At 48.9% G+C, this 888,936-nt stretch overlaps 2 protein-coding genes, 2 long non-coding RNA genes and 1 pseudogene across 20 annotated transcripts; 4 read left to right on the forward strand and 1 right to left on the reverse strand.

Annotated features, from left to right (window-relative positions):
* Positions 1-33,858: 33,858 nt before the first annotated feature.
* LOC149123429 (uncharacterized) lies at positions 33,859-52,888 on the reverse strand. The gene is made up of 5 exons (XR_016216031.1): positions 52,740-52,888; positions 52,145-52,556; positions 49,540-51,841; positions 49,265-49,394; positions 33,859-34,080 (listed from the first exon to the last, which is right to left on the reverse strand). It is a non-coding gene; the product is annotated as an uncharacterized LOC149123429 (long non-coding RNA).
* A 35,618-nt stretch (positions 52,889-88,506) lies between these two features.
* On the forward strand, positions 88,507-615,792 carry SLC24A3 (solute carrier family 24 member 3). The gene is made up of 17 exons (XM_002710947.6): positions 88,507-89,113; positions 160,451-160,579; positions 406,965-407,041; positions 482,070-482,144; positions 489,740-489,824; positions 490,167-490,270; positions 554,910-554,984; positions 569,902-569,927; positions 574,579-574,632; positions 579,036-579,169; positions 580,930-581,090; positions 581,840-582,110; positions 589,047-589,213; positions 591,993-592,107; positions 592,939-593,051; positions 611,174-611,239; positions 613,835-615,792. Exons 1-17 carry the CDS (start codon positions 88,684-88,686, stop codon positions 613,982-613,984), a joined length of 2,232 nt encoding a protein of 743 aa, XP_002710993.3. The 5' UTR covers positions 88,507-88,683; the 3' UTR covers positions 613,985-615,792.
* Positions 152,587-155,054, forward strand: LOC149123430 (uncharacterized). Its single transcript, XR_016217102.1, has 2 exons — positions 152,587-152,780; positions 154,794-155,054. It is a non-coding gene; the product is annotated as an uncharacterized LOC149123430 (long non-coding RNA).
* Positions 233,732-233,886, forward strand: LOC127491271 (U4 spliceosomal RNA; annotated as a pseudogene).
* Positions 615,793-632,367: 16,575 nt separating the features above from the next.
* Positions 632,368-881,217, forward strand: RIN2 (Ras and Rab interactor 2). Of its 17 annotated transcripts, none has more exons than XM_051845346.3 (14): positions 633,052-633,266; positions 670,261-670,384; positions 761,229-761,321; positions 804,084-804,184; positions 804,420-804,578; positions 832,449-832,641; positions 837,335-837,446; positions 844,021-844,093; positions 849,171-849,262; positions 851,260-852,393; positions 864,295-864,600; positions 867,280-867,411; positions 873,251-873,414; positions 879,358-881,217. In XM_051845346.3, the coding sequence occupies exons 5-14, from the start codon at positions 804,481-804,483 to the stop codon at positions 879,679-879,681; spliced, it is 2,628 nt and encodes an 875-aa protein (XP_051701306.1). In that variant the 5' UTR covers positions 633,052-633,266; positions 670,261-670,384; positions 761,229-761,321; positions 804,084-804,184; positions 804,420-804,480; the 3' UTR covers positions 879,682-881,217. The 17 variants fall into 17 exon arrangements, with proteins under 17 accessions (XP_069908229.1, XP_051701299.1, XP_051701306.1 ...); XM_089308226.1 differs by having other exon boundaries at positions 633,124-633,266; positions 804,395-804,578; XM_070052128.2 differs by lacking the exons at positions 633,052-633,266; positions 804,420-804,578 and adding an exon at positions 632,368-632,482.
* The last annotated feature ends 7,719 nt before the right edge of the window (positions 881,218-888,936 follow it).

Consider the following 888,936-nt stretch of genomic DNA (forward strand, 5'->3'; position numbering starts at 1 on the left):
CCTGCACCTGTACCTCTCTCCTGGGATACTGCCCCAGGCAGTCAAGGACATGTGGTGACCCAGAAGTGCTCAAGTTAACTCCTGCAGAGGTTGTTCTCTTTTTTTTTTTTTTTTTTTTTTTTGGACAGGCAGAGTGGACAGTGAGAGAGAGAGACAGAGAGAAAGGTCTTCCTTTGCCGTTGGTTCACCCTCCAATGGCCGCCGTGGCTGGCGCAATGCGCTGATCCGAAGGCAGGAGCCAGGTGCTTCCTCCTGGTCTCCCATGGGGTGCAGGGCCCAAGCACTTGGGCCATCCTCCACTGCACTCCCTGGCCACAGCAGAGAGCTGGCCTGGAAGAGGAGCAACCGGGACAGAATCCAGCACCCTGACCGGGACTAGAACCCGGTGTGCCGGCACCGCAAGGTGGAGGATTAGCCTACTGAGCCGTGGCACCGGCCCAGGGGCTGTTCTTGACCAGTGACTGGTAGGTGTGAGGGTATAGATGCTCTAGCTGTCATATCTCACCCAACAATTCCCGAAAGTTGGACAGCCTGATGCCTCTTCAGGGTCCCCTATGAGACTGAGCCCAAGTCCCTCTCTGGAACTTTGCTGGATGCTATACACTACTTCCTGATCACACCTAGAAAATCACTTTCCCATGGGTCCATGGACCCTGGATGAGGGGTTGAGCGGCATTCCCATGTGCAGGAATGTGAGAAGACTTTACTGCTCTGGCTGCAGTTGATTGGGCCAAGGACGAGATTCTGCATGGCTGGCTGATGCGGTCTGCCTAACATTACTGATTCTAGATGTCAGCTGTTACCCAGTAATTCCCCTCGCACTCAGTTCAGGTAAGAGACACACAATCAGTTGGTGACTCCAGGAAAAGCAGAATCGGCAACAGAGAATAGCTGACTCACCAAAATGGTAAAGCATTCAACTAGTCAGCCATCAGGCAACGGGGCGAGATACCGACCCTACACTCTGAGTTTGTTTTAGCCCAAAGGACCATGTTCCAGCCTGCTGAGGTCTGGCTATGGGGAAGCTGGATTTATCTTTATGTAACCCTCTACCCACTGCCTCACTGGCCAATATGACAGTGCTCCTGGCAACCAGAATATGCTTAACAAGTGCAAAGAATGACCAAAACAAAAACCCCTCCGTGATTCTCGGGTCCAGAAATAATACTATAACCTTTGCTGATACTTAAAAAATATTTATGTGTATATATTTTACAAAATTGGGGTTATGTATTATGAGTATTTCCCCATGCCTGAAAATATTTTTCAAGTAAATGATTGACATGCTCCATCACATTTGATCACAGGGTGAACCATAACTTACTAAACCAGTCCCATACTGGATAATTATGTTGCTTCCAATGTTTTACTTGGATGAGTATTACTACAATAGCCATCCTGATATATAAATATCAGGGTTAATCTCTGAATGATAGAATCACCAGCTCATGGGGATGGGTTTCCTAAAAGGCTTCATACAGCTGAGTCCATGGTGCCCACATCTGGCTGCACGCTGTACACTGGAGTCCACTGGGGGTCTTCAGAAAGAACTCGTGCTGGGCTGTGACTTAAATAGTTAGGTGGTGGCCAGGGCTTGGAATTTTAAGATTTCAAGGAAAATCTCATGGGATACTATGAGAGTACTTCATAAGGCTGTGTAAAATGGAATTAAAAGATGTGACTTCTTTGGTGGACAAACAATTTTGAAATCCAAGCATAGCTTTTTCATCATATGTATTTTTCAAGAACTTTTTGAAGACACCTCATAAGAATAGATTTCAAAACTGTTGCATCAAAACGAACTTATCTTTTATTTTAAAAAAGATTTATTTTTATTTGAAAGACTTACAGAGAGAGAGCCAGAGAGAGAGAGAGGTCTTCCATTCTGTTGGTTCACTCACCAAATGACTGCAACAGCCAGAGCTGAGCTGATCCGAAGCCAGGAGCCAGGAGCTTCTTCCAGGTCTCTCACGTCGGTGCAGGGGCCCAAGGACTCGGACCATCTTCTACTGTTTTCCCAGGCCATAGCAGAGAGCTGGATTGGAATAGAAGCAGCCAGGACTAGAACCAGCACCCATATGGGATGCCGACACTGCAGGCTGGAGCTTTAACCCACTTGCACCACAGCGCCAGCCCCCAAAGTTATCTTTTAATTCCATGTTCCATGAACTTTTTGGTGTATACTAATATTAGATGTGGACTTGCTGTGCCCTTGTTTTGAGGACTTCTTTTAGCTGCAGGGGAGGAGAGACTTTCGCCATTTTCTCAATGGCTGGCAGAAGCCTGATGACTCTGAACACCAAGGGATGTGGTCAGAGCTGTCCTGAAAGGTACGCTTAGGCCTGAGTTTCCTGGGGTGCCTCCCAGATGCCTTTAAACTTTCCCATGAATTCAGCTTTTCGGATCTAAAGTTTTCCCATTCTTTACTGGCCAGCTGAATGAATGAAGGGATTTGTAGAAAAGGAGAGGAACTGGAGCAGGTGTCGTGGTACAGCAGGTTGAGCCACTGCTTGGGATGCTTTGCTCCCCATATCAGAGCTCCTGGTTTGAGTCCCAGTCAGTATGGGCTTCCCATCCAGGTTCCTACCCAATAGCCTGGGACGCAGCAGATAATGGCCCAAGTGTTTGTGTTCCTGCCACCCATACAGGAGACCTGAATGGAGTTCCTGGATCCTGGCTTCAGTCTGGCCTAGCCCCCAGCTATTGTGGGCATTTGGGGGAGTGAACCAGCAGATGGTAAGCCTTTCTGTTTTTATCTCTCCCTCTCTCTGTCACTCTTCCAAATAAAAAGTAAATATTTGAGATATTCACAATAGTCAAGCTTCTAGAATAGACTTTGCTTTGGCTTCCTGAATAGCTCCAAGTAGGTAAGAAAAGAATGATAGCCAGACCCAAAGCGTCAGCCCCAGAAGACCTGCAGACCAAGGTAGCAGTATCATACATGTCTGGAAGAGGGAATCTAGTTGCTCAAATTTTTTACTACTCTGAAAATGACTGATACTCAATTTTGCTTTGAGATTGGATTTCTAAAGTAATATTACCTCAAGATGTTACCATGAGGACAGTGCCCTCCGAGAACGATGACTTTTTGCTGTTCTACCCTTGTTTCATACCTTGTCCCCTCTCTTGAAAGGCAAACTCCGGGGACAGAAGATCTAAAACATTCACAAAACCCAGAGACTAAGCTCAGTTCTCTCTCACTGGAGGCTGATCGTGTTGCCTGCTTTGACAGAGGCAGAGGCAAGAGCTGAGCCCTTGGTTTCCTAAAAGCAAACTGAGGCCTTAGTACCCAGCCAGTGCTTGTTGAACCTCAGTCCCTAATGGATTTTGGGTACTCCTTGGAATAGGAACTGTAGCTTTAATGCTTTCCTCACTTCCCGCTTTGTAGTCCTCAGCTCATTGGCATGGTTGGCTGGAGCCTTGCCCGTGATGCTGAACCTGTCATGAGCTCATGGCTGAGCATACTTCTAACTGCTGCATTGGGCCTGTACTGGTTCTTGAGAACCAACTGGTAAATACTCACAACTTCAGGAGCCTGTCATTCAACACTGTCATTATAAATTATATAAAATTATAATAAATGCATCTTATCAAAAACAAAGAATAATACATATTGTTGCTTCCTTGTCATTTTACTGCATTTCCTGTTGTCTATGATCTTGAGGTTGCTTTAGTCTACTGCATTTGCTCAATGGGAATATTAGATAATGGACAACACACCTCTTCCCAATTGTAGAAATTTGTGTGGCTTGAAATCTACAATGAAGGGAGTATTTACACCATGGAAAAGGGAAACACTACAAATCGAGGGCCCCCCACCCCACCCCACCCCAGGATTTGGTTTACCTGCACGTGTCTGATTCTGGGTAACTCTGAGTTGGGGCCATTTGTTAGCCCAGCTGCTTATGTAGGAGGTTCCTATGACAGGTCAGAATGAAGCCAGGGCTTTATGAGCAGTCAGAGGCATTGGTGTAGAAGCCTGACAGGAAGTACACGGAGGTGTGAGGCCCAAGTGAAAAAGCAGGTCTGAAACAAGTCAGAGGGACAAAAGGTATCAGCAACCTGAGGGCCCTGGAACCAAGGCAACCATGATAGACGCTGTTGTGCCCGCCTGTATCTGCCCAGTCCTCTCTGTGCTGTCGGTGCTGACTGTAGCTCTCACCTGGAAGGCCAGGGAGTTGATGCCTCTGGTACCAGTAATGGACAGGAGTTGGAAGGAAAGCACCCCACTTGCATTCTATGTCTGAGATAAGCTCCACCCTCTTCCAGAGGATCTCCAGTAGGAGGGATCCCTGGCTGTCTGCTACTGTAACTGGCTCGTATTTGAGTGCCTGGATCCAACTGCCAGGTTTATCTCCTGACTCCAGCTTCCTGCTAATACAGACCCAGGGAGAAAGCCGTGATGGCGCCAGTAGTTGGGTCCCTGCCAACCACATGGGAGACCTGGACTGAGTTCCTAGCTCTGGCTTTGACCTGGTTCAACCCCAGCCATTGCAAGCATTTGGGAAATGAACCAGAATGTGGGGACTCTCTCTTTCTGTCTCTCTGCCTCTCAGATAAATCACTTTTTCAAAGTCTGTTTGTTCACTTTATCTCCTGCAGAGGCATCAGGTTTCTGTCAATTAAAGATCTGATAATTACCATGAAAATTCAATAGTTAATCATAGAAAGTAGATAAATGGAGGCTCAGAGAGCTAGCCCTTCATCTTATTATATGTACAAACACCTGTGTGTGGGTGGGGTGTGTGTGTGTGTGAGTGTGGGGGAGAGGGGTGTATGTGTGTGTGTGCATGTGTGTGTATTTTAACGATTTAATTGGAAGGACCAGTGGAAAATAGTACATCTCAGAGGACTGTTGCTTTAAGCAAGGGGATGAGAGGAGAGGAGAAGGAAAAAGGGACCCCTCCATCCCTGCATCATACCCTGCTTTTTCTCCTCCTTTTTTCCTCCATTCTTCCACCAGGGCTTCCACTGGCAAAAGTCTGCCTGAGAAACACCTGTCAGCAGCCCTGGGGCTACCCCAGGAGACAGCAAACCTCAAGGACGGGTCCATGCTACTTGCTATCTTGCAGGGAGATGGGGAGGAAGCCCCTTAGCACAATTTATAGTAGGCTTTGGTAATGTCTTTTTTTTTTTTTTCCAGTTTTGACCTCATGTATAGATTTTCAAGTTACTCTAGTCATGCACCACCTAACAACATTTCAGTCAACAGTGGATCATATATAACATGGTGGTACCGTAAGATTGTACCACCTGGGCCAGCGCCGCGGCTCTATAGGCTAATCTTTCGCCTTGTGGCGCCGGCACACAGGGTTCTAGTCCCGGTTACGGCACCGGATTCTGTCCCGGTTGCCCCTCTTCCAGGCCAGCTCTCTGCTGTGGCCAGGGAGTGCAGTGGAGGATGGCCCAAGTGCTTGGGCCCTGCACCCGCATGGGAGACCAGGAAAAGCACCTGGCTCCTGGCTTTGGATCAGTACCGTGCGCCGGCCGCAGCATGCCGGCAGCAGCGGCCATTGGAGGGTGAACCAATGGCAAAGGAAGACCTCTCTCTCTCTCTCTCTCTCTCTCACTGTCCACTCTGCCTATCAAAAAAAAAAAAAAGATTGTACCACCTGGTGATGTTGTGGCCATCTTAGTTCATGCTAGCAAACTCTTCGCTGTCTGCACAGAGGCAAAATTGCCTAATGAGGTTGTTCTCAGGAATGTCCCCTTTGTTAAGCCATGCATGACTGTATTTTAAATACAGTCTTTGCAGTTAGCACAAAGCTGTTGCTCTTCCACCATCCCCTTTACCTGTTGCTGTGTCCTGGCAGTGAGCAAAGCTATGTAGGCTCTACTTTGAAGAAGAGGAACAGGTGGCTGACAGGGGCCAGACCTGGGCTTCGACTTCTTGCTAAGTGGCCTTCCCAAACCTTTTGAGTTCTGAGAGATGGTGAGCTCAAGAGGTGGTCCACAGGGGTCTCTGATCACACAGGGTTCATTGCCTTTCCACATGATGGCTGTTGGCAGAACCCCTCAGGCTGGCTGAAGCAAGGTTGGAGAGAAGGGTTTCTGCCTGTGCCATCTGGGGGTTGGTCTCTGAGCTCACTGAGGACAGGGACCATGCCTTACCTTTCTGTCCTGGCCTGGGTCATAGCTAGGAGTAGGTGCCCTTTAGACATTGAGCAAGTGCTCAGCAAATGTCACGGACAGTAGCTTCCCTGAAGGCTGAGTTCCCAGAGCAGTGTCTTCTGGTGTTAGAATGATTTAAAATCAAAAGCATAGCAGTTCCATGTTGCCCATGCTGGAGCCTTCAGAACGCTGTCTTCAGCCACCTGTAAGGTATCTCCCAAGAAAAGCCAGGCACAGAAGTTGTCAGTGTGGCCATGCCCAGCGCAGGTGACTCTTGGATGAGTTTGTCCACAGTTTCTTTAGTCACCTATCATTGCTAGGACCAGTGAAGCTGCTGAGGGAGGCACTGGGGGTCCAGGCAGGGATCTGGGAGCACAAACATTGGCAGGAGAGGAACAGAGTCCAATACAAGTTACTTTGCAAGAACACTTCTACTTTCCTGAGGAGGAAGTGCCTTTAGCATGGGCTGGGCAGGTGCTGGATGTTTTACTGATCTCATTTCATGAGCTAGGATGGTGGGTGATATTTTGTGTCTATTTTACATATTGGGAAGCTGAGGCTTAGAGGTTGAGGTTGTAGGACCCCAAAAGCGGTGTCCTTTTGTGACGACCCCAGAAACACAGACTCCAGACCAGACGATGCAAAAGAACAGGAGGTAATTTTATTTCATTTGCGCAAATGGGCCCTCTGCTGCCGCAAGCAGCGAGAAAGCGAGAGGAGCCCCGAGCAGCTATCTCACACAGCTTTTAAGGGGCAAAACCACAAAATTAACATACCATAGGGTGGCGTAAGTTTATTGGGCAACTACAAGGGGAGGAGGTCGTCGAGGAGGAGAAGAAACGGAAGCTTGGATAAGGGGAGGGGGTCATTGAAGAGCAGAAAGGGGTGGCTACGTGCCCTACATGCCTCACGGTTTTTTTTTGTTAAGCTTGAACAAGCACAGGGGAGGGGGCTTATCTACATAGCGGGATGTTCTGTTGCCCGTATCTCTGGTAAGTAGCTAACTGCTTTCTCTGTGAACCGGTTTACTCCCCATTTCCCAAGGCCGTCTCTGGAATGGTTTGTCTCAGGAGCCCCATTTTTTTTTTATTAAGGCTACTTTTATGGTGGCTCACAGCCGCTTCTTTCAAGGTTAAGAACCAGGAAGTGCCAGTTGGCATTTTAACTCAGTTCTCCCTCATCCAAGGGTTCTGGTTCCCAGACTGAAGTCTGCAGGTTTGATTTTTGCTAAACACCTCTCTGGGAATTGTGTCACTGAGGTATCACCTGAAGTCTCTAAAAGTGGTTTTTATTTTGCCTACTTGACAGAAAAGAAACAGGTTCCAATAGGTTGGGTTTTGGAGATGACCTCCAGCCATCGACAATGACTAGGAGCTGAACTCTTGACACAAGAACCAAGACAACAAGAGCAGGTACTGTTTGCTAAGGGTAAGGTGGGGCTCCTCAGCCTCAAACCAGGCTTCCGTGTCCATAACTCAAAGCATCCCTAGCTTTTGGGAGGGATGAAAACATCCAGAGGTTTAACTTTAAGGCAGCTAAGTGGTTAAGGGAGTGGCTTCATGAACGGATCCATGGCTGCTCCACGTGGTGCTCCTCAGCCATTGCCTCCCACCATGTGCTCTGTGAACATTTGTAATATTAAAAAAGATTTATTTATTTTTATTTATTAAAAGGCAGAGTGACCAAGAGAGGAAGAAAGAAATGGGGGTGGTGCAGGGGGAGAGAGAGAGAGAGGGAGGGAGGGAAAGAGAGAGGAAATCTTCCATCTGTTGATTCACTTTCCAAATGTCTGCAACAGCCAGGTCTGGGCCAAGCTAAATCTAGGAGCCAAGAACTCCATCTGGATCTCCCACATGAGTGTCAGGGGCCCAAGTACTTGGACCATCATCCACTGCCTTCCCAGGCACATTATAAGGGAGCTGTATTGTTGGATAGCCGGGAGTTGAATTGGCACTCTGATATTGGGCGCTAGTGTCACACCAGTAGTAACAACTCACTGTTCCACAATGGTAGCCCTGATATTTTTTTTAGAAATGTTTATTTAATTTGGAGAGACAGATAAATAAACAGAGGAAGTATGCTTATATCCTTTGATTCACATGCTAAATGCCTGCATTGGCCAGGATTGGGCTAGACCAAAGCCAGGAGTCAACAGTTCAATCCAGGTTCTCCCACATAGGCAGCAGGAACCCAATAAGTTGAGTCATCTCTGCTGCCTACCAAGGTCTGCTTTGACAGGACGTCAAAGTTGGGAACTGGAGCCAGGACTCACAATCAGGTATTCAGATATGGGATGCTTTGTTAACTGGTATCTTAACTGCTAGGACAAATATCTTCCCCAGAAACTCATAATTTATCAAAGCCTATAAAACCCTTCATGTGTCCTTGGCTCCTTCGTATGGCTGGAAACCAGTGTTTTGCAACTGGCTGTGATTTTATCCCCAAACAGATATTTGGAATTGTTTGGAGACATTTTTCATTGTCACATTGGGAAGATGCTACTGGGATCTTGTGGGTAGAGACCAAGAATACTAACAAACATTCTACAAAGCATACAATGTTCCCATAACAATGCCATGAGTGCCACCTTTAAGAGACCTTGAGCTAAGCAGACCAGAGATGCAAGTTGGCGTGTTTGCTATCATATCAGGTACAGGAAAAGAGGGTCCAGCCATTAGTTTGAAGGGAAGCAGGTGGAGGCGGAACTATTTCTGGGTCATCCCACTGGGCACATCTGAGATGTGTCCTTCACCAGGGGAATCCTTTCAGGAGCACAAAAAATCATTTGTAGTTCAATCGCCACTCCTTGCTCTCTCTACCCTTTCCCAGTAAAAGGCACTTAAACTTTCAGAACCAGAGACAAAATCTGGATAGATCTCAAACATCTCTGTAAAATCCCAGGAGGTATGGTCCTTCCTGTCAGAGAGATAATTGTCGACCTTGAGTGGTGGGCTGGTCAGGACCACACCACTGGACAGCTCCAGGTAGGCATCATTAGCATTGTGCTTTAGTGACACAGGAACCTTGGGGTTGTCACTTGGGCTTGAAGAGCTCAACCTCAGGTTGCATCTGCAAACTTGGCTACTAACCCTGAACTTTGGAGATATGGCCATGCAACTTTATTTAGTTATTTATTTAAATTTTAAAATGTATTTGAGGGAGAAAGAGAGAGATTGATTGATTTCTCCCATCTGCTAACTCACTCCCCAGACAACAGCTGGGATGAGCTAGGGCCAGAGCCAGGAGCCAGGGTATAATATAGCAGAAACATAATTCTGTACATAGCAGAAACACAATTATTGTGTCATTCCTACTGCCTCCCATGATCTGCATTAGCAGGAAGCTAGAGTGAGGAACCAGACCCAGGTACTCCTGGGTAGCATCTTAACTTCTACATTAAACACCTACTCCAGTGCAACTTTAACTCAAATATCAATCATGAATCCATATTTTAAGTGGCTTGGGTGACACATAGCAAGTGTTCAAGAAATACTTGAGTAGGTGATTGAGGGAGTGAGTGAATGAACAAAGTCACTTTCCTAGAACCACACAGTGAAGTAGCCAAGAGAAGCCCTCTCCCTCCCTCTGCTCTCTGGCAGATTTCAGATTGATGTAATTTTGTGGCACTGACCTCTCTCTTCCCAGCATCTGTGCAGGTTCTTCACGTTTCCTGCTAGACTAGACACTCCTTAAGGGCAGACACTGGCTGTAACACCACTTGGAGAGTGTAGCCAAGGGCCTTCACACAGTTGGAAGTGAACAATATGTGAACTAACAATGCATGTTTCTTCTAAAACTCTACGTTCTGGGTCTTTGAGTTGTGTAGGGCTTTCTGTGGCTTCTCTCACTGTGATGCTGTATGGTGTCTTCTCCATTTTTGCTTTCGCTTGTGCCTTCCAAGTTGTGGCTTCATAAAGACAAGAAATCAAGGAGGCAGGAAGATAGTCGCCTGTTTGGTGAAAGAGGCTGCAGAGTTGTATAGCAAAGACAAAAGGCGTGAATACAGATGGGGTGGAGAATCTGAGCCAATCATGGAACCCACTCCATCATTCACTGGTCTTAGCTGCCTTCTAGAAATCCACCGAACAGGAGAGAGGTGTCACTTGCTTAACGATCATTTCCACTGCTGCTTTGGGCTGCCAGTTGAACTTGGCAGTCTTGCCATGGTGCTGTCATCTCTGAGACTTTTTGTCAAATGCAATGCGTGGCAGGAGTCATCTGTCTGTGGAAGGGTCCATAAAGCTGGAGTTGATACCTTTATGATGTGCTTTTATCGTGAGCTCTCTGGAGGCAAGGCTCTGCCATTCCTGACTGCTCTCTGCAGACTGATAACTTACAGAGGCCAACATTACTGGCAATGTACTAGGCATGAGGTTGTCTTGAATACGTGAGCTTAGTTGTCCCCAAAGCATCCTGACAAGCTGTATACGTCAGGCTAATTTTGCTCAATCCTTTGGTAGGAGCATGTTTATGCTTTGGTAATAGGATTGGATGAGCTACATTATTTCCTTTCATGCTTTGTGAGAGATAGATTGATTTTCTTGATGTGAAGTACCATGCATCCCTTCCATTAAACAAATTAAACTGCTTAGGTCAGGAAGGCTACAAGAAGGAGCAATGGGATGCTGATAAATCATTAACATCCAGCTCTCTGAAAGAAAAGCCCCGAATTATAGTACACCAAGCTTCAAAGAATTCATGGAAAATTATTTTGGTGCAAACTGATTTGAAACGCATGCATAATCTTTCCTAATACTCATTTTCCATGGAATTTTTTTAATATTCCCACCTTGGCTGATTCTAAGTGGTGGACAGGGTGGTGCCTCTGAATGCAGATTTGGGAAGAGCTGGGTCTGCTCCACCCACACTGCTGCCTACTGCTGTGCTGTGGGGAAGGGGAAAAATGGTTCATTTTTCCTGGGTGTTCCTGGGGTCTGGGAGATGGCATGCCCGACCTCCTGAGAAGATCTGAAGTCAGCACTGCACCAGCCAATCACTGCTTACGCCCACTCTAGCAGGCAGATTCTACTGGGGAATCTGGGGCCCACTCATTAAACCAATGAAATCTTCCTTTTCAGCTAAGATAAAGGGACCAGACTTACTCTCAACTGGAACAAGAACATATAAACATGGTTTCTGGAGACATTGGCCGCCGGGAAAGATGGGAGACATTTAAGACAAGGTCCATGTGACCCCAGATGCCTGGCTGTGGAAAGCTTCAAGGCAGCGGAATAGAAGGGAATGGGTGCAGGGGTTGGGCCCACAAGGGCCTGCTAAACTTGCTGTGTGAAGACAGAGCTGGACATCTGGAAGAGGTACAGGGGGCGACTGTGTCACAGCAGAGTGCCAGAGAGGAGAGAGCTGCTCGGAGGGGCACTCGGAGGTCCTCCAAGGTGTCCCCTCAGCGCTCAGTAGCATGAAGCTGTGCATCACCTGGTCTTTGCTGTTCTCTGGCTGGCTGAAGCTGGCAGGGTTGTGCATCAATAATTGCCACAGAGCCTCTCTGCGACAGTATGATGGCCTGAAAACAGAGACCCACATGTTTTAGAGTGCTGCCCCACCCCGTGTACACTGCAGTAGATCGGAGATGTGAATCAGGAGACAAGCCTTTAACTAATTCATCTGAAGGAGGAAAGACCTGAGTTGATTCATTCACAGCACATCTGGGCTGCAGCATCGCTAAAGAGAGGGTGGGGGAGAATGATGAGCAGCACTTTGCCATACATCAGCAGCCCCTGGAATGCTTTCTCCTTTACACACACCAGGTACGGTGCCTCTGTACAAATCTGTGTGCCAACCAACCCAGGCCAGGCAGCTGGACTTCAGGCTATGGTGCAGCCTCTGAATTCAGAGTCGTGGACATGCTGTAAAGACTTGTTATTACATAGTGGCATCATTATTTAATAGTACTTGCTGAAGTTGGTGAGGATGCACTTGGGGTGCTGATCACCTTGGCTGGTTGGCAGGGAGAACTGGACAGGAATGGACACAACTTCTCAGGCTGCGAGCACAGATTCCTGGTGCTGTAAGCCCCTGAATCTGGGAGGGAGGAGGCTGGCCTTGGCCATTTCCCTGGAGTGCCACTCTGGCTCCCTGGCTGCCAGAAGTTGTGCTTATCTAATGCCTCTAACTGCCAACCACTAAACTTGGGCATAACGCCACAGAGGCCCACAGAGAATGAGTTCCAATGGGGAGTAAACCCTACTGTGACTAGGACTGACTGTGTGTGTCCTCGGAGCCACCGGCCTTCACATCCATCATCTCACTTCACAGGAGGCAGAGGCAGGGTTACTTCCAAGAACAGTGCAAGCTCAGAGACAAACTGATTTCCCAAGATCTCCTGAGAATCAGTTAAGTTGGTCTCACTCCCAAGATTGTGTTTTTAACTTTAGCTTTACAGAAGTGTTCTTTGTATTTTAGATTTATTTTGTTTATTTGAAAAACAGAGTGACAGAGTGAAAGGGAGAGTGAGAGAGAGATCCTCTATCCACTGGTTCACTCCCCAAATGGCCACAATGGCTGGGCTGTGCCAGGCCAAAGCTGGAACCTGGAGCTCCATCCAGGTCTCCCACATGGGTGTCAGGAGCCCAAGCACTTGGGCCATCTTCTGTTGCTTTCCCAGGTGCATTAGCGGGGAGTTGGATTGGTAGCACTCCAACATGGGATGCCAGCATCGCAGGTGGCAGCCTAACCCACTGCACCACAATGCCTGCCCCTGTTATACTATACTGTAAGCCACTGCTATTCATTTAGTGCTTTACTGTTTCACACATACATCACCTGATAACATTATTTTCATATGCAAAACCACCATGACCCTTTGGCAGGTTGTGTTTCTGGCTAACTTTGGGGGGGGGGCACATGGGATGCAGCTCAACTGGAATCAAAAACCTGGTGTCTCTTACTCCAAATTCTAATCTCTTCCCAGTCTCCCATGAGAAAAGAGAGTGCACTTTTGTAGAACACTGCACTGTGTTTGCTGTGGTTTTCTGAGCACACTGCTGGTCCACAAGGATGTTCTTGGAAGCAGCCAGGGAAGGGATGGTGTGTGTGTGTGTGTGTGTGTGTGTATGGGTGTGTGTGTGTTTGTGATGGGCTGGGAGAAGCTATCACAAACTCCTTGGGAGTTCTGCAGTGACGTGGCACTGGCTGGTGGCCCATGTGCCACTTAAAAAGAACTCAGTTTCTTAGGTCTAGAAGATTTTTTTCTGGCCCTGTGCTTGAGAACAGGGCCTCCAGGTTCAGCTGACCTGGGGTGCAGTTCCAGCATCATTCCTTGTGGGCTGGGTGACTTGAAGCAGTTCACTGAGGAGCCTCGATGAGCCTCAGTTCTCCCGTATGCCCATTGGGAATATGATAGCACCTACCTCACAACTTTACGGTGAGGTTTAAATGAGATGACACAGGAGATGCAGTGTTCCTGTGGTCACCATGGCTGGCACCATCACTTCTGCTGCAGGCCCAGGCTGAGCAGGCCCTGGGGGCCAGAGAGCCCTTAGGCAGAGTCTCCTGCTGTCATAGGTTTGCATGAGAATGGGGAACACTGGGGGATGTATTTTATTTGAAAGACAAAGTTACAGGGAGGGAAGGAGGGAGGGAGAAAGAGAGAGAGAGAGAGAAGAGAGAGAGAGATCTTCTATCCGTTGGTTCACTCTCCAAATGGCTGCAATGGCCAGAGCTGGGGAAGGCCAAAACCAGGAGCCAGGAGTTTCATCTGAGTCTCCCATATTAGTGCAGGTGCCCAAGCACTTGGGCCATCTTCCACTGCTTTCCCAGGCACATTTGAGGGAGATGGATTAGAAGTGGAGCAGCCCTGACTTGAACAAGTGACCACATGGGATGCTGGCATTGCAGGCAGCAACTTAACCTGCTATACCATAACGCTGGCCCTTCTCCACTGTTTCTGAACTGGCAAATGTACTAGAGCATGTGTGTATGTGTGTGCATGTGTGTGTGTTGAGGGGATGTCAACTTTGCATACTCAAGGGCCTCTGTTTTAGGACTACAGGAATGGTGATGCAAAATTAGATTATGAGACTTCTTGGCACTTGAATCTAAGGGAATATTCCTCCCATACTTGGAAATCATGTGAACCATGGCTTGCAGTCATCAGCCATGTTTTTGTGGCCACTGACGAATTGCATGAAAGATGACCAGAATTTGCTTGAGTTAAGAAGTGGTACACCATTTTCTCATGTACTTGGAAAGAAAGCTCTACCAAACCCAACACCAAAGATAATACTGTGTCACTTTTTTCCCTTGAGAGATTAATGCTTTATGAGAACACTGTACACATTAAGAATTACTAAGCCAATTGGGGTGGAGAGAAGAAGGTATTACTACACAGAAGGAAAAGCAGACAATGGTAGAACAAATATCTCTGGAAACAAGGCCAAATTTTAGGCAAATCATTGTGAATTCTGTTCAAGTTCACCCCTCCTATTGTGTTTCTTGCTCAAGTCAATAGGTCTTCCAAATAAACTCCCATGCTCCAAGATTTTATATTGTTAAAATAAACCATCAAATTTCATTTCCACTGTTCTTCCCTACTAGAAGAGAAACATCAGAACAGAGCAGTAGTTGCTTTAGAGAATTTTAATCTGCTACTCTTTGTAGGGACCTGTTGGGAGAATTTATCAGAAATGCATGTTTCTGTAATTTGTACCCAGATTCATACATTGGCCCTTCAGGGAATACAGGATATCCAAGGTTCTTCCCAACACAAAAAACAGGTCCATTTAGCTTTCTCAGTTTACCTTACCCACTGTTCTCCAAGTGTGGAGCTACATTTCCTAAATACCAAAATATTACATTGAAAAAGTCTACAAATGTGAGTGTGCTCTCCAGTGCTATGGTCGCTCTACACATGTGGCTATTTTGTTTACATAAACTCAGAGATTCAGAACCTCAGTAGCATTAGCTACTTTTCAAGTGCTCAACCTTACGTAGGGCTGAAGGCTACTGTGTTGGAGACACATTTGTAGAACATTACAATATTATGTAGCGTTCTACTGGATAGCACAGAATATTTCTGCCTGTGTCACTGGAATATATATTATTCCTAACATTCTAATTTTCTGGCTCTGGGCTCTTACTAAGTCGTTATCCTATCTTCAAGTTGTATTTTTATATACAATGTGTCTTCTTATTATGTTATTGTATCTTTTATTCCTTTGGGGTCCGCCATGCAAAGGTTTCCGAAGCTCTGTGGTGGCTTTGGTGAGAATCATAATTTTAGCATCCCTGGATCCCTCTTTGATAGTATAGAATACTCCTATAATGAGTTTAGATGTTCCTGTGTTTGATTTTACATAAACAGCCGTAGTGCATCCTGCCAATGGGAAGTGGATGTGCAAGGCTGTGCATCTGGTGCCAAGCAGGTGTTGTTGTCTTCAGCTGTGTTTGACAAGAAGCGATGGGGGAAGGGGTGGGTGTGACGACACAGGGAGCTGAGCTCAGACCTGGTCTTCTGGAGTTACTAGACTGCATTTCTTGTGTAGTGGATTATAGGGCAGAGAATTCTGAAAACGATCCTGTGATGAGGTTGAAAAAGGACCACAGTACTCATTGCATTTCCTCCCATCGACAGATGGGAAACTAAGCACTGTCCCCCTGAAGTTGGGTCGGCTCCTGCAGTAGTTTCTATTGCTATGCAGTAAGTTACCACCAACTTTCACACCCACTTGTGAGCTGTAGCTGTGCAGTTCAGAAGGCCTTCTAGGCCAGGCTTATTTCTCTGATCAGGATATCACAGGGCTAAAGCTAAGATGTTGGCCAGAATGAGTTCTGTTCTTGTCTCATTCTGCTTCCCAGCTCCTTCATACTACTGGTAAAATTCAGCTCCTCAGGGTTGTAGGATTGAAGTGAGCTCCCAAATAAAGTTCCTTATCAGGTGCCTTCTTCCATCTCCAGGCCAGCGATAGTGCACTGGATTGCCTTTATTGTTCAAATTCCAATGACTTCCTCTTCTTCCATCAACCTGAGCAGACTCCTTGCTTTTGAGGGCTTGTGTGATTCCATCAGACCCACTTAGATAAGCTCCTGTTCTTTAAGGTGAACTGTTTGATGGGACAGAACACAAGCATGGGGATGCCCAGGTTCCATTGGTTTGGGTGGAACACCTTCAGGGTGTCACTTTAGGAACTACTTCAGCTTGTGACAGCTTGCCTGATGGGGTGAGGCAGACATGAGTCTATGTGGATACTGAGGCTAGAAACACTGTCGCTCAGAGCCATGGGATGCCATATGGGAAACCAGCCACTCTGAGGCCACCATGCTGGTGTGGAAGCCAAGCCACACAGCCATGCTGGGCACCCTGGTTGTCAGTTCTCAATTCTGAATCGACCTGGACCTAGGAGTTAGCTGGCATTAGCTGATTGTAGCCCCGAGCCATGGAGTCTTTCCTAGTCATCAGTCTTCCCTGTTGAGGTCCCAGGCTTTGCAGAGCAGAAGAGAATCATCCCTGCTGTGCCTTCCCAGCTCACATTCCTGACCCACAAACAAGAGAATGTAACACAATTGTTTTTATATCTCTACACTTGGAGGTAGTTTGTTATACAGTGGCAGTAACTGAGATTAATCTAGAAGTAACCATTATGGACAATTCAATGCTCCTGCTGCCCTTTATTGAAGGGTTGGGATGAGGGAGCTATGGGACTGCTAATAATATACCCATTTCCCAGGAGTTCTAGTATGTGATTGAAAAAACTCCAAAGAGTTAAATTCATGTGTAAAATGATTGACATTCACCTGTGCCAGATAGCAGGTCAAGGCTTGGAACACGGGTACTGGACAAGAGGGAGAGTGTCTCTCCCTTCCTGGAGCTGAAGACTAATAAGGAGGGCAGTCCAGCCTTATAACTATGCAAGACAATGTTAGATAGTGATAACTCTTGTAAGAAAAATAGAACCAGAGCCCCACAGCGCTGGAGGAGGGGCCACCTCTGATGGGTTGCAGTAGTGGCTGTCTGAAGAGGCAGCGGCTCAACCTTGAGCTACAGCTCTTCCCTCATGCTTGTTTCAAAAATGGGAGCTCTTTCCCATGTGATTACTCTGTTAGGAAACACGTTTCCCATTTGCTTCTGCAGTATTTCATCAGCAAAAATGCAAGGGGAACACTGCACTGCACCCAGTGAACTAAGCTGCTTAGGGAGCTGCAGGAAGCACATGCATGGGCTCATACTCCTACCGGCTGCCTCAGCCCACCATGCTTGTTGCAAGCCACATTCATGCACACCCAGCGATACGACTTCGGGCTGATGTCCATGACCTTCTTCCAATTATGATGGCTCACAGGCTGCAGCTCTTCCAAGGTCCACTTCCACATGCAGAACTCAGACTATTTTCAGAGTCAAGTAGCACATTTGCTGTCATATAAAAAATGTCACTGGCAGTGTTTTTTTTTTTTTTTTTTTTGACAGGCAGAGTGGACAGTGAGAGAGACAGAGAGAAAGGTCTTCCTTTTCCGTTGGTTCACCCTCCAATGGCCGCTGCGGCTGGCGTGCTGTGGCTGGCACACTGCGCTGATCCAAAGGCAGGAGCTGGGTACTTATCCTGGTCTCCCATGTGGGTGCAGGGCCCAAGCACTTGGGCCATCCTCCACTGCACTCCCTGGCCACAGCAGAGAGCTGGCCTGGAAGAGGGGCAACCGGGACAGAATCTGGCGCCCCGACCGGGACTAGAACCTGGTGTGCCGGTGCCACAAGGCAGAGGATTAGCCTAGTGAGCCGCGGCACCATCCTGGCAGTGCTTTCTAGTACTGTGCCCCTCCACCCATTTTTTTCCCATAAGTCTTGCAGTTTGTTTTTGTTGAACAATTGTCATAGCATGGTACTTTTTAGGGATACATAGGTCATATTCTAGAAGGGCTGATGTGTATGAACCTGCAAAGATCTTGGATTAACAAGTGCACCATCCCAGAGGCAGACATGAATTTCACATGTCTGAATAGCATGAAGCTGAACATTGTAGAGGGATAAACGGATGAGCGAGAGAGACAACCATGCAGACTTGATCCTTTGGGGCATTGCAGTAAGGAGTTTGGATGCACACATGGACCGAGTAAAATGTAGAGCTGGATTGGAGAGAAATGAGAAAGGGGAGTCAGCTGCCTTCTTGCCAATGCTGCCCCCTATGGGTTGGTGAGTGGAAATGTAAGGATGGGTGTAGGTTTCCTTTAAGAATTGAAATTCGCTAGGGTCTAGCATTAGCGCTCAGGAACTGCTTCTGAGAAATTCATGTTAGCCCTGGAAGGCGCCTTCACCATCCCCTTATCCCACCTCTGCCCTGAAAGAGAAATATGTTATGTTGTGTTGCTGTATCATATGGACATATTGTATGGGAATACGTTCATAGTGGAAAGCTGGTTCTGGAAAGCACGTCTAATTTTGAGGATGAAGGCTCATGCTTCCAGTTTCTTGGGGGAGCAGTGCCTTCCATCCATCTTTAGATATGTACTTACATTTTGGCCAGTGCCGTGGCTCACTAGGCTAATCCTCCACCTGCAGTGCTGGTACACTGGGTTCTAGTCCCAGTTGGGGCGCCGGATTCTGTCCCGGTTGCTCCTCTTCCAGTCCAGCTCTCTGTTGTGGCCCGGGAGTGCAGTGGAGGATGGCCCAAGTGCTTGGGCCCTGCACCTGCATGGGAGACAAGGAGGAAGCACCTGGCTCCTGGCTTTGGATCGACGCAGCACGCTGGCTGTAGCGGCCACTTGGGGGGTAAACCAATGGAAAAAGGAAGACCTTTCTCTCTGTCTCTCTCTCTCACTGTCTAACTCTGCCTGTCAAAACAAAACTTACAGTCACACTGAAGGGCTTGGAGAGCATCTCCTTCTTTCCTACTGATGACTGTTCACAAGCATTATGAACTTCTTGGCTTGCACCGGAAATTTTCCATGTGACATTTTTACCACTCAGAAATTTTGGAGCCTTTGGAAAGAGTGACAGTAACAATCCAGTACCTGCTTGGATCTCCCTTTGATTCCTCAGTGGCTCTGGTGAGCCCTTTCTTGGTCTCAGGTTGAGGCTCTAACAGAGCTGATGTATAAGGAGTAGAGGGGCTCCAGGAGATCTGTGGATGGTTGAAAGGAAAGAGCAGTACTTCTGTTGGACAGGTGAGGCTACTGAGGAGAACAGGGTCCACCACCACACGGCAGAGTTCCAGGCATTCCCGCATGGCTCACACATAACAAAACATCCCTGTTATCTTCTTCCACCACCTCACTTCCTTACCCACTGCCTAACCTAAACTTAGGGAACAGCACTCTCCCGGCTTAGCGATCAGTTCCAGAGAGGTGGTGGTGGACAGATGAGCCCTTCCCTGAGCATTTTGTTTCTTCGTAATCTATATTCACAACTACTGTTTAGGAATTATGAAGTCTGTCTTGGTTTTCCTTGAGGCTTTTCCTCCTCCACAGTCACAAGGGAACTCCTCAGGATCTTCCCTCCACCTGCCAAGCTAAGTTCACCATCCCCGCTCCTCTTCCAACACTCCACCATCATCTGAACCCTGCAAATCTTCCAAGGACTGGAGACTCCAATATGCTCTATGTGAATATTCCCCTGACTGTTCCAGCACAGGCTGAATATGTCTCTCACCTCATCCATGGGTTTCTGTAGCATTTACACCCAAGTCAAGAATCTTCCATTTAGAAAGAATAGACAGATACTGGGATGAGTTCAATTTTCAAAATGAAGATGGTGTCTGGGAAACTTGAAAATACAGAAAGGTCTGGATATGGCTGGAGGACAAGGCTTCAGGATGAGGATGAACAAGTTAGGTCTGAAATGGGGTTGGCCCCTGCCCTCGTCCAGCTAGCGTCCTCAGTTTCAGTCAGTCAGTCAATCTGTCTGTCTATCTATCTATTTATCTATCATCTATTTTTATCTATATCTATCTATGATTGATATCTCTATCCTTCTTGGCTTTTTTCTTTAGTTTTGATCCAAGCTTTCCCTCCCAACCAGCATCCACTTTGGTATGAAGAACTTCCTTTGGTATGAAGAATGGCTGCAAACGCCTCCCCCATACCCAGTTCTCTGTGCTGAGTGGCACACACAACTGATCAAAAGCTTCCCTCTATGTCTCTTAGTTCTAATTCCCAGAACAAGAAGGCTTAAATTGACCCACATTATCCTTTTGAACCAGGGCACATAAACCAATGGACGGATTTCCTTTGATGGACTGAATGTCCCCCGTGGCTCAATCAACCGTGATGCAAAAGATGAAGCAGTTTAAGAAGGTGTGAGGCCCGTTCATCTGGGTGTGTGAACAGAGGCTTCATTAAAGGCGTATGTGCAGGATGAGGAACAAATTGGCATCTTAATACAATTTATATTTGGATTCACAGAGCATAACACTTAATCATTCTCGTGATGCTTCGTATAAGTAAATCTCAAATCATTTATGAGATGGGTCCCCATTGGCCCGTCTGTCAAGCAGTTTCTATTTGATCTGCCTCCTCCAACAACTTCTTGGAGGGGATCAAAAGAGCCAGTGTCTGTGAAGGTGCTTTAAGTATGGAATGTCAGCCTGAGTGCCCAGTGATGGGCAGCTGATTAAATGCATTCTGACAGAACTGTTCCAGGGAACACCACTCTACCACTGAAATGCGGTTACAGTAGAATATTTGTGTGAGATGTTGAAGACATTCTTCAGTGAGAAAAGTGAGCCCCAAACCGAGGACACATTGTGGTTCCATCTGTGAGCACGTACACACCCACACATGCACACACGTGCCCATACACACAGTGCACATACACATATGCTTGTGCACATCTGTGCATACACACATGTGTACACACACACACACATACACACATGCGCACACTCATCTCCTCTTGGGAAGATGCTCAACAAAATGCCGGCCGTGGCACAACCTAAGTGTTAACATTACTGTTGATGGAAATTTTCATCCAGTCTTCTGAGCTATCATTTCTAAGTTTTCCACGTTAAATGTCATTATCATAATAAGAAAAAGAAATGTTATGAACAAAATTAAATGTAATATAAGGCTACAATTTCCTTAAGAATAAACTACATTTTTTTTTAGATTCCACTGTACTATGCACACGTAAGAGGTTCAATGAGTAATTCTTGGCTCCCTTAAACCCTATGGGGAAAGGGTTCATGTAGATATCCGGGTGTCTCTTCATGCACGTGTGAGCACGTGTTGCCTATTGCATTATACTGAATGGATTTCTTAGATGGAGCCCACCAGGAGGCAGCCGCTTACTTGAGAAGTGATCACGGGAAGCGCCCATCTGAGAACAGAAAATGGAAGGCAGACAGCTGCAGTGTGTGGCTGGGGAGTGTGCTGCTGGGGACACCTGGGGTTCATCCCCCTGAGACCTCAGAGAGAGTGAAAGAGAAGGAAAGGGAGAGGGAGGGAAGGAAGAGAGAGAGAGAGAGAGAGAGCGAGCGCTCAGAGTACGGCCCACAGGGAATGAGAGAGCTGGGGCATTTTTCTACCAATGCCCTTTGCTGTTGGTTTAAGACTGTTAAGACTGCTCCCAGAGGATGCTAACTCCCTGGTACTTCCAGTTTCCAAATACCCACGTAGGGACCAGAGAAAGCAATTGGCTTGGCAGAGGTACACCCGTACTTGTCATTGAAAGGCCTTGGGTTGACATATCCAAGCATGGTGAAGGTTGAGAGGATTTGGATCAGGTATGAATAGCAACCCCTGCCATCATTGTGCCTTTCTGACATGTGTCAGTCTACCAGGTCTTCCCCATGATTCCACCCTGGGGGCCCTGATTCTGTGGCAGGAAGGGAGCATGAATGGTACTGAGTCACAGGGAACTCCCATGACCTACCAACTGCTCCTGTGTTCGTCCAGAAAGCTGAATGTTCCTGGTGACTCTGGGAACATTCACAACACATGAAAGCCTTATGGCAATATCAGAGACATTATGACTAGGGAAATTGAAGAATGTATCATGAAAACATGGCCCCAGAACTCAGAGACGTGTATTTATGAGTTTGGCAAGGACTTTTTGTGTTTTTATGTTGTGTTTGAGCTCTTCTGCATACAAGGCAGTATTCCATCAACAGATCTATAAAATCCTGAACAGCTCATTTTATGGTGTGTTTGAAATACCTCAGCCTGAGTTATTTGTTGATGATTTGTCCTTTCTGACACTGCAGCTGGGCGTTATCCTACCCAAAATAGAATGGCTAATTTCTTGAAGACCTATGCCCATTGTTTGCTGGCAATGTCAGTCTATCAGGACAAATAAATATCTACAGAGTTCTATACCTTAGAAGATCTAGAGCCACAGACTTTTACCACTGGAATGGATGTGGGCAAGGGTATAATAATCCTACCACAGGTTCATGTCTTATACAAAGATAACATTTCTAAGTGTAGACATGTAAGAGGTGCCCAAGGTGATAACAAAACTTATTCAAAAGGTGAGAAAGTGAACACACATACACACACGAGTGTGGGCTGCCCACACAGAGAAATACTCATTCGGAGTGAGCCAGAGGGTTGCCTGAGGGAGGAGGGGTGGGGCAGGGAAGAGGGAAAGCACCTTCAGCCATGGTCCACAGCAAAAGAGAGGGCTGTTCCCATTTTGCTGTCCTTATTCATGAGGTAGGGGTTGGGCCTCTACAGGTGTGAAGTCACCTGGGAATTTTATGGTATTGCATATGAAATTCAATATCTGTGTTTTCATGGTGTCTTCCCTTAGGTACTGGGTGAAACACGTGGATCCTGGGAGAGGGGGTGTTTTGATTGACAGGTAGAGGGACAGCGTTACATGGTGAGCTGCAGGGACTTCCAGCTCATGCAGACCTATCTATCTACCTAGTTGTACCACATCAGAATCACAAACTTTTCAGATAATGATTGAGGAGACTCAGGCCCAACATCACCCAGCTAGTTCAAGGTGGACATGGGATGGATGGCACTCTGTCTACTCTCATGAAATGGCCAACCCATCAGAGAAGGTGGATTAATATCCCATTCTGAGTGGCTGGGAAACGGCACTGATTTCATAGTCCAGTGACTGGTGCTGATGGTCACATCAGGCCCCCTTGGTGGAATATGATGGAACGTCTCTGTCATTGGCTCCTGAGTACTTGGCCACTGAGTACCACCCATCAGATTCCAGATTGGCCAGGGCTTTCTCCCTCAGAAAAGATTGGTGGCTTAAGAATATCACCAGTGAGCTAGAGCACATGGTTATGACTTTCTAATATAATATTGTGGAGTACTAGGGCCAACAGAAGACAGAGGATGGCTGGGAGCCAGGACACTTAAGTCCTCGGGCCTGATCCTCTTCCCATCCCTGTCAGTGTAATTTTGAGGGTATATTAAAGAATGATTGTGAGGAAATCACACATGAATGGTGTAGTGAGGATTCAGTGTTCAGAGGAGGAGAGAGGGAGGTTGGCCCCACTGAGGGTTCAGGGAGAGTGTCAGCTGAAGCCAAAGTATAGCCCGCTGGGCTGCCTGTTGGCTGGTGGAAAAAGACAGGGACTTAACACCAGGCAGGGACAAGGGGTGCAGATAATTTACAGCTCGTACACAGGCAGTGCATATGCAAATGGAACTGAGAATTATATAGGTTATTAAACCAAGAAAACAACCTTTATCTACCTCCATGTATCTATTTATAAAATTGAAATCATGTACATTGCCTTTTTATATGTCTTGGGTGGATTCATTAGGATAAAATAGAAAGCAAAAAGATATATAACAGTGCCAAGAATGTAGTATGTACCCAGTGGCTCGTATATTTATCTATCTATCTTCATCATCATCATCACCATCATCATTGTTGTCATCATCACAATCAACAGTGGCAACTGAGCCATGACCAACAGCTTCCTGCTCATCTCCTCCCTCTGGCTTTGCAGTTCCAGCCTCACATCTGCTTCTGTGCTCTTCCTTCTGTGGGAATTTTGATCCCAGTAGAGCTTGCCCATCCCTGTTCCCTTCCTCTGCTCCACAGCAGTGTAGACACAAGGCTCCATCCCTTTATCTCAAATCCCAACACCCAGCCACTCACACAAAGTCACTGGATTCAGACTTTCCTGGAGGTTGTGCATGGCTTAGGGGTCCACATTGCAGCAGTGCCGTGGGGGATCTGATCCCAGGCACATGGGACTCTGTGGGGGCCAGCTCTCCTGAAGCCAGGCTCTTGGCCTTAGCAGGGGATAGAAATCAATCGTGAGCCAGGAAGCTGGAAGCGACAGAGTCTTGGTGGAGACGGTGGCAAACAGGAGGAGACTCCATGGATGCGGCAGCCCCCCTGGGTTGTTTCAGTTCCTCTTGTATGTGATTGGATAAATGTATGATACTATTTGGGTAGAATATTCTTCTTATTTCTGGGAAAAGGGTTGTGATTCCTAGGAACCAGGAATCCACCCTTTGTTTATTTTTGTAAGGTTACTTCCTCAGGTTGACATGGCAACTGTACACTGTGATGGCCTGGGGGTGGGGTGTGGGAGTGACTTTTCCTGTGCTAATGTATTACAATGAGTGTATAACGTGGCTGGAGGTTGAACCGCTTCGCATCCAGCTGGTTTGTACCAGTCTCTTGTCTCCCTTCTGCTCTCCTGCAGTCTTTGCAAGATCTTGGTTTTGTTGACTGTTTCTGGAGCTTGCCACCTACCATCCCAGATCCACGTAATTCCTACCCAATAGCCATTCTGCTTTCTTTGTGTATTACAGAACCCTGATTTTGTTTATGGGGGCAGTATGCTCAGCTAAGAATAGTCACTTCCTGAGATTTTCTGGTAGCTAGCAGTGACACAGTTCTAGCTGGCAGGCTGAGACATTGCTTCCCTTACACAGACACATCTTCCTCCTTTGCTGTTCCCTCGTCTTTCTGCCTAAAAGGGGCTTGAAGATACAGTAGCCACTTTATGATCAGAATGAAAAGAGGTACATGATAAAGAAGACAGAAAGGCTGTTCTTGAGGACATTATAGAATAGGCTGAGCATCCTTAAGTTATCACTTCGGATTTATTGTCATGTGAGAGAGAGAAAAGCTGACTGTATTCAAGTGCTGTCCTAACATGAAGACCAACACTAACCGAAATCGAAGACCCAATTTCCCGTCTGGTTCCACAGGTGCCTGACAATTTCTCCCACTGTGGGGCTCAGCTTCCAGCCCCCTTCCTGACTTTTTATTCTCCGTCCTAGCCTGATGACCAACTCCCAAACTTCCTTAGCTTGTTATTCAGAGAAATTCAGAACTTTCTACATCTTTATTTTGCATTTCATTTACAGAAAAGTAGCCACTGAATGTGAAAGAGGGTATTTAACTTAGAAAAGTCAATTAAACCCATTTTATTCTATATGTGATATAGAAGCTGGTAACTTTTTTGCACCTATTTTTTTTTAAGATTCACCCATTTACTCGAAAGAGAGTTACACAGAGAGAGAAGGCGAGGCAGAGAGGTCTTCCATCTGTCGGTTCACTCCTGAGTTGGCCGCAACGGTCGGAGCTGCACTGATCTGAATCCAGGAGCCAGGAGCCTCTTCCAGGTCTCCCTCATGGGTGCAGGGGCCCAAGGATCCCGGCCATCCTCCTCTGCTTTCCCAGGCCATAGCAGAGAGCTGGATCGAAAGTGGAGCAGCTGGCACCTGAACAGCAGCCCATATGGGATGCTGGCACTGCAGGCGGCAACCCTACCCACTACGCCACAGCACTGGCCCCTGCACCTACATTTTTAAATTTTAGAAGAACTTTTTTTCCAGGTCGGGTAATACATACATCTAAAAGGAGAGAAGACTCAGTTCAAAGCAAAGTTACTAGGGATGCTTTTCAGTTCTTGGCTGTAAAATAAATAATGGAATCAGAGTTTTCTTAAAAGGAAAAGAAAAGTCAATATTTTCTTAAGCAGAACTTAATAGTAGTCATGTTTGAAAACAGAGATGCATGTTCAGGGATCTATGCCACATTAACATTTTATTTTTTTGAAGAGGGGGGAGGATGAATCAGTCCCATCTGCTGGTTCACTCCTAAAATGCCCACAATGGCACAATGGCTAGGGCTGGGGAACGCCAAAGCTGAGAGCTAGGAACTCAATCCAGACCTTCCACATGGGTGGTAGGGATCCAGCTCTTGAGCCATCACCTGCTGCCTCCCAAGAGGTGCACTAACAAGAGGCTGAAGTCAGGGGCAGAGCTGGGACTTGAACCCCAGCTTGTGGGCATCCCAATTGGTGTCTTCACTGCCAGGCCAAGTGCCCGCCCCTCTATACTACTGTAGACATGACTAAACTCAGCTTTCATTTTGCATGTAGTTAGAAACTAGCGTTACCGATACGTGAGATTCTTTTAAAACAAGATGTGTCATTTTTGAGTTCGTTGTGGACTAGGTATCTACATCTTTGTTCATTGGGGACGTTGGCCTGTATGCTGTTTGCTTGTAGTGTCATCCTCCGGCCTTGGTACCAGGGCAGTGCTCATCTGGTAAACAGAAATTGCAAGTGTCTCCCCTCTTATTCTTCTTTTTTTTTTTTTTTTTTTTTTTTTTGACAGGCAGAGTTACACAGTGAGAGAGAGAGAGAGACAGAGAGAAAGGTCTTCCTTTGCCGTTGGTTCACCCTCCAATGGCCGCTGCGGCTGGCGCGCTGCGGCCAGCGCACTGCACTGATCCGATGGCAGGAGCCAGGAGCCAGTGTTTTTCCTGGTCTCCCATGGGGTGCAGGGCCCAAGCACTTGGGCCATCCTCCACTGCACTCCCTGGCCACAGCAGAGAGCTGGCCTGGAAGAGGGGCAACCGGGACAGAATCCGGCGCCCCGACCGGGACTAGAACCCGGTGTGCCGGCGCCGCTAGGCGGAGGATTAGCCCAGTGAGCCGCGGCGCCGGCCCCCTCTTATTCTTTAGAAGAGTTTGAGGATTGGCATGGATCCTATTGTAGATGTTCGCTTGCATTCACAGTGAAGCCATCAGGGATGAGATTTCCCTTGTTGGGAGGTTTCTGATGACTGATTCAGTCTCCTGGCCTCGCCAGATTATGTGTTTCTTCAAGATTCCGTCTTGGTAGGTTCTGTGTTTCTAGGAAATTACCCATTCCTTCTAAGTCATACACTAGGTTCATAGAAATAAGAACTCAGAAATTTCTTATTATCCTTTGTATTTTTTTTTTTTTTTGACAGAGTGGACAGTGAGAGAGAGAAACAGAGAGAAAGGTCTTCCTTTGCCATTGGTTCACCCTCCAATGGCTGCCGCGGCTGGCGCGCTGCAGCCGGTGTACTGCGCTGATCCAAAGGCAGGAGCCAGGTACTTATCCTGGTCTCCCATGGGGTGCAGGGCCCAAGTACTTGGGCCATCCTCCACTGCACTCCCGGGCCACAGCAGAGAGCTGGCCTGGAAGAGGAGCAACTGGGACAGAATCCGGCGCCCCGACCGGGACTAGAACCCGGTGTGCCGGCGCCGCAAGGTGGAGGATTAGCCTAGTGAGCCACGGCGTCAGCCCCTTTGTATTTCTAAGGTGTCACTTATCATGTCTACTTTTTCACTTATAATCTTATTTATTTGAGTTCTCTCTCTTTTTTCTTGGTCTAGCTTAAAGTTTATCAATATCATCTTTTGAAAAACCTAACTCTTATTTTCGTGGATATTTTCCATTATTTTTTCTCTTGTATTTCTTGCTGCTCTGATTTTTATTATTTCCTTCCTTCTGCTAACTTTGGACTTTGTTTGATTTTTTTTTATTTATTTTATGTTATTTGAGGTGTAAAGTTAGATAAGGAGGGAGGGTAGAAAGGGGACTAAGAGAGGGAGAGAAAGAAGAGAGAGAGTGAGAGAGGGTAAATTTCTCATCCACTGGTTCACTCTCCAAATGCCTACAACAGCCGGAGCTGAGCCAGACTGAAGCCAGGAGCTGAGAACTCAACCCAGGCCTTCCACACAGGGGGCAGGGACCCAAGCACTTGAGCCACCACTGCTGCCTCTCCGGGTGTGTATTAGCAGGGAGCTGGAGTCGGGAGCGGAGCTGGCATTCAGACCCAGGGACTCCAATAAGGGATGCAGGCCTCCCAGGCAGCATCTTAACTGCTTAATGTGAAACACTTGCACTTCTAGGGTGTTTACTTGAGTTTTCTCACTATGCATTTCCCTAACCCTAACTAAAACTACTTTTGCTGTATCCCCAGGGTTTCAGTATGCTGCATTTTCATTTTGCTTGACTCATTGGTGTTTTCAGCTGTGGGTCCATAGGGGCTGCAGGGGCCAGCCTGGCACTACAGTGGGCCTGGAGGCTGGGTCCTCAGGGGATGGCCCAGCGTCTGGGTCTGTGAGTCAGCTGATGTCTGGGTTCATGGGAGAAGGGCTGGTGCTGGGGCCCATAGTGAAGTCAGCACTGGGAGGGCTCGGGTGCTGCGAAGCATCCCACCCTCCTCAATGTGCGTCTTCCTACCTTGGGCATCCTCCAGGGGTTGCCTCCTTTCGCCCAGATTCCTTAGCTCCCTTGGGGGTGTTTTTACATGTGGGTGATGTGACCGCTTGGTAAGTGGACGAGCCCTGAACATCTAATGCTTCCATCCTGCTCTGGAGAAATTGTAAGCTCACAGAGAAGCTCCCACGTGTCCCCCATGCTCCAGCTTGCCCCGTTGTTAACATCTTCCATTGCCTTTTCATTTTTTTGTTTTTGTTCCCTGAGGATTTTAGGTTTCAACTTTGGGGCTATTAAAAAAAAAGTCCCACTTATTTTTCCCTGATTTCCTTCATTCTTTTCCCCCTGGAACAGTGACCTGCCTTGTCCCTTCATTTGAAGCGGCAGCAGAACTCCAAACACAGAGAACTGGTCTTCTTTCCAAGGAGACAAATTCCCGCTGGCCTGGGGCTGCAGAAGGCAGATGGGGTGCCCCGCCGAGCCAGCCAGCCAGCCTCCTGTCGGCTCTGACAGTGCCGGCACCAGCGGGGCACCAGCGGAGCCTGGCACACAGGCGTCTCTGCAGAGAGGAGGACCCGCGGGGAGTAATCCAGTCTGAATGCCAAGAGCTGTTCTCTAACAATTCTATTTGCTTTTGACTATTCGTATCAGCTTTTCAGCTGAAGACAAAGGCATGTGTTCCTGAGAGCTAAGCTAACTGACCCACTCTCTTTCTATATTGTTTATTTAAGACGGCAAAGCATAAGGGCACAGGGGACCCTTGGTCTTTGGTGGATATAAGGTGTACGTGACCTTGAGGGTCATGCCCAGCCCTTTGTTGACCAAACCCCTGCAGAAGGTAGAACACTGGACCTGAGGACTTGCTGTGGTTGCCCACGCAACTCAAGTGGAGGCAAGGCCAGTGGTGTTACTCTGTCCACGTGTCTTAGGCTCTCCCTCTCCTACTCCCTCATCATGTCTCTGTTAGTTAGCTTCCCCCAGTCACGTCCCCAGGCGTTTTGGCCTGGCAGCCACCCGTCCATCCCCAGGAGTCACAGGGTAGACAAGGAGGGTGGTGGGCACTGCAGAGGGAGTTGCATGGGTTTGGGTGCAGATTGAATTCATCCCACAGGCAGAAAAGTAAGCCACCTCCGCACTCCTTAGCCTGGCATCTGGGCTGCTGACATGCCTGGGATCGTGGCCTGGAGGGAGGGAAGGGGTGTTAGTGGGCCGTGGCCCCAGGCCAGGGCCTGGAAGAAGGAATCCTTCACGGAAAGGGTGGGGTTATGCATACAAGAATATGAGATGCTTGGAACATTGTGTGTTGAAGGCATAAACTCACCTTTATAAAGAAGCAAATCCTGGGCTTATCTGTCCACACAGGACATTCATCAAGGAACAGTTAGAAATTGGAAGGTCATCCAATGTGTTTTCCCTTTCCTAAAATACTCCCAGAGAGGTTAATAAGCCCAAATATTTTATTTTTATGTGTTTGTTTGTTTGTTTGTTTGTTTGAGAGAGTGAGTTCCCACTTTCTGGTTCACTCTCTAAATGCCTATGATAGTTGGGGCTTGGCCAGGGCCAAAGCTGGGAGCCAGGAACACAGTCCAGTCTCCCATGTGGGTGGCAGGAAGTGAGTCACTTGGGCCATCATCGCTGCCCTGAGATGAAATTTGGGTAATGACTGAGGCATATGCTACTGTCAGTGCCCTACCCGTCATCCCTAGACTCAGCATCATTGCAGTGCCCATCCAGAGTGGTTCACAAAAAACAGCCAGGCCCCTATCTCTGTGCAATCACTGCCCTGGACCTCTGCCTGTCCATGGAGACCTGGAAGTCCTTGGGAAGTGTGGTTTATTTTTTAATCAAACTGAAATGGGCAGATTTGTCAGGAAGCTGAGGCAGTGAAAATCCAAGTTTGAAACACCTTTCCTGAACCTGGTGTATATGCTATGGAGGTCTACACCAGCTACAAGTAGTCCCCTCCCATCCACATGCACCCTGCAGCCCCAACCTCAGGGAGACTCTTTCCCCGTTGCAGAACAAGAACATCTCTTTGTCATCTCTGTCTATCTGCATCTCTCTCTATCTCTAGTTCTAATTCTGGTTCTATCAACTCTATCTCATCTCTATCATCTTTATCTCTCATCTCTATCTCTGTCTGTGTCTCCACTATCTCTATCATCCCTACCTCTCTATCATCTCTGGCTCTAGCTCTAGTTCTATCAACTCCATCTCTACTGTCTGTATCTCTCGTATCTCTATTATCTCTATAATCTCTATCTCTACCTGTATTTCTATTCTCTCTCTCTCTCTCTCTCTCTCTCTCTCTCTCTCCTCCATCTCTATCTCTCCCCTCTATCTCTATCTATCTCCACAATGCTGTTGACAGTTAAGAAACCTGAGACCAAGAGAGATGAAATGACTCGCTCAAGGTCACACAGGTGGTAAAGAGCAAAGCCAGAATTTAAACTCAGGTCTGCCTGGTCCCAGAGCCCACCTCCTCTCCACCCCCGCATCTTCCATAATAAACCATAAGCACTTGGAGTTACAGAGGAAGTCAAAACTCCATGCTTAGTGCTTTTTTATGTTTAATTACACTTGAAAGGCAGGAAGCTCAGGGCACAAGTGGTCTGCGTGGGAGAGAGAGAGAAATGATTGAACCTGGCTCCCTGGGGGAGGATGCATCTCCAAGCGAACAAAGTGAGGGAGACTGCAGTGAAGAACAGAGTGACCCCCAGGAAGGTTCCACAGGCACACACAGGGCTAGGCAGAGGAAGGGAGGGCGGATGCTGTATTCAGCTTCAGTTTTGTAAAAAACTTGTTTTAAACCACCATAGCCTGGGAAAATGGAACACGGGTTAAGCAGAGACAGCTGAGAATTCAGACTTACTAAGGGGTGGCCATCCTTTCCTGTGGCGACCAGGAACAGAACGCAAGCACGTGCTGCAATGTCTCAGGTTGACGTCATTGCACACATGGGTGCTGGTCTCTGCTCTCCAGGGCACTGGAAAACAGACTTAAGGGTGGCTATGCATATGAGCAGTGCTGTATATGCCTCTGCAGGCCCTCTTGGTTATGTTGTCTCCCACCTGGGGGGTGATCCATCACCCTGGGAACACCACTGGCCTGACCACCTCTGGGCTTTGTGCTGCCAACAGAGTGGGAGGCTACCAGGGGGCTGAGCAGGTGGAGCCCCAGGCTAGGGATGGCAGGACCACCCCAGTGAGCTGCCCTCAGCTGTCCTGTGGCTCTGCATGGTTGGGGGAGCAGAGACTGTGTTAGGGACAATGTGTGTTTTGGTGTGAGGGTTGCAGAAAGGTTGTATTATCAGAATAAAAATACTGAGGCAGATAAAAACACCCTTTCCATGGTCAAATAAAGAGTCTTTTGTCTAAGATTCATTGTCATCCACTTGCTTCTAGTGGAATAATAATTTGAAGGTTAAAAAACAAAAATGAGATGTTTATTTGTTTAGTTCTATTCCTTGTCTGTGTCACAGTAGCCATTTTACAGGTGAGGGGGAGAGTGAGTGTGCCCCCTGGGGAGAGTCCTGGCTGACAGGAAATGGGAACAAAAGCCCCCAGGGAATTGTGGGAAGAGGGGTGGCAAGAGCAGAAGTTGATGAGATGGATGTGCACTAGGTGAGGGGACACTCAGAGGCAGGGGCATCAGCCATATGTTACACCTGGAGTTCAGGGCCCTCTGATGAGGCAGGAGGAAGGAGTGAATAAGAGAGAAGTTAGCAATTCTACCATCCCTTGGTTCCTACATAGCAGACCTGGAGTCCCCAAAGGTGGAGAAGCAGTGACACAGCCCATGGAAGTTGACAGAGGGGTCATTGTGTTGAGGCAAAGTGACTGTGGCCAAGAGCCACAGGGAAGATCACCCAGGCTGGGGACTGGATCCCATGCCCAAAAGGAGTCCTCCACCACAGAGTGTTGGGTTGGGAGCCAAGTTGAAGGGAGAGGCTTAACCGTTAGGCCAGACACCGCCCCTCATGTCTCCTGTTGACGGGCCTAAGGTATTCATTGAACGGTTCTTTTTTTTTTTTTAATTTATTTTTTTTGACAGGCAGAGTGGACAGTGAGAGAGAGAGAGACAGAGAGAAAGGTCTTCCTTCGCTGTTGGTTCACCCTCCAATGGCCACCGCGGCCAGTGCACTGTGGCCGGCGCACCGCGCTGATCTGATGGCAGGAGCCAGGTACTTATCCTGGTCTCCCATGGGGTGCAGGGCCTAAGCACTTGGGCCATTCTCCACTGCACTCCCTGACCACAGCAGAGAGCTGGCCTGGAAGAGGGGCAACCGGGACAGAATCCGGTACCCCGACCGGGACTAGAACCCGGGGTGCCGGCGCCGCAAGGCGGAGGATTAGCCTAGTGAGCCGCGGCGCCGGCCATTGAACTGTTCTTTAAAACTCTTCCTATGAAGCAGCTGATGCAGAGACTTCTAGAAACAGGACCCTCTTATGTCTAGACTGTCAGCCATCACAGACTGTGATCTGTTTGGAGGCAGGAGGGTGGATCAGATTCTAGTTTCATTAGTCTGTGTTGGGTAACACAAACTGCTTTAAAAAATGACCACCAGTATTAATTGAACTTTTATAAGATGAAAAGTCTGCATGCAAGTAACAAACAAGATGTATCTATTGTCCACAGCTAAACATTAGGGATGTGTGGCGACTGTGGCAAATTCAGACCATGTGACTTGTCCAGTGATATTCAGATTCAGTTAAAAAAATCATAATAAAGGAAGAATATACTCACCAAACAGAAGTTGCTAGGGGCCAGTATTCAGGTTTCCAGTTTGCATCCTCATTTTAACAGCTAAGACATTAGAATTTCAAAAGGATGCCATGTAGAATAATTTTGAAAACTGTTTCTCCTATATCCTCTTCGTATTATTTTTTCTCTTCATATTTGTCTTTTAATGAGCCATTTTGAAGCTCCAATGGGTTGGGGGATCAGAAGAATCTCAGATTGATTATCTTAAGGAAAAAGCAGGTAATAGAAGCTGAGCATCTCTAATCCAGAAATATGAAACTGAAAATGCTCCGAAATCTGAAGTTGTTGTGTATCCGTGTGGTGCCGCAAGTGGAAATTCCCACAACATAAAACTTGTTTCATGCACAAAATTATTTTAAAATATTATGTACAAATTACCTTCAGGCTGTGTGTATATGGTACAGAAATGAATTTTGTGTTTAGACTTGGGAGTCATCCCCAAGCTATCTCATTGTGTATATACAGATATTCCAAATCTTAAAAAAAAATTCAAATCTGAAACACTCCTGGACTCTGGCATTTTGGGTAAGAGATATTTAATCTGTGTTAAAAGTCCCACCAAAAGAGACGTGAGTTCATAGTCTCAATTTCAGACTGCATTTTCATTCATCGGGGACATGGGCATTTTTAAATATTTTATTTATCTATTTGACTGGTAGAGTTACAGATAGTGAGAGGGAGAGACAGAGAGGTCTTCCATCTGCTGGTTCACTCCCCAAATGATGCAATGGCTGGAACTGGGCTGATCCAAAGCTAGGAGCCTCTTCCAGGTCTCCCACACAGGTGCAGGGGCCCAAGCACTTGGGCCATCTTCTACTGCTGCTTTCCCAGGCCATCAGCAGAGAGCTGGATTGGAAGAGGAACAGCCGGGACTTGAACTGGCACCTATATGGGATGCTGGTGCTGTAGGCAGAGGATTAACCTATTGTGCCACAGTGCCTGCCCCAGGACATGGATTTTTTACAGGTATTAAATTCAGTTGGTTGCTGTTGATCCCTGTATTCGATAAAAAGCAGAAAGAGAAGCACCAAGAAAAACTCTGTAAAAGGCTTTCAAGGTCAAGGAGGCCGCAGGGTACACACGACTGTTCTGTGCTTCCATCTGGGCCTTGAGCTCTGGGGGGCTGTTGGGGCCCTGGTTTCAAACAGTGCAAGGATGGACACAAGGACTCTTTTTTTTTTTTTTTTTGACAGGCAGAGTGGACAGTGAGAGAGAGACAGAGAGAAAGGTCTTCCTTTTGCCGTTGGTTCACCCTCCAATGGCCGCCGCAGCCAGCGCACCACGGTGATCCGAAGGCAGGAGCCAGGTGCTTCTCCTGGTTTCCCATGGGGTGCAGGGCCCAAGCACTTGGGCCATCCTGCACTGCACTCCCTGGCCACAGCAGAGAGCTGGCCTGGAAGAGGGGCAACCAGGACAGAATCCGGTGCCCCAACCGGGACTAGAACCCGGTATGCCGGCACTGCAAGGCGGAGGATTAGCCTATTGAGCCGCGGCGCTGGCCCACAAGGACTTCTTGAGACCCAGGGTCTCTCCTCTGAGGGAGAAGCTCAGCTTCCTAGTTTCTGTGAAGTGTGGTTGCATCCCTCTTGGCGAGATGTAGAATTGTGTGGTGATGTCTGTGACGTGCAGAGGAGCATGGCTCTGAGTGCAGAGGAGCTGAAGAGGTGGAGTGGAGCAGACATGACGCTCTCACCCTCCAGCCCCAGCTCATCCTTCCACTTCCTGCCAGGTTGCTGGGCCTGGGCCTCATGTCTGCCTGCTCAGCTGCTCTCTGTTGGTCTCTGTCAGCAGAAATGTAAGAGGGAGACCAGAACGCGGAATGGGAAAGGCCTACACTATCATTTACTTCTTGTTCCTGTAAGCAGTCCCTTTGCCTGGCACACACTGGCAGCAGTTTGTTCCTGGAGTAGCAGCTACATATAGCTCTCAGTTCTCCCATCACTCACAAAAGCAGCCTATCACACCCTATCCTCCTCAGACACCAGCACCTGCTGTTAGTGCCCCATCGTCAGTGGTCTCCATGTAACCCCATGGGGACCCTCCTCTGAGCTCAGAGACATCAACCCTGCTTCCTGATGTCTCCTGCTCAGAGGAATGAGTTTTTCCTGCATGAGACCCCTCCTTAAGCATCTACAAGGTAATAATTCCTGCCTCCTCTCTGTGATCCTCTAGCCATAGGAATGGTCATCATTTTGTGTAGCTGTTACCTCTGATGACACCTTCATGGTCTCATTTTACCTTTCAACTTCATGAATACCTACCTAACAATTTGTGAGACTAGGTTTTGTTTGTGACGAGAACCAGTTGGGTTTCTGTCTCCTGATGGGGCTGTGACCCACAAGATGAGCATTTAAAGGTGAGGGAGGAATGGGCAAGGGAAAATTGATTATAATTGCAGTCCTACATGTGTCCTTGCCCAGAGACATCTGGCCCCAACATATGTCCATTCTGACGAGTGATTGGCTGCCTGGCTCCCACCTTAAGGGATCAGTTCATTTATCCTTAATGGAAATGCACTCAAGCCTGCTCAGCATTCAGCCGCGAACATCCAAATGGCCCAGAAAGGAAAAATGCTCATCTGATCCTCCTAAGTGATGGATTCCGTCCAATGTAGACCTCTTCCCAGTGGGTTGAAGAGTGAGCGCCTTCCTGATAAAGACCTCTGTCTGCTCTCAGGACTGTGACTTTGCTGCCTGCCTGTCCCCAGACAGTCACACTAAATCACACATCCAGACTGGCATCTGGATGCACTGAGTTATCCCGGGAACTAGGGGATGGACAGACCAGAGGGCGCTGAGTCCCCCAGCTCAGTCAGTTTCCATTTGTCCTCAGTAGGGTCTACAAACAGGCTCCCATCCCCATGCCAATGCCTCCTAGCCTGCTCATAGCAAACAACAAGAACTTTCTAAGTATAAACAATAAGATGGGGCGGTTTCAATCCATGTTGGGGACATATATATTCCTCCCAGTTAAGCAAAAACCCTATAGGCACAGCTCTCCTGGGACACATGTCAATTTTAACATTACCCCAAAGCACAGTTAACCCCTTAATCCCAATGTCAGCACCTGGGTTAGCAGTGACTCCTCCTGGGAACACTGGGTGGGCTCTTGATTTCTGGATGCCAAAATTAAATGCCACTATGTTGATTTTTTTCCTAGGAATAAAATGAAAATGCTACTTCTGAGTCAGAGAGTGACCGAGACCTTTAAATCACTTTTTTAAGGCTATAGAAAGAAGAAAAAATATTCTCGAGGTTGACTGCCATTGGAGTCATTCAGCTGAGGACAAGGGCAGAATTCTGTTCAGGAGAGAACCACTTTGTGATCTGATTGAATAATAGTAATGGGTGTTTGTGCTGGGTGGAGCAGTCATCCCCTCTCCCCCCAGCAGAATTCAGGATGTGATCGTGTTTGGAAAGAGATGTAGATGTAATGCTGCCATGAGCTAGTTGATATGAGGTCATGCTGGATTAGGATGGGCTCTTACCCAACAACTATGACAACATGACATGAAGACATCACTCTCACAACAACCACAACAACGTGACATGAAGACATCACTCACACAACTACAACAACGTGACATGAAGACATCACTCACACAACAACCACAACAACGTGACATGAAGACATCACTCATGCAACAGCCACAACATGATATAAAGACATCACCCACACAACTACAACAACATAACATAAAGACATCACTCACCACTACAAAAACAGCATGACATGAAGACATTACTCACACAACTACAACAACATGACATGAAGACATTACACAACAAGTACAACAACATGACATGAAGACATCACTCACACAACAACTACAACAACATGATGATGGAGACAACTCTCAAGATATGGGCATATCTGATTAAGACTCTAGAAAATCAAGGGGATCGAGGAGTAGGGGCAGAGTATTAAACATCTTAAAAGGGAACAAGAATGAGTTTCATCACACTTTATTTCCAAAAGCAAGAAGAGAGTGGAATGAGGGGACGGCGCCATGGCTCACTTGGTTAATCCTCTGCCTAAGGTGCCGGCATCCCATATGGGCACTGGGATCTAGTCCTAGTTGCTCCTCTTCCAGTCCAGCACTCTGCTGTGGTCCCGGGAGTGCAGTGGAGGATGGCCCAAGTTCTTGGGCCCTGCACCCCATGGGAGATCAGGAGGAAGCACCTGGCTCCTGGCTTCAGATTGACACAGCGCTGGCCATGGTGGCCATTTGGGAATGAACCAATGGAAGGAAGACCTTTCTCTCTGTCTCTTTCTCTCACTGTCTATAACTCTACCTGTCAAATAAATTTAAAAAAAAGAGAGAGAAAGTGGAATGAAATATTTAAAGTGTTGAGAGAAAGTCTAGAGTTCTTTACCCACTGAAATTGTCCTTCAAAAAAATAAAATACTTAGGAATAAATTTAACAAAAGAGATGAAGGATCTCTACAATGAAAATGGTAAGCCATCAATGAAATAAATTGAAGAAGATGCAGGGGAATGTAAAGAATTTTGTGTTCATGGATTAGAAGAATCGATATCATTAAAATGTGTGTTCTACCCAAAGCATTTTACAAATTCAGTGCAATCTGTACCAAAATCTCAATGATACTTTCTTCAGAGAACTTAAAAAAAACCTGCTGAAATTTGCGTGGAAACACAGTATGTGTGCTGGTTGCTCCACTTCTGATCCAGCTCCCTGCTAATGGCCTGGGAAAAGCAGCAGCAGATGGCCCAAGTGTTTGGACCCCTGCCACCCCCAGGGGAGACCTGGATGACACTCCTGACTCCTGGCTTTGGCTTGGCTCAGCTCTGGCTGTTACAGCCATCTGGGGAGTGAAACACAGATGGAAGACCTCTCTTTCTTTCTCCTCTTCCCTCTCTCTCTCTGTAACTCTGCCTTTCAAAATAAATAAATAAGTCTGTAAAAACTATATTACAAATTTACAGTAATTAAATTAATATGACATTAATTTGGCATAGAGACAGATCCATAGACTGCAATGGAATACTCTAGAAGCAAATCCAACTGATCTTTGACAGAGGAGTTAAGAGCACCTAAGTGTCCCTCAGTTGATGAGCAGATAAAGAAAATGTGGCAGATATACAGAATAGAATATTAGCCAGCCAGAAAAGGATAACATCTTGTCATTTTGCAGCAGCATGGATGGAACTTGAGTTCATTATGTTAAGTGAACTAAGCCAAGCAGAGAAAGGCGTATGTCATAGGATCTCACTCCTGTGTGGAGCCTCAAACATCAGGTGATCTTAGAGAAGTGAGAAACAATGGTGATTCCCAGAGGCTGTGGAGAGGAATCAGGAGGGAGAGATCCCGAGAGCTTGATTGACAGCTGCTAGGCTCTAGCTAGATAGGAAGCAGCATTCCTAGGGTTCTGTTGCAGGTAGGGTGACTATAGTTAGTGTTCTGTGCATTTATCTATCAAAAAACCTAGAAGATAGGCATTTGGGATGTTTTCACATGAAATACATGTTAAATTCTTGAAAGTATAAGTGTATTCACCCTGATGGACCATTATACAATGTATACATGTAAAAAGCGTATAGTACCCCATAAATACATACAATTTTATGTGTCTTTTTTTTTTTTACAAAAGAATTTTTAACTGAAAGGAATATTTCATCAGATTAGCAAAAACTGAGGGAATCCAGTTCCAGTAGCACTGCCTTTCAGAAATGTTCAAAATTGAGAAAAAAAATTCTTCAGAAAGAATACAAAGGATGTAGTTCAGAAACTTGGATCTGCATAGTCAAAGAGTGGTAGAAGAGAAATAAATAAATAGAACAAGATACCTTGTTTTTCTCATTCTTAATTGGTCAAATAGATAAAAGCTTGTTCAGACTAAAAGTTGCAACAGTATAGTCAATGGCTATAGCTTATGGATAACTAAAATGAACAAGAACAATGTTGTGAAAGCTAGGAGGGAGGATTTGGGAATGAGCTGTTACTTTACGATGCTCTGCATTACACATGAAGTGAGTGGTACAGTGTGATTCTAAAGAAGACTTGGATTAGCTAAAAATATAATGCAAACTCAAGGGGAATCGCTAAACAAAGTACAAAAAAGAAGCACCGTTTGCATCCTGAGGAGAAAAACACATGCAGAAGCCACAGTCAAGACCAGAGAAGGAAGAAAACGAGGGGATGAGAAACACAAGGAAAACAAAGAGCAAATCTATCGGGTAGAAAGCAGAAATAAATATGACAGCTGTTAATCCAGCACGGCCACAATCACCTTAAACATCAGTGGCTTAAAATAAAACACGAATACTTTCAGAGTGGATAAAAAAAAAAGAAGAAGAATCAACTATATAATGTCTACAAGAAGCTCATTTAAATAAAGATTCACACGATTAAAGCTAAAGGGATGGAGAAAGGACTATTATTCTAACACTAAGCAAAGGAAAGCTGGAGTAGATATGTTAATTTCATAGGATGCAGACTTCAAAGAAAGGAGAGTTACCAGGAATAAAGAAGGGCACCAGGCAGTGATGCAGGGTCAGTTCCCCAAGAAGACATAAAAATCCTTGGGGCCAGCACTGTGGTGTAGTGGGTAAAGCTGCCGCCTGCAGTGCTGGCATCCCATATGGACGCTGGTTCAAGTCCCGGCTGCTCCACTTCCAATCCAGCTCTCTGCTGTGGCCTGGGAAAGCAGTAGAAGATGGCCCAAGTCATTGGGCGCCTGCACCCGTATGGGAGACCCAGAAGAAGCTCCTGGATCCTGGCTTCGGATGGGCCCAGCTCCTGCCATTGTGGCCATCTTAGAAGTGAACCAGCGGATGGAAGATTCTCTCTCTCTCTCTCTCTCTCTCCCTGCCTCTGCCTCTCTATAACTCTACCTTTCCAATAAATAAATAAAGAAATCTTAAAAAAGAAAAAAGAAGACATAAAAATCCTTAAGGAATTAGTTAGAAGGCACCTAATAGGAGAGCATCAACATATATGAGATTAAAAAAAAAAAAGTCAGAATTGCAAGGTGAGAGAAAGCAAGCCACCACTGTATCAGGAAACTTTAACACCTGTCCCTCAGTGTTTGACATCCGTTAGGCAAAGATTCAGAGTGGACACAAGCAAACAGAACACCACCATAAATAACCAGTTTCTTTCTTTTTTTTTTTTTTTTTTTTTTTTGACAGGCAGAGTGGACAGTGAGAGAGAGAGAGAAAGGTCTTCCTTTTGCCTTTGCCGTTGGTTCACCCTCCAATGGCTGCCGCGGCTAGTGCACTGCGGCCGGCGCACCGCGCTGATCTGAAGGCGGGAGCCAGGTACTTCTCCTGGTCTCCCATGGGGTGCAGGGCCCAAGCACTTGGGCCATCCTCCACTGCACTCCCTGGCCACAGCAGAGAGCTGGCCTGGAAGAGGGGCAACCGGGACAGAATCCGGTGCCCCGGCCGGGACTAGAACCTGGTGTGCCGGTGCTGCAAGGCGGAGGATTAGCCTATTGAGCCACAGCGCCAGCCACCAATTTCTAACAGACACTGACTGCTTCATCCTGCAACAACAGAACACATGTTCTTCTCAAGCTCTCACAGAATATTCACGAAGTTAGGACACATTCTTGGACAGAAAGCTTACATGAAGTTAAAAAAAAAGTAGAAACCACGCAATGTCTGCTCTAGACCTACAGTGGACTTTAAGTAGAAATCATTAATAGAGAACAGAATAAGTGGAACAATGCACTGCCAAATAACAGATCAAAGAAGAAAACCTCCAGAGAAATTAAAAAATAGCCTGAACTAAATGAAAAACCATATAGCTTATCAAAATTTATGGGTGCAGCAAAATAGTGCTTAGAGGGAAATTTGTATCATAGGATTCTGTAGTTGAAGAAGAAAGATCTGAAATAAATATTCCAAACTTTTGGTTTAGCAATCACAAAAAGGGTAAGTTAAATCTAAAGAAAGTGGGAGAGAAGGAATAATAAAAAATAGAATTGTGGTGTGAGTGTAGTGATACAAATCTCTCTCTCTCTCTCCCTGTTTCTCTGTCTCTCCCTCCCTCTGTAACTCTGTCTTTCAAATAAGTAAGTAAATAAATCTTTAAAAAAAAAAAGCTGAAATCAATGAGGTCAAAAACTGGAATTCAATAGAGAAAATTAATAAAGCTCCAAGTTGGTTCTCTGAAAAACATCAATAAAGTTGATAAATCTCTAGCCAGGTTGATTAAGAAAAACAAAGACAAAACGAATAATATCAGGAATAAAAGAGGAGCCACACTAGTGGTACCAAAGACATTAAGAAGATAATGTAGGAGGTTTCTAAACAACTCTGTACTCACAGATTTGATTAGCCGGGCAAAATGGACCAATTCTTGAGAGGCACAACCGACCCTAACTCACACAAGGGAGAAACATCATCCGAGTAGGTGCATATGTATTAAAGAAAGTTAATCAACAATTAGTAACCTTCCTGAAGAGAAACACTAGTTCCTAAGGAGTTCACTAGTGAATTCTACCCAAAACTTAAGGAAAAAAATTATGCAACTTTTCTACAATCTCTTCTAGGAAAAAGAAGCAGGATACGTCCTATCTTATGCCAGGAAGCCAGCCTTTGCCCTAATACAAAAATCAGACCAAAATAGTTCAAGGAAAGTACAGATCCATATATTTCATGAACCTAGATGCAAACATAAAACACTAGAAAATCAAATCCAATAATATATGAAAAGTGTGTACACCACCCTGGCTTCCCTTCCTTCTGCATATTGTCTTGTGCCCATGCCTACCACGGCCAAACTGGACCAGACCCCAGGAAGCTGAGTGGGTAGGGCAAGGAGGGTGCTTCTCCCTGGCTTTCTCTGCTTTCTGTGTCTCTAACTCTGCATGAGCGTTTGGATACATTTGTGCTAGATTTTCCGGGTTAGAAATTATAAAAAGCAATCTGAAGTGTGTGCAAAAAATTATTTGAAGAGAATTCAGCCCAAATCAGAGGTAAACTTTTGGGCAATCTGTTAAGGTGCGACCCACTCACACCGGACTCTTCTCTTCTCTTGTCCCTGCTCCTAACTGTGGGATTTATTTTTTCAAAGAGTGTTTATTTGAAAGACAGAAGGACAGAGACAAAGGGAGGGACACAGAGAAATCTTTGTCTGCTGATTCACACCCCGCCCCAAATGCTGGCATCAGCCAGGTTTGGGTGAGGCTCATGCCAGGAGCCAGGAACTTTAGCCAGGTTTTCCAGGTGGGTGACAGGCGCCCAAGTACTTGAACCATCAGCCGATGCTTCCCAGGTCCATTAACAGGAAGCTGGATTGGAAGTGTGGAGTAACCAGCACAGGAACCAGCACTCCAGTATGGGATGCAGGGGTCCCAAGTGGAGGGTTAAGCACTGTACCACAACACCTGCCCCTAACGGTATGATTTATTGCCATGCTCTCGTCCTGTGTTTCAACACAGTTGAATGCTGCAGTATCAGGCTCTAGGACAGAAATTAAATTTTGGACCAAGAGAATTTCAGCTTCTCCAGATGCTGTAGATACAATCTACACATTCAGAATCTGTAAGAGGCCTTTGACAAAAACAAATATATCACATAACACAAAGAAAGTATATGAGATGGATATACGTTGTAAAGAATAATGGTTACTTTATAAAAGCCAAATGCCTGCCTTTGAACCGTTGGAGCTTTCTTCCTAGCGTTCCCCAGACGCACTCCCCACCTCCTGTGATAAGGATCAGTCATTTCCATGTTCTTCCTTTTTCATTATACCAGATATGTGTTTTTCTGAACAAGCTTCGACTTGTGTTTTGAACTTTATATAGATGGAATCTCGCCTTAGGCAGCCTTCTAAAGATGGTCTTCTTTTTGCATCCAGCGTTACTTTTTTTTGAAATGTATCTCCATTGATGTGTTTAGTCCTCATTTCGCACTTACTTCCTGCCTCCTCGTGGCATGTAACACATTGATTGATTCAGTTTACTCTCAATAGACAGTAAGATTATTGCTAGATATTTAGCTAATACAGATAATGATGCCATGAAAAATTCTGTACTTTTTTTTATCTGGTGCATGGAATTGTTTTCTAGGAGAAATATGTTTGAATAGAAATGCTGCATCACTGTACATTTGTGTGTGTGTGCATGTGTGGGTGTGTGTATGAGAGAGAGACAGAGACAGAGACAGAGATTCTTTCCAAATTATTTTCCCAAGAATGGGCCATCAAAGAAGGAGGTACCTTTCTCTGAAGGGAGGAGAGAATTTCCACTTTGATTATGGCCTTGTCTAAATAATGTCAGAGTTTGTGCACTCAGAAGGCTTCCATACCCTTGGCAGCTCATGACAAGAGCCTCAGGTGATCACTGACTTCATAAATAAGAGTGTCAATTGTTAAATCAACAACAGGAGTCACTGTGCACTTACTCCCAATGTAGAACCTTTGCCCTTAATGTGTTGTATTATATGAATTAATGGTACTTTATACTTTGTGTGTCTGTGGGTGCAAACTGCTGAAATCTTTACTTAGTATAGAGTTGATCTCCTGTATATAAAGATAATTAAAAATGAATCTTAATGAAGAATGAGAAGGGAGACAGAGTAGGAGGTGGGATGGGAGTGGGGGTGGGAGGGTGGGTATGGGGGCAAGAACCACTATAATCTAAAAGCTGTACCTATGAAATTTATATTTATTGATTAAAAGCTTTCTAAAAAATATTTTCCTAAATACTTGTTACCAAATTGCCCTCCATAATTATTATGAGAATTTTTATTTGTCTAAATCCTCCATGGTATTGTCAGCCCTTTCCCTTTCAAGCTTTTCATTTGCATTTCCCCGATTGCTTGTGAATTCCAGGAGGCTTTTGCCTGTTATCAGCCATTTGCTTTTATTCCTTATCTCACTCAGTTCTGGCTTTTAGAAAAATCCGACATAGACAAGGTGGCTTAAACTCAGCAGGAATTCATTCCCCACTATTCTGGAGACTGGAACTGTGGGGTGGGAGGCCAGCAGGGCCAGGTTTTGGTAAGGCCCCTCCTACGGGGCACACTTCCCCTGTGTGCTCACGGGGAGGAGGGCAGGCCCAGCGCTCTCTGGACGCCTACTCTAAGGGGCTGAGCCCATCCTTGAGTGCTGTATTCTCAAGACCCCACTTGCGAGGGTCATCACATTGGGACTGGAATTTCGGTGTAGGAATTTGGGGGAGCATAAACCCTTTGCTTTGAAGTCTTTGTTCATGGTTACTAATTTTCCTGTTATTCCATTTATTTTTTCTTAGAGATGCATAATGGATGCTTTTATCTTTTTATTCAAATTATTTATGTTTTACACATGAGAGAAGTGTCTTCTTCCACTTTGTGGGTTGCCTCTTTAACTGAACGGAAATTCTTAACTGTGCAGCTGAATCAAGCTGTCTTTCCCTTTGAATCTTCCCTGTTTGTGTTTGTTTAGATCATTGTTGCTCTGTAGAAGGTGCTTTGGGTGCCCCAGGTCACATCTTACCAACCCAGGTCTGCTTTCAGCATTATTTTTCTGGAAAGTTCTATATAATCTTGGACTCACTTCATTGATTTTCCTAATGGATTTTCTAATGTCAGTCTAGTCTTGTGTTGCAGGAATAAATCCACTTCAGCTGTATTTTACACTTATGATGTGTTCTGTTCATGTCTGCATTCAGTGTGGTAATCTTCTGTTTAGGGGTTGTGCAAGTCTGGTCCTGTCTTGAGTTATTTGTAATTTTTCCCTTCTCTGAGCTTGTCCGGCTTTACTTTTGAATATCAAAGTTATACCTGGTTTTGCTCTGAAAGCATTTGTGCAGGAATACAGCTATCAGTTCTGGAACTTGTAGGTAAACTCAGCCGTGAAACTGATTGCCCCTGATATTTTATTTGTGGAAAATTTTAAATTGATGATTATGCTTCATTATTATTATTGCATCATTCAGGTTTTTCCTTTTCTCTCTGGAGTAGGCAGCTTTGGTGAATGTGTTTCTAAGAATTTAGCTCTTTTATCCGAACGCCTCGGAGTAATCACAGCATTGTTTCAGCCCTTTCAGTGTTCGGTGCCCATTTTATTCCTGATGGCAGTCCCTGGTCCCTGCCCTCCTTCCTTCTTCCTCCTGCCCACACCCCTCTTTTTTATTTTTCTTTCTGATCAATCTTGCCAGATGTTTATTAATCTCATTAATCTGTTCAAAAAACCTACATCTGGCATAATTGACTGTCTTGATTATTTATTTGTTTTGTCATTTATGCTCTTACCTTGAGTGTTTTTTTTTTTTTTTTTTTTTTTTTGGACAGGCAGAGTGGACAGTGAGAGAGAGAGAGAGAGACAGAGAGAAAGGTCTTCCTTTTTTTCCATTGGCTCACCCCCCAATGGCCACTGCGGCCAGCGCACCGCGCTGATCCGAAGCCAGGAGCCAGGTGCTTCTCCTGGTCTCCCATGGGGTGTAGGGCCCAAGCACTTGGGCCATCCTGCACTGCACTCCCGGGCCACAGCAGAGAGCTGGCCTGGAAGAGGGGCAACCGGGACAGAATCTGGCGCCCCGACCGGAACTAGAACCTGGTGTGCTGGCGCTGCAAGGCGGAGGATTAGCCTAGTGAGCCGCGGCGCTGGCCTCATTTGTTTCATATACACCTCACACATAGGCTGAAGGTAATTTTACGAAAGAGTTACACTGCCCTTTTCTTTTAACTGGACCCATCATATGAGGTCAGGTGTGGAATTTCCATTTGTGGTGTCCCGTCAGCACTCACGTCTCGGAGCATTTGGGATATCTGAGTTTCCTATCGGAATGCACAACCTGGAATTACTGGGAAAGACCTGGTAAAATCTAATAGTGCAGGAGAGACAGCATCAACATGTTAAATTTTAATAATGTTTTAGCTGGCTCCGCCTAGCGGTGCCGGCACACCGGGTTCTAGTCCCGGTCGGGGCGCCGGATTCTGTCCCGGTTGCCCCTCTTCCAGGCCAGCCCTCTGCTGTGGCCAGGGAGTGCAGTGGAGGATGGCCCAGGTGCTTGGGCCCTGCACCCCATGGGAGACCAGGAAAAGCACCTGGCTCCTGGCTCCTGCCATCGGATCAGCGCGGTGCGCCGGCCGCAACGCGCCGGCCGCGGCGGCCATTGGAGGGTGAACCAATGGCAAAGGAAGACCTTTCTCTCTGTCTCTCTCTCACTGTCCACTCTGCCTGTCCAAAAAAAAAAAAATTTTTTTTAATAATGATTTAGATAATTACAGTTCGCTCTCTCTCTCTGCCTCTGCCTCTCTGTAATTCTGCTTTTCAAATCAATAAATAAATCTTTAAAAACAAAGGGAATATTTTCTCTAAGTTCATTTGTGTTGATTGTGGTCACTGTGATTGACTTTTATTTATTTAGCTGAGTCTTCCTGTTCATGTACCCAGGATGTCTTTCAATTTCCATAGGTTTTTAATTTCTTTCAGCAATGTTTTGAAATTTTCCATATGCAAGTATTTTACCTCTTAGGTTAAATTTATTCCTAGGGATATGATTGTTCTAGATGCTGTTATACATTGAGTTTTTTTTTTTAATTCCTTTTTTTGGATTGTTCCATGAGAACATATAAAAACATTCTGGTCTTTCACCCTGCGACTATGACAAATTCATTTATCAGCTCTAGTAGCTCTGCTGCAGCTTCTCTGGGATTTTCTTTCTTTCTTTTTTTTTTTTTTTAAAGATTTATTTATTTATTTGCAATTCAGAGTTACATAGAGAGAGGAGAGAGAGAGAGAGAGAGAGAGAGAGAGAGAGAGGTCTTCCATCCGACAGTTCACTCTCCAGATGGATGCAACGGCCAGAGCTGTGCAGATCCGAAGCCAGGAGCCAAGAGCTTCTTCTGGGTCTCCCACGTGGGTGCAGGGGCCCAAGCACTTGGACCATCTTCTACTGCTTTCTCAGGCCGTAACTGGGAGCTGGATCGGAAGAGGAGCAGCCAGGACTTGAACCAGCACCCCTATGGGTGCCAGTGCTTCAGGTCAGTGCCAGCCCCTCTCTGGGGTTTTCTATGTGTAAATTCATGTCATCTGCTAAGAGAGATGATTTTTTTCCTTTAAAACCTGGGTGCCTTTCGTTTGTTTTTCTCTCGTGGTTTCTTGGTGAGAACTTCCCGGGCAGTGCTGAGAAGCAGTGGTGACAGCGGGTCTCCTTGTCTCCTTGCTGAGTGTCGCAGGAGAGCGTTCAGCCTTTTGCTGTTGACGCAGCTGAAGGATGATCGTACACGTCCTCTAACGTGTGGAGGAAATTCTGCTTCACTTGGAGTTTCTGAAGGTTCTTTATCTTGAAAGAATCTGGCTTTTGACAAATGTCTCCTCTGCAGCAATGAAGTGGCTAATGTGATTTTTCCCTTCATTCTTTGAATGTGATGCATTACATTTATTGATTTTCCATCAAGGGTGTCCAACTACCCTTATAGTCTTCAGATAAAATCTCAATTGGTTGTGATGTATAATCCTTTTCATTTACTATTGAATTTGGTTTGGTAGTATTTTGTTGAGAATTTTTACATCTATATTCATAAGGAATAGAACTTTTAATTTTCTTTTTTATAATGCCTTTTCTTGGCTTTATTATCAGGATAATTCTAGCTTTCTAGCTGCATAGAATGAATAAGTACTAATTTTTTTTTTTGGAAGAGTTTGAGACGGATTGGTGTTAATTCTTTAAATATTCAGTAGAATTCATTAGTGAAGAGATCTGGCTCTAGACTTTTCTTTGTTGTGAAATTTTTGGTTACTGATCCAATCCCTTTATTTTTATGGGCTTGTTGAGATTTTCTGTTTCTTCATGAGTCAATTTACATAATCTGTGTGTTTCCTGGAATGTTTCCATTTCATCTAGGTTATTTAACTTATTTGGGTACAGTTGTTGTAACTGTTTTCATGTACTTTTGTAAGGCTGATAGTAATGTCCTAATTTTTGTTTCTTCCTTTATTAATTTACAACTTATCTCTTATCTTTGTCAATTTGGCTAAAGGCATGTCAATATTGTTGATCTTTCCAAGAATCCATTTTTAGTTGCATTGATTCTCTTAGTTATCTTTAACCTTTTTCATTTAATTCCTTCTCTTAACTTTTCTAAAAAAATTTTTTTAAAAAGTTTATTTGAGAAGAAGACAGAGGGAGAGACATAAAGAAAGCTCTGAAACATTGGTTCACTCCCTGAATGCCCACAGAGGCCAGAACAGGGTCTGGCTGAAGCTAACAGACAGGGCTCAGTCTAGGTCTCTTATGTGAGTCGCCATCTGCTGCATCCCAGGGTCTACACTGGCAGGACCCTGAAATTGACACCAACGCTGGGAATTGAACCTAGCACCCCAGTGTGGGATGCAAGCTTCTTGTGTGCTGTGCTGCGTGTCTGCCTCCTCTGGGTTTTGACTCTAGTCTCGTTTTTTTTTTTTTTTTTTTTTTTTGCCTAGGTATTCAAGGTATACAGTTAGGTTGTTGATTTGAGATCTTTCTTCCTTTACATTGTAAGCATTTAAAACTACAAATTTCCTTTGAGCAGTTACCATGTTGCTTTCACTGCCTCCTGTTTTTCCATGTTGTGGTTCCACTTCATGCATGCCTATATGTTTTTCAGTTTTCTCGTGCACTTCTTTTCTGCCTTTCAAATAAATACATCTTAAATAATATTGATAGTTTTTCCTTTCTTTCCACTCTTTAGTATAGCCCTTTTAGATTTTTAAATGTTTGTTTATTTTTATTTATTTGACAGAGAGAGAGGAGAGAGAGAAATCTTCCATCTGCTGGTTCACTCCCCAAATGTCCACAACACACAGGCTGAGCCAGGCTGAAGTCAGGAGCCAAGAACTCCATTCAGGCCTCCTACATGGGTGGTAGGCATCAAAGCACTTGGGCCACTGTTGCTTCCCAGGATGTACATTAGTGGGAACCCAGATTAGAAGCAGAGTAGTTGCACTTTGAAACAGGCACTCTGGTGTATGACTCAGACATCTGATGCAGCAGCTCAACCCATTGTGCTACAACACCTGCTCGTTACATGTTTAAATACACAGAGCATATTTGGTCTACATGAAAATATGATAACTTCAATATCACTCACCTTTGTGAGTTTGTGTGCTTTGTTGTTTTTGCTATTGGCAACTTGTTTCCCTTTATGTTTGGTGATGGCGGGGTGTGGGTGGCATTGACTTCTGTTTCCTGGAATTTTATCTGTATGAATTGTTTCAGTCCTATTTTTAAAAGAGGATTCACTTAGAAAAACAATTCTTTCCCACTGCAAGGTATCTAGGTGTACCCCAACTTGGGATGAGTTTTAGCTACTTTTTCTGAGGGCTTCGTGTTTTCCCATCATGCAAGGGTTAGGCCCGTACTCACTGTGAGTGTGGTCTGGAGTTCTTGGGGTAGACTTATTCATCCCCTGTTCCCAGAGCCAGGGCTGGCGTAGGCTCAGCGTATCCACAGGTCCTCCTCTGCTGCAGGATGAGGGCAGGGGGTCTGGGAGGGCTTCAGGGTCTTGGCTCTTCAAGGCTTTCCAGCATCACTTTCCATCCTGCATGGGCGCCGGACGTTCCTTCCTGCCACTGTGAACATGGCCTCCTGATGCCAGGCACAGCCAGGTCCCACACTCCACTGGATGTATGTGTCCTAGTCATTTCTGGTATCTATTTTTCACCACCAAAATGAGCCTGCTGTGCACTCCCTTGGCTAACCTTCTCCTGCATCATAGCCTCTGCTATCGACTGTTAGGTCGCATCGATGTGGGTTCAACAGACAGCAAAGCACAGCCACACTCAAAGGAGTCACTCGGTATGGCATTTCAAAAGATAGTTCAGATACCTCCAGCAGGTTTGGGTACCCCATACCCAGAAGCTTGAATCTCTACACAAAAATTGGAAAACTGGGAGTAGGCAGTTCAGAGAGAGAGACCGGTGGTAAAGGAGAAAAAGCAGGAGAAGGAAGGGAGAGAGAAGGAGGAAGAAAGGAAGAGGAGAGAGCATGAGAAGTGTAAAGCAGTGTGAATAGGCCCGGGGAACCTGCGTGATGAGCAGAGGGTTGATACTGCCTGAGTTCTCTACAGAATGCAGCCCTCCTGTTCCCAAGACTGTTACTGAGAACTTGGAAGTACCCTGTGTCCTTGTCTGTTTGTTTAAGTGTCTCAACACAGTTTGTACTGCAGGTGTTCCCTCTGCATCCAAGGGGAATTGGTTTCAGGATCTACCACCCCACCCACACCCCAAACCCACAGATACCAAAATCTGAGGATGCTCAAGTCCCTTATAGAAAATAGCATTGTAGTGGCATGGAACCCACACACCCTCCCATATTCTTTTACCTCTGCATTACTTACACAACCTAACACAATATAAATACCACACAGGCAGTTGCTATACTGGGTTGTTTCGGGGATAGTGGCATGAAAAACTCTGCATATATTCAATACAGAGGAAACTTTTAAAAACAATTGTTGACCTCCAATTGGTTGATCCCATGCCTGAAGAACCTGCAGACCCCGAGGGCCTAATGTCACTCTGTCATCAAGGAGGGCAGTCTTCCTTCCACGTATCTTCTGCGCTTTGTCTATTTAGATACCTGGGACTGCATTCAACGGGAAGTATATGAAGGCTGCTCTCCAAGCCCTGGCCAGGGCATAGGATCTCAAATATCTCATGAGTTCAGTTTAGAAAGACAATGTTCAGTGAAGATTTCTTAAGGATGTCTACACTTTCAGGTCTTCTAAATTTTTGCTCTTGGACGATAGCCGTAGCTAAAGAAAATTAAGCACCCAGATGACATCATTCTGGCTCCTCCTACTGATGACTTCACTACATATCACTTGGAGTTGCTGCTAAAATTCTTTATACATATTTCTTATAAGAAACAGGGTCTATGTGTTACACAGGTACATTGCTTCTAGTAATGGATTGTATCTGCCTCCCCCCGAAAACGCATTAATATATTGAAATTCTAACCCTAGTACTGCAGCATGTGACTGCATTTGGAGTCTTTAAGGAGTTAACTAAGGGCTGATGCTGGCACAGTTTATTAAGCTGTTGCCTGCAGTGTTGGCATCCTATGTCATAGTGCTGATATATCCCATCTGCTCCACTTCTATCCAGCTCCCTGCTAATGCACCTTGGAAACCAAATACTTGGGTGGGTCTCCTCTCTCTCTTATTATAATAATGATCTTGGCCTTGGCTGTGTGATTTGCTTTGGACAGTGGCTGAATGGGCAGAAATAATATTGTGCTAGATCCAGCTCAGTCCTTCTGAGGCTTTCTGTGTTTGTCCTCATCCCCTTGCATGCCTGTCATTTCTGGGAGAACATGACCAGCGAGTCTCTGATCCAAGGAGGGTGAGAGACCTGGGGAACAGAGCCTCCCTAACTTGAAGTAGGGCCACCCAGTCCACCCCAGCCACGATCAACCACCTCCCACGCAACTTGCAGACATGCAAGTCCAGATGTTATCAGTAGAACCTGGGACACACGGGGTAGACTTAATGTTGTTAAGTGGCACCAGACTTCTGTTGTTACACAGGACTTTGAGCACAGTGTGACCTGAGATTGCTCAACCAAGGTGGAAGCCCAAGATGAAAGAAGAGGTACTCTTTCTTCCTGAGGGAGAACGTAGCCTGGAAGTGTTGGATGGCCATGCTGTGCATAGCCCGTAGATGATCCTAAAGAGATAGACCAGAGAAATGAAAGGGATCCGTGCTTTCATTGATGTTGAGCCATGGGATCAAACCCAACATTAAGTCTTGAGCTAGCCACGAAATCCCCAATTACATGAACAGAGAAATTCTCTTATCACTTAAAGCCATGTGGCTCAGATCTTCTCTTATTTCAAAAACACAGACTGAGGACTTCTGCTGAACAAAGCAAAACTAAACACATCTTCGATCTATCAAGAATTTGAGAACAGATGGCAAGCTGCCAGAGTACAATCCGGAGAGATGGATGAACACAGAAAATCTGCTTACCTGGAGGAAGCTGCTGGAAGCACCAATGGGTAGAAGCACTTAAATGGCAATGAATTTCAGGAGGCTGGGAGTGTCTGGCTTGCAAGTAAGAAACTCCTGGGGTCTTTAGCCCAATGTTTTAATTTCAAGAACCCCCAGGTTCCATACCCTCATGACTTTGACAGGGAAGAGGAAAAAAAATACATTGTGAATCTAGAGAGTTCTCTTTAACAAATGCTTACTCTCAAAAGGGAAGGATTTCACCAGAACCTAGGCAAGTGGTAGAGGGGACTCTAGGAGACATTTTTTTTCAAGGCCACAGCCCAAGGGCACAGTCTTATTAAAAGACTGAGACATGGTTATAGAAAGCCTCTTCTTCCTCACACCTTACCATGACATCAACAGCCTCCACGATAGGGACACTGCATTGCAGCTGAAAGAGATGAAAGACATAGATTCTATTCGAGGAGCTCAAAGGCAACAGGCAATAAAGCAAACAAAAGCAAAGACATTATACAAATGTGAAGCCTCTACACCCGTAGTTACAGCAAACAAACAAACACGACCCAACTCCTTGATGCATTAAATGAGACTTCCCTTCATGAAAGGCACTTACCCCAGTTCTCATTATCCAATACATCATGTCTGGCTTTCAATAAAAAAATTACAAGACATGCTAAAAGTCAAGAAAAAAACATAGCCCAAAGAGAAAATGGAAGCATCAGAATGAGACTCCGATATGACACAGATTATGAAATGACCAGCTGGGAGTTAAAAATAACTATGACTGAGACATTAGGGGCTGTAATGGAAAAAGTTGACAAGATGCAAGGATAGATGGGCCACATAAACAGAGATAGGGGCTCTAAGAATAACCAGAAGGAAAGCCTACAGCCAGGCGCACACCCACAGCAATGAAGAATGCCGCTGACAGGCTCAGCAGTGTCCGAACGGAGATTTAGATGCTCACGGACTGACCTGCCAAAAACCACACATGGCAGGAATTTTAAAAAGCAGAACCAAGTATGTTGGAACTGTAGGAAATTTTCCAAAGCTATAGCATGTCCATAATTGGAATGGCGGAGGGATTAGAAAAACAAAGGAGCAGAGGTAATATTTGAAGCAATAATGGCAACGACTTTTCCAAAAGTAATGACAGGCATAAAACCACAGATCCAGGAAACTCAGAGAACACCAAGATAAAGACCCCAAGAAAGTCTACATGTGGACCTGCCTATCATAGTCACTCTGCAAAAAATAATAATAATAAAATAAAAAATAAAGTCTTAGAAGAAGGCAGAAGGAAAAAAAAACTCATCTAGAGAGGAACAAAGGCAGGAATTACAGAGAACTTCACATCAGAAATTGTATAAGCAGGCAGAGAGTGGAGTGAAATACTTTAAACTAGGAGAAAACATATAGAACTCTAGCCAGTGAATTTATCTTTCAGAAATGAGAGAGAAAGATTTTTTCAGTAGCAGAAACTGAGAGAATTCATTGTCAGCACATTTGCCCAGCAAGAAATGCTAATATAATTTCCCCATGGAGAAGAAGAATTATAGAGGTCAAAAACTTGGATCTACACAAATAAAGGAAGAGACTGGAGAATGAATAAATGAAGGGAACACAAGTTTTTTTTTTTTTTTTAATTTATTTGACAGGTAGAGTTATAGACAGTGAGAGAGAGAGACAGAGAGAAAGGTCTTCCTTCCATTGGTTCACTCCCCAAATGACTGCTATGGTCGGTGCTGCGCCGATCTGAAGCCAGGAGCCAGGTGCTTCTTCCTGGTCGCCCACGCTGGTGCAGGACCCAAGCACTTGGGCTATCCTCCACCGTACTCCCAGGCCACAGCAGAGAGCTGGACTGGAAGAGGAGCTACCGGGACTAGAATATGGTGCCCGTATGGGATGTTGGCGCCACAGGTGGAGGATTAACCAAGTGAGTCATGGTGCCGGCCCTGGGAAAACAAGTTTTAAAAATTTTTTATCATTCCTAATTGATCTGAAAGACTCCTGTTTGTTTAGTAATTGTAACAAGGTTCTGTGTGATTATAGCCTGTGGACAAGTACAGTGAACTACAACAATGTCAGAAAGGAAGAGAGGGAGCAATTGAGAATATTCTGCCATATTATGTGTGAGGTGCCATAGTATTTCTTGAAGGTGGACTTAGATCATTTGTAAATGTAAATGGTAATTCTAGTTTGAGCACTGATTTCTTTTTGAAATGGCATGCAGTTTGTATGCTAATAAGGGAGAGAAAATGGAATCATATAAAACCCTCAATTAGAACCTGAAAAGGCAGAAAAAGAAGGGAAGAAAAAGGAGAAACAGAGAAGAAATGTAATGAATAGATAATAATTACAAATACATTTATTGTAACTAGAAATATGGAGACCCTATAAATAACCAAGAGATCCTATGAATCAAAGGCACTGTAATTAGTTAATGTACATCAATAATTAATATATGTGAATGATTTAAATGCACCAATTAAAAGACAAAATTATAATAATTAAAAAAGACCTAACTATATATTTTCTTTTTTGTAAAGATTTATTTATTTTACTTGAAAGTCAGAGTTATACAGAGAGAGGAGAAGCAGAGAGAAAGAGAGAGGTTTTCCATCTACTGGTTCACTCCTCAATTGGCTGCAACGGCCGAAGCTGTGCTGATTTGAAGCCAGGAGGCAGGAGTTTCTTCTGGGTCTCCCATAAGGGTGCAGGGGCCCAAGCACTTGGGCCATCTTCTACTGCTTTCCCAGGCCATAGCAGAGAGCTGGATTGGAAGTGGAATAGCCGGGACTAGAATCGGTGGCCCATGTGGGATGCCAGCACCGCAGGCAGCTGCTTTACCTGCTACGCCACAGTGCTGGCCCCTGACTATATATTTTCTATCAAAAAGTCTCTTTAAATAGAAAGACTCATATGAGTTAAAAGTAGAAGGATAGAGAAAGATGGACCATGCTAATGCAGATCAAGAAAACTCGAGCTATTACATTAATTTCAGACAAACTGATTTCAAGATAAGAAAAAGTGTGAGTTGAGAAGAATTTCAAAATGATAAAGGGGTGAATTCTCTAAGAAGGCAACAATCCTAAGTACGTATGCACCTAATAACAGAACACCAAAATATATAAGGCAAAGACTAACAGGGTCACAAGGAAAACCGACAAAATCACTAATATAGTGGGCGAACTCAACACTTCTCTTTCAGTGATTGATAGATGAAGCAGAACATCAGAAAGGTTATAGTCTATCTGATAGCACTATCAATTTAACAGTTTTAGAATGCTTTATCCAACAACAACGGAATACACATTCTCCTCAAGCTTATATGCACTTTTACCAAGATTAATCACATTCTGGATCGTAAAATAACACCTTAACAAATGTAGAAGGACAAAATTATATAAACATGTCCTCAGATCACAGTGAAATTCAACCAGAAAACAAAAGCAGAAAGGTATCTGGGGGAAAAAAAAAAAAAAGAAAAGTATCTGGAAGAATTCTAAAATAGTTGGATATTAAGAAGAAATCTCGAGAGCAATTTGCAAATGTTTCCAACAAAACAAAAGTGAAAATACAGCGCATCACTGATAGATGCCCTTGCCTGACACACGCACACGATGTCAGGCAGCTGCAGCGTTGGTTGCGCTATTCTGGGAACGAAGGTTCTTCTTCAATGAAGCTGTTATCAAATCCGAGTGTAATGAGCTGATTCAATCACTCAAACAAACACTGAGCTCTGCTCTTAGGCATCCCGGGCATTCGCAGGGCTTTGTTGCGTCTGAGCAGCAGGGACGCTGTGATTGAAAGACGGAGAGAATGATCTCTTGGAGAGTGACAGAACTTACCCATCAGGATCGTCTTGTGCAGAATGTTCACGTACTGTCCGCTTTCTCTTGTAGACACCCAACAAAACTGCAAGTTTCCAAGTCATAAATTAAAATTACTCAAAAACCATCACTGCATTCCCAAACAAGATTTAAGTATCTGGTTTGCTGGTGCTCACTCAGGCATTTTGAGTGTAACTGGGTTTAACAGGAAGTGCTGGCACCAAGTTTAGGAATGTGACAGCATTTAGCTTTGGCCTCATTATTGCACTTTCAACTGCTATCTGCCATTGCCGGACCTCAGACTTTGCAAACAGCCTAGTTCACCTATTTCGTCACTCTGTTTTGCATCTCTGTATTACATGTGATCAATGATCATAAGACTGCACACATAACACTTAAATCTAATCAGAAACAATGCCAGTGAAAAGAATGAAGAATGTTCTTAAGATTTCTTTCTTTAAGATGTATTTACTTATTTATGAGGCAGAGAAAGATCTTCCATCCGCTGGTTCACTCTCCAAATGGCTGTAACAGCTGGAGCTGGGCTGATGCAAAGCCAGGAGCCAGGAGCTTCTTCCAGGTCTCCCATGTGGGTGCAGGGGCCCAAGCACTTGGACCATCTTCCACTGCTTTCCCAGGCACATTTGCAGGGAGCTGGATTGGAAATGGAGCAGCTGGGACTAGAACTGGCACCCATATGGGATGCTGGCACTGCAGGTGGAGGCTTAACTTACTAGGCCACAGCACCAGCCCCTAAGATTTCTTTTTAAAATCTGATTATTTCTAAATACAGGCAAGTGTTCTAGAGACAATTCAGAGAATAAGTCCTGAGTTGCTGAAAATCTATTCAAGCACAAAAGTATATTTACCATAAATGTAAAGTGTTGTTCTAATTAGTGATCATTGTGAGTCCTTACATTTCTATATAAAAGTAAGTAGTACTTCGAAGTATTTTAATAGGGAAAGAAGTTGATAATTATTAATTTTAAAAGAGAGATATTGGCTCATCAGCTTCAAGAAGACCAACCATCTCATCTTTTCTGAGCAAACACATGTAGGTAAAGACTTGAATAAGTCTTCTCAAGTTACCCTCATTGGATCCTGTGGACTTCATGGCTCACAAAATAGGAATGATCTGCTCACTGTTCTAGAGGTGGGGAGATCAAGGTTCCATTAGGGTTGGTGTTGGGGAGGCCCTGCTCCCTGGCGTGCAGGCAGCCACCTCACACGGCCTCCCTCTGTGCGGAGACTCCTAGCGCCGCCTCCTCTTCTTCCAGGAACACCAGGCCTATTGAAGTAGGGCTCTTCCCTCCTGTCTCCAGATACAGGGACGCCAGAGTGCAGGGCTCGACATTTGAATCTTGGAGTGACACAGTTCAGTCCACAACAATAGCATAAAGCAGCCCTCTAACAATATTATTATTGTTTGGTGTACTAGCATCCACAGAATTGAATAAAATTACACTTGAGAACTGTGCCAATTTTTTTTATTTAATTCCATTTCGTCTGTAAGCCTTATAAGAACATGTACTGTGTACGATCTTTTCATATCTGATGATGACAAATTAAAGTAGAACTTCAACTTTGCCACCTTGAGATCCCCTGGGGAGGAATGAAGTCCAGAAATGCTGTTATGAGACATCTCCAATCCAAACACAATTTCAAAAAGAAAAGAAGAAATGCTTGCAAACTGTGTGAGGACCAACATGTTGTTCTTACTGATAAAAATACAAAATGACAAAATTCCCAGTGTTCTGAGAAGAAAATTCTTTGTCATTTTCAGTTAACAAGAGTGTAAGTTTTAAGTAAAAATAAATCAAAACAACTTCTTTGGGTTGCATCATTCTAGATAGTATTAAATAAAGATGTGGCTCCTATTTGCAAAAATAAAATTCTTTACAAAAATATTTTACTCAGTTATACAATGCTGTACTAAAAAGGGATAATATTATTTACAGGGGGTAAATGTATTATTGAAATATATTATTTGTGGCCGGCGCCGTGGCTCACTAGGGTAATCCTCTGCCTGCGGCGCTGGCACACCGGGTTCTAGTCCTGGTCGGGGTGCCAGGTTCTGTCCCTGTTGCCCCTCTTCCAGGCCAGCTCTCTGCTGTGGCCAGGGAGTGCAGTGGAGGATGGCCCAAGTGCTTGGGCCCTGCACCCCATGGGAGACCAGGAAAAGCACCTGGCTCCTGGCTTCAGATTGGCACGGTGCACCGGCCGCAGAGGCCATTTTGGGGGGTGAACCAATGGAAGGAAAACTTTTCTCTCTGTCTCTCACTGTCTAACTCTGCCTGTCAAAAAAAAAAAAATTAAAAAAAAATTTGCTTCCATAACTTGAATAAGGCATTAGAACATGTATAAAAAGCAGATTTCTTTCTTTTTTTTTTTTTTTTAAGATTTTATTGATTTATTTGAGAGGTAGAGTTACAGACAGTGAGAGCGAGAGACAGAGAGAAAGGTCTTCCTTCCATTGGTTCACTCCCCGTATGGCTGCAACGGCCTGAGCTGCGCCGGTCCGGAGCCAGAAGCCAGGTGCTTCTTCCTGGTCTCCTATGTGGGTGCAGGGGCAAAGGCCTTGGGCCATCCCCTACTGCTTTCCCAGGCCATAGCAGAGAGCTGGATGGGAAGAGGAGCAGCTGGGACTAGAACTGGCATCCATATAGGATGCTGGCGCCACAAGTGGAGGATTAACCTACTGTGCCATGGCTCCAGCCCCAGAAGTTTTTTCTATATTTAATAACATTTGTGGGTTTCTTTTAGCTGACAGTGTATGAATCTGATGAAGATATTTTCCTAGAATGGAAATTCAGTGGAGGAGGCCTCAGAATCAGCCCTTAAGGCATGTGGATCCGGCTGAAAAGCCCATGAGAGTATTTCAGACATGGAAAGCCAAGACACTCTGGCAAAATAAATAAATAAATAAATAAAATGACCTAAATGAAAGATCTCTGTGAGTGAGATCCCAGTGGAAAGAACAGATCATCAAAGAAGGAGGTACCTTTCTCTGAAGGCAGGAGAGAACTTCCACTTTGACTATGACCTTTTCTAAATATGATCAGAGTTGGTGAACTCAAAAGGCTTCCATAGCCTTGGCAACTCATGACAAGAGTGATTACTGATGCCATAAACAAGAGTGTTGATTTGTTAAGTCAACAACAGGAGTCACTGTGCACTTACTCCTCATGTAGGATCTCTGTCCTTAATGTGCTGTGCATTGTGATTTAATACTATAACTAGTACTCAAACAGTACTTTACACTTTGTGTTTCTGTGTGGGTGCAAACTGTTGAAATCTTTACTTAATATATGCTAAACTGATCTTCTGTATATAAAGAGAATTGAAAATGAATCTTGATGTGAATAGAATGGGAGAGGGAGCGGGAGAGGGGAGAGTTGCGAGTGGGAGGGAAGTTATGGGGGGGAAAAGCCATTGTAATCCATAAGCTGTACTTTGGAAATTTATATTCATTAAATAAAAGTTAAAAAAATAAAAAAAGATAAAAGGACAAAAACAAAAAAAAAAAAAGAAAGAAAGAAAGAAATTCAGTGGAGGAAAGACCCGTGCGTTGACAGCAGAATCTACTTGGACATTGTGAAGATGAGGAGTGAATGAAGCATTGGCTTCCAAGGTGCCACAGCTTGTGCACATCTTCCAGTTGTGAGCTCAAGGGAGTAACAGAGGAAAGTGAAGAGAATCGGTGGCCAGAAGTAGAGAAATGGAGACACAGGGTGGAAGTTTGGCCTAGCCATTAAACTGTCACTTGGGATTCTCACATTCCATGTAGGGGAGCCTGGGTTTGAGTCCCAGCCTGCTTCTGACTCCAGGTTCCTGCTAATGCTCACTCTGGGAGGCAGCAGGTGGTGGCCCATGAGGGAGAGTTCCCTGGCTCACCAACGGAGTCCCTGGCTCATGGCTTCTGCCTGACCTAGCCCTGGTTCTTTCTGGCATTTGGGGGAGAAACCATCAGAGGGAAGATGTCTCTCTCAGCCTCTGCCTTTCAAATGAATAAATTGAATAAATAAAAAAATAAATTTCCTATTGATAAGTTTTGGAGCCGTGTTCGTAATTCTTCAGCTAGAGACAGACGAAAAGAGAAGCAAAAGGTTTTGGACTTGTCTTGTCGGATGCTTGCACAAGACATTCACACCAGATACAGAACAGCTGTTGCACGGTTAAAAGGCTACTTGAATAGAAAAGAAAAAAAGAAGCTTTAACACTGTGTTTTGCTGAAACCAAAACTAACATAGAAGGAATCACTAACAACAACGGTTGCTTACAGAGAAAATAATTCATTTTCTGGAAGCTGCGTATCATCATCTATTTTCTGTTGCTATAACAAAATACCTGAATCTGGGTAATTTATAAAGAAACAGAAGTTTATTTGGCTCGTGGATCTGAGATCTGGGAAGTCCAAGAGCCTGGCCCTGCCATCTCCCCAGCACGGGGTAGGGCCCTCTTGCTGCATCTCCACACGGGAGAGGAAGTTCCGTGGAGAGACAGGGCAAGCCGCGAGCTTGGGCCTCTCTTCCTCTGATTCCAAAGCCCCAAGTGCCATCATGGAGGCTCTGCTGTTGATGAATTCATCCGATCCTCATTATTGCCAGAGCCCCTGTCTCCAAACACCATTAATTTATGTTTTGGGGGCTGTGTTTCCAACACAAGAGCTTTCAGGGGACACATTGAAACCATAGCAATGCTCAAGAAGTTACCAGATAGTTCATCATGAAAGTGTAAGCCATTTTCTTAAAGTGATAACATTTTGTAGTGGTCTTCATATTATTTTATAAATTTTTATTTATTTTTAATTTTTATTTGAAAAACAGAGAGAGATGGAAAGAGAGCTTCCATCTGCTGGTTCACTCCCCAAATGTCTACAACAGCCAGGATTGGGCCAAGTTGAAACCAGGACCCAGAAACCCAGTCTGGTCTCTGATGTGGGTGGCAGGAACCCAAGCACTTGGATCTTCTGCTGCCTCCCAGGGTACACGTTAGCAGGGAGCTGGTTGGGAAGTGAAGGAGCCAAGACTTGAACCAGGCACTCTGACATGGTATATGGACGTGCCAGGTGGCAACTGAAATGCTGTGCCAGGAACCCGACCCCACATATCATTTTAATTCAAACAATACATTGGAATGGAGGACTCTGATGAAAAGTTACAGACAGTTTTGTTATCCTAAAAGCCAAATATATCACTGTTATATACCATGTTTCTCCATCCATGCTAAAGGACAAATTTTTCTCAAGTAATTGCGAGATGTAGCAATACGTTAAAAAAGACCGCTATCTATCTATGTGCCTTATCTATGTGGTTAGAGGCACCACTGTCACTTTGTCTCTGAAAATATTCCAAATATATTCTTTAATGCAAATAAAACTTTAGATTTTGATTGTTTCAGTAACTTTTTTAAAATCACCATTGAAGACATTCTCAAGTTCAAACTTGAAAACTTAATAACTTGGTGGCAACATCACATACAGTGTTTGACCCAGCCTTAACTTTTCAATCATCAATCAGCAGTGAACATCAGCTTAACATACCTACCGCAGAGCCCAGGAAGCTCAGCGCACGGCAGCAGGCAAACTTCCAGCACAAGGATGTCACGCTTTCACACGTCTCCACTCAAAAGCTAATGAACGAAGAGACAACAACAGCAAGATTTCCTTTTTGAGTGCTTGCTTCCGCAGCACATACACTAACATTGGAACGATTTCTTTTTTTGCTGACAATCCAGATTTACTGTAGCAGGATGGAAGGTCATACAAAATTCTCAGTGATGGTGATGTCTTGATTTTTACCTTGGTTTTGGCCAAACACCGTTACACTTGGCCAGATGTGTGACTTGGTGTCTTTCCATTTCCTATGCCTCAAGAGGAGAAGGAAAGTGAGGTGGCCTGGTTGTCTGCATGTTCTTTGGCAACATCCTTTGAGACATGATATCGGCCAGCGGAGCAGAAGTCATCAGAACAGAGAACGCCCAGGAATGAACCAGCTGCTTAAAATTTGTTTCCCTTTAAACACTCGTTGACAGTCAGCTTCTGCACTTGCCCATTTGACCGGCTTCTGAATCTTTCTGCATTTTGGCTGACTCATTTCCATACACTCCCACTCCTGCGATGTATATCCAGTGCAATGTGGTAGGAGAAACTTCAACCCTAGCCACAGGTGCAGGGTTTAAGATGTCCATGGAAGTGACGTTGGAGAACACCTGGCGACCTGGCAGAGGGCATTGAATCAAAAGCTGAGGAATGGAATATGGACCAGAAGAGAGAGCAGAAGGCACATGACAGGAAAAGGTGAGTTTAACACCCAGGAACGAAGAGAGCTCTTAGAAAACTGATGAAGCCATAAAATACGTGTATGTGTGAAGCCGCTTCTTACCCAGTGTAAAAATAAACTCTGACAAATATAAATGATAATAAAAGTGAATGTTTATTGAGTACCTAATACGTGGAAGGCTGTGTTTTAAGCACTTTTCATATATTCATCCAATTTATTCTTCCAGCAACTCTATGAAGTAGATGCTGTTATTTTTCTCATTTTATAGATGATTAAATGGAGTTGAAGGAAGATTGAGGAATGCTCCCAAGTTCATACAGCTGGTGGATGGTTTAACTGGCAAGTGACCAACATTATAATAAGATTTAATTGAAATACTTACAACTTAATAATCTGAACAGTTCATTATCTGTTTCTGAAGAATTGGCACATAATTATAACCAAAATGTTTTAAACAGCATAATAAATTCTAATACTTTTATATGATGTTTTACTAGCCAGATTGTTCCAAAGCTTGTACGTGTCTTATTATCATCTCATTTTACAGTTGAGAAAACTGAGGATCTGAGAGGGGAACTATTTGGCCAGATACATGTGGTAGGTAGGTTGTGAACCTGGGATCCTATACATGATAAGCTGACTCCAGAATGCCTACAGCCACTCCACTGCTTTGTTTCTCATAGAACATTACATTTACATATGTACATATATCATTAAAGATATATATACGCATGTACATATATAAATGTGCAAATATAGGTATAGATACATAATACATATGTGTACAGATAGATACAGATGTAGATTAAATGCATAATATATATGCACATATGGACACAGATAGATATAGATTAGGTACCTAATATATATGTGCATATATAGATATAGATTAGCTGCAGATACAGACATAAGTGGAAAAACTTATTTTCATGTTTATATCTTCAAGACAAAGAACCAGTTGGATATTTCTTTTGTCTCTTATTTTTAGAGAATTCATTTATTTGATAGAGAGTGAGAGCTAGAGGTAGAGCTAGAGATGGAGCTGGAGGGAGAATCGTCCATTTGCTGACTCACTCCCCAAATGCCCACAATAGCCAAATTTGCAAAGTCTGGAGTCAGGGACTCCATCCAGGTCTCCCACATGGGTAGCGGAAACCCAAGTACTTGGGCCATCATCTTAGCTAGATGAGAAGCAGAGGAGCTGGGACTTGAACCAGCCTCTGGTGTGGGATGCAGAGTCCCAGGCAGCAATTTAACCCCCTGGGCCACAACACCTGCCCCTCTTTATTCCTCACTAGCAGATGGTTGGTCCCCATGTCAGGACGACTCATCTGTTTCTCAGGGTATAAGGCCCACCTAGACTAGGCTACCCAAAGGCAGGCTGGTCCCAGTAAGCATATGGTAGCCCTATTCCCATGGGGCTCCCCACTGCAAGGAAATTCTCTCTAGGAGGTCCACCTGGAGGCCCCATCCCCTGAGATGAGGTCATTCAATATCAGAAGGACATTGTCAGAAAGTGGTTTCACCTGTGGGTAAGAACTTCCAGCAACGTTAGAATCGCAACAGATTCTGACCTTACTTTTTGTCTCCTGAAATGTCACGGTTTCCGGTGTACTTGCTAAGACATGTCAGAATCAGCGCTATCTGACTCTAGAAACATGACATGCCTCACACTCCATGCCCTCCCCTCTCCCCCAGCCCCTAGCAACTGCACATCTACTTTCTGTGTGTATAAACTGAATCATACAATATGGGGCTTTTCATGCCAGGCTTCTTCCACTTAGCATGATGTTTCCAAGGTTTATCCATATTGTAGCAGTGTAAGTCCTTCATTCCTTTGATTGATAGTTGATTGTATGGATAGACTACTTTGAGTTTATCCATTCATCAGCTCATGCACAACTGGGTTATTGCCAATTTTTTTGGAAATTATGAGAAGTGCTGCTATGAGCACTCACATACAAAGTGTTGCATATACCTAGCAACTGAATCTTATGAAAATTATATCTAACATTTTAAGGAATTATCAAACTGTTTTCCAAATCAGCCACTTATGATCACCAGCAACGTAGCAGGATCTGAATTTCTTCACATCTTCTGCAACACTTGTTTTTGTCTATATTTTGATTATAGTCATCCTAGTGACATTTCCCTAATGGCTTCTGAAGCTAAGCATCTTTTCATATGCTTATTTCTATTAGCATATTTTATCAGGTGAAACACCTATTCAGAAATGTACCCCTTTTAAGTTGAGCTTTCTGTTTAGCGTTCAATTCTAAGAGTTCCTTATACATTGTGGTCATTGGTCTCATTATTTTTCATTCTGTAGATTGTATTTTTAATTTTTTGACAATGTCCTTGCAAATATAACTGTATTTAAAGTTAAGTTCAGCTGATCAAATTTCATTTCATGTGCTTTTGCTGACATATCCAAGAAACCATTGAATAATATAACAGAGACTTATGACTGGCTTTTTTCTAGGAGGTTTAGCATTTTAACTCTCACATTTAGGTTGTTGATTAATTTTGAATTAATACTTGCATATGCTGTGAGATTTGGCTCCAAATTCATTCACAGTTGTCCCAGTACCATTTGTCACACAAAGGCTATTCTTTCTCCATTGAATTTTCTTGGAACCCTTACAAAAATTACTTCTCCTCCACTTGTGGAGGATAGTTTGGCTGGGCATAGTTTTCTTGGCTGTCAGTTGTCCTTTTAATTTTATTTCAGCACTGTTATAGCATCCCTTTCTCTCCTGGTCTGCAGAGTTTCCTGAGAAATCTTCTAATACTCGAATAGAGATTCTTCTCTATGTCACTTGATATTTTTCTCTTGCTGATTTTAAAATTCTTTCTTGTCTGGCTTCAGACATTTGATTATAATGTGCCTTAGTGAGGCTTTCTTTAGGTTGTAACTGGGGATCTGCTTATCCATTTCTTTATCAAGACTAGGGAAGTTTTCGGCAATTATTTCATTAAATAAGCATTCTGTGCCCTACTCCCTGTCTTCTTCCTCTGGAATGCACACAATGAAAAACGAAATTCACTTAATGGTGTCCCATGAGTCCTGTTGATCTTCTTCACTCTCTTTCATTCTTCTCCCAGTTTATTTATTTTAAGATTTATTTATTTATTTGAGAGTTACACACAGAGAGAAAACAGAGAGAGAAAGAGAGGTCTTCCATCCACTGGTTCACTCCCCAGATGGCCACAATGGCCGGAGCTGCACCGATCCAAAGCCAGGAGCCAGGAGCTTCTTCCGGGTCCCCCAGGTGGGTGCAGGGGCCCAAGCACTTGGGCCATCTTCTGCTACTTTCCCAGGCCATAGCAGAGAGCTGCATCAGAAGTGGAGCAGCCAGGACTTGAACAACGTCCATATGGGATGCCGGCACTGCAGGCTGGGGCTTTAACCCACAGTGTCACAGTGCCAGCCCTCTATTTGCTTTTTAAAAAGTTTATTTGCTTATAGTTTCTATATGGTGAAACATCATCATTACACTTATTTTTTCTTAGTTTTTCAGACACAGTTTCTTTAGTTCTTTGGCCATACTCAAAATAGCTGATTTAAAGTCTTTGGAATACTCAATGTCTGGACCTAGAGACAATTTCTATTAACTGATTTTTTTTTCTTGTTATGGGTCATACCTTCTTGTTTCTTTGCATGTCTTATATACATGTTATTAGGTTGAATACTGAGCATCTTAGGTAACGTAGCAAGTTTGAAAGTCACATTCTTCCCCTTGTTTAGGATTTCTTGTTGCTTTTTTTTTTTTCTCCTCCCCCCTTCGGTCAACTTTCTGAATGAATTCTGGGAAGTCTGCATTCTGTGCCACATGGGGCCACTGAAATCTCCTGCAGCGACTGGCCAGCGGCTGTTGGGCTGAGATCTCCTCAAATGCTCAGACCCATTGCTTTAGGCAGGCAGATAGGACTGAATCGATTCCATTTGTGGGCTGCAAGACCACGCCTTCCCCACACCCCCTCTCATGATCTCACGCCCCCACCTGCCAATCAGACTATGTAACCACTCCCCTTTGGGAGTAAATAAAAGGCCTGGAGCACCAGGGACCTTTCTCCTCTGGTGCCTCCGGGCTTGTAGTGGCTGCTCCTAACTCCATGCGGCTCCCAGCCTGCTCTCTGCCTGCTACGGTTCCAACTTAGTTTCTAGACTTCTTTCTCTCCTGAATAAAGCCCTCACTTTCCTGCATATTTCTCTCGCTGAATAGACGCTAAAAAAAACCTGTACCATGCTGCCTGTTTAATTTACAAGCAGCCGATGTTTAGAATTCTTATCTAAAGAACCGTCAACATTTTGGGTAAAGGTCCCCGACTTCACCATCAAGTCTCTCTTACATTCTGCCAATGTGTTGGAGCGCGTTTTCAACACAGCCTCGAAGTTCCCAACTCTCTTAGCTTTTTCTTCCTGCTTGCACAGAGCCGCAAGCCACTAAGAGGTGAGAGATTAGGATCATATCAGGTCTTTCCTCAGCATGTGCACATCCCTAGGCATACACAAATCCCTACATATGTGTCTGACTCGCTATATTTCCGTAAACATTAGGACATGTTATATTTTCCGTTTCACTTTTGAGCTTTTTGGCTAGCCTCCTGTTTGTTCTATCTACTTTTCCTGCCTCAGGCGTGATATCAAACAATTGTTGGTGATTGCTTTCAACAAATTCCCACTGGCAAAAGGCTATTTTCATTGAGTAAGCTATAAGGTCAAACAAAGAGGGATCTTCCTTAGATCCATCAGTTCTGTTTAATAACGACAATCTGCTTCTCCCAGTGGCTGTTAGAGTGATAGCTCTGCACTGTGATTATGGGTGATTGGTTGTCAAGGCTACCATGGAGTTGGGAGATGGGAATGGGGACCGGGCAAGCTAAATGCTACCAGTGTCAGCGTTCTTACTTAGTTTCAATCATTTTCTTCTTGAATAAAGGCTTCCCAGTTTGATGAAAATATTGGGCTAATTTTCAGAGTTCTGAGAAAGCTGATTGTGGCAGTCTCCCCTAGTGTGTACTCATTGCTGTGATGCAGGCAAAGATTTCTGGACAGGCTCACAGGGCCCTCCTCCTGCTCCAGGTAGACTGGGCCCCTGTGAGATTTGCATCACAATAGCACGGCTCAGTAAGCAGATCAGCTGTGGCGGTTGCTGTCACCAAGAAAAGGGAAGGAATTTGTCCTTCCCAGAAAGAGATTCCCTGAAAACCACCCATCACCTTGAATGATGATGTGGGCGTTCTTTATCATAGAAAGAAACTGGTGGTTTTGGGGCCGGCGCTGTGGTATAATGGCTAAAGCTGCTGCCTGCAGTGCCAGCATCCCATATGGGCATCGGTTCAAGTCCCAGCAGCTCCACTTCCAATCCAGCTCTCTGCTATGGCCTGAGAAAGCAGTGGAAGATGGCCCAGGTCCTTGGACCCCTGCACCCACGTGGGAGGCCCAGAAGAAGCTCCTGGCACTGATCGGTGCAGCTCCAGCCATTGTGGCCAACTGGGGACTGAACCAGCGAATGGAAGACCTCTGTCTCTCTCTGCCTCTTTTTCTCTCTCTGTAGCTCTTTCAAATAAATAAATAGATCTAAAAAAAAAAAAAAAAGATAGAAACTGGTGGTTTCACAAAACAGGAAAATGAGAGCACCTAGAAGCCATGCCGTCCTCTTCATCCTGCCTGTCAGTGGAGACGCCAAGATTTGATCTTGGTTCCTCCAGTTCCTGGTTTCCGTAGAACGTTCATGCTTGGTTCTGGAACCGGAGCTATGGCTTAGTAGGGAATAAAACGGTTTTGTCATGTGAGCAAGCAGCCTTTGCTGTAACTTCTGTGCCCCTGAGGTTTCTTTTAGATACAAAGAGAGCTTAATGCATGTTTTAAGAAAAAAGCAAAGCCGGATACTTTGGATTGTTCACATTTTGAAGTGGGTGGCCTCCAATAGCTTAGGTCTGATCAAGGAAGATTCCTTTATGAAAACCACCTTGCTATGGCTTGAATGTGGTTTGTTCCCAGCAAAACTCATTTTGAAGCTGAACTCCTCGCGTGGCAGTGTTGGGAGCGGAGGCCTGGTGGGATGTGTCTGGCCCATGGGGGTGCAGTCCTCAGGAGTGGATTCATCCGTCCTCATGAGAAGGGGCTGGGAGCTTTTCTCTCATCTGCGCATGCCCACTTGCCTGTCCGCCATGGGGTTTTCACAGAAGCCAAGCAGGTGTTAACTGTCCAATCAGACTTTGCAGCGTCCTGAGTTGTGAAGGAACATGAAACCTCTTTTCGTTATAAAATTCTTAGTCTCGGGTATTCTATTATAGAAACAGAATATGCACTAAGATGTGCCAAGTAATCAAAGACAAAAACCATGTCTGCCAAAGGAATTTTTTTAAAGATTATATTCATTTATTTGAAAGGCAGAGTTACAGAGGGAGGGGGAAGAAAGAGAGAGAGAAGGGTGGTGGGGGGGGGAGGGAGAAAGGGAAAGAGGGAGAAAGGGAGAGAGAGAGAGAGGGAAAGAGAGAGAGACGGAGAGAGAGAGAGAATCTTCCATCCACTGGTTCATTCCCCAGATGGCCACAATGGCCAGGGCTGGGCCAGGCTGAAGCCAGAAGTCAAGACCCAGGAGCTTCTTCCAGGTCTCCCATGCAGGTACAAGGGCCCAAGGATTTGGGCCATCCTCTGCTGCTTTCCCAGGTGCATTAGCAGGGAGCCAAAAAGGAAGTGAGCCACCAGGACTCGAACTGGCACCCATGTGGGATGCCAGCACTGGAGCTTGAGGCTTAACCCACTGTGCCACAGCACCGGCTCCCAAAGGAATTTTTTAATACTAATAAAATGTGATATACAAATAAAAAATGCCACCTGCTTGATTATAAATAATGGTCTTAGCTTGATTTATGTGCTTTACTTATATGAAGTGTGTGTACACGGTTCTATGCTTTCCCCTCTTTGATTGGCCACATTCCCCTCTCTTAAAGCCACAGTTCTAAGACTTAGCAACCCTCAAGTCCTTGACGGGTAGACTCCTGTCTGTAGGAAATCCTACTCACCGGAGACAAGAAGATCTTGAAGCTGGGTACTGCACGGTCATAAGCAGCTCCTTTAAATTCCAAGATAAGATGAAAACAGCCTACAGAGGGGGCCTTTCGCATTTCCTGCCCCCTCCTTGCACCTCCTTCCTTCCAGATTCCAGCCCACTCACACACACCAGAGTCTCCAGAAGCCCGCTGGTTGCTGCACGAAGGCAAGGCACTTTGTTGTGGAAGACCACAGTAAACACTGTTGCAGACAAGATCCGCCAGTGCCTACTTCCCTGAATGGCTGAAGCACCAAGAAGAAACATGATTTGCCTAGCTTCAAGTGATCTGTTTCAGGACAACTCGGAGAGATCAAAGCTAACATTGCCTAGGATAATGTGCACAGCGTTTGCCTTCCAGGCCCCTGGCTGTGGGGCACCAAGAACATTGGCATCATTTCCCTTACAGAAAAGCATAACCTCACGCCAGTCACGAGGAAGGCATCAGATGCACCTGAACTCAGGGACGTCCTGTAAAGCAAGCTCCCGGTGGTCTGCGGAAGTGTCAGAATCATGAAAGATAGGGGGAGACTGAAGAACTGTCACAGCTTGGAGGAGACTGAGAAATAATGACTGACCGCAGCGTGGGGTCCCCAGGAGGGCCCTGGGACAGATAAAGGAAGAAGAAACAGTGATGACATTTGAAGGAAGTCCGTAGCTCAGTTAGTGGTGTTGTACCCATGCTAACCTCATAGCTTTGACTATGGTATACTGGATGCCTGGGGTGATGACATTAAAAGATCCATGAGGGGTGTGGCCAGCGTTGTGGCACAGCAAGGTAACCCGCCCACTGTGACACATGCATCCTATCTGAGCGCTGGTTTGAGTCCCGGCTGCTCCACTTCTGATCTAGCTTCCTGCTAATGTGCCTGGGACAGCAGTAGAAGATGGCCCAGGTGCTTGGGCCCCTGCACCCACGTGGGAGACCCCAGATGGAGTTCCTGGCTCCTGGCTTCACCCTGGCCCAGCCCCGGATGTTGTAGACATTTGGGGAGTGAACCAGTGGATGGAAGACCTCTCTCTCCCTCCCTCTCTCTCTCCCTCTCTGTCCTGTTCTGTAGCTCTGCCTTTCAAATAAATAAGTACATATTTTAAAAAAATCCATGAAGGGCCTACAGGAACTCTCTCTGCACTGCTTTTGCAACTTTCTGGAAGTCTAAAAATTAGCTCAGTCAGCAAAAATCATTGCACCCAATTTTTTTTAAGCTCAAAAAGTGTTTAGTTTTTCATCTTTCTATAAAGCATGATATCGTTGAACACCATATTTGAACGATGCAGAAAACAGGTGGGAACTTATGGGGAGCAACCCGGACTAGACTGAGTTACTGGAATTAAGACTTATTCTATGCATCTGCTCCCCCACAGTATGGCGCTGGGAGAGGAGGAAAACAGCTTCTACACAGCTGCCTCCAGTTCAACCAATAAACTGTAGGACCTGCTCCTGATTGCAGGAGAGCAGCGCACTCAGCGTGTGGGTAGCAGAGTTGGGATTGGTGGAAGAGGACTATAAAGGAGGAGAGAGACGGCATGCACCGGGAACATCTAAGGGGAACATCTGAGGGAACACCTGTGCAGCCCCCGAGAGAGCCAGCCGGCGGTGTGCCGCTCCCCCGCGGAAGTGGGGAAAGTGGCCAGGGGGAACCGCCCTTCCACGGAGGTGGAAGGGACGGCAGCCAACCCGGGAAGAACCAGCAGCAAACCCGGGGAGGGCCGAGCAGACGAAAGAACAACGCAGGGTCCTGTGTCGTTCCTCCACGAAGACGGGGAGCGACAGGAACTCTTTGAAAAAAACAAAAGGATTATATCGTCAGGGTTGTATTTACAAATTCTCGCAGAAGTTTGTCAAAGTTTACCTTGTTTTGTATTTAAAACTGCTTTATATACTGGAGCTGATGTTGAACTAGCAGAGTTTAAAATAGATGAGGGATTAATTTAGAGTTGTTCTTTTGAATACTGTTTGGAATAGAGCACCTTGCTACTCACAGCTAAATGCTCGATGCTGTACTTGTAGATTATGTGAGGTGCTTAAACTCTGGGATTGGGTCTTGCTTGTTTTCTATATTTAAGAACTGTTTAATGACAAATGAGCCATGCAAAGTGGAAAAAATATCTTGAGTATGATAAAGTGCAGTGAGCCATAAATGTGAGTTGCTATGAACTCCTGGTCTCATTTATATGAGGAAGTGTGTACCAGGTCCATGCTACTAAATCTTCCAAGTGCATGGGATCCTCTATGGGTTCTGTGCAAATGCAGGTTCTAATGCATCAGGTTAAGCCTGAGCTTCTGCATCCTAACAAGCCCCCAGGTGATGCTACAAGCTGCCAGTCCAAAGATGATGTTTTGAGAATCAAGGGTAAATCTTCAAAGAAAAGGACATAATTTTTTTAAAAAAAGATTAATTTATTTATTTGAAAGGCAGAGTTACAGAGAGGCAGAGGCAGAGTGCGAGAAAGAGAGTGAAAGAGAGATCTTCTATCCACTGGTTCACTCCCCAGATGGCCATAATGGCCAGAACTGCACTGATCTGAAACCAGGAGCCAGGAGCTTCTTCTGGGTCTCCCACAAGGGTGCAGGAGCCCAAGCACTTGGGCCATCTTCCACTGCTATCCCCGCCATAGCAGAGAGTTGGATTGGAAGTGGAGCAGCTGGGACTCGAATCAGCACCCATATGGGATGCTGGCACTGCAGGCTGTGGCTTTACCTGCAATGCCACAGTGCTGGCCCCAAGGACATAATTTTAAACAAGTCAAATGCAAGCACACTTCCAAAAGTACATGGTAAGTGGACTGAAAAGATGTTTGCTTTGGTACAAAAATGTTTCGAAACCCTTCCATAGCTTTTTCTTTTTCTTTTTTAATTTATTTGGCAGGTAGAGTTATAGACACTGAGAGAGAGAGACAGAGAGAAAGGTCTTCCTTCCATTGGTTCACCCCCCAAATGGCCTCCACGGCCCGGCGCTGTGCCGATCTGAAGCCGGAAGCCAGGTGCTTCCTCCTGGTCTCCCATGCAGGTGCAGGGCCCAAGCACTTGGGCCGTCCTCCACTGCCCTCCCAGGCCCCAGCAGAGAGCTGGACTGGAAGAGGAGCAACCGAGACTAGAACCCGGCGCCCATATGGGATGCCGGCTCCGCAGGGCAGAGGATTAACCAAGTGAGCCACGGTGCTGGCCCATGCATAGCTTTTTCATAACACATATTTTATGAATTTTTTGAACATCCTTCAGGTACCTGGATTGCATTTTTTTTTTTGCACCAAAATTATCTTATCCTTTAATTCCGTTTCCCAAGCATTATACGGAAGTGTGCTTGTGTATAGGCACCTAAAGGCAGCAGGGCCTGATAAGATGTGAGGAAATCCTGCCAAGCTCTGGGGACAGGAAGTGCTGTGCATGTCACACCAGTCAGCAACATCTTAATGCCGCCTGCGCAGAAATGTGGAAAGCAGAGACTGTGGAGTCTGATCTGGCCCGGGGTGGGGTCAGACGGAATCCCCACCCCAGGATGCTTACCACGGCCACCAGGGGGCGCACCACCACAGCTTTTCCAGATTGGCAGCAGCTGGACTGTTATCAACCTGCTGGATAAAACAATCCACCCACACAGCACCTGGCCATGATGGGCCCTCCTTTGGACCTCAGGTCTCTCTCTGGTGCTGGGAACTTGATGGGATGTTGTGTGTTTGTAGCCTTGGCTGCCGGGCTGGCTTTGAACTCAAGTGGATGCAACAGTCAGCTTTGGGTCTTCAAGGACGCGTGGCACTTGTGACTGTCCCCAGTCATCCATCAGGATGACTCTGACTTTGGCACCTCTTCTTTTGAAGCATCCGTGTTTTCAAAATGCTTCCGAAGCAGAGCTGAGATCATTTTTCTAACTACTGGTGAGGAAGCTGAGGCATCGGAAAGAAACAGCCCATGCCTTAGATCTGTGGCCAGATGAAGGTCTGAAGTCAAGTTTCCTGCCCTGGCCGACCACAGCCCCTCACCTGGGTGGGCTGCCCATCCCCTGCTGGCTTCGAGCTCTGCACAAGCACGCCTTGGCTGTGGCCCGATGCTGGGAGGAACAGCCGGATCCAGCCCTCTGCTCAGAGCTGCCACTGCCCGATCCTGCCAGTTCCTCTAATTTAAAGCAACTCGCCTTAACTACTCACACATGCACAGACTCTGCTAGCTTTTCTTCATGTTGTAAACTAAAAGAAAAGTACTGATGGGAAAAAAATCTTGAAACTGTAGAAGAGTATAAAATAGGAAGTGAACATCTCTCTCCATTCGTGGTCCTGCTCCAGATCCTACAGTCCCGCCACCTCTAGCAGCAGCCTCTGCTAACCAGGCCGGCAGCGTCCTCCAGAAAGCTCGTGGAAGACAGAATTAAAAGAGGCTTGTTTTGGTGCAAGACATTTTGAAATCCATGCAAACAAGGGTTCTCCAAAAAGCTCATGGAAAATGGGGATTACGAGAAAACTGCCACGGATTTAAAACAATTTTGCACCAAAATAAATTGACCTTTTAATTCCATTTTCCCTTGAACTTTTTGAAGTATTTCATCATATATATGTATACACACACACACACACACTCGTGTGTGTGTGTCTGTATGTGTGTGTATCTGTAAATATATGTAGGGGTGTGTGTGTGGAGAGAGGGAGAGATTATTTTGCTTTAAATTTATAAAAATGAGATGATTTAAGTCAAATTGCTGCTTCTCTTTTTCACTTAAGATATATATTATGGGGGCTGGCACTGTGGCGCAGTGGGTTAAAGCCCTGGCCTGCAGTGCTGGCATCTCATATGGGCGCCGGTTCGAGACCCAGCTGCTCCTCTTCTGATCCAGCTCTCCGCTATGGCCTGGGAATGCAGTGGAAGATGGCCCAAGTCCTTGGGCCCTTGCACCCATGTGGGAGACCCAGAAGAAGCTCCTGGCTCCTGCCTTCGGATGGGTGCAGCTCTGGCCATTGTGGCCATCTGGGGAGTGAACCAGCAGATAGAAGACCTCTCTCTCTCTCTGTCTCTCCCTCTCTCTGTAACTCTTGTCTTTCAAATAAATAAAATAAATCTTTAAAAAAAGATACATTATGGCATATCAAGATGAGGGTTTTGAAATTTAAAGGCTATAAAATGTTTTACAGATCTGTTTTCTTTTCTAAGATTTATTTATTTAAATGAGATATAGAGTGACAGAGAGGGAGGGAGAGGCAGAGAGAGAGAGAGAGAACTTCTACATGTTGATTTATTCACTAAATGACCATGGTAGTCAGGGGTGGGCCAGGCTGAAGTCAGGAGCCAGGAACTCCATCCAGGTCTCGCACGTGGGTGCAGGAACCCCAGTATGTGGGCCATCTTCTGTTGCTTTCCCAGGCACGTTAGCAGAGAGCTGGATCCGAAGCAGAGCAGCTGAGATTGGAACTGCGCTACCATGTGGGATGCATGTGTCTCGTGCAGCAGTTCAAACCGTTGTTCTGCAAGGCTGGCCCGCAGATCAATTTTCTGTATTAAAACATTGACCAAAGTGCTTGGGTCCCTTCCACCAATGTGGGAGCCCCCGATGGAGTTCCAGGATCATGGTTTCCACTGAACCGGCCCTGGCAAACTGTCGTGACCATTTAGGGAGTGAACCAGTGGATGTAAGATCTCTTTATCCCTCTCTGTCACTCTGCCTTTCAAAGAAATAAAAACACATCTTTTAAGAAAACAGAATTTCTAAGTTCAATATTTGGTGCCCCAGGCTCCTCTGCCATGCTCTGCACCCTGCCTGCCCAGGTTCACTTGGGTAAAAGAAAGATAGTGGTGTTTACCTGTTTTCTTCTGATCTTGATAAGATGAGCAAATTCTTCAAACTGTGAATATTTAATTTTTATCCTATGAGGACTTAAAATTTTAATCTCTCTATTATTTCTTTGGTTCTGACCTATTTTTGTAGGAGTCATTTTTTACTCCTCTGAAGCAGGAGAGACACACCCCCCCCCCCCACTATGGGGTGTGTTTGTGTACTGTCTGTCTTTATGTCGCCCAAACACCCAGAATAAGTTAATTACAAATATTGGCAAATACAGCCTGGGTGACATCTTCTTCCTTTTTAGATTTTTCCTCCAGAATCCACTAAAAACACACCAAACATCTCTCTCTCTCTCTCTCCTCTTCCTCTCTCTCTCTCCTCTCCCTCTCCCTCTCTCTCTCTCCTCTCCTCTCTCTCTCTCTGGAACAGCAGGTTTCAAACGCTAACAGGGGCAGCCATTGACCAAGTGGTTATGCCACTCATTAGGATGTCCACATCCCCTATCAGGGTGCCTGTGTTTGATTTTCTTCTTAAAAACACATTTATTTGAAAGGCAGAGTGATACACAGAGAGGGAGAGACAGATACAAAGAAGCTTCCATCTGCTGTTTCATTCCTCAAATGGTCCAAAGCCAGGAGCCCGGAACTCCATCTGGATCTCCCACATGAGTGCAGGGGCCCAAGCACTTGGACCAATCTCTGCAGCTTTTCCAGGTGCATCTGCAGGGAGTTGGATAGTTAGGGCAGCAGCCGGGACTGGAACGAGCTCTCCGATATGGGATCCTAGCAATGCAAGCAGTTGCTGTAACCCTGCCTTATTTTTTTTTTTTTTATCTTTTATTTAATGAATATAAATTTCCAAAGTACGTCTCATGGGTTACAATGGCTTTCCCCCCCATACCATCCCTCCCACCCACCACCCTCCCCTTTCCCACTCCCTCTCCCCTTCCATTCACATCAAGATTCATTTTCGATTATCTTAGTATACAGAAGATCAGCTTAGTATACCTTAAGTAAGGATTTCAACAGTTTGTTCCCACACAGAAACATAAAGTGAAAAATAATAGATGATTTTTTTTTAAATGATGATGAAATCAGATCAGACCTATTGTCATGTTTAATCCCAGTGAGAGTCTAGTTTCTTTTTTTTTTTTTTTAACAGAAGATCAGTTTAGTGTACATTAAGTAAAGATTTCAACAGTTTGCACCCCCATAGAAACACAAAGTGAAATATACTGTTTGAGTACTCGTTATAGCATTAAGCCTCAGTGTACAGCACATTAAGGACAGAGATCCTACATGAGGAGTAAGTGCACAGTGACTCCTGTTGTTGACTTTACAAATTGACACTCCTGTTTATGGCATCAGTAATCTCCCTATGCTCCAGTCATGAGTTTCCAAGGCTATGGAAGCCCCTTGAGTTCTCCGACTCTTATCTTGTTTAGACAAGGTCATAGTCAAAGTGGAGGTTCTCTCCTCCCTTCAGAGAAAGGCACCTCCCTCTTTGAAGACCTGTTCTTTCCACTGGGATCTCACTCACAGAGATCTTTTTGCCAGAGTGTCTTGGCTTTCCATGCCTGAAATACTCTCATGGGCTTTTCAGCCAGATCCGAGTGCCTTTAGGGCTGATTCTGAGGCCAGAGTGCTATTTAGGACATCCGCCATTCTATGAGTCTGCTGAGTATCTCACTTCCCATGTTGGATCACTCTCCCCTTTATTTATTCTATCGGTTAGTGTTAGCAGATACTAGACTTGTTTATGTGCTCCCTTTGACTCTTAGTCCTTTCATTATGATCAATTGTGAACTGAAATTGATCACTTGGAATAGTGAGATGGCATTGGCACATGCCACCTTGATGGGATTGAATTGGAATCCCCTAGTATGTTTCCAACTCTACCAATTGGGGCAAGTCAGCCCGAGCATGCCCCAAATTATACATCTCTTCCCTCTCTTATTCCCACTTTTATGTTTAACAGGGATCACATTTCAGTTAATTTTCAACACTTAAGAATAACTGTGTGATAATTACAGAATTAAACCAGTCATATTAAGTAGAACAGACAAAAAAAAAAATACTATGAGGGATAATGTATTAAGTTGTCCATTAGCAGTCAGGGCTATGCTGATCAAGTCACCATTTCTCATAGTGTCCATTTCACTTCAGGAGGTTTCCTTTTTGGTGTTCAGTCAGTTGTCACCGATCAGGGAGAACATATGGTATTTGTCCCTTTGGGACTGGCTTACTTCACTCAGCATGATGTGTTCCAGATTCCTCCATTTTGTTGCAAATGACTGGATTTCGTTGTTTCTTACTGCGGTATAGTATTCTAAAGAATACATATCCCATAATTTCTTTATCCAGTCTACCGTTGATGGGCATTTAGGTTGGTTCCAGGTCTTGGCTATTGTGAATTGTGCTGCAATAAACATTAGGGTGCAGACCGCTTTTTTCTTTATCAATTTAAACTCCTTTGGGTAAATTCCAAGGAGTGGGATGGCTGGGTCGAACGGTAGGGTTATATTCAGGTTTCTGAGGAATCTCCAGACTGATTTCCATAGTGGCTTGACCAGTTTGCATTCCCACCAACAGTGGGTTAGTGTCCCTTTTTCCCCGCATCCTCGCCAGCATCTGTTGTTGGTAGATTTCTGTATGTGAGCCATTCTAACCGGGGTGAGGTGAAACCTCATTGTGGTTTTGATTTGCATTTCCCTGATTGCTAGTGACCTTGAACATTTTTTCATGTGTCTGTTGGCCATTTGGATTTCCTCTTTTGAAAAATGTCTATTGAAGTCCTTGGCCCATCTCTTAAGTGGGTTGTTGGTTTTGTTTTTGTGGAGTTTCTTGATCTCTTTGTAGATTCTGGTTATTAACCCTTTATCTGTTGCATAGTTTGCAAATATTTTTTCCCATTCTGTTGGTTGTCTCTTCACTCTCCTGACTGTTTCTTTTGCAGTACAGAAACTTCTCAATTTGATGCAATCCCAATAGTTGATTTTGGCTTTGACTGTCTGTGCCTCCCGGGTCTTTTCCAGAAATTCTTTGCCTGTGCCAATATCTTGAAGGGTTTCTCCAATGTTCTCTAATAACTTAATGGTGTCAGGACGTAGATTTAGGTCTTTAATCCACGTTGAGTGGATTTTTGTGTAAGGTGTAAGGTAGGGGTCTTGCTTCATGCTTCTGCACGTGGAAATCCAGTTTTCCCAGCACCATTTATTGAATAGACTGTCCTTGCTCCAGGAATTAGTTTTAGATCCTTGATCAAATATAAGTTGGCTGTAGATGTTTGGATTGATTTCTGGTGTTTCAATTCTGTTCCATTGGTCTATCCATCTGTTTCTGTACCAGTACCATGCTGTTTTGATTACAACTGCCCTGTAGTATGTCCTGAAATCTGGTATTGTGATGCCTCCGGCTTTGTTTTTGTTGTACAAGATTGCTTTAGCTATTCGAGGTCTCTTGTGCCTCCATATGAATTTCAGCATCATTTTTTCTAGATCTGCGAAGAATGTCTTTGGTATCTTGATTGGGATTGCATTGAATCTATAAATTGCTTTTGGGAGAATGGACATTTTGATGATGTTGATTCTTCCAATCCATGAGCATGGAAGATTTTTCCATTTTTTGGTATCCTCTTCTATTTCTTTCTTTAAGGTTTTGTAATTTTCATCGTAGAGATCTTTAACGTCCTTGGTTAAGTTTATTCCAAGGTATTTGATTGTTTTTGTAGCTATTGTGAATGGGATTGATCTTAGCAGTTCTTTCTCAGTCATGGCATTACTTGTGTATACAAAGGCTGTTGATTTTTGTGCATTGATTTTATATCCTGCCACTTTGCCAAACTCCTCTATGAGTTCCAATAGTCTCTTAGTAGAGTTCTTTGGATCCTCTAAGTACAGAATCATATCGTCTGCAAAGAGGGATAGTTTGACTTCTTCCTTCTTGATTTGTATTCCTTTGATTTCTTTTTCTTGTCTGATGGCTCTGGCTAAAACTTCCAGAACTATGTTAAATAGCAGTGGTGAGAGTGGGCATCCCTGCCTGGTGCCAGATTTCAGTGGAAATGCTTCCAACTTTTCCCCATTCAATAGGATGCTGGCTGTGGGTTTTTTATAAATTGCTTTGATTATATTGAGGAATGTTCCTTCTATACCCAATTTGCTTAGAGTTTTCATCATGAAAGGGTGTTGAATTTTATCAAATGCTTTCTCTGCATCAATTGAGATAATCATATGGTTTTTCTTCTGCAGTCTGTTAATGTGGTGAATCACATTGATTGATTTGCGAATGTTGAACCATCCCTGCATACCAGGGATGAATCCCACTTGGTCTGGGTGGATGATTTTCCTGATGTGTTGTTGTATTCTGTTGGCCAGAATTTTATTGAGGATTTTTGCGTCTATGTTCATCAGGGATATTGGTCTGTAATTTTCTTTCAGTGCTGCATCTTTCTCTGGCTTAGGGATTAAGGTGATGCTGGCTTCATAGAAAGAATTTGGGAGGATTCCCTCTTCTTCGATTGTTCTGAATAGTTTGAGAAGAAATGGGATTAGTTCTTCTTTAAATGTCTGGTAGAATTCAGCAGTGAATCCATCTGGTCCTGGGCTTTTCTTTGTTGGGAGGGCCTTTATTACTGTTTCAATTTCTGTTTCAGTTATGGGTCTATTTAGGTTTTCGATGTCTTCATGGTTCAATTTTGGTAGATTGCATGTGTCCAGGAATCTATCCATTTCTGATAGCTTTTCCTGTTTGCTGGCATACAGGTCCTTGTAGTAATTTCTGATGATTCTTTTTATTTCTGTGGTGTCTGTTGTTACGTTTCCTTTTTCATCTCTGATTTTATTGATTTGGGTCTTTTCTCTTCTTTTTTTAGTTAGTTGGGCCAATGGGGTGTCAATTTTGTTTATTTTTTCAAAAAACCAGCTTCTCACTTGGCTGATTTTTTGTAATGTTTTTTTGGATTCAATCCTGTTAATTTCTTCTCTGGTTTTAATTATTTCTCTTCTCCTACTAGATTTGGGTTTGGTTTGCTGCAGTTTTTCTAGGTCCTTGAGGTGCGCTGAAAGCTCATTTATTTGGTACCTTTCCAATTTCTTGATATAGGCACCTATTGCTATAAATTTGCCTCTCAATACTGCTTTTGCTGTATCCCATAAGTTTTGATATGTTGTGTTGTTGTCTTCATTTACTTCCAGAAAGTTTTTGATTTCTCTTTTGATTTCTTGAATGACCCAGTGTTCATTCAGGAGCATGTTGTTCAGTCTCCATGTGTTTGCATACTTTCTGGGGTTTCCTGAGTTGCTAATTTCCAGCTTCATCCCGCTGTGGTCTGAGAAGCTGCATGGTATGATTCTAATTCTTTTAAATTTGCTGAGACTTGCTTTATGGCCTAGTATGTGATCAATCCTAGAGAAGGTTCCATGCGCTGCTGAGAAGAATGTGAAGTCTGTAGATGTAGGGTTGAAAGTTCTGTAGATATCTGTTAGATCCATTTGGGCAATAGTGTCAATTAAATCTGCTGTTTCCTTGTTGATCTTCTGTCCGGATGATCTGTCTATTTCTGAGAGTGGAGTATTGAAGTCCCCCAGTACTATTGTATTGGAATCTAAATCTCCCTTTAAGTCCCTTAACATATCTTTTAAATAGACCGGTGCCCTGTAATTAGGTGCATATACATTTATAATAGTTACATCTTCCTGTTGAATTGAACCCTTAATCATTATATAGTGTCCCTCTTTGTCTCTCTTAACAGTTTTTGTATTAAAGTTTATTTTGTCTGATATTAATATGGCTACACCTGCTTTTTTTTGGTTTCTGTTGGCATGGAATATCTTTTTCCAACCTTTCACTTTCAGTCTGCATGCCTCTTTGTTAGAGAGATGTGTTTCTTGTAGGCAACAAATAGTTGGGTTGTGTTCTGTGAGCCAGTCAGCTAAACGGTGTCTTTTAACTGAAGAATTCAGACCATTAATGTTCAATGTGACAATTGATACGTAGTGACTTTGCCCTGCCATTTTCCCGGAAATATTTTCTAGTATATGCTTTGAGCTTCCCATGCTCTTTTACTGGTAGGTGTTCTTCCTTTCCCTTCTTTCATATTGATGGCCATGTTTCTGTGTTTCTGAGTGTAGCACATCTTTAAGTATCTTTTGCAGGGCCGGACGAGTGGCCACAAAGTCTTTCAATTTCTGTTTGCTATGAAAGGTCTTTATTTCACCTTCATTCACAAATGAGAGCTTGGCAGGATATAATATTCTGGGCTGGCAATTTTTCTCTCTTAGCACCTGTGCTATGTCTCGCCATTCCCTCCTAGCTTGTAGGGTTTCTGATGAGAAGTCAGCTGTGAGTCTGATTGGAGATCCTCTGAGAGTAATCTGACGTTTCTCTCTTGCACATTTTAGGATCTTTTCTTTATGTTTCACTGTGGTAAGTTTAATTACCACGTGTCGTGGTGAGGATCTCTTTTGGTCATGTTTATTGGGGGTTCTATGAGCTTCCTGTACTAGGATATCTCTGTCCTTCTCCAAACCTGGAAAGTTCTCTGCTAGTATCTCACTAAAAAGGCCTTCCAATCCTTTCTCTCTCTCCATGCCTTCAGGAACTCCTAGAACTCGAATGTTGGTTTTTTTAATAGTATCCTGTAGATTCCCAACAATATTTTTCAGGTTTCTAATTTCCTCTTCTTTTCTTTGGTTTGACTGTATGTTTTCCTGTGCTCTATCTTCTAAGTCCGATATTCTCTCTTCTGCTTCACCCATTCTGTTTTTAAGGCTTTCTAATGTGTTTGTCATTTGATCTATTGAGCTCTTCATTTCATTTTGATTTCTCTTGACTATTACACTTTCCTGTTCTACTAGTTTCTGAGTTTCATTTTGACTCTTCCTTAAAATTTCATTTTCACGAGAAAGATTTTCAATCTTGTCCATTAAGGATTTCTGTAGTTCAAGGATTTGCTTTTGAAAACTTCTAAATGTTCTTATCATAAATTTTTTGAAATCCGTATCTTGCATTTCTTCTATCTCATCATCTTCATACTCTTGGCTTGGGGTGTTTTGCTTATTTGGAGGCATCATAGTGTCATCGTTGATCTTGCTCCCTCTATTTCTGTGTTTGTTACTCGGCATAGTTAATTCTTCTTGCGTCACTGTGCGCTTTTTTTTTTTCTTTTTTTTTTTTTTTTATACTGTGTCCGTGTTAAGTGGACTGCCTGCTGTTGGAGGAGCCTTGGAGGCTTGAGATGGGTGGGGCCTGAGAGCTCTGCCTGGTTCTTCCAGGTTAAGGGTGTGCAAAGGTGACACCCTCAGGTTATGCGTGGTAAATCTCTCTCTTTTTATTTATTTATTTATTTTATTTATTCAGGGGGTAAGTAACACTGCAGGGCAGGGCTGTGCAGAATTGATGGTATTTAGCTTCCAGTCTTTGGCTCCTCTGGACTCCCACTGGGTTGCCTAGGCTACTGAATTGTAGTGACTCAGTTCCTTAACTCTCCCCCACTGATATGTAAATCCAAAGAGGAGGCCTGCTCTTTGTCTCTTGGGAATTCTCCAAGTCTTGCAGGCTTGTAACCTTTGCAAGGTTAGGGGGAAGAGAAACCCCAAAGCTTTTTTTTTCCTTCTTTCCGGTAGTGAGTTTGCTGCACTTTCCGGCCCCCCTCTAGATTCTGACCCCCGTTTCCCCACCAATGTCTCGGGTTATTGAGCTCACCTCCCCTTCCAGCGCTGATGTGTGGACTCGGAGCCCTGAGCGTCTCAAGTCTCCCCGCTGTTTTCTGTGTGGCGTGCACTCTCCTTGGAGCACTGTAGCGCAGACCCTGGGGCTTCTGCGGCTGGGTCCCGCGACTTTGCTTCCGTGCGGTGGGCGACCTTGTTCTCCCAGTAGGTCGTCCGATTCACGCCTGCTCCATTCAGAAGGGTTTCCCCTGCAATTTTTGTTTGGTTCTATTTTCTGCGGCTACCGTAACTCCCCTTTTATTAAACTAAATTTTCCCGGACTATCGGTGCGCGCCCTCACTATTCCGCCATCTTGGCTCCCACCCTGCCTTATTAACAGTGTCCCCCTTTGTTGGATTTTCAGCTCCATGCTGACTCCGGCTTCCTGCTGGAGATTTATTTATTTTTAAAGGCAGAATTATGGGGGGTGGGTAGTGGAGATCTTCTATCCACTGGCTCACTCCTCAGATGGCCACAACAGCCACTGCTGGGCCAAGCTGAAGGCAGGAACATCACCCAGGTCTCCCACATAGGTGCAGGGACCCAAACACTTGGGCCACCTTCTGCTGCTTTTCCTAGTCTATTAGCAGGGAGCTGGATGGGAAGTGGAGCAGCCAGGACACGAACCAGTGCCTATATGGGATGCTGGGGTTGCAGGTGGTAGCTTACCCTGCTGCACCACAATGCATGCCTCATCATTTTCTTTTTTTAAAAGATTTATTTATTTATTTGAAAGTCAGAGTTACACGGTGAGAGAAGGAGAGGCAGAGAGAGAGAGAGAGGTTTTCCATCTATTGGTTCACTTCCCAGATGGCCACAATGGCCGGTGCTGTGCTGATCCGAAGCCAGGAGCCTGGAGCTTCTTCTAGGTCTCCCACATGCGCGCAGGGGCCCAAGGACTGGGGCCATTTTCTGCTGCTTTCCCAGGCCAAAGCAGAGAGCTGGATTGGAAGTGGAGCAGCCAGGACTATAACCGGCGTCTATATGGAATGCCGGCACTGCAGGTGGTGGCTTTACCCACTACACCACAGCACTGGCCTCACTATACGTGTCTTTAAAAGTGCGGCACCTGAAATCTGTTAGGTGACATGATGTCCTGCAGGTGCCCATGGGCCTCTCAGGTAGCAGAACCGGTTTGAGAACCAGCTGGTGACTACTCTGATTTCCGCTGAAACACCTTATGAGACTAGCCAGCCTGGGAGGCCACTTGTCTCCAAGCCAGATGCGGTGGCTTGATTATTCTTGGCTGGCACTGAACTTGGAAGGGAACTGAAGAACCAGGTAGAAAGCAAGCTACACCTACACAGCCTGGAAAAGAGCAAATCACAGCTATGCACACCAGTGTGGACGGCGGTGCTCACGGAAACAAGCTGAGCAAAGGCAGCCTCCATTCCCCTGAAGTTCAAGGCCAGGTAATGACCTAGGGATACAGTGTGGAGGTAGGAAGAGGGGGTGAGTGATCATGGTCTGGGGGAGGGTGGGCACGAGGGAGACTTGGAGATGGAACATTCTGGATTGTGATCTGGTGCCATGGAGGATGCACACACACGTATGAAGTCCTGAGCTAAAACATTCATCGTGTGCATTTTGCTGCATCTACAAGAGAGCTTCAAAGGTTTGAGGGAAGTGAAATTAAAAGGCCAGGGGCTGGCGCTGTGGCGCAGCAGGTTGAAGTCCCGGCCTGCAGTGCCAGCATCCCATATGGGCACCGGTTCAAGTCTCAGCTGTTCCACGTCCAATCCAGCTCTCTGCTACAGTCTGGGAAAGCAGCAGAAGATGGCCCAAGTGCTTGGACCCCTGCACCCATCTGGGAAACCTGGAAGAAGCTCCTACCTTTGGATCAGCCCAGCTCCAGCTATTACGGCCATTTGGAGAGTGAACCAGCAGATGGAAGACTGACCCCCCCTGCCCCGTGTCTACTTTTCTCTTTAACTCTTTCAAATAAATAAAATAAATCTTAAAAAAAAGATAAGTTCATTTTGGCACAAATTTTTTTTGAAATCCAAGCGTATGAGAAGCTCATGAAAATATAATACATATATAAAGAAAAAACTATGCATAGATTCCCCTCGCCCCCCAAAAAAACCCTTTCACTTTCAAATAAACTTATCTTTTAATTCCTTTTGTCCATAAACCTTTTGAAGTATCTTTATATATTGTACTTTAACACTTTAAAAGAAGGGGCAGGTTTGGAGGCCAGCATTGTGGCATAGCAGATAAAGCCACCACCTTCAATGCCCACATCCCATGTGGACACTGGCTCAAGTTCCGCCTGCTCCACTCCCCATCCAGCTCCCCGCTAATGGCCTGGGAAAAGCAGTGGATGATGCCTAAGGGCTTGGGTCCTGCTCCCATGTGGGAGTCCCAGATGAAGCTCCCGGCTCCCTGCTTTGCTTGGCCCAGAGCTGGCCATTGCAACCATCTGGGGAGTGAACCAGCAGATGAAAGGTCTCTCTTTATGCAACTGTGACTCTTTCACAAATAAAAGAAATGAATCTTTTTTTTTAAAAGGGCAGCCTTTGAATATGACAAGGATCCACTAAAAAAATAAACCTACCGACACATCCACCTTGTGAGTCAAAAACTCCAGATCTGTGCACACAGCTGGGCCAGAAGAAAATTAGAAACGGGAGATCACTCAGACATCAGTGGTTGCTTTTAACTGCAGCTGTGAAACTGGACGCCTGAAACCAGGGGCGCTCACCTTGTGGACAAGGGGCACTCATGGGCCTGGGGGGTCAGGGCAGAGTGCACAATATGGACTCACTTCATAGGGATGCTGCCGGCTCAGGAAGTCTCTGAGGATGCAGTCCCACAGGCTCGGGGACAAAGGCAGGGGACAGGAACGGGAGGGAAGTATCCGTCAGGCTTTCCTTAGTAGGATGGGCTTGAATGCAAATCTCGTGTTGGTGCACCAGCAGGTGGGGAGCGGCTGCCATCTCTCGCCCGGCCAGTTGTTTCCAGAGGCCACCTTGGAATTATGCAGTGGCTTTCACAGCTCCTGGACACTTAACGGTGCTGTGTCCAGGGAGAGTTCCTGGTTGAGTCTGTGGAAGAGCTTCTCCCTATCACTGTCCCCTCAGGAGCGCTGGATCTTACTGGGTGGAGTGGTGGCATTGGAAACCTGGTGGCCTTTTCCTGGGCCACACCTCCTGGTGTCACAGAGCAGCCGTGGGAAGGGGCTGGCCTGCCACGTCCCAGGCAAACGTCTCTGATTTTTCTCCTCTTCTCCCTTCCTTGCCCTCTATACTTGGGCCTTGTGCCTCTGACACAACTGGCAAAGGCGTGGGGTTGTGGAGACGCAGCCGCAGTTTGTGGTGGCCACTGCTCTGCCAGTTCGGGTACTGCGAGTTGGGAGGTCACAGGAGGTGGGCCTTGTCCAACCGTGGGTAAGGTGGTTATCTGTTACAAATGCAGAGCCACCAGCAGGATGAACGACTCTGAGATGGGAATGTTTATGGCGGGGAGCCCCAGCACCTGGTGTGGGTGTGGAGGTGCTCTGAACCCCTCCACCTGCCATTCCTGCCCCCCACACCCATTTGGGGGTGATGCCTGTCTTTCCAAACAAGGCAGTTTTCGGATCTGAGTCCCAGAGCTTAGAATCTGCTGCTTAAGGGTGCCTGCCCCAAGCGTGAGGTTGAATGCAAATGGATTCAGAAACACCAAGGCAGAAGCTGCTGCAGGAGTGAGGAGCAGCCTGATGGTGATAGAAACGCACCCTCCCTTCCAACCTCTGCTCCTTGCAAAACACAGTTTTCCCGAGGAGCTGCCGAGGACTGAGAGGAGCAGGGTGGGCAGGAGTGGTGGCTTTCCAGGGTCGGGGAGCCACCCCCTACCCTGAAGGGTCCCTGTTCCTGCTGCTCTCCAGTGCTGACTGAGGACGTGAGAGCATTCCCAGCCCAGGCTTGTGTGCTGGAGGGAGAACCAAGGATGTCCTGGATCCCAGGCAAACTTCTACAGCTGCGGGGGGTGGTGAGGAATCCACCAGGGCTAAGGTGCTGCCACTCTGGGAGACCCAAAGCCACCGCGTTTCTCCCTTGGCAGTGTGAGCCACTCAAGGCATCTCCTCTCTGCTTCACTCTCCCTTCGCTCTGCGATCTGTTGAAATAAACTAAAAAAATAATTTCCCCGTGCCACGGAAGTGTTCTCTGTCACTTCCTCTCCCTTTCTTCCTCTGTCTCCCTCTGCCTGGTGCAGAGGTAAATTCAGGCAGGTACCAGCTCCTGGCTTCTTGCACCTGTCCTGGTACCCTTGCTCATGACCAGATTCCACAATTCCCTGTGCCTAGGGCATTCTCCCCACCCCAACTCCATTCACTCCAGCTTCTCCCTCTTCACTTTTTTTTTTTCTAGTTTTCACAGGGAAAAGTGGTGAGATTGTGGGTGGAGCTTTCTGGGTCTTCCCACACACGCTCCTGCCTGGACGGACCTGGGTCCTGCCGAGTCCTTCTCAGAGGTGCCTGCGAGCGTCCCAGGAGAGCTCAGGAGCGCACCCAGGGTGTGCCCAGGCCACACCTTCCAGCCGGGCGGGGGTCAGGACCCTGCTGTGCAGAGCAGACCACCACGACTGCCTACTGTGACCCTGCGTCCCCAGAGGCTGTCCACAGCCTCCTGGATGTGGGGTAGACACATTTGGACTCTGTGGCCCTTCCTAACCTAGGAGAAGGGGAATCTGCACAGGGGCTCCCTGGTTGGAGACGTCCCCTCCTCCCTAGAGCCTGGGGCTGGATTCCCTGATCTGACCAGACTTCAGGGAGACACACAGACACCTGCTGCCCAGGGGATTTTTGTTTGTTTGTTTAAGGAGCTCTTTTGCTTTCAGTCGCAGGACAAAGGTGTCCCTTTCAGAGGGATGCACATCTCATCCCAGCCAGCAGCCCCAGGGAGGCACCTGGGAGGCCAGGGATGCTCAAGAGGGAGAAGAGGCTGGGAGAGGGGTGACACCCCCTGCAAAGGCCCTGCCATCTTCAGGTTAGGCAGCGTCCTCAGTGGTAGGGGCAGGAAGAGAACTGGGAACCCCAGAGGGGACTGGGGCGCTAACCTCAGGGATGGGGGCCGACTGATGGTTCCCGCAGAAGTTCCGGGCGCCTCCCAGGGACCTGATGGTTGCCCCCTTCTCTCAGCCAGCCACTGGGCTGCGTCCAGCACGGTCCAGGAGCGACACGTGAGCCCGGGCCAGCCAGGGGAGCCAGGGGAGTCCTAGCGAACCCAGGGCTTCTGGGGAGGCCTGTTCAGAACCCGAGCCGGGCGCAAACAGGGGATCCCCGCAAGAGGGCAGAAGCAAACCCGAGAGGCCCGCGCGCCGCGGAGAGCCCAGCGGGCGGGCGAGGGCAGCCAGGCACACTCGCGGCGCCCCTCCTTCGGGTCGGGGCTGCAAAGACCCCTCGTTTCTCCAAAGTTCCGGACGAATCCCCCGGAGCGGAGAGCCTGTGTCCGAGAAGGGGCCCGCTACGCCCGCCCCCTGCCCCCGGAGTGGAAAACTGGCGCTCGCGCCCCGGCTCTCTCCACCGTCCAGTCCCCCTCCCGAGCGCCCCCTCCCCGCCGCGCCGGCCACTGCCCCCCGCCCGTGCGCCCCCCTGCAACCGCCCACCCGGGCCCGACCAGCCGCGCCGCCGCGGGCCGAGCAGAGCAGCGTCCGCCCGTGCGCCCGGCTGCCTGGCTGCTCCCCGCGCGTGGACCATGGATTAGGCGGGCGGCCCCGCGACGCGCTCCTGTAGCCGGCGAGGCCGGAGCCTGCCCGGGGTGGCCTCGCCAGCCGGCGGAGTTGGCCAGCGGCGGGCCCTCCTCCCGCCGGTCCTTCCCGCTCCTCCTCCTCCTCGGCCGCCGCCGCCCCCGCCTCCCGGCCGCCCCCGCCGCCCCCGCCGCGCCGCCGCCCCAGGCCGAGCGCGGGCGCGGAGCGTGGGAGCCATGGCGCGCGAGGAGGAGCGGGACCCCGAGCGCCGGGAGGCGGCGGCGGCGGCGCGGGCAGGCGGCGAGGAGGAGGAGGAGGAGGAGGGCGGGGAGGAGGGACTGAGCGATAGCGACGACGAGGGCGACGGCCAGGAGGAGCCGGGCAGCGGCGCGGAGGAGGAAGAGCAGGCGGAGGCGGCGGCCGGCCGGGAGCGCAGCGAGGACCCGCGGCTGCTGCGCGCAGGGCTGCCTCCCGCCGCCGTCGCCGCCGCGGCCGCCCGCTCCAGGAGCGGCCGCCGCCTGAGGATGCCGCCGGCCGGCGACGAGGACCGCGCGCGCCGCCGCCGCCGCCGCCGCCGCCGCGGGGACCTTCTGCTGAGCCAGCTCTGCTTCCTAGCCTCGGTGGCGCTGCTGCTCTGGTCGCTGTCGAGCCTGCGAGAGCAGAAGGGTGAGTGCTCGCCGCCTGCCCCGAGTGGGCGCTGCGGCTTCGGCGGGCGGGTGGTAAGGACGCCCCCTGCCCCTTGCAGGGGGTCCGGGAGGAGGCGGCCGGCGGAGCTCGGAGCTGCCTGCTGCCATGGGGACCTTTCTGCGCCCCTTGCCTCTGCCCTTTTCCCTGCAGGCGGGAAGGGCTGGTGGTGGCGGTGAGTGGGTGGGTGGCTGGGGAACCTTGACCTCCAGCCAGGCCCCCAAGGCCAGCCGTCGAGTTGTGCTAGCCTTGTGAGGTTCCCTACCTGTGCAGGTAACCACCTGTGCGCTCCGGCTTGCTCCGGGACCGAAGGCGCAGGTGGCCGTGGCTCACCCGTGCTCCGCGTGTTCCCCAGGTAGAACAGGCGGCGTGGATCTGCGGGAAGCTCCCCACCCGCCTTTCCAGAACAGGTGCCAGGAATTGGCACAGCGGAAAAAAAAAGTGTTCGCCATCTAGCCAGGGCTTAGCAGTGGACGTGTCCCTGGGAAAACAGGGGCCCCTTGCCCGTGGGTCGCTTTTGCACCCTTGCTGCTGTGGAGAAGGGGTGGACCACGGGGGTGCCCCCCCCCCCCCGCCCCACTCTATCCACTGCGTTCTCCATGCCCTGTGCCTGGTCCATCCTGGAGCCCACAACTTTTTATCTTTGGCCTTGGCCTTTCCGGACGTGAAGTGGCCCTTGCGGGCACATGTGCTGAGACAGTTGCGCTTCGAGATCCGAGGCAAGACGCGGAGAACTAAGTGTAGTGAGCTGGTTCTCCAGCCCGGCCATTCGAGTGGCGCGGATGAGGGGAGACAGCCTGGGGAAGGGATATGAGCGAAAGCAGTTACAAACACGTGCGGTGCCGAGCGGGCAGGGGACAGCTCCAGCGCCAGGTGTCAGCGGGCACAGTCTAAAGGCATTTTGCTGGCGATGCTGTTGTATTTTTAAAAGCACTCTCCATTTTAAAACAGGGATTCCCCCCTATGCACTGGCTGGTCTGGGGCTCCCTTGAGGTCTCAAAGACCTCTGCAGAGACTTCCTCATATATGGTAATAAGGAGAGAGGCAGGCTTGAGCTTGAGAGAAGCCGTTGGTGGCTCCCAAGGCCCACATCATCTGGCCACGGGGTCTGGCACCCCATAGGGGGCTGTGGGGGGTTGGGATTTCAAGTCCCCAGGTCTCCCAGACATCAGTCTCATCAGGGGCTTCCCAGATGTGAGGTGTGCACAGCCAGCTGGTGTACTTACTGCATGCCACCTTTGGCAGGGGCTGTGCCAAGTCTGGTAAAGTGCTGTTCTTCTTTGCTGGCATGTAGGGGCTCTGAGTCACAGGGCTCCCAGAACTTCCCAGGATTTGCAGATACTCTGCACGGGGGATGAGACCCAGACAGTTCAGTCGGCCACTCTGTACCCCCAGTCCTCCCCAGGAGAGTTGGGATTTGGGATGGGCAGAGTGGAGACTCTGCCAGCTTGAAGCCCAGTGACCTCAGGATTGTTTTGGAATGGTCTCGCTGGCAGTGATGTTTGTATACAGTTGTCACTTCAGGTGTAGTACCGTACCACATCCCTGCCCCCTGTCCCTACCTGTCTCTAGGCTCATCAACCATTCCTGTCTCCCCCCTTCTCCACCCCAACCCATCAGCGCTGGGTGGGCCCCCACCCTGGCCAGGCTTGCAAGTCTGTCTCTTCATCACCTTTTCTTCCATCCTGCATTCATGATTTCATTAGATGATGGGCAGCAGTGTTTGGCAAGGCATGGGTTTTTGGAGCTAATTCTGGCCACATTAATTAATGCATGTGAAATCAGCCCGTGATGATTTTCTGCTTGGGGAATTATCATTTGGCTGACGTCAACATCCGAAGAGTGATTGTTGCCTTGGAGCCCTGGAGACCCCTCTGCCTAGAGGGGTCCTATCTGGATGGACAAAGTTGGGAATTTAGCCCTGTTTTCACGACGTCTTGACAGAGAGGGGCCGAGTGATCAGCTTAGGGTCACACAGCGATTGAGGAGCAGGTGAGCCGTCCACTCAGGTGACCTGGCTCTTAGTTCCCACTGCAGGTCCCAGGATCTCATGCCCCGACCTGGGTGCCCTGTTGTGATCTTTCTATAATCCCAGAGCGGGTGCTTTCCTCGTCATCAAAGTAGTTTTCATTATTTAGCTTGAAAGCCATGTGCTGATCCCTGTATGTGACTTCTCAGAGGCTTGGTTTCCAACATAGATTCATTTAGTATTATTATTAAACAAAAACAGCACAGTTCTTCTACCAGACCAGTAGAGACGTGGGGGGCAGCAATGTTATATAATGTGGGGGTTCATTTCTGACCGTATGGAATCTGAGCTCCCTCTCTTTGCATCTAACTTAACCTAGATTCGACTGTAATACGGAAAAGTTTCAGTCATATAGCAGAAGGCGCTCACTGTGTCTGGTTACGTGCAGTACAGAAAAGCACCTGCCGAGACTGCACTTGAGCATTAACATGGGTCATGAAGGGTTAGGCTGGATCCAAGGGAAATATTGGTGCTACTGTCCACTAGAGCAGTGATAGTAAGGAGAATTCTGTGGGTGCCTGGCGGCGTCAGGTGGGCGCTAAGTGCACCTTAAATGCCTGACTCTACCTTATCTGCAAATAGTGCTTCCACATGTGTGCGTCTTCAGCCGTGGGGAAAGCAAGAGGAGCCCCTGGTGCCCTATTTAGCTGCCGCAGATGAAGATCTCATTTTTTTTTTTTTCATCTCTGGTTTCAAAGCTGGTTGAAATCAAGTGTTAGATTTGCAAGGGTTTCTCTTTTAGTTTTGCAATAAGGATGGATTACCTTTGTCTATTTTGAGTGGTTTAAAAGTATTAAATTTTTCTTTGGCGTAAACCGTCTGGTTATCTTTTTTTTTTTTCCTCCAGAAGTGGTGTGGATGAACCCCAGGGGTTGTAACTCATGGGTAATGATAGGTGTTCTTTCTAGAAAGTTCTCAAGGAGGTGAAGTGGGATTAAAGAAAAACGCACACACATACACCTATTTACAGACACGAGAGTACCCACAATGCCTGTGGGGAATGCAGTTTAAAGGCAAGTTGATTTTGGTGCAATTTTTGAATCCATGTAGTCTTTCATAGTGAGCATTTTTCATGAACATTTTGAAGACTCTTCCATGCATGGACTTCAAATTTTTTTTGAAGCAAATTAAACTTATCTTTAAAATCTGTATTCCGGGAATTTTTTTTTTTTGAAGTACACACACAGCACACACACGGCACACACACGACTCGGGCTTTCATTTCTGTCCCAGTCTATATCGCTGCGTAAGACATCACACCAAAACCTAGTGGTGCGAAACAGTCATTTTCTGCCTTTGCTCCTGGGTGCTTTGGGCAGGAATTTGGACGGGGGGCGATGGGGATGGCCTGTCTGCTCTGCTGTGTCTGGGACCCCCTCGGGAAGGGTTGCAAGGCCGGGCACCCGAGACAGGTGGTTGCAGACTCAGCCCATGTGTAGGAGTTGCTGCAGCTGTGGCTGGCCCCTGAGCTGGGCTGTCAGTTGGAACACCTGACACGCGGCTTCACCACGTGGGCACTCCATGAGCTTCATTTGAACTTCCTAAGAAGGGGCAGCTGGCTTCCAAAGAGTGTGCGTCCATGAGAGCCGGGCAGAAGCGCATGGCATTTTTATGTCCTCGTCTCGGACATCACACAGTGGCACCTGCACTTTTTTTTTTTCCGGGGGGGGTGGGGTGTCTAGGCAAGATAGTGACACATGTCAGCCCAGTGTCAAGGAGAGGGGAGTGTGGGCTCACAGTGTAGGGAGCTTGTGGCAGGGGAGATACTGTTGTGATTTTCGGTGGAAAATTTAAGGCTCTGAAGGAAGCATTGCTTAAGAGTGACAGGAGAGGCTCTGCAAGGTACTCCCTGGTGAGTAAAACACACGTGCATGCATGCGTGTGTGTGTGTGTGTGCGCGTGTGTCATCTCCGAAATGCCTTCCACTCCTGAAAGCGGTGCTGCTGCCCTGGCCTGCTGAGGGGTCCCGAGCGCTGTATCACAAGGGGGCTACAGTGGAGGTTTGGGGTGCAAATCCCAACTGCAGATTGGAGACCCTGCCCTGGTCTTTGTGCCTTTATGGCTGTGAGCGCAGCTTTTTGCTCCTTCATGTGGCTGGGAGCAAGGCCCCACTGGCCTCTCTGGCTTTCTTACCCCTCCCCTCTCCTCCCCTGTCCACCTGTCCTTGCTCCTCTTCCGCAAAAGTGGATGCTGCATCTGGCTAAGAGCTCTCCTTTGTGCTAGTTCCACTGTCTGCACCGTCCTATCCATCACAGCTCTTATCTCTGGTCTTCTGGGCACTGCCCCCATGGTGCTGGCCATCACAGCCTTTGTTGGCAATTCTGTATTCATTTGGTTGCCGGTTCACTCCAGGCAGGAGGTCAAGGTCCCCAGGAACTTGCTCACCTCTGTCACCCCAGCCTCCCAGGGCCAAAGGAGGAGCTCAAAAGTTACTCAAGTTTCTTCAGAAAGTTCATGGGAGAAGGAAGATCAAAGAAGTTTCTTCTGAGGCAGACACTTTTGAAATGCATGGGTAGGTTTTGCATCAGACCTGTTTCCCACCAACTTTTCAAAGCGCTCTCGTATCGGTTGAACACAGAGGAACCACAGAGGATATTTGTTAAATGAAGACGCTCCTTAGAGGGTCTGTGATTGAGAAGTAGCTGCAAAGCGCCATCATCTTCCGATTCATAATTCGGCCCCCAATCCGGCAAATTAGGTGCTGCTGCTCATTTGTCATGAGATGGCACTGAGCTGCAGGAAAGCGGTGCTGGGGTAAGCGCGGGGATTTGAACCCAAGCCCACTGTTCATGGGAGCTGCCTGCTACTGCGTTTTCCAGCTTCGACTGAGCAGGGCGTGAATGGAGGGTGGAAACCACCCTGCCTTTTTCAGCCCGCTGGGGAGTGGAGGGGTGGCAGAAGGTTGATTTTATAGAAGCTGCCTTGTTAGAAACACATTGCTTTTCAACCTTTTCTATTTTCTGCATAAACACATATAGATGTGTCTCTTCCTCCTGGCTTTTCTTAGCTGCTCATCAACCCAGATTTTTCTCAAAGATTTCCTCTCCTTGCAAGCCTCAAATCCTTGTGGGAAGATTTTTCTACCCTGGAGGGTTGGCAAAGCCAAAAGCGTTGCAAAACCAGCTATTTGCTGAGAATTCCAAGGCCTGGTGGAGGCTGGCGGAGAGGAAGGGGTTTTGGCAGCTCTGTTTTTCTGTAGGGAGATTTCCTTTCCTTGCGAACAGGAACATCGGAGGAGGAAGAGGAGGAGAGTGCACACCCTCTCATGTTGGGGAAACTGAGGTGTGTGGGGGGGCATTCAAAAAATGTTTGCAAAGCAGCAGGATTGTGCTGCTGGGAAGGGATTTGAGTTTTTCTGGCTCCTTCCTTCCTTCAATTTCTGTAGAGCTCGTTTGGCAATTATTTTACTTATTGTATTCCATGGCTTCGAACATGGTGTTATCTTGTAGGATTTGAGGGGTTGACATGTTGAGGATTCGCGTGGAAGAAGGTTGTCGTGAGCCCAGCGGTGGTGGGCTACAACGTGTCTCCTGGGGTTCACCTGCTGATCTCATGTCATTCCTCTTCCGACCAGTGGGTGGCGATGCTCCTCATTGTCCCTAGGTCTGGGGCCATCACTTTGCCTTTTTGGTTTGCCCCAGTCCTGCACTGCCCTGTCCCTTTATGAAGCTCCTCAGTGGATGTCCTTTGAGGGAGCCCCTGCCTAGATCTTGCCCGTGTAGGATGCAGGGACTCTCGTTCATCTGTTCATGAAAGTCATGACAGTCTGTGTGCCAATTGAAGGGATGACGGGGTGTTTGAGCTGGACACCTAGGGTATGCATCCTCGTGGTATCCAGACTTTAAGAAGAAAGCACTGAACACTGAATTTTCAAGCATCATGGGAGATCCCAGTGAGACACCCCCCCACCCTTCCCCGCGTGGTGTGGTGGAGGTCATGGCAGCTTAGGAGAAGCTGGATTCTGACAACTAAAAGGAACCAGACTGGTCAAGAACAGGTTAAAAAGGTGAACTCAGGAAAAGCAGGCAGAAGATGGAGGCATGCGGTATGTAAAAAGGCAATTGCAGGGGCCAGCACTGTGGCTCAGTAGGTTAACACCCTGGCCTGAAGCACCGGCATCCCATATGGGAGCCAGTTCTAGTCCCGGCTGATCCTCTTCTGATCCAGCTCCTTGCTATGGCCTGGAAAAGTAGTAGAAGATGGCCCAAGTCCTTGGGCCCCTGCACCCGCGTGGGAGACCTGGAAGAAGCTCCTGGCTCCTGGCTTTGGATCAGCGCAGCTCTGGCCATTGCGGCCAACTGGGAAGTGAACCAGCAGATGGAAGACCTCTCTCTCTCTATCTCTGTCTCTACCTCTCTCTGTAACTCTTTCAAATAAATAAAATAAATCCTTTAAAAAAAGGGCAATTGCAAATAGCTGATGGACACGAGCAAAAACTTGTCAACAAAGAAACCCACCTTTCAAAGCACAAAGTGCCATTTTTTAATAACAAGTTAAACTGTGATGTTGTCAGGTGTTGGTAAGGATGCAGGAGAGACATCTTCTCTTGTACATGTCACATGAGGACGTAAGTTAGTGCCCCAGACACCGCAGTGGGCTACAATAAGGTGTTGGCTTGCCCTTTTAATGGCATCCATGTGTAGAAAGGCAGTGGGTGGGGTCCAGTGATGATACAGAGGTATTTGAGACTTGAGTAGAAACTCAGCTTATAGGCACCACCTGTGGGCCATGGAGTACCTGTGGATCCTGACTCTTCTAACTGTAGCTTTTTAGAGCTGAGGCAGGGGTTTAAGGGAACTGGAGAAATACCAAAGTCATTTCCAAGCCAGTCAAAGTTGCTTATTTAAACCACGGACTCTAGGGAGTATTCCATGCTGAGCTCATCTGTGTAATGTCACACGTGCAACATTTCTGCCCTTGCACTTCTATGTTGTTTGATCTTGGCACAATTGATTTTCATTATGTGGGGCCAGTGTGCCACGGGCATCTCCACCCATGCAGGGCAGGAAGCAGTAAGCAGGATTTTTGGGTAGGACTTTGACCCAAGAACAAAGGGGATGGGGTGGCATGTCTCCAGTCCAGTTTCTGTCCCTAATAACAGAAGGCCACATGCTGGGTAAATTACAAAGAAAACAGTCTCTTTTGGCTCATGGCCCAGGTTCAAGGTCAGAGTACTACATGTGGTGATGACCTTCTTGCTGCTAGAGCTCAGGATGGTGAAAGACAGGGCCTGTGCAAGAGACCTAGCCAAATTGACTTTTCCCTTAACATTTATTTTTAAGAGAGAGCGAGAAAGCAAGAAGAGAGGGGGGGTAGGAGGAGAGAGGTCTTCCTTCTGCTGGTTCACTTCTCCCATGCCTGCAACAGCTGCAGCTGGGCCAGGCTGAAGCCGAAAGCCAAGAATTCTGTTTGCGTCTCCCACATGGGTAGCAGGGACCCACACACTTGGGCTATCACTGGTTACCTCTGTGTTGCATTAGCAGGAAGCTGGATCCCAGGAATTTCAGTTTAGGGTGTGGGGCACCCAAGCAGTCATGTAACTGGCTGTGCCATGTGGATTTTGGGAAAAACCATATTCAAGCGATAGCAGCCAGGCAAGGAAAGGGGTACCACCAATGCACACCAGAAGTCACGAAGGCCATCTTGAACCATACCGTTCATCTTTGGGTGTTTTGCCTTTGACAGCGGTGGGGTTTCCAGGTGGAAGTACAGCTGACAGTGGAAAGTCAAGGTCGTGAGCTGCTGTAGCCACAGGTGGTTTCTCAGCGCTGTGCACAAGGAGGAAGATTGTCTCTGAGGTTATCTCCATGGTCCTCAGGCTCTCTACACGTTATAATCATCTGGGGAACTGCTTGAAGTCGGGAGCTGGTCTCAGTCCCACCCTCCACCCCACCCCAGAAATTCTGATGTGACATTTGGAGTGTGGCCTGTTTTTTGTTTTTTTTTTAAGATGATGCAAATGGTTCCATTGGTGCAGCCGTGGCTAAGCCCCATTGAGTTGGATCAATGGTCAGTGTTCACCTTATCATGGCCCCGTAAATGCTGATTGTAGCCGAGCTGAGAAATCCACTGCGCCTAATTTTCCTGTCTTGGACGTAATTAATGTTTATTTTTCTGCTTGATTTTCTAAACCTTTACCACTGCATGAAGCCCTAACTTTGTTCCAGCTGTCTCGGTCTCCTTCTCCTCTGAGCATGTAGGATAATGTTAAGAATTCTATCAGGTTTGCTTACAGAAGCAATCTTCGCCCAATTCTTCTGGCCTGGGCGAGTCCGGGCAGGTTGCTACGTCTGCTGCCTGCTGTCGTCTCGCCAGCCTCCCCCTGCTTCAGCCTGTGTCTTTCTGTCTTCTCTTCCTTAGGGTGGAAGCCGTGCTCCCTAGAACCCGTGTGTGTGTCATTCTCGCCTTGTCCCTGTATGTGCAGGGTTTGTTTTTGGGGAATCCAGGTACCTCCCGGGATAGGGAGTGTGGAAGGGAAGGCTTGAGACTCGTGTGTCTGCAACTGTATTCCTCTACCTCTGCTCTGGCAAGGTGGTTAGACCGGGTCAGGAGGCAGGTTGGAAAGCACTAGAATGGGGCAGGCAGTGCTTGGACATCTTCCACCTTCTGGTTCTGCCCCTGAGAAGCCTGATGCTGTCCTAGCTTTCAATGTATTTTGGAACCTGTTTTATTCCTCTGAGAACATGCATGAGGGTGCTTCAAAGAGTATGTGGGAGAATGGAATTACAGGAGAAGTTTATTTTGGTGAGAGCCATGCATCTTGCTTTCATAATATGAGAGCCACGGGTGAACCTGCTTCTGAAGACCCTCTGTTCCTTGCCGGGCTCTTGTGTGCCGCTGGCGCCTGGGCTCCAGGTGTGTCACAGTCATGTGACTCTGACCGTATGTTTCCCTCCATCGTCCCGGACTTTTCCCTAGATCCCTGCAGGCTGGGAGCTCTGCCCTTCAAGTCTGAGGACCTTCCTCCTCAGACTTCCTCCATCCCCACTGCTTTCCTCTCTCTGTGGCCCAGTATTTGGATTTTTGACTTGCCGGATTGATCTTCTCATTTTCTCTTCTCTCCCATTTCTCTCATCCCTTTGCTGTCGTTTCTTTGTTGTTTTTTTTTTTTAAGATTTATTTTGTTTATTTGAAAGAGTTACACAGAGAGAGAAGGAGAAGCAAAGAGAGAGAGAGAGAGAGAGAGAGAGAAGGAGAGGGAGGGAGGGAGGTCTTCCATCTGATGGTTCACTCCCCAGTTGGCCTCAACAGCTGGAGCTGTGCTGATCCGAAGCCAGGAGCCATGAGCTTCCTCCAGGTCTCCCATGTGGAGGCAGGGGCCCAAGGACTTGGGCCATCTTCTACTGCTTTCCCAGGCCACAGCAGAGAGCTGGACTGGAAGAGGAGCAGCCGGGACTAGAACCAGCACCCATATAGGATGCTGGCGCTGCAATCGGCAGCTTTACCTGCTTGCTACGCCACAGCGCTGGCCCCCTGCTGTCATTTCTGTAGGTTTCTTAATCGCGTCTCCCAGCCCTGTTCTGAGGTTTTAATTCCTATTGTCCATATTTTTAATTTCCAAGAACTTTCCCCCATGAAAGTCATGTTTGATAGCATCCTGTGTGGCCTCCTTGGCACACTGTCATTCCTCATGGCCCTAAGAATCTTCCAGGCAGTCTCTGATGTGTTCTGTTCCCTATAAGGACTCTCCTTCCTTCTCTGTGTGGGAATTACTCAGTGGCTTTGTTCTGCTTTGCGTCTGACTTAACTTTACTCAGATGTCGGCATGGTTGGTGTACATTCTTCTTTAGGTCGGGGGACATTGCAAAGTGCAGAAGAGGGGTCTCGCTGATGGTGAGTGGCTGCCCGGTGATTTTACAGGCCATTTTACTGGGAAGGGCTCCATGCCGCTTGCTTCCCATCTTATCAAGTGTTGATCAGATTTCCCAGAGAAAGGTCGCCCATTCAGCATCCTGTCTTGTTTTTTTTTTTAAGATTTATTTATTTATAAGTCAGAGTTACACAGAGAGAAGAGAGGCAGAGAGAGAGAGAGAGAGGTCTTCCATCCGATGGTTCACTCCCCAATTGGCTGCAATGGCTGGAGCTGCGCCGATCCAAACCCAGGAGCCAGGAGCTTTCTCCAGGTCTCCCACATGGGTGCAGGGGCCCAAGGACTAGGGCCATCTGCTGCTGCTTTCCCAGGCCATAGCAGAGAGCTGGACTGGAAGAGGAGCAGCCGGGACTAGAACTGGTGCCCATATGGGATGCCGACGCTTCAGGCCAGGGCATTAACCCACTGCGCCACAGCGTTGGCCTCCAGTGTCCTGTCTTTAGTGGCAAGAACTGCTACTTCTGGGAATCCAGAGAGGAGGAGGAGGCGTTGGGGTCTGTTGAGCAGCAGTGCGGTCTTGGACTCGGGCAATTTTGGTCTTCGCAGTTGCGAGTATGAGAGTTGAATGCTCTGTTGGCTGCCTCGCAGGGACCACTCTGCTTCAGTCTGTCTCCCTGGCCACATGCTTGCCTCTCTCCTTCCCTGCTCGTCTGTTTTCTTTGTCCTGCTCTACCCGTGAGACTGGAAGAGCTGCTACCTTCCAGGAGGACTGAATGTTCAGGGCAGCAGGAAGCCTGAGTCGTCACCATAGCCTTTTTTTTTTTTTTTCCCCAATTGAACTTTTTATTGAGAGAATGGCTGATTCACAGGCAAATGTGAGAAGTGCATTTGTTTGTTTTTGTGCATTTCCCCTGGTTTCCTCCAGTGGTGGCACTCTGCAAAACTGTAGTGTCCCCAGAGTACTGACTTCAACATAGTCCACCAGTGCTATTCAGATGTCTCCAGTTGTACCTGCACTCGTGTGTGTGTGTGCTCGTGCGTGCATGTGTGTCTACTGGATTCTGTACAATCTGCTCATGTGGGTTTGTACATGCACTGTCACAGTCAAGACACTGGACATACCCAACACACCCCATGTGCCTCTTAGTAAAAAAAAAATAAAAAGCAGTCAAGAGACGGGTGTTGTGGTGCAGTGGGTTAAGCTGCCACCTGTGAAGCCAGCATCCCATATGGGAACCCTGGTTCCAGTCTTGGTGACTCCACTTCCAGTCCAGGTCTCTGCTATTCTCCTGGGAAAGTAGCAGAACATGGCCCAAGTCGTTGGGCCCCTGCACCTATGTGGCAGACCCTGATAGAATCAGCCCTGGCTGTTGGGGCCATTTGGGGAGTGACCCAGCAGATGGAAGACCTCTCTCTCTCTCTCTCTCTCTCTCTCTCTCTCTCTCTCTCTCTCTGTTGGTTTTGCCTTTCTAAAAAATAAGTAAATCTGCTTTTTAAAATAAATCTGCCGAGTTACTTATATCACCTATTCCAACAATAAAATCAACTTGAAAATGAGCACTTTCAGAATTAAGGGACGCTGCACCACTAAGAATCCTGCATTGCACAGGAAAGATTGCCTGTAAGGTGGGGCCGGACACTGAGTGGCAAGTCCGCCTGCACAGGTAGAGTGAGGTCCTAAAGGGCTGTGTCGGGCCATGCCTGCTCTGTCACTCTCTGGTATGGCAGGAGGCTTCAGCTAAGTGCCAGAGAAAGCCGTGCACGCCTTGTTAACAGTTTCTTTAATGAATCTTCTTTCCCCTGCTATTTGCGCAGTATTTCTGAATGAATATTCCATGAAAATAGTTTATTCAGCTCGAGCTTGTTCCTTTGGACAGAGTAGCTGTGCCCCTTGTGATGTGACTTTCCCTGTATGCGGTGGAGGGGCTCTAGGAGACCATGGAGTTTTTTTTTTTTCTTTTTAAGATGTTATTTATTGGGGCTGGCGCTGTGGCACAGAGGGTAAAGCTGCTGCCTGCAGTGCCAGCATCCCTTGTGGGTGCCAGTTCAAGTCCCGGCTGCTCCATTCCTATCCGGCTCTCTGCTATGGCCTGGGAAAGCAGTGGAAGATGGCCTAGGTCCTTGAGCTCCTGGCTCCAGATAGGCACAGCTCTGGTCATGTGGCCACTTGGGGAGTAGGCCAGAGGATGGAAGACCTCTCTCTCTCTTTTTCTCTCTCTGCCTCTCCTTCTCTCCCTATGTAACTCTGCCTTTCAAATAAAATAAATAAATCTTAAAAAAGATGTTAGTTATTTATTTGAAAGGCAGAGTTACAGAGAGAGAAAGGGACGGAGGGAGGGAGGGAGGGAGGGAGGGAGAGAGAAAGAGAGAGAGAGAGAGCATGCTTCAATCCACTGGTTTATTCCCCATATAGCCACAATGGCCAGAGCTGGGCCTATCCGAAGCCAGGAACCAGAAGCTTCTTCCGGGTCTCCCACACAGGCGCAGAGGCCCAAGCACTTGGGCCATCTTCTACTGCTTTCCCAGGCCATAGCAGAGAGCTGGATCAGAAGAGGAGCAGCCGGGACCCAAACTGGCGCCCCAGTAGAAGCCTTAGCCTATGATGCCACAGTGCGGCCCCAGGTCCTTGGATTTTACCATTGGATTTTGTGTTGGAGGAAACTGACATCACTCAGAGTTGGAACTGAGGCCAGAGCCAGGGCTTTGAGGTTCCTGCCTTAGTAAACATGCAAGAAAAAACAGGGAAACATTAAGGCTACAAGATAGACATAAAGCCAGCGAACTCTGGTAAGGTTATTTCCTATTTGGGAACATTTGCAAAGTGCTGGAGCCTTTCTGTGAGTTTTTTGGCTTTCAGTGTGGTCAGTACACGAGGAAGCGAGGGATTCCCAGGGTGAGCTACTTGGCAGGGAAGAGCTTGCATCATCAGACACACTAGCTGTTCAGACCCTGCTTGTTTGCTTCAGGGGAGTTGGCTTCGTCGATTCGTCTTCTGCTAGAATGAGTGGTCATTTTCAGACTTAGTGGCCATGAATTCTTCTTGCTAGGGGTCTTTGAACTTGCAGGTTTTCGCCTTTGTTGATCCCTATTTTTGGAATTCTGGGATATGATTCCTTTCAGAGAAAAGAAAATCTCCCAGATTTTGAAGACCTCGTGGGAAGGTCTCCAGATGGATCTCTCCAGGTTGTTCCCTTGAAATCACAGGTGTATGTAGAGAGGAAACTCCGAATTTCGTGGTAGGTTTCCTCCCTTACCTGTGTCATCCTTGATATGCTTCATATAATGTCTTTTGTCTGGCATTTACATTTTTTTTTAAGATTTATTTATTTGAAAGAGTTACACAGAGAGAGGAGAGGCAGAGAGAGAGAGAGGTCTTCCATCCGTTGGTTCATTCCCAAATTGGCCACATTGGCTGGAGCTGTGCCAATCTGAAGCCAGGAGCCAGGAGCTTCTTCTGGGTCTCCCACATGGGTGCAGGGGGCCCAAGCACTTGGGCCATCTTCTACTGCTTTCCCACACCATAGCAGAGAGCTGGATCGGAAGTGGAGCAGCCAGGTCTTGAACTGGCACCATATGAGATGCGCTTGAGGCCAGGGCGTTAACCCACTGTGCCACAGCACTGGCCCCAGCATTTACATTTTCTAAAAATTAGTCAACTGTATCACCTCCAGGGTATCTCCTGGCTCTGAACATCAGTAGCAGGCTGTCCTGTAATCCAGGAAGTATAAGCTGAATTGAGGAGAGGCTAAGGGGCATCTTCATGGAAATGATGGGGGAGGAGAGGGAAGGGTGGGGGAAGGAGGGAGAGGGAGAGAGAGGGAGAAGGAGAGAGAAGGCCTAGGAAAGCAGTGGAAGATGGCCCAAATCTTTGGGCCCCTGCACCTATGTGGGAGACCCGGAAGACGTTCCTGGCTTTTTAGATCAGTGTAGTTCTGGCCATTGCAACCATCTGGGGAGTGAACCAGCAGGTGGAAGACCTCTCTCTCTCTTTCTCCCTCTCTCTGTCACTATGTAGCTCTACCTTTCAAATAAAGAAATAAAATCTTTTTTTTAAAGGTTAACTTTGGAGAAGCCTGGGTGAAAGGATTAAGGAAATCCATTAAAGTATTTTTGCAAGTTTTTTTTTTGATAAGTCTGAAATTGTGATGAGACAAGTTGAAAAGCTAAACATCCGTATTTTTAATTTAAAATGAAGTGAATGGGATTTACTGTAACTTTCAGATTAAAGATCTTTAAATTTTAGATTGAGAACAACAGTAAAATTGACAATCAGGATACACAACAGCGTGTCATCCCAAGAAACTGCCTCCAGCTGCCCATGTGCAGGTGCCCACGCCCGCCGTGCCCACCCCCTGCTCAGTTTCCTGTCCTGACGGTTTTGCGTTTGTGAAAATGCACAGCCTGCCATCTTTTAGGACTTGTTCCTTTTACTGTTGCCATGCCCCTCAGATTTATCTCTGTTGTTTCTCCTCTTTCTAGCTCATTCCTTGTTTCGGCTGAATCGTGTTCTGGTATACAGGGGTACGACGGACGGTTTGCTCATTCCTTTACCTGGTGAGGAAGACCTGAGCTGCTTTAGTTCTCTGGATTCTGAATAGAGCTACTGTAAACGTTCAGATGCAGGCTTGCAGTCGCTTCCTCCTCCCGTGCTGCACTGGCTAGGACTTCTATAGTGTTGGGTTGAATAGGTGTTCTTGCTGTATTCCTGGCCTTAGGGTGACTGCATTCGGCTTCCATGGTTAAGTGTGCTTGTTATACTTTTTGGTATTCCATTGAACTTGAAAATAATTGTTAATGTCTGTATTATAATAGGAATAGGAATAGTCCCAGTATTTTTGTTATGTGCAGCAGGTGCTGGTTTTTAAGCACCAGCTTCAGCTGGTGGGGATACTTTCCCTGTGTGGACTCCCTCAGTGTCCACAGCAACCCTCTGGAGGAGGGGCCATTATTATTTTTTTTTAAAGATTTTATTTATTTATTTGAGATGTAGAGTTACAGACAGTGAGAAGGAAAGACAGAGAGAAAAGTCGTCCTTCTTTTGGTTCACTCCCCAAGTGGCAGCAATGACTGGAGCGGCACCAATCCAGAGCCAGGAGCTTCTTCCCGGTCTCCTATGTGGGTACAGAGGCCCATCTTCTTCTGCTTTCCCAGGCCACTGCAGAGAGCTGGACTGGAAGAGGAGCAGCTGGGACTAGAACCTGGCGCCCACATGGGATGCTGGTGCCGCAGGTGGAGGATTAACCTACTGTGCCAGCCCTGGCCCCAGAGGGGCCATTATTACCTCCCTTTTATATGCAGAGGAAAACGGGCCGAAAGACTTTCAATCACTCAAGGTGATTTGAGTGCATGGCCAGCAGGGTTTGAAGCACACACTCCATGATCTTAACTGTAACATTGGGTCTTGGAATACGGCACACAACTCGCTGTCCACATGCCCCCTTGGGATCTCAAGTTACTGTCCGGGTCCTCACTGTGATGCCTGTTCTTGTACAGGAGTCTCTGACGGTCTCTGCAAGTTGGGACCCCAGAGTCCCGGGTTGTTCCGTTTCCGCAGGGGGCCCATCGGGAGCAGCAGGTGCTCTGTTACTTCCCAGGAATTGGAATTGCCGGCAGCAGTGACTGAGAGTGTTTGAGTCGATGGATGTCCTCTTGCCAGAATTGGGCATCATGATTCTCTTGTGTAGTTTTATTTCACTTTAAAGGAAGATGGTGTCTCACTGCTGGCGTTGGCTCCGATGTTACCTGTGAGTCTGTTTTTACAAATATCTATTGGCTGTTTATATTTTTTTCCTGGGAGAAAGATTTGTTCATGCCCATTCTCCATTTTTTTTTTTATCCTCCAGTGTAGTGGTTTTCTTACTGATTTCTAAGAGCTTTACATATATTCTATGTGTAAAACTTTTCTCCTTTTCCAGTTTTTCTGTTTGGCGTGCAGAGTTTTGCTTTTATCCACACAGAATTACATAGCAGCCTTCAAAAAGTCCGTGTAAAACATAATTATCCAAAGATTTAAAGATATTTTTGCATCAAAATAAACCTAACTTTACAGGGCCAGCGCTGTGGTGTAGTGGGTAAAGTGGCTGCCCTCAGTGCTGGCATCTCATGTGGACACTGGTTTGAGTCCCAGCTGCTCCACTTCCGATCCAGCTCTCTGCTATAGCCTGGGAAAGTAGAAAAAGATGGCCCAGGTCCTGGGGACCCTGCACCTGCATGGGAGACCCGGAGGAAGCTCCTGGCTCAGCCTCAGCCTTTGCAGCCATCTGGGGAGTGAACCAGCAGATGGAAGACTTTTCTCACTCTCTGCCTCTGCCTCTGTAACTCTGCCTTTCAAATAAATAAATAAATAAATCTTAAAAAACAAAAAAACACCTAACTTTTAATTCCATTTTTCTGTAAACCTGTCCCTTGTCTCTCCTTCCCCTCGCATTTTTCCTTTGCTTTATTCCTGGATCCAGTGTCACAGACACATGTTCATGTCTCCCCCCCCCCCCACTTATTTTTATGGTTTAGTTTTTTGAAAATTTAACTCTTTACCTCACTTGGAATTTATCTTAACACAAAATGAAGATTGAAGCAGTCAAGCAGATTAAACCATGAATTCCAGCACTGTTTATTAAATAATCTGTCCTTTATTCCGATGTTTGTTAGATCCCTTTTTTAAAAATTTATTTTTATTTATTTATTTGAAATGTAGAGTTACAGACGGAGAGAGGGGGAGATAGAGAGGTCTTCCACCTGCTTGTTCACCCCACAGATGGCCGCAACAGCCAGGGCTGGGCCAGACCAAAGCCGGGAGCCAGAAGCTTCCTCTGGGTCTCCCATGCGAGTGCAGTAGCCTAAGCACTCAAGCCATCTTCTACTGCTTGCCCAGGCCTTAGCAGAGAGCAAGATCAGAAGTAGAGCAGCCAGCTCTCGAACCGGCGTGCATATGGGATGCCAGCACTGCAGGCAGAGGCTTAGCCTACTACGCCTCAGCGCAGGTCCTTAGTGTATCGCTTTATTTTCCATGCTATTCCCTTGTGTAGCAGAAACAGTTTTTGTCTATGTTGCCCATTAATTAATTAATCATCATAGTTTATTAGCATGTTAATTATCTGGTGGGACAAAATTCCTTTCCTCGTGTTTTGGAAAAAAAATCATTTGCTCTCTTCACTCTTTTATCTTTAGCGGTGTTCTCTAGAATCTTTTAAATTTTCCTGAAATCCCTGTAGGCTTGACAAATCTATGAGTAGTGTGTGGGAAAATAGTGTGTTGCAGTATTGATTCTTCTTGTTCATGGTGTGCTTCTTCATTCGACCATAGCTTTTAAAAGTATGTCAGGATTTGAGAATATTCCCCTGTATTTTTCCTGCGATTATTTGTGAAGGTATTCTGGTATTTATTGCTTACTGTTGCTAGTCCTTTGGCCCCTGTGTATTCTTTTTATATATTTTATCCATAAAGGTTTTAAGTCACTGGATATTGAAAATACACGCATAAGCCAGTGCCATTACACTTGCTAATAATGTAGGCAAATTTTAGATTCCTGCTGCAGGGGAATGGTTTTTTGTTGAATATTGGTTAAGTGAGTTACTTTCCACTGCTATGGAAGTTTTGTTTCTAAGTTTCTGAGTTTCTTCAAGGAGTCATAGATGTTGACTGTCTCCAGCTGCCTTGTTAATGCTTCCCGAAGTGTTACACAGAACACTTCACACTAGAACATGTCAGTAACCACACAGCCATGGTCAGCCGCTGCTGAGGTCAGCCCTGGGTAGCCGTGGTGTTGCACTTGACCTCCTGCCCCGGTGCTGGGTTTGCGTTGGTGGCGTTTCTGGACAGGCTTGTGTGTGTGGTCATGGTTGACAGGGACACGCAGCTCCACTGTCCTGCTGTAGGGTCACAGGACTCGCACTGTGCACAGGGAATTGATGGTGGCCGTGGCCAGCCCCGTTCAGGAGTATTTCTGGGGAGCCTGGAGATTACGTGACTTGGACGTTCACAACACTGCCTGCCTGCCTGCCTGGCCTCTGATAGTTTTTAGAGGTAATTTTGAACGAATTTCGCTTTATTTCATTCATGCTTTTCCGTGTAGGTAGTTTATGTTTTCTCAGAGAAGTGTCAGTTTCATTCGGATTGTAAAAATGAACAAAAATGTACAATCCCCCCTTTTTCTGTTTCAGCTTGTTGTGCAGTGGTAACTGGGTAGCCTTTTCTCAGGACTGTGTGTTTCTCTTCCTTTTTTTCCTGATGAAACCTGACTGTATTTGGCTTCTCTTATTAATCTGTATGATCCAGCTCTTGTACTTCTATGTCAGTTTTTCCTTTACCTCTTTTTTTTCCTGAGCCATTGATGACAGCTTTAATACTTCTTTAGAATCTTCTCTTCATGCCTCTGTTTCCTGACATTTTGAATGAAGTGCTTATTTATTCTTCCGTGGTTAATGATGCACATAGCTTTGAGGGTAGCTTTAGTCTCACACTGTAAGTGTTTTTTTTTTTTTAAAGATTTATTTATATATATGAAAGTCAGAGTTAAACAGAGAGAAGGAAAGGCAGAGAGAGAGGTCTCTCCCCAGATAGCCACAATGGCCGGAGTTGCGCCGATCCAAAGCCAGGAGCCAGGAGCCTTCTCTGGGTCTCCCACGCGGGTGCAGGGGCCCAAGCACTTGGGCCATCTTCTACTGCTTTCTGAGACCATGGCAGAGAGCTGGATTATAAATGGAGCAGCTGGGACTTGAACTAGTACCCATGTGGGATGCCAGTACTGCAGGCAGAGGATTAACCTAGTGCGCCATGGAGCCGACCCTCATTTCTGAATTTTTAATCATTTCCTCTCGTGTCCCACTCTTGCTTCATGAACTCCCATTATCATCTTCACTTGCTGTGCCATTATTGATTTTTCTTCTATGTAGGCCATCTTTCTTAGCTAGAAAGACATTGGATAGGAGCCTGGCATTGTGGCTGCCACCTGCAGTGCCTGCACCCCATATGGGCACCTGTTTGAGTCCCGGCTGCTCCACTTCTGATCCAGCTCTCTGCTATGGCCTGGGAAAGCAGTGGAAGATGGCCCAAGTGCTTGGGCCCCTGCGCCCGCATGGGAGACCTGGAAGAAGCTCCTGGCTCCTGGCTTTGCCCTGGCACAGCCCTGGTTGTTGCAGCCATCTGGGGAGTGAACCAGTAGGTGGAAGACATCTGTCTGTCTCTGCCTCTCCCTCTCTCTGCCTCTCCCTCTCTGTAACTCTGCCTTTCAAGTAAAATCAATAAATCTTTTTTTAAAAAGCCATTTGATGGGGCCCGTGATAGCCATTCCTGTGAGCAGCAACCATCTCACGTTTCTGGGGCCCAGTGTGGCCTATGTGGGCCACCTGTCACATCCCAGCCTTGTGTTCCAGGAGCTGCTCTATACTCAGTGCCCCTTTGTGTTATTTCCTCATCTCCTTCCCTGAGCGTGCAGGAAAGGGTGACTCACCTGCCTTGGGATGTACTACCCCAGAGTCCCTGCTGAGGTTTTAGCTTTGAGTTTGTTTCATGAAGAAGAAATTGCGGAGGCAGGTGTTTAGCCTCATGGCCAAGACTCCAGGAGACGCCTGAATTCCGCGTCTAAGCTGGGTCCAGGTCCCACCTCTGCCTCCTTGTTCCAGCTTCCTGGCAGTGCAGACCACAGGGAGCATCAGGTGACGATGGCTCTAGGAACTGGGGCTCTGCCATCTACATGGGAGACCTGGCTCCCGGCTTCCACTGTAGCCCTTCCCTGGTCATTGCCAATGTTTGGTGGTGGGAACCAGCAGATGGTCAGGTTCAATCTCTGCCCACCTCTCCCCTTCAAGTAAATAAATACAAATTTTTTAAAAAAGAGAAGATTTTAATTCATAGAGGATTCAGGAACAACTTAATTTACCTTAATAGTCACTAACGTTTGTTTGTATTTTTCTAGGTATAAACCTAGTTGGCTTACCTTATGTAATTCTTCCCACAGAACCTAAGGGTTAGGTTTTATTATTCCCATTCAAGATAAAGTGACCTGCCCAAAGTCCCCCAGGTGGGCCACGGTGGTTATAAAGTCAGACCTTCTGTGCACAAACTCAGAACCCAAACTCAGCCACAAACTGTACAGAAAGGTGCTACTGTTTTTGGCAGGGAGTTGGACAAGACATTCCCCTGGTGTGGACATTCCCCCAAAATAATGCCCCCTCGAGGGTGTCCGTGTCCTGTTCCCTGGGGTCTGTGTCTTGGCTTCCCTGCCTGGCAAGGAGGCTTGGGGTTGTGGGTGGAGTTAGGGTGGCTGGCCCGGGAGTGCCAGGGGGGATCCTGTGTGGTCACTTGGGTCCTGTGAGTGAGAGAGGGAGGGAGAAGAGTCAGGCTCAGAGAGGGCAGTGTGGCAGCAGGTGTTGACGTCAGAGTGATGTGAATTCTGGCTTTGAAGATGGAAGGGACCGCGAGCCGAGGAATGGGGCGGAGAGCCTCTGGAGCTGGCACAGACAAGAAATGGATTCTTTCCGGGAGCTTCCAGAAGGAACACAGTCCTCCTGTGAGATTTGGGGCTGCTTCAAAGCACTGTGGGAGTGGGAGTTTGGCCTGGATATTTTGTTTTAAAGATTTATTTATTTATTTGAAAGAGTTACACAGAGAGAGAAGGAGAGGCAGAGAGAGGCAGAGAGAGAGGCAGAGAGAGAGGGAGAGAGGGAGAGAGGGAGAGAGGGAGAGAGGAAGAGGGAGAGAGAGAGAGAGAGAGAGAGAGAGAGAGAGAAGGGTCTTCTACCTACTGGTTCACTCTCCAAATGGCTGCAACGGCTGTGCTGGTTAGGAGTCCGAAGCTTCTTCTGGGTTTCCCACGTGGGTGCAAGGGCCCAGCGGCTTGGACCATCTTCTACTGCTTTCCCAGGCCATTAGCTGATAGGTGGATCAGAAGTGGAGCAGCCAAGACTCGAACTGGTGTCCATATGGGATGCCAGCACTGCCGGTGGCAGCTTTACCACAATGCCGGCCCCTGGCCTATTACGATGCCTACCTCCCATATCAGAATACCTGGGCTTGATACCAGCTCTGGTTCCGGATTTCATGTTCCTGCTATTGCAGACCCTGGGAGGCATCAGGTCATGAATCATGCAGCTGTGTCCCTGCCATGCCCGTGGGAGACCTGGATTGTGTTCTTGGTTCCTGGCTGTAACCCTGGCCCAACCCAGCCCTGTGGGTTTTTGAGGAGTGACATGAGCTGTGGGTGGGAGCTCTCTCTCTCTCAAATAAACAAAACATTTAAAATAAATTGACATCTGCTAAGAAAAATTTAAATGGGGGGTAGGGGAGGGCGTGCGCTCCTTTCCTCAAGGTGTGGTGAACGTAACGGCTTCCTGCAGTGCCAGCATCCTGTATCGGAGTGCCAGTTTGAGTCCCAGCAGCTCCACCTCCCTGCTGATGGCCTGGGAAAGCAGCCGCAGAAGGCCCAAGTGCTTGGGCGCCTGCACCCACCTGGGAGACCCAGGTGAAGCTCCTGGCTCCTGGTTTCAGCCTGCACCAGCCCTGGCCATTGAGGCCATTTGGGGAGTGGACCAGTGGGTGGATGATCTCCCCTCCCTCCCCCCCTTCCTCCTTCCCTCCTTTCCTCCTTTCTTCCCTTCCTCCTTCCCTATGACCCTGCCTCCCAAGTAAACAAACATATCTTTTTAAAAATTTAAAAAAGAAACTACTGGGGTTGTGATGATGTGCTACAGCAGCAGTAGGAATCTCCTACACCCAATGTATCCAACACTGGCCGTGGTCTCACTCCCTGCACAGTGGGTACCGGGAGTCCTGGAGTGACTGTGCGCACCTCACCCTGGCACTCCCATTATCCATCACCGGGTCATCACTCGGTGGCTGCGTCTTTATTCACTCCTCTCGTCATTGTTCTCTCCCCTACGCAGACTGCCCAATCCCTGGGAGCAGGAACTTGGTCAGGTGCATTTGGGGCTGTGTGCCCAGTGCCTGATATGAAACAGAAATTCCACAGATATTTGTTGGGTTATTACTGTGTGTGCACGTGACATCCTGGCACCTAAATGGAACCTACTTTACATCTTTGATGGGATACTGAAATGTCTATAGTCACCAAAATAGAAGAAATTAAGCCAAAATTATGCCAGCATTCTGCTGTGGTGCGGTGGGTAAAGCCACCACCTGCCAGTGCTGTCATCCCATATGGGCACTGGTTTGAGACCCGGCTATTCCACTTCCGATCCAGCTCTCTACTATGGCCTGGGAAAGCAGTAGAAGATGGCCCAAGTCCTTGGGCCTCTGCACCCGTGTGGGAGACCTAAAAGAAGCTCCTGGCTCCTGGATTTGGATTGGTACAGCTCCAGCTCTTGCAGCCAGTTGGGGAGCGAACCAGCGGATGGAAGACCTCTCTCTCTCTCTCTCTCTGCCTCTCTGCCTCTCCTCCTCTCCTCTCTCTGTATAACTCTGATTTTCAAATAAATAAATAAATCTTTAAAAAGAAATTCTGCCATCTTTCACCATCAAAGCATTAATTTTCAGTGTTCATTTCTAGTGTTTGGGTTTAGGCATAATTATTTTTCATACAGGTAGTGAATATTCCTCAGATGCTGAGTGATCCTCTCATCAATAAGTGAAGCAGTGATCATAAAGTCACCCAGCCTTAGATGTTGCAATTTTAGCTTAGAAGTAGGCGGTCTCATGGGGCATTCTCTCATTCTCTTGACTTAACATATGTTCTTTTTTTTTTTTTTTTTAATACCATCTCATAGGCTGGTTGACATTCCATGGAACATATAGGTCATCATTATTCATGGTTGGTTATTTGTGATGTTTCCTTACTGTTAATTCCACGTCTTTTTGCACGAGGCTGTGATACATCACTCTGAAGCTCCCGCTGTGACTGTGTGTGGAGGAATGCAGCAGGCCTGCACTGACTGGCAGAGCCGCCGCTGACCGTGCCTGCAGCTCATGCAGGCACAGAGCCTTGCGGGTCAGTGTGCAGCTTGTATCCCCTGGGCCACCTGCCTGGGCGTTTTTTGAAGGCAGTTTTAATGCATCTGGAAGGTGTTTTCTACCGCATTGTGTGTCCCCATCTCTCTGTCTCTCCAACCTCAGTTTGCACATTTCCTTAACACTGCACATCAGGAGAACTCTCCAGAACGCCCAGCTCAGAAAGAGCCAGAGGCAGGTGGGAATGGCACAGAGAAGGCCCAGTGCAGCTCCTAACTTGGACAAGGCCTCTAGAGAGCTCCCTGCATCCGGCCAAGGCAGCCAGTGTGGCACATGGTGGCCTTTGCTCTGTCCTTGCAAGTTCAGTTCTCCTTATCTCTCCTTCTTGACGACTGCTGTGGTTTTCCTGCCCAGTGACAGCTCCTTTGATAATGACATGAGAAGGAAAAGCAAAATTTTAACTGTTGGCCCAATTTCACAAGAGCACTGAGGAAGTCCGGGGTTGGTACGGGGATCCCCAGGCTCCCAGGCGTTGTGTGAACCTGCAGTGTTAACTGAATTGCAGACAGCAGCTCTGAGTCCACAGGGAGACAACTGTACACTCCAGGGCTCCTGCATGACCCAGCAGGTGCATCATCTTTGGGTCTCAAGCCAAGGACACTACCTGGATCCGCTGTCCTGTGCTCCTGTGGGTTTCTCAGGTGCCCACGTGTCCCCTGATGGCTGTCCCCTTGACCTTTGATTTCCAGGCCCACCGGGGAGTAAGGTAGGAAGACGAGAAGGAGGCGAGGGAGACGAGAAGTCTGCTTGTCTGGTGCTTTCCTTGCTGATGAACGTCTGCATGTCGGCACAGGATGAGGGTTTATTTTAGGAGACACCAGGCATGAAAGCTTTTAGGTTGATATTGTGCAGGACTGACGTGTGGTGTTCGGCCACGGAGGACAGTAAAACATCAGGACACTCCTATTTATAGCCTCTGTCATGGAAACATTCAGGGACAGGAAACCTGGCTCCCACGGGTTGGGAGCACTGGATGGCGAGTCTGGGGACGAAGGTTCTAGTTCCACGTCTACCGCTAACCTTCTCTGCACGTTCCTCTTCTTTCTCAGTCTTCTCATCTGTACAATGGGAACATCTGTGCTGCGTCATCTTGACGTCACTAGTACTGGCTCTGAATGGACTGTTCGTTTTAAATCACAAGCCTCCACGAGGAGGCTAGAGAGAGGCTTCCTCTGAAGGCTGATTTACAGCCACAGCAATACGGTTTTGCTCCCGAGCGTGGCCCGAATCATCATTCATTTTTATTTCACGAGAATTACTCTTGTACGTGTGATTTCCCTGTCGGTTTCACAGAGCTGTGAGATTGCACAGCTCCACGGGTTTCTTCCGGATGTCATAAATTTTTGCTCTTTGGCTGAGCCAGTGCTTTTCAGAGCGAGGTTCTTGAATCGGCAGCGTTGGCACCCATGGGGATCCCCCGTGAGCTTGTTACACATGCCGATTCCTGGGCCCTGCCCCAGCCCCCTGTGTGGAATCCCTGAGCATGGGCCCCAGGAAACTTGCCTAGTGAGGTCTCTGCTTGCATGCCGGCACCATGGTTCATTTGGTTAATCCTCTGCCTATAGCGCCGGCATCCCATATGGGCACCGGGTTCTGGTCCCGGCTGCTCCTCTTCCAATCTAGCTCTCAGCTGTGGCCTGGGAAAGCAGTAGAAGATGGCCCAAGTGCTTGGGCCCCTGCACCTGCATGGGAGACCAGGAAGAAGCTCCTGGCTTTGGATCGACGTCTGGCCCAGGGCTTTGACTCCAGCCCCGTGTTGGGGTGGGGAAGTGGGAGCCCCGTGTTTCATCTGCCAGAATTGAAGATGCTTTTGAGGCCCAGGAAAGCAATGAGCCCTCAGGAGTCTTCTGGAAGAGCCTAGTCTGAGCTGAGAAGAGGGCCAAGCATTCTTATCATATCTTTTTTTTGTTTGTTTTAAGATTTATTGATTGATTTGAAAGGCAGAGCTTCAGAGAGAGAAGGAGAGACAGAGATAGAAGAAAAGAGATCTTCCATCTGCTGCTTCACTCCCTAAATGGCCACAACAGCCAGGGCTGGGCACACTGAAGCCAGGTCTCCCACGTGGCGGGGGCCCAGGCACTTGGGCCATCTTCTGCTTTCCCTGGTGCATTAGCAGGGAGCTGGATGGGAAGTGGAGCAGCCGGGACATGATACGGGGTGTCGGCATTGTGGGCAGCCTCTTCATCCTCTGTGCTGGCCCTAACTAGTGAGCATTTCTGCAAGAGCTGCCCTAGCAGCATTGTAAATAATTACAGATGCTCATTATCAACACACATGTGCACACGTACACACGCGCCTTCTGATCCTCTCTCCAATGGAGGCTGTCCTGCCTTCCTCCATTTCTCCAGCCCTCACTGGCCCTTGTCTGGAGTTTGGCACAGCGGTGTGGCAGCTATGGGGTCATTTCTTCTTTGCACGTTCTGAGGTCAGCACTGCTGAGCCTTTCCTGTTCCTGCTGTTTGACCACTTGCTACCCAAGGACCACTGGAACCATTTCTGCAGCCTCTGTTATCTTTTTTTTTTTTTTTACATGCAGAGTGGACAGTGAGAGAGACAGAGAGAAAGGTCTTCCTTTGCCGTTGGTTTACCCTCCAATGGCCGCCGCGGCTGGTGCGCCGCGGCTGGCGTGCCGCGGCCGGCGCACCATACTGATCCAAAGGCAGGAGCCAGGTGCTTCTCCTGGTCTCCCATGGGGTGCAGGGCCCAAGCACTTGGGCCATCCTCCACTGTACTCCCGGGCCATAGCAGAGAGCTGGCCTGGAAGAGGGGCAACTGGGACAGAATCTGGCGCCCCGACCGGGACTAGAACCCGGTGTGCCAGTGCCGCAAGGTGGAAGATTAGCCTAGTAAGCCGCGGCGCTGGCGTCTGTTATCCTTTAACTTCCTCCAAAATGCTGCATCAGGGCCGGGTAAAGCAGTAGCTCCACCCATGCCCTGCGATAGATGTCCATTGTAGGCATGAAGGAGGCAGAGGCCCTGGCCTGGGGCTGCGGCTGCTTGGGGGTGGCGGTGGGGCTGCCTTTTGCACAGGTGCATATGGTGCTATCCACTCTGCTTTCCCATGTGTGACTCGCTTGGCCTCCAGTTTGTGCAGAAGACCAGTGTGGCTCTGGGCCCCTGTAAGGGGCAATAGTGGAAGCGTTTATGGCTACTCAGGTGCTTTGCTTTGTCTCCAAGTGTGACTGTGGACTTGCCTCTTAAGACAAGGCACCTTTCTGCCTGGAAGACAGGTCTGATACCTGGGCACCTGGCACGCCCATGTTCGTCTCTATGGCAGGAAGCTGGAGCTTGATACTTTCTCCTCTACAGTATCTTTCCAGGCTGTGCCTCTTCTCTCTCAGGGACTCCCCTCATCTCTCACCAGGTCCATGTTCTTCTGGCCACCTACCCACCTGGTCCCACTGCCCCTTCCTCCTCCCCTCTGGTGGTTTCTGTGCATCACAGTGAACGGTGTCCTGAGTCCTGTGCTGTGCTGGCGCAGGTGTATTCCTGTGTTCCACTGAACATCTGCTTACAGCTCCCTGTTTCCCCGGTACCCACGAGGTGAGGGTGAACCCTGCAGCCTGTCCGTGAAGCCTCCAAAATGTGGCTGTGGCCTGCCTTGGAGATGAGCAACCATTCCTAGACTGTCCAGTCAAGGTGCGCATGGAGTATAAATGAATGTATCAGAGTGAACGTTGGGTGAGCTTCACTCAGCCTCGCAGCCTGTGTGTAGTGAGCGCTGAATGACAGCCTCGAAAACACGTGGCCCTTCTCAGGCCCTAAGTCAACTCTTTTGTCCTTGACCCCTTACTCTGAGCATTGGGTAATCTTTCTGTTTTTTTTTTTTTAATAAAGATTTGTTTATTTCAAAGGCAGAGTTACAGAGAGGCAGATGCAGAGAGAGAGAGAGAGAGAGAGAGAGAGAGAGAGAGAGGTCTTCCATCCTCTGGTTCACTCCCCAATTGGCCGCAAAGGCCAGACCTGTGCCAGTCTGGAGCCAGGAGCCAGGAGCCTCCTCTGGGTCTCCCACATGGGTGCAGGGGCCCAAGGACTTGGGCCATCTTCTTTTGCTTTCCCAGGCCATAGAGAGCTGGATTGGAAGTGGAGCAGCCGGGACTCGAACTGGGGCCCTTATGGGATGGTGGCTTTACCCGCTGCGCCACAGAGCTGGCCCCAACCTTTCTGTTTTTGAATGTAATCATGACTTGATGTAGTTGGGTCAACATTTATTGGGGAGCTGCTCTCTGCTGGTACTGTGGGGAGCTAAATAAGACACAGTTCTTGCCTTGGTGACACTCAGAGTCCAGGAGGGATGCAGGTGTGTAGGAACGAGAGACCGCTGCCATGTGGGAGTTCTCCTAAGACAGTGGTGGGGGTGGAGGGTAGCAGACTGACTGTGCCTGTCAGGGCTGGGCTGCAGCATTATCCAGAGCTGCCTTGGGACTTTGCTTTTAAATCTTGTTACAATATTGAATCAGCAAGTAAAAATTGTATATTTTCAAGATTGAAATGTGATAGGCGTTTTAGTATTTTTAAATAAGATTCATTGTTTTTTATTTATGGGAAAGGCAGAGTGAGAGAGAAAGAGACAGACCAAAAAATCTTCCATCCACGGCTCCAATCCTGAAGTGGCTACAACCACCAGGCCTGGGCCAGGCTGAAGCCAGGAGCTAGGAGCTCCATCCACGTCTCTCACATGGAGGGCAGGGGTCCAAGCACTTGGGCCATCATCTGCAGCTTCCCAGGTGCCTTAGCAGGAAGCTGGATCAGAAGCAGAGCAGGTGGCACTGGAACTGGCACTCTGATATAGATGCTGGCATTGCAAGTGGCGACTTTACCCCTTGCACCACACTGCTGTCCCCATGGTGCTGGCTTGATGGACATTGTGTGCTGATTACCACAGGCTAATTAGTAAGCACATCCATCTCCACCCATAGTTGCCATTTGTGTACACGTGGGGAGTGAGGGCATTTTTAAAAAATCTGCTGTTACCAAATTTCAAGTAAATGCAGTGTCATTAACTGTACCCTGCTGTATGTTGGATCCCCAGGACTTAACTCACCTTACGACTGAAAGCTGGCGACTTTAGTAAACCTCTCTTCAAAGTAATCCATGGACTACTTCCTGCTTGGGAGAACTGAAGTCCTCCCGGAGCACCCTGTCCCTGACCTTGGTGTCCACACCCCATGTGCAGAGGTCACACCACAGCCGGTGGAGCATGTCCGGGTTCATAACTGCACTTGTATTTATTTGTAGTAAACCCGAGGCATTTCATGACAGTCAGATGGTATCAGTCCATGCTTTTCATTCTGTATCTTGCGCATTCTCATTCAGCAGTGCGTGTGAGAGCTCAATCTACCTGCTTTTTTTTTTTTTAATCTATTTGAGAGGTAGAGATGACAGGGCTCTCACCTTCTGGCTCATTCCCCAGACGCCTGCAGTGACCAAGGCTGCTCAATCCAGATCTCTTGCGTGGGAGGCTGGAATCCAGTCCCTTGACCCATCCTGCGGGAGCAGGATGTTGGAGTCGGGCGCTGGAGCCACGTATTGAGCCCAGGTGCTCCAGTGTGGGATGTGGGTGTCCTAACCAGTGTCTCAGCTCTAAGCTCAGCCCTACCGCCTTTTGATGTCAGAATGGTCTCCCAGGATGTCCTGGGCACCCTCAGGTGCATCCTGCACCCTTCCCTTGCCCTACTGTGGTCCCCAGGAGCCAGGGTCCCCAGCTTGCCTTGCCTCGCAGCTTCCAGGTAGACGTGACCAACAGGAAACAGGAGAGGGGAGGGGTTGCTCTCTTCTCCCCGCCCCACGTGCTTCTCCTCTTCTCTGCTTCAGACAGCATCCCTGGCAGTGGCTGTGACCCCTTCCCTTCATGGCCCGGCTCCTGAGCTCTGCCGACGCCCCCTTCTCCCTTTGCGCCTCTCACCTTACAGGTGTTACCGGCTGCCTGCACTTGGCAACCTCCTCATCCGGTGTGGCTGCTCTGTCACCTGTCAGGCCACTCCCCTGTATTAAGCTCCCTCCATCTGAAATACCTCGAGTAGCTTCTGTCCTCACTGGTCTCTGCCTCGTTCATGTAGCAAACACCACAGAGGACTGCTTTTTCGCTTTTCCCATCACGGTGGACATCTGTTGAGTTGCGTTCATTGATTTTCCCATCACAGGTAGTGCTGGGTTTGATCATGGCTGCACACAGCCCCTTCTGCACGTGCGTAGTGATAGTTTGTCTAGGAGACTGGCTGTGGGTTACTCACCTTCTCATGTAGAAATCTCTGCACATGGGTTCTGGGTCTTAGAATTCCACATCTTGGTAGTACACAGCAGGTTTCTCTGCAGGGGGACATTTAGTGAAGTAGCTGTTGAATGAATGAAGCTCATTTGCTCAGTCAACCTCAGATGTCGCATGCCACTGGTCTGACTCTACCCCATGGCCTGCTCACCCTGAGCAGGCGGCGAGTTACCCTGGGGGCCCCATGCCCTGGAGAAGTGGGTATAGGAACTGGAGTCTATTGCTTTATTCAGGATCCAAAGCAGCATAGGGTGAGTGCTGAGGTTGGTGCAAGTGAAGTGTCAATGACCGCAGTCCTTAGCTTCCATGATAGATAGATGGATACCAGGTACATAGTGTGATGCAGGGGTGTGTCGTGACTTCAGGGGTGGACCTTCATGTTGATGGTCCGGGATGTGGGTTAAAACCACACAGTGGCTTGGGAGGAGGCCAGCAACCCCCTCCCAGAATGCCCAGCAACTCGTAGTCCATGGGGTATGGCTGTCCTCCATGCCACATTTTTAGATCAGAAAACACAAGCAGAGCGTACTGCTGGCAGAAGACCCACAGAAGGACAAGGATGTGTGGGCAGAAGGGTGGGAGGGGGATGTCTCTTGGGAGTTGTGGATCATTTGATAGTTGGGTCTGCAGGCTTATAATCCTTCATCTTTTTCTCTTTTTACAGTTGAGCTAGTAGAATTTTCTTCCTTCTTTTCCTGGGCTGTTGTTCTCCAAGAAACTGCCCAGGCTCCAGACACTTCCAAATCCTGCCTTTATCTTTAAAGAGCCCCTGCTTGGCTTGCAGGGGTGGTGAGCCTCCCACGAGCTCAGTCCTCCCAGACAGAGTGGCCAGAAATCCCGGATTCTTTGTATTTTGACTTCAGTGACTTCCGGTTCCAGGAGGAGGCAGGTGGTCATTCCTTTTCCTCTCGCTCCCCAGAGCAACGTCTTTCTGCAGTGGAGACAGACCGCGTGGAGCTAGGGGTCGGGGCACCTGCTGGGTAGGCGCCACGTGGTCGGGGGTGCTGGATCTGGGGTTGGGTTCTCCAGCAGCACCATTGCCGTCCCTACACCTCTGGCCCGCTGCCTTCACCACTTTGCACGTGTGAGTCATCCTGAAAAGGGATTTCAGGAGAAATACCTTAGGAGAAGCATGGTGTGCGGTCTCTTTAAAGGCTTGGGAACCTGTGCTGTCGGGTTCAGCAGCTACTGACATGCCCTGCTGGCCGCATGTGGCCAGGCGGACACTTGGGGCAGAGCAGCTGGGTCCTGGATAGTCTGTGCATTTTCAGCTGCAGATAGAAAATATGCACAAAAAATACCAGCTGTGTACTGAACACACACAGGCTTGTGTCTTGTTGTCGTTTGTGAAAACGGTGCCGCATGGCAACTGTTTACATAGCATTTGCACTGTGTTTAGTGATGGTTTAAAGTATATGGGAAAGTGTGCCTTAGGTTTTGTACAGATACAGTGCCATTCCATAGAAGAGCCTTGAGCATTGCTGGACTTTTGTGTCCTCTGGAGGGTTCTGGAGCCAGTCCCTAGGGATGTAGAGGGGTGATGGGCAACGGTACCTGTTCTCTGTACCCCACCTCTGGATTGAAACATGGGCTTGCGTCTTGGCTTCAGTTGATTCTGCTTTTAGTGTGGATTTTACAAGCACCTAAGCTGCTGTAACTTTTTTCTCCTGTCTCTTCTATTTCCAACCTGAATAGGAAGTGACAAGGATGCCTTTGGTGCAGAGAGAATATGATTCGTGCTGTCAGCCTATTTAGAACTGGTTTTGAAGTCTAATATATGCGTGTGTACGGAAGTGTCCGTCATAAATGCATGACTCGGAGAATTTTTACAAACTAAGCAGTGAGATCCGCATCTGTGAAACACGGTGGCGATTTTTTCTGGTGGCCTCCGCCCTGGAGTAACTACTGTCCCCACTTCTCACAGCAGAGCCCGGTCTTGCCCGTTTCTCTGATACTATGACTTAATCTGGGTACATATTGGTTTGGTGAATGTTGTACATAAATTTGTCTTCATTTTCTTGGCTGTTGCGGATTGCTCAGCGTTATCTTCCGTATTTGGTTGGGAGAACTGTTGGATATTTGGTTAATTCCAGGTGCTCTGAACACTCTTGTTCCATGATCACACATATGCATTTCTGTTTTTTGTATTCCCTGGAGTCTTTGAGGAACCTGTTTGGTTCTTAGTATATCCAAGGTGGACACACCTGTTGATAGAGGAACCTGGATTTTCAAGTGGAGTGGGCAGTTGGGCTTGAAATCCAGGTACGTTTGCTGGATTGAAAGGCTTCCTCGGGCAAACTGCACTCAAGAGAGAGGCCAGCCCTCTGGGAGGGAGGCGTTACCGGCACCGTGACATCCCAGGTGCTCATTCTTGTTGGGTGTTGGATCTGTGCAGTGTGCGGGACTCGCCCCAAGCACATGCCCTGCCCTCTGGGGCAGAAGCAGTTACGGTGGCCGTGGTTACTTATTGTTATTGATCCTCCTCCTCTCATCTCCCTCCATAAGGGAGTTTTATTGCCATCCCTCACACACACAGACACACACACACGTAAATGCACACACACACACACATGCTCACTCACACACTCAGGCACACATACACACAGATGTCCACACACAGTCATACACACTCACATATGCATGCACACACATACAGACACATGTAGACACACATGCAGAATCACACTCAGGCACACATGCACATACTCAGACACACAAACTTATACACATGCGTACTCACACATGCACACTCACAGTCATACATTCTCACACTCAGGCACACATACACACTCATACACACAGAAAAACATGCTGTCACACACACATAGACACACGTACTCACACATAAGTGTGAACATGCACACAGACATGCACACACACATGCAGTCATACGCATACTCTCACACTCAGGCACACATGCACATTTACACAGACACATACATATTCACACATGTAGTCACACATGCAGACTCAGTCACACACACATTCTCACAGTCAGGCACACATAGATGCACTCATGCACACAGATGCACACATTGTCACACAGATGTACAACACACATACACATGCACCCACAGACATGCAAATGCAGTCACACATGCAATCATATACACATACACACAGATATGCCTACTCACATGTAGTCACACATGTACAGACACACAAGGACTTGTACATATACAAGCACACACCACATGCACATACAGTCTCATATGCACACACATGCAGTCACATGTAAACATGCAGTCACACACATGCAGACACAGACATGCACACTCACATGTACAGTCACAAATTCAGGCTTACGTGCATGCAGTCACACACATACACGCACTGTCACATGCCCGCCTTGCCTGCGGGAGGCCCAGCCGAGGAGCTGGTGCTGCAGGTGGGAGTCGCAGCGTGGAGAGAAGGCTAATTATACTACAGGAAGTGTGATCGCACTCGCTGCAGCTCTGCGGAGAGACCTTATACACACAGCAGAGTAAGAACGAGTCTGTCCACAAATTACCACGTCTGGGCCCCTCTCCGTGATGATTGAAAGGTGCTAAACCCGCACTCAGCACACTGGGGAGAAGCAGCCTCAGCACCCTCAGCACCCTCAGATAAAATCACAGGGCGGTGCATGTTCTCGGTAGCACCGTGCATTTCCAGCTTGGCCGGCTGTGCCCCTCGCCTGGGCTGGGAGGTGGGGTGCGGGGCTCGCCCTCACCTGAGGCCCTGCTGCCCAGGGCACTTGCCTTTCCTCGGGCGGTCAGCCCACTGGAGAACGGTGCCCTGTGTCTGCTGGGGGCTGGGAGTGTGCCAGGCTCTTCCACGTCCATGGGTGTGCTCCGCACAGCAGCCGCTCCCTGCTCACCTGTTCTTGCGCTGCCCTGGGAGCTTGAAGGGCCCAGGGGTCTGAGATCCCAGCTCCTTTCATGCTCTCTGCTGTCTGCAGACAGCCTGTTGGGGGCAGTTTTTCACAGTGACTGTTCCCTCTGTGGGATCCTATGCCCGAGGACCCCTGCAGAGCCCCAGCCAGACCCCCAGGCTCCAGGCTGTTAGCCCAAGGGGCTCTGCTGGTTTCTCTGTAGGAGGCTGATGGAGAGAAAGCCGCCTGGACACGTTCTGGGAGCCCTGCAGGCAGCCATGACACTGGTCCTGGACACAAAGCAAAGCCAGAGTGGCAGAGGGGCCCCACTGGGGTTGTATCACCACTGATGGCTCCCCAGTCCCTGACTACTACAAAGCCTAGGGCTGGCAAGCTGCCCCTCAGATCTGCAGCTCACTCCCTGGAGTATGTGGGGCACCATGGTCTTGGGGGGCTGTCCTGCCTCTTCTGGCTGCCGCCATAAGATGTGGAACAAGATGTGGAAATGATGGTTTCCATTGCCTCCTCCTGTTATTTCTTGCAAGAGTCTGTTGGTGAATAAAGGCCATATCGATAAAGCACTGATTTCTTCATTGTCCTCTGGACATGGTCGTGAACTCATACCGCCGTCAGCCACCTGCTGTAACAGGTGCCGCCACCTGAGTCTGTGGAATGACAGCGGCAAGGGGAGATTGGTGGCTTTCCCATTAGCCATCAGGGTCTTAGCTGGAGAGATCGGAGGTTTCTATGCCTTTGAAATGGCATGCAGACCCCAGTGCCACGTTGGCCCCCACTGGACTGCCAGGGGCTTTGAAATGTACATTTGCACCAAGCAAGCAGATGCCTCCTGCTGGTGGTTTCCTGTGTCACTGGGAGCTCCAGGAAGACCATTCAAGTGGGCACAGCTGTGCTGTGGAGCTGTGGCTGCCAGGGCAGGTTGGGGTCTAGGGTCCCACCTGCAGGGGAGGCGTAGCTGCTTGAGACCCGCCAGAGACTGTCTTTGGATGCTGTTTCTTCGCAGCCATCTATACCTGCCTTGTCCATGCGCTCTGGGCCCCCAGGTTTGTGCAGAAGCCACATGGGGCTGGGCTAGCTCTGAACTCTATGGCCGTTCCTGGGGACGGGGACCGTTGTCTCAGCCTGGCCTGGCTGCTTGAGGCTGTTCATTAGGAAGCTGTCCCCTCTTCTCGCTCCACCCCCCGGTAGGCGTGACAGGTGCAGGTTCTGAAGGAGTGGAAAGTACTTGTGAGTGGAGCTCCAGCGTGAGCCCGGGGTGCGTCCCCAAGGCTGTGTTGCTGCATAGGTTAGAAGGATTTGTAAGTAGAGCTCCCTTCATTCCAGGATGGCTGTGTCCACAGTGCCTGTGGACAGGGAATGCAGTTATCAGCTCTGTCCCCTCTTGGCTGAGCTGGAGATGGCTCCTTCTTGGCTGCTGGCTGGGAATGGCGTGCGGTCCACAAGCTCTGGCACATGCAGCACTGAGAGCGGCCGGGAGGAAGGAGACTGAAGCAGCGTTCTCACACGGGGGCTGGTTTTCCTGCAGAATGGCTGCCCTTTGTGTCTCTCATAAAAGGGTGCTGAGAAATGAACGTGAAAGGCTGCAGAAACGCTGAATAATAAGTGAACTTGATCCCTCCCCCCTGCCCCAGGCGGCCAGTCTGAATGGCTCCCTTTGATTTGACCCAGTTATACCTCCAGGGTCCCTGGACCGGTGCCCTGGAAAAAGCGATCGGCTTCGGCACGTCTCGCTGCAGCCTGATGCTATCAGGCCACCGTCCCGCTGACCCCCGTCTCAGTGGCGAGGTTCAGGTTTTGAGAATAATAACTCAAAGAATTTCCTGGAAAAGGCGGAGGGGTGATGGGAGGTGTGGGATTGTGCATGACATACTGGAGACCCAGATCCCAGAGGAAGATCACTTTACATGTCCGTGTAACCTGGAGCCAGGCTGTGTGGGCTCTCCAGGGAAGGAATTGGAAACCCGGTTTTGTGGCTGTTCCAGTGTCATTCATTCATTCATTGAGCCTGCCGACAGGTGTGAGGTGAGGTCAGTTTTGCTTGTGTTGCGTCTGAGATGTCCCATATAGATTGGGATTTGGACAACAGAGTTTAGGGCTATGGAAAGAAGCAATTCTTTGCTCTTTTTCCAAAACTGTACTGAAAGCAGCTGGAACTGCAACTGGCATTCTCTATATGTGATGGAACTTTGTGATGCTGGCCAATCATCAGTTGTTTCTCTAAATTCATTTTGGGCAAGTTCTCTCACTGCTTTTTTTTTTTTTTTTTAAGGGAAAGGGTTTATTGGGGAACACCCTGCAGACCGGAGTGAAGGGGCAGCGAAGGAAAAAGAGAAAGAGAATATAAGAGAGAAACAGAGAGGAGAGGAGCTAGCAAGGGGAGAAGATAGAGCAGAGCAGAGCCAAGAGAGAAGAACCAAGAGCCAAGAGAGCACGTGTTCAGGAACAGGCCCTTTTAAAACTTCGCCTGAGGGCGGGCAGGGAAGCAGGAGCAGCGAATCCCATTAGGATGGGGGTGGAGCCTGGCTCAGGTAGCTGGGCCATGCAGCCACCTGGCTAAAACTGCACCTCACTGCTTGTTAAATAGCAATTTTCAGGGGTTGGTGTTATGTCATTGGGGGTGAAACCGCTGCCTCTGATCCCATATGGGCCCTGGTTTGAGTCCCAGCTCCTCTACTTCCAATGCAGCTCCCTGCTAATGCACCTGGGAAGGCAGCAGAAGATGGCCCAGGTCCTTGGGCCCCTGCCACCCATGTGGGATACTTGGATGGGGTTCCTGACTTTTGGCTTCAGCCTAGCCCAGTCCTAGCTGTTGTGGCCATCCTGGGACTGAACTAGCATATAGAAGATCTCTTTCTGTCTCTCCCTCTCTCTCTGTAACTCTTTCAAATAAATAAATAAATCTTTAAAAAGAATGCTCAGAAGTGGCACACCATGACACCCCTGGAGATACCAAATAAACATGTTAAGGATTTTACTGAATTTCTTGTGAATGAGGAAACTAGTAAGATGTTACAGATATTTCAATGGATAACACAGAGCATAGAGACATTTGTAGATCAGGATTATTGAGATGAGTGTGCAGAGGGGGCATACAGAGGAGAGAAGCCACATGAACCTGCTGCTCAAAATTTGTGTAAATAGGGAATAAATACCCTGCCAAAATAATTAATTTAGAGTTGTGGAACAGCTCGAAAACAATGAAAAATAGATAATCTTAAAGGGTATACTTTAGGCCGGTGCTGCAGCTCATTAGGCTAATCCTCCACCTGTGGAGCAGGGGTTCTAGTCCCAGTTGGGGCGCCGGATTCTGTCCCGGTTGCCCCTCTTCCAGGCCAGCTCTCTGCTGTGGCCAGGGAGTGCAGTGGAGGATGGCCCAAGTGCTTGGGCCCTGCACCCGCTTGGGAGACCAGGGGAAGCACCTGGCTCCTGGCTTTAGATCGGTGCAGTGCACTGGCCGCAGTGCACCAGCCATAGCGGCCATTTGGGGGGTGAACCAACGGAAAAAGGAAGACTTAACTCTGCCTGTCAAAAAAAAAAAAAGTTTATGCTTTAGACAATACATGATTTTCCACTGAAGCATGAATTTTTCCTTGTACTCTATTTAATAAAGTCCAGTTGATTTTTTTAGCATTAAACTTGCTCAGGAAGTGCCCTTCTGTCTCCCTTTTAATATATAAATAGCCATGATGAGATTTTTACTTCCATTTTGGGATTTTTCTCATTTGTCCATATGATATTATCGATGTAGTGCTGTTAACTCTGCAAATAACTTGAAGAGTTATTTTGGAAGCTAATTACTGGACTTACCCTGTGTGGTTTCACAGGACCTATATTGATGAGTAGAAAGAATGCGTTCTGAGATATTTGATTTATGAGATGTTGAGCAGTGACTCAACAGTGGGATCATGAATCTGTGAGCCAGACGACACAGAAGGTTTCCAAGCTCAGTGGGAAATAGGAGGCGGGAAGAGGAATCCTTTGGAATCATCTAGAGTTCCGGCACACAGTTCTCCCCCGGAACAGCTGGGAATGTCTTTGCGTGTGATGTCCTGAACATTTTTGGAGTAATTAGATGGACACTGACATTTTCTTTTTTCACAGTTCAAAAAGACCCATCTCCTTTTTTTAAATATTTATTTATTTATTTGAAAGACAGTTACAGAGAAGCAGAGAGAGAAAGAGAGGTCTTCCATCTGCTGGTTCACGCCCCAAATGGCCCCAACAGCCAGAGCTGTGCTGGTCCGAAGCCAGGAGCCAGGAGCTTCTTCCAGGTCTTCCATGCGGGTGCAGGAGCCCAAGGACTTGGGCCATCTTCCACTGCTTTCCCAGGCCATAGCAGAGAGCTGGATTGGAAGTGGAGCAGCCGGTACATGAACTGGTGCCCATATGGGATGCCGGCTCCACAGGTAGAGGCTTTACCTGCCCTGGCCCCATCTCCTCAATGCCTCTGTCTTGTCTGCCCTTCTGACATTTATTCCCAAGAGACAGTTGTGTGAAAATGGAATTCCTAGCTGGGTGTCACTAGCAGAACCCCTTCTGCTTTGTTGTGAAAATGTTTCTTCTGTTCCCTTTCTCACTGCAGACCCGCTGTGCTGGGGGAAGCCTAGCCCTCACTTTTTCCCACCTGTTTTCCGTCCCTGGGCTGTGTGCCCTGTCTGTCTCTGGCCCTCCTTTCACGTTGTTCCCAGGCAGCTGCCTGGGTCCAGGGCTCCTATCTTTCCACAGCCTCTCCATCCCCAGGCGGCATCCTCATCTCGAGATTTGGCTCCCGCCGTGGTTCAGGTAACGACGCCACCTTCATTCCAGGGCTGAGCCTGATGCCAGCATTTCCAGAATGTACTTCTCCACCTGAATATTCTCACCCTCTATTCCCAATGTGGTGAGAGGTCACGCATCAAATTTCTTCCAGTGATAGGTGGCTCATTGTAACATTGCACTTAAGACATTTATTTGTTTTCATGTTCTTGAGAGAGACACACACAGACATATTCCATCTGCTGTTCACTCCCCAGATGCCTACAACAGTCAGAGCCGGAAGCCAGGAGCCAGAAACTCCATCTTGGGGGTCTCATGTGGGTGACAGGGACCCAAGCACCTGCGCCATCATCTGTTGCCTCCCAGGATGCATTGGCAGGAAATTGGATTGGAAGTGGTTCACTTTCCACATGCCTGCAATGGATTTGGCTGGGCTGGTATTGAATCCAGGAGCTGGGAGCTCAATCCAGGTCTCCCATGAGGGCAGTGGGAACCTGGTTGCCTGAGCTGTCACCTGCTGCCTCTCAGGGTCTGCATTAGCAGGAAGCTTGAGTCAATACTCTGAGAGGGGGTGCAGGTATCTTAGCCTGCATTTTAACTGCTGGGCCAAGTGCCTGCCCCTGTAGCTACTTTGAAACCTTGTCATCCAACTCATTGACCGCATGCTGTCAATCAATTCTTCCTTCTCAATATCTCTCCTGTCTCGTATTTTCTTCTATTCCATCATTACACCATATCCAGGGCTTCGTCCCTTCCTCAGGTGGACACCACACCCTGCCTGCTGCTGTCAGCATTCCCACAGACACTGAGCCAGACGCTGAGCCAGCTGATGGGGTTCCACCACCAAGAGGCTACCAAGAAGCCTGACTTCAGTTAGAGACTCAGAGCGTTGGGTGGGTAATCATACAGCAAGATAAGTGCTGGCAGGAACGTTCTATGAGAGCGTGCAGTAGGAAGCCCTAAATTAGTCTGGACAGCCAGACTTGTCCAAGCAAGTGGGCACCAAGGGGGCTTCCGAGGAATGAGTGGGCAGGAGATAGGTGAGGGCGAGGTGGGTGGGGAGACTTCACCTGATGAGGACTCTAAGTTTGCTAAGTGTGCAGGCTGATTGGTGACTGGACACCCTAGGAGACTGAGCATGGAAGACTCTGGTGCCAGTGGGAAGTGAGTGTAGGGGCCCAAGTGGCAGGGGGTGTGCTGGGTAGGGAGAAGGCAGCCACAGGCAGTGCTGAGTAGCAGCAAGAATTCAAGTGTCTGGCTCAGGGCAAAGGGGGGTCTTGGGAGAGTTTTGAGCAGGAGGGGGATGCACGACCAGATAAGCTTTCAGCCACGTCCAGTAGGCAAGAGCATCTGCAGGTCCTCCTGCCCCACACAGCGGCATGTGCCGGAGAGCCCTGGGGAGCTGAGCTTGGAAGGGAGGCAGAGGAGTCCCCTGGGCCATGAATGAAGGGGCACGGGGGTGGGGACTCCTTCCTCTTCCCTGGTGCCATTGGCCCATCTCAGGAATCCAGAGGCGAGGCGTAGCTCTGCTGGACCATGTAGGGACAGAAGGCAAGGCTTGGGCTGGGGATCTAAGTAGGTTGGGGATCTGGATCTCAGAGCCTGACATGGAAGAGGAAACCCCTTGATTAGTCATCGGGGGACCATGCAGTAACTCTCCTGCCCACAGAGAACATGCTAGGGAGTTTGTCTCTTTGACCCTGGGGCTGAGAGGAATCATCTCCAAAAATACCTCATCAGCGACCTGCTGCAGGTGGTTTGGGGTTGATCTTAATGCAGCTTCCATGGCCCTGGAGACCTTGTGTCAAGAAATTAACAATGTATCCCCCACTGATGAACTAGCAAATGGAAGACCTCTGACCTCTGTCTCTATCATTCTGTCTTTCTGAGAGACAGAGACACAGTTTGGCAACTCATTTGGGAACCTTGATGAAGTCAACATTTTTCTAGAAAGATGTAACTTAACGACATGGCTGGAGGGAGAAGAAATTGCAAGTTTGAAGGCATATATAATATTAGAAATTTAATTGGTAGTTTAGATTATGTTTATTTATTAGTGTAATTTATCTCATGAACAGATAAAAGAGGGAAAAAAGAAAACTGATGATCTCAACAGATGCAGAAACATGTTAAACAATTCACACATATTTTGTCTCTATCTCTTTCTCTCTGCAAAGAGCTAATAGGAAGTAAAGAGTATTTGTGGAAACCTGAAAGTCAGTACTGTTCAGAAATATTAAAAGCCATTTCCTTTAAAATCAGGAATAAGCAAGAGTGATCATTATCATCCCTTCTAACCGCTGATTTGTCTGAGGTTGTATTCAGTGAAATAAGAAAAATTGAAGACAAAAGTGTCTTAACACAGGAATTAAATTTATATGCAAATACAATTTTTAGATAAAAAGACAGATTATTAGAGTTAATAAGAAAGTTCTTCCAGGTGGAAGATCAATATTCAAAAATGAGCTCTGCGTGTGTGCATTGATCGCACATTATAGAAAGCAAACCAGCGAGCCCCTGGGTCACCGTCCTTCTCCGAAGGGCATTCTGTGGCCCACTGACTTCTGCTTCGAGGAACAGAAGCCATTTCGTGCATGGCCTGGGCCCGACCTCTGCCCCGTCTTCGCCAAGATGACTTTCTCGGGTCCTTTGCTTCCTAGTTTTCCAATGAAAGACAGAAAGAAGACCCGGCGTGTTGGCTCCACGCTCTGCAAAATCCTCAGTGCTGTGAGAGGCCCTGTGGCTTTCTCAGACGAGGAAAGGGAGGGAAGGCAGCGTCCTGAGGTCGTAATTGTGTGAAGAAATCAGCTGAGGCTCAGAGCCACTGACGGGCTCACTGCTAAGGGCAGAAGACTGCTCCCAGTTTGGTCCACTGCAGTAGTCACCAGTTACCTGCAGACGTTGGAGCCCCTGAAACGTGGAATTGTAATCACTCTACGTGCAAAATACCCATCAGATTTAGAAGACTTAGGACAAAAGAGTGAGACTATTTCATTAATAATTTCATATGGATTATATGTTGCAGTCATAGCATTTTTGATATATTGGGTTACTTTCAACATTACAATTTCTTCTAGAAAAGTGTTGACAATGCAAACATGAAAACATTGAACTTCACATGTGTGGCTCACCTTTGTGATGTTCCGTTTCTATGGCACATCTCTGTTCTAGGTCTTCTGATGCTGAATTTCGTGGCTGAGGGTCAGTGCTTTATCTTGGTCCATCTCAGAGTTCTCCTTTGTACAAAGGTTGACAAGCAGATGGTTAAGAGCTGTGGGGAAACCCAGCTTTGAAAGGACAACTGGCTAAGTGATAAAGCTTTGTGGGACCTACACCAGATGCCTTCATTTCTTAATATTTGTCCATGCATTTTTGCTCTGGAGCACGGCGTAATCCCAGTGTTTGGAGAAAACTGACCACGTGGTTGGCATTGCGCTTACTGAGGAGAGCCAGAGAGCAGAACCAACGCCGAGGGAAAGTTTCATGACTAATCTTCCCTAGGGGCTTCTACCTACAGAGAGAATTAATTTGGAATGTTCTACCACATGCGGCCATGACCCTGTGAGATGAAACCACACAGAGGGAGCTCAGGAAGCAATGTGAAAAAATTATGCTGGTTTTGTGAACTTTAAATGAAAAACTGTCTTAGAAGATTTGCGACAAAACAGATGAAACTGGAGATCATGGTGCTAAGTGAAATAAGCCAGACACAGAAAGACAAATTTCACATTTTTTCTCATAGGTGGAAATTAATATAGTGCAAAAAAATGTGTGGATGACATATTATTTGGCATATAGGTATTTATAAATGTTGTCTTCACTGAATTATACCCCTTATATAGTAATATACTTTTTCTTCAGTTTGTGATTTTTGTCATGAATCCCAAAATGTGTGATATTAATAGTTCTGCTTTCAAGAACAATGTGTGTGTGTATGGGATATTTATGAAGTGAAGATGGCAAAATGTAATGTTAAACTGTATGTACCCACCAAAGTCTCCTTTCCATATTTCTGCATTATTTGAAATAGTTCATAATAAAAATGCAAAAAACCTCTTAATATCCATTATAAGTATTTAATAAAGTGGAAAATAGTAAAACCAGAGTTTCATTCATTTAAAACAGGTTGACATCAGAGAGTTTTGATTCTTCATAAGGAAAATGCTTGAGTCGTGCCAGCCATGAGGCTCCCTCTGTGCCGTGGCCACCTGTTGAGCTTATTTATTGCATGGTCAGTGTTGTGAAATTTCCCCCTTGAGTCCCTTTGGGACCCCATCTTTTCTCCTCTGTTGATAACTTTGGGTTTGCGGCTGCAGGAGTTAGCAAAGTCAGAGACTCAGAACCGCGTTGCCATTGTCATGGCCAAGGTTCTCTTGTGTAACTACGGGTCTTCCTGTTCCCTTCTGACTTCCGGCATTCCCACTCTTCACTCCAATTCTTCCCCTCATCCTGCTGGTCAGCTCCTTCTCCTGAGTGTCCATCTTGTTGGGTGTCCTGTATGTTTGTCACTGGGAGGCAGGGAGGCAGCACAACTACACGATTTGCGGGATTGGGCGCTGATGCCCAGGGACCTGTCACGACCGACTTTGGAAAGATTGCTGGTGTTGGGCAATGGTCACAGTGCAGGTGTCTTTTTTTTTTTTTTTTTTTTTTTGCAGGGTGATGTGTGGCCGCGAGGTTAGTAGTAAAGTTTGTCCTTTTGGTCGTAACATATCACGATAACTGAAACTTGACTGTGTAGTTGAGGTGCTTGTGACATTTAGCTAAATGGTGGCAACTGAGATCAGTGCTTTTGGAGCCGTGCACAGCGAGGGCTGCCTGGACGTAGTGCGCTCGGAAGGCTGTTCCTCGGGGGAGAGTCATACCTGCCTGCCTCTGGGATCGTCCTCTCTTGTCTGATCTGAAAGGCAGGCTTGCCTGTCTGCAGTGTGCAGGTGCTGTCCTGTGGCCATTCTGAGTGAGCGTGCAGGAGCAACGCGTAGGGTCCAGCAGTTGTCCAGCCGTTGGGCGGCCATGTGCTTGGTATCTGCTGTGCTGGGCTCACCGCTGGGCTCTGGCATGTTTGTTGGCAACCAAAAGTGCCTTAAATTGCTCTCATTTTTGGTTTTTGGCAGCTAACTTTCCTGCATACTTTCCAAACCGCTGCTTATACCCTTCGCCCAGGGTTTTCAAAGCTACTTCTTGCTTGCACAAGCTTACACGTCTCTCTGCCGGGAGACACGTGTACTGGCAGGAGCATCAGGTTCCTCTGATCGGGAGACAGGCCGCGCCTTGGCATGCCGTGGGGGCCAGTCTCTTTTCTAAATAAAACAATCAGCTAATGGACACAGTCTAAACTTGCACAGTTACTGGTTAATTATTCAAAGCCTGTTTCATCAAAGCAGGTCCGTTCTCAGCATCTTCTTCCTTCAGTGCCATCATACTTTGAAGGGGGGGACCGAGGTTGGTTTGGAATGCGACGTGTTTGCCTGGAGGGTTAAATTCCACTGAGAAACCACTTGAGCCAGAAGAGAGGTGTGGCCAGAGGGAGAGGTTCATGATCTTAGAGCTTTTCAAACATTTTTTAATCCTTTTGCAATTCTTTGCGATTAAATACATAAAGTAGTTTTGGCAAATAATGTATTTGCTTAAGAGATCCAAAACACTTTTTTTTTTTTATGAAAGAACTCTCGGCTCCCAAGGGTGAAGGGAACCAAACGTTTATCAAGCTAGGAGCATGCCGGAACTTTCAGATGTCATCATTTACAATCCGCATAACAGCCCTGTGGGATAGGAACCAGTATTTGCATTGACACAGCTGAGGAAAATGAGGTCTATACAGGTTAGTTAAGATGCCCAGGGTTGTACATCTATTATGTATTAGAGTTGAATTTTGCATTTTTAGTCTGTCACGTTCCAAGATCCTTACACTTTTCCTTATAGAGATGATTATACAGGAATAGCATGCTGACCACCACTGTCCCATCCTGGTATTCTTACAGGCATCACTAATTGATAACCTATGCATCCTCCCTACTTTATGCCATGCTGCTGCTCATGACAATGTTGAATGGCGCTCAGAATGGAAAAATTCAACTCAGCCTCTCAATTAAAGGTCGAATGAGCAAGGAGATTTTAGGAGGTGGCATTTAGAGAAGCAGAGCTGCTGGTGGGCAGCTTTCAGTTGAGCCCCTGTTTCTTTATTTTTAAAGACTTCTTTATTTGTGTGAAAGTCAGGATTACACAGAGAGACAGAGAGAGAGAGAGGTCTTCCATCTGCTGGTTCACTTCTCAGTTGGCCACAATGGCCAGAGCTGGGCCAGGCCGAAGCCAGGAGCCAGGAGCTTCATCCAGGTCTCCCATGCGGGTACAGGGGCCCAAGTACTCAGGCCGTCTTCAGTTGCTTTCCCAGGACATTAGCAGGGAGTTGGATCGGAAGTGGAGCAGTCGGGACTTGAACCAGCACCTGTACAGGAAGCCCCCATAGCAGGCAGTGGCTTTATCTGCTGTGCCACAGTGCTGCTGCCTCCCCCCAACCCACCCCATTTCTGAATTAAAGGTGGTGAGAGAGAGCTGAAGCATTCCTTGTGGTGTGAGCCACAGAGAGGAAGAATAAGAACGAATTTCAAGCCCATCTGTTTAGCTGGTGACTTGTTTGGGATTTTCCCAAAAGCAGACCCTCAGCCAGGGACAAGGAGGTGACTCAGGGAGTACTAGAGAGAGGATGAGGCTCAGTGAGACAACGGGGGTCAGGATGGGGGAAACACCTTCTTCAGCAGAGATCTGTGGCAGCCACAGGGGCTCCACCCTGCAGGGAATCTGAGAGCTGGTGTGGAGTAGGCCTCAGAGTCATCTCCCTTGAGGTGGGAGGAAGCTGGTATCGGAAGGCTGTGGGCAGAGATGAGGCCAGGGCTGCCCACCGGGACAGGAGGGGGCTTACCCTATGTGCACCTGCTCCAGCTGCTCCCGTGGGATGGTTTCTCTCTGCAGAAATTCACCCAGCTTCTACGTGTTCCACACACCCAGTGCCACGGGACACACAGACCCCCCCTCCCCACCGAAGGCCATTCTCTAGGGCCAGGCTGCCTTCCCGGCAGCTGCAGCCCTGCCATGTGGCTTGGAGATTTACAGTGGTGGTCATGTCTGCCAGCACTGTGTGTAGCTCCCGATAAAGTCCTTGTTATCTTTTACAACCATCGCCAGCAAGCCTCATCGCTCTTCAGGACACCAAGGGCCTTGCCAGCCAGTATGAATGTGGCCCCAGGCAGCCATGGATCCAACAAAGAGCTGTCTGGGTCCAGATCACCAGTACAGAGCTGCAGCCGAGCCCTTGCTCAGCATTGGAAGAGGCGGGGTGAACTCAGGCGACCTTTACTCTGCAGAGCCCCTCAGCTTCGGTGGTGGGGAGGGTGGGTGTCTCGGGGGTTTGCTGGTAGCCAAATCTTAGCCACCGAAGCTTGGAGCGAACAGCTGGAGCCGTGGTGGTGACAGGGTAACGATATACTTGCGGTAATAGGCGCTAATGAACCCACACAGCTGATTTTCATCACTGCAGTCTGTTGAAATCGCGAGCTGACAGAGTGGTTCCGTTTCATCTTTTCCAATGAGTGGATCCTCTGAGCCGCTCTCTTTCCCTTCCTGCCTCCCTTCCTGTTAGCAGAACGAATGCCACAGACTGCAGTGGGAGGGGTATGCTTTCCAGAAACCCCTTAGGGCGTCCCTCCGGTGCCTTGGCATTTTCGTGTGTGTGTGTGTGTGTGTGTGTGTGTGTGTGGCTCGGGTGCATCGCGTTGTGTGAGCTGGCAGAGGAAAGCCCCTCCAGGCTACATCAGCACTTTCATGGCCCTGCCGTGGTAAACTCAATCCTAGGATCCCTCCAACAGAGGCTCCAGGAAGCTGAAGGGGTGGGCCTGGTGGCCAGCTCTGTGCTGTCTTCTAAAGAGAGACACAGAAGTGGGCTGTGTGTGCATTTAGGTATTTAGGTTTACATGATTACGCAATGGGGACTTTGCATCTTGGAGGGAAGCTGGGTCATGTGGCCGCATGTGAAGCAATTCCTGGATGCCTGGTCTTCCCACAGCATTAGGCAATCGGTCTGTTTTGAGGGTGCCCCTCAGGCGGTGGGCAGCCTGGCATCACTTAGAGAAATTATCCGGCAATGGCCTGCCCTCCCATGGGCTACAGGTGGAACAGGGGGCAGGTCTCCAGGTTCTGTCTTCTAGGGCTGGACATTCCAACCCCTGACCCGACACGCTGAGCGTCAGTGACTCGTGATGCGGGGTTGCAGGAGTTGTCCATTTTCAGGGTGTTTTCACTCCAGGAGAGGCACGGAATTGCTTTGGCCTCCAGGGTCAGATGAGAGCATGCGTGGCACACGCTGGTGACTCCCTTGCCAGGCGCCATCCTGGCACAGCCCCGCGGCTCCCCTAGGGGCCTGAGTTCTTCTGAGCTGTCAAGTTGGCATCCTCTGGACCTCCTGTACCCTCGCCATGGGGTCTGGCGCTCACTTCTTCTCCAACTATTTCATGGTTGTTGGCTTGGAGTCATCCACCTCTTTGCCCATGGGAGCCACCTCTGTACACCCTCACAGCCTCCCAAGGCTCTGGCGCAGGTTTGGAGCTGCGTGGCATTGAGCCTCTGTTACCTGCATTTTCTGAGTCCCCTGCCACATGCCGCTCCTCATGCCACCATGCCTCACCAAGAGCCTGCTGACCGGCCAGGTCTGACAGGAGAGGTGGGCAAGGGCAGTGAGTGTGATGACTGATGTCGGAGAGCTGCTAGAACAGATGGAGAAACGGGCCATTCACACGGGACGAAGATAAGGTCTGGTGTTCTAGAACAAAGAAGGAAAGGGGCTCCGAGGGGGACAGGGAAGGTACCCCAGATAAGGAGGGTCCCAGGGGTTAGCGTTGTGGAGCAGTGGGTTAAGCTGCTGCATGTGGTGCCGGCATCATGGATTAGAGCACTGGTTCAAGTCCTGGCTATTCTGATTCCCATCCAGCTCCCTGATGGTGCACCTGGGAAAGCAGCAGCAGATGACCCAAGTGCTTGGGCCCTTGCTACCTGTTGGAGAGACCCGGATGGAGTCCCAAGTTCCTGGCTTCATTGTGGCCCAATCCCAGCTGTTGCAGCCATTTGGGGACTGAACCAGTAGATGGAAGATCTTTTTCTCTTTTTGTCTATCTGCCTTTTGAATAAGTAAAAATAAATCTTACCCGAAAAAGAATGTCATAGGCAGACCCCAGCTCTAAGTGTGGAATGAAACTGCTATTAGAAAATCCAGGGCTTCACGGGCTTCTTCCCATGGCCAGATCCAGGGTGCGTGTTCTGTGTCTGCACAGGAAGACAGCGGGGAGTGGTGGGGACTATGGTGAGAGCAGAAGAACCCTCTCTGTCCAGCACGCAGTGGGTGTTCCCTCAGTGCCTCCATGGCTTGCCCTCTGACTCATGTTGCCAGGCCCCCTGGTTTTCCAAGAGAAGCTGAAAAGCAGCCTTTTCGTTTGATATGTGGGAACTTTCGCAGTGTGGTGTGGGTAAACGAAACACGTCTGTACCCACATCCAGGCAGTGGGTCCCTACAGAGTGGCACTGCCCAAGGAGGCTGTGTCCACCTGCTCCTCGCCACTTCCCCTTCAGTGAGTGATGGCTGGCGAAAGGAGTTCACCTGTGGGAAACCCGCCTCGGGCTCTCCTGGGCTGCTGTGTCCAAGACAGCATTTTAGGAAGGCAGGATGCAACAGGGCATGTACCAGGGACACAAGTGGTAACTCCAGGGTTGTGGGTCCTGTCATTCCTGGGCAGTGCACTCAGCAGGTCCCCTTCCAATTGAGTAAAGCCAGACCCTGCGGCTTGTACAACAAGCGTGATGACAAGGAGCCGTAATTCATGAGCAAAAGGAAGGAAACCTTTTTTTTTTGGTCTTCCTGACTCATGCCTCTAGTGTGTGAAACCTCGATGGGGGTGGCGGTGGGTGTTCTGTGGTGGGATCCTACGGCTCCTGTGGTCCATCTCAGGAGGTGGAGACCTCCCAGGGAGGAGCTGGGACCCTTGGCTGGCTCCCCGCCGCCCCGACTTCTCAAGGCTGCAGCCTGAGCCCTGGAGACACACTGTGTGGGTTCACACTGTCTGTGCCTCTTCCTAGCCCTGGGACCTTGAGAAAGTTGCATAACCCTTTTGTGCCGTGCATTGTTCCCCTTTAAGTGCAGGTGACAGTGATGATGATGGTAGCTCCCACGCAGGGTTGTGAGAACTAAAAACCACCGAGGGAGACTGTCTGGTGTTATCACGGCTGCTGTCTGTTTGCTCTTACTGTCAGTTATTCCTGGACTGGGTACAGAAGAGAGGATGCACCTGCCCTTGCCCAGAAGTAGCCGCCGTCTTTGCCTCACTGGATGGGGATTCAGGGACAGTGGTGCTTTGTCGCTCCCCCTCTTCGTGGAGGAACGACACAGGGCCCTGCGCTGTTCTTTTGTCTGCTCGGCCCTTCCTGGGTTTGCTGCTGGTTCTTCCCGGGTTGGCTGCCGATCCTTCCACCTCCGTGGAAGGGCGGCTCCCCCTGCCACTTTCCCCACTTCTGCGGGGGAGCGGCACACCGCCGGCCGGCTCTCTCAGGGGCTGCTCAGATGTTATCCGGATGTTCCCCTTAGATGTTCCTGGTGCATGTTGTCTCTCTCCTCCTTTATAGTCCTCTTCCACCAATCCCAACTCTGCTACCCACACGCCGAGTATGCTGCCCTCCTCCAATCAGGAGCAGGATCAGCTCCTGCAGGTTATTGGTCGAACTGGAGGCAGCTGTGTAGAAGCTGTTTACTCCTCTCCCAGCGCCATATTGTGAGAGAGCAGATGCATAGAATAAGTCTTAATTCCAGTAACTTAGTCTAGTCCGAGTTGCTCCCCACAGTGCTTCTCAAAGGTGGGAGCTCAACGACTCTTGATTCTCGATAGGATTTCCTAGCCAGGTGTCTTTTCCTCTCACCTTCAGGACACCCTGCAAAGCAGGGGATGGATGTGCTGTCCCTCTGCCAAGGGGCCCCGGGAGCATCAAGGGACCTACTCATGGGGACCCAGCCGTTTGTCTTTTGTTGTCTCTCAACTTCTCTTGTCAGCAGGTGCTTCCTTTAGGGTGCCTGTGACCCGGTGGCCCCAACCCTCATCCCACTGGGCCTCTTCTCTGCTTCAGAAACCGACTGCTGACCAATCAGACTTAGAATGTGGAGGGAAAAGAGTGGACTTCCGTGCATGCCTGCTTAGCCAGATGCGTTTGTGTTTTTCTCCTCTTGCTCTGGTGCAAAGCACGCATGGCGAGGGAGTGGGTGGAGTCATGGGATGGGTCCAGCAATGCTTGGGTTCAGCTCAGATGTAGCCACTGAGTAACAAATGACACCTGGCCAGGAACGGTCCTTGCAGGGCTTTCCTGGGTCCCTGAAGAAGGACACCAAGGCTGTGCCACCCAGAAGGGGAGCCATGAGCCACACATGGCTGCGGAGCACTGGGCTCTGAGTGTGCAGTGCTTGGACGATGGCTTTGGAAGTCGGTAACCTTCGTTCACTGCTGTTTTGTGTCCACATAATGGAATATTATTCAGCAGCGAAAAGGGATGGTGTACTGACGTGTGCTACAGCATGGAAGAACCTTGAACAGGTCAGGCTGAGTTAACTAAGCCACTCACCAGAAACCATGTGTTGTGTGATTACACTCAGATGGCATGTCCAAAATAGGGACAGATTGTGGATTAAGGGCTGCTTTGGCTATGCAAGGGGGTGATGGAGAATGATGATTGATGGTGCAAAGTGTCTTTCAGGAGCGACAAAAATATCCTCCAATTAGCCTGTGTGGGTGGTTGCACAACTTTCTCAATATCCTGAAAGGCATCATTTAACCATACACTTCATTCACATTGATGCCTTTTATGGCGTACAAGTTGTATCTTGATAAAGCTGACAAAGTAATGTGTATGATCATTACATGTTGAAATGACAGTAGGTGGGACATGCTGGGTGGATGGAATATGTTGTTAAAATCTACGTCACCTGTTTGGTTTTGTCTCTTTTTTTCTTTTTTTTTTTTTCAAGATTTAATTTATTTATTTGAAAGACAGTTACAGAGAGAGAGAAAGACACAGAGAGAGGTCTTCCATCTGCTGGTTCACTCCCCAGATGGCTGCAACGGCCAGAGCTGCGCTGATCCAAAGCCAGGAGCCAGGAGCTTCTTCTGGGTCTCCCATGTGGGTGCAGGGGCCCAAGCACTTGGGCCATCTTACACTGCTTTCCCAGGTCATAGCAGAGAGCTGGATGGGAAGAGGAGCAGCCGGGACTCGAACCTTGCCCATATGGGATGCTGGCGCATCAGATCAGAGCTTTAACCCACTGTGCCACAGCGCCGGCCCCATCACCTGTTTGGTTTTGCCCCTTTAACATGTGTGCTTAGAAGCTCTGGAACTGCCTTCAGGGCTCACTCATTGCTTCTGTTGGAGCCCGGCAAGCATACCCTCTCTGAGAACCTTCCTGCCTCCAAAATTAGATTCTCACCCAAGACCTTCCCCAAGCTAGGACTCCTGATGCCTCACGGTGATCGTGGCTAAAACCTAACTTGAGCAGGCTGTTAAAGAGCAATCCTGGATGGAATAACAAAGTTATGTCAGGTAACCTAAGAGCCAGGGCTGTCAATCTGTCCAATCCCATGAGCCACCTGGAGCCAACTGTAACTGTGCCCTGAGCAGTTTTTAAAAATGCACAGCCCGATCCTGAACAGCACTTTCCTTACTTGATCTCCCTCTGGGGAGGCTGACGAAAGGGCTTCCTTGGAGCCTGGCTGTGCCCACACGGGCCTGGATTCCTCACATCCTACATGGTCCAAGGACTCAATGTCAAAATGCAAATCTTGGCCCCTCATGGCACCTAGAAGGAGCGCTGAAAGTGATGCTGGGCCACATCTTTGGTTGTTAGTTCTCTTGCAGGAATTATTCATCAAATGCCTGTGCTGTTTCCTGCCCTTGCTGGGTGTTCCAGGGAGAGACAGAGGTCCAAGTTACACATCTGACTTCTGCAAGCTCTGGAGAGTGTGAGAGTCCTTGAAAACCAAACCAGGGCCGGTGCCGCGGCTCACTGGGCTAATCCTCCGCCTTGCGGCGCTGGCACACCAGGTTCTAGTCCCGGTCGGGGCACTGGATGCTGTCCCGTTTGCCCCTCTTCCAGGCCAGCTCACTGCTGTGGCCTGGGAGTGCAGTGGAGGATGGCCCAAGTCCTTGGGCCCTGCACCCCATGGGAAACCAGGATAAGTACCTGGCTCCTGCCATTGGATCAGTGTGGTGCACCGGCTGCAGCGTGCTGGCCATGGCGGCCATTGGAGGGTGAACCAACGGTAAAGGAAGACCTTTCTCTCTGTCTCTCTCTCTCATTGTCCACTCTGCCTGTCAAAAAAAAAAAAAAAAAAAAGAAAAGAAAAGAAAACCAAACCAACCCATTAGACTCCTGGTTGTGGCCTGTACGTCCACAGTGTGGACGAGTCTGTCTATTTTGCCCTTTTCACCTGCTTTTCGCAGGCTGGTCAAGAGTCTGAGCCCTGGCCCACCTCTGTTCTCAGCACCTGCACCTGTAGCACCCTGTGGAAGATGTTGACCTTGCAGTATTTTACCTCTCTTCTTACCTATTTTCACGTAAACAGTTGGGGCAAACCTTCAGCTTGGGGTGGAGGGGAGGGGTCTCTCTCACCCCCAGCCACCTGCTCACTAGGTTTTTGACCACTTCATGCTACATGAATGCTTCTCGCCCATTTCAAAGTTTACACAGAGGCACAAGCAAGGCAAGACTTTGAAAGCTGCTTTGAACTAACTTTTCCAGGGAACAAGGCAAAAGCAGACTTGCCTGGGTCCTTGGCGTCTTTTTGAAGGAAAAGTAGCTGCACGGAGGACTGGTAATAGAATCATTAATGACGATGCCGATGGAGGAGTGAGCTTTAACTTTTCAGTAGAGCGTTTCCACTAAGTGCAAGGCTTCCAGAAGTCTCCAGAGGAGAATACGCGGGCACAGGGCTGGCATGGGGCTGAGCAAGCACAAGACGAGGCCGATGCCTTTGGGGATCACATCGAGGCTCTCTCTCATCCTGGCAGCAGCTCAGCAGAGAAATGAGCTGTCTCATTCGGAGATTTTCGTTTTAATACGAGTGCAGGGATAGGCCCTGTCTGACAATTAAATTAGTGAATTTCCCAGTCACGGTGATATCCTGAGGAGGGATGGAAAACAGAGCTGGTAATTTGTTTCTGAGACAAGTGAGTTCGTGATCTCCCCAGAGGGGACCCTGGGCTGGTAAGGTTCTGCTTCTGAGAGAAGCCCGCTGCAGCCCTCCAATCAGAAGAGGTGATGGACTGGGGGTCTGGAAGCAGGTGAGAGGCTGGCCGGTGCTGGGACCTTCTGCCTCCACCACGCAGGTGGGAGCCTGGGTTCTGGGACCTGCTGCTCCTGCCCGCCTGACATCATAAGGTGTTTAATTCTCAGCCATGAGTGTTTATACCGCCCTTATCACTGCCACTGCATGGCACTCTGCTGGTGACCGCGTGGGCTCCATAGGCCCTTAAGGCACAGAGGGTACGGTGTGGGTGATGCATGTATTAATTTCTAGTCCAGGTTCTTATCTCTGGCAGAGACAGAAATACTAAGCAGAGACTGGGATTGTGTGTCAACAGAAACAAAAATTTATTTGGCAGTGTGGGAATAAACATACACTCACCCCCATGTGTGGGCCACCCAATGCAGAGAAATGCACAGCATGAATGGGCCGAGGAGTTGTCCATTAAACCAGGGGAAAGGAGAAACCCCAAAGGCTGTGTGTCTGAGACGAGGAGGGCAGCAGAGTGGAAAAGCTCTGAGCACAGGGAAGATGGGCGTGGTACCTCCAGGCTCTCCTGCGTTCTCATATGCACAGGTCCCAGACACAATGGATGTATCATGGGAAGGTGGGTGCTTTGATTGACAAGTAGGAGGGTGCATGGGGCCTGGAGTGGAGTGAGGAGGGGACTAGGAGAGGACAGTGGCTTCTGACTCCATGCTCCTCAGACCCGATGAGCTGCCTGCCTATCCAGTATCAGGTACAGTCTTGGAAGCAGAGCAGTCTGAGCCCAGTGCCCCACTGTGTTTTGGAATCAGCAGGATGGTGGGACCACACAGTGATCACATGGTCAGGCAGGCCACATCTAGAGGGGTTCACCGTATGTGCCGGACTCCTTGCCATTGCCTTCATCTTTTTTTTTTTTTAAAGATTTATTTATTTATTTGAAAGAGTTGCACAGAGAGAGGAGACACAGAGAGAAAGAGAAAGGGAAGGAGGGAGGGAGGGAAGGAGGGAGAGAGGGAGGGAGAGAGAGAGAGAGAGTGAGAGAAAGAGATCTTCCATCTGCTGGTTCACTCCCCAGATGGCCGCAACAGCTGGAGCTGCTTTGATCTTTGAAGCCAGGAGCTTCCTCCAGGTCTCCCATGCAGGTGCAGGGGCCCAAGGACTTGGGCCATCTTCCACTGCTTTCCCAGGTCACAGCAGAGAGCTGGATCGGAAGTAGAGCAGCCGGGACTAGAACTGGCGCCCATATGGGATGTAGAAATCTCAGGCCAGGACTTTAACCTGCTGCGCCACAGCGCCGGCTCTGCCTTGCTCTTTCTTTAAATTATTCTCTGATAATTCAGGGACTGTTACTAGTATTAAGGGACCACTGAAACTTCTGCACCATTGTTATTTCCCAATATTTTACGTGAAAATGTTCAACCACAAAGGAATGTTGAACAAACCATATGGTTGTTGTTCAGATACCCCTCACTGACATCCCATAGTTAACATTTTGCTGTGTTGACAGCTGTTTTTCTCCTATGGCAAAACCCCTTTTTGATGCCCCCATTGCATTTTCTTTTCTTTATAAGACCAGCTCTAATGCTCCCTTGTCTCAGATAGAAATACTGGGGAGAGATCATGCAGGATAGCATGTTGGCAGAGCTGAGGCAAGGAAGCAGAGGTTATGGGAAGACCCCTGCAGTAAGGGCTAGAAGGCAGGGGTGGGAGCTGGAGGGCCGGGGGCCAGGCCAGGCAGTGCCACCGAAACTCCCATGAGCCTAAGCTGGTCACCTTGATCCTGCCAGGGCAACCAGAAGCTGACCCTATACCCAGCACTGGCTAGAGTCAAGTCCATTATAGATTCTCAGCTCACAGGAGATGACTCCATGACAAGCGCAATTACAAAATAGGTTTATTTTGGTGCAAGAAAATGTTGGTGTCTAGGTCTTCCAAAAGCCTTCCAAAAGTTTGTGAAAATAAGGATTATGGAAAAAAAATCTTGTTTGGATGTCAACATTTTTTTTTCCACCAAAATAAGCTTATCTTTAAATTCCAGCTTTCCATGAACTTTTTGAAGTACTCATAGCTTGTGCCCTAAGGCAAGTGGCTAGACTGGATTCTGGGCTGCAGAGTTCTCATTTTAGAAGTGGGGACGGCAGCACCCAGCTCACAAGGTGAAGTACTAAGGTGCAACGAAGGTACGCAGGCCATGCCAGATGGCAGATGGGATGCCACAAGCACCCCCGAGGGCATACCTTTGCAGAAAGCCCAGCACTGCATCTCACAGAGGTGGGAACTACTAAAGTGCTGTCTATATTGTTTTTTTTTTTTTTTTTAAAAAAAAACAGTAGTATTACTAACAGTTCTATTTCTACATTGAAGCAAACTCAAACAAAGGACAGAGACGCCAGAGATTAAGAACTGATTTTTCAGTTTACAACCTGTGTATCTTCCGCGTGAATGTGTGACAAGAGCTGTCGCATTCGCCTGCCTAGAAGAGAGGTTCCTGGTTTATGAACGTCCCATGAAAGACTGGAGCCGTGGCAGCTCTGTCCTCCTCCTCCATCCTTTGGAGAAGACCTGTGGAGCTTCATGGCCATTGATGACATTGGTGATACAGGACGGGGCTCTTGCGACTGTGTCCTCCCAAATTAGGTACCCCCTCCGGCGTGGACACACAGACGCCTCCTGGTGACTTCCTGTTTGTCATTCAGCAGTGACAACTTGACATTGGAGGGCAGGGGGATCAAGGCACGTCACGCATTCAATGGGAAAGTGAGTCAGGGGGGCCTTGGAAGCCGGGGATGGCAAGGAAGACTTAGTCCAGACCCTCAGAAGCCCCCAGCCCCTCGGGAGGCTCAGCACCTGCTTGGGTGATTGGGATAGCACCAGCAGCACTGTCCGGTGCCATTGAGCTGCACGCAGGCAGCGTCTTGGAGAGATGCAAATTCATACTGGGGCCTGCTCACCCTTTTCCACCTTCCTCTGTTGCAGGTTAGAGGTGGTTGTTAGGCACCCTGTGGTGCCTGCTTGCTCGCTCGCTCGCTCGCTCGCTCTCTCTCCCCACACGAATCCAGTTTGACCTGATGGACCGATGAGAAGGGGATTCAGGGACTTTGTGCTCAGTGTCCACTGTGTGTATTAAAATTCTCCCTGTCCAGGGAAGCTGATATATGGAACGGTTCGCATGTGCGTGGGGCCAGCCTCTGTGAAGATTAAGCTCACACAGGTCAGAAAGCCACAGAGCACAGGGCCAGGGTGTGATGTTTCTCGTGACAGTGCTTATATCCTCCTAGCAGAAGGCCCAGGGTGATGCTTCAGGCTCTCAACAGGTAGGAAACGCAGGGCTGGCGTTCATCTCCCTGGTCAGGACACCCGCATCCCATGTCAGAGGGTCTGGGTTCGAGTCCTGACTCAGCTCCCATTCCAGCTTCCTGCTGATAGACACCTGAGAGGCAGCAGGTGATGGCTTGAGTGATCGGTGGTCTGTCACTCACACTGGGGAACTGCCTCCTGGCTTTGACCCTGCCCTGTCTTGCCCTTTGTGGACATTTGGGGAGTGAACCAGTGGGTGGAAGCTCTTTTTCCTTGTGTTGAAATGAAGCACAGAATCCTGTGCTTCATTGCCCCCATCCCCCTGCTGTGTGTGTATGTGTGTGTATGTATGTGTGTCCTGTGTGGCCCCTCTCCCTTGCTTCTCTTCCATCACTTTGAGAGACAACAAAAAGGCATCTGGCTTCTCTTTTTCCTTCGTGGCTCCCTGTTTAAAGTTCTTACTGACTCTGGCTGGTGGCAGCTGTGCCGGATGAGGTATCGCAACAGCATTTGGAAGGCAATGGCCTCAGGTGGCTTTGGGAGACACACCGTGGGTTGGAGAGAAGGGAGCAGCCTGCACAGAGGGGCCGAGCAGCCCTGAGCTGGGGTATGCCTGAATCCCAAGTGCTGAGCATTGCTTATTGTTTACAAGGGGGACTGGGAGTCTGCACTGGGTGTCTGTCATCACAGTCAGGAAGGTTTCATTCACAGAAGGTGAATGAAGCCAGGGTCCTCAGGCAGATCCTTCATCGACAGAATTACACTTGGCCTTCATATCCATGGGTTCCACAGCCATAGATCCAACCAACTGTAGATCAAAAATACTACCAAAAACTTGCATTGTAGTGAACATGTGTAGACTTTCTTTCTTGGCTTTATTCCCTAAACGGGACAGCGTAGCAACTGTTTACATAGCATTTACATTGTCTCAGGCATTACAAGTATTCTCAAGATATTTAAAGTATACAGGAAGCTGTGCGTGGGTTGCATGCAAATACTGTGTGGTTTTATATAAGGCACTTGAGCACCTGTGGATTTTGTATCTATGGGGATCCTGGAACCAATCCTGCTCCAGATTTTGAGAGACAATGACCACGTACTAGTAGGGGGAGTGCAATGTGGGATGTTGCTCTCAGCCTGGATGGTTAGAAGCAAGTCTCCCACTGTTCAGGCCACACGCGGTGGCCAGAGAGCCCCCTTAGCCACCACCTGTCCGTCTCCAGCTCTATCAGGTCCTCCCTGCCCTCCTCTCCCTCCTCCTTTGTGGGTCTCAGACTTGGGACTGAAACTAAGTGGCCATAGAGCCCCTCTTTTTGTCCATTCGACCTAGTTAGCTCCTGTTGCTGGTTTCCGTTTCCAACTTGGACAGCCACACGCAAGGGGCCACAGACAGAAGTAGTCAGGAGGATGAGGTACGGTGGCCCTGTGCGCCCCTGAAGACTGCACTGCCAGTCTCTCTCCATCCTGCCCTCACTGTTAAGCATCAGGAGGAAATTCTGGTCCTGGGGTCAGGTTCCAGGGTGAGTAGGGATGGTGGCAGCAGAGAACAGAGAAAGATCTCCGTGTCCGTGGCTCTGCGCTGATCACACCTTCCCATTTGCCACAGGAGACGTTTCCAAGAGAGGCCCAGGTTATCTCTGGTAACTGACATCCCTGGGTGTCCCTGGAAGACGCCCTCAGCCCTGCTCGGGTTCCAGCAGCTGCAGCATAGGGGCAGTTCCGTGTGAGTCCACACTCTGCTAGCTGTGCTGGTGCTCGCTCAAGCATGGGCCGTGTGTCCTCCTGGTCCCTGGCCCAGGACCCCCCCCCCCCCATAGGTGGGAGCCAGCTCAACCCATTCATGGTGCAGCCTGGAGTTTGGGGAGCATTCCTGCTTTCAGGGCAACCCTCAGCTGGCAAAGGTGGGCAATTTGGGGAGGCATTCTGGGTGCATCCTTGAGCTTCCAGTGTGGTCAGCAGTGACACCTCCATAATGCATCATAATTCCTTTGCTCCATTTTCTGTCTTGCATTCCACTTACCCTCATTGTTCTTCCTGGGACCCTCCTCCAGTGTAAGCCAGCTGCACATGTTTTTGGGTTTTGTGGAACCCAAGCCAGGACACCTCCCAACACTGCGTCATGATCTAAGGCAGTGATGCAATATCACAGTGGCACCTGAGGCCTTTGTGTGAATTTGGGGCATTCTCATCTTGCCCAGGCTGGCTGGGTGCTTTAGGATCGGGGCACAGACTGTCTCACTGTGTTATCAGTGGTTGATCTTTACTCCCTGCAACCTTTGTGCCCCACAGCTGTCTTAATGTACATTTTCCCAGGGCTCTGGCTGCATTGTTCGATTCACAGAAGCCAGGTGGGAGATTGTTGGCTCATGGTCAGATGACGGACCTTCAAGCACAGAACAGCTCTCTGCTCAGAGTGTGCCGTGGTTAACACCAGATATGGCAGAGAGAGGTTTGGGGGAAAACTTTACTGGGTCTCTGCTTTGGATATCTCCAAACGTGGCATGGGGTAGAAGGATGGGTCAGGTAGGAAGCTCCCAGTTCCTGCTAGCGAGGGAAAAGCCAACCCAGGCTGGCTGGAGCTAAAATGGGAAGACGTACAGAGTGTAAGTGCAAGGCCCGTGATCAGTCTGGCTTCCAGTATTCATGCCTGAATCATCAGAACCTGGGCATGCTCTGCCTCCGAGTCTGGTTGTCTTCATCGACCTGTGCTTGGCTGCGTTCTTGGACCCTGAGCTTCCAGGCTGAAATGATGGGCCACTAGCCCAACAGCTCTGCTTTGATTGGCCAGGCTCGGTGACTGACACATGTCAGAACAAATCATCAAGGCCTGCAGAATGTACAGGCGCTAGCCTGGGTGGGTGGAACTTTCTCCGAGGACAGGTAGATTGGGCCTTGGGGGCAGTGGCCCTGGAAATGAAGAATTTGAGGTTGATTCAGTCACAGAGGAGTGCTTGGGAGGGGGTGTGCGGGTCCCAGTGTGGTGAACATCTCAGACTTCTCAGTGAGGGTTTTCCTGAACTCCTCTGTGCAAATACCAGGGTCCAATAAGAAAAGAAATGACGTCATCAGGAAGCTCACAGTGTCATGGAGAAAGTAAGCCAGTGCTGTGGGTAATTGCATCGCAAAGACAAGTCACTTGGCGCTACTTCCTGCTCTCGCTCTTCTCGCCCTCTCTCCCTCCTGGAGGGTCCTGAAACTTGGTGCCTTTTCAGGGAGAGGTCCAGCCACGGTGGCAGAGCAGAAATCACCCTGCATTGCTTCTCTACCTTTGGCCCGTCTGCGTGGAGGTGATTTTACTGGAGGACTGAATTGAGAAAGCTTAGATCAAGGGACAGTTCTGTGGGGACAGAGGCCCAGCAGCAAATTTTATATACAGACTCAGGAATAAGTTGGACTGGGGGAACACAAGCAATGGAAATGGTAGTGATTTGGAGAAACCCAGTGGTGTAGCCTAGTCAGATTCTACGCATTTGGATGCGAGAAAGGGAGTTTTAGAGAGAATGGAAAGAATAGGCTTGGCAGGTTTGCAGAGGTCAAGGGCACTGGATGTGTGGAAAACAGAGCCATGGAGAATGGGCCAGCAGAGCCCGGGGAGTAGCGTGTTGTGCAGCAGGGACAGCAGGTGCCACTGGAAGCTGGGATCTCCAAACTGCCTATTTATTTAGAAATGATGCATCATTAATACTGTACTGCATGTTATTTAGACACATATATAAGGATTTATTCTGTATTTCTTTTTTTTTAAAAAAGATTTATTTACTTATTTAAAAGTCAGGGTTATGGAGGAAGAGGGAGGGATCCTTCCGTTTGTTGATTCACTCCCCCAAAAGTTTCCAGTAGCTGGGGCTGGGCCAGGCTGAAGCCAGGAGCCTCCAGGTCTCCCACGTGGGTGCAGGGGCCCAAGAGCTTGGGCCATCTTCTACTGATTTCCCAGGCCATAGCAGAGAGCTGGATCGGAAGTGGAGCAGTCAGGACTTGAACTAGTGCCCATATGGGATGCCAGCACTGCAGGTGGTGGCTTTCCCGCTACACTAGAGTCGACCCACATCTGATATTTTTAAATATGCAGAAGCATAAATTTAAGGGAGAGAAAATAAAGGTGAAATAAAATATTTAAAAATAGTTGTTGTGCTTTTTAGCAGAACACAATTTTTTTTAGAATTGCTTTCTTTTATTTTTAAAGATTTATTTATTTATTTGAAAGTCAGAGTTACACGGAGAAAGGAGAGGCAGAGAGAGAGACAGAGAGCGACAGAGAGAGACAGAGAGAGAAAGAGAGAGAGAGAGAGAGAGGTCTTCCATCCACTGGTTCACTCCCCCAGATGGCCGCAATGGCTGGAGCTGTGCCAATCTGAAGCCAGAAGCCAGGAGCTTCTTCCAGGTCTCCCACGCAGGTTCAGGGGCCCAAGGAGTTGTACCATCTTCTGCTTTCCCAGGCCATAGCAGAGAGCTGGATTAGAAGTGGAGCAGCTGGGACTTGAGCTGGCGCCCGTATGGGATGCCGGCACTGCAGACGGTGGCTTTAACTGCTATGCCACAGTGCCAGCCCCCACAATATTTTGATTTTACTGAAATATTGTAATACTAGTGTTATATTTATGAGTGTGATTTGAGAACAAATGATCGAATGTACTCAACCACTCTGTAAGCAGCAGTTTTGTGTGTGTGACTCAGCTATTTGAAGGTCTGCTTGTTTTAATTTAAGGCTCAGCTCATTTTCATACTGAAGTCTAATGAATTTCCTACCTAGAGTAGACAGTTGACCAAGATACATGGATCCAGGTGGTAGAAAAGCACCACAAGCTATACCAACTAAATCAAGATAATAACTTCAATTTCATACACCAATTAGGCAGACACTTCTGTTAACATCTTGCTGTCTTTTCTGTTTTCAGTTGATTAATCCTAAAACTTTTCAGAAAGTGTTATAGTTGCATATATATTTTTTTTGACAGGCAGAGTTAGACAGTGTGAGAGAAAGAGACAGAGAGAAAGGTCTTCCTTCCATTGGTTCACCCCCCAAATGGCCACCACGGCCAGCACGCTGCGGCCAGCGTGCTGTGCTGATCCGAAGCCAGGAGCCAGGTGCTTCTGGTCTCCCATGCGGGCGCAGGGCCCAAGCACTTGGGCCATCCTCCACTGCCTTCCCAGGCCACAGCAGAGAGCTGGAATGGAAGAGGAGCAACCAGACAGAATCCCGCGCCCCAACTGGGACTAGAACCCGGGGTGCCGGCGCCACAGGTGGAAGATTAGCCAAGTGAGCCACGGCGCTGGCCTATAGTTGTATATTTTTAATAAATGAGTTCAAAATTGAAACGCTTTGGAGTATTGTAAATCAGATTACATAATTCCCTTTCCCAATTTTAAGGTGAAACATAAATGCTTTTAGAATCTCTTGAAATTTTATCCTTTTTTAGAGAAGGTAACAAAATTTCTTGATTTTTTTTTTGTAAAATAGAGCAAATTTCTCTATAGAACAAATTCTTTAGAAAAACAGCTACTTTTTCACTGGTTGTTAAAATGTTGTCTTAAAATGTTGTGCACCCATGCACCCCTGTTTGTGTGTGTGTGTGTGTGTGTGTGTGTGTTGGGAGTTCGTAGACGTTGTATGTTCTGAAAATATCCATTAGGTACATACTAAGCAGGTGGGCAGATGTCTTGCCAAAGAAAGGTTAGCATATTTATAGCGTTGTTTTTATTTTAAATGAGAGAAATGCATAATTCATATGTAAGGTCAACAGGTTTTATTTTTTTTTAATTCTTTCCCAAAAGATAGCATCTGTGTGATATAAAGAGTTCCTGAACAGCCCCCCAGTAACCTGGGCCAGTCGCTCACCTGAGCCCGTGTGAAGGACCCTGTGCTGCTGTCCCCCTAAAGCAAGGGAGCTAGGAAGGCACTGTCTCCTCAGCCCCTCAACTGCTCTAGGCCTTAGCTGCAACTCTGGTACGTTGCTCACAGAGGGTGCTGACTGGGAGACTGCGTGTGTGTGCTGTTGCCAGCCTCTGTATTAAATATGTTCTTAAAAGTCATCTTTGCAATGATGGCATATGATGCAGACATGAATGCTCTAATCTTTACTTCTCACTGTCCAGTAAGTCACGTGGTCCCTCCCTCTGCAGTGCACACTTCTGAAGGCTGGGCACCCGGCTTGCCAGTGACAGGACCCCACCTGGAAAAAAGAATAAAAACCTGAGCTAGTCCATGTCTTTCAGCTTTCAGGTACAGTCATTGAGAAACAGGGAGTCAACCTTGTCAACAGTCCCAAGCCAGTGATGGCTCTGGCACTAGAATTTCAGGTCCCCGGGTACTTTAGCTGGTGAATTTCTATTCCCAGAAGCCCTGCTGCCATGTAACCCTCACACGATTCCTTGATCAACCTGCATTGTTTCTGCTTTACATACTAATTGGGCAATGCTTCTATGTCATAGAGCAAGATCTCTACGGCTCTTTTGTCTAAGAGGCTTGGGCTTGTACTAGTCAACTGTTAGTACAGCGAGGTACCTGAGGCAATGAGCTTTTAGAAGTTCATAGTTGTGAAGGGTCAAGTCCAAGGTCGGGAGACCCTGCTGATGTGGCCTCTGGGGAGGGCAGCAGAGGGCGATGGTGGCTTAGGGTTAGGGTTAGGGTATGGGCCTTATCTTGAGTGAGGAACTGGGTGGGAGGGGAGGGGAGTCTGGGCCCAAACTCTGGCTTTTGGAGCAACCCTCTCATGAGAACGGCCTTCTGGGATGATGACCCCAGTGAGGACCTCCTGCCAGGCCCCACATCCTGAACACTGCAGTTGTATTCAGTGTCCACCCTCTTGGGACCTTTAGCTGAGACTTGTGTTTGGAGCCTTGCATGGGTTAGGGACCAGATCGCATTCAGGCCACTGCAAGGCCAGCTCTTAGTGCTGGTGACCATTTCCAGCCTCTCTTGACCAGCAGGTGCACCTGTATTTCTTTTTCCCAGGAAAAGATGGAGGTCAAAAGAAAACAAGTCAATCAAACCCCACCTTCTCCTCTGTCCTGAGAGTGCTTGCTCACCTCTGCCTCTAGGCCTCTGCATTTTTCGTTGCCTCCCCTTGTCCCTTGTCCCTGATGTGTGCCAACCCTTGTCTAGACAGTAGCCACATGGGCTATTTAAATCTAAGCTTACATGAGTGAAAATTAAGCAGCATTAGAAATTCATCTCCCAGTTTTATGGCCACAGGTGGCTGGTGGCTGCTGTAGTGGGCAGTGCAGGTGTACGGCAGTCCCATCATTGCCCAGAGAGGTCTTTTGGACAGCAAGGTCTAGATTGATCGCAATAGTGTTAGGGGTTTTCTGCTTTTGGAAACGTGGGAAATTCTCTTGGGCAGCATTTTAGGATCTCAGAAGGGGATAGCCGTACACCCACCTGCCAGATGTGTCTCCATTTAATTTCCCAAACTTCCTTGGCAGGTTAGATGCTGGGACAGATGGTCGAGGGAAAGCCCAGGGAGGATAACAAAGGGTGTTCGAACTGGGAATTTCTACCTAAAAAGTGACTTCGGTTTCAGAGCCAGGGATCCACGTGATGCTGTTGAATTATGGGTGCACTTGTTGCCATCTGCCCCCCCTCTTCTCCCCGTCTCTCTCTCCTTTCCAGCCTTGTAACCCTTGAAGGGGTTGTTGTGAGGCCCACAGCACAGATCCTAGCGGAGGTTGAGTTGAAAAGTGTGCATTTGGGGTCATGGGAGCAGGTGGGTTACTGGCTGACACAGTGCGCCTGTCGCCTGAACACCAAGCGGGTCATTTCACTTCCCCTCACTAGGGGCAGTGGGCACAGTGTTAGCATTTGCTCCTGAGTCCTGTCCAGTAATCTAGGAGACTCGGCAAGTGCCTGCTTTCGGAGGGGGGGATTAACTGTAGGCCTCCCATGTTACTGCATGAAGACAGAATGTCCCTTACCACCCTCATTCTCTCTCCTGGTGTGCAGAACCACAGCCACTCAGAGTATCACCCTTAATACTCCCTCTCCTCCCTACCTTCCTTCCCCTTCCCTCCCCCCACTTCCTTTCCAAGACACCTGTTGTGATCCACTGGGCTGCTCAGCCCCAGCAATTGGAGGTCTCTGGGAGTGCTTGGAGCCACTGCAGAATGCATTACCTAGAACTTGCCATTCCTTTCTGAAAAGCAGCCCAGTCGGGGTGCACATCTGCATACATTGCCTCGCGCATGCGTGCATCTTAAAGCATACAGTAAAGCCCCATTTCTTAGTGTGCTGCCTGGGCCAGCAGCACTGGTATTCAGCGGGAACTTGTTCAAAGTACTGATTCTCAGAGGCTACTCCAGACCTGCGTGCTTAGCATCTGCATTATTACAAGGTTCCTAGGCTCTGTGCACCCACGTGAGTTAATGTTTGAGAGATGTTTTAGTTTGGCTACTGCAAGAGAAGAGACTTGGGGGATGAAACCACAGCATTTTCTTTCTCACAGACCTGAATGCTGGAGGTTACTCCCTGGTCTGCCCAGGTGGCGCACTAGTGAGACACAATGGCTGTTGCATTTCAGGCCAGCTGGGGAGGTGGGGGTGGACAAGACTGGAGAAACGGTGGCGAGCAGAACAAAGCAGGAGGCCAGGGTCCTCAGCGCTTACAACTGAGGTTGGGGCACGAACAATGGAATAAAGACCCAGGTTTCAGTGAGGGGATCCTACCAGATTTGGGAAGGCTGCCTGGAAGAAGCCCTTCCTTCTGGAAGCAGTGGGGGAGCTACTTTGTGTCAGTCTCACAACCCACCTGCTTTGAGCTACCCAACAACCAGGACAGGATCTGCACCTGGGGCCCTGTTGGGACTCTCAGCTCAGGCCTCTGGGCAGTGCCTTGTCCCCAAAGCCACCATTACCAGGGCTGCAGCCTCTGCCGGCGTGGTTGGAGCCATGTAGGCTGGGGCCCATGGAGGGATCAGTGTCAGGTGGGATGCCGTGGGTGAATTTGCACAGGGACTGGGAGGGCTGGGAGTGGCAGCTTAGGCGTGAAGTGTCTTGGGATCACGTGCAAAACTTGATGCACATTCCAACTCAGGCCCAGCCCCAAGTGGTGCTGGTGCTGCCGCATGCTCTAGCGATCAGAGGACCAGGCATGCGGCAGAGTGGCCCCTGCCATCAAACAGGTAGCCGGGGATGGTCACCCTTTCCCGTCTTTCCCTCTGAGAGGAAGGGAGACCCCTCAGAACAGAGCCCCTTGGTTGAATTGAGCCTCAATATATTTCTGTGCCGATTCCCAAAACTGCAAAGAGACTTCAAGGGGGTATGAAAGCTGCCGCCTGCGAGTGCCTTGGCTGAGTCAGAGGGAGAACTTGACCTGTCCCACCGGCTTCTTAGAATCCCCTTGCTCATAGGACATGTATGTAAACAGCCAGAGGAAGAGGGATCCAGGACTCTCTTCAGCTTGGCCTTCTTCCTCCAGCCAGCATTTCTGTCCTTCTGGAAGCTTTGAGGCAGATGAAGGGAACCTGTGCTCAGTCCAGCTCCTCCTTTCCCAGTGGGTGTGGGGAGCTGGCTTGGGTGGGGGTAGCCTCTGCACCGTGTCATGGCCCCTCTGCAAGGACCGTGAGCGATGCAGAGGGAAGCTCTCGTTTCAGCTGGGAGGCCCCTGTGGCCAAGGCCGGGGTGCCCCTGCTCCGGCACCACCTGCAGAGGGTGAGAATAGCCCCTACGCACCCTCCCTAGACTCCCGGGACAGGGTCAGGAAGGGGTCAGTAGCGGAAGGGTGCTGCCACTGGCTGCTGGCTTATGCACACCCGACCTCCAGCCCCAGGGTGAGACCCCAGGGACTACAGACTGAAGGCAGCTGTGTAAACTGTAGGATTGGGGTATTTATAGCGGCGCTGGGGAGCCTGAGCCAGCGGCTGCCGCCATTGGCCAGTTTCTTATGCCTGTCGCTGCGTTTTCTGGACATCCATTCTTTGGTGTCGCCTGAGTCAGACTCAGGTTGCTTCTCTGCCTAAGGGGGCGAGACTGGAGCCACCGTTCTGTGGGTGATTCAGGATAGCAGCTCTCTCCATCTGTTTCCAAAAAGCAAAGCAGAATTCTCATGTAGAAGGCGGGGCAGGGAGAGTTGGCTCGTGCTCCCAGAGGGAGCCCTGGGCTTGGGGACAAGGTGGGATGACAGCCATAGGTTTTGGAGTCACCAAACTGTTGGGGTCCTGCACCACATCAGCAGCAGAAAAATGGGCTGCAGTTCCCATGATTGGATGGTGTAAGCTGGCCCAGGTGAGGCGCATGGCACAGTAGGGGAATGGCATACAAGGTGCTTCTGCTGGGGCTGGCACTGTGGCGAGGTAGGCTAAGCCTCTGCCTGCAGTGCCAGCATCCCATATGGGCACCGGTTCTAGTCCTGACTGCTCCTCTTCTGATCCAGCTCTCTGCTATGACTTGGGAAAGCAGTGGAGGATGACCCAAGTGCTTGGGCTCCTGCATCCACGTGGGAGACCCAGAAGAAGCTCCTGGCTCTTGGCTTCAGATCGGCACAGCTCCAGCCATTGTGGCCATTTGGGGAGTGAACCAGCAGATGGAAGACTTCTCTGTCTGTCTGTCTGTCTGTCTCTCTCTCTCTCTCTGTAACTCTGCCTCTCAAATAAATAAATAAAATCATAAAAAAATGCTTCTGCTGCTGATTGAGCTGACTTCTTCCTCTCCTGCCCATCTATCCAGGGCTGTGGAGGAGTTAATCCCTTCCACCAGAGGGTAGACAGCCCTACCTCCCTGCAGGATCTGGGACAGGACTTGGCAAGGGCTGGGAGCCCCGCAGGACAGGGCTGTACGTGGGAGACTGTGTTAGCCTCAGGGTGAGGGCTGGGAGCTGTGTCTGTGTGTCATGGCACCCAGGAAGACCCTTTGATGGTACCAGAAAGCCCTGGGCTCCGCAAGCCCCAGTCTGGAGGAGGAGGAGGAAGTAGGGGGTGAGAATGAACAGGGAGGAGGGTGAGAGCTTGGTGGAGCAGGAGAGGCTGAGCTCAGCTCTGTAATGGAAACTTGGCTTGTAGCCCCTGCTCTCTTCCCTTCCTCAGCCCGTGCAGTTTGAGTCTTGGCGTGAGAAGTGGGCTTCTTCCCCTGCTAGCAGCTGCCTGCCCCGTGTGCCCTGTGCCTTCCTGTCCCCTGGTCTCAGAGCCTGCAGTCAGAGGGGCCACCTCTGCCAGTGACATGGGACGCGGGAGCCTTCTGTCTCCCATCTTCACCATCACCCCCACTCCTCGTCTCCCCATGACTGCTTTCCCTGACTAATTAGGCCAACATACAACTTCCAGGGCCTGGCAGACGAGGAGCCAAGAATGCCGTGGACAAGGGCCAAGTGTTTTTGTTGACATTGCTCAAGTGTAGCTTTGCAGAGCGGCCTCTCTGCAGTAGCGGAGCAGCCCGAGGAAGCTGGGGAGGGGAGCGAAGAGACAGCACTGACAGTGGTGGACCCCTGTCCATGTGTTCTTCGGCCCCTTACCCTCTGCACCTGGGCTTTCTCCTCGCCCATCCTCTTTCCTGTTTCCCAAAATGTAACAGTATGAGGATCTTCAAAAACTTCATAGAAAATGCATTTTCTGAAAAAAAAAAAGTAGGCTTGGGTTTCCTGCATTTTTGTACCAGAATGAGGTTATCTTTTAATTCCTTTTTCCATGAACTTTTTTAGGTACTCTGATGTAACCAACCATCTTGGTCACGGGCAATGGGACGAGCTTTGTCTCTAGGGAATTAACACGGAGCACAGAGCTATGCGTAGTGCAGGGTGGGGTTTCAGAACCATCTTACTCTTTAGTTGGTGGTGCTTCCATGGGGTGATACTCATACTTCACTGCTCTTTCTAGTAGTTTCTGGGGGAAACAGCCATCCTTGAAATAGGTCCAAGTGAGACAGTGTTGACCTCTAACCTATTATAAGGTGCAAGGCTGCATTACTGATCTACCCTGTGTGGCTGTGTAATGCCACCGGGATGGATCTCATCCTAAGGATCTACCAAGAACTTGGGGTCACGAGATCTGGGTTCAGATCTCCATCCTGCCACCTGCTTGCTGTGTGATCGTGGGAAAGTGATTTAATTTGTGTGCATTCCAGTTTCCTTATTTGCGACATACAGCTGGTATTTCTATGTTGTGAGGCTCCGACATGGTGAAAATCGCAAAGTTCTTCGCATGCAGTAGACTCTTGGGATAGGGCAGGCAAGATAACTAAATGGGGGGAGGGGGGTGACTTGGCTGTGGAGTGGCTCTGACCTTAGGCTGAGCTGGTCACTTCTGCTCTCGCTTGTTTACTCCAAAGGTAAGTTGACCCTCGCCAGACCCAAATGCTCTCCTGCCTCACCAGGAGTTTTGTGGGGACAAGGGAACCAGAGTAGAATGTTGTCTGCATTGCTTTCCTCATTTTCATTTTGCCAGACTCTGGTCTCTGTGCTGTTTGACCAGAGGGCACTGGTCAAGTATATTTTTGTTGAGATAAAAGTTTGTAGGTTTTGGAATCTGGAGGTGCTGTCTTAATAATCTCTGATTCCTGAAGATATTGAATCATTATGTTTTAAAAAAATCCTCTAATTTTCTGCTAGGATAGTTGGCTTTATTTTTACATCTCTTAATTGGTATCAGCTTTTCTCTTAGAATTACAGAACCGTGGAAACTTGGCATAAGAACGAATGTTGGAAGTCACTGGAGGAGATTCTCTTTCTTCTTTGCAAATCTTTAGGGTCTTCCTGAACCTTAGTACTGCTGTACTGCCAGGGCCGTTCTCCAACCCAGGTCACAAGAAGGGAAGAATGGCTGATCTGCTGGGCTCCTTACGACTCTGTAGATTCCATGCAGCCTGGCACACGCCACTGTGCTCTGCCGATGTCACGTTGATCCAGCCTCTTCAGTACACACTGGAATTGTGCACCTTCTGCTACCTGCATCTCATTGTCTGAGACCTTTCTCTGGGCGCCAGAGTCCACCTTGGACACTCACATGGCGGGTTGGACATGCTGATGAATGAAGGGCCCTGGGAACATCGAGCCTTCAGCTAGTGGCCAACCAAGAGAAACCGCATAAATCCCCATGGCTCCTCATCCCGTGGGTGTCTGAGATGTGTGTCTACACTGGCTCCCTGACACTCATGCCTTGAGTGTCTGAGATGCAGGTCTACACTGGCTCCTTGAGCTCTCCAGAGCGGTCAAGCCCCCAGTGAATCATTCTGGCTGCTGGCCTGAGACGCGTGCTCTGTTTGCTGGCCCCTCTTCCCTGTCTCACCTCACCATTGTTCTGCTGATTCTTCCTGGGATTGCCTTCCCCTGAAGCCACCTGCCCAAGTCCTCCTCTGAGGGGTTGCAACTGGGATATCCAACCTGGGGCAAAGAGGATGCCTTCTGTACCCTTTTGGATCATTTATGATAATAGAGTGTTACACTCACATTTTAGGACTGTTTGTGGGAGTTAAAGGCCGCTGATCTTACTGTTTTATTTCAAGAATTCTTGAAAATTTTTCCTGTTGCTTGTCACCACTTTTAATCATAAGAAGCAACCTCCCAGATTAACCAGAATGCTGCTTTCACTTGGAATTATCTTTGGTAATATTCTGACAGTTTGGCTGTACAGAGACATTGGCTGCCATAGAGGTGTCTGTATTTCAGAGTCTAAAGTTGTTTATTCTGGTTGGGCTCCACATTCTATGGTTCTGGGGGTTTTTTGTAAAAGAGGTTCTTTCTGGCCATTATCCACAAATTGCCATTCTGCATCTTGATAATTTTACATCTAGGAGCAGGGGCTACATTGAGGGATGTCGCTCCCCCTCTTCGTGGAGGAACGACACAGGACCCTGTGCTGTTCTTTTGTCTGCTCGGCCCTCCCCGGGTTTGCTGCTGGTTCTTCCCGGGTTGGCTACCATCCCTTCCACCTCCGTGGAAAGGCGGTTCCCCCTGCCACTTTCCCCCCTTCCGCGGGGGAGCGGCACACCGCCGGCCGGCTCTCTCGGGGGCTGCACAGGTGTTCCTTCAGGTAGATGTTCCCCTTAGATGTTCCTGGTGTATGTTGTCTCTCTCCTCCTTTATAGTCCTCTTCCACCAATCCCAACTCTGCTACCCACACGCCGAGTACGCTGCTCTCCTCCAATCAGGAGCAGGTCCTACAGTTTATTGGTTGAACTGGAGGCAGCTGTGTAGAAGCTGTTTCTCCCTTCTCAGCGTCATATTGTGGGAGAGCAGATGCATAGAATAAGTCTTAATTCCAGTAACTTAGTCTAGTCCGAGTTGCTCCCCACAAGGGAGACCTTGGTGCGTGCTCTGCACACACTAGGCATGTCTCAGTTGCTTGGAGAAGACGTCCACAGGCATCACAATTTCCAGAAACTCCCATGAGTCTCACTCTATGTATCACATGGGAACGATGTTTTCAAAATGCCTCCTGAGCACCCCTTCCAAGGTAGCAGTGGTCGGTGTTGCGGGAAGCAATGGCCACGCTCTTCCTCTCTTTCCTGAGTGGTGTCATGAGGGTGAGATTCGGCAGTGAAGGAGAAATCATTTGAGAAACCACACATCAACCACCGAAATAGAGGAGTGCATGTCGTGACCTTTGGCCCCTCACTGGCCTTTGCAGACAGCATGTGCCTGTGGCTGGGTACACCCTGGAGTACCACTGGCCCCATGAATTTGGCTCTTGTCTTATTCTAAGGCCTATAATCTGATGGGAGCCACCCTGGACACTCAAGAGGTAGTCATCGCCTATGCCAGGCCCCTAAATGGAGTCATCTTGGCTTGCTCTCTCATCTCCCAGGGAGCCCGTGGCCCCAGGCCCTATCAGTTCTCTGCCTTTTGTCTTACCAGATCTGTCCACGGGGGTCAGACTGTGGATTGTTTTTTCTTGAAATTGTCTTCCTGCTTAACCTTCTATGACACCAGATGCCCTTGTTTTTTTTTTTTTTTTTATTTCCTGTGTTGGTCCTTTGCCAATTTCATTTACTCTGCTTGTTCTCTGGAGGGGTCTTGGGTTCTCCAAGCTTTTTTTTTCTTCCATTCTCTTTAGTCTCCACCTCCTCTTCTAGGTGATGCCACCCATACATCCGTCACATGCCCTTCCCTGCTTGTTAGTGTCTGTCCTGACACTCTGTAGGATTGCTGTCTCCCCTGACAGGTCCCCACTCAATACTAACATGGACAGCACAACTCCATTTGGATGCTCTGCAGGCCCTCTGAATTTAACGCATCCTAAACAGTGAACAGCACCCTCTACCCTCCCTGGTGTGTTCTTCAGTCTCTGTTCTTTCTCCTGGCACTTCCAGACCCACTGTCACCCAGAGTCCTGGGCACTGTGAAATGCTCACCCCGCTAACATGCATTGTCCTAGTTCGTGACCTCATCTCTTGTATGTTAAATGCACTGTGTTGACCTCACTGCCTTGTGATTTGTGGCTGGTGAGATCGTGCCTTTGCTTGGGGATCTCCCAGAGCGAGTGTTCAAATGCAAGCAGTTGGTTTGGGAGGTGGTTCAAGGAAACGCTGGTTGGGGTTGATGTTGGTGAGCTGGAGCCAGCTCATCTGGCTTAGTGGAGCTGATTTGCCCATGTCTTTCCAACTGTATTATCAGTGGCATCATGTTGATAGCTTGGTTGGACACCTAGGGAGTATTGACACCAGGGAAATTGCCAGTACCTAGGGAGTTGGTTGTGAAGCATTTCCTACATACACATGTCATTGGGAGCAGGGAACAGAGACAGGGAAGGGACCGGAAGTAACACAGTGTGCTTTGTCAAGAGACTTCTGCTGTAGACAACTGAAGCCTAATGCCCCTGGAGAAAGCTCTGGAATCTAGTGGAGAATACACATCTCAAAGTCATCCCACACAAGTGCTGAGGTGCGTATACACCAGTTTCTGCCTGTCATTGGCTTAGGGCTGCCTCTGTTGGGTGCAGTCGTGTCCAGCCATCAGAAGCAGACTTCAGGCAGTGAGAGGCAGGTGGCCTCACCCTACGCAGGACGGAAGGATGTTCCCTGGTGAAGGCACTGGCACCCAGTGTTAGTAACGGCTGAAACCCAGCTGCTGGTAACCTGTGGTTATCTTCTTTTTCTCCCCAGAACTTGACCTCATGGACCTCATCGGGGAAGACAGAAAGTGGATGGTGGGGAGGAAACTAATGCAGGTGAACGACACTCTTACTTTCGAAGATGCAGGACTCCGGAGCAGCAAGAACTGCACTGAGCCAGGTAACGTGGCAGCTGCACCCTGGGCACCTGCTGCCTTTTTCTTTGGTTATGGCCGTGGAAGAGCCAAATGCTATGGTGTTTTTTTTTTTTTTTTTTGGTTGTGGTTGTTGTTTGTTTGTTTGAGTTCTGATCTCATGAGCCCTTAAGAACATCTAGGGCAGGTGTCTGTGAAAACTGAAGGTGAGATGCCAAAAGATCATCACGGTGTGTTTCTACCTCTGTATTCCTTTCCTAGTTGAGAAGAGGTAAGTCAAAGTCAGTGATTCTTCTGATTTGGGACCCACGTCAAGCATGGAGGCTGGTGCTAGGCTGGCCAGGGAGAAACTGAGGCAGGAGGACGCTGAGTCAGGGTGTGGATGTTTGGTGGCCCTGTGGAGGTCCTCCATGGCCAGTTGCTTGTCTGGAGCCTTGTTTCTGTCAACAGTGGATGCACAGGGTTGGGCAAGTCCTCACAATGATGACTGCTGTTCCAGGAAGAAGGGAATTTCGTCTGTCAGTTGATGTCTTTGTTACTGGGCTTCTCCTCAGAAAGATGGGCCACATTGTACCTCTCAAATTACTGAACTGATAAATAGGACAAACCCAAAGGTCCTCACATCCCAGGGAGATGGCGAGTTCCCCTCCACAGTGATGAGGTCCCCAAGGGTTGGAGCAGGAGTCGGTACCTGTGACCTGGAAAGGGCCAGGCAGTAAATATGTTAGGGTTTGTAGGCCACATTTAAGGGGTCTTCCAAGATTTCATGGAAACTGCATATTATTACAAACAAGTATGCACAGGTTTCTAATTATTTTTGTACCCAACTATTAATTCCATTGTCATGAACTTTTTTGAAGTTCCCTCATGTGGTGTCAGTATCTATAATATATTCCTTTAAAAAACTCTTACAGTGCTTTCAAAATTGTGAATCCATTGTTGGCTCATGAGCTGTACCAACACTGGGTGTGGGATGTGCTAGGTCTGCGGCCACATCTGCTGCCCTGGTGCAGATACCACAGCTCTCTGGAGTTGCCCTTACTTGTCTCGTGGGGATCTGGATCTCGTTTGTGCCCCCTTCAGGCACTCGGGAGCTCAGGGATGTGTTGATCCCACACACACAGACCTGTCCCAGGGTCGTCATAAAGAACGTAAACAGCCCTTGTTGCAAAGAACCACAGACATCTGAGTTCAGGAATGTAGGAAGTTGTATGTCTCCTCTTTTTGGGGGAAGGTGACCAGAAGGGCCCTTCCCCACCATACCTAGGGTCTTTAACAATCAGCTCCCAAGCCAAGTTTTTCTGGAATTAAAATAGACTTCCCTCACCCCTCCAAAACTCACTACAAAATCTCTGTTCCTCAAGCTGGAGGACTTAGAGGCTACTATAGCAGTTAGTTCAGCACTCCCATCCTTGAAGGTGAGGAGAGCACATGGCCAGCTCTAGTAGCCAGAAATGCAAGTGGCCACAAAGGGTTCCATTACCTGAGCTGTGGCAGCAGAGCTATTTGTGTTATCAGAAGAGGCATCACAGGGATGGCTGAAGCTCTGCACCATGAGCCCAGCTGGTTGATCTGGTCTTGTAGTCAACATCTTTCCTTCAACAAATAGGTTGATGGTGACTGGGATGCTACAAGGCAGGAAATACAGTATTAGTAAGCCCAGTTGTCACTTCGGTATGGGAAAGAATGGATCAGAAATGTGTTGGATTTGGTCATGTGTTTGTGGTGATGGAGGGCTTCTGTTCCCTGTTGTTAGGGTTGTGTTTTGGGGGGAAAGGGAGTGGTCTCTGTGAGTGGCTCTTTGCTTGCTGTATTAGGAAATGCTTTTTGCAGAGTGACAGATGTGGAAACATCCAGTGTATTGAAAGTCATTCCAAAAGAGGAAATGAGTCAGCTTCACAAATAGCAAAGATGAACACAAACCAGGTGCCTGCTGGGGTTGGCAGAGACGGACCGAGGAGGGAGGAGAGAGGTTCCACGAGCAAAGAGGGAGAAAGTAAAAGAGCTCGGACAGACTGTGTGGAACAGGCCCAGAAAGGACATGGAACCAGGACATGCCCTTGGTGTCCCCACCTGGAGGCTAAAGGCTTGACTTCCAGGATTCTTGACTCTGAACCAAGTTCTGTAGGGAAGAGGATCCTGCCTGCAACAGAAAGAGTCCCATTCAAGTCCTAACACAGCAGGGGTTGGATCAGAGCCTGTTTCCTTCATGACTTCTCGCTGAGACCACCCCATACTGCTAGGGCCATTCCCTTTTTTGAATGTTGTTGGTTTAAAAGGTCTCTAATTGTGCTGTCCAATATGAGAAATCAATGATGAATCAAAGTAAATTCAAAATAAATTAAATTGTGGGGCCAGCATCATGGCACAGTGGATTAAACCTCCATCTACAATGCCTGCCAGTTTGAGTCCCAGCTGCTCCACTTTTGATTCCAGCTCCCACTAATGCACCCTGGAAAAGCTATGAAAGATATCACAAGTCTTTGGGCCCCTGCCGCCCATGTGGGAGACTTGGATGGAGTTCCAGGCTCTTGGCTTTGGCTTGACCCAGCCCCAGCCAGTGTGGCCATTTGTGAAGTGAACCAGGGTTTGGAAGATCTCTCCTCTATCCCTGTCTCTCTCTGTCTCTCTGTCTCTCTCTATCCCACCCTCTGCATTTCAAATACAGAAATAAATCCATAAAAAATTAAAAATTCAGATACTTAATTGGACTACCCACAGGTCAAATACCTAACAGCTGCCTGTGGCTAGTGGTGACCATGATTGGACAGCACAGACTGTAGATCATTTCCCTCTGTACAGCACGGTCTGTTACACAGGCTGGTCTTGAACTTGCATCTGTCTTTGGAGAAATCACTTTGCAGCTCAGCTGCAAACATCTCAAGGCTGTGGAGGGATGTGTCAATCTCAGCGCTCCTCTCTAACTCAGTCTTGGAGTCATGCTCATCTGATTTGAATCCCAGTTTAGAGAAGTAGTGTCAGCCTCTCTCTAATTCTCTGTCAAATCAAGGTGATTATTCTGACCTTTCAGGACTGCTGTGAGAGTTGATAATGAAGTCAAAATATACAGTGTAGGAGCCTGTGTTTGATAGCTGTGTCGTAGGAGCCTACTGATGAATTTCAGTCTCTCTGCTGGGGACCCCCTCTCCCCATGATGGGTGGTTCACGGTGCAGGTTTCCTACAGCAACAGTCTATAGAAATGGGCAGATATGGCCTTAGGTGGCCCTGCTCCATGGTGAAGCTGAGTCTCAGCCTCTCAGACATAACCTTTGAGGAGCTGGTGCATGGCAGTGAGGAGCATCAGGATTGGCCTCTTCTGAGTCACCTGTTTCTGACAACTGCATACTGGAAACCTTGTCAGAGACCCACAGGGCCCCATTGCCTTGGTGTCCTTCCCAGAATGCTGTCAGGGGTCTACTTCTCAGCCTTTTTGGAACACATTTTATGCAAGAAGCAAAGAGTCAGAGCACTGATAAGATCCTCATGGAGAGTTGCAGTTTTAATAGTATTTATCTTTCCTGCCGTTAACTTATTGTTGGGTGGAAGGATTGAGCAGGCATGAGCCAGGGGCAGGGCCATTGGCCAGACATCTCCCAGTTTCCCTTATGAGCCCGGTTTGCCCTAAATATTGCTTGTTCTGGTTGAGTGGTGGTGTCTGCTCTCAACACTCTTATGTGTGGAAGCTAAGAAGGGAACCCCGTGTTTCTGGGCTCTCTCCTGCCTTTTGGTGAAGCCTTAATTAGCAGTCATCTACTTAATAGGATGCCTGTTAAGGGTATGGTGAGGGTTCACCCTGTGCTTGAAGGGGTGATTACACGGGAACTTGAGTGTTTGGGGTGTCAGTGTGTGTCATGGCCGTGTGAGTAATGGCATCGAGCTCACTGGAGGAGTTTGTTGGGCAGCTATCATGAGGAACACCTGTGGCCACTTCTGTTGTCCTTGGCACCCTGGGCTTTAGAGATCTTTGAGTAAGGCCATGGACCTCGAGGACTGGAAATAGAATTACCTCTAGTGTGGTTGTATTCCCTGTGGGAATTTGGGGCTGGCCTGCTCCCAGATGTTCATTTTCTCACCTAGAAAAAGTCCTGGTTCGTCCCTTCTGTTGCTCGAATCCAGTGGTCCAAGATATTCTAAGAGAGTCACAAACACCTCCACCCCAGGACACACACTTTCCTTAACAACTTGAGTTGGGAAAGTTGATGCCGTATCTCAAGCATGGAAAGCCAAGTCAGTGTGGCAAAAAATGACCTACATGAAAGATCTCTGTGAGTGAGATCCCCGTGGAAAGAAGAGGCCATCAAAAAAGGAGGTACCTTTCTGTGAAGGGAGGAGAGAACTTCCACTTTGATTGTGGCCATGTCTAAATAAGGTCAGAGTCTGTGAACTCAAGAGGCTTCCATAGCCATGGCAGCTCATGACAAGAGCCTCAGGTGATCACTGACATCATAAACAAGAGTGTCAATTGTTATTTCAACAACAGGAGTTGTTGTGCACCTGCTTCCCATGTAGGATCTCTGTCTTTAATGTGTTGTACTATGTGAATTAATGGTAAAACTAGTACTCAAACAGTACTTTATACTTTGAGTATCTGTGTGGGTGCAAACTGTTGAAATCTTTACTTAGTATAGAGTTGATCTTATGTATATAAAGATAATTAAAAATGAATCTTCAGGAATAATGGGATGGGAGAGGGAGTAGGAGATGGGATGGTTTGTAGGTGGGAGGGTAGGTATTAGGGGGAGAACTGCTATAATCCAAAAGTTGTACTTTCAAAATTTATATTTATTAAATAAAAGTTTTCTATTAAAAAAAAAGTTGATTCCATTCTTCAACCCCACTTTTGTTTCCTCTGTCCCTCTCCCCTCCCTCCCCTTTCCCTGTCCGTCTTTCTGAAACCCCGGAGGCCAGAGTCCTCCGTTTGTGCGCCCAGGGACACCCAGGGTACAAGGTCCTGTTGCAAAATGCCAGTACTGTCTGTGACATGTGGCAACCCTGAGATGGCACAATCTTTGTATGTTTTCTCTCACTTTAAGGATCTATTGTTTTATACATTTTAGATGTTTTTAAAAAATTGAATTTTTCTTCTGTCTCTCAGAGACCTGACTTTGGTGGAAGTTTGTGATTTTATTTTTTTTTTGCCTCCAGAACTGCATAAAACAAGACCGACCTCTGGGTTCCGAGTTTTCTGCAATTATTCCCACTCTCTGTGAAGTTTTAAGGTTGTTTTCTTAGCCCAACACTGCCTATTTCATCCGCAGTCTGGAAATGTAGTGTTGTCTGGGCAAATAACACTTGAAATTGTTTACCCAGATGACCTATTAAGGGAAATTTAACTTTGAATAAATTTGATCCATGGAAAATTAAGTTAGCTTGATGTAATATTGAGGGTGGTGGACAAGTGCAGCAGAAATGAATTCTTTGTAATATTTATGTGTACATTTTGCATAAATTTATGAAGACACTTTGCTGGCTGCCTCCAGAAAAATCTATCTTCATTTGGATTTCAGCTCTTTGATGTTAAAAGGAAAGGAGTTTTTCCTCAAAGTGCTTCTTTCTAATAGGCTTTGGATGAAGGGAGGTATTGATGATGATGGCCCATGGTGTGGGCTTTGCGGGGAGTTCCCGGGGAGACCTTTTGGATTCAGGGTTGTCTCCCTGTAACTGCCCAGCTTAGCTGGGGCTAAGGCTGCTGAAGGTGAGGAAGACACTGGTACAAGGGGGAATGTGCCAGGAGTATGGAGCAGGTCAGGTGCTTGGGCAGTGGTCAGAAGCTGCATCACCTGGGAGTTAAATGTGAACTTCAGTCCAGGAGAGAAGCCAGGGGTGCATTTGAAAGAAGCAATAGGTGGGGACATTCTAGGGCTGAGTGTGTCCCATACGTAAGAACCAAAGCCCAGTCACAGACAGCAGTCAGTACAGATCCATTCAGAGTGGTGGCTTTGGACAAAGTAGATAATGGGATTCTGCTGTTCTGGGCTTTAGACCCTAACATTAGGGTTGGCTGGTTTAAAACACAGGACTTGGCACATCCAATCTACAAAGTATGGAAGGTCCAATGTTCTCATATGAAAAAAACTAGTCCTGGAGGAGACAGACCAGCTGTCCAAGGTGCTGTCCAGGGCTGTCAGGAGCATAAAAGGCTTCCCAACCCCAGCCTAATAGTCTCCATTAACAATTGGATAGAAAAGCTGACATTCACACAATCTAAAGCAGCACTAGCAACAATGCTACTTACGATGTATTTTGAGAGAAACAGAGGGAGAGAGAGAGAGAGAGAGAGAGAGACACCGACCGACCCTATCTATTGGTTCATTCCTCAAATGCCTGCAACAGCTGGGGTTGGGCTGAAGCTGAAGCAAGGAGCTGGAAATGCAACCTTCGTCTCCCGTGGGAGTGGCAGGAACTCAACTACTTGAGCCAAGATCATTGCCTTCTGAGGGCCACAACAGCTGGAAGCTGGAGTCAGGAGCCTGAGCCAAGTACCAAACCTAGGTTCTCTGATGTAGGATATGGGTCTTTACCAGTGCCCTAAACACTAGGCTAAATGTCCCTAAAATGTAAGTTTTGCTTTTCTGGTAGCCACAATGTTAGATGTTTTTATAAACAGGTGAAATCGATTTTACTCATATATTGTACTTAGCCAGACGTATCTAAAGTGTTAGGAAGGACAGTTTGCACTCACCTGGGTGTGGTTATAACCAGGTACGGATCCAGGAAAGAACTAAGATTTTAAGTCTTAGAAGCCACTACATTATTTGACTAGCTCACATAGCTTTCAGTAACTGTGCTCCGAAGCTGTAATGTTCGTAACGATTCAAGTAATAACTGCTGATATTCTTAAGTGGAGCAAATTGGAGGCTACTGTTGTGTGCTTTTTAATTTGGATCAAGTTATCGACTGAGTTGGTGAGATGGGGTAACAGGAGCTGCCGTGACAGATCTGGGGATTTTGCATGAGAGACGGTTCTTTGTTTCTCCTGTGGAGCTGTGGTCTGCGGCTGGCGCTGTTGGAGGGAGTGGGCCAGGCACTGCAGATCCCTGTGTCTCGAGGTTCTCTCCTCCTCAAACTTGGCTGCCAGGGCTGCTGTGCCTCTTGCCAGTGAGAGGAAGGAGTGTGGAGGCTTGTGGGTAATAGGGTGTTATGGGCTAAATGCTCGTGTCTGCTCACATTCCATTGGCCAGAGCTTGGTCACATGACATTTCCTAAATCCAAGGGGATGCTGGGACATGCATTAGCAGGATGTAGGAAAAAGAGAAAGCAGGTTTGGTGCATGCTAGCTCGTGTGTGCCATGTTCAATATCCCTAAACTTGTTTATTTTTGGAAAAAGCAAACTCCCCTACTTTCCTTTATGCTTATGCTACTACAAAGGCAAAATATTGCCACTGTTGAAACATCACCGTAAATGTTAAGTCTTCCAAGCCTGGCTTTAGTCCTTGGCTTAATCTTCATGACTCTCACCTGGGCAAGGTGACGCACTCTGGGTCATCACTGAGGTAGCATTTGTTACAGGAATGCACGTTTGCAAATAGCCCCCTTTTTTTGTGGGGGGGGGGGAGACAAAAACTCCCGGGAAAATAATGAGTGCTTCTGTACAAATGAAGTCACTGGCAGTCATGTGGATGGAGCTTGCGATCTGGAATAAATGGAAGTCCCCGTTCCATCACTTTCAATCTCGGCGATGCCAGGTGAGTCCCAGAAGTTCTTTGCACCTCATTTCCACCCTCCGTAAAATGCAGATGAAGATGCCTTCACCACAAGGTCATGGCGATCATCAAGTGCGGGATGCTTGATGGAACAGCTGGGCCTAATAAACTGCAGTGGAGTCATCCTTGTTATCACAAAGGCAGGAGAAGGGACACTGGTGGGGGCGTTCTCAGGGACTCTGGCCTTCTGTGGGCACGTGAGGACATCGTGGGGGTAATAACGTGTGTTTTAGGGGTGAATCAGTAATGCAGTGTTTTGTAGGTTGGGCTGAGTAAGGAAGCATGTCGAGGTCTTAACCCAGAGGATTCTGGTTAATGGGGATTTCTGGTCCAAAAGGCTGCTATGAAGATAACTAGGCTGAAACAGAGGGCAGAGGGTTTTCTATTCACACGAATGAAGAGTTTAAAAGTCTCAGACTCCAGACGCTGCCCCTGTCTTCTAGCTTTGATGTCCCTTTAAGACTTTTATTTTTTTAATTGAGGAATTCTTTTAAACCATGTTCTTTTTTTTAAAAAAGGATTTATTTTATTTATTTGAAAGACAGTTACAGAAAGAAGTAGAGACAGAGAGAGAGGTCTTCCATCTGCTGGTTCACTCCCCAGATGGCTGCAACGGCTGGAGCTGAGCCGATTTGAAGCCAGGAGCCAGGAGCTTCTTCCAGGTCTCCCACATGGATGCAGGGGCCCAAGGACCTGGGCCATCCTCCACTGCCCTCCCAGGCCATAGCAGAGAGCTGGATTAGAAGTGGAGCAACTGGGACTCGAACCAACACCCACATGGGATGCTGGCACTGCAGGTGGCAGCTTTACCTGCAATGCCACAGCTCCAGCCCCAATAAATATATCTTTAAAAAAAAAGTCCCCCCAGTACTACGTGTCCCTTCCCCTGCGTGAGAACACCAGGAGAAGAAGCCATCCACGAATAGGAAGGGGCCCCTCAGCCGACACCGCGTCTGCCAGAGCCCTGACTTTGGACTTCCCAGCCTGTAGGACAGTGAGGAATGCAGTTCTGTTGATTGTAGGCCACCCAGTGTATTGCATTCTGTGATAGCAGCCAGAAGGGACGAAACCACAGAGATGCACAGTGTGCATGGGCTGTCCCTGTCCAGCTGACTAAGGGCGAGAGGGAGCTGGACCTGCATTTGGGTTAGAATCCCCTTACTCCCGACCCTCAGCCAGCAGGTGCAGCGGCCTGGAGCTGCCTTGCCAATGCCCCCTCATCCACAAGGCACATCTCATACGTTCATTCACTCCGCTGCTCCACCATGGGAGGCCATGGCTCCGTTTCTTAGCTGTCTGAGGAACAACCCTCGCTGGACCCCAAGTATCCCCATGTGGTAAAGCCCTTGTTCTGTCTGTGGATCTCGTCTTGCCTGCTGGCCTTCTGTCTCAGTGTTAGCCTCTCCTACTGGATTGACAGCTGGATCCGCTGGAGTGGGACCGAGAACAGGCCTTGGGGCACTCATGGCCTCTGTGTCCTCTCACCTTGATTGCGGCATTCCAGGTCTGGGTGGAAGAGGCCCGGGGAGGCCCTGCCTCTCTCCCCAGAGGCTCCTCATGGCTTCTCCAGCACCTTTCTCAGCAGGCTGCAGGGAGCAGTCAGGCACCCTGATGAAGGGCTTGGAGGAGGGCGGGGCTGTGCCACTGAGCACGGTTGCACAGAGGCATCCAGCACAGGGTACCTGTGGCCACTGGGCCCCTGGCCACCCCCTCCAATGTCTATATCCTGGGGTAGGCCCCACCTAGGACTGTGACAGGGCTCACATTCCACATTGAAAGGGATGCTTCCGTGGCATGTCTAGGGCATAGCAAGTTAAGCTGCTGCTTGAGATACCCACACCCTATCCTGGAGCACCTGGGGTCCCAACTGCTCCATGCTTCCGATTTGGCTTCCTGCTAGTGTGCTTGGAAGGCAGCAGATGATGGCCCAAGTATTTGGACCCCTGCTACCCGTGCGGAAGACTTGGATGGAGTCCCTGGCTCCTGGCTTTGGCTTGGCTTGCCTCCTAGTTTTATTTATTTATTTTTTTGTCTCTGTCTCTCTCTCCCTCTCACTGTCACTCTTCCTTTCAAATAAACATCTTAAAAGATGAATACATAAGGACACATCTCAGTCATCATGCTGGTGTTCCTGAGACTCCTTATAAAGCATTAATCCCATTCGTTTGGCTGAAATTTCTGTAGCAGAACAAGCAAAATGCTGAATTCAACATCACTAGTCTGTTTTAGAAGCCAGCTGAGAACAAAATGGGTTTGGACACAGCCCAGTGTCATCGGTCACTGTCAAGGCCTTGGTGCCAGGACCCTGCAGTGGGGTCTTGGGGCTCACCCAGCACCTGTGCCTCTGGGCTCAGAAGCACTGCAGTGCTACAAAGCACTGGGGGGCCCCCACCTTGGAGGGAGCCAAGGACTGCCCCCCGGGGGGCGGGCTGCACTTAGGTAGGCAACTCTCATCTCGGTGGCTGAAGGAGTGTTCCAAGTGCCCCTCCACCTCCAATGCCTTGGGGTCACAAGGGTAGGTGTCACGAGATGGTGCCCACATTTAGTGATTGCAAACTATGTTCCTGGGCAAAATCAGGGCTGTGGCCGGCATCCCACAGACCCCGGGGTGAAGAATCCCAACTTCAACACCCCCAGGCTGTGGGACCCTGGCATGGCCATTTAGCTTCTTGTAGCCTTGGTTTCCACCCCTGTGAAATGGGCATAATTCCTGGGACGAACAGGGTGGGTGGAATAAAGCGTGTGACGCGCCTGGCACATGACACAGCGACCGTTCAGCCATGAGCGCGGGCTCCTCTCCCCAGCATGCACTCAGCGGATCCTCGGAGGTCTCGGTTCTGAGTCATTCTGCTCCGAGAGCAGGGGATTTTATTTCCTGTCTCTGCTTGGGACGTTTCTACTAGAGGAGGGGAGTGGCATGAATCTGACAGGTATAAATAATATTCTAAAAACTCCAGCAGGAAGTAAATACAAACTTAATGGGCACAGCATAAGAGCTGGCCACACAAACAAAATAGGCGGCCCCATGCACCTTTTCCTGGGGAATAGGAATTCCACCTTGGCTGAAATCTTGTTGGTTTGCCCTGGGAAAATCCACAGGAATAGCCGGGTTGGGCCCCTAGGGATTTTTAGAGACTGCAAGGCTGGGTGTGCAGAACGGGTAACAGTGGATGAAGGAAGAGTGGAGGGGCTGTGGGCAGGTAGGAAAGAAGCAGAGCTTGGTCTACTCTGGACTCTGTCCGCCTTTGCCGTAGTCCACTCCGGTGCTGGCGCACAGTGCAGTAGGCCAGGGGCTCCTGCAGAGCCAGGGGCTCCTGGATGCAAAGTACACATTTAGGTCTGGGGGATGGGAAGTCCCGGGTGAAGGCAGCCACGCATTCGGGGTTCTGCAGTACACTCCTCATGGTGCATAGGTGGTGCTGTCTCACTCTGACCTCGCATGGCGGGCAAGGGCAGTGTGGCTCTCTGAATCTGTCTCTAAAGGGAATTCAATTCCATCCCTAACCTCCTCCCCCAGAGTCCTTTCTTAGAGAGCCAGGATTTCACCCTCAGGCTATTGCACCCTTTCACTCTGTGACTGTGAGGCGTGAACCTGCCCTTTGGACAGGAATCAAATCAACACACCCAGGAAGAGGGGACTCGTGCACTATGGGCACAGAAACCAATGTCCTGTGTCCTGTGTGTGGCACAGTGGGCCGAGCTGCAGCCTGCAACACTGGATCAGTGCCAATTGAAGTCCTTGCTGCTCCACTTCCAATCTAGCTCTCTGCTAATGTGCCCGGGAAAAACAGCCAAAGATGGCCCCAAGTCCTTGGGCCCCTGCCACCCACATGGGAGACCTGTATGGAGTCCCAGGCTCCTGGTGTCAGACTGGCCCAGCTCTGGCAGTTGTGGCCATTTGGAGAGTGAACCAGCGGATGGAAGATCTCTGTATCTTAATCCCTCTTTCTCTCTCTCTTTCTTCATTGCTTCTCTGCCTTTCAAATAAACAAATAAATGGACCTTACAGAAAATTAAGTGTTGATTTCTTTTGTATTCCAGAAACACAAAGTTTCCCCCAAAGCCTGCTTTATTTTTTTAAAGATTTTATTTATATATTTGAGAGGTAGAGTTATAGACAGAGAAAGGAAGAGAGAGAGATCTTCCATCCACTGGTTCACTCTTTAGATGGCTGCAATGGCTGGAGCTGGGCTGATCCAAAGCCAGGAACTCCTTCTGGGTCTCTCATGCAGGTGTAGGGGCCCAAGGACTTAGGTCATCTGCTGCTTTCCCAGGCCATAGCAGAGAGCTGGATCAGAAGAGGAGCAGCCAAGACTCGAACTGGCACCCAAATGGGTTGCTGGCACTGCAGATGGCGGCTTTACCCACTACACCACAGCACTTGGTCCCTGCCTGCTTCATTTTAATCACAAATACTGGGCTGATTTATTACACTGAATTATTTAATACTTCGTTTAAAGGCAGGCAATTTGTAATACAGCCAGGCCATCTCTACTGTTGGCCAGTTTTCATCCATCGATCCTTCAGCCCCTTTGTGGACTGGTTTTGTGTTTGGGGTTCAGAAAAGGACATTTCCTTTAACAATGCCTTGGCCAGGTAACTCCGTGCTTGGTGGCTCTGCTTAGCCATTCCCCGGGGAGCAGTAGCGCTCATTAGTTACCATTATTAATCTAGACTTACTGTCCTGTCCGTGCCACAAGTTCATGAGCTATTTAAAATTTTGCATTCTCTCTCTCCCCATTGAATTTCAAAAATCCTGCCTGGAGGTACTTTATTTCCTCTTCTTCTTGAGCATTTTATTATGAACATGTGCAAACATACATGAAAATAGAAGGAATTTCACAGGGAACGTCCGTAGGCCCCTCACCTACAGTTCTATAGCTCACCCTCTTGCATCCATTCATCTGCCCAGTCCTGCATCCTTCTAGGCTGTCCTAGTGACTCCAAGGTAATTTTCAGAAAGCGGTGTAATCCCTCTGTGCACTTGAGCCTGCGTGTAATTAGCTAAGGCTCATTCCTCGTGTCTCCTCCTCTTTGTGTGCATTTAGACCAGTGGTAAGTGTGCTCTGATGAGTTCTGGCATACGAGTACACCCGTGTACCCAGCCTGTTTCAAGGTCTTGGACAAACCCTCACCCCAGGATGTTCCCTTAGGCCTCTTTTCAGGAAGTTCTCAGCCCAGCCCAGCCTACGCACAACCACTCATTTGATTTCTGCCACAGTAGATTCGTTGACGGCTGTTGTAGAATTTCTGTAGACCCATACAATGTGTGCTTGCTGATGGGTGCCTTCTTTGCACACTTTTTTTTAAAAAGATTTATTTATTTACTTGAAAGAGTTACACAGAAGGAGAGGCAGAGAGAGAGAGAGAGAGAGAGAGATCTATCTATCTATCTATCTTCCATTTGCTGGTTCATTCCCCAATTGGCCACAACATCTGGAGCTGAACCGATCAGAAGCCATGAGCCAGGAGCTTGTTCCAGATCACTCATGCAGGTGCAGGGGCTCAAGGACTTGGGCCATCTTCTACTGCTTTCCCAGGCCATAGCAGAGAGCTGGGTTGGAAGTGGAGCAGCCAGGACTTGAACCAGCGCCCACATGGGATGCTAGCACTACAGGCAGTGGCTTTACCTGCTACACCAAAGCGCTGGCCTCCATTCATGTTCTTGTATGTAGATACATGCTTGACTGCAGAGTTGTACACACATGAAATACACGTATGTGCATGTGGAGGACACACGCACTATCATGGGCTCTCCAGCTAAATGGTAATTTATTGGGTGCATTTCTCTTGAGGAAATGCCTTGTCAGTTTTGGCCACTTTTCTTAGACACTTATTTTAGGTCAACTTCCAAAGAGAGTTTTGGAATGTATAGAAATGTGGTTGGAGATTTGCTTGACCAAGGGAAGGTGACTTAACCAGAACCAGTTATTATCCCTAATCTTCCCCACCACTAACCTCTAAAAGGAGAACACTAAAACTATTCAGAATCTCTGTGGGAGCAGGAAGGCCAGGGAGGAAGAGGTCTCCCTGGTCCTTACGGCTGTGTAGCCAGTCACGCCTCTCCAGGTGTAACAGCGTGTACTTGGGCATGCCTCTCCAGGTGTAACACTGCACACATGGTCATGCCTCTCCAGGTGTAACACCACACACTCAGGCACGCCTCTCCAGGTGTAACACCGCACACTCAGGCATGCCTCTCCAGGTGTAACACTGCACTCGGTCACGCCTCTCCAGGTGTAACACTGCACACTTGGTCACGCCTCTCCAGGTATAACACTGAACACTTGGGCACACCTCTCCAGGTATAATACTGCACACCTAGGCACACCTCTCCAGGTGTAACGCTGCACACTCAGTCACACCTCTTCAGGTGTAACACTTAACACTCAAGTACGCCTTTCTAACCCTGCACACTCAGTCACGCCTCTCCAGGTGTAATGCTGCACACTCAGTCACACCTCTCCAGGTGTAACACTGCACACACATGCACACCTCTCCAGGTGTAACACCACACACTTGGTCACGCCTCTCCAGGTGTAACACTGCACACTCAGTCACACCTCTCTGGGTGTAACACTGCACACTCGGTCATGCCTCTCCAGTTGTAACACTGAACACTTGGGCACACCTCTCCAGGTGTAATACTGCACACCTAGGCACACCTCTCCAGGTGTAACACTGCACACTCAGTCACACCTCTCCAGGTGTAACTACACACTCGGGCACGCCTTTCCAGGTATAACACTACACACTTGGGCATGCCTCTCCAGGTGTAATGCAACACACTCGGGAATACCTCTCCGGGTGTAACACCGCACACTCAGTCACGCCTCTCCAGGTGTAATACTACACACTTGGTCACGCCTCTCCAGGTGTAACACTGAACACTCGGGCATGCTTCTCCAGGTGTAACACTGCACACTCAGTCACACCTCTCCAGTATAACACTGAACATTCAAGTACACCTCTCTAACCCTGCACACTCAGTCATGCCTCTCCAGATGTAACACCACACACTCAGCTGTAATAAGCAGTGGAAGGAGAGGAATTGAGAAGGTTGATGAAGTCGTTTGACCTGTCACAGGAATAGCTATGTTACTCTGTTCTAGAAGCTTCCAGGGCCAGCAGGCCTGCATAGTACTCTTCCCTCCAGAGGCTGGAGACTCCTTATCAGAGACAGTATCAGAGAGAGAAAGCCATTCTTTCTCCCAGAAGCTTTGTTGAGAAATACTGAGATGCCCTGTTTTGTAAGGAAGCCAGGCTCGCTGCACTAAAATGGGAATTGTGTGAATCTGGGTGCTTGGAAAGGGTGAGAGCCTTGCTGTCCCAGAGAAATTGGGTTCCAGGGATGCCCTTGGTTGGCCTGGATCCTCATTTGTTTCTCTGTGTTCCCCTTTTACTTGTCAGTTCCTCACCTGCGCGTTGACCTTGAGGAGGTCATTTGAGATGCATAAACGACATGGACCGTGATGGAGCATCTTCAGCACTCACTCATCTACCACGTCCATTGAGTTCCTGGACTTGGTTTTGAGTTCTTTACAAGGAGATTCCAAGACAAAGATGTGTAGTTTATTTAGGAGTCGATCCCAGGCAAAACCAGGAGTGGGGTGGGGGCGGGAGAATGGAAGGCAGACGAGGGACCCAGTGCTTGGTGCCTCGGCAGCCACTGTGGGCAACTGGGTTTGCTGTTGCTGGACTAACACAAGTTGTGGTGTAGAACTCCCACATCAGAGTCCTCACACCAAGGGGTGAGGGAGCCGGGGTATTTATACACCAGCTCCCACCAGTCATGGGTTAGGAGCTGCTTCCAGGGCTGTCAGTGCCCTGGCATATCCAGCTTGCAGGTGGAATAGTGCCCACAACCAGAGACAGCTCTCAGGTAGAAGAGTGCAGGTGCCTGTGCTTGGAAGTTGGGTCAGTGTGCATTGAAGTGCCGAGAAGGAGGGACGGTGAACCAGGCCATGACAGTGTGGCTCAATTCTGCTTCCCCCTTTCCAGCAAAGATGTTTTGGAATTGTTCAATAGGTTGCGAGGCTCAGCCTAACTCAGAAGACCGTGAAATGGTCCTCACTTTCTTGTGTGTGTGTGTGTATTTGTGTATGTGTGTATATGTGTGTTTGTAAGTGTGTGTGTATGTATATATATGTAGGTGTGTATGTATGTATAGGTGTGTATGTGTGCATATGTGTGTTTGTGTGTCTATGTGTGTATGTGCATGTGTATGTGTATCTGCATATATGTGTATGTGTATATGTGTATGGTGTGTGTGGTGTGTCTATATGTATATATATGTATATATGTTTGTATGTGTATATGTGTGTATGTGTATTTGTGTGTATATGTATGTATGTATGTCCATGTGTATATGTATATGTGTATGTGTGTGTGTGTTTGTGTGTGCATGTGTGTGTGGGTATCTTGCTAGGTATAGGCACTTAGGCTCCCTCCATTGGTTCTCACAGCCTGGTGAGGTGTGTATGTATATGTGTATTTATGTGCATGCATGTGTATATGTGCGTGTATATGTATGGTGTGTATATATGTGTGCATTTGTATATGTGTGTATGTATGTGCATACCCCTCCATTGGTTCTCACTGCCTGGTGATGTGTCTTCGCTGGGCTGCTGCGCCATCAGCAGGGACCTCAGGTCTGTGAGAGCAGTCAGGGCTTCCATAAAAATGAGGCATCCATCCTTCCTTATTCACCTGCTACTGCCTCTGTCCGTGCACTGGCCTTCTGGGCTCCCTGGGAAGCTCTACGTGCGTCCACACTGCCAAGGGCGGCCAGCGAGACAGTCTTTCCTCAGCTCTTTCTGCAAGAAAATGGAGACTGTTCCCAGGGGTGCCCTCGCCAGGGCAGACCTTGTGAGAGTGAAGAAATGATTTCTGGACGTGTGGCTGGGCCCTAGAACCTACGTCGACTCAGAGAGAAGACCCAGATTGAGCCTTTGAGCTGACGGCAGCTGGGAAGGACAGCGTCAACAAAGACACGCGACTGGCCCCGTAGCCTTCACCCTGTGTTTCATCTCAGGGCCAAAGGCGGGCTTCTCTGGCCCCAGAGTCCATATCCCTGGCCCCTCCCATCCCTCCCCGGGTTCTGCCTGTGGGAAAGGGAATCTGTATTTCACACCGAGCCATTTCTCAAAGCGAGCCAGTACAGAGCAGGCGCCTTGTAGTCCAGGTGTTCCACTCCTCCCTGATTTCATGTTTCTGGAGCCCTGTACCCCCCCACCCACACACACACCCATGGGTGCTACATGTGTCTTAGTGATGCTTCTCAGTCCAAGGCCGACCGAGAGGGAGGGAATTCCCGTGCCGGAGGGCGCTGTGACTGGCGCCTGACACAGAGGGTGTAGCAGAAAGTGTGCACTGTCTGTGTCAGTCCATTCTTCCTTAGCGTAATGCGCTCTCTGACGCCAGCCAACTTGATCAGGAAAAGAGGCGTATTCTACTCGGGGTCCCATGGGCAGCCGGTATCCCAGTGCTGGGAGTGCCTCCGGGGAGGAAGAGAGCTCATTGAACAGGAAACCAGAGAGACTGGGATCTCACAGTCCCTTCTGAGGGCAGTGCCCCCTGCTGACCCAAGCAGCTCTTAAGAGGCCTCTTTTCTTAGAGGTCGCTGCCACCTCCCAACATCACCGCACTGGGGGACCCAACTTCCCAACATGTGGACCCTCTGGGGACAAACCACGTGCAAACCATAGCAAGCTTTTGCCTCGATTTCTGTGTTGGGACCCAGGTGCATGCTAGAAGGAAGTGCAGGCCTCATGGCTGGCCACGGGGAGGTCCTCCAGGGACCAGCTCAAGCAGAGGTCCTAGCTGCCAGCCAGCATCAGATGAGCCCAGATGGACCCAGCTCCCGCTCCCATCCGACTGCAGCTGCATGGAAGCCCTCAAGTGAAAACTGAGTGAGAACCAGAAGTGACACAGTAGACGATTGTTGTGGTTTCACACTGCCAGCTTGGGTTGGTTGGTTGTGTAGCCATGGTAACTGATACACATGCTCATTGTCAACACTGCTGAAGAACCAGGGCCTGGGAAAGGATCTCTGCTGTCCATCATCCACGTCCCTCCTCTGCCACAGTGATCCACTCGCTTTCTGCTTCCCTGGAATTCAGGATACGGGAAGAGAGACAAGGAGGGCCGTCTCTCTCAGTCCACGGTCTCCAGCTGGCTGCTGAGCTCTGTGGCCTAAGAAGCAGGCCTGAGGTTTCCAGGTGCTGGGATGGAGCTGGTGGGGTGTGGCCACAGGCAGCAGCTGTTGTCTCTCTCTCGGCAGATGGGATCACAGCTCACCAAGTCGTCCCGTGTTCTGTGTCGCTGGCAGCCACTGCACACCTGACTTAGCGCAGGCATCTGGAAGAAGCCAGCTGCAGGGTGTATGGCAGTGGAGCGCCAGGGTCCTTGCCCTGTGTGCCCAGCCAGGGGTCTCTTCTATGACTTTGTCCCCTGCTTCTCTCTCTGTTCAGCCCAGGGAAGGATCTGCACTTTCTTCACTGGCTCTTGGGGGAGATAATGAATGTGAAATAGCTGAAAACCCGCAGATATGTTGCAAACAGTGGAAGTACTACGAGAGGATTGGTGAGAATTTGCCAGGTTGGACAGGAGCAGCACATCAGTGTGCGTGTAGTGTCTCCTGTTAGTGTAAGTTGATAATAAAGTCCCAACACTCAGGGACACACGTGGCCTAGCAGCCCCCGAGTCCCTGTGGTTCCTTTGTGGCGTTCACCACGAAGTGCTCTTCCATCGTGTCCTTGGATGTCCTCACCCACTGACTCCTTAAAAGGCCTTGTGTCCCCTGAGCACCTGGGATTATCAGAGTTGTCTTCCGTGGGGAGAACCAAAGTCATTTTCCTTCGAGTGAGTTCTGTGAAATGATCTTACTGCTTTCCAAGTGGCGCGCCTGTGAGGTAGCTGATGAAGCTCTTCCTTGCTTTGGTGGTCACCTGCTCCCTGGTGTGACATGTTTTGGGGACCCCTCACCATCTCCATCCTGGTGACCTGCTGGGGCCGGATGTTAATCTCCTTGTTAGCTCTTAACTGTCAGTCTCCCGTTACTGTGTTTGAACAGCATATAAGGAAATCAGATGTGATTCAGTCTGTGCTCAGCCACAAGAAATCAGTATCTCAGATGCAAACCTGGGATTGCGAAAGTAGGATTTAAATCCAAAGGTCCTTCCAGGGACAGGGTAAAGGATACAGGCATTTGTCAGATTCCTCGTGGGAGCCGAGGAGGGGCTGGGCGCTTCACCTGCAGGATCTCCTTAGATTCAGGAACCTGCTCATGAGTCAGGCATCCCAGGAGCACCTTGCTAAGATGGGATCAAGCCGGGGCTCAAACCCAGCCAAGCCCAAGAGTTCCTTCTTGGCTCGTCACTCATCCCTAAGCTGAACATCAGGGGAGACTCTGGAGTTGATGTACCATTTCCACAAGAACTGCCCTTTGCCCTGCGGGTGACAAGCCCTGTGCGGCCAGGGGCCAGGTTGCTTGCTTCACTGTTACAGCCCCAGCACGTAGATGGTCCTTGGAACATGGTAAAGCATCTCAAATATTTGTCAGTGTTAAATCTTTGTTGAATGAATAATTGAATGAAAGAAAGACTCCTTGTACCTTCTTGCTGACAGTGTTTCTCTACATTTTTAAATTGTATTTTCAAGCAACAAAAAAATACAGGAAACCAAGTGGAAGATGTAACTCCACTATATGAGAGTGCTTCCAGGAGTGGGTGGAATATGGAATTCAAGGGGCAGTTTAGGGGCGGTCATTGGGCTCAGTGTGGAGGCACCATGTGAGGTGCCTTCGTCCCATGTTGGAGTGCTTAGTTCAAGTCCCGGCTCCTTTGCTTCTGACTCAGTTTCCCACTGATGCTCACCCCAGGAAGCAGAAAATTATGCCTTAGGTCACTAGGGCCCTGGCCACCCAGGTGGGAGACCTGGATGGAGTTCCTGGCTCCTGGCTTTGGCTTTGCCCAGCCCTGACTATTGAGGGCATTGAGAGTGTGAGTCAGAGGATGGACAGTCTCTATCTTCGTCTGTCTCTCTCTCATTGCCTTTAAAATAGAAGAGAAATAAATACGAATTTTAAGACTACCTTATTTTGATGTGACAGTTTTTGAAATCCAACCATAGTTTTTTCCTAATACTAATTTTCCGTGAACGTGTTGAACAGTCTCCTGTGCGTGGATTTCAAAGCATTTGGGTACCAAAATAAACTTACCTTTTAATTCCATTTTCCTGTGAATTCTTTTATTCTCAGAATTAATCAGTGTTAAGGGTTTTATATCATCTTCTAATCTCTTTCCATTTTTTAGAAATAATGCATTGTAGATGGAGTTGGTTCTCAGATTTTCTGCCCCTAGAAACATCCATCCTCTGCACTGGGGGTGTGTGGTCTCTTTAGTAATTCTACCTCATGTGTATGAATGCATAAATGATAAGTGATTTTATTGTCTTTTCAAATTGATGTATTTATTATCACACTGTGTTAATTTTTTGTGCTTTTCCCCATACTTATATTTTTGAGGTTTAATTGTACCTCATATATAAGTTTTAAAAATGTATTTGTTTTTTAAAGATGTGTTTTATTTATTTGAATAGCAGAGTGACAGAGAGTGAGGGAGAGACAGGGAGAAAAATCTTCCATCTCCTTGTTTGCTCACCAAATCATAGCAATGGCCAGAGCTGGGCACAGCTGAAACCAGGAGCGAGGAACTCCATCTGGGTCTCCCATGTGGATGTAGGGGCCCAGGTGCTTGGGCCATCCTCCACTGCTTTCCCAGGTACATTATCAGGGAGCTGCATAGGAAGCAGATCATTGGGACTTGAACTGATGCTCACTTGGGATGCCAGCCACAACGCTGCCCCCGCTATAGTTAATTTAAGTACTGTCTGGTGTACACTATACCAGTGCATCCACTTATTTATCCATCCCCAGTCATAAAGTGCTTTCTGTCTTTGCTGTGGGTAGTTTGTGTTAGCATTGTGCTGAGTTCTCGAGCGAGGAAACTTAGACCCAGCACCTTCGCGACCTGGGCAAGGTGTCGCCATTGTAGTGGTCGCAGAGATCATACAGCAGCTGCCTCTCGGGCCAGGGCTCTTTCTCCCTGTCCCACAGGCCTCCCCTGCTGTCCTTTCAGGAATGGAGACAAGCTGGAGGAGGTGTGGGACAACTCTGTCTTCCTAAGATTCCAGAGAGGGACCTGCCTGCTGTTAGGGTACAGAGGTTTTGTTTCAAAGGAGAGAAAGGGCTCCTGCGTGCTAGGAGGTTCATCCCCAGTGCCGGGCGTTGCCTCCGTGGTGGGCATATGCAAGCAGCGCTGCTGCCGACTGCTCAACCTGTGGCTTCCTGGACAACGGACAGCATTGATGTCACAGCTCCCTGCAAGCTGCCTGCATCTCACAAAAGCTGCAGGTGGCCAGAGGCGGCGTGATCTCTCCCAGCTCAGAGGACCCTGGGAGCCGGGCCACTCCTGTCTCGGTTTGGTGTTGATCCTTCCTCCCTTCTTGCTTTTATCCTTTTTTTTTTTTTATGACAATTTTTGAAACATTTCATTGTATGTCTTTATTTCATTTCTCTTTAAAATTTAGGGCATCAAATAGTGCCCATAAAGTTTTACAAATATACCAAGATAGAGACAGAGGGTGAGCCTGGATTCTTCCTTTCACTCCTCAAGGGCTGGGCTGCGTGATGGACTGGGAGCCACCTGGCTGTGGTACTGGCTGTTGTGGCCATCTGGGGAGTGAACCAGCAGATGGAAGACCGACCTCCCTCCCTCCCTCCCTCTCTCTCTCTCTCTCTCTCTCTCTCTCTCTCTCTTACTGTAACTCTGCCTTTCAAATAAATAAATAAAGCTTTAAAAAAAAAAGTAATGGACACCCTGTGAACCCGGACCAGGGTATTTCGGCTCCGGCAGAGTTTTGAGATCAGACGGGTAATTTTTTTTCTTTCCTTCTTGAATGCAGAGTGACAGTTGTGTTTCTCAGTGTGACTCTTCTGTTGGCTTCTTGGAATATTTGCTCACAGAGGACCCCTGTAGTGTGTCGTGGGCTCTGCATGGAGAACCAGCCCTGCCACGCCTGGGCAAGGAGCATCCCGCAGGTTCCACGGGGTGAAATGTTCCTGGATGCTAGTGTCCTTTCTGAATGCTGATGCACTTCTGTGACAGTCTCTCCAGTGTCCCCCCTTTGCCTCTGGAGGCCCCAGCTTCATTTTCTTTGCACTTCTGCACTTGTCTGCCAGTTTCTCCCCTCTTTCGAGACCTGACCAGCATTCTCTGGACCCCAGAGGGGAGAGGGAGCCAGATTATTTGTACCAGACGTGCCCACACCACCAGAGGGGAAAGGGTTTGTCCAGAACTGCAGCAGGTGCCAAGCCCTGGCTTGGATGCTGCTCTTGCCGGCACCTCCCTTCTTGGTTCTCCTTGGCTGCTGATGCTGTGGGGACTCAGCTTTGTCACATGATGATGGCCATTTTGTCATAGCCACTGTCTGCCCTGAAGGGGACTTTGGAGGTTAATCCCAGACGGGTGGGGTGACCAGAATCATGACGATGGCCTGCTGCTCCTGTCTGACACCTGGGGTGTCTCTGCAGAGTGCTACCCGTTCTTGGAAAAACCCACCCATGGGCTGATTAGCCCTGGTCACCTTGGCCCGCCAGACTCTTTAGTTCCTGCCTCGCATCGCAATATGGTGGTACTGATGGTCAAGTGACCCTTGTTTTAGTTAATAATGGCCCCAAAATGCCAGAGTGGTGATGCTGGCACTTGGACTTTGCCATAGAGAAGCCGCCAGGTGCTTGCTATATGTGGATTGGTGAAAGTAGAGTTAGATACTTTGAGAGCAAGAGGCCTCATTCACATAGCTTGTATTATGGTACATTGTTATAATTGTTCTGTCTGCTTATTCGTCATTGTTGTTAATTTCTTACAGTGCCTAACTTATACATCAAAATGAGATATGTTCATGCAGAAAACAGTACACTATAGCTCAGTACTATGTGTGGTTTCAGCATCCACTGAGGATCTTGGAAGGTATTCCTCATGCATAAAGGAGGTCGACAATATTCACATTTTTCTCATGTCTGATATTAATGGAAACAAAGATGTTATGAAAAGTGAAATATTATTTTCATTTACCATGCTTTATGTGATAGCTACATGGCACAGAAACCCCTTCCAGAATAACATGAGACCTTCAGAAAAAGATGCAGAGGAGCGAAGAAGCACTACGTTATCCTTTCTTGAAAACATTTTTCTACTTGAAAGGCAAACAGGGAGGGAGGGAGGGAGAGAGAGAGAGAGAAAGAGATCCTCTATCTGCCAGTTCACTCCCCTAGTGTCTGCAACAGGGAGAGCTGGGCCAGGCTGAAGTCAGGAGCCAGGAACTCCCTGAGTGGCAGGGGCCCTGGTACATGGGCCATTATCCACTGCTTCTCACGAGCAGGGAGCTGGACTGGATGCAGAGTAGCCAGGACTTTAACCAACACTGCAGTATTTGGGATGATGAAGTCACAAATGATGGCTTAACCCACCTCACCACAATGCTGGCCCCTGAGATATCCTTTTATCTACCTTCAACACTATCATGTTAATCATAGCTGCATCCAATGCTGTGAGGGTTTCTGATAGACTGATAAAGAAATGCTTGAAAGGAAGGGGGTCTCGGTACAGGTGAATTGGCCAATCATGATGCTACCAACTCCTAGACTTTTTTTTTTTTTTTGACAGGCAGAGTTAGAGAGAGACAAAGAGAAAGGTCTTCCTTCCGTTGGTTCACCCCCCAAATGGTCACTATGGCCGGCGCGCTGCACCAGTCCAAAGCCAGGTGCTTCCTCCTGGTCTCCTATGCGGGTGCAGGGCCCAAGCACTCGGGCTATCCTCCACTACCTTCCTGGGCCACAGCAGAGAGCTGGACTGGAAGAGGAGCAACCGGGACAGAATCCAGTGCCCCTACCGGGACTAGAACCCGGGTTGCCGGCGCTGCAGGTGGAGGATTAGCCTAGTGAGCCGTGGCGCTGGCCCAACTCCTAGACTTCTAATACCCTCGACTCCACAGCTGTTAAGTATTTCTCACACTGCTGTGGCACAGAGCATCTGTCTAGGTTGAGAGTGGCTTCATCTTGAGACTAGACCATTGCATCTCGCTGCAGTTTGTTTTGAGGGTCCAGAAATTAGACTTACAAGTCAACCTTTGCCATCTTGGGTGGGGGTGACATCTGGGGATACCTTCTGAGAGCAGGTGTCAGGGAGTGAGTGTCAAGTGCCCTGTCCATTTGGCACGTCTTTGGCTGAGGGCTCATCAGGATAGATTTCACACTTGATGCGCTCCGTGGGCCTTTATTGAGCTCTTTTTTATTAAAGTGTCTGGGAGCCACTGTGCGTGATAGTAAAGGAGGTGGCAGTAGGGGCTTTATTTCATTGTTAAGGAGCCTGTATTATGACTTAAGTGCCCCCATTTACCTGTTATCGTGCAGAAATCGCCTCCGCCTAAGTGGCTGCTACTGATCCTGCAGATCTTTGCAACTCCCGGGACTCAACAAGCGTTTGTTGCATTTGGCTGAATGAACTAAATGAAACAGCTCTGCAAATGCCAGGCCGTTGCAAAAAGCCATAAGCGCTTGATCGATGGTGTTGCGCTAAAGTATACCCTCTATGTTCTTGCATTGTACTGAATGTGGACTTGGCTTTTCCCGGCTATTGAACGCATCCGCTATCACACCCTCTCACGGTACAACAATCTCTGCTACCACAGTCTCCTGTTCTGTTGCTGCCGAGTCTAGATGGATCTGGGATTTTCCCACCCTCTGGTCCTGCAAAGCCTCGTCCCGACAGCACGTACCTTGGAAAGGCCATGAGCTTTGGTGTCAGGCAGACCAGACTGGACTCCCAGGCTCTTCCATTTCCCAGCTTGGTCAGAGTTCTGGACTTCCTCTTCCATCTGGGAGAGGGTCTGTGCTTGACCTGTTGGTATAACCAGCGTTCAAATTAACTCATGTGGACTGAGAACCTAACCAGGCAGCCAGCACATATCAGCAGACGTCAGCAACTCGCGGGGTGCAGAAGCCAGCCCAGCAGCCCCGAGCTCTCCTGGGAGCATGATAGAAAGGCAGAATCTCACAGCCGACCCAGAGCGCGTAAAGTTTAATCTGCATGTTCGCGAGCCCCCAGTGGGTTCCTGTGCACACTGAGTTTTGGCAAGCACCAGCCTAGACTTTGCTTTTTCTCTCCTCTTTGGCTGCTGACTCCAGGTGGTCAAGACCTTCTACTTCATGGAAGGAACATGGTCCTAAGCTTCCCAAACACTGAGAGTTAAGACTTTTCCCTGGATTCTTTTTTTTTTTTTTTTTTTTTTTTTTTTTTTTTTTTTTTGACAGGCAGAGTGGACAGGGGGAGAGAGAGACAGAGAGAAAGGTCTTCCTTTGCCGTTGGTTCACCCTCCAATGGCCACCGCGGCTGGCGCGCTGCAGCCGGCACACCGTGCTGTTCCGATGGCAGGAGCCAGGTACTTCTCCTGGTCTCCCATGGGGTGCAGGGCCCAAGCACTTGGGCCATCCTCCACTGCACTCCCTGGCCACAGCAGAGAGCTGGCCTGGAAGAGGGGCAACTGGGACAGAATCCGGCGCCCCAACCGGGACTAGAACCCGGTGTGCTGGCGCCTCAAGGCGGAGGATTAGCCTAGTGAGCTGCGGAACTGGCCGTCCCTGGATTCTTGAAGACAACTTTTTAATGCTATTTTAATTTTAAAAGTTTCCTTATTTGAGAGGCAGAGAGACAGATAGCTGTCATTTGCTGGCTCATTCCCCAAGTGCCTGTCACAGTCCAGACTGCACCAGGGCTGAAGCAGGGAGTGGGAACTCTACCCAGGTCTCCTGTGGGGGTGGCAGGAACCCAAACACTTAAGCCATCACCTGTTGCCCCCAGGGTCTCCATTGGCAGGAAGATGAGAGTCAGGATTTGCAGCTAGGAATTGAATGTAGCTGCTCTAATGTGGGACATGGGCATTCTTTTTTTTTTTTTTTTTAAGATTTATTTATTTGTTTGGAAGTCAGAGTTACACAGAAAGAGAAGAAGAAGCAGAGAGAGAGAGAGAGAGAGAGAGGTCTTCCATCCACTGATTCAATCCCCAGTTGGCCGCAACGGCTGAAGCTGCACTGATCTGAAGCCAGGAGCTTCTTCCGGGTCTCCCTTGCAGGTGCAGGGGCCCAAGGACCTGGGCCATCTTCTACTGCTTTCCCAGGCCATAGCAGAGAGCTGGAGCAGAAGTGGAGCAGACAGGATTTGAACCGGCACCCATATGGGATGCCAGCACTGCAAGTGGCAGTGTTACCCACTATGCCACAGCACTGGCCCCAACATGGACATTCTAACCAGTAAGCCAAACACCTGCCCCTAAATGGCCTTTTAGGGTACATCTTAGCCATGCAGGTGCAGCCGCAGAATCTTCATCTGGGGAATATGAAGACATGGCAGTTCCCCTTCCCCCTAGGAGAGCTGGGTTTGCAGCCTGTGTGCCCCCTGTACCACGTGCCCCTGGGAACAGTTCTAAACCATGCAGTAAGGTCAGGGCTACAGAACAGCAACTGTCTCTGCTACCAGCATCCAGTTAAGTTACCTGAGCCCTGACCCTGGACAGTGGGGAGAGACCAGCAGGCCCCAAGGGCCTGGGCAGAGCCAGGCTTAACATGGGAGGAAGCACTGGGAGGTGGCACCTGGCCTGTCTCTTTAGGAGGAGCCAGCACTACCTTCTGGCTACCTTCTCTAGCCGTCTTGACATCTAAACCCCAATTCTCAGCTTCTCAAACAGAGGAAGCCTTGCTTTCACACTGCCCCCTCTAAAATCTCCCCTCCCTACTTTTATTTAAAGATTTATTTATTTATTTGAAAGGCAGAGTTACACAGTATGTGTGGGAGGGGGATAAAGAGAGAGAGGGAGAGGTCTTCCATCTGCTGATTCACTCTGCAAATGGCCACAATGGCTGGAGATGAATCAATCCTAAGCCATAAGCCAAGAGCTTCTTCCAGGTCTCCCACATGGATGCAGGGGCCCAAGCACTTGGGCCACTTTCTGCTGCTTTCCCAGGCGCATTAGCAGGGAGCTGTATCAGAAATGGAGCAGCTGGGATGCGAACTCGTGCCCGTATGGGATGCTGGCAGTGCAGGTAGTGGCTGTACCTGCTATGCTGTAGTTCCAGCCCCCACCCCCACCCCACCGTATTCTAAGCTCTTCTACCCAGCATGTGGCCCAAGGAGCAGAGGCATCAGCATAGCTGAGATCTTGTCCCCTGAAGCCGAATGCCTCAAAGTTCCCAGATGGCTGCATGCACAGTTGCCATTGAGGAGTGCAGGGCTAGTATGTCCTGAGTCAAAGTGAATTATCTCTTCCTTGGTTAACTATGGTATACACGAAGTAAAAACCAGTGAGGCGGGGCCGGTGCTATGGCGCAGTGGGTAAAGCCACCATCTGCAGTGCTGGCATCCCATATTAGGTGCCAGTCCAAGTTCCGGCTATTCCACTTCCGATCCAGCTCTCTGCTATGGCCTGGGACAGCAGTGGAAGATGGCCCAAGTGCTTGGGCCCCTGTACCCACATAGGAAGACCCAGAGGAATCTCCTGGCTTCTGGCTCCAGATTGGCACAGCTCCAGCTGTTGTGCCCAACTGGGGAGTGAACCAATGGAAGGAAGACCCCTCTCTCTCTCTCTCTCTCTCTCTGCCTCTGCCTCTCTCTGTGTGTAACCATGACTTTAAAATAAATCTTAAAAAAAAAAAAAAAAACAGGCTCAGCAGGAGATTGTGAGCAATGAGCAGCAAAATTTCAGGGCAGCAGTTCCATGGGGATTCTCTCTTCCCTGGGTGGTCAGGGATGCCGTACCCAGCACTGACTGTGGCTACCTGGGGAGGAGCTCACTGCTCTGGCCGAGGTTCTTCTTCATGGACGCCTGCGGCCTGCAGAGGGGCTGGCTGGAGACAGCGCTGTCCATGTCGCAATCCTCCGGGCAGTGAGAGCGTAAACAGAGCCCAGGGCTGCGCTCCTTCTGCTCCCAGTTACATAACCCCGCTCCAAGTCATGCTTTCCAGGTGTGCACCAGCACGCTCCCCTCACCTCGCACTACCTGTTTCTGTAGCTGCCTTTGCCTGGGCAAAGGTCAAAGACAACCGCCAGAGATGTACAGGGTGCTTTCAACCTGGGAAAGTACCTTTTTGGAGCTTGTTTTCAGTCATGTTTATTGGCTTCCCTGGAGTCCCTGGAAGCTTTTCTTTTTCTTTCCTGTTCTGTAATCTGTCTTCCTCTCTCCCTCCCTTCTCTTTCTTTCCCCCCTCCCTCCCTTCCTTCCTCTCTTAATGAAGAAGCAGTTGGAAGTCATTGGGTGGCTCATGCGGGTGTAGACTTGGGTTCAGATCTGTGAGGAAGCTGGGCTGGCCCCTGAACCACACGTTCAGACCTGCAGCGGGCAGTGTGCACTCAGCAGGTGGATCATTCCAGGACCAACATGGAGAGGGAGGAGGAGGTGGGAACTCTCTGGTGGGCTTCTCTCCACAGACCCACCCTCCCCAGTGGCAGGAAGGGGAGGAGATGGAAGGGACAGGAGGACCTTCAGGGATCACATGCAGAGAAATCCAGCTGACTTCCGATCAGTGAGCCATGAGCCTTAGACCAGGCTGGGATGCATGGTGACATGTAGGTACAGAGAGGTGGGAAGAGGAGGCAGGGTTTGGCTTAGCAGGTGCCTCCCTCGCAAAGTGACTGGCTTGGATGTCTCCTGGGAGGATGGTGAAGACCCCAGCCTGGGGTACGTGGGCAGTGAGGATGTGCGGCTCTCCTTTTCCCCACACATGGAGGTGAGGGCCGTTCCGGAGCGAATGCTTGTTATCCTGTTTGGATCACTGTTTATGGTAAAAGGGCAGCTCAGGAAGTCCACAGGGACGGGTGTCGGGCGCAGGGGTCAAGACGCTGCTGGAAATGCCCGCTTCCCATGTCCGAGTGCCTGGCTTTCAGGCCTGGCTCCTCTTTGGAGTCCAGCTTCCTGCTAATGTGTACTCCGGGAGGCAGCAGGTGGTGGCTGAAGGGCTTGGGTCCCTGCCACCCATGTGGGAGACCTGCACTGGGCTCCGGGCTCCTGGTTTCTGTTCAGTGCAGCTCTACCTGTTGTGGTCATTTGGGAAGTGAACTAGCAAAGAGGAGGTTTCTCTCTCTCTCTCTCTCTCTCTCTCTCTCTCTCTCTCTGCTTTTCAAATAAAAGAAAGTTCATGGAAAAATGGAATTAATGGATAAGTCTATTTTGGCACAAACTCTTGAAATCTATGTATACAGGGGGTCTTTGCAAAGGTCATGTAAAACATGTATTAGGAAAAAATATATATGTTTGCTTCTCAAAGCATTATCTTTTAATTCTTTGAGCTTCCTAAGTCTCCTTATGTATGTGTGTCAAGTTATTGTACTGGGCCCCATAAATGTCTATAAATATTATGAATCAGTTGGAGAAGGACATGAGCTGTCTTCTTTCATCACTGGTCAGCAAAGCCTGCATTTTCTAGTGCTTGTTGCTTCTTGCATTCATTAAAATCCCATTATTGGGAGGATTATGCAACAGAAATAGCTGCATATGCCCAGTGTCATCCTTGGCCCACCTAAAAACACGGCGGCCTCTGTTCTGTTTGGGCACAAGGGTGCCGTGTGTTCTCTCCCTTTCAGCTGCCTTGAGTGATGCATGGCTGGATACCCATTTCCTGCTCTTATTCTAAATCAGTTTCAAACCCTGGGAGAGGGACTGGAGGTGAGCCCAGGAGAACAGTCGCTTCAGGTGTAGCTAGCTCCTGTTGGGTGGAAAACTGCCTTGGGAATTAGGATGACACTTGATAAATTTATTAAGGGGACAGTGTTGCTTGCGAGTGGCAGCGAGAATGCTTTGGTTAGATTACAGTGTTGCAAAAGTTCTTTAGTCATGTAAGACACATGGCTCCATTTTCCCTTTATTGAAAGGCTTCATTCTTTTTTTTTTTCCCCTTAGGATTTACTTTACTTATTTGAAAGTGAGTGAGAGAGAGAGAGAGAGAGAGAGAGAGAGAGAGAGAGTGAGAGAGAGAGAATCGATTTTCCAACCACTGGTTCATTCCCCAAATGGCCACAACAGCTCGAGCCGTGCCAGGAGCTTGAAACTCCATTGAGTTCTCCTATGTGGGTGGCAGGGGCTCAAGCACTTGGGCCACCTTCTGCTGCCTTCCCAGGTGCATTAGCAGGGAGCTAGATCAGAAATGGAGCAACCAGGACTGAAACCAGTACTCCAGTACGGGATGCTGGCATCACAGGTGGCGGCTTAACCCTCTGCGCCACATTGTCAGCTCCAGGGCTTCATTCTAGCTTATAAGAAAGGTCTTTCTGGGGCCAGCGCTGTGGCGCAGTGGGTTAACACCCTGGCCTGAAGCACTGGCATCCCATATGGGCACTGGTTCTAGTCCCAGCTACTCTTCTTCCAATCCAGCTCTCTGCTATGGCCTGGGACAGTGGTAGAAGATGGCCCAAGTCCTTGGGCCCCTGCACCCATGTGGGAGACCTAGAAGAAGCTCCTGGCTCCTGGCTTCGGATCGGTGCAGCTCTGGCCATTGCGGCCATCTGGGGAGTGAACCAACAGATGGAAGACCTCTCTCTGTCTCTACCTCTCTCTGTAACTCTGTCTTTCAAATAATAAAAAAAAAAAATTAAGAAAGGTTTTTCTTTTTTTCAGGTATGCCAGTCATGGTCAGCAGGTGCAGACACACTCGGGGGAAGACATTCCAGGAAATGTCAAAGCTCCAACACTATGGAAGTTCTCAATGGTTTAATTATTTTACAGCTTTGATAATTATATCCTGGATTTCATAAATCCATGCTTGTCCTAGAAAATCCAAAGAGTCCTGAACTACGCAGAGTAAAAACTTCAGTCCTTCACTCACACTGCCCCCCTGCCTTGCCTTCATCAAGATAAGTCAGCGTAGTGAGCTGGGAGGCTGAGAGGCTTCCGTCTCCTCCCTCGCAGGCTCATTTATAGATCGCCAGAACACCAGCGAGATGCAGTTGGCCCCTGGCTTTGCTGTTACTGCTACCGGCTGCTCCGGCTGGGGTGGTTTGGTTTCGTTTCTGCACACCTTTTGGTCTAGATGTCGTGTTGATGATGCGATGAAGGAGAGCCTTGGGTTGTGAGTTTATTTCAGTCCTCGATGGGAGTTGTCCAGCTGCTGTGGGCTTGCGCAGTTGCCCAGGGGCTCAGGGCTCCACTGGCCCCTGTGTTTTATGCAGAGGGGCCGTGGATGTTGGTGGCAATGCCATATGGGTTCCCTGGTCTGTTAGACCCACACACGTGGGTCACTGAAGGGCAGGGTCCCCTGTTCCCTGTGCTTTGCACACCCAGTAGCGACAGGTGAGGGCTGAAGAAATGATCCACGGCATTTCTGTTTATTGCTTCTCTTCTCTTGGCCTTCTTTAGCACTAACATTTTCCTGGGGCAGCGAAACCGAGGGTTTCCCAGATGCCTCTGCTCCACCCAGGGGCAGAGCTAAACCAGAGCCTGCCTTGGAGGCGCAGTGGTTGGGGCTGGTGCCTCCCTGTTTCCCTGGCAGGCTCTGTAGCTGAGTGGCTCTGAAGGGGGACACGGAGCCTCCCTAGACCTGGATGGTCGCCCCACTCTGGGCCAGTGGCCCATTTCAACAGCAAGGCCCACATCTGCTTCTGCCAGGCCCGTCTTTTCTTAGTTAACTTAGCAAGCCGGATTTTGAGATTTAACGTGAACTCAGCCGTGGTGGCAGGGTCCTGGCTGCCAATCCCGGGGAGGAGGGGGATGTCCAGGGGCTTCTGCTTTCAGAACAGGCCCTGGGGGTGACGATGACGTGGGCTGGAACCTTCCTCCTGCCCTTTTCAAGCTCAAAACAGGGAAACGTCTCACTGACAGGTTCAATCCCTCAGGGCTTTAGGAACTTGTTGTACCACCCCCACCCCACCCCACCCCAGCAGGAAGTGATGCCTTTCTCAGGGCTGGGCAGAGGGACAGGGTGGTGCTGGACATGCAGGCTGAACTGCTGAGGGCAAGTGGCAGGGTGCAGGAAGGAAGACTCAAGCCATGAGCGTTCTCTGGTGTGACACCCAGCCCGATCGCTCTGGTCATTAATTCAGTGCACGTGTACAGAACTGGGGGTGCTGTATGGATAGACGACAGAAGATTTTGCCAAGTTTATCTGTGGTTTTGCTGTAAGGTTCCAGGCCTGCAGGCGGGTGTGTCTTTGCTTAGGGAAATATTTTTGGAGAGTTGAAAGGTTGGATTAAAGGCGATTAAAGGTGCCGGTGTTGCTGTGTCCTATTCAAACCTGTCCCTACTGGTGTTCTGGACACCTGAGACTTCTCTCGTCTGCAGAAGGTTCTCGGCTAGCTGCCATCTCCTCTGTCTTCCAGAAAGGCAGTCAGCAAAGGCTTGTCATAACTCACCTTGGTGTCCGCCAGGCCTTGGCCTGTCATGGCGTCTGAACTCGGGTTAGCGGCTGTGGGCAGGAGGCCTGATGTTTCAGATGTGGGATTTACACACAGTGTCTGCGATACACAGAATTATAGGACCACCCTGTCATCCAAAAACATTACCTGCAGGCTTTGGCATTCGTTCGAAGGCCACAAGTGAGAATGCCTAAGAAGATGTTTGCTTTGGTCTCCCGGGTCATGGGCTGGTCAGGTTGCTGGCAAACAAGGTGCCGGCTTCTGGGACCTGCAGCCATGAGCTGCATCAGCTTGGTGGTCATCTGCTTTGTTGCTTCAAAGGGTCTTCTGTGTTGGGGTGCTCACCCCCACTGAGCCATGCATCTGCACCTGTTTCTACGGTTCACACAGGATGGTTCAGTTTCTCTGAGCCCAATGACTGGCTTTGCTCTCTCTTCCAGCACTGGGCAGAGCCTGGGGTGGGTTTTCCAGAGTGTTCCTGGTTGTCAGAACTGGGTTTCAGAGACTCCTGCTCAGGTGCAGAGGTGGAGGTGTGGGTCTTTGAGGGATTTTCCCGTTCAACCTCAAATAGGAATGAGGCCGCATGTTCTAGAAAGAGAGCAGATTTGCGTTGGAACACAGGATCATGTTTGCAACCTAAGTGGGGTTGTGTGGCTGGGGAATAGATCCCTCAACTCCTCCAGGCTGTGTATTCTTCCTGCAGAGTGCAGAGCCCTAGGGACATAGCTGTGTGGAGTCCCATGCTCGGGGGGTCCCCAGGGACACACAAGCTGGTGTTTCCTGTGATCCAGGAGGACCCAGGGGGCTCTGCTGGCGGGAGGGTCACTGCCCTGCTGACGGATCCTAGAGCTGTTCCCAGAGTTTGCAGTTCACTCATGCACAGAAGGACTTGGCAAGCAGTGGTGTGAGAGGGTGAGCAAAGGCAAGGTCAAGTTCTTGCCTCCCTACACTCACTGCAGAGCTGTAGAGAGAGAGACAGAAAGACAGAGACAGAGACAAAGACAGAGAGGTGGAATACAGGCTCAGAAGCAACCACAGCAGGTTAGTGGCTCCCCCAGGACTTACATAAAAATCAGAGGAAGGGAGTTTGTTGGCAGCCTCCATGGACACTCAGCATTTCTTCCCCCACAAGAGCAGGTGCAGTGGTCCATTTGACAGGTCGGGGCTTCCCTGTTTAATCTGAGCAATGGCTCCTAAATCAGTCACATAAAAAAATTCAATCTTGCAAATGTCGAGCAGTTCAAAGATGCTGGGTTAAAGTGCCTGGGTTAAAGAGCTGTAAATCAGGCAGAAGGCACATCGTCAGTCTGGGCCCCTTGGCTGGAGGAGGGCAGGGGCTGGTGGGGTGTCCCTGACCGAAGGCGGGTCTTGCCGAGGGGAAAATGAGCAGGATCTCAAGGTCTTTTGTGGAGGAGACAGGCTTCTCTCACTGTTCCTGACTCCACAGGCAAAATTGAAAGCAATGGAGTCTCCCAGATTTGCAAGTGAGCTCCCAGGGGCTGGGCAGGTGCACTGCTGCCTGGGCATCAGAAGCACCTTTGCCAAGCAGAGCTTTCATGTGCACTCTGCTCCCCAGATGACTCCCCTGTGACCTGCTGTGCACACAGGGAAAAGAGCATTCACAAAGATCAGTCTCCTCTCCGTTGTGACCCAGAGATTGGATCCTCAGCCGTGCCCAGACTTGCCTTGAGCTCTCTTCAGAAAGCTGAGGAGGATGGGCCCTGCAGAGAGCTGCCCTTGGCCGTGGACGTGCTGTGTGCATGCAGGCATGCCCACGCGCCTGGGGGAGGTCTCCTTTCCTTAGCAGGGAAATCCAAGGGCGCTTGAAAAATCTTGTGGGAAACAGCCTGGGAAGATAAGTTTATTTTGGGGAAGAAAACAAAAAAATTAAAATAAAAAAAAAACATTAAAATACAACCTGCAGCGCAAGCATCCCATATGGGTACCATTTCAAGTCCTTGCTGCTCCACTTCTAATCCAGCTCTCTGCTGTGGCCTGGGAAAGCAGTAGAAGATGGCCCAAGTGCTTGGGTCCCTGCAACCATGTGGGAAACCCAGAAGAAGCTCCTGGCTCTGGATCGGCTTTGGCCATTGTGGATGGAAGACCTCTCTCTCTGTCTCTCCCTCTCACTGTCTATAACTCTCCTTCTCAAATAAATCTTTTAAAAAATTAAAAACAACAAAAAAATGAAATCCATGCCCAGGAAGGATCTTTTAAAAGTTCAAGTATTATGTGCATTTTGAAAAACTGTTCATGGATTTCCAAACAGTTTTACACCAAAATTAACTTATCTCTCCCCATTCCTCCACCCCCCCCCATACGCTTTGAAGTCCCTTTGCATGTATGTTCTCTGCATTTGGAAGCCTTCCTCTCCCTGCTGGCCCCAGCCCTGGGCTCTTGCAGGATTCACAGGTGGAAGGGTAGGCATGGGGAGAGGTAGACCTGAGAAGCCTGGCTTCAGCGGGTTGCATGAGCTGCTCCCCGGGTGAGAGCGGGGCTGGTGGCTGGGGTGGGCAGAGCCCTCCGACTTAGTAGCCCCAGTCCGTTGGGGGAGTCCTTTCTTAGTCTCAGGCAGCCACTCCCCTTTCAGTTTGGTCTTTTCCCTTGGCCAGCATTTTCCAGCAGTAAACTGATCCTGGTCTTGGGAATGTGAGAACTTCCTCTTAGCAGGTGCCAGGCACCCTCTTCTTTCTGCCTCTCTCTCCTCTTCCTGCTTGTGACCTTCTAATTAGCTTTCAAGGTGAGACAGAGCTTCCTCTAGGGAAGCAGAAATAGGAGACCAAAAAGAACCTTGGGCGGTGCTGTCCCACGAGTGTGTCCTGGAAGACAGCACTAAGGAGGCTGAATCCCTAGCTCCATAAATGAGTGTGTGTGCCTATCTCAAGGAAGCATTTTCCAGCAGAACCGTCTTATAATAAACCAGTGCCTCAGGCCTCTTGCTGTTGGTAAGTCCCGTACCTGGAACTCAGGTGTGGCCCAGAGGCAGAGAGGTTTGATCCCTACCTCATCGCCTATGCACAGGCAGCCCTGCTCAGCACAAGTGCCCATCTGGGTCAGTGTATGTGTTCACTCAGCAGGAGTCTCATAAGCATGTGGCTTTTGTTGGCCATGGGGCAGGAAGTGCAGAAATGAATAAAAGACATTCTTTGCCCTGGAAGAGCCACGGTCTGGGAGGTAGAGGGATGCAAGCACTGATAAATGGGAACTGGTCTTGGGATGGAGGGAGGCAGAGGCTTTTGTAGTCCATGGGTCATGGGAGGTCACATGGGGAGTGCGTGAGAAGCACGGCGTGAGTGGGGGAGTTGCCTGGAGGGCAGTTGTTTACCAGCTGGTACTGAGTACATTCACAACGGGGAGGTCCATGCCGTGGGTGCCAGCCTGCTGATCATGGGCAAGGTTGCTCCTACCTAGGGAATCAGTGCCCTGGACTTGCACAGGGTCAATGAGTGGTCCCTGCCCACCCTGGGGGAAGGTTCTATTAGAGCCCCTTCTGTGTACTCCCAGGGCAGTCCTGGCCCAGCATTGCCCCTGGACAGCTCAGCTAGCTGCCAGTTGGAAATACATGGCACTCCCAGCTTGCTCACTTGTTATTATGTTTGCTTATATCTGCTGGCGTGTCACAGTGGAACCTGGAGCCTGGTGTGTTTGAATGAGGCCGGCCTACAGAAGCCCGGATGCCTCGTGTGGCCGGAGCAGCAGCATTCCCCAGGCCTCGCTCTCTCTCTGGTGCAGGCCGGCCAAGCTTTGTCATTTGCAGAAGTGGCATGCATGCTGTTTCTGTTTCAATCAAAGTATGGCAGTTGATTAACATCTTAAAGGTCGAGTTATGAAGTTAAGGAAATGGACTTGCAGGGATGCCCGGCCCGGCTTCAGAGGTGATTTCCGTCTCACTGAGGACATTGTTGCTGGGTCCCCGTTCAGATGGAGTTGAACATCTGCTGGTTGCTTTGGGGCACATGTTGTCCCTTGCCTGGTTCCTGCTGTGGTTCTTCAGCTCCCAGGGCACTGGCCTGAGGGATACCAGGCCCTCCTGGCTCTGCATTAGCACCCCCTGCAGGACTTATCACATCGGTCTGATCTGTATGGATTATGTATGATGCATACATGTGTTGTATCTTATATTGCACATGTTATTACTACATACATGTGTGTGTATCTGCACATGAGACTACTTCAAAAAGTTCATGAAAAATTGAATTAAAAGATGTTTATTTTGCTGAAAAATGTTTTGTATCCTTGCGTAATTTATTTATTTATTTTGATTTATTTGACAGAATTAGACAGTGAGAGAGAGAGAAAGATCTTCCTTCTGCTGGTTCACTCCCTAAATGGCCGTTACAGCCAGAACTATGCCGATCCGAAGCCAGGAGCCAGGTGCTTCTCCTGGTCTCCCATGCGGGTGCAGGGCCCAAGCACTTGGGCCATCCTCCACTGCCTTCCCTGGGCCACAGCAGAGAGCTGGACTGGAAGAGGAGCAGCTGGGACTAGAACCTGGTGCCCATATGGGATGCCGGCACCGCAGGTGGAGGATTAACCAAGTGAGCCACGGCGCCAGCCCCTGTGTAATTTAGTATGCATTTCTCATGAACATTTTAGACCCCTTGCACCCATGGATTTCAAGATTTTCCTATTTAGTTTTTATTTGAAGCACAGACACACAGAGAGATCTTCCATCTGTTTTTTTTGATCCCCAGATGCCCACAACAGCTGGGGCTGGGCCAGGCTGAGGCCAGGAGCCCAGAACTCCATCTGGGGTCTCCTGTGGGGCTGGCAAAGATCAAGCACTTGAGCCATCCTCTCCTGCCTCCCAGGGTTCATGATGGGAGGAAGCTGGGATCAGAAGCAGGGCCAGGACTGAAAGTCAGAGCCCAGGCACGATGATGTGGGATGTGGCATCCAAGGAGATGTCTTAGCTCCTGCACCACATGCCTGCCCTTTGGACCTCAATTTGTTTTATGCATCAAAGTAAACTTTTAATACCGTTTTCCCATGAACCTTTGAAGATACCTGAACCTTTGAAGATACCTTCGTGTGTGTGTGTGTGTGTGTGTGTGTGTGTGTGTGTGTGTGTGGTCTGTGTGGTCTGTGTGTCTATATATGGGACCATGTATGTATCTGTCTGTATGTAGCATTTTGGCCAAATCAGCTGAAACTAAGTTGCAGACAGGCTTCCTGACCCTCTGGCTCTGAACTCTTCAGAGTGAGCCCCTGGGAACTTAGGCTTTCCCTCTGTCCATGTGCACAGTGCCCTTGTCATATTCAAGACGTGGAACAGTAACTCGGACTTTCAACATTGAAATGAAGTCTTTATCAAATTAACTCTGAATGTTATGAGCATGTAAAATCATTACTAAGCTGTTAAGTAAGGCATTGCCAAGTCACTGGCATGCAGAGAGCAAAGTGTGAATTGCCAGGCTGACGCTGTGGCGCTGCAGATAAAGCCACCACCTGCGGCACTGGCATCCCATACAGGTGCCTGTTCGTGTCCCAGCTGCTCCTTTCTGATCCAGCTCCTTGCTAGTGGCCTGGGAAAGAAGCAGAGGATGGCCCAAGTGTTTGGGCCTCTGCACCCACGTGGGAGACCCAGATGAAGCTCCTGGATACTGGCTCAGTGCTGGCCATTGGGAGAGTGAACCAGCAGATGGAATCTGTCAATCTCTCTCTCTCTCTCTCTCTCTCTTTCTCTTCCTCTGACTTTCAAAAGTGAATTGCTGGAGATACTGGCCAGCACCGCGGCTCAATAGGCTAATCCTCCGCCTTATGGCGCCTGCACACCGGGTTCTAGTCCCAGTCAGGGCGCCGGATTCTGTCCTGGTTGCCCCTCTTCCAGGCCAGCTCTCTGCTATGGCCTGGGAGTGCAGTGGAGGATGGCCCAAGTACTTGGGCCCTACACCCGCATGGGAGACCAGGAGAAGCACCTGGCTCCTGGCTTTGGATCAGTGTGATGCGCTGGCCGCAGCGTGCCGGCCGCGGCAGCCATTGGAGGGTGAACCATCGGCAAAAGGAAGGCCTTTCTCTCTGTCTCTGTCTCTCTCTCTCTCTCTCACTGTCCATTCTGCCTGTCAAAAAAAAAGTGAATTGCTGGAGATACTGACCATATGGAAAGAGAAGAAAAAGAAATTCAGCGAGGCTGATTCTGAGTGACTTCAAGCTTGGAAACTCTTGAAAAAGCCACTGTTCTCCTGCAGGTTGTTAGATCCCCAGAAAGGAGTCTAGGTATTTCAAGCTGCTCTTTTCCCTGAGGTTGCCAAGACTTTGTCCCTCTCCTAGCTCATGCTGTATCCAATGTAATTAAAAATGCATCTTGGGCAACAGATAAAAGATGCCATAAAGGATGGTATCCATACTGTCCCATACAAATACAGGGCCAGCAGCCATGTCAGTAATATCTACTGTATGCTCCTGGACCCTCTTTCACCCAGTTGTCCCCAGAAATCCTTTGTTGCTGTATTTTAAAACTTTGCATCTAGCCAGAGTCTCACATTGTGCGTACTTAAACTTCAGGAGCAGTCCCGTGCCTCTGTTTTTCCCTTCCTGCCGCTGGCTGACACTGTGCCGTGTCCCTGCTTGGTAGCTTGCAGAGGGCCTTGTGCTCTGGGTCTGTGTTGCTGTCTCTCCAGCAACAGGTGACTGTGGCTGGTGTATATGACATGGTGTCCTTCCCAGGGCACCGTCTGGGCCACGGCTGTCAGTGTGTCTCACCTCTGTGCGTTGGGATCACTTGGCACTGGTGTGAGGGATGCCCTGCCTCTCCCTGGCTCTCCGGATTCTCAGTGCTCTTTGATTCTGTGGTTTTAGTATCTCTGGAGCCTCCTTATCAAGATCAGTTCATAGATCGGGGTATACAAAACAGTGATTTTCCTGTTTAGTCAGTTCTTGTACATCAGATAGCTTTTCTCTCTAAAAATGTCCCACCCTCCTTTTTATGTTTTAAATTTATTTTTGAAGATGTATTTATTTATTTGGAAGGCAGAGATAGATCTTCTGTCCACTGGTTCACTCCCCAAATGGCCACAATGGCCTGGCCTGGGCCAGGTCGAAGCCAGGAGCTCCATTCAGTTCTGTCTCCCACATGGATGGCAGGGTCCCAAGTACTTGACCCATCATCTGCTCCTTTCCCAAGCACATTAGCAGGGAGCTGGATTGGAAGTGGAGCAGCCAAGACTCCAATCAGTGCTCATATGGGATGCTGGTGGCACAGGTGGTGGCTTAATCCACTGCACCACAATGCCAGCCCCTCCCTCCCTGTTGGCGTGACTATGGACTCCTGGGCTCTTTCTTACTTCTTTACGCAATGCATTAGTCTCATGATTCTTTCTGATGCCCAGATCATCCCAGTTTTGCCTGTGAGAGCACTTTCAGGCTGACATGTTCCTCATGGGTTTTCTAACTCACCTCGCTTCCTTCCCGCCTGCTGGGGTGTTTTTGACCTTAACAGATACCTGGAATTCCCTCTGTGAGCTCCAGTTACAGTAGGATGGTTTTTCCTTGTGGCTGCCGAGTACCGGTGTTCCCTTGTGTCCCCTCGGCGCACACGGGGGCCGCTATCCTCTTGTGGTCCCCGTATCCCTGGGCTCATGGAAAGGAGCAAGTCCAGAGTCTGGGTGGGTGAGCCTCTCTCTGAGCTTGTGGGGATTCACAGCTGTCGTCAGCTGGAGCTGACAGAGGCACGTGAGACACAGAGACGCTGGGGCAGAAACGAACCAGTTGGAGGTGAACACACTTTTCTTTGGAGAGACATTCAGCCTTCTTGATCCCTCAAGCTTTAAAGCATTGAGAAGAGAGCTTTAGGAGCAGAATGGCCTGCAGCAAAGTTTAACTCTACAAATGTGTTCAGCGGGAGTTACTGAGCAACCCATGTGTGGCACGTGTGCCTTGGATGGCCCCGGCCTGAAACCGTTTGAGAATTTTTCTGAGACCTAGCGTTTTTCCCCTTAGAGTTGCTGCTTCAGGCAGAGTTGATTGTGTCGTTTCTATAAAAATATTCTCAAATATAAGTATCTCAAGAACCCGTGGGATCTGTGCTCTCGGTGGAGCCCAGAGCAGCAGTGACACACCGGGGCATCTCCAGCCTGCTGTCAGGGTTACCCTTACCCTCAGCTCTTTGACTGCAAATCCCAACCTCCAGTGGGCTCACCGGGAGGTTAATTTGGAAGGTTAAGGTCAGAGAGGGGTCTTTTACTACCATTTGCACATTTTATGGGACTTCCTGTTAGAGATGCTGGGAACCACACTTCTCTACCAGGGAAACTGAAAGCATCTCGTTTTCCACGACGGCAGAACTGGCTTTTGCTAGAAAACTGCTCCTGTACTCTGCCTGATTTTCAAAAATATTTCTGTAGCTTTGAGAACCACTGAGCTGACGTCACCATCACCACTGGTTGCATTTCACAGTGGAGAGTATTTGCTTTCTGGTCTGTTGAGGATGAGAAGAGCTGCCTGGCAGGGCTGTCCAGAGGTAAATGAGCTTGTACAGATTGCTGCTAGCACAGCGCCTGGTGCAGGGGACACTGGGCGTGACTGTGGGACAGGTCTGGGAGCCACGCTGATCTGGCCTTGCAGCACTGCTGGGTTCATTATGCTCTTCCTGACTTGTTCAGTGGGTCCTCTGTTTCAGGCATTTGAGATCTCCTGGCCGTCTGCCACAGTGCACGGCAAGTTACAAGTGGAGGTTGGAGGGTGAATTGAACTGTTCTTTCCCTCATCAGAGCAGGGGAAATTAGCCAGAAAGCTGCTCTTCTTAGTGCTAGAATCCATTCATGTCCATTTGAAACCATTTTTTTAAAAGATTAATTTATTTCAAAGGACAGTTAGAGGGAGAGAGAGCTCTTCCATCCACTGGGTCACTTCCCAAGAAGCCACAATGGCCAGGGCTGAACTAGATTGAAGCCAGGAGCCAGGAGCTTCATCTGGGTCTCCAGTGTAGGTACAGGGTGCCAAGTATTTAGGCTGTCCTCTGCTGCTGTCCCAGGTGCGTTAGCAGGGAGCTGGATTGGAAATGGAGCAGCCAGGACTCAAACCAGTGCTCCTATGGGGTGCCGGCACTGCAAGCCACAGCTTTACCCACTACGCCACAACACAAACCCCTTGAAATCATTTTTAACTTCAGTATTTTTCTTACCTGCAGTGAGATGGGACCACAAACATATTATTGCGATTAAGTTATAAACTCTTGGACGAATGGGAAGCTCCTGTCTCAGAGGCATATCAAGAGATGTCACACTTCCACAATGTCAGTCTATCCAACCTAGGGGTTTGTGCGCATAGAGCCATGGCTGAGCTGTCCATTGCCCTCTCTGGATGCCACCTCTTCCCCCATCCGCAGACTCAGAGAGAACCGAGTTGTTGATGCAGTAATGAGATTTGCTTAGGCCGTGACTGTAGACGACCAAGTACGCAGCTGGCGGGCTGAGGCGGGGTGTGGGGGAGTGGCAGTCAATTATTCTACCCCACCCCCACCCTAGGAGTTTAACTCAGTCTGATATCTGGATTACTATTGTGACACACGCCTTCCTGGCAACTGTTTCAGTCTCAGGTTCAGCAAGCTGATCCTCATGACATCTCCCCCTCGCCACTGTCACCCTGGCAATTGACATGCCGGAAGCCGGGCTCTTCTGTGACGACAGCTCCTGGGAGGTGAATGGAGGACGCAGCTCTGCTCTTTTGCGAGAGATGACACCGCCCCCTTCTTACTCATGCCTGTCGTTCTCTTGCATTCCTAAAATAGCTGAGCTGGCCAGCGTGAGGTCAGCCAGAGAGAGACCAGGTGCTCAGACTGCAGCCCCGCGGGCAGGGGGCGTGGGAGAGCGGCCCCTCCTGTTCTCAGTGTGGATGCTGGTGGGCTGCACAGCACCCTGTGCCCTCGTGACCACCTCTACGGGGCTGAGGCCAAGGGGACACACTTCCCTCGGAGCATGGCGCTCCCCTTGACCTGTGAAATCTTCCTCCAGCCAGAGGGTCTGGGAAGCAAGGAGGGGGTCTTCAGAAAGTGCATGCATTTTGCATCTCATGAAAGCACCATGCGTGCATTTCCACCAGAGTGAGCTGGTCTTGTAATTCCATCTCCCACAAACTTTTTGAAGTGCTCCTGTAGTTCCGAAGATGTGAGCTGGCTGAGGCATGTAGAGACCGTGAAACACCCAGAGGAGCCCTAGTGAGGGACCATTACCCAGCGTGTGCCTGGAGGACCAGGGAAGATGGACCGCATGCCCAACACTGGGAGCTGGCGATGCCAGGGACTTGGAAGGATCCATGGACTGGCAGAGAACTGGGGGATAAGTCCCCTGGCCGCTGTCTCCTCCAACATTTTCTTTTTTCTTTCTTTTTAAGATTTATTTATTTCAAAGCCAGAGTTACAGACAGAGAGGGAGCGGCAGAAGAAGAGATCTTCCATCCACCGGTTCACTCCCTAAATGGCAGCAACACCTCGGGCTGGCCAGGCCAAAGCCAGTAGCCAGGAGCTTCATCTGGGTCTCCCACATGGGTAGCAGGGGCCCAAGCACTTGGGCCATCATCTACTGCTTTCCCAGAAGCATGGGCAGGGAACTGAATTGGAAGTGGAGCAACCAGGACTCAAATTGGTGCCCATATGGGATGTGGGCACTACATGCAGAGGCTTAGCCTACTGGACCACAATACCAGCCCCACCTCCTGCCTTTGGCCAAATCCACCTGGATGTCAGAAGACAAAAGAGCCAGGTTGGAGGCCTGGAGGCACAGAGTTGGATCTGTGCGAATTGCATCAGGAAGGACCAAGGAGAATTTCCAGAATCTGCAGTTTTCTTTTTAATACAGAGCTAAGCTTGTTTCATTTGTTTTATAGAAATGGATTCTTTGGAAAGCCAGGACAAATAAACCCTGGGAATAATTAGATGCTGTTTAGAGAGTCATTGGAACAGGACTTTGCGCCAGGAAAGACACAGCCCGTCTGCTTGTTGTAGGTTTGTCTTTCCCATGTTTATTTTGGTGAGCTTCTCTTTAGTTCTTTAATTTTATTTTTAATATCTTATTTCGATACCAAGTTTTGGATCATGTTGCTTGCACTCGTTGCACACAATGGGAGGGAAATGTCTGAAGCTTACCATTCTCCTGATTGCTGGAGTGATGGATTAGTGTCAGGACCCTGAGCCTCCCCAGCCACTGGGAAGGACCTGTGTTCCCACCCCATGGCTTGGCAGGAAGGGGGTGGGGTGGCAGGCAGCTGCAGTTTCTTTGCTCCGGATCTCCAATGCACATAGGTCACCGAGGAGATCCCCATGCACGAGTCCCCCCAGGTAGAGAGGCCAGACTCAAGGACTAGGAGCAAGTCAGATCTCTGGCTTAGCCAATTAGGTGGTCAGTGGCACATGGCTTGTCACCTACACGAGAGGACCAGGCGCTCCCAGAGTTCCACTTGGCACTGGACACGTTACAGGTCTTTGGACTTCAGTATGGATTCCTCTACACCTTTCGCCCAGAGGAGCTTGCTTCAAGACATACAAGAGAACCTCAGAACTTTTGTGGGAAAAATGGAATTAAAAGATAACTTTATTTCAGTGCAAAAATACTTGAAATCCACGCATGGTCTACTTATCATAGGAATTCTCTGTGAACTTTCTGGAAGACCCCTCATACTGTTTTACTCCGATGCCTCTTTTATCCCATGGACTTGTTGACCTTGTCATCCCAGCATCACTGGGATGTTGCTGATTTGAGTGTGCGCTGCCCCGTCTCTGGGTCTTCTGGCGTGTTCCTGGCTCTCCACTCTCATGGTTTACACCCATACCCTCCTGGTTCTGTCCACTTGTCCACAGGGTTGTGTAGGGACATGTTCATTCATTCATGTACTACAAGGAGCTCTGGTGTGTGACACCCACTGTATGTTCTGGGACTCAAAGACCGGGAGCAAGTCAAAGCCCTCACCCACCAGGGTAAGGGTGTGAAGGCAGTAGTCAGTGAGCCACGGAAGTAAACACTCAGCCTGCTAGAAGGGGTTAGAAAAGCCGACGAGCGAGGTGACAGGGAAAGGGGGAGAGCTTGGGGTGAGTGGTGGTTTTAGGTCAAGGTGGACTCTAAGCAGGTGACACTTGAGCAATCTCTGAAGGAGGAGAGGAAAGGACATGGCAAGTACCAGAAGGAGAGCATCCAGACCGAAGCACAGAGCCTTAAGGACAACAGTCTCTTGGCCAAAGGTCTTGCTGGGCAGGACAGGACTGGTCTTATAGAGTCTGGGTCTGGGCATGCTCAGATGCCCTGGGGCTGATTTTTCTATGCCCCAGAGGAGGTGGTCGCTGAGTTCTGGCTTAGTCAATTAGGTGGTCATCAACTTCCAGAGCTCCATAGTAGGGGAAATATGCATTCCCTTAGGGGTACCTATTAAGCACCTGGGATCTTATGAACGTATTTTAAAACTGTTGTCTCTCTCTCTCAAGATTTTATTTATCATGAAAGGCAGAGGGACAGAGAGAGGGAGAGACAGACACAGAGAGATCTTCCATCCTAGGGTTTGCTCCCCAAATGGCAGCAGTGGCCAGCCAGGGCTGGACCAGGCCAAGGCCAGGAGCCAGGAACTCCATCTGGATTCTCCCATATGGGTGGCAAGGACCCAAGCACTTGGGGCATCCTCTGCTGCTTTCCCAGGTGCATTAGCAGAGAGCTGGGTGGGAAGTAGAGCAGCTGAGACTCCTACCAGTGCTCTCTTATGGGATGTTGGCATCCCAGCTGATGGCCTAAGCTGCGGTGCTTTATAACAGTAATCCAAAAATATTCCATCTGACACAGAAGCCAGGTTGAGAAAATTGGGACAATTTGAGTGCCAAAATACTTAAGGACAGAGTGAAGCTTAAACTTTGAAAAAAGAAATGAGACTTATGATAAGTAGATAAACAGAGAAGCAAATGGGACAAGGGAGTCTTCCAGCAGAAAGCTGAGTGCTGACTGCTTAACATGGAGAAGGAGCTGGGTTGGAAACCAGTTGTAACCATCACAGTAATGATTAGAGTGGATAAAAGTTATCAATGGGTGCAAATCCAGGCAAGAGTTTGGACGAGGAACAAGGTATTTACATGGGATTAAAATGTCTGTCTGGGGCCGGTGTTGTGGCACAGTGGGTTAAGCCCCTGTTGGTGAAGCTGTTCAAGTCCCAGCTGCCCAGCTGCTCCACTTCTTTTTTTTTTTCCTTAAGATTTATTTATTTATTTGAAAGAGTTATACAGAGAGAGGAGAGGCAGAGAGAGAGAGGTCTTCCATCCACTGATTCACTCCCCATATGACTGCAACGGCTGGAGTTGTGCCAATCCAAAGCCAGGAGCCAGGGGCTTCTTCCGGGTCTCCCACACAGGTGCAGGGGCCCTAGGACTTGGGCCATCTTCTGCTGCTTTCCCAGGCCATCGCAGAGTGCTGGATGGGAAGTGGAGCAGCCAGGATTCAAACCGGTGCCTATACGGGCTGCTGGCATTGCAGGTGTTGGCTTTACCTGCTACACCACAATGCTGGCCCCAGCTACTCCACTTCTGTTCCAGCTCCCTGCTAATGCATATTGGAAGGCAGCAGATGAAGGCCCAAGTGCTTGGGCCCCTTCCATCCACGTGGGAGACCTGAACAGAGTCCCAGGCTCCTGGCTGTGGTCTCGCCCAACCCTGGATGTTGGAGACATTTGGGGAGTGGACCAGCAGATGAAAAGATGTTTCTGTCTGCTTCTGTCCCTCTCTATCTGTCTGTCACTCTGCCTTTCAAGTAAATAAATCTTGAAACAAAATAAAACGGCTTCCCACAGATTGTTTATAAGCTGCAAGAGGAGGAGTTACCCCACAGTGGGGAAATCTGAGTGCTTCAGTGACAGTACCGTGATCAAAGCTGATGTCACTATGGAAATGGAAACCCAGTGGAGGGAAGGAACGGGACCTGTAACCAGCAGGGAGAACATTCCCAGCTGAGGACGGACAGAGCCCCCAGGGCTGGGTGTTGCCACTGGAGGTTAGACCTAGAGGGGGGAGAGAGGGAAGCTCGGACAGGGCTGTACCTGGGAAGATCTTGCTGGCTGTGTCTTCTGGAGCTTGGAGGACAGAGGGCCATTGGAGGCTCGGAAGAGTGGAGGTGACTCTGATGGATTTGTGTTTCCTAAGACCACTGTGGGTGTGGAGGAGCAATGGCAGCAGACACTGAGCTGGAAAAGAAGCCAACAAGGCCACCCTGCCACCTGTATTGGGACACAGTCACCCCCCACCCCAGGCTCCAGGGGACGGCTCCTGGGCCCCTCTCCCCCTCTCCCTCCAGCTGCTGTCTGTGCTGTCCTCAGTGCCCGTTGTACTGGCGCTAACATCTGCAGCAGCACCGGGTGACTCATGCACATGGTTTCTTTTTTTTTTTTTTTTTAATTTCTTTTATAACAAAACATATCTTTAGTGCAGTCACTCAGTGCCTCTCAGCAACTCTAAAAATTGACTAGATTTCCTTTTCCAACATTACTTTGACACATGCCAAGAATGACAAAAATGCATCTCTCTCCAAGTGACTGGGTGTTTTTCTTTTTCTTCTTCTTTTTTTTTTTTTTCCTTTTTGCTGTTGAGCTGCTTTGAGGTCTGACCCTTAGGGAAGAATATATATAAGCCCAGAACAGGACAGAAAATGTCCAGTTTCACAGGGAGAAAACCACCTCAAGGCTCCAGGGGGACAGAAAGTAGTCACCGGAGCCCCTAAAACGGAGAGCGGGTGGACAAGGGGATGTGGGTCCCATGGATACTTTGCTGTTACATGGAATATTTCTCACAGGACAAACAGGCTGTGGTTGTAACCATTGTCAGTGGATTTACATCTCTGCCCTTACCTGTGCCACCTGCCACCCTTTGTAGAATTTGCAAAAGTAGGCGGATGCTTTGTTAAGGCTGCATCCCACTGGGGAGTGTGAGGACCAGAGCTGTGAGTGCCTCTAGGCTGTGTGTGAGGAGAGAGTAGAGGGAAACAGGGTGCGACGGTGGTGTCCTGGATAGACATTCACCTGTGCCATCTGCAGTTCTGCTCGGACACGGGGCAGGTTGGAAAGAGTGATGCCCTGTTCTCTTCCTCTTGTTCTTGATGTTTACCTGTTCTCAGGTGCCCTCAACGACAGCCAGGGTGCTCCAGCTGGGACCCGTGGAGCAGATTCTGATGGGGGCTGACATGGCCCCAACAGATGTGGTGTTGTTGGGGGGGGGTGCAGTGGGTCTAGTTCAGAGAGGCGGGAGTTGCTTCATGAAAGTGGCATCAGCAGTAATCTCAGAACATTCTAGAATACATTTTTTTTCCCTGAAGATTTTTGATGGAACAAAACATTACTGATGAGTCCATCCAGTCTTGCTAAGTTTTCCTGCAGTATAAATAGGTCAACTGATGGTTGAACATGGCAGTTTTTAAAAAGAAAAGGGAAATAAAGCAAGGTTGGTACAACTACTGCTCACTCTTGTCTGTCCTGCGTGGTAGTAAGTTAGATCTTTGGATGTAGTCACAAGGTCCCTTGAGCAGAAATAATGTGAGCTCACACTGCCTGTTGCCATTTATGGTGAAAGAAGACAACAAGGGAGATGGTTGTGCAACCCCCAGAAAACATCAAGTTGCACATTTTCAATGGATGACATGGAGGACACGAGAATTCTCTCTGAATAAAAGTGTTAGAGAAAAAGGCAGAAGGGAGCTAGACAAGCCGACAGGCTGGAATGGGGAGAAAGCTAATGCTGAATGTCGCACGCGAAGCAAAGCATGTGAATGGGAGGGCTCTGTCCCCCTGGATGTGATCCACTTGTTCCGATGACTCCTTATTGGCCCTGAGTTATGGGAGCTGAACTGTGGGAATAGCTTTTGGAGCCAGAGACTTATTCTCTTCAGTATTCTCAATGGGATCAAATGTTGTCATTGGAGAGTGGTTTGCTTTTTGGAAAGAGCTACAATGACTCAAAAGTAGTTTTTTGGTGATTAAGTGAATGATCAAGCTGAGTAAAATAAACACAATAGAAAAGTAATGAGTACTATAAAGAATATAAAAATGTATAAAGTCTTTGCAACACAGCAAAAAATAAATAGATGAAAGAGAGCTGTAATGCAAGATAGCAGGCTTCCTTCCATCCCCACTGGGATACCACCTGCTGACTCTGTACATGATTATCTTTTTCACCAGTGAAGTTAACTAGTTCTCAAGCACCAAGCATCAGTGCACAGATAAATGGGCCTTGCTTCTGACTTGTGAACCACCACTGCTGGTTGGTTAGTTGGGTTCCTCCACAAGCTGACCCAGGTCGTGCCAGTGGAAGGAGTGTTAGCCAGCAGGTGTCAGCTATGGCTCCTGGGAGCTCCCTGGACCTGCGCAACTTGGGCAGTCTCGGTGGGACACACCTCCAAGTGACCCAGCCCTGGGGGCACAGCAGCTGGGGTGCTTCACCACTGATCCCCATCTGTCACTTGTTGACCATTGCTTCCAGGGTATTTGCTGGCACAGCTGGACTGACACATGGGCTGCATGCATTCTTGAATTCAGAAACAAAGCATTCAGGCTGGGATGTAGGTTGTTGATGGCAAACAGCCTGTGCAGTGGCTATGAGATACGCACAGAGCATGGCAGTGCCTGATATGAGTGTAGCTTGAGATGGAACCCATGTCTGAGAAACTGAATTTTAAATGCTACTTACATTTTTATTCTTCTTTAAGTAGCTACATCTGGTTACTGGTTACTGGTTACCATCAAGCACGGTGCAGGTCTAAATGGAATATTAGAAGGCAAATCCCGGCTGGCGCGTTGGCTCACTAGGCTAATCCTCCGCCTTGCGGTGCCGGCACATCGGGTTCTAGTCCCGGTCGGGGCGCCGGATTCTGTCCCGGTTGCCCCTCTTCCAGGCCAGCTCTCTGCTGTGGCCAGGGAGTGCAGTGGAGGATGGCCCAAGTGCTTGGGTCCTGCACCCCATGGGAGACCAGGAGAAGTACCTGGCTCCTGCCATCAGATCAGCGCGATGCGCCGGCTGTAGCGCTCCGGCCACGGCGGCCATTGGAGAGTGAACCAACGGCAAAAGGAAGACCTTTCTCTCTGTCTCTCTCTCTCACTGTCCACTCTGCCTGTCAAAAACAAAACAAAACAAAACAAAAAACCAAAAAAACAAAGAAGAAAAATCCCTCCAAGCCTCACGGTCCCCATGTTAGGTCTTAGGAGGATTAGAATTGAGTGAGTGGTATCTAAATTTTCACCCTCCCTTCATTCAGTCTTTTGCACCTTGTGCTGAATGGGTTCTCAGCCTCTCATGGCTGATAAGTAGAGCTTTGTGTGCTCAGCCGGTGATAACGACCAATGAATGGAATTTCACAGGTTTTTCCATGACCTCCTGCACGGAAGTTCTGTGTCTGTGCATTGCAGCTCTGTACCCTGCACCCAGAGAAGACTGACTGTTGGAGCCTTAATGGATAAGATTCCGTGCCTGTAGGACTGCCCCAGGGCTCGACCAGGTCCAGCTAAAGGCTGCTCATGGGGTTGCCATTGCCGTGGCATTACTGGGAATTTTCACTGGGTTTGATAGCATCTTCATCTTTTTGTCGTTGGTGTTACCATGATGACATACCCAAGGCAGGTGAACTTATAAAGGACTGAAGTTTATTTAGCTCATGGTTTTGGTGGTTCCAGGGCATAGTGCCTATGTCAGCTCCATTCTGGTGAGGGACCTTCTTGGCCATGTCACCTCATGGTGAGTGGCAATGCCGGAAGCAGGTGTAGAAGTGAGAAGCAGAGAGCGAGGGAGGGGCTGGGCTTGCTCCCTCTTGTGAGAACCCCCTTCATCCCTTTCTGGGGCGTGCATGTGCCATTGACCTATGGACTCCTCCTCCTTCCCGCTAGGCCCATCTCCTCTAGGTACCACAACCTCAGTGCCATCACCCTGGGGACCTAGTGTCCAGCACAGGGATCCTTGGGGACCACCGAAGCCACATCTCTACCACCGCAGGTGCCCTCTATAGAAAGTGGTGGTGGGCAGGCCATGTGCTTCATCCTTTTCAGTTTCATCTTATTGGCTGTTTCTAAACTTTGGGAATGATGCGATTGACGATGCCAGCTGGGCCACTCAGTTGGGATGCTCACACTGGTTTCTGAAAATCAGCCGCACTTACCAACAACTCGTTCTGAATTGAGTCGTCATCACTTTATTTCTTTTTTAAAAAATAATTTGTTTATTTATTTTTTAAAGGTAGAGGCAGAGAGGCAGAGAGGCAGAGAGAGAGAGAGAGAGAGAGAGAGAGAGAGAGGTGTCTTCCATCCACTGGTTCACTCCTCAAATGGCCTCAATGGCCGGAGCTGCACCAATCCAAAGCCAGGAGCTTCTTCCAGGTCTCCCACAAGGGTGCAGGGGCCCAAGGACTTGGACCATCTTCTACTGCTTTCCCAGGCCACAGCAGAGAGCTGGATTGGAAGTGGAGCAGCTAGGACTCGAAACAATGCCCGCTTGGGATGCTGGCACTGCAGGTGGTGGCTTTACCTGCTACGCCACATATTTTGATTGAAAACAGCTAGGGATGGCGTAAAACATAGATGAGGAACGTGTGGGGCATTGCCTTCCCTCATGCTGCCTTCCTCTGCTCCCTCGCCCAAGGCAGACCTGGGTCATCCGTTGCAGGGCTGTTTCTCACAGAACAAAGACACAGCCTCTAGGGTGTTCTTAACACAACACTGCTGTTGTACTGGAAGTCAGTGAGAGGAGTGTGTTCAGTAAGAAGTTATTTCTGCCACAGCATATGGAAAAGAATGGGTGATTCAGGAATGACATACAGGTGAGAGATCTTTAATAGACTGTTTACTGTTGTTGTTTCTCAACTCCAGGGAGTGAGGTCACAGTGTAGTTCCCCTCCTCTGGCTCAATCCCTTTGGCCTAGAGTTGGCAAACTATGGCTGTTTTGGGAAATAAAATTGTTTCGGACACAGCCACCCTTTTTTGCTGCGTTTATTTTAATTGAATATTTATTTATTCATTTGAAAGTCAGAGTTGAGAGAGAGAGAAAGAGAAAGAGAGAGAGAGAGAAAGCAATCTATCTTCCATGTGCTTCTTCACTCCCCAAATGGCAGCAATGGCTAGAGCTGGGCCAATCCAAAGCCAGGAGCTTCTTCTGGGTCTTCCATATGGGTGCAGGGGCCCAAGCACTTGGACCATCTTCCACTGCTTTCCCAGGCTATTAGCAGGGAGCTGGTTCAGAAGTGGAATAGCTGGGACATAAACTGGCACCCAGCCGGCGTCAAAGGTGGTGGTTTTACCGGCTGTGCCACAAGGCTGGCCCCCTTGTTTGTTTCTGTGTTGTCTATGGCTGCTTTCCTGAAAGAACAGCACATTTAAGACTGTGTGACTTGCAAAGCCTGAAATATTTACTGTCTTGCAATTTCTAGAAAATGCTTCCTGACTCAAGCCTTAGGCTCTTGACTTTTGTGAAGGGAGAAAAGCTCTCCTTGATATTGGCCCAGGAGCATCCTGAGATGAGCCTGGGCTTGTCCTCGCTCAGTCTGGGTGAAACTGTTGGGGCTTATTACTCAGGAAGCCTTCCATCTGTAAAAATGTATATGAACTTGTGTGTGAACATGGCCGTGGTGCAGACGGTTTAGCCCCAGCACGGCAGGGACTGAATGTCGGCAGCACATATGTATCCTAGCGAAAGGTTGACCTTGGAGTCATGTTTTGGACCTCCTGTTTGTTATATGACCTTGGTCAGGTCAGCTTCTTGGAGTCTGGGTTTCCTCATTTTTAATGTAGGAGGATTAAATCTCACCTCCTGTGTATGGCATTGCGAGTGCTGGACTAAGTGATGGACTAAGAGGAAAAGCACTTGCTCAGAACACACTCATATCTACTGTATGAGTATCTTGGGGAAAGTTTCCGTTCATGCATGGAACCCTGTTGCACGAATCTATGGTAGCTGTGTTACAAACCACTCTTAAATTCAGTTGCTTCAAACACTAAACATTTACTGTAGCCCATGAGTCTGTGAGTCAGCGGGATGGTTATGCTGATAGGGGTAGATCCAGCTGCATCCCAGCTCATCCTGTTCATGTGCATGGGATCATCTGGTGGTCAGTGGAAGCCTGGCAGGACTAGGAGGACCTCACACATCTTGACATTGTCTGGCTGTTGGTGGAGACTTGTCTGTCCAACTGGTCACCCAGCTGCTAGCTGAGACCTGTTCGTGGAGCAGAGACAGGGAGTGGAAGTGTTCAAGGCTGGGATATGGAGCAGCAGCACTTCCACCAGCTCTCCTTGCCACATCAAAGCCCAGGACAACCTGAGTTCACAGGGGAGCACCAGCACGTGAAGGAAGGAGCAGGAAAGTTGGACTACAAATGGCAGGGATACAGGGCACATTCTGCCATCTGCTATAGAGAAATCACAGTGGTAGTCATGCCTTCTGATCACATGAAATCTTAAAGTCAAGTGTCCCAGTAGTTTCAACTGCAGGTTTTTATGAAGTAAGATGCTGATAATATTCTTTCTTTTGTAATTCTTTTTTTTTTTTTGACAGGCAGAGTGGACAGTGAGAGAGAGAGAGAGAGAGAGAGAAAGGTCTTCCTTTGCCATTGGTTCACCCTCCAATGGCCGCCGTGGCCAGCACGCTGCAGCAGGCGCACCGCGCTGATCCGATGGCAGGAGCCAGGTACTTATCCTGGTCTCCCATGGGGTGCAGGGCCCAAGCACTTGGGCCATCCTCCACTGCACTCCCAGGCCACAGCAGAGAGCTGGCCTGGAAGAGGGGCTACTCGGACAGAATCCGGCACCCCAACCGGGACTAGAACCCGGTGTGCCGGCGCCGCTAGGTGGAGGATTAGCCTATTGAGCCGCAGTGCCGGCCTAATATTCTTATCTTTGATAGGAGCTATGAAATAATGCTTCTATTAGGATGTTCCCCATGGCAACCCCAGGATGTCCCCTGCCCTGGTGCCCTTGGAATTGACTGTGGCCAGCAGAGCCATCAACAGGACAGGGTGTTAATTCAGGTCCTGCCTCCCACGATTTGTCTCTCCCATAACACTTAGCAGAGTCAGCAGTCTCAGAATCTGATGCATTTTTCCCTCTCTGGCATTTTCATAAGGATCACAGACTTGGCTTCTTTTAGCAAGGAGCCCTCATGTCCCCCTTCTCTGAAATGTGGGGTCCCTCAAGCTGGGTCTGCACATTGCTGTTCAGCAGAAAAGTGAACGTCGTGGCTGGGCAGTGGGTTGTCCTGGCTTCTGAACTGACCCTCGTGGCTGATGTGCTGGCCTGATCTTGCTGGCTGCTGGTTTCAGCCAGTTGAACCTTGAGAAACATGAGGCATTACAGAGTTTGGAACATGGAAACCTGGCCTCTTCGTGTACAGGTGTGACCTTGAGTGAGATGCTGACCTTGAGGCTATTAGGGCGACAGGAGTAATAAGAGGACTTCTCCCGTGGGGCTGGGAGATTGCACAAGTCCATGGTGATGCATCTTCAGTGTATGGAGACAATGGTGCTTATCATCGTCGTGATTTTCATGGGTCTGACTTCACTGTAGTGAGCCCCTGACAATCTTAAAAGTTTTTAATTAACTTATTTGCAACACATACGCACACAGAGACAGACACACAGTGCTCCCATTCATTCAGTCATTCCCCAAATGCCCACAATGGCCAGAGGTAGACCAGGCTAAAGACAGGAGCCAGAAACCCAATCCAGGTCTCCGACATGGGTAAGAGTGAGCAGTGATCCAACTACTTGAGCCATTTCCACTGCCTCCCAGGGCACCCAATAGCAGGAAGTTGGAGTCAGATGCTGGGACTCAAACTCAGGCACTCTGACAGACAGAGGATGTGGGTGTCCCAGCCAGCATCTTAGCTGCTAAGCCTAGTACCCCCCTGCCACTCCCATTCCCGCAGCAGTTACTAAGTCTGAGATGTTTGTCCGGTTTTGCTTCTCTGATGGGCTCTCCATGGCCTTTCTTTAGACCGGGTCTGGAAGGCCCAGTGTGCGTGGAAACATCGGCTGGTTGCCACGGAGATGTCACTTTCGATCCGCACAGGGACTTCCCGTGGTTTGAAGGGGCAGCTTCTCCTCGGCAAAGGGAAGCTCGCCAAGCTTCCAGAGAGCCATAAACTTGCTGAGTCGTGGAAAGGCATTGTGGGCCGCAGGGCTCGCAACAAACCAGACTCTGTTTGTAATTAATTTGAATGCTTCCAGGACTTCATATCATCCCCTCCTGGTGTATTCCCATGGGGACTTCATCGGGCCATGGCCCTGCTTGGGATGGTTGTTCTCAGCCCTCTTTCTTATTCTGCTGACTGTATTTTCCTGGAGGGCAGTCAGGTTTGTCTCCAGGTACCTGTTTGGTTTATTTGTTTCACTCTGCACATTATCCTTGTGGGTGTTTGTATGCTCAATGAAGAGTCCCTGGGAATATTTATCCATAAGCGATCACAGAGTCTATATCACTACTTTTTTAAAGATTTATTTATTTATTTGAAAGAGTTACACAGAAAGAGGAAAGGCCAAGAGAGAGAGAGAATGAGAGAGAGAGAGAAAGAGAGAGACGTCCTCCATCTGATGGTTCACTCCCCAACTGGCCGCAACGGCAGGAGCTGCTCTGATCCAAAGCCAGGAGCCAGGAGCTTCCTCTGGGTCTCCCACGTGGGTGCAGGGGCCCAAGGATCTGGGCCATTTTCTACTGCTTTCCCACGCCATAGCAGAGAGCTGGATGGGAAGAGGAGCAGCCGGGTCTCGAACTGGCACCCATATGGGATGCCAGCGCCTCAGGCAGGGGGTTAACCCACTACGCCACAGTGCCGGACCCTATATCACTATTTATAAGAGAGCAAAGTGTCATTTCACTTATTCAACTGCTCACAAATGCTGATGTTTCCTGTTCTATAAGGAAAAGTGAAAGGGAAGGGGTTAGAAAAACCAGATGGAGAGTATGACAGTATAAGAAATGGTTTAATTGTTGGAGTCACATTTCACTTTGCCGCCCCCACAGTGTTTTAGTGGGATCCCACCCTCAATCTACCTGCTGGGTTGAGCTGTGTTCTTAACCCAGAGCTGAGAGGTTTTCCAAGAGCCAGAAACCAGGTGGAGAAGCAGGGAACAGGGTTGACCATGAGCTGAGCCATTTGGGAAGCAGCTCTGAGTTTGGCACTGGATTAGGTGCTTGATGATTCATGCCTAACCAGGACTGTATTGTACAGAGAGGGATGAGAGGGTGGGAAGGCAGAGGAATTCCAGAAGGAAATCGATTTCTGTGCGATCTCCAACAGACTTCTTTCCAGGTTGTGTCGCCCGTAACAGAAGCAGGAAGAGATGTTGGATGAAGAGACTTGGCAACCATGGCCTTATACCCTTGCCAATGTCTCACAGCCTCTCTTGGGTCCTTAGGACTTAGGACAAGTGCAGAACTCTGTGTGCGGGAGGCTTGGATCCTTAGGTTTGGGATGGTATTTGGATTGAAGTGTTGGCCTCGTATCCCTCAGTACCCTAATATGTAGTCTTATTTGGAAATGGTATTTCTCAAAGGTCATTCGGTTAAAAGGAGGCTCAGCATGACCAGTCTCGTTATAAAAAGGAATATTTGGGCTGGTGCTGTGATGCAGTGGGCTAAACAACACCAGCATCCAATGTGGGCACTGGTGTGAGTTTCAGTGCTCCATTTCCAATCCAGCTCCCTTCTAATGCATCTGGGAAAGTGGTAGAAGATGGCCCAAGTGCTCGGGACCTCGCCACCCTTTTGGGAGACCCGGATGGAGCTCTTGGCTATTGACTTCTGCCTGGCTGAGCCCTGGCCATTGCAGCTATTGGGGGGGGGGGGTGAACCAACAGATGGAAGATCTTTCTCTCTGTGTCTCTCCTTCTCTCTCTGTTTGTAAGTCTATTTTTCAAATAAATAAATTTATCTTTAAAAAGGCGGTGGGGAGGGGAGGAGGGACATTTGGACACGATGCTCAATTTGCAATATTGTCTGGCGTGCACCCAGGGGAACACTGTGTGAAGGTGAAGGCACATGTTTGGATGATTGGCAGAAAACCAGTAGGAACTAGGACTGGGGACACAAGCAAGCTGTCCCCTACAGCCCCTGCTGGCACCTTGGTCTTGAACTACGGCCTCCAGGCCTGTGAGATAGTGAGTTTCTGTTGTGTCAGCCATCCTGTGTGTAGCACAGAGGGGCACACACAGGGGCATCATGACAGAGGGTGTGGCTGGATTCTTTGTGTGGCCCCATTGTCCTGTCTGCACTGTTCTCATAGCCTGTGCAGCCAACACCCCCACAGAGACCCAGAGTTCAAGTTTAGGACTTTCTAGACTTGTTCTCTCCCCAGTGCCCGGATGGGATCACTTGCAGAGTTCTGAGTGTCCTAATGCCTGGACTATACCAGAGGGGCTGAGTTTATTGGCTTAGAATATGGTCCAGCTAGGGACACATCTCCTAGGTGGAGGTCCACCATGGCAAGAAAACCAGCCCAGTGTTTTGGGTTGATGGTAGCCTTGAGACTTTAGCTTATTCAGAGGTCCTTAATAGAGGTTTGTAACAGTCACCCAAGAAGTTGGTCCTTGCATACAGATTCCTGGGCACTACCCAGGCATGCCAGAGCCCAGGAACCTGTGTTTTGTGCAAGGTCCACAGTCTTCAGAGGCTCATACAACCTTGAAAACTGGGTCTTATTCATCCCCTGCTCTGGGGAGTGTGTTATAGAGGAGTTCAAGGCAGTACAGGGTTTTGTGTCTCCTGTCAGAGCTGGTGCTGTAGCACCCAACCCAGGGAACTGAACCCATACTGAGTATGCCACAGTTTACCTTTCCCATCTTTAAAGGCTGAAAGCTCCCATTGCCAGCTGTTGTCATCTTCTCATTGTCCCTCTGTGTTCCTGACCCTGGCCCCATCCACCTGTGCTCTCTAGCCACATCTCCAAGAGGTGATCTGTGTTCTGGAATGTGCCCTCCTGCAGGACAGGATGTGGCAAAGCAAAGCTGTTCTAGGCGAGGTCCTCTTCTACGACCTGCAGGAGCATAGCTACCATGAGCAAGGACACACCTCATTTCCCATGCACAGTTAGGGCCAAGGGAACTGAACTTCCATGCAGGAGCTTGTATAGAAGTAAGGGCCTGGCTTTCTCTGCAAGGTTGCGTGTGCCTCCTTGAGAAGCTCTTAACTTCTGCATCCTGTAGACTCATGCATGTCATTTTACTTGCCTTACAGATCCTCTGTATGGGGAAGGGGCCTTGGATAGAGAACGTGGCATGGTAGAAATGAGCACAATGTATAGGCTTGGAGACCTGAGACCTGAGTCTCAGCTCTACCCCTTCATCACGTTGGACAAGCTCCCCAGGCTGTCTGGACTTGCTTCCTCAACTCTGTTACCCATTTTTGGAATATTTGCAGAGTAAATGAAATGGTAAACCTTAAAAGCTCTGTTATAAAAGATTTATTCATTTATTTGAGAGACAGAGCTATAGTCGGTGGGGGGGGGGGGAGAAAGAGAGGGAGGGAGGTCTTCCATTTGCTGGTTCAGTCCCAAATGGCCACAATGGCTGGAGGTGGGCCAGGCTGAAGGCAGGAGCCAGGAGCTCCTTCTGGGTCTCCCATGTGGGTGCAGGGGCCCAAGCACTTGGGCCATCTTCTGCTTTCTCAAGCAATCAGCAGAGAACTAGATGGGAAAAGGAGCAGCCAGGACACAAACTGGTGCCCATATGGGATGCTGGTACTGCAAGCAGACTTTTAACTAACTATGCTACAGTACCAGCCCCAACAGTGCTTTAAATCTTTATAGAATATTAATAGTAGTTGTTGTCACTATTATAATGTCAATCTGCCTTAGGTTGATATAGGCAGACACCAATTTTTATTTGTACCTGTAAGAATGAATTATGTTGGTGGGTCTGCTTTTCCTTTAGCAGACTTTAAATAATTTAATAATTGTAATGCCCTGTACAGTGAGCTAATCTTATTAATTCTCTGTTCTCTTGGGCTTAAAATTCAAGTCAAACAGTGTTGGCAGTGACACAGATGACTGGGCTATTGGCCAGGGTGGGTCCATTAATAAATCAGTCTTTACTTCTTACCCAGGCACCGTGAGAAACTGGGACAGAGCCATGGGACTAATACACTGCCAGTGTTCAAAAAAAAAAAATCTGGCCCTAGGTATACATCAGAGTGAATTTCTGCTGAGTTGACTCTTTTAATCTTTGGACAGATCAGATGTGTAAGATCATACTAAATTATATAACAATCGTGCATTGGAAGATTGGGCAATCATTATAAATCTGGCTGTTAAATATTGAATGACATGAGAATATATTGATGATAACTCTTTTAGGTGCAAAAAGGAAATTACATTGTGCAAATATATGTACCAGATGATAAGATTGTGTTTCTAGTAGTGGAAGGAAGTTATTTTCTTTTCTTCTCTCTATTAGATAGAAGTTTTAAAGGGTGGGTTAATCCTGCCTGATGAGTATAGCTTCATAGAACAGGTGTCACTGGAGTTGGCCCTTGATGGATGTATAGAGTATGAAAAGGCAGAAGGACCACCCTAGGAAAGGGGTGGCATTCATGGAAGCATAGAAGAAATGGAAATCCATGATCTGTTCTGAACTGGCCAGCGGTTCAGGCTGGAACACATGCGGATGGCTTACCACTGAAACTTCAAGGCAGTAACACAGTTGAGAGAGGATGTCTGACCCACACAGCCTGAGCTTGAGTTTGGTTCTGACTGGGGGACCTTGGACAAGTCCATTGACATCATCTGTGAAGTCCATATAACCCTAGGATCCAGGCACAGGGCAGATTAAATGAGTTAACACATGTAAAGCAATCAGTCAGACCCATCACCTGGAGTGTAGTGCGTGCCACCTGTGGTGTAATTCAGTGCATCTTAACTCATCGGTACAGGAGACATTGTATAGGACCCAGTAGAAATGTACAGCTTTGTTTCTCTGAAAGTTATAGGAGAAAGAACGATGGCTGAGTAGCAAGTGTTGTATTCTTCTTTCTGTTGCTAACAACACAATACCCCAGATCGGGCAAGTTAGAAAAGAAATGGTTAGGCCCATGGTTCTGGTCCAGGGTTGAGAGTCTGCACTTGGTGATGGAGTGTCCCATGGATAGAGACAGGAAACACACCCATGTGTGCCTTCTTCTTATAAATCCACAAACATGGATGCTCCATACTGATGACCTTACATAACCCTAATCACCCCCAGGGTCCCAACTTTGAACACCACAGTCACACTAAACTCCACCCAAGTTTCTAGAGGGGACAAACCATATTCAAACCAGAGCAGGAAGTAAGATTTCATTGAGGATGGAGGCTTTCGGGGGTCATTTGAAATCCCACAGGCAGAGGTAAGATTGGAGAAAGGCGCTTCTCTGGGATTTGGAGCCCCGAATGAGACCCGTTCTGCTGAGTGAGGGTTTGAAGCAAATTCTGGCCAGGAGTGTTGGTAACAGTGCTGGATACACTCAGGGAAGCCAGGTGATGGCAGGCCGCATGGGCCAGGTGGTAGGTTCTGCATTCAAGAAAGGAATTAGGTTGTGACTTTATAGGTGCTAAATGCTTGGCAAGAATAGTGGCACATAAGAGATGTAGCCCCTGCCATGTTTCCTAAGGCCATTGTGCCATTCCTTGTGTACTGTACTTGGGGTCAGTGCTGAGCTGGAGGTTATGTGGGTCACGTAGCCATGGTAATGAGGCCCCATTTCTGTGCCTGGGAAGAATCATGGTAGACTTGCCTTCTGAGCACTGGGTTCTGGGGTGGGGGAAGCAGACCAGCATCTGTGGACACCTGCTCCTTCCATGAATAAACATGACAGTGGTTGGTGATAGACTAGTGAGCAGTTGAGACTCATCAAAGTGTATTGCTTTCTCTTGCCTTTAAACTTTCTAGTTCAATTTTTGTTATGATGTTATTTTTGAAGCTTAATGATATGGTGGAACCACTGTTGCATCTCTGAACAGCGCTTGTAGACATCCTAAAACCTCAATTTCTATACCTATAGACAGGGTTATAACCTTGCATCTATAATGACTTGGTCTTGGATTGGTTTGTGTTTCCTAAAAAAAGACTTGGGCCAGGATTTCAATGCAACTAGTTCATTTAGGAATTTAACAGTGAAAAGAGTGGTGGTTGTCTGGCATCTCAGGGGACTGGAGGAACGGAGGTACCAATAGGTGGATCCCAGAAGGTTTGCTGGATTGTGCAGCTGTCATGTGTGAATACTGTGTGTGATGGAGGCTACCTGACACTGTGCATCTGTCCAGACCCCCAGAATGTACAACATCAAGGGTGAGCTGTAATATGAACTGGGGGCCTTGGTTAATAACAACGTATGGACATGGAGTGATCCATTGTTACAAAAAGGCCCCACCAATGCAAGATGTTAACAACAGGGGAAATTGAGGCTAGGGTACCTCTGGGGAACTCTGTGTGATCTGTTCAGCTTTTCTGTAAACCTAAAGCAACTCCAGAAAATAAAGCCTATCAAGAAATAAAAAACAAAACAAGGCACTAGTATAGGTTGGCATCTTATAAAATTAATCTTCATGAATCATCAGTTTATAAAATAAGCTGGAATAGAGTCCAGCTTTGCCCGTTAAGAACCGAATGCAGGTTGATGGCTGAACAAGTGACGTTGCAGAAATCAAAAACGCTGTGTGTGAGGAGGTGCCTGGTGTGGTGGAAGAGGTGGCATCGGAGGCCAGTGGCATCTGTGTTTGAGGCCCCTGCCAGCCCCTCTCTTAGAGGCAGTGGACTTTAGGTCAGTTGTGGCTAAGCCTCAGCCTTGGCATATGCCCGTTGAGCATGGTGAGACCGGCTCGGCTCTGCAGAGCTGTTGTGGAGGGACAGGACGATAATGTCTGAGAAGCTGTCAGACTACATACAGCGTGTGCAGCTCATTTCTGGCCCGCCCTGGTCCTGCCCCCAGAAGTCTGTTGCTGCACAGAATGTTACACTTGCCTTCCATCAGGAGCTGCTCCATCCTTGGCTTGTGTTCTGCAGCCAGGCTGCCAGTGAATGGCAGACAGCTCCTCTGCAGGTCACAACAAGGTGCTGATGGACTGTGCCCCCTGCCCTTGCCCCCTGGGGGACATCCGTTTGGGCTCTGCTGGAGACCAAAGACTCCTTGTTGTAGGGATGCGGGATTCAGTTTCACGTTGCCGTACTTTGGGTACTTTGGACATTCTTTAAGGGCTGGCAAAAGGCATTTCACACTGCAGACGGGCCTCCAGGGGATAACACGCTGCTTCCAGGACTGGAGAGTCCCCGGTGATTGGAGGGTTCTGTGCCCTCTCACTGCCATCTCTCACATTAGTGCCTCAGATTCTCTCCCACAAGTGCAAACAGTTTTATCTACAGGATCAGTTGATGGATAACAAAAGGTGAACTCTTGTTGTATTGGACAGTACAGCAAAGGCACACTTCCATAACGGCCAGAAGTTCTGCTGGAGCAGATATAGACTGTTCTTTCTTGCTAGCAATTTTTTTTATCTCCTCCATGCATCTTCTCCTTGCTGTTAGCATGCTGCCACCCCAGCCATGGCTGCCGAATCCTGTCAGTACCCCGTAGGCTGGCAGAGTCGCCTTACTGCCAGTCTGGCAGGATGTTGTACCTCTGCCTTCCCACGTGCCAGAGCTCCCCCTCTGCTTGGCACTGAAACCCTCCCCAAGACCCCAGCTCACCTGTGCGCTATCTCTTCCTCTGCCCCTGACAGCCCCAGGAGTGCGAGGGGGTCTACACTGAATGCTTGCTATGTCGTGAGCTCATCAGTCCCATCCTTGTCTCCCATCGAGGTCTTGTTTCACGTTCCACTCTTAGAATGGTCTCCCTTCCTCTCCATCTGTTCTGCTCAAAATCTCCCCCATATGTGACCTGCTTCTCAGATACCCCCTCCTCAAAGATCAGCGAGCCAGGAGTGATTTCTCCTTGGGAAAGGCCCAGTCCCTTCCCATTTCCCTGTCACATGGCACCAAGCACTTTTTGCTTAGTATGGAATTTGTCTGCTTGCATTATCCATCCCCATGTCTTCCTACAACATGCGTTTCTCAAAGGACAAGTGTTCTGGCACTTCTTGTCTGCCTAGGCATGCCCAGTGCCTTGCTGAGAAATGCACATTTGGTGAATCCAGAGACCCTCTTTCCAAGAAGCAGTTTCCTAAGTTGCTTCTCCCAGAAGTCCTTTCCTAAGCCATAAGAACAAGCCCACCACTGTGTTGACTCCACATAGGGAGACCCTGCAGCATCTCTGTCCCATGCCGTGGTCTCTCTCCTTGCCTGCTTCCCTAGGTCTGTGCCTTAGGTTCACAGTCAGCCCCACTGCTCTTGTGTCTCTTTCCACCAGCCATGGGGATTGGCCCCTGTCTGAGATACTGTTGGTGCCGTGCCCAGCTCATCTCAGGTCTTATTACTTAAGTGAGCATTCATTGCCCAAGCTCATTTTCCAAGGGGGCAGTGCTCGCCCCTGGAAATAGTTTGCAACCAGGAACTGGTGCCAGCCAGTGTGGAAATACCCCACATCCCTAACCGATTGGGTGGGCTGACGGTGAGGTGCGTGTCCTACACGTTTTTCGAGAATTCCCAGCAGTATTCAGCTTTAGTGTCCCACTGCGGTAACTGGCATCTAACTGATTCCCTTTTTGGATCCCTTCTTCCCTATCCTACATCCTCACTACTGGTGTCTCTTCATCTTGCATTTAACTACTTGCCTTGGATCTTTGTCTTAATTGCTGTTTCTGGTGAACCACTATTCAGGTGAATAGTGAACCTAAATTCAGGTTGAACCACTACCAAATACAAATGGTTCCTGACTTAGGATGCATTGACTTAGGGTTTTTCAACTTTATGATGGATGTGAAATCATCACCATACAACCATCCTCCTTCTCACCTTCAGTAAAGTAGTCTGTAAGTTACATGGAATAGTCACAGGTTTAAGGTTTGACCACGTTTAATTAGGCTGTGATGTTCTGTGGGTTGAGTGTATTCTTAATTTTTTTTAATTTTTTTTATTTTTTTTTATTTTTTGACAGGCAGAGTGGACAGTGAGAGAGAGAGACAGAGAGAAAGGTCTTCCTTTGCCGTTGGTTCACCCTCCAATGGCCGCCGCGGCTGGCGCACCACGCTGATCCGATGGCAGGAGCCAGGAGCCAGGTGCTTCTCCTGGTCTCCCATGGGGTGCAGGGCCCAAGCACCTGGGCCATCCTCCACTGCACTCCCTGGCCACAGCAGAGAGCTGGCCTGGAAGAGGGGCAACCGGGACAGAATCTGGCGCCCCAACCGGGACTAGAACCCGGTGTGCCGGCGCCGCTAGGCGGAGGATTAGCCTAGTGAGCCGCGGCGCCGGCCCGGGTTGAGTGTATTCTATACGGGTTTGACTCAATGCCATTTTCAATTTGGATGAGTTTATTGGGATACAACCCCTTTATAAGTTAAGGAGCACCTGAAATCTGCATGTCTGGCATTCTGGACTCTTACTTTTGTCATCCTTTGATTCTCTTTGGTAGCTGTTTTGTCTACACAATTTACCACCTGTGAGGCATATGTCCTGAAGCTCTTAGCTGCAGCCGTTGTCTCATTGATGTCCCTGACTAATCCCTGTAAATGACACGCTCAGCTACAGATCCAGCAGGATAACGAGCAGCCTTGAGAGCGTGAGCCCCGTTGGAGGTCTCTGGGAGTCTTGGAGAAAATGGTGCAGAGAAGTTCTTGGCTGCCGTCGCCCTCCTGTAAGCCAGGGATTACTGCGAGTTACCAGCTCTGCTATTTATAAGGAATTCAATTCACAGCTGGGGAGTTTATAAATGACAAATGGTAAATAGTTTTCTGATGCAAAATTTAATTTTCTGTAGTTGGTAAAAGGGCATTTGATTAAAATAGAATTTGGCAGAACAGATCAAAGTTACTTTGTGAAATTACTTTTACAAATTTATTTCTGTCTGAATTTACTCCTAGTTTTCTTTCCTTAATTTCTTCTCTCCTGTCCTCTCTTTTCATTCTCCTCCTCCCTTTTCTCTCTGCCTTTGCTTTTGTCATAATTATTTATGTATTTAGAAAATGTTAAGGGCATATGTGAATAATTTGATTTAACTATTTAGTATTTTAATTCATTAGAAGTTTGCAAACAAAAAGGACTAAGTACTTGGCATACATGCTGTCACCTCCCCTCCTCTGTGTGTTCCAGACATCAGTAATCAATCATAGCGTCTTTCTCATGCCTGAACTCCAGAGAGTCATTGCTAGTTGATGGGTACAAGCATGGGAGATGATGTAATGTAGATGACTTTATTGGGAGGGCCATTATTTGGATGGATACTGTTTTTCGTGTTTGTCCTTTGTTGGGAGAATGAGATTGACTGATGGTTTCAAAAGAAGAGATTTTTTTGGACAACATTTCCGTGAGTTACTTGGGTTGTGAGTCAGTCTGGGGTGCAGACTTTGTTCACTTTCTCTTCAGAGTTCCAAGAAGGAGTAAAACTGCAGGCTGGACTGCCCCCTACCCTCTGTCCTGGCCCCACTGGCATTTGATGTAAACCTTCAGCAATACGTGCAGACAGACTGCTTGCCTCGAGCTCCTCCCATGGGTTTTACATGCGGCAATGCCCTTCCCTTTCCCCCGACCCAGCCCCCAGCATCCCTTGCTCCTTGGCATTGTCTTCCTTGGGTGCTTCTGGCCTTTGGCATTTGGCTGCCTTGTTTGTGACACTTGTCCATGGCCCAGGTGCAGAGAGTACCCTGGGGGAGTATTGGGAGAGATGCTTTCCCCACGCTCACACCTCAACTTTTTTGTCATCTCCACGTCACAGTTTAAAGGCAGAGTTACACAGAAAGGGGGAAAGAGAGAGGAAGAGAGAAAGAGAGAGACAGGGAGAGGGAGATCTTCCATCTGCTGGTTCACTCCCCAGATGGCTGTAATGGCTGGGGCTTGGCCAGATTGAGGCCAGAAGCCCAGAACTCCATCTGGCTCTCCCATGTGTGTGGCAGGAGCCCAAGCACTTGGATCATCTGCTGCTGCTTTCCCAGGTGCATCAGCAGGGAGCTGGATCAAAGTGGAGGAGCTGAAACTCAGGCCAGCACTCAGACGGGCTGCTCTTTTCGCGAGTAGTGGCTTACCCTGCCGTACCACAGTGCTGGCCCAAACTCTCTTCTTGAGAGAAGGGCCTTAGCTTCTGTTATTCTACCAATGGGCACTCAGTGTCCCTGAGGGGAGGGTGGGGAATGTGGCCTTGCAGGAGGCTCTGTTGAGTAGAGGTGGTTCTACAGAGTCCCAGCTTTAATGCCAGTGTTCACAGCAGCTGGGGGACAGTGTATCAGTTACTAAAAGACACCTGCACAGGCACCAGTAGCGTGACACGGAGCCTAGGAAACCAGCACTTTCTAGAGGCTTCTTTGATGTGTGGAGAGCTGCTACATGTACCTTTTAGTTCTTAAAACAACCCACACAGGGGCCAGCACTGTGGCATAGTGGGTAAAAGCTGGCACCTGCAGTGCCGGTATCCCATATGGGCGCTGGTTCGAGTTCCAGCTGCTCCACTTCCGATTCATCTCTCTGCTATGACTGGGAAAGCAATGGAAGATGGTCCAAGTGCTTGGGTCTCTGAACCTTCGTGGGAGACCTGGAAGAAACTCCTGGCTCCTGGCTTCAGATTGGCCCAGCTCCAGCTGTTGCAACTATGTGCACCATGGGTGGAAGACTTTTGTCTCTGTCTCTCTCTCTGTAATTCTACATCTTAAATAAGAAAACAGTCATTTTATTTGAAAGAGGGAGAGAGCAAGAGAGAAATATTCCATCTGTTGGTTCATGCTTCAGATGCCCTCAACAGTCAGAGTAGGACCAGTCCGAAGCCAGGAACCAGGAACTGTGAACCTTAGTCTCCCACATGAGTGGCAGGGACTCAAGTCTTTGGACCATCAGTTGCTGCCTCTCAGGGTGAACATGAGCAAGGAGCTGGAATCAGAAGTGGAGCCAGACCTGAGCTCATTCTGATACAGGATGCCAGGGTCTTCACTGCCGTGCCAAACACCTACCCCGCTGTCATCTTTCAAAGTTTTTAAAGCCGGCGCCATGGCTCACTAGGCTAATCCTCCGCCTTGCGGCGCCGGCACACCAGGTTCTAGTCCCGGTCGGGGCGCCGGATTCTGTCCCGGTTGCCCCTCTTCCAGGCCAGCTCTCTGCTGTGGCCAGGGCGCGGTGCACCGGCCGCGTCAGCCATTGGAGTGTGAACCAACGGCAAAAGGAAGACCTTTCTCTCTGTCTCTCTCTCACTGTCCACTCTGCCTGTCAAAAAAAAAAAAGTTTTTAAGGCCCTCATGCAAGTCTGTGCTTTCACATACACAGTGAATTTCAAGTAAAAGCAAACGCATCTGTTAGCAGCTCAGCAAGCCTAAAGTAGATTGAAATCCCTCATGTGCAAGGTCGGTCATGTGCAGGCCAGGGGCAAGGTAATGTGAAGGGAGAGAATTTAATCACAGAAATTAAAACCAGTGAGCAGGCTGGAGCTATTCAGTAGAGAAACCTACTGGCTAGCACTTTTTAGTCACTTCCAAGAACATCTAGATACATCTAGAATCAACTGGAATTTACTTTTTTTCCCCCCAAGAGACATTTATTGAGTACCTACTGTGTACCAGATTCTGTGCTAGAGATACAAGCACTATAAAGACATGAACCTGGTCTGTAAAAGGTTTGCATCTTAAATCTGCTCGAAGACAGGGAGGTGGAAGAGGAACCTGGAGACAAGGGCAAAGGCCCCCTGAGAGGATCCCTTAGCACTAATCAAGGTAGATGACCTTGTGAGCTCAGGGAAGGACGTTCAGCATCAGTGGGCAGCAGGAAATGACAGTACTACTCTGCTCTGGAATGGCTACAGTGTAAAAGCCGACAACACCAAGTGTTGGCAAGGATCTGGAGAAACTAGACCTGTAGTGTGTGTTTGATGGAATTCTAAAATGGCACAGTCATTTTGGAAAGTAGCTTGGAGTTTCTTGTAAGATAAACATTCACTTACCATATGAGCCAGCAATTCCACCTTGTGGTATCTATAAAAGAGCAATGGAAATTGAAGGTCACAGAAATATATGCATACGAGTTTTCAATGTGGTGTTGTTCATAACAGCCCCAAATAGGACAAAACCCAGATGCCCACCTGCTGGTAAATGGGGAAACAAATCGGGATACGTACATCCCATGCAGAAGAATGCTGGTTAGTAATAAAGGAACAAATCAATCATGGAAAAACACAAAGCACCTTAAAACACCATGCCAAATGAAAATGTCAAACACAAAAGGGTCCATAGTGTATGATCCCATTTGCATAAAGTCTAGAAAATGTCAACTAAACTGTAGGAGCAGAAAGCACCCTGGTAGTCATGTAGGAGCCGGGTGTGGGGGAGGTGGACTCTGCAGAGGCTGTAGTGGGATCCTGCACTTTAAAAAGCTGAATGAATTAGACCTCAGTCATAGCGATTTTTTCATAACACATCTCGAAGCGTGTTTAGCACCTGGGAAGTGGACTATAAATGTGACTTCGTGGAAATTCACCCACTGCATGCCAGGTTCTTGCCAGCCTCACTCCTCAGATAAGTCACTTCTTCTATGGGCAGCTTCAAGGTGGAGAAACTCTGCAGTCTGTTCCTTATGGAGCAAAAGCGCCAGCTCTAGCTCCCCTTCTTGATGGGCTGTTGGCTGCAGAGAAGGCTGCTTCGTTCTGGAAGCAATTGCATTCCCTTCCATCTGGGCATCTTTATGACTGCTCAGACATCCCAGGGCTTAGGGCCACGCCCCAGGGTCGCCTGGCCTGGAGGGAGGATGGTGCATGTGTTGCAGTCACTGAGTTGCACCTTCATGGCAAATTGCAATGTTGCAAGTTGCAGCCTTCATTCACTGCACTTCCTGCTCTGTTTGGGAGGGCCCTTGGAGAGACTTTTATCCACCAGTTCAGCTCTTAGGTTAAATTTATGCCTGAGTTCAGAACACTTCACCAGGTAGCCCCTGATTGAAATTCAGTAAGCAGACAGGGTAAGAAGGATGGAACTTTTGGAAATATCCCACCCTCGTTCCTGGGTTCTGCACACTATGTCTATTAAATTATAAACCCACACCACTTCTCTTCTCTCCTTAAGTGGAGATTTGATTCTTGTCTCTGGCCCTCCAACCTGGAGCCGAGGGAATTGGGCAGCCACCACCCTGACCCTGCAGGTGTCCCTGGCCCCTCCCCTTCTTCAGGGTCCTTAATCCCTTGGCAGTCTGGTGGAGAATTTTGTTTTGAAACACACAGGATAAGATATATAGCCATGGAATATTCCAATTATGCTGAGATACAGTTGTCAGTGTTGTGGATACATGACTCCCTGGAGGAGTGATCCACGTGCTTCTCTATTAGCACATGTATAACGTTATTGGTGGAGAGCCCAATAATGCCTGTCATTTTGAATTGTTGGTGAGCATAAATGGATGCTGAGATGTCTGCCACATTGTAATGGGCTGGAAGATACCCAGTGTTATTGATGATCAAGCCCTAGAAATTACTAAGACTGTGTGATGTACTGCCTACATCCTATCAGAAAGAAGTGCTCCGTTTCAGTTGGACTCGAGTAAATGGATATGAGTGTATCTGTGTGGCTCACCTCACTCCCCTGATTCCAGAAATTTTATCCATAAACACATGGGGGTGGGGTCTATAGACCCCAGGTTAGCAATGCCTGGGGTTAAGACCAAACTCTCCCACCTGCCAGGCATTCCCGGTGAGGTAAATCATCTGCCAGCCCTCCTGCCTGAAGCATATGTCACCTCCTAATTCTAAAACATTATAGCAAACTATTACACATTTTAAAAATATCTCAAACTATTCCAGATGTAAAAACACATTGGGAATAATGTAACGAATATCCACATACCCATCACCCACCTAAGACAAAGTATTTGCAAACATGTTTTGAGGTCCCTTGCAGACTTTTCGCTTCTTGCACGTGCGTTTTGTTCCCTGCCTCTCCGGAGTAGCCATTGTCTATTGTGCTTCCCATGCAGGTGTGGATGCCTTTCTACGCACGTGTGTATCCACAGATAACTCGAGGGTAGCTGACTGCTTCTAAACACAGCATCCATGACTCTGCACCATGTGCGTGTCCTCACTCCGGGGACACTGCATTTGTGTGATTTGCCTGTGTCGATGCATGGGGCTCTCATTGAATCCTGCTGTGTGACCGTATCACAGTTGGGTTAGCTGCTTTTGTTGAAGGCATTTGGGCTGTTTGCAGGGTTCTACTATGACAGTACTCCCCCCGCCCCCGAACCTTTCTCTGGTCACACAGATTTCTCCAGCAGCTGAATGACTGAGTAATGAGATACAGTCTGGGCAAGCTCAGCTGTTACGGATTCTACCAAGTTGCCCTCTGGCATGACTGTGCTCACAACCCTATCCTCTGAGCAGCAGCAGGTGTGAATTCCCATGGCTCTGTGTTGCCATCCGTACTTGGCCCTGTCCACCTATTTAATATCTGTGGTCTGATGATGTTGGGTGGCAGGGGCCAGACTGAGCCACCGCCTGCTGCCTTCCGTGGTGTGCATTAGTGGGAAGGTGGATTGGGAGCAGAGCCAGGAATCCTACTCTGCTGCTCCAATACAGAATGTGGGCTCTCCAAGTGGAGCCTTACCTGCTCGGTGGTTTTGGATACACAGAACTTTTAAACTCACCAGTGGCCAAATGTGTCATTTCTTTGCTAGTTTGTGCTGGATTTTACTTGGAAAGTCGTTGACTGTGCTGAGACGGGAGACGCATACATACCCTGCTGTCTGTATCCGGGTGGCTCCTTGGGAACATGGCCAGGCCCTGTCTTGGGGTGATAGACTCCAGCCAGCAGTGGCTGCTCATACTTGACCTAATGGGCAAAGCCATGCAGACACTCTGGCCAGCCATCCAGAGACTGGCAGATTGGGAACCAGAGTCCGGCCACCTCTTCTAAACCTGGGTTTTGCCAAGTGGCGTGCCAGTTACCTTGATGTTGAGTTTAAGTAGACCCTGACTCTTTTACTTTGTAGCCATCACTCATCACTTGTGGTTTCCAGTTCCATGACTACCATGGCAGGTCCACATCTGCCCTTCTAGCCCAGCTGTGAGTTACCAGGGCAGCGATGTGTCATCACTTTGATGGAGTTTACATTGTTGGCACTGCCAAAGATTCTAGCTATGACAGTTTTACTTGGTATTTTTATTTTATTTTTTTTGGTGAAAGCTTTATTTATTTATTTGAAAGAGTTACACACAGACAGAAGGAGAGGCAGAGAGAGAGCGAGCGAGCGAGTGAGAGAGTCTTCCATCTGCTGGTTCACTCCGCAGTTGGCTGCAACGGCCAGAGCTGGGCTGATCCCAAGCCAGGAACCAGGAGCTTCCTCCAGTCTCCCATGCGGGTGTAGGGGCCCAAGGACTTGGGCCATCTTTTGCTTTCCCAGGCCATAGCAGAGAGCTGGATTGGAAGTGGAGCAGCTGGGACTTGAACAGGCGCCCATATGGGATGCTGGCTCTTCAGGTGGCGGCTTTACCAGCTATGTCACAGCACTGCCCCCATAGTATTTTTCTGTCAATAATCCAGACTGTAGCCCATGACCTCAGATGCCTGCAGGGTGAAGCAGGTGATGGGCCGGCAGGGAGGTGGGTGTGTGACCTTGGGGTGCCAGCTTTGTAGCAGGTCCTGCTAAACCACATGGGGGCCCCGGGAAGCTCCATGACCTGCTTTTAACCACTGTCACGTCATCTCTGGTGACGTGTCCCAGAGGACGTGTCCCCCGGCCTCCAGCAGGAGAAATGGCTCCTCTTGATGTCCCTTGCCGCCCTGGCCACCTCACTCGGCACTCTGCATCTGTTTTGAGCTTTTGAATGGGACTATAGACTGGCTCATCTCAGAGGCCACTTCTGGCCCCTAAAAGTGCCTAGGCACACTTAAGAATCCCTAAGGTATCCAGTTTCACAGACTTTTAATTTCCTTTTCAAAATTAAATTGTGGCAAAATATATGTAGCACAAAACTGGCCACCTACCCATTCTAGGATGTGGAGTTCGTGGCATGTGGTGGGTTTGTGTTGCTGGGTGCCCCTCATCTCTGTCCAGTCCAGGAGATCTTCATCCTCCCAAAGGTCCCCTCATTCTCAGTGACTTCCCCATCCCCTCCTCCTCCTAGACACCGGCAAACATCCCACTGTGCCCCATCTCTACAGAACTGCCTGTCTGGGAAATTTTGTATGAATGGAATCATACAACAGATGGTCTTTTATGTCTGGCTTATTTCACTTACAATTTTTCTCAAGGTTAATTCAATGCTCCATCACATGTCAATACTTCATTCATTTTCATGACTGAATAATAGTCCACCGTGTGGCTGTGCCACATTTTGCTTATCCATTCATCCAGCGATGGACAGTGGATGTTTCTGTCAGGTGTAGTTGTGCTGTGTGACCATTTGGCCACATGTTTTGTTTGAATATAATAAACCCAGGAGTGGAATTGTGAAAATATATGGAATTCCGTGTTTAAAACTTAAGTGAAGAGCTACCAAAGTGTTTTCCACAGAGGCTGCACCACCTTTATCTTAGTTTTTAAAATTTATTTATTTATTTGAGAGGCAGAGTTACAGAGAGAGAGAGAGGGAAAGACAGAGAGAGAGGTCTTCCATTCACTGGTTCAATCCCCAAGTGGCTGCAATGGCCAGAGCTGCGCTGACCCAAAGCCAGAGCCAGGAGCTTCCTCTGGGTCTCCCACATGGGTGCAGGGGCCCAAGGACTTGGGATATCTTCTACTGCTTTCCCAGGCTGTAGCAGAGAGGTGGATCAGAAATGGAGCAGCCAGGACTTGAACTGGGGCCCATATGAGAACCCCAGTAGGGGACATTGCCACCACATGGGGGATAAATTAGGGCTCAGTTCCAGTGCAGACCTCTCAACATGGGGGCCAGTGCTGCAGCACAGCAGGTTAAGTCAACACCTGCACCCACCGACATCCCACATGACTGCTCTGAGTCTCAGCTGCTCCACTTCCAATCCATGTCCCTGCTGTTGTGCCTGGGAAAGCAACAGAAGATGGCCCAAGTGCTTGAACTCCTGCCACTCACCTAGGAGACCGGTAGGAGTTCCAGGCTTCTGGTTTTCACCTGGCCCAGCCTCAACCATTGCAGCCATTTGGGGAGTGAAATCTGTCTCCCCTTCTCTCTCTGCCTTTCAAATAAATAAACAAATATTAAAAAAAAAAACTCTGAGTGTGCAGCCACTGAGGGGTGAGGAAGCTGGGATATTTATCCCCCAAATCCCATCCTGTGTTGGTTGAAGGTCACACCTGGGGTTTAGCTCCCTGGTATGCCTGGCCTGCCCCTATAGGGGCCCAGCATCCTCTTGGTGGCAGGGAGGCAGACCTTGTAGGAAGCCATAGGCATCTACCACTCTTTGCTACAGAGGAAGGCGTGTGTGCAGAAGTGAAGCGTTTGGCAGATATTCCTGAGAAGGGATCAGTATCCATATTGGGGATCTGGTTGAAATCATCATCTGGCGTGTGAAGGCAGACGTGCCAATGAGAGGTTGTAACATCTCCACATGTGAATGTCTCAGCTCATCCTGTGATGTCTCTATTTATCATGCAAAAAACTCAACATCTGAAGCTGCCAGTGCCTCAACATCTGGACCTGGCAGTATTTCAAAACTTCAGCGAGCAGGTGTCCCAACATCTTAACATGTGGCTGTGACAACATCAACATTGGAACCCGTGAGTGTCTCAACATCTCCACATGCCAGTGCATCAACATGCAAATTTCAAGGCATCATAACGTGTGACTAGCTCAGTGTCTCAGTATGCAAATACCCTTGTATTGTAACACGTGGATGTTACAACATCTGAGCCTTGAGTATCTCAACGTGTAATTGCCAGCCAGCAAATGTCTTGACATCTAAACATGTGACAGTCAACATTTAATATAGAATGTCCCAACATCATGGGATATGGCCATTGCAGCACCACAACTCCAAAAAGTTGAGTGAGCCGTTATCTTCCTGCCCAGTTCAGTTCTTCAACCCACTATTGAAATGCTGGCAAGGAGCTTTGCAGAGTGGCAGTATTCCTAGCCAGTGAGGTTTATCTGAGGTACGATTATTGCTGATTGAAAACATTTCCCAACACCCCACGGTGATAACTTGACACACCAAAGCACACAGAAATTTTAACTCTTGTGGAAATTCTATTGTTTAATAGAGCAGCACTGGATCTTGAAGCTCTTCACAGATGTGGAATTAAGGGGTGCTGGCCATTTTCAGAGCTCTGAATCCTTCTTAGGGGAAAGACCATCCTGAGGCACACACGTTTTTCTGAAGGTAGCTGTGGAATTATGCTCAGGATCCCACCCAGATAATTGTAGATGAGGTCACAGATTATTACCAAAGTTTGTGACACTTGTAAAATGATGGTTGATACAGCCAGCGTTGTGACGTAGCAGGTGAAGCCACCACCTGTGATACCGGCATCTCATAGGAGCTCAGGTTTGAGTCCTGGCTGCTCCACTTCAGATCCTGCTCTGTGCTAATGGCCTCGGAAGACAGCAAAAGATGGCCCAAATGTTTGGACCCCTGCCACCCATGCAGGAGATCCAGATGAAGTTCCTGGCTCCTGGCTTTGGCCTGGCTCAGCCATGGCCGTTGCAGCCATCTGGGGAGTGAAGGTTGTCATTCTCATTCTCTTTCTCTCTCTCACTTTCAAATTAATAAATCTTTAAAATAGCAGTAGTTGACTACAGTGGGTTGGGGTAGGAGGTGAAGAAGGGAGACATGTAAGAAGTAGGCTTCCTAGAGAATGTTAGTACGACTGACTAGGAAGAGGCCTGGGGAACGTTCTAGAGCCTTGTAATGCTTTGCATCTTGGTAGGGCTTTGGGTCCCACAGGCATACTCATTTGTCAGAACGCAGTAAATGCTCACTTCCTGGGTCTCTATGCATTTCATCCTATGTTTTTAAATTGTATCTCAACAGAAAAATACCATAAACAACTATTGATGTGATATGCATGCTGTACTATTCAGGGCAAAGTGTGCTGATGTCTTTTTTGAAAAAAAAAAAAGATGTTTTTTGAAAAACAGGTTGATGGATGGGTAGATGGATAGGTGCATGATTAAACAAGCATTTTACAATCTTACAGTTGAATTTATTTGGTGGATAACTTTTTTTTACAACTTTTCTGTGTATTTGCATTTTTCTCTGGGAAAATACTCAGAAAAACAGTAGGCTGGGAAAACTCACCTGCACACTGAGCAGCTCTTTGGGGCTGCTGTGCCCGTGTCACAGTTTCTGAGAATATCATCCCGTTGTCTCACTTCCATGCCTGATACTCATTAGTATCTTGGATTACTATAGAAATCTCAAATTGTGGCCCAGGTGTATTTAAGACAGCACAGAAGAACATAATTACTTTGGGAAATTTTCCATGAAAATCTCTGCATTAAAATGAGGAAGGGGCAAGCATCGTAACACGACAGGTTAAGCTTGGGATGCCTGCATATCCAGGTGCCCATTCAGGTCCCGCCTACTCAGCTTCAGACTGAGCTGCCTGCTCGAGACAGAAAATGATGACTTGAGTATGTGGGTCCTTGCCACCCATATGGGACACCCAGATGGAGCTCCTGGCTTTAGCCTGGCCCAGTCCTGGTTGTTGCAGGCATTTGGGGGAGTGAAGCAGCTGATGGAAGATCTCTGTCTTTCTTTCTCTCTTTCTCTGTCACTCTGCCTTTCAAATGAATAAAAATGAGCAAGTAAGCGTTTTTCAGACAGTTGATTTGTGATTAGGGCTGAGGTTATGATACCTGGAAAATCCCACTTGAATGAAACCTTGCACACACTGACAATGCAGATGCAGGAGATGTCATTTTCTAAAAAGATTTATTTATTTATTTATATATTTGAAAGGCAGAGTTCGGGTGGGGGAGAGAAAAAGAGAGAGAGGTCTTCCATCTACTGGTTCACTCCACAAATGGATGCAATGGATGGAACCGGGCCAATCCAAAGCCAAGAGCTTCTTTTGCTCCTATAGAGGGCCCAAGTATTTGGCTATCTTCTGCTTTCCCAGGTGAATTAGAAGGAAACTGGAAAGGTAGTGGAGCAGATGGGACTCGAACTGGTGCCCATATGGGATACCAGTACCACAGGCGGCAGCTTTACCCATTGTGCCACAGGGCCGGCCCTGAGATGTCGTTTCAATGAGCATTTCTAGTTTAGGAAGGAGTTGACCTCATTTTCAGGATTTTTCTACGGACTTAAAGAAAGAACTTTGGAATTGGAATCTTTGAATTCTGATCCAACCACTTGCTGGACGTGTCTGTAAAGATACTTCTTGATTTGCTTGAGCTTTAATGGGACAAGGGGAAGTGGTGGTGCCTGAAATAGAGGCTTTGGGGAAGAAATAAACAAAGCAGGCAAAGCTCATTCGGGGCTGGCGTGTCATATATTCTTAATCATGTGTTCTCAGCCTCAACTGCTTTCAGGTGGTGGTGGGGACAGTTCTGTGAAGGAGGAAGGAGAAAAGGGTATTTCATTTCCCAGAGACAACAGCTGACCATTGACCAAATTCAATCACCTGCTGACCAACCCCCCACCCCACCCCCCGCAACCAAAATAGATGTGAATCTCAAACCCGCATCTCCAGTCCACTGCTGTTTCTACTTTGGCCACTCTTCACCCCAAGTCTGGTGGGACAGCCAAGAAAGCAGAATGGTGGAATCGGGTGGGCCTTGCGGCACAGCGAGTCAAGCCACCGCTTAGAATGCCTGCATCCCAGGCCGGCGCCGCGGCTCACTAGGCTAATCCTCCGCCTAGCGGCGCCGGCACACCGGGTTCTAGTCCCGGTCGGGGCGCCGGATTCTGTCCCGGTTGCCCCTCTTCCAGGCCAGCCCTCTGCTGTGGCCAGGGAGTGCAGTGGAGGACGGCCCAGGTGCTTGGGCCCTACACCCCATGGGAGACCAGGAAAAGCTCCTGGCTCCTGCCATCGGATCAGCGCGGTGCGCCGGCCGCAGCGCGCCGGCCGCGGCAGCCATTGGAGGGTGAACCAACGGCAAAGGAAGACCTTTCTCTCTGTCTCTCTCTCTCACTGTCCACTCTGCCTGTCAAAAAAAAAAAAAAAAGAAGAAGAATGCCTGCATCCCAAATCAGACTGTGTTCTCATCTGGCTACTCTAGTGCTCATCCAGCTCCCAGCTAATGCACCTAAGAAGGCAACAGGTTATGGCCCAAGGACTTAGGCCCCTGCCACCCATATGGGAGACCTAGATGGAGTTCCAGGCTCCTGGTTTCAGCCTGGCCTGGTCCTTGCTTGTTGTGGTCATTTGGGGAGTGAGCAAGCAGATGAAAGATTCTCTCTCTCTGTCCTTCAAATAAATAAATAAATCTTAATGAGAGGACTGGAATCTCCTTGGACCACAGGACAAATGATATCTCAGGATCAGCATTGTGGCTCAGTGGGTTAAGCCACCACGTAAAGTGCCTGCCAGTTCCCCATATGAGTGCTGGTTCAAGGTTTGGCTGCCCTGCTTCCTGCTAATGTGCCTTATGGGCCATATGCCTGGGCCTCTGTCACCCATGTGGGAGGTCCAGATAAAGTTCCTGGCTCCTGACTTCAGCTTGGCCCATCCCTGACCATTGTGGCCATTTGGGGAGTGAACCAGGAGATGGAAGATCGGTCTGTCTCTCTCTCTCTCTCTCTCTCTCTCTCTCACACACACACACACACACACACACACACACACATGCACACACAGAGTCTTCTTCCTCCTCCCTGCCACACTCTACTTTTCAAATAAATAAATATTTTTTAAAAGATTTATTTATTTATTTGATAGGCAGAGTTATATATATAGAGAGAGGTCTTCCATCCACTGGTTCACTCCCCTAATGGCTGCAACAGCTAGAGATGAGCTGATCAGGAGCCAGAAGCTTCTTTGGGGTTTCCCACATGAGTGCAGGGACCCAAGGACTTGGGCCATCTTCTACTGCTTTCCCAGGCCATAGCAGAGAGCTGGATGGGAAGTGGAGCGGCTGAGACTTGAACCAGTGCCCATTTGGGATGCTGGTACTGTAAGGCAGTGGCTTTACCTGCTACACCACATCACTGGCCCCTAAATATTTTTTTAAATGATGTTGCTGCTTATAATTAACTGTTACAAAGACCAAAAACTTTTTACTGAAAATTACTGTCATCCATAGTGGGACAGTAAAGATGCAGACTGAAATCACTCCACACATGTTCTGTGACCTTTATAAAACAGGTGAAACTTTCGGGCTTCACATGTCACTGGGGAAGCTTGGATTTGGGTCACACCTGGTGACAGTTTGAAGGCCTGCTGTGGGCACTCACAGATGTCTTCCTGGTCAGGAGCTCTGCAGGTTAGAGGACATCCTCTCTCCGATGTCAGCACATCCTCTGCTCCTCACCCTGTCCCCTACTCCGTGTCCCCGCTTTTTCCCACCTGGGGCCAAGCACTGGGAAGAGAACTTGGGGCACAGACTGGGGACACAGGAGTGAGCCCTAGGTGCTCCTTTCTTTCCTTTCTTTGGTCAACACCATGCAGTTTCCACATGCAGCAAGGGAAAAATAGTTGTGTTATGTTCCAGACCCCTCTATTGGGATGTTGAATCTGCCTCAGACCTGGTCGTGCTGGACAGCTTCATGCCAGATCTCAGTTTTCACTAAGTCTACCCATATGCTCAGGTTCCTGGTAATAAGGACCGCCTTTGGCTGCCAGCCTTGCTTGTAGCATGCAGGAAGAGAGGCAGGGTGCACCAGATGATGACGTCAGCCACACAGAGTCCTCTCTCAGTGCACAGGGCCAGGGACCTGCAGCTGGTGTGTGCCTAGCTGGGGATGCCCATTCAAGGTGCTGCTCTGTGGCATGACAAAGACCATAGAAGGAGCATGGTACCACTAACCCAACCCCAGGAGGAAAGCCAAGACCAAAGGACACACCCCCCATGTGGCTCATTATTTTTAGACCGTGGTACAGTATCACTGCAGACTGGAGCCTTAAGAGTAGTTCATTTTGTATTGGATTTTTTTTAAAGGCAAGGATGTTTTTTACCTTTTTGTGTTACACATATGCCAGGAAAAAATGGTCCCTGGAGAATGACTTCAACTTGAGGTCACTTTGTAGCTTGAGCTTGACTGTTGGGCCCCATTGCAACAATGCCATTTTCTGCAGAGCAGTGAGGCTGAATGTCCAAGGGAGGAAGCAGATTGGATCAAAAAAATAGAACTTGATATTGAATGGTTTCTGGTCTTCACAGAGGGCCTATACTGTCTTCAGTGGGAGTCGCAGGTGTAGTAATGACTTCACCTCTGGCCAGCAGGGACATGGGCTCTTGAGTATCTGGTGTTCCAAACCTAGTGAGGAGCAGAGCTGTGACCTTCCCCAGTCTAACCTGAGTCAGCATCCCTAGGGCTCCATCGGGAAACCCACCCAGACCCCAGGATTTCTCTGGGCAGTGCTGTCATTTGAAAGGCCAAGAACCTGCCAGGTTAGTAGCTAATGGGAGTAGGCGCAGAGGAGCAGCAGGAGAAACAAGGAAGCTAGCAAGAAGAGCCCACCTTACAAGTCCACCCAGGGCTGCATCCCATAGCCTCCCTGCAGACACAAAGTGAGGTCTCTTGGGGCCCTGTGTCCAGTGTCTGCTGAGAATGGTGCCTGCTGCATGGCTTCTCTGTGGAGCCATACAGCTGGGCTGGGTGCAGACAGATGCTCTCCCCTGTGGCCTTGAACTTGGCCAACACCAAGAGAAGGATGTTCCCCTGCTGGCGCCTTTAGCCCCAAGCTGGCTTCTGGGAATGACAGGAGTCATCGAAGCAGTGTTTCTCAGAGTGGTTCTGCGCCAGCAGCCTTGGCTTCTCCCAGGAGCTTGTGAGAAATGCAGTCCTAGGCCCACTCCATACCAGTTGAGTCAGAAACCCCCTGGGGGAAGACTTGAGAGTCTGGGTTTGCAGGAGCCCTCGGGTGAGCCTGATTTGGACTTAGTTCCAGACCCACAGTCGTGCACCAGCCAGGAGAGAGGCTGGGGCTGGGATGCCATCGTGGGACAGCTCCTGAGTCCCGCTCATCACTCTTCCTGTTGGCTGTAGCGGTGTTTCTATATGGGAGGGCATTTAGGAATATTCGAGGCAGCGATCTGGCTGGAATGGGGACGTTGGGGGATTTTTGTTTGTTTAGAGGCTGCTACAGACAGACTCATGCCTGTTGCTTAATTACACGTTACAGATCAGTAAGTAACAAGTGGGCAGATTTTCTAATGATGTTTTCGTTCAGACTACCTAAGGATGGGAAAGTGTGGACGTTTCCTTCCAAAACCTATGATTAGTGACGGTTCTCTGTACAGCCACACTCCTCAAACCCCAGCCTCTCTCTGGGGCTCCATAATTGACACATCCAATAGCAAAGATCCTCTGTTTCCTGTCTCAACACACTGCCCTGTGACAATGACCATACTCCCCGTCTTATTCTTTCTGACTTTCCCCCGACATGTGGGCCCAGGTCTTATTTATTATCTGTTTTGTCTCCCTGCCTCCAGGCAAGGTCTAGATTGAAGCCAATGCAAACTTCGCAAGTCTCAAAAATAACTCTGCCTTTGCTCACCCTTTGCAGGTTTGGCGTAGGCTTCCTCGGGGCAGGAAGTCCATTTCTACCTCCCTGTGTCTCGAGATTCACCTGCCCCGTGGTCTTGTCTTACTTCCGTGAGCTGTTATGATTGACAGCTTGGCAGGACCGTTCGTTTTGTTTTGGTGGGGGTGGTGGGGAAGGCTTGCCTCCTCTTCCGTTGCCCCGGGTCCTGATTTTCAGTGATGAAAGTTGACTTCTGAAGAGGCGACGCGGGCATCCTGGCCCTTCGTGAGTGCTCACCCACACCTTGAGTTGAGTGCATCATTACCGAGCTGTTCCTCAGCATTATCCCGGGCTTCGGGCAGTGGAAGTTACCGGGAAAGTTTTAAAGGTGATCTTTAAATACCGCATGCCTGGTGGCATAGGTGAACCAAGAATTGTCTCCAGAGTGAGTTACTGCCCACTGAAAAGGGGCCTCCAGTGAGGTTTGCTTTCCTGTGGCTGCTGCCTTGAACAGCTTTTGGGCACACATTGGGTCCTATCGCTTCCCATCCATCCCTAATAACTAGAGCTAAACCTTTTTCTGCCCCCCCCCCCAAAAAAAAAACTGTTGCAACAACCAAGCTCTCCCTTCCCAATGCCGCCCCCCCACCCCAGGCATGCTTCTCTCTGGAGAGACCCCATGTAATCACCAGTGGGAATCTTCCCTCACAGAGTGGTCTTGGGTGGGGTCCAGGATCCCTTACAAAGGCAGGCCTCTTCCTTTACCCTCTGAAGGTTCACTGGAATGAACCAGATTAACAACAGAACGGAGACACAACTGTGTTAACCTGCACAGGGAGAAACCACAGGACCCTGATTGCCCACATAACCCCACGAGGTCCCATTACCTTCCTCCTTCCTTCACAGGGGAGAGAGGGAGGGGGAAATGATTTTATTTCATTTTTTTAGACTTATTTATTTGTTTGAAAGAGTTAGAGGGAGAGATAGAAATCTTCCTTCTGCTGACTCACTCCCAAGAGGGCCACAATGGGCGGGGCTGGGCCAGGCCTAAGCCATGAGACAGGAGCTTCATCTGGGTCTCCCAGGTGGGTGGCAGGGGTCCAAGCACTTGGGCCATCTTCTGTGGCTTCTACCAGGCATCAGAAGTGGAGCTGCCTGGACTTGAACCAGTGCCTGTACGGGATGCGGGCATTGCAGGTAGCAGCTTAAGCCACCACGCCACAGGTGAACAAATGGGCCCAGTGCTTAGAGAGTGTAGTAAAGATCTCTCTTTGGTCATTGAATGGGCTTGGGGGTTGGGCAGTGGTTCGGATTCTGTCCACCTGCGGTTATAATCTCTACTCTTCCTTCCTGCAGGTATGTGTTTATTTAATGCAAACCCAGAGAAGGGACCCAAGTTACCTGTTTTCTTCTTGGGTGCATCTGGTCTTCGTGCAGATCAGAGTGTATCAGAATAAAGCTTCTTCCAGCATCTGCCAGGCTCGGTGGCCTTGACTTTAAAATAAACAGCATGTCCGGCTGCCTTGTTTGGGGGTGTAATTCTCAGGACACCTTCGCTTCCAACTTGCTGAGGAATGGAGAGTGGGAAAGATAAGGGTCAAATGGGCTCCTGTTCCCACCTCCCCACCCTCAGAGGAACATCCCCTGCTCCCTCCAGCCCCTCCCCACTGTAGGCCTGAATGGGGAGGCCTCCCATGAAGTCTGAGAGTCTCTGTTCCAGGAACCCTCACCTCCACGGGTTGGGGACCTTTACTCTGCCGAGCGCTGTTTGGCTATTCCTAACAGCAGTCAAGGGCCATGCACAATCAAGTTGATACTGTGTCTCCTATAGATTTGAATTTCAAGTCCCACCTGTGGTCGTCTTGGCACTGCCAGACCGAATGAAGTCTGCAGGCCTTACACAGCTGGGGCCAGATGTTCCCCACCCCTGTTCTGCTCTGGAGTGGGTGCACCTGCTGGCTGGCATCACTGTCCATTTGCACGGCCTTCAGTGGCAGAACTATGCTCTACGCTCTTTAATATGATAGCTACCGGGCACTCTGTCCACAGAGCACTTGACATGTGGCTAGTGTGACTGATGAACTAAATTCTGAACTTTACTTTATTCATGTGTAGTTTGAAATGGCCACATGTAGCTAGCGCCTGTTGTGTTGGACAGTGCAGAGCTAAGGGAAGCAGGTGGCATTGTCTGGACAGTGTCCCTTCTTCCTCAGCCGCTGATTACTCCTCTGACAGTGGTCACCAGAAGGCCAGCATCCCAGAGAGGGATTCCCCTCACTTTAACATCTTTAAGCTGATATTAGTTTGCAAAGAAATAGAGATCATTGAAGCTTGAGATTTTTCACTGAGCTGAAGAAGAGTCTCCAGTGTTAACAAATGGCTTTGGGAGGAGGCGTAGTGGGTTAAGCTGTAGCCTGTGACACCAGCATGCAATATGGGCACCAGTTTGAGTCCAAGCTGCTCCACATCCAATCCAGGTCCCTCCTAACATACCCAGGAAAGCAGCAGAAGATGCCTCGAGCATTTGGGCCTGGGCACCCAAGTTGGAGACCTAGCTGGAGTTCTGGCCCAGGCCAGGCTATGGTGGCCATTTGCAGAGTGAACCAGCAGATGGAAGATCAGTCTCTCTCTTTTTTTTTTAACTTTTATTTAATGAATATAAATTTCCAAAGTACGATTTATGGATTACAATGGCTTCCCCCACATACCGTCCCTCCCACCCACTACCCTCCCCTTTCCCACTCCCTCTCCCCTTCCATTCACATCAAGATTCATTTTCGATTATCTCAATATACAGAAGATCAGCTTAGTATACATTAAGTAAGGATTTCAACAGTTTGCTCTCACACAGAAACATAAAGTGAAAAATAATAGATGATTTTTTTAAGTGATGATGAAATCAGATCAGACCTATTGTCATGTTTAATCCCAGTGAGAGTCAAGTTGGGAGTTGATAATTTCTTTTCTTTTTTTTTTTTTTTTTTTTTTACAGAGGATCAGTTTAGTATACATTAAGTAAAGATTTCAACAGTTTGCACCCCCATGAAAACACAAAGTGAAATATATTGTTTGAGTACTCGTTATAGCATTAAATCTCAATACACAGCACATTAAGGACAGAGATCCTACATGAGGAGTAAGTGCACAGTGACTCCTGTTGTTGACTTTACCAATTGACACTCCTGTCTATGGCATCAGTAGTCTCCCTATGCTCCGGTCATGAGTTTCCAAGGCTATGGAAGCCCTCTGAGTTCTCCGATTCTTATCTTGTTTAGACAAGGTCATAGTCAAAGTGGAGGTTCTCTCCTCCCTTCAGAGAAAGGTACCTCCTTCTTTGAAGACCTGTTCTTTCCACTGGGATCTCACTCGCAGAGATCTTTTGCCAGAGTGTCTTGGCTTTCCATGCCTGAAATACTCTCATGGGCTTTTCAGCCAGATCCGAATGCCTTTAGGGCTGATTCTGAGGCCAGAGTGCTATTTAGGACATCTGCCATTCTACGAGTCTGCTGAGTATCTCACTTCCCATGTTGGATCACTCTCCCCTTTATTTATTCCATCGGTTAGTGTTAGCAGGTACTAGACTTGTTTATGTGCTCCCTTTGACTCTTAGTCCTTTCATTATGATCAATTGTGAACTGAAATTGATCACTTGGAATAGTGAGATGGCATTGGTACATGCCACCTTGATGGGATTGAATTGGAATCCCCTGGTATGTTTTTAACTCTACCATTTGGGGCAAGTCAGCTTGAGCATGTCCCAAATTATACATCTCTTCCCTCTCTTATTCCCACTCTTATGTTTAACAGGGATCACATTTCAGTTAATTTTTAACACTTAAGAATAACTGTGTATTAATTACAGAATTAAACCAGTCATATTAAGTAGAACAGACAAAAAAACTACTAAGAGGGATAATGTATTAAGTTGTTCATTAACAGTCAGGGCTATGCTGATCAAGTCACCGTTTCCCATAGTGTCCGTTTCACTTCAGGAGGTTTCCTTTTTGGTGTTCAGTCAGTTGTCACCCATCAGGGAGAACATATGGTATTTGTCCCTTTGGGACTGGCTTATTTCACTCAGCATGATGTGTTCCAGATTCCTCCATTTTGTTGCAAATGACTGGATTTCGTTGTTTCTTACTGCGGTATAGTATTCTAAAGAGTACATATCCCATAATTTCTTTATCCAGTCTACCGTTGATGGGCATTTAGGTTGGTTCCAGGTCTTAGCTATTGTGAATTGAGCTGCAATAAACATTAGGCTGCAGACCGCTTTTTTGTTTGCCAATTTAAATTCCTTTGGGTAGATTCCAAGGAGTGGGATGGCTGGGTCGAACGGTAGGGTTATTTTCAGGTTTCTGAGGAATCTCCAGACTGACTTCCATAGTGGCTTGACCAGTTTGCATTCCCACCAACAGTGGGTTAGTGTCCCTTTTTCCCCACATCCTCGCCAGCATCTGTTGTTGGTAGATTTCTGCATGTGAGCCATTCTAACCGGGGTGAGGTGAAACCTCATTGTGGTTTTGATTTGCATTTCCCTGATTGCTAATGACCTTGAACATTTTTTCATGTGTCTGTTGGCCATTTGGATTTCCTCTTTTGAAAAATGTCTATTGAGGTCCTTGGCCCATCTCTTAAGTGGGTTGTTGGTTTTGTTTTTGTGGAGTTTCTTGATCTCTTTGTAGATTCTGGTTATTAACCCTTTATCTGTTGCATAGTTGGCAAATATTTTTTCCCATTCTGTCGGTTGTCTCTTCACTCTCCTGACTGTTTCTTTTGCAGTACAGAAACTTCTCAATTTGATGCAATCCCAATAGTTAATTTTGGCTTTGACTGCCTGTGCCTCCCGGGTCTTTTCCAGAAACTCTTTGCCTGTGCCAATATCTTGAAGGGTTTCTCCAATGTTCTCTAGTAACTTGATGGTGTCAGGTCGTAGATTTAGGTCTTTAATCCATGTTGAGTGGATTTTTGTGTAAGGCGTAAGGTAGGGGTCTTGCTTCATGCTTCTGCACGTGGAAATCCAGTTTTCCCAGCACCATTTATTGAATAGACTGTCCTTGCTCCAGGAATTAGTTTTAGATCCTTGATCAAATATAACTTGGCTGTAGATGTTTGGGTTGATTTCTGGTATTTCAATTCTGTTCCATTGGTCTATCCATCTGTTTCTGTACCAGTACCATGCTGTTTTGATTACAACTGCCCTGTAGTATGTCCTGAAATCTGGTATTGTGATGCCTCCGGCTTTGTTTTTGTTGTACAAGATTGCTTTAGCTATTTGAGGTCTCTTGTGCCTCCATATAAATTTCAGCACCAATTTTTCCAGATCTGAGAAGAAGGTCTTCGGTATCTTGATTGGTATTGCATTGAATTTATAAATTGCTTTTGGGAGAATGGACATTTTGATGATATTGATTCTTCCAATCCATGAGCATGGAAGATTTTTCCATTTCTTGGTATCCTCTTCTATTTCTTTCTTTATGGTTTTGTAATTTTCATCGTAGAGATCTTTAACGTCCTTGGTTAAGTTTATTCCAAGGTATTTGATTGTTTTTGTAGCTATTGTGAATGGGATTGATCTTAGAAGTTCTTCCTCAGCCATGGCATTGTCTGTGTATACAAAGGCTGTTGATTTTTGTGCATTGATTTTATACCCTGCTACTTTGCCAAACTCTTCTATGAGTTCCGATAGTCTCTTAGTAGAGTTCTTTGGGTCCCCTAAATAAAGAATCATGTCATCTGCAAAGAGGGATAGTTTGAGTTCTTCCTTCCCAATTTGTATCCCTTTAATTTCTTTTTCTTGCCTAATAGCTCTGGCTAGAACCTCCAGAACTATATTGAATAGCAGTGGTGAGAGTGGACATCCCTGTCTGGTCCCAGATCTCAGTGGAAATGCTTCCAACTTTTCCCCATTCAATAGGATGTTGGCTGTGGGTTTTTCATAGATTGCTTTGATTGTATTGAGGAATGTTCCTTCCAAACCCAGTTTGCTTAGAGTTTTCATCATGAACGGGTGTTGTATTTTATCAAATGCTTTCTCGGCATCTATTGAGATAATCATATGGTTTTTCTTCTGCAGTCTGTTAATGTGGTGTATCACATTGATTGTCTTGTGCACATTAAATCATCCCTGCATACCAGGGATAAATCCCACTTGGTCTGGGTGGATGATCTTTCTGATGTGTTGTTGCATTCTATTGGTGAGAATTTTATTGAGGATTTTTGCATCTATGTTCATCAGGGATATTGGTCTGTAATTCTCTTTCAGTGCTGCATCTTTTTCTGGCTTAGGAATTAAGGTGATGCTGGCTTCATAGAAAGAATTTGGGAGGATTCCCTCTTCTTCGATTGTTCTGAATAGTTTGAGAAGAATTGGAGTTAGTTCTTCTTTAAATGTCTGGTAGAATTCAGCAGTGAATCCATCTGGTCCTGGGCTTTTCTTTGTTGGGAGGGCCTTTATTACTGTTTCAATTTCTGTCTCAGTTATGGGTCTGTTTAGGTTTTCGATGTCTTCCTGGTTCAATTTAGGTAGGTTGCATGTGTCCAGGAATCTATCCATTTCTGATAGGTTTCCCTGTTTGCTGGCATACAAGTCCTTGTAGTAATTTCTGATGATTCTTTTTATTTCTGTGGTGTCTGTTGTTATGTTTCCTTTTTCATCTCTGATTTTATTGATTTGGGTCTTTTCTCTTCTTTTTTTAGTTAGTTGGGCCAATGGGGTGTCAATTTTGATTATTTTTTCAAAAAACCAGCTCCTCGTTTGGCTGATTTTTTGTAATGTTTTTCTTGATTCAATCCTGTTGATTTCTTCTCTGATTTTAATTATTTCTCTTCTCCTACTAGATTTGGGTCTGGTTTGCTGTAGGTTTTCTAGATCCTTGAGGTGAATTGAAAGCTCATCTATTTGGTGCCTTTCCAATTTCTTGATGTAGGCACCTATTGATATAAACTTTCCTCTTAACACTGCTTTTGCTGCGTCCCATAAGTTTTGGTATGTTGTGCTGTTATCCTCATTTACTTCCAGAAAGTTTTTGATTTCTCTTTTGATTTCTTCTATGACCCATTGTTCATTCAGGAGCATGTTGTTCAATCTCCATGTGTTTGCATATGCTCTAGGGATTCCTGAGTTGCTAATTTCCAACTTCATTCCTTTATGGTCTGAGAAGCTGCATGGTATGATTCTAATTCTTTTGAATTTGCTGAGACTTGCTTTATGGCCTAGTATGTGGTCAGTCCTAGAGAAGGTTCCATGTACTGCTGAGAAGAATGTAAAATCTTTAGCTGTAGGATTGAAAGTTCTGTATAAATCTGTTAGATCCATTTGGGCTATAGTGTCGTTTAAATCTACTGTATCCTTGTTGATCTTCTGTCCTATTGATCTGTCTATTTCTGAGAGTGGAGTATTGAAGTCCCCCAGTACTATGGTATTGGGGTCTAAGTCTCCCTTTAAGTCCGTTAACAAATCTGTTAGATAAACCGGTGCCCTGTAGTTAGGTGCATATACATTGATAATTGTTATATCTTCCTGTTGAATTGATCCCTTAATCATTATGTAGTGTCCCTCTTTGTCTCTCTTAACGGTTTTTGTGGTAAAGTTTATGTTGTCTGAAATTAAGATGGCTACGCCCGCTCTTTTTTCATTTCTGTTGGCATGGTATATCTTTTTCCAGCCTTTCACTTTCAGTCTGTATGGATCTTTGTTGGAAAGATGAGTTTCTTGTAAGCAGCAAATAGATGGGTTTTGTTCCTTAACCCAATCAGCCAATCGGTGTCTTTTAACTGGACAGTTCAGGCCATTCACGTTCAATGTGACTAATGATAAGTGGTAACTTTGCCCTGCCATTTGCCAAAGATAAGTTCTAATATATGCTTTGAATTCCCTGTGATCTTCTGCTGTGAGCTTTCCTTCCTTGGTTTCCTTCCTTTATCTTCTTTCATATTGATGACCGTGTTTCTTTGTTTCTGTGTGTAACACATCTTTAAGCATCTTTTGCAGGGCTGGACGAGTGGCAACAAATTCTTTCAATTTCTGCTTGCTATGAAAAGTCTTTATTTCACCTTCATTCACAAATGATAGCTTTTGCAGGATATAATATTCTGGGCTGGCAGTTTTTCTCTCTTAGTACCTGGGCTATATCTCGCCATTCCCTCCTGGCTTGTAGAGTTTCTGATGAGAAGTCAGCTGTGAGTCTGATTGGAGATCCTCTGAGAGTAATCTGACGTTTCTCTCTTGCACATTTTAGGATCTTTTCTTTATGTTTCACTGTGGAGAGTTTAATTACAACATGTCGTGGTGAGGGTCTCTTTTGGTCGTGTTTATTAGGGGTTCTGTGAGCTTCCTGTACTAGGATTTCTCTGTCCTTCTCCAAACCTGGGAAATTTTCTGCTAATATCTCACTAAAAAGGCCTTCTAATCCTTTCTCCCTCTCCATGCCTTCAGGAACTCCTAGAACCCGAATGTTGGTTTTTTTAATAGTATCCTGAAGATTCCCGACAATATGTTTTAGATTCCTAATTTCCTCCTCTTTTCTTTGGTCTGACTGTATCCTTTCCTGTTCTCTGTCTTCTAAGTCCGATATTCTCTCTTCTGCTTCACCCATTCTGTTTGTAAGGCTCTCTATTGTGTTTTTCATTTGATCTATTGAATTCTTCACTTCAGTCACTATCCCAGTTTCCTGTTGTACTAGTTGTTTCGTTTCATTTTGATTCCTCCTTAATATTTCATTTTCACGAGAGAGATTTTCTATCTTGTCCATTAAGGATTTCTGTAGTTCAAGAATTTGTTTTTGAGAACTTCTTAATGTTCTTATCAATTTTTTGAGATCTGCTTTTTGCATTTCTTCTATATCATCATCCTCATAATCTTGAATTGGGGTGTCTTTTTCATTTGAGGGCTTCATGGTGACTTCCTTGTTTTTATTACCTTGGTTTTTGTGTTTGTTATTTGGCATATTGGAGATATTTGGTTTCTTCACTGTGGTGCTTTTTCTTGTTATACTATGACTCTAGATTAAGTGGACTATCTGTTTTTGATGGAGCCTTAGGGCTTGAGATGGGTGTGGCCTGAGAGCTCTGTTTGGTGTGCCAAAGGTGACACTCCCAGGTTAGGCGTGGTAAACCTCTCTCTCTCTCTCTCTCTCTCTCTCTTTTTTTTGATTCAAAAGGGAAGTTATTCTGCACAGCTGAACGAAGTTGGAGGTAGTTAGCAGGCAAATGATATACCCACAGGAGCCAGAGATCGGAAGCTCTTTCCCAAGGACCACACAGGGAATCTGTTCGGCCCTTAGAGTGGGCTCAAATTCTCCTTCAGTCTCCCACTGGGTTGCCAAAGTTACGGAATTGTAGTGTCTCTGGAGAGTGCTCACGTGAATTCCGTGAGTTCTCTCCCCCACCGTCTCTTTTTTCACAGTCTCAGTTCAGTAGCACCACAAATTTACTAGGTCCTAATCTCCTGTTAATTTGCCCCGCCCAGAGTCAGGTTTTTCTGCTAGGCTCAGGGCCGGTGCAGACCTGAGGTCGCTCTGCTTATGACGTATGTCCAAGATGGCGCCTGCTCTTTGTCTTGCTCACCCTTGAGAGGTGAGCGAAGAGAGAGAAACCCGTGTCCGTACCAGTCACCTCTCTCTCTTCCAGTTAGCCTGGTGAAGTTCCCCCCCTCCCCGGGGGTCGTTCCCTCTAGTCTCCTCTCTCCGCTTGCCTGCCGGTGTCTCGGGCTCACCTCGCGTTCCAGCGGCTCGGTCCCGCGGCTCGGCTTGCACAGCTCGGTCCCCCAGTCTCTCTCTTTGTCTCTGTCTCCCTCCTCCTGTAACTCTGCCTTTCAAACAAACAAATAAATCTTAAAAATAGATATATATATGAAAATATATTATTAAACATATAATGTTTATATATTAATATATAATACATTTAATCATATATTTATTATATATAAATATATAAATAAACAAATGGCCTTGGGATGAAAGCAGAGGGCAGAGAGGAAGCCCTGTGGTTCCATGCCCTCTTGTTCTATTATTACTACAACTTAAAATTTTAGTTGAGGGGCAGGCGCTATGGCATAGTGGGTAAAGCTGCCGCCTGCAGTGCTGGCATCCATATGGGTGCCGGTTTGAGTCCTGGTTGCTCCACTTCCAATCCAGCTCTCTGCTATGGTCTGGGAAAGCAGTAGAAGATGGCCCAAGTGCTTGGGGTCTTGCACCCACAGGGGAGACCAGGAAGGAGCTCTTGGCAGATCAGCGCAGCTCCAGCCCTTGTGGCCAATTGGGGAGTGAAGCAGCAAAACAAAGACCTCTCTCTCTCTCTCTGCCTCTCCTTCTCTCTGTATAACTGACTTTCAAATAAATAAATAAATCTTTAAAAAATTATAGTTAAAAGGCAGACAGAGAGTGAGAGACAGAGATCTTCCGTCACTGGTTCACTCCCCAAATGCCCACATCAACTGATCCAAGCCAGGCAGAAGTCAGAAGCAAGAACTCAGGTCGGGTCTCTCATGTGGGTGGCAGGGACCTGAGTACTTGAGCCATCACCTGCTGCCTTCCATCAGCAGGAAGCTGGAGTCAGCAGCAGAGCAGGGAACAAATCCAAAGTTACATAGAAGGTAATTTGTTGGGATTTATGCCCAGAGCATAGTCTTGGGTAGCCATGGGACAGTGAATCTCCATCCTGAGAGGCAAGAGGAAAATGTGTTTTGGGATAAAGGTGGCCTGAAGATAATCAGACTATTTTCAAGAAATATCACATTTGTGAGATGCATTCCAGGTGTAAGGTAAGAGATATCCTGGGCTTCAGATGAGCACAGCAGATATGAGGATTTTGTTTTTATTGTCGAGTTTGGGATGACCTCCAGGGATACCAAAATGGCAGATACGTCCAAGGTGGTTGCAGTCAGGCCAAGCTGAGTCCCTGCAATGTCAAAGGACTTTCCTTGCATAGGAGAAAGAGGAGTGGACAGAACGGCTGTGGTCACCTGCCTTCTGTGTCCCGTCTGCTGAGCTGCACCTTGGTGGGAAGGAAGAAGAAACAGGAATTTATCTCAGCTGACATTTCCCTTGTTGACCAGATCCATGAGAGATGGGGCAGGATGGGGCGGGTGGGGCTTGAGAAAAGTCCCCAGTAAAGGCTGCCGATGACAGGTAGCCCTGTGCCCAGTAGCACACTGGACATGGTTGTATTGGCTGTGTTGGCTGAGAAAATGAGTGCTATTTTGGATTGTTCCTTACTGATGATTGACAAGCAGCCATCCCTGAATACCTGCCAGCGAACAGGCTCTGTGCTTCACACTGTGAGATTCGCAGATGTGTTGTGGATTACCAAAGTACCATGGGGTTGGGAAGGTGGAATACTCACTCTTGAAATAAATGGCAGTAAGGTAATTATTGAGGTATTGATTTTTAACATAAAGACCAGGGGTGCTGGGCTGCTTGTGTGTCTGTGTGTGTACCAGCACCTTGGTGGCAGCCAGTGGGACAACATTTATGTTCGAAGGATATTGGGTTCTTTTTAACCTGAGAGCCATCACGGCTGGTGTTTCTACTGGGGACAGTCTGATGATTGGTGATGACACATGCTGGCACTGTAAAATGAGCGAGGTACAGCCAGCAAGAAAATGGGGCAGACAGCGGTTGAAGTAGCAGCCAATGGGGCCAAGACGACTGCCTGGGAACGTGGCATGCAGTTGCCTGCCTCTGTCAGGTCCATCTTACTGCCCTGGACACTGGTTTTCATCGGGGTCCTCCTTGGCACAGGCCTTTGGCCAGGTATCCCCGTTCACAGCTTGCCTGGCTCTGGTTTGGGAGCCTGGTGTGTGCCTTCTGTTCACGCTGTTGGCTGGCACCTCCAGCGGTGCCCACTGCATTCAGCTGAGCTCCAGACCTTGGTCTTCATTGCCGGGTGCTCAGTGGGCAGTCCTCTGATTTCCTCTGCCCTGCAAGGCCCATCTGCTTCTCCTTTCTCCTGGGACAAGCAGCTGTGACAACTGTGAGCCCCAGCAGTGTTGCTGATTGATGCTTTATTTAAAAAGATGGGTATTGAATGAAAGTTAAATCTATACTGGAACAAAAACAGGGGCCATGGTCTCTCAGTCTCCAGGAGAGTTTTCCAGATCTAACATGTCAGAAGAACACAAGGGCCAGCTTGAAGGAACTCTGGCCAAAGCTGGGACAATGCGTGCCCATGGTTCTTCCCTTCTTTCCTGAACAAAGGGCCAAGGTCACCCAGGTACCTACCACTTACCGTAAGACCCTCTTCCCGACCAGGGTGTGGCAGGCACCCTGGCAGTATCAGCCCACTCTCCACACGGGGGAACACCTTTAATGAGGTCTCACCATGCCTATGGAGTGAGCAGCCCTGAGCAGTTCTGATCCAACATTGTGGGGAGCAACTCGGACTGGACTGAGTTACTGGAATTAAGACTTATTCTATGCATCTGCTCTCCCACAATATGGTGCTGGGAGAGGAGAAAACAGCTTCTACACAGCTGCCTCCAGTTCAACCAATAAACTGTAGGACTTGCTCCTGATTGGAGGAGAGCAGCGTACTCAGCGTGTGGGTAGCAGAGTTGGGATTGGCGGAGGAGGACTATAAAGGAGGAGAGAGACAACATGCACCAGGAACATCTAAGGGGAACACCTGTGCAGCCCCCGAGAGAGCCGGCCGGCGGTGTGCCGCTCCCCCTCGGAAGTGGGGAATGTGGCAGGGGGAACCGCCCTTCCACGGAGGTGGAAGGGTTGGTAGCCAACCCGGGAAGAACCAGCAGCAAACCCGGGGAGGGCCGAGCAGACGAAAGAACAGCGCAGGGTCCTGTGTCGTTCCTCTACGAAGACGGGGAGCGACATAATGGTGCCGTGACTCGGATATGAAGCCTAGGCAGGGTTCTGTGTCGTTCCTCCACGAAGAGGGGGAGCGACAAACATCTCGGAGCCCCTCACCCTATAAAGAGCAGCAAGGCCCTTCAGCTCCCTATGTCTGAAATCACTCGTGTATTTGCTTGGTTTTCTCTAACTCGGGAAGGGGAGGCAGGGCTGGGAATGATAAGGGGGCTTTCAAGGAGGCACTGCACAATGAGTGAAGCTCACAGCACTGGGGAAGGCTGCAGGTTACACCCCTGACATTCCCACCCAGCACCATGACTGAGTCAGCCATGCCCGCCCTCTGAGGATGAGGGATGCTCAGGGCACAAAGAGCAAATTGAAAAGATAACAGAGAAAAAGATGCTTCTGTGAATAAAAGCCATGACCTTGGCTTTCTCAGTGCAGTCCAAGGGCAGATGCCATGTGCCGATCGGTTGTAAAGCAGAAGGAACAAAATAGCAAACGGTCAGATGAACCAAACCTGGAAGAAGCTTCTAGGGAGTTCAGGAGGAACCGGATCCTACTGGAGTGAGAAGACGGGGATTGCTGTGTCTGGGTCACTGCAGTTATGGAGAGCAGCAGAGCAGGAAGAGAGTGTTCCCAGGGAGACACCAAGAAAGGCGAGGGAGTGCAGGCTTTCCCTCTACCTGCTCAGCACTGTCCAGCAAAGGACACAGGGAAAAAGCAGCAAACTCATTCCCCCACCCCCACCCCCGTCTCCTGCTCTCTCCCTGTCTCCCTCCAGTGGCTCCAGAATTGCATATTTCATCAGGTAGCATCAGAAGGCAAATAGTTGGACTTGTGTATGGAAAGTTCTGCCCCATCATTTCCTGTGGTGCCTGGAGCTGGATGGAACCACAGTGGGGGTGCATCACCTAGAGAGGGCACAGGGCTGTTGGGCTGACAGGTACACAGAAGGGAGGGAGGGAGGGAAGGAGGAGGGATCTTTAGCTTCATGATTTTTTTTTTTGCCTCCTTTTTATTAAAGGATACGGGGCATCTACCTGGGAGTTGCATTAAAGGGCCGTCAGCAATCCCTCTGGTCAGGAGCCTGTAGCTTGGCTTCCTTCCCTTGCCTCATTTTGTCTTCCCAGGTCTGGTTTTGGTTTGTTGCTGGTGTTTGCTTCTTGGAGAGGGCTCTCCCTCCACAGATCCCATGGGCGATGAAGACCTCTTTGGGTGCCCCCTCTTTGTGCTGGGCAGTGTCAGCTTCTCTGTCCCTGCTCTGCAAAGACAGGATCCTGAGCTGGGCTGAGCTCTTCCTACCTGGTAGAGAAGCTGGATGGGGGCCCAGTAGTCTGGAAGGAACCACGCACTGTATTAGTGTATGGTGTCAAAGTTCAGACAATCAAAGAGGAATGAAACTCAAAACTCAGAAACTCAAAACAAAACCCCAGTGGGAATGCCCTGGGAGGGCCTTCTGTCATGAGCCTCATCAGCAGGCTCACCATGGCTTCTTTGGAAAAGCACTCCAAGTTTTCGACCTTGTTTCCTCATTGGAAGAACAAGGGCACAGGGCAGTGTGGCGTCCGGATCCTCAAAGGAGTTTCCAAGAGAATGGGGGCAGAAGCCAAGAGATTGCAGCGGGTGCAGGCTGCCTCTGCCGCCAGCTTGGAGCTGCTGACTCAGCTGCTCAGAGCCTCCCAGTGTCTCTGTTGTGTCTCTGGCTTGTGCTGGGGACATCTTGGGGGCACCGTTGGGTGACCGCCATTGGTGCTATGGAAACTTCTCAAACCTTCGCCTCTGGATTGTGTGCTGATCCTTCCCTGGGGCTTGAAGCTGGTTAACTTGGCCTGAATTCCAGGGTGGCAGTTTCTCTGGAAGTTTTGGAAGAGGACGATCATTTCCTATGCTAATAAACCAAATGTGGGTAGTTCTGCTGTGAGTGTAAAATGTGCTTGGATTTTTAAGATACATACTTTAAAAATAATCGTGAATTCCATGCCTGTCTTAGGCACTTACAGCCACTGGGGTACCTGTCTCTAGGTCTCTTGGACAAGGACACCTGGTTGGGGCATTTGAGAAAAGTTGTACCTTTCCTCTGTGTGTGGATGAGTGGAACAGTCCTGCACGCCACCTGTGTACTCAGCAGGTGGATCCTTGCCCTCTCTGTGCTCTGGCTGCCTGTCAATTGGTGTCGAGGGTGAGACCTCTTCATTTTTGTGGGACCCTGAATCTGGGGAGGATGTGGTCACAGAGACTTTAAATTCTGACTTAGGTTTTTCACGGAATCCGAGGGCTGTTAAGCCCACCCTGTAGACAACTAGTTCCTCTCTATTTCTCGGACAAAGAAAAATGATTGGCACTACCTTGTGACTCCCCTGCCAATCACACAGATAAATCTGTTTTTTAAAAATTTTTATGTATTTATTTCTTGAGAGAGAGGGTGGTGGGGGAGAGCCCATTTACTGATTCACTCCCCAAATACCTGCCTAGCCAGGGCTAGGTCAGGCTGAAGCCAGGAGACAGGAACTCCATCCCGATTTCAAGATCTCAAGGGCAAGAAGCCACTCATTTGAGACCCACGCACCGAGTGTCTGCACCAGCAGGAAGCTGGGGTCAGGAGCTGGAACCCAGAATTGAACCCAAGCCCTGACAGAAGACACAGGCATCTGAACTGTTAGATGAGGCACTCCAGCACTGTTTATTATCCACAAAGAGACATGATCTGAGATAGAGATGGAGCAGGCAGAGAGGCCCAGGAGCAAACCCAGTGTCGGCGTCTCTAGCCTGGGAAGACAGATTGGGCCCTGAACTCGGCACGTGGCCTTATGGTAGGTGAGGAAAGAGTGTGGTGTCAAACTCCATGACAGGTGTCATCAATCATGGGGAGTGCTCTGTGGCCCCCTGCACACTGTGGCTTGGAAATGAAGCCATCTGTCAAACCAGGAAGCCAGGCTGCCCCAGCCCTCACTCACCTGGTCTGTGCCTGCAGCTAACAGAGTTTGGGGACGCTACTGACACATCTATGGTGGGAGTTGGGGCAGGGAATATTCTGCAATTCTTTTAAACCCCCTTGAAAATCAGAGATGCTAAGAAAAGCGGTCACAATCCCCTGAGAACTTTTTTTTTTTTCTGCATTTGGCAAAGGTTGAGCTAGAATTTGCTGTGTGAGTGTAGCAGGACTTTAAAAACTGTTTACGTTTACTTAATGTTTGAGAGGCAGAGACAGACACACAAGGAGGGTTCACATTCCCTCGCTCGCTCCCCCAAAAGCCCACAGTGGACAGGAGCTGGGGCTTGGAGCCAGGTCTCGATGTGAGTGACAGGAAGCTGATCACTTGAGCTGCCTCCACGGGTCTGAATTAGCAGGAAGCTGGAGTCAGGAGCCAGAGCTGGGACTCAGTTCCAGGTATTCTGATTTGGGAAGTGGGCAGGATAACTGCTAGGTTAAATGCCTGTCTCCAAAAGGGACTTACTTATTTATTTATTTAGACAGGCAGAGTGGACAGTGAGAGAGAGACAGAGAGAAAGGTCTTCCTTTTGCCATTGGTTCACCCTCCAATGGCTGCTGCGGCCGGCGTGCTGCGGCCGGCACACCGTGCTGATCCAAAGCCAGGAGCCAGGTACTTCTCCTGGTCTCCCACGGGGTGCAGGGCCCAAGGACTTGGGCCATCCTCCACTGCACTCCCGGGCCATAGCAGAGAGCTGGCCTGGAAGAGGGGCAACCGGGACAGAATCCGGCACCCCGACTGGAACTAGAACCTGGTGTGCTGGCGCCGCAAGGCTGAAGATTAGCCTATTGAGCCGCGGCGCCAGCGCCAAAAGGGACTTCTTACGTAAGGCGTGAGCTCCAAATTCTTACACCTGCTTGCCATGTTCTCTTCTGTGTCTGGACATAGATTGAAATAAAGAAAAGATGTACAGAACAGCCTGGCTATCTTATTTAAAGCTAATGATCAAAGTTGGATCATTCCAACCCAGTATAAGAACTGTATGTGTGTGTGTGTGTGTGTGTCTGTGTGCACATGCAGGTGCACATTGGAATTGCATAAGAGACTGAAGGAAAACAGTGATGCCTTGTGTACTCCACTAACACTTTCCATAATTTTGCATGTTATCTTATCTGTAATTTTATTTTTTATTAACAAAACTGCCAATGTAGGATTAATGTTGTAATTGCTGGGTTCCAGGGTCCAAGGCCAAGAGCCCAGATCTCAATCTGAATCTTCCACGTGGATGGCAGGAACCCAACTACCTGAGCTTTCATCTGCCTGCCTTCCCAGGGTGTGTATTAGCAGCAGGAAGCTGGAACTAGAAGCAAAGCTGGGACTAGAACTCAGGCACTCTGATCTGGGATGTGGGTATCTCGTCAGGTCCTAACCACTGCATCAGATACCCACCTCTATCTTTTTAAATTTTTTTATTTATTTGAAAGGCAGAGTGATGGGGTGAGGGGGAGATAGATAGAGTTCTTCCATCCGCTGGCTCACTCCCCAAATGGCCAAGGCTGGGCCAGGCCAAAGCCAGGAGCCAGGAACTCCATCTAGATTCCCATGTGGGTAGCAGGGGCCCAAGCACTTGGACCATCTTCTGCTTTCCCAGGAGCATTAACAGGGAGCTGGATTGGAAGCAGAGCAGCTGGGGCTTGAACCAGTGCCTGGACATGAGGTGCTGGAGTCACAGGCTGCAGCTTAACTCACTGCACCACGACGCTGGCCCCACACCCACCCTCTCATTGCCTTTTACCCTACTCTGCCTGTGTGTCCTCAGCAGGCATATTGTGAGCGGGCTGCCGTTCCAGCTTACCAGGAGGCTGCTTCCAATTCATTATTTCATCTTCGGCCATGGACAAGCCAAGGGAAAAGGATATTCCCAGAGCCAGTGTGTTCCAAGTTTGCTCAGAGGTCATGGCCACTTTATTTGGGTAGCTCCCAGCACAGCACAAATGCCTGGATGTCAACCCTGTCCCTTTAACACTGCCGAGCGAGTGTTGGCTGCATTTGTTGGAGATGCAGCTTCCCTCTTGGTGCAGGAGTGTTCACGGCTGACTTGGCCACGAGACAGAGGACCCTGTGTTCCTCATTATTTCTGGATGAAAAGTCCTGCAGGCGAGTGGAGATTCAGGGCAAGGATGGCCAGGTGGAGCAGTCACCAGTGTGCAGTGGGTTGTAGAAGTGGAGAGATAATTAAATTAGGAGTGCCAGGTGCAGGCATTGAAAAATAACCATGGGTGTTAATTATGCAGTCCGGCCTCACAGTCCAAGTATTAGAGGGAAAATGCCACAGGCCTGGCCGTCACGTGGCATTGGAAAAGCTTGGGGACAGACACATTCATGGCTTCTGGAGAATCTGCCAGAACTGCCTACTTGGGATTCTGGTGGAGCAGGGACTTTGTTAGGTGGAATGTGCACGTTCCCCCTCTCCCACCCCATTTTTGCCACTGTGCCACAGTGCACGTGTCGGGTATGTGAGTGGGATGGGGGCTTAACTTGGGTCCCTGTGGAAATAGAAATGCCTGAGTATCATTTCCAGTTGTGGCACTTCTGGACGTGTTTCTCCTCTTCCTGATTTGAAATGAATTTGATCTTTGGGATCAGGAGCACAGTGTCCTTGTCATGGAGGTGAAGTTTAGATCCAGGCAAAATCTGCACAGTGGCCAGCAGCCCAGTGATGACAAGGAGTGGTCACTGGCAGCATGCTCTAGCAGCCTGGCTGTTGACTACCTACAAAGTGTGTGACAAATCAGACCTCAAAATCCATTCTGCACTGTTCCATTTTGCTGAGGTTCTACAAAAGGTTAGACTAAACTGTGGTGATGGATGTCAGGTCGCTGGTGGCAGGAAGGAACCCTATAGGGTGATATTCTGTTTCTTTCTTAGGCTACGATCATAGGGATGTAAAAGTTTTCCAAAGTATGTTCCAGGTACACTTATATCCATGCGTGTTCTTCCATGTAAATTATCCCTCAGTGAAAGAAATGGGGAAAGACCTCCCAACACTACATCTGTTCATGGGTTTTGGACCCTGGCTTGTCTATTGCAAAAGATGATGAGGGCAGATCTATTTGTGGTCCATCTGTCATCCTGGTCACAGAGCTGTTCAGAAAAACCTCTCCTTAGGAAGAAAGCAAAACCAAACCCAAGGGATGGCAAACTGCAGCCCTTAGACCAAATCTGCTCACTCACAGTGTTGTGGATAAAATGGTGTTGGGACACAGCCTAAGCCTGTTCATCTGTGTGTTGTCGCTAGATGCATTCATGCCCCAGGAGCAGCTGCAGAGACCACGGACGTCCACTGTCTGTCCCTCTGCAGAAAACACTTGTGGACCTTTGGCCTAACAAGCACATCTTTCCGAATCGTGTCACTTCAGCTCTGTGTGGGTGGAGGTTTTGTGGGGAGAATACTCCCTGGGAAGGAGAAGCTTTGGGAGCCTTGTACAGCTGTTGGGCATGGTCACAATTGGGATGAGGCATCGGTCATCTCGTGGAGTTCCCTGGGCACCCATAGTAGCATCGTGGCCCTTCTGTGCTGTGCAGCTTGATCCACATAAAGTTTTGTAAAAAGTTTCCTGTGTCACTGTTGATAGGAGAAATTAGCCAGGCCTAGAAGCTATCAGTGTCTAAAGTGAGACTCCTGTGTAGGTTTCTTTTTTTTTTTTTAAGATTTATTTATGTATTTAAAAGTTAGAGTTACACAGAGAGAGAAAGAGAAGCAGAGAGAGAGAGAGAGAGGTCTTCCATCTGTTGGCTCACTCCCCAAGTGGTTGCAACGGCTGGAGCTGCACTGATCCAAAGCCAGGAGCTTCTTCCAGGTCTGCTGTGTGGATGCAGGGGTCCAAGCACTTTGGCCATCTTCTACTGCTTTCCCAGGCCATTGCAGAGAGCTGGGTCGGAAGTGGAACTGCCTGGACTCGAACCAGTGCCCATATGGAATGCTGGCACTGCAGGCGGCAGCTTTTACCTGCTGTGCTACAGCACTGGTCCCCAAGACTTCTGTTTTAAACCTAGGCTGTTGGCTGCATGTCCCTGCACAGAGACTAACACTGAGCCGATGGCTTGTGATCCAGGTGAGTGAGTTCTTGGTGACACTTGATCGGCATGACTGCTGAATGAATGAATCAAGGAAGGAGCTGATGGAAGATTCAGGTTTGACTCGGGGGCCAGATGAGCCATTTTATCAAAGAGGCTCGGGACTGTTGTGATTTTCTGTAGTCGGTTGGAAGCCTCCTCCCTTCTTTCCTTGACCTTGCACCCAAGATGACGGCTCTAATCCAGGAAGTTTCAGGGGGATTGGCCAACAAGACGCACAGGTCCCAGAGCTCAGTCTTTCTTCATTTTGCAAGTATTGGTTTCCTGCGTCTGTCTGCTGCCTCGCTCTGTGCTTCCCAGAATTAAAGAGGTCTCAAGAAAAAGGGATCAATACCTTTTTTTAAATTTTAAATGAAAAGAACTAAATGGTGATCAGTGTCACCTACAGCTTGACAAGTAGATGGCTGCTCTCCTTAAAAACAGGAAGTGAAATGGAAAGGATGCAGGGGCCTAATTATAGACCTTTCAAGACTTTTTTTTAAAAAAACATAAAATCCAGGCAGTGCCTTGGTGTTACGTTCGTTTGTTTCTTAATGACCCCAGGTTACAACAGCTGCAAGCAAAGAGTGAATAATTCAGAAACAGAAAATTACGGTCTAATGAAGAGGGTTGCAGAAGCAAGCAGAGAGGTGGGAATGTGAACCACACGCATCCCGTGCCTCTCGGGTGACAATTCACTCATTTAGTCAATCACAGATGTTCAGACCTCCTGTGAGCCTGGCCCTGGGCTGGGAGCCAGAGCTGACCCCAGAGCACCTGTTCACGTGCCTGCTTCCTGGAGCTCTGCTCTGGGATGGGGGTGGGTCCACCATGGGGGTTGGGAGACACACATGGGGGAGAATGATGGCAGATGAGGCTGACAGGCAGGGGTGCCCACCGCCTGGGCTTAGAGCTGGCAGAGTTGGATGTTGGATCCTGTGGTCAGTGGGCGATTGTTTTTTGCTTCTTTGGACATGAGGGGCATGGAGAGCCCAGCTGACCCCAGACAGTGCTGAAACTGGGACACAAATTGCCTGCACTGCCAAGTACCCTGGGGAGTCCTTTCTGGGGGCCCTGGGCCGTGTGCACCTCGGCCACTCTTAGTTACCTCTGCTTCTCAGGTGCCACTCGCTGCTTCTACTGCCTGATAGCATCCAAAATCATTAAACTTCTCGAAAGGCCTCCTCTCTTTTCAGGCCACTGCCTCTGACAACAGTAACAGCAGTAACATACACATATGCAAATACACATGCACACATATAACACACATACATACACACGTCATAGTAGACTTGTTTCTCCCTTATAGGTTCACCTGTGGATTTGGGATTATGAGAGAATCTGATTTCTTCCACTCTTACAAAGTGTTTATTTCATAAATATTCTCACAGAGTTGCCAAAAATAACCTGTGACACAGAAATGGGCAGCTTAGTGTTTTCTGTACATTCATTCATCCATGACTCATGAACTCATGTTTATGGAGCACATTGGAGCCAAATGCTCCATACCTGGTGCTGGGGAGTCAACAGAGAAGAAAAACAGCCTATCTCTTGCTTGCAGCGAATTTACAGCTTGCTAGGAGAGGCAGGTAACCATCACGTAGTAATCAAACAAATGCTTACAAGTTTGGAAAAGTATTGTGAATGATTCTCGTACTAGGATGTTACACAGTCATAAGGGGTCTGGGGATCAGGAGAGATTTTAGAAGAAATTGACACTGGGGCTGAAATATACAAGAATATTGACCAGGTGCAGGTGCAGGGAAGCTGTGCAAAGGCACCATGGGCCAGAGAAACAGCTCTTAGGAGGAGTGAGAGAATCAGGAGGGATGGAAGAAAGGCACAAGAGGAGTCTGGCGACATTGGCTGGGTCTTGGTGATGCAAGGCCCTGTGGCTGTTAAGGAGGCCAGATGTGATTCCAGGAGCAGCAGGAAGCTGCTGCTGCTCTTTAAGCAGGTTGAACATGCATTTGGAAAAACACACACTTGACCTTCTGTTTTGGAACCATCTCTGGCTGCTATGCTGAGGTGGACCAGTAGAAGACTCAGCCTCCAAGCAATGGCTTTCTACTGGGTGGCTTTCCTTCCCTCACTTTCCCTCTGGGGTTTGGGGGCTTTGGGCTTGTTTAGTCTCTGAGAGTCTCTGAGCAGGGCTGGTCACGGGATACTTATTAAAGGAAGCCCTCTGGAATATTTTGGAAGGATCTGGAATGAGAGTGAATAGCATATGTTGCAGCACTGGGTGAATCAAGTATTACCTTGCTAAAAGGTAAACTGAAGTCTGAAACGATTGTACCTGCTGACTGCAGGCCATGCATGTTAAGTTTCCTTTTAAATCTGGTTTTTCTTTTGACATCTAGAGTACAGCATCAGAGGTTTGCCTTCACAGCCACTCTTAAATGCTAGAACACTGGGGAATGATTTCCCACTTTCTGTAGTAATTAGCTATAATGAAAGGGAAGGCATCTGGTGACGGGGGCCTGAAGGCAGGGTGGGAGGGTTTGGCCATGGGCGAAGAAGGAAGAAGGTGCTGACTGTATCCTGCATAGGTGTTAGCTATTATCGTAATGATTCTTACTAACATGGATGCTCCTGCTGCCAATATCCTGCATTGCCATCTCACTTAAAAAAAAAATTCACTCATTCATTCAATTCACTCTTGTCAGCAAATGTTTATAGAACACCCATCATGCCAGGCTTGGATACAAGGGTTGGGGATAGAGCAGCTGGTTGGGGGAGAAGAATATATAAGTAAATGCCAAATAAGTGGATGCATTATCTAGGAGGTAAGCAGAGAAGAAAAACAGGGCAGGATGAGAGGAGGGGGAGTGGGAAGGCCTCTCTGAGGGGACACTGTTGAGCCAAGGTCTGAGTAGAAGGAGGAACCCAGGCAGACCACTGGGAAGCTGGTGCAGCAGGTGCAAAGGCCCAGTAGCTGCTTTCAGGATTTGAGAGGTGTAAGCTCTGCCTATGCCCAGAGCCTCTGTTACTATGTAACCACTAACCCCTAGTAACAAGAATGGGCGCCTCCTCCAGGTGGGGGAGGTGAGCAGCTCAGATAGAGTGATTGGCATCTGCTTCCAGTTTCCTTTTGTTTTTAAGGATTTGATTCCCACCTCCCGTAGGTTGGGTCAGCAGCCAGTCACGTAAGAAATGAAGGTTCCCAGGAGAAATGTCTTGAGCGTTTTAGCAAATCCTAGCATTCATGTATCTCGTTTCTGAAAACTTTGAGGATTCACAACAATCTGCCTTTGCCTAGTGACATGGTGATTGGGGGAGCAGGCATCTTGTTAAACATGGAACACAGAAATAAGCAGTGTTGAAGTTGACATGCGGACGTGGAAATGGAAGGAAACGCACCCTTGGAAGAAAGGGAGCCATCCCTGTGGCATTTAAGATGTCAGCTCTGCCTTCCATAGATGGTGCTTTCTGCCACCAGCTTCCCCGCCCACGTAAACAAGGACGGGTGCCAGTGTGGGTTCTCAGCTGGGGCCCAGACAGCCTTCTCCAGGGTGTCAGCATCTTGGGGGGTTCACGACAGGCGAATAAATGCGGTGGGTTTGGATGACTGATGGGTGTCCCAGGGCCTGAAAACAGGGGAAGGAGATGCCACTTTTTATCTCTGTGCATAGAAATGCAGAAATTTCTACCAGGATGGTACTGCACAATGCAGGCTCTGAGTGTGTGTAAAGTTTCAGAGACTCAGCTATGGTTGATGTTGCTGATATCATTAATTCAAGCCAAGTAGGAATGAGTCTTAATTTTCTGCAGTGTGTGTGTGTGTGGGGGGGGGGGGGGATCTACTTTTAAAGGGAAAATAAAGTGAGTTCTGTGTTTTTACTCATGAGAGTCAGAGGGATTGAAATTTAGCAATTCATTTTTTTTAAAGATTGTTTATTTGAAAGAGTTACAGGGAGGGAGAGGGAGAGGAGGGAGGGAGAGAGGGAGGGAGGGAGCGAGGGAGGGGGAGGGAGGGGAGTTAGAGGGAGAGGGAGGGAGGGAGAGAGAGATCTTCCATCTGCTGGTTCACTCCCCAGATGACTGTAACACAGCCAGGGCTGAGCCAGGACAAAGCCAGGAGCTAGGACCTTCTTCCAGGTCTCCCACATGGGTGCAGAGGCCTAAGCACTTTGGCCATCTTCCACTGCTTTCCCAAGCCATTAGCAGGGAGCTGGATCAGAAGTGGAGCAGCCAAGACTCTAACTGGCACCTATCTGGGATGCTGGCATTGCAGCTGGCAGCTTTCCCCATTATGCCACACAGCACCAGCCTGAACAACTCATCTTTGTAAAAGAGAACTTTGAGGGCCATTTGCCATTTTTGTTCTGGGCCTGATGGCTGGCAAGCAGTGTGCCTTCTTGTGGGTTTCCAGGTGTGGGAGCTGCTGCAGCCCCAGGTGAAGGGAGCGTCTGTCTCCCTGTTGCCCACCCTCACCCCCACCTCTGGCCTTGCCAAACAGCACTGAAAGCTCCAAAGTGGATTAAGACTGGATAACTGAACACAGATGCAAAAGGGGAGACTGAGGTTTAATTCCAGCTTCCTCCCCATTGTCTGTCTGTCTTCTCTCTCCCAGAAACTGATCTGTGAACCCACACAGCACACCAGGCCAAGGAGGTTGAGGGGGAGGGAGCCATTGGCTGCTACCAGGCTGGGGAGAAGGAGCTACAGTTTGCTCGGATTGCTCGGCTGCATTCGCTGGGGTCTAGGGGCCCCACGTCTTTAGGGCAAACCCTGCAAAATTGCAAGCATTCAGCCCTATGCAATTACCACTGACTCAGCTGCCAAAACATATTTTCCATCCGTTTCTGACAGAGTCTTCTGTCTGAACAGAGAGGAGAAGGGAAGACGGTCTGTTTTTTTCCGAGCGCTTCCAGCCTGATTCTCGAGGAGCACGTGCTGAAGTCACCAAGTCTAATTGGGATGAATTGATGGAGCCTCTTTGGCAGCTCTGAGCAGCACCCTCCCAAGAGGCGAGGCTATAAATGGGAGGCAATCACGATGATCTACATATTCCCCTGCACGCTGCTTGGCTAATCCAGTCCGTTTTCCATAGATGTGATCACTGTAGACAGCTGCTGTGCCGTCACTGCTCTCGAGTTGTTTATTGAACCCCGTGGCTCAAGGAGGGCAATCTGGTGGGCTTGGGAAGGCAGCTGAGCTGCCAGAAAAGATAGGGGACCCCCACGCTTTTAACATGGTCCTCTGAAAATTCGGGTTTTTTCCTCTGCCCCTCGAGCAGAGATTGAACGACCACTTATCCTGTGAAACAACTCACACACGTGCATCCCCCAGACCACGTGCGAGTGCTGATGTCCGACGTCCATACGCGAGTTCCAGCACTTGTCATTCTGACTCAGCCTGCTTGTTGGGGCCAGGAGCTTCATGAGGGCAAAACCTGTGTTCTTTGCCTGCCTCCTTCATTGCTAGGCGGCCGGGCTCCCCAGCGAGGAACCTCTGTGGAACTGATCGCATTTTGACCTGTTTTTTCCCCTCTTGCTTGCACCTCAATGCTGCATGCTTTCTCCACGTGTGGCTTGTTCATTCCATGGGGACTCAGTGCTTTGATCTTTAGAGGGCTTCCTCTTCACTTCCCTTCCCTAAAGGGTCCATGGGGCTCGGGATGGTACCTTAACCCATAACCAGACTTCTCCCACACCTGACAACTTCCATTCAGTGCCTCAGCTTATCTCCCAAGAGGGGATTGGCTAAATCTGACCACCGTGTCCTGCACTGCAGCCCCCATATCATACACACTCCTTCTAATCCTGCCTCTTCACTGCCTTGTGGATGTGTCACCCCCTGGAATGTCAGATATTTGCTTATTTATGTATTTCCGCTCAGCCTTATTTAGGTATAATCAACAAAGATTGTGTATTTCCAGTGTGCAGTGTGGTACTCTGATGCATGTATAGATTGTGACAATATTATATCAATCTCATTGACACATTGTCATCTCAGCATTTTTTTTAAAATGACAACCACTTAGAAGCTAATCTCTGAGCCATTTTCACAGTGGCATACATTATTATTAATTATAGTCACTGTGCTGTCTGATAGCCTCCTGAACCTCATTGTGGCTTCAATTCATATTCCCCTTAGGAGACAGTACTTCTTCATATACTTCTTGTTGGCCATTTGTATGTTGTCTTTTAAGAAGCATCTATGCCATAGACAGGAGTGTCAATTGGTAAAGTCAACAACAGGAGTCACTGTGCACTTACTCCTCATGTAGGATCTCTGTCCTTAATGTGCTGTGTATTGAGATTTAATGCTATAACGAGTACTCAAACAATATATTTCACTTTGTGTTTCTATGGGGGTGCAAACTGTTGAAATCTTTACTTAATGCATACTAAACTGATCCTCTGTAAAGAAAAAAAAAAAGAAAAGAAATTATCAACTCCCAACTTGACTCTCACTGGGATTAAACATGACAATAGGTCTGATCTGATTTCATCATCATTTAAAAAAAATCATCTATTATTTTTCACTTTATGTTTCTGTGTGGGAGCAAACTGTTGAAATCCTTACTTAATGTATACTAAGCTGATCTTCTGTATATTAAGAGAATCGAAAATGAATCTTGATGTGAATGGAAGGGGAGAGGGAGTGGGAAAGGGGAGGGTTGTGGGTGGGAGGGACGGTATGGGGGGGAAGCCATTGTAATCCATAAATCGTACTTTGGAAATTTATATTCATTAAATAAAAGTTAAAAAAAATGTACTACTTTAAAAAAAAAAAAGCAGCATCTATTCCAGACCCTTGTCCATGTTTTTTTTTTTTTTTTTAACCAGGTTATGTGTTTTCTTGTGTGAGTTTTGGATATTAAACCCTGATGAGATACGTGCTTTGTAAATGTTTTCTCCATTCTGTGTGCTGCCTCTTCAGTCTGTTGATCATTTCCTTTGCAGTGCAGAGGTGTTTAGTTTTATTCATCCCCCAAGTCTATATTTACTTTTTTAAAAAGATTTATTTTATTTATTTGAAAGAGTTACAGAGAGAGGTAGAGACAGAGAGAGATTCTCCATCTGCTGGTTCACTCCCCAGATGGCCACAATGGCCAGAGCTGCGCTGATCTGAAGCCAGGAGCCAGGAACCTCCTCCAGATCTCCCACACAGGTGCAGGGACCCAAGGACCCAGGCCATCCTCCACTGTTATCCTAGGCCATAGAAGAGAGCTGGATCAGAAGAGGAGTGGCTGGGACTAGAACTGGTGCCCACATGGGATGCCGACGCTTCAGGCTAGGGCTTTAACCCACTGCACCACAGCACTGTGCCCTATTTTTACTTTCATTGCCTTGCTTTTGGGGTCGCAGCCAAAAAGTCATCTCCCCGACCAAGGTCAAGAAGGTTTTCCTCTAGTGATTCTATAGTTGCAGGGCTTACCTTTAAGAAGTTATTTCTGAGTTGTCTCTTCTCTTCTGTTGATCTCTATATGAGTTTGTATACCAATACCATGCTCTTTTGATTACTGCAGCTTGTGTAATATATTTTGAAATCAGGTAATGAAATGGCTCCAACTTTTCCTTTTTTTTTTTTTTTTCTTCTGAAGAGTGCTTTGGCTATCCAGGGCATTTCTTGTTTCATATGAATTTTAAGATTGTGTTTTCTGTATATGTGAAAAGTGCTATTGAAATTTTGATAGAGATTTCATGGAATCTATAGATTGCTTTTGGTAGAATGTAAATTCTAACAGTTATTGCAATCCATGAACATTGGATATCTTTTCAGTTATTTGTGTCTTATTTCATTTGTGTTTAATACATTTCTTTGTATGTATATCTTCTAAACGTTAAATTTATTCCTAAGTATTTTCTTGATTAGTATTACAAATTATTTTCTTCATTATTTTCGAATAGTTCACTGTTAGTGTATGGAAACACTACTTGTTTTTGTATGTAGACTCTGAATGCTACAACTTTATTAATTTATTAGGTCTAAATTTTTTTGAGGAAGTATTTAGAGTTTCCTAAACATGGCAATCAGCCTCAGATTAACTTCCTCCTTTTCTATTTGAACAATTTTTATTTATTTTCCTTCCTAATTGCTCTGGCTAGGACTGCCAGTATTCCATGCTGCATGGAAGTGGTGAGAGTGGACACCCTTAACTCATACAGATCTTAGAGGAAAAGCTTTCAGATCGCCCCAGCACCAATTGATTATAACATTAGTGATGGGTTTCTCATAAGTGGCTGTTATTAATTTCAGGACATTTGCCTCTATAACTAATTTGTTGAGAGTTTTTGACATTAAGGAACGTTGAATTTTGTCAAAGGATTTTTCTGCATCTATTGAGATGTTCAGATTGCTTTTAGCATTCATTTTGCTAATGTAGTGTATCACATTAATTTATTTGCATGTGTTAAACCAATCTTGTGTCACAGGGATAACACCCACTTGGCTGTGATGTGTGTTCTTTTTGATGTGTTTTTGAATTATTTTGAATTATTTCAATATTTATATTGAAGATTATGGCATCTATGTTCATCAGAGATATTGGCCAGTAGTTTTCTTTTGAAGTCTTTGCCCAATCTTGGTATCAGGGTGATGAAGACCTCATAAAATGAGTTTGGAAGGAATTTCTGTAGTTGAGTATTTTGGGAGACTTTAAGAAGGATTGATATTCATTCTTCTTTGAATATTTGTTAGAATTAAGCTATGAAGCCATCTGGTCCTGGGCTTTTCTTTGTTGGAGATTTTTTGGTTACTGATTCAGTCTCCTTACTTGTTAATTGTCTGTTGAGACTTTCTATTTCTTAATGATGTGGTCTTGGTAGGTTGTATGTTTCTAGGAAGGTGTCCATTTCCTATAGGAGATCCAATTTGTTAGCATATAACTGCTCATAGTAGTCTCTCATGAACTTTGGTATTTCTGTGATATTGATTATGATGTGTTCTCTTTCATTTATGATTTTGTTTCAGTATTCTCTTTTTTTTCTTAGTCTAGCTATGATTTGTCATTTTTTAAATTTATTTGGCAGGTAGAGTTAGAGAGAGGGAGGGAGGGAGAGAGAGAGAGAGAGAGAAAGGTCTTCCTTCCATTGGTTCACTCCCCAAATGGCCACTACGACCAGTGCTGCGCCAATCCAAAGCCAGGAACCAGGTGCTTCTTCCTGGTCTCCCATGCGGGTGCAGGGCCCAAGCACTTGGGCCATCCTCCACTGCCCTCCTGGGCCACAGCAGAGAGCTGTACTGGAAGAGGAGCAGCTGGGACTAGAACCCGGCACCCATATGGGATGCTGGTGCTGCAGGCGGAGGATTAACCAAGTGAGCCACAGCGCCCACCCCAAGATTTGTCATTTTAATACTTTTTTTGCAAACTCAACTCTTGGTGTCATTTTTTTTTTCTGTCTCTTTCTAGTCTTTACTTCATTTATTTATGCTCTGACCTGTATTATTTTCTTGCTTCTGCTTAGTTTAAACTTGATTTTTTCCTGGTTCCTTGAGGTTTAAATTTAGGTTGTTTATTTGATACCTTTCAGTTTCCTGATGTAGGTATTTATCACTATAATCTTCCCCTCTTAGAACTGCTTTTGCTGTATCCCATGATTTTTGGTTTGTGATGTTTCCATTTTAATTTGTGAATCTCCAGGGCCATCCTCTTCTTTTCGACATTGGCCTTTTACATGCAGCTCTGTCATAATCTTCATCTCAAATGACGAATGTGGGTGTTGCGTGAAGACTGCTCCAATGGAATGGGGTCTGATGTCTAAATTGCTGGAATCAATGGAATGGGCCCTCCCTTCCTTGCCAAGGATAAGAGGACTTCAGGAAAAAGGAGAAAGAACCTGTGTCATGTCTATCTTTGTGACCACACCAAAATAAACATCACTTCCTGTTTATCTCTTACCTTCTCTTATCTTGTATTCATGTCTGTGTATATTTAAGAAAATATGAGTTTTCAATGAAGTAGTTTGATTGATCTGACCAACAGACTCTTGTTCTTGCTTGTTAAATTTTTCATTGATTATAAAAATTACACATAGTCTCTGCAGAAAACTTAGGAATTTTGAAAAGAAAACTCAAAATGCACTGATATCCATGGCTAACATTGTATACCTGCTGGCGAGTGACTGAAAGCTTTTCATTTAAAATCAGGAACAACACAAAGATGCCTACTTTTATGGCTTCTATTCTGTAGAGCACTGCATCCTATCCAGAGAAAGCAGGCGAGAAAAAGCAATAAAATACATCCAGGTTATAAAGAAGCAAGTGAAATGATCTCTGTTGGCAATGTGATCCTATTATGTGTAGAAAACCCTAAAGATTCTACAACTCTTAGTACAACTCTTAGTAAAATGGAAGCTAAGAAAATAATTCTATTTACAATATTAAAAGAAGGAATGGCATACTTAGGAATGAACTTAACTGAGGCAAAAGACTTGTATACTTAATACTATAAAATGTTGCTGAAAGAAATTTTAAAAGGCATAAATAGATAAACAACTCTTAGTACTAATGAACTCAACAATCAGTTTTATATTCTAGAATCTCATGATGAATTAATGTAAAATGGAAGCTAAGAAAATAATTCTATTTACAATATTAAAAGAAGGAATGGCATACTTAGGAATGAACTTAACTGAGGCAAAAGACTTGCATACTTAATACTATAAAATGTTGCTGAAAGAAATTTTAAAAGGCATAAATAGATAAAATGACATCCTGTGTGGAAGACTTAATATTGTTAAGATGTCCATAGCAATCTACAGATAAAAATGCAGATCTGTGATATTAATATCATAATGATATTTTTGAACCAACAGAAAAATCCACCCTAAAATTCATACAGAATCTTATGGAGCCTCAAGCAGCTCAAACAGTTTTGTAAGAACAAAGTTGGAGTTCTCAGATTTACTTATTTCAAAATGTATTACAAAGTTTCAGTGACCAAAACCATGTGACGGTGGTACAAGGACAGCCATGTAGACCAATGGAACAGATTAGAGCACTCACACTTAAACCCTCACTTACATGGCCAAATAATTGTCAGCAAGAGTGTCAAGATCATTCAATGGGGAAAAGACAATCTTTTCAGTAACTCTTAGGGAAAACTTGATCCCCACATACAAAAGAATGAAGTTGGATCCTTATCTTACTCTGTATGTGAACATTAACTCAAAATGAACCAGAGACCTAAACATATGAGACCTAAAGCCATAAAAATTTCAGAAGACATAGATATAAAGCAATTGGATTTGACAGTGATTTCTCAAACATGACACTCAAAGCACATGTTAAAATGTAAAATTGGATACATTGGACTACATCAATGTTAAAGACTTCTACAAATCAAAGAATCCTATGAACAGAGTGAGAAAAAAACTGCCTATAGAATGGGAGAAAATATTTTTAAGTCTGAAAAACAGTTAATATGTATAATATATAAAGAACTACAACTCAAAGATGAAACCAAACCAATATAACCCAATTATTAAATGGCCAAAGCACTTGAGTAGACATTTCTCCAATGAAAATGTCCAAGTGACCAATGAGAGTATAAGATGCTCAACATCACTAGACATTAAGAAATGCAGTTCAAATCATTATAAGATGTCAGGCCACAAACAGCAGGGTGGCTACTATTTCAACAACAAAACAAAGTATCAGGTGTTCCTAAGTCCATGGAGAAATTGCAACTTTTGTATTCTGTTGCTGGGAATGGGAAAATGGTGTATCCACTGTGGGAAAAAAAGTATTTTTTTCTTCAAAAAGTAAAACTAGGTTTACTGTATGATCACCAATTCCACTTCTAGGTATTTACTTAAAGAATAAAAGCATAATTCAAAGAGCTGTGTGCCCATTTCATAGCAGCATTATCCACAGTAACCAAAAGGTGGAAGCAACTCACATGTCCCTCGATGGTTAAGTGGCTAAGATGTGCTGTATACATACAGTGGAATCTTATTCAGATTTACAAAGGAAGAAGGTTCTGTACTTAGGACAACATGGATGAACCTTGAGGAATAAGACTAAGTGAAATAAACCTGGTATAAAAAGACAGCTACTTATGAGGTCACTTCCATGAGGCATCAGTGTGGACAGACTCACGGGAACAGAAAATAGAATGGTGGCTTCAGGAGCTGGGTGAGGGATAATGAGGAATCAGTGACTTTCAGTTTTGTAAGACAAATGTGTTCTGGAGAAGGGTGACAGCAGTGTGCACACACTTACCACTACTGAGCTGTATATTTAGAGATGATTAAGATGAAAAGTTTTACATTAGGTGGACTTGACCACGATTCTTTACAAATCAGTCAAAATCCATGTAATTTCACCACCAGACTCAACCACTGTTGGCATTTGGGCATGTAACGCTAGTATGTTTTTAGAATTTTTCTTTCCTAGGTGTGTGTGTTTGCAGGTGTGCATGTGCACATGCATGCATATGCATACACCCTACACACACACCAACGAAAATGTTCTGACAGTGTTATGGGTACATAGACAGCGACAGATTAGCCTTTGCTCACATGAGCAGAGAGAGATTCGGACACCTGTTTGTGGCCCAGTAATCAAGTGCTGAAAATGTCAGAGCACTATCAGAGCCCGTGGGATGACTTTGTGTAGGAAGAGGCATCTGAGTTGGGTTTTAAATAGGCATTTTCCAAGCAGAGAATGGGTATCAGAGCATATTCCAGGGAGGAGCCCAGCATTGGAAAATGCATGGAGCTGTGACATGTTGAGACATGTTTCGGCAATAGTGAGGAATTCCATAAATGTGTCTGTAGCACTGGGCAGGGTTCGTGGTGGCAGGAGGAAAAGGCTTCGACCGGAATGTGGGGGCTTCAGTCATACTGACTATCAATCAACAGAGGTGTTCCCCTTCCTCAAATCCAAGGGTTTTGTTTGTTTTTAATAATGAGAATGATATTCTGGCTGCAATCTGACACGTAGAGCAAAACAAGGTCATTTTGATCATAAGGAACCAGTTATCTCTGCAGCAGTTATAAAAGAACCATTGAAGAAAATCAGTTACAGCTCTGAAATGGGAAATTACCAACATGCTGCTCCCAGAAGACGAAACTGCCAGTGTGTTTGGGGATTGACTGTGTGCTCTTCCTGTTGCTTTTTATAACTGTACATTGCAAAGTAGACCAACCAGTGAGTCCCAGGGCTTATTAATCTTTACCATGTAGAATGGCACTCTAACACAGCTATAATGAAAGACACATAATGTATTCTTACATTTTTTAATAGCTACTTTAAATAAAGCAAAAGGGCCAAATTAGATCGGCATGGATAATGTATTTTATTTTACCTCTTTTATTGTTGAACATTTGTACCATTTCAACATGAAACCAATGTAAAAATTATTAATGAAATATTTAAATTCGTTTTTTCTAATAAATCTTCGAAAACCCTGTGTATATTTTACACTTCCCTCACATTTCCTTTCAGACTGCCCACAGTTTGAAGGCTTAATAGCCACTCTTCATTAGTGGCTGCCATATTGGACAGGGTGTATCGGAATATGCGATGGTGTAAAGGCGGTAATGATAATAACCATGTACTGTTCAAACCCTTTGGTTGGAATAAAACATGATTGATATCAGCACCCTTTTTAGAGGCTGCTCGCAGTGCAGATCAAACGACTGCCTGCCACTTAGCAAAGCTTCAGCTGATGGAGTATAATTTTCACTGACACTTTTGTTTGCCAGGATCATAGAGTGTCTAAAAAATACACAGCCATGTAAAAATCATGGCACTTAGTGCCAGGGAGGAAGCACTTGTCAGGGGCACGGGGACAGACTGTGTCACCTCCACCTACCAGCCCCTCTCATGGATGGGCTTCTGAATTTGCATTCCCATCACTGGAACAGAATTCTGCTTTAGGATACATTCATGGCTTGTGTTAGTGTAGGTGGGATTCAAGTTAGAAGGATAAATGAGCAGATGATCTCCTGGCTCCTACCTTCAGTCTGACCTAACTATGGCTGTTTTGGTCATCTGGGGAATGAACCAGTGGGTGGAAGATCTCTCTCTGTAACTCCCACTTTCACATAAATAAATAAATCTTTAAATAAAAGTAGCTAACCCTTCTCAAAATATAAGTGGTTATCAAGGGAAAGGTTGTATTTTTTAAAAAGGTAGTTCTTAAATAGGTAAGGGGAGCGAGGTGAATATTGTAAAGTTGGAGGCTGGTGAAAATAAAGAATCTTTGCACCTGTTATGTAAGTTGGAAGCTTCGAGGTAACTTGGAGCTGCAGTGGTGGTGTTGAAAGGGCAGGTAGTTCCTGATGCAGACTTGTGAGGGAGGGGGTGAAGTTTCACATCTCAGGTTCTGCTCTCTGAGGACCTAGGGCAACAGGAAGTGATGTGCCAGCAGGAAGTGAGATGCAACAGGAAATGAACAAGCTGGCTGGTTTTCCTCAATCTGAGCAAGGGAGAGGTTCACCCACAGAGGAAACCAACACCATATTTTTTTGAAAGATTTATTTATTTGAGAGGTAGAGAGTTAGAAGGAGGGAGAAAGAGAGAAAGGTCTTCCATCCTCTGGTTCACTCCCCAATTGGCCGCAATGGCCAGAGCTGAGCCAAGCAGAAGCCAGGAGCCAGGAGTTTCTCCTGGGTTTCACCCACGCAAGTGCAGGGGCCCAAGGACTTGGGCCATCTTCTGCTGCTTTCCAGGCCACAGCAGGGAGCTGAATCGGAAGTGGAGCAGCCAGGACTCAACCGGCGCCCATATGGGATGCTGACACTGCTTTACCTGCTATGCTACAGTGGCAGGTCCCCAATACCATTTTTTAAGCACTATTTTAGAAGAAGGTGATCTCACGAAATTACGGTGCCTTAAGCTTCTTTCTTCTATGTTCGCTTTTTGCTCTTAAATCTAATTTTGCTTATTTCAGGAATTAGAAACCATTTAATAATCACTTTTTGCTCTATGATTTAACTTGTAAGATTTCTAATTAATATGCCTTCCTGACTTAATTGTGTTTTATGCTTTCAGATTTATTTTATTTATTTGAAACAGAGAGAGAATATCTCGCATGTATTGGTTCACTCCCCCAAATGCCTGCAACAGTCCAGGCTGGACCACACCATAGCCAGGAGCTAGGAACTCAGCCTGAGTCTCCCACATGGTAGCAGGGACCCAAGTGCTAACAGCGTTACCTGTTACCTCCCAGAGTGTACATTAAGAGGAAGCAGAGCCAGAACTTGCATTAATCTCTCTGGTATTAGAGGTGGGTGCCCCAAGCAGTGTCTTAACCTTGATCCCAATGCCCACTTCTACTTAATCTAACTGGAAGGCTCTGTAAGATTCCCCTCCTTTAAAAAAAAAAAAAAAAAAAAAAAAAAAAAGCCTGGTGCGGTTTTTATTTATTTTTATTTTTTTAACTTTTATTTAATGAATATAAATTTCCAAAGTATAGCTTATGGATTACAATGGCTTCCCCCACCCCCATAACTTCCCTCCAACCCGCAACCATCCCCCCTCCTGCTCCCTCTCCCTTTCCATTCACATCAAGATTCATTTTCAATTATCTTTATATACAGAAGATCAATATTAAGTAAAGATTTCAACAGTTTGCACCCACACAAAAACACAAAGTGAAAAATACTGTTTGTGTACTAGTTATTGTATCTGAGTCTTCCCACACTTGAATGTGGTGTCTCTCCATTTATTTAGGTTTCACTTTCTCTTAGCAATGTTGCATACTTTTCAGTGTACAGGTCTTGAATATCTTTTGTCAGATCCAGAAAATTTTTAATGCCAAAATGATGTTGCTTTAAAAATCTTTATATTTTACTTTCATTTCTACTATGGATTATTATTATTTTATTTATTTATTTATTTTTTTGGACAGGCAGAGTGGACAGTGAGAGAGAGAGACAGAGAGAAAGGTCTTCCTTTGCCGTTGGTTCACCCTCCAATGGCCTCCGTGGCCGGCACACTGTGGCCGGCGCACCACGCTGATCCGAAGGCAGGAGCCAAGTGCTTCTCCTGGTCTCCCATGGGGTACAGGGCTCAAGCACTTGGGCCATCCTCCACTGCACTCCCTGGCCACAGCAGAGAGCTGGCCTGGAAGAGGGGCAACCGGGACAGAATCCGGCGCCCCGACCGAGACTAGAACCCGGTGTGCCGGTGCCGCAAGGCGGAGGATTAGCCTAGTGAGCCGCAGCGCTGGCCCTGGATTATTCATTTTTAAAATTTAAACATGTAATAGATGGTTGCACAGTAAGTTTGTATTCTGCAACCTAGTTCCAGTATCGTTTTGTTTACATTTAGATTTTTTTGCACCTCTCTTTTCCTGTCTGAATAGTTTAGATTTAGATTTGTTTGCATTTAGATTTTCTTTTTTTTTTAACTTTTATTTAATGAATATAAATTTCCAAAGTACAGAATATGGATTACAAATGGCTTCCCCCCATAATGTCCCTCCCACCCGCAACCCTCCCCTTTCCCACTCCCTCTCCCCTTCCACTCACATCAAGATTCATTTTCGATTCTCTTTATATACAGAAGATCAATTTAGCATACATTAAGTAAAGATTTCAACAGTTTGCTCCCACACAGAAACATAAAGTGAAAAATACTGTTTGAGTACTAGTTATAGCATTAAATCTCAATGTACAGCACACTAAGGACAAAGATCCTACATGAGGAGTAAGTGCACAGTGACTCCTGTTGTTGCATTTAGATTTTCTACAAAGGTGACCAGGTCTGCAAAAATGAGGCAAGCTTTATTTTTTTTCTTTCCTGTATCAATTATTTTTTTTTCTTGTCTTATTGAACTGGCTGGGACTTATTTAAGTTTGAACAGAAGTGGAGGGGAAAGGCACCCTTGTCTTTGTTTCTCCTTATTTAGAGAAACAACATCCAGTTGTTCTCTACTGAATATGAAGTAAACTGTCCACTTTCTGTGTGTGCTTCTTTTCAAGTGAGCAAGTTCTCCTCTTTCCTAGTGTATTGAGAATTTTACTAGGAATGGACATTAGATTTTGTCAAGTGTTTTATTGTGATTCTGTTGAGCTGACCATATGAATTTTTTGTTAATATTGTGAATTACATAATTTATTTTTTAATGTCAAGCCAACTTTGATTCCATGAAAAATCTCCTTTGGTCATGATATGTTCTCTTTTTTGGATATTGTAAATTTTATTTTGCATTTTTGCTTCCATGTTCGTCAGAGATGTTTTGGTACATAGTTCTCTTTCCTTATGATGTCTGTATCTCATTTTGGTAGATAAGAGGACAGTGCTGGTTTTATAAGAGAAGTTGTATGGGGGCTGGAAGAGATTTGTGGGGTTAGTGTTATTTATTTCAAAAATATTTGGTAGAACTTGCAGTGAATCCATCTGGGATTCACTTATCAAGATTTTTAACTGCAATTAAATTAAATTTCTTTAAAATAAAGCCATTCAGATGATCTGTTTCTTCTTAAATGAATATTAATATTTTTCTATGTTAAGAATGTGTGTGTGGGGCCGGCACTGTGGCCTAGCGGGTAAAGCTGCTGCCTGTAGCACTGGCATCCCATATGGGTGTTGGTTTGAGTCCTGGCTGTTCCACTCTGATCCAGCTCTCTGCTATGGCCTGGGGAAGCAGTGGGGGATGACCCAAGTGCTTGAGCCCCTGTACCCACATGGGAAACCAGGCAGAAACTCCAGGCTCCTGGCTGCGGATTGGTGCAGCTCGGGCCATTGCATCCATCTGGGGAGTGAACCAGCTGATAGAAGACCTTTCTCTCTCTGCCTCTGCCTCTCTGAGCTCTGCCTTTCAAATAAATAAATCTTGAAAAAGAAATGTGTTCATTTCATCCAAGTTGTGCACTCTATTAGCATAAAGCTGTACGGGTGGCTTCCTGGTATCCTTTCAGCATGTGAAGACTTTGTGTTGATGTCACCTCTCTTTTCCTCGCTGTCTGAATAGTTTTCAGTTTATGGATCATCTCAAGAGTCTGCCTTTGGTTTCATTGATGCTTCTCTTTCATTGTTTTGTCTGCTTGTTTACCATTTCCTTGCCGCCCACTCTGATCTTCAGTCCCTCCCATGGTCTCCTGACTTGTAGTTGAGGTTGCTGTTCTTTTCCTAGTTTCTTAAGGCAGAAGCTGAGGGCAGAGATTTGAAGCCTGCCTTTTTTTCAATATATATCTGTGTTTCTGTTCATGTCCCCGACTTGATGGCATCCCCGCAAGGTTTAATATGCCACACTTTTATTTTCATTCAGCTCAAAATACTTTCTAATTTCTCCTAGCACTCTTTGCTAACATGTGGATTATTTAGAAATGTTTTATTTCCAAATACTTGTGAGATTTTCTATATATCTTTCCATGATTGATTTCTAATTTAATTCCACTGGATACAAGGAACAAACTTTGTGTGACTTGAATCCTTTTAAATTAAGAGAGACTGCTTTTATGGCCAGATCATGGTTTATTTTGATACTTGCTCTGCATGTACCTGGAAAAACTGTGCTGTCTCTACTGTTGTTGGATGGCATGCTACATAAATGTGAATTTGATCAAAATTGGTTGATGGACTTTTTAAATTTGCTATCTGCTTACTGATTTTCAATTTCCTTCTTACATCAACTATGGAGAGAGGCTGTTGAAATGCTTTTCTGTTGTATCTGGTCTTCCATTGATCTTGACCTTTATATTTGTATTTTTTATATCCCAGTTCCCATCTAAAGAAGCTCAACACAGCCTTGTTTGTATCCTCCATGTCTCTGCCTAACTTTTGGAGATACCAGACGCAGTTGTAACAACCAATCTGGTGCCCTGCAATTCTGACATCTGTGCCAGCACTTGGCCGGTCCAGTTTGGCTTATCTCCTCATTATGAGTCCCGTTTCCCTTCTCTTCTGCATAACTGGGACTTTTTCATTATGTATACAGACATTATGAATTTTACCTTGTTGGGTGCTGGGTATTTTTATGTACCTATAAATATTTCTGAGTTTTGTTCTGGGATTCAGTTAAGTTCTTTGGAAGCAGTGTGGTCCTTCGAGATCCTGCTTTCTTTTCTGTTAGGCTCACAGCAGTGCTCAGAAGGGCTGATTATCCCCCCATTACTGTGGCAAGGCCCTTCTGTGGACAGTGCCCACCAGCCTCATGATTCTTGGGTTTTCCAGTCTGGCTGCTGGCTCAGGTCCTGCCCCCTGCCCCGTGCAAGTGCTGTGGTCTGTGACTTCAGTCCCCGGTCGTTTCCGAACTCTGATCAGTGCTTGGCTCGGTGCTGCAAGGGGACTCTGTGCAGCCCCACAGTGCTGCTCTGAGCTGCTCTGAGCTGCTCTCTCCTCGGCACCGGGCTCTGAGCACCAGCTGTCTTGGACTTCTCGGATCAGCTGCATCTCAGCTCGCAGAGTTCGCCCGCGTCCATCTGTGCTCCCCCTGCTTGTGCAGCGATGACCTAGAAATCTCATGGTGGTGAACGGTGGCATTCCTAGGGCTCACCTCATTACTTCCCTGTCTTTGCGGGATCACCGCCTTTCGATGCCTGAAGTCCATTTTCTTGAAAAACCATTGTGTCAGATATTTTGCTCATTCTTCTAGTGGTTTCAACGTAGGACAGAAAATCTAGGCCATTGTTCCATTTTGGCCTTCTAGAAGCTGCAAGCGCCTAAATTGTGCCTTGGTTTTTCTCCACATTCACAGATGTTTCACAGGGCTGTTGTGGGAGTAGGTGAGCAGAGCAGTAGAAGGCACTTAGAACACACCTGGGGCATAGTCCCCGTGCCTCCCACATCAGGAGGGAGACTGAAGTCCAACAGGGATGGCAGTGGCCTCAGCTGCAGTTCCTGAGGTTGTCAAAATCATCATGAGACAGTGGTGAGGGTGGTGGGACAGTGGCTGGACAGTCATCCCCTGGAGGTGGGGCGGTGCCACCAGGGATGACTTTGGCCTCTGTCCTCTTTCAGGAGACTCTTGGAGAGGAGAACACCCCGGGCATCAAACTGCTCTCCAGTGCACAAGAAACCAGGGAAAGACCTGTTGCATCTGGCTGTTGTGGGGCTTGGGGGCATCCACTCGGGTATCTGTTGGAAAGTAGTTCAGAGCGTCAAGTAAGCTGCAACACTTTGCAGAACCTCGGGGGTCGTCTGCTTCTCACCTTTGTGTTGGGCTGACGGGAATATCAAGTAGTAGAGAAAAAAAAATCCAGTGACTTGTCCTAAAGAATTTCCCAATGAAGATCGATTGGGGACCAGTTTGGGGGCGTGTAGCAGCCTCCATCAGAGTTGAGCCTCTCACCTTTACCGCTTTGTGGCATGGCTGCCTGAGTTCTCATGGCCAGGGCCTGTCTGTCTTGGTCTCAGGGCCCCTTTTTCCAGGAGCCACCCATGACTGTGGCAGGTGCTGTGTAAACACCCCATCTCCTTTGCTTCCAAAGCACATGCCTGGCGCAGGGTTTCAGTTGTCCACGGTGGTACCTGGCTTTAGGACACACCTTTTATTGATTGCCTTCACTCCACTGCCTCATTTCACTACCGCCTACTGGCTTCTCCTGTTCTCACCTCCCCAGAGCTTTCCTTGTCCTTGAAGTCTTCTCTCAGTGTCTACTTCTGGTAGAATCCAAAGTAAGGCAGGGGCTATGTGGGGACACTTAGAAGCCTCAGGAAGAGCAGAGTCAACCAAGGCAGAATCCCTTTTTAATGCAATGTTATGAAAGAGGAAAGACAGAATTGCTGCTCTAAAGCTTTAATCTAAAGATTAGACAGAAGCCTTGGGGAAATGATCACAAAATAATCAAATCCATGGTGATCTCAGTAGGAATAAGCCAGAAGATGAAGAGAGACCAGTTCAGGGAAGCAGATTTTGTTAGATTTTCTCTCCAGCCATTTTCCCCAGCTATTATATGCACATGAATGAGGGATGTGGGTATCGGACCTGTTATTCAATAGCCACAAGTTTCTTTCAGAAACAGACACCCCAAAGTCTCAGAAGGACAGAAATGATGAGAGACCAGCCAGGGACCCACCATGGACTCTGGTAGTGAGGGCGCATTGACAATGAGCTGGATTCTCAAAGAGAAGTGAAATGGGACAGCCTGGCCCAGGGGCTCAATTAAGAGAGCCAACGTCCGGAGGAAGCTGCGTCCAGCATTAAGTATGAGAATAATGATAACAAACAGGACATTTGAAAATTACCGGGGAGAAGGAAAGGATCAGAGGAGTCTGTTGCTTTGACACGTCAACACTTTTAAAATCCATCTTTTCTGAAAAGATCATCAGTGAACGTTTGGCTGCATCAGAAGCCAGTTACCATGTTAAGAAGGAAGGCAGAGTCCAGATAGGGAGCATCAGGGCTCCAGCTGACCGGGAAATACAGAAGACATTGAGTTTAGCAGGTTCCTGAATAGTGCTGCCCAAAAGAGCCTCCTGCCTCGGTGGAAGTGGGCTCCCTCTGTGGCATCCAGGACAAGTAGCCATGAGCCACCTGTGGCTGGTGAGCACCCAGCGTGTGACCAGAGGGACTGAGGAACTGAATTCTTCATTTTATTTAACTTTTTTTAAATTTTTTGACAGGCAGAGTTATTCAGTGAGAGAGAGAGACAGAGAGAAAGGTCTTCCTTTTCCACTGGTTCACCCCCCAATGGCCGCTGCGGCCGGCACACTGTGGCTGGCACACTGCACTGATCCGAAGCCAGGAGCCAGGTGCTTCTTCTGGTCTCCCATGCAGGTGCTGGGCCCAAGGATTTGGGCCATCCTCCACTGCCCTCCTGGGCCACAGCAGAGAGCTGGACTGGAAGAGGAACAACGGGGACAGAATCCGGCGCCCCGACTGGGACTAGAACCCGGGGTGCTGGCACCGCAGGCGGAGGATTAGCCTATTGAGCCACGGCGCCAGCCCATTTTATTTAATTTTAATCACTGCGAATATAATGAACACCCATGCTAGACATCCCAAGTCTGGAACGTGCACCCCTGAATGATCTGAGCTGCCCTTGAGAGCTACTGGGCATATTCAGACATCGCATAGGGCAGAGAATGAGCCAGAGAACTGAGGAAGGGCCAGTGTTGTTTCTCTACTTTCCTTAGAGAAAAGTGACCTTGAAAAGTACAGGTTTGTCCAGCATCTTCTGTGCGTCAGTGCTCCCAGAGAAATCCTATGTTTCTCACCCTCTGTATGCCTGTTGCATAATGTCACTCATTCATTCCTCCAGGAAATGGTTATTGAGTTAGAGGTAGGAGTCTGACTCCGGGGACCAGGTGGTGAGCAAAGCAGATTCTGTCTCTGTGCTTATCCTGGTGGGAGTGCCAATCTAGTGAGTGGAACAGACGTCAGAGCAATAATTACATCAATTTATTTCATTATAATTATAAAAAGTACCATCGATCCAAGGACAGAGTGACATGACAACAAATAATGGGGGACCTGGACTCCTATGCAGGCAACAGGGGTGCCTCTCGGGAGGAAGGAACACTTCAGTGGGAGTTAGCCTGGCACAGAGAGAGCAGGGTGGAGGCAGAAAAAGGCATCCCAGGTAAAGGAACTGGCCCTGGAGAGGGAGAACTCTGGGATGTGCCAGGAACTGTAGGATTCCTGCATCACTGCGGTAAACTTAAGTGATTCTAGAGATCTTCTGACAGTAGAGCTTTTGAGGACCACGGAGGCCCAGTGGTGTTTCCTTTTTATTATTAGCAGTGGGATCCTGTAGGGCCCAGGGGTAGGGAACATTCCACTCATGGGGCCATAGAAGACCCACAAAATTATCTAGACTGGTTCTGCCAAGGCAGCTGCAGGCAGGACCCAAAATTCCATAAATCTCTACAGCAGGCTAATGTTTAAGTTGATCATTTTGCATGGCTGGTGAATGATGTTATAAATATCCAAGTGGCCCTTTGCAGAGGAAAAAGGTTCCTCCCCACTGCAGGTTTAGGGCAAGCAGCATCCTAGGGGTGTCTCTCCCAAAGAGACAGAGGAAGGCAGGTAGGCTCAAGATTCCTGCCCAACAGCACCTCTGCCTGTGCTGTGGGGCTGGACATGGCATAGCTGGGAAACTCTGCCAGGACCAAGTGTTCCCATTTCACAGATGAGGGATCTGAAGGTCAAGATGAGTGCATGTCTTGATCAAGGTCCCGTGGTCCAATGAGACTAAGAGCAAGGCGGCACTGTGTTGCTGCAACCCCTGCCACCTGCTATCCCAGTTTCCCATGGAGGAACAGTTCTGAGGCTGCTCCTAAAGATTCCTTGGCACCTCTTTCAGAAGTCAGTTATGTTCAACACAGATTTTTGAGCACCTACGAAATGCGCCAGGCACACTCTGGGGAGCTGGGAATACATCAGTTAACAGAACAGGCCATGGTCCCTGATGAGGCTCGGTTTTTGTGAGCTTTTATACCCAGTGACATATTGGGCTGGATGAGCAGTGGCCTTTGTAGTTCTGGAAATCCTTGAGGTTTTAGGACAGCACCATGGGCAAATAAAAATTCCCTTATTCACTTTCCACGGTGGAGCAGCTAACATGAAACAGTACATGGTTAGTGAGAGCCACCGAGTACAAGGGCCTTAGTAAGTACAGCTTTGGTAGACTTTATCAGGGAACAAGTCTCCTGCAGCCTAAAGTGTCCTACTTTGATGCCAGTTCTTTCCCTGCCCTTCCATCACCCCCACCACCACCACCGCGCGCTTCTCCTGCATTTGTTAATAACAACCTAGTTGGTGATTTGGGTGTGAGTTTCCATTCAGTCCATGCAAACTCCAGTGAATACCACCACCTGGTACTGATGGGGCTTCAGGGTCAGGCAGGATACCCCAGGCCATCCTCTGCATGCAGGGTCAGCTCTGTGACTGCCCCCCTCCCCGAACCCCCAGCTTGTCTGGAGCCTTTAATGTAAGGTCCAGTGCATGCATTTCTCCATAGTCACTGGTCAGCGTGTCTGCAGAGGGCCCACTCCTCCAGTCTCTTCAGCGTGGTGTTGATGTGACTGAAATGAGGCCTGGGGACTCCAGTGTCAGTGCTTCTAACTACTGACCCTTTAAGGACATCAGGCAGGACTGTTGGTGTCCTGGTTACATGCATGAAAACATGATTGAAACTGAAACAGCCAAGTGCAACTTGGGTGTGGCCCAGGGTGGTGGAAGCATCATTTCAGCTGTGCCTGCCTTCATCATGGGTGTCTCCCCTACATTTGACTGAAAAGCATCCCGACATAAACAGTCTAATTGCCCGTAGTATGTTTGACATCAGCTCTGTTTCCAGTCAGTTTGAATGAAATTGCAAATCCAGAAGAAGTATTTGAAGAATTTCAATGTTATTTCTACTAAGGAAAATTATCAGTAAGTGCAGAGACTTGGGCAAATGGCTCTGTATTCATCAGACAATATATAATTTCTCTTTCCTTTTTGTAAAGGGAACTTTGGATAAAATAATGAAACCATTTTAATACTTGGCTTTGGAAATGTCTTCATGTTTGTTGGGTGAATGATTTCCTGGGATGAAGGATTGTATTAACAAATACTCTGTCAGCAAGTGGATTTTCAAAAACAGCCTTGGAAATCTGATTTTGAATTGCCTCGTGGGACTTGCCAGAAACTTGTGCTTGTCCTGCTTTCTTTATGTGATTGCTTTGGAAAGCCCTTAGATTCAGTCTAAGAGGCTTAACTGCCTTCAGCAGTGTCAGGATGGCACCACCTAAAGTGTTCAGTATGTTAACAGGATGTCTAGTGTGCCTAAATATGTATTTGTGTGTGTGTGAGAGAGAGAGGGAGAGAGAGAACGAGTGAGCATACTTGATTGTTGGTACCTAGTCATGTCCCATCTGGAAGATACCATTTTCTTTGCAATTCCATGTAAATATCCTTGTACTTACATGTGGGGATGATTGTGAAACTACAGAGGATTAGCAAAGTTGATTTAGAATTTGAGAGGCTTGGAGTTCACTTTTCAGCTTTTCTTCCTCTTTGTTTTTTAATGTCCATGCAGAAACCAAAATAATTGACTTTTACACCCTCTCTCAGAGATTCAGTCCAATCCAATACAGAATGTTCATTGAGAACGCATCACTTGCCAGTCTCTTCTGTGTGAACAAGTTGTGCTTCCTGTCTCACAGGGTATGGGACCATGTCGATGCCTTTGTTAAACACACAGTGATGGATGCAGCATGAGGGGTGTGGATGAGGAACAGAGTGTGGCAAAAAGGGAAAAATGTGGCACAGAAGGGGGAATGATTGAACGTGGGGCTGGGGGCTGGAATGCAGCAGGGATCATAGCCTTGCATGTGCCTGCAGTGGCCAAGGCAGCCCCTGACATGGCTTTGCCACCCCACTGCATGGGGGAGGTTATTTGTTTGCTTCCTCCATTGTACGTGAGAGAAATCCCTCACTCTGTAAAGTAAGCTGCATAGATACAAACACAAGCCTTGGTGAAGTGCAAGTACAAGGTTTGGGATGGATCCAGTAAGGGATGGCAGCTGGCAGACACACAAGAGTGCCAACCTCCCCTCCGTGACCCAGCAGAGACAGACATCACTAATCAATCATGGCACTCTTTGCTGTTGAGCTCTGACCATACGGTCTTCGCCAGTTGGTGAGGTTGGCATCAGGAAGATACTCACTGTCTATTAAAAACAAGGCCAGTGTCTAGAGGCTGAGCAGGAAGCTGGGGGCTGATTGGATGCTGGAGGCTGCTGGCACAACAGGCCTGGGTTTCTCCACACTGGACACTCACAGTGCACCAAAGATGGGAGCCAGGGCAGGGGGACACTGTGCTGATGAGCACGACCACCTGGGGGAATGCAGACTCTGTGGTCTCCCTGCAGTTTGCAAGCCAGCTGGCTGATTGTTAAAGGAGAAAGGGTCCTGAATCTCTTGGACAAACAGTGTTGGTGGCCAGGCCAGTGGCAGGAGAAGTGGCATGATGAGCAGTTAGCCTTTGGTAGTTAAAACGTGAAATGAAGGGAAGAGAAGTTTGTTTCAGGGACAGAACCCCTGTGGTGTTCGGCAGGGGAGGCCGCCTGTGCTGGGGTGTGTTTAGCAGGTGCGAGGCAAGGATGAGGGCCGTGGGGTCTTTCATGGTGACCAGTTGAGGGGAGGGAGGTGGGGATGCTGAGAGTTGAAGATGGCAAGTGTTTGTCGTCTGTCGTTTCTCTGTGTCCCACTGTGGTGTCCTCATTTCTGCCGTCCTCCTGGGAGTGGGGAAGGGGGGCAGGGCGCACTGTGATGGTGCACAGGCTGCAGCTGCTTCAGGCATCCAGGGATGCTGCCTGTCAGAGCCGAGGCTGCCTCTCCTGTAGGCAACAGAGAGGGGAAAATAGCAACAAAGTTTCCCTCACTTTAGAAGAGGAATGGATAGGACAGACCAGAGAAGGAGCTTCAAGGAGAATAAATGAATCACAGAAGAGTCGATTTGATGCATGGGAAGAGGAAAAAGGAAAAAAACTGAACCAGTAGTAATGATCGTTGTCATGTGCGTGTGCTGGGTTTACCTTTCAGTGCCTTGTCATATGTCTTCCGTTTCCCCACATATTGATCTTGGAACCTAATGTATGTTAGCAAGGAGAAGCTGGTGACGGAATGTTCCTGTTGCACTGTCTGTGCCCGCTGAACTTGGCAGGAGGTGTAAATGAACCAGGAGTGAGGGCCAATGCATCCTGCTGTGTTAGTGGGGGTGGGGACACTTCAAGGGCAAAGGGTGCTGACAGCTCCAAGGGCACCTGATGGCCTCCTAGGAACAGACCTGTGTAACTGGTTCCTCTTTGAACACGCTTTCTGTAATGCTTTTAAAAAAAAAAAAGGCAAAACCCTGGTGTTTGCAAAAACATGTTTAAAAGTAGAAAAGAAGGCTGCAGAATTTCCATAAAAAGTGGGAGAAATATGTTGAGTGCAAGTTTCTTTAAACCCCAAACAAGATAATTTTTATATGTACATTTGTCTGATTGTAAAAAACATGTATTCTCATTGGAGAAAAATTACGAAACACTGATTCAAAGGAAAATATAATTATTTTATCACTCAAATGACCAATAATGTTAACATTCAATATAATGTTGATATTCAGTACATTCTTTGTCATTAAAAATTATTTGTGGAGGCAGTGCTGTGGTGTAGTGGGTAAAGCCACTGCCTGCAGTGCCAGGATCCTACGTGAGAACCGGTTCAAGTCCCCACTGCTCTACTTCCAATCCAGCTCTCTGCTATGGCCTGGGAAAGCAGTAGAAGATGGCCCAACTCCTTGGGCCCCTGCACCTGTATGGGAGAGCTGGAAGAAGCCCCTGGCTCCTGGCATAGGATTGACACAGCTCTGGCTATTGTGGCCATCTGGGGAGTGAACCAGTGGCTGGAAAACCTCTTTCTCACTCTCTGCAACTCTACCTTTGAAATAAATAACTAATTCTTAAAAATAAATTCTTTGGAAACATGTTTTTCCTGCCTGTGTAATATTTCGCTATTCATGATATTAACATGTGTGATAATTCCTCCCTTTTTATATTAGCATTGTTTACAGATTTTGGTATTATAACTATTGTGCTGACACTCATTCCTGTGCCAAAATTAGTGTCTCAATTTCTGCCATCAGGAGAGATCCTAGAAGCAAATACTGGTCCAAGGGTTATGTATGCTCTCAAACTTCTAGACAGCTCTTGAGTATAGAGTTTATCAGTGTAGCACTGCCAGTAACATACAGAGCATTTCAACAAGGAGATCCAGGAACAGGAACAGCAGGTGCAGAGGGCTAGCAGGGGCCCTTGTGCAAGAGTGAGGAAGATAGCAACAGGCCAGAGAGTCAGTGGGGCCAGGCTCACTAGGGTCAAGGAAGCAAACATGTGCGCGCCCACACACACACACACACACCCTTCAAAAAGTATCCTGGGAGAGAGTGGTCTAAGATGTTAACAGTAGATGTCTTTGGGTGGTAGAATTCTGATTATCTTTAATTCTTATATTTGCACATTCTTGCATCTTCTAAAATGTGAATGATGCATTCATTAACATTTCTAATCTGAAAAATCTACAGATACTGTTTTGAATGTCAGAGTTAACATGAAATGCATCACACAGTCCATTGCAGAATAAGGAACTCAGTAATAGAGCCCGTGTTAGGAAAATCTTGAAAAGAACCATGTAACAAAGCAGGTGTCTCATGAGGAGCTGGGAGGCTTCATCAGCTGCTTTATCAGAAGCCTTATAAGGAGAGGCACTTACAGAGATGCACACGACGGGAAACCCGGTGCAGACAAACTAAACTGCTCTCTGACAAAAAGGCATCAGATGTCCTTGATGCCCTTGAAGAACTAGAGCCACTGTGTAGCTGTGGTCCCTGAGAGCGAAGGCAGAGAAAGGGTGGGGAAAAGGAAGCAGGCACGTGGTGGTCCATCTCAGGATGCATATAGAAGAGAGAGGAAAATGCCGTGCTCTGGCCTGGGCTTCTGGGTGAGACTTGGGCCATTTCATTATAAGGAAAGATGGGACAGATGCACATGGGTGACAATAAGTATCAGGTCGAGAAACCATGACTTGCTGGAATTGAAGTGCACCACTTCGCTCCTGAACAGGTTGAAAATAAGTGTTTTTATCAGGCAGGTTAATGGACATCAAGAGGGGAAAACTACATCCAGTTGTTCTTTTTAAAAAAAGAAAAAGGATTTACTTTATTTATTTGAAAGACAGAGTTACAGAGAGAGGAAGAAACACAGAAAGAGAGAGAGAGAGAGAGAGAGAGATCTTTCATCCACTGGTTCACTCCCCAGATGGCCGCAAGGGCCAAAGCTGAGCCAATCTGAAGCCAGGAGCCAGGAGCTTCCTCCAGGTCTCCCACGCGGGTGCAGGGGCCCAAGGACTTGGGCCATCTTCCGCTGCTTTCCCAGGCCATAGCAGAGAGCTGGATTGGAAGCAGAGCAGCCAGTACTGGAACTGGCACCCATATGGGATGCCAGTGCTGCAGGCCAGGGTTTTAACGTGCAGTGCCACAGCACCGGCCCTCATCCAGCTGTTCTAAGAACATTGCCTGACACACAGCAGGCGTTCAATAAGTGCTGAAAAGGGAGGAATGAAGCCGTTGAGCTACAACCTTAAGGTATCTCAAGAAACCCAGAATCATCTTCATTCACAGATGCACTCGTTCTTTTCACAAACATTTGATGAATCTTTTCCTGTGCAAGGCTTCCAAGCAGAAACCAGTTCACACATCTGACCGATTCAGCAGGCCCACCTTTGATCATGAAAGGGAGATGAGGTGGGAGATGTTTCTGGAAACATCTGGAAACATCCCTGGTCACCTCCAGCAGGCCCCACCGCCTTCCACTGGGGATGCACTTCCATGACAAGAACTTCACGGGGACAAACCATATCCCAGCCATGGTACCTTCTGAGCATGTCTTGCATCAGGATGCTCCTGTTTTCTCAGCCACAGACGATGAATCTGTCTCTGTGTTCCCAGATCAGGACCCCACCACCCTCAGCCTGGAATTGGTCTTTCTTCAAGCTCCAGCTTCAAAGAGAGTGTAGACACTGACTGTCTACACTGCCACCACTTTATTTCTGTAGCACAAGGCTGCCCAGCTCTCCCCTTCCCTGCTGGTTGGTAGGACAACACAGTCAGCATTTAGAAAGTGTCAGGGTTTATTTGGACTTTGCTTGGGACATCCTTAAGCCATTTGATGATTCTTTGTGCCAGTTCTGGGGTCTGGACCTCTTGAGTGTATGCAACAGCAGGCAGTGAGTCAGATTTCTTAGGCACCTGGGAGCTCTGGCAGTCAGGTTTTGTTTGTTTTAGATTTATTCATTTACCTGAGAGGCAGAGTTACAGACACAGAGAGAGAGACAGAAAGAGGTCTTCCATCCACTAGTTCACTCCCCAGTTGGCCACAAAGACTGCAGCTGAGTTGATCCTGAGCTAATCCAAAGCCAGGAGCTTCTTTTGGGTCTCCCACATGGGTAAAGGGGCCCAAGGACTTGGGCCATCTTCCACTGCTTTCCCAGGCCATCAGCAAGGGTGCTGGATCAGAAGTGGAGCAGCCGGGACTCGAACCAGTGCTCATATGGGATGCTAGCACTGCAGACAGATGCTTAACCTACTACGCCACAGTGCCAACCCCTGGCTGTCAGTCTTGTTTGATGCATGAGTGAGTACCACGAGCTTGAGGTAGAAGTGGTTGGAGGAAAACGAGTAAGCGAGGCCACAGAGTATCACTGGGGAGCATCTTCTCAGCGGCCCCTTTGCATCCGTCTGAGTGACTGTCAGGTGCGCTGTTGAGAGCTGAAGCCCCACGTGTTCCCCAAGTGCAGCCTCCAGTGCAGTCCATGACGAGGGCCTTGGTGACCTGAAACGTCCCTTGCCACTTCCAAAATAGTCAAGTTTTTTTCTTGGAAATTTGGTGAGCTTTGTGTTCATCTCTGGACCTGTCAGGGCATAAAGCAATTCAGTGGGAAATTGTGGAGGGCTGCATTATTTCCCCTACCCTACCCCTCGCCCCAACCCTTCACTGTAGTTGCTCTTCACTGTGTTTTTTTTTTCTTTGATTTAGTTGAGAGATAGAGAGAGTCAAACAAACAGGGGAATCTCATCCCCTGATTTGCTCTCGAAGTGCCTGCAACAGCCTGGGCTGGGCCAGGGCCGGAGTCAGGAGCTGAGAATGCAGTTCAGGTCTCCCACAGGGTAGCAGGGACCCAAGTACTTGATCCATCACCTGTTGCCTCCTGGAGTCCCAGTTGGCCGGAAGCTGGCTCTGGGAATCGAACCCAGGTCCTCCGGTGTGGGACACAGGTGTCTTAGCAGCATCTTCAACACTGAGCCAACAAGTCCATTTCCTTTGCTGTACTTTTAACTGTGAGTGTGCACAGGGCTCTGACTTCTCCTTATGCAAAAAACAAAACAAAACAAAACAAAAAAAACAAAACAAAAAAAAAACACCTAGGAAAAAATTGTGACAATTGTAATTGTAAAACTAGGTATAATCAATAACAGGAGACCAGTTTCTAGCCACAGAAACCAGAAATGTGGTGTATTTGAATGACAAGTTTATCTCATGTCAATTTTGTCCAAATTCTTCTAGTGCATCTTTGTTTTAAACCTAATGAAATTAAGCCCTAATAAAATTATTCAGAGGGAGCAACCCAGCCAAAAAAAAAAAAAAAAAAAAAGCAGGCCGGGTTGGGGTGGCAGAATAGAGCCAAAAACACCAGAGGAAACCTTCCTGCAGGACTGGGAAAATAATGCAGAAAATTGTGACTGTTCAGTTTTACTCGTGGATGAAAAGTCAAACTGAGCGTGAAAAGAAGAGGAGACAATACCCAAATGCAATAGCGTGTCCTGATGAAAGTCTCTCAAGATCTCTCCAAGCACAGGGTAGTGTGCTGATTTGGGTGCCACTTTGGCTTCAGATCTTGCAAGCAGGAAGGAAATGGGCTGTTTGCTCACTGCCTGGACACCCTGTAGTTCTCCATATGCCGTGTGGTCTACCAGCCTCGCAGTTTGCACTCTAACCCCTACACAGACACAGGCTACTTGATATTATTTTGTGGGCTTCCTTCTCCTCAACCTATCTCTGTTGAACACATTGCAAAGATTTCAGGGTGAATATAAATGAGAACCAGACTGGAAATGACAGCTTACATGGGGAAGAAGCTGCTCACTTGATGACAAGATATCTCTGCCCTTCAAATAAAATATAAAATGAAAGGATATTTATAAGAAAAAATCATCTGTATTATGCTATCTTAGAACAAAATCAGCAGGTCAGTATCAAGCTGGGAAATATTTGGAACAAATATGACTGGACAAAAAAAGATGAGTGTTCCTAATATATAAAGAATTCAAACAAATCAATAAGAAAAACATTCAGACCCAAAATAGATACCCAGGTAAAGGACAGAGGAGTCTCTGAAGAGGAAATGCAAATGACAAATCAACGTCCAGCCTCCTTGGCTCTGAACAAAAATGCAAGTAGAAATAGCAAAGGGGCATCATTTCCCCTACCAAATCATCAATTCTAAAGCAGTGATCAGAGAGGTTCTGTGAAACTGAATGCTGTATGCTACTTGGGAGAGACACAGCCCTGGAAAACAGCCTGCCCGTGTGCATGGACAGCCTTAACGTGGGCAGACACCCCTTGGCCCAGGGATTCCGTCGCTAGAAAGCCATCCCGAGGAGGTCATCGGAAATGTGAGAACTCCTTTAAACACACAGATGCCCGTGATGGATACTTTTCTCATTGAAATGTTCCCCAGGAAAGAAGCAAAGAGTGCCTGATTGGGAGTGTGGCTCCATACATGTGACTCAGCCGTTTCATGGACTGTGGTGAACACTACAGCAAGTGTGTGTGCATACATGTGCATGAAGAGCTTTTCACACATGGAAAAACTCTTAAAACACTAGTAGAAGAAATGAGAAGATGCTACTATGTGTGATTTCATCTGAAGTTTTCAACAACAGAGGCTGGATGTTCTCAAAATCTTCCCATCTGTCGTCTCAGGGCAGTGAGATTACAGGAACCATTCTTTTCTTTTTAAGCCTTTCCCCCCAGGCTTTCCAGAAAGGCTAAGGGGCCCCTCATAGACATCCTCTGTCAGATGGGTGACTTCGGGGTTATCGCACAGGGAGTACTGGATCTCTGGACAATGAATGCAGATTGCACAGCACATCCTAGCATGCTTGCCTTCCTGAGTTGGCTGCCCAAAGCCAAGACTAAATACAGTGTTCAACTAAAGGAATCGTTTCACATCACTGTGTATTTTGTGTGTATGTATGTATATATATAGATATATATTTAAATGTATTTATTTTATTTGACAGAGAGAGAGAGAGAGAGAGAGAGAGAGAGAAAGGTCTTCATTCCATTGGTTCACTCCACCAAATGGCTGCTATGGCTGCCGCTGCGCCGATCCGAAGCCAGGAGCCAGGTGCCTCTTCCTGGTCTCCCATCTGGATGCAGGGGCCCAAGCACTTGGGCCATCCTCCACTGCCTTCCTGGGTCCCAGCAGAGAGCGGGACTGGAAGAGGAGCAACCGGGACTAGAACCCGGTGCTCTATATATTTATTTTTAAGGCTTTATAATTTTTACCTTTAATTTGCAACTACTTCAAATACTTCTTTTTTTTTTTTTTTTCATTATACTAACTGACCTATGTATGAGGATACTTCAGAAAGTTCGAGGGAAATTCCATTAAGGTGTGACTTCTGGAAGGTTGTCTCCGTCCTTTTGGGGAAAGGCTGGGAACTTCGTGTACCTCCAGGCCTCTCCTCTGAGGTCTTTCAGGGTCAGAAGCAAGATTCTGACAACAGAGGCCAGATCAGATCATAATCCCATTTTAGCTAGGAGAACACTGCAAGACAGAATGGTTAGCTCATTTGCTCATTTGACTCAATAGAGAATTGAAAGAACATTCTGTATGGACGAGGCAGCCCTAGGTAATTATGAAATGTATTACTGGGAGCTCCAGGAAGAACGGTCATTTTGTTCAGGGAAGAGGAATTCCACTGGTTTCATTTGGCATCGAGTATTTACTGAGTGTTTTCCACAGATGGTACCCCCCGCCCACCACTGTAACCGGACAGGGTGAAGGACTCTGTTAAAATGCCAGGCTGTGCCATTGCGCGATTCACCAGGGGAATGGGTTGTTTGCACAAAAACAAATCAGAAGCAAGACAAGTGATTGAATTTGAGAAACAAATGCCCATGCTGAAGGCCTTTGGGGGCCAGGGCGGGGGGTGGCGGGGGAGGGGGGGGACGAGGGAGAGTCTGAGCACAGACTTTGCCCTGGGGATTGAGAACCAGCTGCACGGCCCAGCTCGACCCCCAGTACCCCATCCTTCCGTCCTTGGGCAGGTTCCTTCTGCAGGTTTCATGTTCTCACCTGTCAGTTACTAGGCCACAGTGGGTTCGGTGATTTCTAAGGTCCCTCTGGCACTGTTGTAGCCAAGGCTGGACTGGAGTGCTGCTTTCTTGGTGCTTTTGTCAGCTGAGACCCTGCCTGAGGACCCAGATTATGGTGGGCTGGAGCCTTTCCAAAGATCTCTGATGATTCCATTGCAGGTTCTACTTATCTGTGACCTTGTGTTACATGTACAAACCTCTTTTTGAGTTCCTAAAGCTACTGTATGTTAGATTTGGGAAGGCAACAACTCTAATCCCAAAGTGGATTTATTTTTTTTAATTTTCATTTTATTAGAAAGGCAGAGAGACAGAGATAGATATCTTCCGTCTGCTGGTTCACTCCTTAAATGCCTGCAATAGCCAGGCATGGACCAAGCTGAAGCCAGGAGCCTAGACCTCAGTCCGGTGCTCCCACATGGATGAAAGGGACCCAAGTACCTGAGCTATCACCTGCTGTCTCCCAGGTATGAATTAGGAGTCTGGAGTTGGAAGTGGGGCTAAGACAAAGCATACAGTATGGAATGAGGCATCCCCAGCTGTGTCTTTACTCCTGCACCAAATGGCCATCCCTAGGCTTTCTTATTGCTCACCAGTATGTGAACCCATTTCTGATACATGTGGGTATTTCCCATCATGTGCAGCTAGTGGAAAACTCAGTTGCCAATCTCTTCAGAGCGCGAAAGGCCCCGACTCAGACCTCCCAGGTCTCCAGGTACAAGCACATGACTTTAGCCACTCAGACAGCCTGCAACTTAAAAGGAGAGTTGAGTAGGAATTCTGGGTTTAGAACCAAGAATCTTCATGTATTCCCTTTCTTGGTCACTCTGTTCATGTTTCAGCATCTCCTCCTCTCTGGGCTCTGGGCTGGGTACTTGAGATATCAACACCAGGAGTCTTTTTTTTTTTAATTTATTTATTTGAAAGAGAAAGAGAGAGAGAGAGAGAGAGAGGTCTTCATCTGCTGGTTCATTCCCCATATGACTGCAATGGCAAGAGCTGAGCTGATCCAAAGCCAGGAGCTTCTTCCAGGTCTTCCACACTGGTGCAAGGGCCCAAGGACTTGGGCCATCTTCTACTGCTTTCCCAGGTCATAGCAGAGAGCTGGATTGGAAGAGGAGCAGCCGGGACTGGAACTGGCGCCCATGTGGGATGCCGACACTGCAGGCTGGGGCTTAACCTGCTGCACCACAGTGCTGGCCCCTCTTTTTTTTTTTTTTAAGATTTATTGTTTACTTGCGAGGAAGAGATACATGAGAGATAGGGAAGAGAGAGATCGATCTTCCATCCACCAGTTCACTCTCCAAATGGCCACAATGACAAGGGCTGTGCCAGGCTGAAGCCAGGAGCCCAGAGCTTCTTTTGGGTCTTCCACTCGGATGCAGGAGCCCCAGGACTTGGGCCATCCTCTGCTGCTTTCCCTGGCATGTTAGCAGGGAGCTGGATTGAAAGTGGAGCAGCTGGGTCTCAAACCAGTGTCCATATGGGATGCCGGCATCGCAAGTGGCAGCTTAACCTGCTATGCCCCAGTGATAGTCCCCCAAGGAATCTTTTAAAGGGCTTCCAGTCTGCTGCCCTGGGAGGGGGGAGGGGAACATGCAGATATGACAAAAATGCCCTGAGTGCTGCAGCCCAGACCTCATAGGGCACAGAGGGTGCAGCTAGTCCAGAATCAGCGGGAATCACCCCCTTGGCCTTCTTGGAGCCTAATTGTTCAGGATGAGCCAGAATTAGACTCCTGAAGGGAGATGGGAAAGACAATACAGGATGGAGGGGTGCAGACATAAAGAACTTTAGCCAGAGAAATCCTGGGTGTTTGAGGAACTGCAAGTAATTTGCTGTGTATTAGACGGGAGAGGTAGGTGGGGAGAAAACAGGCCCACAGGGACCTTCAGCACTGACAGACAGGTTTAATCTCTGGAACGATAAGGACTAGCTAAAAGGAAGTGCCCCGATCACATTTACACTTTATGAGGAGTTCCTCTAGCAGCTGTATAGAAAATTGGTTGGAGGCAATTTTTGGTTAAATGCGGTGCATTGGATTTAGCTTTGTTCCCCCACGAAAATTATGAGTGTGACAGCCACTAAGCAGGCATCAAACCACAAGTTCAAAGGGAGTGGAAGAGCAGTCAGCAGCTGACAGTGGCCAGCCCAGTGGTGTAAGATGTCCAGTAGATGGAAGAGTGACCCAAGACAGCTGGATCCCAGCTTCTCCAGTGCGGGAAGAGGGAGAAGCCAACCAAAAACGAGCCAGTTTACACTGGAGAACCTTAAAAGGCTCAGAAATCGAGGTATCTGTTATTCCTGATGGTACCAACTCGGGAACAGGCTGAAAACAGAAGAACCAGTTGATTCTTTACTCAAAATAATTAACATAAGTGTCTGGGTATCCTCTGTTCCCTCACCACACAGCCAGGAAACCAGCCCCCACCCAACCCCAATAGAACTCTGAAGACCCACTTCCTGAGTTGAGCTGACTCAGTTGTCAGCCCAGGTGAGGGTACTTCCTGAGTTGAGCTGACTCAGTTGTCAGCCCAGGTGAGGGTGCTGGATAGGGCACCACCACAGGGCAATGATAGGAGAAAGTGAAATTCTATACACTGAGCGGTGAGACCCCTGCTGAGTGCTCAGAAACCCACCCACCAGCAACAGGCAGGAAATTAGAAGAGGCTAGGAGTCCTCCCTAAAGAAAAGGCCCATGTGATGCTGACATTGGGGGTCCCCTGAGAGACTGTGAGACCCCTGCTTGTCACTACAGTGAAGGTCAAAAGGAGAGTCTCTTCCTGACTTCCCAGGCAGCACCTTGGCCTCTGCCCCAAATGTGAATGCACAGTGTTCATCAGACATTTGAAGGAGAAAAAAATCAAAGCCAAAGAGCAAGGTGGGTCGTCATCAGTAGGGAGCAGAGACAATGTGAAGCACATAGGAAACATCTAGGAAGTGGTAACAGAGAGTCTGGGCATAAAGATGTTATGGCCCCCATGGAACGAGAACAGCATGCTGTAAAAAAGGAGCAGTCCATGAATGCAGCTGAATTCATAGAACTGTAACAGCAGGGGCTGCCACTATGGTGTAGAGGGTAAAGCCACTGCCTGCAGTGCCAGCATCCCATATGGGCGCTGTTCAAGTCCCGGCTGCTCCACTTCCGATCTAGCTCTCTGCTGGGAAAGTAGTAGAAGATGGTCCAGTTCCTTGGGCCCCTGCACCCACGTGGGAGACCTGGAAGAAGCTCCTGGCTCCTGGCTTCAGATTGGCATAGCTCCAGACATTGTGGCCAATTAAGGAGTGAACCAGTGAATGGAAGACCGACCGACCTCCCCCCCACCCCTCTCTCTCTCTCTCTCTCTCTCTCTCATTCCCCCTGCCTCTTCTTCTCTCTGTGTAACTCTGACTTTCAAATACATAAATAAATCTTTTAAAAAAATAAATATCACAGCAAAAAGAAAAAGTTTGATAAAATAGTGGCATCCTAAAGTCGAGGGAATCTCTCAGGAAGTGGAATAAAACTGTTATGGATGGAACAAAATAAAGGTGAAAATGAGAAAATTAGAGGAGTGATCTATGAAATAGAAAACCCAGATAAGTAACACTTCCAGAAATAAAACAAAATCCAAGAAAATGTAAATAGGAAAGAAAATATCAAAGGAGAAAACCTAAGATAATGTCTCACTCATGGATCTGAGTTTCTCTGCTTTGAAAGGGTTTGCAATGAGTTTAAAAGATCCTAACTTTGGATCTTTGTAGAAAAGATGGCCTGTGGGTCTGGGGCAGGAAGTGTACAAGATGGAACATTTTGTCAAACCAAACAGCAAGGCAGGCTTTGAAAGTCTTGTTTGAGTCGTGCCAGTAGGATTCAGGACCAAGTTTGGAGAGATTACTACCGGCCAAAGGTGTGATGTTTTGAGCATCACTTACATAACAACTGAGGTGTACCCAAGGTGTTCCGAACCATATAATGATTCTCCAAAAAAAGAACTCATTGCAAAGATGCAGGAGACTCAGCTCATTATGTTGAAATCTAGCAAACAACGAGAAAGCATCGAGCATTTAATTTGTCTTTCTTAGAAAACTGTAGCTCAAGTTATCGACCAGCTGATGAGAGGTCTCTCTTTATACATCAGCTAAGCACAAAGAAGTGCTGAGAACTTCACCATGTTGCATCTCCCTGGTATGAGAAAAGATCCAGCCAAGCTTATTGGTTGTTGCTAACGTTACACAAAGGGTGACAAGCAAACATTTTGTACCTCTCCGTGGAAGCACGCACCACTACCTGTGAGCTCCTGTTGCCAAGTTCCCCCTCCAGTTGGCACAAACCAGGCAGTAAAAAGCTGGTTTCTCATGTCCCTGATGATTTAAGACAGAAGAGAAATTTTCAGGCCGGCTCCGTGGCTCACTAGGCTAATCCTCCGCCTTGCGGCGCCGGCACACTGGGTTCTAGTCCCAGTTGGGGCGCCGGATTCTGTCCCAGTTGCCCCTCTTCCAGGCCAGCTCTCTGCTGTGGCCAGGGAGTGCAGTAGAGGATGGCCCAAGTGCTTGGGCCCTGCACCCCATGGGAGACCAGGATAAGTACCTGGCTCCTGCCATCGGATCAGCGTGGTGCGCCAGCCGCAGCACGCCAGCGGCGGCGGCCATTGGAGGGTGACCCAACGGCAAAGGAAGACCTTTCTCTCTGTCTCTCTCTCTCTCACTGTCCACTCTGCCTGTCAAAAAAAAAAAAAAAGAAAAGAAAAAGAAATTTTCAAGCTGAGGTTTCATTTCCATGGTGGGGGGGGGCGGGGTGCAGAGATCTGGCATGAAGCCTTTGGCAAGTGATTGATTTAATATTTAATGAGGAACCTGGTGCCTCCATGCAAAAGTTCATAAATCCCTAGCCGGAAGGACTGTTGGAGGTATAGCCCAGCTGACCATCTAGCAAGTTGACCAGCCCTGCACTGTCTCGGACCCCCCACAACCAGGGGGAAGGAGCTGGAAAGGGGGTGCAGCATCCTGGGTAAGATCTGCACAGCAACTGCCCCCTGCTGCCTCATCCCTTGGGGAGGTAGCAGGCCAGGCTCCCATGCAGAATATCACCTTTCACACCTGCCCAGGGTGTTAGAGACCAAGGCCGTGTAGGCTCAGAGATGTTAACCTTAGGTCTCCTGGTGTCTTCATTTGGGTTCCTTCAAGAAGGCCTTGGGTTCAGGAGGTGATCCTAGGAAGCAGGTTGAGGGAATGAGGAAGGGAGACAGGAAAGCCAAGGTGCGAGGTTCTGCTGTGGACAGCTGGGGCTCCATCCCACTGGGGTCATCTGTGAGACTGCAGGAAGCACACCTTGGAGTTGTCCCATCAAGGGACAAGGAAGTGGGAGTCTCCCACATTGATTGAGGGTCCTTCTAGGTACTCACTCCTCCCTGGCACTTAAATGGGTCCCACGGGCATGTGCTCTGACTAGAGACCAAGTGCACACAGGGCAGAGCTGTCTACAGGTGATCTCTAGGTGAGACACCATCCCTCACCTACAGCCAGTAAGTGGCAGATCTCAGAGCAGAGCCAGACCAAGCCGGCCCCAATGCCATGCTTGTTAATGCTGTGCTCAGTTAATCAACCAATCTCTTTCTCTCTCATCTTTAATGAAGCTTGGATCTGGAAATTGGGGAGAGAGGGCAGGCTGTTCCTAACTGGGATTGCCTCGTTGAACAGGTAGTAGCACTGGTGACTGTGACATTGTGCACCCTCAAAAGCAATGGGAATGCTTGTGCTGAGTGACCCAGTAGGGATGTGATTGCTGACCTGGGCTGTCCTGTGGGGAGCAAACCGGACTAGACTGAGTTACTGGAATTAAGACTTATTCTATGCATCTGCTCTCCCACAATATGGCGCTGGGAGAGAAGAAAACAGCTTCCGCACAGCTGCCTCCAGTTCAACCAATAAACTGTAGGACTTGCTACTGATTGGAGGAGAGCAGCGTACTCGGCGTGTGGGCAGCCGAGTTGGGATTGGCAGAGGAGGACTATAAAGGAGGAGAGAGACGGCATGCACCAGGAACATCTAAGGGGAACATCTGAGGGAACACCTGTGCAGCCCCCAGAGAGCCGGCTGGTGGGGTGCCGCTCCCCTGCGGAAGTGGGGAATGTGGCCAGGGGGAACTGCCCTTCCACGGAGGTGGAAGGGTTAGTAGCCAACCCGGGAAGAACCAGCAGCAAACCCGGGAAGGGCCGAGCAGACAGAAGAACAGCGCAGGGTCCTGTGTCGTTCCTCCACGAAAACGGGGAGCAACATAATGGTGCCGTGACTCGGATATGAAGCCTAGGCAGGGCTTAGTGTCGTTCCTCCATGAAGAGGGGGAGCGACATAATGGTGCCGTGACTCGGATATGAAGCCTAGGCAGGGCTTAGTGTCGTTCCTCCATGAAGAGGGGGAGCGACACTGTCCTCCTCCCTAGGCAGCCACCTCACGCTGCGTTCATTCCACTCCTCGCCTGGCAGGTTTGGTAAAGTGCTCAACCCTGGCTGCCTGTGAAGGTCCCTGGAGTTTCTGGGCAACTCCAAAACATGGATTTCTCTGTCCCCTCTCCAGGGTGGGAGTGGGGAGTCATTGGACCTGGTAGGAGGCTCCCCCGGGTGTTTCTAATGAGCAGCCACTGCCTCTATGAAAGTTCTAGAAGCTTAGGCAAGAAGTCCCCACTGCAGACACATATTATTTTAGCTATCAGAAAGGGATTTATTGCTTCTTAATAAAACCACATCCACTGAGTTGGGGGAAGAAGACCTGATAGAGGGTCATGTGGATGAACCCTTTTATCTACAGGCCTCTGGTAGAACACAAGAGTTACATAGAAGTGCAGGTAGTTGATGGATAAGGTTTGGAGGTCCCCCTTCTCTGTCACCTGCTTAGCAACTGTGCCTCTCCAACTCCTCACACCTCAGTTTCTACAAAATGGGTCTATTCATGTTGCCTGAGCAAACACATGAGAACTACACACCTAGCACACACAGGGCAGACACCTGTTCAGCTCTTGCCCCCTGTCTAGCCAGACCAACCACCAGTGGTTCTGTGTTCTGGACCAGAACTGCTTTGGCAGAGCAAGGCAAGTTCAGTTTTCTCTGCTGGGCAGCTCAGCCAGGAACCATGGGAGGGAGAGTGCCCAGCCTCCAGCTTTTCCTGTTTGGCTGCTCAGCCCTAGTCACAGAAATTGAAACCCCACAGCAGGGCAAGTTGCAGGTTGATCAAGGGCCCCCAATCTGAAAGAGGCCATGTGGTCGTCAGGATGGAGAGCATATGGCTGGGCTGTTTACAGACTTTGCAGGATGCTTTTTCTCCTCCAAGGATGAGCTAAGCTTGAGCCCTGCCCCCAAGGTGTATTTAATGGGCATGTGCAGTGGAAGGGTTTGCAGAATCACTTTGTTGGCTCCCATGGGGTTCCATTTCTGTTTGGAGATGGGCACCCAATGGTATTGGTCTTCCAGAACCCATTTGTTGTTATTAATAACACAGCATCTGCTGGAGTTGGAGCAAGGAGAGCAGCAGTCTTGCTCTTTAGCAAGGGCGGTTGTGTTTAGAGGTATCCCTGTCCATTCCTTGCAAACACGAACAGCCCACTGCATAACAGCCCAGCGCGTGGTACAGTGGAGGTGGGTACCCAAGCCTGAGGGAGAGGCAGGATCTACGTAGAAGGTACCTGTCCCATGAGGGGTCTTGTTATACATGGGTTTAAAGAAGGAGCTTCTCTCTCTCTCTCTTTCTCTCTCTTTCTTTCCCTCCCTCCCTCCCTCCCTTTCTCCCTGCCTCCCCTTAAAAAAAAGAAAGCAAAGAAAAATAAAACAATAACATGACACTTGGGATACCAGAAACACCTGCACCCCATAGTGGAGTGCCTGGGTTTGAGTCCAGCTCTGATTCTGGTCACCCTTCCTGCTAATGCACACTCCAGGGGACAGCACGCAAGGACTCCAGTAATTGGGTCCTCATCACAAGTGTTGAAGACCTGTATTGAGTTCTGGGCTCCTGGTTTTGGCCAGCCCTGGCTAGTATGGCCATTTGGAAGAGTTGAACCACTGGATAAAACAGCTCCGTTTGTCTCTCTTTGTCTCTCTGCCTTTCAAAAAAGAATGAAAATAAGTTTTGAACAGAAAGGAGGTTATAATGGGAGAAATATTGGAGGAGTCCTTAATGGTGGAGGCAGTCATGTGGGCCATAGCAGGCGATCAAGAAACAGCTGACAAGAAGGCCCAGCAGGAGCACAGGAGCACGAGGTGTTCGAAGGAGAGGAAGCTGGGAGATGGGTCAGAGTCCAAACACCCAAGCCATTTCCTGAATTGGAGTCTAGACCGCTCCAAGACTTGCTTTAAAGCTCTCAAACTCACAGAAAAGTTGCAAGAATACTGTGATAAATAACCATTTACCCTACACACTGATGCCCAACTTGTTATCAGGCACCGCGCTGGCCTTTGTTCCCTCTCTGTACTTTATTCTGTTCATTGACATTTTTTGCAGAGCCTTTGAAAGCCTTTGAGCTTGGGTCTCTAGCAAGAAGAACCTTATCCTGCAGAACCACGTGTCTTTCTCATAGCTGTGGAAGTGAACGGTTGGTGATATACTGAATGCATCATTGGATGTTGATCCTAATGTTAAAAGTCCTGAATGATCCCCACAATGAGCTTTGCAGCTCTTCTGTCTAGAGTTTGATCAAAGAAAACGTTTGGGATGTGGTCTCTTTGGTTGCTTTTGATGTAGAACATTCTGGAACCTTTGTGCCTGTGCTGTGTTTCTCTTGACATGGGCATTTGTTCAGAAGGCAGGCCAGTCACTTTCTGGAACATCCCTCTGTGTGCATTTGTGTAATTGTTCGCTCACAATTAGGTTGAAGTTACTCGTTTATGGCAAAAACGGCACGTACAAGAGGCCTCTTCTTCCTGTCACATCACGTCAATGTGACTCGGGAAGACAGCTTGTTCAATATAGCAGTGATGAGCCGTTGACTTGGTCGCTTCTCAAAAATCTCTCTTTTATTAAAGAAACATGATCTCCTTTTTGATCAAGGGTGATTTTGCAATTGTGTCTTTTGCTTTCTATGCATTCTTCCTTCTTCACTAAAGAAAGTAGCTACCACATCTCCCATTTAAAAAATACCATCATTGTTTAGAATCACAGGTTCTCGTTCTGCTCCATGTGTTGGGGTCCGTGAATGTCATTCTGTTTATTGGCCCTCACGCAGCCCCATCAGGGCAACAGGAGTCCTTTCAAGTGTGTGCCTTGTTCCTTGTTCTGCTTTGAACGTGTCCAGACTTTCTGCCTTGCTCCATAATTTCCTGTTTCAGACTTGGACCCCAACACTTCTCCCAGAAGCCATCCTTCCTTTTAGTGAGGAAAGATCATAGGGGATCAAGGGCTGGGTGCCCACTGGGCTCCCTGGCTTCAGAAATACCCTTGCTTCCGGATCCTTAAAAGCAGGGAGTGCTAGGAATATGTATTTTTTTTTTTTTTGACAGGCAGAGTGGACAGTGAGAGAGAGAGAGACAGAGAGAAAGGTCTTCCTTTGCTGTTGGGTCACCCTCCAATGGCCACCACAACCTGCGTACCGTGCTGATCTTAAGACAGGAGCCAGGTGCTTTCCCTGGTCTCCCATGGGGTGCAGGGCCCAAGCACTTGGGCCATCCTCCACTGCACTCCCGGGCCATAGCAGAGAGCTGGCCTGGAAGAGAGGCAACCGGGACAGAATCCAGTGCCCCGACCAGGACTAGAACCCAGTGTGCCGGTGCCGCAAGGCGGAGGATTAGCCTGTTGAGCCTCGGCGCCGGCCGGAATATGTATTTTCTAAAACGTACATGTTTATATCAATAGTGTCAACTCATCACAGGGCTCTTCCTCACTCCTCGGTCCCATATCCTCGTGTTGGTTACAGAATATCTGCGTACTTGTGCTGATGTGTCGCATCCTACAATAGGCACTGCGTCACACCAGATTACTGTACAGGGTGACACCATCACCAACAGCAAATGTCAGATTTCTTCGAGTTATGTGCCTCTTCAGATTACAGCCTGCTATAGGTGTACGCTTGGAGTCCTGGGTTAAGATTTACTTGAATTTGTTATTTGTATTTGTGTCTATGTTACAAATGCACATAGTTGGATTCTCTTGCATGTTATACAACTTCAGGGTCTGCTTTTCATCTTTAGTTTTTTTTTTTTTTTTTTTTGAAATGTTAGATGTAAACAGTGCTGTATGAAATTGCTCATCTAACCTGTCTCTTGGTGATTGGCACTTGTCTTTCCAATGTGTTGCTGTTATCAATGATGCTGTGGTGTGAATTACTTCGATTTGTGGATGTGCCTTCTGAGGAAACTCCTGGAAATGGGATTGCCACAGAGAGAGGCAGATGTCTGTGCGATGAGTGAGATGTGCCATGTGTCCATCTGTACAAGTCACACCATTTGAGTGTCCACTGTCGGAGAATGGATTGGAGAGGAAATGAGGTCGGATGTAGGAGGATGGGTTGGGGGAGGGGGCTACAGCAGCCATTCAGGCAGATGCTGGCTGGTGTTGTGAACCAGTGATTCTAGGGGGTTGGAGCTCAGCTCCTGATTGGATGCAGGCAGCCAGGAGATTAAAAAGAACAGAACAAAGGAACGTAAGGGCTCCAAAATGTTTAGGCAAAGCTTTAGGCAGTATGGTGTCCACACTATGAAAATGCAAGGAGAAAGAAGAAATACCTGTGTATGTCTCTGTGCATGCATGTATGAGCTTTGTGGCTCTGTGTGTGCACATGTCTTTGTGAGCATGTGCTGTGTGCATGTGCATGAATGTGTGAGTTGTGTGTGTGTGTGTGTAGCCATGTGTATGTAAGCATGTGTTACTAGGTGTGTGCATCCATGTGCATGGACAGGCTGGAATGAGTTCAGTCTAAACACGGGAGTTTGGGAAGCAGATGCTCAGAAGCCTGGAGCAGCAGGTGGGTGGGGCTGGCAGCAGTGAGCCAAAGCCATGACCACAGGGGAGACTGACACACACCCTGCCTGGTGTCCCCCAACTCTGGGCCACAGGAAAAGCAGTGTGCTCATTTTACTTGACAGGTGGGCTCATGGTTTTCACTGTCAAAGTGTTCACCTGAAGAGCTTCTTGGCAAATAGATGGAGAGGTGTCACCAACTTCTGTCACATGTCCCAGATTTTCAGATACCATGTATGCCTTGATGTTCCACTCTGGGGCAGGTGGCTGCAGCCGTGGCTTCCGTGAGAGTCGTGGTGACCCTCAGGGTGGCACAGGCTGCCCATCAGGGGTCTCGTGAGCCAATCCTGTGTTGCCACTGTTCCACTCCCTGCCCTTCTGCCAGGCCCCCTGTCCTGGGCTGACCCAGTGAGGATAAAGATCTCAGAAAAAAGTATGTGCTGCAGGCTAAGTGGCCTCGGTGCCGTGGGAATCGGTTCCCTAATGGACTCTCTGGGGGGGAACTGCAGAGATTCCCTGCGGAGGGCGCCCTCCATCCCTCATGGAAAAACAGACATTTCATCTCTGCAGGGCAGTTTGTGCTCAGCCAAAGGTGCGGCCTCGTGTCTTCATGCACGACTTTAAACAGCAGTGGGCAAAGCCAGGCTTTTAGAAGCTCATCAGAAATTCTGTCCTGTGCTCACAGATAACAAAGTAGCAGCATGGCCGAGCTCCTTGTATTTGAATAATTTGCATGATTGACATGTTCCTCCAAACACCAGTTGAACAGCAATAAAACACAAGCGGTGTAGTCTTTGAGCAACACTGTATCTTCTTACACTACCTCTAGTTCCCGTGACTCAGCCATTTCTGAGCTCAGCAGCCACAGTCTGAGCCCAGCCTGGGCTGATTGCACTTGCTGTTTGCTCCCTTTGACTGTGGCTGTCAGCTCCTACTTCTGTTATCTTCTGGTTTGCCTCTAAGAGTTCTTTTCACACCTGTCCAGTCCAGTCATTCTCCTTCTGGTTTGCTACTGTGGTACATTCAGTGGGATTGGACACAGCTGGGCTTTCTACATAGTGTTAATGCTGTGTATTATGAGCAGGAGTCACGAGACCCTGAGACTTCTCAGAAGCAAATGTCTGGGGCCGGCGCCATGGCTCACTTGGTTAATCCTCTGCCTGCGTCACTGGCATCCCATATGGGTGCTGGGTTCTAGTCCCGGTTACTCCTCTTCCAGTCCAGCTCTCTGCTGTGGCCCGGGAGGGCAGTGGAAGATGACCCAGGTACTTGGGCCCCTGCACCTGCATGGGAGACCAGGAAGAAGCTCCTGGCTCCAGGCTTCGGACCGGTGCAGCGCCGGCTGTTGCAGCCATTTAGGGGGTGAACCAATGGAATGAAGACCTTTCTGTCTGTCTGTCTCTCTCTCTCTCACTGTCTAACTCTACCTGTCAAAAAAAAAAAAAAAAAAAAGGAAGCAGCAACAGATGTCTGACTGGGGTTCAGACACTATCAGGCAGGGCTGAGGCAACCTCCACTGAGATGGAGCATGTGGGCTGTCGCTCCCCCTCTTCGCGGAGGAACGACACAGGACCCTGCGTTGTTCTTTCGTCTGCTCAGCCCTTCCCGGGTTTGCTGTTGGTCCTTCCCGGGTTGGCTGCTGTCCCTCCACCTCCGTGGAGGGGCGGACCCCCCTGCCACTTTCCCCACTTCCGCGGGGGAGCGGCACACTGCTGGCTGGCTCTCTCGGGGGCTGCTCGGGGGCTGCTCAGATGTTCCTCAGGTGTTCCTTCAGATAGATGTTCCTGGTGCATGTTGTCTCTCTCCTCCTTTATAGTCCTCTTCCACCAATCCCAACTCTGCTATCCACATGCCGAGTACGCTGCTCTCCTCCAATCAGGAGCAGGATCAGCTCCTGCAGGTCATCACTCAAGTTGGCGAGAGGCAGCTGCGTAGAAGTTGTTTACTCCCTTCTCAGCACCATATTGTGGGAGAGCAGATGCATAGAATAAGTCTTAATTCCAGTAACTTAGTCTAGTCCGAGTTGCTCCCCACAGTGGGCAAAGCTCGATCCCAGGGTGATGGGCTGTCTCCATTGGTCTTGCCTGCAGAGGTCCTGTGTCCTCAAAGTGGCATAGCCTCTAACACAATGGACCAGAGAGCTGCAGATTCATCACTCATGCAAATCCCCTCCTTCGAGTGCATGAGGCTGCCGTGGGCTAGCGTTAGTCTTTATCCAGGAGGCCGCCATAGACTAAGGTTCTCAGCTGTTACCCACTGCACACTCCATCATTTCTCGCCCATTCGGTCTCTGGCAAGTTTGGACATCCTTATCTACATCTCCTTCTGTCTAAAAATAAACTATACCCTGTCTTGCCCGGGTGGTGGATGTGAGAAGGCTTTTACAAACAATGCAATCCACAAACATGAAGTATCTTTATCAGTATTGGTATCCTTATTTGCACCTGTTATATTGCATATTGCGCATGTGCAACACACAGGAGATCATCAACGAATCATGATTTTTCTCAGCTTCAAATGATGCTTTCTTTCCAATTTCAGATTCTCTTTCCCACCTATCTCCTTCCACCCCCAAGAATTTTTAAAGGAAATATAATGTTGCTTTTAAAAAAGGAAAACCCTGAGATAATGTCCTCCCCAGTAGGCTACAATGATGAGTGACTGCAGTTGTATTTCTCTGGAGGTCACTCAGTGCAAGAAGAGGTGTGTGGGCAAAAACAAGCAGCTCAGCCATCCCCGGCAGTTCCCACGTTGACCTCTGTTATCAAGAGAAGAACTGGTGTGTACGGTTGAGCCCCAGAAGGCTGCGCATGGTTGCCTGTGTTTGAGACACAAGTGAGCTGGTTTGGTATGCTATACCTGATGACCTCTGAGACTCACACTCTCTGTCCAGGGCTTTCCAAGCAGGAGGACAGCACAGTGCCGCCACCCTCATCGTAATGGTGAAAACTCTGGGGAGTTGCCTATGGAGTGCTGTGTGAGTGCACACAGAGGTGATTCACATTTGGGCCGTCTCTGCAACTGTGTTTTCCTCTGCCGTCTCCTGAGTCTGGTTCAGCCCAGAAAGGAGACTGGATCTTGGGCATAGACGACAGGAATCAGACTTGCCCTTACTGGGCTATTTTCATATGCTGCTCCCATACCTCAACCGTTAGGTTCTTTTGAGGATCACCTCCGACACACTGCTGATCTGCTAAATACATAATGCCCTGGGCTGGCAGACTCCGTCTGTGGTCCAAGAGAGACTCATCTGTCTGTACCGGGCTCCTGAGAAACACCACACCAGTCACTCCGTCTTTATCTGTGACTGAACCGTAAAAGGCATTGTGAAGATGCGTCATCAGGAGCCCATCATGAATTCACGTTGAGTCACCCTAAAGCAGGGGGAAGAGCTTCCCGGTAACCCTCTCGTTTTAAGTCCAGGGCTCCAGTGGGAAAGCCTGGTGCTGTGTGCAGTGGAGAGGAGAGGGGGCAGGGGCAGAGCTGGGATGACATCAGCTAAAGAATCAGAAGGCAGTTGCCCTCCTGGAGAAAGCAGAGAGGAGTCCTCTTTGGTCTCTCCTCCCTGACTTCTAATGGCACTCTGTGTCATTTGACTTTGAGCTGAGATTTGAAAGAGCCTACCTCTGAGGTTTGTGTCTCTGGAGCCGTCAGCTCTGCTGGCCCTGATCTTTCACACATGTGGCCATGGGCCCCATGCTTCTGTCTGGGGGCTCACTGCAGAGCCGATGGAGGTTAAAGCAGAGAAGAGAGAGAAGCAAAAGAGACTTTTCCCTGGGCTCACAGCTCAGACAGGCGCAGTCATCAACCAGACCAGGAGACCTGATGCTCTTAGGTGGAAAGTAGAGGAAGGAGGGAACTGGGCACAGAAGGAGGAAAGAAAGGGAGGGGGAGGAAAAGTGTGGGAAAAGAGGAAGGAAGGGATGTAGGAGTGAAGAGAAGGAGAGGAAAGAAACAGGGAAAGGCCGTTCTCCCAGTGTATCTGGGTGGAAATTAGAAAGCAGAACTCTTGTAGTAGGATTTCTGTGGCCCTCAGGGAGAGTGTTCATGGGGAAAAAATCATGCAGGTGATCCGTGTCAGCAGCCCTTCTCCCTTGGGATGCTCCTGTCCTAGCCCATGGCCACACACACACACATGTGCATGTAGAGGCACACCCAGGTATGCAGATGTGTTCACACGTGCACGCATGCGTGTGTACTTGCACATAGACATTCGTGCACAGATGCTCACATGTATACACACAAGCATAGTCACAGTCACAGCCTGCTCCATCCTTCCTGTCTTCACCTCCACCTGCCCTCTGGCCTCCAGTCCAGTTGGATATCTCCGCTGGGGGTAAAAGGAGCACTCCCATCTTTGGGGTCAGGGCAGCAGGGTGGCTTGTCTGCATCCAACCCAACCAGGGCCTTTACTGGCTGCTCAGCCACTGAGAAGGGGACATTGACACCCTGGTGAAGACTTGGCTGTGCCCTCAGCCCAGCCTCCATCTGACATTACAAGGTCATTCGTCGTGCAGGTGGGATCTTCTGAAAATCAGGTGCCGAGGTGGGGTGGAACATGCAAGGATGTTGTTAGGGAAATGCCTGTGTGGATGGCAAGGGAGTAAGGAGGGTGGGGGCTGCAGTGGACCCCTGCACTGCAAAGGAGGGAAGGGGTGGTAGAGAAGCATCCTCGGGGTCCAGGGGAGGTTCGGCAAGACCATAAGGAATTCCCACTTGCTTGGTGTCCCCACTGACTGAGAGCAGCCTGCCCATGGGCTGTGGATTTCATCATCCTTTGGTCCCCATCCAGGGGAGTACTTGGAGCTTCCTCTCTGTCTACCCTCCTGACTTGATTTCAATTTAGCCAGTGGAGCATTGTAGACCCAGTCAGAAGCAGTTGCCTTAATTGGTGTTGTACTTAATTCAAAGAAACCAACTGTCACTCAAGAAATGGGTTCACTTAAAAAAAAAATAAACGGTCAATTCAGCCAAATAATGATACTGTAGCAAGGTGCTTTCTCTGAATTCAAGGGATTTTTTTCCCTTTGCATCCAACTGAGCCACCCACGGGCACATAGAAGTGTCAGGGGCCTAAACTGATGTTGTGGATGGTGAGTGGAGCTTCAAACCATGATAAGGGTTCTAAAATCATTTTGGTTTAGGGTCCTTAGAGACCAGGGTTGAATCCAGTTTTATGGAAAACTGAATGACAAAATGAGGGGAGCTACCTTGACCTCCCAGCGTTCCAAACCCTCTGAATCCCCAGCAGCATCTGTTTGAGGTCAGCAAAAGACCATAATGGGTTCACAGGAGGAGGTGGAACAGCTATCAGGGGTCTTTGCTTTGAGGAGAAGGGCACGCAGGGGGTGTCTGTGTCCACACAGAGCTCAACCAAAGCCAGCCCCAATGCAGGTGTTTGTGGAGGGCACCAGGGCCCACATCATCTTGCTGGTAGTCCCGTTGTGCTGTTGCTCATGGTCCAAAGTCATTCATCCGGAGATAGCTGACCCACAGGACAGTCCAAGCAGAAGTCTAACCCCACCACTATCTGCTGATCTCAAGCCCTATGACTTTCCTGAATGAAACAGAAATCAGTGACTGAAGGAAGTCTCCATCAGGGGCTCAGGTCAGACCTCAGGCGCCTAAGAAGCAAAGCATGTTCACCACAGAGGCCCAGCTGTGCTGCCGAGGCTGATAAGGAGAAGCCTTTGCCGGCTCTTACTGTCACATCCATTATTTAGCAAAGCATCTTGCAGCACCGGTTGAGTGCTCTAAACTGCGCAAAGCATAAATGCACGTGAATGTTGGAGCTTTCGATGAACTTTCTGTGGATGGTGGTGGTTGTAATTGCCTGTGCTATAAGTAACCTTGGCAGCAGGATGGCTCCTACTTCAGACAGCTCCAGTTAAGATGTAGGTGTTTTGCCCAGTGCAAGTGGCTTTCTCTCTAGGAAATCCTCCCACTCAGGATGTAACAGAACACGCTCTGTCTCTGCTGTGTAGCACCCAGGACATTCCACGTTTTGTGTAGGGCAGCCTCTTCCCATGTTGCGTTAGCCGACTAATGATAGAAGACCCAATCTTGGCACATAAAATATTTATCTTTTATTTTCAGAGTTTGGGGATTGAAACTGGGTCAAATCACAGAGAGCTCTTCCACAAACTAATGAGTTTGCCAATCCAGAGCCTCAGAAATCAGGCTAGCAGTGGTTTTAATGACTGTTCCACAGGGAAAATGCAGCGAGAGTTTTCATTTCAATCAAGCAGTATGGAAACTTAGGTCACTTTAGGTAAATTTTCTCCCATAGGCAGACTGTGAAACCTTGATTTGCATCTCTTTGATGTTTTTTTTTCCCATCAAGATTGTTGGGGTTCATCTTTGAACACTGAGATAAAGAAGAAGTCACCCATTTATTTCTGCTGCCTTGTGGGAGGTGGGCCGTGGAATTTGATGAGAAGAATTCCACAGAGATTCCCCATTGTGATTTAAAATACAGTATATTAATGCAAAATTTGAGGTGTGGTAATGCCAGCAAATTGGGAGACAGCCAACATTGACACTCGCAGCTTCCAAGGGAGGAGGCGTGGGGTGCTGCACTGGACACACAGGGAGGCAGGAGGCTCAGTCAGGAGGCAGAAGAGGTTAGGGGAAATGTGGGCAAGAGACTGTGTTGTGGTTTTGTTTCCTGGGAAGGGACAGAGGAGGCAGGATAAACAGGCTCAGGCTTGGCTAGCTGGAATGATTTCGGTGAACTCTGGTACACAGGTGCTCTCCCTAGATTTTGGGATTTTGGTGCCTGCCCCTGGGGTAAGTAGGACAGAGAGTGCCAGAGACCAGTACAGGAGGTGGTTGGATGTGGGCTGTGAATGGGTTGGTTTTATTTGAAAAGTGCACTCAGGTGGCCATTGGATAGTGTCTCTGTGAACTGGCACCAGGTGTGAAAATATTAGGGTATGAAAATGACAGACATGATTGATATACATCCCCAGGGCTGGGGATCAAGGTGGCTGCTGCATCGTTCTCAGCCAGAAAACAGCTTCAGAACAAGGAGGGAGGAACTGCAGCTGTAGATCATGCAAGGGAAGGCACCAGTAATTCAGTGACTGGAGGGACCGGCATTGGGATGCACCAGATTAAGCCACCGCTTGCTATGCTGACATCCTATATCAGAGTGCTGGCTTGAGGCCTGGCTGCACTGCCTTTTTTTAAATATTTATTTATTTATTTGAAAGGCAGAGTTATAGAGAGGCTGCCAGCAGAGAGAGAGAGAAAGGGAGAGAGAGGCAGGGAGGGAGGAACAGAGGGAAGGAAGGGAGGGAGGGAGGGAAGGGGAGAGAGAGAGAGAGAAAGAGAGAGAGAGAGAGAGAGAGAGAGATATCTACTGGTTTACTCCCCAATCGGCCACAATAGTGAGAGCTGAAGCCAGGAGCCAGGAGCTTCCTCTGGGTCTGTACTTGGGATCAGGGGCCCAAGGACTCAGACCATCTTCTACTGCCTTCGCAGACCATAGCAGAGAGTTGGATAAGAAGTGGAGCAGCTGGGACTTGATTCAGCACCCATATGGGATGCCGGCACCACAGGCGGCAGCTTTACCCCCTATGCCACAGCACTGGCCCCATGCACTGCTTCTGATCCAGCTCCTACTAACGTGCATAGGAAATCAGCAGAAGATGGCCCAAGTGTTTGGGCTCCTGCATCCATAGGGGAGATGCAGATGGAGTTCCTGGCTCCTGCTTCAGCCTGACAATTGTAGGCATTTGGGGAGTGAAACACCAGATGGAAGATCTCTCTCTCTCTCTCTCTCTGCCTTTCAAATAAATAAGTAAATGTTTAAAAAGTAATAATAATAAAGAAGTGACAGGAACTACAAATAGCACAGTGACTTCAAAAACCAGAAGAGAGAGAGGGAAACAAAGCTCACTGCCACTGTTCCCACAGCTCCTGTCTGGGGCTACCGTCCTGCTGGGAAAAAGGTTCTATATATAAAGTATTAGGACTGTTGTATGCAACAAGGGTTCTGATATCAAATATTAGAACTGAGAACTGACACTTCAGGAGCACTTCAGTAAAGAAGTCACGAGAGCTGCCAACGACACAGAAACTCCGAAGACAGTAGAGAAAGGCACACAGCATGCCACCGCCTGACACTCCTGTCCTGGCTCCCTGGCTGGGGACGCCATCTTTCCAGGTAAAGGTTTCTATATATAAAATGTTAGAACTGAGGGGAAAACTTCAGTAGGGAAGTGGCCAGAGCTGCAGACAGCACAGAGACTCTGGAGGCCAGGAAAGAGAGAGGAAGAGAGAGAGAGAGAGAGAGAGAGAGAGAGGAAGAGAGAGAGAGAGAGGAACAAAGCACGCCACCTGCTGCCACTGCCCCCTGCTGCTTCCCCAGCTCAGTTGGGAAGCAGAAAGCACTACTCCCCTCAGCACGGCTGCAGACGGCAGGCAGCCTTACCTGCAAGGAGAACACCACAGTGCTCACTGACATGAAGTCCATACTAGAGGATGACGACATTGCCCCAAAGGAGGAAGCCACACTGCCTCCTCTGCCCGCAAGGCACCAGGCTCATGGTGCTGCTGAGAAACTGCTACACACCACCTGCCCTCAGAGGAAGCAGGCAGCTCCTTTGCTGCCAGAAGCCCCCAGAGACAGCAGGGGCAACTTTCCAGGGCAGAGAGCAGGTTCCTTTGAATCCTGTACAAGCCCTTTAATTACACCTGCTTGTTCTGTGCCATCAAGGGGTGTTCCCTTTGGCTTCTTGGGAGTGAGTTTCCAGCAACAGCCCATACACAGTCCCAGGGGGTCAGACCTGAGAGAGCCTGTCTACAGCTCTGATACCAGGGTGCAGCTACCTTTGTGTGCCCTGTGGGACCCAGGGGCAGTCCCCTCTGTAGGCTGCCGCCCTGGGTTGTCACTGCTCTCTTAGGATGTTGGGTGTTTTCACAATATTTACTCCTAATGTAGAATCCCTTCAAGATTTCTTGCAAGGCTGGTCTGGTCTGATTGATCTTCTCAATCTATTCAAGATCTTGGAAGAAGAAAAAACTCTCAACCAAGAATACTACATCTAGTGAAGCTATCTTTTAGAAGTGAAGAAAAAAATAAAGTATTTTCCAGGCAATAAAAAGCTGAGAGCATATTCAATCAGTAACCAATTGAGAAAAGTGAAAAGAGTTAGTTCATATCTATCAATATAGCCTTGAATGTAAATAGATTGCATTCTCCAGTCAAAAGATATGGGTTTGTGGAATGGGTATAAAAACAGGACACAGCTATATCTGGAAAATGACTTCACAGGTAAAGACACACATATGTGGAAAGTGAAGGGCTGAAAAAGATACACCATGCAAATGAAAATCAAAAACGAGTGGCAGAAGCTATACTCATATTTGATAAAACAGACTTTAAATCAAAAACAATGAAAAACACAAAAAGGGACATTATATATTGTTTTTATTTTTTACTTTTTTTTTTTTTTTTGACAGAGAGAGAGAGAGAAAGGTCTTCCTTTTTCCGTTGGTTCACCCCCCAAATGGCTGCTACGGCTGGTGTGCTGCGCCGATCCGAAGCCAGGAGCCAGGTGCTTCCTCCTGGTCTCCCATGCGGGTGCAGGGCCCAAGGACTTGGGCCATCCTCCACTGCCTTCCCGGGCCACAGCAGAGAGCTGGACTGGAAGAGGAGCAACCGGGACAGAATCTGGCACCCCAACCAGGACTAGAATCCGGTGTGCTGGTGCCACAGGCGGAGGATTAGCCTAGTGAGCTGCCACACCGGCTATATATTGTTTTTTTAATAACATGTGAGAAGTGGTTGTGTTTTTTTAAAGATTTTATTTATTTATTTGAGAGGCAGAGTTACAGACAATGAGAGGGAGAGACAGAGAGAAAGGTCTTCCTTCCGTTGGTTCACTCCCCAGATGGCTGCAATGGCGGGAGCTGCACTGATCCAAAACCAGGAGCCAGGATCTTCTTCCTGTTCTCCCATGTGGGTGCAGGGGCCCAAGCACTTGGGCCATCCTCCACTGCTTTCTCAGGCCATAGCAGAGAGCTGGATTGGAAGAGGAGCAGCCAGGACTAGAACCGGTGCCCATATGGGATGCCAATGCCACAGGTGGAGGATTAATCTACTGTGCCATGGCACTGGCCCCAGGATATTATATATTGTTAAAAGGATCCATTCAACAAGGATATATAATAACCATAAATATATGCACAGTCAAAATAAGACCACCCAGATATATACAGCAAATAGTATTCAATCTAAAGGGAGAGAGAGATTCCAGCACCTTAGTAGTGGGAGACTTGGGGCTGGCACTGTGGCATAGTGGGTTAAGCTGATGCCTGCAGTGCCAGCATCCCATATGGGCACCAGTTTGAGACTCAACTACTCCACTTCTGATCCAGCTCTCTGCTGTGGCCTGGGAAAGCAGTGGAAGATGGCTCAAGTCCTTGGGCTCCTGCACCCACGTGGGAGACCTGGAGGAGGCTCCTGACTTCTGTGCGCATCTCTGGCTGTTGTGGACAGTTGGGGAGTGAACCAGCAGATGGAAGACCTTTCTCTGTCTCTCTGCCTCTCTTTCTCTTTATGTAACACTGACTTTCAAATAAATAAATAAATCTTTTTAAAAAAATAATGGGAGACTTACCTACCTACTGTCAGCAATGGACAGATCATCCAGACAGAAAATCAACAAGATACATCAGACTGAACCACACTGTTGAACAAATGCACCTAACAGACACTTACAAAACATTTCACACAACAGCTACAGAATACACTTCGTTCTCTTCAGCACATGGAACATTTTCTAGGATAGACCATATATTAGGCCACAAATCAGGTCTCAGTAAATTTAAAAAAATTGAAATCATACTATGTATCTTCAAAGACCACAGAGGAATCAAACTAAAAATCACCAACAAGAACAACAGAACATTTACAAATAAATGGAAATTAAATAATGTGCATCTGATTGACCAATGAACCGCTGAAAAAATTAAAAAGTAAAGCAATTTCTTGTAACAACGGAAAATACAAACACCTATCAAAACCTATGGAGTTCAGCAAAAGCAGTGTTAAGAAGGAAGTTTATAGCCATAAGTGTGGACACTAAAAAATAAAAAAAAAGATTTCAGATAAACAATCTAACAGTGCATCTCAAAGACTTAGAAAAACAAGAACATCCCAAACTGGAAAATTAGCAGATGGTGAAAAATAATGAGTACGAGCCAGCACCACGGCTCACTAGGCTAATCCTCTGCCTAGCAGCGCTGGCACACCGGGTTCTAGTCCCGGTCGGGGCGCCGGATTCTGTCCCAGTTGCCCCTCTTCCAGACCAGCTCTCTGCTGTGGCCTGGGAGTGCAGTGGAGGATGGCCCAAGTGCTTGGGCCCTGCACCCCATGGGAGACCAGGATAAGTACCTGGCTCCTGCCATTGGATCAGCGCGGTGCACCGGCCACGGCGGCCATTGGAGGGTGAACCAATGGCAAAGGAAGACCTTTCTCTCTGTCTCTCTCTCTCACTGTCCACTCTGCCTGTCAAAAAAAGAAAAAGAAAAAAAGAAAAATAATGAGTACAAATAAATGAAATTGAAACAAAAATTACAAAAGAGCGACAGAACGAAAAACTGTTTTTTTAGAAGATAAACAAAACATACAAACCTTTATCTGGACTGTTGTGAAGGAGAGGGGCTAGGTTGTGGCTTAGCAGGTAAAGCTGCCACCTGCAGTGCTGGCATCCCACTTGAGCACTGGCTCACTTCCCGGTTTTTCCACTTCTGATCCAGCTTCCTGCTAATGGCCAGAGAAAAGCAGCACAAGATGGTCCAGGTGTTTGGGTCCCTGCTACCCACGTGGGCAACCCTGTTGATACTCTTAGCTCCTGAATTTGGACTGGCCCAACCCCAGGCCATTGCAGCCATCTAGTGAGTATACCAGCAAATGGAAAATCCCTTGCTCTCTCTGTCTCTGTCTCTCCCTCTCTCTCTCTAACTCTGTCAAATAAATAAATCATAAAAAGAGAAAATTTTCTAATAAATAAAATCAGAGATAAGAAGGGAGGCATTACAACTGACACCATAGAAATACAAAGGGTCTTAAGACAGTACTATGAATAACTATGTAGTAACAAAAATAAAACCTCAAAGAAATGGATAAATTCCTGGATGCATAAACCTGTCAAGACTACATCAAGCAGATACAGAAAATTTAAACAGACTCATAACAGGCAATGAGATTGAAGCAATAATTAAGTCTCCTTTCAAAGACAAAAGGTCTTGATGGTTTTACTACTGAATTCTACAAAACATTTAAAGAGGAACTAGCTACAATCTTTTGCAGACTATTCCAAAATATTGGAAAGGATGGAACCCTGCCAAGCTCTTCTTATGAGGCCAACATCATTCCCACACTGAAATCAAAGACACAACACAAAATGAAAAATTCAGACCAATATCCTTGATGAAAATCAAAAATGCTCAACAAAATATTAGCAAACCAAATCCAACACCATCAAAAAGATCATAATTGTGATCAAGTGGGATTTATCCCAGAGATGCAAGGGTGACCCAGCTTTTGCAAATCAACAAGTGTCATAAATCACATCAACATAATGAAGAACAAAATGTATATGATCATCTCAATAGATGTAGAGAGAGCATTTGATCAGATCAACATTCTTTATGATTAAAAAAAAACTCAACAAAATTAAGTATAGTAGGAGCACAGAACCACACCTCAAAATTATAAAGGCAATATATGACAGCCTGACAGCCTGAATGATACTGAATGGGAAAAGCTGAAAGCATTTGCTTTCAGATCTGGAATAAGGTAAGTAAGTCCGCTTTCACTGCTCTTACTAAATTAGAGATAATAGCAAGAGCAATGAAGGAGCAGAAACAAAGAGATGGCATCAGAATGGGAAAGGAGGAAGTCCAAATATCCATGTTATCAGATGATGTGATGTCGCACATGGAAAGCCCTGAACATGCTGCCGGAAAGCTGTTAGAACTGATAACCAATTCAGTAGTTTTGGCTGCAAAATCCACATCCAGAAAAACTAGCATTTTTATACACCAATAATGATCTCACTGAAAGAGGAACCAGAATAGAAATTCCATTCACAGTAGGTTCAAAAGAATCAAACATTGAGGAATACATTTAAATGAAAGATCTCTACAATGAAAATAATGAAACATTTATGAAAGAAATCATGTAAGACACAAAAAATGGGAAGGCATTCTTGCTCACAGATTAGAAGAATTAATATTAAAATGTCTATGTTACCTGCAGTGATCTACAGATTCAGTGTAACTCCTGTCAATATATGAATGACATTCTTTGCAGAACTTTAAAAAATTCCTAGAATTCAAATGGATTTGCAAAAGACCCAGAATAGCCAAAGCAATCCTGAGCCAAAAAAAAAAAAAAAAAAAAAAAAACACACACACACACAAGATGTAGGCATCTTTCAAAGCATTCTGTAAAGCTACAGTAATTAAAACAGAATGGTGCTGGCATAAAATTCAATGAAACAGAATTGAGAGCCCAGAAATTAATCCACATAAATATAGTTGTGAATTTTTTCAAAGTTGCTATTGGAGAAAGGATAGTCTTTTCAATAAATGATGCTAGCAAAACTGGAAGAATTTGGAAGAATGAAATTAAGTGTCTACCTCTCACTATATAGAAAAAAAAATTGAAAGAATGAAATTAAGTATCTAATTCTCACTATATACAAAAAAAATCAACTCAAGATGAACCAAAGACCTAAATGTAAGACCTAAAACTATGAAAGTGCTAGAAGAAAATGTAGAGGAAACAGCTTAAGACATTGGTGTAGATTATGACTTATTGGAAAAGACCCCAAAAGCATGGGCAATAAAAGCAAAATCAGACAAATGAGGTTATATCACACTCAGAAGCCTCTGTACAGAAAAGGAAACAATAGAAAGAGTGAACAGACATCCAACAGAATGTGAGAGAATATTTGCATACTGCTTATCCACCAAAGGATTAATATCCAAGATATATCAGCAACTCAGAAAACTCAACAAAAACAGCCAATCCAGTTATGAAATAGGCAAAGGACTTCAATAGACAGTACTCAGAAGAAAATAAAATGGCCAACAAATATGTGAAAAATGCTCAGTATCACTAGCCATCATGGAAACGCAAATCAGACCCACAATGAGATATCACGTTACCCTTGTCAGAATGTTGCTTATCCAAAAGACACAGAACAACAAATGCTGGTGAGGAATAGAGAAAGGGGGACTCTTAACTGTGGGTGGGAATGTAAAATAGTCCAGTCACTGTGGAAAATAGTGTGGCCATTTCTTAAAACCTAGAAATGGAACTGCCCTGTGACCCTGCAATCCCCCAACTGGGTATATACCCAAAAGATACAAGCTCATTATATCAAAGAGATACCTGTGCCACCATGTTGACAACAGTGTTATTCACAATAGCCAAAATATGTCCACCATCAGATGACTGGATAAAGAAAATATGGTGTATATATATACACGATTGAATACTACTCCGCTGTTTAATGAAAAGTTGAAATCCTGTCGTTTGCAGCGAAATGGATGGAGTTGGAGGACATCGTGCTGAGTGATATAAGCCAGACACAGAAAGACAAATGTAGCATGCTAAACATTTTTTAAATAGAAAAATCTCAAACTGAACACAATGTTAAGCCTGGGAGGGGTAGGAGGGATAAAAGGAGTTTAGATTAAAAAAAAAAGAAATAGGGGAAGCTGTGTGAAGTTCATTAATTGTGACAAGGATATGAGATATTAATAGGGAAAAAGGAGTGAGGGGTTTATGGGAACTCTCTGCTTTACGACTGCACAATTTTTTTTAACGTTGAAAACTATCCTGAAATAAAATGTTAAAACATACACATCTCCAAGCAGAAATCCCAGTGGCTCATCAATCAGAATGAGTCATGATTTTGAGCTACATCTGTGTTTGTACAAAGCCCCATATATGGGAGGTTCTCAGGGGCTGTAAATCCAAGCAGGACAGAAATTCATTCTCCCACAGAAGTCTGCAAACATGGAGTCCACCGGCCCCTTCTGGTCCTGCCCCTCAGTCACAAGGGCCTGGAAGGTTCTGTGGGGGAAGAGCCGGCGGCTGAACAAGGTGTGGATGGAAGGGTTGTAATGTTGAGTTTGAGGAATAGGATGAGGACAGATTAGAGAGCACTCTTCAGGTGGACTTAGCCCAAGAAAGCTTATGCTGCAGAATGTCATTTCAATGGCTGCGTGAGATGGGGACCTGTAGACCCATGGTCTGTACTGTTACTATTGGTGGCAAATAAGACAATTTGACATTTCCTTAGGAGGAGGCAATAACTGATTCGCTGTTAACATGCACGGCATCGCATGGTATATCCCATCTTCCTTTTCCCTCCAGCAGGTTGCTTCTTGGGGGTTATTTGTTACTAGCTAAGATATAGAGTAAATGTAGCTCATTTTTCAGCTTCACCATTAGAACTGTTTGTTTGTTTTTTCCCAGCACAAGCCATGTCTCCACCTCTGATCTCTGATTGCAGCCGGGGAATGGCATCACACCAGAGGAGAGCAGCCCCCCGTTTTGATGGCAGGCTTAGAAGGGGAAGGGGAAGGCCAGCGCCACGGCTCAATAGGCTAATCCTCTGCCTTGTGGCGCCGGCACACCGGGGTCTAGTCCTGGTCGGGGTGCCGGATTCTGTCCCGGTTGCCCCTCTTCCAGGCCAGCTCTCTGCTGTGGCCAGGGAGTGCAGTGGAGGATGGCCCAAGTGCTTGGGCCCTGCACCCCATGGGAGACCAGGAGAAGTACCTGGCTCCTGCCATTGGATCAGCGCGGTGCGCTGGCCGCAGCACGCCAGCCACGGCAGCCATTGGAGGGTGAACCAACGGCAAAGGAAGACCTTTCTCTCTGTCTCTCTCTCTCACTATCCACTCTGCCTGTCCAAAAAAAAAAAAAAAAAAGAAGAAGGGGAAGGGGAAGGGGCAACAGATGAACCCATAAAAATGGAGCAGTCAAGTTCCAAAAGACAGAATGGCTAGATGAGTGGACAGAGAGACACTGTGAGCCATACATATAGAAAAAGTCCTCCAAGAATTCCTTGAAGTGAGACAAACTGGGAGCAGAACGCTGCGCCCAGAGGAGCAGGGAGTTTGGGCAGAGAAGGGATGAAAGGTCATTGTGTGAGAAGGTGATTGGGAGTGCAGAGGAGGGCCTGACTCCTGCGGTCTTCCGATCATCCTTCTGCCTCTCAAACTAGTTGAGGCTTGTCACCTCAGGGCCTCTGCACACATGTCATGTTCCTTTTTCCTGCAAGACAGCTCATTCTTTGGCATCTTTGAGATGCCAGTGTAAACACTGTCTTCTTGATGAGGCCTTATCCAAGCCAGTATACTAACTCAGGGCTTTCTTATCCTTCACCGAACCCTCTTTGATTCAGAACACTCTGCCCAAGTTATAATCATTTGTTGAGTTGTCTGTTCACTTGTTCCTCATCTGTGTTCTCAGTGGACTTATCTGTCTGGCTCAGTGTATATCTCCAATGTTTGTGCAGTGCCTGGCAATCAGTAGGCATTCAATAAATGTTGGAGAGCTAATGGAATGGCTTTGAGTGGATGATGGTGTTGGGGCGAGACCAGTGACAAAGGGGCTGTGCCATGTGGGGACGAGAGGAGATACCCAGAGAGAAGACACAAGAGCCTAAGCACCAGCAGAAGTCAGAAGAGACAGCAAGAAGCAAGTTAGCCAGTGTAGCGTCCTCGAGGATCCTAGGAGGCAGTGGGGAGAATGTTGGGTTTCCCATCTCATGTTATCCGACACCCAGGTTAGAATGACCCCAGTGGGCCTTGGTTAGCATGTGCAGAACTGCTCCAGTGCGTCTGAGGGAAGCCAGCCTGTAACATGTTCATGCCTGAGCATCTGGTCCATCCTTGTGCTGCTCCACCTTCTTGCCTTTGCTATTGCTGTTTCCTAAGCTTGGCCATGTTTGCCTCTCACAGCACAATTCCAGAACACTTCCCACCCTCACTTTGCCACGAGTGGCAAAGGCACATTAATGGGGTCATCTTTAAGGGTTGGCTGTGTTTTTGGAACAAGACTCTGCACAGCCTGACTCTCAAGTGAGCAAGATGGTGGGCGCAGTGGTTTTCCCTGAAAGGCCCACCCTTGGTGCCCCCTGCGCTCCCCTTGCTTCAAGGCTGAGCCTAGTGTCCCTGTGTTCCTGAGGATATGAAATGATAATTGAGGAACAGAAGTTGAATCCCTAGTGTCTGGGCTCGGTGCACTCAGCTGCAGGGGGAAAATGCAGGCCGTGGAGCTTACAAAAGACCTTGGACAGAGTCAGAAGGAAGTGGTTTTCTACCACTTCAGGAGGGCAAAGTGAGCTTGTAACAGGAGACTTTCACTTCAGGGAGAGTCTGTGCAGTCGGTGTTTCTGAGTGGTGTAGAAAAATGGTCTCAGAGATCTTCAGTGGTGGGCTCTGCCTGACCCACTGCCTGTTTGGAGATGGTACAGAATGTCTGCAGTGGGCTGCTTGCCGGCTTCTGCACCTCGCACTGTCCACTGGTGGCCAAGCTATTTCCTGGCCCCTGCACCCTGCATCTCCACCAATTCATAACCTTTATCTTGTGGCTGCCTGAGCACTTTAACTCATACACCGGGAAGAGCACACAGCCAGGGCTAGGATGTCTCTTGGCTGTGGCTTTTTTGGGATGCAAAGATGGCTCCCTGAAATGAAGGCACATTGCCTCCACATTGGTCTTCCTCATTCCCGTACAACAATTCCCCCATCAACTGCTCTGAGCATCTCTACCACAGCACCTGCTGTTTCCCCTCGGGCTGGCACCCCCTGAGCACACTGTGGCTGCTGTCATGTTTGAGGACCCCCATCCCACATAGGGCAGCCATGCGGCATCTGAGGAGCAAGCCTCACTCAGCCCAAGTAGCATTCTTTCACCTTGAAGACCTTATAGGTACATGATGTTGAATTTTTGTCTTTGTTTTTTATTGAGCTTTAAATTTTTTTTCTATAGAAAGCAAACACTCACTTCAACAAAAAATCATCCACTGGGGACAGTAGCCTGCCAAAAATAGGTAGATTTGGCAGAGTCCCCCTCAGCTCAGAGGTATATTTGCGAAACACTTTGCAAGTGATTTGAATCTTATGTAATTCTAGAAAATTTTGTTGGCACCTGTGACTCCTTAGAACCCTACAAAAATGATTATAGGCCGGTGTCACAGCTCTATAGGCTAATCTGCCTGCAGCGCCAGCATTCTGGGTTCTAGTCCCGGTTGGGGCGCCGGTTCTAGCCCCAGTGGCTCCTCTTCCAGTCCAGTTCTCTGCTGTGGCCCGGGGAAGGCAGTGGAGGATGGCCCAAGTCCTTGGGCCCTGCACCCCATGGGAGACCAGGAAAAGCACCTGGCTCCTGGCTTTGGATCAGCACGGTGTGCTGGCCACAGCGCGCTGGCCAGAGCAGCCACTGGGGGGTGAACCAATGGCAAAGGAAGACCTTTCTCTCTGTCTCTCTCTCTCACTGTCTACTCTGCCTGTCAAAAAAAAATGATTAACCACAGCCTGAATTCACACACACACACAAAAAACTTATTTTCTTCCAAGGAATTCTAAATCTCATGCATTCTTCCTTTTCATTTCTCCATAAATTGTGTCTCTACCAAGTCTGGACACTTGGGTATCTTGATCTGTGCAGTGGACAAGTCCAGAGGTCTTAAATAGGCAGAAGTGTCTCACTGATCCAAGTGTTGGCAAAGACACGTGTGGGGAGCAATCTGGACTAGACTGAGTTAACTGGAATTAAGACTTATTCTATGCATCTGCTCTCCCACAATATGGCGCTGGGAGAGAAGTAAACAGCTTCCGCACAGCTGCCTCCAGTTCAACCAATTAACTGTAGGACTTGCTCCTGATTGGAGAGCAGCGTACTCGGCGTGTGGGCAGCCGAGTTGGGATTGGCGGAGGAGGACTATAAAGGAGGAGAGAGACGGCATGCACCAGGAACATCTAAGGGGAACACCTGTGCAGCCCCCAGAGAGCCGGCCGGCGGTGTGCCGCTCCCCTGCGGAAGTGGGGAATGTGGCCAGGGGGAACTGCCCTTCCACGGAGGTGGAAGGGTCGGTAGCCAACCCGGGAAGAACCAGCAGCAAACCCGGGGAGGGCCGAGCAGACGAAAGAACAGCGCAGGGTCCTGTGTCGTTCCTCCACGAAGAGGGGGAGCGACAGACACGGTCTTTCCACATGGACATGGGAATCTGGGAAAAAAGAGGTTGAAGGCAGCCGTGAATGGAAAGCCCCCTAGGCTCTGCAGTTAGCCAGCCTTGGAGGGGGGTAGGGCTGTCATTGGGTGGTTTTTGTTGGATACAGGGATTTTACTTCCAAGTAAGAACTTCTTCCTATGGGTTTATTGGATTTTTTTTTTTTTGACAGGCAGAGTGGACAATGAGAGAGAGAGAGACAGAGAAAGGTGTTCCTTTGCTGTTGGTTCACCCTCCAATGGCTGCCACGGCCGGTGCACCACGCTGATCCGATGGCAGGAGCCAGGTACTTCTCCTGGTCTCCCATGGGGTGCAGGGCCCAAGTACTTGGGCCATCCTCCACTGCACTCTTTGGCCACAGCAGAGAGCTGGCCTGGAAGAGGGGCAACCGGGACAGAATCCGGCGCCCCGACTGGGACTAGAACCCGGTGTGCTGGCGCCGCAGGCGGAGGATTAGCCTAGTGAGCTGCGGCGCCAGCTGGTTTATTGGATTTCACTCTTTCAGGTACGGAGGAAAGATTCAGACCTAACCTTGGCGATTTGTTTTTGCTGAAATATGAGCTCAGTGATGTGAGAATCCTTGGGCAATGACAATGGACATTACTCTAAGAATCTGTGTTTTCTTCCTGTCTGGGTAAATTTAACTCATTTCAAACTTCATAGACACCAGATGTAGATGTTTTAAAAGGATTATTTATTTATTTGAAGGGGAGAGTGACAGAGAAAGAGGGAGGGAGGGAGAGTGAGAAAAAGAAAGAGAATTTCCCATCCACTGGTCCACTCCCCAAGTGGCTGCAGTGACTAGGGCTGGGCCAGGCCAAAACTGGAAGCCAGAGCTCCATCCAGATCTCCCATGTGGGTTGCAGGGGATCAGGTACTTAGGCCATCTTCCCCTGATTTCCCAGGCACATTAGCAGGAAGCTGGATCAGAAGTGGAGCAGCCAGGACTCAAACCTGGTGCTCTGATGAGTGCTGGAGTCTCAGGTGGCAGCTGAGCTCACTGTGCCATGACATCAACCCTCAGATGTCAATTGGAAAGCACCAGGGTTGACTTGTTTCATACTAGTTCCTGTTGACCCTGCATCCTCTCACTATATCTAATTATAGAGCTAGATGCTGTGTGGTTGTTCATTAGGAAGGCTTCTGTCTGTGAGGGCTGAGAGAGAAGGGGACATTGTCCAGAGATCTGATATGTCCCTGGCTGTGATCATTGCCTTCAAAGTCATCTGCTGTAGCGTTATGAGAATGATACAGCCCCACCCTTCAGCTGTCCCCTCAGTGGGTCAAAATGCCCAGGTGCTGCTAACCCATCTGCCAAGCCATCAGGTGGTCACAGGTACCATTTCTATATTTTTCGAGTCAAAGATTATTTATTTACTTGGGAAAACACAGAAATAGTTCCTGGAGGAAGGGCTTTGCTGGTGTACTCTTTAAAGAATGAGTAGAATTCCAGCAAGCAGAGCTAAGGCCATTGTCAGCAGAGGAGGTGGGGGTGGGGACTTGAGGGTGTGTCCAGGGCTCCCCCAAGGTGTCCAAGGGGATGAGCCGGCTGGGGGGGGGGCGCTCTGGGTTTTCACGGGGGCGGCAACAGCTGTGGGACTTGGGAAGAGGAAGCAGACACCTGTCCGTCATTGAGTGTGACCATTGGGAGTGTCAGATGGATGGGAGGATGGCATAGCTGCTCTTAATTTTGCTCCCAGAATGGGAAGCAGGCTGGTTGCTGAGGCTGTCATCACTGGAGTTTCACATTGCATGCCTGCAGCCAGGTTCCTGCAAGCCTGGAATCTGGCCTGGGTCAGGCCACTTTTGAAACCGTGGCTGGACGTTGTGAGCCTTCCTGCTGTCTCACCAAGCCCAGGGCAAGCTGACCTGTTTGTGGGGGACACCCTCTTTCCACAGTAGGAGCCCATTTCTAATTCCAACACTGACATCAACCAACTCTCTGTGACCGGATAAAGTTACCCTGTCTTCCTGGGCCTGACATCCCCTCTGGGGGCTGCACAGATGGAACTGGCACCTCAGAGCCAAACACCAGGGCAGCACAGCCTGCCCTGGACTTATCCATCACTCTCGCTTCCAGGTGCATCCAAAGGCAAAGCAGCAATGGGCAGTTAGGGCTGAAGTGAGCACCAGTTCAACTCCCATTGCTTCTTCTGCCAAACAGGTCATGGCTCTAGGACCCCAGGAAGTAGAAATTATGTATTTGTAATGACAAATAAGTAGATACAGATATAGACATAGATATAGATATATGCACATTTATATTTAATGTTTGAGACATTTAAAATTAATTGACTTTGGGCTGGCACTGTAGCACAGTAGGTTAAGCCACCAACCTACAGTACCAACATCCCACATCAATGCTGGTTCAAGTCTTGGTTGCTCTGCTTCCAATGAAGCTCCCTGCTAACGCACCTGGGAAAGCACTGGAAGATGGACCAAGTGCTTGGGCCCCTGCCACCCATATGCAAGACCCAGATGAAGCTCCTGGCTCCTGGCTTTGCCCTGGCCATTGAAGTCATTTGAGGAGTGAATCAGCAGAAAGAAGATCTCTCTCTCTCTCTCTCTCTCTGTCTCTCTCTGTCTGTTTCTCTCTCTCTCTCTCTCTCTCCCTCCCTCCCTCCCTCCCTCCCTCCCTCCCTCCCTCTCCATCTTTTTGCTTCAGATAAATTAATAAACCTTTAAAAATTATTGATAAAATTATTCTTTTTTTAAGAGAAGTTTTAGGTTTTCAGAGTGAAAGGCAAAGAAAGATCCCATGTAACCCTCTCACCCCCATCTTCCCTATCATTAACTTGCTGTATTAGTGTGGGGTTCATTTGTTGCCACTGATGAACAACAATGATGGACTATTAGGAGCTAGACTCCTGATGTGCAGTTCTGTGGGTCTTGCCCCAGGTCCTCCATCCCTGTGATCTCCAATGGAATGTCACTGTTCTGAGCATCCTCTGTGCTCTGCCTGTTCAACTCTGCCTCCCCCCAGCCTCTGGAAACCACTGCATATTTGTCTGTCTCCATAGTTTTATTTCTTCCAGAATGTCAATATGATGTAGCTTTTCAGATTGGCTTCTTTCACTTAATAATATGGATGCCTCTGGGGTTCTTTCCTGTTTTGTGGCAGGATAACTCATTTCTGTTCATCACTACATAATACTGCATTGTCTGGGGTATTATCCATTCAGTTGCTGAAATGCTTCTTGGTTGCTTCCAACTTTGTTGCTTCCAACTTTGTGCAGCCATTGATGTGGAGGCAAACATGTGGTGCTGCAGGTTAAGCCACCACTCGGGGTGCCCACATCCCATTTTGAAGTGCCTGAGATTGAGTCTTGCCTCCCCTTCCAATCCAGCTTCTTCCTACTGTCCCTAGGAGGCAACAGAAAATGTCTCATGTACCTGCCGCCCATGTGAGAGACTGGGTGGAGTGCCTGACTTCAGCCAGGCCCAAACCCAGCTGTTGTGAACATTTAGGGAGTAATCCGTGTCTCTCTCTCCCCCCCTCCCTCCCCTTTCCCCTCCCTCCCTCCACTCACTCACTCATTCCCTGCAAATAAATAGAAACAAATATACATTTTTTTAGAGATAAGATAGTCCTTTGTGTGTAAGTTTTTGTGCAGATACGGTTTCAGCTCATTGGATAAATTCTAGTGAGTGTAATCACTGGGTCATAGAGTGAAAATACGCTCTGTTTTGTAATAAACTACTAAACTGTCTCCCCAAATGACTGGCATTTCCACAGCCATGAAGAAGAGTTCCTGTTGCTCCATGTCTTCACTGGCTTTTGGTGTTGTCAGTGTTTAGGATTTGGCCATTGTAGCAGGTGTTGTTTAACATTCCACTTCTCTTATGTCATGTGAGGCCCTCTGTGTATCTTCTTCAGTGAGGTCTTCAAATCTTTGGACCACTTTTTAATTATTTCCTATTGTTGAATTTTAAGAGTTCTTTGTATATTTTGCTTGCTTGTCCTTTAGCATATATGTATTCTGCAAATATTTTCTTCCAGTCTATGGCTTGTCTTTTCATTCTCTGAGTGGTGTCTTTTGCAGAAGAGTTTTTCAACTTCAATTAAGTTCAATTTATCAATTTTTAAAATTTCTTGCACCTTGTATCTGAAAACTGATTAACCAACCAGAGTCAATGCAATTTTCTCTTGTGCTTCCTTTTAGAGATTTTAGTTTTGCATTTTGCATTTTTGGTTAGGATCCTGGAGTTAGCTTTTGGGAAAGGTGTAATCTCAGAATCTGTGTTCCTTCTTTTCATGTACATGTGTAGTTTTCCCAGTACCATTTATTTGTTCGTTGACATAACTACCCTTTATCCATTGAGTCAACTTTGGTACTTTGTCGAAGATCTATTGATTCTGTGTGCATGGTTCTGTGTCTGAACTTGTTTGTCCTTTCAGCATTACCATGGTGTACTGGGACTCTAGCTTTGTGGTAAGTGTTGAGTCAAGTGGAGCCTGTCCCCTGGCTTTGTTCTTTTTCTCCACTCTCGGGTTGCTGCCCTGGGCCTTTTCCTAACCATATATGCTCCAGAATCAGTTTCTTCATATCCACAAACTGTTTACTGTGATTCTGATTGGAATTGGATTGAATGCACAGGTCAATATTGAAGCACTTACCTCTTAACAAAATACTGAAGCTTCCTATCAGTGGACATGGAGTCTCCGTGTTTCTTAGGTCTTTCTTTTATCACAGTGTTGTATCTTTTTTCATATAGATCTTACACATATTCATCAGATTTATACCTGAATATGAACGGTTATTTCTTTTTGGATGTATTTAAATGACACAATTTTATTTTCAAATTTTAATTATTTATTGCTGGTATCTAGGAGAGCAGTTGACTTTTGTATAGTAATCTTGTATCCTGCAACATCACTCTAATTGTTCATTAGTTCCAGGAGATTGTTTGATAGTTACTTGGGATTTTCTACATAGATAATCATGTCATCTGCAGAGGGGGAAAGTTTTATTTCTTTATTTCCAATCTGTGTGCCTTTTGTTTATTTTTCTTGTCTTGTTACATTGGCTGGGACTGCCAGTATGACATTAAATAGAAATGATGAAAGTGGAAATCCTTGCCTTGATCCTGAACTTGAAGAAACAGCTAGTTTCTCCCCTTTAGGCCCTCCGTATGACAGAGTTGTGTGCACCACCCATATTTCCTTGTCTGGAGGCTTTCTGTGGCCAAGAGCAGTCTCAACCCATCCTATGGAGAAGGCCAGGAGTTCTGGGGAGTTCATCAAGCATCTGGTTCTCACGATTAAGTTCATAGTTAACCAGCTATAGACTTATTTATAGATGTTCTTTGCTAGGCTCCCCTCTGTTTCTGATTTTCTGAGAGTTTTAATCAAGAATGGGTGTTAAATTTCATCAGAGGTTTTTTTCTCCAGGTATTTATATGAGTTCCTGATTCTTCTTTAGTCTGTGGATGTGATGAGTTATAATACTTGGTTTTAAATGTTGAACCAACCTTGCATACGTGGAACAAATTCCACTAGTCATGGTATATAATTGATATATTTGTTGGATCCAATTTAATGATATTTTGTTGAATAATTTTTTGCATTATATTCACGAGAAATATGAGTCTGTAGTTTTCTCTTGTAATTTCTTCTCTGGCTTGGTATTAAGGCAATGCTGACTTCATAGAATGAGTTGGGAAATATGCCCTTTGCTTCCATTTTTTGGAAGATAACATAGATAATTGATTCAATTTCTTCTTTAAAATTCACTGGTGAACTCATCAGAGCCTAGTTGTCTTTTGAAAGTTTGTTAGGGATGGGCATTTGCCAGAGCAGTTAAGACAGTGCTTAAAACACCCACATCTCATACCACAGTGCCGGGGTTTGGGTCACAACTCTGCTTCTGATACCAGCTTCCCGTGAATGTACATCCTGGGAGGCAGCAGGTGATGGCTCAAATGCTTGTGTTTCTGCCTTCTATGTGGGAGAGTCAGACTGAGTGTCAAACTCCTGTCTTCAAACTGGCCCAGCCCTGTCTGTCCAGGGCATTTGGGGAGTGAACCATAGATGGAAGATCTCTCTGTGTCTCTGCCTTCCAAATAATTTTGAAGACTAATTAATTAATTTAAAAAATTAATTACTAATTCATGTTTAAAGATACAGATCTACTGAGACTATAGATGTCTCCTTATTTTGTGTTTTGGCAGATTCTGTCTTTCAAGGAATTGGTCTGTTTCATCCAGGTTATCAAATTTGAGGACACAGGGTTGTTTTAATATCATTTTAATGTCCAGAGGTCAGTAGTGATGGACCGTCTTTCATTTCTACACTTGATCATAGCCTGAAGGCCAAAAAGCAAACCCTCTTTGATTCCTGATACTAGTAATTTATGCCTTATGTGATTTTTTCTTGTAACCTGGCCAGAGGCTGATCAATTTTATTGACCTTTTAAAAGAACAGCCTGTAGATTTTGCTGATTTTCTCAATGCTGTTTTTCTCTATTTTCAATTTCATTTATTTCTACTCTAATTTTTGTTATTTTTTTCTTCTGCTTACTTTGGATTTAATTTGCTTTTTTCCTTTGGACTTAATTTGCTTTTCTTTTTCCAGTTCCCTAAGATGATTTAGCTCTTTCTTATTTTCTAACATACATATTCAATGCTATTGATTTTCATCTAAGCATTGCTTTTGCTACATCCCACGTATTTTCATACCTTGTATTTTCATTTTTATTTAATTCAAGACATTTTAAACTATTGAAAAGCACAAGGACAGTTGAAGCCTACTCTGTTTAACCACCAGCCAGGACAGCCCTTTGTCAATGAGCTTTGTTACTTTTGCTGTGTTTCCTTTTAATAAAAGCCAAAACAACACCACACACAATGTGCACATCATCACCTTGTCATCCACAGCCCTCGTCATCCCCACCCCTCATGCCCAGATGGAGCCGCTGTCGTGAAGGTGCTGTGTTGCTCTCCAGCCCAATTACTTGTACTGATTGCCTTGCCAACCTCGATTACTTCTAGATCAGCAGTGCAACCCCGCACATAATATAGACATCGTCATCTCACCATCATCAGCCCTCATCATCCCACCTCTCATCCCCAGATGGAGCTGCTCTTGTGAAGGTGCTGTGTTGCTCTCCAGCCCAATTACTTGTACTGATTGCCTTGCCAACCTCGATTACTCCTGCATCAACACTGTGAACCTTAAGATAGCGGAAGGCAGAACAGTCTGCACATTGGAAGAGAGTAGAAGCCCAGTCCATCGATACCCAGTCCAGAATGCACAGATGCATATTTCTGCACAGTTTGGGATAAAGCTGGGGATCTCTTCATAGAAGAACAAGAGTCTAGGATTCCGGGGCACACAGTTTATTTGGCAGTGCAAGTCTGGAAGTGAGAAGGAGAGACAAGAATAGAAATACACTGAGGAGAGTTGTGTTATCAGGGAAGCTGATATGGGGGCCACTGGAGCTTAGTCTTGGAACCCTGGGAGGCGGCAGAAGAAACAAGGAGGTGAGATCTTCAATCATCAGTCACTGGGTACGAGCAGCTCAAAGGGGCATTGAACCTTGGTATTTCTGGTTGCAGACAAGAGCAGCTCTGACAGGCAGAAAGAGCTCCTGGGCAGAGAGGTGCAGGTGTCCTGGTGGAAATCAGGCCGCTGTGCACGGGAATGGCCAGGGTAGGGGATGTCGGCAGCCCAGCAACAGCATCTGCTATGCCCTCTTTTAAAAGCATCTCTTCTGAAGCGTAGTTTATTTGTTGCGGATATAAAAAAGGAAGGAGGTAAGAGCCCCATCCTTAATGACTGCCTGCTGTGCACTGGATCCTGGATCTCAGTCCATCCTAGCAAGTTGAGGAACCTGTTGTGACCTTGACCCATCGTCCAAGTGAGCCCCTGAGGGGCCAGCACTGAACAGTGGCCAAAGCCAGCACTAGATCCCTGACTCACCTGCCCAGGAGCCCACGCATAGGATATTCAGCAAGGAAAGGCTCTGATGACAAAGAAAGCTTATGGTGTGCTAACTTTCAGAGGGCAGCCTGTAATAAGTGCTGGGAGCCTTTTAGTTCAATGCTGAAAAGCACACGAGGTTGGAAGCAAGCTGCTTCAGTGGCAAAGCTAATATTTGCAGATTTTTTTTTTGTGAGAAATAAGTAAAAGTCTGAAAATCCAGGTCTCTCATTAGGTGTAATGTAATTACTGAATTTCTGTTTCCTAGCAATAAGAGAAAAAGATGTTAATTCTCCATCCTTGGATGGCATTTGAGCAGGTCTTGGATTTGGTCACCAGCTGAAGGCTGTTGTCAAGGGAGGCGGCTTTGAGTGTTTTAATGGAAGCAGGGGTTCTGGGAAACTGCTCTGGAAAGGATAGAGTCACTCTTATTCTCTGGATTCGGGTGACTTGGCTGTGCCAGTGCAGATGTCAGAAGGGGACAGTGTTCTTTACGTGACCTTCATTCAGTATACCAAAGTGTCTGCCTACAGGGAGACTCCTGGGCTGCAGACAAAGAGGCTCAGCTTTGCCGCTGATCAGCTGTGGGACTTTGGACAAATCCGCAGAACACAGTGAATTCACGGTGACTTTTAGGGAGGTCCTTTTCAGCTCTGTTAATTGTGCATGATGACAGGTGAACACACAAGCAACAGAACTTTCGCCAGAGCCCTTTACCTGCACCTGCAGTGCTTGTCACCTGCAGCCCACACCTGCCACTAGCTCATGCCACTTTGTGTCACTCAGTAGGCAGTGGCTGCTCACATCGACCCCATGATTTGGATGGGAACACTGAAAGCATATACACTCCCTTTATGGATCTCATAAAGCTGGAACAATGAATAAGAAGTGAAGTTAAATCACTAAAAAGTTAGCCCTGGGTGATGCAATAGATAAGACCCTGAATTTTAGTGGCTCAACACCAGAGAAGTTGATTTCTCACTTTTCAAAGTCTTATGCAGTAGTCAGCTGGCACCCGTCCATATGGTGCCTCAGGAACCCCACATCACACATGCCCTTCTACCTAGCAAATGGGGGGGGGGCAGGAGGTAGGAAGATCACAAGGGAAATTTGAAAGGACCAGGCCAAGAAGAGATACATATCATTTCTGCCTAGGTACAAGGGTACTTCCAACGTTCATGGGGAAAATGGGGTTAAAAGATACATTCAGGGGACAGCATTGTGGCATAGCGGGTAAAGCCACCACCTAGCAGTGCTGGCATCCCATATGGGCGCCGGTTCGAGTCCCGGCTGCTCTGCTTCCTACCCAGGTCCCTGCTGATGCATCTGGGAAAGCAGCGAAAGATGGCCCAAGTGCTTGGGTCCCCGCCACGCACATGGGAGACCCAGATGGAGTCCCAGGCTTCTAGCTTCCAAGGACCCAGCCCAGGCCATTGCAACCACTTGGGGAGTGAACCAGTGGACAGAAGCTGTCTCTCTCTCCCTCTCTCTGTATCTTCTTTTCAAATAAATAAATAGATCTTTTTTTTTAGGTAGTTTATATGGGTACATTTTCTTAAAAACCCATGCATGGTTTTTGCATAATATGCGTTTTCCATGAACTTTTTGAAGACTTCCTCATATTATTAGCCATAACTCTGCCATGTGGCCACACATTGCAAGAGATGTATGTGCCCCAGATGTGGATGGAGGGCATGGGTCTTGGTGAAATTGGACTCAAAGCCAACTCTGCCTTAGTTGCCTGACAGCAGAAATAGAGTTTGCCAAATGTCTAATAGCCTGTGAAGAGGGGACGTATCTCAAATAGGGCAGTTTGGTAGCCATAACTGTAAAGTCAGACCCTTGATTCGGAGAAATCATTTTTGCAGAAGCATATGTTGGAGCAGATCTGGCTTGAGAGTGTCACACAGAAGTGGCTCTGAGCTCCCCTGGGTCTGCACCTCATGAACTGAGGAGTGGGCTGATTTTTGCCAAGTGCTTTCTATGTGCTAGGCATGGGACCAGGCCATTTGCATTCATCCCATTCATTTTCTCATTCAGTCTTTACAAGCGCTCTCTGGAGTAAATATGCTCATCACCCTTTGCACACAGATAAAGAATCTGGCACTCCAGGAGACCAAGTGAATCTGCCGAGGTCCCAGGGCTGGCATGGAGCGCTTGGGTTCAATCCACCTTGGGCTTGATGCCATTCTAGAGAAACAGCTTCCTGCAGTAGGGCACACTTAGTAGTTAATCCTGCTCCCCTCCACCCTAGACAGATACCCATTGGATGGATGTGGCCCGTCCTCAGTGCCACACTCTGGCAGACTGGGCAGAGGATTGGTTTAGTGGTGAGGGGTGGGCACAGTTCCAATCCCTGCCCTAGAGAGAGAGCGGTGTCTGGGGCTGTCTGGAGAATGGGCAAGCCAGCTGGCCACTGCATCCACTCAAAGGGAAGATGGAGTGGGCAGGTTTTCAGAGCTCGCGCTCTTCTAGACACTCTTTATCTTGAAACTTTAGGGAAAGGTACATTAGGTAGGAAACGGGGGAGATGAAATAGCTTTCATTTTCCATGATTTTGCATCCATCTGTTCTGTCAGTGTGGGAATAAAGAGGCATGAGCTGTGTGTCGCTCCGAGAAGAACCAAGCCCGGGGGCCCAATGAGAGCCCCATGGTACAGAGGAGCTGGCTGTCTACAGTCAGCGTGGTCATCGCACACTGCTGCCCTCTGGCTCACGAGAAGTTCAGTGAGGAAACCTCAAGGGGCAGGATGGGGTTGCCATCCACTGAGCAGCAAACTGGACTTGCTGCCCGCGTTCAGACAGCAGCCAGCCGTCAACTTTGTGTATGCTAGGGCTGTGTCCCCAGCATTGGCTACACCCTCCCCCTGCCCCCACTGTTGGTGGGATTCTCTGGCCCCATCTCCCGGATCCTGGTCATGAGATGGTGTGGTGTTGATGGTGGTGGAGGCAGCCAGGGAGGTGAGCGGACAGAGGGGAAGGCCTCCCTCTGTGCAGCACCACGTGTCACCTTCTACTTCCTACAGCTCTCCTCTCTGCTTCTCAGTTCTCCAGGGGAGTGGCCTCTGTTGGAAGACACCACGGTGTACTTTTGTGCAGACTTGGGAAAGGCACCCCCTTATGGTTGCCAGAACCATGCAGGCATTGGCTTAAGGAAGAGTTGGTCCCTTAGTTCAGATTTTTTTAAAATGTACTGGGGTCTGCCAGTGTTCCCTTTCTTGCCTTGGGTGCTGCATACATGAATGTGTTCGGTTTATGAAAATTCATCAGGCCGGTGCCGTGGCTCCATAGGCTAATCCTCCGCCTGCAGCGCCGGCACACCGGGTTCTAGTCCCGGTCAGGGTGCCGGATTCTGTCCCAGTTGCCCCTCTTCCAGTCCAGCCCTCTGCTATGGCCCGGGAGTGCAGTGGAGGATGGCCTAAGTGCTTGGGCCCTGCACCTGCATGGGAGATCAGAAGCACCTGGCTCCTGGCTTCGGATCAGCACAATGCGCTGGCTGCATGAACCAATGGTAAAAGGAAGACCTTTCTCTCTGTCTCTCTCTCTCCCTGTCCACTCTGCTGTCAAAAAAAATAAAAATAAAAATAAATGCAGTTAGATTAAAAAAAAAAGGAAAAAAAGAAAATTCATCAAGCATGGAATTTATGACTTACAAACTTTTTTTGTATGTCTATAATACTTTAATGGAATGTGCACAAGGTTGAAAGGAGCAAAGAAACTAAATGTTTTTTTAAAATGCCCCTTCCTCCAGTAAGGTTTGGCAAGAGGGTTCCAGCACTCAGTTGCATCAGCCAGGGTTCTTGTGCCCTGCACTGTTCTCACCTTGCCCAATGTCAAGAGTTTTGTCACGTGAACTAACTCCCTGCTTTTGCAAGAGCAAGCGAGAGGTTGACCAGCAGCTCCCTATGAATGTAGGCTGCAGGGGCACATGGGTCTGGGAGAGTCTCCAGTTCATGGTGGAGGTTACACTTCCAGCTGCTGATAAATGACTTTTTTTCAAATAAAATATTTATTTGCTTATTTGAAAGGCACAGTTACAGAGAGGCAGAGGCAGAGAGAGAGGGAGATCTTCCATCCGCTGGTTCACTCCCTGGCTGCAGTGGCTGGATCTGGGCCAATCTGAAGCCAGCAGCCAGGAACTTCTTCTGGTCTCCCATGCGGGTACAAATCCCAAGGACTTGGGCCATCTTCTACTGCTTTCCCAAGCCACAGCAGAGACCTGAATCAGAAGTGGAGCAGCTGAGACTTGAACTGGCACCCGTATGGGAAGCCGGCATTGCAGGTGGTGGCTTTATGTGCTGAGCAATAGCACTGGCCCTGATAAATAACTTTGAACTTGTTTCTTGTTGACTCCATCCTTGCTAGGGCTGTTTTTTCTTCCTTTTTCCCTATGTTCCTGTCTCAGGAGTAGACCACATGGCCCTTGTCCTGTAGTTGGCATCTTAGATCCTAGATGGTCAAAGAGAATCAAATTTTCCTTCTTTTTATTTCCCTAGCAGCTCTAGAATGGGCTTTCAACCCCCCCCCCAAAAAAAAAGTGAAAGAAGGAAGTATTTAGAACCAAGAGCTCCTTCCCGTCCTTGCTTTTCCAGACATGCCTCTGTCGATCCACGTGTTGGAAGACAGGATTCTCTCTGTGGCTATTTTCAGATGCACAGACCACAGCTCATTACATTGCAAAAAAAAAAAAACCATAATTCGAAAAGAGCTTGGCTCCACTCCTGGGAGGCATCGTGCGTGGGAGATAAGGCACTCGAGGCTTATCCCACGAGTGCAGGAGCTCCGTTTCAGCCACAGACCAACACTGGAGGAGCCAAGAGGAAGAAGGGGAAGAGACTTTTTAAGGCACAGGGTTAGAATTTTCCGGAAAGAGGAGTGGATTACCATTTATCTGAGGCTCACATCAAAATCTACTATCTAACCATCAGTCTCCCAGCAGTATTTCTGTCCTAGTTGTCATAACTTGTGGCAAAGTTAAGAAAATGGAAAGCAGTGGTTAGCATGGAGGTCTGAGTGAGTGTGTGTGTGTGTGTGTGTGTGTGTCTCTCTCTAGGGGAGGGGAGATGGTGGGGAGAAAGGGTCCTTAGAGAAGCAGGGAGACTGTCAGGAGTGATGGAATGTTCTGAGACCCTCCACGGGGCAGACCCAGGGACTTGGGAGGGTTGGGCGTCGGCCAAGGAAAACAGTTGACCCTTTTGTTGAGAGCCATGCCCTGCATTTTCAGAGTCTCCAGGGCTCTGGGGTGGATCTGTTGCACCACACACCGCGGCCTGGCCCGTGGAGAGAATGTGCTGGTGGACGCAGGAAACACGCTGTTAACCACTGGAGTCCGCTGGGAGCCTGACCAAGCGCTGGAGATCCTTGACTTCTGGCCTCCACTGAAAAGCTGCCAGGCATCCCGAGAGCCCTGAGGAATGCTGGGGGCTGGGGTGTAGCAGGAGGCGAGGCCTGGAGGCAGAGGTGGGGAAGTGCTCAGGGACTTCAAAACGTTTGCAGCAGATGGAATTAAAAGGTTAAGTTTGTTCTGGTGCAAAAAAAATATTGAAATCCATGCATATGAAGAATCTTCTAAGAGTTATGGGAAATGCATATTATGAAAAACTATGCATACATTTCGCAAAATTTTTAGCACAGAGAAGTTCACCTTTTAATTTCATTTTCCCATGAACATTTTGAAGTGTCTCTCTGCGAGATATGCCCTTGATGGCTGCACCGGTGCCTTCCCCATGTGCAGAGTTCTTGGGTGCCCTTCCCCCCATCTGAGCCCAGGTCATTTGCAGGTCCTGCCCATGGATGGAATAATTTAGGCATCAAAACATAAAATAGCCAGGGGAGAGCTCCAGGCGGGGCTGCGGGTATCCCCAGGCTGCCCTGTCTGCCTTAAGAAAGACTAAAAATAAACCCAAAGACTTCATTTATGCAAGCGTTTGGGTAAAAGATCGCTAACACCACTGACAGGCCATTTTTCCACTTCACAGGCTGCTGTCTCCACATTTTAATGAATTATTCCTCGCAGCAGTCTAACCGCCTAGTGATCGAACCGTCTCATAGTTGGAGAGACACACAGAGCCAGCATTAAGAAGCTTGCTCAAAGGCAGTGGTTTGGAGGTCCGATGTAATTGGATATTTACAGCCCCACACTGTGGGGAGGGGGCTGGGCAGCTGGCCTCAATCACTCACCTCCCACCCATCTAAGGGGTGGAACTCTCCAGGGGAAGATTCCTTCCCCAGCCTCTACACCTCTGATCCCTAATGGATTGCTCACTCGCTTCTTGTTTGCAGCAGGGTTTCCAGGTGGGCAGTAGGACAGCGAGGTAGTTAGATGTGGTTTCACTTTCAACATAGAATTTGCAGAATCAGGTTAAACCATGGCCTGCTATGCCAACATCCCACATGAGCACCAGTTCAAGTCCCAGTTTCTCCATTTCCTGTCCTGCTCCCTGCTAATGCACCTAGGAAGCAGTAGATTATGGCCCCGAGTATTTGAGCCCCTCCCGCCCACATGGGAGACCCAGATGGAATTCCCAGTCTCCTGGCTTTAGGAGACTTGCAGCCTGGCTGTTGCAACTATTTGGGGAGTGGTGGAAAGACCTCTGTCTCTCTCTCTCTCTCACTCTCTCTGCTCCTCCCTTCCTCCCTCTCCCTCCTTTTCTCCCTCTCAATCAGTATCTCTGCCTTCCAGATAAATAAAAAATAAAAAGGATTTGCAGAATCTTTCCCAGTGTCATGGTAGATCAGATAGCTGTGCCATGGATGGGCTTCAGCTGGTCTGTAAGTAGCTGGTTGAAAACCACTTCAAAAATGCGATCAATTCCCACGGGGCAGGAGGAATCCTCCATAATAGCAAGTCTGCACTTGACTCCAACAAGTTCAACGTTTTTCCAAATGACAGAGAATTAGAAAAGTCGAGCCATGAAGAACTTCAGGGACGATGTAAAGGGCATAATTATCACATTTGTGAAAGGCCACAAAGTGTCATCCAGAACCATGATTCTGGGTTATCTCCACGGCCTGCAGGCAAGTGAGATGGAATTTCATTGGGATAAGTGCAGTGTCCTGTACATAGTTCCCAAACCCACTACACAAGTGCAGGGTGAGGGAACTCTGGCTAAATAGTATTTTCTCTAGGAAATGCTTGTGTCTTTAGTTCTGTGCATGTTAGCATGGCCAGAGATGGCTCAGACTATGCATTACTAGCAACAGACTGGGACTAGCATTGTGGTGTAGTGGGTAAAGCTGCCGCCTGTGATGCCAACGTCCTATATGGCTGCCGGTTCGTGTCCTGGCTGCTCCACTTCTGATCCAGCTCCCTGCTAATGGTCTGGGAAAAGCAGAGGAAGATGACCCAAGCGCTTGGGCCCCTGCCACTCATGTGCGGGACCTGGAAGAAGTTCTTGGCTCTTAGCTTCAGCCTGGCCCAGCTCTGGCTGATGCAGCCATCTGGGGAGTGAAGCAGCAGATGGAAGATTGCTCTTTTTCTTTCTGTCTCTCTCTCTTTCTCCATAACTCTGCCTTTTAACTAAATAGATAGATAGATTATTTATTTATTTATTTATTTGAAAGGCAGAGTTACAGAGAGAGAGAGTCTGGTTCACTCACTAAATGGCTATAACCGCCCTAACTGGGCCAGGCCAAAGCTAGGAGACAGAAGCTTCCTCCAGGTTTCCCAAGTGGGTGCAGAGGCCCAAGTACTTGGGACATCTTCTACTGCCTTCCCAAGCACATAAGTAGGGAGCTGGATCTGAAGTGAAGCAGCTGGGATTCAAACCAGTGCCCATATGGGATACTGGGACTGCAGGCTTAACCCACTATGCCACAGCACTGGCCCCAATTAATAAATCTTTAAAAAAATTAATTTTAAAAATAGCAACAGACTGGGGTGACATGTCACTCCCAGAACTCTCTCCTTCCTTCCTCTCCCATCTCCTGCTGTGTGTCTCTTTTTATCACCAGGTAGATGTTTATTGCCACCCATTTAAAAGCCTTTGCCTCCGATCTCATGCTGATTCCTAAGCCAAAAATGTTTAGAGTAGAGCTGCCATGATTGGTTAATGAGCACCTGTTTGTGAGGAGGACAGGTGACCTGAGCAACTCAGGAAGCTGAAAGAAAAGACTAGGGGAGGGGAGTGGATATCAGATGGAGAAAGCGACTGCAACCCTAAGATCCTTCAGTTCTGTTTTATTTCCCATAGAGCTTGGTGTAGCTTTGGGCCATCAGCATGTCAACTGATTTTAAGAAGTTCATTTCCCATCATCACAATTAGGTGGCCAGGTAAGTGTCATAGAGTGGCTGCGAGTGCCCTGCCATGTCCCTCAGCCTTGTCCTTTAGAACAGTGCCACGTGACTAAGGGATTCCTACACTGCTCCCCCTCATGGTGCTCTCTGGCCATGGAGGTGAGCCCAGTGTGAGTATGCAGCAGGCTGAAAACACAGCACCCAAGGATGAATGCCCCAGGAATTATCTCCAACCAGTAGAGCAGCAAGCATGGGTTAGCCTCCTTGCCTCTTCATGGAATAATCCATGGGTGATTCAGTGGTGACTCTCAGAGCAACCCCAGTTGAGACTGAGTTTTGCAGCTGCCCATTGAGGTAATGAGCTCACGACTGCATCCTGTCCTGGTTGCCTTCCCTTTCTTGTCTCACTCCCTCACTCCCTGATGCTTCCTGGGATTACTTCCCAAATAAACAGCTCATCTCAGGGTCAGCTTCCTGGGGGACTCAAAAGAAAAAAGAGGCTAAATAATTAGAACTACTTGACTGGGAGATTAAAACTGTAAGCGCCGCCATGACATATACTTGGTTCCTTTCCTAATGTGTATTGGGTGCCCTCGGTGTTTAAAGAACGACACCCTGCACTGGATATTTGCACATCAGTGAGTGAGCCATGAGTCCATGCTCCCTGGTGAAGCAGGGTAAGAAATGCCACCTGGGAAGTTTTCCGTCCTGCCAGGCAGTGAAGTCTGCAGGAGTCTCGCACTCTTCTCTTTCCCGCATCTGTATCCGTAAAACCTTTCTTTAAACTTGAAGGAAAGGCAGTTCAGAAAAAGCTATCTGGGCCCCACCAGAGATAGCTGTGGGAGGAGGAGGAGGAGAGAAAGACCTTGTATCATTCCCCCCTGAGAACAAACATACCTCTCAGCCATCAAACCCCACATCATTTTGAGACGGCCAGCATTTCCGTGACCAGACTGTGTTCGCTGTGCACTGAGCTAGCTCAGAAATCATGGTCAAACCATGAATCCCAATGCCTAATCACTGAGTGAGGCAGGCTGGTGGGGTTCAGAGTTGGAGGGGGTGACTGTGGGTGGTGACTTCAAGCCCTGGGACAGCATTGACATGGAAGTCAATGCGACACACTCGTCACCCCCCGGAGAGCATAACACTCACCAGGGCTGGGTCTGGCAGGCACGTTGTGTCCACAGAGAAGAAGATGATACTGCAACTGTATCCAAAACCTCCTCATTAATGTCCTAGAAGCTTAACTCTTGGAGCCTGAACTCCCTCTTGGGTTTAATATAGGAGGAGGCTTGTGCCAGATATGACTCCTCCATGAGCTATCTGATGCTGTGAAAGAGAAGCTGCAAAGGGTTTCCAGAAAGATGTCTGAATCCAAGAAAAAGTAGATTGTGTGATGTTTATATGTGGCCTGAGGTATCATGGACACCCTGACAGTCCAAATCCACATCCAGCCACGGAGGGGCCTCACATTGGATTACCAAAGTCTAGGCATAGTTGGGGGAAGGATACAGATGAGTGAGGTGCCCGTTTCAGCTCTGAGCCTAATTTGCAGTGGAACCTGGGGCAAATCCCTTTACCTACCTGAGACCTACCTTCAAAATGAAGGAATTAGGGGTGGCTGTCTGGTACAGTGGTTACGATGCTGCTTGGGGACCTTCATCCCATATCCAAGTGCCTTAGTGTCTGGGTTCAAATCCAGCACCACTCCCAGTTCTGGCTTCCTGCTGATGTGCACTGTGGGAGGCAGCAAGTGATGGCTCAATCACTCGAGTCATGGGAGCCCCAGATGGAGTTCTGGGCTCCTGGTTTCAGCCTGGCCAAGTCTAGGCTGATGCAGGTATGTAGGATTGAACAAATGTGTTTTTTTAAATTATATATATATGTATACATATAACATATATGTACTATATATAATGCATAGTTTATATATTGTATATATTTATGTATCTGCCTCTCAAATACATTTAAAATGAAACAAAATGCAGGAGTTAGACTGGGTCATTTTCAAGCAATTTAAAAATTATTTGTGACCTACCTACTTCTTGTTTCTCAAAATGGAAATGCATCGTTGAATTCTATGAAAGAGCCCTCGTACTTGTACAGCATAAATGGTTTATTCTGCCGAACAGAGGAAAGCCCGTGGAGAAGTCGGTGCTGCTTTTTAGCCTTTGCAGTGTTAATAGCTGGACGCATTGGAGACAGAGAATAGCAGGTGGGAACTCTCCAGTGCTCTGTCCTTGCCCTGCATCTCTGGGCTGCCCCGGGGAGCAGGGGAGCCTTGTGCCCCCAGGCCCCATTTGAGGCTACCGCTCCCTGGGCTGTGAGTCTGGCCTGCTGGGTGTCCCATCTGGAAGGAAGGCGAGGGCATCAGCTGCAGGAGCTGAACAGTCCCCAGAGCAGGAGCCAGGCTGGCTTCCACAGGAATTACCTCCAGCCCGTGGTCACTGAGAGTGGCGGCTCCAGCTTTGGGTCTCAGAAGTGGCAAAGCCCCAGGTTAGGTGGCCCCAGGTGAATTGGAGAGCATCTGGGAGGCCAGCGATGCATTTGCTCCCCCAGGTTTTTCCTTTGCAAATTCCAGGTTATACTTCCTCGGTGGTTACATAACAGCCCTGCCATCAGTGACTCCTGCACGCCCAGCTTGCAGGGCTGCCTGGAGCTACTAGGCTTGGTGGGTCTGGACGTCTGTCCAAGAACGTATTCCGCATGCATCCATCCTGCAGGAAGGTGCACACATGTATGTGCACATATGTGCGTGTGTGCATGTGAGCATGCCTCTCAGTGTTCTTAGTTTCACTTGAATAGTCAGAGGCAGTCCTCCTCACCAGGCCCTTAAGGAGGGTGGCTTTAAAAATGATTTTTAATCAGTGCTAGCCTTTTATTCTAGTTCTTTAAAAAATACCAAATGACTTGGTTTTTGAAATGAATGTAAAGTACATGCAAAATTTACCACCTGAGCCATTTGCTAGCGTGCACTTCAGGGACTTGAAGCATATTTGCATGCTGTGCAAACCGTCACCACCATCCATCTCCAGAATGCTTACAAAACCAAGCCCTATCCATGAAACCCTTTCTCCCCAGGCCCTAGAAACCACCCTTCTACTCTCTGTTTCCATGAATCCAACTACTCGTACACTAATCCAACTACTCATGTACTAATCCAACTACCTGTATACTCTCCAACTACTCATATACTCGGAGGCCTGCAGTATTTGTCCTCTTGGCACCAGCTTATTTCACTGAGTGTATAGGATCCTCAAGGTCCATCATTACTGTAGTCTGGGACGGGCGGTCTCCCTTCCTTCAACATCCCATGACCATGTGTGTATAGAATAAAAACGATGGCCATTCTGCATGGGTGATCAAAAAGCCTGGTGAGCTTTCTCAAGGTGCCCTTAAGGATGGTCACCTGTAGATACTTGAGAAGTCAGAATGAGTTCACTTGCTCACCCTGGCCCCTCACGCTGGCGCAGACAAGTGCTGTTGTTCAGAGCCTGGGGCCATTGGAGTGTTCTGAGATTTGGTGGACTTAGGTCCCAGCGCCTGCCCATCGAGCCTGCAGCCTCCACCTGTGTGTGTGAGATACATGAGTCTTGCTGGCTAGAACTGATTGGAAGATTAACCTGATGGAGCCACGTCCAGAAATCAGGGAGCTCCGAGGGTCACCCTGAACACCTTGCACAGTATCTTCTGGTTTCTATGTGATGCTTCTCTGGCCCTTTGCTACGGTCTAAGGCTCGGTCAGGTGAAACCAGCCAGTTTTCCTGGATTCCCTGTGGTCCCTTGCCCCCCCCCCCAGGGAGTCACTGGCTCCTTGCCATTCTTCACACCTTCCACTTAGAGGAGGAGACAGGACTTACTGATTTTTATTGCACAGAATGTATTGATATAATGCAAAATTAAATAGAATCTCAGTGTCGGATACAGCCCCTATGCAAATATAGTGCTTTGCTACATACTTAATAAGTGGTCCACACGCCATTCTTTGTGCATGGTCTCTGTGAGATCCCTCTGGAAACTGAATTTAGATTTGTGGTCTGCACGTGGCTGGGGAGAGACTCAAGGAAGCCCCAGGAGCTTCTTCCTTCCACTGACATCACTCACCTTCTGATGAGCTGTCAGTTGCCAGATGAGCCTGATACTTTTGCCCAACCTTCTGCGTTGCTGCTTCTCAAACTTTAATTGTGGGCTGTAAATTACCCTGGGGATCTTGTTAATATTATGATTCAGTAGATCTGGAATGGAAACAGATTCTGGGCTCCTAACAAGCTCCAGGGCGATGCTGCTGCTGCTGCTGGCCGGGGCAGAGCGAGGCTGTCGGCAACTTCAAGGTCGAGGAGAAGCAGGGCAGGGGCAGGGTGTGGAGGCTCAGCCAGGTGCCCTCAGGGAAGTCGACCATCCCTGGTGGAGCAAGTGTGGAGCCAGCACAGCCCAGTTGCGGGCACCTCCTTAAATTTTGCATCCTGGCTGCGTCCCTTGTCTCACTCTCGTTCTGGTCCTGAAAGGCAGATTTAGGTCCAAGCCATCTGGGGCTTCTTGTGGGATCTGTAGAGGCATGTGAAGCACAGGCTCTTGTTCATCCGGCTGGAGACACCCCATCTTTCCTGCTCCTTAAGACAGACACCCAGAGTCCTCTGCCCTACCCCCCCCCCCCAGCCACCCAGGTAAGGGTGGGATTCTGAATACCTCTGGCTACTATTTTTTTTTTTTTTGACAGGCAGAGTGGACAGTGAGAGAGAGAGAGACACAGAGAGAAAGGTCTTCCTTTTGCCGTTGGTTCACCCTCCAATGGCCACCGTGGCCAGCGCGCTGCTGCCAGCGCACCGCGCTGATCCAATGGCAGGAGCCAGGTGCTTCTCCTGGTCTCCCATGGGGTGCAGGGCCCAAGTACTTGGGCCATCCTCCACTGCACTCCCTGGCCACAGCAGAGAGCTGGCCTGGAAGAGGGGCAACCAGGACAGAATCCAGCGCCCCGACCGGGACTAGAACCCGGCGTGCCGGCACTGCAAGGCAGAGGATTAGCGTATTGAGCCGCGGCACCGGCCTCTGGCTACTATTTTAAGAACAGTAATTCCAGCGTGCTAATGAGTGCTCCCTGGTGTCATATGAAAAGCCGAGTGGTAACAGGCAGAGCAGGTGCAGCGTGTGTTCACCCTGGGCCCAAGACTTAAAGCCAAACCGTGCCCTGGTTCACTGTGCCCTACCCTCTCCACTCACCCCCAGCACATGTGAAGGAGCATGTTCTGTGGACACCACCTCATTTGCTGTTTTTCCCACCCAGATGCTTGGGAGGGGGGAGAGAGAGAGAGAGAGAGAGAGAGAGAGAGAGAGAGATCAGTCTTCTATCCGTTGGTTCACTCCCCAAAAGGCTGCAATTTCCAGCACTGGGCCAGGCCAAAGCCAGGAGCCTGGAACTCCATCTGGGTCTTCCATGTGGGTGCAGGGGCCCAAGGACTGGGGCCATCTTCTGCTGCTTTCCCAGGTGCATTAGCAAAGAGCTCAATCAGAAGTGGTGCAGGCCGGCGCCGCGGCTCAATAGGCTAATCCTCCACCTAGCGGCCTCTCTTCCAGGCCAGCTCTCTGCTATGGCCCGGGAGTGCAGTGGAGGATGGCCCAAATGCTTGGGCCCTGCACCCCAAGGGAGACCAGGAGAAGCACCTGGCTCCTGCCTTTGGATCAGCGCAGTGCGCCGGCTGCGGCAGCCATTAGAGGGTGAACCAATGGCAAAAGGAAGACCTTTCTCTCTGTCTCTCTCTCTCACTATCCACTCTGCCTGACCAAAAAAAAAAAAAAAAAAAAAAGAAGTGGTGCAGCTGTACTTGAGTCAGCATCACAGTGGCTGCTTGGCCCATGAGGCCACAGTGCAGGCCCCAGTGTCTTTCTTTTTTTAAGATTTATTTATTTATTTGAAAGTCAAAGTTACACAGAGAGAGTAGGAGAGGCAGAGGGAGAGGCGGAGAGAGAGAGAGAGAGAGAGAGAGAGAGAGGTCTTCCATCCTCTGGTTCACTCCACAATTGGCTACAACGGCCAGAACTGTGCTAATCTGAAGCCAGGAGCCAGGAGCCTCCTCTGGGTCTCTCTCCGGGTGCAGAGGCCCAAGGACTTGAGCCACCTTCTACTGCTTTTCCAGGCCACAGTGGAGAGCTGGATCGGAAGTGGAGCAGCTAGGACTCAAACTGGCGTCCGTCCGTATGGAATGCTGGCACTGCAGGTGGTAGCTTTACCTGCTGTGCCACCGTGCTGGCCCCAGGCCCCAGTGTCTTGAATCTCAATCACTAAGGCAGTAATTCTCAGACATAGGAGTCCATCAGAATCCAGAAGGGGTTGGTGAACCCAGATGACCAGGCTCCCATTCTGGGTTTCAAATTCAGCAGGTACGGATTGGGTGTTGTGGATGGATTCCCAGGGGCTGCTGCTGCTGGCATGGGGCAAGGGATGGATGAGAGCAGCTGTACGCAGCCTGGGCTCAGGAAGAGGCCAAGTGAGCAACCATAAGACCTAGTGTTGAGTCTTTCCCTCTAGTTGCATCTGCAGCCGTGCCCCAAGGAACATTTCTGTTAACCAAAGACCACGTCCAGCAGTGGTCCCAGAAGACTGAGCAGAGCTGAAGACTCCCCATCTCCTAGTGACACTGCTGCATCACAACCTGGTGCATTACTCACCTGCCTGCTGTACGGCCTGCTGCGGGAAACTAGAGCGCACACTGTGTCCAGTACACAGTGCTTGGCAAGGATAATAGATGACCATTACTGGTTTACAAAACAAAGTTGACTGTAAAATCATGCCATGTGATGGTGTTTTCTGGGTGTCTTGATTGCTCTGTTATATCTCTTTTTTTTAAAGATCTATTTATTTATTCAAAAGGCAGAGCTACAGAGAGGCAGAGGCAGAGAGAGAGAGGGATAGAGAGGTCTTCCATCTGCTGGTTCACTCCCCAGATGGCTGCAACGGCCAGAGCTGGGCCAAACTGAAGCAAGGAGCCAGGAGCTTCTTCTGGGTCTCCCAAGTGCGTGCATGGACTTGGACCATCTTTTACTGCCTTCCCAGGCTATAGCAGAGAGCCGGATTGGAAGTGGAGCATCCAGGACTCGAACTGGCATCTTTATGGGATGCCAGCACTGCAGGCGGCAGCTTTACCCGCTATGCCACAGCGCTGGCCTCACATCATTATGTTTTGTGCTTGATTTACTCTTAGGCTAATATTTTATATAAGTGTGTATGTGTGTGGATATACATACACATGGAAATATCAAAAAGTTTATATAAAACTGAATTAAAGGATACATTTGCTGTAGGCATTGAGCTAGCAGTTAAGTCATGACATCCCATGTCATTGTCTGAGTTTAGTCTCTCTTTTAAAAAAAAAATTATTTATTTATTTATTTTAAAAGAGTTAGAGGGAGAGACAGAGAAGGAGAGATCTTCCATTAGCTGGCTTATTCCACAGTTGACTGCAACAGCCAGCACTGGGCAGGCCGAAGCCAGGAGCTTCATCCGGGTCTCCCACATGGGTGGCAGGAGCCCAGACATTGAGGCCAGCTTCTGCTGCTTTTCCCAGGTGCATTAGCAAGGAGCTGGACCAGAAGTGGAGCAGCCAGGATATGAACCAGTGCCCATATGGGATGCGGCTTTGCCTGCTATGCCACAGCACTGGCCCCGGTCTCTCACGCTTGACTCCTCTTTCCATGTCTGCCTACCCAGGGTCTAACCAGGCTCCCTCCTCCAGCAGGCTCTGGAGTTTTCCCAAAGGCAAGAAGTCAGGTTGTGAGGGCCCTCGTTCCACATCACACAGGCAGCGGAGAGAAAACAGTCTCATCTGTGGTTTGCTGCTTACTGGCTTGGAAAACGGGCAGCTGCTGGGGTACAGAGATGTTCTGTTTCCAGCCCTCCCTGTATTTGTTGGAAGATCTCTTAAAAAGAAGCTCAGGGAGTTTCACTTCTCTGCTCCTCCAGTGGTTCACAGTGAAATGCCCGGGCTCCTGCTGTGGGCTGGAAGGCAGAGGCAGTCACCTTGACCCACGTGGATGAGAAGTTCATCCCCAGTCCCTCTGTCTGGCCTCTGGGCCGTATCGCAGCTCTACGAGGGGAGAGCAATTCCAAGGTGGTGTTGCTCCTCAGGGCACCAGTTCTCCCCTCCTCTAGGCACAAAGCCAAATGATTCCTCACTTCCTTTTTTTTTATTTTATTCATTTTGAAGGCAGAGTTATAGAGAGAGAAAGAGAGACAGAAGGAGAGAGAGAGAGACTTTCCATCTGCTGGTTCACTCCCCAAATGCACTCAAGAGCTGGGACTAGGCCAGGCCAAAGCCCGAACTCCATCTGGGTCTCCCACATTGGTGGCAGGGGCCCATGCACTTGGGTCCTCTTCTACTGCCCTCCCAGGTGGCATTAGCAGGGAGTTGTCTCAGAAGTGGAGCAGCCAGGACTTGAACTGGCACTCACATGGGATGCTGGTGTTGCAGGTGGCGACATGCCGCTCCAGGTGCTGCTTGCTCCTCCAAGCTCCTCACACAGGGACTTTGCCTCCTGTCTAGGGTGTAGGCTTCCTGCCCCAGGGTCTGGATTCTTCCTGCTGGATGCCCAGGCTGTCCCTACAGTGCTTCGGGAGGAAGTTTTCAGCCCAGTCCCCCTGAAACGGTGTCTCCTTTTAATTTTCAAGCTAACACCTTTTGCCACCCCCAGAAAGAGACACAATAGAAAATGCCAGTGAACAGAGTTGTGATTCCGCTTAAAGAATCTGGTTGTTAGTGGATGACCTGCCTCGTGCTGAAACTCTGAATGGGGAGAAGAAAGTGCTTTCTGCCCCCCCAGTGAACAACCCTCCGGGTCTCCGGGGACTGACGTGTAGGCTGCTTTCTTTGGTTAATAACATAGTAGGAATGCCCCCTGCACCCCTGTCAACAGAGAGAGAAATATCTGGGCCCCCATTCTAGCACAGTGGGTTAAGCACTGCTTGGTACCCCAGCATCCCATATCACAGTGCAGATTTGAGTCCTGGCTGTTCCACGTCCGATCCAGCTCCCTGCCACTGTGCCTAAGAAAGGAGTGCTTGGGCCCCTGCATCCACATGATAGACCTGGATGGAATTCCTTGCAGGAGGAATTCCTTCAACCTGGCTCAGCCCTGGCTATCGTAGCTCTTTTGGGAGTGAACCGGCAGTTGGAAGATTCATTCTCATTCTCATTCTCTCTCTTTCAAGAAAACAAATAAATCTTTTAAAAAGAGAAAGGAAGAAATGCCCCACATCTTTTCCTGGTGGTGTGGCAGTCACATGCGTGGATGTTTTACCTCTACCTGGACTTCTCTTGAGAGGCTCATTGCACGCATGGAGAAGTCTCGTCTGCAGTGCACTCGCACATGTCCACGTGGAGAAAGATGCCCAGGTCCCCACACTGAAGCAGTGATTCCTCCCCAGTGCATTTTTTCATTAATAGTCTTCAACGTGCTGGAGAGCTCTCTGCGTCTCTTCCATGCCATACTCTGTTGAAGGCTGGAGGTGGACTGTGCCCCAGGTGAGGGGTAGAGTTAGGGGCATAGTTAGGGACAGTCATGCCAGACACCAGGGTAGGTTCAGCCAGGATCATATGTCAGGGACCCCTTCCTGACGGCACTCACTGCCCTGCTGAACAGCAAATAGGAGACCTCTCCCGTGCCACCCAGGTGCCCTGGGAAATTCAGGAGGAAACACACTGTGGAGGTGGCTGAGGAATGGCAAGAAGTCTGAGAGGGGATGTGCTTGTCCTGGCTGGGGCCGGGGTCTTGTACAATTGGGGCTCCCCTCCGTGACTCTCCCCAGGGTGCTAGGAGGGGATCCAGGAAGATGTGGGAGATGGCCCTGACACGTTTTTTACTCTCCATTAAAGTCTTGTTGAGCGTGGAAGGCCGTTCATACAGCACCCCAGCCAGGAATGCTCACTTCTGTCGTGCGGAACACTGAGAATGAAATCTCACTGTGCTGTCGCCGAGGCCACTGGCAAGTTAATGGTTTTTATTGACCCGTAAAAAGGCCAATAGAACCTTTAAAAAAATAGAGAGAGAGAGAGAGACGCCATGAAGGATTCTTCATCATAGGGAGCTGTCAGGGCTTTCCTGGGCTCCTGGCAGCCCTGGCTGGGAGTGAGGGCCCGGGGAGGGGGGGGCTTTCTTGTGTCTGCTCAGGGCTGCAGGAGCTAGTACCTGGCTTGGCCCTTCCTACCACTCTGGGTTGGTGTATGACTTACTTGCCCTGCCTGCAACCAGCCCTCAGGGCTCCTGAAGCCCCCAGTTCAAATGCATAGATGTGAGTGCAGGCTCATATGCATATATAGTTGCATGCACCTTCATGGTCATACATAGGAACACACGTGTACAGATGTGTGTAAGTGCATATAGGAGCACCCGTGCAGGCACCCATGCACACACACCGTCAGTGGATGCAAGTCAGTACAAGTGCAGGCTGCAAAGAGAGGGCTGAAGTCAACTGGGCAAGGAATGACTGAAACGTTGCCTGGGTGAAGCACCAAATGGAGACCTCTGTGTGTGCTGTTTTCCCTCCTAGACCCGGTTTCCGGGGGCCAGTGGTTAGTACTTAATGTTGTTCCAACTAAGACTCATAGCACATTCGATGCACTCAGTGCATTTGTCTTGGGAGTTTAATGCTCCCTTTTGAACATATTGAGACCAAGAGAAGGAGAGAATTTGCCCATTATACAGATTAGGAAACTAAGTCCCACAAATGCCCAAGGATATCTTTCTTCCCAGGAGGCTGCAGGTTATCCTTAGACTTTTGGTCTTTGTTCCCTTCTCCAGCCTCAGTCCACGTTTCTCCAGGGTTCTGTGTTTGGATACTGCAGGTCTCAAGCATTACCGTCTACTAGAGCCATCTGCTAGAACCTTCTGCATGGAACCTCTCTAGGTCTGTGCTGCCCAACACGGCGCTCGTCACATGTGACTGAGAAGTGCTTGAAATGTGCCTGGGGACACTGAGGGCCCAATTCTTGGGGTTTGCTTACATTTTGCTTATTTGAGCGCAGACAGCCACGTATGACCGGTGGCTTCCATTACTGGGTGGAGGCCAGGTCTGGAGCATGCAAAGGGAAACACATTTAGCAAGCCCTGCTCATCCCTTTTCTTTCTGGATTCCAGCGAGAGAGCAGCCTGGGAGCCGTGAACACCTGGGGAGTGGGAGTCTAATGGTTGAGGAAGCCTACACAAAGCTCAGTTCCCCAAGAAAAGCTCCCGCTTGGGACAGATCCCAAGGGACTCTGGTGATTTCCACAGTGCACGTGTGTTTGCTGCCATCCAGCCAACGAGTGGTGAAATTTATGTAAGATATTTCCCACAAAAGAGCAGGCACTGGTGGAGTAGCCATTCAATTAGAGTACTTCAAAAAATAGATGGAAAATGCACATTATGGGGAAAAAAATGCATGGATTTCAAGCTTTTCTGCACCAAAATAAACAACATTTTAATCCCATTTTATATGAACCTTTCAGAAGTCCTCAGGTAGTACTGATTCTGTGTGGTAAAACCATGTGTGAATCCAAAACCTTCCCGGAAAACAGGAAATCTCTCTGCTGAGTAACAGGCTGTCTCCTCTTCACAGAAAAGGAAGCTGGTGTGGCTCTGTGTTTCTCCGTTTGTCACAGGTGTCAGAAATTGTCCAGACCAAGTGGTTGTGCTCAGTGGTTCATCTCTGGGATGTGATAGAGTCCAGCCCCACTTCCTCAATGGAGACCTTTAAAAATAGCACTCTGGAGTGCAGGCACCCTCCCAGGCCAAGCAGCCCAGAATTTCTGGGTGCAGTCGAGGAAACAGGATCTCCTAAGGCTACCAAGTTGCTTCTGTTTACCCAGGGTGGGCTTTAGCTCTTTGGGTGGTGTTTCTCCACGTGCCCCCAGCTCTCTTATTTATTTATTTATTTATTTATTTATTTATTTATTTGACAGGCAGAGTGGACAGTGAGAAAGACAGAGAGAAAGGTCTTCCTTTGCCATTGGTTCACCCTCCAATGGCCACTGTGGCCAGCGCACCACGCTGATCCGATGGCAGGAGCCAGGTACTTATCCTGGTCTCCCATGGGGTGCAGGGCCCAAGCATTTGGGCCATCCTCCACTGTACTCCCGGGCCACAGCAGAGAGCTGGCCTGGAAGAGGGGCAACCGGGACAGAATCCGGCGCCCCGACCGAGACTAGAACCCGGTGTGCCGGCGCCGCAAGGCGGAGGATTAGCCTAGTGAGCCACGGCGCCGGCCTCTCTTATTTCATATTTGCTTTCCTTGTACAATGACCAAGGCCCTTTAGAAGTAGGCTGGCTATGAGCCTTAAACAGAATTCTCCCTCTTGCTCAATACAGAAAGTACAGATGGGTCATTTTCACTGTATGTGAGGGGAACCTCTAAAAGTTTGTAGGAAAACTAGAATTAAAAGGTACGTTTATTTTGGTGCAAAAAGTTTGAAATCCATGCCTATAAGGTTTTTCAGAAAGTTCATGGAAAATAGATACTATTAAAAAAGGAATGGATATCAAATATTCTGGCCTCCAAATAAACATCACTTTAAACTTGTGCATTATTTGAGAAGAAGAGAGAGACAGAGACAGAAAGAGAGGGCTGACATCCACTGACTCACTCTCCCAGATACCCACAGTGACTAGTGGTGGGCCTGGCCAAAGCCAGAAGCCAGGAATCCATTCCAGTCTCCTGAACAAGGGGGCGGGAACCTGGTCACTTGTATCCTAGGTCTACACCTGCAGGAAGCTGGAATCAGGAACCCAAGCCAGGTATCAGACCGAGGCCCTCTGATACGGGGCATGGAATTTCTTAACCACTAGGCCAGATACATGCCCCTCTAAACTTATCTTTCCTTTCTCTTTCCCCCCAAGCTCTTTGAAGTAACCTTTCAAGTAGAAACTTGGCTTTTTTTTTTAAATACAGGAGCCCAAACAATAACTCTGAAGAGCATTTCTGAAAACTGTCAAATGATGTCATGATTTCAGATGGATTCCTCCCCGACCTGCTTATCTGCAATAGTCCCTTCAGCCCCAAAGTCAGGTCCCCACAGGAAAGGATGCTACAGACCTCTTCTAAATGGCTCAGTAAAATGTACCCCCTGCTCCCCCAGGGAAGAGGACGGTGAGCAGCTCGGGTGCCTGAAACAAAAACAGGAGACGAGTCGGGTCCGAACCACTTCTTGTTCCAGCTGATGTGCAGTGGAGGCGGCTCGTGGCCGTTTGGCACCTGCATTGGAGAGCAAATTATAATCCCTGATCTCAGGGGAGCCTCTTGGGCTTCTGGAATATCTCCCTGATCACGGGCCCCTCAAAAGGTAATAAAATATGTGCATTCGCTGATTAGCAACAAATGTCAAAGCGTCCACTCCGGTGGAAGTCTCCTCTTTCCGCGGCTCTGATCATCACAGCGGGAGCTCATGCATCTTTCATGGCTGGCCTATATTTAGGGACTTTCAGTTTCTGAGGGCGATAAAAGGTTCTGCCGACACAGTTCTCCCAGTGCCCTGGCTCCCGCCAGGACCTGTGCCTATTTAAAGCGCATCTCGTCTTTGCAGGGTCCGAAGATTTCTGCTGACAACGAGAAACTTTCCTGGGCCTGAAATCGGCTGATAAGACCTCCCACCTAAAGCCTGTTGTTTTATTCAGGAACACAATCTCGGTTGTCCACCGTGTGTCAGGCATGGTGGGGGGCGGTGGGGGGAAGGAATAAGACAGGGTCCCTGGCCTCTGAGCTTGCACTCTAGTGGAGAGAGATAGTCAGGAGATAGGGAAACAAATCATCAAGGTAATTACAGGCTGTGATAATTGTGGTGAGAGAAATAAGCAGGCTGGTCTGACATGTTTTAAGCACAGAAGTGACACAGGCTGATTTGCATTTGAAAGGTCCCTCTCCCTGCTGGATGGGATATGGATTGGAGTGAAGAAGGCAGATTTGCCATGTGTAAGAATGCAAGAGAGACCGTTTGCTGCTGATATGGAAAAGACAGCATAAAAAGGAGGCAAGAAAGACTTGGAAATGTGGCTTAGCCACCTGGGGGCTTGTTGTTCATGGTTCCCAAGCCAGGGCAGACTGGGGCATAGGTAGAAGGGATAGGTTAGGGGGCAGTGTGCTGTCATTTCAGTTGTCTGAGTATGGATATCATGTAAGTGTGGGTGTGCCCTGGAGTCCTGGTTGGACATCAATAAACTTGGAAATGAAAGCTGTGAGCTGACCTGGAAGACGGATCTGTTAGAGGATGAGGCCTCTGACTCAGAACGGGAATCCAGGGGCAGAGGCACCATCAAAAGGAACCAAGGCAGAGTGGCCAGTGACGTCTGTCCCAGAAACCAAGAGGGTTTTCAGAAGGAAAGGCTCATCACTAAGGGAGAGGAGGCCAGAGAAGCACACATTCCTGGCTCCGTGGAGCCAACAGTGACCTGGACAAGAATGGTTTTAGAGTGGAAAATGGACTGAGTGTGTCCATGAGAAGTGGAATGGCTAAGTGGAATTGCATTCTTGCAACTTTATCCTTGAAACCCGAGCACAGAAACGAGACAGTAACCAGATAGCAGGTGCCAAACAAGGAAAGGACTTGTTGGTAAGATGATACAACCTTGTGGATGCGTATTTGTTTCCTGATGGAAATAACAGAGTCCAGGGGGGAGATGGTAGGGTGGCAGGGGGAGAAGGCAGAGCTGCAGGGAGAAAGCCGTTGAAGATCCAAGAAACGGGTAGAGCATTTCCATGTTCACGGCAGGCAAAAGCAAGAATCTGGGTATCAATCCTGGGAGCCTGAGAGGTTTGATGGAGGGACACGAGAGCCTGATTTCACCTATTTCTCTGAATAAGAGGTAAAGTGATGAGCTGGTGGAAAGGGCGTGTTTGAGGACAGAGAAGGAGGTATGTAGTGCCCTTCCCCAAAGAGTAGGGAGAAAACATCCCAGGAAATGCAGCTTGATCACCTGGCCATGTGGGAGACCCCCCTTGGGTTTCTAGCTTAGCTGTGTCACTCAGGAATGGCTCAGGGTAGGTGGATGATTGGGTTGCAAACGCAGACTGAGGTTGGCGACTTGAGGACCGCACAAGAGAGGGGCAAGGAGGCGAGGGTGCTTGCAGGGAAGTAATTGGAAGGACAGACAGTGGGATCTGATGGGCAGCCAGGACATTGAAGGAAGAAAGGGGATGATGGGCAGTGACTAAAGGAGGTGTAGTGTACTAGGGACTGGAGAGGACGGGGCCAAAAAGCAAAGATGGGGGATGTTGTCACTTGTGCTAACAAGGATCAGGCCATTGAGGGACAGAGAGCGAGCGTGAGCATTGGCAGCAATGAGGCCAGGGTTCTGGATGGCCATGCCTATGGGTGCCCATGGTTAACAACAGCAGCAAGAGGGAGAAGCAGGAAGCGAGCCTGTGGAGAAAGAATCTGTACCCAGACAAGCGGGAGATGGGGAGGCTTCGTGAAGAACACTGCATCCTCAGACCTGAGGGCTCCCCGCTTCCCCTGGCCAAACTGCAAGGCTGGAGAAATCACAGCGCGCTCACAAGTCATCTCCAGGTGGCTGTGTCTGCCACTCGGAGGACCGAGGGCAGTGCACGGTGCCGTCCTGGACAGCAGGGGATCTGAGGGCCAGCCCAGCTCTGCTGAGTCTGTGACTCCTCCTCAGTTTGTAGACTGGGAGACTGAATGCACCTCTTGATTCCTAAACCCATGGTTGAGTCCAGCCTCCCATGATTTCTCACGTCCATACCTGGCCTGAGGTCTCTCTCCATTAAGCCTTGAGAAAAACTCCAGCAAGACGCAATTTATTTACATTGAGTAAGAATGCCATTAATTATGGATAGGACAAACCAAAGAGCTGTTGCCACAAGCCCATCCAAGCTGGTGTCCTTGGCAACCTTCACTCTAAATTGATTTCCGTGCAAAAGGAACACCTTTCTCCCTGAGAGGGGACATCTGCCCATATAGTACCTCCTCCCTGCAGCCTTAACAGGTACACCCAAGCTAGCCAGGAACTTTGAACACCACCAGCAAGTAAGGCTATTCACACAGCCTGAAGAATGTGCCCAGTGTGTAGAGGGCCCCAGGCCTGGTGTTCTAAGTATACCTCGGTCAATCCAGCTCTGTCTGTCACATCTGCCAGCTGGGAATTCATACTAAGGGCCTAAGCCCTACCCATAAAGTTTCATGCAACTGTTTGTCCTCTCTGCTGTAGAACTGCCTGTTGCATCTGTCCCTACAGAGTAAAGGAGCCTCGCGTGCAGCTGCAAGGTGACAGTGCCCAGATTATGGACGGGAGGCCTCACAGGTCCCTGAGCGGAATGGTTATCTTGGCGCTCCAGGCATAGGATGTTAGGGCCACCTTCCTTCCCTGAGAAACTGGGAGGCCAGGCTGCACTGGCCAAGTATCAAGAGAGAGCTTTTCTCTTTCCCAGACATCATTTGCTCAGCTCCTACAGCATGGACCACAACAGAATCTGGGAGATTCTGATCCGATGCACAGAGCTATGCCCTCCTGCTGAGCTGCACCCCTCCTTTATCAAACACGTATGTCCCTGCACACAAATGACACATGCACACGGGGAGATGTGACCGCTGCTGACCAAGGCTGACATGAGCGATGCAAAATGCCAGAAATAACACACAGAGGAAGACTTGACCCTCTCACTTCGAAGTCACTTGCCGCATTACGTAGTCATGCACATTAGTTCATTTGTTTATTTATTCTCATTTACATGTTGGTGATTTTATGGAGGTTCAGTCTGGTGGAGGTGAAAACACTCACACAACACAGAGTGACTCAGGAGAGAGACCAGCCAAACACCGTGAGAACCAAGAGCAGGAAGAATTTCTGCTCAGTGGGGAGCCCGGTGGGCTTCGGAGGGAGCTGAGACCTGCACTGGCTGTAATGGCTGGGAAGGGGCAAGGGGCCTGCAGAGTGGTGTCGGGGCTCGGAGGTGCAGGGCTCCCTGAACAGGCCCCAGCCATCGGATGTTGTGGTGAATCCGGGTCAAGATGTCTTGAGGGACTTGAAGGGTAAGAGGTGAGTGCCGTTCTGACACTGTGCAGCTGAAAAGCATCTCGAGTGTTTGGAGTAGCTTGTAGTCCTCACCTCTGGGAGACCCCCATAGCCACTGCATTTTCACTCTAAACTGCTGTTCTGATCACTGCACGAACGTGATCCTGACGTGGTCACAGACATTGCCTCCGAACTCAAACTTTGTTACCAGGCCATGAAGATCTGTGTGGCACCACTTTCTTTCAGGTCTTGGCTTTTGGCTAGTGCATTTCCCTTTTGGCTCTGGAAGCTGGGAAGCCTGGTCCTCTCTCTGTGAACATTTCTGGGTGTTGCCTGCATGTATAGAAGCAAGGAATTGGGCTGTGGTATCCTGGCAAAGTGTCTGGGTTGACTAGAAGTGCCTGCTTCTTGTGATGTAAACACCTTCCTGATGACCAATGTCAAGGTAATAGCAATCTATATTTTCATTATTTATTTGAGAGGCAGAGAGACAGAGACCATGTTACCATCCACTAGTTAACTCCCCAGATGCCCACAATGGCCAGGGCCGGGCTTATGCCAAAGCCAGGAGCCAGGAATTCAATATAAGTTACCCATGTGGGTGGCAGGAATCTATTTGAGCCATCACTTCTGCCTCCCAGGGTCTGCAATTAACAGGAACCTGGGGGCCAGTGCTGTGGTGTAGCAGGTAAAGCCGCCGCCTATAGTGCTGGCATCCCATATGGGCGCCGGTTCGAGTTCCAGCTGCTCTACTTCCAATCTAGCTCTCTGCTATGGCCTGGGAAAGCAGTGGAAGATGGCCCAAGTTCTTGGGCTCCTGCACCCGCGTGGGAGACCAGGAAGAGACCCTTGGCTCCTGGCTTTGGATCAGCTCAGCTCCAGCTGTTGCAGCCATCTGGGGAGTGAACCAATGGATAGAAGACCTCTCTCTCTCTCTCTCTCTCTCTCTCTGCCTCTGCCTCTGCCTCTCGCTAACTCTGCCTTTCAAATAAATTAATAAATCTTCTAAAAAAAATCAGGAAGCTGAAAGTCAAGAGCCAGAGCTGAGCATTGAACCCAGGCACTCCAGTGTGTGGGGTGCGGGCATCTTAACTCTTAAGCCAAATATTCACCCTGAGGCAATAACCATTTAACAGCTGACTCATAGAATCCCTGCATGCCTCACCCTTGACTCTCAGGAGCTGCTTCGAGACAGCCTAGCCTGTCACTGGGTCAGGAGAAGGGATAGGGTGAAGAAGTAAGATGGGCAGAAAAGGTGGCTGGTGCCCTGGCTCCCCTCCAGTGCTCTGTATGTATGTGTATATATGAATATAAAAAACTGAGGCCGGCATCGTGGTGCAGCAGGTCAAGCCATCTCTTAGGATGCTGGCAATCTCATGCTGGAACACTGGTTTGAGTCCCAATTGCTCTGCTTCTGATGCAACTCCCAGCTAATGTACCTGAGAAAGCAATGGATGATGGCCCAAGTGTTTGGGGCCCTGATACTCATGTGGGAGACCCAGATGAAGCTCCTGGCTCTTGCCTTCGTCTGTCCCAGCCCAGGCCATTGCAGCCATTTGGGGAGTGAAGCAGTGGATGGAAGACCTCTCCCCCCGCCAACTCTGTCACTCTGTCACTCTACTTTCCAAATAAATGGAACTTTCACATTTTAAAAAGTACTGAATAGATGCAGCCAGTGCATCTCCCAACACCCCCAAATTCAAACTGTTTCCTTTAAAGAAACTGCAACAATTGAAAATCAAAATAAACACGTAATAGTCTGCGAATCTCTGCATGACAGAGAGATTATCGCTGTACAAAGGAATTTGCCATGTAATGCTTTAAATACCAAATTCTCCCGGGGTTTAAAAATTATGCAGTGCTGCAAATATTTAATTTAGTGTTTCTTTGAAAACTGTCACTGGAGAGAGCAACTGTTCTTAATTGGGGATCTGTGGCTCCCTGGGAGGATCCTGGGAAGGTAGGGTCTTGGGAGGTACTCTGAATGAGTATACATGTGATTTTCTGTGGAAATGGGGGGTTCTTAAAATAAATCCAATGCTCAGAGGTAAGGGCTTATGTCAGCTGCCTCGGATCCCTGTGACGTGCACAGAATAAATATGAAGGAGGTCTGCTGTGTGGGTGCAGCCCAGGGGTTAAAGGTGAATGCGCATTTAAAGGTGGTGCAGATTTAGTGGCTATAACGGCCACCTTCACGATCCAGAGGAGCTAGGCTTGGCTCGAAAGCATCTACAGCAGATTGACGATGATGATGGTGATGATGATGATGGTGGTGGTGGTGATGGTGATGGTGGTGGTGGTGATGGTGTTGGTGGTGACGGTGATGATGGTGGTGATGGTGGTGGTGGTGGTGGTGGTGGTGATGGTGATAATGATGGTGGTGGTGATGGTTATGATGATGGTGGTGATGGTGATGATGATGGTGGTGATGGTGATGATGGTGATGATGATGATGATGATGATGATGATGATGATGATTACATCTGCCCTTCAAACGTGAGGAGGGAAACCAAGCCAGAAACTCCAGCGACCACTAGGTCACTGATCCCTGCTCCTATGCAGCATCTCCATGGTCCACTTGCTTTCTTCATTGGGCTGTGGCACCCAGTCCTTCATTGCAGTATTGATTACCATGTTGGGGGTCTCGCCGAACCAGGCTGCTCTTGATTGTCTGGTTAGCTGGGGCACTGAGGCCTCCTACACTGGCTTTCCTGCAAACCGTAGAACATTGTGCTGGGGGGAGCAGACCGTGGCTGAATGGTCCCCTGTGCCTTGGCCTGCAGTACCAGAGGCAGTGGCTATGAGCAGAGGTCATTGCCCCTTTTCTTAGTCAAGTGTGTTCACACCTGTGCTAGCCAGTACTTTGTCCCTAGAACGAAATACCTGAGGCAGGCTGATCTCAGAAAGGAAAAGTATTTATTTCAGTTCATGGTTTTGGAGACTGCTGTTGGACAGCCCCGTTGGTTTGCTATCCAGTCAGGGTGTTCTTGCTGGCATCGTTCCGAGCAGCTCAGAGCGTGACATGGCAAGAGCGAGCAAACACCAATGTCTGAGTATTTTCAAGGTTCCATCATGGCCGCTGCACCCCAAGGACTCAGTCCAACCCAGTGACCTCCCAGGGACACCGCATCCAAACACCGAAATTGGCTTAAATTCCCATCCTCTTAACGGTATTGACTTTGGGGCCACATTTTTGTTTAACACGTGGGCCTTTGGGAAACATTGAACATCTAGTTGATACCCAGACCATAGCAACATCCATGGAGCATGAGAATTCCTGGTCCCCATCAGGGAATACCTGTTACATAGTCTGGGGCTGGTGTCTGTCTATAGCCGTGGTGGGAGCTCCCAGGAAGAACTCTGCAAGGGAAACTGAGGTGGAAACAAGCAGTCATTACTCCATTGAACAGGGTACTTTCTGGCCATGGAGCACTGTGATAAGGGTCGGGGTCGGGGGCCACCTTCTAAGGCTGGGTGGGCCGTGCAGGGGCCACTGCAGCATCTGCCCAGAGTTGATACTTCTAACCTGGGGTGCACCACACTGCCTGCCAAGGAGCCATAACAGTAACAGTAGTTAAATAGCAGTAATAAGGTCAGCGAGGACATCCGAGCTGTCCCGAGCACCCACTGGAATGTCTCTGACCCCAGAACCTTGGCTTCGCCAACTTCAAAACCTAAAGTATTGCTCCTGAGACATGGTGGGTTAGAGTTAGGGTTCCTCTCACTAGTCCCTCCTTATCCAAACCCTCAGTGGAAGCCCGCAGCCACAGAGAGCTGAACCCTCCATGCCCACACTGTACACTGCAACATGAGACTGTGGATCTGGTAACTTAGAGAGTTGAATCACAAATGGGCGGGTGGTATAGACAGTGGGGATACACCGGACCAAGGCCTGATTCGTTCCCCAGGCAGGACACAACCTGATGGCTGGAGATTTCAAAGCACGTCTTGCAATAGACCACACTTTACAGCTTATGATTTATTTCTGGAACTTTCCACGTAATGTTTCTAGCCCGCAGTTGATGGCAGGTGACTGGAACTCTGGAAAATGAAGCCACAGAAAAGGGGAGCCTACTGCGTATTTGCCATAGTTACACCCTCAGCAGACCAGGCCGTCTGCTACTGATGTCACGCTTCGGGATTTTTTTAAAGATTTATTTATTTATTTGAGAAGCAAAGCCACAGACAGAGAAAGAGGGAAAGACAAAGAGAGAGAGGTCTTCCATCTGCTGGTTCACTCCCCAAATGGTCACAATGGCCAGAGCTGGGCTGATCTGAAGCCAGAAGCCAGGAGCTTCTTCCAGGTCTCCCATGCAGGTGCAGGGGCCCAAGGACTTGAGCCATTTCCACTGCTTTCCCAGGCCATTAGCAGAAGTTGGATCAAAAGTGGAGCAGCCAGGACACAAACCATGTTCCTTAGAGCTCTGAAGAAAGAGATAGATGTTTATTTCCAATTTGAAGGTAAAGAAACCGAGGCCCAGGTTTAATTGCATTGGCTGCGGGCAGGGCTCTAGATTCCTAACTCACAATCCACCTCCCCAGTTTGCAAAGGAGAAATAATAATGATAAGGGCTGTCACTGTGGTGTAATAGGCTAAGCCTCTGCCTGTAGTGCTGGCATCCCATATGGGCACCGGTTCAAGCCTCAGCTACTCCTCCTCAGATCCAGCTCCCTGCTGATGTGCTTGGGGAAGCAGTAAAGGTGACCCAAATGCTTGGGCCTTTGCACCCATGTGGGAGACCTAGAAGCTCCTGGCTCCAGGCTTTGGCCTGACCCATCTCTAGCTATTGTGGCTATCTGGGTAGTGAACAAGTGGATGGAAGATCTCTCTCACTTCCTCTCTGTCTCTTCCTGTCTGTGTGTAAGTCTTTGAAATAAGTAAGTAAATATTTTTAAGAAAATAAATAATGAATAGCATTAGTAGTACTACTAGTAGTACTAGCAGTAGTAGTAATGGTAGCAGCAGCAATAGTGATAGTAATAATAATAGCAGTGAGTAGCAATAATAGTAGTAAAAGTGATAGTAATAGTGATAGTAGTAGCAGCAGCAATAGCAATAGTAGTAATAGGAATGGTGGTAGTAGTAGTAATAGCAGTAGTAGTAATGCCAGCAATAGTAATAGTGGCAGTAATAGTAATAATAGCAATAGCAGTAGTAGCAATAGTGGTAGTAGTATTAGCAAAAGCAAGAGTAGTAGTAGTAATGGTGGTGGTAGTAGTAATAGCAGTAGTAGTAACGCTAGCAGCAGTAATACTGGTAGCAATAGTAATAATAGTAATAGCAGTAGTAGTAATGCTAGCAGCAGTAATAGTGGCAGTAATAGTAATAATAGCAATAGCAGTAGTAGCAATAGTGGTAGTAATAGTAATAGTGGTAGTAGTAGTAGCAATAGCAATAGCAGTAGTAGTAGTGGTTGTATAAGGACAGCTGTCCATCTCTGGGTACCCTCCAGAGATGTGTGAGGGCCTTTCTGTGGCTGTCCCCCCCTTTCATAACAGCCTCGGACATGCGTGGGTCCTGCTCTCTCTTCTTCCCATTGCCAAGGTCACTAGCCCACATCATGAGCCGGCGAGTTGGGGAGCAGGGGCTGCACTCGCTACCTCTCAGGACAGTCACTGTGGCTCTTACAGGTCTTCCCAGGGGGAGCCGCTGTCACTTTCCACAGAGCCCCTGGTGGCTTCCTCAGGGATTTTGACGGAGAGCCGGGGGCCTCCCGCTCATTTCACACTGCCCTTTGTAGTCAGTCCAGTCCTTAATGCGATGGTCTGGTCTGCAAAGACTTCTAATTAAAAGATGGATTTTCTAATGAACTTTTATTAATTCAGCAATCTGCATGGATGCTGAATTGTCATTTTTGCTAAATGGTTTTGGTTTATTTTCCAGAGCAATGCAAGTCCCTCAACCTAATTAAACCGTCCGAGGAGATTTTTCAACTTGTCTTCCTCTGTGCACCCTGTGGCGCCCGTCAGCCACAGTGGCAGTGGGGGTGGAGCTCCACCTTTGAAGTTGGGGCAGATTTGGTGTCAGCTGCATCTCAGATTCTGGCGTGAGCTCCTGGGCTGCGGGGGTCCTGGCCTTAAGCAAAGAAAAGCAGGACAATGCGTGCGTTACCTGGTTTCAGGTTAGCAAGCAGGGCCCCCTCCCCAGCCGAGTCCTGGGGGACCCTCCAGACCCGGGGCTGGACATCCAGATGACAAGGGGCTTGCTCCTTTTCTCAGCATGACCCAGATTTTAAACTCTGACAGTAAAAAAAAAAAAAAAAAAAAAAGTCTTAAAAATTCAGAAGTGTCCAATATTAACTACATTTGGCAGCAAGTTAAAAAAATATCATCTGTCATGAGCAGGTAGGGTTTTATTTCTGTGACACCAAGGCTCAGAGTATCTGCCAATGCCACCCACCTAGATACAGGTCTCTGAAGAGAACCACTCCGGGAGAGACAAGTTGTCAGAAACATTTCTACCTTTTCTGTGTTGTACATGTGAGAGTACTTCAAAAGTTCATGGAAAATAGAATTCAAAGAATCAGCTTAAATCCATGCATAGTTGTTTTTTTTTTTTTTGTAATGCGTTTTTCCATGAACTTGCTGAGACCTAGGTGTTTATGGGTGCAGCGTGCTGTTTTGTTCTATGTATATAGGTGGAATGAGTAAATCATGTTCTTGCTGGAGCCATCGTGTCTCATGTAGCTATTTCTTTTTTTTTTTTAACTTTTATTTAATGAATATAGATTTCCAAAGTACAGCTTATGGATTACATTGGCTCCCCCCGCCCAATGACTTCCCTCCCACCCACAACCCTCTTCTTTCCCGCTCTCTCTCCCCTTCCATTAATATCAAGATTCATTTTCAATTTTCTAAATATACAGAAGATCAGTTTAGTATACATTAAGTAAAGATTTCAACATTTTGCACCCACATAGAAACACAAAGTGAAAAATACTGTGTGAGTACTCGTTATAGCATTAAATCTGAACGTACAGCACATTAAGGACAGAGATCCTACATGAGGAATAAGTGCACAGTGACTCCTGTTGTTGACTTGATAAATTGACACTCCTGTTTATGGCATCAGTAATCTCCCTATGCTCCAGTCATGAGTTTCCAAGGCTATGGAAGCCTTTTGAGTTCACCGACTCTTATCTTATTTAGACAAGGTCATAGTCAAAGTGGAAGTTCTCTCCTCCCTTCAGAGAAAGGTACCTCCTTCTTTGAAGTCCTGTTCTTTCCACTGGGATCTCACTCACAGAGATCTTTCAATTAGGTGTTTGTTTGTTTGTTTGTTTTGCCAGAGTGTCTTGGCTTTCCATGCCTGAAATACTCTCATGGGCTTTTCAGCCGGATCTGAATGCCTTTAGGGCTGATTCTGAGGCCAGAGTGCTGTTTAGGACATCCGCCATTCTGTGAGTCTGCTGTGTATCTCGCTTCCCATGTTGGATCACTCTCCCCTTTATTTATTCTATCGGTTAGTATTAGCAGGCACTAGACTTGTTTATGTGATCCCTTTGACTCTTAGTCCTTTCATTATGATCAATTGTGAACTGAAATTGATCACTTGGAATAGTGAGATGGCATTGATACATGCCACCTTGATGGGATTGAATTGGAATCCCCTGGTATGTTTCTAACTCTACCATTTGGGGCAAGTCAGCTTGAGCATGTCCCAAATTGTACATCTCTTCCCACTCTTATTCCCACTCTTATATTTAACAGGGATCACATTTCAGTTAAATTTCAACACTTAAGAATAACTGTGTATTAATTTCATGTAGCTATTTCTTCATGGAGCTGAGAACGTTCACAGTCCAGTCTCTTAGCAGTTCTCAAGTGGACTACCTGTTATTTTTAGCTGTGACCACCATGTTGTACAATAGATCTTCAGAGCTCGCTCCTCTCTCACTGAAACATCGCAAGCTGGGAACCAAAATCTCCCCATCCACCACCCACTGCCAACCCTTGGTAATCACTCTGTGTTTCTATGAATTCAACTCTTTTTTTTGGAAGATTGATTTTTCTGAAAGGCAGAGATATGATACAGAGAGAGAAGGAGAGGCAGAGAGAGGTCTTAGATCCACTGGTTCATTCCCAAATGGCAACAACGGCTAGGGCTGGACCAGGTCAGAGCCAAGAGCCAGGAGCTTCTTCTTGGTCTCCCACGTGGTTGTCAGGCACCCAAGCACTTCGGCCATCTTCTGCTGCTATCCCAGCCCATTAGCAGAGGGCTGGATTAAAAGTGGAACAGCTGGGATTCAAACTGGTGCCCATATGGGATGCCAGCGCTGCAGGTGGAGGCTTAACCTGCTAAGTAACAGCACTGGCCCCAGAGTTCAACTTTTGGGGAAAAGAACAGAAGTTTGGTGTTGAAAGGAAGGGACGACTCTTTCTGAAACCCACAGTCAACGATGAGGTGACCAGGACGCACACCAGCCCCATAAAGATCATAACTAAGATGACAAGAATGGCCACCAGGGCCTTCTCGTTTACTACTGTAAATGTTGGAAAATGACTGTTAATAATAATATAATTATATGCCTTGACAATCTATTGAGACTATTGATAATCTTTTAAAATTAGTAAGTTTTAAATGATTAAATACAAGATAAATATCCAGAAACCAATAGCTCTGCCAAACTGGTAGTGACCAGTCAGAAGGTACACTGGATCCTTTATTCAGATAGTTACAGTAAAGAAAGAGGCAGGGGGCTAGCACTGTGGCATAGTGGGTAAAGCCACCACCTGCAGTGCCGGCATCCCATTTGGGTTCCAGTTCAAGTCCCCACTGCTCCACTTCCAATCCAGTTCTCTGCTATGGCCTGGGAAAGCAATAGAAGATGGCCCAAGTCCTTGGGTCCCTGCACCCACATGGGAGGCCCGAAAGAAGCTCCTGGATCCTGGCTCCTGCTTCAGATTGGCACAGCTCTGGCCATTGCAGCCACCACAGAGTGAACCAGCAGATGGAAGACGTCTCTCTCTCTCTCTCTCTCTCTCTTTTCCTCTCTTTCTCTCTCTGTGTAACTCTGACTTTCAAGTAAAATAAATATTTCTTAAAAGATTTTATTTATTTGAGAGGTGAGTTACAGACAGTGAGAGGGAGAGACAGAGAGAAAGGTCTTCCATTCCCCTGGTTCACTCCCCAAATGGCCACAATGGCCAGAGCTGCACCAATCTGAAGCCAGGAGCCAGGGGCTTCTTCTCAGTCTCTCATGCAGGTGCAGGGGCCCAAGGACTTGGGCCATCTTCTACTGCTTTCCTGGGCCACAGCAGAGAGCTGGATTGGAAGAGAAGCAGCCAGGACTAGAACTGGCGCCCATATGGGATGCCAGCCCTGCAGGCAGAGGATTAACCTACTGTACCATGGCACCAGCCCCGTAAAATAAATCTTTAAAAAAAAGAGAGGCAGCAAAATATTTAGTACTGATTTTAATCATGCATGACCTATGTAAAGAAAACTTCTATGTGAATATAAATATTATCAATTTAACAATTATATTTTAATAAAGAGCTATTTCTAGATGGAAAATTGAAAGTTACTTTTGTTGAATCATTTTTCCAATTTCACTTAAAAATCTAAAAGATTTCTTTTCTAATTTACCTAAAGATCTGAAAGCATGCCTGTGCAGAACAATGAAAGAACGTTTTATTTCTCTTCTCTCACTGAAGAGTGTTTTCCATTTTGTTAAAACTACAGCCTTACATCACACGGATGAGTGGCATCATAGGAAGTCGCCCTCAACCGCCCTGGCCTAATCTGTAGTTGAAGAAACAGCCCTAACAAAGGAAGGAAGGACTGTTCAGCCACATGTGGGGGACATGGGCAAACTGCTTGGGAAAATGAAGCTAGATTTTCTCACCATGCACTCCCACTGCCCTGCCAGATCTGGGGACCCAGTCCAGGCTGTTTCTCACTGGTCTTGCTGCTGGTTCTGTAAATGCACCCAGAGGTTCATTTTGATGAGCAATTGATACTAATCCAAGATGCTGTTGATTAAAAAAGAATAAATCTGAGCTTGCCTCAGATGAAAATCCCTACTTGATTAAAGACAGGGATGAGGGAAGTTCTGATGTTCTTACTACTTAGCAGATGACTTCATTCTTTCCCCATGGTGCAATGTAAAATTTAGCCCTGAATGTAAAATGCAAACTAAAACTCCAAGAAGATGACAAAGGAAAAAAATCTAAGTGACCCTGGGCTTGGCAATAACTTTTTAGATACAACACCAAAAACATGATCCCTGAAGGGAAAAATTGATGATTTGGATTTCATTAAAATTGAAAACTCCTGTTCTGTGAAAGACACTATTGAGAATAGAAAGGCAAGCAGCAGACAGGGAGGAAAACTTTTGCAAAGCACATGTCTGGATGTTGGCATTGTGGTCTAGCAGGTTAAGCCAGAGCATGTGACACAGGTATCCCATATGGGCACCGGTTCGTATCCTGGCTTCTCTACTTCCCATCCAGCAAAAGCAGTGGAAGATGGCCAACGTATTTGGATCCCTGCCACCCATGTGGGAGACCTGGAAGAAGCTCCTGGCTCCTGGCCTCTTGCAGCCGTTTGGGAAGTGAATCAGCAAATGGAAGATCCATCTCCCCTCCCCCGCCCCCCGCCATGTATGTGTGTGTGTGTGTGAACTCTGACTTTCAAAGAAATAAATATTTAAAAATGTGTATATACAGTTACAGATTAGCACCCAAAATATGTAAAAGTATATATCTCAGTCAGCTTTTCACTGTTGCAATTGAACCTGAAACTCCTGAGAGGAGCTCTGTAGGACTAAGGAAGGAGTATTGGTTCAGCCTAGGATTTTGGAAGTCCTCAGTATAGGATCAGGTGCACCCTTATCTGGCATCTTTTGGTGGAAGGTATATGTGCAAGGAGAACCATGTGTTGAGCCAGGAAGGAAAGAGATACAGGGAACTCATGTTCCCTTCACATCCACATGTCTCTCTCCAAAGCAACAGAGAGAGAGGGAGAGGCACAGAGACAGACACATGCAACATCCATCTGCTGGTTTGCTCCCTAAATGGCCACAACAGGGAGGACTGGGCTGGGCTGAAGCCAGGAGCCTGGAACTCCATCCTGGTCTCCTGCGAGGGTTCAGGAACTCAAGTACTTGAGCCATCCTCTGCTGGTCCCAGGCACATTAGCAGGGAGCTGGATCAGAAGTGCAGCAGCCAGAACTCAAACTAGGGCTCTGATATGGGATAGTTAATCCACTGCATGGTAACACCAGCCCCTACATGTCTCTATATGTAGCCATGATGATTCAGCCCTAAAATGAAGCCCAGTCTAATCACTTTCCAAAACCACCCTGCACCTTCATACACCATAGTTCAATTAAGTTGCACCCTTAATCCATTAACAGCAGACTCTGGGGATCAAGACTCAAACACATTGGCCTCTGGGGGATGCCCAGATTATTTTCCAAAGCACATCACTGCACAACACGCTGTGGGAGAGCGCTGGGTGACCGCCTGGAGACAGTTGCTCCAGAGATAGATGGAAAGCAGGTGCTAAGAATGCATGGCCTTTCCTACAAGGGAGTGTGGAGGTCTCCCCCCCGGGAGAAGTGAAATGCTGAGTTGATCCTTATCAATCTCCCCTGACAGCTCCACAGACGCGGGAATCCAGGCAGGATCCTCTCCCTAAGCACTAAGAGTTCCAGAGGTGGTTGCTAAAGTTTGGAAATGGCCTGAGCTTCTCTTCTACAGCATCTGTGTTCCTGCAAGGGTCCCCGTGTTGGAATTTCATCCCCACTATGAGCTACTGAAAGGCTGGGGACTGAATATGTTTACATGGTGTTTACCAGCTGGTGCCTTTGGGAGGTGATCAGGACTGGATGAGGTTAAAGGGTAGAAGCCCCCAGGACTAAATCCTGGTGGCTTTAGGAGAAGAGTGAGACCAGACACACACACACACACACACACACACACACACTCCATGTCTTGTGATGCCCTGTGCTGTTTTGAGATTCTGCCAGCAAGAAGGTAATCTTTAGATGCAGACCCCTGAGCCTCCAGGAATGTGAGCTCAGTAAACCTCTTTTCTTTATAAAGGTGCCCAGCCTCCCATATTTCATTATAGTAACACAAGACGGAGCAACACAGTGGCCTTGGAGGATGGGTGCCAGCAGTGCCCACTTGCTTGTTAGTCATCTTGCCCTGCGTACTCTCCCAGACACCAAATGGGCTTTTCAGGACTGGTGACTTTGCTGGAAATAACAAAAGGAGTTAGGGGCTTTATGTCCCACCCTGTGTATGAGCCCTCCAGTGTCAGCTGTGGCAGGGTTGGATAAAGGTGAGACATGGCTGGGCACCCCACCAAGGAAATGAGTGTGGTCCTTCCCCTGCTGACAGCTGGATTGAGCCAGGATTGTCACCCAGGCAAGCAGGAGAGGTCAGAAAAGGAAGCACTATTTTGTTGCAATGGCTGCAGCAGGTGTACCACCCGAGGAGCAGCCCAGACAGCAGTGAGGTCAAGAAGAGCTGCCACAGAGCAGAAGCTGCAGGAGAGGCCTCAGAATTTGGGAACTGACTGGATGGAAGCTGGTGCCAGCACCAGGAGGCTGAAGGGTTCCGTTCTCTATGCAGCCTGCAGATGCACCTGCCCTTTATAGCCATAATGAATGCAGGGGAAAGAGGCAGGTGTTTGCACCTGGGGATGCTGCAGGGCATTGAGCCCCCAGTTCAGTTGGAGGCGAGCTAGGTCTGCAAAAAAGGGAGAGATTTTAAGAGCTGATAAATTAATTATTCAGAAGTATTTTTAAATGTATTTATTTATTTGAAAGTCAGAGTTACACAGAGAGAAGGAGAGGCAGAGAGAGAGAGAGAGGTATTCCATCCATTAGTTCACTCCCCAAATGGCCACAATGGCCGGAGCTGCGCTGATCTGAAGCCAGGAGCCAGGAGCTTCCTCTGGGTCTTGCACACACATGCAGGGGCCCAAGGGTTTGGGCCATCTTCTACTGCTTTCCCAGGCAATAGCAGAGGGCTGGACCGGAAATGGAGCAGCCGGGTCTTGAACTGGCACCCATATGGGATGCCAGCACTGCAGGTGGTGGTTTCACCCAATATGCCACAATGCCAGCCCCCAGAAGTATTTGTTGAGTTACAAAATTTCTTATCTACATCCTGCATGTCTTAAAGGAAGTCGGTGGAGAGCGAGCAGTTGGGAATCATGGATAACACAGCCCTTGCAAGAGGAGAGAGTTTTCAACCAGGCGGTCACTTATGGGTGCCATGTGCCAAGTATACTTTAAGACTGGGTTTTGGGGACACCCAGTGAAGGCACGTGCCCTCATTATATTCTTCTAGATTGTTCCTCCTGTATTCCGTGTTCAATGTTTTGATGTAGCATGGTGCAAATGCGTACCCATTACAAACATCCTATACAATATTCAATAAATCACTTTCAGTAAGGAATTGAATAAATCACAGAAGATCTTCTGCCCGTCATCATAAAACAGGCTTGGTGTTTGGTGAGTTGCTTGGTGTTTGGTGAGTTTGCCTAACTGTAGTCAAATATTAGTAATTAGGTGTTCTGAACACGTTTCAGAGAGACGAGGCTAAGCTGTGAGGTTGGAAAGCTTAGATGTTTTAAATACATTTTGAACTTAATAGTGTTTTCAGCTGACACTGGGTTTGTTGGGCTGTAACCCCATCCTAAGTCCCAGAGCATCTGTCTAAACTCTGAATGCACTCTTTCACTCCCTGTGGTGTAAGACTTTTTAGACTTGATGAAAAAAGGAATTGACTTCCTGAAATTGGGTTTGCTAGGAATTGCAAGTGAACACAGGAATGAGGTTCTGTTTCCACGAGGGACATCCTATAGAGTAGATCATAAACCCCACAGAGAAATAGGATGCCAGGTCCCTAGACTGTAATCCACCCCCCCACCCCCAACCCACCCCCATAGGCCCTTGGGAATCCAATCCAGGCAGTCAGGAAGAAGCCTTCAGCCCTCCTTGTTTACTGCCATCTGTCATCTTGACTATTTCTAGGGATTTAATTTAGTGATCTAAATCCAGAGGTTGCCCATCAGCGTTGAGAGCTGGGAAATGACCTTGTATCCTTGCTTCTGGTCGCAACCCCCAGCCTCCCTGAAATTGATAGATGGCGTGCCCCTCCCCCTCCCCCTGGGGGGAATGAAGTGCCAGCTCAGATCCTTATCGATTTCCCAGAACAGCTGATGTATCTTTAGGGCTCTGTTGTATTTCAGAAGTGGCCTTCTGACCTGATTCAGATCTGCAAATCAGCTGACAAAAATGTTTTGCTGCTGTTGCGATTGGCAATGACCCTTTCTGCTGTAGGTCTGTTGTATCTGACAATCGAGAGAGTATCCTTAGGGTTTGGTTCCATACATTTCTTTGGGGGAGGACTTTTTTCAACCTTAACCCCAGCCGTATGTTTTGCTTGGAGAATGAAAGAACCACAGCTCTGGGCCCATCGTGGTTTGACTAGTCCAGCTCAGAAAGCTGCAGTTGTGTCTCACAGGTTTACCCCTGTGCCACGGCTGACCAGAGAGGTGAGGATGAGCCTCTCCACCATGGGAGTCTGGGTCTGAGGCCACACTCACTCAGTGAGTTGCCAGAGTTTTTTATGCTCTTAATAAACCATGCTGATGGGAAAGTTCCAGCTCCCCAGCTCATTCAAACCCTGCCCAGTGCCTTCATGTCACAGCCATCTCCCCCCCACCCCCACCCCACAGCAAGGTTCATTTTCCAAGGTTTCAGTTATCTGCTGTCCAAAAATATTACATGGAAAATTCCAGAAATAGACCATTCATAGGTTTTAAATTGCACACTGTTCCGAGTGGTGTGATTCAATCTTGCTGTGGGCCATTCTGTCCCACCCAGGACATGAATCATCCCTTTGTCCAGTGTGTTCGTGACAAACGTGTTACCTGCCCACTGGGCACTGAGGAGCTGCCTCCGTTATCAGATAGACTGATGCAATGCCGTTGTGCTTGAGTAACTCTTAATTTACTTAATGATGGTCCCAAAGCACGACAGTGGTGATGCTGGCAATGCAGATGCATGGAAGAGAAGCTGTAAAAACTGCTTCCTTTAAATGAAAAGGTCAAAGTACAGTGAGAAATTTTGAGAGTGAGAAGCCACATTTACATAACATTGGTTACAGTATATTGTTCTCATTAATAGCTTGAATTTCTAAATTCATACATATATATGTATTTAAAAACAGTGTGTATGGGGTTCAGTCCTATCCAAGGTTTCAGGCATCCACTGGGAGTCTTGGAATAACTCTGGCATAGATAAAGAAGGGAAGACAGACTGCAAATCCACAGGAGATGGAGAACAAGAGTGTTCAGAGTTCATCCACATCCCCAAAACGCAGCCTCTTGTCAGTCCCTCCCAGCATCAATCACCAGCTGGCGACCAAATGAGGGAATGGACAGCCTTGCATGCCGGGGCCAAGGCTCCTGAGACAGCAAAGCATCGTTGATGCACTGGCTGTGGAGTGTTCTGCTTCCTCCTCTGTAAGGCCACTTGGCTGTCCTGTGCAGGTCCCTGAGGCCATGCAGAATTATCCAGCCTTCTACCAGGTCCATCCAGGATCCATGACCGGCAGGTGGAAAGATGAGAGCATCCAGAGAGTCCAGCAGCAGTTGTGTTCGTTGTCTGTTGCTAATGTCTCTGCATCCGCCTTTTCCTTCTGAAGTCCGATTTGTTTCAGCCCCTTCATCAGAAACGTGTGAGAGCAATGGGTCCACAGGTTAATAACTTGTGGCCAAAGTCACTTTACCCATTTTTGCGCACAGCCCTTGATGGCTCTGTGACTGCTTTGCACCTGTGTGGATGGGAGGAGGCAGCTCTTGCAGGTTGCATTTCCTGTGCCTTACCCTGTGTGTGTTGCATACAGATCTGTGTTCCCTGTTCTCACAGACACAGAAAGAGAACTGTTCTGCCCTTTGTGCACACTGTCTTGGAGTTGGCTCCCCCAAGCAGCCGACTCAGAGCAAAGCTTTCAGTGTCAGTGATTTATTTGGGAGGTCCCTGGAAATATTGGGGGGAAGGTAGGGAAGTGAGACTGGGGAGGGGAAGAAACCAAGATGAGATGTGTTAACGGGCAGGCTGCTTGTGTGGGCAATCCCAGCTCTGACCTCCTGGGGAGCTCTGGGAGATGGTGCAGGAGAAGAGGCTGTCGCCTTTGTCCTCAGCGCCATCCATCATTGGCTGGGGCTACCTCCAGGGGCTCTTCTGCTCTGCTTCAATGTCCCCAGGATGAGTGAAACCCTTTGAATGGATGCATCTGCATGACCACGAATGCTCAGCATGTGAGGTTGGGGCACTGACAGCCCCAGCTACACTTAGGGTTTGGGGACCTTGAAAGAAGCTCCAATGGGCTATGGCCCTAAAATCTGTTCATGTTGGTGGCTTGGGTAAGATGCTCAACATTAATGAGAGTCAGTCTTGCTTCTTTAAAAAGGGACCATTGTGGGGCTCGTGTTGCCCTGTAGTGAGTAAAGCTGTAACACTGCAATAATGGCATCCAATAGGGTTCAAGTCCTGGCTGCTCCACTTCCAATCCAGCTCTCTGCTAATGCATCTGGGAAAAGCAGTGAAAGATACCTAAGTGCTTGGGCCCCTGCACCCACGTGGGAGACCCAGGTGAAGCTCCTGGCTTCTGGCTTTAGCCTGGCTTATTCCCGGCCATTGCAGCCATTTGGGGAGTAAAACAGCAGATGGAAGATATCTCTCTCTCTCCCATTTGCATAACTTTTTATTGTTTGTAAGATTTATTTATTCATTTTAAAGTTAGAGGTGGGGAGAGGGGTAGTCTTCCATCCTCTGGTTCATTCCCCAAATGACTGCAATGGCTGGGAATGGGACAGGCTTAACCCAGGAGCCAGGAGCTTCATCCAGTTCTCCCACGTGTGTGCTGGGACCCAAGCACTTGGGCCATCTTCTGCTGCTTTCCCAGGTGCATTAGCAGAGAGCAAGGAGGATTGGAAGTGAAGCAACCAGGTCTCAAACCAGTGCCCATATGGGATGCCAGCGTCATGGGTGGTGGCTTTACCTGCTATGGCGCAGTGCTGGGCCCTAAAATCAATCTTTTAAAAAGGAACGATTGTGGTGCTTACTTCGTTTAATGATTGCAAAAACTAGGGAGTGCACATAAACAAAGTGCTTGGCTAAGAACCTGGGTAAGAAAGCCAGAGACATTGGAGCCCTCAACAGTGTTATGGTCACACTCACCTTTTGTCCCCTCTTCCAGACCAAATGTGTTCTGCACAGTGTGATGAGGTGTCTGACATGTGCTGCAGAAAGATGGAACTCCTGGAAGGTGGGGGCACGAGTGCTGGCTGCAGATCAGGGAGAGAGCAGGAAGATTTTTCAGTTGGGTTCCTAGTGAAATGGTGATCCTAGCAGTCCATCAAAAGGATACAGGACAAGAATGCAATGGGTAGCTCCAGGGTCGGAGGGAACAGAGAGCATGTGATCTGGCCTTAGTGGAGGGAGATGCTGGTGGACAGCTGGGGAGGGTGAAGGAGAAGTAGAGGAAAGCCAGGTCAGAATTTCCTTTGACTGCCCCCAGAGAAGGCCCAGTGAGCATCCCTGGGGGATCTTTCTACAGAATGGCTGCTGGGGCCTCCTCTGTGAGCTGCAGACTCACAACCTTGAGCTCTGCACCTGCTGGACACCTCCGAGCAGTGTGGTCTTCAAACTCCACATGTCCAAACTGAACCCATGCTCTGTCCCTCAGGCCTGGGTCCCCGTTCTCTGTACCCACCACCCGCTTCCCAGCAGACCAAGCACCTCTTCCTCTCACCTGGACCGGTCAGTAGCTCACATCACAGTTTTCCCCCAACACTCTCTCCATTCAAGACTCAAGGTGATCCTTCTATGAATTAAACCTCATGGTTCCCTTTGTTATGTAGATGCAGCAGTGGCTATCCATTGCTATCAATTGCAGGCAAACACTTGCCCTTCCCATGTGGGCTTCCGGCCCGCCTGGCCCACCTGCATGTTAAGTCCGATGCCTCCCTCTCCACCTCACTTCTGCTCCTCCTCCAGTTTTGTCCCCTCCAGCCACACTCTCCTTCCACTGCCTCCAGGCTTTCCTCCTCCTGACAGAGTTTTTTTTTTCCTTTCCTTTTCTCTATTATCCCAACTTCCTGTTCTCTCTACCTGCTCACTGGATCATGAGATCCCTGCCCTGGGAGTCCCAGGGAGCATCTTCCTGCTGTTCATCTCAGTTGAAACTTGCCATCCCTTGGTGAAATTAAGCCATCCATTACTCCTCACTGTGCACTGCATCCCCAGTGCCCAGTGGTTGGCAGGCACATAACAGGTGCTCAGCTAGTGCTGTCTGAAATGAATGGAGGTAGCAAGCCTGGGACAGCCTCACTTCCTCTCGCATTTGAGGGTTGTTCTTGTTCTGTGCAGGCAAAGCCCATGCCGTGCTGAGCTGTTCTGGATGCGGGAGCTCTTCTGTTGTTCAATTGGCTCTGGATGGGAAGCAGTGATTTCGGGAAGAACTTCCCCACATGTTTGTGATGCTCCAACGGTGTGGCTTGGCTACTAGCAGGCTCCACAACCGTGTGTGCTGAGCCCCACTGCAAGGCTTATGATTCATTGTGAAGAGCAGCCCAGCAGATGGGCAGGGGGCTGAGTGACAGAAATGCACTGAGACCTTCCTTGCTGTGGTTTGCTCTCAGCCACATGGCACAGCCACAGCCTCTGGCTGAGCTCCTGTGTCGGTACACCTGTCTCCACTGCAGGGGTCTGGGCTCTACAGCAATAAGTAACCTCCTAATGATAACCTTCTTTGTTTATAATTAGTGACTGGTGAGCCCAGGCAGATCTGGGCCAGTGGTCCATCCCAATACATTGATCAAACTGTCCCGCTGACCGTGGACACCAGAAGGCAATTGTACTTGGTCGCCAATAAGTCTTCTCCTATCCATGCCTTGGAGGTTAACATTTAACCAGCAGTAGTTCCTTGGCAGATTGCTGGCTGAGCTTTGTTCTGCAAAGCAGTGCTGGGAAAAGGACCCCCCCCAAAAAGTATTGTTTTGCAGTGCAAACAAATGGAAATAAATTATGGCAAATGCCAGTTTGGGACATTGGACATTGAATTTGGCCATCACATTCCAGTGGCCTGTGGGAAGGTGAAGTAACTGTGTGTGTAGGTTCAGGATGCTTGGCAAGATGAGGGTAAGTGGTACTTTTGTCAGCCATTGGGCCCTGAGATTCAATGATGTCCCAAACGCCCAAAGGAGCTGCCCCGTTTGCTGTAGACACCAGAGTCGCTGCTGTAGCTGTGATCAGAAAGGCTGGCAGGTCTACAGTGCCCTGAGGACTGAGCCAAGGTGGTCACTGCATGAGGACTGGGTGCGGGCATGACCCCACCTGAGGGCTGGGTGCAGGTCACTGTGGTTTCTGGAGCTTTGAGGGAGGACTCTACTAATTACCCAGCTTCTTCCAGCTGCAGGGTGAGGCTGGGCCCCCAGCAGTATGGCTGCTTTCTGGCTGGATTCTTGGGTCTCACTGGAATATCAGGTCTCCCAATGACAGAGGGAGCTTTGGGACCTCAGGACAAATTCTGTGATGACCTTGAACATCCAAGAGAGGGGCTTTCTGAGAATGGGGTATGGCTGGTGTTTAAGCTGGAAAAAAAATGGCATTAACACATACTGAAAAAATTAAAAATAGAATTACCATATGTCCCAGCAATTCCACTATATCCAAAAAAAATGAAAGCAGGGACTTGAAGAGGTATTTTCATATCTGTTTTTATTGCAGCCTTATTTACCATAGTCAAGAGATAAAAGCAGCCCAGGTATGCACTGGCAAAATGAGTGGACAAACAAAATATGATGTGTCCATACAGAGAATCTTACTTAGCTTGAATAAGGAAGGAACTTGCGAGAAACGCTACAACATTTTGCTGAATAGAATAAGTCAGTCCTCAAAAGGACAAATGCTTTAGGACTCCCCACCCCACCTCGAATGATATTATTCTAAAGTAGCCAGATTCCTAGAGGTGGCACGTAGCCTGGTGGCAGCCAGGGGCAGCTGGAGGAGGAGAGAATTGAAAGTTACTTTTTGATGGGTACAGAGTTTCAGTTTTCCAAGATGAAAGAATTGTGGATAATGGTTGCACAGTGTGAATAAGTAAGCACTACTGAACTGCACATGTAAAAATGATTTTTAAGGAGCAGGCACTTAGTCCAATGGTTAAAACTGTGAGGAAGGTGCCTGTGTCCCACATCAGGTACCTGGATTTGATTCCGGAATCCAGCTCCTAAGTCCAGCTTCCTGCCCATGTGCTTCCTGGGAGACAGAAACTATAGCTCAAGTAATTGGGTTCCTGCCACCAAATGGAGACTTGGATTTAGTTCCTGGATCCTGGCCCAGTTGTAACCCCAGCTGTTGTCTATTTCTCTGTGTCTCTCTTTCTCCCATATAAATACAAAAAAAAAAATTGACTTAAAACATTCTCATTAAAATGGAAAATTTTATGTTATGTATATTTTACCACAATTCTAAAGGAAAATTTGTAAATATAAACCTAAAAAATACTGGAAGATACTTATTAGTCATAAGCAAATTTTATCTTTCCTGAATTATATAGCTACATAATTCAATGTATTGGCCAAAGCATAGGGATCAGACAATGTCAGACAGTGCTGGTGGGTGTGAAAATTGGGATAAGCCCTTTGGATGGTAGAGGTTAAACATCCGTAAAAAAAAATCTGATGCTTTAAAATCCAAAACTTTTTGAGCACCAACACAACACCACAAGTAGAAAATTCTGCACTTTACCTTATGTGCTTGGTTGCAGTTGAAATGCAGGCAATCTAAAAATACAGTATAAAATTTACCTTCAGAGTGTGTGTAGATGGTATATATGAAACATAGATATAATTTGTGTTTAGACTTGGGTCTTATTTCCGCAAGATATCTCATTATGTATATGCAGATGTTCCAAATTCAGAATAAAATCAAAATCTGAAATACTTCTGATCCCAAACATTGCAGATAAGGGAAACTCAACCTATATTTTATTTCCATCACCATCTTTAAAACAGGCATTACCTTTACACATCCATTGCCCTTCTAGAAGTTGGTCCTGTAACTGTTCTTGTCCAGGGACACAGAGATATACATGGAGTGATGCTGCAGCCCAGCTGGCCTAGCAAATGACTGGCAGTGGGCTGCATGTCCATCTCCTGGGCAGGGGTCCAAGGAGTAGAAGTGGCAGCTGGATTCACAGGCTCATGTAGAGAGCTTTCTGAGAGGTGTTGCATGATAGTGTAGCCTGGGGTCCGTAGACGCTGATTAAGGCACCTGTGTCCTTTGCTGCCTGTGGGTTGAGCTGTATTTCTGCTTCCTGCTTGATGTACAGGAGAACACACGTGCCAGGGCCTTCAGGAGCATCCTGGCTGTATCTGGGCCAGGAACTGGGTGACTGGGGACTTCATGTCTTGTTATCCCTTGGAGAATTATGTTGCACAGGCAGAAGCACCTGTTCCAAATCAGTACACACATGTGTCATACATGGAGCCCAACAACTGCACCGTTGAACGCCATGATGAAGGGTCCAGTCACACTGGCCATGTTCAGAGGTCCATGGAGGCCCAGCTCAGGAGAACCAAACCACCAACTTCACGCACATCCGGAAAACACCTGCCATCTTCTCCACACTGTTAGAGTCTCAACAGAGAGGGCGTCCCCTTTGGGAGAGGGAGACTGCCCTCCAGGAATCAGAAACAAGCACTCACTGTCTTTCATTGTGTTGGTCCAGCTGCCTTTCACTTTTGGAGCTAGCGCAGGGGTTTGGTCCTGCCTCAGTCTCAGTTTCACCCACCTGTAAAATGGGAATAATAACAATACTTTCCTAGGAGACCTTGGGAGAGCTGTTAGTGACTGTGGGGCATTAATTATTTCTTACACCATTTCCTCAGCATCTCCCTTAGAGGCAGATGCTCAGCACAGGGGAGATGCTGCGTAGATTCCCCTGGAGGCGGATTAAATACCTTGTTCCCCTGGAGGCGGATTAAATACCTTGTCACGTGGTAACAGAGGCTCAGAGGCTGGGCGCTCCATTGAAGACCATCCTTGCTCCCTTGCAGAGGCTCAGGGAGACCCGTGTGCTTTCTCCCCACTTTCCTTCTCTCCGGTTTCCATCGCTTCATTGATTGCACGCTCTCCCCTCCTTTCTCCTCACCGCTTTCCCCAAATCCAGCTCCTCTTGAATCAGTCAATGCTTCTAAATAACAGTAATGGTGACAGCAGCAGTGGCCCTTTACAATCTCCAGAGCAAAATATCCTTTATCTGGGCTCAGTGGATGAAGAACGGAAGGCTCTAGGGACACCCCAGACTCACCCCAGACTCACCGGGGCTAATGCATAAGTGTGACTCCAAGTCTCCCCAGCTTGGTGCACAGTAACCTTAGAACACAAAGACGTAGGGCTGTATGCAAGCTGTGGCTTCTCACTGCTAGAGACAATTCCTGTGTCCGAGGTATGGCTGCCACGCAGAAAGGCCACGGAGCTGTGTTCCAAGTCTTCTCACAGCGCTGTGCCTTTGTGGTCAGCTGCTGCATCGAATGCCTTGTGCAGTTCCCTGCAGTTTTGTTTTGTTTGTTTCTTGATGAAGCTATTTATGTGGAACGTTTTGCTTTCTCAAATTTGGGTCCAATCAGGAGATGCATTGGTAATCATCTCACATATGTGTGTGTGTGTGTGTCCTCACAACCAGACAGGCCTTCCATCCTCCCCTGTTCACCAAAAACCAGGTGGGGATAGCCAGGCTTGTGCTGTGCAAAGGGAGAATCCACGTGCCTGGGGCAACGTGACTGTTACTGCTTACTCTGGCGCTCGTCCCACAGTCACAGCCGTGACCTTGGGTCCTTGGATGGGGCTCCATTCCCTCTCATGGGCCAGGTGGAGGTCGAAGGGCTGGTACTTTGGAGTATTAACTTGAACTTCTCACCCCAACTCTGCCCCTGTTCCTCTCTGAGGATTTCTCCGCCTCCTTTCTGAGTTAATCACTTCAAGGTCTATTTTATTGCAAAATGAAATACAAACAGGGCAGAGCAGGCATGTGGCACAGCAGGGTGAGCTGCCACTTGGGACACCTGAATCCCATATTGAGGTGCCCGGGATCCAGCCATGCCTCTGTTTCTGACCCAGCTTCCTGCAGAAGCACCTGAGAGGCAGCAGATGATGGCTCAGGGTCTTGGTCCCCTGCCACCCACGTGGGAGACCAAAAAGGAGTTCTTGGCTTCTGGCTTTGGTTTGTTGCAGGCATCTGAGGAGTGAACCAAATGATGGAAGACTCTCTCTCTCTCTCTCTCTCTGTTTCTTGCTCTTGAGGCAGTAGCTCTGCCTTTCAAATAAGTTAAAACAATGAATCAGCAATTTTTATAAGGCCACACATCGTTAGGGAACTTCATGTGTGGGGTTGCATTCTCACTTAGAACTACACAAAGATCTAAGTGCTGCCTTCTTCCATGGAAAAGTGGGAAAGGCAGCCCAGCCCCACCAGCCTGACAATCTCCTGTAGGAACTCTCCACTTTGTCTTACAGGGGCCACTAAGAGATGGCCTTTTCCTAGGATTCTCATTTCCAGAGTTCCTGGGGGTGAGGCTAGTTGGGAAATTGGCCACACCGCATTTCTGCCTACCCACGATAGAAGCCGTTTGCTTTAGCTGCACGTACTGAGACCAGCCTAGGGCAGACACTCAGGTGTTTCCCTTTTCCTTGCCTTCTTTTTCTGCATTTACAAAAGGAGTACCTAAGTTGCCTTTGGAATCTCTGGGGAGGGTGCACTGCCTACTGCAACCCATCTGTACAAGATACCAGCGGCCTGGGAGTTCTTGCAACCATTGGGCATCGGTCTCTTGAAGGAATCAAGAATTGCCAGACTTGGTCTCGTTCACAGGGACTCACACACGCACAGGTCCCTCTCTCAGTATCATTTACCCCTTGGCTCCACCAGGCTTTTGTTGTCTTGTGGATTCAGATTACAGAATCCTGAGAAAAGAGGGTGAGTTTGAATAGCAAGTCTTTCAAGTCTTTTGTTGCATTTTGATATGGTATGAACTAGCTCTGCAGGACAAGGCACAGAACATGAGTCAGCAAAATTAAGTACATACCATAGTAATATGCTGGATGCATATCCTTGGTTGTTGGTTCATAATTTACATTTACTTAGACCTGCAATTTGGTATATACTAAACATTTACATATTTTGGTCTTCTGCTTTCCAATTTAGTTTTTTCTGATGAGGTATGGGATTTGGGGCGTGTTCAGAGGTAGTCAGGCGCTTCTCCCTGGCATTTTACCTGTCGTTGATCTTCAAGGAGGCCCGAGAATCTGGGGAACCTGACTTGTCTTTTGAGCACAGAGGAAAATCCCTGTTATGTTCAGCGAAAGGTTAGTGTGAGGGCAGGCATTTGGCCTGGTGACTGAGACATTAGTTGGGACCTCCATGTACCACATCTGAGTGCCTGGATTCGGTCCTGACTTCAGCTTCCTGCTGACGTGCACCCGGGGATGTGGCAGTGATGGCTCAATTAGTTAGCTCCCTGCCATGCACATGGGGAGACCTGGACTGAGTTCATGGCTCCTGGTTTCAGCCGGGTCCTGTTCCAGCCATTGTAGGCATTTGAGGAGTAAACCTATAAATGGGAACACTCTGTCTTCTCTCTGTGTTTCTGAAATAAATAAGCAATAAATAAATATTACAGAGAGAGGGACAAATAGGGGGAGGGGAGGAGGGGGAAAGAGAGAGAGAGAGAGAGAGATTTTCTATCCATTGGTTTACTCCCCAAATGGCTGCAATGATCAGAACTGGGCCAGGCTGAAGCCAGGAGCTGGGAGCTTCCTCTGGGTCTCCCACATGTGTGCAGGGATGCAAAGACTTGGGCCATCATCTGCTGCTTTCCTAGCTGCAAGAGGATGTGACCTTGGTATAAGCCCCACTCAGGGCAACGTTGCCCTAATCTCAGAGGGAGCTCTCAAGTGTCAGTTCTGCTCCCAACCCCCGGCCAGGAGCTGGGCTCACACACTTCTGCCCCCTTCCATGATGATTTCCATGATGATTTATGAAGCTCAGGTAGAAGAGGTGACGCTAACAGCGGGGCTGTCCCAGGGTGCCCTGGGAGGAGACGTAGGCTGTGGGAAGCTGGAAGAACGCTGAAGGGAGTCGCAGGTGGGAACAGGGCTGCTGTGCAGGGATGGGACAGTGCCTGCTGAGAAAGTAGGTTGCTGTTGCAGACAGAGCCCCTAGGCTTGGACAACATCGGGTATCTTCCTCCTTACCGTCTGGGTCAGATACCTATTGTATGGAAATCAGGGCAGTCTTAGAAACATGGGCTCTGGAGTCAGAGAAACCTGGGATTTTTATGTGGCTATGCCACTGAGGACCCACGTGGTCTCGGGCAAGTCCTCTGCTGACTCTCCCATCTGTGCAGTGGCGACAGTCGCACTCATCTATCTGCCAGGGTGTCTGAAGGGCTGTTTTGAGATGATCCATGTATAACCTGGCACCAGGCCCAGCCCGTGACACCTGCTCAGTCCATGGGACATCTTACAGACACTCATCTTTCCCATGCTGAGAGCCGAGGATTCTGGGAGGCTAATGCTAGAGGACCCCATTTGCTATGACCCTTGACCCTTTCATCCTGAAGCCAAGGGCTCATGCTTTGGTTTCTCGCATCCTATTTCTGTACATTCACCATAACCTCAATCTCCCTGGAAAATCTGTGCAAGCTTTTCTTAAACTCACTTCCAAGAAGTGTATTTGTTTCTAAGGTGATTACACGATCTTTCATCCATGAATGAATGTGGATATTTTTATACTAACACTGAAATATTGGACTTTTTTTAAAAACTTTGTTCTTGTGTGGCCCAGCATCATCTCCCATAGCCCTGGAAGCACATCCCTGCCATGGGTGCTACCCATTCTTTCCTTAAGTTTTTATTTATTTATTTGACAGGCAGAGAAACACACCACACACACACACACACACACACACACACCCCGCATACAGAACTTCCATCAGTTTCTGAGGTTCACTCCTCAGTTTCTCACAACAAGCAAGTTGAGGGCAGGCCAGAGCTGAGAGGAGGGGACCAAATCCAGGTCTACCACACAAGTGACAGGGACCCAGTCACTTTAGCCATTACCACTGCCTCCCAGAGTGTGCATCTCCAAGAACTGGAAGCAGGTGCAGAACCAGACTTGAACCCAGGCTCTCCAATGAGGGAGGCAGACATCCCACCCAACTTCTTAGTCTCTGTGCCGAATGCTAGCTGCCCCATCCTTTGGTACTATCCCACCATAGCAGTGGGATTTCCACAGCTCTCTCACTTGGGAAACAGTTAAAAATACAGTATTTCTAGTCTCCCCAGTAATACTTTAAACCTCTGCCAGCTCATGTCTGACTCTAGGCATAGGATTATTTCTGGAACCCAAGTTGCCTTATGGGGCTGGCAGGTAGCTCTCTGAATTCAGTGCTTTGTTCTAGCCCTGTTGCCATGGTGACAGAAAGCGGCACAGGCTGACCAGGTGACCAGCTGCATGTGGTATGAGCCGTTTTTTTGTCAGCCACCTTGGCGACGCCCATTCCCCATTTCCCTGAGCTGGTCACACTGGCAGTCACCGTCTCAGGTCTCACCACTGCATGCCAGTCATGAGGGCCTGAAGACCCTGGGACCTGGCCAGTGTGTGTCCCTTAGAAGATATACAGAGTCCAGCGAGGTATGCAAAAACGATAAGACAGCAGGCAAGCAGTGCCCAGGCACTCACAGGTGAGCCCAGCACCTGGTACAGAGCAGCTGCTCTGACATCTATGTCAAATGAACGCGTGTGTCAAAACCTAGTCCTAAATCCATGCTGTGTAAACATCACACATCTTCGATCAGCACCTACTGACTATATTCTGCACCCCTAATCCAGGATGAGGATCCTGGAGTAGAAAAAACTCAACATGAGAAGTGCTAGTTGGTGGTGAGGAGTGGGCAGAGGGCAGGTGGGAGGAGGAGAGACTGGTGTGCTGTTAAGGAACAGGAAAGGGCAGAGTGTGGGGCACTGGGGACCATCAGGAATCTGAGTTAGGGGTACAGTTGGCCTGTGAGCAGTCAGGGACACACTCCAGGTGCCAACAGCCAGCTCGCGCACTGCCCCGAGAGTTTGGCTCAGCCTCAGCACCTCTATGACATTGGCAGGACCTGTTATGGATGGACCACTGCGCTGCCTGCCTCTGACTCCTGGGAGGCTTAATTTGGAAGGAAATGCTCCCTCTTCAGCTGCTTGCTGTCCACTGTGTGTCTTGGCCCCGGCTCCTTGGCCTGGCTTGCTGCATTCCAAGTGGAAATAGCTCATACGCCTCCTGGGCATGACCTTACAGCTCCCCAGAGGCTGGGATGCACTGTTGTGTGTGTGTGTGTTGGGGGGGATGTGTGTCTGTATTAGTGATCTTCCGTTATTTCTTATTTTTAGATTCTTAATTGACACATAATCATTGCGCTTTTAAAGAGTTCATGGAAAAATGGAATTTAGAGCTTAGTTTATTTGGGTGCCAAAAAAGTTTGAAATTAATGTATATAAGGGGGCTTCCAATAGTTCATGGAAAATGTGCATCATGAAAAAGCTATGCTTGGCTTTCAAAAAAATTTTTGCACCCAAATAAACTTGTCTTTTAATTTCGTTTTCCAAGAACTCTTTGAAGTCTCCTTGTGCTCCCAGAGTGCAGTGTGAACATTTGATACACGAATTCAATATGGCAAGCTTCCCATTGGTAGGTGGTCTCTCTGTGCTGCTCAGCCTGGACCCAGGTCTGCATGGGACTAGCCTGTTTCACCTGGATACATAAACCCTGGGTTTGACTGGCTGCCATCCCTGCCCACCCAGATCACTCCTGCCCATGGGAAACAAGAGAGCAATATCTCCTCGCAGAAGTCAAGTTGGACATTCTTCAACGGAGCTCGCTCCACAAATTGTACGAAGTTAGCCAAGGAAAGCTTTGCAAACATGAAGCTTCGGGGTGTCTCAGGATGCCTGGTTCCATCCAAACCCATTCCGTCCCAAATGACAGAATCATTGGGAAAAGAAATTTCTTATTAAAATATAAAACCTCCCCACAAATCCCTCTTCAAACTTCAAAGGGAGATTTGAGAGGGGGAAAGCTTACCCAATTTCAACTATCCTGGGGATATTTAGGGAGGGGGAAAAAATGAAATTGTTTCTTGGTGCCAAATCTGAATTTGGTTCTGTGCTGTCAGTCAGTTTGCAGGGCATGCAGCCTGGGCGGAAGCTCTTCTCGGCTCTGGGGGTTAGCTCTGGCTGGTATAATGGGCAGAGAGGAGAGGAAGAGCTTGCTCTGGTCAGCTCAGAATACCTACGCCTCACCTCCACCACCTGCTGTGGGTTTTACATTTCAAAGAGATTTAGAACAAAGGCCTTCAAAGGCCCTGAGACCCGGATTCTGGTACAAGTGACTTATTGATGGAGAATTCTCCGGAGAAGGGGAGGAGGAAGCAGGATCAGGAGGAGGAAGAGCCATCAAAGATGTGAACTTAAAAATAAAAGATTTGGGGCCTACACTGTGGCCTAGCGGGAAAGCCACCACCTGCAGTGCTGGCATCCCATATGGGTTCCAGCTGCTCCACTTCCAATCCAGCTCTCTGCTGTGGCCTGAAAAGCAGTAGAAGATGGCCCAAGTGCTTGGGCCCCTGTATCCACGTGGGAGACCTGGAAGAAGCCCCAAGCTCCTGGCTTCAGACTGGCCCTGTTGTGGCCGTTGCAGCCATTTGGGAAGTGAACCAGTGGATGGAAGATGGATCTACCTACCTCTCTCTCTCTCTCTCTCTCTTTCTCTCTCTTCCTCTCCATGCCTCTATAACTCTGTCTTTCAAATAAATAATCTTTTAAAAAATAAAATAAGATGTATTTACTTCTTTGAAAGCAGAGTTATGGAGAGAGGAAAGACAGAGAGAGAAATCTTCCATCCACTGGTTCACTCTCCAAATAGTTGCAATGGCTGGGACTGGGCCAGGCTGAAGCCAGGAATCAGGAGCTTCATCTGGGTCAAGCCCTTGAGCCTTCCTACACTGCTTTCCTTTCCCAGCTGCATCAGCAGAGAGCTAGATCAGAAGTGGAGCTGCTGGCACTCACACCAGCAACCCAAATGGGATACCAGCATTGCAGGTGGCAGCTTAACCTACTGCACCACAATGCCAGCCCCAGGACGTGATCTTGACTCAGACTAGCCTCAACCTGATCCCTTAGGGACCATGGGGTACGAATGGCAACACGGAGCCATCCCAGGTTGAGGCAGGGGCCGGCCTTTGCATCCTGTATCACTCAGGCATTGGAAACACCCTCCTCTGGGAGTGAGGACTTAAGCCTTCCAGGACATGCATGGGCCATGGGCGGGTGTCCAGGGTAGAATGTACCCTGAGGCGTCAGCAGACACATCCACAGTGCCTGTGGCAGGTATGGGAGCCAGTGAGAGGCATCTGCATGGACACCAACAGTGTCCACTAGAGCCATGCTTGTACCTCACAGGGGACAGGTCGCACGAGTTCCTGTCTCCTTTACAGGGAAGCACAGCTCACCTACGTGTGAAAGCTCACGCTCCTTTCCCAGGCACATACCTGAGCAGATTCTGACATGTTCTCCAGGGGGCGAGGAGGAGAGCAGGTGCATAAGCTCCCGTAGCTGGTCAGACATGAACGCCTTCTCTCATGCTGAGCACCGCCAGCCATGACATAGTCGCTCAGCTATTCAGCCAGGCCTGTTGAAAGCTGAGGACAGAGAAGGAGCTGATTTCATCCACTTTATGGCAGGACGGTTGCCCCCAGGAAAAGACAAGGCTGGCCAAATTCTGTGTGGTCCATACCTTTTGCATGGAAGACGTTGTCAAGTCCATCTTGGAGAAGCCGAGTCTTGCCCTTGACCATTGAACTTGGCTTCTTATGTCGTCTCTCTAGCTCTTGCCTCTCTGTTCTTCAGTAATGGTCACTGAACCTCAAAGGCATTTCTGTTCATAAAACCAAGGTGCCGTTTTGTTTCATCCCATGTGGCTGTGATGTCCGGATTAGCCCTGCACCTCCCTTCAGGCTTGAGACTGGCTGTTCTGTTGTCACCTGACTCTCTAACTCTAGAGGGAACTGCAGATTCTGCTGTCTTGGGCTGTTAGGACCTGAGCTGTCTGATTAAAAACAAGGCTTTTAAAAATGATGTGTGGAGCCAGCGCAGAAATGTCTGTCACGTGTCTGAGACCAGTGACAGCACTGTGGGAAAACCATCTGGGTGCAGACAAGCCTCTGGGACACCCCCTGCTCCCTCCAGCTGGCACGGGGAATGGAAACTTTGGCTGTGTTTCTGCAGCTTTTCCACTCCCTGCCTCACCCTCATCCCTCCCCAGAGCAAGTCCATTCTCGCATCGGCCCATCCTGGTCCCCAGCCAGCCCGTGTCCGTTTAGCAAGGACCCATAGGCACATGGGAGAGAGAATGAGCTTCCAGTGGGCACAGTCAGCAGCCATGGGAGGCTGCACTCTGGGGGGTGTGTGTGTGTGTGTGTGTGTGTGTGTGATTCCCTTGGGACCCTGTCCTTTAAGGAAGAGTATGGAGACCCAGTCCCAGGCCCCAGGCATGTGGAGAACAAGTTGCTGGCCAACGCCCACCCACCCTCCAGCCTGCACTTCTGCTGCGGTTTGGATCCTGGTCTCTGCAGTGATTTAGGGCAGGATTCTTTGGGGATGATCAAGGGGATGCCTGTGGCAGAAGCAGCATTCGTGTGGTTCCTGGGTTGGTCTGCATTTCCAGAAGCTGAGTGTTCATGTGAGAGCGATGCCCCCCAGGGAGAACTGATAGGGGAGGGGCAGTGGGACTGAGAAAGGGGGAGGGGTATCAGGAGGGGCAGAGTATCAGGCAGCTGAGGGGAGCCTGGATGCAGGTGTTGGGTGTGGGAGTGATGTGATGTAGCCCTATTGACTTCTACACCAGGTCCTTGTCTCCATGGAGATGAACATTGTAAGTGGAGACGTCGTCATAGCATACACAGGTAGGAACAGGATTTACTTAACTGTCAGAAAGAAGACACATGTACATGTGAGTGTGGGTCGCCACACACATGCCAGTCATGAGTGGGCCAGAGGGTTGCCCAAGGAGAGAGAAGTAAACCTGAGTAGCACCCCAGCCATGGAGCGCGGTGAAAAGAGCTGCCCCTATTTCCATTCTCTTTAATGAGAAAGGGGTGGTTCTTTAGCATGTGTGCAACCAGGGGGGAAGCTCACAGTACCTCCTTAAACTCCACGTAGAAGCAAGTATCTACCTGTCCACACCATGTCCCCCGACGTGGTGTCCTGGATGAGACAGGGGTATCTTGGGAAAGTGGGCGTGTTTGATTGACAGATGAAGAGAGAATCTGCAGGGCTGTGAGGATTCCAGCTCACTTAGACCTACCTGGCTGCCTCTCTGTGCACACCACATCACTGGCAGCTGGATGCTGGAGGGACAGGATGCTTAGGGGTTGTTGAGGCAGGCAGAGCCCCGAGAGTGACTGCCTCCAGTCCCTGGTAGTATGCAGGAGCAGTAACTGAAGCAGGCCAGCTCTTCCCTAGTATCAAAACCTTGCTCTATTGTAAGTGGAGAAATTTGATCCCAATTTTTCCTGCTTTGCCCTTGTGAGATCCCTATGTATGAAGTAGATGCTGGGCTAGCAGCATCCCAAGGCCATACAATGGGAGCCACAGGACACAGAAAGAGAGACCGCAAAAGGTGCCAGCATCAGGAGACGCAGACTCAGCTCCTCACTCATTCTCTACCTGTGGCAAATGTCAGGTCACAAGAAGATATCTCCAGCACGTAAGTGAGGCAGCGACTCCACATCAGCTGTGCTCTGGGTGCAGGGGCTAGGACCCAGGTGTCTGTGTCTCCCCAGCCCAGGTGCCAGACAGACAGCATGTCTGTGCCAGCCTTCACAGGTGTCCAGACCCAATCATAATGTGAGTGTGGCTGTGTGAGGGATCAAGCAAGGTCAAGGTCAAGGTCAAGTGGGTGGCCCCAGAAGGGCAGGAACATGTGATGTGGTCATGAAATGCTGTTGTTCCTGAAACCACTGTGCTTGGCTACCAAGCAGTGGATATGTAGGTCTACACCAGCTCGGTTGCTTGTGACTGCTCTAAGAAAATACCACACTTGCCTGTTTAGGAATTTGTTCTTCACAGCTCTGAAGGCAGGAAGTCCAAGCCTGGGGTGCCAGTATGGTCAGGTTCTGCTGAGGTCCCTCTTTTGGGTGGCAAACCTCTAACTTCCTTTTTTTTAAGATTTATTTATTTATTTGAAAGTCAGAGTTACACGGCTGGGAGCGGGGAGGTCTTCCATCCGATGGTTCACTCCCCAATTGGCCGCAACAGCCAGAGCTGTGCCGATCCAAAACCAGGAGCCAGGAACCTCCTCCGGGTCTCCCATGCGGGTGCAGGGCCCAAGGACCTGGGCCATCCTCCACGGCCTTCCCAGGCCACAGCAGAGAGCCGGATCAGAAGTAGAGCAGCTGAGTCTCAAACCAGTGCCCATATGGGCTGCTGGCACTTCAGGCCAGGGCGTTAACCCACTGCACCACAGCGCCAGCCCCGAACCTCCAACTTCTTATCTTACCTGGCAGAGAGCTCAGGAAAAGCAAGTTTTCTGTTGACTCTCATCAAGGAACTGATCTATATAATCATCTCCCAAAGGCCCCCTTTCGAGCACCAGCACATTGGAGATCAGGAGTTTTTTGAAAGATTTATTTTGTTTATTTAAAAGGCAGAGTGACAGAGAGATAGGGACAAAGAGATCTTCCATTGCTGGTTCACTTCCCAAATAACTGCAACAGCTGGGGCTGGGCCAGGCTGAAGTCAGGAGCCAGGAACTCCATCCAGGTCTCTCACATGGGTGGCAGGGGCCCAAGCACTTGGGGTCTCTTTCATTGCCTTCCTAGGCACGTTAGCAAGGAGCTGGAGTGAAAGTGCAGCAGATGAGACTTGAACCAGCACTCTGGTATGGGATGCTTGTGTCACAGGAAGCAGCTTAACCCATTTCACCACAACACTAGCCCCTGCCAATTAAGATTTTAATATGTGAATTTAGGAAGGGCACATATTAAGTCCATTACACATGCACACATATGCATGTGTGTGCATGTATATTTATCCTGTGCACATGGGTGTGCATCCATGTGCATGCACACACATGTTTTGAGACAGCATGGCTTCTGCCACCCTCCAATCTGTGTTTGAATGTGGCTTGTGTGCTCGAACGTGGCTTCCCCAACTGGACGGTAAATTCCGTGAGGCCATGGCTGTGCAGTGTACTCATTTGTTGTCTGGATTGAGAATGGCCTGGCAGATGTAGCAACTGTGTCCTGAACCCCTAAGTTGAGGTCGATGGGGAAAATGTGCACATCTGTGTCCCTGAAAATCCGTTTCCAGGAGGCAGCTGTGATCACATAGACATCAGAGTCATTTTGATCTTTGAATCTTTCTCAGAGGAATCCTGTTTCCTTGGAAAGAAACATTTGCCTGAAATCACTAAAATAAGCCTCTCAATTTGCTTCTGTGCAGTAGACATGGAGGAAGACACGCTGCTCTCTGCAGCCCCGCACCTAAGGATGCTTCCCCGGGGATTCGCTGTTTCCATCTTCAGACGGAAAAGCAGCCCCTGGTGCCTCTCTCCTCCCGGTGTTACCTAGGAGATTAGAGATTGTGTTATGCAGATAGGATTGACAGTCTGATCCTATTTATTTGAGCTATGCAAGACTACTTAAACGTTCAGGTCTTTCATAGAATATAATGTGACTTGTGTAAAAAAGGAATCTCAAACATTGAAAGAGTTATTTTTAAAAATGAATTATTTTTAATAGATTTTCTCCATTGATCTATGTAAATGCCCTGAAATTTAATGTTATATGCAAGACAAGATCAAAGGCAAGTCATGATATAAAAGTCTTTTCTATCCTTTAAAAGTCGGCTAAGTCATCTTACCCCAACCACCATACAGATCATACTGCAGGGACACCAGGGATGGATGAGCTGCAGGCCAGGGTGTTCAAGGTCAAGGTTCAAGGTCAAGCAAACCAGTCCTCGGATGGTGGGGCTGGAGATGCAATGTTTTTTTTCATCAACCTTTTACTCAAGTTGGCTGGAGATGTGTTGGCTGGTGCATGACAGTATACATGGAGAGTAGTTCAAAAAGTTCCTGGAAATTGAGATGCTATTGTGGTGCAAAAAAAAAAAAAAAAAAAAAAAGGGACATCTATGCATTTTTCACAAACATTTCAAAGACCTGTTATATGCATGGATTTCACATTTTCTGATGTGAAAGAAGCCTGCCTTTTAATTCCACTTTTCATGAACTCTTTGACACATCCTCTACACTTGCATCTGACTGTGCTGTCATGGTCAAGGTTATTACATCACTGTGTATATTGCTACCACACACTCTGCCTTTAGTGTCAAGTTGATTGCTTGTAGGATTTATTTTTTAAATATTTATTTATTTTTATTTACCTGAAAGAGTTACAGAGATGGAGAGAGAGAGAGAGAGAGAGAGAGAGAGAGAGAGAGAGATCGAGAGATCTTCCATCTGCTGGTTCACTCCAAAATGGCTGTCAGGGCTGTGCCAGGCCTGAGCCAGGAGCCAGGAGCTTCTTCCAGGTCTCCTGTGTGGGTAGCAGGAGCCCAAATATTTGAGCTGTTAGCAGGCAGCTGGATCAGAAGTGGAGCAGTAGGGACACAAACTGGGATACTGGCATTGCAGGCAGTGGCTTAACCCATTACGCCACAGCACTAACCCCTAAGAATTTCTTTTCCTCTCTTGTCCACCCCCAGCCAACCTTGCAATGAAATGTGAGCACATATGAAGACACAGAGAGGCAGTGACACAAACTCCTACGTTCTGAGGGGGACCCAGAAGTCCCTGCCTGGTTTGGGGACTGCGACTGAACCCTGGCAGAACAGCATGAAACCTTTCAACCTTCCTTCCTTTTTGCTCTGAACACAGATTGTGGTGTTTATTATTTTGGTCTCAGCTAACTGAAGAACTAAGCCAAATTTTTCCTTTTATTCCTGTGGAGGAAAACTGCTAATACTTTCATGTGCTTTATGTAATAGCTGGACTCCGTCAAAAGTTCTGTGTGCTGCCTCCCTTTCCTTCCTCTCTGTAAAGCTTCACACATTTCTCTGGGTCTGAAAAGCATTTATTAAACACCTACCTTCTACGGCTGTGAACTTTCATTTTCCAACTTCACGTGGGACATCAAAACCTGACACTTACAGGGAACACGCAGGAGATCTTCCAGATTGCCCAGGGAAGTGGAGCAGAATTTCACTCCCTCGGCTGTCACTATTGCCAGCATTATTTTCCTCTGAACACACACCTTGCTCTGAGCCTTGGGGCCTCCCCTGTCAGTGAGATCCACACTGCTTGTTTGGAAAGGCTTCACCTTGAAATATTTATAGCTGAGGGCTTTGGAATGCTACAGCCTTTCCGCCTATAATCTCCTACTGTACTGAATGCTCTTTCTGTCTAATCCTCGGCTTATCCATATGAATTTGTACAAAATTTGGTTCTTTCCTCCAAGACTTCCCATCTTTCCTCATCATCCCAGCCCAGTGACCTTCACTTTTCCCAGGTCATTACTTACCACTGAGCCACACAGTCAGCTCTAGGCACAGAAGACTTAACACAGCTAACAGCAAGTTCTTAAGACTCTAATGTAAAGTTGGTTTACTCTAACTTTTATGCAGTGGGTTAGAAAGAAGACTCTAATGTAGACTTTGGTATTCTAGTCATGGTAGTTTATAGCAGATTAACACTCCTGCAGGAACAAGTATAAAAACTCTAGATAAAATTTAAATGGTTGTTTCAAAGCTCTGGGAAGTGAGTAGGGCAACCACAGGCTGGAGGGGATATGGGCCTTGTAAGGAGGAAGTCACACAGGAAGAGAACCCCTGGAGACCCACCTGCCACCACCACCACCACCACCATGTGTGCCGTGCAAGGGGTTAGAGCTCCAGAATAAAGCAGCAGTGTTACTGGGCTGAAGCATCAGAAATTAGAGCTTGGAGCTCCAGAGTCATTAAAAATTGAGGAATGCCTCAGAAAGGAACACATGTCATAGGGGAGCCTTGACATCTGCATATAAATTTCCCTGAAGTCCTTGACTGACCCCTGAACTGTGCATGTTTCTGGGAGACTCCAAGTGGCCTAGGGGGCGTGTAACAGCTGAAGACTTGAAAGCAGATATGTGGGCAGCTGCTCAGCCCTGGGGAGACAAGTGAGGACTGCATGTTCCCAGAAGGGAAGAGCTGGGTGCACAGCAGTGACTCTCCATGAAAATCCTGCAAGGACCACTTCTGGGGACCAAGGGCACAATCCAAACAGGCTTTCATCAGAACAGAGCGTACAGCTGCGACCAGAGCCCACTGTCTAGTTATTCAACTTTCTGCTAAAATGAAAGTCAACACTCTTTGATGGAAAACAGCAGAATCCAGAATCTCTTCGGGTCGTCATCCATCAGAAATCACCAGACGCACATCAGGTAGATTCTAAATCCTCCTGTTTTTATCCTACCTACTTCAGGCTGTAACCAATCTCACTCTGCTAACGACAAGACAATATAATGACCTTCCTAAGAGATCTTCCCCATCACTGCTTCCTACTGTTCCTCTACTCGTAAAGCCTCATTGGAGACCAAAGCATATCGTCAGTACAAAAGGCACTCAGTCTGTTCATTCAAAGCTATAATATGCCATTACAGAACCGGTACTGGTCCAAGAAAATGGGGAAAATGTTGAAGAGTAAGCACTGTTTGTATTTTATTAACAGAATTGGTGAATAATTTTTAAAGATTATTTATTTATTTGAAAGAGTTACACAGATAGAGAAGGAGAGGCAGAGAGAGAGAGAGAGAGAGAGAGAGAGAAAAGAGAATCTTCCATCCGCTGGTTTACTCCCCAGATGACCACAATGGCCAGAGCTGGGCCAATCCAAAGCCAGGAAACAGGAGTTTCTTCTGGGTCTCCCACATGGGTGCAGGGGCCCAAGCACTTGGGCCATCTTCTACTGCTTTCCCAGGCCATAGCAGAGAGCTGGATTGGAAGCGGAGCACTCATATGGGATGCCAGCACTGCAGGCGGTGGCTTTACCTGCTATGCCACAGCGCCAGCCCCTGAATATTTTGTCTGTTCATCTGTATGTCTTCCTTTGCTTAGCTCTAAGGCTTCCTATATGCTTATTTCATTATCATAGACTAGATTTCAAGCTAATGTTTTATAGATGATAATAACCTAATCCACTGGCCTGAATGTTTTTGTTATCTTGGGGAGATTATACTGAAACACCTTTAATCTTCTCTCCAGATTTAAAATGGATTATATCCTAAAAGAGGTGTAGATCAAAGAAAATGATAGCAGGAATCACTATGACCAGGACCAAGGAGTGCAAGTATTCTTTCATGTTAGAAATTTGTCAGAAAAACTTCTGTGAGGGAAATAAGCAGCACACACGTTCCCAGTTGTATTTCCATAGCCACGGCAGACATTGTGAAAAGATCAAGATGCTCAACCACACCAATCCCCACACAAGACTCAACCTCACAGTCAGACATTACCAATCAACTGATGAACATCTGCCATGAGGCCCATTTCCTATCCCTGAAATTGACAATCCTGGAAGAACCCTTGGGGAGAAAAAGTTTGGAGAGGGACTCTGTGTGCTTCTCATCAAATCCCTGTTACTGTCTTCCATCAGTAGACCAATAGAATACCAACAGTTACTTCAAGCAAGCACTGGTTTTGAACCCTCCAGTCCTTTAACATCCACACTTCACCTTTGTAAAGTAAGTGCTTAAAGAACAGATACTTCCAGGATAGGTCCCTGCAGAGAGCTATTCCATTCAGAAAGAGCTATTTTAAGTGCAGTTTTCCTAAGGGTGTTTTTCACACCACTTCTTCCTACCCAAGGGGACACGGTGTCCCTTCCAGCCATCGCAGGTCCCTTCAGCAGCTGCTGAGTGGGTCTCTGCATGTGTCAGCCCATTAGGCTGATTTCTGTGGATCCATGAGCAGAAATGAGAAGATGTTGCACTTGGGTTGGATGCCCGATCATCCGGGCAAACATTCTGTCTCTGATGTTGGCATCAAGGGACGTTTTGAGGAACGATGGAATCTGAAAAGGGTACTCAGTTGTGACCACTACAGGGATATATTCCATAAATATTTACTTTTCTTTAATGAGAATTCATTGCGGAAAGCCCAACAACCTCACATGAGCAACAAATGCCAGTCATAGGCTCTTTTGCCTGCAAATAGTCCTCCTATCCGCTGCCATGTTTGCGGGCTGAGAAGCACTTCATTCACGAGCCCACGATATTTTTCTACAAGAGCTCCCAGCTCAGAGACAGGCGCAGCACTGATGCTGTGGTTTCATGTTATTGATAAAGAAATACATTTCCAGTTCATCACATTATACCTCGGGTCTCTGCCAGGCCAACCGTCTACATAACTAATGATCAGACTTCTTCACTTCCCAAGAATGTCTCTTCCCTTCCAGATACAAAGCTTGTAGATGATCCTTTCAAATCTCCTGCCAATTTGCATGTGAAAGAAAGAGCTGTAAGGTGGAAACCAAGGGACCTCTCTCACAGATGTTGGGTCAGCTGCAGCACCACGGAAAAGGAGCAAAGGCAGTTTCTACCCTGTACAGAGAGCTCAGCCGGTTCCACAATGTTCTCTAATGGTCAAGAGGAATCATTTCTCTATCGATGCATGGAAAGAAGTCCCCAGAAAATTGCCCATAAAGCCTGTCACCATTATGGGGAGTGGGGAAGGAGAGTCACCTGGATGTGAAAGAATCTTTTGCTGGAAAAACTAATCTTTGCTGACCACAAAAGTTTCCCAAGTACAACGTTTTTGGCCTCCCCTGTCTCCATATGAACTTTTCAGAAGCAGACCCTGAGGCAGACTGAGATACAAGGGGTTTGTCTGGGAGATGATTCCAGGAAGTGGAGTTTTTCTTTTCCAGGTAGATGAGGAGGGGAAGGCAGCCAATCAAAGGTGTGTTGTAAAGCCAGTTATTGCCATGGGCAACTAAGGCTTCCTTCTCCTGGGAAATCTAACAGTGTACTCATCTCAGAGTGTTCCTCCTGCAAGGTGTGAGGGAGCCGGGGTATTTATAGACCCACCACCCATTAGGCTGTGGTTGAGGGCTTCTCCTAGGAGAAGGAAGGGGCATTAATTCACCACTTATCCAGCCTGCAATATCCGGGCCACGCATCCTTTCTCGGCTCCAGAGAAATCCCTCAGGCACAGAGAGGCAGTTGCCAGCAGGTGCATAGCATGGAAGTGGCAGGGTTCCAGGATTGTGGGCAGGGCACTGATTACTTGGGAAATACTTCTTGTCCGTATCTTCCCCTCCCCATTATTTAATCAACGTCAAGAAGAGCTACCAATTAATAATTACCTACTCATTTGTAACTGCATGTTTCATAAGTGCGTTCGGAATTAATGTTCATAACAGGTGCGTCAACCTGTTATGAGTACTGTGCTCATGCTTCTTAAACTCACAGAGGTGAAGGCATTTTCCCAGGGCCAGCAGGCTCAGGACTGGTGAAAAAGGGCCTCAGATTCAGTCTCTTGTGAGGCCCTGGCTGCCTGGGGTAAGCCAACGCCACCTTGGAGCATATGATTGACTGCCAGTCTCTCTGTGATCAAGCGTGCAGGAGCCGGTGACCAAGGCTCTCGTTAGCATGACCTGCATCTGTGTCCTTTTCCATCGAGCTGTTCTTCATGACCTTACTTCTGTTCACTCTTGAACTTGAACTTTTATTCTGGTTTTGGAAGGCAAGGATTTATACCCTCAGACCTCAAGAAAAGGGACCATTTTGTCCTTGCTAGTACACTAAAAGGTCAGAGCTCGGCTCCTCTGCTGACACCTGTGTGGATCTGGGCTGCTTGCTTGCCTTTTTTAGGCCTCGTTTTGCTCATCTACAAATTGGGGATAATGCTTCCTCTCATGGAAAAGCAATGAAATGGTGAAAAGCATATATTTACAGTTCTTGATAAGGGTCAGTTCTGTCCTTAAATTGCCTGTATTATTATTTGAAAGAAAACTGAGGGTTCCCTTGGCCACATGCAACGGTTAACTGCTCAGCAGTTGGGGCTGTGCCACCTTTGTCTTTCTGTGACTAGGGATAAGTGTGGTCTCCAGCATACAGTAAGGGCTGAATAAGTACACATTTTTGGATATTGTGTTGGCATATTTCCTGGTATAATTAGAGCATTTGTCTTCAAACTAGATGCAAATTCAAGAGATGGTGTCGGAGCAGCCGGGGAATCACTTTTTTTTTTTTTTTTTTAGCCAGATCTTGTCCGTCTGGCACACCTGGCCATCTCACCCCCATGAAGAGTACACTAAAATGTTTCTAGAGCATTCCAGGGACTGAATAGTTACACAGTTACAGTGTGCATGTGTGGGTTGAGCATCCCTGATCTGAAACGCTGCAAGATCCAACAGCGTCTTGATGCCCCAAGTGGAAAAGTCCATACTGTGCAACTTTTTTCCATGCAAAAACAAAATTTATTAAGAATATCGTTTAAAATCACCTTCAGGCTATGTGAATAAGATATTTATGAAACATAAATGAATTTCATGCTTAGACTCGGATCCCATCTCTCATATATTTCATTACATATTTGCAAATATTCCAAACTCTGAAAAATAATACTTTCGGGCCCAGATATTTTGGATTAGCCATAGTTAACCTGTATACACTTTCACACGGCTTCTTTTGTGGGTACTATTGTTCAGGAGCCTTCGTGGATGACAAACGTGGTAATTTCTCCAGTGAAATAAATGACTTGTGTGTCAGGCACTTGACAAGGCCCCAGGGATACAGAGAAGAATGAATGTCCCACAGCCTAGCCCCCTTCCCAGAGTCTAGCAGAGGAGACAGAAAACAACCAAAAATCTCAGCAAGGCAAGATCTTAAGAGCAAAGAGTTCTGAAGAGGTCAAGCACCATAGTAGCTATGACATCACTCAAGATGGCTAGGATATGCCGGGTAACAAACAGCCCCCAACTCCCGGTGGCCACACAGAGTGACAATGTTGTTTCTCACTCATGCTGCGTGTACACAGTGTGGGGCTCAGGGGGTGGGGATTCTGCTGTGTCACCAGTCAGTCAAGCTCTTGTTGGTTCCAGGAACACTGACACAAAAAAGTGGTACAGGGCAAGGCGATGCATCAGACCCTGGCTTTTATAGCCGCCTGCAGCACAGGTCATTCCATTCATATTTCACTAATCACACCAGCTACAGGGCCCCAGCTGACCTTGAGGGGGACACAGAAGAACAAAGAGGAAGAAAGTGGGGAGGAAGCAGAGAATGAAGACAGATGAAAGTGTCTAAGACAGAAGCCTGAAGTGGGGTGGCATCAGGACCTCCATGTGGGGGCCATCCCAAAAGGTCACTCAGGTTGCACCCAGTGTTTCGTCCTGAGAGGGTCACAGGATGGGGCTGAGAGCCTGGGGCTGATGGCAGCAGCAGCAGCAGCAGTCTGGGTTTCCCTTGCTCTGATGTGTGTATGGACTTGGCCTTTTGAGGATGTGTTGATCTTCCCCCTGGGCTTCGCCATTTGATCAGCATGGGTTGAGTGTGTATAAACATGGCATGAATATCCCTGGCTGCATTTTTTTCATATTCAAATAAATCAGGTAACACTCCGCAGCCCTACAAACCTCCATCTGGGCTCATCAACCTCAGGCCTGGTGAGTGCAGCCAGGAGGGAGAAGCAGGGGTGCTGACTGCTGTTGCCTGGGCGAGGGGAATCCACTGTGGGCAGTGCTGCTTGGTTTCCATGGGAACAGCACTGCTTGCTGCTACTGGCCCCAGGGCAGGTGGGATGCCCTGAGAGGGAGACTGGGAGAAGGAAGATTGGAGCAGGAGACATGGAAGTCTTTGAAGTATTTAGGGGAATCCTCAGCTGAGTGAGGCAGCTCCTTTCTCCCTGCAGCTGTAGCTGTTCCCAGCATCATACCTGCTGGTCCATGCGGTCCCAACAACCTAAACATGGAAAGTACTTACCTATAGCTCTCATGGCCTAAGCATCACCCTAAGGAGACAGGTGCCAGTCCAAGGCAGGCAGGAATCAGCCGTGAAGTTTCCACATAGACCACGGGGGAACATGCTCTCTGCCCCATGCCATGGCATTGTTGGCATTAAGAGTCATGATGCTTGCCACAGGAAAAATACCCCAGGTATTCACACACTGAGAGTGACATGAGCTTGCCCAGCTACAGATGCTGGAAATGGGGCTCTGACTGGGTGACTGTGGGGGACCCTGGGCTTGGGCCCGAGGCCCAGTGTGAACCCTTATGTGACACCGAAATCTAACTAGCTGCCTAAGGACAATGCTATGGTCTCAAATTTGGCAAGCATCCTAGCTCCAGCCTTAAGGTATGTCCAGGGTCTTTTGGCCTTGGCACGAGGAAGTACAGCCAAGCTGGATGGCATCAGCCCCCAGCCTGCAGCTCCGCAGGAGCCATTAGATGCCCCATATGATCTAACTGCTTGCTCTATACACGAGGAAATTGAAGTCAAGAGCTCTGGGCAGAGCCTTCCAATCCAGTCACTGCCTTGTCTCCATACATTCTTCTTAGAGAGTGGCAGCTGTCAACTACGTGGAGGTTTGCTTGCTCTCTGGGAAGCAGGCTCAGCTGCTGCTGACAGCTCTTCCTTGAACCACTGGGCCAGCCAGGAGAGCTGACTGACCATGCCCGGGCTCCATGTCCGGGGTCTGCCCTTTTCAGAGTTCATAATCCCATATTGATGGTCATTAAACTGCGTGCACTGCATTATGCTGTGTGCTTGGACCAGAGAGGGCAATGCAGAAGAACCTTAGAGGCCAGGTTTCAGATGCTCCATAGCAGAGAGAGGCCCACAAGATGCAGTGGCACACCACCCAGGGCCACATGGTGGGAGTCCTGGGATCAAGACCCTCCTTTCGGGACATGCATTGTGGCATAGCAGGTGAAGCTGCTGCCGGAGTTGCTGGCATCCCATACAGGCGCTGGTTCATGTCCTGAGCTGCTCCACTTCCTATCCAGCTCCCTGCTAATGGCCTGGGAAAAGTAATGGAGGATGGCCCAAGTGTTTGGGTCCCTGGCACCCACTTGGGAGACCTGTAGGAAGTTCCTAGCTCATGGCTTCAGCCTGAGCCACCACCGGCCATTGCAGCAATCTGGAAAGTGAACAGGCAGATGGAAGCTCTCTGTCTCTCCATCTCTCCCTATAACTCTGCCTTTCCAAATAAAAGACCTTCCTCTCCAGATGGAAGGTCTCTGACACCATTAAACCAAACTGCTTCAGAACCAGGACAAGGTAACCCTTAGTGAAGTAATGACATGTACAGTGCTGGACTGTGCGTATAGTGCACATGCAGGCGGGCTGCTTGTGAGGGGGTAAGATGAGGGGCTGCCCCCAAGTCAAGTCACCCCCACGGTAGGTCTCTGGTGATGCAGCTTCTCTGAGTTCCTATCCTGGGTGCCACCGGAGTCACCCAGCAATGCCCCCTGCCAATGAGCAGAAAGCCTCTAACGTGCTGGAGCAGGATCCTTGGGAAGCTGGTAAACCTGTTACAACCTGGGTAATACGGCGGCAGTGTTAACATCTGGGCCTTACCTGCCAGGGCCAGATTGACCTCTCCTGACTTTAAGCTGCAACACAGTATTGCCCATCTGCTTGCTTCTGCCCCATGCCCTGCCCCCGTGGGCTGAAGCCAGTTCATCTTATAAGGTTCTAGGTTCTCCTTTCCCACAAGTAAAGATACCCTGCAGTTCTTATTAAAAGCAGGCTTGAGAAATACTAAGAACTGAATATTTGTGTTGCTTCCACCTGTTGAAGACCCAGCCTTCGATGCGATGGTGTTTGGAGGTGGGGTATTTGGGAAGGAATCGGTGCCTGATGAGATCTTTTTGTCGTGTAATGATTTATTTATTTATTTGAAAGACAGAGTTACAGAGAGGCAGAGGCAGAGAGAGAAATCTTCCATCCACTGGTTCACTCCCCAGTTGGCCGCAACAGCCGGAGCTGTGCCAATCTGAAGCCAGGAGCCAGGAGCTTCTTCCAGGTCTCCCATATGGGTGCAGGGGCCCAAGGACTTGGGCCATCTTCCACTGCTTTCCCAGGCCATTAGCAGAGAGCGGGATCAGAAGTGGAGCAGCCAGGACTGGAACTGGCACCCATATGGGATTCTGGCACTGCAGGCGGTAGCTTTACCTGCTATGCCACAGCACTGGCCCCCAGATGAGGTCTTGAGAGTGGAGGCCCTGAGATGGGATTAGTACCCTTACAATAAAGGAAAGAGACTAGAACTTCCCCTTCCTTTGCCATCCAAGGATACAGCAGGAAGGCAGCTGACTGCAGGCCAAAAACAGGGCCCTCACCTGAACCTAACCGTGCCAGCACCCTCACCTTGGACTCCCAGACCCCAGGACTATGGGCAATAAAGGTCTGTTTTTAAACCACTTGGTAGATGGTCTTCTTTTGTAGCAGGCAGTGGGTGGCCCACCCGGACCTGCGAATGCACCACAGTGATTTTGAGTAGAGCCTTCTCTGGCGTCAGAAGCACACTCAGACTCCTCAGAACAGTACGGAGTGGAAACTTACACTTTGGTTATCCCTGGAGTTCTGACCATCAGCAGCGGAAACCCTAGGAAGTGAAACATCGGATAAGGAGGGACCTCGGTGCTGTCTGCAGGGCGCGCACGAGTCCTGTGAAGCATTGTCACAATTTCCTTATCAATTTCCCGATATGTGTTTTCTGAGACAAGCCATAATGAAAAAATGGCCAGGGTCAAATTGATGTCAGAGGCAGCTTCCAAGGGGAGTATTTCACTCGGCCGTTCCTTCCACATGGTGGTCAGGCACCAAATAAGAATTTTTATTGTTCTCGAGGCAAAATGATTTGAAAGCATTTGACTGACGACTCTGTCTTCCCCCCACATCTCCCACCCCACCTCCCTCCATGCTCCCTGGTCTGTCAACCGCATCTCAGCCATGGACTGGCCACGTGGGCTCAGCAAGGAAGCCCCAGGGCTAGCTCCTCTGTTCCTAGACTCTGGTGCTGGCAACGCCCCATAGAGGATTTTCACAGCTTTATCGTGACCTCTGACAAAGGGCGACACCTTCAACCATCCCAGGGTGGGTGCCTGGCTTGTTTCCCCATGGGAGACGGCTGCTGTGATTAACCTGGCTTCCTGTCTGGTGTCTCCTGCTCTGGAGGGGAGAGAGGGCAGCAGAAGTGGTGACTTTTAAACCCTGGGGCTGTCCAGGGCTGCTAAACCCTTTGGCCACTACGCTGGGCAAGGCAGAGAAAAAGAAGCCTGCCTGTTTCCCTCTGGTGTGTGGCAGCAGAATTGAGGTGGATCGGCAACTGTTGGAGGAAGTCATGAGAAAAGAGACGACCCAGGAACAGATTACCTGGAGGCAGAATGACAGCTCCTAGAGGCATCAGTGGCATTGCACTGGCTGCAGATGGTCCTCCTCTGCAGCTTCCCAGCCGTAGAGCCTCAAGGGCATCATCTGGTCTAGCACCATGGGTTCCCCATCTATGAAATGGGAACAAGAATTCTTTATGAGAGTAAAAGGAATACTGTGGGCCAAGTGCCTACTGGGAGCAGGTGCCGAGGAAGCTTGCAGCCATGCAACATCATCACTCCAGAGGTTCACTGCCCATTCTCCTGCACCACCATCATAGCCTTTATCTCAGCTCTCTTGGGTTCATGGCAGGGTAGCTCAGTCCAGGCCCACTCCCACGGGGCCCTGAGGATTGATACAAAACAAACAGAGCATCAGAGAGGCTGTCCTGTTTTCAGAACCAAAGACTGGGACAGAAGGTCGGGACCAGTCTGGGAAATGTCAGGGCCAGTCACCAGCCTGCAAAGCCTGGGCTCTGCGTGTCTGCCCGTGAGAGGTGTGGGACAGTCCTCCTTGGGGGGACTTCCCACTCCCCGCCCCCACAGTTCCACAGGCTTTGAAAGTGTGCAGAAAGGAACACTTCCTGTGTTTCTGACCCATTCTGGATGTGCTTGGGAGGGCAGGACTCAAACCCACGTAGCCAGAGTGAGTTTAAAAAGAAAACCAAAGGATGAAGTTTAAGCAGGTGTCTCCTGAGAGCATAACACGTTGCGTGTGTAGGGGTGGAGAGGGCTGGTCCGTCTCCCTGGGTCAGGGTCCAAGGGACTCTGAAGACCCCCATGGCTTCCTCCTGCCCTGCTCAACCCAACAAGGGCACAAGGCCTCTGCAGGGAGGATGCAGGCCCAGGGAGAAACCCCTGGCTTGTCCTGTGGACTTCCATCCCCTCAGTAGGTTCCTAGACTGCAGCTGCCCCGTGGTGCCTAAAGTGAGCTCCTCCAGGCTCCCCCTGATTTTTGTCCCATTCACTGGTCAGGGGAACTTGATGCTGCCTGCCTAGAACCGCTCTCTGCTTAGGAAACACTTGGGATGACTGTGATGTTCCTATGTCTTCTCCCCCCAGCTCCATCATCTAAGCAGGGCTGGGGAACCTTAATTCTGCCAGGGGCCATGTGCATATTTATAGCATCATTCACAGACCATACAAAATGATCAGCTTCAAGATTCGTCTGCCGTAGATTTAGTGAATTTCCAGTCCCACCTGTGGCTGCCTTGGAAGGGCCAGGCCAAGTGGTTTTACCGACTTTATACAACCTACAGGCAGGTTGTTCCCCACCCCTGCGAAAGATCACGCAAAACAAGGCAGTGTGAATCCCTAGACTTGGGTAGTCCCTGCTTGTTCAACAGCTTAATTGCAATATCATTTACATAGAATTTCCTTATGTGTAAGGTGTACAGCTTCATCCTGTGATACGTGTAAACATTGTGAAATGGTCATCCCATTCCAGCCAATTAACATATCTGTCACTCTAACAGTTACCATTTGTGCGTGTGTAATGTCTGTATTGAAGGTTTTTTTTTTTAATTATTTATGTAGTTGTTTGAAAGGCAGAATTAGAAAGAGAGAAGGAGAGACAGAGATAGAGAAATCTTCCATCTTCTAGTTCAATCCTCACGTGGTTGCAAATGACTGGGCTGGGTAGAACTCTATCTGAGTCTCCCACGGGGGTATAGGGGTTTAAGCACTTGGGCCATGTTCTGCTACCTTTCCAGGCTCATTAGCAGGGAGCTGGATCAGAAGCAGAGCAGCCAAGAACTGAACCAGTGCCCACATGGGATTGCCAGGGTGGCAGGTGGCAGCTTAGCCCACTGCACCATGACCCTGTCCCATTGAGAAAATTGAAGATCTGTCCCTTTAGAAAATTTCAAGTATACAGTACAGTTTTTGAACTTATCGCCCCCTTGATGTCCATTCGAAGTGAACCTTGCTTTCTATTCTAGGGGTGCTTTCTGGCTCAAATACCTCCTGCCCCAACTGAAAACATGCACAGCACATGTGAAGGCAGACAGCAGAACCTTTTTTAAAAATATTTATTTATTTGAAAGGCAGTTACAGAGAGGCAGAGACTGAGAGATCAAGGTCTTCCATCCCTTGGTTCAGTCCCCAGATGGCCACAACAGCCAGAGCTGGGCCCATCTGAAGCCAGGAGCCAGGAGCTTCTTCCAAGTCTCCCACATGGGTGCAGGGGCCCAAGGACCTGGGCCATCTTCTGCTGTTTTCCCGGGCCACAGCAGAGAGCTGAATCAGAAGAGGAGCAGCCAGGTCTCAAACCAGCACCCTAGTGGGATGCCGGCATTGCAGGTGGCAGCCTCACCCACTACGCCACAATGCCAGGCCCTAGCAGAGCCTTTTTGATGCATGGCCAGTGGTTTGTGTCTTGGACATGGTGAGCCTCAATGCTGAGGTCTGTTCTGTGAAGTCTCTCGGGGTCTCCAGCAGGATCCAATCCCATGGGCCCTCAACAGTCCTCTACTCCATATCACGACCGGCTTTGACTCCTCTCTCCCTAGCCTCACCGCCTCCCTCATTCACAGTGCATCCTGGGGTCACCTCTCAAATTAACTGTGAGTCCACAAACCCTTGCCTAAGTGTCTACTTTTGGGGGCACCCCAGACAAGACAAGTGGAATGCAGATGTCATCTTGCACATCCTGCCCATCTGCTGATTGTGATCTCCCTGAGTGCTCACTGGAGGAAGGCACCACTGAACTCCCAGGGGAGGTCTGCTTCCATCAGCTAGTGATGCCTGCTGAGTGTGTGGAGGTCTACTTCCATCAGCTAGTGATGCCTGCTGAGTGTGGGGAGGTCTACTTCCATCAGCTAGTGATGTCTGCTGAAGGTGGGGAGGCTACTTCCATCAGCTAGTGATGCCTGCTGAAGATGAGGAGGTCTGCTTCCATCAGCTAGTGATGCTTGCTGAAGATGAGAGGTCTGCTTCCATCAGCTAGTGATGCCTGCTGAAGGTGGGGCAATCTGCTTCCATCAGCTAGTGATGCCTGCTGATGGTGGGGCTGGGGATAAGGTACCATGTGTGTGCTGTTTCCTGCAGTGCCTGGTCTGAGGCATCTTCCAGAGAGGGAAGTGACTGATTTCTGTTGGCCCACCCATGGGGGTTGTCTTAATGGCTACAAGGTCCCTGTCCCTAAGCCTGGACAGGCATGGTAGAAAATGAAAGGAGGAAAATGAATGGCAACTTAGAACAGAGGCCATCGACCTGTCTGTGCTGTGGGGCCCTTTGGCCATCCAGTGAGGCCTGCAGACCCCGTTGGAAAGTGCATGCAGCCAAGTACCTAGATGACAGTGAACGCTGATGCTGTTGAAGTGGTCAGAATCACTGCAAACAGATTTTCTGTGTGACTTTCTCATCACCACGATGTCATTAAGTGGCAATCTGCAAACCACCCAACGTTGAAGTAACGAGTAAGCATTGTATGAGTATAATAATAGTACACTTGGCTGTCTGTACCCACAGCTCTGCATCCGTGAATGCAGCCAACTGCAGATTTCAAGGACGTGGTAAAAAAGAAAATTGTGTCGACACTTAACCTGTGCACTTGCTTTCTTGTCATCACTTCCTGTGTCCATCAAGCTAATAACTATTTACGTGGCATCTACATTGTATTTGGTATTATGAAAAACATAAGAATGATTTAAAGTATACAGGAAAATGTCCATCGGTTAATGCAGGTACCATTTTATATGAAAGACTGGTACATCTGCAGATTTTGGGATCCCTGGAGGATCCTGCCAGGAATTCGTTGCAGATACTGAGGATAACTGTGTAATGTGTTGTCTCTGCTGAGGGCCAAGGTTCTACTAATGCTAGGCGTGGTTTGTCAACATGTGTTCTTACCTGTAGTAAGTGCTAAATTCGTGTTGGCTTCATACCCTTTGAGATGCAGCTTTTCCCCCTCTGAGGTTACAGGCTGTATTTTTAAAAACATCTTATTGAAATATAGTATACATGCCAAGAAATGCCCATAAGTGTATGGATAAATGAGTGTTTGCTCCTCTGCCCACACTCATAACCAGCAACCAAATTAGGAACAGCAGATTACTAGTACTCCAAGAGTCTTCACTATCCACTCCCTGTTTCTTTTTTAATTTTTGACATGGAAAAGATGAGTTTGTTGTCTTTTACATGGTTTGCTTCAGTGAAGTAATAACACACCCCCATGTGAAACCAACACTGAAGTCGGGGCTGGTGGCGCTGTCCCATACCTGCAGCACTGGGAATGCCACCGTGCTGAACTGGTTTTCTTTCTCTGTTCTTTAGCCCTGCATGAATTCCCCAATGACATCTTCACCAATGAGGACAGAAGACAGGGAGCTGTGGTCCTGCACGTGCTCTGTGTAAGTATCATTCTCGGGCCTCTGCCTGGAGGGGCAAAGGGCAGGAGGTGGCTGGGCAAAGGTGGCTGTGGAGGACTATCCCCTCCTTCCTGTCCTCAAGCCTGGGGAGGGGTCTCTGAGCCCCAAATGCAGTGATCCCCAATTGGCCCATCTTTTATAGACTACAGGTTCCTAAGCTGGAAGACATCTGTGTATATTGTTCCTATTGTGTTAGTGCCCAGGTGTGGGCTCTGAAAACAGTCTTGTGTCCACTATTTATAGCTTGACTGTCTCTCTCTCCTCAAACCCTACCCCAGGGAGGAACCTCTTCCTGCGCAGCCTCTGTAGCACGCCATGGTTCTCCCTCTTATCCTGCCCCATTGCGCCGCCTGCTATTGTATACATCATTTGCTTACTTTCTGTTGTGATCACATGGAAGCCCTGTGAGGACAAGGACGTGGCTGCTTTCCCAGCCCCATGGTTGGCACATGGTGGACACAAGCCCTTGCTACACCAGCGGATTAAATGTAATGGAAGCAGGCACAGTGTCTGGCTCAGAGTGGTGACTGAGAAAAGCTTGTTTCCTTCCCTCTGGCCTCTGTTGTCCAGCCTTGTCCTGCCATCTCCCTCTGCAGAGCCAGCAGTTCTAGCTCTCTGAGTCCCCTTGTGGCCCCTGGGAGAATCCGGGGGAAGGTGCGTGGGTGGAGTATGTCCAAAAGGCAGCTGCAGAGCCAGAAAGATCCAGGGCAACTTCTGCACGGAGCACCACCACCTTCCAGTCCATTTCATTCTGGTTATTTATTGCAGCAAAGCAAACTGCCTGAATTTAGTGATATACCCAGCTGCCAGTCACTGTCTGGATTCTCTGGGTCACTCTTTCAGAAAGGACACAGTGGGGATGCTGTTCCTCTAATGAGACAACTCCAATGGTTGGTGGTCAAATGGATGTTGGAGCCTAGAGCCACCAGTACTGGGGGTGGAGGGGTGGGCTCCTAAAAGGGTTTCTGCTCTCCCATGTCTGGTGCCTGGACTCTGGTGGCTTAAAGACTGGCTCAGCTGTGACCCTCAACCACATGGCCTCTCTGTCGTGGTAGCCTTGGGGAATGGAATGTCCACAGGGCAGCCTGGGGCCCAGAGAGAGAGGGTTACAAGGGTCAAGCAAGGCCTTTGGTGGTTTGTCCCTGCGAGTCACACAGTTCAATTTCTCCATACATTAGTGCAGTCACAAGCCCATTCCGGGCCAAGGGAGCTTACACTGGATTCCTGGAGACAAGGCATGGAGTCCGCCCTGGAGTCAGCCCAGACATGGCTTGGAGCCCACAGCGGTCAGCTGGCCTTGCCTTAAATGTGGCTTCTGTCAAGAGAGTCAGCCTCTCTGGACCCTTGAGCTACCCTGAGCTTGTCTCTCCTGCCTGTGAAAACAGCCCACTCCTCAACTCTTCCCCACCCCCACGCCCCAGCTCACATGTGAGCAATGCCTTTGCAGCAAAGACATTCTGCACGCACCAGCCGCTGCCCAATAAGAAGCTGCTGTCCTCCCAGTGCTCCCTGCACTTGGGGTGGGTTGTCACTGAGCAGCTAACACAGTTGTCACCTTCGGCACCAGAGAGGCTCCGCTGTCTCACGGCTGAGGAGTGCCAGGCACTGGGCGGGATCCAGAACCCTCCAGGAGCCAAGAGCAGTCGGATGCCTCCTTGACAGCTGAGATATGAGATTTCCACTCTTGGCCCAAACAGGGCGAGCATTGGTTCTCCCAGAGTGGCGGGGCTGGCTGCCTACAGCTGCCAAGGCCTGGTAAGGCCTCTGCTGTCTGGAGTGGGGCATTTCCAGGTTGGCACAAAGGCCAAGTGGACAGAGCAGATGATACCATTAGAGCCTTCCTTCAGAGAGTGGATGTCAACCTGTAGCTCAGCACTTTGTCCACAGGGGCTATCTAATGTTACCACTGATCCCTCAAGGAGTACACAGTCCTAGGTCCATGGCCATAACTTCAGGATCACAGTCCAGGCACATGGAACCCTAGAATTCTCCACCCACGTGGCCCTGTGCCTGAAGTTCTCTTCTCTGAGTATGTCTCTTTGAGGGAAGACCCTATGTAGGGGAAGCTTGATTCCACATGCAGGTAGAGCCAGGTGGGCAGAGCAGAGGGCACTTCATCGGCACAGCAGAGACGGATGGTAGGGTGGGTCTGCTAGAGCTGTCTCCAAGGTCAAGAACCGAATCTCACATGATCCTACCCACTAGAACATTAAGGTTCCCCACGGGACATAAGCCTCATGAGAAGAGCCCCTGTACTCCCTCTCTGGCACCACTGAACTTCAGAAGTTGCACAGCCTGCAGTCTGTGCAAGAATGAGCTGATATTTCTTGGCCCATCAGCTTGTGTGACCCAGCACACTTAGGATGCTCAGGAATTGCTCGTGGCCATCAGCTGGTGTAAGGGGAATGGCTGCAATGGCAAACATTTGGCATTTTAGTGGCCAGCAGGAAACAGATGGATGCATGGGTCAAAGCTGCAGGAAGCTAAACACAGACACCCTGCCTGCGGACAGCTCGGAAGCATGGGCTGGGCGCTCCCAGGTATGCAATGTGCAGGTCACTCTGAGGGAAGCCACTGTCTTGTAAGGAGACCCCCTCAGGGTCAGTATGCACCGTGCACTAAATGCTGAGCACAGCCCACACTGCCCGCTGTGGGGGCTCCGAGGAGACACAGCCAGGTGTCACAGGGGTGAGGTGATGCTGTTCTGGAAGGGGAGGTGGGAAGTTTCCAAAGGAGAGTGGGGAAAAGTGGGAAACTCCAGGCAGGAATGGGAAACCCCATGGTTAAAGATACAGACGTGAGAGTGAGTGCGGGCTATTTGGAGGCAGTGAAAACAGGGCATGGGTGGGGAGGTATCAGATTCACGTGGACCTCACAAGGGGGCTTGGCGGCCACGTGGGAAGTGGGAGGAGGTGGATCCCCAACTCTGCCGCCCTCGGCCAATCCCTGCAAACCTGGGGTTAGGGCTGAACAAGGTGGAAGCGTGGCCAGAGGTGACCACAGTGGACTGAGTTGAGAAAGGCCTGGGTAGGCCCCAGAAAACGGCTTGAGGCCTTTCGGGCAGGAGCTCCCAGAGTCCTGGGGACCCTGAGGGGCACCCTGGGGCTGGAGAGGATCCATGCAGAAGTGAACCTGGGGACTGAGCATCACCCAGCCACCTCCAGGTCCCTGGCAGGACAGGGACAGTCTTCACCGTAGGATCCCAGCTGTGTCTTGTTACCCCACCCCCACCCCCTGCTGCCCTGGAAGAAGGTCACGGGGTGTGGGGAGCAATCCGGACTGGACTAAGTTACTCGAATTAGGACTTATTCTATGCATCTGCTCTCCCACAATATGGCGCTGGGAGAGAAGTAAACAGCTTCCGCACAGCTGCCTCCAGTTCAACCAATTAACTGTAGGACTTGCTCCTGATTGGAGAGCAGCGTACTCAGCCGAGTTGGGATTGGCGGAGGAGGACTATAAAGGAGGAGAGAGACGGCATGCACCAGGGAACATCTATGGGGAACATCTAGCTGAAGGAACACCCGTGCAGCCCCCCAGAGAGCCGGCCGGCGGTGTGCCGCTCCCCTGCGGAAGTGGGGAATGCGGCCAGGGGGAACTGCCCTTCCACGGAGGTGGAAGGGATAGTGGCCAACCCGGGAAGAACCAGCGGCAAACCCGGGGAGGGCCGAGCAGACGAAAGAACAGCGCAGGGTCTTGTGTTGCTCCTCCACGAAGAGGGGGAGCGACATAATGGTGCCGTGACTCGGATAGGAAACCTAGGACGGATAGCAAACTTAGGAGGGAAGAAACGGGAAGAATTGGGAAAATATCGAAGAGAGAGACTAGCAAACAGCCTAGGGAAAAGCCGGCCGAAAAAGGTGCCGGAAGAAGCTATTGAAAGCCTAGGCATAGACTCAGATACGGACTACGGACTACGGGGGGAAGCTGGGAGAAATCTCTAAGGTCGAAAGCGAAAGTGAAAGCTAGAACAAACAGACTCGGACGCGGACTGTGGGGAGAGGCCAGGAGAAATGAGGGAGGAATATCGTTGGAGGAAAGCTTGGGGAAACATACCGGGTAGAGAAAAATGTTAGGGAAATTGAAGCCGCGGGGGGCAGGCCGAGGCGGAAACGAAAGCCACTTTGGGGTTCTCAAGTTAGCCCGGGAATAGGGGGCGAAAAGTTGAAACCAGAAGCTGAGACGTAAGCCAGATTGGGATCCGTCTGATTAGCCCGGGGAGCAAAGGACGGGAAGCCAAATCGTGGGGCGGAGACGTACGCTGGGTTGAATTCGCCAGGCTAGCCCGGGGAACTTAGATTGAATCCTAGTGGCGGAGACGCAAGCTACGCTGTGTTACTCGCGGAAGCCGCCGCGTGCAGAGAGAGCACGGGGCGTGAATAGATAGGGAACGCTGGCGTAGGCCGTGGTTCAGACGCGAAAGGGTTAAGCGTGGAGACCGCGGACCGCGCAAAGCCGGGAAGCCGCGCAGAGAGGCGCGCGGGCTGAAGCGGCGCAGAGCCGGGAACCCGCCGGCGGGGCGAGGTGCCGGAAAGCCGCAGGGATAAGAGAAACAGAAGTTTGGAAGTGAAGTAAAAGAGAAATGGGAATGCTGGAAGATAGAAGTGAAATGGGAGAGGTAGGAATGCCCGGAGATAGAGAAATAGAGAAAAATAAGGCCTCCCCTCAACATGCCAATTAGGAGGCTTGGATTCGGTCTGCCTGATTTAAGGCGGTAAGCGCCAGCAAAGCTCGACCAGAGTATGAGCTGCAGGTCACCGAAGATAGGCACGAACCAACACTAATAAGTCTCCCCCACAATAAGGCAATGAGAAGGCTTGGATTCGGTTTGCCTGATAGGTTTTGTAAGCCCCTGCGGGCAGAGCAGAGCATGCGCTGCAGGGCACCGAACACAGGCATGCATCAGCGCCTAAAAACCTCCTCACAACATGGCGAAGAGAGGACCCGGATTCGGTTTTCCTGATTGATAGGACTTGTAAGAGCCTGTGGCAACTCTAGCAAGTAGAGCAGAGTGTGTTCCGCGGGACACCGAAGACAGGCGCGTATCAACGCTAAAAAATAAAAAGAAAGGGGGATCTGTGGGGAGCAATCCGGACTGGACTAAGTTACTCGAATTAGGACTTATTCTATGCATCTGCTCTCCCACAATATGGCGCTGGGAGAGAAGTAAACAGCTTCCGCACAGCTGCCTCCAGTTCAACCAATTAACTGTAGGACTTGCTCCTGATTGGAGAGCAGCGTACTCAGCCGAGTTGGGATTGGCGGAGGAGGACTATAAAGGAGGAGAGAGACGGCATGCACCAGGGAACATCTATGGGGAACATCTAGCTGAAGGAACACCCGTGCAGCCCCCCAGAGAGCCGGCCGGCGGTGTGCCGCTCCCCTGCGGAAGTGGGGAATGCGGCCAGGGGGAACTGCCCTTCCACGGAGGTGGAAGGGATAGTGGCCAACCCGGGAAGAACCAGCGGCAAACCCGGGGAGGGCCGAGCAGACGAAAGAACAGCGCAGGGTCTTGTGTTGCTCCTCCACGAAGAGGGGGAGCGACAACGGGGTTGGTCTTTCATGGGGTTAATTGACCATGATCATAAAGGTGGAGCACAGTGCCAAGTCCCTTCCCTGCTCTGAAACCTGAGCAAACTCAGCACTCACGTCTAAACTCTGACTTCCCCACTCTGCGTGAGCCCAGTGTGTTTGCTTGTAGAGCTAGCAGCCTTCGGCCTGAGTCTGGTGCAGGTCTGGGGACACAGTCTTAGATCTCAAATGTCAAAGCTCCCTGCTCCGTTTCTCTTCTTTCATGTAAATGTTCCTCTCTTTTGTGTGTGCTTTGTGGGACTCTGACAACCATTTCTGGCTCAACCTTTCAAACACGATAGCTTTAATTCCTCCCTTGGATCTTTGAGCTTGTGTGCATTGCAGAAACCATAAACCCTGAGATTGCATTTCTGTTTTACATAAGGTTTCTCTTCCTTGTGACTGTTGTTCTTCATGTTCGGGTTCCTCACTAGTGGAGAAAATCCATGATCTTTTTTTTTTAAGATTTTATTTATTTGAGAGGTAGAATTACAGACAAGGAAAGAGACAGGGGAAAAGGTCTTCCATCCACTAGTTCACTCCCCAGAGGGCTGCAGCGATCTGAAACCAGGAGCCAGGAGCTTCTTCTGGATCTCCCACATGGGTGCAGGGGCCCAAGCACTTGGGCCATCTTCCACTGCTTTCCCAGACCTTGGAAGAGAGCTGGATTGGAAGTGGAGCACCTAGGACATGAACCAGCGCCCATATGGGATGCTGACACTACAGGCAAAAACTTAGCCTACTACACCACAGTGCTGGCCCCTGAAATCCATGATCTTGACATGATCTTGACATCACAACGGATGACCTTCAGAAAACACCTGTCTGAGAACCTGTGTTATACTTGGTCTGTTGTATGGCAGGATTTCCTGTCTGTGAGGAAGTCTGCACCCTATAAACTCATCAACTTGGCCCCCAAAGGGGGAGGGAGGAAGAAGAAGCCTGTGAATAATTACAGACATCTTGTACAATTTTGTGTGCAATCCTGTATTGCATGGAGGACTGGGTCTTTGGGATTATCAGCCAAACCACACATTTTCTCTTGTGACAAAAGATTTAGGAGCCAGCTCCATTGCGCAGTATGCTCGTCCTCTGCCTGCGGCACCAGCATCCCATATGGGCAACGGTTCTAGTCCTGGCTGCTCCACTTCCAGTCCAGCTCTCTGCTATGGCCTGGGAAAGTGGTGGAGGATGACCTGGGTCCTTGGGCCCCTGCACCCACATGGGAGACCGGGAGGAAACTCCTGGCTCCTGGCTTCGGATTGGCGCAGCTCCAGCTGTTGCAGCCATTTGGGGAGTGAACCAACGGAAGGAAGATCTTTCTGTCTCTCCCTCTCATTGTCTGTAACTCTACCTCTCAAATAAAATCTTTAAAAACAAAATAAAGATTTAAATAATCAGTAGTTGGAATTCCTTCTCAAAGTGGGTGTGAGCAGCTGTGTGTCCTTAGTAGGTCAAACTCTGCAGCAGGAGTAAGCAGCCTCTCTCCACCTCTCCAGATTCTTCCAAAGGTTCTAAGCCTTCTTTTCCCAGTTGCACATAATCTCTGTCTTCCAGCAGACAGGCAACTGTACATGCCTGTGTGGAAGATGGGAGAAGCAGCTGGAAATGGCTCTCTAGCCCTTACTAAGGCTAATCCTTGTTAAGTGAGTCTCTCTGGGCGAAGAACTGCTAACTAGTCCAGTGACCCACACCTGTCAGAGGCTGTGCCCAGGGAAGAAATAGACAATGAGAGCATTCTTGATGTCCATCTTCATGTTCCAAAACCTATGCATGCTTCAAGGGGCCCCAAGGGGAACTCGGAGGAGTTCATGCAAAAGGGACTTTTTCCTCCGTTGAACTGTGGCTGTGGCTGCCATGTGGGCCCTCTCAGATCTCCCAGAACAGCAAAAGGCATGTGTGGGCCCTGCAGGAGGGCCCCAGCCATCTGCCCTAGGCCTGCTCTGTCCAGTTGTAGGGAGTCTCTTGTCCACCATCTCCAGCTTCACCGCCCCCTAGTGTCCTCACTCAGGGTTCACATGGGGTTCACAGGTAAGAAGCAAGGTGGACTCTTTACATGGTGAGTCATTTGGGAAGTCCAGGAGGGATTCTTTGAATATATGTATATGAATGAAAGAGGCAGAGCTACAGAAGGAGTTAGGAAAAGACAGACAGACAGATGGACAGAGGGAAGGAGGGAGGGAGGGATGGAGAGAGAGGGAGAGAGAGAGGGAAAGAGAGAGAGAAATCTCCCATCTGCTGGTTCATTCCCCAAATGGCTGCAACAGCCACGCCTGGGCCAGGCAGAAGCCAGGAGCCAGGAGCTCCATCTAAGTCTTCCATGTGGGTGATGGGGGACCAAGCACTTGAGTCGTTTTCTAATGCTTTTCCAGGCACATTAACAGGGAATTGGATTATAGGTGGAGCAGCCAGGACTAGAACCAGAGCTCACATGGAATAGAGTGTTGCAGGTGGCTGCTTAACCCGCCTTGTACTGGGCCATCAGGTCAGGGTTGCTGAAAATGGAGGTACTCCAGGTGTAGCACCAAGGACCATTGACATCATTGCTTCCCATGTCCCCGAGTGTTGATGTCTGGAGTTTGATCCAAGGTTGGTGGTCTCCTGAGGCCCCTCCGCTCCTATCCTCCTTTTCCTCGACCCCAGCCCAGAGGGTTTATATCTGTTCTGGGGATTGGGGAGACTCACTCTATAAGCTGACATCCAAGTTCTCTTATTCCCAGAGCAGCCGTTAAACTTAAGAATGTGCTGATTTCTGCCTTGTGGTTGCACCATGAACTCATTGCTCCCCAGGGCTTCAGGGGGAGCTGGCTGGCATGAGGGGAAGGCCCCAGGGACAGCAGCAATGAGATATGAATGGGGGATGGGGGAGGAAAGAGACTGTGTCTTGGTGTCTCTGCTCTGGCATTGGGTTCCTGGGTCCTGCTCTGCGTTTCCTCAATTTCACGATACTCTCAGCCTAACAGAGCACCAAGATGACCTTGGCCTCCTTCTCCTCCCTTCCCTGCCTCCCGCCTTCTTCATACTGTCCTTTATCTCTGAAGGAGCGTGTGCTGCTGTTCCCCTTCTCACCTTGACCCTGCCCGCTGCTCTCTCCTGTGTACCTGCCAGCTTGCTCGCTTCCTTCCTGCAACCAGGTGGTTTCTTCATTTACAGCCTCCAGATATCTCTCATGGACCCAGCTCATGTGAGCCCTGCCTGGCCATGGGTCACCAGCCCCACAGGTTGACCTCACCTTCATCAGCACTTACCTGATCAACATGATGGAGCCGCACAGCTTCCCTGGAGGAAAGGCCTTGGCCCCACGCCCCTGTGGTCCAGCTCACTGTTCCACTTTCACTCTTGGGGTGCAGATCAAGGTCCTCACTGGAAGGGGTCTCCTCAACTGCATGTAATTTCCTGTTATTTCTGCCGTTTAGTTTTCATATGTGGAGGGATAATTACCCCAGAAGTATTCCCGTAGGCTCAGATGGCTTTTGTTCGGAGCCGAAGAATCAACTTAGGGATGTAAAGCCAGTTCTTAGGGGACAGAAGGGCCAGGGTCCCAGCAGGAGGTAGAGACCACTTGCCCAGCTCCCACTTGCTCCATTCAAGGCTGCTCTATCTCGAGGCTCACTTTCCACCTTGGGCCCGGAGGTTATTTGTTTGTTTGTTCCCAGGGCTACTCTTCTTCTTCATTTGGGCCCAAACATCACAGTCCCCAACCTTTACTGTCCCACAGAACTTTCCATCCTAATGGAACCATGCTACATCCACACTGTCAATGGTGGCCACCAGTCACATGTGGCTGATGAACCCTTGCAGTGTGGCTAGTGGTGCTGGGGAACTTATTTGTTGTCTGATTTAATCTGCATCAATGGCCACTTGTGGCTAGGGTTGCCCTAGAAGGCTTCACAGTGGATTCTGGGTCACCCTCTTGCCTCCCTTGGCTTATGGAGCCACTTGAAATCAAGGAGCAGAGATAGCCAGAGAGAAGATCCCTGGGAATGGAGCCATTCCTTTTCTGGCTGCTTGAAGGAGTGTCCTGGACTTGGCCAGACAAACAGGATGCATGAGAAGGCTGTGCCAGGCCCCCAACTTAAGGAAACGCAGGCAGGATATGAAATCCCGGAGTAGAAATCAGAAAACCTGGGTGTCACCAACAAGCTCAGGGCTTTGCAGGACATCCCGTAACTTCTCTGGACTTCAGCTTCCACATCTGTGAAATGGGAATGGATAGTAGGTACTCAGTAAGGTTAGAGGCTTTGGATCTTCCCCTTTTCCCTGCTCCACACCCCACTAGAGGCAGCTCGTCTGCGGTTGTCTAATCTGTCGCTAGCACCAGAACCGCTCAGAGGCAGCCTCCATCTTTGTGAGCATGGTGCTGGGTGTCCCTGGAGGCCCCTCTGTGGACTTCCACCTCCACCAGCCCAGGGCTCAGAGGGAGTGGACTATACAGGGCTTAGAATTTCTTACTTCACAATGACAAATCAGAGCTGAATGTACTTCTGGACTACACTGTGATGTTTTCACATACCTGTTCACTGTGGAATGAACAGATCAGGATAATTGACACATCCATTCCTCTACATACTTGCCATTTCTTGGTGGTGAGAGAATTTAAAATCTACTTGTAGCAATTTTGAGTTCTAGAGTTCATCTTTAAGAACTACAGGGGAGGTATGGAGGTAGCGAAATCGTCTGCTGACAACGTGATCTGGTAAACAGAAAACAACAAAAAATTGTCAGTGCCGATAAAAGAATGTATAGTAAAGTTGCGGGTTCCCGAAATCAACGTACAAATCTCAGCAGCATTTTTCTACAATAGCAGCAAGCTATATGAGAAAGAAACTGAGAAAAAAACATTCCAGCTACAATAGAATAAAAACAATAAAATAATGAGGAGTAAATTTGGTCAACAGGATTTGAACGTTAAGGGCACCTGTATGAGCTGGTCAGCAAGATCCCAGCAACAACTCACAGGCCGGGCAGACGTGTTTAGTTAAGGGATTTCTCCCTGGAAGAGAAAAATGATTAGAACAGCTTGTGGAATTTGCTGTTTACTCTTGCAAAAGTGCTGAGCATGTCCTTAATTTGTCAGTGTCAACACAAAGCTAAAACTGGCATCCAGAGAGGATTTGCACAAAGAGAGTAAATTATTAGGTTTCGCTGGATCTTAAGTCAAGGCCTCTTCTGCTTGCTTGGGAGACTTCACTCAGTTCAAACCGTTAGGCCCCATGGCTCCCACACAGGCTGCTGGGGTGTTAATGCCCCAGGACCTCTGAGTTTGGGCTCAGAGCCTGCACTGTGAGTGAAACCCGTCGGAGTTTCGGTCCCAGCTTCCTCATCTTTTAGGGCACCGCCGCGTGCAAGTTGCTCTACCCCATGTTGAGCAGGGCCTCGGTTTCCTTGTGTATCACTGAGGACACATCCAGCACCCACCCACCTCATGAGCAACACCTGAGCGCAGGTGAGGGAAGCCCTGGGCAGCGTCTGGTACCAAGTACTTGCTCCTTGCACATGCCCGTGTGACTTCCAACCAGTGTGTCCTGCAGCTCTGGGCTTTTTCTGCTCCCCCAGTCCCAGTCTACCAAGTGGGGGCCAGCCCTGGACTGTCAAGACAGCACAAGCCCTCAGAATTAGCCCTGAGTACGAGAGGGGTTTAGTCCTGGACAAGGGCCTTGGGGTCCTTGTGCCTCAGTTGGACTAACTGGAGCACATGTTCCCCTGCTCCCAGAGTCCCGTAGCAGGAACAAACTCTCCTTGGCCCTCCAGCAGCTGGCTTGGTGGGTCTGCCTCTTCTGTCCTGACTCCTCTCCTTCCACTAGCATTTCCTGGTGTCTCTCTTCCAAAACAGTGACGTAACACGGGACTCCTGATACCAAGTTCTGCTTCTGCAGCGCGGGCTCAGTAGATATTGCCATGTAAATTAGACCCCACTCTGAAAGCCAGAATACCACAGGAGATACAGAATTCTGAGACTCCAGGCCCTCCCCAGCGTCCACCCACAGAAGTCTGGAATGAGTTCCACTACACTCACTTTGGCTCAGGTTCTGAACCCAGAACAAGATAGAAACCAATTCGGGGAATGAGCTGTGCAGTCAGCTGTTTCAGATTTCGTTTTATCAAGAGCCCCCGTTGGTGCCGGGAGAGAGATCAGTTTTGTGCTTTATCACATCCTTTAGCAGGGAGAGCATGCACATTGCCTAGATACCAAATGTTTACACTCCAAAACTGTGGCCTGCTGTATGCTCCTCTTCATCTTCTCTAATTTACTGCTTGGCTCACCCATTCCCCACACCATTTATTTTGGTTTTATTTATTTGTTTTTATACAGTCTATGAACTTCGTTCCCCTGACATGACCCTGCCAAACCTCACACCATACTTAAAATTTACCAAAGAGCCATGTTTTAAGATCCCTCCTATGCATGGATCTCTTGCACAAAAATGAACTTCTCTTTTAATTCCATTTGTTCCACGAACGTTTTGAAATACCTTCGAATTTTCTTCCTCTGAAAAATGTAAGTGCAAAACCTAAGGAGACAGCGAGTGCCTATTTAGATCTCTCATATGGCATAGCTTAAAGAGCTAGATTTTAGCAAATATTTAATAGGTTATTCTGGGTAAAAATGGTCTGTGCAGTGCTCCGATGTGTCAGAACCCCCCCGCCATGTATTTTAAATGTTGTTGCTCTGTAGTCTTTGCTGCCCATCAGAAACTCCCTGCCCATTCTGATCCCTGAGCAGCCTCCAGACAAGACCTGCCATCTCTCACGCCTGCGTGCAGCTTCAGAGTCAGTGCTGCCAGCAGAACTCTGTCGTTTCGGTCAGTCTGTCCTTCCTCTTCCCTACCACCTTCCTGATACAGCAAGGAACTCTGGCCTCAGAAAACGCTGCCTATCAAGGTTCCTGGGGTGCAGAAGTTTCTTTGCTCTAAAGCCAGGGTTTTTGTTTTTTGTTGTTGTTGTTGTTGCTAAACTTGAATTCCTTACCTGGTGTCTTTTTTTTAAAGATTTCATTTATTTATTTGAGAGGTAGAGTTATAGACAGTGAGAGATAGAGAGAAAGAGAAAGGTCTTCCTTTCGTTGGTTCACTCCCCAGATGGCTGCAATGGCTAGAGCTGCACCGATCTGAAGCTAGGAGCCAGGTGCTTCTTCCCAGTCTCCCATGGGGGTGCAGGGGCCCAAGGACTTGGGCCATCTTCTACTGCTTTCCCAGGGCATAGCAGAGAACTGGACTGGAAGTGGAGCCGCCAGGACTAGAACTGGCGACCATATAGGATGCAGGCGGAGGATTAACCTACTGCGCCACGGCGCCGGCCCCACCTGGTGTCTTTATGTTGTCCCTTGGTCATGCCCTCTTCTGCGATTTGTACTGCAGAGCTCCAGGAGCCACACCTGGCTCCCCTGGAAGGAGTCCGGGGCAGGTTTTTTATTTGGAAGCTGATGCCAGGAAGCACCCTGGGGAAGGTGAGGAAGAGGAGGAAGGCCACCGATACAGGGATGTGCTAAGCAGTTGGCCCTGGGGCCAGACGGACCTGGAGCTCTGCCTACTGAGGACCTGGTAGAAGTGGAGAACAGGTGCCTTGAGTGATCCTAGCAGGAACCTGAGTTACTGATCCACCAGCCTCTTGGCTGAGAGCTGTGCAGGGGCTCCTTAACTCACAACATTGCTAGTCAGCCCACACTAAAGGGAGCCGGCAGGCTGCAAAGCCCCCACACAAGTGGACAGATACCTGGGATTGGAGTGCTCTGGACCACAAGTTCCAGGGAGCAGGACAGGCAGTGACAGCACCTGCTACAATACATGCCTCGTAGGGCAACCTTGAATTCAGCCTGCACGTCCTGGCCGACAGGCGTGCTCTGGGTCCCCTCCCTGACTGCACGTCTCATGGCCCTGGCACAGGTGGTGAAGATGCAGACGCCACACGAAGGCCCTCTGAGAAGCACCTGTAGCAGGCTGTTTTGGCAGACTCTCCTGTAGCTCCCCACAGTTTGTCTGAGTCAATGTGGAGGTTTAGGGAGTGGGGGAGACCTTTCTCTCTGTTTTTCTCTCTCACTGTCCACTCTGCCTGTCAAAAAAAATAAAAAAAGCCGGCGCTGCAGCTCAGTAGGCTAATCCTCCGCCTTGCGGCGCCAGCACACCAGGTTCTAGTCCCAGTCGGGGGGCCGGATTCTGTCCCGGTTGCCCCTCTTCCAGGCCAGCTCTCTGCTGTGGCCAGGGAGTGCAGTGGAGGATGGCCCAAGTACTTGGGCCCTGCACCCCATGGGAGACCAGGATAAGTACCTGGCTCCTGCCATCAGATCAGCACGGTGCGCCGGCCGCAGCGCACCAGCCACGGCGGCCATTGGAGGGTGAACCAATGGCAAAGGAAGACCTTTCTCTCTGTCTCTCTCTCTCTCTCACTGTCCACTCTGCCTGTCAAAAAAAAAAGGGGGGGGGAGTGGGGGAAAATGTCACTGCTTTCATCAGGCGAGGTGTGGGGAGTCCACAGCTGCCCACTTCCCACATCCCACGTGGAAGAGCTGTCAGCGCTCTTTCTCAGGTGGGTTGTGTCGCTGCCCCTCACTGGCTCCTCCTCTTCCCCCAGACAGTGTATGCAGCCAACACTTTGCTTTGTCTGCTCTATGACTGAAGATATTAAGGATCTTGTCTCATCCCAAAGGATTTGTGCCCTTCAGTGTATTCCCTCCACAGCTGTGCCTGGCCTTGGATTTGATTGCCATTTCTCAGATTCCATCACAAAAGTGCAAGCCTGGGCTGTGCTATGTACTGTCTGCATGCTCTTTCATACTCTGGGCCTCAGTTTACCCACCTGTGTGTGGGGCTGAGGTTCACAGCTACCTCTTAGGGATACATGAGATAAAGCATGGAGCAGGCTTCGTCCATTGCCTAGCACACGGCAGGCATAAGACGATGCTAATTCACACACACTTTCCATTGCGCCTACCCTGGATCAGTATGGTTACCGCTCATCCAGACAGTGGCCATCTGAATGATCTTCCTGGGTTTAGTCACTCCACTTCCAATCAAAGCACAGCTCTCCTAGCCCCAGATCAGCAATGTGCAGATGCAGCCTTGCTCAGAACTCTGCCCCAGCCACCTCAGAGCAGGGTGGTGTCTGATTGCCCAGGTTCAAATCCCAGCCTCACCGCTGCTAGGCCCCTTGCTAACTAAAGCAAAGGTCTGAGTTACCTTCCTTCCCTTGCCTTGCTTTTTCGATGAAAGGGGGATAATAATAGCTTCTACTTCATGTGCTGTCTGTATGCAGATGAAATACATCAGTGCATTCCAAAAGCTTTGGGCAGATCCGAATGTTTAGTAAAAACCTTTGTAATTCTTATTGTTATTTCAGAACATTGCACAGTCCATGAGCCATCCATGTCCAGCCTTCCTTTCCTAGCAAAAAAAAAAAAAAAAAAAACAAAAAAAACAACTATTCTTTACCATCCAACAAGAATCCTAGGGCCTTCCTGCCCACTGTGCCTTCCTAGCTAGGCCTGTGGCACCTGCAGTCTCCTCTCTTTGGAATCCTCCTACGAGGTCAGCTGGACACCATCTCCACTTAAAGCTTTCTCTTCCCACTAGGACAAATGGAACTGTAAGCTGGCAGGATTTCCCCTCCTCTGAATTCCCATGTTCTTTTGTTGCTCTCCCATAACATGTCTTACCCCTTCCCCTCTTCCCAGGGTTGGTGTTAGAGACTCAAGACCATGGCTTAGTCACTGTCATGTCCTTGAATCTCCTTCCCACCACCCAGTGTGGCACTTGCATGGAGGACTCGCTTGTCAATGGGTGGTGTCTGAGCAAATGAATGAATAAAGCATACTTCCTATCTTGGCTGCTGAGCACAGGATCCGCCCAGTAAGCCAGAGTCATTTACCAATGCTTCCATGAAGCTCTGTGGCTCCATCAGTCCTAGGTACTCATGTAACCACATGGACTCTAGGGCCAAGCTCCCACCGACAGACACATAATAAGCATTCAGGCGAGAGAGAGCAAATCAATGCAAAGGCACACAAGCCGCATTTACCACCCGTGTGCCTTACCTCCCTCTCCGAGATGTTGGTACTGCAGGGAGAGCCTGGGCATGGCAAAGATCCAGTGACAGCAGCGATATCCCTGACCAGGAGGTGCCTTTTTCACAATTCAGCAGAGAGAGACTCACCGTCCTTGCTGGAGATGTGCACAAGGCTGTAATAGCTCATCAAGCATCACCGTGCAGGATCACGGTGCTCTCCAGTGTCTATGGGGCCAGTGCTTTCCCTGAAGGAATTGGCCTCTGTCTGCTGAGTTCCTGCTTCAGCAGCCACACAGGTGCCCATATACCATGGGTGCTCAAACTGCCACCAGTTAAGGGGGTGGGGGTGGGGGTGGGGGTGGGGGGTGAGGTTTGAGAAGTGGTTTTGCTCCTGAGCACATGGGGCCCACTAGTTCTGTTTGTTCCAAACTCCAGGACCCTGCCTGGTAAGGGCACAGAGTCCATCTCCTTTAAGGCCCCTCCCACGGTATCCCAAATCCCAGGGTGTCTTTTGTTCTCTTCAGAGGCTCCTAAAGATTTTTCCAAGCAATTCCCATTCCTGGGATCCCCTGTCTTCCCACTTTAAGGAACCTCAAGAGCCCCCAACAAAACTTTGCTTTTGCAATGTGTACAGCTTCTTTCATTGGGGAATTTGGAGCCAACGCCAAGGAACTGGCTCAGAGAACACTGAGAAATAACTGGTAGCCGTCAGCCCTCCCACTGGACATAGCTGGGGGCCCATTGCCCATTTCTTTACGCTCAGGGTGTGTGCTCTTGACTTCCAACAGCACTCTCTTTAAGAGAGTTATGTGCTAAGGGTCTCTTCGCCATTTCTTCCAAGAACCCTAGCAGCTGTATGCAAATAGATTTCTTGATGACACGTCCTGTGTCCAGAAATCTCTGAGCCTGTATGCAAATTAGTTCCAAATGTGGCTCCCCATTGGGCTTCTGGTTGAGATGCACTTTGTGGCCCGTCCTGATGAATCCCCAGTACTGAAAGACTCCTGCCGCTTGTCCCTGAGCAGATTCCAGAGAGAACCATGGACGGACGCTGTCTTGCCAGCTGCTTCATTAGCACTCTGATTGCTGCTGTTTTACACACAGAGGTAGAAGCCTGCGGATTTACTTTGTCCCATCTTGAACTTGTTAGAGCTGTCTTTTCCTCTGCACTGTGGGCCACAGGGATTGGGCAGAGGTGTGTTTTTGGCAGGTAGCGCAGTGCTGCTCAGCATCTGAAGCTGTGATGGGAATAACCATTTAGGCCAACACTGGGGCTGCTCAACCTCTCCTGGACACAGGCCCAGATCCATCTGACTTGCTCACTTTGGCTTTGAGGAGTTGGCTTAGGGTAAGACCTGTTACTTTCATCTGTAGAGGGCAGGTCCTGGGGGATGAATTTAATCCCCATGCCCAGATATGAATGCACATGTGTTTCTCTCTCTCTCTCTCTCTCTCTCTCTCTCTCTCTCTCTCTCTCTCTCTCTCACACACACACACACACACACACACACACACACAGAGTTATGGCACTTAAACCCTCTTGCAGTATGCAGTAGGCAGTCATTTTTACCGTTAGGCACAGCTACCTAAAGAATGACTCTGGGCCGGCGCCGCGGCTCAATAGGCTAATCCTCCACCTAGCAGCGCCAGCACACCGGGTTCTAGTCCCGGTCGGGGCACCAGATTCTGTCCCGGTTGCCCCTCTTCCAGGCCAGCTCTCTGCTGTGGCCAGGGAGTGCAGTGGAGGATGGCCCAAGTGCTTGGGCCCTGCACCCCATGGGAGACCAGGATAAGCACCTGGCTCCTGCCATCGGATCAGCGCGGTGCGCTGGCCGTAGCACGCCAGCCGTGTTGGCCATTGGAGGGTGAACCAACAGCAAAAAGGAAGACCTTTCTCTCTCTCTCTCTCTCTCTCTCTCTCACTGCCCACTCTGCCTGTCAAAAAAAAAAATGAAGAAACCAATGTTCATATGCTTGTGTGAGATATGAGTATATTTCAGAAAGTTCATGGAAAATAAAAGGAAGGTTGTTCTTGGTGCAAACCTACTTTTTCATAACACGTAGGAGAATGTGCATTATGCAAAAAACTGTGCATGAATTTCAAAATTGTGTTTTGCGTCGCAGTAAACTCACACTTTCAATTCCATCTTCCTACCGCTGTTTGGAGATTGCCTCGTGTGTGTGTGTGTGTGTGTTTCCATCAGCAGCACACACAGCACTTCTGGAGTGTATGTGGAGTCAGAATGTGATCTAAAATTAAGCTGTGAGGTTTCATCTCCCTGCAAGCTGGTTGTTCCCTTAGCGTTGCCAGTGTGGTACCTGTCACCACTGTGCATTGAGCTGCTCAGACTGGAGCCCTAGAAATCAGTATTGACCTCTACCTCCTACCCCACCCAGCAGCACGTCTTGTGGGTTTGCTCCATCTCCCGTGCTCTTCTGGCATGGTCCTTGTCTGGGCCACTGTCATCTCTCTCCCAGACCACTACCAACCTTGATAATGGGCCTCTCCATTGTGCCAGTACCCCCATTTAGGAATCCCAGTGATGCTTTAAACATACACGATGTTACTTTATATTTTTAGAAAAGATTTATTTGAATAAAGAATCACAGAGAGGCAGAGAGAGAGAGAGAGAGAGAGAGGTCTTCCATGCGCTGGCTCACTCCCCAGATGGCCGCAGTAGCCCAAGCTGGGCCGATCTGGAGCCAGGAGCTTCTTCCAGGTCTCCCACATGGGAGCAGGGGCCCAAGGGCTTGGGCCATCTTCCTATACTTTCCCAGGCCATTGCAGAGAGCTGAATCGGAAGTGAAGCAGCCGGGACTTGAATGGCACCCATATGGATACCTGCACTGCAAGCAAAGGCTTTACCCACTACGCTATAGCACTGGCCCCACAATATTACTTTAAAGTCCCTAAAAAAGGAAACTAAAAGGTCTATTTTGGTGTAAAACATATTGAAATCCTTGCACACAGGGGTCTTTAAAAAGTTTGTGGAAATGCATATTATGAAAAACCCATGCATTCATTTCAAGACTTTTTGCAGCAAATAAACCTGTTTTTAAATTCCATTTCCCATGAACGTTTTTGCAGTACCATGGTACATGAGGATCAGAACGGCGTGATCTGGTCCTGCCACTTCGCCAAGTTCATGTCCTCACCCCACCCCAATGGCTAAACTTCTGCCAGACCTTCCTCTCTGCTTCGAATTCCAAGTTCACGGCACTGTAGGTACCAGGGTCCACCTCCTGTCTTGGATTCCACTTGGACCCCGCGTCCTGTGTCTCATGAACTTGATAAGCCAAGTATCACTTCCTGCCAGGCACTCACCAGCAGTCTCTGCTCCACTGTTCGCTCTGCTGGCAGAGGAATCAGACTTTTCTATACCAAAAATGGCAAAGAGTGAATCCTCTCGTCTCCCTTCCTATAGTAAACAGACGAGGCAGCCCAGAGAGGAATCTGCTCCAACTAGCAAGAGCTCAGAATGACTATCGGCATGATTTACTGTGGCATTCCTCATAACACTACTAGGGCCTCATTTAAAAAAAAAAGAGTTGGAAAGGAAGTGGAACACTCTTCTGTGGATGTTTTCTTATGGACTCAAGTTCGTGATGATGTTGGCATGGAGACAAGGCATGCACAGGGAAGGGTAGCAGGGGGCTTCCTGCACTGTAAGACATGACAGAGCCTTGCATGGCTTTCTGGTGTGCTCTTTCTAGTAACAACATGCAAGAGGGGTGCGCTGGACAACGGCGGGGCAGTCGTGCTGCTCTGAGCGTCGTCAGTTGCATCCCCAGGGTCCCTATGTGTTCATCTTTGGGGTACAGTGATGGCAGCGCCAGCTTATTTGTCAAAGGGTAGAGGGTGTGGCTTGGGGAGGATGCCCTTATCTTTGCCTTGTTGATGTCCATGACAGCTCCGTGGTGGTCATTCTATCCCAGAGCCACCACTGACCAGCTCTGTGATTTTAAGGAAGTCACACGCCCTTGGGATCTTGGCTTCTTGAGCTTTAAAAGGAGGGAAGGGTTTGTGGTCCATTCCAACTTCATGACCCGTGATGTGTTATGGTAGAAGAGCTGTGTGTTCCTGCGGGACCTGAAGCCTCCCTCTCTGTCCAGCTGTGATGCTGTTGGAGTCCCCTCCTTCTGAGGAGCCCAAGGAAACACATTGGGAGGCCTGGTGTCACACGAGGAAGACTCTCCAGGCAGAAGCTGGGGGCTCGTGGCGTCCGACCATCTCGGAGGGCAGTTCTGTACCTTCTTGTCACAAGTGGACACACACATCTCCAAAGCACTGGGGTTAGTTCAAGTCACATGACCAGTACAGGCAGAACACAGGGCCACAGATGCTGCTTATAAGGAATAGCACTCCTGTCGCAAATGAGAACCACCGCATGGAAAATTGTACTGTTAAAAGAAAGGAGCCAGATGCCACACAGGGCCAGGCCTGGCGGCCCGTGCACAGGAAGTGCGTGCCTGGCAGTGACTGCAGTCTGCCCCATCCACCAGCATCAGGACGGGTGCCGAGAAGAAGGGTCACCCGTGCTCCTTGCTACTCTGTTGTGACCTCAGCCCACCAACCCCCGAGGTCACCTCTCCGAAAGCACACCTGGCAGGGACTCCCAAGTGTATCAGTGGGTGCCCAGGAATTCCAAAAATCAACGAGGTACTGAGGAATCCTCTCCTGCTAAGGTTCTTACAAGTTGGGGTGGAGGTGGAAGAAAGAGAAGCGTGGCCCATAGACACCCATGATGTAGCCCTACAGCTGTCCAGTAGTTTGGATCCAGGGCCATTATAGAAAAGGAAGGCAGGAGTGGCTGGAGCCTGCTGTGTGGTGAGAAGCATGCCAACATCTGCTCGCTCACTCTCTCCCTCTCTCTCTCTGTCTCTCTCTCTCTCTCAAGATTTATTTATTATTTGTAAGAGTTACAGAGAAAGAGAGAGAGCTCTGTCTTCCATCCGCTGGTTCACTCCCCAGAAAGCCACAATGGCTTGAGCTGGGCCGATCCAAAGCCAGGAGCCAGGAGCTTCTTCCAGGTCTCCCACATGGTTGCAGGAGCCCAAAGACTTGGGCCATCTTCTACTGATTTCCCAGTCCACAACAGAGAGCTGGATTGGAAGTGAAGCAGCTGAGACTCAAACCAGTGCCCATATGCGATGCTGGCACTTCAGGTGGTGGCTTTACCCGCTACACCACAGCGCCGGCCCCTGCACACTGTCCTGAGCTGGATGAAAATCCTCCTGAGTGTGTATATAATTCTCCTTATCTTGTAAATGAGTAAACTGAGGCCTGGCAAAGTAACCAATCCCAGAAACAAAGTGCGTATGTTGCGGGTGAGCCAATGCGTGCATAAACACATCATGTTTAATCAAGGGAATTCATATCCATGGAGAACTCTGTCACTGAGTGTAGCAGAATGGAGATAGGACAGGGCAGGGTAGGGGGTAGCATGGACAAGGCAGAGTCCTCCCATCTAAGGAGTCTGGCGTCTCCTCAAATACAAGCCAGGAGATACTAGAGAACGTGGAAGGCATACACAGCGTTGTGAGCACCGGCATGGACGCAAGTCGTCCTGTCCTGTAGCCGCTCTCGTACAATAGATATTTAAGGGTTGGCTAAATTAAGTGACTTGTTCCTATGCGGTAGAAATTGTTCTTTCCAGGGCGGGCGACTGACAGAGCAGTGAAGATGCCACTTGGGATGCCTGCATCCCATAGTGGATTTCCTGAGTTGGAGCCCAGGCCCCACTCTCCATTCCAGCTTCTTCCTGTCATGTGCCCTGGGAAGCAGCAAGTGGTGGCTCAGAGCACTTGGGTCTCTGCCACCCATGTGAGAGCCAAGGACTGGGTTCCAGGCTCTTGATTTCAGCTTGGCTCAGCCCTGCTGCTATGGGCATTTGGAAAGTGAATCAGCAGATGGAAGATTGTCAGTCTGTCTCTCTGTGTCCCTGTGCCTTTCAAGCAAAAAAGAAAATCATTAAATAAAAATCCAAAAAGTAAATCATTCTGTCCTGCATTTGGCTAGTGAGGAAATGGGGCCAGAGAAGCCGGGTAATGTGAGAACAGACAAGTAGATGTCACTGTGTTCATGGAGAGTGCAATTAAAATGGTTTGTTTTCTTTTTTATAAAGATTTGCTTATTTGAAAGGCACAGTGACAGACAGAAAGGTCTTTCACCTGGTGGTTCATTCCCCAAATGGCCACAATAGTTACTGCTAGGCCAGGCTGAAGCCAGGAGACTGGACCTCCATCCAGGTCTCCTGCATGGATGCAGGGGCCCAAGCACTTGGGCCATTTTCTGCTGCTTTCCCAGGTGCATTAGCAGGGAGCTGGCATGGAAGTTGGGCAGCTGGGACTCGAACTGGTGCTCATGTGGGGTGCTGGCATGCAGGCTGCTGCACCACAATGCTGAACCCCAAAGAAGTTTCTTTTCATGCAAAAGTTATGAAATCCATGCAGATTTTTTTCATAATAGACATTTCAGGGACCTTTCTGAACATGGCTCGTGTGCTGTAAAGAGTTACCAACCATTGAGCAATTGCATGGGACCCTGTGCCAGGCACTCTGCCCCCTGTGTCCCATTCAATCCTCACAGCACTAGGGGATAGGAGACCCCACCCACTTCTCAGTCGAGGACCTAAAGGTCAGACGGGCCAGGGCCACACAGCTGAAAGGTAGGATGGAATTGGGAAAAGGGGTCAGCACGAGCTGTTAGGAGAGTTCATTGCCAGAGCCCTGCCTGGGGTGTTACTCAAAATGCTGAATATCTGGAGACTGTGGAGCTGAGCCGCTGAGCCAGCAGGCGGACAGAGGTCAGCCCCAATCAGCCGGCCTGGCCACACCAGCGCTACCCACCTGCAGAGCTTCAGAACTGCCTGGCCCAGACCTGCGGACAGAGAAAGCAGCCCATCCACATCGTTCTTGCTACGTGACGGAGCGTCCCTGTTCTGAGTGGCTGAGGCCACGGCTTGATGGGGCTCAGCCAAGCAAGCTCTTGCATGAGGTCCCTTGTCAGTTGCAGTAGGATGACAGCTAGAGATGGAGGTTTCCCAGGTCTCCCAGGGCTGCACATCCAAGATGGCCTTCTCATTGGCGTCCCTGGTGTCTGCGAAGCTTCTCTGTTCAGCAAAGCCGGCTGGAGGGCTTCCCCCAGCAACTCAGAGCTGTAGCAGGAAGAAGGCAGGATCTGCCCCCTATCACCATCCAGCATTGCTTCTGCCATAGTCTACCAAGCAACAGTTGTAGGATCTGTCGTGATATGTGTGTGGGGCAAAGCTATGCTGCAGAAGAGCACAGTGGGTGGGGAAGACACAATCAGCCACAGCAGCCTTGGAAGAGGCTCTGTCCAAGCAGAGCCAGGGGAAAGGGCTGGGAAGATCATGGCTGGTGGAGCGACCGCACAGCCAGCCTCGTGTATGCAGTCTGCTCATGAGGAGTCAGCCACCCACAAGTAGGAAATATTCAAGGAGAAAGCTCCTCTGCACTGGACAAATACCAGCATTTTTCTTTTCCTTCCTAAACAAGGTAGGATAGCATCTATTTACATAGCATTTACATTGTACTAGGTATGGTAAGTAATCAGGAGATGATTTAATGTATACAAGAGAGTGTGCATAAGTTATATGCAAATATGATGCCATGTTATCTAATGGGCGCACCTGCAGAGCTCCTCTCCAGGGGACCAATCCCCATGGATACGAAGGGACGGTGACTGCATGCAGAGGCAGGGGGCAAGAGAGCATGGAGCATCTCACTGAGCCTGAAGCATTTGGCTCACAAAGGGCGACAGCAACAGCGGAGGCAGGAGAGAGACCAGAGCTCTCAGGGCCTCTGGACACTGAAGGAGGCCAGATGTTATCCTAGTATCACCAAGAGCCTTCTAGGGGATGGAGTCCCACAAGGAACTGACCCAGCCACAGCCACGTCTTGGGAAGATGGTGGAGGTTGAGGGCATTGGGGCAGGGAGATCAGATGTCTTCCTTGTCCGTCCTCTATCCCCAGGGAGAGGAGCCCGCTGGGCTAGACCCTGCCCCTGGCTCAGCCCTGGGCCCTGTCGTGACCCTTGGCTGTCGCCGGAGCGAGCCAGGCGTGGTGTTTGCAGGGCGCAGCCAGCTCGCTCTCTCTGTTATGCTCTGAGATTCCGGAAGCCTCTGAACAGCACTTGTGATAATTACAGAATCCCCACATATATTGATGGAAAACAGCTACATAAATAGCACAGCTTGGTATTTACTGAGTGCCAGTTTTCTGTAAATAGAGAATTCTGGCAGTTACCAGCAAGCAGCTCGTCTACTCCCTGGAGCCAGCACTTGCCTTCACACAGTCCTTTTTCAGGGAGGTTTCATGTCACTGTTACCTGTGGCCAGGGGCAGGGACCCTCAGTCTTGTTTGGGGGGCCATGGAGACTCCTTTGTGGACGTCCAAAAGGGGGTTTTGACTACCCCATCATCTTAGTGTAGAGTCCCGCCTCCCTTCCAGGCATGGGGGAGCTCCTGAGCAGGTGTGTGACCTCCAGGTGGGAAACAAGGCTCATTTGTGAATCTACATCAGCATCAGCGTTTCCCAGGCTCGCTCTTAGGAGCCTAGTGGAGGAAAGAGAGTCCTAGGTGTTGCATGTGAGAAGTGAGGATATTTTTTTAATCAAATGTTTAACAAATGCCAAGTTTTACTTGTTTATTTTCTAAATCCAAGATTTCTCACGATCTTGAGTGTGTTAACTAGGGCCATGGCGTGCTGTTTGGGAAGTATAGTGGCTCACTAGGCTAATCCTCCACCTGCAGCACTGGCACACCGGGTTCTAGTCCAGGTCAGGATGCCAGATTCTGTCCCAGTTGCTCCTCTTCCAGTCCAGCTCTCTGCTGTGGCCCAGGAGTGCAGCGGAGGATGGCCCAGGTCCTTGGGCCCGCATGGGAGACCAGGAGAAGCACCTGGCTCCTGGCTTCGGATCAGCGCGGTGCGCCAGCCGCAGAGTGCTGGCCGCAGCGCTGGCCGCAGCAGCCATTGTGGGGTGAACCAACAGAAAAGGAAGACCTTTCTCTGTCTCTCTCTCACACTGTCCATTCTGCCTGTCAAAAAAAAAAAAACTGACTGTGGGCCTCTTCCACGGAGTATTTTATAGATATAGAACATCCTGTCTTTTTTAAATTTAATTTAATTTTATTTGGAGGGGGAAGAGAAAGAGAGAGATTGATTGACAAAGTTCCTACCCACTCTTTCACTCCCCAAATGCCCATAACAGCTGGGGCTGGGCTGGGCTGGGCTGTGCTGGGCCAAATCCAGCAGCCAGGAACATAGTCCAGGTCTCCCACATACATGGCAGGAAACCAATTACTTGAGCTGTCCCCATTACCTCCCAGCATCTAAAATAGCAGGAAGCTGAAAGCAGGAGCCATAACCAGGAATCAAACCCAGGTACTCTGATATGGGATACAGGCATCTTAACTGGCTAAACACCTTCCCCAAAGCATCTCAAAGAAGTCATATTTTATCCATTAGCTTTTGCTCTGTAACAACCCTACATTTTCTTAGCTTAAAGCAATAGCAGTTGACTGAGTGCTTGGTTCTGTGGTTCAGCAGTTGGGGCTGGTCTCAGCTGAGTGGTTCTTGTGGCTGGCTTTCTCACGCAGTTGGCTGGCTGTCGGGTAGGGCAGTGAGAGCAAGTGGGTGCCATGCTCTGTTAATCTCATCACACCAGCCCAGGTTCATCCACATGGCAGATAGACAGGGCTCCAAGCGATTAATCAGAATATGGAGGGCTTATTGAGACCCAAGCTTACATGTAGCCAGCACATACCATCCCCTCCACATTCTATTGGTCAAAGCAGTTTACAGGCCATGACTTAGGAATTCCATGCCCATGAAAAATGAGCATGAGAAGCAAAGGCTTTGGAATTTCTACAGTGGTCAGTGCTAGGAGAGGCGATTTGCTGAGAGCATCAGGGCTGGGCTTACTGTTGAAGCTGTGTTTGCATAACAAGCAAAAAGAGGTTTGGACCCAGATTGTATGTTTATTTAGTGTGCCTGAGTGGGGAAGAGACTTGTGATGGAGTTAACTGAAGATTAAAACCATCTCTCAATCCAGCCTTCAGTGCCCTCCCTGTAAGTGAGCATAAACTTCCCTCTCCCAATAATAATCTCAGGTATCAGAGCCCACCAACCAGAGGTGGCCAGATCACTCCTATGGTCACACATAGTATGGGACTAAGTTACATGTGTCTGGCATGCTGCAGCAAGGAACTTTGAGGAACCTTGTCTGTGTCTCTCCAAGGAAACTTTGGCCCTTAATTCTGTGGACAGTTAATGGAAGAGGGGAAGGTACAGGATGGATGTTGCAAAAAACATGGAGGTCATTTGGTGATTGGATATCTCCCTAGTGTCTACTCAGGGAGCAGTAAGATTATCTTTTCATTTTATTTATGTGATTTTGTCTATTTGAAGGGCTGAGACATGGAAAGAGAGATAGAGAGAGAGAGAGAGAAATAGAGAAATGGACATACAGAGATATTCTGCCCTCTGGTTCACTCCACAAATATCCACAACCTCCAGAGATGGTCCAGGCCAAAGCCAGGAACCTGGAACTCAATCTGCATCTCCCATAGGAGTGGCAGGGATCCAAGTACTTGAACCATCATTTGCTGCCTCCCAGGGTGCACTAGCAGGAAGCTGGAATCAGAAGTGGAAGCAGGACTCGAACCCAGTCACTCCAATAGGGAATACAGGTGCCCCAAATATTGTCCTAACCACCGCACCAAAGGCCCACCCCTGAAGCAGGAATGTTTGAGCAATGATGTGGTTGTCGTTGGTACAGAGGAAACCACTGTCACTCAACAGGCCAGATGTTGGCAGTCTTAGGCTTGGGGCCAAGCTTTGTCTCTGTCTTTTTTAGATATATTAATCAGGATACCTTGATCTATGTAGAAGCTTCAGGGTCCTCTTGGAAATACTGTGATTTGACCATCAGTGGTGATTTTATCACAGGCCAAGATGGAGGCTGATCAGTAAGACGCGTTTCTAGATTTAGATACAGATACACGAAGGGGCTTCAAAAAGTTCATGACAAACGCAATTAAAAGCTAAGTTTATTTTGGCACTATTTTTTTTGAAATTTATGCATTGTTTTGCATAATATGCATTTTCAGTGAACTTTTAGAAAACCCTTGATATAGATATGCAAAAAAGCTTGCATGTCCAGAATATATTTTTTAAAAAATCATTTTTCAAACTAATAAGAACAAGACAGACAATCCCATATTAGGAAAAGAACAAAAAGACTTGAACTTCATATGAAAAGTTGCTCTGCTCCGTGAGTCATCAGGGAAATGCAGTACCCCTACACATCCCTTGTCATGGCAAAATGAAACACATACAGTCTCAGGTGTTGGCAAGAGTACAGCATGACTGGAACTCTCGTTCACTGCTGGTAGAATATGAATTGATGCAGAGGTTGGCATTTAGCCTGGCAGTTAAGACATTGGTTAAACTCATGCCCCATTTTGGAGTCCCCTTTGATGCCCAGTTTCCTGCTAATGCAGACGCTGGGAGGCAGCAGTGGTGGCTCAAATAACTGGATTCCTGCCACCCGTGTGGGTGACCTGGATTGAGTTCTGGGCTCTGCTTTTGGCCCAGCCCTGGCCTTTAGAATGAACCAGTAAGTTAGGATTCTCTCTGTCTCTCTGTCTCTGTCTCTGTCTCTGTCTCTCTCTCTGTGTGTGTGTGTGTCTTTCTTCCTTTCCAGTACTCTGTGTATCTGTGTCTTCCTCTCAAATAAACAAATATATTTAAATTAATACAGTGACTCAGTAAAACTGTTTAGCAGTAAGTACTAAGCCTGAACATATGCCTGCTGCGTGACTCAGCAAGCTCAGCCCTCCGTATCTGCAGAAATGTGTATATAAGTGTACCAAATGTACTACAATGTGCATGGAAGCACTGGTCATAAGAACCCGACCTTGGAAGCTACCCAAACACCCATCAGTCATGGAAGGCATAAGCAGATGGTGCTGTGTTTACACAACACCACCATGGTAATGAAGACTGTAGTGCATCTTCACAAAGCTGGTCCTACCCCTGCAGGCGGCCTACAGCAAGGAAAGGGACTTGGAAGATGGAACAGCCGATGATACACGGCTGTAGATGACCCAGAGCAACTGCCATTGATTCAGTGGGTATTCTTGGAAGTCCTCTGTCCTGCCAACCCCAGGCTAGTGGTGGAGGTGCAAAGAAGAATGAGACTCCTACACTGAGCCAGAGTGCTGCTGACCCGGCAGGCCTGGGATGGGTCTCTGCATCACAGCACAGGATGGAGTGCCCCCTCGCCAGATGCAATGGGAAGTCTTCACCTAGGAGCTGAGAGGACACACGCTTCTTAGATATTCTAGCCAGACGCCACACTTTGTGGTCAGCCAGCCCCAATAAATGTTGGCTGGATTGATAGGCAACTAGATTTCTTAACAGGAGTGTGTTAGGCAGCTTTTCTTTCTTTTTTTTTAAGATTTACTTATTTATTTGAAAGTCAGAGTTACACAGAGAGGAGAGGCAGAGACAGAGAGAAAGAGAGGTCTTCCATCCGCTGGTTCACTCCCCAATTGGCTGCAATGGCCAGAGCTGCGCCAATCCAAAGCCAGGAGCCAGGAGCTTCTTCCAGGTCTCCCACGTGGGTGCAGGAGCCCAAGGACTTGGGCCATCTTCTGCTGCTTTCCCAGGCCACAGCAGAGAGCTGGATCAGAAGTGGAGCAGCCGGGACTTGAACCAGTGCCCATATGGAAGGCCGGTAGTGCAGGCAGCGGCTTTACCCACTACGCCACAGCGCCGGCCCCAGTTAGGCAGCTTTTCATTACCATAATTAAATGCCTGAGGCAGCCAACTTTATAAAGAAAGGGAATTTATTTTGGATGATAATCCTGAAGGTATAAGGCCTAGGGACCCTCCTCTGGGGAAGACTTATTGCTGGCAAAACCCCAGGCAGTACGGGGCACCAAAGGGCACATATGGCCACTTGTCAGATCTCTATTATTTTTAAAATTTTAAAATATTTCTTCATTTATTTGAAAGGCTGACAGAGAGGGACACAGAGATTCATCCACTGGTTCATTTCACAAATGCCCTCAACAGCTAGGCCTGGGCCAAGCTGAAGCCAGGAGCCAGGAACTCCTCCAGGTCTCCTACACGGGTGACAAGAACGCAGGTACTTGGGCCATCATCTATTGCTTCTCCAATGCATTAACAGGGAGCTGGATCAGAAGCAGAGCCAAGACTCGATCCCAGGCACCCAGATGGGGGTTGCAGGCAGCTCAACCGGCTGCGCCACAATGGCTGTCCCTCTGCCTTTCTTGTTATAAAGCTGTTGAGATTTCTGGGGTTCCACCCTAATGATCTTAATTTAGTCACTCTCCAAAGACTCCATCTCTAACCGCCATAACCAGATTAAGTTTTTGCCCTCTTAATACCATCAGTTCATGAGTTTGGCAGTTGAACACCTGCACATGTTCAGGAGACAAGCCATATTCATGCTCAGCAGGTTGGATGTCTGCTGTCTGTAATGAGGTTGGCAAAACTCTGAACACCAAACCCAGTCCTTTCTCAGAGGCAGTTGATGGATCCCAAGAGTGAGGTTTATCTTATACATTCCAGGATGCACAATTGAAATGGGTTGTGTCTCCTTTGAAACAATATCCTGGGCAGCCACACATTTATTTCTACAATGAAGCCATTGTCTCCAACAGTTCTGGAAGTTGTCTTTGTCGGGTGAAGGTTCCTGGTGTGTATAAGTGAGTCCCACCAGAAAGTCAGACTCGTTCACTTACTGTGGTCACACTGCATTTATGACCCAAAACACCACCACACAGCTTGACCACCCACTTCACCAAATCAAAATCACCCTCTAAGCATCACATGTGGAGTCGTTGACAAGGAGAAGCTCCAGGCTCTCATAGGATAGGAGCAGCATCACAGAAATCCTTCCTCAAGGACCCCTGGGGAGAGCCCAGCCTGCCTGTGGCCCTGCAGAAACCCTGGAGACGTGAGAACTAGACCAGCGCAGAAGACGGACCCCCGTCATTCTCTTAGTTCTGAGACTCCAGCTGTCCAGATGTGACACAGCAAGTCCTCTGGCATACCAACCCCAGGCTGCTTTGGGAGCATTCAAAGAAAAAACAAACACAGAAGAAGCACCTGCCGTTCTAGTGCTGCTGCATGGAGATGGGAGGGAAGTCTGCCCCGGTGACACCAGTCTGGCATCAGACTGAAATTCACAGGGTTAAAGGTTGTGGGAGGGGAGATAGGTAATCACAACACCTGCTTCTCTTGTTTGGGGGCATTTCTTAGCAAAGGATGATTGCACAACTAGAATTTAAGGAGGTGAGTGTGTAGGGCCTAAAGGTTAGTATGCCACTTTTGATGTTCATATCTCATCGTGGAGTGCCTGGATTCAAGTCTGGGTTCCATGCTCAGTTCCAGCTCCCTGCAAATGTATACCTGGGAGACAGAAAGGAATGGATCAGCAAATTTGGTCCCTGCCACCCACATGGAAGACCCAACTCCCAGCTTCTGCCTGGCCAGTCCCAGTTGTTGAGGGCATTTGGAGAATGAACCAGCAGATGATATCTATCTCTCTCACGCACTTTCTCTCTCTCTCTCTCTCTCTGCCTCTCAAATAAATAAATGTATATAAAAGAGAAACATTGGGCATGCATCTGATAAGGATTCTAGTTATGATTAGAGTTATGACAAAAGCTGGACTTCTGCAGCCAAGTCCAGAGTTTAAGTGACGGCACCCTTCTCTCTGCCCACTGGATCCAAGAGAGACCCAATTGGCAGAGTGGACCTGACCATGGCTGTGAGACAGAAAGAAGGGGATCAGGTCATTTGGAAGGAAACAACCCTCAAACACTAGTAAACTTGTGAACTTGAACTTTGACCTCAGACCAACAGGACCTACCAAAGGGAATGAGCAGGAGAGTAAAAACAAGGGGAGGAGACTGTATGTTTCCTTCTGACATCAGAAGCAAGGGTTAAGGGAGAAGAAGGCCAAATTGGTATGTCCATACTTTGAAAAACAGGAGACCTGGCAGAGGAGCAGCCACAAGGAGTTGGCAGGCAGTGCGGCTCTGTTGTTTTGCCTTCAGTTACTATCAGGCTCCAAGTGGTGAGAGGGAGGAGTGGGGAATGGATATGGGAAATACACGAAGTGGTTTTTAACCTGAGATGCTTACAAGGCGCTTGTAAGTGGGAAGACGGCCTGAAATTACGTGAAGTTAGCAAACCACAGGAGCAGGGATGAGCCAGTGAAAAATGAAGAGAGCACCTGTGAACAGGCAGAGAGAAGTCCCAGGGCCCATATGGACACGACCCTGCTCAGCGCCCACCCACTGCACCGCTGCCGCTTTGCAGAGGCCTCCCGCTGGACCCAGCTGGCCTCGCTCCGACACTTGTCCAGAGCTGCTCCCCTCTGAGCACACCGTGTTTAATTAAGGCCAGATAAAACGGCTGCCTTGTTTCTGACTCTCGCTCCCATGTGGAGTTGAAAGGAATCAAACAACTAGGTCAGCCACACTCCCTGGGCCCAGGGCAGGGAGTGCTATTGGCAGGTTCCCCTTGAGACGGGCTAGGGTGGAGAGTCTGGATCCGGTTGCTTTGCCATCACCACCATGACCCCCATCCCCTGCAGTGTTCTCAAGGGCCCCCTCTCCTGCCTGGGGTGTCCTGCAGTGCCAGGGCACAGGCACAGGGCAGTCTGAAGTCATGGGCCTTTGCAGCGTCCTGGAGGTGGGAAGGAAAGGAAATGTTCAAGTTTCATTTTCACTTTGACCGATAGAAACTGATGAATAGGATGCCTTCATGTCCTTGGAACTAAGCCCCATTCCTTATAACCGCTGGAGCAAGTAGCTGGCCTGAGCCCTCCTACCTTCTCCTTTCCCTAGGGCAGGGGGCTGGGAGGAGAGCTTTGAGGATGAGGATGAGACCTACCCACACCCTCCCTGCAGCCCTGAGCTTGTTCGGGACCCTGGAGCCAATGGATAAGGAATGACTTTGCAGTGAAGACCATAAATCAGGCCATGGACCCAAACCCTTCCCTGTGTGCTTGCAACCTTTTTGCGTCAAAGAAATATATTATAAACCAAATCGCATCAGTGTATAAAACAGCTGCCCCACAGAAGACGTCAGAGGACCAAAGACCTGCTCTCCCCCCGTCACTCCTCACCTCACAAGGCAGTTCCATGGAACACTGAGGACCAGCAGCCTTGTTTGAATACCTTGCCTCCGTTTTCCGGGCTGGTTTCCGGGCCGGCAGTTTTTAAGGTCCTTTCTAACCTGGAGGTTCTCTGAGGCTGTCTGGTGCAGGCACACAGCACTCTCAAGCCACCTGCCGTGGGAGAGCCACCCAAGCCTTGTTCTCAAATGTGGCTGCATGGCAGCCTCTTCCTACTCTGGAATGGGAGCTGCCCTTGGCTGAGATGTGGAACTGGGAAGCCTGGGGGCCCTCTGGGCATACCTGCGTCAGCTATGCTGAAGTCACCAGATCTACCGGTCCAGGCTTCTCAAAGCATGGTCCAAGGAGCACCAGTCATGGATGCCGGATGGGATGCAGAATCCCAGTCCCAACTTGTGAATCAGAATCTGCAACTGACAGGACCTCAAGATGCATGCAAGGGACAAGTGGGGAGGGGAGTGATGCCCCCCTCCATCTCCTTCCCCCTCTGCTGTCTGTTACCCTGTGCGTTATTGCGTGGACCGCTACCCTAGCCTTGCCTCCAGTATGGGGCAGCTCTGATGCAGTCACACTCCAGAGTCTTCCATGGGATCAGGCCAAGGCAGCTCCCCTACCAACCTCCATCCTTCCCTGGCCACCCCCACCCACGGTGTCCCCACACCGGGCTCCGGTGCCTCCGACCTTCTCCTGTGTCTTCAGACACCTGTTCTCTTTGCTTGGAGGATTTACTACTGTTGGCCCCACAGATCTCAGCAAGAGGTCAGCTCCTCTCTGTGGTCACCCCTGCCTCCCCCCTACCCCAGGTCAGGGTGCATGCCCTGTCAGTAGGAGCTGTAGCACTGGAACCTTCTTTGTTGCAGCTATTATCACAATGTGTCACCGTACCTCTTTGTGCGATGATTTGATTGGATCTGCAATGGACTTAATCACCATGGGGATAGGCATCCTGTCCAGGTCATTCCTTACTCCTCCCCCAGGACCTCTCTTAGTACCTGACCTGTCACAGGGGCCCCATCAATTTAAGCACAGAGAGTGGAAACTACTGCTTGAGCCCAGTGAGGTAGAGACAGAAAGCAGGCAGTCGCCTGAAGATATGCACCGGCACAGGGAGGACTGGGAGTGTCTAAAGCTGGACTGCAGTGATGGCTATAAGTGTGCTGAAACTCATTACTGCAGGGCAGGTCTTAAGATGCCCACATCCCATACCGGAGTGTCTTGAGTTCAAGGTCCGGCTTCCTGTTCATGTGCACCAGGGGAGGCAGCAGGTGTGACTCCAGTACTTGGATCCCTACAGCCCACATTGGATGCCTGGATTGAGTCCTGGTTCCCAGATCCTGGCTTCAGCCTGGTTCGGCCCCAGCTCTTACAGGCATTTAGAGAGTAAACTGATAGATGGGAGTTCACTCTCTCTCTCTTACTTTCTCACTCTCGCTCTCCCTTTCAGACATATAGATTTGTTTAACCGCAAGTACATAGTGACAGTGGGTGGATTTTACAGTATGTAAACCCCACCTCTATAGAGCTGTGCTAGAGATGAACGCGATGCAATCAGACAGCAGCATCTCTCAGGCAACTGCATCCACACGGCTCTTGCCTCATCCCCCTCCCCCTTCCTCTAGCGCGCAGTTGTGCAAGCCCAGCACAGCTGGGAGGGAGACCAGGCCAAAAACAACTCCATCCCCACACTCCCCTCACCCAGAGTCCCACTCAGATGCTGAAGCCGCACTTCCTCTGCTGGTGGCCAGGGCGGGAGGAAGATTCACGACTTCTAATAAGCCACGGCAGCCCTGCTGGTGGTTCCTCCTCTGTCTAAATAGAGCACTGATCCGGTCCAGGAATCCTCCCCAACCCCCACCCCCACCCCCACCCTGCCCGGCCCAGATCTAAAACCCCTTAGCAAGTGTGGCTGCCTTAGAATTCTCTTGAGCACAGAGGACAGATGAGGTCCCCTTGTCGTCGTGCAGAGGACCTGGGCCCCATGCTTGAATCATGCACAGCTGACCTGCAAGGCTGATGCTCAGCCTCTCTCCGTTCCACCTGATTTGTTGGTGCTCAGGTTTTCTTGACTTTACCTGCACCTGGACCCCCTGCTTACAGGTCACATGACCTCCAGCCTATGTTCTTTGTTTTCACACAAGCTGGTGCCACAAGGAGTGTCCTGTGTCATTACTTTTTGTTTGTTTTTGAGAGGCAGAGTTACTAGGGTGGAAGGGAGATCTTCCATCTGCTGTTTCACTTCCCAAATGGCTACAACAGCCAGGACTGTGCTGACCAAAGCCAGGAGCCCAGAGCTCCATCCAGGTCTCCCATGTGGGTGCAAGAGCCCAACCACTTGGGTCATCTTCCACTGCTTTCCCAAGCACATTAACAGGGAGCTGGAATAGAAGTGGAGCAGTCAGGACTCGAACCAAAGTCCCTGTGGGATATTGACATCACAGACAGCGGCTTAACCCACTATGCCACAATGCTGGCCTTGGCAGTGTTCATTATTGCTGTCTCTTTAATTTAACCATGAGGTGCTACATGGTGTCTGATTAAAATAAACAGGCTATATTACTAGTTAGGGCAGAATAATTGCAGTAACAAATAGAATCCATATTAGTATTCCATTGCTGTGTAGCAAAATGACCACAAACATAGAAACTTAAAATAATGGTCGTTCATTCTCTCCAGTATCAGACTCAATGTACTGAGTCCTCCATTCAGGGCCTCCCAAGTCTAAAACCAAGATGACAGTGCAAAATATTCTCAAAACACAGGCTTTGGGGGTAGGTGGTGTGGCACCATGGGTTGAGCCACTACCACTTGCAATGCCAGCATCCCATATCACAGCACCAGTTCGAGTCCCAGCTGCTCCATTTCCTGTCCAGCTCCCTGCTAATGCACCTAGGAAAGCAGCAGAAGAAGATGGCCCAAGTGTTTGGGCCCTGCTACGGTCTCTGTGGGAGACCCTGATGGAGTTCTAGGCTACTCATTTTAGCCTGGCCCAGCCTCGGACATTTTGTCCATTTATTGAATGAACCAACGGATGAAAGATTCTCTTTCTCTCTCTCCTCCCACACCCCTCTGTCATTCTGCCTTTCAAGTAAGCAAAATAAATTCTTTATTAGAAAGAAAAGAAAAAGGCACAGGCCTCTCACTGTTTGCATCTTTCACCAGACAGAGCCCTGCCTCTCTTGAGGGCTCACCTGTCTGCATTAGACCCACCAATAAGAATATTCCTATTTTATTTTTTATTATCTGTACTTATTTTAAAGGCAGAAAAACAGAGAGACAGAAATGGACACAGAGAGAGATCTCATCCACTATTTCAGTCCCCAAATGCTGCAATGGTCAGGGCTGGGCCAGGCTGAAGCCAGAAGCCAGGACCTCCATCCAGGTCTCCCATGTGAATAGCAGGTACCCAGATGCTTAAGCCATCACCCGCTGTCTCCCAGAGTGCACATTAGCAATAAGCTGGAGTTAGAAACAGAGCCAAGACTCAAACCCCAGCACTGTGAAGTGGGATGCATCCTAGCTGCTGTGCCCAACACCCCATCTCCCTTGTTGAAAGATAACTGATTAGAGAACTTGACTGCACTTCCAGACTCTGCCTCAGCAGCTCCTGGGTTAGTGGTTGAATAGCTTCCAGAAAGTGTGTGTACAACAGGAAGCTGTCTTCAGATTCCGCCTACCACAAGCCCCTGAGTGCACCTTGGCACAGGCATTATCAAGTATTACTTCCTCCTCACACACATACTCCAAGGGGGTTGCAAGTCAGTGGGGTTGGATCCCATCGACTGATGAAGGCTCTGCCATTTCCCACCTGTGGCTTCCAGGCTCTCTCTGAGCCTTGACAGAGAGTCAGCAGAAATACCTAAGCCGTGGAGTTGTGTGAGATGAAGGGCCCCCGTGGGCCAAGCCCAGCACTTACGATACCTGCCCACTTTGATTGGCTGGAACTCAGTCAAGGGATGCTGGGACACATTATTGTTAGCTAAGTAGCTACTTCTCAGTGGAGTCTCTGTAGCATAATTAGGAGAACACCAGATTTTGGCAAATAGCAAAATATACCTCTACCAGGACTGGTTTTTAGGGAAACCATCCAGAATGAATTCGTCTAAGTGAGGTATGTTATCTTCCAAGGTTAGAACTTGACCCAGCACAAGCAATAACTGACTCCTGACCAGAGAACAGGCATGAGTTTTCAAACCATCAATGTATATGTTACTGAATTGCCTGACATGTTTGCCAAACTCAACCTCAGAAGCCTTTGACTGTTTTGAAAGATCACATCCACTCCCAGCTTATGAGGAGTTGGATGGTTGAGATGACACAGTCTTCCAAGTCTGAGTCCTAAGCGTGTTTTTGAAAAAATGAAAATACGTGAGAAACTGTCACCTGCCAATATGACTACTTTTGAATTGTGACTTTCATTTGAAAGTAACGGTGCCAGTTTTTTTTTTTTTTTTTTTTTTTTTTTTTGTAAATATCTCACGGCATTTGAGCCACACTTATCCATTGCCAGTGCTTCCTATCAGGTAATATGAGTTTGGGAGAAATACAAACAAAAGCTTTCAATTGCCAAGACAGCCTTGACTAAACTTGGTCATGAAAGTTTTTGGAAAGTTGCCTTCTGCACACTTGTCTAGATGAACCTAGGAGTGACAGCAGTTTCCTTTTTGTGTCACTCTTAAGGTTTTTGGCTTCACGTGTTCCTTTTGGTCCTTTGGAAGACAATAGATAAAAAAATGTTCAGAAGAAAGGCATTTGTCCTATTAATATGTCATTTGACAGCATCAGTCAATACAGCAGTATCTGTGAGCTCAGTTTTGTTGTGCTGGAGAACTTGACACCTGTCACCAAAGAGGGGAAGGGGAGACCCAGAGAGAGAACACAGCCCACAGTTTTGAAAGACCTTAGTTCTTGCAGTGGGGCCAAAGAGACAACTGGAAATTGAAAGTAAAATTATTCAACCTTCTACACCTGTGTGTAATAACAAACTCACAAATAGAGAAAATGGGTGTAGGAGTGTGTGCACACACATGTATGTAGGTGTGTGTGTGTACAGGGAAAATGGGAAAATGCATTGCCACCTTTTAATTTCATTTAAACTAGCAACATGATGTCATAATGAGATTGGTCTTTGGTCTTTTGGCATGTATCTTTTCCTTTTGCTTTTGTGCAAGGAGCTTAACCCCTGGCCTTCTAACCACAGCCTGCCTGACCCATATATTGTACTGGTACCCAAAAGCATAAGAGAGGAAGTGCCTTGAAATCTGTGGCCAATTAAGGAGCCATATGGGAAACATTAGAAAGAGGCCATAATTAAGAACCAAGAGTGAGAGTGGGAAGTAAGTTAGACCCAAGTGGGCCGTGGGGTCTGAGAGCCAATGAGAGTGTGGAGGGGAGAGGAACTTATAAGGCCTGGAGCCAATACACTATATCCATAGAGCTGTGTTTGGCTGTAGCAAACAAACCCAACACACAGTGACTTAGGTTCCTAAGTGACTGTTGATATCCAGGGAGGGGATTCCAAGGAGCCAGTTCAAGGGCTGGTGCAGTGTCACTGCTGTTTCATCTTTCTGCTTGGCAAAGCTTCATTTTGGTCCTCATGGTTTTAAGATGGGTGGGGGGCTCTATTTAGAGTGAAGGGATTGTTGGAGTAGGGAAGATAATGAACAGTCTGGGAAGACAGGCGGTAGGGATTGGGATGAAAGGTGTGAATTTGAAGCTTAGGAAAGGACAGGTGGTCTTGATAATGATAAGCTCTACTCTGCTGTGGCTAAGGATACGAGTGTCTGGGGTGAGATGGACCAGGAGACCCTTGGAGGGATTTTCCCTTTTAGGCAGGAAACTGAGAAGCAAGGCACTGGAGTGGTCATCCACATGTTTATTGAAATATCTTAAAAATATCAAACAAAAGTGCTTGCTATTTTAACTTTAAATTTTTGAATTTATTTTCACTTTGTTTAAAAGGCAGAGTCTGAGACAGAGAGGCATCTTCCATCCGTAGTTCACTCCCCCAACTGCCTGCAATAGCCTAGACTGGTCCAGGTTGTAGCCAGAGTCCCAGAACACAATTTGGGTCTCCCACATGAGTAGCAGAGACCCAAGTCCTCGGGCCATCATCTGTTGCCTCTCAGGGTGCGCGTTAGCAAGAAGCCGGATCAGAAGCAGAGGAAAAGGCCTCTGACCAGGCACTACAATATGGGATGCAGGCATCTCAAACAGCATATTTTTTTATTTGACAGGCAGAGTTAGTGAAAGAGAGAGACAGAGAGAAAGGTCTTTCTTCCGTTGGTTCACCCCCCAAATGGCTGCTAAGGCTGCGCCAATCTGAAGCCAGGAGTCAGGTGCTTCCTCCTGGTCTCCCACGTGGGTGCAGGGGCCCAAGGACTTGGGCCATCCTCCACTGCCCTCCTGGGCCACATCAGAGAGCTGGACTGGAAGAGGAGCAACCAGGACTAGAACCCGGCACCTATATGGGATGCCAGCGCCACAGGCGGAGGATTAACCAAGTGAGCCACAGCGCCGGCTCCTCAAACAGCATCTTAACCGCTGTAGCAAATGCCCACTCCATAACAGGATATGATTTAAAAATTCATTGTATTTCCTGCCTTCCATTCCACATCCATAGGACTTTCCATTCTTTCATAACTAGTGTAGAAAAATAAACTCCTTGGTGGAATTGCTATAACATGCCATGAGTCTTGTGTTCTGTTTCATGTAAGCCTCCCCCAGAGACCACATATTGCCCTGTGCTGGAGGCACTGCCAACCTTCATCCTGGGAGTGCTGGGTTCCTTGGGCTCCTGGGGACTGACACCCTCCAACCACAGACCCCCTCTCCTGATCACTGCCTTCCCTGCGGGACATACTCAGCCTTCCTCCTAATGAGCCCTAGAATCAATTACAAGAGGCAGCTTCACTACCTTCTTCCCCAGAGGACCAAACAAGCTGATCCCAACTGCCCGATCCATTCTTGGGGTTCAAAATATACCAACACCTCTCGAAAGCCAAAACATCAAAACAAACCCCGCTCCCCAGGTTGGCTTTTGCTGACTGTGTGAGAAGCTCTCCAGCCCTTTGCTGTGTGCCCTTTTATTTGCCTGGAAACAGTTTTCAACGTCGTTACCTCTCACCTAAGAGATTTCCATCTCAAGAACTAACTGTAGGGAAACTTACTTCCCGCTCTTGGAATCTCTCATTGCTGGCACGTTCCTGGAAATATTCCTCAGCTCATAAAAAGCAGCTGAAGCTGCCTGTGCCCAGGCTGCAGGTGAACAGGTTCTTCAGAGCCTCTCCTGCCAGCAAAGGTGCGGACAGGTGTGAAATCTCTCCTTGGACATCCCCAGGTCTCCACACACAGCCCAGCTTCTCTTGGTGTCTGCTATGATTTGAATGTTCAAGGCCTCGCTATGGGCCATGTGTTAAGGCTTGGTCCCAGGAGGGTGCTACCGGCAGGGGCTGGAGCCTTTAGGATGTGGGCCCCATGGGAGGTTCCTTAGATCACTGGGGATGGGCAAGTCCTCAGAAGCTGGACCGGGAGTCAGGGTTGGGATCCAGCTGCTGCCTCTGCTTCCTGGCTCACCATGAGACCCTTCCTCCACACGCGCCCCGCCATTTTGCGTGGGCCTTTTGCCAAAGCCTGCCTCATCCCCCTGGGACACTCGTCTTCCAGAACCGTGAGCTAACCAAGCCGCTCTCTCCGCCGTGGAGTCTTACTCTGAGATTAAACTCCGCTGACGGTCCTTTTGCCTTCTTTCTAGGTATTGAAGTTCCCCTGACTTTTCTTGGTTGCCTTCACTCCTCTCACTGATCCTGGGGCGCCCTCCACAGCCACCTCAAGTGTCAGTCTCCATGAGTGAAAACGGGCAGGCCTAGTGCCAGCCTACACCATGTCCTGCTGTCTCCACCATCACAGACCATGGGCAGCAGGAAAGCGTCCCATGCAGTGTGGCAGGCAAATGCCGAAGGAGCTCAGTTCTCGAGGGTTGCCAAGGCTCCAGGCTGACTTGGCCCTTTCCTCCTTCTCTCCTTCCCTGCCTTCTTTCTCCTCTTCCACCCATTTTTCTTGCCTAGAGAGTTATTTTGTCCAACATATAGGACACAGGGCAGCCTGTATTCATCTCTGCGTGTACCTCTCTGCTTGCACTTCTGTGTGCATGCACTTGTGTGTGTACCTCCATTTGGCATATATGTACATTTCTCTGTGTGCACCTGTATGTGTATGCTTGTGTATTAGTGCATCTGTGTGTATGTGTGTCCACATGTGTGGGTAATTTATAGGTGGTGCTTGGTACTGACCAGTCCCTTAAAGACCATGGGGAGACAATATGTAGATACAGTCACTATAAGATGACTCCCTGCATCATAAGATAGGTGACTTTCATACTGAATGATACACTCAACTCAGAAGCATGAAGTGACATGGATCAAGGTGTAGAACTGTCTCACTATAACACAGCTGTGTAAGCATCAAGAGGCCAAAATCCAGATTGGTATAATCCTTGCTTCTCCCTCAGAAGGTGTGTTTCACGTTGTACTCAATAAATAGTAACGGGATGACTATTGGGGTGTGTAAAAATACTGCTCACAAAAGCTGTTAGTGGCATGGATGCTGCCTACATTTGCTGACTATGGAATGGTGCTGCCCAGCCTTGTAAGTGACATTAGAAATGTAAAGATGACATCTAAGACTGAGGGTGAGATTTATGCAAGTACTTGGGCCCCTGCCACCCATGCGTGAGACCCTGATGGAGCTCCTGGCTTCTGGCTTTGGCCTGGACCAGCCAAAACTGGGGAATGAACCAGTGGATGAAGGATCTGTGTCTCTTTCTCTCCCCTTCTCTCTGTCACTCTGCCTTTCAAATAACTACATCTCTTTTTAAAAACAAATCTCATGATGTGTAGAGTTGCTGTCTACAGGGCCTTGGGCGATTCCATTATCTCAGAAAGCCCCAGTCTCTTCATCTATAACAGAGTGCTTGCTGACGATGTCTGTTTCATGGGGTTGGTGTGAAACCATGCCAATTTGGTAATAAGAGACCTTGCATGAGCAGGAGAGCCTCAACTGGTAGCCCCTGCCTGCCTTCCCTTCTTTGTCCTCACGTGCAGTAACATACCAGGGGCCTCAGAGGGAACAAGGCAGAGGTAGAGTAATGTAAATGAATTCTGGATGTACGCATCAGCTTCCTGAATGTCCCAGATCCCAGCAGATGGGGCTAGGGACAATAGGGGTAGAGAGTCCAGCAGAGAAGCCAGGTGGACATGACCATGAACTGCAGCCAGCCTGCAGTGACACAGCCACCTGCTCCATTCGGGAGCTGTACGCAAAGAGTCATGAGGGGCAGTAGGGCACAGTGCCCAGTTTTGCTTAAATGCTGCTCCCAGGTACACGTGGATTAAGCAGACGCACTTATGTGTAGTATATACATGAATGTGATTCTATAACCATTGCAGTATTTTGAAGTCAACTTTGAATTAGCCATAGCCTCAGCACCTTAGAGCATCAGTATATTACCCAATAGCACACTTGTTCAGCTCAGAAACTCTCGATGGGATAAAACTGTGCAGGCAGACTTCAAAATGTCCATGGAAAAATGAAGTTAACAGATACATTCATTTTGGTGCAAAAAAATGAAATCCATGCGTAACTTTTCATAATACGTATTGTTCATGCATGCTTTGACGACCTCTCATACCTGCCACTCAGAAATAAGCGGCCTGGCAAAGCACTGCCGTAGAACCATGAATGTCACAGCATCCTGGTGAGGCTCAGCACTGGGAGCAAAAGTGGATTATTTCAGAGGTCTCTGTGGTGATCTGACACTTCTTAAACAAAGGAAGCTGAACCAAGAAACACTGATATACGAGAAATTCTGTCATCCAGTTCCAATCTGTTGCACTACACTCATTCTTTAAGAATCGTCAGATTTCTTCTCCCATCAGTCTGTGCCAATGATGGGAAAGAAAAACAGATGCTTGGCTCACCTAGGACAGTAGACATTAGCCAAATTGCTCCCGGCAGTTTTATTTAAAAACAGAAAAAACACACTGGTCTGGAGAGATTTAAGGAGACTTGCTTCTGGGATAATGGTACCAGTGGCTAGAAAAATCCATTCCTTCCTCAATAGGCCTCAATTTCTCTTGTATTATTTTTTTATTTTTTTGACAGAGTGGACAGTGAGAGAGAGAGACAGAGAGAAAGGTCTTCCTTTGCCGTTGGTTCACCCTCCAATGGCCGCCACGGCCGGCACGCTGCGGCTGGCGCACCACGCTGATCCAAAGGCAGGAGCCAGGTACTTCTCCTGGTCTCCCATGGGGTGCAGGGCCCAAGCACTTGGGCCATCCTCCACTGCACTCCCTGGCCACAGCAGAGAGCTGGCCTGGAAGAGGGGCACCGGGACAGAATCCGGCGCCCCGACCGGGACTAGAACCCGGTGTGCCGGCGCCACAAGGCAGAGGATTAGCCTATTCAGCCACGGCGCCAGCCTCTCTTGTATTTTTTTAAAGATTGATTTATTTATTTAAAATTCAGAGTTTTCAGAGTTACACAGAAAGAGTAGGAGAGGCAGAGAGAGAGAGAGAGAGAGGTCTTCCATCCGATGGTTCACTCCCCAATTGGCTGCAACAGCCAGGGCTGCGCCAGAGCCAACAGCTTCCTCCAGGTCTCCAACGTGGGTGCAAGGGCCCAAGGACTTGGGCCATCTTCTACTGCTTTCCCAGGCCATCCCAGAGCTGGATTGAAAGTGCAGCAGCCCGAACTCAAACCAGAGCCCATATGGGATGTCGGCACTGGAGGCAGCGCCTTTACCCGCTACACCACAGTGCCAGCCCCAGTTTCTCTTGTATTAAATGAAGACTATTAGCACAAGGCAGGACATCCTGAAGTCAAATGCCCAGGGAAGATAAGGCCCAAGACTTCACCTTCCAGATGACTGAATGGGATTGCAATCCCTCCCCTCCCTGTGACAAGCACACCACCCCAAGGTTGGAACCTCCCAAGGGCAGTAGATGCCGGAAATCACAAGGATGCACAAAAGGATTTGCTTTGTGTCTTAGTCCATCCAGGCTGCTATAACCCAGCAGCTTACACTGGTGGCTGATAAGCCAGAGCAATATATTTTTCACACGTGTGGAGGCTGGAAACCCCAAGATCGAGGCGCCAGCAGATTTTGTGTCTGATGCGGGCTGTGTGGCTCATGGCTGGCGCCTTCTCCGCGAGGCCTCACGTGGTGGAGGGGTTAGGGAACTCAAAGGTGGTTCTCTTATAGGGCGCCAATCTCACTCGTAAGGGATCTGCCCTCATGACCTAACCACCCACAGAAGTTCTCCTTCCTAATATTTTCGCACTAGTGGTTAGAATTCAACTTGTGAACTTAAAGGAACCCAAGTATTAGACCACAGCTCCACAAGCATCAGAAGTTACCTGTCACTTGTATCTTTTCCCTGTGGGCCTTAAGTGTAGGAAAATCCAAAAATAAAATTCCCTTCTTGCTAGCAAAGTATCCTAGTGGGGAAAGTTGTCATAGTGTTAATAACCGGTTGGTGTTATTAAATTGTCCTCTCTCCCACCCCATCATCCAAATTGGTAGAGAGTTCACAGTCAGTAGAATCATTTCACATTGAGTTAAATCATTTAATAAGTGTGGGCTTCCTTCTGGCAAACCTTGAGTAATTATGTCAGGTTGAGAAGGAGACTTTTTTTTGAGCTGAAGTGTAAAAACGTCGCTGTAGTGGCCAGCGTATTAAGTAAGAGAAGGACTTTCAGATGGGCAAACAACTCAGATTTAACTTACTTCTACAACATGTTTAGCTGACACCTGGTTGGGACACCTTTACCCACTTTTTCTAGTAATTAATTTCATGCAGTTCTTCCTCCAACTAATGTTTTCTCTCTTAATGCACACACCAAGGCCATGCTGTGTCCTTATGACTTTAAAACCCAAAGCTATAGAAAATACCAAGAAATCGTTAGGCCTGCAGATAGTTTGTAAGAGCTGAATATTCCTACAGTTCCCCCAAGTCATTTTATGAAAGTCTTCACATCATTCCAAATTGTAGGGTCTGCTCTCCATGTTCTGGCTGCCCCTTGGGTCTCCACCACATGCTGCCAAAGAGATGCCCAAGACCCTGTGGGCTGGTGAGGAGCCTCTGCCATCCGGGGTCTTTCCTGGATGGTGCAGCTGTCTGCAGTTCACTCTCTTGGGCATTTTCTCCCTAGGTTGTCTTCTCTGCCCTTCTGTGATGGAGACATCCTTTCTTTTTTTTTCTTTTGATTTTTTAAGAGGCATAAACAGAGAGAGAGAGAGAGAGATGAGGGTATGGGGGCGAGAGAGAGAGAGATCCCATCCATCACTGGTTCCCAACTGCTCAGGAGCTGAGAACTCAATCCAGGTCTCCCTCCAGGGTGGCAAGGCCTCAAGGACCTGAGCCGTCCCCTGTTGCCCACCAGGGTGCACGTTAACAGGAAGCTGGAATCGGGTGTGAGGCAGGGACTCAAACCCAGGCCTTCTGAAAGGGGATACGGATATTCCCAGCAGCATCTTAACCACTGCAACAAATACCCATCCCCTGATGGCGACGTCTTGACCCTTCCTTGGCCTTGCTCATCCAGATCAAGAGGAGAGGTCTTTATAACCTCCAGACACTTGTGGGAGCCCCTCTTCCCAGCACCAGCCTGGTGAGAACCCCCGTCCACCGGCCATGGATGCTCCCTGTGTATATCCAGTGGAATGCTGGGAATTGTTCCTACTGCCTCACAAGACCCAATTGAGCACTTCTCTGCCTAGCTTTGTCAGTGTGGTGGCATTTACACCACAGGAATTGGCAAGTGCTGCAATTCAGGGCAGTAGATATTAAATACTGACCAGCTCACCCCTGAGCCGACCTGATGACCTCACCTCTAATTCTCAGTAGTCACCTCCAAAAGCATCTGCCCACTTCCGTTTGCTGAAAGCTAGACTTAAATGGAGTGCTTTGAAATACAGTCCTATTGACAATGTAAAATACTTTGTAAGAATAACATTATGGGGGCTGGTGCTATGGCGTAATGAGTAAAACCACCGCCTGTAGTGCCAGCATCCCATATGGGCACCAGTTCGAGACTCAGCTGTTCCACTTCCGATCCAGCTCTCTGCTATAGCCTGGGAAAGCAGTAGAAGATGGCCCAAGTCCTTGGGCCCCTGTACCCACGTGGGAGACCTGGAAGAAGCTCCTGGCTCCTGGCTTCGGATTGGCCCAGCTGCAGCAGTGGTGGCCATCTGGGGAGTGAACCAGTAGATGGACGATCTCTCTATCTCTGTCTCTACCTTTCTCTGTAAATCTGCCTTTCAAATAAATAAATAAATAAATCTTTTTTTAAAAAGAATAACTTCTACCTCTTTATGAAATCAGAAGCACAATAAATGTCAGGGCCCATATATTTATGTGTGTATGGACCTGGTTACTTCATAAACCTCACCAAAAATGGAATTTAATGATATATTTGGGGGTGGGCTTTGTGGGTCCATGGGTAAAGCCACTGAGACAGGACATCACATATCAGAGCTCCAGTCTGAGTCCCAGATACTCTGCTTCTGATCCAGCTTCCTACTAATGTGCCTGGGAAGAAACAGATGATGGCCCAACAACTTAGGTCCCTGCCACCCATGTCAGTGACCCAGTTGGAGTTCCTGTCACCTGGCTTCAGTCTGGCCCAGCCCCAGCTGTTTTGGCCATTTGAAGAGCGACTCAGCTGATGAAAGATCTTTCTCCCTCTCCCCTGCTTCTTTCAAATAAATAATAATTCTTTAAAAATAAGGTATGTTCTATTTTGGTGCAAAACAATTTTGAAATCCATGCAAATTAGATATCTTCAGAAAGTTGGTGGAAAATATGTATCATGAGAAAATGGCACGATTTGATTGAGGTTGTGTGTTTTCAGCAAGAATGATGTGCTGTGCCTCTTAGCACATCCTCTCAGAAGTGTGTAATGCTGCTAATGTTTTCTTACTGATGATGTTGACCTTCACTGCTTAACCCAGCCTTCTGAGATAACATCCATAGAGTTGTGTGCATGTGTTGTGTGTGACGAAAGAGTGTATTCCTTTTTATTGCTGAGCAGAATTCTATTTTATGGGTGCATGGAAGTTAGCTCGTCCATGCAAAATTTGGCAGACATCTGGGTTGTTTCCAGGTTGAGGGTTATTATGAATTAAGCTGCCATGAACATTCAAGTACAGCAGTCAATGTGTATAAAAGTTGTCCTTTCTCTTGAGTTTCTAGGAACAGTGTGTAGGTATATGCTGATGTTTATAATAAATGGCTCACAATTCTCCAATATGGCTGGACCTTTTTGCATTCCTACCAGTAACAGTGGAGGTTACTCCACATTCTCACCAACACTTGATACTGTCTTTAGCCATTCTGGTGAGTGTGTAGATGTATTTCGTTGTAGCTTTTATTTGCATTTCCCTAGTGACTAGTGATAGTGAACACTTTTCCATGAACTTCCTGCTCATTCATTTGTTGTCTTTGATGATATTTTGCCCATATTTAATTGGGTTGTTGTCTTCTTTTTAAAAACTATATTTTTTTGAAAGGCAGGGTCATGGGGCTGGGGGGTGGGAGAAAGAGGAGACAGAAAGAGACACGATCTGCTGGTTCATGCCCCAAATGGTCCCAGTGGCCTCAGTTGGGCCAGGCCAGAGCCAAGAGCTTCATCTGGGTCTCCCATGCAGGTGCAGGGGCCATCTTTCACTGCTTTCCCCCTCCATTAGCAGGGACCTGGATTGGAAGTGGAGCAGCCAGGACATGAACCGGCACCCATTTGGGATGATGGTATCTCAGCCGGTGGCTTAACCCACTGCGCCATAGCACTGGCCTCTCATTGGTTTTTCATGAAGCATCTACTCAAAAATTTTGCCCATCTTTAATTAGGGAGTTGTCTGTTTTTGAGTTGTAAGTGTTCTTTATATAGACAAGATATAGCTATATACATTGAATATAGCTACTCTGTAAGATACACAGTTTGCAACTATTTCCTCCTGCTCTGTGGTCTTCTTTTCATTTACTTTGCAGCATTTTTTGAAGTACATAGGATTTCTTTATTGTTTTATTTTGTTTGATGGGGCGTGTTTTATCAGTCCTTTTTCTTCCCCGCTTTTTCCTTTGGATAGTCTATCTAATTTTTTTGTAATCCAAGGTCACACAGATTTTCTTCTCTTTGATTCTGGAAGGATTCTCATGAAATAGCTCTTAGTGTCTTCTCCTTTTAGTTTCTCTACTTAATCCCTTAACTCTGTGTCTAGAAGCAAATTCTCCTCTACCAGTTTAGTCCAGTGACAGTCATTAATCCTTTGATGAGTGAAGAAATGCTGTTAATCATCATGGAAAATTTTGATTCTTTGGCTGTCATAAATGTTCATGTATTACCTTCAGTGGGGCATTTGCTACTCACAATCCCAAAACCTTACACAAGGATGTGGGTTAAGATGGGGATGTTGTGGTCAAGACCTAACAGTGGCCTCTCCCAAAAACATCAATAAATAGAAGCCATGATGTGCAGCATTTGCAAATTTCCATGGTGTAAATATGCACAATGCAACCACTTTGAAGCTCCCTGTGTTACATCAGCTGCCTTGCAGAACCGCTGAAGATGTGGTAAGGACTTCTTGTGAGTGGGTGTATACCTGCTGTAGTGCCGCACAGTGGCATGCACAGTAGTTTATCTGAGAAATCAGTAGTAAGTTAATGAACCCTGAGGATGGCTGGGATTCAGGCCCACTAAGGAATGGTGCAGACCACCACTTGGAATTGTTCCAGTGAGAGCTAAGAAGGCTGGGTGACTCTCTGACCCCTACGCCTGCCTATCCTTTCTTGGTCATTGTCCCTGGTCGTTAGAACCTGGTCACTGTCACGCTCTTTCACACAAGGCCTGAGGGACATTCTGTAGCACTGGTACAAGCCTGAGGCCTAGACGCAGGGAGCCCCAGGGGAGGTGGGAAGCTGCTGCTGTGTCTTAAGTTGTCCATTGTCAGAAACCAGCCAAGCAGTACACCTACATGCTCCACGATCCACACAGTTTCTATTTATTTTTATTTGACAGGCATAGAAATAGAAAGGGGAGAGAGGGCAGGTGGAGATTGAGGCAAACAGAGAGATCTTCCATCTGATGCTTCACTCTCTGAATGCCCACAACAGCCAAGAGTGGGCCAGGCCAAAGCCAGGAGTCTGGGAGTCAGTTCAGGTCTCCCATGTGTGTGGCAGGGACCCAATTACTTGAGAAATCACCTGCTGCCTCCCAGAGTCTGCATTAGCAGGAAGTTAAAGTCCTGAGCAGAGCCAGGACTCAAATCCAGGCCCTCATATGTAAGATGTGGGTATCTCAAGCCACATCATAACCACTGTGCCAGACACGCACCCAGCCACACACTTTTATGAACCCTGGATTGCTTTGAATCAACATGTCCCATTAAGTCCACAGTCAAAGGCACAATTCCCTGTCTGGTGAAAAGTTACTAATAAAATACAAGGACCTGAGGCCAGAGCTGTGGCGTAGTGGGTAAAGCTACCTCCTGCAGTGCCAGCATCCCATATGGGTGCCAGTTCAAGTCCCAGCTGCTCCACTTCCGATCCAGCTGTCTGCTATAGCCTGGGAAAGCAGTAGAAGATGGCCCAAGTTCTTGGGCCCCTGCACCCACACGGGAGACCTAGAAGAAGCTCCTGGCTCCTGCCTTCGGATTGGTGCAGCTCTGGCCATTGCAGCCAACTGGGGAGTGAACCAGCAGATGGAAGACCTCTCTCTCTGCCTCTGCCTCTCCTTCTCTCTGTGTGTAACTCTGAATTTCAAATAAATAAATCAATATTAAAAAAAAAAAAACCTTGTCTTTGAAAAAAAAATACAAGAGCCCCTTAAAAGATTGGTGGGAAAATGGGATGGATTCAAAGATGTCTCTTTGGGTGCAAAACAGCGTGAAATGTATACAGGGCCGGCCCCGCGGCTCAATAGGCTAATCCTCCACCTGCGGCGCTAGCACCCCGGGTTCTAGTCCCAGTCGGGGCACCGGATTCTTTCCCGGTTGCCCCTCTTCCAGTCCAGCTCTCTGCTGTGGCCCGAGAGTGCAGTGGAGGATGGCCCAGGTCCTTGGGCCCTGCACCCCATTGGAGACCAGGAGAAGCACCTGGCTCCTGGCTTCAGATCAGTGCGATGCGCCAGCCGCAGCGCACCAGCCACAGTGGCTATTGGAGGGTGAACCAACGGTAAAAGGAAGACCTTTCTCTCTGTCTCTCTCTCTCTCATTGTCCACTCTGCCTGTCAAAAAAAATGAAAAAAAAAAAAGAAATGTATACAGAGTTTTTTCATGATATACATTTCCATTGATTTTATAAAAATCCTAATATGTGTGGAGTTCAATTTTTTGCATTAAAATTAACTTGTCTTTTAATTCCCTTTCCACATTTTGAAGTATCCTTGTATGTTCAAAATGAGACATCCTCAGTGTCCATTGAGTAATGCCTTTTAAAATTCTTTTTATTTAGTTGAGAGAGAGAGAGCGCTAATATCTGTTGGTTCACTCATTAAATGCCTGCAACAGTCAGTCCTGAGCTAGGCCAAAGCGAAGATCTGGGAACCCAATGTAGATCTCCCATGTGGTGGCAGGAGCCATTACCTGCTGCCTCCCAGGCTGCACAGTAACAGGAAGATATAGTCATTAGTGAGTGGAGCCAGGACTCAAACCAAGGCACTCTGGTATGGGATACTCCCAATCAGTGTCTGAACTGCTAAGTCAAATGCCTACCCTGGGTAATGCTTCTTTAATTGGCTAATATCAGTGGATTTAAAGTTTCCACCTGATCATGCCCTAGTGACACTGGCACTCCCTACAGGAACCATGATGCTGCATCCTTCTATTCAATCAGTAGATTTTATTTTCGTCAAAGAAAGGGAAACTTCCATCTTCATCAGAGTTTTTTTTTGTTTTTTGTTTTTTGTTTTTTGTTTTTTTTTTTTTTTTGACAGGCAGAGTGGACAGTGAGAGAGAGACAGAGAGAAAGGTCTTTCTTTTTCCATTGGTTCACCCCCCAGTGGCCGCTGCGGCTGGCGCACCACACTGATCCAAAGCCAGGAGCCAGGTGCTTCTCCTGGTCTCCCATGCAAGTGCAGGGCCCAAGGACCTGGGCCATCCTCCACTGCCTTCCCAGGCCACAGCAGAGAACTGGACTGGAAGAGGGGCAACCAGGAAAGAATCTGGTGCCCCGACCGGGACTAGAACCCGGTGTGCTGGCGCCACAGGCAGAGGATTAGCCTATTGAGCCGCGGTGCCGGCCCATCAGTTCTTTTTTTTAAATATTTATTTATTTATTTATTTGGAAGTCAGAGTTAGAGACAGAAGGAGAGGCAGAGAGAGAGGTAGAGGTCTTCCATCCACTGGTTCACTCCCCAGTTGGCTGCAATGACTAGGCCTGTGCCAATCTGAAGCCAGGAGCCAGGAGCTTCCTCCCGGTCTCCCACATGGGTGTACGGCCCATCTTCTACTGCTTTCCCAGGCCATAGAAGAGAGCTGGATCAGACGTGAAACAGCCAGGACTCGAACTGGTGCCCATGTGTGATGCCAGTACTGCAGGCAGTGGCTTTACCCGCTACACCACAGTGCCAGTCCCCATCAGTTCTTAAAAAGGCAGGTGATGTAACATGAATAATAGAATCCAAGCCAATCATTTCCCCATGTAGGTCACTCTGTAACTGGAATTATCTGTATTGTGGGTGGAGTTTGACTTACAAACCAGTAGATGGGTTGCATCTGAGTACTTATCTCTGGCCTTTCTCACTTGTGGAAGCATCTTGAGCTAAGTAGCAGTCCACATTCCAAAGGCAATGCCACTGACCTTTCCTCACTCAGATGTCTGACCTAATGTTTCTGTGGTTAGGTAGATCAGAGAAAATCTTATCGTGACAAATAACAAGATAGTTTCTTACATGCAAACCTCCAGCCTTTCTTGGAGCAAAAAGGAAATTGGCCATGCCTCTGTCTTCTCCGCTGGGAAAACGTCCCACAGATGTGGAACAGATGGGCCTAGATTTATACACCATCTGCTTTTCAGTTGTAATTAACATTGGATCCAGGCTGGGTTGGATTTTACCATTGTGTTGGCCATTCCTGTTGACCACTGGGGAGTCCTAAATCATGTGTTTTTGGAATGTGAAACTTGGGCTGGATTTCTCTGGAAGGGCAACAATTCAGAGACAAAGGAAGAAAAAGAAACCAAACTCTTTGGCAAACCATTCTTTTGTGGCTGCTCTATGAAAGTGACCCCCATAGATGCAGTCAAAGAGAGGAACAAGTTTGGTAACCATTTTCTTATAATTTTGTAAAGAAGAGAGCGATCAGTTCCCTGAGTCTCTGTTTATATTGTCGCTCCCACTTTTCTAGCAAATTCATTAAAATTGTAATGACCCTCAGCAACAATATTACTAGCATGTATTGAATGCTCACAGCATTTCAGCTGTTGCGCTAAGAATTTGAATGCATAATCTAATTAATGAGGTTAAACTACTCACCTCGGGTCACACAGCTGAGATATCAACCCAGGCTGTGTGATTCCCCTCCACAAGATGCTATGACCACTGCCTTCACCCCTTATTTATTCTGGGGAGAGAAGAAGTATCCCCCCTGGAAAGTTTCTTCCTTTTTGTTTTGTGCAGTGCAGAGAGAGTTGTCAAAAGTCAAAGACCACATTGTCTCCCAATGCCTTTATAGCCTTTGTAACCTCAAGGGAATTTGTTTCTCATGCACTTCAGTGTGTTCTACCCCATCATGCCTTCAGGTGATCTCCTGGATTCTTTTTGCACCTCTGCTTCTTACAGCTGCTAAGTCTTCAGGGTGGAAACTGAAAGCGGGGCTGCCTTGTAGCGCCCTGCCTCTCCCTTGCAGCCGCAGCTCCTAACATCAATGTCAGCATCGCGTGCCTACAGCAGGAGTCCCTCATCCACATGAGCAGTCAGAACATCTTGCCTTGTTCCTCTGACAACAGAGGCTTTGTAGTTGAACAGTCTGAGAGCCTCTTCATCTAGCACTTTAATTGTTACCAACCAGTGCACCAGATGAACAGTTGCAAGCTTACAGATTGCAAGGACATCCTGAGTTCAGGGATCAATCTCACAGAGGTCCAGGTCCCAAAGTTTGCCTAGAATACCCTTAAATCTCAGCCAGAGGGGGAGAAGTCCAGGTGTCCCACCAGACCCAGTGTCCGACAGGGGAGGTTTTGAACCTATGCTAGTTAAAAGTCCTTTGTACTTCTCTGATAATTATTTTCATGGGTTGTCGTTGAAGTGTGAAGTTGGAAGTACTGTGGTAATAGGCTTTCGTCCAACTTCCTTAGTTGTAGTGGATCTTAAGCAATAAAATGAAAGGCAGGTTTTAAGTGATGCCTTTGCTCATGTACACACATTGCCCCAGATGGCAGCCCTGCCCTCATCCCTCCAGCTTGTTAGCTCTTCACAAGAAGGCTCAGACCAGACACCCTGGGATGACCCCGTGTACCCATTATGCTAACGAATCATCAGTTACCTTTCCACTCTAGGGCATGTGCTTTGGGACTAGGTAGGTCTAGCAGCAGGACACAGGATGCAGTGAAGGAAGTGGTCCTGATGTGGCAACGCTGCCCTGGCTTTCAGCTGAGTGCCCAAAGCCGGAATTTGGGGTAGCCATCTGAGCACCTGCTCAGGGTGCCAACCCACCAGAGCACCTCACTGCTAACACTGTAGCAAACTGCAACGGTGGTGCCACTGAACTTGGATTTCCACGTGACCCAAATTCCTCCCCAGCTGAAGCCAGATAAATGGATTCCTTCCTTCGGAAGTAACCAGCCACCTGAAGTAGGAATTAAAATCTTACTTCTTTTTACTGCTGTCAGTCTACTTCTATTATGTGTTTTTTAGGTTTGTCTCATTTATTTACTCCTGCCTACAGCAAGAGCTCATCATCTTGGTGAACAGTCAGAACCTCTCACATTGCTCTTGGAACAGCAGAGAGGAACAAAGTGACACAGAGAGAGGGAGAGGGAGAGAAAGAGAGAGGGATAAATCTTCTGCCCACTGGTTCGCTTCCTAGTGGCTTGGCTGCAACAGCCAAGAGCCAGGACTTCCACTCGGGTCTCTCATGTGTTGGCAGACAGCAAAGCACTTGGGCCGTCCCCTGCTGCTGCCCCAGGCACATTAGGGGACTGGCTTGGAAGTGAAGCCGCCAGGACTTGCACTGGTGCTCAGATATGGGTTGCCAGTGTCACAAGCAGCAGCGTAACCCACTCTGCCACAGTGCTGGTCCCTCTATTGTGAATATTGTTTAGTGTTCACATCATCCCAGCCAGCCAGAATTTTTCATTTGAACAGTTACAGTATTTACTAATGCTAAATAAAACAACCAAATATTAAATACTAAAGTGTGAATTCATCAACATGAAGTTGCCTACTGTATAAAAGTACAAGCAAAACCTGAAATAAGGTGACAACTACAGAAAAAAATGAGGGGATATTTTACAGAATGGTCTTCAACATTGTGTAAGGCCTTTATTCTATATACATCTTTATTAATAGAATGTTTGTGTTGTCTTTCCTCCTCCACTGACTAAGTCTTGAATAAATGTTTACAGGGCTTGAATTCGAAGAGGCACCAGATTAGGAGCCTGCCTGGGGGTGGGGGTGCCTGTCTCGGGCCTGGTTTGTTTACAGGAGTTCTGGTTGCTCACCCTTGATTGGCCTGTAGGTCCTCTGTGTGATGTTAACTGTCAGCTCCCAGACCCGCCAGCTCCCAGGACCGTGTTTGCATCAAGAATACATCAAATGACGGAAAGGCAAGAATGCAGATATCTTGATAGCTTAGCCAGCCTAGTATCTTTCCAAGGAATGATGCTGTGCAGGAAAGCTTAGCTGTATCCATGAGAATGGGAGTTCCTATCCTATCACGGCTTTCCTTGCCAAGGTGAGGCTCAGGTAACTCCTAAAACTGGGTGAGAAGCAGGTCTCTTACCAACCCTGCAGTGAGAGTTCTGCCACCTTGCACACAGGTGGGTGAATTTGCAGAGTTTCAAAGTCCTCTAGGAAGATTGAATTTCCTATAATACATTTCTAGGGTAAAAGCCGCTGTCCTTTCCTTCTCGAATGAGCATGAGGGCGACCTCTTATCAGCAAGTTCTTACAAACTGCCAGCATATGTCACCTGTGTTGAAGGGGTGTGGGAGAGAAAGCAAGGAAAGAAATAATACAAGAAAGCATGAGCGGGGCTGGGAAATCTACGAGCAGGTGCATACCCTCAGCTGCTCCTCTTCTCTTGCTGCTCCAGGCACCCAGGGTTAGAGCCATGAGCTCCAGCTTGCCTTGTAGTCACAGAGCAGCCGGGAATCCAGTGTTTGCCAGGGCCCAGCTCTGTGACCTTGCATCCAGATGGTCTCTACCTCGATTCTCTTGTTTGGAAAGTGAGGATGATAATAGTCCCTATCTCACAGTGTAGTTGAGACTGTTACGCGTGTGTGAGTTCTAGACTCACTGTCTGTATCAATACGCATCAGCTGTCTTCATCATCGCTGTCATTATCTTTGTCATCCTCACCATTAACGTCATCATTGGATCACCATCATCACCACCTTCATCATCACCTCCATCACCTTTCCTGCCCATCGTATCACAGTCACTGTCACCACCATCAGGACAACTTTCATCATCATCCAGTTCTCATCACCATCTCCATCATCAGCATCATCAGTTTCAGGTAGTGGGGTCAACAGCCATTCTTTTTCTATATTCAGAAATCTTGCCTCGGTTTACAAGACCCTTCCCAGCCGCACCTGGCTCTGTCCCTCACCCACGGTCTGCACTCCAGCAACAGTGAGGAATTTGTAGTTTTCAGCACCATGCTTTTATTCCGGATACCTTTATTTCTTTATTTCTTTTTGAGATTTATTTATTTACTTGAAAGTCAGAGTTAGAGAGAGAAGGAGAGGCAGAGAGGGAGAGCAAGAGAGGTCTTCCATCTGCTGGTTCACTCCCCAGTTGGCCGCAACTGCCAGAGCTGTGCCGATCAGGAGCCAGGAGCTTCCTCCAGGTCCCCCACGTGGGCATAGGGGCCCAAGGACTTGGGCCATCTTCCACTGCTTTCTCAGGCCACAGCAGAGAGCCGGAACAGAAGTAGAGCAGCCAGAACTCAAACTGGCACTCATATGGGATGCTGGCACTGCAGGTGGTGGCTTTACCCGCTATACCACAGCGCTGGCCCCTGGACACCTTACTTTCACTCATTCTGTTCCTTTGCCACTTCTTCCAACCTCTTTGCTTGGCCATTGCCTGCTCATCTTCTCAGGTGCAATACAAGCATAGGTGTTTTTTATTGCACTGGCTTTATTGTGCCCCACAGATACTAAAGTTTTTTTTTTTTTTTTACAAATTGTTGATATCATTTTTCAATAGCGTGTGCTCACTTCCTGTCACTGTGTCATGTTTTAATACTTCCTACAGTACATCAACCTTTTAATTATATTTGTATCAGTTTTGGTGATGAGTGATGTTTGATATTACTGTGCTAGTTGCATTGAGACATCATGGACCACACCTGTACAATAAGTGAGCTTAATGCATAAATGGTGTGTGGACTCTGAATGCTGTACCAGCTGGCTGGTTCTCCCATCTCTCCCTATCTCTCTGGCTTCCCTTCTCTCAGAGAAGAGCAAATTGGAATTAAGTCAATTAATAACATTACAACGGGGGGCCAGTGCTGTGGCGTAGCAGGTAAAGCCACCACCTGCAGTGCCAATGTCCCATACGGGCACCGGTTTGAGTCCTGGCTGTTCCACTTCCGATCCAGCTCTCTGCTGTGGCCTGGGAAAGTGGTAGAAGATGGCCCAAGTCCTTGGGCCCCTGCACCTGCGTGAGAGATCCGGAAGAAGCTCCTGGCTCCTGGCTTCAGATCGGTGCAGCTCCTGCTGTTGCGGCCAATTGGCAAGTGAACCAGCAGATGGAAGACCTCTCTCTCTCTCTCTCTGCCTCTCCTTCACTCTATGTAACTCTGACTTTCAAATAAATAAATAAATCTTTAAAAGAGAAATAACGTTAAAACGGCCTCTGAGTGTTCAGGCAAAAGGAAGTGGCGCACATCTCTCACTTTAAATCAAGAACTGGACATGGTTGAGTTTATTGAGGAAGGCATGTCAAAAGCCAAGACAGACTGAAAGCCAGGCCTCTCCAAGTTGCAAGTGCAGAGAATGGCTCTTGAGAAGTCAATTAAATTGCTCCTCCAGCCAGCACAGGAGTGATCAGAAAGCAAAACAGCCTTATTGCTGAAAGGAGAACGTGTTCAGTGTTCTGGATAGAAGACCACACCAGCCATATCATTCCCTTCCACCTATGCCTACCCAGAGCAAGGCCCTAACTCTCCCCAGTTCTACGAAGGCTGTAGAGAGGGGAGCAAGCTGCAGAACAAAGTCTGAAGGTAACAGAGGTTTGTTTAGGAGGCTGAAGGCAAAAGGCATAGCCAGAGTGCCGATAAAGAAACTCCAATAAGCTATGCAGAGGATCTAAGTGAGACAGCTGGTGAAGGCAGTGACCCTGAATGAGGTTCACGTGCAGGTGACACAGCTGCCATTGGAAGAAGATGCCATCTGAGAGTCCCGTGGCTGGAGAGGAGAAGCCAGCACCTGCCTTCAGAGCTTCCAAAGCCAGACTGACTCTATAAGGTCTGATGCAGCTGGTGGCTCCATACTGAAGTCTCAGCTGCTGTACTTCCCATCCAGCTCCCTGCTTGTGTGCCTGGGAAAACAGGAGAAATTGACCCAGGTATGTGGGCCCCTGCCACCCACAAGGGAGACCCAGATGGAGTTCTGGAGTCCTGGCTCCAGCCTGGCCCCGCCCTGGCAGTTGTGGCCATCTGGGGAGTGAACCAGCGGGTGCTAGATCTCTCTCTCTCTTTCTGCCACTGTGACTTTCAAATAAATAATTTTTTTTTAATTGCAAGAGAACTAGAATTAGAAGATGTGACTGCATCTCTGTGGTCATGTGACCAAACATTAGTTGTGGCTTATAGAGAAGTAGAGAAAGTGATTTTTTTAATACGGTATTTCAAATAAGTATCAGAGACCAAATATTTATTTATTAACAAAAGTCATCCTTGAAACAGACTGTTCGTTGTTGAGATGACCACAAAGGGTTTAGACTGTGACATGAGCTTCATTGATAAAGCAGCCATGGGGTTTGAGAAGCTTGACTCTTATTTTGAGAAATGGGCAAAATGCTACCAAAGAGTATTGCATTCTACCATTCCTTGTGAAAGGAATAGTCAGTCTGTGTAGTAAAAGTCGCTGTGGGCCGGCGCCATGGCTCACTAGGCTAATCCTCTGCCTGCGGCTCCGGCACTCAGGGTTCTAGTCCCAGTTGGGGAACCGGTTCTGTCCCGATTGCTCCTCTTCCAGTCCAGCTCTCTGCTGTGGCCCAGGAAGGCAGTGGAGGATGGCCCAAGTGCTTGGGCCCTGCACCCGCATGGGAGACCAGGAGGAAGTGCCTGGCTCCTGGCTTCAGATCGGCACAGTGCGCCAGCCATAGCGGCCATTTCAGGGGTGAACCAACGGAAGGAAGATCTTTATCTCTCTCTCTCACTGTCTGACTCTGCCTGTCAAAAAAAATAAATAAATAAACTCACTGTGACCTTGCTTTAACAAACTGCTGGGGCTGGCGCTGTGACATAGCGGGTAAAGCCGCCTGCAGTGCCAGCATCCCATATGGGTGCCAGTTTGAGTCCCGGCTGTTCTGCTTCCGATCCATCTCTCTCCTGTGGCCTGGGAAAGCAGTTGAAAATGGCTCAAGTCTTTGGGCCCCTGCACCCATGTGGGATGGGTGCAGAAGAAGCTCCTGGCTCCTGGCTTCAGATCAGTCCAGCTCCAGCCATTGTGACCATTTGAGGAATAATCCAGTGGATGGAAGACCTCTCTCTCCCTCTCTCTGCCTCTCCTTCTTTCTCTGTGTAACTCTGACTTCCAAATAAATAAATAAATCTTTAAAAAAAAAAAAAAGATTGAAACTGCTACAGCGACCCCAGCCTTCAGCAGGCACCACTGCCATCGTTGAGCAGCTGTCACCGTCAGTGCCCGACCCTGCACCTGCAGGGATCACAGCTGTTGAAGTCCCAGATGATCATTAGCAGTTTTTAGGAATAAAGCTTTTGCCTTCATTTTCATTTATTTATTTGACGGGCAGACAAAGAGAGTCGCTCCATCTGCTAATTTACTCCCCAGATGGCCATATTGACTGGGGAGCTGGAGCCAGGTACCAGGAACTCAATCCAGGTGTCCCACATGGGTGGGCACCCAATGACTTGGACCATCACCGCTGTGACCCAGGGCCTATGTCAGCAAGAAGCTGTGTTCAGGAGCTGGAGCCAAGTGCCAAACCCCAGCAATCCAGTCTGGATCACGGGCATTTTAACTGCTAGGCTAAATGCCTGCCCTGGGATTAAGTATTTTTAAAACTAAGGTGTGCAGGCTGGCGCCACGGCTCATTTGGCTAATCCTCTGCCTGCGGCACTGGCACCCTGGGTTCTAGTCCCGATTGGGGTGCCAGTTCTGTCCCGGTTGCTCCTCTTCCAGTCTGCTGTGGCCTGGGAGTGCAGTGGAGGGTGGCCCAAGTGCTTGGGCCCTGCACCTACATGGGAGACCAGGAGGAGGCGCCTGGCTCCTGGCTTCAGATCGGCGCATTGCGTCAGCCTTAGCGGCCATTTGGGGGGGGTGAACCAACGGAAAAGGAAGACCTTTCCCTCTGTCTCTCTCTCTCTCACCAACTCTGCCTGTAAAAAAAAAAAAAAAAAAAAAAAAAAAAACTAAGGTGTGCAAATTGTTTTAGTCATCATACAGTTGCACGCTTCATAGAGTGTAAACATAAATTTCATACACAGTAGGAAAGCAAGAAATTTGGGTGACTCACTTTGTTGTGATATTCAGTTTATTGCAGTCATCAAGAACCAAACCCATGCATCTCCTAGGTATGCCCATGCTTGTGCTAGTATCAGCTTCTCCAGATAGGGCCGCCGTTTCCTTCCTCTTGCCCTGGTGAGGTATCCCTTCTCTGTGCTCACAGAGGAGCCGGTGACCAGCTCTGCGCTTGCCTTTGAAGTGCAGTATTCTGCTCACATGTCCAACAGAGAAGTTGCTGCCCCATCAGTACCATGGGGATCCCCATCACTGGTTTGGGTGCCCATCAGCAGCTCCCATGTGTTTTGCTGCCATTGAATCCCCACTGTGACCTGCAAGGCCACCTCAGCAGGATGTACTGGAAGTAACAAGTTCCCAGGAATGCGCATTCACTGAGGTGCTCAACAATGACTGGCTGGTACAGTAGCAAGACAGCCCAGCTCCTCTGCTCCAAGACAAGATGAATGCTGTGATGCAGTCCACACTCTATCGAGGGTTGTTTTTTTTTTTTTTTTTAAGATTTACTTATTTGAGAGGCAGAGTTACAGAGAGAGAGAGAGATCTTCCATCCACTGGATTACTCCTCAAATGGCCACAATGGCTGGAGCTGTGCCAATCCAGAGCCGGGAGCCAGGAGCTTCTTCTGTGTCTCCCACATGGGTGCAGGGGCCCAAGCACTTTGTCCATCTTCCACGGCTTTCCCAGGCCATAACAGAGAGCTGGATCAGAAGTGGAGCAGCCAGGACTCAAACTGGTGCCCAGATGGGATGGCTATGCCATGGGGCAGGCTTGCCCACTATGCTACAGTACCAGCCCCTCTATAGAATTCTGTATAAGAGCACCCTGAGGCTGGGCTCTTGGTTGGCATCACACTGTTCTCAGCTTCTTGCCTTCTTATCTGTCTCCTCTACTGCATTCTTATTTATTTGAAAGGCAGAGTTACAGAGAGGCAGAGAGAGAGAGAGAGAGAAAGAGAGAGAGAGAGAGGTGTTCCATCCGCTAGTTCACTCCCCAAATGGCTATAATGGCTGGAGCTGGACCATTCTGAAGCCAGGTGCTTCTTCTAGGTTCCCCTTGTGGGTGCAGGAGCCCCAGGACTTGGGCCATCCTCCACTGCTTTCTCAGGCCATAGCAGAGAGCTGGATCAGAAAAGAAGCAGCAAGGACTCGAACTGGTGCCCCCATGGGGTGCCACCACTGCAGGCAGCAGCTTTACAGGCTTCGCTGCAGCGCTGGCCCCTCCCATTGCATTTAGATTCTCAGCTGAGGATCTGCATCTGGGAACTGAGACTTCATGTGGACACACCCTCTTCTTCGGACTTGCTCACACCACTACAAGAACCATTGGCCTCTCACACTGACGGTCACTTAGATGGAACATCTTCCAAGCAGGTGGAGCACTCTCTCAGGTGCCTGGAGGCCACTGACTGAGACGGCCGTGTGATTAAGATCAGTGACTTTGACATTGTAAAGCTCTAGAGATACAAGAACACTGGCTGTCCAAATCTCACCTGGCTCATCTGTAAAATGGAGACCCCATAGGACCGACTTCTGGCTGTGGGTTGTGGACGAGGCAAAATGAGCTAATCCCAGGCTGGCCCATCAGAAGGACCTCATTCAAGGAACACAGCAGAAACCACACTGCAGGCAGTGTTCCAGGCCTGGGCATCCAAGTGAACAAAAGTGTCCCAAACCTCTGCCTCCATGAATGTTCCAAGTGGAATTCTCATAGCCATGGGCTCCAGTCCTAACATGCAGAAAGCCTTGGTGTGGGAGCAGGATTGAGGTGGGTGATCCCTCTCCCCTGAAATGAACTGGAAGGGTGCCCGCTGACTCAAGTTTCCTCACAAGACAAGCCCTAGGTGTCGGGAGACACCCAAGCTCTGTAGGGAACTCTTCAGACAGAGCATGAAGCTGTGGGCAGTCCTGGTCCTACAACCTAGGGCAAGAACATTGTAACAGGACTGGTCCTACAGCAGAGTGGCTGCAGGAAACCAGGGGCCCACTTGTCTGACCTGAGATATGGGAGCAGTTGGACCAGACGTGAGGTCACAGTTCCGACTGCTAGCCAGCCTCACTTTGTTTGACTTGGTTGCTTTACCATTGTTGAAATCAGTCATTCAGTCAATACTTGCTGGATTGTTTTATTCGAGACACAGAGACAGACAGAGCTCCTATATTCTGAGTCACTCCCCCAGATGCCTGCAACAGTCAGTGCTTTGCCAAGTCAAATTCAAAAGCCAGGAACTCCATTTAGTTCTTCCAGAAGCGTGGCAGGGATCCAAGTACTTGAGCCATCACCTCCTGCAACACAGGGTATGCCTTAGCAGGAAACTTGGAATTGGAAGTGGAGCCAGGACTCCAGCCTAGGCGTTCAGATCTGGGATGTGGGCATCCTAAGCAGTGTCTTAGCCCCTATAACAAGCATTACCCCCCCACCACCACCAGTGTGTACTTATTGAGCATGTACTATGTGCCAGCACTTCCCTAGGTGCTGAGACACACTGCAGAACAAGAGACAAAGACCTGTGTCCTTGTGGAGTTTACATTCTAAGACAACGGAACAGGTAGTAAAATAAATAGACTACTGTTATACACAAACCAGCTAGTATGTGAGAAGATAACCTATGTAGTGGAAGAGAGAAAATGTGGGTCAGGTTAGGGAGATAGAGGAGGGAGGGGGGAGAAGAGGTGCAGGAGAAGTGGGGCCAGCCCGGGCTCCAAGGGGATGAGATCTGAGCTGAGACAAGTGAGGGAAGGGGTAGTGTGGATGTCCAGCAGGAGTGTGATAGATAGATGGAGCAGCCAGCGCAAGGGCCCTGAGGCACAGCCAGGGAGTCTTACCCAATCAAGAGCCTGGAGTTAGAATGCTTGGAGCAGAGGCAGCAGGGGGGTGAGAAGGAGGTGGAGTCAGAGTTTCCAGTACTGGAATCAGTTTTTCTCTAAATGACCAACTTGCTAGCTTCTCTGGAAAATCAGGGGCACTGGCCTCTCTGAGCTTTGTTCCCATGCAGTAATCAGCTCGGGCGAGCACAGGCTGCCCACCCTGGAAAGGCTGCCATTGTCCAGTGAGCTGTGGACCAGACCTCTTCCATGTTTCTCATCTTCACAGCTTGCTGGCCCTGTGGACAGCTGAGGCTGTGGCCCAGGCATCAGCCTCTGCCAACACCCAGAACACCCCAACTTCCCATCCCTCACTGCTTCCAATTCAGCCTTGCCAACCTCAGAACCCCTGTCCCCCAAGCCTGTTCTCAAGCAAACCAAACAAAGACGTTTGCTGGGTGATACTTTGAACAGGAAGGAAATGCATTCAGACGGAGAGGGGACATCCATGCTTAATTCTGCACGCATGGCTCTTTCCTGGGAAATGGTTAACACTCGAACCAGGAAAGCGTCTTCCCCTGGAAGCATCTAGGGTGTGTGCCCAGTTCTTGGCGGGGAGGAGGGGAAGGGGGTGGTTGCCGTGGAAACTGGAAAACATTGCTGCTTCTCCATCATGCTTGACTGCAGGGTTTCGGGTAGGTGGCCCTTGAAAAGCGATTTTATTTGTCTTTTCAAATCCAAACTTTTTAGAGAAACCAAAACTACATCTCAATCACATTCTCTTTGCAAGACAAAAATAGTTAAGTAGGCCATCTCAAACCCATTAACACGGTTGGGAAGCGGCAGGTAAATTGGACTACGTCAAACTGAAGACCTTCTGTCTATCAAGGATATAGCCAATAGAGTGAAAAGACAACCCACTGACTGGGAGGAAACACTTGTGAATTGTATCTCTCAAAGGAAGTTGACAACCAGAATACATAAAGAACTCCCACAACTCCACAACAACAGAACAAACAGCCACGTGGGCAACCCAGATGGTGCTCCAGACTACTGGCTTCCGTCTAAACCAGCCCTAGTTATTGCAGCCATTTGGGAAGTAAACCAACAAATGGAAGATATCTCTCTCTCTCTCCCTCCCTCCCTCCCTCCCTCCCTCCCTGCCTCCTTCCTTCCCTCTCCCTCTCTTGCTGTATCACTCTACCTTTCGAATAAATAAATACATCTTCTTTAAAGAAAAAGGATCACAGAAGAACAGGTACTGGCAAAGATGTAAAGAAATTTTCATCTTTAGGTACTATTTGTGGGAACATAAAATGGTATGACCGATGGCAAATCCTCAAGAATGAAAAATTGAATTATATCTGACCCAGCAATTTCACTTTTGAGTATATTTCCAAAACAATTGAAATCAGAGATTTGGAGAGTTATTTGTATACCTGTGTTCATAACAGCACTGTTGATAGCCAAGAGGTGGAAGCAACCAAGTTTGCATTGGATAAGCTACCCGTGAGATGTGTGTGTGTGTGTGCGTGTATGTGTGTGTGTGTGTGTGTAATATTACTCAACCTTGAAAAGGAAGGAAATTCTGAGCCTTGCTACAACATGGATGAACTGTGAGGACATTCTGTTGAATGCAGCAGCCACTCACAAAAGGGCACCTGCCATATGACTGTACTTCTGTGGGGTACCGGGAATAATGAAACCAATAGAGGCAGAAAGTGGGAGGCTGATTGTCAAGGGCTAAGGGGGAGCAAGAATGGGGAGTGAGTGCTTAATGGGTGCAGAGTTTCAGTTTGGGAAGCTGAAAAGGCCCTGGAGGTAGATAGTGGTAATGGCTCTACGTCAGTGTGGCTATAATTAATACTTGTGAACTGTGCCCTAAAAACTGGCTAAGAAAGTAAAGTTAGTGTTATATGTATTTTACTACAATAAAAAAAATTCTTAAAAATCCAAAACACTAGATAGATGGAGATCCATGTGTCTCCATCTATGGGAAGAGAGGTGGAAATAGAAGTAGACAGAGAGGGGCTCTCCAATGGCTCAGCCCCTCTCCAAGAACCCAGCTCTGCCTTCCCCCAGCCAGGCTCACTCTCCTCTGTGTTACTGACCATAAAAGGGAAGAAAGGCTAACGTGGGGATGGAAACGATCCACGATCCCAGAGAGCAGTTCATCCTGGGACCCCAATAAAGGAGCAGGTCAGGGAGCTCCCTGGGGGTCAGAGCTGTCCAGCCGTGCTGGGTCTGCCCTCCCTGGCCAGCTTCCCAGCCCTTCTGAGCAACACACGCCCGGCTGTTGCATGAGGCCATGCCTGTGCTCTGCTTCCTGGTCTCAGCGTGGGGTTTTCTTTCTTCCTTGTCTGAATGCTTTCTTCTCTGTGTGTTGCCATCGTTTTGTGTCTCTGTTCTTACTGTCAGTCTTGCTCAGTCCTCAGTGGGTGCCCGGAAGTCATCGAGGATGAGTATCCAGGTGGACACACTGCTGACTTAGACCCAGCAGCTGTCCGTGTCCTTTTCCCTATCCTTCCGCCTCCTCTCACCTCTGTGCCTCCCTTCTTTCTCTCCTCCCTCAGTCTCCTGCGTGGTTCTCTGCTGTACCCCAGCTCATTCTCCACTCTCTCTACCCTGCTCTGTCCTGAGAGACCTGCCTCTGAGATCCGGGTCTCCTGGCCTCCCGTGCCTCTGGCTTCCAGTTCAACCAAAGCCAGGATGGAAGGAGCAAGGGATGGGACATTCCCTGCTCCCTCCTGGCCCTCCAGGGCCTGGAAGTGGCTGCTTCCCTCCACTCTCTATAGTGATGGGCTGCCTGGCAGCCCCTTCCCCATGCTCACCAGGCTGCAGTGGCCTGTGCCCTCCAAGGTGCACCTTCAGGCCAGAGCCAGGTAATAGCTTCCTTTTTTAATTTATTTTTATTTTTTTTATTTTTATTTTTTTGACAGGCAGAGTGGACAGTGAGAGAGAGAGAGAGAGAGAGAGAGGTCTTCCTTTTGCCGTTGGTTTACCCTCCAATGGCCACCGTGGCCAGCGCACTGTGGCCGGCGCACTGTGCTGATCTGAAGCCAGGAGCCAAATGCTTCTCCTGGTCTCCCATGCGGGTGCAGGGCCCAAGCACTTGGGCCATCCTCCACTGCACTCCCTGGCCACAGCAGAGAGCTGGCCTGGAAGAGGGGCAACCAGGACAGAATCCGGCGCCCCGACCAGGACTAGAACCTGGGGTGCCGGTGCCGCAGGTGGAGGATTAGCCTATTGAGCCGCGGCACCAGCCGGTAATAGCTTTAATAGCTTCTTACTATTGTGCAGCCCCTGGACCTTGGCGGTCTTTGTTGGCTGCCCTAAGCCTGGCTGTGCTGCACCAAGGAGCCCTGCCTTAAGTTCTCTTCATTTACAAAAAGAGTTCTCTCTGGTCCAACCCTTTGCTGAGTTGCTTCTGTTTCCTGCTGTTCCAGACTTGACCGCCCTTCAAGGTGTGTGTGTGGGGCGGGGGGTCATACTTGCACCTGGAGACGTATGGGGATGGGTTCTCTCCCACTGTGTGCCCTTGGACCACCTGCATCGGAGGCACCTGGTGCTGGTTAGAAATGCAGGTCCTGGAGTGTCAGCCTAGCCTCTGGAGGTGGTGCTAGGAGCTCTCGTTCTGTGTGCATTTCTGGAGACTGGCTCACAGTGCAGCACACGGTATAGCACATACAATCCTCCGTGGGTGCAGTAGATAGAAGATGTGGCATGAGGTCTCATAGCCATGCGTCTTTAATAGTGATGAATGCGAATGATGGTCCCAGGTCTCTGCCACTCCACTAATGTGGCACAAAAGATCTGAGATGTCCATGAGGGCAGACATGCCCCCAGGTCCTGCCAACACTACTCGGGCTCCTTTCCTGTATTCCTAGTGGAAGGAAGTGCTGAATTCCGAAGACAACTTGGAGCAAAAGCACAGTTTACTCCCAGCCAAGTAAACCACAGTTCTTTCTAAACTGCTCCTTGTTGGGGTGGTTGGAAGGCTTATGGACCCTGGGTTAAGAGCCTTATCTTAAAAGAGGTCCCTGCAGAAGGGGTTGGGGTCCTGGTAGAGGTTAGAGGAGTAAGCATTCCTCAGACAGAGCACCAAGGGTCCTCTTTGCCTCTGCCACTTGCTAGCTGAGTGGCTGGAGCCCCGATCCTGACCTTCCCTTCTCTGTCTCTGTTCCCACCTGTGAGGATGCACGAAGCCCAGCGACCCCTCCTTTAGGGTATGATGAGAAATGGAGAAAGTGCGTGCGTGACCCACGGTGAGCACCCAGTGGGGCCACGTGACCCTAAAAATGTGTCACCAAACATGTGGCTCTCAGGCCACTTGACGCATAGTTGGCCTGGGAAAGTGAGAGACAAAGTGGAGTTACCCCTACGTGAGGGAGCAGGGCAGCTGGGGTGCTGATACACCAACACCACAAGCCACTGGTGACGGGCTCCTGTGGAGTCTTAGTTTCCAAGCGTTTATTGGCTGCATTTGGTTCAATCAAAAGTCTTCCAGTGAACCGAGACAGATTCTGACATTTGCAAGACAGTGGATCTCTGAGTTCCTAAGGCCTGAAGAATACCATGGCACTGATAGCCATCTGCTACACTCCTGTCCCCTGGCAACCCCTGTCCCCAACCCCTCTGGCTCAGAGCCTGTGTCTGTCCTTAGAGACTGGAGCCACAGTGTCCTCAGTGGTGGGGGAACCCAAGAGTGGGCACAGGGTCGGTTCCTCCACAGCCAGCTTGAGCCCCGGATGCTCCACTTCTAATCTGGCTCTGTGCAAACGCTCCCAAAGACAACAGATGGTGGCCCAGGTCTCTGGGACCCTGCCGTCCACATGGGAGACCCAAATGGAGTTCCTGGCTCCTGGCTTCTGCCTGGCTGAGCTCTGGCTGTTACAGCAAAATATAAGATTCTCTCTGTATCTATCTTTTCCTCTCTCTGTCACTCTGCCTTTCAAGTAAATACATCTTAAAAATATGTGGTTTTTATTTTCCAAACCTCATTATGCAATCATTTCAAACTATGAAAACAACAGATGAGAAAAAGAAAGATGATGATGATGGTAATGGTGGTAGTGATGGTGGTGGTGGTGGTGGTGGTGATAATGATGGTGATGGTAGTGGTGGTGGTAATGGTGGTGGTGGTGGTGGTAATGATGGTAATGATGGTGATGGTTACTCAAGCCAGTAGTCCTATAGATCTTCCCTAGGAATTCCTTCCCCAAAACCACCTTCATTGAAATTGAAGACTGAGACAGGGGTGCAGATGATGTAGTAAAAAGAATCTGCCAGTGATCAACAGAACTGCAGCCTGTTGATGCCACATAAAACAGCAGGGTTAACATTGAGCCATTGAAATATGTTTGGCCTCGCAATTCAGAAGCTGTTATGTGTGTTGACTTTTTGGCTATAGCCTGTTCACCTCCATTAAGTCACAGGCCACGGTGATTTCTTGTTATCCAAGGTAGTTTTAGCTTAGCCACTGCAGCCGGAGTTCTCTCTTTTTATTAGTCCCAATCAACCCTTGAGCCTGCCTGATGGCTTGAGAGCCACTTCCCTTGCTGGCCTCCTTCACTGCCCCACACCCAGCACACTATCTTCTAGACCCTGTATCAGTTACCAGGCACATGCTTGCATGTACAGAAACCCCTGATTGACAGCAGCTGCAACCAGTGGGAGTTCCTTTTCTCACACAACAAGAAATGCAGATGGAGGTGGTTTGGGGCATTAGTTCAGATGGTAAGTTGTGTCCTTGGGTGGTTATCCTCCTATTTGTTGTCTCAGAGCCATACTAAGGCTGATGCTCTTCCAGGCATTCCATCAAAGTTCAATGCAGAAAGAAAGGGTGTTCTAGGTGGGTGTATCTCATTGATCAGAATTGTGGTGCATGGCCATGGTGAGTGGCAAGAAGGTTTTAAAAAGTTGAGTGTGTTATTCCCCAGAGGAACATGGGGGTTGTGTTTGCAAGATAAAATGGTGACTCACTAAACCTTTGAACCCACAGTGTCTGCTCCATTGTGAAACTCTCTCCCAGGATCTTCACACCTTGAGTTAAGTGCAGTCATTTATCGTGAATACTCCCAGCCAGCCCTCAAGTCATTCTTTGTCCAAGGACAGTGACTTAAATCTTTAAAAAAAAACCACATTTATTTATTTATTTGAAGGTGGGAGAGAAAGAGAAACTTCCATTAGCTGGTTCACTCCCCCACATGGCCATAACAGCCATGGCTGAGCCAGGCTGAAGCCAGGATCTTCATCTGGGTCTCCCACATGGGTGTCAGGGACCCAAGCACTTGGGCCATCCTCTGTTGCTTTCCCAGGCCATTAGCTGAGAGCTGGATGGGAAGTGGAGCAGCTGGGACTCGAACCATCACCCAAATAGGATGCCAGTTTCGCAGGCAATGGCTTTACTTGCTATGCCACAGCGCCGGCCCTGTGACTTAAATCTTAGGCCCTTTCCACCAAGCAGTATAGCTGGCTTTTGTTCCATCTGTTACTGTGGAATTAATAAATAATTATCTCTACGTTGTGACTACCTCAAAATAGAATCATCATTTCCTTTGGTGGCCTCTGACTAGTGTATACTTTATTTTACTTTATTTTTTAAGATTTTTTTTTATTTATTTGACAGGTAGAGTTACAGACAGTGAGAGAGAGAGAGACGGAGAGAAAGGTCTTCCTTCCGCTGGTTCATCCCCAGATGGCCGCAATGGCCAGAGCTACGCCAATCTGAAGCCAGGAGCCAGGTGCTTCCTCCTGGTCTCCCACGTGGGTGCAGGGGCCCAAGGACTTGGGCCATCCTCCACTGCCCTCCTGGGCCACATCAGAGAGCTGGACTGGAAGAGGAGCAACCAGGACTAGAACTTGGCACCCATATGGGATGCTGGTGCCACAGGCGGAGGATTAACCTAGTGTGTCACCATGCCGGCCCCCTAGTGTATACTTTACATGTATAAATATTATTTCAACCAAGAGGAGAGAACAGGGTCCTGGCTACCCCTGGTGGTACTGCTTTGTCATATTGTCACTTTGGAATATTTTTTAGGTCTGACTTCTTAGAGTTTGTTCATTACTGTTGTTCCAATATGGTTCACTGTCGCTCCCCCTCTTCGTGGAGGAACGACACAGGACCCTGCGCTGTTCTTTCGTTTGCTCGGCCCTCCCCGGGTTTGCTGCTGGTTCTTCCCGGGTTGGCTACTATCCCTTCCACCTCCGTGGAAGGGCAGTTCCCCCTGGCCACATTCCCCACTTCCGCAGGGGAGCGGCACACTGCCGGCCGGCTCTCTCGGGGGCTGCACAGGTGTTCACCTTAGATGTTCCCCTTAGATGTTCCTGGTGCATGCCGTCTCTCTCCTCCTTTATAGTCCTCCTCCGCCAATCCTAACTCGGCTGCCCACACACCGAGTACACTGCTCTCCTCCAATCAGGAGCAGGTCCTGCAGCTTGTCAAGTTGGTGAGAGGCAGCTGGGTAGAAGCTGTTGCCTCCTCTCCCAGCGCCATATTGTGGGAGAGCAGATGCATAGAATAAGTCTTAATTCCAGTAACTTAGTCTAGTCCGAATTGCTCCCCACAGTTCACCTTTTTTATCTTGGCTCTATCTGTTATCCATGCATCAGAGGACACATTAACACATTGCCATGATAATGCTGTGTAGCAGGTGGCCTCACAACCTCAGTGACACACCACAACAGCAGTTAACCTAACTTGTGAGTCTTTGCATGGAGCCGAACTGTTGAACTGGGGTTGGGCTTGAGCAGTCTCACCTGGGCCTGTCCATGTCTTGGGATTGGCGGCTTGTTGGCTGCTGGGCCAGCTGGGGTGGTGACTCAGCTCTGCCCCACCTGTCTCTTTTCCTCCAGGATCTTCAGCAACAACTGTGCAGGCAGTGCTTGCTTGTATCAAAACCCCTTTGTCCATCTGTCTCCATTCACTCCTCCCAACAGCCACATACTCTGCCTGGAGAGCATGCTGGAGATTGCTCTCCTGGTGGAGACTAGGCCAGGTGAGAGCAGGCATTCAAAGTCACACAGCTTGCAAATGTCAAGTCCTGGACTTGATGCAAGATCCTCCACGCATCGTGGGCTTCCTCCGAGGCTCCAGGCTGCCCCACGTTCTGCAGCTGCTGGGGCCCGCTCAATGCTGCTTGCACATTTTCCATGCCATACTGCACAGGAGATACCGGCTACCCTGTGAACCCCACTCTCGTGGGAGTCCATTCACTTGGTCTAAACCCTTCTGTGCAAGCTCACCTGGGCTGGGGTGGATAGAAATGTGTGATGTACACAGCTGCTGCCCCTCAGGAGAAGAGAGGCCAAATCCACAGATGTTGAACACAGCTCAGGGTCCCAGTCACTCAGGATCAGTGCATGAGTACAGTTAGGTTTCCGGGAGAGAGAAGCCCCTGTGGTCATGAGTTTCACATAGACACTCCAAAAACCCCTCTGTTCTCTAGGTACCCCTCACTCATGACTTCCAGAGTGTATCCCAGGTGCACTTGTTCAGGTTGCTGTAGCCTGGCCTCAAGGCTTAGATTCCAGGGTGCTCCTTCGGGCTGCCTCAGGGTATTGGGACAGCTCAAGGATTTCTGAGCATTGAAATCTATCTTGTACTATAGTGCACCTTGTAAAAATAACAATACAGAAGCAGGTACTGTGATGTAGTAAACTAAGCCTCCACGTGGGGCACCAGCATCCCATATGGGCTCCGATCCATATTCCTGCTGTTCCACTTCCAATCTAACTCTCTAGAAGAGAGAAAGCAGTGGAAGATGACCCAAATGCTTGGGCCCCCGCACCTGCATGGGAAACCCAAAGCTCCCAGCTTTGGTTCAGCCCAGCTCCAGCTGTTGCAAGCATTTGAGGAGTGAACCAGTGGATGGAAGACCTCTCTCTGTGTGTGTCTCTCCCTCTCTCTCTCTCTCTGTCTCTGTGTGTGTGTGTGTGTGTGTGTGTGTGTGTGTGTGTCTGTAACTCTGCCTCTCAAATAAATAAGTAAATAATCTTTAAAACAAAAGAATATAAAAAAAGACTACCAGTGGTCCACAAAATGGGTGACTTGGGTTCTAAAGAATGTCCCTCCCTCTGTGTGTTTGGTGGAGACAGTTTCATAATAGGTAGGCTGAAAACCAGCAGAAGTGTCCATGGGGTGGGGAATCAGAAATGACCTCTGTATACAAGAAGACAGCTGAGCCCCCAAGGAAGCCTTGGAGACACCTGTGGGCTGGAAAGCTCTTCCCACGCATCTCTGAGTCCCCTGAGAAATGGACCAGTACCTCCCTGCCTCCCACAGGAGTTGAAAGAATGAAGCGATATAGTCCTGGTCAAGTACCTAGCACATGCCTGGAACTCCTGGCCCCGCACATGGTGACAAATGTTACCATCATTGGTGTTGCTGCCCTTGTCATGATCTTCATTGAAATGAACGTAGCCTGTGGACAAAGGGGAATGGTCAGATTACTCTCAAAATGCCTTATTCTTGTATGAACGTGTTTTCCCAGTGTCTTGATGGTGCTGTCCGTGGCATACTTGCTGTAGGCTCTCTGCATCTCAAAGTTCAGTTCTGTGTGTAATTTGCTGTGTCCTCTGTTCACTTTGCTTGTGCTGCTTTGCCCTTCCAGTAGGAGCCTGTTTTCCTTCAGGCAATGTGGGAGAGCATCACAGGGTACCTTTTTCAACCACAGGGCCAGGCCTACCCTCAGCTGCCAGCCACCCCACCAACCTGCAGCCCTCTCGGGGTACCCAGAGGAGCTTTGTCATGGGGCGTGTGATTGACAGGGAAGGATCCTACCCCATTCTTGTCTTGTGCGTGGAGACTGCTGTAGTTTTCCATGGTCATCACCCTCAAGAAGCATGGGAGCTGCTCACCTCCCACCCCATCCAAACTCGGCAACATGTAGGATGTTGGATGCAGCCCCTTGCCTGTGAGCAGGGCTGATACTTACTACTATTGGGACATTTTCTCGATGAGATGCTGTTTGGACTTGCAGGCACTGTAGGCCGTTTCGATGAGCTCAATATGTCAGCTGTGGACAGCTTATTTAGATCTTGGTTAATCCACAGATGTGCAGTTCTCGCTTCCAATTACTGAATTTGGATGTCCTTTCAAAGATGATGTTCAGACCTGCATATCATTGTACCAGCCAAGTCTTAGGGCACCAGAGGACTTGAGTCCATTGCAATTTGGAAATGTATTTTCTGACATTTCCACAAGGCTGTACAATTCAGCATTCATTATTTTTAGATGGATGTCTTCCCCCCACAAAAAAAAAAAACTGCAAAAAATTTTGTAGTGGATATGCATTGATCAATTAATAAAAAGTTGTTTTTAAGATTTCTTTGTGGGGACATCATTGTGGTATAGCAGGTAAGGCCTGTGATGCTGGCATCCCATATGGGCGCCAGTTCAAGTCCTGGCTGCTCCATTTCCCATCCAGCTCCTTGCTAATGACCTGGGAAAAGCAATTAAAGATGGCCCAAGTGCTTGAATCCCCGCCACCCATGTGGAAGACCTGGAAGAAGCTCCTGGCTTCAGCTTGGCTCAGCTCTGGCGGTTGTGTACATCTGGGGAGTAAACAGAAGATGGACAGTTTATCTCTCTCCCTCTCTCTCCTTCTCTCTCTCCCTCTCTTTCTCCCTCCCTCTCACCCTCTCTCCTTCTTTCTCTCTTTCTCTCTCACTCCCTCTCCCACTCCCGTTCTCCCTCCCTCCATCTCCCTCTCTCTCTCCTCTCTCTCTCCCTCATCCCATTCTCCCTCCCTCCCTCCCTCTCTTCCTCTCCTACTGTCTCCTTCTCTCTCTCTCCCTCTCTTTCTCTCTCCCTCTCACCCTCTCTCCTTCTTTCTCTCTCTCTCTCTCACTCTTCCACTCTCTCTCCCACTCTTTCTCTCTTCCACTCTCTCTCTCTCCTTCTCTTGTTCTCCCTCCCTCCCTCCCTCTCTCACTCTCTCCTCTCTCTCTTTCATTTTCAATTAAATAAATCTTTAAAAAGAAAAAACATTTCTCTGCACGCTGGCCAGAGTCCTTCCTCTAAACTCTCCTACCACCTACAAACACACACACACACACACACACACACACACACACACAAAAGTAGATGCAAGAAGGGAAACTTAGAAAATATTAGAAATTTTGAAATACAATGATAACCACACCCACAGGAAGGAGACACATGGCTATGGCTGGACTTCCAAACTGCTACATGCAAGAAAAGTTAGGGAAGTGTACAAACATACATCTACTTAGATAAGTTGATAAAATGAGATTGCACATACCATTTTCTAACATTTTTCCTTTAGCAATGTGTTGCAAATACCTTTCCTTATCACCAAGTATGAACTTATGGAATCCTTTTCACAGTATTTCATTGAATGGTGAGTCATGGTTTACGTAACTCATCCCTTGTGGTGTGTTTTGATAAGTTTTCATAATATATTAGAATCAGCAATTTTGAGCTGAATGTCGCCGGCACATATGTCTTTGTGCATTTGTCTGGTATTTCCACAGTACCTGACAAATATTCTGAAGGCGCACTTGAGAATCATGCAGTCTGGTAGGAGAGACAGAACAGATCTCTGTGAAAAGAAAACAAGCTCATGCGTAGGGGAGGTAAGGCTCTGAACCAGTGCAGCCACCAGGAGTCAAAGGCCAAAGGGAGCATCATTTCACGCTTGCATTGCTGCGGAAGCTTCTATGACAGACAGTTGCAAGTGACAGACATTCAACTAAAATAGCATGCATGTCAAAGGCATGCTCTCGGCTCATGAATTGGAAGGCTGACTTTGGTTTCAGACTGAACTGTGTGCAGGGTTCACATGGTGTCATTGGCCCCTGTGTGTGTGTGTGTGTGTGTGTGTGTGTGTGTGGGCATGCCTGCATGCACCTGTCCCTTCTCTTAGTCCAGCTTCTCCCTGCGTGAGCAGCGTTCTGAGATAAGCTCTGCCTACAGGACAGCTACCTCTACCATCCCCAGACTCAGGGGAGTGTGCATCTCAGAAAGAGAGAGCTTCTTCCCTTCAGCTTCTCTGCTGATCCCCATTTGGCCCTTACTGGCCTTTGGCCCACCACCACACTGTGTGATAGTGAAGGGGTATCCTGGTAGCCAGCATAGGCCATGTGCCTATCCCCTGTTAGGAGGAGGGGATAAGTGACCGAGGGCCCTATCCTGGGGAACAGTTCACAGAAGAAAATGTTGCGGCAAGGTCAGTAAATCAAAGTCCTGTCATTGCACGTTGGCCCTTGAACCACATGTTAAATATGCTGGGCTCTAAGTAGCAGAGAATCAGCGAATCCAACCTCTTTTGTGAGGCTTAGGGTACATTATAACATCTAGAGGTAGGGTGGGCTCTGGTGTCACTTGACCAGTGCTCCGTGGCATCCTTAGGGGGCTAAGGTGCTTTGTAACTCGGGGTCAACTGTATCTCAAGTACATTTTCCTTCCATGTGGCCGCTAATGGCAAGGAGGGCTCCCAGCTACCTGTCCTCAACCAGCAAGAGCAGGTGAGAGCTGATTCCTTTTGGCAGTGACTCTGAAACCTCTCCTGCCATCTGATTGGGCCCACCTAGGCCATGCACCTGATTCGGACACAGTGGCCATCCTTGGGGAACAGTGCACACCGATTGGCCCATCGTTATCTGTTCTTCAGGAAGCAAGGTGTAGGAGAACAAGGTGTCGCCTCCTGCATGGGGTGTGGTGGATATTTGGACAAAACTGGGGTCCCTCAGGAAAGACTGGGAGTTGGGTGCTAGATGGCCAACCAGCCCTGGGATCTGAATAGTCACCGAGGAAACAGGTGGCTGGTTGAAGCGGAGAGGCAGTTGCTGGCCAAAAGGCAGAATCCGGAACGTGCCCTGGCCCTAGCTGACCCAGACATGGAAGCAAGTTTGCAGAGCCCGTCCTGCAGGGAAGGAAGTTCAGCTGGAGGTGTTCATGCATTCATGCCTTCACTTCACACATCTCCGTTGAGCACCTGCCATATACCCAGACTCTGTGCTGACTGCTAATCCTAGCAGATACAGAAATCCTAGCAGATAAATTTCACATCTGTGTGTGCTTCTAGCAGGGGAGACAGACAATATACAAATTGATGTGACATGATATACCAAAAAATAATCATAAAGTGAGGGAAGTGGGATAAAGAGGAGTGGAAGGGAGAGGAGTTGAGTTGACCTTGAGCTTGGACCTGCAGGGTATAGTAGAGATCGCCAGTGACATATCTGGGAAGAAGAGTGTTCAGGGCACCAGGAACAGCAAGTGCAAAGGCCCTGAGGCAGGCATCTGTTTGGGGAACAAGGAGGTGGCCAAGAGGAGAGTGGCAGGCAATGCAGTTAGGGAGAAAGCCAAAGCCAGGCCATGTGTAGTTCTTCCAGGCGTTGCAAAGACCTTGTTCTAAATCCTAACTCCCATTTGAATGCATGGTGACAAAGGATATTACTGAAGGCAGAAGCAGCCAGACCCGCACCCACTTGGCTCTCCCTGCCTGTGAGTTAACTCTGTCTCCTCACCTCTCTTCCAGGCCATGTACATGTTCTACGCGCTGGCCATCGTGTGTGACGACTTCTTCGTCCCCTCCTTGGAAAAGATCTGTGAGGTACGTGTCTCCTTTTCTTGCGGTGTCCACGCCGGGCTCAGGACAGGGCCTGTGTGCCCTGGCACTGCTCCAGCCCTGCGCCCTGCACAGCAGCTGGGGCAGGGATCCCCGCCATCAGCAAGCTGGGGAGCAGTGGACGATGTTAGCACTAAAGCTCCCTCAGCACGCTCAGAATTCCATGACACTGACAGATACTTGGATTTCAACTGCAGGAACAGCTCTCTCCACTCCATTAGGCCATAGTTGATGTGCTCCAGTCATCCCTTGGGTATCCAGAAAGGATTGGTTCCAGAAACCCCCGCGGGGATACAAACCCATGCTTACTCAGGGCTCTTGTATATTTGCATAGAACTGGTGCTCACGCTCCTGTGTTCTTTATATCACTCCTGGATTCTCTGTGATACTGAAGACTAAATCCCATGCTGTTCTGTGTTGTTTAGGGAGTAGTGGCTGGGGAGGGAGACAGACTGAACTGTTCTCAGATCTTTGCACTTGGCCGTCGGTCAAACCCACAGATGCAGAACCCACGATATGAAGTCTGACTCCGCTCTGTTCCCTTCCTCATTTTCCTTCCATCTTTAAATCCTGTTCTTCCTCTCTCCCTAGCCCTTTCTCCATGTGCCTCTTCGACACCCATCCCTGTCCTTTGGTAGTCACTGGGGGTCCTCGAAGACCGAGAGCCCCCCCAGCCACATGCCTCGCCCAGCTTGCTGTCTCATGTGTGCAGAAAGACCCTGAGCAGAGGCCTGAGAGGCTCTGAGATGAAAGAATTGGGTACAGAGACCAGGAAAGTGTCTCCGTTAGAAATCATCACAGAGTACGCCAGGCTGAACAGCAAGTTAAATCCCTTTCATCAAAAAATACCCAGCAGATCTAGAACTCTCCGGCACCTGCCTCTTTCATCTCTTTGCTCTAAAGCATGGTATCCTTTATCTGGAAACTTCCATTTTATCTATTGATTTTTTTTTCTAATTCAGAGTCCCAGTTTTCAGAAGGGACCTCGCCCAGATACATCTCTCGTCTGAAAGCCCAATCTCCTTCTGCCTCTGCTCCTCAAAGCGTGTGACTCCCCCTTTCCTCCCAACCCCCTAATATCTGAGTCAGCAAGTCTTGGGGAGCAAGGGAGGGAGGGGGCCCAAATTTTCGTTTTTTTTTTTAATTTTATTTTATTTTTTATTTTTTGACAGGCAGAGTGGACAGTGAGAGAGAGAGACAGAGAGAAAGGTCTTCCTTTTGCCGTTGGTTCACCCTCCAATGGCCGCCGCGGCCAGCGTGCTGCGGCCGGCGCACCGCGCTGATCCGATGGCAGGAGCCAGATACTTATCCTGGTCTCCCATGGGGTGCAGGGCCCAAGGAATTGGGCCATCCTCCACTGCACTCCCTGGCCACAGCAGAGAGCTGGCCTGGAAGAGGGGTGACCGGGACAGAATCCGGCGCCCCGACCGGGACTATAACCCGGTGTGCCGGCGCCGCAAAGTGGAGGATTAGCCTAGTGAGCCGCGGCGACGGCCTATTTTTTTTTTTTCAAATTTTCGTTTTTTAATACATTCACAGGTTGCTTGTTGAGAAACAACTTGAGAACCGCTCTCTTAAGCAGTTCCTGCTGTCCCTGAAAACGTGTTAGGTTTCGTGCCTTAGATAGACAGATGGTAGAAAATAGATTAGATAGATAGTAGATAGATGGGAAATGGATAAAAGATCAATTAAAGAGGGAGAGAAATAGGCACATGAGTATATGGTAGATAGATGATAGATACTAGAGAGAGAGAGACAGAGAGATACATAGAAGATAATTAGACACATGGTACATAGATGAGAAATATAGAGAAGATAGATTAAAAAGAGACAGGTAGGTAGATAGTAGATAGATGATAGATGCATACATACATACACAGGTAGGTAGATAGATGGCAGATAGATGATTGGTAGGTGATAGATGATTGACAGATATGATAGGTCGTAGATGATAGATTATTATAGATAGAAGATAGATTTAGGCAGAGGTAGATGATAAAGACAAATGATAGTTAGATAATTGGTTAATGATAGACAGATAGATGATAGGCAGTTAAACAGATGATTAGAGAGAGAGATAATTGGCAGATGATTACAGGTGGGTAGATGAGAGAGAGAGAGAGAGAGAGAGAGAGAGAGAGAGAGAAGGGAGGGACCTCCTAGAGGCTGCAGCAAGTGCACCTGTCTTGCTGTCTTGTAGCACAGTAGCATAAGAGAGGTGAAGTGGTTGCTGAGACGCACAGTGGGCAGGTGAGGAGCCCTTCTCACAGTGACTCAGCCTACGGCAAGCAGGAGGAAGTGTCCGGAACCTGTAGAGATCCTTTGTGATCTCTGAAATGCAATCATCCATCGGTATCCAGGAGGCACTGGTTCCAGGAACCCTTGTGGCTGTCAAAACACACAGATACCCAAATCCCTTATACAACATAGTGTTTACATATAACCTATGCATATCTTCCCATATACTCAGTTTTTAATGGTATTTGTATATTTTCATTTTATTAGAAAGACAGGGAGCAGAGATCTTCCATCCCATGGTTGATTCAACCAAGACTGGGCCAAACCCAAGCCAGGAGCACAGAACACAGTTGAGGTTCCCATGCATATGGCAGGGACTCAAGTACTTGAGCCATCACTTGCTGCCTTCTAGAGTGAGCATTAGCAGGAAGCTGGAGTTGGAAGCAGAGCTGGGACCCAAACCCGGAACATCACAGATGCATCATAACTCCTGCACCAAATGCCCTCCTCTATCCCATGTACCTTACATCACCTGTAGATTTCTCTGTACTGCCTACTACAGTACAAATGTGATGTACATAGTGACAGTGCATTGTGTAGGGCATAATGACAAAAACCAGTGTGCACCTGTTCAGCACAGATGCCGATTTTTTCTGAACATTTTCCATCTGAGGCTGGTCAAATCCTGAGACATGGAGGGCCAACTGTACCACCAGTTGCTGGTTTATTCTTCAAGCAAAGCAAAGCAACTCATCCCTTTCCCACACAGCTTTTACTGTTGCTAATGGCAAAGATGCTGTATGCCAGATGTACAGAAATGATTGTCAGCGAACACTCTACTCAGTGGAAGAAACCTAAGGAATGTGTGGACAGACACGCAGCCTTGGAAGAAGCAATTAAAGAGCCTGAACACTGCAGGAAAAGAGAGCATGGGGAGAGGTTAGTTTTTAATGAAAAAGGTTAGAGGCTCGTGTTGTGGCCTCCACCTGTGGCACTGGCATCCCATATGAGCACTGGTTAGTGTCCCGGCTGTTCCTCTTCCAATCTAGCTCTATGCTGTGGCCTGGGGAAAGCAGTGGAAAATGGCCCAGGTGTTTGGACCCCTGCATCCACGTGGAGACCTGGGAGAAGCTCCTGATTCCTGTCTTCAGATTGCCCAGCTCCAGTTTTTGTGGCCATTTGGGGAGTGAACCAGCAGATGGAAGATTGGGCCATCTTTTCACTGCTTTCCCAGGCTGTAGCAGAAAGCTAGATTAGAAGAGGAGCAGCCAGGACTTGAACCAGCGCCCATATGGGATGCCGGTGCTGCAGGCGGTGGCTTTACCGGCTACACCACAATGCCAGCCCCCCCACGCTTTACAAACAAGAAAAACAGGGGCTCAGAAAAGTTAAGCACCCTGCCGCAGGTCACACAGCTGGCTAGGGATGGAGTCATGATCTGCACCCAAGCCAGCGTGAGCTCTGAGTTCTGGGTCCTCATGCTTGTTGCCACTGTGCCATGCAGAGGAGCTTGGCACAGCCCCTGGTTTTGTCAGTAGTGGCTCCACCTCTGGGGTGGCAGTGGTGGACGAAGAAGAGGAGCCACCTTTTCCCAAGCCCTTTGTGCTTCCATCCCCTGAGTCTAATCTCAGGAGCGAGATCAGTGTAACAAGGCAGAGTGTCACCTGCTTGCATCCTTGACAGCTGCTGTGCCTCTGCCAGGAGCAGAAACACACTGAGCTGTTGAGGAAACATGGTGTCAGCCAGGGTCGGTGGGGCAAGCACCAAGATTACACTCATCTAGAGGTCCCGTGTGTTTAACCTGTAACAGACAAGCAATGGTTGACACCATCTCCCGAGCTTGGGGGATGGAGGTGCCAGCCAACCCTTGGCAGCCTCAAGGGCTGTTCAGCACCTTTGCTTTCCCTAATCCCTGTCTGATGTTGTGTTCTTCATGGGTGCTTAGAGCCTGCAGCTGGGCACAAAAGGGTGCAGTGGGTTAAGCTGTTGCTTGGCACAACAGCAGCCCATATCCAAGCACTTGTTCAAGTCCCCTGGCTGTACTGCTTCCAGTCCAGCTCCCTGCTGTATGCACCTGGGAAGGCAGCAGAGGATGGTCCGACCGCTGGAGCCCCTGCCACCCACAAGGGAGAGACCAAGGTGGAGTTCTGAGCTCTTGGTTTCGGCCTGCGCCAGCCATGGCTGCTGCAGCCATTTGGGGAGTGAGCCACCAGATGGAAGATCTCTCCCTCTGACACTTTGCCTGTCAATAAATAAATAAATAAATAAATCTTTTTAAAAATAGCTAAGGTATGGCAAAAAACACACACACACACACACACACACACACACACAGAGATGTTGTTTTCAGCTTGTGGGAAAGATGATTTGGGAGAGAAATCTACACTGTTGTTCAACAATTTATAGTCAGGTGGAGGGCTGATTCCTGCCCAGTCTCAACTACTTTGAAGTTGAAATCAGATAAAAATGTGGGGCTTGGGGATGGAGACAAAGGAAAGGGGAGAAATAGGAGATGTGACAGGAGCAGCTGGGGCAGGCCCTGGGTTCATCAGGCACCTGCTCCAGGTCAACCTCTTCACCTGCCTGGTCCCAGTTTCCCCTGGGGTGCGACCTTGGTCTCTGGGTCTAGGACAGCCAGGAGGTTGCATCACGGGACACAAAGAAGGTGTCCAGCATGGTGAGAAGCTCTGTGCACCCCCCGGAAGAGGGACTTGGCTCCACTGAGGTGGAGAAGGGGCAAGGGCACATTTCAGTATGAAGAAGAACCAGCATGAGCAAAAGCCCCCAGACTGGGAGGGTGTGGCATTGCTGAGAACTGTGAGGTGGAAGCCCCGGGCTGGGCAGAGGCTGTGAGGAGAGGAGGAAGGCAGGAGGGGAGGTGTCCAGGACAGTCAGAGCAGCGGGTGTTGTGAGGATGGTCATGGGCACCGTCTCCCATTTATGATAGCATTGAGCAGGGCTCTGCCCAGGGGCCAAGTACTGCTCAGGGCTTGCAGGAAACAGAGAGGGAGCACAGCACGGGCCGTGCCTTCTGAGCACCTGCAGACTGCAGAGCCGCTCCTCAGTGATGCAGCCGGCTCTGTGCACCCACAGATTCTGTGTGCGTGGATTCAGGTGACCACGTCACACATTGAAAATACTCGAAATCAAATGGAGACATTTTTGTTGCAGTAAAGATACAGCTATTTTTGTAGCATTTTGATTGCATTAGGGATTGTAAATAATCTAAAGGGGATTTTACCTATACAGAGGGATGTGATGGGTTCCATGCAGATCGTGTTTCATTTTATTTTTTTAAAGATTTATTTTATTTATTTGAAAGAGTTACAGAGAGAGATAGAGAAAGAGAGAGAGAGGGAGGTCTTCCATCCGCTGGTTCACTCCGCAGATTGCCACAACAGCTGGAGCTGCTCAAATCCAAAGCCAGGATCCAGGAGCTTCTTCCTTGTCTCCCACACGGGTGTAGGGGCCCAAGGACTTGGGCCATATTCCACTGCTTTCCCAGGCCATAGAAGAGAGCTGGATTGGAAGTAGAGCAGCCGGAACTAGAACCGACGCCCATATGAGATGCCAGCACTTCAGGTCAGGGCTTTAACCCGCTGCACCACAGCGCCAGCCCCTCGTGTGTCATTTTATAAAAGGGAATCGAATGTCCTTGGATTCTGGTACCCATGGGGTTCCTGGAACCAGTTCCCTTGGATGCTGACGACCACCTATATCCACTGGGGGCTGGGTGAAGTAGCAGGGAATTGGAAGTGGAGAGCGAGTCTGGGAGGGGAGAGGTTGACTCTGCTGGGGTTACAAGGGCAGAGTCTGGAGGCAGGATTGCCCCCCTAGGAGGCAAGGTCTCGGCAGCAAAGCATTTCAAGCCAGAGTATTTGGCTGGAGAGCATGTGAGCTTCAGAACCAAGCAGGGCAGAGCAGGGGCTGGCACCAGCTTGTAGGGAGCCCTGGGTACTGGACTGGGGTGATAAGAATTGTCAGGTGCTCAGGAGGGAGCTGGGAAAGACTTTCAGTGACTGTCATGGCAGACACAAGAAGATCCCCCCACCCCACCCTGGTGAAATGATGCCAGGGCTGGAATGAATGAGGCAGAGGCAAGGAAACAGACTTGCAGGAGGAAGCAAAGTGACCATTGAAGGAGCCGGAACACCTGGCAGCAGCCTAAGGATTGGAGTCTGCAGCTAAGACCCTCAGAGCCGGCGGACAGAACCACAGCGCGGCAGGGCTCATGGTCGCTGCTGGTGAACCAGAGCTGTGAGCAATGCATTTGCTGTCTTGCTCCCAGATTCCCTGCCTGGTGAGGCTGGGGGATGCTCACAGCCACAGGTTCCAAAGTTAAGCTGACAGCACCTCCTCCGTAGGGTCTCCTCTGTACCCATCTGGGGTTTAGCAGTTGAGTCCAGAGCCAAGGCACCCAAGATCCCTCATTCATATCCACGTGTAGGGCTCCCACTGCAGCCTGTTGCTGGTCAGCCAGCAAAGCCAGTGGCCTGCACCAGGCCCATGCTGCCCCTCCATGGCTGAGCTAGGAAGTGCAGCAGTGGCAGGTGCCGCCAGGACAAGGGACGGTGGCATTCCAAACCTGGCATCTCCTTGGCTGGACGGCCAGGAGGGAGCTGGCCGACCATGCTAACCAGTCTCTAATGTGTATTTGTCTTGTCTTCAAATTGCTTTTTGATTTGACGCGTGGGGTAGCCTGGAGACAATGTCTCAGCACGCTCTTGCCCACTCGCACTCTCCCAGCCGTGGGTTTCACAGACTGCAAGGATGGGGAGTGGGTTTCAAGAGGTGACCCTCACATGCACACACATCCTCCCAAAAGCCTCCATAGCATCCTGGAATGGAGGCTGACACACTAATTATGTGAGACCTTCTTCTCTGGGAATCGGCATAATAGGACAAAAAGTAGCGATGCTTTGCGTACAAATCTGGGTTATTGGCATTTATTTAAATGTCAGCCCTTCTGGCAAGACTGGGGGAACAAAGCAGCACTGATGACCTTTGCCTTGGTCCCACTGGCCCCTGTGGCCTCATAGCACCCCTCTGTGGCCCCTGTCACCTTCGCAGCCCTGGGGGGCACTGGGGCTGGGGACCCCCATATCAGGAACTCAGAGCTCTCGAGGACATGCATTCCCCTCCCTTGGCCTGGTCAGAGTGGCCCAGCTCTGCGGGGTGGAGGAGGGGTAGGTTGGGAGGGGCTGAGCCTGGCCGCCAAGACCTGTCAGCCCTCCTCTCACTGAGGCCCCAGCTTCTCAGGGCTTGGGGTCCCGGGAGTCACAGTCACCTGTGTTCCCAGGTGGAATCCTACTCACCTGTGCTCTGTCTTTGCTCCTCTGTAGCGTCTGCACCTCAGTGAAGATGTGGCTGGGGCGACATTCATGGCGGCAGGCAGCTCAGCCCCAGAGCTCTTCACGTCGGTCATAGGTAGGTGATGACTGGGGGACACCCCACTCCTTTGCTGTTAGAAGGAAAGGGCGCAAGGGTCAGACAGTCCCCGGCTGGGGATCATCTGCCACGGATGGGACGTGGGACCCAGTGGCCCCAAGATGGGTTGCTCTGTTGGTACTCCACTGTGCCACTGGGAGCTGTTGTCATGCTACTCTCACTGTGCTTGAACTTGCCCCAGACTCAAGGCCGCTGCTCCTGTGGGACAGCAGAGCCGAATACTCCCTCCAATCCTATAGATCCCCAGTGCAACCTAATGCCTACAAAAGGCCACCAAGCCCCTGGCACCCAGAGCCAAGCTGACGTGCACCTGTATTCCAGGGGTCTTCATCACCAAGGGAGACGTGGGCGTCGGCACCATCGTGGGCTCCGCTGTGTTCAATATCCTGTGCATCATTGGGGTCTGTGGGCTCTTCGCAGGGCAGGTAAGACTGACCGTCCCTCGGTGATGGTGGAATGTGACAAGGTGTCACTTTGAATACTTTTCATTCACTTTCACTTCACTTACTTTTCATTAGTAATCATATGTGTCTATGGGGTAGAATATGAAATTTCAGTATGTGTATACAGAGCGTGACAGGTCAGGGTGATGGGTGTATCCGTCACCACAAACACTTACTCTTTCTTTGTGTTGGGAGTATTCCAAGTTCTCTTTACTAACTCTTTTAAGACAGCCATAGATAGCCTACTGGGCCACAGAACGGAGAAGTGGGTCATCCCTTCTATCCCTTCACACCTTCTCATCAGCATCCTCCACTCCACACTGACTTTCCCAACCCCAGAAAGCCACCTTTCCACTCTTGTGCTGTGAGATAAGCATTATTTAGTTTCCATGTCGGAGCGAGAACGTGCCAGGTCTACTTGTCTGTGCCTTTTCTCACTTAATCATGTCCTCCTGTTCCATCCGTGTTTTCACAAGTGACAGAATTTCACTCTGGTGGCTGAATAGCACTCCATTGCATCTGTATGTCCCCTTTTCCTTATCCACCGCTCTGTCGGTGGGCACCCAGGCCGATTCTATATCTTGGCTGCTGTGAGCAGTGCCACAGCCAACAGGGGAGTGTAGATGTCTCTTTGCCACACTGTCAGCTCCTGGGGCTGCATACCCAGTCCTGAGATTGCTGGAATATATTATTATGATATAATATAATATATATAATAAATAGTTCTTTTTTAATTTAATAAAGCTTTAATGACAATTCTGGTTCATACATTGGGTTCACGTACCTAATGGACTTGGGATAATATACTAATAGACAATAGATATAAAAACGTAAGTCATGGAGGCAGATCTTACTAGAATAAAAGAATGAAGATAAAATAATGACTGTTCTAGCTGTGTAAGTCTAGCCAATAGGTTATTTAAAACCCCTTCTATAAAGGAAATATTTCATTTCGCATCTTCTTTTGTGATTTTTTATTTATATAAGGTGAACAGATTTCATACAATTCAGAACACAGATTTAAGAGCATAATGATACCGCCCACCCTTCCCTCCCTCCTGCCCACACTCCACCCTCCCTCTTCCTTTCTTATTTTTTCTTTTAATTTCTACAATGACATACTTTCCATTTATTTTATAAGCATTCACTGAACCCTCCTCTACATAAAGAGTTCAACAAGTAGTAAGTGGAAAAACCACTGTTCGTCAAGAGTATAGACAAGGGCCAGAAAGCGATGAGCAAGTCTCAAAATACCAGTTTCATTCCTATACATCACATTTTTTGTACTCTAGGTGAGTTAGTAGTTCTGTTTTGGTTTGAGGGTCCTCTATACTGTCTTCCACAATGCTTGCCTTCGTTTACATTCCCAACAGTGTGGAAGAGTTCAGGGCACTGGCTAGAATCCAACTCGTACTGGAGCCCGTGGTCTTGGGCAGAGGTGATCGGGGGTTCCTTCTGGACTGGACACTGATGCACCACCACGACTCAGATGGAGTCTAGACTCCCCAGGGTGTCCACATCACTAACTCTAAGCAGCCTGAGAGACACGGGTGACAAATGAGAAGCTGTCCCATTCATTTTTCATAAGTCACTGATCCGAACCAGAATGACCAGAACTGTTTTAGACATGGTTTGGCCTCGGCAGAAATAGATAAATGAGAAAGAGAGCTGGGGAAAGAGACTCTTCCTGTGAAAAGAAATTTTCAGCCATCACAGTTTGAGAGGAGCCTTTTCTTTTTCTGCAGCCATGGAGCGTTTTACCCCCACATTAGCTTTTGCATGCTGGGGGGATCATGAGGGGACCCTGCCGTCTGCCACCCGTGGAGACTGCTCCATGGACAGAGGGTGTCGTGGGGCCTGTGTGCCTTGTGAACACTGGGCTCTGTTTGCTCACGGGCCTGGGACAAGGCTCTGCGGCCATGCAGGTGTGAGAACGCTGGCTAACGGTGGTGCAGCAGGCTAAGGCGGCAGCTGGGGGCTGGTGGGTTTTCAGATGTTCTACCAGCTCTGGAAGTCCTCATTTCTTTATAAGATTGTGCTAGGGTTTGAGCATGTCCCCCAAAAGCTCATCTCTTTGGAAACCTTAATCTGCAAACTCATCTGTTGATGGCATTTGGGGGCGGGGCCTTTGCGATTAGATGAGGTTGTGAGGTTATGATAAGCAGAGGAAGAGAGGCCTGAGCTAGCGCCTGGCTCTGTCACCCTGGGGCGCCCATCCCCATGTTGCAAGGCCCTTGCCTGATGCCAGTCTCATTCCCCTGGCTTTCCCAGCCTCTAGGCCGTGAGCTAAGCGAACCTTTAGTCTTTATAAATGACTGGGTCTTGGGAAACAGACTAAGATGCAATTTTACTCAGAAGCAATGCAACCCAAATGCCGAAGATGGCACCTTCTAGAAAAAGTGATTTCCAGGAACTACTTTGCCTTTTACGCAGGAGGGGAAACCAGTGACCCGTCTCACCTGACCTGCAGCCTCCATGCAGGCTAAGCGGGGTCCTGCTGGCCCCTGGCTCCTGTGAGAGTAGGGGAAGGCTCCTGGCGACCTTGTCACATACCCTGTGCTAGGCCACCCATCTTTCAGCAGCCAACCAGGGGTACCTGTGCTGCTTGCTTCCCTAACACACACTCGAGGGTGTCCATGCAGAAATATGCAGGTGCACCCTTGCTGTTCTCCGCTGTCCATTTTTCATAACTGCTGGTCTGTCTGCGTGCAGGCACAGGGATACTTTGATATGGCCAGGGATCAGCTTTAGGGCCCTCAGGTGCAGGGCTTCCTTCTACAGCTGTCTCTGTACATGGGGATTGAGCTCTGCCAGCTCACTAGACGGAGTGTTCTCTTCGTTCTCATCCTTATGCTCAATGGTCTCTTGTCTTACATTTTGTATACTCTTAATATGGTGTTTTCCAGGTTTTTTTTAAAAGATTTATATATTTTTTCATTTGAGAAGTAGGGTTATAGACAGAGAGAGGGAGAGACATAGAGAGAGGTCTTCCATCCACTGGTTCACTCCCCAGATGGCTACAACAACCAGAGCTGGGCCAACCCAGAGCCAGGAGCCAGAGCTTCTTCTGGGTCTCCCACATGGGTACAGGGACCCAAGAACTTAGCCCATCTTCCACTGCTTTCCCAGGCCATAGCAGAGAGCTGGATCGGAAGTAGAGCAGCTGGGACACGAACCAGCACCCATAGAGCTTGCCAGTGCCACAGGCAGAGGCTTTACCTACTAATGCATGCCACTGCATGCCCCCCCCCTTTTTTTCAATCTTTAATATGATCTCCCTCTCCTCTTTCAAGTAAATAAAATAAATCTTTTAAAAATAAGTAAATAAGAACAACATCCACCATCTGAGTCTCCGTCGCTGCCTTAGGTGCCTTTGGCAGCCCCTGGCTCTGCTCTGCTTGGGCACCTTCTCCATGAGACATCACATCCAACAGAGGATCCTGTTGCTGTCAGCAGCTGGTAATTAGCGTCGTCACTGCTAGCAGCATGGTCATTAGCCTGGCTGCGATTAGTGTTGTCATTAGTGCATTAGGCATTTCTACCTGCAGCTTGACTCAAAAGCAAGCCCAAAGAGGGGGAGTGAGAATGCAAAGACATGAAGACAAATGACTGGGCAGTGTCGACTCAGGACCACGCAGCTGATTACTTGTGAAATGGTGTGAAGGCACGTGTGGCTCATCACTCATCCGCAATCAGTGCAAGCAGCAGCTTGAGTAGAACACCAGCCCAAAAGGTACGTGGTGTCCCAAACGTCACCCAAACGTCCCAACTGGCACCTGTCACTCGACTCCCTCTGTGAGGTCTTCATTGGCCCATCTCACAGCACCACATGACCTCGGTGAGAAGCAACAACCATGGTTGTGGTTAGAGACAGCCCATGTGATGAATCTCAGAGCCAGCCCGTCCTGCTGGCTTGCTTTGTCCTGTGCCCACTCGGACATGCCCAAGGCCCTGCAGCCTACTTTCTCTGGATTTCACAGAGTCCCTGGATTGCCAAGGAAGCAAAATGATGTTTGGAAAAAACATGGGCTAAGGAATCAGACTGGTCCAGCTTTGAATCCTGACTCTACCTGCAGGAGATACATCCATTCTCTAAGCCTCAGTTGTCTCATCCCTGGCATGAGTATAAGCGTGCCTACTTCCCAGTGTTCCCATGGCGTGTTCAACCTTATGAGTCCCTGGCCTGTGGGATAAGTCATTGAAATTGGACACCATCGCCAACACTCAGAACCCAAGGTTGAGAGTTCTCACTTCCAAATTCTACCCTACACCACTGTGATTATTTGACCAGCTAGTTGGTGGAAATTGACAGTGATGGATGTCCACAGCTTACTTAACAGCTACAGAACACATGGAGGGAATGGAAGGGGAAGGTCAGGGAGAAGGTCTCCTAAATAAAATGAAGCTGAGGAGAGTTGTTGGAAGGAGGATGTCACAGGACCGGTCCCTTGCCTCTGTGCAGTCTGGTCAGTGGGGTCAGTAAGGAATGAAAGCTACCCAGCTTCATGCATTGAGAAGCCCTCACAGACGACAGAGCAGGTGCCATAGAATGTGATGGCCAAGGCTGGAGATTTGGAATTGAAGGGATTGGCAAATGCAACCTGGGCCTCCCTTAGCATTGCTGGATATGCCAACCCCCACCAGGAGCCTCTCTAACCCATTAGGGCAGGCAGGCCAGCACGTGACCAAGTGGGTAACCCATCTGAAATTAAAGTTTAATTAAGCTGTAAGGTTTGAGCTTCTGTCTCTGTTAGGGTTTTGATGAATTCCATGTAATTAAATGTCTGTTGCATCCGCAGTTTGTAAACATGCCCAGTGCTACAGCATCTGCCTAAGGTGCTTTGGGAAGTTTTATGGGACGAGAAGGAAATTGCTTCTTTGAAAGTGGTTTAGAGAGTGGTTCTTGGCATCCCCACAAAACGTTTCCAGGGCAGTGGTCCTTCAAGTTTTCTTTATTTAAAAGCAAAGAATAAGAACAACAAAGAGAAAACACCAGATTCAAGCTGCAGCTAATGTCGCTAATGTATTTCACGTTATTGTGTTGAAAGGACTTCGTGCCAATTTCATAAAACAATGTACTTTGGAATTTAAATCCACTCTTCTGCGCATGGTAAGCTTGCAATACATAACCACAAACAGAGTAAACAGTTTATCTACATCCCAGATTAGGACTCTCATATTCCAGTTATTACAAACCAGCAGATGGTCCCAGTTTTTAATAGAGAGCACCCACATCAGCTGCCCAGCATCCACAAAATGCTCTTTGGCAAGCTGGATTTTGCTTTTCTTCAATGATCAACTGTCCAGGAACAAGCAGCACCCAGCGGTTGCACATCTGGATCCAGACCCTCCTTCCTTTGGGTTTCCCCAGGAGAAGATTTGAAGGCAGGACTCAAGCACAAGTAGTTTATTTAAAAGGTGACCCCAGGAAATACCAGGGAGACAGGATAGGTGTTAGATCAGGGAAGAGAAGGCAGCACAGAAAGTGTGCTGAGAGCAAGGTGACCTTCTGGGCAACAGGGATTTAAATCTTATATGGGAACAGGAAGGCAGCTTAGAGCACAGACAGCTAAGTTAACTCATGGAAGGCACAGGGAAGCAGGGGCATTTGTGTGCCAACTTCTATCATTGGCTGGTTAACAATGTCTCTTAAGGGACATTAATTCCCCAGCACTCCAGCTTGTTGGGCACAGCCATGGTGGGCTTTGGTGTCCAGAGAACACTCCCAGGCAGAGAGCCATTGGGGCTAGCCGAGATAGTAAAAGCAGGGAGATACGAGGGGGTTCCATGAAGCATTTGTTGCAAACTCAAGGCTGAGGCTTTAGGCGAAGCAACCTGTTGGATCTCATCTTCGGCTCCTCTGAGTGAAACAAGAGTGTGAGTACCAGGCACAGCGGTAAGAGTCTGGCACCAGAGCATCTTGAATTTAGAGAATTTCTTCTACAGCTGAAAATAGGAGCTACTGTTTGTTAAGGTTCTTTAATATGAAGACCCCACGCTCCAATCGCTATACATATTTGTAGAAATGTAACCACTGAATTTAAATACAGTATCAACCTTACTGACAGGCAACAATATTGATACAAGGCCAGGAGCTGGTGGGGCTGGGGGTAGGGATTTGCTGGGAGGGAGTTAAGACTGGATTTGAGCCCACATCTGCTGACTGTAAAATCCATTCTCTTGCCATATGGGGAATCTATGGTTTGAAAATCTCCAGATGTTATTAGTACATTTCTGTGATTAGTCTTAGATTTTTGTCTGTGTGTTCAAAGTTTGGGGTCTAGAATCTGGGGCAATGCAAAGAATGGGCAGAGCAATGGAGAGCAGGACCCCCAAGATGGATGCTGAGGTGTTCAGCACCCCCGACACCAGGGTGCAGCTAGAAGCTTTTTTTTTTTTTTTTTTGACAGATAGAGAGACAGAGAGAAAGGTCTTCCTTCTGTTGGTTCACCCCCCAAAATGGCCGCCACAGCTGGTGCTGCGCTGATCCGAAGCCAAGAGCCAGGTGCTGCTTCTTGGTCTCCCATGCGGGTGCAGGGCCCAAGTACTTGGGCCATCCTCCACTGCCTTCCTGGGCCACAGCAGAGAGCTGGACTGGAAGAGGAGCAACTGGGACTAGAACCCAGCACCCATATGGGATGCCAGTGCCGCAGGCGGAGGATTAACCAAGTGAACCATGGTGCTGGCCCCTAGAAACTTCTTTTCCCATAAGATGGCATCTCCCACAGCTAGGCCTTTGCTCCCATCCAACAAATTGAGGATTCTGGCTGATGAACTTGGTGGGAGACCTATAGACATTCCCAGTTTTCCCTGAAACCTTGCTGCCAGTTTGTGGCTCCCCAGACAAAACTCAACATTTGGCCTATCATGTTCCTATTCTGAGGAGCATCCAGACACCCTCAAAAGGCTGGAGATGAGGAAGGCTGAAAACACTGGTGACCAGACCTAGAAATAGAGGCTGGCATACTGACCCACCATAAAGAGAGAGATGAGGGAGCCAGGGAGAGCTGGTGGTATCTGTAGAAACCAAGAGAGAGGTGTGGCAGAATACCCCACTTGGGAAGCAGGCTGCTTTTCTGCTGGATCTGTTGGATCCTGGTGTATCCAGGAAAACAGAGTCTCTTCCAGAGTGCTCTGCAGGCTTCCTGTGTTGGAGGCAGATGGCCTGTTGGGAGTGCAGATCCCAGCCCCACACCCACCGGATTAGAAGAGCAGCTGCACCTGCTGAACCCCCCAGGGCCAGCTCAGCTCTGCTCAGATTCTCAGATCAATCCTGGCCCCTGAGTGAGAGGCTACCCTCTAGCAGGTGGCCCAAGTGGCATATGTGACCCTCCCTGGATGGCCCCATCCTATGACCGGCCGTCTGCTCAAGGCAGACTCCCTCACAGGCAGGTTCTGAAAGGCCCCACAGTGGACCTGCCCCTGAGAAATGCATTGCTCTCAGGCCCAGAGTCCACGTGCTGCTCCCCGCCTAGCTCTGCACTGTTCTGTCCCCAGTGCCTCTGCATCTGTGTTCCAGGCCTCTGAGTTTGCTTCGACTTTGGCTGTAGAGCTTGTTCCTGGGTTGTCTTGTCCCTGAAATGCTCTTCTGCAGTCAGATCCATTCTCAGATCCAGTTCTAGACTCACCAGGAAGCTTAGTTTCAGGAAACAGAATACCACAACTCTAACGGGCTTCTGAAATGAAGGCAACGTATTTGTGCCTCTGGAACATGAAAACGAGAATGCATATCGGGTATGGTTTGACTGAGGCTCTTGTCCCATTGTTGTGATTCTCTTGTCTCTAATCTGCTCTGTCTCCTTTCTCTGAGTAGTTTTCCTTCATAGCAGAAGGTGGCTCCAGAGCAGGTTCCAGCCTCCCATGTTGTCAGGGAAGAGAAAGAGAACAGGTGCTTGCTCACCCCACCTATAACCCTTCGCCTGGCATCATCACACAGAAGCCTAATCAGGGTACAGGTGTTGGGTGCAGGAGTTAACACCCTGCTTGGGACTCCCACATCCCATATCTGAGTGCCTGGGTTTGAGTCCCAACTCCACTTTTTTTTTATTTGTATGTATCTCATAAATAACAACCTTGGGAACATAGTAATTCTTCCCACCATACCCGCCCTCCCACCCATTCCACCTGCCCCCCTCCTCCCTCTCCTGTTTTGTCTGAGAAAGAGAAAGAAAGGAAAAAAGAAAGAATGAGATAAAAAAAAACCCTGAGAAAACTCTTCCTCAACAGGCCAGACAAGGGCTGTTCTATGTTATTGGTTCTCCAAGGTTATTTCACCTTTTTCCCCTCTTCCTCCCCCTTCTTTCCTTTGAGAAACTTAATTGTCTTTAAAGAAGAACCCAAGGATGATACATCTTTTTGAGCTCTTACACATAACTATAGCTATGAGACACAATAATAACCTCCATTTAATACACTAAAAGGAAGTAATTCTTGAAAACAAGTTTTACTATTAAGTCTCATGGTACAACTCTTTGGGGACAGAGGCCCTGCATGGGAAGTTAGTACACAGTGACTCCTGTTGTTTATTTAACAAATAACACTCTATAACACTCTTATGTATGACATCAGTGATCACCCAAGGCTCTTGACATGAACTGCCTTGGCTATGGAAGCCTTTTGGATCCACTAGCTCGACAAAGGCCATAAGCAAAGTGGAAGTTCTTTCCTCCCTTCAGAGAAAAGTACATCCTTCTTTCCACTGGGGTCTCACCCACAGGGGACCTTTATGTAGGACATTTTTTCCAGAGTGTCTTGGCTTTCCATGCCTGAGATGCTCTCTCTGGACTTTCTAACCAGACCAGAGTGTCTTAAGGGCTGATTCTGAGGTTGGAGTGCCACTTAAAGCAATTGTCATTCTATGCCAACTCCACTTTCAATTCCAGCTTACTGCTCATGTGCACCCTGGGAGGCAGCAGATACTGACTCAAGGAGTTTGGTCCCCAACTCCCTTGTGAGAGATCCACATGGATGTCCAGGCTCCTGACTGTGGCCCAGCTCAGCCCTAGATGTTGTAGGCATTTGAGAAGTGAACCAGTGGGTGGAAGATTTCTTTATTCAACTTCTCCTTCCCCTTTTCCCTACCTCCTTCTCCTTCTCCCCCTTCCTCTCCCCTGCTCCTTCTTCCTCCACCCCCCCCACACCTTCTGTGTCTCTCTGCCTTTCAAATGAATACAAATAAATAAAGGAAAATATAAAAGCCTGATTGGGCCAACTCAGGTTCCCCGAACCATACTTTAGCCAATTATTGCGTTAAAGGAACTAGAGTTCCTCCCCACTGGCTGAAGTTAACCAAGAAGCACCCACCCATTTCTTCCCTTTCCCCAGAGCAAGAAATCTGACCACCGGCATCTCACCTGAGCAGCTTTGGGTTTCCTGGTTATCATTCAAAGCAGGAAAAAATGGCTGTAGGACAAAACCTATGCATAATGATGTGCAGCCTCGGGAGCTGCTTTGCCTGGTCAGGTATCACACACACACACACACACACACACACAAAATACACACATGTCAGCCAGAGGTCTTTGTGTGAACATCTGTTCTCATTTCCTTTGAGATAACCTACGAGTGGGATTACTGGGCGATGTGGTAAATATGTTTGTAAGAAGCCATGCAACAGCACCTCAGAGTGGCTGAATCTGCTTGTATTCTTGCCAACATTGTGTGAGATTCTGGTTACTCTGCATTGTCACCAGCCCTTGATATTATCCTTTTGGTTTGGTTTTATTCTGCTGTAATTTTGTCCATCCAACCTGACTGGGGTTTTACTTTTCATTTCCCTCCCAAGCCATGAGGTTGAACCTCTTTTCAGATACTTAGTTTTCATTATCTTTGGTCAGAAGTCTTCAAATCTTTGCCCATTGCTTAACTGGGATTTTTTTTTTCCTGTTCTTATTCCGTTGTCTGCAGTCTCTAAATCATTGCATGTGCCCACTCCTCTGAGACCTTCTGTCCAATGCACTGCTGTTTCCCAGTCAATGGAGGGGAGGCCACCAGAAATGACTTGGAGTGACAGTGGCAATGGTTTAATCCATTGTGTTACTGACTCCCGGGTTTGCAAGTGTGGTCCTTGGTAACAGCACTCTCCCGTTGTGTGGAAGAAAGTGAAGAGCTCACTTCCTCTTCATCCAGGGGGCCTGAACACAGCACTAACTGAAATCCAGTACGCATCCTTCTAGAAATGTGAGCAGCAAAGCAAGAGTCCCTGGCAGCTGGGACGAATGTTCCTTCCGTGTAATTAAGTCTCACGTTGCTCCTTCGAAGTGAGTGTCAGACCACTCCCTACCTCCTAGGCAAGAGCGTCCCTGGTGCTGGTAACACATTTTTTGTGCACAAGGCACCCAGCGCCTTAGAACAGCTGAGCACCACCCCCAGACAAGAGCAATGGTGGGGCACAGATGTCTTTTCTCTCCAGGGTGCACTGCCCCACCCACCCATCTTGCCTCCTAGCACAGCCAAGGAGACTCCTAGTGGAAATCTGTCTTGTGGGCTTGTGCCACATTGAACCAAAGCCCAGCCAGCCCTGAGTAGAAACAGAAGGACAGACCATGGGCAGCCAGACCCTCTACCCTGACAGGTGGCTGAACTTGAGCTGGAGTGAGGACAGATGCAGCCGGTCTGGCTGGCAGATGCTTGCTTCATTTATGTTTCTCTTCAGCAGACACAGCTGTGGTGCTTCCCTTGTGCCGGGTGCTGGTCGTCTTACAGCTTTCTACTTGTTGGATCCTCACAATAACCTCTGGGGTGCACAGCATTTACAAAAGGGGGAGACCAAGGCCCAGAGAGGTTCGGTACCATGGCAGTCACAGCAGCAGTGGGTTGGGAAGTGCTGAGAGCTGCAGAGGTGCAGCTGGCAGCGTGGAAGTGGCAGGTTCTCTCTGGAGCCAGGCTCAATGCCTCCATCTGGACCTGAGCTCCCCTCTGTAATGCAGCCACTCTCACCCCTCCTTCACAGCTTGGTGCCTTCCTATCAACATCCAACCCAGCTCACCCAGGAAACAGAAGAGCCTGGAGGGGAGAGCAGGGATAGATGGGCCATCCAGTGCCTCCTTCCCCTCTCTGGAGTATGTGGGGTGTCTGCTGAACCCCTGTCCTTCTGGAAGGAGAGCTTGGGCCATATAATCTACCCCAGAGCTCTGTGAAAGCTGCCAGGTACACCCAGTACCCCCCCCCCAGCACAGGGCACAGAGACCCCATCCCCTCCACACCTGCACTTTAGGAACAGGCAGAGCCTGCAGACCAAACCAGGGGACATGAAGAACCCCCGGCCTGGCCGCATAACTCATCCCATGCAGAATGTCACTGAGAGGCTTCGCATGGTTGAAGGGAAGTCACAAGCACTCATGTAGAGCAGCATAGCAAACGCTACAGCCAGGAGCACCCCTGCACAGACAGTGACACAACAGACCAACTCCATGTCTCGGGTCCAAGCAGCTGCAGCTGGAGTGTCCACGGTGGGAGCCATAGGCAAACACCTGAGACCCGGAGCTAGCCACACTTAGAGCTGCAGGACTGACTTTGCACAGTGACATCAGTGAAAGGTGACTTTCGTCTTTGTCATCTGTGAATTTAAAGCCAGGGCAATAATGCATTGATTGTGTTCTGGGGGGGAAGTGTCTATTATCCTCCTTCTATGTGCAGTAAGCTCATTCATCGACTTAACAAATATTTACTAAATGCCTCCTCTACATCAGGCACTGCTCTCCCAGGCATTGGAGGGACACAAGTGGCAAATGACATTTAGAAGTGGGCTCTGGGGTGTGAAATACCAACAAAGACCATTGACTGGGAGGTGGGAAATTGGATGGATGGGTGGATGGGTGGAAACAGAGTGAGACATTAATATACTGAAAAATGAGATATGGAGAAGATAACATTATGTCACATGGAAATCAATGCTTTAAAAAAATGAAGCATGATAAGGGCTGCAGAGAGTGCATGAGAGAGGAGGAAGTCTTTCCTAAAGAGCCTCCAAGGAAGGTAGTTCTGGAAGGACTGATAGTTAATGCAATGGGGGAGGGGAAGCCACTACACCCTGCCCTGTGAAGACAAGGCCTCTGACTCAGGTGCTGCTTTGAACATCAGTCACTCTGAGGGGAGGGAACACACCATCCATGCAGCCAGACAGCTCTGGCCCCTGGAAACACTAATGCTGGCCCACTAGCCTCAGGAGCTACAGTAAGAAGGCAGCAATGCCAAGAACCATGGGACAGTGTATGGGAGTGGCCAGCCAGCCCCTGCGTGATAAAATGTGGTGCCTACAGAAGGGTAGGGAATCTCTTTTCTGCCAGCTCCCTGGGAGCCCGGCTGTCTCTGCCTGTCTCCGCTGCACCTGCAGCAGGAAGAGTAGTGTGGACCTTTGGTAAGAGTGCTCACTAAGTCATCTCTAAGGGACTCTGATTGGTTTCACTTGACTGAGGGTGGGAGGAGGAGGGAGTTTGCACCAGACCTGTAGTCTGGTGCATCACACACATGCGCACACACACACACACACACACATATTCAGGAATGATTGGACAGGTGCCTAGGTGGTCAGATGGATGGAGGGGTGGAGGTACATCAAAAGCTGTCGCCAAAGACAAGGTGGATTGCAACAGTGGAAATTCTTCGAGCAGAACGTGAGAAAGATTCATGAAGCAGAATCAGTGGTTTTTTGTGGACTTCTGTTCACTGCTGATTAAGTGCACAACAGAGTATTACAGAGGTGAGCCAGACAGGAAACATTCCTGCCTGCCAGGGTTCATAGGCCAGTGAGGCAAAGAGCGTGCAAGCCAGAAAGTGATCAAGTAAAAGGAAAGAAAGTTCCTGGAGGAAATGCATTGGGCAATGGGATAGCAAGTGATTGGTGGGAAAGGAGGAGGAGCAGCGAGCGAACCGTGATGGCCAAGGAAGTCGTCTCAGGGACTCCATGTGAAGACCCATGTGGATAGAAAAGTGGCTGTAGCGACAGGAGCAAGTGTGGCATACAGAAGGGGCAGCCAGTGGCGAGCTCAGACTGCAGAGTGACCTTGGGCAAGTTGTTGTATTTTGAGAAAATCACTCCCAGGGGCTCAATGGAGAAAGGACCCTGCAGGAGCAACATTGTGGCAGAAGGCTGTGGTGAGGGTGGAGAGGAGCTTTGGGCAACAGAGAAAATAGGGAGAGGTTGGTGGGGATAGAACATTTCGTGGAGGCGACACCAAGAGGATTGGCTGATGAATGGGAAATGCGGGGCGATGGAACGAGATCAGTCGTGGAAAACACTGGGAGTTTTGTCCTGAGTTTGGAATAGGCCAAGGAGCAGTCATCGACTCTCCTAACAGATACACGTTGGCTATGGTTTGTTTTCAGAGAGGAGCTGGCCTCTGAGCCAACGTATTCTGAAGTCACCCGTTGCATGGCAGATCCAGAAACTTGGGAAAGCTTCTGTAAGGGTTTCTTTTTGAACCAGCGACTCTGGTTGGTTGCCTTTGCTCTGCGACTCTTGCCCCCTCACAGCCTCGCCCACCACGCAGCTGAGAGTCCTGTTGGTGGCGCTGGGTGTAAAGGCAGTGACCAGTTCCATCTAGGACCTTGGATCCTGTGACACTGAATCCTCCCCATCTCCAGTCTTTGTGCAATTGCAGCAGGTGCACGGGGGCTCCGTGGACTCCCAGGGGTCCTGATTTAGCCTCTGGTGTGGCAGGACATGAGCAGTGCAGTCTGCACCTTCTGCCATCAGGAGGCTTGGCCACCATATTCTCTGCCTGCCCTTTCTCCCATGCCTTGTGCCTGCCCACGGCAGGTGCAGCTAGCGCTTGGATATTTTTATCAGGTCATGCCAGGCTGTAGGAGCATTAGGGACACCTTTATGCCAAGGTCAGTGTGCTCCCGACATACCCTCGTTCTCCTTGCTAATCCATCCAGACTCAGTTTGCAATTTTAAAATGGGAGACATGGGGGAACAAGTGTGGGAACGTGGATGGGTTTGGATTTCCTTTGGGTTTTGTTTTAATATGACTGCACTTCTCCGGTCCAGTCTCCTCTGATACATGTGAGACAAGACGTGTGACCTCCTGACCCCACTGTTCCTTCCTACAGGGGAAATAAAACTCTGTATTTAAATGGCAGTCTTAAGCTTGGATCAAGGGTCAGTGTTGTAGTGCATTGGGTTAGGCCACCACTTTTGAGGCCCAGCCTTCCATATCAGAGCACCAATTCCAGTCCCAGGACTCTGCTTCTGATCCAGCTCCTTGCTAATGCATCTAGGAAGGTAGCAAAAGATGACCCAAGTGCTTGGGCCCCTGCACCCATGTGGGAGACCCAGAGGAGGCCCCTGGCTCCCGGCCTCGGATCGGCCCTGCTCTGGCCCTTGCAGCCGTTTGAGAAGTGAACTACTGGGTGGAAGACCTCTCTCTGTCTCTCCCTCTCTCTGTAACTTTGCCTCTCAAATTAATTAATTATGTTAAAAAGTTTTAGACTGGCTACACAGGGGGTCGTCTCTGAGTGGGAAGCAAGGTGACATCTCAGTGTAGAACCAAGACTCCTTTCCAACCCACAGATATGTGTACCCCCCTCCCAGACCTGGAGGCATTGCGGTGTGGTGTGGGACTTTGGTGATCTGAGTCCCTGACACCAGTTCCTAAGATACAAGCCTCCCGTGCCCCTGCCCTGGGTTCCCAGGGCTGCCTCTAATGGATTTTGTTCAACTTCTTCTGTCATTGGTCTCCATTCACTCTCTGGGGAGATTCAACCCTGTTTCAGGGACAAGGAGGAGAGATTGAGGGGAACAACCAGGCACTCCCTGAGATGAGCCCAGAGACAGAATTCAGGGTATCCCTATGGAATGCTTGGCTTCTTTTGAGCATGGATGGCAGGGTGAACCTGTTGGTGCCACCTGTCCAGGCCAGGGAGGGGCCAGGAGGAAGGGACCAGGGAGGCTTTCTGGAAATCAGGGTGAGAAGTGTGCCACTTCTTCACAAATGGGGGTCGGTCTTCCCAGCCCCTTAGTCTCTCCATACACCAGCTCCAGACCCTGCCAGTTCAGCAGACACTGAACAGACACCCCACCCTGGGGGCCCACTTAACACCAGAGTCTGGTAAATTGTGTCCTGGCAGATAACTTCAGGAGAACCCCCAGCTAGGAGTAATCTTATATTCACATGAAGGGTGCAAGGAAGGGGACCTCAGAGACCCTTTTTAGATGCCATCAAAAAGAAAAAAAGAAAAGGCGGCTCTACATTTTTCTATTTTAAAAGCAAGTATATCAAGCTAAGATCTATTTCCTTAATTTCTATGGCAATTAAGGGATTGTGCACATCAGTAATCTCACGTACATGAAAATGGATTTTATTGAAACGCTACCTCTCTGCATTTTAACCAAGGCAGGTGTTTAAGATGTTCTGCTCTGATCCCAGCCCTAGGCAGACTGTTCCTGGCTGTTACTCCTCTTGTGTTGAAGTGTTGCAAGCACCAGGCACCAGGCTAGGTCTTCTGTGTTTCTGGAGACTGACCGCCCAAGTTCAAATCCAGGCCTCCCCCATGTCGACTCCAAGTTCAAATCCAGGCTTCCCCCATGTCAACTCCAAGTTCAAATACAGGCCTCCCCCACATCAACTCCAAGTTCAAATCCGGGCCTCCCCCATGTCAACTCCAAGTTCAAATCCAGGCCTCCCCCACGTCAACTCCCTGAACTGGAAGAGACTTAGCCTCCATAGGCCTCAGTTCCCTTGCTCATTAGATGAGGGTGATAAGAGTATCCACCTGCTGGGTTGTTGTGCTGTTGAGATAGGTTGCTCAATCTGACACATGCAGGAGTGTCACCTTGTGGGAAATGTGCATAGCACGAACTCTGGATGCATTCATCTGCTCATCGCCAGAGAGGCTGGGTCCTTGTCCCAACCTGACATATAAGGAGGTGAAGACTCACAGAGACAGGAGGGGGCAGGCACTCGGCACGCCACTTGGGAGGCCCGCACCCCGCAATGGAGTTCCTAGGTTCAAGTTCCAGTTCTGCTTCCTGATAATGTGCACCCTTGGAGGTGGTGGCAGGGTGATGGCTCCATACCCGGGCCCCTGCCACCCAAAAGGAGACCCAGAGGGAGTTCCAGGCTCTCAGCTTTGCCCAAATCCAGATGTTGTATGTGTATCCCTCTCTCTCTCCCCCTCCCCTGCCCCACCCCACCTTCAAATAAATATAAATGTTTAACAAGAAAATTAGAAAAGTGAGTTATCCAAGATCCCATAGCAAATAACAGCAGTGTTGAACCCTACACCCAGGGGTGTCTGACCCCAGACAGTCCTGGGAGTAGCCAAGCTCAGGCCAGCAAGAGACCAAGGAGCTAGAAACCCTGCATATGGGGATCCAGGCCTGGAGATGGGTAGAAAAGGCAGTGCACCCCTGCGTGCCTGGATGTCTACACCTCTCCATCCCTCCTTCCTAAGGAGTAGGCTACAGCCCAGGCTGACCCTGCAGCTGCTGACCCCTGTGCTGTCGGCAAAACCAGGGCAGCCAGCTACACACAGAGCCAAGGTTTGGTGCACTATCTCTGGAAGGGGTGCAGAAGCGCCATCTTGCTGGAGACTTACAATGCCTGTGACCAGGGTACACAGTGGGGCTGTGGATTTGGGTCAGATCACAGCAGGTCTCCCTGCAGCGCTTCTGGGCCAGCAGTGCACTGAAGTATCAGTGCTTTCCTGAAAAAAGGGGTGAGTCGATGTTTTTCTCAGATAAAACCATGCGGTCGATTTCTCCATGTGAGTAGATTCATTGCATTGAATCGTGTCGCTCTATGGGTGTGTGTGTGAGTCTGGATTTTGTTTTCGTTTTATTTGAAAGGCAGAGAGACTGTGAGCAAGAGACAGACAGGCAGAGAAAGATCTTCCATCCACTAGTTCACTCCCCAAATGCCCACAATAGCTGGTGCTGAGCCAGTGCAAAGCCAGGATCCCAGAACTCAGTCTGAGTTGGCCTCATGGGTGGCAAGGTCTCAAGTACTTGAACCATCATCTGGTGCCACCCCCTGCATCCAGCCAGAAGCTGGAATTGGAAGTGGAGCTGAGGCTTAACCCCAGGCATTCTGAGATGAGATGCAGGCTTTCCAAGCAGTGTCTTAACTGTTGCACCAAACAGTTGCATAACTCTCGCATTTTAATTAAAATGGTTTATTTGCAATAAAAGCTTATCAGTATGTGATTAAGAGAAGATAGATATTAGTCTTATTTTTAACTAGTAATAAAAATTGAAATAGTAACAGGAGGAGCAGTGCAAGTATTAATTTTAAAAGTTCTCATTATCCCTAAAATGTACTGAGGGCTCCTGGGCCCTGTGCCATACTCTTTAAATAAAATATGATTTTAATTTATCCTCTCTAGTGTCACTTGAAGAAAGTAGTATTATTGCTCCCATTTCACAGATGAGAAAACAGAGATGTACTCAACAGTGTCAGTGCCAACGGAGGGCTTGGGAGAGCGTCCACACACTCCCTCCACGCACGAGCCTCCACAGTGTCCTTGCTGTAAAGACATGAATCAGGAACAAATCCTTCTGCCTTCTCTTCTGCTAAGACAGCTACCAGAGCCTCTCGTTGGTTACGCTCTGAGGACCCAGCTGGTTTTCTGGGTCACCTAGGTTGGGAGGACCCAATCCGAATGCCAACTGCGGGTCCACTCTGGGATCCAAGCCTCATCACACTTCAGTATTCATCCTAAAGCTGCCCCCATGCTAAGCACTGCTTCACATGGGACCTCCCCTTCACACATGTCACAGGTCTCTCTCTCTCTCCCCCTGCTTCCGGCCATTGGGTGTTTTGAGCCAATATCCAAAGGCATCTGGGGCTCTGGTGGGCACTCACATGGGGGTGATGGTGTAGGTGTTTGTGCACACAGCATTAAGGCTGGTTTAAAGCCACTCTGTGATAGAGGAGCCGTGTCCAGTGTAGAAGGTCAAAGGCACAGTAGGTCCTTGGCTCCCTCCATGTCTTTCTCTTTCTCTCTCTCTCTCTCTCTCTCTCTCTCTCTCTCTCTCTCTCTCTCTCTCGGTGCTAATGGGTCAGCAGATGGGGTGTGTGCTGCGGTGAAGACCAGCTGCCTGCCCCAGCAGCAGGGTCGGGCTCTGTTCCACTGGGATGAAAATCAGTGAGAGAGCTGGGCTTCCCCACACCCACACTGTGGCTTAGCTGAGACAGGTGTGTCAGGGGCAGCCGGGCAAGAACATGGTGAATGTGGATGTAGGTCCTAGAGGAAGAAGCCAAGGCTTCAGTCCCTTTAGAAATGTTACTCTGATTCAAGCCCTGCAGCCACAGAGTGTGGCACTAACCAGGAAGTCAAGGGGCCGGTGCTGTGGTGTAGTGGGTAAAGCCACCACCTGCAGTACTGGCATCCCCTATGGGCACCAGTTTGAGTCCTGGCTGCTCCACTTCCGATACAGCTCTCTGCTGTGGCCTGTAAAGCATCTTCTACTGAAAGCAGTAGAAGATGGCCTAAATGCTTGGGCCCCTGCACCAGCATGGGAGACCTGGAGGAAGCTCCTGGCTTCTGGCTTCGGATTGGCCCAGCTCCAGCAGTTGCAGCCATTTGGGGAGTAAACCAGCAGATGGAAGATTCTCTCTCTGCCTCTGCCTGTGCCTCTCTGTAACTCTACCTTTAAAATAATAAACAAATAATCTTTTTTAAAAAAAAAAGAAAAAGGAAAAAAAAAAAGAGTCAAGGTTTATCTATAGCCCCAAGTGTGATGTAGAAGCCAGAGGATCCTTACACCTAAGGACAAAGCTGGGCTACATTCCCCAAGCCTAGAGTCCTGAGCTCGAGTTCTATGGCTGCTTTGATTTCAACATTCATGGCCATAGCACGGCACCTGGCAACTGAGCTGATGCAGCACAGCGGGGCTGATGTCCCCAACCTCTGATGGCCACAGAAGCCTCATCCTCCTCTGATAGAGAAATGGCTGTGGGAAGCCCACCAGAGGGCAGTGGTAAATGCACTTTGTGCACCCTAACTTGTCTCCCTTTCCTAAGAGAAGAGAGTGGCGTGGAGTGAGAGTTGTTTGTCTGCTGCTAGTGCTCATGTAGCAAAGAGTGACCCTTAAGAAATAGAACCAGTGGCCTCCATAAGTAACTCTATATCTAGGACCAAATCCTCCGTGACTTTGGATACCTTTTCAGGCAGCGGGCTGGCCGTTGTCCAACAACGTGGTTGAATTTGAAACCCGGAAGTTCTTTCTGCATCAGAAGAGGCTCCCTGTGACTTGCAGCGTCTGAGTGCCTGCATTCCCCTATTCCCTAATTCCTTTTACACCTGGTGCATTGGGCACTACATGTGCCATCACCAGCATTGGAGCTATGCATGCAGCAGACCAACCCTGTCCGCCCCTCCCTTGCAAAAAAAGGCTGTGGATTCCTGGGGGGGCTACTGCAGCTGTCCCCATGGCCCTGTTCACCCTGAGCCTGGTGCTTTGGGAACAGCTGAGCTGCCTCCATTATTTATGGGTCTGCACTGAGCCCCATTTGTTCACAGGTCCATGTAGAGCTTTCCAAGGACAGCTTAGGGCCCCGGGCCTGTGTATGTCATGCAGGGAAGCAGAGGAAGCAGTCCCCAGCAGCACCAGTGTGGTCCAATCGCTTCCTCAGTGGGTCAGTATTTCTGAGTAGCAGTTCCAGTGCTTGCAGATCGGAGGGTTGACAACATGGGACAGGCCCCAGCTCTTGCTGGGAGAGGGAAGACAGGTGGCCAAGAAGTGGAAATAAATCAATACGGTAATTTCACATAGAAGTGGTGTGAAAATGGCAAAATAGGATCATGCTGGCACCTACCAAGAGGAGGACTGGAATGAGAACAGCACAGAGGGGTGCCCGCTTTGAGGAGCAGACTCGGAGCTGAGACCCTCACAAAGACAAAGGCTGATGAAGGCTGAGAAAGTTCCAGGCAGACTGAGCTGCCCTGCCAAGGCCTTGAGGCAGGAACAGAGGGATTCGGTTAAAGGAGCAGAGAGAAGGTCATTGCCGCTGGATGGCAAAGGCCTAAGGGCAGAGCTGGGTGCGGGTCTTTGGTCGGCTGCCATCAGCACAGAGTTCTCTGGCGGTGCCCCTGGTGAGACTCCGAGCAGGAAGGGGTCAGAAATCCAGCTGTTAACCAGCTCTCTCAGGCGTTCAGTGGCTTTAAACCAACTTTAATGCTGTGTGCACAAACACCTACACCAGCACCCCTGTGTGAGTGCCCACCAGAGCCTCAGATGCCTTGGGATATTGGCTTGAAACCCCCAATGGCGGGCCCTGAGGAATTCCCACAGTTCCGTCCACCCCCGTCTCTCACCAGCTCTCCCTCCTCGCTGTCTTCCTCATAGGCCATGCAGTCCACTGACCCTAACCACCCCCCAGACCTCAGCCTCCCTTCCCAGCAAGTCCTGCTGACCATTTCTTTTTTTTTTTTTTAAGACTTATTTATTTATTTGAAAGTCAGAAAAGGAGAGGCTGAGAGAGAGAGGTCTTCTATCCTCTGGTTCGCTCTCCAGATGGCAGCAACAGCTGGAACTAGGCCAATCCGAAGCCAAGAGCCAGGAGCTTCTTCTGGGTCTCCCATGTGGTTGCAGGGGCCTAAGGACTTGGGCCATCTTCTACTGCTTTCCCAGGCCATAGCAGAGAGCTGGATCTAACTGGCGCCCATATGGGATGCTGGCGCTGCAGGCGGTGGCTTTACCCACTGCGCCACAGCACCGGCCCCCTTACTGACCATTTCTAACCAGCTATTCCTGGGCTCCAGCAACGCACCACTCCCTCAGTGGGGACTGTGCTCCATTCACCCACTCCTGTGTTGGAGCCCTTGGCCTAACTGCTATTTCGAGGTACAGGAGTTAAATTGGGAAGTCAAGTTTGGGTGCTGCAATACTGGCATTGGGTAGGGCTGTCTGGTGGTTTATTTTTTTGAAAACTGGAGCTATCCCGAAGGGCTCTATTGTTCCTCTGTCCCCCATAATTAAATAATAATAAATAAATAAATAATCACCTAACAGATGTTTTTCTCTTGAGTTGTAATTTGTGATATTTTTGAGAATGAGCTTAAATGAGGTTCCTTTACTTCCCAGATTCTCTCCAAGGTGCCTGAACCAGGCAGGTATACTCCAGTTGTGTAGCTCTCCCCACGGCAGAAATTGACTTAAATCCCAAAGAATAGGGGCAGAGTTCATGGAGTGTTAGGTGCTACACAAAGCAATTACATGCATTTCCTTGTTTATCTGTTGTGTTTTTTAAAGATTTATTTTATGTATTTGAAAGGCAAAATTACACAGAGCTAGAGAGGGAGAGACAGAGAGATCTTCCATCCACTGGTTCACTCCCCCAGTGGCCACAGCAGCCAAGGCTGAACCAGGCTGAAGCTGGGATCCAGGAGCCTCCTCCAGGTCTTCCATATGAGTGCAGAGTCCCAAGGAATTGGGCCATCCTCTGCTGCTTTCCCAGGCACACTAGCAGGACGCTGGATCAGAAGTGGAGAACAGCAGGGACTCAAACTGGTGCCCATATGGATGCTGGTGCTGCAAGTGATGGCTTAACCTACTATACCACAATGCCAGCCCCATCCTTTATTTTATAATGAGAGAGATAGACAGACAGAGAGAACAGAGATCTCTCATCTGCTGGTTCACTCCCTAAAAAGGCTGCAATGGCCTGGGCTGGCTCAGGCTGAAGCCAGAAGCTGGAAACTCAATCCATATCTTCCATATGAGTGGCAGAAACCCAATTACTTAAGCCATCACTGCTACCTTCCTGGGTCTGCATTAGCAGGAAGCTGGATTCATGAGCAAAGCCAGAAATCAGACCCAGGCAGTCTGATGTGGGATTGCTAATGTCTTATCGTCTCCACTAACCATCCACTTCCATTCCTCATAATACCATTGAAATTTGAAAAATGAGGACACTGGGCCAGTGTACTTGCCAGCTTTAGAGATGATGACCCATTGACCCCTGCCTCCAGGTCCCCAGGACTTTCTCTCCTGCCACAGCACACGCACGAGTCATCGGTAGCGGACAGTGGAAAGCGTGGTGTGTGCTGCTGGTGCTGGTCATCAGAGGCATTGCAGCTCCTGCCAGCTCCTCTCTCTGGGATCACTTGCCCTGGGGGAGGCAGCACCTCGTTGTTGCGCAGACACAGGAGCAGCCCTGTGGAGAGAGAACCACCTGGCACGAACCGAGGCTCCTTCCCACCGCACACGTTCACCTGCTACCTGAGTGAACCCACCTGGGAGCTGCTGGTGCCACTTCACCAAGCCATCGGATGGCAATGGCCCCAACCAACACGTTTGTAGCATCCCAGTGACACCTTGAGCCAGAATGTCCCAGATTCCCAACCTTCAGGGATTCTGTGAGATAATAAATGTTTATTCTTCAAGTTGCTACAGTTAGGGGCAGTTTGTTACACAGCAATAGGCAGCTGATACAGTAGAAATTACTCCCATTTGACAAATGAGAAGGCAGACTCCAAGATCCTGGAGACTTGCAGCAGGTGGGAGAGCCAGGAGTCAGACCCACTCCTGGTTCCCCGGAATGTCTGTGCTCTTCCTCTCTGCACTGCTGCCTGTGCCATCCAACCTCTACCCAGCAGGTGGTATCAGGAAAAAAGTCACAGGTCACATGGATCTCATCTCAGTCCTGGAGTGCTCCTGGATTTGGGGTACCCCACATAGTGTGGGATGGTCAAAGACCAAGCAAGGAGATAGTTTTCACCATTTATATGAAATGTTCCAAAGATCAGGTTTAATCAATGCTTCGTACTACGTTCAGCCCAGCCCCCTGATGTGTTTATTTCCAGTTCTTTCTCTTGTGATTTTTAAAAAGTCTCTTTATTCCACTGGCTTAGTCCGTTTCCAAGTAGGATTTCTACTAAGCTTTCTCCACAAAAGAGGTTCCGCTTTTCTTTTTTTCCATGTTTTTAAAAAGAAAATACAGCATTGGTGCCAGAATATACTAGCAAAAGATGAATTTCTGAAAGTGCTGTCCCGTGATTCCTGTGATTTTAACAATTCATGCTGACTGCGTTCACGAGAGGAGGGTCAGCCCCACAAGCCTGCCGGGTGAAATCTCTCCGGATTTGCTCATTCTGAGCCATAACAGGTGCTGCCTTCCTTTGGAAAAGATAATATTTTTTTTGACAGGCAGAGTGGACAGTGAGAGAGAGAGACAGAGAGAAAGGTCTTCCTTTTGCCATTGGTTCACCCTCCAATGGCCGCCGCAGCCGGTGCACTGTGGCCGGCGCATCGTGCTGATCCGAAGCCAGGAGCCAGGTGCTTTTCCTGGTCTCCCATGTGGTGCAGGGCCCAAGTACTTGGGCCATCCTCCACTGCACTCCTGGGCCAGAGCAGAGAGCTGGCCTGGAAGAGGGGCAACTGGGACTAGAACCCGGTGTGCCGGCACCACTAGGCAGAGGATTAGCCTATTGAGCCACGGCGCCAGCAAAGATAATCTTTATAGCAGAAGCTTTGTGACCTCTGCCACAGAGGTTCTGTTTACTGATCTGACGTTTCAACATCTTCCCCCAGCAAATCACAATGACTACATTTTTTAAAAAAAAGATTTATTTATTTGAAAGTCAGAATTACAGAGAGAGGAGAGACAGAGAGAGAGAGATCCTCCATCTGCTGGTTCACTCTCCAAATGGCCACAACAGCCAGAACTCCTGGGCCAGGCCAAAGCCAGGAGCCAAGAGCTTCTTCCAGGTCTCCCACATGGGTGCAGGGGCCCAGGGACCTGGGCCATCTTCCACTGCTTTCCCAGGTGCATTAGCAGGGTGCTGGATCAGAAGAAGAGCAGCTGGCTGGGACTCAAACCAGTGCCCGTATGGGATGCCGGTGCTGCAGTCGGCAACTTAACCCACTGCACCACAGTGCTGGCCCAACAAGCACTAAATTTTTAAGCTTCACTTTTTCCTTGAATCAGTCCATCAAATTTGCAAACCAAAAGAAAAGCAGTAAAATTTAAGAGTTTGGGTGGGGGGGTTGGGAATTGTACCTACCGGATGGCCTTGCCTCTCCTCCAGTTCCTCCACTCCTTGGTGTCCAGGAGTGGCAGCAAGAAAGTGGCTGGCCCTTCTAAGAGCAGTGGCTGCACTTTGTGGGTCGTCCCTGCTCTGATCAACTGTGCCCATTTTCTGAAGCCAATTCGCACACCCAGCCCTGAATTCCTGATCTGGGAATAGTCATTCTGAAAACATCAGAGCATCCTCAGTTGAGAGCTGGTGACTTCCCCCAGCTGCACTTGCTGTTGGCCACCATGCGAGCAGTGGCCAAGCCGCACAAAGTTGATCAAAGTAGCCAGCCTCCCACACCCCTGCCTGAGTGGACGGGCACATGCGGCACACTCTGCACCTGAGACTTCCCCTGGGGTGCAGGTGAAACCAAACCTGGCTGCTCTGGCTCCTCATGCACACAACACTCACAGCTGACTTGCCAAGTGTGGACTTGACATGTGTTGGTTGCTGGTTGCTGCATTCTTGGAGGCTTCCCATACAGGTCAGGGTGACTTCTACCATTTAAATGAGCCACTCTCACATCAAGGAGGATTTCTGGTTGACCTTGGCTCAGACAGTGCCCATGGAAGTGATAGCAGTCAGTGTTGATCCTGTGTTGTTTTTATCAATTTTGTAGCTCGGGGTATGTAGAAGCATTGAGGGAAATGCACAGATTTATGGTGGGGGATTTCAAGCTTCTATAAAGCTCGAAGACTTCTCACTGGACTTCGATCTGCCTCGCAAATGGTTTTCATCTGATTTTGGCAAGTGAATTTTTACAGCCCAAGAGGATGACTTCTTCTCTGGAAATAGAAATAGAAGGCATTTGTGTGTCCCTGGTGTGTGGGAGGGAGGTCAGAGGGACACAGGGCCATGTTGGGCTGAGAATGAAGAGGGAAGGAAGCCAGGGAAGATTGTGAACCTCAGGGACCAGTGCTGTGGCGTAGCGGGTAAAGCTGCCACCTGCAGTGCCTGCATCCCATATGGGCGCCGGTTCGAGTCCTGGCTGCTCCACTTCTGATCCAGCTCTCTGCTATGGCCTGGGAAAGCAGTAGAAGATGGCCCAAGTCCTTAGGCCCCTGCATCTGTGTGGGAGACCCAGAAGAGGCTCCTGGCTCCTGGCTTTGGATCAGCACAGCTCCGACCGTTGCGGCCATCTGGGGAGTGAACAAGCAGGTGGAAGACCTCTCTCTCTCTCTCTCTCTCTCTCTCTCTCTCTCTCTCTCTCTCTCTCTGTGTGTGTGTGTGTGTGTGTGTCTCCTCTTTGTCTGTAACTCTGCCTCTCAAACAAATAAATCTTTTTAAAAATATTTTAAAAATGTTGTTCTTTGAGAACTCTTCACATGTGACTTGCCTCCTTCATCTCCAATTGAAACCAATCTCCCAGGCTCCCCTGAGACTCTTCCTGAACACGAACTCAGCTGTTTCCACTGGGCATCCTTTGCACCGCCTCCACCCTGCGAGACGCTTCCTTCCAGCTCGCGCTCCCATGCTGATGTTCCTTCCATGCACAGCTGCCCTCAGCTCGCCCACTAATCTCGTGTCAGCTCCTCCTTGGGGCTCCCTGCCCTTCATCCCCAATCCTGATTCCTCCCTAGTCCTCCCACAGCCATGAGATCCTTCCAGCCTGACTTCTGAGACAGCCTCCTACTCAGGGGCTAAACCTTGGACCACGTTTCCTGCTCTGCAACCTGCTGGCCCAGCTGAGTTCTTTGGGTGCGTCGGCCGCACCCCTCCTGTATCACTGGTGCTTTTAAGCCTCAGCCTCAAGGCAGACTCCCTTGAAGCGACCCCTCCATCTGTTTGTACAACCATGTGGGGAAGCAAAATAGAACTGAGAGGGGATGACTTAGTCTTTCTGCCATTTTATGGGAGAGTGACAGCAAGGAACAATCAGCTCCTGGTTTCTCCTTTGTTCGTGATGACAGACAGGGTGCAGGGCTCTGAGAACCCAAAACTTTAAGGAAACACCAGGTTTCTTTTTCCAAGTGGTTTCCATCTAGATGTGTTTCCTCTGCCAGCTGTCTTCATTCGTGTCATGTTTAAGGAATGGGAGAAGCAGCTTTCTCTGGGAAAGCACTTTGTGGCCATGAGGGTTTGGTTTGGGGGTATCTGTGTTCCTGTGAGTAAATGGAAGTCTTCGCTAAGAGGAACCCAGACTTTGCAGTGTTTACTGCCACATGGGACAAGCCTTCATTCATCTGGGCCCTACCCACAAACCCTCCGTTCACAGTCACTGAGTCAGTATCCTCGTCTAGAACTGCATACCAGGGAATCCATTAGAAAATTGGTGATTTGGGGCAGGCGCTGTGGCATAATTGGTAAAGCTACTGCCTGCAGCACCAGCATCCCATGTGGGTGCCGGTTTGAGTCCTGGCTGCTCCACTTCCAATCCAGCTCCCTCCTGGCGCACCTGGGAAAGCAGCAGAGGATAACCCAATTGCTTGCGTCCCTGTGCCCATGTGGGAGACCTGGAAGAAGCTCCTGGCTTCTGGCTTCAACCTGGCTCAGCACCAGCAGTTGTGGTCATTTGGGGACTGAACCATTGGATGGAAGATCCCTCTCTCTCTCTGCCTCCTTCTGCCACTCTGTATCTCTGTCTTTCAAACGTATAATAAATAAATCTTAAAAAAAGAAAGAAAAGAAAAAGAAAATTGATGATTTGGTTTCCTATGCACTAGCTGTGGTCCACCACTCAATTCCAATGAAATAAGCCTTTTCCTAAACTCTGGTGCTTTTTTCCTTTTCTTTTCTCCTCCTTTTACTCCTCCTTCTTCCTCCTCCTTCGTTATCCACCTACTTCTCCCATCCTCATCTCCCTCTTATGAAAAAAACTTGTGGATTAGAAAACATTTTGCACCAGAATTAACTATTTAAAATTTCATTTTCCACTTTTTTTATTTTTTTATTTATTTATTTTTGACAGGCAGAGTGGACAGTGAGAGAGAGAGACAGAGAGAAAGGTCTTCCTTTGCCGTTGGTTCACCCTCCAATGGCCGCCGCGGCCAGCGCGCTGCGGCCAGCGCACCGCGCTGATCCAATGGCAGGAGCCAGGTATTTCTCCTGGTCTCCCATCCGGGTGCAGGGCCCAAGCACTTGGGCCATCCTCCACTGCACTCCCTGGCCACAGCAGAGAGCTGGCCTGGACGAGGGGCAACCAGGACAGAATCTGGTGCCCCAACCGGGACTAGAACCCGGTGTGCCGGCGCCGCAAGGCGGAGGATTAGCCTAGTGAGCCGCGGCGCCGGCTTTTTTCCACTTATTTTTGAACTACTCTCTTATCACACATAGGCAGAGAAATGCTGGATATTTTAAGTAAAGATATGGGACATCGATGCTAAAAGGACCTTAGCGATGATCTAGCCCCACCCCAGAGACAGGATCCTGGGCCTGGATTGGGCACCCACACACGCCCAGCTCCAAGCCACACCTCTTAGGCAGCTGCCTGCCCTGCCTCAGGGTAGAAATGGCCATGGACAGGAAGGACAAGAACCTAGGGACACGCAGTCTTAAAGCCTTTCCCTGTATCTAACTTACATTCCCCAGAAGCAGGCCCTCAGGCAAAGGTACAAGAGCCGGTCATGAGCCGGCGCCGTGGCTCAATAGGCTAATCCTCCACCTTGCGGCGCCGGCACACCGGGTTCTAGTCCCGGTCGGGGCGCCGGATCCTGTCCCGGTTGCCCCTCTTCCAGGCCAGCTCTCTGCTATGGCCAGGGAGTGCAGTGGAGGATGGCCCAGGTGCTTGGGCCCTGCACCCCATGGGAGACCAGGAAAAGCACCTGGCTCCTGGCTCCTGCCAGGATCAGCGCGGTGCGCCGGCTGCAGCGGCGGCCATTGGAGGGTGAACCAGCGGCAAAGGAAGACCTTTCTCTCTCTGTCTCTCTCTCTCACTGTCCACTCTGCCTGTCAAAAAAAAAAAAAAAAAAAAAAAAAAAAAAAAAAAAAAAAAAAAAAAAGAGCCGGTCATGTATTAGGGACAGGATCCTAGGAAACACAGGGTGATGAATGAGACAGAGAAACAAAGGCGATCAAGAAGATGACCAAATGTGTGCCGTGCAATAGGTTACCTCTCAAGTCCCAGGGGGGAGCTCTGTACACTGCCCTGGCTGCCTGCACCTGCCACTGCCCGGTCCCAGTCTCCTTGGCTGGTTTTATCCTCCTGGCTAAAGCATTCTGACTTCTCACACATTCCCTGTCTCCCACACTCACTTCCAGGCTTGTGGTTTGAATGCCTGGGTCCCAGCCATCTGCAGGCATCCTGAACATGTGCAGATCTGAACCCTGACTCCCCCAAATCTGCCCCTCCCGCCTTCTGTAAGTAATGGCTGTCTCCATCTGTGAGAACCATCCATGGTTGACCCCATACCCTATGTGCCATGGGAAAATTACCCAGAGATCCTGTCGGGTCTGTCTGCAGAATACACCTGGGATCCAACTATTTCTCACCAGCCTCCCGCTGCCAGGCCCAGCTAGCGGGGTTGCTGTAGGAGAGCCTTGCCGGTCTCCCTGTTTCTCTCCACATCCCCCTGTGCCCACAAAGCAGGCAGAATGGTCTTTGGCCATCTGAGGTCGAGCAGACTGGCTTCACCCCTCCGTGAGGCCCTGCTGCACTCAGAATAAGCTGCCAGAGTTCTACTCTCTTCTTGTCCCTCTGAGCTCACCCCCATCCTGCTCCCCTCCAACCTCTCTGTTCTCCAAACACTCCACATGCTCCTGCCTGTGCACTTCCTTCCTTCCTGAATGTACCTGCCCCTGACACCCACACCCTCACCCCTCACACCCTGCAGGCCTCCTCTAATCACCAGAGTAAGGTCTCCCTTGACCCCCTTCTTAACAAGTTCACAAACCTCTGATCCCCAACCCTTGTTCTCTTCCTTGTCTCTTTCCATCACGCATGTCAACGTAGATGGTGCTGTAGAATTTACCTTTGGTGCAATAGGCTGTTCCCTCCTGCAAGATGAGTGTCACGGGGATAGGCACGTTTGTCAGCTTTATTTCCTGCCAGGTCCCTGATGCCTGAACAGTGCTCACAACCCCTTTGGCGACTGACAAGCACAGTGCACCCTCAGTGGCTTCTCGTCTGGGATACAGAGCTGACCATTTTGCAGGCACCTCTGTTCACTTTTTTAAAGAAGTTCTTTATTTTTTTAAAAGATTTTTTATTTTATTCATTTGACAAAGTTACAGACAGTGAAAGGGAGAGACAGAGAGAAAGGTCTTCCATCCACTGGTTCACTCTCCAAATGGCCACAACTGCCAGAGCTGAGCTAATACAAAGCCAGAAACCAGGAACTTCCTCCAGGTCTCCCACACAGGTGCAGGGGCTCAAGGACTTAGACCATCTTCAACTGCTTTCCCAGGCCATAGCAGAGAGCTGGATCAGAAGTGGAGCAGCTGGGACTCAAACCGGTGCCCATATGGGATACGGGCACTGCAGGTGGTAGCTTTACCTGCTACACCACAGCACCAACCCAACACCCACCCCTCTTACCCCACCCTCATTTGGGCACAGGCTGTTGACATCTTTTTAAGTCTTGATGTCTCTGCCTCCCTGTTGTGTACACCCGCAGATCCGAGAGAAGTGTTAACAACATCATGAGGTTGGCATCAACTTGCATCTAGCGAGTGCCCAGTGAAGACTGATCTCTCGGAATGATAGATAAGACTGCTGGTGAGAGCAGGGCCAGGGCGGGTGGCTCAGCCATGCACCTGCTAATGATGACCTTGGGTTTGTAGCAGTCATGAGACCGTACCTTTCATACTTTCCACTGCAAGACACAAAATTGGTTCACTGCCCTGGTTCCTGGGTTCAGGATCCCATCACGATGTTGGGGTTGGGGCAGTCCTTCCCGCAGGCTCTTGCAAGATAATAGTTTGATGGGACAGGAGGAATCAATGGGCCTGGAAGACCCAGGACTCCTCCCAAGGGGTTGATTTGAGGTCTCCTTGGCAGTCAGGCTTCCTTAAAACTTAGGCAGCCAGGTAAGGTGCTGCCACCCATTCCTGTGACTGCTGACCCCTGTCAGTGTCTGCAGCCAACCAGAAAATTGGATGTAGTATGTTTTACCATTTCTGTGGGATCACAGGGCTTGGCTGGAGAGTTGCTACCAGTCTGGCAGGTTGTAATTAGAGCTGGTTGACGAGGAGTGGGACCAAGAGTGTGGGGTTGGCAGCAGGACTTTTGTCACCGACTGTCTTATTTCTGCCACATGCTGCCTGTGTGACCCTAAGCAAAGCACTGAGATTCTCTGGGCCTCGTTCCCCACCTGCAAGAAGGGCTTCATAACACCATGTGAGGTCATCACACTGGTTAGATGACTTCATGCATGCAAAATCCTTAGCATGGCCTCAGCTCTGTAGAGAGCACTCACTAATACTAGCCCATTAGTGTACACCTGCCCGCGTAGCCTCTGTCTCCTGGAATGGGCTTCCTGCCGGGCCCAGCTCAGTCCCTGAGTGCCGGAGGCCCCTGCACTCTCCTTCCTCCAGATGTTGGTCTTTATTTCCTACAGAGCCTGGTACAGAGCCATTCTGAGACCACCCTGCTTTTCTTACCCAGCAGGAGGAGCTGTGGGCACTGGGCAAGCAAGGGCACCTGCACAGCAGGCTTCTAGTCACCAAATTCACAGGCCAACCTGCAGAATTTGCAAAGTGCAGTCTGTGACACCGAGGGCCCTCTGGATGCCGCGTGGATTCTGATTAGAATGTCACCAACTCCGTAGCTGCCGTGACCCTGCCTCTGTGCCTGGGTTGATCCCCAGCCTGGATCCCCCTGCCACTTGCTAGCACCAAGACTGAAAGTGCTTCTGGATCTGAAGGAACCAGTGATCCAATGGGTTAGCATTTCACAACCCAAGTTCACATTTGCTGGTGGTGGTGGAGGGTATGTGTGTGTGTGTGTGAGTGTGTGTGTGTGTGTGTGTGTGTGGATGAGTAAATCTCTTCTGTTTTCTCATCATCTAAGCCTTAATCTTTCATAAGCCATAATCTTCTAAGCTTTAATTTCGCAGACTGTGTGGTGTTTAGCCTCGTCCCTCATCCTTGGACAGACCTCCCCAGGACAGACAAGCCTTCCTCTCAAGTGGTTTAATTCCTTGTCCAGTCGATTTCGTGGCTGTTTGGTTTTAGTTTTGTTTATGCTTTGGTTTTGTCCTTTTGGGGAAAAAGATCTACAAGTGAAAAGGTCAGCTTGGAGGTCAGAAATCTGAAATGAATTCATTGTACGCTGTCACCAGTGGGGCTTTCTGGAAGCACGGATTGAGGCGGGGTGTTGAATACAAGGTGGCTTTTAGGGCTCAATGCCTGTGAAGGGATGGGGATTAGGTGAAGTCAGGCTGGGATGCAGGCTCCACAGGGTCCCAAGGAACCCGAAAAAGTGTGCTGGGACAAGCGTGACGTGTGTTGGGTCAAAGCCACCAAACCTTTATGATTGCCTCTCTCGGCCTGCAGATGTGGGTCTTCTGGGAAAGGCACGACCTGGCCAGGAAGCTCTCTGCAGCTGGGCAGACCCAGCCCCCAGGAGCTGACAGGCAGAAGCCACCTGACAACCATACCCTGGGCAACAAGTCCTTCCTGGCAGGGGCTCGAGCATTGCCTCCCCATGCCTGGCACTGCTGTAAGGCTCCTGGACAATCACCCGTGGACACTGATCCCTTGCAGGCACCCAGTCTGGGGACAGTGTGTTGAGGCAGGTGGAGTAAGTAGTGGCATCATTTTAGCAGGGGCTGTAACCTGGTTCCTGGGTTCACTGTCCACCTGAGCTGATTAACCTGGTACCGAGGCCACCACACAGTAGGCACTTGGACTGCGGTTGAAAATGTTCTGTGGTCAGAATCACTCCCAAGAAAATGCATTGCAGGAAGTGCCTTGTCGTGCAGAGGGCCATGGAAGGCCCCGGAGCCACTGCAGAGCTGTGATCGATCAGTGATGTGTCACAGGGTTCAAGATGACCGAAACCCTCCTGCGGTCTCATTTCTCCCAGACATCTTCACCCCAGAGGCCCCTAATGCTTCTGTCCAAGGTGCTGCTCAGGCGGCTCAGGATTCCCTTCAGGGTCTGAGAAGTGAGAGGAAAGAAAGGAGCAAACCACCTCCTACAGGTGCCTCAGGTGCACCACTGGACAGAGAGCTGCGGACTGACCACCTGCTCTTCTTGTCACTCGTTCAGTGTTTGCTGATGGCCTGCTGGTAGGGAACCAAGCAGGAAAAAGAGAACAAGTCCCTGGGCTTTACATTAGGAGAAGCGGGTGGTGAGATGGACGCCATCTGTGCTGGGGACTGCACGCCGAGTCAAACTGCAATGGCCCAGCCCTCAGAGCTAAGGCTCAGAATAAACCTGGCTTTGTGGGGCTCCTCCTGAGCAGGGCCTTTGGGTCCACTTCCTGTAGACTCTGGGGTCTGTCCAGGTGGGAAATCTACACAGCACCATGAAATGTACCTGATCCAGTAGGAATAAGGCCAGCAAGCCCCTGGACCACCTCTGAGTGTTGCCTGGAGGCAGCTGGGCAGCTGGGGACATGTGCTCGGGCCCCTCCTCCCTCTGCCCTGCACCACTGAAGCCAGGTTCATTCTGAGGGCTGGGCTGTTCCAGTTTGACTCGGCGTGCAGTCCCCAGCACCGATGGCATCCATCTCACCACCCACTTCCCCTAACGTAAAGCCCAGGAGTTCCTTCTCTTTTCCTGTTTGGTTCCCCACCGGCGAAGCCCAACACCCACTGGTCTGCAAGCAGCAGGGTTCTGAGACATTGGCTGCAGCTGGTCTTCTCTGCTCAAGCTGGCACGTGGGGCATGGTCCATGGTTGTTTGTTCCAGGGCAGATCTGAAAAGGCAAGCAGTGGGGAGACCTCTGCTGCTGAAAACCAAGACTGCTGTGGGGTGGGCTGGAGCGGGGCTGTGCACACAGTCTCCACCCCATGCCACCTGCATGCCCAGCTCCTCCTGGAACCTCCCAGCCCATACGTGTTCCACCTATCATAGCAGTGATTGTAAAAAGAAGAACTGGGCAGAAGGGGCAGCGGTCCAGCAGGGAGCTCCGGTCGGAGGTGTAGTGGACACTGGCACACAGATGAGAAGTAGAATAAGGCTGCACCTGCTGAGACTGACCAGGTTCTGTCTCATGTTTGCTGAGCAGCTGGCCAGATGATTCATTTGTGCCTTATCTCAGATGTGGGACTTGAGCTTCTGTCCCAGGGTGAAAGATAAGAAAGGAGAGTGGGTGAAAAGCTGCGGCCCTCACCTTGATTGTGAGTCCGCCTTGCAAAGACAGAGGGGGAGAGAATGATGGGGCTTCCCAGCTCTCCTCACATCCTGTCAGAGCCAATGTTGGCAGAGGCTGGCATTTTTCAAAGGACCTACCTTGGGTTCTTGCACAATGAAACCATCACTGGCTTTGGAAAGTTTTCTTCCCTAAAATGTGAAACCGCCCAAGATGACAATTTCTCTCTGGAGTGGGCTGGGTATGAAAGGTGACATGAAGGTTTGCTGTGCTCTCTCTGGCACGGCCAACTGAGAGTTCTCTTTTCAGACTCTGCACCCATTGCAGAAGACCAAGGGAGGCACATATCATAATTTCTAGAAAACACAAGACTTCCCGTCCTCAAGGTCCCCCTTGGTTGACATCTTCCCACTGGTGTTTGCTCTTCAGGCAATAGCAGGCAGGAGGCTTGAGGGGCTTTCCAGAGGCTGACATGCCCAAAGCCATAAATAGATGGACTCTGGAGCCCTCGGCCCTGTGCATGAGTGAAGGGCTTGGTTGGTGGGAGATTCGTCTTCTGAAAAAGCTATGCGTGAGTCTCAAAAGCGTTTTGCACCAAAATCAGCTTAATCTTTCAATTCCACTTCCCACAAACTTTTTGAAGTTCACTTCAAGAATGAATAAAGGGTGTGTTTGGTTTTTTAAAATATTTTATTTATTTGTTTGAGAGGTAGAGTTACAGACAGTGAAAGGAAGAGACAGAAAAGTCTTCCATCTGCTGGTTCACTCCCCAAATGGCCGCAACAGCCAGAGCTGTGCTGATCTGAAGCCAGGAGCCAGGAGCTTCTTCTGGGTCTCCCACACAGGTGCAGGGGCCCAAGGACTTGGGCCATCTTCTGCTGCTTTCCCAGGCCATAGCAGAGAGCTGGATTGGAAGTGGAGCAGCTGGGACTAGAACCGGTGCCCATACGGGATGCCGGTGCCACAAGCAGAGGATTAACCTGCTGTGCCACAGTGCCAGCCCCAGGTGTGTTTGTTTTAACTACAGATATATAATGTCACTCACCTAGCTAAAGCCCTGGATTTTGACTCTCTTGTCAGAGTGCATTGGTCCTGGGCCCCTCAGGAATCATACCTAGTTCTTAACATACTCAGTGACTTGTTCCTTTGTAGCGGGATTCACACCCCTTAGGTGTGTGCCAGGTATCTGTTTACTTCCAGCCCAGTGCGTCTCACACTTTATCGTGCACATGGGTCACTGGGGACCTGGCTAAAATGCAGATTCAGGCTGAGAACGTGTGGGATGGAGCCTGAAATCCTGCATCTCTGCCAGCTCTTGGGCACTGCTGCTGCCGTACCTCAGACCACCCTGAAAGCAAGGCTTTGGGCTACAGTGAGCAATCAAGCGTCTAATCATGAACCTGATATTCATTCCAACCATGCTGGATTATTTTCCAGCCCTGGGGTAGAAAGATGAGTCTGTGTTGAGTGATTTTGGGGGTTCTGTTTTGTTTTTGAAACAAGAAAAGCCACCAAGTGCAGTGAGTTAGATCCAGCCTCTAACTGAAAAAGAGCTGAGACGGAGGATCCTTCGGGTCTGGGCTGCTCCTGGCGGGGTCTTTGTAAGTGTCTCAGGCTGGGAAGGTTGCACCTCAGGCGTCCTCCAGCAGGACAGGTCAGGCTAGCCCGCCCAGCAGGACAGTGGACGCTCAATGTCCCTAAAGACCAAGGCTTGGAACTAGCATCCACCACGTGTGCTGCATCCCATGGCTGAACGTGAGCCATCTTGAATTTAAGGAGTGAGGGGCCAGGAGAAGCCACCCCTTGATGAGAAGAGTTTCAGGGCCTTGGGGTATTTTTGCCATCTGCTGGGTGAGTCAGGGTTATTTTCTGCTGTTGAAAAGTAGCATTTTGAAGTTTGGTCCCTGCCCAAAATTGACCATAGAGAAGCAACCTGAGGAGTGGAAAGCACTAGTTTTAGGTAGAGTTTAGAGGAAGAACCTTCATCAGTGACTGTCTGTGCAGAGGAGCATCACTGCATACCTGTCCTACCTGGCGAAACAGTATTATAAGGTACACAGATGTGGATTTTATATATAATGACATAATATGCATGATTAAGTACATAATATATATTTATATAATATATTTTATTCATACTTTATAAGTACTTGTATATGTGGAACTGTAAATATAATAAATATATAAAATACATTATGTTAGTAATTATATAATGATGACATTATTATATAATAATGACATCAATATATATTAGTACAATCATATGATTAATATAATAGATTACATTAATTACATCTTATAATGTGTATGTAATACAATAAAACATATAATTTGTGTTTTAATATAATTATATATTACATGTAATATAGGTTAGTGATACATTATTGGTAACATATTATTAATATAATCTATTGTTTCTAACCTGCCATCGCACCAGCAGTTCACTGAGTAAATTCCCTAGGCTGGAATTTGCTAAGAAAGGACCCATGTCTGTCGATCCTCAATCCCACCACCTGTCGGCCGCCTTCCCAGCCGTGGAGTTGCAGCTGCGAATGACAACTGGCAGTGGCAGCTGCAGCAGTAACCCTAAGCCCGCGTTGCTACAGTCCCATTCTTTACAAGAGCCACAGTGGCTACAAACATGCCTGTCAACACAATAGTGCCATTTGTCCCTCCAGAGGTATGTTTATTCAGAAGCAGTTGGCCACAGAGAGAGCAAGTGGGAACTCCTTGAAATCCACAGCTCCCGTGCGGTCCTAGTTTTCTGTTTCATCCTGCCATGAATTTTAAGGCAGTGCTGTCCTTTATTTCAGCCATTTCTAATCTGTTCATCCGATCCAAATTGCCTTTGAATTGATCTTCAGCTGCACTGAATTCTGTTTTTCTTCTTAATTTTCTATAGGAGCAGTTCGTTTTCCTTCAGTTTAGTCCACCTGACCACAGCTTTTTATGACATCTCTGAATTTATTTTAGTAATTATTATATTTTAATGATATTTCCATTTGGAAAACATTGCTTTCCAACCTGTAGTAGTTACCGAGTCCAGTCAGAAGCCTTTAGAATTGCGATAGAAAGGAAGCCAGGGGTCATACTCCACAGTAAGACTTGGCACGTGTCTTGTTCCTCCAAAAGGAGGTGGATCATAATTTCCATGGTTCGGCCGAGGAAGCAGGGGCTCAGAACAGGGCAGCACCTTGTCAGTTCCACGAGAGTGAAACAAAGGTTCTTCATGTCACTTTTTCTGATGACAAACCTGTAACATCAGTTACATATAAAGGAAGCCAAAATGGCCAATATTTTTCTCAGAAACACTTACCGTTGTCTTTGTTCATAGAAGGTCACCAAAAGTGGGTGTTGAACAGAATTGAATCTGTCTTTAGGGCAACTGAATTCAAGAGTAGGTGACAATTTCTTCTGGATTCGAAGTGTCTTCCCAGGAGAAGTCAAGTCTCACTAATTCATGCTTCCTGATAAATCCGTATTCCTCAAAGCCAGCCCTCTGTGCCATAACCTGAAAATTGAATATAAATTCACTCTGATGGTCTTGCCCCCTCCCACAAGCGTCTAACCACAAACCATCTGGAGTAAGTACTAACAGGATAGATGGGAAGAAAAAAAAATATTCTTGAGGCCTAAGTCTCTCAATTCTAATGAGAAAGAATTGAGTATTTCAATTGGTAGCAATATTTCTAACTGATCATCCCTCAGGGGATGAATGTGAACTGACACATGTGGCCAGCTGAGTATGGTAAAATGATTGTGCAGGGAGACCTCAGGGGTACGAACCTGGATCCCTTTACTTCTAATTCAGAATTTGTCCTGCAAGTTTGTGCAACTGCAGGCAATGCCTGACCTCCTGGAAATCCGAATAGCAACCAGGAGGTACGCCCAGAAGAGCACATGAGACTCCCTCCTTATCTGCAGAGCAAGGGTGGGCCGGGTCAGCTGGACCACCTGAGTACAAGAGGCACTTAGAAACGAGCTAACAAAACACAGGCACACATTGGAGGAGTTGTTCAATTCAAGGACGTGTCTACTGCTAGGATGTCGTTATCTATCTGTGTTCTTTCTGAGAAGTGGTGCAATTACATAGGAGCTATCTTCCCAGTCGCTGTCTCCCCCACTTTAAAATAGATAAAATGTATAAATATTGTTGGCCCATTATATCTGAATTCTTTCTTTTTTTAAAACAACTTTTTTTTGAGATTTATTTATTTGTTTGAAAGAGTTACAGAGGGACAGGGAAAGGGGGGAGGGAGGGAGGGAGGGAGGAAAGGAGAGAGAGAGAGAGACAGAGAGAGAGAGAATGAGAGAGAATATCCCATCACACAATGGCCAGGGCTGAGCCAGGCTGAAGCCAGGAGCTTCATCCAGGTATCCTATGTGTGTGATCTGCTGCTTCCCAGGGCACATTACAGGGAGCTGGATCAGCAGTGGAGCAGCTGGGACATGAACCGGTGCCCTTATAGGACACCTGGGTCACAGGTGGTAGTACACCCTGCTGCTCCACAATACTGGCCCCTAGATTCTGTACTTTCCTGGTTCTCCCCCTATCACTGTGGAATCCCCAACAAGCAAGGTTTGAACTTTTGTGCAAAGCAGAAAAAACTTTCATTTAGTTTCAGCACTCATTAGCTTCATAGGATTCTTGGCCATTTTCTTTTTTAAGAACCCAAGGCTACTCATACCTTCTGTGGACAAAACAGGAGCCCTGACACTTAGGTTTACTTGAAAGATGAATTGAGGGTGGAGAGAAGGGCATGGAATGAAAACTAGTAAGACTTTTAGAAGGCAGGAGAGATTATGATAAAATAGATAAAGGATCAAGCTGTAAGAAACAAGGAAAGAAAAATCATGCCAGACCCACAGTATTCTAATTGTTCCACTGCATTAATTAGCAGAGGAAGGAGCATCGTGGTGCTTTCCCTTAAGGAAAATGTTCAAGTGAATGATTTGTGAAATATTTAACTGTCACTTTCACTAACCAAGCATAAACACTGGGTAATGATAAGTGACAGGGATTTCATGTGGAGACCCGTATTAGCACAGGTAGAAGCAAATTTGAAGTAGCTTTAAAGAAAATTTTAAATAACTACCAAGTAGAACAGACACCTTAATGAAAAAACCTGCAGATGTGGAAGTGCTCATATCCCTTATGGATGGAGTGACATACAAGATGGCAAAACTGGAAGTCCAGGTCCTCCTTCCCCCATGAAGACACCAACTTAACAATACTATATGGATTTGGTGGCCTTTGTGAGAACTCCAGAAGCCAAATCACAGGTTACCGCTCCACAGGTGAGCGCTAGGTACATTGGAGGAGAAAGCAAGCCCATTGCATCTACCCACACTATATCTGGTTTCTGTCTTGCCTGACATAGAGCCCTGATGGCAAACACAGCAGTGCAGTGCTTGGGGGGCCTCTGGGAACAAAGAAGACCCCTTGACTCACAGCAGCACCACAGCGACTGTAGTATTGTACAGTTGTGAGGAGAACTCCTTAGTGGAAACAGGCCAACTTCCTCAGCTGGGAGATACACCCACAAGCCCAGAGAAGGTGCAGGCCCAGAAAGGTTGGAGATGCCCTCAGAGTCTCTAGTGTGTCTGAATGTCAAAGATATTCCCGCATTTGCAGACAATGAGTGAACACTGGGAGAGGTGGATGTTTTTCCAAAGAAATGAATCTCAACAAAATGTACAAAACAAAAAGCAAAAAGGGGAACCTGCCCCCCCACCCCCCGTCAAAGAAACAAAAATCCAGAAATGGACCCTGGAGCAATGGATATCTTTGAATCATCTGATGAAGAATTCAAAATAGCCATCATCAAGATGGGCAGTGAGCCAGCAGAGAACACAGCCAACTAAACAAAACCAGGGAAACAGTGTGTGAGCAGGCTGATAGCATCTGCAGAGAGAAATGAGCCAGACAGTCCATTTTCCATGAACTTTTTGAAGTACTCTCATATTTAAAATAATGACCAAAAGCATCCAAAAGTTGTGGTATTTGGGACATAGGATGTCCTATTTGGATATCCGAATAGGAGAAACTCAAAGAGCGGCAACTGTAATTCATACAAAGAAACCTATATCAAGATGCATTTCAATCAGGTATCAAAAGTCATGGCAAGCCGGCGCCATGGCTCACTAGGCTAATCCTCCACCTTGTGGCACCGGCACACCGGGTTCTAGTCCTGGTTGGGGCGCCAGATTCTGTCCCGGTTGCCCCTCTTCCAGGCCAGCTCTCTGCTGTGGCCAGGGAGTGCAGTGGAGGATGGCCCAAGTGCTTGGGCCCTGCACTTGCATGGGAGACCAGGAGAAGCACCTGGCTCCTGGCCGCAGCGCGCCGGCCACGGTGGCCATTGGAGGGTGAACCAACGGCAAAAGGAAGACCTTTCTCTCTGTCTCTCTCTCTCACTGTCCTCTCTGCCTATCAAAAAAAAAAAAAAAAAAAAAGTCCTGGCAAAGAATCTTGAGGGCAGCAAGGGAAAAGTGACCTATCACATTCAAAGGAGCTTCCACAAGATTGTTAATAAATTCATCTGAAGAAATCTTGCAGCCACAAAGGAGTGTGATGATATCTTCAAAGTACTAAAAGGAAAAAAGTTGCCAACCAAGAAAACTATTCAAGAAAAAAAAAATGAAAGGGGCTGATGTTCTGGTGTGCGGGTTAAGCCACCATCTATAACTCCAGAACCCCACAGGAGCACCGGTTCAAGTCCCAGGTGCTTCACTTCTGACCCAGTTCCTTTCTAATACACTTGGGAAATCAGCAGATGGTGGCCCACGTGCTTGGGCTCTGCTACCCATGTGGGAGACTCAGATGGAGTTCCAGGCTCCTGGCTTTGGCCTGACCCAACCCTGGCCATTGTGGTCATTTGTGGAGTAAAACAACAGGTGAAAAATTCTCTCTCTCTCTCTCTCTCTCTCTCTCTCTCTCTCTCTGTCTTTGAAATAAATATTTTTTTAAAAAATGGAAAATTAAGTCTTTTCTAGGTGAACAAAAGCTGAAGGAGTCTAGCACCATTGGACCTGCCCTAAACAAAATGCCAGAGGGAGTCCTTGAAGTTAAAATGATGCTGTTCAGAACATGTAAGAACACAAAAATTTGAAGCTTTCTGGCCAAAGCAAATGCAAATATAGAGTCTCCTAGTCTTGTAGATACATAATCAATCAGTTATGGTACAGATTTTAAATGACATAAGCATAAAACTATAATCGATGACTACAGAGAAATAATCTCAGAAGCTCAGTGTACACAAGACCTTGTGGAAAGCCACTTTGATTAAACTCACAATAGGTTCTGCTTTGTTTAAAGTTGTCCAGCTGACGGTGGAGAACAGACAGAAATGAAAGCATTAGACAAAGTCAGAAAACAATGTTGAGGGGCCGGTTCCATGACGCAGTAGGTTAATCCTCCGTCTGGGGAACTGGCATCCCATGTGGGCACTGGTTCTAGTCCCAGCTGCTCCTCTTCCAATCCAGCTCTCTGCTATGGCCTGGGAAAGCAGTAGAAGATGGCCCAATTTCTTGGGCCCCTGCAGCCACATGGGAGACCAGGAAGAAGCACCTGGCTTCTGGCTTCATATCGGTGCAGCACCGGCCGTAGCAGCCATTTGGGGAGTGAACCAACAGAAGGAAGACCTTTCTCTCTCTCTCTCTCTCTCTCTCTCTCTCTCTCTCTCACTGTCTATAACTCTACCTGTCAAATAAATAAAAAAAAATATTGTGAGTGATGAGTCAAAATTAGCATGTAGTTTTACTGTCATGTAAGCCTGTCTCCATCTGAGAATATCTAAAATAAAGCCAACCTGCAGCAGTTCTTCTTATTTTTGTTCAAGTTTGTAGAGAACTAGCGCTTCTTGCTTCTGCCTCTGTCACAGCTTGGGTAATCAGGAAGAGCAGAGGGCAAACATCTTCCAATGTGACTTGGAGTTAGCGGGATTGGTGTTGGGGGGGGGGGTTGAAATAATGATCTTAAAGAAGAATGTTTGCAGCTATCTTCCATCTGTTGTAATTGTAAACTTCTGTGTAGGCAGTACCGAAACTGTTCAACCACAGGTGTTCAGAAATCCACGTTCCAGTAGTCTTTAGTTCTGAGAATAAGCTTGGGGTGTGGCTTCCACGATGATGCACATGGTCGTCACCCTGAGCAGTACTGAAGCCTGTCTTAGGGACATCAGGGGATGCTGCAGAAAGTAAAATCATGGACCCTGAGCATGGGTGGCCCTGAAGACATTATGCTGAGTGAAAGAAGCCAGATATACATGGGTGAATCCTGGGTGATCCCACTTAGATGGGTTGAGAGTAGGCAGACAGAGAGTGGTGATTGCCAGGGAATGGAGGGAGGGAGGGAGGAAGACGTGCAGGTTCACAATTTTGGTTGCAGAAGATGAAAAAGTTCCAAAGATGATGGTGGTGACTGTGGCAATATTAATAGTGATAAATTTGTGCCAGGAAGAAGCAGAATGAGTGTAGTTGATATACTTAATGCCAATGAACTATGCACTCTAAGATGATTGTATATATATATATATATACACACACACACACACACACATATATATATATATATAGAGAGAGAGAGAGAGAGAGAGAGTCCCTAATCTGAACATCTAAAAACCCTAAATGCATCAAAATCCAAAATTTACTGAGCACTGCCCTGATGATGCCAGTGGAAAATCCTACACCCTATGTCATGTGACAGGTTCTAACTATTATATAAGGTTACCTACAGACTATGTGTATACACATGTTCAGACTTGAATCCCATTGCCAAGATACATAGATGCAAATATTACAGAATTCAAAAATAATCCAAAACATGATCCCTAGGGTTTTGGGTAAGAGATACTCGAGCTGTGTGTGCGTGGTGCAGGGTATGTGTTTGGGGCAGGGAGTGGGTGTGTTCCTTCATGAAATTTAGAATGTGGGAAACATGAATCTGGCCTCTACAGATCTGGACTCCATTCTATCACTCTGGGGCCTTGGGCGACCTGTTCGCTGTCCTCAGCCCCCATTTCCTTATCTGGAAGATGAGGGCAACTCCCTTGCACCCACACAGGCCTGCCGGAGGGGTGAGAAACCACAGCAACTTCATTCAAGGCACCCACTGCCCATGCCCAGCCGTAGGTGCCGGGGCCCTACTTGGCCTTAGGAAGGCAGGGTCTTTATCTGGGAAGAGCTGGAACCATCCCCTCAGTCCAGAGTGCTTGCTGGCCGTGGACTTGGAGCCGGCCAGCAGCCCTTGACCCCTGGCACGTGGAGCTCCCCAGCAGGCAAGAGATGTTTCCTGTAGCCTCTGTCACAGATTACCACAAGTGTAGTAGCTTAAAATAACCCCAGCATTTATTTTAGTAACCCCTGGCAGTTCTGGAGTTAGAAGTGTATGATCGAGGTGTCACTCAGACTGCGTTTCTTTGGACGCTTCAGTGGAGACTCTGTTATCTGTGCCTTTTTCAGTTTCTAAAGGCTGCCCACTGTCCTTGACCTGTGCCCTTCCTTGCAACACTCCGACCTCTCACTTCATCCTCACCTCTCCCATTAATCCCTCCGATCCTCCTTCTTCCCTCTTGTGTGATGACATCAGGCCCACATGATAATCCAGAATAATCTCCCCATTTTAGATGTACACTGGCATGTCCTCCCCTCCTGGGCATACCAGCTCAGCCAGGTTCCTGATCCTCAGCTGTCTATGTCTGTGAAACGGAGACCATATTAGCCAGCCAGGACAGCCACAACATGGAAGTCAGGCCCTGTGCACTGGTGCTTCCGCATTGTGTGAATGCACTCTGATGCTCCCACTGCGTGGGAATCACCTGCAGACACAGTTCTGAGCTATGTCCTTTTGTGGAGTAATGTGTGACTACTGCAGGCTGGGTGACTGGGTGGCTGAAACAACAGAAGCTTATTTTCTCCCACTTCCGGGAGCCAGGAATCCAAGTTCAATGTGTGGACCTCATTGGTTTCCTTGAGTTCTCTCTCCTTGGATTGTGGATGACCCTCTTCTCTGTGTGGTCACGTGGTCTCATACACATCAATATACCAATTTCTTCTCCCTTTTTTTGGAAGATTTATTTTATTTATCTGAAAGGCAGAATTATAGAGAGGAAGAGGCAGAGAGAGAGAGAGAGGTCTTCTATCTGCTGATTCACTCCTCAGATGGCTACAATGGCCGGAGCTGGGCCAATCTGAAGCCAGGAGCCAGGAGCTTCTTCGGGGTCTCCCACATGGGTGGAGGGGCCCAAGGACTTGGGTCATCTTCCACTGCTTTCCCAGTCCATAGCAGAGAGCTGGATTGGAAGTGGAGCAGCCTGGACTCAAACTGGTGTCCATATGGGATGGCCAGCACTGCAGGCGGTGGCTTTACCCCCTGTGCCACAATGCCAGCCCTGCTGTTATTGTTTTTAAAGGAAGTTATACAGCACTATCTGTCACCTCTTTCTTTATCTGCTATAAAATAGTTCACAGAATTATAAGAACAAATGTTTCCCGTGCCTCCCAGTTTCTTTCACATGCTCTGCTCAGCACTTCTTCTTAGAGGCATGTCCATCCCTAAACGCTGAAATGTCACCAGTCCAAGGGGGAGCATTTTCACTCTTTGGCTCTGGTCGTGGTGTGTATATGCTGTCGAAAGGGAAGCTGCCTATGTCTTGGAAACGCTTATTATCAAGGCATTTCCTGAGTCGACGTTTTCAGTTCCAGCACACCGACTTCAATTTTCACAGACCACTTTTGATATGGTTAGTTCATTCCCTCTAACTCCCATGAGCCAGAGTTTTATTGTCTGTAGAAAAACAGAAAAGAAAAAAAAAGTCTCATTTACAGATTCCAGTTGCCTAGCTGGCACCAGAAATTCTAGCAAGGAGTCTCTAAGCTTTTGAAAGATGAAACAAAGAACCTTGAAATATATAGACCTAAAGTAGCCATATAGTGTCCATCAAATGACAGCTCCAAAATGGTCCACGGTGGGTGTGCAGTCTAACAGTTAAGACACCTGCATCCCCATCAGAGTGCCTGGGTTGGATCCCAGGCTCCAACTCGTGACTCCAGGCTCCTGCAGACCCTGAAAGGCATGATGGTGGCTCAGATGCTTGGGTCCCTGCCACCTGCATGGGAGACCCAGGTTGAGTTCCTGGCTCCTGGCTATGGCTCCAACCCAGTCCTACTTGTTGCAGGATTTTTGAGAGTGAACCAGCAGATGGGAACTCTCTCCCCACCTGGGTCTCTTTCTCTCTCTGCACCTCAAATAAAAATTTGTTAATTAAAAAAAAGTTCACAGCAGCATTCATCATGATCCCCAATAGCATCTGATTATCCAGCAACAGATAACTGGATAAACAAAGGGATATTGCTTAACAATAAAAAGGAACAAATCATTGATACACATGGAACATAGATGAACTCAAAAATATGATGTGTGAAGGAAGCAGACACAAAAGTATGTATACGTAAGATTCCACTTATATGAAGTTCTAGAACAGTGCAAACAAATCTGGGATGGCACACACCAGGTCCGCAGTTGCCGGGGTACCTGCCTGGAAAGCACAGGGGCTCCCTTTTCTTGGTGACAGATGTATCTTGAATGGGTTGATGGCTACATGGGCACACAGCATTGTGCTTAAACTGGACATTTTATTGCTAATAAATTATACGTCAATTATTTAATTAGATTGTAATTTCCACACTTACTTATTTACTTGGTTTTGGTTTTTGTCATTTTGATAGGGTGTAGAGACAGAGAACTTCCATCACTGGTTGACTCCCCAAATGCCTAAAGCAGCCAGGGTGGGGTCAGGCTGAAGCTGGGAGCCAGGCACCCAATCAGATCTCCCAGACAGGTGGCAGGAACCCAATTACTTGAGCTGTCATTCACTGCCATCTCAGTGTCTACATCCACAGGAAGCTGGAGTGAAGAGACAGAGCCAGGAATCAAATTCAGAATCTGATGTGAGACACAGGCATCTCAACCAGCATCTTAACTACTAACCCAAAAGCCTATCTCCACATGTTTTATTTAAAATCCAGTTAATAAATAAAACATCGGGGCCGGTGTGTGCATATCACATGAGCTCTGGTTCGAGTCCCAACTGCTGCACTTCTGATCCAGATCTCTGATATCATGCTTGGGAAAGCAGCAGAAGATGGCCCATGTACTTGGAACCCTGCACCCACGTGGGAGACCCAGATGCAGTTCCAGGTTCCTGGCTTCAGCCTGACCCCAGTCCTGGTCTTTGTAGCCATTTGGGGTGTGAACCAGTGGATGGAAAATTTCTCTCTCTCTCTCTCTCTCTCTCTCTCTCTCTCTCCCTCTCCCTCTCCCTCTCCCTCTCCCTCTCCCTTTCCCTCTCCCTCTCTCTCCCTCCCTCCCTCCAACTCTGCCTTTCAAGTAAATAAATGCACCAAGGCAGAAGATCAATCTAACCAGTTTCGCCACGTGTATGACCTGGACAGTAGGCATTCGACTTCATTTTTCTGCTCTATGTAGACACAGCCTACTTCTGATTCATGGATGACTGTGCAGTGTATCCACCTGTGAGCAGAGGAACACCCTCTCCCTCTGACATGCCCCATGGTTAGTTCTCAGGAGGGACATTTATCTCCTGTATCTGCAAGCTCATGGAAATAACAGTCTTGATATACAAAGGATTTGAAATCATTGCCCAGAGGCCAAGAGGGCATAGCAAGAGTAATCTACATGGGTCAGCACTATGGTCCAGCAGGTTAAAGTCGCAGGCTATGAAGCCAGCATCCCATATGGGCACCAGCTCAAGACCCAGTTGCTCCACTTCCCATCCAGCTCTCTGCCAATGCACCCGGGAAATCAACAGAAGATGGCCCAAGTCCTTGGGTCCCTGAACCCATGTGGGAGGCCCAGAGAAAGCTCCTGGCTCCTGTCTTCAGCCTAGCCCAGCCCTAGCTGTTGTGGCCATTTGGAGAGTGAACCAGCAGATGGAGGATCTCTCTCCTCTCTCTGTCTCTCCCCCTCTCATTGTAACTCTGCCATTTGAGTAAATAAATAAATCTTTCAAAAAGAATCATCTAGAAACTTGAAGGACTTGACAGAGGCCAGAAATAAGACACAGTTGTACTGCAGCTCAGCCTGGAAATTCTCAGTCCAGGACCCACACGGGAAAGTTGATGTGCAGAGGAGGAACGTGGCTCCCAGAGCTACAAAGCACAGATAGAGGATGCAGTCTGAGTGGGCTGATGGAGAAGGAGTAATCATGGTGATCAGTTGTTAAAGGACTCTCTTTCTGCCCCTGATATCTATTGTGGTCTTAACTACAGCCTCAAACTTAGTGCTGTAAAACAACAACTGTTCAGTTCTGTTCCATGGACCTGTGGTCCAGGGATTTGGATGGAGCACAGCGGAGCTGGCTTCTCTCTGTTCCACCAAGCCTAGGGACTGCACTGGAATAGCTGCAAGTGGCTTCAGTGGCTGGGGCTGGCATCATCTGGAATGTTCTTCACTCTCTGGGCTGGCACTTGAGCTGAGGTGACGTTAAGGCTGGGCTCGGCTGGGCTGTGATCCAGAGCCCCAACATGTGCCATGTGGTGTGGGTGTCCTCACATCATGGTGGCCTCAGTGTGTCAGAATACTTTTCCCACAGCTCAGGGCTCTGAGGGGGGATGTTCTGGAAAATCAGGCAGATGCTGGGCGGCTTTTTCTGATCTATCTTTAGAAGCCACATGACACCATATTTATCGTACTTTATGAGCTAGAAGGTCACAGGACCACGTATTTTCAAGAGGAGGGGATTTAGACCTCCGATTCTGTGTGAGAGGAGTACCAAGGACTGTGACTGCACTTGAAAACCAGTGCACCGTGGAGTGCATGGATCAGGCACTGTCCCTGTCACCTGACCTGCTCCTTGCCCTGTGCAGACCTGGAAGAATGAGCCTCCGTGGAGGGAGGCTTGGGACTTCTGCTCTAGCAGTTTGTGACTCACGTATTTTTGGACTTTTGCAATGTCAGACTCAAGTATTTTATTTCTCCTTTACTTTGGCCTTGGGGTGCTGAGTGTGTGACTCTTACCGCATCCCCAGAAATTGGGCATACTGTCTACACCCCACATGCCTTCACAGAGCCAGCAGGCAGCCTTCCCTCTTGGAGGAATTTAATCAAGTAGGCCTAGGCTCACATAAAGGAAGGCGCTGCTAGCTGTCACAGAACTCACCTTGGTGCCTACTGTATGCATCAGCAGATGCCAGGACAACCAGGCGTTTGAGGATCCTTCCCAAAGGAAGGTTCATGGTGGATAAACAGGACAGCTGTCCACCAAGAACCAATGATAGTTCCAGTAATAGAAATGAGCTTCTCAAAAGTTTTAATTAGCATCTTCAGAGAATGTCATGAGGATATGGATGTCATGAAAATTTTGCTGCTTTTTTGAAAAGGAAAGAGTATTCAGTAACAAAGGGAATATTTTTAAAGTTTTCTCAGGTGACTCCCAAGATGTAAACAATCATGAACAGGGCTCACCTAGCAGAAGTGATATTATGTCGTAAGAGACATAAGGAAGAGTAATTGCAGGCAACATTCAGAAGGGAAAAAAAAGTGATGGAAAATGTGATGGAAGAATTAATAGAGATGAAAGGAGCTCCAATATGAACTGTAGCTGGAGTTCCAGGAAAAGAGTGTGCCAGAATTTGAGGAGAGGAAGTCAGCAAATCTAAAAGGGTAGGAAATTTCCTTTAAGCAGAAGGAAAACCTGAGTCTAGATGTCTAGATATCGAAAGAATTGCCACAGCACTAGCTAGGGGGAACACAAATAAAGCCGTATCTAGAAACACCTACATGGGCCAGTACTGTGGTATAGTGGGTAAAGCCGCCGCCTGCACTACCAGCCTCCCATATGGGCACTGGTTCAAGTCCCAGCTGCTCCACTTCCGATCCAGCTCTCTGCTTTGGCCTGGGAAAGAAGCACAAGATGGTCTAAGTCCTTGGGCCCCTGCACCCACATGGGAGACCCGGAAGAAGCTCCTGGCTCCTGGCTTCAGACTGGCATAGCTCCAGCCATTGCGGCCAATTGGGGAGTGAACCAGCAGATGGAAGACTCTCTCTCTCTCTCTCTCTCTCTCTCTCTCTCTCTCTCTCCCTCTCTGCCTCTCCTTGTCTCAATGTGTAACTCTGATTTTCAAATAAATAAATAAATCTGTTAAAAAAAAAAAGAAAAGAAAGAAACATCTACGTGAAACTTCAGAACATCTAGGCCAAACAGGAAGATCTTGACATTTTCAGAGATAAAGGAGATCATGAGAGAGAATGGAGTTAGGAGCCGGCGTTGTGGGACAGCAGGTGAAGCTGCTGCCAGTGACAGAGGCATCCTGTACGAGTGCTGGTTAGAAGCCCCCACTGCTCCATCTCCTATCTAGCTCCCTGTTAATGTGCCTGGGAAAACAGCAGAAGGTGGCCCATGTGCTAAGGGCCCTGCCACCCTTAGGCCCTTTGGGGAGTGAACCAGCAGATGGTAGATCTCTCTGTGTCTCTGTCTCTCCCTCTCTCTGCCTTTCAAATAAATAAATAAACTTTTTTAAAGAGAGAGAGAGAGAACAGAGTTGGGCTAATTTCAGAATTTATTGGTGACACTGAGTGCTAGAAGCCAATGGAATTGGACTTAGGAAGAAAAATGAATTTAGACCAACAGTTCTGTGTTTAAGTACTAAAAATCCAAGGGGAGAGAAAATAAAAGTCGTTTCCAGCAAACAAATTTTCAGAATTTTGCTTCTCACCTAACCTTTCTGAGGAAGCTACATGAGAAGGTGCTCCAGCAGAATGAGGGTAAAAGCTGAAAAGGAAGCTGGCAAGATTAGTGTGGAAATCCAATGAAGAGGAATCTCAGCCATCCAAGAAAACAGATTTAGAAAGAAATTGGTCCAAGTACAAGAAGACAGGGAGTTCTACAGCCTCCAAGAACAGAATTGCAGGCCAAACAAACAAAAAAAGTGTCTTCACACATTGGTAAATGGTAAAGAAGGCATATGTTGCATTTCCCAACAAGAAGAGAAATGTACTACCTTTCAACTCCAAGACAAATAAGTCTGTGCAAGAAAGGTACTAAGAATATATAATGCAAATTAACATGTAGAATAGCTTTTCTTTAATCATGATGCCTCAAATAATAGATTCTGTTTTATCTTAACATAAGAATATGCTTTTGAATAGCAAGTGGCATTGAACCCATAGGAAAAATGTTACCATCATAGCATACTGCATAGCTGTGCAATGAACAGTAGCCACATGCTAATAGTAATAATACCACTGCTGTTTATTGTTTTCACATATTTAGAGTCAACTCTTGAGTAAAACATAGATAGTTGGATGATGGCAATTGACTAGAATATGAATGTTTATAATGTTGACAACACAGAAGGGAATAGTTTAAAACAGAAGGCGAGGTGGGAGGTGGCTAGAAGACAGAGATGTGAACATCCTTGTTCTAACTACTGTGGAATCAAGAGGTTCCAGAAAGCTAGTGGAATGTGAATTAGAGAGGCACAGACCATAACCCAGGAAGACAACAGCCCCAGGCCAGAATCCCAAGTGTCAAAGTCCTGACATGTCAAACTCTCTGAAGTCTAAAGCCCCAGAACTTGGCAGTTTTGAAAGATGAAACTCTTGAATATCGAAATCCTGCTGCCATATCTTCTTGTAATGGGGGTGGGGGTCTTTCTGTTCTTTCTTTGTCCACTATCTTAAATTGTCAGCTTTGTTTCTGACAATTGCTATGCGAATGCATTTCAGCTTCACATCATCTCCAGTCCTGGAGGTGCACATGGCGCTAAGACTTTGAGCGAATTCTGAAGCATTGTGTGCACTTTTTGCAAGTGACTTTTTACAAGTACATTATTGGAACGTTTAAGTGCATATAAAGTCATTGAAATGTCCACCAGTAGGTGAAGAGATACCCGTTGTGTTCGCCTGCATTTGCGAAAGATAAAATCTCTCAAGCTTTCCATTCTTTGTGTAGCCCTCACCCTTTTTGCTGTCTCCTAACAGACTTGGGCTGCCTGTCTCAGAATCTCAGACAAGTTCAGTTATAAAGCTGGGAGTTGGCCGGCGCCGCGGCTCACTAGGCTAATCCTCCACCTGCGGCGCTGGTATTCCGGGTTCTAGTCCCAGTTGGGGCGCCGGTTCTGTCCTGGTTGCTCCTCTTTCAGTCCAGCTCTCTGCTGTGGTCCGGGAAGGCAGTGGAGGATGGCCCAAGTACTTGGGCCCTGCACCCGCATGGGAGACCAGGAGGAGGCACCTGGCTCCTGGCTTCGGATCGGTGCAGCACACCGGCCGTAGCAGCCATTTTTGGGATGAACCAATGGAAGGAAGACCTTTCTCTCTGTCTCTCTGTCACTGTCTAACTCTGCCTGTCAAAAATAAATAAATAAAAATAAATAAATAAAGCTGGGAGCACACGACTGCCAGCCTCAGTGACATGTGTTTTTACATTTCACTTGTTGACCTGTCTCTGTATTCACTCATAACTGTGACACTCCAGTGACTGTCATTAGTCTGGGTGAGTGTTTATGCCTGCAAACAGGTGTGTGTCATAGCTGCCTGTTTCACTGTGGGAAATGGCTTCTCGGCTGCTCTGCCGTGTTTTTATGTCTCTCAAATAAATCCCCTTCTAAAAACGTAAATGAATGTACTTTAAAGATCTTCTGGTTTTTTTTTTCTTCCAGAATTAATATTTTCAGGATTTTGATCTCTTGGGATTCAGGATTGTGTCATAATGTGATTGTGTCTTTTGGGATTATAAAGCAAACCCTTGCCCTAATAATGATAACAGTAACTGTAGAATATTAGGGATGTAAGAGGATATAGGGAGTAGTATAAATCAGCTAAATCATTTTTCATAGTGGGAGGCAGAAGATCATACCTAAAATGGATAAATCTGGAAAGATTTACTCTAATCTTTTTATTTGTATTATATAAATAAGAACTAAAAGACTCCAAAATACAAATACTGCTGGCAGGTAGAAGAAGTGGGGTGGGGGCATTATTTTTCCAGGTAGACCCGCCCTTGAGGACTGTTTCATTTTTTTAACGTGCCAGTGTAGGGGAGGAGGGGGAGGAGAAGCAACGAAAGCTGTCATCCATTCTGTGGGCTCAGCCTCGGGCCAGGCAGTGTGGGAAGCCGACTGTCTGGGTCTGCATTTGGTCCGCAGAAGCACCCGAAGGGCTGTGCTGTGATTGTTCTCATTTTGCAGATGGGTAAAACAGAGATAGGAGGTGGCCACACGACCCCTAACTGTTGGAGCTGGGATTTGAACTCAGGGACTCTGGCTCTGGTGCTTGTGTTTTCCCATTCTGCCCTAGTGCCCTCATCATCTGGGCACAAGTGTGCCATTTCCTCATCTTTCCTAACAAAGATCTCATAGAAAGGGCTAGATACACAAGGGAAATTCCGTGGAAATGGAATCCACTGACAAGTTTATGTTGGCATCAAAAAATTTTTAAATTCATGCTTGTTTTTGCATGATGTGCATTTTCCACAAAGTTTTTGGACACTCTTCATGGAGGTAAAAGCAAATTATTTGAGGTTATTTTGGCAATTCCTCAAATACTGGAAGCAGAAATGTTAAGAGTGGTTATCTCAGGTGAGTGACATGATGAGAGGTGAAAGAAATGCAAGAATGTTTCTACTTTAGTTTTATACCAGTTACACTGCTTGATTTTGTTAAGCCATCATTATCAATACTATTATTATTTTTAATTCTTCTGTATTTGTTTTCCTTTTATTTGTATTTTTAAAGATTTATTTATATATTTGAAAGAGTTAGAGAGAGAGAGAGAGAGAGAAGTCTTCCATCTGCTGGTTCACTCCCCAATTGGCCTCAACAGCCAGAGCTACACCCATCCGAAGCCAGGAGCCAGGAGCTTCTTCCGGGTCTCCCACGTGGGTACAGGGGCCCAAGGACTTGGGCCATCTTCTACTGCTTTCCCAGGCCATAGCAAAGAGCTGGATCAGAAAAGGAGCAGCCAGGACTCGAACCAGTGCCCATATGGGATGCCGGCACTTCAGGCCAGGGCGTTAACTCACTGTGCCACAGCACCGGCCCCTGTTTTCCTTTTATTTGAAAGGCAGAAAGAGAGACAGAGGTCTTTGATCCACTGATTTACTCTCAAATGCCCACAACAGCCAGGGCTGGGCCACACCACAGCCAGGAATTCCATCTGGGTCTCCCATGTGAGTGGCATGGCCCCAAGTCCTTGAGCCATCACCTGCTGCCTCCCAGGGTGCACACTAGCAAGAAGCTGTATTGGAAGTGGAGCCCAGACTCAAACCAGACTCTGATTAGGGTACAGTCATCCTAAGTGGCGTCTTAACCGCCATGCCAATATCTACAACATCAGTATTGATTGTTCAAATAAAAACATTTTAAAGTTGATAGTGTACAAAATATAAAAATTCCAGTGAACTTTTAAATTAAAAAAAAGTAATTTATGAGAATCAATTGGAGGCAGTTAGTGTAAGTGTTCATGACTTTACACAACTGAAGGCTCCCCTTAGGAAGTACAATTTGACTTGAAATGCTTAGTTCATTTCAGTGTTCTTACCAAGCCTTCTATCCAGTCTCAAAGCTCCTGGTGATGGTTAGGCTTACCAGCCTTATGCTAAAGGTGAAAGCGAATCTGTGTCTTGGAGGCCAGGCCATAGCAAGCCACACAGCATCAGCCTATTCCCTTGGGACACTTGCACCTGCAGCCTGGAGCCCCTTTGTAAGCTATCTGCCTGCCCGGAGGTTGAGTGGTAGCTCCATGAAGGAGTGTTGGGTCGGTTCAGCCCCTGGACCCAGCAGAGAACCTAGAGGACAGCCACCAAGTGACAGCCTTGCAGATGATCCCAGCTCCATGGTGAAACCCAGCAACACCCCTTCCCAACTAGCTTTAAAGTGGCAGTGCCCTCAAATTGTTGCTCCCAATTTCAAAAGGATATTACAGCAGGTCTACTTTATAAGCAGAGTGATGGAGTGCCACATTGCTAGTGTGTGGGCACAGACATTCTAGCAAATACACTCAATGACCTCTCCAAATCTCCTGCACAGGGGTGGGGTTCCCTTCTTTGGCACTGTGTGGGCCTGGAGCGCCCCGGGAAGTTCCTCACTTCAAGTATCTGGGCAGTAGTCAGCCTAGCAGGGCATAGTGCAATGGGGCAGTGGTGTCACCCCTGATCTATGTTAGAATCACCTGCCAGAGCTTTCCAAAACCCTGGTGATCAGGGTTCAGCTGCAAACAAATCTCTGGAGGCCAAGTAAGTATCTCAGATGTGCAGATAGTCCCATGTGCAACCAACGGTGAGAGCCAGGCCTCCCTGGGAGTGCACGATCCAGAAGGGCCGGGCTAGGCCTGTGAATCAGTGGTCATCCAGCACACCCAGGTCATTCTTAGAATGCGATCCATTGGTTAATCTATGGCAAGGGGCTAAGCAAGTGGACTCTGCAGTAATTCAGACGTGGTTCAAAATGCAGCTATATCTTTCATACTGTGCAGTTCATGAAGCCTTAGTTTACTTATCTGTCAGATGGGAATGTTAAAAACATTGCAAGCAAATAGAAGGCATGTAAAGTGCTTGACACAATGGTTGACACCTAAGACCCAAGTTTTCTATGATGGCAGCTGTAGGGAAGGCACCGGCCGCAGGCTATGGCTGTCAGAAAACAACCTGAAACAGGGTCCCTGGAGGCCCCAAATTGTCCAGTGAGGCCTTTGCTTTCCTTGAGAGACGACAGAGGTGCTGCAGTGAAAGCCGCTGTTTGCAAATGTTCTTTACTACTGATGTGTCTGGGCCCCACCTTCCTGACGCTGCAGAACAAGGATCTTCTGGTGTGTGTCTATGTGGATCCTTGCACACCGCCAGGGCCGGGTGTGGCAGGTGTGATGGTGCCTGCTGAACACATGTGAAAGAAAGGTTCTCGCATTCAGTTTGCCCTGACTCCAGGATTGATTCACGAGCGTCCCCTGCTGTCCCCATCCAAGTCACAGACTTAAAATAGATCTTTTTAAATTACTTTTCAAAAAGGTCCCTGTGGGCCAGATGAGCCGTATAACACAGCAGCCAGTGACAGCTGCAGTATGAAAAATCTCGAAGACAGGAGCATGACCAACATCCACACCTGATGGGGACAGGTGCTTCCCATGCAACCGAGAGCTTCCATGGAACTCCCCAAGGGCTTGGGTTGCAGGCTGGCCACCCACATTTTCTTTGAACATGTGCTCCATCTTCGGCCAGATTAGCTCCTGCTCTTGCAGATGTCCCATTAGTGGCCAGATGATAGATAGAAAAATCCTAATTTCAGCAGTACACATTCGATGCTCCTCCTTCTTTGTCTGTTGATGAAAGCAGAGAATCTTGGGTCTTTCCAGGTGTGAAACATAGACTTGGAAATCCATAACCAAGGTTGTGAACTGAAAAGGACCAGCCTCTCCCATTTCTCTGGCTCTTTTGCTTTCAGCATTCTGATTTTCAGGGTGGTGAGAGGGAGGGCATCACTGCTGAGTCTCTAGCACCATGGACAACGCCAGCTTCTGCGTTCCATTGAGAATCTAGACCCCGAATGCTGCTGTCACAATGTGCGTCGCTGTAGGCAGGGTCTCACTTCCAGGACCTTCAGCTCTAGTACTGGACATGGTCTCAGCCGTCTGAGGTCAGATCTCACGTGCTAGGTATTGGTTTCCTCTGTGGTCAGCACATGACATGCAGAGAAGGCCCACACCAGTTTGGAGATGGCATGTCCATCAGATTGCTGAAGCGAATCCTTGGGCTTGAGATCGCACTTGTAGGCTTTGGAGGAATGATTTGACCTCTCTATTTATCTGGCTCCTTGGCTTGAATCTCTTTATATTGTGCCTTTGCAGTGGAGGGAGCTGTCGGGGGGCAGGAGTTCTCTGATGTGGTCTAGACATTGTACAAAGGGATGATTTCTGGAATCTTCCGCAAGGCTGGTGCTTGAGGTAGGTGCAGAGAGAAACCCAATACAGGAAGCGCTTCTCATGGGCAGCTCTGAAGGGCCTGTGTTTTCTTGATTGTAATTCCAGGTCCTTGCCCCACAGAGATAAGGATTCAGTACAGAGGCATATAAAGAACAGGATTGATGTATAACAGGGAGGGAATAAACATACATTCACGCATGAACATGGGCCACCCCACACGGAGAAATACGCATCATGAGTGGGCCAGATGGTTGCCCACAAAACACAGAAAAAGAGAATGGACCCTCTAAGCATGGTCTGTGGCAAAAAGAGACCTCTCACTCCATTCTCAGCCTCTTGTGTGAGGTAGGGGGTCGTACTTTAATAGGATAAATAAGTGAGATGGGGTCTTTTGATCGAGTAAAATCCTCTGGGACTTTTATGACAGCTCCATGTGGAATTTAAATTCCCTGTGGCCATCATGGTGACTCCCCCTTCCTGGTCCCGGATGAGACCCTGGTGCATCCTGGGAAGGTACGCGTGCCAAGCCAACAGTTAAAGAGGTAAACATGACATTGCAGGGCTGCAAGAATTCCAGCTCCCCTAAACCTGGCCACCTCATTGTACCACCTACCCTGCTCTCTGGCTCACTGCTGTCTCGGGGCCACATCACCAGGCTCTTCCTCAGCCTTTATAATTTCATCCCACTGTGTGATGATGTGTGATGTGACGGGCATGCAATGCACCCAGGGCATCTTGTTAAGATGCAAACTCTGATACTGCAGGTTCTGAGAGTTATGTTTCTTACATGTCCCCAGGAAAGGGTGATAATGCTCTCGCAGACCATGCCTGGGGAGAGATCAGGAAGCACACTCAGCTGTGGGGGAGCACTGGCTCAGTGCTCTGCAGTGTGGCTCCAGTCTGAGAAAGGACAGGGAATGCTGTGAGCCACTTCCATTCTTCCTGCAAAACTATAAAGGTAGCCAAGTTGCTCTGTGTGATAATGGATGAAGCAAAGTGCACATAATTGAAATCTCCAGATAGCCCCAAGAGCATGTTTGCCTTTCGTTTCCACCTCCTCCACCCGAGTTCTTATCAGCATGCCCTGAATGGACAGAACACCATGTTGCCTCTGTTCCCTGGCCTAGTGGAGAGACAATTCAGTGACCAAGTGCTCAGAAGGACTAGAAACCTTGGAGCTTCTATCTCAAAAAAAAAAAAAAAAACTCAAACATTGAATAGCGGTTGCTGAACCTGTATGAGCAAAAAATGTTCTATTTTTACTAACCACTTACCTTTAGTGTTTCATCTCATGATACCTGAGGCAAAACCCATAGTGATGTCAGCAGTGCCTATGATGTCAGCTGCAATAGAAATATAGGGTGCTTTGTTTTGTTTGTTTTAATACAGAGTTAGAGAGAGAGAGAGAGAGAGAGAGATTTTCAATCCTCTGGCTCACTCTCCAAATGGCCACAACGGCCAGGGCTGTACCAGGCTGAAACCAGGAGCCTAGAAGTCCATCTGGGTCTCCCATGTGGATGGCAGGGGCTGAAGCACCTGGTCCATCTTCTGCTGCTTTTCCCAGGCCATTAGCAGGGAGCTGGATTAGAAGTGGCACAGCTGGGACTCAAATCCGTGCTCATATGGGATGCTGGCAATGTAGGTGGTGGCTTAAACCACTGTGCCACAACGGTAGTCCCAATATAAGATGTTTTCATGCAGTATCACAGCGGATACCTGAGCTCCCTCTCCTCGGTCATCACTAGTTTGGAATCACTAACTCCTCTGTAATAATTGAACTGGACAACAGGTCCAGAATTTTCTTCCCCAGAGCAGAGCTGACTCCCCATGAATTCAGACATGTGTGAGAACACTCTGAATGTCCAAATTTTGAAGCCCTAGTGAGCAGTAGCCCCAACTTGGCATGAAGGTGATGGCAGGTATTATCATGGGTGCCTGGGAAGGCACTTCTGAGTCCCGTGGGGTTTCCAGGTCCTGAGGAATGGCTGTGGCTATGGTTCAGCCCAATCAGTGAGAAGCATTCAAAAGGTCATTCTATGTTTGCCCTGGCCCAAGGTGGCCTCGTTTCTATTTCAACAGGGCTCCAGTAGCAGCTCGTTTACTTGTCGTTTGTTTTCATCCCACAAAAGTAGAACTCAAAATGAGCCTTCTTCGAAAAGATATTACATTAAAAACATGAATTCAATTTATGGTCCCTGTTGTGACGATTCGTAAATAGAAGGTTCGTTATTGTTTTTGCAGAAGTGTGCATTGTTTTAATTTATTCGAGATACAGAGAGAGGAGCTCCTACCCACTGGTTCACTCCCCAGTGGGCCACAGAGCTAAGTGTCCCACGTGGGTGGTGGGAACCCCATCACTTGAGCCATCACTGGTGCCTCCCAGGGTCTGCACTAGCAGGAAGCTGGGGTCAGGAGGGGAACTGGGCAGCAAGCCAAGTGCTCAGGTGAGGGTCATGGTGTCTTAACCCCTAAGCTATCTTTCTTACATGACCCAATTTTCACTCTGCACTTTGGACAGAGAATTTCTGGAAGGCTGAAGTCATTTGTACTTGAGTGATTTTTCCCAGCATGGAGTTTTTATTCTAAAAGTATACTTGAATGACAGAACAGATGGCAGCCCCAAGACCTCCCCGTGGGGAGACCAAGCCCACGTCGCACCCTTGCCCATCTGAGCTTTGGAGCCCCTTGTTGCCCCCAGATTGTTTCAGATGCACCCCAAAGCCCCATCCCAGCTCCAAACCATGTGGCTGTTTTCCCTGAGATGACAAATGGCTGCCAAGCTTGGAACACAACCCACGTTATGATTTTTCAAATCCCTCTTCTGTGAGATTTGTGTGAAATAACGACATTTCTCTCAGACGTTAGCAATTTTGTGTTGTAAAACTATTACAGTGTTTTGTCTGCTTCAGTAGTTTTTATTTTAAAACAAGAAGAAAGTACTCTAAAATTGAGGGTATTTGTGCCATTTAAAACGTTCCTGCCATGGTAAATTCTGCTCTTCATCAAGAGTTGTCATAAATATTATTTTACATAATGCACATACCAACAGTATGTATGTCCATATATCCCATGCATATACTGTCATATAATAAGTCATCCACGTGGATTTAAAATACAGATCAATGTGCAGAAAATCTGTCATTCTTTCCTAAACAATTACTTTTAACCTCCTAAAAAGAGCCAAAGAGCAAAGAATGTGTTTTCCTCTGCTCTGGAAGTGTGATTTGTTTTTCCTAATTTTTTGCATGACACCACTCTGCAACTAAATGGAATTATAAGAAGGGAGCCAATGCTGCACATGCAACAGGGGATGTGTGAAAAGCACGCCAGAAATAGAAATTGAAATATCAAGGTGAAATTCCAGCTGGGAGGGATTCCTAGAGCTACACAGGAAACGTAGAGCCCTGGGCAGGCAGAATTTATGGCGGAGTTTGCTGGCGCATGGCCTTTTGAAACCTGTACCCTCTGTGTTATTGATCGTTGGGGTCAGGGGCAGAATTACTCTCTGTTGCTTTCTTCCCAGGTCCCTATTCTGGTCTCTGGACCAGAGGAGCCTGTCTTTCTTGCTTGCAGTCATTTTGCAAAGAGCTGCAGAAGACAAGCCGTCTTCTCATAGACCAGCTCTGGGCTGGGTGACACTTGCCAGTGGAGGCAGAGATGCTAACGTGTGCCCCTCTGTCAGGAAATACCATCGGAGCTGAGTCAGATGTCTCAGTCTCTGCCTAGAGACAAGCAGTCCTTCGCTGAGAACCAGAGTTCCCATAGGATCAGTGGTGTATTCACGTTCCTGGAGAGTGGAGCATTCAATCCCCCAAACAATGTGCTGTGTGGTGTTTTACTTCTAGAAGCAAACAGCTTAAAGGACAAGTAGCTTCATCCTGCATTCAGCTGACTCCCTCCTAGTGTGTATCTGTACCTAACTATATCCATACCACAGCTTTATCCATATCTATAATCCACCTGGGAACTCCTTCCTTATTTGATTGCTGGAGCTGCAGCTCTTTTAAATCATTTTTTAAAAAAGATATATTTATTTATTTGAAAGTCAGAGTTACACAGAGAGAGGAGAGGCAGAGAGAGAGAAAGAGGTCTTCCATCAGATGGTTCACTTCCCAATTGGCTGCAACGGCCGGAGCTGCACCAGTCCAAAGCCAGGAGCCAGGAGCTTCCTCCAGGTCTCCAACGTGGGTACAGGGGCCCAAGGACTTGGGCCATCTTCTACTGCTTTCCCAGGCCATAGCAGAGAGCTGGATTGGAAGTGGAGCAGCCGGGTCTCGAACCGGTGCCCATATGGGGTATTGGCACTTCAGGCCAGGGCGTTAACCCACTATGCCACAACGCTGGCCCCTGGAGCTGCAGCTCTTTGAGGAAGTTTAGTATGTAACTTTAGCTGTGGCCACTACTCTTTTGTCTTTCACCTTTCAACTATCCCCTTCCTTGGCTATGATCTTTCAGACACCTGCCCCAATGGCTCAAATAATGGAGAAAAGAAACCCCCTTGGGAGGCAGTCACAGACCACTGTCTGTTTTTGGTCCTAGCCTCAGGAAGGCCCTGTAACAGAGTTTGGGGAGGACGAGGTTTTGAGCCAGGCTTCCTGAGTTCAAATCCCAGCTCTTCCCCGAGGCTCACTGTGGGCTCTTAGTTCAGGCTCTCCACTTTGCTGGGCCTGAATTGCTCTCAAAGGAGAACAAAGCTTAACCCTGTTAGGTTGCTGTGAGGACTCAACACGATAACCTTTCTAATGCCCCTTATTTGCAGAGAATGTAGATGAAGATTTGCTATTGTGGCCAGCAGTGGTGTCAGAGTGGCAAGGTAGAAGTGGACATGAGTTCCCAATCACCGTTTCATTATAAATCGCACAAAGTTACCAATGGTTTGGAAGTATGCCTTTCTTTAATTCCTTCTAGAGTATGGAAAGAAAGTATTCTCTGGCCTGACTCATTCTTATATGTGCTCTGGCTTATCACTTTTATTTTTTTAAAAAATTAGTTGTGCTAAGGCTGACATTTTGACAGCCCAGACATTGGAAACTATTCTGTTTGTACAAAAAGAGAAGATATCAGTATCTATCCAAGCTTGGCATCTACGCCAAGTGAAAGGTGTATGTCTTACTGTGGTAAATCTAAGTGAATCATTTGCACTGTACTTCCGTGTTTTACATTTTTATTGAAGTTAGAAATATATCAGAACTTGGGGCCGGCGCTGTGTTGTAATAGGTTAAGCCTCCACATGCAGCACCAGCATCCCATATGGGTGCTGGTTCGAGTCCCGGCTGCTTCACTTCCAACCCAGCTCCCTGCTAATGGCCTGGGAAAGCTGTAGAAGATGGCCCAAGTCCTTGGGCTTCTGGCCCATGTAGGAGACCCAGAGGAAGCTCCTGGCTCCTGGCTTCAGATCAGCTCAGCTCTGACCATTGCAGCCATCTGGGGAGTGAACCATCAGATGGAAGACTTGTGTGTGTCTGTCTGTCTGTCTGTCTCTGTAACTCTGCCTCAAGTAAATAAATAAATCTTTAAAAAAAAGAATTCAAAGATGCAACCAGTTCTAGATGCTTTAATATGAAAAACAGTCACCTTCCAGTCCCACTGGCACCAATTTCTCACTCTTCTGAGGCAACAACTATCCACTAATTTGACCGTTCCTGAGATTTGTTCCCTATATGTAAATAACATGCCTGGGGGTTAAGCCACCACCTTCAATGCCAGCCTCCCATATGGGTGCCTGTTTGAGTCTTGGATGCTATACTTTTGATCCAGCTCCTGCTAGATGTTTCAGTAACAACCATTGTGCATTGACCTCACCGAGTGGGAGAGGAATGTTTAGATTTCTCTTAGCCACTCGAGAGGGGCCCCAGCCTTTTCCCAAAGAGTCACAAGTTGGCTAGACAACACTTAGTTTATTTAGACTATGTGGCACTCGTCATGGCTAAACCATTGACACATACTGACTCATCTTCTTAGGGGCACAATCCTGTTTCCCCTGTGGTCTATACTTGTCTTTTCATGTTGTTGTTTGTTTAGTTTTCTATATGCTGTCCTCATACCTCTCCTCTTTATGTTTACAATTTTCAGGTATTACATCAACTTTCTCCTATTGGAATATTCATCTGGAGAGTTCTGACCTGCTCCAGTCTAGCCAGATTACCCTCTAAGCCTGCTGCAGATGTTTCATTTTGGACTGTCTTTTCACCTTCCTTTTAGAATATCCCTTCACCGTCATTCTGGAAATTTCCTTTAATTATTATAGATTCAGACTGTTAGCTAGTATAGTTTATTGCAACCTAATTGTATGGAACAAATGGTTTACTCCTTTATTTTAATGGAGTACATCCTCCGGTAGCTTTTTCAGAAAGGCTGTGTATGTTGTCTATATTCCCACTAAACTGGGGTCTTTCTGCTTTTTACTTTTTGAACTTCTTATTCAGCAAGTGGAGAGAGGGAAGGAGGAAGGGATTATCACTATGTTCGTAGAATCGTATCTGCAAAGCACATTGAATCTGTGAAAACGTGATTAAAAATTCTTAAAAAGCTATATAATATGTAAAATTTTTGAAACTAAACTTTTATTTTGGGCTGGCACCATGGCTCACTTGGTTAATCCTCCAGCTGCGGCGCCAGCATCCCATATGGGCACCAGGTTCTAGTCTCGGCTGCTCCTCTTCCAGTCCAGCTCTCTGCTGTGGCCCAGGAGGGCAGTGGAGGATGGCCCAAGTGCTTGGGCCCTTGCACCCGCATGGGAGACTGGGAGGAAGCACCTGGCTCCTGTCTTCACATCAGCATAGCTCCAGCTGTAGCGGCCATTTGGGGGGTGAACCAATGGAAGGAAGACCTTTCTCTCTGTCTCTCTCACTAACTCTATCTGTCAAATAAAAAATAATAATATATAAACTTTTATTTTTATTCATTTCTCACTAAATAACTTGTTTGGACATAGAAATCTGGTTTAAGCCATTTTTCTTCTTCTAACTTTGAAAGGTATTACCCCTTCTCTTCTAGCTTCCAGTATCTTTTTGGGAAATAAAGTGTCATTCTGGTTTTGAACCTTTGTATATGAAGCTGTTTAACCACTCAGGTGCTTTTTTTTTTTAAGATTGATTTAGTTATTTGAAAGGCAGAGTTACAGAGAGGCAGAGACAGAGAAAGAGGTCTTCCATCCACTGGTTCACTCCCCAGATGGCCACAACAGCCAGAGCTTTGCCGATCCGAAGCCAGGAGCCAGGAGCTTCTTCCAGGTTTTCCACACAGGTGCAGGGTCCCAAGGACTTGGGCCATCTTCTACTGCTTTCCCAGGCCATAGCAGGGAGCTAGATCAGAAGAAGAGTAGCTGGGACTGGAACCAGTGCCCAAATGGGATGCCGGCACTGCAGGCAGTGGTCTTACCCGCTACACCACAGCACCAGCCCCTCACTCAGGTAGTTTTAGGATCTTCTCATTGTGGAAGTTTGCAGATATGTGTCTTGTGTGCATCTTCTTGTGTCCGTTGCATCAGACACTCAGAGAGCCCTTTGACTCTGCAAAAACTGCTGAAGTCCTGAACCTCTGATTTGATGATTTCCTCCACTCTGCTCTCTCTGTTTCTGGAATGTCTGTTCCTCAATGCTGGGTCTGTTGTTTGTCTTAAGGTGAGGGATGAACATAACTGAGCTACTGGTAATGGCGCAGAAGGATCAGAGATTAAATTCTTAACAGACTTCTAAAACTGGTCCCGCCATCAGGCCATCTTTACCCCACTTCTAGAACTTCCCCCACTGCCAACTGGGTGACCAGTTCTCCTTCTGCTCGCCAACTTGCAAAATGAGGTTGCTGCGGGCAGCTCTTCCGCTGCTTTCTGCTTTGTGGTTTCCTATCATCTTTCTTAATTCCTTTACTATGATCTACTGTGTGTTACAGGAAAGAGGAGAGCTCATGACATCTGTTCCTCTGCCGTGGTTCATTAAGAACCCAAGTGATCTGTTAAAGAAATTCTGAATTGATATGTGCCACCTGTTTTCAGTCCATCTTCCTGATTATCAAAAATTGAACACATAGTCAAGACTGAAGGGAGATGAACAGCTGAGCCCAGTTTAAGGTAGCCCATACATGGTGACTGATAGTCACGGGTTCTCAGAGTCCACAGCACAAGGACACGGTGATATAAGGATGAAGAATACTTTCTGTTTGTCCCCGAGTGATTTTTGCAGTATAATCTGTCTGTGACTTAGACCTGCGAACACCAAACCTTATAAGGCAAAAAAATCAGCAACAGCCTTGCATGGAACCAGGGGAAGCATGTGTTAACGGAAGGAGACTCTGGCCTCATTATTCATTTATAGTTCTATTTAAGTCATGGCTTCAAGGTTATTCGAATCCACAAAGTCTTCTCTGGTTTGACTTTGCCTGATCTGTCTTTGTCGATGGCACAGCAGGTGGGGAACGGATGGGCACAGAAGACAGCCGAGCTCCAGCCCTGGGCACCTGGTGTCTTCGGTGTAATGTGTGCCTGCCGCTGGGTGCTCAGAGTGCAGGCCCTTGCTGTGTCCTTGTTCACGTACTTGGCTGAGGGCATAGGTGCCACGTAGTGTCCTGTGTCCTCAGGGGTGGCTGATGCTCACCTAGGGTGTGACGATCCAGGATCCCCCACACACCCAACTGTGAACCCAGAAAACCCAAATAAGCAGGCCTCAGAAAGAAACTCTAAAGGACTAGGCAGGGAGGAACAACCTCCCTCCAGGACAAGGGTCTCACCCTGGCGGCCACAACTTCCTGCCCATCCCCAGCTCCTCTGCCCAGCCCCAGCCTGGCCTCCTTCTCCTGTGGGCCACGGCTTCCTTGGCCTCAGCCTGGCCTCAGCAGAACCAGCCCCTCCCAACTGATAAAAGGACACATTGGCCAGATCAGTATGTAAACTAGCCTTCAAAAAAATGCTGATTAGACCAGGGCCAGTGAGGACAGTGAAGCCAGATGCATGGCAGACTTAGGGGAGGGGGCCGGAGGAAGCTGTGCAAGGGAGATGTCCACAGCTCTGAAGGGTAGCAGCTGCCCCTTGGGGCTGCTCACTGCCCATGGGGAGTGCAGGCTACAACAGATGTTGGAGTCACCAGGGAAAGCACCGGTGGAGTTTGCATCTCCCATCCTTGCCACCAGGCCCATTCCTGGGAGACAAGAGATGCCTCTGGCGGGACTTGCCACCAAGTGTCCCCAGGCCTGCAGGCAGCCTTCTCTGTCTCCTTAGCCAAGGTCAGACCCCAGTCACAGGCAGTGGCCGGTGCTCCCCGCTCCCTGGCTCCCTCTCTGTTTTCCATCACCAGCCATTTCCCAAAAACCAAATACTTGCAGGTTTCATCCCATCTTGGTGTCTGACATTTGGAGGATGGAGACACACTCCTCAAGATCTTCAATACATTTCTGTTGATTGGCAGGTGGATTGAACCACCTGGACGGGAGCTATAAGCCTGAATCTGTGTTTCTGGGGGTGGTGCTGGCAGGAGCCACGCCATCTCTTTGGCGTTGACTGATTTCCTGTTCCTTGTTGTCTCTGTCTCCTTGCCCTATAGGTTGTGGCTCTTTCCTCCTGGTGCCTGCTGAGAGACTCCATCTACTACACGCTGTCTGTGGTCGCGCTCATCGTGGTGAGTTGCTCTTACCATTTCCGCCCCTTGCTATACTTCTCAGCACCAAGAGGGGGCGCAACGGGTGGCTCCTCTGCATGCAGCTTGCTCCAGGGCAGCGCTGGTGGCCGAGGAGTGAGTGCAAGTCCATGCGTGGATGCAGCCTTCTCGAATCACCCCAGAACCCAGCCTCACTGGTGGTTGGGTGCCCAGAACAAGCGTTTGGGATTGGGTTATGTGGGTACCTGAGCGTCCCCTTTGTTCCTCTGTAATCCTCCTCACTGGTCCTTCTCATGTCCCCCATGCCTCTGCTGTGGCTCCCCTCACCCGTCCCCAGCTTTGGAACTCTTCTTTTTAAAGATGTATTTATTTATTTGAAAGTCAGAGTTACACAGAGAGAGAAGGAGAGGCAGGGAGAGAGAGAGAGAGAGAGAGAGAGAGAGAGAGAGAGAGAGAGAGATATCGAGAGAGATCGAGGGGGCTTCCATCCACTGGTTCACTCCCCAACTGGCCGCAATGGCTGGAGCTGAGCCAATCCAAAGCCAGGAGCTAGGAGCTTCTTCCGGCTCTCCCACGTGGGTGCAGGGGCCCAAGGACTTGGGCCATCTTCTACTGCTTTCTCAGGCCAAGCAGAGAGCTGAATTGGAAGTGGAGCATCCTGGACTCAAACCGGTGCCCATATGGGATGTTGGCACTGCAGGCAATGGCCTTGCCTTCCACAGCTTTTTGACTTCTCTCCTTCTCACCCTGTACGTTCCCAGGATGCTCACTTGGTCCCACAACACCTGTGACTGCCTTTGTGTCTGGGTTCCTAGTAGTGGCATCTCCCTAAGGTCCTCTCCTGGACATTTTTATGGCCCAGACCCAACGTGTCTCCAACTAAACTTGTCACGTGTCTCCTGACACGTCAGGCTCCCATTGACCTCCCAGCCACCAACCTAGACATGATACTAAGTCAGCCCTTCCCCCACCCCTGTTCTGCTCACTCAGCTCAGTGGTCCTGTGGATTTCCATCTTAGAATGGTCTCAGGCCGGCGCCGCGGCTCAATAGGCTAATCCTCCACCTAGCGGCGCCGGCACACCAGGTTCTAGTCCCGGTCAGGGCGCCGGATTCTGTCCCGGTTGCCCCCCTTCCAGGCCAGCTCTCTGCTGTGGCCCGGGAGTGCAGTGGAGGATGGCCCAAGTGCTTGGGCCCTGCACCCCATGGGAGACCAGGAGAAGCACCTGGCTCCTGGCTTCGGATCAGCGCGGTGCGCCGGCCACAGTGCGCTGGCCACGGCGGCCATTGGAGGGTGAACCAACGGCAAAAAAAAAAAGGAAGACCTTTCTCTCTCTCTCACTGTCCACTCTGCCTGTCAAAAAAAAAAAAAAACTGTCTCCCCAGTGTGTCTCTCCCTAGCTCACTTTGCGAGGGTTTCTGCAGTGCTGGCTTAAACAGATGCAGCAGGTGCGGCAAGTGCAGCAGCACCCACTCCCCTCCCCTTCTGCCCAGTCGGTCCTCACAGCCATCAAGTCTCCACTAGGGACGACTGTGAATGCCGTACCCGCGTGGAGCTGTGATCAGCAGCCCTGTTTCACCTGCCAGTGGGGGGAAGCCCAGCCCCTTTAACTCACCAGGATGAGCCATCTGGGAAGAGAGGATGGCAAATGAAGGAACTTGGGAATGGGAGTTGGGCCATCTGACTCCAGATGCTGTTCCTCTGGGAAGGTTAATTTCATGTGCCCACTCACCCAGAAGAAGGGATGCCTGATAGCAGGTGGATTGTCTGGAGAGTGTTACCATAAGATGGCATTTTATTGGTGGATGGGGAAAAGGTGCTGGCTCCCACCACTGTGGGTGGGCATCGTCCAATCCATTGAGGGCCCACATATAAGAAAAAAAAATATCCAGGAAGGTGGATTTGCTCTTCCTGCTTGCACCTGGCCATCCGTCTTCTCCTGACCTCGCACATAAGGGCGTTTGGATCTTGGGACTCTGGACGTGGACTTGGCCTGGGACTTGCACCCTTGGCTTTCTGGTGCTCAAGCCTTTGGCCTGGCCGAGAACTGTACCACTGGCTGTTGCAGATGATACGTCGAAAGATTCTGTCAGCCCCTGTAATGACGTGAACCAGCTCCAGGGGCTTTGGAGAAACGAATCCCTCTGGACCTCAATTTTCTTACCTACAAACTGGGAACAGAGCCACTAAGGGGTCTGCTCACCTGTTCCACAGAGCACTTTCCTGGAGATGATCTGACCATGGCTCTCCATGACCATGAGATAAACTAATGTGAGACATCAGCTTGTACCTCCAGGACCAGCAGTTCCTGATGTTGGAAATTTCGGGTTTACAAATCATCCCAAGGTTCTCTAGGAGGTCAGTGTGGACCCCAAATTTGAGTTGTATGTGCTCTTCACCTTGTCCCCTAGAGCCCCAAAATTAAAACAGGAAGGGGACTGGACCACCACTCCCCTCTCTCTTCAGGAGCCATTAATAGCTTAGAAGCCTGAGACCTGAATTTGAACTTGAGACCTCCTTGAACTTGTAAACTCCTGCTCGGGACACACATGAAATCCAGGTTCTCCTGCCTGGTTATGACCTGAGCAGAGTTCTGATCACCTGAACCCTCCCTGCTCTTTTCTGAACCTCAGCCCAGATTTCTGGAACTCTCTCTCTTGCTGCAATGTGGTGTGTGAACCCCTGCTGTTTGTGAACATTCTGCCCACACGAGATTTTGAAAATGACTGTGTTTGAGAATCAGGGGTAGGGGACAGGCCAAATGACCACCACTGTCTGCTATGCTGACTTCCAGAAAGCGATTCTGTGCTTGGGCAGACAAGGTGATGACACAGGACAGGGCTGGCCGAGCTCTCCCGGGGAACGGGCTCAGCCGTGCCCACTCCCCTCAGCAGCATTGCCAGTGTGGGTTTCTGGATCTATTTCAGTGCAGACACCTCCTGGACCATGTGTGAGATGACTTGTCTTCTGCCCTTCCATTTGTCTGGCCATGTCCGAGATAAAATGACTGCAGTAGTTGCCGCTGAGGTACGAAGAGGGAAAGAGAGGTCTCCCAGGTGGCACACCACCTGAGCCTGGACCTTTGGGGTGTGGTGTGTCTCTGGGTGGACTCAACATGCAAGTGCCCCTGGCAGCTCTGAATTTCCTCCAGACAGCAGCAAACTGCGAAAGCAATGACTTTTTTTTAAGATTTATTTTATTTATTTGAAAGTCAGAGTTACAAAGAGAGGTAAAGACAGAAAGAGAGAGAGGTCTTCCATCCACTGGTTCACTCCCCAAATGACTGCAATGGCCAGAGCTGAGCTGATCCAAAGCCAGGAGACAGGAGCTTCTTCCCATTCTCCCACATGGGTGCAAGAGCCCAAGCACTTGGGCCATTTTCTACTGCTTTCCCGGGTCAGAGCTGAATCAGAAGTGGAGCAGCCAGTATTTGAACCAATGCCCATATGGGATGCCGGCACTGCAGGCCAGGGCTATAACCTGCTGTGCCACAGCGCTGGCCTCATAATGACTCTTAACCATTCCCTAAAGATCCAGACCTTATGTTATGGACCAGTTATCAGGAATAGAGTTTTGTGAATTTGAAGGCAAATGACCTTCCCTCCACTACTAAGAAGAGACGGGAGAGATAAGATCTGAGTCTTTAGGTCAAGTCCGGGTTCCTTTTACTTTCACTGATGTTCCTCCACCTTCAGTGTATACATCGGAAACCCCCAGCGTGCTTACTCCAAAGGCAGAATCCAGAGATTATCTCCCACAGGCTCCAGGGAAGGGTCCAGAGGCTACACGGTCAGCAGCATCTGTCCCCGCCTGCAGCTGACTCTGCTCTCAGAAATGCGGCCATCAGTGTGGCTGGAAGCCGTTTCCCTGGGGTGTCGCTCCGTGGCGTAGCACTGGGAACATCTGGAGTCCATCTCTGAGCATGCAGGAAAGACACAGCTGGTGGCATAAGCAGCCGGGTCCCTCTGGGCTTCTGACCACCGGGAGGCGCAGTGGATCAGTGACTCTGTGAAACCCTGTCCGGATCCTCCGGGTCCCTTTTCGCAACCGACTAAAAGCGACCGTGAGGAGCACAGCACTTGAGCAAGTAGCAGCTTTCTCCGTGTCCCCAGACCTGTTCCGCAGCCCCCAGCGCAGGCTGCAGCCTGCACACACGCAAGATTTTCCCTCCCCTTTTTTCTATCTTTCCCCCTGATCTCTTGGTAACAAAATCATTTCTCTCCTGCCTTTTCTTACGTCATCTAAGCTTGTCTGTAGGATTCCGCGGTGGTGCTTAAAATTCCCTGAATTAAAAGCCCTTCCTCCTGCCCGCAAAATCATTACCAACCTCTCCAAACAATTTATTTGACTATTAGGGTTTTTTTTTAAATGTTCTCCCTGTTACATGGTTCTGAAATGTTCAGAAGGCGTAACTCCCAGCCCCATAGCGTCGTACAATAAAGAGCTAGCTCTTCCCCGCACAGGGCAAGACACATTAAGTGGGACCAGCCCTGGCAAGAGGCCCTTCAGCTTCACACAGAGGAGCCAGGACAAACCCTGGGGCCTGCAGGTCCCCTCAGCAGGAAAGGCTGGGCCAGCACCATGGTGCAGTGGGTTAAGCCACCGCCTGCGATGTCAGCATCTCCTATCTGAGCCCTGGCTGGAGTCCCGGCTGCTCCCCTTCCAATCCAGCTCCCTGCTAATGCACCTGGGGAGGTGGTGGAAGATGGCCCAAGTGCTTGGGCCGCTGCCACCCACATGGAAGACCTAGATGGAGTTCCAGGTTCCTGGCTTCAGCTGGGGCTGGGAAGTGAACCAACAGATGGAACATACCCTCTCCCTCTCCCTCTCTCTCTCCCTCCCTCTTTTTGTCACTCTGATTTCAAATAAATTAATCCTTTGATTAAAAAAAGAGAGCAGGCAAGGTGACTCCTCCAGGGAAGCTGAGCCCAGAGCTCAGGGGCAGCCCCGGAGAGGGCTCACAAGGTCATTACCACCTAGGATCTGGAACTGCAGGAACGTGAGCAGGTGCAGGTGGGACACGAACAGACACACGGAGCGAGAGCCGTGCGTGCACTGAGGCTGGCCTTCAGGGTTTCGCCTGATGTTTGTGCTGCTTCCTACTCTGTGCGTGTAGTGCAGGAAGCAGAGGATGTGAAGAGCACGTCATTGTCTAAGCAGTGATAAAGTTGGAAAGCATTGACGTGTGCCACTTCCCTGTCCCCAGGCAAGCGTTCCCCTCGGACCTGGTGTTCTTCTTGTTCTTTTTTCTTTCCTTTCAAAGATTTTATTTATTTATTTATTTATTTATTTATTTATTTATTTGAAAGGCAGAGTAGAGAGAGAGAGGGGAGAGACAGCCCATGGGACTGGTTCACTCCCCAAATGGCCACAACGGCTGTAGCTGGGCCGATCTGAAGCCAGGAGCTTGTTCTGGGTCTTCCCATGTGGGTGCAGGGGCCCAAACACTTGGGCCATCCTCTGCTGCTTTCCCAGGTGCCTTAGCAGGGAGCTGGATGGGCAGTGGAGCGGCCAGGACTTGAACCAACACCCTGCAGGCAGAGGCTTAACCCACTGTACCACAGCACCTGCTCTAGACCTGGTGACATGCACACTGGACATTCCCCAGGAGGCTCCCCCAGTGACTCCCCTCTCTCTCTCTCTGCAAGAGAAGGTCCCCTTTGAAGTCCTGGCAGTGTTCATGGAGCTTGGCAGTGCCGTCCTGGGGGTATCCACCTGCACACGCCTCTAAGCGTCCTGCGGTGTCCACTAGCACACCCCCTCCAAGCGTCAGGCCTACACGGATTCTCCCGCTGTGAGCACTGGGACTGTGGGCATCTCAAGCCTCCCAGATACTGGCTGGATGTCAAATTCTTGAATTGAAATGTTACTGTAATGTATGTCATCACAGAATGTGCGTAAATGTAAATGACTCATTATATCCGTTACATTGTTTAACAGCTGCCCTAAGAAGAATGCTTTATTTTCATGCATCAGCTCTGCTTGAGAACTGAGAACAGGGACAGTGAGCACCCAGAGGTGGGGGGAGGCCCATGGGACAGGTGTTCCCAACAGGCCGGCTCAGGGGCAGCTTCCCTGTAGATGGACCAGGTCAGCAAGTGGCCCCATCTGGGCTGGGTCCTTGGGGCAGCCCGAGCACAGGCACAGCAGTGGGGTTCCTCTGAACTGATGCTCTTCTTCCCTTGTCTGGAAGGCTCCATGACAACGCCCCCCAGTTGAAGGGATTCCGTGGGAAGGAGGAGGAACAGCTCAGCTCCCAGCTCCCTGCTGGAGATGGTCCATGCTTCCAAGAGAATTCCCGCAAAGAGGGAAGTAGTCCAATAGGGCAGCCACTAACCACTGATTAGTCAGATAATATTTAATGTAATATATCCATATATTAAGCTAAATTAATTAACTTTGATGAAGGTTCGTTTATATAGACATAGATGGCTAGTGGCTACCATAGCACGCGGTTCCGTCAGCACATCCTTCCATAGAAAACGTACCTACATTCTCGTGGTAATCAACCTTCAGACACGTGTAACTTGTCACAAGCATTGACTGGGTACTTAACAGGGCTGAGGACTACATTTGGTTCTACTGATAAAGACTTCCTGGTCTCATATGCATGACTAAGCAAGTTACCAACTGTCTGTGTCCCAGCCAAAGATGGCAAAACTGCGGCTCCCAAGGTCAAGTGATATCTCAAAGTCACTGACCTGTGGTGCCTCAGCAGGTGTCTAAGATCGCACAATTTCTAAGGTCGCACAACTTTGAAGGTTGCACAACTGTGCTGCCACAATACAGAACTCAGTGTTTGCATCCCGTAAAGTCTGCCTCCTGCAGTCTTTAAACTCACCGTCCTACCTGCCCGGGAACCCCTGCTGGGCAAGTGTGTTTGCTTCACTTATTTTGTAGTCTTATTTTTAGACAGAGGGAATTGCTCCATCTTCTCCCTCCTAGAAATCATTGGCTAAGACAAGTACTCCTACCAGAGTGCCTGGGTTTGCCTTCCACCTCTGCATCCAATCTCACCCTCCTGATGATGTGCACCCTGGGAGGCAGCAGTGATGGCTCAAGTCCTGGGTTCCTGCACCCGCGTAGAAGACTTTCATTGAGTTCTAGGTTCCTGGCTTCAGCCTGGCCCAGTGCTGGCTCTTACAGGCATTTGGAGAGTGAACCAGCAATGAGAAAAGTGTGTGTGTGTGTGTGTGTGTGTGTGTCTTCTCTCTCTCTTTGGCTTTCAAATAAATGGAAAAAAAAAAAAAAGGTTTTTAAAGATACAGCTCTGCTATGGCCTGGGAAGGCAGTGGGAAATGGTCTAAGTGTTTGGGCCCCTGCACCTGCTTAGGAAATCTGGAAGAAGCTCCTGGCTTCAGATAGGCACAGCTCCAGCCGTTACAGCTCTCTTGGGAATGAACCAGTGGATGGAAAACACCTCTCTTTTCTCTCTCTGCTCTCTCTCTCTCTCTTCCTCCCCTCCCCCTCTCTCTGTGCCTCTCTTTAACTCTGCCTTTCTTTTTTTTTTTTTTTTTTTGACAGGCAGAGTGGACAGTGAGAGAGAGAGACAGAGAGAAAGGTCTTCCTTTTACCGTTGGTTCACCCTCCAATGGCCTCAGCAGCTGGCGCGCTGTGGCCGGCGCATCACGCTGATCCGAAGCCAGGAGCCAGGTGCTTTTCCTGGTCTCCCATGAGGGTTCAGGGCCCAAGGACTTGGGCCATCCTCCACTGCACTCCCAGGCCACAGCAGAGAGCTGGCCTGGAAGAGGGGCAACCGGGACAGAATCCAGCGCCCCGACCGGGACTAGAACCCGGTGAGCCAGCGCCGCTAGGCGGAGGATTAGCCTATTGAGCCATGGCGCCGGCCTAACTCTGCCTTTCAAATAAATAATTTTTTTAAAAAGATAGAAATAACCATAAATACTCCAGAAATCCCCTTGCCTTGCCCTTTCAGTGGGAAAGGGGCAATGTGAGAAGTCGTGTTGATGGCCGCCCTCCATGTCCTAGCTGGCCTGCATGGCCTTCGGCTGTGGCTCAGCGCTCCTCCCCTCACTGGCAGTGAACTCCATCTCACTGCAGCTTAGAGACCTTGACCTCACTCCATTACATTTCAGCTCTCCTCCTAGCCAAGCAGACATACTATGCTTACTAGAAGATCCTCACCGGAATGACTGTAACATAATCTCAAGGTTCTTTTTTTATATTTATTTATTTATTTATTTGAGAGGCAGAGGTACAGAGAGAGAGAGGGAGAGACAGGTCTTCTATCTGCTGGTTCACTCCCCAAGTGGCCACAACAGCCAGAGCTGGGCTGATCCGAAGCCAGGGCTCCCACGTGGGTAGAGGGACCTAAGCACTTTTAAATACCATCTTTTGCTGCCCTCCCAGGACATGAGCAGGGAGCTAGATGGAAAGTGGAGCAACCAGAACTCTTAAACTGGCATCCATATGAGATGCCAACAGCACAGGCAGAGGTTTTACTTACTACGCCACAGCACCAGCTCCTCAAAGTCCTTAACCACATTGACTGTGGTCGTACGATGCTCACCTGCTCTGAAATCCTCGCCATGACAGCAGGTAGGACCTGCTTGAAGTGATGCTGGGAAGACCCGGGTGCCGGGGTCCCCGTGGAGCTTTCTCCTTGAACAGGGAAGTCAGCTAGGTGAACGGGAGAAGGCAGCTCACACACAGAAGCTTCCTGTCTTTGCCAAGAAACTCAACTTGGAGGTGTATGTGGTTCTGTGTTTTGTTTTTGCACTGTCCAGCAGAGGCTTTGGGTTCAACCAGCCTCATCTCCTGCATCCTCAATTCATTGTCCTATCCCTTCTGCTTCCCCATAGGCTGCCTTGAGCACACGTAGAGAGAGGAAGGGCAGGCGATGTGCAGTGGCTTAAGCCGCAACTTGGGATACCTGCATCCCATATGAGAATGCCTGGTTCAAGTCCAGGCTATTCTGTACTTCAAGTCCAACTCCTTGCTAATGCACCGGGGTGGAGGGGGTGCACTGAATGATGGCCCTAGTACTTGGGTTCCGGCCACCCATGTGGGAGAATTGGATGGAGTTCCTAGCTCTTGGCTTCAGCCTGGTCCAGCCCTGGCTGCTGCAGGCATTTGGGGAGTGAACCAGGAGGTGCAAAGTCAACTCTCTATCTCTCTGTCTCTGTCTCTCTCTCTCTCTGACTCTCTCTCTCTCTCCCTTTTCTCTCTTTAAGAGGTTTTTTTTATTTATTTGAAAGGCAGAGTTACACAGAGAGAGAAGGAGAGACAGAGAGAGAGGTCTTCCATCCACTGGTTCACTCCCCAGATGGCCGCAACAGCTGGAGCTGCGCTGATCTGAAGCCAGGAGCCAGGAGCTTCTTCCGGGTCTCCCACACAGGTGCAGGGGCCCAAGGACTTGGGCCATCCTCCACTGCTTTCCCAGGCCATAGCAGAGAACTGGATCAGAAGTGGAGCAGCTAGGACTCGAACCAGCGCCCATATGGGATGCCGACACCGCAGGTGGCGGCTTTACTTGCTACACCACAGCACTGGCTCCTCTCTCAATCTTTTTTAAAACACGTATCAAGAGGATGTGCCCAGCTCTGGTCAACCCCGGCCTCTCTAGGTCATCTTTATTTTGTGCCCTCCTGCAATGACTGATACCATGCAGTCCACCGCCTAAACATCCTGCGGTAGGAATTCCCATTTACCCTCATGGAAGGACCACGTCCCTTGCACATAACAGCCAGAATTCCACCGAATTCCTATCCACAGATGAAGTGGGCATGGCCTTATCGAAGCCATCTGCACCCCAGCTCCCAGAGCTGAAGAAGCAAGGGCTCCCAATGCAGATGAGGTCCACAGGGGGCTGGAGCCATTCATGGCCAGGGAAAGAAGATTCTCAAAGTTTCAGCCTCTCGAAAGAAAATGACGGTGTCAATTTCCTGCTGCGATCCTCACTGCATCACAGTGTGACAATGACAATGATTAGGAAACAGGCAGTGAAATCTTAGCTGCAGCATGGCCGCCGCCCTGTCTCACGGTTACCAGGCAAACCTGGGACTGACACACATGGCCACCTGCTCACAGCCCATCCCCTCCTGTCCGCCATGCCAGGGCAACCCCTGCGCTGTCCTCCCCATCTGGAGTGTGCCGGTCCCTGGGGAGCTCTTCCACGGCAGGTTCACCTGCCTGATGTAAGCCTGGCTTTCGCCTGGAAGGAGGACTCAGAACAGACGCCAGGACTGACAAGCCTGTTTCCATGGCAACCAGCGGTTCCTCTGAAGCCTGCAGGAAATTAGGGCTTTTTGTGAAATTCCTTCCTGTTTGCTCACGCCTGGCCCAGCTGCACAACACTTAGAAACCAAAGGGCAGAGCCGCAGGTAGCTTTGAGTGACTCACATGTGAGTCAGAAGACAGGCCCTCCCCCCTCCTCTGACCAGCCCTGGAAGCTGGGGCCCTGGGTGTCCCTTAGCACCTCCCGCAGGTGGTCCCAGTGCCTGGTCCCAAACACAACCAGCAGAGTCCAAGGAGAGGCGCTGCCTACCCCAAGACTTGGGCCATCCTCTATTGCGTTCCCAAGCTATACCAGAAAGCTGGATTGGAAGTGGAGCAGCCGGGTCTCGAACTGGCGCCCATAGGGATGCTGACACTGCAGGCCAGGGCATTAACGCTTTTCAAAACCTAGCTGAGGGCCGGCGCCGCGGCTCACTAGGCTAATCCTCCACCTAGCGGCGCCGGCACACCGGGTTCTAGTCCCGGTCGGGGCGCCGGATTCTGTCCCGGTTGCCCCTCTTCCAGGCCAGCCCTCTGCTGTGGCCAGGGAGTGCAGTGGAGGATGGCCCAGGTGCTTGGGCCCTGCACCCCATGGGAGACCAGGAAAAGCACCTGGCTCCTGGCTCCTGCCATCGGATCAGCGCGGTGCGCCGGCCGCAGCGCGCTGGCCGCGGCGGCCATTGGAGGGTGAACCAACGGCAAAGGAAGACCTTTCTCTCTGTCTCTCTCTCTCACTGTCCACTCTGCCTGTCAAAAAAAAAAAAAAAAAAAAAAAAAAAAACCTAGCTGAGGAAAGTTCACTTCAGAAGGCTGTACACGTCCACATCATGGTCACCACAGAACCAATGTCCACACAGATGACTTGTTCCCTCCAACGTGCGACCAGCAGGCACCGTCGTGGGACCCCACCTTGCCCGTGCCATGCGTGGATTGGCTGCAGGTTCCTTCATTAGGAGTCATCTGCCCGGAGGTGCGTCCGCTCCTTCCAGGAGACCTAACGGAGCTGTGAAAATGCACTTGGACTGGCTGGCTGCACTTCCACTCCACCACCTTGCAGAGGTGGCTTGGACGGAGGGCTGGAATGTGCGCACCACCTAGTGGCGACTCTGTGGAACTGGGGCCGTGGGTCCTTGGTTAGGAGAAGGGAGCGTTAAAGAATTTCAGATTTTCTTCTACACTGTGAGAGGTGGGGTACGTCATTTTGACTTTGCTCACAGCTGGAGGATGAACATAACAGGGGGATATGCAACCCCTGTCTTAGCTCTCAAATCCAATGCACTCTATAAAGACTGAGAAGTCGTCACCCCCGCCAGCCATCAACAACCCAAGGGAGAGCCATGCCTGTGCCTGTTCCCAAGAATTTCCCACAGGGTGGCTCTGACGCTCCCTGGAGAGCCCAGCGGGGTACCCTCCAGAAGGGAAGCTCTGCGCCTGTACCAAAGGGGCGCCCACCTGCTCACCCTCCTCCAAGTAACTCCGCCCAGTGCTTGGAGGCAGCACTGTGCGCAGCCGAGCTTGTTCCCACATGGATCTCCGGACGGCCCTGATTGCTGGCCCTTCATCCAGTCTATGGCTCTGTCCTGACCCTCACATTTCTCCAGCACAGTCCTCTTAGAAACTGAACCATGTGTGCTCAGGAGCCATGGGGAAATTAGGGGCTCTGGTGCTACGTGGGCTTCTTCCTGCCCCCTCTGGGCCCCTTCTCTCCTCCTCCGCTGCAGTGTGCCTGATGGAGCGTCCTCATGCCAGGTAGAGAGACCAAAAGCTCCATCCATCACGTGGATGTTCCCAGCTCTCTGCCATCCATCAGGTCTTGCAACAGGATCACCTGCCTGCCCCAAGTGTCCCAGCCTCCCAGGGCATCAGGCTCCGGCTGCTGTGTCTCTGATGGCTCATCTTGTCCAGCCTCATCCAAGGTTGCCCGTTATTTCTCCGGCTGTGTTCCCAGTAACTTCTGCCCTTGGTTCGAGGGTCTTTGGTCAACGGGGCCCCTTCTCCTGTTGTTCTTGGCTGTGATTGTTGAAGTGAATCAAGGGTTGAAGCTGTTTTCATACCAGGGCTCACTTCTAGAATGGAAGATAACTTTCTCCCGAGGTGAGAGAATTCCCAGAGGCTCTGTGCAGGCCCTGTGTGCCCGTCTGAGAGGAGATCACACAGAACTAAAGCTGCTTTCACACGACACCGTATTAGCGGCCTTCGCTGATACAGGAAAATCACATTGGCCTGGCCTAATAAACTCTTCCCCAGGAGCTGGTATCCTCTTAAGTGGCCGTGAATTGATTGTTCCAGCCCACTGCTAAAGCTCCTACTGAATTAACTTCAATTAATAGAAAATGCCTCCCATCTTAAAATCATGTAGTCTGTTCCCTGATTTCTTGAGAGAAAAAAAAAATCTTCTTGAAAAACTAGTGATTATGCAAAACAGCTGTGAATGCCTTCCGGGAAAAGGACTCCATCCCAGCCAGCCCAGAGTAGGGGAGTGCTTCCTTTGGTTCTTTCATTCTCTGCTCGACCTAGTTTTTGGCGTTGTTATCCAAATGACGGCTTGTCAAAGCTGATCACAGGGATGAGTCTAAGGAAAAAGGGGAAGCTAGGATCCATTTCCCGTGATGCACCAGGACAGATAACCATGGCTCCTCACTCTTCCTTGCCTTTGGACTTGCAAGGTAGCTGGAGAGAGGCTCCTGGTGCCATGGGAGCTGTGCCCTGGTGGTGGCTGCATTGGCCATCCCCGTCACGACACCTGAGACGCACACAGTGTCCTGTGTGTCTCCAGAGAGAAAGCCACCCAGCCAGGCTGGGGCACAAAGGAAAAAGCTCCTTCCAGGAATAAAGGGTCACTGTGCTCTCCTGGGTTCAACAGCATGTCACCTGGCGCATCGTTGTGTCCCGGGAAACATAGCCAAGCAGGGGTGGGCGTTGCCCTAGCAGTTAAGACCCCCACGACCCACACTGGAGCACCTGGGTTCAAGTCCTGGCTCTGACTCCTGACCCCAGCTCCTGCTGATACCAACCCTGGAGGGGCAGCAGTGATGGCGCAAGCAACTGGGCTCCTGCTTCCCACATTGGAAACCTAGATTGAGTCCTTGGCTCCTAGCTCCCCAGTCCCAGGCTTTGCATATGTTTGGAGGATGAATCAGGGGGTAGGAGAGCTCTCATTCTCACTCTCTGTCTCTAAATTATTTTTTAACATTTTTTTAAATGAAATTAAGAACTGGGGCTCCATGTGGGATCCAATTCCACAACAAACTAAGCAACCCCCAGAAAGTTCCTTATGTTCTCTGTGAGCCAGTTTCCCCATGTGCATCGAAATATGCATTCCCCATATGCATCAGTCCCTTTCCCATAAGGTGCTCTGCAGATGACGGCTTAAGTAAACCATGTATTCTCCTTGTATTCTCTCGGTCCTAACTGATCAGGAGAGAACGCTCACCAGGGCACGTGCGTGCCTTTTGCTGCTTCCCGGCCTCACTATCCCCTTCCTTGATAAGAAGCCAGGCCTGTGGCCCAGGGTGTGGGCAGCCGACCTGGTCCAGCCAGGATCTGCCTTTACTTTTCCAGGCCAATCTCCTTGTGCAATGACAAGGGCCGCTGAAACTCCACTTCTGGTTGCCATGTGAGTTTTCCTTTGAACAAAATTCTTTTAAGGGAGCATACAAATAAGTCAGCTCTAAGAAGATAATTCACTTCCCAGAAGTCTCTGTTCTTGTATAACAGCTGTGAGGGCAGGGACCGGCGCTGTGGCATTGGGGATAAAGCCATCACCTGCGGTGCCAGCATCTCTTATGGGCACCGGTTCAAGTCCCAGTTGCTCCACTTCCAATCCAGCTCCCTGCTAATGGCCTGGGAAAAACAGTAGAAGATAGTCCAGGTGTTTGGGCCCCCTGCACTCACATGGGAGAGCCAGATGAAGCTCTTGGCTCCTGACTTCAACCTTGCCCATCCCTGGCTGTTGTAGCCATCTGGAGAGTGCACCAGCAGTTGGAAGATCTCTCTCTCTCTCTCTCTCTCTATATATATATATATATATGTATATATGTATATATATACATATATATATGCATTTCTGATTCTTGCATGTATATATATATACATATATATACATGCAAGAATATATATATATACATATATATATACATGCAAGAATCAGAAATGCATATATATAGAGTATATATACTCTCTATATATATGTGTGTATATATATATTTCTGATTTTCAAATGAATGAATGAATCTTTTAAAAAAAAAAACTGTGGGGTGTTTGTTGCACACTGCCTGGAGATGTGCAGAAATCCCACAGGTGGCAACAGGTCTCCTGTGTAGAAGCATCCACTGAGCACCTACATCCCCTTCTAGAACTTTCCAGGAATGAGCTGGCAAAAAGAAGTCTAGAGGCTACCCAGCTTCAGGCTCTGCAGTGACCCTGCCTTTGCAAAGCAGGGTGGTCACTCTCCCTGTCGCTCTGTGATGCTGGTCCCCTGCACACGTGCCCACTCCTACCTGCCAATGACACCTCCCGTGTCTACCCACACTGGCCGAGGGTTCAACAGGTGCAGAGGAAGTCTCCCCACCGGCACCTCCGGCTCCAGGCCAGCCCAGTCTCGTGCCAGCCACAAGAATGAACAGTGTGCAGGCTTAAAGCATGGGGGTGCATGTGTGGGTCTAACGTTTTCTTTTGTTTTTTTTTTTTTTTCTTTTTCACAGTTCATTTACGATGAAAAAGTCTCCTGGTGAGTACCTTGTTTTTCCCTACATTCCCGTTCTCATGTTGAATTGAACCTTCTAGATGGCAGTTGGGAGTGAAGGTCTAGGAAAGGGGGCAGTGTGGTGGGAATATGGAGTGGCTAGCATTTTTTTGGCAACCTCTGTCCACTTCAGCCAAGAAGTTCAGTTAGCTTCTGTGGAGCAGGGCCCCTTTCTCTGGGCTGCAGAGGTGACGGATGGAGGCTGCATTTCTGATTCTTGCATTTTTGGAGGTCTTTATTGTCCAGGTTATCAGTTGGGACTCAGCCATGCCTTTCCCCATTCAGGCCAGTGTTAAGATTTGATGCATCTTTGCAAATTTCATCTAAATTCCAAATATTGTGTATATCTTAGGACTCAGGATCCAAGCACTTGGATGACATTTAACCCATTGAATGTGGGCCTGCCAGTCAAATAAAGTTTACAGCTCTGAAACATCTGTGATTTTTTTTTTTTTTGACCAACAGGATTTTGCTCCAATTAAATATATAGAAATACATTTGCACTTAGGCCAATTGTCCACACCCTCTTTTTTAAGATAGGTGCTACACAAGTCAAATTTTGTTTATTCTTGTTATATTTCTGCAAATATATTTGATATGGAGAAGTACAGTGTAATAGCATCTTAGGAATAGGTGTAGGTCTGTGGGTCCAGAGTTTCCATGGCATTCCTTAAAGCTAGGAATGAGCTAGAAAAGGAAGTAGAAAGTCCACCCACCTCCATTGGCAGCCAGATGTGAATCCTTGGTTCCAGCCCTGGATGGGGGAGGGGCATCCCTATGATTTCTGAACTTTGGGGGTGTTGGGGAACCTGTTTTATCGATGATGAATTTTGCATATGGCTCTAGGATGCTTTTGCCAAGTCTGCCTCTGTGTGTGCAAGAGAGGAGGGAAGGCTGGGAGATGGTCCATCAGGATGGCTATCTCAGGGCAGGCATTTAACCCAGGGTGAAGACATCCGTGAAGATGCTGCACCCTATTAGAGGACCTGGGTTTGATACCCGACTCCAGTTTCCTCCTAATGCAGACCCTGGAAGGCAGCAGGGATGGCTCAAGTAACGGCTCCTGCCACCCACGTGGGAGACCTGGGTTGAGTTCCCAGGTCCTGCCTTTGGCCTTGGCCCAGTCCTGGCTGTTGCAGGCATTTGGGGAATAGGATAGTGAACCAGCAGGTATGGGCTCTCTCTCTCTCTCTCTCTCTCTCTCTCTCTCTCTCTCAGGGCAGCCTGTGAGATTGCTCTAGAGGTGATCCCCAAACAGAGTACAGTTCTTCCACCCCCATGTCCTTGGGGATGAAGCAAACACAAGAAAACTTCCAGAAGCAACTTCCGGCCAACTGATGGCCTCGTTTGCAAGGTTACTGCCCTGGCTTAGCAAATAGTAGGTGCTGAACTATGGCTCAGCGTTGCCTGCTCTTTGCCAATGGTGCTGCCCTGGAGACTAGGGCAGTAGGATCACATGATGGCAGAAGTCACTCTGCTGCGCTTTGCAGGAGAATGTTCCGGAAGGCTCTGCTCTGCTGGGAGTGTTAGGGGAAGTGCTCTCTTCCCATCTCCATGGTGTTGCTGCATGGGAACCCCAGCAGGAGGAGAGAAAGCAAGTGTCACATGAGTTGGTCCCAGGACATGCCCTCCTCCAAAGATCTTTTTGAATATTCCACAAGGGGAAAGTACCTCCTCTGCCCCCCACGGGCTTTTTCCTGTAATGTTGGGTGACCCAACCCCCCGACCTTGGTAGCACCCTGGCCTGCAGCTGAGGGGTCCAGACTCTGTAAGGGAACGGTTATCAGAGCCCTTGGCTTGACAACCAGGGCTCCCACTGGTAAAGTTAGGAGGAAGGGACCAGAGGGGCATCAGTGAGTTGCAAGTCCCGGATGTGTCTCGCTCTAGCCTGGGGGATGTTGGGGTCCTGGTGAGCTGTAGCCCCCAGGGGAGAGTGGACTGGGGGCTTTTGTGCCACCAGAACATTGCTGCCAGATTGTGCTGTGGTGGTACAATTGTTATTACACAGAGAAGCTGATGGAGAGTTGTTCTCAGATGAGGGAGGCTGAGGAATTCAGTGTGTGCCACTGGCCTTTAACTGCTTTGAGACTTCTAGAGATTTCAGCTTCTCATCAGTGAATGCAAAATGTGCTAACTTTTCACACATGTTTGGTCATTCACTTACACTTTTTCACCAAGCCAACCACAGTATTTATTTTGCTGCAAAGGTTTGTCCAGGGGCTGATTGCTCTGCTTAAAGTCAGGTTCCTCAATCTGTGCAGTGGAAGCATTCTAATCATAGCACAGCCAGTGAAGTCCATTCCTTGTTCTAGAATGTTCTAGCATGTTCTACCAACTTCAAGGCAAACAATCAACTCACCCTAACCCTCAAAATGAGACTTGTTTCAATTGTGTTTATTTTGGCAGTCAGATACTCTTTAGAGGAAAGAGTTTTGTCAAATACAAATACACAAGGACAAGATGTCCCTGTCCGGCCCCGTTAGGTTCCTTCACCATTGCTAATACAGTGTTCTAGAATGTCGCCTTCAACCAAGAAGTGGCCATCAGCAGTCAGCCAGCAATGCGTTTAGTAGCAGGTAATAGAAAATCTGGTTACAGTGGATTAAAGCAATAGGGCTTTGTTTGTCTCACATAGCAAATTCTCCAGGTGTGCACAATACAATTGCTGGCTTCACCTCCCCATTTCAGCTTCATGGGAACGCAGAACCTGGGAGGCAATGGTGACAGCTCAAGTAATTGGGTTCCTGCATCTATGTGGCACACCTGGGTTGTATTTCCAGCTCCTGGCTCTGGCCCTGGCTCAACCCTGGCCATCGTGGCCTTTTGAAGGGGTGACCCAGTGAATAAGAGTTCTCTCTCTCTCTCTCTCCTTCTCTCCCCCCCTTCTCTCTGTCTCTCTCCTCCCTCTCACATCCTCCCTTTTCCTTTCCAATAAAAAGAACTTTTACAAAGTCAGATGTATGAGACGGCAGCTGGAGGGAGGTGTGGCCTGCATGTGTAAATTGGGTGTCATGATTATGTGTATGGCATTTATAGCAGTAGATCAGGATGGGGTCACCAGACGAGAAACTCTAGGTACAAACACAAGAGGGTCCAATAATCAGAGGTCGAACTGAGGAAGTGGAGGAGGCAGCAGAGATGGAGAAGGAGAAACCGGGGAGACCAGAAGAAACCCAGGAGCAAGGTCTCTTGGGAGCCGTGGGAGAGCACTTTTGTGGAGGAAGGAGGATGAGCATCTCTCTGATGCTGTAGAGAGATCCAACAGCGAGGCAGACCATGGTCCTTGGGTTTGTGGAGGTGGCAGTCACCTGTGTCCTTGACAGAGGTTTGAGGGGACAGATGAGTGTGGAAGTCAGACTGGTGACACTTATCCTGGGAACGGTGGGTACCCACACACAGTGGACGCTGTGCTTTGAGGAGTGTGGCTATGAAGAAGCCCAGAGGCATGGGAGCAGTGGGAGGGATTTAGACACTTGGGCTGCTTCTCTCAATGCAGCATCCTGTGCACTCGCTGACATAGACACATACATATTTGCACGATCACTCTTCATGAAGGAGCCATGCTGGCCTGTTGAGGGGCATACTTAGAACCTGTGTACCTGGCCCCTCAATTTATAATGATCGGACTTCTCTCATGTCTGTGCTTTATAAACACCCCTGAAACAAAAACCCTTGTGTATGCATTCTGAGCAAATATTTCTCTAGGAGCAACTTCCAGACAAGGAATTTGCCAAGAGCAAAGGGGAGATGGGCAGCGCACGGACCCTGGAATTCCCTCCTGAGCCCATTCTCCACTAACTTACTCTGAGAGCCCAAATCGCTCCCTCAGTTGGCCCATCTCATTCTGCCACTGAAGGGGACCAGAAAGCCATGTTCCTGTTTTCTACTTGGAAAATAAGAAAATAGAAAAAGTATTAGAATTATAAAGAGCTCAAGGTGCATTCCAGCACATCTCATTATTTATTTCCTCTGGGTCTCTTGGCCATTTTCCCACTCATTCATTCCTCCCTTCCCTGCAGGTACCTTCTCTGCCCAGGCATGCTCGCTCTCTCTCCCATCTTTCTCTGTCTCTTTGTCTCTGTGCCTCTCTCTGTCTCTTTGTCTCTGTGCCTCTCTCTGTCTCTTTGTGGCTTCCTCTCTGTCTCATCATCTCTCTGTCTCTTTCAGTGTCTCTCTCTATCTCACTTTGTATTTCTGTCTCTGTCTCTCTTGCTCTCTCTGTCTCTCCCCCCTCCACCCCTTATTCCCTGCTCCCGCATGTGTTACCATCCCTCAGTCACCTATCATTTCTTCTAGTCTCAGTTTGCCTTCCATCTGTGTATCCGAACAAGCTCAGAGAACAGTGAAACTATGGACAGGCTTATAAATACTGACCCATGTCTGGTTTGAAAGTCTTTTTGCTTTGCAACAGCTTTTGTAGGTGAGCAAATAGCAGAGAGGAAGAAGTATTTTCCCTTCTGGTGGGGAGGGAAGAAAGAAGATTGAAAACCACAGGCTTTGCTGAAAGTGTCTACAGACCCAGAAATACCCATAACCACTCTGCCTTGCCATCCTGGCCATTTGTGTCAAATGGGCTTTGTGGGGGTGCCTGGCTGCCTGCGACCACGTCCTCTAACTGCTCTTGGTTTGTGTGCAGGTGGGAGTCTTTAGTGCTTGTGCTGATGTATGTCATCTACATTGTCATCATGAAGTAAGTAAAGTCCTTCCTTCGTTTCCTTTCCAAGACGGTTTCTTACATTCAGTGTTAGGTGCCAATGTGCAAAGAGCAGCTGGGCAGGTGTGGGGTCTTCTGCTTGTTTGACACCTGCCCCCAACACCGCCACCCCCATCCCAGGCTCATTTAGCTCCTGGGCAACCTGCTGAGAGCCACTGCCATCGGGATTAATCACAAGGACCCTTCCAACCCACACATGATGATGGAATCGACACTCAGATGTTTCGTTTGAGAACTTTCTAGAACACTTGCTTCCTCTTCAGGATCCAGGAACCTAGCTTAATTAGTTGTGTCTTCGCTCTGTTTTTGGAAGGGGTGGTAAAACCCAGTAAATTAGACTTCTACATGGAGCAAGGGACAGAGCCAGAAGGAAGATGACTCAAACCAGGTCTATAGACATCCTTTGCTCTGTTGCAGTTGTCATCCATTGCTGTGTAACAGATTAGCCCAAAACTTGGTGGCTTCAGTCCTCACTCCCAGGGGCAATGTCCCCAAAAGAGTCTAGCTCAGGGTCTCTCACGACATTGCAGCTCAGATGTTGGCCATGGTCACCAGCTGTCCTTGGAGCTGGTGGAGCCCCCCTGCTGGCAGTTGGCGGGAGGGCTCAGTTCTTCATCACCTGCTCCCTAGGAGTGCTTGAGTGACTTCCTCATATTCTAGTTCCTGGAGGCAAGTTACTGAGTCAGGCTGTGCTCCAGGGAGTGAATTCACCTGTTGAAAGGAGGAGTGCTACAGAATTCTGATCTTGTTCTAAAACCATCACAACATGCGTTCTTTTCCCCCCTGGCATCTGTTTACTTTTGATAGCAAGAGTTATATTGCTGCTTCCCCATCATCCAAGGTGAAGGGAGGCTCCACGGTTGTGAACATACTGGGTCAGCTTTGTGCCTAATATCACTGAGGTGAGGAGGTCCTAAGTGATAAAGAGAGATCCTGTGTTGTGGCTGTGTGCCCCCTTGAGGGCTGGATCTTTTATTCCCCCACCCCCTGTTTCCCCCAGCATTTGTAGCTGCAACAGTGACCTCCTTCTCCAGGGAACAAGAAAGTCCAGAGCTGTCAGAAATGTCCAGTTTGGACACATCAGGTAACGGTCTGAAATGGCCATATTGGACTTCTGACATTATGGGGAGGCCTAGCAGTTCATTTCGGCCTCCAGTGATGGAGAGACCTGCTGGAGACACCAGGATGAACGTTGGCAGATAGCAAATGGATAGCAGAGGCAGGAATCGGCTTGGCTAATGGCCTGGGTGGATTGTACACAATCTGCTGCCTCCTGCTCAATCTGCTCTCTGGCACTGGCTGGAGGAGCTGTCCAGTGGTCAGTAGCTGGGTCTTAGTACCAACTTTTGCATGCCCTGGTAGGAAAACCAGAGTCGAATCCATGGAACTAGACACCATCCACTTAAGAATATTGGTTAGATGAATTCCCGACAAAAACCAGAGAGGGCCTAAAGGCTTTCCCAAGGAGAAGGCTTTCAGTAAGAAGACAATCATTCTGCTCCTCCCTGTCCCAAGTAGCAAAACTGTGTAAGGAATCAGTGCCCCTGGGGGTAGACCCTACACATACATTCCTGCCATCTTTTCTTAATTTTATTTGAAAGGCAGAGAGAGACAGAAACAGACCGAGATCTTCCATCCACTGAGTCACTCCTCATAAACGCACAAGGCTAGGCTAGGTGGAAGCTGGGAGACAGAACTCAGTTGGGATCTCCCACATGGGTGGCAGAGACCCGGTTACTTGAGCCATCGCCTGCTGCCTCCCAAGAACACATTAGCAGGGAGCTGGAATCAGAGGCAGAGCTTGGGCACTCTGGTGGGATTATTTGACCTTTTATTTTTACTTTTCGTAGCCTCTTAAGTTTGAGTTCCCAAAGCGCAGAGTCTTCTTATTCCCCACTGGGAGGGTGGATGCAGAAGAATCGTCACTCAGTATCTGCTGTGTGCCCGACATTGACCTCGGGATGGCAGTCTAAATTTTGATGACAGTCTGTCTCACCATGAATCTACTAGGGGCTTTGTGGAATGAGGTGCTTTCAAACCCAGACTTGGGCTAACAGGAAGTGGGGTTGAAGAATTCCACTGGCCTGCACTCTATGGCCACTGCAGCCCTTCGTATGCTGTCGTAAAGTCCCTGAGTTGCTAGCAGGGCACACGGACGTTAAGAGAAAGCCGGGAACATGTCCTCGCCTCCATCCCAAACCAAATACGGACGGGCAAGAGGTGTGTTTCTGCTGACGCGGCAGCTTTACCCACATCCCAGCTGTTGCAGCCAGCAGGAGACAAATAAAACGGGGCTCGGCAGCTACTGCGTTTGCAGAATTTTCTGCATAAATTCTGGGCCTAAGTTCTAAATTGCAATCGCTGCTCTTTAGCCACCCCCAACAGTAATCAGAGGCTTTAATCATTGGGTTTTATAAAATCTGATTTATAAAATTGCATGCTACACAATAAAATAGCTTCAGGGTGCAAGCATAAAATTTTAAACATTCAATTAAAAATATAAAACAGAGCAACCACAGCTTTAAAAAAAAAAAAACCAGGGTATTTTAGAATCATCAGCTGCCTCCTGGCCAGATAACTGTAAAATGACTTTAAACTTTCTGTCTGAAGATACAAAGGTGATTTTGGATTGGCCAGGTAGCTAGGAACCCCGCGGGACCGTGCTGGGTACTTGGCCTTGGCAGTAGCTGATTTCTGTACTTCCTGGGTCTCTGCTTCAGGGTTTTGTTCCATTGGAGACAGTATGGGCTGGCGGTTAGAACAAGTGTTTCCCATTCAGCCCAACAGAAGCTTCTAGCTGTCACTCACCAGCCACAGGACCTTGGCCAGGAGTATCCAGCCATTCTGAATCTGTTTCCTCTTATGCAAAATGAAATCAGGAATTGTTCCTAGCTCCTAGGCCTTTTAATGAGGATAAATTGTGGCAACTTGGGTTGTTCACCCAATATCTGATTTTAAAAAAGCCTTCCCTGTGGGGCTGATGCTGTGGCTTGGTGGGTAAAGCCACCGCCCACAGTGCCAGCTTCCCAAATGGGCGCCAGTTCGAGACCCAGCTGTTCCACTTTTGATCCAGCTCTCTGCTATGGCCTGGGAAAGCAGTAGAAGATGGCCCAAGTCCTTGGGCCCCTGCACCCACATGGGAAGACCCTGAGGAGGCTCCTGGCTTCAGATCAGTGCAGCTGTGGTCGTTGTGGCCAATTAGGGAGTGAACCAGTGGATGGAAGACCCCTCTCTCTCTCTCTCTCTTTGCCTCTCCTCTCTCTCTCTCTCTCTCTCTCTCTCTCTCTGTAACTCTTTCAAATAAATAAATAAATCTTTAAAAAAGAAAGAAAGAAAGCCCTCCCTGGAGCAGGCAGTTAAGATACCCAGGTCCCACACTGGAGTACCTGGATTCAATGCCCAGTGTGGCCCCCGACTCCAGCTTCCTCTACTACAGACCCCGGGAGGCAGCAGTGATGGCTCAGGTCATTGTGCTGCTGCCAACCACATGGGAGACCTGGATGGAGTTCCTAGCTTCCAGCCTCAAGGCCTGGCCCCAACCTAACGTTATGAGCATTTGAAGAGTGAGTCAGTGCATGGAAGATCTCTGTCTCCGTGTCTTTCTCCATCTCTTTGCCTCTCAAATAAATAAATTTTTTAATCTTATTTTCAAAATTTCTTTCGCTGTATGGTATTATTATCCTGCTATGCAACCCCCAGTAAATGCATGGTACACGGTTGTGCTTTAACAACTTGGACATAAGCAGTCACATCCTGTGTGTGATGCAGCCCATGCCTTTGGCCTCTGGGCTTTGGCTGTGTCAGTATCAAGCTGACTCAGCCATGCTGTGTCCCAGGTGTGATGAGCCCTGCAATAGGGAGCCCCACAGATGTCTGCCTTTTCCCTTGCTTGTGATGGTGGCACCTGTGGGTCCATGAGGGTTGCACAAAACGGGAGTCCACCCTGCCCACCTGCCTTGTCACAGCCAGCAACCCCATAACTTATGACCGGGTTTCTGTTCTGCCCCATGCAGTGTGGGCTCCCACAGACTGCACATGGAAGGACATCCCAGTAAGACCCAGTGGGACAGTCAAGCTCTCCCTTCGGGGTCCACATATCCAGGGCCTTTGCTGTTTATCCAGTTCAGCAGGCAAAGGAAGAAGTGTATGATGACGCTTTTGTTTTCACTTACTCTGTATCCTTCCATGAGGGTAAATGGGATGACAAAGGTACAGCAATCCTAGCGTGAGGCAGGGCATCCCACACAGTGCGTCTACACTGACAGGGCTCCAGGGTGCGCTGTTGGGGCGGGGGCGGGGGCCGGGGCGGGGGCGGGGGCATTGGGAGGTGGAGGACTGGCCCCCGCTGACGGCCTCTTTGCACTTGCCGCTCCACTCAGGTACAACGCTTGCATACATCAGTGCTTCGAGAGGAGGACCAAAGGTGCTGAGAACATGGCCAACGGCCTGGCCAACAACGCCGAGATTGACGACAGCAGCAACTGTGACGCCACCGTGGTGCTACTTAAGAAAGGTAACCGCGCAGGTGCCTGAGTGCAGGCAGGAGACCCTGGAATGGGAGTAGACCCGCGTAGGGCGTCTCCACTGCTCAAAAGCAGAGCAGAGTTTTCCTGTCCCTAGCCCTTGCTTTGGCTGCGGCATGGGGATGGATGGGCCGACTCACAGAGCCCCATGGAGCTCCTGAGGCCTCACCAAGCAACACACAGGGCAAGGACTCACGGAGAGGGGTTAGTGCTGTCCTATCTGGGCTGTGTGACCGTGGAGCAAGTTGACTTGATCTCTGTGAGCCTGTCTTCTCTTCTCAGACATGGGAATTGTTTTTGCAATAAGGAAAGCCAATAAAACACGTCAAACAGTTGGGTGCAGTGCTCTGTCATTGATGGGTGTTGTGGGCCTAACACTGTTTATCCAGATTTGCTTTGGGTTATGGGGCTCCCGAGCTGCAGTGGGAGACAGAAAATGTCCCTTTATTTCCCAGTAACCCTCCCGTTGTAGTTGACTCTCACAGAGGGCAAAGCTACATGGCTCTCTGACAAATAATAGTCTTTCTTAGAGGGACACAGAAAATCCTCATTTAATTTTGCCCCGACTATTTCATTGTTCATTTAATTTTTTTTAACGTTCCCTTTGACACGTGTGAATTTATTTCTTCCTGGTCCCCCAGGGTTTCTTCATGGGGAAAAAAATGAGAAAGTATATCAGTGAATTTTCAAATGTCTCTTGTCTGTGAAATCTCTGGGTAATTATTAGATTTTTGAAACCTCAATGTTTGATCTTTTTTTCCCCCTCCATAAAGTATAGGTGTGCTTAAGGAGAGACTAAGGAGTTATTCTGTAGCATTCAAGAGCAACCTTGGATTGGTTTTACCAGAAGAGCCCCTTTCAGTGGCTTGGGAAACACACAGGGGCCTGGGTGCTATGACCAGGCCCCCACAAGCTGTGCACCCCCGTGCTCAACCATGCAGAACAGGCTTGGGCCTTGGTAGAGCAGTTTTTTCCAGGCCTTTCAACAAACCACAATCTATCTCAAGACCCCTTCTGAACCTCAGGCCCCAGGAACATGGACAGCTCCCCACCCACCATCTGTCAGCACCGCTCATAGCCTGGGCTGAGGGAAGGCAAACACCAGGTCCCTGGCATGTCCTCCACGTGGCCCTAAAGTCAGCTCTGTGACATTGAGGAGCTCAGTGAGAATGTTGCTGACATTTGAGGGGCATCCAGGGTGCCAAGAAGTCATTGAGGTCTCTGCTGTAGCCCGTGACTAAGGAGTGTGACGAGAGTTCTCTGAGCACTGGGGAGGCATTGTTATGTCATCATTCCTTCCTACCATGGCAATGAGTGATGTTTAGATTGTTTCAAGGCATCTGCAAAGACCTAGTAGCATGACCCATGGGAAAGAGGCTTTGAGTCTTCTCCAGATTTTACTCATTGCAACCTTTCCTGGATGGGTGGATGGGTGGATGGATGGATGGGTGGATGGGTGGATGGATGGATGGATGGATGGGTGGATGGATGGATGGATGAGTGCATGGGTGGATGGGTGGATGAGTGGATGGGTGGGTGGGTGGAGGGGTGGGTGGATGAGTGGAAGAAAAAGTGAAAAGAAAGAAGGAAGGAAGATGGATGGATGGATGGATGGGTAAATGGATAGGATTAATGAGGCAAAGGAGACTATGAAGGAGAAATGAAGAGACGGGAAAAGAAAAATGAACAAATGCCTCTTGTGTGCCCCCTGGCCTCAACATTATTCTCTTAACGTTTTTCATTTCCCTAGCCAATTTCCACCGCAAAGCATCAGTGATCATGGTGGACGAGCTGCTGTCAGCCTACCCACACCAGCTTTCTTTCTCCGAGGCCGGCCTGCGAATCATGATCACAAGCCACTTCCCTCCCAAGACCCGGCTCTCCATGGCCAGCCGCATGCTCATCAATGAGGTAGCTGGGCAGCTCAGACCATGCACACTGGACGGGCATGGGGGCCTCTGGGAAAGACAGAGAGCAGGTCTGGGTTTGAAAGAAGCAGCCCCTGACTCAGAGTCTAACCCGATGCAACCCCTAAGCCGTTGCCCCACATCTTTGCTCCCTGGGCCAGCCATGTGTCCACATCCTATGTCTCCCTTCTGCACGTTGAGAGCCATCGTCTAGCTCCAGCTTGTGCAGAAAAACCCTCCTGAGCCCTTCCACCTGCTTGTTTTTCTAGTCTTGCATTTAAATACGGCCTCCTAAGGTGAATCTGCACAGACGTAGCTGCTCAGGTTCCTGGTTTAAAGTAATCCCAAGTATCCAACCTGACTCTTCCCTTCCCTGGAGTGGTAGCCTAACTGATGCACCAGTCCAAACATGGTCATGTGGCTGTCCCACACACAAACCAAGGAGTCCCTCCAATGTGGAGAAGAGAGATAATCCTGCAGTACACAAGGGCATCAGAGACATGCACATCCCAGCCACAGCAGCCATCCTTTGGTGTATGTAAGATCCAATGGGATGTAGGAAGTTCACCTTTCCTCCTAGTAGGGTGGTGTCTGAGTGCATTGTTTGCAAAATCGCCTAAGACTTGGTTCCAGAGTCTTCCAGAAGCATCTTCTTCGCAGCCGCCTGGGTGTACTTCCGGTAGTTCAAGTGTTGGGCGTGAAGTCTTGTGCAGCCGCTCTGACGGTGGAAATCCTGTACCTTTCTCATTCCAGAGACAAAGACTGATCAACAGCAGGGCCTACGCCAATGGGGAATCCGAGGTGGCCATCAAAATCCCCATCAAGCACACCGTGGAGAATGGGACAGGGCCCAGCAGTGGCCCAGACCGGAGCGTGGATGGGCCTCGGAGGGACGATGTGGTTGCTGAGGCTGGCAGTGAGACAGAAAATGAAAATGAGGACAGTGAGAACAACGGCAATGATGAGGAGGATGAGGAGGACGAAGAGGACGATGAGGGACCATACACGCCCTTCGACCCCCCCTGTAAGACACCCAGGGCCTGGGCTGGGGTTGGCCTGGGGTTGGGCCCTGTTTTGAGGCCACTGAGTGGTGCACTTGACTCAGATGATCTTTTCACTCTTCAGTCCCCACAGTGTCTCTCTGGGAGCAGAGAAATGTTCAGATTCTGCTTCCACAGTGAGCAGCATGCTATCATATTAGGTCCCAAAATGACCAAGGTGGTGGTGTGCGTGAGCGTGGGTTGAAATGTGAGCTCTCTGACCAAATGCATTTTGTGGAGGTCTTCTCGTTGCTGTTGTGTGAGATCTTCGGTTGCCAAGGACAAAGTGTGCATGACCCATGTCAGAAACGCAGCTTGGACCACGGGGAAAGAGGCACTTAGCTCCCTCGCCTCCACGCATCCCATCCCAGCCAGCCAAGGAGGGCTGCCCTGCCTGCCCTGGGGAACACAGGAAGCCGCTCTCATCCTCTTGTACTTCTCACTTCCTGTCCCTTACCTCCCCCACTGCCAATCCCTGCCTCTCCCACCACCTGCTGACTCCAAGGCAGGTCCTATGAGAGCTGCATACCTGGCCAACAGCTGGGCACCTGCTGCACATGGAGGTTCCCATCACCTTGTCCCTGCCCACACCCCACCCATTATGGGACCAGGAAGACAAAGCCCGAAGAATTCTCCCTATTTGCTAGATCTTCTAGAAACTTCTGGCTGTTTCAAGAAGACGTGCCCTGATCCAATATGTGCCCACTGAGGCTTGATTTACACAGTATTTGCATGAGAACCATCAGAGGAAAGCTTACTGGGCCCACCTGAAATCCCACGTAGTGGTGGGAAGTGGGTGCAGAGGGCCCAAGTTCTGTGTCATTTTGTGGGTGCAAGTGTTTTCCTTGCTGTGTTCTGCAGTGCTCGTCTCTTGTATCCAGGGGTTAGCAAGTAACCAGAATGGCTCCTATGCCACTCAGGGCTCCTAGCCTTGCCAAGTACTTACCAAAACTCATTAGGCAATATCCATCCAGATTCCTAGAGATTCCCCAAATTCCCTAACTGCTCAGCCATCACTAATTCATTGCTTGGCAGTAGGCCATCTTGGTAGAAAAGAGCATAAGATGGTTCTCCCTCATCCGTGGTTGCAACTGTCCACTTTATTATGTACAACCAACTGTGGATTAAAAATGTTAAATGGAAAAATAGAGAACTTCCCAGTTTTTATTGGTGTGCTCTTCAGAGCAGCACAGTGAAATCTGGCACCATCCCTCACCTTCCCACCCAAGACGGGAATCAATGCTCTGTCTAGCATATCCGCACTGCGTATGCTACTCTCCCGTTAGCCTTTTCATGGTAGCCATCGGCATTGTCAGATCTCCTGCCAAATGTCACTGCGCTTACATTCAAGTAACCCTTACTTCCCTGAATAATGGCCTCAAAATGCCCAAGCAGTGACACTGGCAACTTCCTACAGTCTATTGTTAGCATTGTTCTATTATTAATTACTGTTAACCTCTCACTGTGCCTAACTGATAAGCTTATCATGGGGTGGGTGTTTGGTGCAGTGGCTAAGATGTTGCTTGGAACACCCATGTTCCATATCACAGTGCCTGGGTCCAAGGCCCCTCTCTGCTTCTGATCCAGCAGCTAGGAGACAGCAGATGATGGATGCTTGCATCCCTGCCATCCACATGGGAGTCCCAGCTTGACCTACGGGCTCCCAGCTTTGGCCTGGCCTAGCCCTAGCTGTTGTGGGCATTTGGGGGAGAGAACCAGTGGATAGAAAATCTCTTTATCTCTCCAACATTCAAATGATGAAAATCTAAATGTACAAATAAACTAAACACTTTATCATAGGTATGTATCTAGGGGAAAATTCAGGCCTCCACTGGGGATCTCGGGGTGGATCCCTGGTGTTCGGGTTCTGTATCCACTTTGCTGCCTTTCCATCCATCTATTCCTTGGCAACTTTCTTCCCTGTCAACCAGGACAAAAGCCTCTTTCCCCTCCCCACTCTTTGCTTTCTGTGGCTAACAAGCCTACAAATGCAGCAGCTTAACAGAGCACCCCCTGGTTAGCTCCACGGTTGTGTCGGCTGGAAGTTCAGTTGGGTTCCTAGGACCTGCCGGGGCCTCGGTCGAGGTGTGAATGGGAATGTGTTCCTTTCTGGGTAGCCTGGGGAGAGTCATTTGCAGGCACAGTCAGGCTGGAGACAGAACGGCCTTGCTCACTGCCACCCAGGGCTTCTGACTGCTCCCAGGGATGCTCCGGGAAGCCCCCAGCCTGCCTCCTTCCTTCTCACCTCTCTGGCTTCCTCCCCTTCGGTGTTGAGGTCTCCTGGGACTAGATCAGGGGTTGACCTCCCCCAGCTGCAGGTGCCGAGCCAGAGGATGCAGGATCAGTAGCTCAGCCTGCTCACAGGTGCGGCATCTTTGGGGGCCCGCACCTAGAATTTGGCTGACCCCACCCTTGTTTTCAGAGCCCAGCACCAGCTGGTTGACCATAACCAAGCTCCAGAATTGCTTACATTGTTGCCAAACTCATTCAGTGGCTCAAGTGCAGGACTGGCCCCCCGAAGTCCAGGGTCCTCACCCGGGTGCACCCCTGATGCCCGGGTGAGGTGAGAAGCACGTCTGGCCTTGTCACTTAGTGAGACACAGGGCCTCCTTCCAATCACAGACTTCTCTGTGGGGAGAAATCCCAGCCCTACGGTGGGGACTCCCTCTCTGTCTCTGAGTTTCATTGTAGTCACCAGAGGCCTCAGCCTTCCATCCACGTCCTCCTGGCTCCGTGGGTGTTAGGAGACCTGGCGGCAGGTGTCAGTCACGCCGCGGGGGCTCAGGAGGCTCCCACCGGGGCATCTATGCCGGCCCTTCTCACCTGGGCGTCCTTGGGGAGATGCCCATGGTGATGCGGCAGGTCTGCCATGCACCCTGCAGTCTGCATTTCCAACGAGCCCTCAGTGACACCCACGCTGCTGGTCCGTGGGCCACACTTGGAGCAGGGAGACTCACAGAGGCCTGGGGCCACCCAGCAGTCTTCGTGTTTCCTCTAAGAGGGAGGGGAGCCGAATTCAGAGCCAGCCGTCCCTCTGAAATGAGGAGTGGGCTGGCTCAGTTCTGGCTTCTCTTCCGCCCCACCAGCTGCTGAGCCTGACCTCAGGGGCTCCGTGTGAAGGCAAGGGTGGATGGTGCCCAGTGCCATCTGCTGCTGCTTTCCCAGACGCATTAGCAGGGAGCTGGATCAGAAGTGGAGCAGCCGGGACACAAACCAGCGCCCATATGGGATGCCAGTGTCACAGGTGGCGGCTTCACCTGCTACGCCCCAGTGTGCATGGATATTAATGCACTTATGCTGACATGTGTGTGTATTATATGTATAGGGTATGTACACCTATGCAGAGTGCATGTGCATACATACATACATGTAAGTATATGTGTACACTCTTAGCACATGAGTGAAAAAAGCCTCACCATTGACAGACAGAATGTGTGTGTGTGGGAGGAAATTCAAGTCCAGAGAGAAACTCCTGGCAGGAAGTAGCCCACAAAATGTTTTCCTAAGAGCAATTGTATTTGATTGATTCTGTGTCTTCCATTTGAAATGCACATCTTTATTGCTTTCATCATCAGAGCAAATGTGTGTGTCAGTGTTATCTCTGTGTGTGTTGTACATTTCTCCAGTTGAATTAGGCTTCCAGAAAGTATTACGCTCTCTGCAAAGCTCACTCAGGACTGTAATTTACAAACAAGTCCCCATGCTTCTTCCAAGGAATTTTGTCACACACTTCCTTTGCTACATCTCCCAGTTGCTGGCTGACTCCCCTGAAACCATACAATCCCCAGCTCCAAAGAAAGGAATTCTGTTTCCCTACTCAACTGCTGTGTCTCCAGCACCTGGAGCGGAGGCCACCGCAAAATGCAATAGGGGACATGCAGTCAATATTTGCAGGGTGAGTGAATCAGCCCGCCCCTCGGGGGCTCTGTGTGCATGGAGGAGAAACAGAACAGAAGGTGGAGTGGTGTACAGAAATGCGGCTGACTCAAAGCGGAAAGGGAGCAGTGTTTGCTCCTTTCTTGGGAAGTGGAAACAGCCGATTCTCAGCCTCGCTGGCATCGCTCGCTTTGCTCAAGGACTTCTGTTTGTTGCACTGCACTTAGAGATTTTCAGGTCCACACTTACCGTGTTTCCAAAGCCATTCACTGAATTTCTACTTCTAAGGTTCTCAGTACAAAAGAGAGAGACGTAAAGAAGGCATCTGTGTCATTTTACCCACAGGGGAAGCTGTCTTCCAGGGAGAACACTTCCCTGAGTTGTGGGAAAAAATACCCAAAGCTGATTGGCGCTCGCAGCTTCAGCTCGTCGGTAGCAGCTTCCCGGGGCGGAAGTCATGCTTCTTCGCTCTTCTGTTTTTCCGCAGAAGGTCCCAGAGTCAGATTGAAGGCATTTCTCTTTCTATTCATGTGTTTTTCCTTTGTAGTCTTTCCTGGGGGTGGGGGGAGATGTGTATTTTAAGAGAGCTCCCATCTCTCTGCTCCAGCCACACGAGAGCCAGCCAGGGGCTCCTAACAGCTCCATGTGGAGGTTGACTTCTCATCCCACAGCAGAACTCAGGAACACAGAATCCCAGGGTGCATTGGCCGGGAGGGAGGGGGTATGCGTCCCAAGGTCTGGCCGCATTCTGATTCTGTAGCATTGAAAACCTCTCAGAAGAAAACGTCCAGTCTTTCTGCTTTGGAGTCCAGCTTGTCTGTTCTCATCCGCTTGCCCATTGCCACAGCTTAGATCTGACAAGATCCCCAGCAGCTAATAGCAAGGAAAAGCTTCCCCTCCCTTAGCAATTTCATTTCCTTGTTTTATTCTATACTGGTGAGTTGGATACCCTTGGATTCCCAAAAACAAGTGATCTTCCTTGGTCTTTTGGTTCGGGATTATCACGAAACATTTATTGGGCATGACATACGCTCTGCCCTGTTTGTGGGTTTAACCCAGAGCAGTGAACAAGGAGATCCTGTTCTCGCAGAGTTTATGTACTGATTTGCAGACGACTAAAAATGGATGCAGATGCAAATAAAACTGATGCTTTCAGACAAGCACCGTTGGCTAGGAAGAAATAAAAGTGGGTGATGGTAAAACAGGAGTGAGGTGGCGAGGGGCTTATTTAGACTGGTGATCCAAGGGAGCAGGTGACACTGAGTGATGGGGAGGCCTGCAGGACGAAGCTTACTCAGCCGTGAGAGGGTCCAGGCAGAGGCACCCACACCTGCAAAGGCCTTGGGGCAGAAATGGGCCCAGAATGTCTAAAGGCAGAAAGCCAAGACGGGATGGGTGTGAGCAGGCAGAGCGGTAGGGGCCACACGGGACAGGGCCTTGGGGCCATGGTAGGGAGGTAAGGTTGCACTCTGAGGGCAGTGGAAAGTTCTAGAGCCGTTTGTCTTCTGAGACTCTCCCTCTGATGTGGGTGCCAAACAGAGCGAGGTGGGAGAAGCCGTGTCACAGGGGGACAGCCCAGCTCAAGGGGAGGCTGCAGGGACGGTGGAAGTGCCAAGGACGGTGGCCAGGGCTGGGCATGGGGAAGAACAGAAGGAAAGGGTCAAGAGTGACTGGAAGGCTGGTGGGCCTCCGTGTCCCGGTCCCTGTCCTAATACCATCTCCTTTCCCTCTGCTGGTCACTAGGTGGCGCTAGTGTTACTGCATCCACATTTCATTCAACTCCTAGGCCATAGAGCTGGACCTGGACCCCCCAGCCCTCTGATGGGGAAGCCCCACTTGCCCCCGAGGGAGGCCAGGGCAGGAGAGGGCAACAGTGGTGTCAGGTAGCTTTTCCTGTGTAGTTTTAAGCAACTACACAGAGACTGGTAAGACAGCATATGAAACAGAATACAGAAATAAATTCTACCAACCCTTGTGTTCGGTGCTGTTCAAAAAGCTGTTTGAGGTTGGAACCAACAGGGAAAGCCAACCTATGCTAGTGCAGTAGTGCAGGTTGGGGTTCACTAGGAAGAGGCACAGGCGGTTGTCCGTGGCAATGCAGATATTTTGTGTCTCCGTGAAAGTGGGGGTGCGGGCTGCCTGCGCTGTGGCACAGAGAGTTAAGCAGCCGCCTGCCTTGCCAGCATCCCCATGTGGGTGCTGGTTTGAGATCCGGCTGCTCTGCTTCTGACCCAGCTCCCTGCTAATGTGCCTGGGAAAAGCAGCAGCAGATGAACCAGCACCTGCACCCATGTGGGAGACCTGGAAGAAGCTCCAGGCTCCTGGCTTTTGCCTGGCCTGTCCCTAGCTGTTGCAGTCATTTGGGGAGTGAACCAGCAGATGGACAATTCTCTCTCTCTCACTCTGCCTTTAAATAAATAAATACATCTTTCAATAAATAAAGTCGGGGAGCAGGGAACGTACGAGAATGCAGATTCATCTACAGGGCAAAGTAGGCAGTTAAGCAGGACAGTGATGAAGGCCAAAAGAAAGTTAACACGTTTGTCAAATCAGCAACTATGGAAAACTCCACAACCAGCTTTTCACAACCTTGGGAGCCAGTCCTTGAGTGGGATACCGGGCTCTGCCGGGAGAAGCTGAGAACTTCCACTAGGTGGCGCTGCGTCTGCTGATGCTTTCCTGTCTGGGGAAATAGGGTTCCCAAACCCTCCACTTCAGCCCACATACACCTGGGCACTCTCCACCCGCTCTGTGTGTGCCTTGTCTCTTCCCACCTGGCCCTCTAAACATTCCATCCCTCCATTCCCTAGCCTGTGTTCCTCTTGAGAGACTCAGTCTGCCCCTCCAGAGACCTCCCTAGCAGGCAGGTGTGGAGTGGAGTGGAAAGTACTGGGATGTTTGAGGACGGAAGGTGGGGGGGGGGGGGGGGGGGGGACTCTTGCAAGGCTCAGTTCTGGGTAGAGCCGCGCGGGGCCGAGCAGAGCACAGGAGCGAAGCTGATGGCCTGCTTGCTTGTGTTCTCCTGCCTCGCTCTTCTTTCCCAGCTGGCAAACTGGAAACAGTGAAATGGGCGTTCACCTGGCCGCTGAGTTTCATCTTGTACTTCACCGTCCCCAACTGCAACAAGCCCCGCTGGGAGAAGTGGTTCATGGTGACGTTCGCGTCCTCCACGCTGTGGATTGCAGCCTTCTCCTACATGATGGTGTGGATGGTGAGTTGGGGGGGGGGGGGCGGGCACGGCGCTGCCACATCTCTTGAGAAAAAAAATGCACCGCCTTGAGTCGGCGATCACTACCATGATCTGGGGAACACACCGCCCTGAGACGCAGTGATTCGAATCCCAAGCATTGATTGTCCAGTCACACGGGCTCAGGGCCACGGTGACCTGGTTCACCTTAGCTGGGACCGACTCTGCAGCTCTGCTTCAAGTCACAGCCTGCGTAGCTTTGATGCAAGTAGCGGCTTAGGTCCGTGTCTGTTCATTGCCAGCGACAGCCTGGGCAGTGATCCTCTCCAGGTGTGCCTCTGGGGGCCCCCTAGGAGCTTGGCTGGGGGCTGGCTTCTTGTCAATTCCAGCCGCATTTGATTGGCCACGCCCAGCATCGGTAGAGCAGGAGAAAGTTGTAGTAGGCAGATCTGTGGAGTCGCAGGTCAGCAGACCCAGAGGGAAGGGGTGATGGTGGATCTGTCCCTTCCCCTATCTCGGTCTTCATTTCTTCAACCAGAAATTGAGGTCCTAGGAGAGGAGCCTGCCCGTGATCTCTTCTGAGACTCAGTGATGATTCACCGATTCATATTGGCTCTGGGGCTGTGGCTCACAGGACCCATGCCCCCAAAGCCATCTTAGGAAACCCAGCCATCCCGAATGTATGGGCCACGCAGGGGCTACGCCTCTTACCTGGGGAAGCAAACCTCCCTCATTCGAACTGGAACGAGGCAGACACTGATTCGAATTAACGTTGCCTGAGTGTTGGGCAGAAATGCAATGTACATTCTGGAGAATTTTAAACTCAAGAGCTAAAAACAAGAACAGGTCTGAAAACGTTTTTGGAAGTGGTAGCAAATTTGCAAACCTAACATCATTAACTCATGATGATCCCTCACTTCACCCTCCCGGATTATATATATATTTCTTTTTACAACCAAAATCTTAGAGCCAAGGATTATTCCCTCATGCTGTGTTCACTGAGGTTTTCTTTTTTAATGGAGCAGCGGCTGAGGGCTGCCTCGGATCCAAGCTTGGAGGAGCAGCAGTTCCAGCCCTGGGCTGCAGGTGCCCGGTGCCCCACTACCAGCAAACGGATCCGTGAATGTGAGGTTCACCCAGCTCTCTGCCTCCCCCAGCTCCGGTGCAGATTCCAAGAGCACTGAGAAATGGCCAGGAAGAAAGAAGCGAGAGCCTGGGTGCTCAGTTCCCCTGTGCTCAAGGCTCAACCACAAGCATCATAACAACACTGAGGTTGCAGCAGGCCAAGCCCTGCCGAGCCAAACCAGAGTCCTGCAGGGACCCAGCGGGGGGTTAGGGAGGAAAAGCAGGGCTGGCTGAAATGCTCCCAGCGGCTGCTCAGAGCCACCAGGGAAATGTCGGAGGTTCCCGCGTCTCCCTTCCCTGCCTGGGGACCAAAAGTGAGAAAGCCTTGAGGCCAGCCCAGGTTTCTGTCAGCCCTGAACGGGACCGAGGCGCATGGTCTGGCTTGGAAGAGGGACTGAACTCACATCCCGCAGGCTTTTGGACCAAGAAGGAGCCCTCGTGGCCTTGGGAGTGAAGTCAGGGGTTGGCGTGGAAGTGTCCCAGTGGCTGGCCCGGGTGGAGCTGGGAGAAGAATGTGCCCCTTCCAACATGTGGTTTGCATTGCGTGCAGCTTTATAGGAAGTGAGGGGATTGAGTGGCATCCCAATATGACCTAAGAGTCCTGGCTCGGGCAGATAATCATCTCCTTAGGCTCCACAGGCAGGGAATCTGTCTCTCTTCCCCTCACAGGTTCGCCACTGGCCCCCTCCTCATCTCTCTCATGTTCATCTAGGTTTTCCCCCTCCAAGTAAGGGACAGGGTGGGCTCATTTGCATAACAGTGTCTCAGGTGTTACTGCTGGTGTGGTGTGAGGTAGGGGACTTGCAGCTGGCTTCCAGGAGGTAGGGAGGAGGGGGCTTTTAGAAGCCACTGGGAACGTTTCCTCTTACCTGTCTCACAAGCCGCCCTGTGCGGCTTCTTTGTTTTGCCAGATGCTTTGCAAGGAGTCTGGGGGAGGTTGAGCTTGGTTCCTACACCAAGGGTCTCATCAAAATGGGGAGAAGTGGGGGGCTAGGGCAATATCTTGTGAGCTTTATTGCATTGCCCATTTCCAGCTATTGGTAATGCCCCTCCTGTGTCGAGAGAGGTGCAAAGGAGCCCATCTTCCTGGGGTAAAGCCCCTCCCCCCACCCCGCAATTCACTAGCAGCTTCTGACTGGGACCCGTGCCTCCTGGGACCTCAGTTTGCTCATCTGAAAAATGGGTGTCACTAGCACAGCCCTTGTCCCCTAGGGAGAGCTAAGTTACCACCTGCAAATGTCACCTAGCCCCGTGCTAAGTACTAAATAGACATAAGTTCTTATGGGGAAGATGATGCAGGAAGTGAGGCAAGGAAAGATTGGTTATGGCTCTTCCATAGCAGGTGCAACACCACCCCCTCCCTCGCACACCCACTCCTAACACGGCAGCTCCACTTCCCAGAGTGGTGCAGGCAGCCAGCAGTTCTGGGTTTCCCAGGACTGTCAGGAGTTCACATGCACTTTCCTGATGTTGCCTGTTCCCAGAAACCCCAGGACCCAGCACTCTGCCCGGCTGGGGAGGGAGTAGTGGGAGGGCTGATCCGTTCACCAGCGCAGGCTGTGTAAGTGCCCCGCACCACTGTGACCTGTAAGACCTCCGGAGAGGTGGCCACCCTGGAAGCCCATGTGGGGCTCACAGCAGCGCCCGCGGGGCTCACCAGCTCTTCCATGTGTTCCAGGTCACGATCATCGGCTACACCCTGGGCATACCGGACGTGATCATGGGAATTACCTTCCTGGCCGCCGGAACCAGTGTGCCCGACTGCATGGCCAGCCTCATCGTGGCCAGACAAGGTGGGACTCCCGTGAGCTGGGTGGGGGGAAGGAAGGCCCCCTGCCTGGAGCATTCATGTGGCGGTGGCTGGAACACATGGAAGGGTCAGTGGGTGACCTTAGTGCCGTATTGGTCAAAAGGCTTCCTGGGATTAGAACAGGGAAGGGAGCCAGATGGTCACAGCCTTAAGGAAGGCTAAGACATTTACGTGGAAAGCACCAACAGCCCCTTCTGCAGCTCACACTTCCAGTCTTCTGTGGGTTAAAAGTAGGGGTGGGTTCCATGGTAACCCACCTTCAGCAGAATCAACCCAGCCCCCTCTCTCGTTTATCTGCCTGATGGATGCCGGGGGGCATGTGCTTCTTCCGAAATGCGTCGTGTCACTGCAGAACACAGCGTAGTGTCCCGTCGGCGTCCTCATGGAAGCATATACTCATGATGTCATTTCCTGATGTCACTTAGTGACTCTGAAGAGGAATGAAGGCAGAAGAGCCCAGCTGGGGGATGAGCTGAGTGGGTTGGGGGGTTCAGGTACCTCTCCGTGGACTGTGGAGCTGAGTCTTTTCTGTGTGGATGTCTCAAAACCTGGAGACCTTTTGGAACCATATTTGCATGACTGACATTGAAGTAGTGATCAGATTTGAGGTCAAGATCAACCGATCGACAGGAGATGAATTTCTGTGATTCATAATCAGTGTCGTTGTCTGATGGTGTTGGGCAGGGAGAAGCGGAAGTAGGCGAGCCAGCAGAACTGCTCTGGCTGTTGGGTCATAAGCTGGGGAGACTCCCACGAGGGCACCTGCTGTCCCCTGGATCACCTCCCTCACCGGAGCATCCTCTCGTCCTCGCAGGCATGGGCGACATGGCCGTGTCCAACTCCATCGGCAGTAACGTGTTTGACATCCTGATCGGCCTGGGGCTCCCCTGGGCTCTGCAGACCCTGGCTGTGGATTACGGATCCTACGTAAGTGCTTTTCTCCAGAACTTCTCTTTAAATCCACTCTTGTCAATGGCCTTGGCCATAAGCCTTCGTTTCGGGGCAAGGAAAAGTTTGGAAATAGCAATGTTGAGGGAGAAACAAATTCTCCTGGTCCGTGTCCTGGCCTCTGCGGCAGAGCTGAGTGTGTATTTCCTGTCAGGGACCAGGCAGTAAATATTTTAGGCTTTATGAGCCAGAGTGAGGGCTACAGATCTCCGAGGAGGCGGCCATGTCTACACCACTCTATTTGTAGAACCGAAATTTCGGTTTTGTGTGACTTCCACACTGGGATAGATTGTGCTTCTTTTTTTTGTTGTTTTGTTTCAGCCATTTAAAAATACAAAAACTCATGAGCTCTACAGAAACAACTGGTGGGCTAGACTTGTCCCGTGGGTCATCATTTTCCAAATCTTGCTATAGTGTTGTTGTCTTTTCCTAGCTGATTACATGGTAGGTGATACGTGGGAGACAGTGAAGAGGGGTCATCCAGCTTGGCCCACTGGAAAAGGGACATCCATTGGCTGGACATAGGATTCCAAACAGGAATCTACAGGCCAATAGTGAGACTATCGGCAGTCATGTTTATATAAGTTGACTCTCATCTAACAAATCCACAGGAGTTTGATGTATAGGTTACAAGGGCGGCAATGGTACTGAAATACATAAGTGCCAGGCAGAAAGCGAACTTATTTTGGGTGATTTGTTCTCTGAATTACTGGAGAAAAATCTTAGGTGGTCTGGGTTCTCAAGTCCTTGTCCAGATAAGCCCCATGGCCCCACCTCCAGGCAGGAAGGATGTTGGTCATCCGTTCAGCCGTGTTCCCAGGAAGGAGAGGAGTAGCAGGTGGCACTGAACGCTAACAGCCGCCATGGGCTGATTGTCCACTTGAAGGTGGAATCCCAGCAACAGGGGTTTGCTGGTGCTGCTCAGCTGCCGTGGTCCAAGCTTCTGCCCATGCTGGAGATTTTGTCCATTGGCCACCTCCACCAGAGGACTGCCCTCCCCCACTCACACCCCATGTCAATCAGTCTGGGCACCTTGGCCAATCCTGGCTGGTTGAGCTGTTGTAACTCTGCCTCTCAAGCAAATAAAGAAATGAATCTTTAAAAAAAAAAAAAAAAGAATTCCTCCCATGCCCTTAGATCCGTTGCATTAATTTTTGTTTGTTTGTTTGTTTTTTGGACAGGCAGAGTGGACAGTGAGAGAGAGAGACAGAGAGAAAGGTCTTCCTTTTGCCGTTGGTTCACCCTCCAATGGCCGCTGCGGCCGGCACACCACGCTGATCTGAAGGCAGGAGCCAGGTGCTTCTCCTGGTCTCCCATGGGGTGCAGGGCCCAAGCACTTGGGACATCCTCCACTGCGCTCCCGGGCCATAGCAGAGAGCTGGCCTGGAAGAGGGGCAACCAGGACAGAATCCGGCACCCCGACCGGGACTAGAACCCGGTGTGCCGGCGCTGAAAGGTGGAGGATTAGCCTAGTGAGCCGCGGCGCCGGCCATTGCATTAATTATTCACTTTACCGGGATTACAAGGTACAATCCTGGAAGGTAAAGCCAGAAGCACTGAAATACAAAGCTAGAACTCTCCCCAGGAGTAAAGCGGTTCCTCTGACCAGCTTGGACATTGGCTTGAAAGTTGAACCCGATTAGGCAGGCTGTCAGTCATAAATCAGCCCCCTGGTAATCTGCTTCTGACATTGTCTCAGTGGCTGTCCTTCTGTGATTCCCACAGCCATGAACACGTCGTCGGGTCAGGTCCCAGTGTCTCCTGTCAGGGTGACATCATGAGACAGAACTTCAGGCTCTAATGAATGTCTGGCCAGCTTTGTGTGTTCCATGTGAAGATGACATAATTGGACCACTCTGGTTATTCTGCTGGAATTATACAAAAACCACATCTGGTCCTGTAATTGGAGACTGAAGATCTTTATCCTTGAAGTAGAGGGAGATACAGACAAAGAAATACCATGCTGGGTTCTGGTCCACGGCCATGACACATGCAGGGAGTCCTCTTCCGGGCTCAGAGAACGTTAGGGAAAGGTGTGTGTGATGTTGCATTTGCATCCAGTGCTGCTGTCTCAATACCAGTGCCAAAGGGATCTGCATTTTATGTCAGACATACAAACAACCAGTACAGACCTGTCTGTTGAAAGCAGAAATCCAGTCCTATAATCGGTCAGCGGTTCATGAACCCAAGGATATCAAGATTTCATGTGTGTAGGGTATGAGGTGGGGATTCAGATTTACTCTTTTGCATATGGATATCTAGTTGTTTCAGCAGCACTGTTGAAAAGAAAATTTCATTTTGAACTTTAAAAATTTAAATGAGTGGGTATTTGGCCTGGCACTTAAAGCAGTAGATGGTGGCCCCAACCAGGTGGGAAACCTAGATTGAGCTCCTGGCTCCTGACTTCAGCCTGTCCCAGCCTCAGCTGTTATAGGCATTTGGGAAGTGAACCAGCAGATGGGATCTATATCTATATCTATATCTATATCTATATCTATATCTAATCTATGGGATATATATATCACTCTCTTAAGAAATAAATAATAGGCCGGCGCCACAGCTCACTAGGCTAATCCTCCGCCTGTGGCGCTGGCACCCCAGGTTCTAGTCCCAGTTGTTCCTCTTCCAGTCCAGCTCTCTGCTGTGGCCCAGGAAGGCAGTGGAGGATGGCCCAAGTGCTTGGGTCCTGCACCCACATGGGAGACCAGGAGGAAGCGTCTGGCTCCTGGCTTCGGATCGGCACGGTGCACCAGCCGCAGCATGCTGGCCGTGGCGGTCATGTGGGGGATAAACCAAAGGAAGGAAGACCTTTCTCTCTGTCTCTCTCTCACTGTCTAACTCTGCCTGTCAAAAAAAATTTAAAAAAAAGAAATAAAAAGTAAGGAAAAATTCTGAATAAGTATTTTCCAGTAATATCCTCAGTGTAGGAACTGTTAGGAAGCCATAGTTGTACGTTGGGTAAATCTGTGTATTCTAGAACCTTGTATTCCATAAGCCTTCCCTGTTTGGAAAACTTTCCATACTGATTCGGGGCTAGACTGTGAGTGGGCAAGCCTGCCAGGTGAGCTGAATCGGGAGCAGCAGCGTCACAGGGTCAGCCTTGGATCTTAGTGGCTGTGCTTTAAAGTGCTGTCTTACCCGGGTTTTACTCGAGAAGTTTACTGTCTATGCTGGAGAAAGCGTTCAGTGAGGGAAGCATCCCCATGACCAGAACACTGCTACTCCTACCCACGTGACAACCCAAATACAGCCTCTCACTGCGCACAATTTTAACCATGAATTTGCTTCCCCACCTTGTTACACAGTTACTTCCCCTGTATCCTCTCTCTGCTACCAGGGTCTGAGTTTCAGGCTTTGTCTGCTTAGTAGCTGCCATCCACACCACTCCAGTTGTCATAAAATACATTTTGTTTCCTCATTCGTAGTGGCAAGCAGCCCTGTTGTTACACCACTAGCTCCTGAGAGCTTTGCTGTAGTTCAGCCAGATTAAATAATTTGTGTTCAGGGGCCGATGCTGTGGTGTAGTGGGTAAAGCCACCACCTGCAGTGCCGGCATCTCATGTGGTCGCTGCTTCAAGTCCCAGCTGCTCCAATTCCCATGCAGCTCCCTGCAATTGTGCCTGGGAAAGCAGCAGAAGATGGACCAAGCGCTTGGGCCCCTGTTCCCATGTGGGAGGCCCAAAAGAAGCTCCTGGCTCTTGGCTTGGGATTGGCCCAGCTCTGGCTGTTGCTTCCATTTGGCATAGAAGATCTTATTATCTCTCTCTCTTTCTCTCTCTCTCTCTCTCTCTCTCTCTCTCTGTAACTTTGCCTTTCAAATAAATAAGTAAATCTTAAAATAATAATAATAATTTATGTTCATGGTGGTGATCCTGAGTCGTTAAGTTTAGAGGCTGGTGTTGACACACAGCGAGCTAAGCCACCTTCTGTGACATCAGCCTCCCATATGGGTGGGTGCTGGTTCCAGTCCCAGCTGCTCCACTTCCTATCCAGCTCCCTGCTAATGTGCCTGGGAAGGCAGTGGAAAGTGCTTGGGCCCCTGCACCCGTGTGGGAGACCTGGATGGGATTCAGGGCTCCTGCTTTCTACCTGACCCAGCCCCACCCAACTAGTGAACCAGCAGATGGAAGACCTCTCTCTCTCTCTCTCTCTCTCTCTCTCTCTCTCTCTCTCTCCCTCCCCCCCTCTTCCTCTCTCCCTCTCTCCCTCTCTCCCTCTCCCCCACCTCTCCCTCTCCTCTAAATAAATAATCTTAAAATAAAATGTTTAAGTTGTATATCCGATCCTCTAGGAAGAGCATCAGATTTGTAAAATACTTGAGAATGAAACATTGTGATCAGAAAGGTTAAGGACTCAGTCTGCAGAGAAGCAAAGTTGAATTTTCTGGAAAACTCTACTTGCCTAGACTCTCTGATTAGTAACGTTTGACCTAAAGAGTGGCGCAGTCATGGTGTAATTTCAGACTGCATTTTAAGATTTTAAGATTTATTTTATTTATCTGAGAGGCAGAGAGACAGGGAGAGAGAAAGAGGTCTTCTATCCACTGGTTCACTGCCCAAATGGCCACAACAGCCAAAGGTGGGCCATGCCAAAAGCTAGGAACCCAGAACTCCGTCTGGTCTCCCATATGGGTGGCAGGGGCAAATGCTAGGGTCATTTTTTGATTATTTTCCCAGGCACAGTAGCACAGAGCTAGATTGGAAGCAGAACAACCAGGACTCAAACCAGAGTTGCTATCTGGGATGCCAGCATTGCAGGTGGCAGCTTAACCCGCTGTGCCCCAACGCCAGCCTCCTATCCCTGATTTTAATCTTTGCTAGGACAGGGTCTACTTACTAGGGCTCAGGTGGGCTCTTCATACTTATTTAAAATGAGAGTGGAACTGGGAAGGGTAGAGCTCCTGATCCCCAGATTCTAAAAGTGGGGCTGCCGTCCTTGCTGGCCTAGCCTGTGGTCAGTGGTATTTCTGCAGCAGGTTTCTGCCTGAAGTTTGAGGAATCCTTGGGACCCCTTGTATGAGGATTGTCCCTTCTGTCAGTCCTGGGTCACTCCCTGGCTTTCATCAGGTGCCCTCACGTGGCCGGTTCCCTGCGAGCCACCAGCCACCCTGGGGGACAGCACTGCGACCCTCAATGCTGAGATGCAGGAGCTGTTTGGTGTATGGCAAAGCATCTGTTGTGCCCTGCCTTTGCAGGACAGCACCTCCTGTTCTGAAAGGACCCTCAGGACCCTGCCTCTGTTTGGCTCAGCAGCAGTCGCATGGTATCCCCCTGGGTCCCTGGCTTGAGAACTGTGCAGCCTGTGTGGGTTGAATGGCCTCGCCCAGCCTCCCAAGAGACCTGCCAACAGCCATGAGGCAGTCTTTCCATCTCGTCCGGATGGGATTTCCAAGCCATCATTCACTGATAATTACCATCCAGACAGCGGCTGCATGCCCGACGTAAGGTTCAAGCTCTTGGCAGTGAGGAGTGAATATGGTTTTACAGATTTTGACATTTCTTAGCACTTTGTAGCTTGCCCAGAAGTCATCCAGCCAGCTACCTCTCTGCCCAAAATAAGAAATATTTCTAGGAGTTGAAGTTTGGAAAATGAACATTTCTTGTCCCATTATGGTGATGAACGTCTGCTCCGTGATCTTTAACAGAGCTGAAAAAGTTACTGGGTGGGCGCAGAGCCAGGGCATGGAAATGTGAAATACATCTGAGAAGCAGGGAGGGAGAGAGGTCTGTGCAAGAGCCCTCCTGAGCCAGAATCCACAGAGCTAAAAAGAATAGGGGACCAAAAATGAGCCTCTGCACAATGGTGGTGGAGGTTGGGGGGAAGAAAAGACAGAGACGGACAGAGGACTCCCATACACTGTTCACTCCCTAAATGCCCACAATGGCCAAGGCTGGGTGGGCCAGGCTGAAGCCGGGAGCTTAGAACTCAGTCCAGGTCTCCCACATAGGTAACAGGGACCCAGCTACTTGACCCATCACCTCCTGCTTTGCAGGGTATGCCTTAGCAGGAAATTGGACTCAGAACCAGAGTCAGGAGTCCAACCCAGGCACCCTGGTATGGCATGTGAGTGTCTTTTTTTCATTTTTTAAAAAAAAAAATTTTTGACAGGCAGAGTGGACAGTGAGAGAGAGAGAGAGAGAGAGAGAGAGGAAGGTCTTCCTTTTCTGTTGGTTCACCCCTCAATGGCCGCTGTGGCCGGCGCACCGCACCGATCTGAAGCCAGGAGCCAATTGCTTCTCTGGTCTCCCATGTGGGTGCAGGTCCCAAGGACCTGGGCCATCCTCCACTGCCCTCCCGGGCCACAGCAGAGAGCTGGACTGGAAGAGGAGCAACTGGGACGGAATCCGGAGGCCCAACCAGACTAGAACCTGGGGTGCCGGTGCCACAGGCGGAAGATAAGCCTATTGAGCCACGGCACTGGCCATCTTTTTTATATTTTTAAGATGTTTTATTTGTTTATTTAATTGAAAGGCAGAGTGATAGGTATGGAGATGAGTGGGACCTTCCATCCACTGGTTCACTCCCCAAATGTCTACAACAGCCAGGCTGAAGGAAGCCAAGAGACAGGAGCTCCATCTGGGTCTCCCACATGAGCAGCAGGGACTTAGGTACTTGACTCATCATTTTCTGCCTCAACTGTGCATTAGCAGGAAGCCAGATCAGAAGCAAAGGAGCCCAGGCTCTCTGATATAAGATTCAAGTGTCCAGAGCAGTGGCTTGACCCACTGCACCCCAGTACAAGTGTCTTAACTAACAACTTCACTGCTAGGCCAAACACCTGCCCCAATTATTTAACAAAGCCTTAATTAAACACTTAATGTGTCCAAAGCCAGATACCACTGGAGATGCTACAGGAATCCAGACACAGTCCTGTGCTCCTGGAATGACAGTCTATGGAAGGAGAAAGTTGTATACAAGGAAAGCAAAGTGCAATGCATGCTCTCCCGCAGGCTTGTCATGCAAGAGCTGTGACTATATGGCAGGGGTTGGGGGAGTCGGAGTGCTACTAAGGAAGGGAGAATGGGAGATTATCAGAGCAGGTAGAGAGGGATGAGGGGGCTTTTTCCAAGCCAAAAGAACAGATTGTGGAATACCAAGGTGCGGAAAGGCTTGATAGATGAGGGGCCCAGGGGCATCTCCTGTGGCTGGGGGTGAGGGGTGGGGAGTGGGGAGGAGTGAAGATAAGTGGCAGAAGTGAAAGAATGAAGGCTGTTCCAGAGAGAGAGGTGCCATCACCTGAGAACTGCCTGAGAAAACATTGGAAGCAGAGGCTGCTGGCGGCAAGACCAGCTAAGAGGTTTTTGCACAAGAGAGAAAATAAGGCGACTTGGGTAGAGGCAGTTGTATCAGTTAGCTATTGCTACCAGGATGCTGTGTAACAAAAAGAAACAAGGGAAAAAAAAAAAAAAACCCAAACTCAGTTGCGTGCGTCCGTTTGCATATTTTTTTCCGTCTATGCACCTGTGGATTAACAAGTGTTTAGCGATCTCAGTTCGGCTGCAAGCTTCAGATGAGTCTGTTCTATGTATCTGTCACCCACTTTGGAAAAGGGGCTTCCTGAGGCGCCTTCATTCCATCCACGCGGAGGCAGATACAGTTCAGGCTTGTGTTTGTTTCAGATCCATTAATCTCCCATTGGCCAATGCGTTATCACTGAGCCAAGTCCGCAGGTAGTCAGAAGGCCAGCTACGAGGCTACGGGAAGTATGTAGGCATATGCTTTCCCCTACATGAAAGAAAGGCAGGGAGACCACCATTCCCTCTGCCTCTGCAGTAGCAGTAAAGCTAGACAGTGAAAGGACAAGCCAGCGACTGCAGAAAAAGAAGGAGCAAGACCCAGCAATTGCTGTAACATAAGCCCCTAAGTGTCTGTTGATAAGGTGAATTGGAAGAGACAAGGACCTAGTCATCCCCAATTCTGCCGGCCATTGTGAGAAGTTTCCATTTTATTCTGAGTGCTGTTGAGGATTTTGTCAAGGTAACTCACTTTAAATTTTAAGGCTACGTTGGATTCAGTTTGGCAGTGAATTAGGAGGCAGCAAGAGTGGAACAGAGGAGACACGTCTTGAAGCTGGTGACAACCGAGAAGGTGGTGGAGTGTGCATTTATGACAGGTTGAGTCTGATTTGCTTAAGGGCCACCCAAGTGAAGATGTCAGGTGGGCAGTGGAGTAAATGGGCCTGACGTTCAGAGGGGAGGTCTTGGCTGCAGGTGTGAGCTCGGGAGGCAGCCCCACTAAAACGGTGGCCAAAGCCCCAGCTTGTGAAGGAAGTTGATTCAGACAGAGCAGAGAACAGTGCCAGAGCCGTATCCTGGTGTTGGGTGATGTGGAGCCAGGGGAGCAGTTCAAGGGCTGAGCAGTGGAGAGCATCAGGCCCTGTCCCAGGTTCTTCCACCACTAGCACAGTCACCCAACTATCACCTTCTCAAACGCCCAGCTCCAGCTGAACTCAGGCCTCTACAACAACGAGAGGCTGTAGTTCTACTGTAGTCTCTACTGTTCACTTCCTCATACCTCGACACTTGAAAGCAAGAAGTCCATCTCACTCAGCCATGCTCCCCACCCCCAACAGAGGGCTTCTGTGGAAGGAACCAGCGATCCAGTCACTGGATACAGCTCCACCTGCTAGAACCAATCCTCTCTCTCTTGAAAACCCCTGCTCCACACCCCCAGGGAGAGTGGACACTGGGTCCCACATGGGCTTGAGGAAAGTGAAAGTGTGTGGCTCCTCCTGACCCCTCCTCAATGCCACCACATTGGCAGTGTGAAATCAGCCATGATGGAAGTGTCTATGCCACGGCCGTTGGTCCAGCACCAATGCCATTGCCAGGGCCAGTCGCCACACTTCCCCCAAGGCCTGGATGGGTACCTTGGAGCTCGTTTGGTGACACCTTAATGAATGAGCATTCCCAAGGTGGTTCTGGGAGCTGCAGTAACACCACCCAGTCCCCTTAAGTCTTGACCTTGGCTTTCAAGGAGAGGTATTGGAGGAAGAACCACTCCTCAGATACTACCATGCAAGGGCTGACAAGGAAAGCTTACTCCATCTTGCTGTTTAGCTTCCCATAGTGTAGCTTCCCCCAGAAGTCAGTTGATTCTGAGACAAGGAATCGGGGTATGGAGTTTGTTGGGAGGAGCAGGAAACTCCAGTATTGAGTGGGTGAGTCAGGAGGGAGGGCAGTCAACCGCAGGTATGGTGGAAACCTCATGCAAGGGGGAGCCCCAGGAGGGTTATGCAGCCCCAGGCTCCAAGTGCCCCATCCCCATCCGAGGAGCAAGAGAGCTGGGCTATTTTTTTTTTAATTTTTTTTTATTTATTTATTTGAGAGGTAGAGTTACAGACAGAGAGGAAGAGAGAGAGAGGGAGAGAGAGAGAGAGGTCTTCCATCCACTGGTTCATTCCCCAAGTAGTCAAAATGGCTGGAGCTGGGCTGATCTGGGTCTCCCATATGACTACAGGGGCCCAAGCACTTGGGCCATCTTCTACTGCTTTCCCAGGCTATCAACAGGGAACTGGATTGGAAGTGGAGCAGCTGGGACTTGAACCAGCACCCCATAGGATGCTGGCACTGCAGGCAGCAGCTTAACCTACTACGCCACAGCACCAGCCATGGAAGCTGGGGTATTTATGCACCCACCTCGGAGAGCCAGTAGTGGAGAGCAATGTCTAGAGTTGGTCACTGCTTGGTGTTTCTGGGGTTCAGGGGAAAACCCTTGGGTCCCGTTACAAGTTCTGGCTGTTGGCAGTGAGCCGACACCAAAATGGTAACTGCATGGTGTGAGAGTGGACATGGAAGGTGCTTTGGTTTGAATGTGGATGGTGTTCATGTGTTGGAAACTTAATACCCAGATTCATATATTTGTGGTATTTGGAGGTGAGGCCTTTGGGAAGTGACTCAGCTTATATGAGATCATGAGGGTGGGACCCATGTGGGCACTAATGGCTTGTTAAGGAGAGGAAGAAAGACCTGAGCTAGTAATTCTGACTGGACCTCACCATGGGGTGCCTCCGCTGTGTTAGGATGCAGCAAGAAGGCCCTCACCCGAGGCCAGCCAGATGCCAGCTCCATGCTCTGGGGCATCCCAATATTTAGGACCAAGAGCCATCTGAGCTTCTGTAGAGTAACAGTAAATGACTAAGAGAGCATAGGGTACCAGTGAAATCTGCTACCATGGTCTCTGTGGTTCTTACACTTCATTCAGGACTCTTCCAAGAATGACAGGCAGAAAGAGCCCGGATGCCACATCTGAGGACTTCTGGCAAATATAAGGGGAGGACCCTGATTTTCTCCTCTGCCTGGCAGAGTGAAAAAAGCATCAGAAATTTAGAGACCAAAGCCTAATTCCAAAGGCAGATGACACTTTCATGGCTTCCTAGCCGTAAGTGCTTTAATCTCTCAGAGCCCCAGTGCCTCACCTTCAAATGTAAGCACAGAACCCACCCGACTTAATCTCGCGGTGTTGTCCCTAGAATTAAATGCACTTGGTGTTTGTGAACGCATTCTGCTCTCCTGTGAGCTTGTTCACTCTCTTAACCTCATTGATTTGTTCCAGAAGATTCCCACTTTGTGGTACTGTACAGTGTAACACCAGGGCTAGGAACATCCATTTGAAACCCACCCCCAAACAACTGTTGACACTGCCCCAGTAAGGAAACGCAAAGTGATGTGCAACAGGTGTTCCAAGTTAGGAGTAAAGTAGTGAAAATCCAGGGGGTTCTTATTTTTCATTAAAATAATTTGTTGGTCGAGTAGAGGTGACCTCAGACCATAGAAAGATTTTATTTTCTTTAAGATTTACTTATTTATTTGAAAGAGAGAGAGAGATCTTCCATCCGCTAGTTTCATTCCCCAGATGGCCACAATGTCCAAGGTTGGCTGAAGCCAAAGCTAGGAGCCAGGAGCTTCATCCTGGTCTTCCAGGTGGGTGGCAGGAGCCAAGAACTTGGGCCATCATCTGCTGCTTTTCCCAGGCCGTTAGCAGGGAGTTGGATCAGAAGTGGACTCAAGACAGCACCCATATGGGATGCTGGCACTGCAGGTGTTGGCTTTACCCACTTGCCACAACACTGGCCCCATATAGAAAGATTTTAAACTGTACTATAAGAGGAATATGAATCTTGTAGGCTAGGGATGATGGATCCACACAAACAGTAGGATGAATTCAGTGAATACTTTTATAAAGAACGTGACTCCATGAATCTTGTATGAATGGGTCACCCTGTGTACATCCGTCCTAAGCAAAGCACATGTGTCGTGGGCTAAATCCCTGTAGACTCTGGAAGCAGCCAGCCTTGTTTCCTGTGCAAGGACTGCCAGGAGGGAATTTGAGAATGAAAATGCAAACTTTTAAAGGCAAGAAGCAAAAACTGCCTTAGCCATCAGGAGATGTGCCTGGGAAAAGTTTCTGCATTTGGTTCTGTGAAGGGCACAGGGGCAGGGAAACAGTTTAGCTCCACATTGTGTAGGGCTGGAGCTCAAAGGTTTTTGCCCAAGAGAATGTAGAGGTGAGAAGAGGCGGGGCTGCTGCCTGGCTCGGAGTCCCCCAAAGCAACAGGTTCTGTTGCCCTGAAGGAAAGTTACTGGGGTGATGGAAGTGGTTTGTATCTTCACTGAGGTATCAGGAGAGTTATGTAAGTTACATAATAACTAGCACTTGTCAAAACTCATCTAATAGTAGCTGCGCTTAGGATCAGTGCATTTTACTGTTTGCAATTATGCTTCAATTATTTTAAATGTGGTGCCTTCTTCTAGAGATGAGCTTAAAGGCAGCTCCCAATATGGTCTATCTTTCCCCCTTGCCACCCAGCACACACCTGCAATGTACACATATGCGCCGAGCATCCCCAGCAGATGCTCACTTAAACACATGGGACCCTAGGAGCTGGGACGAGGAACCTTCAAGAGCCAGGCATCCACCCTCAAAGCATCTGATGAGCTGGGGAAACACAGGCAGGATGAGATCAGCACCGGATGGTTGGTTCTGAACTTGGAAGGGGCACACAGTCTTAGGGCCGGATGGATAGAGATGATAAGAAGGTGAGTTTCCCACTTGGCCAGGCAGAAGGTTCCAGAAGGGGGCCAGGGATGTGCTAAGATGGGAAGGGCAAAATGCCCCAGTATGGAAAGCTAGTGAGAGCCTGACTCCAGAGCGGAGAGCTAGGATGTGATGCCAGGTCCTGAGCAGAGTCCAAAACCACCTGCATTTCTTTGTTTGATAGTTAGCCTGTTTGAGGGGAGGAACCATTGTAGACCGCTTTTCCTTTTGTCTTCGCGCTCTGAAAGCAGTGCACACTAGTAGCCCAAAACCAGGAGCTTTCCAGATGTCCACACAGAAGGAATTGAACACACTGTGGCATTCTGCTAGAGCTATTGACATAATGAAATCTCAAAAGAATTTCCAGAAACTGTGCTGGGTGAAGGAGGCTCACATGAAAGAGTAGGTGCCGTATGTACACACATAGGGCCATTCATCTGAAGTTCTAGGACAGGCTGAACCAGCCCATGGGGGATAAATGGAGAGCAGTGGCTGCCTCTGGGTCTGGCATGGAGGCCACTGGAGCGCTCAGTGGGCGATTGAAGTGGTCTGTGTTGTGGTGGTTTGGGTTACCTGGATGCATGCATTTCTCAGAGCCCACCGAATGGTACAGTTATGATTCGTGAATGTCACCATATGGGAATTGCATCTAAAAATAAAAGAACCATGACCCACAGCTGAACTCTGCTTTAGTGAGATGCAGGCAGAGGTGTTGAGGTGGAAGAGTGCTGGTGGGGTCTGCAGCTTACTTTATAGTTTACTGGAAAGCAAGGTGGTGTGAGCCTTTCCACTTTGATGCTTAAAAACTTTTGTGATAACAGGTGCGTTAAAAAAAAGTTATGCATGTTCATAAAAAAGAAAGTGAGGAAAGGAAACAGGCGGTGTTGGGCAGATCACATTGCTTCTGGAACCAGCAAGGTTTACCTGGAGTGTCTCTGCTTCCAGCCTCTCTCTGACCAGTGCCCACTGCCCTGTAGAAAGTGACTTTCCTATAAACCACAGTCAGAATGACATTGCTGGGCCAGCATGGTGGCTCAGCCTTATGGGCACTGATTAGAATGCCAGCTGCTCTGTGTCCCTCCAGCTCCCTGCTAATGCACCTGGGAAAGCAGCAGAAGATGCCCCAAGTGTTTGGGCCCCTGCCACCCATGTGGGAGACCCGGATAGAGTCCCTGGCACCTGGGTTCAGCCTGTCACAACCCTGACTGTTGGCAGCCATTTGGGGAGTGAATGGGTGGGTGGAAAATCTGTCTCTCTAACTCTCCTTTTCAAATACATCAATCAGTCTTTAAAATGAAAAGGAATGGCGTTGCATGGGCATGCATTATTCATTCACCAGTTACATACCAAGCACATGCTGGGCAGAGGGTGAATTCAGGCTGTAATCTAGAAAGGCATTGCTCAAGGAGCTGCCTGTGATGGGTCCATAGAAGAAGAAATCAGAGACCTGGAGGAGCAGCCCCAGGTGGCTCAGAGTGGGAGAGAAAGTGTGACCCACATTTCATTAGAATTTTTTCCGGCCAGCACCGTGGCTCAATAGGCTAATCCTCTGCCTGCGGCACCGGTACCCTGGGTTCTAGTCCCGGTCGGGGCACTATATTCTGTCCTGGTTGCCCCTCTTCCTGTGGCCTGGGAAGGCAGTGGAGCATGGCCCAAGTCCTTGAGCCCTGCACCCGAACAGGAGACCAGGAGAAGCACCTGGCTCTTGGCTTCAGATCAGTGCGGTGCGCCGGCTGCAGCAGCCATTGTGGGATGAACCAACGGTAAAGAAAGACCTTTCTCTCTGTCTCTCTCTCTCTCACTGTCCACTCTGCCTGTCAAAAAAAAAATAATTTTTTTTCCACCCCAGACTCTGTTCAAGAGTTTAACATGGACCAATTTAGTTAATCCTCACATGGGGACTGTGTTCTCTGGATTTTTACACAGCAGAAAACTGAGGCATGGGGAAAGTTACTTGTTCCTGATGATACTGCAATGGAGGGACCCCCCTGGGATTTGCCAGCCAGGTGGCTGAGTCTGAAGCCAGTGCCCTAAACCAGGTGTTGAGTTCTTAAGAAGTTTAATTATAAAAAGCAGACCATGGATGAGATGTGGCCTTAGGTCATAGCCTGCCAGCCTCTGGCCCGGACCATCCACAGTGACTGGAAGATGTTAGTGCTAAATCAAAAGGCAACTGCAGGGACCCTAATTCCTGACCATCTTGTCCAGGTGGAGGTGTGAGGGTCAAACAGCAGGAGATACACACAGCCGGCCCTCTGAATCCACCTGTTCCATCAACTGAGGACGGACACTATGCAGAGAAAAAGTTACGTCTGTGCTGAATATGTTTGGGCTTCTGTTTCTTGTTTGTATTTCCCTAAACAGTACTTTGACACAGTATTTACATTGTATTTGGTATTCTAAGGACTCTAGAGATGATGGTTTCAAGCATACAACAGCACTTACATGGATTAGAGGAGAGAACTGAGCATCCTACTCCGGGGGTCCTGGAACCAGTTCTCTGAGGGCACCCAGGGATAACCCAGGTCTCTAAGAAACAATGGAAAAACCAAAAGACACTCCCTCCCACCCCCACTCGGTGTATAACAAAAGAAGCCTGCAGACAAAAAAGTGAGAAATTACAAAACATTCCTACAAAAATTGCCTTTTGTCTTCAGAGCCATCTAGGATTGCATAGCAGACCCTGTGTGAATGTGGGAAGATCAAGTTCAGAAGCCTGGTTGGACTTGATTCATTTTGAAAATGGTTGGCCAGAGAAACTTCTCTGGCTTGGACCCTGGCTCACACTGGGCTCTTGGTTTCTTATGGGCAGGAAATCCATTTACTCCATGCCTGTGGCTGACAGGGATCCACCCTGGGGACTCAGAGCACAACAGGGCCAGGAGTGCACGGCCTCCATCCTGCAAGAGACCTGCAGTGTTGAAAATGAAGAGCTCAAGGGGCTGGCACTGTGTTATAGTGGGTAAAGCCGCTACCTGCAGTGCCAGCATCCCAGATGGGCGACGGTTCAAGTCCCAGCTGCTCCATTTACAATCCAGCTCTCTGCTATGGCCTGGGAAAGCAGTAGAAGATGGCCCAAGTCCTTGGGCCCCTGCCCATGTGGGCGACCTGGAAGAAGCTCCTGGCTCCTGGCTTCGGATAGGTGCAGCTCCAGTTGTTATGGCCAATTGGGGAGTGAACCAGCAGATGGAAGACCTCTCTCTCTCTCTCTCTCTCTGCCTCTCCTTCTCTCTCTATGTAACTCTGACTTTCAAATAAATAAATCTTAAAAAAGAAAAAGAAAGGCTGGCGCCGTGGCTCAATAGGCTAATCCTCCACCTTGCGGCGCCGGCACACCGGGTTCTAGTCCCGGTCAAGGCGCCGGATTCTGTCCCAGTTGCCCCTCTTCCAGGCCAGCTCTCTGCTATGGCCAGGGAGTGCAGTGGAGGATGGCCCAAGTGCTTGGGCCCTGCACCCTGTGGGAGACCAGGATAAGTACCTGGCTCCTGCCATCGGATCAGCGCGGTGTGCCGGCTGCAGCGGCGGCCATTGGAGGGTGAACCAACGGCAAAGGAAGACCTTTCTCTCTCTGTCTCTCTCTCACTGCCCACTCTGCCTGTCAAAAAAAAAAAAAAAAGAAAGAAAGAAAAGAAAATGAAGAGCTTAAAAGGATTTCTGTGTCCAGGGCTGACCCAAGGACCACGTGACTGAGGCCATCCACAGCGGGCTCTTCTTCACTCTGCTTAGGGGCCCTGGGGCTCTGAGGGGCCTGTTGGCCACCATGTGGGCAGTGCAGGTCATTTCCATCATTGCTGGACAATGCTGTGCCACAGGAATTCCAAATATTGCTTCTGTCTATCTCTTCAAAGTTTGCCTACTAATCCTGTTGTATTTCTGTAAAAAAAAAATTAAAATAACCATTTACAAATATCAGAAAAGGGATTTCACTCTGTCCTGTTCTTCGCTTGGTCACTACAACTCCTCATCCATTTCTCCCCCATCAAATTAGGGAAAGGATTTTTTTAAAAGATTAATTTATTTGAAAGTCAGAGTTACAGAGAGGTAGAGACAGAGAGAGAGGTCTTCCTGTTGCTCCCCCATTCACGGAGGAACGACACTAAACCCTGCGTTGTTCTTTTGTCTGCTTGGCCCTTCCTGGGTTTGCTGCTGGTTCTTCCCGGGTTGGCTGCCGTCCACCTCCGTGGAAGGGCGGTTCCCCCTGCCACTTTCCCCACTTCCGCGGGGGAGCGGCACACCGCAGGCCGGCTCTCTCGGGGGCTGCTCAGAGGTTATTCGGATGTTCCCCTTAGATGTTCCTGGTGCATGTTGTCTGTCTCCTCCTTTATAGTCCTCTTCCACCAATCCCAACTCTGCTACCCACATGCCGAGTACGCTGCTCTCTTCCAATCAGGAGCAGGATCAGCTCCTGCAGGTTATTGGTCGAACTGGAGGCAGCTGTGTAGAAGTTGTTTACTCCTCTCCCAGTGCCATATTGTGGGAGAGCAGATGCATAGAATAAGTCTTAATTCCAGTAACTTAGTCTAGTCTGAGTTGCTCCCCACATCTTCCATTCTCTCATTCACTCCCCAGATGTCCACAAAAGCGGGAGCTGCACTGATCTGAAGCCAGGAGCCAGGAGCTTCTTCTGTGTCTCCCACACAGGTGCAGGGGCCCAAGGACTTGGGTCATCTTCTACTGCTTCCCCAGGCCATCACAGAGAGCTGAATCAGAAGTGGAGCAGCCAGGACTCGAAGCAGCACCCATATGGGATGCCGGCACTGCAGGCAGCGGCTTTACCAGCTACACTACAGCGCCGGCCCCAAGAATACATTTTAATGCAAAAGGAATACCAAGTGCATTCATATTTTCCAGTCCCCTGTGTCATGGCATTCACCCTAAATTGTGGGATGCATTTGAGTGAAAGCTCCCCGGAGATCAGGTTGACAAGGATGACAAGGATGTGTGTGGGCGATAGGTACCCATTCAAAATGGAATATTATTTCATCGTAAAAACAATGAAGTCCTGTCTTTTCCAGTGGTGTGGATGGAAGTAGAGGGCATTGCATTAAGTGAACTAAGCCAGGCACACAAATGAATGTTCTCATTTGCAGAAGCTAAGGCAAATAGTGTAGAAGGAAGAGTTTATGATCACTACAGGCTAGGAAGGGTAGAGGTGAGGGGCCAGCACTGTGTCGTAGCCAGTAAAGCCACTGCCTGCGGCACTGGCATCCCATATGGGCGCTGGTTCAAGTCCCAGCTGCTCCACTTCTGATCCACCTCCCTGCTATGGCCTGGGAAAGCAATAGAAAATGGTCCAAGTCCTTGGGCCCCTGAACCTGCATGGGAGACCTGGAAGACTCTCCTAGCACCTGGTTTTGGATCGGTGCAGTTCCAGCCAGTACAGCCAATTGGGGAGTGAACCAGCTGATGGAAGATCTCTCTCTCTCTCTGCCTTTCCTCTCTCTGTGTAACTCTGACTTTCAAATAAATTAATTAATTTTTAAAAAAGGTAGAAATTTGGGAACTGGAGATTGGACAGTGGGTACCAAAACGCAGCTACGTGGGAGGAATTGGTTCTAGCATTCTGTAGCACAGAGGGTGACTGTAGTCCACAACTGTTTATGATCTATTCCAAAATAACCAGAAGACAAGAATGCAAATGCTCCCAACACAGAGAAATGCTAATAGGGGTGAGGAGGGGCACATGGTAATGACCTCTTGATTATCACGCATTGTATATATGTATCACATTTTCTTACTGTAGCTCCTAAATATATACACACATATCAGTCTTTTTAAAAGAAAAATCATGTAACACATGATAGAGAATCCCAGTGGCCATGGGGCAGTCCAGCTGGGCCAGTGCTGTTGAAGTTAAGGATGGAATGGGACTGAGAGTGGACAGGACAAGGATACACCCTAGGTTCCTAGGAAAGCACAGATCCCTGGGGAAGCTGCAGGGCATGGCTGCCAGGCTATCCTTTGCCTCTCCATCCTAGAGCAGAGATTTGGAATCTATGCTACACAGAGTTGCTTGAGCGCCTTGCCTGTTCAGAAGCCTAATTCTGTTTAATCCTTTCTTGCAGATTCGACTGAACAGCAGGGGGCTAATCTACTCAGTGGGCCTGCTCCTGGCCTCTGTCTTTGTCACGGTAGGTTTGCAGATCCCCTCCCCCCAATTCTGGAATGTACACATTCTTTTCTCCCCACTGCGTTCTTTGGACACCAAATGGGCTTGGCCTCTCCGTGCCTGGAGACAGTGGCCCTCCAGATGTCTCGTCTCCAGGCTGTTTCTTGTAGAAGAGAATCCTAGCAACCCACTAGGATGCCTTCTGCCTTGGAGCCAGCCTCCTGCCGGGTCCCAGGCACAAACTGTTTTGTCAAGAACAAAGAGGAGATCCCAGTTGTTGTGCAAGATGAGTCCTAAGAGTAGGCTTCATTTACTTGATTGTTCCAAGTGACTCCATCCCCATAAATCCAGGGACTCAACCAATCCCTCAGAGGCTTGAATGCATTTCATGGATGGTGAACTTCTGTGCTGGCCCACTTTGTTGGCCATCACATTGATTTGTGTAATTTAATCTTCCTACCCAACAGACGTGTCTAAACAGACTCATACAGGTGCATGGAGGTCTCCATCAGCATTCAACTCTGCTGTTGAGTTGTCACATTCATACGTATTGAAACCCAACATGGTTCTCCTTGATTTTCAAGGAGACGATCATTGACATTGGCCTGACGTGTTGTTCACATACAGGGGATTCAGTCGGGCAGGCAGGAAGCAGGAGAGATCAGGCAGGGTGAGACTCAAATGTACAGATTTTACCAAAGCAAATACCACCTTACACAGAAGTGAAAATCTGTAGAACTCATTCTTTCACTGTTTGGGTTTGGAGCAGTGACACTCACCCAACAGTGTGCTCCATGCTTGGTACATATTTTTCTTCTTTGCTGTTCGTGCTACCCTCATGAGGCAGCCGCAAATATCAGCCCCGGCCTACCAGTGTACAGCGAAGGCTCAGAGAAGTCATGGGACTCACAATGAACAGAAACATAAGCTAATGACGTCAGTATGCACTCCTTGCATCATTGTTTGATTGACAGGAGACCAGGCTAACTGCTAGCTGAGCCGACCACATAGGGTTGCTGATGGAAGAGCAGTAGGTTTGGGGAGGAAAAGCGATTGCAAGAATCGTGAGTCTGCACTGCCTGTTGGAGTTCCAAGAGGAGAGGCCAAGAAAGGCATTGCCTAAGTACGAGTCCGGATTCCAGAGAAGTGTCCAGGCTAGAGTCGCCAGAATGCAGGTGGCTGTTTAGAGCTCTGCATTGGATGACGTCACCTAGGGAATCCTGTGTGGACAGAAAATAAAGAAGAGGCTCAACTTCTGAGTCTTCCAGCACTTGGGGGTGATGCTGGGGCAGATAACATTCCTGAAGAATCCAGCGAGCACCAGCTACATGGCTAGGGAGAAGCCCAGACGTGCATGGCATCCTGGAAGCCACGTGTCACAGCCGTTTCACCATGGAGGGAGCCATGGTTGCGTCCAGTGAGACGAGTGCTGAGCGCCTGACCGTTCTGCCAGGGTCAAGGGTCCTCAGTGCTCTTCAGCAGAGTGCTGTTTTTGTGAGTGATGGCAGAGGGTTGAGTGGAAAGAACCAACAGACAATAGAAGGGGAGATGGGAGGCCGCTATGTGCAGCTCTGTTCTCCGACTGAAAGCAACAGAAATCCAGAAAAGGTGTTTTCTTTTTTCAAGATAGACAGGAGAGAGAGTAGCATCCTCACATGCCAGTAGAATGATCCAAGGGCAGGCTGATGAGCGGCGTGGTGCAGATAAAAGAGAGTGAGTTGGTGGAAATATCCCCTGACATAGTGTGAGCTTTGGGATCCGGCTCATTCATGGACCTGGCCACGGGGAGTGGTGAGCAATGGTGTCACTGAATTGCAGACGGGTTACAGAGAGAGGGGGAGAGACAAAGGGAGAGAGATCTTCCATCTGCCGGTTCACTCCCCAAATGGCCAATATTGAAAGAAGTGGAGCAGCCAGGACTCGAATCAGCACCCATATGGGATGCCAGCGCTGCAGACAGTAGCTTAACCCACTGCATCACAGGGCCTGTGCCTGTATTCTATGATTTTAGGTCATTGAAATTCAGGTTAGAGCAGCCAGCTGTGGCTTGTGGGTGGGCACAAGGGGGCGTCTCAGGAGTGGGAGTGGGTGACTGGCTGAGGCAGGCAAGAGCACGAGGACTTGAGAGAAGAGGGGCAGTTCAGATCCTTCCTACGGGCCTTGAAGTCACTAATAAAGGTGGCAGGAGTCCAGCAGGTGAGCGATGGGGTGAGCAGGCTTGCATGGTTCACTGCTAACGGGGGACAGAGTGTGACAGCCAGAAACCTTGAGGTTCCCAGTGCATTGCTTTTAGGGGAAGAGAAAGAGACCCTGGTTTGGATGCAGCAGAGGGGTGGCCGGGGTGGGGGGCCATCCCCTCGGCCCCAGGCGCAGCCACAGGAAGAGAGTACAGAGGCTTCGAGGAACAGCAGGGGGCGCATCCTCAGGTGAGAGCCAGGGTCTGTTAGGGGATGCGCAGGAGCCCTGAATGGATTGAGTCCTGCCCTTTCTCCTGCTTCCAGACAACCAGCACCTGCTTGAGACCCACCAGGGGCAGCTGTTGCCCTGGGCCACCCCAGGCCCCGCAGTCGCTGCAGCCGCCTCCCAACGCCCGCTGACCCCTTCTCGTGTGTTGCAGGTGTTCGGCGTCCACCTGAACAGGTGGCAGCTGGACAAGAAGCTGGGCTGCGGGTGCCTCTTCCTGTACGGCGTGTTCCTGTGCTTCTCCATCATGACGGAATTCAATGTCTTCACCTTTGTGAACTTGCCCATGTGTGGCGACCACTGACCGCTGGGCCACCCACAGAGGCTGTTCCTCCTTTTCTGTGCAATACGAGACCCGGCCACACCCCGAGTCACACAGGCCCCACAGGGCCGTGGCGTCCGTCTCCCAAGCTGTCCACAGGCCTCGGCTCTTGTCCGGGTGACCCAGACCCTCTCCGCCCACTCCTGGGCTCCCCTTGTCTCCCTGGGTCCTGCCTCCCACCCTCTTGCCCGCCCACCTCTTCCTGCCTCCTCCCTGCGAAGACATCCAACACCCACGTGAATTTTCCAGCTCCGTTTCTGAACCGTGACTGAGATTCTAGAAAAACAAAAAACAAAAAACCACAAAACTGGCTGCTAACTGGCCCGAGCCAGGCACAACTTCTTAACAATCCCTCCTCCTTTTTTTTTTTAAGTTATTTGCCGGAAGACGAACCTAATTTATGAGCTGAGACTGTTGAGGAAGTGGAGGAGGGGGGCTGTTGGTGCGCTGGTGATGGGGAATGCTTGGGATTGCATTCTGGGTAGATTGTGGGGTTACTGGCTGTGGGGGTTGTGTTGGGAGAGGGGGGAGAGTCCCCCCACCCCGGCTTCCTTTGCTTCCTGCCATCAAGAGCTCCTCTCCAGCTTCTTTCACTGGGCTCTGATGACTCAGTGACCTGAGGTTGCCCTGCAGGGCAGCCTTCTGGGATTGAGCCCCGGGAGTGGAGGAATGGGCTGAGTGAGGGAACAAAGGCGTGACCCTTTCTGCCCACGTCCCCCCATGGGGCCTTTCCCTAGAGAAGAACAATGCAAGGTGCCGGCAGAAGGAAGAAGACGGCTTCCACCTGTCCACTCTCGCCATCTCTCTCTCACTAGGTTCTCTCTAGTTTCTCAAGCAATAGTTCTAGCCTGCCTGAGGCCTCTGACAAGCTCCAGCCGTCCACCCGTGAGGTGCCAGGCAGCCAACGACAGAAGCTTCCCCAACGTGTGTTGTCCCTAGATGTGCTCTTGTTGCTTGGCGTTCGGGGGGGACAGGGAGCAGGCCCCCAGGCCTGCCCTGCCTTCCGGGCCGGAGTTTCAGACACTGGTTTCTTGGAAAATGGAGAGAAGCGAATTTTTGCACAGATGTTGTCAACAAGTCCCAATTTGCCACTTGGTATCGAGTACACTGGACCCTGACCGCTGGCTCTTGGGAAAACGTCCTTTCTGCTCAGGCCCTGCGGCCACGCTGGCCTGGCCCCGCCCTCCCTTCCTGGAGGGATGGCCAGGGAAGGAGCAAACAGAACTGACACCTTTGGAACCACAGAATGTGTTCAGCGCAGACTTCCTGGAGGGCATAAGTTATTGTAAACGTTTATATTTTGTTTTTTGGATTTTTTTTTTTTTTTTTGCCAACCACTGTTCAACAGCCCTGCTAGATTTTGTATGATGCTGAATTATTATGTAGATTAATTCCACCCAGTTGAGACACACCCATGCTTGGTACACTTGTATTTATTGAAAACTGTGGATTCTTGCCCCATGATGCCCCTTGCATTTACGTTAAGCACTGATCACTTATCATTCATGAGGTATGGTTCCCACCCTCCTTCCCGTCCCTTGTACACATTCTGGTATGAATTGTAAAAAATAACCTGCTCCACATGGGTCGGATGTTTGTGTCTGGGATGCGAAACCGAGGCCGGCATTTTAGCCGAGGGGGCACCTGCTCGGCCGAGGAACAGGAGAGAAATCACCGATTTGGGCTCTCAGAGCTAAGACACACTTACTGATTCTGTTGCACATTTTGCACTGGTTTATGGCGATTGTTTTCTCGGACGGATAGTGTAAAATAAACTTCTCTGTTCTGTATCCTTCCTGGAGCAGAGTGGGTTCCTCTCTCCACTGGAAATGTCCACTGGATGTGGGGAGAAGGCAAGGAAGGGTGCATGATGGTAGCCACCCTGTGGCCGGATGTTTGGGCTCTGGTGTTCTCGGTTGTTGGGGTGGGGGTAGAGGGGTGGAACGGCTGGTCTCTAGCTGGCAGATTGCCAGGATGAAGTGGCCAGTCCTGGCTCCCTCGAAATCCTGAAAGACCTTAAACCTGTCATCTGGTTGTTGTAGGGTGGTTGGCTGGTTTGTTTTCCCACTGAATTTGTGAAAATGTTACAGGTCTTTTGGATGGTAACTCTTTTCCTCTGTGGAGTTCTTGGTCTCGGGGACTTGAAGAATGAGGCACAGGAGCAATGGAGGGGGAGCAGGAAGGGAAGTGTATTCAGCCCTGGGCAAAACAGAAGTGCAAGACAAAGCTCCCAGCAGCGCTGAGAGGGGTCCCAGAGGGGTGGCTGGAGGGAAGACGGTGTCTAGAGGGGTTGTATGCTTTCTAACTGGGAACCGTTCCCTGGTTGGTCAGGGGAGAGGCAAATAAGGCATTGAAAAGTGACTGGTTTTTATTGGTTCCTGAGAGATGTAAATAAGGGATTGAGAAGTGGCTGTTTTGATTGCTGATTTGGCTGCAAGTTAAGTCACCAATCACAGAAGTCAGTTGTTTTACTTCTCCAGACAGTGGGGCGAGCGCCCCCGCCCACGTCCCTGTTCGTCTGCCTCGCCAGGAATCTGTGTCATAGAATTCTAGAGGGCTACCGGTCCCAGACATTGTACCAGGAGCTCGTTCTTGGGGTGGACATGAGAGGAAAAGGGTGGCAGTGCAGATGGCGACACTCATGCAGTAACCAGGTCTCCATCTTGTCACATCAGGAAAACCGAGACCGCCTGAAGAGTAGCAACGTGCATGAGATGGGCCAGTCCATGCCCCAGAGTGGGTTTTGCAGATATTTGGTTTCAGAACACAGGGCAGAGTCATAAAACTCCACCAAAGATGTTACATGGTTTACTGTCGTTCCAGGGGCGTTTATATCCTGAATAAAGTGCACTCCACAGTTCCCGCAATTTCAGAAGTTTTTACCGAACACCAGTTTAGCCAGCATTCTCGCCACAGTGTAGAGCTTTAAACACGCTATTCACAGTTGATAGTCGTTTGGTTTTTGGTCTTTGTTTTCTCAGCACAGAGGAAGGACAGGAAGACTTAAACTTGTAATGTTGGCATCTCTGCCATTGAAGGAATTTTCTCCTTGAGTTAATTTACAAACACGCATACACGTTTCTTCTGCACGTAACTTCTGATTTATCCTACTAACCAACAGCTGAACTTGGGTGATGTCACATCATCTGATTTACTGGGACAACTGATTCCGGAAAACTGTACTCAGAACGTGGGAAGAATTGTGCTGAGGCAGATCAGAATCCTTGCCCTAACTTTTGAGGCATGCCCACAGGTGGTTGCTAAAAACAGATTGACGGAGTGTGAAGGTGTTTTCAGCATACACTAGGATTTGTGAATTCCTGCAACCAAAGGAAAGAAATGCAGGTGCCACATCTCTCTTTTTAAGATGAGGCACAGGGGCCAGCACTGTGGCTCATTGGGTTAAAGCCCTGGCCTGAAGCACTGGCATCTCATATGGGTGCCACTTCCGATCCAGCTTCCGATCCAGCTCTCCGCTAGCCTGGGAAAGCAGCAGAACATGGCCCAAGTCCTTGGGACCCTGCACCCACGTGGGAGACCAGCAGAAGCTCCTGGCTCCTGGCTTCAGATTGGCGCAGCTCTGGCCATTGCGGCCATCCAACTGGGGAGTGAACCAGCAGATGGAAGACCTCTCTCTCTCTCTCTCTCTCTCTCTCTCCTCTCTTTATTTTATTGTTGAGTTTTTTTTTAAGATTTTATTTATTTGTTTGAAAGGCAGAGCAACAGAGAAGGAGAGACATATTTTTTCACTTAATTCTGGGCATCACCTGTAAGAAAAAAAAAAAAAACCTGTTTGTAAAGTCTCGTCTCCTCCTCATTCTTACGAAGAACTTAGGGCTCCAAAGACTAAAGAATTAGTCATTTTATAGGACATATGGATTTTTTTTTTTTTTTGAAGTCAGATAATGGAGAGAGAGAGATTCTATCTGCTGGTTCACTCCTCAAATGGCCACAACAGCCTGGCCAAAGCCAGGACTCAAGAATTCTTATGTGGGTCTCCCACATGGATGGCAGGGGCCCAAGGACTTGGGCCATCTTTTGCTGCTTTCCCAGACACATTAGGGAGCTGGATCGGAAGCAGAACAGCAGGTAGGCGTTAGCCTGTGCGTGTAGGAGCGGCCAAAGGACATGAGCATTTTTAAAGAAAATGAATATCTGCGTGATGGGATGAGCCACGGGCCCTGAAAGCAGAGCACCCCTACACCTGCAGCCCCAGCTCTGGCTCAGTAACCCCTGTGGGAAGGGCTCAGTCTTCTCCCTGGGGGCCGTTCACAGGACTCCCCCTGCCCTGCACCAAGGAGGCCGTAAGGTAAGGTCTTGGCAGGATTTTCGGGAACTCCACAGCCAGAAATCTCCCCGCCCTCAACGTCCCAGAAGAGGGAGAAGGGGAGAAGAAACGGGGGACCCAGACTCAAACGGCCATAAATCCTCCAAGCCTGGGTTCTCAGCCCTGCACTGAGCCGCACACCGGGCCTATCAGGTGCATTAAACCTGCCTAGGGCGACAAGCACCTCGGAGCAGCCGCTCTCTGTGAACTAGCTGACCCGCTGCACCTGAACCTCCCTGCCAGCCGCGGCTCAGAGGGCAAGCCAGGGATCCCTAACGGGTTCTGCGAGGCACGGAGCGGCGCACGGCTGCGAGGGCTGTCCAGCGCCCAGGTCCGTGACTTCGCGCCAAGAAGGGATTCAGGAACGAGCCGGAGAAGAGGGAGCAGCAAGCTTCTGCTGGGAGTTCCACTGCACCTCCTGTGGAGTTCACTTCCAGGTGGCCATCATGGAGTCTCCTTCCTGGTCCCCGATAAGGCAGAACTGCATCATGGGAGAGTGTGCCAACCAGATTGACAGGTAAGAGGGGTGGGGAAAGTGGGGGGTGGGGGTGGAATTAGGAATTATAGTGCAGAGCTGCCCAGAAATGATGAAAAAAAAATGTTTTTTCCAGCTTTATTCCTATCTAACGCCTTTCCTCATTTCCCCAGATGGGACTCACATGGGCTATACCATCAGCTAGCTTGGAAACTCCTGAGCAGCACTGATAAAACAGGCCTATCTCCTCTCCCTTTTGACTTTGGGGACATAGTCCATGCTTTTTCTTCTTAAAGCCACAGGACACTTTTCCTTACTTGCCACATAAGAGATTTGTCCTTTGAAAACAACAGCAGGCTTAACCAAGAAAAGTCAATGCATGTAGCAAAAGGGAGCAGAGCATAGAATGGTTTGCGGGGTGGAGGGTTTTTGTCACAGCAATTTTTCATAATAAGCATGGAGACAGGGCCCACGGTGGGATGGGATGGGGTGGGGAGGGTATATTTAAGCTGTTAATGCTGAAATGGTAACTGGGACTCAGCAGGATAGCGACAAGGTTTGAAGCCAGAAGTGAACACAGCCAGGAGGTGGAGGAGCAGAGGGTTCACTCCCTGGGGCACCAGAGGCTGGGATGATTTCTTGACCCCCAGGGGAGAAGCTGTGGTTGACTGTTCTGGTATAGGCATTGCCAAGGTCAATGGGTGAGCGGGAACGGAAGCCCGGCCTCCCGCAGCTTGAGTCGGAATACGTGGCCCAGACAATCTGAATTTTCCTTTCCCATGAACCTCCTGTTTCCTTTGCTCCACTCCCATCCCTGCCTTTCCCATTCTTCCTGCCAATCCAAATCCAAAACACAGCACCTGGGAATGGGTTTTATGTACTTCTTGCACACACACACGATGGGAGTGGACCTGTGTGATTCTGCCAGAGGCTGCGGTTGGCTGCAGGGTGGTGGGATGGGGCTCAGTCAGGAGTTGGGAGCCGTGCCTAGTACTCAGGGTGCATGAGACCAAGACTTCTGCAACCTGTTCCCACTTGGTCTTACCTAGGTAGGCCAAAAGGCCCAAGCAAGAGGGCGGGTGGTAGGGGCCAGGAACACTGTCTCTTTGAAACAGGAAGCTGGAGTCAGGGCGGGAGAGGAGCAGGTGCTTTGAAGATGGATGTGATGGTCGCTGTCTCAGCCTTGGGATGTCTGGAGGGCGAGTAGGACACACAGCATGAGAAACTGAAGTGTAGAGCTGCCTGTTTCCCACTCTGCTGGGTGCCAGGTGTTCCCCCAGCATCTTCAGCAGTCACGTGCCATGTTTTTGGAATCCACCAAGATGAGGGAGAACAGCAGGTGTGATTCCCTGAACATAAGCCTATGGGAGACAGCTCATAGGAGACCAGTTGGAAGCATCTGTCTTAGTCTATTTTCTGTTGCTAGGGACAAAGTACTGGAGATGTGGTCATTTTTGAAGAACATAGTTTTACGTGGCTCCTGGCTGGGAAGGGTACCAGCATGCTTAGCTTCTGGTGGGGGCCTTCCTGCTGCACATGGCAAAGGGCATGCCATGGCGGGACAGAGAGCTGCTAGCTTGTCTCCCTCTCACTCCTGTTAGGAAGCCACTGTACTCTCATGACCTCATCTAGTCCAGTGACCTCCCAAAGACCTCCTCTCCAAATACCAGTGACGTTCGAATCTGGAGATTAGGTTTCCAGCACAGGAACTTGTGGGAGACATATTCAAACCACAGCACTAAGTAGATGTCAATCCCAGTCTCTCCCGTCTCTGCCACAGTCCACAACCACGGGAGGCATCTGGCTCAAGGTTATCATCATTTTTTTTAAGATTTATTTATTTGAGAGGCAGAGTCAGAGCCAGAGAGAGATCTCCCGTCCACTAGTTCACTCCCCAAATGGCTGCTACAGCCAGAGCTGTGCTGATCTGAAGCCAGGAGCTGGGAGCTTCTTCTAGGTCTCCCATGCTTGTACAGGGGCCCAAGGACTTGGACCATCTTCCACTGCTTTCCCAAGCCATAGCAGAGAGCTGGATCTGAAGTGGAGCAGCCGGGACTCGAACCAGCACTGGGGTGCTGGCACGGCAGGTGGCAGCTTTACCAGCAATGCTCTTTTAAGAATTAACCAGGGCCCTAAGAGAACTCCCTGGATCCTAGTGACCTAACAGCTTTGTACCGGGCCCTACCTTGCTGTCCCAACACCACCCAGCATGGCCACCCTGGGGACCAAGCCTCCAGCCACACACCCCAAGGCACATACTACTCAAACCACATTGGAACCACAGTCCTGCTCTTGTTTCCACACCCGCTAGGCACTCTGAGTAAACACGGCCAGTGGGAATAGTCTAGAAGGTAATGGAAGATTCCCCGTCTTTTGTATTGCACTAGACAAGTGGTACCCTAGTTTGCTTAAGAGCATAGCACACAAGAGTCCCTCTGATGTCCCTTCCCAGTCACCAGGGACCGTAGTGAGAGGCAGAGCTTCCCCAGGACGTGGGCTGTGGCCTTCGGTGTCCTGGGTCGTGCTTGCCTTTGATAATCTCCAGGCAGTGTCTGGGGAAACAGAGTGCAAAGCAGCAGCCCAATCACATGCATTTATCTCTCCTGCCTCCACAACCCCCTTAAAGTGAAATTGGCGTAGCTGGTAAAGCTGCCGCCTATGATGCAAGCATCCCCTGTGAGCACTGGTTCAACTCCCGACTGCTCCACTTCCTGTGCAGCTCTTGTTAATGCCCTGGGAAAAGCAGTGGAAGATGGCCCAAGTGCTTGGGTCCCTGCACCCACATGGGAAACTTGGAAGAAGCTCCTGGATCCAGCCTGGCACAGCCCTGCCCATTGTAGACACTTGGGGAGTGAATCAGCAGATGGAAGATCTGTCTCTGTAACTCTTTCAAATAAATAATTCTTGGGTTTTTAAAAAATAATATTTATTTATTTATTTGAAAGGCAGAGATACAGAGAGGTAGAGGCAGAGAGAGAGAGAGATGTCTTCCATCTGCTGTTCACATCCCAGATGGCCACAATGCCTGGAGCTGCACCAATCCAAAGCCAGGAGCCAGGAGCTCTTTCTGGGACTTGCACATGGATACAGGGGCCCAAGCACTTGGGCCATCTTCTGCTGCTTTCCCAGACCATAGCAGAGAGCTGGATCGGAAATGGAGCAGCCGGAACTTGAACCAGCATCCATATGGGATGCCAGTACTGCAGGTGGCGGCTTTACCCGCTACACCACAGTGCCAGCCCCAATAAGTAAATCTTAAAAAAAAAAAAAAGGCTACAAGAGGAAATAAATCCCTAACAATAAAGAGGTGTGTGTGAGGCTCATCGGAATGCTTGAGCCTACACCCGGTCTAGTGAAGGCACAGCAGAGGTGCAGACAGTGATGGACAGAGCCAAGCAGTGAGTGGCAGATCAGCCAGAGTCCTGTGAGAACATTGCTAAGGAGGTTCCCTTCCCAGAGGAAAAGAGAACTGGATCAGTGGCAGGGAGAAGGAGATTCGGATGAACGCCGATTAGATCTCCCAGCAACACCAACTGGTAGAGCACAGAGGAGGGTGCCTTCCAACCAAGAGGGAACAGGTGTGTGTGTGTTTTTTTTTTAAGATTTCTTTTGATTTATTGGAAAGACAGAGTGACAGAGAGAGAGGCAGAGACAGAGGTCTCTGTCACGCTGTCTTTCAAATAAAAGTCTTAACCCAAAAGCATTATAAAGCCCGGTGCACCTGTAACAGTAAATGCATAGCCGCTAGAGGAGAAAGGTAGAAAAGCCGATAGAAGACTCTGCCCCCATATAAAGCTCTCCTGTCCTTCAAATGCTGCTGTCCGTGCTGAGCAAGCCATGCATAGCCCATCTCCACACCTTTGGTCTCACTGGGCCAAAGAGGCTGCTAAGCCCCAGCCTCTTCAAGTGAAGCCCACCCTCTCAGCTGTAGCTCCTATGTCAGCTTTTCTGTGCTGTTTTTTTTTTTTTTTTTTTTTGGCAACCCCAGTCTGCAGTGATCTCACTGCTAAAACCAAAGGGATGTTTGGAGACAGCTAATACACCCAGCCTGGCTTACCAGACAGAAGCTAGGAACAACGGTCTCAGTTCTGTTTACAAAGTCAAGACATTTGCACAATGTGGTATCAAAGGGAAATTCCAGCTGCTTCTTCAGACAGCTTTCCCCAAAGCAGGGATCTGAGCTATGCCTGAATTTGTTTTATTCCAACCTGCAGAGCAGAATCCACACAGGTCCTTGTTTTCTGACCCCGACTTTTGCTGACAACATTTCTGGAGCAGCCAGGACTTGAACCAGCCCCTACATGGGATGCCGGCATTGCAGATGCCGACTTTACCTGCTTATGCCCCAACACCATCTTTTAATCCTATTTTACAAGGAACTTTCTGAGCCCCTCCTTGTATAAAATCTTCAAAAGTGTGTCCAGGACAGATGCACAAATACGCAAAGAACTGCCAAGTAAACCAGATAGAAAACAGCGAGAGCAAAACCCTGCAGCTGGAGCCCACTCAGCCTGGCCCAGCCCGAATGAAGTCGGGAGTGGAGCTGTGAGGGCAGCAGCGCAGGATCCGGGGGCCCTGGCCAGAGCATGAGGCCTCCGTGGGCCAGGAGCAGGAACTAAGGTTTCTTCTTCAATTAACGAGAAGCCCTGCAGTGGAGCCACAGAGCGTCCTTCTGCCCGCTGTGCGCAGAGTGGCCAGTAGAGGGCAGGAGTGGATGCAAGAGCCGCCCCCAGCAGCCGGCCGATGGGTTTGTGTGAGAAGTAATGGGCTTTGGCCCGGGTAGGTGCCAGCGAAAATGGAAAAAAAGAGAGGACATTCGTGAATATCTAAATAACACTGAGATAGGGAGGATCGAAAGATGGATGATTTGGAGAGGGAAAAAAAAAAACCAATGGTCTGTTTGGCAAGATGATGCAGAAGTTGCTGCTGTGTCTTGTGAGTGGGAATGTATGGTGGGGAGCGGGGTAGGGAAGCTCAGGGCTCAGGTGAGAGGTCAGGGTTTGGGTTACAGGTGTGCAATCTTTGGTAAGGAAAATGTCTGAAGCCAGGGAGAGAGAGAGAGAGAACACAGAGGGAGTGGAGTAGGTATTACTATTCACGTGTGGGGAAGCCAACGGGTCATTGCCGTAGAAAGATAGCTGGTTACATTTCCCAAGAAAAGAGAATGCACCTTGCCCTGGGGAGCCGTGGGAGAGCGCTGGGGTTAGGAGTGAGGCTTTATGGTTGTTTCTGCAGGAACAAGCAAAGCAGGGTGACAGGCTTGGGACTGGCCAGTTTGAACACTTTCACAACTGTCCCTAGTTCCCTCCTGCCTGGTGGCTGCGGCTTCTGATTGGTAGGTTTGCATTTGAATGGCACCTTCCTGGACTGAGCTGTTTGGTATCTACAGGAATTGGCTAACCTTGGGAGGGGCAGCCCCTTTGTCTTTGAAGCATTAGAATAAAAGACATGCTTCACAGAGGTGGTGCCCTTTGCAGTGACTCAAGTCTGCTATTGAAGCATGAAAGCAGAGGTGGACAGTATAGACAAATAAGTGGGTGTGGCTGGTTCCAGTGAAACTTTACTTACTAAAGCACTCCCACATACAGGCTGTAGTTGCTGGCCCAGATCTACATGAAGGAGCCAGAACAATTAGAACAGAAGTCACAATCAAAGATACTCTTTATTTTTTTTAAGATTTATTTATTTATTTGAAAGTCAGAGTTACACAGAGAGTGAAGGAGAGGCAGAAAGAAAGGAATCTTATATCTGCTTGTTCACTCCCCAGATGGCCACAACGGCTGGAGCTGTGCTGATCTGAAGCCAGGAGCCAGGAGCTTCTTCTGCATCTCCCATGTGGGTGCAGGGGCCCAAGCACTTGGACCATCTTCTGCTGCTTTCCCAGACCATAACAGAGAGCTGAATGGGAAGTGGAGCACTGGGGACTGGAACTGGCGCCCATATGGGATGCTGGCATTGCAGGTGGTGGCTTTACTTGCTATACCACAGCACCAGCCCCAAATTTAAAGAAAAATTTTAGAGCTGAGAAAGAAATCCTTAGCGAGGGGCTGGTGCTGTGGTGTAGCGAGTAAAACTGCCGCCTGCAGTGCCAGCATCCAATATGGGTGCCGGTTCAAGTCCTGGCTGTTCCTCTTCCAATCCAGCTCTCTGCTATGGCCTGGGAAAGCAGTGGGAGGTGGCCCAAGTCCTTGGGCCCCTGTACCCATGTGGGAGACCTGGAAGAAGCTCCTGGCTCTTGGCTTCGCATTGGCGCAGCTCTGGCCGTTGTAGCCATCTGGGGAGTGAACCAGTACATGCAAGACCTCTCTCTCTCTCTCTCTCTCTCTCTCTCTGCCTCTCTGTAACTCTGCCTTTCAAATAAATCTTAAAAAAAAAAAAAAAAAAAAGAAAGAAATCCTTAGTGAGATCAAACTGTTTGGCTGTGTTGGACACCAAATCAATAAAATGATACATACTCCAACACATTCTGGGAAATTGCTTAAACTAGGACAAAATTCTTGGAGGCTATAAAAGCAGTGCCTGTAATAGTGAAGAAAAGCAAACCAGGTTGAACCTAGATTTGTCACTGAAAAATTAAATGTTAGAGAAAGCAATGATATTTGTCGATTTTCAGTTGCTATAATGAAAAACCTGAGGCTGGATACTATATAAAGAAAAGAGGTTTATGTAGCTCACAGTTCTGAAGGTTCTGCAAACATCTGCTTTGTTCTAGGAGGGCCCCTTGGCTGTGTCATACTGTGGTCGATGGTATCATGGTGGCAGTGGGTGCAAGAGTGACCGACCACGTGGGAGAGGCAAAGGCAGACAATGGTCAGTGGCTAGCCTCTGTCTTTTACAGCAACCCACTCTCTTGGGAACTACCTGTGGCCCCACTACTCAGTCCCTTCCCAGGGCAGAGCCCACCTCCTGATGGTTCCATCAGCTTCCACATTGCCACGCTGGGGACAGGCCTTCTGGAAGTGTGCCCACACTCAGGGCAAATACTAAACCATACTAGTGAAACTGTTCTGCTTATCACTATTTTCAAGATTAATAAGCTGTGTGGGTTCTTGCCATATATTCAGAGAGGAATTCTGAATACTGGCTCAAATAGACCAGGCAGCATGGTAAGTTTTTAAGCTTTTTATTTAGTGAGAGAAATGCATAGGGGAGTGAAGGCTTTAATCTAAGGGAGAAAGAAGTCTGGAAATTAAGTTGGGGTCCATACCACACAGAGCAGGCTGAAAGCCATGTACAGCAAGTGTTTGGATATGATCAGCCACAAGCAGCTTAGCACTAGAGCGTGAGAGGCCCGAAGGCCACACACCCCGAAGGTGTGGGGAAACAAAGGGGTCCAGGGCAGCAAGGGAAAATGAGGGCCGACCCACCATGTTCCAGGCCTTTCATCCATTTCGAAAGGGGAGTGGTCACATAGCTGATTGGCAGGTGGGCATACAGGTAGGGTCAGGTAGGGGGATGAGGTCACACAGGGGTGTGGTGAAGGCGTGGTCTTCCAGCTCACAAATCCAATCCAATTTATCCTATCTGCCTGCCTGCGCCACATACTCCAACACATTCTGGGAAATCAGAAAGAGCTCTGAAATAAAATAGCATCACTTATCCAGAGGTGTATACTAACTACCCTTGAACTTAGTGGCTAAGAACAATGAGATTTTGTAGGTTGGCTGGGCTTGGCTACAGGTTCTTCTGCACCGTCTGGTGTCAGCTGGTATCGCTGGCAAGCAGTGTGCAGCTGGAGCTCAGCCAGGCCGGGCTCACCCAAGCTGTCTGGAGCCTCAGCGGGGGCAGCTGGAGAGCTGGACGTTGTCTGGGGCACCCTCCCTCTCTCCTTCCCTGTCTGCAGGATATCTCATCACTCAGGAGCCTATCTTGGCTCTTTGCCTGATGGATCCCACGAACGTGAGAAAGCGGACTGCTAGGCCTTTCTGCCACGTGGTGTTGGTCAAAGCAAGCCAGAGGGTGAGACAAGACTCAGAGGAGGGGAGATGCACTGATCTCTTGATGGGGAAAGTGATGTGCCCACTGCAGGACAGGAGACACTGTTGGGGGCTCCTTTGTAGATGATCAACAGCAGAAGCCAAGAATTGTGCACACATCTGTGTGCAGAAACAGATTTTCTCGGAAACACATAGTCTCAGAAAGTTTCTATCCCTTATGTCTTTTTTTAAAGAGATTTGTTTATTTTATTTGAAAGTCAGAGTTACAGACACACAGAGAGAGGAAGAGGGAGAGGGAGAGAGAGAGGGAGAAGAAGAAGAGGAAAAGAAGAGAGAGAGGGAGAGAGAGAGGGAGAAGAAGAAGAGGAAAAGAAGAGAGAGAGTGTGAGAGAGAGAGAGTTCTTCCATATGCTCGTTTACTCTCTAGATGGGCAGGGCTGGGCCAGGCTAAAGCCAAGATCATCTTCCAGGTCTCCCACATGGTTCCAGGGACCCAAGCACTTGTGTCATCTTCCATTACATTCCCAGGTGCATTAGCAGGGAGCTGGATGGGAAATGGAGCAGCCGGGATTTGAACCGGCACCTACATGGGATGCTGCTGTTGCAGGCAGCAGCTTAACTGGCTACACTACAACACCGGCCCCTTATGTCTGTCTTGAAAACTGTTTTCTAACAGAAGAAATCATTGTAAGCATGGCAGAAACATGACACAGAAGACTGATGAGTAGATCCTGAAACAAGTTTAAACACAGAATAACATCTAAAGTAACTGGTATGAATAGAATTGGCATGTAAAGACAGATATAAAATTAATTCTTGAAACATGAATCCTGGAGCCTAAAAATAATGCCTCACTAATAAGAATATCTGAATTAAAGTCCAGAAGGTATAAAGACTTGATAGAGGAGTGGGTGCTTGGCCTAGGGATTCACCCATCCATTAGGACTCCCATGTTCCAAATAGTAGTGCTTTTTTTTTTTTTTAATTTATTTATTTATTTGAGAGGCAGAGTTACAGAGAGAGAGAGGGAGAGACAGAGAGAGAGGGGGGTCTTCTATCCACCGGTTCACTCCCCAGATGATTGCAACGGCCAGAGCTGAGCCGATCTGAAGCCAGGAGCCAGGAGTCTCTTCTGAGTCTTCCATGTGGGTGCAGGGGCCCAAGGACCCGGGCCATCCTCCACTGCTTTCCCAGGCCATAGCAGAGAGCCGGATCAGAAGTGGAGCAGCCGAGACTAGAACTGGCACCCATATGGGACGCCGGCACTGCAGGCGGTGGCTTCACCTGCTACGCCACAGCACTGGTCCCATGCCTGGGTTTAATCCCCAGCTCTGGCTCCTAGCTCCAGCTTCCTCCCAATACAGACCCTGGAAGGCAATGGTGATGACTCAGGTGATGGGGTTGCTGCCATCTGCCTGGGAGACCTGGATTGGGTTCCTGGTCCCTGGCTGGCTTCAGTCCCAGTCAGGGGTGGTGCAGACATCTGGGGAATGAAATAATGGATGAGCACTGTCTCTCTTGTTCTTTGTCTCTCAAATAGAGTCAGCCTCTCTCTCTCTCTCTCTCTCTCTCTCTCTCTCTCTCTCTATTATACACAGGGGCTGGTGCTGTGGCATAGTGGGTAAAGCTGCTGCCTGAAGTGCCAGCATCCCATATGGGCGCTGGTTCGAGTCCTGCTGCTTCACTTCCAATCCAGCTCTCTGCTATGGCTTAGGAAAGCAGTAGAAGATGGCCCAGGTCCTTGGGCCCCTGAATCCATGTGGGAGACCCGGAAGAGACTCTCTCTCTCTCTCTCTCTCTCTCTGCCTCTGCCTCTGCCTCTCTGTAACTCTGACTTTCAAATAAACAAATAAAATCTTTAAAATATATATATACACAGGAGGAACAGAGAGGCTGCCATGGGCAGGAAGCAGAGAACTGGGAAGTGTCATTTTAAAGCAAACACGAGCAGAGGCATGTATTTTGCTTTTTAATTTTGGTGCTCAGGGTTTCCAAATAAATCAACGGTAACCGACCAGAACCCTTTATTTCCCATCACCCCCAATCAGCTCCCATCTTAGCAAACGGCCCACAATTCCCCCAGGTACTCAGCTGAGAGCCTAAGTGTGTGTATGTGTGTGTGTTGGGGGTGGATCTCTTGCTCACTCTCCTCTATGAGACTTCTGCAGCGTGCTCTGAAGATGTGTCCTCTGAGATGCGGGCAGGAGGGATTTGGGATGTGAGCACACATGGGCACAGACAATGCACTGGTCTTTCACCATGCCACCCCGCCTCATGATAACCTCTGAGCTTTTAGTCTTGGAGGAGACGGTATTGTTCACTGTTAACAGGAGCAAGCCTTCTCCGTGGAAGGCATCTGCAGGTTTGGGAGGTTAGGAAGTTGATTGATGGCTCTGCCCCAACTCAAGTGTAGTCCAAGCTGCATACATGTGCTACACATCTCTAACCCTCAACTCTGGCGACTGCCTGGTCTCCTTGCATTCATTGCTGGCTGGCTCCTCCCTGCAGTCCCGTCTCCCACAGCCTTCCTGTGGTCAGTCTCAAAGTCCTCTCTGGCTTTCCTGAAGCCCCCGGCTCCAGCCGCACGGCCCGCCTTCCTCTCCCTGACCTTCTCCTCTGGGCCTCCTTCTGCTGAGACTGGAATGGTCTTGCAGGTGAAATGGCTGCTTGGGACACCCGCGTGCCACAGCAGTCACTAGATCAGCTCCTCGCCCTGCTTCCAGCTCAGCTCATGTGCAGTGTGAGAGGCAGCAGGTGCAAGCTCAAGTCCCTGGGTCCCTGCCACAGAGGTAGAAGACCCGGATTGGTTCTGCTCTCCTGGCTTTGGCCGGGCCTAGTTCTAGCTGTGGTGTGAATTTGGGGAATGAACCAGTAAATGGAAGATATCTCTCTCTCTTTCTCTCTTTTTCTCTTTCTCTCTCTCTCTCCTCCTCCTCTCTACTTTTTAAATGAACACAAAGCTAAAAATATTTTTTTAAAAAATATAACATCAGGATCCTCTTTGATGTCACTCAGACTAAGCCATCCAGCCACCCTCCCTCAGATTCCAATTTATCTTTTTAAAAAATATTTATTTATTTGAGAGGCAGAGTTACAGAGAGAAAGAGAGAGAGAGAGAGGTCTTCCATCTACTTGTTCACTCCCCCAAATGGTGTCAACAGCCAGAGCTGGGCTAATCTGAAGCCAGGAGCTTCTTCTGGGTCTCCCAGTTGGGTCCAGGAGCCTAAGCACTTGGGCCATCTGCTGCTGCTTTCCCAGGTGCATTAGCCAAGAGCTGGATCGGAAGTAGAGCAGCAGGGACTTGAACAGGTGCTCATATGAGATGCCAGTGTCACAGGCAGTGACTTAACCTGCTGAGCTACAACACCAGCCCCTTAACACACCCCCTTTTTTTTTGGTAAATACAGTAATGCTTTTCCAAAACTTGGTCATAAAGAAAGCCCCAGTTCATCTCAAAAAGGAGAAACTGTACAAGCAACATGTCTTTACAATGAAACCTGAAAATGATGGAAACGTAACAACAAATGTCAGTACTTGGAAACGTTAAATAAAATTAAAAGTAATAGTCAAAGAAGATTTCAAAATATTGGGTAATTATTCCTCTTTATGTTTACACGTGTGCTTCTATAGATAAAATTCTATTTACAAAATTAATGCTTTTTCTGATTATCAAAGTATTTAAACATCTATACAGCTCACATACAACTTGGAACATTAAAAGCTCAAAAATTCCACATTCCAGAGATGATCGCTGATTCCTACAAAGATAAGAATTTTCAAAAATTGCATTTCCTTGCCAATGGCCCTTGCTGTTGAGGCCACCTCTCTGTTTGGAGAAGGAGATGAGCAGTTTTAACTACTAACACCTGGACCTAGTTAACTCTGCACTTACATCCTCTGCCTCTCTCTCACAGTGGCTATGGGATTGAGCCAGACACTGCTGCCCAGTTCCAGTACAGATCAATAAATAAAGGACTGAGGCTGGTATTGTGGGGCGCTGGTTAAGTTGCCCACTCTGATACCGGCATCCCATTTCAGAGCGCCAGTTCGAGTCCCGGCTGCTCCACTTCCATCCAGCCCCCTGCTCTTGCGCCTGGGAAAGCAGCAGACGATGGCTCCAAGTGCTTGAGTGCCTGTTACCCATAGAACTCCTGGATGGAGTTCCAAGGTCCTGGCTTCAGCCCAGCGCTGGCCATTGTGGCCATCTGGGGAGTGAACCAGCGGGTAGAAAAATCTCTCTCTCTCTCACTCCATCACTCTGCTTTTCAAATAAGTACAAATAAATCTTTAAAAAATGATGATTTTAGAGCTCAGACCCAAGCACAAAACTCTTTCAAGTCATCTTAGGTGCACACAACACTCTTGCTCAACAGAGGAGAGAAACTGTTGAGTTGCCAGCTCTGGGCAGTGCTACTCGATTAGCGTTAAAGGAGAAATAACTTCATTAGAAATGACATGTTCTTGGCTAGCCAGTCCCCAGCTGACAAAAGTGCCCAGAGAACACTGGTGCTCTCTGTAGCTAACCGGAGTGGCCACTCCAAGTCTCTAGGGACCCAGGGGTGGAAGGCCAAACCTGCCAAAGATTTGCCCAATCCCAGGGAGGAAGGAAGTCTTTGTTATTTTAGGAGTGTCTCCCTGGGGTTTTCTCTTGTTTTTAAATCACTGTAAAATTGGGAACTCCCTAGCACATCCCCTCCTTACCCAGGTGAGTTTTTCTGCAGGGCTCACCTGCCATACATTTATTTTCTGTATCCCCTTCAATGACTTTCTGTCTCCCTGTTAAAGCCTGGTTCATCTGCTTGGGTCACTGCTGTAGCCCCAGAGCCTACGGCAGTGTTTAGCACCTAGTATGGCAGGCAATAAATAGTTTTCTAGGGAGAGGGCAAGGCCAAAGGCACCCCAAGTTCCAGCACAAGCAGAGCCCAGCTGTGGAGCCACAGATGAAGGCCCTTGGCAACACAAGCTGAGCCATCAGCACCTACTTGGCCCTTCTGTGGACGCCAGCAAATCCCCTGGGGCTGAGAATAGGAGAGAAGTGGGAGGGAGGGATGTGGGGCCAGGCCTACCTCTTTGTCCACCTGGCTCCCTTTTCCCTCTTTTAGGCACTGCTGTCTGTTCTGCCTTCAAAGTTAGAAAGAATCCACTCTGTGTCCCGACCCTGGCGTTTGTAGCCATTTTCACCTCCACCCTGACTTTGGGCCCCTCCTAACTTGTTCCTACCACCTGTGCTCCTGCTTGGGCTCTGAGCAGCCAGCAGTTATCAGTCAGACCAAGGCACCTGCTCTAATCGGCAGAACCTGACACCCCGGAGCCCCTGCCCCATCTGTTGCACCCACAGACCCTCCCTGCTCCAGCTCCTCCAAGTTTTGGGTCAGATGCCACCTTCCCAAGGAGCTACAGGTCGACCCCACCTACTCAATCACATAGCCAGGTCTCCAGGGTCCTCCACCTGCTACTTTTCCCTGTAACACCCAAGGCGATTCACCCATGGTTGCGCTTGTTTTTACTTTCTGCTCCCCAGAACTGCAACTCCACCAGGGCAGTCAGTGGTGCTTTGTTGCTCAACACATCCCAAGCATGAGAACGATGCCTGCCACATAGCAGGTGCTCAATAATTTACTGCATGGGTGACTTGGAACAGGGCTGCTTCCCCTGAGAGCTGAGCCGAGGACTCAATAGCCCTGGGACCTGATAAGGGCAGGACTGGGAGAACCGGACACCCCTGAATCCCAAGCGCAGTGGTAAGGGCTCTGCGGGCTTTGCGCGTTTGTTTCAGTGTCCTGCTTCTGTCCAAAATGAGGGTCCCTCTGTGCCATTGGCCACTGCTCAGTGGAGCTGGCCCTCGTGGAAAGCCGACCACTAGGGACCCTCCGAGCTCTCCCCGCTGCCTGCAGGCTCGGGGCCCGGCACCCGCGTGCAGGCAGGCGGCCGCCCAGGCTTCCAGAGCGCGTGGGGATCCACGCCTGGGGCCGAGGAGGATCCTCCAGCCGGCGGAGCCCCTTCGGGGCGGTGGGAAGGGGGTGCGGGAGCGTGCGTGGGGAAGAAGGGAGCAGGAAGGGCAGAACACGCTAGGAGCGAACGCGGGGCCCCGCCGCGGAGCGCGCAGACGCGGGCGGTGGCGCCGAGCGGGGCGGGCCGGCAGAGTTTACTCCGGGTTAGATAAACTTTCTGAGGCCGCAGCCCAGCCAGGGTGGACGTCTGCAGGGGCGAGGGTGGGCGGTGCCAGGGGCTGGGGGCGGCCGGATCCGGGGCTGCGCAGGCGCCTTGGTCGCCACCTCCGGCCGGATCGCCCCCGCCCAGGCCTTGGACGAGCTCCGGAGGGCGGTTGGGGGAGGGCGGATGGCGATCGCCGCGGCCCAGGGGAGGGCGGGAGGCAGACACAAAGCCTTGCCTCTCCTCCTCCTCCTCTCCTCCTCCTCCTCTCCTCCTCCTCTTCCTCCCGGGCGGGGAAACCCAGCCCCGCGCTCGCCCGCGGGGCCACTGATCGCCCCCGCCTCCGGGACCTGCGGGGAGGGCCAGCTCGAGGTAAGGGGGCGTTGGCGGCCGATGCGGAGACCCCCGCCCCGTGCCCCTAACTGCGGCCGGGGAGCTGTGGGGTTTCGGGCGCGGGGTGCTGCCGGCTCTGCCCTCGACTCCGCAGGGGACTTGGGGGAGACCCAGCGAGCGTCCCAAGACGGATGAGGGAGGGGGCGCCCGGGGGTGGGGACCGAGGCGGATGACATTCCAGTGCTCTGGGCGGTAGCGGTCCAGGCGGGGTCCCGCGGTGTCCTTGGCTGACCTCTGCGGGGACGGGATGAGGGGTCCTTGGGGAGCCGCGGGCGCGGCAGCTCCAGGTGCAGGTGCGTATGCCGAGGAGATGGGGCTATCCCTTGAGTTCTAACCTGCGCGGTGTCAGGTGTGCCCGGGCTGGGTGCGGGGCTCGGGGCTCCCGCCGGGCGCTTCCTGCCCACCGAGGAGCAGCAGTCCGACGGGAGGGTGGTTGAGTTGGGCTAGGGGCGCTCGGGCTGTCACCGTGATTGGTGGTGGCGAGGGGGCGCAGGAGAGGTCCCGGACTCTTGCCTGGAAGAGACGGGACCACTTTCTCACTTGGAGGCTTCCTCGTCCCCCTCGGAGCTGGGCCTCCACGCCCTTGGCCCGAGCTCCCACGGCACGGCGTCCACCCAGGCCGTGGCGGCGCGCCCCTCGATGGCCGGGGTGCGCCAGGGTTTGCGGAAGTTCAAGCTGTAAATCCTCTCCTTTGTTGTCAAGAAAATGAGGGGCGAGGTCGGCCCGCTAGGGCGGTCGGAGGCGCCTCTGGTCCCAGAGCTCTGAAATCCTGGGGGCTTTCCTAGCTAAGAGGAAGGAGCCGCTGCGCGCACGGTGCGCAGGGTGTCGGGTGCACCGAGGTTTGCTGCGCACGTGCTGTGCAATCCACAGGGAAGCTCCAGCAGCCCCCGGTAAACACCCAAGCAGAATTCTCAGCAGGCAGCACTGGGCTGTTAAGATAAATAGTATTTTACTGCGATATTTAAATCAAACGGAATGCAAAACATCCGCACTGAGCAAAGCCTCAACATTTGGTTGTGCAATGGGATTTGCGCTTTGCTGTCCTACCCCTCCCCATCCCGGCCCCATTTGTCTGCTGCCTCCCGCCTGTGCGGTTTATGAAGCTTGACAATGGCAGGAAACAGATTGGACACCTCGGGCTTTCTGTGTAGCCGTATTGATGAACTGTAGTTAATGCAGTAGTCCACACACGGTTAGGTCTTTGGCCGAGTGCTTGTGCGTGCAAAGGTGCTCCTTGTCCTGTTTGTCTCTGAGACACTCGGGTCCTCCACTGAGGACATCATAGACAATGGACTGGGAGGGGTCTGGGGACACTGCAAGGCCGTGGCTTTTGGGACTTGGGAAGAAAGCCGACAGGAAATTTTGGACGCAGGTCTTGCTCTAAGTATTTGGAGGTTGGGGACACCGGTCAAGACCAGCCGGCCTCCAGAATCCTACTTGGACGATTTCCTGCAGACAGGCAATTGGAAGAGAACTAAAGTAGGTGGAGGTGGGAAGGATTATAGTGTGCTTGTTGGGTGTGATTTCCCAGTAGCCTCTTATCCCTACCCAAGCTGCCCCTGCACCTTTCCCAAATCCAAGGCCCACTGCCCACTCCAAAGCAGAGTTCTGCTCTCCAAAAACAGGCTCCTTAATTGGCCAGCTCCCCTTCCTCTGCCGGCAGGCCCTCTCCAGTCGTCTCTGCTCTGTCAGCAGCTGTGCTGGGAGTTGGCTCTTTCTCCACACACTCCCCGTATTACATTGTTTTGACTTTGTGTCCAGCTGCTTGTGGACATCCAGCCCTCCTCTGGATCCTTCCAAAACCCTGGCGGTTTTCGCATGGGAGATTTCCTAGACTCTGTGCGGCTTTCCTGGGTGCCGGAGAACAAAGCCCACCTGTGAGCTCTGCAGGGTCTCCGGCCAGACCTTGGCCCTTAAAACACCTGCTCAAGGTTGTAGGTGTTGGATGAGTGAATGAACCAAAGCATCCTGCTGTGGGTCCATTTTGAAGGGTGTCTCCCTCCAACTTTAATGCCTCTCAAGGAAGCAAACAGGATTTTTAGGGCATTTTAGCAAAGGCTTTTACTGGGAGTAGCTCCGGTGTTTCTCATGAAAGCGGTAATAAACTGTGCCTTGCAGCTAAGGCAGTAGGGGCAAGAGCTCCAGGGCTGGAGCCCAAGGCCCCAGGTGCCTTCTGCCTCATCACGTTGGCCTTGTGCAAGGTGGGTCTGCTCAGAGGCATGCTCTGTGCGTAGTCCATGGAGAGCAGGTTGCCAAGTTGTAGATAAGGATGTGCTTTTGTTCAAGAATTACTGGAGGGGCCAGCGCTGTGGTGCGGCGGGTAAAGCCACTGCCTGCAGTGCCGGCATCCCATATGGGCACCAATTTGAGTCCCGGCTACTCTACTTCTGATCCAGCTCTCTACTATGGCCTGGGAAAGCAGTAGAAGGTGGCCCAAGTCCTTGGGCCCTTGTACTCACGTGGGGAGACCTGGAAACAGCTCCTGGCTTCGGATCGGCACAGCTCTGGCCATCGTGGCCATCTGGGGAGTGAACCAGCAGATGGAAGACCTCTCTCACTATGTGTCTGCCTTCTGTAATTCTGCCTTTCAAGTAAATAAATAAATCTTTAAAAAAATTACTAGAGTGACTATTGAAAAATGTTCGGGGGGGGGAGCCAGCACTGTTGGCTAGCACCTGCAGTGCCAGCATCCCATGTGGGCACTGGTTCAAGTCCCGGCTGTGCCATTTCTGATGCAGCTCCCTGCCATTGTGTCTGGGAAAAGCGGTAGAAGATGCCCCAGGTGCTTGGGCCCCTTCCACCTGTTACCGGAGAAATTTGCAGGGTTCTTGTCTTCGCGCAAGAAAGAATTCAGGCGTGAGACAGAGAGTAGTGGGAGGTAAAAGTAGCAAAGTTTATTAAGGAAGGGACATCCGTAAGGGCGGATGGGCACCTCTCTAGACAGGACCTGAGAGAGAGTGCCATCGCTCGGACGGATGGGGGGTAGGGGCAAGGTTACATGATTGAGCCGAAAGATTACACCTGGCTAGGCAGGCGGGCAGCTCAGCTGAGAGGCAGAGGGCTGAGTACTGAGTACGCAGTCCGGTTGTTAAGGCTCCTCTTGGAACAAAGGGCTTTTGGGGTGTAAATAGAAAAACTTCTCTCTTGAAGGTCTGAAACGAAGGACTTTATGGATGCAAATGTTATCTCTGACAGGAGGAAGGGAGCAGGGTGTTTGAGATGCAGATACTGGGCTGCACCTGGGAGATTGTGGAAGATTTGTCAGGCAGAAGGGGTGGGGACCCCCTCACCTGGCAGGTTATCAGGTGGAAGGGGGCAGGGCAAGGCAGGATGTGAATACCGGGCTACCCCTGAAACACCATCAGGACAACCTTGAGATGCAGCATATGCTGGACATAGATGTCTTCTCTCTAGGCCTTCATGTCACACACGCATAAGCTCATAACTGATTTCCTACCTAACACACCCACATGGGAGACCTGGATACAGTCCCAGGCTCCTGGCTTTGGCCTGACCGAGCTTTGGCTGTTGTAGCCCTCTTGGGAGTGAACCAGCAGATGGAAGATCGCCCCCTCTCTGTAGCTGACTTTGAAACAGATAAATCTTACGTTCAAGAGGTGCTTGTGTTAAGCTGCTTTTCGGCACCTTCATTGTGACACGTGTGGGGACTCTTTAGGAAGATGCCTTCATATGGGAGGTCTGTCAGCTTCCCTTAGTCCTGACTGCTGCTTGTATTCCTCTAAGGAATGCCGGGGTATCCACCCAGAGCCTCCTGCTGGTGAGGTCAGTTCCAGGAAATGTTTATATTCTCTGTGTGGTGCTCATCCCAGTATAAAAAATGAATGTTTTGTGCTTTTGGGAGGCATAGTAACCCACCTCTGTAGAGGAAATCGTTGATTTGCCAGCTTCTGTGTTTCTGATTAACGTGGGCTGGTCCCCTAGACTTTGGTCAGATCTGAACTTTTTAAGATTATTTATTTGAAAAGCAGAGGAACAGAGAGAGGGAGAGACAGAGGTCTTTCATCTGCTGGTTTACTCCCCAAATGGCCACAACAGCCAGGGCTGGGCCAGTCACAGGCATCGAAAGCTAGGGGCTAGTCATCCGGGTCTCCCACATGGGTGGCAGGGGCCCAAGCACTTGGGCCATCATGAGCTCTTTTCCCAGGTGCATTAGCAGGGAGCTGGATGGAAAGTGGAGCAGCCAGGACCTGAGCCAGTGCTCCTGTGGGATACCAGTATCCAGGTGGAGGCTCAGCCTACTGTTCCACAACGCCAGCCCCCAGCACTATTCATCTTTCTTTATCCCTATGCATTGAATGGGCCGGGGAACACGCCCTGGTGGATTCTCTAGGGGCTCAATGCCTACATTTACAAAAGTAAAAAGTAGCGGCAGTCACTCCCTGGGCACCTGGGGCCTGGTACAAAGATCTGCTGCTCCCTCCCACAGAGCATGCAGCCCCCAATTCAGATGCACTCATTGTTTGAAATCAGGTGTTTGCTTGCAACCTATCATTAGAGCAGATTTCCCAGACAGAGTGGCCTGACTATTCAGGCTTTATGGCAATTACAGGGGAGGCAGGACAGAGGAAGCCAAGTTAATGTCTCTGGCCCTGGAAGGAGGGCCCTGTGGAGGAGCCTAGGGAAAGGTGAGGCCACACGGCTTGAAAGTGCATCTGTTAAGGTTGCTGGGTAGGCGTTAGCCTCTGAGAGGCCGAAGGGAAATGGAAATTTCTGTGTGGTAGAAGGAGGGAAGAAGTGTAACAAACCAGCACCTGCAATCAAAAGTCTTGCTGTTGCTGGGTAGGTCCCAGCCCTCCCTGTGGGGCCAGCTTAGAGGACTCTCATCCGCCCTTCATCAAAGAGGCTGTTAGGAAGTTCTGGGAAGACTGTCAGACCCAGGAAATCCTCTGTCCAAGCAGTGTCCCAGAGGGCATGTAGTTGGAGGAGACATGGAGGACCCACACTTATCTCCATGAGAACTCCAGTCTGACATAGTCTGAGATGCTCACCTGGTCTGTCAAGCGTACTCTCTTCATTAAACTCGGCCAGCGTGCCTTACCACTTCCCTCTCTCTCACATCTCAGTTCTTTTTTAAAGATTCACTTATTTGAGAGGCAGAATTACAGAGAGGTCTTCCATCCACTGGTTGACTCCCCAGATGGCTGCAACAGCCAGAGCTGGGCTAGTCTGAGCCAGGAGCCAGGAGCTTCTTTCAGGTCTCCCATGCAGGTGCAGTGGCCCAAGGACTTGGGCCATCTTCCACTGCCTTCCCAGGCCATTATCAGGGAGCTGGATCAAAGTTGAGCAGTCAGGACTTGAACCAGTGCCTATGTGGAATGGAATTCTTTCCTGCTTGAAGACAAGAACCCCTGAGCAGCCCATCTCCACTGCACATATGCAGCCATTTCTAGATCTCCAATGCTTAGCAAATACAAACTCAAGACTTGTTTCACAGGTTTTTCCAAAGCATGGGCAGTGAGGGGTCTCATTTAGAGACATGGGTTCAGTAGGGTGGTGTCACAGGAGTCCCAGGAAGGAATGTTTTGAGAAAAAAATGGACCTATCAGATGGGGTGGGGTAGGGGTGCCTAGGGGAGATGAGAAACAACTGGAAGGATGGTGACCGTTAGCAAAGCCATGACGTCCAGGAGCCGTGTGTGATTCCATTTGCTGTAACTATAATGAAAAACCTGAACCTGGGTAACTTACAAAGAACAGAGGTTTATTCAACTCACAGTTTTGGAGGTTGAAAACCCAAGCAGCATAGCACTGGTTCAGGGAAGGGCCCTATGCATCACATCGTGGTTGAATGTAGGAGAGAGAGCAAGTGAGCACACGCACACAGGGCAAGACAGGCAGCCTGACCAAAGGCTGGCCTGCTGTTTTATAACAACCCTCTGGCAAGAACAAACCAGGGAGAACAGGTGAACTCGTGCATTCTCTTCCCAGGGCACTGGGGGTCCCAGTGATCTCCCACTAGGCTTCACCTCTTATAGGTCCTGCTACCTGTTAACATTGGCGCACTGAGGACCAATCTCCCAACATGGGAATCCTTGGGAGTGAAGTAGTGGATGGAAGTTTTTCTCTCTCTCAAGTACCTGGATTCCTGCCCCCAATGTGGGGGGTCTGGATTGAGTTTCCAGCACCAGCTTTGGCCTGGCCAGCCTTGGCCATTGTATGAAATTGGGAGCAAACTAATGAATGGAGTTCTCTTTCAATCTCTCAAGTTAAAAAAAAAAAATTCTAAAACCAAGTTCCTGCAACTTAAAAAAATAAAAACTATCATTTAATCATTCATTCATTCATCTTGTGATAAAGCTGTTCAGTCATTTTGCTACTGGCTGTATTAACTGGTGTGGTTCTAGTTACACTCTTGGCTTATGTCCTTGCTTCTCCAGGTTGGTAGTAAAAATACGAGTCCTTAACCACCCAAGGGCCATCTTCTACTGCTTTCCCGGGCCATAGCAGAGAGTTGGATTGGAAGTGGAGCAGCTGGGACTCGAACCAGCCTCATATGGGATGCCGGCGCTTCAGGTCAGGGCATGAACCCACTGCGCCACAGCACCGGCCCCGGGGCATTCCATTTTTAATGGGAGTCCTTGAAAGTAAAGGTTCTTGATCAGAATGAGCTCACATAGGCTGAACAAACAAATAGGATTCCAAGGTTACTTTCTTAGAATTATTTTTTAAAATAGCTGTATGTAAACTTTCACCAAATCATTAGCAAGTTTAAAAACAGTTTTAGGGTGTGGATGTTTAGCCTACTAGTTTAAATATGGGTTAATATGCCAGCATCCCAGGGCCTGTGTTGTGGTATAGTGGGTAAAGCCACTGCTTACTGCACCCATGTGGGAGACCTGGCAGAAGCTCCTGGCTTCACAGCGGCACAGCTCCGGCCGTTGTGGCCATCTGGGGAGTGAACCATCAGATGGAAGACCTCTCTTTCTCTCTGCCTCTCCTCTCTCTTTGTAACTCTGACTTTCAAATAAATAAATAATTTTTAAAAAATGGAATACCCCCAGGGCCGGCACTGTGGCATAGTGGATAAAGCCGCTGCCTGCAGTGCCAGCATCCCATATGGGCAGTGGTTTGAGTCCTGTCTGCTCCACTTCCCATCCAGCTCTCTGCTATGGCCTGGGAAAGCAGTAAAAGGTGGCCCAAGTCCTTGGGCCCCTGCACCCACATGGGAGAACTGGAAGAAGCTCCTGGCTTTGATTTGGCTCAGCTCCTGTTGTTGTGGCTATTTGGAGAGTGAACCAGTGGATGGAAGAACTCTGTCTCTGTCTCTGTGTCTCTCTCTGACTCTCCTTCTCTTTCTCTGTAACTCTGACTTTCAAATAAGTAAATCTTTAAAATAAAAATAAAGGAATACTCCCAGGAGTTGATGGATCATAACTGAGCACCATGATTCATTTGATGTGGGACAGGTTGTACAAGTGTGCTGGTTTGTTTCTTTCAACCATCTGAAGGAGTGGTTTAAGTGATATTGCTGATCAATATCCAAATGAGAAACAAATTCAGGAGGTGTCCTCATTACCAGTGAGAGCTCGAGTCTCATTTTCATTTGTTGATGACATCTGGCCAAGCAGTAGTACACAGACGTATTAACACATCATCTCCCACTTGCCTGCTAGTCTCCAGATTTGAGTCATTGCCTTGGAGACTTAGCGTTTTACAATTTCTAGTGAATGAAGCCTTTATTTTAGCATTGAGTAAGTTAACTCTGTAAACAGGATAAAGCAACATTCTGGGTTCCATGGGTGTGATTTTACTGGCTAGGTCTGGAATTCCAAATACAAAACCCTAAACATTTAGCTTGTTTAAATGGTTAGCTACATGAACTCTAGTTGCTTTATAAGGTCTTTTATTTTTCTTTTATTAAAGAAGTCATCACGGCTATTTTTTTTCCAGATAGCTAGCTCCCCATTGCATTGAAACTGTGGCTTGATTACAAGAGTGCTTTCCAAAGGAGTGGAGGCAGATGTCTCTCCAGTGTGCTGAGTGAGGGCAGAGGCACGGGTCAGGTTGCATAGGAACTTCTGAGTCTGAGAAATCAGCCAGTGTCCCAGACCTGCAGCAGGAGCAGGCCTGGTCCCAGACTTGTCAGACCTCCGTCCACGGGGGCTGGACCTCAACAACTCTTAGCTTCCGCCCTCCAGTCATCCCTAAGTGCTCTTTATGTCTGGCAGCCCCTTTACCTGTCTGCATAGTCCAGTGTCTCCACTTTTCTTTTGGAACAGTTCCATCATTGCTTTTCTGTGTATTTAAACAAGCCCACTTTATTTTTCCCCTTCTAGGTTTATTTAAAGGTATATTTATGTTAAAGACAGTGACACAGAGAGACAGAGATCTTCCACCTGCTGATTGACTGAGAATCCTGTCTCTTTAATCTTGAAGAGCTTGCCTGTAACACATCATGGGGTAGACTTGGTTGGGTTGATTCCGACAGGTGACCTTTGCCCTTCCTGTACCTGGAGAGGTGTTCTCTTTCTCTGGTCTTGGGAAGTTTTCTGTCACTCTTGTCTTTGGATATGCTTCCTGCCCCCGTGGCATTCCCAAGTCCCTATTGAATCCCAGTAACTATTATTTGCTGTTTTCATGCGATCCTGTGTTTCCTGTCAGCCTCTCCTCTCCTCTTGGTTCTGTTTTCCAGCTGTGTGTTTTCAGATCCCCTGGTTTTGAACTCACTGTTTGTTTCTTCTGTCTGATCTATTCTATAGGAGATGTCTTTTACTACATTTTTAGTTTCAGTTAGTGTACTTTCCAGTTGAAAGTTTTCTGCTTGATTTCATTTAATTACTTCCAGCTCTATCAAATCGCTTAGAGTATTGGATCACTTATTGGTGTTCTCCTGAATTGCACGGAGTTTCCTTAAATCAGCCGTTTTGAAATCTTCATGGGAGCATTTCAAAATCCCAGTTGCTTGGATTGGTTTGCGGCACTTTATCTCGCTGTTTAGATGAGATCATGGTTCCCTGGAAGTTCTCTTTTTTTTTTCTCTTAAAATTTATTTATTGGGGCTTGTGCTGTGGTGTAGAGGGTAAAGCTGCTACCTGCAGTGCTGGCATCCCATATGGTTGCCGGTTTGAGTCCCAGCTGCTCCACTTCTGATCCAGCTTTCTGCTGTGGCCTGGGAAAGCAGTAAAAGATGGTCCAAGTCCTTGGGCCTCTGAACCCATATAGGAGACCTGTAAGAAGCTCCTGGGGCCAGTGCCACTGTAGCTCAATAGGCTAATCCTCCGCCTGTGGCGCCAGGTTCTAGTCCTGGTCAAGGCGCCAGATTCTGTCCCGGTTGCTCCTCTTCCAGTCCAGCTCTCTGCTATGGCTGGAGACTGCAGTGGAGGATGGCCCAAGTGCTTGGGCCCTGCACCCGCATGGGAGACCATGAGAAGCACCTGGCTCCTGGCTTCGGATCAGCGCAGTGGCCATTGTGGGGTGAACCAACAGACAAGGAAGACCTTTCTCTCTGTCTCTCTCTCACTGTCCACTCTGCCTGTCCAAAAAAAAAAAAAAAAAAAAAAAAAAAAAAAAATAAAAAAAGAAGCTCCTGGCTTCGGATCGGCACAGCTCTGGCCATTGTGGCCAATTGGGAAGTGAACCAATGGATGGAAGGACCTCCCTCTCTCTCTCACTCTCCCTGCCTCTCTCTCCCCCTTTCTGCCTCTCCTCCTCTCTCTGTAACTCCAACTTTCAAATAAATAAATCTTTAACAAATGTATTTGAAAGGTAGAGAGTTATACAGAAAGACGGAGGGACAGAGAGATCTTCCATCTGCTGATTCACTCCCCAGATGGCCACAGTGGCCGGGACTAGGGCAGAAGCTAGGAGATTTGGCAGGGTCTTCCTACTGTGCCACAACGCTGGCTCCCTGGGAGATCTCGATGCTTGTTGGTGTACAATGTCATCTGTGTATTGAAGATGAGTCGGAGTGATATGGCTTGCTTTGTGGCTGTCCTAGAAATTCTAAGCACTCTGCTTTTTCCCCCTTAAGCTTGTGGCTACTTCTGCTATTTCAACACTAGACAGCATGCTAAGTTGAGATTTGCCCAGGTCTGCTACTGATTTATTTGTATTGGTTGAGTCTTAGCACACTCCCAAACTCAGTTTTGTCCCACATCTGTAGTTGAAGTGTTGTTCAGTATAAACTAGGAAAGTGCCTGAAAAGAGGTGTTCTGTCCCCAGAAGCTTCGGCCTGGGCCTGTGATTGGCTCAGCCTCCTTGTCTTATATCCAAATAGCATCTGCAGCCCTCAGCCTGTCCAGACTGGTGTGGCCTGGGGGCAGGACCAACGCTTACCCTGCCATGGTCCATCTGCTGCTGGGGTGGGCTCACTGCCCAGGGCTGTACCTGTCAGCCCCTGCTGATGTGGGCTGGGGTGTGAGACTGCTCAGCTGGGACCACAGAACTCGGCCAGGTGCGGAAGAAGGTACAGAGGCTCCATCTGCAGGCATTGGCATGGGGACAGGGACTGTTGGGATCTGCTCAATGCTGGGTTTTATCAGCCTGGCACTGAGTCCTAAAATAGTCCTGTGATTCCTTGCTGCCTGCCCCAAGGTTGTACAAAGGGTATTAGAGGCAGCCCTCAGCTACTGGGGCAGACCTGCGTCTCACAGTCCCCAGGCCCTGTGCAGCCTTGGGGGTACACACCAGGCCTGCAAATCAGCTAGTGATACATGGCAAGACGTGTCTCACCAGGACACAGGTCTCTCCCTGACCTGAGGGCGAGTCCAGAGGCTCTTATCCACAGGTACCTGCCTCAGAGTAGAAACCCTTAATATCTGTCTAACACTGGGCTTCACTGAGACATAGTCCCAAGACCCAGTCCTGTGGCCCTTTGCTGCCTGCTCAGGGTTGGAAGAGAATGAAAAAGGCAGCCCGTTTGCCTGCAGACTGGCCGCACTTGGATCCCACAGCCACAGGTCCCTACAAAGACCCAGGAGTGTCCACCAAGCCCATCGGGGCCAGCAGTGACACAGACCAAAATGAGTCTGACTGCCTGGAGCTCAGATGCCAGGCAGGCGTAGGGGCTGCGTCTCTGGGCTCCGGCCGGGGCTGCAGGCCTTTGGGCTGTGTCAGGTGCTGCTCTTGGTGTGGTAGGCCTGGCTCTGAGCTGCCAGGGATGTCCTAAGCTTTTGGCCAGAGTTTTGCTTTCTGCTGGTGGTTTGGAGAGGGGTGGCAGGGGCTGCCTGGGGGCTGGGGCGGGGCTTCCTGCAGGAGCTGGGTGAGGGGCTAGGAGCTGGGCGAGGGGGGATGCAGGTGATGTTTGCCTTCTTGCTTTCTTCTGTATCACTTTTCTGATGAGTATCACAGAACGAGGCTCTGTGCTCTCTCTTCCCCCAGCGTCCATAGCTCTTGGGAAGGTGACTTGGAGTCTCTTACTTCCTCTTGCTTTTCCTTGGCCGCCCTCTTGGCTCTGAAGTGCCTTCTTTGGGTTTCTTTAGGTGTTCATAGATGCCTTTCTGTATCCTCAATGACCAGCCAGCTGCCTAACCTTTCTTGCGCCGTCCGTGTGTTCAGTTTTATGGGTTTCAGTTCCCGTTTATTTGCAGTCACGTGGCAGGTGGCTTAGGAGCAAAGAATGAAGCTCACCTCCTTTCTCCCCCTTGGTATGCTCCCGGGCCTGGTGTCATTTGGGGTGCTGGCCTGCCCCCCCAGCTCTGTGTCTGCAGCCAGGAGTCACAGTCCACCTTTTGCCTCTTTATATCCACCCCCCCCCCAAAAAAAAGACCTTTCTCAGCTAATTCATCCATTAATCCTTCCAGTCTTTTTTTTTTTTTTTAGATTTATTTTATTTATTTGAAAGGCACAATTAGGGAGAGGGAGAGAGAGAGAGAAGGAAAGGGAGAGAGGAAGAGGAACCTTCCATTCACTGGTTCATGCCCCTAATGGCCACAATGACCAAGGCTGGGCCGGGTTGAAGCCAGGAGCTTCTTCCAGCTCTCCCATGTGGGTGGCAGGGGCCGAAGTACTTGAGCCATCTTCCACTGCTTTCCCAGGTGCATTAGCAGGGTCTGGATGGGAAGTGGAGCAGCCGAGACTTGAACCGATGCAGGCGGTGGCTGAACCTGCTACCCTGCAACGCTGGCCTCCAGTCATATCTTACTCCATGGTATTTGTTTGGAATTATATTAAGCCTGGATACTAGTTTGGGAAGACCCACAAGGTGGTTTCACTTCCTCTCCTCTAGGCAACTACAGTGCTAAGTGAAAGCTAGCTAGCGTTGACTGTGTGCAGGCAGAGGCATCGGCCCAAAGGTAGGTTCACAGCACCTGCAGGTGTGGGGTCATGGCTGACTCACAGGGTCACTGTCGCCTGGCCTGTGCAGGGACCCCGTTAGGATCCCCAGCCTTGCAGCCTGGAAGAGGACACTGGAAAGCACCTGCTGGCAGGGATGGAATGGTGTGGTCAGTGCTTGACCAGGGGATGGGCACTTACATTGGGTTTGAACTTGAAAACCCCTAGTTCAAGTTCCTGGTTATTTTTCTTTTCCCCCCTTGGCACTGAGTGGTGCTTAGGAGAACACAGAGGCTCCTGTCTCTGTGGAAAGGGCGTGTCTCCCTCTTCCTTTCTTAAGCAAGAGCCAGGACTGGTGGGGAGAGGAGCTGAGGGTTAGGAGACCCCTCTGGCTCTTGCCTGGTGGTGATGCTGAAAGAAGGGAGCTCCACCCCATGGGCAGGGAAGACCCAAGGAGCCTTCAAAGGGAGGGCATGTGGGAGGGACTGGCAACCCGTGAGAAGGGCAGGCAGACCAGCTGTGGATAGGCATGGAGGAGCTGCTCCTCCTGGTGGCTCCCTCTGCGCTTCCTGCTACTCCTGTCTTGGGTGACACCTCCCCATGGTGGGAGCCCTCTTATGCCATCTGTCCATGGCCTGCCCTGCCCCTTCTCTGGATTCTGGGATTCCTGCCATAACAGATGGTGTGTACTTGGTACTACAAACCACTTTTTTCTCCGGGCACCTTTCTTTCTTTCTTTCTTTTTTTTTTTTTACAGGCAGAGTGGACAGTGAGAGAGAGAGAGACAGAGAGAAAGGTCTTCCTTTGCCGTTGGTTCACCCTCCAATGGCCGCCGCGGCCGGCACACTGTGCTGATCCGATGGCAGGAGCCAGGTACTTCTCCTCGTCTCCCATGGGGTGCAGGGCCCAAGCACTTGGGCCATCCTCCACTGCACTCCCTGGCCACAGCAGAGAGCTGGCCTGGAAGAGGGGCAACCGGGACAGAATCCGGCGCCCCGACCGGGACTAGAACCCAGTGTGCCGGCGCCACAAGGCGGAGGATTAGCCTGGTGAGCTGTGGCGCCGGCCTCTTTTTTCCTTTCTTGAAAAAGATTTATTTATTTGAAAGGCAGAGGCAGAGACAGAGATATATCTTCCATCCGTTGGCTCACTCCCCAAATGGCCGCAACGGCTTGAACTGGGCCAATCTGAAGCCAGGAGCTTCTTCTGGGCCTCTCACATGGGTGTAGAGGCCCAAGCACTTGGGCCATCTTCTGCTGCTTTCCCAGCCCATAGCAGAGAGCTGGATCAGAAGTGGAGCAGCCGGGACTCGAACCGGTGGCCACATGGGATGCCGGCACTGCAGGCTGGTGCTTCAACACGATGCGCCACAGCACTGGCCCTGCTGGTCCACTTTCTGAGGCTCCCTGCTGGGTTCTGCAGAAACCTGGAGAGGGCGCATGGAGGATGCTGTACAGACCCCGAGGGCTTTCAGTGCAGGGCGGGTGGAGAACAGGTGAGCAGCATCAGGTCTTGAGCAGTCAGGCTGCGTGGCGAGATGGGGGAAGGTTGGCAGGGGGAGCAGTCCGGTCCCGTGTGGGCTTGGGCCCTGTTCAGGGATTTGAGTAGACTCAATCCGCTGCGTTTCTGTACCTGGAGAGACGGAAGGTCTCCATCTTAGAGCCAGTCCCTGGAAGCTGAGCCTGATCTGGGATTCCGGTGAAAACTGATGAGGCAGGGTCCCCAGGGAAACAGGGGTGGGGAAGGGGCCGGGAGGGAAGCAGCTAAGCCAGGTTGCATAAGCAGCAAAGCCCCCAGAGGGAAGCCTGGGCTCAATCTCACAGACAGCTAGAAGCGGCAGAGCCCCCCCCCCCCACCCAGCAGCCAGGGCAGAAGCCCGCTGCTTGGAGTAGCAGCACCCCTGTGTCGGCCAGGCTTTTCCAGGGGGCTGCCTCGTGCACCCTCACCTCTCTGTGCACACAGGCAGAGCCAGCCCCGAAGCCTGGGTCCCGGGCCCTCGACCGAGAGACACAGGTCCTGGCAGGAACAGGGTACAGGCATCCGTGGGTGTGCGGTCAGTGCACCGCAGCGTTTGTCATGGCTGGGGCACTGGCAGGCAGAGGGTCTGCTGGGAAGCGCTCACCCTTCTCCACTTCTGCTGACTTCCTGGGCATGTGAAAGAGCAGGAGCTCCTTCCTGACCCCTAGTTGTGGGCAACGGAGGCTTAGTGGTCGCAGCAGCCCACCAGCGAGCATCTTCCCCAGAGTTCTGCTGCAGGCGTCTCTGCCTGTAGGTTCTATTGGAAGCGTTCACTCTGATCATCTGCATATGTAAATATCCTTCTTGGATGGAGCTGGATTTCTGTTTATATTATTGGTGGCTCCAGAGGTGTAGGATAGAGGCTACTGAGCTCCGTGGGTCCAGGAGACCAGAGCACAGGAGGGTCTGAAGGAGGATGGCACAGCAGTGGTGCCCACCCTCACTGTCCTGGGCAGCCCCTTCCTCCATAAACACATCCACACCTGTGTCCGTGTGTACCCCCCTGTGGCCAGCAGGACCCTCCCCTGTCCATAAGGCTGTAGGATATGTAACTAGCTTCAAGCCAGCCAATCACAGGAAGCTTCAGATATGACATATACATTGCTGCCAGGGCAGTTATAATTTAAAGATTTATTTATTTTAAATTTTGAAAAGAGAAGGAGAGAAGGAGTGGTCTTCCATCTGCTGATTCTCTCCTCATATGGCTGCAATGACTGGGGCTGGGCCAGGCCAGGCCAAGGCCAGGAGCCAGGAGATTGATCTGGGTCTTCCATGGGTTTGGCAGGGGCCAAAACACTTGGACCATCTTCCACTGCTTTCTCAGGCCATTAGCAGGGAGCTGGATTGGAAGTGGAACAGCCTAGACACAAACCAGTGCCCGAATGGGATGCTGGCATTGCAGGAGGTAGCTTTACCTGTTATGGCACAATGCCAGCCCTGTGATTTATTTTTTAATTTATTTATTTATTCATTCATGCATTTGAAAGACAGAGTGACCAAGAGAAAGAGTCAGAGAGAAAGAGATCTTCCATCTGCTGGTTCACTCGCCACATGGCCACAACAGCGAGTCCTGGATCAGGCTGAAGCCGGGCCACAGGAACTCCATCCGGGTCACCACGTGGGGAGCAGGGACTCAGGCACTTGAGCCATCACCAGCTGCTTCCTAGGTGTATTAGCAGAAAGCTGGATTGGAAGCAGGCTAGCTGGGACTTGAACCGAAGCTCCCCTATCGGATGCGCGTGTTGAAATTCTCCCTTCCCACCCTATAGCACTGGTGCACCACATCCTGGGGCGGGAAAGTAAATGTAGGGATTGCCTGAGGATCGACTGATAGAGCTGCACGGAGACCCTCCCTCTGGGGCCGGTGTTGTGGCGTAGCGGGTAAAGCTGCTGCCTGCGATGCCAGCATCCTGTATGGGTGCCAGTTTATGTCCTGACTTCTGATCCAGCTCCTTGCTAATGGCCTGGGAAAGCAGCAGCAGATGGCCCAAGTGCCTGGGCCCCTGCCACCCATGTAAGAGACCCAGATAAAGCTCCTGGCTCCTGACTTCAGCCTGACCCAGCCCTGGCTGTTGTGGCCAGAGAGTAAACACGCAGATGGAAGATATCTCTCTCTTTCGTCTCTCCCCACTGCAACTCTGACTTTCAAAGTAAATAAATCTCTCTTTTTTTAAAAAAAAAAATATTTATTTGAAAGGCAGAGCTACAAAGAGGCAGAGAGAGAGAGATCTTCCACCTGCCTGTTCATTCCTCATTTGGGCACAATGGCCAGGGCTGGGCCAGGCCGAAGCCAGGAGCCTCCTCCACGTCTCCCATACGGGTGCAGGGGCCCAAACTTGGGCCATCTTCTACTGTGTTCCCAGGCCATTAACAAGGGGCTGGATTGGAAGTGGAGCAGCCAGGACTTGAACTGGCACCCATATGGGATGCCGGCACTGCAGGTGGCAGGTTCTAAAAAGAAAACCTAACTCAGACCTGATTTATGCTTTCAGAGGCAATCAGACAGGAATGTGGCCTGGGCACGTTGCGGTGTCCTTAGAGCGTTGTGTGATAAAAGCCATAGTTTTGCAACTGGAGAACTGGGGGAAAGATTGAGAGCAGAGATTGCAGAGGTAGCAAGAGGAATATTTACGTCAAGTCAGGAAAAGCCGTGCTTGTCCCGTGCCTCTGCCAGTGTGGCACGTGAAGGAATTGCACACGCCCCATAGACCTCACTTATATTGCAGAAAAAGGAAAGAAGGGAGCGAGACCCCCGCCTTGAGTCATCCGGTCACTGTTGAGAGCCCCCACCACTTTTCACTTCCTGCGTCTTCACAGCCGCTGCCTCTCTTGTGAGGAGGATGATGTCAGAGGATTTTAGGTTAAAAAAAAAAAAAAAAAAGAGTCACTGTGACTGCTGAGCAAACATGGCCTCATGGAGGCCAGATGGAAGAAGACCACGATCATTCAGACCGTGGCGCTGGGCCACGTTTGGAAAGTGACTCAGCAAAGCTATCATGTGTCTGACATGAGGAGGAGAGAGGTGAAGGTCAAGGATGCTGCTTGGTTCCTCGCTGACCACCCGCATTGATGGAGGTGCCAGTCAGGTCTGGGGGGGTGAGAGACGGCATGGCATGCGGGATGCCAGCACTGCAGGTGGTGGCTTTTACCTGCCATGCCACAGCACCGGCCCCTGGCCACAATTCTTTGCCCAAGTCTGCCGTTAAGTTCTTTTTAATCGATTGATGAAATAGGAGAAGGAGTGAGGGGAACAGTTGTCCCCCATGGAGGGAGTGGTTGTTATCCTGGCTTCTCTCCCATCATTAATGGCAGAGTATTTGTTTATTCTTAATTTAAGGGGGAGCGGGAGAAAGAGAAAGCAGCTCCCATGCACCAGTTCTTCCCTTAAATGCTGAAGTCCTTGTTTTTTTCTGGTATAGTTTTCATTCTACGTGAATTTTAAAAATACTGTGCATTGGGACCGGCGCTGTGGCGCACTAGGTTAATCCACCTGCTGTGTCGGCATCCCATATGGGTGCTGGTTCTAGTCCCGGTTGCTCCTCTTCCAGTCTAGCTCTCTGCTGTGGCCTGGGAGTGCAGTGGAGGATGGCCCAAGTGCTTGGGCCCTGTACCCACATGGAAGACCAGGAGGAAACACCTGGCTCCTGGCTTTGGCGCAGCCTCGGCCTTTGCGCCATTTGGGGAGTGAACCAATGGAAGGAAGACTGACTCTCTCTCTCTCTCTCTCTCTCTCTCTCTCTCTCTCTGAGTCTGCCTCTCCTTCTGTGTAACTCTATCTTTCAAGTAAAGTTAATAAGTCTTAAAAAAAAAACTTTTAAAAAAGATCTTCAAAGAGTTCACAGAAAATGCATAATATGAAAAAAATCATGCTTGGGTTTAAAAAAGTATTTGCACCAAAATAAACACCTTTTAATTCCATTTTACATGAACCTTATAAAGTACCTGCATATATCCCAGGGTAAAATAAGAAGCGTGCCTTTGTGTGCAGTCTGCCTGGATGCATTTTCCTTTGTTTTGGGAGAGAGACAGGATGCCTCCTGATAAAGAGGAGATCGCTTTAGGAATCCAGAGGGTGAGTCCCAGAGGGCTGCTGGAAGAAGTAGGATTTGGTGTCGGAACCAGTTGGTGAATTAAAGTTGCCTGAGCCGTGACATCCAGACTTGGAGACACCAAAAGTCTCCTAAAAGCCCTGAATCCTGGAGTAGTCCTGTTGTGGGCCCAGATTTTCCTTCCCACCACACACAGCATTGGGGGCCACTAGCTATGTGCCAGGAGTGGGGACTTCATCTACTTGACTTCATTTAAGGTCCCCACCTAGTTTGAGGACGTATCTTGATGCCCATTTTCCAGATGGGTAGACAAAGACTGTAAGAAGTCAAGTGACAAACCCAGTAAGCTGTGCCACAGCTGGTTGTGGATCCGAGCATGGATTTCTCTGAGACACGTCACACACACGGCCAGTTCTTCACTTGGGACAAATGCTGGGTAGGGGGAGAACTCTGATCCCATCTGGGGTTGGAGACTGAGGAGTGGCCCAGCCCCGGCTGCCAGTGTTTGGGCCACACCGGGCAACACACAGCCAGGCTGGGGATGTTTGGAGGAGGAGAAACTGTCCAAAGAGCTGAGGGACATGTGGTACTGCAGAGGGCCTCTTGGGGTGCAAGGAAGGAAACTGAGGCCCAGTGGAGCCACCTGGGCTTGCGTTCCAGGGTTCTTGACTTTGCTGTGACTTCTTGTAGTCAGGGCCAGCCCTGAAGAATCTGGTTTGGATTGGGAATCCTACAAGGGCGAGAGGTAAGACATGCCCAAAAGGGAAGCGTGAGTACAGTCATGTGCTGGCTGATGATGGGCCTCAGGTCCTACTGCCGTTAGAGCCCACGTGTGTCACCTGTGACATGGTGGCTGTCCTAGATTATGGAGGAGGAACTCTAAGAAGTTCACATAGCAATGCAAGGGGCCTAAGGGTGCATTTCTTCCAACATGTCTCTTGGTTAATGCACACCTGTAACTGAATCGGTGCCTGGCTAGAGCCAGGTGGCTGATCTGGGGAGGGTGTTCATGGATTGTTCTGGAGGATCTCTCTTCTTAGGGCGCCACAAGGGGCACCTGCTGGTATCCTCAGGGGTGTCTGGTTTATGGCTCCATCCTCACCTAAATCCAGCCAGTTTTCCATTGCAAACACCTGTGTCCTGTGTGTCCAAGTGGGACCTGGCATTCAACATGCACATAAAAGTACTATTCCTAGGAATATTAATATTTACTGAGTCCAGCCAAGCAGCAGGTGCGAGCTAAGTGCTCTTCTCTGGGCGGCTCATTCTTTTTTTTTTTTTTTTTTTAACTTTTATTTAATGAATATAAATTTCCAAAGTACGGCTTATGGATTACAATGGCTTCCCCCCCATAACGTCCCTCCCACCTGCAACCCTCCCCTTTCTCATTCCCTTTCCCCTTCTATTCACATGAGGATTCATTTTCAATTCTCTTTATATACAGAAGATCAGTTTAGCATACATTAAGTAAAGATTTCAACAGTTTGCTCCCACACAGAAACATAAAGTGAAAAATAATAGATGATTTTTAAAATGATGATGAAATCATCTGTTGTTGGTAGATTTCTGTATGTGAGCCATTCTAACCGGGGTGAGGTGAAACCTCATTGTGGTTTTGATTTGCATTTCCCTGATTGCTAGTGACCTTGAACATTTTTTCATGTGCCTGTTGGCCATTTGGATTTCCTCTTTTGAAAAATGTCTATTGAGGTCCTTGGCCCATCTCTTTAGTGGGTTGTTTGTTTTGTTTTTGTGGAGTTTCTTGATCTCTTTGTAGATTCTGGTTATTAACCCTTTATCTGTTGCATAGTTTGCAAATATTTTTTCCCATTCTGTTGGTTGTCTCTTCACTCTCCTGACTGTTTCTTTTGCAGTACAGAAACTTCTCAATTTGATGCAATCCCAATAGTTGATTTTGGCTTTGACTGCCTGTGCCTCCCGGGTCTTTTCCAGAAATTCTTTGCCTGTGCCAATATCTTGAAGGGTTTCTCCAATGTTCTCTAATAACTTGATGGTGTCAGGTCGTAGATTTAGGTCTTTAATCTATGTTGAGTGGATTTTTGTGTAAGGTGTAAGGTAGGGGTCTTGCTTCATGCTTCTGCACGTGGAAATCCAGTTTTCCCAGCACCATTTATTGAATAGACTGTCCTTGCTCCAGGAATTGGTTTTAGATCCTTGAATGGCTGTAGATGTTTGGGTTGATTTCTGGTGTTTCAATTCTGTTCCATTGGTCTATCCATCTGTTTCTGTACCAGTACCATGCTGTTTTGATTACAACTGCCCTGTAGTATGTCCTGAAATCTGGTATTGTGATGCCTCCAGCTTTGTTTTTGTTGTACAAGATTGCTTTAGCTATTCGAGGTCTCTTGTGCCTCCATATAAATTTCAGCACCATTTTTTCCAGATCTGAGAAGAAGGTCTTCGGTATCTTGATTGGTATTGCATTGAATCTATAAATTGCTTTTGGGAGAATGGACATTTTGATAATATTGATTCTTCCAATCCATGAGCATGGAAGATTTTTCCATTTCTTGGTATCCTCTTCTATTTCTTTCTTTAAGGTTTTGTAATTTTCATCATAGAGATCTTTAATATCCTTGGTTAAGTTTATTCCAAGGTATTTGATTGTTTTTGTAGCTATTGTGAATGGGATTGATCTTAGAAGTTCTTCCTCAGCCATGGCATTGTCTGTGTATACAAAGGCTGTTGATTTTTGTGCGTTGATTTTATATCCTGCTACTTTGCCAAACTCTTCTATGAGTTCCAGTAGTCTCTTAGTAGAGTTCTTTGGGTCCCCTAAATAAAGAATCATATCATCTGCAAAGAGGGATAGTTTGAGTTCTTCCTTCCCAATTTGTATCCCTTTAATTTCTTTTTCTTGCCTAATAGCTCTGGCTAGAACTTCCAGAACTATATTGAATAGCAGTGGTGAGAGTGGGCATCCCTGTCTGGTACCAGATCTCAGTGGAAATGCTTCCAACTTTTCCCCATTCAATAGGATGTTGGCTGTGGGTTTTTCATAGATTGCTTTGATTGTATTGAGGAATGTTCCTTCCAAACCCAGTTTGCTTAGAGTTTTCATCATGAACGGGTGTTGTATTTTATCAAATGCTTTCTTGGCGTCTATTGAGATAATCATATGGTTTTTCTTCTGCAGTCTGTTAATGTGGTGTATCACATTGATTGTTTTGTGCACATTAAACCATCCCTGCATACCAGGGATAAATCCCACTTGGTCTGGGTGGATGATCTTTCTGATGTGTTGTTGCATTCTACTGGCGAGAATTTTATTGAGGATTTTTGCATCTATGTTCATCAGGGATATTGGTCTGTAATTCTCTTTCAATGCTGCATCTTTTTCCAGCTTAGGAATTAAGGTGATGCTGGCTTCATAGAAAGAATTTGGAAGGATTCCCTCTTCTTCGATTGTTCTGAATAGTTTGAGAAGAATTGGAGTCAGTTCTTCTTTAAATGTCTGGTAGAATTCAGCAGTGAATCCATCTGGTCCTGGGCTTTTCTTTGTTGGGAGGGCCTTTATTACTGTTTCAATTTCTGTCTCAGTTATGGGTCTGTTTAGGTTTTCGATGTCTTCCTGGTTCAATTTTGGTAGGTTGCATGTGTCCAGGAATCTATCCATTTCTGATAGGTTTCCCTGTTTGCTAGCATACAAGTCCTTGTAGTAATTTCTGATGATTCTTTTTATTTCTGTGGTGTCTGTTGTTACGTTTCCTTTTTCATCTCTGATTTTATTGATTTGGGTCTTTTCTCTTTTTTTAGTTAGTTGGGCCAATGGGGTGTCAATTTTGTTTTTTTTTTTTTTTTTTTTTTCAAAAAACCAGCTCCTCGTTTGGCTGATTTTTTTGTAGTTTTTTTTTTTTTTGATTCAATCCTGTTGATTTCTTCTCTGATTTTAATTATTTCTCTTCTCCTACTAGATTTGGGTCTGGTTTGCTGTAGGTTTTCTAGATCCTTGAGGTGAATTGAAAGCTCATCTATTTGGTGCCTTTCCAATTTCTTGATGTAGGCACCTATTGATATAAACTTTCCTCTTAACACTGCTTTTGCTGCGTCCCATAAGTTTTGGTATGTTGTGCTGTTATCTTCATTTACTTCCAGAAAATTTTTGATTTCTCTTTTAATTTCTTCTATGACCCATTGTTCATTCAGGAGCATGTTGTTCAATCTCCATGTGTTTGTGTATGCTCTAGGGATTCCTGAGTTGCTAATTTCCAACTTCGTTCCTTTATGGTCTGAGAAGCTGCATGGTATGATTCTAATTCTTTTGAATTTGCTGAGACTTGCTTTATGGCCTAGTATGTGGTCAATCCTAGAGAAGGTTCCATGTACTGCTGAGAAGAATGTAAAATCTTTAGCTGTAGGATTGAAAGTTCTGTATATATCTGTTAGATCCATTTGGGCTATAGTGTCGTTTAAATCTACTGTATCCTTGTTGATCTTCTGTCCTGTTGATCTGTCTATTTCTGAGAGTGGAGTATTGAAGTCCCCCAGTACTATTGTATTGGGGTCTAAGTCTCCCTTTAAGTCCGTTAACAAATCTTTTAGATAAACCGGTGCCCTGTAGTTAGGTGCATATACATTGATAATTGTTATATCTTCTTGTTGTATTGATCCCTTAATCATTATATAGTGTACCTCTTTGTCACTCTTAACAGTTTTTGTGGTAAAGTTTATGTTGTCCGATATTAAGATGGCTACTGGGCAGCTCATTCTTAGCAGTCTTGTGGCTGGGGCCTTCTAATTACCCCCGGCTCATGGGTCAGTGGAAGTGAACCTCAGAGGGCCATAGCCAGCTTGCTCAGGATGCTGAGATGAGAGAGCTTGGAAGCTGGGATTTGAATGAGGAATTAATGTCCCTGATGGAAATCTGATTGTAGCCAACCGGGAGCCTCAAAACAGTGTCCCAGACCCAAGCATTAGGAATACACGTATTTTTTTCATATTTGAACACTTGGAGATTTTCCAAAGTGAGACCTGGATGGTTAGGACAGTGCAGCCATGCCATAGCTTTTTTTTTTTTTTTTTATGATTTATTTATTTATTTATTTGGAAGTCAGAGTTACACAGAGAGAGGAGAGGCAGAGAGAGAGGTCTTCCATCCACTGGTTCACTCCCCAATTGGCTGCCATGGCCAGAGCTGAGCCGATCTGGAGCCAGGAGCTTCTTCTGGGTCTCCCACGTGGGTGCAGGGGCCCAAGGACTTGGGCCATCTTCTACTGCTTTCCCAAGCCATAGCATAGAACAGGATCGGAAGTGGAGCAGCCAGGACTCAAAGCGGTGGCCATGTAGGATACCAGCACTGCAGGCAGCGGCTTTACCCACTGCACCACAGTGCTGGTCCTGCCGTAGCTTTCAAAAGTGTCACAGGTGTGGGTGTTGTGACACAGAGGGTTAAGCTGCCATTTAGGATGCCTGCCTGAGTCCTGGCTGCCCTGCTTTTCATCCAGCTTCCTGCCAATACACCCTGAGGGGCAGCAGATGATGGTTTAATTGCTTGGGCCCCTGCCACCCACATGGGAGACCTGGATGGAGTTCTTGACTCCTGGCTTCAGGCTGGCCCAGCCTTTACTGTTGTGGGCATTTGGGGAATGAACCAGTGGTTGGATGTGTTTCCCTCCCTCTGTCTGCCTCCCTCCCTCTCTCTCTCTCTCTCTCTCTCTCAAGTAGATGAAAATAAACATTAGATATGCAGCACAGTTATTGCTTACAAAGCTCAAGTTAATGCATTTGATTTAGTTTTCACTGGAACCGGTGTGTTTCCTGCCTGTAGGAAGACATCAAATCTCGGGTTTGCTCAAGCACAGCAAACTGGCCTGTATGTCGGAGCATCCGCCAGAAGGAAGCTGGGTTGTTGCTTCTGTAATAGTGGAGTTTTCCTTCCTGTTAGCACCTCATTAACAGACTGTAGCTTTTATTTCTGATTATGAGGGTAATACCCACTCATTGTATACAGCTTGAACAATTCAGGAAGATGCAAAAGATGAAGATTCCAAACACCGGTGCCTCATTGGTTCAACTCTTGGTCCCGAGTGTAATGTAATTCAGGTATTGGTTTGTTAATACAGAATATACTGCTTGAAAAATTTCTTCCATCATGCTGCAGCTGTATAATTTTAAGACTGCATAATGCCTAGAATTCTGTGAATTGGAGAACATTAAAATAGCAGCATGGCCTGGGGTCTTTTTGCGGAGAGAGCGTCCCATAATGACCATAAGTTTTTATAAAAGGTTTATTTATCTGAAAGGCCAACTGACTGAGATATGAGGAAAGAGAGAGAGGAATTGTCAGCTGGAGCCAGGTCAGGCTGAGGCTTGAATCCTGGAACTCTGTCTGGGTCTTCAACGCACATGGCAGGGACCCAAGTACTTGGGCCGAACAGTTGCATTAGCAGGGAGCTGGATCGGAAGCAGAGCAGCTGGGACTTGAACCGGGCACTCTGAGGTGGGATGCAGGTGTCCCAAGTGGTGGCTTCCTCTGCTGTGCCACAGCACCTGCCCCATGAACTGATAAGCTTCGAAGAAGCAGCGCCTCCTTGAAAATACAGTCGGAAGGGGAGAGAGTGCTGAGATGTTATGTGCCCTGCCAGCCTCTGCGCTCTGGGTGTGGCAAAGCAGAGCAAGCCAGCTGTCAGTCAAGGGTGTCACTCAGCAGCCAGTGCAGCATTGGGGTAGTGTCCAGCGCTCTGCCGAGAGCAAAGGCTGGGTGGTTAGGGAGCCCGGTGTGCAAGTAAGTGCATGTGGGCTAGAGCCAGGTGGCCCAGGTCTCACCCTGGTGACTCCACTGCGCATCTCTGGGCAGACCACGGAACTCTCTGAGCCGAAGTTCTTCCTTTGTGAAAGGGGAATGGAAACAGCCCCTACTACAAAGGAGAAGAGTACAAGAGTGTATCTGCTATTTAACTGTGATTGGCAAGTGGCATGCACTCCACATTTTAAAATGATTCAAGCCCCAGCCTGACCTGGCCATCGTCATGGTGTAGCAGATTAAGCCACCGCTTGCCATGCCAGCATCCCGTGTGAGCACTGGTTCGAGTCCCATTTGCTCTGCTTCCAATCCAGCTCCTTGCTGGTACACCTGGGAAAGCAGCAGAGGATGGCCCAAGTGCTTGTGGCCACTTGGAGAGTGGGTTAGCAGATGGAAGATCTCTCTCTTTCTGTCTCTCTCTCTGTCTCTCTCTCTCTCTCTCCCCTTCTCTCTCCCCCTCTCCCTCTCCCCCTCTCCCCCTCTCCCCCTCCCTCCCTCCCTCCCACTCTCACTCACTCACTCACTCACTCACTCTGCCTTTCAAATAAATATCTTAGAAACTTTTTTTTTTTAAATGCAATAGGGACAGTCACAGAGGTCTTGAACCGGAAGGCAGGGCTTTTGTTCATTGTACTCCAGGCCTCCTAGCAATGGAATGTTAGGCAGTGACTGCAGCCTAGCCAGATGGTGTCATGGGTTAGGAGAACCCAGCAGAGAAGCCCCAGATTCCCAGGGACACAGCGCATCTGTGCAGCCAGTGTAGGGTGGGAAGCTCCTCTCCGGGTGGTGACTCAGGGACCCAGGCTCTTTGCACCTTGACGCATGTCTTCTGGAGCGTGTAACAAATACCCAAGGCAGGCCACGTAGGAAGGAGAGAGCAATTGGTTTAGCTCATGGTTTTGGAAGTTCAGGTCCAGGGTTAGGTGGCCCCCATTGGTTTGGCCTCTGCTTAGGGCAATGGCTGGCAGCACATCACAGAAGAATTGTGCAGGAGTGACAGTTTGCATTTCCAGCTGGAGCACAAAGCCAAAGTCAAGCTTTCATGGTGATCTTTTCACAGGAACTGTCTTAAAGTGACACAGACCCCAGTGACCCTGGGACTTCCCAGTAGGCCCTACCCCTTGAAGATCGCACCACCCTCCCTGTAGCTTCCCACTGTGGACAAAGCCTCTTAATACCTGGGCGTTTTGGGTGGATTCAGAATCCTAACCATAGCATATGGTTTATAAGGCTGTTGCAGAAGGCAGAGGGCTGCAGACACGTGGGATGATTTTATTTATTTATTTTTAAAAGATCATTTATTTGAAAGGCAGGGTTACAGAGAGAGGGGGAGAGAGAGAGAAAGAGACCTTTCATCTGCTGGTTCACTCCCCAGATGGCCGCAACAGCCAGGGCTGTGCCAAGTTGAAGCCAGGAACCTGGTACTCCACCTGGATCTCCCACAGGGGTGGCAGGGGCCCAAGCCCTTGGGCCATCTTCCACTACTTTCCCAGGTGCGTTAGCAGGGAGCCGGATCGGAGGCAGAGCAGCTGGGACAGGAACCGGTGCCCATATGGGATGCTGGCATTGCAGGCAGCGGCTTCATCTGCTGTGCCACACCTCTCCTGTGAGACGCTTTCCATGCTATGGCCAGGGCTGCTGTAAGTCACTTCCACTCCTAACTCAGCTGCCTGAAACCTGGTCACACAGACCCTCCCCAAACACAAGAAGGCCAGAGAAGTAGAAGGCTGCTCACCAGCAGGCCCTGGCCGCCGCCCCAGTGGCTGCTGTGCCGTGAGCATCGGCACAGAAAGTGTTCATGGTTGCCGAGAGCCAGCACCAAGTAGGCATTTGGAAGAAGTGACCGTGCAGAGAATGCATGGTCAGACTGCTGCTGCCCTGGCTTCGGGGAAGCTTGGAAAAGCAGCCTTGGAAATCTGACATCTTCACGCTCGGATGCATGAGGAAATGGACTTCAAAGGAAGATGACGCCCTGGTGTTCTGTTTTTCTCAAGAAAGATATTTCCCCTGGCTCTCCCTCTCTCTGTGTGACTCTTTTAAATAAATAAATATTTTAAAAAGATTGATATGTCCAGGTACTGTGTAGCCGATATGCAGGAACCCTGTTCTTGCAATTAGAATGCTCCCTGTGGCCGGCGCCACAGCTCACTAGGCTAATCCTCTGCCTGTGGCACCAGCACCCCGGGTTCTAGTCCCAGTTGGGGTGCTGGATTCTGTCCTGGTCGCTCCTCTTCCAGTCCAGCTCTCTGCTGTGGCCCAGGAAAGCAGTGGAGGATGGCCCAAGTGCTTGGGCCCTGCACCCGCATGGGAGACCAGGAGGAAGCACCTGGCTCCTGGCTTTGGATCAGTGCAGCGTGCCGGCCGTAGCGGCCATTTGGGGGATGAACCAATGGAAAGGAAGACCTTTCTCTCTCTCTCTCTCTCTCTCACTGTCTAACTCTGCCTGTCAAAAAAATGCTCTCTACAGCTGAGAGGCAAAAATGCCTGAAGCTCTGGATTACAGATGCCCTCCCACGGTCAGACAAGCATTGCAGTCCCGGGATAGGGAGGTGATTCAGGCACAAGGACCGGACTACCTTTCATATAAGCCCCTGTTCTTAAAAATCGGCTCAGTCGGGCCAGTGTTGTGGCACAGAATGCTAAGCCACTGCCTGCGACACCGGCATCCCATATAGGTACCGGTTTGAGTCCCGGCTGCTCCACTTCTGATCCAGTTCCCTGCTAATGCACTGGGACAGCAGCAGAAGATGGCCTAAGTGCTGGGGCCCCTGTACCCACGTGGGTGAAACCCAATTTCAGGCTTGAAATACATATTTAAATTGTTGATGATCGCTGGAGGACAAGTTTATGAAAATAACTGTTGCTTGGATTAACTGATCTTCCCAAGAATCTGCAAAAGCAGTGATTCTGCTGGTGAATGATCTTAATTCTCCCGGCTTCTGAAGGCCTCCCTTGCTCTTGGTTGCCATGAGCCAGAGGCCTGGGCTTTGTATGCCATTCAGGCCTCCTGGGAAACGTGACTTGGGTGGATCCACCCCTGGTCTTCATGGTTAAGGCATGTCTCATTTGGTGCACAGGGGTATTTGTGGCATGGGCAGTCAGAGTGTGTGAGAGGACCCACCGCCTGCCTGGGTGTGGCATGTCAGGCTCAGGCCCACAACAGAAGGAGCCTGGGGTGCCTGCCAGCTTTGTGACAGAGGGAGGGCCTGAGGATGAGCTTCAGCTAGTTCCATCTCCACGTGGTCACTCCCAGGGGCTCCCAGCCAGCAGCTGGGGACAGGCAGTGGCCAGTGGTTGGTTTCTTTTTTTTTTTTTTTCTCATTAAGATGTGTTTATTTGAAAGGCCAGTTAACGAGAGACAGAGATCTTGCATCTGTTGGTTCATTCCCCCAGTGGCTGCAGCAGCTGGAGCTGGGGCTGGGCCAGTCCAAAGCCAGAAGGCAAGAGGTGTAACTCCATCCGGGTCTCCCACATGGGTGGCAGGGTCCCAAGCACTTGGACCATCTGCTGCTGCTTTCCCAGGTCATTAGTAGAGAGCTGACGTGAACCGGCAATCCATACGGGGGATGCCGGTGTCGCACACTGCAGCTTAAATCACCATGTCACTACGCCAGCCCCCGTGGTGGGCTTTCTAGAGCCCCGAGGTGGCAGTGGGAGGGCTGCTGCGGAGTCTGGGTCCTTGCACCCTGGTGGCCTTAGCACCATGTCACATCGGAGCGCAACAACACATTTTTTTTTTTTTTTTGACAGGCAGAGTTAGAGAGAGAGAGACAGAGAGAAAGGCCTCTAGGGCCGGTGTGTTGCGCCGATCCAAACCCAGGAGCCAGGTGCTTCCTCCTGGTCTCCCATGCGGGTGCAGAGCCCAAGGACCTGGGCCCTCCTCCACTGCCCTCCCGGGCCACAGCAGAGAGCTGGACTGGAAGAGGAGCAACCGGGACAGAATCCGGCGCCCCGACCGGACTGCCGGCACCGCAGGTGGAGGATTAGCCTAGTGAGCCACGGTGCCGGCCAACACATCTTTCTACCGCAGCATGGTTGTAACAGGAGGCATCCTCCTGCCTAAATAGGGTTTATATTAATGGGATTTTCTCAAACCAAATTCCTTCTCATTCATTCATTCTGCAAACACTTACAGAGATGTCCCTGGGCAGGCAGGCCCTTTTTGTGGCCACACCAGGGGTCCTCGGCCATCTCCCCTTAGGACCCTCTGGAGAATGTCACTTTCACCCTCTTTGGATGGGGACACAGTGTGGAGTCTGACCTGGGAGATACCTGTCCAGGTAGAGGCTCTGGGAGGTGGGGGTGAGGCCCCCAGCCAAGGAGCTTCTAGTCCGAGTCCCCTGCAAGCAGACCCCCAGAACGTGTACTTTCTGCAGGGAGGAGACAGCCAGAGGGGCTGCATTTTTCACATTGACCCTGTGGACAACCAGGGCTGGTGCTGCTGGGAGCCATCCCGCCAGAGGCATCAGGGCCATTGAAGGTTGAGAGCTGCACAGACTGGGGCGGGTGTGTGTGTGTGTGTGTGTGTGTGAGAGAGAGAGAGAGAGAGAGAGAGAGAGAAAAGATTGATTGATTGATCCCCAGCCCTCCTTTCCTTTTCCCAGGAAAAACTCCCAGAGCTAGAGAAATCCTTAGTGAAGAGGTGCGAACCTGGACAGGGTGGAGTCAGGGTGGGGCGGGTTGGTGTGGGTTGGTGCGGGAGAGGGGGCGTGGCGGAGCCTGCCGCATCCCCGGAAGAAGATGAAGACAGTGAGAAGTGAGAGGCCGGCCCTGTGCATCTGAGCAGGGTGGGCAGGCACGTGGCACGGGAGAGCTGTGCTCCAAAGCAGCCAGCTGCCCTCTGCCCTAGGCACCTGGCCGGAGACCTGTGTTTTATTCCGAACGGCAGGCGTATCACAGGTGCCGGGAGTAGTCAGGGTGGAAGCTTGGCCTGTTTGGGTGATGGCTGATGACAATCAAGAATTGTGGCTTCTGTGAAAGGAATCCCGGCCGTGTGTGTGTGAGACTACGCAGAGTTTCTTGTTTGGAAAGTTACATTTACTTGTGGTAAGAAATGCCTATATTGTGAGTACATGTATTTTGTTAAAAATGGATGTTTTTTTAACGCAGTAAATGCTGTCATTTCAATATGGAGCAGTCTGAGTTGTAGAATGATGATGATTACCTAGATCCAAATCTCTTCCCGTGGATTACAAAGAAAACTTCACCCAAATCAACAAATACAGATGCTGCTTGCATGTACCCTCAGGATTCCTAAGCACAGAATTCCACCAACTTGTAAGGTCTTGTAAAGTGAGATAAGTGGGGTCAGCGCTGTGGCGTAATGGGTAAAGCCACGGTCTGCAGTGCTGGCTTCCCTTATGGGCACCGGTTGGAGACCTGGCTGCTCCACTTCTGATCCAGCTCTTTGCTATGCCCTGGGAAAGCAGTGGAAGATGGTCCCAGGTGCTTGAGCCCCTGCACCCACCTGGGTTACCTGGAAGAAGCTCCTGGCTCCAGATTGGCCCAGCTCAGGCCATTGTGGCCATTTGGGGAGTGAACCACTGAATGGAAGATCTCTCTCTCTCTGCCTTTGCCTGTCTGTAGCTCCACTTTTCAAATAAATACATTTTAAAAAAAGTGAGATTAGCAAGCATGTTGGTCCAGCCAGGCAGGTGCTGGGCCTGCTTCTGTGCAGAATGTCAGGCATGGGGGGCTGGAAATCTGGAGCTCACAGAGCCTGGGGTGACGGCAGCCCAGACGGGGCACCCCACAAAGGCAGAGTCCTGAGTGGAAATGGGATGGCCTGTGGTGCTGAGCACATCTGAGGGAGGACACCTGCCACCTGTTGAGCAAGAAGGTACAAGGAATAAAACTAAGGGTCCTGCAGACACTTTCACAGGGTATGCAAGTGGGAAGACACAGCCCAGCCCCACTTCTCCAAGGCAACTCAGACCACGAGTTGCACTTCCCTGTACCAACAGTAGAGGGTGTGCTTGAATAAGACTACTGCCTAATAACTCTGGTTGTCGCATAAACTCCCCACGGCTGGTTCAGGAATAAAAAACATCGCAGAAAGAGCAGAACGCAGAAGATAAGGTGCAGGCCAAGCTAAGTCCGGAGAGAAAACAGTTTGAGAATCAAAGCATTTCAGCTCGTTGGTTTTCTAACCCCTTACACACACACACACACACACAGCCAAAGTGAAAGAAAACTCTAATACAGTGGTGTTTTCATGTATTAAAAAAAATCAGCCTTGACTCAGACATTCAAAAGCTTAGATCTAGAGTGGACAAAATGCAGGAATACATGACAGGAGAGTTGGCCAAATGCCCGTGCAGCAATGGAGAGACTGGGTTTGTGGGCAGCACACAGAGCAGTCACGTGGCACCTGTTGTCTGCTGTGTTTTCCTAAGCTCCAGCTGGGGGCAAACACAGGAACACAGGAGCCTACTTTTCCAACAGGACATGTTTGCTCATGCTCTCTGTTCGTGGAGGCTGCAGGAAACACAGGGCATACCTCGTTTTGCTGTGCTTGACTTTGTCATGCTTTGCCAATGGTGGAGGTCTTTGCACAAATGTGTGGCTTTCAGTTGGGGGCGGTTTCCATGAAGCAGGTCTATTTGCACTGTTTTTCCAACAACTGATAATGATTGTTGGCATTTTTTTAGCAACAAGATTTTTTTGGTTAAGGTGCGTTTTGTGCTTTTGGATCTCATGCTGTTGCACACATAATAGGCCACAGTACAGTGACAGTGTGCCTTTTATGAGCGCTGGGAATCCAAAAAATGTCCTGTGACTCCCTTTATTGCGATAGTCACTTGATTGCAGCAGCCTGGAAGGGGAGAAGCAGGATGCCCTGAGGGACATGGCTGGAGCAGGCAGGGAAGTGAAGGGGGCCAGCGTGAGCCGACAGAGAGGGGCACTGACCTCTACCTGAGGGGGAGTGGCACTTCCAGCCGGCTTGCCTTAGCCTGGCTTGGCGCAGCCTGTCGGTCCCACCTGGGAGCGATTAAGGCAATTCCCATCTTAGCCACCAAAGTCTGCCGTGGAGAGGAAGCTGCACAAGTAGAACACAGGCTGTACATGAATCCAGGATTGACTGCGGCCTCCACGTGTGACTTCCTGTGGACACTGCAACATCTTGGCTGTCCGAGGGACTCTGGGGGGGAGACACAGCTGTCAAAAGAGTGATGACTCAGAGTGATGAGCAGGCTGTGTCCCCTGAGCAAGACGCCTGAACTAAGACCAAGAAACTGGGGCAGTTGAATGTTCAGACCTTATATATATGTATTTTTAAGATTTAGGTATTTCTTTAAAAGAGTTACAGACAGAAAGCAAGAGAGCTCTTCTATCCTCTGGTTCACTCCCCAAATGTCTGCAACAGCTGGGGCTGGGCCAGGCTGAAGCCAGGAACCTGGGACTCCATCAGGGTCTCTGACGTTGGTGGCATGGGCCGAAGCAGTTCCACCATCTGGCTTCACAGGCCCAGGACGCCAGCCCCAACAGTGAGTGTTCCAAGGAGCAAGGGGCCCACGTGATCAGGAACTCTGAGCAGACCTGGGGAGCAGTGGCAAGAGCCACCACAGGGTGAGAGGGGCACAACAGGGTGACCAACCAGTGCATGGTGTCAGGGCACTCACCTGTCCCAATAGGAAGTGAGCCTGGAATGCCACCCTCAGAGCTGATGCTGTGGTGCAGTGAGTTAAGCCCCAGCCTGCAGTGCCGGTATCCTACATGGGTGCCAGTTTGAGTCCCAGCTGTTCCACTTCCTATCCAGCTCTCTGCTATGGCCTGGGAAAGCAGTAGAAGATGGCCCAGGTTCTTGGGCCCCTGCACCCACGTGGGAGACCTGCAGGATGCTCCTGGCTCCTGACTGGCCCAGCAGTGGCTAGAAGATCTCTCTCTTTATCTTCCCTTTTTTCTCTGTAACTCTGCCTTTCAAATAAATAAATAAACCTAAAAAAAAAGAATGCTATATATCTAAAAAGAATACATTCCTATGATGATAAAGGGAGAAAAGCAGTCAGCACAGAGCCTGGCTGTGTGATCTGAGATATTAAAAAGATTTGCAGGATGGTGACAGGAGGGGGCAGCAGAGGTTAAGGTGTTGTAGGCCCAGTGATCCGTGTGTATGTGTGTGTGTGTGTGTGTGTATGTAGAATATCACTGTGTATATTTGTATGTGTGTTGTCTGTGTTTGTGAATCTGTTTCTGTGGTGTGTGTGTGTGTGTGTGTGTGTGTGTATGTCTGAAAAATATGGCACATTTACCAGGCTGGCCGAGGGGGATTGGTAACCAGTAGGGTTTGGGGATTCTCCTGTAGAGCAACACTGTCTAATAAAAATACGAATGTAACCTGAGCCACGTTGTCATTTTGTTTTTTTTTGTAGTCACATTTTTAAAAAGTTGAAAAATAGAAGTAAAATTAGCTTTAATATTGTATTTTATTGGGGCTGCCATTGTGGTGCAGTGGGTTAGGCTGCAGCCCGTGACGCTGGTATCCCATTTCAGAGCATGGGTTCGAGTCCTGGCTGCTCTGCTTCTGATCCAGCTCTCTGTTAATGTGTCTGGGAAAGCAGTGGAAGATGTCCCAAATACTTGTGTCCCAGCCATCCCCATGGGAGACCTGGATGAAGCTCCTGGCTTCGGCCTGACCCAGGCCTGGATGTTGTGGCCATTTGGAGAGTGAACCAGTGATGGCAGATCTCTCTCTCTCTCTTTCTGCCCCCCTCCTTCCTTCCCTCTCTCTCTGTCACTCTGCCTTTCAAATAAATAAAAAATAAAAATCTTTTTTTTTTTTAATTTATTTGAAAGGCAGAGTGACAGGGAGAGACAGAGGTGTGCCATGCGCTGGCTTACTCCCTAAATGACCACAACTACCGGGGCTGGGCCAGTCCAAAACCAGGAGCCAGGAGCTTTGTCCGGGTCCCCCATGTAGATGCAGAGACCTAAGAACATGGGCTGTCTTCCACTGCTTTCCCTGGCACATCAGCAGGGAGCTGGATCAGAAGAAGAGCAGCTAGGACTTGAACCAGCACTCATACAGGATGCCAGTGCTGTGGGCTGTGGCCTTAACCCACCATACCACAGCACTGGCCCCATAAAAATATTTTTTAAAATGTATTTTATTTAGGAACAGGCATCTGACCACATGGTAAAGCCACTAGTTAGGTTATCCACGTTTGTCCCCTCTCCCCATCCCCCCCATTTAGTGTGGGCATTTGGTGAGTGAACCAGCTGAAGGGAGTATTTCTCTCTCTCTTTCTCTCTGTGTGTTTCAAATACAAAAATAATTTTAAAATATGTGTATTTTATTCAATCTACTATTTCAGAATATTTCTACATGTAGTCAATATGGAAACTTATCATGTTGGTATTTATTCTGCATCTTTTTGTGCCAAGTCTTCAAAACCTGGTATGTCGTTTCTACTCTGAGCACATTTTTATTTGGACCTGTGATCCGTGGCCACATAGGGCTCACAGCTGCTCAACTGGGCAGCACTGCCACAGAGGGGAACTCTGATAGCAGTAGTGTGGTTTCCTTCTAAGGTTCTTCTTTCTCCTCTCTCCTTTAGAGAGATAAATGATGGCACCTTTTCTAATATAATTAATATAAGGAAAAAATGGAAAGGAAAGAGAAAAAAATACTTTGACTCATCTTTTACTGTCTGAGGTTAGGAGAAAGCATAGCTAGGCTAGGGCTAGGCTGGGGCATGGGTTCAAGTCCTGGCTGTTCCATTTCCTGTCCAGCTCACTGCTAATGTGTCTGGGAAAACAGTGGACTGCACCCACATGAGAGACCTGGAAGAAGCACTTGACTCCTGACTTCTGCCTGGCCCCAATCCTGACTGTGGTGACCATTTGGGAAGTAAACCAATGGATGGAAGATCCCCCCCCCCCACTTTGTAACCCTGCCTTTCAAATAAATAATTGAGTCTTTTTAAAACAAGGTCCTAGACTGAAAACCAGCAGGGTAATGATAGAGACAGAACCACTGACAGCAGACTCCTTCTCTGTGAGGCCAGGTATGCTTTTCTTTTCAAATTAATTTATTTCAAAGGCAGAGAGGGTGAGACAGCTCTTCCATCTGCTGGTTCACCCCCCAGATGGCTGCAACGTCTGGAGCTGGGCTGATGTGAAGCCAGGAGCTTCTTCTGGGTCTCCCACATGGGTGCACTTGGGCCATCTGCTGCTTTTCCCAGGCCATTAGCAGGGAGCTGGATCAGAAGTGGAGCAGCTGGACTTGAACCAGTGCTCATATGGAGTGCCAGTGGCACAGGCAGTGGCTTTACCAGTCACGCCACACCCCTGCCCCCAGGTGTGCTTTTTATCAGTCTCCCTCCAGTGCTGCTTTGTGAAATCCAAACTGGATGCATACGCCACCTGCTGCATCAACACCATCAGCAGGTGTTGATGTAGATACCAGCTGCCTGCTCCACGCAGGGTGATGCCCAGCACCTGGATTGCCCACATGGACACACCCTCAGTAAGCTCTAAGAGTGTGTAAGGTGCAGCAACCACAATGTTTCCACTCATTGACGTGTTTTTTAGTGAGACTAAAGGCTGCATGACAATTTGGTAATGGTGGCAGTTGATGTTACTGAGTATATAGTAAGTAACCTGTGGGGGACCAATGCTTTCTGTGACTTATTTCACTTGATTTTTTAAAAAGATTTTATTTATTTGAGAGGTAGAGGTATAGACAATGGGAGGGAGGGATGGAAAGAAAGGTCTTCCATCCACTGAATTCAACACCCGCCCCCCGCAAATGTCTGCAGTGGCCAGAGCTGAGCTGATCAAACACCAGGAGCCAGAAGCTTCATCTGGATCTCCTATGTGGGTGCAGGGGCCCAAGAACCTGGGCCATCTTCTACTGCTTTCCCAGGCCATAGCAGAGAGCTGGCTCAGAAGAGGAGCATCTGGGAGTCAAACCGACGCCCACATGGGATGCTGGCACTGTAATCGGAGGACTTACCCACTGTGCCACAGTGCTGGCCCCTCACTTGATCTTTAGAACAATCCTTGGAGATAGGTATTGTTAATAGTCACTCTGTTTTATACATAAGGAAGTCAAGTTCAATGGTTTGCTTGAGAGATTAGTTGGGATGAAGCCCAGTTTTGTTACATCCAGACCTGAGAGTAACAAGTACTGGAGAAACACAAGGAGGAGACTCCAGGCCAGAAACCCAAGGTGAACGTAGGTGGGAAGGAAGGGACGTGTGTGACACCTGCCTGGGAAGGGGCGGGCTGCTGGTAGGAAAGGCAGAGGCCAGTTACCGAGCCTGGCGAGGAGCTGAGACTAGGAAATACCATGGAAACACTGGGGAACAGAGAATGAGACCGTCTTATCCTGGCATAGGGAGTTTAAGACATCCTGAGAATGAAACAAGCAAGGAGAATGAGCACACGACAAACATTTCTTTGGGAAACAAATATTAGAATGCATAGCAGCAATCTGGAAAGATAGAGTACAAATTATAACAGTGTGTACCCTACTGAGGATATAGGCAATAGCGGTGGTAGTCAGAGGGACCTTGAGCTTTGACCAAATGTTTGCATCATGTTTTCTGTATTTACAAACAAGATATATGCAGGTGAGCTTGAAAAAGCTAAGATACTGATAAAAAGCATTTCAGATGAAATACAGGGTCATATGGGAATTTCATATTCAGATTGGTGTCATATCCAGAATTCAGACTGGGAGGCTGTAGGACCCTTTTTGTAGGAGAGCATGTGATGTAGGAGGTGAGGGGAAAAAAGGAATAGTCACTAACTGACAGGGGAGACAGGATGGTAGATGGTTAGTTTTTCTTTTTTTTTAAGATTTATTTTTTATTTATTTGAAAGGCAGAATTACAGAGAAAGAGACAGAAAGAGAGGTCTTCCATCTGCTGGTTCACTTTCCAAATGACTGAAATGCCCGGGGCTGGGTCAGGCTGAAGCCAGGAGCCAGGAGCTTCTTCTGGGTCTCACATGAGTGTGCAGGGGCCCAAGGACTTGGGCCATCCTCTGGTGCTTTCTCAGGTGCATTAGCAGGGAGCTGGATCGGAAGTGGAACAGCTGGGAATCGACCTTGCATCCTGTGCTGGTGCTGCAGGTGGTGCTGGTGCTGCAGGTGGTGGCTTAACCTGCTATGTCCACAATGCCAGCCCCTCCTTTTTATTTTTTAAGTGAAAGACCCTTTGGAGTTCTTAAAATGTGAGCGTTTGCCTGGGGATGCAGAGAACATTCTTGTCAAGGGGCTTGACTCAGCTTCCTGGGCCAGAGACAGAGTGGGATCATCCAGAGGAGGAAAAGGCACCTCTGTCTCTCCTCTCTCATTGTGTCCTCCTAGAGCCAGGGGGCGGGACACAGGGCCCTTGGGTTGGTGCTTATGGGATTTGCAAAAGGCACACAAACCCCTAAATGGTCCCTTCTGTGTGTGGTAGATGGAGCCGGGCGATCCGGACTTCTGAGTGTCTACCAGGAAAATTGTGTGTGCAAGTCCTGCAGAATGCTGCAGAAGTCGGGCTGACCCGGAGCCAGGCAGCTGGAGAGATGCTGGCGTGACTGGTAAGTGGCACCGAGCCTATAAGTCTTCCCTGCTTCCACACTGTTGCTGTGACCAAGGGGATTGTGGGCCTTGGCTGGAGTTTGTTGCTGAGGGATTGCATTTAGGATGCACCTGCAGCAGGGCCACGCAAGCCTCAGGAGAGGCAAGGAATCCTGAGAGCATGAACAGAAACACTCAGGTGCCTGCAGCACCAACCACGTGCTTTACCCACTGTAAAGGGTTAATTCCTCTAGTTCTCACAGCAGCATGCATTAGGCTCTGCTGTGGCCTGTCTTTGCGACGGGAGCACAAAGAACCCAGGCAGCCGTGGATAGGACGGAGCCTACAGCAACTATTTCATCTATTTCCTTTCTACGGAAATTATCTTCATTGGGATATTGAAATAGGGTCACTGTGGGAGGTGCAGTTTCCAGAAATGGCCAGAGCAATGGGACTGCTTTTGTAGATCTTTACTGCTCCCTCATCAAGTAGAATCTCCCTTGGAATCTGAGCAGGGTTCAGGGGCTACCCCGACATACAGAACGTGGCAGAAATGCTGAATGACCTCAAAGCTTTGATGAATACAAATGGTTTCCCTTCCTCCTGACTCTCTCCTTCTCCTGGGATGTGAGCCTTTGAGACCTGATCGCCATACAGAAGCCACATGCAAGTGTTCTGGCTGGCGGTCGCACTCCCTGCAAATCAGACTTTGGAAGTCTGGTGCCACCTGTCTTCCAGTGGCCCCCCACTGATGCTGAGGAGCTGAGGCAAGCCTGATGAATCATCCCTGCTGAGCCCTGCCCCTTCATCAGAACAATCGAAAGCACAATAAACACTGTCATTCTTCTGAGCTTTCTCATTTAAACCCACAACAGTGCTTAAGGGAGATAACGTTACACGCATTGACAAGTAAGCCAACAGGTGGAGTGACTCACTCAAGGTCTGTGTCACTGGAATTTAAACCAGGATTGTTTGATTTCAAGCTTGTGATACTAGTCACGGCCCCAGCTATGTGTTCCTCCTGGAACTGTTCTCAACTGTTCTCAAAGAAAACAAGGCTTGTTGTAGTAAGAAGATAAGAAAGCAGCATCTTAGATAATTGGCTTTGTACAATATATTGTGCCTCTGTGTCCTGAATTTGGACCTTACTTAGATGTTCCGTGTCCTGGCTTACATGTAAAGTTCTCCAGGAAAGCTGTACTTACATCTGGTGTCTGTTCAAGCCATTCAGTATGCCTTTCCCATCATCTTGTGTGCCTGTGATTGGTGCTTCTGCCCCTTTGACTTGGAGGAGGCCAGGGACTGAGCCCTCTCCTTGCTGTTTCTAGCATAGACCCTTACCTGTAGCAGGCACTGATAAATGCATGTTAAAATCATAACAAGAGCATTAAATGTGGATTTTCTCGATGATAGTGAAAGAAAGGTAAAGAAGCACATATTTCCAGATATAAACTTGGAAGTTTTGTCTTGCCTTGGTGTTGAAATTTTGCCTTTTGAGGCTGTTAAAAAGTGAACAAGGGGGCTGACGTTGTGGCCCAGCAAGTTAAGCCTCTGCCAGCAACACTGGCATCCTGTATTCATGCTGGGTCAAGTCCTGGCTGCTCCACTTCCTCTCCACCTCCCTGCTAATGTACCTGAGAAAGCAGTGGAAGATGGCCTCAGTGCTTGGGTCCCTGCCACCCTTGGGAGACCCAAATGGAGCTCCAGGATTCTGGTTTTGGCTGGGCCTAACCATTTAGGGAGTGAACCAGTGGATGGAAGATTTCTCCCTCCTTTTTTCCTCCCTCTCTCCCTCTCTCCGTCTCTCCCTCTCTTCCTCTTTCCCTTCCTCTCCCTCCCTCCCCCTCCCTCCCCCCCCGTCCCTCTGTAAGTCTCCCTTTCAAATAAATAAAGCTAAAAAAAAAGTAAATGAAACACAATACAATTTTAAAGAGTTTATTTGAGCAAATGATGATTCATGAATTAGGCAGCTCCAAACCAGGAGTGGTTCTGGAGCTTCAAGGACGGAGGCAAGAGGAAAGCTTTCATAGGATGGACAAGGAAATAAAACAAAGAAAATGCTAGGTTGGTTATAATTACCTAGTTTGCATATTGGATTCATTCCATTGCCCAATCCCTATTTTGACAATTATAGGTTTATTGGCTACTTCTGATTGGTTGAGCTTAAGTTATATTTTTCTTTAATATAGGCATCTACAAGAAATAAACATCATATATGTTTGAAATCAAGTAAGGCTTGATGAGCCTAATGGTAGTGTCTGCTCAGGGATTCTTTAGACATGGTCTTAATTTTAATTCATTCCTAAAATTCTGATTTATTTTTATTTCTTTGAAAGGAAGAGAGAGAGAGAGAGAGAGAGAGAGAGAGAGATCTCCCATCTAGTGGTTTACTCCCTCCCCAAATGCCCTCAACAGATGGGGCTGGACCTGGCCCCAGCTGGGAGCCAGAACTCCATCCAAGTCTCCCACATGGGTGGCAGGGACCCAGTTAATGAGCCATTGCCTGCTGCCTCCTGAAACACACCTTAGTAGGAACCTGGAATCGGGAGTGAAACTGGGACTCAAACCCAGGTGTTCCAACGCCGGATGCAGGCATCGCACACAGCATCTTAGTGGCTGAGTCAAGCCCTCGCCCTTCACTTTAATGTACTTCAACAGCGCCAGAGGTTTTGTTGTCATTTCCGCTGTCTTTCCTGTTAGATAAAACGTGTTTGTGTTTGACTTTTGGAAAGAAAGAACTTCAATAAAACACGCCTTTAAACAAAACAGGAACAGGAAGTGCCACAGGGCTCAGATAGGCTGTTTGAGAAGCTTGTTATCCACGTGGAAAATCTTCGCACGGGGAGAAGAGCAGGTACACAACACTGGGGAACTGACCGCGGTCTGTGCTGTGGGGTGAATACAGCTTGTCCCCACCCAAACTCGTGTTGCGGCTCGGTCTCCAGAGTAAGGGTGTTGAGAGGTGTGGGGTCATGGGGATGGAGCCCTCGATAATGGATTAATTGGATTAATTCTTCTCTCACGGGAGAGAGTTCCCCTTCTCAGGGGACTGGCTTGGCTCTTGCTGGAGGGCCTTGCTGTAAGGCGAGTCTTGGCGCCTCCCAGTGCGAGGCCCCCATCAGAAGCTCAGCAGATACAGTGCCGTGCTCTTGGATGTCTAGATCCATGAGCCAAAACTGACCTGTTTCTTTATAAATTCCCCATTCCGAGGTGTTCGGTTATGGCCACAGTGAACAGCTAAGACAATACGAAGGATGAAGTAGGAAGTACGTTAACGTTGGGTCAGCCTTTGCTTATAAGAACTGGGGCACTTGAGTTTCGTGCACCCAGGGGTGTGTGTGTGTGTGTGTGTGTGTGTGTCACTGCAGCTGCTTGAAAGCTGGGGACAACTTGGGTCTTGACGCTATCTAGAACACCCAGCATTGGACCCTCTACCTAGGAGTTGTAGGACTTTAATAATCAGATGAACATGGCAACAAGACCAGAACATGAGGACTTGTGTGTGTGTGTATGCGGCAGGTGGGTAAATGCAGGTAGAGTGTTAGGTCCATTTAATTCTTTAATTATATTTTCATGGCTTTGTCTATCCGTTCGCTTTTTCTGCATAACAAACCACCTTAAACTTAGCATGGATTGAATATCCTGGTTGAAGTGTTTGGGATCAGAAGTGTTACAGGTTTCTGATTCTTCTCTTCTTTTGGGTTTGAAATATTTGCATAGACTTTGCTGGTTGAGCATCCCCAATCCAAAAATCTCAAATTCAGAATACTTCAAAATCCCAAATCTTGTCAGGTTGGCACTCAAAACTTTTTGGACTTTGAAACTTTTTGGATTAGGGATGCTCACTCAACCTATGACTTTTATTTATTTATCTTTATAGATGTATTTGTTTAAAAGGCAGAGTGAGAGCAAGAGAGAGAGAGAGAGAGAGAGAGAGAGAGAGAGGTCTTCCATTGGCTGGCTTACTCCCCAAATGGCCATAACAGCTGGGACAGGGCCAAGTTGAAGTCAGTAGCTAGGAACTCCATCCAGGGCTCCTATGTAGGTGGCAAGAGCCTAAGTACTTGGGCCATCTTCCACTGCCTTCCCAGGTGCCTTAGCAAGAAGCTAGACCAGGCACAGACCAGCCAGCACTTGAACCAGCACTCCAATATGGGATGCTGGCATCACAAGCGGCGGCTTAACCTGGTGCATCACAACACTGGCTCCCCGCCTTGACTTTAAATAATAGCTATAGTTCCTGCTTTTCCAGATTGGCAGTTTGAGCGTGGCACACCTGCTCTGTCTGGGCCAGCTGTGTTGCCCCTGTGTCTGCCAGTTTGGCTGGGAGCTGACGGGGGCAGGATGGCCTCTTCCCAGATGGCTCACCTCTGTCCCATGGATCTCTCATCACCCAACAGACTAATCCGAGCATGTGCGCACAGAAGCATGGCTCCAAAGAGACTGACGCGTGTCATCTCTGCCACATTCTTTTGACCAAAGCAAGTCAGTCAGCCAGTCCAGATTCAAGAGATGGAAAAATAGAGTGCAGCCGTGGACGGGGGGAGCTGCTAAGCCACCTTGCAAATGTAGAGACATAGGGAAGGTGGAGGACTCTGGCCGTCTGCACAATCTGTAACACCACATGGCATGCCAATGCTGACTGAGAGAATTAATGACATTCCAACAGAGCTGCTGAAAAGGAAACCACTTCTGTGGTTCATAACTTAGATCAAAATTGAATAGAACTGAGACAAGTGGGCCACAGGACAAGGCTGCGACGGGCGCAGCATGGAAGAGCCATGCTTGGGTCCCCTGTGACTCTGCCCCGGCTGCATCTAAGAGGGAGGATCGGGGAGAACATGGGTTGACAGTTGGTGATAAAGACACTGCTTTTTCTTTGCTGTTCTTTTCTTTGCCCCCATTGTTGGCTGGGGGCAGCACACGATGGGGACCTGGGAGGCAGGTCGGAGGTAAAGAATGAAGCAGCCACTTTCGTGTCTACACCCGCAGAAAGAGGCTTCCATCCAACTGGGCACACCTGGAAGCGCGTCAGTCGTGACATCCTTCCTGCCATGGAAGTTTCAGTTTCCCCACCATGGACCTGAGGGGCTTTGTTTAGTGGCTGAGGGCGGCAATAACCAAAGAGGAAGGGGGGGGTCCTGGAGTCTGTCTCTCAGATCTCTCTTCCCCCATGGAACTCAAAAGTCTTCAACTTAACAGACAGCGGTCCCTTAACATGACCGCTGTGTCTGCTGTTGCATTTACATCTCATTGTGTCCTTACAGGAGCTTAGTGACCACAGGATCACAGCGAGCCCTGCCTTCAGACTCCAGTCTGAAGATATTTGGGAAAAAAAAATAATTGCATTGGTGCTGACCATGTGTAGATTGTTTTCTCTCCTTGTCATTAGTCCATAAAAGTAAGCTGATGGAGCATGTACATTGCTGTAGGCATTTCAGGCAATCATAGAGATGATGGAATATGTGTGACAGGGGAGGCTAGAGTTACTTGCTAATACTAAGCCATGTTAGTAAAGAGACTTGAGCACTTGGAGATTTTGGTATGGTCAGGGGGTCCTTGGGTCGTGGCCCAGCATCTTTGAAATCCTTCCTCACCCAGGCCACCGCCCTCTGGGGACCTCTCCCACACTTTCACCCTGCACACCAGGGAGCTCAAGCTGTAACATCCCCTTACTGGTTCTCCAGCTTCTCCACTCCATGCTGTAGACTCTGACAACTGCCACCAGGAGGGTAAGGCTCAGGCAAGCGGTGGGCACAGGAACACGGTAGAGGGTACCTAAACGCCTCAGTGATACTCTAATTTGTTCTTAATGGGAGATGAAATGATAGTAAATGCCTTCAGGTTCCAGCAGCTTCTTCATTAGCTGGGCATTGCTCCCCAAATGGCTTGGTTCATGTTTGGTGCAGTGTTTGGGGTTGGTGAGCTTGTCCCTCCCATAGTGACAACCTGTTACCACCCCAGCAGCTGCCTACAACAGTTAGGGTTGGAAGCCACACAGCCCAGTTGCTCAGACTTGTCAGAATGAAATAAGAGCAGCAAGAAGCCTAGAATAAGTTGTCAATGACATTGATGTGTATGTTTTCCTACGTTTTAGGAGAAGGCTTTGAATTCCATAAAAATGTTATTTCTTTGCATCTCTTAATACCTTGGCTCTCTTCTCTGGCATGGCTACAATTTAGCTGGAAAGAGAAGAGGCAAAGCTTTTATGTTGGATGGAATTTGCAGCCATAAATTTGCAGGACTTTTTCCAAGTCCACATGGAAGAGACTTGCCGTTTTATGCTTTTTGTGAGTTCTAAGTCATAAAGCATATGTGAGAGGTGGCGTGACTGCTGTATTCTTGGCCACATGCAGAAGGTCTGCATTAGAAACCTCAACTCCAAGTGATTTCATGTCTTTCCAAACACTTGTAAATTATTTATACCATGTCTATAAATTGGCCAAGTAAACACAGATCCTTTTTTTTTTTTTAAAGATTTATTTATTTGGGGGCCAGCTCTGTGGCATAACAGGTTAAGGCACTGTCTACAGTACTGGCATCCCATATGGACGTCGGTTTGAGTTCATGCTCCTCCACTTCAATCCAGCTCCCTGCTAATGTGGCTGGGAAAGCAGCTGAGGATGGCCTCAGGGCTTGGGCCACTGCACCCACATAGTCTTCTGGGATGAAGCTCCTGGCTCCTGGCTCCTGGCTTCAGCCTGGCCCAGCCCTGGCTGTTGCAGCCATTTGGGGAGTGAACTAGCAGATGGAAGACCTCTCTTTCTTTGTTTCTCTCCCTCTGTCTGTAAGTCTACCTTTCAAATAAATTAATACAATCTTTAAAAAGATTTATTTATTTGAAAGGCAGTGCATGGGTGGGGGGGACACACACAGAGAGAGAATCCTCCATCTACAGTTCACTCCCGAAATAACTACCACAGTCAGGGCTGGGCTAGGCTAAAGCCAGGAGCCTGCAACTCCATCCTGGTTTTGGCAGGGCACCCAGTCTTTGAGTCACTTTCTGCTGCCTTCCCAGGTGCATTAGCAGGAAGCTGGATCTGAAGCTGAATAGTACTCCATTACAGGGACACGTCTCATGTTGTATATCCATTCTACAGGTGATAGGCGTTGGGATTATTTTTAGTTTTATTACTGTGAGTAATGCTGCTATGACTACCCACATACAAGTCTTTAGGTGGACATATAGTTTCATTTGGAGTGGAATTCTGAGGGATGCAATTAGTGTATGTTTGGTTCTCTATGAAACTGCCAAGCTCCAAAGATGCTACGCCATTTTACATTCCACCATGTGTGAGAGTTCCTGTTTTTCCATGTCTCACCAGCAGTTGCTGTTAACACTTTTTTTTTTTTTTTAACTGTAGCCATTTTGATGGATGTATCACGGCGCCTTAGGGCTTTAGCATGTCCCTAGGGACTATTGAGGTGGGGCATTTTTCATGTTCTCATTTGCCAGTTGAGCTTCTTTGGTAAAATGTTCACATCTTTTGCTCGTTTTGTTGGTTTATTTTTCTTTGCATTGAGTGGGGAGCATTCTAGGTGACTAATTTCTGTCAGTTCAAAAATATTTCCAAATAAAAGTATAGAAAACAACTCCAGTTTCTGTTTATCCCTGGACCTCGCTGGCACCCAGCACCTTCTGTTGGAATGGTACCCTCAGGATCTGTTTTACAGAGCCAAGGAAGGGCAGGGTTGGATTTTAAATCTTTTGCTGGGAATGGTCATTGTCTAAGCAATAACACAAAGGACTTCTACGAAATCAAGGCGTACGTCCTTGATGACTTTTTGTCCGAATGGGAATTTGGTAATTGAAAGCGTCCAGATACTGGATGAAGAAAAGACACGAATGTGCTTCTGATTCTCTTCCTTCCTTCGGAAGCCACTCAGCCCTTTCCCTGTGGGTTGGTCAAGAGCCACCTGCTTTGTGTGCACCTGGTGTGTAGGGTCAGACTGTGGGGAAGGAAGGACTGAGCAGAGCTCTTCAGCGCGCACGGTGGCAGCTTAGCCCAGGCACACGTGTGGTCCCCGGCAGACCTTCCCATCCTGTATTGGCCTCTTTTGCAGGGGTCCCTTCCCAGCAAATCCACTGCTTCTTACCACAGTTTCTCCTAGAAGGTGAAAATGAACCAAGAACACGCCTGCCACCAACTTGTTGAGCTCCAGCAGAAATGCATGGGCCAATCCACCCTCTGCAGGTGGAACACGGAGCCATGAGGTGCCTAAGAGATTCCCACCCATTTGCTATCTCCTGACTTCGGGCAAGTTGGCTTCCACTAAGTGGCTTTTCCAAATATCTAGTGAATGCCAACTGTTGATTCTTTCATTCATTCCCTGAGTCTTTTTGTACACCTCAGGTAAGTCAGACGCTGTGTGAGGCTGGATGGGGTTGAGGGGTGGAGAGGATTTAATAAGAATGAAAGTGGCAGAAGTGCTTTCCTTCAAGATGTTTCCAACCTAGTGGGAGGAATGGCTAACAGGCAGATAAATACACGATGCTTGCCAGGTTGTAATAAGCATTCTAAAATGAAATGAAACACAGTAAAGAGATAGAGACAGATGGGCACATAAAAATTCTGGAAAGAACTATGCCAGAGGATTAACAAATACATTTGTAGATTTTTAAATTTACACCTTCTAATTTCTTTTATAACAAAGATGTATTGCTTTTATAATAAACATGTCATTTTTGGTTTACAAACAGCATTAGATTTACAGCATTAGATTTCTCTGGCCATGCGATTTCTTGTATCACCTGTTGCATCATAATTTTATAACAAAAAAGTGAAAAAATTCAACTGGAAAATGATAGTTTTTATTGCATGTGGTATGGTTTCAACATATCTATATTTTGAAAATATAACAAATTACAGACAATGAGACATGTTTATAAAATGCCTTCCGGATGGGTAATTTGAAGTATGAATAATCTGTTTAAGTCTTATTAAATGGAAAAATGTACTAAGTAGGTCAGGCGTTAAATACAAGACCAAAATATTTTGAGCCCCAAATGCTGTTTCTGATGTGGTCTGGTTACATTGTATTTTTACCAGCAAATGGAGTGCAAGTATGTGTTTATGAGGACATTACAAAAAAATCCAAAAGTGGAAGTTTCACCATCGGGTTAGCTTGGGTCCAAGGAGACTCCCAATGTTAGGGAAAAAAAAAAAAAAAAACACAAAAAACAAAAAACAAACCCAAGAAGAACTCCGCTCTCTGGAGCTTTTGGATGGGTGTGTGGTCCATGGGTGGGCGACCCTGCTACACGGTTGCTCCTTCCTCCTCTCCCCCAACCTCAGCGCTTCCACAAGCCTGATAGCATTTTCACTGCCTGACAGTACCTGCCTCAAAAGCTGCCATTTTATTTTCCAGCCTCCCTGCCAGGTACAGCCAGTGACAGTTCACCCCACTGTGGGCATACTACACCGCACCCAAGACCTCCACCCAAAACCTCCCCTTCCCATACTTTTAAAATCAATCATTCCGGGGTTTACACTGATTTTGAAACCGCCTTGGCCATCTCTGGTGCTGGGATAAACCAAATCCTATCCAACTATCAGCTTCATTTTGTGTCTCATAAACTTAGTGGTGTCATGGCTCTCTCTGTTCATACTGGCAGTGAAATTCTAAATTTGTGTCCACAGTGACGGTTCATCCACTCACACTTTAAATCTGAGCCCGGTGGCTTCTTGAGTTGTTTCCAGCAGGTTTGGAAGCAATGGATCTAGGAAATTTTGAGCTTGTTTTTTTGTTTATTTGCTACTTTGACTCCATTAAGCTGTGCTCCTGGATAATTTGTTATTGAGAAGCGCTACATGTTAGTTGAGAGAAGGCTACAAAGAGGCAGGAATTCTGTTCCCAAAGGGGCAGTCATTTAAGCAAAAGTTCCACTTTGAAGCTTTGTTCAGTAACAATTGGAGGAACGTTTGGGTGGAAAATTGACTCCTTTTATCTGATAACAAATAGCAACTTCGCTAAAAATAATTATTTTCTTTTTATAGACCTACACTTTGCATTATACTGGTTCAGTTTTGCCCTCTAGATGTATTAAGCTAGGTTTTGAAAAATTTCTTTTTTTTTTTCTTCTTTGGAGTTTGAAAAAGCAGAACTTAGGCCAGCACGCCCAGCATGGCATTTGGTGCGTGCGTGTGTGTGTGGTTTTAACTTGTAGGGGTTTTTCCCCCTTTGACCTTTCCTCTTGGTTAATGTGAATCACAGTTTTATTTCCCACTGCTGAACGCTGGGATTCATTGTGTCGCTTTCTTATGGCACACGCCCCACCCCACTTCCCTCTGGGAAGTTTCTCTGTCTGTGAGCCAGACACTTTGCCTGTCAAGGTCAAGGTCAGCATCAGCATTTAGGAGGATGACAAAAGTAACCCAGTGAGGGAGGCTCTATCCTGATCCCTTTTTGACTAGTGAAGAAACTGTGACCTCACTTTATTTTTTCTTATTCTTATTCTTATTCTTATTCTTATTCTGTTATTTTTTTCTTATTCTTGAACTTCCTTCCACTGAAATCACAATAAAGGAGTTTTTAAAAGATTAAAAATAGTAGGAGAAGAGATAACAGTAAAACATTTTTTCTTTTTTTTTTTTTAACTTTTATTTAGTAAATATAAATTTCCAAAGTACAGCTTATGGATTACAACAGCTTCCCCCGCCCCCATAACTTCACTCCCACTCGCACCCCTCCCATCTCCTGCTCCCTCTCCCATTCCATTCACATCAAGATTCATTTTAAATTATATATAGAAGATCGATTTAGTATATATTAAGTAAAGATTTCATCAGTTTGCACCCACACAGAAACACAAAGTGTAAAATACTGTTTCAGTACTAGTTATAGCATTACTTCACATTGGACAACACATTAAGGACAGATCCCACATGAGAAGTAAGTACACAGTGACTCCTGTTGTTGACTAAACAATTTGACACTCTTGTTTATGGCGTCAGTAATCTCCCTAGGCTCTAGTCATAAGTTGTCAAGGCTATGGAAGCCTTTTAAGTTTGCCAACTTCAATCTTATTCAGACAGGGTCATAGCCAAAGTGGAAGTTCTCTCTTCCCTTCAGAGAAAGGTACCTCCTTCTTTGATGGCCCCGTTCTTTCCACTGGGATCTCACTCGCAGAGATCTTTCATTTAGTTGTTTGTTTGTTTGTTTGTTTGTTTTCCCCAGAGTGTCTTGGCTTTCCATGCCTAAATACTCTCATGGGCTCTTCAGCCAGATCCAAATGCTTTAAGGGCTGATTCTGAGGCCAGAGTGCTGTTTAGGACATCTGCCATTCTATGAGTCTGCTGTGTATCCCACTTCCCATGTTGGATTGTTCTCTCCTTTTTTATTCTATCAGTTAGTATTAGCAGACACTAGTCTTGTTTGTGTGATCCCTTTGACTCTTAGACCTATCAGTGTGATCAATTGTGAACTGAAGTTGATCACTTGGACTAGTGAGATGGCATTGGTACATGCAACCTTGATGGGATTGTATTGGAATCCTCTGGCACATTTCTAACTCCACCATTTGGGGCAAGTCCGATTGAGCATGTCCCAAATTGTACATCTCCTCCCTCTCTTATTCCCACTCTTACATTTAACAGGGATCACTTTTCAGTTAAATTTAAACACCTAAGAATAATTGTGTGTTAATTACAGAGTTCAACCAATAGTACTAGAACAAAAAAAAAGTTTTAATGTTTATTTGAAAGAATTACAGAGAGAGGTAGAGACAGAGAGAGAGGTCTTCCTCTCTCTCTGGTTCACTCCCCAGATGGCCGCAATAGCCGGAGCTGCGCTGATCCGAAGCCAGGAGCCAGGAGCTTCTTCCGGGTCTCCCATGCAGGTACAGGGGCCCAAGGACTTGGGCCATCTTCTACTGCTTTCCCAGGCAATATCAGAGAGCTGGATGGGAAGAGGAGCAGCTGGGACTCAAACCAGCGCCCATATGGAATGCCAGTGCTTCAGGCCAGGGCTTTAATCTGTTGTGCCACAGCACTGGACCCAGTAAAACATTTTTTAAAAAAACATTTATTTATTTACTTAAAAGAGAGACAGATTGATTGATTTTCAATCTGTTGGTTCATTCCCCAAATGGCCACAAGAACCAGGGTTAGGCCAGGCTGAAGCTAGAAACGAGGAATTCCACTGGGTCTCCCACATGGGTGACAGGGACACTAGGACTTGGACCATTTTCCACTGCCTTCCCATTAGTATAAACAGGAAGCTGGATCAGAAGTAGAGCAGCCAGGACTCTTTAACAGACACCCATATGGGATACTGGCATTGCAGGCTGTGCCTTAACCAGCTGTGTCACAATACTGGCCCAGCAAAAACTTTTTGAATGAGTGGGCTCTGACTGACCCGGAAGCCAGTGCAGTTTATACTGCAGAAGCCATGAAAGCTTGAACATTGGCAGTACATTACCTCTCCAAGTTGGAATACAGTCAGGTTAAAAGCAGTAGTATTGGTGAAAGTATGTTGAAGAAACACTCTGAGCTCCAAAGTCTTTCTCCCTCTCCAAGAGATAGTAAACTAGAATGTCTCTACCTGGCACCAGTCAGGCAAGGGCATCACATTGGAGAAAGCATACTACATGCTTATATGTAATAGCTAAGTGAATGGCAGGCTTTGATCTGTTCAGCTCCTAGGTTTTGGGAAGCCAGACTTAAATACTCTTCCAGTAAGAACCCAAAAGACCTGCTTGAGAAATCAGACCAGCCCCAGAGAAGAAAAGCAAGCATGGTGACACCATGTTCTCCCTGACTCCTCATGTGCCAATGCAAATCTCTTAGTCAGATTCTGGGGAGGGGGAAGAAAGTTCACAGGTGATGAGTCCCACTTGCCTTCTAGAGCTTCCAATCAGTTCTTCCATGCTTCACTCGTTTTTTTTGTTTGTTTGTCTTTTGCCTTTTTTTTTTTTTTTTGACAGAGGGGACAGTGAGAGAGGGACAGAGAGAAAGATCTTCCTTTGCCATTGGTTCACCCTCCAATGGCCGCTGCGGCTGGCGCACTGCGGCCAGCGCACCACGCTGATCCGAAGCCAGGAGCCAGGTGCTTCTCCCATGGGGTGCAGGGCCCAAGGACTTGGACCATCCTCCACTGTTCTCCCAGGCTGCAGCAGAGAGCTGGACTGGAAGAGGAGCAAGCGGGACAGAACCGGCACCCCAACCAGGACTAGAACCCAGGGTGCCGGCGCTGCAGGTAGAGGATTAGCCTATTGAGCTGTGGCACCGGCCATGCTTCACTCTGAAACACAAGGAGGACAACCTGGGACACAAAATCTAGGAGAAGACAAAACCAAAACAAGCAAAACCAGCTTGGGAGAAGCCAAGTCCACCCATGGAGAAGAAAAATCTAAAACATGCCATTAATTAACATTTGTGGCTAGGAAGCGGTATTATATAACCAACACCTTCAAAAAGTCTCTGAAGCAAGGGAAGAACTAGAGAGGACCAAAAAGACCTTGCAAAGTTAAAAATATGACAACTAAGATGCATAGCAAATATAGGGGTTGGAAAATTTAGTCGAGAAAAATCACATAGAATACAGACTTAATACAAAGTTTGTGGGCTGGCACCATGGCTCAATAGGCTAATCCTCCACCTGGGCACTGGCACACTGGGTTCTAGTCCTGGTCGGGGCGCCGGATTCTGTCCCAGTTGCCCCTCTTCCAGGCCAGCTCTCTGCTGTGGCCCAGGAGTGCAGTGGAGGATGGCCCAAGTCCTTGGGTCCTGCACCCGCATGGGAGACCAGGAGAAGCACCTGGCTCCTGGCTTCAGATCAGCGCAGTGTGCTGGCTGCAGTGGCAATTGGGGGGGGCGGTGAACCAACGGCAAAAGGAAGACCTTTCTCTCTGTCTCTCTCTCTCACTGTCCACTCTGCCTGTCCAAATATACATATATATATATATGTGAAAATACGAGAGAGAGCCTAATCTAGGAAGTCTAACATTTGAATGATTAAAATTCCTGGAAGAAAGATTGGCAAAAATGAAGAAAGGGCAGGAATTATAAGACAATGCAAGAAGGCTTTCAAGAACTAAAGGGTATGGTTTCCCAGACTGAAGGCATGATTGTCCAGAGTAGTTGCTCGAGATAGACCCATACTAAAGCATAGCATTGTGAAATCACAAAACCCTGAGACAAAGCGATTGTGTGCCAGGTTTCAGAGAGAAGAGGTTGATCACCGTCCCATGTCAGGAAGCACAGCGGCTTCACACTTCTTGGATAGTGGACGCTAGAAAGCAGTGGAGCAACTGCCTTTAAATTCCAGAGAAAGGGACTGGCGCTGTGGCCAGATTTGGAGAGATGTCAGTCATTTCTGGGTCATCTGATCTGCAGTCCCTGGAGCAGACAAGCAGCTACCTGAGGCTGCCCAGCCTCATCTACATTTCTGTTGGTCCCTGGTAGTGTAGACCCAGAGCATCATGGTGTTGAGCTGGGCTTTTCTAACTTTCCTGTCTACCTGATTCCCTTGGAGGGCTTACAAAAGTTTTCCTGTGCTTTCTGGTTCTATAGGTGTATGACGGCACTGACAGCTGATACCTGTATGCTATGAAATACCCTCACCACACTCCTAAGGTCTTAACTTGCAAAATTCGCAGATGTGTAACCCTGGTCCTTGTGAACCAGTGTGAGTGGGCTCCAGGTGAGTCTGATGCCCCAGTTTAGATTTCATCCTTGGGTTATCTTGCCTACTCCGATAACTGTTCCTCCAACCCTTGGGGCACATCTGAGCTCCAGACTCATAGATCCAGCTGTCTCTTGGCCATCCAAGCTTTGGTGAACCACAAGCTCCTGAAGTGGAAGTTCAGTTACACTGTTCCTGTCTCCCACCGTAACTACTATTTTCCTAGATGCTGTATATGGTGACCTGCAGCACTATCCATATGAGTTTCCTAAAGGAAAAACCTGAGTGTTCTCTTAGGTGCCTTTCTACTTCCCATCATCTGTGGGGAGCAACTCAGACTAGACTAAGTTACTGGAATTAAGACTTATTCTATGCATCTGCTCTCCCACAATATGGCGCTGGGAGAGGAGTAAACAACTTCTACACAGCTGCCTCCAGTTCGACCAATAACCTGCAGGAGCTGATCCTGCTCCTGATTGGAGGAGAGCAGCGTACTCAGCGTGTGGGTAGCAGAGTTGGGATTGGTGGAAGAGGACTATAAAGGAGGAGACAACATGCACCAGGAACATCTAAGGGGAACATCCGAATAACATCTGAGCAGCCCCCGAGAGAGCCGGCCTGCAGTGTGCCGCTCCCCCGCGGAAGTGGGGAAAGTGGCACGGGGAGCCGCCCTTCCACGGAGGTGGAAGGATCGGCAGCCAACCCGGGAAGGACCAGCAGAAAACCCAGGGAGGGCTGAGCAGACGAAAGAACAGCGCAGGGTCCAGTGTCGTTCCTCCATGAAGAGGGGGAGCGACAATCATCTACATGCTCTCAGATCCTGTACTCATGAAATAGATCTTACAGGGATGCCCACCCTTCACATCTGTGTGCTGTCATTCCTCCACCTGTCACTCTTGCTCAGAAGTATTCTACGGTTCCTGGTTGTGACCCATGGCACCTACTCTAAATGTGCTTGGCCTCCAGGATGGCCTGCACTCTCCTGCCCAGCTGCTATCCCCTCCCCTAGGATACCTAAGGCTCCAGCAGCCGTGGGCAGTGTTGGTTTGTGGTTTCTCCAAAGCACTTGCTTACCTCTCACTTCTGTGGCTGTTTCTTCCGCTTGTCTCTCTGCCTGGAATCCCTTTCTTTGCTTACCTGTCCTTCCAGGTTCAACTCAGAGGTTGCTTTCAGGGTACAGGTCCCCCTTGGAAGAACTTCTACCTTCCACCTGGGTTCTGACTGCTCTGGCTGTCAGTGTGGTCTTTAGCAGTGACCTTGTGGTACCTGGGTGCAGAGGGCAACGTATCTGGCACGTCTGTTGCCCTTTGTCAATGGCCTGATGTTCTGCAGATACTTGATTGTGTGGAACAGAAGGATAGTTGAATGACTTGTGGGCCGAGCATCTCCCATGGGAAAGAGAGAACTGAAAAGGTGAAAGCTAGGTGGTTTAACTTAGGACCTATAAGATGGACAGCAACCCTTCAGTGATAAGCAGAGGCACAAGATAAAGAAGGATTTTAGTATTACAAGTTCTAGGGGGTTCAGACCATACCTGGAGACCACTACACTGGGGGTCCAGGAACATAGGCAGCAGGGAGGGAGGGAGACTCCCATGGACCAATGCCTCTGGATGTTATCCAAACAGATTTTTCATGGAGAGGTTTTATTTACTTATCTATTTATTTTTAAAGATTTATTTATTTATTTGAAAGAGTTACACAGAGAGAGGCAGGAAGAGAGAGAGAGGTAAGGAGGGAAAGAGGGAGGGAGTGGGAGGTTGGGAGGTTGGGAGGTCGGGAGGTTGATCAGTCGGTCTTCCATCTGCTGGTTCACTCCCCAGTTGGCCATAACGGCTGGAGCTGTGCCAATCCAAAACCAGGAGCCAGGATCTTCTTCCAGGTCCCCCACATGGGTTCAGGGGCCAAGGACTTGGGCCGTCTTCTACTGTGTTCCTAGGCCATAGCCGAGAGCTGGATTGGAAGTGGAGTAACCAGGTCTCAAACTGGTGACCATGGGGGATGCCGGCACTGCAGGCCAGGGCGTTAACCTGCTGCGCCACAGCGCTGGCCCTGAGGTTTTATTTTTTTTAAAGATTTATTTTATATGTTTGAAAGGCAGAGTGACACAGAGGGAGAGACAGAGAAAGAGATTTTCCTTCTGTGATTTACTCCCCAGATGCCTGCAAAGGTGGCAAGGATCCAGGTGCTTGCGTCATCTACCACTACCTTTGCATATGATTAGCGGGAGCTGGATGGAATGCAGAGCAGTGGGACTTGCACTGGTGCTCAGATATGGAATGCAAGCATCCATTATGGCGTAACAGTGGACCCCATGGAGAATTTTAATTGGGAGGTTTAAGGCAAGCAGGCATGAGTCCCAGGAGGTGTGGCCGTGGCTGCGAGGTGATTACTGTGGCAGATGTGGGCAGCCTGTCCTGGGTGTGTGGGGTCACAGTGTCAATCATGAAGACTGCATTTCGCTATCCCGTAGGGAAGTGGCCAGCAGCAGGTGGCTGTAAGAGGGCGCATCTCAATCGACCACATTGAGGAACTGGGAGGAGGCTGAGGACTGCTTCTGGTGGGACAAGGTTCACCTTCTGTGTGAATGGGTGCCTAGGTCACGCAGGATGGTAAGAACTCACTGCACTGGCGGGAGAGCAGGCTTGTTCCACTCCCGCAGCTGTTTGGAGGATGTTCCCAAGCTTTCCATGATCGTGGTCTCCAGAATCTTCTGTCCCCTGGAGTCCCTTCCAGCCTAGGTTCCAGTCTTTAAGGTGAAGCCAGTGTTGTATTTCACATGGCTCAGAAATCAGCTGAGCTTCCTAGGAGACCTGCAGACGCTAAGACAGGAAATACAGTGAGAACATCCAGACGTTTGACGAGCAGGGGTGGCAGCTCTCTCTTTGTCCATAGGGATTCCTGCAGAGCTTATCAAGAGTGGGACACATTCTCTGGGGCTGGGTCAGTGGAGTAGATGGCAGAGTCCATATCTGCAGGTAGAGGTGCAAAAGTAAGAGCCGAGAATAGACTCTAAACTGATTTTGTTTCTAAACCCTCCTTACCCAGAGCGTCTCTTTCCCTGACTTGCCTCATTCTGTTGGGTACTAGAGTGTTACTAGTGATATTGACTCGGGGCAGGTGTTTGCTGAAGTGATCCCATATTGGAATGCCTGGCTTCAATCTCATCCTTGCTTCCAATTTCATCTTCCCAGTAATGTGCACCCCGAGAGGCAGTAGGTGAAGGCTCAAGTGCTTGGGCCTCTGCCACCCATGTGAGAGATTCAGGTGGAGTTCCTGCCTCTTTGCTTTGGCCTGACTCAGCCCTGGCAGTTGTGGGCATTTGAGGAATGAACCAGCAAATGGAAGATCTCTGTCTCTCTTGTCTCACTGTCTTTGAAATAAAATGGAATATGTTTTAAAAAATTATACTGACTTACAGCACTGGTGACACCTCTGATAATGACACCTGTTCTCCCAGGTGCTCGCAGTGACACCGATGGGACACATGCAGTCACAAATCTGGATGACAAAGCATGAAGTACATCTATTTGGATGCACATAATGAAGCTTTAGCTATTTATGATTTCTCTCTATTGCTCATGCTAGTGCATGCATTAGTATAATGAATATTTTTAACAATAAGCTCACATACTTCCTTGTACACATTTAATGTGTTATTTCTTCACAATGTATTCTGTAAAAGGAAGTGGCTATTTGAGTTTTTTTTTTTTCATTTTTATTTGTAAAGAAGAGAGAGAGAGATTGATCAATCGATTGATCTTCTGTCAACTGGTTCACTCCCCAAGTGCCTCCAGCAACCAAAGCCCAGAGCCAGGGAATCAATGCATGCTGCCCTTCCCAGGTGGCAAGGACCCAAGTATTTGAGCCATCACTCAGGAGGTGTTTGTTGACGTGAACACTTTTTTATCTTGACCTAAAAAGGCCTTCCTAGTAATAAATGGTCATCATCAGAATAGCTAGCATTTATTAAACACTTGCTATATTCTAGGCATTAGGTACTTCTTTATTTTTCCTCAAAGAAAAATATTTTATTTAATGAATAAATTTCATAAATGCAACTTTAAGAATATAGTGATTCTTCCCACTATACCCACCCTCCCACCCCACCTCCTTCTCCCTTTCCCATTTCCAGTCTCATTTTCCATTAAGATTCATTTTTCAATTAACTTTATACATAGAAGACCAACTCTACTAAGTGGATTTCAACAATTTGCACATGCACGCACACACACACACACAAAGTGAGAACTACTTTTACAGTTAACTCTCATAATACAACTCATTGAGGACATAGGTCCTGCATGGGCAGTTAGTACACCATGACTCTTGTTGTCAGTTTAACAATTAACACTCTTTTGTATGATGTCAGTGATCACCTGAGGCTCTTGACATGAGCTGTAAAGGCTATGGAAGCCTTTTGAATCCACAAACTCTGTCAGTATTCAGACAAGGCCATAGGCAAAGTGGAAGTTCTCACCTCCCTTCAGAGAAAAATACATCCTTCTTTGATGGCCTGTTCTTTCTACTGGGTCTCACTCATGGAGATCCTTCATTTAGGACTTTTTTTTTTTTTTTTTTTTTTGCCATGTCTGAAATACTCTCATAGGCTTTTCACCCAAACCAGAATGCCTTAAGGGCTGATTCTGAGGTCAGAGTGCTATTTAAAGCAATTGTCATTCTATGAGTCTGCTGTGTGGACTGCTTCCCATGTTGGAACATTCTCTCCTTTTTAATTCTATCTATGATTATTACTAGACATTGATCTTATTTATATGATCCCTTTAACACTTAATCCTATCTATATGATCACTTTAACACTTAATATGGTCACTTTAACACTTAAGATGACATTTTTACCACTCAGCTTAATGGGATTTGGGGTCCTGTGGGAAGTTTTTAAACTGTACACTTAGAAGTTAGTCCTTAGGAGTGTATGCAGAACTATACAATTTTACAGTTACAAAATGCTTCCTCCCTCTCTTACTCCCATTCTTATTTTTTACTGAGATATATTTTTCCATAGACTTTATACACATATGATTAATTCTATGTTAGGTAAAGAGTTCAACCAATGGTATTAAGAAAGAAAAAAACAAACAAAACAAAAAATAGAACTGTCCTCAACAGTCAAGACAAGGGCTGTTCAAGTAATTGCTTTTCAAAGTGTCAATTTCACTTCTATAGGTTTCCTTTTAGGTGCTCTGTTATCACAGATTAGGGAGAATATATGGTATTTGTCCCTTTGGGTCTGGCTTATTTCACTAAGGGTGATGTTTTCTAGATTCATCTGTTTTATTGCAAATGACAAGATTTAAATTTTTTAAGCACTGTGTAGTACTCCATGGAGTACATATCCTATAATTTCTTAGTCCAGTCTTCAGCTGATGGGTATTTAGGTTGATTCCATGTCTTAGCTATTGTGAATTGAGCTACACTAAACATGGAGTTGCAGATAGCTGTTTTATTTGCTGATTTCATTTCCCTTAGGTAAATTCCCAGGAGTGGGATGGCTGGGTCATATGGTAGGTCTATATTCAGACTTCTGAGGTATCTCCAAACTGTCTTCCATAGTGTTTTTACCAGTTTACATTCCCACCAACAGTGGATTAGGGAACCTTTTTCTCCACATCTTCGCTAGCATTTCCATATGTTTTGATATGTTGTGTTGTCATTTTCATTTGTTTCCAGAAATTTTTTTATTTCTTTTTTGATTTCTTCTCTGAGCCACTGTTCATTCAGAAGCGTGTTGTTCAGTTTCCATGTGTTTGCATATGCTCTAGGGATTCTTGAGTTGCTGATTTCTGGCTTCATTTCATTGTGATTCAAGAAGATGCATGGTATGATTTTGATTTTTTTGAATTTGCTGAGACTTGTTTTATGGCCCAGCATGTGGTCAATCCTAGAGAAATTCCATGTACTGTGAGAAGAATGTGTTTTCTTAAACTGTAGGATGAAATGTTCTGTAGATATCTGTTAGGTCCATTTATTCTATAGTGTCACTTGACTCTGCTGTTTTCTTGCTGATTTTCTGTCTGGTGGATCTGTCCATTGTTGAAAGCGGGGTATTGAAATCCCTCATTAGTATTGTATTTGAGTCTATGTTTCCCTTTAGATCTCTTAATAATATTTCTTTTAAATAGCCAGGTGACCTGTAATTAGGTGCATATATCTTTATAATAATTATGTCTTCCTGTTGAATTGATCCCTTAATCATTACATAGTGCCCTTCTTTGTCTCTTTTAATAGTTTTTGTGTTAAAGGCTATTTTGTCTGATATTAGGTTGGCTACATCAGCTTTTTTTTGGTTTCTGTTAGCATGGAATATCTTTTTCCATACTTTCACTTTCAGTCTGTGTGCATCTTTGTGAGATGTGTTTCTTGCAGGTAGCAAATAGATGGGTTTTGTTTTTTAATCCATTCAACCAGTCTGTGTCTTTTAACTGGAGAGCTGAGGCCATTTACATTCAAGGTGACTATTGCTAAGTAATGACTTTGCCCTGCCATTTTTCCATAAATGTTCCTACTTTTTACTTCGAATTTCCTTTGTACTTTTGCTGGGAGATTTTCTTCCTTTGTTTAGTAATAATGACCAGCACATCCTTAAGCATCTTTTGCAGGCTTGGACAGGTGGTGACAAATTCTTTCAGTTTCCAGTTTGTTATGGAAGGTCTTTATTCTTCATTTATAAATGAGAGATTTATATCTAGGTGATTTAAAATGCACATACCTAGCATATCAAATTGTTATATCATCATTGTTATGATTTAGGATGAGTTAGTTAAATTAGGTTCTAAGTAAGCTCATTTTTAAGGATTTATTTTTTTATTTATTTGAAAGAGAGGAAGAGACAGAGACAAAAATATTTATTTAAGGATTTATTTTTTATTTTATTTATTGAGAAGAAGAGAGAGAGAAGGAGAGAGAATGAGAGAATCTTCCATCTCCTGGTTCACTCTCTAAATGGCTTTAACAGCTGGAACTGGGACAGGTGGAAGCCAAGAGCTAGGAGCTTCTTCCGGGTCTCCCACGTGGGTGCAGGGGCCCAAGCACTTGGGCCATCTTCCATTGCTTTCCCAGGCACATTAGCAGGAAGTTAGATCAGAAGTAGAGCAGCTGGGCTTTGAACCAGTGCCCATATGGCCAGCCAGTGTTGCAGGTAGCAGCTTAACCTGCTACACTACAATGCCAGCCCCCAGGTAAGTCCATTCTGAAAATTAAGTAAACAGTAGTGCAGTATTTTGTGGACATGGCCACAGTGACTGCAGGGAGCAGTGGGTGTGTGATGGGGAATGGCACTCAGGGGTCCTGCCAGCCTCTTGCCTTGCTCAGACCCCTCGCTGGACCCTGTGGCCATTGTGCTGTGGAGATTTTCTATTCTCTTCTTCTGACAGCAGTGTCCAAAGTAGGAAAAGCCTCGCACTCCATGAAACTGGGATGTGTCCCTGCCTAACGTGGCCTTTGTAACCATCTCAGGAACCTCTTAGAGTCTCAAGAAGGGGCATTTTTTTTCGTGAGTCCTGGCTGCCAGGGACGTGACAAGAGCCACGAAGAAAGTGGTCTTTCCCAGTTTTTAAAGAATGAAGTCAAGACTCAGGATACAGGTAATCATTTCCATCCTACCAGTCATTTCCTGGTGGAGAGCAACATGCAGAGGCCATTCTCTTAAGCGGCTGTCTGGAAGCAGATCCACCGAGATTCTCCTCTCTGCTGTGGATGGTGAATTCTGATGGCTCTTGGTGGCCTCCTTCTCTGGGGACCTGCTCTAGGCTGATGGGTGGGCTACTCCTCCTCCGCGAAGACACACCCAGCAGGGCCATTACTGCTGTGGGGGCATGAAAGGCAGCCCCCACTTCCACCCTTGCCTCACGTGGGTTCACCGTGTGGTGTGATCTGTGCTGCATAGCAGCCCATGGACTAGCCCCACGCTGGCTTTCCCTGTGACCAAGCACTGCCTCTCCTCTTTATTCTCTCCCTGCTTTCTTCTCTTCCTTATAAAACACCCCCAGTAAGCCAAGGGCACTGAGTCCCCATCACAAGCTCTGCTTCCAGAACTTAGCCTTTCTCAACAGCCCCACCAGCCCACCAGTAGTTGATCAGCCTATGCTTGGTATTGCCCACAGTCAGAAGACCTTTTGCCTTCCACAAAGTCCATGCACTGTGTAGGCAGCTCAGACCCTTAGGTGGGTCTTTGTGAACTTGAGCCATTAGATTGAACCTAATTTTAATTATTCATTTTATTTGAAAAGTAGGGGGACAGAAAGATAGGACACACACATACACACACACACTCACTTTCCATCTACTGATTCGGACTCCAAATGACAGCAACAGTGGGGCCTGAAGCAAGCCAAAGCCAGGAGCCAGGAACTCAGTCTGGATCTCCTCTGTTGGTTGACAGAGACCCAAGTAGTTGAGCCATCACATGCTGCCTACCAGGGTGCACATTAGCAGGACGCTGGATCAGAAGTGGAGCTGGGACTTGAACTGAGTACTCAAATGTGGAATGTAGGCATCCAAAATGGCATCTTCACCACTGCAGAATATCCACTCCTGAGCCTAGTTTTGACAAGAGCACCACTGTTGCAACTCTGCTCCCTTCCTAGTCTGCTCTCCTTGTTTATTGTTAATTCATTTACTTGAGACGGACAGAGCTCCCACACTACTCCACTTTCCAAATGCTTGCAACAACCCCCTGCCAAGAGCCAAACCTGGAGCTGGGGACTCAACCCGGGTCTCCCACATGGGTGGCAGTGACCCAACTACTTGAGCCATCCCCACTGCCTCCTGGGGTCTCCATCAGCAAGAATCAGGAGTCAGGAGTCTGAGCCAGGGATTAAACCCAGACACTCCAATGTTGGACCCAGGCGTCGTAACCGGTGGCTTGTCTGCAGGCTAGACGGCTGTCTCCCAGACTTGTCTTGAACCTAAGCCTTCCTCTGTGGGCAGGTTTCTGTCCCTCTCTCATTCATGGCTTCTCTCCTCACTGCCATCCTGTGGGGCAGAGTCTCACCATTCTGAGCAGCTGCACTGAGCCCTGTTCTAAGAGCAGAGGATGCACCAGGCAGGACTTCCCTGATCCAAGTGCTGTGCTGGGTGAACCAAATACACCCAGTGACACAGGCACCTCCACCTCCATCACTGAGCTGGGTCACCTGCAGTCCACAGTCTCTTTCCCATGTGATTCTGAGAGGCTGTGCCTTCCCTGTGACGGCTCCTGCACTGCCTTCTGTGCCCCACCCACAGGATTTCGCATTATCTCTGTCAAATTCCATTTTGTGAGCCTGTCGTCTCAGCTGGTTGAGTTGTATTTTGTGTCTCCGTTATCTCATCTGATCCTGTTTTTCAAAGTCTGTTACACATATCACGAGATACAACTTAGAAGATTTTTAGGCTGTACTTGGCGTTTTTACAGTTATCTCATTATTTTAATTCTTATAAACTTTATGGTACAATACAATGAACACATCAAGTCCATTAACTTCTTTTGATGAAAAAAAAATTAAGGTTAAAAAGTGAGTCAATTGGGGCCGGTACTGTGGTGCAGTGGGTTAAGCCTCTGCCTGCAGGGCCAGCATCCCATACAGGTATTGGTTCAAGTCCCAGCTGCTCCACTTCCAATCCAGCTCTCTGCAATGGCCTGGGAAAGCAGTGGAGGATGGTCCAAGTGCTCAGGCCCTGCACCCACATGGGAGACCTGGAAGAAGCTCTTGGCTCCTGGCTTTGGCCTGGCCCATCCCTGGCCATTGTGGCCCTTTGTGGAATGAACCAGCAGATGGAAGATCTTCTCTGTCTCTCTGCATCTCTGCTTAAAAAAACAAAAAAGTGAGTCCCTTTTAAAGACATTCCTTAATCCAGGGTGGTAAGGAGTGGGAGAATTGTGAAGGCAGTGCCCGGATGACCAATGTTTAGGAAACACTGATTCATCCTCATCCGTCCACTTAACCTCCACGCAATCCCTCTCCTAGATACACTTAAACATCCTGAATGGGACAGGCCTGGAGGGAACCTTGAGGCCTGGCCTGTTAGGTCCTAAGCCATCAGCGCAGGCTCCCTGTGCGGGGTGTTTTGTGTTGTATTGTGTTGCTGTATGTGTATCTGTCATATTGTGTTGCTGTCCTTTTATGTTCATCCTGTGAAAACACATCGTTATTCATCGGCTCCTTTTTGCAAATGCCGAAGCATGTAACTGAGTTTTCCTAATTGCCTAGTCCAGGAGCCCTGCCAAGCACATCGTAAGTGTGGCCAAGGTGACGAAGGGTCTCAGGAAACTCAAACTGGCCTGTGGGGGTGGCCACTAGTGACTCAAAATATGTCGTCACGTAATAATCCCAAGTAGACCTGTCCAGAAAACAACCCTGAGGCCTGCAGCCTTGAAGCTGGGGGAGTCCGCTGCCTGCTCTGCTTCTGAACCCTTAGATCAGCCTCTCACTTTGTCCAGCACCTCCGCAAGTCTCTGCAGCATTCAAAAGTGATCACAGGTCTCTCTGTAGGTTTCACTTGTAACCATCGCCCATCCTGTCATCTCTCCAGGTTGGAAATGCCTGTAGAATACCCAGAGCCCCTCTAACACTACCTTCCCCTGTTAAAATTTATCTGAAAGGTAGAGATACAGAGAGAGAAATCTTCATCCACTGGTTCGCTTCCCAGATGACCGCAACAGCCCGGGCTGGGCCAGGCAGAAGCCAGGTTCTTCTGGGTCCCCCACCTGGGTGCAGGGGCCCAGGGACGTGGGCCGTTTTCTGCTTCTTTCCCTGGTGCATTAGCAAGGAGCTGGTTGGGAAGTAGAGCAGCTGGGACTTGAACCGGTGCCCATGTGGGATGCTGGCACTGCAGGCAGAGGCTTAACTTGCTGCGTCACAGCTCCAGTCCTCTCCCCTCCCACCCTTTTCAGTATCTTCTCTCTTTTACTGGTATGGGAAGGGAAACCCAATAATATGAAGTAATACGCCGCAACAGTAATTGCCCCTGTTTCCGAGCACATTACCATGTGTCGGATGCTTCACATACCTTCTTCAAATCTGCAGAACCATCCTGAAAACTCCATTCAAAATCTTTTATTTATAAAAACAAATTTCACATATTTCATTTGTACAGTCTTAAGAGTGTAACACTACTTCCCACCCTACCCTCCCCCCCACTCCCATTCTCCCTCCTTCTTTGCTTATTTTTTCTTTAATTTTTGCAATGAGTTACTTTCAGTTCTCTTTATGATCACAAGCTTAACCCCCACACACACACTGCATAAAGAATCCAACAGGTAGTAAGTAGGAAACCACTGTTCCTCAAGAGTATAGACAATGGCTATAAACAATCATCAAATCTCAAAATATCAATTCCGTTCATATGCATTATATATATATATTTTGCATTCTGTATTTTTAATGCCGGTCTCCTCTTCCCACCCTATAGTCTTTGCATGTTCATCTCTTTTTTGGTTGTTGTTGTTTTTTTTTTTAAGATCTATTTATTTATTTGAAAGAGTTACACAGAGGGAGAAGGAGAGGCAGAGAGAGAGAGAGAGAGAGAGAGAGAGAGAGAGAGAGAGGTCTTCCATCTGCTAGTTCACTCCCCAATTGGTCGCAATGGCTAGAGCTGTGCCGATCCAAAGCCAGGAGCCAGGAGCTTCCTCCAGGTCTTCCCATGCAGGTGCAGGGGCCCAAGGACTTGGGCCATCCTCTACTGCTTTCCCAGGCCATAGCAGAGAGCTGGATGGGAAGCAGAGCAGCTGAGACTCAAACCGGTACCCATAAGGGATGCAGTACTGCAGGCAGCGGCTTTACCTACTGTGCCACAGCACCGGCCCCTATATGTTCATCTTAAGCAAATTCAACACCCCAGTGGACAAGGAGTTTTGCGGATGTGACTGCCTTTTATTCTTCCGCCAGTCCACCTCATCGCATTCCCGAAAGACCTGTAAAGGTGCTTGATGATTTCATTGAGCCCTGTTTGATTTCTGAGACCCCACTTTCCTGGGCTCTGGGGGTCCGGACATTCTTCATGTCACAGACATTGCTCTACTGGGGACTCGCCTGGCCCCTCCCAGTTGGTCCTTTCTCGCTGTGTTGTCTGTGCACACACATCAGCTCTCCGTGAGCCTTCTCCCTCTGAGTGAGGTACTGGTCTCTATTAGTGGTGTGGAAACCCCATTGGCAAGAACTTCCTCCCTGCTCGAGGGGAAGCCTTTTTATAGACTCCAGCTCACCATCAAGCTTGCTGAAATCTGCTCACAATCGACAGGATTCTCAGCCTGGCCGGGTGTCCGGTTCCCAGCTATGGTGAACACAAAGGTGACGCATTTCCCACGGTGCCCATCACTTCCCCTTCTCCAGTAAGTTCCTCTGCGTTTCTTAGAATTAAGCTGAGGGGGCCAGTGCCGTGGCGCAGTAGGTTAACCCTCTGCCTGTGGTGCTGGCATCCCAAACAGGCACTGGCTTGAGCCTTAGCTGCTACAGTTCCAACCAGCTCTCTGCTATGGCCTGGGAAAGCAGTGGAAGATGGCCCAAGTGCTTGGGCCCCTGCACTCATGTGGGAGACTGGGAAGAACCTCCTGGCCCCTGGCTTTGGTCAGCTCAGCTCCAGCTGTTGTGGTCATTTGGGGAGTGAACCAACGGAAGGAAGACCTCTCTCTCTGTCTCTCCCTCTCTCTGTCTGTAACTCTACCTCTCATATAAAATAAATAAAATCTTTAAAAAAAAAAAAAGAACTAGTAGTAGTAACCTGAGGAGAGAACTCCACCCACCACTGTCTCAGCTGTCCTTGGACTGCTTCTGTGAGCAGGTCAGGTTACGAGTGTGTCATTTGCAATTTTTTTTTTTAATCATAGTGGTGCTGTGAGAACATGTGAGGAGAGCTGGATCTCACCATCTGTGGTGTCCTCCGTTTTCCTGCCTGATTCCTCCAGCTGGAGGGGATCGCTCACCTCCTCCATCTGGTCTTTGTGTGCACTTTTGTTTTTGTCCATTCGTCTTCATTATTTTCCACCAGGAAAACTGCGAAGATTGATGCGTGTACCTGACTTACAGAGACGAGCGCTTCCTGCTCTCCAGAATGATAATAACCTAGTGCTTGTAAACGGAACATGAGAAAAAAAATAGGCCTTGTCGTTGTCTTCTTCTCATTGCTCATGGTCTCACTGACGCCTGGGAGGTTCTGCTGAGCTGAACATTCCCCGGCATCTGTGGGATTCTTGCCTTTCCAGGACTCTGCTCTGTGTGGCAACCGGACTGGCCCAACCAGTTGCTTTGTAGCAGGTGCCTTTGCAGACCGGCTTCCTGCTAGGATTGGTAGATGGCAGGGCGATTCACCACCCTTGCAGTATGAGTGATTCAACCGTGTGCCTCAACACAAAGACGGATGACTGAGCCCCTCCCTGGAGCAGAGTTCCATCTGCAGGCAGACCCATGAGTGCCCAGAGACTGTTGAAATTATCACCCTTGAAATGGGGAGAAGTACTAGTGAGAGGTTCGTAGGGATTCTTCTGGCAGAGAGAGCCATGGTGGATACAGTCATGGTGGACGTGGGAGGAAGAAGGAAGGGTAGATGAGGAGAAGAACGGTTAAGGAAACCCAAAGTTGCAGGGTGTGCTTGCAAACAGGATTAATTTGTTAGGGTAGAACAAAAGGTGTGACAGCCAATGAAGCTTCCTCTCCCTTCCACCTCCCAAATAGCTTGAGTCCCATGTAGGAAGGGCCTTCTGCAATAACCTTATATGGACTTTATCTTTTCTCCCGTAGGCTCACTGGAGCCCTAGAGGTTTAGAATGAGGAAGGGCAACAAGACAATGCTACAGCAGATCCACCCCACCTACAATCTGCCTTTTATACTGGGTTTCTGTGGAATGCATGTGGCCACTGATGCACCATAGTTGGACGTGGGAACGTTTGACTTGACAATGGTACAAGAGTGATACATACCCGGTAGAAGCCGTCATTCAGCTTTTGAACTCTGATCTTTCTCTAGGCTCTGATAGGCATTCTGATACTCTCCTGCAGTGCCCAACATCGGGCTGATGGTGAGTGTCTGGACATGTTTAAGGTGGACCAGTCCATGCTATGGTGTTTGGCAGGTTTAGGTGCATTAAGGACGTTTTAAAAAATTTATAGTCCACCCTCACCTGTGGGTGTTGGGAAGTAAGCCACATCAATGGAGAGCATCTGTTGTGTTTGGTGTGAGCGTGCTTGGCCTTGAGAAGTTCAGAATCCCACTGGTGATGGATAGGAGGAAGTGCACGGCTTGGGGTTTGAGAGGTACACAACCAGGTCACCTTTAGCAGGTTCAGGCAGGAAGGGATCCTGAGGGGCAGAGTTCTCGGGATCCTGGGAGAGACCACGAAATGGGCTTTAGGTTGAGCTTCCCTAGGAACTTCTAGAATGGTACAACAGAATCTGCCCTTCGAGGGACCAGCTACTGCAGCCAGAGTCTGGAAGCTGGCCAACCCGGAACTCCGTCCCCAGCCTTTGCTCAGAGCCTGAATCCCATGGCCACATCCCAGCAATAAAAAGGAAGGCTGACGAGCCTTTTGTCTTTTTTTTTTCCAAGTTTCCTTTGGAGAGACAGGAACGGTCTTGCCAGACACTGTCCGAGTGTGACCAGGAGCCAGGGGCATCCAGGTGACAGGGGTCCACTGCAGGAAGGCACAGGTTTCCCAAGGTGGGGCACGGAGAATGAAATGTGCATTTTTAAGTCTCATTTTGTAAAAAAAAAAAAAAAAAAAAAAAAAAGATTTGGTTGTTCAGTCAAGGTCAATCCTGATGACTGTGTGTAAGGTCATAACGCCACTGGCTTCTTTTTGACAGCTTTGTGTTTTATGAGCAAGTTCTCTGAATCCAGCTTAGTGGCCCATGGACTTTATGCCAGGTCTCAAGTGATTTTTTTTTTAATAAAAAGGTTTATTTATTTTTTTAAAAGATTTATTTATGTATTTGAAAGGCAGAGTTACAGAGAGGCAGAGGCAGAGGCAGAGGCAGAGGCAGAGAGAGAGAGAGAGAGAGAGAGAGAGGTCTTCCATTGGCTGGTTCACTCCCCAGATGGCCATAATGGCTGGAGCTGGGCCAATCTGAAACTAGGAGCTTCTTCCAGGCCTCCCATGCGGGTGCAGTGACCCAAGGACTTGAGCCATTTTCCACTGCTTTCCCAAGTTATAACAGAGCTGGCTTGGAAGAGAAGCAGCTGGGACTAGAACCTGTGCCCATATGGGATGCCGGCACTGCAGGTGGAGGCTTTATCTGCTACACCACAGTGCCGGCCCCAAAAGATTTATTTATTTGAATGGCAGAGATACACAGAGAGAAGTAGAGAGAAAGAGAATGAGAGAGAGGGAAAGAATCTTCCATCTGCTGGTTCACTCCCCAAATGCCTGCAATGGCCAGGGCTGGGCCAGACCAAAGCCAGGAGCCAGGAGCTTCTTTCAGGTCTCTCACATGGGTGCAGGGGCCCAAGTACTTGGGCCACCTTCCGCTGCTTTCTCAGGCTCATTAGTGGGGAGCTGGATTGGAAGTAGAGAAGCTGGGACTTGAACTGGTACCCATGTAGGATGCAGGCACTGCAGGTGGAGGCTTAGCCTAATTCGCCACGGCACCGACCCCTCTCAAGTGATCTTTAATTTACATGATGGCATGACCTGGGGATTGTCTCTTGACCCCTTGTTCGTGCATTATCCATGCATGGTTTGATGAAGACCACTGTGACCTAGGATATAGAGAGTGACAGTCAGCCATGAACTTGGCCTTTGCAGTGTTGTTCCCCACGGCACATTGCGTCTAAGTGAATGATTATCACAGTCTGCTGCAGGCCAACAGTTTGTCCCCAGGACCCCGAATGTGGTTGGGCTGGAACTTCCTGTTGCTGTGGAATTAGGTACATGCCACTGTCACTCTGTGTGTCACTGGCATGGGCGGAGAGTGGTTGGCGTGCTGACCCTGTGATGTGCCATCCCTTCTAGCCTGGCTGTTGGGAGCCCCTGCCCAGGCAACTGTCAGCGTGGGCCTTTCAGGGGGTGTATCAGGTGCAGAGCTCACTGGTCCAAGTTCATGGCTTAGCAGTTAACATACCTGCATCCCATATGGGAGTACCTGGATCGAGTCCCAGCTCCAACTCCTGTCTCCAGGTTCCTGCTAATGCAGACTCTGGGAGGCAGCAGTAATGACTTACATAAGTGGGTTCCTGCCACCTACATGGGAGCCCTTGGCTTTGGCCCCCACCCACCCTCGCTTTTGTTGGCATTTGAAGAATGAACCAGTGGATGGAAATTCTCTCTCTTCCCCTCTCTCTCCCTTCCTCTGCCTCCCTCCCTCCCCCCCTCCCCCCAGCTCCTCTTTCTCTTCCTCTCTCCCTCCTTTTCAAATAAATAGTTAAAAATTTTTAAAATGTAAATTCTGACATTAAATTTTTTTAAGTCCTGAACACTATTCAACCCTGATGCACGTATGTGTGGTGAGGTAGTTGAAGGGGGAAGGATAGTGTCTCTGAAATGCACCCTTAAGAAGATGGATTAAGGAATAGGCAGAGGAGCCCAGAGATGGAGACACTGGGATACACGAAATACAGTCAGAACCACGTGTGGTGGCTTCCAGGACCACAGCCCCACAGATACCAGCATCTGTGTGTGTCAACTCACTTACATACAGTGGTGTGCAGTTTGCATGGCATCCATGAACATATTTTCATTTATTTTATCTTTTTTTTAAGTGCAAACAGAGGAGCACCACACATTGATAAAATTTGACAGTGCTTTATTGCTGGTGGTGGCAAACGGGCTCATGCCCTAAGGAACTCTCAACCCGAAGCTCATAGCAAGAGGGTTTATGAAGGCAAAAACCACAAGGAAGGGAAGGGTGATACATGGTTACTAGGGTCAAGCTGACTTAAAGCATAGGCAAAACTACTATCAATTACAATCTTGACAGTGCCAATCACAATCTTCACATTAGTCCAGGTACCGACCCAAGTCATATGTGGGACATAGACAAACTATAGTCTCAACATTAATCCAGGTGCAGCCTTATCTGTTTTAAGCTTGAGCAGTCATGCTAGCGGATTTCTGTGTTTTGCCAAGCAGGATGTAGTGTACTGTTACTGTCTTAGTTTTAGACCATGGTTGTCTGAGACCACAGCCTCACGGTTGGGAGATGCTTTCTCAAGATGAAGTCTCAAGTGCTCTGAAATGGAGTCCCTACTGTCAGGGTGTCACTTCAAAAGATATTTATTTTACTTGAAGGTCAGATTTACAGAGAATCAGAGGCAGAAAGAGAGAGAGGTCTTCCATCCATTGGTTTGCTCCCCAAATAGCCACAACAGCCAAGGCTGAGCTAGACCAAAGCCAGGAGCTTCATCTGGGTCTCCCATGTGGGTGCAGAGGCCCAAGCACTTGGACCATCTTCCATTGTTTTCCCAGGTGCATTAGCAGGGAGCAGTATCGGAAGTAGAGCAGCCAGGACTCAAACCTGTGCCTATATGGGATGCAGATACTGCAGCTGGCAGCTTTACCTGCTACGCCACAGCACCACCCCATACTTTATCTTTCTAAAGGAATGTACATCTTTTTATATATATTTATTTTATTTTATTTTATTTGACAGGCAGAATTACAAAGAGGCCAAGGGATGAGAAGGAGCGTGTGCTTCTGTCTACTGGTTCACTGCCCAAATGGCCAGCATGGGGTCAGGCTGAAGGCAGGAGCCCAGAATTCCATCCAGGTCTCCCACTTGTGTGACAAGGACCCAAGTACTTGGGCCATCTTCTGCTGCTTTCCTAGGCACATTAGCAGGGAACTGGGTCAGAAGCGGAGCAGTTGGGACTCAGACCGGCACTCATATGGGATGCCCATCTGCCCCTTCTCATACACTTTAAACAATCTCTGGGTTATTTATAATACCTACAGAGTAAATGCTGGGTAACGAGTTGTTATATTTGCATTGTGTAGGAAACAAAGACCAAAAAAAAAATAGGTTTACATTTTAGTACACATGTGGTTTGTTTTTTTTCCTCTGAATATTTTCCATTCTTATGTGGTTGAATCTAGGGATGTGAATCCATGGATATGAACTTCTTTCTTTATTTAAAGATTTATTTATTTTACTTGAGAGTCACAGTTACACAGAGAGAGGAGAGGGAGAGGGGGAGAGAGAGAGGTCTTCCATCTGCTGGTTCACTCCCCAGATGGCCACAACGGCTGGAGCTGCGCCGATCCAAAGCCAGGGGCCAGGAGCTTCTTCTGGGTCTCCCACGCAGGTGCAGGGATCCAAGGACTTGGGCCATCTTCTACTGCTTTCCCAGGCCATAGCAGAGCTGAATTGGAAGTGGAGCAGCAGGTTTCGAACTGGTGCCCATGTGGGACGCTGGCACTGCAGGCGGCGGCTTTACCTGCTATGCCACAGCACTGGCCCCTGGTTTTGAACTTATTTCAAAGATAAAGTTAAGCATGTGTGGATCTCAAGATCGTGTCAGTGTTAATTTCCCTGAGATGTTGAAACCATCACTTACTTAGCAAACATTTATTGAGCGCATGCTGTGAACATGTGTGTGCAGTAGGTGTTCCGGGGAGGATAGATACAGAAACAGAAGAGTTTTGTTCTGCATGGTTGTTCTAGTAGATAGAACAAGGGTTTGCAAAAAAGGTATATAGTAATAGTTCTATAATCCCAGGCATCAACTTTTTTTTTTTTTTTTTTTTTTTTGACAGGCAGAGTGGACAGTGAGAGAGAGAGACAGAGAGAAAGGTCTTCTTTTGCTGTTGGTTCACCCTCCAATGGCCGCCGCGGCCGGCGTGCTGTGGCCGGCGCACCGCGCTGATCCGATGGCAGGAGCCAGGAGCCAGGTGTTCCCATGGGGTGCAGGGCCCAAGCACTTGGGCCATCCTCCACTGCACTCCCTGGCCACAGCAGAGAGCTGGCCTGGAAGAGGGGCAACCGGGACAGAATCCGGCGCCCCGACCGGGACTAGAACCCGGTGTGCTGGCGCCACTAGGCGGAGGATTAGCCTAGTGAGCTGCGGTGCCGGCCCAGGCATCAACTTTTAAAATGAGGTTATTGGTGCCTTTGTACAGATGCTGTTTCCAGCATTGATAGCAGCCACTTTCACAGTGGTCACCATGCGCCAGGCAGTGCCCCAAGGGTTACAGTTGCTCCATATACTGGAGTGGCGGTGACACTGCACCCGAACACCTGCATGATGGGAATGTAACTGACACTGTGTGTGCCAGCTGCTGTGCCCGGGGATTTCTCTCTGAATCTCTTAGCCAGTGACAGGACCTGGCAGGGACGCCAAGGCAGGCCTGTTGCCAAGAGACATGAGGCTCCTCTGGCAGCATCGCTGGCTCCAGGGTGCCCGGAAGGCCTTGCCAGCCTTTCTCAGGTACACAGAGCCCTACAAGCCTTTCTCCACTTTTCCTTCCTCCTCTCTCCTTTGCAGGGAAAGACCTGCATCTCAGCCTCACAGCTCCCCAGGCCTCCTACCAGTCACTTCCCATGGGCGTTTCCCCTAAGGGGTTTTTACATTTTTAAAAAAGAATGTGTGAGGCCGGCGCCGTGGCTCACTAGGCTAATCCTCCGCCTGGCGGCGCCAGCACACCGGGTTCTAGTCCCGGTCAGGACGCTGGATTCTGTCCCGGTTGCCCCTCTTCCAGGCCAGCTCTCTGCTGTGGCCCGGGAGTGCAGTGGAGGATGGCCCAAGTGCTTGGGCCCTGTACCCCATGGGAGACCAGGCTAAGCACCTTGCTCCTGGCTCCTACCTTTGGATAGGTGCGGTGCACCGGCCGCGGCGGCCATTGGAGGGTGAACCAACGGCAAAAGGAAGACCTTTCTCTCTTTCTCTCTCACTGTCCACTCCGCCTGTCAAAAAAAAAAAAAAAGTGTGAAAGAGAGATTGGTTGGTTGATTGATTGAATTTTTAAAAATTTATTTATTTATTTGAAAGTCAGAGTTACACAGAGAGAAGAAAGGCAGAGATAGAGAGAGAGGTCTTCCATCCGCTGGTTCACTCCCCAGACGGCCGCAACAGCCAGAGCTGTGCTGATCTGAAACCAGGAGCCAGGAGCTTCCTCTGGGTCTCCCACAAGGGTGCAGGGGCCCAAGGACTTGGGCCATCTTCTACTGCTTTCCCAGGCCATAGCAGAGAGCTGGAGATTGAACAGCTGGGTCTCAAACCGGCAGTCATGGGATGCCGGTGCTTCAGGCCAGGGCGTTAACCACTGCGCCACAGCACTGGCCCCAATTGATTGATTTCTATCTACTGGTTCACTCCTCAAATGACTGCAACAGCCAGAAAGGACTGTGCTAGGCCAAAGCCAGGAGCCTGGAACTCCATCTGTATCTCCCAGGTGAGTAGCAGGGGCCCAAGCACTCGGTCCATCATCTGTTACCTTCCCAGTGCATTAGCAGGGAGCTGGATCGGAAGTGGAACAGCCAGGATTCAAACTGGCGCTCCAGTATGGGATGCCAGCATTGCAGGCAGCAGCTTAACCTACTACACCGCAACTCCAGTCCCAAGATTTTCTACATTTAATCCTGTTTTGATGTCTGTATCTCAGAGGTCCCCGATTCACACACTACTGACCAAAAAACAGTCTTACAGGGTACTTCCAAAAGATTTATGGATAAATAGAATGAAAAGTTAGGTTTATTTTGGTGCACAGTTATTTTCAGATCCATGCATAGTTTTTTTTTTAATTGTGTACATTTCTTTGAATTTTTTGAAAACCCTTGGTACGGGTGGCTTTCTGAATTTTTTTTCCATCAAAATAACCGCATCTTGTGATTCCATTGTTGAAGAACCTGAGTATTAGCATTGTCTCCACTTTACAGATGAGGAAGCCGAGGCCTGGGGAAGTAACTGTAGAAGTTTGCAGAGTTGAACTGGACTTCTGCGTCGCTGGCAGCGTCTTCCTTCTTAAGAAACTGATATTTAGAGCAGGCAGTGGACAGATGGAATCTAGTGACTGTCCCCAGAGAGAGTAACGACGTGGACAGCTTGTACATGGAGGGTGCAGGTGTGGTGCTGAGGGCATCCCATAGCTCGGGCAGTTGGATCTGCACAATCACTTTGTCAGCAGGTGTTAATTTCTACATTTACAAAAATCTAGCAGCGGAGGCGGGGAGAGGTTGTGTAACCCGTCTCCATCATACCAGTGCTCAGGGCCCTGCTTTGGAAGTTTGTTGACCTGCATTGTCTGTCTGCATTTCTATCTACTCAGTTCTTTAAAAGGCGAAGGTTAGGGTCAGTGCTGTGGCGTGGTGGGTAAAGCCGGCACCTGCAGTGCTGGCATCTCACATGGGCGCCAGTTCTAGTCCTGGCTGCTCCACATCCCATCCAGCTCTCTGCTATGGCCTGGGAAAGCAATAGAAGATGGCCCAAGTCCTTGGGCCCCTGCAGCTGTGTGGGAGACCTGGAGGAAGCTCCTGGCTCCTGACTTCGGATTGGTCCAGCTCTGGCCATTGTGGCCAATTGCAGAGTAAACCAGTGGATGGAAGACCTCTCTCTTTGCCTCTCCTGATCTCACTGCATAATTCTGACTTTCAAATAAATAAATAAATCTTTTTTTAAAATAAGACAAAGGTCAGCAAGAAGAGCAATGCTTGAAGTTATGTTCACCTTTAACCTGGTTGCAATAATTTAACAAAATACCCAGACTGGGTAAAAGAAAGGATATTTCCTTTTTTTAAAATAAAGATATTTATTTATTTGAAAGGCAGAGTCAGAGAGAGAGAGAGAGAGAGAGAGAGAGAGAGAGAGATCTCCCATCAACTGGTTGACTCCCCAGATGGCCTCAACAGCTAGTGCTACGTCAGGCTGAAGCCAGGAGCCAGGAGCTTCTTCCAGGTTTCCCACATAGGTGCAGGGGCCCAAGTGCTTGGGCCATCTTTCCCAGACCATTAGCAGAGAGCTGGACCGGAAGTGGAGCAGCCAGGACACGAACCCGGCACCGATACGGGATGCTGGCACTGCAGACCAGAGCTTTAAGCTGCTGCACCACAGTGCCAATCCCTGTCAGTAGTATTCTGATCTACCAAGTAGGAGACCATGATCTATTGCTCTTCTCTATTTAGTGAACTCTTTCTTCATTTCAATTTTAGTAGCTTGTATGTTTATTGAATTAGTAAGTCTCATCTATTTAATTTTATAGCTATTATGACTAGGAAAAAAGAGCTCCTACTTTGTTGCTAGATTCAATAATGCAATCAATTGATTTTTTTTTTTTTTTGACAGGCAGAGTGGACAGTGAGAGAGAGAGACAGAGAGAAAGGTCTTCCTTTGCCGTTGGTTCACCCTCCAATGGCCGCCGCGGCCGGCGCACCGCGCTGATCCGATGGCAGGAACCAGGAGCCAGGTGCTTTTCCTGGTCTCCTATGGGGTGCAGGACCCAAGCACCTGGGCCACCCTCCACTGCACTCCCTGGCCACAGCAGAGAGCTGGCCTGGAAGAGGGGCAACCGGGACAGAATCCGGCGCCCCGACCGGGACTAGAACCCGGTGTGCCGGCGCCGCTAGGCGGAGGATTAGCCTAGTGAGCCGTGGCGCCGGCCATGCAATTGATTTTTTAAAAGATTTGTTGGGACCAGCGCTGTGGTGCAGAGGGTTAAAACCCCAGCCTGCAGTGCCAGCATCCCATATGAGTGCCGGTTTGAGTCCTGGCTGCTCCACCTCCATTCCAGCTCTCTGCTGTGGCCTGGGAAAGCAGTGGAAGATGGCTCAAGCTCAAGCACGTGGGCTCTGTACCCACATGGGAGACCCAGAGGAAGCTCCTGGTTCCTGGCTTCAGCTCAGCCATTGTGGCCAATTTGGGAGTGAACCGGCAGATGGAAGACCTTTCTCTCTCTCTGGCTCTACCTCTCTCTGTAACTCTGTCTTTCAAATTGTAGGACCCCAAAAGCGGTGTCCTCTTGTGACGACCCCAGAAACACAGACTCTAGACCAGACGATGCAATAGAGCAGGAGGTAACTTTATTTCATTTGTACAAATGGGCCCCCTACTGCTGCAAGCAGCAAGCAAGTGAGAGGAGCCCCGAGCAGCTATCTCACACAGCTTTTAAAGGGCAAAACCACAAAATTAACATATTATAGGCTGGCGTAAGTTCATTGGATAATTTTCAGTAGCGGGCCTTGTATGGCAGTCTGAAGTGCTAATGTCGGTGGAAAAGTACTAGGTCAAAGGGATACATTAGGGAAGGGGGTTTCTAGGAGACAGGAGTAGGTTGCTATGTGCCTTGTAGCTTTCTTTGTTAACCTTGAGCAAGCGTAGGGAAGGGGCTTATCTACAAGGCAGGTGTTCTGTGTATCTCTGGTTAGTAGCTGACTGCTTTCTCTGTGAACCGGTTTACTCCCCATTTCCCAAGGCCGTCTCTGGAACGGTTTGTCTCAGGAGCCCCATTTTTTTATGGTGGCTCTTGGCTCCTTTCATTCCCCCATTTTCTCTTTGAACTAATTTTAATCCTAAAATTGTGTGCCGTTAATGAGGGGTTTCAATACGGTCACTGGTGGCCAGGGCTTGATACTGTTGCGTGAGGACTAATGCCAATGATCAGCAAGCCAGGCCTTAGCATGTGGGCCCATGGCCAGCCATGGGTTTTTATATATATATATATTTTTTTTTATTAAATTGAGAATGGCCTCTGTCTTAGGTTGCCCTCAGTCATCTCTGTCCTTACCCGTCATCGGTAACTCTGGCAGCTTGGCCTAGAGCCCTGTCTTAGGTTGGTACAGGATGCTGAGCGTCTTACCCGTCTTTGAGTACCATTCCAGCCCAACATTAGGTGAGAGATGAAACATACAGCCAAATATCAATTATTTTGATTACAAAGGAGGCTTGGTACGAAGTTTTAAATGATGAATCTCAGTCCATTCATACTATAGGGAAGTCAGCATAAAATGCAGAACACACGGAAGACATCCCATACAAAGTAAGAAGAGCAGTAGCAGTCCAGCCAACATTAATAACCAATGAATCCATTGAAACCCTTCAAATGAATAGTGGGTTAGTAATAAACATATGTTGCATTTTACTCTTAAGTTTATCAATAACAGACTCTATATATGGCACATTGTTAGTAATACTAAAATAACATCCCCCAGGTACAGATTTACAACTTACATGATTTTTTTTTTTTTAACAGCAAGTAATTGTTAGCTGCATGGCTTAAAAGCACTCCTGAGTGAACTTGATCCAATTCTTTGGCTATATTGGATAGCACAGTAGCAGTAAGATTGATTGCTTTGGTCACCAAACATGTAAGCCTTCATAGTCCACGATTATTTCCAAAAGCCAGTCCAGGAACACTTACTACTGATGCAGCCATGGCAAGGGCAGTGTCCTCTCCTATTAGGATGACGTTGTTATTGTAGTCTTCAGGTAAAGCACGCCACTGACATACTCTATCCGCTGCTGTAAATACAGATGTTAGCATCAGGGCCACACGGCCCAGGGAGCAATCGCAGAAGTTATCAGAGGCTAATGATGTAAAGGCATGTTGGTTACATAGAAAAACCCATTCCTTAGGAGCCCTTGTCCCATACCAGTACCGGATCAGGTCCATTCCATTGATTGGTGATAGGATTCCTCCATTTCACCACTGCTCTTTTTACAGCTGTTTTTAAGCAGTTAGAATTTAACAGAGACATCAAGAGAACATAATAGATTACTTTAACTCATTGCTTTAACAGAGGATCATATTTTGATTTTATGTCAAAGAAAATAACCAAAGATTTTTTCTTTTTATAACATTTTGTGACTTTTTTACACCTTCTGTAACTTGCTCAAACCTTTCTCTTCTCCCCCCCCCTTTTTTTTATTCCAGTATAAACCAGCCATTAAGATAAACAATTTTTACAAATTATATCCTTTTAAAAGTATCTCTTTTTTTTATTATTTTCTTTATCAAGAATATGCTTTTATGTTTGTGACCTTTTACATTAAAATGATGGTATCTGGGACTGTAGCAGTCAATGGGAGAGTAACTTTGTTTAATTCCCTGTAATCCACAGTCATTTTTCAGGTTTCATCTGATTCCTTAACATGCCAAATTAGATAATTCCTTTTAGTGATTATGGGAATCATCACTCCAGCACTAAGATAATTTTTTTTTACTGTTTTAGATATTTTCTCATATCCACCTGGAATTCTGTATTGTTTACACTGAATAACCTTAGTTGGCCCTGGCAGCAGTACAGGAGCTTGATATAATTTTTTTACCACTACCTAGCAGTTTGACTCCAAAGGGCAGCATTTTTTTTTTTAATTTATATTTATCCTGTACTTATTTTTCCAATTGCTTACACATGCATCAGTATGCAGATAACAAAATCCATTCTCACCTCCCCAAAGCCTATAGTTTATCCCCCTTTTCCACCGGCACTGATAGCAAAACCTCAATAACTTGTGGAGGCTGTGCACTCAGTAACTTGCCATCCCAATTCTCACTCGATTCTGAGCAGAGAGCCCATTCCTTCACCAAAGAGGCAAACTGAAGGTCTTTCCAGCCAGGAACATCACAGGTTACACATGCAACTTCAGTTTTTCTTTTAAAGAAAGGCATTGCTTTGCATACTTGCAGATCCTGCCAACTACGCCAATTTGTGACAGTAAATTACTTTTTAGCTGTCTGCTGTGCACAGACTTAGTTACTTTTAATCTGCAAGAAATACGCTGCAAGCCTTGTAGTGCACACTAAAATTATTTACAGGAAAGATGGTAAAGGAGCATAGATTAAAAGAATGTTGCAATAAACATGGCTCCGTTGCTTTAATGATACTATAGCAAGATGGTCCACTGATCCCTGTAGGGAGGGCCTGAGGCTGGCCCCGCTTCCAGTTTCCTGAACTCTGTTTTTTAATGAATTATCTTTTTTTTTTATCAGTTTTGGAGTGACACTTATTGGCCCAATGCCTTTCCCTTTAGCACTGGAAGCAAATCCCAGGAAGAGCCTTATTTTGATTTTTGACTTCTGGACAATTTTTGTACATGTCCCTTTTGCCCACATTTATAGCACCCTCATTTATCAGGCATAGCCCTCCTTGATGATTTTTGTAATGACATACCAAGCAGAGTGTCAGGTCCTGAATGTCCTGTTATTAATCCATTTTGTTAATTTTTTATTAAAGGGACTGTCACAGAACACCTCAATCACAGTAGCCAATTGATCATGTAATCATTACGGGCACATTTAACATTCAGCTTGACTGCGTGTTCCCCCAGGATGAAACAGCAGCAACAGAGGCTTGCTCCGGCTCCCCCCTAAAGCCTCCAAGGACAAGGGTGGCTCATTGCCAAGATGTTAGGCAAGCAGTGCGTCCCATCTCTTGGCCAGAGAGCCGAGACATGAAGCATGCCCACCTGTTTATCAGAAAACATTTCTTTATCCTCCTCCCCGGGAACTGGCCAGGCTCCCAAGGAGCAGGAGAAGGTCATTCGGCAGCAAAGTTTCTTGGTTACCAGAGCCAAATCTAGGTACAAGCCTCTCCAGCCCAAAAATTTGTCCTTACATTTGGCCCTAGAGTTGCATTGAGAGGTAGACATAATTAACACATTATAAGAATACAATACACATTTTTCATACAAGTATACATCTAGCAATCAAACACAACAATAAAAACAGATGGGGGAAGACAGTAAGAGATAAAGGACAACAAAAACAGTGACACACAGAACACAAATCACAAGCCGCGCGGCAACAGACCGAGACAAAACCGAAACTATCAGAAGGGAGCGGCAGTCTAGCCAGGCTCTCCCCTGGAAGAAAGGAAATTCCCTCTTTCCCTCCTTCTCAGACCACCACTGGAGCATTCTCCAGGGTTGAACCAGGGGTCTCAGGACACGTCTGAAATCACAAGCCGCGCAGCAACAGACCAAGACAAAACCAAAACCAGAATTTCAGAAGGGAGCGGCCGTTTGGCCAGGCTCTCCCTTTGAAGAAGGGAAACACTCTCTTTCCCTCCTTCCCAGACCACCACTGGAGCGTCCTCCAGGGTTGGACCAGGGGCCTCACGACACGTCTGTCTTCCCCTTTGGTCCAGTCAGTACTGAGCCTGTACAGGCGCCCCAGGACGGATTCCACGTCGTCCTGGCAGACAAGGACAAACAGTACAAACCACAGTTACAACAATACACAAATAAGCAAACTTACCTCCGTCTGGCCGATGGAGTGTGGGAGTCTGGGGTCCCCCAAATCCCGGACGAGCCCCCAGATGTAGGACCCCAAAAGCGGTGTCCTCTTGTGACGACCCCAGAAACACAGACTCCAGACCAGACGATGCAATAGAGCAGGAGGTAACTTTATTTCATTTGTACAAATGGGCCCCCTACTGCTGCAAGCAGCAAGCAAGTGAGAGGAGCCCCGAGCAGCTATCTCACACAGCTTTTAAAGGGCAAAACCACAAAATTAACATATTATAGGCTGGCGTAAGTTCATTGGATAATTTTCAGTAGCGGGCCTTGTATGGCAGTCTGAAGTGCTAATGTCGGTGGAAAAGTACTAGGTCAAAGGGATACATTAGGGGAGGGGGTTTCTAGGAGACAGGAGTAGGTTGCTATGTGCCTTGTAGCTTTCTTTGTTAACCTTGAGCAAGCGTAGGGAAGGGGCTTATCTATAAGGCAGGTGTTCTGTGTATCTCTGGTTAGTAGCTGACTGCTTTCTCTGTGAACCGGTTTACTCCCCATTTCCCAAGGCCGTCTCTGGAACGGTTTGTCTCAGGAGCCCCATTTTTTTATGGTGGCTCTTGGCTCCTTTCAAAATAAATAAAATAATCTTTAAAAATCTGTTTTTATTTATTTGAAAGAGTAAAGAAAGAGAGGGAGACACAGAGAAAAATAGATCTTCCATCTACTGTTTCACTCCCCAACCTCTGGCAGAGCCTGGGCCAGGCTGGGCCAGGCTGAAGCCAGGAGCCTGGAACTCCATCTGGGTTTCCCACATGGGTGGTAGGGGTCCAAGCACTTGGGCCATCCTCTGCTGCCTTCACAAGTGTGTTAGCAGTTAGCTGCCTTGGGAAGTGAAGCAGTCAGGATTCGAATGAACCTTCTGATATGGAATCCGCCATCGCAGGTGATGGCTTAGCTTAGCACTGGTCCAGTACAATTGGTTTTTGTGTTTATACTTAACTTCCTATAGTTTTGCTCAACTTTATTTTCTCAAAGGAGAAGTTTGCTGACTTTGTCAAACTGTGACATGCATCGTCTGTAATTGTGGACAGCGAGAGTGGAGTTTTGTTTCTCTGCCAAGTAAGGAGTGTTATTACAGGAATCAGAGCTCCAGGAGCAGCATGGTGGCCAGCGCAGTGTGGTTGTAAGGGCACGTCTCTGCAGCTCTGTTGTGGGATTTCAGTGACTTCCTATGTCAGCATGAGATGGGAACTTGAAGGGTCTCCACTGTACAGAATGGGAGGTGAAATCAAACTGACACATGCACACACACTCACACACTTTCACTGACACACAGGCACACACACAGGCATACACACACTGACACACAGGCACACACACATGTTGACACACTGACACATACACACCAATACACATGGACACACACTGACACACGGGCACACATCAACACACAAACTGGCACAAATGCACACACACTGACACACACAACATTGACACATATATACACACTGATGCTGACATACAGTGATATACACACACACTAATACATGTACACAGGCACACACTGACACAGGCACATACTGACACACACACTGGCACACAAGCATACACATTGACACACACTGGCACACACACATGCACACATACATGCTTACACACTGACATACAACATTGACACACATACACACATTGATGCTGACACACACCAACATACACGCACACTGATACACGTACACAGGCACACACTGACACACACTGGCACACAGGCACACACACATTGATGCACACTGGCGCACACACTGACACATGCACACACATGCTCACACAGTGACATACAACATTGACACACACATTGATGCTGACACACACCAACATATACACACATACACACACACTGACGTACACCAACATGCACACACACTGACACACAAGCACACTCACAAGCGTTGACACACTGACACAGACACAGATGCTGACACAGACTCTGACACACACATTGACACAGGCACACACAGATGCTGACACACGCATACACACACTGACATACTCACACACACACACACACACACTTGCACACACAAGGAGTCAGAGCCTGGGTTTTACCCCCAGTTCAGCCTGAACCTCCAGCCCACATGTAATACCCACAGAGAAGGACAAGCTTGCGCGTTCACTGCCCGCATGCAAGTGACGAGCTGTCCATAAAAAACACCCCTGGCACAGGCAGGCCTCTGAGAGATCAACAGAGGCACATTCTCACCTCCCTCAACTGTGCTCACTTATCATTCCTTGTCAGCTTAGTTTGCATTTTTATTACTCATAAGTTTCAACATTTTCAGATTAACCACAGATCTTTAGTGTCCTGTGTTTTTTTCTTTCTTTTTTTTTTTTAAAGAATTATTTATTTATTTATTTGAAAGAGTTATACAGAGAGAAGGAGAGGCAGAGAGAGAGAGAGAGAGGTCTTCCATCTGCTGGTTCACTCCCCAGATGGCCAAAACGGCTGGAGCTGGGCTGATCTGAAGCCAGGAGCTGGGAGCCTCTTCTGGGCCATCTTCTTCTGCTTTCTCTGGGCATAGCAGAGAGCTGGATGGGAAGTGGAGCAGCTGGGACTTGAACTGGCGCCCATATGGGATGCCAGCACTACAGGCTGTGGCTTAACCTATGCCACAGCACCGGCCCCTGTGGTTTTTTTGTGAGTGTTTTTATTTCCCATCTGTTTATCACCTCTTCTGGTTTCACCGTGGGATAGTGAAGTATGCATTGATTTACTTGAATTAATATGCTGAGTATATTATCTTTCACAAAACTGTTAGTAAATGTGAAATCATCTTCTCACTTTCCTTGTGTTGCTGATGTAGGCTGTTGTGCAGGCACCTTTATTTCATATATCATTAAATTGATCGTATTTTCCTTTTTGATGTTTAATTGCTCTGGGTGGGAGCTGTTGGGGATGAGTAGATGGATGACCCACCTGTGTTTTCGTCTGGCTTTGTTATTTACTTGCTTACTTCTGCAACATAGCTGATACATCTGAAGGGGCTTCAATAAGTTCATGGAATTAAAATAGGAGTTTAGGGGTCGTCAGCCTTGCAGTGCCGTGGGCTAAGCTGCTGCCTGGGATGCTGGTGCCCTATATCCGAGGGTCGGTTCAAATCCCAGCTCCTTGGAATCAGTTCCTGCTGATGCAGCCTGGGAGGCAGCGGGTGATGCCTCCAGAGCTTGGGCTCCTGCCACCAACATGGGAGACCTGGATGCAGCTGTGAGCTCCTGGCTACGGTCTGGTCCAGCCCTGGATGTCGTGGGCTGTTGGGGAGTGAACCGGTGGGTGAAGGATCTCTCTGTTTCTTTCTGTATGTGTCTCTCTCTCTGGCTCATCCTTGCAAGCAGATGAAAATAAGTTAATATTTTTAAAAGCAGAGTTTATTTTGGTGCAAAATTTTTTTTTCAATTTTTTTTTTTTTTGACAGGCAGAGTAGACAGTGAGAGAAAGAGACAAAGGTCTTCCTTTTTGCCGTTGGTTCACCCTCCAATGGCCGCCACAGCTGGCGTGCTGCGGCCGGCGCACCACGCTGATCCAAAGGCAGGAGCCAGGTGCTTCTCCTGGTCTCCCATGGGGTGCAGGGCCCAAGCACTTGGGCCATCCTCCACTGCACTCCCTGGCCACAGCAGAGAGCTGGCCTGGAAGAGGGGCAACCGGGACAGAATCCGGCGCCCCGACCGGGACTAGAACCCAGTGTGCCGGCGCCGCAAGGCGGAGGATTAGCCCAGTGAGCCACGGCGCCGGCCTTTGGTGCAAAATTTTTTAAATCCACAGGTTGTTTTTTTTTTTTTTTTCATAATACACCTTTCTGTGAGCTTTGTGAAGCTTTCTTCTACTTTGAGTGGAGGAGAGAGTCAAGACTTCAATAGTTGAGATTGTTTTCATCAAAGGTTTTCAGAGATTTTAGCTTAAAAATGAAAACACATCTTCCTCTCCGCCACTTGGGTGGCTATTTCTATCTTCTTTTTTTTTTTTTTTTTAAAGATTTATTTATTTATTTTGAATGCAGAGTTAGAGAGAGAAAGAGGCACAGAGAGAAAGAAATTTTCCATCCACTAGTTCATTCTCCAGATGGTTGCAACGGACAGAACTGGGTCGATCAGGAGCCAGGATCCAGGAGATTCTTTTGGGTCTCCCACACAGCAGAGGCCCAAGGACTTGGGCCATCATCCAGTGCTTTCCCAGGCCATAGCAGAGAGCTGTATCGGAAGTGGAGCAGCCGGGACTCAAACTGGCGCACATATGGGATGCTGGCACTGCAGAAGGCAGCCTCATCCCCTATGCCACAGCGCTGGCCCCACTATTTTTTTTTAACAAGATAAACTTTTAAGGACAATTTCCTAAAATAAACATACCAGTTGTTAGCAACGGTTACTTCCAGATGGTAAGATTATAGATATGTTTTTAATATATGTTTTTAATTTTCTTCTTTACATTTTATTACTTTCCCTACAATCAGCATGTATAATTTCTATAATCAAGGGGGGGAAATGCTAAACATCGGCATTTTAGTACCAACAACTGCAGCCTCAAATTTCATAAACATAGAAGTGGAAAGTGGGAGAGGATGTGCCTGGCCCCAGGTCTCACAGTGGCTGGGACCGGGTCCCAGGGCCCCTGTAGCCTTGTTGGTCCCTGATGCCACATGGCTTGGTAAGAGAGAGTTCAAGTTTAGCTCCGCTTGCCTGGGCAGCAGCTTGGGGTGGGTCGTTTGTCTCCTGTGAGAGGCTGAGTTTCTCTACCATGACAGTGACCAGGCAATTTGGGGAGGCATAGACGGTAAGCAGTGCTCTTTAGTCTTGAACTGTTGTTAATGTACACACACACACCCCATCATTGCCTTTCCATAGAAAGCCCTTCCTCACAGGTGCCCAGAATCCTTAATAGTGGTTGACGTCACCCATTCATAGGCTGTTCTCCACGTCCCCTTGTCTAACTAAAAAAAAAAAAAAGAAAGTCCTGAGAAGCAAGGCGGTGTCCTTCTGAGTGTTTGTATCCAGTGCTGCCTTGGGCTGCAGGGAGAGCATCTCCACCCAGGGAGAGTAGAGAATGAGCAGGCCCAGAACCCGTGAGGCTCTGCTCCCCAGAGCCCCATTGGGCTTTTCCCACGCAGGTTTCACAAACTCGGCTCGTGGGCACCTCTCAGGGCGTGGGGTTGCCCACGGCAGCCAGTCAACAGCTGTTTTCTCTCTGGACTCTCTCAGACGCGAGATCTTGAAAACCAGTGAAAGTCGTTTCTCGCCGAGCACTGCAGCCTAAGTCCGAGAGCATTTCACCATCTCCAGCGTGGGCCTTTTGCATCATGTTCCTCTTTCTTCTTTGGCCTCCATCCTCTCCAGGAGTGATCTGTTCTTGAGAAAGCATGTGATCCTATGGGCCATATTCTATCTAATCTCTGCGTATGCTAGGCAGGGACTTTAAAAAAAAAAAAAGATTTATTTGTTTATTTGAAAGGCAGAGTTACACAGAAAGAGAGGCAGAGAGAGAGAGAGAGAGGTCTTCCATCTGCTGGTTCACTCCCCAAATGGCCACAATGGCTGGGGGTGTGCTGGAGCCAGGAGCTTCCTCAGGTCTCCCACGCGGGTGCAGGGAACCAAGCACTTGGGCCATCCTGCACTGCTTTCCCAGGCCATAGCAGAGAGCTGGATCAGAAGTGGAGCACCTGGGACTCGAACTGGTACCCATATGGGATGCCAGCACTGCAGGCGGCAGCTTTACCCGCTACGCCCCAGCGCCGGCCCCTAGGCTGGGACTTTTAAAAGGACCGAATTGTGATATTTTTGGGGGGTATTGCTGGCTGGCACATGAGTTGGCTTTTGCTCTTTCAGTCCTGCTGAAGTGAACTGAGCCTGTAACCTCACGTGGCGCTGAGTGACAAGTGCAGCCCCACGGACCCTGCCGACTTCTGGAATAAAAGGCACTAATTCGAGTTTGATGTGAACCCGTAAAGAATGGAGTTTGGGTTTGTTCTGGAAGATGACCTAGGCACCCCCGGGCAGCAGAGAACAGTTCTTACAGGTCTAGAGGGTCTTCCCTGGGCACCCCCGGGCAGTTTTATTTATTTGTTTGAGAGAGACAGGGTGGGGACAGATAGAGAGCAAGCACTCACCTGCTGGGTCACTCCCCGAATGCCTGTAACAGGCAAGGTTGGGCTAAGGCTGCAGCCAGGAAGCCTACCGCTCAATGTGGGGCCCTCACATGGATGACCTGAGTCAGGGGCTGCACTAGCAGGAAGCTGGCATCAGAAGCCAGAGCCATGAATCACATCCGTGTTCTGGGATGTGAGTCATGGGCACCTTAACCGTTACACTAAACACCTGCTCCCCACCTGTGGCAATTTGGATGTTTGGTTCCGAGACCACAGTCTGGAAAAGGATCTGTATGCCTCACTCGGCCCTAGGAGTTGAGACCAGCAGGGCTGCCTGGGAGTGGAATGAGGGGGTGACCTCACCCCCACCCCCTTAAACCAAGGCAGCTCTGCCCTTATCTGAGGAACTTCCCACTAGAATTTTGTATGGATGGCTGGTGTTGTGGTATAACAGGTTAAGCCTCCTCCTGCTTCGCCAGCATCCTATATGGGTGCCGGTTCGAGCCCTGGCTGCTCCACTTCCGATCCAGCTCCCTGCTTATGGCTTGGGAAAGCAGCGGAAGATGGCCCAAGTTCTTGGGTCTCTGCTACCAATGTGGGAGACCCAGAAGAAGCTCCAGGCTCCTGGCTTCGGTCTCACGCAGCTCCAGCTTTTGTGACCATTTGGGAAGAGAACCAGTGGATGGAAGATTCTCCCCTCCCCTCTCCCCTCTCCCCTCTCTCTTGTCCTCTCACCCCCTCCTCCTCTCCCCTTCTACCTCTTTCTGTAACTCTGCCTTTCAAAGTAATAAAATAAATTTTTTTAAAGAATTTCATTTGAAGAATGAATCTACCATAAGAAAAAACACACTGGGGAAGGAGGCAGGGAACGGGCATTTGGCCTGGTGGTCCAGCTGCTGTTGGAATGCCTGTGTCCCACAGCCGAGTGCCTGGTTAGAGTCTTGGCTGTGCTCCCAACTCCAGCTTCCTGCTGATGCACATTGAGGGAGGCGGCAGGTGATGGTTCAAGTACTTGGGTCCCCACCACCCAATTAGGAGACCAGCGTAGAGTTCCTAGCTCCCAGCTTCAGCCTGGCTCGGCCTTGGCAGGAAGATGAGTGAACCAGGTAATGAAAGCTCTTCCTCTCAGAAAAAAAAAAAAAAAAAAAAAAGGGTTGGAAATCATGGATCCATCTATCCACCTTGTGTGAAGTGTAGGGTAACTGAGGTTCGGGGAGGCGGGGGGAGGCAACTTGCTTCTAGACTGTCCAGCTAATCAAAGACCCAATTCTGTGGTTTTAATGCAGCCTTTCCCAAAGGAAACTCCTGTTGCAATTTGGCAGTGATTGGGTAGAGAGGTGAGGAGGCACTGCGAGCTGACGAGGTCATTAAGAGGGATTAACGCCTTTCTCCTGGGAGAGGCTTAGTTGCCACAGGAGCTGGCTCCTAGAGCCAGGCTGCCCCGGAGTTGTGTCGGGTTTTATTTCTTTTTTCAAACACTTTTTTTAGAAAGCTTTTTATTTAATAAATCCAAATGTCATAGGTACAGCTTTAGGAATAGAGCGGTTGTGTTGGGTTTTAGCATCAACTCACTTGCCCTTTCGCCTTCTGCAGTGTCATGGCCCTCACTAGAGGCCACAATGCCTTTAGCTTCCGGCCTCTAGAACTGTGGGCCAAAATAAATCTGTGTTCTTTACAAATGAGCCGATCTCGATTACGCTGTTAGAGCAAAAGGAAACCCACGGAGACCCAGAGTTTGGTGACATGCCGTGGCTGTTTGTGGCTGCTACAAAGAACTGCGGACTGCTGTATCATGCCAGTGTGCTCCAAAGTCACAGGCAAGCAAAACTGAAACACAGCGTCCCCTGAGATTCTTTTGAGAAGAGCTCATCTTGTTTGAAGTAGAAACTTACCTTGATATGTGACTTTGAGATGTTGAGATGTGTTCAAGTAGAAGACATTGGCTATATAAAGAATCTATTTTTATAGCTATAGAAAACTAATAAGCTAATACAACAGAATTTAGGCAAATAGACAAGCTCCAGGATGCCAGAAGACTAAGCTGTTAGTTTTTTGATTGTCAATCATCTTTATTTTTTTAAAGATTTATTAATTTATTTGAAAGGCAGAGGCAGAGAGAGAAATGGAGAGAGGGAGAGGGAGGGGTCTTCCATCTGCTGGTTCACTCCCCAAATGGCCACAATGGCTGCAGCTGGGCCGATCCCAAGCCAGGAGCCAGGAGCCAGGAGCCGCTTCCAGGTCTCCCACACAGGTGCAGAGGCCCAAGGACTTGGGCCTTCTAGTGCTTTCCCAGGCCATAGCATAGAGCTGGATCAGAAGTGGAACAGCCGGAACACAAACCAGCGCCCCTACAGGATGCCGGTGCTGCAGGCAGAGGCTTAGGCTACTGTGCCACAGCACCAGCCCCAGCCCAAGGTAAACTCAAGATGCTCATCAATCCCTCTTTTTCTTTCCATTCTTCATCTACAATATTTTACGTTTATTGGGTCTTTTAGTGATGTTTTTCCCTTAACAGCAGCGCAGAAGGTTTGATAGGTCCCACCCACTCATTCTGTCCGTGCTCTCAAAGCTGTGTGTTCAGGTGGTCCTTCCACTCTTCTCTGGATATGTTCCCACTAAGAGCTGTGTGATTTCTGAGAATGGCTTTCAAATATTTAAACTATTTTTCATTTCATTTGAAAGACAGACTGATCTTCCACCCCTGAAAATAACCAGGGCTAGGCCAGGCTAAAAGTAGGAGTTGGGAACTCCAACCAGTCTCCTGGGTGGGTGGCTGGGGCCCAAGTCCTTGAGCCGTCATTTGCTGCCTCCTGGGGTGTACGTTAGCAGGAAGCTGGAATCGGAAGCAGAGCGGCACTCACAGTGATGTGGGCGTCCCGGACAGTAGCTTTACCACTGAGCCAAGCACCCACTGCAAGTTGATGATTTCTGAATATGTTTTTTACAGCCATATTTCAAGGAATTGGGGAAGCTTATAGCATAACTGCCCCTGCTGTTGACAGGAGAGTGCCTGGGCTGGCCGTGGGGTCAGCAAGAAGGCGGGGGTGCTGGGTGTCCAGTTGCAGAGACCCGAGGGAGGGCTTCCAGAGCCGTGTGGTCCACATCATAGCGCTGTGGCACTGCTAAGCATGGGTGGTGGCACCCAAGTAAGCTCAGAATTGGATTCAAAAAGGGGCTGGAAAGGAGATCGGATATGCCATTTTTAAACTATCAGTTACATACTGAAATAATATTTTAGCTGTATTGGGTAAATAAAATATATCACTAGAGTTAATTTTACCTGTTTATTTTTACTTTTTAATCTGGTCACTGTGGGAACCTACAAACCAGATAGTAACTATTTCAGGTTGCACAAGGATTGGTTGCAAACACTCACCCTTCTGCTCTAATGGAAAAGCACAGACAAGGCGAGACTGGATAGGTGTGGCTGTGTTCCAGTGGGACTTTTATTTACAAAAGCAGGTGGGGGCCAGATTTGCTGACTCCTGTTGATAAAAGCCAGGGGTTTCGGAGGGGATGGAGGGCATCTTGTTTTTCTACGTGGGTGCTGGTTAAGTGGCTATGCCAACTCTGAAAATAGGCGATACGTGCGGAATGCATGTGCTTTTCCATAGGCATGTTATGCTTTTAACAAAAATTAATTCACAGGCCGGTTTGTGGCACAGCTGCTGCTGGAGACATATGCATCCTGTCTCAGAACACCCTTGAGTCCTGGCTCCTCTGCTTCCGGTCAGGTTCCCTGCTTAACATGCCTGGGAAGGCAGCAGCTGATGGCCCAAGTACTTGTACCCCTGTCACTCATAATGAGAGATCCATATGGAGTTCTGGGCTTCTGGCTTTGCCCCAGCCCAGTCCTGATGGTTGAGGGGTTTTGGAGAGTGAACCAGTAGATAGAAGATCTCTCTCTTGCTCACCCTCCTCTATCTCTATGACTTTGCTTTTCTAATAAAAACTAGTAGATGTGTTTTTTTTTTTTTTTTTTTTTTTTTTTGACAGGCAGAGTGGACAGTGAGAGAGAGAGAGAGAGAAAGGTCTTCCTTTTGCCGTTGGTTCACCCTCCAATGGCCGCCGCTGCAGCCGGCGCACCGCGCTGATCCTGGCAGGAGCCAGGAGCCAGGTGCTTTTCCTGGTCTCCCATGGGGTGCAGGGCCCAAGCACCTGGGCCATCCTCCACTGCACTCCCTGGCCATAGCAGAGAGCTGGCCTGGAAGAGGGGCAACCGGGACAGAATCCGGCGCCCCAACCGGGACTAGAACCCGGTGTGCCGGCGCCGCAAGGTGGAGGATTAGCCTATTGAGCCACGGCGCCGGCTAGATGTGTTTTTTTTTTAAGATTTATTTATTTATTTGAAAGGCAGAGTTACAGAGAGACAGAGGCAGAGAAGGGGGGAGTGGGTCTTGCATCCACTGATTCACTCTCCAAATGGCTGCAAAGGCCGGAGCTGGGCTGATCTGAAGCCAGGAGCCTCCTCTGAGTCTCCCATGCGAGTACAGGGGCCCACAGACTTGGGCCATGTTCTTCTGCTTTCCCAGGCCGTAGCAGAGAGCTAAATCAGAAGTGGAGCAGACGGGACTCGAACTGGCACTGATATGGGATTCCGGCACTGCAGGCGGCGGCTTTACCCACTACGCCACAGCTCTGACCCCAAAAACAAGTAAATGTTTTTAAAAAATTGTTTTAAAATAGGAGCCAGGGATGTGCATCTGGCCTTGTTAGTCACTGACCATCGCTCATTTTTTTTTAAAGATTTATTTATTTATTCAAAAGTCAGATTTACACAGAGAGAGGAGAGAAAGACAGAGAAGTTTTCCACCTGCTGGTTCATTCCCCAATTAGCCACAACAGCCAGAGCTGCGCTGATCTGAAGCCAGGAGCCAGGAACAACTTCCAGGTCTCCCAAGTGGGTGCTGGGGCCCAAGAACTTGAGCCATCTTCTACTGCTTTCCCAGACCATAGCAGAGAGCTGGATCGGAAGAGGAGCAGCCGGGTCTTGAACCAGCGCCTGTATGGGATGCTGATGCTTCAGGCCAGGGTGTTAACCCGCTGTGCCACAGCGCTGGCCCCCATCCGTTCAGTTTTAATACTGAAGTCATTTTCTGATTGTCTACCAATAGTCAGCATTTAGTTGTCAAAAGCAGGTTTGCTTTTCCCAGGAGCCTGTAGCTCCTCTCTGGCTGCTCATCATTCTGATCAGGGGCCCCCGAGAGGACCTTTGGGAAAGTGGTCCTGGGACACAGAGCTACCAGACTGGCCATTTGGGGAGGGATAGAATTCACTGGACAGCGAAAGCATAGACTGTATTAAAGCTACATATGCTTAAAGCCCCAGATTTTGCCAATTAAAAAAAAAAATTGGCTCTCCATGACCTCATCCCGTCTGCAGAAGGAGCAAATAGGTTTTACTCTTTTACCATCTGAAAACAGCCAGCCAGCAAAACACAGTCTGACTTTTCCTCCTGGCCTGTGATACTGACCCAAGCTTCAAGGCACTTGCTCGCGCCTGCTCAGTTGCAGGAGAGCCCCCCTCCCCCGTCCCCGTCTCCCCGGGACCCTGGGGCCGAGGTTAGAGACCAGGGCACGCCTGGGAGCTTAGTGTGGGAACTCAGGACCCAGGCGCGTCCTTGCGGCCAGAGAGCCTCCATCTATGCCTGCCTGGCACTTTGCTGCTGCTGGGGCCAGACAGCGGAGTCGCGGAGGGGAGGGGGGTTGCTCCCAGGAGTGGAACCGTTTTAAAATCAGTCTTTTAACCTTGTGCCTGTGGCTACAGCTGCATGGACACAAAGGCACGTTTCAGGCACGCTGTCTCGGAAGCCTGGCACCACGCAGTGTTGTTCAGTGGGCCCCTCGGTGGCTGGCTTTTCAGAGTGGGTCTGTGTTCGCTTTTATCAATGTGGTGCTTGAAGCAGCGTTTCAGCTGACCTCCAAAAGGAAATAGTTTTAAAAAGGAAGAATCTGAAGTCTGCCAAGAGCCAGATAATGGCACGGCACAGAGAAAAGCCAGAGTCTTGTGGTTTTTATATTAAAATACAAGGCTCTTAATGCCTCCAGAACAGCAGCCTCCAGAGAAAAATGGGAAGTCCTATAGAGGAAGCCAGAAGAAGCAGTTTGGACGATCGAAATTTGCCCTCTTTGTGCCCTGAGCCTTACCCAGAAGGGACAAGTTCTTTACTCCTGAACCTCCTTCTCCGGCTATTTTTGGTTTTGCACGAGTGACTGTTCTCGTTAAAATAAATTGCAAAGGGCTCTGAAAACGCTCATGCTGAACTTCAGGCCCCCGAGCCTGCAAAGCGTTCAGCCCGGACCCTCTGTAGAAACACGTCTCGGAGCCAAGGCCATTAACATCGATGAAGCTAGCCTCGTGAGTTACTTTCTCCGAAAATTACCCTGAAGAGCAACTCCCTCCTAGCAGTCCTTTCTCTGACTAACATCTTGCATTTGTTGTTGTTGTTGTAAGATTTATTGACTTATTTGAAAGGTAGAGTTCCAGAGAGAGAGGAAGAGGCAGAGAGAGAGAGCAAGCGAGATCTTCCTTCCACTGGTTGGTTCACTCCTTAAATGGCCACGCTGGCTAGGGCTGGCCCAGGCTGAAGCCAGTAGCTCCATCTGGGACTCTCACAGGAGTGCAGGGGCCCAAACAGTTGGGCCATCTTCTCCCGCTTTCCCAGGTTCATTAGCAGGGAGCTAGATCGGAAGGGGAGCAGCCAGGACTTGCAACTGGCACCGGCCCCTGTCTTGGTTTTTGAATTGACACATAATATGTATACATATGTATAAAATGCAGTGTGATAGTCCTATATACATATATACATACACACACTATGGGCAATGATTAAATCATAGTACTTAGCTTTTCTAGTTCCTAATGTTTATCAAAATCATTTATTTATTTTTATTTGAGAGGCAGAGGAGAGAGAGAGCGAGAGTGAGAGTGGGGGGGGTCATCCGTTTGCTGGTTGATTCCCCAAATGCCCACAACAGCCAGGGCTGGGCCAGGCCAAAGCCAGGAGCCTGGAACTCCACAGGCATCTCTCCATTTGGACCTGCTCTATTAAAGAGGGCTTGGGGCTGGGTGACTGGGTCACTGACCGGCTGCTCCACTGCCCGCATGGCTGCCTCGCCTCTGCCGAGTGTTTTCACAGCCTTGTCGGGCTTCTCCAGGGAAGAGCAGACTCTTCCGTGTGCACAGCCGCTGATTGGTTGCCTAGGAAACACTAAAAAGTCAATGAAGGTCAAGTTTTAGGGCCATCAGATGCTCACGTCCAGTGGCCATCATTTTTCTCCTGGGTGCTCAGAAACCATCATCATCCTAATCCCTCCCTGACCATATCCTGCAAATAAAGCCTCTATTTGGAATAACATTTACTCATCCCTGATTCCCCAATACCTCCCCCATTTTCCATAAGTTTTCCTTGCAAAGATCGATGTCAATAATTCCATGATCTCATCTGTTTTTCTGCTGTCCCGGGTTAATGTTTGGGTCTGCTTTCTATAATGAGACCCTGGCAGGGCCTGGTCGGAACTGCCCAGCCAGCGGGGGACCAGAGCCAGGCAGGAGCTGGCAGGAGGCACCGGATGTGCAGGGAGCAGGCGGGGCTGCTATCATCCGTGCAGAGGACAGATGTGTTCAACTTGAAGTGGGCTCAGAGCAGGTAGGCGCAACAGAGTTGAGACTCCTGGGGGCATGGGAGGTGAGCTCTGGAACCAGGGGAGCTGAGAAGCTTTGCTGGAAATGCAGAACAGGGCTGAGTCTCCTACAAGGTAGTCTGGGGCAGGAACAAGATGGGGCATGGCCATGCAACTTCCCAGGGTGAACTGAATGAGGGTGCCTCAATGCCCTGGGGCCTCTACCTGTGGGCACAGGTGCGCATGGTGTGGTTGAAAAGACTCCTGGGAGTCCCACATGTCTGATTCTCACCTCAGCTGCACCTGTTAGTAATTGCATAACATTCAGCAAGATGGTACCTCCATCCCAAGATTGATAAGAGGATCAAAGAGTATGGTATGGTATGGTATGGTACAGCGTGTGTATATATAAAATGCCAAGTTTCCTGTCTTCCTCCTGCTGGTTTAGGCTCTTCTTCCTGTTGCTAGACACAACAGATAACCTGCAGTCCTTAGCTTTCTTGTGTGCTGTGCAGGCAGAAGCAGTGATGTACCTGCCTGCTGAACTTTCCCCTTCACGGCCTACTGGCAGCTCCAGCTCAACTCACTGTCTCATTCCTAATCCTTCCCTTCCTCTCCTGAGAAACCCCAGTCATCCAGCCCCAACTTGGGAGTCCTGGATTCAAACACAAGTGGTTAGTTTGGGAGATGACTCCTCCACCCTCCCTTCCCTTCCCGAAGCATCAGTAGGAGATTGGGGAAGAGGGGAGAGCCAGTAGAGGGCATTTTATCTAGTGGGGGACTGGGGACCACTGAGGACAGCTGGAGCCGAGGCCACCATCTGAGATTCTGAGTGGGGCACAGGCTTTGGAACCACACACCCCAAGGGGCCAGGCAGCTAGATCTTTATTCACCAACTCTGGTCAGTGGTGGGTCTCAGTCCCTGGCTGTTCCTGGGCACTTCTGGCCTGCGGTCCATGTGGTAGTGTTGGGTCATGTCCACCAGAGAAGCCTCTTGGGCAGAGTGACACAGGTGTTGAAAGGTGGAAGTCAGACATGGGGCTCTTGAGTGGTGTCCAAGGAAGACATCCTGTCTTGGGGCCGCCACTTGCTTTGGGTAACTCTTACCTGATTTTCAGGTTGCCTGCTCCTCTTGGTATCCTGTATCACTCTCAGATACTCATCCTCCTCCAACTCTGCAGGGTGTGAATCTATCACTTGATGGCTTGCATTTTTTTAAAAAAGATTTGTGTATTTATTTGAAAGGCATAGTTACACAGAGGCAGAGAGAGAGAGAGAGAGAGAGAGAAAGTCTTCCATCCACTAGTTTATTCCCCAAATGGTCATAACAGCTGGAGCTGGGCCAGTTGAAGCCAGGAGCTTCTTCTGAATCTCCTACACAGGTGCAGGGTCCCAAGGACTTGGACCATCTTCTACTGCTTTCCCAGGTCATAGCAGAGAGCTGGATGGGAAGAGGAGCAGCCTGGACATGAGCCAGCGCTCTGCTATGGGATGCCAGCATCGCAAGTGGTGGCTTAAACTGCTGCACCACACCAGCTCTGGACCATGAGTATCTTGAGAACAGAAACCAAACTTTAATTCATCCTTATTCATCCATGGTTGAATGAATGAATGAAATAATAAACGAATCACAGAAGAGAAGACGTGGAGTACAATCCCCTGTAGTTTGGATAAACTGGGAGTGCAGCATGGCAAGGCCAGGGCCAAGAGCAACTTTCGTTCACCATCGCAAACCCTAAGATAACATTTCATCACTTCCAAGGCAGCGGTTCATCTTTCCCCAGGTTAACACAGGTTCCCCTGTGACTATGTCTGTCTTCTGAGCCACAAAAGAATCAGCAGAGTAAATCATGTTCTGCCTTGAGAAGAGTGAGTCTCCCAGCACATGTCCTGCTGCTTCTCAGCCCTTCTGGATCTTGTACCACCCCCCCCGACTCCTGTTCATCCTTTAGGGCCCATCTCAGGTGTCCCTCTTTTATATAACTTGCCCACTGGCCTCAGGAGAACATTGGTTTCTCCCCCAGCTACCCTCCACTGTCATTGGCAGCCTTTGCCACACGGGCTGTTCCACCATAGCCCTTCTTGACAAAGATTCTTTGCTTGCCAAACCCCTTCTTCCCAAGTCCAAGTGTGCACTTCCTCTATCATCCAGGTTTAGCAAGGAACCCTGCTAAGTCAGGTTAGCAGGAATGTCCCACCCTCAGTAGCTGTTCGGGTTCCTCCTTCCCAGTCGCCGGATGGTGATGATCACCTTGTCTGTCTTCAGCAAGGGGCTTCTTGTATCTGTTCAGCCAGAACCCCCCGAGCCCTGGTGTTTCCTCTTGGTTTTCCATCCACTGACCACGAACCTGGTCCCTGGCTCCATTTGTGTTTGAAGTTGAATCCAACCTCTGTCCCCAGATGCAAAAATCCCATTGTCGTGTCCCTGTACCTATCACAGTTGTCCTGAATTAAATCATCCTCGTGCTTTAACAGGTGTCAGAGAATAATTTTTCTTCTTTAATATCCTGGGTAGCTTATGGGTCCTTCAAGTCTTACTCATGTGTGGGTTCACAAGCGGGTGGGAGCAGATTCCCCAGCACGGAATCCTTGGTGACTGTGTGTTTACTGATCCCTATCGCAGAACACTTGTCACATGCATGCATACTGATTCTGATCACAGAACACTTGTTACATGCACACGGATATGCACGCATACTGATCCCAATCATAGAACACTTTTCATATGCACGTGTGCTTAGTTGAATCCCCATTCTACTGCTGGATCCTGTCTCTGGGCTGGCTTTGTAATACAATTGAAGCAAGTGGTACCTGTGCCTTCCAGCTCAGGGGGAGCCTGTGAGCTATGTTCTCCCACTTTCTTCTCCACACCTTCTCTCACCCAGCCAACTTGCCTATTTAAATCAGGTGAGTGCTATCTCGTATCTGTCTTACCAATCTTCTGAGTCCATCTTAGTAGGAAAAGTTGAAACTGTCTGCACGCGTGTGTGCGGAGAAACATGGTGCAAATACATAGGCCTGTGCTTAAACACGTGGCCTCCAGAAGCATCCCTTTAACTCCACACCTCGAGCCCAGGAACATTATTTAGTATTTTTATGTTTCCTTTCCATGGTTATAAAATCGGGACCCATAGAGGACCAGTCTGTCAGGGAGAGTGACATGGGACCATGCATGAGGGGTCTTCTGAAAATTCACAAAAAATGCGTATTATGAAAAAGCTACGCATGACCTTATCTTTTCATTCTACTTTGCCTCGTAGTCTAGGCGGTCATTCTTCTGACCAGCTTGGCTTCTGCTAGCTAGCATTTGCAGCTCACTCGCTCTCTCTAAACAGTGCTGGGGAGTAGATGCTCCTGGAGGAGTCCTCTGCCGTTGACTGATGGGAGTTGACTGTGTTAAGTACTCCAGCTCTCTTGCCCTTTCCGTTGGGATCACCATGAGGCTTGCGTTTGACCCTGTTTACAGCAGTTTCCCTGGGAGATGAAGCTCCAGTTATCTGCAGTGGCGACTGGCTCAGAAACCTTGCTCCTTGGGGCCAGCGTTGTAGTGAAGCAGGTAGAGCCACTGCCTGTGACGCCAGCATCCCATAAGGGCATTGCCTGTTCGAGTCCTGACTGTTGCACTTGTGATCCAGATCCCTGCCGATGGTCTGGGGAAGCAGCGCAAGATGGCCCAGGTGCTTGGGCCCCTGCATCCATGTAGGAGACCCTGATAAAGCTCCTGGCTCCTGGCTCCGACCTGGCCCAGCCCTGGCCACTGCAGTCATTTGGGAAGTGAACCAGCAGATGGAACATCTCTTTCTTTTTGAAAAATATTTATTTATTCATGAAAATCAGAGTTACAGAGAGAGAGATGAAGAGAGATCTTCTATCTGTTGGTTCATTCCCTGGTTGGCCCCAGTGCAATGGCCAGTGCTGGGCCATGCCGAAGCCAGGAGCCAGGAGCTTCCTCTCAGTCTCCCACGTGGATCCCAGGAGCCTAAGCACTTAGGCCATCTTCCACTGCTTTTCCCAGGCCATCAGCAGGGAGCTGGTTCAGAAGTGGAGCAGCCAGAACACGAACTGGCGGTGCCCATATGGAATGCCCGTGTAGTAGCTTAACTAGCTATGCCACAGTGCCAGCCCCACAATACTTCTCTTTCCTTCTCTCTCTAATTCTGCCTTTCAAATAAATAAATCTGTAGAAAGAAAGGGAGGGAGGGAAGAAGACCAAGCACTAGCCAGTATTTCTTAGGGTCACCTCCAAGACATCCCTGCCCCATGATCCTTGTCTGAGTTTGCTTCCAGGAGAATCCAAACCCTGACAATGCACAAAGTATTTGGCGCAGTGCGTAGCATCCAACAAGTCTCAGAAGTACTGTTTCTGTGGTTAAGCTCTTGTTCCCTAGCAGAGAGCAAAGAACTTCCATGGAGCGAGAGCTGTCCTTGCTGCAGTAAGAAAGCCCAGCTGTGAGAGCCCGGTCTGTACGATTCAGTGTATGTGATTCTGCCTGGGGCTCTATGACTCCCAAGCGGGCAAAACTTGGGTCATAGGAGAATGACCCAAACTCACTGTTTAAATGTATAAAGCACAGATATATATGATACCCAAACCGAGCAGCAGTATCCAACTGTGAAGTTAAAATTTAGTTGGGGGACCCAGTCCTGTGGTGTAGTGGGTAAAGGCACCACCTGCAGTGCCAGCATCACATCTGGGTATCAGTTCAAGTCCTGGCTGCTCTGCTTCCAATCCAGCTCTCTGCTATGGCCTGGGAAAGCAGTAGAAGATGACCCTAATCCTTGGGCCCCTGCACCCATGTGGGAGACCCGGAAGAAGCTCCTGGCTCCTGGCTTCAGATCTGTGCAGCTCCGGCCACTTTGGCCATCTGGGGAGTGAACCAGCAGATGGAAGACCTCTCTCTCTCTCTCTCTCTCTCTCTCTCTCTCTCTCTCTCTCTCTCTCTCTTTCTCTCCTGGCCTCTGCCTCTGCCTCTCTGTGACTATGTCTTTCAAATAAGTAAGTAAATCTTTTAAAAAAATCTAGTTGGGGGTGGAGTGGGTGGGGATAGTCAGGGAGAGAAGAGTGTAGAAGTGACTGGTGACCTGGCCTTGCCTTTTGACCATGTAGGGTGGCACTGTTGAGTTTGTGGGGTTCGTGTTCTCTTTGCTGGAGCGAGGCGCTCACAGCTGAACTTTCGGGATGTTCTGTGGTTCAGTTTGCCCAGCGAGGCACCCAGCTTTTTGGCAAAACCTCCATCTGTTTGTGGTTAACGTTCCTGGTTCTTATTACAGCCAGACTCGGGTACATTTCGAGAATCATAAGGCTTGGCTTCAGGAACAAAGCTTCCAGGTCTTGATACTCTCTGTGTTTGAATCTTTTCTTCCTGTATTCCGTGAAGTTTCTCCCCCAGGGCAGACAGCTCTGAATTTGACAAGAAGAAAAAAAGAGCTGAATCTTGAATTTCAGACTACATTTCCTGTGTCTAAATGTAATTGTTAAAGAGTTTTAAAAATGTAGCCCTCCTGTGGCTGAATAAGGAGCATGAGGTGAAAGATTTATGTATTTTACTCATTAGAAAGGCAGCAGCAGGGTGGCAAAGCCAGTTCAAGGTAGGATGGAGGGGCCAGCACTGTGGCGTAGTAGCCTAAGCCTCTGCGTTCAGTACCAGCATCCCATATGTCCGCCGGTTCGAGTCCCGGCTATTCCACTTCCTATCCAGCTCTCTGCTGTGGCCTAGGAAAGAAGCAGAAGATGGTCCAACTCCTTGGGCCACTGCACCTGCGTGGGAGACCTGGAAGAAGCTCCTGGCTCCTGGCTTTGCCTTGGTGCAGCTCCGGCCATTGCAGCCATCTGGAGAGTGAACCAGCGGATGTAAGACTTTGTCTCTGTCTCTCCCTCTCTCTGCTGTAACTCTACCTCTCAAATAAATAAATCTTAAAAAAGAAAAAGATAGGATATATACAAGAGACTGATGTGTGTATGATCATTTCAAGGGAAGGCTCCTCCTGGGGTGGAGATCATACCATTAAGCTAGGGAAAGGAGGGCCAGGGTCTTGACACAGTGGATGCCTTTGATGTCTGCAGCCCATAGTGGAGCACAGATTCCAGTCCCTGCCACTCTGCTTCTGATCCAGCTCCCTGCTAATGTGCCTGTGAAAGCAGTGGAAGATGACCCAAGTGTTCGGGTCCCTGTACCATATGGGAGACCTGGGTAGAATCCCAGGCTCCTGACTTCAGCCTGGCCCAACCCCTGCCATTGTGGCCATATGGGGAGTGAACCAGTGGATGGAAAATCTCTGTCTCCATCTTTCCCCCAACTCCCCTCTGCTGCTCTGTCAAATACATTTTTTAAAAGATTTTATGTATTTATTTGAAAGGTAGAGTTAGAGAGAGAAGGAAAGACAGAGAAGGGTCTTCCATCCACTGGTTCACTCTCCAGATGGCTGCAATGACCAGAGCTGCACTAATCCGAAGCCAGGAGCCAGGAGCTTCTTCCAGGTCTCCCACGTGGGTGCAGGGGCCCAAGGACTTGGGCCATCTTCTACTGCTTTCCCAGGCCATAGCAGGGAGTAGGACCAGAAGAGAAGCAGCTGGGACTTGAGCTGGTGCCCATATTGGATTCCAGCACCACAGGTGGAGGCTTAGCCCACTACAACACAGTCCCGGCCCCTCAAATAAATTAAAACAAAAAATCTGTTTAATAAGTAGGGAAAGGTTAGTTTTTGGTTAATTTTTGCCCCTTTGTGCCTGCTCAGCCATCTTGGATGTGGTTGTGGCTGTCTCCAGCCAGAATCTCATGTTGGCCGAAGCTACCTGTCTTTGGTTGAAGCCACTGTTCTCTTTGTCTGCATCTTGAGAATGCCTTTGAGCAAAACATGACTCTGGCCTGGTTACGAGGGCAAGGGCTTCATGAACTCTTGTTGTGTGAGTCGCCAAAATTCTCCCTCTGTTTTTATCTTCCTCCTTATCTGGGGGCAACCGGGGCAGAAGTGCACCCTGCGGAGCCATGTCCTGGTTTTCTGCAGGCGTGGGCCCAGCAGAGAGCAGGCCTGGGTGAGGTGTGAGGACCCCCAGGAGTAGCCCCTAACTGGGTGTATTTCTGGGTAACAACCGCTTGAATCCTACAGCTTTCAGCTCAGTCGCACACTGTGCACGTTACCATCAGAGTGCCTGGGGTCAATACCGGCTCCAGCTTCCTACCGGCATAGACACTGGGAGGCAGTGGAGAAAGCCCCAGTAGGTGGGTGATGGATTCCTGCCACCCATGAGGGGGACCTGGGTTGTTGAGGTGTGGATGCAGCTTTGACTCTATCTATCTGAAATATTGTGGACTGAGGTAGCAAAGCACACACCTGCAAATGTGTTTCCTATCAGATGTCAAACCTTTTAAAAACACCGACATGTCGAAGCTGGCTGCCAGATTAAGTTATTTTGAGCACACGTTGGAGTAAGGCTTTCCACGGTGCTCTGTGCTCCACTCAGCATGGCTGGGTTTTACATGGTGAGCTGGACAAAAGCATTCAACCATCACTAGGAACTGTGTTTTCTTTTCTTTATTTGCAGTGGCAGTGGAATCTGCTTTAAAATGCTAAAATAATTTCAAGCTTACACAAAGGTTGCAAGTATAGTACATAGAATCCTAAAAGGCCGTCTACTAAGATTAACACATTTTTAACATGTCACCACATTAGTTTTATTTCTCCCTCCATCTCTCTCGCCCTCTTATCCACACATGTGCACAGGCCACACACTCCTTATTCTAAGTAAGTTGCATGTATCATGTTCATTTACTGCTGTATATATCTTTTTTTTTTTTTTTTTTTTTTTTTGGTGAGATTCTTTCTTTGAGAGACAGAGTTACAGACAGAGAAGGAGAGACAGGGAGAAAGATCTTCCATCTGCTGGTTCATTCCCCAAATGGCCACAACAGCCAGAGCTGGGCTGATCTAGAGCCAGCAGTTTCTTCTTGGTCTCCCACACAGGTGCAGGGACCCAAGGACTTGGGCCATCTTCCACTGCTTTCCCAGGCCATAGCAGAGAGCTGGATCAGAAGTGGAGAGGCTGAGACTGGAATCGGCGCCTATATGGGATGCCAGCCCTGCAGGCGGAGGCTTCGCCCACTACGCCACAGCATTGGCACTTTACATGGAGTTCTTAAGGCCAAGGACATATACTCACATCATCACAGCAAAGTTACGGAATTCAGGAAATTTAACATTGATGCAATATTTTTTTTTTAATAAAGATTTATTTATTTATTTGAAAGTCAAAGTAAGAGAGAGAGGTAGAGAGAGGTCTTCTTTTTTTTTTTTTTTTTTTTAATTTTTGACAGGCAGAGTGGACAGTGAGAGAGAGAGACAGAGAGAGAAAGGTCTTCCTTTGCCGTTGGTTCACCCTCCAATGGCCGCCGCTGCAGCCGGCGCACCGCGCTGATCCGATGGCAGGAGCCAGGAGCCAGGTACTTTTCCTGGTCTCCCATGGGGTGCAGGGCCCAAGCACCTGGGCCATCCTCCACTGCACTCCCTGGCCATAGCAGAGAGCTGGCCTGGAAGAGGGGCAACCGGGACAGAATCCGGCGCCCTGACCGGGACTAGAACCCGGTGTGCCGGCGCCGCAAGGCGGAGGATTAGCCTATTGAGCCACGGCGCCGGCTCATTGATGCAATATTTTAATCTATGGTGTATACAACAATTTTATCAATTATGCCAATGACATCCTTCATGGCCTTTGGAGGGAGGGAACAGAATCAGGGATTAACCATGGGCTACTTTTAAAAACTTTTATTTTATCCAAAAGGCCGAGAGAGAGACAAACAACAGAGATCTTCCATCCACTGGTTCCCCAAATACACCCAATAACTGGAGCTGAGCCAGTCCAAAGTCAGGAGCCTGGAACTCCATCCAGGTCTCCCATATGGGTGGTAGGGACCCAAGTGCCTGAGCCTTCACCGGCTGCCTCCCAGGGTGTACATGAGTAGGAGCTGGATCACAGATCACAAATACAGCCAGGACTCAAACCCAAAGCAGCGATGTAACTGCTCCGCCAGGCATCCGACAACAGATCATTCACTGAACTTTGTTTTTTCTCCCAAGTGAAGTATTTGTTCTGAAAGAGATCTTCAGGCTCTGTCTTGCCTTGTAGGCCAGTTGGTGGTGGTGGAGTGGCCCCCAGTTTGTGCTTGTCTGGTGCTCTGAACAGGTGGGTTCAGGTTTCGCGCCCCTGGTGGGACCGCCATAGCGTTACACTGCGTCCTCTGTGGTACCTGTTGTCAGGAGGCGCGTTGTGGTGGTTTGTTGAGTTGGTTAACCCAATTGCTTGGTTAAAATAAAGTCTCCAAGCTCTTCTGCAGTGGGAGATTTTTTTTAGAGTCACAGTTTGACTTAAAATGGTAAATGAATCAAAGCAAGAGGATGATTTAGAGTTTGGCTCCGATAGTGTCCTCCTGCCAGGCCGTCAGGCGTGTTCCCTTACCCGAGAGGTGCTCCTTTGGCCCAGGAAAGGGTAGCATCAGCACCCTCCTCTGCGGCCAGGACTGCAAAAGCCATCAGCGTGGAGTGCACTCAGAGCCAAACTCTGTCGCGCGTCGGGAGCCGACCCCGGGCTGAGCACTGGGGAATGCCACTAGCTGTGGCGGCTCCCGGCCTCAGTGATGCGAATTTTGTGACATGTGGCTTTTCCGAGGTTTCCCCTCACCGTCCCGTGGAGATGAAGATGGCCCTGCTCTCTGAGCCAGGGCTGCCAGAGCACCGGGCCACAAACCACACATCGCCCGACCCAGGCTGGGCAGGGGCCGCTCGGAGAAAAACAGGAAATCCGAACCCACGCACTTCAGACAGATTGGCTGCATCATGACTTTCTCGGCGGTTCCATGTGGCTTGAATAACAGTGTAATTTTCCTCCATGCGGGAAAATACCCAGATGAATTGAGATGTACTTTATGGAATAGCGTTTTTATTGGAGTCGATTATTTCATGTCTGGTGCTGCTTTAAGTACTCTCACAGATCCACTCACAAACTCTTGCCACTGACTTTGGCCCGGCCAGGAAGCGTGTGGAGTCTGCAGGGGAGGTGGCATGGTCTTGCCCATGATTTCTAGGTGCCCAGAGCTCACTGCAAATGCCAGACGTCAGCTGTGCCCTGCTTTGGAGGAGCCGGGGTCCCCCAGCCAGAAGCAGAGGTCTGTCATCATGATGTCACAGAGGCTGTCACAAGGGACCATGGGCACCCAGCAGAAAGGGCTAAGGGCTGGGGTTGGTGGGAAGCAGAGGAGGGTCCCAGTGAGGAGGTGATCTTGAGCCGGCTCTGGAGGGCTAATGATGTATTTCCCAGGTAACTCTCCCAGATACTGAGGTTTATCAGTTTTCCCAGGCACATGCTGTAAGACGGCTGCTAACGTAGGAGGGTGTGACGGACGATCCCTCAGCTTTAGCATGGTACCAAGACCGTGCACTGGGTAGAAACCGTGCTTGGAAGCTTGAGTGTCGGCTTTGTCCTGAGTTCTCACCGTGCAGTCCGGGTCTCTCCGTCCGTGGCCACTAAAGGGAATTGCCCACATGCTGCAGGGCACTGCCGAGCTGCCAAGGTCAGAGTGGGCTCAGCCCATGCTGTGACTTAGCCAGCGTGACCGTCGTGATGCATGGGCGGCGTGTGTAGAGCACAGTGCCGTCTCGGGGTCAGTCCACGAGTCTGCCTTTTGGGAGGCTGTAGGGTCTCTTTAATCTCTCCCAGCCTGGGACGGGTCCTCAGCTGTTCATGTCATTCATGACGTTGCTGTTTTGGTACAGTCGGGGACAGTGTTGCTTTTGCAGAACACCCCTTAGAGGGGGGCGGCAGGGGTCTTTGGAAAGTTCCCAGACAGATGTTTTGATTGAGAATCTTCTTTGGAGGGGGGCAGGGTCCCAGGTCCCTGCCCTCTCCTCCATTATGAAATTCTGGGAGGAATTTCAGGAACTCCACATCCAGAAAACCCTCCACCCAACAATATCACAGAAGAGGGAGGTGCAGCAGACAAGGAGGGCACATACCCAAGTCCTAGAAACTCCAGTCTGAATGCACACTGGCTCCCAGTTCTTCCCTGAGATGCCTGCCTGGTCTGGCAGGTGTCTTTTCTTCATTAAATCTGGCTAGCATATTTACTGCTTTAAAGAAAAAAAATCTGATTTCAAACTTATTGGTACCAAAATGATTTTTTTTTAAAATTATTTATTTATTTATTTATTTATTGAGAGGTAGAGTTACAGGCACAGAGAGGGAGAGAGACAGAGAGGTCTTCCATCCACTGGTTTACTCCCCAAATGGCCGTGACAGCTGGAGCTGGGCTGATCTGAAGCCAGGAGCTTCTTCCAGGTCTCCCACATGGGTGCAGGGGCCCAAGCACTTGGGCCATCTTCTACTGTTTTCCCAGGCCATAGCAGAGAGCTGGATTGGAGGTGGAGCAGCTGGGACTTGAACCAGCACCCATATGGGATACCAGCACTGCAGGCAGAGGCTTAGCCTACTACCCTACAGTGCTGACCCCACCAAAAAGAATCTTCTAACCCCACTTTTTGGTAGCACCTTTGTATATGTCGAACACTAGGAATAGCTTCAGCAAGCCCCTCCCCACTGCACCTGTCACAGTGCTCTGTGTTTCTCAGGGCATCGGCTCTCACTGGGGACTGTGGGTCCCATCACCTGCTCGAGGTGTTCTCTCCCTCTCCCTGCTGGGGTGACTCTTGCGCCCTGGGCAGCTCCCATGCAGTGTGTGAGGAGACGGAGCTGTTTATTTTATAGCCACTTTGAATTGGTTTTCTGTTACTTCTACCATAAAAACTCCTAACTGATTCAAGGGCCCCTTTATCTCGGGAGATTAATTGCTGATTACCCTGGAGAAACAGGCGAAGGATTATGAAGAGGAAAGAGGCAGGGGTATTTAAAAAGCTTTCATTGTGGGCAGATGGGAGCAGAGCTGGACGAAAACATGGGAGTATTCTGAAATGACCAATGATTTGTGACGCTTCAGATTCTCTGAATTTACTTTGTGAGGGCTGGACCAAAAAGGAAACAAGAAAAAAGCAGGATTCTCTATTAATAAAAACTACATCCCTGTTCAGAATCGATTGTATCATTAGTTGCAATGCTTGTAACATAGAATTTGTATTTGCATTGATCTTGCTTTTCAATGTTTTCATCACTCTTAGATGGATACAGCTAGTTACACTGAGAGAGGATGGCGATTATTTACAGGGACACAGATTTTATTCAAAATGCATTTGCGTGTGTTTCTTTCTGGATTTTACATCGGCAAAAATATTTGTGTTAATTTTAAGTACAGCGTCGACTGAGTGAGAGTCCTCAGAGGAACAGTGGCAGAGGCTGGAAGATTCGAGCAAGTCCTACACTGCATAATAACACTTGTCAACAATCGACCATGTGTACAACAGGGGTCCTGTAAGATTATAACAGGACTGAAACATTCCTGTGGCCTTGTGGCATCATAGCTGTCCTAACATAGCACAGAGCGTTGCTCGGGTTCTAGTGGTGAGGCTGGTGTCAGTGCACCTGCTATATAAAAATATAGCATACAATTATATACAGTTGGGGCTGGTGCATTGCATAATGGGTAAAGCTGCCACCTGCAGTGCCTGTATCCCATATGGGTGCTGGTTTGCACCCCAGCTGATCCTCTTCTGATCCAGCTCTCTGCTATGGCCTGCAAAAGCAGTGGAAGATGGCCCAAGTGCTTGGGCCCCTTGCACCCATGTGGGAGACCTGGAAGAAGCTCCTGGCTCTTGGCTTTGGATCAACCCAGCTCCGGCTGTTGTAGCCATTTGGGGAGTGAACCAGTGGACAGAAGACCTCTCTGTCTCTGCCTCTGCCTCTATGTAAATTTGTCTTTCAAATAAATAAATAAAATATATTTTATTAAAATTTTATTAAAATATAAAATAAATAAAAATATATCTAAAAAAACAATTATAGGCCGGCGCCGCGGCTAATCCTCCGCCTTGCGGCACCGGCACACCGGGTTCTAGTCCCGGTTGGGGCGCCGGATTCTGTCCTGGTTGCCCCTCTTCCAGGCCAGCTCTCTGCTATGGCCCGGGAGTGCAGTGGAGGATGGCCCAAGTCCTTGGGCACTGCACCCACACGGGAGACCAGGATAAGCACCTGGCTCCTGGCTTCGGATCAGTACGATGCACCAGCCGCAGCGCGCCGGCCGTGGCGGCCATTGGAGAGTAAACCAACAGCAAAAAGGAAGGCCTTTCTCTCTGTCTCTCTCTCTCACTGTCCACTCTGCCTGTCAAAAAAAAAAAATTATATACAGTCCAAAATGCTTAATAATAATAAATGATGATGTTACGACTTATGCAGTTGCTATGCTTTTTTTGAGAGAGCTCCCATCTGCTAGTTCACTGCCCAAATGCCCACAATGGTCAAGTCTGGACCAAATTAAAGTTGGTAGCCAGGAACTCAATCCAGGTCTTCTGCATGGGTAGTAGGAACCCAATGACTTGAGCCATCACTGCTGCCCCCCAAGGTCTGTGTTTGCAGGAAGCTGGAGTCAGGAGTGGGAGCCGGGTAACAGACCTAGGTATTCTGATGTGGAATGTGGGTGTGTTAACTGCTAGGCTAAACGTCCGCCCCCATACTGTACTTTTATTATTTTAGCATGCACTCAGTGTGTGTGTGTGTGTGTGTGTGTGTGTGTGTTAAAGATTTATTTATTTGTTTGAAAGAGTAACAGGTGGGGCGGTGGCGGAGAGGTTTTCCATTCACTGATTCACTTCTCAGATGGCCACATGACCAGAGCTGGACCGATCCGGAGCCAGGAGCCAGGAGCTTCTTCCAGGTCTCCCATGCGGGTACAGGGGCTGAAGCATTTGGACCATCCTCCACTGTTTTCCCAGTCCATAGCAGAGAGCTAGATTAGAAGCGGAGCAGCCGGATCTCAAACCAGCACTCATATAGGATGTGGGCACTGCAGTGGGTGGCTTTCCCTGCTATACTACAGTGCCAACCCTGTGTGTGTGGTTTTTTTTTTTTTTTTTTTTTTTTTTTTTTTTTTTGACAGGCAGAGTAGACAGTGAGAGAGAGAGACAGAGAGAAAGGTCTTCCTTTGCCGTTGGTTCACCCTCCAATGGCCGCCGCGGCCAGCGCGCTGCGGCCGTCGCACCACGCTGATCCGATGGTAGGAGCCAGGAGCCAGGTGCTTTTCCTGGTCTCCCATGGGGTGCAGGGCCCAAGCACCTGGGCCATCCTCCACTGCACTCCCTGGCCACAGCAGAGGGCTGGCCTGGAAGAGGGGCAACCGGGACAGAATCCGGCGCCCTGACCGGGACTAGAACCCGGTGTGCCGGTGCCGCAAGGCGGAGGATTAGCCTAGTGAGCCGCGGCGCCGGCCTGTGTGTTTTTTTTTTTTTTTAAATAGGTATACTGTGAAGAATGCATGGTATTATTCAGGCAGCAGCCTTGTACATCTTGTACACCTGTACCTTCTTGATTGCATCCTTTTTTCTAGTGCTTGATTGGATCTCATGTTGTTTTGTTCATCATGGCTGTAGGAACAAGATGAGCTTATATAAAATTACATGGCATATAGCCTGGGTGTGCAGTAAGCTCTGGCATCTAAGTTTGTTTAAATGCTCTATGATTTTTGCACAGTGACAAAACTGCCTGATGATGCATTTCCTGGAATGTTTCTTATTGTGAGCTGTGCATGACTGGCACGGCGATTGCGTGGGAGGTGATCTTGGGAAACACGCAGGGGGAAGTGGTACGGGAGACCGCTGGTGCCATGTGACCTGGCAGTGGTGTGCGTGAGTGTCTGTGACTGTTTGCAGTTGTCTGAAGACAGGCTGGGATGAGGATCCGAGTGCAGATCATTTTTTTTTGAGAAGTGAAGGGAGTGCCAGGAGGGGAGCTGGGGATAAAACACAGCCAGTGAAAAGTTTGTTATCAAGCCAGCCCCAGCTGGGGCAGTGGCGACATCATCTTGGGGGAGATGAGGTCGTCTGGCTTGAGAGGAGGGATCCAGACATATCCATTGCAGTTAACTGGCAGTGCAGTGCCCTGTGTGGCTTCAGGACGCCCCTTGCCCTGGTCTCCACCTTCTTCCACTTTCAAAGAGCTGGCCTGGGGGTTGGAGCATGCAGATGTCACTCACCACACCCTGTCTCTACTTCTGGGAGTGTCTACCAGGAAGGGGGCAGAAGCAGGCTGCACAGCACAGCTTCTCTAAGCACTCACAGGAAGGAGCCCTCCCTGCCCAACGGGTACTGTAGTTCCCCTAAGAATGCCAACATGAACTGCACAGTGTGTTGCAGTGATGTTTGAAGGGAAGACACCAAGATCTGGGACTTAGGTACTCTCTGTCTTCTTTTAGCAGTACCAGGAGCTGGCTGGGCACGTCTTTTACTTTTCCAGACATTCGTTTTCTCTGTCTACAAGGTAATAGGGCTAGATCGTCATGAGGGGCAGAGGTTGGGGAACAGTCAGGGGAGAGGTGGTCTTGAGCTGGCCTTTGAAGAGAGGACAAGGCATGGATGAGCAAGCCTGAGCCCCTGGGGGGGGAGATGAAGTGCTGAGTCAGGAGCTGAGTCAGATGCACACAAGTTGGGTCCCACCCACCTCCTGCTAACCACACATTTCTATAGGGTTCTTACTGCACCTGCAGCCTAGCTGTCTGATGCCACTGCAGAGTGAATGCTAATTCCAGGGGCAACTCAATGATTGACAAGAGCTACTGAGGCCCAGCTTCCTCAGCCTGGGTGGGACAAGTCTGAAACCCACGCCACACCCTCCCTCCACAGTTTTCCGCACTTCCCGGTGGAAATCAAGCTCCAATTGTCCACGGTTCTATAGGCTCTATTTTGGGTTTTGTTTTGAATTTTTATTTGAAAGGCAGAGCAATATAGAGAGAATCTTCCATCTGCTGAGCCCCAAATGACCACAATACTCAGGGTGGGGTCAGGCCAAAGCCAGGAGGCTGGAACTCCATCCAGGTCCTCTGACTGGGTGACAGGGGCCCCTAGTAATTGGGCCACCTGCCGTTGCCTTCCCAGGTACGTTAGCAGGGAACTGGATTGGAAGCAGAGTAGCAGGACTCAAACTGATACTCTGATGTGGGATCCTGGCATCACAAGTGGTGCCTTAACCCACCACACAACACTGCCCCCTAGGCTCAGGCTTTAAGAATAAAAATTTTCAAGGTAAAATCATGACACTCTTCCAATTATAAATGAACTGTATGAAAGATTTTTTTAAACGATTAACAAATGAGGGAAACAGTAAAATGTCACAACTGATTTAAAAGTGGGCTCAAATAAACACACACACATGCAAGTATATAATAAGCCTTTTCTGGAAAGAGCCAGATAACTATTTCAGTTTGTAGGCTGTGTGGTTTCAGATTTGCCACTGTAGCCTGAAAGAGTTATGGACAATATGTTAATAAAGGAGCAGCATGTGGCAGGTATAATTCACCCACAGGTCTTCTTTGCAGGACTCTGATTTTGGGGGTAATTAGGAACAGTGAAATGAATTCATACGCGAATGAAAACTGGTTAATATCCACCAGGCAATGATAGTTGCATCTTTATAGAACCCTGTTTGCTTTTCTATGAGCAGTAATCATTTGCCTGAGTGACAGTTTTCTGTGGTTTGCAAAGTTAAAAATATAATTGATCCTCTCCCTGTGTGAATTCTGTGAAAATTTGCCTATTCACTAAGGCTTTTTTGTTTGGGGCAGGCATTTGGTCTAGCGGTTAAGACACCCGAGTTTCCTTTCAGAGTGAGTAGGTCCAAAATCCAGCTCCTTTCCTGGTTCTGGCTTTCTGCTGGTACAGTCCCTGGGAGGCATTGGTGATAACTCGCGTGCCTGGGTCCCTGCCACCCACACAGGGGCCCTGGATGGTATTCCTGGCTCCTGTCTTTGGCCCCAGCCAGGAGATTTTGTGCACACTTGGGAGTGAACCTGTGGATGGAAGTTTTGTGTGCATATGTGTCTCTCTCCCTTTCTCTCTAATTAAAATCAAATCTATTTGTAACTTTCAAATCGATAGTAACTGTGGTGCTTTCATGGTCACTAGCGTAAATGCACAGAGCTGCAAAAACTTTGGCTACATTCCCACCTGAGCTAAACAAGGTGACCTCTGCTGCCTTTGTCCATTTCTACTGTAAATAAGTTCTTTTTTGTGGTGTTTAGTGCTGTGTTTTTCACAGTCTTGGACTTTGTTTTGGGGGATTTTGCTGGTTTCAACAGCCCCTATGTATAGTACTAAAGTACTGTCTAGTGTCCCTGGGCACAGCACAGCCTTCAAAAGAAATGTGTGTGCTAGACAAGTTTCGCTAAGACATGAGTCTCACGTGTGTATCTGACCGTAAGTTCAGTGTTAATGAATCAGGAATACAAATTAAATAAGATGCTTTCTCAAGAGAAATGCACTTGCAGCAGACTTGTATAATAATATTTTCCTGGCCGGAGCCATGGCTCACTAGGCCAATCCTCTGCCTGCGGCGCCAGTACTCTGGGTTCTAGTCCCAGCTGGGGCACCGGTTCTGTCCCGGTTGCTCCTCTTCCAGTCCAGCTCTCTGCTGTGGCCCAGGAAGGCAGTGGAGGATGGCCCAAGTGCTTGGGCCCTGCACCCGCGTGGGAGACCAGGAGGAAGTACCTGGCTCCTGGCTTCAGATCGGCACAGTGCGCCAGCAGTAGTAGCCATTTGGGGGGTGAACCAATGGAAAGAAGACCTTTGTCTGTCTCTCTCTCTCTCTCTCTCACTGTCTAACTCTGCCTATTAAAAAAAAAAACAAACAAACAAACAAAAAAAAACTTTTCACGCAAATACCGTGGCCAGCGGCCAGCAAGAACCTAACCCTGTTTGCTCTAGGAGCAACGCTTCAGTGTCTGCTAATGCACTATTGGCAGTAACTTTGTAGAACATAATACCATGAAGTCCAGAATGTGATGATAGCTCAGAGGCAGTGAAATCTCACGATAACACTTCTGCAGACTGGAGACAGCACAGCCGTTCTTGTTTGTTTCCGGATGTCTGTTACATGCCCTGACTTCACCTTGCCTGGGATTGCACCCAATTAAAGGACTTGTTCCAGGGGCCAGCACTGTGGCATGGCGGGTGCAATGTCAACATCCCATGTGGGTGCCGGTTTGAGACCTGGCTGCTCCACTTCCGATCCAGCTCACTGCTGTGCCATGGGAGGGCAGTGGAGGATGGCCTCGGTCCTTGGGTCCCTGCACCCACATGGGAGACCCAGAGGAGGCTCCTGGCTCCTGGCTTCAGATCAGCACAGCTCTGGCTGTTGCAGCCATCTGGGGAGTGACCAGCGGATGGAAGACTCTCTGTTTCTCTCTCTCTGCCTCTCCTCTCTCTGTGTAACTCTGACTTTCAAGCAAAATAAATAAATCTTTACAAAAAAAAGATTTGTTCCAGAAGCTGCTGGTCTAGGGAACAGAGATTAAAGCAGGCACTAGGATTTGGATACAGTTAAGGTTGGTTGCTAGAGGCTTGCTCACCAGATGGGATTTTGTGGGATTTGATGAGGTTTTCACAAGAAAGCATTTTCACTCCCGCAGGACATCACAGGAGCCTGGGCTCTGCCAGTGAGCTCAGCTCCTCCCCTGAATCCCTTTTCCGCTTGCACCCCCAGCACCGTGATGGTGTCCACAGGCCTTAGCAGAGCTAAGCAGATGGCTCTTTTTTAAATATTTTATTTATTTATTTATATGAAAGGCAGAGTTAGAGACAGAGGCAGAGAGAGAGAGAAGTCTTCCATCCACTGGTTCACTCCCCACATGGCTATAATGGCCAGAGCTGGGCCCATCTGAAGCAAGGAGCCAGGAGCTCCTTCCAGGTCTCCCACATGGGTGCAGGCCATTAGCACAGAGCTGGAAGAGCTGAGACTGGAACCCGTGCCCGTATGGGATGCTGGCGCTGCAGCCCAGGGCTTTAACCCGCTGCGCCACAGCGCTGGCCCCAGTGCTATGCTCTTGAATCATGGGTATCATGAGCCCAATAGATCTCAGGAATCCCAAGTATTTTGTTGCAGAAACGCAAAGCAGATGACGGCAACAGGTTACACTGAACAGAAGAATGGAGACAGAGCTTGGAAAGTTGGATTGGAGCCACGCGGGGCCCTGTGGTGAGCTGGGAAGGGCGTTTCTTTGGTGCAGGCTGCGCGGTGAGGTGGAGCAGTCAGATGGCGGCGGGTGTGCCAGGTACTGGGAGCTGCTGAAGTCGTTAAGGCTGCCAGGGTCCAAGACCTGAGTGGGTGTGGGGACCGGGAAGGAAGATGAGAGAGACTGGACTAGACTCAGCAGCGCTGCGCCGTGACCGATGTGCCTCCCACTGAGGTCTCCAGCCTGGGGATGTCATTAGGAGAAGGGGCAGCAAAGATTCCAGGGGAACAAATGTGAAGGGAAAAGTCAGCACTGAAGCTGACTTTCAGAGAGACAAACGCTTTTTTGTAGACAGATATTTCTGAGTCCAGGAAAGGAGGTGGGGAAGGAAGATGAGGATGCCACAAACTTATTTTTTGTTTTTGTCTTAATTTTTATTGGAACCAGACATCTCCCCCCACCAAAAAAAGATAGCTACAATTCAGAAGTGATGCACAAATCTGCCAATGGAATGATTTGATTTCTCTGTTGTACACCTCAGCTGAATAATAAAGGGATAGAAAAAACCCAACAGGGAGCAGGAGAGAAGAAGAGATACCCCTAAATAAGAGAACAGGACCTAGCTGGACAGCAGCGAAACCTTGGTTAAGATGGATGCTTTCAGCTGTAGGGGAGTCTTGCCTTTTTTTTTTTTTTTTTTTTAAGATTTATTTTATTGGCCAGCGCCGTGGCTCAATAGGCTAATCATCCACCTGCAGCGCCGGCACACCGGGTTCTAGTCCTGGTCAGGGCGCCGGATTCTGTCCCGGTTGCCCCTCTTCCAGGCCAGCTCTGCTGTGGCCAGGGAGTACAGTGGAGGATGGCCCAAGTGCTTGGGCCCTGCACCCCATGGGAGACCATGAGAAGCACCTGGCTCCTGGCTTCAGATCTGCATAGTGCGGCGGCCGCGGCGGCTGTTCCGGGGTGAACCAACAGAAAAGGAAGACCTTTCTCTCTTTCTCTCTCTCTCACTGTCCACTCTGCCTGTCAAAAAAAAAAAAAAAAAAAAAGATTTATTTTATTTGAAAGTCAGATTTAGAGGGAGAGGCAGAGACAGAGACAGGGATCGTCCATCTGCCTGTTCACTCTCCAGATGTCCACAGCAACTGGGGCTAGCCCAGGCTGAAGCCAGGAGCCAGCAGCTTCATCTGGGTCTCCCCTGAGGGTGCAGGGCCTAAGCACTTGGGTCATCTTCTACTGCTTTTCCCAGGCACATTAGCAGGGAGCTGGATTGGAAGTGCAGCAGCTCAGACTCAAACTGGCACCTGTATGGGATGCCACCCGGGAGTCTACATTTTAGATGATGGTGCTACACAGCCAGTGCTGCCATACAGACAAGTAAAATGGGGCTACAAGGATCAAAGTCCTTTCTGAATCTAAACATCACATCCCAACTAGGATGTCACTCTATTACATCCAGAGCCCCACCACCCCTAGTGAGGCTGTGAGGGGATGGGTCTGGCCCAGCACTGAAGCTGGTGTGAACTCATCTTGACTTCGGCAAAGACACTTCCAGCCATCTGGGGGAAAGCAAAGACGAGGCCTTGGGGAAGATCAGAGCTTTAACTTCTAATCTTCCCTCTTGCTGGAGATGGGATGACAGTCATCCTGAAAGGTGGCGACCAGCCTGACCAAGATATTCGGCACAGGGATGATGACCACGTGTGCTTTCCACAGTTCTATCACCTGCAGGAACTGGAGGCCAGTAGCACCTGTTGGGGCCATCACATTATTCTGGCCTCAAAGATAACGTGGCTATGGCAGTTTGTCTAGGAACACAAGGTGGAAGTTACTTTTCAGTACACATACCGGGTGTGTTTTGGCTTCACACAAAGATGCTTGGAGGGTAGGGTGGCTGCTTTACCACTGAGAACAGCATTGGAGGAGACCAGGGTAATAGATCCGTATGGATCTACCATCTCTGAGTTTGGGGATAGCCCTAAGAAGAAGCTATAGATAAAGGAGGGAGCACAATAGCCAAGATGCTTTTGAGGAGAGAGCATGACTGCTCACACTGCAATTCAGAGCCAGAGAGAAGTCAGGAAGCCTCATGGCCGTTGACCCCAAACCCATCTGCTTCCCCGAGTACCCCAAGGATGTACCAGGGCATTGCATCTTCTATGTCTATAGACCAAGGATGGATGAAGGTGTTGCAATCAGCAGTGGAAGCTGTGTGCATTCTGCTGAGAGCCCTAAGATGACCCCACATGGTCACCCCAATGTCAGCCTTCCCCGTGGAGGAACACGTCTACAGGGCAAAAGGGCCATGCCAGTCTTGAGCCCACATTCCCCTGCCTGGTTCGACCCCTCAGGTGCCCAGAACTCCAGAGTCGCAGCCACGTGGCTCGAGCCTGCTTCTCCTGGTTGCCCAGGTTCGGAGTTGCCCCACATCCTCCTGCCATGGCACAAAACACTGAGAACTCTGCAGATTTTAAATCGGAACTGGGCCTCCCAAGTCCTGACAATAGGCACATCCATTGCGGTGGGAGACTGGAATAAACGTATCCTAACTAAACATTTGTAGTCTTGATTTATAATTTTTTTAAAGATTTATTTATTTATTTGAACGATGGAGTTACAGAGAGGCAGAGGCAGAGGGAGATCCATGTCCATCCACTGGTTCACCTCCCAAATGGTAGCAAAGACTGGAGCTGGGCCGATTGAAGCCAGGAGCCAAGAGCTTCCTGTATGTCTCCCATGCAGCGCAGGGGCCCAAGGACTTGGGCCATCTTCCACTGCTTTCCCAGGCCACAGCAGAGAGCAGGATCAGAAGTGGAGGAGCCAGGACACGAACCAGGGCCCATATGGGATGCCAGCACTGCAGATGGCGACTTTACCTGCTATACCACAGTGCCAGCTCTGATTTAGAATTTGTATCTACTGAGATATAAATATAAGCGATCTCCACAAAGCTCATGGAAAACATGTATTATGCAAAAAAACCACCAATTCTGCATGCATTTCATAAACTTATCTTTTCATTCCATTTTCCCAGAAACTTTGTGAAGTACCCTCTTATATCCGGGCCTCCTTCTGTGAGGATACTCCACGATTATCCACCTGGGCTCGCCTTGGGTGGCGTGAGAATCCAAACGAGGTCAGGGTACTGTCTCTACTGTTGATTCAGACCGTCTACCCCTGGGCCCATTCGACCCCACATCCTCCCCTCTGCTTTTTCCAGAAGTCAGACCCCGTGGCTATGGTGATGACCGGGAGCAGTCCCTCTTAGACAAGAGCGTGCACCCAACTCGGGTGCTCTCAGCGAGTCGGAGGGGATCTTGCTGCCTGTGCTGGACCTGCGGCAGCTGCACAGTAACCAAGCGTGCCTGGCCCTCTGCCTCAGAACTTGTCAGACACCTGAATGGGAGCATCAGAGTAGGGTAGAACGCTGGGATGAAAACCCTGAGCTTCCAAGAGAACCTGCAGAGAGAGCCTTGCAGAAACTCTGTGTTCTGTAAACAGCTGAGCAGTGGATTTGTGAAATACCCCAATTGTATGGCCTTGACTGCCCCAGAAAAGGACACGAATGCCATTGACCAATCAAGAGAGCACTTTTTTTTTTTTTTTTTTTTTTTTGACAGGCAGAGTAGACAGAGACAGAGAGAAAGGTCTTCCTTTGCTGTTGGTTCACCCCTGAACAGCCACCGCGGCCAGCGCACCACGCTGATCCGAAGCCAGGAGCCAGGTGCTTCTCCTGGTCTCCCATGGGGTGCAGGGCCCAAGCACTTGGGCCATCCTCCACTGCACTCCTGGGCCACAGCAGAGAGCTGGCCTGGAAGAGGGGCAACTGGGACAGAATCCGGCGGCCCGACCAGGACTAGAACCCGGTGTGCTGGTGCCGCTAGGCAGAGGATTAGCCTAGTGAGCCGCGGCGCCGGCCTTTTTTTTTTTTTTTTTTTTTTTTTTTTGACATAGCACCTTTTAAACACTCCCAAACTCTGGAGGCACAGTGCTGACAACAGATGTCCCAGAGAGCATCATGTGGTTTCCATGGCTCCTTTGGAGACACGCCGGATGTTAAATTGTTTTTTGGAGATCTGTTTCTTTATGTGTCTCCCTGCAGGACCATGTGAGTTTGTGTTATTTGAGCATTTATTTCACATAGAAGATGTGTTGATGTTTTGTTATTTTGGTAGCGGACACCATGCTTCCCCCCTCGCCATCCCACATGGAATCTGCAGGTGTACAAGGGGGTGTTGCTCAGTGGAGAACAGTGGCCTGTTCTCCAGCCCACTTCTTAGGAGCAAGGATGGGAGCCCACAGGTGCCTGCACATGCATGGATGCATGGACAAATTGATTTGATGGGCCTGTTACATTTCAGGGGAGGTTTTGCATTTGTTTTGGTGGATTCTTTGTTTTGTGGGCTACAATGGTGATGCGATGGCTTGGACTCATTTCTGGATACTTCTCTAGAATTCTGATTTATGCAAGAATGAAAGAGCTAACAACCATGATTGGCCTAGGTAGAAAACAAAGTGAGTCTGTACATTAGAGAAGAAAGGCCTATAAACCTTGGTCTCTAAGGATCCAACCACAGAGAGAACTTGTAGACTTGCTAAGCCAGTTTTCTTATCTTTCAAAGCGGTATGAAAGGTGTTTCTTTTTTTTTTTTTTTTATTTGAAAGGCAGAGTAACAGAGAGAGGGGGAAGGAAGGGGAGAGAGAGCGAGAGAGACAGAGAGAGAGAGAGAGAGATATCTTCCATCTGCTGGTTCACTACCCAAATGGCCACAATGGCTGGAACTGGACCAGGACCAGGCTGAAGCCAGGAGCCAGGAGCCAAGAGCTTCATCTGGGTCTCCCATGTGGGTGCAGAGACCCAAGCACTTGGGCCATCTTCCACTGCTTTCCCGGGCCACTTACAGGGAGCTGGATCAGAAGTGGAGCAGCCGGGACTCGAACTGCATCGCATAAGGGATGCTGGAGCCTGAACATGTGTTTCTTCTGATATGTGATGTGGGTCCGCAGCATGGCATGCACGCTGCTGACATCTCATCTCACCTGTCGCCCTTCATGCTGTGGTCACAGCTGTTATCTCTTGCTATTGAGGGAGCCTATTTTAAAACCCGTCTTTACAGCCTCTATGACTTCTTTGCAAAGATCTTAGTAATGAATCTTCATCCAACAAGGAAAAAATTACGCACTGAGGTCCTACAGATCATAGTAAGTAGGGATCTTCTATGGAATTGTGAAGAAGGGAAGATAAATTCACACGAGTAAAATCTTATTTTTTCCTTTTCCTATTTCGCACATACTTGCCTGCCATGCACTATGTGAAGGGTTGGAGATAGGGTCGTCCCCTCGCATCTAAGGGCTGAGTCCCAAAGCTCCTGGAGAATGCCTGAAACCACGCGTGGTCCCAAACCCCGAGTTTGTCTGATACATACATACACGAGTACTTCAGCAAGTTCATGGGAAAAGGAAATAAAGGACTTTATTTTGGTGCACAAGCATTTGAAATGCATGCCCACAAGAGGTCTTCAAAAAGTTCACGGAAAATGTGCAGTATGAAAACTGCAGGTGGATATCGGGTTTTTTTTGCAGCAAAGTAAACTTGCCCTTTCATTCCACTTTTCCACGAAATGTTTGAAGTACCATTGTGCACAAATTGAGTGCTCTCCACCTCTCCTAAGCACTTACTGTGCACCACAGTCATAACCTTTACAGATGAGGTGCAGCACGAAACCAGCACAGACTTTTCCTTCTTCACAATTTCCCACATAAAGATGGGTTTTTCACCGTGGATCTTAGCACCCTCAGCATGTGGTATTCATTCTTTCCGTCTTAAGTTGAAAACCCTCACGACTTTCTCTTCGGCACAACCAAATGGCCAGCGTTCGATGCCTCTGTGCTTAGGGGCCGGTGTTAACAGAAATCAGGGTTGGCTGACAACAGCATTGTGATACCAGGATAGTCACAGAAAGCAAGAATGCAGAGGAGAGAGACTACTGGACTACCCTGAGTATGCAAATAGGGTCCTCAAGGCCTGACTGCATAACCAAAGTCTGCTCCTCTCCTCTTCACCCCCTAAAGAATGGAATTCACTCAAACAACAGGCTGAACATAGGGCTTCCTGGATGGCACCCTTTAACTTGGTGGGGATGGTAGCCAGAAATGGTCAGGTCCCACTAATAATGGTCTGGTTTTGTGGCTGAGCACAGGGTTCTGTCCAGATACCCGGTTTCTCACTTCTGCCGTCTCGTATTTCCCGTGTGGTTTAGAATTGGTGAATTAAATACAGTGGTGACCCGGAGTCTGTTGTCTCGGATCGTTAGAGCTGATCGCTACATTTTCAGGAAGTTTCCAAGTATGTTTATGTCATGCTGGAAACTTGAAATCAACCATGATGAAGTGTTTGCACCTCTAATAGGCAAATGCAAACTCTTGGGGGTTTTGCCTCTCTGGAAGTCAGTTGTCAAGCTTTCTCCAGCACATCACTGATGGCAGGTGAAGTGGAAGGATTGGGAAGACGCCAACTTATACAGGAAAACGATGCAGGGCAAAGAAGCAAGTGAGGTTGTGGCTGGGATGGGTCCCAGGGACAAGTTCATTATCAGGGCTGATGCCCTCCCCTCCCCCCTACAGAGAAGTAGGTGTCGTGACCTTGACTGGCCCAAGGCCTTTCCATGTCCCTGTTTGGACTTTGTGCATGATCGTTCCTCTTCACTCCACGGAGAACATAGACTGTTAGTAAACAAAACAGAAACATTTGAAAAATAAAGAGTATTGGGTTTAGGGCCGGCACCGCAACTCACTAGGCTAATCCTCCGCCTTGTGGCACCGGCACACCAGGTTCTAGTCCCGGTCGGGGTGCCGGATTCTGTCCCGGTTGCCCCTCTTCCAGGCCAGCTTTCTGCTGTGGCCAGGGAGTGCAGTGGAGGATGGCCCAAGTCCTTGGGCCCTGCACCCCATGGGAGACCAGGAGAAGTACCTGGCTCCTGCCTTCGGATCAGCACGGTGCGCTGGCTACAGTGCGCCAGCCGCGCCGGCCATTGGAGGGTGAACCAACGGCAAAAGGAAGACCTTTCTCCCTATCTCTCTCTCACTGTCCACTCTGCCTGTCCAAAAAAAAAAAAAAAAAAGTATTGGGTTTAGAATTATAGCAGTCCCTTGCTGGGCACTAGAATATTCTCAGTGCCTTTTTTTTTTTAATGATTTATTTTGTTTATTTGAAAGGGTTACAGAGAGAGGCAGAGACACAGAGAGAGTTCCTCCATCCATTGGTTCACTCCCCAGATGGCCGCAGCAGCCAGAGCTGTGCCAATCCGAAGCCAGGAGCCAGGAGCCTCCTCTGGGTCTCCCTTGTGAGTGCAAGGGCCCAAGGACCCAGGCCATCCTCCACTGCCCTCCCAGGCCACAGCAGAGAGCTGGATCAGAAGAGGAGCAGCCGGGACTAGAACCGGCGCCTACATGGGATGCCAGCGCCTCAGGCCAGGGCGTCAACCTGCTGTGCCACATTACTGGCCTCTCAGTGCCTTTTCTTGCTAAGTATCTAAGTATTACAAAATGTCCAATATTGAAACCACTTAGAAATAGGTGAAGCTGCATCCAACAGACTTTGTGACATAGCCAGATCCTGCCTGAGGAATCACATCTTGTTTGTAATTTTAGAAGGAGGAAAAAAAAACCCACACCTTGGTCTGAGAAAAATTGCGCTGGCAGAAGAAAACCTGAGGAAAAACTCTGCACAGTCACCTTGGTTACTGAGTGAAAACTGACAGAAGCAGCCACTGATCTTACAAAATTTAAAATTGGAATTTTGTGGACACATAGCAGAAACCTTAAGCCGTAAAATTTCCCAGAGATGAAAATCTGTTTGATCAATCACATCTCTGATAGGCAGTTTATAAGGAATGGAATTCATCCCTCAGAACTGTTTTCCATAAAGTTAAATTTAGATGGATATCCCATGTGGAAAAATAAAAACTCTGATCTTTTCTCTCATGCCATGCACAAAAATTAATTTGCGATGGATCATAGACCCACCCATAAAAGTTCAAACAATGAAGTTTTTAGAATGAAACTGGACTCTTCAATAATTTTAAGTTATTATATTAGGAAAGGAGAAAGGCACACTAAAATAGAACTGGAAAAGATTTAAACAGTTTGCACAGTTTGAGAAAACTGACCGAAGAGTTAGGATGGCTGAATGGAGTTGGTTCCAAAAAATATTTCCTCCATGAAACTTATTGATATTGGTATCTTTCCAATGGAAATATTTGTGTTTATTAAACATGAAGTTAAAACTTCCTTAAGGTCACAAAGAAACCTTTTGACAACAATCCACAACTCTGTCCCGTGATCAGAAAACTGAATCAATTATAATCTATTCAAATTGGATGAGAGAGAGAGAGAAACACAGCCTCCACTCACCTAGCAGTGGAGAAAGAAGAGACAGAATCATGGTGACCGTCTGTCTCCTCACCCCCAGATTTTGACAGCTTCCCTCCAAAGTTCTCTGATCCAGAGTTCTCTGACTCCCGTGTTCATCTAAGGAATTCTCCGAAGGGGACTCCTGCCACGTCTGTTTGGTTTGATGAGCTGCTTCTTTATCAGCAGGTGCCTTCATTTCTTCCAAGATCTTTGAAATAAACATCTGACAAGCCAGTGATAAACATCTTAACATTCCACCTGCTTCTAAGAACTTGTGTTCTCCTCCCTCCTTCTGAAGCCAAAGCACATTTGTTGGGATGGAACATCAATCCCCCAAACTGCTCAGCTCTCAGCTGCTCATTCTCTCTCTACCTGCTGTGGTCCAATGGTCTCGCCTGTCTGTTCACTCAGGATCCCCACTCCCCATATACTGAGCCACCAGGTGGCTCTGAACCCAGCCTTTCAAGCAAAAGCACCTTCTCTGTGACTCTCGACTCGAATTCTTGAGCAGAAGAGTCTGTTTCATCCGAGAACAGCTCAGAACTAGTTGGGGTCAGGTGCCTAGCCCCTGTCCAATCAGCAGAGGGCATGTGGTAGGCAGAATCACACACCCTGTAGAGCCAGCACAGGTGTGTGACAGTGGTATGAGTGAGTCACTCGGGGTGCAGGAGTGAGAGAGGCTTGTCTATCGGCCCTGGGGAGGAGCTTAATGCCCATCAATGAACAGACCACTCAGAATCCAGTGGTGGCCATGCCAGGGTGGCAGCTCAGTGCGACCCCAGAAGCTTGACTTCCACATTGTATGCTCAACACAGTGATGGTCTAGCATTGCTGGTTGTGTCAGGAGGGGCTGTTGAGTCCTTCCCTTGGGTGCTTAGCACTTCTGTGCATGCTGGTCTGGTCTCCAAATGCCCAACTGAGCATGAGGGCTGTCTTTGGCCCCCAGAACACTTTCTACCCACCCAGAGGTGTGTGGGTGTGCTGGTGAGTGAAGGTCTCCTATGGGCATTGCTCAGCCAGTGATGGGGGAGTTGATGGACAGGTGCACCAGCTGCCTGAGGTGTCCTCTGCCCTAGCTCCAAAGTGGGTGAAGTGCAGTTCTCATGGTGATGAGTGCTTGACAGTGCACCTTGTCTGGGTTGCCCTAACCTGCTTCACATTCCCACTTCCCTGCCGGAGTTACCTGGAGTCACCTCTAATGAACTTGGATGTGAATCTTTGTCTCTGGAAACAGTTAATTCCAAAAAAATTTTAAATGCATTATGTAATGTATGGGCCTGCAGAGTGGACGCAACCCCAGAGCTGCCAGGTTTCAGCCTCAACTAAAAGGAAACATCTGGGTGCAGGCATGCAGCCCAGATTTATTTACGTAGGTGTTTATTTATAACGTGTGCTTATTTCATTTCTTTTGAGAGAGAGAGAGAGAGCGAAAGCGAAAGCCTTCAGTACACTGGTTCACTTAGCAAATACCTACAACAGCGAGGGCTGGGCCAGGCTGAAGCCAGCAGCTTGGAGCCCCATCCAGGTCACCCACATGGTGCTTGACCCATCATCTCTGTCTGCCTTCCATGGTATAAGTGAGTAGGAAGCTGAATTGGAAGTGCGGAGTAACCGGAACTCCAACCAAGCACTCCAGTATGGGATTGCAGGTATCCCAAGAGGTGGCTTAACCTGCTGTACTACAATACCCTCTCCATGGCCTGCATTTCCTTTTTTTTTTTTTTTTAATTTATTTGGGGGCTGGCATTGTGGCATAGTGGGTAAAGCCACTGCCTGTGACACTGGCATCCCAAATGGGTGCCTGTTTTGAGTCTCAGCTGCTCCACTTCTGTTCCAGCTCCCTGCTAATGTGCCTAGGAAAATAACAGAAGACAGCTCAAGTCCTTGGGCCCCTGCACCCATGTGAGAGACCCAGAAGAAGCTCCTGGCTCCTGGCTTCAGACTGGCCCAGCTCTGGCCATTGCAGCCATTTGGGGAGTGAACCAGCAGATGAAAGATATCTCTATCTCTCTCTCTCTTCCTCCCTCCCTCCCTCCCTCCCTCCCTCCCTCTCTCTTTCTGTTTCTTCCTTTCTCTCTGTAATTCTTTCAAATAAATAAATCTTTAATAAAAGTTTATTTGAAGACAGAAAGACAGGGAGACAGAGACAGAAATCTTCTATCTGTTGGTTCATTCTTCAAATGCTCACAAAAGCCAGGACTGGGCCAGGCTGAGGCCAGGAGCCTAGAACTCAATCTGTATCTCCCACGTGGATGGTGGAGACCCCAGTACTTGAGCCAATGCCTCTGCCTCCCAGGTTGCATGTTAGCAGGAAGCTGGATCCAGAGGCAGAGCTGGGAGTCAAACCAGACACTCCAATATGGGATTAAGAGTCCCAAGGGAGGGCTTAACTCCTGTGCCAAAAGCCTGTCCCTGGCCTAGATTAAAGATATCTGTGTCCCACATCAGAGTTCCTGGGTTTGATCATCAGCTGTGGCTTCTGACTCTAGCTTCCTGCTAATGCCAATCCTAAGTGCCGTCTGCTGGGAATCCTGGATGGAATACTCAGCTCCCAGCTTTGGTTTGGCTTAGCTCTGGTTGTTTACAGGCATTTAGGGAGTGAAGCAGTGGATGGAGGATCTCTGTCTCTCTCTGCCTGTTGGGAAAAAAAAAGAGTAACAAAGAGTAATGTGTCCATGGACTTTCCATCACTATGGACAGAGAGCTTTAGGAAAGCGCTGACCCCAGGTTCCAGCAGGTAGACAAGCAGACCCTAGCGACATCTAGGGTATGTGGACTGTCCATGTGTGGATTTTTTGGGTTAAGAGCCTGCGTGGTTTATGATGCTTCCCCATGTCTGTGTGACATCATTGCAGCGTTGTTTGAAGATACGAATACTTGCAATGACCTTGGGAGTAGCCACCACTCCCTCCCTCCTCCTACTCGTTCTAGGGGGACAGGAGGGACTGTTAGTAGAGATGAATAAGGGATGCCCCCCCCCCAAGGATGTGGGGGAGGGATATGCAGGAGGCCAGTTCTTGAAGGGTCCAAAGGGGAAGTGAGGGTATTGGGTGGGAGATGAGAGAGGTAAAGTCCTATCCCAGAAAACAGGCGCTTTCTAGCCAGCTTCCTACCTGTTGTCTGCCAGTGGCTACTTAGGCACTAGCATAGCTTCTGCAGCCTGGATAAGGTGAGAGTTGCTTGGAGTCTGTGATCCATCTATCCAAGGATAGAAGGGATGGACCCTGAGCAGAATGAACCCCATTACAAGCTAATCCTATAAGTGGCAGAAATGATTATTTGATAATAATAACAATATGAAAAAATCCCAGCTGTTTCCACAGTTATTCTTAGGAAACCAAGGCACTGGACAATGTTTTAAATCCTATTTATGGGGACAACATGTGGCATAACAGGTTACACTGCTCCACCTGCAATGCCAGCACCCCGACTTTAATCCCTGGCTGCTCTACTTCCAATCAAGCTCCCTGCTTAGGGCCTGAGAATGCAGCGGAAGGTGGTCCAACTGCCTGGGTCACTACATCCACGTGGAAGACCGGAAGAGGTTGCTGGCTTCGGCTTGGTCCAGCTTTGGCCATTGCAGCCATTTGGAGAGTGAACCAGTGGATGAAAGCCCCCCCCCACCCGCCGTAACTCTGCCTTTCAAATAAGTAAAATACGTCCTTAAAAAATTCTATTGAATAACACAGTTATTGGGGAAAGGGGCCAGGCATACAGCTCTTTGCTTCCAATTTCATACTTTTTCATAAGTTAGCTAATTCTCTTTTCAATGGAAAGTTTCTGTGCTCTTAAACAGTTTTTATAAAACTATATGTGACTGTTGAGTGAAGGAGAACCAGTGCTGGACAAGGATAAATTTTAAACCTTTTTTTTTTTTAAGTTTGCATAACTGGAATTGTCAAGCCAGAGCCTGGAATAATATTTTTTGTGTCCAACTTGTCGAATCCATGGCGATACAAAGATAATTATGGAAATATTTAGAGAGCTTCCAGACATAGAGCCGCCCTCACTTGCTTCTGTGGCTCTTAGAAAAAAGACCTGCTGGGTGTGGGAGCCGTTTAAAGCACCAGGCGAAGAGGTGAAGTGCATTTCTCAGATTTGGACTTGACCTGGCAGGCCCCCCCTGGGGGGGGGGTGAGTCACGGGCTCCCACTTCAGTCAGTTTGGCTGTAAAGTAATTATAATAACAAGGTCGTGTTTACTGAGACTGAAGTCCATCACGCCTGGCTTCCTTCAACTACTAGAAAGAAAAAAAAAAAAGAAGGAAGGAATCAGGACTAATGCTGTCAGCAGCCTGGAGCTGAGAACAGGGGACTCAAATAAGCTCAGCTGTGAGTGGTGGAGTTCACTGCAGGTACACAGGTGCTTCTGTGGGGTTGTGGGAGGGACCTGAAGTATAGGAAAGAGGGAGGGGACAGAGGATTGAGGTGACATTGGTCAAAGGACCCAGGATTTCAGGAGCTCAATTGTACAACATGGTGACTATAGTGAAAAACAGGGTGTGGGGGGACCTTCAATGAGTTGATGGCAAATGGACCTTATGCAGACACAAGGCATGGATTCCAAAATATTTTTCACCAAAATGAGCTTTTTTAGTATCATTTTCCATGGACTCTTGGAAGTATTTGAAAATCGCTGAGAGGTTTTCAGTGTGCTCACCGCAAATGAATGAGAAATATGGGAGCTGATGGCTGTATCGTTAGCTTGATTTTAGCTATCCCCTGATGTGCACGTATTTTAAAACATTGTGGTATACACCATACATACATATAGTTTTACTTGTTAATTAAAAAAATTTGTTTTAAATAATAAACTGCACCCAGTCCTCAAATAGGAAGGCTGCAGTTTGATTAAATTAATTAAGAGGCAGGGAGGGGAGTAGCCTGGAAAGATGAGCTTCTAATAGGTTTCAGAGTCTCTTTCTTGCCCAGTCTGGCCAGTGGCCAGGTAATACAAAAGCTGAGAGAATGCTTAACTCAGCCCAGCTCCGTTCATCAGTGAGCTAGAAGTTGAGGACTTGGTTTGCATCCCGGTGGGCAGCTGCCACCCAGGTGGAGGTGGCTTTGGCTCTGGTTCTCAGTGCTCCCAGTAGAAAGGGCTGGGCAGGTGGTGGCCTGGCGCTGGCGTCTCAGCCGGCAGCCAGCTTGGTCTGGAGCCGGGCCAGAAGCCTCCGGGGCCCTTTCTGCTTTTAAGGTCAGATCTCCCTTAGCCTCTGCAGTCACTCTTGGCTCTCGGGGCCACCTGGAGCGCCACAGCTACTTCTCCGCCCAAGCGACAGAGCCTGTGATTTGCTGGGTGAGTGAAGGATCTTCACTTCCTGCCTGCGCCCTCCTCCAGCCCTGACTTCAGCTCGGTTTACATTCTTTCAGTGGTGTTATTGAAAGGGCCTGGCAGCTCCGAAACGTTCGCAGTGTCCTTTGTCCCACTAGGGCTACATTTTTTGCTCTTGGGGTTTTGTTGCTTTCGCTCTTCCCGAGCATCTGGGAAGACCCGCTGGATGCGCTCGGCTTGCTGTTTCAAGAACCTGCTTTCCCTAACCAGGAAAAGAGCAGCCTTCCACGGGCGTGAATCTGGAGGAATTTTACCAGCTCTCCGACCACGGTACCTTCTTCTTTCTTAGTCCAGCTGTTTCTCGGGTGGTCTGGGGACGAAAGCTCCGGGTGAGGGATGGGGAACCGCGAGTGGAAAGGAGAAGAGATTGTTTTAAATGTGAGGCGGTTGCTGTGTGTGTTGAGCCAAGGGGTTAAGAGGTTACGATTTGCAAAGGAAACTGTTGCTGCAACAGCAAAGATCTTAAATCAGAACTACTTTGGGGGCTTTTAAGGAGTTTATTTAAAAACAAAAACAGTCGATGCATGGGCTGTCTGGTTGGACTGCGGGGTGGCCCCCAGCGTTCCCCTCCGTGGCGTGCACCTGCTGTGTGTCCTGTCACCTGAGTTCATCTCCATCCTGGAGTGGCCTTCGGAAGAAGGTGGGGTGGCATCTGTGTTCACTGAAGAAGAGCGATGGCTGGACCTGTCTGCCCTTCATGGAATCCAAACTGGACAGCAACTTGAGGGACCCCTTGAGGTTCAAGTGCGTGTGTGCAGTTCCCAAGGCAGCTGACTGCACCGGGAAGCTTCTGGAATCCACTCTGCTCCTCCGCTGTAGGCAAAATTCCCTGCTTGTCAAGGCTCATCAGAGAGGGTTTGTAAATGGAAAAAACTGCTGAACAGAACAAAGAAACTTAGGTCTGGATGAGGAATGAAGTCTTGGCTCTGAGTTAGCAGTTCCTGAACCGCCAGGCTGCATCGAATCCCCTGCTGAGAATTACAGACCTTAGGCAAGGTTTCAAGCCCTGTGTGCTTTTTAAATCTTTCTGGGCTTCTGGCTGTAAACAGTTAATCGTTCACTCCCCACAGTTCCCGTTCTGCTGTTAGTTCTGAGCGCAGCGCTGTGTTTTCTCTCTGGAGCTGCTCCAACCTGCAGACTTTGCTAATGGGAGGTGAACTTCAAAGACCCTGGAGTTTGGACTCCCCTGCAGATGCTGAGCTGGAGAACCTGAACCTCCCGGGTCAGCAGGAATACCCTGGACCTCCTCTGGAGGGTATTCAAATCTTGGCCTTGGTCCCAGTGGAATTGCAAATGGAGACAAACCTGGGGAACACACCTCTGAACCTTTCCCATGACCCAGCCGTGAGCAATGCCTCAAAGAGAAGAAGAAGGCATGTGTGTGCGCGCTGTCATAGTTTTGCTAGGTGGGCTTCCACGCGTGGATCTTCACAGCTCACCATGAATGCAGGGGGAAATGTGACCATTGGGGCCAAAGCTTGCCTCTCTGTGCACAAGGCTCACTCACCCATACATACTACTCTGCCACTTGCTGTAACTTCCCTAACACTGCCCTCAATGTCCCTTTCGTGCTGCTGGCTGGCTCTGCGGCTGGCTGGGCATCTGGATCTCCCTGCCGCACCCTTGCAGCCACTTTTCATATTCCTTAGTCGTCCGAGAGAGGTTTGCATGTCATGGCTGGGATGAGCTTCATCCTGTGTGTGTTATGGCAAGAGTTGATGATGGAGGAGAGGGTGGTTTTTATGTTATGCACACCGATCTGGGTGTGAGTTTATTTAACTTAGGCGTGAATGTTGAAAGTTTTGTGGCCCAGAGGGAAGCATTATTGGGTTTTGATGCTCATGCAGGGGGAAATTCCAAGCTCCAGCAACCACGGTTTTGATTCAGGATCATGGTGTTATCTCGCCTTGACATTTTCCTCTAGCTTCCGGAGTGCACACGGGTGACCCTCCCATGCATGGTCATGGAGCTGTTTACACGCCGCCCCCTTACACACTCCGATCTCTGTCACCCGCAACACAGAGTTGCATCCCGGTCCTCCTGATTTCTAAGGAGAGAATAGAGGGATTTCTTGCCACTGACCTTCTGTTGACCTTGCCTTGGGGAAAGAGCTAGCAGGGCCAGGAATGACTTCACCCCCTTCCAGCAGGATTTCCTGGGACAGACAGACCCTCGTTCTTCCTCTGTGCCTCTCTGATCGGCCACATTCATGCTACAAGCTTTGAGAGCAGAATATGGGGACACCTAATACTGGGTCCCCTTCGGACTTCAGCCGAGGTCAAGCAAACACACAAAGCAATCATTATGCTTCCCACAGCCCTAAGGACCTTGTACGTCAGCCGCAGAGGTTGGGGGTGGGGCTGCGAGGTGAGGCACACAGCCTAGGAACTGTGCCGGCCATGCAGGAAATCAGGCTGCGAGGAGGTGGAAGGGCTTCGGTGGGAAGTCAGTGGCACTGTGTTGTTGACGGAAAAAGATCTTGGCAGGACTGTTGTTGTGAGTGTTCTGTGGCTTAGAAAGGAATTTCCTACAGGCTAGACCAACCATTAAAAAATGTCTCTGCCTTCAGGGGTCCCCGGCGTGCAGCGGAGCCTCGCTGGGGGAGATGTCAGCTCCGACCATGGGCGCCCGCGGTCTGGACAAGCGAGGAAGTTTCTTTAAGGTAAAATGAGGGCCCCGAAGGGGATCTGGAATGTTAGGCTTGCTCCCTTTCCCTGGCTGCCTGGGGAGCTGCAGAGAGAAGCTGTGCCTTCTCTGTTTCTCTCTCTCCCTCTCTCTCTCTCTCTCTCTCTCAGCCAGCTGCTGCTCAGCCTGCCTGAGCCCTGCCTCTGCTCGTGACTGTATCTTACAGCAGGTCTGGGGTTTTGTGTGTTGGCGCTTCAGTGCAGCCCAGGACTTGGGCACAGGGAGATGCCATGGTCAGCCACTCAGTGGTGGCAGGGGTGTGTGTGTTTATCCGCACAGCGTCCCGCTGGCCCTTTTACTCTTGGATGGTTTTATGGTGGAAGTTGGACTTGGCTGTGCGGGACGTGGGTGCTGTGGGCCAGCGTGTTCCACCCTTTGCATGATTTATGAGTCACTTCAGGGCTCACGAAAGTAAAGACCACATCCCTGGCCTCCCTGCAGGCTGACTTTATGTTATTTGCTGCTGGTGTCTTTTATCAAACACCCCCAACGTCTCCCTAGAGTAAGACCAGGAAGAAACAAGGCAGTGTGGTGGAAGCCGTGCAGCCTTTCTGTCCTCATATTCATGGTGATGGGATTAAGTCACCTTGCTGGCTTAAGAAGATGAGATTTTAAATGGACATCTACATATCTGTGTCTATAAAGTACATACACTTTCTAGTATATATGTATATACTATACATATATATTCTATAGCATATATGCTATGTATTACATATAGTATATAGATATACTATAGACAGAGTGAGATTCTGTCGTCATTTCTAATTTACACTTGAAAATCTCTCCTCCCCACTTTGTTTCCTCAAATTGACCTCAGATTAACCTACACTCATTCCAGAACATTTGGAAAGTACAGTCACTTAAAAAAATTAGAAAACTAGAAGTACAATGCACATTACAAATCTATCATCACCAAGTGTTCCAGCACCAGTTTGTCCCCAGAGGAGGGACACATGGAAAACCTTATTACTGAGGAAAAGCAACTATATTTAATGATTACCCCAGCCCTCGTGGGCTGTAAGTATGTATTAACTCTCATTTTATTACATGTTTCCTGTTGCCAAGAGATCACAACCTGTTTATTATATCAACTGTTGGTGCTACCCAAAAATCCATCAAAAGAACCTGTTGATGAAGCAAAGCTAATTGAGGCTGCTGATTGTTGCTAGTGGGAATGTCGTAGGACATTTCTAGAACTTGGTGGTGTAGTCACGTAAGCTGAGTTTTTCAAGGTGTGGAAATGGTTAGGTCTCAGCTACGTTTGTGACCAAGTAGCTCAGGATTAGTGGACACAGCAAGCCCGAGTGTTTTTTGAAGTGAGTCCGAGGGAGTGAATCATTGTTTGTTTTCCCAGGTGAGCCAACTATTGGTCAGAACAAGCTGTTTGTAGGAACTTCCTGCCGCAAGCAGTGAAGTTATTTATCAGTTTACAACCTAAGCTTCCTGAGCAGGAAGATCCTGGGAGAAAAGAATTAAGTTCTGTTGCCACAGGTGGTCTGGATTCTTAGTCCTAATAGTTAAGCTGTGTGGACAGAAGCTGTCTCAATTCTCAATTGTTTTGCTCAGTGTTCATCAAACCCATAGAGCCTCTACCCACCAAGGCAGAAGAAAGCTGGGGAGCGCTGAGGGCTAGTGCCCCACCCCCATCCGAGGCTTCCACCTCCAGGTCTCTGAATTGTGTCTGTGCTGGAGGTATTTGTTGCTCCCTGATTAAAGGAATAATCCCAGGTCCTCCCTTAAAGCACTGCCTAAATATTGGTGAGTCCATAGTCACCACCTCACGATGCCCCTGGAAACACACTGGAGTTGTATCTTGCATAGTAGTTAAATTTCAAAGTGAGGGGGAAGAAAAATGAATGTAGCCAAAATTCTGATTACCTATGGCAAGGTCCATTATAGCCAACTTTTCCTGCAGTCCTGGGAAAATAATGTTTTTATTTTCATTTTCAGTGGAACAGCAGGTAAAATAGTTGAGTTACGTTTCTTAGCTCTGTTCAAATGAAAGCATCGCTCAGGCTAAAGGTGAGAAGCCTGCCAGAACTCGCTGGAGCAAGTGCTAACCTCTTGATCTCTCCTGAGTCAGATACCCCTGAGGCAGTCATTGGCAAAGAGGCCTGCGCTGCTTAACTGGTTATTGTCTGTAAGTTTTTCTTCTTCCCTGTGCTGAAATGGTTTCATTTATTTAAGCTAGGTGTCCTAAGTGAGTGATCTTGTTACTTTGTACTTCTTTTCTTTCTTTCCTCTTCTTTATAAACATTGTTATCCTTTGCTGGACCTGCTCTATAATTAGTCTCCAGAGTTGGGCAAGTAAGTTATTTGCAAGGTGGTAGTAGTGGCCACCCTCTGGGACATGTAGTACGGACCCCTGGAGTTCATTTTTTAACAAGCTGGAGTGAAGTTCAGCTGCTGAGACATCTGTCCCTCTGCACAGCCTGGGTTCCTTCAGCCCTCTGTTACTCCTCGTGCTTGTCTGTCCACCTGCACCTGTTCTGCACTTGGGGGTCAGCCTCCCTCTGTCCTTAGGCCAAGGAGAGAAAAACCAGAAGCCATCCCTGACCTCACGGAGCTGTCAGTCTGGTAGCAAAGAAAGATATTAATCAAAGGATCACACCCCTGTCCATCTAACTCTGAATCAGGAAAAGAAGACAATGCTTTGTGCGCGAAGTAGAAAGGGCTCAGGGAGTCAGTTTCTTTGAGGTCCCAGAGGAATCTTCGCCACGAAAGGTACCTTTGAGTTGAGAGGTGTGGCTTACTCCTTGTGAGGAAGGTGGGGGGCGGAGCTAAATCTCAGAGTGACTGGTGCTTAAGCCGCTGCACGTGCATTTCTCAGAAGCATCAGTGAGGCCCTGGAACTCGGGGAGGAGCCTTTCCTGCCTCACAGCTGAACTGCACGTGCTCGTTATCCCGCCATGGTCATTAGTGTGTGTGTGACTTTTGTGTCAAGTACAGATGTTGAGAGATGGTTGTCGGACCTCTGTTTCAAACCAGGGTTGCCAACTGCCAGGAGCAAGCTTCGATTTGTGGTTTACCATCTGTCCTGGCTAAGGGAAATGACTCAGAAGGGCTGGAGGGCATGAGACACACGGGGAGAGAGCACAGATTGTCTGACGCCTCCTGGTCGGCGTTCATGGTCATCACATCCTGGAAGCACTGACCACATAAATCCTGGGCTGCACACACATTTGCCACCGTCATTCACAGCACCATTTCATGTCCCTCAGTCACCTGTATGAAGGAATCCCTTCCTGTTCTGCACAGTTACTGGGGGAACACACGGTGAGGATGATGTCCCAGACAAAGTGGACGAAGCAGGGAGCATCCAAGTAATAGACACCTGCTGCTATGAGATTTGAAGGGTGTAATTTTTTTAAAGATTTATTTTACTTTGTTGAAAGGCAAAGTTACAGGGAGGGAGAGAGATCTTCCATATGCTGGTTCACTTCCAAATGACCACAACAGCTAGGCCTGTGCCAGGCCTAAGTCAGGAGCCTGGAACTCTGTCCGGGCCTCCCACTTTTGTGGCAGGTGCCCAGGTACTTGGGTCATCTTCCCCTGCCTTCCCAGGCACTTGAGCAGGGAGCTGGATTGGAAATGGAGCAGCCGGGACTTGAACCAGTGCTCATGTGGGATACTGGTATCCTAGGCAGTGGTTTAACCCACTATGCCACAATGTCAGCAATGAGATTGTACCCCCCCCCCAAAAAAAAAAGAATTCATCTGAGCTGGAGAGGCTCTGGGTAGTCCGGATGCTCAGTGTCATTCTGATCCGTCCTATTCCTACTCCTTTAATCATGCCATTACCCCAAGCCACCCCCATTCCCACCCCAACCCACGCAGTCACCAAGCACTAGCAAATCCTCCCTAAGCATCCAAAATCCATGCCCTTCTTCCCTCTCCTGTCTCTGCCTCCTCATAGCGTCTCATCCGTTCCTTTGTGGGCACGGACGATGCTTATACCCCACCCACACCCATACCCACACCAAATGTGTTGATTTTCGCGTTTGCTCCCAAACCATTCCATTGATTCACGTCACCTGCTTGAAGACCCTGGCTCCTTGCTGGGCACAGGGCCATATCCGCAAGTCTTTACCTTGGCATTCTAGAACTTTCCTCCCTTCCCCAACCCTCCCTTCCCCATCCCCCCCCATCAGCATCCTGGCTCTGCACTGGGACCACCTCTGCTGGTGCCTGGTCTCCAGGCTTTGTTTGCACTGCCTCTTTTCCATCTCGTCCCTTCTGCCCCTCAACCTCCACTGTCTTGCCAGGCACGGTTAAGACCCACTTGATCCCTGCCAGTGGAGGTTACCTGGTGTCTACCTTTACTTTGCTCTGAAGGAAAAAAAACCATGCTAGTAGTGGATGTGTGGAGGCATAGCTGTGGCCCCAGGGAGTGGCCAGGATGCAAATTTCAGCTCATAACTTGAACTCCACTGTGAGGGGTTTGTTCTGCCCTCTTGTTACCATGGCCCTGACCCGAGGAGAATCCCTTGTGAATTGCCCACTGGACAATTCCAGTTTCTTACAGGAACGCCCTGGAGCTTCCTGGACATGTCTGCCCTTGCTGGCCTCAAGGAGTCTGTAGACTTCCCTCTAAGTGGCTGAATGTGGGGACATGCCCAGCTCAGCCACGCAGGCTCAGTTGGAGATGCTGTCTTTGGTATCTCACCTGGTTTTCATAACAAGGTGCCTCATGTTTGTCCTTCAGAAACATAAATCCTTAATTATATTTCTTTTTCAGAAGACACAATCTTTTTTAAAATTATTTATTCTGAGAGGCCAAAAGAGAGAGAAGGGGAGAGAGAGAGAGAGTGTGTGTGTGTGTGTGTGTGTGTGCGCGCGCTCTGATCCCCTGAGTCACTCCCTAAATGCCTGCAGTGGCCAGGGGGTTGAAACCAGGTCTCCCACAAGGGTGGCAGGGACTCAATTGTTGAGCCATCACCACTGCCCCCCAGGGTGTGCATAAGCAGGAAGCTGGAGTCGGGAGCTGGGTATTAACCCCAGGTGCTCCTAAGCTGGCCAGATGCCTGCTCATGTAACTACTGCAGAGAAGTCACAGAGGCGTTGTTGTGGACTGTAATGAAGAGAGGAACAAGTTCCCAGGAGATCAGATTGTTAGAATCTGGCCCCACCAAGTAAACAAACCAGGAGTGAGGATCCACCGAGCTCCCTTAACCATCAGTCTCTCCTCAGCGTGTGAAAAAGCATTCTGTTTGCAAAAATTCCGTCTGGCAAGCAGATTTCCAGTCACCCGGAACTGGCGCAGCTACACATTTTAGGGCCCAGTGATTCCTAGCGTTTGAACCAGCACTGAACTTGCCTGTGTGTGGAAATTCAATTCTCTGCTTGCACAGCCAAGGAAAACAATTTTCGGCTGTGTAACAGCGGACAGGGATGACAGGGTGGGGGCCACGCCACACAGCGGCCAGAACCCAAACCCCATGTTCGTCAGTGGTGGTGGCATTGAGCAGATCTTCACCGGGGTCTGGGGATGCTTAAAAAGCCGCCGAGGTGATTGTTGGCTCTGGTGCCCGGATGTCACCTGCCTAGTGTGCAGGGAGGCTCAGCCACAAGCCTTTCACTCTGCAGATGTAAGCACCTTGCAGGGGCAATAACAGGATGATTAGTGATGTGATCAGTGGTCACCATAGAGAAAACCTGTCCACTGTAACACGGTACAGTATGTAATGTGGTATTACAGTATGCGGTGTGGTATTACCCTGACATCAGTACCCACGTGTGTTTTTTGTTTTTTTTTGTTTTTTAATGTTTATTTATTATTTTGAAAGGCAGAACGAGATCTTCCATCCACTGGTTCACTCCCCAAATGGCCACAACCATCAGGACTAGGCCAGGCTGAAGCCAGGAATCTGGAACTCCATCCGGGTCTCCCACCTGTATAGCAGGGACCCAAGCACTTGGGCCATCTTCTGCTGCTTTCCCAGGAGCATTAGCAGGGAGATGGATGCCAGTGTTGTAGGAGGCAGCTTAACCCGCTGCACCACGACACCGGGTCTCGGTGCAAGCTCACTTTCTTTTTAAAACTACTTGTGTGCTTGAAAGATAAGAAGTGAAGCAGGCTCCCCAGGCTCCCCTCCACCACGTGTTTCTCCAGCCTTCCTTGTGGTGCTGGGTTTCAAAATCTGGAGGAAGCCAAAGGAGGAAAAGGAGGAAGACGTAGCTTGAAGGACTTTTGTGTCAGTGCATGATTTTCAAAAAGTTATGACCCGACATGGAACGGCCATCGGCGAGGCTGGCTCGGAGACGGCTCTGAGAGAGCCCATGCTTGTGGCAGACTGGGGCTTTCTGTGCTGACAGTGACAGCTCGTCAGCATCCTCCAACACGGTGGAACTGGAGCCTTGGGGTTCCCCTCTTTCTTCTGAAGAGAAATCTGCAGCTCACAGGCAGCCTTGTGGTGTCTGTGTCCTGAATTCACAGCACAAAGCAAAGTCAAATACAGCTGCTTTCTCCTTGACAATGAACTTGTCAGACAGGACCCCAGCAAGGCCATGGAAGGATGGACTCAAAAAATGAAAAGGTCATTCCGCTTGGCAAATTTAAAGCCTTCTATTAAGCAACTGGGGTGGAAGCAGATTACAAAGTGGAATTATAGAATATCTCAAAGTAATGATCATCAAAATGTCCCCCGTCAGCATCACTGGCATACACTCACAGCAGCAGAAGGCAATTTGAGACATCAGAAACACTTATCGGAAAAGACGTGTCCCAATTTTTGCCTTATTTCCAAGTTTTAAATAGTGTTTCTTTTTTAAAAAAGATTTATTTACTTGTGTATTTGAAAGGCAGAGTCATAGAGAGGCAGAGGCAGAGAGAGAGAGACCTTCCATCCACTGGTTCATTCCCCAAATGGCCACAACTGCTGGAGCTGTGCCAATCTGAAGCCAGGAGCCAGGAGCTTCTTCTGGGTCTCCCACATGGGTGCAGGGGCCCAAGCACTTGGGCCATCTTCTGCTTTCCCAGGCCATAAGCAGGGAGCTGGATCAGAAGTATAGCAGCCAGGACTTGAACCAGCACACATTTAGGATGCTGGCACTGCAGGCAGTGGCTTTACCACAATGCCACAGTGCCAGCCCCTAAATAGTGTTTCTTGATACTCAAGTGATTATAATCAATACTCAGTTACAATAAATTATTGATTAATTAGTTAATAATGGTTCTTCTTCTACAACACCTTCCCTTGTCCCCGGATTTCCTCAGCCTGGGATTTCTGCCTTGAAAGAACAAATGCCTTCAGTGAGATTGTATACACAGAGCCCCAGGAAGGCCAGTTGCAAGCTGATTGGAATACCGTTAGAGGAGTTCAGGGCCCTGTTTCTTGTTGTGAAAGCCTCGCTGTTGTGTTCTGAACCCTCGTGCATGTGGCTGTTGCCTGTGGGTCTGTCCGCAGGTCTGGTGAACGGGATGGAGGTGAATTTCCCCAGAGAACCAGGGAGGTCATCAGAAACCCTCTTCCCCAAGACAACCTGATACTTTGTTACTTGATGCTGTGTAACCCTTTGCCACAGCCCTAACTGCCCCAGACCTTAATGATGTCCGACAGCAAATGCTTGGGCCTCATAGTCTCTGTGTGTTGGAAAGCTGGGTGTAGTTTAGCCAAGTTCCTGAAGCTCAAGGTCTCTGCCAGATTCAGGTTGAGCTATGGTCTCATCTGAAGGCTTCACAAGGGAGGGAATCCACTTACAGATGTACTTGGTGGTGCCTTGGCCACGAGGTTCTCCCCAGTGGGGCTGCCTTGGAGAGAGCAAGACAGATGGAAATGGGGCCAGTGTTGTGGCACGGCAGGTTAAGTCACTGTGTGCAAGGCCAGCCTCCCATATTGGGTCTATGCGTTCAAGCCCCAGTTGTTTCTCTTCCAATCCAGCTTCCTGCTAATGTGCCTAGGAAACAGCAGAAAGATGGCTCAAGTGCTTGGGCCCCCTGCACCCACATGGGGAGGTCAGGAAAATGTTCCTGGTTCCTGGATTCCACCTGGCCCAGCCTTGGCTGTCACAGCCACTTGGGGAGTGAACCAGCATATGGTAGATCTTTTTGTCTCTCCCTCTCTGTCATTCTACCTTTCAAATCAATCAATCAGTATTTAAAGGAAAAAGAGGGAGCGGGAAGCCAGCTAATCTGTACTAGTCTACTCTTTAAGTCCACCCTAGTCCAGGAGAGATTACTCAAAGGTGTGAAAACCAGGGTAGGGGTTCCCTGAAGAAAGCCTTAGAGAGCAAAACCCAAAAAAGCAGCCTCGTCACAAACTCAGAAACCCACAGGGCCAGGTGGGAATAAAATGAGTGGCCGGAGTGACTGGGCCTGGTGTTGGGCAGGTGGAATCGGTGGCATCGCAACAAACTGGAGGGCGAAGCCCCTTTTGGGAGGAGAACATGTACCCCAGTCCCATGTAGTTGCTGTCACACAGATTAAATGGGACATTCTACCAATATTTTCAAAAGAGACCAGAAATCCAGATTTTTATGCCAAAGAATCCCGGCTTTAAACGCACTCTGAGCCAGCGCCGCCACTCAATAGGCTAATCCTCCGCCTAGCGGCGCTGGCACACCGGGTTCTAGTCCCGGTCGGGACGCCGGATTCTGTCCCAGTTGCCCCTCTTCCAGGCCAGCTCTCTGCTGTGGCCCGGGAGTGCAGTGGAGGATAGCCCAAGTGCTTGGGCCCTGCACCCCAAGGGAGACCAGGAGAAGCACCTGGCTCCTGCCTTCGGAGCAGCGCGATGCGCCGGCCGCAGCGCACCGGCCGCGGTGGCCATTGGAGGGTGAACCAACGGCAAAGGAAGACCTTTCTCTCTGTCTCTCTCTCTCTCACTGTCCACTCTGCCTGTCAAAAAAAAAAAAAAAAAAAACACACTCTGGGGGAGGGGACAGGGCCAGGCGTTTGGTGCATTGATTAAGCTGCTGCTGCATGGGACGCCTGCTTCCCCATTCCGAGTCCTGGCTCCACTCTCCATCCTGGCTTCCTGCTCCTGTCACTCTGACAGGCAGCAGGTGATGGCTCACATCTCTGAGTGTCTGCCACCCACGTGGAAGACCCGAATTGAGTTTCTGGCTCCAGCCTGGCCCAGCCCTGACTGTTGAGGACATTTAGGGAGTGAACCAGTTGATGGGAGATCTCTCTCTGTCTCTGTCTCCCTCTGTCTGCTTTTAATAAATAAAATAAATATTTAAAACTTACAAAGCGACTGAGGATCAAAGACAGTGCTTCCAGGGCCCAACCCTGTCCTGCAAGCAGTCAGTATGAACTTCCAATTAGATAATGACTTGGGAGAGGGGTCACTGGGTGCTAAGTCCAGCCTCCCATGGATACAAGGGACTTTCAGAAAGTTCTGGGAAATGGGATTAAAAGATAGGTTTGTTTGTTTTGGTGCCAACAGTTTTGACACTGTTTTCTCATAACCCGCATTTCCAGTGCACTTTCTGACGCAACCCCGAGATTTCCTGCCCTCCTGCCTCCCAACAGGCTCCTGGCATTCACGGAAGCCAAAGCCTCAGCGTCTGTTTCTCTTGTGGGGGCTCGTGTTCAGCACTAAACAGAGGGTGGAAGAGGCAGCGTCGGTGCCCAGGAGCTGCAGCCACTCGGGGGAGACCGTATCACCTGAGGCTGGGCAGATGATAGCGAGCATCCCAGCCCCACCACGACGCCCTGGACAAGCCCAAGGTCCCCAGAGTGTGTAGGCCCCTCCTCCTGCCTTCAGTTGTCTCCTTTAGCTGTTGACTACCTGGAGCCCCCGGTCCCAAATGAAAAGCTGTGGTGGGAGGAACCGGTGTGAGATATGGCATCTTCTGCCTCCTCCCTCTGACTTGCAGAAACGGAGGAGACCCTGACTTCCAGGAGCTCTCCCTCCTCAACTGCACATCGGTTTGTTTTTGTTAGAGTTATTCATGGTACTCGTTTTTTTTTTTTTTTTTATTTGACAGGTTGAGTTAGACAGAGAGAGAGAGAGAGAGAGAGAGAGAGAAAGGTCTTCCTTCCATTGGTTCACCCCCAAATGGCCACAATGGCTGGAGCTGCGCTGATCCGAAGCAAGGAACCAGGAGATTCTTCCTGGTCTCCCACACGGGTGCAGGGGCTCAAGGACTTGGGCCATCTTCTACTGCTTTCCCAGGCCACAGCAGAGAGCTAGATTGGAAGCGGAGCAGCTGGGTCTTGAACCGGCGCCCATATGGGATGCCAGCACCGCAGGCAGAGGATTAACCCAGTGAGCCACGGCGCCGGCACCTTATTATTTTTTTAACATTTATCTATTTTTAATTGACAAATGCAAGTTGTACACATCTGTGGTTTACGTGTTGTTTTTCAATATGTACACGTCATAAATTGGCTACACTGAGCTAATGAACACACACGTCACCTCTCACAAGAATTGTTCTGTAGTAAGAACACTTAAAATCTCTCTCGCAATCTGCAAAAATGCAGTACATTGTTATTCAGTGCGGTCTCTGAACTGTGCAATAGAACTCTTGAAGCATTCCTCCTGTTTAACTGAAATTCTACATCCTTTAACCAATCCTCCGGCTTCCCCTAGCCGCTGGCGGCCACTACTCTAAGAGTTCAGCTTTTTGAGATCCTACTTGTAGGTGAGATCACACAGCACTTGAGTTTCTGTGCCTGGCTTATTTCACTTAACATAGCGTGCTCCGGGCCCATCCACGTTGTCACTGACAACAGAGGTTCCTGCTCTGTTAGGGCTGAATAGTATTCCATCGTGTGTCTATACTGCATCTTTCTTTTTCCACTCACCCAGTGAGAGACACTGGGGTTGCTTCCGTATCCTTATTGTGCAATGGATGTAGAAGTCAGTCTCCAACATGCTGGTTTCATTTCCTCCATGCATGCCCAGTAGGGGGAGTGTGGCTCCTCCAGGGAACCCCTGGAGGATGTCTTAGGTCCTTGGTCATTTACAACCAACACAGACTTATTTCTCAAAAGGCTGGCATCCGATGAAGGCTTCCCTGCTCTGTCATCCCAAAGAGGAAGGGCAAAGAGAGGGTGCAGTAGCTAACAAGAGGGGCCCCTGGACCTAAGCATCTCCTGTTACGCCCCGCCTCCCAGCGCTGTTGCACTGGAGGTGAAGTTTCCAACACATGCTTCTGGGGAAGGGGCAGCTCAGGCACCACCAACCACACCATTAGTCATTCACAACTCAGTATAAACTAGAGCATTATGAATTGTGTGACTGAGATCATCCGAAAGAGGAACTTTGAGTTTCTGTATTGAGAAAGAAGGAATGCATAAAAGTCAATTGGGATTGCCGAGCAAGAAGCCAACACCCGGGGCCCCACTGTAGGGTGGGCACAGGTGAGTAGTAAGAACACTACTCACCTGTACAGGTCAGGTGTGCAGGTGAGGCACCTGTCACCTGTGAGGGAAAGAGGAGCAGTGAGGAGAGAGTGTTAGAAAGTAATAGGTAGAGATTCAGGTACGCACAAACCCTGATGCTCTCCAAACATCGTTGCCCCAAACCTGGAGGTTGTGGGGCTCCCAGGGACCTTTGTTTGAGCCACATCTTCCCTCAGTACACAGATAGAACAGGTGAGGTTAAGAACCATGCGAAGCTCTGGAGTGAGGCACCCTGGGCGTACCCCAATTCCATTACCTACTACCTGTGTGGCTTGCAGCGAGTTATTTCAACTCTTGGGAGGCTCCGTTTTCCCACCTGGAAACTGGGCATAAATGGACCTTCTGTTAGAAGAACTCAACAATACCACCCTTAACAAACATCAAAGCCTTAGTTTTAATAAGCATCCCAGTGATTCCTGCCCTGGTGAGGTTTGGGAGGCACTGAGTTACCTTAGGGTGGCCCCTTCCAGGTGAGACGCCTACCTCTGTGCACTTACAGGTACATCAGGAGGTCCCGGATGCTTGCAAAGTGGTCCCCAGGTCGGCAGCAAGGGCATCCCCCAGAGGTTGCTAGTAAGGTGGGCATTCGCGACTAGTAGCTCCCCTTCTGCGGTGTGTGACTGCAGCCAGCATCAGCGTCATGTGGGGACTTACTAGAAACGTACTTCTTGGGTTCCAGCCCAGATCTGGGAGAACCAGGACTTTGGGGACAGGGTCTAGCACCCTTGGGGTGCCAGACCCTATATTTGCATGAGTGAACAGGATCATACAAATGGCACAGAGGAGTCCCCGTTCTAGATGTGGCTTCATGGCCCGCTTTGGAAGGTAGAGAGAGCACCTTTGGGGCTGGGCGTGGCCATCGATGGGCTCATGGTATTTGGCTGCTTTCCGTCAAGCAGTGGTTCTGCATAAGCCTTGGTGCTCCCCACCGCCTGGTGAACTGGGACTTCTGTGTTGTTCCTGTCTGCTCACCCCAATTTGATTTGCACACAAGACACACAGGGCTGATCCTTGTGGTGCCTCAGCACGCCCCAGACCCTGTAATGTGCAAGAAGCACCAGCAGCCCTTCCAACCTTGAGCACTTGACCTTGCCCTTCATTTTCAGGGGCTCACACATTCACAGGCTGAAGAGTCAGGCCCTCGGGCTCTTCCATCCCCACCTCTCTGCTAAGCCCCTTGTGTGGAGGGGGAAGTCTCCTGTTTTGGTGCCCCTCCACTTACACACCCCAGCCACCCTCCTCCTTCAACTGCTTTTGAAAATCGACATTTACTCTTGCAGACACCATTTCAGGCATTGTTTGAAGCCCCTTACAACCATGAACTTAATGACTCTCCCCACTGTTATTGTCCCCATTTTACAACTGAAGAAACTGAGGCATGGAGAGGTTAAATAACTTGGCTCAGGGCCCCAGGGTTTGGGAGTTGTGCAGTGGCTTCATGATGACTGTACTTAAACTTGGATGAGATCCCGGGGGGCATTGGAGCCAGCACTCGTGTGATGCTTCTTGGGGGTTTAGAGATGCTGTGTGTGCCCCCGGGCAGCTCAGTAATGAGACACTGGGCATACCATCCACCCACTGCTTCCCGTGTCCCCCAGGGGTTGGACACTCGTGAATTGAGCCTCAGTTTGCTTTCACACTCTGACCACCCACAGCTGTCCCTTGCAGGTGGCTGCCTCCCTGAGAGGCAGAAAGCGAGACCATTCTTCCCCAAGACCCACCAGGAAGCCATCCGTCCTCAACACTGGGCTTGCTAGCTGGCTGCAGCCACAAACAACACATCCCAGAACCCCGTGGGGACGTCTCAGAGGGGATCCAGGGGCTCCTTACAGGATGTGGGCTTGTGCTAGCTGAGTTAGCAAATGAAACACACCGCGTGGCAGCTGCATGTGAATTTCAGATCTATTGCAGCGGCTCAGGGATCTTTATCTAGGAGGTGGGAGAAGCCACGGGAATCAGAGGCGACCTTGGTGAGGAAGTGGCCAGTACTCCGGGAGGTCAGAAGAGGGGGAGGCGCGGTCACTTTGGTGGCGCGAGTGGCCTGGTTTCTGCCTCGCCCATGAATACCCGGGGTTGACGTTCTGCGTAATGCCAAGGGAGTTTCCCATCTTTCTCCTCCTGCTGCTCATTTCCGTCTCAGAGCTGGAGATCACTTGGAGTTCCGTGCCCCGCGGCGGTGGGCTCAGTCCGTCTCCCTGGTTCTCTAGAAATGGTTTTGCTTGCCACCCCGTGGGTGGGGGTGCTCCTCACATCCCGCAGGCAGAGGCTGAAGATGCTGCCATGCTCCCTGCTGTCCATAGGATGGCTGCTGCCAACGATTATCCCGCCCCCAGTCTCCCAAGTGGCGGTTTGCACTGTCAATCAGGAGATGGCCCTTCCTGTGGGGGCGGGGGGGCCTCTGCCCGTGTCTCTGTGTCAGGCCTCCCAGAAGTGAAAGGAGTGGGAACAGGAGAAGGGTGGTCGTGTGTTGAGCACCTCCCCACACCGTCCTGTGAGCCCCACGAGGGTGGACGTCACGTCTTCCAGAGTTTGTGTCACCTGAGCCTACGCAGGAACCTGGCTTGGCAGAGCAGGTGTTGAGTAAACACATTGCATGAATGAGAGTGTGGAATCCAGCCTCCCATTGAAGCCACAGTTTCACATTCTGGGCTCTCAGTTACCTGAAATCAGCGATGGTTTGAAAATAATACTGTACGAGGGAGAGAGGGAGAGGGGAGACCCCATTCAGTTAACATTTATTACAGATAACAGTTACACTGTTGTTGTTATTCTACTTTATGATTCCTTATTGGTGCTATTATTCCAATTGCACCAGGGATTGACTCTCCGCACACCCCCAGGTGGAACAAGTGGCCCCTGCGTCCCTACCCCCTAGCCTGCGTCACTCCAACCCCTTCCTCGCCCCTTCCCCCACCTCCCTCTGCACTTGACCTGTTGCTCTCCCAGAACTACAGACGCGGCTCTGGGCCTTTCCACCTGCTGCTCCCTTGCCTGGGAACACCCCTCTTCTCCCTTTCTCTCCCGTGTGGGTGGGCTTAAGAATGGATGCTGGGTTCATCTCTGAGTTAAATTGTATCTCACGTAAACTGTATCACAGGAGCTTTTTCCAGCCTCAGCACCTGAAGTCTCGAGAGGGTTTGGTACCGTCTGGGGTTCCAGCATCTCCTGGGTGTCCTGGAATGGTCACCCACCTGGGTCAGGAAGGGGTTGATTGTACAGCCGTGTGTGTCTTCTACAGCCAAGACTCACATGTTCACCCGTGTCCAGTCTGCGCTTAGTGCGGCAGGGCCAGTTCTGGGCCCCGGGTGTGGTGGGGGCAGAAGCAAGTGACACCAGGGCTTCCTCAGGGCTACTGGGGAAGATGGAGGAGGTGGCGTTTAAGCTGACCTAAGGAAGAGAGAGGTGGTGAACAGCCTTCCCAGTTCCCTGGCCGTAGGGGGAGTGAACCAGCAGACAGAAGATCTCTCTCTCTCTCTCTAACTCTCTCTCACCTCCTCTCTAGTATCTAAAGTATATGGAGGGGATGTGAGAGGCACAGGAGAGGGAATGGGGCAGTTCCTGAGGACAGAATCAGCAAATTATAACCCACAAGCCAGACCCAGCCGGTCTGCGTCTTTGTCAGGCGTCCATTCACGGACTGGCTGCAGCTCCGTCTATACCGCAAGCCCCAGCTAGGTGGCTGCAGAGACTGTGCTGGCTGCCTGACCTCCAAGATTTCCTGTCTGCCCTCCACAGACAAGCTTGCCAGACGCTGACGTGGAAAATACTTGCGTTTGTCACCACTCAGTCTCAGGTGCTGGGAGCAGAACCTGCATTTCACAGAAGAACGAGCACCTGCTGGGGACGTCAGCCTACTGAGGCACCCCCAGGGTTCAGTGACAGAGCTGGGGTTCAGAGCCTGGCCTCTGAACACAGATCCCGTCCTCTCCTGGCCTGCACACTCCCTGCTGTATATATAGAAGTTGTCAGAAATCCCTCGAAGCAATATCTTCAAGGGTCCAACCTCAGATGCTGGCATAACAAGTCAAGACAGCACAAGCCACGGTTGATAAATGACACTTTCCCCAAGTCAGGATGTTTGGCCTCAGGCTTGATGGGCAATAAGGCAGAGTAGGGACTGTGGCAAACTGAGGGGGTACCTGTCCCATCTAAAAAGGACAGCATCACAGAGGTGGTCCAGTGTTATAATTTGGAACAAGCTAGAAGTCTGGATTTCTGTATGCATCTCCAGAAATACCATTATACTTGAATGTTGCAACTGTTCTTACCATAAAAAATGTAGCAAAAGTCCAAATGAGGCAAAGCACACAGAACACGGCTGAGTGTGTTCTACAGGCCACTGCAGTATAACTGGGCTCTGATACATGGCGGACAACCTGGAGGGCCTGTCCATTCCCCAGGAAGGGCGGGTCTGTAAGGAGATTGTAAATCAGGCAGCCCGGCCATCACCTGGAGAAATTGCCACAGCAGCTGTTAGCCCTCGCTCCCAGCTTGGCCTCCGGTGCCCCCTGGGACCCTCCTTGCCCCCGTCTCAATCACCGGAGGGAAGGAAGTGAGGAACCAGTGGCCGCAGATATGCAGGAAGCTGCACTCCCGGCGGAAGAGGGTGGGCCCGTTTCAGAGGCTGAAGCACTGCTGGGGAGTTTGTCCTGGTGGCTGCCACGGGGCCTTTGCAGGGCCCCACTCAGGGACCTCTTCCCGTGTGACAGACTCAATAATTCCTCAGTGCACCTGAGATACAGGTGCTGCCCCTGGGGAGCACTGGTGGAAAGGCGGTGGAGCTGAGAGGCTGAAAACCCAACTGCCCGGCCCAATGCCCATCGGGGCTGTGTGACGGCGGGCGGACTCCTGGGGCTTCAGTTTCCTCCTCCATGGGAGGAGTGAAAGCCTCTGTCCTCTGTCCTGGGGTCCTGAGATGCATGAGGATTAAATGAGATGGGGGCTGGGGAGTGCCTGCTGCAGAGAAAGCCCCTCTAAGGGCGGCTCCTGCTGGCTGGATCTGGTCAACAGCACAAGCACACTTCAGAAAGCTCATGGGAAATGCAATCAACAGATAAGTTCATTTTGGTGCAAAAAAATGTTTTGAATTAAGCATAGTTTTTCATAATATGCATTTTCATGCACTTTTTAAAAAACATTTATTGGGGTCGGTGCTGTGGCATAGCAGAGCTGGCATCCAATAAGGGTGCCGGTTCGAGTCCTGGCTGCTCCACTTCTGATCCAGCTCTCTGCTATGGCTTGGGAAAGCAGTAGAAGATGGCCCAAGCACTTGGGCCCCTGCACCCATGTGGGAGACCCATAAGAAGCTCCTGGCTCCTGGCTCTGGATTGGCACAGCTCCAGCCATTGAGGCCATTTGGGGAGTGAACCAGCAGATAGAAGATGTCTCTGTCTCTGTCTCTGTCTCTGTCTCTCTCTCTCTCTGCCTCTGTAACTCTACCTTTCAAATAAATAAATAAGTATTTTTTAAAAATTATTTTATTTATTTGAAAGGCGAATTAGAGGGAGAGACAAAGAGATCTTCCATCTGCTGGTTCCCTCCCCCAATAGCTGAAACAGCCAGACTATGCCAGGCCGGAGCCAGGAGCCAGGAGCTTCATCTGGGTCTCTCATGTGGTATCAGGGACCCAAGCACTTGGGCCATCTTCCACCACTGCTTTCCTAGGTGCATTAGCAGGGAGCTAGATTAAAAGTGGAGCAGCTGGAACTTGAACCCACATCCAAATGGGATGCTGGCACTGCAATGAGCTGCTTAATCCACTGTGCCATAGCACCAGCCCCTTTTGTGAACTTTTTGAAGACCCCTTCACATGCAGGGCTTTGAAAATTTTTGCGCAAAAGTCACCTTATTTCTAAATTCCATTTTGCAGTCTTCTTTTGTGTTCTTGACCTTCCCAATGCCTGTGACAGTCACTTCCTGAGCTGCCCCCAGCCTAGAGTCAACCCCACCCCCTACAGTCTGTAGCAGTGCTGTGGTGTCGTAGTCTGGTGAAACTCGTCCAGAAAGCAGTGTGTTCTGCTCTGTGCATAGGAACATTTTTTTTAAACGACTTATCTATTTATTTGAAAGGCAGAGTGACACAGAGGGAGAGACAAGAGAGAGAGCTTTCTGCCCACTGGTTCTCCATCTGGAGTCTCCCACGTGAGTGCAAGGGGCCAAGCACTTGAGCCATCTTCTACTTTCCTAGGTGCATCCATTGGGAGTTGGATTGGAAGTGGAGCCATCAGCACACACACTCTGATGGGGGTTTGCAAGTGGCAGCTTAACTAACTCCCTGTGCCCCAAATGCTGGCCCCTGTGCACAGGAGTGTGGACATCAAAGAGAGGGAGGAAAAATAATCCTTGGTTAAGTCAGAAGAATCCTGTGGAAGGAATGTCTCCTTCCCAGCATGCAGATTCATGAAGGCTGGGGAAAATTCAGGTCGTCCAAAGACATCATCACTCATTGATGAAGGCTTTCGGGTCAAAGCTTTGCAGAATCCGCAGGCAGCAGACAGCCATGGTCCGCCTTCCCTTCTGTTCAGGGAGATCCGGGGTCATTTGTTGGCTCTCTGCTGTTAGGGTGGAGCTGGACTTAGGGTGATGGAAGAACCACACTGGACCCGCTCTCCAGTTTTTAGAAACAGATGCGCCTGTCACTGGAGCAGCCTGGTCTTATAATCCCCCCACCCCCACCCCTTGGATCCAGCATCACTCACCTGCACACGTTCCTTCCCCTGTACCCCAAGATCAGACTAAAGGCCTTCAGCGTGGCCCAAACATAGAAGAATGTTCACCTGCCACCGCTTAACATGCAGCTGAAAATTGCGTGGATGCTTTTCTAAACGGCACAGCAGTGCACTGTTGGCTGAAACCGAAATTGCTCCTCCCCGCAACCTCGGCGAGCCAGGTGCTGAGCGAGTTCAGTGTTTCTGTGTGTGTCCGCGCCCCTGTGTGTCCGTGCCTGGTGTGTACCTTCCAGCCCCACCCACCACCAGCAGGGCTAACTTTGCTTGGTTTGAGTTCATTCTCATGCCCTCAGTGTCCTGGGCACCAGTCTCAGGCTCGGTCCCTTTTACTTCCCCGCCAAGTTCTTATCACCGTTTGTACAGATGGGGAAACTGAGGCTGAGCGACATTCATTGTGCAGATCCTGCGGGTTGTGGGAGCCAGAGCTGAGTTGAAACCGAGACTGTGCAAGTTCCGGGGCTCAGCGGGAAGCTCGGCTGTTGTTCCCTGGGTGTGCACTTCCTTGGGGACAGAAGTAGGAGCCCTGGTGAAGGACTGTGCTGGGTGTGGTCGGTGTGCCCAGGGGTCGTGGCACAGCCATGCCTCGGAAGCCAGCAGTCTGTACAGGAAGGGCTATGGCTCCCAGCTGCCAGCCGCACTTCCTCGTGGCAGGTGTTCCAAGAGTCCATTGTCGCAGATTTTGAGGACAAGGAACAGAACTGACGGAACTTTCCAAAGGAGAGGGTCCCCAACAGTAAGAATGTGCCAAGTGGGCTTTGGCGCTTGCTAGGAGAAATTAGGGAAGTGGGTTTCGTTCTTGCGGGTGTTGTGTGCGGAGGTTTCTGGGGCAGGCTGGGGAGAGGAGGCAGTGGGTGTTGATACAAGCTCACATTCACAGTAGAGTTGCAAGGCTAGCACAAGAAACATTTTTTTTATATATGTGTATACTGAGAGGGGACATCACAAAGTTCGTGAAAAGTAGAATTGAAAGGTTTATTTTGGTGCAAAAAATGAAATTCATGCGTATTAGGGGCATTCAAAAATTCATGGAAATGCATGTTATGAAAAAAGACATGGATTTCAAAAAGCTTTTGCACACAATGAACACCCTCCACTAAACTTTTCAAGTGCTCTCATTTGTATTTTTATGTAGATCTGTGCTACTTTTTTTTTTTTTAGCAGTTTTCTTTTTTTTATTTTTTAGATTTATTTATTTATTTGAAAGTCAGAGTTACACAGAGAGAGAAGGAGAGGCAGAGAGATGGGGCGGGGGGGTTTCCAACTCCTGGTTCACTCCCCATTTAGCTGCAACAGCTAGAGCTGTGCCAATTCGAAGCCAGAAGTCAGGAGCTTCTTCTGGGTCTCCCACGTGGGTGCAGGGACCCAAAGACTGTAGGCCATCTTCCACTGCTATCCCAGGCCAAAGCAGAGAGCTGGATCGGAAGTGGAGCAGCTGGAACTTGAACCAGCACCCATATGGGAAGCCGGCACTACAGGCGGCGGCTTTACCTGCTATGCCACAGAGTGGGCCCCGATCTGTGCTACTTAATTTCAATAACCAGGAAAGTTGCAAGAATAGTATAAGGGTTTTCTATATACAGCACCCATCAACCCAGCTCCAGATTCACTATTTTTTTTTTTTTTTTTTGACAGGCAGAGTGGACAGTGAGAGAGAGAGAGACAGAGAGAAAGGTCTTCCTTTGCCGTTGGTTCACCCTCCAATGGCCGCCGCAGTCGACGCGCTGCGGCCGGCGCACAGCGCTGATCTGATGGCAGGAGCCAGGAGCCAGGTGCTTTTCCTGGTCTCCCATGGGGTGCAGGGCCCAAGCACCTGGGCCATCCTCCACTGCACTCCCGGGCCACAGCAGAGAGCTGGCCTGGAAGAGGGGCAACCGGGACAGAATCCGGCGCCCCGACCGGGACTAGAACCCGGTGTGCCGGCGCCGCTAGGCGGAGGATTAGCCTAGTGAGCCGCGGCGCCGGCCAGATTCACTATTTACATTTTGTCCTGTTTGCTTTGTTATTCTCTTTTCTACACACACACACAGATGTGCATGTCTTTGCATGTACACACATGTGCAGTGCAACTGTGTGACTATGTAAATGTATAAATGTTATTTAGTCTTTATATGTGGTTGCATATGTATAGTAGTACATGAAGGTACTTTTTTGTTTGTTTTTTTTTTGAAATGTATTTTATTTATTTGAAAGAGAGAGAAAGAGAGAGGTTTTCCTTCCGCTAGTTCACTCCCCAAGTGATCTCAATGGCCAGAGCTGCACCGATCCGAAGCCAGGAGCCAGGAGTTTCTTCCAGGTCTCCCACGCTGGTGCAGGGGCCCAAGAACTTGGGCCATCTTCCACTGCTTTCCCAGGCCACAGCAGAGAGCTGGATCGGAAGTGGAGCAGTGAGGTCTCAAACTGGCACCTATATGACATGCGGGTGCTGCAGGCCAGAGCTTTAACCCACTGCACCACAGCACTGTCCCCACGAAGGTACTTTAAAAATCTCATGGAAAATGATATTCAAAGAAAAGTTTATTTTGATACCAAAAAAAATGTTGAAACCCATACATTATTTTTCCAATTAAAAAAATTTTTTTTCCATGAACTTTTTGAACTTCCCTCTTAGGGGCCACAGCAGAATCCATCACTGACCCAGCTCTTCTCCAACCATGCTCCCTCGCCAGGCACATCCTGAGGCTGTGTCTTCTGCCCTCTTCCTGCAGGAACCCTCCTAGGCTCCCCGCTGTGTCTAGGAGTCAGGATTCCAAATGTTTCTGTTCTTTTCACTTTTATTACCCGTTCAGCCTTTTGTGAAAACGTCACAGGCTTCAGCAAGTGCTCCCCCAGGATGATGAGTTGTCGCTGGTTTTGGTTGTCTTTATTAGTAGTACTAGTAGTAGCTTCTTGTTTAAAATCATTTGTTCATTTGAGAGACAGAAGTGGATAGAGCTTGTATCCTCGGGCTCACTCTCCAAATGCCAGCTACAGCTGGATCTGGGCCAGGCTGAAGCCAGATGCTGGGAACTCAATCGAGGTCTCCCATGTGGCAGGAACTCAGTTACCTGAGCCCTCATTGCTACCTACCGGGGTCTACATTAGCAGGAACCTGGGGTCAGAAGGCAGAGGCAAGTATTGAACCCAGCAACCTGATGTGAGATGTAGGCATCTTAGCTGCCGGGCCATACGGCTGCCCCCTAGTTCTGGTTTCAAGTGGTGCTTGTGTATGATGTCAGGAGATTAACCTCTTGGCTATCAGAGTAAGCAATCCTCATGAGAGAGCCCAGCATAGCGATGAGCAACCAGCCACGACCTTGGGGCCACGTGACATGGGATGACCGTGGCCTTGGATCAAGGACTCAAAGGGCTTCCTTCTCATTCAACTTTTCTTCCTCAGCCAGTGGGCTCCCGTGGCTCTCTGTACCTATTTCAGAGTATCTGCTTTGTTTCTTTTTAAATCAGTGTTTCTTTCTTTTCTTTCTTTTTTTTTTAAACATCTATTTATTTGAATGAGTTACAGAGAGAGGGAGAGGGAGAGGGAGAGGGAGAGGGAGAGGGAGAGGGAGAGAGAGAGAGAGAGAATATGTCTTGCATCTGCTGGTTCACTCCCCAAATGGCCTCAATGGCCAGAGCTGGGCCTATTTGAAGCCAGAAGCCAGGAGCTTCTTATGGGTCTCCCACACGGGTGCAGAGGCTCAAGGACTTGGGCCATCTGCTGCTGCTTTCCCAGATGCATTAGCGGGGAGCTGGATCGGAAGTGGAGTAGCTGCGACTCTAACTGGCACCCATATGGGATGCCAGTGCTACAGGCTGGGGCTTTAATCCACTGTACCACAGTGCTGATCCTGTTTGTTTATTTTTTAAAATTTGTACTTATTTGAAAAGTAGACCGAGATCTCCCATCTACATCACTCGCTAATGCCTGCAACAGCCAGAGCTGGGTCAGGCCAAAGGCAGAGTCCAGGAAGGCAATGTGGATCTCCCATATGGGTGGCAGGAACCCAACTACTGGGGCCATCACCTGCTGCTTCCAGGGGTGCACATTCGCATGGAGCCAGGACTTGAATCCAGGCACTCTGATGTGGGTGCAGGTGTCCCAGGCAGTGTCTTAACCACTGCACAAAATGCCCGCCCCTCACTCCGCGTGTTTGGGTGATTGAATTCTGCTGACCATCAAATGCAGACTCCCAAGCTCAGCCTTCACTCCGGGAATCTTCCCCAAGTATGTGTCAACCTGACCCAGACAAAAATCATCTGGCCACAGAGAAATGTCTCATCGGAAGCAGCATGCATGGCCCAGAGCACAGCCGGAGCTCTTGGGGCTTTGCTCAGAGCCACAGAGGAAAGAAAGAAGTGTGGGCTTCAGCCCAGCTCCCACAGCTCCAGTTCCCTCTGCCCCTCCTGGGGCATCCCTGCCGGGTGGCTGGATTGCAAAGAACCTGTCCACAGGAAGCAGACTCCAGTATCTTCTGCTGGGATGGCTTCCCCCACCTTATCGTGTGGACGCAGGCCCTGCTTCTGCAGGCTGAGTGCTGGAAGACACCCAGTGTGGGAAAGCCACGGCCAAGGGGCCTGCGTCAAGAGGCGCCGTCTGTGAGGCCCTCTGGGCTGATGCTCAGCCCATGTACGCGGGATCAGTGACTGTGCTGGGCGGGGATGGTTTACCTGCTTCCCACGCAGGCTTCCTCTGAACTATCCTCCCAGCAACTGCCACCTTCTTAGATCCTGTAGTTTAGAAACTGGAGCTTGGTTATTATTTTTTTTTTAATTTAAACTTCATTTGTTTTAAATTTTTCTTTTCATTTTATTTGAAAGGCAGAGAGAACAAGAGAGACAGGCAGAGAGATCTCTGTCATCTGCTATATCAAAGCCCAGAATTCAATCCAGTCTCCCACATGGGTGGCAGAGACCCAAGTATTTGAGCGATCACCGGTTGCCTCCCAGGGTGCTCATTAGGAGGAAATGGATCAGGACCCATCCAGGCTCCCCGGGGACAGTGTTGTGGCACAGCAGGTTAAGCCACCGCCTGTAACACTGGCATCCTTTGCACGTTTGAGTCCCAGCTGCTCTGTTTCCAATACCGCTCCCTAATGCACCTGGGAAAGCAGTGGAAGATGGCCCAAGTGCATGGGCCCCTGCACACCCACAAAGGAAACCCAGATGCAGTTCTAGACCAGCCCAAGGCCACTGAGGCCATTTGGAGAGTGAATCAGTGGAGGAAGAGCTCCCTCCCTCCCTCCCCCAATAGCTCTGCCTTTCAAATAAATAAACAAATCTTAAAAAAAAAAAAAACAAAACAAAAACCACCAGGTTCTCCTATCGCAGATACTGATGTCCTAAATGGTGGCTTAACCGCTGTACCCAACACCTTCTTGGAGTTGGATTGTTACAGATTGTTTCCTTAACATTAATTCTCTACAGCTTATAGCTGTGAAAATATAAATAAGCCAACAAAAGTCTCTTGCACCCTGTTTTCAGACACTATATAGTCTATTGTTGGTTAATTGAAGTGCACTATTTTAACCATTTTTAAAAAAAGATTTATTTATTTGAAAGGCAGAGTTACAGAGAGGCAGAGGCAGAGAGAGAGAAAGGGGGGGGATGTCTTCCATCCACTGGTTCACTCCCCAAATGGCCACAATGGACAGAGCTGGGCTGATCTGAAACCAGGAGCCAGGACTTGGACCATCTTGTACTGCTTTCCCAGGCCATAGCAGATAACTGGATCAGAAACCAAAACCATGCTCTTGAAACAGTAATTCCCCACAGCCTGTCCTCTAACCCCTGACCTCACCCTTCAAGTTTCTGTTTCCTTGAATTTGATCTCTTTCTGCATCTCCTAAAGTGGACTCAAACAGTATATGTTGTTTTGTGTCTAATTCATTTCTCACCCATGTTGGAGCATGCATCACGATTTCTACTTCAAGGCTGAATAATATATATACTTTTTAAAAATTATTTACTTATTTGAAAGAGTTACACAGAGAGAGAAGGAGAGGCGGAGGTGGGGGGTGGGGGGGTCCTCCATCCGCTGGTTCACTCCCCAAATTGGCCTCAACGCCTGGAGCTGTGCTGATCTAAAGCCAGGAGCCAGGAGCTTCTTCTGGATCTCCCACACGGGTGCAAGGGCCCAAGCACTTGGGCCATCTTCCACTGCCTTTCGCAGGCACATCAGCAGGGAGCTGGATCGGAAGTGGAGCAGCCGGGTCTCAGACCTGTGCCCGTATGGGATGCTGGCATCCCAGGCCGTGGCTTTACCCACTACACCACAGGCCTGCCCCCAAGACTTGAATAATGTTTCATTGTATGGAAGTATCTCACTTTGTCCACCCATACATCATTGGACACTTGGGTTGCTCCCTTCATTTGACTTCTATGAATGACGCTGCTATTCAGTACACCTGGGGTGAGAGTGTATTCTGTTTTTAAAGAACATTATTTAGGGGGCCAGTGCTGTGGTGCAGCGGGTTAATGCCTGGCCTGAAGCACCTGCATTCCATATGGGTGCTGGTTCGAGACCCAGCTCCTCCACTTCCAATCCAGCTCTCTGCTGAGCCTGGGAAAGCAGTATTAGATGGCCCAAGTCCTTGGGCCCCTGCACCCACTTCAGAGACCCAGAAGAAGCTCCTGGCTCCTGGCTTCAGATTGGCACAACTCCAGCCGTTGCGGCCATTTGGGGAGTGAACCAGTGGATGGAAGACCTCTCTCTATCTCTGCCTCTCTTCTCTCTGTGAAGCTCTGACTTTCAAATAAATAACTCTTTTTAAAAAAAAAGCATTATTTAGTTATCTTGCCCTGGACAGCAGTGTTTATATTCTCTGAGTAAGGAGGCCCATGCACCCACAAGGTCACGTCCATGTGTGTCGTGGTGGGTCCCTGATAGGACTGACTGAGTTCTTGTGTTAAGAATCAGCCCCCACTATTTCCTGTCTGGGAGAGGCAATAGCTTTTGGAACAGTACCATGCACCCAAGGATCCAAAGGGCTGTTTTTTTGAGTACCTTCCAATATTGTCTCTTTAATTGCTTTACTAATTTACATTCTCATCATCAATGTGTAAGAGCTTCCCTTTCTCGGGCTGGTGGCCTGCAGTACCGGCATCCCTTAGGGGCACCAGTTCAAGTCCTGGCTGCTCCACTTCTGATCCAACTCCCTGCAAATGGGCCTGGGAAAATAAACATTTTTTTAAAAAATGTTTCCATTTCTCCACATCCTTATCAGTATTTGTTTTTGCTGTAGTTGTCGATCTTTTTGAGAATAGCCATTCAAACTGGGGTAAGGTGATACCTTATTCTGATTTGGATTTGGATTTCCTTGATGATTAGTTGAGCATTTTTTCATATACTTGGTAGCCATTTGTATATCTTCCTTTGAGAAATATTTACCAAAGTATTCTGTCAATTATAAAATTAGGTCATTTGTTTTCTTGCTGTTGAGTTGTCTGCGTTACTTATGCATTCTGGTTGTTAACCCCTTGCCAGATGAATGATTTGCAAATATTTTCTCCCATCCTATAGGATAGGTTGTCTCTTCACTGTTTCCTTTGCTGTGCAGAGGCATCTTAGTTTGATAGCCCATTGGGCTGCTTTTGCTTTTGTGGCCTGTGATGTTGGGGTCTTATCCAAAAACATTTTGCCCAGGCCAGTGTTTCTTCTATTAGTTCCATAGTTTGGGGTTTTCCAGTTAAGTCTTTTTTTAAAAAAAAAAGATTTAGATTTATTTATTTACTTGAAAGTCAGAGTTACAGAGAGAGAGAGAGGGAGAGACTGACTTCCATCCCCTGGCTCACTCCCCAAATGGTTGCAACAGCCTGAGCTGAGACAATCCAAAGCCAGGAGCCAGGAGCTTCTTCCAGGTCTCCTACTCCGGTGCAGGGACCCAAGAACTTGGGCCATCTTCCACTGCTTTCCAAGCCACAGCAGAGAGCTGGCTTGGAAGTGGAGCAGCTGGGACTTGAACTGGTGCCCATATGGGATGCCAGCACTAAAAGTGGTGGCTTTACCCACTATGCCACGGTGCCGGCCCCCACAGTTAAGTCTTTATTTTTGAATATGGTAAAAAGAGGGAGACTGGGGATTCTAGCCTTATACTTCTGCTGTGGATATCTAGTTTTCCCAGTACCATTCATTGAAGAGACTGAAAATCAGTTGGCTGTAAGTTTGTGCATTTGTTGCTAGGATCTCTGTTGGTCTTTGTGTCTTTTTTTATGCCAGTATCACAATGTGTTGGTTACTATAGCTTTGTAGTATGCACTGAGGTTAGGTAGTGTGATACCTCCAGCTTTGTTCTTTCCGCTCAAGATTGCTTTGCTATTTGGATTATTTTGTTCCATATGAACTTTAGGATTTTTTTCTATTTTTATGCAAAATACCATTAATATTTTGATAAAGATTGCATTGACTCTGTAAATCACTTTGTATAATATGGACATTTTAGCAGTATTCTTCCAATCCACGAGCATGGAATATATTTCTATTTATTTGTGTTTTCTTCAGTTCTCTCACCAATATGTTATAGTTTTCCATGCAAAAGATCTTTCCCTACCCCATACATCCAGAAGAAATGAAATCCGTCAAAGAGATACTTACAGTCTCACGTGTATTGCAGCACCGCTCACAATAGCCAAGAAAGGGAACCACCTCATGATGAGTGTGGCCCACACTCAGCTCTCGTTATCCACACGTTCCACAGCTATGGATCCAGTTACCACAGATTGAAAATATCCAGGAAAAAAGAATGGCACCCGAAGCAAATGCATCCAGACTTTTTTCTTGTCATTGCTCCCTTAACAAGACAGAGTGCCAGCTCTGAGTTTGTCCATAGCTTTTCCATTGTATGAGGCGTGATGAGTTCTCTAGACATGACTTAGAGCAGGTGGGAAGATGTGTGTGGCATACACAAGCACTACTCCATTTTATATAAGGGCAGGAACTTGAGCACCTGAGGATTTGGGTATCCACGGGGGAACAGGGTCCTGGAACCCACATGCATGGACACAAGGGATGGCCACAGTGTATGTGGGCAGTGATCCGATGAAGCCCAGTTAGGGGAGTAGGAAGGTGAGACCGCGTGGTTGATACAAGGCTCAAGCCCACTGGGGACCACGTGGGAGCCTGCAAGTGGCCCCACCTGAGGTCAAGGAGGCTGGGGCAGTTACACACCAAGTCCCACCCCTGCCCGGCTGATCAGGGGAGTGAACTCGCCTCCATTTCCCCAGCCTGTCCTGTGCTGTCTCCCAGCCAGTCTCAGTGCTGGGCCGGAGACTTGCAGGTGCCTGTGGTAGAAAAGCTGCCCCCAGCCTGTAGGCACAGGGCCTTCTGAGGGTTGCGGCAGGGTGCTCACAGCAGGTGCTGTGTGTGTGGCGTGGCTGCAGCCACAGGCTTCTGTGCCAGATGAGGAACAACAAAGCTTTGAGCTCTCAGTGATTCAGCCCCGTGCACTCACTGAGACTGGAAGCGACCGAGCCTCACATTTGCTTACAACCCAGATTCCCTTTTCATAATCCCTCTGCCTTCTTCCCTTAAACCCAACACATGTGCTCAGAACTCACGCAGAAATCTCAGAGGGTTCTGTTGCAGGATTTTCCTTTCTATGTTGCAAGTTAGAGTCATGCTCTCTCTCCTTCCCCTTTCCCTCCGGGCTTTTCCTGCATTCATTTCTCTGTGTGTATGTGTGTGTGTTTTAAATGAAAATTGAAATTCTAAATAACAGAGCCATCACTTTCCATAGCATATCTTAAGGCATCCCTGCAGAACAATGCTCCCCAGAAATGGGAATTGACAGATGGTCCCTTAGGTCTTAGGACTCCTATATTGCACGTTCAGGTCCCTCCCTGGAGGCCCACACTGCTCACCAGCAGCCACCAGGGTCCAAGGAGTCCATGGTGACCTTGCTTAATCAGATGCTTAACCCAGAATCACTGGCTATTTGTGCTGTTATGAGAGCAGTAACTTTTTAATGGACGCCATGCCCATTCGCACCCTGCACGCTAGTGTTGACTGAAAGACGTTTGGGGAGTAGCTGCAAACCTCAGCTCTCTCTGTGCCTTTCAAAGTCACAGGTGTCTGAAGCATTGCATCGGAGCAGTGTGGCACGAGGGAAATTTCAGCTCAGCACTTGAGCTAATTTTAAAATTAGAAAAATAGTAAAGGAGCATGCATTTGGCTTAGTGGTTAAGATGCCCCTAACCCCAGCTTGGAGTGCCTGGGTTCAAATCCTAGCTCTGTCTCCTGCTTCATGCTAATGCAGACCGTAGGAGGCAGTGGCGGTGGCTCAGGTGATGGGGTTCCGGCCCCCCAGATCCGGATGACTGCATTGAGCTCCCAGCTCCCAGTTTGGACCTGGCCCAGTCATGGCTACTATAGGCTTTTGGAGCATGAACCAACAGATGGGAGCTCGCTCGCTCGCTCTCTCGCTCTCTCTCTTTGCTTCTCAAATAAAGCAAAAAAGAAAACAATGAAAACTACCTGACACATGACTGATATTATGGGACAGAGTGACTTTGAAGAAGCCGGCGCTGTGGGGCAGCAGCCTACAGTGCCATCATCCCATGTGGGCACTGGTTCAAGTCCCAGCTGCTCCACTTCCAATCCAGATCTCTGCTATTAACCTGGGAAAACAGTAGAGGATGGCCCAAGTCCTGAGGCTGCTGTACCCACATGGGAGACCTGCAAGCGGCTCCTGGCTCCTGGCTTTGGCCTGGCATAGCTCCGGCCGTTGTGGCCTTCTGGGGAGTGAACCAGCAGATGGAAAACCTCTCTGTCTCTGCCTCTGTGTGTGTGTGTGTGTGTGTAGCTCTACCTTTCAAATAAAGAAATCTTAAGGAAAAAAAAAAAGAGAAAGAGAGTGACTTTGATTCCATGTTGAAGCCAACTTGTGTATCATCTAGCAGGTTTGCTTAAAATTGGGTGGGGGGTAGACAGATGAGCAAAATGAATGAGAAGACCTTGGCTTCAGGGTGATAGGGGCCAGCGAGTGAGTGCCAGAATTCACCAGCTCAGCCATGGCGATTGACAGAACATCCTACAGCCTTGTGTGATCAAGACTTAACAATCCATTGCTAGCCCTTCCATAGCAAAAAAAAAAAAAAAAAAATCAAACCCTGGTTGTCAGGGTGTTGACTCACTGAGCCTGGCTAACTCCAGGCTTTGTGTTAACTCCACCCATTGAATTATTCTTCCCCTTATATTTTCCCCAAAATGAAAATAGCTATTTCTCTATGAAAACAAAACAAAACAAAACTGTGCACTTGTTGCAGTGAAGTAAAAAAGTGCAGTGAAAGAAACCATCCCCTCTCATTGTTCTACCTGCTTAAGAGCCCAGGGAGTATTTTGAGGCGGATGCAGCCACTCAACTACTGTTTCTGTCTGTGATTCTACTGTAATACACAAATCAACGTGTAAGTGTAGCCTCATGTACAAAATGACCCAAGGAAGACCTCCAAACAGTGTTGTCTTTTTTCACTTAATAACATATCATCGGTCTACTCACAGACAGCATTCCGCTAAACAGTGTGCATCTCAATAGACAGACACCAGTCACCCTTTCAGTAACTGTGTAGTCCTCCAGTGCATTGCCCTGCCACACTTTATGTGTGCCCAGTACACAGTTGCCAGCCACTTGGTCCTTTTTTCAGCATTGGCTTTTATCTGTGCTGCCAAGAATGAACATTCTTTTACATCTATCTGATGAGTCCTTCAAGTCGACTCCCAGAATGAGAAGTGCTGACTCCAATAGTTTGCGTGCTATTCATAGTTTCGTACTTGAAATGTTGTCTATACCTCTAGATTGCCTTCCAGAAAGGGTGAGTCATTCCTTTGCCTCCCGTGCTTGCAGAATTCTGCACAATGAAGACAGCTGGGCAATAGGAAAGTGGCAAAAGGGAAGTGAATGTAGCCACAGATTCACGCCTCTGCATTCCGGAAAGGCAGTGCAGGACAGCTGGGAGGCATCGCGTCTGAGCATGAGAAACCCACCAACGTGTTTAGTGCTCGAGGAGACTGAAGTCTGATCAGGCTAAGCAACTGCCCATCCCTGGCCCAGGTCTCATTGTTGGCAAATCTCTTAGAATAAACAGCCCAGACTTCAGGGATAATTTTTTTTATTTTGTTGTTGTAAATGTTATTCATTTATTTTTTAAAGATTTATTTGTTTACTTGAAAATCAGAGTTACAGAGAGGTAGAGGCACAGAGAGAGAGAGAAAGGTCTTCCATCCATTAGTTCACTCTTCAAATGACTGCAACGGCTAGAGCTGGGCTGATCCGGAGCCAGGAGCCAGGAGCTTCTTCTGGGTCTCCCATGTGGGTGGAGGGGCCCAAGCACTTGGGCCATCCTCTACATTACCAGGGAGCTGGATTTGTTTGCTTGTTTGTTTTACAGGCAGAGTGGACAGAGAGAGAGAGAGAGACAGGGAGAAAGGTCTTCCTTTGCCGTTGGTTCACCCTCCAATAGCTGCTGCAGCTGGCATGCTGTGGCCGGCGCACTGCACCCATCTGAAGGCAGGAGCCAGGTGCTTCTTCTGGTCTCCCATGGGGTGCAGGGCCCAAGCACTTGGGCCATCCTCCACTGCACTCCCTGGCCACAGCAGAGAGCTGGCCTGGAAGAGGGGCAACCGGGACAGAATCCAGCTCCCCGACTGGGACTAGAACTCAGGGTGCCAGTGCCGCAGGTGGAGGATTAGCCTATTGAGACGCGGCGCCAGCCGGGAGCTGGATCTGAAGTGGAGCTGTCGGGACTTGAACTGGCACCCATATGGAATACCTGTGCTATAGACAGAGGCCTAAGGTACCACACCACAGCACCAGCCTTTCAAATGCAATTTGAAAAGGAAAAAAGATTGACTCTGGGCTAGGTCTCTGGGAGTGACCGTGGCGCCTTCTCAAGTGTGGGGGTGGTCCCAGCCCTTTAACAGGTGGGCATGTGCAGTCTTTGCTTCTGTTATTGGTAGGACTGTGTTGTGCAGCAAAGGGCTTATTCTCAGTGAGCACTCAGAACCGGAGAGCCGCTGCTTCCTGGGAGTACAAGCACGTTCGTGTTTTGGGGTGAGTAACTGGAAACCCTGGAACAGTGTCTTTTTGGTGGACGGCTGCAGCTTCAGCTGCTGCCGGGTCCCGTGCAGCTGAGGTTATAATGGGCTGATCAGAGCTCCACCTCCCACATGTCCTCATTTACCCTGATCTGGAAGGCCGATGAACAGGGAAGTCACCAAGAGAGGAAGGCCCTCAGCGCATTCACCACCAAGATGTGCCTGTGGCTGATCTGAGCTAATGGGGTGGGGTGGGTGGCTTCTGACTGTTTTTCCTGCCTACCTCTGCTATTGGAGCCCCGTTGTTAACTCTGAAGTAGAAAAAGGAATAAGAAGAGAGCCGAATGTTGCCCTTTTTTTTGGTAAATGGAGGGTTCCGGTTGTATTTAAGGCGCTGCTGTGAATCAGAGGGTAAGAGGCCCCATTGCAGAAATTCTGTTGAGCCCCTTTACTCTCTGCAGGAATGGGAATAAAGAGCAAAGTGCCACCCAGCAGGGCCACCCCCAGCCTTGGGGCAAGTCCACAGCAGATGGTCCCCGCAGGAGATGCGGCTTGGAGAACGTAGTTCTGGCCGTGTGGTAGTTGTTGCTCACCTCCTAGTCCTGACCTCACACCACACAGAAAGTTGAATTCCGGGTGAGTGAAGGGCCTACAGTGAATTCATCCTAGCAAATAGACAAAACTATGCATGCGTCCTAGCAGAAGACAGAGGAAACTCTAGACTTCAAGATGAGGAACAGTGAACGAGAACCCTGTTGATACACTTGATCCTAGCATTGTTAAAGCTTAAAGACATTGTTTAAAGTCAGTAAAAACAGTATGAGAGCATAGGGCTTGTATTCCATTGTTAAAAGGCAGAAAAACAGCATGAGAGACAATGGACTCATATCCACAACTTAGATAACTTGAGAAACCCCAAAACGTGTAACAGATAAATGCACCACTGATTCCCTAGAAGGAAAAATGCAAATAGATGACGGAAACAAAAATCACTTCCACTCAGTGGACTGGCCAAAGTTTGTTTGTTTGTATAAAATGCTCTATTTCTTTCTCTCTTTCTCTCTCTCTCTCTTTTTTTTTTTTTTTTTAAGATTATTTATTGAGCCGGCGCCGTGGCTCAATAGGCTAATCCTCCACCTTGCGGCGCCGGCACACCGGGTTCTAGTCCCGGTTGGGGCGCCGGATTCTGTCCCGGTTGCCCCTCTTCCAGGCCAGCTCTCTGCTATGGCCAGGGAGTGCAGTGGAGGATGGCCCAGGTGCTTGGGCCCTGCACCCCATGGGAGACCAGGAAAAAGCACCTGGCTCCTGGCTCCTGCCAGGATCAGCGCGGTGCGCCGGCTGCAGCGGCGGCCATTGGAGGGTGAACCAGCGGCAAAGGAAGACCTTTCTCTCTCTGTCTCTCTCTCACTGTCCACTCTGCCTGTCAAAAAAAAAAAAAAAAAAAAAAAAAGATTATTTATTTACTTGAAAGTCAGAGCTACACACAGAGAGAAGGAGAGGTGGGGCAGGGAGGAGAAGTCTTCCATCTGATAGTTTACTCCCCAATTGGCCACAATGGCTGGAGCTGTGCTAATCCAAAGCCGGGAGCCAGGAACCAGAAGCCTCCTCTGGGTCTCCCATGTGGGTGCAGGAGCCCCAGGAATTGGGCCATCTTCTACTGCCTTCCCAGGCCCCTCCATAAAGCTGGATGGGAAGTGGAATAGCCAGGACTCGAACCAGCACCCATATAGGATGGCGGTTTTACCTGCTACGCCACAGCGCCACTGGCCAAAGTTCTAAAATGCGGTCATGTGCAACACTGGCAGATGCCATGAACGTTGTCAAAGGCTGTAGATGCATGGCTGCCTGGAGACAAAAGCAGCACGATTTCCTAAGCTCTTGGATGTGGAGACCCTGGCATCTTCTCTAGGGGTTCACCCCATGAACACCCAGGGGTTCTCCTTGCACCACTGCTAAGTGTCTAGCAAAATAGAGTAGGAGTTGGTGTTTGACTAAGCTGTTAAGGCACCACTTGGAAGACCCCCATCCTGTATCAGCATACCTTGGATTCAAGTCCCCACTTTGCTCCTGATTCCAGCTTCCTGGTTATGTACACCCTGGCAGGCAGCAGTTGATGGCCCAAGCACTTGTGTCCTTAGCATCCATATTGAGTTCTTGGCTCCTAGCTTCCACCTGGCCCAGCCATGTTTCCTGAACTTTTCAATGAAGGAACCATGTGGATTGTGATAGATTCCTACAGTGGAAAAACCATTCCTACTTTAATGAACTTCATGTATCAGCATGGATAAATCTTGTAATACATCAATATGATCCCATTAGGTGGGAAAAGCATAGAACGGTACCACTGACGAATTGTACAAAACTGACAATGGTAGGTGCCTCTGAGTAGGTTAAAGGGACATGGGTGATTTTAAGATTTCTTTATTTATCTGAAAGTAAGAGTTATGGAGAGGCAGAGGCAGAGAGAGAGAGAGAGAGAGAGGTCTTCCATCTGCTGGTTCACTTCCCAGATGTCTGCAACGGCTGGAGCTGTGCCAATCAGGAGCCAGGAGCCAGGAGCTTCTTCTGGGTCTCCCATGCAGGTGCAGGAGCCCAAGGACTTGGGCCATCTTCTACTGCTATCCAAGGCCATAGCAGAGAGCTGGATCGAAAGTGGAGCAGCCAGGACTCGAACTGGCGCCCACATGGGATGCCGGCGCCACACACTGGGGCGTTAACCCACTGTGCCACAGCACCAGCCCCGGGAGATTACTTTTAACTACAGTGGTTTATTTATATCAATGGGAGTGTTTTTATATATAATGTTTGCAATCATAATTAAGTTTGAAGAACAGGCGGGAGCTTCAGAAAGTTCACGGCGAATAGAATGAAGAGAGACTTTGCTGTGGTACTGGGGCAGGCACTGGATGCAGCAGTTAATACGCTGCTCAGGGCCACCGCCGTGGCTCAATAGGCTAATCCTCCGTCTACGGCGCCAGCACACCAGGTTCTAGTCCCGGTCGGGGCGCTGGATTCTGTCCCGGTTGCCCCTCTTCCAGGCCAGCTCTCTGCTGTGGCCCAGGAGTGCAGTGGAGGATGGCCCAAGTGCTTGGGCCCTGCCACCCGCATGGGAGACCAGGAGAAGCACCTGGCTCCTACCTTTGGATCAGCGCCGTGCGCCGGCCGCAGCGCGGCGGCCATTGGAGTGAACCAACGGCAAAAGGAAGACCTTTCTCTCTGTCTTTCTCTCTCACTGTCCACTCTGCCTGTCAAAAAAAAAAAAGATGCTGCTCGGGACACCCACATCCCATTTCAGAGCTCCAGGGTTCAAGTGCCAGCTCCAGACTCCACTCCAACTTCCCGCTAATACACCTGCTAGGAGGCAGCAGGAGTGGCTCGAGTGATTGGGTTCTTGCCATCCACATGGGAGACCTGGATTGAATTACTGGTTCCTAGCTTTGTCCCAGTCTCAGCCATTGTGAGCATGTGGGGAATGAACCAGGGGATGGAAGCTGTCTTTCTCTGTGTCTGGGTCATCTACCTGCTTTCTCTCTGTCTTTCAAAATGAAAAAAATCAGTTTACTTTGGTGCAAAAATCATTTCTAAATCCATGCATACTGTTTTTTGTTATACACATTTTCACAAACTTTTTGAGGATCTCAAAAAGATTTCAAAAATGTTTGTACCAAAATAAACATCTGCTACAAGTTTTAAAAACTTGATTTATGTATATTTATTTGAAATGCAGAGAGACAGACAGACATATTCCAACCACTGGTTCATACCCTACATGCCTGCCACAGCCAGGGCTGGGCCAAGCCAAAGCAGGAAACTCACTCCAGGTCTCGTGATGAGTGACAGGCACCCAAGTCCTTGGGCCATCACCTGTTGCCTCCTAGGGTGTGCATGAGCAGGAAACTGGAATGGAGAATGGAGCCAGGATTCGAACCCGGGCACTCTGATTTGGGATGCAGGTGTCCCGAGTCTTCAGCCCTGCACTAAATGCCTGCCCCCTTGTAACATCCCTGAGCAATGAGGCATATAAAGTGGTTTGCGTGTTTTAAGGCAAGCTTCTTCTGTGAGCTCCAGCATCACTCCCTGTGTGCGAGCCAAGGACAGAAACCTCCCTGGCTTTTTTTGTTCCCATGGTGATCGTTCCTGGGAGAAACCCAATGTTTTCTAGACTACTTGAGAGAGAGTAGTACCTGCCAGACCACAAGGCTGCCCCAGGCCCCAGTGCAGCAGACACAGAGGGCAGTGTTTGGACTGCCTTCTTCATAGGTCCTGGAGGTAAATCTAATCCCAGGGAGCTGAATATGGGCTGGCAAAAGCCCACCACACCCCCAAGGTCAAGGTAGTGCACTTGGGGAATAGGAATCCCGCTGCTGGGAGCTGAGCATTCGACCTTTCCCACACCCTGGGTTTCAAGTCTTCCTCTATCAGAAACACATCCCTTTGCAAACCTCTGATAACATTCCTGAGTGAGTCTTGGAATCTGAAGAGCGCTCTATCAGGATTCGCTCCATAAGCTCTTTCTTGTTTTATTTTTACTTGACCTTCGAGAGAATTCTTCTCCTTTTATCTAACCCTAAAAAAAGAGAGAAAACAAGATTTGGGGTCCTCCCCTCTTCCAGCCTCCAATGCATGCAGGGGTGGCAGGCAGTGGCTTTCCTGCTTAGCAGGAGGAAAAAAAAATAGGTGGTTGGGGGAGGGGGTGTCCAGGTTAGACCCCTCTGGGCAGACAGGAGAGGGAGACTGATCCTTTGTATTCCCGGGTGTCCCCTGCTGATGGTGATTACATGGCCTCTTGCCAGGCTGTTTCAAGCATCCTGTAGCATTAGCCCTCTGATTAATACTGACTGCCATTTATAAAAAGACATACTTTAAGAAGGAAGAGAATCAGAAGGCACTTAGCTGTCTGTTTGTTGCTTCAATCACATCACCCTTTTTAATTCTCCAGCAACCCTGCCATCAGCCTTGGCTTGGTGGGGGTTAAGGATGAGAAGAGCTGGAAGGGTTCCCCCAGGCTGCTCAAGGTGACCCAGCCAACAGGGGGTGCCAGGGAGGGACCTGAAGGCAGGTCTCTCCGTGCCCACAGCCGGTGTGCACCCCACTCCTGCCTGCTGCTGACTAAGGAGCTGCAAGACAGGCTACTTTGAAACGGTGCTGTTTGAGCTACTGCCCCTTGGTGGAGGTCCCCCCCTCCAGAGAAATTTCCCAAAGTGATTACAAAATGGTACAAGTGAGTGTGGATTCCTGTGCTAGACTGGAGCAGGGCAGGCTGGGTCTTGCCCAGACCCAACCCTGGGTGTGACCTTGGAGGATTAGCAAAGAACCTGGGCCTTCCTGAATCATACTCCCACCTGGCCTTGGGGGCCCGACTGGCCTGCAGACACACCCGGGGCCAACAGCTGGGGTGGGGGTGGGAGGCTTCGGGAGGCTTGGTGGGCGCAGGAGACCAGGGGCCTTGGATTGAGCGTAGAAGACCCCAGAGGCGCACCCCTGGCCTAGCTTCCTCCCTTTCTGAGCACTCCTGGACCCCTCCTTCTTCCCCCGAAGTCACCAGCTATGCCAGCAGCTGTCCACCTTCAAAGATAAGAGGAGGCTTCCTGTGTATTCCCATGGGGGTGGGGTCACAGCCAAGGAAGAGCTGGCCTTGGCAGCTGAAGTCTGCTCTGCTCTGCTCTGGGTTTGTGTCTATGTCCCTGTGTGCTTCTGGGAATGACACAGCCTTGTTGGGCTTTTGGTGCAAGGACCTCTGTCTCATCAACTTCACACCCTGGCATGCACTGAGTGACAAGACACACAGCTCTGTTGCCACCTGCCCAGGTGTCAGCACCCTTCCCCGGGGCACCCACACAGGGCTGTGGACAACAGCACTGCCCGGGGAAGGAGTTCAAGAACACACCTTCTCAGCGTAGGGATGGTTTCCAAGAAGTGCACAGAAAATACATTTCATGAAGATGCAATGTGTGCCTGGGCTTCAAAACCGTCTTTTGCACCAAGATGAACTTAGCTCTTAATCTGAGGTCCCTTGAACATGTTGAAGACCCCTCCCCTGCACAGGTCAGCATTGCCCATGCTTGGGCAGCCCCTGCCCCTCTTTTTAGGGATCTGGACAGGTACCGGGATGTGTTGGGGTCTTAGGCTATATACGTGGATTTGGAGAAATCTGTTTGTGGGACCAACTTCAATAAAGGAGTTACCCTGAAACTATCCCTACCTTTCCCAGGAGACGTGTATACTAAAACCAGGCCCCCAGGGGGTTAGCCCCGAGGTTAAGGTGCCTGCATCCTGGGGTCAGGTTCAGGCTCTACTCCCACTCCCAGATTCCTGCTAATGCACACCCTGGGAGACAGCTGGGGATGGATCAAGTGGTTGGGTTCCTGCCACCCATGTGGGAGACTCAGATGGAGTTCACCGCTCCTGGCTTCAACCTGGCCCAGCCCCAGCTATTGCAGGCATTTGGGGAGTGAACAAGTAGATGAGAGAACTACATCTGTCTCTCTGGGTCTCTCTGCCTCTCAAATAATTTTTTAAAGATTTATTTATTTATTTGAAAAGCAGAGTTACAGAGAGGCAGAGAGGTCTTCCATCCACTGGTTCACTCTGCAATTGGCCGCAATGGCTGGAGCTATGCCAGTCTGAAGCCAGGAGCCAGGAGCTCCTTCCGGGTTTCCCATGCAGGTGCAGGGGCCAAGGACTTGGGCCATCTTCTACTGCTTTCCCAAGCCATAACAGGGAGCTGGATTGGAAGTGGAGCAGCCAGGTCTTAAACTAGCACCCATAGGGACGCCGGCACTGCAGGCTCACTGCAGGTGGCGGCTTTACCCACTATACCACAGCGCCAGCCCCTCAAATAAATAATTTCTTAAGAAGGATCTAATAAAAAAGTCATCTCTTGTGGTACTCAAAGAAGAACACAGTATAAGGAAGGAGATTGAGAGTCCACAGGAATTAATGGCCGGCGCCGTGGCTCACTAGGCTAATCTTCCTCCTAGCGGCGCCGGCACACCAGGTTCTAGTCCCGGTCGGGGCGCCGGATTCTGTCCCGGTTGCCCCTCTTCCAGGCCAGCCCTCTGTTGTGGCCAGGGAGTGCAGTGGAGGATGGCCCAAGTACTTGGGCCCTGCACCCCATGGGAGACCAGGAAAAGCACCTGGCTCCTGGCTCCTGCCATCGGATCAGCGCGGTGCGCCGGCCGCAGCGCGCCAGCCGCGGCGGCCATTGGAGGGTGAACCAACGGCAAAGGAAGACCTTTCTCTCTGTCTCTCTCTCTCACTGTCCACTCTGCCTGTCAAAAAAAAAAAAAAAAAAAAAGAGAGAGAGAGAGAGTCCACAAGAATTAAAAGCCAACAAATCAACAAATGTAGATTTATCTGGAACAATGTGGGAAATACCCAGAATCAGATTGATGGGGCCTGAGCTTGACCTCAGGGCAGGAGGTGTATTTTTTTTTATAACAGTCTGTTTTAATATAAACAAGTGTTGCAATCAATCAATGTCCATCTCAGGAAGCTTCTTGTCTGAATCGGAAGGCACAGCTCCGTCTGTGCCCAGCTCAGGAGCCTGAGGGCCACGGTTGTCTCCTTGTCCATCCACTCGTCCATTCTTTTTTTTTTTTTTTTTTTTTTAAACAGAGTGGATAGTGAGAGAGAGAGAGACAGAGAGAAAGGTCTTCCTTTGCCGTTGGTTCACCCTCCAATGGCTGCCACGGCTGGCGCGCTGCGGCCGGTGCACCATGCTGATCCGATGGCAGGAGCCAGGTGCTTCTCCTGGTCTCCCATGGGGTGCAGGGCCTAAGTACTTGGGCCATCCTCCACTGCACTCCCTGGCCACAGCAGAGAGCAGGCCTGGAAGAGGGGCAACCGGGACAGAATCCGGCTCCCCGACCGGGACTAGAACCCAGTGTGCCGGCGCCGCTAGGTGGAGGATTAGCCTATTGAGCCGCGGCGCAGGCCGACCACTCGTCCATTCTGCTCCGCATTTTTTTTGCTCCTCTTTCAGAGATTCCACTTTGGGTTTAGGCTTTGAAATTATAGGGCTACAGAAACTTGTCAGCTCCCTAATGTTAGCTTCAGTCTCTGGCCTTCACAACTGGGTGCAGGGTCAGGCTCTGCTTGTTCTGCAGATTCAGCTTGTTATTCGTCCACTCCATGGCCTCGCTGCTGCTCTTCTCCACCTTCCCCATGGCAGCAGCATCCAAATGGCCATACTGGTCCTCCTTGTTGTTGAAAGAGCTGATTACTTTCATATACTGTTGAATCCGTTTCCCTAGTTCTTGTGATGGTGAAGGCGTTCTGGGAGGCAAACCATGTTTGCAGCTCTGAGCTCGGCTTCCTTGTGCAGAACATTGCTCCATGTGGTCAGATGGGTCAGTGGGGGCTGGATGGAGGGGGAGGGAGGGGCTGAGAAAAATACCCTCACCCAGCAGGGAGGGACCCCTTGGCGATCCAGGCCAGCAATGCTGCTCTGTGTGTATCCACTGCCACGCCTTGGAAGTCCCCATACCTACCTTCTGCAGTCCAGATAAGAGCTACTGAGTGACAGCCACATACCATGGATTCTCGTGCTTGGCTAAGTACAGGCAAGGACACGAGAGTGGGAGGTGGAGATCCAGAGGTGCAGGTAGAAGTGTGGGTGGAGCAGCTCAGCTGGAAGGGGTCGGGGGCCCCTTCTGGGGACGCTCACTGGGGACTGTTAATGTTCAAGCCAATATGGTGACCAGGAGGGTAACTGACGGGCAGAGGGGTGGACATGCCCAGTGGCCGGTCTTCCTGCCGGGGTGGGAGTCCTCTCTCTGACGTCTGTCTGGAGCTGTGGTTGGACCTCTGTTGTCAGGGCTAGCTGCTTCCTGTGGGTGTGGGAATGTCATATGGGACCTTGGTTGTGGGCCATAGTGGAAGGGATTCCTGCCCCAGAGTGAGGGGCTTAGGTAGAGATGCCCAGACCCCCTGCCTTGCTCCCGCCGCCTTTGTCCTTCTGTTTTCATACACATCTGTCTATTCTTTTTCCTCTTCTACCCGTTCCCTGGAAGGTTGCAATGGCCAGAGCTCGGCCAGGCTAAAGCCAGGAGCCGGGAGCTAGGAGCTTCATCCAGGTCTCCTGGATGGGTGCAGGGGCCCAGGGACTTGGGACACCTTCTGCTGCTTTCCCAGGCGCATTAACAGGGAGAGGGATTGGAAGTGGAGCACCTGGGACTCGAACCAGTGTCCATGTGGGATGCCGGCATAGCAGGTCGCAGCCTTACCTGCTATGTCACAATGCCTGCCCCTTTTACTTGCTTTTTAAAATATGCTTTTGAGCTCTGATAGTTAGCTCTGGTTCATTCGTTGTAACTGCTGTATAGTATTCTGTGCCTCACTATATTGACCCCTTGTCCTGCTAATGGGCATTTAGGTGCTTACCATGTGGTGCTTTTCCAAAGAGCGGTGCAGAAACAGTCTGGCAAAGATGTGCGCATGCGTGTGCGAGAGCTTCTCCTGCGTGCATATCTAGGTTTGTGTCTTTAACCTGGCTCCAGCAGTATGGGAGACGGGTATGGTATTCTGTTTTCCTCCTTCCTGGAATATTTGGCATTATCAGACTTCTAAATCTGTGTTTGCCTCTGGGATGTGTGCAAACAGTGTTTTCCTGAGAGTTTTCTCTCCAAGGCCCTCCTGCTTCTGGAAGCTCCATCGACAGCCCTCACCCCAGTCTCCCACACAAGGGGACCTGTGACCACACATGAGGGCCTGGCTGGCTTCTCCTCCCATGGTCTCTAGGCTTCGGGAGTGTACAGCAGTCTCCATCCACACTGCCTCCCTGGTACTGCCTTGCTGTTGGGGAGCTTGGGACTACCAACCCCCTGCACTGTGCCTTCCAAATATACAACGTCTCCATCAAGAAGGTCAGAAGCTACTTCACAGCTTTGTCTGATGATCAGTAAGCAACTGAGTTAAAAGGCAGCCTGACCCCTCTGCCTTCAGTCATGGCACTGCCTTTTACCCACTGCTCCAGGTGAAAACCCAGGGATCCGCTGGATTCTTCCCTACCCACCACCCTCATACTCAACCCAGCAAGTCATGTGCATTTCTGTGCCAAAGTGCTCCTGCATTTCCCCACCGCTGGCCAACCTGCTGCTGCCTCCTGCCTGGACCACTGTACTGGCCTCTCTCTCCCCTCCCCTTACAAGCATCATTTGCTTGAAGCCACAGAGAGCTTTTTAGATCATAAAATAGAAATAAAATGTCGATCTCCTACTTAAAGCCCTGCAATAGTTCTACTTATAAAAAACTCAAGTTCATGAATACTGTGGTCTCCAGATTTGTGGACAAGGTCTGGTCCCAGACACACCTGCCAGACTCCAGGGACTTTGTATGGCAGACTCTCTCTTTAATCTTTGTGTGGCTGCCTTCTCATCCAGGGCCATGTCATTCTCTCCAAAGCTGACTACGCCAACCCATCCTGGCTGGAGTGGGCCCTACTACCCCTCCCCCCGAATCTGTTTTCACTCTGGATTTTGTAAGGGCTCAGCGCCATGGTCCACCTGCCCAGGAGATGAGCTCCTAGGTCAGCCTTCCTCTGTACTTGCAGTACCTACTCTTAAATGGTTGCCTGCAGTAGGTACAGTCAACATGGTACAGCACCCATGAGCACCATCTGATATTCTCTCTCGGCGTCTGGATGGGATACAACCCACCTGGCACAAAGTCTAGCTTGTCTTCAGTACCTCGGGACCCTTGGACTCTCAAAACTTACTGAGAATGCAGAAGAACTGATGTTCGTGTGGGTTGGATCTTTAGGTACTGGCCATATGATAAATTAAAGTGCAGAAATGTTTAATATGTATTTTATTTTCAAAAAAATTGATTGATTTGAAAGAGTTAGAGGAAGAGACACAGAGAGAGAGAGAGAGCGAGCTTGCATTTCCATCTGGTTCACTCCCCAGATGGCCACAACAGCCAGGGCTGTGCCAGACTGAAGCCAGGAGCCAGGAGCTTCTTTTGGGTCTCCCACATGGGTGCAGGGGGCCCAAGCACTTGGGTCATCCTCCACTGCTTTCCCAGGCGTGTTAGCAGGGAACTGGATGGGAAGTGGAGCAGCCGGGACTCAAATCAGCACTTATCATATGGGATGCTGGCATCACAGGCAGCAGCTTAGCCTGTTGCACCACAACTCTGGCCCCTTAAACTGTTTTTGCTAACATGTAATCCTCACGCATTTCTGTGGGGTATCGTGCACTATCTCAACACACATACGCCGTGTAAACAGATCACATCTGGTCATTTCCTTGACTTTTCTCTCTGGAGCCCACTAGCACCTTTCTCTGGTTGTTCATGATGCATGGGTCACTTAGCTCATTTCCATAACCAACACCATGACTGTAGGACTTTCAATCCCGGGAAATCGCTCCGAATATTTCCTTTGGCAAAATGGGGTGGGGGTGGGGCCCTGGCTTTTCTGGAAGTTATATATTCCTTTCTGCAATCCTGGGGAGACCCTGCTTGGGTGTCACATTCGTCACTTTAATGCAATACCGAAACCCACGTCTTTCCTCTTTCTAAGGAGCAGCTGGCCCCTCCCCCTGGAGTTTTTCCTATGGTAGAGGAAAGTCACAGGGCCAAGATCTAAAAAAAAAAAAAAACACCACGCCTCCCACTTCCTGACGTCATACTATTTTTGTATTTGAATAGCTTATTGACACAATCGCCTCGGAGATCGGAGAACTGAAACAGGAGATGGTGCAGACCGATGTCGGCCTGGGAGATGGCCTGGAACCCGCGGAGGCCCACAGGTGACCAAAGCCGCGCTGAGGTGCCGGGTGCAAGACAGGGGCTTGGCAAGAGCCCACTGGGGACCAGGGCCCGGGTCTCAGTCCCTTTCCCGGGGTGGGGGAGTTCGGGAACTGTGAGTGTGTGCCGGCCCCTCCAGATGAGATTATCCGTAGGCGGTGGGCATGGCCTAGGAGCCTCTGGTCTGCTTGTTTATTTTAATCTCTTTGAAGGCACTTGAACTTTACCCCCTCTCAGTTCCTCCTGGCACCAGCACCCGGAAATCTAAAATTGCCTGTGCCATATCCACCTCCTCACCATGACGGAAACAAGGGTGCAGCAGGATTCTCCGTGTAGCCGGCCAGCCTCCAAAAGGAGGAGACAACCAGACAGGATGGATTCCTTTTGCATTCTCAGGTCAGAAAATAACCCGGGCAACCACGGGAGCCAGCCAGCCTGCCTGCTGGAAACTGGTTGTGGCTGCAGATGACTAAGAAAGAGGAGGCGTGAGCCGTGCGGGCCATGCGTGACCCCCGTGGGCAGGGCTGCGTGCTCGCTGACTGGGTAGCAGGGGACTGCTGGTCTTGACTGCACAAGGAAGATGTGGGGGTCAGAGTGGGGCTGCAAAGCGGAGACCTTGCTCAGCTCTTCAGTGCTGTGATCCCTTGCTGACAACAGATGGCGGGATCGGGGAGTCTTGCTGACTTGGAGGCAGATTCGGTATCAGCGTCCGCGGTTTCCCCAGTGAGACTGAGGGTGCCTGGAGGAGGTGTGAGGCTGAGATTCATGGAGTGGATCTTGCTTGCGAGTCGCTGACCTGGCAGGCGAGCCAGATGGCTCTGGCTGCCTGGGCAAGTTTCAAACCAGCTTGACAACCTGTTCCCTGCTGCCTTGCACTGAGCGGGAGAGAGCAGGGTGACAGGGAAGCGCTTGCCCAGCCGGGAGGTGGTGCTTTGACATCTGTGTTACTGGAAGAGCTGCATCTACCTTTAGCCGTGGAAACTCTGTGTGCCGTCTGCTTCCTTCTCTGCAGTCTGATGAGTGGTAGACCAGATGGCTCCCCACTCCTTGAAGGGCCCAAGCATTTTGTGATTGTCTCTTGATATCTGTGGGAAGGCTTTCTCTTAGCACAATGTGCAAATGCACCCTGGCTTTCCTTAAGAGAGTTGCTGCCTTGCTTTTGGAACTTCAGTCGGGGGATTTCTCTGCACCCTTTACACGGTGGAGCTAAAATTAAACTGAGAGTCCAGGCTGATGACAGTGGTGTGAAGAAGGGAGCTTTAGGAGTGCTGGTTTCTCCCAGCTCCAGGAAACACCACGCTGGAGGAAGACCCCAGGCTCAGAGGGAGGGGAAAAGATGCCTTCACCCCCACCCCGGTAGCCTCAGGAGTGCAAGAATGTCAGGTGCAATCATTCTCTGGCCTCAGCAGGTCTTCCAGGTGGGAGAGCTGGGTGGTCATTGCATCCTTAATGTCCCTTTTCATCTTTTTCTGAAAAACTTGAAATATGAATATAAGCATGCCACAGTAACTTTTTTATTTTCTTTTTTTAAAGAAATGATTTATTTTATTTATTTGAAAGACAGATTTAGAGAGAGAGAGATCTTCCATCTACTGGTTCACTCCCTTCCCCCAAATGACCGCAGCAGCCAGGGCTGGGCCACGTCATAGCCAGGAGTTTCTTCTGGATCTCCCATGTGGGTGCAGGGGCCCAAGCCCTGGGACCACTCTCCTGCTTCCGAGGTGCATTAGCTGGAGCTGGATTGGAAGCGGAGTAGCTGCACTCGAACCGGCGCACACGTGGGATGACAGTGCCACAGGCGGTGGCTTTACCTGCTGTGCCACAACGCAGGCTCCTGCAGTAACTTTTTTTTGATATTAACACTTACTTGTTCTTGAATGCTTTGTTAGTTAACAGTGATGAATTCCCAGTGGCTTCCTGCTTTGGAAGTATTCCCTTTGCTCTTGGTTTCTCTGTTTTGCCCAATGGAGAAGTCAGGAGGACCAGCAAGCAGATGGGGTAGGGTAGAGAGGGCTTCGCGCTGCTTCCAAAAACCAAGGCAAAGCAAAGCTGTGGCTGCAGGACAAGTGGCGAGTCCGCCCAGCAGAGGGGAGTGGACGGGAAAGAGAAGCAGAGCCTGCGTGTGGCAGAGCTGCCGTCACAAGACTCCTGTAAAAAAGAAGAAGCTGACAGCTTCCCCGCAGCATGACTGACAGCGGCAGGAATGCATCCTGGTCTGTTCCCTTCCTCCATGAGAGTGAGTAACTAGGGCCCCACCTCCCCCAGCCAGAGCCGCCGTGACATGTCTGTGGCCGCCTCGTTGGTTGAACATGCAGTCAAGTGCCGTGTTGGTCCCTGCAGGTTCGGAATCGCTAGCTTCCTACCTGGGCGGGCATGTAATTAATGGCTCCTTTGTGGAGCTGGTGGTCTTCAGCTTTTCCTTGTGCCAGGGAGTGCTGCTCAGAATCACGTCTTAAGTGCATGAAGTAAAATACAGAGGATGGTCTAGGAAAGCAAGGATATGGCAATACCGTGGTCAGAAAGGTGTCAAGGTGTGGTTTCGGGGCAGAGTGCTGCTTCCTGAACACGTGGCGAGGTGTGGTACAGGGTCTGGGGGCGCTGCTGTCACTGGAAGCAGAGAAGGGCCTGAGCGATGAGCTCTATGATATGACTGCAACGAAACGCTCCTTTCTGTGGGTGACAAAGCCATGGGTACTGAGACGACTGTTGTCTTCCACGCGGAAGGAAGTTCATTTCAACATGAGAGTAGTGCCACTACAGATGGCACTTTGTTTCAGCCAGTGGTCAGTTCTCTCCCCGGAGGCCACCATCTGATGCGGGCCCACCACCCTCCTTTCTCAGAATACCTGCTTGGCTTGCCTTCTCTCTCGCTCGCTCTCTTTTTCTCAAATATTTATTTGAAAGGCAGAGAGAGAGACAGAGAGAGACAGAGAGATTGGTCGATCTTCCATCCTCTGGTTCATTCCCCAAATGGCTGCAACAGCCAGGTCTGGGCCAGGCTGGAGCCAGGAGCTCCATCCGAGTCTCGCACCTGGGTGGCAGGGGTCCAAACCGTTGGGCCATCCTCCACCACCTTCCCAGGCACATTAGCAGGGAGCTGGATGAGAAGCGGAGCATCCAGGGCTCAAGGTGGTGCTGTAATATAGGATCCTGGCTCCTCAAATGGCGGTATAACCTGAAGTGCCACAACGCTGGCCCCTTGGCCTGCCTTCTGAGCCCACCCTCCACCCCCACCCCCCGATCTCCCCAGGTCCCTGTCACCTGCTGCTGCTGCTTGTTCCTCCTCCTGTCCCTGGCCTCCTCAGCCTAGAGGACCCGAGCTCCAGCCTTGAGCCTCTTCTTGTCACATTGGTGCTCTTCTCCTCCTGCTAGCCTGGTCCACAATGCCTAAAAACCTCTGTGCCTCAGTGCCCAAAGCAATAACATGCAGGATAACAGAGCTACCTCAAGGGGTTGTCAAGAAGGATGGGTGAGCTAGTAGCTGTATAGGAAACATGGGATGTTAGTAGCTGTATAGGATGTTTATGATGTTAATAGCTGTATAGGACGTATGGGCTGTATAGCTGTATAGGATGTAGAGGACATTAGTAGCTATATAGGGAAGGCGTGGATTAGCATGGCACCTGACACATGGCAAATGCAGTATGCGCTGTGGAGGTCTCTAGAGTAATTTCCCAGGTAACTCCATCAGTCTGTGGCTTGGTTACCTGCTCTGTGTTGAAAATTCCTGATTCATATGCCTTGGTTGATGCTCTCTTTTCAAGTCCAGAAATTTGTACTCAGCTGCCCAAGCAGCCTGACCCTAGACCTCCCATATTTATAAAGATCAAGGTTAAAGGAACAAGGACGTTTGGGGTTCCCTTCACCAACCTGCTCCTCTCCAGGGCTTCCCCCATCCCACTAAGCCCGCCTCCGGCTGCTTGGGCTGTGCAGTCATCCCTGCCGTCTCTTCGTCCCTCCTAAGTTCCCTCTCATCCACCTCCCAGTCATGCAGCTCTGCCTTTAAAACCGGTGCAGGTCAGGATCCCTTCTCACTGGCAACACTGCTGTAGCCCCTGCCCGGTGCCCCTGCTTTTACTCTTCCACCATCCTGAGGCTGTGACCTAAGCGGCACAGTGTAACCCTCGCAGATAATCGAAACCCAGCTTCTGTGGTTTCCCATCTACAACCAAAATTGTCAGCATGGCCTTCCAGATCCTATAGGACCCGACTCCCCCTGTGCCCCCTACCACACCTGCCATCTCTTCTCTTGCCCTCTCTCCCTCCGTCATGGACCCCAGCCTCACTGACTTCCTGGCCAAGGGGCCCCTGCCTCCCAGCCTCTTTCCCTACTGTTCCCTCTGTGCGGAATGCCCTTCCCCCAGGAAGCACCTACTCTCGAACCCTCCTTCCTTCCTGCCACCCCACCTCACGTTATCTCTTCACTGGATGTGGGCAGGCGGGACACGCACTCACCTGCCTAACTGTGCACTTTCTGACTGCCACCATAGAAGGTCAGCTGCGTGGGAACCAGGGTTTGGTCTGTCCTTCTCTGCTGTGACTCCAGTGCCCAGGGGAGCGTGGGCTTGGAGCAGACCCTCCATCAGTGCTTCCTGGGGGTGGACAAAGGTGCGGTGCGTCAGCTGCCTCCTGCCGAAACAGGCAGTCACCGGGGTGCAGCGGTCAGCCCAGCGCACAAGTAACGAGTTGAAAGTGTACGGTAGACTTTGCCTTCCTCCCCAGCAAAGCAGGGCAGCCAGGATCCCTTCCCTGCAGCCTCCAGCTTTGCTTTCCCCATCACTTCTGAGTTGTGGACTGGACTGACTCTCTGCAAACAGAGCAACAGCAGTCTGAGTCTACTTCCATGCCTTCTGCTAGAGTTTTGCCAAAAAGAAGCTTATAAACCAGGGATGGGCTGCAAGGTCCCTCGTTTCTGATGATCTGTAGGCTCTGAGTCGCGTTTCCTGATTCCTCTCTCTTCCCGTCCTCTCCCTCCGAAGTCTGGAGAGAGCGGGAGCTCAGGGGCCTCTCAGCTCCCACCTCCATGTTCATTCGGAGGTAGGGGGTCTCTGTTTGGGTCTGAGGTGGGCCAGTGCTTGCTGCTGCTGCTTTATCATCCTCCTCATCCTCACCCTCACCTGCTCCCACGCAGCTGACCTGCTATGGTGGGAGTCAGAAAGTGCACAGTTAGGCAGGTGAGTGCGTGTCCCGCCTGCACACATCCAATGAAGAGATAAGGTCAGGTGAGGTGGCAGGAAGGAAGGAGGGTTCAAGCTTGGGTGCTTCCTGGGGGAAGGTTGTGCCGCACAGAGGGAACAGTAGGGAAAGAGGCTGGGAGGCAGGGGCCCCTTGGCCAGGAAGTCAGTGAGGCTGGGGTCTCATGACGGAGGGAGAGAGGGCAAGAGGAGAGACGGCAGGTGTGGCAGGGGGCACAGGGGCAGTCAGATCCCATAGGATCTAGAAGGTCTCATCACAAAGCTCTCATCTGCTCTCATCACAAAGATTCCTTTGTCTTCAGGCAGAGGAGATGGGTCAACACAACCTCATGAAATATTTCCTGGAATTTATATCTACTAAGTAAAAGTTAAAAAAAAAAAAAAGGAATATTTCCTGGGCTCAGGCTAGGGTGTGCAGCCTCCAAGGGTGCTGGCCGGGCCAGGTCATTGAAGGCCATTGCTGCCTCTGTCGACTCCTCTGACTGGTGCCGTCACACTCATGTGGCTTCCAGCCCAGGTGATCTGAACGACTCCACTGCCCTGCCCTCGCCCCAGAGTCACACACCTGGAATGCAGACGTCCCTTGGCCAGTCCTGTGAGAGCGTAGCGGTTGGCCGCCACCACTGGCCTCTTCTGGGCATCGCTCAGCTTCCCAGCAGCACTGACATCAAAGCCGCAGGAAGCCAGACTGCTGTTTCCTTGTGTACCCTGCATGCCTCCCTCGACTGGAGATTTGAGCCCAAGATTAGAAGAGAAGAACGGTGGCTACAGCCTGGGGCAAATGCGCCCAGTTCCAATTGGGTAAGGTGCTAGGGGCACAATTGTGGCCAGGTCAACCGCTTCGTGGCCTCTGAACTAAACCTACCCTCATTTAGCACTGCTATTTTTCTTTTTAAGGCAGAAATAGAGAGAAGGGGGGAGAGAGACAGAGACAGAGACAAGAGAAGAGAAGAGAAGAGATCTTCCATCTGCTGCTTCACTCCCCAAATGTCCTCATGGCTGGGGCTGGGCCAGGCTAAAGCTAGGAGCCAGGAATTTCATCTGGGTCTCCCACATGGGTGCAGGGGTCCAAGCACTTGGGGCATTTTGCACTGCTTTCCCAGGAGCATTAGCAGAGAACTGAATCAGATGTGGAGCAGCCCAGACTCGAACCGGTGCCCATATGGGATGCTGGAGCCGTAGGCAGAGGCTTAGCCCTCTATGCTATAGCATTGGTCCTAGCATTGGTTTTTGAAAAGCTTTCTGCTAATGCAAATGTAATGGAGCAAAAGTGCACATGTTAGTGTGCAGCTAGATGGATGTTCACAAAGTAAACAGACAGCACCCTCAGCCCCAGGTGGAGAAATAGTGATCCTGACATCCCCAGGGTGCCCTTCACCGTCCTGACGTCGGCTGCCCTGGGTTACTTGTGCTTTTTGAGGTTTATATCACTGGAATCCTACCATGTGTGCATTTTCATCTCTGTCACTCTATGTTTTGCATTGTATACCATCGTGTAAGTACACCACAACTTGATGCATTCTGCCATCGATGGATAATTGAGTTGGTTCCAGTTGGTGCTATTTTGGATCCAGCCACTATGAATGTTTTTGTTAGGTCTTTTGGTGAACATGCGTGACACTTCATCAGGAGGAATTGTTGAGTTTGTGGGGTGGTTATCCATTCTTTTTTTTTTTTTAAAGATTTATTTATTTATTTGAAAGGCAGAGGTACAGAGAGGCAGAGGCAGAAAAAGAGAGTAAGAGAAGTCTTCCATCTGCTGGTTCATTCTCCAGGTGGCCTCAATGGCTGGAGCTGGACGGATCTGAAGCCAGTAGCCAGGAGCTTCTTCCGGGTCTCCTATACAGGACTTGGGCCATCTTCCACTGCTTGTCCAGGCCATAGCAGAGAGCTGGATCAGAAGTGGAGCAGACGGGACTCAAACCAGCACCCATATGGGATGCTGGCACTAAAGGCTTTACCTGCTACGCCACAGCACAAGCCCCTGCTTATCCATTCTTAACTTTTGTAGATTAATAGCAACGATGTTCCAAAGCGATGACATCAGTTTGCATTGGATGATATTTATAGAAACTATGAAGTCATTTGCAAAGAGGGAATGGAAAAAAAATCCAGAAATTATGAGAAAAATATAAATACAGATTTATCTTATTTCTACTTCAGAATTTTAACTCTAATAAACATACAGTAGGGAAAAAACTGGCAAAAGAATTTTCCCTGCTTTTTTTAAAAAAAAAAAAAGATTATTTATTTGAAAGAGTTACACAGAGAAAGAAGGAGAGGCAGAGAGAGGTCTTCCATCCACTGGTTCACTCCCCAAATGTCCGCAACAGCTAGAGCTGGGCCTATCCAAAGCCAGGATCCAGGAACTTCCTCCGGGTCTCCCACATGGGTGCAGGGGCCCAAGGAATTGGGCCATCTTCTGCTTCTTTCCCAGGCCATAGCAGAGAGCTGGATTGGAAGCGGAGCAACCTGGATCTGAACCATCACCCATATGGGATGCCAGCATGGCAGGCAGTGGCTTTACCCTCTATGCCACAGCGCCAGCCCCAAGATTCATTTATTTGAGAGGCAGAGTGACAGAGAGAAAGAGATCCTCCATCTCCTAGTTCATTTCCCAAATAGCCACAAAAGCCGGGGCTGGCCCAGGCTGAAGCCAGGAGCCAGGAACTCCATCCTGGTGTCCTGTGTGGGTGGCAGGGACCCAAGTAGTTAAACCATCTTCTGCTACCTTCCCAGGCACATTAGCAAGAAGCTGGATCAGAAGCGGAGTAGCTGGGACTCCAACCAGCACTCTAGTATAGGATGCTGGTGTCACAGGTGGCGGCTTAACCTGCTGGGTCACAACACCAGCTCCTCCCACTTCTTTTTTTTGAACAGGCAGAGTTAGAGAGACAGAGAGAAAGGTCTTCCTTTTTCTGTTGGTTTTGTCGCTCCCCCTCTTCATGGAGAAACAACACTAAACCCTGCCTAGGCTTCATATCCGAGTCACGGCACCATTATGTCGCTCCCCCTCTTCGTGGAGGAACGACACTAAACCCTGCCTAGGCTGCATAGCCAAGTCACGGCACCATTATGTCGCTCCCCCGCGGAAGTGGGGAAAGTGGCAGGGGGAACCGCCCTTCCACGGAGGTGGAAGGGACGGCAGCCAACCCGGGAAGAACCAGCAGCAAACCCGGGGAGGGCCGAGCAGACAAAAGAACAGTGCAGGGTCCTGTGTCGTTCCTCCACGAAGAGGGGGAGCAACAGGTTTATTTTCCAAGTGGCCGCTAAGCCGGCACGTTGCGCTGATCTGAAGCCAGGAGCCAGGTGCTTCTCCTGGTCTCCCATGTGGGTGCAGGGCCAAAGGACCTGGGCCATCCTCCACTGTACTCCCGGGCCACAGCAGAGAGCTGGACTGGAAGAGGGGCAACTGGGACAGAATCCAGAGCCCCAACTGGGACTAGAACCCGGGGTGCCAGCGCCACAGGTGGAGGATTAGCCTAGTGAGCCGCGGCCCTCCTCCCCACTTCTTAAGAGTCTTTTACCTTCCTTCGTGTTTCAACTTCAGTGACTCCGAATGCAGAATTTCATGTCACTTCTGGCCTGTCTTCTTCAAGCGGTAGGTGTAACATGACGGTGCTTTGTAGATCTGTAGCCCCTCTTGCTCGTCGGAAGATTTGGGAGGGTGTATTCACGAGGTCATTTGGAAGCGGGGTCAAGACACTGGATGAAAAATGACTGTGCATTTGACTTCTTGTACGATATCTGTGTTGGTGCAGTGTTAACCAACAAAACAGTTTCCCCCTCGCCATATCTGAAACCAGTCCATTTGCACTGGGCTTGGGGTCCATGCTAAGGTCTCCTGGCACCTGTGAGCACACCTTTTCTCGAACCAGTTACACCTGTAAGGAAGGTTAGAGTTCCCCTTTCACTATGAGTTCCAGTCTGGCTCCACAGAACATGGGAGACTTCCATGACCCGTTGATACAGAATCCTGGATATGCCTTTTTTTTTTTTTTTTTTTGTAAGAGTTTATTTATTTAGTTGAGAGTCAGAGTTACAGGCAGAGGGAGGGAGAGACAGAGAGATCTCTTCCATCCGTTGGTTCACTTCCCAATTGGCTTCAATGTCCAGAACTGTGCTGATCCAAAGCCAGGAGCCAGGAGCTTTCTCCAGGTCTCGCATGCGGGTGCAAGGGCCCAAGCACTTGGGCCATCTTCTACTGTTTTCCCAAGTGTGTTAGCAGAGAGCTGGATTGCAAGTGGAGCAGCCGGGACTCAAACCAACACCCACATGGGATGCCAGTGCCACAAGCAGAGGCTTAACCTCCTACACCACAACACCGGCTTCTAGAATATTGGGCATGCTTGCAATATTTTAGGCTCCTTGTACAAGCATTTTGTGTTCATAAAACGTGTGCTTCCCTTTTCCCCACTGTTTCTAACAATTGTTGATGCACACTTCCATCAGTTCTTGGATGGTGGACGTTGCCTGCATATTCACAGTCTCCCCCAAAGATCTGATGGGAATGCTGCGTAGAGAAGCTCCTGGGCTTGGGTTGAGATTGGCTTCTGGAAATGTTGCAAGCCCATTTGTCAGCCACATGCAAGCGATGCCATGGACACAGCTACTGTTTCCATTGGTGGAGGTTGGATGAATGGGGTACTCTGGGAGGCGTAGCTTCATTCATAAATGTGAGGACACTTCACAACGTTCATAATAGATGCATTTGATGAAACATCTGCATATGGATTTCAGACTTCTTTCTACCCTGAAATAAATTGACCTTTTAATTCTATTTTTCCACAAACTTTTTCAAGCACCCTCACAGAGCAGGTTGCATAGCCGTAGCAGCCTTGTGGTAGATTTTCCCGTCATGCCCATTGAGGATACCCTGCTAGGATTAGTTTGGTCAAATTCCACCCTCAGCTTCCAAGGTGTGTCTTTATTTCACCAGCAGTGCTGGGAATATGGTTTCAAGGAATTCTATGAGGATTGACCAACTCTGTTCTTTTTCTTTTTTTTTTTTTCTTTACTTATTCAAAAGGCAGAGTTACAGAGAGACAGAGAGACAGAGAGAGATCTCCCCATTTCACTGCCCAAATGGCCACAACAGCTGGAGCTGGGCCGATTGGAAACCAGGAGCCAAGAGCTTCTTCGAGGTCTCCCATGTGGGTGTAGGGGCCCAAAGACTTGGGCCATTTCCCACTGATTTCCCAGGTCGTTAACAGGGAGCTGGATCAGAAGTGGAGTTTCTGGGAATCGCACTGGTGCCCATATAGGATGCCGGTGCCACAGGCGGTTTTACCTGCTACGCCATGGTGCCAGCCCCATCAACTCTGTTCTTAGTGCTATGAATATGGCAACAATTCATTACGTTCAACTTAAGGAGGGGGGATATTTGTGAAAATGCCTAGACAGTGGAGCCTGAGAACACCCACAACCTAAGAAAGGAAAGAACTCTATAAACAAGTGAATAGCATGGCATGGAATGAGGATGTGTTGTATGTGCCCGAGAAATAGAGGAGGGTACCAGATGTCCTGGGAACTCCGGAGCAGCAATGTGTAGGTGACTCCAGGTCAGAGGAGGTTTCAGAAAAGGTGAGACTCAACATCAGTCTTAATAAGGAATGGGCTAAGCAGGTGTAAGAATGACTTCTGGGTAAAAAAAAATTAATTGGATAATGTCTGTCCTACTTGAAATTTTTTAAAAAGAATGTTTAAGATTTCTCTTTTATTGGATTACCACGAGTCAAAGATATACACTGTGGAAAAGGCATCATGTAGAAAATAAAAGTAAAATCACCATGAACTGCTTGAGGTAGAACAGTATCTTATTGTTTTGTGTTGTTGTTGTTGGGTTTTTTTTTGTTTGTTTGTTTTTTGTTTTTTTTGGCTGGACTGGGGATTATACTTCTTTGTTTTGGTGTACATCTATCCTGGTGGTGTTTGTGTGTTACTTTACATTACTGCCCATTTTTTTTTTTATGTTTTGATGTGTTTCCTTGTGCTTTTTTTAATTTAAGGTAAACAAGTTTCATATAGTTCATATATGCAGATTTAAGAATGTAGTGCTGCTTCCCACCCTACCCTCCCTCCCACCCACTTCCTACACTTCCTCCTCTTTCCTCTCTTATTAGTCCCTCTCTTAATTTTTACAGTGATCTGCTGTCAGTTGGCTTTATACGCATAAGGTTAAATACCAGGGGCCGGCGCTATGGCGCAGTGGGTTAATGCCCTGACCTGCAGTTCAGGCATCCCATATGGGCGCCGGTTCGAGACCCAGCTGCTCCACTTCTGATCCAGCTCTCTGCTATAGTCTGAGAAAGCAGTAGAAGATGGCCCAAGTCCTTGAGCCCCTGCACCCATGTGGGAGACCCAGAAGAAGCTCCTGGCTCCTGGCTTCAGATCAGCACAGCTCTGGGTGTTGCGGCCAATTGGCGAGTGAACCATTAGATGGAAGACCTCTCTCTCTCTCTCTCTCTCTCTCTCTCTGCCTCTCCTCTCTCTGTGTAACTCTGACTTTCAAATAAATATACCTTTCAAAAAAAGATTAAATACTATGTGTTTTCCCTGATCTGGGGTAACTAATAGAATGCCCAAATGTAATGCATAGGATTAAAATGGACACTTTGAGATTGGGCAATTGTTATTTTATTTATTTATTTATTTGAAAGGCAGAGTTACATAGAGGCAGGGAGAGGGAGAGGGAGAGAGAGAGAGAGAGGTCTTTCATCCGCTAGTTCACTCCTCAGAAGGCCACAATGGCTGGAGCTGTGCCGATCTGAAGCCAGGAGCCAGGAGCTTCTTCTGGATCTCCGAAGTGGGTGCAGGGGCCCAAGCACTTGGGCCATCTTCTACTGCTTTCCCAGGCCATAGCAGAGAGCTGGATCAGAAGTGGAGCAGCCAGGTCTCGAACTGGCACCCATACGGGATGCCGGCACTTCAGGCCAGGGCATTAACCTGCTGCACCACAGCGCCGGCCCCTTGCCCATTTCAATCATAGATGATTCATGATTAACCATGGACCGGTCATCCAGAAAAGGCACAGTGCCCTGGAAATGGTTCCATTTTTGTTGAGGAGTCACACTTCTCACTTAGTGGCTGGCGTCTCTGTCCACGGGAAATGCTGGCCACATAATTTTAACAGTGGCATATAGCAGTTAGATCTGCTTCACCCTTGGCAGGCAGGTCTTCCCTCGCGCTGTTCTGGGCGTTGGTTCTGCTACAAGATAACTGCTTAGTTAGAATTCAGGTGTGTATTTGTCAAGCTAGGAAATAGCCCCAGAATAGCCAGAAGCATTTAAGTGGTTAGGAAAAACTGGAGCTCCACGGACTGCTTGCTTTCCGGGAAGCAGCGTGCGTGCCTCTTGTCCGGGCTTGAGACAGCAAGACCCAGACTGGAGCCCGCCTGGCTCCTTCTTCTGCCTGTTTTCGGCTCCAAGGGCAACCGGGACAACAGGTTCTTTGTTTCTGCTTCTTATTTGTTCAGGAACAAATGAATGCCTCGGCCAGCATGGACTCCGTATCTGGCCTTTTCATCACTAGCAGGAGAGCAGCCAGAGGAGAGGAAGCTCCAGCAAAACCCGCCGGTCTTCCCTCTCTTGCGAGAATGGCAGGGGGAGCGTGTGTTTCTCATATGTGTCCCCTCCTGCTGGTCCCCAGGACATGGAACTCAAAAATCACCCAGGCCCTAAAAGTTGCTCTCAAAAAATCCTCCTGCAGTGGCTTTCAGAAATCTTCGTGAGGCACGTGAGGTCACCTCCCTCCAAAAGCCACAGCTCTTACCAGCCACGCAGGAATAAACTGTAATATTAGCGATTCTTTATCCTTTTAGGGTTGAAGAGGACATAAAACAAAGACTTCAAGGAATTAAAATACCTCCTTGTAGGCTGCAGGGAAACTGCCTAAGCCCTACCTGGATTGAGACCCAGTTCTACCAGTTTCTAGCATTTTTTTTCCATTTCTTTAAAGATTTATTTATGTATTTGAGAGGCAGAGTTATAGGCAGAGTAGGGAGAGACAGCGAGAGAGGTCTTCCCTCTGCTGGTTCACTTTCCAAATGGCTGCACTGGCCCGGACTGGGCCAGGCTGAGCCGGAAGCTTCTTCTGGGTCTCCCACATGGGTGCAGGGGCTCAGGGACTTGGGCCATCTTCTACTGCTTTCCCAAGCCATAGCAGGGAGCCAGGAACTCTATCCGGATCTCCAACATGGGTGGCAGGGGCCCCAGCAGGTGGGCCAACTTCTGCTACCTTTTCCCAGGCATACGAGCAGGAATTCTGGATCAGAAGCAGAGCAGCCCGGTCCCGCTGAGAACGCCTATATGGGACGTCACCATCATGCAAGCAGTGGCTTAACTCACTGCGCTACAGTCCTGGCCCCCAATTTCTAGCATTTTAACCTCAAATAATGAGTTAAAATGGATGGCCTCAGCTATCCCTTGCAAGCTGGCTAAACACGTGGTGATTCTTATAAGAATATCCCTTTCCAAGCCTCTGGCCGTCTCTTTCCCCCTTTTGGGTCATGGATAAAAGGTTTGCTCAGCTCACCTGGTGCTGTCTCTACATAAACTGAGAGCGTTAGCCAGGGTGCTGCGGTATGCAGAAGGAACTGGGTCTCCCTTCTTCTGCAGACGTTATCGCTAACTGAGGAGGGGTGTCATTCACCTTCAGAATCCCAGAGAAATACCTTCTGTCTGCAGGTGTTAAGTGGATTTCGATGACTTAGCGTTTTTGAAAGTAAATGTTTCCTCGGAATTTTCTCTTGTGTGTGGATATGCCTCACACAAATTGGAATTGGTATTTGTGTGCTAGAGATTTTCATCAGATGGATGTCCAGAGTCCAGGCTGTGTTGTGCCTTTTCTACTACCATCTTCCTGGAAACCAACAATGTCAGACCTACCACCTGTCTCCCTAGCCCTGTCAAGCCCTTGATTCATTGTCTACCACTGCCTCTTGGCCACAGTGTGGGCTTTGAGATGTATTTGCTTTCCATTTGATTGTTTAAAAAATATTTATCTTATTTATTTAAAAGACAAAGTTACAGAAAGAGGGAGAGAGGGAGAGGGGGAGAGAGAGAGAGAGAAAGGTATCTTCCATCTGCTGATTCACTCCCCAAATGGCCACAATGGCTGGAGCTGAGCTGATCCAAAGCCAGGAGCCAAGAACTTCTTCTGGGTCTCCCACGTGGGTTCAGGGGCCCAAGGACTTGGGCCATCCTCTGCTGCTTTCCTGGGCTCATTAGCAGAGAGCTGGATCAGAAGTAGAGCAGCCAGGACTCGAACCGGTGCCCATATGAGGTGCTGGCACTACAGGAGGTGGCTTTAACCTGCTGTAGCACAGTGCCGGCCCCGCCATTTGATTCTTTTTTTTTTTTTTTTTTTTTTTGACAGGCAGAGTGGACAGTGAGAGAGAGAGAGAGAGAGAAAGGTCTTCCTTTTGCCGTTGGTTCACCCTCCAATGGCCGCCGCTGCAGCCGGCGCACCGCGCTGATCCTGGCAGGAGCCAGGAGCCAGGTGCTTTTCCTGGTCTCCCATGGGGTGCAGGGCCCAAGCACCTGGGCCATCCTCCACTGCACTCCCTGGCCATAGCAGAGAGCTGGCCTGGAAGAGGGGCGACCGGGACAGAATCCGGCGCCCCAACCGGGACTAGAACCCGGTGTGCCGGCGCCGCAAGGTGGAGGATTAGCCTATTGAGCCACGGCGCCGGCCCCGCCATTTGATTCTTGATCAAGATCTACTGCCCCAGAAGCAAAATGATAGTAGACACACAACTCCAACCACCTCCTGGTACTTAATTCCTCGCACTTTTAATTATTTATTTATTTATTGGAGACAGAGAGAGAGAGAGAGAGATTGATTGATTGATTGATTCCATCCTGTGGTTCTCTCCAAATGCCCACAGTGGAGCCAGGAGGTGGGAATCCAGGTCTTCCCACCTGGGTGGGAGGAACGCAAATATTTGAACCATCACCTGCTGTTCCCCAAGATCTGAAGGAAGCTGGGACTCAGAATTGAACCCAGGTACTCTGACGTGGGCCCTCAGTGTCTTAACTGCCAGGCCCACTCCCTTGTCCTAAACTCTTAAGATGACCTGAGCAGCCTGGGTCCTGTGGCAGTGCCTCGTCCCCAGCTGTGCTTTTCTGGCCTGCAGGTCACTTGAGAGAAGCTCATGAGAAAAGGCTGCATGAGTCTGGGGTGCAGCTGAAGGCTGGACAAGTGCAGAATGGGGGAGACAGGCCCCAGGAGAGGCAAGGGACACATGGAAATTTCAACACAAAAATATCAACAGAAGTGGCTCCTTTTCTCCTTTCGTTTCTCTATGACAGCCGAGCTGGCCTGCACTGGTGTGAGGTTGGGACCAGGTCCTAATGGTAAACGGAGAATGTGCGAGCTCCAAGGACGTGCTGGGAGCCATCCCTCGAGAAGTTTCTGGAATTTCCTTCCCCAAAGTCACATTAAGCTCTGCCAGAGCGAGCTGCAGAATTTTGTTTACAGAATCCTCTGTCAGCTCGCGAAGGGAAACATGTTGCCTTGCTTTCTGCTCTGTGACTCTCCAGAAATCAGGGACAATGGAAGAGGCATCCTGGAAATTCACTCAATGGAATCCTTGCTCACAATTCCAGACACATTCCAGGCTCTTTGAGTCACAAGTTGTGGTTGTGTTTGTTTTGGTAACAGATGCCTTTTTTTTTTTTAAACAAGAATCTGTTTTTAAGGGCCAGGTTAAGCCTCCGCCTGCAGTGCCAGCATCCCATATGAGTACCAGTTCAAGTCCCTGGCTGCTCTTCTTCTAGTCCAACTCCCTGCTAATGTACCTAGGAAAGCAGTGGGAAATCACCCAAGTCCTTGGGCCTCTACACCCATGTGGGAGACCTGGAAGAAGCTCCTGGCTCCTGGCTTTGGTCTGGCCCAGCCCTGACCGTTGCGGCCATTTGGAGAGTGAACCAGCATATTGAAGATCTCTTTCTCTCTCTGCCTTTCAAATAAATCTTTTAAAAAAGAATGTTTTCAGACACAGGGAAACTGAGTCTAAAGGACATTTGGCAACAGCCAAAGCCTCACAGCTCTGAAGAGAACGCAGAGAGAACGCACTGGGGCTGTGATTCGAGTCCCTGCAAACCCTCCTTCTGCCAGATCCCTGCAGGTTGTAAGGCTGAGACAAGGCAGAATCAGGGCTGATTCTGTTGAAACTCTGATGTTCATTACAAAAAAATCATCCTCATATGGATGTGTTCGCAGGAGATGTGTGCAGGAGATACGTAGCCTTGATTTCAGGTACATGAGAACTCATTGATAAGTGGATGCTAAAACCCTGCCACTCTGTGCCCGGGGTTGCCAGGGAGACTCTCCCCAGACCTCGCCGGTGCACCTGTCTTACCCCTTAAGATCATCTGCTCTCTCTCCCCTGTGCTCAGCAGGCTGCTCTTGTTGGAATCCTAAATCTGATTCCCAGTCTTGGAGAAAGGTGTGTTCTTTTTTTTTTTTTTTAAGATTTAATTATTTGAGAGGCACAGTTACAGAGAAGGTGAGGGTTAGGTAAGTCCTCCATTCACCGGTTCACTCCCCAAATGGCTGCAACGGCTGGAGCTGGGCCGATCCAAAGCCAGGAGCCAGGAACTTCTTCCGAGTCTCCCACATGAGTACAGGGGCCCAAGCAGTTGGGCCATCCTCCACTGCTTTCCCAGGTGCATTAGCAGGGATCTGGATCAGAAGTGGAGCAGGTGGGACTCGAATTGGTGCCCGTGTGGGATTGCCAGCACCACAGGCTGAGGCTTAACCTACTATGCCACAGCGCTGGCCCCTGGAGGTAGGCATTCTATACTTGATCACCAGTGTGCTGCCTTATAGGCCTAGGGTTACATCCATCGCTAGGCTAACACTCATCATTGGCTTTTACACCCGAGTTACCGAAAGCCCACCCCTTGCTGGTTGACCTGAGGCCAGGGAGAGGATATCTTTGAGCGAAACTTATGAGTGATGAGAAGAGAGCGGCTCAAACACTGGATGTGTTATTTCAAAAAGTTAGAGCCACTTCCTATTTTTGCCCCGGGCCCTGAGATGGCCCAAAGCCAGGGGCCCTGGGTAGCTGTGGTGGTTTTTGCCACCCATTTCCTGATAAACACACAGACAAGAACTCTTTGTCCCCCGAGACTGGAACTCTGAGGAGCCTGAGTGTGTTTGTTAGGATCTGGCTGAGCGAAGGCTGGATCAGAGACTGTCCATGGGGCCACAGAACAAAGCTAAGGGAGAAACCTCCCACCCATGATGACCTGTTTCTGCCCTCAGGACTTCTCCTTTCCACCCCGGAGGAGCCCACCTTACTGTCTGCAGACCCTCCTGCTCAGCCCCCTTGGTCGTGCCTGAAGCAGGTACTTTATTTTTCACTTGAAAGACAGAGTAGGGGCCGGTGCTGTGGCATAGCAGGTAAAGCTGCCACCTGCAGTACTCACATTCCATATGAGCACTGGTTCGAGTCCTGGCTGCTCCACTTCCAATCCAGCTCTTTGCTATGACCTGGGAAAGCAGTGGAAGATAGCCTAAGTCCTTGGGCCCCTGCACCCATGTGGGAGACCTGGAAGAAGCTCCTGGCTCCTGGCTTTGGATCAACTCAGCTCCAGCTATTGCAGCCAGCTAGGGAGTGAACCAGCAGATGGAAGACCTCTCTCTCTCTGCCTCTCCTTCTCTGTGTGTAACTCTCACTTTCAAATAAATAAATCTTAAAAAAAAAAAAAAAAGAGTGACAGAAACACCTAGACAGACATTGATTTTTTTTTTTCTTTTTTGTCTGCTGGTTTACTCGCCAAATGCCTGCAACAGCCAGGTCGGGGCCAAGCTAAAGCCTGAAGCTTGAAACTCCATCCAGGTCTCTTACAGGGTGTCAGGAACCCAGTACCTGCTGCCTCCCATGGTTCACATTAGCAAGCGGCCAGAGAGACAGAACTCAAACCCAGACACTCTGATACGCGATGTGGGCATCCCAAGTAGCGTCTTACCTGCTGATCCACTAAAGCAATTATTTTGTAGTGCCTGGCCTGGGCTAGGCCTGACTCTGGCCCAGGCATGAGGTCAGATTAAGGAGAAATAAATATGAGGCAGAGAAAGCCAAATGGGGTAAGTGCTTCAGAGGTGTATAGACAGTAGGTAAGGGAATTCACTGGGCACAGTTGCGGGCAGCTACAGGAGAGAAGGGAGGTGACTACTGATAAGTAGGAGACAGGTGTGACAATGATCATTTAAGACGCCTGAACACAGCAAGGATGGGGCTGAGCCATGCCAGAGATGCTTTTGCCAGACGTTCTTTCCCCTTGAATTCAAGTGTGAACGTTAACTCAGAAGAAAAAATTTCTCATATTCCAATCCAAATTATTTTAGCCCAAATTTGAGGAGTCTACTGTGCCAAAATTTTTCTCTCATTCATGTGCCATCTGTATGATTTGTTTACCAAATAGCATTCTTCGGATTGACTCATTCTGACATTTATTTAAAAAGCAAATGGACTGTGTTCACCCTAAGTGGGAAATGCACCAAATGCATGTGATGTTAATCAGAGAGCAAAGTTGCAACAAAGTCGGTGTCAAGATCTTACTTGGCTTTGTTTCTGGTTCTCAAATCAGGCAGCCCTTCCTTCCATAACACAGAGTGGGTGTGCCGGTGAGCTGAGCAGAGGAGGTTGGCTTTGCAGACAGAGGACTGAACAAAGTTTGTGGGGGGGGGGGGGGGAGCAGGGGTGTGGCAGGGAGGCAGTTAGGTCATTTCAAAGTTGCCTTCCTTGTAAGCCTGAGGCAGGGAGACAGAACAATAGAGAAGTGACTGGCTCACACCAGGTTGCCTCCTTTGTGTAAGGTTCAGAGCCCTGCGTTATGATGCCAAGTGAAACCAGCCCGCTTGGCAGATTTGGCTGCAACTGGGAGGTCAAATAAACAACTTCGTTTCAGCCTGGGGACCTGGAACTTTGACTTTTAGCCTGGTCCGTTGAGGCCTAGTGCAGGAGCTTAGTGCAAGACAGTGCCCGGCTGTAGCTTTTACTTATTAACACTATGGAAATAATTATTGGCTATTAAAAGAACTGCCTGTGTATATCATCTTAATACACACACACTATTTGCAGAATATTGTCTTTCTTTTTTTAAAGATTTATTTATTTATTTGAAAGGCCGAATTCCAGAGAGAGTAGGAGAAACAGAGATCTCCATCCCCTGGTTCACTCTTTAAATGGCCACAATGGCTGGGGCTGGGCCAGGCCGAAAGCAGGAGCCGGGAGCTTCATCTCAATCTCCCATGTGGGTTCAGGGGTGCAAGCACTTGGGCCATCTTCTACTTCTTTCCCAAGTGCATTAGCAGGGAGCTGGATCGGAAGTGGAGAGGCCAGGACTTGAACCAGCACTCAATATGGGATGCTGGCATCACCGGCAGTGGCTTAACCTGCCAGCAACACAATGCCAGCCCCAATGTTGTCTATTTTAACAAACCATTGGGATGTTGTGAAACACCAAAATTAATCTACCCTGTCCCACCAGTAGAGTTTAGTTTTGTATTCGCTACTTAGTAGCAGAACAGCAGGTGCAGCTGATTGGGAAAACAGGCATTCCTGAGTCACAGGCAAAGGCAGAGTGAGACCTCGGCTCTGCTTTGGTTGTCGTACTGACAAGGTCAGCATCCTGTCGACAACAGTCATCCCCATCTACCACTGCTTACTAGGAACTCCCCACGTGCGCAAGGAGAGACTTTGTCTTATTAAAAGCCTGTGGGGTCTACTAGAAACCTTCCAAGGACTGGCCTTTGGGCTTCAGGAAAAGCCAAGCAGTCTTTAATAGGGCTGAGTTTTCACAGAGGGCCTTGTTGGGAATCCTGGCGATTCCCAAAGGTGAGAAGGGGCTCAAGCCCTCTCCTCGTTCCTTCCAATCCCAGGTCTAAGGCTGCCTGTATGGACTCCTCCACCCCACACCTACCCCTGGATGGGCTGGGAAGAGCAGGCAGGGCGAGCAGGTGGTGTTGGATAGCGTGGTGCCTGGGGTTGTGATCATCCTCCCCCCGGCTTACCCTGCTGACTCAGTCCTCCCAGTGTCTCTGGACGGCTCCATTGTGTAAACAGAAGCCCTGGAGAAAACACAAGGGCGACTTTGTCTGTAAAGGTACCTGTCAGATGTGCCCAATACCAAGGCAGGTGTGAGGGTGCTTGCACAGAGGCACGCGCATTCAAGCGTAAAAACCCATAGAAGGGAGTCAGAGACCCGTGGAGCTGGAATTAGGAACGCATCACTTGACTTTGCGTCACCAGCACCCTCTCTGTCTCCACAGAGGGCATGCCACTCACTCTATGAGAAGGTTCCAGAAGTTGTCAATTAACTCAGTCCATCTGCTTTTCAGCTGAACTATGACCCAACAGTCTGTTGTGGAAAGGAGAAATGTAGTACGTTTTAAATATTTAATCGAAACAACATTTGCTCTTCAAACATAGACGCGTTATCATACACGGTATAAACTGCCCATTGGGGGAAAAAAACAACAACGTAATTGCTTATCTTGATGAACTTGCGGTTTTTACGCACAAGAAGATTTGGAGGGCTTTGCATCTGACTTGTCTGTCTGCCTGTGTGTACGTAGTCACGCATCACTGAATGACAGGCATATGCTCTGGTTGATTTCATGGTTGGGCGAACATCCCAGACTCAGACTACTATGGCACTACGCAGTGCAGTCTCTTGCTGCCCCAAACGCTGTTCTGTAGCTCAGGATTGTACTTGTTTGTGCTTGCTCTGTTCTCATGTCTTACCTCTGAGGGCAAAGCCATCCACAACACCACACACCTGCTGAGACTCATTAGTCAATGCAGCACGCACCAACCTTGGTTGACAGCAAGAGTTTGGCATTTTGCCTTGTATCTAGGCCCATTGAACTTTATTTTTGCTACTAACCAGCCAAACTAGCATTCATTTAAAAGATTAATTTATTTATTTGAAAGGCAGAGTGGCAGAGAGAGAGAGAAAGAGATCTTCCATCCCCTGGTTCACTCCCTAAATAGCTGTGACAGCAGGGTTGGGCTTGGATAGGCTGAAGCCAGGAGCCCAGAGCCAGGAACTCTATCCAAATGCCGTTGGGAATTCAAATGCTTGACCTATCACCCACTGCTTCCCAGTCACATTAGCAGGGAGCTGGATGGTGAAGCAAAGCAGCTAAGGCTGCAGCCAGCACTCCAATGTGGGATGCAGGAATCCCAAGTAGCAGCGTAACCTGCTGTAGCCTAGCACCTGCCACCAAACTAGGATTCTTATCTCTAGGAAGCAGCTAACTATAATGTGCCAGTACAGGTGCTCATACCCAACCCAAAACTCCCAAATCCAAAATCTTAAACTTCTAGAGTGCCAGCATGTTGCAGGTGTACTGAAAAATATGTGTATGAAGTGTCTGTGAGGCTTGGGTCCTATCCCAATGATATCTCATTGTGTATGTACAAACAATACCAAAAAAAAAAGAGACAAATCTGAAACACTTCAGATCCAAAGCATTTCAGATCATTGACACTCAACTTGTATTTTTCTTTCCCACAGAAACATCCTCATGCCAAGTGTGTGTGTGCACTCAACTGGTTGTCTCTGACTTCCTTGGAGAAGTCAAAGTGTACACTTCTGGTGTGTTCTTTGAGACGGACCTTGGGAGAGGGAGTGATGGATTGGGGAGTGTGAGGGAGCTTTTTTTTTTAAGATTTATTTTATTTATTTGAAAGGCAGACACACATACACACGGAACAATCTTCCATTTACTGACTCCATGAGTGCAATGGCCAGGGCTGGGCCAGGCTGAAGCCAGAAACCTGGAAATCTATCTGGGTCTCCCATGTGGTTGGAAGATGGCCCAAGTCCTTGGGCCCTGCCACCCATGAAGGAGACCTGGAAGAAGCTCCTGGCTCCTGGCTTCAGAGTGACCCAGCTCTGTCCATTGTAGCCTCTTGGGGAATGAACCTGCCTAGAAGATACCTCTTTGTGTGTAGCTCTGCCTTTCAAATAAATAATAAAAAGAAATGTTAAAAAAAAAAAAAAAAAGGAATAGCTGGGACTCGAACTGTCACTTCCCTGTGGGATGCCAGCATCACAAGTCACATGGCTTGTGATTGACACATGAACACTTGTGTCAATCTCCTGGTTGGCATGAGCGGTGCTGGATGAGTGCTGTCTTCTGGAATCCTGCGTTAGGACAAGAAAGAGCATCACTTGAAAGCTCTGAAGTGAGCCTGATAGGAGGTCGCCTGGTGCCAGCCTGGTCGCCCTGCTCAGAGCGGTGCACCGCAGCCACTGTCTCTCACCTGGGCCTGGAAGTGAAGTGCGCCGTCCCTCTCCAGTGTGCTGTGAGTGGGGTGCCATCAGAGGCTGGCTGTGCTCGAGACCCTGCGCCCCAGCTTAGGCAGCTTCTTCAGCACCTGCTTCGGGGCCAGGGCGCAGGGTTTGGCTGCAGAGACAGGGAGTTCCCCAGCGTTTGTCCTCTGCCCCTAGAGGTCTGACATTTACTGGGCATTCTGTGTTTGCTCCATGTTCTCCTGTGTCTCTCACTTGATCCGTTTCTGAGATTCATTTCCCATGACAGCTGGCCATGTGGGCATTATAATTAATAGTGTTTAAATGATGAGCACTAACTCATGAAGACCCAGAAGAGACACTTTCAGACATTTTCACACTTTGCCCCTAAATTCTTTTTCTTTATTAATTTGAGTGACAGGGGTGGGAGTTCCTGGCTCCTGGTTCACTCTCCAAATGCCCCCCCCCCCCAATGGCAGGAGGGCTGAGGCTGGGAACCGGGAACCCAGTTCAAGCCTCGCACATGAGTGGCAGGAACTCAGCGATGTGAGCCGTCACTGCTGCCTCCCAGGGTCTGCATTAGCAGGAAGCTGGAGTCTGAGCCCGGAGCTGGCCGACCACCTGTCCCTCTAAAATTTTCAGTATCCATCACCTAGGAATAAGAACATTTTCCTACATAAACATAATAAGCATCACTTTCAGAAATCCAACATTAATTCAACATTATCTAATATACACCTTTTTTCAAATATCCTTTGTCCCCCCCTTTATTTTTATTCTGACGCCATATGAGATGAAGGCTATGAACTCAATGCAGTTATCATTTGCTTTATTTTTCTTTGGAATTCTCCTCCAGCTGTTGATTTTTTTTTCACATTTTCATAACATTGGCATTTTTGAAGAGTTCAAGCCAGGGTCTGAGTTTGGATTTATCTGATTGCTTCCCTCTGGGCGGATTCAGATTAAATAAGCATTTGGGGGCAGGAGAGATTCCCTGGGTGACAACGCACCCCTCCCAGAGCTTCCTAGTGGAGACATATGGTGTCAGGGTGTCTCATCAGCGGCTAACATAGATCACTCAGCTATAAAGGTATCTGCCGAGTTTCTCCATTGTCGAGGTTCCTTTTTTTTTATTCATTTATTTGTTTATTTGAAAGGCCCCTTTTTTGTTTTTACAAGTCACTAAGTGATCTATGGAGTGGTATTTTAAGACGGAATATCCTGTTTCCTGATAGTCTTTCACTTTCTGGTTTTAGCATCTGCTCTTGAGTTTCCTGCTTTTATTAATGACTGCTTGGGTTGGCAGGGTAGGGGGTGAGGGGCAGGGGGGTGGAGGAGGAGGGGGAGTCGGGGATGGTATTATTATTTACCATTTTCAGATCAGAAAGACAAGGCTCAAGAAGCTAGGAGAAGGAACCTAGGCTTTCAGTCCCGAGGCTGGCTCTGGGCCATCTGCCCATCACCAAGCCATTATCCACGTCTCCCAGATTATTTCAGGGCACTTGGCCCCTTTTACAACTACTGCTACTCATTCTTTGCCACCTCTTATTTACATGAAGACATCTGTGTTAGAAATCACTGCTCTCCCGTCATCTCATCAGGTTCTGTCTTTGGTAGAGTTGCCTGCAAGGAGAGGCTGACACAGGGACTCGGGGGCCGGGGTTTCTAGAAGGAGGCTCTGAGGGTCAGCCTGTGAGCAGGGGACAGAGAGGAGGCAAGGCTAAGTGGTGGCTCTGCCTGAACTCAGGAGCACGGACATCCCCCAGAGCCGTCGCATCGGTGTGTCATTACTTGAGAGTCTGGTCCAGGGGAAACGCGGGTAGCTGCCACTCACGGCAGCCCAGGGCCTGGGTGCCTGGTCTGATTAAGAGGCTCTGGGTGGGGCACCCAAATCGTGCACTGCACATTCAGTGTCCTTGGTCCTCCCCTGCGGCTGTTCCTGATGAAAGCCCCTGTAATAACACGCTGTAAACCTCACACTGCTGGCTGAATCAAGACCTTCTCTGGCTTAGTCATTTGCCAAGACAAGGTCTCATCTAGACTTGCACCTTTACAAGGCTCCATGAATCCTACCCGTCCTGCTGGGCCCTCGCTTTTTAGAGTGAGGTCACTTGTCACAACAAAGGATTTTTCACTTCTAGAAACAGCTGAGTCGCCCGGTGTGCCCTTCTAAGGAAGAAGGAAGCATCCATTTATTTATTCTCTGTGCACACGTGAGCATTGCGATGGTTGTGTTGGAGACTGATGAACTTGATCTCGGTGAACTACGGTCAACCTGAGGCAGCTCCAAGATTTCTTTCCCTGGCATGTTGTCTACCCTGCTCCCTAGCTTTCTATAGAAACAAGACAAGGTGAAGAATTGGCTGAGAGTTAGCGTGTGTGTGTTGTGTTTAGGTTTTCAGCAGGTGCTCCTCCACCTGTGGCCCTGGACAGGCAGCGTCTGTGTCACCCAGAGATTGTCCATCTGTGGCCCACCTCGCACCTGCAGGATGGGCTGAAACCAGGAATCCCTGGCTTCAGAGCTCCAGGTGACTCTCACTCAGGCTCTCTACTTTGGCACGTGATGATCCGAAGCACTGGTTGTCAATGGAGGACTTAAAAAATTCTGACACCTCTGTCCCACCCAAAGTGTCTCATTTATTTGATCTGGAGTGCACTCCAGCCATCAAAAGGTTTTCGAGTTCGCTGGGTGATTTCTTAAGGACAGTCAGGGTTGAGAGTCTCCCGTCATGGTTGGCTGTTCTACCTTATGGAAAAGGAAGGTTAACAGCAGGTTTCTTTTGAAGAGTTTGTTCTTTTAGCCACAAATATTCTCTACTGGGGAATACAAAGATACCGGAAATGCCATTTATAGGAGAGACTACCCCTTGGGGGTGAAAATTATTCTCCTACCTGGAAATATGTAACAGAGGTAAAGGGAAACTTGCACATGTTTGACAGGAAATAAAAAATAAGTCTTGAGAAATAAATGGAAGCATGAGATTCTGTGGATCAGAAGCATGGGTGTGGGGTTGGTTAGCATGGAGCCTCTTGGCCAGCGCCTGTACTGTCACTGTGGGTGTTGTGGTTGGGTCTGCGCAGTAAGACCCCCAAAATGACGGATGCATGATGGCTGCTTCTGTTGGCGGTCTCATCTGTCCACATAGAAGTATTGCGTCTTGTTTTAGTTTGACTGTTCTCACCAGATTTTCAATTTCATCATCCATCCTACTCAGTGTGGAAGGCTTCAGCTGGGCCACATGCTTGGGTCTCTTTGGGCTTTGATGTTTGACAGTCGTGTGCATCCCACACTGAATTCACCCCTGGGACATGAAAGTGAACTCTACTGTTCCTGATGGCTGCTCTGGGGCCGTGCAGATGGAGCCAGGGACAGTGTCAGTTCTGAGCATGGGACAGGGAGAGGGACCCCAGGGCCAAGCATTAATGGATTGGAGTTGGCCATGGCCTGGAGTGAGTCACTCAACTGTTCTGAAAATCCAAGTTCTTTAAAATAATAATAATAAAACAGGGACCATCGTACTTACGTGGGTCCCCATAGTTCAGGCTGTTGTGAGGGGTAAGTGAGAGGATGTTGTAAAGGGTCCAGGGCATAGTAGCCACCACTTGTATGGGGTCCTGAGTTCCTGATCTGCTGCCCACAAATGGGGATGAACACCAGACTTCTTTTCAACTTCTAGCTCGGCCATCTCACAGCTATTTGCAACTTTAGATAGTCGGATCACTTCTTGGGCCTCTGTCTTCTCACTTCTGTGATGGGGATTAAACACATCACATGCTAATTGATCTCTCCTGGGCACCAAAGCGATCATTATGATTTGTTAAGATATAATTCACATCCCTTAAAATTTGCCCCCTTGGGAGTGTGTGGTCCGTGCAGGGGTTTTTAGTTATTCACAGAATTGTCCAGTGATCACTGTTGTCTAACACCAGAGCATTTCCATCACCCCATTCTCCTAGCCTTCTGTCTCGAGGCATTCAGCTCTGCGGCACATGTCATGTGTGTGTAATTGTACAATGTAAGAGATTTTCAAAAAGTTCATGGAACATACCTTTTACATAAAATTATGCCTAGATTTTGAAATTTTTTTGCACCAAAATGATCTTTTAATTCCATTTTCCATGGACTTCATAGGTGGCCTTTGTGTCTGTCTACCTTTTCTCATTCAGCATAATGTTTTCAAGGTAGATCGGGTTGTGGCATGAATCAGTCCTTCATCCGTTTGATGGCTGCATAGTAGTCCACTGTGTACATGCACCACATTTTGTTTATCCACTTGTCGCTTGATAGAGGTTTTGGGTTATTTATACTTGTTGACTCTTCTTTGTTTTGTTGTTGTTTTTTAAAAGATTTATCTATCTATCTTAAGGTCAGAGTTACATAGAGATAGAAGGAGAGGCAGAGAGAGAGAGAGGTCTTCTATCTGCTGGTTCACTCCCTAATTGGCCACAACGGCCAGAGCTGTGTCAATCTGAAGCCAGGAGCCTCTTCCAGGTCTCCCACATAGGTGCAGAGGCCCAAGCACTTGGGCCATCTTCTACTGCCTTCCCAGGCCATAGCAGAGAGCTGGATCGGAAGTGGAGCAGCCAGGTCTCGAACTGGTGCCCATATGGGATACTGGCACTGCAGTCAGCATCATTACCCACTATACCATAGCACCAGCACTATACCAGCACCAGTCCCGGCTCTTATGTTGATACGAAATTATGAGTAGTGCAGTCCCATTCCACTGTAAGGTTATATTATAAATACTATTACTTAATAGAAATGCATGGATTTGTGAGAAGAGATAAAACCCAATCATTTGCTAGAAAATGAACATGTGTGCATGAGTATATCATGCCCTTGGCGGTAGACGCTGTTGAGCGTGAGGACGTCTTAGCTGCCATTTATGGAACTCAGCGTTTTGAGTTCTGTCCTTAAAATCAAACTCTTTATGCCAAGAAGACAAACCGAATTTAGGATACTTAGGCTCTTTTGAAAATAGTGTTAGAAATAGGAGGTCTAGTCTGGGGAATGTAAATTACTCTCTTTAATATTTGGGATACAGAACGAAATCAACATGTCTGCCTCCAACCTGTCTGCAGTCCAGAAGGGAAAACAGCTCAGGCAGTGATCACTAGAGGGCGCCCATCTGTGTAGGCCTCCCAGGGGTGGGGAACCTTTTGTCTACTAAGGGCCACTGGGATATTTGTATCTTTCATGGGTCATGCAAAATTATCAACTTGAAAATTAGCCTGCTGTACATTGATTGCATTTCTGAGGGTTTTTTCTTTTTTTTTTTTTTTTGCTTTGTTTGTCTAAAAGTTTATTTGATTATTTGAAAGACAGAGTTACCTAGAGAAAGGGAGAGACAGAAACAGACAGACAGATCTTCCAGCTACTGGTTCATTCCCCAAATGTCTGCAACAGCTGGTGCTGAGCCCAGCCAAAGCCAGGAGCCTGGAACTCCAGCCAAGTCTCCCACATGGATGACAGGAGCCTCAGCTCTTAGGTTATCTTCCGCTGCTTTTCCAGGCACATTAGCAGGAAGCTGGATCAGAAGTGGAGCAGCTGGGACTTGAACAGGCAGTCACATGGGCAGATGGTGTCACAGGCAGCCGCTTAACCCACTGCACCACAACGCTGGCCCCTAATTTACTGAATTTCTAGTCCCTGCTGAGGTTGCCTTGGCAGGCCAAGGCCAATTGATTTTTGTGCAGGCCAGACGTTCCCTACCCCTGGTGGCCCATGAGCTTGTTAGGGGCGCTGTCCTGTTTAGGCAAGGATCGCATTTGACCCCTGTCATTCTTTCTCCTAGCATGGTAAGACACAAGGATGATGGCTACCCCGAGGAAAAGGCCATGAAGACCTGTCCCCGGGACTCTGGCTATGACAGCCTCTCCAACAGGCTCAGCATCCTCGACCGGCTTCTCCACACCCACCCCATCTGGTTGCAGCTGAGTCTGAGCGAGGAGGAGGCGGCAGGCGTCCTGCAGTCCCAGCCTCCGGGGGTAAGACTCAGAACCTCGGGAGACCGGGTGAGGCGGGCAGAGCTACTGCTGCTGCCTGGAAGAGAAACACTTGGTGTGAATTCCAGAAAGCGTTTTCCTAGCTTGTAGGGAGCATGGCTCCTCGTGTGGATCTGGATTGCAATGCAGGAAACATACAGAGGCGGCTCCTGGAAACTTTCTGTCTTCATCTACTCTCTTACCGTGGGAGGCACACGACTCAGCAGGGAGCCAGGGTCATCTGGGTCATATGGAGGACCCCTGGCTGGGAGCCCTGGGCCTGGCCTGATTTGGGGGTCCTTGGTTGCCTCATCGCTCTATTTTCATTCTGGGCCTGGAATGTTCCAGAACCCACTCATCCAACACGAGACCCAACCTTCAAAAGTTCTATGCCCGTGACGTATCTTGGCTGCTGCTGTCATCTTTTTTGCTTGACCTTCCTCAGTGGCTTTCCACACGTTAAGAGTCTGAGTTGGTTCTCTTCACCTATGTCTGTCCAAGACCACTGTCACATCAAGCCTTCTTACAGAGACTCCTTAAATCATTCAGTGATTGGCATAGCCTATATGGTACTATTGTAGGTATGTCCAATACGGTAGCCTCATGCCATATGTAGCTATTTAAATTTGTGTCCATTGAAGTCAATGAGACATTCAGTTCCTCAATTGCACAACTCTCATTTTTTATTTTGGATCACTCAAGAATGTGGAACGTTTCCATTGATATAGAACACGCTGTTGACAGCATACAATGTCTGCTTCTGAACAAATGAAAAATACAACAAACCCCAGGTAAAATAAGAGTTAAAACAACAGATATAGAAACTGAGAAATAAACGGGGAGACAAAGAGGGAACTCTATCAGTAGCTAGTTGAGTAGTGTCGTAACAGTTGGAAGCAAAACTAAATTTTTGAGTTTCCTCTCAGCCACAGCCTGGCTGTTTTCACTTTTTTACTTACAAGTGAATCTTTCTTTACTTCTCAGTCTCTCAAAACCAGAGATAGGCGGGACTAAGAAAGCACTCTGTTGTTCAGTGGTCAGGATGATGGGCACCGTGTTGGATCATCGCTGCAGAGAATTTCTCGGCCAGCACGCAGGATCCTTGCTAGAGTTGCCGGTCTGCAGGATCAGGAGCCCCCTTCTGTGTGGCCCCGTTTGTGCCGGTGGAGTTGTTTGCTCTTGCATTTCTGCCAGAAATTCTGCAGAAGGAAGTTGCCATGTTGCTAGGCAACAGTTCCCCTCCCTGTGGCTCCCTGTCCTGGGCTAGGACCATGTCCCTTCCCACTGAAACCTACCTTGCGTTCACTCCATCAGCCTACCTGATGCTTGGACTCAGTTTACCTGGCGAGGTCAGCCAGGCTGAGGCACAGGGCAAGGACAGGGAGCGCCATGGACCGGGAGAAGCGCGATGATGACCAGAAGGAAAAGCGGTGAGAGGGGTGAAGAAAAAGGATTGGGAAGACTCGCCCTTTGGCGTGAGTGAAGAGGGCCTCTGGACAGCCTAGGACAGGGGTCCACACATGTTTCTGGACAGAGTCTGTGTGTCAGTGTTTTAGGCTCTGCAGGTCATATGGTCTCTGTCACACCCACTCAGCCATGGAGTACGTACAGATGCATGAACGTGGCTGTGTTCCCATGGGACTGGACTCACAAAGACAGGGAGCAGAGTGGATTTGGTGTGCAGGCCAGACTTGGCCGACCCCTGGTGTAAGGCTGCAGACCCTGAGGAAGTGAGGCCCAGAGCTGCATCCTCCAAGGCGCAGGGAGATCCCCACTGCACAGGGGAACCGTTCTGCCCCTGCTCTGACCACAGGCTGCCTCTCAGCAGTGCTGTGGCCTCCTGCTCATGGGGATCCTATGTAGGAAGCATCTGGTGCAGTTTTAGGGTGTCCCAGAGACATCGACACCCCAGCCCCACCCCCCAGAAAGAGTTGCTATTGGCTCAAGTCCCTGGGTTCTGGGAGAAGAGAGAGCTCAAAGGTACACCTATCTCATTCTTCACCAGACACACAATTCCTATACCAGCCCCACACTTCCTGTTTTAGAAGCTGTTCACTAGACATGAGGGAAGAAGCAAAGACTGGGTAGAAAAATGGAAAGCTCTAGAAAGGCAGGGGAGGGAAAAGAAAGGCTTACAAATGTAGAGGAAAGAGAAGTCGATAAAGCAACAGGACAGGATAGGAACCTTGGAGAAGGAGCATATGCCACAGAAGAGAGCCAGGACTCAGTCTGTTCCCCCGACACTGGAGACACCCGGGAGTGCCACTCACTCTGTTGACCAGATCGGCGCAGCCTCCTGCTGTTGGGCAGTGCACAGCCTGCACAGTAGTGCATGGCTGGCAGACTCACGTCTGCTGTGATGGAGACAGAGCAGAGTCCTGCGAGCAGCACTGGCACTGGTAGGGGGCTGTTTGAGGCACCTGTGTGAAGACAAGATCAGGATCTGGAGGGGGCTGTTGGGTAGAAAGCAGATCAGGAGTGCACAGACAGCCTTGGGGCTGACGGAGGTATGCCTTGGAGGACACCTCTGCACCTGCCAAGTGGAACAGCCATTTGTGAGCTCCAGGGGATGGTTGCCATGGTGTCTGCTGTTGCCGTATCATCTCATCTCCCCAGAGAACCTGGAAATCAATGGAGTTTTTGTTTCCATTGAATGTTTACGTTTTTTAAGAAAAAAAATTTTTTAAGATTTATTGTTATTTTTTTGAGAGGCAGAGTTACAAAGAGATACAGAGAGAGAGGTCCTCCATCAGCTGGTTCACTCCCCAATGGCTGCCTGGGCTAGGGCTGGGCCAGACCAAAGCCAGGAGCCAGAAGCTTCTTCCCAGTGTCCCACATAGGTGCAGGGCCCAAGGCCTTGGGTCATCTTCCACTGCTTTCCCAAGTGCATTAGCAAGGGAGCTGGTTGGAAGCGGTGAAGCCAGGACTCAAACCAGCAGCCATATGAGATGCCGGTGTTACCAGCAGCAGCTTTACCTGCTATGCCACAATGCTGGCCCCAAGATAACATTTTTAATTTGCCTTATAGGTGCCCGCACTATGATGTAATAGGTAAAAGCTGCCACCTGCAGTGCCAGCATCCCATATGGGCACTGGTTCAAGTCCCGGCTGCTCCACTTCCCATCCAGTGCTCTGCCATGGCCTAGGAAAGCAGTAAAAAATGGCCCAAGTCTTTGAGCCCCTTAAAAAATTTTTTTTAAGATTCATTTTTCTTTTTTTTTTTTTTTTTTTTTTGACAGGCAGAGTGGACAGTGAGAGAGAGAGACAGAGAGAAAGGTCTTCCTTTGCCGTTGGTTCACCCTCCAATGGCCTCATTTTTCTTTATTTGAGAGGCAGAGTTACAGAGAGAGAGAGAGAGGTTTTCCATCCATTGGTTCACTCCCCAAATGGCCACAATGGCTGGAGCTAGGCTGTTCTGAAACCAGGAGCTTCTTCCAGGTCTCCCACATGGGCGCAGGGGTCCAAGGACTTGGGCCATCTTCCACTGCTTTCCCAGGCCATGGCAGAGAGCTGGATCGGAAGTGGAGCAGCCAGGACTCGAACCGGCACCCATATGGGATACCAGCACTGCAGGCAGATGCCTAACCTGTGCCACAGCACTGTCCCCCTCACCTGCCCCCAGTATATCATTCTTAACAATTTGCTTGACAAAGATTTTAAGCAAAATTTGACAAAACACTATATTTGCAGCAAAACTAATATATGAAGTCATTTCTTTTTTTTTAATTGGTTTTTTTTTTTTTTTTTTGACTGGCAGAGTGGACAGTGAGAGAGAGAAACAGAGAGAAAGGTCTTCCTTTTCTGTTGGTTCACCCCCCATTGGCCACTGCGGCCAGCACACTGTGGCCGTCGCACCATGCTGATCTGAAGCCAGGAGCCTGGTCTCCCATGGGGTGCAGGACCCAAGCACTTGGGCCATCCTCCATTGCACTCCCGGGCCACAGCAGAGAGCTGGACTGGAAGCGGAGCAACTGGGACAGAATCCGGCGCCCAGACCGGGACTAGAGCCCGGGGTCCTGGCGCCGTAGGCAGAGGGTTAGCCTATTGAGCCGCAGCACCAGCCAATTGTTTTTTCTTTTTTAGTTTTAGCTCCCACATCTGAGAGAGAACTTGCAGGACTGCTGTTTCCATGTCCAGCTTACTTCGTTCAGCATGATGTCTTCCAGAGGGAACCATGTTGATACAAATGATAGAAAGAAATTCATGTCTTACTATGAAACAAAAAACACTGAAACCACTTCTGCCTGTGTACTATTGGCAGCAAATTCAAATTCCTGTTTTAAATAAACCTAAGAGCCCCATCAGTGACCTCTGCCTTCCCCACCTGTGGGTTATGCTGTGGCACCTGTGTTTAGAATTCAGTTCTCACCAGCCAGGATGCCTGTGTGAGAATTCCACACACTGAGTAGAATTCCAGCAGTGAGACAGTCAGCAGGCTGACCATGCCCATGCAGGCCAGGGGCAGTTCTCAGCCCCCGGAGAAGCTTCTAGCAAAGGGGAAGTAGCATGCTTCTGAAGCCAGCTAACAAAGGTGCCTGGATCGCTCACCTAGCATCTCCTTTCTCTGCAGTGGAGTCCTGGATTGAGCCGTGCAACACGAGTTTCATTCTTGGGCACCAGGTGGGAGGGAAACGGCGTACTCAGATTCCAGCCTTCCAGATGTTTCCTAAGCTTGACGTTCTCTTCCCTCCACTAGATCTTCCTGGTCCGCAAATCCACCAAGATGCAGAAGAAAGTCCTTTCCCTCCGCCTGCCCTGTGAATTCGGAGCTCCCTTCAAGGAGTTTGCCATAAAGGAAAGCACGTACAGTAAGTGCGCGTTGCCTGGTTAGGCCCAGGTTGATGGATGGGAGGGGCTCAGGTCTCCTGATGGAATGGAAGTGCAAGGAACCCGGGCTTTGAGATTGACAGGTAGAGGTCTGAGCCGTGGCACGGGCTGCTACCCGAGCAGCCTCAGTTTTCCCATCTGCATGATGGGGTGGTGGTAACCTCTGAGTTGGTACAGGTACATCAAACAGCCTGTGTATAAAACGTGTAGCTTGCTGCATGGCACCTGGCAGGGCCCTGGTGGAGCCTGCTTGCTTGTCCCCTGTAGGGCGCAGTGGGGTGTGGATCTGGGTCCTGGGTTTCAGGGAAGGCGGCAGCCACAGAACCTTGTCGAGGATCTAATGCTGAAGTGTGTGCCTGCATATCGTCGGGCGTGAATCACCCTGAGCGGGCGTGCTCCTGCCAGGCGGTCACCGTGCCGTCTGCCGTGAAACACAGCTCATCAGAGGCCGGGCGCGGCCCTTTGGAAAAATAACTGCTGAAGCTTGAGGGAAGAGCTGGGCGTGAATTTTCTTCTTGCTGTCCCTTGCCTGCTGCTGTGGGCTCATTGCTCACTGGTGATGTGAGTGTCAGGAGGTCCCATTTGCTTTTATTCAAGATGGATTGATTTGTTTGAAAGGCACAGTTACAGAGAGAGAGAGAGGGAGGGGAGAGAGAGAGAGAGATCTTCCCATCACTGGTTCACTCCCCAAATGGCTGCAATGGCCAGAGCTGTGTCAGGCTGAAGCCAGGAGCTTCCCATGCAGGTGCAGGGGCTCAAGGACTTAGGCCATCTTCTGCTGCTTTCCCAGGCCATTAGCATGGAGCTGGACTGGAAGAGGGGCAGCCGAGACTCAAACCAGCACCCGTATAGGATGCGAGTGCTGCAGCGGAGGCTTAGCTCAGTATGCCACAGCTCCAGCCCAGCTCCATTTTCAATGGGAAAGGGGACAGCCAGTTCTGATGTGCTGCCAGCCCCTGAGAACGGGGCGGGAGATGGCTCTGCCTGCCCAGGAGGCATCCGTTCAGATCCCAGAGGCCAAGGCCGAGAAGGAGGGTTGCAAAGCAGAGCTGAACCAGGATTCCCACTGCCCCACACCGCAGTTCCTGCAAGGTGAAAAAAACCGCAGGTGTTTGAAGGGCACTAAAGGTCAGTGGACTGGCGGAGGTGAGATTATCCTCGGCCCTGAGCCACATGACCTTTAGCTGAGGGTGTAGGACACATTCCTGGCAGAAGTCAAGCCTGCTGGCCTCTGTGTGATTGGCCTCAGGTTCAAGTGCAAATCCGCAGGGTCACAGATGCTGGGGAGACATTTCCCTACTGGAAGGGCCCCAAGAAATAGGACCCGGCAGGTCACGGAAATACATGCGGGAACCCATGCTGTGGCGTATTGGGTAAAGCCGCCGCCTGCAGTGTCAGCATCCCATATGGGTGCCAGTTCGAGTCCCGGCTGCTCCACTACCAAACCAGTTCTGCTGTGACCTGTGAAAGCAGTGGCAGATGGCCCAAGTCCTTGGGCCCCTGCACCTGCGTGGGAGATGCACAAGAAGCTCCTGGCTCCTGATTTTGGATCGACACAGCACCAGCCATTGTGGCTAATTGGGGAGTGAACCAGCAGACGGAAGACCTTTCTCTCTCTTTCTCTCTCTGCCTCTCCTTCTCTCTGTGTGTAATTCTGACTTTCAAATAAATAAATAAATCTTTAAAAGTAAAAACAGTAAAGAAAATACATGTGGAGATAACCAGCCCTGCATTTCAGACCCACCATTCTAACAAAAAGGAATTTAAATTAAATGAGTTAATGAAGTGATTCTCAGTTGTCTTTTGAAAGTCTAATAGCCAAGAAGAAATAACTTTTTAAGATATATATTTATTATACATATATGTGTATGTATGTATTTATTTTCTGACTTGAAAGGCAGAGTGACAGAGAGAAAGAGAGATCCTCCACCCATTGATTCTCTCCCCAAATGCCCACACCAGCCAGGGTTGGGCCAGGCCCAAGTCAGGAACCTGGAACTCATCTGGGTCTCCCCTGTGGGTGGCAGGGGCCCAAGCTTGTGAGCCGCCACCCTGCTGCCTCCCAGGGTGCATTAGCAGGAAGCTGGATCGGAAGCAGAAGAGCCGGGACTTGCACCAGCACTCTGATGCAGGATGTGTGTGCCCCAAGCGACAGCTGAACCCAGCAAATCACAATACCCGCCCCCTGTTGGAGGCCCCTGGGATATTTAAGACATCATTCAAGACATCATTCGCAGGCCGTCAAAATGATCCACTTACACATCAGCCTGCTCGAGATTTGCTGAATTTCAAGTCCCACCTGCCGTGGCCTTAGCAGGAGCAGACCGAAGGATTCTTGCAGGCCTTCTGTGGCCTGCAGGCTAGGTGTTCCCCACCCCCCACCCCCACTTAACTGGCTTTTAAATCCCATCTAAGACCCTAGTTGACTGCCATGAGTTGGCCTGGAAGCCGCCTCCTTTTCATAGCCAGTGTTTGTGAAAGCTTCCTGGTTGTTCATTGAGGTCCTTGTGGTGGGAGGGACCCTAGTCACGTCCCTAAGCCCCTCCAGGTGGCTTTACATGATCGGACAAGCTGATTGCAGCAAAGCTCTTTTTTTTTTTTTTTTTTTTTTTTTTTGACAGGCAGAGTGGACAGTGAGAGAGAGAGACAGAGAGAAAGGGACAGAGAGAAAGGTCTTCCTTTGCCGTTTGTTCACCCTCCAATGGCCGCCACGGCCAGCGCGCTGCGGCTGGTGCACCGCGCTGATCTGAAGGCAGGAGCCAGGTGCTTCTCCTGGTCTCCCATGGGGTTCAGGGCCCAAGCACCTGGGCCATCCTCCACTGCACTCCCTGGCCACAGCAGAGAGCTGGCCTGGAAGAAGGGCAACCGGGACAGAATCCGACGCCCCAACCGGGACTAGAACCTGGTGTGCCGGCGCCGCAAGGCGGAGGATTAGCCTACTGAGCCGTGGCACCGGCCCGCAGCAAAGCTCTTAACGAGTCACCTCAGGCCTGTGTCCCACTGTGTGGGCCCCTTCACACCCACTCATAAGGGTGGAAGAAAGGCTTGCTATGAAAGCAGGTGTTTTTTCATAACTTCTGAACAATGTGGTTTGATAATAAATACTACCTCCTGTTTGTGTACAGTATTTTCCTGTAAATGATTTCATTTTTTAAAAAATATTTTAAAAATTTATTTGAAAGAGTCACAGAGAGAGGTAGAGACAGAGAGAGAGGTCTTCGATCTGCTGGTTCACTCCACAAATGGCCGCAATGACTGCAGCTGAGCCAATCCGAAACCAGGAGCCAGGAACAACTTCCGGGCCTCCCACAAGGGTGCAGGGGCCCAAGTACTTGGGCCATCTTCTACTGTTTTCTTAGGTGCATGAGCAGGGAGCTGGGTCAGAAGTGGAGCATCCGGGACTTGAGCCAGTGCCCATATGGGATGCTGATGTCCCAGGCCAGGCCTTTAACCCACTATGTCACAGCGCAGGCCCTAAATGATTTCATTTTTAAAAATTTCAAATCTCACTGCCACCCTTGTGGAAGACAGAGAAAGGACTATTGTCCAATTTACAGATGAGAAAACTGAGGCTTAGAGAAGTTAGCCTACCCTAAGTCAGCTACACAATAAGTTATAGTGCACGTGAATGAGTATCATTTCTGTTTATTTGCACATGCATGGGGGTACTTTAAAAGTTCCTGGGAGGGAGCCGGCGCTGTGGAATAGTAAGTAAAGCCACTCTCTGCAATGCTGGAATCTCATATGGATGCTGGCTCGAGTCCCAGCTGCTCCACTTCCAATCTAGCTCCTGCTAATGTGCCTGGGAAAGCAATAGAAGATGGCCCAAATCCTTGGGCCCCTGCACCCATGTGGGAGACCCGGAAGATGCTCCTGGCTGCTGGCTTTGAATTGGCTCAGCTGTGGCCATTGTGGCCATTTGGAGAGTGAACCAGTGGCTGGAAGTGGATGGAAGACCTCTCTGCTTCTGCCTCTGCTTCTGCCTTTCAAATCAATAAATAAATCTTTTAAAAAGGAAAGTTCCTGAGAAAATGGAATTAAAGTCATGAGTTTATTTTGGTATCAAAGTATTTTTGAAATTCATGTACACTTTTTTCATAGTGTGCATTTTCCATGTACTATGATTAAAAAAAAAAACTTTTGCTCCAAAACATTATTGGCACAAGAATAAGCTCACATTTTTTTAAAAAAAATATTGACTTATTTTCACTTTATTTGAAAGGCAGAGAGACAGAGAAATCAATAGAGAGAGATCTTTCCTCCACTGGTTCACTCCCCAAAGGCCTGCAACACCCAGTGTTAGACCCTCTGAGTGAGGATGCTAACATGTCGAGAGGCACACCCCAAAGACTCAGAGTCCAGAGCAGCTGATGCAAAAGCAAGAGGATTTATTCAGTGTCTGCGCAGACGGGCCTCCTGAACTCGGGATCCAGAGAGCGCCCCCAGCACAGAGCCACACGGTTTATATACCCGCATCGACCAATCAGAAGCACTATAGTGTCTATGCACACAGCAGTCCAATCCGTGAGCTGATCATGTGAAGGGCATGCGTCTTCTGTCCAATCAGCTACGGGATCACATGGGAGGCATGCACACAGCAGTCCAATCCGTGAGCTGATCATGTGAAAGGCATGCGTCTTCTATCCAATCACATGGGAGGCATGCACCTCGTCGCCATTTTGTTGTTTACTTCTTTAGTAGTTCCTTTCCCTGTCAGCATCATCTTGTTCACCCTGAGGGGGGATGACTTCTCGCTCCCTTCGTTCCCCTGGAGGGAGAGCAGCGTCCCCCTTCCCACACCGTTATTTGAGTATTAGGAGGCATACAAACTGCGTTAGGTCTTAGCACAGCCAGGCACAAGTGTCGCAGCTAGCTAAGCATAGGGTCCCTTATTTTTATAGCTGCACCTAATGTTAGCTTTGGGGGAAAAGTTTAGGGCTATAATTTTTTAAACTTTAATTTTATTTGGGGCAAAGGTGACTTCTTATTTTTAATAGTGTTAGCTTAAGTCACTCCATCTTGGTTTGATTTTTAAGGTTCTTCACCAGGGCTGGGCCAGGCTGAAACCGGGAGTCCTGAACGCCATCCAGGTCTCCCTCGTGGGTGTCAGGAGCCCAGGTACTTGAGCCTTCAGCTGCTGCCTCCTAGGAGGCTCGTGAGCAGGAAGCTGGATCAGAAGCAGAGCAGACAGGACTGGACCAGACTCTCAGATATGGGGTGTGGACACCCTAAGCAGTGACTTAGCTGCTGTGCCAAATACCCACCTCAAACATGCAATTTTTCAAATATTTTATTTATTTGAAAGGCAGAGTAACAGAGAGAGAGAGAGAGATATCGATCTTCCATCTTCTGGTTCACGTCCCAAATGGCTGTAACAGTGGGGCAGGATGAGACTGAAGCCAGGAGCCTGGAACTCCATCCAGGTCTCCCATGGGTATGTCAGGGGCCCAAGTGCTTGAGCCATCATCCGCCGCTTTCCCAGGCACGTCAGCAGGAAGCTGAATCAGAAGCAGCGCAGTGGGGACTAGAACTGGGGGCTCTAATACAAGATGCTGGGCAAGCGGTGGCTTAACCCAGTGTACCACAGCGACTGCCCCAACTCATGCTTTTCATTCCATTTCCCATGAACCTTCTGAAGTTTGCCGTGTGTGTGTGTGAGAGAGAGAGAATATGTATAGAGACAAGGATGTGTTTTGGGGTACTATGGAAATACTAAATAAGCAAAATAGTACAGAACAAGCAAAATAAACGAGGGTATGGATTATTTGAAAAGGGAAGAAAATGCATTGGTTTTGGAGGAATGACTGAGTGGCATTTTGGCCAAGGTGACACAGGGTTGGTGGCAAACAGGTGACTATTTGAAGTCAGCCCTGACTGCTTCCCCGTTTGGAAGGCACACGGAAGGGAGGCCATCTTGTCAGGTGCACCTGCTCTGTTAGGAAACTTGTGCACGGGGTTGGCCTCGGGAGGGAGGAAGGGATACTCCATATGAATGGGTTTAGAGTCTTTCTGATGGGAACTGAACCAGAAGCTGGTTTATGGGGGCTTTCTGTGCCTTTACCAGAGTGGGGCATGGGGAAGGGGCTCATAAAAAAAAAAAGTGTGTGTGACCCAGGAGACCCATGTCCTAAGAGGGTCTGGGGTCAAGGTCAAGGCTAGTGGCTGGCCACGGTTCTTGCCCAGGCCCTGTCATGTGCTCATCACTCCAGCCAGACTGGCCCATTGCCCCTGCCCCAACTTTGGGCTCTGAACTTAAAAAAAAAAAAAATGCATAGTAAACAAATAGTTGTGCAAGAGGAGTCTGTGCTGGTGTGTTTACCAAGTGCTGGAGCATGTGCCGCGCGTGAGTCAGGGGTGAGCTCCCGGGCCCTGGGACTGTATACCGATGGCTCCTGGCTGTCAGGCATCCCCTCCCCCTCCCCCTCCCCTTCCTCCTCCTCCTCTTCTTCCTCCTCCTCCTCCTCACAGCTGGTTCTGATAAGCAGCAGAGGACACTTCCTTCCCCAAGACGCACTCCGGGCACTCAGCTGGTTTCCAAAAATCTCTCTTTTCTAGCCTTTTCCCTGGAAGGCTCAGGAATCAGTTTTGCAGATTTATTCCGGCTCATTGCCTTCTACTGCATCAGCAGGTAAGGCCTCTTGGTCTCCGGGATCGTGGGGTGCGAGGTCATCAGCCTGAGGTTGCTTCCTGAAAGCGGGGAGGAGGGATCTGGGCGGTGGCCCCAGCCCTGGGATGTCAGTGGAAGGGGCAGCCATTTAAATCGCAGGTTCCCCATGACTCCTCCAGATGTAAATTCTCATGAGCAGGATGAGAGCAAGAGTACTCTGAGGTAGGAAACACACACACACACACCCACACACCCCCCCACACACACACCAAGATGGATGATACAAGCCACGAACATTGAAAAGTCCCTAACAGTGTTTCTGAAAACTCTCCACCAAATGGAACTCATTCTTCAAACGTGGAACGCAGAAATCCAGCACTGAAGACGAACAGGACCGGCAGGCTGGGTTACTCCTGTCCCTTTCCTAGCCTAGCCCCAGGTCAGGGTGTTAGCCAGTGTCAGGAGTGGGGGAGGGAGATGTAGAAGGCTTCTCTCCTTTGCTGTTGTTTTTCTTTTCCTCCTGGCCATACTGTTTTCCCAGTCTAGTGTGCTCTCCGGGATTAGGAAACGAGGGGCATTCTCTGCAGCTGTTTGGGGGCAGACAAAGCTCAATCGGGCCTCATTTTTAAAAATCTGGTCACCCATTGTGGCTGCTGACAGAGGGAAACGTGAGACCACAGGGATCACTTCTCACAGCCTGGCTCCCGCTTGGGCTGCTGCTTGTAACTCAGACTTGCCAAATTGTATTCTAATTAGGATTAGCTTACTTCTCCAAGGCTCGGTTGGATGTTCACCACACCTTTGGCCAGGGCCCCAGGGCGGGCATAGATCACCTGGCCTTCGGGAGGGCTTCAGGCTGCCCCCAGGCTGTGCAGCAAACAGCCTGGAGGCACTGTGGAGAGGGAACTCCGGCACTGCCCACCAGCAGGAAGCGAAGAAGAGCTTTAGCTCAGCTGCAATGGGGCCTGTGCACTGGGGAGGACTTCCCAAGGGGGTGCCACCTGCATGGGTTGGCTTGGGCGGGGTCCCTCCAGGTGCCCCAAGAGACCTGAGTGGTCCAGACTACAGCCTCCAGCCGCAGCGCCCTCTGGCCCATATGCTCAAAGGAGCCACAGCTGGTCTTGTGTGCAGCTAACCGGGTCATGGGGGTATGTTCCATGCTAACATTCAGCCGGAGGTGAGGTCGGCTGATGTGTGCTCATTGGTCGTTGTGCTGTGGTTGGGTCAGATCCGGCACCCCCACTGAACAATATTTGGAAGCAGCATAAGACAGCTAGCCATCTTTGTGTTTATAAAAGTGTGGAAACCTGCCACCCAGGGCTGTCAGAGGGTAAGGCGAAGCATGATGCCAACGTAAAAGCCCTTAGAAATCCCCGAATTGCCATTTTGCAGTGAGGGAGGCCAGAGATGGCTTTGCCCACTTTGCTTTTTTCAGCAGGTGAAGGCACCTGATGGTTCTCAATGAATGCTGCTCACCTGTGTTCTTGGGGCTCTGTAGTTGACGCAGTCGCACCCCGATATCTGAAATCTTTCAGTACCTCATCCTATGGAAACCAAGGAAGGGACTGGGTGAGCACATGGCAAGTGTCCAGGGTGCACTGAACCAGGGGCCGCTTGGTTCAGCAAGCACAGAATTTGCCCCAGTAGGAAGGCTGGTTGAAAAGTACAGTCTCGACTGTGAACCTTGACCACCAACGCCTGGCAGCTGTGCGTCGGCTTGGGGTCATCAACGTAGGAGAGGGAGAGAGAGACAGAGAGAGAGGGAACTGCCGGGACCCCTTGGGATCTTGTTTAAATGCAGAATTCCATTCTGGGGACCTAGCACCCCGAGATGCCGCATTTGCAGCAAGCTCCCAGTAGGCAGGCTGAGACTGCCGGTCCTCGGACTGCACCGTGAGTGCAGAGGGCATAGAGGAAGACAGTGGTGGCAGGGTCTTCTATCTCCCTACACACTGTGGTTTCTAGTCGTCATGGCAACCCTGTAAACCAGGACCAGGAAGGCACCCAGGCTGGGACAGAGGGAGGCACTGGCACACATGCACTCAATCCATCAGTAGCAGATACGAGATTTGGCCCAGGGCCGGCCGTGATACCAGAGCCTGTGCGTGGGTTTCCCACTGTACTATACAGCTGCACAGACCCTGAGCTCCCACACACCTGCGTCCCAACCCCCACTTCACCTCCCCGAGCTCCGAGAGGCTGTGCCGGGGACCTGCCTATCTGTGTGGCCATCTGTGCCTGATCCACACAGCAGGGAACACCACAGCTCCCCCAACCCCTGGGGTTGTGTACATGGGGCAGTGCAGTAATAATTAGTCAGTGTTAGTCTCCTCCCTCCCAGAAATGCAACCTATGGGACATGATTTTGAAAAGTAAATCCGGGCTGTGTGTGCACTTAAACTGTCGGGTGAAACATTTCTCTCTGCAAGGGGGTGAAACCTTTGGAACTGGAGCTCTGTGCTTTAGCAGGGCATAAGACAGACAGAACTGTCCGTGTGTGTGTGTGTGTGTGTGTGTGTGTGTGTGTGTGTAGATGTTGCAATGCACCCTGGCTGGCACAGGAAGATAGCACTCACACACAACACTTAATTTTCTGGTAAATGAAAGCCTTGAAACATCCATTAACAAATGACAGGTGTAGCTTCCTGTCATACGCCATTAAGAAAAACTCGCACTGGTCAGGTGATGTTGAAGCTGCAGGTACGGCATTGAGCAAGGCTGAAACTTCAACAGAGGCTGGTTTTGTTTATGTGACTTCCCCTCCCCCCCAACCAATTTCCTGAAGAATGTAGATTTCAACTAAGTTGAGCCAACTATACAAACATATACTTGCAGAATACTTAGGTGTTAACAAAAGTTTGGGTTCCCATTAGTCTTCATTTTTGATTATTATCAGGGCCCCTGCACCTGCCAGGGTGTTAGAAACACTGACCTCCCCTGTAGCTCCACCTGCTTCCTCTCAAGGCGATTACAGGTGGACAGGCAGAGGCAGGTGCTGCTAACATGTAGGGCCGAAGGGTCTTACGGATGCAGGAGGTGGTGATGTGGGCTTGGCCCCTTGAAAACAACAGTCTCCTGACTATACCACATGAGCAGCTTGGTGGAACTGGCTTTGCGCTATCCGGTACCACGTCATCCTGTTTGTTCTTTTCCTTGGCTTTACTACTTTGTTATTCATTGTCAGCAGCTCCCGGGGTTCCAGAATTCCCCAGTCATCCAGATGTAATCTGGTCATTCAGAGATGCTGCCGCCTCTTACTGTAAACAGCAGGTCATTTGGTGTAGTTATCTTCTTCTGTGGAAATTCTCAGGACATCTTAGGATGACAGAATCCAGGCAGGAGCTCCAAGCGTTGTCTCTCACTAACCCCAGCCACAGAAGCCTTCTCACTGTCTCTCAGGCGTGTTAGACCCTCTGTCACCCCAGGGCCTTTGCACCTGCTGCTCCCACTGCCTGGAAGACACTTATTCCTGATTCCCTTTGCTCACTTTTAGGTTTTCAGTTAAATGCTACCTGCTCACAAAACCTTGTCCAGGCAGCTCTCACACTAGAATCCCCTTTATTTTCCCTTTGTGCTTTATTTTTATCCATAGCATGTGCCCCCTACCTTATAAGTTGTGTGTTTGCCTGTTGTCTGACTGTGCAGGTGAAAACTTTTGTCTGTTGCCAGCCTTTAAAAAATATATTTATTTATTTGAAAGAGAGAGAGAGAGAAAGGTCTTCCATCCACTGGTTCATTCCCCCAAATGGCCACAATGGCCAGAGCTGGGCCCATCCAAAACCAGGAGCCAGGAGTTCTTCCGGGTCTCCCATGTGGGTAACAGGGGCCCAAGCACTTGGGCCATCTTCCACTGCTTCCCCAGGTGCATTAACAAGGAACTGGACCAGAAGTGGAGCATCTGGGACTTGAACCTGTGCTCATATGGGATGCCTGTGTTGCAGGTGGAGTCCTTACCCACTATGCCACAGTGTTGGCCCCTTTTGCCAGCCTTTAGAACAACATCTGGCACACTATAAATAATCATAAACATTTGTTGAATGAATGAATAAAAACAATCATTTGGTCTTTGTAAGACCAATACCTCCATGGGGGAAAAAATTAACTCTCATTTGGGTAAGTCACCAAGGTTAGGGACTCTTCGCTCATTGATTTATTCAAAAACCTCTTTCTCCCTGTCTGTATCAGGCAAGGTGTTGTGCTTAGCCTTGTTGGGGAATTCACCCAGGCCTGAGGCTTGGTACTAACCCAGTGCTTAAAAAAATGAGCAAATGTTTATCACACCTGCTTTTGTCCTTTCAGAGAAAACAAAGGATGACTCTGTAGCCTAGCTGTGGCAGGATCCTGGAGTCAGTCCAACTCCTGGTTAGGCCTGTTGTCCCTACAGTGCCTGGGGCTGCACAGGGCGCCATATTGTTTCCATGGTAGGGTTGTTGACAGGTGGTGCCTTAGTCTGGATTTGCAATTCAAAGTGTGGCCCTGGGGGCCATCAGCTGGCAGAAATGCAGCATCTAGACCCACCAAGACCTCCTGGAGCAGAAATGCTATATAACAAACCCACCTCCCACCCTGTGCGAGGGGGGTGCTTCACGGAAGTAGCTCCACCTTTGTAAAACACAGGGGCAGCTTTTCTCTCCAGCACACAAAGGACAATAGGGGCTCTACCTGGAAGATGTCGCCAGTGAAAGCAGCAGGTGCTGCTTGGAAAGCCGTCCTGAGAGTTTACAGAGTTCCAGTTAGGGTTACACATTGCTGCCCAGAGCGCTGAGGCCCGGACTCTGAGATGGGCATCTCGCAGAGTCGTACGCAGTGGTTTATATTTTTATTTTTTTTTATGTGCATGATCGGTCTTCCACCATAGTCAGCAGCTCTGGTGCTCAGTGCACAGCTTTGCTTCTCGCTGGAGACGCTGACACCATGATGATACAGACGAGAACAGGAAGTGTGGCGTCCCATCAACAGAGAAGTTACGGCTAGGTACGATGTGGCATTTATTCAGGACATTGGAAGCGGTGCAAGCTAAGACGTCCCTAGGGTGAATGCCAGAGACGGAAACCAGACCATGTCCGTGACAACGTTCTCTCCTTTTCTGGAACATCAGGGATGTCCTGCCGTTCACCTTGAAGTTGCCTTATGCCATTGCCACGGCCAAGACTGAGGCTCAACTTGAAGAGCTAGCCCAGCTGGGACTGAGTAAGTGGGTGCCCTGGGTCTGTATGCAAGTGACTTCATGGAGCAGAGTCACCCCTGGGATAGCTGAGGCTACCTTGCTATGTCAAACACTCCTGGGGTCAAAAATACTGCCCCCGCCCCACTCCCACCATCTCCATGGCAAGAACCAGTGTGCAGGCCCAGGAGATCCTTGAACCACACTTCCTGGGGGTCTTCTTTTCCAAGCTCACATCTTCCGAATCTGCAAGAGGCCGGGCTCGGTGCCTGGGTGGCCCCCACACCCCCTGGTTGCTCTCGTCCATGAGCTTGGGTTACCAGAAGTGCCAGAGTCCCAACATCACAGAAGCATCTGGGACAAGAACTGGAGACTCAAGGCCGTCTCCCAGGCACGACTCTTACTGTTGAGAGGCACACGGGGAGCTGGAGTGACCTCTGCCTCACTTCCTCCCTCATTGTCCAATCCCCGCCCCGCCGTTCTGACCACATCCCTAGTGGATCCTTGCCTGGCCGCTGGTTGCTCCCGCCGCCTTCCTGCCCCCTCGGCGGCCAATCCCTGACCCCCTGGGTTCCGCTGGACAGCGGTTAACGATGGACCCGGATGCTGAACCCCCTCAGCTGAACCTCTCCATCCCAGTGGACTGGGGGCATCCGTGGGGTTTCACGTTCACAACACCTTTTCTTCCCAGGTGAAAGGGAGAATTCCCTTCAGATTTGAGGGCTTCAGTCTTCAGACGGGTTCACAGCAGCTCACTGTACCCAAAGTTTGCGATTTTTTTCTTTGAAAGATTCCTTATTTACTTGAAAGGCAGAGTGACAGAGAGACAATATTATGCATTCCAAATGGAAATAACACACACACTTGCCACCTTGCTACCTTCCCTCAATTTACGTGGAAGACCAAAACCCCCCTGTAGGGGGAGACACACAGGCAGTGTGACTGTGATAAGCCCGTCCACAGCATTCCAAAGAACCTAGAAAGGAGGCTGGAGGATTGTTTTTAATATTTCTTTTTTAAAGATTTTATTTATTTGAGAGGTAGAGCTACAGAGAGGGAGAAACAGAGAGAAAGGCCTTCCGTCCGCTGGTTCATTCCACTATGGCCATAATGGCCAGAGCTGGGCCCATCCAAAGCCAGGAGCCAGGAGCAGGGGCCCAAGCACTTGGGTTATCTTCTGCTGCTTTCCCAGGCCACAGCAGAGAGCTGGACCAGAAGAGGAGCAGCTGGGACTAGAACCCGTGTCCATATGGAATGCCAGCATCACAGGTGGAGACTTAGCCCACTACACCACAGCGAGGCTAGGAGGACTTGGGGAGGATGGAGCAGCAAACCTCCAAGATAAAGGGCTGAACCTGCCTTTGACATTGACATTTTCCATATTTTTTTTAATTTGCTGATGGGACCCCTACATAGAGTTTCCCGCCTTTTGGAGTTTTAATGCTGAATGTGTAGAACCCCAGGCACATTGTGTAACACCCCACCCCAGGCCCAGCTGCTGGCCCTGCCCATTAAAGGGGAACTTGTAGAGGCTGGAATCCTCGGCTGGCAGCTGCCACCCCGGGAGAAGCGGGTGTGGAAAGGGTGCTGTCCCATCGTGTGGAGAGCTGACACTCTGTAAAGCAAGGCCGGAGGAGCCCACACCCCCCCATCCTCCCCCCCAACCTCCCCCCACCCCGTGGCACGGTTCCAGTTCACTTTTCCTTCCCACATACCTGCGCCAAGGCCGGGCTGGGAGGAGCCGGCAGTCCCTGGGGGCCAAACCACTTCTCAAGGGCTCTGAAGGTGAAAGACGCCTGGAGCCTGCTGGTGAGCCCACAGCTGGGCCTGGCAGCCTCGCTGCCCTTTCCAGGAAGGGGAGGCAGTCAAAGCAAAAAGGAGGAGGAGGGGAAAAAAAAAAAACCAGCCCGCCCCACGCGCCTGTGCCTCCCCTCTGTGTGTGTGCTGTGCTCTTTGTAATTTGCGAAGGAACGGCTCTAGTGTACTGTATTTACATTCTGTGTTCACTGATAATGACTTTCAGATTTCTGGAGCTCTCCAGCTGACAACAAACCCCCAAACCCTCCACCTCCCCATAGGCCTGCCTCTTCCGACGGTGGCTGCCCGCGTCAGCTCTGCCTTATAAATGGAGTACATTCTATAAAAACCAGGACGCCTTCGGAGCTGGAGTGCAGCCAGACCAATGGAGCCTTGTGTTTTATTAATCCCCTGTTCTTGAAAGTGCACAGCCAGGACCTCAGCGGAGGCCTGAAGCGGCCGAGCACAAGGACTCCCAACGCCAATGGCACGGAGCGGTCTCGGTCCCCCCCGCCCAGGCCCCCGCCACCCACTATTAATAGTGTCCACACAAGCCCTCGCCTGTCCAGGACTGCAACCCAGCCGAGCATGCCAGAAACAGTCAACCATAACAAACATGGGAACGTAGCTCCGCCTGGAACGAAACCAACTCCCATCCCTCCACCCCGGCTAAAGAAGCAGGCTTCTTTTTTGGAAGCAGAGGGTAGCGCAAAGAGCCCGAGCGGCGGGCGGCCCGGCCCCGGCGGCAGCCCGGAGCTGGAGCTGCTGCACACAGCTGGCAGCCCAGGTGGCGCCCCGCCTGAAGACGCCCCGGGGGATTGCACAAGGGCCCAGCCTCCCAGCTCTGAATCACGGACCCCGTGCCATGGAGGCAGGCAGAGGCTGAGCGACATGAGCATTTCCACTTCCTCCTCCGACTCGCTGGAGTTCGACCGGAGCATGCCGCTGTTCGGCTACGAGGCGGACACCAACAGCAGCCTGGAGGACTATGAAGGGGAGAGTGACCAGGAGACCATGGCGCCCCCGATCAAGTCCAAAAAGAAGAGGAACAGCTCCTTCGTGCTGCCCAAGCTTGTCAAGTCCCAACTGCGGAAGATGAGTGGGGTCTTCAGCTCCTTCCTGACCCCGGAGAAGCGGATGGTGCGCCGGATCGCCGAGCTGTCCCGGGACAAGTGCACCTACTTCGGGTGCCTGGTACAGGACTATGTGAGCTTCCTGCAGGAAAACAAGGAGTGCCACGTGTCCAGCACGGACCTGCTGCAGACCATCCGGCAGTTCATGACACAGGTCAAGAACTATCTGTCCCAGAGCTCTGAGCTGGATCCCCCCATCGAGTCCCTCATCCCCGAAGACCAAATAGGTAAGTGCCCATGGATTTTTTTTTTTAACATGACCTTGCCAGACAGTGCACCCTAGGCTGGTTATTTTGGATGAAGTTTATTGTGAAGTTCAAAACAACAGCAAACTCCACCCCCTGGCCCAGTTCGGAGGGAGACAGGAGCTCCTTAAGGTGGCTGCCGTGCCGCATACCCCTGGCTTGAAGAAGCTTGCGGGGCTGATTGATTGATTTTGTTAGGCAATGCAGAGCGATTCCCTCCGGGGCAGAGTTTGTGCTGCCCAGCCATTGGAGCGTCTGAGTCCTTGAGTGTGCGTGTGCGTCTGCAGAGGGTTTTCTGAGAGTGTCTGAGAAAAGCATCTTTGCAGCCTTGTGAGAGGCAGTGAGTGCTTTGCCCAACTTTCCTTGGGCAGGAGCTCTTTATTGCGATACACCACCGTGTGATAGATTTCTACCCTGAACACACCTGCTTGCAAGCTCCAGCTTAGGGAGCAGCACAGTACCGGCAGCCAGAGACCCCCAGGACAACCCCCCCTCACCTTGTCCCTCACAGGCAGGGGTCCGGGGGAGGGGAGCTTGGCACCCTGCTGGCCTGTGTCCCACAGAGTTCTGGAACCAAAACACGGAAAAGACACGTTTGCTCTGTGCACCTTCAAGATAAGCCACTCAGACTAGAGGTCACGTGGAAGGCGTTTTGTCTCCAAAGTCAAGGGGAAATACTTTCTAATCTCATTTAAGGGCTCAATTGTTCATCGTTATTTTGACAAGTAGATTGCCAAGGCACATTGGAATTTGGCAGTCTTTTTTTTTTCCCCTAAGGTGAGCGCATTGGCGTGTGTGTGTGTGTGTGTGTGTGTGTTACAAAAGGTTGACTTTAAAAGGTTAATTTCAGTGAGTTCATTTCACTAGGCGGCAGCAGCTAAAAGAGCAGCCAGACATTTCCAGGGAGTTCAGAAAGTAATTGCGAATGTCCCCTTTCCGACGGGGCGGGGGAGGGGCGGTGTGTTGAAAGCGGTAGCCCCTGTGTGTAGCGGTAACCCCTGTGTGTAGCGGAGTGGGCTTTGCTCTCTCTCTTCCTCTTGACTTTTCTCACAAAGGGCTCAAAGGCCTGTTTGTTTTCCTGGTGGATCAGGGCGTGGTCAGAGCTGGGGTGTTGCTGGAGGCTGTGGCTAAAAGGAATGCGCTCTTGTGCTGGGCCTGGGAAATCGGGAGGAGGCAGGATATCCTTGCTAGCTGCCCCTTCTCCCACCGCACCCCTACCCCCGCACCTGCACCCCCACACACTCCCCCACGGCCTCTGCCCTGGGGAGAGCAGCTCTCGACCTGCACTGGAAGCCCGCTTCAGGGGCTGGTGGTGGGGAGCCAGGCTGGCGCTGATGTCAGGCCTGAACTATGTGGTGGGCAGCACCAAGGCAGCCCACAGGGAACAGCCTCCAGCCGGAGTGAGGCTTTGGCGCTCACTTCCCTGTGGATGCCGTCAGTGCCGACCCAAGTTCCTCCTGTGGCTAGTGAAGTTTGGATGTGGTACTTAGAGCTTAAGGGTTTATTTCAATCCCCCCCCCCCAAAAAAAAAAAAAAAACGCTGAAAATTATACATTCCATACCCTAGAAGGATGCAGCTTTTAATTTAAAATCTCAGGTCATGATGAGAAGGGAAGCTGATGTCTGTGGAGCCCCCAGTGTGACCCAGGCAGCCCACCCGAGCTCTGTCAGTGGTTCCTGGTGTCACCCCTGCAAAAGAAGCATCAGCATCCCTGGGGGAAGGCAGGAAGGCATGGCCATGCCAGACAGAGCCAGTTTGTACCAAGGCCACACCAGCAGGTGCGGCACTTGAACTTCTGGGGCATCAGTGCCCGTGTTTTCCTAACCTCCTCTCTGCTGCTAGTGCCTGCATTTGTGGCTTCTCATCAGCTGTTGAGGCAGCTCTGCTGGCAGGCTTCGAAAGCTCTCTCTCCCAGGTGTGAGCGGGCCCTGCAGGAGCATTGCCACACTTCTTTGCTGTTTGGTTTTGAGCTTTTTAGCTTCTGCGTTACAGCAGGCAGTTCCTCCTGTTGCTTCAGTGGTGAAAACATCGTTCTGTGTTGAAAGTCCAGCGACACTGCCGGACTTTGGAAATTCAAGGGAAGATGAGTGGAGACAGATCAGCCTGAGAAACTCGTCTCAGACCCTAGAGGAAGGAGAGGGGTGACCCTGATTATCAGAAAACCAGTCCCCTAGGATGTGCAGCTCAATAGGTTAGGACTCTGACAAGAACGTGGTCTTAGCCCCCTCGCCTAATGCTTTACATCTTCCTAAGTGAAAGGCTCATCATTTGTAGGACAGACCTGTTAATAGGGCAACAACTTTGAGACGCAGAACTAACTCATGCGTTGGTCTGTTAGAATAGTGCTGGTGCTTTGCGAATTCAGGAACCCAGGCCAAGATGCCTAGAGTTCAGTACAAAGGGGAGATGGGCTAGTGCCTAGGGGAGCTTGCATTCAGCCTAGATCCTCCGTCTCAGCTGTGCGCCCATTCCCACTGGAGCTCACTTCCTAGAAGGGAATCACTTTGAACGCCCTTCCCAGAATCACAAGCATCGATTTTTTTTTTTTTTTCTGATCTGGTGTCAACCAAGGCCAGTAGGGCTTTTCAGGAATGCCAGTTGGGTTTCTCTGTTTTTTAATCTAGTCCTGCCCTCTTTTCCTACAACTTCCTAAGGAGAGAGGAATTCGCACTGAAAGCCTAGATTTACAGAGCACCCATCAAAGAAGCAGGAGGAGATATTTCCTGGTGTAAATCACATAGAATTAGAGCATTCTTAGGTGAAAATGGCCATCTGGATGAATATGGAACTCTCTAGCTTATGGAGATGGTGCTAGTCTCTCCTCTTCAGAAAGTGGTTCTTCGGCTGCACAGAGAAAACCAAGGGAAAAAAGAAACAAATAGTTCTCACCACTCTCATTTTGCCCGTGTACAGGTGTCACTGTCCATTCTAGCACTTTGTAGGCAAGCATAAATGGTAGGTGCTTGATGAAGTGATTAAGTTTCTGCTTGGGGGCCAGCGCCGCGGCTCACTGGGCTAATCCTCCGCCTTGCGGTGCCAACACACCGGGTTCTAGTCCCAGTCGGGGCACCGAATTCTGTCCCGGTTGCCCCTCTTCCAGGCCAGCTCTCTGCTGTGGCCCGGGAGTGCAGTGGAGAATGGCCCAAGTGCTTGGGCCCTGTACCCCATAGGAGACCAGGATAAGCACCTGGCTCCTGCCATCGGATCAGCGCGGTGCGCCGGCCGCAGCGCACCAGTCGTAGCGGCCATTGGAGGGTGAACCAACGGCAAAAGGAAGACCTTTCTTTCTGTCTCTCTCTCTCTCACTGTCCACTGTCTCTCACTGTCCACTCTGCCTGCTTCAAACCCGGCCCAATCCCAGCTTTTGCAGGCATTTGGGGAGTGAACCAGGAAACAAAAGGTCTCTGTCTCTGGCTCTCTGCCTTTCAAAACAAATTTTAAAAAAATTAAAAATTTGAAAAAGGGGTGGAATTGAAGTAATTTCCTAGGGGTTAAACAATCACAGCTACTTTGGTTCAAATCCGTTCTTTTGAACAAGTGTTTGAAGTCTGACTCAAGTTTCAATATCTGGGGTGGTTTGTTTTTAACTTTTTAATTCTCTGTTTGGCTCAAGCCCTGAGTCATCTGCCTTCCTTTTATAAAAAGCCATCCCGAGAGCTGTGGCTGGAGACACACGTTGGTGCCAACCTAGGCCCCAGCTTCTGACCTGGACCAGGTAACACCGTCACCTGACAGGCAGAAATGGCCCTGGACACTGAAAGGTGGTAGAGAAAAAGGAGAAAAAGTGGCCATGTCCAAAGAATACCTATGTGATTTTTCAAAAATTGGTTTAAATGTACGGAAGACCACAAGAAGCCCTCATGGGCAATAGAATTGCACTGGTTACATTCTGTCCACCCAAAATAGGTTCACCAGGTTCACCAGGCAGGCACGGAAGCCCTTGACTGAATCAGCCACAAAGTCCTTCCTCAGGAGGAGAACATTTTAGAAAGATGACCTGAGAAGGGCAAGAGTCAAACTCTTTAAAAACAGCTCCAGCCCCCATGCCACCAACCAAAGCAGATGCTGCTGATGTGTGGATTCCTGGAGTGGAGAGGACGGAGCGGGCACAGCCGTGGGACCTGGGTCTTTCCCAGACAGCAGACCAGAAACTCATCAGTGATGGACCAAGTCCACGCTTTGTATCCCAAGCACCAAAGGGCTTGGTTGTTCTCTTGGCCCCTACTGTGTGCTGTGTTTTTTAAGATTGATTTTATTTATTTGAAAAGCACAGTTACAGAGAGAAGGAGAGAAAGATTTTCTATCCGTTGGTTCACTTCCCAACTGGCCTTAATGGCCAGGGCTGGACCAGGACAGAGCCAGAAGCTTCTTCCTCTGGGTCTCTCACATGGCCAACTACTTAGGCCATCTTCCACTGTCTTCCCAGGCCATTAGCAGGGAGCTTGATCAGAAGTGGAATAGCCGGGACTCGAACAGGCACCCATATTGGATGCTGGCATTGCAGACAGCAGCTTAACCCATTAGCCACAATGCCAGCCCCTGTATTATCTTTTTAAAAAATAATTTATGTACAAGCAGAGTGGCAGGGACAGACAGACAAAGAAAGACCTTCCATATGCTAGTTTACTCCCCAAATGCCCGCAGCATCCAGGCTTGGGCCATGCTGAAGCCAGGAGCTCAGAACTCCATCCAAGTCTCCCACATGGGTGGCAGGGACCCAAGCTCTTGGGCTGTCATCTGCTGCCTCCCAGAATGCCTTTGCGGGGAAGTGGATCAGAGTAACCAGGGCTCAAACCAGATGCTCTGGTATGGGATGTGGGCATTCCAACCGCTGCACTACAACGCCCACTGTGCGTGGGGTGTTCTGAAATAGAACGAGGGCTCCCTCTCAGTTCCCACATCTCGGAAGGCTACGTGACCACCCAAGTCGGTCAGCTCATCTGAGGTTTCCAGGCTGTTAGGTGGCAACTGAATGAGGTCGTGACAAAGCACTAAGAGTTTCCAGGCAGGAGAAACCCAGGGACCAGGCTCAGACCCTCTGTCTTTGTCCCTATGTGTGGGGGAGCTGAGAAGAGTCAGGGGAGTATGAGTGCCTGGGGTGGGAGTGGGGGGATGGATGAGCGGGAAGCCAGAGGGCTCTTCGTTCATTTATCAAACCTCATTCCATTCCCATGTCAAACCTAATCATACCACAGTTCATACTGAGAGGAGAGAGTGGCCTGAGTCATTACACCTGGGCCTCCTTTCAAAGGTACCCCCTCCCCACCCCAGCCCGCTTTGTTCAAAGGGAACAGAGGCAACTGATGACATTACATGTGTCCAGGTGTCAGGTGCACAGCCGGCACTCATGGGGTGTGGTTGCGTGTTTCCAGGTGTCATCAGACATGACCCCCTATGTCTTTGTTTTGTTGTTGTCATTTAGGATTTATTTATTTGCTTGAGAGGCTGTTACAGACAGAGAGATGGAAAGATTCCATCTGCTGGTTCACTCCCCAAGTGGTCGCAACTGCCGGAGCTGGACCCATCCGAATCCAGGACCAGGAGCTTCTTCCGGGTCTCCCACACTGGTGCAGGGGCCCAAGGACTTGGGCCATCTTCTGCTTTCCCAGGCCATAGCAGAGAGCTGGATGGGAAGAGGAGCAGCCAGGACTTGAACTGGCACCCATATGGGATGCTGGCACTGCAGGTAGCAGCTTACCCACTATGCCACAGCGCCAGCCCCAGAATGTTGATTACTAATTCATATTGTCTTAACAACCATCATCCTAGTTGGATTCAGGCTGACAGTTCTGTGTGGGGCAGAGCCCATGGACAGTGATTCCATTGGCAGCCCACACAATGGACAAGGAGAGGGGAAGGGACTTAGCCAGAGCCGCCTGGAAAGACGGCACCAGGCTGGCTGCTGGGACTCTGAACCTCCAGGGCTCTTTCTAAGAGGAGCGCCTTCTTTCCTGAACTTCGCCTCTGCCTCTCAGACTCTCACTTCCCCTAGCCAGTGGCGGGTAAAGCAGAACATGAACCAAGAAGAGCCCGTGCATTCTCAGGTCTTGCGATGCTTCCACCTCCGCTTGCCAACCAATGGCCTCTCCGCTCCAGGTCAGAGGGCAGGACGGGGGAGAAGGTGTCTGCCTTCCGTTCTTAATTCTTGTACAAGTGACAGGAGGGAATCATGTCTTGTCCAGAGGCCCATCCGTGGGACACCTTCTATGAGTTCCTGCATTAGGTAAGCGCGGACAATTGTCATGATCTGTTTCTGAGTCTAGTTGATGTGCTCCAAATAAATGTTTTAAAAAAAAAAATTGTCTCTAGTTGGGGTCATTCAGAGAGTACAGTTCATGTTTGGTTCCTAAAATTGAAAATGCTGTAGTCCAAGCAATTGTCTAGTATCTCCTTGTTATTTGAAATATAGAGGGGCTGGTGCTGTGTTGTGTACTAGGCTAAGCAGTGCCGGCATCCCATATGGTGCAGGTTCATGTCCTGGCTGCTCCACTTCCAATCCCACTCTTTGCCATGGCCTAGGAAAGCAGTGGAAGATGGCCCAAGTCCTTGGACCCCTGCACCTGCATGGGAGACCCGGAAAAAGCTTCTGGCTTCAGATCCGCGCAGCTCCAACCATTGCAGTCAAATGAGGAGGGAACCAGTGAATGGAAGACCTCTCTCTGTGTCTCTCAAATAAATAAATTAAACCTTGTAAAAATATTTAAAAAAAGAAATATAGAGAAGATATTAGTGAATGTTCAGAAAAACATACAACCCACCCTCTTCATTTTCCTTGAACGGTCTCAGATGTTTCCACGTGTCTGTTTTGTGTGCTTGCTTGGGGATGAATGCGGCTAACGTAACTCCCGGGACTTGGGAAACAGATTGCTGGGGTTCGAGTCCAACTTCCCGCCATGCTAGCAGCATGGGAGTAATCTCTTTGGCCTCATCCATCCAGTTCAGCAATGATGGTCTGCCTGCAGTTTGTCCAAGGAGCTGAAAGAGGCAGTATGTATAAAATGCCTCCAATAATGTCATTGTCCATGCAACTTGAGCGATTTGGTTTTGGTTCATTAGAATTAATGCAACCAGAGAGAAAACAACAGAAGGCAGTCATTTAGCAGAGATGTGACCCATCCGTTTCTCCTTTGTCCGAGCTCATCCGCACTCTGAGAGTTAACTCTGTTCCTCGTGTGCCTCCAATCGGGTTTCCCTCTTACTCTGTGAGCAGGGTCTTGCTTTTCCTGCTGGAGAGAACCAGCCGGCTGGCACGTGTCTCTTTTCCTTTCGACTTTTCTGCCCCATTCCTTATGTTTATTAAAGATTCTTTTGATAGGAGTGGGGAGGAGTAAAACCCTGCAGAAGACCAACTTTAACTTTTCTTATTTTTAAATTAGTGGTCTTCTTTAAATGTTTGTTTGTTTGTTTTTGAAAGAACGCAAGAGAGAGAGAGCTCTTCTCATCACTGTTGCGCTCCCTTAATTCCCACAGCAGCTGGGGCTGGGCCAGGTCAAAGCCAGGAGCCAGGAACTCCATTCACGTCTCCCATGTGCGTGGCAGGAACCCAAGTGCTTGGGCCATCTTCCGCTGCCTCCCAGGCATGTACAGCTGGAGCAGAAACACAGACTATCTAGGCCTGGAACTGGACACTCTGATGTGAGATGCTGGTGTCCCCAAGTTGCAGCTTAATCTTGCTGAACCATGACGTCCACCCTAATAAATGGTCTTTTTAAAAAAATATACTAAAAAAAATCTATCCCTAGCAATTTTTTTTTTCCAATTTAGGCAGTTGGTCCTAGGATTCAACCCTCCCGACAGACTTCTGCAGCCCTGTTTATGTCTAGGAGAGGGGTCCCGGTGCCAAGGCCAGCCCACTTCCCTGGCACCAAGGGAGCAGGCCCAGCTGGCCAGGAGTGAGCTAGCTGTTGGCATCGTCTCACAGGACCAGTGCAGCACTTTTAGAAGAGACCAGATGCATTCTTTTTTTCCTTTTTTTAAACTTTATGTTACTACGTTGTTAAAGAGAAGACATCCAATGTAGTTTGTAGATACAATTCTAAGAACACAATTATATTTCCTTCCTCTTCCTCTTCCCTTTCCTTTCCTTCCTTCTTTCCTGGCTCACTCTGGAGTTAAAAGTTGCCCTGCGTGGGGAGAGGGCAGCTTTTGTGTCTTGTTGCCCAAAGCCATAGCCTGTGACACTTGCATCCCACCTGGGAGCTGTTTTATGTCCCGTCTGCTGCATTTCTGATCCAGCACCCTGCTAAGGGCCTGTGGAAAGCAGCAGAAGGTGGCCCACGTGCTTGGGCCCCTGCACCCTTGTGGAAGACCTGGAGGAAGCTGCTGGTCCCTGGCTTTGGCCTGGCCCAGTGCTGGCTATTGTGGCCATCTGGGGAGTGAACCAGTGGATAGAGAATTTGTCTCTCCCTCTCTCTTTGTAACCCTGACTTTCAAATAAATAAATAAATCTTTAAAAAAAAAAAAAAAAGGTTGCTCTGGGTTCAAGATAAATAACCCTAGGCTTGGTCTTCAGCTTGTTTCTGTGCCCCTGATGTTTATGTGTTCACTGAGGTTTAAATTATGTCCTAAAGTGCGTAAGTCTTCAGAGCTCAGCCTGTCAGATGTCAGCATATGCACACACCATGTAGCCCCTACCAGAGCCAGATCTGGGACGTCAGCATTGCCCTTGGAATTGTCCTCTGTGCCCTGTCGCAGTCAGGGTCCTCCCCCCGCGTACCTGCCTTCCTGACTTCCATTCTTTTTGCCTGCTTTTGAACATCTTGCAAACGAAATGTTTCAAGAGGCACCCTTGTATGAGTCTGGGCTGGTCACTCTGAGGTCCATCCATTGCATGCATTGGGAGCAGGAATGTACTGTTGATTCCACTGTCTGAATTCCATGTTGGTATCCATTATATGAATTGATCTGTGTAGCCGTTCCATTGGAGTTGATCTCTGGGCCGTTTGCAGCGTGGGGCTGTACTGAACACCATTGCCCTGAACATCTGTGTACACTCCTAGTTGATGGTCGGCATGGCCGTCCCCACCTAGACAACCTTCATCTAACAAAGCAGCTAATGCTTAGAACCAGGAACGTAGCTTTTGGAATCTTTGGATGAGAGAAATAAACTGGTTTATCAGGTGCCTTGAACTTTGGAGTTAAAAGGCCATTCCCCTTGAAAAGCAGTAGAAATGGTCATTGAAAGCTGTTGTGTGGTCTCAAGCAAGCTGTTGGGTGTTTCTGAGCCTGAGCCTTAAGTTTCCTCATCTGTCAAATAAGCATCACTTAGTAGCTTGCAGGAATAGTGGAGTTGTAGCAAGGATGAGATGAGAATGAAGCAAAGCATTTAGAGCCCAGCCCATTGGAGTGTTCACAATCAATTGCCGGTATTGGCTGCTCAGTCTAATGATGGTATAAAGTCAAAGATGGCTGAGGTTGCCCAAGTTTATAAACCCAAGACAACCAAGGCAAACCAAGTCATCTTTTTTAATGCCAGGTGTAGAGTGAATATGTGGCTTTGGTTTTCTTACTTACTCTTTGGCTTCAACTTTGGTTTCTGTAGTTGTATAAAGCTCTATATTTAAACTAAGAGATCTCTTGGATAGGAGATGAAGGTGAGGTACAAAGAACTCGTGCTGATTTGGCTGACCGTGATAGTATCGGCATTCATCTTTCGGGGATAGGAAAATTGTTTTTAGAGTTTGTACATCTGGCTTAGATTTCTCTTTGTCCTAAAAAAAAAAAAGTAATAATTTGGTTGGCTGGCACTGTGGCTCACTAGGCTAATCCTCCACCTGCGGCGCCAGCACACCGGGTTCTAGTCCTGGTTGGGGCACCGGATTCTGTCCTGGTTGCTCCTCTTCCAGTCCAGCTCTCTGCCGTGGCCCGGGAAGGCAGTGGAGGATGGCCCAAGTCCTTGGGCCCTGCACCCACATGGGAGACCAGGAGAAAGCACTTGGCTCCTGGCTTCGGATCAGCGCAGTGGGCTGGCCGCAATGCACCAGCCATAGTGGCCACTTGGGGGGTGAACCAACAGAAAAAGGAAGACCTTTCTCTCTGTCTCTCTCTCTCACTGTCTAACTCTGCCTGTCAAAAAAAAAAAAAAAAAAGTAATAATTTGGGTTCAACACGATCTGATCCAGTGTCAGAAATTCCAAAAGCCAGGCTGAGAGGTAACCCAACTATTCCCAAGCTTGTAAGTAAGCGGATCCCGGGGCTTCCCCAAAGCAAAATCAGGCCGAAGTGTCATCTGTTAGGTGCAGCTGCTGCGGTGGAACTTCGGAAGCCGCGGCATGAGTGTGCAGACGTGTGAGGTTAAAAAGCTGGTGTTGGGAGAGGGCATGTGGCATAGCAGCTAAGCTGCCTCTTGGGATGCCCGCATCCCATACCACAGTGCCTGGTTCAAATCCCGGCTCCTCCACTTCCGATCCAGCTTCCTGGAAACGTGCACCCTGGGAAGGCAGCATAGATTGGCTCAAGTATTTGAGTCCCTGCCTCCCACTGGGGAGGCTCACACAGTGCTCAGGGCTCCTGACTTTGGCCTAGCTCAGCGCCAGCTGTTACAAGCATTTGGGGAATGAAGCAGCAGATAGATGAAAGCCCCCTCTCCGTGTCTCTTTCTGCCTCTCTGCTTTTCAAGTAAAAATAAAAATAATTTTTTAAAAGCTGGCATTGGAAAAGCAGAGAGCTTGTTACAGTATAAATCATTTTAAGCCTGGACCTCTGGATTTATGGTACTGGCCATTTCAGTATCAGCCAGAAGAGCCCTTCTGCCACTCAGCCATAAGAAGAAGGAGGGAAAAACAGTGCCTCCCACACCTAGAGGTGTTTCTTAACTCTCAGCAGAAAAACACTCAAATTTTTTTTGCTTTTAATTTGAAATTGCTTCAGACTTAACAGGAAAGTTGCAGAAAAAATACAAAGAAATGTCTGCCCTGCGCCCAGATTCCTTGAATGTCTGCACGTTGCGACATTTGCTTCCCCCTCCTCCTGTCTGTCTCAGTCCATACGCACCCAGACACGTACATGCTTTCATGGGGTACACGCAGGCACATGCGTGCACACTCAGATACACCCTGCTTTCTTCTGAGTGACTTGCGAGTCAGCTCAGACATTACCTGCGTTTATCCCTAAGTATCTCCGTGTGTATTTCGTAAAGGCAAAGCCATCCTGCCATACAACCAGAATGCAGTGATCAAACCCGGAAGACTAACACTGATGCCACCTTGACCTAATCTGCAGGCTTTATTTGTATCTCGCCTAATGCCCCACTGGTGTCCTTCACAGCCAATGAGATGATGTTTGGGGCTAGAATCCAGTCCAAGATCACGCTTGATATTGGGTTGAATTCTGTTTCCTCAGAAAATATTTTAAGGGTTCTTGAAGCGTCTGTAGTAGGAAATCTTTGGGTTAAGGTCACATATGTGCCTACCTTCCTACAGTAAAGGAACACGGGAAAAATAAGATCCAAAGAAGGTCTTCTGAAAGGTTTGATTGCACTTGTAGGTAGGGGACATGTACATACAGCAAAATGCAAACAAAATAAGGAAGTGGTTTTCAGAAAGTTCGTGGAAATTGCATTTTATGAAATAATCTGCATGGATTTTTTTTTTAATTTTTGCAGCAAAAAAAAAAAAAACTTACTTTCCAATTCCGTTTTCCAGGAACTGTTTGAAAGGCCCTCATGTTGGAACGCCTCGATTGTATACAAGTGAGGCGTTTGTAGGGAAGATTCGCCCTTCTTGGCTTTTCACCAAAGTGCTGGGGTGTGTGTCTTCATCCTGCTATGGGTTGGTGGCTGGAGGTTAAGTTAGGACTCAGCTGTCCTATAACGCACGAGAGAGAAGGCGGGTGTTGCTTCTCCCTGCGGACGGTGGTGGCAGTAACCGTGCTTTCTTTGGCAGATGTGGTGTTGGAGAAAGCCATGCACAAGTGCATCTTGAAGCCCCTGAAGGGACACGTGGAAGCCATGCTCAAGGACTTCCACACGGCCGACGGCTCCTGGAAACAGCTCAAGGAGAACCTGCAGCTCGTGCGGCAGAGGAATCCGCAGGAGCTGGGTGTCTTTGCTCCGACCCCTGACTTTGTGGACGTGGAGAAAATCAAGGTCAAGTTCATGACCATGCAGAAGATGTACTCCCCGGAGAAGAAGGTCATGCTCCTGCTGCGGGTGTGCAAGCTCATTTACACTGTCATGGAGAACAACTCAGGTAGGCCGGGAGCTCCCACCGCTCACCTCCTCATCCCCAGGTGGTCCACCCCTCATTCTCTCCATGGCACCAAAAATACCAGCGCTCCTCCGATGTCTGCCAAATGAGTCACATGCAGCAATAGATCAATACATCAAAGAAATGTAATCAACACAGTGTTTGCACTGTGCTGATTTAAATAGACATTGAAGGTTTTTTGTTTGTTTTTGTTTTGTTTTGTTTTGTTTATTTCAAAGGCAGAGGGACAGAGAGAGAAAAAGAAAAAAAAAAATCTTCCATCTGCTGGTTCAATCTTCCTGGGCCAGGCTGAAGTCAGGAGCCAGGAACTCCCACCTGTTCTCCCACATGGGTGGCAGGGGCCCATCTTCCACTGTTTCCCCAGGTATATGAGCAGGGAGCTGGATCAGAAGTGGTGCAGCTGGCTCTCAAACCAGGGTTCCCATATGGGATGCCAGCATCACGGGTGGAGGCTTAACCCCTGTATGCCACAACAATGGCCCCTAATTAAAGATTTAGTTCCAGGTTGCAAATTCAGGCTGTGCAGTCTGAGTTCAGCTCCTCCATCGATTGCACAGGCTTCTGGTACAGAGGGTGACACTGGTTTAAGATGTGTCTGCCCCACATTGGGAGTGCCTTGGTTTGGGTGCCAGCCCCAGCCCCCAGCTCCAGCAAGTGTGCACCCTGGGAGGCAGTGGTGATGGCTCAAGTAGTCAGGTTCCTGCCACACGTGGGAGTTGCTGGCACCCGGCTTTGGCCCCAACCTACCACTGTGGGCATTTGAGGAGTGGATCAATGAAGATGTGGGAACTCTCTCTTTCTGTGTCTCCGCCTCTGAAATAAATAAAAAACAAATCCTTGGTCTGCGAATGAGCTGATTCACGGAGGGGCTTTGAGCTTCCATGCCACAGTCGCTGTGTCTGTAGTTGGTATGAGCCTTTCCTTCCTCGGGTGGGGATTGGCTGCAAAGCTCATGCCTAACCCACGCACTATGGAAATTTTGTGTGGGCAGTGAGGGTTTGGGTCAGTGATGGACAAGCAAGTGGCAGACACCCCGAGCATTCCGTCATCGTGAGGCTTCATCCGACCCATTTCTACTTCTTCGCTACGAGCTGGAGCAGGGTAGTTGGAATTCACCTCGGGTTTCCCCGTGCTGCTTCCTGTAGATAGGAGAGTAAGTGATTCACCGAGCCTGCATTGTTCTCAGTCTGCAGGGAGCTTGTTGTAAGCCTGGGGATGCTGGCCAGCTCCTCCTGCAAGTGCAGCGGCTCCAAGGGGGAAGCCCCAGAGAGAAAGCGCGGGCTGTGTTAACCACTGCCCAGGAAGACAGGAATGTGGGTGCGTGTTGCAGATTGTTGAACGCAGACATTAAAGTCTGGGTTCCTGGGCTATGAGCATCACCCCTGAAACTTGCAAGTGTGTTCTGCACACAGGAAATATTTGTTCCGTAGTCACGGAATCATTTATAGAAATTCCCAACCTGGTATCAGCACAGGATTATGCTCCTCTGAATCACGGTTTCTGATCCCACGGGCTCATGACATGTTAGCCAGGAGAGCGCCTGGTTGTGGGGGCTGGCCTGCTTCCTGTAGGAAGTCCCATCAGCAGCCCGGATACCATTTGTGTACCTCGTTCCTGTTGTGACAGTAAAACCATCTGGGACATTGCCAAATGTCCCCTGAGCGTAGGGGATGTGGTAAAATCACCCCTGGTCCAGACCACCATTGTAAAGAAAACTAGAAGTAAGGGCTCAGATGTTTGGCCGTACGTGTGCACTGCTTTTAATCAATGTGTGTATTTAACATATACTGAATTGGAGCAGTTAAATAAGTGTTCTCTGTGATCACCTTAAAATGAGAGCACATTTTATTCCTGGTTTGAATCTGGTCTTGTCATTAGGTATATGATTCATGTGCATAGAAAGCAATGGGAGGCCGGCGCCGCGGCTCAGTAGGCTAATCCTCCACCTTGCGGTGCCGGCACACGGGGTTCTAGTCCCGGTCGGGGCACCGGATTCTGTCCCGGTTGCCCTTTTTCCAGGCCTGCTCTCTGCTGTGGCCCGGGAGTGCAGTGGAGGATGGCCCAAGTGCTTGAGCCCTGCACCCCATGGGAGACCAGGATAAGCACCTGGCTCCTGCCTTCGGATAGGCGCGGTGCGCCGGCTGCAGTGCGCCGGCTGCAGTGCGCCGGCCGCGGCGGCCATTGGAGGGTGAACCAACGGCAAAGGAAGACCTTTCTCTCTGTCTCTCTCTCTCACTGTCCACTCTGCCTGTCAAAAAAAAAAAAAAAAAAAGGGGGGGGGAAACAAGACACAAAAGTGAGCACAAGTAAATATTTTCTAAGTGTCCTCTCATACTGTTACTTACTGGAATTTAAAATATTCCAGAGACACTCTTCTACTGCATACTTGTATGCAGAATGTAAAAGCATAACCTACCACACGGGTTCTGCAGTGTTGATCGGCTCTCGCCGTGAAGTTGTCAGTGCGGGCCGGGTGCTCACGGAGCAGCTGGGAGGGTGATGGGCTGCACAGGATTCCAGAAACACCCACCTCTGTGTTATAAATAGCATATTTCCTCCAAATGGCTCCTTGCTGTCTAATAAAAGCAACACGTAGGAGATGAAAGAAAGAAGACTTGGTAAAAAAATATTCCCCATGTCCCGCTTCCGTCCTCACCCCAGGGAGGATGTACGGCGCCGATGACTTCTTGCCGGTCCTGACCTACGTCATCGCTCAGTGTGACATGCTGGAGCTGGACACTGAGATCGAGTACATGATGGAGCTGCTGGACCCCTCGCTGTTGCATGGAGAAGGTACTGTGTTCTGGGGAAGTTGGGGCTCAGCACTCTTTCCTTTGAGTTGAAATGCAATGCACTCAGCGGTATGTGGGACAGACATTTGCACCCCATCTTTCTTCCTCCAAAACATCTTCCTAATCCCAAAATAAAATCCTGCACCCATTAAGCAATGAATGCCTTTTTGACATCTGAAGTTTTAGAGTTTTTTTTTTTTTTTTTAAGATTTATTTTTTGAAAGGCAGAGAGAGGGAGAGGGAGGGAGAGGGAGAGGGGGAAAGAGAGAGAGAAAGAGATTTTCCATTCACTAGTTCACTCTCCAGATGGCTGAAATGGCCGGAGCTGTGCCAATCTAAAGCCAGGAGCCACGAGCTTCTTCCGGGTCTCCCACGTGGGAGCAGGGGCCCAAGGACTTGGGCCATCTTGTGCTTTCTCAGGCCATAGCAGAGAGCGGGATTGGAATTGGATCAGCTGGGACTCAAACTGACGCCCATATGGAATGCCAGCATTGCAGGCAATGGCTTCACCCACTATACCACAGAGCTCGTCCTAAAGTTTAAGTTTATATATTTTTTTACATTTTTTGCTTTGCAGCTTAAATTTATTATCATTTAAAATAATGCATTGATTTTTTTTCCAATTGCAAAAGGCATCCATGTTCATTGCAGACTATTTGGAAAAGTAAAAAAAACACAAAGAAAAAAAAAAGGACCTTCTATAGTTATACTTCACCAAGATGAGTGAATGGCAAGAAAAAAATACCATTAAACAGAATAAATTCCTTTTTTAAAAAGAAGCTGTTTCTTTGAATCTAAGAGGACGTTTTTACATATTTGGTCCAAAATACGTCCATTACCAGGGAAATAACCTGCTGTTATATCCGTGAAATGGGTGAAGTCCTGGCTTTTGTTTTCATAGTATCTATTCATTGTTTGAAACACAGTGTGGTTAAGATCTGGGTAGTTTGCTTTTAACTTACTCTGGTAGTACATGCTGCTGCTGCTGCTGCTTTTTTTTTTCCCCCAAAGTAACCTTTTATTTAGGGAATACAAGCTTCATGCATACCCAGCCACACTCCCGCCCCAGGCCTCTTCTTGTGTCTACCTACAAAACACCTTCCAACACATGGGGCAGGTGTGTTACTCAGAAAGTAATTGGAATGTACCAGAATGTTTGGCCCTGCAGTGCACAGCCTGGAAAGGTAGAACTCTTAGGTGGGCTTGTTTGAGAGACAGAGAGGAAGACAGACAGATGGAGAGACAGACAGAAAGCGGCCATCCGCTGGTTCACTCCCCAGTTGCCTGCAATGGCCTGGGGCTGCATGGAGACCAGAGTAGGTCCGAGGCGCTCTATCCAGGTCTCCCACGTGGGTGGCAGGAACCCGATGACTGGAGCTATCACTGCTGCCTTCCGGCTTCTGCATTTGCAGGAAGCCACAGTCAGGAGCCGGAGCCAGGAATCGAACCCAAAGTACTCCAGTGTAGGAGGGGGGCATCTGGCCTTTCCACTCCAGTGTGCCCGTGTAATGGAAAACCAAACAGGGCTGGGCCTTGTGGACCCTGTTACTCCATTTCCTGTGCCCGTGTAAGAGCTCGGATGGAGTCTGCTGGTCATTGTGGTTTCTTTTCTTTAGTGAGTTTCCATCTGGGCTGCAGTAAAAAGAGTAAACCTGCTGGTGGAATTCCCTGGGGGCATGCATTGCTTGAGTTTTCCCTGGGAGGAACGTAAGGAGTTACTCCCAGAACGTGTGCCCTGGTCTCTCCAGCCCTTGGATGAGTGATGAACTTCATTCATCTTGGACAGATGGGCAGGTGGCTGTCTTTATACCACCACGATTCCCACAGGAGACAAAGTCAAGGCTATACTAGCCAACATTTGAGTGTGTTTCCAAAAGTCTGTGGGGAAATGGAATTTAAAGGGTAATGGTGCAAAAATATTTGAAACCCATGCCCTGCGTTTTTGTCGTATGCATTTTTCCTTGAATTTTTTGAAGACCCCTTGGATGGAGCCACCTGGGGCTTGTGTCTGAACTTGAGCCTGCTGCCTCTCACCCATGCCTGGACTCCTTGGCTTGTGTCCTTGGGAGGTGGGCAGCCTTGATGCGGTTGGCCATGGTTCCTGCTGAGGTATGCACCGCATCCCACAGCCACTCTGCAGATCGGGAGGGACAGCAGTCGCGCATCCCAGACCAGGCCCTTCCGCGGCCTGCCCAGAGCCCTGTCTGGTTCGGGGGCCGCGGCCACACCCCGTTCCTGCTGTCTTAAGCCGGTGTTATTACAGAGAGAGTCACGGGATCTTTCTTTGTGGTAGCATGGTGCGCTCTCCTGAAACTTAAAACCGTCTTCTGATTGCATCCACGTGTTTCAGAGTTCGGGCAGTTTGATGCGTTCAGCTTTCCCTTTAGAGGCCTGAACAGAGCTGTGGGGTCTTAAAATCCGAAGTCCCAAGAAACTCAGCCCCTCCCCACAAACATCCACACAAAGAGTGTCACACTCCTGGTCCTAGCCCAGCACTGCCACCCCTACACGAACTTTCCCTGAGTCCTGAGGCCCCAGTAATGTCTCCTGAAATCCCGAGCGGCGATCCTGTATTCTGTTCTACAGAGCTGCACGCTCACTGGCTAGTTTGTGGGTGACCGTTCTGTAAAGACAGCTCAGGACTCGGGGTCAGGCTGCCATAGGGAGCTTACCCGCTGGCTCATGGGGACAGCAATGGGTGAGGCCCCTGTGGGCTGGATAATGCTGCAGTCACAGATGACCTCCAACTGTCCCTCAGCGACCCGACAGAGCAAAACTGTCATGTTCAAGTTCACGTCCAGTGCGAGTTCGCTGAAGTGCAGGGAGCAAAGGCGGGCTTGCAAATGGCCACAGAGAGGGTTCTAGAAGGTCTCACATGAGCAGTTACATTCTTCCACCAGGAGAGTGACTCTTCTTACACAAAACCTGCTGGTCCCCGTATCGCCTTCAGCAGAGCAGGGACTACGATTCTGTTTATTACAAACACATCTCCTGTCCTGTACCTTGCTTGGGCCCACAGTAGAGACCCAGTGGGTAGTGAATCCCAGCAGAAATGGGTATTTTTTGAATCGCTCTTGACAAAGAACGATTTCTTTTTTAAAATTATTATTTATTTGAGAGATAGAGTTAAAGAGAGGGCGAGACAGAGAAAAAAGTCTTCCATCTGCTGGTTCACTCTCCAGATGGCCACAACAGCCAGAGCTGAGCTGATTGGAAGCCAGGATCCAGGGGCTTCTTCCCGACCTTCCGTGTACGTGCAGGGGGCCCAAGCACATGGGCCATCTTCCGCCGCTTTCTCAGGCCATAAGCAGAGAGCTGGATCAGAAGAGAATCAGCTGGGATATGAACCGGTGTCCATATGGGATGCCAGCACCACAGGCAGAGGCTTAACCTGCTACACTACAGCACTGGCCTCTGGTGATCAATTTCTAATGAGCTATGTCTGATTAGGGAGTTTTTAATAAGCATTTGAGGTGCCCCCTAGTGGCTGTCTAGCCCTGCATGCCCACCCCCTACCCCACGGTGTCTAATTACATACCTATGGATACTTAAAAAATTTCATGGGAAAATGGAATTCATTTTGTTTTGATACAAAAAAAAAAAAAAAAAAAACACCTTGCAATCGTATGTATCAGAAAGTCTGGGGACCAGCGCTGTGGCATAGTGATTAAAGCTGCTGCCTGCAGTGCCAGCATCCCATTTGGACACCGATTCAAGTGCTGGCTGCTGTACTTCCAATCCAACTGTCTGCTATGGCCTGGGGAAGCAGTGGAGGGTCACCAAAGTCCTTGGGTGTCTGAAACCACATGTGAGACCAGGAAGAAACTCCTGGCTCTTGGCTTCAGATTGGCACAGCTCCAGCCATTGCCAGCCATCTGGAGAGTGAACCAGCGGAAGGAAGACCCCTGCTTCCCTCCCTCCCTCCCTCCCTCCCTCCCTCCCTCTCTGCCTCTGCCTCTGCCTCTGCCTCTGCCTCTCTGTAACTTTGTCTTTCAAATAAATAAATCTTTAAAAAAAAAAAAAGTCTTCAGGGGCTGGCACCGTGGCTCACTTGGTTAATCCTCTGCCTGCATCCCATATGGGTGCCAGGTTCTAGTCCCAGTTGCTCCTCTTCCAGTCCAACTCTCTGCTGTGGCCCGGGAGGGCAGTGGAGGATGGCCCAAGTGCTTGGGCCCCTGCACCTACATGGGAATTAGGAGGAAGCAACTGGCTCCTGGCTTCAGATCAGCACAGCACCAGCTGTAGTGGCCATTTGGGGAGTAAACCAATGGAAAGAAGACCTTTCTCTCTTTCTGTGCCTCTCACTGTCTATAACTCTACCTGTCAAAGAAAAAAAAAAGGTTTCAAAAAGTTCATGGAAAAATGCATATTACGAAAAACTTCTGCATGGATTTCATAAATTTTTGCACCAAAGGAACTTTTAATTCCCTTTTCCATGAGTTTTTGGGAAGCAATCTTCATCCCCTTTGTAGCAAACACATGACGCATCTCCCAGTGTCATAAGTCTGCTAGCACCCACCCCCCCCCCCCAATCACAAACCATCAATCCTGAAGGCACCCTCCCCCTCCAAGGAACATCCTTGCTTTCCCTTGTACATTCTAACATCCCCAGTGTGGTGTTTGTCCCAGAGTAAGGGCAAGAAAGGGAATCACAAGAAATTACTCGAGGGGTAACCCATGTTTTCATGAACACACTTGCATATGCTAAAGTTGTTTCAAAGTCAGGAGTTTTACTTAAATGTAGAAAATGTAGATTCCTAAAAAGCAAAGCCCAAGGCTCAAGTGTTGCCAAGGAGATCCATGGATGAGTCTGGCCTTGGAGCAGCTGCCCCTGCTCCTGATCCTCCCTCCATGTCGGACCTCAATACCCTGAGCTTTTCTTGCCAAACTGTGCTCACAATCATCCTTCAGTCGTGTGTAGACTCTGTCCACTGCTTCCTCCAACGCAGGCCCCATCAGTGGAAACAGGAGCATCAGCCCGGCCCACAGGTGCTCCCCTGGCCCAGGCACAGCCTGGCTCATCACTCAGTCTCCGTGGGCTGGATGTGTGAGTGGATGGATGAAGCAGTCTGTGATGGGCTCTTGGGTGTGTGCTTCTGTGGTCCCACTGGGAAAAGCTTGTAGAAGGAGCAGAGAAAATAACAGTCCTACTATGTACCCATGGCTTTTGCATCTGCAGATTCAACCCAGTGCAGATAGAAAAGATTCCAAAACCAGTAATTGCATCTGTACTGAACCCTTGCAAACTCTCTTTGCTTATCATTGATCCCTGAACAATCGCAGTATAAGTATGCACACAGCATTGCTGTATGAGGCATTAGAAGTCATCTGGAAATGGTTTTAAAATATAGCGAAGCATGTGTGCAAATATTGCACAGTTCTTTTAAAAAAAAGATTTTTTTTTTATTTCAAAGTCAGAGTTACACAGAGAGAGAAGGAGAGGCAGAGAGAGAGAGGTCTTCCATCCGGTGGTTCATGCCCGAGATGGCCACCAACGGTCAGAGCTGTGCCGATCTGGAGCCAAGAGCCAGGAGCTTCTTCTGGGTCTCCCATGCGGGTGCAGGAGCCCAAGGACTTGGGCCATCTTCTACTGCTTTGCCAGGCCATAGCAGAGAACTGGATTGGAAGTAGAGCAGCCAGGACTCGAACCAGCGCCCATATGGGATGCTGGCACTGCAGGCGGCAGCTTTACCTACTACGCCACAGCGCTGGCTCCATTACTGCACAGTTCTGTGGAAGGGACTTGGGCGTCCATGGATGTGATCCCCTGTGGGCACCGGGGATCACCCCTGGCGGGTTCCAGGGAGCACCTGGAGAACTCTCTCTTCTGCTTTTTCCAGGAGGCTATTACTTGACGAGTGCCTACGGAGCTCTCTCTCTGATCAAGAATTTCCAAGAGGAGCAGGCAGCACGGCTGCTCAGCTCAGAGACCAGGGACACGCTGCGGCAGTGGCACAAACGGAGAACCACCAACCGGACCATCCCATCTGTGGACGACTTCCAGGTACACCCCATGCCACTGCTCCCCTGTTCCCAAGTGCATCTCGGCTCGGGGCCCGATGCCGGCTTCAGTCGAATCATCTGGTGGAAAAAAGAGATATTTTAAAGCACGCTCTGATCTGGTGGTTTCACTTCCCTGTTTCCTTTAAATTCATGTACAGAGAGGTACGCTCTGACTTGCCATGGGTCCCATCCCCACAATACTTTTTTTTTTTTTTTTTTTGAGAGAGGGAGAGAGAAAGAGAGAGAGAGAGAGAACAGAGATCTCCCATCTGCTGGTTTACCCTCCAAATCCCCACATCATCTGGGACAGGCTGAAGCCAGGAGCAAGGAACTCAGTCTGAGTCTCCCATGTGAATGGCAGGGACCCAAGTACTTGGGCCATCCATCACCTGCTGCCTCCTCAGGCGACACCAGCAGGAAACTGGAATTGGGAGTGGAACCAGGACTTGAACCCAGGCACTACAACATGGAATCGGAAATTGAAAATGTTGTAGTCAAAAATACCTGGACTCCACCTGACTTGTGGAGTGGCCCAGCTCAGCAGCAAAGTACACTGCAGAGCAGGCTGACCGCTCTCTGCACTCGCTGGTATCGTCATTGCCTGGCATCACCGTAGAAACCGCCAGTCGCTCGCCTGCATAAAGGTCAAAGGTCACAATGTGGAGCATGGTTTCTATTGAACGGGTATCACTCTCAGACCATCATAAAGTCAAAAACTGTACTTCAAGCCATTATACATAGGGGACCATCTCTCTCCCCTCTCTCTCTCTGTGTATGTGTGTGTGTCTGTACACATAAATATGGTATGTGTCTGTGTGTGTGAGTTTCCAGGTTTCACTGCTCTTAAGACAGCAAAGTCACATTCAGGCAGGATTTCTCCCAGAATGCTCGGTCTGAGTGTACAGAGTCCTTGAGCAGACAGGAAGTGGAAGAGGAGGAGGAGGCCCCGGACCCAGGTGTCTCATCAGGAAACACCAGTGCTGCCAGAGCCACTGCAGCGGCCTGGTCTCCCTGTGGGAGGAGGGAGAGCCACAGTGATGTCTTCCCTGCATTCCCCAAACGGAAGGCTCCAGAACCTCCAGGCACTCAGGGCCGTGACATCTGAGTGAGCCCCGCCCCCCTCCCAGAATGGAGCTGTCACAACCATGAGCTGCCACCAGGAGCGTGGGGGTCCTAGTTACATCCCCGAGAGGCAGGTTAGGCCTACGGACACCTTTCCCCAGCACAGCAGCTCCTGCTTTGCTCAGAGTGCATGAGCTCATGCCGCAGTCTGCCTGTGCCTTTGCTTACTATGTTGAAGTGTTCAAACCGAGCTGTGAAAGCTTATCTGTGCCACGTGGCGAGTCTCCAAATGGGGAACTGGACAAGCCGGACGGATGGATTTGTCTCCGTGCCCACATGCACCTTCCTGGCCTTTTTTTTTTCTTTTTTTTTTTTTCTGCCTTTTGCCTTTTGCCTTTTGCTTTTTTAATGCTCTGAAAGTAATCACAAGGTCCATTTGGTTCAAAGTCAGCCCATGATTAAAAGGCAAGATCAGCACGTTCCTCTCAAAGGCTGCAGTAGGCTCCGAAATCCCTTTCCAGACACAGAAACCTACTGGGTAAGAAGGTGTGCTGTGTCTTCTCGCACCCTGCTGGGCCCTTTAAGAACCTACGTGTGCGTGGTGATGGAACACAGGCAGTCCTTGGGGTCCTCCCCACTGGCTTGGCCATCCAAGGTGAGGTTCCGGGTAACACCTTCTGAGGAGGACAGTAGAGGAAAACAGGAAACCGCTTCTCCCCTCTCTGCACTGCCTGTCGCCTCTTTCCGTCCGCTGCTGGCAACCTAGAGACCCCTGCCTTCTGCACTAACCACTAACCTCGCTTACCTTGAAGTTGCACAGCTCCTCAGAATATAACCCAAGAGGGAAATTTCCAGCACTCAGCTCAGGGCTGTAAAGGCAAAAACCGAGACACAGAGCTCCGGCTGGAACCCTGCATCCGAAGTCACAGACTGGGGTCCCCTCCCATTGGAAGAGGTGGCACAGGGTTAGTGGTCATGGCCCTGCCCCTTACTGGCTGCATGGACCTGGGTAATAGCCTCCCTGTACCTCTGTTCTTTTGTTGGTCAGATAGGGATAATGGAGATGTCTTTCTCAGAGTCAGTATTGGGTTGAGTGTCATGGGGAGAAGAGTGGGGCAGCGGGAGGTGTGTGATGTCACATGTACACACTCAAAAGGTGTTGAGTGTCAGTCTGTGTACCCTCTGCTAGCTCCCCCAGCAGTCAGCAGACCAGCAAAAATCCTTGCCAGAGCAGACACGAACATAACGTATGTGTTCAGGGCACGCCATTCTTCCCAGGAACTTCCTCTTCTGTGGTCCCAGGAAATCCTCTGGGAACCCCACATAGGAGCCTGGACAGGGAGCATCATCCCCCGGCCCCACTGCTGAGCAGGGTTGCCAGACGTCATGGTTGGAGAATAGCTTGGGTGTTCCCCCAAAACCTGTGTATTAGGGACCTGGTCCCCCAATTTTATGTTAGCGATCAGTGGATGAAGGATGGAAATTTGATCTAATTATGGCTTTTTGGAGAGGTGGTCACTGGTTTGTGAGCCAGGTATTTCTTTTTTATTTTTTTCCCAAAGAAGCCATTTATTTAATGAGTACAAATTTCATCAGTATAACTTTAGGAATATAGTGATTCTTCCCATCATACTCGCCCTCCCACCCCATTTCCTCCTCCCTCTCCCATTCCCAGTCCCATTCTCCATTAAGAAAGAAAGAAAAAAAAAAACCCTGTTCTTCAACAGTCAAGACAAGAGCTGTTCAAGCCATTGCTTCTCAAAGTGTCAATTTCACTTCCACAGATTTTCTTTTAGGTGCTCTATTAGTTATCACAGATCAGGCAGAACATATGGCATTTGTCCCTTTGGGACTGGCTAAATTCACGAAGTATGATGTTTTCTGGATTCGTCCATTTTGTTGCAAATGACTGGATTTCATTTTTTTTCTTTTTACTGCTGTGTAGTATTCTACAGAGTACCTGTACAATAATTTCTTTATCCAGTCTTCAGTTGACAGGCATTTAGGTGGATTCCATGTCTTAACTATTGTGAATTGAGCTGTGATAAACATGGGGGTGCAGATAACCAGCCAGATATTTCTTAAAAGAGGACTGAATACAGAGGCAAAGCTCCCCATGTCTCTCCCTCCTGGCTCGCCATGGGGTCCTCCACACATTCCGCCTCCCCCGCTAGGCACCAGGCTCTTAGGGCTGCCTGGTCTGGGATGGTAAGCTCCCCCTCCCAAACCTTTCTTCCTAAGTAGATCCTTACAGCTAAATATTATATCATAACAAAAAACTCACTAACACAGCAGATTTGGAACAAATAAACAAGTGTTTGTTTTCTAGATCAGCTCAGTCATTCTGTATTTTTAATCCAGTCACTCCCTTCTTAAGGGAATGGAAACTGAACAAGTTATCCACCACAGCTAGGAGAGTTTCAGACTCTTGACACCTCGCCTAGGTGTGGTGTTGTGCAAGGCCGCAGGTTAATCATATTTCGTGACAGTGCATACCTGGTGCTGTTCCAGGGGCCCAGCCTGCAGACGTCTCCTGCAACTCCTGGGCATCCCCACCTCGCACTTCGTGGCTTCGTCTCCAGAATCCTTTGGCAGAATCCATAATCTCCTCCTTCCTTGTATGTCCAGAGGTGCCTGGAGCTTTGTATTGGGTTGAGCCATGTGTAATCACCATTTGGGGAGATCAGAAATGGCCAAATATTGACAGTTTTTGGTTCAGTCTATGATTATTGCCCAAAGTGTCAGAAGTGCACTTTTGTGTAGACATTTTTTTAAAAGATTTTATTTACTTATTTGAAAGAGCGACAGAGAGAGGGGGAGAAAGAGAGAGCCCAACCTCCACTGGTTCACTCCCCAAATGGCCACAATGGCCAAGTTTGAGCCAGGCCAAAACCGAAAGTCAAGGACTCTATCCGGGTCTCCCACATGGGTGGCAGGGGCCCAAACACTTGGACCATCTTCTGCTGCCTTCCCAGGTGCATTAGCAGGGAGCTGGGATTGGAAACAAAGCAGAGCTCCAGTATGGGATGTCAGCAACACTAAGGAGGCTTACTTAACTCATTGCACCACAACACCAGCCCCTGGGTCTGCATATTGTAAATCTCTTCATCTTTTTTTTTTTTTTATCTTTTATTTAATGAATATAAATTTCCAAAGTACGACTCATGTGTTACAATGGCTTCCCCCCCATACCGTCCCTCCCACCCACAACCCTCCCCTTTCCCACTCCCTCTCCCCTTCCATTCACATCAAGATTCATTTTCGATTATCTTAATATACAGAAGATCAGCTTAGTATACCTTAAGTAAGGATTTCAACAGTTTGCTCCCACACAGAAACATAAAGTGAAAAATAATAGATGATTTTTTTTAAATGATGATGAAATCAGATCTGACCTATTGTCATGTTTAATCCCAGTGAGAGTCAAGTTGGGAATTGATAATTTCTTTCTTTCTTTCTTTCTTTTTTTTTTTTTTTTTTTTACAGAAGATCAGTTTAGTGTACATTAAGTAAAGATTTCAGTCGTTTGCACCCCCATAGAAACACAAAGTGAAATATACTGTTTGAGTACTCGTTATAGCATTAAGCCTCAGTGTACAGCACGTTAAGGACAGAGATCCTACATGAGGAGTAAGTGCACAGTGACTCCTGTTGTTGACTTTACCAATTGACACTCCTGTTTATGGCATCAGTAATCTCCCTATTCACCAGTTATGAGTTTCCAAGGCTATGGAAGCCCCTTGAGTTCTCCGACTCTTATCTTGTTTAGACACGGTCATAGTCAAAGTGGAGGTTCTCTCCTCCCTTCAGAGAAAGGCACCTCCCTCTTTGAAGACCTGTTCTTTCCACTGGGATCTCACTCACAGAGATCTTTTTGCCAGAGTGTCTTGGCTTTCCATGCCTGAAATACTCTCATGGGCTTTTCAGCCAGATCCGAGTGCCTTTAGGGCTGATTCTGAGGCCAGAGTGCAATGGACAACTTAATACATTATCCCTCATAGTATTTTTTTTTGTCTGTTCTACTTAATATGACTGGTTTAATTCTGTAATTATCACACAGTTATTCTTAAGTGTTGAAAATTAACTGAAATGTGATCCCTGTTAAACATAAGAGTGGGAATAAGAGAGGGAAGAGATGTATAAATCTCTTCATCTTGATTCTTGGTTCAAACACTTCTGCTATTTGGTTTTACTTTTTATGCTGGGAATAAATGCAGCCCTGGATACGGTTCTCACTCTTGATCAGGGCTTGCTTTTTTTTTTTTTTTAAGATTTATTTATTTGAAAGGCAGAGTTACAAAGAGGCAGAGGGAAAGGGAGACAGAGAGAAAGGTCTTACATCCACTGGTTCACTCCCCAGATGGCCGCAATGGCCAGAGCTGCACTGATCTTAAGCCAGGAGCCAGGAGCTTCTTCCAGGTCTCCCACTTGGGTGCAGGGACCCAAGCACTTGGGCCATCTTCTACTGCTTTCCCAGGCCATAGCAGAGAGCTGGATCAGAAGTGAAGCAGCTTATTTACTGAACTGGCGCCCATATGGGATGCCGGCACTGCAGGCAGCAGCTTTACCCACTACAGCACAGTGTCAGCCCTGAGCAGGGCTTTCTTAAGTGGGCCTGCTGAGGGATGCTGACAGTTGAGACCCAGGGCTGGACGGACTTGCTGCTTCCTGTGTTGGCTGTGCACTGAAACGTGGCTGTTTCATCCACAGAGTGGTCTTCAGTGCCCAAAATCAGATCAACCTCTCTCCTTACAGCTGGAGGCCTCGTAGCCTTACATCACTGAAGGCCAGGGTCTTGCTCTTGCCACACATCCCGATGGCTTGCTGCCCTGCCAGAATTTCTCTTTTGACCTTGCCTCTGGCATTCCTCTCTTATCTGCAGAATTACCTCCGGGTCGCGTTCCAGGAGGTCAACAGTGGCTGCACGGGCAAGACCCTCCTCGTGAGACCGTACATCACCACCGAGGATGTGTGTCAGCTCTGTGCGGAGAAGTTCAAGGTGGTGGACCCCGAGGAGTACAGCCTGTTCCTCTTCGTGGATGAGACATGGCAGCAGCTGGCAGAGGACACTTACCCTCAGAAAATCAAGGCCGAGCTGCACAGCCGGCCGCAGCCCCACATCTTCCACTTTGTCTACAAGCGCATCAAGAGCGACCCTTACGGCGTGAAGTTCCACAATGGGGAGGAAGACCTCACCTCCTCCTAGGAGGCACATGAGACAGCCCATTGGTGCATCAAAGGGGGTGGGGGTGGGGCTGGGAGCATGGCCTTCTGGCTTCCCCATGCTTGAACTTGAAAAGCAGTCACCTCCTTGGGGACCCCTCGGCCCAGTGATTAAACCATCCGCAGCTGACACTGCCCATGCAGCGTGGCTGAGGGGTATGAAACAGTAGGATTCTCCTTCCACGGTGAGAATCACCTTTAGTGGAACAGGTGTCCCGAGATGGTCTGATACCTAACCCCAGCCAGGTTCTAGGCTGGCTTCCGTGTTTGTCTATGTGCTGAATAAAATTTAAGGCCCACGCTCTCCCCTTAACCTCAACAGCAGGTGCTTGACAAGACTGCACCATGCAGTGTATCAGGCACTTTTCTCAGTTCTGTGGATGGCTCCATCCTTTCCTTTTTTTTTTTTTATAAAGAGTCCTTGTGTTTTTATATATTTCATAGAAATTTTTATAGCAGTTGCAGGTAAACTGTCAGGATTGGTTTTTAAAATATTTTTGTAACTTTAAAATATTCTATAATTATGCATGTGATTTTAACATTTAATATCACAAAAAAAAATCTCTTGCTGGATTTGAGAGAAATGCATTTTAAAAGTCTCTCTTCTGTAACTGGAGGCCTGGGCAGCTTTGTGGCGAGACACCGTAGGATTTCTTCAAGCGACGACGTATTCCTGACACTGGCCACAGCATGCCTTGGGACATCTGATATACTGTTACCTTGTTCGTGTTGCGTGGTGTTGTGCTGTTTTGTTTGCTAGGCACGTGATGCTGAGAATCGAGAGAAATGAATGTCGAGAGAGGTGGAGAGGGAACTATGGACTCTCACAGAGGAGTGAGGGGTACAGTCTGCTGGTTCAGGCTCTTTGAAAGACTTAGGAAAAGGAAAAGGAAGGATTCCTCCCCCCCACCTGTGCTTACAATAATGTAAATATGCGATGCCGCTTGGCACAACCGATTCCACATGTTATCTGCTTTTGGAAACTTTTGAAAACTACACACACACACACACACACACACACACACACAAACAAACATACAAAATCAGGGATAACACTCCCCCCTCCCTCTATTTCCATAGAAAATTGAAACTGACAGCATCAAATTACTTAGGGGCAGAAACCAAGTGTAATGTATAATATGGCTTTTGTTGAGTTCACCAAGATACCGTTGGCAAAGGGTTTGAAAATGCACCCAAACTGCACCCTGTAGGAATGCACAGAGAAATTAGATTGATGTCTGCTCAAACCAGTTCACAGGTGCACGCCTGAAGGGTCTTGTATCAGTGCAGCACAGGTAGTCACAGACACGTCCTTGTACCGCGTGAAGACGCGGACTCGTCCGCTCGGTTGGCGTTGTACCTGCACCTTTTGTTAGCCTTGGCTTTTCTTGTGCTAGAACCCTCAGCACGTACCGTGTTGTACTTCCTTTTGTAAATGATTTTTTAAAATGGGATTTTGCACATAATACATTGTAATACTGTACGATAATCCTGTGTGAAAATAATTTTTGAAATATTCTCTGGTTGTCTGGTGTTTTTGTTTTGTTTTGAGTTGAGTTGAATGGAATACAATCAGGCACCACACTGTGTCGTACAAATCTGAAACCCATGGCTTGAAGTTGGGTAAACAGAAAAGCTCACACAGATGCAGGGCACAGTTAAGAAAGCTCGGGGAGATCACATTGAATGTGAAGGCAGAAGCCGGCCAGGGCCCTGCAAGATGGCCCCGCCCTGTCCTTAAGCAACCTCAGCAATGTCCTTGCCGAGAGTTCAGGGTGGTTGCAAAATCAGCAGAGCAGCCAGGCTTGGTCTTGCCTGCTCTATTCCCCGTATTTGGAACCACGCCCGGCATTAAAAAGTGCTTGATCCTTGTGAAGGGAAAAACACACATTTCGAAGGGTTTCTAACTTGGAAGCAGGGCCGATGCGCAGAGATTAGAGGGAGGGCTGCGTGGGCTCCACCCAGCTCAACCCACCCACTCGTCCTCCCCATGCCCGCGATGGAGAGCATCGCACGCCTTCCTGGTGCTCAGAATCCAGGCTGCTGTGGGCTGCGAGCCGTGTCAACCAACAGCTGCCTAAGAGACTCCCGGGAGACGGAGCACAGAGAAGTCGGTGCGAGCAGGAGGAGACATCACAAGACAGGCGCTGGGCTTGCCATGGGGCAGTCCTCCCTGCCTGCCGGCGTTACAACATGACACGGGTCTGCATTTTTCTCCCGACGCTGGCATTTCTCACTTCCCAAATTGCCAGGAAGCAGACTCCAGCGGAATCACAGGGGAGTAAAAATACCCAGCTGGGTGGGGGAGCCGAAAAGGCATTTCCACCTCGAAAAATATGCCTGAAAAGTCGCATGCTGGCCAGAGGAAGGGGATCTGTGCTTTTGATGTTTTGTGCATTGCCAACTGTCCCCCAACCCCGGACACAGAAATAGAGGCCATTCCCGTCAGGATGTCATGTGGAAGTTAACACTTTAGATCTCCAGGGCTTAAAGGCCAGGAGCCCCATTCACAAGTGTGGCTGCTGCCCCTCCCTCCTAGCTCCCACCCTCTATGGCAGGAAAATTGAACTGAGTGAGCACCCTGATTTCCAACCCGTCGCCTGGTTTCGCTCCAGAAGCCTGCAAGGAATGGCCCAGGACAGATTCTGGAGAGCACAGTAGTGAAAGGTACTTTTTCAAAAGATTTATTTCTATTTATTTCAAAGAGTTACTGAAAAAGGGAGAGAGAGAAAGAGAGATATCGTCCATCTCCTGGTTCACTCACCAAATGGCCACAATGACTAGGGCTAGGGCAGGTTGAAGCCAGGAGCTTCATCTGGATCTCCCGTGAGGGTGCAGGGGCCCAAGCACTTGAGCCATTTTCCGCTGCTTTTCCAGCACATTTGCAGGGAGCTGGATTGGAAGTGTAGCAACCAGGACCGGTACTGATGCCCATATGGGATGCTGGCATGATAGCTTTAGCCACTATGCCACAGTGCTAGCCACTTGAGGGTATTTCAACAAGTTCATGGGAAATGGAATAAAAATCTAAGTTTATTTTGGTGTAAAAAATTGTTGCAATCTATGCAGAATTTTTTTCTTGATACACATTTTCCATGAAGTTTTTGAAGTCTGTCCTGGGGGCTGGTGCCATGAGGCCAGCATCCCATATGGGAATCTGTTGGAGGCCCAGCTGCTCCACAGCTGATCCAGCTTCCTGTTAATACGCCTGAGAAAGCAGCAAAAGATGGCCCGAGTGCCTGGGCCCCTGCACCCACATGGAGACCTGGATGAATTTCCAGGGTCCTGGCTTTTCAGCCAGGGAATGAACCAGCAGATGGAAGATCCCACCCCCACCCCCACCCCTTTCTCTGTTTCTCTAACTCTGCCTTTCAAATAAATAATAGGGGCCTGCATTGTGGAACAACAGGTTAAGCCACCACCTGCAACATCAAAATTAGAAAAAATAGGAGCTAGCTCTGTGACATAGTAGTAGGCTAAGCCTCTGCCTGCAGCTCCAGCCTCCCCTTTGGGTGCTGATTCATGTCCTGGCTGCTCCTCTTCTGTTCCAACTCCCTGCTAATGGCTTCGGATAGCAGTGGAAGATGGCCCAAGATGGCACTTGGTACCTGGCTCCTGGTTTCGGATGGGCCCAGCTCCAGGTGTTGTGATCATTTGGGAAGTGAACCAATGGTTGGAAGACCTCTCTCTCTCCCTCTCTCCCTCTCTGTTAACACTGACATTCCTTGGAAATCAGGAATTGGGAAATGTTTTAAAACCTATTCAGGAAAGATCTGGGTGAGCCTGAACTCTCAATAAAGGGGTGATCGGTGTCTTTCCCCAGAAATCCCCAAAGAAAATCTTCCATTGCATATTGCAGTTGGGGGTCTGAGGGCTCCTTCTTTCCCCACCCCCGCCCCCACCATGTTCCTTTATTTTCAACTACTTGGAAGAAAGAGTAAGAAAGAGAGAAAGAGATCTTCCATCTGCTGGTTCACTCCCCCAAATGGCTGTAACAGCCAGGCCTGAGCCTGGCGGAAGCCAGGGGCTAGAAACTCTGTCTGGGTTTCCCATCTGTGTGGCAGGGACCCCAGCACTTGAGCCACCCTCTGCTGCCACCTAAGATGCCTTATAGGAAGCTGAAACACAAACAGAGCAGTCAGCACTTGACCCGTGAGGGATGCAGGCAGCTGCTTAACCCGCTAAACCACAATGCCAGCTTCTTGTCTTGATTGCAATCAACTCTTCTGTCCAAATTGGCCTGGATTTCGAGTCTCTCTAAGCAAATGTGGAATGTTATTTTGTTCACGTGAATCTAAGTAGTAGTGCCTTTGAACATTTGAAAAAACTACAATAGCAGGCCTTATTTGTCACTGCCACTAAATGGGGTGGAGGTGGCAGGGTTGGAGCCCGAGGCCCAGGGGTGGGTGGCCCAGGAGGAGATGTGGGATGGTCAAGGGCCACCTTCCGGATTGGCAGGTCTCACTTGGGGTTGCACCTTGAAAACCCCCAGGGCCAGGGCTGTCCAGGAGCTCAGGAAGTCTGTGAGTGACAGGCAGGCAGCCACATTCATTTACACCTCCAAACCACTTCTGTGAAAGCCAGGCTGAGAGCCCTGTGGCAGATCAAAGTACAGGTCTCCGGATTGAAATGCACCCAGCAGGGGGCGCTCTCATGTGCAGTCACTAACTTCTAGCCACCTGCACGCACACTCAGCCTTACTGGGCTGGCGGAGGAGCATACACTGTCCAGTAAAAACGTGAAACCAGACACACAGGTCATTTTAAATTTTCTAGTAGGCAGCTTAAAAGAAAAAAAGGGTTTATAGAGGGGCTGCCTGCGACAAAACCATCCCATATGGAAGCATGGGTTTTTCCATCCACTGGTTCACCCCCCAAGTGGTGGCAATGGCTGGGGCTGGGTCAGGCTGAAGCCAGGAGCTTGGAACTCCATCCAGGTCTCCTACATAAGTGCAGGGGCCCATACACGTGGGCCATCTTCTGCTGCTTTCCCAGTGACATTAGCAGGAGCCCCGGTGGGAAGTGGAGCAGCTGGGATTCGAACCGGAAGTCAAATGGGATGCCGGCATCGCAGGCAGCAGCTTAACCTGCTGTGTCACAATGCCAGGTCCTCTCCTCCTCTCTGCAGCCTGTTGATGTGTAATCGTGTGTGGAACAGACTCCCTAGGATGACCAAGCGCTAAGACATCTCAGCCGATTGGAAGGAAGTCTGTCGGTGACCAGCTAGGACCCGGGGAAGTGTCTGATTCTGTCGGGCACATGAAAATATAGCACTCGGCAAGTTGCAAGACCTCCTTTAACAGAGCTGAGGGTTTGCTGCTGACGCTACAGTCTGTGGGCCAAGCTTCCCATCTGCTGGAGGCTTGCAGAAATCTCCAGCTCCTCTGAGACCTGTCGCGCCAGCGTCTGCATTTGAGCAAATCCGCAGATGATTCATGGGAGCTGTGGTTTGGGCAAGCAGCACCAGCCCGGGGCGTGTTCGGGGCACTGGTGTTTGTGCAGCTGATGCAAAGGAACCAGCGTCATGGCTGGCTGCTCTTCACCACCTGGAGGGAACAGCAAAGACTCCGAGGATTCCCGGCAGTAGGCACAGGGTCGTGTACAGAAGCTCCTATGGTACACGCAAAGGACTGAAAATGCAGATGTCAGGGAGACCTTGTGACTCGGACGTGTCCCTCACAGTCTTGATCTGACAGCAAAAGGGGTCTGAAGGGCGTGGGGAGAAGGTTCTGGAAATGAGAAGAGGGGTGGATGAATGCAAATGAAGCCATGTTGATTGTCTTCTACCTGTGCTGCCTGCGTGAGGACAGGCAGCTGCTGAGTCAGGTGCTGCCTGGGTCACTGCTTCTATGTGTGCGTGTGTCTGCATGTGTGCATGTGTCTGCATGTGCGTGTGTCTGCATGTGTGCATGTGTCTGCATGTGTGTGTCTGCATGTGTGCGTGTGTGAGGCCAGCCGCTTGCACATATATGTACACACATATGTGTACTTGTATGTACATGCTGATTAATTCTATGGGCGTGTTGTCCATGTCATTAATTAGCCACAGTGCGCACAATACAAGAAGTTTATGAGCTTTTTAATTTTCTTAAAGGACAGCCAACTTCCTTGTGAAGTCATTCTACTTCCTGAGTCATATTAATTATAGGGCTGTTTTACCCATCAATCTTGAAAAATAAAGATTAAAAAAATTTTTTTGAGAGGTAGAGAGAGAGAGAGAGTGAATACCCATCCATCGGTTTACTTTCCAAAAGCCCATAACAGCTGGGACAGGGCCAGGCTGGAAGCTGGAAGTTGGTCTCCCAGAAGAGAGGCAGGAACCCAGGTACCTGAGCCATCTCCACTGCCTCCCAGGGTGAGTATTAGTGGGCAGCCGAATGGGAATGGAGCCTGCTCACTCTGATGTGGGATCTAGGCATCTTATTATTTTTTTAAAATGTTTTTTCCTATCCCAGGACTAATATTTCCTTTGTTAGCAACAGCCATGGGTCTCCTAGCTTTGCTGATTTTAATTTATTTTTTCTTTTTTCTTTTTTTTTAAATTAATTAATTTATTTGAAAGGCAGAGGCTGAGAGGCAGAGGCAGAGAGAGAGAGAAGTCTTCCATCCGCTGGTTCACTCCACAATTGGCTGCAACAGCCAGAGCTGCACTGATCCGAAGCCAGGAGCCAGGAGCTTCTTCCAGGTCTCCCACACGGGTGCAGGGGCCCAAGCACTTGGGCCATCCTCCACTGCTTTCCCAGGCCATAGCAGAGAGCTGGGTTGGAAGAGGAGCAGCCAGGACTCAAACCATGCCCATATGGGATGCCGGCACTGCAGGAAGCAGCTTTACCCGCTACACCACAGCACCAGTCCCAGTGTAGGCACCTTTACCAGCGGGCCCAACACCTACCCAGACAGACTTAGTAAAACGTGCTTGGTGGTGACCAAGGTGTGAAGTATTCAGTGTCTTCAGAACAGCCAGTGAAGGCCAGAGCGGTGCACCCTGCTGGCCTCCCTGGCTGGAGGAAGGCTCTGGGCTCCTGACCCTGCCTGCAGTCCACCTGCTGTGTCTAATTCCCGAGCCTCCCAGCGTTCTGCAGCAGGAGTCCGTGGCCTTGGATCCCATTCATCTTTCTGCCTGCCTCACTTGACTTTCTGCCTTCTGTCTGTTACCTGAGAATCCTAGCCAAATCTGGCCATTTCTTGGGCTATTGTCTCCTCTTCTGTTCTTTTAAACTTCTCTTTATGTAGAGAACAGATGTGTGCAGCTTGCCCTATCTAATTCAAACCTCTGTGCAGTTTTAAAATTACATCTGTTTAATGCATGTTAGCAAAACTGGAAATAGATGCTTATTATATCTATGGTCAGGACCAATGCATCTATCCTGTCCAGTCAATATTTTATAAAAAATAGTTGTTTTTTTTTTTTTAAATAAAAGCACAAGCATCCATGCTGGCTTATTTCATTCGTGTAGCCTGGGATTTATCAAAATGTGTATCAACGGTGTGCCCAGTCCCTCCACATAATCTGCAGGAGAAACTGCAGAGTAGTGGCAGGTGAACAGCAAGCTGTTTGCTTGGTTTGACTGTGGAGTTTTGCAGCGACGGCTCTGAATCTGGGTCAGCACTCTGCAGAGAGCACATGGTGTTTTCTTTCAATGAGCAGCAAAGTGCTCCGTGATTAAATGTGATCGGAGCTTGCAGGTTTTTTCCAGCTAAGCAGTCAAAGGCATTACCCCGCGTGAAATGGTAAATAAAAACCTCCATGAATCATCTTTTTAATGTAGGGAAGTTGTACAGCCAGGCCACCGTGTCTGTGTGTTGAAAACAAAATCGAGTGCACTGAAATGGAAATCAATCACAGAATGTTCCAGAAGCCCAACTCCCCGGGAGTCCTAAGGGGTTTCATGCAATTGGTGATTTTTAAAATAAATTTGTTGAAATGATGACGGCTGCGTGGGAGAAAGCTGAACCGATTTTTTTTTTTTTTTTTTTGACAGGCAGAGTGGACAGTGAGAGAGAGAGACAGAGAGAAAGGTCTTCCTTTGCCGTTGGTTCACCCTCCAATGGCCGCCGCTGCAGCTGGCGCACCGCGCTGATCCGATGGCAGGAGCCAGGATCCAGGTGCTTTTCCTGGTCTCCCATGGGGTGCAGGGCCCAAGCACCTGGGCCATCCTCCACTGCACTCCCTGGCCATAGCAGAGAGCTGGCCTGGAAGAGGGGCAACCGGGACAGAATCCGGCGCCCCGACCGGGACTAGAACCCGGTGTGCTGGCGCTGCAAGGTGGAGGATTAGCCTAGTGAGCCACGGCGCCGGCTCGATTCTTTTTGTTTTAAAGTCAGGTTGATTCAGGTAGAACTGACAGGCAGTAAAATTCCCTCCTTGTAGTTTGCAGTCCGGGCGCTTGGACAGACACGGGACACATCGGGTCAGGAAGCCACCCCTGCTTAATGTATCTCCCCTCTACCTCCCTTCCCACCCCTGCATCAGTCTCTGTGTGCTCCCCTAACCCAGCCCCAGGCCATCACCCTTCTGTTCTCTCTCCCTGTAACTCTGCCTTTTCCAGACAGTCCTATGCCTGAAATATGGCGCCCAAGCTTCTGACGCTGCTTACCCAGGACTGTATGGGTTTTCGTGTGAACGTAGCTTTCTCTTCTCTGGGATAAATGCCCAGGAGTGAGACTTGACTGGTAGTTCCATGTTCAGTTTGTACAGAAAGCCACCAGCGAGACTGCCGCTGTGGTGATCAGGGAAATCTGCCACCGGAGATGCCAGCATGGGCACTGGGTTGAGTCCTGGCTGCTCCACTTCTGATCCAGCTCCCTGCTAATGTGCCTCAGAAAGCAGTGGAGGATGGCCCAAGTGCTTGAGCCCCTGCACCTGGAAGACCCGGAAGAAACTCCTGGCTTCAGATGAACCCACCCAGCCCCAGCCATTGCAGCCTTTTGAAGGAGTGAACCAGTGGATGGAAGATCTCTCTCTCTGTCTCTCCCTCTCTCTGGAGCTCTACCTCTCAAATAAATAAATAATCTTTGGGCCGGCGCTGTAGCATAGCCAGTAAAGCTGCTGCCTGCAGTGCCAGCATCCCTGATGGGTGCTGGTTTGAGTCCCAGCTGCTCCACTTCCAATCCGGCTCTCTGCTATGGCCTGGGAAAACAGTAGAAGATGGCCCAAGTCCTTGGGCCCTTGCACCCACACAGGAGACCCAGAGGAAGCTCCTGGCTCCTGGCTTCCGATCAGCACAGCTCTGGCCGTT

The sequence above is a fragment of the Oryctolagus cuniculus genome, chromosome 11, assembly GCF_051225735.1.
Source record: "Oryctolagus cuniculus isolate XC-2025 breed Fujian yellow rabbit chromosome 11, ASM5122573v1, whole genome shotgun sequence".
Lineage (NCBI taxonomy): Eukaryota > Metazoa > Chordata > Mammalia > Lagomorpha > Leporidae > Oryctolagus > Oryctolagus cuniculus.

What these genes read in the sequence shown, in the direction of transcription:
- SLC24A3 (XM_002710947.6), top strand. Translation starts at nt 88,684, where the DNA reads ATGGCGCGCGAGGAGGAGCGGGACCCCGAGCGCCGGGAGGCGGCGGCG. An exon ending in GAGCCTGCGAGAGCAGAAGG is followed by an intron (nt 89,114 to 160,450) that starts GTGAGTGCTCGC and finishes TTTTCTCCCCAG; the next exon opens with AACTTGACCTCATGGACCTC. An exon ending in GCCGCATGCTCATCAATGAG is followed by an intron (nt 581,091 to 581,839) that starts GTAGCTGGGCAG and finishes TTCTCATTCCAG; the next exon opens with AGACAAAGACTGATCAACAG.
- RIN2 (XM_051845335.3), top strand. Translation starts at nt 633,081, where the DNA reads ATGGCGATCGCCGCGGCCCAGGGGAGGGCGGGAGGCAGACACAAAGCC. An exon ending in GCGGGGAGGGCCAGCTCGAG is followed by an intron (nt 633,267 to 761,228) that starts GTAAGGGGGCGT and finishes CTCTGCCTTCAG; the next exon opens with GGGTCCCCGGCGTGCAGCGG. An exon ending in CATCCCCGAAGACCAAATAG is followed by an intron (nt 852,394 to 864,294) that starts GTAAGTGCCCAT and finishes TTTCTTTGGCAG; the next exon opens with ATGTGGTGTTGGAGAAAGCC.